The 1,113,919-nt window shown below is 44.9% G+C and overlaps 1 protein-coding gene across 2 annotated transcripts; it reads left to right on the forward strand.

The window, feature by feature from the left end:
- The first annotated feature begins 166,798 nt into the window (after positions 1 to 166,798).
- LOC146831505 (adhesion G protein-coupled receptor E1-like) lies at positions 166,799 to 889,703 on the forward strand. Of its 2 annotated transcripts, XM_085605840.1 has the most exons (22): positions 166,799 to 166,912; positions 332,373 to 332,426; positions 435,394 to 435,540; positions 475,566 to 475,712; positions 489,770 to 489,901; positions 592,046 to 592,192; positions 633,693 to 633,839; positions 647,191 to 647,337; positions 647,875 to 648,021; positions 679,493 to 679,551; positions 685,941 to 686,024; positions 695,244 to 695,421; positions 717,225 to 717,344; positions 725,103 to 725,302; positions 841,266 to 841,442; positions 841,773 to 841,967; positions 846,989 to 847,224; positions 849,909 to 849,975; positions 859,100 to 859,191; positions 878,540 to 878,708; positions 885,237 to 885,348; positions 886,218 to 889,703. In XM_085605840.1, the coding sequence occupies exons 1-22, from the start codon at positions 166,882 to 166,884 to the stop codon at positions 886,307 to 886,309; spliced, it is 2,880 nt and encodes a 959-aa protein (XP_085461966.1). In that variant the 5' UTR covers positions 166,799 to 166,881; the 3' UTR covers positions 886,310 to 889,703. The 2 variants fall into 2 exon arrangements, with proteins under 2 accessions (XP_085461966.1, XP_085461968.1); XM_085605842.1 differs by lacking the exon at positions 633,693 to 633,839 and having other exon boundaries at positions 166,842 to 166,912.
- Positions 889,704 to 1,113,919: the final 224,216 nt, after the last annotated feature.

Raw genomic sequence — 1,113,919 nt, forward strand, 5'->3', positions numbered from 1 at the left:
TTCATTCAGAATGCATAAATTCAGGGGGATGATATTGGGATTGTGAATTCCAGCCCTGGCATCTTCCCCCCTGAATTCTGGTGAATTTGTAATATGCCCGGAGTGTCTTCCTTGGGAGCAGCTGCTGACCTGCACTGGATGTCTGTAGAACTGGTCTGCTCGGCCAATTGTTCAGGAAAAACTAAACCTGTGTGAACTTGTTTCCTGTTGTGGGACACTCCCTATGTTTTCTGCAAATAGACAGGATCGTTGAGAACTTGCAAAAAAAAGTGTAGAGGAAGGCTAGGTTATCCCTGTTGAAAATCCAATCCTGGAATTCCCACATCAAGGGTCCACGGCGAACTGGGAGCTGGCAAATAGTAGCCACACTCCTGGAGTCCAAAACCAGTGGTGTCTTTCAAGTTCATCTCATTCTGAACTTTTTTTGTCAATAATTGCTTGGTTCACAAAGACCTCATACTGGAGCCATTTGGGGCCATATGTAGAAAGCAAAATTGCGATCGCAAACGCCGAAATTCGCCGAATTTCGGCGTTTGCGATCGCAATTTGGGCAGTATGCTATGTAGGGAACAACAACCCACATGCAAAATAAGGAATCGCAAAATTTGCGATTCCTTATTTTGCAAATGCATTTAAGGAATCCCAAATAGCGATTCCTTAAATGCAATGTAGAAAGCACCCAAGTTGTGCTATTTTGGCTTAAGGAATCGCAAATTACCACCAACTTCAGGTTGATGGTAATTTGCGATTTCTTTTAATAATGCAGTTTTTTGCATTATTCAAAGTGCCATGTGGCACACATACATGCCCTTAGGGCATGTATGTGCGCCACATGTGCACCCATGCTCATTACAGGGGTGCAACAGGGTGTCCTATTGACACCCTTGCAACCTTGAAATTGCATTCTCAATTTGCGATTCTCTAATTGAGAATCGCAAATTGAGAATGTCTTCCTATTCATTCATTTCACCTTCATGCCAGGGGTGGTCGCCATCATGCCAAAGAGGTCCACACATTTCCATGAATTATCACCGTTATGCCAGGGCAAAAATGATGGCAGAGATGGACAGCATCCTCAATTTGACATAAATTAGCACCGTTATGCCAAGGCTGAACCCCAATATGTCAGAGATTGGAATTCCAGAAGTTTAGTGTTTAAGCCCAAGTCGGGTCTGCAGTAGTCAAGAACACTGCCAGGAAGTAGAACACCACAGACATGGGCACATACTTTCACTCCTCACGAACATGCCAGCAGACAAACACAGAAACACGCTGACACTGACACTTGTCCACACACTTGCATGCACAAAGGCAGTGAAACCATCTCACAGACTTGGAGCCCTGCACATACACTGTAGCCACATGACAATTGAGGCAATCTTTTAACATTCACTGAAGAAGGTTAGATGTGTTACATTAGAACATGGCAGTGATCATTGAAGGAGCTGGGTTGTCGTTATTTTCAAATGCTCACGACACTTTCACTTTTTCACTTTAAATTTTCACTTTCTGCGCAAAAAAACTCAGAGCCTTCTGCTCTTCGGGCTGGGTTGAGCAAAGTGGCATCTTGGATGCATGCCAATCTTCTCAAGCTGAATGGTGATAAAACTGAGGTTTTGGTACTGGGGAAAGATAAAGAGCTCTGGGGTCCACAACATTAGCCCACAGAAATTGGTGCAGTACCGCAGCCTTCTCATCATGTTCACAACCTTGGCTTTTTATTGACAACTCACTATCTATGTGTCATCAAGCCACGAAGGTTGCTGCAACATGTTTCACCATTCTAAAGTGGCTGAGAAAAATCATATGGATGCTCTCTAGCCCTACTCAGAGAACCGTAGACCAAGCTCTTGTTACATCTAGACTGGACTATGGTAATATCCTCTACCTTGGAGCTAATAAAGATGTCATACGAAAGCTTCAGAGAGTACACAACTCTGCGGCCAAATTGCTCTGTCGAACTCCTAGAACTGCCTCTATCTCTGCTTCCCTAAGAGATCTTCGTTGGTTAAGAGTTGAGAATCGGATTAAGTTTAAAGCTCTGAACTATATGTTCAGAATTAACTCCATCTCTATCTACCTTCTCCTACTCTTAGATCCACTACTCAGGCTAAATTTCAGGTGCCAAAGATCAGACTATCTTGCATGGGTGGCAATTCTTTTTCATATTTGGGCCCTGTTCTGTGGAATGCTCTTCGGCTGTCACTTCGTACACAGATGAACGTTACACTCTTCCGTAAATCTCTTTAAACCTGGCTTTTTAATCAGTAAGTTCTACTCACTTACCTTCTGCTGTCTCTGCCGGGCGCCGGGAAACCCTTTTGGGTAGCTGTTGCGCCTTGATACAAATTTAAATAACATAACATAACCAGGGGCGGCTGGTGACATTTGAAAGTGGCGGGGCGTAAAATGATTGCAAAGGAAGCAAACAAACGTGTGAGCAGTCGCGAGGGGGGGGGTCACGCGCGGGGGGGTTGGGGGGGTCGCACGGGAGAATAAGCAAACGAACGTGTGAGCAGTCACGAGGTGGGGTCACGCGCGGGGGGAGGGTCGCACGGGAGAATACTAAGAAAATTAAAAGGAAAACTTACCTGACCGCCTCTGCTCCTGGTCTGCGTTGGCGCCTCTGCCCTCTTCAAACTGGATGGAACAGCACGTCACGTCAGCACTGCAGTGGCAACCCCTCAGCCAATCCTGGCGCTGCTGCAGCGCCAGGATTGGCTGAGAGCACAGCCTACTCCTCGCCCGCCGCCTGCCCATTAGGAGACCGAGGGGCTCCTAATGGGCATGCGCAAATCCGTGAAAACACAAGTGCGCGTGACTGGGCTAGGGCTAAAAATTAGCTCACCATGCCCACTCATGCGCACTTGTGCTGCAGTGCTGCCTGGTCTGACAATGCATGTCAGTCAACATGACGCCGGACCGCCCACGGTCCGACGTCATGCTGACTGACATGCATTGTCAGTTCTCCCCACCCTCGGCATCTCTGAACTTAAGTAAACTAAGTTCAGAGACACCGAGGGAGCTGCGGGCGCGGGCGGGGGTGGAGGGCAACGCCCCCACGTTCCATTGGACGCACCGCGCCTGAACATAACATAACATTAGAACATGCAAGTGAGAGGACGCCATTGAAAACTAAATTGTGAAGAGTGGTCCAACAGATGGAAGAGCCTCCAACAGATGGTTGAGGCCTGTTTGAAAATGCATGTTTTAGCTTCCCTGCTGTCAGTGAATGGCAGCAAAGACAGACGCCAAGCAAAACAGCAACTTCAAAAAGTGCAGGTACTACCATAACCTCAATTCTCCCACCATACTCACTTAACCGTAAATCCTAACCCATACTACACTGTATCCATCATCATACATGTTTTACACAGACAGTATCACATTGCATAATGTACAATATCACAAATTGCATCAATAAAGAACACACCTTAATATTGGCATTAACCACTGCCAACAAATGAAAAAATATTACACAAGACACTATCATACACTAACATTTAGGAAGCATTTTACAATGTAGCATTACAGCTCAAAACAATAGCAACCAACCAACCACTGATGTCCTCAATCTCAGACACTTTCATAAAATAACATGTTCACACATAAAGAAAACTGCAATGAACATTTCAGTTCTACCTCATTCTGGCTACTTAGTTGTGCCCACGTATACTCGATTACACACTGATCCATGTACTTAGTCAGGCTCTCATTCATATATCATTCACATGCCGATGAGAGGGACGCTCTGTTGGATAATTCCCGCTGGTATTTTTGACACAATATTCTGTCTATGCAATACTTTTGTCTCAGATATTCTGTCAGTGACCCCAGCCCTGACCTCAGGGGCCTGTGTGTATTGTTCATGTATGCCGTATTTCACTTTGCAGTCGTATATAAATACAACGTTTGCGATAAACAAAGGAGTTTGACTGGACAATAATTTATTGCTGCTGATACATGTATTTTGAGTTGTGAGCCTTTGTTCACCCCCCCTGTGTCTACCTCCCCAGCACCCACCGAGAAGCCTTGGGCTGCATGAACCATGCTACCACTAAGAGGCAAGTGCAGAAGGGGTATTAGATCCAGTTGCTCAGTCTCCATAGTAGACCGGGCCTTGGGACATCAGGAGTAAAAGACCTACCCCTCCCCCCCCCCCCCCCGGTTGAGCCGAGTAGCTCCTGCTTGCCACATGGCCCTCTGAACAGGATTCTGACAGCAAGGGTTTAAGATAATGCAACAATACAACAATTCACCTTTAACAGAAGAGAGATCAAAGTCAATGTTGACAATGGCATAGTCAATGTTAAGAGTGGCAGAGTGAGCTCAGCAGGGGTGATGATGACTGAGAGCAAGGGTAGAAAGTCCATGTGTGAGAGGGCATTCAGTGTTACTGAGTTAGTTAAGGTCTGAAAAGGTGGATGTTCAGCTGTCGCAAAATGATAGTAGTGAGTGTTTGGGCCTCAGCTCCTTCAACTGCAATGAGATAGCCAGTTCCAGAGAGAAATCGATGCTGTGCATATGCCATCTTGTAACCCTGACTTAACAGAGATAGATTGTTTTTGCTTATGACCCCTGTTTTCCCACTAGGTAAGTCAGTAAGATAAGATGGTGTACTGTGGTCCATGGCTTTGTCGGTTAAGAATCCCAGTGAGAGCCTTAGTCTAGCTGAAATGAGTCACCAGTGTAAGTTTATGATGATACATTGATGTGGTCCAATATCCTTGTGGATGATAAGAGACTGGCTGTGGAATGGAAACTAGCTTTCATATTTTTGAGAGTAGACTGTAAAAGGGCCTGAGCTTGATAGTATCAGTGCATGAGCTACAGTAATGTAGCGATTGGGCGGTAAGAAAGGTTTTTTTTAATGTCAGTAGGTGGAAATCAGCCATTTTCATAAGTTTATTTATATGTCAAAGCATAGAGATAGATACATATAGTGTATTTTAAGTAAGGTTATAGTTGGTGAGAGAGAATCTGAAAAGTCAGCACTTTTAATCTTGTTGAACAATTCTGACTCAAAACTCTTCTTTAGCTTTGGAAAAAGTTGTATGACTTCAGCGTTTTGGGTAGTTTAGAACCCTTCTCCATCAGGATTGGAGACTGATAAGTATTATCAGATCTCTTAAGATACTCTTGGGCCATCCTGACAGTAGAACAACATTCAGGGAAAAGACATGTTGCTGCTATTGTGAATACCAAGCGCTCTAATGAGACTGTCCAGAACAGAGTGCAGCAAATTATGGCACAGGTTAAATATTGGGGTCTGTCATCATTCTGGGTCCAGTAGAACCTGGGATCCCTACCAGAATCCTTCCGTAACATCAATATTTGTAAAGGACTACAAGTCATAGAAATCCTCAATGGTGGCAATCTTGGGTAGGTCTCACCATAAAAAGGTCCCTGTTTAAGATGCACGGCTTGCTATTCTGAAGACTTCTAGATATGAGAGCAAGGACTCTCTAATTTCCGACTGGCACACTAGAAAGACCCTGGAAGAACTGAGACCAGCCTTTTTTTAAGGTAAGGGTGCACACACATCACTCAAAAAACATTTGGTATCATTTTCAAGGTGATTACAATATCTTTGAGGGTTGCAAGGCAACCCTGTCTAGAGTGGGGTCTCCCATGGAGCAATTCAGAGTCTTAACTTTGTGAAGAAAAGAGAAACAAAGTGAATGAACAAGGTCTTTGTTCGATCTGGCACCATTGGTGTGGGTCTCCCTTCCATTTTTTGCTGTTGCCTCCTGTTTTTGCTATATGTTTTGCTGGTCTAGATGCTTTGGGCACTGTGCCACTGCCATTCAGTGCCACAGTGCAATTGCTTCCTATTGTAAAATATTGGATTGGATTAGTGACTCCATGATTGGTTTATTTGATTTACTTGTCAGACCCTAGTACAGTGCACCATGTGTGCCCAGGGCCTGTAAATCAAATGCTGCTGGTGGGATTGCAGCACTGGTTGTGCCACCCACAGAAGCAGGTTGTAAAGTGTGTCTCAGGCCTGCCATTGCAGAGCCTGTGTGCAGTCTGTGACTGCCATGTTGACTTGGTAAGTGCACCCACTTTCCAGTCCCTAGACCTTACTTTTTCTACATGTTATGTTTGCCACCCCTAAGGTAGGCCCAAGGGCAGGGTGCATTGTATGTAAAAGGTAGGACATGCCCTAATGTGTGTAGTATGTCCTGATAGGGAATTACAGCCAATTTCGTTTTTCACTATTGCAAGGCTACCTTTTCCCATAGGCCAGAATGGGCAGTTTGATTATAACATCTTCTAATCCTAACTCACTCAGGGAACTTGGTAGAAATTTGAGTTTAGTATGCCTGAACTCAGAATGATAAAATACATCTTTTAGTCAAGTTGGTTTTAACATTCTGTGTTTGAAAATACCACTTTTAGAAAGTAGGTATTTTCTTACCTAACCATCCAGCCTGCCTTTGCCAGCTTGTGTATTGTGTGTCTGGTTTTGTGAGTGACAGGGGCTGGAGGTTTCCAGGAGACAGGATGAGTCAGCACAGGGCTGAATAGCCCTATTTGCATGTAGAGTGGTGGGAGGAGTAGCACCTGGGTCTGAATAGGGCTGTGTCTGCCTTCCACAATGCTGGCTCCACCTCCTGTGGCGCGTCTGATGTCCCTGGCCTACACTGTCAAAGGAAAGAAGGAGTCCTGTAAACAAAGTGCTCCAGGAATGCACAGAACTGGTTTGGACTAGGTACAGGCCCCTCTGCCTTCACAGGACAAAGGATTTAGTAGTATAAATATGGGTACCCAGAACCCAAGACTTTAGATCACTTCTGGGAATCCAGACGACCCTTTGCCAAGGAGAAGAACCAAGGAAGCTGAAGGAGGAGACTACCCCTGTGCTGTGCTGTTGTGGTTGGCCTGCAATGGTTACTTTATTTGCCAAGGAAAGGAGAAAAGGAACTTTGTGTGTACTTTTGCAATCTTGAAGAAGAATCTCCAAGGGCTTGAACTGAGCTTGCCTACTGCCTGAAGTCACAGGGATACAAGACTTCACCACCAGCTCCCCTGAATTCCCTTGCTGTGGATTTCTGCCTGCAGAGAGGTACCTACTGTTTTTTGGGTCCTCTGAGAAGACTGCAAGTCGCTGGGAGCTGGAAGCGCATTGCAACGAGGAGAAGCGTGTCTCTGCCGCAGCAGTGGCTGTCGCATTGCCGAAGAAGTGTGCCGCCCCTGCAGCTGTTCGCCGTCGCATCATCGACGAAGCGCGTCACATCACCGGAGAAGCGTGTCGCTGCCGCAGAGGTCGCCGTCACATCACCGGAGAAGCATGTCGCAGGGCCTGTCACAGCTCAGAAGTTACCGAGTTTGCCACACGGCCATCAGGCGTGCACGCATCACATCCAACGTTGTCGCATCGCATCAAGATGCCATTTTCTCGCATCACACCAGATCGCTGCATCGCATCGAGGCGCCATCTTGTTGCATCGCCCCGAATCACAGTAAGAAACCGACGCATCACCTCCTCTCCGGTAAGGAACTGATGCATCACCTCCCCTGCGCTGCAGTATGGAACCGATGCATCACTTCCCCCGAAGAAAGGAACCGACGCATCACCTTCCCTGCGACCCTTTTCTTTGTATTGCATGACGCATTCAAGGTAGTTTGAGAGTAAAGTGTCGCATTTACCATCTACCTTGAACTAAGCTATTTTCTACCATCTTAAAGTCTATTTTTGAGTACAGTATTGTGTATGTTTCTCGTTTGGTCTTGTGTTAAGTCTCGTAAAGATGACTTATTTTTCTAAACTGGTGTGGTGTCCATTTGTAGTGTTTTCACTGTATTACTGTATATGTTCACAAATGCTTTACACACTGCCTCTGAGATAAGCCTGTCTACTCGTGCCAAGCTACCAAGAGGGTGAGCAGGGGTTATTTTAGGAGTGTACCCCCTTACCCTGACTAGAAGCAAGGGTCCCAATTTGGTCAAAGGTACCTACCTCTGCCAACTAGAGACCCCCAGCTCTAACAGTCTTTCAAACTAGTAACTTTTTGTTTAAAGGAATCCCACATCTATAAGGTGACAGCCTAGTGAAAGGGAAGTTAATTCTTGGGGTCTTTTTTTTTACTAAGAGCTAGTGGTAGTTCTCTCTAGGGGTGGGCGGAATTTGCAAAATTAACTTTCGCAAATTATCGCGAAAATGCTAAAAATCTCCGCAAACACGCCGGAAATATCGCAAAGACGCAGAAGTTTTTTTCCCGCCTGTTCGCGGTATTTTTTGCGTGATCGCAGGTCGCCAACTTACCCATGCGGTTGCTCAAGGGCGCGGCCATCTTGTTTTCACTTGTCCCGCCCTCTCGCGATGCTTACTTCCTGTTCCGGGTCGCGCAATGCATGTTCGCGCCCGTTCGCGGTCGAAATTTCCTGTTCGCGACCGCTTTTACTTGATCGCGTTGCTTTTTGCTTGCTCGGGGAGAAAATATCGCACGAACTTGCGCACGTGGTCGCAATGGGCGCGGCCATCTTGTTTTTCACTCTATTGCATGGTTCTGGGGCCTGATTTTCCATCCTCCCAAAATCCTTTCAATCCTTTGTTTATAGCCACTTTTTTTGGATCTTTATTACTTATTATTTCTCTAACTATTTTCCTGCTTCTATATTTTTGGTTTTTGTCTATTTTGTTGTTGTTTTTTAGCTACTTTTGTCTCTTTCTATTCCTTGCTATTTATTTCCTTTGCTCCTTTATTTATTTTACCTTTTCTTTCCCGCCCCGTCCCCAGAACCATGTCCAAGGGTAAGGCTGTTCGCCGGCGCAGCCAGAGCCGCGACCGCCTTCCTTGCGGAAGGCGGCGCCCACAAGGGGTGCAGGCACGGGCCTTATTTGGGGAGGAGGAGTTGGCTGCACTAATTTTCTTTGTGCAGCGCCACCTCCCCTCAACCCTGGCAGCAGGTGGCAGGCCTGGGTCCGGGTACGGCCTCCGGGAGCGTCGGCAGCGGTGGGGGAAGGTGCGCCGGGCAGTGTCGCGCATCTCTGGGGTCCGGCGCACCCAGGCACAGCTGACGCACCGGTGGTCCGACATCCTGGACCGTGAGCAGGACCTACTGGACCTGCTAGGAGTGGAGGTCCCGGGGCTTGGTGAGTACATATTTAATTACTACAACTTTGTGTCTGTTCTTCTGCTCTGTGTTATATATTGCGAATATTTTTTTCCCTTCCAACCAGCTAGAATGTTGCTGCTTACAAATCAATACATTCCAGGTTAATAACGTTTAAAAGTCTTCTGTGATTATGGTGCTCTTCTGCGCTACTACTAATCTTACTTGTTTGCAGCTTGCGTTTGCGCTTGCTTAGCGTGATTCTTTACGAGTTTATTTTAGAGAAATTAAGTTACGTAATGCTACAGTGACTCTAGTCCACTCCTTACTTTGTCCCGTGACCGTCACTAATAGATAGGGGCGGATTGATGTTTAGGTACACTACTTTGTATGAGCTTCTAATTTGTTAGTGGTATGCGTGATGCCCCCTCACTCAGTTACGTGACGTGCTGCTAGTACGGCAGTCTTTAGAACCTTTTCTAGTTTGTTCAATGAGTGGTGGTAGGCTTAGCAGTTACTTAGCAGTAGCAGATCAGCATCAATCAAACCAAAATTTGGTGTATACAAAAAATGTAGTCATGTTCATGTGTCCTCCATGATTTGACCATACGCATTGTTGAGGAATACAGTGGAAATGCATACTTAATGTACAATTGGCATGCCTGGAATAGGTGGGCTAGGTTGGGTGGTACATTGTACTTAGGCTTAGTTGTAACTTAGTTTTCTGGAATCAGAATGGAAGACTGGATTACTGTTGATAAATAGTAACTTAAGTAGTCGAATTGCGAATCCCCCGATATTACATGTTGACCAGATGAGATTGGTCAATGTAGTTATTGCAATTGTTGTTTACATAAGTGTTTTTTGACCGTTGTTGAAAAATATTGTATGTGTTTGACACCATCCATCAATGTTTGTCTCTTTCTTATATCTTTCCTGTTCATCAGCACCCAGGGGCAGACCGACAGGTACTGGGCAGTCGGCGGGACAGGAACAACACCACCAGGAGGACACCGCTGAGGGCTCCTCTGCTGGCCCCAGTAAGTCTTCTTGTTTTTAATAATATTTCTTATTCCATAACTTTTACTGCCCCATATTTTTCCTGAACTATTGTTGGTTTCCAAATGCTATTTTTTTACCACCAATTATCCTTCGATCTGTACGGTTTCAAAAATCTTATCCCTGCCTCCGCTATGATGACTCTGAGTACTACTAATACTACATACTATCAGTCTGTCTGTACTGTAGTAGCTAGTCTTGCCCAGTTGGCCAGTGCCACTCTTTGTGAAAGGTTGTAATATAAAACTCATATTCACCAGTAGCTCGAGCCATTGAGTCCAATCCGTTGGGTCGTCGTCTTGTACTACTTTTACTCTTATTGATCTTGAGGCTTTGAAAATTCACAGCAACAACAGCCCTACCAAATTTATAACTATTTTGATATGATACCCTATAGGACATACTACTGTTGTAGGGATCTTGCACATACATTTGCACCAGAAAATAGGATGTTGGTGATGGTAGGTTGGACCTTCCTTGCACACCTCAATCAGAAATTCCGCACCCACCACAATTCCACTGCTTGACTATAGTACTGTCTTGTCATAACTATTAGGTCTCGGAACCCTCCCCCCAAGATACCCAACAAGTAGACAACCCAGAACATAACACACCCAACCTCTCAGTCGTGGAAGCAATTCACATGCACACCCTTACTTTAATTTGCTCACTCGTGTAAGTTAGTCCACACCAAAATACCACCAAGTCTATGTAAGTTCAAAATGTTTATTTCAATTTGAGAAGGTCTCTCTGTACACTGTTTTCTTAGCAGCACCAACCAGAAAATCAATAACATTAAAATAATATACATTGTTGTTACACTTATACAGTTGGGAATTAAATCATGATAACTGAACAGTGGTGGAAGGCAGCACCACCATCCCATAGCAATTTAGTTTATATACATTTATAAAAGAAGATGTGAGTGAAGGGACCCCTCACCTTAGAAGAACCTAGTACTGGTAGTTGTTGCATCATTCAGAAGCTCTGGTTCGTAGAAGGGAATCTTGCGTCTGTAATGCGAAAAAAGAAATGGTGTGCGTTAGTATATTGCAACTTGCAAGCATTTCTCAGCCGTGCCAAAAAGTGTAGCATCTATGGATAAGCAATATGGACTAACAGTAACAGTAGTACACCAGTACTTCCTAAAAAAGTGGCTTGTTAATGTTTGTGGACCGCTTGTACGCAGCGCGTAGACTAAACAGTAGCAGTGTGAGGCAGGTCATGTGGGCTCAAAGGTGTCTTAAGAAGCTGCAAGGTAAAGGTAATGTCACATGTGCAAAAATAAAAGCCACAAAGGTAAAATGGTAGCATGGCTAGGGCTAATTAAGCAAAGGCTACAATGATCATATATAACTATTAGTGTCTACTCTACTACTACCTGATTTGTACTAGTGATGTATGTTAGTATTAACTCATTTTTCAACCTTGCTACTGATCAATAGGGGGAGGTGTATATGACGCGTAATAAATGTGTAATGTTTTCTAGGCGCACTACCGGCCACCATTGCCGGGGCCAGCGAAGGCGACGCGGAGGGCGAGGATGCGGCAGTTGCTGCAGATAGCAACGGAGCAGTCGGGGGAGTGGCAGCACCAGTGGCGGGCGGTGGTAAGTTAGATTCATAATCCTTAACTATTGTTGAACTTGACAGTACACTCACTGCAAGGGTGTACTGTATGTATATATGTATACTGTACAGTTGTGACTTATGGCCCCGTTAGGATGGTGGGCGACGCGTATTACCCCCGCCGGGCCGGCTGGAATTCACTGCCGACACCGCAGGGTCAAACCTCCCGCCATCCCTGTAGAAAATATTCAGACATGTCGACCAGGCGGAAAAGGGTTCAATATGGCGGTGGTGTCTCTCTCACCACACCGCCAGCCATATAATCTGCATTTTGGAATGCCTTTGCGTGGCGGCATTGCCGTCCGCCACGGAAAGGCATGCAGACATTGCAGAGTATGCTTGGGGGCCCCCATGGAGGGTACCTACCTAAGCTATGGTACCCCCCGCCTTTCAAAGCAAAACGTGACAGGCTCCGTGCGGGGCCCGTCATGTTGTGCTTGGAAAAGCAGCACAACATTTCAGCATTGCTTTCAGCAAAGCCAACCAGAATGTAAAAAAAAAAAAAACAGGGTGCGCCCGCCACTGTGCCGGGCGCATCATCTTAATTAATTGTCCCCACGGGACCCCCACCCTTTTTAGCAGTCGGATGGCGGGCGGACAAAGTCCGCCCGCTATCCGATGTCGTAAGTAAGTATGAGTTGTTGGGGACGTTTGAAGAGTGAACTAGAAGACTAGAATTCCCTTTAATTGGTATAGGACTAGGAGCCGGAGTATTGAGTAACCAATGGCCTCATCTATCTGATTTCAACTCCGCTTTGAAAGTTTTATGGAGAAGAGCACCTGGTGCACTGTTACACTTTTTAGTTGAAGACAGGTGGAAGGAAGGACGGGCGACATTTAAAATGTTATGTACTACTGTGCTTTATTTTATAGTGCTACTCTACCATGCCACTATGTGTATAAATAATTACCTTGTCCTACTGTTTTATTAAGACTATATTTTACAATTGTCTTGTTTTTTTCTTTTTGATACACAGCTACTCCGAAACTCAACCGTAAGGAGTTGGCCGCCAAGGCACGGCGCCGGAAGCTGGAGGCAATCCAGCGGGAATACCGGCGGCTGGTGGTCCTAGCCGAGGAGGAGGAGGAGACTGCGGCATCAATTGTTCAAGCCTCCTCCAGTGCCCCGGGCCCCAGCCACCGCCCTCCAGCGGTACGGCGCCCCCAGGGAGGGGGGTGGGTCAGCTTTTGTGGGTTTAGTTTATTTTTGTTAGGGTACATTAAATATATTTTTCTATGTTACATGCAATGTTGTTAATGTTTTGTAGATGGGGTCACTGTTTTACATCACACTGTCTCCTTGCTGGTGCATGGCCGCCCATAGCCTGTGTTTGATTTCAATAATTTGCTGACTGTATAAGACACAAACAGATAGATGCGACACACCTCACTCATTGACTGGTCCTGCTAGTACTTTCAGTCTGTCCTCTAGTCTATGCATTCTTTGGAGTGGTGTGTGAAAATGAAATCATTGACAACATGTCCATTATTAATTCTGCCTCCCCCAAACTTCTCTCTTACCGGTGCTTGATATTTATGTCCAACTGTGGCACAGCACTGGCTGCATGGTGAAGATGGTTTCCTTTTTCATACATGCCATGATTGGGGTGGTGGTGGTGGTGGTGGTGGTAGTATAGTAGTAGTAGTAGACACTGGCAGGGCGGCAGCATTTCCAAAAAAAGAAAAGGAGACAGTCAATCGCCTTTGAGAGACTGTTAGAGGAGTAGTTGAATGAAGTACAGTACAGAACTTACCGAGCAACAATAATATGCTCAAATATTTGACAAAAAAACTGAATGGTGGTTAGGAGGATAGCCTACTAGACAGAGTTACAAACTATAGTTGTGTTGAGTCACTTGACTATGCCTACAGTCTAACAGTTAGTGCTGTATATGAGGAATGACAACAAACAAATCCCATCAATGCCGGCAATTCATGCTGAGGTATATGTTCCTTTGTTAAATAAAATTAAATAACCTCTGAAATATCCTACTCATGGGTGGCCAAGCAGAAGAAGATCATCGCTCTGCCTTCAAATTGAAGTAGTGTTGCTTTCACCACATCCGCCCCAGCAAGTGTGTGATTAAGTATTGGTGTACATTTAATTTAGTTACACCTCGACAATAAGTCACACAGCCCGGGGGAAGAGGGTTAGGGTTTGTTGAATGGATGGGAAGGGGGTTTTTGGGAAAGGTTTGACATAGAAAAACAGTATGCATACATAGACAAACAAACGACAATCATTGAAGACTACCATATCCATATGTTAAGGGAGAAAAAGGCAATGCATGCATGATGATGAGAGACCCGGATTACATACACTTCTAGTTCTTGTTCTGTTGTTCCGGCCTTAATACTTTAACAGATAGCAAATAGAAATTTAAAATATTGGTAGGGAAGAATCGTAAACACAGAGCAAACATAATGATGATTGATAATAACAACTCCAAGAACACACTGTTGTAAAGATTGTATACAAGATATTAATCAAATTATTTAAAAGAAGTTAAAAGTGGATACTGTTACTGTCTTATCCTGGTCAAAAATGTGGACTGGATTTTTGCATCTCGGCAGTCCTCTTGCTCCTCTCGTCTCGTCCATCAATCTTGGGTGTGTCGCCTCGCCACTCGCCACTGCCCGGCTGGAAAAAAAAAGGTGATTGATTGGTAAGGTAATTAATATGCATTGTAATGTTTTACAAAGTTTTGGGCAATACCGGCCTGTAATTTTAGATGGAACATCAAAGGGTATATTGAGAAAGAAAGTGAAAACAAATGCACAAGTGATGGTGTAGTGCAACAAGAACACTTTCCAAGGTGGCATGTATGCATATGCATCATCTCTACTTTTCGAGCATTGACCTTCAACAGTAACAGGAGAGAGCAGGGCCACAGTGCTTAGCATTAGCACATCCTACGTTAACACTTTAGAGTCCTTTTGTTTCTCTCAAAGAGTTGGACAAATGCAAAGCACATTATCCATTCCAAACATAGCATTTTACAGTTTAAGTTAGTAAAATCAATGCACTGCAGTCATCCCACCGCTACACTCTATTCAACTTCTACACAGACATTTGGGTCTGCTGTGGTTGTTGTTGACGTGTTTACCTTTAGGCTTTTCCGTTTTATGCCACTCCTGAAACATCCTCCTGACTTCATCATCATCTCTGATACTTTTACTGACTGACTGAAGATCGGCCTGCAGTATAAGTATAATTTTTATGACACAACAAGAGTAGAAATATAAATATTACTGACTTGAGTCATTCTTTATTGTGTACAGAAAGATAGATTACTACTAGTACACTTTGACATCACTTTGTGCACAACAAACAACGCAAACACAAAGACCAATAGCTCAGAGTCAGGTGTCCAATGCATGCCATTAATTGCCATCATTCATTACCTGTTCCTTCTCATCTTAAGTTAACGGGCCATCTCTTTCGCCATCATCATGATGGACGGTGCTGTTGTGTCACAGTCATTTGCATTGCGCAGATTGAGTGAGTCCCCTTCCTGTATTGAATTAAAAGCAATGTATCACCAAGATGCAGGAGAAGTACACATTTCTTATTTGCAAGAAGGGGAAAATTAGTGTGTTCTGTAGAAAGTTGATTAGTGGCAGTGCACAATTACATAAATTCATGCGCAACAAACACAACAAAATCTACATCATTCAGTCTGCGATTCTGCGGCCAATGCATGGCAGCCATCAATCATTACCTGTTCCATCTCATCTTGTTAACAGGCCATCTATTTCGCCATCATCATCATAGACGGTGCTGTTGTGTCACAGTCATTTGCATTGCGCAGATTGAGTGAGTCCCCTTCCTGTATTGAATTAAAAGCAATGTATCACCAAGATGCAGGAGAAGTACACATTTCGTATTTGCAAGAAGGGGAAAATTAGTGTGTTCTGTAGAAAGTTGATTAGTGGCAGTGCACAATTACATAAATTCATGCGCAACAAACACAACAAAATCTAAATCATTCAGTCTGCGACTCTGCATCCAATGCATGGCATCAATCATTACCTGTTCCATCTTATTTTCAGTTAATGGCCAGTCTCTCTCGGCTCTGAAAGGAGGATAGCTATAGTGGTCATCTGATTCACGGTCCACTTGTTTTGGAAGGACGAGGAAAGTTTGAATTTGTTGTTACCATCATCCAATCATCATTCATGAGGGAAATGGAATTGAGCAGGAGATTCAGTATGATCGAGCGGAGGAGCTGGATTCGGAGGACTGTACTGTCAAATGGCAGACACCTGAAACTTGTATATTAAATTAGAAGAGTAGAAGACGGTGATAATGGATTTGTGGCGATTCACAAGTTTATTACCGGAACGACAGACACATAAACAAAGGGGGGAAAAAAGGGAGGAAGACAGTAAGTGCGAGCCTAATTGTCAGGGAAGTATAGCTCGTCCTCAAACTCTGGGGGTTCTTCCAGTAGTAGGTAATCATCTGACACAATACTTCCGTCACCTGAGCCGCTGTCCTCATCTTCCTCTGTTGATTCATGCATTGTGTAATTCGGTGGTATGAAGTGCTGATTCATTTTGATCATTGTTAACCTCTCCACGTTTTTTGGAGATAGACTGGTCCTTCTCAATCTTACAATGGAACCAGCAGCACTGAAAACACGTTCGGAAGTGACACTTGCGACAGGGCAAGCCAGATAGCTTATCGCCAGCCTGCTGAGCTGTGGCCATTCAGACCTTTTCCTATACCAATACTGCAATGGGTTTTGATCAACGTACACCTCTGTTGGGTCGTCCAGATAGGCCTGGACCATCCGCTCAATGTTCAGGGTTGCTGATGGTAAGCTTTTGTGCTGTTTTTTCTGTGCATCAGCACTGTGCTTGCAATAGCCCATCTTTACATACCAATCCTGTAATGATGATGATTGTACTCGGCCTAATGATCCAGTTTTTGTTTCTGTAGTCGATAGTGATGGTGAGTGTTGTGATTGTGAGCCAACCGCACTGCCCTCAGCCGACGAAGTTGCACTTGATTCTGCATGGCGTGCTTCAGTATCAGTACTTGTTGTGGGTTGATGTGGCGGGCTTTTAATTAGCAGCCCTTCGTTTTCAAACTTAATGGCTGCTTCAGCTATACAACTTTTGTAGCGGGCAACATCATTGTCAGAAAAAGCAAGGAATAGTCCTAATTTTGCATGTGGATCCAGAATTGTGGCACAAATGTAATGTTCTTGTGACAAAATTTTATTTTACATCCTTACATTTTCTGATAAGCGCCTGGATAAGCTCTCCACCAAGTCATGAGCTTGCCTTCTGTCCTCTACACCTTTGTAGGATTCAGACACATTATTCAGCTCATGCTCTCGCATTTGCAACAATGGGATAGCTTGGCCCATTGTACAGTCCTCCTTGCTGACTTCACGTGTGAAGACCTCAAAAGGAGACAGCATCTCAGTCAGGCATTTAATTAGGGTCCATTGCTCCCTCTGAAGGGTCATGCCTTTAACACTAGCATCACTGCTTCTGTACCAGACATATTCATGGAGTGACCTGTGCTGTTCGTACAGACGAGTTCCAACGTGTTGCCACCTCCTGGATGAGTGCCTTGACTGGCATCCTAAATTCACGTTGGATGATCCTCAGCTGCTTCCGAGCTTTAAAAGAATGGCTGAAATGAGTGCATATTCTTCGGCAGATGGCCAGTAAATTGCTGACTATGGGTTCTTTTTTCAGAAAGTCTTGCACTATAATGTTTATGCAGTGTGCCAAACACGGAACCCTGAAATAGGAACCAAGTTCCATGGCCTTAAGTACATTACTGCCATTGTCTGTGGCAACAAAACCAATACCAAGCCCTCTGGGCCGCAGCCATTCCAAAACCTTGGTGCGAAACTCTTCTAAAATGTTTTCAGCCGTATGAGATTTCTCCATGGCGAACATGGCTACAGTTGCATGTTTCCGAGTACCTTCAAAAATTGCAGTTGTGTCAACAACACCTCGTGCAGATAGTTTTTCTCTAACCCCCACAAAAGAGATCCAGTGTGCAGTGATGCACATGTAATCTGTGGCTTGGCAACTGCTCCACATGTCTGTTGTCAGGTGGATATTGTGCACAGCACTCTGCTGCAAACCGTGACCAACCAATTCCAGCACATCATGATGTAGTGCCGGAACAGCAATTCTTGCGAAATAGGACCGGCTGGGAACTTTCCATTTCGGGCAGATGGCAGACACAAATTCAAGGAAACCCACCCCTTCCACAAATGAAAAAGGAAGAAGGTCCAGCGCTAACATTTTAGCCAGCTTCGCATTGTACAATCGTGCCGTTGGGTGGTTGCGTTGGAACTGCCCCTCCAACCTAAACATGCTCTCAATGGTAGGCTGGCTTACTTTCCTTAGTGGTGCTGTTTTCATTAACCCACTAAGGCTCAATGACACAGATTGTCTCATTGAGGTACTCGCCGGTCGCCTTGGTGTCTCACCCACACTCTGAGTATGGCTCTTACTGCGGTGCCACTCTGATGTTACTGAGGAGGATGTGGGCGTTACCACTGCAGTGACTGCACTACTGGAGACAGGGCTAGAAATGCCTCCCTGTTCTTCACCTGCCACCACAATAATATCGCTCCCTGATTCTGAATCCTGACCAACTTCTATGGGTTTAGTTTTCCTACTTTCTTTTAACTTAAGTAGGTGATCCTCCCACACGATAGTGTGGTGTATTCTGAGATGACTTGCTTGTCCTCCGGTACCATAGTTTGTACCAAGCTTACCACGCCGAACACCTTGCCGACAAATTGAGCATATAGCAACGTTCTCCTCCTTGGCGCTAACAGAAAAGAAGTCCCAAACTGGGGAGGAGAACTTTCTGGCACTGCTGGATGTGCCACTTTCAACACCAGATGAACTTGAGGGGGTGCTTGAAAATATGTGACCCTGTCCACCTACACTGTGACTTTTACTACCACTTCCTACTGAGATGGTTGAGCTGGATGTAGGTCCCTGACGGGCCTTGGAAAATATGGCAGCTGGAGGTAGTGGTGGTGTAACCTGTGTTGGTGAGATCCGTGCTACATCCCGCTCAGTAGCAGCCTTTCTGGATAGGGTGAGAATGTCGGTCTCCAATCCCTTTGGGGCGGGAGTAATGTGCGTGATGACTGGCTCGTCTTCCTCAACATCATCACCCCCCTCTTCTACATCTACCTCCATAACTCTAAGTTTTTCTGGGACCTTCCTTTTCAGAAGCATTGTCTTGTGGCGTATATCACTCTCAGACCGAGCTGGTGGTACCCAAGTGTCATCACGATCATCAGAAGCAGGGCTTGAAGAAGAAGATGATGGACTAAGCCTCCTTTTCCTTGCTGGTCGTCTGGAAGACAATAGATCTTCTGAAACAGTGGTTTGACTTTGCTCCACTTTGTCTGCAGGAAACTCGATTTCTTGAAATGCCCCTACGTCAGGAGCAACAACTACTATGGTGGGCTGTTGCGGCGGCTGCTGCTGTTCTTGTTGCGGCGGCTGCTGCTGTTCTTGCTGCGGCGGCTGCTGCTGTTCTTGTTGCGGCTGCTGCTGCTGTTCTTGTTGCGGCGGCTGCTGCTGCTGTTCTTGTTGCAGCGGCTGCTGCTGCTGTTCTTGTTGCGGCGGCTGCTGCTGTTCTTGTTGCGGCGGCTGCTGCTGTTCTTGTTGCGGCGGCTGCTGCTGTTCTTGTTGCGGCGGCTGCTGCTGTTCTTGTTGCGGCGGCTGCACACTGATCTGCTGAGTTTGCGCCTGCGTTGAACTTGATTGTGTACTACTTTGCGGTAATGACATTTCTTCAACATCGCTGCTCGTTAGTAGACTGGCTACCTCTGCGACACTAAAGCCCTTGGGCCTAGGTTGGTGGGGTTGGACCGCTGTGCTGCTCCCAGCTTGGTTCCCGGACAACGCTTTGGTGCCAAAAAAAACATTGGCCGGCACACCACCAGTCGTGGTTAATGGCACTTGCTTTTTCTGTTCCTTCTTCTCACCGGCAACTTTCTTGGTACTGGACCTGGTACCTTTCTTTGGGGCCATCTTCTTCAGATGTCAGGCAGGATGCAGATGCACAACAAGTTCTGGTCTCACGTGGACGTGATGCGCAGCAGGACTTCTGTCTGGCTGGCAGTACAACAGGTAGCCGGGTGATGCTGATGACACCTCCTACTCTGTCTTTTGTGAACCTAAAAGCAAATAAGACAGGAGAAGAACATCAGTGAAATGTTGCATTTGTTGTTGTGGTTCAGTTACTTAGTACTGTACTAGTGCAAACAAAAGATAGTCTAGCCATTTATGACTTTTTTTTAACTAGAGCTATGTTATACTACTAGTACTGTGTACAGCCACACACTACACTCTCAGGAAGGATAGGAAAGTTAATAATAAACAACAAAATAAAAATTTAATGGAAGTGGGGTGGACCATTGCATTATTTGAGCATCTCAGCATCCATGGAGCTGCTGCTGGCAAAGGGGGTGGATGGATGGAAGCAGTAAGCCAAAGAGCCAATAGGAAAACCATGCAGGCCTATGGCAAAAGCAGGACACTAATAACTCACAGTCCAAACACCAACAAAGGCCACCACCCACATGGACACACACAAATCACAAACAAGCCGGGGGCCTGGGAACCACCAGGAGCTGACAAAAGGCCTATAAAAGCCAGGTAAAGGATGCCTGCTAAAGCACACTGCTCTGCCTTTTTAATGCAACAAAATGTAAATACGAACATTCACAGGCCCCAAAAAGCTCTGCAGGGTGCATGCATTGCACACCAACACACCAGACACATACAACAAAAGCATGTCTTTAAGACAACCAACATCACAAAGGCCACCCCCAAAAAACACACTTCCCCAACTCAATGCAATGCCATCAATGGCCTAAATGATGTCTAAATTCAGCAGATCACACAGAAAACACTTGATTAATAAAGCTGTGGCTGCCTGCTCTGATCCTAGTGGATGAAAAAGCAGGCCTGTTGGCAGACAAGGCCAGGCAAGCTTGCAGGCCTAGGCCTCAAAATGGCCACCAGCCACATGGCCAGGCCCAACAACATCACAAAGGCCACCCCCAAAAAACACACTTCCCCAACTCAATGCAATGCCATCCATGCCCTAAATGATGTCTAAATTCAGCAGATCACATAGAAAACACTTGATTAATAAAGCTGTGGCTACCTGCTCTGATCCTAGTGGATGAAAAAGCAGGCCTGTTGGCAGACAAGGCCAGGCAAGCTTGCAGGCCTAGGCCTCAAAATGGCCACCAGCCACATGGCCAGGCCCAACAACATCACAAAGGCCACCCCCAAAAAACACACTTCCCCAACTCAATCCAATGCCATCCATGCCCTAAATGATGTCTAAATTCAGCAGATCACACAGAAAACACTTGATTAATAAAGCTGTGGCTACCTGCTCTGATCCTAGTGGATGAAAAAGCAGGCCTGTTGGCAGACAAGGCCAGGCAAGCTTGCAGGCCTAGGCCTCAAAATGGCTACCAGCCACATGGCCAGGCCCAACAACATCACAAAGGCAACCCCCAAAAAACACACTTCCCCAACTCAATGCAATGCCATCCATGCCCTAAATGATGTCTAAATTCAGCAGATCACACAGAAAACACTTGATTAATAAAGCTGTGGCTAACTGCTCTGATCCTAGTGGATGAAAAAGCAGGCCTGTTGGCAGACAAGGCCAGGCAAGCTTGCAGGCCTAGGCCTCAAAATGGCCACCAGCCACATGGCCAGGCCCAACAACATCACAAAGGCAACCCCCAAAAAACACACTTCCCCAACTCAATCCAATGCCTTCCGTGCCCTAAATGATGTCTAAATTCAGCAGATCACACAGAAAACACTTGATTAATAAAGCTGTGGCTACTTGCTCTGATCCTAGTGGATGAAAAAGCAGGCCTGTTGGCAGACAAGGCCAGGCAAGCTTGCAGGCCTAGGCCTCAAAATGGCCACCAGCCACATGGCCAGGCCCAACAACATCACAAAGGCCACCCCCAAAAAACACACTTCCCCAACTCAATCCAATGCAATCCATGCCCTAAATGATGTCTAAATTCAGCAGATCACACAGAAAACACTTGATTAATAAAGCTGTGGCTACCTGCTCTGATCCTAGTGGATGAAAAAGCAGGCCTGTTGGCAGACAAGGCCAGGCAAGCTTGCAGGCCTAGGCCTCAAAATGGCCACCAGCCACATGGCCAGGCCCAACAACATCACAAAGGCCACCCTCAAAAAACACACTTCCCCAACTCAATCCAATGCCATCCATGCCCTAAATGATGTCTAAATTCAGCAGATCACACAGAAAACACTTGATTAATAAAGCTGTGGCTACCTGCTCTGATCCTAGTGGATGAAAAAGCAGGCCTGTTGGCAGACAAGGCATGGCAAGCTTGCAGGCCTAGGCCTCAAAATGGCCACCAGCCACATGGCCAGGCCCAACAACATCACAAAGGCAACCCCCAAAAAACACACTTCCCCAACTCAATCCAATGCCATCCATGCCCTAAATGATGTCTAAATTCAGCAGATCACACAGAAAACACTTGATTAATAAAGCTGTGGCTACCTGCTCTGATCCTAGTGGATGAAAAAGCAGGCCTCTTGGCAGACAAGGCCAGGCAAGCTTGCAGGCCTAGGCCTCAAAATGGCCACCAGCCACATGGCCAGGCCCAACAACATCACAAAGACCACCCCCAAAAAACACACTTCCCCAACTCAATCCAATGCCATCCATGCCCTAAATGTGCTTGAAAATGAAATACATTCAAAAAACAACAAAAGGAACAGTTGCTTCATCATGCACACACACACCCATGAGGCCATGCCCATGGCTAGCTCGGGCCTAATACTACTACCCACAAAATTAAAAAAAAAAAAAAAGGAATGATGATAATTAATTATCAAAAATAAATTGTAGTTACAACAACTGCAATGCCCACAATCAAACAAACACAACAACCACTTACTTGTAAAATATCCTATTCCAAAAATCCTGAAATCCAATTGCAATGATGCAGCAGACAAAAAGAGTGATCTTTCCAGCTCCAAATCCAAAGGCAGAATGAGCAGGAGATGGACAAAGCACGGGGAGGAGCCTGCTGGACAGGAACAGGAAGTTGGAGATTCTGTGTCACTTCCTCCCTCTCTCCACCTTTTAAAAAAATGACTCCTTGAACAAAAAAGGAAAGCCAAATGTCAATGTAAGGAGTTCTTTTCATCCAAAATCAGCATTTGCAGATGGTTTCATGCTGCTAGAGCCGATATTCCTCTCCAAATTGTAAATTTTACGTTGTTGAGTTCTCGAGCTTCACATTACTTCCGCCGGCGTGTCGAAAACGACATGATCGCGTTCTCTTCTTTGTCCCTGTCGCGTTGGATATGACGTGTTCGGGGTCTCTTTCTCCTGTTCGCGTTCGATTACACGTACCCGCGTCCTCATCCTCTAGCTCGCGATGTAGAATGACATGTTCGAGATCTCAATCTTCTCATACTCGCGCGGTGCATGATCGCGAGAAGAAAGACATGATCGCGTGACAAATGACGTTAATGCGGCCGCGAACGGTCGCGAGACAGCGCAAAATGGCTACCAAAATCCAACATCTCGTGGAGAACGCGACCGGGTCAAGAAAACTTGTCGGCGAACGCGGGGTTTCAGGTAAGGCGATCGCGCGAACGCGAGAATGTATTTTTTTACAGCGCGAGCAAGAAACAAATTATCGCTAAGCTGAGGAATGCGGAAATTTTGACATTTTCGCGCTTTCCGCAGAACGCGAAAATGCCAAAATATCGCAATTTCCGCGAACGGAACGGAATTTTGGCCCAGGCCTAGTTCTCTCCTATGGTGCATTTGGAACACTTGGATCCTTTCATTTTTAAAGACAAATAGTTACATGAGTAAAGGTTGTGAAAAGGCCCTTGGCGCACATGCTGTTCAATCGATCAAAGTGTGAAGAAGATAAAGATGCACTGTAATATTCTTCATAACAGGGTGCGGTGAGGACCATCACCAAAACACAGGAAGACCACACCTGTGAAGCTTATGTAGTGAAACGTTGTGGTATACTAATTGTGATTTGAATATGTGTCCCACGGTCAGGTCATATGGGGGGCTGGATGTGGGGCAAACATTAAGCTTATCCTCTATTGTGCTTGTTTTCTTCAAACAGAACACACTATGAGAAACGCCCGATCATCCTAAGCCCAACTCCTAATAGACCAGGCCAAGGATACACAAGGTAAAGACCCTTATGGTGCAGGCTCACCATTTTTGGAAAGGAGGGGTGGGGAAGCGTAGGTAATGAGTAACCTATTGGATTTTGTCTTTCAGATCTCCCTGCCCGCCACTAACCACAAACCTTTCCCTCTCTCGACCACTCTAGGATTCTGTGCTATTGCAGAAATCAGATTTGGAGCTGTCGAGAGGTGGACCATCTTAGAGCACCGTGCTGACCCTGCTGACCTTAAGGATCACAAGTTTGTTGGCAAAAATTGGGTTTAAAGTGGGAATGTTATGTATTGAGGGGGTTTTCGATAAGATTTGGGTATCATTGGCATATCCGGCGCACCTGCCCCCACACAAACTTTGCTCAATGGGTTGAGGTACAAACTGAAAACCTTTGGTGCTAAAATTGAACCGTGTTGTGACACCACTTACTGGAGAGGGATCTCACATATTTCAACCAATCGTCACAATCAGGGATTGGTTATATATAAAAGAGGAGAAATTGTCTAGTACATATCCGCGGAACTCCATGCGGTGTTTGAGAATAGAGAGAGTAGTCCATGATCAATTGTGTCAAATGCCACAATGAGATTCAAAAGCACTAGGAGTAACCCTGGGCGTAGTTGCGAAGTAGCACTTCGCGAAGCTACGCAAAGTGCAGTTCGCACTACGCGAGCTACGCGTAGCACTTCGCGAACTGCGTAGTACCTTGTTCGCACTGTGCCAGATGTCGTTTTCAATGATTGCACAGTGCGGACAAGCAACCGGCACTGTGCAATCATTGAAAATGGCATCTTGCACAGTGCGAGCTGTAGTTTTCTGCTGCTCGAGTAGACTTTTACTCGAGCGGCAGCTTTCTCAACGCGAACTGGTAGTTTCTCATCGTGAGCGGTCGCGAGCATACGCGACCACTCGCAATGAGAAACCTGACCTCCTCGCGTTGGGAATCTCGCCGGGAGGTTTATTTTCCATGCTCGCGATCGCCAACTTGATGTTGCTGATCGCGAACAAGGAAAAAGTCTTGCCGGGATGTCATTTTGCTTGCTCGCGGTCGCCAACTTGACGTTGAGGACCGCGAGCAAGCAAAAAATGACCGCAGCACTACGCAAAACTACGCTACGCGTGTTCGCACTGTGCTACGTGCAGTTCGCGTAGCGCGAACTTCGCAAACTACGCGAGCGTAGCGTAGTGCTTTGCCCAGGGTTAACTAGGAGCCAATATTGACCTCCAATGAGTATCTGATGAACATCCTCTAGAAATTTTAGCATGAGCATTTTAATGCTGCAAACTGCACTGAATCCAGATTGGTCAGTTATGACCAGCATTCTCAAAGTTGATGTATGTAGACGGTTCTATAGATATACAGTTTTCCCTCACTTTATACAAACACAGAAGCTGGGTGCCAGTCGGTAATTCAACAGAAAATCTGTGCAGTTTTTGGGGATTATTTAATAATGGGGTTACTTAGCCACATCTCAACATGTCAGGGAAGGAGTCCTTGATGACAGATGTCTTAATCAGCTTACAACACGTTTAGGTGAAAAGGGAAAAGTTTGCTTTTATGATTGCTGCCAGTATTGAGTCCAGTGATAGAAAGTTGGCTTGAGGTTCTTAATGATTATACAGCTTTCGCGTACTTGTAGGGGTGATGTTGTACCATGTCCTCATGGTTTTGGGTGTAGCGGCACTGGCAAATAATTATTTGTTGGCAAATCTTTTCTTATGGAGAGTACCTAGTTAGCGGTATAAACTACAAATGTGGTATTTCTGTTGGTTGGTTGACTATGGATGACTTTGACAGCCGGAGGGATGTTTTAATGGATGCACCGAAATAGCCCTCTGACTGGATTGGTAGAGAGATCCCTTTGATTTTGAAGGAAATTAGGTTTTGTAGGGGGATTAATAGCTTGTAGTTTTTTTCATAAATACTTTACATTCGTGATGAGAATTTTTGATTTGGAACGATCCCATGCATTTTATAGCTTGTAAACCTTTCTTCTTTGCTGAATTCATTCCAGAACGAATGTTGACTAGGTTTCTAATGTTGTTGTTTAAACTTGATGGCTGCTTTGATATCCTCTGCCAATGTTGTGATTTTGTGTTATTTGTTTAGCATAGTGATGATATTTTTTTTTGTGCAACCAGTCAGTCCGTTTCTGGGCAATATGCTCATGCAAAGTAGTGATTCTTAGGTGAGTATTTCGAAGTTTTTTAGGGGGGTTTTTAGAAGTGGTATGTGATGGTGAATTGAAAGGTATTAGGATGATGATCAGTCGATAAGAGGGCTTAATTTGATCTACATAGACTTTGAAATGAAGAGATATCAAGTTCGACCTTTGTTGTTTGTTGATAAGGAAGACTGTTAAGGCAAGTCGTGTCGTTGTAAAACAGATTATAGATATTTGAAAGTTTTGCAGTTATCATTGTCCCTGTCAATACTGACCTCCTCTAGAAAATAGCCTATTGTCTCTTGGAGTCCGCGGTGACCTTCATTGGCTCCCAGTGTATGCAACTTTAAATTCTGCTTGCCTTCCAAGGGCGGTGTTTCCTTGGATTTGAACAGAATCTATTGGGTAGAATCCTGGCTAATTTACTTCTGTAGGCTGTTGCTCTTAATCAGTGGGTTTTGCTGCAGTATGTTGTTTCCTCATTGGAAAGATTGGAAGATAAACTAAGTCAGACATCCTGCTTTGCTATTCCCTCTGCTTTGTTATTCACTCAGTTTTGCTATTTTCTCTGCTTTGCTATTTCCTTTGTTTTGCGATTCACTCTGTTTTGCTATTTCCTTTGTTTTGCTATTCACTCAGAGAAGTTTGGACTGTGCCAAGGTAGAGCAAGGAGGATTACCTCTAATTTAATCGACATACACCGAGTTCTGTGCTTCATTGCGCGGGCCTCTCTTGCCAATACTCTTATTTCCTCCTCCTTTGGATAGATGGAAAAGGAGATCTGAGTCGGCCATTTTTAGGCCGCCGAGGATGGGTAGGCAATGAATCTACTTGGCTTCGAAGTTCAGACACTCCTGACAGAGGTAAGCTTTGTTAGAGGGAGAACAAGCCAGTAATGCTGTAGCTAGTGGGTTGAGTCACCCAGCATAGAAGAGTGACCCAGCTTCCGGTTCCTTTATTTACCATTTGGAGAATGTGACACCCTGACAACAGTGGCGGCGTGGGCACTTCCTGTCAGTGCATCTGCGGTGTATTGCTGCGGGTTTCTTCATTGTGACACCTTTTACTCAACACTGAAATGCCCACTGCCTTCTAACTGGGAAGCGACCAAACGTATCACTTCATACACCTTGTGTGGCCTCGCACAATGTAGCATTTTATTAATGAGCCCTTTCTTTGTAAAGAAATAATGTAATGTATTTACAAATAGCGTTGACCCTCAGCTGGATAAACTCACAAGAAAAGGCAGAGTGAAGAGGGCATTTATATGGAATGGGTTTTGAGTTAAGTATCTCGAAGTCGCAAAAAAAGGGGGTGAACACAAATCAATAGTATCTTTTTTGACAATACTTTGCTGATGGATGTAATTTCTCAAATTATTTGGAATAACTAGTCACTCCAACCATATACCATAACATTGTTATCTTGGTGCATTACAAGAACGGGGCTATTACTGCTGTTCGGTATTGGCTGCACCCCAAAAGGAACAGTCCAGAGCTGCAGCTGGGCCTCATACCACGACAAGGAGCACAAGAAAACCCAGATGCCTTTTCAAGCCTGAGCACTGTGCCACTGTGGCACAGTGAGATCTTCACACATGTATAGACATAACCATGCCACTTAGGGTGACTGGGCCAGGCAGCATAGAAGTGATGGAAGGAAATGATTGAAGCCACCTGAAACACTGCTAACTAATTTGCGCACATTCCTTTCCATCAACTTAACATGTAATATGTTAGTATTAAGACTCAGTGGGCCCGATTCACAGAACTAACTTAAGACAAAATCCTAAACTTACTACTTTTGGTATTCACAGAAGTAAGGATTTTGTCTTAAGACAAACTTAAGACAGACTTAAGACAGACTTAAGTTAGGATTTTGTCTTAAGTTTGTCTTAAGTCTGTCTTAAGTCTGTCTTAAGTCTGTCTTAAGTTTGTCTTAAGTTTGTCTTAAGTTTGTCTTAAGTTTGACTTAAGTCTGTCTTAATTCTGTCTTAAGTCTGTCTTAAGTTTGTCTTAAGACAAACTTAAGACAAAATCCTAACTTCTGTGAATACCAAAAGTAGTAAGTTTAGGATTTTGTCTTAAGTTAGTTCTGTGAATCGGCCCCTAAGACTTACTAATAATATTCTACTTATTATGAGCCCATTTGACCATTGTTCCTGTATTTAATTTGTTACGAAGAGGAGGAAGAAAACCTAGATAATTCCTGCATGTAAAATGAGGCCCAGGAAGGGAGCACCCCTCACATTTAGTACCCCTTTTCTCCGACAGATGAAACAGTGGGACTGGAAACCAAGCAAAGTATCACAACTGGATGAGCACAACAGAGCTAAGGTTGCCAGATGGGTTCATGCCATAAGAGACATGTCGTTTCATTCCTTGTCACTCAATTATCTTTAGACATCAGAAGTTGTAGTCCTAATTCACATGCATTCAACAAGTTACATTAATTTTATGCTACACACCGTATGGTGCTAATTAATGGATTTAGGCCCAGATCTCTTTACTGGGGTGAATGTATGACATTGTTCTGCATTCTGTCCATCAATTGTTGTTTTTGCATTTGTCACCCCGAGTGGGAAGGGTATGCTCAGACGTGAGTCCCTTGCTCTCCATGCCACTGGAATCAAGCTATCCTGGCTGACGAGGGCTGAAAGCCCGAAACCGGTCCTAGGATGCTTGTTTCCAGTCCAGGGAGGACCTGGCTTGGCTGTTCGGGCTGGACTGTTCCCACGGGGCACAGGGTCAAGACTGATTTGCATATGGCTGGGTTCAAACTGGAATGGCATGGTGAGCAAAAAAACGATGGATTTAGGCCCAGATCTCTGTACTGGGGTGAATGTATGACATTGTTCTGCATTCTGTCCATCAATTGTTGTTTTTGCATTTGTCACCCCGAGTGGGAAGGGTATGCTCAGACGTGAGTCCCTTGCTCTCCATGCCACTGGAATCAAGCTATCCTGGCTGACGAGGGCTGAAAGCCCGAAACCGGTCCTAGGATGCTTGTTTCCAGTCCAGGGAGGACCTGGCTTGGCAGTTCGGGCTGGACTGTTCCCATGGGGCACAGGGTCAAGACTGATTTGCATATGGCTGGGTTCAAACTGGAATGGCATGGTGAGCAAAAAAACGATGGATTTAGGCCCAGATCTCTGTACTGGGGTGAATGTATGACATTGTTCTGCATTCTGTCCATCAATTGTTGTTTTTGCATTTGTCACCCCGAGTGGGAAGGGTATGCTCAGACGTGAGTCCCTTGCTCTCCATGCCACTGGAATCAAGCTATCCTGGCTGACGAGGGCTGAAAGCCCGAAACCGGTCCTAGGATGCTTGTTTCCAGTCCAGGGAGGACCTGGCTTGGCAGTTCGGGCTGGACTGTTCCCATGGGGCACAGGGTCAAGACTGATTTGCATATGGCTGGGTTCAAACTGGAATGGCATGGTGAGCAAAAAAACGATGGATTTAGGCCCAGATCTCTGTACTGAGGTGAATGTATGACATTGTTCTGCATTCTGTCCATCAATTGTTGTTTTTGCATTTGTCACCCCGAGTGGGAAGGGTATGCTCAGACGTGAGTCCCTTGCTCTCCATGCCACTGGAATCAAGCTATCCTGGCTGACGAGGGCTGAAAGCCCGAAACCGGTCCTAGGATGCTTGTTTCCAGTCCAGGGAGGACCTGGCTTGGCAGTTCGGGCTGGACTGTTCCCATGGGGCACAGGGTCAAGACTGATTTGCATATGGCTGGGTTCAAACTGGAATGGCATGGTGAGCAAAAAAACGATGGATTTAGGCCCAGATCTCTGTACTGGGGTGAATGTATGACATTGTTCTGCATTCTGTCCATCAATTGTTGTTTTTGCATTTGTCACCCCGAGTGGGAAGGGTATGCTCAGACGTGAGTCCCTTGCTCTCCATGCCACTGGAATCAAGCTATCCTGGCTGACGAGGGCTGAAAGCCCGAAACCGGTCCTAGGATGCTTGTTTCCAGTCCAGGGAGGACCTGGCTTGGCAGTTCGGGCTGGACTGTTCCCATGGGGCACAGGGTCAAGACTGATTTGCATATGGCTGGGTTCAAACTGGAATGGCATGGTGAGCAAAAAAACGATGGATTTAGGCCCAGATCTCTGTACTGGGGTGAATGTATGACATTGTTCTGCATTCTGTCCATCAATTGTTGTTTTTGCATTTGTCACCCCGAGTGGGAAGGGTATGCTCAGACGTGAGTCCCTTGCTCTCCATGCCACTGGAATCAAGCTATCCTGGCTGACGAGGGCTGAAAGCCCGAAACCGGTCCTAGGATGCTTGTTTCCAGTCCAGGGAGGACCTGGCTTGGCAGTTCGGGCTGGACTGTTCCCATGGGGCACAGGGTCAAGACTGATTTGCATATGGCTGGGTTCAAACTGGAATGGCATGGTGAGCAAAAAAACGATGGATTTAGGCCCAGATCTCTGTACTGGGGTGAATGTATGACATTGTTCTGCATTCTGTCCATCAATTGTTGTTTTTGCATTTGTCACCCCGAGTGGGAAGGGTATGCTCAGACGTGAGTCCCTTGCTCTCCATGCCACTGGAATCAAGCTATCCTGGCTGACGAGGGCTGAAAGCCCGAAACCGGTCCTAAGATGCTTGTTTCCAGTCCAGGGAGGACCTGGCTTGGCAGTTCGGGCTGGACTGTTCCCATGGGGCACAGGGTCAAGACTGATTTGCATATGGCTGGGTTCAAACTGGAATGGCATGGTGAGCAAAAAAACGATGGATTTAGGCCCAGATCTCTGTACTGGGGTGAATGTATGACATTGTTCTGCATTCTGTCCATCAATTGTTGTTTTTGCTAATTATTCTGTCTACATTTTAACGTATTTTTGTGTAACTAAGTTGTACTTTTGTACCGCACAATATACTCATATGGTGTTCATTTTTAGTTTTGTTTGGTGTCTGAAGCTTTGCAACCAAAAGAAAATATTCGTTTTTACGATAATCGTTTGTATGTAGAACACTCTTAGACCTGGTGCGGCTCTTCAGAGGTGTTATTACAAAAAACAAGAGCGACCCATATGTCCTTGTGAACTGGGTATTTGCATTAAACAAGAAAAAATGTCCACAAGGAACTTATTTGATTTACCACATTTGTCAATAAAGAGTAAAAATTATACTCATAGCCGATTAAATCAAAAAAGAAACATAACAAGGATTATTTCAATTTGACAATAAGAATTCAATAAACGTGATTACTTAAGTAGCCTGGAGAATTTGTTTACTTCAGCCGAAGTAAATGTAATTTATTTCATAAATCACAGTTATATCACAGACAGTTTTAATTATTACAGGCACAGGTGAAAGGGGTGAAAGAGTGAACAAGTGAACCCAGTGAAGTGATCATAGCCTATAAGGTGAAAGTATTAATCAGAAGGTCTTAAAAAACAACAATGAGAGGCATTGGACAATATGTCGAATCTTTTTTGCTCTCTCTTGGTTGGTGTCGACGACGTTTCAACCCACTCTGGATGGGGCGTCTCTTCAGGACAATTATCTGGGAACTTTTAGTAATCTTGTATCTCCTTGTTAACGAAAACAAACAAGTCAAGGCAACTGAATGCACTTAGTCGTGTCCAATGAAGCTTGATAATGAATCTTGTCCACTGTGTCCGTTATCTTTAGTAATGTCAGCTTAAATTCCAATTAAATTCTTAATAAAAATTGCGGACAGACAAAACGAGTAAAGCGTCTTTGTGAAACCTCTCGAACAATTCCAACGGATATTGAAAGAGATGACGACTCAAGCGTCTAACAGGACCCACTCAATCGGTACCCACAAGCTCTTCAGAGGTGAAGATGGCTCTCCCTTGACTAGCCTGAGCCATGGAAATGTCTGGGAAGCCTGCAGGAACAGTGAGCAAACAGCTAGAAGATGGGAGGAACCTCAGTGGCCCACTACAAATCGATGGTATTGTGGGGCTACTGGATTCTGAGTCATAAGTCCACCGTGCTAAGAACAAACTATGGGCTTAAGATTCACAAAGGCAAACTTACACTTTTGTGTAAGGTTACTCTTTTTTGGTATACACAAACAAACGATGTAATAGTAACTTTACCACTGTACATAAAAAGATAGGCCTGCCCATATCTTGAAAGTTTACCTTTGAGAATCAGGCCCTACGGGGTAGATTTTGAAAAACTGATGCAGCTCTGCATATTAGCAGAGATGCATCAGTTAATTTGCGTCACGACAAAAAAAACCTTCCGCCACCGTGGATGAGTAGCATTTACAATGCGGCGCACCGTGGCACAAGGATTGACAGATGCGTGACGCATCTATTGGCGTAAAGGCAACGCATTGCTGGAGTCGTGTCGCAAGCACGACACAACTCCAGCAATGCTTCGGAATGCCTGTTTCTATTATGCTGCGTCACTCCTTACGTCTGATTCAAGCAGGCGTAAGGTTTTGATGTTGTAGCGTCGTAAAAGTAACTCAGTGAAATCTTGTAGATTTCACTGCGTCACATTTACGAGGCTTTCTTGCGTCGGAACGCCCACCCTGCATACTTTATACCTGATGCAGGTATAATGTGACGCAGGGCTTTACAACGTGACGCATCTCCATAGATGCATTACATTATAAATATGTCGCAACGTGGAACATTCTTTCCGATGCAGTTGAGTCACAAAAAGTGACACAACGGCGACGTAAAAGTGTCGCAAGGGGCCTGTAAATCTGCCCCTACATGTCTAGGACTCTCCATTCCACTGATAGCATCCATCAGTGGAGAGATATGTTCTCATATGAACCAGCTGGTGGAAACCAGGCCTGGATCTTTCTCATTTACCTCTGCTTCTAAGTAACAGAAAACCAAAGGTAATTGTTCCTTTTTGACTCATCTAAACTATTCTTACGTATGAAACTTTTCTTTTTATGTAAATCTCTATGCCACTCCTTTAGTCTTGTCCCTGCTATATAAAATGCAAAATAAATAAATGTTGTACATTACAGTGGTTTGTAGAAGGAAATACCAGTGTGGAATGTGGTGTACCCGATGACACCGAGTGGTCTCGTGGCTTCACACAGAACTACACTTTAACCTTTCACTATTCGATAAATAACTTTCAGAGGCTGGCTCGCGCTTGCCTTTATCCACTTCCAAGCTGCTTGCAGTGTTGCTGACCCTGGCAGGTACTGTACACCGTCGAAATGGAATATTTGCTTCTATTTTTCAAGGCATGACCATGTTATTCTAAGTACTTATAATAAAATACGCCTCTTGAACGTTTCGCTGTCTTTCAGTCGCATTGTGTGGAGAAAGTCTGACAACAAAGAATGCATTTTGTATGAGTAGCACGGAATTGAGTTTGTTCGGTTTATTTCCATTACTGGGTATTGACTTCTTGAATAACACAAAATGAACTATCAAAGTGGCAAGAAATGTTATTTCCGGTAAATACATCTACAGCCTTGGAGATGGAATTGTTATTATGAGAGCTATTTATTAAGGTCTCGATGCATAGGGAGCTAGGAATGTTCCCCTGAGTGGTATAAAGCTGCCCTCTTTGACCCTACCTCAAAATGCCTTTTCTAAATTCTTTATGAAACTTTTTTTAAATTTAGTTTTTAACAATCGCGCAAAGATAACTACCCTCATTAAGGTACAGAATAAATAGTATATAAGCGTGTTTTCGACAGTGCTTCGTCAGTAGCTAGCATCAGTGTCTAAGCACCTTATGCAAGTTCAGTCTACACAATTCCCATATCTTAATGTATCCTCCTTGGTGAAACTATTTAACTATTCCCCCATTCATGCCTTATTCACCCCTCTTGTTGTAAGTTTATTCTTTTCAGTTCGAAAAAGATTTTATTGATAAGAAATAGAAAGTGTCACAACATATTACAACATAATATGTATATGTCATACAAGAGAAAATCCACATTGTTATGAATGAATCAGGTTGATTAGAAAATTAAAAGTAATAAAACATCAAAAACAATAATACAGAATATTTGAAACGTAAATGAATTAGGAACAGTTGGGGCTATTTAAGGGGGTTTGAGACTTCCTGTTGAGATGGATGTAATTGAAAAGAACGACTAGCACATGCATCTAAATAAATGGTAATAGGAGACCACAAATCCAATCTTTTGGACCTCAAACGGTATACAAAGAAAGTGTCTAACCTATGATTATGGCACACAGCATACCACCATGCCCTGTAAGAAAGTTTCGAGAAATCTTTCCAGTTTGCTGTGATTTGCTGAAATGCAACTGCTAACAATAAATCAACAATTTTAACATTAAGCGCTGTATTCTCCCAGCAAGATGACAAGCTGCCTAAGAAAACATGAGTAAAGGCAAAAGAAAGTGTAGTGCCGAAAATCAAATTAATTTGAGACCAGACTTGTTTCCAAAAAGTGTGTACAGTAGAACAGGAAAATAACATGTGAAATAAATTGGCCTTTGGCGAGGAGCAAGTCCAACAAATATCAGGTACAGTGGTGTAATTCCTGCTCAGAGCATACGGTGATAACAAAAGTCTATTATATACAAAAAATAAAGATTGCGTTGTATTTGCAGCTCTGGAAGATTTGCGAATCTTAATCCATAAATTATTCCATAGAGACACTGGCCAAGATAGTGCAAAGTCATGTTCCCAAGCCTCTTTAATTTTGGATTTCGGTCGAACCGTGTCAGTGTTATGTAAAAAATGATATAATGTGGACGCCTTAGGTGACGTTGCTAATAAGGATCGTAATTGTGAGGAAGGATCTGGAGGAACAGGAACAGCAGGGTTTGCTAAGAATCGGGCGCGTGTGTCCAATACAGTATTTTTAAGTATGAGGTATTTGTGGATGAATGAAGCAGCTAAATTGAATGAATGGCTGAATGAGGAGAAGGATAAAAAATCTGAGTGTGAAAAAAGCTGATGAATCCAGATTAGACCTCTCTGGTGCCAGGATTTCCAGTAAAATGGTTTATTTCGAATGATCAGACTTTTGTTGTGCCAAATTGTGGAATTGAGAAAGGAATCGCTGGTGTTGTGAGGAAAAGGGGATAAAGGCATTAAAAGCTTAGATGTCAGTTTGATAACGGGAGTAGATAGGGTTTGCGGTTTGCGCGAAAAGGAAAGGTATTCATTGAAAGAAAAAGGGGACAGAAAGAGACGCTCGATTGTGGTCCATAAGGGGCAATCGTCTTTAGGATCCCGTAACCACAGCGAAGCTTGACGGAGAAGGAATGCTTTTTGGTATGCTGGAAAGTCAGGAAAATTAACTCCGCCCTCAGATTTGGGGCGAATTAATCTGTGTATAGACATCCGAGGTTTCTTATTGGCCCAGAGGAAGGAGGAAAGAGTAGAATTAATTTTCCTGAAGAATTTTTGCGGGATAGGAACTGGGATATTAGAAATAGTGTATATGATAATGGGTGATAACATCATTTTAATGGTATCCAGGCGTCCCCACCATGATAAATAAAGGGGATGCCATTTGGTAGTTAGATCCGAAATCTTTTGCGCACACTTATTCATGCACAATGAGACAGTATCTGAAATTGAGGACGTGACATGTAAACCCAAATATTTAATGTGATTAGGACCCCAAGTAAAATTGGAAGCACTAAAATCAGGTTTAAACGGGAACTTTGTTAAAGGTAGAATCTCACATTTATCATTGTTCAATTTATACCCCGCAATGTCAGAGTAAGCCTTTACTTCCACCAAGAAAGTAGAGATTGAGTCAGTTGGATGGGACATAAAGAGCAGGATATCATCTGCATATGCTGCAAGTTTAATGTGAGAATGAAGCGTCGGGAAGCCATGCAAGTTGGGGTTCTGGCGTAATTTTAATAAATATGGTTCCAGGGCTAGGTTAAAAAGGAAAGGGGAAAGGGGGCACCCTTGATGAACACCTCTTCCTAGATCAAAAAAAGGGGATATCAACCCGTTGGCACAAACTGCTGCTTTAGGTTTAGAGTAAAGGAGAGAAATTAGGGATATAAAATTGGGGCCAAAGCCAAACCAATGGAGAGCATAGAAAAGGTATGCCCATTCAACTCTATCGAACGCCTTTTCAGCGTCCAACGCTATAGCTGCCAAGGAGTCCTTAAAACGTGAGGATTTTGACAAAACGTCAAACAAGAGTCGCGTATTATCTGTTATGTTGCGACCTTTAACAAATCCAGACTGCTCAATCCCCAACAGGTCTGGTAAATAAGAGTCCAAACGTAGGGCTAGTGCTTTAGAAAAAATCTTGTAATCAATGTTCACCAAGGAAATGGGCCTATAATTCTTACAATGTTTAGGGTCCTTACCTTCTTTGGGGATGAGGCAAATATGAGCATCTGAGAAAGAGCCAGAAGAGTGTCCTAAAATACTGAAAGAGTGTAATAAAGAATGTAATTTTGGTAAGAGGAGTTTGGAAAAATGTGAATAAATTTCAACAGTAAACCCATCAGGTCCGGGCGCCTTATCACGTTTGAGGGAATGAAGGGCGTTCGATAACTCGAGCTGCGTCAAATCAGATTCTAATGAAATTAAGTCTTGAGTGCTGTTCTTAGGCCTTTGAATGGTGGAGAAAAAATATGACAAGGCCAAGTCAGTGGGTTGAGTTTCGGAGGCATACAATGTTTTGTAAAAAAGAGAAAATTCATGTAAAATATCATCATCCTTGAATTTCAGATCTAATTGTGCATCATAAATGGATTCGATATTCAATTTATTATGCTTAATTTTCAAATAATTGGCTAAAGTTTTCCCAGCTTTATTTTTACCACCATAAAATTTGGCACTGGATTTTAATAGATATAGGGAGGCATCCTCTGTGGATTTTTTATTATATTGCAATTTGGCATTAACAAGGGCGACTAAGCTGTCGTTTGTATTTGAGGTATAATAAGAGTGCTCCAGTCTCCTAATATCTTGGAGGAGATCCTTAGTCTATTGGCGGGCATTGTTACGCTTTTTTGCAACGAAGGTAATTATAAAGTCTCGAGCTGAGGCTTTGAAGGCATCCCAAACTGTAGATAAAGCTATGGATTTGGTTTGATTTATCATAAAAAATTTGTCGAAAAAGGTGGTGAAGGAAGCCGTGAATTTCGGGTCTAAGAGAAGGGTGTTATTAAAACGCCACCTTCTGGGTCCAATAATTTTGGGTAAAATGTCGATGCTAATAGAGACCGGAGCATGGTCTGAAATCAAAATAGGACCAATCTCTGCGTGGGTAAGAGTTTGTGAAATGTTATGAGAGACAAAAATATAATCAATTCTTGATTGGGAATGGTGAAATGGAGAATAAAAAGTAAACTCTTTGGTAGTTGGATTGCATAGTCGCCAAGCATCAAAAAGCTTATGTTGATTGATGGTATGAACAAAAGATTTATGAGGCTTATTGGGTACAAAGGAACTCTTAGAGTTCCTGTCAATAAATGGGTCAAATACCTGATTACAATCACCTGCCAGGATAAAATTATCATCTATGCAGTGAGATATTTGCTTGGCAAGAGCAGGCCAAAAGGAAGGATCTCCGCAAGTAGGGGCATAAACATTCAGAAGTGAGACTGGAACACCCTTTAAAGATAGCTTGACATTCAACCATCTGCCATTAGTATCCGACTCCTGAGACAGAAGTGAGAGCGAGAGGGATTTGTGACAGAGTAATACTACGCCATTGCGTTTGCCATCGCCTGGAGAAAAGAAAACCTCTCCTACCCAACCCTTCTTTAACTTTAATGATTCAGCTTCAGAGAGGTGAGTTTCTTGGAGAAATGCAATATCCACGTTTAATTTAGCAAGGTAAGTCAAAACCCGTTGTCTTTTAATGGGAGAGTTCAAACCCCGTACATTCCAGGTTATAAATTTTAGTGACATTGATTAATAAAAACGAATAAACCTAAAATCATAAGATAAGAACCCAATTCAAACAACAAAGAGAAATGTAACAAACAAGAGAAAAAATAGAAAAACATGTAAATCGCCTTCAAGATAAAAAGATTGTGTAAACTGTGGAGCAAGAACCAAGAAAGAAATTGTAAATAGAATAATGGGCAGAATATACCAACAGCATAGAAGGCGAAAGTTGTGACTGAGAGAGAAGAATATATAAGAATAATAAGAAATAAGCATGCAAAGACAAATTTGGGAGAGATGTAGAAAAAAGGAGAAAAGGAAGAAATATAAAGAATATCAAAAGAGCAAATAAATACAAATTGTGAAACATGTGAAAAAGATACAGGGAATGCAATACACAGAATAAAAAACAAAACAAAAAACATACCTACGAAAGGGAAATGTGAAGGAGGGGGAGGTGAGGCCACGTGGACAGACGGAACATCTGGGGAGAGACACACGGAAAGCCAGGGAAAAACCACGTCTTGAAGAGAAAAGGAGATCTGCGGAAACAAAGAATAACAATTAAAGCATAGAAATAACAAGACACATATATGCCCTAAAATCAGCACTAACCAATAACTTATGTAATCTAACAAACAACTATGTCAGTGAAGACAATCTATGTGAAGCAATCTACGTAAAGTAGGAAATAACTTACGCAAGGACCTAGAAAATGAAGCAAAACATTAAAAAGTAGCAAAATTGTAAGTTATGAATGACGAAGAAGAAGCAGTAGAATCCATGTTAGTCGGTCTACAGGAATTGATGAAACTCTGAAGTCTCGTCGGGTCTTCATATGTAGTTGTTCTATTATTATAGGTGACCTTGAAGAGACATGGATGAAAGAGTCCATAGTGAGCTCCCATTGATCGAAGATCAGATCTCATACTTAGGAAGGCTTTGCGTCTGTTGGCAGTGGCTTTTGCATAATCTTGGGCAACGAAGAGAGTTGAGCCAGACCATGTAATTTTTGGAATGGATTTGGCCGCTGACAGAACTTTTGGCAAGTCTGTATACTCCAGAAAATATAGGATTACACCTCTGGGTCATTGCGTAGGTGAAGAATTGAAGGGGACACAACCCAATCTATGCGCTCGTTGAATTTTAAGTGCAGTGCCATCAGGTAGGTGAAGTAGCTTAGGAAGGAAGGAATTAAAAAAGGTGAGAGCATCCGATCCTTCAAGTCCTTCCACCAGGCCGTAAATGCAAAGGTTATTTCTTCGATTACGATTTTCAAGGTCCTCGACTTGGCGCTGGAGCATCGAAACTTGGGAGTGAAGATGTGAGACGCTAGCACATGGTTCCTTAAGTGAGGTAACACTTTGCTCAACCACCGAGACTCTAGTATCCATCTTGGACCAGTTCTCCGTAAGGACTTGTAGTTTTGCATTAGTGTCTTTCATAAAAGGTCGAAGCACTCTAATTTCCTCCAGCAAGAGCTCCAAGGAAACCGGCGAGGCAGATTTAGGAGGGGAAGGAGGATCCTTTTTCAAACGTTTCGTGATGGACTTCCCAGGAGCTACAGAAGTGGGATCCATGTTAGGTTCCGGAGATTGTGGCAGAAGCAGTAGAGAATCTTCAAGTTTAGAAAATTCCGTAAAAAGTTTTGAATTCTTAATAAAAGTGTGCCGCACTTTTGAAGAAGTCTTGGTTCTGCCCATCAAACAAACCAAAACAGGAGACAGTGGTGGAACTGTGAGAAAAAGAATGACCGGAACCACTATATATTCATCGAGCAGTCAATGAAGAGGTAAGTATAACTTAAACCATGAGGAGAGTAGTGCTCAGTTAGGTCAAAGCAACAATTGGGAACAAACTGCAGGCAACCAGAAGCGCGGTGGTAATTGTAGTATTTCTCACAAATCCTCACCTTAAAATGGCTGCCAGGAAAGTCCCTTCACGACTGATGAAAATACATGTGGAGAATAAGGCAGCCAAGTTTATGCAGAGAAAGCAGGTGATAAAGGGTTAAAAAATTGGTGTAAAACATTGCCTGCTAAGCGAGCAGACATTAGTAAGCTGTTTCTGTCAGGAACACCAAACGCGGCAAAAAAAGAAAATGGCTGCGACTATGAAGCGCTGCTCTGTGAGGGCACATAATGTATGAAAAATGCTCGTTTCAACGAGCGTTCGCAGACGACTTTGGACGCATTGCGGGCAGCGTATCTTCCGACGTCGCTGGATGCAGAAAGTTATGAGCCCGGTGACAGGAGACGCGGTAATACCGAGGCAGACCCGGGAGCCTCACACGGAAGCCGCCATACTCCGTGGGTGTCAGACCACGCCCCCCCCTTGTAAGTCTATTCTAGTACTACAATAAGGAACGAGTGAGCCCGCTTCGATGTCTTACCTTTCAGTTTCAGTGCTTACCATTCTTCAGAGCTATGGCCCCATCTTACTTAACTTCTTCCGGTCTGTCCTGTGTGTATTTCAACTTTAGTGAGGTCCTCCCCTTGCGCTACACCTCCTGTTGCAAGTCGTGCTTCTCCTTTTGTGTAATGAAGCAGTCCAAAAGGTGTAGTATTTGGGAATCTACTAAATATTGGAGTGGTGCACACCATTCCTCTACAATCTCATCCGTTCTACTTCTCTTCATGTATAGCATCCCCAATCCTTCATAGCTTCTATCCAGTTTGTTGCGTGGGGTGTGGTTGGTTTAGACTAGTGTCTTCTATTCTTGGTTCATCTAATATTATCTCCAACACCACAAACTGAGCTTTATTTTTTCAGTTTTTACTGTTTTTTAAGGTCCAGTATCGGTTACATCACTGTCACCTATTTTATTTTCACATCATTCCAGAACACCCACACTGCAGTGCATACCCAAGTCATATGTATATGTCAGAACCCCTTTTCAGAGGGCCATGGGACATGCAGGCGCTACTGGGCTCAACCACAGTGGCTGAGGCCTTCAACTTCTGATGTCCTTGGGCCTGACCTACTTTGGATCTTGCACAACTGGGCCAAGTACCCCTTTTCCACTTGACTCTCAGTGGTAGCTGTGGTTAAGCAGTCAAGGCTCCCTCGGGGGGAGGGGGATTTAGATACAGGTCAGCGAAGATTACTCATATCTTAAAGTGCAAACAGTATGAACAATAAATCGATGTCCATCCAGATGCTTGCTTTTATAAGAGAATTAGTATTTTATTGCTAACTATATACATGCAACGAAGTACGACATTCAGAAGCAACAACACAATCCCTCTTGACGTCGGAGCTCTAGTAGTTGTCAGGCGAATTGAAGTCTCACCCTCCTTTGTATAACGTGTTCCAGGTTATTTCCCATTCACTGGTGGCTGCCTCTGGGAGCGTAAATTATAAGGCCATACGTAAGAGTTCTCCCTTTGACTTGTTAAAAAAATGTAGTCAAAGTAGTCTATTGTGCTGCACCACCATTATCAGCAAGTACTCCAGGACCCAAATGGCCCAGTTCATATCTTACCTGCTCTTGCAGCACGGAGGAGGTCAGCGATGCAACAGGTGCCTTTAAGATGCAGCAGCGATTCCTGCTCAGGTCGGAGAAGTTGGGCTGCTCACGTGCCACACAGCAGCCCCCAGGGCACAGGCTCTTTCGCCTAAGTGGTGCTGCTGGAGGTCTCTCAGATGTCAAAGTAACTCCCTGCTCCCGAAGACGCGTTAAGTTAACTTTGCTCTAGGGAAGGGGTGGGTGGTCCTTTCTTCGGCCCACAACTGGAGCCAACAAGGATACACTTTCATCCAAGGCACTTCCAGCAGGCTTCCCCTGTGATTTGGGGGCAGTTCCCTCACAGTGTGGGTCCAACCCGCCGGTCATAGCCTCAGTCTTTACTTCGGGCCGTGGCCCTAATCCTTTGTCAACATTGGTATCTGCAGTCCTTCCTGGCATATGGGGTTGCTGCAGTATGTGGTTATACAGGAACGGTCTTTTCCAGCCTCCGCACTATGCAAACAAAGGAGATTCTAGCTTCCCCATCATATTTCAATATTGCTCATAAGTCTACAAGGAATGTATCAAATAAATCACTGTTGAGCCCAAATAAAAATTTAAAATACCTTTGTTTATACACACCCTTTCCATTATTTTTAATCTTTTATTTAACAAATTCATTTTGTACATAAAACATCAAATCAAAATTCCCAAATCATATCTACAGAGAAATGTCCTACCCTCCTATCCTCAATTCCACTTCTACAAAATATTTAAATCCTCTATCATACTCTACTATCTCACTCATGCATACCACATTCACAATAAATTCACTATATATAGCACACCAAGCTAAAATCTAAAAACATTTTGGGAATAGATGAAAACTCACAGGCCCAGCAATAGTACAGTAAATGTACGTACAACATAAATTATTAGTAACTACATGTCTTGCAGATTGTCATTATTTCAGTACTTTAGAGATAGATCCTAATATTCATTTTCCATTGATGAAAAACATAGTCTACTTTGCTAGGTCACCAGTATTGTGCTTGCGCCTCGGCGCCCCACCCCAGACGGTTACTATTCTTGGCACTCCCTGAAATGGTTCTTTTGTGGTGTCCCCCTCTGGTATACGGGGTCACCACAGCGTGGCAGTATGGGCATAACAAGACCTGCACAGTGCTCAACATGTGGTTCAGTCTATGGTGGCCCTTTCCTGGCATACGGGGGTCGCTGAGAACAATCCTTCAAGAGGGACGATGGCACGATTGGTGCACAGCCAAATCCTTGACACCTCACAAAGGGAGTCCTCACGGTAGGGCTCCCCATTGGACCCTGCTCCCTTCAACACTCTACTCTGCCTCACAAGGCACACTGGTCTTGGCAAGCAGGCACACACTGGCTCTCTAGGCTCTCCGCCAGATACTCTTGGTTTTCCTGTGTGATGTCTCCCTATTCATCAGGGATGCTTTCAGGCATTGGTCTCCAGACCTGGTCACAGGCAAAAGCCTTGCAGAGCTTTCCCTTCTCTCACTGCACATCTGGCTGCTTAGCAGATGACACATTTTGGGGGACTCATCCTCCATTTCTTGTAGTACATGTCAAGAAACCAAATGTAATTTAGGGTCTGAGACTTAGAAGTTTTTTGTTGGGATTCTGCTTTTTTTGAAGTGGGTACTTCTCCTTTTCATCTTCCTTCATGAAAGATGTCTGTCACAGTAGGCAAGATTCCGAAGCTGATTGTCCACAACACAATTCATGGGAGTGACCAAAGATCACACCTGTATCTCAGCCACAGTGATATGTGCATCAAACGGTTAACCCCAGCCCCCCAGCCCTATTCTTTATGATTCTCTTGTCAGCCCCATCTTCCGCCTGAGATGTGTCTAGGGGCCTTATGTAGGTGGGCTGGCATTTACCACTTCATAAATACCGAATCATACCGATTCGGTATTTATGAAGTGGTAAATGCAATGTAGGTAATGAGTCGGTAAATATTACCGAATCGGAAAAATTTGGTAATTACCGAATCGGTATTTACCGATTCGGTAATGAGGCATACCTTCCCATTGATGGGAAGGTATGCCTCATTACCGAATCGGTAAATACCGATTCGGTAATGGGGGAGCACATGCAAGGGTGGCAGGGTGTCACATTGACACCCTGTTGCAACCCTGATTCGGCCATGTGTGCACATGTGGCGCACATACATGCCCTAAGGGCATGTATGTCTGCCACATTGCACACTTAAACGTGCACAAAAATGCTTTTTTACACATATTCGTCATTTACCACCAACCTTTAGTTGGTGGTAAATAACGAATCCCTACACCCACCACACACTCCCCCTACATCTCATTTCATGATTCGGTATTTACCGAATCGGTAATATTACCGAATCGGTAATTTTACCGATTCGGTAAATACCGAATCATGAAATTCTCCCCCTACATCTCAAAAGCCAAAATACCGGTCGGTAACGGTATAATTACCGAAAATCGGCCGTTACCGACCGGTATTTGGCTTCCTACATGAGGCCCTAAGTCCCTTCCAGGTGATCTATCACTGAATCAAAGAGCAGTCTTCTGAAGTGTAAAGGGAGTCTTCCTTTTTCCTCTAGTGCGTCGCCACCCAGCTCACAGTAATGCAGCAATACATAAATCTGTCTGAGGGGATCCCTCTCCTCGTCACGTCTTCTACACGCAGGCATGGCGATCCCAAAGTACGATCCAGGGTCCTTCATTCAATGTACCATTGCAGGCACACTTACTAAGGTTATATTCAAAACACACTTTGGGCCCAGCACTGCTACCTCTATGCTTTGTATCCTTACATGTACACATGCAATCAGTACACACACTCAATCTGTGTTCACTGTTCAGCACTGAAACCTTTCTATGTTTGACTTGGGTGTGTTATTTACAAACACACACACACTGCCAGCTCACTATGTGTGCATTGCACAACACTTCACCCTTCATGTATTGTACTTCGTACAAGCACACATACACCCAGCACGTGCTTTCTCTGCGCACACACTGCACAACACTGCATCTCTCTTGTAATGCATTGCCCTCAGGCATATATAGAACCAGTACATGTACTAACCAAACATGCACTGCACAGTACCATTCCATCCGTGTACTGCACCCTTCCCAGGCAAACAGACAACCAACGCAGAGTCACTGCTCCTGTGCTGCACAGCACTCCACATCTACTCAAGCTAGGACAATGACGAGTTAAGCACACTGCAGTGGAATCTTTTAAAAGGTGAATGAGCCTTTAGGACTCACTTCAGTGACACAGGGTAGATAACATATTAAAACCAAATAATCAGGTCATCACAACCTAATGGCAAAACATTGAATGATACATAAAAGAATTATGTCAGCTTTGCATACTGTAGTGGAATGAGAATGTGTGCGCTAGGACCCTTGTGGTTCTGGGCGGACTCAATAAAGGAACTACGTAACTTGTTGGAAGATGTTAAGGAGTGGTTATTAACAGTTATGACAATATCAGAGAGCAGAGTAAAATTATTTATTGGGGAAAAAATGTACACTCCAGAGCTCCATGTGTGACATATTCATTTGCATGCTTCCGGGCTTGGGAGGATGGTACAACTGGAGACGAGTGAGGGATCTGTGCCCCAAAGAAACAAGATCGTTCTCCCAGAAAGTCTGCGATGCTACAGCAAACTCTTTGTGTGTGCCACATGCATCTATTTTGATGAGAAGCAGTTTGAAGTTGGTGTGTGTGTAATCGAAGCCCCACTCCAGCTCACATACGGCCCTTGAAGAAGGTGAATGCCCTGCAGAGGAGCACATTCAAAGTCCATCAAAAACTCACTAGTAAAGCCAAAAAGAGAGATACTGTACCAGAGCCTAACACACAGCCATCACCTATGCAAGGTGAAAAGCTAGAGGCAGCCACAACCAGGTATAATGCAAAAAGTTGAAAACAGTGACAAACAAATATGAGAGACAAAAGCATCACTTACCGTCAAAAAAGAAGATGGTGGTTTACCACCTCCGATCTGGCGTGATGACCCAAGTAAAAGCACATGGCCATTGCTTGCAGGAGGTACCGGCCCAGAAGAACAACTGCTGTCACCTGAACAGCATATACGCTCAACGGCAGTAGTGAAGAGCACAAAGAACAATGCTGCTGTGTTTCTGAAACCACTACCACCATTCTGCACAGGGAAGAAGCAGAATATGGCCAGCAGATGGACTGCATGATTCGAGACATTCAATGGTTTTATAGACGCCCTAGAATAGGTAGATGATAAAATAATCATTAAGTTCCTAAAGAACCTTGCAGGTGACGGAGTAAAAGAAGTGCTGAAGAAAATATCACAAGCTGATGAAGTATCATACCGTCAAATCGAGAAAGCTCTAGAAGCCAAGTTCAATCCAATGTCAAACGTCGACTATGAAAGATATATTTTCAATCAAGCACAACAGCAAGCTGGTGAAACAATGGGTGAGTTTCTTGAAAGACTTGATGTGCTTATCAACTGAAAATCTTGTGAATTTAATGATGAAGAAGCCGTAAGTCTCCGAGTTATTGATGGCTGTCTTTCAGACTGCTTCAGAAGACGTATGTTGAGAGAGACGCTCAGCTTAGAGAAAGTGCTTGTGACTGCCAGTGCCAAAGAAAGAGCGGATCAACAAACTGGAATGGTGGAAAGTGAATGAGCGTTGGCCATGATGAGTAAGAATAAACATTGAGTAGACACATGCAAGTTGTTGTCTACAAAGAAGAAAAAGTTGTGTTTCAGATGTGGATGTTCATATCCACATGAAGACAAATGTCTAGTCATAGACCAAACGAGGAAAGGATATGGTAAGAGGAAACATTTCATAATGGTTTGCAAAGCGAAAGAGAAACTAACTACGTCACAGTGAGAAGAGAAAATGGACGCCAGAAAGTTCCAGAAGCCTTCTTGCCATGCCCATAAAGCAAAAAGGTTGCATCAGTTACGACAAGTAGAAACCAAACAAAGTCAATCATCGTCAAGTTCATGCCGCAGAGGCTCATCAAGAGCATCATTGAGCACCAGTGAGGATAATTTATGTGTGCTGATGGCATTGACCAATAAACAATGGGCACATGTAGGTCTGGCTGCTTGCTAGGAAGAACCAATGACAAAAGCAAACCACCTTACAAAACAGCAAAACTCATTTGGACATTGCCCCAAGATTAAAATAAAAGTCAACGGTTGCCCCATAACTTTTAGTGATGTAACAATTAACATCATGCCAGTTAAAAAGTTCAAGAGCCTATCTCCTATGCCACGTTTCAATCTGTCAAACAGGAAAGTAAACACGTGGGCCGCTTCTAAACCATTGCAGAGTCAAGGGTCATTCACAGCAACTTCGAGACATAAAGCATTATCAGTGAAAGCCCCAAATCATGTTCTTCAAGGAGCTTGAACAGTACTTGCCTACTAAGCTTTGCCACCACAGTTGATGGGACTAATATCTATCAATTACAACCTCCACACTTCATCTGAAGTTGTGAGTCACTTCCTGTTGTTATTTCACGGCCTGAGCAGGCTCAAGACAATAAAAGTGTGACTTCACATCAATGAGGATTTTCTCCCTGTTTCCCAGTGTCACCACAGAGTTACTTTCCACTTGCAAGAAGCTGTTGAGAAAGAACTGGAAATGCTGTTGAAGCATGGCATCACTGAGCGCTCCACTGGTCCTACGCCATGGGTGTAGCCCATAGTGTGGGTGCCAAAAAAGGACAGTGAGGGTGCAGTTCGCATCTCTGTTGATATGCACAGGCCAGCAAAGCAATGAGAGAGAAAGGCATCCTGGTCCACACATAGCAGACATGATTTTGCAACTGAATGGTGCCAAAGTTTTCTCTGGTCTTGATCTAAACAAGGGATATCATCAACTCTGGTTGGAAGGGAATTGCAGGTATATTACTACTTTTTTGACTCATGTTGTTTTTTTTTTTTTTCTTTTTTTTATTCCTCATTTACTGCCATGGTTCCAGACTACTGAAAGCCTGCTGCTTGGGTAACAGGAGCTACGGGCGCACCGTTGTGCTGGCACAGCAATTGCTGGGAGGGCAAAAGATAAGAGATCAAATATAAGAGCCCTACAGCCACCACAAAGATGGTTAACTTCTGTCAGCTCGCTAGCAAGGGTTGAGCTGTTAGGGCGGCCGACTCATGTTGGTTTGTTCAGATGCAAAAGATTGAGTTTTGGAGTGTTGGCAGCTGCAAATATATATTTCAGGATGTTATACATCAAATAATTAAACCCATCACAAATGCTTTCAATTACAGTGATGACATACTGGTATTTGGAGCAACAAGAAAGGAGAATGACAAGGCTCTTAAACAAGTGTGCCAATTACTTGCTGAATAAGGTCCCTCTCTGAATGCAGCAAAGTGTGAGTTTCACAAGCCCAAACTCAATTCTTTGAACACAAAATTTCTGATGGGGGAATGACTCATTACAGTGATAACTAACTACTTGCCCCCCTCGAGATGTTACCATGCTGTGTTCCTTTCTAGGTATGACCAGTTATTGCTCAAGTTATAATCATGATATTGCTACTGTAAATGCTCCTTAAAGAGAGTTGACAAAATGAAATGACCCTTTCCAATGGTCTGTTAAATGTGATAAAAGTTTCAAAAGAATAAAACATTCATTTAAGAATGAAACTCAGATGGCGTATGTTGACCCCGAACTACACACTGAGATCACACTGGATGTAAGCCTGGTGACATTGGGGGCAATCCTTGCTCAACAAAATGGTCATCCGAATGCTCAGGCACATATTGGGGCCTATGTCAGTCAGAAAAAAACAACCAGCACAAGATGGATGGTCTAAGGGAACATTTAGAGACCAAGCGTGGATATATTCCCCAATACTAGCTCTGAAAACAACACAAAAATATCCACGGGTCTAAAGGGTCAAAACAGACCCTGGAGCAACTTAAGACCTAAAAATCAGTATTCTAATTTGTAGAGAAAGAACATTATAACCAACAAAATCTTCAAAAAAGGAAATCCTTACAAAAGGAGATCCTTAAAAAAAGGAAGGATTCCCATCACTCACCGAAATGACATGCTTCATCATCTGGAGTCTCCTCCTAGTTGCACACTAGTGCAGCCAAGGGCTACAACCCTCTCACTGAGCGAGGGCAGCTCACGGATGGTTTCAAAGTAATATAATCTGATTTAGGAGCTCTGTAGGACCTACCAGATGTTAGAAAGAGTGTAAATATCAAAGTGATGGGCGCAGTGCATGACAATGAGGGTGAAAGTGAGATTAAAATTGGATAGTATCTATTGTTATCCAAATTAAAAACGGTGCAAAATGCAGTTTTAACAAAATAACTGCAGAGATGTAATAACTGGGTCTACATGTTTCAGCCTACCGGATTAAACGAATCCAAGGCCTTCCTCAGGACCACAGGAAGATGTATGTTGCTACTGCGTAGTGAAAAGTGAAAATACAAAACAAGGTTGGAACTAATACAGCCATGTAAACCTGTAATGCAGGAGTTCAAGTTCTCCGTACTCCACAAGATGCTGTTGGCACCCATGTTTTACGAGGATAGGACCTCACCTCATCTGGCGACAGCTCAGGAATTGAGGCCCCGCTCTGCCCGTCGGTACCCCAGACTACTTCTGAGCCGTTTGGAGGTGGTGCTTGGGTGGTGGGTGCACTTATGATTCCTTGGCCCTCAGGTCTTCTGCATGCATTGACCTCAATTTTCCTCTACCCCAGGGTGGTGTAGAAGAGTCAGCTGGAGAAGGTGTCAGAGAAGGTGTCAGTGGTCTTGCTAGCCCCCTTTTGGCCTCATCACTTTTGGTTTCCACTGTTGCTTCAGCTGTCACTGGCGAAATTTGGCAGGTTGCCCATAATTCCGTACCCTCTTCCGTTTCCAGTTCTGCCATTACCCCAGCTTTTTCGGCTGCACTCGACAGCTTCGCTCTTGAACACTTAATATTGGAAAACATGCGGTGTTCTTCCCTGTTGACATCAGATATTTAACTGTCCCAAAATGAATCCAATCTTAAGTCCTATAATAATAACGGGGGTTATTTTGTTAAGTGGTGTGCAGTGCACCAGGTGGATCCTGTGGGGTGGGGGGGTGGGGGGGGGGGAAGTGATGCCTTTCAGATTTTTGAGTTTCTGAGTGATGAGGTTTTGAAGAATGTGGCTCCATCTACTTTGACTGCTCAGTGCCTGTTGGAGTTCTGAAGATGATCTGGAGGGTATTATTCCTTTGGTGGTTTGTTTACTGAAAAGCTTTTGGCTTCATCGTCCAGTGTCCCTGGTGATAGTGCCTCCATGAACTTACCTACCGTTCTACAGGGTTTGCTGCTGTCCCCTTTTGAACCCCTTTGAACCACTTTTTGAGACCACTTTTATGTGGTTATCGACTACGTTGGCATTCCTTCTGGCTATTACTTCTGCCCGGAGATTGGGTGAACTGGGGGCCCTTTTGATGTCTTACCCCTATTCATAAATCCTACCTAATAAGGTTATTTTGCAGTTCCAAAAATAGTTTCTTGGTATCAAATGCAGCAGGACATAATCCTCCCGCTTTTTTCTAAGGAGGGTGAGGCTTTGGTTCAATGTTCCAGTTCCTTGTTCATTTCCTTTGGTAGTGTAAATAAAGGGAAAAATGTTGCTACCTTCACTCTCAGTACATGGGTGCAGCAGGCAATATATAAGGCCTATATATCTTTGGGTTTGGACCTCCGGTTCAGATTCAAGGACACTCCTCCAGGTCTATTTCAGCCTCTTGGGATGAAGCAGCAGGAGTTTCTGTGCAGGAAATCTGTAAGGCTGCCACATAGCAGTCTCAACACACTTTTGTTAAGCACAATCGGCTTGATGTGTTGCATGCTTCTAAGGATAATTTTGCTGTTGGTGTTGTGAAAGCAGCAATGAAATGTGCTTGATTCATTCAAGAATTTGTTCCTTCATGTTTGGTGTCAAGCTTATTTTTGTTTGACTTGTGAAATCCTCATTCAGTTATGACTTGGATGAGGAGGTCTTATGAGGGGGTAATGAAACTATTACTTACCGGTTAACTTTATTACCCCGATTAAGGTCCTCCTCGTCCCAGTCATATCCCCACCCACCATCCTTCTATTTGGTTGTCTGGTCTTGTTTCTAGCAGGCATATAGGTGCGTGGGAGGGGTCTTTATTGACTAAAAATAAAAAAAGACGAGCATGTTAGATTGCCTTTATGCACATAAAAAATCATTGACGTTTTGCTATTTCCATGTGTGCTGCACATCGCAACACACATGGAAACAGCAAAAACGAGGAGAAATTAAACATTTCTCCTCGTTTTGCCAGGGTAAGACCAGGTTTTCCCTGGTTTTAATTTTGGCGCTGTCCCATATTTACACCACCCTTGTAAATATGGGTCAGTGTAAAAATCAATGGGTGTTGCATTGGAATGCACACAGCAACATCCATTGCCCCCCTTCATGCTAAGTATAGTGTGAAAGGGTGCCTTACTTTAAGTGGCTTAACGCTGCCTCGTAAATAAAGCAAAGCCCCTATCGCCACCACAATGTCTGGAAATGAGACGTTGTGGTGGCAATAGGGGTTTGTAAATATGCCCCACAGTTGCTTAGCTGCTGTTTGGTGTATCATTTGAAGTCAACCATTATTTCTATATTTGGCCTCATCACACTGAACTTAATTTAGCTATTTTTGGTAGCATAATTAGCAATACATCCTTTTCTTCCACAACCTCATTTGTAGCAGTGAACTGGCTGCAGCTGTCAGACTGTCTCATACATTACCGCAGATTCAGCAGGCTTCCTGTTGCTCTAGTCACTAGCAGGTAATCCCAGTGCTGGACTGGGAACCCAAAGCAACCCTGGTAATTTTGTCAGACCAGCCTCCCAGAGCTGGGGAGGGGGGGATTGTGGTGTGGTGTGCAAGTGTGAATCACTGCTGCTTTTGTTGCTTGGGGTAATTTTACAGTATCAGATGCAAAACCGAACCACAGTAACAAAACTGGCCCCCACAACTATAAAACCAGCCCACACGCTTGCAGACTCCTGGGAAATGCCCGATGCCTGCTTTGGCCAGTCCGGCCCTGGGTAATCCCCTGGTACCATTGGCACTGATCCAGCATCCACTTAACACATTTGCTGATGAACTGTTGTGTGTTTCGTTAGCGTGATATATTGGGCATACCATTGCATTCCACACTAAAATCGATGCACATGGGGCATTGGATACATGGCTGCCTATTAACATTTAAAGAATGCAAGAAGCAAAGCGTAATTTCCAATTACAGACCCTCGGTAGTTTAGAAAACTGTGGCACATTATTTATTTTTTTACGTGTTTTATTGTTTTTCTCCAACATAAAGTACTGTCCGAAAAGATTAAAACAATACCATTGCTTCCCCCTCCCTGACACAGCATTAAGTACAGAGGAAATAAAAGAGTCTCCGGCGGTCACCACTCATATCCCCCCTCCTGCCCAGTGACATTTCCTCAAAGTCTCTCGTGGACCTTTCCGATTCATATGTTGGAGTTCTGCTTCAAATGTCACAGGCTCACACTCCTGTCAAGGGCCGAGCTGCGATAAATGTCACAGGCCCACAGTCCTGTTAAGGGCCGAGCTGCAATAGTGGTTTGACTTTAGTGGCATCCCCTATAATTGGCCCACTCTCCCCATACATTTATCCTGTTTTCTTGGGCATCCCAAAGCTGCATAGCTCACTTTCTCAAGGTCCATGCATTTATACAATCCTGCCTTTCATTCTGTCAGGTATCGGGCTTCCGCAGCCTTCCATAGTCTGGCTATGTTGCGTTTTGCTGTCACAAGTCCCATCCATAGTAGAGTTATTTTCTATCAGTTGCCCTCTAGTTTAGATTGAGTGTGTAGGAGAAAGAGTTTGGGGTCCCGGGGTATAGGACACCCTAGGACGTTCCCAAGACAAGTCATGACCCACACCCAAAATGAGGTTTAGACCGGGTAGGTCCAAGTTGTGTGTAGGAGGTCCTCATGGTGCATGGAGCTGCATAGGGAGAGTGAAAATTTGTACTGTATGAGTCTGTATTGAGCAGCAATGGCCAAGTCTCTCGAGCTTAGGGTTTCTCACCAGTAGTTGACATTCAGCGGTCCCAGGTCACGTACCCATGCTTCTCGCAGTGTGTGAAATAAGTCAGGGGTGTGTATGACCAATGATTTATATGTGTATGACAATTTAAGTGTTACAGGTGGGATTAGTAGTACTTGGGCTTCCATGGGGCTAAATTCTGGCAGCTCTGTCAAGCCTGAGACATAGGGCGTAAGTGCGCGTCTGATCTGTAAGAAGCTGTAAAAGAGGTTTTTGTGGAGCCCATGGGCTTCTTGTAGGTCTACAAAGGATCTGATATTATTTACCGTCATCATGAGTGGAGATTGCGATGAGGTCCCAGTTGTAAAAACCCTCCAATGCAGTCACCTGTGGGAGCCAGCACCCAGTTCACAGCGGTGTTTCCCTCGTCAGGCATTTAGTCCAAACCAACATCCTGAGAGTGTCATGCCACACCTGGCACACCACTTTTGGTGCCAAGGGAAAAAAAAGGGGATTGAATCTCCATATAGGCAATGTGCGATTTGGGTTTTAAGTATCACCCACTGCTCTAAAGAGTATGTAGGTTAGTTTGCCCCACCAAAACCAACCCTCATTGAGTACAACTAGATGTGATGCTATGTAATAGGAGAGAATATCGGGTATGGCCAGGCCACTGTCAAAGGAGGTCTTGAAGCATTTGGTGAGTGCTATCCTGGGTCATTCCTGTCATGTAGCAAGGCACTTAGCTGTGCAGAGGTGGGTGGATGACTGTGAAAAACTGAACCCGCGGCCACATAAATGCACAATGTGCATGCAAGACAGCTCAACAAAGCAGACTGGTGTGGTGTACTGTGTGAAAGGCAGACTGCAGGATACAAGCAAATACAATCCCAAACCCACATTACCTTCACAGGAGCTGTGGGGTGAGTACTGGCCACAGGGAATGCAGGCACCCTCAGGACTTGATGCAATGTGCACAGTAGTGGTGCCAATATGTCAAAGCATGATCAGTAGAACCATCATGAAAAAGTAGGCTAATCACCCAGGCAGATGTGGACCTTACCTCAAATCACCCGCACAGGCAGGGCATGGCAGGCCCAGCAGGCTATGTAACTATGTTGCAATGTGTGTCATGACATGAAAAGTCACCCTTGTCATGTCTGCAAGGCAACTACAGTGCAATTTGCCCTCAATATCTATGAGTAACATATGTCCTATGCATCAATATTGAATTGAAAGTGAATTGGAAGAATGTCAAAAAGTCAACCAGCTAGCTAACTAATGTCAACATACAACATAGATCACCACAAACATATATCTATTTCATTGTAGAGGATGAAACAACACCTCTTGACCAGCTACCTGTCCAGGAAGAGAAACCTGCTGAGGATGACAGCCTGACAACCCTGGACCACGACACCCTCTGGGAAATCCTGGCCTCCATTAATACACTATCTCCAGTTGCAGGAAGGGACAGCAATGTTGCATGATCGCCAAAGTCCAACCCTATCTACCAACCCAAGTCCAGGCCTGGACTCCGAGGTCACCGAAGCTGAATTCAAGTGGCGTGCGGTAGGAGTGCAGTGACAGCTGGTAGATGAGGTGTGGGTGGGCATGGAGACCATGGTGGGCACCATAGAAGATTGGATCCGTCCATGGCGGACATTGCTGGTATCATGAGGCAGAAACATGAAGAACTGCCCTGCTAAAGAGGCACCAGTGAGGTAGCCAGTGAGCTTGGGGCAATCCGTAACATCCTAGAGTCTATGGAGCGGAAGCAACATAGCAACAACGGATGTGACGTTGTTTCAGCGCTGTCAAGCCATTAGGGCCTTATTAGTCCTGCCTTCCTTGTTGGCACAGACAAATGATGCCTGGGACAGGGGATCCACATCTTGTGCTCCTGATGTGTGTGTGTCTCGTTGGCTCAGACAAATGCTGTTGGGGACAGGGGGTCCACATCTCCTGCCTCTGTTGTGTGTGTGCTTCCTTCGCCTCCGGCATAGACAACCCCCACTCAGAGAGGGACCACACACCTCAGAGGACAAAGATGTGGACTCCAACATTCTCTGGTGAAGAACTGCCTAGTAACATTTATCTGTGCCACATTGCCAGTTTCTCATTGGACCTGTGCTTATGATCATGCCAGTCTACTTGTCAAGTGGTACGGTCCTCTATTTGCCTTTCCACCTCTTGATCCTATCCATTTGTGGACTGTTGATGGGGCCTACCTTCTCTAATGGCGATTTGGACCTCCTACTCACTGGAACACTCTGCTCCTCAACATATCACATGATATGTATCCCCCATTGACTCTGTCTGGACAACCTTTAGCTCTTAAACATTGCTAGGGCTATTGGTGCAAGAACTACTACTGTGATCTATCATATTTACACACATGTAAATAAGTGCACAATCTTCAACCTGTGTGTTGTATGTATGTTGATGTTTGCACTAAGTGCACCATGTCGGATGTGTTGACCCTACTCTTTAACCCTTTCGGTGCGCAGGACGGCCGCGAGTCGTCCTGCGCTACCGTGCCCGTGTGCGCAGGACGGCTCCCGGCCGTCCTGGTACATGGCACCACAAATCCCTCTGGTGCAGGCACCAGAGGGATTTCTTTTTCTCCCCTGTAGCCTCGGGAGCTGGGGGAGGGCTTCCCCTGCCCCCGAGGACCCCCCCATTTCTGTGAAATGACAATCAGCGCGCACGTCGCGCTGAAGTCATTTCACCGAAATTGAAATGAGCCTTTAGGTTCATTTCAGTTTCATTTTCACGTGCTCAGGGGGCTATCTCAGACCCTGAGCATGTAGAAAGACGGGAGAGGTATCATTGGAAAGGGGTGAATCTCCCCTTTCCAATGGTACCCCTCCCCAGTGGATAACCCCAGGAGGGTGATCCCCAAGCAGGGATCAACCCACTAGACACCAGGGAGGGGGGAGCCGCCCCTTGGGTAAGGGCCTCTGCTCCCCCAACAAAAAATTGGCAAAATGCAGACGGGGTGGGGGGGGCAGAAAGCCCACTATATGCCAGGGATTTTTTTTTGCGCAATTGTTTTTAGGGTGGAGGCTGCCCAAAACGGGCATTCAAATGCCCCCACCCCTCCCCGCACAATAACAGCCTTTCTGCCCCCCCCAGGGGAAGATGGTGGCAGTAGCCCACTAAACACTAGGGATTTTTTTTGGTGTAATTTAATTAGGGTGGGGGCTGCCCAAAATGGGCATGCCAATGTCCCCACCCCTGTGACAATTACAGCCTTTCAGCCCCCCTGGGGGGCAGATGGGGGAAGTAGCCCCCAATCTGCCCCCCGGGGAGGGCAAAAAGCCCACTAGATGCCAGGGAATTTTTGGGGGGCAATTTGAATTAGGGTGGGGGCTGCCCAAAATGGGCATGCCAATGCCCCCACCACCCGCAATAATTGCAGTCTTTCTGCCCCCCCCTGGGGAGCAGATGGGGCAGTAGCCATCAATCTGCCCCCTGGGGGGCAGGAAGCCCACTAGAAACCAGGGATTTTTGGGGGAAATTTTAATTAGGGTGGGGGCTGCCCAAAATGGGCATGCCAATGCCCCCACCCTCACCAAAACTACAGCCTTTCGGTCCCCCTAGGGGGAAGATGGGGGCATTAGCCCCCAATCTACCCCCCCGGGAGGGCTAAAAGCCCACTAGATGCATGGATTGTATTTGTCAATTTAAATCAGGGGTGGGGGCTACCCAAAATGAGCATGACAATACACCCACCCCCTCCCAGAGAAATTCCAGTCTATCTGCCCCCCCGGGGGGCAGATGGGAGCAGAGGCTCCTGATCTGCCCCCCGGAGGGGCAGAAAACCCACTAGGCGCCTGCGTTGACTCTGGCTTTTTTATGCATGGGGATGGGGGCTGCCCAGAATGGGCATACCAATGCCTCCACCTCCACAAAAAATGGCCACAGTCTTTCTGCCCCCCATTGGGGGCATATTGGGGTAAACCCCCACCCCCGATTCCCCCCCAGGGCGGCAGACAGCCCACTAGGCACCGACTTTTTTTTAGCTATGTGCCTACCTGTCGATTTTGGGCCCTAGCATAGCTGGCACATAGGGAAACCTAGAAAACCTATACATTTTTGAAAACTAGACACCCAGGGGAATCCAGGATGGGGTGACTTGTCTGGCTCACACCAGGTTCTGTTACACAGAATCCCTTGCAAACCTCAAAATGTGTAAAAAACTAATTTTCCTCATATTTCTGTGGTGGAAAGTTCTGGAATCTGCGTGGATCAACAAAGTTACACCCTCCCCGCAATCTCCAAAGTCTTCCGAGAAAAATGGTACCTCACTTGTGTGGGTGGGTCAAGTACCCGCGACAGGCAAGGGCCCAAATCCTATTGAGGCGGCATCAAAACAACCTGGTTTTTCAAGGGGGCCTTATGACTTTGGCCCTGGAGTCAGCGGCCATCTAGGGAAACCTACCAAACCCATACATTCCTGAAAACTAGGCACCCGGGGGAGTCCATCAAGGTATGGCTTGCGTGGGTCCCCCAACATTTCCCTACCCAGAATCCCCTGCAAACCTCAGATTTTATTGAAAAAATCTATTTTTTTTCACATTTCTCTGTGAGAAAGTTGTAGGATCACCGGGCTGACATAAATCTCCTACTACCCAGCGTTCCTCCAGGTCTCCCAATAAAAATGTTACCTCACATGCGTGGGCAGGCATAGTGGCTGCAACAGGAAATTACCCAAATCTTACTGTGGAGACTTCAAAATTACCGATAACAAAACTACCTGGTTTTAAAAAAGAAGTCATTTTGAAAAATTACCTATAATTCTCATGCTAGTATGGGTACTCACAATTTTGGAAATGTGCAAATATCTCCCGTTTCTAAACTCTATATTTTGTTTCAATTTCAGAAATACATAGGTGTCTCTCATACTGATTTTTCCATGAATTTATTTTCCCAAATTAATTGCTATATACCATTGCAAGACGCTGCTCAGTTATTGGCTCTGGCTTCGTCCGGTTCTTGGTGAACCTACAAGTCCTATATATCCCCACAACAAGAAAACTCTAGTGGATGTAACGGTATATTGCTTTCAAACAGCTGCCATTATTAGAAGAAGTTACAGATAAAATGTTGACACAAATGGCTGTTTTCTTCAACTAATTTTCAATTTTTCCTCTATTCAACTGTTAGTTTCTATAAAGAAACCTTGAAGGATCTAAACAAATGAACCCTTGCTGAATTCAGAATTCTGTCTACTTTTCTAAATTGTATAGCTTTCTAGGATCCTTTATTGCTTTCATACCCATTTCTACCATTAACTGGAAGGAGGTTGAAAGCACAAAAAAATAGCAAAAATATACTATGTCCCAGAAAAATGCCAAAACTGTGTAAAGAATTTTGGTTTTCTGACAAAAGTCTACTTGTCCCTGGAAGCTGGGGAAATTGTGATTTCAGCCCCACAACCCCTTTGTTGATACCATTTGTAGGGAAAAAAACAGACGCTTTCAACTGTAGCTCTTTTTTCCCATTTCCCCCCCCCCAAAAAAAATTAGCTATATTTTGGCTAATTTCTAAGTCCCCTCTAGGGGAATCCACAAACCCTGGGTACCTTTATAATCCCCATGATGTTGGAAGAAAAGGAAGCACATTTGGCGTGGATACCTTATGTGGTCAAAAAGTTACAGGGGCATAAGCGCAAACTACCCCAAATAGCCAAAAAAAAGGCTTAGCACGGGGGGGATAGGCCTAGTAGCAAAGGGGTTAAAGGGAATTGTGTCTCATAGTCTCATGGAGAAATCTGCACAGGCCAAGGGAAATAGGCAATGTGAACCCTATGTGCATCTAAACTAGCAAGTACTTACCCAAGGTCACATGCATGAATTGCAACAAGTGGCAATCAGTCAAAGGTAAGGCCGAATGATGTTCATGCTAAATTGGGGTCTACCTCCATGGATACTAGCCACCAAACAATATTGAAGTGACAATAAAATGGTGCAAGGGAGAGTGTGTAAGTGGCTGGAATCAGTGTATGACCCAACACATCCTTGTTTTGTCAGAATGGCTTGACATAATCATCCACGCAACACATGTAGCATCACTTACGCACACACTGCAACAGTAGGTGAATACCTGTTTTGGGCTGTGTGTCCATTCACCACAAAAGGCCCACTTACAGTGCACAATCAGGGTTGAATATCCCTTAAGTGACTTCATTACAAACTTGACAGGATCTTCTCCATAGGTGGTTCACCTAGTTGCACATGTATACAAACACCACCTGGAAATCCTAAAGCATGTGCTTAATACAACCAAAGCAGATATGACAACTCCTATGCAGTTAATCATTAAGCAGTTGTGAAAGTGTCAAACATTGTTTATTACTAACAGTATAAAACCCTAAAAATAGAAAACAAACTATACTTTGCTAACTAACTTATCCTATCTAAACTATACCTAAACTAACCTATGCTGACTAGCCTACACTACCTTAACCTACAACTATCCTAGCCTACCTAACCTTAACTTATACTACTCTAAACAGATACCACAACAGACATGTTCAACATCAACCCATCACCCCCTTATGCACATTTTCACATGAAACCAACATAAACTACACATATACACAAACTACCTAAGCATTAAAACCTAAACAAGCATATATATTTTTATTTACATTTCCTAAACTTCAATCCCCCACCCACTTAATAACCTATCTACCAATAACTCCACCTAACAACAAATCACTAATAAAATGTCAAAATCGCTAATACAAAACTAACATATGCTACAACCTATCCTAACCTATGCTAAAATCCTATTTGACAAAAACAAGATATAAAATCTGGGGAGGTGCAAAAAGTTTGAGGAGGCCTACAGCTGTTCTGCTATGCTATCCACTGACTGCTGCAAAGTGTGAACCATTTGCATCAGTGTGTCAACCTGCAGTTCTAGGCCAGCCAGACGTAGATTGATGTCTGAATTGTCCTTAAGGGACTGTTTCTCAAAATCTGATTGCTGTCCTGGGGTAGTGCTCACAGGCTGTGGCGCCACTGATGGCTGAGATGTGGAGGATCCGGAACTGCAACATGATCACCATTATAAGGCACATCAACTTTCTGGCTGTTACTTGGCTTGCCCAGCCCTTGTTGTCCCTGAGGTGCAGATTTTCATGTCCCCACTGTCTTCCCTTCTTTTTACTTCCATCCCATGCACCTGGAGGCCCAGGCAACGTGCCTGAGGTCGCGGTATCTCTCCAACGGTGTGCAGAGAAAATATAGAGTTTTAAATTACAGTAATATCGAGTCCTAAATATCGTGAGTGAGAAATGTCGACAGCAAGAATATCGTGGTCAAGAATATCGATTTAAGGTAAAAAATATTGACTTGAAAAATATAGAAGTATTTAATATCGTTTGCAAAATTATAGTTGTTTAAAATATCGATTGTTTAAATAGTATTATGCATTTTAGTATATATTTTAAATGTATGTGGTGTATAATTTTGTGTAAGAATTGTTTATATTTTTAAATGTATGTGTTACATTTTTTGTAGTTCTTAATTTTCTTTTAATTGAATTTTGCACTTTGTAGTTCTGTAGTGGGTTGTGGGTTTATAGGGGAATAGGGTGGGAAGTAATTTAATTATATTGAATTAATTATTATTTTGTATTTATTCAAATGTATTTAATTAAGATATTATAGTGTTAATTGCGTAAATAATTTATTAATAATTAACTAATAATTGGTTGTTAATTAATATTAATTTATTAAATGGTAATTAATCATGGTAATTGTGCAATTAATTTTAGGTGCACATTTTGGGGATAATAGGGGTAAATGGTGGGAAGTAGTTTATGTTTAATTAATTAATAATTAGATGTTAATTAACATTAAATAATTAATTGAAAATTAAATATGGAAATTGTGTAATTACTTTTAGGTGTTTGTTGCGGGGTTATAGTGGTAAAGGTTGTGAAATCGTGTGTCTTTAATGAATTAATAATTAGTTGTTACTTAATATTAATTAATTGATATTTATTTAGGGTCATTTTTTATTTTTTGTGTGTGGTTTTTACTTTTAAAGGGGTAAAGGGTGGGTATCAACTACATTTTACTTACTTTATAATTAGTTGTTTAATAGTATTTTTGTATAAGTTTTAATTGTGTAATTAATGTTGTTACAGTTTAATTTTAGCTGTGTGTTGTGGGGATTATATGGTTAAAGTGTGGGAAGTTCATTAATTTTTTATATTTTTTTATTTAATAATATTTCTTTAATTGGTAATTAATTATGAAAGGAAATTTTATTTTTTCTTTAGATGTGAATTGTGATTTGTGTGGTGTTATAGGGTTGGGAATAACATAAATACATTTATGTAATAATTAATGTTTTTGTTTCTAAATATTTCCTAGTGAAACATATTTATTTGTTTGAAGTTTATCTTTATTTAATTTTATATAATATTTGTAGGTGTTTGTCATAAGAAATTAACATTATAATATGTTTTTGTTTTTTATTTTTAATGTTAAATATATGTGTATTTTAATTTTTAACATATTTATATATTTATTTAGTTAGTTTTTAAATATTTTTTTAAAATTTTCTTAATCATTTTTTTGATTTTATTTTTTAAATGACTGGAGTGTGAATAGTGATTTTTATCCCTCTACTATCCAACATTTTCCCTACTGTTGCACGGACTTGGGTGGGAATAGTACTTTTTACCCCTTTGCTATGTAACACTTTCCCTACTGTTGCACACACTGGAGTGGGAATAGTAATGTAGACCCCTCCGCTATCCAACACTTTCCCTACTGTTACACTCATTAGAGTGGGAATTGTAATCTGTACCCCTCTGCTATCTAACACTTTCCCTACTGTTGCACTGACTGGAGTTGGAATAGTAAATTGTATCTCTTTGCTATCCAACACTTTCTGAACTGTTGCACTCACTTGAGTGGGAATAGTAATTTTACCCCTACACTATCCAACACTTTCCCTACTGTTGCACTTATTGGAGAGGGAACAGTAATGTTTACCCCTCTGCTATCCAACACTTTCCCTACTGTTACACTCACTGGAGTGGGAATAGTAATTTTTACCCCTCCGCTATCCAACACTTTCCCTACTGTTGCTCTCACTGGAGTGGGAATAGTAAATTTAATCCCTCTGCTAGCCATCACTTTCCCTACTGTTGCACTCATTGGAGTTGGAATAGTGAATTTTACCCTTTCGCTATCCAACACGTCCCCTACTGTTGCACTCATTGGAGTGGGAATAATATTTTTTACCCATCCGCTATCCAACACTTTCCTTACTGTTGCACTGACTGTACTGAGAAATGTAAGTTTAAATATTTTTAAATAGTTTAATGTTTTAATGTATAATACAATATGTTTTATTATAATTTATGTTATTTGTAACCCTCTGCTATCCAACACTTTCTCTAATGTTGCACTCACTGGAGAAGGAGTAGTAATTTTTACCCCTCCACTATCCAACCCTTTCCCTATTGTTGCACTGACTGGAGTTGGAATAGTACATTTAATCCCTTCGCTATCCAACACTTTCCCTACTGTTACACACATTGGAGTGGGAATAGTAATTTTTACCCCTCCGCTATCGAGCACATTCCCTAATATTGCACTGACTATACTGAGAAATGTAAGTATCATTTTTTTTAAATAGTTTAATGTTTTAATGTATAATAAGATATGTTTTATTATATTTTATGTTATTTGTATATATATTTATAGGTATAGTTAGGACCTATTTTCCATAGGAAATCTGCAACATTCTATTTGGAATAACGTTGGCGCTGATTAACGAATCTTCGCGAATTTTTCCAAATTTTTGGCCAGCTCCGGTCCGCTCCTATCCTGAAAATTTCACGGTGATTCGTCAAGCGGGGGCTGAGAAAAAAGGGGGGTCCCAAAACGCGTTTTCCCCGAAAATTTTTCCATAGGACCTGTTGACGCAGCTACAGCCCGAACTGCTGAACGGAATTACACCAAATTTGGCAGAGGTAGTCCTCAGTTCAGACTCGTGCCTTTTGCTTAAATGGTGTAAATCCGTTCAGTAGTTCCTGAGAAAATTAGAGTTAAAAAGATAGATATATCTGGGCGGAGCCTAACCACACATCTCATCGTGAGATCTGATTGGCTGTCAGTACTTCATCCAAGAAGTGTCGGCAGCCATCTTGGGGCCAATATACATGATAGCACCTCATTAAAAAGCATTGCAGTTAATAGAAGGTTTTAAGACTTTAGTTACATTATAAATCATTTGTTGATGGTACCATACTCATTTTAGGAATTGTGGTGTGTTCTAAGGTAATTTTACCATGTGAAAAAGCATTCTGCTGTGATATCATGAGTCATGTTTGAGAGAAAACTATTTTCTCATGCTTTTCCCACAGAGGTTTGGAAGGTGATCTATAAGCTAAACTGAGAGCATATTTTCTGTAAATTCACATTATCTTTCTCAGTCATGTGAGAATGAAGTCTGACATTCTCAGTAAAACATGTACATCCAACAAGGGCAGAGACTGTCAGTTGATTCCTTTGTGTTCTACCGCAGCTTCCCAGAGTGTTCTAAAGAACAACTAGAGCGCTAACAGTCCTACTTATGACAAACGTGTTGCACACCTGAAGCCATCTTGATTAGAATAAAGTGGTAACTCTTAAAACATTTAATTTAAAAAGGAACAAAATGAGGGGGTTCATTTTGCCTTAGAAAGTATGATTAGTTCTGCAGAAAGAAAAATAAGGCACATTTTGAGTGACTTCTCAAATCCTCTTCTATTTCATTAAATGTTTCTGACATGCAGAGTGAAACTTGCACTTTCAATACCAGCAGCAGACTTCCCTGGTGAGTAGTAGCTTTACTACAGTGATCTAATAAGCAACTAGAGTGCTAACATTCTGAATTTATGGCAAATGTGTGACACATCTGAATGCCTTCTTGATGGAATCAAAGTAAAAAACTGAAAGTATTTCCTACTGAGGAGACTGTAGTAAATGAGGAAATTAGGAAACTTCATAACAAATAAGGTGCCGATTCGGATCCTGGAAAAATTTCCCCCGTCCGAATTGAATCTGGACTTTTTTCCGTCCGAATCGTACAAGTAGCGTACAAACTGGCAAGTACGATTCGCATGGGAAAAAGTCCATACGAATCACATCGGGAAAATTTCCCCACACATCCTCGGGTCGGAAATTGTGTCCGACACATCCCCGGATGATTTACCGTACGAGTCGGAAAAATGAAGTCCTACCGCGCAAGTACGATCACTCCCCTCCTTTCGATTTCACAACTGTATGGAAATACCACCGTACGGACCGAACTCCCATTACAAGCATGGAGACACGTGCCCGCACACGCGCCGATCACCCCACCACAGACCCCGCATGTACGCGCAAAACGCCCCCCGGCCGCGGATGTACGCGCCGAACCCCCAACAGTGTATGCATGGAGCGTACCCCCACCCATGTATGCATGGAGCGTACCAACTCCCCACCTGTGTATGTACGGACCGTACCCCCACCCGTGTATGTACGGACCGTACCCCCACCCCACCCGTGTATGTACAGACCGTACCCCCACCCCACCAGTGTATGTACGGACTGTACCCCCACCCCACCAGTGTATGTACGGACCGTACCCCCACCCCACCAGTGTATGTACGGACCATACCCCCACCCGTGTATGAATGGAGCGTACCCCCACCCCACCAGTGTATGTACGGACCGTACCCCCACCCCACCAGTGTATGTACGGACCGTACCCCCACCCGTGTATGCATGGAGCGTACCAACTCCCCACCCGTGTATGTACGGACCGTACCCCCACCCCACCCGTGTATGTACGGACCGTACCCCCACCCCACCAGTGTATGTACACACCGTACCCCCACCTGTGTATGTACGGACCGTACCCCCACCCCACCCGTGTATGTACGGACCGTACCCCCACCCATGTATGCATGCAGCGTACCAACTCCCCACCCGTGTATGTATGGACCGTACCCCCACCCCACCAGTGTATGTACGGACCGTACCCCCACCCCACCAGTGTATGTACGGACCGTACCCCCACCCGTGTATGCATGCAGCGTACCAACTCCCCACCAGTGTATGTACGGACCGTACCCCCACCCCACCAGTGTATGTACGGACTGTAACCCCACCCCACCAGTGTATGTACGGACCGTACCCCCACCCCACCGGTGTATGTACGGACCGTACCCCCACCCGTGTATGCATGGAGCGTACCAACTCCCCACCTGTGTATGTACGGACCCTACACCCAGCCCCCCCTGCATGTACGGTGCGAAACACCACCACCGATGGACGGTGCGGACCAACACCCTGCCCGTGTTCGTACGCGCCCTACCCCAGGCCCACACACCAGCACCCTCACCCAACATCGGGCACGTACGAGTCGTACTAAGCCATAGCAAAGGACAGCACTGTACAACAACATGGCCCATGTATGCACCGTACAGACGCTAAAAACACTCCTACTGAACCAGGACAAACCAAAAAAACACAAGGAGAGTCAATCCGAGGCACACAACACCACAAAACATATCCAACAAGGCCAAATACATCCTATACACTGACCTGCAACTGACAAACAGATAAACAGAGGCCCAAACCACTACCACTCCTTATAACACACCCACCCAAAGTTCAAACACAGCCACACCCACAAATGGACCAATAAAAAGGCCCAACACACACAAACCATGATCCTTTGCAACAGATCCACTGCTGCCAGACCCCAGAGACAACGCACTGCACCATACTTCAACCATCAATACACCTTACACTTGCACTCCTTCACACAACCACCATCACAAACACACCCTCATCACATTCACACACACACACCTGCACACCCACAACCATCCACACCCACACCCATCCACACCCCCACCCCTACAACCATCCACACCCACACCCCACACCATGCCCACCAACAAGAATCCAAAGTTCACAAAGGACGAGCTGGAGTCCCTTGTCGACGAAATCATCAGAGTCGAGCCACCGCTCTTTGGAACATTGGTCATACGGACCAGCATATCAGAAAAAACTGCCATGTGGGAGAGGATAGTCAATTCCGTGAATGCTGTTGGGGCCACCAGAAGGACCAGGCATGAGTGCCAAGCCAGGTGGTACGATCTGCGGAGGACGGTCCGCCGCAAAATGACAGACGAGCACCAGGCCAACATCACTGGAGGACGGCCGGCCCGCAGACCCGTACACTACCATCCCTGGGAGGAGAAGGTGATGGCCACGCTGCCGCCGTTGGTAGTAGACGGACTAGGAGGAGTCCGAGAGCCTGGTGAGTACACAAACAACTCACCTCACATGGGGGGAACGCCATATACAACCCAAATACCAATCATGCACGCAACCCCCCCAAAGCCAGCCCCGGACACAACCACACTCCAAAAACAAACACATGCCACTAGCGCCTCCATGCCCCATGCCCCAAGCAAGGCCATGCCAAGTCACAGGCCACGCAAAACACCAACACAAGACAGGATGTCCCTGATGCCGGGAGGGTGGGCCTCAAAACTAACATAGAGCAACTCTGAAGCACACAACAATGCCCTCAGCCCATATGGCCTAGGGCACAGCCATACAAACAGTGTGTCCCCACACAGTACATTGTTGCCTGCTAATGGTGGCCGCGTTGCAGGATGACATGGGTATGAAGGCACAATTTGCACATAACAGCAGCTAATGAAGACGCAGCACACTGAAAGAGTGTCAGCACACACCGCCACAGCAGCAGCACAGACTCAGACACTCCGCCCAATGGGTGCCGGCAGAGAAGAAACAAGCCCACATGAACAAGCCAATGGCCTTTGCAAGACCTGCAAACTGTGTGTGCCCAGGAAGCTGGGCTGAGGTGACAGAGGGTGACACACAGAGGGAGGGAGAGGGGCAGAGAGAGGGACAGAGACAGAGGTGGACACAGGGAGACAGACAGAGGGAGGGAGGAGGCTGACAGAGGGAGGGAGAAGGGGAGACAGAGGGAGACAGACAGAGGGAGGAGGCTGACAGAGGGAGGGAAAAGGGAGACGGACAGAGGGAGGAGGCTGATAGAGGGAGGGAGAAAGGGAGATAGAGGGAGACGGACAGAGGGAGGAGGCTGACAGAGGGAGAGAGAAAGGGAGACAGAGGGAGACGGACAGTGGGAGGAGGCTGACAGAGGGAGGGAGTAAGGGAGACAGAGGGAGACCAAATCACCCTTGGGTGGTGTGGCCATGTCCGCTCGTCAGCAGGTGGACTGTGTGCATGTAGACAAGGTTTGGCAGTGCCTTAACCCCCCCTTCAACCTTTGATAAACACTAGGCCATGTGTCAATCTGTGCACGAGTACATCCATGCTGCAGGCACAAACAGAACCTTACACCCAGTATACCTGTCACAAATTGTTAAGTTACCTACCTGCATTCTCAAATAGCATGGAATAAACACCATTTGGTCACGTACAGTGCAACACGTAAGGCGGCTCTGCATGGCTTGCTACGCCCATTCACTACACTGCTGACTGCGTTCCCAAAATATGCATCAACTAAGATTGTGTCACACATAGGTAAAGTGTCGAAAGCTGTGGCCAAGGGACATACCCATGCACAAGTGCACTGTGTGAGGAATGCTAGCCAAATCAAACCACCCAGAGTAACTGTGCCAAATCAAAAAAGAATGAAACATGGATGTTGCATGTAACACAATAAACACTGTCTCTCTCACACACAGGTCAACGTCATCGATCTCCCCCCAACACTGGGGGGGAAGACTCACAGGACCAGGCTCTGCGTGAAGAGGACACCACCGGCAGCGACGACTCTCACCACTCCGTGGATGACCCAGACCAACCTGGCCCCTCTGGTGTCCAACCACCTGCAGCACCTGCGTCAGGTACAACTGTGCCAACCACCACCCCCATTTCTGCCACATCCCAGGAGACACCCAGGAGCCCTGCCCGCACACAACAACACTGCCAGTCTGCCCAGGAGGGACAAAGTTCTCCGGGCACCCAGGAGGAGGCAGGCGACACCGCAAATGCCATCCCTCAGGGGTCCCGGAGACCCGATGTGCCCACAACGGCAGGCCAGGCGCAAGTGGGCAGGGGTGGTGGGAGTGGAGGACGGCAGAGGCGCGAACCTGACCAGTTGGCTCAGGACCCGGCTATGGCACACGTCAGAACCATCCTGGACGCATACCGGCGTGACTCCAGAGGCATCGCCCAGGTAGTGGGGACCCTCAATGAGATGAAGACCCTGCAGGTTGAGCATCATGCCAGGATGGAGGCAAGACTGGCAGAGCTCTTGGCGGTGCACAGGGACGTGAGCCAATCCCTCCGTCAGATCGCCCAAAGCCTGGCAAACCCTCCCTGTGCCACCAGGCGTAGAGTAGCACCAGACCCACGGAGGGAGGAGGAGAAGGATTCATCTGACGGAGCGTCCCTTGCATCGTCAAGGCAGGCGTCTGAGGGTCCCCGCAGGAAGGTGGGTCGTCCACGAAAAAGACCGTGAGAGTCAGCGGAACATCACCATCTCCCAGGTCACCTGGCCTGGCACCTGGCCCTCTGGCCCAACAGCAGCACAGCAGCAAAGGACATTCTCTGCCACATGGCCTTGCTGGTCACTGTCTGACCAATGTTGACAAAGACTGTGGCACAGACTCTGATGACTGTCAATGGCAAGGACACCAACTCCCCCTGTGAACTTTGGATTCTACACTCCCGCCAAGCACCTCTTGTCACCCCCCAAACACGTACCCCAGCACTAATAAAATTCATCACAATCACAAGATGATGCCGTCATTTTGCATTATTCCACTACATGTGTGTGTTGTAAAGTCAAACCATGCCTGATTTCTGAATTAACTCCAAACATCCATACCCTGGGGTCTGAGTCTGGCACAGGACACACATGGGTCACAACATACCATCCAAGACAGACATGGAGCACCATACTCACCCGTGATGGGCCCAACCAACTGAGGGGGTGCCCGCACAACTGTGCCTACAGACCTATTTAGAAGAGCAACAGTCATGCGCCGAGGTCAGGGATCATGTGGAGTGTCCTGGGGTGGGAGTCCCAGGTATGTGTAGACACGTGGCAGAACCATGTCCTGCATGCTTGAGTCAGGTGGATGTGGAGAATGGTGGGCCGGCCATGGTTGGATGCATGGAGATGGCACAATTGGGTGTTGGATCACAGTGCCATAAGGTTGTGTTGTGGTTGTGGGCTGCATCCTGAGTGTGTGCGTGGATTGAGAAGGTCATCCTGCAGCTGGCAGTGATCCACTCCCCCATCTCTGTTGGACGTTGATGTGGCCTGGTTGCCGGATGTAGTAGCAGAGCTGTGCACCCTGGATGTGGACAAGTATCATGGGATTTCTAACGCACATGTCCGTAGAGTGCAGGGTAGGATTAGACACGGATGTCGTAGTTGACCTGGGGGATGGTCTCCCTCTTGCCTTGAGGTTGATGGAACTGGGGATCTTGTGCATAATGCAGAGTGTGCTGCCGCATGAGGCACAGATGCTGCTGATCAGCATAGCACATGTCAGCAAGCAATCCATGATGAACACCAGCTCGTTTGCGTGGACACTGGGTGCCCTTGCAGCAGGGCCTGCAGCAGCATGCGCCATGTCAAGGAAACAATGCCATAAGTAGCACACAAAGACAAGGATCTCAGGAAGGAACCATGCAAAAGGTGTTTGTCAAGGAAGGAATGTCTGGTTCAACATGGCACACACACACACAATGGATTCACATGCAGCACAGTGCCCGTCGTGGAGACTGACATGCCACAATACCTACACAGCCATGGACATCATGCACAATACAAAATCTAATCCCTGACAAACAGCTTGCATCTTGCTACTCTACACATAGACTCATATGCACCATCTCTGAGAACAATGCCAGACATGCCACATGCACAGTGGCAACAGACCACCATTGACAGAGATGAGGCACCTTGGAGGCAGAGGGACACCTTTATTACTCATGTGTGTCGGAATACTAATGCAACTCTGTCAACACATACACGGGTCATGTGGATGAACACGTGGGACCAACACTGGCACCCCCCTTACCACCACAGATGCTGGAAATCCATGGCACTGGCACACAAGTGACGGGTTACAGCTAAACACCCCCTGCTGCTCACGGAGAGCCTGCTATACACCATTGAGCCCCTAATGGGGAATTCACACACCATGTCAACCCGGTGCAACCCGTATGTTTCCGAGGCCAGTGTTACACACATTAATGGCTCCATCACAATCCCATTACAGATGACTGTCACCAAGTCTGACCACCAATTCAGGTGAATTCTGCTCCAGGTCATGTGCCCCATGGTGAATCTACATGTATGTGAAATATCCAAACATGAACAGGAGCAGTGCACACACATACAAACAAATACCACTCCCAAAAAGCCGTGCTGCATCCCTTACCCGAAGGAGATTTTCGAACTTGCCCGTGCATGTAACGCTGATTCAGCACATGTTGCTGTGTTCATGAGGAATAGCAGGAGCACAACAATGCCACCAGCAGACAGCATGCGCAAGTACCTGTGGATGGGAGACACACCAGAAGTCAGCCAAAAGAAGCACATCAGCATGCATGTGCATGTACTCAACACGTATTAGGTTGTCAACATGCGAGGTGACAATGATGACTCAGGAAATACATTCTTCTATTGCACCATCACTCGAGTGACACATCCAAACACACCTCAGACTCACTTGAAAGACATGCAGATGGACACACACATAGCAACACATGCCACACACAGCCCAATGCGTGCACACTCAGACACTGGAACTCACCACTAAGCAAAGAAGTCGCGTATGAGCCGACTCCGCATGTCCTCTACCGCCTCCTCCTCCACATCACTTGCCTCGTGCCCAAGCCCTTCATCCTCCACGGGTGGATGGTCCTGCTCATCTGGATCCAGGATGAGTGGCACAGCTTTCTCCACTGCCATGTTGTGCAGCATGCAGCACACGAGGAATATCTTGCAGACCTTCACCGGTGCATATGGGAGTGCGCCACCGGTCTTGTGGAGGCAACGGAATCGGCTCTTCAGGAGGCCAAACGTCCTCTCTATCACTCGCCTGGTCCGCCCATGGGCGTTGTTGTAGCGGTGATGGGCAGCCGTGCTGGGGTTGCGGAGAGGCGTGATCAGCCATGGCATGTTTGGATAGCCAGCGTCTCCTACATGGAAACATCATGGACAAGAGTGGGTCAGGAGGAGCAGTAAGACAGGAAGATGACGTTAAATACAGGACTGCCAGAGAATACCCACCAACAATACATGCTCGTTCGTTGCGCAGCTGCAGCATCATTTCAGGCACCCTGCTACTCCTCATGATGTACGCATCGTGTGCTGATCCTGGAAAACGAGCACAGACATGTGAAATCACCATGTTGGCAAGACACACCGCAAGGGCATTAATGGAGTGGTAATGCTTGCGGTTACGGAAGGCTACCTCCTGTGCCTGTGGTGGTACCAAAGCCACATGTGTTCCATCTATGGACCCAATGACATGGGGCATCCCTCCCAGGGCATATAACTCACGCTTGACAGCTGTCAACTGCTCAGGAGTTGGGAATTTAATGAACTCATCAAGGTGCTCCAACATGGCCTCTAAAAAATCATGCAGAACACGGCTGAACATGGTTTGGGACATCCCACCGACATGGGCAATGGTGTGTTGAAAGGTACCCGTGGCCAAGAAATGTAGGGCTGCCATCACCTTCATCTTGGGTGTCAGTGCACCAGGATACCTGTGTAGCGGTTGGAGGTGTGCTGCCAGCCGTATCGTTAAGTTCTCAATCAAACGTTGGGGGAATCGGTAGCGGCGTATACAGTCATTTCCCCGCATGTCAGCCAAGTCCGGAATTGGTCGAAGGAGAGGCGGAGCCCTGCAGCGAATTAGAAGGGACAACGAAGAGTGAGTACAGTACACCACCAATGTCAATGTACAGAGCACATGCTCAACAGGCAATACACATATGCTACATACAGAGTCAGGTCTGTGCAATATGCCCTGGACACGTATGCCAGGCATGTGACACTCCTACCAAGAGCCAGCTACAAACGTTGATTCTCAACCTCATTATGCCATGCCATGAAACTAGCTGTGGGCCAGTGTAAGTGAGCAGGCAGACGCATTACAGGAGTTACAGACATCCAAATATGTGCAGAAGAAGGATGTTTATTGTACAGACAGGTTGCGGAACACTAGAGGCACAGGTCACATGTCATAGAAAAAGGACAGACCACACACCTTGCCATGAAGGATTACATGTCAAGACTGATCACACATACATTGAGAGTATGCAGATATGTCCTTGTTTTGAAACTCCGTGTCGATGCATACATACACACCTTACGTCGGATTACACATGTGTGCGTGTGCGTAACAGTGTGCCATGCCCATCTACACAAAGACACATGTTGGTTGCAGCAACAGCAGATGCATTTGACCAAACTCCTACAGCAAACCTATGGGAGCACATGACACACACATGACATAGCTACAGCGTGCAACGCGGGCATTCACTTGTCAGGGGTAACATTCCGTGTACCTGGCATCAAGGGACATTTGCGGGTGTCGGTGACTGTGCCATGCCAGTGACGCATGGCCCACCAAGTCTGTACTACATGCACACATGTCAAAGGAGTGAAGGGGATGTGTGGCACATAGGGCACCATCACACGTGACATGTGTACACAGCCCATCATACTGTAATTAGCTTCACACCTCAGGAGTATGGTGCCACATCACAGCCTGACCCACCTGTGCCCGACACATGTAGTACTGCACAGACGATGCCTTGATGTCCAGCCTTGGCCATGTATGACAGCTCAATTCATTCCTGTGTGCCGCCTGTCACCACTGTCAGGTGTGAATCCCACCGTACATACGCTCCGAGGGCGTGTGCGGGGTCCCTATCACTATGGGTGTGCTCGCGTATGTGTACGCCTTAGTAGACCGGACCGTACACACGCGTGTGTACGGTCCCTATCACTATGGGTGTGCTCGCATACGTGTACGCCTTAGTAGTCCGGACCGTACACACGCGTGTACGGTCCGGACCACTAAGGCGTACACGTATGCGAGCACCCCCATAGTGATAGGGACCGTACACACGCGTGTACGGTCTGGACCACTAAGGCGTACACGTACGCGAGCACCCCCATACTGATAGGCACCGTACACACGCGTGTACGGTCCGGACCACTAAGGCGTACACGTACGCGAGCACCACCATAGTAATAGGGACCGTACACACGCGTGTACGGTCCGTATCACTATGGGGGTGCTCGCGTATGTGTATGCCATAGTAGTCCGGACCGTACACACGCGTGTACGGTCCCTATCACTATGGCGTACGCATACGCAAACACCACCATAGTGATAGGGACCGTACACACGCGTGTACGGTCCGTTGCAATGCATTTGTGGTGCCCTAGGGCTGTGGGACGCACCGTACCTGTGTTGTGACATAGGATTTCCATAGGGGACACATGAGGGACAAGTATAGGGGCCTAAATGCATGCTGGTTGTCATGGAGACCGAGTTTCAGGTTTGAATTTTGCATCATGTGGCCAGCAGAAGTCGGTTGGAGACAATTAACTTTGTTGCAATGTGGTTGTTGACATTACATCATGCTCAATTTTAAAACCATGCATAGCCTGTCACTGGGGTAGTTTTGAATTGATTGGAGGACACGTAGGATGCAAATGTGACTGAGCCAATCACTCTGTACTCCTGTAAATGAAACAGGCCAGCAAGGAAGATATAAGGCAGCCAGGTCCCTTGAGAGAGCACTTGCCTGCACATCCCTTGATTCCACAACACTGCTGTTGCTTGTCATTCCTCTGGCGCCATGTCCAGGTCTGTGGAGAGGGCCCAGCCATTCACCATGGAGGAGAATATGGCATTGGTGGATGTGATCCTCCCACAGTACACCAGGCTGTATGGTCGACCAGGGGAGCAGGTGAGTTCAGACCCCACTAGCTTAAACTGTGCCCCTTATTTTTACTGTGACTTCTGGCATTGTGTCCAGGTGTGACAGACATGGAGGGTTCTTCATAGTGGTTCCCAGGGGGGAGGGAGGGCTCATGTCTCCCATGCAGAGCATGCTGTAGTTCCTGTGTGCACAACGCACTAGCATGGTGCTTACTGTGACGATCACTGCATGGTGCATGCCGCTTTCGGACTGCCTAATCCTCTTGGAAATGTTTTTCCTACAGTCCTGATGTGAGTCTGTGCTCCCCCCAGGGTGACAGGTGCCAGGACCCACAGATGTGTGTCTGTTCAGTGTACCTGTGGTGAGAGTGTCCAAATGATGTGTTCGTCCCCTGGACATTGGTGTGTGTGTGTGAGTACCCTGTCATGTGGGTGTGTGCATATGTGGAGTGTTGCACCCCAGCTGCATGTGGGATGGATACACCCTGGCCATCTGATGTGAGCAGGGAGCTGTGCTGGATGTCTGCCGTGCTGAGACAGCCCCACATCTGTGACACCCCCAGTCTAGTGGCACATGTGCAGAGTGAGGTTTGTAGCGGCAGTTGCCAATGCCAGGTGATTGTTCATTGCCTGTGTGTGTCTGTGTACTCTGCTGAGGTGGCGTAAGTGGCCTGGGGCTTGTGACTGCTTAGGGGTACTTTTCAGATTCATGTTGCAGCTTGGGATGCACAGTGTGAGCCTGCATCATTGATTGTGTTGCACCCCTCATGCCACCTGTGTACTTTCAATGGCACCTACTGCATTTGCCCATTCCCAGGAGGATGATGTCACTATGACAAAGGTGCAATGAGTTGGCTGCATACTATGGCCAGTTCAAACATGCATGATTTGTAATATGTGTGTCTCTGTACCATTGATGAGGTGGATTGATGTATTGTCACTTTTGCATCCCCACAGGTAGGCGTCTGTGCCAAGGGGGAGATCTGGAAGCAAGCCGTCAGTGCCGTGAGGAGGACGGATGGTCGGAAGCGGCGCCTAGCCCAGGTGAGGAAACGCTGGCAGGACATCCGGTGCTGGACACGGAGGATCGCACGGGTCCTGCTGGGGGACTCACCTGTGAGCCACAAAAACCGTGGGCGCCGCCGTCTGACCCACATCCATAAGCGTGTGCTGGCGGTGGTCTTCCCTGACTTGGATAGGCGCCTAGCGGAGAAGCAGCGGCAGGAAGGGGGTAGGTACATGTGTGTTTGTTGTGTGTGACCAGCTTTTGGAAGTGCACAGTTGCATGGATACACTGCCAGGGTTTAAATGTGCAGTGCATATCCTGTTCCCCAAAGTAAAGCGGTGCTGTTCTTCCTCCCTTCCCCTCCTTGCCATGTGTTCCCTGGTCTGTGTGTAGTCACTCTTGCACAAGGTCATCTAGGCTGGCAGTAACTCCAAGTGCCCAATGCTTGCAGCATCATGTGTGGGGGTGGTGTGTAACAGGTTTTTGCACGTTGCCTGTGCCCTTGCCAGTTCAGTCATTGTGGGGTCCATGTTAGTTGGCACTGATGCGGAGTCCCGACATGGGAGTATGTGTTTCATGTGTACTGCCTTACTGCCTGCATGTCGAATGTTGAGCCCTCTGACATGATGTGCTTGAGTGTGCGATGTGCATAGTGCAGGGATGGTGGCTTGTGTTCCAGTCATATCCATCCAGGGCCATGGAGTAGTGTGGCCACTACAGTCCCCTGGGGCACCTTTTCCTAGGTATCATGTGTGTCATCAGACAATGTGGACATTCTCTGTGTCTTCAGCATAGTTTGGGCCCTGTGGCATAGTACCATGGCCTCATTTGTATTCACGTATACTGTGCTACATGTGTCCACTGTACAGGGTGACCTAAATTAGCTGGTGCATACTCACAGGGGCCAGTGCCTGTGTGTCTTGGTACAACTATCTGATGATGGTTGTTTGTCAGTGATATGTGTGGACAGGCGCACCAGGGGTAGTTTGTGTGTGATCAGGATTAATTGCAGGCCATGTGTTTTCATCCCAGACTAAGAGGTGTAAGTACTTCCTCTGTCTCAATCACATTGTCTCAGGTAGGGGGGGGGGGTTGGTGCGGGCAAGGCCTACATGTCCAAACCTGAAGTCTCCTTGCTCGGTCTGGCCAGTGTGTGATGTTTGTGCGGCCAAACACTCAAGGTGCAGTGCCCCAGTCATGTTGGCCATGGTTTTCAGTATTACCTTTGCAGCATGTCCCAAGAGTTGCTAGACATGGTTCCTGCTCATCCCTTTCTTGGCTACGCTGTGTGTCGCTGATGCTGTGCTAGATTGTCCCCAAAGCCTGGCTCCTCTGTACAATTTGATATCAAGTAATTTGCTATTGTGTCATGCTCTCCATATTTTAACAGTGGCATGGTGGGTCAACAAACTGTGTGTTGCAGGGACTACATATGTACCTTGTATTGTAGATGTTACTCTTGTAGCTTTTCAGGCTATGCACTGTGACCTATGTAGAGTTGACTCATGTGACATATGTATACAGGTGTCTGATTTCTCCTGTCTCTTCACCTTGCCCACAGCATTGTCGGGGGACTACGAGGGAGACACTGGCATGGACCGTGAGGAGGGAGCGAGCACCAGTGCCAGCAGTGCAGAGTTGTCTGGCACATCGAGTGGCACGGAGGCCGACGGGAGTGCAGCAGAGGACCTGTCCAGTCAAACCACCACCGACTATGACGCAGACGGGTCCGAGGCTGAGCACTCCGAGGGGGCGGAGGCTGCTCCCACAGCTGACACCAGCACTCCTTTGCTACCCGCCCCCTCCATTCCGCTCACCGGCCTCTCACTTGCTCGTGTCCCTTCCCGCCGTGCTAGGCCACCACGTGTCTCCTTCTTGCCAGGCACCGCACCCCCTGCCCCTGTCTCCACTGCTGCCACCAATGCCGAGTCTGTGGACATCCTGCGGCAGTTGCAGGTTGGTCAGACTGCGATGCTTAATGTCCTCCATGGCCACAGCCAAGTGCTCAACCAGATGGAGGCATACATGGAGGGCATTTCAGCTGCGCAGTCTGACCAACGCAACTTGCTGAGGTCCATAGACTCGACACTGACTGCAGCATTGCGTCTCCTGCAGCGCTACGTCCCCCCTACCCCTGCAGCATCCACACTTCCCACTCCCATGCCTGTCCACAGCACACCCAGACGTAGCCATGCACGCACTCCACCAGACACAAGCACCACACCACCAGGGAAGGCAAAGCGAACACCTCCTGGCACGCACACACAGGGTGAAGTAGGCACACCCACTGGGTCGGGGGGGAAACGGAAGACACGCAGCCAGAGTGGGAGTCCACATTCCTCACGACCACCACCCTCCAAATCCACTCCCCTCAGCTCTCCTGGCCAGGATTCCACCAAAGACTCCTTCATGGCCGCTCTGTCCCTGAGCCCCACAGTGACCCCACCCCGCAAGCGGTCAAAGGAGTCCCCGGTCAGGGTGGTTGAGTCCTTCCCCCTGTCCACACCCTCCCCTGGTAGCGCTGCGACCCATCCCTGCGACCCCCCCCCCTCCTTGGGGCCTGTGGTTCCTTCGGGTTCAGGGGAGACACTGGGCGACCTGGCAGTAGTGTGCAGCACCGTGCTCCAATCCACCTTTGGCGCTGCCCCACCCCCTGTGTTGGAGTCGTCCGTCCCTGCACCCACAACACCTACCCTTGCCCCTCCTGTCCCTGAGGTGCCTGGTCCTTCCCCCCACATGATGCCCCCCCCCTGTGGATGACAAGGTAGTCTGAACTGTGCAGGCAAACTAGGGGACATGCATCCCAATGTGTCCCCCACCTGGATTGGAACTATGGACTGCCCTATGGGCCTTGTGCATTTTGAACTCTTCGTTCAATTCATTTTACAACATTGCTGAATAAAGCTATTTTTTTTTCCTTTGCACACTACAGCTTTTCTGGCATTGCTGTTGGTGGTGCTGCTCCATGATTTGGGGTGGCGATAATGTGTTAGGTGTCTGGAATATGTTGTAGTGTGCTGTTTGTGGGGTGGACCCTGTTATCTGTGTGCCATCACACGGTATTTGCTATCAAACTTTGCTCATGTTAGCTGTTACTGCATGGTGACATTGTCCCAAGGTGTGTACCTTCCTCTGTGGACCCTGACATCTTCCCTGCAGGGTGTTGTGCAGACATTTGTGCAGTGCTGTGTCTACATTTGCTGGGTGTGTGACGGACCCCTTCTACTTTGGCCATGCATGCTGGCCAAGGTCTCCACCTGCATCATTTGTGTCATCCTTGGGGGTCACTCTACTTGTGAGTGGAGTATATTGACAGGACTTCATGTGTACATGTTCTCTTTTCCGCACTATGCATGTGTGTACTCCCAGCCTCGCACACATGTGTTTCGTGTTCTGCTGGGTCTTTGAGCACCTGACTGACAATTGTGGTCATTGTATCTGTGTGTACTCAACCCCTTTCTTTCCATGGGCACAGCTGGGGGGACTCTGCACCCACCCCTCCTGTGTCTGGGCACTGCTGGGAGGACTCTGCACCCACCCCTCCTGTGTCTGGGCACTGCTGGGAGGACTCTGCACCCACCCCTCCTGTGTCTGGGCACTGCTGGGAAGACTCTGCACCCACCCCTCCTGTGTCTGGGCACTGCTGAGAGGACTCTGCACCCACCCCTCCTATGTGTGGGCACTGCTGGGAGGGATAGGCACCCACCCCTCCTTTGTCTGGGCACTGCTGGGAGGACTCTGCACCCACCCCTCCTGTGTCTGGGCACTGCTGGGAGGACTCTGCACCCACCCCTCCTGTGTCTGGGCACTGCTGGGAGTGATAGGCACCCACCCCTCCTGTGTCTGGGCACTGCTGGGAGGACTCTGCACCCACCCCTCCTGTGTCTGGGCACTGCTGGGAGGACTCTGCACACACCCCTCCTGTGTCTGGGCACTGCTGGGAGGACTCTGCACCCACCCCTCCTGTGTCTGGGCACTGCTGGGAGGACTCTGCACCCACCCCTCCTGTGTCTGGGCACTGCTGGGAGGACTCTGCACACACCCCTCCTGTGTCTGGGCACTGCTGGGAGTGATGGGCACACACCCCTCCTAAGTCTGGGCATGTACGGTCGGGACATACACGGGTGTGGGTACGCTCCATTCATACACGGGTGTGGGTACGCTCCGTACATACACTGGTAGGGTGGGGGTACAGTCCGTACATACACGGGTGGGGAGTTGGTACGCTGCATGCATACACGGGTGGGGGTACGGTCCGTACATACACTGGTGGGGTGGGGGTACACTCCATTCATACACGGGTGTGGGTACGCTCCGTACATACACTGGTGGGGTGGGGGTATGCTGCATGCATACACGGGTGGGGGTATGGTCCGTACATACACTGGTGGGGTGGGGGTACGCTCCATTCATACATGGGTGGGGGTACGGTCCGTACATACACTGGTGGAGTGAGGGTACGGTCCGTACATACACGGGTGGGGTGGTGGTACGCTCCATTCATACACGGGTGGGGGTACGCTCCGTACATTCCCGTACCCATGGTTTGCAGGCCTGGGTACGTACCGTCCCCAGGCCTTAAGAGCGTGGGTACGGGCCATACCACGCCCACCACTACGTCACCCCGGCAATGGCGGTACGGCCCGTACCCACGTTCGAATGGCCTGGGTACGGGCCGTACCAGCATTGTTGGGGTGATGTGGGGGTACGCGTGGTACGACCCGTACCCACACTCTGAGGGCCTGGGTACCGTGCAGACCCCCAATGGGGTGCCGTAGGGGTACACACCGTCCCCAGCCCTTCAGAGCGTGGGTACGGGTCGTACCACGCGTACCCCCACATCACCCCAACAATGCTGGTACGGCCCGTCCCCAGGCCATTCAAACGTGGGTACGGGCCGTACCGCCATTGTCGGGGTGACGTAGTGGTGGGCGTGGTACGGCCCGTACCCACGCTCTTAAGGCCTGGGGACGGTACATACCGGTATTGTTGTGTTGCCGGTTCGCGTCAACATCCACTTCCGCTGTGGCGGACACTTGCGTTGCTGGACACGCCCCCACCCCCTTGAGGTGACCAGGTCCTGCAGGTCAGGTATGTCCAGGGCATGTGTGATTTGTGACTTGTGTGGGGGTTATGTGTCCTGCCCCCCCCCCTTTGCCCCTGGGTGTTATTCTGACCTTCTGCGGCGTCTGCGTCGGTGCCTGTAGAGCAGGTGGACTGCTATGAGGGCTGGGATGACACGTTGGTTCGGGTCCATGGCTGTCCGTCGCGTACAGGTGCTCCTTGTGCGCGTCGTCCTGATTTCCCGGCAGTTTTTGGCAGCCGGAAAATATAATCCGTGCAGGCTGACGTCGGTGCGGATCGTACTTCCTGGTTCATGAACCGCAGCCTGCATGCGTCCCGACGTCACGTTGGAGCATTTCCGGATCACATTCGTATGTATATTTTCGTCGGTCGATGTTTTTTACGATTCGTACGGAAATGGTGTTTCCGTGGGAATCCTACTTCCATGTTTGTAATGTTTATTTCCCGGGTACGAGTCGGACGGAGAAAATGCTCCGACCGACGGTTCGTACCCGGTTTCTCCAGGATCCGAATTGGCACCTTAGTCTCCCAAAATGGCCACCAGAGACAAAAGAGCACAAATGTAGTACAAATATCACCCAGATGTAGCCCAAGTATAGCCCAATGACAGAATGTCCCAGAGTGTTCTAACGAACAACTAGAGCTCTAATAGTCTTACTTATGACAAACGTATTGCACACCTGAAGCCATCTTGATTGGAATAAAGTGGTAACACTTAAAACATTTAATTTACAAAGGAACAAAATGAGGGGGTTCATTTTGCCATAGAAATTATGATTAGTGCTGCAGAAAGAAAAATTAGGGCACATTTTGAGTGACTTCTCAAATCCTCTTCTATTTCATAAAAAAATTCTGACATGCAGACTGAAACATGCACTTTGAATACCAGCAGCAGACTTCCCTGGTGAGCAGTAGCTTTACTACAGTGATCTAATGAGCAACAAGAGTGCTAACATTCAGAATTTATGGCAAATGTGTGACACATCTGAATGCCTTCTTGATGGAACCAAAGTAAAAAACTGAAAGTATTTCCTTCTGAGGAGACTGCAGTAAATGAGGAAATTAGGAAACTTCATAACAAATAAATCTCCCAAGGTGGCCACCAGAGACAAAAGAGCCCAAATGTAGCCCAAATATCACCCAGATGTAGCCCACGTATAGCCCAATGACAAAATGTCCCAGAGTGTTCTTAGGAACAACTAGAGCGCTTACTGTCTTACTTATGACAAAAGTATGGCACATCTGAAGCCAACTTGAGTGGAATAAAGTGGTAACACTTAAAACATTTAATTTACAAAGGAACAAAATGAGGGGGTTCATTTTGCCATAGAAATTATGATAAGTGCTGCAGAAAGAAAAATTAGGGCACATTTTGAGTGACTTCTCAAATCCTCTTCTATTTCATAAAAAAATTCTGACATGCAGACTGAAACATGCACTTTGAATACCAGCAGCAGACTTCCCTGGTGAGCAGTAGCTTTACTACAGTGATCTAATGAGCAACTGGAGTGCTAACATTCAGAATTTATGGCAAATGTGTGACACATCTGAATGCCTTCTTGATGGAACCAAAGTAAAAACTGAAAGTATTTCCTACTGAGGAGACTGCAGTAAATGAGGAAATTAGGAAACTTCGTAACAAATAAATCTCCCAAGATGGCCACCAGAGACAAAAGAGCCCAAATGTAGCCCAAATATCACCCAGATGTAGCCCACGTATAGCCAAATGACAGAATGTCCCAGAGTGTTCTTAAGAACAACTAGAGCGCTTACTGTCTTACTTATGACAAACGTATTGCACACCTGAAGCCATCTTGAGTAGAATAAACTGGTAACACTTAAAACATTTAATTAAAAAGGAACAAAGTGAGGGGGTTCATTTTGCCATAGAAATTATGATTAGTGCTGAAGAAAGAAAAATTAGGGCACATTTTGAGTAACTTCTCAAATCCTCTTCTATTTCATTAAAAAATTCTGATGTGCAGACTGAAACATGCACTTTTAATACCAGCAGCAGACTTCCGTGGTGAGCAGTAGCTTTACTACAGTGATCTAATGAGCAACTAGAGTGCTAACATTCAGAATTTATGGCAAATGTGTGACATATCTGAATACCTTCTTGATGGAATCAAAGTAAAAAACTGAAAGCATTTCCTACTGAGGAGACTGCAGTAAATGAGGAAATTAGCAAACTTCATAACAAATAAATCTCCCAAGATGGCCACCAGAGACAAAAGAGCCCAAATGCACCACAAATATCACCCAGATGTAGCCCACATGTAGACCAATGACAGAAGTGTGCAAAACACTTATTTTTTGTGTATTTGCAGTTTTATATAGTGCAGACTTGTCAGGTATTGTAGTGCTTTACACGAGCATTGGTTACATCACACAAGATCAAATTCATTTTGGTTGTAGACATGGGGAGATTAAGTCATTTGACCAGAATCACAGAATGTTGAGCTGAAGCAGAAACTCCAACCTGGTTCCCCAGTTGCAAAGTCTGCAGCTCTGGAAGTAACACCACATCCTCACCCCTAGGTGCAACATTTAATCAAGTGGTCAACTGGATAAAAAAACATAAAGATTACAAATAATTTAAAAGTTCTTTGTCGCTATTTGAAAACTCAGAAAATATGTCCTCATTTTAGTTTTTTAGAGCACTAACCATAAATTTGATGCAAATAAGACCCTCTCATATATGTAATTTCTAAAGGAAATGCTCTAGGTATTACAGTTTTGATTACATCATGATGACGTCAGGCGTTCCACACTTTTGTAATAAATATAGAATGTTAGCAATCTAGTTATTCATCGGGATACTGTTGAGAGGAGAGTGCAGAGGCAACAATTTGACCAAACTGGGCAGGCAGGAAGGGCAGTGGCAGCACAACAGACTATGGAGGGCAGTGGAAAGTGGGGCAGGGGCAACAAACCAACAATACAGGACTGGCAAGAGAGGCTGTGGCAATATAATAGACCATTGTGGGCAGAAGGAAGAGGCAGTGGTAGTACAACCATACATGCCAACAGACCCGTTTCAGCCAGGAAACTTCCAATGTTTTTAAGCTCAAATGGGCGTTTATTTGATCTGTCTCCTGGCTACAATCTCCTCTTTTTCAATGTAACTCAAAGGGGAAAATCAATACTCCATTTTTTTTCAAAATCTCCCTCTTACCAAGTTCAAAATGTTCGCAAGTATGGTACATTGGATCATGGTAGGCAGGAGGAATTGGGGTAGGGACATGGGCTCGGATAACAGAGGACAGGAGGGACATGGAGAGGTGCACCAAACTGACCCTACAGGGCAGGTATCAGGGTTTGCAGCAGCACAATACACCACACAGGGCATGCGGGACGGGACTGCAGCACAACAATCCATAGAAAGCAATAGGGAGGGGACAGGACCATGCACATGGACAACAGAGAACAGAGGGGAAAGAGGCAATGGTAGCTAGCTGACCATAATGGACAGACAGGAGAGAAAGCTGCAGCATAACAGACCATAAAGGGCAGGAGGGACGGATCAGGGGCATTACAATGGAGCAGACAAGCCAGGAGGGAGGGAATAGGGTTCTGCACATGGAAACAGAGGGCTGGGGCAAGGGGGCAGGGCAGGAGCAGCAAGATGACCATGGAGGTCAGGCAGGATGGGCACTAGAAACAAGACACACGATGGAGAGCAACAGTGAGACTATGATGGCATACACACAGACCATGGAGGGAAGGTGGGAGGGGGTCACGGGCAGCTAGCTGACCACACAGGGAAGGTGGGATGGGCCATGGCAGCACAGCAGACCATGCATGGCAAGCGGGAGAGTTAGTGGCAGCACAATGGTTATGATGGGCAAGAAGGAGGGTTCAGGGGCATGCACAAAGGACCATGGAGGATAGAAGGGAGGGTCAGGACGTGGGCACAGACAAGAGAGTTCAGGGGAAGGGGCCTCACAACAGACCGGGCAGGCGGGAGGAGCAGTTGCAGCACAACAGACCAGGGAGGGCAGAAGGGTGTGGCAGTAAAATGGACCATGGAGGACAGGAGGAAGGGGATAGGGGCATGGCATGTGGACAGGCAGGGTGGGGGTGGCAGGGACAGGTTACAGTCATCTGACAATGCTAGGCAGGTGGAAGGGGAGTTGCAGCTCAACAGAACACTCAGAGTAGATAGGAGTGGCAGGTCCATGGAACATGGTGGGCAAAAAGGATGGAGCAGGGGCATGCACAAAGACATCGGAGGGCAGGGGGAAGGATAATAGGGGCAGCAAGCTAAGCACAGAGGCTAAGCAGGAGGTCAATGATGGGCCATAGAATTGGGCAATGGAGGGCAGGAGGAGCGGACTGGTACATCATGCTAAATGGAGGGCAGTGGCAGCACATCAGACCATGCATGGCAGGAGGGAGGAGGCTAGTCCATGGATTCAGACAACAGAGGATAGGGAGGAGGTGGATGGGGCAGAAAGCTAACTGTTCAGAGAAGGTGCTTTATTGTTTTTAAAATGTGTGTATGTGCGAACTACTTAAAATATGAACAAGTATGCAGCATAATCTCACTTTTATTCAGGAAGAAGAGGACGTTTGTGACTGTGACTCCGGGCTCACTTAGCAGAAACACCCCCTGACCCTCCACCCCCATCGCAAAATGTAATGCCCGTGAAAAGGGTAGGTGGACGCAGTGTTATATAGAACATAGTGCTGAGAGCACGATTGAAAATGAAAACTAGATATAGTATATGGTATAAACTATGCACCAAAAAGTGTGATATAAGATGAACCGGGGAGTGAAATATAATATGCAATACATTGTGCGCAATGACAGATTCATTGGAGAGCGCGAGACAGCACATGCACTAGCGCGAGCTATGCGATATGCGCCTTGGAGTGTAATATGCACAGGGCAGTGTTGTGTAACCTAACTAGTCTCTAAAGTTGTAATATAAAATATGTGCTGGGGAGTGTAACGTTGCATATGCACTGTGTCAAAGATATGGATCCCAGATTGTAATATGTATGGCATAGCGCTGTGCGTTATAACATAGGCATCGAGGAAGGCACGTTAGATGGGGCAATATAACCCGTGCGAAGGCAAGTGTGGCATGACATATTCACGGGGTGGTGTTACAGTGCACATGGGCTAGAGAGTGTCATAGCATACGCACTAGCTAGTAGAATACAGCACAGAGGTGTGTGGTACTCGGCGGGCACTGGTGGGTGTAACACAGCATTGGGCTCAGCCAGGAGCACGCTGTGACTCTCAAGTGAGGTTTGTTTCCTTTCCAGAGAGTAAAATAAAAAGTATTACACATCCAACGGTGGATGTGTGTTTTATTAACCATGAGGGGGGTTTCTTGCATAGTTTGGTCGAATTTTTGTCAAATCCCCTTTGAATGGGTTGGTGTGCGTGTGTATTAAATGTGCCCGTCAATAGCTACCCATGTTTGTATAAATAAACAACAAGGGTGTCTACTTGGAGAGTACCCACCGGCGGGGGCACCGGGATTAGGCACGGTAGAGCGTCAGACACGTCAGAGCTTCACTAGCGGTGTAAATACATTCCACGTGGATTCATTGTATGCATAGTCGTCTTTTAATGAATATCACGCAAATCGTCATGGTGAAAGGTACATACGGTTTGTCCAGCATGTCCTAGGTGTTTCTATAAATATATATATTTTTTTTAAATAATAAAAAACAAAGGCCGGCCCTGGGGGATGGGGTCCCCGGGGCCATAAGTGGCTTGAGGAGGGGGGCAACGCAGCCCCCCTCCTAAAGAATTTTTTAAAAAGGCCATGACCCGGGGGTTGGGGTCCCCGGGGCCCATTAAGGCCTTGGGAGGGCCAAATTAATTTTTTTCAACAAAATAAATTAGGGTGCAGGCTCTGGGGGATGGGGTCCCCAGGGCCAATAAATTAGAAAAAGAAGGGGGGCCACACAGCCCTCCTTCTTAAAAAAATTAAATAAATAAAAGACCGGCATCGTGCAGGAGGCCACGCCCCCTCCTTGCAGCACTCTGCAAACGCGCCCCCTGGAAAGTTGTAAGTTGGGGAATTAATTCCCCTTCAGTACTGAGGGTCCCTGAGGGCCAACTAGCCCAACAGGAATCTCCAGTATGCGCCAGGGAGCTGCGTTGCAGACAGGTGTTCTGAGGCCACGCCCTGTTTTACACCTCTATGCAACGCAGCTCTGTGGCGCTTACTGGAGGTACCTAGTGGGCTAGTTTGACCCTCGGGACCCTTAGGATTCAAGGGGACTTAATCTCTCAACTTAGAACAGCCACAGGGCGCGTTTACACAGTGGTGAAGGGAGGGGGCGGGGCCTGAGGTGACATGTGCAAACACGCCCTGTGGCGCGTTTTATGTTGGGGAAATAATTCCCTTTCAATCCTGAGGGACCCTGGGGGCCAACTAGCCCACCAAGTGCTTCCAGTAAGCGCCACTGCTCTGCGTTGCAGAGAGGTGGTACAGGCAGTGCCCCTTTTTACATCTCTCTGCAACACAGCTCTGTGGCGCTTACTGGAGGTACCTAGTGGGCTAGTTGGACCCTAGGGACCCTCGGGATTCAAATGAACTTAATCTCCCAACTAAAAACGGCCACAGATCTTGTTTACACAGTGGTGAAGGGAGGGGACGGGGCCTGAGTTAACGTGTGCAGACACGCCCTGTGGCGCGTTTTAAGTTAGGGAAATAATTCTCCTTCAATCCTGAGGGACCCTGGGGGCCAACTAGCCCACCAGGTGCTTCCAGTAAGTGCCACTGCGCTGCGTTGCAGAGAGGTGGTCGAGGCAGTGCACCTTTTTACATCTCTCTGCAACACAGCTCTGTGGCGCTTACTGGAGGTACCTAGTGGTCTAGTTGGACCCTAGGGACCCTCAGGATTCAAGGGGACTTAATCTCTCAACTTAAAACGGCCACAGGGCGTGTTTACACAGTGGGGAAGGGAGGGGACGGGGCCTGAGGTGACATGTGCAAACACGCCCTGTGGCGCGTTTTAAGAGGTAGTTTTAATCCCCTGCCCTATTATATACTAGGGGCTTACAGAGGAGGTCATGCTAATCACAGGGGGACCCCAACGCATAGTGTTCCCTAGTGTATGTAGGTGTTTTCACTGTATTCTGAGTGTCTTTTAACATAGCAATGGCTCTAGGACTGGTTAGTCAGACTCAGTTACCACCAGTATCCGTCTGAAAAAGTTGAGGGTACAGGATGATTTTGCAACAAGGCTTCTTTCTGCTCTTCTGTTTGTTCTTTCTGCACGTTATCCTTCTTCCTGCACGTTTCTTGGTCTTTGAGGACTTCTGTTTCTTCTTTCTGCATTACTTCTTTTTTCTTTCTGTGCGTTTTTTCTTCTTTCTTCACATGTCCTATCTCTGTAGGCATAGTTAGAAATTAGCATTTAAAAAACTTTTGAAATTCACTGAAAAGAGCACTAGCTGTTGACCGCATCTCAGAATGGCGGTGTGTATCGCTGTCATAGCGAAAGAGAATCCAAAGAAGACGAAGAGGTTCGAGCGATGATGGGATCGGCATGAGCTCGTGCGCTAATCGGCCGCTCACGTGAGATGCGTAAGGATCGGCTAGGCGTCCTGCGATGTACGGATCGGCGATCAGACCAGCATCGCGAGGGCAGAGGCTGCAGCAGCGCCGACGGATGTTTCTCGCACAGGAAGAGGCCCTGCTCTTAAAACTCACCCTGAGTGCCCTGGGCTCCGAGACAAGCACCAGCCCCCGGTTTTCTGCCACAGCATTATGTAAAATCGACCTGGACCTTAAGGTCGTTAAGCGTGACTGGGGCCCTTTCTCTGCCACCAACAGCTGCTGATCACTGTGCGATACGGCGGATATTTCTAAAAACTGCAACCCTCGCTGAGATGAGCCAGAAGGGCGCCAAGAGAGGCTCCAAGCCTAGAAACATTCTTGTCCCCCGAGAGCCATCATCCACGGAAGGGAGCTATCTAACAAAACAAGATGTCAGTGCGGGGAAAAATCTGCGTTCAAAGGCGGGGGGGCCGGCCCGGGTGTGACCAAAGACTCTGCTTCAGGCGCGCTGGGACCCCTTGCGAAAATGTTCTTAAGTAACAAAGGGCAGGCCGCAGGTGATAGCCAACCACCACCCTTACACTTATCCTCACAAGAGGTACTGCCACCTGTTGCTTGCCCTACTATAGATCCGCCAGTTAACTCACACTTGTCATAGCCTCCAAGCTCTCGGAGTGCTGACATGGACTCAGGCTCGGCAGGTACACCCCAACCATCAGCTGGCCCCCCGAATCGAGGTCAGGACAGAGACTCCAAGTTTGGAAGCTGGCGCCCCCCGAGCCACACATCTTGTTAACCCAGAGACAACCTCCACAAAGTCGATAGCAGGCAGCAGTGACTATATATTAAGTCTGGAAGCTACAGCCGGCGCACAAATACCCTGGACACCAGAAGTGGCCCCCGAGAACTTTTCTTCTGTCTCGGATGGTGCTGGGCCTCCGAGGAGGAGGGGGGGTTCGACACTAGCGAGTTGGACAGTGGGGATCGCAAAGAGACCGGGACGGTACAGCGGCCTAAGATGTCAAAAGATAAAGGCAAAAGGCGTAGCCACCTGAAATGGGACTACTCGGATTCCCAGCTGTCCTATCAATTGGACAATGACGACTCACAGGCGGCGAAGTGGGAAAAATCTAGGGCCCCTCCTGTAGCCAGTGGCGAACCCTCGCTTGCCTCAATCCTCGCCTCCATCAAAGAGTTCCAGGAGGAAGTCCGGGCTGATAATGTTGCGGCCAAGGGAGCCGCCAAGAAGCTACAAGGAGGGCTGAGGCGGTTGAGCAAGACATGTACGGACATTAGCGACCGGGTCTCCATGATTGAAGGACGCACGGAAACCCTCGAATCAGAAACCACTGCAGTGAAAAAACTGGGAGAAGCGAATGTAGCCTGCATGACCGACATCATGGCCAAGATGGAGGAGCAAGAAAACCGCCAGCGAAGGAACAATCTTCGCCTTCTGGGGATACCAGAAGGAAAAGAAGGGGATGACCCGAGACGATTCATTGTAAAGCTCCTGCAAGAGTCTTTCCCTGACCAGAAGGGGTGGGACTGGTACCGGGAGGTCCAGAGAGCACACCGTTTCCCCTTCAATATTCGACGGCAGCGGAGTGGCAACACGGTCACAGGTGGGCAGCCGAGAGTCTTCCTGGTATATTTTGGAAATTTTCTTCTACGATAAATGATATATGATCAACCCGCCCGAACACTATGAAAGGAGCTAATGGTATAAACTTTGTCGCTAAGCTGGACTTTTGTCATCAAACAGTCGAAAGAAGATGGCGCCTAAGACAACTAATATCCCCTTCCAACAGCATGGCGCGGAAGCCTATCTTCTCAACCCCCGCCAGACTGAAAGTTATATTTAATGGGGGGATCAAAATCTTCTTGTCAGAAATTAAAGCAGGGGAATACCTGGATGAGATCAAAGCTAAGAAGGGCCCCAGATAAGTCAAGGATAGCACCATAGATCATGGGAAAATATTAACTTAGGAGAAATCACTACGACACCACAACACCACAATACTCACTCGTGAAAAACACAAAAACACAGGTATAAATATAAAACTGTAAACTTTAAAGTCAGATAGGTTCACGCACTCTGCAGGGACGTCTAGCCTCCAATAACATTCTACTACAGGCTTGACTAGCGGCTGAGACCCATCCTGATCACCATCCTTCAGGCAACACCTGATCGCTTTGAAGAAGGGGGGGAGGGGGGAAGGGGAGGGAGGGACAGGGGAAAGGGGGGATTCACTATCACTACTCTCACGGACACAACTATTGCACAAGGGGATCTGATGCATCAGCATTGACATTTGCACACATACATGACGAACTGACTCAGTTTAGACTCAAAGGAAATTTAGATAGGACTCGAGACATTTTTCAAAAAAGGGAAAATTAGAAGTTCGAAAAGGAGCAGCCCATAGTAAACCTTTAATTACACACAAATGGCAAGCCTAAAAACCCTTAGACTTATATCTATCAATATCTGTGGGCTGAATGAACCCTCTAAAAGACAGAAAGTAATGCAGGGCCTGTATTCGTTAAAAGAGAATATCGTATGCCTCCAAGATACGCATATTAAAAACAGCCAAAGGAACCTACTGAATTCTTTGGGGCTCAAAGTCATTGGGGCCACTACGCAGGGAGCTAAAGTTAAAGGTGTAAGCATCTTGGTGGAAAGGAGACTCCCTATAAAAACTCCGCGAGTTAAAAACGACGTATTAGGCAGATGGGTCATCTCAGAGTGCCATCTTCCTTCTAGCCCTCCCTTCACGCTCTGCTCTGGCAGCAATCTGGATGATCCTGGGGTCATCAACTTACTCTCAGGGAGCTCGCCCACTGGCCCATCCCAATTATTGTATGTGGGGATTTAAACATCAACTTGCCCTGCAACTGGGTATCGGATAACACATGGAAATATAAAGGTAGGAAACCCGCAGTCTTTCAAGCAATACATAACCTAATGCTTACACACAGGCTGAGTAACGTTTGGTCCAAAATCAACCCTCATCAACCAGGTTATACCTACTTCTCTGCCCCACACTGTTCATTTGCCAGGCTAGACTACTTTCTGATCTCCTCTACCCTACTCAATATATACACCATAGACTTGGCCCCCCGCTTTTTATCTGATCATAATCCTCTAATATTAACTATTGGTGGCATGGGGGACTGGACCGACAATTCAATGTGGAGCTTCGAAAAAGCCCTTTTATATGATACAGGATATCGGATCCATATGCAAGCCTGGATCCAGGAATTCCTGGAACACAACACAGGCTCCGCCTCAATTATGATGGTCTGGGATGCGTTAAAGGCGGGCATACGTGGAGAAACCTTAAGCTTCTCCACCAGGAAAAATAAAAAAGAAAAAATAGCCATGACTACTCTCTTAGATGAACTAAAAACAGCAGAGATTAAATTAACCCATCAAATCCTAACAAACCAGGACACAGAAAACTCCCTGAATACAGTTACATTTATTAAAGCTGAAATCGGGGCCTTTCTTTTAGATAAAACTGCTGCAAAATGTGTAGCTTCCTGCGAAGCTAACTATGAGTGTAGTGATAGCATAGGGCACCACCTTGCTGTAAAGACTAGGCAGAAAGCTATAAGCAACGAAATTCTGTCAATACAACTTCAATCTGGGATAGAGACTAATGACCCCTGTACCATAAGGAGTGCCTTCAAAGAATACTACTCACAGCTATACTACGAAGAAAATAATAACTCGGTTGAAATACTCCAACAAGAAATAGCCAACTACTACAAAGATATTCCTATAAGACCACTGGACCGGGGCATTTCTGAACGGCTGGAAGCCTCTCCAACTTGGGATGAGATCTTGGATGCCCTAACTAAACTTCCGAGTGGCAAAGCCGCCGGTATAGATGGCATCCCGCTAGATTTCTATAAAATATTCGCCCCAGAAATAAAGCTTGCCCTTCAAGCTGTAATCACTGCTATATTTAACAGGATCGCACCACCAGCCTCTTGGTCAAACGCTAAAATCTCGATTTTCTTAAAAAAGGACAAGTCTCCCCTAGAAATGGGATCATACAGACCCATTACCCTTATTAACTGCGATTCTAAAATTTATTCCAAAATCCTAGCCACTCGGATTTCATTAATCATCGAGCCGCTGGTTTCCCCCTGGCAGCATGGATTTATCCCCCAAAAAAACACCACCGAGCACATCAGGAGAGCTATCACCTTGTTCGACGCGGCTCAGGTGGCAGGTGATCCGATGTCCTTAATACTGCTGGATGCCGAAAAAGCTTTTGATCGGGTCTCCTGGCCGTTTTTATGGTACACCTTGAAGGCTATGGGTTTTGGGTCCAGAATAACCCAGGCTATCCAATCCCTTTATTTAAAACCTACGGCTTATATCTCAATAAACGGGGACTCACTGACCGGCTGAACATCACGCGGGGTACTAGGCAGGGATGACCCCTGCTCGCCTTTACTTTTTGCCCTGTACATGGATCCCTTTATTAAAAAAATCGAAAATAATTCATCAATTATCCCCATGACCATTCAAGGAACTTCGACAAAAATTCTGGCATATGCAGATGATTTAGCCATCACCACCCCTGATCTAGAAAACGCTATTAAGGTTTTTGAAAGTGAGGCAAAAAAAATTGGGAAAATCTCTGGGTATGCGCTAAATCAAAATAAAACACAAATTATAATCAATAGTAAAATTATTTGGACCGATAGTCGAGTTATCACTAGCGCCAAGTATTTAGGGGTGACTATATCTGATAAACTGGAAGAAATCGTGCAGATGAACCTTAACCCCCTGGCCACTGAATTAAAAAAAGCCCTTAAACTCATTGACAATTTACACCTAACCTTAGTAGGTAGATGTAATGTCATCAAAATGACATATTTTCCCAAACTTCACAGTGGTGAAGGGAGGGGGCGGGGCCTGAGGTGACATGTGCAAACACGCCCTGTGGCGCGTTTTATGTTGGGGAAATAATTCCCTTTCAATCCTGAGGGACCCTGGGGGCCAACTAGCCCACCAAGTGCTTCCAGTAAGCGCCACTGCTCTGCGTTGCAGAGAGGTGGTACAGGCAGTGCCCCTTTTTACATCTCTCTGCAACACAGCTCTGTGGCGCTTACTGGAGGTACCTAGTGGGCTAGTTGGACCCTAGGGACCCTCGGGATTCAAATGAACTTAATCTCCCAACTAAAAACGGCCACAGATCTTGTTTACACAGTGGTGAAGGGAGGGGACGGGGCCTGAGTTAACGTGTGCAGACACGCCCTGTGGCGCGTTTTAAGTTAGGGAAATAATTCTCCTTCAATCCTGAGGGACCCTGGGGGCCAACTAGCCCACCAGGTGCTTCCAGTAAGCGCCACTGCGCTGCGTTGCAGAGAGGTGGTCGAGGCAGTGCACCTTTTTACATCTCTCTGCAACACAGCTCTGTGGCGCTTACTGGAGGTACCTAGTGGTCTAGTTGGACCCTAGGGACCCTCAGGATTCAAGGGGACTTAATCTCTCAACTTAAAACGGCCACAGGGCGTGTTTACACAGTGGGGAAGGGAGGGGACGGGGCCTGAGGTGACATGTGCAAACACGCCCTGTGGCGCGTTTTAAGAGGTAGTTTTAATCCCCTGCCCTATTATATACTAGGGGCTTACAGAGGAGGTCATGCTAATCACAGGGGGACCCCAACGCATAGTGTTCCCTAGTGTATGTAGGTGTTTTCACTGTATTCTGAGTGTCTTTTAACATAGCAATGGCTCTAGGACTGGTTAGTCAGACTCAGTTACCACCAGTATCCGTCTGAAAAAGTTGAGGGTACAGGATGATTTTGCAACAAGGCTTCTTTCTGCTCTTCTGTTTGTTCTTTCTGCACGTTATCCTTCTTCCTGCACGTTTCTTGGTCTTTGAGGACTTCTGTTTCTTCTTTCTGCATTACTTCTTTTTTCTTTCTGTGCGTTTTTTCTTCTTTCTTCACATGTCCTATCTCTGTAGGCATAGTTAGAAATTAGCATTTAAAAAACTTTTGAAATTCACTGAAAAGAGCACTAGCTGTTGACCGCATCTCAGAATGGCGGTGTGTATCGCTGTCATAGCGAAAGAGAATCCAAAGAAGACGAAGAGGTTCGAGCGATGATGGGATCGGCATGAGCTCGTGCGCTAATCGGCCGCTCACGTGAGATGCGTAAGGATCGGCTAGGCGTCCTGCGATGTACGGATCGGCGATCAGACCAGCATCGCGAGGGCAGAGGCTGCAGCAGCGCCGACGGATGTTTCTCGCACAGGAAGAGGCCCTGCTCTTAAAACTCACCCTGAGTGCCCTGGGCTCCGAGACAAGCACCAGCCCCCGGTTTTCTGCCACAGCATTATGTAAAATCGACCTGGACCTTAAGGTCGTTAAGCGTGACTGGGGCCCTTTCTCTGCCACCAACAGCTGCTGATCACTGTGCGATACGGCGGATATTTCTAAAAACTGCAACCCTCGCTGAGATGAGCCAGAAGGGCGCCAAGAGAGGCTCCAAGCCTAGAAACATTCTTGTCCCCCGAGAGCCATCATCCACGGAAGGGAGCTATCTAACAAAACAAGATGTCAGTGCGGGGAAAAATCTGCGTTCAAAGGCGGGGGGGCCGGCCCGGGTGTGACCAAAGACTCTGCTTCAGGCGCGCTGGGACCCCTTGCGAAAATGTTCTTAAGTAACAAAGGGCAGGCCGCAGGTGATAGCCAACCACCACCCTTACACTTATCCTCACAAGAGGTACTGCCACCTGTTGCTTGCCCTACTATAGATCCGCCAGTTAACTCACACTTGTCATAGCCTCCAAGCTCTCGGAGTGCTGACATGGACTCAGGCTCGGCAGGTACACCCCAACCATCAGCTGGCCCCCCGAATCGAGGTCAGGACAGAGACTCCAAGTTTGGAAGCTGGCGCCCCCCGAGCCACACATCTTGTTAACCCAGAGACAACCTCCACAAAGTCGATAGCAGGCAGCAGTGACTATATATTAAGTCTGGAAGCTACAGCCGGCGCACAAATACCCTGGACACCAGAAGTGGCCCCCGAGAACTTTTCTTCTGTCTCGGATGGTGCTGGGCCTCCGAGGAGGAGGGGGGGTTCGACACTAGCGAGTTGGACAGTGGGGATCGCAAAGAGACCGGGACGGTACAGCGGCCTAAGATGTCAAAAGATAAAGGCAAAAGGCGTAGCCACCTGAAATGGGACTACTCGGATTCCCAGCTGTCCTATCAATTGGACAATGACGACTCACAGGCGGCGAAGTGGGAAAAATCTAGGGCCCCTCCTGTAGCCAGTGGCGAACCCTCGCTTGCCTCAATCCTCGCCTCCATCAAAGAGTTCCAGGAGGAAGTCCGGGCTGATAATGTTGCGGCCAAGGGAGCCGCCAAGAAGCTACAAGGAGGGCTGAGGCGGTTGAGCAAGACATGTACGGACATTAGCGACCGGGTCTCCATGATTGAAGGACGCACGGAAACCCTCGAATCAGAAACCACTGCAGTGAAAAAACTGGGAGAAGCGAATGTAGCCTGCATGACCGACATCATGGCCAAGATGGAGGAGCAAGAAAACCGCCAGCGAAGGAACAATCTTCGCCTTCTGGGGATACCAGAAGGAAAAGAAGGGGATGACCCGAGACGATTCATTGTAAAGCTCCTGCAAGAGTCTTTCCCTGACCAGAAGGGGTGGGACTGGTACCGGGAGGTCCAGAGAGCACACCGTTTCCCCTTCAATATTCGACGGCAGCGGAGTGGCAACACGGTCACAGGTGGGCAGCCGAGAGTCTTCCTGGTATATTTTGGAAATTTTCTTCTACGATAAATGATATATGATCAACCCGCCCGAACACTATGAAAGGAGCTAATGGTATAAACTTTGTCGCTAAGCTGGACTTTTGTCATCAAACAGTCGAAAGAAGATGGCGCCTAAGACAACTAATATCCCCTTCCAACAGCATGGCGCGGAAGCCTATCTTCTCAACCCCCGCCAGACTGAAAGTTATATTTAATGGGGGGATCAAAATCTTCTTGTCAGAAATTAAAGCAGGGGAATACCTGGATGAGATCAAAGCTAAGAAGGGCCCCAGATAAGTCAAGGATAGCACCATAGATCATGGGAAAATATTAACTTAGGAGAAATCACTACGACACCACAACACCACAATACTCACTCGTGAAAAACACAAAAACACAGGTATAAATATAAAACTGTAAACTTTAAAGTCAGATAGGTTCACGCACTCTGCAGGGACGTCTAGCCTCCAATAACATTCTACTACAGGCTTGACTAGCGGCTGAGACCCATCCTGATCACCATCCTTCAGGCAACACCTGATCGCTTTGAAGAAGGGGGGGAGGGGGGAAGGGGAGGGAGGGACAGGGGAAAGGGGGGATTCACTATCACTACTCTCACGGACACAACTATTGCACAAGGGGATCTGATGCATCAGCATTGACATTTGCACACATACATGACGAACTGACTCAGTTTAGACTCAAAGGAAATTTAGATAGGACTCGAGACATTTTTCAAAAAAGGGAAAATTAGAAGTTCGAAAAGGAGCAGCCCATAGTAAACCTTTAATTACACACAAATGGCAAGCCTAAAAACCCTTAGACTTATATCTATCAATATCTGTGGGCTGAATGAACCCTCTAAAAGACAGAAAGTAATGCAGGGCCTGTATTCGTTAAAAGAGAATATCGTATGCCTCCAAGATACGCATATTAAAAACAGCCAAAGGAACCTACTGAATTCTTTGGGGCTCAAAGTCATTGGGGCCACTACGCAGGGAGCTAAAGTTAAAGGTGTAAGCATCTTGGTGGAAAGGAGACTCCCTATAAAAACTCCGCGAGTTAAAAACGACGTATTAGGCAGATGGGTCATCTCAGAGTGCCATCTTCCTTCTAGCCCTCCCTTCACGCTCTGCTCTGGCAGCAATCTGGATGATCCTGGGGTCATCAACTTACTCTCAGGGAGCTCGCCCACTGGCCCATCCCAATTATTGTATGTGGGGATTTAAACATCAACTTGCCCTGCAACTGGGTATCGGATAACACATGGAAATATAAAGGTAGGAAACCCGCAGTCTTTCAAGCAATACATAACCTAATGCTTACACACAGGCTGAGTAACGTTTGGTCCAAAATCAACCCTCATCAACCAGGTTATACCTACTTCTCTGCCCCACACTGTTCATTTGCCAGGCTAGACTACTTTCTGATCTCCTCTACCCTACTCAATATATACACCATAGACTTGGCCCCCCGCTTTTTATCTGATCATAATCCTCTAATATTAACTATTGGTGGCATGGGGGACTGGACCGACAATTCAATGTGGAGCTTCGAAAAAGCCCTTTTATATGATACAGGATATCGGATCCATATGCAAGCCTAGATCCAGGAATTCCTGGAACACAACACAGGCTCCGCCTCAATTATGATGGTCTGGGATGCGTTAAAGGCGGGCATACGTGGAGAAACCTTAAGCTTCTCCACCAGGAAAAATAAAAAAGAAAAAATAGCCATGACTACTCTCTTAGATGAACTAAAAACAGCAGAGATTAAATTAACCCATCAAATCCTAACAAACCAGGACACAGAAAACACCCTGAATACAGTTACATTTATTAAAGCTGAAATCGGGGCCTTTCTTTTAGATAAAACCGCTGCAAAATGTGTAGCTTCCTGCGAAGCTAACTATGAGTGTAGTGATAGCATAGGGCACCACCTTGCTGTAAAGACTAGGCAGAAAGCTATAAGCAACGAAATTCTGTCAATACAACTTCAATCTGGGATAGAGACTAATGACCCCTGTACCATAAGGAGTGCCTTCAAAGAATACTACTCACAGCTATACTACGAAGAAAATAATAACTCGGTTGAAATACTCCAACAAGAAATAGCCAACTACTACAAAGATATTCCTATAAGACCACTGGACCGGGGCATTTCTGAACGGCTGGAAGCCTCTCCAACTTGGGATGAGATCTTGGATGCCCTAACTAAACTTCCGAGTGGCAAAGCCGCCGGTATAGATGGCATCCCGCTAGATTTCTATAAAATATTCGCCCCAGAAATAAAGCTTGCCCTTCAAGCTGTAATCACTGCTATATTTAACAGGATCGCACCACCAGCCTCTTGGTCAAACGCTAAAATCTCGATTTTCTTAAAAAAGGACAAGTCTCCCCTAGAAATGGGATCATACAGACCCATTACCCTTATTAACTGCGATTCTAAAATTTATTCCAAAATCCTAGCCACTCGGATTTCATTAATCATCGAGCCGCTGGTTTCCCCCTGGCAGCATGGATTTATCCCCCAAAAAAACACCACCGAGCACATCAGGAGAGCTATCACCTTGTTCGACGCGGCTCAGGTGGCAGGTGATCCGATGTCCTTAATACTGCTGGATGCCGAAAAAGCTTTTGATCGGGTCTCCTGGCCGTTTTTATGGTACACCTTGAAGGCTATGGGTTTTGGGTCCAGAATAACCCAGGCTATCCAATCCCTTTATTTAAAACCTACGGCTTATATCTCAATAAACGGGGACTCACTGACCGGCTGAACATCACGCGGGGTACTAGGCAGGGATGACCCCTGCTCGCCTTTACTTTTTGCCCTGTACATGGATCCCTTTATTAAAAAAATCGAAAATAATTCATCAATTATCCCCATGACCATTCAAGGAACTTCGACAAAAATTCTGGCATATGCAGATGATTTAGCCATCACCACCCCTGATCTAGAAAACGCTATTAAGGTTTTTGAAAGTGAGGCAAAAAAAATTGGGAAAATCTCTGGGTATGCGCTAAATCAAAATAAAACACAAATTATAATCAATAGTAAAATTATTTGGACCGATAGTCGAGTTATCACTAGCGCCAAGTATTTAGGGGTGACTATATCTGATAAACTGGAAGAAATCGTGCAGATGAACCTTAACCCCCTGGCCACTGAATTAAAAAAAGCCCTTAAACTCATTGACAATTTACACCTAACCTTAGTAGGTAGATGTAATGTCATCAAAATGACATATTTTCCCAAACTACTCTACTTTTTCCGGTCTATCCCCCTTGAATTTAGTAAGACACAACTTCAAACATTTCAACAAATCTTCTCACACTTTATCTGGGCGTATTCACAACCAAGGCGGGCATTGAAACAGCTTTCCCAATCCAGGGAGAAAGAAGGTTGGGCATTCCCTAACATAACACTCTACTATTGGGCCTCGGTCCTACAATATAGTTCCGAACTTTTAAAGGAGCAGTCTCCTCTGCTCTCTCACAACCTTCTGTCTACATTTTGGTTGCTGTTAGGAAAGGAAGCTACCGGTTGTCTATTCAGACATATTTCATTTGGCTACTACAAACGTGTACGATTTAAGACACTGATAAATTCGTTCAAAGCTTTCAGCAACATTCGCCGAATGTTGGGGTTGGGTAGATACAACTATTATACACCCTTAGAGGCAAACAGCAACCTACCCACCCTTTTTGAAAACTCTTACCTTTCAGGCTGGTACAGGGCAGGCATCTTAAAACTCGGGACATAATATTTTCTGAGGGAGCTTACTCTTTTAACGATCTACAAGCCAGATATGGCTTGTTACCGCAGGATGCTTTTAAATACCTGGCAGTTCATGATTTTATAGCTCGTAAGACTGGTGGTCCCGCAGGGTTCTCAGAAATAGACTTATTGAACAAACGTAGGCTCCCAAAACCCCCTTCAATAGGGTTCATCTACTCTATATTAAATTTGCAGACTCCAGATGACTTAGAAAGGATAGCTGACAAATGGCATGCAAAATTAGAGGTCCCAAATGACACAGTCTACAACTCACTGAACATGCTCCACAGCGATCTGCTTTCATCTAAACTACAGGCTAAGCATTTTAAAACCATTTTTTTTTTTATATTACGCCTAGCAAAATCGCTAAGTGGGGATCAGGAAAGGGACTCTTTGCTCTAGATGCACTTTTTTGGGAGCTGATTCAATTCATATGTTTGCCACTTGTCCAAAAATCCTCCCTACACTTCTTAAAATACAGGCCTTCCTAGGCAAGGTTATCTCCCTAGACATATTATTAAACTCCACTATAATGCTAGGCACTCAAGAGGAGATTAACAGGGCTAAGTGTGGGGCCCTCATTTTCATTGCCATGGCCGTATGGAGGATATATGTTGCATCCCTCTGGCTTGATGCCAAATCTCCGTCCTTTCCTCAGTGGCTCGCCAGATTCATGGCTACTTACCATCTAGAAAAAGCCATATATGCCAAAAAGGGACGTAAAGGGAGGAAAAAGGGCCTTGATATCTGGGGCCCTCTTACAATCTGGCTGGAGCAACTGGATTAACTATGAACTAAGTCATAATTGTTCGCCTCTTTTGATTTATGTCTACCCAAAACCATTGTTTGTTTTTCAATGCTTGCAAATGATCAATTTATCTACTTTTCTTTTCTCTTTTCCTCGTGTAAAAAAAATCTTTTAATTAAAAAAAAAATAAGAAATTCACTGAAAAAACCATAGGTTTCAGGCACGTTATAGTTAGGAATTAGTATTTAAAAAACCTTAGAAATTCACAGAAAAATACATAGGTTTCAGGGGCGTTATAGTTAGCTGGACTTTTCACTCGTACAAAACCATTGAAATTCCCCCATTATAGCTGGTTCAGCTAACTATAACTCGCGCGCCAGCAATGCACTGCTGATGACGTCACATATTACATCACTCATGACATGGTCAGTGACATCACTCATGACATCACTGATGACATCTCAAATGACATCACTGATGACATCATCCTTGTGATAGAGTGGCAGACCTCTTCTCCCCCTAATATAACCTTTGATACACACATTCAAAAATAGAAACTAAAATTTTCAAAACAATGGACATACCAATACCAGTTACAACAACCTATACAGTAATTCTAAGATCCACATACACATCCACTCATTCACCCACAGTCCTATACAGTCACTCATACATGTACTCACTCATCATATGTACTCATATACCTATACATCCTGTTACACAACGCCACTCATCCATAGAGTTACTCACACACATAGTCACTCATGCTAATAAAGAATCAAACATCCATTTACTTGCATATACAGTTATACACACACCACCACACTTACTTCTACAGAAACGTACACATACTTAGTCTTTTAAACAATCACTTATAGAAACATACTTATTCATACAGGAACTCTTTCAATCTCTCACTCTCACATATACTCACTTATATACACCAATAGTCACATATACTAGTTTAAAACATATGTAGTTACTCATAAAGACACTATTGAGACAGTCATTCACTCACTAACACACCCATGCACACACTCATCCACCCATACAGTCCTGCACACATGCTGTCTTCAACACATACAAACAGTGAGTCACTCATTCATGCACCTATGCACTACGTCATACCCCCCACCAAACCATACAGACACTCAGACACTCATACTGATACTAAAAAAAAAAACTAATAACCTATATAGACACTCATGTAGCTACTCACCAACCCATGCAGCCACTTATACACAAAGTGAGAGACTGATGCAGATATTTACATATTTAAACATTACTCACTAAGCCATGTATTCACTAAGATACACTTAATCATTCAGTTATACAATCAATTTTTCAAAAACAAATCATCCATTTAGACACTTATAGACCCATTTATTCTTCCATCGACCTTGAGATATACAATATAAAACATATGTAATTTTCAGAAAAACACACATTCACTGGATGATGTCATCAGTGATGTCATCAGTGATGTCATTTGAGATGTCATCAGTGATGTCATGAGTGATGTCACTGACCATGTCATGAGTGATGTAATATGTGACGTCATCAGAAGTGCATTGCGGGCGCGCGAGTTATAGATAGCTAAACTAACTATAACGGGGGAATTTCAATGGTTTTGTACGAGTGAAAAGTCCAGCTAACTATAACGCCCCTGAAACCTATGGTTTTTTCAGTCAATTTCTAAGGTTTTTTAAATGCTAATTCCTAACTATAACGTGCCTGAAACCTATGGTTTTTTCAGTGAATATATATATACAAATATATATATATATTTGTAAATGTTTATATAATAATAAAATTATAAAATAAATTAAAATGTATAGTGTATTAATTGTTTTAAAGTAAAAATATATATAATATTATGTTTGTGTGTTTAACTTTTTTTAATTAAGTTTATTATATTTTGAGAAAATGCATAATACATTGAATTTATTTTGTTAAAAATTATGTTATTATTTAATATATTTAATATTTTATTTTTTATAGATGTAAAAATCGATATTTTGTACAACTATATTTTTTACATCGATATTTTGTTGTCGATATTTTTGTACTTACCTGTTTAAGTATAGGGAGTCAATATTTTTATAGTCTATATTTTTTCATCAATATTTTTGACATCGATATTTCTGACTTTGATGTTGTATCAGTAAACCCTCTCTAACATAATGCCATAAGCCTTTTCTTGATCAGTGGTCATGTTGTCTGTTGGAGAGGAAGGACATCTGTCAGACAAAGCTGAAATTGTATGTGTTGTCATCAATTATATGCTTAAGTTACAATTAACATCACATGTGGCATTTCCTGCCCCCCAAAAAAATGAATGGATCGAATCATGACCAACCGTCATAAGAAATATAGACTTCTCCTAAAGTAACAATGCAAAAGTACTCAGGTCTTGGTCTTGTAGGCATATGTAATGGCAGTGTCTACCCAAATAAACGTATACCTATAATAATAGTAAGACTGATTAGGAACAATGATATTGTATGCACATGGAATGATACACATGGTCCATCTAGGTACTCGCTTGGGTTTGTCATGCAGTATGCAAGATGGTATATTCGATGGCCAATAATCTATGGGAAATGAGGAATGTGTAGCAAGTACAGCTATTGTACCCCAGCATTTCTTAACTATCATTGCAAATACACAAGGCCACACACATTGCAGAAATGAAATGACTCTTGGCCAGGTAGTTGAAACATAGGGCCCAATTCCGATGCGGTTAGGTAATCTTCTCCGATCTAACCGGCTTGGGAATGGTTTTCAACTGACTCAAATCGGGAGAGTCCGATTGACCGAGTATGATGCATCCAGATGCTTCCAGATACAATTTGGTTGGACTCCCATTGACTTCAATAGGAGCCCATGTACCAACCGAATGCATAGTCTCCCATTAAAGAATGGGGTGGCTAGGGAACATTGGGACCCCCTGGTGCCTGCCACACTGTGCATGGCTGGTAAGGGGGGACGCATGGGTACCCCCAAAGGCCTGATTAGAAAGGCTCCAGGTACATGGGGCCTGCTAAGGGGCCCAAAAGTCTGATTCAGACTGCAGATTCTGAAAGGCTGTCTGTATTCAGCATCGTAATTGGTCGGTCGGAAACCTTTCCGATTCGGGTCTTGATTCCGATCTCGCTAGGAAAGCCCTCCATACAACTCTGATCCGGAGGGCTTTCCAAGTGAATCGCACTGTGTGAGTCCGACTGAACATGTATGATGCAGCCGTATGCTGACCGACTTGGTTTGCTCGGACTTCCATTGAACTCTATGGGTGCCTGTGTACCGACGTGTACACAGGCTCCCATAGCAAAAAAGGGGTGAGTGGGGAAAAATGTACACCCTGTGGCGGGCAACACACTGTGCAAGCTTGGATCGGGGTGACCCATGCTCCCCCCTCACGACCGATTCAGAGGGCTCTGTGTAAAGGGAGGCCTGGTACAGCACCCCCAAAGTCCAATTCCGATAGCCGTTTCGTCTCGCTGAAGCCGAGTCGATACGGCTGTTTGAATCGTGCATCGTACTCTCTCATTCGGAATCTGTCTCATTTGCGCAGCACGATTCAGCTCCGAACGAGTCGGACAGTCAGAATCGGGTTTCTGAAATGATTCGGTCAACACAGAAGAGATCTTTGCATCCTTCTTGTTCGTTCAGGACAGGGGACGACTCGGTCGGAAACATAGGTTCCGAATCAGATTATCACGTTCCAGTACCCATCTGAAGGCCTTCCGAACGACATCAGAATCGAGCCCTCAGTTGGAAAGACGGAGGTAAAAAGAGTTTTTTGCAATTCCGCTTGTTTCACTCATATTATTAGATTTGAGTGCCGCTTTTGACACTGTATCCCATGAGACCCTTCTTCAAGTTTTACAATCTAAGGGCATTGTTGGCTCTGCTTTGAACTGGCTGGCGAGCTTCCTTACTAACCGAAAGTTTCAGGTTTTCTCCTCAACAGCCGGCTCTGCATCCCATAACTCCCCCTATAGAGTGCCCCAGGGCTCTATCTTAAGCCCGTTGCTCTTCAATATTTACATCAGCCCTCTAGCGTCCCTAGCAGAAGAGGCTGGGCTAACTATTTATTCCTATGCTGATGACACCCAGCTTATCTTTTCTTTATCTACCAAAGACACCTTGAAGGTATCTTCCCTTCTATCAGGTTTACAAGAAACTGCTCAATGGAAGCATACTAATAAGTTAAAGCTGAATGGAGGAAAAACAGAGCTTTTAATTTTTGGTGGAAACAAAGCTCTCTGGGGCCCACAGCACTGGCCTCTGCAAATGGGTGCCCTTCCCCTACCTTCGCAATCTGTTCGTAACCTTGGCATTATTATAGACGAACAATTGTCCATGCGTCAACAAGCGGTCAAGGTTACCTCTACTTGCTTTGGAATTTTGAAGTGGCTTAAAAAAATCCTATGGATGCTGCCACTTATGACTCAAAAAACGGTGGTTCAAGCCTTAATCGTATGACTGGACTACAGTAATGTTTTATATCTAGGTGCCAACAAGGATGCAATCAGGAGGCAGCAAGTGGTCCAAAACTCAGCGGTCAGACTCCTTTGTCAGCTACCTTGAATGGCTCCCATCACAGGGTCTCTCAGGGATTTACACTGGCTAAAGATTGAAAACCGGTCCAAATTCAAAGCCCTTTGTTATATGCACAGAATCAATGCCGGTACTACCCCTTGCTACCTTAATGCACTAGTTCAACCGTACACCCCTTCTCGCCTTCTCAAATCATCAAGGCAGGCAAAGTTTGTAGTCCCTAGGTTCAAAGTTGCCCAAATGGGCGGACGGTCTTTTGCCTACTTGTCCCCGTCTCTATGGAATTCGCTTCCACCTCCATTTAGTTTTGAACAAAATTATGTTAAATTTCGGAAAAGCATCAAAACGTGGTTATTCAATGTCTGAGCTTTGACCCGCTGCTCCCCTCTTTTATTCATGTGTCTGTAGGCGCCGGGAAATCTCCGGGTAGCTGTTGCGCCATATAAATTTGAATATAATAATAATATTAATAAAAGTCTCCCAGCTTCTCTTTCTGAAGATTTGGTAAAGAAAAATATTTGCACAGGAATTTACAGGCCACTTGACACTAACTTCAGCACATCTCATTGTAGTCCATTTGCCATAGCAGACCAAGTATCCTTGAATGATCTTGTTTAATTTTTTCAATTATAGAGCAAAAGAGAAAATGTTGTTAAAAGCAATTGGTGAATAATGTGTCTGACTTTTGAGTCTTTCTGATATGATAATTTAACCTGCCACAAGGAGAAAGGAATTTAAATCATTGATGGATGCCTCAATTATAGTCTGTAGGTGCCAGAGTCTCACTATTTCAGCAAGCAAAATTAAAGGTTTTGGTGAAGAGTAAATCTATATTTTTTTATATTGGATCTGCACACACCTTTTAGTGTGATTTAAAGCAGATGCACAGGATAACATAACTTTATTAGACATCATCATTGCTGAAAGAGGTGTGGTGCAGCGGCCAGGGGAGCTGGCTTTGGAGCATGGGATTCACGGTTTGATCGCCGGTTCCGGGGGCAGCTCAGCTCAGCACCATGTGACTCTGGGCAATAGCTCACTTAATTTCCAGGACGACCCCCAGCGCCATGAGACCCGTAAGGGTGAGTAGTTTGCCCTTTACAAATACAGATTTAAATGTCAGACTGATGATTTATAATGGAAAAATTGAAGTGGGTGGTTTTCTCTTAGGGACATTTTGTCAAGTTAACTTGGAAAACATGGCGCTTATTAGGACAAGGGAAAAGGTTACGGGAGGGTGAGAATGGAAGCAGGGAAACAGGGTGGGAGAACAATCTTTTGGGTTGGAGTGGTTGGATTTGGCACAGGGAAGGAGGGAAAAAGCGAAAATTCATTCAGATTGTAATTCCAGTTTGAAATAGGATGTTGCAAGATGAAAGCAGTGATAAATTACTTACAGACCATCTCCCATGTATTATCTCCCTTCAGGAAACTCAAAATGTTAAATTGAAAAAACTTGTTACCAACACAAATTGGCAGGTCTTATTTTTCTTCAGCACATACTGGCAGTGTTTTATAGGAAATAACTAGGGGGGCCATTATGATGGCGGGTGGATGGCCACCGCCCGCACGGCAGTGGCAATCTGCCCGCCATAACTCCCCACCCGCCTGCTATTTACCCCCACCATATTACCATGGCGGGGGGTACCGCGGTGGACGGAAAGACCATCCGACGATTTTCCGCTGGCAGGCAATCGTCACGGTTGATTGCTGGGCGAAAAAGGCCCACAATATCCATCCATATTACGATGAATGCGGTGGGCATACCTTTCCATGGCGGAGACTCCGCCATGGAAAGGCAGGCCGAGAATGACATTGGGGTCTGTTGGGGGCCCCCAGGGGGTTGGGTGGCTGCTCTGGGGGTACCTATGGTACCCCCCTTCATTGCCATACACAAGGTGGCAGGCACCGCGCAGTGCCAGTCACGTTGTGCATTGCTTACAGCTTACAGCACCGCCTGCTGCAATGTTAAATCCAAGAATGCGCCCGCCAGTGTGGCGGGCACATCCTAATTGGCCTTGCGGGACCGCCGCACCTCTGGCGGTCGGTCCCGTTTTCCCTGCCCGCCATCGTAATGGAGCCCTACATATTTGAATAACAGATTCCTCAAAAAAGAAGGGCATGGGCAACGAATGTCATTTCTTGTTCTCTGCAAAACTAATCACAATATTAAGTAATTACGTCTAAGTGTTCAACAACACCCAAACCATAGCAGTGTTCATCACTAGATTAGTGAATGCATTGATTGGAGGTGATTTTTACTTTATTCAGCCCACTTACCAACACTCCTCAGGGGTTAACTGGAAACATAATAAGGATGAAACTGAAAGGGTTCTTTCCAGAATAAAAAAAAAGAGTTTAGATTAATTGCTCCTTAGAATAGTATAACACCTCTGCTGGATAATATACTTGTTATTCTGAAAGATTTCAATATGCTGATCATTTAGATTATTTTTCTAGTGCCATTGATACTTAGGAAAAGAGCAGTAGCCATAATTTTTCTATGCTATTGGATGATGCAACTATAAAATTGGAAGGAAAACATCCAGCTTTAAACGCCAAAAAAGAATATGGAAAATTATTAAACCTTGGTTCAGGATGAGATATGGGGGTTGGAAATTAAGAAGCTCATCAAAGAATTCTATATGACAACCTTCAACTCTAATAATTTACATAATGTATGGAATGCATTCAAAGCTACATGGAGAGGGAATTTAATATGAAATGTTATAGTATTATCTAACTCAAAAAGGTCAAAGATTAATGATATAAAGGACAAATGTGTAAATGCAGAGAAAGAGATAATCATCACTGGCTCCTGAGAGGATGGTAATAATTGGGATAAAGATCGAAATATTCAGAAAAAGCAAAGGGAGCAAATGGTAAAGGAAATTACTATAGGGTAGCAACCTCATGAAGATAGTGGATATAAAGGGAAACTGCTTGCTTGGTTAACAAATGTTAAGCAGAATGCAAATAAGATTGAAAGGATTTTTGACCCGAAGATAGACAGTTGTACACAAAACTCAGCAAAAATTGGATACCTTTTAGATCCCAATAAAATAGAATATCCTCAAAAAATATTATTATATAGGATGAGGATTAATGGAATCCCTTGCAAAGCTAACTCTAGCTATACTCCCTGGACAGCAGGTTCAGGACCTGATTAACACATTAATGAAAGAGAAGGGCACTGTTACATTAGCCAGCCTACTAAGGATGGCTAATGTAGGCAAGCCTAAATGTTTTTCATTTAAATTTTATGGGATATTCATAGTCAAGGTGAAAATAATCCTTGTGAATTTATGCAACAATATTTGAGTGGAGTTGATCCACCTCCATAATTCTGTAATGAATTTTTTAAACCGGGGAAAAAAACAGAAGATCCAAACTCATACAGACCTCTAAAACTTCTTAATTCAAATTGCAACCTTTTTTTAAGACATTAGCTAAAGTTATAACAGCGCAAGTGGAAATTGTAGTCTGCAAAGACCAAAATTGATTAATTTATAGATGTTATGTTTCTTCAAATATGAATTTTGCAATTGAGGCAATAAATTACTTTTATAACTCCTTGAAATAGGAAGCAGTAGTAATGTTGGATGCTGAAAAAAGGCTATGACCTTGTGAACTAACCTTGTGACCTAAAGTACATTTTTCTTGAATTCGGGAAAATTTCTCTTTCCATTCCAGCTCACAAGTGTCCTGACTAAACTACATTAGTGATTTCATGAAAAAGAGAGCTATATCAGGGTTACTAGAGGCACCCGCATGGGTTTCTTATGTCCCCAGTTGTTTTACTTTATACATCAAAGCCATTGTGATGTCTATTTGTCTGTTCATCCATGTTGAAATTAAAACTTTCCGTAAACAGTATAGTTTTGTTTCTAAAAGCTAATATAATGTATATTGATGATGAACTAAATACAATTAGTGAGTTCACTATATTTTGAGTCTGCCATTTAAAAAACAGAACGCTTATTGTTTAATGCTACTCCAGCGGTCCTACCTCCTTCTCTAAGAGAAGGATATGTTAATAATAATAATACATGTTATGTAGGTATGCTTGTCTATGAAACGTATGAAGATGGATATGATCGAAATTATATATTTTTTCCAAATGAAGTAAAAACATTGTTCACAAACTGGAAGGTCCTTCCTTCATTCTTAATTGGTAGTATGGTTTTGATCAAAGTTTTGTTTGAATAAATTAAAACTCCACTGGGTCTAAAGATAGAAGTCAGTGATCCCTTTTCATAAGTAGTAGTAAAATGTGTTATGTTAGATACATTTCAAACTGTTGCATCCGAGCAATGGTATAACATTTTAAATAGGAAGATAGAAAATGCCCTTATGGAAAACTTGAAAATGGGGAAACCCACGGGAATATTCATCATTTAGCAAATGTGGAATGTTTTAATGAACCTGGAACTTAGAACTATCTAGAATCTTTTTTGCAACCCCCACCCTTGCTATGCATGCTTGAATCTAATGGCTATCAACATTTATCTCAATAACATCTGTAGCTCTTTTAGTTGATAGGAAGATAAGTAACCCTCCAAAATCAAAACCCACAATTTGACCATTTGCATTTAGAACACTAAATCCTTCAATAATTGAGTTTTATCACAACCCCTTTTCCTGCAACATCAGGGTGTGATTCTGTTTTAAAGCTGGACTAAAATAGTTCTCTTTTTGGATTCGGTGATATCCATGTTCAACAAAAGCTTATTATCTTACGCTTGTAATCTTCATCTTAAACTCCTCGTATTAAGCTGCTTCATCAAAGGGAGAAACTTGTGAGAAATCATCATATTCAGATAACATTGAAAAACAAGTCTGTTCCATTGCCTCATTTTTGGGCCCCTCCATGACCTGTTTCTTAGAAATAGTCGTAAGTTACTTTCTTTGGGATGCAGCTGATGATAAGAATGTCACTGATTCCAAAGCAGGAAATTTGTACTTCATAAAAGTCAATTTGATCTATTTGTGGCCCGCATGATATTTCAGTAACTGATCACTGTTCTTCTTCACACTTCTTCCGTAAAAGGGCATCAACTTTATGTTTGATTTCAAGGCCTCCTGCCTTAACTGACTCAGAAGAATTATAAATGATATTCTTTACAGGTAAGAAAAGAAAGATACCATTATCAATTCACACCCCGAAAATGATTTAACAAATGCAAGAAAGTTAAGGTCTTCAAGGCTGTGGTTTGCCTGAGGAGTGACAGACTTTGAGCTCTATTTAAAGGCTGTAATTTCCCTGCTTTCTTCTCTCTACAACAAATGTTAAAGTAGATTAGCATAGCTTGAACTTCCCCTTTTGCAGTGTTTGCTGGTGGGTTGCAAATATTCATACTTGTCTGCAAATTTGAATGACTGGTAATCATGGATTTTTCGCATTTATTATGCATCCTTGTTAAAGGATTGCCTGTCTCTTTTGGTTCACATTTATTTCTACTTTTGGACTGAGTTTTACTGCACTTTTGTGGGTTTCTTTCTCTAAGGGTACCATTTGCAATTTGTATAATGGATGAGCTTCAGATGTTGCAACATTTTGAAAACACATGATAACCATGCAAATAACTTTTATTTTTGGGTAGAACTTTGGTTTGTGGTCTGTATAATTTCTGCTGAGCTTGGTCAGTTGACAATATTGAGACAGATGAAACTTTTGAGACCACAAAGCCTTTTTTGAACAGCATAGGTTATTAAAATAAATACTGATGGCATAGATGGTTTTACTGCTTACTGGGCATCACGATCAGCAGTTGAACATGGACAGCCCACATTAAATTTCATAGTCATGGGGCCACATTTACAAGGCCATTGCACCTCAGGAATTTAACTTTTAATAACGTTCCTGCGGCACAATGCCCTGCTCCATATTTACAAAGTGGCGTTTAGCCACTTTTTGTGGCTTAACGCCGCTTTGTTAAAATGGTACTCTTTCACACAGGTATCTGCGTCAAAGGGTCGTGCAATGGGTGTAGCTGTCGGCGTTCCACTGTAATACCCATGTTTTTTGACACTGCTCCAGATTTACAAGGATGTGTAAATCTGAGGCAGCACCAAAAACTGATACTATGCAAGAGCATGCTTTAGAATGGTAACGAGAGGAGAAATACATTTATTCCTCCTCGTTTTTCTTTTTCCTATGTGTGTTGCATTCTGCAGCACACATAGAAAGAGCAAAATGCCATGAATGACTGTTTATGTGTAGGAAGGTGTCCCTATCTGCACATAAACAATCATTCCCTGCAACACAAGCACACTTGCACTGTGGTGCAGGGGTATCTGCGTTGGCCCTAGGCAGCTAATTTTATCACTAGGGAAAACACAGGGTTGCGCCGTATTGTTGTAAATATGGCTCATCCCTGCGTTTTTGTAATGTAGGAGCGCGGTGTTGCCAAATTTGGCACAGCTCCAGATTCCGACATTTCCTCACACGTTTCTTCAGTTTGAGCCTCTTTGCCACTACTGATATTGGTCTCATCAGAGTGGGTAGACAGCAGTTAACTTTTTAAAGTTCAGGTGATATGTCCTTTAATGTATCAGATTGATTCTGAGGGCCTAATTCACAAAGGTAAACTTACATCTGAAGACTTTAGGTCTAAACTTAGACGCTAGGTCTAAAGTTAGATTTCAGGTCTAAATTTATGGGCATATTTCCAAGGAACTTGCACTGCCGTTGCATCACTTTTTTTGCCACTTCGACGGCGCAGTCAGTGCTCAATACCTACAAGGTGATACATCTAGATCAATGTGTCACTTTTTGATGCCCTGCGGCAGATATTACCTGCGTCTGCACCGGCTTCGTTGTACAAGATTTAATATATGCAAGGTAGTTCCTTTGTTATTTCCAGCATAAAACTGATGCAGTGTTATTGAAGAGTCTTGGGAAAAGTGACGCTTTGTCGGCATGTGGCACGCAGCGTATGAACTGTGTCCTGTGCATCGGTAGCCCAGGTGTAAGAATCAACGTATTAGCTCTGGTACATAAAAAAACTTACCCAGAGCAGTATGGTAAGCTCAACAATGCCATGGAGTAGCTAATACTTCAACTAGGAGTAGTGAGGATACCACCACCACCACCACCACCATGTAGGCAGTGCAGGAGGAGCGAGCATGTGTACTGCCAGAGGACTACCCTCATTGACCTCATGTCATTACCTACTACAGACTCCAGAGGGAGTCCAACATAAGTCTCCTGAACAAGATTGACCCAAGACATCAAGCAACATCTCAGAGGTCCTTCAACATCTCTCCATAGGTGAAGCTGATGGCATCTGGGTCATTCCAGACCACCACAGCCAGAGTGGTGGGCATATCCCAAACATCTTTCTTGGCCTTCCTACCCTCCATCCTGAATGCCATCATCAGCCTGACACCCCAGTACCTCATTTTCCCCAACACACAGCAACAACAACTGGAAACAAAGCAAGGCTTCTATGCCATAGAAGGCTTTCCCCATGTTTTGGGGGAAATGGATTGCACACACGTGCAACTGGTACCTCCTGCTGCAACTTTACACCTGTACCTCAATAGGAAGCACACATACTCCATCAATTTACAGACAATTGTGGACCATCTGGATCTGTTTCATTTTTCATTTCATATAGTCTTTATTTCGATAAAATTTCATCAAGAAAGACATTTTACAGACATAAGATTTAAAATACAATACAATATCATTTAAAACAGAAGAAAACATAAACCATAAAACACTGAAAAGGAAGAGGAAGGTCACAACATCATACCTGGCAACTATTTAGACTTATTGCGGATAATCCAAACCCAGCGAAGGAATTTAGCCACAGCGATTACAACACACTCACTAGTGTCGAAACGCAAAATGTTAAGTGCTACAAAACCCTGCCGGGTGCCCATATTCTGGCAGAGAGGTTTGAGCCATTTAGCCCGAGGTGCAACGTAGGCCGGGCAGGCAAAGAATATGTGGCCGACAGAATCAACACAGTCCGAGCACCACCTACAGGTATCACGAGAGCCACCCTTCCATTTTTTAGTGAATGAGTTAGTGGGTAGGGAACCTACCCTGAATTGGTGGTACAATTTCCTGTCGCTGGGCCTGGTGATGATATCCCAATACTCTTCGAGAACAGGAGTTTGTTTAAATCCAAAAAACTTTCCAGTTAGGGACTCAGGGGAAGCAGATAGAATGTGTTTTTGGGAAATCATAGACCAGTAGAGGGTCTTAAAACTTTGTTTCGGGGGAAAGGAACTGTTAGCTGGATCAGACCAGAGGGAACCTAAACCCATAGAGTCCAATAAAAGACTAACATGTTTACACCAGGGAAGGTCACCCGCCCCCAAAATACAACGAACATCCATAAAAGCTTTGGCAAAAGAAGCCAATTCAGGAACTGTCCATAACCTCCTCCAATAAGCCAGAGGTTTAAACCTGGCAATGTCATCAAACGAACAACAACCAAGGTCCAGAAAAAGTGGTTTCACTGGCGTTGAGCAGGGGAGTCCCGTTAACTTTCTGAAAAATTTGTTTTGGGCTTTAACCAGGAAAGAAAGATCTGTATGACCCCATAATTCAGCACCGTATAAAATTGCTGAATTAATTCTGGCTTCAAAAATTTTGATAGGAGGACCTATCATTTTTGCCTGGGATTGTTTTTGTTCCTTGATCAGACAGCCCGATAGTTGAGCAAATTTAAGAGAAAGAGCGTCAATTTGTGGTCCCCAGTTCAGCTTATTTTCAAACAAAACACCCAAGTAGGTCATAACATTTGTGCGTTCCAGAACACCACTATCCATGGTCACCTGACCCCTCACAGGTTTCCCTTTGTTAAAAACCATATATTTGGTTTTTGAAATGTTAACTGACAGGTCGCAGTCGGAGCAAAAGGAAGAAAATAAATTCAGAGCCGACTGCAGCCCGGACAAAGTTTGTGAAAGGAGTAGGGTGTCGTCCACAAACATAAGCAGCGGAACCTTGGACCCTCCTAACATGGGGGCATCTGTAGATTTGTTGGAGAAATATTGGACAACTATTAATAAATAATAAAAATAATGTGGGTGCGAGAACACACCCTTGTCTGACGCCTCTGTTGACATTAAACTTGTCAGTGACCTGCCCTTGATTACCCCAGCGAACTTGGGCAAAGTTATTATCATGTAACCTAATTATAATGTTTAAAAGGTCCGAAGATAGCCCAAGCTCCGCTAATTCACCCCAGAGTTTGGTCCTATTGACCAAATCAAAAGCAGACCGAAGGTCTACAAAAGCTGCATAAATTGTACCATTGCAAAGATAAACCGTTTTCCAGACAATTAGTTGGAATTTAAAAGCCTGGTCAATGGTACTAATGCACGATCTGAAGCCTGCCTGTAGGGGCGAAATGATGTCGAACTGCTCAGCCCAGAGCTGGATCCTTACCAAAATCATTCTTGCTACAATTTTTTGGACAGAGTCAATAAGACTAATGGGGCGATAATTGCCCGGGCAGGAACGATAACCTTTTTTAAAGATGGGCAAGATCTCAGCGCCCTTCCATGAGTCGGGGATAGGGGCCCCTTTAACTAGTGCGTTAGCCAAAAGGGCGATGTAGGAGGCCCATTTACCAGGGTCGGATTTAAAGAGGTCCGCAGGGACACAATCGATACCTGGGGCCTTGCCGTTTGGAACCCTCGATATTGCCATCTTAACCTCATCCACGTCAAACTCAAGGTTAGAAGGTATAAGCGGGTCCCGACAATGTGGTTCAGAAGATGTAACAGCCATATCAATATCAGAAAACTGGGATTCATAATGAGATACCCAGTTGTCCGGAGAAACATTGTTGGAGGGAACCTGTGTGTTTGATGTATTACCCCACTTCAAGGTGTGCCAGAACAATGTTAGGTTCCTTAATTTGCTGGCTGCCAGTAGGGCACTCCAGTGGTCATTATCCCAGTCACGCTTCGCCTGGACTTTGGCCCTGGTGTAGAGTTTTCTCGTAGATCTAATAGTGGCCTGGTCCTTGGTAGCGATAGCAGCTTTCAAAGCATTATATGAATCTCGGCAGTTCTTATTATACCAAGAGCTTTGCTTGGGGATTTTGGGAGGCATGGCCTTGCAGGGTTTAGAGAAGATGGATTTTAGGTCCAAAAACAGATTGGTATGTACGTTTGTAGCATCAACAAAGTCGCCATTATCAGGACTAAGTGACTGGATCTGTTCACCAATGTTGTGGCCAAGTATCCTGGGAGTTCTCATGATGCATGCATTTTCAGGCACTTCATCATCAATGAGCACTTCCAGAATGGGAGATATGGGAATCTGAGGTACATGATAGACCTAATAACAGTAAATAATGCATGACAAAATAGACAAAGATGTGGTGCTACCTGAGACAGTGCATATGTAGGAGGGGTGGACCTCATACTGGCACCTATCATCAGGGCACATGTGGAATGCAAACCCTCAAGTCAGCACATGTGAAGACATGCTAAGCCACTGTGTGTGCCTATCGATATTGGAAAGAACTTGACCAATGCAACACTCTGAAAAATGCTGTATTGCAATACTGTGCACAAGGAAGGGCTTCTATGACTGTTGTTTGTGTGTCCACATGTAACTGCTATGGTTCATGAGGCATGTCATGCATCCCACACCAGGGAAACTGTGAAATCTATCCAAACAACTGGCCTCCACAGGAGAATTACTCAAATCGTTCAGCACACTTGAGCCACCTACGTGTGTTGCAGTCCGTGGCACACAGACATAGACAATCAAGTCTCCAAGTGTTCATGTCGTGCAGGAAATGGTCCCTCATGCACAAAGTAATCCCACATGAAATAAAGCCACACAGTCCCCATGTTGCAATTGTGCCTGTCTCTGTGCATCGCAGCACATTGTGTGCCAGTGCTGCTTGAAAACTCAGGACTGTGCTGCATGGCGTTAAATATGTCCTACACTGTGCAGTGCTGATAATTTACTTGCTGCACCATACAGTGCCACATTTCTAAATATCTTGGGCCTTGTCACCTGTCCACATAGCTGGCCCAACACACTGCAACATATAGAGAATGATGTTTCACATTGAAATGCAACCACTAATCTATCAATGGCAGGAGCTACTGAACATCAGTGACCACTACTGTCACAATTCTCTCTGAGTGAATGAATGGGACCACATCATATGCACAGGGTAACGGATGTAAATAAGGGCACGTTGCAGGGCTGAAAAGCAGATATGAGTACAATGCCAACACAATAGAGAAGTGTGAGATGCATGTCACTTCATTGCCATACATACTCTCTCCACAATGTCAAGAATCCTCATGTTTAGGCTAGTGGGAAAAGCTTCCTACATTTTAGCAAGTGTATCACACATGCCAGTATACATGCATTTGTTTTTAAGTGTAGGGACTAATATGGCTAGAAAGGCCAAGTGTCCCATCCAATGTCAGTGTAGGCTCCAGACAAGGGTAAAGGTCTATACAGGTTCACAAAGTGACAGTAACAGTACAGAAACAACATAACTCTCAGCCATACTGACAGTACGCAAACAGACATACACTCGGGTATACAGCTACCATGACAGATGCAAAGATAGAGTTGGTACACCTGTTCTGGTGTCAGATTGAGTGAAGGCAAACCATATGAACTCAGAAATGTGCAAGCCACAAACACCAAACCAACGTAGCCACAAATGGGATTCAACATTCATCAACATATGTTGTAATGCAACCTGTACAAGGCATCACAGTGTACTTAGGATACTAATCTCAACATTCCTTTGACACAACAAAGATGATACTACCATTGCAAATAGGCACGTAATCCACATCAATTTAACAGTACAACTCCTACATATGAATACCAATGTATTATTTACAGGTCTCTGTTAGACATAGATCAGTTACCATATAAGGATGTCCTAACTAGAGATACCCCACATTGCATACCAATGTGTCAATCTCAGTGCATATTGACATATTGACTGATGAAAAGCTGCAGGTGAAGGTTGACAATATTTTGGACAACTACCCAGGGAACCTGTGTGGAATGCACCACATGCACACACCAGGTTTCACTTTCCAAAAGAAGAAACAAATCAAAGGCTCCGTCTTTGGCAGGTAGTGCAGCAACAACATCAGTGGTTCCACAGGGACACATGTATGTGTGAGTGTGAAACAGGTCAGTGCTGATACAGGTCACCTATGGATGACAACAAACCCCCAATTTGTGAACAATATACTGTCACTTACAGTGGCAATGGACCGACAAAACACCTATCACACTAAGCAACTACCGAAATGTGTGTATCCTATGTGGCTCTGTCAAAAGTAGCAGGCCATGCTCATGTTATAAAACGACACAGAGAACAGGAATAGTCATGTGGAAATAAATGTGCCAATCTAAATGCAACCAAAGTGTCCAATACTGGTAGAAATGTGTAAGATTCATTCAGCACACATAACATAACAGATACGTATTTGAATGTGGGTTCTTCAATTACCATGATGATTGAGAGACTTTCTTTTATTTGTCTTTTCAGCTGACCAAAGATGTGGTCTGCAGCCATGAGTCATAACCCCATTTAAACATCCCCAGACAGAGGCAGAGCGCACCTACAACAATGCTCTGGTCAAGACCAGTTGTATTGCGGAGCAGGCATTTGCTCTACTGAAGTCTTGCTTCCGCTGCTTGGACATGTCTGGGGGTAGATTGCTATACTCCCCCCCTATGGTTTGCAAATGATCCTGGTGTGTTATATATTGCACAACATCTCTGTGCGGACAAATGCCCCAAGGGACCAGTGCCATGTAGATCAGGAAGCACTGGATGAGGATGCGGATGAGGATGGGGGGAAAATGCAGCCACTATTGTGGGTCATTGGCAAAGGAACACAATTGTGCAGAACTTTTTAACTGAAGGGCGAATTAGCCTGATTGCCATAAATCAAAGATTTGTTTTAAAAATAGGGTTTCAAAACATAAATAAATATTTGAACACTTCCTTTGTGTATGCAATTCCATTTCACAGTTACGTCACTGTAAAAGTTAAAACACTAACATATAACCTAATAGAATTCTGGCCCATCACAAAGGTATTTATCTAGGTGTAACAATCAGGACACCATCATATGGGCCAAAATATGTCTGCATATCAACAACACGTGCCAAATGCATGTGCGTTGGGAAGATTCAAACCAAACAAAGGTAGCAATTTCGAACAGTTGGCACATGTTGTGTTCAGCTACAGTGTACTGACTGTCAGACATCCTACCACAATCCAAAGGGAGTGTAAATGTTAACAGTGTGCAATGACTGAGTATGTGTGTTGTACCAATTGACATTTTTCACTGTCTTACACTCGTGGAGGCCAGTATATTGACCTTATTGTCCTATTTCTGTGAACAGAGGCCCATATCATGTGCATGGGCACACATTTCAACCCAGTTAGCCTCCATATGCTTCATCAGCGTTTTCAACCACGTAGCAAAATCAGTGTGGTCTCTCACATAATGCATATCAATGTGGAGTACTTACCTGTGCCGGTGCTGGATTGGCTACCTAGGCCCAATGCAGACACACATGACCCACTAGGCAAGGATGCAACTGTTACATGCAGGAATGGATGTGACCGTGTTGGTGTTTCCTACTCTGAAACAAACAATGATGTGACTCCTACAGCTACATCTATGTGTGCTAGTTAAAACTGGACACAAAACAAGTCTAAAAGGCACATAGATATCAAGAATATAAGTACATATTGTGAGAAAGTGGGTTTCTGTTGCAGTAACCCCCCCCTTTTTTTGCCTAATAGCTGATGCACTTTTCCTTGTTGTGCCCTGGGCTCCTGCCAATCAGGTGCCCAGGACCTGTGTTCCTTCCCTAAAATACAAACTCCCAATTGGCAAACCCTGGCCACATGTCAGCCCCTAGTAAATGGTACCCTAGGTACCCAGGGCCTTGTGACCAGGGAAGGCCTCTAAGGGCTGCAGCACTCATTGTGCCACCCTTAGAGGCCCTGTACCCTTACACACACACACTGCCTTTGCAGGCTGAGTGTCTGGGTGCAGGACAAAACAAAGAGTCGACATAGCACACATCTCTGTGTGCCATGCCCATCTCCTACACTGCCAAGGCATATGTCAGCCACCCCTCTGGCTGGGTGCCTTATGCCTATGGTGTGGGCACAGGAGCAGGAGCCCTGTGCCCCTACAGTACCCAGGTCCATTCATGGGCACTGTAAGTACAGTGCTGCCATTTACAAGTACATGGTGCTGAGAGCTCGTCAAACACAAGCTCCACAGCACCATAATGGCAACACTGAAGACTGGGAAGTTTGGTATCAAACTTCTCAGCACATTAAACCCACACTGATGCCAGTGTGGGATTTAATGTACTAAGCACCCCAGAGGGCATCTTAGAGATGCCCCCTTACAGCTAACCTACAATCCACGTCTGCTCTGAGGCTGCCCAGGCTGCCACCCAGCAGACACGTTGCTGGACCCCTGGGTGGGAGAGCCCCTGCTCTCCCGGGCCTGCAACAATGCACATCCTGGGTGAGGTGAGAAATCTCCTCCCCCAGGATGAGCAAAGGGAAGCTTCAAAGGCATGCCGCCAGTTGGAGTTTCCCCAGGCCACTGCAACCCCCCACTCTGGCGGGAAGCTTGGCCGGAAACCCCATACAAGGACAGGGGATGTGCCAGCCTGCCCACCCCACCCCTCAGGTGGGGGAGGCGAGGTGAAGCACATCTCCGGGCTCTCGCCATCTTGAAGACGGGAGGCCCTACCCTATCAGGATTAGGCTACTGCCCCCCTCCCACAGGAGAGAGGCAGGATAGGGGGTGTACCCACCCCAGGACAAGGACCCATTGGTCCCTGGCCTTCACCTACCTGTAACGCCCCTAAATCTAGTATTTAGGGGCCCCCTGAACCTTCCTTCCGCAGATTCCAGATAGAAACCTACAAGAAGAGCAAGAAGAAAAAAGACCTGCCCTGCAGCTGCTAAAAAAGAGGAAGACACCAACTGCTTTGGCCCCAGCCCTACCGGCCTGTCGACCCTCGAACCTGCTCCTGCTCCAGCGCGGCATCTCTTGTGGCCAGCAACCTCAAAAACCCCGGAGGACCTGGCTACCTTTGAACTCTGATTCCCTGGGACTCCCATGAGTAGAGGCTCTACTCGAGAAACCTATTCCTAACTCCTGGCAGCAGCCCGGAACCGCGGACCCAACACACTCCGCACCAGCCAAGCCTGGCCAGTGCCGGAGTGGACAAAGACCCTGAGGATGACCCCACGGCGACTGTGACCCCGAGTCCGGCACCCAAGGACCCCCCTCGACATCCTGGACGAAGCCTGCAGCCTCAGAACCGAGTGCCACCCCAGCCGCGATCAACCAGAGGGTAAGATTCCCGACGTCAAAAGGCACCCCTGCACCCGGCGCCCTGCGGCCCCCTGTGCCCAATCCCGGGGTACCCACCTAACCTACAACTACCCAACTTACCCCTCGAAGTGGTGGTGGCACCGGAAACATCCTCGTCCCCGAGCCTGCAGCCTTTTTCCAAACCGGAACATTCCCATTGATTTCCATTGAGCGCCCGAAGGCTCAAAAGCACCCTGCACCCAGCCGCCCGAGTGGCCCTGGCAGTGCACTCTCTACACTAACTTACTTCCCCACTTGCCCTGAGTAAGTGACCAGGAGCCCAGCTCCCACAGACGCGTGGCTTGCCAGACAGCAGCCACCAACCAAGGCCCCCCTATCCCTCATAGGATAACATTGGGCCTAACTCACTCTGCACCCGGCCGTCCTGAAACCGCTGAGGGTGAACCAACTGTACCTACCTGACACTGGGGGACCCCTGAGTCTATGCCCGGAATTTCAACTCTGCCAGTCGAGTACTTACCCTTAAACCGCTAACTTCATTTTCCTCATAGGGTAACATTGACTGGCTTTTTCTTCAAAAATCTTCTAAGTGTGAACTTTTCAAAACTGTAAAAATTCACCAAAAATCAGCCAAGTGACAAAAACGAATTTACTCACCTGTTCCTGGGTGAGCTCCCAGTGCTGGATCTTGGTGCCCAGCCCTGACCCTGAAAAGTACTCACAACTATACTTACCTCTAACTCATTTTTCTCCCATAGGAAACCATTGTCTGCTTTTCTGTGAAATTTCTTCTAAGTGTCTATTTTTGCAAATTTGAAATATTCTTTTAAAATCGTACCATTTCTGCAAACGAAATTACTTACCTGTTTTTGATAAGGACCCCAGTCCTGGGTCTAGGCACCCAGTCCTGGATTACTAAAGTAACGATAAAGTACTCTACCTGCAATGTGAATTTCTTGCCATAGAGATCCATTGAATGTTTTCTTTGAAATATTTTCTAAGTGCTAACTTTTGAAATAGCTAAATATTATTTAAAAATCATTACAGTTACTAAGTCGACTTTCATCACTTGATTCTGAATACTGACCCAAGGCTGGTTCTAGGAGCCAGACCTGGAATTCCAAAAGTAATCTGAAAAGTAATTTATTACAAATAACCTGAATGTACCATTGAGCTCAATGCATTGTGATGTTTAGGAAATAGGATTGTTTATTGCAACCAACTGTGACTGTTTACATAAATTTATTGCTTAAGACAAAAGTATTTATATGCAACCTCTCATTCTGAGAAAGTATATTTGTATCCCCTTTGTGATTCTAAAAATAAAACAAGCATATATTTTATACATATAAATCATTGGCCTAGAGTTCAGTTATTGAGTGTGTGAAACCATTTGCTGACTGAGTGTGTACAATAAATGCTTTACACTGTCCTCTGGTACTGCCTTACTGCTCGACCAAGCTACCACTTTTGAGAGTAAGGTCATACCTAACTTTGACCTCTATCAGCCTCTGGGGGACTGGGGACTCTGTACACCCTGTACCTATTAGGGAACAGTATATACAGAGCCACTTTCTCACACATATGACATCACTCCTGCCAAAGTTGTATGCACTGAGGCATCCCAGTTCAGAATGTTGTAAACAGTTAATAAATGCACATATGACCATCTGTTGTAAATGACTACACACATTATAAGTTCATGTAAGACTTCTCTGTTATTGTATAATGTAATGCATGGAAATGGTAAACAAATTCCTACTTGGAAATCATCACACATGTTTGGCCTACACAAGCAGCCTTGTGATGATCACAATATAGGCTAATACTTTTTGCCAAAAACTTCTCTGCAGGTGTAATGTGCATGTGCCACACATATAGTGCCAGACACCAAGCCCAGACAGCAGATGTGTGTGTGTACCACTACATGATATGGTGGTTGTTGGGTATTTTAGTCTGCCAAATGATTCCTTGCACATATGAAATGGTGATCTATTGGCCTGGCAACATACCTTTCATATCTAGACAGTCAATCTGTGAGTTGGATGCCACATACATTGTAGACTGACTGAAGCAGCCAGTGTATGTCATTCCCTGAGTGTGCATTACATCTGTAACACATCCTTTGTCAGAAATGCAGACAGATAGCACGATCTTCAGAATTGGCCATACTCATGTATGACACTGTGGATATAATTTGCATAGGAGTGCAATAACTGTGAAATTAAAATGCCTACTATGCAGCTACATATGTTAAGCCAAGCATAATACAAGCTGTAAAACATATTGATAATGTCAAGGTATCAACAATTCACAATACGTCTGTGTATTTCACAGAAATATATTAGCTCTCCTAGTGTCAGCACCATGAATTCAAGGAGTCACACATATGCGTACTGTTTACATACACTTGCAACACATCCCAAGTTGTCAAGCATGTCAGCAAAGATAATTAGAGCAAGAAAAGTGAGTCCTGGGAGTGTTTACCTGCATTGCACAAATCCATGCACTGTACCACACTCACATTGATGCCAGTTGCGTCAATGAAAACACATTCATTGGCCTATTGCATGACAGATTGCACCCGGAGAGTCAGTCGAAAGCCCCACATCAATACCAAAGCGTAAAAAACAATGCATTGTGCATTGGCTTGTGTTGTGCGTAAATCATGCATTATCTATTTCTCTACTGATGTATCAGAAAAAAACGTTGCTTTAGTAGGAAAAGTAACGCTTTAGTAGAAAACGTGACGCATCAACTCAGGATATAATGCAATGACTCAGCCATGCTGCAAACCAGGAAGTGTGAAGTTCCTTTCACTTATAGTCTATCATCTGTGCAGGCTAGTGGAGATAGATAGTGTTTTTGGTATTGGTTTCTCTGAGGTCCCTGTTGTTTTTTTAAATTGTTATTTGTGTCTTGTCTGTGTGTTTTGTGTTGTTTTGTCCATTGTATTGTTGGTTGTAAGTCTATTTAGGGGTTTGTAGTTTATGGGGTAGGGAAAGGGTTAGTTTCAGTTGTGTTGTACTTAAGGGAGGGTTGTTTGGGTAGGGAGATGTCGAGAGGGCAGATCGAAGAACCTGTCCGAGGAGAAGTTTGGAGGTCCGCTGTGGCTGGTGTCCACTTTCTCCCCGACATGATCGAGAGTGAGGGTAGGGTCAGCAAAGGTTACCCTACCCAAGAGAGGCGTGAGCAGTGGAAGAAGGTTTGGTACAACATGAGCCATGTCTTCAACATCCAGGGTACTGTCCACCAACTGAAACACCGATAGGCAGATGTGGTCAGCCAAGACGTAGATCTTCTAGATCATCTGGGAATCGTAGTTGGTGGCCCTCTAGGTAAGTACCTATATTGCATAAGCTTGTAGCTGTGTGGATTTAGCTACTGGAAGGGCCAGATATGTATTTGGAGTAGTATGCCATGATACAGGCTAACTTCATTAAATGGCCAGAATATGACACAAGGCCTATTCACAGTGGCATTACAATCACCCAAGCAGACCACGCAGTGCTGGGGAGGCCCAGAGGTGCTGTGGGACCCATCCATCACTGTGCAGGGAGTGTTGTCACTTTGGCCTGCTAGGTCATTACAGACTCCAAACTGTGGGGGTCACCCGCCATTTTTTTTAAATGGTTACAATTCCTTAATGAGCCTCTACAGGGCTTGAATGATCAATGCTTATTTACCATGCACTAGTATCATGTAAGGAGCTAAGTGAAGATGATAAACAACCATGGGTACCGTCTGATGTGTGTAGCATTGTTCAGAGCATGTATTGACTTGAGAAGGCCCCTGCAAAAATCATACCTTGCAGAGTGTGGTCAGTCAAATGGTCTGTTCATATAGCCATCAAAGCCTGGCACTCTTGCACCATGTACCAAGGTAGGCTGCTTTGGTACTTTGTCTGCACTCTCTGCATCTGATACGTGTTTTCCCTGATATGATCTGATAACACTGAAACATGGCATACATATGTCCATCATCAGGCCATGTCAACTTTGTCATGTGATACATGCCCAACATGCTAACAATACTAGACCTTTGTGAAGTCAATGTAGTGTGCTTCATATTTACACACTGTACATGTTCAACATTCACAGAGCAATGTACCATATTTTTGCCTTGGAGGTCAACCGGAACCATACACCGTGGCAAGATGGATACCTTCAGGGTTGTCAATGCTACTAGTGAGTGTCACCTGAATGTTTTATGTGCTCTGTAAGGATTGTGTGTGATCTCTGATATTGGTTGCATTGAGATGCGTAAGGGGTATCATCAGTCTCCTGAAACAAGAATTACCTTACATATAGTATCACAACAGAAGTAGGACAAAGTTAATGTGCAATAGATATAGGCAATTGTCAATGTGTATTTATAGCCAATGTATGCTGGGCCAAATGATGGATGGCTCCGAATCTACTGTAGTATTGTTTGGCCAGCTAGGGTGTGTATGCTTATGGCACATGTACCATCATCAGCCCCAAGACCAAAAGATGGTCATAAATTCAAATGTCTCTCACCCATACTGTGGACAGAAAGTGACAACATTTTACCCAAATAATGTGACAGAAAAGTTGCATGGGATAGACTGATTTTCCAGACACATGGGGCCCGATTCACAAAAGTAATCTGAGACAAAATCCTAACTTTATGACTTTCGGTATTCACAGAATGTATTTAGGAGTAGTAAAGTCAGGATTTTGTCTTAGGTTTGTCTTAAGTTTTGGTCTTAAGACAAAATCCTAACTTAAGTTTAACTTAAGTTAGGATTTTGTTTTACAACTAAAACTTAAGACAAACTAAAGACAAAATTCTAACTTTACTACTCCTAAATGCCTTTTGTGAGTACCGAAAGTCGTAAAGTTAGGATTTTGTGAATCGGGCCCAGTATGTTTGCCCAAGGCCAGATTTGAGCAGGACACTGGTGTAGCTGCAGTGTAACACAAATCCCAGACAATGCTACCAACAGCCAACAGCAAATGTTTATGGGAAACTATGTTATGTTATGTTATGTAATGCCGTTTTATATAGCGCACAGCTGCCCCGGCAAAGGGGCGTCCTAGCGCTGATAGCAGAAAACTGCAGAACTGTAGACAACACAAGCAGCCTACAATGGAGGGGAGAGGTGAGTTTTGATTGCCTTACGGATTGCCAAATATTTTTTCAGGCTGCGAACGCCCATGGGGAGCGCGTTCCAAAGTTTGGCTGCCAATACACAGAAGGAACGTCCACCAGCACGAACCCTCCTCACCCTTGGAACAACCGCCAGATGCTGCCCCATTGATCGGAGTTGACGGGAGGGGGTATAGAGTGTAAGCAGATTGGCCAAGATGCCTGGAGAGGAGAGATTTAAATTTTGAAAGACAACCAAAGGACCTCAAACTCTATACGTTTGGCCACAGGCAGCAAATGTAACCAACGAACTGCACTAGTAGTAGGGCATGTCCTGGGCAGACCCAATAAGGTTCTCGCCGCAGTGTTTTGGACCCTTTGCAGTCTTGCAATTTCTGCCTTGTTGGATCCCAAATAGAGCGAATTGGCATTGTCTAGTCTAGACAGGATGGAAGCCTGGACAATAACCTGCCTGATAGACGGGTCGAAAAACCCTAGCAACAGTTTGAGCTCCCGCAGGATGCCAAAACATGTTCCTGCTACTTTCTTTGTTTGCATCTGGAAGCTGAGGGCAGAGTCTACTCACACACCCAGATTTTTTACCACCTGTTTGGGGACGGGTGCACAGCCCAAGTTGGCAGGCCACCAGCGCTCACTCCACAGCTCAGAGTCTCTCCCAACCAGCAGTACCTCAGACTTTTTAGCATTGAGCTGGAGACAGTTGGCAGTCATTCACTCAGAGATGACCTCAAGATCGCTCCAAATCTTACATGCATCCTGCACGGAGTCATCCGAGAGTACCACTACCAACTGTGTATCATCCGCATATGACATGCTGTGAGCCCTCTGCTTTTGGCCACCACTGCTAACGGATGAATATATAGATTAAACAGTGTTGGGCTCCAGGCTGAGCCCTGCGGTACTCCATATTTGATGGTATGGATCTTGGAGGCAAAAGCGGGGACTGCAACCTGGAAGGTCCTTTCCCCCAGAAAAGAGGCGAACCACTCCAGGGCAGAATCCACGATGCCCGCCTCCTCCAACCTCTGCCACAGGATCTGGTGGGAGACCATGTCAAACGCGGCACTAAGATCTAACAAAATCAGTGCCGATGTGCGACCCTCGTCAAGAGCCCCCCTCAAATTCTCTGTCACAGACCGGTAAGGGGGTGTGAACGGTAAGGGAAGACAGATTGTAGAAAACAGGGTCCAATAAATGGCCTGCGGAGTGCGTGGGGCCCTGGACCCGTTGGCTCAGTTGACACGCCACGAGATCGGCTAAAAAATTGGTGACTTCCATGTCCTGGGAGCTATCAAGGTGCAAATTCAGGTCACCAATAACACTGAAGTTGGCAGCTCTCAAAGCTAGGTGGCTTACAGCTTCAATGAAAGTGGCCCGAAACTCCTTAGAGGGTCCTGGCAGGCGGTAGATTAATTGCCTAGACATAGTGTAGCTGGCGGTAAACGAAATCTGAAAACGCCCGCATTCACACCCGCTCACAAGCTCATTTACAAGAGTGCACAGGTAGCAGGACTTAAAAACCACCGCTATGCCACCCCCCATAGAACCTCTGTTAAGCATCAGAATGCTAAAGCCCTGGGGAAGAGCCAGACCTGGTTCCGCCACTATGCCCTCTGATAACCATGAAAGTGTTTAGCTAAAGAGCGACAGTTTAGGCTCAAAAGTTTTATATTGGGCCTGTAGCTAGGCGGGGAACAAGAAGGTGCAGATAATGACCAAGAATTGTAGCCACAGGATATACAACACAAAGGACCCTCATAGCAATTGCAGGGCAAGCGACTGCACGGACCAAGTCCCTTCCTGATCTCCAAAAGGTCGTCAGAGGAGTACCGCACTGCACCTCTGGCAGAACCAGCAGCATAACTGGCGTCTGGAGACGACTGGGTGCAGACAGGCGCAGATGGGCTTGCCTTAGGCGCGCCTCCGTCGCGCCAGCGGCACGTCCGCTGCGCACCCGCCACGGCATGGGTTTAAGTAGTACAAAACCCAGAAATGCTGATAGTGCGAGTGAAACTGACATGCCCCCCGCTCAATCGGCACAACAGCTGCAGCGGTACAGGGCAGATGTTTGGTAAGAGATCAGGTGACCCCCAACTGTGCAATTATGCAGATACGTGCCCCGTAAAACAAGCAGACTTAGCAACACAGTATTCCCCCAAAAACTAGAACACATTGCAAAACAGCTAAAAAACAGATGGTAGCAAACATGTATAGTGCAAACAACAACTGACCTCACTTGGTCCACTGCGCACCCGCCACGGCATGGGTTTAAGTAGTACAAAAAACAAGAAATGCCGATAGCGCGAGGCTGAGTGAAACTGACACGCCCACGGATCAATCAGCACGACAACCGCGGCGGTACAGGGCGGATGTTTGGTAAGGGATCAGGAGACCCCCAACAGCAGGTACGTGCCCCGTAAAACAAGCAGACTTAGCAACACAGTATTCCCCCAAAAACTAGAACACGGTAAAAGCAGCTAAAAAACAGATGGCAGCAAACATGTATAGTGCAAACAACAGCTGACCTCACTCGGTCCGCCTAGTGGAACTATGCACAGTGAACATATTTTCCAATTGAATTGTTCGCCTATTGTCTGTTCAGTTAGACCGAGCAATTTTTAAAGCAGCATCGCTTTTACTTTTTAATGCAGTATCGCTTTTTCAACCGTCAAACTCGGTGTTAGTTCACAGCCCGTACCAACACTTCCAGTGGTGCGATCTTGCCCCCAGACCGGTATCTCCTGTAGATTACACAGTTTTTCAATTTGACGGTTCAATGCCCGCATTTAAGCTTCCATTTATGCGCGGTTGCTTTGAGACCATTTTGCACATTTCCCTTGATGTAAATTTTGCGCTTTAGCCTCTACATAGACAGGGTCCTGACCCCAGCATTGATTTTATGCTTTCCCTCCCTATTTAGGCTTACAGATTCAACTGATTAAACAGGGATCTACTCATATTATGGCATTCTGACCACGGAACACTCCATTAAGTACAGTTGATTACCACTGTTATGGACCAGCTTTACAGGATCCAACGCATCTCTTGAGTAGGATTTCCACTATATTGGGCTAATATTTTCACTTGTCAACCCCTAAGCATTCATGGCTTAATGACAGACACCTTATTTTTGCAGGTTTCCTTTACTCTCTTCTACTCATTCTATCTTGGAGCTGTGGGGCTCATCCGGCCTGACAACATTTAATCTTTTGAGGCCTCTCTTTATCCATTCACGGTAAATATAGTGACCAGTACATGTTCGTGTCACTGTTTTACTCAATTTAGAAATGGATATGACAATCCATCCTTTTATACCTCTCACTCTCACATCAGTCCTGAGGAAGACCCCATAGTAAGGGTTAAAAGAACCTACACACATACAGGGGTCGAAACGTCGACACTTCATTGATGCCAGTTCCTTCAACAGTACTTGCTTGACTGTGAATTTTTGTGTTACATGACTATGTGATTTATTGTATTCATTTGTTATATACTATGTCTTGAGTTTTTGACATTGAATAAATATGCCTAGCAATTTGATTGTGATATTCACCACCATTTAACTTCACGTACCTCACTACCTCACTTGAGTCACTTTCCTTCCCCTTCCACTTATTCATCTGGTCACTCCAATGATGATTTGTAAATGTTTTGTTCTAAATGTCGCTCTTCAAAACTGTAACATGTGTTCAGTGTGATTAAATAACACTGAAGCACCAGTGGAGTTATCTTTTGATTTCCTATTTAATACACAATTGTATGTTTTCCCTTAACACTTTTTTTGATGTTATAATACTGGGACCACCATACTCTATACTATTGTCTGTTCACATCATACCATGCCCATATATGCAGGATACGTTCCTCATCACTAACACAGTTGGTACATTTTGATTGACTTAAGGCATGTTCAGACATTCATGCCAATCATAAAGCAAAATGCTTTAGGATCCATACATGTACCAGTAGCTCAGCTTCTAGACAAAGTTTGTTCTCCAATAAACTTGTGTAACCATGTGAACAGGCTTGGCATACCGAAACATGATTCCCTTCTAGTATAGATGCTGCATATGTATTTATGAGGTGGCATAGTTAAAATGTGTCATTTTGTAGAGCAAAACCATTGGGCAAATTTCATATCCCCTTTTGTTGCTGTGAGTGTGTAAACCCATTGTCCATATCAATAACTTTACTTGGGTTCACCACTTAGCCCACATTTATCATGATATATGGCAAATGTCATCCAGCATCATGGGTACCAGAGCATCCTTCAGAGTACTGCATATCAGTGACATGTGAGATTGGGTGACAGAGGAGCAATTTGCAAACTGCCATGGTGGTTTAAAGGATGTTGTCAAGAAACTCTATGTGAACATGAAACTTCAATCCGCTTGTCTGATGCACATTGCTAGTGTAGTTGTTCACATGGCAATGTATGGACAATTTTGTGTGGCAGGTTGACACAGACTGTGAGGATTCTTACTTAAGTGCAGACAGACTGCAGTAAATGCCTGACTCATGCCTTCATGTACCCAATGTCCTACAATTGACATGTGATCATACCTGTAGTGTTTTGTGAATAAAAAAGCCAATGTAGAAAGTTCCACAGGCATATATGCTCGGTGTTGTCAGCATACAGCCCATTTCACAGTCCACCTACCGTGGCATTACCCATACTGTCTCCCCAAAATAATTGTCACCATTGGATAATTTTTGCCAATTTCCTGCAAGATACAGCACAAGCTACTCATACTTATGAGATCTACAGCATGATGCACACATCCATTACGTGGAGTTTTTATGCATCAAGTTAATATTCCGTACTGAAATGTATGGACAGTCACTAGGATATGTAAAGGACCACATGGTATTGCTTGTACCTCTTTACATAATTTATGTAATAGGGTTCCAGGTATTTCCATGAGTCAATATTAGAGAAGTGTCTAACAGTTCTGTTGATTTGGAGGTAGCTAGCCACCCTCCATCTATGAGCCCAATTCTGATGCGGGTTGGAAAGCTTCCCGACCAAATCGGTTTGGAAATGTACAATGCATCCGGATGCTTCCATATACGATTTGGTTGGACTCCCATTGAGTTCAATGGGAGCATATGTTCCTAACTGCATCATAATTGGGCCCTTGGTCGGGAAGACACGTTCCCGATCCGATTTGGAAGGAGCAAATGCCGTTAGGAGACCTTCCTAACTGCATCAGAATCAGGCCCAAGGTGGGAATGCTTTCCTAACTGCATCAGAATCAGGCCCTAAATTGGATCGGCAGAGTCCAACCGACCGAGTACGATGCATCAGGATGCTTCCAGATACGATTTGGTTGGAATCCCATTGACTTCAATGGGAGTCTTTGTTCCGACCGAATACATAGGCTCCCATTGAAGAAAGAGGTGGCTGGGAAAAATCAGGCACCCTGTGGCGGGTACCCCCTGGTGCCTGCCACACTGTGGATGGCTGGTAAGGGGAGACCCATGGGTACCCCCACAGGCCCGATTGGGAAGGCTCTGAGTGCAGGTGGGCTCACTACGGGCCCCCAAAGTCTTATTCCGACTGCCAATTTGAGTCGGACGGCACGATTCGGAAAGGCTGTCCAAATCCTGCACTGTACTCAGTCATTCGAAAACGCGGCCCGTAGAGATGCACGATTCTGCTCCATACGGCTCGGTCACTCCAAATGCCATCGGGTTTGGATTGGGAAATTCCTAACGCCTAACACGCATCATACTCGGGCCCGATTCCCATCTCATTCAGAAAACAAACCAAACGACTCGTGTCCAGAATTATTTCCGTTTGACTCGTGTCAGGGAAGTCTGACCGAACAAGTACGAAAGCCTCCGTATACGATTCGGTCGAACACCCATGACTTCAATGGGAGCCTGTTTACCGAACGCGTACACAGGGTCCCATTGACAAACGTGGTGGTTGGGGATCGTCGTGCACCCTGTGGCAGGCACCCCTTGGTGCCTGGCACCCGGTGCATGGTCTGACAGGGGGGACTCATGGGTACCCCCATGGGCACGATTCAGAGGGCCCCGGGTGAAGGGAGGCCTTCTACAGGCCCCCAGAGACGGATTCCGGCAGCCTTTTGGATCCGGGCAAAATGAATCATAAAGGCTGTCGGAATCATTCATTGTTCTTGATCGCTTGGAAACCCTGCTCCATAGAGCTGTACGATTCGGCTCCCAATGGCTCTATCTCTCCGTATGCCTTCCGGAACCAATTCGGTCAGTACTAAGGATGTCCAGGCATCGTAGTTGATCATTCGGTATAGGGAACTAGTCAGTAGGAAACAAGGGCTCCGGATCAGTGTAGGTAAAAATAAATCCGATTCGGAGCCCTTCCGACCAAGATTGGAAATGGGCCCTCGGTCGGTCGGAAACCTTTCCGAGTCGGATGGAAAGACATGTTCCCGATCCAATTTGGATGGAGGAAATACCATTAGGAGACCTTCCTAACCACATCAGAATCAGGTCGTAATCCGGAAAGGTATGGGGGGATTAGGAAGAAATGTGGGAAGGGCTGTGCACCCACAGACTAATGAGTAAACCAATTGCTATTCATAAACTGCACTTCTAAAGTTACTATGGCCAAAAAGGGACCCAAAACCAAAGTAATTTACTCCAGCTCAAAGTTGGAGTAAGTCCAGCACCACACATGGCCGACTACCGGTACTGCAACACCCTCTCATAGAAAATAAAGGAGTTAGGGACTTAAAATAAAACCCCAAAGGAAATTATGTTAAATTTGATTAAATTATTTAAAATAGTTAAGTCGATAAATTAATATAATGTTTAAAAATCTAAAATAGTATATATTTATTTTAAAATGATTTTAAATGTATCTTTTAATATAACATTATGTTCATTAAAATATAATTAAATTACTTTTAATAATTCTGTACATTGCTTTTAATAATAATGAATGCCTAATACAAACTTAAGTTTACTTTAGATGATAATTTATTTTTTGTTCTAAGCTTCAACAAATAATTGTTATTTAATTAATTAAATATTTAATTCAAAATTAAGTTAATCATGCTGCAGCATTCTTTTCTTTTTCCACACTTAAAATAAATATGAAAAATTAATTTCTATCAAAATTTACCATGAAAATGTTTTATTATTTTTTTCAAGTTACTTCAACTTTTTTACTTATCCCTATGCTTCACCATAGGGATATTCCACAGTGAGGGCAGAGATCGCTGTAATTTTCCTTTGTGTACCAACCATACGATAATTCATAGGATAAAATTAAAATGAATGAAAATTAGGTATGAATAAACACTGGCATTTTTTTTAAATGTGCCCAAGATAATGGGTGTAGGAATAGTGGTTATTTGTACAATTCTGAATTTGGGTTTACTCATAAATTCATGTGACTCAGAAGGCATTTTGCAAAACGTATTCTTGCTTGCACCTTGGCTTACATTTGGAAGCCAAAAAAGGAGAAAAATGCAATTGATGCTAAGAAACATTCAACTTTTTTAAGTTTCCACAATTCTAATTGAACCGGTACCACTTGTGTAGCTGGGCCTATCACACGTGCCACAAATGCCCTCAAAACACAGTTAAGGAAACAAAGATTTTGCCTTTTAAATGTATCCATTCTGGCAACATGCTGTAGTATTTAGGTGGGAGCTCAGCCATCACCGAGGGAACTCAACTAAAGCCAGACATTTCTGAAAACTGGACACCCAGTGGACTCAAGGATGATGTAACTTGTGTGGATCCCACTACGTTTTCATACCCATAATGCCCTGCAAATATTACACATTAGCTAAAGCCACAGTTTTCTGCACATTTGTATGAGGGAAATTCTCAGAATCAGTAGAGATCCACAGACTTTTTACCTTCCAGAATTCCCACAGTTCTCATCATAGAAACAATACCCCACTTGTGTGGCTGGGCTTATCGCCCATGACAAAAACGGGCATACAACGCAACAAGGAAACATCAACATTTTGCCTTTCAAATTCGCCCATTCTGATGATGTGGATAGCAATGATTGTTGGACAATGGCTTGGCTGGAATGGAAGGAAACCATCCAAAATCAGACATTTATGAAAACTAGATATCAAGAGAAGCCCTGGGTGGTTTGATGTTCATTTTTCCCAGTACCTTTTTTCTTTTGTAGAATGCTGTGCGAGCATCATTCTATGGATAAAATGACAGACTTTCCTTATGTTTCTGTGAGGGAAAATTCAAGAGCCAAAAATCAAGAAAGTTCAAAAATTGTGTTGATCAGCACAATTTCAGCCCCCAGTGTTCCCAGGCCCAAGGTCAGTCAGCACTCATGGTGCCCTACCAAAACCAGACATTCCTGAAAAATAGACACACATTGATCACACAACACTTTCATGCGTTTATGACACATTTTTCTGAGGAAACGTATCCACACCTGTGGAGATGCATCACATTTCTACCACCAGGTGTTACAACTTCCCACATGTCTCCCAATAATAAAGGGGCTCCACTTGTGCCCCTTTCCCTAGACAGAAACTTGTCAAAACTGTGGGCGTGTGAAGTGAATGTAGTGCCATTGAGATCTTCACAATTTAACACTTTCGGTCTATTTCTTTGCCGTGCATTGTGCCCACCCTCAGAGGTGGGCTACACAAATTCTCTGGAGACATATAGGAATCCCGGATGTTAAGCCTTTTGCTACTGACCTGAAATGCCTGTGATTTTTTTTAAAGAAAAGTATCCAAATGAATGTTTATGGATCACAACTTTGGCATGGGCACTCTGGTTAAGAGGGCATTCTGGGATTCATGCAAGTCACCCCACTCTGGATGCCCGTGTGTTGGGTAGGTATAAGAATTAACCAAGGTAGTTAGAGCTTCCTGTGTGTTGTCCATCCTTTTTCCGAATATATAATCAAACCAACCATACAAAATACTGGCTTTGAAAAACCATGTGTCACCTTACCACAGTCTAATATCCGGCCATTTCCTATTGATGGAAGAAAGTTCCACACATTGTGCACCGTTTTTATTGTGACCAGTCTGCAAATGGAAAGACAAATGGCATGACCTTTGACCCACACCCCACACACAGAAAAAACACTGTTAGAAAGTCCTTAACGATTTTCAAGAATGCCGAAATTAGATTAGGTGAATGTACATGATACACCTTTGAGTCAGAGACACATTTCATACATTACTGAGGTACAACAATTGTACTCATACCAAAACACACTAAACTTACAACATCACACAGACATTCCATCTAAAAGTTTGGTTAGGTACATGGATCAACTCCATGTGAGCAGTAATGCTCTTTCACTACATGAACAATTTTACTTTACATTCACACATCATTTTTGCAACCAGTCACGCATATGACATGCTGAGACCAACAACAGATCCACTTGAGCAGGTATCAAAAGAACACAAAGTACCTACCAGTCAACACTTTCCCACAACATACAGCACAAGTTAATCAACACTACTTCTGGCAACTCAGTCACCTCTTTTACCACTTGCTACACAGGTGCACCACAACTCAATAAAACAACACATTTTCTCTAGCCACTCAATCACACTTCTACAAAAAACAATGACCCTCAACCAAAATGTCATTCATACTGTCCAATCCACCTCTCAGTCACATTCACGTATGCAACATGATCTCTAGATCATTATTCACTGTCATACACTTTCCAACCACATATCAAACACAAAAAATACATGTGCACTAAATACATACATATATTACTTAAGCTAGATGCTTACCTTTGAAGGACAATTGGAAAAAACAAGATACCAAAAAATTCAGAAGAATAGACCCTACCACAAAATTCCTCTTTTGTGTGATGGTACAGAGCTGGATTTGAGGGACACTGGAGACAGCAGTACATGCTCACTTGCCTGATTCCCATTTTGACACAAATCTGTCAACTTCGATAAGATTGATGCATCTTCTTTTTTGGAGAGAGAAATTCTAAAATGTGTCACCAAACTAACTCTGTGTGTACAGCTCCAGCTTCAACCAAAACAAGACTCTTAATAATTGACTTCTCAAAGTCAAGGAGAGACATCTTGCACCCTAGAGCTGTTTTGGAAAGCACACCAAATGCAGTGGATGTTGCCTTTTGCTTCAAGTGTGCTACTAGTTTCTTATACCAACTGCACATCTACATGTAGCTTGATAAGACTCAAGCCCCTGGTCGTTCCTGTTATCCCCACCCTCGTATTTGTATTAGTCCAGAAGATAATTGGTCTTTTGCAACTCACCCATCAGTCCATGAATAGACACTGGTGAAATTGTCATACTGAATGATGGTTGAAAGGTGGACATCCTTTCGGTCAAAGAACTTGACAGCAAGCAGTTCTTCATTAAACAAAGGCCTGCACTGCCATGTTTTAAGATTTTGTCCCACCAGCTCCTTAGGAGCATCTTTCTGGTTGTGCCACAAACAATCTCATGGAAAACAAGTCCTTCAAAAGTGGAATTGATGTGTAGACGTTGTGCAGGTATAAGCAGTACCCCTTGGTTAAAATAATGCCCATCCCAAACAATTTGCTTACTGGTCCCTAATGAATCTGGGCAACCGGAAGTGAAATGCTAGAGTCCTTCCCAGTGTACACAGTGTACACATGAAGGCTACAAGTATATGCTTTCACACAAGTACAACTTATTGCCATTCTGAGCATGTTTGTTATGGATTTACTGCCTAAAAAGCAAGTGTCTCTTATACAAAAGCGAAGACTCATCCACAACTATGTTCTGTCCAAGAGCGTAGACTTCAGTAAATCACAAATGATCCATCACTGGGACATAATTTAAACAGACAATCACTGTGGATATGCTTTTGGGAAGGGACTGTGCATTGTTATTGAAATGCAGCAAGTGCTGCAGCAACAGAAAACAGTCACTGCTACTGACAGAAGTGAATAGTTGTGTGCACCACAATACAGCAGACCAGTGAGAGTACAATGAAGGTTAATACACAATCCCCAGCAGAAGAGTCAGACCCCAAATATTTCTTGCATTTTGTAACACTGGTTATAGTCCCCTACTGCACTCAGGTACGGGGTAGTACCTCAAGTACTGCTCAATATGGCGTTTAGTTTGGACGACTACTCTGTCGGGAAACCCATCATCGGCAAATACGTTGAAATAATCAACTGGGTGGAATTGTCTGTATTCACAGAACAAACAGAAACATCAGTTAATGGAGGAAGAACAGGCTAGACTCTTTCCAGAGCAACCACACACTAATTCTCCTCTGCTTGCATAACCCTATTAGAGAGGGGTAAGCTTTAAGCATCCGCCTACTGGTTCTTCTACATCAGATGTATCTCCAGTAAAAGCAGACTTACTTAAGGATACCGCTGCAAGAGAAATGTTGCTACCAGAGTCCTTTCCGTGCTCTCCCTCAGATGTTGTGTCTATCTCTGAGTCATGCTCTTGGGCCAGTTCGGAAATGGACTCCATGAGCAACTGCAGTGCTTTTGCAGCAGATGTCCCATGAGACACCACAGTACTGTAGGGAAAGACACAACCTACAAAATAAATCTAAAATCGCAGAACCAATATACCTTACAACTCTTATGAAATTACAAACTGCAATTGCTTAAAAAGCATCTATCCTTAATCAACTATAGTACTGACTAAAAATTGTAGCTTTTCTTAAGACAAAAGGAATAACAAATCAACCTGAACACTAAGCTATATGCAATACACACTGGCAAGTCAAAATGTAAAAGAAGAAAGTTGAAACAAATCGAAAGCAGTTAACATAATAAGAGAATAAAATTACTAATTAACAATGCAAAAACAGAAGGGAGGAGCCTAGCGCGCAACCAAGATGGCCGCGTAGGTGCGAGGCTCCCGAGGACCTCCGCAACCTCCTACGATTATCCTGAAATTATCCTGTCCTGGATGAGGGGACTATGTTGGTGAACCCGAGCTGAGGTGGCACCCGTTTCCCGCTTCCGAATCGGACCTCGCACACCGGAGTGAGCACCGATTGAGGTTTGCGGCCTTCCCCTCGCCGGACCCCGGATTTGCGCTGTGGGGTGATCCAGTGACAAAGTGAACAACAGCGGCAGGCAGGGCCTGGCGACTCGCGTACCCCGCACTTTCGCTTTCGCTTTCGCACCACCTTGTCGTTTCTCCGAGGTTGGGTCGCGGAGCCCTTGGTGTTGGTGTGGTGTGGCCTTGCTGGGAGACCCTGCCTGCCTGCCGGCTGTGATCCACCCCGCTGCTCTGCGGGGGCCCCCCTGGAGCTCGTGGCCCTGCTTTCCTGCCCTACACGACGTGGCTGGTGCGACTGGGAGACTGGTGGCCATGGCCACGAAACAAGATGGAGACCGGGCAAAGACCAAATCGACCCGGCGTGGCGCCGTCCATCAGGCCAACAGTATGGACCGCTATACCCTCCAGAAGGGATCTCCCGATGGGCCGCGCAAGTCCCCTGAGAGCCCTCCTGATGCCCCAGACCTGCCCGCAGATCTGACTCTGCGAGATGTCATGGGCGCCATTGCCGAGATGAAGGCCTCGGTGGGCCAGCGGTTTGATACACTGGCGCAGAAGATTGACTCGGTCCTTGTGGATGTTGGCCTGGTGAGGGCCGATCTCTCCAAAACCAACGACCGAGTAGATTCTTTGGCCCACACCGCATCGGGCCTAACGACAGATGTGGCGGCCTTGCAAACAGAGGTGCGCCGGCTTAGTCAGGCGAGTGCGCTTATGGATCGACGCTTGGAGGACTCCGAGAGTCGGGCACGGAGGAACAACGTTCGCATTATTGGGGTGCCCGAGGGACGCGAGGAGGCGGCGGCGGATCTCTTTGTGGAGGACCTGATTGCTACCCATCTCCAGCCACGGGGGCTGAGCAAATTCTTCGCTGTGGAGAGGGCCCACAGGGTTCCCGGGGGAAGGCCGAAGGTCGGAGCCCCTCCGAGACCTCTCATCGCCCGGATTTTCAATTTTCGGGATAGAGACGCTATCCTGCAAACCTCCAGACTGCATGGACCGGTCAAGCTTGACAATATGGAGGTTAATTTTTATCCTGATTTCACCCCAGCGGTCCAGAGGCAGAGACTGAGCTTCCTAGGCGTCAAACGCCGTCTTCGGGACCTAAACCTCAAATACGCCATGCTTTTCCCGGCCAAGCTGCGTGTGGAGGTGGATGGTCGCACTCACTTCTTTGATCGTCCCGAAGCGGCCGGGGACTGGCTGGATACTCTGCCTGGGGATCGTGATCGGGGGGGCGGGGGGGGCGGCGGGGGGAGACGGCACGCTGGATCGGGACTGAGGGTCTAATATTGGGCCTCACTCTGGACGAAAATGTTGCCACTTTTGATTCTGCGTCAGTTTTTTGTAAGTTCCCCTCCTATGGAGGTTGTGTTGGGTCTATTGGGGGTTCTCCCTCCTCCTCTAGGGGGTTTAGTTAGTCTAACTATATATGGGGCGACAGGCACACTGCACGTTGGGGGGCTGTTTGGGCTCATGCAGGGGTGCAGGGAGGGGGGAGTTCTGTTGGGGTGGGTGGGTAGGGATGGGGTGTTGTTCGTTTTTATCACAAGGCAAACGTATTTTTGTGTTAGTTCTAAAGTGCTCTCCGGGGGACGAATGATGGCTTCTGTATATGATGGGGGGTAGGGAACTAACTTTGTTGTCTTGGAATGTGAATGGACTGGGGGACAGGATCAAACGGGGTGTGGTCCTGCAGTTTTTGAAGCGAATCTCGCCCGATGTCGTCTTTCTGCAGGAGACACACCTTATTGGCAACTCCTTCTGCGCCATGAATCGGCGTGGCTATCGCCTAGTGGCTCACTCGGGCTTCACGTCCGGCTCAAGGGGTGTGGGCATCATGGTGAAGAACTCGCTCCCGTTGGAGCTTGATGAGGTGCTCCACGATGACAGGGGACGTTACACGGTCTTGGTGGGAAGACTGGAGGGCAAAGTGGTTGTCTTTGTGTCAGTATACATCCCACCGGGGCTGCAGTCGACCACCTTTGCGGACCTTGGGCGCCTTCTCCTTGGCCTTCCGGGGGGGCTTTTGGTTGTGGGGGGGGATTTTAATGCGGTGGTATCTGGGTCTGTGGATCGTCACCCCCCTAGGGACCTCCCCCGGGCACAGGCGTGGCTACCCGGCCTCTTGGATACATTTGGATTAGTGGACTGCTGGCGTTTAAAACACCCTATGCAGCTGCAGTACACTTTCCATTCAGGAGCCCATGGTAGTCTCTCACGACTAGACTATGTCCTTGTCCCGGCGGCCTATGTTGGGAGGGTGGGAGAGGTGCGCCATTTGCCACGGGGTATTTCGGACCACTCCCCGCTCCTACTGCACTTTGATGTCTTTCCGAGGGGTGAGGGTAGGGTGGTCCCAATCAATCCTTGGTACCTGCGCGACCCCACTATTCGCGCTGAATTGATTAAATCCCTTCAGCGATATTTTGATGAGAATGTGGGGTCCGTGCCTTCGGCTGTACCGCTATGGGAGGCCTTCAAGACAGTACTCCGAGGGGAGGCCCTATCCCTTATTTCCCACGCCCGGAGGCGCGAGCGGGAGGAGGTGACCCGGATGGAGGCTGAAATAGCCGAGTTGGAGGGTAATTTAGAAGGTGGGGTGACGGATGCCGCATTACATGTCCTCCAACTCAAGCAAGCGGCCTATAGGGCCCTCGTCACGGAGGCGGCCAGGGGCCTCAGTAGAGAGCAACAGGGGCGACTGTATGATGTGGGTGATAAGGCTGGTAAACTTATAGCGTGGTTGGATAAAAAAGAGAGAGCGAATCGTGTGGTCCCGCTGATTGAGAAAACGGATGGTGTGTGTGTAACTGAGCCAGAAGAAATTGTCTCCTGCTTCGCTGATTATTTCCGTGGGGTGTATTCCCCGGTGTCTCCCTGCTCGGAAGAGGATTCCCGTGCCCTGCTCAGTGATATCGCGCTGCCGTCCCTTTCCGGGGATGACAGGGTGTCGTTGGACGCCGCTCCCACCTCCGACGAGATCGCCCTCGCCATACGCTCGGTCGCTTCCGGCAAGGCCATGGGTCCGAATGGTCTCCCTATCGAGTTGTACAAGTTGCGACCGGATACGCTGGCACCCCACCTCCGGGCTATGTTCCTGGCGGCACACTCGGCGGGCTTCCTCCCGCTGGACCAGCGTCTGGCTACCATCGTGGTCATCCACAAGGAGGAGAGACCTCGGGACCGGGTTACATCCTATCGGCCCATTTCGCTATTGAATGCGGAGCCCAAGATTCTCGCCAAGGTACTGGCCAATCGGCTGGTCGGTGTGGTGGGCGATTTGGTTCATCAGGACCAATCTGGCTTTATTCCCCATCGCAACACAGCCCTTAATCTGCGGCGTTTGCACGGTGTGCTCGCACGTGCCCCGTTCATACGGGAGCCGGCCATTTTGGCGTCCTTAGACGCCACCATGGCGTTTGACACGCTTGAGTGGCCATATATCTGGGCGATGCTTGCGAAGTTTGGATTTGGCCCAGGGTTCATCAGTTGGGTCAAATTGCTGTATTCGGGCCCATTGGCGCAGGTGGTGGTGAACGGAAGAGTGTCAGCTCCGTTCGAGCTGGGCCGGGGCACACGGCAGGGCTGCCCCTTATCGCCGCTCCTCTTTTCACTTGCCTTGGAGCCCCTGGCGGAGTGGCTGCGGTGGGAGCCTTCCATCCGTGGTCTCCGCTGGACCCCTGAGTATGAGGACCGCGTATCCCTATACGCGGATGACATCCTCTTGTACCTAGCTTCCCCACGTAAATCACTCATAGTACTGGTTGATGTTTTGCATTCATTCGGTCGTAACTCCGGTCTGGTCATCAACTGGGCTAAATCGTGTGTGTATGTTCTCTCCGGGGAGGCTCCTATCCTCCTGCGGGGCTGTCCGATCCAGGTCGCCCCGCAGGGATTTAGGTACCTGGGTGTCTTCATTACTCTGGACCCGGAGGCTCGGTATGATCGGAACTTGCTTCCCCCCCTCCAGCGTCTGAAAGAGGATGTCGCGCGCTGGCGGCGTTTGCCGCTTTCGCCGCTCGGCCGGGCGGCATTGTTTAAAATGATGTCGCTGCCGCGTTTCCTGTACGCGTTGCAGAACACTATGGACCTCGTCCCAGCGCGCTACTTCCGCGAAGTGGAGAGTTTGCAGCGCCGCCTGTTCTGGGACGGGAGGCCACGTATTGCCCTGGCTAAGCTGACGCTTCCATGGTATGACGGGGGGATTGCCCTCCCGGATATTAAACGGTATTATTGGGCCTCCCAGCTAGCGGCGATTAATCAGGGCCTATATGGGCCAGCCTTAAACCCGGCGTTTGAAATGGATAGGATGCTACTTCCAGGTGGTGACCATAATCGAGCGCTCTACTCTAGCGCGCCCGACGCTTGCCTAACGGGCCCCACGCGTGTCATGGTGCGAGTGTGGCACGCGGCCAATGCGGCTATGGGGTGGAAGGACCGTTTGACCCGGACCACTATATGCGTCTGAGCGGTTGGGTTCCTTGTGGACCTCGAAGGGCTTTGAGCAGTGGGACTTAATAGGCATTAGCAAAGTGGGGGATCTCTGGACGAGGGGAGGATTTAAAACGTTTGAGATGCTGCAGACGGAATTTCAGTTGCAGGGCAGCGAGTACTTTCGGTATTTGCAGGTCCGGCATGCGCTGGGCTCCGTCTTTCCGGACGTTGCCTCCATCCCGGAGTGTTCCCCCCTGGAGGATAGAGTGCTGGATGGACACGTCCCTGACAGCACGATCTCACTGATCTATAAAAAACTGATCAATGACCGCTCAGACTTGTTGACTGCCCTTCGTGCGGCTTGGGTAGCCGATGGGCTGGAGCTGGACGACGAGGACTGGATCTCCGCGGTGGCCTCCCCGAAAGAGGTGGCCATACCGGCTCGCCTTCGTTTCGTCCAGCTCAAGATACTCCACAGGGTCTACATGACGGGGCCAAAGCTCCTGCGTATGGGCTACGCTGAGGACGGTTTGTGTAAGCGTGGGTGTGGTGCGTTGGGGACTTTTCTGCATATCTTGTGGGAGTGCCCGGAGGTGGAGGGGTTCTGGCGTGGTGTGCATGAGGTGCTGCGAGTGGTCACGCATGTGGCGCTGTTGCCCGAAGCGAGGAGATGCCTGTTGAATGTGTGGGAGCCTACCGATTACTCGGTGCCGCAGACGTGGTGGGCGACTCTGGGGTATATGGTTGCCAAGCGTGATATTGCCCAGCTGTGGGGATCCCAGAGGCCCCCGACTGTCTCGGCCTGGAAGGAACATATGGATTGGTGCATGTTTCGGGAAAAGGTGGTGTATGTGGCGAGAGGTAAGCCTGCGACATGGATGAAAGTGTGGGGCCCCTGGAACGCCTACCGCGGGGGAATCTGTGCTCCACCGTTATTGCCCGATCCGTCGCCGGCCCCGTCCCCTTAGCCAACTCATCCCCCCGGTACCTGGGCATTAGCTGTACCCAGCCCTAGTTCTGATCTCTCCTCCCCTCTTGAGATTCCTATGGATGGCTAGGATCCCCCTTCTAGGGGAGCACGTGTTGCTATTTCTGATTGAGGATTGCCTTGTGGGTTTGTTTGTATTTGTTGTTCTCTAAGTTTAAAACGGAACCGTATAGTGGGGTCTGGACAGTGTGGCCCACAACGATGTTACCTCCTGTGCATGCTCGGCCGCAGCACCATGTGTTTTATAAATGTATATCGTATGCTTCTTTCATTACTAGCGGCCGGCCGGAAGGTTGTAGGCCCATATTTGTATATTTTTGAGTCTTGTAATAAACGGTTTCAAAAAAAAAAAAAAAAAAAAAAAAAAAACCAATGCAAAAACAAGAAAGTCAGCCTAATCAACAAAATAAAACACCAAAACCTAGAAAATAATTGAAAAACTGAACACAGTTAGAAACAATCACAAGAAGCTAGTGGAAAATAGACATACTTACCTTCTAAATATATGGCATGGAATGTTTCAAAAAAAGTATAAGTAAAATAAGCTACACTAATTAACCCTTAAAGTACACCACATTGTCTAAGGATGGCCATAGAAAGCAATCGAGTGAAACTTCAGGAGTTCGAAGATTGGAGGTTACGCAAAAAGACACAGATGCAGTGGCAAAACAAACAGTGCGACAGTGACATGAAACGAAAAACACAACAATGGTGGTATTGAGAGCACCCCCTCCAACTGTAGGCCATGGTACCAAAACATCCAACGCACCAGAGAATGTAAATGTCGGACATAATGGGACAGCACAAACACATTTCTGTCAGGGGCAACTTAAGGGCATAATGGATTGTACTTTTGACTGTTTAAACAGGAGGAATAGTGGAGTTTGTAAAGTCACCAAATTGAAAAGAAAAACAAATACTACCAGGGTACTGCCCTTACCCATTTTACCAACACCAGAATTAGACGTCCACACACTCATACCTCAAAAAACTAGAAGATTGCACATCCACCATATTCACAGAAACAAAAACCAGAATATTCCACCAAAATCGCAAAACAAAAATTACACTCCACAACAGGGTACTCACATTCCTGGATCAGTATGTTCACGATTTCCTTTTGTCATTTGTTAATTTGCATCGCTGCACTACTCTTTTTCCTCACTGAATTGGCTGAAAGGGGACATAAGACTTCAAAGGAGAAACTGCAGGTTTACCTCCCCAAGTGCAGTACTTGGGCCATGAAATCTGAGCCAACGAGCGGCACTTGCCACCCGACTGCATGGAAGTCATTCATACGTTGCCCCATCCAATAACCATCTCTCAGGTCCAAACTTTCTTGGCTATGTCTTGGTACTAAAGACAATGGACCCTGGGCTATGTCATTATGCTAAAGTCCCTGCAAGACTATGTCAGAAAAGACACCCCATAACCCTTGCAGTGGTCAATACAGAAAAGGCACTTTTTACAAATAAAACAAGATCTGATTTCTGCACCTGTTTTGGGACTTCCTGATTAGGTTAAATAATGTACGCTACATTGTCATCAGCATAATGGGTTTGCCTTTGGGGTAGTGGTCCAAGATCACGAGATCAGAAAAAGCCTGTAGCCTATTGCTCTGCAGCCTTGGACCCAGTTGCTGCATTCCTCTCACCATGTCTCCACTCCATAGCAACTACTGGCCATCTTGTGAAAGTCTCTGAAAACATTATATTGAGCTCCACTCTTTTGCTGTTGCTACCCTTCCTCTCACCACCAAAGCCGAACTTTTTTAAGATATGAAATATTATTATTGTCTGTTTCTCTTATTACTCTTGTTCATAGTCCAACTTTGAATCATACATCTCTGAAGGAGAATCTCACAACTGCTTGTTTGCTCTGCCCATGTCATCAAGATTCATATTGAATTGAATAACATTTCCATCCTAAATTATGAATTGATTTACTTTGTTAATGGTTCATGCTTCAGAAATGATGATGTTATCTTGGTCACATGTTATAATAATAATAATCTGGCATTTGTAAAGCGCGCAGCTACCTACCAACGGAGGTATTCCGGCGCTGTACTTATACCGCAGAGGAACCCATCCTGGCTTTCCCTGTGAAGTGTCCACTCCTGGGCACCCCCAAGGTGCAGCTAGGCATCCCCTGCGCTGTTGGGGCCGTTGTGGAGATTAAGCAAGATATTGCCCAGAGTTGCAGAGTGGGAACCATGATTAGAATAGGCACCGAGGCGAGAAATATCAGGTCCAAGGAAATTAAGCCCAAGACCCAACCGAAGCGGGAATTGAACCCTGGTCTCGGGACAGACCTCTGCATCAGGGTCTGCCGCTCTAACCATTGAGCCACACTTCTCCACCTTTTGCCTTGTGCACTGTATATCAAATTATAGAGAGTTGCCAATTGCCTAATGTCAATCTGCTCATGTTTCTGAACCTATTGCACTGACTGAAGCCTATATCCCGGCCAAGAAATAAATTATAACTGTGGACGTGGGTCCAAAATATGCCTTTGAAGTGACACGTAAGTTTGGGTTCCCCAGTATGCAAAGAGGATTCCTAAAATCTGCATGAACCTCCTTAAAAATTATCAAGATATGCAGAATTTATTGAATACCTTGATGTTACCAGAACAACTCACTATAGTCAAGTGTGCTATCCACTAATATCCTCTCGACAAGGTGGCCCAGTGGAATACCCTTTCTGATTCAAATGCTAGTCCCTCACAGCTGATGTTGTCATGCATATTGTAGGAACTGATTTGCTTCCTGTACCTTCTCCTAAAGATTTGTCAATGTTGCAGGAAAAAGTCTCTGAGAGGGAGAAACAGTATTAGATCAACCAGAAATGCTGAAAACACTATGAGGGAGCGAAGAGACAGCATAAAGCACGCGGATGCACTACCATTCCTACTCTCTAATCTTGCATATTTGTATCACGGGGCTGCACATGTCGGTAAAGACTGCATGATACATGCCACAGCAGTCCACTGGTAGGTACCCTTCTTTTCCTCTATGGCCCCCAATTATTGTCATTCTTGTGTCACCTGTCAATACAAAATGCTGGGAAAGTGGTCAAGACAGGCGCTGTTTCTCACCTTTCTCCTTGGGGCCCCTTTGAACACCTGCAGATGGATTTTATCCAGATGCCAAGGTGTGCTTCATATTCATACATATGTCATTTTCTGTATCTTTTTACCTGGTGGGTGGAAGCATACCCCTGATCCAGGGCATATTCCATTACAGTTGCAAAGCACTTACGTGGGGACTTTCTTCTGAGGTTTGGAATTCTAAACTGCCTTTCAAGTGACTAAGGAGCACATTTCATTTCATCTGTAGTGCAGGAGATTTGCAAAGCCCTAGGATTAGATCAGCACTTCGACTGCACCTGTCACCCCGACTCAGCGGACAAAGTGGAAGGAACAATGGTAACCTCATAATAATGAAAAGAAGATAGCAAAAATATATTCTGAGACGCAACTAAAGTGACTCGATACTCTGCCCATGGCTTTGTGGTAAACTAGGTCTGTACCAACACAGAAAACTAAGCTGAGCCCACAAGAAATAGTGATGGGACACTGCATGATATTGCCTTCAAATGTTCCCATCTTAGACTTACAACTGAATGATTTAGCAGTTTTGAAATATTGCAGAAATGTTATACACTATATAGAGAATGGGTCTTTATACAAGTTCATCAGAGGAAAACCTCCCTGCAACCTTACAGGCACAGCCCCTACCAGATCCTGCCAATTACTAACACAGATGTTAGGTGTCAATGTCTGGCAACCTAGTTCTACTCCACCTATTACAAGCATGCTGTTGTGGGTCAGGCCGTCCGTCCACAATTGAAGCTAGCCTGGCTGATGAGGGATGATATCCAAAAACCAGTCACAGGATGTTTGTTTTCAGTTCAGTGACGACCAGAATTGGCAGTTCAGGCTGGACTGTTCCCACGAGGAGCAGGGTCAAGAATGATTTGCATATGGCTAGGTCCAAACTGGGGTGGTGTGGTGAGCAAAAGAACAATGGATTTAACCCATATTTCTTGAATAGGGGTGAATGTTTGATTTATTCAGCATTCCATCTATCATTTGTTGCCGTAGCATTTTTAATGCTAAGTGGGATGGGTATGCCCAGACATTGGTCCACGGCTCGCTGTGCCACTGGATTCAAGCTAGCCTGACTGATGAAGGGTGATACCCCAAAACCGGTCCCAGGATGCTTGTTTGCCATCCAGCAAGGACCTGGCATGGCAGTTCGGGCTGGAAAGTTCCCATGAGGAGTAGGGTCAAGACTGATTTGCATATAGCTCTGTGCAAACTGGGATGGCGTGGTGAGCAAAAAAAGATGGCTTTAACCCAGATTTCTTGACTGGTGGTGAATGTTTAATTTATTCAGCATTCCGTCCATCATTTGTTGCTGCATCATTTTTTGCGCTAAGTGGGATGGGTATGCCCAGACTTGGGTCTCTTGCTCATTGTGCCACTGGATTCAAGCTAGGCTGGCTGATGAGGGCTGATACCCAGAAACTGGTCCCAGGATGCTTGTTTCTGGTCCAGGGAGGACCAGGCCTGGCAGTTCAGGCTGAAATGTTACCATGAGGACTGGGTCAAGACTGATTTGCATGTGGCTGGGTCCAAACTGGGGTGACGTGGTAAGCAAAAGAATGACTGATTTAACCCAGATCTCTTGACTGAGGGTGAATGTTTGATTTATTCAGCATTCCATCCATCATTTGTTGCTGCAGCATGGCCCTTCATCTACATCAAGCTCCAGGCTGAGGCTTTCTGCTGAAACTGTTTGTGTTCCTACCTCGCCACCTGCCACTGTATTAGATCATCAGTGCCCACCTTCTTTGTCTTTTCCTCCGTAGCCATGCGCCCACCTCCCCATCTCCAGCCATCTTGGATACACTGGATACCTCTGCGGGTCTGGCCTGCTAACTTTGCCTCTGCTTGTAATATCTGGCTTCTTAAGGGATACATTCTTGCTGTGGAGTGGGGAGATATCAAAATACCTAACTGTACTGAGCCTGTTCTTGGGTGAGGTTGTCTCTCAGTGTAAGTGAGCAACTCCTACACGCTGTTGCATAAGAAATACAAACAAGCAATTAATCTTTCTGATTGCTGTATCTGCACTCACTTGTCTGTTTTCATAGGGGAAGTATGCCTTTGATTGGAGTGCCTCTCAACAATAACAACACTTTCCTTGATTTGCTATATCATGAGTACAGACTGCCAGCATCTCCCCCAAGTCTTTCCTGATACTCACAAAATATAACAATCTTTTTTGCCATTAAAGACCAGATATTACCATGTCAGAACGACGGCTGGTTTGTGAACACCATAAAGCAGACAACCAGAGTGCTTTGTGAGCCGAATTAAATTTGACATCGGGGTAGACGCTTTATGGTATGGTTTGAATCACCCCCTTATGAATACTGACTTTCCACTGATATTGTGTTCTACAAACATCATCAAGAAGGATATGCAAATTTCAACTCTAGGGTTAAAGCATATCCTTGGCTGCCTCAAGGTTGGGCTAGGGTCTGTTCCTCTAGCTACATCGTGCTTCCTGTCAGACATTTTGCTTTTTATTCTCTCCAAAGACAGTGAGGCTACCTCAAGGTCTCTCTAATGAGCATTTTCTTTTTTCCAACTATGGTGTAGAACAGGCTATTTGAAGGACTAGACACAATAATGAAATATTAGAACAAATGGCCAACATGGCTTTTATCTATTTGGGGTTAATTACAAATCAGTAAGAATTGCAGAAAACCATGCTCCTGCAGAATAGAATGGCTTTAGATTACTTCTTGGCAGCCAAATGGGAGGGCCACACAATAATCAGTTCTGAGTGTTGCACACATCTCCCCAACAACTCACTTAGCATACATGAACAGATCGACCATATTAAGGATGGTGTTTAGAAGCTACATGAAAATCAAAGTGGCTTTATTTCAACCTGAGTGACATCTGGTCTTGGTTTTCATTGACATTCGGAAATTGTAGAATGGAAAGTTTTGAAATTGTGATTGTAATTAATCTGATTCTGACCGTATGTGTTAAACTACTCATGTGCATCATGCGATGTGCTTGCAAAAATAAAGGCATTTCCCATGCTTATTCACTAAATACATTTGAGGATGACAGAGACAGTGAAAATGAAGAGACTTAAACTGAAATCCTAAGTTTGCCATTCAATTGCTACTGTCACTACTTCATGTCTCTCTACTTCTCCTCTCTTTCAATACACCTCTCACTATCCAAATCTCTCACTGTCTCTCACCACTTCACCTCTTTCTTTTCAATTCTTCATACCTGGGTCTAAGTCTCCAACACTCTTCCCTTGCTCTCTTCCTCAGATTTATGTGACGCATCTTTCTGCACCTTACCGCCCTGTTTATCTTACACTTACCTTCTGCTCTCCCCATATACTTCAACTCTGTCTCAACCTCATCTCCCTTTAACTGATCTCTTTATCTCGGTATACCACACCTCTTTACATCCCTCTCACCCCTCTATCTCATCACTCACCACATAAGCTATGTCATTTCTTTCTTCCTTGCATAGCTCCCACTACTTCATCTCTCTCTAAGCCTCCTCTCTTTTTCACTCTCTAGCTCCTTAATCTCTTAATTTACCTCAAAGTTTATTCATCCCCTCCCTAATCCTCTTTCCAGCTGTTCCTAATCAACTCACCCTCTCCATCTTACCTCTCTCTCTAACCCACTTACTCTTTCTATATCCCTCTACATCACTTCTGGGCCTCTACCTGTCGCGAAACCTCTTTGCTGTCTCTGCCTCACCTTCTTTCATAGCCACTGCATCAATCTTGCCTCTTTGTCTCACCTCTCTTTCACTACCTTACCTCTGTTTCGCTATTTCAATTAATTTCTCTGTACACCTAAACTTCCTTGCTACCCATAACCCTTCTCTCTACATACTGCTTTTATCACTGCTCTTTACCTAATCTTTTTTATGCCACTTTTATTCTTTTTTTCTTTACCTCACGTCACCTCTCTGTCTACCTCTCCCTCTCTCTAAATTAATTCCTTTCTATCTACCTACCTCTCTCTCTCTTGACCTCATACCTAGGTGTATCCCACCCCTCTCCATACATGTCAAATCTCTAGCGTGCTATACCTCTCTGCTTTGCCCATCCCTCTACCTCTCTTTCTTACCTGCCTCTTCCTCCTTATGAAGGATACATTATTATATTTGCTGGATGGCATGGAGAAAATACTCACACCACTGCTTTTTCCTCTCAGATACGAGAACAGCGGCGGCCAGCCAAGTGAGTGCTTTGAGGCGGGGCGCGGCGGGGGAAAGTCTACACACATCTGTATTATTTATTTCTGTACCTATTCCATCATCTGTTGACTTCCCCCCTCCCACTCCACCCCGCCCCGCCCATCGCGCTTAACTGTGCCGGCCACCGCTGTGCGAGAATGCCTGTATGTTGTAATTAACACTACAAGTCAAGCACAATGGGCATCTATCTTATTTAATATTATTCAGAAGTCCATTAAACATCACCAAAGTCACCTTTATCATCTCTTTTCTACAATGAAAGGACCTGACTCGTTAGGTGCAAGACAAACAAATGCAGATCCACGCACATGGTGTTAGCAATGCTTGTTCAACCTTTCTTCTGGCACTCTTTGGTTGACTGTAGCATCTTAGGGCAGCTCCAGATTGGAGTTGTGTTTAAATGCTCCCATTTGTGAAAGTTCAATAAATAATTCAATATAATTTGGCATCACCAGGATTTTAATAAGCAGAAAACAAGTAATACATTTAAAGTTGTTTGGAACAGGTGGACCTAAATTATGTTCAGCCAGGCGTGCTGGGGGTAGGGAAAGCTGGATTAACCAAGAAGACATGATCAAAATGGATAACGACTGGAATACACTTTCTTTGGAGATTAGAGATTATTGGTTCTATAAAGTTTCACTCATGGCGCTGATGAAACGATTTCAAAATCATAATACATGACACATTTACTGAGCTAAGACATGAAAAACTGAAAGCACATCTTGCGCATGTTTGAGACAGTAGTACATGAAATTGAGACAAGTGTAGTAGGAGGACTGTAAAAGAGTGATTTTAAGTGAAAGACAAGGGAAACACATACAAAGTTATACTAATACATATAAACGAGTTGCACTAATGAGAAATACTTATGTAAATGTTGTTCATTAGCATTTACTGAGGAATTAATGACTTATTAATAGAGTGGCCAAGCATTTCAATTGCTTTTTTATTAGAATACACCATGGTGAAAAGGAGGTGCAAACATGTGTAGAAACATGGTACAAAATTGAAACTTCACATACAAATAGTAGAGATTCTATAGTTTATGAAAGATGTAAAACAAAATGTATAATGTGAACTCAGAAAATAATATTCTCATATGAAGATTGAGAAAAATGTGTAGTAGTAGGATATTTCTAACATTAGCTATTGCCATATAATAATGTTTGGTTAAAGGTTCTTCTTTATTTCCAATTTGAAAGGATTTTAGTTCATTATATTTGATATTGATTGAGAGTTCATTTGATTTAAAATGTGATATGTCAATTAAAGGTTTTTATCCAAATGAGCTCTCTCGAATGCTGACTTATTCTTTGACCTACCACAATGGTTCTTTAACAACAAGTGAAATATTGCTTTATTTGTTCAGTACATGTATAACTTTCTTTCTTCAAGGTTCACAGTGAATTATACCCATGGGAACAGGATTTCAGCTGTTGTTATAGACAGATACTTTGTATGTCTTGCTCACCGATGTAAGGCCTATGTGGACTTTCAAATCTCTTGTTTCTCATGACTAGCATGAAAAAGCATCTTACACTTGCAAATGTCCTAGGTGACATTATGTGATCCGAGCATATGACAGTCTTCCGATGGTGGTGTGACGCTACATCACTGGAACTTTTACAGACACTTTATAAAAGAAGAAACCCCAAAAGGGGGGCAAGGCAAAGCAACTTGATTTTTGCTTCTTGATGCACATTCGCCATTCAGATTATTCCTACTTTGAGACCAGGACGCTATGCTGATTGATTTTTGATGATTACTAAGAATAATCCTTTTACTTTTGAACTGCTTTGCTGAATGCTACAGTGGGTAACAGATTGACTAATCTTCTTTGCTGAACCAATCAATTTCTTATTTCTTTGCCCTATGCTAATGAACTCTTAATAGGCTTTAAACCTGAACCCTTTCCCATCTTCTTTGGGATTTTGAGCTGTTAGACGACTAAACTATCCTTCTGCCCTTTGATGGTAGTGGGATTCTATAGCTCTGTAAACTATTTTAATTCAGGGAATTTTTTTAAAAAAATCTAGCCTAAATGGTTGGCATTTTGATGCAATCTGTGATATTCTCAACTGCAATGCTGAAAAAGATTACTTGTTGCAATTAATTTTGAATCTTTAATACAATAATCAAAATAATTTGCAATCCTTCTGAGTCTATTATTGAGTCTTTTTGTATCTTCAATTGCTATTTTATGAATGATTTAAATGCATTGTAGGGAGAGTCAGTGAGCTTTTACAGAACATCAAGTTCTGCTTCTTTTGCTCTGCATAGCCGTAGAAGAGCTTTTGGTCTGCATAATCCAAATCCAACTTAACTTCTTCAGGAGGTAAGGTCTTACTTTGCAATTCTTTATTTCTATAGTAGGGTCCAGAGGGTGGTGTACCTAAACCTGATCTCAAAGTTGTGAGTTGGCTGTCAATTTTGGTCCTCAGTGAACAGCTAACGTGGTGTTTGATTACTCTAATTTCCATCCCTCCTATTAGTGGAGAAAGATTTATCAGAGGATCCTTTTCTCTGTGGTAAATAGAAATGCTGCAGACTGTCGAATCGTAAAGGGCCCAGTATGGCTAGAGTAGTGAGGAGAGGAAGCGTATGATACAAAATGTTACAATGCTTGCGCTGCAACAGTGTCACGCAGGCGATACATAAATGGCACAAATGAGCACAAGTAAATAAGGAAATGCAGCTTGTAAGTAGACCTAAAACATGGCAGCTGTGGCCACAGCATACGAAGGAATATACATTTGAAGGCCCCATTTAGTGCAAGTATGGCACATCTGAAATATACAGTGTGTCTGGTAGATGTAGTATCAGAATATAATGGAGCACATGGGCTGTGCACATGGCCTTCTTCAGGGTGTCAAACACTGTCTGGCAGGCCTTCATCCCCAATACCAGACACGGCTGCATCTTCAAAGTCAGTTCCATCAAGGGGTTGACAATAATGCCCTACCCCTTGACAAACCATTGGTAGCATACAGTGCGGACCAAAATGGTTCTTATCTTTGTCTGGGACTTGGGAGGGGCACCCGCCAGAATGGTCTCAATCGGTGGTTGTAGCTGCACCACCTTGCCGCCCCCTATTTGGTTCCCCATGTGCACCCCTACTGGCCTTCATAGTGAGTCTGGCATACTGCAGTGTCCTTAGTAATATCCGGAGGTCCAAGTGATCTTCCCACCTGGAGCTGAAAACCGCAATGTTGTCAAGGTAGGCGGTACTGAAGCTCTCCAGTCCTGCGATGACCCGGTTAACCAACCTCTGAAAGGTGGCAGGTGCATTTTTCACTCCAAAGGGCATAACCCAAAACTGAAAATGTCCTCCTGGCATAGAGAAGGCTCACCTCTCTCGCGCTGCGTCAGTTAAGTCAATTTGCCAGTACCCAGACGTAAGATCAAAAGTACAGAGGAACTTGGCAGCCCCAAGCCGATCAATGTGTTTGTTCGCTCGGGGAATGAGGTGCGCGTCAGTCTGAGTGACGGCATTGAGCCCACAATAGTCCACAGAGGAACAAAGTTCAGGTACCATGCATTGGGGAACAGTCATGGGTACTAACACCACAGGACTAGACCAGGGGCTGTTGGTGGGCTCAATCACCCGAGGGCTGGCATCTTGGAAGCCTCTTGCCGAATGCTAATCCTTACCTTATCTGACAACCTGTAAGCTTTATGCTTAGCAGGTAGACTATCCTGCATATCAATATTATGGATGCACCGATGGGTAACCCCATGGCTGAACAAGAACATGGGTGCAAACTGCAACCAGTGGCAGTCTCCCTTTTGTTCCTGGGTCAGAATAGGGGAGAGACTCACCCCCTCTACCGACCCATCCTACTCCATGGAGGAAAGGAGGTCCGGGAGAGGGTCCGTCTCTGTTTCCACCCCATCATCCATGACCAACAGTATGGTCAACTCAGTCCTCTCAAAATGCGCCTTGAGGCAATTTGCATGCAGGACCCACAAAGAGCTCTTAGGAGTTTGCAAGTCCACCAGATAGGTGACTTCACTCTCGCACTCCTTCACCTCAAATGGCCTAGACCACTTATCCTGTAGAGCACAAACCTCTACTGGGGCCATGACCCACACTTTCTGGCCAGGCTGAAACTCAACCAGAGTGGAGTTCTGGTCATACCATCATTTCATATCTTCCTAGCTAGCTTTCAAGTTTGTCTGTGCAAGTTTTCTTCAAGCAGGCTGTTTGGTTACGGATTGCCAGGACTTCACTGAATACACCCTGGGGCGTCTTCCTGGGAGCTTGCTCCCAGCTCTTCCTCCCCAAACTAAGAGGACACATCACCGGGTGCCCATACAGGATCTCAAATGGGTTGAAGTCAACCCCCCCTGCGGAACATCCCTGTAGGCAAACAAAAGACAGGGCAGGAGGACAGTCCCATAATCATGCCCTTCAGGGTACGGTTGAATCTCTCAACCAACCCATTGGTTTGAGGGTGGTAGGGGGTGGAGAGCTTGAAGGTTATCCAACACTGGCCTTCATGTAGGAGCATATGAAGTTGGTCCCCTAGTAGGAGATCACCTCCTTGGGGAAACCCAGGTGGCTAAAGATCCCCAACAGTGCCCGGGCCACAGCTGGCATCGTCACCGTCCTCAGGGGATCGCTTCCGGGTACCGGGTTGCATGGTCTTCCAAGACTAGGTTGAACCTGTTTACAATGACAGTTTAGGGATTCAGAAGCCCCACAAGATCAATGCCCACACACTCAAAAAGGGTGCCCATGGCAGGAAACGGTTGCAGGGGGGACTTCCAACTCCCTCCCATCTTGCTGCTTGCTTAGCGGGTTGTATTGGACCGACAGAACGCGTCTGAGGCCTTCCTCATTTGGGGCCAATAGAAGTGGAGGCAGCAAGCCTGTCAAGTGTCTTGCCCTGCCCCAAATGACTTGCCATTGCCACATGATGAGCCAAACACAATAGGAAGGTTCTGAATCACTGGGGTACCACCAAGACATGGGCAGACCCCGGTTTAGCAACTTCAGGCTCACTATACAAGAGAAAATTCTCCCAATGAATCCAGTGGGTTCCAGAGGTGTTGCCAGCTGCTTGGGCCTCAGCATGCCTCTGAAGACCCACAAGAGTAGGGCACTCATTCTGTGTCACACAGAACTACTCCCTGGATCCAGGGAATTGCCAAAGCATTGTCTAAGGAAAGGCAATCTACCAGCAAATCCCTCATGAAACGAGCTTCTGGAGTCCCCCAGATTCTTAACCAAAGAATTAGGGGATCCAATTTGTGTGTGCCCTCAAATGTGCTCTATTTTATGACCTAGGACTACTGTCCCTGTCATTTGTTGACTACATAAAGCTGTGATGGTAGATTACTGTGCTTTTAGGATCAGTAGTGTGACCAGACCTTTTTGTGTGGATCACTGGAGTGGAGGCCTACTAGCCCATAAGTGAAAGTTTTGCTTTCATGCCCTTTCCTGGTCCTTTGTGCTAATATCCTGAGTGCATGTTAAGCTTCTTGTTATGTGCAACCAGTGTGATACATGCACGTGTCAGTGAGTGTGCCAAAGTATGGAGGCCAGTGTGATCCATTTTGAATACCTGAACCTTGTCATGCACAAAATGGAGGGTGAGGACTGTGCTCCCAGATAGTGCAAGTGTATTGCTCACATTCCTGCTGCCGGGGGGAGAAAACCTAGACAAAAAAGTGCATAGAGTGGAGACAGGCTCTTCTACATATTCTATTAAGCCTTTTTAGCAAGGAGCTGCTGATTAGTCTGCCAGAGCACAAACATTTAGTGTATGGTAGAGATGAGGGGTGGGACATTGTTGTGAAAGGTGGGGAAGCTTCAGGTGAGGGGCTGCCCTATTATCATTACCTGATTACTCCTTTATTTGAACTGATGGCAGTTAGGTGCAAAAACCTTAAACCTCTTTGTGCCTCTGTTTTGCTTGCTCCAGGGTGAAGACAACTCTGCTGTGAGAAACATCATTCTATGCAAAGGCTTTGTCTGGACAGTAGCCTTGATAAGACATTTGAGAAAAGAACTTCTCCAAACCAGTTCTATGGTTTGAGGCAGCAGATCTACATCGTCTTCCTGCAAAGACAAGGACACGTGTGCTAAGAAGGCTGCTGTGCAGTTAGGGCTGGTTTCTACCTGACAGTCTAAAAGAGGTATGAGAACATCACCTGAAATCTGGATCTCTTGCTGGAGGAGCTGCATACCTTGCCTGTAGCATACAGAATGTTGCCTTCCGAGAGAGGGAAGATGACTGCCTGTCCCTGCAGGAGGAGACAGTGCCTAACTGCTGACAGCCCATGTGGAGCTGCATCTACCAAACTGCTGAAGTCCTGTGTGGGGCTACATCTCCGAAGTGCTGAAGGCACGGTTGGGGCTACACAGGGTGACCAGTCAGCTTGGGCATGTGCTTCAACCCCAAATTGGACTGACTTTCTGGGGCTGTACCTACCAATGGTCCAGTCGGAGTCACGTCTTCTTCAGGACCGCTGATTGTTTGGCAACCAACAGCACCAGTTACAGTGGAGCTGCTCCATTCAGGCTACGGTGACCTCAAAGAAAAGGCTGGGTGGACACACTGTCAAATGCAGCTCGTGCAAGTGTGCGGGTGTGTTGCCAAAGTGTGAGGCAGCAATGAAAGGCCTCTGAGAGAACTTTTTCATCGTACAAAGGGGCAAGACTTGAGACTGAGCACATCTGTATGCTGCAGGTAATTAAACTGCACTTGAGCCTTATTCACAGCTGATAACCCCTAGGGAAAGGGGGAACCCTGAACCAAGAGAGAGAGGATAGGAGAGGGGACAGCAAGGGAGCAGAGTCGATGTACCATCTACAAAAAGTGGAGCCAAGAGACACTCACTTCTACATGAACACTGTGGTGCAAAATATTTAATTCAATTATGATTGTAGTGCTTTCATTTTTGCAAAGATAGGAACTGGCCTGGAGAGTCATTCACTCTATTGGACCTGCAGATTGATTGTTGAGCTCTGATCCTGAGACCCCTGCACAACCTCCCTGAGAAGCCTGTGCAGCTCACCTTCATTACAGTGAGAGTTCAGAAAAGGTTGTACTTGGCCTAATTTGGAGAATCGGGGTAGGATGGGCTCCGGGACATCAAACGCAAACAACCTCAACCCCCATAGTTGAGGCCCAGGCGTTTGTCACTGAAAATCCCTTTGAAGAGGGTAACACCTGCCCTCCACCAGTTGGAATTAAGGATAGGGCTACAAGCCTGTCCGCCTAACCCAATGAAGCATTTCTTAAGTCTTGGTGCATGGTTGGGATACACTGCAGTCTGGATCCAGGTTCTCAAATCACTCTTTAGGCATACCAGGTATGTGTGAAGTGGGGTGTTGTGCTTTTAGTGCAGCATTGCTGCTGCCCCTGCAATTTTACTACAAACTGTTTTATTAGGGAAATTGAGAGTTGTAACAGCACAGGTATAACTTGCAAATTCCTGTGCCTTGTATCAAAACAGGACATGCTACATTTCATGTACAGGTTTTGTCAAACTAAACTGGGGGGAAAAGCATTAATTTTTAGTTTAAATAAACTAGTCTAATATGTATGAAAACAAATGAACAGTCCCTCTGTTAATGTAATCAGACCCCATTAATAACAGTAAAGGCCTCATTGCAAGTAGCCTTCATGTAGGTGTGGAGATAGGCTGTGGTGAGTATTCCATGCTCCCTCCATCTAGCAGCTAGCATTGAGTGGGGGCTAGATGTGCTGATGCCTGCTTAACCTCCAGCCCTGGACACAGGCAGATGTCTTGCAGAGCTTCCCCTATTTGTATAGCTTGTCTGGCAGCTTGAAGGTTTTGGGGGCCTCTAGCGCCCCTTCTTATAGTCCACTTTTAGACACCAACTATGGTTTACGGTCTGAGTATTTGAAGTTTGTGTTGGGAGTCGGATTCCTTTTGGTGTGCCGTCTCCTTTGCCCTACCCTTCCTCCAGAAAGCAGTATGTCACAGCAGGAGCATCTCAAAATCTAATAGCCCCACAACACAGGCCATGGAAAGGTCTAGAGACTCACATATAGATGTTGGCAACAGTGATTTGTGCTTCAAAAGGTTAAACCAGTGTCCCACCCCTACTCTTTATGATTCTCTTATTAACCCCATCTCCTTTCTGAGATTTGCCCAGGCCACTTTCCTGTGACCTCTCCCTGAATCAAAGAGCATCCATTGAAGTGTACTGAGAGCCTGGTTCTTCTTCCTCCAGTGTGTGCCCCACCCAGCTCAGAGGAACACAGCAATCCACAAGTATGTCTGGGGGATTCCTCCATCTCCTCATGCTCCTCCAGTGAGCCCTGAGTCTCTCAAAATGGAACCCACCATCTTCCATGTATTGTACCATTTACAGGCACACTTACACCCAGCATATGCATGTAACACATACCCGCTGCAAAACACTACATACTAACTTGATGTAGGCCAAGGGTGAGCTAAGCACAAAACAGAGGAACTTTATATGAGTAAGCCTGTAGGCCTCACTCCAGTGACACAGGTAAAAAGGGCCTGTTCACTCCTACTGATCACTGCACGGTATGCTGCCACTACCATGCCCAAGCTGCTTATCTCCTGGCAAAGGCAGTAGATGTTCACCACAATGAGGGTAGCACTTTGGGCACCCCGCCTGATCCAACAAGACCGAAATCAGAGAGACAGGCCTATGTCATAGTGCACATGCATGGTCTATGTTCGGTCATGACAACAAAAACCATTACCAGGTGTTAGGCCTAGCATCTTTTGGTGTGGATTCCCCTGACTTTTTGCCTTCTGACCTCCTGTTTTTGACTGTGTGCTGAGCTTCCTTTTGCTGGCTTTAGGACTCTGTGCACTTTTTTACTGCTGACCAGTGCTAAAGTCCAAGTACTCAGTGTCTAAAATGTAATAGCATTTGGTTTCTCTAATGTATCAAAAAAGGGCCCCCTGTAAATATTTAGGTACTCCTAGATCAGGGAAATTAACTCATGAAAAAACAACATACCTAGGCAGCAATGGATATAGATACATAAATCTAAATTAACATCACACCTGAAGATTGAATCAGTGTACTCATGCAAAGATAAAAATGTCAATCATTTGATTTGTTTTGAATAAAAATGTAGCTTTGTGTACATAGATGCGCTACACATAGATTACATATAACATAAACATAGTGACATAAATCCATCGTATTGACAAATGTTAATACAAAAGAAATCAATACATAACAGCATATATAATACAACAAAGATTGGCTTGAAAGACAAATTGAAGGGTAATTTTCAGAAGAACGATGTAATTTTCTACGCGCGTTTCGGCATGTAAAGTGCCTTCTTCAGGAAAAGCCAAAGTAATTCCTAAATGTAAAAAATAAATAAAAAGACAATGTATATGTACATGAGCCACTTATTAACATAAACCTTATAGGTTCTCAAAAGTATACATTGAACCATATATATTATGAGAGTATATAACCACAGCACTAAAATGCTAATCGAGTACACTGAAACAAATTCGGTGTATATATCTTGATAATTGGCTGTCTCACATAAAGTACTGAAAAGAGGGACTATGACACCAAATGGTGTCTGTGGCTTATAGAAACCAACAAAATAAACAAAAAAAGGGATAAGTTGTCCTAAAAAGAGATAGCTAGAGGATTAAAAATACAATTAATCATCATATTTTAAGAACGAGGGGGAGGGAAAGAGAAAATTATTAGACTAAATGTGCTCAAAAAGCAATTGGTCACCTTGCTTGTGAAAGAAGAATTTAACAATATGTGCTAAAACAGTGTCATTGTGACTGTAGCCCTAGACCCCATGGAAGAATCATGTAAATGAAATAGTATGGATAGGAGTGGCACCTACTAGGTCCCAAACGGACGTCAATACGGCGACAACTGATGATAATAACAGGGACTTGTGTTAGATCTGCAGTAACCTCAAAATGGTTGGCATATTTGATTTACTGATAAGTCCCTAGTACAGTGCACTACATGTACACAAAGCCTGTAAATCAAATGCTACTAGTGGGCCTGCAGCGCTGAAGAGTAGCGCTTCAAACAGGTCTCAGGCTTGCCACTGCTGAGCCTGTGTGTGCAGTTTTAAACTGCCTTTTGACCTGGCAATTTCACCTATGTGCTAGGCCCAAACCTTCACTTTTATTACATATAAGTCGCCCCTAACATATGCCCTAGGTAACCACATGGGCAGGGTGCAGAGTATTTAAAAGGTAGGACATGTACTTTTCAGGTCTACATGTCCTGGTAATGAAATACTCTCAAATTCGTATTTCACTACTGCAAGGCCTGTCTCTCCTATAGGTTAGTATTGGAGCAGCCTTGTAACCCTTTACTAGTGTAACTTTCAATTGGGAAAAGATAGGAAGAGTAAGTACGGTGTCTCTGGACTCACAACTCAAACATTCAACTTTTAGTGAAGTTGATTTTTAAATTACAGGTCTGAAACGGCCTCTTTTAGAAAGCTAACATTTTCTTACTTTAACCATTTTGTTCCTCTGTCTGTCTCAGGATGACATGTCTGGGTTGGGTGACAGCTGGGCTGTGTGCATTCCTTCAAGACAGTCACACACAAAGGAAGCTGTGGTGTTCCCTGGACATCCTGATGGCTCATCACCAGACTGATGGGTCTACCTGAGCTAGAGTGAGAGTGAGGTGCTGACACTTGCACCTAAATAGGGCTGTGCCTGTCCCCACACAAAGAGTTGCATACTCCCCTGTAGTGTGTCTAGAGCCAGGGAAGAGCAGGGTCTTGTGCACTATGAAAGACCTTTCTTTGAAGTTTCCTTACTTCGAGGGCTGCAATGGATGTAAATACTGGACCTCCCACACCATAAATTCAGAACACTTCTGGACCTGAGGACATTCTTCCAGGAAGAAAAGCTGTTGTGCTGCCAGGAGGGACTGCCACTTTGCTGCTTACTTTGCTGCGTTGGCCTGTACTTCTTGCCTGGGAGGGAGAGGACTGGACTTGACTTTCTAAATCCTGCCTCTCTAAAGGTTCTTTAAGGGCTTGTTGGGCTTGCCTATTGTTTCTGGAGTCTCAGGGATATCAAAGACTTCTCCTGCATCTTGCTACCAGCACCTGGGCTCCTCTGCTGTGGGCTCTGTTCTGCCAAGTGTTGCCAAATCCAGTCTGAACCTTTGAAAGTGAGTGTTTAGTGCTGCAACACAAGAAACCAATGCGTTGACATCAAAGCATCGATTGGAACTGGTGCATTTCCCTGCACAATCGAATCATCGCCACTGCCGGCACCAAAGTCGTGGACACCGCTCGTCGACAGAGCGATGCAATGGCCTCGAATTACAATGCAGCTCTGACTTTGCCAATGCAGCACCTACGAATCACTGCTGCAGCATGAGTCTCGGACACAGCATTGTTGACCTCTGGGACCCACGGTCCCAGACTTTGGCGTCAATGCATCGCCCACAGCCCAGTGGTTTGACATCGACACCTCGGAACTGATGCACAATGCTCTTGACATCGACGCATCATTGACATTGCCCGACTTCGGAACCGACGCATCGCCTTCGACAGCGACGCATCCCCTCCATTTCAACGCATCCCAGCTACTGTCAGCAGATCTGTATGACTCCTGTATCAACCCGCACTCCATCACAGTCGGAGAAAACTTTTGGATTTTCCCTGGTCAAGCGCGACCAAATAGCCCCAGTCGGAGCTACTGACTTCTATGCACTGCATTTTAGTTTAATCTTGCAAAATTCATTACATGACTTGTGTATGTTGGATTTTTCTCATTTTGGTCTTGTTTTACTGAGATAAATATTGGTTACTTTTCTAAACTGGTGTGGAGTACTTTTGTGGTGTTATTACTTTGTTACTGTACATGTGTGCACAAATACTTTAAACATTGCCTCTTTAGTTTAGCATGACTGCTCTGTGCCAAGCTACTAGACGGTGAGCACAGATAAACTTTTAGGGGCTTATTAATAAGCTCCTTGCGCCTCCGGGGCATCACTTTTTGTGATGCAAAAGGGGCACATTCTTCTGCCCTGTCCTTGTAAATACGGCTCCTTTACACCCAGGACTTTGCGTGGAAGGGGCGTTCCATGGATGTTGCTGTGGGTGTTCCCACGCAACACCCATGGAACCTGACACATTTCTAGATTTACAAGAAATCGTAATCCTGAAATACATCTGAATGCTAATCCTCCCCAGGGAAAGCTTAGGGAGGCGCAACGAGGAGAAATGTGTTCATTTCTCCTCTGTTTTTTCCTCGTTCTATGCGTGCTACATTCTGCAGCACACATAGAACAAAGAAATCTCCTCTCATGATGGTTTATGTGCAGCAAGGTGTCCCTTCTTGCATATAAAGAGACATTTAAAACAAGCATTTGCAATGCAATAGGTCTCGCATTTATAGAGTTTAAGCTATTGGCATTGTAAATGACAATGACTTTTATTTAGGTTTTAAAAACCAAAACATAAATAAAATGCATTGTTATTTACAATGCCAATTGCTCAAACTCGCGTAAATGCGAGACCCATTGGATTGCAGTTCCTGTCAGGCAGAAGAATTGGGCGCAAAGGCATTGCGTTTCCTGGAGACTGAGGCTGGAGCGGAGAGGTCTGTTGTGCCTGTAAGAGCTCGCAGACTGCACTGTAAAAGCTGAACATTTTGATTCTCTTCTGACTGTAGCCAGGTTCTATGCCACCTCTTGCAAACTGCATTAGAATATAGACAGCCCGAGGTGTGTTTCATCCTCAGAAGGCTTCAAATTTGTTTTTGCAGGTTTACATAGCGCCAACTCGACATTGGAGGCTTTGCATGAGCAACCGCCACAGGCCGCAATTCGGTGTATCTCGCAGGCTCTCCTGTGCACACTCACTATCTCGGGGCTAGGTGAGTGAAATACAGTCAAATGTGGCACACTGTTAAGGATTGCACTATGCACTTGCCCAAACAATGATGTTCACATCATCGTATTATGTGATAGTGAAATACAATAATTTGCATGGGCACACTGCTTACCCCCCAACGCATAGCTGCCAAGGTTTCAGATTGCTTATGTGAGACATTTCTCATAATTTCAGTGTAATTATGATGAGTGACATTCAACGACTGAGTCACACTTTCTCAGGAGCAAACTCTAGCAATGGAGATGATGGAAATTTATAAATAGCAGAAATTATGACCATTTGAGCAACGAGAAACTCCAAGAACATCTTAAAACTGCTGCAAACCACCAGAAATAGAAGGGCACTGGGATGTGAGCGATGGCCCCATAATGCAGCCTGAACCAGGCTTACTGGTGCTGACCTCAACTTTGAGCAGACTGCAGACAGTGACTGCAATGCAGAGCCCAGCTCAGGTGCTGTAACTTTACTTATTGTGCTGGCAGGGTATTGGCTGAGGAAGTTGGTTCAAATATCTATGTGACACTCGTTCCCCCCACTATTACTTGCTTTCTCTCCTGTGCAGTCACCACAGACTCCTTCAAAGGCAGCTTATTCTATTCCAGCCCCAGCTCCTCCCCTCAGATAGCAGGGCTGTGGAAAAATTCCCAGTGGCATATAAGGCCTGACGAACCCTGACTACTACCAGATATATTTAGTATGTTTCCATTACCATCCTGTTTGGTGGGGTCTGGTCCTGTGGGGAGGGGTGTTGCAATAGTACACACCACAGAATTAAAACATTATAAATACACAAACACAAAAAGACCTCGCAATAAAAAAAAACATTCTGTAATTAAAATACAAGTGAAACTAAAAAGGCAGCACCGCTATGTAAGGGTGTAAATGGTAGCATTAAGGCCCAATATTAAATAAAATAAAATCATGCCTCCTGACTGTTAGTCTGCCAGTTGAATCTGAGCCGGAAGGATGTTTTCCAAGATAATCGTACCTGGTGACTTCGTAGGATCATTTTGACCCACAGTTCTTTGACTAAGCACGTACGTGCATGTTTGGCCATCAATCCCAAAGTCACACGCTGGTTAGACAATTAGTTGCTCCATGTCCATATAGTCCTGATGAAGACCCCAACCTAAGGCTGGAATTACCTTGAACACTCAGGGGTCGAAACGTTGACTACCATTAGCTCACAAAGGTCAATGTACTGCTATGTGATATAATTGGAACGACTGACCGATGTTAGGCCGGATTGGTCTCACTCTGTGAATTTGAAGGATATATATGACACTACCTCTCCCTTGTCCAATTCCCCAACGGTTTCACTTTGACCAACAACACACCATCCTTTTCCCTCCCATTCACTAGAGCACCTGTTCAATAATTAGAATCGTTCTCAAATGAAAGAGCAACTTCGTTGCCAGAAATGTATTGCAGATCTGCTTTGAAAATAAATTGCATTTCTTGAAGTTTAACTTTAAAATTAGTTTTGTGAATGCTGTTTATGTTGTTTGATGCTACTGCGACCATTCTTTTGATATCCTGACTGTTTATAAGCAGCCTTGCACACTGTGCCCAGGAGAGTATTCTACAAGTGTAGATTTCACCAACTTTCTAATAACAAAACAAAGTGCCTGACTTGACCACCACCACTTTTCTAAATACGTCCCTCAAGTATGAAACAAGCTAAGAGTGACAGAAGGAGGGCTGTGAATTACTGTGTGTCTGGCTGCCTTCCTTCCTCATAACAAGCCATCACTTCCCATAATATGCCATGAAACTAACCATGGTGTCACAATAATCTCAATCACTTGAGGAGTCAATTTTTTGGGGGGAGCTGATATGTAGATTCACGTTTCTTTAGATTGGAATGCCCTAGAGCATTGGTGGTTCATGTATGTATTTTTGTATAAAACAGCTCCCTCGTAGAGTAGCAGAGTAGCCTAAATAAATTCAATATAGATGAGATTCAAAGTGTGTCCCAAACTCACCTGGCATTGTGTTAAGAAGTGCGGCCCTTCTGTACTGGGTGCAATGTAGCTAACCTGCCTTGAGACTGCCAGGGTGTCAGCACAGAAGTATCCTTTTCCTTCCGCTCAGGAATGGTGAAGTCCTGTCTGAGCTGTCAGCTGGCTTTGGGGGTAGGCTCAAGGTCGGCCTGTGCCAAACAGGTCAAGCGGGCTGGGACAGGAAAGGTGCATTCTGAGAATTGTAGTCAGGCTACAAGTCCTTCAAATAGCAAAGGAACTAATTAGCACGGGCAGTTGTATTAAAACCAGACATGTAGATAACGCACACAAGGGACATGTGTGTATTTCATATGGTAACACACAAAGCACACACAAATGAAATGGGTCCAACATATCTGTACTTAACACAAATGAAACTCGTTTACTGCAGATACAGATAAAACACCCAAGTGACCACCCTTCAAACACCATCTTCAGCAAGCAGCACAAGGGATATTTACTCTTAAACTCGCTCAGCTCGGATAGGAAGGATGTAGTGAAAACGTGATGGCCACAGGCTTGTGCAGCAGCTGGTGGGCCGACAGAGAGCAGCAAAGTGATTTTAATTGATGACACCGGTAATGCCCACTCTAACCACACAGGGCACGCGAATCGCCACTTGTTAGGCTGGGAAACCATTCGAAGCAGGCCATTAGCTGAGTTGAGCACAGCAGGATCACAAGTTGTTTTCAACATCAGGCTGCTAAATTAAACGCTCATAATATTACTATCCTAATGTTTACACAGACCTGTCAGCCGCAACAAGTCCTGCATGACGCAACAGAGGCTTTCAGATCATTTTGTAAGGATCTTCTCATCATCCTGCCCCTACCATGACTGTGCGACCCGTCTCTCTCACTTCCAGTGAATGCCGCTGCGCATGATTGAGAAGGCACCAATATAATTATTGCAGCGTGACGAGCAGCGGCAAACTAAAAGAATCATTTGCAATGAAATAGGTCTCACGCCCTAGACAGACAGCCTAGAAGCACAGACACAAGCAGTTTTCGTGCAGCTGGGACTGGGAGCGATGCCCGGGGAGTCGGTCGGGCTTGAGGACTATGAGAGCGAAAAGAATTTGTGCAGCAAGCCGCCCAAGTGCAGCATTTTTTCACTTCTCTCCTTATGCTCAATAAGCGTGCACATGCCAAGCACCGGCATCTCATTGTTCTCTACACCCGCGGTGAGTACCTCACCATGGCAGCAGAGCAGGAGGGCTGATTCCAGGCTGCTACTAAGCGCCGAGTCCATATCCGGTTTAACATGTAAATAAACAAGCATTGGCCGCGCGCAAGCGGCCGGAGACGCAATATGTGGTGGGGGAGGGGGAGAAGCGGGAGTTGTGTGTGCGCGTGCGTCATCGTGATCGCGATCACTCTGAAAGCGAAAGTGATCGCGATGACGCACGAGTTTTCAAAGTGCTGCTGGCGGCCGGCTGCGCGCGTGCACGATCGCGTGAACGCAAGCATTAGGCCAGCCAGCAGCACTTTGAAAATCCCACTTACAAAATGTCTCCCTGAGCCAGCGCATGCGCTGGGCTCAGCGAGACCTAAAAAATGACGTTTTACAAGTGTTCTGTGTGCTAATGCGGCATACATAGAAGTTGAAAAACGCCTTTCAGATTGTTTATGTGGAGCAAGGGACACTTTCCTGCATATAAACAATCATCCCTGTGACGCAGGCATCCTTGCACCATGGTGCAAGGGTGCCTGCGTCAGCGCATGGCAGCCCATTTTGCGCCAGCACAGGGGAGAGCAAAGGGATCCGTCATATCCTTGTAGATATGAAGTATCCCTGTGCTTTGAAAGTACTGCAGCGTGGCACAGCCAAAGGGCTTGTGGTGCCCCTCTGTGGCACTTTCTTGCAAATGAGGCCCTTAGGGTGTACTACACTTACCCTGGCTAGGATTGTGGTTCCTGCTTGGACAGGGTTCATACCTCTGCCAACCAGAAACCCAGTTTCTAACAACAGGGCTCATGATATCATTGCAGCAGGAGCACTCAGGGCAGGGGTGTATGTACATTACCATGTGAGGGTATTTACTATCCCAACAGGTAGTATCTCACACGGTGGTTTGAGGCAACTTGAATTGAGTCTCTAAGTTTGCTTGCAAGCCACTGAAAAGAACTGCTCTTACCTTTGTGGTGTTTAACTACTTTTGTCATTGTGCAATGATCGTGACGTCATTTTAAATGTTCAAAAAGCTGTGCTCCTATTTTGTGACAATCAGCTGCCAGCTGCAGACCAGTGTGCCACCTCACCCCTCAGTGAAGTAATGAAACATAACCACAGATACTGCAGCAGCGAGACCTGCCCTCTTCCTCCTCCAGACACGTTGCTCTTCTGGGAAGTATGAAGCAAATGCATCAAGGGCTACATCTGTATATTCAAGAGACCACTCCGTGCTGTGAGTAAAGACTACCTGCAACTACATCGACCAGAATGCATTGCCGATGACTGGGACATCTTGACAGCCAGTCCTGCAACCCGATCATCCGACTTTGTAAATGTCTTCATTAGCTCCAGCTCACCCGTAAACATTGTTTTCCTGTCCCCTGTTTGTGCTGACACAGTAACGAAAGACGCGCTGGGCTTCCTGCAAAATGACGTCGCTGGGCCCCCGTCATTCTTATCTTCTGACTCTTAAAAACCACTGGCAGCCCCACACCGTCAGTGAGCCCCGTAGCAATAAGGAGGGGCTGGTCTTGTCTCAACTTGTTAACTCCTTTAGTTCCTCTTTTGTGTCAGAAGAACTTTGAGCACGATGGGGAGCAGGACTGTCGTGGTGTTTTTGGGTAAGTGTAATTCATTTGCAATCCATACACTGAGGGGGCCCCCTCAGCACATTGCAGACTGCCTCTAAATATCATCGCACAGTGTCACCGCGCGCATCGACTGGACACTGTTTCCGAGGCAGAGGAGCATTTCCCGTGCACTGCAAAGGCTGACTGTGCACGGGCAGGAGGACATTATTAGAACAGGCCCTCGACCTCAGAGGCTTGGATCACGCAGCCTCACGTTAACATTTGGTGCGCAATCTGTGCGCCATCACGCAGGGTGGGTGGGGCAGGGTGAGTCATGAGTACAGTGTAAACTGCACGTGCGATAGCACCTGCAGTCTGTGCCTGACTCCACGGACGCTACAGAAGCCTGCAAGCAACTAAGTTAGGTACGTTTTTTTATGTGAGTACAGTGTAAACTGCACGTGCGATAGCACCAGCAGTCTGTGCCAGCCTCCATGGACTCTACAGTAGCCTGCAAGCAACTAAGTTAGGTACGTTTTTTAATGTGGGGATGGAGCTGTTTATAACTTTACAAACCAGATTCAGTAAAGAAATAGAAGCAAAAACAGCAGTCAAAAACTGTTCAGCCATAGCTGCCAAGGTTTCAGGTTGCTATGTGTGACATTTTCATAATTCAATAGAATTATGAGTGACATTTCAACGAGCATGAGTGACACTTTCTTGGGAACAAAAAATCAAGCAATGAAGATGAGGGAACCATAAAAATTTAAGAAATTAGACCCATTTAAGCAACGAGAAACTGTAAGTATATTTTAAACTTGTGCAAAGGACTGCGGGCTTACACATAATTACCATGAACATTATGAAAATGTCACACATAGCAACCTGAAACCTTGTCAGCAATACTCAGGCTGGCTTGAACCCTTACCTGGGAGAAAGGCTGACCAAGGGTTAATGAATGTCTTTGCCTCACTTATTTATTATTAATGCTTCAGTACTTCTAAAACATAGGTAATTTGTGAAGCATTCTCAGAATGATGAATACTGGACCTAGTGTCCCAACCGCACCTATCCCGGGCCATAGTTCAAGATGCTGATTGCAACGTGATGTTGATGCAATTCCGTATGGGCCCTGATTTGAGGGTGTGAGTTACCAATAGGTCATTTGTCTTTGTTAATCAAAACATGCACATTCGTGTGCAGTGTACACAGGCAGTGATTGCACGTTGGATATTAATTTAAACATGCCCAGGGCTGTTTCCCAGCCCAGAGGGGAGGCAGTGTCCACCCTTGTGTGCCCCACTCTTTTTCCACCACTATCCCGCTCCCGATGATGGATTTTGTCACTGACCTGGCCGGTGAGTGCCAGATTTTGATGACTGGAGTCCTCTTATTGGGCCCCGCTTTAGTGCACACATTTTGTGCTAACGCTTGCTTAGGCAGACCATAGACCCATGGTCTCTGCAGGACTTGGGGGCTATTGGTGGAAATCTGCGAGCATGCTGCTGCAAACATTCGCGGTCAGCAGGAAATATGGGGCTGGGAGGTGACTGACAGTAGTTCTACCCCCTTCCAACAGCTGTGTAAGGCCACCCCAAGACCCATGCGAGGGAGAGAAGGATTTTGCAGAGGTGGAAGAGAAGGGAGACTCCGAAGAGGACACGGTCCTGGGAGTGTCGGCCAGGGTAAAAGGCTGTCACCATTGTGCTGTCTTTGCTGCAAAACCAATTGGGCAGGCCCGTGGAGGTAAGGAGAGGCTCCCCACCCTTACCTTGTCACAAAGCAGCCCTCAGCCCTGCATGCAATATTTTCGGGTCAAATTAGCGCTATTGAACTGCTTAAGATGTACTAGTGAGCCAACTCCACGCAGCAGGATATTGGAACTGTTAGGCTTTAAGGTACTCACTCACAGAGGTGGGCTCGGCTTGATGTGCGTGATAATTAAGCATTGAGATTGCCTACAGTCTGTTCACAAACATGCATGTGTGACCTTTAAATCATAAGTTCGATTCAATCAAGACGGATTCGACCATTTAACCATCTAGCACTGATAGCAGAGTACTGCATTCATCTTAACATGCAGAAGTCGAGTATTCTCTTTATGTTCTGCTGCTGCCCTGACTTTACATGCGCGGCTGAATTCAACTCTGTGTAGACAGACTGACTGCGTGCAGAGCTGCTGTCTGTAACTGAAGCACTCCTAAAAGTTAATTACCTTAGGAAGACAAGAACAAATAGCAGCTTGACACTTCACTGACTGTGTCAGCTGCGAGCACGGTCACTGAAGGTACTGGCCAGGTCTGCGACGTTTGCCCTGGTACAGTCCCGGGCAGCGCGGCTACAGGCCAGATCGGACACTCCACTCCGAATCTCGTGGCATTGGCAGAACTGGCTGCACTGGACTGCAGGCAGCATCTGAACAGTCATGCTGATGCATCACCACGGCCTAATAATTACGCCGGGCCGCGTGTGAAGCGGCAGGCCCAAAGTGGAGGCTGCCATAGAACAGAAACTGTGCCGCCCAGCCATGCACGCCCACAGCGCCTATGGTGATTGGGCAAATTAAGACTCATGAGGTGAGCTTAGTAAATGCGCAGTATCAGGTGAAACATTGTAGCCAGCAGTGAGCTAAGCCAGCCCCAAAGCCTCCCGCCACGAGCTGAGCCATCCCCCAAGCTAAGAGCTTTGGCAGTCAGTGGAGGTGCTGAATAGCAGCGTTCCTGCAGACAGCTGAGGTGATATAAATGTGTGACAATGCATTTCAGTGCGGTGATGCGGACCACCACACTGAAATGCGTTAGTCTAACGCCTGACGCGTGATACTTGGCATGGTCGTTCAGCTGTAAGTCAAGCCTTGACAGTGTGTCTGCGGGTCATTGTGAAAAAGCTGCATCACGTTGGTTTCTAAAGCTATGCATTCTCCATCTTCCTCTCAATGACTCCTCAATGCAGGAGTATTTATTTATTTATTTTTATAAACTCTGTGCTTCTATCTTTTAAAATTAAGTCTGCACCAAAGAAATAAAGTTACAGTGGTGCAATGCTAAATTAAACTATGCATGTGAGAATAATAGGCACGATCCAGCATAAAGCACTCGTACTTGATGTGAGAGTGTAGTGCGTGTGGAATTTGGCTACTTCAGAGGGTCTTGCTCTTAGACATCAGATAATTCATTGCCCTCATCTGCTTGCAGAAATATATGCCAAGCACCGCACCAATGATTAAGGACCAGAAACATCTTAAGGATTTTGTGGGCCCCTGTTCGGAGCAGTTTTGAATTTTGATTCAATATCAGGGCTTTCACATTTCAAAGTATTTTATTGATTTTATATACAAGACATTAGGATTTCTGGGCTTTCATGCCACGGGCAGTGCACAGGCACACTGGATCAAATTCTAAATGTTATTCAGGGATAGTGACGTGTGTTTTCACTGCTGTAACACAGCAGCAGCCCACTAATATTACTGCAAATAATCTCTGTGACATCCTCCCATTTCTCATCTGTGAGGCCCTAGTGTGATCTAACAGAAACAATTTTTTTATGGATTTTGCATAAAACATTCCATGCAAAATGTGTGTAATAGACTCTCATACGTTTCCTATGTTAAAAATATGTTAAAGGAAAACTGCATTTAAAAGTTTTTGAATTATTCAAGGTCATCAGGGCAAGACTCTGCAGAACAGAGCTAGCGGTATGGGGGCCCCCTGAAAGCCTGAGGCCCTGGGCCAGAGCCCACTTTTCCCATGGCTTAAAACGTCTCTGTTAAGGACAGGGAAACCAGAGTGAACACCACAAATGCTCCTGTCATGGCAGACTCTGGTTATTCTGGCATGAACATAGAAGGTCCATGATTTCATACATGATACCAATGTAACCTTGGAACCTTGAGGGTCTCCTGTTTCCTTTGACTTAAACCCATTTATTTACTCTGCACCATTTTGGTGACACCTTGAATTGGCTTCCCCAGCGTGCCTACCCAATGACCCATGACTGTTGCAGTCTCTGCTTTTATAACCATAGTGAGAAATACAACTTTAGCATTCAAAAGAGATTGCACAATATTTTAATCTTGAAGAGAAATATTAGTGCTCACCTACTGTGGATCTTTCTTAACAGGAAGAAACTCAAAATAGACAATAAAGTAAGAGGAGATGTTAACAAATCCTATGCATATTCGTTCAAAGATAACGCATATGCAGAAACAGTTGGATTTGGGGACTGGACTTTTAAAATAGCGCCTGTGACCTTTAGCTACTTAGGCATACACATCCATCGGAAAACACAGGACCTACTGGACGGTAATTTAAAGCGCACTATCACACTTAAGTCACAGATAAAATGTTGGATGTCCCTTCCCCTATCAGTGGCGGGACGTGTGGCAATTAGCAAGATGGTGCTGTTACCCAGGCTGCTATACTATTTCACTAATCTTCCAGTGCTTTTCCCGGCCCCGATTTTCAAATTGCTAGACACTCTATTAATTGAATTGATATGGGGAACTGGGCGCAGGTGAATAGGCTTAAAGAAGCTGCAACTGGACACAAGGAGTGGTGGGTTGGGGGCACCGGATTTGAAAGCACACTGCTACGCGAGCCAATTACAATGGTTAACATACTGGATTGTAGGTAGAAATCTACAGGAAATTGATATGTCTCAGCAATCTTGGGAGCGTGGAAGTTTACATAAGCTTATTTTACCGGGGGGAAGGACTACTCCAATTACGCCTCATTTATTGAAAGTGGCGTTGTCATATTGGAATAAGGCAGTGCGCTACACACAGCAACCACCCCCATATGCCCCTAACGTACCATTACTTGGACTGCCACTACAATCGGGGACGGTCACATGTAGGAATATTCTGGCTTATGTAGACGTAGGGGTCAGTATTATTGGGGCTTTCTTTACCAATGGTACCATCGTGACTCATGACGCCTTTGTCCGAAGGCACGGGGTACCAAATACACTATTTTTAGTACACGCCCACATAGCCCAATATATACCCACCACGTGGGCCACAACTGTCCAGGAACCTCTAACGCATGAACTACTAAACATGCAATATCTGATGGGGAACGGTAGCCACATAACCAAATGGTTATATAGGGGTATCCGTACAGTGGTGACGACCCCACTCCTCTCCACTCGCGAGAAATGGGTCACAGAATTGGGCCACGAGTTTGCTGACAAGGAATGGGAGGCTATACTGGAACAACCCAGGAAAACTTCCATAAACCCCAAGTTTAAATGTATTCGGTTAATAATTGTGCATAGAGCTTATTTAACACCACATAGACTGCACAAGATGTTCCCTGAGGTGGCGGACAGTTGCCCCTGTTGCCATGCGCCAAATGCGAAATTGAGTTTATTGCACAAGTCGAAACTGGTCATGCTAACAGATCATTATGTAAAGAACTAGGATAAACGATACACAGGAGGTTAATAGAGTATACATATGTTTTTTGTTGCTCTATAGGTGTTTATGGTGACAAAGATGGAGACCGCGTTATTGCTATGACTCCTTTGAATTTTGCACTGTTATCAATGCTAGCGTGTTACTATGTATATGCCCATTTCCTGGAAGGAAATGTTGGACATGACTTATTTTATGTTATAAAAACCCAATAAAACTATGTTATAAAAAAAGAAAAGTAAGAGGAGATGTTATAGAAAACCAAAGTGTTACCTCAACTGCTTACCTTCAGGCTTGAAGAGAAGAGTAACAAACTATTTGCCTACAGAGATAGGGTTTCGAAACCTACAATCATGATCTTGAGCATGGCAAGAAATGCCTTAATAATTGCATTCAAATGAGTTTTTCCCTATAAAGAATATGGTGTGTATATGAACTGATGTCTGGATTCCTAGTGCTGATTCTTTTGTCATAGGTGAGAACAGAGCATGTGGGTGAACATGACATAGGCCTGTCTCATGGAATGCGATCTTGTTGGACCAGGAGGGGCACCCAAAGTGTTACCCTCGTAGTGGTAGAAGGCTACCGCCTTCACCAAGAGTTAAGCAGCACAAGGGAGGTGGTGGCACTATGCTGTGTAGTGATCAGTAGTAGTGAACAGGTCCTTTTTGCCCTGTGTCACTGCAGTGAGGCCTACAGGCTCACTCACTTTTTTAAAAGCTCAGCTGTTGTGTGCTTGACTCACCCATGGCCAACTTCAGGTAGATGTGCAGTGCTGCGTAGGAGTAGTGACTCTGCGCTAGATGTCTATGTGCCTGGGAAGGGTACAGTACATGGATCTTTTTATGGAGCTGCTTGCTGTACTTGTTATTGTTTAAAAAGTCACTGTGACATATTTATACCTTCATGCACAAACCAAAGGGCCCTAGTTTGATTAAACTGGTTTGATTTTTGTATGCTGCTGTGCATGTTATTGTTTCACCAGTCACTTTGAAATATTTGCGCCTTCATGCACAAACCAAAGGGGGAATTGTTTGACCAACCTGACTTAATTTCTGCATACTGCTGGACTGGATTTGATCATGCACTTTGAAAGTGTTTTCACCTTGATGCAGGAAGAAAGGATTGTTTTACAAAACACACTTGGGTTGTGTTTATTGGTGGATTGCTGATTGTTTTATTATGCACTTTGACAGTATTTGCACTTTTTCCTTTGCTTCACCGGCTACAGATAGTATATATTCTGTCATTAGATACTTGCTGATAAGGTTTGGTTTTATCCTACATGAGGTGTTTTTTATGGTGTTGTTTGCACTTGTCTATAATATGTGGACCTTAAATTGTGTAATTAGCATTGTTTACACTACAGAAATGATAAATACAGACAAACATCAGCATCAATGTTCTGAAGCATCCAAGCAGTTTCCATCTTCAGCCTTCAACACGCTCCGTCACTTTAGAAAGGCAGGGCTGCACCATATTTACAAGAGTATGGTGCAGCCCTGCGTTTCCCCCTGCGCTGGTGCTAAATTTAGCTGTCTAGCACCAAAGCAGGCACCTTTGCACCGTATTGCAAGGGTGCTTGCCTGAGTTGAGGGGTGTGATTGTTTATGTGCTGTAAAGTGTACCTTCATGCACATAAACAATCTCTAAATGGCGTTTTGTAACTTCTATGTGTGCTGCTTAATGCAGCACACATAGAAGTTGCGAAACGTCTTTTTTTTTTTTTAAATGATTGTTTATGTGGAGGAAGGGACACCTTCTTGCACATAAACAATCAATAGCGTTTTGCTGTTTCCAAGTGTGCTGCACAATGCAGCACCCTGGGAAACAGCTAAAAGGAGGAGAAATTAAACATTTCTACTCATTGAGCCCTGTTAAGACCAGTTTCCCTGGTCTTAATGTTGGCACTGCCCCATATTTACGCCACCCTTGTAAATATGGAGCAGCGTCAAAATCAATGGGTGTTGTGGTGGACCGACGACAGAAACACCCATTGCACTCCCTTTTCACGCTATCCTTAGCGTGAAAGGGTGCCTTATTTACAAGGCAGCGTTAAGCCACATTAAGTGGCTTAACGCTGCCTTATAGGTAAGGTGAAGCCGCTTTCGCCACCGCAGCTTCTTTAAAAGTGACATTGTGGTGGTGATACAGGCTTGTAAATATGCCCCTAAGTCAGTGCTTTAAATGGGGAAAAATTAGTGCAGGTACTCATCAAATTGAGCTAGGGGCGGGGCAAGGGGCGGAGCTGAGGGCGGGCATGATTATATAAAGACGCTACTGCCATCTGTCAAGTAATCATTTTGCCCTCAAAATACACTTATCAATCGTTTTAAATTACCTCTGCACATGTGGGCATGGCATATGTAGACAATTAATAACCTGTCTCCTACTATGCCCCTTTCAACTGTGTAAGCCGCCCATTGCATTTAAAGGGACATGTTAGTTACAGCAGTTTCAGCACACACCAAAACACATGATAAATGTAGGAACATAAAGTGGTAAACTCCTCACAGAAAATTAAATAAAAGCCAAGCAATGTGTTATGCTTTAGTTTCTGAGTTTTTTAAAATATCTGCAGCTTCAGTTCAGCTTTCATACATTCTCTTGTCCATGAACACACGCTCGCACACAGGCACAAGAACAAGCAGACATGCACACACAAAACATTCCTCACATTTTCTTTAAAATACCTTCACATAATGTCCCGATGCTCTCTCTGTCACTTCCACACTCACACACAAAAGCAGACATTCACTGGCACAAAAGGCTCACAAAAGAATTAAAAACGTTGTTTGCAATTCCTACCTCCCATGGCTTTCTTCTTTCAGACTCTCAGCCAGTTGTCTGGACTTTCAGTGTCTGCGCAATTTAACACCTGTGATTTACAGTGCAGGGTCTGATCGGACCCTGTCACTCACAGCGTGATACTCAGTTTGCTCCCCTGCCACACTAACAAAATGTAATGAGCCGCCGCTGAATGATTCAGCAGCGCCTCGCCCCAGGGCTATGGTGGCACTTTGTCTGAGAGTGGCGTTCAGACAGCCTCATCCTCAGCAGCACAAGTACCACGGATTCTACCAGTCATGAGTAGGCCTGGGCGAAGCACTACGCTACGCTCGCGTAGTTTGCGAAGTTCGCGCTACTTCGCGAACTGCACGTAGCACAGTGCGAACACGCGTAGCGTAGTGTTGCGTAGTGCTGCGGCCATTTTTTGCTTGCTCGCGGTCCTCAACGTCAAGTTGGCGACCGCGAGCAAGCAAAGTGACATCCTGGCGAGACTTTTTCCTTGTTCGCGATCGCGAGCATGGAAAATAAACCTCCCGGCGAGATTCCCAACGCGAGAAGGTCAGGTTTCTCATTGCGAGGGGTCGCGTATGCTCGCGACCGCTCGCGATGAGAAACTACCAGTTCGCGTTGAGAAAGCTGCAGCTCGAGTAAAAATCTACTCGAGCAGCAGAAAACTACAGCTCGCACTGTGCAAGATGCCATTTTCAATGATTGCACAGTGCCGGTTGCTTGTCCGCACTGTGCAATCATTGAAAACAACATCTTGCACAGTGCGAACATGTTACTTCACAGTTCGCGAAGTGCTACGCGTAGCTCGCGTAGTGCGAACTTCACTTTGCGTAGCTTCGCGAAGTGCTACTTCGCGAACTACGCCCACCCTTAGTCATGAGTACTGGTACGCTCCGTGGCAATGAAAAAGTGCCGGTACTCAGAGGGTTAAAAATAAAAAGTGCCGGTACTCCGTACCGGTGAGTACCGGCCCATTTAAAGCACTGCCCAAAGTGCCTTAACGCCACCTTTTAAATAAGGTGAAGGGCTTATCTCCATCAGAATGCCTTGAAAAGTGGTGTTCTAGCGGTGATAAGCCCTTGTAAATATGCCCCTAAATTTCTGTGATTTCCATAGTGTGCCACCCAGCCGGCATGTTGGTGCCTCTCTGAGCTTTCTGTTACTGCATCCAGATTTGGAACACAACTGACCTACGTCTAAAACCAGCCTGGTCTATTGGCTTTGTCAACGGCTGTTAGCTGTCTAAGATGAATGAGTAAAAACAATGATTTTGTTGTGAATAATTCTGAAAATGTTCAAATTCTGAAGTTATGAGATTGCGAATTAAACATTAGACATATTCTGCAGAAAACAAATGCAGAAACACAACTTCCTGGAAATACCAAACACTCTTACGAAACGCAAGATTGAGTAAAACGTGAAATGGAAACGTAATCGCTGACGTGTTATTATTCAGAAGCAGGACACGATGAGGACAGGCCCCGATAGCGACCCGTTTTAATTTTGTAATTACTACCGGGTCTGAGACCCGTAGGAACCTGACCGAATGAAAGCCCCGTATGCAGGCGTGGAAAGTTAAACACACCGCCTGTCTGCCGTATTCTGCCCACTCTTGGCGCCACTGTTAAGGCAGTAGCCCCCGTGTAGCGGCCCGCTTTGAGTTTGACTTTACAAATTGTTGGGTGTGCCCAGAGCATTTATTATAAACTGTTTGTGCTTGTTTCAGTTGTTCCGTTCAGTGGGCGAATGTTAGAGATCTGTGGGTTCGCAGGCTCTAAGCCTGCCGGGACAAACGGACCTCGAGGCCAGTTTGCGCGCGCCTATTCGACCAACACGAGCTGATGGCTAGATTTCCGGCGGCTCGGCTTCCACGAAAGGTGACCTTACAGCTGAAAAACCCTTTTAGGTGAATGCAATACTAGTGTAGAATGATATGGGGAGTGATTCCGTATCAGGACTAAATATCGTCAGAAAAGATATGTTGTCCTAAATATAGCTTACAAAAAATATCACCCGGTGGGAGTCAATAACAGAAGATCACCCCCAAAGGGACGGTATTTTATTGCGATATATGGGACACGTTATTTTGACATGCAACCACAAGGGCTGAAAAGTGATGCGTAAAACTAAAAACATCTATGTGTGTGACTTATTCTTACTGCATAGGGCAGAAGCCAGTCCCTTTCCAGGCTAGGAGGGGATTTGGAAAGTCCCAAATTTCACAGGGGTGTTAGAAAAAGGGTTTTCCCATGGGGGGATTATTTTTCCCATGGAGAATGTTTTTTTCCTGAGCCCATTACCCATAAAAGCACACCCACAAGAGCCTTGGATTCAAAAAGACAGTGCTGGACAAAATTGAGATTCTGGAACACATAAGGCATTCTATCCCATGGGACATACCCAAGACTGCGGGAGAAGCACCGATGGAAGTAAAACATAGAACTTACATTACCATCAACCCACGTTTGATGAAGTGTCTGCTAAGGACTACCAAGCTAAGGCCAATTTGATTTGACTAACTATAACTTGTGATTGAACGAGCCGATTTCAATGTGTCTTTCTTAGGTCTTTTCTAAGATCTTACCACTTCTGTTTCATGGATTGTTAAAATGAGTTTTGATAAAAAAAGAGACTATGTAGTTATTTGTTATTGTTTCATCTTAGATAGTATTCATTGCAAAAAGAAACAAGCTCCCCCCTTATATGAACGTTTGTGGCATTTACCCTGTGTTCTAAACTTTTTTGGTTGGTAAGGATGCCAACGTCATGGGTAGCAGTTTCCATATCAAGGCCGCTGGTGGAGGAGAGTGCTTCCCCCCTACTCCTTTCTTTAATCTCCAGTCAACCCCCTCCCCATGAGTTTAGTATTATAATCGAACAACAGTCTGATCAACATTGATGGCAAAATCTACTCCAGGCTGGTTCTTAACGCCCTTGAGGACTGGATCAAGCACAAGAACATCTTAAATATGATAAAAGGTGGCCTTAGAGAAAACCTCTCAACAACCAATCAGATCTTCACCTACATTGTATTCAAGTACAGCATGCTAAAATAAATGCCCTCTGCGCAGCCTTACTTGACTTCATGGCTGCCTTCGACCATGTGCCAAGGCCAAGACTAAGGGATATACTGCAAGATATAGGCCTGTGCCAGCTCTACAGTGTCTAATAAGGATGCTGTACACAGACACTGTAACACAAATTAGGCTAAACCAGAAAGGCCTTCTGAGCAAGAAACTCACAATGTGAAACAAGGCTGTCTTTTAGCCTCACTACTTATCTCGCTATATACAAATGCATGCAGAAATGATGAAAGCAACAGCAGATGTCCCAGCAATTTACATCTCCCTGTACCTGCACTGTAACCTGCAAACGACTCCAGCTTGATCACACAGACATCAAGAGTCCTGCAAGCCCAACTAAGTGCACTGAGGAAAAACTGCCAATGGAATGGCCTGAAAATAAACACGTTGAAAACCAGGATCATGTTTTTCAGGAAAAACAGGAAGGAAACGAAGGCCTTCCACATTAAAAATAGAACACTAAAAGGACTTGACATAATCATTTACAAGGGTTTTGAGAATTTCAAACAACCATCAGTTGGACCAACAGATCAAGAGGGTGCTAGAGAAGGCAGAATCTTCCTACAACACAATATGAAGGAAGGCCAAGGCACAACAACACTTCTCCTTGAACATAGACAAAGTCATTAGGGCAACTTCTGGGAGCTAAAATGTGCATGGAGCTGAAATCTGGGGCTTGGACCACACACTGTCCAAACCTTGGAGCCAGGAATGAAAATTCTGGTAAAACCTACTGATGTTACTGGTAGGAACTCCCACTGCCGCTCTTGAGACAGATGTTTGTTACACCTCCATCCGAAGCAGATGACAAATAACTCCAATAAACCAGCCTGTAAAGACTAAGAACCCAAGAATCAAACTAGATCAACAAAGCTTGGAAAGAGTGCTTCCTGCTCAGTCAAAAATCACCATTTGCAGAAGGCTGGGAAAAAGAGGTAACCCACCTTGGAAAAGCACAGACACTGGACACACTCTGAAACTCACATCCATACAGAGAATGAAACAGCTCACTCACAAACAATTTAGCATCCAGAGAACTCAAACGAGACTCAAAGCCCTTAAGAACTTCTGCCTGGCAGAGCAAGGAGGACTGTTCGATGTCTCTCAGAAAGCCAAACCTTGGTTAAGCTTATTGACTACAGAGAAGGATGAGGATGTAGCCTTACGGCTAGAGCGGTGGACCTGGGGAACCCGGTTCGAGTCTTGGCAACGACGCTCAATATCCTGTGATTCTGGGCACATCACTTTATCTCCTGGTGCCTAACAAAAATGAATGTGTTCATCTGTAACAAAATTGGTGCTCATGTAAAGCGCTCAGATACCCGATGTCTCAAGTCTAGTTCGCGCTATATAAAACTCTAAAAAACATTTTTTAAAAGAGCAAAGAGACTCTTGCTTTCTTGGAGTGGTTCTCTTCCTTGAAACTCCACGCGGTTTAAAAAGAAGCCATCTTCCTCCCCTGAGTCCATATGCAGTGAAATTGAAGAGCTCACTAGTTTTCTGCTCAAACGTCTCATTTACAACATCAGGTGACGCATACTTTAGAAACGCCCTGAAGAAGAACAACTGGATTCTGACGAAAATTGCATATTATTCCTCCTAAGTGACATCTCTGAGGAAGTGACCACATGAACAGGAAGATACCCGGCTAAAAGCTGGGACCTCCAGGAAAAAAGCCTGCCTTCAACTGAGAAAGGAACATCTGATGGCCCCTGAAAATCGCAACCTCCATCATTGGTAAAAACATGCTCAATATTTCTCTCAGACTCACAGACTCTGTCGTAAATGCAAGGCGTAAGTGCACTGCTGTGATTTCGTGAGACGGATCCATTAGCCCATGGTTGTGACTTGTGAAGTCCTTTATAATGGGGAGGGGGCAATTTCACTTTGGAAAGAAAAGCTGCAGGTCAATATCAGAGGAAAGGTCACGTAGTGCTTTTCTGGAAAAATGTAACTTGGTTAGGCTTTAGATAACCAGCTTTTTGCTATAATAATAATAATAATCCACATTTGTAAAGCGCAAACAATCACCCGTAAGGGTCTCTAGGCGCTGGGGGCCATCGGGAAGATTAAGCAAGCTATTGCCCAGAGTCACATGGTACTGTGCTAATCTGCCACCTGCAATCGAACCGTGATCCCCAGATTCAAGAGTCAGTCGCCCTGGCAGCGGCGCCACACCTCTTCCCTCGTATCACAATGTATCACAATGTATGCAGTCTTCCCAAATATTAAGGGAGTTTGCATATTTTAGTCACGCACCAAAAGAAAAGCCTTTTAATGCGCTGGTTCAATAAATGAGAGTAGGTTCCAAAGGGCAGCAGCGACCTCAGCAAAGAATCCTATTACTGCCAGTTCCTTCCATCTACATAAATATTTTGCAACGAGGAAGATTTGGCGAGTCACAAACATGAGTTGTTGCAAAATTCTCACATAGCCAGTGCATTTCACTCACTCTTTGGTTTCTGTGTAGTATGTATGGGAAAACACCAACATCCTCATTTTCTGTGTTTTTAACTTCTTCCTTTAATGCAAATCCACTAACAATGTGGTTAGAATATATTGATTTTTGACAAGAGAGACTCTCTGAGGAATGCATGACTGGCACTGATTTGTTCATTTTGTCTCCACTTCTGTTGGTTGGAACCAAATATCCTTCAATTCAGCATCTTTTCTTCATGAAAGGCTATTTTAAAATAGTCTGAGAAAGTGTATGCGTTGAGTAGCTTTGTATTTTATTTTCAGTGTAACCTACTGATTAGAATAAGAATTAGTTTGTATCTTCGCGAAGATCGAACATTAATTATTGCCCACAATTTTGTATGAATCCAATATTTATTCTGATCATTGCATCAAGTTGGCGGTTTGGGAAGCAAACATTTACCTTGCAGTCTTTCAGAATCCGTTTAAGAGAGTCTTGGGGTAGGCAGGGGTTACTATGACCAATCATGGAGGTAGAGGCCTTTTACTTCTGCTGTCCCGCAGCCTGACTTATTATGCATTCTGAGTAACTGGGTGAAGTACTGCCCCTTCAGCAAGTGATTGTCAGTGGTAGCTTGGGTCGAGCAGTCCAAGTCCATTCAGGGGAGTTAGGAACAGACATGCATAGGCTCAAAACTCGAAATTACGAAAGTTACGACAATTAGTTGATTATCCAGTCCAATACTTTGCTGGGTACTTCTCTGACATGAGCAATGGCCACAGCGATCCTAGTGAACTTCTAGTGGCATCTGGGGGTCATTGGCATGAGCTACACGTCAAATGAGGTTGGATCCTCCGGGCTACAGCCTCAACAGTCTCAGTGGTTGCTTCCTGGCATACAGGGGTTACAGACATGGGTGGCAGCCCCAAAGGACTCAGTTGGAATGGGAGACTACCCTAACAGTCTCAATGGCCCCCATCTGGCGGAGAGTCACAGACGTGGCTTGAAGGAGAACAGTGGCAAGGACAACGATCCCCGACTTCACAGCAACCCTGACTGAGTTTCCGACTTCCACAATAGAGCAGAAGCTCTCTCACAACACTGGTTCCAACTGGACTAGGCACATCACACTCTGATCTCTGGGATCCACTTTCCATGATCCCCATTGGGACTTCCTCTCTCCATGCTCTCTTCTGCCCATTGGAGGGCATGCTGGTTTTGGGAAGCAGACAGAAATCTAGTGCTTTAGGCAAATGGCAAGTGTTCTTTGTCCCTGGGCGATCACCCCTCACCCAGCTGGGCGACTGTCAGTCATTGATCTCCAGTCCTGGTTGTGTTAGGTTGAAGCCCTGTTGACCTTTGTTCTCCTGATGAACAGTGCTGTTGAACAACCTGTGGGTCTAACCTTAATAGCCAAACTCCAGATACAAATGTGATATAGTGTTTGATCATTTGAAATTTGGGTCGTGGGTGTCAGATCCTTCGAAGTGCTCTCTCCTCTGCATGTTCCCTGTGTTAAAAGGACAGTCTGCCACAGCAGAAGCGGCTCCAATTCTGATTGACTCACAACACAGACCAATGGAGTGACCAGGGATCACACCTGGTTGTCAGACGCCAATGTAATATGTCTCTTACAGGTTCAAATGCCTACACCTTTCTGTCTATCAAGATTTAATGGTCCTCAGCTCCAACTTTATCAGTCCCACCAGCTCCCTGACAATGAGCTTAGACTCCACTGACCAGTAACTCTTCCTGGAATCAAAGAGACTTTTGATGTAGAAAAGCAATGCTCTGCTCCCTTTCATACAGTATGTGTGTTCCACCCCAGTCCTCAGGAATGTCAGCAATCCACATCTCCTGTATGAAGTTTGCAATCCTCACTACCACAAGCCTCTTTAATCCATGTGCTTCCAAAATAGATTCCACAGGCCTCCATGTTCTGTAACATATACAAGCTTCCACATGCACCCCGGCGTGCACATGCAAGTATCACGCCCTGTCCAGCATGCCACACAATCCATCTAGGTTAATGGTAAGTTAAGTACATGTAGGCATGGCCAAGATGTCAACGAGAACGGACGTGCAGTGCTGAGCTCCGCTCCCGGCCCGCCGAAGAATCCTCCATAACTCTTGTCATGGCCAGCTGAATACAGTAAGCCACACAACGGCTGACTGCTGAACTGATCACCGCAGCCAAACACCGGGCGGCGCAAAGACCAGTAGCAGCGCCTGCCCGCGAACCAGCTGAAGCCACGGACCTCGAGTAACGAGGACCCTCCCAGCGGCGCAGCAGATCGTTGCGCACTGAAGACACTGCCCTCACCGCAAAGGAGAACGGGACGAAAAGAACGCCTCCGACTCACCTTGGATCTGCCGAGGACTCCAGCTACCAGTGCCTGACGCCACTTCTTGAGAGATGGTGAGACGGGGAATGGGAGCTACCACAGAGCCCCGTTGCCCAAGAGGTGCTGGGCCATGCGGGCAACTAGGAGGCGAACCCGCCTGCTGCACCAACATCGGGAGGCTCTGGGACAAGAAAGCGCCCGGCATAGAGGACTTGCTTTCGGTCCCCCGCAGATATCATCCACAGGCGACCCATATCACTGGGCCCTACTGCCACGATAGAAGCAGTTGACAGCGTCCCCTCTCACCGGCCGCGGTGCTCGTGCGCTATAGACACTAGCGGTCGTCTCATCCACACGGCTTGCTGCAAGCAACAGTTCCTCCATGCATCAGTGTCCACGGAGCTGTCCTGAAGCTTTGTCGGAGGAACACATGGCATGAAACTCCAGTGCAGGGCTCTTGGTGGGAAGAATGATACTGCGTAAATGTATGCTTGCCCTCTCCTTGGCTGATGGGCCCCCTGCTAGTGGACTCTCAGCACCCCATAGTTGCAGGATCCCTGAAGCTTAATTGCTCAACACCCCGACTGATAAATCGCAGGCCCAGAGCGGAAAACAGCGACAACCGCCTTAGTGCTACACTTGAACGACGGACTGGTAAGGTACTATCGGAATTGGCTGTCTGACTAGTGAGTGTGGTCTGATAACTTTCTGGGCCTTTCATCTCCATACTGTGTCCTGCCCACCTGAATCATGACCTCAGGCCCACGCCCTGGTGTGTGACCCTCCAATTACTATTTGCTGAACCAACACTGGCACTCCCCCAGGGAACCACAACAGTCGGACTATCCAGCTGCAAGGCAGCAAACGCCCATACAGCCGAGATGGGAAAGCCCAGAACGGATCGGGCACAAACGCAGCTGCCAGAGACACCAAACATGGCTCCTGGCACGACAAACACTGAACTTGCTGGGCCTGCGAAACCCGTTGACCATAACAACCAATCACACCAGTTCGATGAGTTGATGGCTGCTATACTGGACATTAAAACCACACAGGGCGCCACAATTGACTCGCTCATCGTCGACACAGGGTTCTTGAGAGAGAACCATAAGAAGCTGAAGGATAGGGTGGAGGAATCGGAGTCCAATCTAGCATCTCTACGCCCTACAGTGACCGCAGTAACCGACCAGATTCAGTCCCTTCAATGAGAAGTGGAATATCTAAGAGCCTGAGTGGGGGATCAGGAAGGACAGTCCCGTAGGAATAACATATGCATAGTAGGCCTGCCGGAGGGGGGAAGGGCTACAGCATGGAGTTATACTTGGAGTCCTGGCTCTCCACAGAGATCCTTCAGGGCAAGACCTCAAGGTTCTTCTCAGTCGAACAGGCTCACAGTGTACCGGGGGGGGGGTCCCCCGCACCCAGCAACGCCCCTAGACAAGTCGTAGCGAGATTATTCAACTACCGGGACAGAGATTACATTTTGCAGGTAACCAAAGCCCGCGGCCCATGGCAGGTGGAGAACGCAGTGGTCCACATCTACCCAGATTACACCCTGTCAGTACAGTGCTGCAGATTCTCATACATGGAAGTCAAGAAATGTCTGCCAGACCATAAAATACAATACTCACTACAATACCCAGCCAAATTACGTATGTGTCATAAAGAGTGCACCGTCTTCTGCACCACACCTAAGGAGGCCTGGGCTTGGATAGACCAACATGGGCATGCACATGCACCGCCTACAATGATAGCAGACTCTCGCCAGGCATGAAACTGGTGGGCCCAAGCAGAGGTCGCAACAGGGGAAGAATACAACAACCCACCAAGGCCCAGCTGGCCTAGGAGTGTGCACAAGCTCTAAAATCAGCAGAACACAACGGCAGCCCCACATCTTCCCACAGAACAAAATCGGACTCAAGCACAGCACCGGATCAAACACTGCTCCTAACAGCCTCACAGCATGCAGCACTGTCGGGAGGCCGACCAGCCCTCACCCTGCAGTCTGCGGAGAAATTTGGTTGATCCCTTGGGGGCTTATCTATGAACCAAAAATGGACTATTTTCCCACTCCCCACGAAGATTAACGTGTTTCCTTGTTAATAAGACCGCCGTATATTGTAAATGAGAACACTATCGGTTGAGACTTTATATATAAGGCGGCCCAGTGGCGGCGGCATACGGAATTGCTGCGGCCCACGGAGAACGATAAGTAGCTGATACAGCTCCTTTACAATCCTCTGTTTTCTTTCTTTTTTCTCCTCCCTTCTTTCTTGCCATCTTTATTCCTCCTCTTTTTGTCCCTCCGCTCATTATATCTCACTTTTGGAAGGAAAAAGAACTCTGGGACGATCTTTCGTATTCTTCTCCTAAGTTATATATATTGTTAGGACCAATTGCATTTTAGTGCAGATAGCCAATTGCCCGTTGGCAAGCTGGCCTGGGAGGGGGGGGGGGGGGGACATTGGGTAATTTTCATATTTGTTTCGATCTGTCTGCATTTTCACATCGCACAGAGAGTGTGGGCTGATTGGTGTTCTTGTTGTTGCTGGGGGTGGAGGGGGTCGGGCTAATGGGGAGGGTGATGCTCTACTCACATTCCTATGATTACCTTCCTGCCTATTGTCAATTAGATGGCTAATGGTGACTATACATTGTTGACTTGGAATGTGCATGGCCTGACGGGATGCGCCAAATGCCACAAGGTATACCAGTACTTACATAGCCACAAGATTTCATTTGCACTGCTACAAGAAACCCACCTAACCCCACAAACACTTGCATCTCTTCGCAAGCGATGAAGGGGCACGGTCCTTGGTACCACGTACTTGGGATATGCCAGGGGCATCCTTATATGGGTGGCACTGGGCATTCCCTTACAGATATTGCACTCCAAAGTTGACGCACAGGGCCGCTACACAACCCTAGAAGGTCTCTTAAACGGATCCCCACTGGCACTGATATCTCTCTATGCCCCGAACTCGGTACAGGCCTCATTCCTACAGTCAATCACAAAGTCTCTACGCACGGACCCTACGGCACCAACATACTGGTGAGGAGATTTTAGCATGGTGTGCATGATCTTACCCTGGACTGCTCATGCCCTCCACTCCCCGGGGCACAATCTGTTAAACTAGCTCAACACATGGGGGACTAGTCTGTTAGCTTGCAGGTACACAATGCATGGTGTAGCATACACCTCGCGATGCAGATGTATCACACATTATTCTGCAATCCATGACCTCCACACGAGGATAGACTACATATATTGCTCAGACAACACCCTACACACTGTAACACAGGCGGACTACCTGATGCGCACGATCTCGGATCACAACCCACTACAGTTGTGTCTCGTGTGGGGAACGCAGACACACAGAGTGTCAACCTGGTGTCTCCCCCTTGCAGCACTCACAGATGCATCTTTTCGTGCTACCCTGTCACACTGCATCGATTCATATTTTCAGGCCAACACGGGCACAGCTTTGAGCACAGGGTTAGAATGGGATGCATTCAAGGCTGTACTGAGAGGGCACACCATCAAAACTACTTATGGTTCCCGTAAATCACTTAAAAACGCACTCCAGATCCCTGAACTGGAGATACAGAGTTGTGAGACGCTCTCCCCCACAGATCCCCATATTGGTCCTTTGCTAGCTGAGGCCCGTTGAACATATACAAAACATTAGACAATCTTTGCGCGCTGGACTACAAACCTTGCTCATCCACACTCCGAAGGGGACAAAGCTGTCAAGATGCTGGTATGGCTGCTAAAAACTGAACACTCCCAACCTCCCATTACAGCGATTTCTATGCCCACAGGGACTATAGCGAACACTCAGGAAGCAATTAATAACTTCTTTTATGAATATTACACCTCCCTATATACGGCCCCCAATATTGGCGACTCAGCCCTTACTCTGCAGTTTTTGTCGCACGTTCAACTTCCACAGATAACACAGACGCACCATGACTCACTCGAAGACCCTATCACATTGGATGAGATTTCTGAACAGTTTAAGCAAATGGCAACAGGTAAAACCCCGGGGACGGATGGCTGGCCATTGGAACTTTACACAACTCCGAACAATTTATCCCCCGATTGGCTAGCGTAGAAAGAAGCATTTGAGAAGGGTGAACTCCCGCCTACCTTGCGAGAGACAACGCTAGTGATGTTGCCCAAATCGTGCAGAGATCCGCTCCAGATGACCTTGTACCGCACTTTATCAATGCTGAAAGTAGATTATAAAATCCTGGGTTAATTATTAGGCAATAGATTGATCAAAGCAGTACCCACACTAGTACATGAGGACCAAAATGGTTTCATCCTAGAGAGGAATACTGGATTGAACCTACGCCACCTATTTATGTTATTAGAATGGGTGCGCGCATAATGTGAAACACCCTGGATAGCATCACTAGATATCAAAAAGGCGTTCGACACCTTGAGCTGGCATTATCTACTGACAGGGTTGTCTGGCTTCGGTATAGGCCTTAATTTCTTGAGGTGGATGCGTATATTTTATATACGAAGCCACTAGCTAGAGTAAAGATAGGCCGCACCTTCTCCCTACCGTTTATGATAGAGTGTGGCACAAGGCAGGGTTGCCCCCTGTCACCAATCCTTTTTGCATTGGCTATAGAGCCATTGGCGTGCAAACTGCCCCACCGGATACTAGACTGGGGCATATACGCAGGTCAGCGATGGCACATTGTGTCTTTGTATGCAGATGATGCTTTGATATATCTGCATGGCCAGGTTAATATCCTTCGGGGTCTGATGGTCCTACTGAATGACCACTCACAGGTCTCGGGCCTACGGGTCAACTGGTCCAAGTCAGCGGTGTTTCCAATGAGGAAACTTTCAGCAGATCAGAGACGCACCATGCCTCATACACCGCTAGAATGAGCGTTTGACACCTTCAAATACTTGGGGGTCCAGGTCTACCATTCTGGCATAAACACGATGGATGGAAACTTAGAAAAAGCGATTGCTAGGGCCCGCACAACTCTACCATTCTGGATGATCCTACTCTTATCCACCATGGGACGAGTGGCCATTTCCAAAATGCTCATACTCCCCCGACTTTTGTATTTTTTTCTCCTCACTCCATTTCCGAATTCTGGAAGCTATTTAAGGACCTGGAGTCGCTCCTCGTCTCTCTGATATGGGGGAACTCTAGATCGAGGGTGGCTCTCCAAAAGCTGTATTTACCGCTGTCAGATGGGGGCCAGAGAGCGCCAAATTATGAACACTATTACGCCGCAGCGCTACTGAAATGGCCAACAAGGTGCCTTGCAAAGAGCAACCTCACCTTGGTGCTATCCTGGGGGCAGCCAGCAATATTGAAGTGCTCACGAGCTCAACCACTAGCCTGCAGACAAAGCAAAGCAACATCTTAATGGAAATGGCGAGACGCAACTGGTCCAAATACGTGCTTCCTAAGAAACAGACCAAACCTTACACCCGAACTTGCCACTGAAAGTCTTGCCGGGCTCATTTGTATGCCATGGCCGCCCAGAGCTCCAGTCCTGGAGAGAGGAAGGGCTGGATACCTGGCCAGATATGTATGCGGACTCGCAACTACAAACCTTTGAAGACTTGGTGACTGGCTTTCGGATACGGTGGGGGACGTTCCTGCTTTATGCACTGCTGATGTGCCAATTTCTCCTGACGTGGGACAATTTCTCCTGGCCTGAACCTGCCACAGCACAACTTTTACAAACTTCACTGACGCACAGGTGTGGCATACATGCAATAACAGCTCTATACAATTCCCTTAGGCCTGGACACACACCTCTACTGACATCATTACGCGCCTATTGGGACTCTGAATTGTCAACCACCGTCACCGATAAACAGTGGGCACAATGTATTGACTACCTCAAAATCATATCCACAAGCTCCAGAATGAAGTATACCCAATTTAATTATTGCATCACACATAGTTAACACCACATAGATTAGCATGGATGTACCCCACCTACATTGATGCATGCCCCAGGTACCTAACAACCGAGGCAACGTTTATACATATGGTGTGGCGGTGTCCTTGCATTCAGTTATATTGGAATGACTTTACGACAACACTTGTGGGGGCGGCGGGTGCCCCGGTGGTGGCCCAGGCCACTCGCTTCCTGTTAGGAATCACAAAGTGTAGCGCCTCTCGAACAAGTCTCAACAAATTATTGGATTTGGCCCTGGGCCTCGTAAAACACAAATAGCAATGCCCTGGAAGTCGCAACTGGATCCTGCCATGCGCTCATGGCTTCTTGACCTCCGTAGAGCACAAAGTGCAACTGTCCAACGCACCATGAGCGCCTGCACGGGTCAATCCCATCCAATGCAAAAACAACAGTTGATGGACAGAATGCAGAACAATGTCATACATTCACCCCAGTACAGAGATCTGGGCCTAAATCCATCGTTTTTTGCTCACCATGCCATTCCAATTTGAACCAAGTCATATGCATTCTTGACCCTGTGCCCAATGGGAACAGTCCAGCCGAACTGCCAGGCCAGGTCCTCCCTGGACTGGAAACAAGCATCCTAGGGTCGGTTTCTGGGTTTCACCCCATATCACCCAGGATAGCTTGACTGCAGTGGCATGGAGAGCACAGGACCCACGTCTGGGCATACCCGTCCCATTTGGGGTTACAAATGCATAAACAATTTGATGGACAGAATGCAGAACAATGTCATACATTCACCCCAGTACAAAGATCTGGGCCTAAATTCATCGTTTTTTTGCTCACCATGCCATTTCAGTTTCAACCCAGCCATATGCAAATCATTCTTGACCCTGTGCCCAATGGGAACAGTCCAGCCCAAACTGCCAGGGCAGGTCCTCCCTGGACTGGAGACAAGCATCCTAGGACCGGTTTCGAGGTGGTGAAGTGAGCTAAAGAACGATGATGGATTCAATCCAGATCTGTGATGTGGGGTGAATTTCTGAAAAGTTTCAGCGCTCCGTCCATCATCTCCTTGTGTTTGCTTTGTTCGCTCTAAGTTGGCAGGATATGCCCAGACGTGGGTCCTTTGCTCACTTTACCACTGGATTCAAGCTAGCCTGGCTGATGACGGGTGTTACCCCGAAACCGGACCCAGGATGCTTGTTTCCGGTCCAGGGAAGACCTTGCTTGGTAATTCGGGCTGGACTGTTCCCATGAGGCACAGGGTCAAGACTGATTTGCATATAGCTGTGTCTGAACTGGGGTGGCGAAGTGAGCTAAAGAATGATAATGGATTCAACCCAGATCTGTGACTGGGGTGAGTGTCTTAAAAGTTTCAGCGCTCTGTCCATCATCTCCTTATGTTTGCACTATTCTACCGTTGACTGAACCAGGATTAAGTTGTATGACTGTCTGGTTACACACACAGGCATCCATAGTGATCTAATTAACCAATTCAGCTGTATTAGCCTAAAAGAATACAGTTGCCCCCGATTATTTTGACATTTATTTTTAATTTAGGGTGTGTGCTTTATATTTTGCATGTGTTTGCCTGAAGGTGAAAGGTCAACAAAAAAGTTGCAGGATATTATGTTTATTTTTTAGCCACTCTGACCCACCGGCATTACACTCAGGATTAGAGTTCCCACTGTGTTTTGTATGCACATCAAGTACTTTGGAAATTCTTTGGGCCATATTTAGGACCCCAGTTGCATTGCACTTGCTTTACCCAATGTGGTTCATTAGCAATGTAACTCATGAGATTTATGAAGCCACGCATGGCCACTTTGAGTGGCCCTGAGTGACTTCATAAATCTTGGGTAAAGCAATGCAGCACAAATTGCTGCATTGTCTTACTCTGCGCTGGAGAGGTGTTCCCATGCAACTCCCATGGTTTTTGATTCATTCCCAGATTTACCAGAACTGGTAAACCTGGGAATGAGCTAAAAAGATACACCTTCCTAGGAGAGGCATAACATTGAGAAATAGCTGTACTTCTCCTAGTTACTTCCTCTTTGTATGTGTGCTGCTTTCTACAGGACACGTAGATAGAGGAATATGCTTCCCAGGAGGCAGTTACCCCTTCCTGCACAAAAATAATCCTGCATGCAACACAGGCACCCTTTCAACATCTTGCAAGGGTGCCTGTGTTGGCTCTAGGCAGACAAAACGCTGCCAGTGCAGGGGAAAAACCTGGAATGCTCTGTATTTGTTTAAATACAGTGCATTCCTGTCCTTTCCCTTTCACACAGTGCCGCACAGCCAAGTGAATTGCTGTGCTGCACTGCGTGGCAATTCTTATAAATATGTCCCTTTGTATGAGCCTTTCTTTGCGTGCCCATCTTCAGCACAGCCCAGCACACATCAGCCGAAGAACTGTGGGGCTTATTTGTAAGCCCCTTGCGCCGCCAGTGCGTCACTTTTTATAACATAAAATGAGACGCACTCGTGGCGCAACGGGCTTGTAAATAAGCCCCTGTGTGTGTCCTTGAAGCTGCGGCAGCCCGGCTGAGAAACACGACAGGCGATGGACAGGGAGGCCCAATGTGCGTTGTGTTCCTAGTGTGAACCCCTCAGTTGGAAACACACGCTCTCGACAGGCAACCCCACTGTCCTGCCCCGATGTGTCTCTTTCTGACCTGCCCTTTGATTTTGCACCAATCACTCAGCAAACCCTGAGTCCTCTGGTGGTGAGGTGCGATTTTTGGTGATGTTGCGCCCTGCTGGCTAGGGGTTTCACCCAAATTGCTCATTCACCAGTAATTGTTGGTGGCTGTTTCCCGCATATGTGACTACTACGTGAGAGGCAATTAATGGCCTCTGAAGCAGGAGCACAAACCTTTGTAGCTGTAACCCAGAGGAGGGGTCAGTCTTTCCCTTTAGGTCCCCATGAATGGAGGCTTTGCTCCCCCCCTCCCCATGGTGTGTTTGCAGCATGTTACACTGCTCTATGTGACCGAGAGAGCAAGCAAAACGTGGCTGGTGAGCGCCCAAGGACAGTTGAGGGTTCTCACATGCCCTGCATGCTGCCGTTCCTGAGGACTCGACCCTGAGAGACCCTGTAGGTGTCTGATGGGCTGAGTGAATACACACTAGCTTCGCTGCCAGCCAGTCTCTGCCTGTATCAGATCTACACTATATATCCAGAACCATTCCACAGTCCGACCCTTGGTATCCCCTAGAATTTCGCTTTATATTTCTACGCACCTTCTTGAATGGCCAATGATCCATTGGCCCCTTTCAACTCAACTAAATCCTTATAATTTTTCTTACTAGAAACTTTATTTGTCCTTGACTACTAACATGACATTTAAACGGCCAATCTACCTCCCCCGTCCCCTTCCCTATCCAAAATGGCGCTCCCGCACGAACCAGGCCACTTCCGGGTCCCGACCCGGATGTCCTTCCATGAGCCCCGCTATTTACGCTGCCTCCGCTAAGCGCACAAACAGAACTGAATGAAACAGAACACTCGTACCGGGCATTAGCCAAGATTTGAGGTAAGCATTGCAACGAAGCAGTTACTCCCGTCGGCTTTACCTCCTTCTTTGAACTAAGGATTTCTTTTCTCCTTTTTGATCCCCTCCCCTTAGAATCCGACTATATCTTTCTAGCACATCGTGGAAACGTCCATTTTCAGTAATACCCGGTAAGCTCTACTCTGCCCTTCCTTGCCTCTAACGCTTAAATACCTCACTCGTCACGAATACCATCACTGTAAAATATAAATCTGCACGACCACAATACTCGTATTTTGTTATACTTTTAAATTTAAAATTAAACACGCACAGTGAAAACGCCTCTCTGATCACGTCTTGCTGTAATCACGTCAAGTCTTGTCACCACTGTATTATCAGTCTCTACTTAACTTCATCATTCAAGAGCACGCTAAACCTTTTACATATGCCCTCACAATACCGCGCCACGTAAATATAAATACGTCTATCCCGTTTGGGACCACAATTTGCCGTGCTGCCGACCTCGACTTTTTGACGGCCGATTTATAAGTTCACGCATGAAATACCTAGTGCACGTTAATGAACTCTTTCGAATGATTCAGACGCCTGTAAATTCCCTCCTTGATTACCCTATTCACGATCTCGCGTACAACCAACCAAGATACTCACCTCGAGCATTTTATTACACAACAACCACGCCACCTGATTTTACCTGATCACTGAATCACGACCACTTGGCTTTAAGCCTTCTCTCTTTTCTCGTCTATAATTGAGATATCACCATACTCGCCTTGCATGCGCTACGACCAGTTCCATTATAAAGACTAATTTAAATCCTCTCTCTCGTGACAAACCCTACCGACGCAATATCAACTCATCACCCTGATGCCCATGACCCGGTACAAACCTGTAAATATATAACTTTTACTTATTTACACACCAAACTTTAATGTTTTGTTGGCCCACAATGTGTCATATATACGTTTCGTCATTGCCGTTCTTCACCAATGTATACTTTTTTGGCACTGTTATTTATTCACTCTCGTGTTCCATACTCTATGACTTGTCGAAAATTTCATACCGTTACGCGTATGTGGATCACATTACATTTACATTTACCCTGTAAATTGATACAAATAACAAATAACGTATTTTTCTCGATATATGACAATGTTTCTGTTTATACACTCGAATGATCTGTGGCATATGGAACCTTTGACTTCTTTGGTCTTGATGACCTCCATTACGTCCTGTGATTCTTCTTTCTCTAATATGGACATGCACAATATTGTATTGTATCCTATAATATGTCACACACTGTACCTTTAACTTACTTATTCTTGATACCTACTGTACCGTCCACACTAACCCTCACGTGACCTCTCCAAATAATTAAAACAAACCCCCCTTCTTTTTTCCTTTGGCTTTCTTCTATAAAACGCACTATCCTTTTCCCTACTAATTCTCCGCTGTTAAACATTACTCCTAAATGTGTATCTTATTGTTCTTTCTGTTTTCTTCTCCCATTAACGTTCTTACATTTTGACTCACTGGCCTGTTTTCTCTTTAACTCTTGTGCTTAACATGTCATATGCATTCGCATATCCCAAATGTTTTTTACCTACCCTTAAAATGAACAGCCCTGAAGAAGCCCCAGGCCTATAGGCCATGTAGGGGGCGAAACACGTGTTGGCTGTGCCACCCCTTGGTTTTTTCTCATACCCACCCCTATGTATGAGTGCAAATAAAGGACTAGCTCACGTTTAAATCAACTTGCTTTGAATTGGAATTTTTTCCTCCAAGAATCAGAATACACTAATCTTGCCTTGACAACCCATCAGAACTTTTGCTAAAACTAGGGGGATAGGGGTTTCCCCCTGTCATTGGGCAAGAACCAGTACCTCTCGACTAACGCTTATTACCTGGCGAGTAAGGGATAGGGGCCTTTCTCCCCTCTTCCGAAGAAAAACTCTGCCTGTATCAGAACCTGCTCCTACCCAGGGACGGCTTTAGGGCAGTGCAATTGGTGTGGCCACACTAGGCGCTGACCTGTGGAGGGGGCGCCGACCTCATTTGCGGTGGTGGTTGTTTAGCAATAACTTATGATTGGAGAGATGAGAGGCACGTATGCCGGATGGTAGTGAGATCAATCGAGGAGCTGGTCATGGGGTATGGGGGCACCAAAAATGATTCTTGCACCGGGTGCTGCTAGAGCCAGCCCTGCTCCTACCCTCTCTCCTGTGTGCACTCTAATAGTCACCTACAACAAGAGGCGCTGGCCAGGAAAGACTGGTCTCAGATGGAAGCACTTACACGATTTCACCAATGATCGCTAACCCCTCTGGCTTCAATCAAAGCTTGGCCAGTGGCACTATGGCTTGATTGGACGTTTTTAAGTATAGCACAAACTTTAAGCCTATCATTGGCCACTACAAAAACAACAGTTGATGGACAGAATGCAGAACAATGTCCTACATTCACCCCAGTACAGAGATCTGGGCCTAAAGTCATCGTTTTTTTGCTCACCATGCCATTCCAGTTTGAACCCAGCCATACACAAATCAGTCTTGACCCTGTGCCTCATGGGGACAGTACAGCCCGAACTGCCAAGCATGGTCCTCCCTGGACTAGAAACAAGCATCCTAGGACCGGTTTTGTCGTTTCACCCCTCTTCAGCCAGGATAGCTTGATTCCAGTGGCATGGAGAGCACGGGATCCACGTTTGGGCATACCCATCCCACTCGGGGTGACAAATGCAAAAACAACAGTTGATGGACAGAATGCAGAACAATGCCGTACTTTCACCCAGTACAGAGATCTGGGCATAAATCCATCGTTTTTTGCTCACCATGCCTTTCCAGTTTGAACCCAGCCATATACAAATCAGTCTTGACCCTGTGCCTCATAGGAACAGTCCAGCCCGAACTGCCAAGCCAGGTCCTCCCTGGACTGGAAACAAGCATCCTAGGACCGGTTTCGGGGTTTCACCCCTCTTCAGCCAGGATAGCTTGATTCCAGTGGCTTGGAGAGCACAGGATCCACGTCTGGGCATACCCGTCCCACTCGGGGTGACAAATGCAAAAACAACAGTTGATGGACAGATTGCAGAACAATGTCATACATTCACCCCAGTAAAGAGATCTGGGCCTAAATCCATTGTTTTGCTTGCATTGTTCAACACTCTGTCCATCATCCCCTTTGGTTTTGCTTTGTTCGCCCTAAGTTGGCAGGGTATGCCCAGACGTGGGTCCCTTGCTCACTTTGCCACTGGATTCAAGCTAGCCTAGCTGATGACGGCTGATTAGCCAGAAACCGGTCCAAGGATGCTTGTTTCTGGTCCAGGGAAGACATGGCTTGGCAGTTCGGGCTGGACTGTTCCCATGAGGCACAGGGTCAGACTGATTTGCATATGGCCATGTCTGAACTGGGGTGGCGAAGTGAGCTAAAGAATGATGATGGATTAAACCCAGATCAGTTGACTGGGGGTGAGTGCTTGCATTGTTCAACACTCCGTCCATCATCCCCTTTGGTTTTGCTTTATCGTTGGCCACTAAGCATGAGTCACAGTGACCCCATCCAGTCATAAGTTGTACTTTGGGTGAAGTTAGAATAAGACATTGTTCCAGCCCAGGGAAGTGTTTGCATGAGTCAGGACCCTTCTGGTTTCCATTTTCTCTCAAGGCCAGCAGCCGGCCTACACCTGTGTGTGACGTCCGGCTACTAACACCTGTCCTGGAAGAAAAGGAAGCTGCACTGCCTGCTGCAATGGGAGGCGCAGCCCCCTGATCAGGAGGACAAAACTCAAGGTACATTTGACAGGACATTGAATTGACCTCGGCCAAATGGAGTAAGCCTCCTAGGAGTCGGAAAGACCTCACAGCACAGATACCCAAATCGAACCAAGGAGGTATCTGTGAAATATGAGGGGTGCAGGGACCTGCAGAGGGCACTCCAGGATGGGGAGTCTGATGATTCCTGACACAACCAAGCCATACCTGCCTTTGTGCAGCTCCAGAGGGAAGTAGATGGTCTACCTCCTCATTATAGGTTTACGGTCTTGTTCCGTTGGTTGTGGCCAGTTGAGTTCTGTCCAGAACTTTGACCCATCTCCCTAGGACTTACGGTTCTAGAGATTACATTGTTCAGAGTTGTGACTGGGGACTGATGCACCAGACGTGCTTGGTCATGCTTTGAGTATCATTGCAGCAAATTCGCATTCCTCAATGTTTCTGCATCGGGAGGGGTTATATGGGAAGATTTTCATATCTGGATTAATGTGAATCATAGCAGTCTGCCCAGATATGCATCATAATGCTTGCTACTCCATTCTGGCCGAGGTTTGTATGTGTGTGTAGTCAAAATACATTGTAATAGGTTTTGTACAGTTATTGCGAGTGTCCTATGTTCTGTAGTGACATATCTTCAAACTGAAGCATACTATTAACATATGGCGGTTGGAAGGGGGCTGGTGCAAAATACAAGTATGTGTCCTCAGTAGAGTGCAATTTTGCTTTCACAAAACCTTCTATTAAGGGCGCTAAAGCAGGAAGACAGTGAGCCAAGAACGCAGCAGTGCAGTGCACCTTGATAGACATAGGATACATCTTCTCCATGACCTACATAACCACCATACTCAAAGCAAAAACGTCCAGCATATGCTAGTGTATGTGTATATGTATAATTTGATTATAGGTTTGTATTTAGATATGTGCATTTCTTTGTACAAACATTTATATATATATTACTTATGGTTTAAAAATATATAGATATTTGTATACGTCTACTTAACATATGTATATATTACTTTTGTTTTTATATATATATATATATTATCTACTGGCGGTCGCCAGTAGATAGTTATAGTTAGGACCGAGTTTCCATAGGAAATCTGAAAATTCTATTTTGAATAACTTTGGCGCCGGTTGACGAATCCTCGCGAATTTTTCAAAACTAATGGGGCGCTCCGCTGAGCTCCTACCCTGAAAGTCTCGGGATGATTCGTCAAGCGGGGGCTGAGAAAAAAGGGGGGTCCCAAAACGCGTTTTCCCCATGCATTTTCCCATAGGACCTTTAGTCGAAGGTACAGCCCGAACGGCTGAACAGAATTACTTGAAATTTGGCAAAGAGGTAGTCCTCAGGTCAGGCATGTGCCTTTTGCATATATGGTGTCAATCTGTTCAGTAGTTCCTGAGAAAATTGCAGTTAAAAGTACATAAATATCTATAGGCGCGCACGGTGCGGGCACCATAACATGCGCGAGCGTAATTCTGATTGGTGGTTACATGTCAGTCAACATTTGAATCGGTCGAAATCAGGAAGTGTTGGCCGCCATTTTGTGTGTTTTGTGTGTGACAGTGAAAAAGAGAGGTGGAGAACGTGAAAAGGGGGCAGGGTAGAGAGTTCCTGACTCCCTAGCCTTTGTCAGGGGGTCCCTGAAGGACCCCGAAGGGTGAAAAAAACATTTTATTTTTTTTTCGAAAAACCGCGGGGTGCGCGCACGGTGAAAAACCTTAAATTTTTTTTGTTTTAAATTTAAACGAGACATTCCATATTACAGGATAGAGTCAATTTATAACTATATACATAGGTAGCTTATTGTAAAATAAATATATAAAAAAATTAATAAAACATACATAACTTAGCATTTAAATAACCTTACAAATTCACTTAAAAAACCATAGGTTTCACACACGTTATAGTTAGGAATTAGCATTTAAAAACCTTGCAAATTCACTTAAAAAACCATAGGTTTCACACATGTTATAGTTAGCTGGACATTTCACTCGTAAAAAACCATTGAAATTCCCCCGTTATAGTTAGTTCAGATAACTATAACTCGCGCGACCGCCACTCTATCACAAGGATGATGTTATCAGTGATGCCACTGACCATGTCATGAGTGATGTAATATGTGACGTCATCAGGAGTGAATTGCGGGCGCGCGAGTTATAGTTATCTGAACTAACTATAACGGGGGAATTTCAATGGTTTTTTATGAGTGAAATGTCCAGCTAACTATAACATGTGTGAAACCTATGGTTTTTTAAGTGAATATATATATATATATATATATATATATATTATATATATATATATATATATATATATATATATATATATATATATATATATATATATATATATATATATATATATATATATATATATATATATATATATATATATATATATATATATATTATCTACTGGCGGTCGCCAGTATATAGTTATAGTTAGGACCGAGTTTCCATAGGAAATCTGAAAATTCTATTTTGAATAACTTTGGCGCCGGTTGACGAATCCTCGCGAAATTTTCAAAACTAATGGGGCGCTCCATTCTGCTCCTACCCTGAAAGTCTCGGGGTGATTCGTCAAGCGGGGGCCGAGACAAAAGGGGGGTCCCAAAACGCGTTTTCCCCATGCATTTTCCCATAGGACCTTTAGTCGAAGGTACAGCCCGAACGGCTGAACAGAATTACTTGAAATTTGGCAAAGAGGTAGTCCTCAGGTCAGGGAAGTGCCTTTTGCAGGTCTGGTGTCAATCTGTTCAGTAGTTCCTGAGAAAATAGCATTTAAAAGCATATAAATATCTATAAGCGTGCACCGTGCGCGCACCGTGCGAGCACCCTAACGTGTGTGAGCGTAATTCTGATTGGTGGTTACATGTTAGTCAACGTTCGAATCGGTCGAAATCAGGAAGTGTCGGCCGCCATTTTGTTTGTTTTCAGTGCGAGAGTGAAAAAGGAAGGTGGCGAACGTGAAAAGGGGGCAGGGTAGAGAGTTCCTGACCCCCTAGCCTTTGTCAGGGGGTCCCTGAAGGACCCCGAAGGCAGAAAAAAAATAATGTTTTTTTTTTTTAAATCGCGGGGGTGCGCGCACCGTGCGCGCATGGTGAAAGACCCCCAAAAATAAAAATCCGTAGTTTATTGTAAAATAAATATATAAAAAAAAATAATACATAAATAGATTAGCATTTAAAAAACCGTACAAATTCACTGAAAAAACCATAGGTTTCACACACGTTATAGTTAGGAATTAGCATTTAAAAAACCTTGCAAATTCACTTAAAAAACCATAGGTTTCACATATGTTATAGTTAGGTGGATATTTCACTCGTAAAAAACCAAAGAAATTCCCCCGTTATAGTTAGTTCAGAGAACTATAACTCGCGCGACCGCCACTCTATCACAAGGATGATGTCATCAGGGATGTCATGAGTGATGCCACTGACCATGTCATGAGTGATGTAATATGTGATGTCATGAGAAGTGGATTGCGGGCGCGCGAGTTATAGTTATCTGAACTAACTATAACGGGGGAATTTCATTGGTGAATATATATATATATAACCTACTAGCGGTCACCTGTAGGTAGGTATAGTTAGGATCTCGTTTTTTTTTAGCGTTTTTTCTTTTGCCAATATCTTTGGCACTGTTTGACGAATCGTCGCGAAATTTTTAAAACTAATGGCCTGCTACAGTCAGCTCCTGTCTTGAAAGTTTCAGGATGATTCATCAAGCGGGGGCTGAGAAAAGAGGGGGGTCCCAAAACTCGTTTTCCCCTTGTACATTTCCATAGGAAAACTTGGAATAGGCTACAGCCCGAACTGCTGAAAGGAATTACACCAAATGTAGCAAAAAGGTATCCCTTGATTCAGAAAGAGACCTTTTTTTTAAATGGTTTATATACGTTCAGTAGTTCCTGAGAAATTAGAAAAATAGAAAATATCGATATCTGAGCATCGAGGACGGTTTGCAAACCCTCCCGGGCACGAGCTTCACTCTGATTGTCTGCCAACACGCCAAACCAGAAAGTGTTGGCAGCCATCTTGTGACTCGGACAAGAAAACAGTAAAACAAACCTAAAAAACAAGAAAAGGGGGCAGGGTACAAACACCCTGACCCCCTAGGCCTGCTCAGGGGGTCCAACAAGGACCCCCAGGGCCACAAAAAGCATATTTTTTATAATTTCGGCGGGAAATCGCGTTGGGGTCGCGAATCCCGCTGAAAATATTTTTTAAAAACGAAGCGCGGGCTCCCGTGCTTCGTTTATCAAAGCCCCCGGGTGGGCCTGGTCCCAGGGGCAATGGCAAAAAGAATGATAGAGGGCCCGCTGGGGTCCACCGCAGCCTCGTGTATAAAATAATAAATAAAATAGAACGAACTATAGGAAATCAATGAGGCATGTGAAATGAGGACCGCACTACGTGAAATGTGTTTTTGCTCTTCACGCTGACGATGTTTAAAAACAATAACAGGCTGAATGCTGAGTTTCCGTACTAGTGACCACTGTGGCGAAGAGAAGTGTTATGGTTGTGCCAGGAGAGCAAACAAAGGTTTTGGAGAACTTGTGAGTGCTGTGCCCATGAAGAGGCAGTGAAACTTTGAAGTTCTTGCTTCAGGAAGGAGGGACGTGTGTCTTTGCGCCGGGAGGGGATGTCATGTAGCTCTGCTTCAGGATGTTTCAGAGGAGCCGGTGAATGACGGGTGTGGGCTGCCTTTAGGCTCTGCTGCTCGTTTCTGGTGTCGGGGGTGTCTGTAGGGCAGAAGAAAAATCTCTGTGGAGCCTTTCGGTCCAACTTCTGCTCAGCTAACATGGACGAAGAAAAGTAACCGAAAGGGAGAGAGGAGCATCCCCAAAGCTCTGACATAGGACATCCTTCTCAAGGAAAACCCCTAGTGACGTCACAGCTGCAGCGGGGATTTGTAGAGAGCCTAGTACACCCCCAGACCCGCATGTATTGTGGAATTACATCAGATTACTACTCCGAGAGAGAGCCTGTCAGGCTCTTCTGTCGCCCCACTGCCCTTCACAACCCAACTTTCACCCCTACGTTGAAAGCTGATACTGTGCTCAAAGACCCTACAAGTGTAACTTTTGTGGACTCGCTCACCCCGCAGCAACTGGGATTAATGTTCTGTGTGGCCCGTGCTCGGGTAGCCCTACTGTCACCAGGACGTCCCAGGCAGCAGAATCCACTCCCCTGGTGCCTGCCTCAGACCTGGAGAACTGCCCGCTCTTGCACTGCACGAGTGGTGCTACTGACCACAACAGAGCGCCCCTTGACCCTGCCACCAGGCAGGTCGCTTCCCTCACCGCCACACAGCCCCCCTGTGTGCCCGCTGCCATTAACAATTAGGTTTGTGCCTCCCACACCCCTACTATGGAGGCCGCGCAGCAGTATAGAGAGCAACCCTTGACCCTGCCACCAGGCAGGTCACTCCCTTCACCGCCACACAGCCCCCCTGTGTGCCCGCTGCTGCTGCCGTTAACAATTAGGTTTGTGCCACCGTAATTGATTAGTGACTGCTCTGTATATTTCTTTGCTTCTGCTGCCTTGCCCCCATTTTGCTTTGTGTCTCCTCTGTGCCCCATTTTCACCTGTCCCCCGTTTTGCCTGTGTCCCATTGCCTTCCATGACCCCCACCCATTCCCCCCTCCGTAGTTCCTGCAGCTGCATCCCCTGCGGCCCCGCCCACCTGCATTCCCATTCACCACCCCGCTCCCACCTCCCAGCTGCTCCTCCCTCCCACACCCCTCATATGGAGGCCGCGCAGCGGTAGAGAGAGCGACAATTGACCCTGACACCAGGCAGGTCGCTCCCCTCACCACCACACAGCTTCCCTGTGTGCCCGCTGCTGCTGCCGTTAACAATTAGGTTTGTACCACCATAATTGATTTGTGACTGCTCTGTATATTTCTTTGCTTCTGCTGCCTTGCCCCCATTTTGCTTTGTGTCTCCTCTAAGCCCCATTTTCACCTGTCCCCTGTTTTGCCTGTGTCCCATTGCCTTCTGTGACGCCCACCCGCTCCCCCCTCCGTGGTTCCCGCCACTGCGTCCCCTTCGGCCCGACCACCTGCATTCCCATTCGCCACCCCGCTTCCGCTTCCCAACTGCTCCTCCCTCCCACACCCCTCACATGGAAGCCGCACAGCGGACGCATGCCGCTCGCGCGCTGCTGGCACGCCAAAGGCGCGCCTAAGGCAAGCCTGTCTGCGCCCGTCCGCGCCTGGATCGCGCCCAGGGCCATGGCCCCTGGCACCCGCGAACCCCACGACACCCGCCTCCGCTATGGCTCCAGCACTCTCCACGCACTCAACCCTGGACGATCACGCACCTTCTGCCTGGCCGCCCTGAAGCGCACCCAAGGACTCTTCTCCTGCCGGGACTGCAGCTTCACCAGCATCCGACCTGCCAACCCACCCACCAAAGAACCTAACTTCCTCAGATGCATCCTGCTCAACCCCGCTCCGCCTGCAAATACGCTGTCGAACTCTGGGACCTACTCCATACCAACGCCCCAGACGTCGCCTTCATGACGGAGACCTGGCTGAACCCCTCCCCGGCACCTGACATCGCCATAGCCTTCCCGGACGGCTACAAGATCACCCGCAAGGACTGCACCAACGGAGTAGGAGGAGGAATTGCCATCGTCCACAGAAACACTCTTAAAATCTCGACAGACACCGACGACACCCTCAGCACCGCTGAACACCTGCACTTCCAGATCCACACCGACCGCAACACCACCCTCAGAGGCACCTTCATCTACAGACCCCCCGGACCCCGACCGCAGTTCAGCGACTCCATCGCCGACTTCATCAGCACACATGCCCTCACCTCCACGGACTACATCCTCCTCGTGGACCTGGTCTTCCACCTCGAGAACAACGACTCCAACTCCGCCACCTTGATCGACAACCTCGCCAACCTCGGACTCAGACAACTTGTCACAACACCCACCCACTCCGCCTGCCACACACTGGACCCCATCTTCTCAGCAAGCTCCCACGTCTTCTTCAACCCCACCACTGGACCGACCACCGCTGCATCCACTTCACCTTCCCGAAACCAACCACACACCACCGTACCCAGCAGATGCCTCGCCGCAGCTGGAGCAAGGTCACCGAGGACCAGCTAACCACCGCCCTCGCCCAGAGCCCACCCGCAGACCCGATCGACCCCGACGCTGCAGCCCGCAACCTCAGACAATGGATCGACGACTGCGCCAATACCCTCGCCCCGCTCAAGAAACCCCCCAACACCCACACCAGCAAGAGAGCCAGCTGGTTCACCGAAGACCTCCAGGGCTCCAAGCGAACCTGCTGAAAACTCGGAAAAAACTGGATCCGTGAACGAACACCGGAAAACTACACAGCCCACAAGAACGCAACCCGCAGACACCACCACGTCATCAGATCAGCCAAAAGGACCTCCGTCAAAGACCGCCTAGACAACAACGCACACAACCGCAAAGAGCTCTTCATCATCGTGAAGGAACTCTCCAGCCCCAGCTCCAACACCAACGACATCCCACCGTCACAAGACCTGTGTGACTCGCTGGCCACCTTCTTCCATCGCAAGATCGCAGACATCCACGACAGCTTCGACGCCGTCACCCCCCCCGGCAACCGTCAAGACTTCTGCTCCCACGACGACCACCACCTGCACCAACCACTGCTCGCCTGGACCAACATCAACGACGACAACACCATCAAGATTATGAACACCATCCACTCCGGATCCCCGGAAGACCCCTGCCCACACCACTTCTTCAACAAAGCCAGCAGCACCCTCGATTCCCATCTCTGGAAAACCATCAACATCTCCTTCGAGACAGCGACCTTCCCGGAGAGCTGGGAGCACGCAGAGATCAAGGCCTTACTCAAGAAACCCAAGGCGGACCCCAAGGACCTCAAGAACTTCCGACCCAACTCCCTGCTCCCGTTCCCGGTGAAGGTCATTGAAAAGGCCGTCAACAAACAACTGACCAGCTTCCTCGAAGAGAACAACATCCTGGACCCGTCCCAGTCTGGGTACCGCAGCAACCACAGCACCGAAACTGCCCTCATCGCCGCCACCGATGACATCAGAACCCTGCTTGACAATGGAGAAACCACGGCCCTCATCCTCCTGGACCTGTCAGCCGCCTTCGACACGGTCTGCCACCGCACACTAAGAACACGCCTCCACGACGCCGGAATCCAAGAGAAGGCCTTGGACTGGACCACCTCTTTTCTCTCCAGCAGAACTCAGAGCGTCCGCCTCCCCCCCTTCCACTCCAAAGCCACCGAGATCATCTGCGGCGTACCCCAAGGCTCATCCCTCAGACCAACGTTGTTCAATGTCTACATGGCACCGCTCGCCTACGTCGCACGACGGCACGACCTCGACATCATCTCATATGCCGACGACACCCAGCTGATCCTCTCCCTCACCAAAGACCCCCTCATCGCCAAAACCAACCTCCACGAAGGAATGAAGGCCGTCGCCGACTGGATGAGAAACAGATGACTGAAGCTGAACTCGGACAAGACGGAGGTCCTCACCCTCGGACCCACCCCCTCGGCCTGGGACGACTCCTGGTGGCCAACCGCACTAGGAGCACCCTCTACACCTACCAACCACGCACGCAACCTAGGGGTCATCCTCTACTCTACCCTCTCCATGACGAAGCAGGTGACCGCCGTCTCCTCCTCCTGCTTCAACACCCTCCGCATGCTTCGCAGGATCTTCAAGTGGATCCCCACCGAACCAGAAAGACAGTCACCCAAGCCCTTGTCAGCAGCGGCAACGCACTCTACGCAGGAGCCCCAGCCAAACTCCTGAAATGGCGTCAACACATCCAGAATGCCTCCGCACGCCTGATCCTCGACATCCATCACCGCAGCCACATCACACCCCACCTGAGAGACCTGCACTGGCTGCCCATCAACAAGAGGATAACCTTCAAGCTCCTCACCCACGCACACAAGGCACTCCACGACACCGGACCAGAGTATCTCAACAGCTGACTCATCCTCTACACCCCCACCCGACAGCTCCAATCCGAAGACAACGCTCTCGCCACCGTCCCCCGCATCCGAAGAGTGACCGCCGGCGGGAGATCATTCTCCCACCTCGCCGCCAAGACATGGAACACCCTCCCCATCCGCCTACGGCAGACCGAAGCCCTTCTGACCTTCAGAAATCTTCTCAAGACCTGGCTCTCCGAACAGTAGCAGCCCCCCCCCCAGCTCCTTGAGACCCTCACCGGTATGTAGTGCGCTTTATAAATGCCATGATTGATTGATTGATAAATGTCGTTCCGAACCACTAGTGACTAGTCCTATTGAGATTAATTAGTGACTTGAGTACGGGCTGCTAAAATCTGCGCGTAATTTGCAACTCACAGATTTCAAACCAAGCAAGATAGATTCTTGTCTTTAGTGCCTGCATTAAAGATCCACGTGCAACATGCAGCTCACGCGTTCCAATCTCACTAATGTAGCTCAGGTGGTTTAGCTGCTGCTGTAGAGATATGCGCAAATTGTAGGCCACATATTCTAATCCTAGCTCAGGTGCACTCACGTTGCAAAGCTATATTTGTCACTTTATACCCAGTGGAATATAAGGGAGGCCGTAGTTGTTAAATACAGAAACCAACTCAAACGAATATTCGCATTTGAAGTTAAACTGGATAATTCCCTTACTGGATTTTTCCTGACCAGTAGTGAGGACCCACGAATGATCTTTTCCAGCACCACCAACCGCCCCCCTTTTCCTCTCTCAATCCAAAACAGGAGAGACTTTCTCGTCTCTGCAGGCGCTAAACCCAGTAAAACTATTCTGCTGGGTTTGAAATCTGTCATATCCGAATGACCCGCAGATCTAGGATTAGGTAATCTAGTGTCAAAAACTCTCATGTTACCAACGGGTTCCAGTAGAATCCATTTGTGACTGGTCACATACAATTCTGGCCTAGAAGTAGCAAGTGTTACATTGTCGTTAAGTTGTCCTGGGAGTGACTACAGCTGAATCCAGTTATCTTCTGTTACACAAATGTTTTTTATGTAAAAACAGAGCTGTATTTCAGGGTCTCGGTTCCATTTAGGGCTTTAAAGCGGGACATACATACCTCTAAACTGGGTTATGTAAAAATTCAAAATGACTTACTATAATTGTTAATATTAAAAACTGTCGTCTAATAGTTGTCTGTGAAATCACAATTAGTTTTGGTAAATTGTTCTGCAAGCAGGCCCTGTAACATAACCAATGTTTTACAGAGAACACCCAAGTGCTTCTAGCTACAACGGACACTGAGAATGTTAAGTCGCCAGCATTGGATGCATACATTTTATGAATTATTTGTGAGGAATCATTTAAAATATTTTTTCGTCACAGCTCCGTGTCTCTTCTGAAATGCAATTGGTGGGTGCTTTTGGCTGGTGCGGTAAAAAAAAAAAACATGCCCACATGTGACATGCGATTAGGCACGGCCGTTCAGAGAGTGGACAGGTGCAGGCTGACCCACTGAGCAGGGGCAGCTGTGGTGGACGGGGACGTGCTTACTGACGTGTGCAAGAACTGTGACGTCAGAGCAGGAAGCCGGCCATGCAGAGCCACATCAACCAATCCTCTTCGAATTCCTTTTTGTACCTTTCCTGCCTGTTTTTGCATCTCACTTGCCTCTTTCTGCACTTTTCTTGCTTCTTTCTATACCTCTGTTTCTTCTTTCTGCACCTCACCTGCTCCTTTCTACACTTCTCTTGCTTCTTTTTGCACCCCTGTTGCTTCATTCTGCACTTTCCATGAATCTTTCTGCACCTGCCTTGCTTCTTTCTGCACCGTGTTGTCTCTTTATCTACCTCTATTGCCTCTTTCTGCACTTCACTTGCTTTTGTTTACAACTCTCTTGCCTCTTTCTGCACCTGTGTTGCTTCTTTCTGCACTTCTCTTGCCTACTTCTGCACCTCTTAGTTAGAGGTAGTTTTAATCCCCCTGCCCTATTATGTACTAGAGCCTTACAGGGGAGGTCATACCAATCACAGGGGTACCCCAACCCATAGTGTACCCTAGTGTATGTAGGTATTTTCACTGTATTCTAAGTGTCTTTCAGCATAGTACTGGCTCTGGGCCTGGTTAGTCAGAGTCAGTTACCACCAGTACCCTTCAGCAAAAAGTTGGGGGCACAGGATAACTTTGCAACAAGGCCTCTTTCTGCTCCTTTGTTGGTTCTTTGTGAAATTATATTGCTTCTTTCTGCACCTTTCTTTGTCATTCTGGACTTCTGTTGCCTCTTTCTGCATTTCTCTTGCTTCTTTCTGCGCCTTTCTTCCTCTTTCTGCACATTTCCTACCTATGTAGGCATAGTTAGAAATTAGCATTTAGAAAACCATAGAAATTCACTAAAAAAACTATAGGCTTCAGGCACGTTATAGTTAGAAATTAGCATTTAAAAAACCTTAGAAATTCAGAGAAAAAACCATAGGTTTCAGGCACGTTATAATTAGAAATTAGCATTTAAAAAACCTTAGAAATTCACTGAAAAAACCATAGGTTTCAGGGACGTTATAGTTGGACATTTCACTCATACAACACCATAGAAATTCCTCCGTTATAGTTAGTTCAGGTAACAATAACAAGCGCCCTCGCAATGCACTGCTGATGACGTCACATATTACATCATTCATGACATGGTCAGTGACATCACTGATGACATCACTGATGGCATCTCAAATTACATCACTGATGACATAATTCACGTGAAAATCTGATGCACCTCCTCACACCCTAATATAACCTTTGGTACACCCACTGTAAAATATAGACTTCCATTTTTTAAACCATTGACGCACCAATACCAATTACTATATATGCACTCTCTGATTTCTAGGTCTATACACACATCCACTCATTCACCCATACAATCACTCAAACATGCAGTCACTCATCAATACAACACTATCATATGCACTCATACACCTATACAGACACTCACACACCACCACTCATCCAGAGTTACACACACTTAGTCAGTCATGCAAGGAATCAATCACACTTCCATTTACTCACCTATACAGTTATATGCACACCACATCACTCATTCATACAGAAACAAACAAATACTTACTCTCTTATACAATCACTGATACAAGTACACACTCATCCGTACAGCCACTCTCACAATTACTGACTCTCACAAATAGTCATTTATATACTCCAACTCTCACATACACTTCCTTTTACATATGTAGTTACTTGGACATGTACCACTGAGAGATCCATTCACTCACCAACACACCCATAAACACACTCACCCACCCATACAGTTGTTTCCACATGCACTCTTGAACCCATTCACCCAGTGAATCAACCACTCAAACATCTATGCACAGTCACACACCTCCCACCCACCCACACACACACTCAGGCACCCATACAAATACTCAGGCAAACAATCGATAACCCATATAGACACTCATGTAGCTACTGACCAACCCATCCAGCAGCTTACACAAAAACAGAGAGACTGATACAAACATTCACACAGTTTAGTCACTAACCCATGCTTTCAGTAAGTCACATTTAATTACTCACTTATACAGTCAGTCACACACCTAATAAATCCTCCATCCAGATACTTATACACCCACTCATTCTTCAATACACCTTGGCATATATATAAAACATATTTAAACTTTATAGAAACACACAGTCACTGGATGATGTCATCAGTGATGTCATTTGAGATGTCATCAGTGATGTCACTGACCATGTCATGAATGATGTAATATGTGACGTCATCAGCAGTGCATTGCGAGGGCACGAGTTATAGTTAGCTGTGCATGGCAAGGCTGGTTCCCTGCTCATAGTCTCGCCAAACATGGTCACGCCATTCCTTGAACGCCGATAGATTCCCAGCGCACTGGAGCTGCTCGTCCGCAGGGAGGTGCCTCGCGACCTGGGCAAGGCCGCTACATATCCATTTGAAAGCTGCACCACCATTGAGGCCATGCACAGCAACCCACTAGAGGTTTATAAGGAATATTGGGAGACATGGTGGTGTTCACTACGGATTAAAATTGCCAAAAACTACTGAGACCAGCATGCCGTTGCGAGGCACGCCCACTGGGCGGGACTACAATTTAAACGTTGCAGGTGCGGCGGGAAACTCTTTTGCTGTGCCTCCCTTGTGATACCAGTGAGCAAGGGCTAAGGAAGCCCGAAACATGTTTGGTTTACCTGCGCTGTGATGGTGAGCCTGGTCACCCTGCAACTTGCTGAATTAAAAGGTTTAGAAACAAGCACATGTGTGGTGCCTCAATGGTGGTGCAGCTTTCAAATGGATATGTAGCGGCCTTGCCCAGGTCGCGAGGCGCCCCGCTGCGGACGAGCAGCTCCAGTGCGCTGGGAATCTATCGGCATTCAAGGAATGACGTGACCATGTTTGGCGAGACTATGAGCAGGGACCCACCCTTGCCATGCACAGCAACCCACTAGAGGTTTTTAAGGAATATTGGGAGACATGGTGGTGTCCACTACGGATTAAAATTGCCAAAAACTACTGGGACCAGCATGCCGTTGCGAGGCATGCCCACTGGGCGGGACTACAATTTAAACGCTGCAGGTGTGGCGGGAAACTCTTTTGCTGTGCCTCCCTTGTGATACCAGTGAGCAAGGGCTAAGGAAGCCCGAAACATGTCCCCCTGCAACTTGCCAAATTAAAAGGTTTTGAAACACGCACGTGTGTGGTGCCTCAATAGTGGTGCAGCTTTCAAATGGATATATATACACATATATATATATATTACCTCCTGGCGGTCACCAGTAGGTAGGTATAGTTAGGACCTATTATCCATAGGAAATCCGCAACATTCTATTTGGAATAACTTTGGCGCCGGTTGACGAAATTTTCGTGAAATTTTCAAAACTGGTGGGGCGCTCCGGTCCGCTCCTATCCTAAAAGTCTCGGGGTGATTCGTCAAGCGGGGGCCGAGAAAAAAAGGGGTTCCAAAACGTGTTTTCACATGCAATTTTCCATAGGAACCTTTAATCGCAGCTACAGCCCAAACTGCTGAATGGAATTACACCAAATTTGGCAAAAAGGTAGCCCTTGGTTCAGAGTCGTGCCTTTTGGTTAAATGGTGTCAATCCGTTCAGTAGTTCCTGAGAAAATCAAAAGTAAATCGCATATGTATCTGGGCGGAGCCTAACCACACATCTCATCGTGAGATCTGATTGGCTGTCAGCACTTCATCCAAGAAGTGTTGGCAGCCATCTTGGGACCAATATACATGATAGCACCTCATTAAAAAGCATTGCAGTTAATAGAAGGTTTTAAGACTTTAGTTACATTATAAATCATTTGTTGATGGTACCATATTCATTTTAGGAATTCTGGTGTGTTCTAAGGTGATTTTACCATGTGAAAAAGCCTTCTGCTGGGATATCATGAATCATGTTTGAGAGAAAACTATTTTCTCATGCTTTTCCCACAGAGGTTTGGAAGGTGATCTATAAGCTAAACTGAGAGCATATTTTCTGTAAATTAACATTATCTTTCTCAGTCATGTGAGAATGAAGTCTGACATTCTCAGTAAAACATGTATATCCAACAAGGGCAGAGACTGTCAGTTGATTCCTTTGTGTTCTACTGCAGCTTCCCAGAGTGTTCTAAAGAACAATTAGAGCGCTAACAGTCCTACTTATGACAAACGTATTGCACACCTGAAGCCATCTTGATTGGAATAAAGTGGTAACTCTTAAAACATTTAATTTAAAAAGGAACAAAATGAGGGGGTTCATTTTGCCATAGAAAGTATGATTAGTGCTGCAGAAAGAAAAATTAGGGCACATTTTGATTGAGTGACTTCTCAAATCCTTTTCTATTGCATTAAAAAATTCTGACATGCTGACTGAAACATGCACTTTCAATACCAGCAGCAGACTTCCCTGGTGAGCAGTAGCTTTACTACAGTGATCTAATGAGCAACTAGAGTGCTAATATTCAGAATTTATGGCAAATGTGTGACACATCTGAATGCCTTCTTGATGGAATCAAAGTAAACAACTGAAAGCATTTCCTACTGAGGAGACTGTAGTAAATAAGGAAATTAGGAAACGGCATAACAAATAAGTCTCCCAAGATGGCCACCAGAGACAAAAGAGCCCAAATGTAGCACAAATATCACCCAGATGTAGCCCAAGTATAGGCTAATGACAGAATGTCCCAGAGTGTTCTAAAGAACAACTAGAGCACTAACAGTCTTACTTATGACAAAAGTATGGCACACCAGAAGCCATCTTGATTGGAATAAACTTGTAACACTTAAAACATTTAATTTAAAAAGGAACACAATGAGGGGGTTAATTTTGCCATAGAAATTATGATTAGTGCTGAAGAAAGAAAAATTAGGGCTCATTTTGAGTGACTTCTCAAATCCTCTTCTATTTCATTAAAAAATTCTGACATGTAGACTGAAACATGCACTTTTAATACCAGCAGCAGACTTCAGTGGTGAGCAGTAGCTTTACTACAGTGATCTAATGAGCAACTAGAGTGCTAACATTCCAAATTTATGGCAAATATGTGAAATATCTGAATATCTTCTTGATGGAATCAAAGTAAAAAACCTGAAAGCATTTCCTACTGAGGAGACTGCAGTAAATAAGGAAATTAGGAAACTTCATAACAAATAAATCTCCCAAGATGGCCACCAGAGACAAAAGAGCCCAAATGCAGCACAAATATTACCCAGACGTAGCCCACATGTAGCCCAATGACAGAAGTGTGCAAAACACTTTTTATTTTTTGTGTTTTTGCAGTTTTATATAGGGCAGACTTGTCAGGTATTGGAGTGCTTTACATGAGCATTGGTTACATCACACAAGAACAAATTCATTTTGGTTGTAGACATGGGGAGATAAGTGATTTGACCAGAATCACAGAATGTCGAGCTGAAGCAGAAACTTCAACCTGTTGCAAAGTCTGCAGCTCTGGAAGTAACACCACATCCTCTCCCCTATGTGCAACATTTAATCAAGTGGTTAACTGGATAAAAAAACATAAAGATAACAAATAATTTAAAAGTGCTTTGTTGCTATTTGATAACTCAGAAAATATGTCCTCATTTTAGTTTTTTAGAGCACTAACCATAATGTGATGCAAATAAGACCCTCTCATATATGTAATTTGTAAAGGAAATGCTGTAGGTATTACAGTTTTGATTACATCAAGATGACATCAGGCGTTCCACACTTTTGTAATAAATATAGAATGTTAGCAATCTAGTTGTTCATTAGGATACTGTTGAGAGGCAGAGGCCAGGGGCACGGACTCTGAAAATTGAAGGCAGGTAGGAGGGTGTAGAGGCAACAATTTGACCACACTGGGCAGGCAGGAAGGGCAGTGGCAGCACAAGAGACTATGGAGGGCAGTGGAAAGGGGGGCAGGGGCAACAAACCAACAATACAGGACTGGCAAGAGAGGCTGTGGCAATATAATGGACCATTGTGGGCAGAAGGAAGAGGCAGTGGTAGTACAACCATACATGCCAACAGACCCGATTCAGCCAGGAAACGTCCAATTTTTTAAGTTCAAATGGGCTTTATTTGATCTGTCTCCTTTCTACAATCTCCTATTTTTCATTGTAAGTCAATGGGGAAAATCAATACCCCAGTTTTATTTCAAAATCTCCCTCTTGCCAAGTGAAAAATGTTAGCAAGTATGGTACATTGGATCATGGAAGGCAGGAGGAATTGGGGTAGGGACATGGACTTGGATAACAGAGGACAGGAGGGACATGGAGAGGTGCACCAAACTGACCCTACAGGGCAGGCACCAGGGTTTGCAGCAGCACAATACACCACACAGGCCATGCGGGACGGAAGTACAGCACAACAGTCCATAGAAAGCAATAGAGAGGGGCCAGGACCATGCACATGGACAACAGAGAACAGAAGGGAAAGAGGCAATGGTAGCTAGCTGACCATAATGGACAGACAGGAGAGAAAACACTAGAAGCAAGACACACCATGGAGAGCAACAGTGAGACTATGATGGCATATACACAGACCATGGAGGGAAGGTGGGAGGGATCAGGGGCAGCTAGCTGACCACACAGAGAAGGTGGGAGGGGCCATGGCAGCACAGAAGACCATGCACGGCAAGTGGGAGGGTTAGTGGTAGCACAATGGCTATGATGGGCAAGAAGGAGGGTGCAGGGGCATGCACAAAGGACGATGGAGGATAGAAGGGAGGGTCAGGACCTGTGCACAGACAAAGTTCAGGGGAAGGGGCCTCACAACAGACCGCGCAGGGCAGGCAGGAGGAGCAGTTGCAGCACAACAGACCAGGGAGGGAAGAAGGGTGTGGCAGTAAAATGGACCATGGAGGACAGGAGGAAGGGGATAGGGGCATGGAATGTGGACAGGCAGGGTAGAGGTGGCAGGGACAGGTTACAGTCATCTGACAATGCTAGGCAGGTGGGAGGGGAGTGGCAGCTCAACAGAACACTCAGAGTAGATAGGAGTGGCAGGTCCATGGAACATGGTGGGCAAAAAGGATGGAGCAGGGGCATGCACAAAGACATCGGAGGGCAGGGGGAAGGAGAATAGGGGCAGCAAGCTAAGCACAGAGGCTAAGCAGGAGGTCAATGATGGGGCATAGAATTGGGCAGTGGAGGGCAGGAGGAGTGGACTGGTACATCATGCTAAATGGAGGGTAGTGGCAGCACATCAGACCATGCATGGCAGGAGGGAGGAGGCTAGTCCATGGATTCAGACAACAGAGGATAGGGAGGAGGTGGATGGGGCAGCAAGCTAACTGTTCAGAGAAGGCGGGTATTAGGAACTTTATTGTTTTTAAAATGTGTGTCTGTGCAAACTATGAACAAGTATGCAGCATAATCTCACTTTTATTCAGGAAGGATGTTTGTGACTGTGACTCTGGGCTCACTTGGCAGAAACACCCCCTGACCCTCCACCCCCATCGCAAAATGTTAATGCCCGTGAAAAGGATAGGTGAACGCAGTGTTATATATAATATAGTCCTGAGAGCACGATTGAAAATGAAAAATAGATATAGTGTATGGTAGAAACTATGCACCAAAAAGTGTGATATAAGATGAACCGGGGCATGAAATATAATATGCAATACATTGTGCGCAATGACAGATTATTGGAGAGCGCGAGATAGCACAGGCACTAGCGCGTGCTATGCGATATATACCTTGGAGTGTAATGTGCACAGGGCAGTATTGTGTAACCTAACTAGTCTCTAAAGTTGTAACATAAAATACGTGCTGGGGAGTGTAACGTTGCATAATATGCACTGTGACAAAGATATGGATCCCAGATTGTAATATGTATGGCATAGCGCTGTGCGTTATAACATAGGCATCGAGGAAGGCACGTTAGATGGGGCAATATAACCCGTGCGAAGGCAAGTGTGCCATGACATATTCACGGGGTGGTGTTACAGTGCACATAGTGTCATAGCATACGCACTAGCTGGTGGAATACAACACAGAGGTGTGTGGCACTCAGCAGGCAATGGTGGGTGTAACACAGCATTGAGCTCAGCCAGGAGCGCGCTGTGACTCTCAAGTGAGGTTCGTCTCCTTTCCAGAGAGTAAAATAAAAAGTATTACACATCCGACGGTGGATGTGTGTTTTATTAACCGTGAGGGGGGTTTCTTGCATAGTTTTGGTCGAATTTTTGTCGAATCCCCTTTGAATGGCGTGGTGTGTGTGTGTATGAAATGTGCCCGTCAATAGCTACCCATGTTTGTATAAATAAACGACAAGGGTGTCTACTTGGAGAGTACCCACTGGCGGGGGCGCTGGGATTAGGCACGGTAGGGCGTCAGACACGTCAGAGCTTCACTAGCGGTGTAAATACATTCCACGTGGATTTCATTGTATGCATAGTCGCCTTTTAATGAATATCACGCAAATCGTCATGGTGATAGGTACGTGCTGTTTGTCCAGCATGTCCTAGATGTTTCTCTAAATATATTTTAAAAAAATAATAAAAAACAAAGGCCGGCCCCGGGGGATGGGGTCCCCGGGGCCATAAGTGGCCCGAGGAGGGGGGCAACGCAGCCCCCCTCCTAAAGAATTAGAAAGCAAAAAAAGGCCATGCCCCGAGGGGTTGGGGTCTAAAAAAAACTTAGGGGGCAGGCCCTGGGGGATGGGGTCCCCAGGGCCAATAAATTAGAAAAAGAAGGGGGCCACACAGCCCCCCTTCTTAAAAAAATAAAATGAATAAAAGACCGGCATTGCACCGGTGGCCACGCCCCCTCCTTGCAGCACTCGTCAAACACGTCCCCTGGCGAGTTGTAAGTTGGGGAATTAATTCCCCTTCAATACTGAGGGTCCCTGAGGGCCAACTAGCCCAACAGGTATCTCCAGTATGCGCCAGGGAGCTGCGTTGCAGACAGGTGTTCTGAGGCCATGCCCCTTTTACCACCTCTCTGCAACGCAGCTCTGTGGCGCTTACTGGAGGTACCTAGTGGGCTAATTTGACCCTAGGGACCCTTAGGATTCAAGGGGACTTAATCTCCCAACTTAAAACGGCCATAGGGCGTGTTCACACAGTGGGGAAGGGAGGAGACGGGGCCTGAGGTGACGTGTGAAAACACGCCCTATGGCGCATTTTAAGTTGGGGAAATAATTCCCCTTCAATCCTCAGGGCCCCTGGGGGCTAACTAGCCCACCAGGTGCTTCCAGTAAGTGCCACTGCGCTGCGTTGCAGAGAGATGGTCCAGGCCGTGCCACTTTTTACACCTCTCTGCAACGCAGCTCTGTGGCACTTACCGGAGGTACCTAGTGGGCTAGTTGGACCCTAGGGACCCTCAGGATTCAAATGAACTTAATCTCCCAACTAAAAACGGCCACAGGGCGTGTTTACACAGTGGTGAAGGGAGGGGACGGGGCCTGAGGTGACGTGTGCAAACACGCCCTGTGGCGCGTTTTAAGTTGGGGAAATAATTCACCTTCAATCCTGAGGGACCCTGGGGGCCAACTAGCCCACCAGGTGCTTCCAGTAAGCACCACTGTGCTGCATTGCAGAGAGGTGGTCTAGGCAGTGCCCCTTTTTACATCTCTCTGCAACGCAGCTCTGTGGCACTTACTGGAGGTACCTAGTGGGCTAGTTGGACCCTACGGACCCTTAGGATTCAAGCGGACTTAATCTCCCAACTTAAAACGGGCACAGGGTGTGTTTACACAGTGGGGAAGGGAGGCCTGAGGTGACGTGTGCAAACACGCCCTGTGGCGCGTTTTAAGAGGTAGTTTTAATCCCCCTGTCCTATTATATACTAGGGGCTTACAGAGGAGGTCATGCTAATCACAGCGGGACCCCAACGCATAGTGTTCCCTAGTGTATGTAGGTGTTTTCACTGTATTCTAAGTGTCTTTTTTTAACATAGCACTGGCTCTAGGACTGGTTAGTCAGACTCAGTTACCACCAGTATGAAAAAGTGGAGGTTACAGGATGATTTTGCAGCAAGGCTTCTTTCTGCTCTTCTGTTTGTTCTTTCTGCACGTTATCTTTCTTCCTGCACTTTTCTTCGTCTTTGAGGACTTCTGTTGCTTCTTTCTGCATTTCTTATTTTTTATTTCTGTGTGTTTTTTCTTCTTTCTTCACATGTCCTATCTCTGTAGGCATAGTTAGAAATTAGCATTTAAAAAACCTTTGAAATTCACTGAAAAAACCATAGGTTTCAGGCACGTTATAGTTAGCAATTAGCATTTAAAAAACCTTACAAATTCACTGAAAAAAACATAGGTTTCAGGGGCGTTATAGTTAGCTGGACTTTTCACTCATATAAAACCATTGAAATGCCCACGTTATAGTTAGTTCAGCTAACTATAATTCACGCGCCCGCAATGCACTGCTGATGATGTCACATATTACATCACTCATGACATGGTCAGTGACATCACTCATGACATCACTGATGACATCTCAAATGACATCACTGATGACATCATCCTTGTGATAGGGTGAGAGGAGGTCTGCCACTCTAATATAACCTTTGATACACACATTCAAAAATAGAAACTACAAATTTCAAAACAATGGACATACCAATACCAGTTACAACAACCTATTCAGTAATTCTAAGATCCACATACACATCCACGTATTCACCAACAGTCCTATACAGTCACTCATACATGTACTCACTCATCATATGTACTCATACATCCTGTTACACAACGCCACTCATCCATAGAGTTACTCACACACATAGTCACTCATGCTAATAAAGAATCAAACATTCATTTACTTGCATATTCAGTTATACACACACCACCACACTTACTTCTACAGAAACTTAACAATCACTTATAGAAACACATACTTATTCATACAGGAACTCTTCCAATCTCTCACTCTCAAATATACTCACTTATATACACCAATAGTCACATATACTAGTTTAAAACATATGTAGTTACTCATAAAGACACTATTGAGATAGTTATTCACTCACTAACACACCTATACACACACTCATCCACCCATTCAGTCCTGCACACATGCTGTCTTCAACACATACAAAAAGTGAGTCACTCATTCATGCATCTATGCACTACGTAATACCCCCCACCGAACCATACAGACACTCAGACACTCATACTGATACTCAAAAAACCAACTAATAACCTATATAGACACTCATGTAGCTACTCACTAACCCATGCATCTACTTATACACAAAGTGAGAGACTGAAACAGATATTTACATATTTAAACATTACTCACTAAGCCATGTATTCACTAAGGTACACTTAATCAGTCAGTTATACAATCAATTTTTCAAAAATAAATCATCCATTTAGACACTTATTTACCCATTTATTCTTCCATCGACCTTGGGATATACATATATAAAACATATTTAGTTTTCAGAAACACACACATTCACTGGATGATTTAATCAGTGATGTCATCAGTGATGTCATTTGAGATGTCATCAGTGATGTCATGAGTGATGTCACTGACCATGTCATGAGTGATGTAATATGTGATGTCATCAGCAGTGCATTGCGGGCGCGCGAGTTATAGTTAGCTGAACTAACTAGCTATAGTTAGCTGAACTAACTATAATGGGGGAATTTCAATGGTATTGTACGAGTGAAAAGTCCAGCTAACTATAACGCCCCTGAAACCTATGTTTTTTTCAGTGAATATATATATATATATATAATTCACTTAAAAAACCATAGGTTTCACACATGTTATAGTTAGCTGGACATTTTACTGATAAAAAACCAATGAAATTCCCCCGTTATAGTTACTGTAGGCAACTATAACTCATGCGACCGTAATCCTCTGCTGATGCTAATACTGTATTTAGACACTTATTTGCCCATGTCTTCTTCCATTAAATTTTAGCTATACATATATTACAAATATTTTTTTTTCATAAAGACACATATGTCATCAGCAGAGGATTACGGTCGCGTGAGTTATAGTTGCCTACAGTAACTATAACGGGGGAATTTCATTGGTTTTTTATCAGTAAAATGTCCAGCTAACTATAACATGTGTGAAATCTATGGTTTTTTAAGTGAATTTGCAAGGTTTTTTAAATGCTAATTCCTAACTATAACGTGTGTGAAACCTATGGTTTTTTCAGTGAATTTGTACGGTTTTTTAAATGCTAAGTTACTTTACGCCATTTGTGGCGTGCACGCCCACTTAACGCAGTTCGCACCGTGCGCACATGGAGGACATATGATGAGCATCGTTGTGACAGATAAAATATATGTTTTGTTTGTCACATATGAGCTATGCACAAATGGTGCCCTTCGGGCTCCATTTGCACACGGGGTGGGGAGAATGTGGATATTTTTTTATTTTTTATTACCGTACGCGTACGGTAAGCGTAATCGGCGAAATTTGCGAAAAAATTAAAATTGCCTTTTTTCACTTGGGGGATCGTTGGGGACTCCCTCGACATGGCTAGGTGCTTGGGAGCTGTCTAAACAGCCCCTTTACATGTTTTTGCACTTTGTTTTTCAACCCCCTGTCAGAGTGCGAGAGAGAAAATGGCGGCCGCCGCTTCCTGGTTTCGACCGATTCGAATGTTTACTAAGATCTAACGGCCAATCAGAATCGCGCTCGTGCACGTCACCGTACGCGTACGGTAAGCGCACCGTAAGCTGGCTCAGATATATATATTGATTTAAAGGCTATTTTCTCAGAATCTACTGAACAGATTTACACCAAACCTACAAAAGGCACTTCCTTGACCTGAGGACTACCTCTCTGCCAAATTTCAAGTAATTCTGTTCAGCCGTTCGGGCTGTAGCTGTGTCTAAAGGTCCTATGGAAAAATGCATGGGAAAAACGCGTTTTGGGACCCCCCTTTTATCTCAGCCCCCACTTGACGAATCCCCCCGAGATTTTCAGGGTAGGAGCGGAGCGCAGCGCCCCACCTATTTTGAAAAATTCGCGAGGATTCGTCGACTGGCGCCAAAGTTATTCAAAATAGAATGTGGAAACGTGGTCCTAACTATAACTATCTACTGGCGACCGCCAGTAAATTATATATATATATATATATATATATATATATATATATATATATATATATAGATAGATAGATAGATAGATAGATAGATAGATAGATAGATATATATATATATATATATATATGCTGAAGCCAATTCACGGTTCACTGCAATGTTTTATTCTTCAAGTGAAAAGTTGCAGAAGGAATACTTTTCCTGACGCGTTTCAGCAGTTACGCCAGTAAGCAGTCGAGGTGAGAAAGGGAGAAGGGAGAGGTGAATACTTCACCCTGGCAATTCCGGACTCTGCATGTTGCAGAGACAATGCATCTCAAGAGGCAGAAGGCTGAAAATGTGCTCGGAACATGTTAAACATTTTGGAACTAGCACGTGGCCTCTTTAAATTCAGAATACATCGCACGTAATGTTTTATGGACTGTGACTTTAGGTGAAGGAAAGAAAACACCACTATGGAATATATGTATACTCACCGGAGCGCAGAGTGTACTTGAGAACTTCACTGATGTATGCTGGGACTTGTAGGTTTTCTTTCGAGGTCACGTGGTCAAAAAGATATAAAGCACCTGTGTCTGAGCGCTATGTACACTTCAATCCTATGATTAAGGCGTAACTGCTGAAACGCGTCAGGAAAAGTATTCCTTCTGCAACTTTTCACTTGAAGAATAAAACATTGCAGTGAACCGTGAATTGGCTTCAGCATATCTTTTGTGTGCTTTAAATTAAATGGGAAGCTTCGTCCCCATCAGCTGAGGCCGCCCTGCAAGGTCGGGGGCCCCCGACGACGAAGGATTTCTGGTGATATATATATATATACACCTATTTTGAAAAATTTGCGAGGATTCGTCAGCCGGCGCCAAAGTTATTCCAAATAGAATGTTGCGGATTTCCTATGGAAACAGGGTCCTAACTATAACTACCTACTGGCGACCGCCAGTAGGTAATACACACACACACACACATATATATATTTGCGGGGACTGACTTCAGGTAATAAAGTGCATAAATGTATTTCTGTTGCTCACTCATGTCTATGACACGTTTCGGCCACAAGAGATGGCCTTCATCATATACAACGCACTGCGGTGTTCTCAGCATTTTATAAATTAAACCCACCTGATTAACAAAATAGATGGCAGTGAAAACAGACTAAAGACATATTCTATGTTGTTTTTAAAAGAGGACCAATCACACCTCACATTGATATGTATTAAAACATAATTATAGTCTTCTATTGACAAACACATTTTGTTTAAAAACATGCATTATTATTAATGGCTCAAAAGCTAAGGCTTCATATTACAGTGCACATTGTTGGTGCACACAACTATACACATATTTATGAAAATGTTGTTAAGTTATAAGGAGATGTTGATATACATCATTATAAAACAAATGTTTGTGCAATATGGAAATATTGGTATTAGTTACAATATTTTCAGAGCAATCATATCTTATATCAAACGCTAGTTGATCGCTAGTGTATTATTGTATCATCATTATACAAAAGAGAATAAAACAGAATATTATGGGCTCAAAGGTGTTTAGTACGCAAACTGCACTACACTCATGATGTTATTAATTCATATTGTCTTTATCCATAATTGCCAAATACCTAAACAATATTACCTAAAGTGCTGACCGTGAAAAGTGCATAGTGCAAACAAAGTGCTTAGTGTAATACAGTTCTAGAAACAGGGGAAGCTCATTCACAGCTGTACGAACTACATTGGTCATATTAAGTATTTTATAATAAATAAATGTGTGTATGTATAAGCCTTATATCAAGATTTACACTAATACACTGGTATTGCTTCTTTGCCATCCGAATCCTGGGGAAAATAAATATAAATAGGGTTTATAAAAAGTTGTGCAGATCCTCGCTATTGTTGAGACTATTTGGTGTTTTAGAATCTAATTCTAAGATGAACCACGAGGCACTATCATCTCTGTCCCTTTCTTCCTCTCTTACGAGCGCCTGTAACACGTCTGACTCGATTTCTACCCTTTTTACTGTTATCTGTTTTATATGTTTTACATAAATTGAGATTCCTCCTGAAGGTCTACCAAACCGATTATGTTTGGTTTCTAGTTTATGAAAACCGGCATAGCCTTCAAGGTGTACATAATCTGTGGCCCAAGTCTCTTGTAGGCATACGATGTCTCCTTCCTGCAATATTTTTGTTGCTGTTTCATGTTTAAGTGCTTTACGTATTCCTGCCACGTTCAAAGAGATGATTTTGAGCTTGGTAAGTGATTTATGATTAATTTAGGGTGTACTGGACATTTCTGATATTATCAGTTTTGCGGTGGGTGGCCCTTGTTGATTCCCTAAAGTGTCTGATATGACCACTTGGTCATCAGGAATAAAGAGTGCCACTTTATAACTCTCGGCTTATCCTACTGAATTGATAGTTCCTTTGAGTTTTCAGTAGCCCATCGTCTTTTACTGTTCTACATATGGTCATGTCCTCCTCTCTCCTAACTGATATGGTTAATTTCTTATAGTTTTCGTCTAACTTTATTTTTGAAGTGCCTCGCAATATCCCTTGTGAGTGCTAATTCATGATCATTGTACACTTTGTTATGTTTGCCGGCTCCAGTAGAATTGATGGATACTTTTCTTGTTCTGGTGCACTTACACCAATACCCCAATTTTCAAAAATATACTTTTCTCTGAGCACAGCTTCAGACGTATGATGGTTTGACCAGGTCACTATGGTATCTTCTTTACTGAGGTCTTCCTCTTTTATTTCAAATTGAACACTAACTATAGCCTCGCTTTTTATGAGACAATGAGGGTATGTGTTGAAGGAGCCTTAGTAAGTTCCCCCTGTTCAGTGTATCGTGTCTCCCCTTCGATTTGTACTGCGGTTGAAGGATTGTTTTACACATATTTCTGTCAAGATCGAGCCTCGCGGGGTCCGGAAGCGTTGAGCAATGGTCCACCTCCTGATATCAACAACACCCCAGAAATACCCGAGGGCACAGGGTGTTCGAGGGATCAGGCGAGGGAAGGGAATAAGGGAGGAGCAGCAAGGGATTTGTAAGGATCTGAAACGACAAAGACACAGCATAAACAAGGAACCTTACTCATGGACCACCCTCATTAAGTCTCACTAAGGGAAAGCGTACCTGTACTGAAGGATGGTAATTCCTCGAGTACCTCAAAGCCTTGTGTACTTCTAGTTCACCATCTAAAATACATAACTCGATTAAATACGGGTTACACCAAGCACTCCAGAAAACCGTCAATCATCTCCTGCGACATCCATACATACCCCCCATATCATGAGTCTCAACGGCCGTAAAGAACAAGCCAGGAATCAGCACATGTGTCCATCTCCTAACTCCAGGTGCAAATCATAAACCAAAGCCAAAAGAACTCCACACAGAGTCAACAGTAAGCGCTGTTTGTAGGTGCGGTTGTAAATCACCTCCTCCCTATAACGTTCAAAGAGTCTCGTAGTCCCAACAAAAATAATGAAAGAACTTTTCCCAGTGTCATGTGAGCCCAGGCGTGGTTAGCAATCACCACAGTTCCCGGACTACAATGAGTGTTGGGGCCCCCAGACACGGTACAGCGGGTAGGACTCCCACCACCTTCCGCGATGAGCCCCTGGACCTTTTCAGCTCGTTCCGTCACGAGCAGTGTTCTCTTCCCAGCTCCGGAAACGGCAAGGCGCAGCTCCAACAATTACGCCGCTGCCCTCCGCTCTAAGAGCCCAGGTTTAAAACCACACAGTATCCTCTTCCTACCTACAGACGGTGCAGTTCAGCGTCGGTGAGCCGCTTTCTCTCAGCAGCAAGCATCCGGACCATAAACGAAGCAGCGGCTTCCTGGAAAGTCGGGAACTCCTCACGCCCAGCCGGGCGAGAAACGCTGTTACGTAAATCAAAATTACGCACGCCGACACCCACGCGTCGGCGTCTGAAGTACTTCCTTCTCCCATAGACTTCTGGGTATTGTAGTGCGGGCTACGTAGGCGCCGCTACGCTACAATCCTGACAATTTCTGGTGTGGGCAGAGGTTAATGATGTGCCTAACACAGGTTCAGGGTGTGATGTTTCTTTACACTGTGTCTCTCCTGATATGTTGTCAGTATTAGTGGGCACAGTTTTTTTGATCCCAGTCCCGTTGTTTCCTTAAGCAACCCATATTCAATTTTATCCCTAACAGTTTCAGTTGTTGTTTGTACAATTATCTTTGTTGCTCCGCCGTTTTCAGTGGGCTTTAATTCCTGAAACACTAGTGGGTTTGGTGTAACCTTTTCTGTATGATCGCCTTCACCCAAGGATTTATTTTGTTTTTGGGTCTTAATGAATATCGGGTATAGTTTATTTGATGGTTGCTTTTCCTGATTTGGAGGGGAGTTAATTGTAACCTCCGTGGAGACATGCGTGGACTGACCCCAGCTCCTTCTAATTTGTGAAGACTTTTGGCGCTTTAATTGTTTTTTTTGTTTTTTCTTCATACGTCGTGACAGATTTGAGTCGGCATTACTGGTTGGATTTTCCTGTTTCTTTTCCTTGTCTGGGATTCCTCTAGTTTCTATTGTTTGAGTGGTGGTTGTTTGATCCATGTTTATGTTTGTAATTAAATTTATACGGTCCTTTTTTGTGATCATTTCTTGGGTGATTTGCTCAGTTGTTGCAATTATTCTATTACCTACTATTTGAACTGATTGTGATTTTAGATCTTAAGTAAGGGTAGAGAGCACTTCCGGGATTGATGCCAATTTGTCAATTGTTGGCCCACAGGCGCCATCTGTGTTTAAGGAGGTTGCATATACTTGGGCTTGTGTTATCAACTTGTTCAAGTTAGCCAGTTTTTGATCAATCCCGGATATTGTTGTTGCCATGATGTTAAGCAAATCGACTTGGACATCCATCTTGTTTGATTGATAGTTCAATGCCTCCAGTGTGAGTTGAGATGTTTTAAAGAAAATATCCCATATTGTTGCTGCGTCTGTCATTGCTTCTGGATGTGTAATGTTAGTAGTTTGGCCGTGATTGACCTTTACCGGAGTGTTATTAGGAAAAGCTTCACTTTCGGCTGTTGGGTGAGTTTGAGTTTTGTCTTTACTGTTTGAAAATGTGTGCTCCAATGTTTGAACCAACCTTCTGTGGGCTTCTTCTCCCTCTCCACCTTGATTTTTCCCTGCTGGTCCCTCATTTGTTATGGTGTTTTGTATGCTGGGCGACAGTACTGTATAAGTCGATGTTTGTGTTTTGCTATCAGTTACACTTATTTCCACATGTTGATCCACGTGTTGAGTGAGGTTTAAGGAGGGATTGTTGATTTTTACCTGTACCTCAATTGGTTGTTGCGCTCCAGTGATCTGAGGTTGCTCTCGAGATTTTTGTAGCACTTGTTTAACAGGAGTTTCAGTGGAATGTTTGTCCCGTTGTAATGAGAGGTCTCCGTTCATCAGGAGGTCCTGGTCCTTAATAGACCCCCATGATTGGTCCATTTGTTCTTTATGTTCTTGGACCTGCTGGGGCCCAGTTAAAGTTGCAGGCTCTATATTAATTTGATCATTCTTTGAGTTTAAGTTTATAATTCCTGAGTGAGTAGATGGTGGGATTGGCGATGGTAACCGGTGATCCTATCCTTCCTGCTCATCACAATGGGATAACATTGTGTCCGCCGGGTCTTTTAAAAAGTTAAACATGTTTGGTATGCTGATCGATTTTGCAAACATTCTATATACTGGCGAAATTAAAGGCTGCACCGCACCTTCTGATTTTACTTTGTTATTTTTTGCGTTTGATCCTTGGAATTTCTTTTTCCTTTTTGTTAATGGAATTGCGGCTCTCTCTCGTCCAGACCTCATAATATGTATAAAGTGTGCTTTTTTGCTCTTGGTTGTACCTTGCAGTCGGTGTTCTACTTTATACCGCAGCACAGACCTGCTATTAACCTGCCGCGGTTATTGAAATAAACGTACTTCCGCCTGTCCCTGGATTTATTTTAGAGTTTGTCCTCGATTTTGTTTTTTAGGATTTTTACTCTTTTTAATCTTTTTTCCTTGCTCTTTACGGTGTCTCCGAAGTGTTTATCTCTGGAGGGCGTGTGTGGCCAGGCTAGTTGACTAGTTTTTCGCCGGGTCTCTGTGTACAATAAGCCATTTGCCACTGGCCAGTACACACCCCACACTCCTTGAGCAGTGGGCAATAGGCTGCAATAGACTGCGCGCCTATACCCCTCTGTGATCACAGCTGCTGTCGCTGCCGCCAGTAATACTGTGTGCTAAAAGGTGTGGACTATGCGCGATGCGCTATACACTGTGGGCTATATCTTAGGGCTTAAACCACCAATAGTTGTCACCGTAGCACCCACTTCAGCACCGAACTCCAGGGGGGAGGTAACAAACAGATTCAAAAGTTCACCACTCACCGATTATCTGCAGGTATCTGGACCGCTGTGCTTTTGCCAGGGCCCTCCAAGAGCTCACTGCTCTCACTCTGATCTCTGCTTGATCCCTAGTCCCCACCTTCCTGTGTACAATATGGGGGTGCGGTGTAGAGGTGCAAGTCCTCAGCAGTCATCAGTCAGGCCGTGTGATCAGGAGGTGGTCAAGGGGCCAGGGGGACAAGGGGCAAAGAGAAGGCTGACCTGCCACACCCCTGCACCACGAGTCACAGCCAAAACCAGCCTCAGGCCATCCACCACCTCCGCAATCTGCCAATCTGCCATTCGCCACAGCCACGGCCATAGCCTGTCCCCCCGCCGACTGCTAATGAAAGCGGGGGCTTGAAGCTGGGGGCCGAAGCAAGACCAAGCCAGGACAAAACCAATCCCAGCGCCGATGGAAGGGTGCGAGGCTGGAGGGGGGAGCGGGAGCCGCTGACCGGGAGCCGCTGACTGTGAGGCGTCTCTTCGTCCTGCTCGTGGCCGCGGTTAGCGCAAAAATACGTACTGGACTCTGGACGAGGGGAGTAATGAGCTGTCAAGGGGAAAAGGAGCTGCCCCAAACCACTGCCACTGCCCCTGCCGCCACTTCCTCCACTTCCTCCACTGCCAATTACTATAATGCTGTGCAGTGCTGTGCAACATCCAAAACCCGGACCGGCAGGCACTCAGAGGTCAGAAGACAAGAGGTCGGCATTCGGGAGAAATCCTGCAGCGTTGGAAATGACTCTTGGCTTCTGCCGCTTTTGGCAATGTTTTGCGGCTCCTGCCGCGTTGGGAAGTCCTCGCAGCCTCTGCCGCGCTAGGCAAATGATTTGCGGCTCCCGCTGCGTAGAAAGACAACTCGAGGCTTTCTGCCACACCCGGCAATGTTCTGCGGCTCCTACCACGTTGGGAGGTTCTTGTGGCTCCCGAAGAAACCACTCTCACTCGCAGCTCTGCCGCACACGAGTGAACCGAAGCAGCAGCGTCTGTCGTCACTTCTGTGCCTTCACACGTTTTCCTCCGATACAGTGAGCCAAACAACCTGCTGTCATTTCAGAGTTAAAGCAGGATACGTGCGCAGTAAACTCCAGATTAAGTTTGTTAACATTTATACGATTTACAAAGGCTGTTGCATTTTCCATAGTACATTTCCAAATTATATTATATGTGCTTCCCAGTCTGTTCTGTGGGTCTAACACACATAACTGGGGAAGAAGCAGGATCCCATGGCCACACTCCTCAACTGTTGGAACACCTCCTTCCCAAATAGGAAAAAGTTATAGTTTAAACACCAGCTAATCATATTTAAGAGCATGTTGTTGTGATTGTACAGATTGATCAATCTATTTTTTAAATAATGCTCTACCGCATTTAACCCATCTCTGGGGTCGAAGCTGGTATATAGAGAGGTTATGACTATAGTCATAAGTATGTAATCATCTGACCAGTATACATCATATAGCTTTTTGGTTTTTTTAATGCCGGTGTCTACGATGTATGAAGGTAACTTCACTACAAAATCCTGGAGAAAATAATCCACATACTGGGAAATCTTTTTGAACAGGTCATTCTTTGCTGATATAATCGGTCGACCTGGTACTGGGGACATTCCTTTATGAATCTTTGGGATAAAATAGATTACAGGCAAAACAGGCAATTCATTGTGCAAAAATTGATATTCATCTTTGGAAATGAGGTCTTCACGTTTCCATTTGGTCAGATCTTGTTTAAGCACATTTTTTTGGACTTAACCTGTTGTATGTTGGATCTTTTATAGCAAGTGGGGTAATTAAGATGTTTCTAAGCCTTTTTTAGATATTCTGTTTTAGGCCAGAGAACAACATTGCCTCCTTTGTATGACTTGTTGATCACTACTTCATTATTTTGTTTCAATTTATTTTTATCAGACTGCAGTATTGTTTCCCTTGATATTTACATTTCCTAGACATTTGACTGGTTTTAAGGTTTAGCTTTTTTATTTCTTCCACTGTACGGTTGTGGAAAATATTTACAGCATTCCGTGGCATCATTGGCATAAACAATGACGCAGGTTTGAATGGACTTGCTGCAGAGGCAAAAGCATAAATACTTCCATCGCATATTGCAGCTTCGGTTGAATCCGCTCCATCGTTGTTACTCTCTTCATTTAACAGATCTTGTAATGATCGTAGTGTTTGTACATCTGACATGTGTACATTTTCGGGGCTCCCATCATTAGGGGATACTTCCTGAGTGTTATGCCTTCCTGATTGTTCAATCCTGAAGTATTTAATAAGTTGAAGTTTTCCCATGAATTTAAAAACATCGATTCTTGTTTGACGACAGTTGAAATTGCTTTCAGGACAGAATGTTAAACCTAGTGATAAGAGGTGAAATTCTACTTGGTTCAATTCAATATCCGACAAATTGATGACTGTATTGTCCATCTCTTTTACTTTCTTCGACATCTGTTGCCTTGTTGTTTCCTGTTTCTTATATTTGCTGAGTTTCCTCCTCCCCCCCCCATCTTTGACTTCTTCTTTGTCTTGTTTGTGTTTTGGATTCCACGGTCTTAACATTTGTCGGCGGTCTCAAGTTCTTCAGCCAATGTTAATTTCCACAGATCAACTCTTCTATTGTTGGGGTTCATTCTGCCATCCTCAGAATCCGTTGCACTCTGCACTGAGCTAAGGTCAGACGCAGACACTGTCTCAGCTTTTTGATTATTCATTCTTTAATTTTGCCCCATTATGTTCGAATTAGTGAGATGTTACCGTTCGTTTGAGTTGAATTTCCTTGAGAAAGTAAATATCTGGCCTGTTTCGTAATCTGTTTTATTGCTTGTGAATTTAAATGCTTTTCTTGTTTTAACGACATCTTCATGCTTTTGAAGTCTATCTTTTATTTCACCCCGACTTTTGGAAATTAAATCCTTTAAATCAGATTTGTCCATCTCTTTATTGATGCTATAAATGTCCTCTAAAATTGATTCTCAATCAATTTGAGCATATTTGATGAGAATTTTAACCAGTCTCATTGACACATTTAGATTACTCTCAGCCCATTCTTTGAGCATCAAAGGATTCGGGTTTTCAAAACTCGGGGCTAAGATAATGCACAGACCACGTTATATCCGACAGACTTCTTGGTACTTCTGAAGCGATTTTTGTTCCCACCATTTGGTCATTTCACTTTTCTTGTTGTTTTCTAATGCACACCTGATTAACTAAATAGACGGCAGTGAAAACAGACTAAAGACAGATTCTATGTTGTTTTTATAAGACAGACCAATCACATCTCACATTGATATGTATTGAAACATAATTATAGTCTTGTATTGACAAACACATTTTGTTTAAAAACATGCATTATTATTATTAGCTCAAAATCTAAGGCTTCACATTAAAGTGCACATTATTGGTGCACACAACTATACACATATTTATGAAACCTGTTGTTAAGTTATAAGGAGATGTTGATATACATGCCTATAAACAAATGTTTGTGCAGAATGGAAATGTTAGTATTAGTTCCAATATTCTCACAGCGATCATATCTTATATCAAACGCTAGTTGGTCGCTAGTGTATTGCTGTATCATCATTATACAACAGAGAAGAAAACAGAAAATTATGGGCGCAAATGCTCAAAGGTGTTTAGTACGCAAATTGCACTACATTCATGATGATATTAATTCATATTGTCTTTATCCATAATTGCCAAATATCTAAACAATATAACCGTGAAAAGTGCATAGTGCAAACAAAGAGCTTAGTGTAATACAGTACAGTAGTGTGTTCCAATTGCAACCGGATCCCTGTTGCCAAAATGAAGTGCACCCGTGGGAATATAAGGAATTTTCCTTTATTTGCCAACAATTATTTCTTATCCATCACAATGTGCAAGTATGATCATATCAATTGTATCTATGAGGGCTTCACTAGTGAAACAGTAAGGAAGAATATAAAATACAAATAAATAAATAAGTAAACAAATTTAAAAAAAAAGAAAATTAATACATTTACTTTACATTCGGCAACACTTGAAAGTCCTAGTTTCTAAATATGTATCCGTACATGTACATATGGGCATTTATATAATACAATTGCATAGCTCTTTATTATTTTCTATATACATGTATACTTTTTATTTAGTTATGTATCTATATATTTAATACCTTCTTCTCCACTGTAGAAAAAAACCCTTAACTTTCTCAAACTCACTACTCTATGTCTCATCCTATAACTCTTTTACTATATCCTCTACCTCCACTCTATGACTAATTCCAATGCCTGGGCTGTTGTATCTACTCAGTTTAGGACGACAGGCATGAATCTCCTCAGCCTTATGAATAAGAAAACTTAGCAGTCATCAGGTTTGGAAGCATGAAAGCCTAATGAAAATTTCAGAATTCAAATTATGCTGCCTGCCAATATCCACATCAGGCATATTTCATCATTATAATAACAAAACAAACTCAGATTTATTTATGTGATTTGCATTTAAATTTATAGAGCGCAACATTTACCCAAAGGCGTCAAGTCACTATTATCGGTCCTCCAGTGCTAAAGCCTAACTGAAATTCCACCTAAAAAGCTGTCTATAAAGCATAACGCCAGGTTTTAAGAGCTTTCCTAAAAGGCAACAACTGTGGGGTAGCCCTCATGTTCAGAAAAGAGGAACAGGTTTAACACCCTCATAAAGCACTATAGGTATGTAATACTGGTATTTTAATTTGCAGACACTTGAAGCTGTCCTGACAACAATTGTTATTTTTGTCTCAAACTGTGTGCACTTCTATAGCATTGTCCCTGTCTTCCTAAACCCTCTAACCATCTGTGTCTACTATCTCCTCCAGATGTACCAAATCTGTACTTGTGTCTGGTTTGTTTATGATCAGTGAAGTCTAAAGGAATCACTCTGTAAACAAATGCTGTAGGGAGAACATTGCTCACTGCAGTGCAATTCGAAATTTCTGTGAGAAGATCTACACACACCTCCACCCCCCAACAAAAAGCAAAAAAAGAACAGTCTCTCTTGATCCAGCAATGCACTCCACTCCTGAGTCTGAAGGCAGAAGGCTGATTTCATTGTCAGCTAGAGCAAGGACCCTGCCTGGACGGATGTTCCAGTATATGAGCTTCGGCTGCACCTCTTGTGTGATGTATATTTAATCACAAAAGAGCTGGCATAAGAAGAGAACTGATAACACCTTTTCACCAAAAACATTGGGGAAGATTTACAAGCCCCTTGCTCTGCTAGTGCGTCACTTTTTTTGATGTGCGGGCAGCGCATTTTTGGGCCCATATTTACAAGGACAGGAAAAGCCACCCTGTAAATATGGCACCTTTACACGCAGCACTTTGCGTGTAAGAGGAGTTCAATGGGTGTTGCTGTGGGTGTTCTCACGCAACACCCATGGGACCTGACACATTTCCAGATTTACAAGAAATTGTAAATCTGGAAATGCGTCTGAATGCTACGCCTTCCCCGGGGAGGCGTAAGGAGGCGCAACAAGGAGAAATGGATTCATTTCTCCTTGGTTTTTTCCTCTTTCTATGCATGCTGCATACTGCAGCACACATAGCACAAGGAAATGGCCTCTAATGACTGCTTATGTACAAGAAGGTATCCCTTCCTGAACATAAACAATCCTTTAAATCTATTACTTTTTACAAGTTCTATGTGTGCTAATGCAGCACACATAGAAGTTGTAAAACACCATTTCTGATTGTTTATGTGCAGGAAGGGAATCCTTCCTGCACATAAACAATCATCCCCGTGACGCAGTCATCCTTACACCATGGTGCAAGGGTGTCTGCATCTGTGCATGTCAGCAGTTTGTGCACAAGCGCAGGGGGAAGCACAGAGATGCGATATATTGTTGTAAATATGTCGCATCCCTGTGCTTCAAAACTAACGCAGCGTGGCACAGCAACATGACTTGCTGCACAGCGCTGCTTTAGTTTATTGTAAATCTGCCCACTGTTTTTTTATCACGCACCTAATTTTACCTTTTTTTAACTGAAATGCATTTTTAACATTATTTTGAAAAAGCTAAATTATTTTACTGCACAGAGCAAGTACACAAATATTATTTAAATATGGACATGGTCATTTAGACTCTAGACGACAGCCCTCCAGTCACCCAGCTTGGAGGAGTCCCAAGCATCCACCATCCTACCATATTGGGAGTTCTGTACCTGCCTTTGCCTCTCTCTGTACCTTAAGGGCCATATTTTTCAAGATGTGATTCAGTACGGTGCAGCAAGCCATCGTGTTGCACTGCAGTGCATGACAGGGAAGGGACAGGAACACCCCAATTGAACATAATACGGTGCATTCCTGCTTTTTCCCAGTGCTGGTGCACATTGTGCTGCCTAGTGCCAATGCAGGCATTATTGCACCATGGTGCAAGTGTACCTGCTTTGTAAGCAGGGCTATTTTTGTGCAGGAAAGGGCACCTTTCTACACAAAAACAATCCTGAGAGGCATTTTCCTCTATCTATGTGTGCTGCAGAATGCAGCTATATGCAATATGCACAATGCACCACCCATACCTCCTGGGAAGGCGTAGCAGTTTTGGCACATTCCCAGGTCTGCCACTTGTGGTAAATCTGGAAATGTGTTTTGCATCGAAATCACCCATGCACCACCCATGGAATGACTCCCTGGGGCAGAGTAAAGCAACGCAGGGATTTGCGCTGCATTGCCTTACTCTGGATTTACCATGGCACTGAGGGCTATACAACGCGTCTTTGCATGACTTGATGAAGTGAATCTTGAGGGTTGTGTCGCTTTTCCAGCTTGTTGCTTGATGCACAACCCTTTGATTAATATGTCCCTTAATATATCCACTGGTATGATGGGTGTGATTAAAGCAGGCCTTAGGAAGTGCACAATATCAATGGCCTGATGTTCAGGGAGTTTTCTGCCTGTATATCAAGAACGTTGAGTGTGTCCTTCCACAAATTCGCTAAGTCTCACATGGTGGTTCCATCCAGTGAAATATAGTGAGGGTCATCTGGTTATCTTCACTGTGACCTGGTGGATCTTTCGGTGACAGACTGCAGTGTCAAGGAGAGCTTCCACTAGTGGAGCCGGTTGAGGCTCTGCTCACAGAAACCATTGCTGTCACCCCACCTCTAATGTGGGTGGGGGAACTAAATGGTTGGAGAACCCATCTTCTAAATAAAGATAATACCGTTTCTATTCCAAACTTAAACACTGATTATTTAAGTGATTGATATGTAAAGGATTCATTGATATTGATTTTCTGAAGTAACATGGGGAATTTAATGTCTGGACAAGGAAATAGTGTGGTTTCAAAAATCAGGACAAGCATGTGTATCTAAAAGGTGTACTTTTACTGATATAGTCTGTATAGTCTGTTTATGTAAAATGAGCGAAATCATGGTTCAATATATCACCCTTTTTGGCCAAATAGCTGGTAAATGATGAAGCAAAGCTGTCTTTTAGCTTTGTGGCTGGAAAGGGATGAGATAGTGGACAAGAGCAAGAAAGAGGTTGTCAAACTCTTTTTTATGCTACATCCAACCAATCACAAACATCCCACTCGTACGCTTCCAAGCTACTTATAGGAAGATGTTTGGCCTCAAGTGAGAGAAGAATCATTCATCTGAAACCTCTTGTTGTCACTAAACTAATATTCTTTCAAGTCTATGGGCAGGGGAAAGGATGGGCATGTACTTTGGTGTTGCTGGTCTGGTTTTTCTGAAAGAAAGGCCCTGGACTACTGTAGAAATTAGAACACTTAAGGAAACATTTTAGCGAAATGATTTCTGCCCATTTAATTCATCTGTATTTTTTGCTTTTTGATCACATGGATTTTAGACTTTTTACTGCTAGTGAGCCTCACAATTGGTGTCCCTCCTATAGTATTCACATGGTAAACATACTGCGCGTGTTTACCAGCAGTGTCCACCTTTTAGGATGAGGCCACTGCGACATTGCAAGCATAAGGGGCACTTGGCTGGTTACATGTACACATGTGTGCATACGCCTGTGCACACTTGCGGGCACTGCACCTGTGAGACTATCACCGTGCACAGCCTAGTAGCTGTGTACAAGTAGCCTGAGGCAGAGGGAGCTCTGCAGGATTACATATTGTCCTGGGGTAGGCCTTATATTATTGGTGGACACTCATAAGGAAAGTCAGTGTAATTTACTGTTTTGTCTGCAGTGACACTTTATTATAGACATATGGTTGAATATGCCTTAGAATGCAGTATTGCTTCCCTATAGCCTACAAAAGACATCAATGGGGTGAAACGTGTGCGCCAAGATGGATTATGCAAGTCCCAAGCAGATATATGTACACCTTATGGGTCATCTATAATTGTCATATTTCTCTGCCCCAGCTCAGGATTAGAGTCTATCTCCCTGCAAAGTGTTTCACCCTAGAGACCAGGAGGCACGAGGAAGAGGTGCCAGGAGGCTAGAGATCCCCACCTGGAGCAAAATGAGTGCCCAAGAGTGCTGCGATTGGCCCACCAGGGCCTGAGATATGCAGGGAAAAAGGATTTGAACTATGACCCCACCAGCCTAATCAATATGCATGCTCCCACAAGGGAGCACCCGCATAATGCCCTGCAGAGCTGAGAATGCCCAAATGTTTCCATCAATGTGATGGCCCCGGGACTGCAGTGTGCCCACCAAAGCCAGAAGAGAGTGTGGGGGGGCTGCAGGAATTGCAGCAGCTCCCCCTGAAGACAGTTTTAAAAAAGGTACTGACCCTAAGTTTGCAGAGTCTAAGAAAAGATGCCCCCCTCCCAGCTTTCTACCTATAAATCAAACACTCCCAAAGCTTCAACCTTTGTTGCTGAGCTTGTGAGTGCACCAATCCCTGTTAGTTGCTGCTATGGTCGCTGGGCTACGTTGTTCAAAGAAAAACACAGAGCCATGTAATATGCGTTACTTTGTGTTCATATTGCTACGAGTAATGATTGTTCATGAAAGGCTGCAATGCATTATTAATTATAATGGGTGGAAATGGTTGCAATGCTTTATTGATTATAATAGTAAAAGTAAAGGGTCAACCCATATGAAGTCACTGGGACCTGGGTAGAGAACAGTATGGAGAAAAGTGGTCCCAGCATACAGATCATTCAAAACAAAACATTAAAAAACACAGTCGACCAAACGGCTCAAAGAAGTTCGAATGCCATTTAATCACATCGAATAAGTTAAGATGTTTCAAATGGAATCAACAATTTAAGCAACAATTTGTAAAAGAAAAACACGTGCCCAAAGAGAGGGATAGGAGAGTGAGTGAATTAGTGCGGAATTTTAAGAGGAAGTGAACACAGTGGTAAATATACTAAATTACAATCAAATTGATCGGCATACTTGAATCTCTGCCGCATATTATACACAGATTAAATCATAGTCACAATATCCACAATTCTGAGTAATGCCATATAAAGACGATCAAAGTGCATTCTGTACTGTTGATGATATTGGCAAAAGATGTTGTGTCGACGTTTCGACCCCTTGAGTGTTGTAGGTATTTGGTGCAACCTTACGAAATGGGGTCTTCATCAGGACTGGGGTAAACAAGAAAGGAGCTTGGGCACCTGAAGAAACACAAAATGAATGAGTATAAGACTCATCAATCTCTTAGTCAGGGGAACTGAAATGAATTAAAATATCAGCAAAAGTTACCATGTCTGTCGGAGGACAGGCCTCTAAGACGTCCGAAGGTCGTCAGAGAGAGAGGGGTTCAAACTCCTCGGTGGTAACAAACGGTCATAGAGAGTGGTGGACACCTAAAATGAAATTAGGTGGATCAAAACACAGAACCAAGGTAATTAGTTCAAAATGTGGTCGCTCCTATAGTAAGCGAAAATAATTTACCGTAGAACACAATTCTGTCGGGTTGTGTCTTAAACTTCACAATGAACAACAATGCCGGGAAATAAATCCAGGTGATTTGGACGATTGAACTGCTGGGAATTAAACACCGCTAGTTCACCATCAGGGAATAAATCTAGAAGGAGGTAAAGAGGAAAATAAAAAATCGGTTGAGTGGAGAGAGGGGACCCTGCAAGTGAACAATCGAAGAATTAACTAGATACCAAATGTCAACAGAATTGCTCTAAAACTTAAAGCTATTCTGGGAAGGGTTGCGGTGAGACATCTCTGTCCTGTGCGTAAATCCAGTAGGATCACGAAGAAAGTAAAAAGTAAAAATGAGGGGCACTAGATCGAAACAAAGTATCGGGAACTGACACAGCATGTTGTATAACAAATGCGGACAAGTCGCACTAGAATAGGGGGCCACAAGGGGCAGTTCAGGGTATCGCGGACAGTATACAAAGCCCCAATGTCAGCTTGGGAGTTTGAAATTGCTTACCCTGAGTCTCTGCTTCTGCTGCACAAGTGAATGGAAAAAGCGCGCCGGGAGCTTTTTCCATTCCACTTTTCTCCATATTATTGATTATAATGACTGCATATGGATTATGAGGTCAGTGATAGAATGATGTATTATGACGTGATTCTGGTCTTTAAGTGATAACATTGAGAACGCCAATCGGTCTGCTTGATTTAAAGTGATACCTCTCTATATGGCTATGTGTTATGATATTTGGGGTCACGGTTTATTGGTACCAAAAATATTTCAGCCTTATGTATATTTGTAAATTACTGCTTAGTATTAAATAGTGGATGTGCAATAAATGTACTTTTCCTTTTCTAAAGAATAAGTACAAGAGGGACCATTATTTATTGAGTGTTATTATTACATGCCAGTGAATGATTGCTAGCTCACATAACATCCCCTGAATAGGCCTTGAGCTACTCTCATACGCTTCCCACAGATAGTCAAGCACTACAACGGGTGTGTTTTGTTCCCAGTGACTGGGGGATTGTGGATCCATTACTTGTTCAGGCCACACAACTAATGACCCATTTTCTTACAGTGATCCTATCATATTTGTAAGGTTCAATTCAGTGGCAGCTGGTGGAATTTGAAAGGGGTAGTACGCCTATTGTATGCTTTTAACATGTGGGAGTGTTTCACTTTAGTACATCAGTTCATATCACTGAGAGGCATTTATTTAAACTGTTAATAATTTAATAAATGCCTCTCAGTGATACTGCTAGCGTCATGAATGGGAGGTCTCTTCAGCACAAGATCAGCCTTTAGCCATAGGGAATCTTTTTTCAAATGAAAATGAAAATGCTGAGGGACAGTTGTTCACTAGAGCATGTGTCCTACTCAAAAGTGCCCGGCTTCCTGAATCATCACAGCAAGTGCGAGAGGTAGTCAGGAACTTAGGCAGCACTCGGCATGGGCTTAAAACCCTTATTTCATTACAAAAAGTAAACTTATGGGGATGGTAATTGTTCTTTGCAATCACCATCCACATAACTTGAAAAACAATGTGGGTGGCGCCCTGGCACCCTCTAGTGGCTGCCGCTGCTGGTTCCATTACAATTACTAATGTTAATTGTCTAATTTATTAATTGTTTTTTGGGGTGGTGCTCCTGTAATAGTGTCTACTCTTTTGGTATTTCAGTAAAAATAATTTACAATTTATTGTACTTTATGGGGCTCCGGTAGACCTAGTTAGCTATCTATCTATCTATACAAATATATATATATATATATATACGTAAAAAAGTGCCCTCTTTTTGCATGGTTTGCATGGTTACCCCTACTTTTTACTGTACTTTGAGTGTGCCCTGGTTTCCTGCCAAACAAGTACCCAGGGCCTATGTTCTTTCCCTAAAACTGCATTAAGACAGAACCCAATTGGCACTCTTTTGCCACATGTCAGTCCCTTGTAAATGGTACCACAGGTACCAAGGGCACTGTGGCCAGGAAAGGCCTCTAAGGGCTGCAGCTCTCATTGTGCCACCCTTAGAGGCCCTGTACCTTTACACACAGACACTGCTATTGCAGGCTGTGTGTTTTGTTGCAGAACAAAGTGAAGAGTCAACATGGCACACATCCCTGTGTGCCATGCCTACAACCCACTGCCCTGGCATAGGTCAGCCTACCCTCTAGCTGGGTGCACTTTACCAGTGGTGAGGGTACAGGTGTGTGAACCCTGTTCCCCTACAGTGTCTAAGCCAATTCTTAGACATTGTAAGTACAGTCATGCCATTAAGAGTATATGGTGCTGGGAGTTTGTCATTACGAACTCCCCAGCACCATAATGGTTTTACTGAAAACTGGGAAGCTTAGTATCCAACTTCTCAGCACATTTAACCCACACTGATGCCAGTGTGGGATTTAATGAAAAATGCACTCAGAGGGCATCTTAGAGATGCCCCCTGAAAAACGACCTAACTCTACTGTCCTGTCTGCCACCACCAGACATGTTTCTGGACCCCTTGGTCGAGAGCCTGCTGCTCTTGGGGGCCTGAAACAATGCACATGCTGGGATGAGGTGCCAAGCCTCCACCCCCAGGATGGGCAGGGTCCTTGAAAGGAGAGCTTCAAAGGCTTCCCGCCTTTTTGAGCTACTCCAGCCCTTTGCAGCTTCCAGCAACTGTCTCCCACCGGTTCTGACTCCCACTTTGAGGTAACCAAGTGAGGAATGGAGGTGTACCCACCTTTGCCAACCCCACCCCTCAGGTTGGGTAGGCGTGGTGAAGCACATCTGTCAGTCCCCACCAACTTGCAGATGGGTGGACCCAGCCAACCAGAGAGAGGCATATGTCCCCTGCCCGCTGGATGGTGGCATAAACGGGGGTGGACCCACCCCAAGGAAGGTACCCATTGGTCCCAACCTTTACTTATCTCTAACGCCCCTGAATAAAGTATTTGGGGGCAACCCCGAATCTTGCCTCCTCAGACAAGAACTGACATGAAGAAAAGAAGAAGAAGGACTGAAGAAGCCGTGCTGAAACTAAGAGCAGGACGCCCACTGACTTGGTCCCAGCCCTGTCGGCCTGTCCCCACCTCAAACCTGCTCCAGCAAATTCCCAGTGTGTCCTGCAGCCAGCAGCCTCAAGAACCCGAAGGACATGCCCTGCCTTCCAAACTCAAAACTTTGTCTCCCGTCAGCACCGGATTTGCTCACCAACAGACTCTGGCCCCAGCCAAAAGAGTGAGTCTGCACCACTCTGCACCTGACGTCCATGGCCTGAGTTCGAGTGGCCCAACACCATGAGGAGGTCTCCCTGGCGATTGTGACCTGAGATATGGTGATCTCTGACCTGCCTAAAATCTCCAAACGATGCCTGCAGTCTCTTTCTGGAGGATCCCCCTAACCGCGACCGGAGCTGGTAAGAAAACCTGACCCCTAAAGACACCCCTGCACCCGATGTCCCACGGCCTTAGGTGGCCCAACCGACAGTGTCCCAGCATCCCAACTTACCTCTACAACCAGTGGTCACCTCCAGAAGATCTTCATCCCCGAGCCTGCAGTCTTTTTTGCAACCAGAGAAACCCTAATTGAAATCAACAGTGCACCCGATGCCAAATCAGCACCCTGTACCCAGCCATCCCAGCGCCGCTGCGGGTGTACTTTGGGTGCTAACTCGGATCCCCCTTTGCCCTGAGCCCAACACCAGGAGCTTTGCTCCCACAACCTTGCTGACTGCTCGTGAGCAGCCACCAACCAGAGCACCCCCATCTCCTATTGGATAGCATTGACCCCCTGCACTCTGCACTTGGGTGCCCTAGTGCCGCTGAGAATGTTTCACAGGTGTATCCTTGACCCGGAGGGAACCTGTGAGAAGTTGGCCTGGCATATGCTGTTCCTAGTTATAGGGACACCTTGCACCAGTCCAATTCGACTCTTATTGATGATAGGTTTAAGACAACCTTTAAAGAAAGCTATCCTAGTGGTAGCTGTGGAGAGCAGCCTTCAGGCTAAGTCTTGAAGGAGTGTTAAGCTTATTGTTTTACCATAATAACCTCTTGAATAACCAAATGAAAGAGTAGCCCACACAGGTATATATATAAAATATATGTATTTATTCTAGACAGAATCCCACAGTCACTTTATGTGGCTAGTGGCAAAGTTACAATTCGAACAAGCATTTATAAACACAATAAATAGCACAGAAATCAATGGGCCCCAGGGGGGGACCACACCATATACTAAAATAGTGGTATAAGAACCACGACAATTCTACAGGCAATGCCTAGGGCATTCAGGATCGCTTGCCCCTTCAGAATCCACCCACAGTTAAGAGGAAGGGGACCCACGGGAGACGCGTGCAGTGCAAAGAGCTGCTATCGGGATCGCAATGTTAGCCTATGGAGAATGTCGCGGTTGAATAGTTAAAGTTTAAAGACACTTCTAGCAGTAGTACAAAGTTAAGGCTTGAGACTTAAGGCTTTGGAGAGCCCACCACCACGGGAGTACCGAAGTACCACTGTTACCTGCCCCAGGGAAGCCGGGTGCATAGGTCGATTCAGGTGTCGGGTCGCGGGCTGATTTTCTATGGAAAAGTAGTCCAAACTGCTGCTAGCTGAAAGCGTTGTTGAAGTCGTGAAGATTGAAGATGTAGAAAAGGTAAAGATGAACCTGAAAGCAGAGGAGACAGAGTCTGGGTCACAGCACAGTGACCAGGGGGCTCACAGCAAGGAGCCTGTCGATGTCGGGTGCTTCAGGTGAGGTATGTGCAGCTGGGCTCTGCAGTCACGGGCTCCGGGAGGCTTCAAGGAAGGCCAGCTTCTGGAGGGCGACTGTCCCATGCCGGATGAGGGTCGCTGCGGTGTTAGTGTCCCGATTGGATCCACTAAGCCCTGGCAACCGCAACCCACGCAAAACGGACAAAGCAGCTGCTGGTGCAGACCCACGAGGTCTGAGGGTGCTCTCCTTTGCAGGGAGCACAGAGCAGGCCTGGAGCAACCAGGGGAACTCTTGGAAAGGTAGATTGTCTTCCGTCAGGGCCCACAAGTCGAGAGACAAAGGACCGCGGAAGGCAGCAAAATGGAGTGCGTAAAAGGGCTCCCACGGGCCACCAGAGCGGACTAGGGAGCTGAGCTTTGGCACGGATGTTGCTTAAAGGTTGGCTCAGAAATGGGCCAAAGCACAACTTCCCCACTGGTCGGGGTCGTGTGCTATGCAAGAGGTGGCCGGGGTCTCAGGGTATGCAAGGATCTCGGCACCCACGTGGTCCACGGTGCTCAGACTTGCTGGGCACGCTCACAGGACTCTGGGATGCACTGGAGACCCACCTCAAGGTTGATGGAAGGCGTCGAAGTTCGTGAGAGCAGCGAAGTTCCAACCGGGTATCTTGCAGTCTTTTAGGTGCCTGCCAAGCAGGGGGATAACTCCTTTATCCCAAGGGAGATTTCTTCAGTCAGCTGGGCAGCAGCTCATCGAAGGTCAGTTCTGTTAAGTTCTGGACGAATCTGAGGCTCTGGGGCCAAGTTATTCACATATATCCCCAAGATTAGGGGATGGTCCCAAATAGAGCCTACCAATCAGAGTAGAGGCGGGAAAGGGTGGCTACACCCACTCCCCTTTGTGTGTTTCCCGCCTGGGCGAGGGGCAGGATGCCCCTGAACCGGTTCCAGGTGGTGTATGCAGAATTGGGGCTCTGCAGCTGCCTACGTGCAACTCTGAAAGGACATTTGGTGCACCCACCCTGTTCCAATCCACATATCCTGTCTGGGGAGGTGCTGGCACCTCCCTGCCACAGGAGCCCTATTGTCCAGATGGCGAGGCTGGGGTTTTCCCCAGCAACAGCCAGCCAGAGTCGTGTAGGTGGCGGACAGTAGCCATTTTGTGGTACATGTGCACTTTTAAATTGGTGTCTAAATTCTACCGCCTTTCCCATATCACCCTACTAGCAAGGGGGAATCGTACCCTCATGCCCATGGCTGGACTGGGGGTATGATTCCTTCATGTTTGACACCAAACACGATATGGTTCTGTGTAGCCATTCTCAAGTTATCGCGATGACGCGATTTACTTATAATGCGGTTAAGAGTATATGGTATGGCTACACTACAAACAACCCAGTAACGGTTTTACGAAGGTTGCAGAGAGGCCCTACTCACGTAGGGGTCCCCCCTCACACATACCTCAGCACCCAGCCCTGTAGGATTACCAGGGCCTGCCATAGGGGTGACCTATGAGAGTATATGTGTTGTAATGGTATGGGATATAGGGTACCTACATCCCTGTAAGGGGTGCTAGCACCACCTTACCCAGACTACAGTAGTGGTCTGGTGGTGTCAGTTTGTGTGGCTGTCCCAGGGTGGCACAATAAGTGCTGCAGCCCTGGTAGGCCTACTGGGGGACCCATGCCCTGGGTACCTAGGGTACCATCTACAAGGGACTGGTAGGGCATGCCCAGCATCCAATTAGGTTTGTACCTAGAGTACTCACATCAGTTTTAGGGAGGAAGCAGATAGGCTGGGGTCCTGGATAGCAGGATCCCAGCCAGACTAGTCCAAAACCACTCAAATACCAGGCAAAAAGTTGGGGGCAACCATTAGTCAGATTCCACTCTCCTACATAACCCCCCCCCCCCCCCCCCCCAACGAAAGGAGATAAGGCTAACCTTGTCCAGATAAGCCTTTATTTCCTGAGTGGCCATATAAGGAAGAACCTGCACTAGCATGGTTGCTCCCTGTCTCATGGTCCACTTGGGAAATCTTACCCCAAGGGGTTCTAGAGTTTCTCCAAAGTCTAGGGAAATTACCTGTATTGGTTTTTGGGTCAGAGGTGGGCTGGTGGGGTGTCTGAGTCTGGAAGTGAGGCCCTACTTGGGTTGGTCTCAACCTCCTCAGATCACTGGCCACTATGGAAGCCTTTCTGCCCATGACTGTGTCATATCTGGCCCTAAGGGTCAACCTCTGGCTGCCTACAGCTGGGGGTTGGATCACTTTGGCTGGAATAGTGGACGGTATTGGAAGGTTTGGGGCAACTAGGCCCCAGGTTTCCCTGTTCCCCACAACATCCATTTGAGGGGTGCCTATACCTAAGGGTAAGGGTGATCCCTCAGTTTGTAGAGGAATGTTCACCTGGCTGAAACTACTCTGCTGGGTGTCCCTAATCTGTTGATGAGGGGCTCCTCTGGACAGGGGCCCAGTAAGGGTCCACTGACCTCCCTGACCTCTGCAGCCCTGGGCTGACTGAGGCAGGGTAGAGAGGGGCAGGATACCTGCTCCAGAATGGGTACCACCTTGGAAGGGTCCCCTGCCATCAGAGAGGTGGGCAGGCCAGGCCTGTCCACTTCTGGAGCAGTTACTTCACAAGGGGCAGGATCAGTTCCCTGAGAAACTTGACCCTTACCTGTAGTCTGGTGGGGGGAGGACTGTTCCTCTTCCCCTATGCTCTCTGTTTGGGTAGAGTGATCCATAGTTTCAGGCTTCACTCTTTCTATTTTCTCCTGGGGTGGAGGTGAGGCCCTCAGGGTCTCATCCACTCTCTCAGGGATTCCTACCATTTTCAAATGGGCCTTGTGGTCAACCTCAGCCCAGGCTGAGATTTCCAGATCATTCCCCAGTAGACAATCTACAGGCAAGTTTGGGGACACTGCCACTCTCTTTGGGCCAGCGACCCCTCCCCAGCTGAGATTTGCCACTGCCATGGGATGGTCTGTCCTGATTCCATCTATGTTGGTCACCTGGTAGCTAAACCCAGGTAAAAGCTGTTCTAGGGGCACTAGCCTCTTGGTCACCATGGTGACACTGGCCCCTGTGTCCTTATAGGCCACAGCCTTCTGACCATTGATTATTGGTTCTTGTCTGTACCTGCCCAAGATATTGGGGCTCATGGTAAAGTTGGCAAACCCCATGCCACCATCACAGACCATAGTTGCTTGAGTAGGGGACCTGGATAGGCCAGAGTCCCCCTGAGTTCCCCAAGAAATCCCAACTAAATTTTTGGGTGCACTCCCACCACCTGGGGGATTACTACTAGTAGCAACAGGAGGTGTTGGAGCTGCTTTTGGAGGAACATTTTCTTTATTGCCATTCTTTGGACAGCTGGAGTCAGTTTTCCAGTGGCCAGGTTGCTTACACACATGGCAATATGGTTTCTTGTTATTAGAGGAAGTATTTTGGGACCCACCCCCAGCACTGGGTTTTTGGGGCCCTTCATAGGACTTTTCTTGTTTATCATCCCCACCTTTCTCTTTGGGCTTAGTGGAATCCTTCTTCTGGTCACCAACTTGGTTCTTAGGCCTAATCCTGGTTCTGACCCATTTGTCTTCCTTCTTTCCCAATTCTTGGGGAGAGGTCAGATCAGAGTCCACCAGGTGCTGGTGTAAAAGTTGGTTCTGACAATTATTAAGAATCTGCTCCCTCATTATGAGATTATATAATCCTTGATAATCATTAACTTTACTGCCATTTAACCAACCTTCCAGTGCCTTGGTTGCACAATCCACAAAGTCTACCCAATCTTGATTCTGTGCTTTCTGGGTGTCTCTGAACTTAAGTCTGTATTGATCAGTGGTTAAGCCAAACCCATCTATTAAAGCAGCTTTCAAGATATAGTAATCATCTGCATCCTCTTCTCTTACAGAGAGGAGCTTGTCTCTTCCTTTATCTGAAAAGGAGAGCCACAGGATTGCTGCCCACTGCTCTACTGGGACCCTCTGTACTCTACAGGCCCTCTCAAGAGCAGATATCCATTTGTGGATGTCATCCCCATTCTGATAGGGGGGGCACAATCTTGTGGAGGTTCCTATTGTCAGGGACTTTCTCTCTAACTCTAGGGGTTTCATCACTGCCACCAGGGGTCTCTAGACCCCACTTTCTTGAAGCTTTCTGAAGCTCCAGGGCTTCCCTGTCCAATGCTAACTGTTCTCTTTTAAGCTGAAGCTTAGCCTGCTCAAATTTGATCAGTCTGCATTTCCTCTCATGGGAGGATTCTCTTCTCTGAGAAGAGGCAGAGGACCCTTTGGATCTCCCAGAATGGTTGGATCCTCCTGAGGGAGATCTGTTCCTTCTTGGACCCACCACTCTCCCTTTAGGGATGGAGGGAGTGCCTCTTGGGCCATCACCTCCATGCTGTGAGTGGTTTGTTTCTTCCAGGTCAGGACTTTCATCCTCTTACTGGTCCTCATCAGAGTCCCCCACTGGAGGGTCCTCTTCTGATGGATGCCCACCCCGCCTGTCAACCCCACTAGACCCTATGCTTTCCATAAAGTCTGCAATGAGCAGGATTTCCCTGAGGCGTTGGGTGTTAGCACCCTTGTTTGTCTTCAGTTTTCTGAGGGTGCACATCTCCCTGAGCTCAGCAAAGGAGAGATGATCATACTTATCAACTGGGACCCTTTGGGGTCCTTCCATAGCCTTAGTGGCACCTGCACCTGAAGACATGTTTAGTGTAATGATAGTGGTGTATCTACCTACACTAAGTGTGGCCTACTGAACCCTCTCTTGAGTTCTAGTCAAGGTGTGCTAAACCCTCTACACACAACTCTAAGTTCAGTAGAACTTATTGTATTCTAGCTTGAATTTATATGTACCTTTGGTACCAAGTGGCTTTCACTTTAGAAATTCAATTTGTTATCTGGTAAAACAATGGCAAGCTTGAATCCAACCGCTGCACACCAATGTGAGAAGTTGGCCTGGCATATGCTGTTCCTAGTTATAGGGACACCTTGCACCAGTCCAATTCGACTCTTATTGATGATAGGTTTAAGACAACCTTTAAAGAAAGCTATCCTAGTGGTAGCTGTGGAGAGCAGCCTTCAGGCTAAGTCTTGAAGGAGTGTTAAGCTTATTGTTTTACCATAATAACCTCTTGAATAACCAAATGAAAGAGTAGCCCACACAGGTATATATATAAAATATATGTATTTATTCTAAACAGAATCCCACAGTCACTTTATGTGGCTAGTGGCAAAGTTACAATTCAAACAAGCATTTATAAACACAATAAATAGCACAGAAATCAATGGGCCCCAGGGGGGGACCAAACCATATACTAAAATAGTGGTATAAGAACCACGACAATTCTACAGGCAATGCCTAGGGCATTCAGGATCGCTTGCCCCTTCAGAATCCACCCACAGTTAAGAGGAAGGGGACCCACGGGAGACGCGTGCAGTGCAAAGAGCTGCTATCGGGATCGCAATGTTAGCCTATGGAGAATGTCGCGGTTGAATAGTTAAAGTTTAAAGACACTTCTAGCAGTAGTACAAAGTTAAGGCTTGAGACTTAAGGCTTTGGAGAGCCCACCACCACGGGAGTACCGAAGTACCACTGTTACCTGCCCCAGGGAAGCCGGGTGCATAGGTCGATTCAGGTGTCGGGTCGCGGGCTGATTTTCTATGGAAAAGTAGTCCAAACTGCTGCTAGCTGAAAGCGTCGTTGAAGTCGTGAAGATTGAAGATGTAGAAAAGGTAAAGATGAACCTGAAAGCAGAGGGGACAGAGTCTGGGTCACAGCACAGTGACCAGGGGGCTCACAGCAAGGAGCCTGTCGATGTCGGATGCTTCAGGTGAGGTAGGTGCAGCTGGGCTCTGCAGTCACGGGCTCCAGGAGGCTTCAAGGAAGGCCAGCTTCTGGAAGGCGGCTGTCCCACATCGGATGAGGGTCGCTGCGGTGTTAGTGTCCCGATTGAATCCACTAAGCCCTGGCAACCGCAACCCACGCAAGACGGACAAAGCAGCTGCTGGTGCAGACCCACGAGGTCTGAGGGTGCTCTCCTTTGCAGGGAGCGCAGAGCAGGCCTGGAGCAACCAGGGGAACTCTTGGAAAGGTAGATTGTCCTCCGTCGGGGCCCACAAGTCGAGAGACAAGGGACCGCGGAAGGCAGCAAAATGGAGTGCGTAAAAGGGCTCCCACGGGCCACCGGAGCGGACTAGGGAGCTGAGCTTTGGCACGGATGCTGCTTAAAGGTTGGCTCAGAAATGGGCCAAAGCACAACTTCCCCACTGGTCGGGGTCGTGTGCTATGCAAGAGGTGGCTGGGGTCTCGGGGTATGCAGGGATCTCGGCACCCACGTGGTCCACGGTGCTCAGACTTGCTGGGCACGCTCACAGGACTCTGGGATGCACTGAAGACCCACCTCAAGGTTGATGGAAGGCGTCGAAGTTCATGAGAGCAGCGAAGTTCCAACCAGGTATCTTGCAGTCTTTTAGGTGCCTGCCAAGCAGGGGGATAACTCCTTTATCCCAAGGGAGATTTCTTCAGTCAGCTGGGCAGCAGCTCGTCGAAGGTCAGTTCTGTTAAGTTTTGGACGAATCTGAGGCTCTGGGGCCAAGTTATTCACATATATCCCCAAGATTAGGGGATGGTCCCAAATAGAGCCTACCAATCAGAGTAGAGGCGGGAAAGGGTGGCTACACACACTCCCCTTTGTGTGTTTCCCACCTGGGCGAGGGGCAGGATGCCCCTGAACCGGTTCCAGGCGGTGTATGCAGAATTGGGGCTCTGCAGCTGCCTACGTGCAACTCTGAAGGGACATTTGGTGCACCCACCCTGTTCCAATCCACATATCCTGTCTGGGGAGGTGCTGGCATCTCCCTGCCACAGGAGCCCTATTGTCCAGATGGCGAGGCTGGGGTTTTCCCCAGCAACAGCCAGCCAGAGTCGTGTAGGTGGCGGACAGTAGCCATTTTGTGGTACATGTGCACTTTAAAATTGGTGTCTCAATTCTACCGCTTTTCCCATATCACCCTCCTAACAAGGGGGAATCGTACCCTCATGCCCATGGCTGGACTGGGGGTATGATTCCTTCATGTTTGACACCAAACACGATATGGTTCTGTGTAGCCATTCTCAAGTTATCGCGATGACGCGATTTACTTATAATGCGGTTAAGAGTATATGGTATGGCTACACTACAAACAACCCAGTAACGGTTTTACGAAGGTTGCAGAGAGGCCCTACTCACGTAGGGGTCCCCCCTCACACATTCCTCAGCACCCAGCCCTGTAGGATTACCAGGGCCTGCCATAGGGGTGACCTATGAGAGTATATGTGTTGTAATGGTATGGGATATAGGTTACCTACATCCCTGTAAGGGGTGCTAGCACCACCTTACCCAGACTACAGTAGTGGTCTGGTGGTGTCAGTTTGTGTGGCTGTCCCAGGGTGGCACAATAAGTGCTGCAGCCCTGGTAGGCCTACTGGGGGACCCATGCCCTGGGTACCTAGGGTACCATCTACAAGGGACTGGTAGGGCATGCCCAGCATCCAATTAGGTTTGTACCTAGAGTACTCACATCAGTTTTAGGGAGGAAGCAGATAGGCTGGGGTCCTGGATAGCAGGATCCCAGCCAGACTAGTCCAAAACCACTCAAATACCAGGCAAAAAGTTGGGGGCAACCATTAGTCAGATTCCACTCTCCTACAGAACCCTGGTTCTAACTCCAGAATACCAACTCCCACAAAAAACTACTTACCTGTGTACCGATAACGCTATTTCCTTCCATAGGATTGCATTGACTGTTTTCCTTGAAAATTCTTCTAAGTGTGGAGTTGGTTTGCATAAAAGACTGAAAAACTGCAATTGTACAAAAACTGATTTACTTACCTTTTCTCTAGGAAATGTCCCAGTGTGATATCTAGGCATAGCACACTGTGTAGAAAAAGTAACTTAACAAGTAATGTACAAAGTCATCTGAAAAGTAATTTCGACATATAGACTTACCTGTAATTCAACCAACTGCATTTGAACCTGCATTAAATTGTAAAACATTGCATAAGATTTTGCAAAGCATTTATTTCACTTACCTGCGCCAGGATTGGCTTGGTTCTAGAAATAAAATAACTTAATAATATTTTTGATACAAACAAATTGATCTGAGTTCAGTCTTTGAGTGTGTAACATCATTTTCTGCCTGAGTGGGTACAACAAATGCTTAACACAACCCTCTGAGAAAGCCTTACAACTCTCGCACACTACCACAAATAATGAGTAAGGTGCTATCTACTTTTAACTCTGCCCACCTTTGGGGTGCGACTGGGCTCTGTGCACACTATACCAAATTTTGGTATAGGATATACAGAACGAACTTCCTACTATGTGTATATATATATTTATATATATATTCACTGAAAAAACCATAGGTTTCACACATGTTATAGTTAGCTGGACATTTTACTGATAAAAAACCAATGAAATTCCCCCATTATAGTTAATGCAGGCAACTATAACTCACGCAACCGCAATCCTCTGCTGATGCTAATACTGTATTTAGACACTTATTTGCCCATGTCTTCTTCCATTAAATTTTAGCTATACATATATTGCAAATATTTTTTTTTCATAAAGACACATATGTCATCAGCAGAGGATTGCGGTTGCGTGAGTTATAGTTGCCTGCATTAACTATAACGGGGGAATTTCATTGGTTTTTTATCAGTAAAATGTCTAGCTAACTATAACATGTGTGAAACCTATGGTTTTTTCAGTGAATTTGCAAGGTTTTTTAAATGCTAATTCCTAACTATAACGTGTGTGAAACCTATGGTTTTTTCAGTGAATTTGTATGTTTTTTTAAATGCTAAGTTACTTTACGCCATTCGTGGCGTGCGCGCCCACTTAACGCAGTTCGTTCCGTGCGCGCCCACTTTACGCAGTTAGTGCTGTGCACGCAGGGTGGGCACGCGGTGCGCTACGCGCACCGCGTGCCCACGTTGCGCTGGATGGGCCATGTACGCACGATGCGCTTCGCGCACCGTGCGCACATGGAGGACATATTATGCGCTTCGCTGTGAAAGGTAAGCTTTTACATTTTCTACATATCTGATATGCCATGCGCAAATGGTGCCATTCGGGCACCATTTGCAAACGGGGTGGGGAGAGTGGGGATAATTTTTTTTTTTATTTTTTTTTTTTTTACCGTACGCGTACGGTAAGCGTAATCGGCGATTTTTCGTAAAAAAATTAAAATGGATTTTTGCCCATGGGGGAAATGTGGGGACCCATTAATCAAGGCTAGGTGGTAAGGAGCTGTCTAAACAGTCCCATTACATGTTTTTGGCCTTTGTTTTTCCTCACCCCTTAAGAGTGCGAGAGGAAAAATGGCGGCTGCCGCTTCCTGGTTTCGAACGATTCGAATGTCTACTAAGATCTAACAGCCAATCAGAATCGCGCTCGCGCACGTCACCGTACGCGTACGGTAAGCTTACCGTAAGCGCACCGTAAGCTGGCTCAGATATATATTGATTTAAATGCTATTTTCTCAGGAACTACTGAACAGATTTACACCAGACCTACAAAAGGCACTTCCTTGACCTGAGGACTACCTCTCTGCCAAATTTCAAGTAACTCTGTTCAGCCGTTCGGGCTGTAGCTGTGTCTAAAGGTCCTATGGAAAAATGCATGGGAAAAACGCGTTTTGGGACCCCCCTTTTTTTTCAGCCCCCGCTTGACGAATCCCCCCGAGACTTTCAGGGTAGGAGCGGAGCGTAGCGCCCCATTAGTTTTGAAAATTTCGCGAGGATTCGTCGACCGGCGCCAAAGTTATTCCAAATGGAATGTTGCGGATTTCCTATGGAAACGTGGTCCTAACTATAACTACCTACTGGCGACCGCCAGTAGGTAATATGTATGTATATATATATATATATATATATATGAAACACCAAACGACTTCCAATATGAAATCACACGGACACCCAGGAGATTTGCAGTTCAGATTGATTTATTAACTGCAAACACAACGCGTTTCAGCTTTCGCCTTGTTCACGCTCATGGCGAAGTTTTTTGAGTAAAGTTAAATACACTTCAAAGTCTTTAAACACAAAAGACAGACTGCTTACTTCAGCAGTATTGAAACTTCTTACGATAGTGGCGGCCATTTTAACAGTGTCAAGGTGATAAATGAACCAACTGTATAGAATATGCATGATGTCATTCCAAGCTCGTCAAAAAGAAACTTTTCTTGACATAAATCAAATCTTAAGCAGATAAAATAATACTATAATGCCCAAGTGGGCAAAATAACAAAGATAAATGCTAGAGCTTAAGAAGGGTTAACCACATGATTCAAAATATCTATAATGTGAGGACTTATAGACATATATTGGCAATCAATATCAACAGGAGGTATATAATCCCAACTCTAAAAAATCATGAACATATGCCAAAGTCAGTGCATCAAACAATCTAGGCGCACAAGAAAAGTCCTTACTAAGAGATCTATAGAGTTGTAAGACATATATCACGTCATACAAAATAGCTCTAACTATAAGCCCAAGTGGGCTAATAAACAGCAATTTATGAACCAATAAAGCCACAAAATGGAATAACAAAATACTTGATTTAATCAGTGGTCTGTTCAAGCCTGTAGTGCCACTACCTGAAAAATACAATAAAATGTGTTTAAGTATAAAGTCACAAGTGACAACAGCTAACACTCAAAATAGCATACATGAAAAATTCACATATCAAGTGTGTAAATGCACTGACAATTTTTCGCTTGAATTCAGACCCTTTGCGAACATAGTTTCGAGGTCAACAATATATCTTGATTCCAGTTGCCTCAAATGGAGTAACTTGTTACCTCCTCGTACATTGTCATATATTGCATCAATTACAACCATCTTCAATAGCCTCTCATTCTGCTGATGTTGATTAAAAAAGTGCCTAGCCACTGGATATTGCCTATTGTTGTGTCGTATAGCCCTGACATGCTCAAGTACTCTTTTTTTGGCACGATGGATTGTGCTACCAATGTATGCTTTGTTACATGGGCATGTCAGGGCATATACACAATAGGTTGTGTTGCAAGTAAGAGCTTTTTTAATTTTAATTTCCTTACTCATGCTAGAAAAATGTACCACCGTGCAGTCAGAACTATATTTGCATGCCTTGCAATTTTTACAGCATCTAAAACCTGGACGGCCACCCACTCTTTGTTTAGCAGATTCAGTTACCATATTCGGACTCAGTTCATCCCTTAGTGTTTTGCTCTTTTTGAATGTAACTTGTGGATGACTGTTCAAATATTTCTGCAGGTTGCTGTCAGTCAGCAATACATGCCAATGTTTGTCCAAGATCTGTCTCACCTCCTGTGCTTGTCCTGAAAAAGTTGTAATAAACCGTATATTTTCTGAGTCCGGTGCACGTTGAGTAGGATGTAATAACTCATTACGTGACACCCCTTCTACTCTCCTGCAAGCCTCACTGATAGTTTTTTGTTGGTAGCCCCTATTTTTAAAGCGTTGTATCATTTTTGCTTTTTCTTTAAGGAAGCTATCTTCGGTACTGCAATTGCGCTTGGCACGCAATAGTTCACCGTACGGAATGCTATAAACTAGCTTTCGAGGGTGTGCACTGGAAGCATTGAGAATGCTATTACCAGCAGTCTTTTTGCGGTATAATTGTGTATGTATTGAATGTTCTTCAATTTGTACAACAATGTCAAGGAACTCAACAGATGTTTTGCTGATATTCTCTGTAAAGATCAAATTAAACGGATTGTCATTTAGCTTATTTACAAATGAGATGTGAAATAGCGAACACATTCCGGTACGCGCCAGTGCTCAAGCAGGTTTTGATCTTGCATTTAATCTTTGCCCACTGGGGCTTTACTTTGTTGATATGGATGCTATGATAACGCCCTATCAGGGTCTGGGCATTCCATTATGTCTCTGTGCGCACTTGCGTTTTGATAAAGTTTTTCGAATTTTGAATTGTTCAAAACAGCTTTAAGTTCCATGTAAATAATCATTTTTGCCTGTGATGAAATGTCGATTGCATCAATTACCATATGATTTTGAATGAACTCAAGAAACAAAAACGAAAAAATAATGACGAATTTAAGTATGTTGTTTATGTCTATAGCACGTGACCGGCACTGGCGCTTTAATTCAAAAAAATAACACAGTCTGTTGCCCGTGAGAAAGGAGTGACTTTTAACTCCGAAAAGCGTCGGACCTGGTGTTAATAAACACGCATTTTGATTGTGGCCCCGGCTCCAGTGTTCTTTCGTCCCGTGAGGGGAAAGTAAGACGCAGTGGTATTGAGTGGAATATATATATATATATATATATATATATATATTCACTGAAAAAACCATAGGTTTCACACATGTTATAGTTAGCGGAAATTTTACTGATAAAAAACCAATGAAATTCCCCCGTTATAGTTAGTGCAGGCAACTATAACTCACGCGACCGCAATCCTCTGCTGATGCTAATACTGTATTTAGACACTTATTTGCCCATGTCTTCTTCCATACATTTTTAGCTATACATATATTACAAATATTTTTTTTTCATAAAGACACATATGTCATCAGCAGAAGATTGCGGTCGCGTGAGTTATAGTTGCCTGCACTAACTATAACGGGGGAATTTCATTGGTTTTTTATCAGTAAAATTTCCGCTAACTATAACATGTGTGAAACCTATGGTTTTTTCAGTGAATTTGCAAGGTTTTTTAAATGCTAATTCCTAACTATAACGTGTGTGAAACCTATGGTTTTTTCAGTGAATTTGTACGGTTTTTTAAATGCTAAGTTACTTTACGCCATTCGTGGCGTGCGCGCCCACTTAACGCAGTTCGTTCCGTGCGCGCACGGTGCGCTTCGCGCACCGTGCGCGCACAGTGAGCACGCGGTGCGCGTGCACGCACGGTGGGCACGCGGTGCGATGACAAAGCAAGAAAGCACGTCAACAAATCTGTTTCTGCTTTCCTCCGTGACTATGGTATGGGTGCCATTTACCACAACAACTTGCGTTATGACATGCAAGACATTTATAGAGGAGATGGTGTGCCCTTCAATGATGAAGGGAACAGAGTCTTCCTCTTGAACCTTAGACTCTGCATCGGTACTTACTTGTAGGTACCACTAAAAAATCATTTCATAAACACAACGGCTCTTTTTAGAGCCCCCTAATATCTAAACACTTAAATCTGATTTTCATTTTTTTTTTTTTTTTTTTTTTCTACCGTACGCTTACCGTAAGCTTACCGTACGCGTACCCCGTGATTTTTTTTAAAATCAATAAATGTTTTCTTTGTACTTTACAGTCCTTCTTTGACCCCCTCACAAATGTAAGGGGGTCTGTAACTCTCCTCATTGCCCCCTTTTCTTGTTTTCACTCTTTTTTTTCTGAGTGAAATACACAAAATGGCGGCCGCCGCTTCCTGGATTCGGCCGATTCGAATGTTTACTAAGATCGAAGAGCCAATCAGAATCGCGCTCGCGCACGCCACCGTACGCTTACGGTAAGCGTACGGTAAGCGTACCGTAAGCGGGCTCAGATATATATATTGATTTAAAGGCTATTTTCTCAGAATCTACTGAACAGATTTACACCAAACCTACAAAAGGCACTTCCTTGACCTAGGGACTACCTCTCTGCCAAATTTCGAGTAATTCTGTTCAGCCGTTCGTGCTGTAGCTCGTTCTAAAGGTCCTATGGAAAAATGCATGGGAAAAACGCGTTTTGGGACCCCCCTTTTATCTCAGCCCCCGCTTGACGGATCCCCCCGAGACTTTCAGGGTAGGAGCGGAGCGTAGCGCCCCACCTATTTTGAGAAATTCGCGAGGATTCATCGACCGGCGCCAAAGTTTTTCAAAATAGAATGTTGAGGTTTTCCTATGGAAAAGGGGTCCTAACTATAACTACCTACTGGCGACCGCCAGTAGGTAATATATATATATATATATATATATCCAGACGAAGGTTGCTCAAAAAGCGAAGCGCCTCACAAGATGTTCTATTAAAACCTTTATTTGATCGGAAGGCAGCAGGAAATCACGGCACACTAATCCCTGCAAAGTCTTTGATAAGCTTCATGCCAGACGCGTTTCCGGAGCAAGGCTCCCTTTCTCAATGGCAAGCTGATGAGGGAAAGAAACAGCTGCTGATACTTTACATGCCGTTTTAAATGCTCATAGTCCCGCCCCAGTGGGCGTATGCATCGAGTGCATTATGGTTAACATAGTCTTTGGTGGGTAAAAACCTTTAGTGGCAGCAGTAGTGACTCACATCTTCCAAGATAAGATCTTTCAGAATGCTGGATGATCGTAGTGACGCATTTCTTGCTTCTTTCATGCCGTCCGATTAGGCAACACCTTTCCTGATGGTGCTCCCAGCGTGAGAGTACCGGACCCGCACTGTCAGCAGGGGGGCAGCTTCATGGCCAGAGCAGGCCATTATACATCCAGACGAAGGTTGCTCAAAAAGCGAAGCGCCTCACAAGATGTTCTATTACAACCTTTATTTGATCGGAAGGCAGCAGGAAATCACGGCACACTAATCCCTGCAAAGTCTTTGATAAGCTTCATGCCAGACGCGTTTCCGGAGCAAGGCTCCCTTTCTCAATGGCAAGCTGATGAGGGAAAGAAACAGCTGCTGATACTTTACATGCCGTTTTAAATGCTCATAGTCCCGCCCCAGTGGGCGTATGCATCGAGTGCATTATGGTTAACATAGTCTTTGGTGGGTAAAAACCTTTAGTGGCAGCAGTAGTGACTCACATCTTCCAAGATAAGATCTTTCAGAATGCTGGATGATCGTAGTGACGCATTTCTTGCTTCTTTCATGCCGTCCGATTAGGCAACACCTTTCCTGATGGTGCTCCCAGCGTGAGAGTACCGGACCCGCACTGTCAGCAGGGGGGCAGCTTCATGGCCAGAGCAGGCCATTATACATCCAGACGAAGGTTGCTCAAAAAGCGAAGCGCCTCACAAGATGTTCTATTAAAACCTTTATTTGATCGGAAGGCAGCAGGAAATCACGGCACACTAATCCCTGCAAAGTCTTTGATAAGCTTCATGCCAGACGCGTTTCCGGAGCAAGGCTCCCTTTCTCAATGGCAAGCTGATGAGGGAAAGAAACAGCTGCTGATACTTTACATGCCGTTTTAAATGCTCATAGTCCCGCCCCAGTGGGCGTATGCATCGAGTGCATTATGGTTAACATAGTCTTTGGTGGGTAAAAACCTTTAGTGGCAGCAGTAGTGACTCACATCTTCCAAGATAAGATCTTTCAGAATGCTGGATGATCGTAGTGACGCATTTCTTGCTTCTTTCATGCCGTCCGATTAGGCAACACCTTTCCTGATGGTGCTCCCAGCGTGAGAGTACCGGACCCGCACTGTCAGCAGGGGGGCAGCTTCATGGCCAGAGCAGGCCATTATACATCCAGACGAAGGTTGCTCAAAAAGCGAAGCGCCTCACAAGATGTTCTATTAAAACCTTTATTTGATCGGAAGGCAGCAGGAAATCACGGCACACTAATCCCTGCAAAGTCTTTGATAAGCTTCATGCCAGACGCGTTTCCGGAGCAAGGCTCCCTTTCTCAATGGCAAGCTGATGAGGGAAAGAAACAGCTGCTGATACTTTACATGCCGTTTTAAATGCTCATAGTCCCGCCCCAGTGGGCGTATGCATCGAGTGCATTATGGTTAACATAGTCTTTGGTGGGTAAAAACCTTTAGTGGCAGCAGTAGTGACTCACATCTTCCAAGATAAGATCTTTCAGAATGCTGGATGATCGTAGTGACGCATTTCTTGCTTCTTTCATGCCGTCCGATTAGGCAACACCTTTCCTGATGGTGCTCCCAGCGTGAGAGTACCGGACCCGCACTGTCAGCAGGGGGGCAGCTTCATGGCCAGAGCAGGCCATTATACATCCAGACGAAGGTTGCTCAAAAAGCGAAGCGCCTCACAAGATGTTCTATTAAAACCTTTATTTGATCGGAAGGCAGCAGGAAATCACGGCACACTAATCCCTGCAAAGTCTTTGATAAGCTTCATGCCAGACGCGTTTCCGGAGCAAGGCTCCCTTTCTCAATGGCAAGCTGATGAGGGAAAGAAACAGCTGCTGATACTTTACATGCCGTTTTAAATGCTCATAGTCCCGCCCCAGTGGGCGTATGCATCGAGTGCATTATGGTTAACATAGTCTTTGGTGGGTAAAAACCTTTAGTGGCAGCAGTAGTGACTCACATCTTCCAAGATAAGATCTTTCAGAATGCTGGATGATCGTAGTGACGCATTTCTTGCTTCTTTCATGCCGTCCGATTAGGCAACACCTTTCCTGATGGTGCTCCCAGCGTGAGAGTACCGGACCCGCACTGTCAGCAGGGGGGCAGCTTCATGGCCAGAGCAGGCCATTATACATCCAGACGAAGGTTGCTCAAAAAGCGAAGCGCCTCACAAGATGTTCTATTAAAACCTTTATTTGATCGGAAGGCAGCAGGAAATCACGGCACACTAATCCCTGCAAAGTCTTTGATAAGCTTCATGCCAGACGCGTTTCCGGAGCAAGGCTCCCTTTCTCAATGGCAAGCTGATGAGGGAAAGAAACAGCTGCTGATACTTTACATGCCGTTTTAAATGCTCATAGTCCCGCCCCAGTGGGCGTATGCATCGAGTGCATTATGGTTAACATAGTCTTTGGTGGGTAAAAACCTTTAGTGGCAGCAGTAGTGACTCACATCTTCCAAGATAAGATCTTTCAGAATGCTGGATGATCGTAGTGACGCATTTCTTGCTTCTTTCATGCCGTCCGATTAGGCAACACCTTTCCTGATGGTGCTCCCAGCGTGAGAGTACCGGACCCGCACTGTCAGCAGGGGGGCAGCTTCATGGCCAGAGCAGGCCATTATACATCCAGACGAAGGTTGCTCAAAAAGCGAAGCGCCTCACAAGATGTTCTATTAAAACCTTTATTTGATCGGAAGGCAGCAGGAAATCACGGCACACTAATCCCTGCAAAGTCTTTGATAAGCTTCATGCCAGACGCGTTTCCGGAGCAAGGCTCCCTTTCTCAATGGCAAGCTGATGAGGGAAAGAAACAGCTGCTGATACTTTACATGCCGTTTTAAATGCTCATAGTCCCGCCCCAGTGGGCGTATGCATCGAGTGCATTATGGTTAACATAGTCTTTGGTGGGTAAAAACCTTTAGTGGCAGCAGTAGTGACTCACATCTTCCAAGATAAGATCTTTCAGAATGCTGGATGATCGTAGTGACGCATTTCTTGCTTCTTTCATGCCGTCCGATTAGGCAACACCTTTCCTGATGGTGCTCCCAGCGTGAGAGTACCGGACCCGCACTGTCAGCAGGGGGGCAGCTTCATGGCCAGAGCAGGCCATTATACATCCAGACGAAGGTTGCTCAAAAAGCGAAGCGCCTCACAAGATGTTCTATTAAAACCTTTATTTGATCGGAAGGCAGCAGGAAATCACGGCACACTAATCCCTGCAAAGTCTTTGATAAGCTTCATGCCAGACGCGTTTCCGGAGCAAGGCTCCCTTTCTCAATGGCAAGCTGATGAGGGAAAGAAACAGCTGCTGATACTTTACATGCCGTTTTAAATGCTCATAGTCCCGCCCCAGTGGGCGTATGCATCGAGTGCATTATGGTTAACATAGTCTTTGGTGGGTAAAAACCTTTAGTGGCAGCAGTAGTGACTCACATCTTCCAAGATAAGATCTTTCAGAATGCTGGATGATCGTAGTGACGCATTTCTTGCTTCTTTCATGCCGTCCGATTAGGCAACACCTTTCCTGATGGTGCTCCCAGCGTGAGAGTACCGGACCCGCACTGTCAGCAGGGGGGCAGCTTCATGGCCAGAGCAGGCCATTATACATCCAGACGAAGGTTGCTCAAAAAGCGAAGCGCCTCACAAGATGTTCTATTAAAACCTTTATTTGATCGGAAGGCAGCAGGAAATCACGGCACACTAATCCCTGCAAAGTCTTTGATAAGCTTCATGCCAGACGCGTTTCCGGAGCAAGGCTCCCTTTCTCAATGGCAAGCTGATGAGGGAAAGAAACAGCTGCTGATACTTTACATGCCGTTTTAAATGCTCATAGTCCCGCCCCAGTGGGCGTATGCATCGAGTGCATTATGGTTAACATAGTCTTTGGTGGGTAAAAACCTTTAGTGGCAGCAGTAGTGACTCACATCTTCCAAGATAAGATCTTTCAGAATGCTGGATGATCGTAGTGACGCATTTCTTGCTTCTTTCATGCCGTCCGATTAGGCAACACCTTTCCTGATGGTGCTCCCAGCGTGAGAGTACCGGACCCGCACTGTCAGCAGGGGGGCAGCTTCATGGCCAGAGCAGGCCATTATACATCCAGACGAAGGTTGCTCAAAAAGCGAAGCGCCTCACAAGATGTTCTATTAAAACCTTTATTTGATCGGAAGGCAGCAGGAAATCACGGCACACTAATCCCTGCAAAGTCTTTGATAAGCTTCATGCCAGACGCGTTTCCGGAGCAAGGCTCCCTTTCTCAATGGCAAGCTGATGAGGGAAAGAAACAGCTGCTGATACTTTACATGCCGTTTTAAATGCTCATAGTCCCGCCCCAGTGGGCGTATGCATCGAGTGCATTATGGTTAACATAGTCTTTGGTGGGTAAAAACCTTTAGTGGCAGCAGTAGTGACTCACATCTTCCAAGATAAGATCTTTCAGAATGCTGGATGATCGTAGTGACGCATTTCTTGCTTCTTTCATGCCGTCCGATTAGGCAACACCTTTCCTGATGGTGCTCCCAGCGTGAGAGTACCGGACCCGCACTGTCAGCAGGGGGGCAGCTTCATGGCCAGAGCAGGCCATTATACATCCAGACGAAGGTTGCTCAAAAAGCGAAGCGCCTCACAAGATGTTCTATTAAAACCTTTATTTGATCGGAAGGCAGCAGGAAATCACGGCACACTAATCCCTGCAAAGTCTTTGATAAGCTTCATGCCAGACGCGTTTCCGGAGCAAGGCTCCCTTTCTCAATGGCAAGCTGATGAGGGAAAGAAACAGCTGCTGATACTTTACATGCCGTTTTAAATGCTCATAGTCCCGCCCCAGTGGGCGTATGCATCGAGTGCATCAGTGAATATATATATATATATATATATATATATATATATATATATATATATATATATTCACTGAAAAAACCATAGGTTTCAGGGGCGTTATAGTTAGCTGGACTTTTCACTCGTACAAAACCATTAAAACTCCCCCGTTATAGTTGGTTCAGCTAACTATAACTCGCACGCCCGCAATGCACTGCTGATGACGTCACATATTACATCACTCATGACATGGTCAGTGACATCACTCATGACATCACTGATGACATCTCAAATGACATCACTGATGACATCATCCAGTGAATGTGTGTTTTTCTGAAAATTAAATATGTTTTATATATGTATATCTCAAGGTCGATGGAAGAATAAATGAGTATATAAGTGTCTAAATTGATGATTTGTTTTTGAAAAATTGATTGTATAACTGACTGATTAAGTGTATCTTAGTGAATACATGGCTTAGTGAGTAATGTTTAAATATGTAAATATCTGTATCAGTCTCTCACTTTGTGTATAAGTGGCTGCATGGGTGGGTGAGTAGCTACATGAGTGTCTATATAGGTTATTACTTGGTTTTTTGAGTATCAGTATGAGTGTCTGAGTGTCTGTATAGTTCGGTGGGGGGGTATTACGTAGTGCATAGGTGCATGAATGAGTGACTCACTGTTTGTATGTGTTGAAGACAGCATGTGTGCAGGACTGTATGGGTGGATGAGTGTGTGCATGGGTGTGTTAGTGAGGGAATGACTGTCTCAATAGTGTCTTTATGAGTAACTACATATGTTTTAAACTAGTATATGTGACTCTTGGTGTATATAAGTGAGTATATGTGAGAGTGAGAGATTGAAAGAGTTCCTGTATGAATAAGTATGTGTTTCTATAAGTGATTGTTTAAAAGACCAAGTATGTGTAAGTTTCTGTAGAAGTAAGTGTGGTGGTGTGTGCCTAACTGTATATGCAAGTAAATGGATGTTTGATTCTTTATTAGCATGAGTGACTATGTGTGTGAGTAACTCTATGGATGAGTGGCGTTGTGTAACAGGATGTATAGGTGTATGAGTACATATGATGAGTGAGTACATGTATGAGTGACTGTATAGGACTGTTGGTGAATGAGTGGATGTGTATGTGGATCTTAGAATTACTGAATAGGTTGTTGTAATTGATATTGGTATGTCCATTGTTTTGAAAAATGTTGTTTCTATTTTTGAATGTGTGTATCAAAGGTTACATTAGGGGGAGAGGAGGTCTGCCACTCTATCACAAGGATGATGTCATCAGTGATGTCATTTGAGATGTCATCAGTGATGTCATGAGTGATGTCACTGACCATGTCATGAGTGATGTAATATGTGACGTCATCAGCAGTGCATTGCGGGCGCGCAAGTTATAGTTAGCTTAACTAACTATAACGGGGGAATTTCAATGGTTTTGTACGAGTGAAAAGTCCAGCTAACTATAACGCCCCTGAAACCTATGGTTTTTTCAGTGAATTTCTAAGGTTTTTAAAATGCTAATTCTTAACTATAACGTGCCTGAAACCTATGGTTTTTTCAGTGAATTTCAAAGGTTTTTTAAATGCTAATTTCTAACTATGCCTACAGAGATAGGACATGTGAAGAAAGAAGAAAAAACGCACAGAACGAAAAAAAAGAAATGCAGAAAGAAGCAATCCTCAAAGACGCAGAAAAGTGCAGGAAGAAGGATAACGTGCAGAAAGAACAAACAGAAGAGCAGAAAGGAGCCTTGTTGCAAAATCATCCTGTACCCTCAACTTTTTCAGACGTTACTGGTGTTAACTGAGTCTGACTAACCAGTCCTAGAGCCAGTGCTATGTTAAAAGACACTCAGAATACAGTGAAAACACCTATATACACTAGGGAACGTTGGGGTCCCCCTGTGATCAGCATGACCTCCTCTATAAGCCCCTAGTATATAATAGGGCAGGGGATTAAAACTACCTCTTAAAACGTGCCACAGGGCGTGTTTGCACATGTCACCTCAGGCCCCGTCCCCGTCCCCGTCCCCTCACTTCCCCACTGCGTTGCAGAGAGGTGGTTCAGGCCGTGCCACTTTTTACACCTCTCTGCAACGCAGCGCAGTGGTGCTTACTGGAAGCACCTGGTGGGCTAGTTGGCCCCCAGGGTCCCTCAGGATTGAAGGGGAATTATTTCCCCAACCTAAAACGCGCCACAGGGTTGTTTGCACATGTTAACTCAGGCCCCGTCCCCTCCCTTCACCACTGTGTAAACACGCCCTGTGGCCGATTTTAGTTGGGAGATTAAGTTCATTTGAATCCTGAGGGTCCCTAGGGTCCAACTAGCCCACTAGGTATCTCCAGTAAGCGCCACAGAGCTGCGTTGCAGAGAGGTGTAAAAAGTGGCACAGCCTGGACCACCTCGCTGCAACGCAGCTCAGTGGCGCTTACTGGAAGCACATGGTGGGCTAGTTAGCCCCCAGGGGCGCTAAGGATTGAAGGGGAATTATTTCCCCAACTTAAAACGCGCCATAGGGCGTGTTTGCACATGTCACCTCAGGCCCAGTCTCCTCCCTTCCCCACTGTGTAAACACGCCCTGTGGCTGTTTATTAAGTTGGGAGATTAAGTTCCCTTGAATCCTGAGGATCCCTAGGGGCAAAATAGCCCACTAGGTACCTCCAGTAAGCGCCACAGAGCTGCGTTGCATAGTGGTGTAAAAGGGAGCGTGGCCTCAGAACACCTGTCTGCAACGCAGCTCCCTGGCGCATACTGGAGATACCTGTTGGGCTAGTTGGCCCTCAGGGACCCTCAGTATTGAAGGGGAATTTATTCCCCAACTTACAACTGGCCAGGGGGCGCTTTTGCAGAGTGCTGCAAGGAGGGAGCATGGCCTCCGGCGCGATGCCGGTCTTTTATTCATTTTAGTTTTTTTAAGAAGGAGGGCTGTGTGGCCCCCCTTCTATTCATTAAAAGGCGACTATGCATAGAATGAATCCGCTAGTGAAGCTCTGACGTGTCTGATGCCCTACCGTGCCTAATCCCGGCGCCCCCGCCGGTGGGTACTCTCCAAGTAGACACCCATGTCGTTTATTTATACAAACATGGGTAGTTATTGACGGGCACATTTAATATACACGCACACCAAGCCATTCAAAGGGGATTCGACAAAAATTCGACCAAACTATGCAAGGAACCCCCCTCACGGTTAATAGAACACACATCCACCGCCGGATGTGTAATACTTTTTATTTTACTCTCTGGAAAGGAGACGAACCTCACTTGAGAGTCACAGCGTGCTCCTGGCTGAGCCCAATGCTGTCTTACACCCACCAGTGCCCGCCGAGTGCCTCACACCTCTGTGTTGTATTCCACCAGCTAGAGCGTATGCTATGACACTCTCTAGCCCATGTGCACTGTAACACCACCCCGTGAATATGTCATGCCACACTTGCCTTCGCACGGGTTATATTGCCCCATCTAACGTGCCTTCCTCGATTCCTATGTTATAACGCACAGCGCTATGCCATACATGTTACAATCTGGGATCCATATCTTTGTCATAGTGCATATGCAACGTTACACTCCCCAGCACATATTTTATATTACAACTTTCGAGACTAGTTAGGTTACACAACACTGCCCTGTGCATATTACACTCCAAGGCGCATATCGCATAGCACGCGCTAGTGCCTGTGCTATCTCGCGCAGTCCAATGAATCTGTCATTGCGCACAATGTATTGCATATTAGATTTCACGCCCCGGTTCATCTTATATCACACTTTTTTGTGCATAGTTTATACCATATACTATATCTAGTTTTCATTTTCAATCGTGCTCTCAGGACTATGTTCTATATAACACTGCGTCCACCTACCCTTTACACGGGCATTACATTTTGCGATGGGGGTGGAGGGTCAGGGGGTGTTTCTGCCAAGTGAGCCCGGAGTCACAGTCACAAACGTCCTCTTCTTCCTGAATAAAAGTGAGATTATGCTGCATACTTGTTCATATTTTAAGTAGTTCGCACAGACACACATTTTAAAAACAATAAAGTTCCTAATACCCACCTTCTCTGAACAGTTAGCTTGCTGCCCCATCCACCTCCTCCCTATCCTCTGTTGTCTGAATCCATGGACTAGCCTCCTCCCTCCTGCCATGCATGGTCTGATGTGCTGCCACTGCCCTCCATTTAGCATGATGTACCAGTCCACTCCTCCTGCCCTCCATTGCCCAATTCTATGGCTCATCATTGACCTCCTCCTTAGCCTCTGTGCTTAGCTTGCTGCCCCTATTCTCCTTCCCCCTGCCCTCCGATGTCTTTGTGCATGCCCCTGCTCCATCCTTTTTGCCCACAATGTTCCATTCACCTGCCACTCCTATCTACTCTGAGTGTTCTGTTGAGCTCCCACTCCCCTCCCACCTGCCTAGCATTGTCAGATGACTGTAACCTGTCCCTGCAACCTCCACCCTGCCTGTCCACATGCCATACCCCTATCCCCTTCCTCCTGTCCTCCATGGTCCATTTTACTGCCACACCCTTCTGCCCTCCCTGGTCTGTTGTGCTGCAACTGCTCCTCCTCTTCCTCCTCCTGCCTGCCCCGCGCGGTCTGTTGTGAGGCCCCTTCCCCTGAACTCGCTTGTCTGTGCCCAGGTCCTGACCCTCCCTTCTATCCTCCATGGTCCTTTGTGCATGCCCCTGCACCCTCCTTCTTGCCCATCATAGCCATTGTGCTGCCACTAACCCTCCTGCTTGCCATGCATGGTCTTCTGTGCTGCCATGGCCCCTCGCACCTTCCCTGTGTGGTCAGCTAGCTGCCCCTGACCCCCTCCCACCTTCCCTCCATGGTCTGTGTGTATGCCATCATAGTCTCATTGTTGCTCTCCATGGTGTATCTTGTTTCTAGTGCCCATCCTGCCTGACCTCCATGGTCATCTTGCTGCTGCTGCCCTGCCCCCTTGCCCCCAGCCCTCTGTTTCCATGTGCAGACCCCTATTCCCTCCCTCCTGGCTTGTCTGTTCCATTGTAATGCCCCTGATCCGTCCCTCCTGCCCTTTATGGTCTGTTATGCTGAAGCTTTCTCTCCTGTCTGTCCATTATGGTCAGCTAGCTACCATTGCCTCTTTCCCCTCTGTTCTCTGTTGTCCATGTGCATGGTCCTGTCCCCTCCCTATTGCTTTCTATGGATTGTTGTGCTGCACTCCCGTCCCGCATGCGCTGTGTGGTGTATTGTGCTGCTGCAAACCCTGATGCCTGCCCTGTAGGGTCAGTTTGGTGCACCTCTCCATGTCCCTCCTGTCCTCTGTTATCCGAGTCCATGTCCCTACCCCAATTCCTCCTGCCTACCATGATCCAATGTACCATACTTGCGAACATTTTGAACTTGGTAAGAGGGAGATTTTGAAAAAAACTGGTGTATTGATTTTCCCCTTTGAGTTACATTGAAAAAGAGGAGATGGTAGACAGGAGACAGATCAAATAAAACCCATTTGAGCTTAAAAACATTGGACGTTTCCTGGCTGAAACGGGTCTGTTGGCATGTATGGTTGTACTACCACTGCCTCCTCCTTCTGCCCACAATGGTCTATTATATTGCCACAGCCTCTCTTGCCAGTCCTGTATTGTTGGTTTGTTGCCCATGCCCCCCTTTCCACTGCCCTCCATAGTCTGTTGTGCTGCCACTGCCCTTCCTGCCTGCCCAGTGTGGTCAAATTGTTGCCTCTACACTCTCCTACCTGCCTTCAATTTTCAGAGTCCGTGCCCCTGGCCTCTGCCTCTCAACAGTATCCCAATGAACAACTAGATTGCTAACATTCTATATTTATTACAAAAGTGTGGAACGCCTGACGTCATCTTGATGTAATCAAAACGGTAATACCTAGAGTATTTCCTTTAGAAATTACATATATGAGAGGATCTTATTTGCATCAAAATTATGGTCAGTGCTCTAAAAAACTAAAATGAGGACATATTTTCTGAGTTTTCAAAGAGCGACAAAGAACTGTAATCTTTATGTTTTTTTATGCAGTTGACCACTTGATTAAATGTTGCACCTAGGGGAGAGGATGTGGTGTTACTTCCAGAGCTGCAGACTTTGCAACTGGGGAACCAGGTTGGAGTTTCTGCTTCAGCTCAACATTCGGTGATTCTGGTCAAATCACGTAATCTCCCCATGTCTACAACCAAAATGAATTAGATCTTGTGTGATGTAACCAATGCTCATGTAAAGCACTCCAATACCTGACAAGTCTGCATTATATAAAACTGCAAATACACAAAAAATAATTGTTTTGCACACTTCTGTCATTGGGCTACATGTGGGCTACATCTGGGTGATATTTGTGCTGCATTTGGGCTCTTTTGTCTCTGGTGGCCATCTTGGGAGATTTATTTGTTATGAAGTTTCCTAATTTCCTCATTTACTGCAGTCTCCTCAGTAGGAAATGCTTTCAGTTTTTTACTTTGATTCCATCAAGAAGGTATTCAGTTTTGTCACACATTTGCCATAAATTCTGAATGTTAGCACTCTAGTTGCTCATTAGATCACTGTAGTAAAGCTACTGCTCACCACGGAAGTCTGCTGCTGGTATTAAAAGTGCATGTTTCAGTCTACATGTCAGAATTTTTAATGAAATAGAAGAGGATTTGAGAAGTCACTCAAAATGTGCCCTAATTTTTCTTTCTTCAGCACTAATCATAATTTCTATGGCAAAATGAACCCCCTCATTGTGTTCCTTTTTACATTAAATGTTTTAAGTGTTACCAGTTTATTCCAATCCATATGGCTTCAGGTGTGCCATACTTTTGTCATAAGTAAGACAGTAAGCGCTCTAGTTGTCCTTAAGAACACTCTGGGACATTCTGTCATTGGGCTATACTTGGGCTACATCTGGGTGATATTTGGGCTCTTTTGTCTCTGGTGGCCATCTTGGGAGATTTATTTGTTATGAAGTTTCCTAATTTCCTCATTTACTGCAGTCTCCTCAGTGGGAATACTTTCAGTTTTTTTATTTTGGTTCGATCAAGAAGGCATTCAGATGTGTCACACATTTGCCATAAATTCTGAATGTTAGCACTCTAGTTGCTCATTAGATCACTGGAGTAAAACTACTGCTCACCAAGGAAGTCTGCTGCTGGTATTCAAAGTGCATGTTTCAATCTGCATGTCAGAATTTGTTTATGAAATATAAGAGGATTTGAGAAGTCAAAATGTGCCCTAATGTTTCTTTCTGCAGAACTAAACATAATTTCTATGGCAAAATGAACCCCCTCATTTTGTTCCTTTGTAAATTAAATGTTTTAAGAGTTACCACTTAATTCCAAGCAAGATGGCTTCAGGTGTGCCATACGTTTGTCATAAGTAAGTCTGTTAGCGCTCTAGTTGTTCGTTAGAACACTCTGGGACATTCTGTCATTGGGCTATACTTGGGCTACATCTGGGTGATATTTGGGCTACATTTGGGCTCTTTTGTCTCTGGTGGCCATTTTGGGAGACTTATTTGTTATGATGTTTCCTAATTTCCTCATTTACTACAGTCTCCTCAGTAGGAAATACTTTCAGTTTTTTACTTTGATTCCATCAAGAAGGCCTTCAGATGTGTCACACATTTGCCAAGAATTCAGAATGTTAGCACTCTAGTTGCTTATTAGATCACTGTAGTAAAGCTACTGCTCACCAGGGAAGTCTGCTGATGGTATTGAAAGAGCATGTTTCAGTCTGCATGTCAGAATTTTTTAATGAAATAGAAGAGGATTTGAGAAGTCACTCAAAATGTGCCCTAATTTTTCTTTCTGCAGCACTAATCATACTGTCTATGGCAATATGAACCCCCTCATTTTGTTCCTTTTTAAATTAAATGTTTTAAGAGTTACCACTTTATTCCAACCAAGATGGCTTCAGGTGTGCCATACGTTTGTCATAAGTAGGACGGTTAGCGCTCTACTTGTTCTTTAGAACACTCTGGTAAGCTGCAGTAGAACACAAAGGAATCAACTGACAGTCTCTGCCCTTGTTGGATGTACATGTTTTACTGAGAATGTCAGACTTCATTCTCACATGACTGAGAAAGATAATGTGAATTTACAGAAAATATGCTCTCAGTTTAGCTTATAGATCACCTTCCAAACCTCTGTGGGAAAAGCATGAGAAAATAGTTTTCTCTCAAACATGATTCATGATATCACAGTAGAAGGCTTTTTCACATGTTAAAATCACCTTAAAACACACCACAATTCTTAAAATGAGTATGGTACCATCAACAAATGATTTATAATGTAACTAAAGTCTTAAAACCTTCTATTAACTGCAATGCTTTTTAATGAGGTGCTATCATGTATATTGGTCCCAAGATGGCTGCCAACACTTCTTGGATGAAGTGCTGACAGCCAATCAGATCACACGATGAGAAGTGGGGTTAGGCTCCACCCAGATATATATGTGATTTTACTTTTGATTTTTCTCAAGAAATATTGAACAGATTTACACCATTTAAGCAAAAGACACAAGTCTGAACTGAGGACTACCTCTTTGCCAAATTTGGTGTGATATATATATATATATATATATATATATATATATATATATATATTCAATGAAAAAACCAAAGGTTTCACACATGTTATAGTTAGCTGGACATTTCACTCGTAAAAAACCAATGAAATTCCCCCGTTATAGTTAGTTCAGCTAACTATAACTCGCGCGCCCGCAATGCACTACTGATGACGTCACATATTACATCACTCATGACATGGTCAGTGACATCACTCATGACATCACTGATGACATCTCAAATGACATCACTGATGACATCATCCAGTGAATGTGTGTTTTTCTGAAAATTAAATATGTTTTATATATGTATATCTCAAGGTCGATGGAAGAATAAATGAGTATATAAGTGTCTAAATTGATGATTTGTTTCTGAAAAATTGATTGTATAACTGACTGATTAAGTGTATCTTAGTGAATACATGGCTTAGTGAGTAATGTTTAAATGTGTAAATACCTGTATCAGTCTCTCACTTTGTGTATAAGTGGCTGCATGGGTTGGTGAGTAGCTACATGGGTGTCTATATAGGTTATTAGTTGGTTTTTTGAGTATCAGTCTGAGTGTCTGCATATTTCGGTGGGGGGTATTACGTAGTGCATAGGTGCATGAATGAGTGACTCACTGTTTGTATGTGTTGAAGTCAGCATGTGTGCAGGACTGTATGGGTGGATAAGTGTGTGCATGGGTGTGTTAGTGAGTGAATGACTGTCTCAATAGTGTCTTCATAAGTAACTACATATGTTTTAAACTAGTATATGTGACTATTGTTGTTTATAAGTGAGTATATGTGAGAGTGAGAGATTGGAAGAGTTCCTGTATGAATAAGTATGTGTTTCTATAAGTGATTGTCAAGAAGACTAAGTATGTGTAAGTTTCTGTTAAAGTAAGTGTGCTGGTGTGTGTATAACTGTATATGCAAGTAAATGGATGTTTGTTTCTTTATTAGCATGAGTGACTATGTGTGTGAGTAACTCTATGGATGAGTGGGATTGTGTTACAGGATGTTTAGGTGTATGAGTACATATGATGTGTGAGTACATGTATGAGTGACTGTATAGGATTGTTGGTGGATGAGTGGATGTGTATGTGGATCTTAGAATTACTGAATAGGTTGTTGTAACTGTTATTGGTATGTCCATTGTTTTGAAAATTTTAGTGTCTATTTTTAAATGTTTGTATCAAAGGTTATATTAGGGTGAGAGGAGGTCTACCACTCTGTCACAAGGATGATGTCATCAGTGATGTCATTTGAGATGTCATCAGTGATGTCATGAGTGATGTCACTGACCATGTCATGAGTGATGTAATATGTGACGTCATCAGTAGTGCATTGCGGGCGCGCGAGTTATAGTTAGCTGAACTAACTATAACGGGGGACTTTCATTGGTTTTTTACGAGTGAAATGTCCAGCTAACTATAACATGTGTGAAACCTTTGGTTTTTTCATTGAATTTCTAAGGTTTTTTAAATGCTAATTCCTAACTATAACGTGTGTGAAACCCATGGTTTTTTCAGTGAATTTGCAAGGTTTTTTAAATGCTAATTCCTAACTATAACGTGTGTGAAACCCATGGTTTTTTCAGTGAATTTGCAAGGTTTTTTAAATGCTAATTTTTTTTTTTTCCTTTTTTTTTTTTTACATATTTTTTTTTTAATTTTCTATCCTTTTTTAAAGACTATGGTTAAATTTTTAAAATTCTATAATATGTTTTTTTTAATATATTTTATAAAATAAACATGTAAAATTTATTAGCAATATATTTTTTCCTTTTTTTTAATTTTTTTTTTAGTACGCGTACCGTAAGCTTACGGTAAGCGTACGGTTTACGCAACGTCCGTAATTTATCTACGCTGTTTGCGTATAGTTACGCAATTTGCGTAGCCGCGCGTACTCCGCGTGGGACGCGTACGCGTGTACGCTACACGCGCACGTTACGCGGAAGTGCCGGGGAGTGACTGTTAAGCGCATGCGCGCAAGGGCGTGTCTTTTTTACGCGCATGCGTACTTTTGCCGTAAGCGCACCATAAGCGTACCGTAAGCGTACGGTAGGTCATGTGATCATGAAACACAACTTTTGATTGGTTGAAACTACTTTCAGTTCTAGAACTCTCCTACACCGCACCCATTCCCCTCATTTCTGCTTGTGATCCCTTAGGAGAAGGAGCTGGGTTGTCTTTGTGATACGATGGCAGAACAGCAGAGCTCTTCTGAGAGTGAGGCTAGCAGCACTACCTTGAGGCAGAGAGCGAGGAAACAAAAGACCTCTTACGTATGGGATTATTTTACTTTTCCAGAAGGCCAGCAAAAGGTAAATGCACCCTTAGTGACTTGCAAGCTGTGTAAGCGTGTACTTTCAAGAGGTAATCCTGACAGGAAGTATTCCTTTGGGAATCACACCATGATGAGACACCTTAAGGATGTACACAGAAGGACACATGCTCGACTTACTGAAGGTAACCCTTCAGTAAATCAACCAAGCACATCCACAGCAGCTCAGCCTGGACAATCATCTGCAGTGCCGAGTCCTTCTTCTGCAGGTCAGGTGAGCCCTTCATCTGTGGGGGGAGCATCTCCTTTTTCTGGTCCTCTGGAAACCAACCATCGGTTTGCGAGGGTTTTAATTCGGTGCGCCACTTGTCATGATCTAATTTGTCATAGGGAGACCAGTGTTGCCCTAGTGAACAATTTAATAGATCAGCACATTTGTCGTACCGACTAATATTCCCATTCTTTCTTTCCTCTGTCCCTGCATGAACACAACGGCTCTTTTAAGAGCCAACCATACCTTTCATCTATTTTTTATATATGTTTTTAAAAACTTTTTTTTTTTTTTTTTTTTTACCGTACGCGTACGGTACGCGTAATTTTTTTTTTTATTTTTTAAAAAACACTAAAAATCAATTATCACATTACAAGGTCCTTGAGAGACAACAATTAAAAACTGCAAATGTGATTGTAGAGAAGTGGGAAAAAAGGGACCATGACATTATTGACTTACCATACCCACTCAAAAAAAGATTTATTCATTTAATTTATTTTTAATTGCTTTTAAAATGGTTATAGTTTTTGAAAATTTTCTATCTCAATCTGAAAAAAAAGAAAAAAGTATTAATATTTAATAAAACATTTAATAATACAGTACACATATTTACATATTTTTCAAAAAATATTTTTGCCTTTTTTTTGCTGTTTTCAGAAAATATTGCATTTCACTATAAATTGTGAAAGCAATTGCATTCATCATTTAACAGCAGGCAAAAAAAAATTAACAATCTCAAAGATTGTTTTTAAAAAAGCCCAGAATCTCTTTTTTCATAAACATAACTTTAAAGAATTGCATAATATTCTAAAAAAATATCATCTAATATCTATACTTATTTCTTTAAAATACCGTCTGATATTTTTGTTTCAGAAGTATAATCACAATAATATATGTCAAATAACTCCACAATACATCTGGTTCCATTTCCTTTAGGCCAAATAGTAATTTTAAAATTCTTTTTTTGTTTAATTTCCAATGGTAATCCAATAAAAAACAAAAGTTTAAATTGTATAGATGTCACCGTTTCTCTGTAACATTTTGGTTTCCGAAAGATTAATTAATAATTAAATAAGTCCACAATAGAATTGTTTACTTTTCCGCATGGCCAAATAGTAATTTTAAAAATCTTTTTTGAAAAAATTTCCAATGGCAATCCAATAACATTCCAAAATGTAAATTGTGCAGATGTTACCGATTTTTTCTAAATTTTTGGTTTTCCAAAATTTTCTTAAAAAATGGAAAAATTCCACATTACAATTGGTTACCTTTCCATTAGGCCAAATGATAATTTGTTAAATCTTTTTATTTGTAAATTCCAAATGGTAATCCAATAAAATGGTAAAATTGTTTTCTCCAGATGTTGTCAAATCTCTCTAAAATTTAGGTTTCAGGAAGATTAGATAGGAATTTGCTAAATCAAAAGGCAAACGTTGCTTAAAAATCAATTGGGAATCATTACACAGTGTCCAGCCTTTTTCACATTTAAGATAAACTGTGTAATGACCAGAAGTTACAGTAGGTCCATCATGGAAAATTATTGCAACTGTTACAAAAGTTTTTCCTGAAATTGATAATTGCTGTCCTGTAAACTTCTTTATTAAAGTATCCAATTTTGAACCATCAGCTCTACATCGTTGCATCATTAAAATTACATACTGTCTGTATTCCTTTAAAATTAATGTTGAAAACATGAAAGATTTACACTCACTGCATTGCATGCTATGATTAGCATCTTTAACTAATTTAGCAAAAGTGACTGTTTTACTCTCTGGCAATGTTAAATAAATAAACCTTTCAGAATCAACATTAGAGCCACATATATTATAACAGTTTTCACAACTATGTTCCCATTTATAAGAGAGACCAAAAATAATTTGTATTTGTACCCCTTCCTCTTCCAGTACCTGAAGAAAATACATCAAGAATTCCTGTGCATCTTGCTGTACATTTTGAGAAAACTGTGTTCGTCCTGAACATACATCTAAAAGTTTTCTAATTTCAGTAGCACTTTCTATTTGAGTTTTATCATTACTCAGCTTTTCAAAAAGGAGACTCAGCACAGTACAGAATCTTTTTCCCTGATTTACTATTATCTGCTCTTGCAAACTTTCCAGATAAAATGCAACATTCAGCACTACATTAGCGTAGAAGTTGACACCAGAGCTATTTTCAAAATGACATCCTACAACCTGTTCTTCATTTTCCTTATTCTTTTTGCTTGCAATTACATCACTCCTCTTTTTTTTCCTCCTCTCTACATCTTCATTACAGATATTCTCATTTCTCCTTTTACGGGATACTGACCTAAATGAGGAGCATAGCTTCTTCTTAATCTATTATACTCCTTTACACAGTTTGTATCAGCACTAACTTTTGAGTCATCAAAGTCTATCATGAATAAACCTGATAATGTTTTTACTCGTGACAAAGCAACATATGCCATACCTTCTTTGAACACAGTTGAACCAATGTTCACAAATGCACAATCTACAGTCAATCCTTGAGACTTGTGAATAATTACAGCATATGCTAGAGAAAACGGAAACTGCTTCCTACGTACATATAAGTCTTTCACAAGCATGAAACGAACTGTACAACGACAAATATCTTTAACTTCTTCTATCTGATCAAATTTTATTTTTAAACATTCAATTCCATCTTTTTTCTGATAATTAATAAAACCCACAACTCTTCCCATAGCTCCATTAACTAAACCTTTTTCAACATCCAAATTTCTCCTTAAAAATACTCTACAGTTCATGCAAACATATAGATTTTTTTCTAATCCAGCTGTTTTGGAAATCTTCTTCTCTAGTGAATCCAATTTATTTTTCAGTGTGCCTGTTAATGTGACAGTAATTCTTCCATCCTCAATTTTGTCCACTGCTTCCAATTTCCTGATATCTTCCTTTTCCAATTTCAAAAGCTCCTCATTGAATATTGAGCACTCACGTAGAGTTGGCATTAAGCAGATGACACTTTTGTTTTCTGCAATGTTCTTGTATATCTTCTCTGCAACTATTTCTTCCTTTGGAAATAAATTATGTAGCAGCCGAGTCTGTAATGCTTTTTTGCCAGCTTCTGTGAGTAGTCCAATCCTGATATCTTTCAGAATACTTCCATATTCTTCATCGTTTGCTTGCCTCATATTAGTTGTAAGTTCCTTGTACTCAAAGAAGGACCAAATATTAGCATTACCGATGCTTCCCAATGACTTCTTCGTGTCTTCATGTGTCACAGTATTAAACACTGGTTGTCCTTTAACTGGAGTAAGTTGCAAAAGATCTCCAAAAACGATGACGTGTTTTCCTCCAAATAACACGTCATAGTCTGACTTCAGAATTTGCTGCATTCTTAAATGCACAAAGGCAAGCATTAAGTTCGATACCATGCTCACCTCATCAATAATGAGAACTTGCATCTTCTTCAATACTCTTGAAACTTCCAAGCATGCTTCTCCAGTTAGCTTGTTGTATTGTATTTTGTTCTCATGCTCCACTGGTAACATTAGCAAACGATGTAAAGTGATTCCTTTTATGTTATATGCTGCTAACCCAGTTGGAGCAGTAACCACACAAGACAAAGTAGAATCCGTTTTTTGCTGTAGGTAGCTTCTGATGACTTTTATAAGGAAACTTTTTCCAGTCCCAGCTTGTCCGCTTACATACATCCTGATTGGATGAAATGATGTGCATGAGCACTCTTTTTTTTCATGTAGAAATCCGTGATCAATTTTGTTTCTGATCTCTTCATAAATTTGTTGCTGCTCTTGATTCAGTTGTCTTTCCAAATTTTGTAAGTCTATAAATTCTTCTTGAGCTTGATTCATAGCTGTTTCCACTTCATTCATGGCTATTGATGCTTCATTTTCAACGATTGGTTGTCCTAGGGGATCTTGACTGAGTGTTCCTGAACTTTGGCTGTCCTGAGAACTGTCTCTAGCTATTTCTGCTGCAATTGTAGTTTCCTGTTCAATTTCTTCATTTAACATTTGCAGATAAGTTGTGAATGTTCTGCATTGTATGCTGTCTTTGCAAGCATTAAATGAATCTTCATAGCTTTGAAATTCTCCCAGTAGTTCATCCTCTGTACGCCATGGTTTAAACAGCTGTAAAAGAGCCAAGTAGTAAAATTCCTTTTTGTCAGTAGTGTCGCAACTCAGCTTCCGGTGATTTATCAAACTTCCTTTTGTTTGCTTCACCAAACATCCTTCCTCACCAATAACTTTATATTTTCCATTGTTGATGTCTTCTGCGGCTTTCCGTGAATAAATGTAGTTCTGCAGCACTTCATAGAGACACATGTTCTCCAGATGATGACTTCTCTTTGGGTAATATGTATCCAACATGTTTGATTTCAAAATATCTGTACTTTCTGGGTCATTCTCGGCCAAATATTCAATTTCTCCAACAGATTTCAGTACCCGATTTCTCATTGCTGCAAGGCCTAAACTTGCCCAAATTATTCTTCTTGATTTCGAGTAGAGACTTGCAGAAGATAACCTATCTGAACATTCGTAGGATCCAATTTCTCGATGCGATAACATCTTCTTTTTTTTTTTTTTTTTTTTTTTTCAAAAACCTTTATTGTTCCATCGAAGAGTACACCGCTATTCAGTCAACAACCCGGAGGCAGGCAGCTAGTATACGAGGCGGAACTCCGCCCAAGCATTTGAGATCGTACTTTCAAACGGCAATACAGCATTTTACAATGGAACAAACAAAACAGAACTAATAAAGAGCCCGAGTCGAAGGAAAGCAAACAGTAAATGATCGAAATGACATAATCATCTTCACGCTGCGCCCACAGCCCGCCCAGACAGAGCAAGCGACAGACAACCCCTCTCAGCGAACGAACCCCATATCCCAGATCACTTATGCCAGGCGGATCACCACTTACAGCACCCCACAGTCGAACTCCAACCTCTCCACGTCATTTAAGCCACGATCAGCCCGCTTGGTCATCTTCCAACGCTGTCGTACTAGCCAACCAGTCTACCAGTGGCTGCCAGATATCTACAGGCCGCGAGCGCTGCGGCAGCTGGTCCCAGTATGAGGTCAGCTGCTCCCTACAGTACACCGCCGATCTTATCCAGGCCTTCACGTTTGGCGGCATTGTCTTCTTCCAGTGTAGCGCTACCTGACGCTTAGCAAGTAATAATAAAATGGCCACAAGCCTACGTGAGGTCTTGGGCACATTTCTAACGAATCCCAATAGGGCCACAAGTGGGTCCGGCCCCAGTACCATCCCCACGATCTGCCCCACGGCATCGAAGACTGCAATCCAGAAGTCGCGTATGGGGCCACACACCCAGACAAGGTGATAGAACGCGGCATCCTGCGCACCGCATCTCCAACAGCACGCATCAGACCGCAGACCCATCCTACACAATTGAATGGGCGTCCGGTAGGTCCGGTGCAGATAGTTGAAGTGTACCAACCGCAGCCTATAATTAGGGGATAGGTTTTCAAGTTGGGAGCAACAGTACTCCCACTGCTTCTCGGTAATAGATATACCCGCTTCAAGTTCCCACGCGGATCTGGAGTCAGTGTGCGCAACCGGAGCCGTGCTTTGAGTAGCTCTATAGATCCGTGTGATCAGTTTGCGCGCGGAGGAGGTGGAGAGTACGTCCTCCAAGGCCGCAATCGTCGGCGGAGCCTCTGGAAACATAGGGTACCTGCCCTTGCAGGCGGACCGCAGTTGATAGTAGAGAAGAAGCTCCGAGGCCGTCGGTTCCGGCGCTGCCGCCATGTCCCGCACTGTGAGGAAGGTATCGTCCGGGTACAAGTCTCCCGCCACCTTCAGTCCGCAGGCCTGCGCCCGCCGCGCCACCGCCGCGTCCGTCAATGGCCCCAATAGTGGATTATCCGCGAGGGGCATACTCGGCGCATATAAGTCATCTACGCCTGCACGTTTGGCAATGCTTGACCAGGCCCAGCGTACCATCTCAACAGTGTCAATGTCGTCCCTGGAGCGTCTGTATCTCTGGTATGCCGCTGCACGAAGGGGGCAGGGGGCCGCAACATCCATCTCGATGGCCACGTGCGGCTGGTAAGGGATCGGGTGCTGCCAGTAGTGCAGATATTGGGCCTGAGCACTGTACGCATATAGCTCCATGTCCGGGGCCGCGAGTCCCCCCTGACGGAAGGGAAGTGTGAGGAGGTTCCAGGCCACTCTGGGCTGCTTACCCGCCCAGACCAGTTCGATCAAGGCGGAGCGGAGCCGGCGAAAGAACGACTTAGTGAGTGGCACGGGGATGTTTACGAATAAGTAAAGAAACTTAGGAACGACCACCATTTTAGCAATTGCTATGCGGCCCATCAGAGATAGTGGCAGCGCTTTCCAGCGCTTCACTTTGCACTCCAGCCATTCCACGGCCACCCCAAAATTGGCCAGCCATATGTCCTGTATCGATCGGCTAAACCGTATGCCCAGGTATTTAATCTCATCAGTGACCCAGTCAATCGGGAATTCCGTGTGGCATTGACTCGTACCGTCCGTCAGCGGGAACATCGCCGACTTTGACCAGTTGATATCGATACCCGTGAGGCCGCTGTACCTTGTCACCTCACGCATCAGTGGGTCGAAGTTTTCCGATGGATTCATCATATATATGGTTATGTCGTCGGCGTACATAGAGACCAGCAGGCCACGCGACGTGAAGCCGATACTGCGATGAGTGTGGTGTTGGCGCAAACGAGCCGCCAGCGGCTCCGTCGCAATAGCGAACAGCAGTGGCGACAAGGGGCAGCCCTGCCGAGTGCCTCTTGTTATGGGGATCGGGGAAGACGTCTGACCATTAACCCGTACCCTAGCCGTCGGGTGATTATAGATTATTCCAATACGCCTGGCAAAGGAGGGGCTGAAACCCATGCGAGTGAATAACGCCCGTAAGAATTTCCACTCTAGTGAGTCGAACGCCTTAGTGGCGTCAAGCAATGCGGCCGCGGCTTGTACCTTGGGGTCCAAATAATGCAGGAGCCCAAACAGCACTCTAAGATTGTGGGAAGTGGACCGCCCCATCACAAAGCCCGACTGATCGGACAACGCTATCTGAGGCAGCATAAGTTTCAGGCGGTCAGCGAGTAGTTTCGCGTAGATTTTGGCGTCAAGATTAATTAGCGAGAGTGGGCGATATGAGTCCGGGGTAACAGGATTCTTGCCAGGTTTAAGCAGCGTAATGATGAGGGCCTCTCGCATCGAGGCAGGGAGGATGCCAACCTCCATCGCTTCCTCAAAAACATTATGCAAGCGAGGGACCAGTAGGTCTGCGTATTCCTTGTAGAAGGCTGCCGTCAGCCCGTCTGGGCCTGGTGCCTTGCTGAGCGGCATAGCGGCTATAACCGCTCGAATGTCCTCCTGCGTGAAGGGGAGGTCCATATATTGTCGGGCACTATTACTGAACCACGCAAGAGCTATGGTGTCCAGGTAATCACTAATAATAGTGTCGTCAGGGGACACCTTAGAGGTGTACAAGTCCTTATAGTAGTCTGTCATCACCGCCAGTATAGCCGGAGGATCTCGAATCACTGCACCCCCCGACTCCTGTATCTCAAGAATATGCTCCGACCCGCGTGGCGGGCGCAGCAGATTTGCTAGTGTTCGGCCAGCTCTATCACCCTCTCCGTAACGCCTGGCCTGAGAATCTTTGGACAAGAACCTGACCTCCCTCTCAGCCTCCTCTTGATACTCGGTCAGTTTCGTCCTGAAGTCTGCACTCGCACCACCAGACGGGGTTGCCACCATCGCAGCCTCAAGCCGAGCCAGTTCAGATTCCAACCTGCCGAGAGTAGCTCTAATGGAGCGTAAAACCCCAGTTTTTAGCGCCATGCAGTGGCCTCTTGTCACAGCTTTACAGGCCTCCCAGAGCACGCCAGGTGAATCTACTGAGCCCTCGTTTAGTGCGAAGTATTCCTCCAGTTTTCCCCGCAAAGAGTGCTGGAAGACCTGGTCGCGCAGAGCCCGGGACGGGAATCTCCAACTAAACGGCTGAATGTACTGCGGCGGGGTGGATATCGTTAAGCAGACCGGGGCATGGTCAGAAAGTGACCGCGGCAAGTGAGTCACCTCTAACACCGATGAGTGCAGATCTCTGGACAGCAGCCAGAAATCCAATCTGGACCAGGCCGCACGATGAGCTGTGATACACGTACCGGCGCGGGTCTCGGGGTGCAGTGTCCTCCAGGAGTCCACCAGCCCTGCCTCTTGCATAATATGGCCAAGCGCCTCCGACGCCCTAGGGTGATGTTCCCGAGTGGTGCCCTGCCTATCTGCAGTATCTGACAGTACCACATTATAGTCTCCTCCCCACAGTATCGCAGCAGGTCCACAGTTCCGCACCTTATGCCACAATCCCTCGTAGAAATCTGGATTATCGTCATTCGGGCCATAAACATTCACCAGAATCACTCTCGCGCCGCACAGCGAACCTACCAACAGAACAAACCTGCCCCCCACGTCCCTGATTTCCTCATGCGTCCTCCAGTGAAGCCCTTTTCTGATAAGTATCGCCACCCCTCTAGAGTAGTTAGAGTAGTGAGCGTGAACTACCTCACCCCATCGGTTGTGTCTGAGCAGCTGCGCAGCATTGTCCGTCAGGTGCGTCTCCTGCAGAAGGCAAATGTCCGCACCCTTCCTAATCAGAAAGGCCTGTATCAGTCTCACTTTCCGCCTATCATTCATGCCCCGTACATTCCAGGTAATACACTTTATGCTATTCACCGCACCATACGTGTCAACAGAGTTCGGGCAAGCCTCAAGCATACACCTACCCCCCAGTCACCCGGCCAAGTCACACCAACTCTCGAAGCACGCATTTCCAATCCAGCGGGTCCCAATATATGAGGGCGGCAATGCCACAGCAATCCGTACGCCCGCCAACAGGGCAGGGAACCTCCACCAGGCACCAAGCAGGGAAATAGAACTCGAGCAGGCCACGGACCCGTTCCTCGTTGCATCGATTCCTGCAGCCCGTCCCTGTCAGACAACACACATCCCACCCGGCCAGCTGGGCAGCCTGCCCGGTAAATGCCAGTACACCTCTTGCTAGGTGACTGTCGACATGACAGCGCGCTGCGCACAACGTGCGATTCAATAGCAGTTTTCGCCACCTCCGACCCGGCTCTGAAACTGAAATAAAACACAACAAAAACCCCCAGCCCCAGCCAAACCCCTAACCCTCCCGCTCCAACCCCCCAATCAGGTTGTGCAATGAACTCCCTGGACCCCCTCCCAACTACAACAACTGTAACTACAGTCTCTAAATGTGAACAGCGAATGGGAATCATCCCTTGAGGTACGCAGGTTGGCCACCTACAGGCCCTGTACTTGTGACAGGGCGATCGAGCGCGAGACTAGTGTACCAGCTCAAGGACCATCCCCCCCAATCCCGCAGCCCTGCTCAGCTCCCTCATAGCATCTGAAATTGGAACTCCAGGGAATTAAACATTCTCAATATGGCCCAGCACAGCGTAGACAGGCGACACCCAGCGATTTAACAAGAAGCAAACAGGAGTAGTCATTCAACGTCACTTAGCCTGTCCCGCTGGTCCGGGTCAACTGCCGGTGTCTGAGCCTTTTGGTCCTTTAACAGTTGTTTGGCATATTTCATAGCCGCCTTAGCGTCAACAAAAAAGGATGGCTTACCGGGACCTTGGACCCGGAGTTTAGCAGGGTAGATGAGGGAGTATTTGGTGCCCGCCTGTTGAAAAAGTTTCTTCGCCGGCAAAAATTCCCTTCGAGCGGCTTGCACCTGCATCGTATAGTCCGGGTATAGTGCAATGTGGTTGCCCCTGTATTGCAAGTCCTATATGTCCCTTGCCATTCGTAAGATCACGTCCCGGTCCCTATAATTCAAGATTCGTGCAATAATAGGCCGGGGCGGTGCACCGGGTTTAGGCCTGGGCCCCAGTGATCTGTGAGCCCTCTCGACCAGGAACATCGGAGACAATCCCGACCCAAACAGATCCTTACACATTTGTTCGACAAAGAGCTCCATGCTGGTTATGTCCGTCGTTTCCGCCACACCCGTGATGCGGACGTTGTTGCGCCGCGAGCGCGCCTCCAAATCCTCATTTTTCTGCTGAATGAGTGTTAGAATCTTCTCCATGCCCCGAAGTTGGCCGGCAAGGCCGGTCTGATTTTCCTCCGTGTCGGCCACACGTGTTTCGAGCGATTCCACTCTCCCCTCTTGTTTGTCCATGCGGGACGTGATACCGTCCATGCGGGCAGCCAGCGCATCCATTTTGCCATCGATGCCATGTAAGCTTGTTTTCAGTTCCTGAAACATGGCCTTAATGTCCGCCTCCTGAGCACCACTCTGGTCCGCTCGAGAAGATTCGGCCTCACGGAGGTCTGGGTCTGGGTCCGGCGGCTTCTGCTTGGACTTGTCGAAAGTGATTTTCGGCTGCCGCGTGTCCGGTTTGCCCATGGCCACTCACCAGCCGCCACCCGGCGCCGCGAGTATGCCTTGGCGGTCGCGACCAGTCGCCGCCAGTCGCCGACCCTCAGCGTCTCACCGAGGGCAGCAGGTCGGTTAGTCCCAGTATGTAGGCTGAATGGCTGGGCCTCCAATAGCGGGGCGCGCACCCTAGGCAGAGCAGGCGGGGAGAGTCACAGCGCAGGCCGCCGGAGCAGGACAACCCTAGTACAGCCGTGCACTTTCCACATCACAGGTCAACGCTCCAACCTCACCACAGTATTGTCGGGGCATGTACGGCAGACGGCCTCGTCTCTCCGATCGTCTCCCTGGAACCTTCGACCATGGGACTTCTGCTTCAGGCAAAATGGCCGCCACTGCGATCAGCCGCCCGGGCCCGTCGCCGTGCGCCGTCGTGCAATCCAGGGGCGGACGTTCGGCGGTCTTCCACACCAGCCGCCGCTTCCTCAGCTTCACTCCGACAGCCGTAGGGGGTGAGACCTTCGCCGGGGTGCGCTTTTCTTTGGGCGAGCGAACAGCCTCTGCCTCACCCCTCGGATAGGTTTCGGGCACTCCACACGCAAGGCCCCGGCTCTAGCGAATGGTGTAGGCCGCCACGACTCCGCGCCGCCCGCGGGCCGCTCTCCGTCCACAAGCCGCCGACGGGGTCAGAAAAGCCAGAGCACAGGGCGGACACCCAGGACTACCGTCTCGGGCGGGGAGGACCGAGCTCGCACCCCAGTTCAGCTAATAATTGAAGGATTTCTGTGCTCGATCGGCGGAGCTGCGGTTTCAGGCAGCCATTCCGCTCGGCAGCCAAGCCACGCCCCCGATGCGATAACATCTTCAAACTGAAACTGTACAGCTTCTTACTGACAGTTTTCTCGTGAGAAATCTCTTCCCACATTTCCTTCAATTCTGTTTTTTCTGATTTCGTAATGTAAGACGTTACATATCGAGCAACAGCAATGGAATTGTCAGCTACATACTGTATATCCATGTTAGCGTTCCACATGGATAAAATCACTGGGTTGTAGTCATTTATATTTTTTGATTCTTCTTTTCTTTTAAGGTTGTAGGTATTCTTAGGTGATTTTCTTGTGATAGTATGTCTCACAGCTGACATAAAACTGTTAACTCTTCCTTTTGAAAGAACAGGTCTAGGAAATCCAAATCGACATTTAGTGTAGTATTTATCTTTGCTCTTGTATTTCCGTCGACAGTATTTTCCACACCGATGACTTTGGAAACGTAAAACTTGCTCCTTTAACTTTTTGTCTTCTGTGCTTTTTGGTATAGCACATGTTGCATATTCTTCAATGTAAGATAACACTGCTTCATCAGTATCTGTTCCAAACTTTGGGGCATCCTTGATCCACAACAGCATATGAATATGAGGAGCACCTCTTACCTGGTACTCTTTTCTCCAAAAGAAATCCACTACTTCTCCTAGAGGTGGATTTTTTTTATTGCAGATGAAGGACATCATAGCCTCAAATCTATGATTGAAATATCTGCAAACATTAACCGGATCCAATGAGCACAGTTCTCCTGCTGTTTTGTATTCGATGTTTTTAATGTTTGAATTTGCCTCTCGTAGAAAATCCAGTAAATCCTCCCAAGCGTACTCAGCACAGCTTAGGGTAAGGAACCATGTTGGTGTTCCTAAATTCCGTAACATGCATTTTAATTCACCATGGCGTCGGTACCAATATTCATTTGTCCCACGCTGACAAGCCATCAGATTGATCAGTTGTGTTTCCAAATGATCATCTCGGTGCTGCACTTTCTCCATAAAATCCTTAGCAGACACATTTTGTAAATGTACTCCACTTTTTAAAATGTGATTTACTGCATAAGACAGTGCAGACAAGTCGCTTTCAAATAAAAGATGGAACAAATAAGGAATACTTTGTCGAAATCTGGGATCTTCAGCATATAGTCTTGTAGTCCGATACTCAGAAGCTGGAATCTGTTCCGGACGTTCATCGTATCGTCCTCCTTTTCCTTTAGGAAACAGCTGGGGAAAACATCGAGCTTCCAAGCTCTCCTCCCATACACTCACGGGAGTTCCTTTTGCTTTCTTCATCTGAAATAGATCAATATTGTCTCCCATAACTTCTTTTGAATGAAGAGGATGTATGCTAAAATGTTCATAAATTTCTTCTTCCTTTGACTTGTCCACTTTTTCAATTTGTCCAGTTGGTGTTTCTGTGTCTTCTTGTAAATCTTCTTCTTCTTCTTCTTCTATATAAATTGATTCATACCATTTGTTATTCCTTTTCAAATACAAATTTGCTCTTTGTACTTTCCGTACATCTACCAGCTCCTGCCAAATCTTCTTATTCTTTGTAGGTACACCATTAACCAGAATAATTAATGGTTCAGTTTCCAAAGTATCCGCATCAATAGTTTCCATATTTTTTTTCAAATCCAAGGGCAAATACACCACTCTACCTTTTAAACCTCTCAGTAAATCTGAAGGAGGTAATTTACCAGTTTTGGGCTCCATACGTACTATGGTCTGGAACGGATGAACACATTGAATGAGTATAGACTCATGTATTTAATTCAGAAAGTTCAGCAGGAATAGCATCCAATTCTAAATTATTATGTACAGCTCTGGTCGGCATTCTATTTTCCTCTAACTTGTAACAGTATTTACAAATACGCTGAACTTCACCCAATTCAAAACAATTTTCAAGAAATATATAGGTGGCAAAATCCTTCCACTTATAATTATCTTCATTTTCACTCTTTCTGTAGAGATCAACATTCCTGGTTTGTTTTCTATAATGAGTTCTGCGGCAACAAATACAAGTTATATTTGGTCTTTCATTAGAGATTATTGCAAATTTTGTTATGTGATCATTAAATGTCTTACTTACAGAGGGTTCTACATTTTCTTCCACTTCTTCCTCATTTACTGTGTCCTTCTCTGCACTGTTTTGTTCAGGACCAAAGTAACAAAACTGAATTTCATCAACAACCTTCTCTACATCTGATACCGTTCCACGGAACAGAGCCCTATTCAATTCATCTAACTTTATTGCTGGACTTTTAGCAAAATACAACCGTCTCACAAACTTTCTCATTTCAGTATGATGAACAGCCAGCATCCTAAAATGATGGAAAACACTATTACACACTTTTCTAGATAGACAAGCCAGAGAATGACCCTGCAAACCAGTATTCTCTCTCACTCTGCATGGATCTAGACTTTGAAGCACCTTAATCTTCTGTTTCACATTTTTTTTGCTATATTCTCTTAGAAACTCACGAAATTTATCAATGGATTCCTGACGCACAGTGCAAATACTACTACAATTCCAAGTGTACACTGGGGCTTTAGGACGTCTCCCCATAGCCTCATCCGCCATCACTTGTACCTCATCTCTTGGAACCATTATCTCCTTCTCCATTATGCAACCATTTTTCACTTCATAAGCACGACCTCTGGTGTCAACTGCATGCAGCAAACTATGACTTTGAAAATAGCTCTCTTCATTAAAAAAAGGTTCACTACTTGAACTATGCATCCATTTTCCTAAAAACACTTTACAAAAGTTTGTTCTGTTCACTACTCTTTTCCTTTTGCTATGTGATTTCAGTACATTAACCATTTTGTCTAATGTACGCATCCTATTCAAAATTAAAATGAATAGTTTCCTTTTTAATGCTAATGCCTTTGCTGCAATGGCTTCAATTTCTTTTTTTCTCTTAAAAAACTTTGCCTTTTGCTTATATTTCTACACATCCTTTATCAAATTGGACATAACTCTCCTCTGAAACATTTTTCTACGTATCTCTTTAAACGCTGTTTTTCTGTTTAAGTTTATCTTTTGAGTTGCAGAAGGTATATTTGCATTAACTAAATTCTCAATTTTTTCCTGTCCTTTTCGATTCAAATCATTCTTTCCAGTACAGACATTTTGTACATTTTTCCTTTTTTTGAATATGTTCCTTAGAAAATCTTTTTTTTGCTTACCAGAAGATTTTTTCTTCTTCCCTACATGAGCATCTTCAACTAACTTAGGTCCTCCAGTTGTCTTCAAATATAGGTTTTTTTTCTGCTCTTTTTTTGCTCTGGATTTTGTAGGCATCTTAAATTTTGTTCACTGCTCTTCAGCAATACCTGAAAAAAACTAAAAAAAAAATTCCTTTATTTTATTTAAATATATTACTACATTTGTTTTCACATTAGTCACAAAACTAAATTTCTTTGCCAATTTGAAAGCACACTTACTGCTCTTTTTTTTGGCAAGTGATAAACACTTTTACAGACTGACACATTATGAATCCACTTTTCAGGTTTTTTACAAAGCACATGTCCAAACTGCTTTTTCAGACCAGCATCATTTCTAACCTGGGTGTCTGCCTACACTCCAGCAAGGGCAACCAGCCTTAGTGATGCTGAATGTATTTGCATTACTGACTGAAACCTCAAACCCCACTCGCTTGTGAATACTGTGCATGATTCCACATGGTAAGCAGCTACCTGTGTGCTAAGAGTCTGCTTCTGCACCTAAAAATGGCTCCCCCTTTCCATCTAATGCAACTGTGAAATCTCCAGAGCAATACGCAATAAATCTCTGCCTGTAATTCCTATTTGCACACAGAGTCATGTTTTCACATTAGTCACAAAACGAAATTTCTTTGCCAATTTGAAAGCACACTTACTGCTCTTTTTTTTGGCAAGTGATAAACACTTTTACAGACTGACACATTATGAATCCACTTTTCAGATTTTTTACAAACGCACATGTCCAAACTGCTTTTTCAGACCAGCATCATGTGTAACCTGGGTGTCTGCCTACACTCCAGCAAGGGCAACCAGCCTTAGTGATGCTGAATGTATTTGCATTACTGACTGAAACCTCAAACCCCACTCGCTTGTGAATACTGTGCATGATTCCACATGGTAAGCAGCTACCTGTGTGCTAAGAGTCTGCATCTGCACCAAAAAATGTCTCCCCCTTTCCATCTAATGCAACTGTGAAATCACCAGAGCAATACGCAATAAATCTATGCCTGTAATTCCTATTTGCACACAGAGTCATGTTTTCACATTAGTCACAAAACGAAATTTCTTTGCCAATTTGAAAGCACACTTACTGCTCTTTTTTTTGGCAAGTGATAAACACTTTTACAGACTGACACATTATGAATCCACTTTTCAGATTTTTTACAGAGCACATGTCCAAACTGCTTTTTCAGACCAGCATCATGTGTAACCTGGGTGTCTGCCTACACTCCAGCAAGGGCAACCAGCCTTAGTGATGCTGAATGTATTTGCATTACTGACTGAAACCTCAAACCCCACTCGCTTGTGAATACTGTGCATGATTCCACATGGTAAGCAGCTACCTGTGTGCTAAGAGTCTGCTTCTGCACCAAAAAATGTCTCCCCCTTTCCATCTAATGCAACTGTGAAATCTCCAGAGCAATACGCAATAAATCTCTGCCTGTAATTCCTATTTGCACACAGAGTCATGTTTTCACATTAGTCACAAAACGAAATTTCTTTGCCAATTTGAAAGCACACTTACTGCTCTTTTTTTTGGCAAGTGATAAACACTTTTACAGACTGACACATTATGAATCCACTTTTCAGATTTTTTACAAAGCACATGTCCAAACTGCTTTTTCAGACCAGCATCATGTGTAACCTGGGTGTCTGCCTACACTCCAGCAAGGGCAACCAGCCTTAGTGATGCTGAATGTATTTGCATTACTGACTGAAACCTCAAACCCCACTCGCTTGTGAATACTGTGCATGATTCCACATGGTAAGCAGCTACCTGTGTGCTAAGAGTCTGCATCTGCACCAAAAAATGTCTCCCCCTTTCCATCTAATGCAACTGTGAAATCACCAGAGCAATACGCAATAAATCTATGCCTGTAATTCCTATTTGCACACAGAGTCATGTTTTCACATTAGTCACAAAACGAAATTTCTTTGCCAATTTGAAAGCACACTTACTGCTCTTTTTTTTGGCAAGTGATAAACACTTTTAGAGACTGACACATTATGAATCCACTTTTCAGATTTTTTACAAAGCACATGTCCAAACTGCTTTTTCAGACCAGCATCATGTGTAACCTGGGTGTTTGCCTACACTCCAGCAAGGGCAACCAGCCTTAGTGATGCTGAATGTATTTGCATTACTGACTGAAACCTCAAACCCCATTCGCTTGTGAATACTGTGCATGATTCCACATGGTAAGCAGCTACCTGTGTGCTAAGAGTCTGCATCTGCACCAAAAAATGTCTCCCCCTTTCCATCTAATGCAACTGTGAAATCACCAGAGCAATACGCAATAAATCTATGCCTGTAATTCCTATTTGCACACAGAGTCATGTTTTCACATTAGTCACAAAACGAAATTTCTTTGCCAATTTGAAAGCACACTTACTGCTCTTTTTTTTGGCAAGTGATAAACACTTTTAGAGACTGACACATTATGAATCCACTTTTCAGATTTTTTACAAAGCACATGTCCAAACTGCTTTTTCAGACCAGCATCATGTGTAACCTGGGTGTTTGCCTACACTCCAGCAAGGGCAACCAGCCTTAGTGATGCTGAATGTATTTGCATTACTGACTGAAACCTCAAACCCCATTCGCTTGTGAATACTGTGCATGATTCCACATGGTAAGCAGCTATCTGTGTGCTAAGAGTCTGCATCTGCACCAAAAAATGTCTCCCCCTTTCCATCTAATGCAACTGTGAAATCACCAGAGCAATACGCAATAAATCTATGCCTGTAATTCCTTTTTGCACACAGAGTCATGTTTTCACATTAGTCACAAAACGAAATTTCTTTGCCAATTTGAAAGCACACTTACTGCTCTTTTTTTTGGCAAGTGATAAACACTTTTACAGACTGACACATTATGAATCCACTTTTCAGATTTTTTACAAAGCACATGTCCAAACTGCTTTTTCAGACCAGCATCATGTGTAACCTGGGTGTCTGCCTACACTCCAGCAAGGGCAACCAGCCTTAGTGATGCTGAATGTATTTGCATTACTGACTGAAACCTCAAACCCCACTCGCTTGTGAATACTGTGCATGATTCCACATGGTAAGCAGCTACCTGTGTGCTAAGAGTCTGCTTCTGCACCAAAAAATGTCTCCCCCTTTCCATCTAATGCAACTGTGAAATCACCAGAGAAATACGCAATAAATCTCTGCCTGTAATTCCTATTTGCACACAGAGTCATGTTTTCACATTAGTCACAAAACGAAATTTCTTTGCCAATTTGAAAGCACACTTACTGCTCTTTTTTTTGGCAAGTGATAAACACTTTTACAGACTGACACATTATGAATCCACTTTTCAGATTTTTTACAAAGCACGTCCAAACTGCTTTTTCAGACCAGCATCATTTGTAACCTGGGTGTCTGCCTACACTCCAGCAAGGGCAACCAGCCTTAGTGATGCTGAATGTATTTGCATTACTGACTGAAACCTCAAACCCCACTCGCTTGTGAATACTGTGTATGATTCCACATGGTAAGCAGCTACCTGTGTGCTAAGAGTCTGCTTCTGCACCAAAAAATGTCTCCCCCTTTCCATCTAATGCAACTGTGAAATCACCAGAGCAATACGCAATAAATCTCTGCCTGTAATTCCTTTTTGCACACAGAGTCATGTTTTCACATTAGTCACAAAACGAAATTTCTTTGCCAATTTGAAAGCACACTTACTGCTCTTTTTTTTGGCAAGTGATAAACACTTTTACAGACTGACACATTATGAATCCACTTTTCAGATTTTTAACAAAGCACATGTCCAAACTGCTTTTTCAGACCAGCATCATTTGTAACCTGGGTGTCTGCCTACACTCCAGCAAGGGCAACCAGCCTTAGTGATGCTGAATGTATTTGCATTACTGACTGAAACCTCAAACCCCACTCGCTTGTGAATACTGTGCATGATTCCACATGGTAAGCAGCTACCTGTGTGCTAAGAGTCTGCTTCTGCACCAAAAAATGTCTCCCCCTTTCCATCTAATGCAACTGTGAAATCACCAGAGAAATACGCAATAAATCTCTGCCTGTAATTCCTATTTGCACACAGAGTCATGTTTTCACATTAGTCACAAAACGAAATTTCTTTGCCAATTTGAAAGCACACTTACTGCTCTTTTTTTTGGCAAGTGATAAACACTTTTACAGACTGACACATTATGAATCCACTTTTCAGATTTTTTACAAAGCACATGTCCAAACTGCTTTTTCAGACCAGCATCATTTGTAACCTGGGTGTCTGCCTACACTCCAGCAAGGGCAACCAGCCTTAGTGATGCTGAATGTATTTGCATTACTGAGTCCAACCTCAAACCCTTAAACTATTCTTTTATTATACCAGTACACCTTAATTTATTGTGAAAACATAGTCCATATTATTTTACATGTTCCTCACATTTAAATTTCTCCCAAAACAGAAAATAAGAAACACAATTTCAACAAAAAGAATTGCATTTCTATTATTCATTTCTTAATTTACCATATACATCCCCTCTCAGACTCTAAACTCACCTTTAAAATTAGTTAGATGTGAAAGAAATGTGGCACTCAAACAGCAGATTATCAGAGCCAGGATCTCTGTTCTCTACACCTCTCTCCTCTCAGCAGAACCAGATAATGTCAAACTTTCCCTCTCTTTTTCCACACATATACATGTTAGTTTCAAATCTCAGTGCTTGCCCCTTTTTTTCAAATGTAATCACACATTTCTATTGGTTGAATAGTACCCTTCCCCCAACTTGACTTCTGCCTAGTACCCTTCCCCCAACTTGACTTCTGCCTGCTACCATAGCAACAGCTCATGGAACACTGCTGTGTGGAGTCAGGTCAGAAGTTCGCCAAACAATGTTTCAATTCCAAAGAGCAAGAGTGCTTGACTTTTCAAACCTAACAGCAAATCCATAGTACTGTTCTTTGGTAACACATTTTTCTGTACCAATACAAAACATGCTTCTATTAATTTACACATACAGCCTAGTTTTTATTCTAGAATGGTATGAAACAGCCAATCAGTTCTTTTTTTTTTGAAAAAAATATGTATGCCTCCATTTCCAAACTGTCTTTCTTTTCATATTGCCATTCTACTGAAAGACACCTCCTGAGTGCATCCAGTTCTCCTTTGAAGATGTTCACAGTGTGGATTGTAGGGCACAGCTATGTCTTCTGGAGTGAAAAGTATGCAGAGAAAACAGATATGGTGAGAGACCTTGCTTTGCCAAATGTAGACATTAAATGGATTGGTCAGAGAGGGTTAAAGTGGCACCAATTGATGCCATTGGTGAAATCCTTCATGCACATCCAACACCCTGACCTCATAATAGTGCACTGTGGTGGCAATGACCTAGGCACTTTGACTGGGGTAGGTCTGGAAATGCTTATGAAGGACACCTTTGCACAACTGTTTTCACTTTTCTCTAAAACTGCCTTTGTGTTTTCTAACATATGCCAAAGGCAAAAATGGAACTGGTCCAATCATTTCTGTCCGCAGATTGACAAAGCAAGAAAGCACGTCAACAAATCTGTTTCTGCTTTCCTCCGTGACTATGGTATGGGTTCCATTTACCACAACAACTTGCGTTATGACATGCAAGACATTTATAGAGGAGATGGTGTACACTTCAATGATGAAGGGAACAGAGTCTTCCTCTTGAACCTTAGACTCTGCATCGGTACTTACTTGTAGGTACCACTAAAAAATCACTTAATAAACACAACGGCTCTTTTTAGAGCCCCCTAATATCTAAACACTTAAATCTGATTTTCATTTCTTTTTTTATTTATTTTTTCTACCGTACGCTTACCGTACGCGTACCCCGTGATTTTTTTTAAAATCAATAAATGTTTTCTTTGTACTTTTCTGTCCTTCTTTGACCCCCTTACAAATCTTAGGGGGTCTGTAACTCTCCTCCTTGCCCCCTTTTCTTGTTATCACTCTTTTTTTTCTGAGTGAAACACACGAAATGGCGGCCGCCGCTTCCTGGTTTCGACCGATTCGAATGTTTACTAAGATCTAAGAGCCAATCAGAATCGCGCTCGCGCACGCCACCGTACGCGTACGGTAAGCGTACCGTAAGCGCACCGTAAGCTGGCTCAGATATATATATTGATTTAAAGGCTATTTTCTCAGAATCTACTGAACAGATTTACACCAAACCTACAAAAGGCACTTCCTTGACCTGAGGACTACCTCTCTGCCAAATTTCTAGTAATTCTGTTCAGCCGTTCGGGCTGTAGCTGTGTCTAAAGGTCCTATGGAAAAATGCATGGGAAAAACGTGTTTTGGGACCCCCCTTTTATCTCAGCCCCCGCTTGACGAATCCCCCCGAGACTTTCAGGGAAGGAGCGGAGCGTAGCGCCCCACCTATTTTGAAAAATTCGCGAGGATTCGTCGACCGGCGCCAAAGTTATTCAAAATAGAATGTTGCGGATTTCCTATGGAAACGTGGTCCTAACTATAACTACCTACTGGCGACCGCCAGTAGGTAATATATATATATATATATATATACATATATATATATATATATATATATATATATATATATATATATATAGTAGCTCCGACTGCACCTCAGACCATACGACTGCGGAAACGACAACCGGATTTGAAAAAAACTCAGAATCTAACTAAAGAGCAACGCGAGGCCATAGAAGGCCTGAGCAAGGACAGCACGATTATCTGCAAGCCTTCCGATAAAGGCGGAAACATAGTCTTACAAACCAGAGAAGACTATCAAATCGAAGCACTGAGACAATTATCTGACACTAACTGCTATCAGAAGATTTCTAAAGATGTGTACTTGGACAGCATACAAAGATATCACGATATGATCAAACTATGGCTGGATAAATCAATGTTGGACATGGAGGAATATTTATTTCTCCGTTGTCTACATCCAGTAGTGCCGACTTTTTACCATATCCCCAAAATTCATAAAAGCTGCACGAAACCACCAGGAAGACCTATTGTTTCCTCACAAGGAGGACTTACTGAAAATTTGTCAACCTTTATTGATTTCTTCCTTTTTCCCTTGGTTAAGACACTGCCCGCGTATATTAAAGACTCACAGGATTTCCTCATGCTCATTGAGAAACAACAGTCGAGTCCGGGATACAAATTGATTGTACTAGATATCACTAGTTTGTATACTCGAATCCAACATGAACATGGCCTGGAGGCAGTGACACATTTTTTGAAAAAGAAACCATTAAAATTCACTGAGCATAATGTTATGATTCTCCAATTCACAGAATTTTGTCTGAAAAATAATATTTTTGTCTTTGGTGAGGATTTCTACCGGCAAATCTCCGGTACAGCGATGGGCACCTGCTTTGCTCCCAGCTACGCGAATTTATTCGTGGGCTGGTGGGAGGAGCAGGTGTCCAGAGCGTCTAACGATGCCACCATCGGAAGGGTAATCTCCTGGCATCGTTATATTGACGACCTCTGTATAATTTGGGATGGCTCAGAACAATCAGCCAGACAATTCATTGATGATCTAAATGAGAATGTAGTGAATTTGGAGTTTAGCGGAACAATTAGTTCAGTCAGTGAATTTTTTGGATCTTAAAATCAGTATAGACAGCAATCAAATACATGTGTCATTATACCGTAAACCAACGGCAGGTAACTCATTGTTACACGCGACCAGCAACCATCCATCAGGGTTGATTAAAAGTATCCCCTATGGGGAACTTTTAAGATTGAAGCGTAACAGCACTAGAGAAGTGGACTTTGAAATAGCTGCTCAGGCTCGTGTTACCAGGTTTCTTGCGAGAGGTTACAATAGAGCTCTTCTGGACATGACCCTTAATAAGGTGAGGAGTATGTCCCGACAAGATCTATTTACCAAGGAAAGAAGGAGGAAAAATGAAATGGGAATCAATAAATTCAGGATGATAACTACTTTTTCGAGTGATGCCAACGAATTAAGATCTATCATGAGAAGAAATTGGCATATCCTCAAAACTGATAGCATCATAGGTCCAGACATTCCATCTACTCCTTTGTTAACTTTTAGAAAGGCCAGATCATTAAAAGATGGCCTTGTTCAAAGTCACTTTTTTTCAAAACCAAACACAGGGGGGACCTTGAGGGATCTCAAGGGTTTTTTCCCCTGTGGTAAATGTAAGGCCTGTGTATACAGCAGAAGAACTCTAACGTATCAGATTATGGGTCTTAAAAAGCCTAAAACCATAATTAAGTTTCTCACATGTAATAGCGCCTATGTGGTTTACTGTCTTGTATGCCCATGTGGACTGCGATATATCGGCAGTACTATTCATCCAGTGAAAATAAGAATTCTAGAACACATGAGAGCGATAGCTAAAAAGGATGCAACCTATTCAATGGCAAGACACTTCTCTGAGAAACATGGCAGCGACAGGGAGCTGCTCAGGTTCTTTGGGCTAGATCAGGTACCTGCTAATGTTAGAGGAGGAGACAGGATTAAACAATTACGTAGACTTGAATCGAGGTATATCATTGACCTGAGCACTAAGATACCAAACGGATTGAACATAGGAGAAGAATTGGCTGTGCATTTGGGTGATTAATTAATCAATTTCTGTGTCAACAAAGAATGTTATGATTATCAGATATTTTTTAATATTTAAAGTGTACTTGATGTACTCATGGTGATTGGTTTTATGACAGGGTCGTGATGTACAATGGAAATGCGAAATGTAAGCCGATACACGGCAGGACAAAAGAATTGAACTCAGGTCTCAGCCGATACACGGCATGATTAATATTGAGATGAGAATGAGGATTAATATAACCTCTTACCCATCAACAATATATATATACTGTTGGCTTCGCTCTGTGAATTACCTAGTGAGGTTTGTCCCGTATATCGGGCCCATTGAGGAATTGCATTCTCCAATATGGCGTTAAGACATACGAGTTCAATGGTCTGTCTTTGATTTCCATGCAAATGTAAAGTGCATCATGTGACCTATGCCGTAATTTTAAAGGTGAGCCGTGTTGTGGCGCGAAACTTAAAAACATAAGACTAAGGCGTCAGCCGAAACGCGTCATGTTTTAAGAGCGGAGAATTGAATAAATTTGAAAGGATAATCCCCCTACGAGTGCTTGCCTTGTTTCTGGAAGGAGGAAGGAGTGAGCGATCATATATATATATATATATATATATATATATTATCTACTGGCGGTCGCCAGTAGATAGTTATAGTTAGGACCGTGTTTCCATAGGAAATCTCAAAATTCTATTTTGAATAACTTTGGCGCCGGTTGACGAATCCTCGCGAAATTTTCAAAACTAATGGGGCTCTCCATTCAGCTCATACCCTGAAAGTCTCGGGGTGATTCGTCAAGAGGGGGCCGAGAAAAAAGAGGGTCCCAAAACGCGTTTTCCCCATGCATTTTTCCATAGGACCTTTAGACGCAGCTACAGCCCGAACGGCTGAACAGAATTACTTGAAATTTGGCAGAGTGGTAGCCATAAGGTCAAGGAAGTGCCTTTTGCAGATCTGGTGTAAATCTGTTCAGTATTTCCTGAGAAAATAGCATTTAAAAGCATATCAATATCTATACGCGCGCAGGGTGTGCGCACCGTGCGCGCACCGTGCGAGCACCCTAACGTGCGTGAGCGTAATTCTGATTGGTGGTTACATGTTAGTCAACGTTCGAATCGGTCGAAATCAGGAAGTGTCGGCCGCCATTTTGTTTGTTTTCAGTGCGAGAGTGAAAAAGGAAGGTGTAGAGAGTTCCTGACCCCCTAGCCTTAAATCGCGGGGGTGCGCGCACGGTGAAATCCATAGGAAATCCGCAACATTCTATTTGGAATAACTTTGGTGCCGGTTGACGAATCCTCGCGAAATTTTCAAAATAGGTGGGGCGTTCCGCTCCACTCCTACCCTGAAAGTCTCGGGGGGATTCGTCAAGCGGGGGCTGAGAAAAAAGGGGGGTCCCAAAACGCGTTTTCCCCATGCAATTTTCCATAGGGACCTTTAGTCCAAGGTACAGCCCGAACGGCTGAACAGAATTATTTGAAATTTGGCAGAGAGGTAGTCCTCAGCTCAGGGAAGTGCCTTTTGCAGGTCTGGTGTCAATCTGTTCAGTAGTTCCTGAGAAAATCATAAGTAAAATCATATATATATGTGGGCGGAGCCTAACCACACATCTCATCCTGAGATCTGATTGGCTGTCAGCACTTCATCCAAGAAGTGTTGGCAGCCATCTTGGGACCAATATACATGATAGCACCTCATTAAAAAGCGTTGCAGTTAATAGAAGGTTTTAAGACTTTAGTTACATTATAAATCATTTGTTGATGGTACCATACTCATTTTAGGAATTGTGGTATGTTCTAAGGTGATTTCACCATGTGAAAAAGCCTTCTGCTGGGATATCATGATTGAGAGAAAAATATTTTCTCATGCTTTTCCCACAGAGGTTTGGAAGGTGATCTATAAGCTAAACTGAGAGCTTATTTTCTGTAAATTCACATTATCTTTCTCAGTCATGTGAGAATGAAGTCTGACATTCTCAGTAAAACATGTACATCCAACAAGGGCAGAGACTGTCAGTTGATTCCTTTGTATTCTACTGCAGCTTCCCAGAGTGTTCCAAAGAACAATTAGAGCGCTAACAGTCCTACTTATGATAAACGTATGGCACACCTGAAGCCATCTTGCTTGGATTAAAGTGGTAACTCTTAAAACATTTAATTTAAAAAGGAACAAAATGAGGGGGTTCATTTTTCCATAACAAGTATGATTAGTGCTGCAGAAAGAAAAACTAGGGCACATTTTGACTTCTGAAATCCTCTTTTATTTCATTAAAATATTCTGACATGCAGACTGAAACATGCACTTTCAATACCAGCAGCAGTTTTCCCTGGTGAGCAGTAGCTTTACTACAGTGATCTAATGAGCAAAAAGAGTGCTAACATTCTGAATTTTTGGCAAATGTGTGACACGTCTGAATGCCTTCTTGATGGAATCAAAGTAAAAAACTGAAAGTATTTCCTACTGAGGAGACTGCAGTAAATGAGGAAATTAGGAAACTTCATAACAAATAAGTCTCCCAAGATGGCCACCAGAGACAAAAGAGCCCAAATGTAGCCCAAATATCACCCAGATGTAGCCCAAGTATAGCCCAATGACAGAATGTCCCAGAGTGTTCTTAAAAACAACTAGAGCACTTACTGTCTTCATTATGACAAAAGTATGGCACACCTGAAGCCATCTTGATCGGAATAAACTGGTAACACTTAAAACATTTAATTTAAAAAGGAACACAATGAGGGGGTTCATTTTGTCATAGAAATTATGATTAATGCTGCAGAAAGAAAAAGAGGGCATATTTTGAGTGACTTCTCAAATCCTCTTCTATTTCATTAAAAAATTCTGACATGCAGACTGAAACATGCACTTTTAATACCAGGAGCAGACTTCCATGGTGAACAGTAGTTTTACTACAGTGATCTAATGAGCAACTAGAGTGCTAACTTTCAGAATTTATGGCAAATGTGTGACATATCTGAATACCTTCATGATGGACTCAAAGTAAAAAACTGAAAGCATTTCCTACTGAGGAGACTGCAGTACATGAGGAAATTAGGAAACTTCATAACAAATAAATCTCCCACGATGGCCACCGGAGACAAAAGAGCCCAAATGTAGCCCAAAATCACCCAGATGTAGCCCAAATATAGCCCAATGACAGAAGTGTGCAAAACACTTATTATTTTGTGTTTTTGCAGTGTTATATAGTGCAGACTTGTCGGGTATTGGAGTGCTTTACATGAGCATTGGTTACATCACACAAGAACAAATTTATTTTGGTTGTAGACATGGGGAGACTAAGTGATTTGACCAGAATCACAGAATGTCGAGCTGAAGCAGAAACTCCAACCTGGTTCCCCAGTTGCAAAGTCTGCAGTTCTGGAAGTAACACCACATCCTCTCCCCTAAGTGCAACATTTAATCAAGTGGTCAACTGGATAAAAAAACATAAAGATAACAAATAATTTAAAAGTGCTTTGTTGCTATTTGAAACTCAGAACATATGTCCTTATTTTAGTCTTTTAGAGCACTAACCATAATTTTGATGCCAATAAGACCCTCTCATATATGTAATTTCTAAAGGAAATGCTCTAGGTATTACAGTTTTGATTACATCAAGATGGCGTCAGGCGTTCCACACTTTTGTAATAAATATAGAATGTTAGCAATCTAGTTGTTCATTAGGATACTGTTGAGAGGCAGAGGCCAGGGGCACGGACTCTGAAAATTGAAGGCAGGTAGGAGGCTGCAAAGGCAACAATTTAACCACACTGAGCAGGCAGGAAGGGCCGTGGCAGCACAACAGACTATGGAGGGCAGTGGAAAGGGGGGCAGGGGCAACAAACCAACAATACAGTACTTGCAAGAGAGGCTGTGGCAATGTAATAGACCATTGTGGGCAGAAGGAAGAGGCAATGGTAGTACAACCATACATGCCAACAGACCCGATTCAGCCAGGAAACGTCCAATGTTTTTAAGCTCAAATGGACTTTATTTGATCTGTCTCCTGTCTACAATCTCCTCTTTTTCAATGTAAGTCAAAGGGGAAAATCAATACCCCAGTTTTTTTTCAAAATCTCCCTCTTACCAAGTTCAAAATGTTTGCAAGTATGGTACATTGGATCATGGAAGGAAATGGGGTAGGGACATGGACTTGGATAACAGATGACAGGAGGGACATGGAGAGGTGCACCAAACTGACCCTGCAGGGCAGGCATCAGGGTTTGCAGCAGCACAATACACCACACAGGGCATGCGGGACGGGAGTACAGCACAACAATCCATAGAAAGCAAGAGGGAGGGGACAGGACCATGCACATGGACAACAGAGAACAGAGGGGCAAGAGGCAATGGTAGCTAGCTGACCATAATGGACAGACAGGTGAGAAAGCTGCAGCATAACAGACCATAAAGGGCAGGAGGGACGGATCAGGGGCATTACAATGGAACAGACAAGCCAGGAGGGAGGGAGTAGGGGTCTGCACATGTAAACAGAGGGCTGGGGGCAAGGGGGCAGGGCAGGAGCAGCAAGATAGCCATGGAGGTCAGGCAGGATGGGCACTAGAAGCAAGACACACCATGAAGAGCAACAGTGAGACTGTGATGGCATACACACAGACCATGGAGGGAAGGTGGGAGTGGGTCAGGGGCACCTAACTGACCACACAGGGAAGGTGGGAGGGGCCATGGCAGCACAGAAGACCATGCATGGCAAGTGGGAGGGTTAGTGGCAGCACAATGGCTATGATGGGCAAAAAGGAGGGTGCAGGGGCATGCACAAAGGACGATGGAGGATAGAAGGGATGGTCAGGACCTGTGCACAGACAAGAAAGTTCAGGGGAAGGGGCCTCACAACAGACCGCACGGGGCAGGCAGGAGGAGCAGTTGCAGCACAACAGACCAGGGAGGGCAGAAGGGTGTGGCAGTACAATGGACCATGTAGGACAGGAGGAAGAGGATAGGGGCATGGCATGTGGACAGGCAGGGTGGAGGTGGCAGGGACAGGTTACAGTCATCTGACAATGCTAGGCAGGTGGGAGGGGAGTGGCAGCTCAACAGAACACTCAGAGTAGATAGGAGTGGCAGGTCCATGGAACATGGTGGGCAAAAAGGATGGAGCAGGGGCATGCACAAAGACATCGGAGGGCAGGGGGAAGGAGAATAGGGGCAGCAAGCTAAGCACAGAGTTTAAGCAGGAGGTCAATGATGGGGCAAAGAATTGGGCAATGGAGGGCAGGAGGAGGGGACTGGTACATCATACTAAATTGAGGGCAGTGGCAGCACATCAGACCATGCATGGCAGGAGGGAGAAGGCTAGTCCATGGATTCACACAACAGAGGATAGGGAGGAGGGGGATGGGGCAGCAAGCTAAATGTTCAGAGAAGGCAGGTATTAGGAACTTTATTGTTTTTAAAACGTGTGTCTGTGCGAACTACTTAAAATATGAACAAGTATGCAGCATAATCTCACTTTTATTCAGGAAGAAGAGGACGTTTGTGACTGTGACTCCGGGCTCACTTGGCAGAAACACCCCCTGACCCTCCACCCCCTATCGCAAAATGTAATGCCGGGAAAAGGGTAGGTGTACACAGTGCTATATAGAACATAGTCCTGAGAGCACGATTGAAAATGAAAACTAGATATAGTGTATGGTATAAACTATGCACCAAAAAGTGTGATATAAGATGAACCGGGCGTGAAATATAATATGCAATACATTGTGCGCAATGACAGATTTATTGGAGAGCGCGAGATAGCACAGGCACTAGCTCGTGCTATGCGACATGCTCCTTGGAGTGTAATATGCACAGGGCAGTGTTGTGTAACCTAACTAGTCTCTAAAGTTGTAATATAAAATATGTGCTGGGAAGTGTAACGTTGCATATGCACTGTGACAAAGATATGGATCCCAGATTGTAATATGTATGGCATAGCACTGTGCGTTATAACACAGGCATCGAGGAAGGCACGTTAGATGGGGCAATATAACCCGTGCGAAGACAAGTGTGGCATGACATATTCACGGGGTGGTGTTACAGTGCACTTGGGCTAGAGAGTGTCATAGCATATTCACTAGCTAGTGGAATACAACACAGAGGTGTGTGGCACTCAGCAGGCAATGGTGGGTGTAACACAGCATTGGGCTCTGCCAGGAGTGCGCTGTGACTCTCAAGTGATGTTCGTCCCCTTTCCAGAGAGTAAAATAAAAAGTATTACACATCCGGCAGTGGATGTGTGTTTTATTAACCGTGAGGGGGGTTTCTTGCATAGTTTTGGTCGAATTTTTGTCGAATCCCCTTTGAATGGCTTGGTGTGCATGTGTATTAAATGTGCCCGTCAATAGCTACCCATGTTTGTATAAATAAACGACAAGGGTGTCTACCGGGATTAGGCACGGTAGGGCATCAGACATGTCAGAGCTTCACTAGTGGTGTAAATACATTCCACGTGGATTCATTGTATGCATAGTCGCCTTTTAATGAATATCACGCAAATCGTCATGGTGATAGGTACGTACGGTTTGTCCAGCATGTCCTAGGTGTGTCTATAAATATATATTTTTAAAAAATAATAAAAAACAGTGGCCGGCCCTGGGGATTGGGGTCCAAAAAATATAATTAGGAGACAGGCCCTGGGGGATGGGGTCATCAGGGCCAATAAATTAGAATAAGAAGGGGAACCACACAGCCCCCTTCTTAAAAAATTAAAATAAATAAAAGACTGGCATCGTGCCGGAGGCCACGCCCCCTCCTTGCAGCTCTCTGCAAACGCGCCCCCTGGCGAGTTGTAAGTTGGGGAATTAATTCCTCTTCAATACTGAGGGTTCCTGAGGGCCAACTAGCCCAACAGGCATCTCCAGTATGCGCCAGGGAGCTGCGCTGCAGACAGGTGTTCTGAGGCCAAGCCCCTTTTTACACCTCTCTGCAACGCAGCTCTGTGGCGCTTACTGGAGGTACCTAGTGGTCTAGTTTGACCCTAGGGACCCTTAGGATTCAAGGGAACTTAATCTCTCAACTTAGAACAGCCACAGGGCGCGTTTACACAGTGGTGAAGGGAGGGGACGGGGCCTGAGGTGACGTGTGCAAACACGCACTATGGCACGTTTTAAATTGGGGATATAATTTTCCTTCAATACTGAGGGCCCCTGGGGGCTAACTAGCCCACCAAGTGCTTCCAGTAAGCGCCACTGAGCTGCATTGCAGAGAGGTGGTCCAGGCCGTGCCACTTTTTACACCTCTCTGCAATGCAGCTCTGTGGCACTTAATGGAGGTACCTAGTGGGCTAGTTGGACCCTAGGGACCCTCAGGATTCAAATGAACTTAATCACCCAACTAAAAACGGACACAGGGTGTGTTTACACAGTGGTGAAGGGAGGGGACGGGGCCTGAGTTAACGTGTGCAAAAACGCCCTGTGGCCTGTTTTAAGAGGTAGTTTTAATCCCCCTGCCCTATTATATACTAGGGGCTTACAGAGGAGGTCATGCTACTCACAGGGGGACCTCAACGCATAATGTTCCCTAGTGTATGTAGGTGTTTTCACTGTATTCTAAGTGTCTTTTAACATAGCACTGGCTCTAGGACTGGTTAGTCAGACTCAGTTACCACCAGTATCCGTCTGAAAAAGTTGAGGGTACAGGATGATTTTGCAACAAGGCTTCTTTCTGCTCTTCTTTTTGTTCTTTCTGCACGTTACCCTTCTTCCTGCACTTTTCTTCGTCTTTGAGGACTTCTGTTGCTTCTTTCTTCACTTCTTTTTTTTCTTTCTGTGCATTTTTTCTTCTTTCTTCACATGTCCTATCTCTGTAGGCATAGTTAGAAATTAGCATTTAAAAAACCTTTGAAATTCACAGAAAAAACCATAGGTTTCAGGCACGTTATAGTTAGGAATTAGCATTTAAAAAACCTCAGAAATTCACTGAAAAAACCATAGGTTTCAGGGGTGTTATAGTTAGCTGGACTTTTCACTTGTACAAAACCATTGAAATTCCCCCGTTATAGTTAGTTCAGCTAACTATAACTTGCGCGCCCGCAATGCACTGCTGATGATGTCACATATTACAGCACTCATGACATGGTCAGTGACATCACTCATGACATCACTGATGACATCTCAAATGACATCACTGATGACATCACTGATGACATCATCCTTGTGATAGAGTGGCAGACCTCCTCTTACCCTAATATAACCTTTGATACACATATTCAAAAATAGAGACTAAACTTTTCAAAACAATGGACATACCAATACCAGTTACAACAACCTCTTCAGTAATTCTAAGATCCACATACACATCCACTCATTCACCAACAGTCCTATACAGTCACTCATACATGTACTCACTCATCATATGTACTCATACACCTATACATCCTTTTACACAATGCCACTCATCCATAGAGTTACTCACACACATAGTCATTCATGCTAATAAAGAATCAAACATACATTTACTTGCATATACAGTGATACACACACCACTACACTTACTTCTATGGAAACGTAAACATACTTATTCTTTTGAACAATCACTTATAGAAACACATACTTATTCATACAGGAACTCTTTCAATCTCTCACTCTCACATATACTCACTTATATACACCAATAGTCACATATACTAGCTTAAAACATATGTAGTTACTCATAAAGACACTATTGAGACAGTCATTCACTCACTAACACACCCATACACACACTCATCCACCCATACAGTCCTGCACACATGCTGTCTTCAACACATACAAAGAGTGAGTCACTCATTCATGCACCTATGAACTACGTAATACCCCCCACCGAACCATGCAGACACTCAGACTGATACTCAAAAAACCAACTAATAACCTATATAGACACCCATGTAGCTACTCACCAACCCATGCAGCCACTTATACACAAAGTGAGAGACTGATACAGATATTTACATATTTAAACATTACTCACTAAGCCATGTATTCACTATGATACACTTAATCAGTCAGTTACACAATCAATTTTTCAAAAACAATTCATCCATTTAGACACTTATATACCCATTTATTCTTCCATCGACCTTGAGATATACATATATAAAACATATTTAATTTTCAGAAAAACACACATTCACTGGATGATGTCATCAGTGATGTCATTTGAGATGTCATCAGTGATGTCATGAGTGATGTCACTGACCATGTCATGAGTGATGTAATATGTGACGTCATCAGCAGTGCATTGCGGGCGCGCGAGTTATAGTTAGCTGAACTAACTATAACGGGGGAATTTCAATGGTTTTGTACAAGTGAAAAGTCCAGCTAACTATAACACCCCTGAAACCTATGGTTTTTTCAGTGAAAATATATATATATATATATATATATATATATATATATATATATATATATATATATATATATATGATAAAACACTCCACTCTTCCCTTCAAGAACTGGATCATGGATCACGATTTAGTGCTGGTTGAATACATTTATTTTGCTCTCTCAAACACCAACAGCCATGACTCGTTTCGACCCCGGAGGGCTTGATCACATGACGCGCCTCACAGTCTGAGGTTTGCTTTTTGAACCATTTTTTTTTATTCCCTGAAAGTGACATCTGCATTTCTTCACAAGGTAACCATAGACATGGAAAACATACCATCAGTTTACCAAAATAGATTTTGGTTGGATTAGCGGCCGGGTATAAATACCTAAAGGCCTTTAAAAAAAACCTAAAATCCAAAACAAATTGTATAAAATTGTAGCAGCAATTAAAACTTTACCATTTCTAAAAAGTCACTGCTAAAAAATGCCTATACAAATATCAACCCTTATAAGTGGTATTTGCCTCTTAATGCTTTTGTAAGGGGATGTCATGTTGATTAATACAATAGAGGCAGATCTAAAGTATAGAATTCGTCAAATGTAAACCTTAATGTTGTAAACCTTGCGACTCTGAACAACAAGTGGTAGTGCAAATATTCCCTTTGAAACAAGTGCTATGTGCAAATTTCACCACCGTGTAAGAAAGCTAAAAATTCTAAAAGAACTGTGTGAATAATAAAAGGGGGCAGTATGCGGTTTCATTTTGCCCCTAATGGTATTGTGACACTGGGGGGGGAAGAACTACAGTAATGGTTAAACCCTTGAAGTTGGACTGTCTAGAGGTTCTATCTGGATGCATGTATATAGTTTCTCCGTAACATTGAGGCCCCCCGGTTGCTTAGAATAGAGATCAAGGATATAATGTGTCTCTGGTCTCCTTAGGGCTTTCTCCCTGTTCCACCTCTATTGTTTGGTGGGACGGCATCAATTAGATAGTATTTCAAATCCTTTGGATCCGCATTGTGAGCTTCACCAAAGTGTTGTGCCACGGGATAAGACTGATCTTTGTTTTGATAGCCCTATTGTGCTGGAGTACTCTCTTGTGTCCCTGAAGTATAGTACTCCCTACATGACATAGTCCACAAGGGCACTCCAGCACATAGACAACGTAATCAGTTTTACAATTCAGGGCTTTGTTGATGGATCTTTCCTGGTCTCCAAATGGTGTTTTGTAGGAGGTTTTGTTGACACCAAATTGGCATGCTTTACATAGCTTACATTTAAAAATGCTTTCCTCTGAGATAGCCAGGTGCCCTTAGTCTGACTACCAGGATCATTTCTTACTACGGTATCCTTCATTGAGGGTGCCTTGCTGTAGGTTATGGCCACCCTGTTGGGTAGCAAGTGGCCTATAACCGCGTCGCTCAGGATCAAAGGCCAATTTTTTCTGATAATGTTTTAGATGGCCTTTTCCTGTTTGCTGTACCCTAGAATGATTCTGAAGGTTTCAGAATCCTCCTCCTGTATTTTGTTGATTCTAGATGTAATTTTCTCTGATGGTGGAGGTTGGTTGAGAAGGGATTTCCTCTTGACAGCATTGGTCTTGGCAATGGCCGTCTTGATACTTTTTATTGAGTATCTTCTCGCCAGAGTGAAATGTCCAACTAACTATAACGTCCCTGAAACCCATGTTTTTTTCAGTGAATTTCAAAGGTTTTATAAAATGCTAATTTGTAACTATAACGTCCCTGAAACCTATGTTTTTTTCAGTGAATTTCAAAAGTTTTTTGAATGCTAATTTCTAACTATATCCTCACCGAAAGCTACTATTAATAAAAATGACGTATACTTGTGTAAGTAACTAGTCCATTCCATCAGTACATGACTAGTAACTGGAATAATTACAGTCCTGCAAACAGAGTGCATGGTGAATTTATAAGTGCTCACGTATTGCCTGGCTGGGTGAATGGAGAAGTGCATCGGACTCACAGGAGGATTCCTACACTGCTTGGGTAATAACTACGTATTTAGAGGAGTGTATTAATAGTATATAGGTGGTTAGAGATCTGCATGGATAGTGTACAGAATATTGTAGCTGTACATGTATTAGTAATTAAGCCATTCCATAAGTATGTGACTAGTAACTAGATGATTATAGTGCTGTAAAGAGAGTGCATAGTGTACTTATAAGTGCTTGGGTATTAGTGGACAGATTGCATTAGTATATAGTACTGGCTGGGTGACTGGAGATGGGTATGGGGAATGACAGTGTCTTTGATAGACTGCAAGGGTAGTACCTGGGTGAATTAATCTTACCTGTTTTAAAGTAGATATCAAATTAATAGTAAATTATATTCACTTCTTTTTTTTAATGCAAATTTAAAATATTTTAAACTTTAGTAATAAGATCTGTTAAAGAGAAGAAAAAAATTCTGTTATTACATATAATTTTATAGTTTTTGCAACACAACATAAGTATACAATTACATCACATATTCAATTTGCCTTTTTTTCCTGTCTTCAGATTGTATTGAATTTCACCATAAACAGTGAGTTCAATGTTAATCATCAGATGACAGCGGGCAAAAAATACAATCAATAAGATTATTTACAAAAACATTTTTCTCTTCAAAATATCTACAACAAATGCAGCTTGGTGTTTACATTTTCACAAATGAACATCCTTAATAACATAGTATATAATACAAAGATCAAATATATGACCACCTTCTTTCGAACACAATTTTTTAAATGCAATATGAAAGAACAGAATCAGTAATTGAATCCGTAATTACCAACATCTTCCCAACTGGCCGAATGATGTTTCTGAAAATATTTCCATTAAGTATTTAGAAAATAAATTTTTGACTTCATATACACACCTTCCCACTAGGCCGAATGATGTGTCTGAAAACATTTGCAATGAGGATATCCAAGATAGACTTTTAAAATCATATTCACATGCTTCCAATAGGATGAATGATGTATCTAAAATCATTTTTAGTGGAAATATCCAAAATATAGTCTGCAATTCATGTTGATATCTTCTCAGAATTTTGGCATAAAAAATATTAAATATGAATTCGGTAATTCATTAGGCAACCGAAATGTATACTCTAAATGTGCATCATTACATAGTGTCCATCCTTTATTGCATTTTAAATATACAGTACAGTGTCCAGATGTTGAAGAAGTTCCATCGTGGAAAACAATAGCCACTATTTTAAAAGTTCTTCCTGAAATTGAAACTTGACCTGCCACAAAATTCTTAATTTTGGTTTCCAATTTTGTTCCATCTGCTCTACAACGTTGCAGCATTAAAATAATATATTGTCCACATCTTTGTATAAATATTGTTGACAACATTTCTGATTTGCACTGAGTACATTCCATATGTTGATTAGCTGATTTTACTAAATCGTTGAAAGACACTGTTTTCAAATCTGGCATTGTCAAATACATGAATCGTTCAGTGTCTATTTCAGTAGTAGATGAAAATGAACAGCTGTCACATGTATGAACCCATCTGTAACATAGTCCAAACAGATTTTCAATTTGTATACCTTCATCTTCTAATACTGCAAGCATAAACATAAGAAATTCCTGAGCATCTTGCTGTACATTCTGTGTAAATTGTGAAGATCCAGAACATATATCCAGAAGATTACGCACATCAGAAGCAGTATGGATTTTCGTTTTATCAGTTTTCAACTTCTCAAAAATATAATGTAACAAAGAACAAAATCTTTTTTCTCGATTTTCCATAATTGCATGCTGTAGATTTTCTAAAAAAAACACATCGTTGACGATTACATTAGCATAGCAGTTGATACCTGAACTATTTTCAAACTGATATCCTACAATATTAGCAACCGTGTTCCCTTCTATTTTCTTTCCAGACTCATCATTCCTTTCAATTCTTTTTTTCTTTGCAACCTCAGTAAAATCTTTATTATATTTTCGTTTTGGACGTATTAAACGTTTTTCATAAATAGGATATTCACCTAAGCTAGGAGCATAGAGTCTTCTTAACCTATTGTACTCTTTTACACAATTTACATCTGCACTAATCTTTTCTTCATCAAAATCAGTCAAATACAATCTGGATAACGTTCTTACTCGAGATAATGCAACATATGCCATACCCTCCTTAAACACAGAACTTCCAATACTTACCAAAGCACTGTCTACACTTAAACCTTGAGATTTATGAATAGTCGCTGCATACACTAAACAAACAGGAAACTGTTTTCTACGAACATACAAATCTTTTACAAGCAAGAAACGAACAGAACAGCGTCCAATCTGTTTCACCTCTTCAATCTGATCAAATTTAATCTTCAAAAATTCAGTTCCATCTCTATTTGCATTACTAACAAAGTCAACAACTTTTCCCATTGCTCCATTTACTAATCCTTTCTCAACATCTAAATTACGCCGTAATATTACCTGGCAGTTTAGAGATATATATAAGGTCTTTTCCAAACCAGCAGTCTTAGATATTGATTTTTCCAAAGAGTCTAATTTAAACTGCAATTTCTCTAACAAAAGAATAGTTACTCCTTCATGTTCTATTTTATCAATAGCTGCCATTTTCATTATCGGTTCATTCTCCAGTTTCAACAGTTCTTCATTGAATGAAGAGCATTCTTTCAGTGTTGGGATAAGGCAAATTATAGAATTCTTTTCTGCAATTCTTCGGTAGATTGTTTCAGCTGCAATATTTTCCTTTGGAAACAGGTTTCTTAGTAGCCGACTTTTTAAAGCATTTTTTCCATCTTTTGTTAAGACACCAATTCTAATATTTTGAAGAATATTTCCATAATCTTCATCATTTCCTTGTCACATGTTCTTGATAAGTTCCTTATAGTCAAAATAACTCCAAATGTTCACATTTCCAATACTTCTCAAAATTATTTTAGTGTCTTCATGAAGAAGGGTTTTAAAAACTGGTTGGCCTTTCACAGGTGTGAGTTGTAGTAGATCACCAAATACAATTGCATGTTTTCCTTGAAATAAAACATTGTAATTTGTTTTTAAAATCTGCTGCATCCTCAAATGTACAAACGGAAGCGTTAAGTTTGAGACCATGCTTACTTCATCAATTCCCAGAAGTTTCATTTTCTTCAGTACTCTTGAAACCTCGAAACAAGCTTCTCCAGATAGCTTGTGGTATTCCAACTTATTTTCATGTTCTACTGGTAACATAAGTAGACAATGTAATGTAATCCCTTTAATGTTGTGTGCTGCTAACCCAGTTGGAGCAGTTACAACACAAGATAAATGTGAATCTGTTGTTTTCTGTGGATAACTTGACAAACATTTAATCAAGAAACTTTTCCCTGTTCCAGCTTGTCCACTGATGTACATAAGAATAGGTCTAAATGATGTACATTGGCAATCATTCTTTTCATGCAGTAATCTATGTTGTATCTGTTTTCTAACTTGGTGATATATTTCTTTCTGTTCAGTATTCAAACGTTTCTCCAAATTTTCCAAATCAATATTCTCCTGTTGTGCTTGCTGCATCACCGTTTCCACTTCACTCATTGCCGCTTCATTTTCAAGTATGGCTTCTCCTAGTGGACCTTGACTTTGTGGAGCAGAACTCTGACTATCTTGAGAACTATCTCTAGCAATTTCAGCTGCAATAGTTCTTTCTTGATTAATCTCTTTGTTCAACATTTGTAGATAATTTGGAAAAATTGTACATTCAATGCTATCTTTACATGCATTGAAAGAATCTTCATAGCAGTCAAAATCTCCAAATAATTCCATTTCAGTCTGCCAAGGTTTGAAGAGTTGCAGAAGAGCTAAATAGAAGAACTTTATTTTATCTAGATTACCACAACTTAATTTCCTGTGATTAATCAAATGTCCTTTGTCATGCTTTACCAAACATCCTTCAGATCCAATTACAGCGTATTTTCCTTCATTTTTTTTTCTGTAAACATTTTTTTAAAACTATAATGTTGTAGTATTTCATATAGACATATGTTTTCCAGGTATGGACTTCTATTTGGATAGTACTTATCCAACATATTTGTTTTCAGAATATCTGTACTTTCCGGTTCATTCAGTGCCAAGTATTCAATTTCTTGTACAGATTTCAAAACTCGATTTCGTGTTGCAGCAAGACCTAGACTTATCCAGATGATTCCTCTTGACTTTGAATATAAACTTGCAGATGTCAATCGATCTGAACATTCATATGATCCAATTCCTCGATGTGAAAGCATCTTCAAGCTGAAGCTGTACAATTTTTTGCTAAGTCTCTTCTCCTGTGAAATTTCCTCCCACATTTCTTGTAATTCTGTCTTCTCAGATTTCGTAATATATGACGTGACATAGTGAGCAACAGCAATTGAGTTATCTGCAACATATTGTATGTCCATATTTGCATTCCAAATCTTCAAAATCACCGGATTGTAATCATTAATGTACTTCGATTCTTCTGTTCTTTTTATATTATAAGTATTTTGGGTGATTTTCGAGTGATAGTATGCCTCACTGCTGACATAAAACTGTTCACTCTTCCTTTGGAAATTACTGGACTTGGAAAGCCAAATCGACATTTTGTGTAAAACGTATCCTTTGACTTATATTTCCGTTGTCAATATTTTCTACATCGATGACTCTGAAACCGTAAAACTTGCTGTCTTAGGATATTTTTTCTCCTGTTTTCGGAATTGCACAGGTAACATACTCTTCAATAAAAAATAAAACAGTCTCATCTGAATCAGTTCCAAATTTGGGTGCATTTTTGTTCCATAAAAGCATATGTATATGAGGAGCACCTCTAGCTTGGTATTCTTTTCTCCCAAAAAATCAATAACTTCGCCAATAGGTGGATATTTTTTATTACAGATGAAAGACATCATAGCTTCAAATCTATGATTAAAATATCTGCAGACATTTACAGGATCTAGGGAACACAGTTCTGCAGGTGTCTTCAATTCAATATTTTCTATATTTGAATTTGCTTCTCGTAGAAAATCCAGTAAATCATTCCATGCGTACTCAGCACAGCTAAGTGTAACAAACCACGTAGGGGTTCCTAAGTTTCTTAACATACATTTTAGTTCCCCGTGACGTCGATACCAATATTCATTAGTGCCACATTGACATGCCATCAAATTAATTAACTGTGATTCTAAATGTTCGCCTCTTTCTTCAACTTTGTCCATAAATTCCTTTGCAGAAACATGTGAAAGATGCGTTCCAGTTTTTAATATATGGTTGACTGCATTTTAAAGTGCAGACAGATCACTCTCAAATAAAAGATTAAACAAATATGCAATACACTGACAAAATCTTGGTTCTTCTGAGTACAGTCGTAACGTACGATATTCTGAAGCTGGAATCTGAACTGGTCGTTCATCATATCGTCCACCTTTTCGATTAGGGAACAGCTGTGGAAAACAACGAGCTTCCAAAGTTTTATCCCACACACTCATGGGAGTTCCTTTCGCTTTTTTCATCTAGAACAATTCAATAGTATCTCCTATCAGTTCTTTTGAATGTAGAGGTTGTATAGTATAATGTTCATAAATTCTTCTTTTCTGGAATTCTCCACTTTTTCTATTTGTCCACTTGAAATATGTGTTTCATCTTCTAAAGTCATTTCTTCTTCTTCTACATTTACACATCTATAGTAAATATTGTTTTGCACCAGATATAATGTAGCCTTTTGGACTTTCGTGACATCTATTAACTCTTGCCATATTTTCCGACTCTTTGTGGGTACACATTTAACAAGAATGACTACAGGTTCAGTATGCTCTCTTTCTACACCAATGTTTCAACATTTTTCTTAAAATCTAAAGGTAAATACACAACTTTTCCTTTTAAACCTCTTTGTAGATCTGTTGGAGGCAGCTTACCTGTTATAGGCTTCATAGGAATTATAGCCTAAAAAGGGTGCACAGATTGTATAAGGATGGCCTCATATGTACTTAAATCTTTAAGTTCAGGAGGTATAGCTACTAATTCTAAGTCATTATGGACCGCTCTAGCTGGCATTTTGCTTTCATCTAATTTATTGTAACAATGTTTACAAATACATTGTACAGTACTTAACTCAAAACGACCTTAAACAAACAGATAAGATAATGCTTTTCGATGCCATTGTTGTAACTTCACGTTTTGTACAGCACTCTCTAAAGAAAAGAGCGGCGTAATTCTGAATTCCACCCCGCTTCTTTAAAAGCCAATCACCCTTTGTTGGGTAATAATTTCTTCTAACAAGGTCTTTACATTCTGGAACATCAATGGCCGTTCCCTCCCCAAACATAAGATGGACATATCTGATCTTTTAAAAATCGAACATCCAGATGCCATCTTCCTAACTGAAATGTGGCTACATACAAGTTCTGGTCCTGATGTAGCTTTAGCCTTACCATCTAACTATCCTATAGTTAGAAGGGATAGAGTTCTTGGGAAGGGCGGAGGAATTGCCATCATTTATGAAAATGTATCTATCAATGTATGTTGGAAGATTTACCTTTTTCAAGTTGTCAAGCAGCTTTATTTAAAATAACAATGACCCCGCAACTTACCTGTTCGGGCATTCTTGTCTATCAGCCCCCTGGACCATCAGGCTTCTGGGCTTCTTCACTTCCAAATTTAGTCACTCCATATCTTCTTAAAGCGGCGAATTTCACTATTCTGGGTGATTTCAACTTACATCTTGATATACCTGAATGTACGGTCAGCAGTACACTGATCGCTGATTTTGCAGCAGTAAATCTTTCGCTTTGTAATATTGGCCCAACGCATACTGCTGGCCAGCTGTTGGATACCATCTTCTCCAACTTATCTTGCCTTCAGTGCTGTCCTGCTCTTTCTTTATGCAGGTCAGATCACTTCACAGTCAAGTTTCACTGTACTCTTTTGGTGAATCCAACTGTAGCCTCTGTTGGTACTCCACAAAGATCTTGGAATTGGGGTAAATTAGATATGGAGGCCTTGAACAAGCTCCTTTCTAATAGCGTCCCTAACATTGATCATATGTCAACTAACTCTTTGGGTACCATACACAAATGGATTTTTAATGCAATTGAGTATTGCCTCCCACTATCTACTAAAAAATCCTACAATCTCCACCCTACAGCCCCTTCGGGCCGTTTCTAGGTGTTTTGCCGCCCTAGGCGAGAATTGAAAAATGCTGCCCCCTCCCTTTTACTACCATCACTCTCTCCCCCTGTCCTCCAGGCTAGAAGTATTAATGCATTAGATATAAAAGAACTTGTATTCAACATTAAACAATTAAACACAGCAAACATTAAATAACTAAATGTGACATTCAACGACTATGAGTGACACTTTCTCGCGGGCAAAATCAAGCAATGAAGACAAGGGAAACATAAATATCAGAAATTACACCCATTTCAACAACGAGAAACACTAAGAAGATCTTAAAACTGATTGTGCGGATGGCATGACGCCGTTTCTATGCATTATTCATTGTAAATCTTGCATGAACATCACATGTTTCAACATCCATTCTAGATCATCACATTGCATATAGGTCGGTCATTACTTAAATAAACTATGTTGCATGTACATAACTGCTTTATTCTATTAACTGTGGGGAAGTGCCACAACTTAGGTGTTGAAATGTCACACATAGGAACACTGCATACAAGGAGTACTGCACATAACCAACTTAAAACATGGCAATTAACTTCAGTTTGAAATCTGTAACAGGCACAATTCTCTGTTCACCTCTTCCTACTACCTTCAGTTGTAGCCATAGCTGATACTCCTCAACAACACCTTGTCAGCTGCCCCAAAAATTAAGTGACACAGTCAGCTGACACATGGACACTGCCACAGACAGGCACTGGGCTAGCTTCAGCCTCACAGGCAGTCTCTGTGAGCCAGCAGCCATGGTGCTGTAATCTATTAAAAACGAGTCTCATCAACCCTAATAAAAATCATGATTGCCCTGAAAGCGGTCCGCGCTACCTGCCCAGCCCTGCAGCAGGCGGCACAGATGAGCTGCCTACATTTAAAATTAAGAGAGTCAACACAGCTGACATACGGACAAGTAGCTGGGCACTAGGCAGCTGAGGCACATAAGTCACTCACAGCAGGCAGCATTAATTCAACATTACTGCTCGACTCACCGACACCCAAAAATAATTATACCCTGGTCCGCCCACTCCCCCTTTCCTCGGACGCACAGATCACACCACAGCAGGGCTGTCACAGAGAGCTATCCAATGCTGCTGTGCTGAGTGATGCTGCTGACCTGTGTGAACTTCTGCTACAGTACAGGGCACTGGCAGGCAGGTGATCATGACCGAGCAACAGTACAACTGCTAATTTAGTAAAACTAATACCATCCATTGGCAACCAAATAGCAGATAAATTACTCACTTTCAGGGGGCACTGTGACGCACACTTACTTTGCGTGGCTCACTGCAGCAATTCTGTTCTGGGCTTCGTGGCCGCAACAACTCCTGCTGCAAGGCAAGGTCGCCGCAGCCGTCTGTCCGGCGCCAGCCTGGAAAGTCTTCTCAGACACTGTGACCTCTCAGCGGTAGCAGGAGCACAGTGGTGTACTGGGCTCCACAGCAGCCATTGGCCGCGGTCCGGGTCGGGGGTTGGGACAGTCCTGGTCCATTAGGTTTGTTGCAGTGCTTCACATAAATTTTAAAAGTAAAACTGAGTGCCCCACCCTCCCTCCAATAGACTTGTAGCCAACCCTCTCGCCACCGCGGAGGCAGCAGGACACCCGACCCTGCCTGTTAGTTTCTGCACGGCCGGTGTCGGGAATTGTTACAATGCTTGTAGCTAGCTGCTGCTAAGCCAACCCCCATAATCCGCCTGCTGGGAGCAGCGCCCACGCAGCCACTCCACCAGGGTGAGACAGTTTCAGTCAGGAATTGGAAACTAATAGCAATTAATAGCGTGTTTTTGCCACCCTCCCCCTTTTGCCGCCCTAGGCGGCTGCCTAGTCTTACCTGTTGGTAGAAACAGCCCTGAGCCCCTTGGTTTACGGAGCAACTAAAAATTGAAAAAACCAAGTGTAAAGCTTTTGAAAGAAGTTGGAGGAGGAACTACATGCAGGACTCTAAATTAAAATATGAGCAAACCATACAACGTTATCAAGCTCTCTGTAAATCAGCAAGGAAGGACTATGTTTCCTCCACCATCTCTAATGCCCAGAACTGTTCACGTACCCTGTTTACTATGGTGAGAAAACATGCTGACTCTGATACACAGTCAATACCACCTATTTTAGATGTACAACAATGCAACCGTCTTGACAAGTACTTTCTGAATAAAGTAGAGCACATACATTCCACACTGCAAAATACTCAGCCAGTGGCACCTGCTATGTCGCTTTCCACGACTGAGCCTGCCCATAGGGTTGAGTATACCACCAAACTAGAAACTTGGGCACTTTTTGACATCAACTCCTTTAAAAAGATTTTAAACAGCATTAAATCCGGCTCTCCTTGTGATCTCATCCCCATATCTGTGTTGCAGCAGCTGGATTTGTCTTCTTTGATGCTAATCATGCAGCTGCTCACTGCCTCTATCCAAGAGGCTATTGTTCCATCAGACTGGAAACATGCTATGGTACTTCCCCTCTTGAAGAAGGCCAATGCTGTCCCAGCTCAGCCATCTAATTTTAGGCCTATTTCTCTACTTCCGACCTATTCTAAAATTCTGGAAAGGCATGTTAACCTGCAACTAACTCAATTTTTCGAATCTGTTGACTTTCTACACTCGTCTCAATCCGACTTCAGAGCCGGTTACTCAACCGAGACAACTCTTCTTGGAGAATCAGAAATGTTACGACAGCGTTTGGACTCTGGGGACACTGTGGCTCTTATACTGCTCGATTTGAGCGCTGCATTTGACACGGTGTCCCATACCGTGCTAATTAAATCCCTGCAGTCTCTTGGCATCACTGGCTCAGCACTTGGCTGGCTGTCATCTTTTTTAGCTAAACAGACATTCCAAGTTTTTTCATCTAGAGCTACTTCTAAAATTTACTCTTCTTCCAATGGGGTACCCGAAGGTTCTATCCTAAGTCCTCTTCTGTTCAATGTGTATGTAAAACCTTTGGCGACAATTGCAGAGGCGGCTGGGCTGTCCCTTTTTTCTTACGCGGACGATACCCAAATCATCTTTTCCCTTTCTACGGAAAGGATGTCTGGACCATCAGTTCTTCAGACTGGTTTGAGTAATATTGTATCTTGAATGCAAGCTAATCTATTTAGGCTTAAGGGCAAAAAAACTGAGGTCCTAATTTTGGGTAAAAATAAAAATCTCTGGAGTCCCCAGCATTGGCCGAGTGAAATGGGTGCCCTACCCCAGCCCACTGATCATGCTCGTAATTTGGGAGTCATCATCGATGACAAAATATCTGTGAAGCAGCAGGCAGTGAAGGTGGCAGCTACTTGTTTCACCATTTTAAAAATCATCTGGATGCTCCCGGCCCCTACTCAAAAGACCGTAGTCCAGGCGCTTGTGACATCTAGAATGGATTACGGAAACATCCTTTATTTGGGGGCAAACAAGGATGTTACGCGGAGGCTACAGGTGGTAGAAAACTCTGCTGCCAGGCTGCTCTGCCAGACTCCTAAAGTATCTCCCATTTCCAGTATTTTGCGGGATCTACATTGGCTTAAGGCCGAAAACCGTGTTAAGTTTTAAGCCCTGAGTTATATGTATAAAATCAAGGTTGGTTCTGCCCCTAAATACCTGCAAAACCTAGTCCACCCTTACCAATCTTCTCATCTACTACGATCGACCACTCAGAGAAAATTCTTGATGTCCAGGATTAGACTTACAAGAATGGGAGGTCGTTTGTTTGATTGCCTTGGCACATCCATGTGGTTCCCATTGCACTTCATAATGAAACTTCATAAATGAATTTTCGTAAACTTTTATCAACTTGGCTATTTAACCAATAATTCATTATTCATCTGTATTTTTTTTCTTGTCTCTTTTCTCTACTCTTTTCTCCTCCTTTCAGGCTTTGGCTCTGGGAAACCGTTGTTTGGTAGCTGTGCACCGTACAAAACTAATTTAACATAACATAAGCAGCAAATTCTTTCCATTTATCATTGTTTTCGTTTTCACTTTTTAAAAACACATCTACATTCCTAGTTTGAATTTTATAATGAGTACGTTGACAACAAATACAAACATAGTTGGGATTTTCATCAGAAACTACTTTAAACTTTGTTATTTCTTTTTCAAACTTCACATCAGTACTATCTTCCATCTCTTGTTCAACACCTACACTTATCAAACTCTCACTTTCTCTACACTCCTCTTGACCAGATAAGAAACGTAACTCTGTATCATCACACATTTTTTTTACATCCAACACTGAACCATGCAAAAGAGCTGTATTAATGTCATATAGACATAATGTAGGACATTTCACGTAGTATAATCTTCTAACTAACTTTTGCATTTCGGAATGATTTACTGCTAACATTCTTAAATGATGAAAACGACTTTGACACACTTTCCTAGAAAGACAAGCCAGAGAATGACCTTGCAACCCTGTATTTTTTCTCACTTTGCAAGTATCCAGTCCTTGTAATATCTTAATCTTCTGTTTCACAGTTTTTCTTCCCATGTAAACACTGGAGCCTGGGTACGTCTCCCTTGAACTTCTTCAGCTATTACTTGTTTAACATTTCTAGGAACTATCTTTTCTTTTTCAATTGGACAACCATTTTTCACTTCATAACAATGACCACAGGTATCAACTGCATGCAGTAATCTTTTTTGTTGAAAATAACTTTCTTCATTAAAAAAGGTTCTGCACTAGAAGCATGCTTCCATTCCCCGGAAAATATTTTACAATAATTAGTTCTATTTACAATTCTTTTTCTTTTACATTTGTCCTTCATACGCTGCATTATTGTATTTAAAGTCTTCAAACTTTTTAAAATTAAGATAAACAATTTTCTTTTTAATTTAAACGCTTTTTCAATTACACTTAGAATCTCCTTTTTTTGTCTGTAAAATGCTGATCTCCTTTTATATAATTTACATTTTTTTAGTAAATTTTTGAGTACTCTACTTTTATAGATTCTTTTTTGAATTTCTGAAAATTGTTTCTTCCTGCTTCCAACATAATTATTTTTCCGATAATCCAATTTTCCACTTTTTTGTACATTTTTCTTTTCCTTTTGTTTCACTGTCCTTGTTGTATCTGTCTGTTCTTTATTTTTAAAATTGGAAACTGTTTTTTGCAAGTTTTAAAAAAAAATCTTTACTTCTCTTACCAGAACACTTTTTCTTTACAAATCCATGTTGTAGTTGATCTAATTTCATTTTTCCTTTTTTTTTTTAAATAAACCTCTTTTCTTTGTTCTCCTTTTTTTGGCTCTTTTCTTGTCATTTTTACTCTTTCTTAATAATTATGCAAAATATCTGTAAAATAAGAAAAGTTTTGAAAACAATTTAATATAATTAAAATAATTATATATAAATATTCACATGTATATCTAAAAAAATATATACAAAGAAACTAGATCAATAATTTCAGCAATGGAACAGTGCTACCTGCATAATTGTAGTAGTGTATGAGTAGTGTGAAAGATACTCGATCACAGCATTAGTAGTACACATCTAATTGTAGAAGTGCATGGTTACTACCTGTATCATTCCATGAATACATGGCTAGTGACTAAAAGATTACAATACTACAAGGAGAGTGCCTGTGTGCATTTATAAGTGCTTAGGTATTGGTGGAGTGATAGGATAAGTAGATAGTGCTGGATGGGTGATTGGAGAAGTGCATAGGACTGACAGGAGGATTCCTACACAACATAGGTACTAACTGGATATTTAGAGAAGTGTACCAATACTATGTAGCTGGTTAAAGGTCTACATGGATAGTGCACAGAATATTGTAGTTCTACTTGTGTTAGTGGCTAGGCCATTCCATAAGTACATAACTAGTAACTGGAATGATTACAGTGCTGCAAACAGAGTGCATGGTGAATTTATAAGTGCTTAGGTATTGGCAGAGTAATAGGGTAAGTAGTGCTGGATGGATGATTGGAGAAGTGCATGACACTGACAGCAGGATTGCTAAACTCCATGGCACGCAGAGGGACACCTGCGGGTCGGCCAGCAGAGGAACAGCTGCGGGCCAAATACTGTAGTAAAATGTACGGGCCGTCGCCTTGCAAAGAGATAGCTACGACCGGTAATGTCGGAAGAGGGAGCATGAAGGGGATATCTCACAGAGAGAACTGCAGTATATTTCCAGTGTTGGCTTGCAGAGGTACAACTGAGGGCCCGACGGCTCGCAGACAAAGAGCTGTGAGACGAACGATGGTTTGCAGAGGGAGAGCTGTGAGCTGGCGGGCAAGCTCGTAGAGGAAAACCTGCGAGCAGACTACTGGCTCGTAGAGGGAGAGCTGCAGCCCGTGGGCTCGCAGAAGGAGAGCTGTGGGCCGGCTCACACAGGAAGAGCTGCGGGCCAACAGCTATAGGGAAAGTTGCAGGCTGTCGGCTTGCAAATCATAGGTGCGGGACGGTGATTTGGGGAGAGGAAGCGTGAAGGGGGTATCTCGTAGACAGAGACCTGCAGTATATTTCCTGTGTTGGCTTGCAGAGCTAAACCTGCGGGCCCGACAACTCACAGACGAAGAGCTGCAATCCGACTGGTGGTTCACAGAGGGAGAGTTGCGAGCCGGCGGGCTGGCTTGTAGAGGAAGAGCTGTGAGCCCACCGATGGTTCGCAGACAGAGAGCTGCGGGCCGGCGGGCTGGCTCGTAGAGAAAGAGCTGCAAGCCGACTGACTGACTCGTACAGGGAGAACTGCAGCTCGTCGGCTCACAGAGGGAGAGCTGCGGGCCGGCTTGCAGAGGAACAGCTGCGGGCGAACTGGTATAGGGATATCTGCGGGACAGTGATGTGGAGAAAGGGATCGTGAAGGGGGTATCTCGCAGAGAGAGAGAGCTGCGGTATATTTCGAGTCTTGGCTTGCAGAGGTACAACTGTGGGTTGGCTCGCAAAGGAAGAGCTGCAAGCCGAACAATGGTTTGCAGAGGGAGAGCTGCGGGCCGTCGGGCTGGCTAGTAGAGGAAGAGCTTTGAGCCGACTAGCTGGCTCGTAGAGGAACAGCTGCAGCCCATCGGCTCGAAGAGGAACAGCTGAGGCCGGCTCGCACAGGAACAGCTGCGGGCCGACTGCTATAAGGAAAGATGCGGGCCATCGGCTTGCAAAGGCATACGTGCGGGACACTAATGTGGAGAGAGAGAACGTGAAGGAACTATCTCGTAGAGTGACAGCTACGGTATGTTTCAAGTGTTGTCTTGCAGATGTGCAACTGCAGACTGCCTCGCAGAGAAAGGGCTGCGAGCCCACCAGTGGTTTGCAGAGGGAGACCTACGGGCCAGTGGGCTGGCTCGTAGAGAAAGACCTGCGAGCCAACTGGCTGGCTCGTAGAGGAACAGCTGCGGCCCGTTGGCTCGAAGAGTGAGAGCTGCGGGCCGGCTTGCACAGTAACAGCTCTGGGCCTACTGTAATAGGGAAAAGTTGCGGGCCGTCTGCTTGCAAAGGCATAGGTGCGGGATAGTGATGTGAGGAGAGGGAGCGTGAAGGGGGTATCTCGTACAGAGAGAACTGCGGTGTGGCTTGCAGAAGTACAACTGTGAGCTAGCAAGCAGAGGAAGAGCTGCAAGCCGAACAATAGTTTGCAGAGGGAGAGGTGCAGGCCGGCGGGCTGGCTCTTAGAGGAAGAGCTGCGGCCCATGGGCTTGTAGAAGGAGAGTTGTGGACCGGCTCACACAGGAGCAGCGGCGGGCCAACTGCTAAAGGGAAAGGTGGGGGCCGTTAGCTTGCAACTCATAGGTGCGGGACAATGATGTGAAGAGAGGGAGCGTGAAGGGGGTATCTCGTACAGATACAACTGCCGTATATTTCCAGTGTTGGTTTGCAGAGATACAACTACGAGCTGCCTCGCAGACAAAGAGCTGTGAGCCGAACAGTGGTTTGCAGAGGGAGAGCTGCAAGCCAGCGTGCTGGCTCGTAGAGGAAGACCTGCGAGCCAACTGGCTGGCTCTTAGAGAGAGAGCTATGGGCCGCCTCACAGAGGAACAGTTGCGGGCCAGCGGGCTGGCTCGTAGAGGAAGACCTGAGAGCCAACTGGCTGGCTCGTAGAGAGAGAGCTGCGGCCCGGCTCACAGAGGAACAGCTGCGGGCTGAGTAGTATAGGGAGAGCTGCGGGCCGTCGACTTGCAAAGGTATAACTGCAGGACGGTTATGTAGGGAGAAGGAGCGTGAAGGGGGTATCTCACAGAAAGAGAGCCGCGGTATATTTCTAGTGTTGGCTTGCAGAGGTACAACTGTGGGCCCGAAACCTCGCAGAGCAAGAGCTTATTCCTAAAACCATGTAATCTTTCAAACATATGTGACGTCCATTTTCTACCATTGAAACTGATAACCATCTTCTCTATACACTACAGATCCCACGAACATGCCCAAAAAAGTATAAGTGCTATTTTTATACTAAATAAAGCTCTATTACTTGATTTTTATAAACACTACTATAAGGTGCACAAAATAAAGAATATGAGATGAGGAGAGTAAACGGAGGTGTAATTCCTAAACTTTAATTATAACATTCCTTTAATATACGTATATTCAAGGGTTTCAGTGGAATAAAAAAATGACGGTTGTGTAAAAGCGGTAGCAGTGTTCAGCACCGGTAAGATCTGGCCCACTTAAAGTTCAGCACAGAGACACAACCTAACAATTTTCCTCACTTATAATAACAGTTACTTTACTAGTGTGAAAAAAACGTACAGAAAATTTACTGAAACATTTTTTCTTTTCTTTTTTATCTCTCACACATTGATAAAATGTATCTTGTAAAGAAACACCCCTCTCCACCTTTATTTCGTAAGAACGAGCAATAAATAATCCCTTTAGCAGCTTCTAGTCACTAACTACTAACACGGTGCAGTATACCCAATTGTAAAGCACAAACACTATTTAGATTATATCTTAAAACATCATCAAATGATTCTAACCATGCATACATACAGAAAGCAACATGTACGTTTACTTTGTCCATTTACTCTCCATGTAATCTGTGCACATTTTCAACAGGTTAGCAGTATAACACCCGTCTTCACTTATATTCAAATATACCTCACAGTGTAAAATATAACATCACAACCAATGCATATGTAATATTTCCAACATAACAGAGTGCAGTTTTATACCAATGAAACTGATTGCACCATTCTCTATATAGTACATACCCTACCAATATGGCAGTAAACTTAGAAGTGCTATTTTTATAATACAAAGAGCTGTGTTAGATTATTTTTATAAACAGTACTGCTGGGGGCACAAAATGGTGGTGAGAGCTGGACAGAGTAAATAAAGGTGTAATTCCCAAACTTTTTATGTATCGTCCCTTTATTATACATATATTGACAGCTTTAAGTGGAATGAAAAATTTGGCAACTGTCTTAAGCGGGTGGCGGAGCTCAGTACCAACAAGACCCGGACCACTTAAAGGCTTGTGTATATTCAGCAGACAAACACACTCTGATAATTACCATCACTAATAATCACATTTACTTTAGCACTGTGAACAAAATCGTACAGAAAATACACACAGAACATTTTCATTTATTTTTTATCTCTCACATATTTATAAATAATTTCTTCTGAAGAAACGCTCCTCAACAACTTCCATTTGATAACAATACCAAAATCCAAAGCCTCCCAGTAACACACCAGTCTTGACTGATATTGAAATCTACCTCTCACTATAAAAAATACAACAAATTATCCACATAACATTTCTGTTTTTTGTTCCATCTCTGTTAAGTTAATAACACATGAATTTTCTACTCTTATCCCTTCCCCACTATTTCCACACTAAGCATAATTTAACTTACGTTCGTAGATGGTATGCAGATTCCAAATGTCACAAATGCATTCAATTCTTTCTTTGTCACACAGTACATGTAATGCACCGCTCTCATCAAGAATGCAACCAGTAATGGCACAATTTCCCTGTTGCTCCACACATAAATACATGTAAAGAACAAATCAGAATAGTTCCTTGATTTTTTCAAATTGCCAAACTTCTCTCTATTGGTTATTTTTGAACTTTCCATATAAACAGTTTTTTAAAAATGTAAGAACACATACAGGTGAGAAGTTCAACGTATTCTATAAGCACACTTTCTAGAACATTCTACGACATGTGCAGGTTAAAAGTTAATATTTTTTTAAAACCTAACAATATTTTTTTGCAACATTTTCTCGAACATTTAACGCACCTGCAGATTAAAATTTCACCATTGTTTTAAGCTCGAACAGTGCCTTCCAAATGCAAGTAGCAGGTGTGGTTGAACTGAGCAAATGTTATCCTATCATATGTACTCCACGTTCAAACTGCTTTTTATTAACCAATGACAAAGATGCTTTTCGACAAACTAATATGCACCTTACTTTATAGTAAACAATGCTTTTCATCTCCCAATCAGTTATTGTTTTGAATGAGAAAAAAAAAAGTAGTTCCCCATCTTTAAACATATCTCTTATTCTACGAACGGACTGCATGAGCTACAGACATCTATCCATATTTTCCAGCTATACCTTCAAAATGCTATTGTGGATCGTAGGACATAGCTATGTTTTCTGGTGCAAGAGGTATGCAGAACAGAGACGTGTTGACTTAGACCTAGCTTTACAAAATGTGGACATTAAATGGTTTGGAAGAGATGATTGAAGTGGCACCAATTGCTCCCTTTGGTTAAAAACCTGTTTGCATCTCCAACACCCTGACCTCATGACTGTGCACTGTCATGGTAACGACCTAGGCACATTTACTGGGGTAGGTTTGGTAATGCCATTGAAGGACACCTTTAGACAATTGATGTTGCTTTTGCCTCAAACTGTCTTTGTATATTCCAATATATGCCAAAGACAGAAGTGGAAATGGTCAAACCAATTTTGTCCTCAGATTGAAAAATCTAGGAAAAATGTAAACAAAGCTGTGTCTGCATACCTCAGAGACCCTAGAATGGGGTCGATCTACAACAACAACATACGTTTTGATATGGCTGATATCTACAGAAGTGATGGAGTACACTTCACAGATCAGGGAAATCGAGTTTTTTTTAATAACCTGAAGCTGTGCATCCGCACTTATATGTAACTCCAACTAATAAACACTAAGGCTCTTTTTAGAGATGCCTTATATTCCCAATATCGGTTCGCAGAATGACAGCTGCGATCCGGCTAGCACAGGGAGACCTGCGGGCCGTCGAGCAGCCTCGTAGAGGGAGAGCTGCAGCCCGTGGGCTCGGCTCGCACAGAGAGAGCTACGGGCCATCGGCTTGCAAACGCAGAGCTGTGAGCCAACAGACTGGTAGTGTTTTATGGTTTAGGGTAGTACAGTGCTGTTTGGGTAGTGTAAGGGGTCTTGCTGGGGGTAGCATTTTATGGTTTAGGGTAGTGCAGTGGTGTTTGGGTAGTGTAGGGGGTCGTGCTGGGGTAGTGGTTTAGGGTTTAGGGTAGTGCAGTTGTGTTTGGGTACTGTGGGTAGTCGTGCTGGCAGTAGTGTTTTAGGGTGTAGGGTAGTGCAGTGGTGTTTGGATAGTATAGAGGGTTGTGCTGGGGGTAGATGTAGGGTTCACGATAGTGTAGTGCTGTTTGTGTAGTGTAGGGAGTCATGCTGGGGGTAGATTTAGGGTTTAGGGTAGTGCAGTGGTGTTTGTGTAGTGTATAGGGTTGTGTTTTAGGGTTTAGGGTAGTGCAGTGGTGTTTCTGTAATGTAGGGGGTCATGCTGGCAGTAGTGGTTTAGTGTTTAGTTAGGTAGTGCAGTGGTATTTGGGTAGTGTAGAGGGTCATGCTGACAGACTGACTCACAGAGCTCCAAGCCAACTGATTGGCTTCTAAAAGTATAGCCGCGACCTGGTGATGTTGGTAGAGGCAGCGTGAAACGGGTATCTCACACAGACACAGATGCCAGTTTTGCCTCGCAGAGGTAAAACTACACACCCGATGGCTTCTACACGGAGAGATGCGAGCTGACGGACTAAGTCACAAAATGGCTGCCAACACTTCCTAGTTTCAACCGTTCACAGCCAATGAGCCGCGAGCTCGTGCCCATAACCCCTCAGCCAATCAGATGTCAGAATTCTCAAATATCGATATCTGTAAAATGTGATATTTCTCAAAAACTACTGAACGGATGTACACCATTTCAACAAAAGCGCGCTTTCTGAACCACAACCGTTCTCCCTGCCAAATTTGGCATAATTACGTTCAGCAGTTTGACCTGTAGCCTTGTCTAAAGTTTCCTATGGAAAATGCATTGAGAAAACACATTTTGGGACACCCCTTTTTTCTCAGCCCCCCCTTGACCAATCACCCCCAAACTTTCAAGATAGGAGCTTATTGAAAAAGAGAAACTTTTTGGGAAATTTCGTAAAGATTCGTCAAACTATGCCAAAGTTATAGGCACATGGAGGGCTCCAGGAGAGGGGCCGCCCAACCACCCTCCCAACATGAGTGAAGCCCGGGGCTGCGGGGACCCCTTTGTTTCTCTGTTTTCTAGTGACTCGCTTCTACCGAGCCACAAGATGGCTGCCAACACTTCCTGGTTTGGAGTGTTGGCAGTCAATCACAGTGAAGCTCGTGCACGGGACTTAGGCTCCACCCAGATATCGAAACTTTTATTTTTCTAATTTCTCAGCAACTACTAAACGGATTTACACCATTTTAAAAAAAAAAAGGTCGCTTTCTGAACCAAGCTCTACCTTTCTGCCAAATTTGGGGTAATTCCATTTAGCAGTTCGGGCTGTAGCTCGTCGCAAAATTTCCTATGAAAATTAACATGGGGAAAATGTGTTTTGGGACCCCCCCCTTTTTTCTCAGCCCCTGCTTGACGAATCACCCACAAACTTTCAGGATAGGAGCTGATCTGGATAGACCTTTTTTTGGAGAATTTCGTGAAGATTCGTCAAACGATGCCGAAGTTATTAGCAAATCTAAAAATGCTTTTCCTATGGAAACTAGGTTGTAACTATAACTACCTACTGGCGACCGCAAGTAGGTAATATATATATATATATATGTAAGCAGCAGGGAAGCACTGTAAGAGTTGTACCTGTGTTTACCTTTAATTTTTAACTATTTTTAACTATTTCAGGGCCTCAATTTGTTTGATTTTTAAATATTATCCTACCTCAAAAGCACTCGCACTTTCTTCGCCGGTCCTCGGTCTGCCGTGGCCTTCCGGTCGGTTGTTGTGGAAGGACACGGCTCCTCTCCTCAGCGGCCTCATTTCCGGTGGCTGTATTCCCTATTTAGAAGCATGCTGATTCGGACGTGCAGGGGGTGCACCGCCAGCGCGCCAAAGGCAAGCCAATCTGTGCCCGACCGCGTCCAGCCGGGGCCAGACACCAGATCCCCTGCATTTCCCCCCAACAAAGTATTATTACAATGCAGAAGAGCTGCTCCAAATAAAGGGATCTACTACAGATAATTTTCTTCATACTATTGACCCCAATAGTAGCTTTATTAAGTGTGCACACTGTTCCTTTCAATTGTTAATACCCTCACATACTAACACCATTCTCCCTGAATCCTATAAAATGTTCCTCCTTAATTGCAGGTCGCTGCCTAAGCATGCAACAGAAATCTCCATTCTCCTGGAAGAGGAAGGGCCAGAGGTGCTGTTCTTAACAGACACCTGGCTCACCTTAGGATCTGACCCCGATCTTGTTCAAGCTCTTCCTCTGGGTTACAATATCCAGAGGCTATATCGGACCTCTGGCAGGGGTGGCGGGCCCTGTCGCACTGCCGGAAGCCCCTTACTAGATTGTGAAAACCTTGCATTCACTATTAGCTTTTTACCCATGCTTACCCTGTTGGGGATCTTAATCTATCGGCCCCCTGGGTCCGTGGGACAGTTCTATACATCTATATCTGATATAGCTGCTAACTTGGCTAGTACTCCCGCTAACTTTCCACTATTGTGAGATTGTAATCTTCATTTTGACAACCCCTCTCAGCTGCCCGCAGCAGAGACCTTGAAGGCTACCAGTTTCGTCAAAAAGTTGTTTTTCCAACACACATGAAAGGACACCTATTAGATCCCATTTTTTCTAATCTGGAGGACTTAGTAGGAGGGATACCCATTCCAGTACCATGGTCTGACTATCTTCTCATTCCATTCACTTGGTCCCCCAATCTTGCCATGCCTACCATTAAGCCGATTATAAAAAGGTCCCGTCCCTGGCCCAAACTCTCGATAGACCAATGGATTTCAGAATTAGAAAAAACGAAGCCAGCTCCTGATCCAGACGCAATAACTGCCAATGAAGATTTAATAGGTGGATAGAAGGTTCCTTAGGCCTAGTCCTACCTATAAAGTCTACCCAGATGAAAACTGGAATCAATAGAAGGCCATGGTATTCCTCAAAGCTCCGGTCATTTAAGCAAACCTGTAAAACACTTGAAATAACCTGGAGGAAGGACTTTTCCCCTAATAAGAAATTAGAATACAGGGAAGCCATCAAACTGTATAAAACAGAAATTAAATCTGCTCAATCGGCCTATTACGAAGAAAAAATATGTTCGGCTGGGAACTCCCTAGGCGAGATTTTTTGCATCGCAAAAACCCTGCTCAGAGTCCCCTCGCCCCTGTGATCTCGGATATCCCAGGTTCACGCTGTGATAAATTAGCAGACTTTTTCCTCAATGAAAGACATCTACACGTTTTTTCCATTGATGGATGGCCAAACATGGGATCCCAGTCACCACAGTTTAGATTCCCTTCTGGAGGCAATTCCCCTGATGAATCTCGAGGCGCTTGAAAGCATCTCCTCAAAGGTAAAGAGTGGTTTGCCCACAGACTCAGCACCTCTTCACATCCTGAAACAAGCAGCCACAACCATCTCCCCAATTATATTGGAACTGATCAATGCCTCACTTGCCACTGGAGTGGTCCCCCCTCCTTGGAAGACAGCAATGGTGAAGGCACTCCTAAAAAAGCCTAACCTCGACCCTGACTCCCTGGGAAACTATCGCCCCATTTCACTTCTCCCCGGGATCAGTAAAATAGCTGAGAAATACGTTAATTCTGTGCAGTCTGCCTTCTGAGAGACTCACAACCTCCTCCATGCATCACAGTCTGGCTTCCGACCACTTCAAGGAACTGAAACGGCCCCACTATCTGTAGTCGAAGAGTCTAGGCAAATCCTGGTTGCTGGAGGTACCACTGCCATCATCCTTTTAGACCTCAGTGCCGCCTTCAACACGGTCAACCATCAAATCTTGGCCCACAGACTCACAAGATTGGGGTGACCGGGGCGCGTTGACTTGGCTGCAGTCCTTCATGGATGATAGATTCTTCCAGGTTTTTGAAGCTGATGTGACCTCAAAACAGATGCCTCTCTGCTGCGGAGTGCCTCAGGGATCATCCCTGAGTCCCACCCTATTTAACATTTACCTGAGTCCTTTAGCGGAGATCGTACTGCCTTTTGGGGTACACATAGTGACAGATGCAGACGATACACAACTTGTGGTGGGATTCAACCAAGCAGATAATTCATTCCCCAGCCTCTCTCCCTGCTTAAAAGAGGTAGCCAAATGGATGAATGCCTCTTTCTTGAAATTTATTAGAGAAAAAACTGAGATGTTAATTTTGGGAAATCCGTCTCTATTTGATCCCAATATAATGTGGCCAGGTGACCTGGGCCCTGGTTCTGCCCCAAGACCCAAATAAAAAGCCTGGATGTCTGGCTGGATCGCGATCTGACTTTCAAGGTCCAGGCACATAATGTGGCGGCCTCATGTTATGGCATCTTAACCCTTTCGATGCGCATGATGGAGCGGTTCCATCATGCGCATCGGTTGCGCTGTGCGGATGACGGAACCGCTCCGTCATGGCCCCGCCGCGCACGAATCCTTCAGCACAGTGCGGTAATCCGCGCCGAGCTGAAAGGGTTAAAGATTCTCCGCAAAGTACTCCCACTCCTCCCCTTCCAGGCAAGGAAGATCATGGTTCAGGCACTCATTCTATCACGTCTGGACTATGGGAATGCCCTTTATCTTGGGGCCCCATGCATTACCCTCACACAACTTCAGACAGCTCAAAATTGGGCAGCCAGAATCCTTCTGGATATTCTGAAGTGCCAATTGGCAAAATCCGCCCTGAAATCTCAACACTGGTTACCCATTAGAGAGAGAGTTCATTTCAAGGCGATGTGCATTGTACATAAGTCCTTAGCTGGAAAGGGCCCTCCTATCAATCCTTCTATTGTCCGGCCCTATTGTGCGAACAGACGCCTCCGATCAGATGATCTACATCTTGCTGTAGTTCCTAGGATTCGTAAAGCTAGAAGCGGGGGACGTCTGTTCTCATACAATGCCGCTAAATGCTGGAACACCCTCTCTCTTGATTTGCGCAAGGAACCCAATCACCTTGGCTTTCAAAAGTTGTTCAAAACATGGCTCTTCCCCTAGTTTGGATGGTTCTCTGTTGCCTGCCGCTATCAGCGCTGGGATGCCCTCAGTTAGCCATGTGCTCAATAATTGTATTTTTCATTTCATTTCATTTTATTTAATTAAATTTCATATATATTTATATATATCAAGGCTCGTTGGGGTGACCAAAGGGCAAGCAGCACTCGAACACGACACTCTTTTCCCCAGTAAAAGCATTTATTTGGTATGCTCAGCTTCGCTTCTCAGTCTATTAGCATACGACTGCCACCTATATATACACACACACACACACACACACACACACACACACACACACACAAAAACAAAGGTTAAAGTGACATTAGAGATAGGTGAAACATAACGTGTTAAACTCTAAACACGACTGAAATTCACCAGGTATATGACTCACTCCCTCGTCATGCACTGTGTTGTCATAAAACAATTTCAAATGTCATCAGTGATTTTATCAAAGATATCATAGGCCATGTCAAATGGGATGAAATATGTGAGGTCATAAGCAGTGCATGGCGAGTTTTAGTTGTGTTTTTTTAATATAAGCAACAATATATAGATAAGTCATACCTACTGGCTTTGTTTATGGCTTTATAATAAGGTCAGAGTACCAAAATATAAAAGGCAGATCTATTGACTTTATCATGATGTGCAAAATAAATCAAACAGATCTATCAACTTTGTCAAAAAGTCACCGATAACTATGATCAAAGACATATTTTATAAATACTCACATTGTAATGTTGAAAAAATTATCACAACATATTTTCAATAAAATGTTTCTTTGAAATAGCCATAAACATGTCTTTAACTCTTTTTTTTGCAAATTTAACATTTGCCAGGCCACAAAATGCAGCCAAACAATCAACCACAAGGGAATCCTGCACTCTAGCTGGAGTACACAGCTCCAGTTCATAGTGTTTTAAAAATAATAGTAAACTCTCCTGTGTTCGACTGTAACTTTGTGACTGGGGGCTGCTGCACTCCCTGCACACACACCCTCCCTGAGCACTAAAACAATGCTTGGTGATGCCCCTGCTGACTCTAAGAGCACCATCAGGATCCAAAAATATAATTAAAATGTATTCCCTGGGCATGCTATGGCCGCTCACTTAATATTTGCCTTTTTTTAAATTTTGGGGGGTTTCTCTGCCCATGTTTACCTATGGATTGTTACAGTATTGAGGGCTGCGGAGGGAGCCTCAAGGCACCTGTGGGCCTGCCGGCTCCCCAGTGTATACAGACATATTTACGGGGTTGGTCTTTAAATTGTTTCACAATTTTCTAACGCTCAATTACAAAAAACCCTTTCTTTTTTGATGGGTTCTTCTTCTTATTCCTATCTTCTTCACTCAGATAGCGAAAGTAAGTGCAAGTGATATAGAATGTAATACAATGTGTTTACATTACTGACCACCTCAGTCTAGAGGCTGAATTTTAGGCATTAGCTCCATGAGAACAAAGTCATTGATGTACATACGAATTGACCATTCACAATATGTTCTAATCTGTAAGAGAAGATGCGGATTGATGTCATGATTTGAGAAAGATCTGCATTGTATTGCAAAAATGGCAACAGAGTAAGAATACAATTTTGCCTTAGGCCATTTGATGTGGGACTTCTTTTAGGCAACAATTGAGTGCACCCTATCATTAGACTTGTTTAGGTTTCTTAATCTATACTCTCAAAAGCAGAAGTGTAATCTATGAAGGAGAAACATACAGGATGTCTTTGTGTTTTGTAAAATTATGTCTAACAATATAATATTAACCATACCGCATTGCTGGCTCCAAAATCCTGTTTGACACATTGGTAAGATCCCTTTCTCTTCAAACATGTGTTTTAGTGATGTCAAATATTTTTTTCAATTAATTATCTGCAGGAGATACATACATGTAATATTGCCAGTATCTGCACAAGAGCATTTCTTTTAAAAGGGAGAAATTATTGCATTCATTTTTTACGATGGCCAGATCATCTGTTTTATTAAGAAATGCTCAAATACAGATTGAAGTACTGAAGACCAAATCATTATTATTTTGCTTTATGATAGACACCTGAATGCTGCCAGGGGTACCCATATTTTATAAACTTTTTTTGTTATTTTATCTTACCAAGTGATTTTCTCACCTATATTAGGTATATTTTTGGGAACTGCTGACCCCATTTCGACTGCCACACTTAACCACAATTTTATCATATTCCTAGTTTTAGTGTTATGAATATTGAACACCATACTCAATCCTCTTGTCTGCACTGTAACTCTCTTTATATCCCCTTGATCTCCTTTTTTTGTGCATTTTATCTTTTTCTCCCAATAAAATATTATCTCTTGACAGATTATTTAATTCTCTCTTCCTACAACAATTCAGTGCAGCCTTTTAACTGTAGCCTAGATCTCCTGGGGATTTTGGTAGCATTAACCTATAACTGCTTATGATGTAACTTCCAATGCTGCCTGAGAAGTATGAAAACTCTAAAATATTTTATGTGAAACTTCTTAATCCTTCAGTTATTATAAACATATTTCATAATTTCACTTTTCTAAGAGTTTGTTGACCATCTCAGCTACTAGTTTGTTTTTAAAAAAACATTCTCGCTCAAAGTCCACTTTTCTGGTCTTTTGATATCATGTTAAGAAAATGAGTAAAGAATAATTGTTGTTATCCATCTATGATTAAATTGCCAAGTATGTCATCATTAGACCGTTTAAAAAACAACATTGAGATCTCAACATAGCCTGAATTAGTAAGCATGTTGGCACTGTTTCTGTTCTCCCAAAAACTGCTGAAACTGTATTATTATTTAAGTGCTCATTTGCAGGATTAGGGCTTTGTGTGTCCCAGAGGACAATGACCCTGGAATAGAGATAGACCACCTCAAATCAATCTTACACCAGACAAGCTTCAAAGTCAAAACAGTAATGGTTTGTTTAAGATTCCAAATCAATACAGAAGGCAACAAATAGTTCAAATCAATAAATCTTGAAATGCAAATAAATGGGAATTAGCGTCTGGTAATGAAGACTGAACTGCTCTATTTTATTTATAATAGCCAGATACATATCCAGTTTAGCATAAGGCAAAATAATATGTAACATTCTAACCAAAGAGAAAAAGAGCTAAATAACATGGTATCTGTTCCCAGAGAGAGCAAGTGAAAGTCTTCGCTCATATCTCAACAACAGCATGTTATAAAGGTTTTAAAGCAGAAGAATCACACTGTGGGCATGGTGTGAAACAAATGATACATCACAATATTCAATGGTAAAACAGAAAGCACATGACATGTAATGAATGTTGCTCTATTACTAATGAATAATCCTGTACTGTACTACACTACAGAAAACAAAGGCACATTTAAAATTACATACACAACTTCCACTACCCAGAGCAAGTGCCCTTGAAAAGATACAGTCCAGCTTTGCTTTGCACAAGAACACAAAAAAGAATACATTTTAAGATATAAGAGAAACAGGGACATAAAACTGCTTGAAGTGTAGATACTCCTCCCCGAGTGAGAAGATACCGCCACGAATGAGGAGAATCCGCCCCAAGTGTGGAGTCTCTGCACTCGTAACTTTAAGAGTTGTAAGTCCCTTTGCGCATCGGGCACATAGTTGCCTGTGTCACGAGGGCTTATGAAACATGACACAGGCACTACTGCACCCATTTCAAAGTTCCCAGACTCAACAAACTAGAAAGTCACTTATTTGCCCAAGTCTGCTCTAAAATTTGCAATGTTTGTATTTTTTTTTCTATTTTTCTCTGCTCTAACATTTGCAATGTTTGTATTTTTTTTTTCTATTTCAGTATTGCTCAAATATCTTGAGTTGACTTTGGTACTTACTTTGACAGATGCACCTGGTAAGTTTTATTTATTTGCTTTTTCTTAAACTAAGCATCCATGAGGGATATTAGGGTTGTTTGGCTTTATGTTTTTTAGGTAAATCTTTACATTTCACATTTGCATGTCCCGATTGTTAATTTGAGCTCTTTTGAATAGCAATTCAGAATCAAATGCTGTGGTGAGTAGTTAAGAGCAGTCAAGATACAGATAATGCATATTCAGTAGAGTGGAAAAACACAGATCTGTATGTAAATCAATACATACAGACCATTTATTATATGAAGCAGATATTGTATTTCAGTGGACCCGTACTAAAATCTTTCAGATTAATGCTTGATCTAACTTTCTCACATGAGCACAATACAACCATGTGTTATTGTGTTCATGTATACTTGGATGCATTGTATTTCTGTTCTGAGTGTCATCATGTATGGGCTGTTTCTCCTCCTTTGTGGCACCCATTAGCTCTGTCATAATGCCCATAAGTCTTTATGTTTATGCATACCATTGTTTCTCTGTTGCTATGTCCATGTCTGTCCCTGCCTCTACGTCCATCACAGTGTGTCTTGGTGTTCATGTCTCTCTTCACCCGTGTGTCAGTGCTTCCATGCCCGAATGTCCCCTATGGCCTTGATGCCATAAATGTTCAATTGAGTTGAATTGTGTATTTTTATAGTGAACAGATAGCAAACAGGCTTCTTCGCGCTGGGATAAGAGAGTTAAATGTGACTTCTGAGGTGCTAATGGAAGGTCCTTCACAAGGTCCATTCTGCAGGCCAGAGATAAAGAAAGTTCCTAAACTTGAGTACTAATTCAGAAAAGGCAGACCTGAAACACCTGGCAGCAATTACATTTTGGAATAGTCCTGGGGTGTGATATTGGTACTCAGTGAATCTTCATCACCGGCATTTGAGATCTACTCACTCATTTTAACAAGTCACAAACAAAGAGAACAGCATTTTGGATACTTTGCAATCTGCCTATAAAGAGAGCTTGAATTCTTAAATAATGCGCATTGCCGTATTTTAATTTAAAGGTCCTGATTTAGAGTATGGCGGCCGGGTACTCATTACAAACATGGAAAATATCCCATCCACTTTATTACAAGTTCCATGGGATATAATGCACTCATAATAGGGTGGATGGTATATCCCTTATGTTTTGTGATGGAGTATCCCATCTCCCAAACTCTGAATTAGGCCTAAAGTATCTGCAATAATGAAATTTCCCAGAACACCATGTTGGGCTAAGCGAAGAAAATGAAGCATTTTCTTTACTAGACCAACCTGGTAGACTCATTTAGATTCTACAAAGAGTATTTGAGTGCATGTTTAACAAGCGGCCCTTCCCCAGTTTAAAGCCTAACTTAATTACACAATTGACAGAAAGTAGATGGAGTCGGCGCTCAATGAACTATTGTCAAACTGATAAGACCTGGAGGAGAGAAATGTCCACTATCGTTATCTCTCAATAATTATTTGGTGGTCAGTAAGCTACCTAAAATAGGTTGAGAGATTTAACACGGTTATGGGCCAAATGTCCTTAAATAAGGGTGCCATTAGCATAGGAATAAAACTAGATACTGAAAGGCCTGATAAAAAACTGCAAGGCGCAGAACCTGAATTAGAAATAAAATAGGGGCTAAAGAAGAGTCAAGTGTAAATGGATAGAAATGGCTTGCATCTGATGCTCTGGATCCATCATGTGCAGTCCCCTTTATCCCTGCAGAGACAGGACAATTAATTGGCACTACTTGCTTGAAGGAATCAAATACTGTGGTGATATCCATGATGACTACAGCAGTGTACCTTCAACACGCTGAAAATCTTCCAGGAAGAACATAAGGACTGAATTTTAGTCTTTGGATTGTTTAAACCCACATCATAATTTCGGGACATTCATGGGTAGACCATGTAACGTATCCCCAGCATGTCCTTTCCTACCCTATGCCTTGTCCTAACTGTCCCTTGTCTACTGGGTCCAGAAGGCAACAAAGGGAACAGAATGTAATCAAACTTCTGAGAGATGTGCCTCCTGTAGTTGCCATGATTTGAATTTTTACCAGACTTTCAATAGAGACAACTAGGCTGTTGAGTAACTAATGATGGCATAGGAAGTCAATCATGTATTATCACCAGGGAATAAATAGTCTACAATGTCATTTCGGATGCACAGGGCATGTTGTGGCATGAAGTGACTAGGTCTTAGCTCCGTGCTAACTCTTGCATGGCCCGGAACACTTTGCACAGTTGATCTGTGTTAGGTTTGATCAGTCATGCAATGGGAGTACTGTAACCTTAAGTGTTATTCTACTTTTTATGGCCTTTGTCAGATTTGTGTGACCTGTGAGATAACTCTGCAGCTTTAGGCCTGAACCTGTAAGAGTTGCCTGGGATACAGCTAGCCTATCTGAGACCTGTATTTTCGGTGCCTGAGGGACATCTCTGCTACCTAAAGGAAAGAAACACATTTAAGATATGTAAACATGAGTGAAAACTCTAGTACCTAAAACCAAAGCCTTTAAGCATTGTGGAAGTTCTTGGGTAGCTTATTTGTGAGATGCCTTTGTGTTGTCTAAGAGGTAACTTGGCTGCCTGAAGCCAGTGCTGTTGGTCTCTGTAACTCGAGGTGAAATCCTGCTTTCTAAGTCCTCAGAGGGCAGGTTTTTGCAACTGAACAGAAAGCTCTGCTGATTAAGGGCCTTGTTTAGATCTCGCCAAATGGAATACTCTGTCACAAACTTGCAGCCGCGGTCCATGCAGGTAACAGCGGTGGGGCAGTGGGGCCGGGTAAGGGGGGATTTCGAGGGACGATGCTGAGGGAAAATTAATTCTTTATTTACTTTTTCCTCTGCATTGTCCCTCGAAATCCCCCCTTACCCGGCCACACCGCCCCACACTGTTACCTGCACCGACCGTGGCTGCAAACTTGATGGATATCCCATCCGCGTGAATTACGATCTACATAGGATATAATGGAATTGTAATATGGGGACGGGATATACATCATGTTTGTGAAGGAGATCTAAGATCTAAATCGGGCCCTAAGTTTTGAAAACTCTGCTGTTGGTACCTTGTACCATATATATCAACTAAGGAAAAGCTTTGCTGTCTAAGGCATGAACACGTAAATGTGCTCAATTAAGAGGACAACTTTTCAGTTTGTTGCCACGTTCTTTCTCCTAAATTCAAATGTTATATTTCTGTGTCATTTGAAAGATAGTTCTGGTGCAAAAGGTTCGGAGTTCTAGTGTAATAGGTGTATAAAAGTGAAAACACTGTTGCACCATTTTTTGCATAAGATGGGTGTTGGATGGAAAGGCTTTTCGTGGAAAAAAAATACATGAAGAGTGAAAAAAAAGTGCAAAAATGTAGTTTCAAAACTGCTCTTATTTTATGAATTCCATATGCACCCCTTATGCTGACGACAAACCCTTTGTCCGCCAATTAGAGACAGTCTTGCCCTGGATGTGTGGCATCTTTAAGCTGGGTTGGCCTACATGAGATATTTTTTCTGATGTGCTCTGTTGGTTTCTTGTGTATGGTCCCAGTACTGTTGGGAGTAACGTGATTGCCAATCATACAGTATCATGGATCCGTGTTGGATGTATGCTGAATATTCGGTCTAATGTGTTCCTATTTATGGGTCTCTGTCAGTCCAGGTGAGGGTGTGATTTTATTTTGGCAAGAGTTTTGGATTTCTCCTCATGTGTTCATTTGCTTAGCTCAAAACAAGTCAAAACAACTAGCATTGTACTCATTGAGACCAAAAGAATGTTCTCTCATTAGGCTATACTCTCTAATTTAATATGAGCAGAAATCATTCAGAAGCTCTTGTATTGAGCCGCAGGCCTATCCCTTGGTGCACCCAAAAACTGAGCAGGCCCAGGTTCTCAAAAGAAGCTCGGAACGCAGCGCAGCAGCTAAAAGTGCTAGCTGCGTTGCGTGACAGAGAGTGAGCAGGAGAGCGCCATATCTACATACGGCTCTTTCCTCCCCTCTCCCTAGCGCCTGTGCTGATTTCAGCTGCCGTGCGCCAGGAACACACCTTAGCGTCATAGTGCTTGGGTGCGTGTCTGAGTCTACCATAGGCTTTGTACAGGAAGGGAACCCTTCCTGTACAAAATACTATGGCAAGACAAGTTGAAAACCTTTTCCTACTCTGTATGTGTGCTGTACAGTGCAGCACACATGCAAAGTTGGAAAAGCAAGGAGAAATTAAAACATTTCTCCTTTTAACGCCTGCTTTTTAGAGGCGTTAATGTTTGACACTAAACCCTTGTCTACTAATGTTAGTAGATAGGTTTAGCATCAGAAAGCATGGGTGGGTGCATGGGAACTCCCATGTCACGCCCCCTTAACGCAAAGTAAAACAAAGCCGTGTTTTAGTAATGTAAAACAGCGTTTCGCGCTGCTTTGCATTCTTTTTCATACAAACCAACGCAAATTGCAATTTCTGTTGATTTGTTAATCCCCAAAAAGGTTTAGCGTCGGTTTAGCATTAAAAAGGTAATGCTAACCCGACACCAAACCTCTATGAATCTTGCCCTTAATGTCCTTAACTACTGGCGACTCCCCGCAGGCAGTACCAGCGGGTGAGACCAGCCCAGTCATAATAGCAGAGAAGAAAAGGATAATTCAGAAACTGCCCCAAACCAAAACATTCTTTTAACCAATTGGCTTAAAGCCAGTCTTTCTTCCAAAACAAAATGAAACAAAAAACAGAGGCCTCCAAAACTCGCTTCTCTTCAAGATGTGACATAATCCTGGCTCCCGAACAAAACCCTTTGGGGGATCTCAGGTTGACCTGGGAATGCACACGGTCAGTGGCACCCTTCGCGAAAGTCTCAGGACCACATATCTTATCACTTTCCTTCATTCGGACTATCTCAGCAGGGGTCACCCTCCCATGTATTCAAGGGATGGAAATCACCTCCTAGGCTGAGGCATCACTCAACACATTCCCATCTGATCCCTCATCTTTCAGAATCAATTTTTCAGAAGATTCTGCACTAGGAGATTCCACAAACTTCTTGAACCAGCTTATGTTCCCTAGAGATGCCATCCTGCCTTTGACTTGCACAACCCCACAGGATTCTAGTTCAAATGGAAGCCGGAACTTGCTTCCCAGTTTACGGCATTTAATGAGCAGAATGTCCCCAACTTGAACATCCAAGACCCAGGCTCTCCATTGCCTGCTCATGGGGTTGTTTCGCTGGCACCATCCGGTAGTGACTGTCATGCCTACTAGTGGCTCTGGAACCCAGATTGATGGGACACACAGTCTCAGACGGGCCATCCGAAACAGAGTTGGAACAGGGTTACCCCAGTGATGTCATGCAGTGTTTGCTGGTACTCCATCACAAACAAATTAACAGCCCGTTCTTTATTGATGGTGCTGGGCATGGGCAATGCAGATCGCTTTGGTAGTGGTGCGCGTGAACTACTCCACCTCGCTGTTCGCCTGTAGCCAGTGAGGCATTCATTTGAGGTAGTGGATTCCTAATGAGTGTCGATAGTCAGCAAATTCACACCCCTGGAACATGGGCTAATTGTCCGTACTCAGCTCCTAAACTAGCCCATGAGCGCTCTAACTTAGGTATTACCTCATCAGCATTCATGATGTTCACAACTTCCTCTTCCGGGCACTTAGAGAAATTGTCAATGACCACAAGGAGTTGCCAGCCATCATGGAGATTGCAGAAGTCTGCACTTGCTCTGAGGAAAGTCTTGAGTAATAACTGGCAGGGTGGGACAGCACCCCCTGCTCCACGGCACACCAAACACCCCCATTACACATTCTCTACAGCCTTATCGAGTAAAGGAAACCATACTTTGTTTAGGAGGCCGTTTTCATGTGAACAACCTCTGGTCTTCCACATGCTAGCTGACTTTAAGAACCAAGCTTTGCAGGACCACTAACGGTTTACCCTCAATAAACAGCTGCCTCTGGAATCAGCCAGCTTATTCCAGACATTGTACAGAGACACAAGGATGTGTTTGGTCTCTGGTGTCAGGAGGGAGAGATTCCTTTTCAAACTGCTTCAGTTTCCAGACTGAACGCCCGCAAGGGCAGGTTGGATGCACGTGTCCTTTGTCATGGCCTCTAACATGTTTTCAAGGGATGTGAGTAAGGTCCTTGGCTTTTCAATAACCAGCTGCATATACTCCCCATTGCCTCTGGTTTATCATCAGATGTGGCACCCTGGAGATGGTGGGACAAGTAGCCTGTGGGGTTTTAAGCTGCAGCTCAGCAGATGATGTCGAATGAGCACTCTTGCAGGTGCAGCACCAATTTTTCAATGCAAGTTGGGGGTTTGGATGATGACACCTGGCAGAGACAAGGGGCTTGGGATCAGTATGTACAATGAAAGGCGGCCATAGACATATATGTAAAATTTACGACAGTCCCAGTGCCCTGTCAGAGCCTCACACTTGATGTGTGAGATGCACTGTTCCACAGCCGTAAGAGCTCCATTGGCATACACTACTGGGGGCCCCCAGGCTCCTTTCTGCTGTTGCAATAGGACTGCACATGTCCCCGGTTGGGTTGTCATTTACAGACATTTCAATTGCTTTGGCAAGGTCAAAGTAGGTTAGGGTGCTGTTGACTTTAGTAAATCTTTAGAGGGGCAGCGAGTGCTGTGAGATCTCAATGAAACTGGCCACAGTTGTTAATGATGCCAAGGGAACTACACAGCTCTGTGGTGGCCAATAGAGTGCTAAAAGTTTTGAATCCTTGCACTATTAGAGGATCCAGTCCTATTTCTTCTGCAAAGAACTGGTACCCTAATAAGCTGATAGAGGTTTTTTAAGAAACTCATACTATTCTTTGTGCAGGATCAACCCACTGTCATGCAGTCTCTTGAATACCATCTTTACTTGCTGTTTTTGTTTCTGCTGAGTCTTGGCATAGATTAAAATGTTGTTGGTCACTTTGAGCACTCCTGGTAACCCAACTAGCACTTATCGTGCAATGTTCAGGAACGTTTTGGTGACACTGGAGATGCCATTGAGCCGCTTGTATTGACGTAGTCCCATATGTGTTGGTAAAGTGGTGAAGTATCGCGCCTCTAATGCTGGAGAATCTGGTGGTCTACAGACCTCAAGTAAATGTTCATGAACTGCAGGCTCCATGACGTTCACCTACAATGTCATCCATCGCGGGAGTGAGGTTCCATTCTCTTTTGATAGCATGTCCATGTATATGCACACCTCCACAGGTTGTTTCGGTTTTCCCGTTACCGCAATGGGTTATATCCAGAGGATGGGTCACTCTGCCACTTCAATAATTTCTGCTTCCTCTAGATTTTTTACCTCTTCTTCCACTTTGGGATGACTATGGAATGCCACTCACCGGTGACATAAACCTATTGCCTGGATTTTGGGATTAATGCGGAGGCTTACATGCTTGCCTTTGGGGCACCCAGTCCCTTTAAACAGCTCTGGGAACTCCTCCAGCAGTCTTTCTATCTGGGCTTGGTGAACTTGGATTGTAAATTGTACTAGGTGCAACTCTTGAGCTGCTTGGCAGAAGCATGCCCTGTCCTTTCTGCAAAAAGGGAGCTAACTGAAGGAGGGTGAGTTTATGTGTTGTTTTATTCCTTAACTGCTTGTCACTCTAACCAAACAGAACCCTTGATGTAAGTTAGATTGCATCACCATCAGCCGAGACCATCTCAGCCATAATAGCGAGAAACAAAAGGATGCGTCAGCAAATGCTTCCAGGCCCAAAATATACTTTTGATCAACTGGCTTATAGCCAACACACTGCCACTTTTGGACATTTGCACCAAATGAGCAAAACAAACTATCGGAATAGCAATCACAACTGATCACAATAAGAACTATGCAGCATTTTAACATTTGAGATGTTGCCTGATTTAATTGGGATTAACAGAGGACCAAGTTCTCATCACAAACCCCACTAATGCTGCTCCAAAAGGCAACAGTGTCCATTTGAGGCCTAGTCGAGTCCTGTCTGTAACCCTGGCAATGGTGGCATCTTGTGCTTGCCCAGGTGAGGCACAAAACAGTAGGAAGGTTACTGCCTGACCAGAACAAGGCTGAGGTGGCAGACCTCGTATCTCCCATCTCTCCACCCCCAGCAATATCCAAACCTTTATTTTAGATTCCAGAGGCTCTAGACTTGGCATGTGCAAACGAGATGGAACCCTTCTTCACCTTCCTTTCAGCTATTTTCACATTTATTTTTAGAAAGGAAAGGCATTTCAGGCCAAGAGAAATTCAAGCACTTTAGCAAAGGGCAGGAAATATTGAGTTGGAGCAGACTTACCCTGCTTCCATTGGCATTTCCAGGACAACAGCGTCTTATGGATTTAGTAGAAGGCTCTTTTTATACAGTCTTATCACAGCTATTTTCTGACACCTTTAAAAATGTAACTCTAGCTAAAAAATACATATGATACCTTATTGACAGTGTACAGTAGCATCCACTCTGTGGTTTACTAGGAGAAAACAATATGAGTGTCAGTTGTATGTATTGATCCTGAGATTTCAAGAAAGCAGTTGTCAGACTGGCTACAAATCAATGCTGAAAAATAACAAGGCACATACAATTTATCTGACTAAATCAACTAAACAGCCTTTATAATCTTAAAAAACAGGAAAATGATAAGCAAAACAAAAGTGAAAGCTCAGCAAGAATTAAATCTGAAATCTATGTTTGTGTGAAACACAGTCTGCCATTGGTGTTATTTTAGTCCCCTCCACTTGGCATGCACTTCTATGCAGCTCTAGCCAATATCCCAAGGCTCTAAAGGTAAAGTGTCATGTGGCCTTTTAAAGTCAGCACTTTCTAAATCTAAACTCTTTCGATGAAGGGTTCCAAAATCCTCTTTATCACTCAGGCCTCTGTGATGTGAAGACAGTCTGGAGATTGCTGAAAGCAAGATTAAGAAGGTAGGGTTTGTCTCCATGAAACTCTGCTTAGCAAGGGAGTGACCTATCCGCTACTGCGGTCAAGCTAGGACCCAGAGAACCAGGTTCGAGTCTGGACGTCGGCTCAACATCCTGTGATTCTGGCCAAATCACTTAATCTCCCCGTGCCTAAAAAAAATGAAAGGTCCCGTCAGCAACTGGAAGTCATGTAAAGCACACTGATACCTTCGGGTCTAGTTTGCGCTATATAAAGCTAAAAAAAAAAAAAAGGTAAAGACTAAAGGGATCATTTTCAATAACCCAGATGGACTTCCCCCACTACCCACCCCGCAATAGCCTGACTACTATATTGTAAACACCCCCACATCAGCAGGTAATTTTCATCAGAAGTGCTTCTGCCAAGGTGACGGGGTCACTTTCAATGAATGATTATTGCTGGACAGGTCCAAGATCCATAAAGTATTTATTTCTCAAAAACAAACCCCCAAAGCTGAGGATGTGCTATGAATTTCCTCCCTGTACATTGGAAAGATGTGGGCTATTTCTTGCCTTTTATTTCCATGTGAAGAAGGAACACTGAACTATTAAAACACACACTTAAAGACAGGTCTTCCGATGTTTATTACCCAGAGGCAGTGGTGATGAACCCACTGCTGGCCAAAACGTTGCAATCCAAGAGTCCACCAAGATTCTCATGTCAGAAACAGAGAGATCCTCTGCTTCTAAATGAGGCAGAAAAGCACAGGGCATGCACTAAGTGGCTTTATATGTACTGTTTGGGCATGTCTGTGAATTGGCGAGGAAGAGCTGTGCTGGTAGTTTTAGTGAAGGGTGCTCCTGTTCTCAGGTTTGTTAATAAAAGTACAGATTCGGGCATGCCCATAGAATATAGAGGCAACCGAATTAATATCCTCTGTATCTATGGAATCAGCCCTTTTCTGTAAACATTTGAGCATCATCATGGACTTTTATTAAAAAAAAAATCCAGAGTAACACAAGTAGAATGTTCATGTTAATTGTCGAGAGACAATCTGCATTCCAGATGAGTGTCACGACTTAACATTTGAGATGCTTGGTCACTCTGAATTCAGTGAGATTTGGCTTTGCTGTCGATCAGACTGCCACAGTTGTTCACATTGCATTCTGCAATCGGATTTAATAAACTCCTTGATGAAGGACACCCTGATGAAGGAGACAATCGGCCGAAACGCATTGGGGAGAAACAATAAACAACAGTAATGAGTATAAAACGATACACATGCAAGACACAGGGGGATATTCACGAGCTGGTGCTAACAACCGATATCACCAGTTTTCCTGCGATTGCAGCCACAAAAAACATCGCCACAGATGACACCGACAACTAACACTAATGAGATACAGAGTAGGCGTTCCTGTGCAAAAAGCCGCGACAACACCACTTCGCAACATTCTCAATGACCAGCCAGATCGGCGATAAGATCACAAAACATGTGATAAGGTGCGTTAGCAGCAGGGATTTAACACCTGCTCTTACCTGGTGTTAAATCAGACGACAACCTGCACCATAAAAGGGAGCCCAGGCCAGAGCCACACCTGATGAACAACAGATGCCATGGAGCTACTGATCATGCAGCTCGGGCCCCAAGAGGGCCACAGCACCCACCGCTACCACCCCCAGGCCCACCACCCCCCGGACTTCTCCCCACCGGACTACCACAGAGGCAGCATAGACAAAGACAGCGGACCATCAGAAAACGCACCAGCCTCACAGACTTAACATCAGAGGATGTCATTGCCCACTAAAGGCTCAAAAGGACAACCTTCCTCGGCATCATGACCATCATTACCCACAGGCTGATGGTACCAACACAGCGGACAACCAACATCCCTCCGCAGACAAAACTGCTGGCTGTGCTGCATGTGTTGGCCTCTGGTACCTTCCATACAACAACCGCCAGAGTCGGAGGAGTCTCTTAACCAGCCCTATCAAAGTTCCTCACACCTGTCTTGGATGCCATCATCAGCTTGGTACCCCAGCACCTTCACTTCCCCCACACTGCGCAGGAACAGCTGGAGACCAATCAAGGCGTCTACACCATATCTGGCTTCACGCACGTGTTGGGGGCAATCGACTGCACACATGTACTCCTCCTGCCCCCTGCCGCGACTGCACACAATTACCGCAACAGGAAGCACACTCACTCCATCAATGTGCAGGCAATAGTGGACCACCTGGGACTCTTCACCAATGTCGTCGCTAACTACCCAGGCAGTGTGCATGATTCCTTCATCTTCCGACAGTCCATCATCAACCAGCGCTTTGAGGCTGGCACCTATGGGAATGTATTGCTCATTGGTAAGTACCAAATGAACACACCACACACCTCAACTCCACAATCATGCAACTCACAACTCTGGGAATGCACACGTTACAAACTCACATACAACATGCCAAACAACATGCCCACCTAACAGACACGACAGCACAACTTACTGTGGTAACCCGTGCTGGCCATGTACACAAGCCATCAACGGCATGGCACCTCAGCCACACAATAGCAGAATGTGGGGAGAGGTGGGAACCAGGCATGTGCGAAGGAGGCAAGTGACCCATGAATGAGAATGTACACAATGCCAAGTGTGGAGTGGATGTGCTGGCCAGACTGCAGTATGCAGACCACAGACATGTCCATGTCGGCATACACTGCTGGTGTTTGGAGTGTAGTGGACAGTGGATGCAACCATGTTACCTCAGCCAGTGGGAAAGACCTGGGACGATGATGAGGAAGATGAGGAAGGTGTAACACACCCCATTGCAGCAGGAATATCCAGAAGGGACACAATCCTAGACAATTTCTTCACATGAGTATGTTCAGCTCTGGTGCCCCTACCTCAGTGCACTGCAACTCACGGACCCTTCTGATTGAATATTGAGTGACCTCTGAACTTGCTCCGGCTACCACCATGATGCTTCACAGTTGTTTGAGTTATGTTAGTGTTTTCTGTTTCCGCTTTAATAATGATCACTGTTCAAGTTGTTGCCAGCACCAACCACTCCCTGAGGGCTGGCTCACACTCATCCCACACCCATCCAGCAAAGGCGTCACTGGTCAGGTGGCCCTGGTAATAAAAAGTGGCCGGGCGCACATGCCCGTAGCCAGTTCAACGATCAAAGTGTGTCCGTGTGCTCATTACGTATGCATGATGGCCACGGGCCCTACCACATTACAATGTGCTGTGTACAGCGGACGCAACCAAGTCACCTTGGGCAGTGGGTAAGACCTTGGACATGTAGCTTTGTCCCCCCCCCCCCTTTATACGTCAGAGGAGTGGACTGGGCCGGCGTACGCAAGTCCAGCATAGGGGTGTGAATGATTATCCTGGGGCTCTGGGAGTTCAGTACTGGAAATGTGCAAATGCATGTGTCCCTGTCGCAGTGTGGGTGTCCATTGGGGAGTGTAAGTGGTCCCTGATGGGAATTAGACACCCTCGTATGTAATCTAATTCGGCTGCCATGAGGTCAAACCCCCCCCACACCTGTTCAGCCACCTCCTTCTGGTAGTCTAACACCTGGCCTTGGAATGCGCTGTGTGCTTCGGTGAGGTGCTGAGAGCCAGCCATGGAGGTGGGTGCTTCCTGCTTTGTGGTCTGTGCAGGGGGTGGGGTCTCCTCGATGCAGCTGGGCTGCCCTGCTCCTGGTGGTGGTTTGCCTAAGATGTCCATCAGCTGTTGTAGGGCGTCGGTGTCGAAGGTGTGTAGGTCCTCTTCATTATCACTGATGAGTTTTTTGGTCTGCTCTGCAGGAGGTGTTGATTGTCCCTCTGCAAGGTGAAGGGGAGATGCATTTTAACATTGTGTTGACATGTATGTTGACGGAGTGTTCAAGTTTACATACAGAGTGCATGACAATGTACATTGTGAATGTTTGGGAGGAGCTGACTATTTGATGCAGGACAGTGGGCATTTGAACTACATCACGGATGTGAGGTTGACAATGTACATTATCATTACACAGTTTACTGCTAGGCCAGATGTGATTGGCCAGTTTCTACGCACAAGCAGAACCAGTTGTGTCCTCTGTTCTGTAGTGAAAGTGTTGCACTTTGTACCACATTGTTGTCAATGTTGATGCACTGTTATTGCTATGTGTGTGTGCTGCATTGTGGGAGAGTCTCCCCTGCAGCTGTGATTTTGGTGCCCTTTATCCCTTTGAGGCGGTTTGCCTTTGACTTCAGTGCATCTACAGTGCTGAGATGTTGCAGACTTGGCTAATTTTGGCTCTTGTTCGTATTTTGTAGTCTTGGGCATGGTTTATCCGCAGATGTGTTGTTGACGTCAGGGGTTGTTTGTGCACGTGGATGTGTCAGAGTGTGACCTGTTCCTTTCCGGATGTGTTCCACACTCAGCCACCTCAGTATCGTGGCGTGCACCATGTCATGATAATTGGACTGCAGCTATGCTATTCGTCATGCAGCGTCACTTGCATTGTCAGTGTGGCTCACAGACACGCAGCTTTGCTGGTTTTAACACGTGTGCATGGGTTGGTTGTGAGATTGGTGCTGTGTGGGGAGTGACCTCTTTGTGCCTATAGTGGACGGAGTCCTACTAGCTGTTTGTATGTGTTCTGCAGTGTACCAAGGGGATCAGGGACATGATCCAGATTCATTGTTGGTGTGCAGTGTGCTCTACTCACTTGTGCATGTGTGCCATTGATCCCATCTTCCCCAGTCCCCCCAATCCCTGGTCGGTACTCACCCTGTTGATGTTGTGTTAGGTCATGTCGAGCAGTGTCCGGATCCACAACTCCTGGCACCATATCACCAATGTTGACTGTGGCCACCATTTTCTCCATGTCATCCAGTTCCTGGTGTGCCGCTGGAACCCCACCTCCAATCTGCATTGATGCTTTCATGTTGGCATCAAGTTTCTTCTTGGTTTTGCCCTTCACATCATTCCAGCACCTCTTGGCCTCTTCCATTGTCCTCCTCAACGTGCTGCAACTGCATTCACATGGTCCAAGATGGTCTGCCATATTTGCGTCTTTGTTGCCAATGACACGTTGGAGGTGACGAACAGTTGTTGGTAGTGTTCTATCACCTCCGTAACGATGATCCTGTTTTTCTGCGGACTGAACCGCGTCTTCCTCTACCTCTTCTCCTTGACCTTCCCCGACCCCGAGGTTCCTTGCTGATCGTCTGTGGGCTTGTGGGGTTTGCGTTGTCCTCTGCACTCGGTCTGGGTGCATCCATGGTGCTACGCATTTTTTAGAATTTTTTGTCCTGCTTTTATAGTGCATTTTCCCACATGACGCATGAGAATTGCAGGCGGTCGCTGGTTATCGCTGACTTTTGTATCGCGATTTGGGACATCGCAACATTTTTCGCGTCAGTGTTTCGCATTCTTTCGGCATCACTTTAATTTTAACGCGTTATCGTGAGACTATCCCATGGTGCCACCGGGTGGATAATACAACTGTAACACAGTGTTATTTTCCCGCAATAGACTGCGATGTGTAAAGTTGCGTTAAGCTAATTTTGTGATAATTATCACACGTTCTTGAGAATATTCCCCACTGTTTTATATAGCAGTTATAGAGACCATGAAGACAGTGATATACAAATCTAAAGTACACCATGTCTTGATGTTCAACCAACTGGTGAAGAAATACATGAATTGTAATCGAATGAAAATCATGGTGCATACATTTTAATTTGATGGATGGTTTCTCGAACAAAGCAGTATGTTTGTGGGACTTCTTGTCTTTCGACAATTTTCACGAACATCTTAGCATGCACAGTACCTTAAAGCAGAGGGTGCACCCGGACCGCACAGTGTATAGATTACAGTGTTAAACCTTTTAAAATTGCAGTTTAGGAACCTGCAATACTAAAGAGTGGAAAAAGGTGACATAACGCACTCTTTGACATTATGCACGTGCAAAATGTTCTGTGCACTGGTGGAATCTTGCGCATTTTCTGGCATTTCGTGTTACGATTGTTACATGTAGTGCCCGAGATTTTGCCACAATGCCACGTCGCGCAACATTTTATTTGGGTAAAAATCCTATCGCGATAGGACAGAAACAGCTGTAATGAGCTAACTGCTGTCCGTATCATGCACGATGATTTCGCTCTATTTAGTGGAAATGCCTCCTCGTTTCCATTTTGTACCCAGGGTGCCTTATCGTTATTCGTGTGATAACACGTAATTCTGCGTAATATGTTGCCGTTTCTCATAATTTCCACAAGTAAAATCGCGATACTCTCATTGGCTTGAAACAACATCCCCAGTGAGAGTAGAAGGCCGGTATCTTGCCCTAGGCTAAATAAACCCTTCGACAGTTTCCTGTTTGCTGATGTACGGGCAAAGAAAGGTCAAGTGGCAACTGCAGATAAACACGGCTTTATTGAACCATGCTCACCTGCTGCGGTTCCTGCCGCCCTCTGCGTGACCTCTAAGAACAGAGATAGCAAAGGCATTGCCATGGAAACCAGAAGACAAGCCATGGGCAGCAGCTGCTAACCCGCAACCTCTAACTAATGCACATGAGCATTGGTCATTTGTGCAATCCCAGTGCCCGAAGTTTTAATAGATGCTACCTAGCTACTTTGTGAACTGGAGTATACGCAGGGTCGGACTGGCCGTAGCGGACACCGGGCAATCCCCCGGTGCGCCGCACGGGTGGGGTCCGGTTTTGGGCCCCTGGGGGCCGTTTTTGCAGCATAGCTGCAAAATCGGCCCTGTAACAAAATCGGCCAAAAACCGGCTCTGGCAAAGAGCTCGGCAGCTCCCCCAAGCCCCGGGGGCCGGCTGAGCACTTTGCCAGGGCCGGTTTTGGTTCCCAGTCCGGCCCTGAGTATACGAGAAATACCTTTCAAAAAAGTTGAAAAAGAGAAGTGGAGAAAAGCACAACGGATGCGTACATGGTAAGATAAGGAGCCTGTAAAAGTTTTCATAATCTTTGTAAAAGCACATGATATGAGTGAAGAACTCATTTCACTATAGACATTTCAGGTACACCAACGATTTGGGAAAGTACGTTCATACATGCATGCAAATAAATGCTTGCCAGTTCCTAATTTTAGACGAATGCATTTGTTTAAAACTAGATAGCTAAGTTGTTTTTAACGGAAATGATGAGTGATAAAATTGTTAACTTTAGTTCGGGTTTCCTGTTCATCCTCCCTCATATTACAACAGCTGACATGAGAGAGAATCAGATCAGTGACAGGATCCTGGGCCCACTTACACAATAACACTTAGGGCTTCATTACTATGTCATGAGGCCCTTAGTTGATGATCTCGCAGCCAATTTTGGTGCACAATATAGAAGTACACAGTACGTAGTAAGAAGCCAAATCTTCTGAAGCGATTTGCCCTATATAACAAAAAGAAAACAACTACGATTATGGCTACGTAAGTGATGAGGAAACAACATTTTGCGTTAGATCGCATCAATTTGTCATTGAAAATGAGCATGAAGTCCCCATCTGTCCCTACGCTAATTTAAAGTGACAACCCTAAACTAAAGCAAGAATTTAAGAAAAGTGAGAATTTAGAAAGGTGTTTGCTGTCAGAGTCTTCCGTAGAAGAAACTCCAACATGGGTGAAGTAGCTCAAAGCCACAATAACCAAAGCGAAGGTCTGTACCTCAAGATGTCCTAAGCCAGAATGCCAACTATTCCTCACTACGTTGCATCAAAACATCCGTTACATTCAAAGGACGTCCTACAAACTCTACACACTGGTTTCTTCACACCACCTTGCCATTCTCATAAATGGTTACTCCAGCCGTCCTTGGTGTCTCCTCCCATCTTGTTATCAAGTTTCCTTCATACCAGTTGCCGCTTCACATACTTCACTATCTACTAGGAACAAAGAGCTTTTTCTCTCACTAACGAAGTCTTGTCCCCCTACAGTGGGAATACAAAATGCATGCAACATTTCTACTGAAAGGAAAAATATGGATTCAAATGTTAGCTGAAAGCTGAGCTTGGATTCAAATACATCTCAGACCCACAAGTTAGGCTAAGTTAACATGTGCACAGGTTACATTATGGGCACTTCTCTACACCCAAACAAATCGAACTTTTTAACACATACTTTAGTAATTAATACAGTAATAACATGGTTATTCATTTAGTAAACATCTCATTATACCACTTATCCATGAACACTTTAGTGAACATCTCTCATGAAAAACGAATACAGAAGCAATTCAGTTCTATCAGTCACATCTCTAAACTTTTCACAAGAATATTCTAAATATGCAATACCCCCACTCTCATTAATAACATTAGTCACACAGAATATATGTGAGTGCAAACTACATATGATTATAATTAAGGCTCCCTGTTTTCCGTTTTTACTGATTTTTACAGATAAATACAGACAGAAAACATTTATTTTCTTGTCTGTATTTATTTTTAAATGTGGATAAAAATGGAAATTGGGTGCTTTTTGAGTGTTCCTAAATACACTTTGCCATGACTGCCTAGCCAATAACTGCGTGGATTGATAGGTAAGGGGGTTAAAAAAGAAAGGGATTTTAGTAAAGAGGCTTAAACAGCAGTAAATATGCACAAGGCTGATGCTGAAATGTACATATTCTCATATAAGTGCATTGATTTAGCTTCTGAAGGTGTTCATATCACTGAAACCTGTCAGGCATTCAAACATGACTGCATATTTATTGCTTAAATAAATGCGGAAATATACCAGTTTTGGCTTTATTTTTTCACAAAACCCATAATAAATATGGATAAATACAGATAAAGTTTACAAAAAATAAATATGGATAAATACAGATGGAAATGTCAAAAAACTAAATACCATAAAACCGGGGGCCCTAATTATAATGCACTCCTAACACATCTTTCGGGCTGGAGTAATTTTTACACTTCTGCAATAGTTATGGTTGCTCTTGTGCATGGGTACTCAGGGCTGATGCCAGCAAGGTGTAGGTCAGGGTGAGGAATGTGTGTAAGATGGCTGTAAGGGAAGCGAAGCATAAACATCTAGTGGGCGAATTGCACAATGTTAAATTAGAAAACTTGGGATCAATCCCGGCTTCCCCACTTGACCAACTTGTGTGATTCTTGGCAATTATATTTTTCACTTTGCCTCCTTTTTTAAATTACATGAGTTCAAGATATGTACAATACAAAACCTTCTCTTGACTTTGATTTATTACCTTATATGTTGTTCACATGACAACTGACTTGCCTCTTAGTTCCCTAATGACATTGTTGTCTGAGTGGGTGGAATCAAGAATGTTTTAAATACTTGTTTGAAAAGTATCATTTAAAATAAAAAACCTCTCAATGCAGAAATGTTATCTGATTTACTAAGGGGAAACGCTTCTGCATGTTAATGAAATACACTTTTTTTTAGATTTTGAGGAGACTTTGACTTATTTTTCACACGTTTGTTCTAATATGCCTTTAAAAATGAAGGAGTTTCTATAGTTAAGCAGTTCCGGACACCTCAGTCCCGGTCCTTTATTTAACTGCAGCTAAAATGTAAATAACTGCTTGCCAGTTTATTTAACATCATTCTGAATGTTAGTGCTCAGTAAAGAAACACACCAGCCTAGTGCTGCCTTTGACTGTGGGGCTGTATTCAAAGGTCAGGAATGCCGCAATTCGCCTCCGGGCCGTACCTTGAGTATCACTGCTCTTGTGAAAATATTCCATCAATAAATGCTTAGAGCATATTGCGTGCATTTTGTAGTTTTTATGCTACTGCTGATCTATTAATACCATTTATTTATCAAACCCAGACAGGGAGCTATGCACCATCATCTACATTGACATTTGGACAGATCGATTATTGAGAAATGTTGATTTTGCACTAGTCTGTTGATGGTATTCTCATGTGTGCATTCGTAACCAGGGGCTGTTTTAAAATTAAATTCCCATTAAGGTACATAGAATTTAGGTCCTGGTTGAGTCATTATCCTGAAAGATTAGTAACACTCAGAAACTGTTCATGACCAGGGCCGAACTGGCCATAGGGAGCACCGGGCATTTCCCCGGTAGGCCCCTATGGTGGGGTCCGATTTTGTTCCCCTTGTGGGCCGTTTTTGATACCGGGGGTCAGCAATATCAGCCCCCTGTAACAAAATCGAACGAAACAGGCCCTCGCAACCTGCGGGGCTGCATGCCCCCTCATCCTAGGGGGGGGCCCTGGGGGGGGGGGGAGCGGCTGAGCAGTTTGCCAGGGCCGGTTTCTGTTCCCGGTCCGGCCCTGTGCATGACCAACTCAAAATTTTCATCTTGAACAATCGTCATATACTAAAAAGGTAATTTTCTGGTCTTTTTGTTCAGTCTTTTGGCGTCACCAGTTTGGCGACACCCTAAACGTAGCACGCTTCTGCTTAAGGAAGCGCCGGCCTATATGATGAGCCACAAAGAGCTGACGCGCGTTTGTGATTGTTGAAGGACATTGGGGGAGGTCTGTCTTTGGCTGAGAATATCGCACTTAAAGGAGCACTTCCTGTAGATTGTGATATTTCTGTAACATTTGCTTGGAGCAAATGAAATCAAGACCTGTCTGTTTCCAGTGGGAATTTGCATGTCTACAGATTCTGCCTCAGCATAATTTAAGGGGCACCCCCCCTCATAGGCAGCAGCTGGGCTCTGTGATGTGGAAACCTTTATAAGAAACCATGCATGGACGTCATTTAGGGGTCATGAGAGGTTGCAACTGCGACCCCTGGCTTGCCCATTGTGACCCCTGGCACTGGCATTTTGAGCCCTGGTCTCAGAGGTGGCGAAATAAGTGCCAGGCACACAAGGGCAGCTCTACTTTCCTTGTTTTTTGTCAATTCTTTTTTTAAACTAATATTGAATAATATGTTATTAATCAAAATTAGTGTTACAAAGAATGAATTTCATTTTTAACGGAATTTGACACTCCCTGGCAGCTGAGGTGAGTGAGAAATTATTTTAAATGTACGTTTTGTGCATGCTTCCGAGTGAGCGTGTGTTTATGTGAGAACGAGTGTGTGTATGTGCAAATGTTTGTATATGTGAAAGCATGCATGTGTGAGTGAACGCAAAGGTTAAATGGCGTGTGATGCTACCTCCGCTACCTCTGGCATTTTGGTGAAGTAACACCCATCATTAAACGCCTCTTGCTATTGAGAAATAAGTGCACACCAAGCAAAGCGAGCAGAACTGAAGAAAAAACTATTTAAGACAGACGTGCAAGAAAAGTCAAAGTTCTGGCTAAGCTTCAAAGGAATATCCCAGGAAGGAGCGACATACCAAGCAAGAGGGCAAATGCAAAACACGCATTTACAAATACAATAGGGTTCCCCTTGCCCAGCCCGAGGGTTGGTGAAACATGTACATCATCCTACACATTGCGTATGTTCATTGGAACTGCTCCTGTCTCTCCCTTCTCTGAGTCTGTGAGACTTCTCTCAGATGAGTTAAAAGAAAATAGAGTGCTGGTGAATAAGCAGCGTCTGCACAGTAGTGCACATGCTCACCCAGCCTTTGTCCTGAACCCTGAGAAGGATGGATTTGGAAAGCCTGCATGTCATCATACATACTCTGTGTATTCACCAACAGGTTTTCAAGGCATTAACTAGGCCTATGGAATCAAAGGAGCTGGGCCTGGTACCAAGATTGCAAGTCTAACACTTTAGCAACTAATGGAGAGTTGGGGCTAGAACATAGTGCGCCTGATGTCATTGAGTCACTAGGCATCCTTACAATTTACAATGGACCCTCTTCTTCAGTGCCCCCGTCAGTACTTCCCTTTGGTGCTCCACATCACTCTGTACCCCTTTCTGGTCCTCTCCCACTCACCTATCGCCCTCAAAGGTTTATTCATATAGTTCACATTAATAATAACCTCCATCAGCACCACTCACCATGCCAACACCCGACATGCCTCCCTCCCCACCAGTGTGTGTCACCTAGTTGTGCACCAACGGTATGCATCAGTGTGTCTGCACCTGTGACCTTTCACCTCTGTCATGACATTTCAATGTTTCAGTGCACTAGCCTGTGAACAGTAGGTGCCCCTTATCTCCTTCAGGCCTTTGGGTATTCCTATGGATAGGAATTTTTGCACATGAACTTTCCAGCAGGGCTCCACGGATGTGCAGGACTAGCACAGGATGCACTTCCCGCAGAAGAAGATGACCGCAGGGTAATCACATCACATCTCTCAGGGCACTGGAAGTCAAAGTTCTATTCTCCCTGCAGGCATGAGCGAGTGTAAGGTAGTAGCCAGGAACCCTACGAGGTAGCAGAGGGGAGCAACAAGAGCCAAAGCTGCAAATGTAAATCAGCACCAGGGACAAAGATTGATTGTGTCCCAGTCCCTCGTCTTGAAATTATGCAAGCTTGAACCCTTGCTGTTCCCGTAGACTCTAAACAGGAAATATTTAGCCTGCTGGGAGGTGTGGTTATAAAATTTATGATGCAATGCGTTTAGAGCATGGTTGTATGTAGAAGAATAAAGTCGTATGTTGCAGAGCTCCATGTGCAGCATATTTCATTTGCATGCTCCCGGGTTGGGGAGGGTGCTACAACTTGCTACAAGTAGGGGATAGAAGCCCCGAAGAAACAAGGCTGCTCTCCCTGACTGAGAGTTTCCAACGGTGCAGTAAACTGCGTGTGTGTGCCATGTGCGCCCCAAATTGATGCACAGCAGTCTGCAGTTGGCGTATGTGGAGTCAAAGCCCCGCTCCAGCCATATTCGGCCATCGACAAAGTTGAAGGCCCTGCAGAGGAGCACAATCAAGAAGTCCACCAGAAACTTGCTGGTAAGGCTACCAGCAGGAAGAACGTGCTGCGCCATGTCACAGAGCCATCATCCATACAAGCAAGCGATGAAAGCAGCAACGACCAGGTAAGAAAACAGAAACATGCTTACCACACAGGCAATTTAAACGCCACAAGACCTCAAATAGGATGTGACGACCCAGGCTCAGACGCAAGGCAGAGGCGTGCAGCAGTTGGAGATGGTATGCTGTGCAACAAACGCTGCCTAAACCGCATATATTCCCAATGGCAGCAGAAAGGAGCGCGAAATATAGCGCAGCCATATTCCTGGAGCTACCACCACCACTGTTTGACACAGAGAAGAAACAGAACATAGGTGCCAGGGAGGCTGCATGGATCTAAACGTTTGATGACTTCATAGATGCGCTAGAAGAAAAAGAGGAAAAGAAAATCGTTAAATACCTAGAAAATCTTCCAGTGATGGAGTGAAAGAAGTGCTAAAGAAAGTCTCACAAACTGATACAATGTCATATGAAAAGAAAAAAGAAGTGTGAGAAGCTGTAAGGAATGTATTTTAAAAACCAAATTTCCACTTCCAGACCATGTTAGAATTGCACTTTAGAATGTGTTTAAAACGTACAGAAATGTTTTCACACAGAAAAATAACACATAGGATAAATGTGCTTGCTTTACAACGTGTAGGAATCCATTAGAATGCATTTTCATTCAAATCGAATAAAGCTTTCTTGATTGATTGATTGATTGCATTTTCATTCTGCTTCAAGAATATATATTAAATCACACATAAGAAAAATGTGCTTGCTTAAGTGTATATGAAAATAATGTGAAGAATTTCTTTTGGTACTAGGCTAGCATTCCTAAATGTGCCTCTTTAATTAGGCCCAAGCCTTTTCTTTTGACTCTTTCTCATAGCTAAATAGATGTTTGCCTAGCACCAGCATCTTGCTAAAGAATGTGCTCCTTAGTTTCATTATACCATATTAGATCATTCCAACATAACAAAGAACCTTGCTGTGAATTCATAATGAATAGACTGTTAGAATGAACAATAATTTATATATACTTTATGTATGCTTAACTGGAACATCATTCATATATTTTTGTTTCAGCACATCTGACTAGCCTTTGTAATCACAATAGACATTCAACACAGCTTTTAGCATAGGTAAGAAGGTTCTCATGAGAACGTTCCTCTATGTTTCCAGTAATGGCAACAGTGTTATACTATGTACCGACGTGAATGTTTACAGCGGGAATCGGGCGGAAAATCAATGGATGGTGATGACACCATTGGATGAGCGGTTTCCATTGTATGAGGGATCCAGACACCTACTAAAGTTTTGTTACATTATTGAGTGAATTTATATTGATAAGTGTTCCTAGTGAAGTAGTAAGGAGAACTCTCAATCTCACCTCTGAGACTTACTTGGAGGAAACCCTTTAACACTCTGCTACGGGAAAGTCACTGTATTGCTTCCTTGCCCTTTTGTTACTAACAGCTATTGCTAAAGGTGATTTTATTCTTTATTCCAATTTCTCTGATCGATGCTACTGCAACGATGATTCCTCTATCACTGATATTCTAATGGTTGCTACTGTAGCTGTGGGGAACTCGGCTGAGTTTCCAGAACAACTCTTTATGATATACCTATGCTCAGAAAATCTTGCTCTTTTCTAAAAGGAAGTCTTTATGGGTACTAACCTAGGGTAGATTAGGTCCTTTAGCTAGTTTAGTGATGATTTCCTTTATGGAACAATCTGTATTGGTTTATGCTGTCACTAATCAATTTTTTACTCAATATTTCCGCAAATTGGACTATTATAAATAGAGATACCAAAATCATACTAATCCTTTAAGATAAATAAAGGTTTTGAAAACTTCTTCATTCTCTCATCATTGACTGAATATTAGGGATCTGGCAGTTGATGATATATGCATGAGCTGTGTTTTCTTCCAGCTCCATTCGTACTATGGTGGAAATGGTCAAGCACAATCTGGATTTCAAAAGGTAAATCTGTAAGACGGGGTGTTTTGTCCTAAATACCATTTGACCGGTCTTTTAGCCGCTAGCAAAGCCAAGTTCAATCCAGTGCTGAATGTCGACTATGAAAGCTTCATCTTCAACTAAGCACAACAACAGGTTGGTGAAACGATATATGAGTTTGTTGAGAGACTTGACACACTTATCAATCACTGTAATTTGTGTGATTTCAATGATGAAAAAGCCATGAGCCTCAGAGTCATTGATGGTTGTCTCTCAAACTCTTTCAGAAGACGCATGTTGAGATAGACACTTAGTTTAGAGAAAATTCAAATGTCTGCAAGGGCAGAATAACAAGCAGATCTACAAGCTGCTTATATGGAAACAGAAACAGCGCTCAATGAATCAGCGTTGATCATGAAAAGTAAGCATAAACACAGAATTGATGTGGACAAGTCAACATCTACAAAGAAAGAAAAGTTATGCTTTTGATGTGGGTTTTCATCTCCCCATGAAGGCAAATATCCAGCCATGGCACAGACATGCAAAGGCTACGGGAAAGAAAACCACTTCGTAACGGTATGCAAAGCGAAAGAGAAACCAAATGCTTCAAAACAGGATGAAAAAATGGGTGCAAGAAGGTTTCAGAAGCATTCTCACAACACCCACATGGCCACAAGGCAACAATCAGATATGACATGTAGGAACAAAATAACGTCAACCGTTGTCAAATTCTTCATACAAAGGTTCTTCAGCATCACTATCAAGCACTAGTGAAGAAGAGAAGATGGATGTGTGTTGATGATATCTACCAAAGAATGACATGCACATGTAGGATTAGCTGCTTGCAAAGAAGATAAAAATAGACAGTGGTGTGTGGATTAACATAATTTCGGTAGAGAAATGTAACAGCTTATCTCCTGTGCCACTCCTTATCCTGTCAAACACAAAGGTATACATGTGGGCTGTGTTCAAACCGTTACAGAGTCAAGGGTCATTTACAGCAACCATGAGACATAAAATGATTTCATGCATGTGCTGATTCATGTTCTTCATGAAACTTCATTGAGTGCATGTCTACTTAACTTTGCCGCTGCTGCTGACATGGGACAGATATCTCTCAACTACAACATCCATGCACAGTCTGCAGTTGTGAGCCAGTTCTCCTCATTGTTTCATGGCCTAGGAAGGCTCAAGACAATGTAAGTGCAACTTCATATTAATGTGGACATTCGCTCTGTTGCGCAACGGCTCTGCAGAGTCGCTTCCCACTTACAAGAAACTGTTGAGAAAGAACTGGAAACATTGTTGAGACATGACATAATTAAACACTGCACCGATCCTACGTCATGGGTTTCGCCCCAAGTTTTGGTGCCATAAAAGGACAGTAGATGTGTAGTTCACATTTGTGTTGATTTGCACCAGGCCAACAAAGCATTGTGGGCATGATCATGCAGCTGAGCGGAGCCAAAGTCTTCTTCCATCTAGACCTGAATAAAGGATGTCATCAACTCGAGCTGGAAAAAAACTGTAGGTACATTGCTACTTTTTTGACTCATGTTGATTTGTTCAGATACAAAACTCAGAGTTTTGGTGTATCAGCGCCTGCGGAGATTTTTCAGGATGTCATCCGCCCAGTAATTCAACCTGTCACACATGCTTTCAATTACAATGATGACATACTGGTATTTGAGACAACACAAAAAGAGCATGGCAAGGGCCCTTACACAAGTATGCCAATTACTTGCTGATGCAGGTCTCACTTTGAATGCGGCAAAGTGTAGGTTTCACAAAATTAAACTCAAGTTTTTTGGTGCACATACTCTATGATGCGGGAATGACTCCTGACCCAGATAAAGTGCAAACATTGTCATCTGCTTGCCCCCATAAGATGTAACCCTGCTGAGATCCTTCTTAGGCATGGGTAGTTATTGCTCAAGATACATTTGTGACTTTGATACAGTGAGTGCCCCATTGAGAGACTTAACAAGCAAAATGTCCCATTCCAGTGGTCCCCTGAATGAGACTCAATTTTCAAAGACATAAAACATGCAATAGAGAATGCAGCTGAAAGGGCCTATTTTGACCCTCAGTTACATACTGAGATCACAGTAAATACAAGCCTGGTGGGGCTAGGGGCAATCCTTGCACAAGACAATGTCCATCCGAATGCCCAGAGACACATTGTGTCATATGCCAGTAGAAGCCTGTCTAAAACAGAAGGTGCATACTCTCAGCCAGAGAAGGAGAGTCTGGCTGTAGTGTGGGCCTGCAAACATTTTGATGTATTCTTATATGTGAAAGGTTTTACTATCAGGACAGACCACCAGGCTTTGCTCACTATCTTTGAAAAACCTGAAAGCTAAGATGCCACGTCATGTCGAAAAGTGGGGGTTGTGACTGCAAGAGTGCGACTATGCGATTGTACATAAGCTGGGAAAAGGTCAAAACCCCGCAGATTACTTTTCAAGAGTGCGCCTACATCTCCACAGATCAACGTACAAATCGCCTGAAGAGTATCTCAACTTCATTGTGATATCCAGCACCCCAGTAGCTCTATCCATTGAACAAATTATTGCTGCTACAAATGCAGATAAGGGCATGCTCATTCTCAAAGACATCATTACAACATAATCGTGGAAGAAAACTGTTCAACCCTTTGCTGATGATGTTGAATTCCAAAAATTCAAGAATGTACAGGATGAGCTATCCATCACCCAAGAGGTTATAATACTAAGAGGCTCGAGAATCATCATACCTGTGAACCTGAGACAGCAAATCATTGAACTGGCCCATGAAAGACATTGTGGTATTGTAGCCACCAAAAGAACTCTAAGAGAGCAAGTGTGGTTACCTAGCCCATATGAACGATTTGAGGAAGAGCTGAAAGCATACCACCTTTGTAACTGTCTATCCCCAAGGTGAAGTAGCAACCATTGACTATGTCTGACCTTCCTGCACAGGCCTGGGAGAGAGTTGCTGCTGACTTCTATGGGCCTCTAGGAAATAGACATCATCTAATGGTAGTCATTTATGAATATCTGTGTTTAACTTTGGTGAAATACTTGTCATCTGTCATTGAGCGGCTTGATGACCTCTTTGCTCCATGGGGCATCCTAGCTGTTCTCAAATGTGACAATGGCCCACCTTTCAACAGCAAAGAATTCAAAGAGTTTCTTGCTCGACTCAATGTCAAGCATCAAAAGAGTACACCTTTCTGACACCAAGCCAATGGTGTTGGTGAATGATTCATGGGTATCGTCAAGAAGGTAATTCAACGAACATAGATAGAGGGAATCAGTCTCAACCAAGTCATGTGTCAAGTCCTTTGTGCCGATTGATCAAGTCCTCACTCCACAACTGGTGAGAGTCCTGCCATCTTCCTATTTGGGAGAGGCATTAGAACCACAGTACCTTAATGGACAACGGACCAATCGAATGCCGATAACATTCGTGTCACAGGCGCTTCTCGAAAGTGCAAGATGAAAATATATGCTGATAAGCGCCTACGCACCCAGGAAACAGTCTTTGACAAAGGGGACTGGGTACTGGTCAAACAGAAAAGGAAGCAGAAAACAGACACTCTGTTTGCTGTCGACCCCTTGAGGATTGTAAATTGCAAAGGACACATAGTGACAGTGCATCGTCCCAGAAAATCTATAACATGGGACTTGTCACACTTTAAATACCTACTTTGATGCTTGTGAGCTCCTGATGTCATGAGTGAGCCGCCTCCGCCTACATGTCCAGATCAAGCATCTAAAGCAATGTCATTGGTGCCTGATCAAGATGCCCCTCGACTACCTCATACCACCTGATCTGGCCAACCAGTGTAAGTGCCTTGACGACTCATTGTGTTACTATGGTGTAATGTTGTCTGTACTTTTTATTTAACAAAATGGGAGATGTAGTGTCTTGAAATTATGTGTGATAAGACCCTTGCAGTCTGGGCAGACTCTAAGCAGGAGCTACGTAACCTGCTGAGAGGTGTTAAGGTATGGTTATAAAAGTTATGACGCAATGTGTGCAGTGTGTGGTTGTATATTGAGTGATAAAAACATATGTTGCAGAGCTCCATGTGGGGTGTATTTCATTTGCATGCTCACGGGGTGGGGAGGATGCTGCACCTGGGTCCCCCAGTCCTTGCCCTAGCACAGGACCAAACAAGGCACTTGCACATCTCCCTTCCACCAATACCGTTCTACTGGACCTTCTTGCATTCATTGTGAACACCTACTCATGTCCAGGGATTGTCATTCTGACAGCTTCTTGCTTTCCCCACCCACTCCAGTTCCTCTTTCTCACACCATGGAGTCGTGCTACTCCTAACCCAGTCTCATATTCTCAGGTTAACCAAGGACATTTTATTCCCTCTGTATGACCTTGGCAGAAGCAATAGGGTGTGGTAATTCCAATAGAGGCATTATTTTGGGCTGGTGGTAGCTAAGATATTTTGGTTTTACTAAAATTATAAGTATAATAGACTTTTTTAATAGAGGTTTTCAGTCAGTCCTCTTCATCTGTACGTCTGTTATTGTGTCATTCACATTTTTCTTCTACTTACTACATTACGGGGCCGTGGGCCAGCCCACTTCAGCCATCGCCTAACTTCACTGTGAGTGACAGCATTTTGTCCTTTGGCAAAGAACAAATCCACACACAAAGTAGTTCCCTTCATTCATAGTTACTATTATGAGAATGTGTGCTTTTATGACAAAAACATACGTTTGCTTTTAGCCAATTTATTTTTTTGAAGTAACGAAGGCTCAAAAGCTTCCTCCATAATTAAGTTTTACAAAAACCATGACAAAACCAGGGCCTGACAAAGTCAAAAATCTGGAAGTCAATGACAGTCCTAGTGGCTTTGACAATGCTTTTCTTAAATGAATAAATTTTTGACAATACTGGGTATAGTAGAGGTTTTATAATCATACATGACAATATTACTTTATTTTCCCTTGTACAGGCATTGCTCAGATGTTATCTTCAAGAAATAATTTCAGGGACTTTACAAAAGTAACATTTTCCATATGTTGCCCTGCATGCAATTAAGGTCAAATCTAAACATGAACTGAAAAAACAGAAGACACATCGTCATCATTCAGGGTTTGCCAGGGACCACAGCTATGACTCCTGTCTTGCTCCCTGCAACTCCTGGTACTGATTTGCAAATCTTGGTCTCAGAGGTGTCACTCAGTGCCAAGAAGACAGGGACAACTACATTCTCCTAGATTTTAGTTCATTTTAACTTACGCTAACAGTAAATAATTGTATATTATTTGTATATTATTCACTAGTAGTGTAATAAAAACTGGAGCATCAGGTAAGTAAAAATGTTTTTAAATGTATATTGTGTACATGCTCATGGGTGAGAGTGTGTTTGTGTGAGAGAGTGTTTATGTGAAAGCTTTTGTGTAGTTGTAATTGGTATTTATATAGTGCTTACTACCCTAGATGAAGCTTCAAAGTGCTTTATGGCGAGTACCATGCTACTCCAGAACCCACAAACGAGTGGAGTGAAATGAGATTAAATGTCAGTAAGTGAGAATGAGTGAGTTAGGGTGAGAATGCTGGAGTGAAAGTAAGAGTGAGTGCAAGTTAGTGTAAGTGAGTTGGTGTGAGTTAATCAGTTTAATAATGAGTGACAATGTTTGAGTGAGTTTAAGATTGAGTGCAAGAGAGTGAGAATAAAGGAGCACAAGTCAGTGAGAATGAGTAACAGTGTGTAAATGAGTGAGAATGTGAGGCTGTGCATGTGCGGCTGCTTTTGGAATTGGCAAAGTACTGGTGTTGGCATATTGAAGGCAATTATTAACCCCTCCGCTGCTGGGCCTTTTCCTCCCTGTGCTATGCCTGTTTTTTGAGAATTTGAGGTAGTTCGCGCTTAGGCCCCTGTAAGTTTTTGACGACATAAGGTATCCACGCCAAATTTGCGTCCTTTTATTCCAACATCATGGGGATTCTATAGGTACAAAGGGTTTGTGGATTCCCCTGGAGGGGATCCAGAAATTATCCAAAATACAGCTAAATTTTTGTTTTTTTGGGGAAAAATGGGGAAAAAGTGCTGCAAATGAAAGCGACTGGGTATTTCCCTACAAATGGTATAAAAAAAGGGTTTGTGGGGCTGAAATCACCATTTTTCCAGCTTTTAGGGAATGACAGACTTTTGTCAGAAAACCAAAATCGTTTACACAGTTTTGGCATTTTTCTGGGACATAGCCTATTTTTGCTATTTTTTGTGCTTTCAACCTCCTTCCAGTTAATGGTAGAAATGGGTATGAAAGCAATAATGGATCCTGGAAAACTATACATTTTAGTAAAGTAGACAAAATTCTGAATTAATTCAGCAAGGGGTCATTTGTGTACATCCTTCGAGGTTTCTTTATAGAAACTGACAGTTAAATATAGGAAAAATTGAAAGTTAGTTGAAAAAAACACCCTTTTGTGTCAACGTTTTCACCTGTAACTTCTTCTAATTATGACAGCTCTTTGAAAGCAATATACCGTTACATCCGCGGGACCTTACTGGTTGTGGGGATATATAGGACTTGTAGGTTCACCAAGAACCCGATGAACCCAGAGCCAAAAACTGAGCACCGACTTGCAATGGTTTTTTATTATGTACCGTGTATATAGCAATTATTCTTGGAAAATGTATACATGGAAAAATCAGTATGAAAGACACCTATGTATTTCTGAAATGGGAACAAAATATAGAGTTTAGAAACAGTAGATATTTGCACATTTCCAAAATTGGGAATACTCATACTAGCATGAGAATTATCGGTCATTTTTCAAAATGACTTATTTTTTGCACATTGTCTTTCATTTGGAAGGCAGAAATGCATTGAAAGTCAATAGGTAATAACAGTTGCTTCACAACTCTGAATTAACCTAAGTCTCCCGATAAAAATGGTACCCCACTTGTGTGGGTAGGCATAGGGCCCATGACAGGAAACGGCTCAAAACGCAAAGTGAACACACCACATTTTCACAATGAAAAATTACCCTTTTTTTGCAAAGTGCCTAGCCGTAGTTTTTGAACCCTAGCTCTGCCGGCACCTAGGGAAACCTAGCAAACCTATACATTTTTTAAAACTAGACACCCAGGGGAATCCATGACGGGGTGCCTTGACTGGCTCTCACCAGGTTCTGTTACCCAGAATCCCTTGCAAACCTAAAGAAATGTAAAAAAAACAAATTTTCCTCACATTTCTGTGATGGAAAGTTCTGGACTCTGCGTGGAGCCACAAATTTCCACTTACCTCGCTTTCCCCAAAGTCTTCCGGGAAAAATAGTACCTCGCAACGTGGACATACTACGATTTCACTGTAAAAAATGACCCTTTTTTGGCAAAGTGCCTAGCTGTAGTTTTTGAACCCTAGCTCTGCCGGCACCTAGGGAAACCTAGCAAACCTATACATTTTTGAAAACTAGATACCCAGGCAAATCCAGGATGGGGTGACTTGACTGCCTCTCACCAGGATCTGTTACTGAGAATCCCTTGCAAACCTAAAAACTTGTAAAAAAAACCCACATTTTCCTCACATTTCTGCGGTGGAAAGTTCTGGAATCTGTGTGGATCCACAAAGTTTCATCCTCCCAGCGTTCCCCCGGGTCTCCTGATAAAAATGGTGCCTCACTCATGTGGGTGGCCCAAGTACACGCGACAGGCAAGGGCCCAAAACGCATTGAGGTAACATCAAAATTGCCTATCTCAAAACGACCTGGTTTTGCAAGGGGGGTCACCTGGGTTTTTGGCATCATGCTCGGCGGCCATCTAGAGAAATCTACCAAACCCACACATTTCTGAAAACTAGACACCCGGGGAATTCAAGGGAAATATTGCTTGCATGGATCCCCCAACGTTTCCTTACCCAGAATCCCATGCAAACCTCAATTTTAGCTGAGAAAATCACTTTTTTCGCACATTTTTGTGTGGGAAAGTTGTGGCATCACCGGCCTGACACAAATTTCCACCCACCCAGCATTCCCCAACGTCTTCCGAGAAAAATGGTACCTCACTTGAGTGGGTAGGCCTAGTGCCCGCAACAGGAAATGGCGCAAAACACAACACGGTCGCACTCAATTTCACAGTGAAAAATGACCCTTTTCTGGCAAAGTGCCTAGCTGTCGTTTTTGAACCCTAGCTCTGCTGGCACCGAGGGAAACCTAGCAAACCTATACATTTTTGAAAACTAGACACCAAGGGGAATCCAGGATGGGGTGACTTGACTGGCTTCCACCAGGTTCTGTTACCCAGAATCCCTTACAAACCTAAAAATTGTCCCCCAAAAAACACATTTTCCTCACATTTCTGTGGTGGAAAGTTCTGGAATCTGCATGGAGCCACAAATTTCCACCCATCCCGCATTCCCCGAAGTCTTCCGAGAAAAATGGTACCTCACTTGCGTGGGTAGGCCTAGTGCCCACAACATGAAACGGCACTAAAAACGCAACGTGGACACACCACATTTTCACAGTGAAAAATGACCCTTTTTTGGGAAAGTGCCTAGCTGTAGTTTTTGAACCCTAGCTCTGCCGGCACCTAGGAAAACCTAGCAAACCTATACCTTTTTGAAAAATAGATACCCAGGGGAATCCAGGATGGGGTGACTTGACTGGCTCCCACCAGGTTCTGTTACCCAGAATCCCTTGCAAACCTAAAAAATTGTCAAAAAACACATTTTCCTCACATTTCTGTGGTGGAAAGTTCTGGAATCTGCGTGGATCCACAACTTTCCACCCACCCCACGTTCCCCAAAGTCTTACGAGAAAAATGGTACCTCACTTGCGTGGGTAGGCCTAGTGCCCACAACATGAAACGGCACTAAAGACGCAACGTGGACACACCACATTTTCACAGTGAAAAATGACCCTTTTTTGGGAAAGTGCCTAGCTGTAGTTTTTTAACCCTAGCTCTGCCGGCACCTAGAGAAACCTAGCAAACCTATACATTTTTGAACACTAGACACCCAGACAAATCCAGGATGGGGTGACTTTACTGCCTCTCACCAGGTTCTGTTACCCAGAATCCCTTGCAAACCTAAACAATTGTCAAAAAACCCACATTTTCCTCACATTTCTGTGGTGGAAAGTTCTGGACTCTGAGTGACTCCACAAATTTCTACCCACCCCTCTTTCCCCAAAGTCTTCCGAGAAAAATGGTACCTCACTTGTGTGGGTAGGCCTAGTGCCCGCGACAGGAAACGGTGCAAACCGCAACGTGGACACACCACACTTTCACAGTAAAAAATGACCCTTTTTTGACAAAGTGCCTAGCTGTAGTTTTTAACCCTACCTCTGCTGGCACCAAGGAAAACCTAGCAAACCTATACATTTTTGAAAACTAGACACCCAGACAAATCCAGGATGGGGTGACTTGACTGCCTCTTACCAGGTTCTGCTACCCAGAATCCCTTGCAAACCTAAAAACCTGTAAAAAAAAACCACATTTTCCTCACATTTCTGCGGAGGAAAGTTCTGGAATCTGCGTGGATCCACAAGTTTCCACCCACCCCGCGTTAACCAAAGTCTTCCAAGAGAAATGGTACCTCACTTTTGTGGGTAGGCCTAGTGCCCGCAACAGGAAATGGCGCAAAACGCAACGTGGACACACCACAGTTTCACAGTGAAAAATGACCCTTTTTGTCAAAGTGCCTAGCTCTAGTTTTTTAACCCTAGCTCTGCAAGCACCTAGATAAACCTAGCAAACCTATACATTTTTTAAACCTAGACACCCAGGCAAATCCAGGATGGGGTGACTTGACTGCCTCTCACCAGGTTCTGTTACCCAGAATCCCTTGCAAACCTAAAATTGTTTTTAAAAAAACACATTTTCCTCACATTTCTGTAGTGGAAAGTTCTGGAATCTGCGTGGATCCACAAATTTCCACCTACCCCGCGCTCCCCAAAGTCTTCCGAGAAAAATGGTACCTAACTTGCATGGGTAGGCCTAGTGCCTGTGACAGGAAATGATGCAAAACGCAACGTGGACACACCACAATTTCACAGTGAAAAATGACCCTTTTTTGGCAAAGTGCCTAGCTGTAGTTTTTTAACCCTAGCTCTGCCGGCACATAAGGAAACTTAGCAAACCTATACATTTTTGAAAACTAGACACCCAGGGCAATCCAGGATGGGGTGACTTGACTGCCTCTCACCAGGTTCTGTTACCCAGAATCCCTTGCAAACCTAAAAAACTGTCAAAGAAGACACATTTTCCTCACATTTCTGTGGTTGAAAGTTCTGGAATCTGTGTGGATCCACAAATTTTCACCCTCCCAGCATTCCCCCGGGTCTCCAGATAAAAATGGTGCCTCACTCATGGGGGAGGCCCAAGTACACGCGACAGGCAAGGGCCCAAAAGGCATTGACGCAGCATCAATATTGCCTATCTCAAAATGACCTGGTTTTGCAAGGGGTGTCACCTGGGTTTTTGGCGGCCATCTAGCGAAACCTACCAAACCCACACATTTCTGAAAACTAGACACCCGGGGAATTCAGGGGATGTATTGCTTGCATGGATCCCCCAACGTTTCCTTACACAGAATCCCCTGCAAACCTCAATTTTAGCTGAGAAAATCACTTTTTTCGCACATTTTTGTGTGGAAAAGTTGTGGCATCACCAGCCTGACACAAATGTACTATCACCCAGCATTCCCGCAGGTCTCCCAATAAAAATGGTGCCTCACTCGTGTGGGAGGCCCAAGTACCCGCGACAGGCAAGGGCCCAAAACTTATTGAGGCGACATCAAAAGTGCCTATCACCAAACAACCTGGTTTTGCAAGGGGGGTCACCTGGCCTTTTGGCCCTGTGCTAGGTGGCCATCTAGGGAAACCTACCAAACCCACACATTTCTGAAAACTAGACACCCGGGGAATTCCAGGGAGGTATGGCTTATGTTGATCCCCCAACGTTTCCTTACTCAGAATCCCCTGCAATCATCAATTTTAGATGAAAAAAATCACTTTTTTCATACATTTTTGGGTGGGAAAGTTGTGGCATCACCAGGCTGACACAAATGTCCTACCACCCAGCGTTCCCCCAGGTCTCCCAATGAAAATGGTGCCTCACTTGTGTGGGAGACCTAAGACAGGCAAGGGCCCAAAACATTTTGTGATAGGCAATTTTGATGTTGCCTCAATATACCCTGCTTGACAAAAACAGAAAAGACACATTTTTCTGCACAACCACATATTCCTCAAACACATATACATACTGGTTGGATTTGGCACGAGGGTGAGTGATGGTTCAGTATATACAGTTGTATTAACCAGAGATTTCACAAAAATGAAATGCACTGTTAATAATTGAAAGGACGAGAAGCTGAACCATTGACTCACAACTCGTGAGCTGTAAAGCCACTACAAGGCACCAACCTCTTTACAGGCCATTCATACACCTTTCATACATGTGACACATACAAAACCATTCACACCGCCAGCCGCGGGCCCCTAGCACATTACAACACTCACACCAGCAGACAGCGCCATTCAAGGGCCAATCACTTTCACACGCCCACATTCCTGACGCAGCAACCACACCAGCTCAGGGATAGCGTGGAGTGGTGCTTGGCTAGCAGTGTGTGTAATGCCCAGCAGCTAGTCACTACTCAGACACCGCCAGCCAAGCGCCAGTCCACGTACACCACCAGCCGAGCACCAGTGCACGCACACCGCCAGACAAGCGCCAGTCCACGCACACAGCCAGACAAGCGCCAGTCCACGCACACCGCCAGACAAGCACCAGTCCACGCACACGCCAGGCAAGTGCCAGTCCAAACACTCCGCCAGCCAAGCGCCAGTCCAAACACCTCACCAGCCAAGCGCCAGTCCACGCACACCGCCAGGCAAGCACCAGTCCACGCACACCGCCAGACAAGCACCACTCCACGCAAACCACCAGACAAGCGCCACTCCACGCACACCATCAGACAAGCGCCACTCCACGCACACCACCATCACATTTAGTTTTTTTTTTATACAAATAAGAAAACACAAACAAATTGCAAATAGATACAAATCTACTAACACAAAATCTGAAACGAAATACACTACACAAATGCCAACCTTGAAACTGAACAAAAAATATTAAACAATAGAGGCCAGGCAGTTCACTTTACCACTCATGGATGCTCTCAAAAAATTATTTTGCATGTGGTACATTCTAAAACAAGCAGGCACACAGGGTTAGAAGGACACTCGGGGCAGTACATACGAGTCTCCTTCCACGTACCTCTTCGCCAACAGACTCTACATCTCCTACTGGGAAAGTCTTTTGAGGGTGTGGGTGGAATGTGATCAGGAAAGTGGCGATCTTTCAATCTAGCCACATCCTCCACCACTCCAACTCTAGGAGCACTTGCCTGTTCCAATAGAACAAGGTTGCCTATTACAGACTCCTGACACTTAGCAAAAGTCATCTTTGACTCAGGACAAGAATCCTTGAATACAACAAAAGCATTAAAGGTTGCCAAATGGAAAAGATGGATAGCCAACTTCTTATACCAAATGTAAGCCTTACGAAGAGCAGAGTAAGGTTCCAACCTCTGATCTACTCTATCAAATCCACCCATGTGCCTATTATAGTCTAAAATGCACACAGGTTTGCGCACTTCAGCAACCTGACCCCAAACAGTCACAGGTGAAGTGCTTTCATCATGGATGGTAGTCAGCATGTAGACATCTCTCCTGTCTGAAAACTTCACAGCTAGAAGCTCCTCACAACGCAACTCACTCCACTGTCCCCGCACGAGCTATCGACAAACAAGTTCTTTTGGGAAACCTTTACGGTTAGAGCGGATTGTGCCACAAGCAACAGTGTCCACTTTAGCCAATTCCCTGAACAACCTCACACCAGTGTAGAAGTTATCTACATATAAATGGTGGCCTTTGTTAAAAAGTCCTCTACCAAGTTCCAACACAATTTTCTCAGTCACTCCAAAAGTGGACGGACAACCAGGGGGGTTAATCCTGGATTCCTTACCGGTGTACACCCTGAAATTAGAGACATATCCAGTCCTACTGTCACACAGCATATACAGCTTAATTCCATAGCGTGCCCTCTTACTAGGAATGTATTGCCTAAAAACCAAGCGGCCCTTGAACAACACCAAAGACTCATCCACTGCTATTTCTTTCCCTGGAGCATAGATCTCAGAAAATCTATCAACAAAGTGATCAATGACAGTCCGAATCTTAAAATCAGGGTGATCTCGTGCAAACGCTAAACCATTATCAACAAAATACAGCATCCGAAGCAAGAGCAAATACCTATCAGGACTCATGACTGCCGGAAATATAGCTGTGGCCATCAAGTGACTAGTAGACCACTATAAAGACATCGATGGCTTCCTTAGAAAGCCCATCAAAAAAGTTAACCCAAGAACTTTTTCATCTCCTCCAGATTTGTGGGAGTCCACCGGGTAGCTCTAGAGTGGGGCTTAAGGCTGGCACTGTTGTCCCTCAAAAACTGTTCGGCATACAAATTAGTCTGCTCAACAATCTCTGCCAAAACTACATCGTCCATAAACAACTGAAAAAAATGTTTTCAGTATTCACTCTACACCCTGGAACACCAGTAAAGTCTGGCAATGCTGGCTGCACCATCCCTGGGGCAACCCAGAGGTAAGCACTTTCAACGGAAAGCCTTGCAGCCCCAGGCTGCAGCCCAGATGCCTCTTGCCGCACTATACCAACGGGAAGCCTTGCAGCCCCAGGCTGCAGCCCAGATGCCTCTTGCCGCACTATCGGCACATCAATGTCCTCCTCTAACACAGGCACTTCATCCGCAGTAAGAGTAGCTTCATCCGCACTGAGAGTAGCTTCATCATCCGATGATTCCATGTGGAGGGAAAACTCACTGCCTGATTCTTTCCCTCCCTCCTCTGCCTCAGATGCAGAGTCAGTCTCTGAACCATGGTCAGAGGAAGACTCAAAAAGCATACCAACACCTGCTGAGTAGTAATCCTGCAGCTAGCCATGATCCTTACTAAGAAAGGAGACTGCACAAACAAGTCAACAACAACCAACACTGTGCAAAATAAATAAGTAAAAAAATGTGTGCCTTTATCACAAAGATCTAAATACTCAAAAACTATATGATTCACTTGCAAGAGACAGCTACACTCACCAGCACCTACTCTGCAGAGACACAGCAAAAACCAACGACATCCCACTAGAAAAACAAAACAAAACTGTTGGAAAACCACTCCCACACTAGAAAAGGTGGTGGTGGTCTTCCGGACACACTGTGGTAGCTTGGCTCGAGTGGTCAGGAAACAGGCGCCGTGCTAAGCATACAATATACCCATACAATAACCATGCGTGCATCCGTTCCAAAAACGACTCTACACCGTAAAAATTATGAAAATATTCTTTCTTTATCTTTTTCTCTTAGTTGCTGTTTGGAAAAATAAATAGGTCAATCACAATATACAAGTTTCAATTAGTGCAGGTCAAATAAATATTGGCTGTTTGATGAAATAAATAGGGGTGATCATAAATAACAGGGCATAAATACAAGTGCAATATATACAGACAATTAAATACTTTGAGGCAATAAATACTGTACCAATAAATATTGTACACCATCAAGTCCTGTGGACCTATAAATATAGTGCAGCAATAAATAGGTAAAAATTCAATAAATACAGTACCCCCAATAAATAATTAAAAGTATACAGCAACACTCATGTAATCAGATGACACTTCAATTCTTAAGGGCTGATTTGGCCCAGGCACAGCTTGTAGGGTTGTGGAAGGCTTGTGGGGGGCTACTCCCTGGCTGGGACAAGGCTGAGGCCTAAGCTGAGGTAGATCAAAGGGGGGAATACCAGTGCCCTGGCTTTCTCTCTCCACACAACCTCTCTAGGTTAGTCCCAGTTCACCCCTTGCACAGTCAGGTTGGTTTCAGCACCTCCCTAGCCCCTTAGAGTAGTCTCTCAGGTCTCCACAGGGCCTTAGGCGCCCTCTACTCCACTTACTGCCCTTTTTCTGATGTTCCGACGCCGCTGGAGTCGTGTCGACGCCGTGAGGCGGTTCCGGTTCGGTCTCGGCGGCCTCGGCACAATGTCAGTTCTTTGACGACGCCGGCAGGCGGTTCCGGTCCGATGTCGGTGGCCTCGGTTCGATCTCGACCTCCGATTCGACGGCGTCGGGCAGTCTCTTCACGATGTCGACTTCAGGCGGCTCCGGTCCGATGGCGCTCTCGGCTCCGATGACGTCGGCCGGCCTGGCCTCGATGTCGACTTCCGGCGACTCCGGGGTGCGATCCTCACCCCCGACCTCCGGTGCTCCTCCTCACAGGCTCCGGGCGACTCCGGAGTGCGATCCTCACTCCCGACCTCCGGCGCTCCTCTACCTCGGTCTCCGACGACTCCGGAGGGCGGACTTCACTCCTCCGATGACGCCGCTCGCTCGACCTCGGTTCACTTCCTCCTCGACCTCTGGTATTCCTCACGACCTCCGTCGGCGCCCTCTCTCGACCTCAGGCGGCTCCGGGTACGACGTCTGCTACTTCAGTCAGCGCCGCTTCTCCACCTCGGGCTCCAGGTCTTCAGGCTACTCGACGCCGGACTCCAGGGAAACCAGTTCTCAGGTCAGGATCTTGCTGCTTTCTGCTTCTAAGGCCTGTTCCTGCTGTTCAGGTCCTTAGGATGAGTTTTTCTGTCTTCTTCCCACACAGGGCTATAGGCTGGGATCCATCAGTAGGGACAAGTATCAAGGGTGGGTTTATGGACCCCACTCCAGGCACAAGTTTCCACCCCTGCTGCTTCACTCCTTCCTCCTTCACTGTTGTGCTCCTCTCTCTTCACCAGTCAGGTGCCAACTGCCAGCTCCAACTGCCAACTGCCTCTCTTATCCTCCCAACATTCTAAACGGTCTCCAACTGTCACAGAGTTCTGGAATCTCCTGGAATGTTCTGGAAGGTGCTGGTAGGTTCCAGTGGATGCTGGTGATGTCACAGGTGGCCACCATTTTGTGCTTCAGGCCCTCAGACAGAAGTTTCAGGGGTAGCTAAAATGGCTCCCTGAATCTGTAGCAACACGAAAAAGTCTGGTGGTTCCCAAAAAGGAAAAATTCAAACAGGGTTTGAGGCAAAAGTGGGACAAAATAAATAATGATGAGGAGGGACCACCCAAAGGGCTGACAGGTCTAACACGCGTCCCCCCCAGCTGAAAGTGGGGAGAGCTACCCAACCCCTTGGGAGTTCTCATCACTAAGGCGGAAATACCTTGAGAGACCGTCTGCATTGGCGTGGTCCACTCCAGGCCGATGTTCCACCTGAAAGTCCATCCCCTGTAGGGAAATAGACCACCTCAACAACTTGGGATTCTCCCCCTTCATTTGCATCAGCCAACGAAGGGGTCGGTGGTCGGTCTGAACTAGGAAGTGCGAGCCAAACAGGTATGGCCGCAACTTCTTCAGAGCCCATACCACTGCAAAGGCTTCACGCTCTATTGCACTCCACTTCTGTTCCCTGGGAAGTAGTCTCCTGGATAGGAAGACCACGGGTTGATCCAGACCCTCTTCGTTGAGTTGCGATAACACTGCCCCAATGCCATGTTCTGATGCATCTGTCTGGACAATGAACTTCTTGGAAAAGTCTGGGGCCCTTAAGACCGGGGCCTCGCACATGGCTTTCTTCAATCTCTCAAAGGCTTGCTGACAAGCCTCCGTCCAGACTACCCGTCGAGGTTGTTTCTTGGACGTGAGCTCCGTGAGAGGGGCTACGATGGTACCGTACCCCTTCACGAAGCGGCGATAGTATCCCGTGAGGCCCAAAAATGCTCGGACCTCAGTCTGTGTCTTGGGGGGTTCCCAGGCCATGATGGCCTCGATCTTCGCCTGGAGGGGTTGCACCGTTCCCCTACCTACCAAGTGTCCAAGGTACACTACCGACCCCTGCCCGATCTGGCACTTGCTGGCCTTGATCGTCAATCCAGCTTGTCTCAGGGCCTGGAGAACAGCTTGCAGGTGACGCAAGTGATCCTCCCAGCTGTTACTGAAGACGGCTATGTCATCCAGATAAGCAGCAGAGAAACTCTCCATTCCGGTGAGGATCTGGTTTACCAGGCGCTGAAACGTGGCAGGTGCGTTCTTGAGCCCAAAGGGCATCACACAGAACTGGTAGTGGCCATTGGGCGTGGAGAAGGCTGACCTTTCCCTTGCTCCATCAGTCAAAGAGATCTGCCAGTACCCCGAAGTAAGGTCAAAGGTACTTAGATATTGGGCAGCTCCCAGCCGGTCAATCAATTCATCCGCCCTAGGGATCGGATGAGCATCAGTTTTTGTCACTGAATTCAGTCCCCGGTAGTCCACACAGAACCTCAGTTCTGGTTGGGCACCCGGTGGTGCAGCTTTTGGTACTAACACCACCGGACTGGACCAGGGGCTGCTAGAAGGTTCAATCACTCCTAGCTCCAGCATCTTAGTGACTTCACTATGAATGCTGGCCTTCACCTTGTCTGACATCCGGTAGATCTTGGACTTCACAGGTGGGCTGTCTCCTGTGTCCACGTCATGGACGCACAGGTGAGTCCTACCCGGGACAAGGGAGAACAACGAAGAGTACTGCCCCAGGACCTGGCGACAGTCCTCCTGCTGTTCAGGAGTTAGAGATGGGGAGAGAATCACTCCCTCCACCGACCCATCCTTTTCTTGAGACGCAAACAGATCAGGGAGAGGCTCGCTTTCCACGTCCTCTCCTCCGTCAGTCACCATCATCAAGATGACTTCGGGCCTCTCGTGGTGGGGTTTGAGGCGGTTGGCATGCAGCACCCGCAGGGGCTGACGAGGGGTCTTCAGGTCCACCAAGTAGGTAGCCTTACCCTTCTTCTCCAACACCTCAAAGGGTCCTGACCAGCGATCCCGGAGGGCACTAAGCTCTCCGGGTTCGATCACCCACACCTTCTGGCCAGGCTCCAACTCCACCGGGTGAGCGTTGTGGTCATACCACGCCTTCATCACTGCTTGGCTGGCTTCCAAGTTGTCAGAAGCTTGCTTCCACAACTTAGCCATTTGGCTCCGGAAGGCCAGCATGTAGCTCACCACATCCTGGGGGAGCTTTCTGGGAGTTCTTTCCCATCCGTCTCTCACCAGGTTAAGAGGTCCACGTACAGGGTGCCCATACAGAAGCTCGAAGGGGCTGAAGCCCACTCCCTTCTGTGGCACTTCCCTGTAGGAAAAAAGTAAACAGGGTAGGAGGACGTCCCATTTCCTCCGCAGGCTTTCAGGCAGACTTCTGATCATGCCTTTCAAGGTTTTGTTAAACCTTTCCACCAGACCATTGGTCTGGGGGTGGTAAGGAGTTGTGAACCGGTAGGTCACTCCACACTCCTTCCACATTGCCCGCATATACGCTGACATGAAGTTGGTCCCCCTGTCGGACACAACTTCCTTGGGAAAACCCACTCGGGTAAAGATTCCCATCAGGGCCCTAGCCACAACAGGTGCTGTTATGGTCCTCAGAGGTATTGCCTCTGGGTACCGTGTGGCATGATCCACCAGAACCAGGATAAACCTGTGACCAGCTGTAGTCGGTGGATCTAATGGACCCACAATGTCGATGCCCACCCTTTCAAAGGGGGTGCTAACGACAGGAAGTGGTTCCAGGGGAGCTTTCAGCTTCACCCCTGTTTTCCCACTGGCTTGGCAAGACACACATGTCCGGCAGTAGGTATCGGACGACACTTTCATCTGAGGCCAATAAAAGTGTGGGACAAGACGGGCGAAGGTCTTGTCTTGCCCCAGGTGTCCTGCCAATGGTATCTCGTGAGCCAACTCTAAAAGGAAGGCTCGATAACGTTGAGGAACTACCAAGGCTCGTGACGATCCATGTAGGGGTGCCTTGGGTTCACTGTAGAGGAGGCCATCCTCCCAGTAAACACTGTAGTTCCCTTCAACGTTCCCTGCTGCCTGGGCTTCGGCCTGTCGCCTCAGCCCCTCAAGGGTAGGGCACTCCCTCTGGCCCTGGCAGAATTCCTCCCTGGACGGGCCTCCCTCCACGTGCCACTCGGCCGGGATGGGTAGGTCCTCCAGGTTGGTAACGTCCCCCTCCGCAGACTCCTGGTCCACCACTTCCGGTGGCCTATCCGTCCTACGGGGTGGAGACGCCGAGGCAGGCTCCTCCTGTCCTCGGTTCTTCCCTTGACTGGCAGCTGGCTGGGCCTTTGTTCCAGGCTCCAGCCGGAATGAACTCCCTCTTCGGGTAGTCTCGGACCTTGTGCTAACACAGGCCCAGTCAGGTGTACCCAGCATCTCGGTGTGAGTCCGGTATTCCACCTCCTTCCAAGCGTTGTGCTCCATGTCATTGCCCAGCAGACAATCGACTGGCACGGCAGGGCTTACGGCAACTCGAAGTGAACCTGCAACCCCCCCCCCATTCAAAGGGAACCTCGGCCACGGGATAGTGACCTGTTCTGCCGTCAGCCATCGCGGCTGGGTGGAGTACATCGGGAATTACCTGCTCTGGAGACACCAGCTGGCTACGCACCATAGTCATACTGGCTCCTGTGTCTCTCAGAGCCTCCCCTCTTTGGCCGTTGATGGTGATCCACTGCCCATACTTTGCGGTATTTGCGGGCACCTGGATCTTAGGAACCATCTCCCGTTCTCCCAGGGACACTAAAGTGACACCCGCCCACTCCCTTCCCTTAGTTAAGGGCATCTCCTCCCCGAGCACTACACTAGCTACTCCGGGGGGCTTTCCTCCAGTGGGAGGGGGTGATCGTTTCTGACACTTCGGATCTCCTTTATAGTGTCCAACGCCACCACACTCGTAGCAATGGACAACCCTTGGCTGCTGACTCTGGCCAGGATTAGGGTTTCTGGGTGGGTTAGCCTTAGAGGTGAATCCTGTTCCCTTCCCTTGGAAGTTATTTTGGGGGCCTTTGGAGAACTCCTTTTTCTTTTCCCCTCCCTCTTTCTTCTGGGGGGCGCCCTGTCCGGCCTTTTGAGTATCCCCTCCAGTCCCCCTTGTGGACACCCGGGTACTGGCCCAAATGTCCGCCTCCTCAGCAAGCTTCCGGGGGCTGGTCAGCTTGCTATCCACCAGGTGTTGCCGCAGTTCAGGGAAACATTTCTCGAGTAGGTGTTCCTTCAGTACTAGGTCAAACAGCTCCTCGTAGTTCCTTACTTCACTGCCCTGAATCCAACCTTCCAGTGCCTTCTTTGCATAGTCCAGGAAGTCCACCCAATTCTGTGTGCCCAGCTTGTGACTACCCCTGAACTTCTGTCTGTACTTTTCAGGTGTTAGTCCAAACTTTCTGATGAGCGCCAGTTTCATGGTGGGGTAGTGGGTCTGCTCATCCTCTTCGAGGGCCAATAAAGCATCCCTACCAGCTGGAGGCATGTACCTATACAATCCTCCTCCCCAATACTTCACTGGAACCCCATGGGCCCTCAACGAGACCTCATAGGCTGCTAGCCACTTGGCGATGTCGTCACCCGCCCCATAGCTAGCTACTATGTCCTTTGGCAGGTAAGGTTTGGATTCCCTGGTGATTTCTTGGTCTTGGCTGCCACCATTAGGAACAGGTTGTGCCCCTATTCTTAGGATCTGAAGCTCTATCTCTTTCAGTCTTATCTCATGAGCCATCCTCTCTTTCTCCGTCTCATGAGCCAACCTCTGTTCCTCCTTCTCCTTCTCCAGCTTTGCTAAATCCCATGTGAGCTGTCTTTTCTCTCTCCGATCTGCTAACTCCACGCTGGATAAGCCCCCGCTAGAGACAGTGCTGCCCTTCCTAGAAAGTGTCCTGGGCCCTGCTGACAGGTTCCCCACCTCAGGTTGGTACATCTCAGCCCCCTCGGGGTTAGGCTCTCCATCCCTGTCTTCCTCCTCAGCCTTGCTTTCTCGGCGTGCCTCCCCCCAAGCCCTTAAGCTGGTTTGGAGTGCACCCTTCTTTGCTCCTGGGGGACAGTACACCCCCTCCCGCTGGCAAAACTCCCTGAGTTGGGCCACAGTGTACGTTTCTAAATCTTCCAGTACAAACTCCATCTTGCCCACTCAGGTTAGAGGACAGGTTTTGTGCAGTAACAATGCAGGGGGGTACCTTTAGTAATACCTCCTCCCACCACCAGAGTAAATTTGGAAAAAACAAAAACCCACAATTTGGAAGGCCGCTGTGAGAAAACTCCCGGTGTAGGCCTATGGACTACCCACAGTTATTGTTGAGTATATGTAGGCACAGCTCTATCCCACCACTGAACACCAATTTATGTTGGAAAACCACTCCCACACTAGAAAAGGTGGTGGTGGTCTTCCGGACACACTGTGGTAGCTTGGCTCGAGTGGTCAGGAAACAGGCGCCGTGCTAAGCATACAATATACCCATACAATAACCATGCGTGCATCCGTTCCAAAAACGACTCTACACCGTAAAAATTATGAAAATATTCTTTCTTTATCTTTTTCTCTTAGTTGCTGTTTGGAAAAATAAATAGGTCAATCACAATATACAAGTTTCAATTAGTGCAGGTCAAATAAATATTGGCTGTTTGATGAAATAAATAGGGGTGATCATAAATAACAGGGCATAAATACAAGTGCAATATATACAGACAATTAAATACTTTGAGGCAATAAATACTGTACCAATAAATATTGTACACCATCAAGTCCTGTGGACCTATAAATATAGTGCAGCAATAAATAGGTAAAAATTCAATAAATACAGTACCCCCAATAAATAATTAAAAGTATACAGCAACACTCATGTAATCAGATGACACTTCAATTCTTAAGGGCTGATTTGGCCCAGGCACAGCTTGTAGGGTTGTGGAAGGCTTGTGGGGGGCTACTCCCTGGCTGGGACAAGGCTGAGGCCTAAGCTGAGGTAGATCAAAGGGGGGAATACCAGTGCCCTGGCTTTCTCTCTCCACACAACCTCTCTAGGTTAGTCCCAGTTCACCCCTTGCACAGTCAGGTTGGTTTCAGCACCTCCCTAGCCCCTTAGAGTAGTCTCTCAGGTCTCCACAGGGCCTTAGGCGCCCTCTACTCCACTTACTGCCCTTTTTCTGATGTTCCGACGCCGCTGGAGTCGTGTCGACGCCGTGAGGCGGTTCCGGTTCGGTCTCGGCGGCCTCGGCACAATGTCAGTTCTTTGACGACGCCGGCAGGCGGTTCCGGTCCGATGTCGGTGGCCTCGGTTCGATCTCGACCTCCGATTCGACAGCGTCGGGCAGTCTCTTCACGATGTCGACTTCGGGCGGCTCCGGTCCGATGGCGCTCTCGGCTCCGATGACGTCGGCCGGCCTGGCCTCGATGTCGACTTCCGGCGACTCCGGGGTGCGATCCTCACCCCCGACCTCCGGTGCTCCTCCTCACAGGCTCCGGGCGACTCCGGAGTGCGATCCTCACTCCCGACCTCCGGCGCTCCTCTACCTCGGTCTCCGACGACTCCGGAGGGCGGACTTCACTCCTCCGATGACGCCGCTCGCTCGACCTCGGTTCACTTCCTCCTCGACCTCTGGTATTCCTCACGACCTCCGTCGGCGCCCTCTCTCGACCTCAGGCGGCTCCGGGTACGACGTCTGCTACTTCAGTCAGCGCCGCTTCTCCACCTCGGGCTCCAGGTCTTCAGGCTACTCGACGCCGGACTCCAGGGAAACCAGTTCTCAGGTCAGGATCTTGCTGCTTTCTGCTTCTAAGGCCTGTTCCTGCTGTTCAGGTCCTTAGGATGAGTTTTTCTGTCTTCTTCCCACACAGGGCTATAGGCTGGGATCCATCAGTAGGGACAAGTATCAAGGGTGGGTTTATGGACCCCACTCCAGGCACAAGTTTCCACCCCTGCTGCTTCACTCCTTCCTCCTTCACTGTTGTGCTCCTCTCTCTTCACCAGTCAGGTGCCAACTGCCAGCTCCAACTGCCAACTGCCTCTCTTATCCTCCCAACATTCTAAACGGTCTCCAACTGTCACAGAGTTCTGGAATCTCCTGGAATGTTCTGGAAGGTGCTGGTAGGTTCCAGTGGATGCTGGTGATGTCACAGGTGGCCACCATTTTGTGCTTCAGGCCCTCAGACAGAAGTTTCAGGGGTAGCTAAAATGGCTCCCTGAATCTGTAGCAACACGAAAAAGTCTGGTGGTTCCCAAAAAGGAAAAATTCAAACAGGGTTTGAGGCAAAAGTGGGACAAAATAAATAATGATGAGGAGGGACCACCCAAAGGGCTGACAGGTCTAACAAAAACCAATTAATCACAAGACCACAAAATACACATCGAGCACAGATGCAAAAAGTTTTTGACACTCAAAAAACAGAAGCCAAATATACTGCTATTATTACACCATTTGCAAAAAACACATTCATGCAGGGAAATTAAACTCATTACGCATGCAACTACACAAACAGCAGAACCCCCAGTAACGAAACCACAACCTGGAACAGTCTAAAGAGCAAAAGCCTTGAACTAGAACAAAAAAGGGAGAAATAAATCATTACAATTGCAATTCACAAGAAATAAAACAATTAACATTATAACACGCTATGTCACTACCCAAATGTTCAATCGGCCAGATGGGCCTTCAAATAGGGCTGAGAAAAATGGGGGGTGATCTTGCCCAAGGGATCGGGTGAGGTTGTCTGCCAGGCCAATCTGTCCCCCAGGTGGGGCATAAAACAGCAGACAGAAATGTGCCCCCCTTGCAAAAGTAATAAATCCCTAGTGCTTAGTAGGGTTTTCTGCCCCCCCTCCCAAAAGGCCCAAAAAAGGGGCAGATTTGTCCCCATGAGGGGCAGAAAAAACATTAACCAAATGTTACCCCCTTGGAAGCAACCATGTCACTTCCATTACACACAAAACAAAATCCCTGGTGCCTAGTGGAGCAAAAAATGGGCCGATCTGCTCCCCGGTGGGGGGGGGGAGGGGGCAGAATACACATTAAAAAAAATTGACCCTCTGGAAGTGACACTTGCCCAAGGGGTCACTTCCATTTCAATTTAAAATAATTCCCAGGTGCCAAAAAACGGCCGATCTGTCCCGGGGGGGTGGGGGGGGCCGGCAGAAAAGTCTTAAAATAAATTGGCCCCCACAGGAAGTGACCCTTGCCCAAGGGGTCGCTGCCTTTTATTTAAAAAAAAGACATCCCTGGTGTTTAGTGGGGCATTCCTGCTGCACGATCGCGACGCTGTGCGCAAGCGTGAAGCATTGAGACAGCCCTGCATTGAGACATCAGGGGATAGGAAATACTCTTTCCTCTCCCCCGATACCTCAATGCATGTGCATTTGCCCCCCCGCCCTACTGGGGCACACAAACACTCACCCTCTCCTTGGGATGCCTGGAAGCAAATGGCTTCCAGGCATCCCAGCGCTTCCTGATGATGTCAGTGCGCGCTGTGTGCGCTGACGTCACAGTATCGCAGAGGGGGGTCGGGGTGGCAGCGGAAGCTCTTCCCCTGCCATCCCCCTTTGTGTGGCAACTTGTTGGGCTGGTGTAGTGGGCAAAAGAACGATGGATTTAACCCAGATCTCTTGACTGGGGGAGAATGTCTGCATTGTCAGCATTCCGTTCATCATTTGTTTGTTGTAACGCTTTTCGCCCTAAGTGGGATGGGTATTCCCAGACGTGGGACCCGTGCTCACTACGCCACTGGAGTCAAGCTATCCTGGCTGATGATGGCTGATAGCCAGAAACCGGTGCTAGGATGCTTGATTCCGGTCCAGGGAAGACATGGCTTGGCAGTTCGGGCTGGACTGTTCCCATGAGGCACAGGGTCAAGACTGATTTGCATATGGCCATGTCTAAACTGGGATGGTGTAGTGGGCAAAAGAACGATGGATTTAACCCAGATCTCTTGACTGGGGGAGAATGTCTGCATTGTCAGCATTCCGTTCATCATTTGTTTGTTGTAACGCTTTTCGCCCTAAGTGGGATGGGTATTCCCAGACGTGGGACCCGTGCTCACTACGCCACTGGAGTCAAGCTATCCTGGCTGATGATGGCTGATACCCAGAAACCGGTCCTAGGATGCTTGATTCCGGTCCAGGGAAGACATGGCTTGGCAGTTCGGGCTGGACTGTTCCCATGAGGCACAGGGTCAAGACTGATTTGCATATGGCCATGTCTAAACTGGGGTGGTGTAGTGGGCAAAAGAACGATGGATTTAACCCAGATCTCTTGACTGGGGGAGAATGTCTGCATTGTCAGCATTCCGTTCATCATTTGTTTGTTGTAACGCTTTTCGCCCTAAGTGGGATGGGTATTCCCAGACGTGGGACCCGTGCTCACTACGCCACTGGAGTCAAGCTATCCTGGCTGATGATGGCTGATAGCCAGAAACCGGTCCTAGGATGCTTGATTCCGGTCCAGGGAAGACATGGCTTGGCAGTTCGGGCTGGACTGTTCCCATGAGGCACAGGGTCAAGACTGATTTGCATATGGCCATGTCTAAACTGGGGTGGTGTAGTGGGCAAAAGAACGATGGATTTAACCCAGATCTCTTGACTGGGGGAGAATGTCTGCATTGTCAGCATTCCGTTCATCATTTGTTTGTTGTAACTTGTTGGGCTGCCCATGGGGGGAGTGCCAGCGCTTCCCCCATGGGTGGGTGCCATGACGGAGCAGTTCCATAATGAGCACAGCCCAACCGATGCTCATGACGGAACCGCTCCGTCATGAGCATCGAAGGGGTTAACAGACAGGGGCATGTCATGCTAGACATAATACTTGATATATGGGACGTCCATGGAAAGAGGCTGGAGCACGCATACTGGAGGTAATTCTTGGTATGGGACAACCATGGCAAAATGCTGGTGCTAGAACATTGAAGGTGATTCTTGGCATAAAGGAGGGGAGCTGCGGCATATAGGAGAAGGACAAACATAACAAAATGTTAGTCCTATCATGCTAGAGGTACATTTTGGCAGCCCTGCTACATGGATAACATTAATATCAACATTCCAGGACTGGCATCTTTTATGTAGTTGGTGGCATAAGTGGGCACTAATGGTATATAGCGGGCACCCATGACAAAATGCTGGCCCTGGCCAATGGAGGTTTTGCCACCAAAGCATATTTTGAAAACATGGGAGTTAACTTCTGTGGAACAGCAGGTTTAATGTCTTGGCACACCAGGAAAGCTCCTATATATTTAAAAAATGCTCTTTCATAACCCATGGCTTTTTTGCAGATTTATGTGAAAAGTGTGCTTTAGAATGCACTATTTCACTAATTGTTCCACATTTTCTTGAGGGGAGAACCCATTACCTCGAACCCATCCAAAACAGTTCTCATTCAATCACGTTTTGCACTACAATTTATGGCAAGTATAGTATTACACCGCTACACCTTTCAAAGATGATGTCACCACCCTAATATAGGTGTATCTAAAAGAGAGATTTGTGTTTTATTTTTACATTACTGGCACAGTTATAAGGTAACTTCAGTGATGTCAATTATTGTGATATCATCGGAGTTATGGTCAAGTGACAACACTTCCTGGGAAAATTCAGGGTAAAAGGTCATATGATGTCACCTTCTTTAATGCCAAAAAGGTAAAAAGATGTGTAAAGCAACTTCCACTACACCTGATATTTTGGTGAATTAACGTCTATGAAAAGACAACTAAGCAAACTGGATAAAAGAAAACCAGGCAGCTAAGAAGAGAAGAGAGGAGCAGTCCGAAACAGTTTAAGCCCATTAAAATACAATGCTCTTTCACTTCCCATTTTGAGAAGGCAAACATATACTCAGCATTTCTGAGAGCTGTACAAAACCAGCTAAGTGGTACAACGCTTCCTAAACTGTGGGCCACAACCCTATTTTTAGTGGTTAAAGAAAGTCCAAGCCTTTAAAGTCTGGATTTATCTTATCATATTTGCTGTGCTTCACAGACGAAGGTCAAATGCCAGCCTATGTCTCCTTACATATTGCTGCTTTTTTTTTTTCATGGGGACTGGTGTTTACAAACTCCTCTCACTTTGCAATCAGAGAAAGAAAACTAAAGTGAAGTATGCGACGATCTCCTGGGATGCTGGGAGTGTGAAACGAATGGCTGTAAGATGTAATTTTTTTGTAACACACAACTATACCTGTAAATGAACTGTACACAGTCAACAGTTAAGAAAGCAAAAATCAAGTCAAAATCAAATCAAGTCAATTTTTCTGAAGTATAATGGAAACAAATATTTTAAAAGGATTAAAACAAATGGAGGGACTGAAACCCAATTTCCACACATTGTATTTTTTGTGCAATACAGTTTTATCAGTTAAACTGTATATCTGTGCAAATTTAGTCACAATTTCAATGCAAAATGTGCTGTCTGTAAATGACAGTGCGCTACCACATGATGCTTTAGCTACATGAAAGAATTGCCTGTCTCATGTATATTAAAGCTCGGTGGGTCGCAAACATTTGTTGTTCTAAAAATTGGTTATTGGGTCTAAATGTTTTGGCAAATACTGCAGTAGTAAATTATGATACTTAAAAAATAAGCATTGGGTAAGCCAGTGGGCCTGGTGTTGTCCTTCAGCCTGATGACAATTCTTGTTTTGTTTTGTCATGGTTTTTGCAAAAAGAATGTGTTCAGGAGACTTCTAGGCTCTCATCAATCTACAAAAAGACATTGGCTAAAGGCGAAAATAATGTTTTCTCTCAAAAAAGCACTCATTGCCATAGTACTCCCTGGCACTGAATGGGAACTACTTTGTGATTGGATTTACTCGTTGTGAAAGGGCAGCACGTTGTAACTCATAGTGAAGTTATCAAATGGCTAAAATAGCCTGACACCATGCCCCTTGATGCATGCTGGAGTGGGTGGACAAATAATGTGAATGATACAATGACAGGCCAATGAGTGAAGTCTGACCAAAAACCCTGCTACACAAGTATTGTTAGTACAATCAAAATGTCTTGGCTAACACAAACTTAAAAAGACAGTAGGTCTGTGTTAGACCTGGCACCTTGGCGTGAGTTTCCCTTCCACTTTTTTGATGGTGTGCCTCGACTGTTTTGCTGGTGTTGTCCGCTCAGGGCACTGCGCCACGGCTAATCCGTGCCGCAGTGCAAGTGCTCCCTAAGTAAAGTGTACCTGTAATTGATGTCCATGATTGGTTTATTGGATTCACTGTCAGTCCCCAGTAAAGTGCACCAGGGGTGCCAGGGCTTGTGAATGCCAATGCTGCTGGTGGGCTTGCAGCGCTGGTTGCGCCACCCACGGAAGCGGCCTTGTAAAGTGTGTCTAGGGTCTGCCACCGCAGACCCTGTGCGCGGTCCGGGACCATCGCGCTGACTGCGCAAGTGCCCCCACTTGCCAGTCCCTAAACCTTCCCTTACCTACATATTAGCCACCCCTCTGGTAGGCCCGAGGGCAGGGTGCATTGTAGGCATAAGGTAGGACATGCCCTGATGTGTGTGGCATGTCTTAGTAGTGAATTACAGCCCTTGTCGTTTTTCACTATTGAAGGCTACCTGCTCTCCATAGGCCAGAATGGGCTGCTGGGATCACGCCAACGCTGTGACCCCAGTAGACTCAGAGAGCATGGTAGAAGTGTCAAGTTTAGTATGCCTGAACTCAGGATGATAAAATACTTCTTGTAGTCAAGTTTATTTTAATATCCTGGGTTTGTAAATACTACTTTTAGAAAGTTAGTATTTACTGACCTGACCATCTCAGTCCGCCTCTGCTGTATGTGTGTGTGTTCTGCCCAGCAACAGTAAGGAGCAGGGTTGGGGAATCCCCAGAGACAGGTTGGCTGCCAGGTGGTGGGTAGAGAGATTACACCTGGATGGGTGGGAGGAGTACACCTTGACTCGTGAATAGACCTGTGCTCTGCCACCACAAAGCCGGCGCCACCCCCTGTGGGGCGGCTGATGTCTCTGCCCTGCTGCTGAAAGGAAAGAGCAGAGTCACCATAACAGAGTGCTCCAGAACTGGACTGAGCCAGGCCTAGGCCCCCTGGCGCTAAAGAACAAAAGAATCATGGTATAAAAGTAGGAGCCTGGATCCTAAGAAATCAGAATCCTGTTTACCACAAAGAACCTCTGCCCGACTAGAAGGAGAAGAAGACGCCGGAGGAGCTGGCCTGCTGCTTGCCTTGCTGAGAGAGGAGAGGAAGAGACTTACTGAAAAGACTTTGCTACTTTGTGCTTGAACATTCTCCAAGGGCTTGATCTGAGCTTGCCCCCTGAACTGAACCCCAGGAACAGTGGGTTCTCTGTGCTTCTTGCTCGTCCTCCAATTCGAGCCGTGTGTGCATCCCGCTGGAAAAGAGACTGCGCCCCTCATCGCCCCTCCTAGGGCCGTGACACCCAGAAGCTCGCCTGCCTCAATCCCGTGAGAGCCCCGCTCCGTCCCGAGCCGCTCTCTGTCCCCGGGCCAGGCCGCCTGCATCCCTGTCACCGCCTGCCATTGGAGTGCGCTGAACGTGCTATCACCCCTCCTGCCGGAAGCCGTCCGACGACTGTGATCTACGCCGGGTCATCCAGCTGCACTGACCGTGCCCTGCGACCCCGCTTCGCTATCCCCGGACATCTCAGGCCGCGCCGCCCCCGCTGTGGAGACCCTCCTGCACTGCCGTGCTAAAGGGTCGCTGGCCGCGCCTGCCTACGTGCCCACACCTGCTGATTGAGGACCCAAGAACACTTCCCAAGCTGAGAGTCGCACCGACCTGTGCCGACTCTCCACATCACGAAAGAAGTTCCAGTATCGGGCTCGGGGCCCGCAACGCCTTATTTCCCCGTTCGCAGGAGTCGATCTCTGTGAGTACTGGAACTACAAGTAAAGAGACTACAAAGTATCCATTTGAAACTACGAACCCAGAACATTTGCCTGCTGTATAACCTGGTGGCCTAGCGAAAACGTTATTGGTCTTGTGATAAGTCTGTTGAGATATATATACCTTATTTTTTCATAAAGAATCGTATTTTTATATATATCCAAGTCTGGTGTCCGTTTCTGGGGGGATTGATGTATTTACTGTGTGTATGATTGTAAGTGCTTAGCCAACAACGCCTGAGGAAGCGCCTTGGCTGCTCACGCCACGCACCTAGAGGGTGAGCAAGGGTCATTCGCGAGGGGTTATCCTGCGCCCTGACGTGGAGGAGAGGGTTCCTGCTTGACACAAGGGCAACCTTGCGCCAACCAGAGATCCCCGACTCTAACATTGGTGGCAGCGGTGGGATTTCGGATTTGCACTTGTAATTTGCATACAGTGAATTATTAATCACCAGATAGTGAGAGCAGACCAAATAACGCAGCCACAGGTTTGTAATTGTTGAACTTTGTTGAGACATCTGCCATTACTGCAACCATGCCTGGCTCACACTCCGCTGGGAGAGCACTCTCTGTGATTTCTGGAATCGATGAGGTGGATTGGGAGAGACTGGAAGGCTACACGATGGAGCAATTGAAAGGCTACAGTGTACAATTCAGAGTCCCCCATGCTGGATGCAAGAGGAAGCCCCAGTACACCAAGGCGTTGAGAGCCTGGAAGGAGTCACGAGACCTACGGAATGCGGGGGACATCGTTCCACCCGACAACCTTGAGGAGCCCAGCAGAGTCCGGTCGCCAGAGGAGCTGGCAGACAGGGCAGCAGACAGGGCGCATGCAATGGAGATGGCAAAGTTGGCAGGACAGATGGAAATGGAAAAGCAGAAGTTGGCCCTGGAGGCACAACAACGCCAAATGGATCATGATATCAGATTGAAGGAGTTGGAGCTGAAGGCAAAAAGTTTGGACACCGCTCCTTCTGGTGGCAGCACTCCACCAGCGCAGGTAGAGTCCAAGGTGTACATCCCCAAAGATGTAGTAAAGGAGTATTTCAGAAAGGATGACATAGGGCAGTGGTTTAGGGCCTACGAGGTGGCCATGTCCCTGAGAAAGACTGGGGAGCGGGGTTGTGGGGAAGGTTCCTTGCTGAAGGGCGTGACACACTGTTAGATTTACCCTTAGATCTCCAAACCTCATACCCCCATATGAAGGAAGCTTTAATGACCAGGTATGGGTTAACTCCGGAGCTATATAGACAGCGGTTCAGGGAGACGAAGAAGATCCCTGAGAGTACGTATGTGGAATATGTGACCTTTTTCTGCAGAGCGCTGGATGGTTGGGTGAAGGGTAGCAAAGTGAATGATTATCAAGGGCTGCTTGATTTAATTGCATGGGAGCACTTGTCCAGTCAATGTTTTCCTGAGCTACGCCAGCACCTGATAGATAGCAAGCTGTCCAACCCGAGGAAGCTTGCTGAGGAGGCGGACCGCTGGCTCAGCACCAGGGTCCACAAGGGTCAAGTGGGAGACTCCGCCAAAGGTGGGCAGGGTCCCCAGCAGAAGAGTGGGGGGGACAAGGGTAAACAGAAGGGGTTCCAAAAAGGCCCCCAAAGTAATTCCCAAGGGAACCAGCAGAAGGGTTCTCAGCCTCCCCCACCCCCGCAGCAGAACGGGGCCCCGACAGGTAGACCTGTTCCAAAGGGGCCCTTCAATTGTTATAAGTGTGGTGATCCGGGTCACATTGCCTCTGATCCTAAGTGTCGCCTGTTTGGTAAGACCGCACCCACTGGTGCTCCACCCCGGCAAGTAGCTAGTGTTAACTTTGGGGAGGAGGTAGCAGTCCAGGAGGGTGGGGGTCCCGGGCAGATGACCCTAGTCTCGCTAGGAGACAGTGAGATGGTCCCTGTAACCTACCTGCCCTCTAACACTAAGAAATATGGGCAGGTGGTGACCCTCAATGGAAAGAAGGTTGAGGCTCTTAGAGATACAGGAGCCAGCGTGACCTCGGTGAGGCAACACCTGGTGTCTCAAGAGCAGATTGTACCCAATGCCTACTGTAGGGTTGTCAATGCTGACAACGTAGAGAGTCGTTGTCCAATGGCTCAAGTTCCCTTTGAGTGGGGGGAGGTCTCTGGTACTCTACAAGTCGCTGTGAGAACTGACATGCCTGTAGACTGTCTGCTAGGGAACGACCTGGAGAGTTCCCCTTGGGAAAAGGTGGAGAAGACCACGCATCTGAGGATGGTGGGTCTACCCGACTGGGCGTGCGTGACCACCCGGTCCATGGCAGCCAGTAGGGGTGTTGAGAGGGTCCTGGAGCCTGAGGGAGAGGTCCAGGGACCGGCCTTAGGGAGAAGGCGCAGGAGGCGCGGGAAACCGGCCCCCGAAGTTCCCACGGCCCAGGAGGAAGTAGACCCTGAGGGGGATGCTCTGGAGCCTACCGGGGAACAGATTGCCGAACTGGGAGATCTGCCTGAGCTGACCCATTGGCAGCAAGAAGGAGGTCCCTCCAGGGAGGAATTCTGCAGGGAGCAGAAAGAGTGCCCTTCTCTCGTGGGTATGCGGCAACAGGCTGCAGACCAGGCCAATGGTGTTCAGGCCAAAACACACTACGTGTACTGGGAGAGTGACCTCCTGTATTCCGAGCCTAAGGCTGCTGAACCTGGGTCAGCCCGTGTGCTGGTGGTACCCCAGAAGTTCAGAACCTTCCTACTGGGGCTGGCTCACGATGTGCCGTTAGCAGGACATTTGGGGATGGACAAGACCTATGACAGGCTTGTCACCCACTTTTACTGGCCCCAAATGCATAAGAATTCCGATTCCTACTGCAGAACCTGTCAGACTTGCCAGGCAAGTGGTAAGAGCGGAGGGAAGCACAAGGCTCCTCTGCAACCTTTCCCTGTGGTCGGTACGCCATTCCAACGAGTGGGTATTGATATTGTGGGGCCTCTGGATCCCAAGACAGCCCTGGGCAACAGGTTCATCCTGGTCTTGGTGGACCATGCCACCCGGTACCCTGAAGCCATCCCTCTGAGGACAGTGACGGCCCCCGTGGTGGGACGGGCACTGATGGGAATTTTCTCCCGAGTGGGATTCCCTCTAGAGGTGGTGAGCGACAGGGGGACCAATTTCATATCCACATATATGAAATCCCTGTGGAAGGAGTGTGGGGTAACGTACAAGTTCACCACTCCTTACCATCCCCAAGGAAATGGGTTGGTTGAGAGATTCAACCGAACCCTCAAAGGCATGATCATGGGCCTGGACGGTCCAATGAGGCGTAAGTGGGACGTCCTCTTGCCATGCCTGCTCTTCGCTTACCGAGAGGTGCCACAGAAGTCTCTAGGATTCAGCCCCTTTGAGCTTCTGTATGGTCACCCGGTAAGAGGACCTCTGAGTTTGGTAAAGGAAGGCTGGGAGCAATCTCCCAGGAAACCTCCCCAGAATGTATATAGTTACATGCTGGCCTTCCGAAACCAGACTCGGCGTTTCAGGCAACTTGCTGAGGCAAATCTGGAAGCCAGCCAGGAGGAGATGAAGCGGTGGTACGACCGGAATGCCACTCTGGTCGAGCTTCAACCTGGACAAAAGGTGTGGGTCTTGGCCCCAGTGGAGCCGTGTGCACTTCAGGATAAGTGGACCGGTCCATTTGAGGTTGTGGAGCGCAAAAGTCCTATCACCTACTTGGTGGACATGCAGACTCCCAGGAACCCTTTGAGGGTCCTACATGTTAACCGCCTTAAGCCCCACTTAGAGAGGACCGAAGTGGGCATGCTGCTGGCCACTGATGATGGAATGGAAGAGGAGACCGAGCCTCTTCCTGACCTCTTAGTGGCCTCTGAGAAAGATGGGTCAGTGGATGGAGTTAACCTCTCACCCACCCTGACGCCCGAACAACAGGAAGACTGCCGCCACTTGCTGGGACAATTTTCCGACCGATTCTCCCTGGTTCCTGGTGTCACAGATTGGTGCGTCCATGATGTGGACACAGGAGACAGCTTACCTGTGAAGCACAAGGCTTACAGGGTCACTGACAGGGTCAGAGCTTGCATCAAGGAGGAGGTCTCCAAAATGCTTGCGCTAGGGGTGGTTGAGTCCTCCAGCAGTCCTTGGTCCAGCCCCGTGGTCTTGGTCCCAAAGGCTGCTGCGCCGGGAGCCACACCTGAACTCCGGTTCTGTGTGGACTACAGAGGACTCAATTCAGTCACGAAGACTGATGCGCACCCCATCCCCAGAGCTGATGAGCTCATTGATCGGCTGGGGGCTGCCCGGTTCCTCAGCACGTTTGATTTAACGTCTGGGTACTGGCAGATCGCCTTGACCGATGGGGCCAAAGAGAGGTCTGCATTCTCTACACCAGATGGGCACTTCCAGTTCCGAGTCATGCCATTTGGGATGAAGAATGCCCCTGCCACCTTTCAGAGGTTGGTCAACCAGGTACTGGTTGGGCTGGATGCGTTCAGTGCCGCCTACCTGGATGACATCGCAGTGTTCAGTGCCACCTGGCCTGAACACCTGCGCCACCTCTGGGAAGTGTTGATGGCGCTGCGCCGAGCAGGCCTCACGATCAAGGCAAGCAAGTGCCAGATCGGGCAGGGTTCCGTGGTGTACTTGGGACACCAAGTGGGGAGCGGCAAGGTGGCACCCTTGCAACCCAAAATTGAAACCATCCTGGCTTGGGAACCCCCCAAGACGCAGACCGCAGTGAGGGCCTTCCTGGGGCTCACTGGGTACTACAGGAGGTTTGTCAAGGGCTATGGAACGATCGTTGCCCCCTTGACAGAGCTGACTTCGAAGAAGCAGCCCAGGAACGTGATTTGGACTGACACCTGTCAGAAAGCTTTCGACGCCCTGAAGACTGCCATGTGCACGGCGCCCGTGCTCTTGGCCCCCGACTTCTCCAAGGAATTCCTAGTCCAGACAGACGCTTCAGAGCATGGTGTGGGGGCTGTTCTTTCACAGATGACTGAGGAGGGCTGGGACCAACCCGTAGCCTTCATCAGTAGGAGGTTACTTCCACGGGAAAGTAGGTGGAGTGCAATTGAGCGAGAAGCATTTGCTGTGGTCTGGGCGCTGAAGAAGCTAAGACCCTACTTGTTTGGGTCTCACTTCCGGGTTCAGACGGACCACAGGCCCCTCAGATGGTTGATGCAAATGAGGGGTGAAAACCCGAAGCTGTTGAGGTGGTCCATCTCCCTACAGGGTATGGACTTTACGGTGGAACACCGGCCTGGTACAGATCACGCCAACGCTGACGGTCTGTCCAGGTATTTCCGCCTTAGTGACGAGGAACCCCCTGGGCAAGGGTAGTTCTCCCCACATTTCAGCTGGAGGGGACACGTGTTAGACCTGGCACCTTGGCGTGAGTTTCCCTTCCACTTTTTTGATGGTGTGCCTCGACTGTTTTGCTGGTGTTGTCCGCTCAGGGCACTGCGCCACGGCTAATCCGTGCCGCAGTGCAAGTGCTCCCTAAGTAAAGTGTACCTGTAATTGATGTCCATGATTGGTTTATTGGATTCACTGTCAGTCCCCAGTAAAGTGCACCAGGGGTGCCAGGGCTTGTGAATGCCAATGCTGCTGGTGGGCTTGCAGCGCTGGTTGCGCCACCCACGGAAGCGGCCTTGTAAAGTGTGTCTAGGGTCTGCCACCGCAGACCCTGTGCGCGGTCCGGGACCGTCGCGCTGACTGCGCAAGTGCCCCCACTTGCCAGTCCCTAAACCTTCCCTTACCTACATATTAGCCACCCCTCTGGTAGGCCCGAGGGCAGGGTGCATTGTAGGCATAAGGTAGGACATGCCCTGATGTGTGTGGCATGTCTTAGTAGTGAATTACAGCCCTTGTCGTTTTTCACTATTGAAGGCTACCTGCTCTCCATAGGCCAGAATGGGCTGCTGGGATCACGCCAACGCTGTGACCCCAGTAGACTCAGAGAGCATGGTAGAAGTGTCAAGTTTAGTATGCCTGAACTCAGGATGATAAAATACTTCTTGTAGTCAAGTTTATTTTAATATCCTGGGTTTGTAAATACTACTTTTAGAAAGTTAGTATTTACTGACCTGACCATCTCAGTCCGCCTCTGCTGTATGTGTGTGTGTTCTGCCCAGCAACAGTAAGGAGCAGGGTTGGGGAATCCCCAGAGACAGGTTGGCTGCCAGGTGGTGGGTAGAGAGATTACACCTGGATGGGTGGGAGGAGTACACCTTGACTCGTGAATAGACCTGTGCTCTGCCACCACAAAGCCGGCGCCACCCCCTGTGGGGCGGCTGATGTCTCTGCCCTGCTGCTGAAAGGAAAGAGCAGAGTCACCATAACAGAGTGCTCCAGAACTGGACTGAGCCAGGCCTAGGCCCCCTGGCGCTAAAGAACAAAAGAATCATGGTATAAAAGTAGGAGCCTGGCTCCTAAGAAATCAGAATCCTGTTTACCACAAAGAACCTCTGCCCGACTAGAAGGAGAAGAAGACGCCGGAGGAGCTGGCCTGCTGCTTGCCTTGCTGAGAGAGGAGAGGAAGAGACTTACTGAAAAGACTTTGCTACTTTGTGCTTGAACATTCTCCAAGGGCTTGATCTGAGCTTGCCCCCTGAACTGAACCCCAGGAACAGTGGGTTCTCTGTGCTTCTTGCTCGTCCTCCAATTCGAGCCGTGTGTGCATCCCGCTGGAAAAGAGACTGCGCCCCTCATCGCCCCTCCTAGGGCCGTGACACCCAGAAGCTCGCCTGCCTCAATCCCGTGAGAGCCCCGCTCCGTCCCGAGCCGCTCTCTGTCCCCGGGCCAGGCCGCCTGCATCCCTGTCACCACCTGCCATTGGAGTGCGCTGAACGTGCTATCACCCCTCCTGCCGGAAGCCGTCCGACGACTGTGATCTACGCCGGGTCATCCAGCTGCACTGACCGTGCCCTGCGACCCCGCTTCGCTATCCCCGGACATCTCAGGCCGCGCCGCCCCCGCTGTGGAGACCCTCCTGCACTGCCGTGCTAAAGGGTCGCTGGCCGCGCCTGCCTACGTGCCCACACCTGCTGATTGAGGACCCAAGAACACTTCCCAAGCTGAGAGTCGCACCGACCTGTGCCGACTCTCCACATCACGAAAGAAGTTCCAGTATCGGGCTCGGGGCCCGCAACGCCTTATTTCCCCGTTCGCAGGAGTCGATCTCTGTGAGTACTGGAACTACAAGTAAAGAGACTACAAAGTATCCATTTGAAACTACGAACCCAGAACATTTGCCTGCTGTATAACCTGGTGGCCTAGCGAAAACGTTATTGGTCTTGTGATAAGTCTGTTGAGATATATATACCTTATTTTTTCATAAAGAATCGTATTTTTATATATATCCAAGTCTGGTGTCCGTTTCTGGGGGGATTGATGTATTTACTGTGTGTATGATTGTAAGTGCTTAGCCAACAACGCCTGAGGAATCGCCTTGGCTGCTCACGCCACGCACCTAGAGGGTGAGCAAGGGTCATTCGCGAGGGGTTATCCTGCGCCCTGACGTGGAGGAGAGGGTTCCTGCTTGACACAAGGGCAACCTTGCGCCAACCAGAGATCCCCGACTCTAACAGTCTGACATTGGCTGCCATCCTCTTGCTTTTGAGTAGGAAAGAAAGAAAGAAAGAAAGAAAGAAAGAAAGAAAGAAAGAAAGAAAGAAAGAAAGAAAGAAAGAAAGAAAGAAAGAAATGGAATGTGCCCTGTGCTAACATCTGAGTAATAATTAATTGAAACTAAAAATACTAGCACTGGCACTGAAGGGAACTACCTTGTGTGTGGATTTGCTCCTTGTGAAAGGGCTAAATACAGTCACACAAAGAGAAGTTAGCCAGTGGGTGAAGTAGGCTGACCCACTGCCCATGCTGTATGCTGCAGTGATGAGATGCAAAATGTGAAAGACACTCAGACCAATGGATGAAGAGAGGTGGTTGAAAGCCTCTTTAAGTATATTATTTTAGTAAAATCAAAAAATATTGGCCAACACCAGACCTAAAAATACATAAACACCAAACAAGGCCAATCAGGTACAATCTAGTGGTTTCACAAAATATAGTCTGGCGTTTGAGAAAAAATATCTTTAAAGTTTAATGGCAGAGTTCATACTTTTTCTGAAATGCAGACATCTTGGAATCATAGATTTGCCTCAAAAACACGTGTAGTTATCTGACCTTTCAAGGATTTGCAAACATCCCATTGAGTATGTCATTCTATTTAATTCATAGATTTTCATTTTGTATGACCACCACACTTTTAACACCTCTGTTTCTGCCTCTCATGCAAGGATTACTGTTTTGAAAAATCTTATATATATATATATATATATATATATATATATATATATATATATATATATATATATATATATTACCTACTGGCGGTCGCCAGTAGGTAGTTATAGTTAGGACCCTCTTACCATAGGAAATCCGCAACATTCTATTTTGAATAACTTTGGCGCCGGTCGACGAATCCTCGCGAAATCAAAATAGGTGGGGCGTTGAGCTCCGCTCCTACCCTGAAAGTCTCGGGGGGATTCGTCAAGCGGGGGCTGAGATAAAAGGGGGGTCCCAAAACGCGTTTTTCCCATGCATTTTTCCATAGGACCTTTAGACAGAGCTACAGCCCGAACGGCTGAACAGAATTAAATGAAATTTGGCAGAGAGGTAGTCCTCAGGTCAAGGAAGTGCCTTTTGTAGGTTTGGTGTAAATCTGTTCAGTAGATTCTGAGAAAATAGCCTTTAAATCAATATATATATCTGAGCCAGCTTACGGTGCACTTACGAGCGCGATTCTGATTGGCTCTTAGATCTTAGTAAACATTCGAATCGGCCGAAACCAGGAAGCGGCGGCCGCCATTTTCTCTCTCGGACTCTGAGTGGGGCAGCAAAAATGAAGCCAAAAAATGTCTAAAGGGGCAGTATATTGAGATCATAACCACCCAGCAGTGATATACGGGTCCCCAAACAACCCCCAAGGCCCAAAATTTTTTTTTTTTTTTTTCGAAAAATCGCCGATTACGCTTACCGTACGCGTACGGTAAAAATTTAAAAAAAAAAAAAAAATTATCCACACTCTCCCCTCCCCGTGTGCAAATGGTGCCCGACAGGCACCTTTTGTGCATGGCATATCACATTTATGAAAATAATAAAGAATACATTTCACAACGATGCGCATAATATGTCCCCCATGTTTCACACATGTTATAGTTAGCTGTACATTTCACTCGTAAAAAAACAATGAAATTCCCCCGTTATAGTTAGTGCAGGCAACTATAACTCACGCGACCGCAATCTTCTGCTGATGACATATGTGTCTTTATGAAAAAAAAATATTTGTAATATATGTATAGCTAAAATTTAATGGAAGAAGACATGGGCAAATAAGTGTCTAAATACAGTATTAGCATCAGCAGAGGATTGCGGAAAAAAAATTGAAAAAAGACTAGAAATCATTGGTTGTATGACAAATTTCTACACTGAAAGGTAGGGTGTATATTTATATGTTTTTAAAGGCATGATTCTTATTGGTTAACAAAAACTGATTGTAAGGAACATTATATATGATAAGCTGATATGTTGAAAAGTCAAGCACACTTGCTGTCTTGTTTAGCAACTTACTGGCAACTTACTGGCACATGCATCAACAATGCCATTTGCGATTCCTTATTAGCGAAAAATAAGGATTCGCTAATAAGGAATAGCAAAAGGCTATGCATGTAGAAATCGCTTACAAAATAGCGATTTCTAAACATTCCTTAATTGCGACTCGCAAATTGCGAGTCGCAATTAAGGAATACCTCCCCATTTATTCCTATGGGCCTAGAGGCCCATAGAAATGAATGGGAAGACTTTCTCAATTTGCGATTCTCAATTAGTGAATCGCAAATTGCTCATGCAATTTCAAGGGTGCCAGGGTGTCAAAAGGACACCCTGTTGCACCCCTGAAATCTGCATATGTGTACATCTCGCACACACACATGCCCCAAGGGCATGTGTGTGTGTAAAATGGAACTTTGAAAAAATAGTGCATTTTTCAAAGTTTTTGCAAATTACCATGAAGTTCAACTTCATGGTAATTTGCTCCCCCTATTAGCGAAATCGCTAATATTTTTACTTGAATGCATTGCATATACGGAATCTCAATTTGAGATTCCTTAAATGCAATCGCAATTTAAGTAATCGCAATTTAGAGATTACTTAAATTGCGATTTTTGCATTTGGGATGATGCATCCAATTGCAAAAATACCGGTCGCAAAGGGGCAGATTCTGAGAATCTGCCCGTTTGCGACTGGTTTTTGCTTTGATGCATGTGGGCCATTGTGTGCTGAACTTGTGACCTGTGTGCTCAGTGCAGTGTTCCATGACCTGTTTCTATGGTAACAGGCAGAAGGCAGATTGGGGGAAGGGTTGAAATGTATTTAATTTGGAAAGGGTTGAAATGTTTAACCAATAGAAATGTGTGTTTGCTTTTGAATTTATGTGTGAAGGATTGTGATTTGATGTTTACATGTATATGTGTGGAAAATGAAAGGGAATCTTTGCCATTCTTTGTTTTTGCTGAGAGGTGCACAGTGCAGAGATTCTGTAAAAGAAAATCTGGTGTGTGACTGATATCTGGTGTGTGACTGATATACTTCTTAATCTACAAAACAACTTGAAAGGTGGGTTATTTAATTGTGAGGGGATGTATGTAGACTATTTTGATTTTAATCAGACTAATGTATTTCTCCTGCTAAAGTGTAGGGAGTACTTTTTTTCTCTACAATCTTATTGACAGTGTGTGTGCATGTAGAAACCATTCTGTGATAAGCATTTGTGTTTTTCATGTGTTTGCAGACAGATAACTGTGCTGTTTTTATATTTTGGTAGAATTAGAAACCAGTCATTGTTTATGAATTTGTGAAATGAGTTATGTTTCTATACTAAAATGTAGTACTCCTTCTAGATGAAGAAATGTGTTTTGGTATAGCGCAAGGGATAGTGTTATTTGTCTAGAATCACACAGTGAGTATGTGTGCATTTGGGAACCACTGTGAGAGAAGCATTTGGTAACATTGTGTATTTGCTGACAGATAACTGTTTTAAAACCTGTCATGTTGTCAAGTTTTATTAGCATTAGAAGCCAGTCTTTGCTTATGCATTGATAAAATGAGTCATGCTTTGACACTAATGTGCTGTACTTTAATATGTAGATTGTGTGTAGTCTCCTTACCCCTTGCACAGTAGTAAATGAGTTTTTGTAAGCTGCTAGGGATAGTGTTGCTTGTCTAGAATCTCACTCTGAGTCTGTGTGCATTTGGGAACCACTGTGAGAGAAGTATTTGGTAACATTGTGTATTTGCTGACAGATAACTGTTTTAAAACCTGTCTTGTTGTCAAGTTTTAGTAGCATTGGAAGGCAGTTTTTGCTTATGCTTTGATTAAATGAGTCAGGCTTTGACACAAAAGTGCAGTCCTGAAATATGTAGATTGTGTGCAGTTCCCTTACCACTTCCATTGTAGTGAATGAGTTTTGGTAAACTCCTAGGGATAGTGGTGCTTGTCTAGAATCACACTGTGAGTCTGTGTGCATTTCGGAACCACTGTGAGAGAAGCATTTGGTAACATCGTGTATTTTCTGACAGATAACCTTTTTTAAACCTGTCATGTTGTCAAGTTTTAGTAGCATTAGAAGCCAGTCTTTGCTTATGCGTTGATTAAATGAGTTAGGCTTTGACACAAAAGTGCAGTCCTGAAATATGTAGATTGTGTGCAGTTCCCTTACCACTTCCACAGTAGTGAATGATTTTTGGTAAACTCCTAGGTATAGTGGTTGTTGTCTAGAATCACACTGTGAGTCTGTGTGCATTTGGGAACCACTGTGAGAGAAGCATTTGGTAACATTGTGTATTTGGTGACAGATAACTGTTTTAAAACCTGTCATGTTGTCAAGTTTTAGTAGCATTAGAAGCCAGTCTTTGCTTATGCATTGATAAAATGATTCATGCTTTGACACTAATGTGCTGTACTTTAATATGTAAATTGTGTGTAGTCTCCTTACCCCTTGCACAGTAGTGAATGAGTTTTGGTAATCTGCTAGGGATAGTGTTGCTTGTCTAGAATCACACTGTGAGTCTGTGTGCATTTGGGAACCACTGTGAGAGAAGCATTTGGTAACATCGTGTATTTGCTGACAGATAATTGTTTTAAAACCTGTCTTGTTGTCAAGTTTTAGTAGCATTAGAAGCCAGTTTTTGCTTATGCTTTGATTAAATGAGTCAGGCTTTGACACAAAAGTGCAGTCCTGAAATATGTAGATTGTGTGCAGTACCCTTATCTCTTCTAGACTAGTGAATGAGTTTTGGTAAACTACTAGGATAGTGTTGCTTGTCTAAAATCACACTATGAGTCTGTGTGCATTTGGGTAAGGATTGTGATAGAAGCATTTGGTAACATCGTGTATTTGCTGACAGATAACTGTTTTAAAACCGGTCATGTTGTCAAGTTTTAGTAGCTTTAGAAGCCAGTCTTTGCTTATGCATTAATAAAATGAGTCATGCTTTGACACTAATGTGCTGTACTTAAATATGTAGATTGTGTGCAGTACCCTTATCTCTTCTAGACTAGTGAATGAGTTTTGGTAAACTCCTAGGATAGTGTTGCTTGTCTAAAATCACACTGTGAGTCTGTGTACATTTGGGTAAGGATTGTGATAGAAGCATTTGGTAACATCGTGTATTTGCTGACAGATAACTGTTTTAAAACCGGTCATGTTGTCAAGTGTTAGTAGCTTTAGAAGCTATTCTTTGCTTATGCATTGATAAAATGAGTCAGGGTGTGACACTAAAGTGCAGTACCATGTACTATTCTCTTCACTGTGCCAGAACTGAAAATTTAAAAGTTTTACCCAGGCACTGTCCTAGCAGTAGTCTGATGATTTAGTCAGTTTCCAAGTACTCATGTTGTGAACCATACATTACCACATAGACTGCTTCAAATGTCTATGCAGTATGCATGCAGTCTTCTAACATACTATACACTTGTCTTTCACATCTTCAATTCTCTACTCAGTATCCATACAGTCCAGCAAACATCCTGTCACTCCCTTTGCACTCCTCTAGTGACCCATTCAGTACCAAGTACTAATGCATTCACTGTGTCAAAAGCCAACCACTTATAAATTCACCCAGGCACTCTCTTTGCTGTACTCTAATCATTCCGTCAGTTCCCAAGTACTCATGCAGTGAGCCAGGCCTTAGCACATAGACTGCTTCATATGCCTATTCACTATGCATGCAGGCCTCTAACCACATACACAGTTGTCTTTCAAACCTTCAATTCCCCGGTCAGTATTCATACACTTCTAGCAAACACCCTGTTACTCACCCAGTGTGTCTCCTTATAGTATTGTAATCATTCAGTCAGTTAGCATGTAGTCTTTTAGTGATGTAGGCTTTAGGGCATGAACTGCTCAAAGTAGTATGCACTATGCATGTAGTGTTTTAACCATCGTCACACTTGTGGTTCAGGGCTATAGTTTCTTAGTCAGTTTTTATATAAAATGTATTTGTACAGTAATGGAATAGTATAAATTTGAAAGTTATTAATATACATTTATTTGTGATTCTTTTTTACAGATACAGAACAGGAGTGTTTCTTATCCGTTTGCACTCTTCTCGTGCAAGATTGCTTGGATGAAGGGTCTTTAGGTGTTTCATCATACTTGCCGTACGAGTATTTCTTGTTAGGATCCCCTCGCAACAGAACTCTTTTGCAAATCTTGCACGTGACCAGGGTGACATTGATCTTTGTTTGCCCCTTGGGAAAAGTAAAAAATTTCCACACCACTGAAGAAAAACGTTGTGGGCGTGGTGCCTCCTCCAAAAATTCATCCTTAGATTCGGTGAATATTTTAAAGTGACAACATTTACAGTTTTTGTAAGTTAAACTTATAAAACTTTGTTAGCCGTAAGCATTTTTTATATCTGTGATTTGTATCTTGTGGTATTTTGCTGAGAATAGCGTGTTGGGATTTTTTTAACAATCTTTCTGATTGTTTTTTTTTTGCCCGCTGTTAAGTGATGAGTACGATTGAAATCACTATTTTTAGTGAAATTCAATATATTCTGAGAACAGCAAAAAAGGCAAACAAATTACTTTGTGGAAATTATGCTGTGTTGTCAAAAATGTATTATTACATGTTATAATTTTTTTTCCTTTTCTTTCACAGATCCAAATGTAAAAATAAGCAATTTATATGAATTTAGATTGCAATGAAAATCTGAAAAAAATGTATACCATTTTTTATTGCTATTATGTGAAGGTAAGTTTAACTAAGTCTCAATATGCAGAATGAGGAGGTCTGCAAGAAGCTACAAAGTTGAAACACGTTTCTAAAAACACTCTGTTTATACCTATGTAGTTTTGAAATCTAACCATAATCAGATAACATGTGACCTGCAAAAAAAGAGATTTGAGGGGTTCATAATATTTCCCATTGTAGCTATTGAAGGACCGCAATCATTTCAATCATTCTTCTTTGAACATCTTTGCAGACAAAACTCTGTGCTTACCTTCTATCATTCGCAAGGAATTTTAAAACTGGAAATATGTCACTTTTTGTAACATAGTTATTGCGCAAGACACTCTTTCATATTTACAAAGAGAGGAAAAGGCACTCTGTGCACTTTTTATACTCCATGTAAATACAACCTCATTATGCACACCAGTTTGCGTTGAAAGTGTGTTCTATAAGTGTTGTTGTGCATGAGTGCACTGAATAGTCATAGAACAAGACACATGTCTAGATTTATTAGGAAATCATAAATCTCGATATGTGTGTGAATGCTGCACCATTCTAAAATTGGTGTAGGAAAGCACAACAAGGAGAATTGTTTTCATTTCTCCACATTTTTATATCTTCAATGCATGCTGAAATGTTCAGCATACATTGAAGGAGAAAAATGCATTTTCTCATTGTTTTTGTGCAGGAAGGTGTGTCTTCCTGCAGAAAAACAAACAGCTTATGACACAGATATCCTTGCACTATGGTGCAAGGGTGCCTGTGTCACCACATGGCTGCAGTTTAAGCAGCCGTGCAGAGAGAAGCATAGATTTGCAACATATTTATGTACATATGTTGCATCCCTGTGCCTCGGAAGTACTACAGCACACTGCAGTTAAAGAGGTTACTGTGTGATGCTGCAGCACTTCCTCATAGTTCTGCACTTATACATTCACTATACGCTACTAATGCATTAATTCAGTCAATTACGTACTACACATACATTCATCTAAACTTTCACACACTAAAAAAGAAATTTAGCTCTTTTTTTAAACCAGGTAAGTTAGTTCTTACAAGAACTTTTTTTTCTTCTTTCTTCTTTTATATTTTTTGGGGGGGTTTCTGAACAACTTTTAAAAATTCAAATTGAGGACGGATGTCCACATTTTGGGCTGATGGATGCACTCATGAAGTGCTCGGCTGCGATGAGGTGGAAGGCGCAGGAGCAGGAGTGTCTCTCATCCGTCGGCATTCTTCTCGTGCAAGATTGTTTGGATGAAGGGTCCTTAGGTGCTTCATCATACTAGCCGTGCCGCACGAGTATTTCTTGTTAGGATCCCCTTGCGACAGCACTCTTTTGCAAATCTTGCATGTGACCAACGTGGCATTGGTCTTATTCTGCTCCTCGGGAAAAGTAAAACATTTCCACACCACTGAAGAAAAACGTTCTTTGCATGGTGCCTCCTCCAAAAATTCATCCTCAGATGTATGAGGAGATGCAGGTGATGCCTGCTGCCCTGAAGACATTTTTAGTAGAAAAAAGTTAGAGCTAAGTGTAAACATAATCTAAAAAAATGTTCTTCTCTGCAAAGAGATGCTCCTTCAAAGAAGGTCAAAGAAGAATGATTGAATTGGGTGGGGTCTTTTAATATTTAGAAGAGGAAGTGTAATGAACCATCAAATCTCTTTTTTTGCAGGTCACATGGGATCCGCGCACCCTGCGCATAGGCAGCACGCACCCAGCGCGCATCCGCGATATTGAATTAAAAAAAATTATAGGATTAGATGTAAAAATATATTAGTTTTAAGACTAGTTTAGAGTTTGTCTTCAATTAATATTCACATGAAATACATATATATTTGTTTTTTTAAATGTTAAATATTTCGCGGGATCCGTGCACCTACCGCATCATAGACGCAGATGACGTATCGCGGAAGCGCGTAAACGTCGCGTTACGTACATCGAACGTGTCGCGTATAGGCTGGGAGTCGCGTACCTGTCGCATTGCGATCACGCACTAAACACGTACCCAACGCATACCATGTGCGGATGCTAGCACGTAGGGATCGAGAACGGTGCGCATAGGGTGCGCGGATCCAAAAACATGGGAAAAAAATGTATAAAATAAAGTTTTGAACATATTGTTAAAGAAATAATTTTAAAAATATAAAAATAGTTTGAAAAACCCAATAAAAACAAATAATATTTTTTAATTTTTAAAAGAATTAATTAAAAAAATAAATTTAAAAAATGGTGATAAAAAAATCCAATGAAAATCATTAAACATGATATCTTTAGAGATAAGTTATAGATAGGAATTAGCATTTAAAAAACTTTGAAATTCACTGAAAAAACCATAGGTTTCATGCACGTTATAGTTAGGAATTGGCATTTAAAAAACCTTAGAAATTCACTAAAAAAAACATAGGTTTCAGGGGTGTTATAGTTAACTGGACATTTCCCTCGTACAAAACCCTAAAAACTCCCCTGTTATAGTTAGTTCAGCTAACTATAACTCGCGCCCCCGCAATGCACTGCTGATGACATCACATATTACATCACTCATGACATGGTCAGTGACATCACTGATGACATCACTGATGACATCTCAAATGAAATCACTGATGATATCACTGATGAAGTCATCCATGTGATAAATTAGTGCATCTTCTCACACCCTAATATAACCTTTGATACACCGACTCAAAATTTCAGAGGGCCATTTTGAAAACCATAGATACTCCAATACCAATAACTACATACCCACTCATTGACTCTTAGGTCTACATATACCTCCATTCACTCAGCTGTACAGTCACTCATACTTACAGTCACTCAGTACTGGACAATCATATGTATTTATACACCTATATAGACACTCACACACCGCCAATCATCCATTGAGGTACAGACACACCTAGTCAGTCATGCAAATAATTTACAGTCCAATTTACTCACCTATATAGTTAAACACACTCAAGTTCACTTACTCAGAAAAATACTAACAAATTCTGACGCTCTTATACAATTACTGATACAAGCACACACTCATCCATACAGCCACTCCCAAAATCACACACTCTCACATATAAATAGATATATACTCTTACACACATATACACTGTGTTTCACATATGTAGTTACTGACACATGTACAACTGAGATATACATTCAATCACTAACACACCGTTACATACAGTCACCCAACCATACAGTCCATCACAGATGCACTCTTAAAACCATGCACCCACTGAATCACCCACTCACACATCTATGCACAGAGTCACACACACCCTACCCACACAAACACTCAGGCACCCAGACAGATGCCCAGACAACCAATCAATAACCCATATAGACACTCATATAGCTATTCACAAAACCAAGCAGCCACTTATACACCAACACACAGCCACATACTGACATTCACACAGTTTATTCACTAGTCTGCAGTAAGATACATTTAATGACTCACTTATAGAGTCAGTTACGCACCTAGAAAATCACCCATTCACACACTTATACACCCACTCATTCTTCCATAGACCTTCCACTATAAATATATAAAACATATTTAAACTTTTCAGAAAAACACACATTCACTGGATGAAGTCATCAGTGATGTCATCAGTGATGTCATTTGAGATGTCATCAGTGATATCATCAGTGATGTCACTGACCATGTCATGAGTGATGTAATATGTGACGTCATCAGCAGTGCATTGCGTGGGCGCGAGTTATAGTTAGCTGAACTAACTATAACAGGGGAATTTCTAGGGTTTTGTATGAGGGAAATGTCCAGCTAACTATAACACCCCTGAAACCTATGTTTTTTTTAGTGAATTCCTAAGGTTTTTTAAATGCCAATTCCTAACTATAACGTGCATGAAACCTATGGTTTTTTCAGTGAATATATATATATATATATATATATATATATATATATATATATATATATATATATATATATATATATATTACCTACTGGCGGTCGCCAGTAGGTAGTTATAGTTAGGACCACGTTTCCATAGGAAATCCGCAACATTCTATTTTGAATAACTTTGGCGCCGGTCGACGAATCCTCGCGAATTTTTCAAAATAGCTGGGGCGCTACGCTCCGCTCCTACCCTGAAAGTCTCGGGGGGATTCGTCAAGCGGGGGCTGAGATAAAAGGGGGGTCCCAAAACGCGTTTTTCCCATGCATTTTTCCATAGGACCTTTAGACAGGGCTACAGCCCGAACGGCTGAACAGAATTACTAGAAATTTGGCAGAGAGGTAGTCCTCAGGTCAAGCAAGTGCCTTTTGTAGGTTTGGTGTAAATCTGTTCAGTAGATTCTGAGAAAATAGCCTTTAAATCAATATATATATCTGAGCCAGCTTACGGTGCGCTTACGGTACGCTTACCGTACGCGTACGGTGGCGTGCGCGAGTGCGATTCTGATTGGCTCTTAGATCTTAGTAAACATTCGAATCGGCCGAAACCAGGAAGCGGCGGCCGCCATTTTCTCTCTCGCACCGAGAGTGATGATTAAAATACAAAGCAAAAAAACATGTAAAGGGGCTGTTTAGACAGCTCCCACACACATAGCCATGTAGAGGGAGTCCCCAAAGATCCCCCAAGGCCAAAAACGGTATTTTTATTTTTTCGCTAATTTTGCCGATTACGCGTACGGTAAAAAAATATAAAAAAAACAAAATTATCCACATTTGCCCCACCCCGTGTGCAATTGGTGCCCGAAGTGCATCATATGTCCTCCATGTGCGCACGGTGCGCGAAGCGCATCGTGCGTACATGGCCCATCTAGCGTAACGTGGGCACGCGGTGCGCGTAGCGCACCGTGCGCGCACGGAACGAACTGCGTTAAGTGGGCGCGCACGCCATGAATGGCGTAAAGTAACTTAGCATTTAAAAAACCGTACAAATTCACTGAAAAAACCATAGGTTTCACACACGTTATAGTTAGGAATTAGCATTTAAAAAACCTTGCAAATTCACTGAAAAAACCATAGGTTTCACACATGTTATAGTTAGCGGAAATTTTACTGATAAAAAACCAATGAAATTCCCCCGTTATAGTTAGTGCAGGCAACTATCACTCACGCGACCGCAATCTTCTGCTGATGACATATGTGTCTTTATGAAAAAAAAATATTTGTAATATATGTATAGCTAAAAATGTATGGAAGAAGACATGGGCAAATAAGTGTCTAAATACAGTATTAGCATCAGCAGAGGATTGCGGTCGCGTGAGTTATAGTTGCCTGCACTAACTATAACGGGGGAATTTCATTGGTTTTGTATCAGTAAAATTTCCGCTAACTATAACATGTGTGAAACCTATGGTTTTTTCAGTGAATATATATATATATGATGTTCTACTGTTATACGTGACCTAGGCATGTAGGAAGTTTCACAGATCCCTACTCTGTGAATCAAAATGTAGAATTCAAATAATAATTGTTTTTGAGTACCTGCCTTCTATGAAACAGCTTACAAAACCTTTATTTATTATCAAGAATGTTTCCTCTCTACCCAGAAATTGTACATCTACCATGGGTTTGCTCCAATGCCTTTATTTTCACCTAAACTATCATTCTCTGACTGGTGTTCACCCATGCACATACACACGCGCAGAATCATTTTGTTGCTTTACTGCCACTGTTGACCTGTTAATCCATTGTTTGTTACCAATGATGTTATTGCAATTTTGCATCAACCTTTACAAAATATATAGTTTGAACTTGTACAGGGGCAATTTTTCTAAATCATTTACTCTTACATTTATACCTAATCTGTTACATTTGGCATCCTTGGTGTGGTTTCCCCTGGGTTTTGCCTCTACCTTCTGTATTTTTGTTGATATGCTGGATTTTGTTTTTGCTTGCTTAGATGCTTTAGACACTTTGCCACTGCCGATCAGTGTCAAAGTGTAGGTGCTCCCTATGTAAAGTGTTATTATGATTGGTTATCCATGATGGGCATATGTGATTTACTGGTAAGTCCCTAGTACAGTGCCCTGCGTGTGCCCAGGACCTGAAAATCAAGTGCCACTGTGGGTCTGCAGCACTGATTGCGCCACCCACATGAGTGGCCTCAGACCTGCCACTGCAGTGCCTGCGCATGCAGTTTTAAACTGCCAAGTCGACATCGCAAGTGCACCCACTTGCCAGGCCCAAGCCTTCCCTTTTCTTACATGTTAGGCACCCCTGGGGCACCCAAGGTACCCCTATGGGCAGGGTTCAGTTTATGTAAAAGGTAGGACATATGCTGGTGTGTTTTGCATGTCATTAGAGTGAAATACTGCCAATTTAGGTTTTCTCTATTGAAAGGCTATCTGTCCCAAAGGCTAATATGGGAGTTGCTTTGTAACATTGTAAAAGTATAACGTTCCATTGGGACAAGAGGGAGAAATTGAGTTTATCTTTCTGAACTCACAATTTATTTACACATCTTTTAGGGAGATGGTTTTTAAATTGTGTGTTTGAAAATGCCACTTTTAGAAAGTAGGCATTTTCTTGTTTAATCAATTTGTGTGCCTCTGCTGTTTGAGTATTCACTGTCTTTAGAGTGACAGGAGCTGGGGATATGCATTCACTCTAAACAGTCACAAGGGGCTTGGGGTGTGCCCTGCCTTGCCTGGGTGACTCATAGTTGGGCTGAATAGACCTGGTCTCCATTTAAAGTAGTGGGAGGAGTTTAACTAGCACCTGAGTAGGCTGTGTCTCCTTTGCACAGTGCTATCGCCAACTCCTGCAGTGAAGCTAGGCCAGAGAAGGCAGAACTGGTTTGGACTGGGCTCATAGACCCTTGCCACAAAGAGAACAAAGAGAAAATGGGCTATAAGTATTGGACCTTAAACTCCAGAAAATTAGATCACTTCTGAACTCAAGAGGAGCCTTTGCCAAGGAGAAGAGCTGGAGAGCTGTAAGGAGGAGTACAGACCCTTTGCTGTGTTTCTGTGCTGGGTTGGCCTGCAGTGGCTGCTTCGGCCAATGAAAGGACAAAGACTGGAACTTTGCTATGAACCTGCTTGAAGAAGAATCTCCAACGGCATGTGTGTGCTTGCCTCCTTTTCTGAAGTCTCAGGGCCACAAAGACTTCACCTGCACCCATTGACCAGCACCTAGACTCCTCTGTGTTCTGTTTTCAAAAGGGAGCTTATTCCAGTTCCTGGGCCATGAGAATTCTGTGGTTGGTGCTGCAATAGAAGAAGAACAACTCCAATGCCATCAGTGACGCTGCCAGTGATGCCGCAACCTGCACTGAGGCCAGGGACACCACTGGTGAAGAGCACGACGCACCACCCACCTGCTTCCAAAAAACAGAAATGACCAGTGAAATCTTAACTAGCCAATAGACAAATTACCCGCTATTCATCATAAACTAGAGCCTGCGGATAGAGGATTTGTTGGCTTTTTTCTGGTATATCTTAATTTAGCTAGACCAGGCATTATGGTTGCTAAATTTAAGCCATAACGGCTAACTAATATTTAACGCATTTTGATCATCATCCATCCCCAGCAGCAAGAAAACAGAAAATATTTAACAGTTTAGATATGTTAAATCTAAAGAAGAGGAGCAACTACCAAAAGTGAGATTTTGTTCCCAGACAGTAGTACAGAAGGTGTTGGGCACTGGAAACAAAAAAACATACATGGACCTTTGAATGATCAACAAAGATCAGGTAGCTAAGAATGTAGTTTACCTTGTGTTAAAGGAACCTCTTGCTCAATGTTTAATGGGATTTTGTTTTTTTAGGTAAATCGAGCTTTGAGTACAATTAGATTTATGCAAGGATCTCAAATCGAGGGCAAAGGCCTTACAATCATGATCCCTACAACTTTGTTAGGAACAAGGGTAATGAACCCATTTGTAACAGAGATCAATTACTATCGCTATCCTGAAACATTCATAGTTTTGGTTGCCACACCTCAAATGTAGAGCAAATGTAATTTATAAGGAATCATAATATTTTAAGTATGCAAGACACTGGGCTATTAGTAGCAATGAACATGCCAGGCTCCTTGTTTTAACTAATTGGCATGTAAAAGTGAGGCCGGATGGGCCTCTAGTGGACTTCCCACAATGTTTTCTACTGAAATGAATTGTAAATATTTAAAGCTAGATGTGAACTACATTTGGGGGTTGGCAGTGTGTTAGAAATATATTTATACTATTTATTTATGTCTTTTATATGTTACTATGTTACTGGGTACTAACAGAGCACGCGGCTACTCCCAAGAGTGACCCGGCGCTTAGAAAAGAGAACCAGTGACAGAACCAAACAGGCCGCCCGAGGCCGCTGGACTATTGTGCAAACAGCCAGGTTTTTAAACTGCGTCTAATGCTGAAGAGGTCCTGCGCCTGAAGCAAGGCTGGAAGCATGTTTTTCCAGAGCTGAGAGGCCACCACCTGAAAAGACCGCCCACCCAAACGAGAGCGGGAGAACCTTGGCATCTGCGAGAGTAGCTGATTGGAAGACCTCAGACTTCTAGATGGAACATAGTGCTGGCACCTGTTTCTCAGATATAAGGCCCCAATATTGTGAATGCCTTATAAGCCAGCACCAAGGCCTTAAAATGTACCCTCTTGTGTACTGAAAGCCAATGCAAGGACTTCAGGTGAGGAGTCATATGAGTCCTGAGGTCCACCATAAGTATGGCTCTAGCCACGGCATTTTGTACCACCTGGAGGCGGCCAATATGATAATCCGGAAGGCCGACGTAAAGAACTTTTACATAATCAAGACGGGACAGAATCAGTGCTTGTACTTGCTGTTTTCCTGTAGCGCAAACTGTACTCAAAGGAGTCAGAGAACTTTACAATTGAAACAATTATATCACATAAGGACTTCGGAGTACATGAATTACATAAAAGATACGAAACAGATAAACTCTAAACTCACATAAGAATGGTAGTAAGTACATACGTCTACTACAGAGAGTAGTGGTTAGAGTTACATACATACAGTTGCAAATTCACTCAAGATTACATTTTAAGAAAAGTTGATGGAATTATGGTTGGACAAATATATATTACATATTTACAGAGCAAATTCTTCTTGCCATTGCTGGGGTTTTTGTGGTGCTCGTTTAGCCAGGCCTTCATAGTGCTGTTGCACTCACGGACGGTAATCTAGGGCCTGGAAGAATGCCCGAGCTAGTGATGGCTGGAGGAGTAGAAGGCCAGGTGGTGGTGGGTGAAGGTGGCGTGCTGGAGCCTGGGCTGTTCTTGCACTCGTGCTGGGAGCCAACTATGGGAAAGGGGGTAGCTCGGCACTGTAGGGCATGAAGGCTCCATAGCCGGTGTAGGGGAGTTTGTAAATGTAGGAAAGGTTGCCATTGGTTTGTTACTGTGGGAGAGAGACTGGAGTAGTAGGAGCCGGCAGTCTGCGGTGCGCCCCACAATGGCCCCCTGAGCGGGGTCGTCTTCCTCAACAGAAACTTACCGCTGTGGCCGCGGGTGTAATCAGGGTGGCCCCCAACAATCAAAGGGAGGCCACCAACTAAGTCCTGGGGCTAGGGCTGTAGTCAGGGGGTATTGAGGGTGATATAGCGGGGAGGGGGTCCGGTTGACTAATCCACAGGTCCCCCACACAGCAGCAGCAAAAGAAGAGGGCACTAGCCCCTTGAAACTTACCGCCGCAGGTAGAAGAGGACAGTCCAAGTGCTCTGGGCAAGGCCAAATGTCCATTCTCCAGCCGCCGCCACTGTATATGTGGCAAGTCGTGGGGTGGGTCTCCCAGTTCTTACGCCCCCCCGAAGTAGTCTGCCGGGAAGGGGTCACCTTCACTTCAAAAATGTACTGATGCGGCCACCGGTGCATTCAGGACGGCCTCCATGATCAGAGTGGGGCCGCCATCTTGGCTCCATCATGAGTGTAGGAGATGGGATACTTCAGCAGTCCCCAGGCTCTGCGTAGCACTCCTGGTGTTCTTTAAGCGCACTGCCAGTGTCTCCAAAATTTCATCAAGCCTCTACCGTGGAAGCGGGGAGGTGATGGCTGCTGGGTTTAGCCAGGGAGATTGCGGGCAGCAAGGAGCTCCATCACCGCCTGCAATCTGTCGTTACCCGGAACCGGAAATTGGGTTTCTGCTTGGCAGAGTTATGCACCCTGTCCAAGCAGCTGTTACCCAGCCCAGCCAGTGATCAGAGACATGCAGCAGACACCAAATGGCTAAGAACAGGAAAATGCCTAACTTTCTAAAATGACTTTTACAGAATAGTAACAACAAATTGAATTTTACAATTACAGAGGATTTATCATTACCATTCCATAGGCACTAAACATGACAGAGCTACCTCTCAGTTAGGAATTGCAGCATTTTAAATGTAATACATCAATCAAACCATGTTTACGGGAGAAAGCACATGCACTTTAGCACTGGTCATCAGTGGTTAAGTGCTCAGAGTCCTAAGGCCAATAAAATGAATACAGCAAAAAGTGGAGGTAAGTAGGCAAATGTTTGGGGAAGACCACCCTAGGGCTGTCAGTTCTAACACCCCCCCCCCCCTAGCTGAAAGTTGGGAAAGCTACCCAACCTCCTGGGAGTTTTCTTCAATAAGGCAGAAGAACCTGGAAAGTCCATCATCATTGGTGTGGTCTACCTCACGTCGGTGTTCCACCGTAAAGTCCATTCCCTGTAGGGAGATGAAACACCTCAACAATTTTGGATTTTCACCCCTCATTTGCAGTAGCCACCCGAGGTGCCTGTGGGTTGTCTGAATCCAGAACTGAGTCCCTAACAGGTATGTTCTCAACTTCTTCAGTGCCCAAACCTCAGCAAAGGCTTCCTGATCAATAGCACTCCACCTCTGTTCCCTGGGAAGTAACCTCTTAGAGATGAAAGTTACAGGTTGGTCTAGGCCCTCCTCATTCAACTGTGATGGAACTGCCTCTATGCCATGCTCCGAGGCATCAGTTTGCACAATTAATTCACTGGAAAAGTCAAGGGCTTCAAGCACAGGGACTGTGAACATGGCCTGCTTTAGGGAGTCAAATCCTTTTTGGCATGCCTCTGTCCAAATCACATTCGTGGGATGCTTCTTCGAAGTTAGCTCTGTACAGGGGGCAACAATGATGCCATATCCCTTGACAAACCTCCTGTAACCAGTGAGGCCTAAGAAGGCTCTCACCTCAGTTTGGGTTTTTGGGGGCTCCCAGGCCGTGGATGGGCTGCACCTTACCCCGGCCCACCAGATGTACCAAGTTCACCGTAGACCCCTGCCCTATTTGGTACGTACTGACCTTGTTAGTCAGGCCTGCCTTCCGCAGGGCCTGAAGCCCTTCCTGCCAGGTGGGAAAGGTGGTCCTTCCAGCTGATATTGAAGACATCTATGTCATCTACATAAGCACCACTGAAGGCCTCCATTCCAGTCAATACCTGGTTCACCAGCCTCTGGAAGGTGGCAGGGACATTCTATCATCCAAAGAGCCTCTTTCTGATCTGGTAATTGCCCTCAGGAATGGAGAAGGCTGTCCTCTACTTGGCTCCTTCTGTTAGGGCGATCTGCCAGTAACTTGAAGAAAGGTCAAAAGTACTCAGGAACTTGGCAGCCCCTAATCTGTCAAATAGCTCATCATCCTCGGGGATAGGATGAGCATCGGTCTTGGTGGCTCAATTGAGCCCCCTGTAATCCACACTGAGCCAGAGTTCTCTTGTGGTGCGCTGTGGGGCAACATCTGGTACCAGAACAACTGGGCTGGACCAGGGGCTAATGGAAGGTTCAATTACCCCAAACTCCAACATCTTGCATATCTCATCCTTGATGCTGGCCCTCACTTTGTCCGACAGTTTACAGATTTTATCCTTGACAGGAAGGCTGTCTCCTATGTCCACATCATGGGTACACAAATGGGTAGACGCAGGAGTCAGGGAAAACAGAGAGGAGACTTGTCCCAGCAACTGGTGACAATCCCTCTGCTGTTCTGAGGTCAGCGTAAAGGAGAGATTTACACATTACACTTATCCATCCTTCTCTTTGGAGGTTAGGAGGTCAGGGAGAGGCTCACTCTCCTCTTTCTACCTACAATCGGTAACCAACTGTAGGGCGTTGGCTCTGTATATACTATACCAAAGTAAGGTATAGTGTGCACAGAGCCCCCTGATGCTAAATTAGATAATCACTAACAGCTCTCTTTGTGGTAGTGTGGTATGGCTGTTATGCTTATCAGGAAGGTGTGTTAACCATTTATTGTATTCACTAATCAAGAACTGATTGCACACACTCAGAGACAGCCTCCAGATCAATTGAGTGAGTATAAAAAAGGTAAACGTATGTTTTTTATTTCTAGAACCAAGCAGGACTTGGTACAGGTAGGTATATTTAATTGTAAAACTTTACAAGGTAATGCAATTGGGAATGGATTTGCAATCGTTACAGTTTGGTATTTGCTTTAAAAACTGATTAAATTACATAGAATTTACTTTTGATTACTTTTGCGTTACATTTGGATTACATCGAGTACTCAGGGTGATATGCCTAGATATCACACTGTGGATCATCCAACACAAAGGTAAGTGAGACTTTTTCAGGATTAAAATACAGTTACTTTTCTTCCATATAAAACACAGGTCAGCATAGACATTTTTAGGAACAAAAACTTGTAACATTGGTTCCCAAGAGGAATAGAGAGTTAACGGTTTACAGGTAAGTAAGCTGCCTGCAAGTATGGCTTTTGGGGGTCAGGACTAAGGTTACCCAAGATCCAGTTAGGCACGCACATTGCACCACCAGTGGCAGTAGAGCAGCCGGGTGCAGAGTGCAGGAGCCCAATGTTAGCCAATTGTGCTTAGGGTGACTTTGGGCAGGGACTGCTTATGAGCAGGCCACATGGTTGTGGGAGCCAAGCCCCTGGGGTTAAGGTCAGGGCAAAGGGGGTCCCAAATCAGCACCAAGTCCACACCACCAGCGGCGCAGGGGCGGCCAGGTGCAGGGTGATTAGGAGTGGTCAGGAGCCCAAAGCAATCCTATTGTGATGGCCGGTTTGGGATTTTGGCTGCAGGCTTGGGCCAGGAAGTCTTCTGGGAGGAACACTCAGCTGGGCAGGTAAGTTGGAGGGCTCAGGGACATAGGTGCACCCCAGGTCCTCTAATCCAGGGTGCAGGGCACCGGATGCAGGGTTGCCTTTTGAGGTTGGATTTCACCTTACTGGGCCACTCTTGGTTGGGTTGTCTCCGTGCAGAGGCTGCAGGTGACGTCCAGAAGTCCTGGAAGGGGTCAACTCACAGTGGACTCGGAGACTGGAGCGCTGGGGAATGTCAGTGGGACCGGTGGGCCACTTACACTTGGGCCGTAGGCGATAGGTGTAGTGGTGGTTTCAGGCATGGGATTTCTTCATCCTCAGCAGGCTCACAGCTTTCTTTGGACTTTCTTTTGAACAGAGCTGTTGTTCACAGGAGAACTGTTTTTTGTTGAAGGCAGTCTGTCCTCCTAGGGGTTCTGGAGGTCACTGGCTGCAGGAAAATGTTGACTTTTGGCACAGGATCTCTGGCAACTGCAAAAGGGTATCCGTGTGGGTTTAATGTGCTGAAAGTTTGCTATCAAATTTCTCAGGTTTCAGTAAAGCCATTATGGAGCTGTGGAGTTTGTAGTGACCATCTCCCAGACCATATATACTCTTTATGGCTTTACTTCACTCACAATGTCTAAGAAATTGCTTTGATACTCTAGGGGTACAGTGCGCATGCAACTCTACCCTCACCTGGGATCTAGTGCACCCTGCTACAGGGGGGATATACCTAGGCCACAGGCAGTGGACTGCAGGCATGGCACACAGGGATGTGTTCCATATCAACTCTTCACTTTTCTCTTCACCAAACACACAGCCTACAATGGCAGTGTGTGGGTCTTAAGGCGCAGGATCATTAGGGGTAAAAAACACACAAAAGATGGATGGAATGAAGAACAAATCACCTCAGTCAAGAGACCTGGGTTAAATCCATTGTTCTTTTTCTCACCATGTCACCCCAGTTTAGACCCAGCCATATACAAAACAGTCTTGACCCTGCTCCTCATTGGAACAGTCCACACAACAATGGGTCATGTCGATTTTCTCCATAAAATGATGGCAATGCACTGGTTCTGAAGACGAAGCACCGTATTTGAGATTCTATGGATCTGAAGCCGATGTGTCGGGTTTCCCCATGCAGTCTAGGGGGAGCGTCGATCGTCTCTCTGCAATGGCAGTGATGCGGTGGATTCGATGCAGGGGTTCCATTGGCGATGCAGTGTTTCTGAGTGCGATGCACCAGTCCTGTTCCTGCAACAGCGGTGATGGATCGATTCTCCCCTTTCAACAGAGGATGCATTGGTTCCACTGAGGCAAGCACCCGGGTCCACTTCCAATGAGCCAGGCACAGCAACAGGCTGGAAAACATTTATGTCCAAATCAGGAGGCTAGTCAGCTGGCCCTTGGAGACACCCTGGGTTTAAGTGATGGAAGTCCAGTCTTTACCCAGTCATAGAGTACCAGGCAGCAGGGCAACACAGCAACACAGCAATCGTATAGATCAGCAGTCCAGCAGAGGGGCAGTCTTTAAGCACAGCAGTTTCTGGCAGAGTGGTCTAAGGTCCAGAAGGGGAAACATCGTTTACATCGCATTCAGTACAACGCGATGCTGTTACATCGCAGTCGTTACAACGACTGCGATGTTACTACGCTATGCCATTACAACGCAAGTCTTTACATCGACTTGCGCTAGATGGCGTGCTAACATTACAAATAGTGTAGTTTACTATCCCAACACCTTCCCTACTGTTAAGTGGACTGGAGTTGGAATAGTAAATTACGCTTTTCTAATGTTAGCACGCCATCTAGCGCAAGTCGATGTAAAGACTTGCGTTGTAATGGCATAGCATAGTAACATTGCAGTCGTTGTTACAACCGCGATGTAACTGCACGCGTTGTAATGACTCGCGTTGTTACGTCATACATCCGTCCAGAAGTGTACTGAGTTGGTAGGGTCAGAGGTCCAGTACTCATACCCATTTCTGCCTTTGGAGTGGAGTTGACTTCAAAAAAGGGTGTTTGAAGTACACAGAGGTCCTTTCTTCCTGCCCTGGCTCCAGACTCACTACAGGGGGTATACAGACCTTTGATTGCGGACTGAACACAGCCTGTACCCAGATGCTCCCTCCCATCCTCACAGGAAGATCCAAGAAGGCACACCCAAGTTCCCTTTGCGTGTGGCTTTCTAGAGGGAATACGCAAAGTCCAGCTGTCACCCAGCCCAGCCAGTGATCAGAGACAGAGAGCAGGCACCAAATGGGTAAGAGCAGGAAAATGCTTAACTTTCTAAAAGTGACATTTTCAATAGTAAGAACAAATTCAGCTTTACTATTAAAGAGGATTTATCATTACTATTCCATGGGTACTAAACATTACAGATCTACCTTTTCTCAATTTAGAATAACAGCTTATTAAATCTAATAAGGAATCCTGAAAGTTAACCTATGAGAGTGGTAGGCCTCTTAGTAGTGAAAAACAAATTTGGGATTTTTTCACCACCAGGACATATAAGATGTAAAACAAATTCCCTAGCTTTTAGTTACATAGCACACCGCCCTATGGGCTACCTAGGACTTACCTTAGGGGTAACTTATATGTATAAATGGGGAGTTTAAGGCTTGACAAGAGGCTTTAAATGCCAAGTCGACATGGCAGTGTAAACTGCACCCACAGGCTCTGCAATGGCAGGCCTGAGACATGTTTAAGGACTACTTGAGTGGGTGGCACAATCAGTGCTACAGTTCCACTAGTAGCATGTAATTTACAGGCCATAGGCACATATAGTGCACTCTACTAGGGACTTATAAGTAAATTAATTGTGCCAATTGTGGATACATTAAACCAACCATGCTTAGGGGAGAGAGCACATGCACTTTAGCACTGGTTAGCAGTGGTCAAGTGCTCAGAGTCCTAAAGTCAACAAAAAGAAAGCAGAAAATATGAGACAAGTAGGCAAAAAGTTTGGGGAAGACCACCCTAAGGCTATCAGGTCAAAAACAGTGAAAGCTGATTTTTATGTTTAATTGAATCTTCTGTGGTTGATTTTGGTTATCAAGTTGTACTTCACTCATGAGGAGTATAATGAGTACACTATCAATTTAAGGGATGACTTAATAGAATTTAAACAGCGGCGGCTGCTCTGATTTAGAAGTGGTGAGGCAATGCGAACGCCGGGGAGAGGGGAAAATAATAAATGAATGCACTTACCTGCCACTGCAGCAGCCGCCTCAGTGCTTCTGTCCTGACGCTGGTGCACACTGCACATGCTCCAAGGGGCCAATCACGGTGCTGCTCTCCAGCATGAGAATAGCGCCATGATTGGCCTGAGCAGGCTGACTTGGCACTCTCTCAAGCGAGGGAGCCTGTGCCTGTTCTCCACCCAGCTGTGCAACACAGCTGGGTTGGAGAAATGTAAGTGTGCATGTCAGTTTGGCCATCCTAAGATGGCTGGTCAAACCAACATGCCCACCACTCCTCCTTCCTACTGCTGACGTGATGCTCCATCAGGATGGCCCCGCCCTAACACCCCGCTGGCAATGGTAGGTTAGAAAAAATAAAATGATAATACAATAGTTTTACTAAGATTTTATTTTTCATGTTAGCCTCTGCTGCCTCTAAAAGGTGGGGCGACAAAAAGGAGGAGCCGCCCCTGAATTCAAATCCAAGTATCCAGATGCAAATTTTGTTTTGGGTGGTGATTTTACTTTGATATCAACAGTTGGAATAGGTGAGTTAAATAATTATACTAAGGCATTGGGCCATCATACTTGTGTTGGAAGAATTCAAGGAGCAAACTGTTAGGAGAGCTATGAATTGAATTTCGTTTAGGGAATCTCAGCCAGTGGCTCTTTAATGACCAACCTGCTTCTTGTACATTTATACATGGATAGGTTCAGAATTCCATTGATTATATTTGTATGTATTTTGTAAATTGTTCTGATTTTGTTGTTGCCTTTAGTAATGAAAGTGTACATCTGCCACTGAAGGTTTATATTTCATCCTTTGGCTTAAACGAAACAGACCATATACTGAATCTTTAATTGATTATTCACAATTGCTATGCACTAAGGGACATATTTACAAAAAGGCCATGCAGCATAACGCACCATGTCACCTTGCTGCGCTGTATGACAGGGAAAGGGCAGGAATGAACCATATTTAAATGAATACAACACATTTGTGTTCTTTCCCCTGCACTGGGGCACAGTGGGCTGCCTAGTGCCAATGCATACAGCCTTGCACCCTGGTGTAAGGGTGCCTGCGTTGCATGCAAGTTTATTTTTGTGCAGGAAGTGGATCCTTCCTCCACAAAAAAAAATTCTGAGAGGCTTTTCCCTCTTTCTATGTATGCTGCAGAATGGCACATTCCCTGGGTTACCAGTTCTGGTACATCTGTAAAAACAAAAACCATGGGAGTTGTGTGAGAACACCCAAACAATGCCCATGGAATGCCACCCTCGTGCAGAATAAAGCAACACAGCGATTTTTACTGTGTTGCTTTGTTTGAGATTTATGAAGCCATTGATGGCCACGCAAGGTTGCTTTGCATGGATTTATACATTTCTTGTTTGAGTTGCGTCTCTGTTGCACAACGCTGCGTAATGCAAGAGCGATGCACTGGGGCTCGTAAATATGCACCTAACTTTTCTAATTGTGCCTTGTATTAGTTAAAGTACCACATTAAGATACCAGAAAACCACAGACTTTCAATTTTGATAACCCGCTTTTGTGGTGTAAGCAGTGGTTAATTTGTAAAAGAATGAGTGCTGGTGCCCAAAGCTGTGCTCAGAAGCCCTCAGCGGTGCAATTAAATGTCGGAGTGCCCAGTACCAAGCCTGCTAGTGTTGAATACACCTCATGCCTCTTTAATCCACTATCAAACGCTCCCTGCCCCTTTATATCTCTGTTACAGGTTCTTGCTTTCTCCATTTATGGTGGAGTTTTCGTCTTTCTCGTCCTTTCACTTTGTTGGTTTTTCCATCTCTTGCTCAGAGTAAATGTCTGATGCAGAAAAATAAGTGCTAGTGGCCCCCACTGCCAACCACCCTGGATGTAAGGTGTTATCCAAAGGCTGAGGAATTATTTTCAGTTGACAGAAATTCAGTATGCTTTTAAGGCTTCTCGGTTTTTGTATGTAAAGGATAATAAATAATATTCGATTCTGACTTTCATAATGCAATCTTTTTACGTTGTAAATTTAAAACATGACTCAAGAAGATAATATGCCAGGAAGAAAGCCAAGAAGAAGTATTTTCAGATACTGAAAAAGAGAGGTTGTTCTCTAGAGATAAATGCTGACACAAATTGCTTGACATTATATCAAACCAAATCAACCTTTATTGTTAGATTAACTACAAATCGGTACAATGTGCAAACAATATTAATTAAAAATCTGAACTATCACAAAAAACTAATTTAAAGCGGTAGACAAGGTGCAAGTGTAGGGAGAGACTATGATAAAAAAAATATTAACATTTATAAACCTGCAGTTTGTTGAAATTAAGTGATAAACATTGAGCAGCAATTCAACAGGTTCATTGTTGGCAGAAGCTTTTTTACAGAAGGGTGAGAGTCACATTACTGGAGGTGTAGCTTGATTTATGTCCTATGGCAGTTGGGGGGCTTTTGCCTTTAAAACAGGGTCCTCTCTACTTCTTGAAGATACTTTACAGTTCGGGAGATAGTTCTCTGATCTGTGGTGTTACCACAGGCCAGAATGGCTTGCCTGCAGGAGCGCACCCCTAACTGGTTCCAGAGCGGGCGCAGCCATTGTCGCCGTATGTCTAGTGTTGAATTACAGAGGCCGATGCTATGGACCAGATTTTCTGTTGCAAGGCCACATAGTCGGCAGGTCATGTCCCCTTTAACCCTCAGCTTGGGACTATTCTGTGTTTAGGACAGTAAAATTCCAAGGGGGTAGTACCAATATTTGCTTTTTATCCTGCAATTTAAAACTTCAACCAGGTACTGGCGTGGTCTCAAGGTCTTGTAACTGTTTAGTGTGAGCGAAGTATGGGTGAGTTTCTCTAAAGTTGCCCTGTCTTCTAGTGAGGATGTTATTTTATCGTTTTTTGTACCTGTTCGTTTAAAGAGGTTGTGGTTGGCTGCAGCCGGCCATAATTCCGCCAATCCTAACAGTGCAATCGTTTATCGAGATAGTCTCTGGCTGGTGAGCGCCATATTTTAATGACCTTCTCCTATATATGATGATTGATTGTTGCTCCTCAGCGAATTTAAGCTTGTAGCAGAAGATGACAAATGCTGCATGCCTGGCATGGGACTGCTTTCTGAACCCAAGCTCCAGCCTGATCTGGGCTGGAAAGTGTGTCAGGGGAGCTAAAAGATATGCCTGTATATGCGCACTATGCTAGTGTCCAAGACGGTCATATCTCTACCTCAGTGAGCGTCGCTGCGTAGGCCAGGGTTGTGACCACTTTTGCCCTGGCAGTTCCTAGTATAGAGCTAAACGAATGCCCATACAAGTTCTTAAATATGGTCGAGAGCCCTTCCCCCAAGGCAATCCCTTTTTTTTTTGGTTTCCTCCTTGTGTGATTTGAATGAGCCGTTGTTGTCAAAGAGGAGGCCGAGGTACTTGTAGCATGTTGTTTCGTCGATCTTGTTCCCCTCTAGGCACCAACTAGCCTTCCCTTTTAAAGCACTCCCGGCAAGGATCATGATTTTGTTTTTTATTTTTCAGCCCATTTGCCAGGGAGTAAGCATATATTGCTCCCAGGAGGCGCTGCGTCCCGACCCTGGTCCTGCTAAGTAGTAGCAGGTCACCAGCCTCCAAAAGATGTGACAGCTGTATCGCCTCTAGTTTAGGGATGTTTACATTTATGGGGGACAGAGCTAGAGAAAGGTCTGCCAGAAACAGATTGAATGAAATTGGTGCCAAAACACACCCCTGTTTAAGGCTGCTTCATTTTAGAATGGCCCTTGACAAATTGGCTCCTATCCTCGGTTTCTTTCTGATCCAGGTGTATAAATTCTCTATAGCGCTCAGAAGATATGAGGGATTAGGCAGTTGTTTAGTTTTTCCCAGAACTTGGTGCTGCTAACACTGCAAAGCGGCTTGATAATCAATGAAACAGAGGTAAAGAGGAAGTTTTGTGATTTTGGAGGAGTGAAGATGAGTGACAGAGCCATCATGTTTGTTGTAGTGTCTAACTTCCTAGTAAGAACTGTTTGATTAAACCGAATAAAATATTTGGAGTTGTCCCAATCGCTGAGATGTTCAAGTAGGAGCTCTCATTATCAATCAGAGCTATCAATCTGTAGTCCCAGGGTCCAGTTTGTTCCCTCCTTTGAAGATGGGAGAAATTATAGAGCCTTTCCAGGATGCTGGAATTGTTGCTCCTGCTGTTGCGTGATTGAAGAGTGGCACCATTGCTTCAGCCCATTTTGTTGGATCTGTCTTATAGATAGCCTGATGGATACCATTTGGGCCTGGTTCCACAGTGTTATGCCCTTTTGCTATCTGCCGGTGTACATCATTGGCAGAGATGTTTGGGTTATTGCCCATGTCCGAGTTCAGCCTCGGTCCCACTGCTGGGTCCGGACACTGCTGATCAGCCCCCTGATTGAGCATCGCTACGCCTGAGCCAATTTGTGAGTTAAAGTGGGCATGTAGAAAAAAAGCCCAGGTTTCCTCTGGAATGCTCGAGTATGACCTACCACGAGGTAGAGAGGATATTTTGAGATTTTGGAGGAGCAGAAGATGAGTGGCAGAGGCATCACGTCTGTTGTAGTGCCTGACTTCCTGGCAAGACCTGTTTGATTAGGAGGAATGATAGTTTGAGTTGGCTCAATTGCTGAGATGTTCAAGTAAAACTCCGACACAGTAGTTTGCTTTGTTATCAATCAGAGCTATCAACCTGTAATTCACTGGCTCCAGTTTGTTCCCTCCTTTGAAGATTGGGAAATAATAGAGCCTCGCCAGGAGGCTGGGATCGTTGCTCCTGCTATTGCGTGGTTGTAGAGTGGCACCATTGCTTCTGCCCATTTTGTCAGATGTGTTTTATAGATAGCCTGAGAGATACCATGTGGGCCTGGTGCCCCTGTGTTGCACTCATTTGCTATCTGCTGGTGTACATGATGGACAGTGATTTTGGGGTTACTGCCCATGTCCAAATTCAGCCTTGGTCCCATCGCTGGCTCCGGTTCAGCTGATCACCATCCTGATTGAGCATGGTTACGCTTGAGCCAGTTTGTGAGTTAAAGTAGGCATTCATCAAGGAAGTCCAGGCTTCTTCTGGAATGCTCGAGTCTTACCTACCATGAGGAGAGTTTTTCAAGGCGTTCACTGTTTTTCAGAACTTGCTCGAGTTGTTATGCTTAAGGTTCCAGATAAGCTTAGCCCAGAAGGACTCTATATTTTTGCCTCCTAATAGCCCATATTGCTTGCTTGACATCCCGTTTGGTGCCCATCAATTTGGCAATGTGTCTTTCATTAACTGGGAAGCAGCAGGCTGTTCAGAGGGCCTTGTTAACGTTTGCTTGAGTTGTTTCAATGCTCCCACCATATGTATTTTTTGGCTCTTCTGGGAAATTGCTTCAAATCGCTCCCTGCTTGGATTAACTTTTGTAGCAAAGTGTTTCATGTATGTGTCAATGAATACCTTCCATTGATCTTTAGCTGTGCTTTGGAGTTGTTGAGAATTTTGCAGATGGTGTTCGGCCTCCTGTGCGTGAGTTCCTATTGTGTCGGAGGACCATTTCATTATTTTTAGATTGATTGAGTAGCTGGACCCGGCAGGTTCTACTCTGCGCTTGTCTTCCGAAGTTGTCATGGTGAATTCCAGCTCCTGGAAAAGGTAATCACTTTTGGATCTTAAGTTCATTTTAAAAGAGAGTACCGAGTGTAGTAAGGAGAGAGATACCAATGTATAGTCAATTACTGAGTTTGCATTTGATGAATGGAAATGACCTGTTGGGTCCCTCCTCCCTGTATTTATTTGAATTTATTCAGGGATCCTCCACTGTCATTCCTGAGCCTCAATGACTCTGTTGCTTCCATATTGACTGAGCAGTTTCATGTTAAAATCCCCCGCTACTATTAGGGGCAAGCTTGGATCTAGTACACCCGGTTTGAAGATGTGTTCTGTTAGTTTTTCCAATAGCTCCCCACGCTCCTTACACGCTGGTGACATATAAATGTTAATTAATATTATTTCCTGTTTATTCCCACTGATTTCAAGAGTTAGATGCAGTGTTTCAAATTTGTCATATTACGTTCTTATATCCTTGCTTCTCACTTTTAGAGTAGTCAACAGATACATTCCTAAACCACCTTTGCTTCAGCCAAATTTTGCATCCTTGAATCAGGGTGTTAGAGAAGTGTGGAATTGAAATTGGCTCCAAAGCCCAGGTTTCCTGCAAGGCTATGACTTCAAATGTATGAAGATATCTAAGCATTTCAGGGTCTTCGACCTTATGCCTCAATCCGTGAATGTTCCATGAGCAAAGTCTTAATTTGGATATCCTCTGATCCGATCCTATTTCTATGGCATAGGTTCACTTCAAGGATGACTGTTGATTGATAGTTCCCGCGACCCACCACCATTCACTCCTCGGAGACTCCCCCCTACATTGGATTACTGGGTTGATGTGTGGGTCTGAGCCTTTGTCCTTGTTTGCTTTCATTGGTGGTGCCCCTTTCGAATTCCTAAGGACTGAATAGGCCATGGATGGGAGCAGCAGTTTCTCTGCCTGAGTGTACTTATGAAACCTCAGGGGATATGGGTATCCTTTTTCTAGGAGGGTTTCCATGACAATCCCCCAGTCCATGAATTGCTTACTTTCATTAAGAACTTTATGGGCTGTTTCAGTAGATCTTCAAGTGACCTCATTTGAGTCGCTGTATTCCCCTAGTGCTGAGTTGATAAACTGGACTGACTATTTTCGGCTGAGGGGATTCCTGGCTAAAGTGGGGATCTTCCTTAGCAGTCCGAGTATATTCCCTCGGTTTAAAGTATCCTTGTTGCCTAGAGAGTGGTATTTTGGGTGAAACAGCATTACGCTTGGTGGCCTTTTTGGGGGGTTATCTGCAGCGTTCCTCTCTGTCTGCATCAAGTGAGTTAAGGCCCGATGGGCTTGATCGACACTGGAGGCAGGTTGTCTTTGTGAGAATTTGAAATTTGAGGACCTGCTTGACGATGGCTGCCTGTGAATGACATAAGCAGGATCTGGCATGGCACCTTTGGTGTTGCTTTCCATGCCAGACGACCCCTGTCGATTTGTTTGTGCTGCTGTGAGATATGTGGTGCCCCATGCTCCTGGGATGCATGATAAAAGTCAGCCCCTGCACTGATATTTTGGCCCTTCCTTTTTACGGGCACAGAGCTATCAAGATTAACAAGTATCAGGGTTAGTGAAAGGAGTTTGGTATTTCAATGATGTCTCTTCCCCTTTCTGCAGCAGTAGAGGCTCATAGGCCGTGGGTGTAGGGATCCATTAATCTGCTTCAGTCACCATTTTGTCAGGGGAATGGTTGTCAATTTCTGTCATTATATAAAAGATGTACGAACGAGAATTTTGGTGAATGGTCCGTCAAGACTCACTTGATCTTACTTTTCGACCATACTATTTGATAAAATAATCTAAATGTGAGGATTTTATTAATAAATTGTATAGCAAACATGAATTTAATTTATTTGGCACCTACCACATATCTTGTAGGTGTACCTTTCTAAAATCACTAATACCTGTGAATAATCTAGAAGCAATTGGCCTGATAAAATTGCTACCAGGGTCGATTTTTGGGATGACTATTGAAAGGCGGGCACCTCAACTTTGTCCCTTCTGTCTCAGCAATTTTTCAATGCATAAATAAGGAATGGTAAAGACCCCTGTGTTGTGCAGCTGCTCAGAGGCATAGAACACACAGAGTTTGAAGTCTTCAATTATTCTAGCCATGAGCATGTTTTCCTTCTTATGAAGGGCTTGAAGGGAATTTTATCTTGAAATCGATCCTTGCTTTAGACCTCTCTGCCATGCCTCCTTTCTGGTCTCACTAAAGGTTTTTTGCTGACACAGATACTCAGGGCCAGATGTACGAAAGCTTTTTACATTTCTTACTGAGACGAATAGCAATTTTGACCCGTTCAAAAATGTAAAACAGCCTTTTAATATGCACAAAGGCCAAAAACTGGTTGCAATTTGCAATTTCTACATGGTAGAAAACGCAAATTGCGACCACTATTTAGGAAACGCAAATAAGGATTACCCTTTTGCGATTCCTAAAGCACATGTACAAAGCATTTCCTGAATAAGAATTGCGCATATAGGAAATGCTATTACCATTGACTCAAAGTCGATGGTAACTATGTGCAAAATTAAACAATGCATTTAAAAAAGCATTTTTTAATATGACATATATCGAACATATGCCCCTAGGGCATATGTGCACTTACACATGAACTACAAATTTCGGGGTTCCTCCAGGGAGGCCTTAAGCCCAGAGGCACCCTTGTGTTTGGATTTCCTACATTGCGATTTCCTATTAGGAAATCGCAATTTAAGAAATGCAAACTATTTCCTATTTGGCCCATAGGTGGGAATGCAATAGCATTTCCTATTTGCGATTTCCTAATAGCGACTCCTACTCTGTAGGAATCGCTATTAAGAAATCGCAAATTTTGTACATACCATTTTGCATTTCCTAAATAACAATTCCTATGGAATCACTATTTAAGAAATGCAAGATAACAATTTTTTTCATACATCTGGCCCGAAGTCTGAGTATATTTACAATTTAACCAAAATTATGAAGGGAAACAAAGGGTCCATGACCCAGAAATGACACGTATCGAAAGGCAGTGAGCTACAAGATCAGTGGCTGACAATGGAATGCTTTTTGTGTTCATATAGAATGTTGGTTCTGCTCCCTCAACCTTACAGGGCCAACCCCTATAGCGACTCCTCTATGAAACCTGGGGCCTGATGTACGAGAATGCAATTTTGCATTACCTAAATAGCGACTCCTTAGGAATCCGTATTTAGAAAATGCAAAATGACATGTATAAAATTATCGATTAATTAACAACACTACCTACAGAGTAGGAATCGCTATCAGGAAATGGCAATTAGGAAATCCCCTGTCATTCATATCAATGGGCCGATTTTGCATTTCCTAAATAGCGATTTCCTATTAGTAAATCGTTATTTTGGAAATGCTAAACCAAAGATGGCTATGGGCATAAGGCCCCCTGTAATGCACCCTAAAAATAGTGGTGCACATGTAGAGCCCGAGGGGCATGTGTGGGCTCTATTGCACTTTAAATAAAGCATCTTGGGGTGCTTTTTTAAATTACACATGGTTACCATCGACTTTGAGTCATTGGCAATTGCATTTCCTAAATGCTCATTTTGCATTTAGGAAATGCTTTGTACATGTGATAAGAAATCACAAATAGGATATCCCTATTTGCAATTTCCTGTTTACGGCCACAACACAAGCTCCCATAGAGAAATGGGAGTTTCTGTAAATCCCTGCACCGTGATACACACATCTCAAATGAAATGCTGAATGCGAATCTTTGTGGAAAATATAACCAGGTCAGTATAAAAAATAGGGACTGAGCAAGCATAGCGGACAAGCACAAATGAAAAGAGAAGGCTCTCTGCTCCTATAAGGTACTGCCCCTAATCAATTACTGGCCACAATAGATTATGGAGGGTGACAGTCCAGTCAATGATGAGAGGGGTTCTCCATGTCTGCAGCCGTAGGTTCATACAAACTACTTTTACAAGATTATGCACTGAATTCTTAGATTCTCTACAGATTTCCGTTTCCCCATTACATACATGAGCAAACAGATCTCATGGTGCATTTTAAATGTCAACTGTCTCCGGGCACCCAAATAAGTGGAACCCTCTGAATTTTGGAAGAAAAAAAAAAAGGTGTGGACATTTTTGAAGAGAATCATAGCAGGATGGCAAATTCCTAAGTAAATCATTCAAAACCAGAAATAATGTTGCTGCTATTATGTTATGTATTAAAGACCCTGCTTTACCTCAATAGTCCCTATAATTGCATTTAGCACTCAGAGGGGGAGATTTACTAAGATTTTGCACCTCTTTTTTTCCTAATTAACCTCCCAGCCCAAACTTGTTTAGCACTGGAAATAAGGTAAAGGTAATGCGAATCAGTGCATTGCTCTGCTTCACGTTACTTTGCGCCGTGCGGGCATGCCAAGGGTGGTGCATGGGCGCTCCCATGCAACCACCCAAGCTTTCTCACGCTAAACCCAATTTACTAAAAAGAGTAGATTGGGTTTAGCGTGAGAAAACTGTGCCCTTTTCAACTAGGAAGGAGAAATGCTTTCATTTCTCCTTCCTTTTCCGACTTTGCATGCATGCTGCACGGATGTATGATGTAACAACGCGTACCATTACAACGCGGTATGTTACATCGCGGTTTTAACAACGCAAGTCGTTACATCGACTTGCGTTGGAGGGCGCTGGACATAGGAATAGTGTGAATTACTATTCCAACTCCAGTCTACGTAAAGTAGGGAAGGTGTTGGAAAGTAATTCACACTATTCCTTATCCTACAGCGCCCTCCAGTGCAAGTCGGTGTAACGACTTGCGTTGTTAAAACCACGATGTAACCATACCGCGTTGTAATGGTTGCGTGGTAAAGGATGTTTCCCATGCTGCACTGTGCAACATGCATACAAGTGGGAAAAGCTTTCCCTTGTGTCTAGCATAGTATTTTGTACGGGAAGGGTACACTTCCTGTACAGAACCTATGATACACTCATGCACACACCTGAGCGCTACATCGCTAAGGTGTGTGCATGGCGCAGGGCTTCTGAAATCAGTGCTGGCGCAAGGGAAAGGGGAGAAGAGAGCCATATCTTAAAAAATATGGCGCTCTCCTGCTCCCTCCTTGTCGTGCAACACAGCATGGCCTTGTGGGGGGCTACTTTACGTTGCACTACTTTTTTGTAAATCTCCCCCTAAGAGTATCACACGCTGCTGAGATAGTTGCATGAATAACTGCGGATCTCCTTGTAGGCAAATGTTGAGCTACTGAGCTTATTCCGGAAATGGGCGTGTCCTTTCAAGTGAATCCAGCAGATGTTCAAGACCTTTCAAGCAAAAGCCTCATTTAGATTGTGGAAGGTGTGAGGTCTCATTTAGAGTTGGCAGAATGCGGCAGGTGCTCATCCACTCATTTTACTGTTCAGTTCAGAGGTGGGTGAAGGCCAGTGCTTAATTTGAGCCGGCTGGTTGCTGGTGGGGCCACCGGCACTCATGTTTCGGGACTGGACTTTTCCTGATCAAACAGAGCAAGAGAGAGAAAAAAACAAGAAGGGAAAAAAGGAGGAAGTGAAATGCAGGAAAAATGTCATAAAGAGAGAAAGCAGGAGCCAGCAAAAGCTAAAGAGTAAGAGGGTATCTGGTGGTGGATTAAGGAGGCCTGAGGTGGATTGAAGTCTACGCAGCCTTGGTATTCGAGGTGCAAGCATGTAATCACGTCGGATGGGGGCTTCTAAGCAGAACATTGAGCAGGGGCACTCATTCAATTTACAAATTTAGCACTGTGTGAAGCACCAGGTTTATGCTGGCGGATACTCCGTTGGCTCCTATTGAGGAAGCCTTTGGCGGTTTGTCTATCTGCCAAAGGACTGTAGGTCAATGAGCATCAGATGAGGGGCCCTATTTAGGATGGTAGCTCTGACTTACATTTTTCCTGTTCGGGACCGCCAGGGAAAGCCTGGCGGAACTGAACAGGAAACAATAGAAATTAGCCCCATGTGCTGGAGCAGAACTCCGAGCTTGTCAGACAATTCGTTTATTGGTTTTAAAGAGCAAACGTTCACTTTGGAAGTCGGTTTTAAAAAAAAAATCTTTGCAGTGAGAGTGCACCAAACATGTCTCATGCTCATCAAAGCTTCAGCCTCATAAGTGAAAGCCCTTGAGGTTGCTCCTACTCTGGATTGAGCTAAGCAGTAGGAAACAGATGCGAGAATGAACTTGGCTTGAATTTAAAAAAGGGGGCAATGAAACCCCTCCTCAGAGGCAGAAACAGTGTTTGACTGCACCCACCTACCCTGATTGGGTCCACAGTTTACCATGCTTCTTTCCAAGGGGTGTGCCCTCGGGTTCTTTCAGGATGTGCACCACTTCCTATATAATGCTAAGTCAGTGCTTGCTTGCCTGTGTGCCTGCGTCTGTTATAAGACATCGGCGCAAGAATAAAGGTGTGCCCTCATTTGAACATGCTCCATTGCAAATGTGGGAACACCTACTGTGGGTTGTGGTGACCGTCAATGTGTGCAGGTATGCCCTGCATTAAAGAAGGGGCCACACAAGTGCAAAGAAAGGATCAGGGGTGGAACACAGACCCTTGCTGCCCCATGTGCGCAGGGGGCTGTAGTGTTTGGCCAAGTGGACCCGACCACTGCCACGGGGGTCCCTGGCCATAGTGAAAGTATTTCCCATAGTGAAAGTATTTCCCCCCCTGAGCGTGCCCGCCGTGGACGTGCCTGACGTCCACACGGGAGGCACGTGATGTGTAAGAATAAATAGCCCGGAGTGCTGGGCGTGGCAAGCAGTGTTCTAGCCACCACTCAAGAACATGTGTGGCATAATAAGTTATTCCTAGGCCCCAGGCTACAACGCTACACTGGCGACGAGGTGGTCTAGTCACCCCATTGCGTGCATTGCCGCCTCTCGCTCTTGCCCAAGGAGCGGATCGATTCCCCTCCTCGTGAGGCCGTGCACCGCCCCCTGTGTGATCCCAGCCAGCTCCAGGCTGCCTACCTCATGCCCAGCTGTGCTGTGTGCATTTCCCCGCCTGGCCAGGCCCAACGCTGCCCCCTCGGCCTCCAGCGACCGCCTCCTGCCTGCCCGGGAAGCTTCTGTGCCTCCGGAGCCTGCACCCGCGGAACAACGCGACCCGCCTGCCATTTCTCACGTATCTCGCGTGCAAGGTGTGGTCCGGACTTGCCGTTTCTCACACATCTCGTGTGAGATGCGAATCTAGCCATTCTGAGGCCCTGGGTCGCCCCTCCTGCTTGCCTGGACGCCCCTGGACACCGAGGCGGCCCCTCAGGACCAGCGCACGACGCCTGGAAGAATAGTGCACCGCCCCCAGGAGAGTGAAGGTGAGCCCGCCCCGGCTGCTGCGCCCATCCCCAACGGCCATGGCCAACGTGCCCCCTTTGGAGCCATTTGCTGTCACCGGCACCCCCCGTCGCAGGCGGCACGGTGGAAGAAGTGGGTGGAACGGCTCGAGAACCACTTTGTGGCGGCAGAGATCGCGGCCGAGCGGCGGCGCGCCATGCTTCTACACTTAGGCGGAGAAGCCATCCATGACATATCGAAGGACGTAATGGAGGTTGGCCCGCCCAGGACATATGACACGCTGCGCGACGCCATCACAGCGTGCTTTAAACCTTTCGCTAGCGCCGACTATGAGAGATTCCTACTTCGCCAAGCCCGCCAACTCCCGGAGGAGTCAGTAGACGTCTTTTACGCAAGACTAAAGAAGCTATCCAGCACGTGCACCCTTCCCGACGTGGACGACAAAATCCGCGCCCAATTCATCCAGGGCTGTGCGTCGTCGAAGTTGCGCTAGAGGGTGTTGGAAGCGGACAACATGCCCATGCGCGACATCCTCGTACTCGGGCGGTCAAAAGAGTTGTCTAAAGCCAGAGCCGCGCACATGGAGCCAAAGCCGGTGGTCGCAATCAAGACAGAGCCAGTGTGCACCCTCCGGACCGCCGCCGCCGAGAATCACACGAAACAATCCCAGCGGAGAAACCCAAGGCCGGCGCAAGCCCCTCCCGGCTGCGCCTGCGCGTGGTGTGGCGGCGCGACACCCCACAGAGGAGCGTGCCCGGCACAAGGCCAAGTATGCAGCGCGTGTGGAAAGGCCAACCATTTCGCGAGTGTGTGTCTGTCGGCACCCAAGAAGAAACAGAGTGGCCCACCCAGGAGGGTAAGACAGGTAGAGCCGCTACCCAGTACATCCACCAGCAGCGACATGGACGACGATGAAGCGGACGTGGCCTCCGTACATGTCGGGAGAGTGCTCCACACGCTGGCGGCTACACCGTCCGCAGAACCCATGTGCACAGTCAACGTGCGAGACCAAGCAGTGGCGGCCTTGATCGACACAGGCGCATCAATCAACCTGATGGCTGCCAGCGTATACCGGACGCCCACTCCGCCTGCGCGGGATGTTCCGAACGGATCTGTCCCACGACACCACTCGCCTGCAAACCAAGATCTATGTGTCGCAAGAGGGATCGGGATTCTTGCTTGGTTGCCGAACAGCCCAAGATCTCGGGCTGATCCATTTCGCGCTCACAGTCCAAGCCCGCAGCCTCGACCATCTGGTTCAAAAACACACATCTCTGTTCGAAGGGATCGGCTGTTTGAAGGGACCCGCCATCCACCTCCACATAGACAAGTCGGTCGCCCCGGTAGCCCTCCGTCACCGACGCATCGCGTTCTACCTACGACCCAAAGTTGAAGCAGAGCTGAGGGTACTCGAGCGAGCTGGAATCATTGAGAGGGTAAGCGGGCCCACCCCGTGGGTGTCAGCCATCGTAGTGGCCAAGAAGCCGAAACAGCCGGACGCCATGCGAATCTGCATGGATATGCGCATTCCCAACCTCGCTATCAAGCGCGAGCGCCACCTGACGCCAACCATAGACGAAATAGTCGGAGAGCTGTTTGGCTCGAGGTGGTTCTCCAAGATGGATCTGAGGTCGGGATACCACCAGATTCCCCTGCACCCGGATTCGCGCCCGATTACCACTTTCTCCACGCATGCGGGCCTCTGGCACTACACCCGGCTCAACTTTGGAATATCAAGTGCGGTGGAGATGTTTCAAAACATAATTCAGAACGTACTACAAGGGCTCGAGGGAGTTTTAAATGTCAGTGATGACATTCTGGTCCACGCACCAACCTTGGACGAGCACATCCAACGCCTCCAGGCAGTGTTCACCCGGCTTCAAGAGCAAGGGCTGACCCCCCACCAAGAAAAATGCGATTTCCTACGCAAGGACATCAGTTTTTTCGGCTACCGGTTTTCAAACCAAGGAATTGGCCCGGACCCAGAAAAGGTCAAGGATATTCACGCGGCCCCCGACCCCACGTCGGTGACAGCAGTCCGCAGCTTCCTCGGGATGGTCACCTACTGCGGGAGGTTCATCAAAGATCTGTCTGACCTCACCGGCCCCCTCCGGGACCTCACAAAGGCGGCTGCCTGGGAGTGGGGTCCGGCACAGCAAGAGGCATTCCAGAGGACGAAAGCGGCACTATCGGCCGACACAACTTTGGCCTATTTCGATCCCCGCAACGAATCACAACTTGTGGTGGACGCCAGCCCGACAGGCCTGGGGGCCGTACTAACCCAACAACAAGCATGCGGAGAATGGGCCCCCATCGCATATGCGAGCAGAACCCTCACACCGACGGAACAGCGGTACTCGCTGATAGAGCGAGAGGCCATCGCCATCCTGTGGGGTTGCCGGCATTTCCACATCTACCTGTATGGGCACCCTTTTGTGGTCATCACAGACCACAAACCTCTAGTCCCGCTGTTCCAAGGTTCCTCCACGCGCCCCCCTCCTCGGATCGAAAAATGGGTGCTCCAACTCCAGGAATTCCAGCTCACGGTGGAATATCGGCCGGGCACCCGGAACCCTGCCGACTTTTTGTCGAGGCACGCACACCCTGCCACTGACTCAAAAGCCGCAGAAGCCGCGGCCACGGAGGAATACGTCTGGATGATCGTGGAGAGGTAACGGCCGCTACCGATCTCTTTGGAGGAAGTGGCGCGAACCACCAAAGATGACGACTGCCTACAGATCTCCATCCAAGCCGTCACGTCGGGCAACTGGAAGGCACTCCAAAGCCCATCGTCGTTCCGCACACCGGATGCCCAAGCGACGCTTAAGGCCCTCCATCAAGTCCGGAACGAACTGTCCGTGTCTCTGGAAGGATGCCTCCTGAGAGGGCCCCGTCTGGTGCTACCTCACTGCCTCACCCAACAGGCGGCCCTCCTGGCGCATGGCGCGCACCAAGGCACTGTGAAGTCGAAGAACCGCCTTCGGAGCAAGCTCTGGTTCCCTGGCCTCGACAAGATGGTGGAGACAATCGTCCAGCGATGTCCAGTGTGCTTAGGGACCAGCCTACCCAACCCTCCAGTGCCAATAATCACCGAAGAAGGACCAACGTCTCCATGGGTGCGAACCAGCGCAGACTTCGTTAGTCTCCCCGGGGGAAATTACATGCTGGTGGTGGTGGACGATTTCTCGCGATACCCCGAAGTGGAGTTCCTGTCCTCGACAGCTGCATCTGAAGTAATTCCCAAGTTGGAAAAGATAATCGCCACCCACGGCCTCCTTGGGGAGCTGCGCACGGACAATGGTCCCCCGTTCATTGGCGCCGAGCTAGCAGAATACCTGCAGTCCCACAGTATTAAGCACCGACGCATAACCCTGAGGTGGCCTCAAGCTAACGGTGAAGTCGAGAGACTAATGAGAACTCTAAACAAGACCATTCAGATCACACTGGCGGACGGCCAGGGCATAGAGTTAGCCCTCTATCAGTTTCTACGGGAGTACAGGTTGACGCCCCACTGCACCACGGGGGTTTCTCCAAGCTGCCTCTGCTTTGGCAGGACAGTCACCGATACTATCCCACACCATCCCAGGTGGGCGTCAGCGCCAACCCCGCCTAACCGGTCCATGGAACACAGGACGAAAACCAATCGCAAAGCATCCCGGAAGAGGAGAGCTGCCAACAGCCCCATCCAAGTGGGTGACCGAGTGCTTGTGAAAGACCGCCACCCAGGGGGAAAGTTGCGCCTGCCCTTCGAGCTAGACCCCTGGACGGTCACGAGAGTCAGCGGAACACTGATCACGGCGGTCAGGAATGGAGAAGAGGTCACAAGAAATGTGTCATTCTTTAAGAGAGTCTCAAGTGAAGGAGAGGAAGGATTTCCCGAGCGAGAAGACTACCGGCCAGTGGCACCCCCGAGTCCCAGAGAGGCAACGGAAGAGGAGACAGCCGCGGCAGGAGAGACTCCCCGCAGGACCGAAGACGCGGAGAGCGCCTCGACCACACCAGCCCAAGGAGATCGGGAATCGCAAGGGACACCGAGCCGCCCCAGCGTGGCGGGTACAGACTGTTCTGAGGACATGTTTCTAACCCCTCCAGAAGGGCGCAGCCAGAGCAGGTACCACCTACGCCCATGCCCGCAGCCATCCAGAGGTACCGAGACTTTGTGGCCCGCTGTCAACTCCCGAGGTGGAGGTGAGCTGCACCAAGACCAAGTAAGACTGTTCTTTTTGTTTGGTCAGGAAATCTGCAGAGACTGAGTTTGAGACTGTAAGAAAGTTTGTCGTTAAGCCTAATGTTTGTTTAATTTTTTCATTTGTGGGTAAAGGAGGAATGTAGTGTTTGGCCAAGTGGACCCGTCCACTGCCACGGGGGTCCCTGGCCATAGTGAAAGTATTTCCCATAGTGAAAGTATTTCCCCCCCTGAGCGTGCCCACCGTGGACGTGCCTGACGTCCACACGGGAGGCACGTGATGTGTAAGAATAAATAGCCCGGAGTGCTGGGCGTGGCAAGCAGTGTTCTAGCCACCAAGTTATTCCTAGGCCCCAGGCTACAATGCTACAGGGGCCCACAAGCCTTCAGGAGCCCGCCAAAACCTTCATGGCCAAATTAATGAATATTTGTGGGAGACTCAGGGGCCCCTCTTCACATTTTGCGGGGGGGGCCCAATATGCAGCCGTATTTCTTAAAAGTCTTGCAATTGTTCATAGCAGACTACTGATCACTAAGCAGCAAGGCTTGTATAAAGTATGCAGAGAGACGCCCAGGTGTTAGTGTGGTAGCCCTGTATTTCAGGAATGCATGGAAAAAAGAAGCATGGTCATCTTTGACTTTGAGGAATGGGCCCTACACTCTTAGAAACAGCAGCACTGGTGTGAGCAGCTTCAGGATGGACATGGTCTGGAGAAAAGGCAGGATTAGGCAGTAGTCCAGGACACCACTGCTTTGCTGCTCCCAATGTTTTCCTAAACAGCAAACCTTTTTTTAAGCAGCACTGGATCCTTTAAAGTACAAAAATGTTTCCTGTTTGGGTATGCAAATGCAAGAATGGTGGTCTGCTGTGCCTTGCAAGCCACCATCCCTGTGTTTGTAAGCAATCACAGGGAGTCACAAGTAGTAACCTGCATAATTAATATTCACTTGGCAGTTAATTCTATAGCCCACAGTGTCTAGAGATTTTGCAGTATGACCAAATAGCAGTGACGGCCCGTGTAGGGCGTTTTACCGGGGCGGTGACGTGGCGCAGAGGAGGGGCAGGGTGGGGGGTTGCAAAATGCGGCATACGGCCGAGTTCAGGTAAGTTACGAAAATAATTAATAAAACGAATTTCGTTGCGCGCGCTGCATCGCCAAATGCGATGCAGCGCGCGCAACGAAATTCGTTTTATTCATTTTTTTCGTAACTTACCTGAAATAGGCCGTTTGCCACATTTTGCAACCCCCCACCCAGCCCCTCCTCTGCGCCACGTCACCGCCCCGGTAAAACGCCCTACACGGGCCGTCACTGCCAAATAGCACATACAGGACATCCTAAAATTAAAGTCTGGATGCAACCACTTTTTGCAAACAGTCTTTTGGTACATTTGGGCCCAGATTTTTTAAATTAGCCTTCTTCATTCCACATGCATTACTTTGATGCAGGATCAGAACTGCCAGGTTTTTCTAGTCTGCCCACCTACCTGCCTCTTGCAGAACTTTCAACCCAACATTTACACCAACTCTGTCTTTCATCTCTCACCTCTTTAAAACTTCTGTGTTAATCTATGAGGTTTTGAATTGTATTCACATTTAATCCCCATAAATCCAGTGGGTAAATGTTCCTTCAACTCTCATTCTTGACCCGAATCCATGTCTTATTTTATGATCCCCTGTTGTGGAACTATGCCTCACAACAAAAAGTCATCTTTCTAAGCATATTGTACTGTAGATGTTTGTTAATGTCTCTTCCCCTTTTATATAATAAGGGTAAGCTATGCCCCTTGATGTGGCTTCTTTTATAGAGGCTGCACCTTTTCAAGAGAACCAGGTCATGAGCTTACTGTGTCATGTTGTTCAAATCAGATATTAGACACTAATTGTGAAGAAGATACCCAGGATATGAACTATCGGGCATATCACTAAAATAAATGTTCTTTTTTGTCCTGATTATCTTGAGGGGGATTTGTCTGCATCTTCACAATGGCTATGGAATGTGAGCAGGATGTAAGGTGCTAAATGCTGAGTGTCATCGCCCTGTTTTCTGCAAATCTATGATTAAGGTTTATTGAGTTCTTCTTTCTATTTCACTGTACCTCAGATGTCAACGAGTGCTTCATTGCTTCCACATGTCCCAAGCGTGCTACCTGCGTTAACACTATTGGCAGCTTCTATTGCACCTGTAAAGCTGGATTTGCTGTGGCTTCTGGAGAAATACATTTTACCAACTCCTCGTTGACATGTGACGGTAAGGAGTGCCTATTGGAAACTGAATTCTGCTTGCAGTAATTTTCAATATGAAATGTTGTTTTTCATTCAGGCTTCATTACAAGTGGTGCAATTTTACCCACAGAGAACTTGGGGTGGCATGGCACCACTCACAATTATTAGAGTGTCTCTGGACCAAAAATTTTAGGTTAAAAAACTCTAGACCCTATAATTCTGAGCACAGAGGCACTGGACCTGTCCTCACTGCTCCAGGGGAGGGACTGAAGACAACATCAAAACCCAGCCCCCACTGGACTTCAGGACTTCAGAGGGGAGCAGGCAGAGCTCACAGCACCTGTCTGGTTTACACGACTGGTGTGCCCTCTGAGGAAGAGGAGAGAGCCTGGAGGGAGCGCGGTCCAGTGTAGGATCCTGGCAAGTGGATCCCTGTTGTAAGGTGTAAGGAAATGACTGCGGCACTGATCAGGCCATTGCCCGTGTGCAGATTCAAGTTGGCGTCTCCGTATGGCAGAGGCGGAAGGCGTGGAGTTAGCCACTGCTGCACTGATTGGGGTGTCTCCTGTGTTCAGGGCAAATTTGAGAACCCCATATGCCAGAGAGGACCACTGTGAAGATTGCCTTACTCCTGTTCCCAGTGGGCTGTAGCCCGTGTGTGGAGTAAAGTCTGTGACCCCATATGCCAGAGGCAGCCGCCATGAAGAATGCATCAATACTGTGCCAACCAGACCATTTCCCATGTGTGGAGTAATGTTTATGACCTCGTATGAAGGGTAAGGATTAGGATTGCTGCCTGATTTCACCAGCGTTCAGAGAATGAAATATCAGAACCCGAGCGATCATCCCCCTACCTGTGAGAAGGATAAGAGGAACTTACTGTGTCTTCAGAGAAAGCGGATGTGAATGATCAGCCACTTCTTCTGCAAAGCTGAGAGTGCTACTCACTACCAGCAGCCGCTGAGACGTCCAAGTGTCGTACGCTCCAGTGGATGCTGATAAAGCAACCACTGCAGGACAGGGTAAAATAAGACTTATCACAGGGCCGAAGGGCCTCATAGTGCTTTAAGGGCTGGAACACTTTTGACTTTGGAAAAGTTGGAGTGGGACTCCTGAGACTCGGACTGCTAGTGGGGCCTAACATAAATGTCGCCTATTGTGAATAGGGAAAAGGCCACTACCGTTAGAGAAAGGGAAGTGGGACTCTGAGATCTGCCCATCCAGAGTACAGACCTCAGGGGACTGTGTGTATTATTTGTGTATGATGTTTGTGTTCATATATAAATACTCTGTTTTTTGAAAAGCAAGTATTTGACTGGGCAATCATTTATTGCTGCCATTGCACATATTTTTAGGCGTGAGCCCGTGTTAACCCCCTACATCTACCTTCCACCTGAGAACTTGTGAACTGCTCGACTAACACTACCACTGAGGGTTAAGCTTTGAAGAGGTACTTGGCATAGTTGCTTTGGACCCATAGTAAGCTGGGCCCATGGACAACAGGCCTACAAGTTCTCAACCCCCACAGTTAGGCACAGTAGCTCCTGCCTGCTCCATAGCTCTCTGAAAGGGGCTCTGATAAGAAACAAGACACACACTGTTAGAATTGGGGGTCTCTAGTTGGCAGTGGTATACAACCTGTCCAGGTAGGGACCCTTCCTTCTAGTCAGGATGAATAAAGTACACACCAAAGTTTGCCTGTGCTCACACTCTGGTAGTTTGGCACAAAACAATCAGGCTAAACTGCAGAGGCAATGTGTAAAGCATTTGTATATGACACACAGTGACACAGTGAAAAGACTACAAATGGACACCACACCAATTTAGAAAATTAAAGTTTCAAATCAAATCAAATTCAGCTTTATTTGATTTTGCTTATCTCTTTACATTGTATTCCTGTACCTAATAACACTCTTTAAAAATGAGGAAATAGCCATTATAATCAACTGATTTTCTAAAGATTGTAACTTCAAGTAAGCTATTCTGCATTGTCTTAAATCCATGCTCTTGGAGATTGGTATTAAAAACCTTTTCCTAGGAAATGTATAAAATTGACAAAATAAAATACTATGCATCGTGGTTTGGGTTGAAATGTCATCACACAGACATGGAAGTAGGTTTCTCGACCAGTCATTAACTTCTGGAAAGGTAATCAATCTATGGAAGGTCCCAAAACGAAAGCGAGTTAAAAGCATGCGATCAAAGCTTCCCTGTACCTGTTCCAAGTAGGGTTGTATGCCTGGGCGTATTAACATTAAATGGTTATCTATGACGTTTTTTTAATCTCTTTCTTTAAGCCAACGCTTATTCTCTAGGTGGGTCAAATATCTGTTTTTAAGGTTTTTCTAGGGATTGTTACCATAATCTCAGGAGTTTCAAAGAATTCAGGATGGCCAATTTCATTCGCCATTTCTTTGATATAACCAAGCCAAGGTATAATAGCAACCCTATCGAGTTTTAAACAGTCCATGATGACATCTCGATTAAAACCAGTCTCAGTAGATACCCAAACCTTGTGCCAAAGTAAAAGAGGATTAATTCTAATGATATCAGTAATAAAAGGCAGACCAAGTTCCGAATGGCAAGTAAAATTAGCAGATGAGCTAGGTACCACCAGCAGATAACGTGTAAATGCATTTTCACAGCATTGTAGATTTTGAACATCTGCAAATCCCCATATACCTGCCCCGTACAAAGCTGGTGATAAACATTTGGATTTGTAAATAGCTAGTAACTCAGGGACATGTCTGCAGCCTAGTTTCCTAGAAAAATTAATCACCGCACCTATTGCTCTGGAAAACATTAGTTTTCTTGCCCGAATAGCGGCAGTCCAAGACCCTGTCCGATCAAAGTTAATCCCCAGGTAGGAGAATTTATCAGTACTTTCAATTTTATTATTATGCATAAAAATATCAAATTTTTTTGTCATTTGTTTTCCACAATTCATTGTGTAAGTCTTACTGATATTCACATTTAGACCCCTCTCTTACATAAAATTAACAAAATAAGTGACAGTTCTTTGCAACGCTATTCGCGTCCGTGCCATTATAATGGCGGCGTCCGCATAAAGTAAAATAGGGACAGGTGTATTTTTAATGATTGGATAGTCCTGCCGGTGTTCAATCAAATATTGTCCAAGACTATTAATATATAATGAGAAAAGAAAAGGGGCGAGTACACAGCCTTGCCTCACTCAGTTTCTCATTTGAAACTTAGCTGAACACTCCCCCTGCCTCCCCAATTCGAATCCTTGCCCCAGCCTCCCGTACAATTCCTTTATAAATAAAAGCACAGGTGGATCGACTTCCATCCCTTTAAGAACATTCCATAACTTTTCATGTTTGCTAATGTATATTTACTCATAATCAAGGTTAAATTGAGTCCTTGCTCTATTGTCCCAAGCCCCGCTCGAAACCCATATTGCAAATTAGATACCACTCCTGTCTCATCAGGCCATAATTGTAGTTTATTTCAAATTCCCCTCCCTACTACTTTCAAGAGGGAATCTAACAGGGAAATTGGACGATGCCACCTTGGTTCGTTTCTGTCTCCCTTTTAAAAAATGGGGATCACTATTGCGTCCTACCATGTGGGAATAAAATCATGTCGACTACATCTAGTTAAAACATTAGTTAAAAGTGGGGCCCACAGCTCAGTATTAGTTTTGTATACATCCACAGGGACGCCATCCTGCCCCGGTGCTTTACCAGATGCGCTCTCATTTATGGTCCAAGTTACTTCCTCTAGAGAAAAACAAATATCTATAGAAAATACTGTAGTCTGTACACTATCATCAGTCACCGCAACTACTGAGGATGCCTGATCATATCTGTGGGTCTCATCATTATAGAGACCAGTAAAATACTGGACCCATTTATCCTCAGTAATGGCAATATCTACAATGTCAGTATCCCTGTTAGCAAAAAATGGTGCATTAACCGCTTTCCAAAAACAATTATTATCTTTCCTTAAACATGCCTGGTGTTGGGTCTGCCACGCCTCCAATCTTAATTGTACCTTTCGCTTTTTTATCACCTGCCAATATGTAATTCTAGCCTGTCTTATTTCCTCCATTTTTCTAATTTCCTATGTAATACTTTCTCTAAGTGGATTTGCGCCTTACTACATTCCCTATCAACCAAGCCCTGTGTCTTATGCGTTCCACGTTTCTGCTCCCTAATTAATAATTTCTGTACATCTCTGGTAATTTTAAGGAAGGCATTTAGAACATCTTCATCATTTCTTTCCTCGGAAAGACAAACTTCAAGATCTTCTCTGGACCTTTTTACAAGTTTCTTAATAAAAACCATGGGATCCAATTTTGACCAATTTAAAGAGTACCCGTTTGTGCTGGGAAGATTGATATTAAAATTATAATGTAAACCCTTATCCTTCTTAGTTCTATCAGAACACTCTAGATCGAAAACAATGCTGATTGGGTAGTGATACTCATTATAATACCATGGGTTTCGAAAGTACGAACATTTCTTGAGTACCTATTTGACACTAGAACAAAGTCAATAATAGAATTACAACCTCTACCATTAAAGGTAGGCTCAAAAGGTACCAAGGGAGTACACAGCTCGTAGATCAAACTGAAAAACAATTTCATTTAACAAGTCACCCAATGTTATATGTGAGAAATGGGCCAGCATATCTTCTTTATCTTTTCCTAGGCCACAGATACCCCTTTGACTATGTTGGCACAGGAAACAGTTATAGTCACCCCCCATATAATACACCTATCACCAGACATCTTGTCTTCCATATTCCTCAATGCTTGACGTAAATTCATTAGCACACTCATTATCTGAATTTTAGGGATATTATTATAAAAATTGGGTAACACTGCCAGTACTCTCCTACAATATGCATTACTAGGATCTGGTAATAATCAGTCTCAATTGTGAGTTTCAAGTTGGTCATCCCCACAGTGTTAGAGACATAAATACATAATCCACCTTTGTTACGCCCCTGATCACTGATAACTGCCGGTGTGTGAAAAGTTCGATAGCCATTGATATGTTTTTCATTAACTGTCCAGGTTTTTTGTAGACAGATTATAGAATATTCTTCTACGAAGATTAACCACTGAGAATCTCTCACTTTTGTGGATAGCCCAGCAATATTCCCAAAAAGAATTTTACATGCCTTAACTGTATCTTCCTTTTCCTGTCCCCCCCTGAGATCTTAGTATTCTCTTGTCCGTTGGGGTTGTCGCCACCCATTATTGATGGTACTATATGTTTGGGACTAATTTCAGTATTGCCCTCAGAGTTAATTATGTTTTCATTCGTATCCACACCATCATTTATTTGATCTGTTTTCAGATTGCAATCTATCCCAGTAACAAACGCAGTCCCTTGATCAAAGAACTGCTCTTGTAAAATATCACCAGGGTGTGGTAGATATTCCAACCTAATTTGACCATCCCCTCTCATATGTTGTTCCCTTGGTCAATCTATATATTCAAGTGTGGTTTGCAGCTCAAAACGACTATACAGCGGGACGTTACATGAGCTTGTTGTGTCAACATAGGGGTTCCTTACATGGCTTTAAAATGATTCACAACTGGGGGCTGATAGAAAGAGCCTAAGGGTAAGACGTTAATTTCAGTATGATTAAAACGTACATTCCCTGCCCTTGTGAGAGCTGCGTGCACTAACATAGGGTCGCTAAAAGTCAAAGCAATACAATCCCCCTGAAAAGTTTTTCAGCCATCTCCCACCCATGTAACCCGTATAACCATTTTGGATTTTTCAAATAAAGCATCAGTAAGACCTTTTTTTTTAATAGCCAGTAAAGAGATTTATTTCGAAGACCCTCCCAAGTTTAATATACTGATGTATGGAGTGAAGGAACATTGGCTAGGATTACTATGTATGGTGTGGCAGCCGGTGGTAAATCAAGATGGTTATATCCTAGGTTCTCTGGGGATTTCCTCGTCCCAATTGGGTGCCCCCTGTTCTGTTATTAACTCCTTTCTTCTAGGCTTATTATGATAATTATTAACTTGCGACTTATTACAAGGTGGTTTTGAACTGTGTGTGGCCAATCTTGTTACACTAGACATGCGGTCTGTGCTCGCGGTTTCTACGGGTACAATACTGAGGGAATGATTCCCTACATGTGGGATTAAGAGTGAACTACGGGGATGGTTAGCATTATGTTGTGTATTCACACCCCCAGCAGTAACCCTATTGTCACCTCTTAAACATCCCTCTATAACATCCACTCTCTCTATTAATTTCCCCAAAGCACCTACTACATAATTATATAAATCATCAATTTTCCTCGTAATTTTATCATTTTCACGGTGGGTCTCCCTGAACTAACAGACCTTCTAAGTTCACCTGTTTTTAATTGTTTACAAGTATTTTTCCTTTTCTTAGATAACGACTTTTTACTTAGGTTCACAGGACTCTTCCCAGCATGGTTTACTGCTTGTATCCCCTCAGATACATCAGGGTTCTTACTACGTTTCGAGGGCGGTTGGGGATCATTCTCTGGGTCACTCACATATATATGATCCGATGTCTCCTGTATACACCCATTCTGAACCCCCTGAACATCTTGCCTGTGAAATACTGCATTAGGATATTTTTTAGGCGAACTAACACGTATATTACTCGCAGTTAGTGTACCCAACTTGCCTTGGGTAAGAGTATCTTCGACTGTATTTATTTGTTCCTCAATAGCCCCATTGCACCAGTCAAATAGGTCATCAGCGATTTTTGTCCTCCCGCTCTTGGGGCAATAGTGGGTATGAAGCCTGTCTTCCTTTTACCCATTATTTTACTATGTCCTGGGAAACAGAAAGGAAAGTCAAGGTCTCCAAACACAATCCGATAGAAGAAAAGAAAATAACAATCCAACCTTAGGGGGGTGGCCCGGCCTCTCACGTTCTATGATGGGTTAAGACGGGCCCATCTTGGCCCGGTCTTGGCCCGGGCCGAGCCCGGGCACGCCCTGCGCGCGTCCCGTGCTTTGGGACCGCCTTGATGCTTTTAAAGCCCCTCCAAGGACTCTCGATAAAGTGCTGAGTGCGTTATGGGTCAGGGGCCAGCAACAGGGTTCAAGGCTTCGTGTTCTGGTCTCCCGCGCTGCGGGACCGCTGCAATGCTTTTAAAGCCCGTCCAGGGACTATCGATAAAGTGCAGAGTGCTTTATGGGCCAGGGACCAGCAGCAGTGTTCAATGCTTCGTGTTCCGGTCTCCTGCGTTGCGGGACCGCCGCAATGGTTTTAAAGCCCCTCCAGGGACTCTCGATAAAGTGCAGTGCGTTATGAGCCAGGGGCCAGCAATAAGGTTCAAGGCTTCGTGTTCCGGTCTCCTTATCTTTATCTGAACCAAACAAGATAAAAACAACAAAATTCCAAAATACACAACTCAAAATATGACTTTTAAAATGTTTCAAGCAATTCTGTCCATAGAAATCCCGGGATGCAGATTTTTACACAAAGTACCTCAAATGCATCAAAATCCATGAGGCAAAACAGCCGAAGAGGTGGAAAGCGTCGTAAAAAAAAGCAGTGCATCAGTTCCTGAGTCCCTGGGAAGGCGATGCAGCAGTTCTGGTGCATGAGGAGATGTGATGCATCAAATCCGGACTGTAGGGGGAAGTGATGCATTGGTTCCAAGACAGGTCTGGTCTGATGTGTCAGGAAAACTTGCAACACAGGTGCAATGCATGGAAATCCGGGCGCGATGGAGGTCGAGGTGGCAGCATACAGGCGCTGCATCAATTTCTTCAGCCACAGTCCCATGATGTGTTGATTCTTTCAGCCGCACAGCAGGGCATGCATCAGTCAGTGGAGGGGTCTCAGACTTCGGAGACACGGTATGCTGAACTCGGGCTGCAGCGGTTTCTACGATTGCTGACAGGCGCTGTTCTGATTTCTTCGGTCGCACAGCAGGAGAGTGTGAGATTTTCTCCTGCAAGGCGGTGCTGCATCGGAAAAACAGGTGCTGGATGGGTGACGCGTCAGTTTTGATGTCTTCTTGATGCCTTTTGCAGCAGGAACAACCTCCAAGGGCCCAGAACTGGAATTAACACCACAAGCAAGGTCAGGAGGCAAGTTCTACTTCAAGCCCTTGGAGAATATTCTCAAGCAGAATATAGTAAAGTAAAAGTCAAGTCCTTTCCACTGCCCACAGACAGAAGCGCAATTACAGGTCAACCCAACAAAGACACACACTGGAAAGGAGCAGTACTCCTCCTGACAGTTCTTCAGTTCTTCTTCTTGGCAGGGTGCTCTTGATCCAGAAGTATTCTAAAATTCTGGGGTCAGGGCTTCACTCCTTATACTTCTTTCAGCCTTTGAAGTGTGCAGGTTTCAAAGAAAGTTTCTTTTGCTTACTACAACCAGTTCTGTCGTCCCTGGTCCGGCCTCACTACAAAGGGTGGAGACAGCATTTTGAAAGGCAGAAAGAAATTACGAGACCTGAACTTAAAATATGGCCTATTATACCCTGCCCGTCTGAAAATTATCCATGAACAAAACCCTTATTTCTTTGAAAGCTCAGAAGATGTGGAAGAATGGATCGAGGTCATGGACCTGACCTCGTCGTCTTGTTATGCCCCCCCCCCCCCCCCCCCCCGGAGACTGCCAGGCAGTCCCAAACGACTGCAAGGTTGGCGATCGTGCCGCAATGTGAAGACCACCAATAATCCACTGGTACTCAGCCCTACTCAGGATCAGGTGCAACTGAGCAAAGATGTGGCCCTGGCAACGGCAACCACGTTCAGGGAAAGCGCCTCACGAATGGAATCTTCAGAGGGCAGTTCAGTGAGATCCGATTCAGAGAGCAGCCTAACATTATTTCCTACAGTGACGCCCCAGACTGCAGATGATCCACTGGGCTTATGAGATACGGAACTGACTGCTCTGTTCACCCCTGAGTCAGCTGAGTATGATGGCACTGGCACACTGATTCATGATCATACATATCCTTTTTTGTAATATGAATACAATGGCATTGTAATGTTAGTTATATTAGTCCCGGCTCAGATGAGCTAATGAGTATGAATATTATCACATGGTTGGCGCAAGAGTCATCCCCTTACTTGTGTATGCAACAGTTCAATACAGCAAAGTTCAATATGTTGTATTATTGATTTGGCCCAGCTTAGTTCATTGGTCGGGCCTTGTATTAGTGTAACAATGAGAGTTTAGGAGTTCTGGCACACAGCAACTAATATATCCTATGTTGCGTCTGTTATCTCGTGTTTTGATCACACACACTACAGTTACCATATGATGCACAAGCTCAAGACATATAATCTATTTTCATGGAATGTTCTTGGTCTAGGATCAGTGCAGAAATGGCATAGGGTGCATGCACAACTGATAAGGCGCAAGGTGCAAGGCGCAGATAGTATTCTTGCAGGAGTCCCACTTGACGGAATCGGAAGCCGCAAAAATGCGGAAGAAATGGAAGGGTCAGATGTTTTCTACTAACTACTCGGCATTACCCAGGGGTGTAATGATCTGGATGAGACATGGAGTCCCTTTTGAAGTGTTATTTAAGGGAATAGATGCGTAGGGCAGGTACATCTTTTTATGTGGGACACTAGATGGCATACTTGTTGTATTGGGTAACTTATATGCTCCAAATTTCGATCAGAACAAATACTTTCTGGGATTAAACACAATACTGGTGGGTTGGGAGACATACCCGTGGATCATGAGGAGCGACTGCAATGCAGTTATGGACATGGGACTGGACCGTTCACATCCACCCCTACACGGAGCGGGTACAATTAAACAAGCAGAGGCTCTGCGCAACTGGGTGGACGGTTTGTCTTGTAGTGGAGACGGAGTTCCATGTACACACATTGCTATGTTAGCATAAGCGCCTTAGATGTAAAACGCCATCTTGCCACTTTTGCTGCTTTTGCACGCGACACTGCAGGTAGCTGTTATTACAAGAAAAACTGCTGGCTTGCTTTTTGTTCACATGAGAACGGTCTGTTGTTCACATCCCTAGACGTGCAGCGCGACCTTCGTCTGAACACTGTGTGCAGAAGTCGTCAAGGTCAAATAACAATGTATACTTTTGAATTCATGTTGATCGGCCCACGCTCTAGCCATAACACGCACACAGCTGCAAATATCTGAAACTCGGGTGCCTTTAATATTGCATTTGCATGCATAATTCAGACACTTTGGAGACAACCTTTTCCAGATACAGAGCAGAGCTGATCCTGTGATGTGATTCACCTAAGCTGATATTTACGTATGGGATTCCCCATTCAAACCTAGAGACCTTCTATTAGTTTCATAAAGCTAGCTTACTAACGAAGGGAGGGTGGCTATATTCCACCATCATTTGTAATATGATTTCTCCCTTCATTTTCTATGGTATTGTAACAATGCTGATGGTTTTGTTTTTGATCATTTGTCTGCTTGTATTAGCCAAAGTACTGCTCCTTAGGGCACGTAGTTAAAAATAAATATTTTAAACTTCACCGTGTCTCTGATTACTCTTGTTGTGGACTGATATGAAAATAATAACGAAAAGGTGTTTCTGATTCCCACCATTCCTGAGAGTACTCTAAGTCGCTTGTTCATTGGTAGCTTCGAGATGATACGGAGAACGAATGAGACACTGATGCTAGTCGGATAGGGGTTCTGGGTACTGAGGTGAGTTTTTGGTACACCACTAGTCACTGAGGTTCTGGTTTCCTGCGCATAGTTCTGTGCATGAGCAGAATCCCTGCAACAGTCTCTATGTGATGTGTGGAGGATGAAGAATCTGTTTAACAAAGAATATTTTTTCTATTCCCCGTACACCAATTGCACACCAGAATAGACAGGATCATGTGCTCCCTTGCCATAGCTGCCCAGGTGACGCATGCCACGTATTTAGAAAAAACCTTCTCAGATCATAATCCTCTAGAGATTTCCGTTACCTGGGGTAGAATACCCACCCCGGTACCCACATGGAAGCTTTGGTCTCAGCTGCTAGAAGACACCGTGTTCCGTACCACCCTATCGACTACACTTTCTTACTATTTTCTGGAGAATGGTAACACTGCGTCCTCAATCTTAGTTGAATGGGACACACTCAAGGCAGTAATCCGGGGAACTGCGATCAGCGACACAGTGGGAGCAAGACAGGAGGTACATAAGAATCTGAATGCAGTAGAGGATAATATGAAAGGGCTGGAACAAGAAGCGGCGAACGATCCCACTAAACAGGCTCCCTTGCAAGAGGCACGTATCCAACATGTGGAGTTATTAGAAACCCTCAGGGTAATTGACTACAGGGCCTTTACTCAGATAACACACACCAAGGGAGATAAATCGGGGACCATGCTAGCAAAGACATTGACATAAGACCCACCGACCATTGTCATTAGTCAAATTACCATGCCGGGGGGACACATGGTATGTAAGCAACAAGATATTAATGATGCCTTCAGTACATATTACGAGACACTCTACAGTAAGCCACCCTCATTAGATACCACACTAATAGATACATTCCTAGAGGATCTCCCTTATCCACAGCTCCCGGCAAACATGCGAGACACTCTAGCAGGTCCCATCACTAGGGCGGAAATAAGAGCCGCTATAAATGGACTCCCACATAATAAAGCACCGGGTTTGGATGGTTTATGGGTGGAGTTTTTGGTACCTACTCGGAGGCCTTACTTCCCCAATTGGAAGAGCTATATAACAAGTTGATAGAATTGGGCTACCTTCCCTACACTACTACGCAAGTATTAATAGTATCACTACCAAAACCAGGGATAGAAACAACAGACATCACAGGGTATCGCCCGTTATCGCTATTATATTAAGTTAAATTTTGGCAAACAGACTACATCCCTATTTAAATAAGTTAATACACATTGATCAATGTGGATTCATACCAGCAAGCAGCACGTCATTAAATATCAGGATGCTACATCATATAATGAAAGCCAACTTAGAACAATACACAAATGCCGGCTGTTGCACTTGATCTACGACAAGCATTTGATACTTTGTTTTGGGATTATATGTTCAAGGCTATCGAAAGGTTTGGGCTGCCCCCTGACTATCGCCGATGGATACGCTTGCTATATGAGACCCCCATGGCGAGAGTCCGAACAGGCAAACACATCTCACGAGAATACTCGTCAGGACTGTCCTCTGTCCCCACTATTGTTTGTACTGGCACTAGAACCACTAGCCCTTTGGCTACGACAGAAGGCTGGCTGATGTGGGATACCGATGGGCACTTCCACAAATCTGATATCTGCCTATGTGGATAACATAATCATTTACGTGCAGGATCTCCTGGGTGAGCTAGACCCAATCCCAAGAATCTTTACATGGATTGAACAGATATCCAGCCTAGCCATTAATGAATCAAAATCGAACGCCTTCTTCTTCCGAGATCATTCACGCCCTGAGGTGATCAACTTTGGGCTGCACTTCCCACCTGTGGCACAACACTCGTTTAAATATCTGGGCATCCACATATACTGGTCCCACACGGACATGCTGTTAACCTTAATAAGGCGATCGGAGGAATACACTCCAAGATGGTGGTACTCCCCCAGCTCCTCTATTACTTCACTAATCTACCGATTATAATACCCCCAATCACTTTTAACACACTAGGTACAGTATTATCGTATCTCATCTGGGTAGTGGGGTTGACGTAGGGTGAGTCTTAAAAAATGACAAATACAGACAAGCAGAGGAGGCTGGGGAGTGCCGAATTTCCGGGCATAGTATCACACAAGCCAACTGCAATGGCTGTCCTACTGGACTGCAGACCGCAACCTGGGAGAGATTGGATACACTATACAAAACATTAAACAGGGACAGCTACACACATTTTTACTGCTGCAATGTAAAATCCCTCCGGACGTACCACCTCTATTAAATACAGCATTGCTATCCTGGAGAAAAGCACAGCAATATACAACCGGCTGTACCCCTATGCAGGCAACATCCCACTGCTGGGGATCCCACTATTGAGCAGTCGGCTCACGAAGCATAAAATAAGGGCATGGTCAGACGTAGTTGTGGAAATGGTGGGGGTGCTGTTTAATGGGGATATTTTAATGGACTGGAAAAACTTTATATGAGGACCCGGGGCGCCTAACCACCTATACATGTTACACGCTGCGATACTGCAATATTTTAAGAAACACTGGGCCCCCAACGGGAGGAACCTCAGACACATGAGCTAGTTAAAACCCTATACTACATGGGGCAGGGACGTCACCTCATCAAATGGTTATACTTGAGCATCAGGGCACACGCTACGATGCCCCTAGACACCCTCCGAGCCAAATGGATGGCAGAAGCGGGAAGGGTAATATCAGACAGGGAATGGGCTGATATTTTGGAACACCCAAAGAAGGTAACCCAAAATGCAAATTTTAAGTTCATACAATGCATGGTCCTTAAACCACACCGCCTACAACGGATGTTTCCAAGTACACAACATCAATGCCCCAGATGTCAGCTGGAGAAGGCCAACCTAATCCATATGCTGTGGGCATGTCCGCGCCGGAGAGAATTCTGGGGGGAGGTCAAACGACTAATAGGGGAGGTTACACATCCCCAATTAGAAGACTCAGTGTTGGAGTGCCTGCTGGGTCTCTGTAAGCACTGCTGAAGGTCCAGCTCCGCTTCCTGGATCTGGCGCTCATGATTGCCAAAACATCCATTACCATGAGATGGAAATCAGCCAAACCCCCTGCAATATACACATGGCACAGCGAGGTGCTACGTTGGGGTGGGGCTGAAAGTGCCACTATACACTGAGAGGAAGCCCGTGGGCTACGGAAGAATCAGATATCTATGGAGTGGGATGTAATGATAGAAGCCTTTAAAAGCACTAACCCTGATCATATACCTGGTACACCAAATACGCAGTAGACCGTGGCACAATGTTGCTAAACGCAAACGTTTAAAAAAATAATTTTTTAACATAGTTTTTATTAAGTGTTGCAAGATATTTAAGTACATTACAAGTATCGGAGTTCCCTTTTTGTTTTTCTTCACCATCTTATGACTTATGTTACATGTCGTTCAATTGTTCCACATAAATTAGTACATTTACATATTTGGCATTAACATTTAGCAGTGGTACGAATGACAATAATGCACTTATGTATCAGACGTAGCATATCAAGCAGTGTGTTGCTTATCATTTTAGAACTACTCCCACCCCCCCATACCCAACGTTTTTTTTTTTACTCTGCCGCTGTGCTGTACATACCTCTACACTAGTATGTAACACTCCTAGGAAGACATATCCGATATCGTTGGGAAGGACAAGGAGAAGAGAGGCGCAAAGGAGGAGGGGGGGAGAGGGGGAAGAGGAAGGGGGGGCAGAGGGGAGGGGACAGAGGCAGTCCCGAAAAAATCAGAGAAGCCTTAGCATTAATAATCAGTGAACATCCGTCTGGTCCTCCAGTGTGTCCTGGGACCCCTCCGACACCCCCCGTGTGTGCTTTGAAATGTTCTATTAGCTGTGCCCAGTCCAGGGAGATTGGTCGTTTTCTCAGCCCTCTATATTCCTCGAAATGTAGAGCCTCTCTCTCAGCCACGGCCCATCTAAGAAATTCCTCCCTCCATTTACCCTCGCACTGTGCCGTGCGGGATTTTTTGGGCTAGCATCAAGGCTAATCCCGCAAAGCGTCGCAGTAGCTTTGCCTTCTTGTAGAGTGGGAATAGGCCCAGAAGGCAGGCGTCTGTAGTATTCCAATGGGAATGCTCAGATAAAATGGAAAGGCTCTGCACAACCTCCGCCCCAAACTCTCCCAACACAGTACAGGACCACAACATGTGAATAAAATCCGCATTCGGATCAGGACATCTCGGGCAGCCAGAAGAGGCAGTAGGAAACATTTTCTGGATTACCCTCGGGGTGAGATAAGCTCTATGCAATATGAACAATTGTATTGTTTTTAGGCGGAAATTACAGGAGACCCGTCGAGGGTGCGCTAACACCAAGGGCCATTCTCCATCATCCAATTCTCTTGCTAGGGCTGTTTCCCATGTTTGTCGTAGGGACAGTAATGGAGGGCCCAAATGTTCCCGGATCCCCCGGTTTAGCCATCTAACAAGGTGCCGGGTGTGCCCCATTATATGAATAGACTTCAACAACTGAAAGGTGGGGGGTTCTCTCTGGTCCACCAACCAGTATTTTCTGATGTATTGTGTAATTGCTGCATGTGTGAGAAAGAGAGTTGCTGGTACTGTATTAGTATGTACCAGTTCATCATGGGGCTGGCATCCAAGAATAATTCTCCAACCCAACTCTGTGTTCGAGCACTGGACAAAATTCCACATCTAGTGGGTAGGCCATAAGGTGGGATATTTGAGGCATATGGGGAAGATATTTTTGCATGTTTTTGTGCCTGTTTCCAATAATGCATAGCTACATGCAAGAGAAAAGGGGGATCTCTCAGTTTATCAACCCCAGGACATAGTTGCACCTGTAGGATACAGCGTTGTAAACGGTCCTGGGTGTATCCTATCTCAAATAAGTTACGGCCCACTAACCACTGTGCCAGCCATTGTAATTGTCCCACTATACAGTAGGCCTTAAAATCAGGAGCCCCCATACCACCTGCGGCACTCTGCAACTTTATTTTGGCCAATGCTAGCCCATGTCTACCCGTTCCCCACAGCAAGGACACTAACAGGGTATCCAATGTTTTAAATATCCATGACAGGAGAATCACCGGGATGTTCACAAAGTGATATAGGAGTCTAGGTAACATAGCCATTTTGGATACGGCCAAACGACCCGCCACTGTTAACGGTAAACGGTAAGGTATTCCAGAAAGAGATCTGGGAGAGGAGTGAGTTAATAGTTCTAACCACATTCCCGTCTATGGTGTCCGCATTGGTCCTGTAAACGTGTATCCCAAGGTATTTAAAAGTTGTGGTTTCCACTTTAAATTGTAACTGACCGAACTGTAAGTGAGGTCTATTATATGTATCAGAAAAGGAGTATGCCACCGATTTAGAGGCGTTTAGGCATAATCCGGATATTTCCCCAAACCGTGAAAACACGGCTGCTGTTTCTTGCATATTTTCATTCAAATCTTTAAAATATAACAACATGTCATCTGCATAAAGTGACACAGAAGGGACTGTTCCAGCCACCGGTATACCATATGGGACCATACTTTGACATAGACGTTGAGCTAGAGGCTCCAGTGCTAGTACAAACAGTAAGGGCAATAAGGGGCATCCTTTGCGCGTACCACGATATACATGATACATTGGTGAGATAGTGAGCCCAGTCTTGGCTCGGGCTGTAGGGTTAGTGTAAAGCAATTTGACCCAATTGCAGTATGACGGGGGTAGGCCGAATTTGGCCAATACAGCTAACATATATGGCCAGCTCAAAGTATCGAATGCCTTGCGTACATCCAATGACAGACACCCAGCGAATGGTGCTGATGACAATGTCGCATGCATCACATCATGTAGACGGCGAATATTTAGTGAGGTGCTACGGTTGGGAATTCATCCACATTGATCTATATGTACAAATTTGGGAAGTAAGAGGAGTAGTCTAGATGACAAAAGTTTACTAAGTATTTTGTATTCAGTGTTAAGGATTGATAGGGGCCTATAGGATGTAAGTTCAGTCGGGACTTTGTCAGGCTTAAACAAGGATGTGACCAGTGCTTCCCTAGTGGTGGGAGGCAATGAACCTTCCGTGAGGAAGGTTGTAGAGAGCTGTAGCAACTTGGGAACTAATGTGTCTGTAAATGTAGAATAACATTCAACGGGAAGCCCATCTGAGCCCGGAGTTTTATTGCAGGCTAATGCCTTTATGGCCATTCGGATCTCTGCTGCAGTGACCGGAGCCTCCAGCTCCTCAGCCTGTGAGTCTGAAATAGTAGGAAGCTCGATTTCTGCCAGAAAACAAGTGATTGCTTCTGACATGTCTAGAGGAGGATCAGTGTACAGGTTAGTGTAATATTCTTGGAACGTGTGATTAATGTCAGCTTGGGAGGTAACCAACGTTCGTTGGGCATTAGTTATCGCCAGTATGGGGGTGGGGGTTATTTGAGGGTTAATCAGTCGCACTAATAATGTGCTAGCTCTATCAGCTTCTGCATGTGTACGAAGTGTGTACACTTGCAAGTCAATTATCCTTAACCATTCCAGCAATTCTGCATACTGTATCATGATCTCTTGTAAGTCCTCTGCCCCCTCCTCACTCGCCTGGGCTGCTATCTCTTTTGCTTGCAGAGCATCTTCCAGTTCCGATATGTCTCTAACCGTCTCACTCCTAATTCCCACCAGGGACCCTATGGCGACCCCTCGAATTGTGACCTTAAAAGCCTCCCATTCTAAGGATCAGGTCATGGCTGTGCCCTCATTTTCTGCAAATAATGTGGTAATTGTTAGGAACACCTGATCCTCCAAATGTAGCGGTTGCAATCGCCATGTGGGGATAGGTGCAGGGGGGGTAAACACAAACTTGATGTGGTGGTCAGGGGCAGGGGAGATGCTCAAGACTGTTTAAAAGAAATATTCAACCAGAAATAGGATGTAACGAATACTCTGACAAGGATAAGAATGTCAGACCAGGGCGGATGGGGGGGTTGGGGGATGGACAGTTGTTACTTGTTACTAGTTAAAAGTTTATCTATTATTGGTTTCTGTATAATTATATCAAAGCCTAAATTATATATAAGACGAATATTACTGGCAAAGATCAGCAAGTGGATGCGTCATCGTTTGATGTCTATTTCATATGCAATGTCAAATGGATTGGAAACCATGTAAAGATGCCTAAGTATGTCTGATTGTAACAAATATAAATGGGAAACCAATAAAGTATGTTTTAAAAAGAATCTTGGGTGAAGCACATTTGTCATTCATCCTACAAGGAGCTCCTTAGAAGGAAGAAAACCCCTACCCATTTGCAAATTGGAGGCTATATGAAGGAAATGGTAACAGGAGTTATAGGGAAGACCACTGATGCCAGATGACGCAGAGAGGACACAAGATTCTGGAAAAGGGAATTCAGGAACAGAAGAAAGCAACTAGCTTCAGAGACTGAGAGAACACAGTTCTGAAGCATTGGTGTGAGGCTTGATAACTTGACAACAAGATTACATTTGTGTTTGTTCACGCTTGACTCATGTAAGAAATTGGGCTACTGGTTGAGGGGGGTAAAACTCCACTCAAGCAACAACCACAATCCTTGTCAGGGTGTAGTCACGAGCAGACCCCAAATTAACCTGTGCTCAACCGACCTGTAGCTTGGCAGGTAGCAGCAGTCAGGCTTACTTCCTGTGCTTAACCGACCTGTAGCTTGGCTGGTGGCAGCAGTCAGGCTTACTTTAGAGGCAATGTGTAAAGTATTTTTGCTAAACTTTAATCCGTAATAACATGAAATCACAAAACAGGAAAGATCACACACCAAGTTAGAAAAAGGAGTAAATGATAATAAATAAAACAAGACCACAACACAAAAAATCCAATTAGGAGAACAAGAGATATGCAAATTAGAAGATTTCAGTGAAAGTACCCCAAAAAGTACAAACCACCGACTGTGGATATCTGACCAGGCTGGACCAGGGCAAAGTCAAAAGTTCTGGCCGAGCGCCATGGAGCTCAAGCTAGGTACAGGGACCCAGTTAGGCCTGCTGAACAAGAGTGCCCTAAATCCTGGTTGTGGAGCACTGCAAGGTCCCACATTGAGGATGCGTCGCGCAGCCGAGGCGATGCAAGATCCAGATCAGAGATGTGCTGCGCAGAGATAGTTCCGGAATGCTGTGAGGTTTTAATGCGAGGTCCTGCATCATCGTCGAGCAGGCCATCGATTAAGGGGGCTTGCAATGCGAAGTCCTGCATCGGGTATGCGTTGTGCACTGGCTTGTTCCAAAGAAGCTGCTGGGCTTGCGATCTGGAACTCTCTGTCATCATCGAGGATGCTATTGAAGAGGGGCTTGCGATGTGAGGGCCTGCTCTGACAATGCGTCGTGCTGCAGCAGTTCCAATGAGGATGCAGGTTGCAACGGCAATGCAAAGTCCTTGCAATGGGAAAAGCCACACAGCAGAGGCAATGCTTCGATTCTACTTGGTGTTGCGCTGCCCAGCAAAGGAGATGCGTCAGTTCTGCTGGGTTCACAGATGGTCTGGCAGAGCACATTCAGACTCACTTCCATGGGTCCAGGACTGGTGTGGCACCATTTGGCAGGGTAAGTGTTCTGCTTGGGTTTTTGGATCGGGTGGAACCCGCTCTACAGAGCCCTTCTGACCCAAATCAGAACGTTACCCCCCTCCCTAGGGTCTTTTTACACCTAAATAACCACATATATATGTACCACCTAAGGACAGGGAATTCCTATTATATATTTATACCAAGGTTTCACAGCCTTACAATCACAACAACACACACACACAGTCTCGCGGCCTCAGTCAGACCCAGAATCTCCTACCCATTCGGCAGCGACACACACACGATCTCGCGGCCTCAGTCAGACCCAGAATCTCCTACCCATTCGGTAGCAACACACACGATCTCGCGGCCTCAGTCAGACCCAGAATCTCCTACCCATTCGGTAGCAACACACACGATCTCGCGGCCTCAGTCAGACCCAGAATCTCCTACCCATTCGGCAGCGACACACACGATCTCGCGGCCTCAGTCAGACCCAGAATCTCCTACCCATTCGGCAGCGACACACACGATCTCGCGGCCTCAGTCAGACCCAGTATCTCCTACCCATTCGGTAGCAACACACACACGATCTCGCGGCCTCAGCCAGACCCAGAATCTCCTACCTACACGGCAGCCTTAGCACGAGCTCATCCTATTATTACCATAATACACGACAGGGGAATTGGGATTACTATATATCAGATCACACAAAGACCATTAGTTGAGCGCAACCTGTTCTCCAGTTTGAGGGGCTCGTTTCCTCCTCATCCAGTTATCACTTACCTGACCAGGATTAATCCCGGAAAAAGGGATCGACTTCACCTTAATGGTCTGTCGCCTGTGCTCGATGGTCATCTAGGTTCCCTTCTCGTCTATGCCTCGGCTTAGCCTGGAAGTCACCCCTCTGCAGTTGTGGGTCTGCTCCCTTCTTTCTCTCTCCGAGTCACTGGAACCTTTTCCCCATCAGCTATTCTCTCCTCTTTAGATTCAGGCTCATCATCTGTCTTCCCTGGAACAAGTAGCAGCTTTACTGCTAACGGCCAGATGCCGCCTATGGTCTAGAAGCAAGTGCCCTTATCTTACTCAGACTTTCACTAATATAGAAGTGCATTCCCTCATGGAAATTTCCAGCTCGAAACCTGCCGCCCACCAAATTCTTGTACCTCCCCGTACCAAGGACACTTTCCCAGCCGGCCGGCCTGATGTAGTGTCTTCAGCATGAAGAAAAATACAATCCTTCGATAAGGGCCGGCCTGGACCGGTTCTCTCCGAGCGAATAACACCTCATAACTAAAACATCCCCCTCCCTCTGGAAAGGCCCCGGGCTGCCGAGGCAGAAAGAAAGATGGAGTCTCTCCCGTTTGAGGCCTACCAGGCCTGAATTCAACACAGCTCTATGAAATACCCTCACTATAAGGCAAGTTATCCTCAAGTCTAACGAATCTATCCCCTAGGCTATGTATATAGGCCGTAGGCTAGGGGTAGGAGCACGGGATTGTGTCAAAAGTATCTGATAGGTAGGCCCTATTCACTACTCTAGTCCTTAGGCATGGATGGAAAGAGACTGAAGTCATATTGGTCGCTTCTTCAATACGGAGAGACCGGGAAAATCAAGCAGTACATTACACCCTTGACTTCAGTCTATTATACATCTTACTGAACAGCATTAATGTCAGTGGAAGAATAATATGAAACAAAACTAATCGATCTATGTCTAGTACTAGATGTGCAAAATCGTAGCAGTGAAGGGATACACTGAATAAAACAACAGATGGAAATCAGAATAACAATAGCAATTAAAATGCCACCTAATATGTGGCGCAGCATATGCATGTCCGGCAACCAATTAAAGAGCCAGTCAAACCAGCCCTGATCAATGTGTTTTCTAACCTCATCAGTTAAGTCATGCAATTTATCTATGTGTGCACGAATGGATTGTGTATGATCAGATAAGTTAAAACAGCAGAGACCTTCAAAGTCCGAGCAGCCATGTCCATGTTTAAGCAGAAGGTAATCAATGGCTGCTCTATTTTGCAAAATGGCTCTACGTTCACCCTGGGCGTCTAACAGTAAGTCAGATAAGACTGTGGAAGTATGATTAATAGATTTGACCATCCAGCAAGCCATTTTCCAAATGGATTTAGCATTGTAAACCGCCAAAGCAGGAACACCAATAATTGAAATGGCTAGACTAAGGTATTCAGACTTGGAATATAAATGTAAAGATGAGTCACAATCCTCTTGCAGCATTACTGTATCTCGAAGTACACGAGAGTTGGCATTCGGATGTGAAGAGAACATTAGTAGACTTAACCTAGTAATAGCACACGGGCCGCCGGAAATGTTTGCGGGAACATGGGGCCAGGAAGTATTACCACATGAGAAAAGCCACCCGGCAGGTAGCAATATTGCACGATAGTGACTGGGAGCAACTACCAAACTGTTGCAAGTCATATTGTTCTGAACTGAGGTGCATGTCGTCGGTGTCCTCTGGAAACACAGAGTTCGTTCATGGGATGTGAAAACAGTGGCGCCTCTTAACTTGAGACGTAGACATTCAGAAATCGCATTAGGATTACATGTGAGGAAGAAGCATAGATCGCCTTGTGTGATATTGTACGTAGTTATTTGGGATTGGATGGGAAGTTGCTCATTCGGCAGTTCAGTACACAAAGGACAATATGCGTGGGTAGCAAAATCACCCAGAATAACATTTGAGCGAGCCTTTGAAATGTTAAAAATGCTTATTAAAGTTTCTAGCGAGGCGGGGACAGCAACCAGACATGTCGCTAAAATGTCGTGCACGGATCTCATCGGTGTCAAACAAAAGTGAGGGGCATCAGTCACTCTTTTTGCCAGTTGCGTCCAAAAGTTCGATGACGAGTCCCATGCGTTGAAGGAACGCAATACTCGGGTTCCCAATTCATCCTGGGTCGATAGGATCCCCTCTCTCTCTCCGGAGTAGTCCAAACGGTGTCCAGTGCCGACACATCCTGCAGCAACAATCCAAAGAATGATCTGAAAAAGAACCAAATACAGGTATTAATCATTCTCGTAAATAACATTTATCAGCTGGGACAGCTTCCCAGCTATCTTTCCCTGGCCTCATAACCAAAATGGTGTTGTCCTGACCGGTGGCAATAACCTCCGCTTGTTCAGGGGGATTTTTAGGCGATTGCACCCAAACCTTGGCCCCAGGGTTATCCGTAGAACCAAAGCCTTTCTGGCCTCGTACAGTTAGCAAAGTTGGGGCAGTGCCTTTCTTTATTTCACCACTGAAAACAAGCATAATGAGTAATTGAGCCACTCGGTCGGTGCGGTGTATCAGCAAGTCATTCTCACTGCTATTTAGCAGAAGTACCTTAATCTCTCCCTGATAGTCACTATCGATAACCCCTCCAAGTACTTGGATGCCTTTTACAGCCAGCCCCGATCTAGGGGCGATCAATCCAAAATTCCCCGGTGGTATATGAATACCAACACCGGTAGCAATGATGACCCGATTTTTACTTTCCAGGACGGTGTCATCCATAGCATGCAAATCTAAGCCTGCCGACCCTGGGGTCGCTCTGCATGGAGCCAAAGCTCCAAAAGTAATTTCCCAATACATCACAGTTTCATTGATCACATTAGGCATAGTCTCAACCTGTGGGGGAAACAAACGCATAAGTGGAGATTCAGCATTTAAAAAAGGACGATTATTCAGGATCGATAGTGCTTGGGGTAAAAAATCTCGCCAATTTTTATACTTGTCATCTGTTAACTTACGTAGCTGGTCCTTCAGCAGGCCATTCAATCTCTCCACCAGGCCTGAGGCCTGCGGGTAGTAGGGTATATGGAATATCCATTCAATATTATTTTCCACACAGAATTCCTGTACCAATCTTCCACGAAAATGGGATGCATTATCAGATTGAATTTGGAATGGCACACCATAATACATCATAATCAATTCTAATGTTTTTATGGTATTCAATTGGGTGGCTTGCTTACATGGAAAAGCTACCAGCAAACCACTATATGTATCGACAATTGTGCAAACATATTGACAATTTCTACTCATGGGAAGGGGTCCAATGTAATCAATCTGCCAGATTTGAGCGGGCAATTTCCCGCGATGTAAATGACCTCTAACAATTTGGGGTACTTTACGCTGTCTGATATGTTGACAGACGGGACAATGTAGAATAACATTTTTGATTAGGTCCAGGGGAATATAAATTCCTCTATCAGCAGCCCACCTGCTAGTGGCCTTCTCTCCAAAGTGTCCTGCCTTCTGGTGTGCCCATTTCGCCAATCCCGCAATATCAGGATCTTGTCTGTCCACCACTGCCTCAGCAATTTTAGATTTCTCATCTGCAATATTATGAAAAAATTTGTCAAGAGAGTCTATTGGGGTGTGAGCATCCACATGGAAGATGGTAACAGTACTCTGGGGGAGCATTTCCCAAATCTCTTGCCATAACTCTTTTCCCCATAACTCTTTGGAGTGTAACCTCCAATTATGGGAGTGCCAGGTCGGCAACCAAACAGCCAGTCCATTGGCAGTGGACCAGGAATCGGTGAATATATGGCATACGCCAGGTAACTCCTGTTTCAAAACTTGGTAAACAGCGTAAAGCTCAGCGAACTGACTACTCTTCCCTTCACCAGTTGTGCTCAACAGTTTCTGTGTGATCGGATTATAAGACACCGCCTTCCAGTGCCGTGTCGTTCCAATAAACTTCGCTGACCCATCTGTGAACCACACATGGTTCCTGTCCTCGACGGACAAATCATCAAAGGGTCTACCCCACTTGACAGGAGACTCCTGTTCTAAAGGTACAGAACACTCACTCTCAGTTTCAGTCGATGGTGCTTGTGCCACTTGCTCATGTAAAGACGCAACTCCTTTCGGACCCACACGTGCCCTGTCTTGTATGTACCATTTCCATTTAATCACACTCGCCTCCTGAGCATGCCCAATTCGATGAGTTTTTGGTGAACTCAAAACCCACTGCATAATAGGAATTTCAGGACGCAAGAATATGTTATGCCCCAAAGTCAATTGCTCGGTATCCACCAAAGCCCAATAACAAGCAAGTAGTTGTTTCTCAAAGGGTGTATAACGCTCACCAGCATCAGGTAGCTTTTTGGTCCAAAACCCTAATGGTACTTTGCACCTGCCTTGTTTCTGCCACAGACTCCAGTTTGCATAAGGGCCTTGCACAGACACATTCAAATCCACATCACCATCACGTACAAGCCAGAGATCCATAGCCTGTTGAATTGCCTCTTTCGCTAGACTAAATGCATCTTGCTGTTGCTTACCCCATTCAAATGCATTCTTTTTACGTGTAACACGGTACAAAGGGGCCAATATTTGACTCAAATGAGGAATATGCTGGCGCCAAAAACCAAATAAACCAATGAAGCTCTGGGCTTCCTTCCTATTCCTCGGAACCGAAAAATCAAGAATCTTCTGTTTAACTTGAGGGATCACCTCGCGGTGTCCCTCATGCCAATTAATACCTAAAAATTTTACAGCTTGAGACGGACCTTGTAATTTGTCCGGATTGATCTCCCAACCTTTCCCACGCAGACACTCAATGACTCTATCTAATTGTGTCTGAACATCCTCTTGTGTTTCGCCTTGGATCAAAACATCATCAATATAATGACATATCTGAATTTTGGGATGAGCTGGTACCTCAGTCAAGTGTTCTGCCACCAGCCGGTGACAAATCGTAGGACTATGCACATAGCCCTGAGGAAGACTTCTGAACGTCATCTGACGCCCGTTCCACGTAAAACTGAACTGTTCCTGACACTCAGGGGCAATTGGAATAGAAAAGAAAGCATTAGCAATATCGATGGACGCATACCAGGTACCTGGATGTGTTTGAATTCTTTCAATCAGAGTGATAACATCCGGCACTGCAGCCGTCAAAGAGGGCGTGTGTTTGTTCAATTCTCGATAATCAACAGTCATGCGCCAAGAATTATCACTTTTACGCACCGGCCAAACAGGATTATTCCAAGCAGAAGTAATTGGAGTTATAACGCCTGCATCAACCAACTCCTGAATGGTGGTACTAATCTCTTCATGACCACCCGGAATACGATACTGCTTCTGACAAACCACTTTGGTCGCCTGGGGGACTTGTATAGGGGGCATCCGCAAACGACCAACCCGTATAGGTCTGGACGAGATATAATGCGTCGTTCCAAATTGGTAACACCCATCATCAAGATGCAACGTCATTCCCTTCAAAATATCAATTCCAATTATGAATTCTAAGAGTGGCACCACTAATACAGAATATTCTTTTCTAGGGATTCTACCTATTCTCATTTCAAGCAAGGTTTGCACTGCAGGGGTTTCTTTCCCTCCTAATCCGGTAATAGTAAAAGGCTGCCCTGTAAATTTCTTTGATTTTCCATGAATAAGAGTGGCCTCCGCTCCTGTATCAACTAATGCTCGGGCCCTTTGGATATTACGATGTCTCCAATAAATATCAATATCTACATAGGGTCTAATATCTCTGTGAGCCCATCTGTGTACCGGAGCTTGACCTATTTCCTAGTCATTCTTACTGCATTCTGTGTACCAGGACAAATCAGGATAAAGACTCTCACGTTTCTTAGGTATCGGTACCTCCTGTTCATATCCATCTCTATTACGAAATGGATTCCTGTCCTCTGCATTGTACTGCGAGTTTCGATCGGCCAAACTGTGTCGATCCTCTCTCCTTCTCAACTCAGGGGATAGATCCTTATCATCTCTACGTCTGCTATAAGCATGATCATTTCTCCCCCTTTCCTTTTCCCCCTCTCTCTCCCTGTCCCGCTCTCGACGGGGGGACAGATCACGTACAGGACGCCGATCATCACGACGATCAGAGCGCCCACGGCGATCATCATCACCGCTACCATCAGAACAACCACGATCATACTCAGTCGTCCGAACACGTCGGGCACCCTCCTTCCGGTCCAGACCCCGTTTGCGAAACATATCCCACAAACGAGCAGTAGGCTCCCCATCGATGTCTTCCCGACGCACACCATCAGCCAAAAGACCAGTAAAGATGTCACGTCTAGTAAATTTATATTCACCAGGAGTACGAGTGTCAGGCCGGGACTGACGTTCAGGTTTAAACCACTCACCCAACTCACCGAGTTGGCGTACCGACTTCAACACCGTAGATAGTACATTACCAGTCTGATTAATCAATAAAGTCATCATGACCTGCTTGTAGGCAACAGGAGAAGAGCGAATGATACGATTTCGCACAGAAGAAGTCAACAACCCATCAAGCAACCTGTCAGCAGTGCCCAGAAAAATAGCCGTTTTCATCACCTCCTCCTTAAGACGTTGCGCAGCATCACGCAATGTATACCACGGCTTGTCATTGACAGGCCAGTCAGATTCAGTAGGATACTTCAAATTGCAACCCTCCGTCGCCAATTGGAGCAAAGAAATTTGACCACCACCATTATAGTTACGAAAATGATCTTGCACAGTAGAATCCAAACTCAAAGAACAAAACTTCAAACAATCGCCAGTATCCAACATAATACCAGCAGCGCCCAGTTCATAAAGGCGCACCATCCACGTGAGCAAAGCCTCACCAGTCCGCTGCCTAAAGCGCTGCAAAATATCACTAATTTCTTGCTGGGTAAAATCTTCCAAACAGTCCAAAGAAACACCCTGCGGAGCATTGGGAGACTGCTGCAATTTCCGACGAAAAACCGGGTGTGCAGAAACAACGGGACGAGCATCACAAGGAGCCCGAGTAGTACTAGTAGAGGGACAATCAGTGTGAGAAGTATCAATCCCGCCCGAAGAACGAGCACAATCACGGGATGCACCATCAGAGGTGCGAGAAGTAGACTTACTTGCAGGACGGGAACGAGAAAACTCATGCATAGCACATTCGTCACCCGAGGAACAAGACGTAGCCGAGTCCCAGATATTACCATCCCATTCATCAGGATTCCAATCCAGTCCAGCTTTTGCCACGACCAGACGCACCTTACGCGATGAAACTCGACCACGCCTGTTCTTGTACTTATAACGAGCAATCCGCACAGCCGCCCTTTCAGCAACCGTTTGATAAGTGTCAAGTTTGTCGAACAGCAACTTATTTTGACAGCGCAATAAAGTATTGGAATTCTGAATCTCAACAAAGTGTGAATCCGCATCCTTAAGAGAGATCTGCAATTTTAGCAACCGCTCATGCAGAATCCGATACGCAGACAGAAGAACCCAACCTCTGCGCCCCAAAGCGGGAACCTCCTCACCCTTCAAGACAGGTGCCGTCTGCAAACAAGCAATCACGTCCGCGGGTTCCGCCGACTCCAAAGAAGAGTTCCAATTTTCACTCAGACCAGTAGAGTCAGCCCACTCTCGGGCCAAGGCACCATAAGGCGTTGAATCCCATCCGGGAATATCAACGGACAATTTAAGAGTAGGTTTAGATTTCCTAGAAAACATCGCGAAAAAGAAAGAAAAAGAAACGCAGAGAAAAGAAAGGAAAAAAAGAAAGAAAGAGAGAAAAAAAAAAAACTATACGCGCAAATGTACAAAAAAAGAAAACCACGCACACGCCGAAAGCAAACACAAGACAATCACAACGCACACAGGTTTCGTAAACAGTTCGTGACGCCAAATGTTCTGCTTGGGTTTTTGGATCGGGTGGAACCCGCTCTACAGAGCCCTTCTGACCCAAATCAGAACGTTACCCCCCTCCCTAGGGTCTTTTTACACCTAAATAACCACATATATATGTACCACCTAAGGACAGGGAATTCCTATTATATATTTATACCAAGGTTTCACAGCCTTACAATCACAACAACACACACACACAGTCTCGCGGCCTCAGTCAGACCCAGAATCTCCTACCCATTCGGCAGCGACACACACACGATCTCGCGGCCTCAGTCAGACCCAGAATCTCCTACCCATTCGGTAGCAACACACACGATCTCGCGGCCTCAGTCAGACCCAGAATCTCCTACCCATTCGGTAGCAACACACACGATCTCGCGGCCTCAGTCAGACCCAGAATCTCCTACCCATTCGGCAGCGACACACACGATCTCGCGGCCTCAGTCAGACCCAGAATCTCCTACCCATTCGGCAGCGACACACACGATCTCGCGGCCTCAGTCAGACCCAGTATCTCCTACCCATTCGGTAGCAACACACACACGATCTCGCGGCCTCAGCCAGACCCAGAATCTCCTACCTACACGGCAGCCTTAGCACGAGCTCATCCTATTATTACCATAATACACGACAGGGGAATTGGGATTACTATATATCAGATCACACAAAGACCATTAGTTGAGCGCAACCTGTTCTCCAGTTTGAGGGGCTCGTTTCCTCCTCATCCAGTTATCACTTACCTGACCAGGATTAATCCCGGAAAAAGGGATCGACTTCACCTTAATGGTCTGTCGCCTGTGCTCGATGGTCATCTAGGTTCCCTTCTCGTCTATGCCTCGGCTTAGCCTGGAAGTCACCCCTCTGCAGTTGTGGGTCTGCTCCCTTCTTTCTCTCTCCGAGTCACTGGAACCTTTTCCCCATCAGCTATTCTCTCCTCTTTAGATTCAGGCTCATCATCTGTCTTCCCTGGAACAAGTAGCAGCTTTACTGCTAACGGCCAGATGCCGCCTATGGTCTAGAAGCAAGTGCCCTTATCTTACTCAGACTTTCACTAATATAGAAGTGCATTCCCTCATGGAAATTTCCAGCTCGAAACCTGCCGCCCACCAAATTCTTGTACCTCCCCGTACCAAGGACACTTTCCCAGCCGGCCGGCCTGATGTAGTGTCTTCAGCATGAAGAAAAATACAATCCTTCGATAAGGGCCGGCCTGGACCGGTTCTCTCCGAGCGAATAACACCTCATAACTAAAACATCCCCCTCCCTCTGGAAAGGCCCCGGGCTGCCGGGGCAGAAAGAAAGATGGAGTCTCTCCCGTTTGAGGCCTACCAGGCCTGAATTCAACACAGCTCTATGAAATACCCTCACTATAAGGCAAGTTATCCTCAAGTCTAACGAATCTATCCCCTAGGCTATGTATATAGGCCGTAGGCTAGGGGTAGGAGCACGGGATTGTGTCAAAAGTATCTGATAGGTAGGCCCTATTCACTACTCTAGTCCTTAGGCATGGATGGAAAGAGACTGAAGTCATATTGGTCGCTTCTTCAATACGGAGAGACCGGGAAAATCAAGCAGTACAGTAAGACTCACAGTTGCAGAGTCCAGGTGCTGGTTACAAGGCACTAGCCTTTGAGTCACTCTGGTGGTCCTGAGTACAAGTTGCAGGTCCAGTCCTTCTCACCCAGGCAAGAGGGCAACAGGGCAGCAGGTCAGCACAGCAGGGCAGCAGTCCAGCAGATTAGCAGTCCTTTCAGCAGCACAGCAGTGCGTCTTTCTGGCAGAGTCTTCCACCGGCCCAGAAGTGTAATAAAGAATTGGTGTCTGAGGTCTAGATGTATTCCTGGTGCTTTATTTGAAGTGGGAGAAGCTTCAAAAGGATTCCCTTGGAAGTGCCCAGGTTTCCTGCCTCCCATGCCCTACCTCCAGACTAACTGCAGGGGGTATGCAGTCCTTTGTGTGAAGGCAGGACACAGCTTATTCAGGTGTAAGCGGGGCTGTGCCGAGATCCACCCCCATCCCATCCTGCCAGTGATGGCCCATCCAGGCACACCTAAGCTCTCTATTGTGTGTGGCTGTCTGGGAGGAATGCACAAAGTCCATCTGCCAACTACACCTAGTCATGCGACTCAGAGACAGACTGCAGGCACTAACTGGCTAAGGCAGGAAAATGCCAACTTTCTAAAAGTGGCATTTTCAAATTGCAAAAAAGGGAATTCATCATAATATTTCAAAAGACAACAAATATGAACTGTTTACCTGTTCCCCTTTAGACGTCACCCAATATTATCCTGTGGGGGATGTAGGCCTTGCAGTAGGCAAAAACCAATGTAAGAGTTTTTCACTATCACGAAATGAAAAACGTAAAATTACATGTCCTACATTGCACCTTGCCCTGCGTGCTGTTTAGGGCCTATCCTAGGGTTGACCTATGTATTAAAAAAAGAAGGTGTAGGCCTGCCAAAACATTTATTTTGCAAGGTCGACATGGCAGTTTAAAACTGCACATATAGGCTGCGATGGCAGTCATGTTTTAATGGCTATTTAAATTGGTGGCACAATTAGTGCTGATGGCCCACTAGTAGCATTTAATTTACAGGCCCTGGGCACATGTAGTACCACGTTGCTAGGGATTTACAAGTAAATTAAATATCCCAAATAGGGAGAAACCAATGCTACCATGTTTTAAGCAGAGAGCACATGCAATTTAACACTGGTTAGTTTTGATAAAATGCAGAGGGTCAACAAAAACAACATCAAAGAAATAGGGAGGACTAAGGCAAAAGGTTTTGGGGAGGACCACCGTAAGGCTGACAGGTCTAACAACCCACATGGAAACACCAATACCTGGAGCCAGCCTGACCTTTTCAGCAGGCTTATAAGGTGAATATTGTGCTGGTCCCTGGGCTTGCGGTTGATAACGAGAGCAGGTCTCATATGAATAGGAAGGCTTGTTTTTCATGTGATCTGGCACTGTTTCCTTTTTGAGTAAACCAGTACTACAAGGCCTATACTGCTTTGACTTGTTAAATGCAAGCTATTGACACAAGTGCATTTGTAAAAGGACACATGAGAGGCAGGGAGAGTCTACTGGGTCTTATTTGTCAGCTGCTCTGCACTGTACATGTCTTTGTAGAGTCCAACTGTCTAGGGATATTGATTCTCTTCTTTATCAGAACATATAAGTGACCTTCCACTTGATCTGCTGCACACCGTTCACTCATCCTTGCTGCATGTGCACTAGGTGTTCCATTTTCTGGGTGCTCATTGGTGCTTGTTGCCACTGTCACATGTGCAGTGGGTGCCACATTTCTCTGCTGGACACTGGTGTCTGTCTCAGAAGGTGTAGCAAGATGTATTCCTCTAGTGTGATGGAGCAGGGTTTTGCAAAAAGAAAACTGCTCGAATTGACACCCCAGTAATACTTACTAACAGTGTGCAGTGGAAATTAACATACAAATCACATAAAATACACGGGAAACCAGATGCGTGCACTAATGTGAACTAATGCATGAAAGAACTAGGCCGCATTTTACATTGCGCTTCAAAAGAAACAAAAAATAATGCATGACTAGACCGCATTTCGCATCTTGCATCTTACTTTAAAAATAATAATAAATAATGCCGCTTTTGCTTAAAGCTTTGCTGAGAAAAATATTAACATGGGATAGTGCAAAGGTGGATGGTAAACAGTGAAAAGTGCATTTCCATGTAATTAATAAATGCCTATGTTTTATTCGTCATAGTGAGCTGAATGGGCCTTCATTTTCCTAAAATTGACATGGTAGATGGGGGCTGGAGAAAAGCATGAATAACCCAATAAATAGACAGAAAAGCTGAGCGCTGCAGAAGAGTGCAAAAAGAGACAAGACTGGCCACGGGACCCAAAGTCAGTGTATATACTTCTTCCACAGACACAGCGAAAAGGACTCATGTGAACGATGAAATTGTTACATGTATCATGAATAAATGAACGTGTGTTCACAAGTCAGTGATCACGTAATGAGAACAATATGAAAACAAAGAAGACTGTAGAATTATGAATGTGATCATGGTGGTGTGATTGAACACCCTCTAAACCATCCAATGAGAAACTGAATTTTATAAATTGTTTCAACTGTTGGACATGTAGGGTTAGGGTATAACTGGGGTGCCTTTAGGGGTGTGGTTTAAGGAAGGAAGAGAGAGGAGAGGGTTGGAGAGAGAGAGGTTGTCCGAAGGAGAGAGATGACGAGCGCATTCGAGAGATAGAGGGGTGATTCGTTGCTGTCTGTCGGTTTGCAGAGAGGCCTAGCTGATCCTGTCCTTGCCCTGTTTCCTGTATCCTGAAATCTTTGTTCCCTGACTCTATTTCAGGGGACCCCCACTACCTCCTTGGCCAGGGGGGTAGTATTTCTCTGATCCTTTGGGTTAGTATATCTTCATGATTTGTACTTTGCATAATCATTTGCAAATTTATTTTTGTCTCTGAAGCTTATGTCTCTTCATCTATCCACTCCTACATTTACATATCGTTCATTTGATGAGTAAGACCTCTTTGTGAGTTTTTTTGCTTGCCTTGTAACCTGTATGCGATGAGCATTAATTTTACACATTATTTTGCAATAAACTTTAATAATCTTACAGAGAGTCTGTGATTATTTAGCTAACTAGATAGTTAGATAGTACCATTATTACCATCAACTTCTCAACTAATGGTCCATCGACCAGAGGAAAGAGAGTTGGTATACAAGTTCAGTTATGTATTTAGAAATGTTAGACATGAACCTGTAAAAAATTGATCACGTCATTAAAACTTGACCACCAGCGCAACAGGGATTTCATGAGTTGGGTGAATGTGTATGGGCCTTTTGTATGTAGTGTTATTGAGTATTGATCCCTGATTAAGTGTAGCGCTGGATCAAGTGCTTACTGGTACATGTAAATGCATGTGGCTTGTTCTTGGAGTGTTCAGTTCTCTCACCAAAGGGGGTGTCCCCAGATGTTTGTCAGGTAGGTCCCTGAATGCGGGCATTTCTTAGTCTGTTGTTCAATTGTAGAAAACAGGCCTGTCCTTAAGTAATGGAGAACCATGTCTTTAGAAGCGTGGGGCTGTGTCAGGGAGAAGGCGATTTCTCTTGGCCTGTTCTTGCAGAGTTTGGTCTAAATCTTCTTCTTTGGTGTGGGGGAACGTTACCCTTGGAAATGTAAAGACCATTGCTGAAAAAGCCAGGTCAGAGATGGTCTTTTGACCAGTTTTGATGGTGTGATGTTCATATCTCTATTTTTGGTATTGTCAACTCTCAAAACTAATTAACTTCTAAAAAGGTTGATTCACGGCAAAGGAAAAGTCCTGTACTCGTGCGCACAGCCAAAACCATTCAGAAACACTTGCACAAATGTAGTTTTCTAGTTGTCAGTTTCTTTATTTATTCAAATAGCAAATATATCATTACAGCAAGTAAAAGTTAGAATCAACAAATTCATAAAAGGAGCAAAATGCCGAGTGCCCTAATCAGGGACATTTTAAGGATTTGGGGGCCCTGGGCCAATCGTATTTTGGGGGCCCCTGTTCAGAACAGCTTTGAATGTATGGTACAATTTCAAACCTATAATGCCGATTTTGGCCAGATCGCTGACAGTGCACAGGCACAATGGTGCAAATTCTAAATGTGTTTACATCTAATATTAAGGAATAATGACATGTGTTTTCAATATTGTAACACAGCACCAGCTCACTAATATTACTGCAAATAATCTCTGTAACACCTTCCCATTTCTCATATGTGAAGTCTTGTTTTGTGCTAAAAGAAACTTTTTTGATGTATGTTGCATGAAACATAAACACATTTTTCTGTAAAATGTCTGCAATATATTCTCACACAACACACACATTAAAAATGCATTTACGGAAAACAGTATTGAAAACCATCTGTTTAAACATTATTCAAGGTCATCAGGGTAAGAATCTCTGTAGAACAGAGCTGGCCCTATCAGGAGCACCCTGAAATCCCGGGCCCTGGACCAAAGCTCATTTTGCCCATGCCTTAAAATGTCTCTGGCCCTAATAAATTAGCCACACCACATCTAGCGAATAGTCAAATTAATGATAGGTCTAAATTACAAAAGGAATATGAATGCAGGCAAAAAAGGTAACCAGCACAGTGCCTAATGACAAATCAGACTCAAAATGCCAATGTCTCTCAAAAATAACAAGTTATGAGGAAGGAGAGCACTCCTAGGATTGTTAATTGTAATTCTCTTAACTGCAATTTTAACTTCGGTGCAACAGTTGTGTAGAAGTTTGTCCCCTTCTACCGAGAAAAGACTAAGTTACTGACAGGATGGGAACCTGTATATAGCTGTGCACTGTTCACAAAGTGTCTAATCTGACACTGTATAGTCTTTTAGCAAGTTGTACATTTATTTCTCAAAGTTACAACTGGCAATTTATATGAAAGCATACCATTCTGTACAAAACAACGTTTCAGTAATGCTTAACATTGAGCAATACAGTCAGCATTAACATAATGAACATCTATAATGATTGTCATGTATTATGCTTTCATCAACATCACTCAATAAAGTTAAGCGGCATTAATAAATGCGTAACAACATATATGTCAGTGCCCAATGCATTTCAGAACCAGCCGGTTCCTTCATCAGGGGCCAATCTGAAATGAAAATAAACAATTTGCGGATAAATATTTGCTTCGGGGCTCAATCTCATATTGTTCTGGTAATACGCAGTCCCACACGATATATTCATAACCCCTTCGGGGGTAGTAAAATCTGCCATTTTTTCCACTTACTACTATCCCGTTAACATGAACATAATCCAGGTTATCCACTTGGCTAAGCGAACATAACATTACCAGCAACCATATCTCACCGCCAGTCGATTACTCTTGACACAAGTAATTATCAATTATGACACTCTTTTAAGCTTTTTCTATGCTCTTTTCTCCGTCCTCGCATTTTAGTTTATTAACTATTCACACTACTACTCACATCATACCATCTTTGACACTTTTTGTTAACATTTTCTGAGTTATGAACAGACACACGTGACCTCTACCGCTAGCGTCAATCTTTTATTATTCATTCTCATTCTAATCTTTCATTACATGCTTTTTCAGTTTACAGCACGCATCGTTTACATTTTCAGTAGTGTATAGACATTTTTCTTCAGTCTCAGGCTTTAGAACTACCGGCTGTTTTTTAACCGTTCTAAGATGGCGATTACTGTTCTCAGTCCGTTCATTTACTCAGCACTTTAGTCCTTCTTCCAGGTTTCGTTCAGAATTTTCAGTTCCGGTTCTGTTTTCACGTTTAAACGCGAGCATCTCGGCGTATTACACTCGCTTTCCTTCTGGCGGTGCACTGCTGTTTACTTCACCATCGATCCACTAAATGGTAAGGCTTTTTGAAGCTATACAGTTCGAGCCCCGTCATCTAATCTTCTAACGCCGACACGTTTACTTATCCGTCTTCTTTTTGCTTTCACAGCACTTTACGAACCTCTACTTCAAGGTAAGAACCAGCAGCTTTAGACTTCTCAGTACGAGTTTTCTCGTAGTCTGAGTACATTTTCAACGGTGTATTATGTGCTTAGTTTAGTCCCTTTCTTTTCTCCTCACAGACACAAGCTTACATCTCTTCAGGTAAGCCCGGTTCCTTAAACGCACACTTTATTCCCATTTTATTGACAATACCAAAACGCTCATTTTTCACTCGCTTCTTGTTCCTTTCAGAGTGCACCCCATAGAACATTCATGCAGGTAACCCATACAACTTAGACTGCGTATTACCAGAACAATATGAGATTGAGTCCCAAAGCAAATATTCATCCGCAAATTGTTTATTTTCATTTCAGATTGGCCCCTGATGAAGGAACCGGCTGGTTCCGAAATGCATTGGGCACTGACATATATGTTGTTACGAATTTATTAATGCCACTTAACTTTATTGAGTGATGTTGATGAAAGCATAATACATGACAATCATTATAGATGTTCATTATGTTAATGCTGACTGTATTGCTCAATGTTAAGCATTACTGAAACGTTGTTTTGTACAGAATGGTATGCTTTCATATAAATTGCCGGTTGTAACTTTGAGAAATAAATGTACAACTTGCTAAAAGACTATACAGTGTCAGATTAGACACTTTATGAACAGTGCACAGCTATATACAGGTTCCCATCCTGTCAGTAACTTAGTCTCAAAAATAACAAGCAGCATTTCTCTATACAAAAGAGAATGAACGCATATTTTTCAATGAAAAATAAAGCAAATTGAACAATGCAGCAAAAAGCTGAAAAATGTGAAACTGTCTAAAGTAAAACATATTTAAAGTAAATGTCTATAAACTCGAAATGTTCACAGTGTCTAAATGTCTGAAAAAAAATGTCTAAAATGCCTCAATGTCATAATTTTCACAGATCCTTTATGTTTTTGACATTGAAAGCACATGCTTCATGGCTAGAGGGGACATTTTAGTGTTGCTAGCAAAGCAAATCAGTCTTTCAATTTCCGAACCACCCCAAACAACAGCTACTTGTAAATGATTTTCATTGGCTGTTACCACATAATTAGGTGCATGGTGGAAATCATGAAACTTAATACAATGGAGTGTTTTGCACAGCCATAACAATGGACATAACAAAGGAAGTATAGCTCAAATAGCCTTACAGATTTTTTATTTTTTTTTCAAAGTTTTTTTTATTTATTTTTATACAGAAACATTAGTATATCTGTTACAAGGTTAGTCAGTCGCAGTTTATACAACAGTGATGTTGGCGAAACATACCGTGGTCCCCCCGTACGGTCAAGGGTGTGTATCCGGACGCAACTACTATGACACCACGGGTCTGCATACGGGCCAGCATGTTTTCCAATTTCTTCACAGGTATGCCTTACAGATTTTTTAACAACTTCCCATCGGTCAAGGAAGCTAGAGAAAATATACTTTGTACATGCATAGAAAAGCTATGGCTGAACATTGAATTTCGTACATTTCCTGCATGACATTTAAAGATGGATTTTCAGTAATGTGGCATGGTGCAGTTTAGGGATACTAACTGAACCAAACCATATTAAGCAGTATTATTCCAACAAAATAATATTCTTTCACAATATTGAAAGGCACAATATTTTCGTTTGTGACACTTCCTCTCGTGTCAAAATGCTACGCCTTCCCAGGTGAGGCAGAACGAGGAGAAATATCTTTATTTTTCCTCTTCCTCTTTCTATGTGTGTTGCATTTTGCAGCACACATAGGAACACGAAAATGCCTCAGGGGGTTGTTTTTGTGCAGGAAGGTGCCCCTTCCAGCTCGAAAACAATTTGGCTTACAATGCAGGCACCCTTGCACCATGGCGCAAAGGGTGCATACAGGGCCGGACTGGCCGTGGCGGGCACGGACATTCCCCCCGGTTGGCCCCTGGGGGGCCGTTTTTGTTACAGGCGCATTTTAGCAGCATAGCTGCAAAATCGGCCCATGTAACAAAATCGGCCGAAACCAGCCCTGGCAAACAGCTCGGCCGCACCACCCAACCCCTGGGGGGAAGGTCGAGCACTTTGCCAGGGCCGGTTTTGGGTCCCAGTCCGGCCCTGGGTGCATGCATTGGCACTAGGCAGCACATTGTGCGCCAATTCAGGGAAAAGACAGGAATGAACCATATAACGTTACATATAGTGCATTCCTGCCCTATCATGCACTGCAGGCAAGAAGAAAACAGAAATACTCCGTATCTTTGTAAACAAGGAACATTTCTGCTCTCTCTGCGTTTCGTGAAATAATAGTAAATTTGCCCCTAAGTGCACACTTCGGGGATTCCCAAGTCAATAAAATATAAGCTGGCCACATAAAAGGAACTATTTTGGTCATCCATGGGAAATAAGTGCATGAATTTCCAATCGTCACAGAACATGATGGAAGCTACACCTTTCACTAGCAAATTCTTTAAGTAGTAACAGACTGGATAGTGGTGATGATACAATGTCTGTCACAATAACATGACACCACAGCATCTGCTTTCGCGCAAATGGGCAAAACCCATCCGGAGAGATTTTTATTAAGGTTTTGCATGGGGGCTAGAGTGGTGCAAAGACACTCAGAGCTCATCATCAATTCACATACTACTTTAAAAGCCAGCAGGTGCAGAACAAAATTGGGTAGCCCCATTAAAGCACGTGTGCAATTCTTACTAAATCAAGGCCCAAGTGGCAAATGAAACAGAGCATCATGCATGTCCTGAAATTGATATATGCTACCGAGAAACCAGGGTCAAAGTAGGAAAATAATTTTTGGGTGATGTGAAATTCCAGTTTGTGCTAACGTTAGTAATAACAATTTTTTCTAAAAAAAAAAAAAAAGTCATGTGATACTGCTTAGATAGGACTCACCTAATGATTTTGCTTGTGTACTCATATCTTCATGTATTTCCTCAAGTGTTTCAAGGTACAATGAGTTCCTATGTCAAAGGGGTTACAACCCTATTAAACTAACAGGATATCAGAAAAGGCAAAACAATATTAAATGAGTTCTCTGGTCTTTTAGCGATAGAGTGGGTGTCAGTGATAGGATGGTGTAACTGTATGATACAATGCAGTGCTTGCCAAACATTTTAGAGCCACCCCAATTTTTAGAACAACAAACGTTCGCGACCCACCTTGCTTTAATGGATGAGTTGGGTGATATTTCAGTGTAACTAAAGCCTTGTGTGGTAACGCACTGTCATTTACAGACAACACATTTTAAAGTGAAATGGCCACTAAATTTACACAGACACACTGCTTTACTGATAAAATCATATAGTACACAAATAATAACGAGTGGTAATCGTGTTTGTTTCAGTGAATATTTATCATGTGTGCATTGCATGTAAAGTGTCTTGATTAAAATCTTTGTTTCCATTAAACTTCAGAATTGCACACAAAAAATTGATAATTTTTTTGTTTTATTAACTGCTGATTGTGCACAGTTTATTTATAGGCATATACATTTTGTTGGGTGTTACTAAAAATTACATCCTACAGCTTTTCCTTTCACACTAAGGGGCCGATTCCGATGTCGGATGGACTCAGGTCCGTCCGACATCGGTCAGGAGCCGTAACCAACCGACCTGCTGTCTTCGGTTACAGCCCTGCCAGTACGATGCGACCGAACAGGGTTTGGTCGCACTCGTATACTTCACAATGCAAGCATGCATTCCGAGCGGAATGCATGCTTGCATTGTGAAAAGCAGGGGTGCAGTTCATCCCTGCACCCTGTGGCCGGCACCCCAAGGTGCCTGCCACTGGGTGCAGGGATCCACAGAGGGGCACCATAGGTGCCCCCAGACCGCCATTCGGCAGCCTCGCACCCATGGGGGTACTGGGGGCCCCCAAAGACAGTTTCCGACTGCCTTTTCGTGCCGGAAAGACCGGCATGAAAAGGCCGTGAAAAACTGCCATCGTACTCCCTCGGTCGTAAGGAGTACTGAGGAATTTCCGGACGGCGGACGGGCTCTCCGAGCCTGTCGTCCACCATCCGGAAATCCGAGTCGGATTCCTTTCCGACCGAGATCATCAGAATGACTCGGTCAGAAAGGAATACGGCCGGCACGTTCCAATTTGGCCTGAAGGGCTCCGACCATCGTTCGGAGTCCTTCCGGACGAAATCGGAATCGGCCCCTAAATGTACTCCAGCAAGATTGTCTCATATTTCACTTTACTTTTCTTGCTCTGACAGCAAAGTGGGAGTGGATTGTAAAGCAGTTTATCTGAAGACATAGCATGACATTTGACCTCTGTCTTTGAAGTGAAGTAAATGTGACAAGAAAAATTGCTTGGATTTTCACTAAACACCAAAAATCGGCTTGTGACCCACCCGTGGTTCGGGACCCATAGTTTGCAAAATACTGATATCATCACTACTAATTTGCATAGTTCTCTTTGGGTCAACCCCCTTCTCACAGTGAGGAATGATTCAAAATGGTGGACCCCAGTTGTGACACAAAAGTGATTTTAGTACATTTGACTTTGATCCCGTTAAAGAATGTTAACACAGAAGCATAGCTTGTCTCGGGGCTGAAGGAAAAGGGGCCTGGCTACTTAAAAAACTACCAGTCAGCCAAACATTCTTTCTTATGCTGCTTTGGTTCCTGGCTTAATGGAAAGTTACCGTGACTAATTTTAAATCTCGATTTGAAAACACTGGTTATCTATCTTCTATTCTTATTGTATGCTTATCCACTCAGTGGGCTTTACTTTATTTTACAGCTATTGATGAATGCTACCTGAATCCCACAGTATGTGGGCCAGACACTATATGTACCAGCAAGGGTAACGGAAGGCATGAATGCAGCTGCTCTAAAGGATTTTCCCCTACTGATGGAGTCTGGATAATTGGCAGAACCAAGTGTATAGGTAAATGCATCTACTATTTAGTGGGAAATCAGAGAGCGTGTCTTTACAGTTGCAAGAAACACACCATGTGACAAGAGCGGTGCCATATTGCCGTGCAAATGGTCTCAGTATTGCTACTTGCTCAGTATGAACTTAATAACAAAAGTACAAATTTTAAACTCCCTCTTTTAAGAGTTGCTCTGACACTGCTTTGTCTGTTGGCTATACAACAGGGAACAGATTGCTAGTGTGAGGTGGAAAGATTCTACTTCAAACACCAGAGCTTGTAGAGAAAGAGAGGAGCAGGGTAAATATAAAAGTGACTTATAGAGTTTGACAAATGTAAGTTAGATAAAAACAGTTTAATCCAACCATAACTCCACTTTACTCTTCGTTTTATTCAGTGAATTTTTCAGGTTTTGGGGATTATATAACACATAAAAAACTTCCATGCACCCAAACTTCCCCGGGCAGTCAACCCCCGCTGTGCATGGCGTTTGGCCATGCGCACCGTGAGATGGCTACAGGGCCTAGCCAAAGGCCATGTCCTGTGCTCAACCGCACATGAGAGGCCTGCCTTCAGCCTTCATGGATCAGCATGAAATTTGACAAACTTTTAGCATGCCTGTGATTATCTTGGAATGTCAAATTTTATGCAGATCAATCAAAAGAGAGCACTAAAGGGGCAGGGTTGAGGAGGGTTACAACATTTTTCATAGGGTAGGTGCCTTACCCTAGATGTGGATGAAACTTGGCAGGCTCTTAATAAGTTCAACTCTTGCTTTATTGAGTTTTGTACAAAAACATCAAGGAGGGCCAGAGTTGAATTGGGGGGTGGAAGGTCAACAAAGTTTTAATCTGTAACTAATTGTGACGCTGGTTGACAAATTTGCATGATATTTGATAGGCTATTAACAAGTTGAGACCAGTGCAGTGGCCTATCAGAGGAAGGGAAAAATTAAAGCATGGGTCAAAAACTATTTTAGTTGCTAATATCATTGGTGCCGTACCACATACCGGTATGAAATTTGGTAGAACTTTAGAATGTTTACCTTATCCTTACTATATGGAGTTTCATACAATTCCATCAACAGGGGACACAGTTCTGGGGTGGAAGCAAATAGGTGTTCATTTGTTAATCACTTGCAAACCTGCTGCAGATGCCTAATACCTGATATGCATGGCCTTCAAACATGCGTAGCACAGGCTGGCCAGAGAGTCTATGTTCTTTGTCCAAAGGGGACTTTGCTTTTTAAATGTAGACCCACTGACAGTCTGCAAAGCTGGATTGTCTACACATTAATGGTCCAGCTATCACTTTTAATCCGTTTAGGCCCATCCAAGGGGACTTCATCCCCCAATCAGTAGTGCGTCAGTAGGCACGTTTGAAGAGTGGTGGAGAAAGAGGGCGTGGCCTCCAAAGTCCTCTCAGCAATTAGGCTGTGTGGATTTCATCCCCCAACCAGTACTGCACTAGGAGGCACATTTGCAGAGTGGTGGGGAAAGGGGGCTGGCCTCCGATGCCTCTCAGCAATCCCATTGTGTGGGACTTACTGCAGTTAATAGCAAGGGTTATTGGCGCCCAAGGACCCTCAGCAGCCACGGGGACTTCATCCCCCAACCAGTAGTGCACCAGGAGGTACCTTTGCAGAGTGGTGGAGAATGGGGGCATGGCCTCTGACAACCTCTCAACAATCCCACTGTGTGGGACTTACTGGAGGTAACAGAACAGGAGGGCTTGTTTGCCCCCAAAGACCCTCAGGAACCAAGGGTACTTCATCCCCCAACCAGCAGTATACCAGGATGCACATTTGCAGAGTGGTGTAGAAAGAGGGCGGGGGCTCCAGAGACTTGTCGGGTCGGCCTTTTAAAAAATAAATTCTAAATTTATTCTGGAAAGGGGGCTGCATGGCCAACCCTTCCCTGGGCCAATTTCAGCCCTGGGGACCCGTACCCATCCCCTGGGGACTTTCTCAAATGGGGGAAGGGACCCACCCAGGTCACCTACTCACCCTTAATGGGGACGCGGGGGGATCCTGAAACCTCTGCGGTCCCTGCCGGCTCAGCATCTCCTATGGGAGCTGGCATCACTTTTACAGAGAGGGAGCTGCTAACACTCAGCTCCCTCTCTTAGGACAATTGTGCTCTCTTTTAACAAGTGAGAGCATTTTCAATGCCCTCACTTGCTGAAAGCGAGGACAGTTTGCTATGGCTTGGTAGAGGCAGTAAAGCTCCTGCCAAGCCATAGCAAACAGCTATGTCCCGGGGGTAGGCACCCCGGGACATAGCAGGAGCCAGCCCTGGGGGGTGGTGGTCCCCAGGGCCATGTCTGGCTCCCGGAAGAGTTCTGCGTGGCCCTCCACCAATCTTAATTTTTGCCCCAGGGAGGTGGTGGTCCCCAAGGCTGCAGGGGGGCCTTGTGGGGCCCCCTGCATTTGTAGAAGTTAATTTCCCCACTGAGGTGGCGGTCCCTGGTGCTGCAGGGGGCAGTGCGTTCCCCCTGCACTTCTATAATGATTGCCCCAGGGAGGTGGCTGTCCCTGGGGCTGCCGAGGATGACGTATGGGCCTCCCCCACACCTATTTTTCAAACAGCCCTGGCGAGGTGACAATCCCCGGAAAAGCCGCATGGACCCCCCTGCATCACTTCATTGTATGCCCCGGGGAGGTGACCATGCCCGTGGTGTGGGGTGCCGCATGGGCACCCCGCACAATCAAAAAACACTGCCCCAGGGAGTTGGCTCACTCGGGGACTTCAAGAAAAAGACGCGTTGGATCCAGCGCATCCCAAATTTGCTGCGGATCCACAGATCCACCTGTAAATTTGCGGAAAAATTAAATTAAAAAAATACTTTTAGCCCCCAGCGGGGTCCATGTGGGACCCCTGACCATTATCTGGGGGGGCAGGGTATTCCTACCCTGACCCCTTTTCTTTTATTTTTTAAGCCAAGTCCCAAGATGACTGCTAACACTTCCTGATTGAAGTGTTGGCAGCCAATCAAATTTCCATAGGATCTGCGAGTCAATTGCAAGGACTTGAGTCCCCAGATATCTACAATATTTTTTCTTAAAAATCTCTGAAACTACTGAATGGGTTTACACCAAATCACAAGAAGCACTCTTTCTGGACCAACATCTAGCTTTCTGTCATATTTGCTGTAATTCCGTTCAGCAGTTTAGGCTCTAGTCATGTTAAAAAAACATGTTTCAAAAAATTAAACATCCCGTAGACATAACATGGGAAAAATGTCGCTACTAGGTAGTAACAGATAGGACCATGTTTCCATTGAAAATGTGTTTTTTTACTTGCCTATATCATTGGCACAGTTTGACGAATCTTCCCGAGAGTTTTTTAAAAAGTGTGCCATGATTCTTATTGCGCATGGAAAGTTTCAGGGTGATCTGTCAAGCGGAGGCTGAGAAAAAGGGTTGTCAAAAAGGTGTGTTTTCCCATGTTAATGCCTATAGGACCTTTGAACATGTCTACATCCCAAACTACTGGATGGAATTACACCAAACATGGCAGAACGGTAGTTTTAGTTACGCAGATTGTGCTTTTTGTTATTTGGTGTAAATCCATTCAGTAGTTGTTGAAAAATTGAAAGAAAATACAGTTAGTGATATCTGTGGCTGTGACAATTTAACAAAAAATAATGAGCTCATGCAGGGAAATGCAGAGCTCTGATTGGCTGCAACACTTCAACCAGGAAGTGTTTGCAGCCATCTTGGGACTCAGCTTCAGCCAAGTCCCATAAAAAAGCATTTTAAAAAAGAAAAGTGGGCAGGGTAGGAATACCCTGATCCCTAAGCCTTGGTAGTCTTGGGATCCCCCTTGGACCCCGCCAGGCCAAAAATGTAATTTTTTAAAACAAATGCTGCAAAATTGCGATATTCATGAATTTGCAGAAAAAAGCTAGCGCAGGCTCCCGTGCTTTCTCTTGAATGACCTCTGGGTGGGTCAGGTCCTTTATAACATAAAAATAGGAGGAATTGCATGGGGCCCGTCACCTGCCTGGGGCATTGCCTTCTATGTATGCAGGTGGTGCCCATGCAACACCCCTGCATCCTAGGTACCGTCACCTCCCTGGGGCAAATATCTATAAAGTTATGCAGGATGGACCACGTGGCCCCGCACGCAGCCCCGGGGACCGCCACCTCCCCGTGGCATTTAGCAATATGCATGCAGGCAGGCCTTAGGGGCCCTCCCACACCCCAGAGACTGCCACCTTCTCCAGGCAAATCATACTAAATTAATGCAGTGGCCTATGCGCCCCACCCTCACAACCCTAGGGACAGTTATCTCACTGGGGCAGTAAAAAAACTGAATGCAGGCAGGTCCGCTAGGTCAGCCTGCACGCCGGCTTCCACCTCCCGGGGCAAATTATGTTGAAAAATTGAAGGGGACCCCTGTGGCTGCCCCACAGCTACCACCCCAACGCTAGTAAATTAATGTAGAGGGTCTGTCGTGGACCCCCGGTTCTGGGGCCCAACACCTCCCCTCGGCTATTTTCTATGATGGAGGGGTGTAGCGAGGCCTCACTACTAGAGCCATGGATGGCCCTTGGGACTGCTACCGCCCCAGGGTTGGCTCCTGCTACCTCCCAAGGTGCCCACTCTCAGGAGGTAGTTGTTTGCTTTTGCTTAGTGGAAGCTGACGGCTCCAACCCTAGGGAGGTAGTTCTTTGCTTTTGCTTGGTGGAAAATGACAGCTCCCAACAAGCAAAAGCAAACATAACTCTGTTTTCTGCAAGCCGTAGCTGTCGAACAACTCCGGCGTGCACAAAGCAGAGTTTTCATCTCTTTCAAATGCATGCAGTGAAACAGATAAAGCATTGCTCTGACAGACAGGGAGCTGCCTTTCAGCAGCCCCCTGTCTGTCAGAGCAATACCGGCTCCAGCAGGTGGTGGGGAGCCAGCTGAGACAGGGGTGGCCTTGAGGCTCCCCCACGGTCCCATTGTAAACTGAATGCCCTTGAAGCACTCAGGTGACATGTCCGGGCCCCAGGAATATGATCCCTGGGGCTCCAATCGGCACAGGAGGGGGGCCTTGCGGCCTCCTCTTTATAGAGCAGGTGCTCGAGATAAAGTCCCACTTCTGTCAATCAATTAATTAAGGTTCTTTTAAAGCGTGCATGAATCTGCCGCGATTGTACACGAGGGGCCACACTGAGCCTCAAGGCTGATACACAAATTCACGCACGTAAAAAAAATATTCTTAGGACAATTTCTTGCCAACCTGCTCCAGTGTGCTGCTTGAAAGAGACTAATAACTGAAATCACTAAGGACTTTAGAGGTGCCTATTGAAATAAGAGCATAGTTTCAGTTTTCCTTTGCAGAATGACTGGACCTGTTTCCCAAAAGTTGGGACATGTAAAAAATTTGAAAAGATGTCAGGATGCAGGCCCAGTCCTCCAAAATCATGACTGTCTGGGAAAATCCGGGAAGGCTGGTCACCCTATGCATAAGGAAGCCACAAATTGGGGGGGGGGGGGGGCGCGGCTTGGCATAATGGCCTAGTAGACGTGCTCTGAAAATCGATCTCCTGGGACCCATGAGATCATCACTTAACATATGAGGAAGAATCGAGGCACGAAACCTCGGGACAGTAGAAACGTAGCCCCGAATTAGGTGAACCGCCAGTGTCATTTTGGGTGCGGCCTGATGAAATCGAACAGAGACGCGGGGCCTACGGTCTCGCAGGACCCTGCTGAGAGCGGAAAATAAGAGTTACGGCCTGCGTAAGCGGAGTTTGGCCCCGTGGCAGCCTGATGCTGCTTACGGTCCGGTGGAGTATCCGGAGTGCGGTGGGTACGGCCTGACGAGAGCAGCCGGAGACGCCAGGCCTCGCTGGACACCGCTGAGAAGGGAAAGAAAGAGTTATGGCCCCGGGAGGAGAGGCGCTGTCCCTGTTGCAAAAGGTGAGAAGGCAGACGACCTCGCGCCTGTTGAAGCGGAGTCTGGTCCTGCGGAGGCTGGTTGCTGATTACGATCCGGTGGAGTACCCGGAATACAGCGCTGAATCAGTGAGATAGTCAGGCCCGCACTGGGGTGGCACTGCTGTTTGGTGTCCCTCGCAGATGCCAGACCACGATCGGAACAGTGGAGGACAGATCGGACTGGAACACATGGAGGCATGCTGCACGGGGCCCGAGGTGCAGTGGCACACGAGTAGGGAGAAAAGTAGAGAGGAACCCAGAGGAACATGGCTGGTTATGATCGGCCCACTGGCCGCCCAATGCAGGTGAGCCCTTGGGGTTGTGGAGCACGCCTCTGTTTGGAGGTCCCCCCCTGAATGTTGGGGAGTGTCCAGCATGTTACAAACCAGCGGGGTGAAGTACTATTACAAGGTGGCATACTGAAGGATCACTGAGGTGGTGGGATAGCGTGCTGCCTGGGTCCTGTCGAGCTCTGAGTCGTCTGAAGATGGTGGACGTAAGGAAGAGTGGAACGGCCCGAGACCCCCCATCCGATGTGGAGAAAGAGGGGAGGATTTGAATGGACTCCCCCCCCTGGGAACCTGATTTGAGAGATTGCTGGCAGGCTGACCAGATTCGCCAAATTGAGAGACGGAGGTACACCACGGCGAGCAAGGGTCCCTTACTTCAGGGGTGGAAACGTAAGACCAGCCCTGACTATTACTGAAACCCTGCACATACCAGGGCCAAGAGAAACTCACTTTGTGTGTGAGAGAGCTGCACCCTTGGTGGGGGTTACTGCCGCTGGGAAGGGATACCTCAGGCGCACCCCTGCTAAGGAGGGTCACATAGGACAAACCCCATTGCAACTAGCTGGACAGTATGGGGAAAGATAAAGCGGTAAAAGTGCAATCCAATAAAATATCGAATTATGCCCACCCTATATTCCATGGTCCAGAGAGCAGAAGCGAGGATCAAGTAATGGACAGGGGACACTGGAGGGGGCTGCCAAAAATGCATCGACATTGATGGATGTTATCCGGTCCGTTCAGTCGACTAGGGACGATATGATCAGGAAGATCGACACGGTGGCCATAGATGTTAATCTACTGAGATGCGATCTCAGGAAAGTCTCAGACAAAGTGACAGCCACAGAGAAAGATACGTATGTCCTAAAAGAAGAGGTCAAGAGCCTTAGTGCTGCAGTGGTGGAGCTGAAAAGACAAGTGATCAAGCTTGACGATCGCACAGAGGACTCAGTGGGTTGCGCGAGGAGGGGGAACCTAAGATTAGTGGGGTTCCCTGAAAAAGCTGAAGGACCCGATGTAGCCCTGTTCCTGGAGAACTGGGTTACCCAAGAAATGACCCCTAAACAATTGTCGAAGTTCTTCAGTGTTGAAAAAGCACACAGAGCGCTGGTGCCCCCCCCCCCCCTCTAAACCTGGAGCACCTCCTCGAGCTATAATAGCAAAACTATTTAATTTCAGGGATAGAGACCTTTTACTTTAGCTTTCTCGCAGCGGAAAACGGTTCTACTTTGAGGGAATTTCCATTACAGTGTATCCCAATTACGCCCAAAGGGTCCAGGAACAGAGGAAGACCTTCATCACAGTTAAGCTGCGGCTCAGAGACCTGAACCTAAAGTATAGCCTTATGTTCCCGGCGAAACTGCAAGTAGAAAGTGAGGGCCGTGCCTTGTTCTTTTTCTCGGCAGAAGAGAGAGACTGGTTGGATGCCAGGGCCCCGGATGAGAGATGCCTGGTCCCCTCTACAAGCTCCACGAGGTCACCTTCATCTCAACCCTCCCTGAGGGGTCGCAGACAGCCTACATGACAGAAACAACAAAAGAGAACGCTACAAGCTTCTGATTCGGAGGTTCTCCCAGACTCGGTGGAGTCAACACCGGCCATTGAACGGGGAGCCGGAGGACCAGGCAGTGGACATGAATTAACTCTTTACGTTGAACACTAAATGCTAAACTGTACAGATAAGTTTGCTTTGTATGGTAGATGGGAAGGGGTCGTGGCAAATTAGGTCCGAGCACTCACTTTTGGGTTTCCTAGGAGAGCTACAATTTAGGATTGTATGAGTGGCATTCCGACCTTCTTACAATAGGTTTTCTGTTTAACCTTAATTCAAACTAAAGAGTATAGGTTGAGTGCCAGTGTGAGTGATAACTATACTGGAAGCATGGGCATCCATTGGAGTAGCGACGCCCCCACTAGAGACCAGGGCTGCCAGGTAAACTTGAGAGCAATCTCACACCCGACATCACCAGTTCTCTTGCACAGCGATCAATAGACATTACTATTGGCATTTCAAACAAGGCTGGCCTGGACTACGGCCCTAAGCCTGAAATACGGACATTAAAGTGTTTAAGTGGGGGGAGGGGGGTGTGGGGTGGTGTGTATTGTTTGTTTTTAGGATCATGAAATGCATATACAAATCTATACTGCTGCCCATGGGTGGGGGAAGTGTACTGGATTGTTTAGTTCTTATAAATTGGGTTGCTTGTTGGGGAACATTTGGGGTCACACAGGATTATACCAAGGCACGCTGGCTAGGGAGACGACGGGGTGGACACACTGGAAAGGGGGGGATGCACGCCTGCCACCAAACACCGCATCGTCATGACAGTACAAATGCTGAAGTTTCTTAATTGGAACGTCCGAGGTATGGCAGGCCTAGATAAACGTCGCAGAATACCTGTCTTTCTGAAGAGATACAGAATAGCAATTGCGGGACTACAAGAAACGCACATATGGGGGAACACACTAACGAGCCTACATAGACGATGGAGGGGGCAGATATATGCCACATCATATTCTGGTTTTGCACGGGGGGCACTGGGGCACTGGTGTGGGTGGTACCGGGGGCCCCATTCCAACATCTGCACTATGTTCTAGACCCTGATGGACGGTATGTTATGCTGTTTGGGGGGTAGAAGGGGAGGGAACTGTGTATTATCAATGTCTATGCACCCAACTTGGATTGCCCCGATTTTTACCCAGCAATCTTGAAGGCAACGACGCCATACATGGGTGCTGAGATCCTCCTTTTTGGAGACTTCAATTGCATATTTTTACAGGAACCTGGACAGGGAGCCCCCTAAAAAGATTACTAAACCCCGCATGGAGAGATCCCTTACAGGTATCCTTCATGGTATGCAGTTACGAGACGAGTGGAGAGTGCGCAAACCCTCTAAGAGGGAGTTCTCTTGCTTCACCCCCACGGCCAACACTTACTCCTGTATTTACCACTGTTACCTCTCTGCCGGCCTTTCAGCTACAACACAAGCCATTTCATATCTGCCACGATTCTTGTCCGACCATGCGCCACTGTTGTTGATTCTGTCCAGTGGACCGGGACGACCACCCATGCCACTATGGCGGCTTAGAGCGGAGGCCCCTGCAAACCACCCATATGTACAGACTGTGATGGAAGCCCTCAGACATTACTTTGGGGAAAACTGGGGATTTGCAGCCACTAGGTCCACGGAGTGGGAGGCAATGAAGATGTCATAAGGGGGACTACCTATGAGGACTACCTATGAACACTACCTAGGGAGTCCAGCATCAGCTTAGTGCCGAAATTGATACGTTAGAAAAATGACTACAGACCCTAGAGCGTACGCTATATAAAACTCGGGCCAATGTGGTGGAGTGGACGCGGCTCCAATGGGAGCTCCTTGAGGCTTGGTCACGATTAGAAAAACACAAGTTTACCACTTACAGGCAGAGACTGTACATGGAAGAGAGGTCAGGAGCAATCTTGGCTCAACTAATCTGTACGGAGGCGGAACAAGTACCGGTATTAATGCTTCGCAATAAGATGGGGAACGTGGTGTATACCCAAGATGTGATTATAAAAGAATTTGAGACCCACTTACAACAGACATGCTCGACTGCCGCCCAGACCAGACTGCTTGAACTGCAGGACTTCTTAGATGACATAACGCTTCCCATCCTTTAGGAAGAAGACGCTGAGGCCCTAGGGGCGCCACTGAGATCGGAGAAATTCCCCGGGAGTGACGGTCTCTCCGCCGAGTTTTACAAAACATTTGCCCCATAGCTGGTGGATTGTCTCCTCGAGATGTTTAACAAGGCTCTCGCCAAGGGGGCACTTCCTAATACTATGATGAAAGCACTAGTTTCGATGATTCTGAAGCCACATAGAGACTCTCTATCCCCTGGCCCCTACAGGCCCATTTCTCTTTTGAATGTGGATGTGAAAATTTTGAGTGGCGTGTTGGCGGTGCGACTCTTACCATGATCATGGGTTTATCCCACGCCGGAACACCACTTATAATTTGCGCAGACTAGCACATATCTGGCATGCCCCGGACTTACGGGAGATGGATTGGGCTCTATGTCTTCTTGATATTCGGCAGTCCTTCAACTCTGTTGAATGGGATTACATATGGATGGTACATGGTCAGATGGGATTAGGGGATAAATATCTGAAATGGTTGAAACTGCTCTACAACAATCCAACAGCTATAGTTTGCCTTCGCAATCAAGTATCTGATAGTTTGGAGCTCCAGAGAGGTACACGACAGGGTTGGCCCCTGTCGCTGCTCCTTTTCGCCCTTGTGAAGGAGGCCCTGGCGATCACCCTCAGACGCAAGATGGAGCGATGGGAGATTTGGCTGGGGTTAATTGTCCACGTGTTGTCAATGTATGCCGATGATACATTAATGTACCTTCGACACCCTGAGGAGGCAGTCCCGGAGCTCCTTAGGGAGTTATCTGACTTCAGTGAAATTTCAGGACTCTGCCTTAACCCTGGGAAGTCTAAACTCTTCCCTATGGGAAGCATGGAGAACAGGGAGGGGGGACGAGTTACCCATGAATTGGGTCAGAGACACGGTCCGCTATCTTGGGGTCAGGCTGGTACACAAGTAGGAGGCCTACCTAGAACAAAATATGGGGTGATGTGTGGAGGGTATCCATAAATCAATTGAGTTCTGGCGAGATCTGCCCTTATCCTTGATGGGGCGGGTAGCCATAATAAAAATGACGATCCTTCTTCGATGCTTAAATGTTATGCAGAAGTCCCTCTACCATATTACACCGGCATATTTTCATCGACTAGACTGTTTAATGGTTGACCTGTTGTGGGGGTCCAAAACGAAAAGGGTGAGATTGGATACATTACAGAGGACGTGGGAGCGGGGAGGACTGGCAGTCCCTAGGTTGAGTTTCAATTACATGGCAACACAGCTTCAGCATACCGTACAGTGACTAGATGCTGGGTACTAATTGGTGTTCTAGCGCGGGGACACTCCATTGGAGTAACCAGGCGCTCTATAAGCTGTATAATAATAATGTATAATAAGATGAGATCAAGAATTGGGAGAAGCGACTGCTAGAGGGAACTCACAAAGGGACCCCTCTCCCCGACCTTCTAATGTTGGGATCACGGGTGCCCGAACGACTCTCATACATTATTAGGCATGTAGCCGCAATCTGGGAATCCACAATTATAACCCCGGTGAAACGAGTGCCCTACGCCTCGGAGGCCCCACTGTGGGCGGTGGTACTGTTTAAACAAATCAGTCAAACCATGTCCATTATTAGATGGACGGAGGGAGGCTGTCGCATGATGGGAGATCTGTACTCGGAACAGCGGTTCCTCACCAGGGAGGAGGCGGAATCAATGTTTGAGCTGGGAAGGGGGCAGTACCTTCAATACGTAAAGATCTCACTGGTGGCATGCGTGCTGTGGCCGGCGTTCCCGGAGAAGCCGCCCATTGCCGCAACTCTTTAGGCTCTTGTGAACTTGGTGGGGGGCCGTAGGCTGGTATCTCACATCTACAGTGCGCTAAGGGGGGACCTTGCTGCACACCCGGTCCCAGTTCAGGCTGAATGTGACGTGGTACTGGAAGAACCTCTAACGGATTCAGAATGAGAAAGAGTACATGAAGGGGTTAAGAAAATTAGTTCTAACACCAGATTTAAACTTACTCAATTCAATATTGTTCATCAAACTTATCTGACTCCAAGTGTACTTCACAAAAAATACCCGGACCGCCCTGCTCCTTGTCCCAAATTTGGTTATAATGAGGCCCAGTTCTTGCATATGATATGGGAATGGGCTGCGACTCTTCTGGGGGTCGGTATTGGAGCGATTATGACAGGTAAGGGGGTGGACGCTACCCCAATCTATTAGGAAGGTATTGCTGAGTCTTCTCCCAAGACCGAAAGGGAAAAAGCTCAGACATAGGTTCCTCCAGTTGGGACTCGTGCTGGCCAAAAAAAGAATTGCAATTAGCTGGATGGGCTTGGTGCCCCCCATGGTGGAAAATTGGGCCAGGGACTTGCGGGAATGAGTGAAAGCAGAGCTAATTCGACTGAGACGGGTCCGGAGGGATGAGAAGTTGGAAGAGGACGCAAGGGCCTGGTAGACTATGATCTCGGAGATTCCCATGGGAGAGGGCCTCACCTCACAAATATCGGCGGAAACACACACTGACCGTGACGGTTCAGAGGAGCAGCGCAGGCAGAGGGCAATCTCAGCCTGAGAACAGTGTAGAAACACCTAGTAAGGGAAGTGGTCTGACCTGTGTTACATGGCTAGGAGAGGAGGTTTTCCTTATGTGACTGGGGGGGGGGGGGGGAGGTGGGTGGGACAAGTTTCCGTATCTAGGCCAGGTTTTTGCATCTAACGGTTTATGGAATGATCACATTGCCCATTGCAATAGGAAATTTATTAATTCCATTAATACAATTCTCAGGCTACCCAAACCCAAAAACATAGAGGTAGTGCCTGCTATTGTCAAAATTTACAGACAACAATGCATTCCAACCGTTACGTACGGCGCAGAGGTATGGGGGAACACTGCCAGCTCACCTATCCAACGAGAAGAGAACAGGTTTTGTCGCAAAATATTGGGTGCCCCATTTTCCTCATCTACATATGCTTGCCACGGCGAGCTTCATTTATCTTATATAGAGGACTTTATTAAGGCAGGCCCGACATTATTCTGGCTTAGGATTTGGAAAAACCCGGCTGCACAACTGACTAGGTAAATTATCCTGGATTGGTTAAAATGTGACAGAGGGCTGGTCATATCATGGTTGGCCGGAGTCCACAAAAGCTTAATTAGCCTGAATTTGGAACACCTTTTTATAAACCCTGTAGCCCACAACCCTCCAAGCATTAAAACTGTGGAAAAACTACTCTATGCATCGTATAAAGAAACTAGGCTAGCAGCTGAACGCAATAAAACCTCCGTTGCTAGATATATGCGAATAGAGCATGTATCCACAGTAATGCCTACATATCTCTTAAAACCTGTTGGCTGTTGGGAACGGGGTTTATTCTTCAGGCTAAGGACCGACACCATGAAATACTTACTGTCTTTTCCAACTGGCTATTCTCTGAACCTTGATCATACCCCCTGTCCATGTACCCACAATCTGAAACAATCAATGTTACATTTCTCATTCTTTTGTTCCTTTTATTTACCGCTCACGAAAAAATTTCTGATTCCGTATATTAAATCCCGATGCGTAACTGATTATAAAATAGCCTATGAGTTGATGCTTGCAATTGATAATGATGAATTATGTTTCCGAGTGGGATCCTTTTTAAAAATGGCTGTACGTTTTCGTAATTCTATGATTTCGGACTAATTTCTTCTATGTCTAATTGTAAATAATGTTTTTTAACTGCACTTTTATGGATATGTTGTTTTTATCCGAATAAAGTTCATATTGATTGATTGATTGATAAGTTAAGAGTTAACCTGCTATGATTTGCTTTTCTGAGAATCATCTGTTTAGGTCTGAATACAGTACTATGCATATTAACGCAAGATCTCTGTTGTGAACAAATCTATCCTTTGACAAGATTGTATTGTTTCTTTGAGTATTCGTCACTTAACCACAATTGATCGAGATATGCAACTATTGCTGTGTTTGTACTGTACAGTGCTTTTGGATGTTAGAAAATCACGATCAAAATTACAATTTTTTTAAAATAATAATAAGGAAGCCGCAAGTTATGGTTAATTTAGTCTAGCTATCGAGTTGACTAGCTGAGAGGATGGCAAGTGAGTTAAGCCACAGATGCATACCTCGGTATACAAACCATTATAAAAATATTCAACACAAGCTCATCTTTTAGTGATAACCGAATCGTGTTTTATTCTTCTTTTAGATATTGATGAATGCAGAAAAATATCCAGCTGTCCGGAACACTCTTCATGTCAAAACACGAATGGGAGCTTCAACTGCATCTGTGATTACGGCCATTCCTGGTGGAACCAGACAGGAAGAGGAGAATGTTTAGGTACAGCTGCTTTGTAGGAGGAGGCAGAGTTTAGCAGGACAGGGCTAACAATCTGGTTGAAGCATCTATCAGAAGCCACTGAGTTTATTACCCAGGCACTTTTAAAAAAAACAATGGGGCATATTTACAAAGCAGGCGATTAAAAATGATCGCCGCTTTTGTGGCCGTTTTCGGCCGAAAAGCAGCGATAATTTTATCGCCTAATTAGCAAGGCCACGCTAACGCGTGAAACCTTGCTTTAGCGTGGGGATTCTTTACGCCCAGCTTTTCATCTCTAATGAGATGCAAAGTGGGCGTGGTACTTTCCTTACGCCTGCTTCAGGACTGACTTAGCCATGATATCCTATGGAGGGTGGATATCATGGCTAAGTTTGTGAGTCCCTATCAGCAAGCTAACGTGAGATTATCGCTGGGTTTCCAGCGATAATCTCACGTTATGCGGTTAGCGTGAGGATTTTTATCGCTGAGGAGATAAGCGTTGCTAATAGCACGCTATCTCAGCGATAAAAATCCACGTTACCCGGCGATAATTATCCTCACGCTAAGAGCGCTGAGCGATAATTATCGCCGGGTGTTGCTGATATGCCCCGATGTTAGCAATTGTCTTCAAGACCTTGGCCATTCAAACTTACATACAAGCACTGATTTAAAAAAAAAAAAGTTCACAGAACCCCGAATATTAAAAATAACATTTGATGTTAGCTTATACAACTGCACTGTGAATTTGTGAAATCATTCATCCATTTCAGTTTTAACTAACAAAAATCTAAAAAATGCAAGAGAAACGGACCTCTAAAGAGGTGAACTCTGAATGGCAGAGTGACGTTACATCGATTTTGATTCTCCCCTGCAAACCACCATACATGTAGCATTTTCTTTCTTTACTTCGAAAAGTGTTCTATTGGCCTTACACAGGAACGTTGGACCTTGCATAAACCTCTGTGGGGAACTCCCATTTAACTGCAAAACTTGAAGGCACGAAAGCAAATGTATCAGGGAACCAGATTCCATTCAAGCAAACTAAGGGGCACATTTACAAGCTGGCGATAAAAAATGATCGCCGCTTTTGTGGCCGTTTTCGGCCGAAAAGCGGCGATAATTGTGTTGCTTAATTAGCAAGGCCACGCTAACGCGTGAAACCTTGCTTTAGCGTCGGGATTCCTAACGCCCAGCTTTGCATCTCTAATGAGATGCAAAGTGGGCGCTCCTGACCTAACATGACAGGAGAAATGTCGCTTAGAGACATTTCTCCTATCATCAAGCCCCACGCTATGAAGCATAGCGGCAGGAAAAGTAGCAATAACCCCTGTTATCGCTACTTTCCTTACGCCTGCTTCAGGACAGACTTAGCCATGATATCCTATGGAAGGTGGATATCATGGCTAAGTTTGTGAGTCCCTATCAGCAAGCTAACGCCACACTACGTGAGATTATCGCTGGGTTTCCAGCGATAATCTCACATTAGGCAGTTAGCGCTAGGATTTTTATCGCTGAGGAGATAAGCGTTGCTAATAGCACGCTATCTCAGCGATAAAAATCCACGGGACCCGGCGATAATTATCCTCACGCTAAGAGCGCTGAGCGATAATTATCGCCCGTTGTTGCTGATATGCCCCTACGGGTGAAGATTCCTTCTCCTCGTTCTCTTGAACACTGCTTTTAGCAATTTCAAGTCGTGGCATTTTTCTTTACCGTCTCTAGCGACCACCGCTTTGTTGAACATCTTGCCATAATTCTGATTTCGAGAGCCCACCCGAAGCCCTACAGATTCTTTCGGTTGATACAACAAACCCAGTTCAAGGCAAATCAATTGAAAGGCCCCCAACACGAGTTATCACATGCGAGATTGTGGTGGTCGATATTTACAGGGTGCAATAATTATCGCCTGCCACAAGTTTTTGGGGGATAACAAGCACCAAACTTCACATGTTCCAGTGCTCACCAGACATTCCACCCACAATAATATTCAGCAGGTTTCATCTGCCGATATTAAACGCAAAATACATAATTAAGCTATGTGCGGTAACAGGAGTGTCAGCGAATATATGAATTTATCGGCCCAATGGTACTGAGGGCCTATGACTGAGAACTTCAGTTCAGATAGCGGTGCCGATTTACAAGCCCCTTGCGCCACTCTTGCGTCAGTTTTAACAAGGGAAAAGTGACGCAAAAGTGGCGCAAGTGGCTTGTAAATCTGCCCCAGCATGTTTAACGATATCACAGCTCCACCTGGGAGCCATACTGCTGTTCCTGCCACAACCTTTGCTCTCTAAGAGCATTTGAACGATTCTGCATACAAGCCTATCACATATGAGTAGACCGTGTAATCGCATTCATTGTTGCAGACCCTGGCTGTAAGAACTTGGGGGCATATTATCAAGCCAGGCGATAAAATTATCGCCGCTTTAGCGGCAGAAAACAGCCGCTAAAACGGCGATAATGGGCTTGATAATATGCTCTATGGAATTCCAATTGAAGCCCATGTTAGATGTGAAGGACGTCTAACATGGGCTTCAATTGGAATTCCATAGAGCATATTATCAAGCCCATTATCGCCGTTTTAGCGGCAGTTTTCTGCCTCTAAAGCAGCGATAATTTTATCGCCTGGCTTGATAATATGCCCCTTAGGTTGTTGGTTGACTAGGGTGTGAGCTTGGTCAAGCAGCAACCACAATGCTTGTCAGGGTGAGGCACAAGTCAAACCTAAATGAACCAGTGCTCAATCCTCTGGAAGCTTGGCACAAAGCATTTAGGCTTAACTTATAGGCAATGTGTTAAGTATTTGTGCAACACTTCAAACAGTAATAAAGTAAAAACACTACACAAAAAGGATCCCACACCAAAAACAGAAATATAGAATTTTCTTTAATAAATAAACACAACATGACCAAAATGACTATTTGTGAAAATAGCACCACAAAGCGCTAACAGTGGATATCTGGTCGCGCCGGACCAGTACAAAGTTGTAAGCTCAGACCGACCGCGATGAAGCATAGACTGGCTACAAGGATCCAGTTAGGTCTGCTGAAGTCCCTTAAACCCTGGTTTGCTGAGCGGTGCGAGGATCCGCGTTGAAGATTCTTCTCCCAGCCAAAGCGATGTGTTGGTACCGAGATGCCGCGAGGTAGCAATGCGAAGGGCCAGGGTCATCACTGAGGATCCCATCAAAGGGGATTGCAGTGTGAAGCCTGACATCGAAGATATGGCGTGCAGTCAGGGAATGCGCCAGTTTCGAGGAGCTGCGAGGCTGCGATGTGGAGTCTGCTTGGTTGAGGCTGCCATCGACGAGGGATGCGAGGGCCTAAGCCGAGGATGCGTCACGCAGCCGCTGTTCTAATGTGGCTGTGGAGACAATGTAGGTCTTTGCAAAGGATGGCAAACATCTTAAGCTCACTTCCAAGGGTCCAGGACTGGAAGACACCACTTGACAAGGTCGACTCACAGGTGGCAGAGTCCAGGTACACGGTTGTTAGAAGTCTCTTGTGTCCCCGAGACTTCAGATCAGGAGGCCAGCCACAGAGCCCTTGGAGTCACTCTGGGTTCTAGGTTCAAGAGATGCAGGTCCAGTACTCTCACCCAGGCAAGGTGGAAGCAGGTATCAGGTCAGCACAACAGGGCAGCAGTCCTTCAGGGCAGCAGTCCAGCAGAACTGCAGTCCTTTCAGCAACACAGCAGACCTTTTTCCTGGCAGAGGATCAACAGGTCCAGTAGTGTACTGAAGCATTGGTGTCTCATGCCCAGTTTTTATACCCATTTGTGCCTTGGAAATGGAGATAAGCATCTAAAGGCCTTCCTTTGCAGTGCACATGTGCCCTACCTTTCTAGCCCTGGCTGCAGACTATCTAGGGGGGGGGGGGTATATTGACCTTTGTGTGGAGGCAGGACACAGCTTATTTGAGTTTAAGTGGGGCTGGGCCCAGCTCCTCCCTCCCATCCTGTCAGTGATGGCCCATACAGTCACTCCCAAGCTCCCATTATGTTTGACTGTCTAGGAAGAATACACAAAGCCCAACTTTCAACTACACCCAGTCATGTAACCCAGAGACAAGCAGCAGGCACCAAGGGCCTCATGTAGGTAGCATACTAGTTACCACTTCTTAAATACCGAACGTTACTGAATCGGTATTTAAGAAGTGGTAACTCGTATGTAGGTAATGAGTCGGTAATTTTTACCGATTCGTTACAATTCGGTAATTACCGAATCGGTATTTACCGATTCGGTAATGAGGCATACCTTCCCATTGATGGGAAGGTATGCCTCATTACCGAATCGGTAAATACCGATTCGGTAATGGGGGGAACACTTGCAAGGGTGGCAGGGTGTCACATTGACACCCTGTTGCACCCCTGATTCGGCCATGTGTGCACATGTGGCACACATACATGCCCTAAGGGCATGTATGTCTGCCACATTGCACACTTCTAAGCGCTATCACATGCGTTTACACAACCATACATTATTTACCACCAACTATTAGTTGGTGGTAAATACCGACTCAAAACATCACCCACACACTCCCCCTACATCTCATTTTTGTATTCGGAATTTACCGAATCGGTAAAATTACCGATTCGGTAATTTTACCGATTCGGTAAATTACCGAATACAAAAATGATCCCCCTACATACCAAAAGCCAAAATACCGGTCGGTAACGGTATAATTACCGAAAATCGGCCGTTACCGACCGGTATTTGGCGACCTACATGAGGCCCCAAATGGCTAAGGCAGGAAAATGCCATCTCTATAAAACTGGGATTTTCTAAACATTGTAATTTTAAATCTCACTTCACCATTTTAGGATTTTGTATTAGAATTCCAGAGCCACCAAACATGAACAGGTTACCTGTTCCCCTTTGGAAATACACTCATGAGATGTAATAAGGCAATGTTATACTATGGCAGAGGTAGGTCTTGCATTATGTAAAACACATGTACGAGTTTTCACTACAAGGACATGTAAAACGTAAAAAGACATGGCCTACATTTTAAATACATTGCACCCTGCCTTCTAGGCTGTCGAGGGCCTACCATAGGGGTAACTTATATGTATTTAAAATGAAGGTTTGGGTCTGGAAAAAGGTTTACTTTGCCTGGTCAAAATAGCAGTTTAAAACTGCACATACACAGGCTGCAATGGCAGGCCTGGGAAATGTTAAAAGTGCTATTTAAGTGGGTGGCAGAATCAGTGCTGCAGGCCCACTAGTAACATTTAATTTACGGGCGCTGGGCACAGGTAGTGCCACTTTACAAGGGGCTTACAAGCAAAATAAATATGTCTATTGGGTATAAGCCAATCAAACATGTTTTAAGGAGAGAGCACAGTCACTTTAGCACTGGTTAGCAGTGGTGAAGTGCGCAGAGTCCTAACCCCAGCAAAAGCGAAGTCAACAAAACAGGAGTTCTGAAGGAAAAAAGTTAGGGGGAAACCACACCAAGGATGCCAGGTCTAACACTGCATCGGTATAGTCACCCTCAAGGGCCTAGGCAATGATACTATTAATTAGAGTCCCTAATTAACTGTGATCACAGTTTATCTGCATTTTTATAGAACAGTTGATTTGGGTTAGCCGATGGCTCTTCAACACATAGCTATATTCAAACCCGCTTGTATGTGAATCAAAGTCTCTAGTCATTCTCTGTGTTTTGTTGCAATTTAATGCATAATTGTTAGTGCGCCGCTCTTACTTTTTCTCAAGTATTTGGCCACAATATTCTATAGGGTGTGTTGGTTGTCTTGTCAGCTTTCTCTATTCAAGAGCTTCAACCCATGCTGCAAGTCAGAGAGTACAGAGACTGTGAATCTTGTAATACTTTGAAGTCCAGCTACCCATGGTATTTTGATATTAATGTGAGTACTTTCCAAATCAGGATGTCAAGAACAGTCTGAAGAAGTATCTAACTATTTCCTGCTGCTCACCACAAGAAGTCTGGGGTTTCCATGTGATGCAGATTAAAGCAAGTTAAATAGGCCAAGCCCAAGATGGCACCGGATGTGTGATCCCGGAGCTCCATCCCTAGCCATGGCCTTGCTGATGCTCTGTTGTGCTGTCCTTCGCCATCCATCTCGTCCAGGGTGAGAATTTCCCCCAAAGCACACTGAGAACATTAGTACAGTGCTGGAGAGTTGGCCCGCGAATGGGCGGAGACACAAAAGACAGGCACGAGGTGCACAAGATGACGGTGGCCCAACCACATTGAGCCGGCGTACAAGCCTGGTAAGCCTCCACCTCCCGGGGGCAGGTGAGAGTAAAGGTTGGGGATTTGAGGCAGCGCAGACCCATAAGGAGCTAAATGTGGCATGTGAGCCCAGTTACCTTTATATAACCACCCAAAACGTTCCCCAAGAGCAAAGAGGCTGGGAGGACCTGACCTGAGCCATGTAGCGGACAGAAATTAAGCGGTTGCTGGGCCTCCTGTCTGACGAGCGTAAATGCACTTCTTGACATGGCAGCACAGCAGTCGCAGTGCATCAGAGGGTGCAACTGTAAGGTGGGAAGCCTGCACTTGAGGAGCGAGACTCCCCACCTGGCAGCAGGCCTTTGTGGCACCCCAATTCTGGTATAAATTAACAACAGGAGAGAGAGGGAGTTTTTGGAGCCACTCTTAGTCCCCCAGGGCTAGTATAGATCAACAACAGAAGAGTGTGTCCATCAGATGTGAACAAGTGCAGAGCGATTTAGAAAAGTGAATCACTATGTTTTTAAAAGAACCCTCACTCACCAACCTAGTTGGTGACATGCTTCATCATTGGGTTCCCACCGGAGAGACCGAATGTCTCCCCGGTGTGCTGCGACGCCTGAATTACAGCGGAGCTGGTTTTTTGTGTGTGGATGCAGTGCAAAGGGTGATAGTGTAAGTTAAAATATGCCACAGTTTCAACCAATAAGGAATTTTAATAGTGGTAAACCGGACACAATTAAAATGGTGTGGCGGACGTTAGAAACTGGTGGTAATTAGGCCAGCTACGTCCTAAATCAGGTGCAAAGTGATAAAAGTGGTCAACATGTTTCTGCTTCTTGCGTCAGTGCACGAAGCATTCGTCAGGACCTAGTGTGAGACCACCACGGCGGTATACGCGCGCTAAGGCGTACCCTAACCTGTGGGGTCAGATACCGCTTAAGACTTACGGTCGAGATTACCCTTCAGCAATTTCTGAGAGCTTCAGTTCTGTTGAGGCAAAGTAAAAAGAAACAACACAGAACAAACAAACAGTGATTCACATAATACATATATAGTTTCACAGGAAAACAGGCTTGGGCTAATCACACAAGTGTCGTGAACGTATTTCATGCACACACATGGTGGGAATTTCCCATTGCTATGAAACTACGGGAGAAATTCACTAGTATTAACCCGTGTTCAAATTGTAAAGTCATGTGGTGCTCTTTAGCGCTATAACTAATCGTGCCGGAAAAGTGTTACACCCTGTTTTTGGGGGTGATACGGCAAAGCGGCATAAGTGTATCGCCTTCACACTGATGGTCAGCACTGCACTCTGGCCGACTTCTAGGAGGCGAAAGAAGAATAAAATGCTTGGTTTGTGATGGAGATTCAAGGGTTATCGTATCGTATGGATTTGTGAACATCAAGAAAGCCGATCACGGTGCTTACGTGATGTTCAATTCGGTTTCACTACATGAGTCCGGGTGGGAGGCGGGACTTGTAGTCACACTCTGGACGAGGAGCGAAAAGAATAAAAGAGTTAAAAACTTACACGGTTGGAGTAAAGGTATGGAAATCCGTACTGCAGAACCTTTACTTACTACTCCAAAGCCACCAGCCCTCTGCAACACCTATTTGGCCCTCCTACGGACTCGGATGTTGATGTCCGGCTCAGCCGAGAGGAGGAAAAGGAAGCGTTTACCAATCAGAAGGCGTAACGTCATCACGTCTGTCACGTGAGACGTTAGTGCGGGAGAAAACAGCTTGACTGCTGCCTCTCAGAGGATAAAGTAAGCATTGGTAGACTTCCGGGAAAGTCACACGATTCTTAGAGGTGTGGTGCCAAAAAAGGGAGGGGGGGGGGTGTCTCAATGTGACGGAAGGGAGGCTTATCACATTATCCGTGTTATGTGTACCACCTGCTGAGCAGGTGTACGTTACAACACTATCCGCGGAAAAAAATTTATGGAGTTAAGGGTTTTGCGTTTAACAATATTTTAATATGTTAATACTCTCGAAGCCAGGCAATGACAGGAGTGTCAAAATCATTGCCTAATGAGTGTTCAGTAGAGCAAAGACTTGTTTCAGACATGTCCCATTGCTCAGTTCCTATTGCTCTAAGCCCGTGATATTAAAACACTTTAGGATAAAGGCAATGGCGAGAGTGTAAGGAATATTGCCTAATGGGTGTTCAGGAGAGCCAAGACTTGTTCATTTTGAAGAGCATCTGCAACAAAGAACACAGTCTTGTGGTGTCATAAAAATGCAGGTTGTAAACCACAGGGCAACTGGTTAGGTGTATTGCCTGCCAACAAATAATTTCATTGGCATATGATCTTTGTGACTTATTATCTTTTTAGCACTGTGCCCCATGGGATGTTATCGTTGAAACCGGTGGTATGACTAGACAGGCGATAAATCCAACGTTGTTCCTTTTCGAACAGAATGTTGGTCGCTCTGATCCCTGGATTAATTTGTTCAATTATAGTCCAGGTCAAGTCGTCAGGGGTGTGTTTAAGGGCTGCGTAGTGTTCTGTCATTTTGGTGATGCTTTTCCCACAGCGGATTGTACTTCTGTGTTCGACAATGCGTTGTTTTATTTTACGTGTGGTCATTCCAACGTATCTGATCCCACACGGACATGTAAGTAGGTAGATGACATTGGACGAATTACAGTTCGTGTGAGTACGTTGACTCCACACTTTGTCTTGTTCCAGATTGAGAGTCTTGCTAGCTTTCGTAAGATGGCACACACTGCACTGCCCACAAGGGAAATGCCCAGTTACTTTGGGAAGTCCCCAGGATTGTAGGACAGACGGGATGTTGTCAGGTGATGGTATTCGTGGTCTCGTGTGTACTAGGGCATCTTTTATGCTTCTTGCCTTCCTGAAAGAAAACAGGGGTTTTTCCCATTTTAAGTTGTTACTCATAAGGATGCCCCAATTTTTTCGAATGGATTTGGTAACAGCATTAGAAGCCGTGCTGTAAGTCGTCACACATGTCAGAGGGATATCTTCTACTGCTTTTACTGAATCCTCCAGTAACACCTCTCTGTGTTGATTTTTAGCCCTCTTGTAGCTGCATTTTAGAATTTTCTCTGGGTAACCTCTTCTTTTCAGTTTTGTGGATAGGTTATCAGATTGAATGCGAAAGTCTTCCATACGACTACAGTTGCGTCTGATACGCAAAAATTGACCAAAGGGGAGGTTTTCCCTAAGTGGTCGTGGATGGAAACTGGAGAAGGCTAAGAGATTGTTTTTTTAGGTCGGTTTATAATAGGTTTTTGTGAGTAGCTTGCCTTCACGTTTGGTGATAGTAAGATCCAGAAAGATTATTTCATTCTGGTCATACGTGTTGGTGAACTTCAGACTGGGGTCGCAGGTGTTAATCCATTCAAAAAACTTTACAAGTTGGGTTTCAGGTCCTTTCCAGATCACCAAGATGTCATCTATATATCTTTTCCAAAAAGATATATAGAGTGAGAAAGGGTTGTTAGGTGTCAGTATGTACTTTTGCTCGAAATCGTACACGTAAAGGCCTGCCACACTAGGAGCAAAAGTACTCCCCATGGAAGTACCGGTGGCTTGGAGGAAGAGGGTCCCTTTGTATTCAAAGAAATTCTTTTCCAAGGCTAGGATGGCACAGTCGACAATGAATTGTTTCGAGGTCTGGAAGTCCCAAGGACTCATCTCCAAAGTCTCACTGATGACCCTTATGGTATCTTCCTGGGGAATGCTGGTGTATAGACTTTCTATGTCTAAAGATACCAGGAAGGTTGGATCATCTGTCAAGGTTACATCCTGTAAAAGGACCAGCAGGCTCTTGGTATCTTTCAAGTAGGTAGATGTGCTCTGGATCAAGGGTTTTAGAAAAAAGTCACAGTATATTGAAAGAGGCTCCAGAAGAGAACCAATGCCGGAAACAATGGGACGGCCAGGCGGGGGGGACCTGTTCTTATGACTTTTGGGTAACGTATAAAAGTAGGGAATAATCCCTTCACTTTTAGTTAAGAAATCAGCCTCATGTCTGCTTATATGACCGTTGGACTCAGCCTCCTCCACCAGGTTAATAATCATTGTCTTCAGCTCAGGGGAAGGGTCAATGGTTAATGGGGTGTAACTGACCCTATCCGCAAGGAGGCGTCTGCATTCAGTGTCATAAGCTGATGAGTCCTGGATTACAAGACCCCCACCCTTGTCAGCTGGTTTGATGACAATGGAAGGATTTGACTGGAGGGTTTTCAATGCCTGGAACTCATTGGCACTCATGTTCTTGAAGGTGCCAGTGTCTTCATATGCCTCAATGTCATTAAATACTGCCTGCTCAAAGGCAATAAGTTCTGCTGGTACAGTATGAGGCGGTGGGGTGAAGGTAGATTTTGGTCGCAATCCTGTGTCGCTCTCTGGCGAGGAGGGACTACTAGCTTGGTGTTTTTCAAAAAAGTGTTTAAGTTTTAGCTTTCTGAAGAAATCGGACAGTTCACAGTGTAAGCGAAAACGGTCAAGGCGAGCGGTTGGGACAAACCCTAACCCCTTCTCTAAGACCCGTTTTTCAGTGTCTGTGAGTACGAGGGAAGACAGGTTGGTCACTAGGGTCTCTGGTTGCTCGGTCCTGCTTGCTGAGCCCCCGACTTGCTCCTTGTGTTGATCCCTGTCTCTTCGTCTGGTCCCCAGTGTACCTGATTTCTTCTCCTTCCCCTGCCTCTTCGGCCTCTCTCTAAAAAAGGGGGGCGGTACATATTAGGTGGATAAGGGGGAATCGGCATGAAAGCTGGGTTCCAACCCATCATGGGAAATTGTGGAGGTTGATGGTATTGATTGGGGAGGTTGGTGCCTTGATTAGGAAAAACAGGCCAATGTTGTTGGTAATTCTGGTACCTACCCTTACCCCGACCCCTCTGTCTGCTCTTGAAACTACCACTGCTTGAACCACTGGTGGTGGATGTGTCATCATCAGATGTATTGTCTGAGTAGTTGGAATTAAGCTTGATGAACTAAATAAAGAAATAAACGAGTATAAAGACAACCTGACACAATCCAAGGCACAAAAATTTCAAATAGATCTCAAACGTTTTGCATTCACCAAGGTATACCCCTACGCTGAACCAAACTATACACCACCGCAACGTAATTCCAACTACTCAGACAATTTCCCATGATGGGTTGGAACCCAGCTTTCATGCCGATTCCCCCTTATCCACCTAATATGTACCGCCCCCCTTTTTTAGAGAGAGGCCGAAGAGGCAGGGGAAGGAGAAGAAATCAGGTACACTGGGGACCAGACGAAGAGACAGGGATCAACACGAGGAGCAAGTCGTGTGCTCAGCAAGCAGGACCGAGCAACCAGAGACCCTAGTGACCAACCTGTCTTCCCTCGTACTCACAGACACTGAAAAACGGGTCTTAGAGAAGGGGTTAGGGTTTGTCCCAACCGCTCGCCTTGACCGTTTTCGCTTACACTGTGAACAGTCCGATTTCTTCAGAAAGCTAAAACTTAAACACTTTTTTGAAAAACACCAAGCTAGTAGTCCCTCCTCGCCAGAGAGCGACACAGGATTACGACCAAAATCCACCTGCACCCCACCGCCTCATACTGTACCAGCAGAACTTATTGCCTTTGAGCAGGCAGTATGTAATGACATTGAGGCATATGAAGACACTGGCACCTTCAAGAACATGAGTGCCAATGAGTTCCAGGCATTGAAAACCCTCCAGTCAAATCCTTCCATTGTCATCAAACCAGCTGACAAGGGTGGGGGTCTTGTAATCCAGGACTCATCAGCTTATGACACTGAATGCAGACGCCTCCTTGCGGATAGGGTCAGTTACACCCCATTAACCATTGACCCTTCCCCTGAGCTGAAAACAATGATTATTAACCTGGTGGAGGAGGCTGAGTCCAACGGTCATATAAGCAGACATGAGGCTGATTTCTTAACTAAAAGTGAAGGGATTATTCCCTACTTTTATACGTTACCCAAAAGTCATAAGAACAGGTCCCCCCCGCCTGGCCGTCCCATTGTTTCCGGCATTGGTTCTCTTCTGGAGCCTCTTTCAATATACTGTGACTTTTTTCTAAAACCCTTGATCCAGAGCACATCTACCTACTTGAAAGATACCAAGAGCCTGCTGGTCCTTTTACAGGATGTAACCTTGACAGATGATCCAACCTTCCTGGTATCTTTAGACATAGAAAGTCTATACACCAGCATTCCCCAGGAAGATACCATAAGGGTCATCAGTGAGACTTTGGAGATGAGTCCTTGGGACTTCCAGACCTCGAAACAATTCATTGTCGACTGTGCCACCCTAGCCTTGGAAAAGAATTTCTTTGAATACAAAGGGACCCTCTTCCTCCAAGCCACCGGTACTTCCATGGGGAGTACTTTTGCTCCTAGTGTGGCAGGCCTTTACGTGTACGATTTCGAGCAAAAGTACATACTGACACCTAACAACCCTTTCTCACTCTATATATCTTTTTGGAAAAGATATATAGATGACATCCTGGTGATCTGGAAAGGACCTGAAACCCAACTTGTAAAGTTTTTTGAATGGATTAACACCTGCGACCCCAGTCTGAAGTTCACCAACACGTATGACCAGAATGAAATAATCTTTCTGGATCTTACTATCACCAAACGTGAAGGCAAGCTACTCACAAAAACCTATTATAAACCGACCTCAAAAAACAATCTCTTAGCCTTCTCCAGTTTCCATCCACGACCACTTAGAGAAAACCTCCCCTTTGGTCAATTTTTGCGTATCAGACGCAACTGTAGTCGTATGGAAGACTTTCGCATTCAATCTGATAACCTATCCACAAAACTGAAAAGAAGAGGTTACCCAGAGAAAATTCTAAAACGCAGCTACAAGAGGGCTAAAAATCAACACAGAGAGGTGTTACTGGAGGATTCAGTAAAAGCAGTAGAAGATATCCCTCTGACATGTGTGACGACTTACAGCACGGCTTCTAATGCTGTTACCAAATCCATTCGAAAAAATTGGGGCATCCTTATGAGTAACAACTTAAAATGGGAAAAACCCCTGTTTTCTTTCAGGAAGGCAAGAAGCATAAAAGATGCCCTAGTACACACGAGACCACGAATACCATCACCTGACAACATCCCGTCTGTCCTACAATCCTGGGGACTTCCCAAAGTAACAGGGCATTTCCCTTGTGGGCAGTGCAGTGTGTGCCATCTTACGAAAGCTAGCAAGACTCTCAATCTGGAACAAGACAAAGTGTGGAGTCAACGTACTCACACGAACTGTAATTCGTCCAATGTCATCTACCTACTTACATGTCCGTGTGGGATCAGATACGTTGGAATGACCACACGTAAAATAAAACAACGCTTTGTCGAACACAGAAGTACAATCCGCTGTGGGAAAAGCATCACCAAAATGACCGAACACTACGCAGCCCTTAAACACACCCCTGACGACTTGACCTGGACTATAATTGAACAAATTAATCCAGGGATCAGAGCGACCAACATTCTGTTCGAAAAGGAACAACGTTGGATTTATCGCCTGTCTAGTCATACCACGGGTTTCAACGATAACATCCCATGGGGCACAGTGCAAAAAAGATAATAAGTCACAAAGATCATATGCCAATGAAATTATTTGTTGGCAGGCAATACACCTAACCAGTTGCCCTGTGGTTTACAACCTGCATTTTTATGACACCACGAGACTGTGTTCTTTGTTGCAGATGCTCTTCAAAATGAACAAGTCTTGGCTCTCCTGAACACCCATTAGGCAATATTCCTTACACTCTCGCCATTGCCTTTATCCTAAAGTGTTTTAATATCACGGGCTTAGAGCAATAGGAACTGAGCAATGGGACATGTCTGAAACAAGTCTTTGCTCTACTGAACACTCATTAGGCAATGATTTTGACACTCCTGTCATTGCCTGGCTTCGAGAGTATTAACATATTAAAATATTGTTAAACGCAAAACCCTTAACTCCATAAAAAAATTTCCGCGGATAGTGTTGTAACGTACACCTGCTCAGCAGGTGGTACACATAACACGGATAATGTGATAAGCCTCCCTTCCGTCACATTGAGACCCCCCCCCTCCCTTTTTTGGCACCACACCTCTAAGAATCGTGTGACTTTCCCGGAAGTCTACCAATGCTTACTTTATCCTCTGAGAGGCAGCAGTCTAGCTGTTTTCTCCCGCACTAACGTCTCACGTGACAGACGTGATGACGTTACGCCTTCTGATTGGTAAACGCTTCTTTTTCCTCCTCTCGGCTGAGCCGGACCTCAACATCCGAGTCCGTAGGAGGGCCAAATAGGTGTTGCAGAGGGCTGGTGGCTTTGGAGTAGTAAGTAAAGGTTCTGCATTACGGATTTCCATACCTTTACTCCAACCGTGTAAGTTTTTAACTCTTTTATTCTTTTCGCTCCTCGTCCAGAGTGTGACTACAAGTCCCGCCTCCCACCCGGACTCATGTAGTGAAACCGAATTGAACATCACGTAAGCACCGTGATCGGCTTTCTTGATGTTCACAAATCCATACGATACGATAACCCTTGAATCTCCATCACAAACCAAGCATTTTATTCTTCTTTCGCCTCCTAGAAGTCGGCCAGAGTGCAGTGCTGACCATCAGTGTGAAGGCGATACACTTATGCCGCTTTGCCGTATCACCCCCAAAAACAGGGTGTAACACTTTTCCGGCACGATTAGTTATAGCGCTAAAGAGCACCACATGACTTTACAATTTGAACACGGGTTAATACTAGTGAATTTCTCCCGTAGTTTCAGAGCAATGGGAAATTCCCACCATGTGTGTGCATGAAATACGTTCACGACACTTGTGTGATTAGCCCAAGCCTGTTTTCCTGTGAAACTATATATGTATTATGTGAATCACTGTTTGTTTGTTCTGTGTTGTTTCTTTTTACTTTGCCTCAACAGAACTGAAGCTCTCAGAAATTGCTGAAGGGTAATCTCGACCGTAAGTCTTAAGCGGTATCTGACCCCACAGGTTAGGGTACGCCTTAGCGCGCGTATACCGCCGTGGTGGTCTCACACTAGGTCCTGACGAATGCTTCGTGCACTGACGCAAGAAGCAGAAACATGTTGACCACTTTTATCACTTTGCACCTGATTTAGGACGTAGCTGGCCTAATTACCACCAGTTTCTAACGTCCGCCACACCATTTTAATTGTGTCCGGTTTACCACTATTAAAATTCCTTATTGGTTGAAACTGTGGCATATTTTAACTTACACTATCACCCTTTGCACTGCATCCACACACAAAAAACCAGCTCCGCTGTAATTCAGGCGTCGCAGCACACCGGGGAGACATTCGGTCTCTCCGGTGGGAACCCAATGATGAAGCATGTCACCAACTAGGTTGGTGAGTGAGGGTTCTTTTAAAAACATAGTGATTCACTTTTCTAAATCGCTCTGCACTTGTTCACATCTGATGGACACACTCTTCTGTTGTTGATCTACCCCAATTCTGGTCCCACGTTGCTGCCGGGAAGGTCTCACTGAAGCTGCTGTGGTCTAGGGGTGCCCAGGACCATGGAAGTGGCAGGTGGTCTGCGGCAAAGGAGGATTGTCAGGCGAGCAATTCTGTGAGCCACTGGGGCTCAGAGTGGCTCGTGGTGGTGATGGGTGGGGGAGGGCTACCATCTACTGGGATACAGCGGACAAAGAATTGCCCCATGTGACAGAGATATCTGAAATCCTGGGCTTGCTCAGTGTTTGAGGTGTGCCCTGTATTACTCCCCTACCCACCCAGTGGTGAAGAGTCCTGACATGGACCAGGACTATGAGTGTGGTGGGCCTCCCAATTAACAGGCAATGGAAGTGGACTCCTGTAACATCCCAGGGACACATCTTTGTGCAACACTTATTGAGGAAGTGAACCCCCCCAACAGGGGTGGAAAACTTGACTGCCTACTGTATTTGATCCCCGCAAGCTCCAGAGGCTGGTGCTCCCAGTGTCAGCTAGATTGTGCTCAGTGAAGATTGAAACCTGAAGGTGCCCTCCTGGATTCTAAAGAACAAATAAAGGGTCTTGGCTCCAATCAGTAAGGCTGAGCCTCAAATGAACAAACCAACAAAATTGCCAATACTGATAATATTTAGAACATTCCTTCCCAGGTGTAAAGAAGCATGTCTGTAACACCAAAAAGCCAGATTTTGCTTATTTCAATTTAAATTAAACAGCCTTTTCCTTTTTGCTAAATTCAAAATGATTACTTTTTTTGAAAATGCAGTACAACTTTATCAAAACAAGACAATAGAAAACATTTAAAATACAACTACTCATCATACAACATGACTCTCCTTAACATTCCCACATTCCACTCGCATATCCCATTCTTCCAACATTTATAACCCACACTGATCAGCAACCATCCATACAGCACAACTGCAACCTGGCCTCAAAGCCTACTTTCAACACTTTAAACAACACCAGGGGCAGCTACCAAACATCGTCAATGTTTAAATACAAAACTCCCTACTGTGCACTATCAAAGATGAAAAACAATACTCTTTGATCCTTTTATATCTAATTTACATTGCACAGCGAGGCAACCTAAATTGAACAAAACAAGATTGTCTGGCACCAAGCAACAAAACACAACAGGTCGACACGTTTCGAGCCCGCTTCTTGGGGGGCTCTCTTCAGGACCAAAATCACTCTAACAAGCAGAGCATTTCGAATCACTTTTCAGTATCACAATATATTCGTGAGGTGTAGGAAAATGGGAATGGTCAATGGCCCAATCATTTGTGGCTTATTTCAATGGTAAATTGTCACCAAACTTAATTTCAAACGTGGCAACACCTTCCAATAAGGTGGAGTGACATAAAAGCTGATTATTTGTCGTCGTTAATGCTTCTTCAACAAAGGCAGCCTTCCTTCTTAAAAAAATCCTTAGCCATCATACATGCTGCCGCGGTGTTACTTCCCTGTTGACCCTCTAGATTCTTCACCACTCCTCTCTGACAACTCTCAGTTGATTTGCTGCCCTGTCTTCAATCAAGCAAACACAAGGAGATGATGAACGGAGCACTGAAAATTTTCAGAAACTCACTCTAGTCGAGGATCTGGGTTGAAGCCATCATCGTTCCTTAGCTCACCTCGTCACCCCAGTTCAGACCACACCGGTCCTGGGATGCTTATTTCCTCTCCAGGGAAGACCTGGCTTGGCAGTTTGGGCTGGACTGTTCCCATGAGGAACAGGATCAAGACTGATTTAAATATGGCTGGGTCTGAACTGGGGTGAGCTAAAGAATTATGATAGATTCTTGTGTTTTCTTTGTTTGCCCTAAGTTGGCAGGGTAGGCCCAGACATGGTTCCCTTGCTCACTTTGCCACTGGATTCAAGCTAGCCTGACTGATGAGGGGTGTTACCCCGAAACCGGTCCCAGTATGCTTGTTTCCAGTCCAGGGAAGACCTGGCTTGGCAGTTTGGGCTGTGCAGTTCCCATGAGGAACAGGGTCAAGACTGATTTGCATATTGCTGGATCTGAACTTGGGTGGTAAAGTGAGCTAAAGAACGATGATGGAGTCAATCCAGATCTGTGATGGGTGCGAGTGTTTGAAAAGTTTCAGTGTTCCATCCATCATCTCCTTGTGTTTGCCCTGCCTTCAATCAGTCACTGTTTTCAAGTTCAATGTCATGGCCTCAATGTCCACATAATTCACAGCAGTGCTGATTCACAGAGCAGTGTTTTTCTGTCTGGAAACATACCCACCAGGCCATGTGGCTCTATTACACATAATGATGCTAATTTGTTTGCCCACGTCACTTGGGATAATCTACAAAGGCAACAAGTGTCTCTCCAAGGCATCTTTTAGAATAAACATCTGCGATCATAGATTGGCATCCCTAATTCTGTTGGGACTCTTAGGCCCACATTTAAAACAGAGCTAAATCAGATGGTGACTTTTTTATTTAAGCTCTTGTAGGCAACTACGCTAATGTGCTGAAAACAACTTGAAGCAAGAACATTTTCCAGCAATGCAGCACTTATCTTCTAAACAGCAATCTCACACATCTGTGTTTTATGGTGAGCAGTCTAAATATCGAGTTTTAAATTTCGAACTACAAGTATATCGAGTTGTAAATATCGTAGGTCAAGAATATCGAAGTCAAGAATATCGATGGATAGAATATCGACCCCAAGGTAAGTATTATCGAAGTTAATAATATCGAAGTCATTAATATAGATGTAAGTAATATCGTAATCAAAAATTTCGATGTCTAGAATATCGATATTTTATTAGTGTAATGTATTTTAATATGTATTTTATTTGTATGTTAAAGACTATTGTAATGTATTTTAATACATTTAAAAATAAATGTTTAGAGATTAATAATTATGTAAAATATAATTTAGCGTTTTAGTATCAGAGCGGGTTGTGGGTTTATAGGGGAATAGGGTGGGAAGTAATTTAATTATAATTAATTAATGAATATGTATTGTTTAATTGGTATTTATGATTAATTAATTGTTAATTAATTACTAATTGTTAATTAAATATATGAATTGATTAATTAATTGTTAATTAATTAATAATTGTAAATTAATTTTATTAATTGGTTAATTATATACGTTATAATTAGTTTAATATTAATATTTTTTTATTGGTATTGTTAATTAATTAATTGTTAATTACTAATTAATTGGTGATTTAATTTTATTAAGTGATTAATTGATGATTAAATTAATTATGTGCATTTTTATGTGTAGTGGGTTGTGTGTTTATAGGGGAATAGGGTGGGATGTAATTAAATTCAAATAATTACTGATAATTTTTATTTATTTGTAATTAATAATAATTAATTGTTAATTAATTATTAATTGGTATTTAATTGTTATTAGTACGTTAAATATAGTAAATATAAATAATTTATTATTCCATGTTATTTGTTGTTATTGCTAATTAATGTATTGTTAATTAATAATTAATTTGTGAATAATTGTAATTTGGTAGTTAATATGTATAAATTTGTAAATAATAAGTATATTAATTATAAAGAATGTATTATGAATTGTAAATAATAGATAAACTGATATTTAAATGTATTGTGTATTTTGTATGTGTAGTGTGTTGTGTGTTAAAGGGGGAATAGTGTGGGATGTAATTTAAAGTTATTTATATAAATATTTATTTTAAATATTTGGTATTTAATAATACATATTTTGTAAATTAATTATTAATATGCTATTTTTTTATAACTAATTATTTAATTGGTTATTATGTTTATAGAATCCCTATGCTATCCAGTGCTTTCCCAACTGTTTTACTATCTGGAGTTGGAATAGTAATTTCTAACCCTACGCTATCCAGCGCTTTCCCTACTGTTTCACTTACTGGAGTGGGAATAGTAATTTGTACCCCTACGCTATCCAGAGTTTTCACTACTGTTGCACTCTCTGGAGTGGGAATAGTAATTTTTACTCCTACGCTATCCAACGCTTTCCCTTCTGTTGGACTCACTGGAGTGGGAATAGTAATTTTTATCCTTACGCTATCCAACGCTTTCCCTACTATTGCACTCTCTGGAGTTGGAATAGTAATTTTTACCCCTACGCTATCCAACGCTTTCCCTACTGTTGCACTCTTTGGAGTTGGAATAGTAATTTTTACCCCTACGCTATCCAGCGCTTTCCCTACTGTTTCACTTACTGGAGTGGGAATAGTAATTTGTACCCCTACGCTATCCAACGCTTTCCCTACTGTTGCACTCTCTGGAGTTGGAATAGTAATTTTTACCCCTACGCTATCCAGCGCTTTTCCTACTGTTGCACTCTCTGGAGTTGGAATAGTAATTTTTACCCCTACGCTATCCAGCGCTTTCCCTACTGTTTCACTTACTGGAGTGGGAATAGTAATTTTTACCCCTACGCTATCCAGTGCTTTTCCTACTGTTTCACTTACTGGAGTGGGAATAGTAATTTGTACCCCTACGCTATCCAGCGTTTTCACTACTGTTGCACTCTCTGGAGTGGGAATAGTAATTTTTACCCCTACGCTATCCAACGCTTTCCCTACTGTTGGACTCACTGGAGTGGGAATAGTAATTTTTACTCCTACGCTATCCAACGTTTTCCCTACTATTGCACTCTCTGGAGTTGGAATAGTAATTCTTTTCCCTACGCTATCCAACACTTTCCCTACTGTTGCACTCTCTGGAGTGGGAATAGTAATTTTTACCCTTACGCTATCCAACGCTTTCCCTACTATTGCACTCTATGGAGTTGGAATAGTAATTTTTACCCCTACGCTATCCAACGCTTTCCCTACTGTTGCACTCTTTGGAGTTGGAATAGTAATTTTTACCCCTACGCTATCCAACGCTTTCCCTACTGTTGCACTCTTTGGAGTTGGAATAGTAATTTTTACTCCTACGCTATCCAACGCTTTCCCTACTGTTGCACTCTTTGGAGTTGGAATAGTAATTTTTACCCCTACGCTATCCAGCGCTTTACCTACTGTTTCACTTACTGGAGTGGGAATAGTAATTTGTACCCCTACGCTATCCAACGCTTTCCCTACTGTTGCACTCTCTGGAGTTGGAATAGTAATTTTTACCCCTATGCTATCCAGCGCTTTTCCTACTGTTGCACTCTCTGGAGTTGGAATAGTAAATATTTTCCCTACGCTATCCAACACTTTCCCTACTGTTGCACTCTCTGGAGTGGGAATAGTAATTTTTACCCTTACGCTATCCAACGCTTTCCCTACTATTGCACTCTCTGGAGTTGGAATAGTAATTTTTACCCCTACGCTATCCAACGCTTTCCCTACTGTTGCACTCTTTGGAGTTGGAATAGTAATTTTTACCCCTACGCTATCCAGCGCTTTCCCTACTGTTTCACTTACTGGAGTGGGAATAGTAATTTGTACCCCTACGCTATCCAACACTTTCCCTACTGTTGCACTCTCTGGAGTTGGAATAGTAATTTTTACCCCTACGCTATCCAACGCTTTCCCTACTGTTGCACTCTTTGGAGTTGGAATAGTAATTTTTACCCCTACGCTATCCAACGCTTTCCCTAATGTTGCACTCTTTGGAGTTGGAATAGTAATTTTTACCCCTACGCTATCCAGCGCTTTACCTACTGTTTCACTTACTGGAGTGGGAATAGTAATTTGTACCCCTACGCTATCCAACGCTTTCCCTACTGTTGCACTCTCTGGAGTTGGAATAGTAATTTTTACCCCTACGCTATCCAGCGCTTTTCCTACTGTTGCACTCTCTGGAGTTGGAATAGTAATTTTTACCTTTACGCTATCCAACGCTTTCCCTACTATTGCACTCTCTGGAGTTGGAATAGTAATTTTAACCCTACGCTATCCAACGCTTTCCCTACTGTTGCACTCTTTGGAGTTGGAATAGTAATTTTTACCCCTACGCTATCCAGCGCTTTTCCTACTGTTGCACTCTCTGGAGTTGGAATAGTAATTTTTACCTTTACGCTATCCAACGCTTTCCCTACTATTGCACTCTCTGGAGTTGGAATAGTAATTTTAACCCTACGCTATCCAACGCTTTCCCTACTGTTGCACTCTTTGGAGTTGGAATAGTAATTTTTACCCCTACGGTATCCAACATTTTACTTTCTGTTGTTTTTGTTGGAGTTGGACTAGTAGTTTTATTGTGTCTGATATTTCATATGTTTTGTATTATTTTTGCTATTGTAATATATCATTAATAATAAAAATTATTCACATTAAAAATATTGATTATTATTTGCTATATGTAATTATTAAATATTTATTAATGTTATTATTTTATGTGTATAGATGTATTGGTAATTTTTAAAAACATTTAATAATTTATACGTTACAGAAATTATTAGTAAAATTAATTATTACGTAAGTATATATATTATATATTATATGTATATGTTTAATTAAAGTTTTATTAAATTATATATATTAATTATACATTTTAAATATTATACAATTTATTTAATTATGTTTATTTAATTTCTAAGTATAATTTGCTTTATTTTACATATATTTTTAAAGTAAAAAAAAAAACGATATTTTTAATAACGATATTTTTGACATCGATATTTAATTTTCGATATTTTTGTACTTACCATGTTGTAGATAGGATGTCGATATTCTTGACATCGATATTTTTGTTGTGATATATTTGTAGGTCAATTTTCTGTCTGTCGAAATTATGTCATACAACCGTGTTTTATATCTTCACTTACTGGAGCGTGACATTTCAAAAATTACACATACTATGGATCTTTGTGCACTTTCTACCAACTTCTTTACTCCTCACACCTATTAAGGCAAGAGTAGCCAGGGATTTGTCAGTTTGGAGGAAGAGCAAGAGATGAGCATATCTCCATTTTCCAATTAAAGAAATTATATAGTTGGCACCCGCATAATCTTTGAGAAGTTTAGTGGCATATGCCTATAAGAATGTATCAGAATTTTAATTGTATTGGTTGTGTAAAGTTCTATTTATACCAATGAATTCTTCACAGTTCGGGGTAAAGGTTATTAGGTAGTACTGAGCATGTCATTCAAGATCGAGGGCCCAATTTAAATGTCAATAAACATACACCATTGAAATAATAGAGTGTGTTTCCTGTCAACATTATGGTATGCACACCAAATATAAAAGCAAGCAAACTATACTTTGACCACCGTGGATACTACTCTGTCCCCGCCATGGCCAAACTTCTCCCACTGCCCGATGGAGTGAAGGCCATCAGAAAATTGGATATATGTTCTCCCACCTAATTAGATGGGCGGACATATAGCCATTTTTCACTGATCATCAGCATTAGGCAAACCCTGGTGGTAACGGACAGTGTAAAACAAAAAATCGGGGGAGATCAATCACATGGCAAGAAGGGTATTATTTGTTTTATTTTCAAACAGAAAATCCTGCTTCAGGATTTTCTGTTTGAAAAAATAACTGTAACTTTGACGGACTGCTCCATCATGTTTGATTGAGCCTTTTGCTTAATGTACAGTGCATTGACACAAACTGCCATGACAATGGGTCCTGCTATTGCTAGAAATGTCCACCAACCTCATGGACATTTCTAAATCTGATGGGCAGTATCTATGGGCCCGATTCAAAGAACTAACTTAAGACAAAATCCTAAACGTACTACTTTTGGTATTCACAGAAGGCATTTAGTAGTAGTAAAGTTAGGATTTTCTCTTAAGTTTGACTTAAGACAAACTTAAGACAGACTTAAGACAAACTTAAGACAGACTTAAGACAGACTTAAGTTAGGATTTGGTCTTAAGTTTGTCTTAAGTCTGTCTTAAGTCTGTCTTAAGTTAGTCTTAAGTTTGTCTTAAGTTTGTCTTAAGTCTGTCTTAAGTCTGTCTTAAGTCTGTCTTAAGTCTGTCTTAAGTTTGTCTTAAGTCAAACTTAAGACAAAATCCTAACTTTACTACTACTAAATGCCTTCTATGAATCCCAAAAGTAGTAAGTTTAGGATTTTGTCTTAAGTTAGTTCTGTGAATCGACCCCCCTGTCAGGGCCTCAGAGTAATTTTCTCCATCTCACTGGCGGCAAAACAGGTCACCCACCAGGATGTAAATCAGGTCCCAAATGCTGAGGCCCAGCGCCAAGAACCCTGGATCTTCCGCCATCGGCCACTACTCTGGATCAGAGCTCACCGCCCTGAACTCCAGACCCTGTAACAAGAACTGCGTGCCGTACCTCTCCCCAATCGACAACAGGATCCTTCTCCTTTCGCCACTGCTGTTTCTCCTGCAACACCAGCACACCAGTGCACCGCACTGACACCACCCCACCCTCAATGACTGCACCCTGACAACTCCACTCCCTCCTGCTCAATGCCTGATCCTTCTGCAAGCATGCAACCGAGATATGAAATAACATCACCACCCTCACCCCTGACATCGTCTTCCTCACCGAGACTTGGCTCATTTCTGTCTCCACACCCAATATCACAATGGCCACACCCATTGACTACAAGGTCGTTCACTGAGATCTCATCAACAAACACGAAGGTGGAATCTCCATCATCCACAAGGAATCCATCCACTGCACCAACGCTACGGATGACTACACCTCAATCATATCATGGAACACTTCAACTTCCAGGTCAGAAGTGATGGCAAAATCACCATTAAGGGCTCCCGCGCCTACAGGCCCCTAGGACCCCGCACTGCCTTCTTCAACGCCATCTCCGATTTTATTGCCCCCAAGCGACTGACATCGAACACTACATGTTTCTCGGAGAAAGCTCAATTTCCATCTCAATGACCCCAATTAAGTCAACAATGTCAACCTTCTGGACAACATGAACAACATCGGCCTTACTCAGATAGTTACTGACCCCACGATCATTGCAGGACACACACATTAGATCCTATCTTCACTGCCAGCAACAGAGTCAAATACAGCTACACCACCGAGCTCACCAGGGCAGACCACGTAATCGTCCACTTCACCTACACAATAGCCCAAAGCTACACCACCAGGCCGATCAGCACCTCGCACCGCAGCTGGATCAGAGCATCCAAGAGTCACTGGTCTGATGCTCTCAACTCCTCCTCCCGACACCTCCTCAAACGTCGATCAAGCTGTCAAAATCTTCACTAACTGGATCTCCAAAAGCGCCAACAGAGTTGCCCCCAGCAAACCCGGAAAACCCAAAAGCCCCTCCAGACAAGTCAGCTGGTACACCCCAAAACTAAGAACCTCCAAACGCAACTGCAAACAACTGGAAAGGAGATGGCCCACCACCAAGGAACCTACCGACCAACCACATTCAAGATTGCACTTAGTAGGTACCACAGACTCCTAAGAGATACTAGAATGAAGGCCTTAGCCAACTGCATCAAAGCCAGCTCCAACCACAGCAAAGAACTTTTCAGCATTGTCAAGGAGTTCTCAAACCCCTCAGTGAATTAAAACATCATCTTCTCCCAGGAACTGTGCAACACTCTATAGAAGTTCTTCCACAACAAGATATCCACCATCTACAGAAACTTCGAACTCCAACCCACCGCCGCCAACATCCTTAGCATATTAGACCCCACATACCCCCTGTTTACAACAGGATCGCCATCTGGAACCAGCTCGCCACACACAACACTGCCGACATCCCATCCACTCCTGATCTCCCATGGATGCCTGTCGCACCACATGTTGAAACTTGGCAACAGTACCATCATCTGCAAGCTCACATACATTCTCAACATGTTTATCACCTCAGTCACCTTCTTAGATGACTAGAAACATGCCAAGATCAAACCCCTACTCAAGAAACCTTCTGCCAACCCCAACGATCTCAAAAACTACTAACCTATTTCCCGGCTCCCCTTTTCTGCCAATGTCCTCAAAAAAGCCATCAACCAGTAACTCATGGAGCACCTAGAGAACAACGACCTTCTGGACGCATCTCAATCTGGATTCCGCTCCAACCACAGCACCGAAACTGCCCTGGTCACTGCCACAGTTAACATCAGAACCCTCCTGGACAGAGAAGACTTGACCGCCCTGATCCTCCTCAACTTCTTAGCAGCCTTCGACACTCTCTTTCACCACACCCTTATCGCATCTTTCCTTTCCGGAAGAACTCAGAGAGTCAACCTCCCTCCCTGCACCTCGAAGCCCAAGAACATCATCCCTCAAGGCTCCTCCCTTAGCCCCACCATATTCAACACCTACATGACCCCCCTGGTCAGCATCGCCAGAAACCGCAGATTGAACATTTTCTTCTATGTGGATGACACAAGGCTCATCCTCTCATTTTCTGAAGACCTCCCCAGCACGAAGGCCAACTTCCATCTCTGTATGACCATCGTTGTCAACTGGATGTAATACAACTGCCTCAGACTCAGCTCAGACAAGATGAAAGTTCTGATCTTTGAGGCACCACTTCACTGTGGGACAACTCCAAGTGGCCAAGTGGCCAGCCGGCCAGGGATCTCCCTTCCACCCCTACAGACCAAGTCCAGAACCTCTGCATCATCCTGGGCAGGCAACTCACTATGAAGAGCCAGATCAACGCCGTCTTCTCTGCCTGCTTCCTCATGCATGCCCCATAAGATCTGCAAATGGCTCCCTGTATTCACCAGATCTTCCGTCACACAAGCCCTTGTCACCACATGCCTAGGCTATAGGAATGCTCTTTATGCTGGAATCACATCACACCTCCTGAAGAGACTTCAGATCATCCAGAACTCAGCAGCCATACTCATCCTCGACCTCCCGAGGTAGACCCACATCACCCCCCACCTGAAGAAACTCCACTGCCTTCACAACCAAGGAGCAGCATACCTCAACCACCGCCTGAGCTTCTACAGCCCCTTGAGACTCATGGACTCCCTCACCCTCTCCCTCACTCACAACCCCTGCATCCGCAGCAGCAACAGTGGGTTATGGTCCTTTCCCTACCTCGCCGCAAATGCCTGGAACAGCCTCCCCATCAACTTGAGGACCTCTCCTTCCCTCCAGGACTTCAGAAGGGGATACACGAACTGGCTCTTTGACGGAAGCCCCCAAGCTGCCTGGACCTAGGGCCTGGATACCCTTATGGGTGATTAGCACGCTCTACAAATCCTAATTGATTGATTGATTGATTGATTGAAGATGTGAGGCGTCAGAATCTTCTGATGTCTGTCTACAGGGGCAAACAAAGGGAATTCTAGAGGGAGGTGAGTGTTGATTGTTCATAGACCTAGCCCCATAACCTTTGTACATTGGATGGAATATAACAAAAGGGTACTTGAAATCAGGTTTGGCAGTATGGTGTAAATAATTTGGAAACAGCTTTTAAGGCCTTGTGCTCCAGGCAGAGAGGTTTAAATTCAATCCTCAGTTTGACTGGCAACTAGTGTAGTAATTTCAATGCTGGAAAAATGTAATCAGAACTTTTCAAGCAAAGAATTAGTTACAATGTAAAGTTTGGCACACTATGTTTGCCTTGAAGCCACTGCACAATCAGTAACAGTAGTCAGTGTGTGAAGAGGACAATGCAAGGATAAGTCGACAATAGATGAGATACCCCTCACAATCATGTGTTGGTTTATGGTGAATAATAACCCTGAGTCAAAAATGACTGAGAGATTTCTTCAGAACTTGAATTGGTGGGAGTAACACCTAAGACAAAGTCTCCAGGATCTTCCGGTATAATAATTAGCCACATGCCACAGACACTACTTTCTATGCATAATTATGAATATACTGCACTTGCTTCGTGTATTGTGCCGGGCTGGGAAGCCTTGATTTAGGCCATGCCCAGCACCTGTGGCACTTCACAAAGACTCGGGACACAGAGAACTTTGGACTCCACCCAAGTGCAGGACATCCATCCATTTATACCTGAGGCTGCACCAACTAGAACACTACAGACATATTTATGATAGGAGTTGTGGTGCTCTTGTACCACACTATGTAAGTCCAAAATGGGATTTTGAAGCCACACAAAGCCACCTTGCATGGCCCTGAGTGGCTTCATAAATCTCAAGTAAAGCAATGCAGTCGAAATCGCTGCCTTGCCTTACTCAGCTCCTAGGAGGTGTTTCATGGTGTTGCATGGGTCTTACCACGCAACTCCCATGGGTTTTGACGCATTTCCAGATTTACCAGAACTGGTAAACCTGGGAATGAATCACAAAGATATGCCTTTTCCCAGGAGAGGCGTAATGAGGAGAGATATCTTTATTTCTCCTTGTTACTTCCTTTTTCTATGTGTGCTGCATTCTGTAGCACACATAGAAAAAGGATGTGCCTCTAAGGATTGTTCTTGTGCTGGAAGGTGCTCCTTGCTGCACAAAAATAGTTCTGCTTTCAACACTAATGCCTTTACACCATGGTGCAAGGCACCTGCATTGGCGCTAGGCAGCCAAAACAGTTCAGGCACAAGGGAATATGCGAGAATGCACCACATTTTTTTAATATGGTGCATTCCTGCCCTTTCCCTGTGGCGCAGTGTAGCACAGCAAGGTGACTTGTTGCATGACTTTTTCATAAATATGCCCCTACATCCCTCACCACTGTAGCTGACATCCCCACCGGTTCTCTGCAAGGGGCCACCTGTTGAGTCGGTGATAGAGATATTGTTAAAAAAAAAAGCACACAGCCTTGTGTTGGGTCAGGGATGTAGTCGCAGGAGATAGTGCTGGCTGCTTTTGCCACAGCTTACGGGTGGGAACCCTGCTGGCAACTTACACAACTTCGGGTGAGCCTTTGGTTTAGCAACTTAGACCATACCTGAGTTTCTCTCTCGGTGTTGTGAGGGAAGGTCCCTGGGGAGGGTGCTATTTCATCCTCCTGGCCCCACTCAAGGGGCCTCTCTCCTGGATTCTCACTCGAGTTGACATGCTCAGGGATTCATTGATGAAAGATGTTGCATCGCTGAGGCAAAACAGCGATGCAAGTGCAACACTTTTCATTGCCCCCTTCTTGCGACACCATGGATGCGCCGTATTTACACTACAGGGAGGACCTGGCTTGGCAGTTCGGGCTGGACTGTTCCCATGAGGCACAGGGTCAAGACTGATTTGCATATGGCTGGGTTCAAACTGGAATGGCATGGTGAGCAAACAAACGATGGATTTAGGCCCAGATCTCTGTACTGGGGTGAATGTATGACACTGTTCTGCATTCTGTCCATCAACTGTTGTTTTTGCATTTGTCAGCCCGAGTGGGACGGGTATGCTCAGACGTGAGTCCCGTGCTCTCCATGCCACTGGAATTAAGCTATCCTGGCTGAAGAGGGGGGAAACCCTGAAACCGATCCTAGGATGCTTGGTTCCAGTCTAGGGAGGACCTGGCTTGGCAGTTCGGGCTGGACTGTTCCCATGAGGCACATGGTCAAGACTGATTTGCATATCGCTGGGTTCAAACTGGAATGGCATGGTGAGCAAAAAAACAATGGATTTAGGCCCAGATCTCTGTACTGGGGTGAATGTATGACACTGTTCTGCATTCTGTCCATCAACTGTTGTTTTTGTATTTACACTACAACACTCCATGTCGCAAGGATTGACCAGATACGTCAGGAATCCTGACGTATCTGGGGGTGCAGTAATGACACATTAATGAAGTGTGTCAATCAACTAATGCAACTCCAGAAATGGTGTCATTAGACATGGGCGAGTTCCATGTGAAAGGAAATGAAATGAAATGAAAAGAACATTTATAAAGCGCATGGCTACCCGGAGGCCTCTCAGCGCTGGGTTAGACTGCACTGAAGAAAATGAGGAAGATTAGGGGAACAGGAGAGTTTTCAATTGGAAGCAATGCAACGCGTGCACGTTTTTGCAGGGAAAGCTGTGCTGATGACTAAAGGTCTCTTTCCTATGCAGCTCAGCAGCGCATGCGCGCTGCGTAGGCGAGACCTAAAAATCGTGGGTTGTTACAGTATCTTCTCCCAAGGGTACATCGCCAGGCAGGAGGCAGCGCGCGCCTCCCGGAACCCGAGGACGTCTTGTGACCACCTCTTTGTTTCATAATATAGCTGAGATCGATATGCTGACAACACATTTCCTGGAAATATATATTTCCAAATCTTCCTGAAATAAGATGGCATCGACCTAGGCACTGTATTAAACTGCATTGAAATTACATTTCTGTAGTGCATGGCACCCCTGACAAGAAGCTGAAGCGATACATTTTGTGTTAAGTGATTGAAGCAGGTGCCATGCTGATCAGTTTGGTTACGGTACGATAATGGCATTTTAATGGCAGCCGGCAGTTCGGGCTGGACTGTTCCCATGAGGCACATGGTCAACACTGATTTGCATATCGCCGGGTTCAAACTGGAATGGCATGGTGAGCAAAAAAACAATGGATTTAGGCCCAGATCTCTGTACTGGGGTGAATGTATGACACTGTTCTGCATTCTGTCCATCAACTGTTGTTTTTGCATTTGTCACCCCGAGTGGGACGGGTATGCTCAGACGTGAGTCCCGTGCTCTCCATGCCACTGGAATCAAGCTATCCTGGCTGAAGAGGGGGGAAATCCCGAAACCGGTCCTAGAATGCTTGGTTCCAGTCTAGGGAGGACCTGGCTTGGCAGTTCCGGCTGGACTGTTCCCATGAGGCACATGGTCAAGACTGATTTGCATATCGCTGGGTTCAAACTGGAATGGCCTGGTGAGCAAAAAAACTATGGATTTTGGCCCAGATCTCTGTACTGGGGTGAATGTATGACACTGTTCTGCATTCTGTCCATCAACTGTTGTTTTTGCATTTGTCACCCTGAGTGGGACGGGTATGCTCAGACGTGAGTCCAGTACTCTCCGTGCCACTGGAATCAAGCTATCCTGGCTGAAGAGAGGTGAAACCCCGAAACCGGTCCTAGGATGCTTGGTTCCAGTCCAGGGAGGACCTGGCTTGGCAGTTCGGGCTGGACTGTTCCCATGAGGCACAGGGTCAAGACTGATTTGCATATGGCTGGGTTCAAACTGGAAGGGCATGGTAAGCATAAAAACGATGGATTTAGGCCCAGATCTCTGTACTGGGGTGAATGTATGACACTGTTCTGCATTCTGTCCATCAACTGTTGTTTTTGCATTTGTCACCCCGAGTGGGACGGGTATGCTCAGACGTGAGTCCCGTGCTCTCCATACCACTGGAATCAAGCTATCCTGGCTGAAGAGGGGTGAAACCCCAAAACCGGTCCTAGGATGCTTGGTTCCAGTCCAGGGAGGACCTGGCTTGGCAGTTCGGGCGGGACTGTTCCCATGAGGCACAGGGTCAAGACTGATTTGCATATGGCTGGGTTCAAACTGGAATAGCATGGTGAGCAAAGAAACGATGGATTTAGGCCCAGATCTCTGTACTGGGGTGAATGTATGACACTGTTCTGCATTCTGTCCATCAACTGTTGTTTTTGTATTTACACCACAACACTCCATGTCGCAAGGATTGACCAGATACGTCAGGAATCCTGACGTATCTGGGGGTGCAGTAATGACACATTGATGAAGTGTGTCAATCAACTAATGCAACTCCAGAAATGGTGTCATTAGACATGGTCGAGTCCCATGTGAAAGGAAATGAAATGAAATGAAAAGAACATTTATAAAGCGCATGGCTACCCGGAGGCCTCCCAGCGCTGGGTTAGACTGCACGGAACAAAATGAGGAAGATTAGGGTAACAGGAGAGTTTTCAATTGGAAGCAATGCAACGCGTGCACGTTTTTGCAGGGAAAGCTGTGCTGATGACTAAAGGTCTCTTTCCTATGCAGCTCAGCAGCGCATGCGTGCTGCGTAGGCGAGACCTAAAAATCGTGCATCGTTGCAGTATCTTCTCCCAAGGGTACATCGCCAGGCAGGAGGCAGCGCGCGCCTCCCGGAACCCGAGGACGTCTTGTGACCACCTCTTTGTTTCATAATATAGCTGAGATCGATATGCTTACAACACATTTCCTGGAAATATATATTTCCAAATCTCCCTGAAATAAGATGGCATCGACCTAGGCGCTGTATTAAACTGCATTGAAATTACATTTCTGTAGTGCTTGGCACCCCTGACCAGACGCTGAAGCCCTACATTTTGTGTTAAGTGAATGAAGCACGTGCCATGCTGATCAGTTTTGGTTACGGTGCGATAATGGCACTTTAATGGCAGCCGGTGTGTGACACAGTGTATGAAAGATCTCAGTTTGTTACATACACCGATGTCGTGGTCCAGGTATATCCACAGAGTGGGCACAGCCCGGGGGAGGTGTGGGGAGGGTTGTGCTTAGCATGGCTCCGCGGCTGGGCTGTCTGCCTCACACTCTCAGGTACAACATTAAACCAGAGAAACCAGTCCAAGGTGCAATGGCTGCCAGGTGTCCTTAATCATGTGTGCCCCCTGCATGCAGCAACTCACTATTCGCTACACTGCCCTCTCGAAAACATTTCGAAGAAAAAATATGGCACAGTTGTCGGATTTCTATCCTTGTAATATAGAATTTCCCACATTTAATGCACACATGAGAGAACTTTTCTTACTGACATCTGTTGGTATGCCTTGGCCCCTCTTCCATATGTAATCACCCCACATGCAATATTGTATATATTTTATTTCACATATGTTATTGTGGTATTTTCCTATTAGGAAACAGCTGAGTCATAAAATAATCATTTATTTTTTACTAAAGCATTTCAAGTGTATTATTTAGAAGAGCTAATTGACAGATATGAAAACACTTTAGGAAAGATATAAGCTGTAGAGCAAACACCGGCGCGGAACAAAACACACAGCAAAACCTGCACTTCAAGCAAGAAAATTGCTTTTTTGGGAGAAAACCACTCCTTCCCTAAAGGTTGCATGTTCTTCCTCAGTCCCATATCTTTTCTTTTCCATTGTCTCCGTTCCTCTGTTTCATTTCGCCTGTCCCTCCTAAAGGCTTTGAGTCAATCGTACAGAGTGCTTTAAGTGCTACACATACACTCCCTCACTCAAGTCAAGGCAAGCTTTATTCGGTATGTAAAAAGAACCATAATAGCAATAACAATAGTACAAGAAGCATTGGCAAAGTAATAGGTGGCGCATTTACGCGAGTTTGAGCTATTGACATTGCAAATAACAATGCCTTTTTATTTTTGTTTTCGTTTTTAAAACATAAATAAAAGGCATTGTCATTTACAATGCCAATAGCTGAAAATCGCGTAAATGCGAGACCTATTGCATTGCAAATGCTTGTTTACTGTGGAAACGCCCCCCCCCTGCAGTCATTATACCTGATGCAGGTACAATGTATTGCAGGCATTGATGCATCACCTTGTAAGTAGGGTGCAGTATGGTGCATTGATTACGCCGACACAGCGTCACGGAAAAGTGACGCAATGGCGGCGTAAGGCCTTCATAAATAAGGCCCTCAGTTTCTGAGGTTGTTAGTGGGTGCACTCTCTTGGACCATCACATTTCCCATCTCGATTTCTGCTCCTTGTCTTCGCTTTGATCATGGTTCCTTTTCATTTCGCCACAATCCACACTACCTTTTCATGGAGTTTTCAGTATTTCCATCTAGTATACCTATCTTTTATAATTACTCAGCCTCCTTTCCAGATTTCTCTTTTTCTGATTCTGATTGTTTTGTACACTCCACCGCTGGCTGTTTCCTACCAAGAGTGTCTTGGGTCTGCATTTTGCCGGGGTACCCTGTGTTATGCAGAGGGGCATGTTGTCAAGGCCATATTCGGGATTTTCCCCCTTTTACACCTCAATCCAATGCACCTTTGCCACAGTGCACATAAGCCTCTCCAAGGACACCGTGGAGTGAGGCACCAGTGTGCCACCTTTAGGCTCTCCAGATATGCCTGGAACTCATGCCAATGGAATGGTGGTCCATTGTTGGACCCTAAGGTCATCAAAAGGCCGAAGGCAGCAAACGCAGTGGATTCAAAACATTTGGCTACTGGAAATTTCGAAACGCGTCCATGAACACCAAATGAGAGTTCCCGAATTCAACAAGCACTGTAGTCCGGGGGGGTGGTACTCACATTCTCAGTGATGGTGAGTGCTGCTCTTTCATCATCTATGTTCATCTGGCAATGCAGGTACTGGGCCATCTGCTAGTCTCCCTTGCATCCATTCTGGGATAACCACAGTTTTTCCTGCAGCCTTGCCTTGGTTTTTGTCACACTGTGATGACCTTGGTGGGCTAGTCTCACCACAGGATCCTGCATGGCGTGGGGTGTTACAGTCTGCTTTCCTGGAAGAATGAGGCCATCACTGGTCACACTGAGCAACAAACGCACTCTCCAGAGCTGTTCGAGGGTGTCTGTTAACATCCAGTCTTGTTCGCAGGAGTTGGCTCGGAAGGTCACGCACTTGTTTTGTTGAATTTGCTTTCCTTGTCTGCACCACACAGTTACCTTCAGTGATGCCTGGACAAACTCCTTCAGTGAGTGAGCCTGAGGGCATGCAACCTGGGTAATCAGTTGGAGATGCTGTTCTGTGACTGCAGTCTGGTGCTCAGCTTCCTTTGCCTTGTGAAGTGGGTCCCTGGAGTAGAATTTAGCTGGATTCTCCACCCAAGGTCAATAGCTGATGTCAAATTAGTACTGCTGCAGCTAAATGACCCTCTTTTCGATGCATGGTGGAGGGTGTTGATAAGAGTGTTGGATTAGGTTCACTAATGGCTAAAGGGCTGCCACTACTTTAAATCATCTTCCGACTAAGTAGAAATGGAAGTGTGTGCATCCCCACCTAATAGTCTGGGCTTCTGGTTTGGCTGAACTGTGTCTCTACCTCAGATAGCGCACAACTGGCACATGTGGCCAGTGCCCACCTTTCTTAGCTCTGTTGCTACACCAGGACAGCTCCTAGCCCAACAGGGATGGCGTCTGGGGTTGATGTATGTCATGTTCAGATCATTGAGCACAGTATCCTTGATTCAATAAAAGGCTATTTGTTGAACTTTGTCCCTCTCCCATTTACTGTACACTTGTGTCAATGATCTGAGCACATCATTGAGTGTAGCAAGATTGGGGATGAACTGCCCACAATAGTTCCCCATCACTAGAAATGTTCTCACTTCCATGGAAGAACTTAAAGCCGGGCGTTCCCAATGTCATCTGACTTTTGTGGATCCATGTAGATCCCCTCTGACAAGGACAGGTAGCCAAAACATTTGACCCTTTGCTCAAAGAAGGAGCGCTTGCTTTTGTTCGGTGTCAGGCCTCGATCTAAAACCCTTTGTAGACCTGCTCAGATGTGCTGCTAGTGTTCCTGTCTGGATTTGAAGTTCGATTAGCACATCCTAGCTAACGGTTACCCCGGACAGGATTTTGGGTAATTACCATTCGAGAAACCTAAGGGGTTGGAACAGACACCTTCTTTATTACTCCTAGGATTTCCAGTCTGGCTAGCTCGTCTTCCACTTGTGCTCTCAGATGGAAGAGGACACCCCAGTGCCTCAGTGATACAGGTTTGACAGTATTGTCTATGTGCAGTTTGGCGCAATAGTCTTAGAGACACTCCAGTTCTTTGAATACATGCCCAAATTTCTGTAACAGCGGTTCCACTTGATGGGTGTGTACGTGGCTGGCAAATGGCACCAACTCCAAGGGGCAGATTTACAAGCCCCTTGCGCCTCCTTTACGCCGCCGTTGTGTCACTTTTGTGACGCAGCGGCGGCGCAAAGCCAGCGCTATGGTGCGGGGTACTTACAACGTGACTCATCTGGGAGATGCGTCACGTTGTAAAGCCCTGCGCCACATGTAGGCGTTCCGGCACAGGGTGGGGCGTTCCGGCGCAGGAACGCCTCCTAAAAGTGGCTGAGTGAAATCTACAAGATTTCACTCAGCCACTTTTAAGGCCATGCTGCGTCAAAACCCTGCGCCTGCTTGAAGCAGGTGTAAGGATTGACGCAGCATTTTAAAGATAGGGCACCCCCGAGCCTTGCTGGAGCTGCGTCGCGCTTGCGACGCAACTTCAGCAATGTGCTGCCTTTACGGCAGCAGATGCGTCACGCATCTGTCAATTTTTGCCCCATGGTGCGCCGCATTTTAAATGGGGCGCATCCATGGTGGCGGAAGCGTGACGCACAATAACTGGCGCATCCCTGCTCATATACAGGGATGCGCCAGTTATTGTAAATCTGCCCCTTTGTGTTTTTCGGTTGCACTTGGTAGCAGATGTGACCTTTGAATATTCAAGCTAGTAGGAGTGGGCTGCTTTTCCATATACGAAGATCCTCAACTTCCTTCTGACTTGTGGGGACCTCATTTCGAGCCAGTGGTCCTGGTCCAGGTCCATTACGCCCACTGACACCCCGGGTCTGCCAGCCTTGAGAATGGTTAGCCATGGATCTCAATGCTGTAATGGGCTGTGGTCTCTTGGATGCTTGCCCTTTTGCTGTGCAGGATATGTGTAGAATATGAGAAAGACTTCTTCATCTTCTTCTTACTCTGCATTGCGGAATTCAGGGGCATATTATCAAGAGAATTATCGCCGCTTCAGCAGCCGTTTTCGGCCAAAAAGCGGCGATAATTCTATTGCAGTATCAACAAGGGCACGCTAACGCGTGTTTCCTTGTTTAAGCAGCCCTTTAAACGCCACTTTGTATGTCAGCGATGAATATCGCTAATGACATGCAAAGTAGGCGTTCCTTTCCATTGCTCAATGGAAATCCGCACTGACACTGCAGCACAAGATTATCAAGCCTCATGCAAACCCACGATGCAATGAAATAAACTGCGCTAACCGCGGTTATCGCAGGTTTGTAACGCCTGGTCAGAAACTGACCTAGCCATACTTTTAATGGCAGGTGGATTGTTCGGCTGAGGCAACGGGGCATATTATCAAGGAAACGCGATAAATATCGCATTTTCCGCTTTGCGCAATTCTGTTTCAAGCCGCTATCGCTGGATTTAATTGCCGTGGAGATATGCATTGATAATAATGTGATATATCGGTGATTAAATCCGGCGATACGCGGCGTTAAATAGAATCACGCAAAGCGGGAAATGCGATATTTATCACGTTTCTTTGATAATATGCCCCATAGTCTCGCATTCGGTGGTGATTTCCCCACTTTCCTCCCACATCGAGTGCATAAAAAAGGGCATGAGTCATTCCTCTATCTCTGATCAATCCGCCTCAGCCTCCCCTTGGCACACCTGTGCAAAGTGGTTAGTCTTGCCACATCTCGAACAGGACTTACCTTTCTCCGGGCATTGGGACTGTGAGTGCAGAGCCCACCCACAGTAGTTGCATGTTGTGTTCTGTAGGGCTGGCATGATCATCGGGGGTCACAGGCCTTTTAAAAAAAAAAAATGTATTGAGTTTTATGTAGCGCGAACTAAACCCGAGACATCGGGTATCAGAGCGCTTTACAAGAGCACCAGTTTCGTTACAGAAAAACACATTCATTTTTTTTTGTTAGGCATGGGGAGATTATGGGGCATATTATCAAGGATGGTGTTAAAATTATCGCCGCTTTTAGCGGCAGTTTCCTGACGCTAAAGCGGCGATAATTTTATGGGCTTGATAATATGTGCAGAGTATTCCAATAGAAGTCCATGTTCTGGTGTGAACATGGGCTTCTATTGGAATTCTCTGCGGCGTATTATCAAGCCGATTATCGCCAGTTTCCTGCCGCTAAAGCGGCGATAACTTTATCGCCGTCCTTGATAATATGCCCCTACGTGATTTGCCCAGAATCACAGGATGTTGAGCATCGTTGACGAGACTCGAACCCGGTTCCCCAGCTTTGAGTTTGACCGCTCTAACCGTAAGGCTACATCCTCTCCCCAGGGCCTTGTCCTGCGTACTTGGTCAACTGACTCGGTTTTCACCCAAACTTACTGTCAGGAGGGTTTGACAGGCTGACCTTCGCCAGAGCCTCTTCCATCCACTCTGCTGTGTGACAGCTCATGTGATTGTGAAAGCAGCAACATGTCCTCCAGTTTCATGCACAGCTACCTCAGGATGAGGTAGAGCAGCACACTGGATTTATAGCAATGTACGATTTAGGCATAGACATCTTTCTGTGGATCATCATATGTGCTTATGTTTGCCATTTCATGCAGCCTCATGTAGAGCCCATCAATGGATTCATCATCTTATTTTCTGGCCTAGTGAAGTTTGAACGTTTCAAAATCGGGGTTGATCTGCAGGTTGGACTGCGCGTTGAGCCCAGTAATTGCCGTATAATCAAAGTTTTAAGACATCTCCACCAAGCTGCACTACGTGAAGAATATGCACCAGTCAATTTGCCTTTAAATAAAAAAGGATTTGCACTAGCCTATGTCTCTTTAACAGCGGTAGCTAACCACTACAACTTAAACATAGAACATCCATTGTACCAACAAAACAAACACAAACATAAGTCCCCTAATGGACTACTTCCAAGACACTTAGGGGCATATTTACAAGAACTTAATGCCGCTGTAGCAACAATTTTTTTAACGTTACAGTGTTTTTTTTCTATCGCTATGTTTACAAGTTGCCGCTAACTTACTTTAATTAAAAGCGCCAAATTACACCTGCTATCAAAAGGTACCACCAGATGCATAAAAGTTTGAACACAAAGAAGCTTGGTCCTGTTAATATAATGAGATTTCAATTTTCCGGATACACGCCTGAAAATCATGGTGTGTGTCTTGGCTGTATTAGTTGCCAAAACTAGGTTACTCATGAACAAGACAAATCTATCCAATAATCTCTGAAGATCTATTCCAGTTTTTGACAGTATAATGCAGTCATCTGCATGTAGCAATGCAGGGAGACTCCTTGCTCCCACCCTGGGAGCATCCGCCTCTCTTTGCGTTAAGAATGAATCAAGGTCATTAATTCATAGGCAAAAAAGGAAAAGGGCAACAACACACCCTTGCATGACACCACACTTGATCTCAGTCAAGGCTGTGCATTCACCATTAAGCCCATACCTGATGCACCCAGTACTTTCCACGTGGAGTTGGCCCAAGAAATGTACAATAGGGGCGTCCATTCCCATTTCAAGCATTTTTCCCCATAACTTCCCTCAGTTGATGCAGTCAAACGTGGAACTGAGGTCCATAAAAGCTAAGTATAAGCAACCGCTCTTCACCTTAGTATACTTGATAATTAGATGAAGGTTCAGGCATTGATCTACAGTCCCTAAATCCTTTCTGAACACATACTTAATGGTGGAGAAATTCCCTTTTCCGAAACCCAGACCTCTAAACAATCAAGTAAAATTCTGCACAGTACTTTCGCTGGCAAATCAATTAAAGAAATGGGTCGATAACAAACAGGGTTGGCTCTGTCACCCTTCTTGTAAATGGAGACAATAATGGAATTCGACCATGACTTAGGGGATCGATGGTGACTGCGATCCTTAGTATATCAACAATTAAGGGAGCCAATAATTCTATGTTATCTTTAAATAACTCGAGTGATACCCCGTCGGGACCTGGGGCCTTACTGCTTGGATTCCGTTCAAGCGCAGATTTTACCTCCACCAAAATAATAGCTGAAAAGGCTCTGCTGCCCCGTATGCAGTCATCCAGTGTTGTGCTGCAATGGCCATCTGATTCAATGCTCCTATCATACTCCTTTAAAAAATGCTCACCCCATGTATATGGGGGATAGTCGTATCTATGATGGTATTGTGGTTGTCCCTAAACAATTTGCATTTGTTGTTTTCCAAAAGAGGCAGGTATCATTCATTCTGCTAGCCTTGCATAGTTACTGCCTTATAGCTGTCTTCTTCATCTTTATCACCTGTTTGCAGTTCAATCTACATAGCCTCTCTCCCTCCATATCCCTAGGTGACTTATTGAGAGCATATATAAGACATCTATGTGCGTGAGACCAAGCCCCATCAACCCATCTCTGGATTCTGGCCTCCCTGCGGGAGTGTGAGATAGTTAAGAGTCGAGTCACAGTTTTGCATATCACATTGTATGCTATTAATAGGCAAGATGGCTCCACTGAGCTCCAAACACATTATCAGCTGCTCCCTATATCTAACCACAAGCTCAACTAGCAAGTGTCTAGAATCTACTTTAGCCTATTTACACAAAATGCCATTAATGTTGCTGATTTGTATTCTTGGGAAGGGTTGAACATGCTGAGGCTGTGCGAAACCCATGGGCAAAGATAGTGCCAAAGGGTTGTGTTCAATAATACAAATCTGAAGAATAGAAAAGTGGGCAGCCTTGTTACTGCACCTCTCTAAGACGGCAATATAATCAGTCATGCTGCCAGAGCCATTTCTGGTGAAAGTGATTTGATTCTGGGCTGGGGTTATTATAAAATCTAATGCAAGCACAAGAAAGTGCTTGCTCACGATTGTATTTAAAATGTTCCCACTTGAATTATGTTCAAAGTGCAAGTAATCCACGTAGTCACATTCCATTATGCAACAAATAGAATTTCTTGAAATTGAGCAAAGCCTGCTATTAAATTCCACCCCAGATTGCAACATAATCCCCCTTTCACTCTCCCAGTGCCTTTCTGAGAGTCCAATCAAGTGAGTCTACAATATCTGTATTTCGAGAATTCAAGTTATTATGATATAAGTTAATAATGATAACTGTTTGCTTAGTAGCAAGTGTTAAACATATGATGTGAAAATGTGGTGAGTCAAGATACGTTTTAAAAATCCTGCTATCTATTGAAATAGAGATCAGAGTTATCAGCCCACCCCTATGGTGGCCAAGCCTAGAATAAACAGCTGGGATTGAGACAGAGGTAAACCCATCAATATACACTGTGTTACAAGCCCAGGTCACCTGCAAGCACACAATATATTTCTTTATCAATTTGTTCCATTCTACATCACAACAACTGCTGCCTCCCATAGACATGCTCCACAGCAGGACCTTTCACATGCATCCGCTTCCGGTTCACCTCAACCCCAAGACCAACCGACATCGCAGTAACCAGGGCCACAACAGCCCCATCAGCTGAGTTCACCCTGGAACAACTCAGCTGCCACCTGAACCAGATCCTGAGCAAGCACACCTCTGAAGTCTGGAACACAATCTCCATCCTTGCCCCCGATGTGACCTTCATTACAGAGCGTTCAGTGACTAAATATCGCGGGACATAATATAGAATGCCCAAAATATCGACTCCAAAATATAGAAGGACAGAATATAGACACCCTATCTACAAACAGGTAAGTACTAACATATCGATTCCAAAATATAGCATGTTAAAATATAGTTAGCTAAAATATCGAATTTTTTAAATGTGTTAAAAATAATATAAAAGTAATTAAATATTAAAAACAATTAAATAAAACATACCTAATATAATATAAAAAAGCTTAAAATGTAAAAATAATGAAAGTAGTGTAAAAAAAGTAGAGATTTTGTTGGATAGTGAGAGCGTAAAAATTACTATTCCCACTCCAATGAGAACAACAGTAGGGAAAACGTTGGATAGCGTAGGGGTAAAAATTACTATTCCCACTCCAAAGAGTGCAACAGTAGGGAAAGCGTTGGATAGCGGGAAGGTAAAAATTACTATTCCCACTCCAGAGACTGCAACAGTAGGGAAAGCGTTGGATAGCAGGAAGGGGAAAATTACTATTCCCATTCCAGTGAGTGCAACAGTAGGGAAAGCTTTGAAAAGCGTAGGGGTAAACATGACTATTCCCACTCCAAAGAGTGCAAAAGTAGGGAAAGCGTTGGATAGCGGGAAAGTAAAAATTACTATTCCCACTCCAGAGATTGCAACAGTAGGGAAAGCGTTGGTTAGCGGGAAGAGAAAAAATACTATTCCCACTCCAGTGACTCCAACAGTAGGGAAAACGTTGGATAGTGTAGGTGTAAAAATTATTATTCCCACTCCAAAGAGTGTAACAGTAAGGAAAGCGTTGGATAGCGGGAAGGGAAAAATTACTATTCCCACTCCAATGAGTGCAACAGTAGGGAAAGCGTTGGATAGCGTAGGGGTAAACATTACTATTCCCACTCCAGTAAATGCAACAGTAGGGAAAACGTTGGATAGCGTAGGGGTAAAAATGACTATTCCCACTCCAAAGAGTGCAACAGTAGGGAAAGCGTTGGATAGCGGGGTGGTAAAAATTACTATTCCCACTCCAGAGAGTGCAACAGTAGGGAAAGCGTTGGATAGCGGGAAAGGAAAAATTACTATTCCCACTCCAGTGAGTGCAACAGTAGGGAAAGTGTTGGATAGCGTAAGGGTAAAAATGACTATTCCCACTCCAGTGAGTGCAACAGTAGGGAAAACGTTGGATAGTGTAGGGGTAAAAATTACTATTCCCACTCCAAAGAGTGTAACAGTAGGGAAAGCGTTGGATAGCGGGAGGGTAAAAATTACTATTCCCACTCCAGTGAGTGCAACAGTAGGGAAAGCGTTGGATAGCGGGAGGGTAAAAATTACTATTCCCACTCCAGTGAGTGCAACAGTAGGGAAAGCGTTGGATAGCGCAAGGGTAAAAATTACTATTCCCACTCCAGAGAGTGCAACAGTAGGGAAAGCATTGGATAGCGGGAAGGTAAAAATTACTATTCTCACTCCAGTGAGTGCAACAGTAGGGAAAGAGTTGGATAGCGGGAGGGTAAAAATTACTATCCCCACTCCAGTGAGTGCAACAGTAGGGAAAATGTCGGATAGGGTCGGGGTAAGAATTACTATTCCCACTCCAAAGAGTGTAACAGTAGGGAAAGCGTTGAATAGCGGGAGGCTAAAAATTACTATTCCCACTCCAGTGAGTGCAACATTAGGGAAAGCGTTGGATAGCGGGAGGGTAAAAACTACTATTCCCACTCCAGTGAGTGCAACAGTAGGGAAAGCGTTGGATAGCGGGAGGGTAAAAGTTACTATTCCCAATCCAGAGAGTGCTACAGTAGGGAAAGCATTGGATAGCGGGAAGGTAAAAATGACTATTCTCACTCCAGTGAGTGCAACAGTAGGGAAAGAGTTGGATAGCGGGAGGGTAAAAATTACTATTCCCACTTCAGTGAGTGCAACAGTAGGGAAAGAGTTGGATAGCGGGAGGGTAAAAAATACGGTTCCCACTCCTGAGAGTGCAACAGTAGGAAAAGTAATGATTTAATATTAAAATAAGATTACATTAATTATCAATACCAATAAAAAGTTAATTAAAAATAATTACCAATTAATAAAAATTAATTACCATTGAAAAAAATGAATTACCAATTAATCAAAATTAACTACCAATTAATAATTAATTATCAATTAATTATCAATACATATAAATAAAAATTAATATTTACTTTATTACAATTAATTTACTTCCTACCCAATTCCCCTATAAACCCAAAACCCACTCCCAATAATGAAAAATACAATTAACAGTATTATCAATTAATCAATTAATAACAATTAATTAGCAATTAATAAAAAATTAATTAGCAATTCATACAAATTAATTACAAATCAATACAATTTAATTACCAATTAATAATTAATTATCAATTAATTATCAATACACATAAATTAATATTTACTTTATTACAATTAAATTACTTCCCACCCGATTCCCCTATAAACCCACAATCCGCTCCTAATAATAAAAAATACAATTAACATAATTATCAATTAATCAATTAATATAAATTAATTACCAATTAATACAAATGAATTACCAATTAATAATTAATTATCAATCAATTAATTATCAAAACATATAAATACAATTAATATTTAATTTACCATAATTAAATTACTTCCCACCCTATTCCCCTATAAACCCACAACCGACTACGGAATTAAATTACGCAAAAATTAAATTACACAACATTCATTAGTTTAAAAAAATTAAACATACATTACAAAAATAATACATAATTTTAACACATATACTACCATACACTAACATTTTTTCGATATTATGGAAATCTATATTTTTAAATTCGATATTATGGAAATCTATATTTTTAAATTCGATATTAAGGAAATCGATATTTCATACCCCAATTTCGATATTCTGTCCTATCTATATTTTGATAATTCGATATTCTGTCCTATCTATATTTTAGAGTCGATATTCTGTCCTGTCTATATTTTGGATTCTATATTTTGGTTGTTCACCTTACAGAGACCTGGCTCACCACCACATTGGCCCCTGACATCGCCACGGGAACACCCATCGGCTACAAGATGACAAACCACGACGTCACCAACAGACACGGAGGCGGCATTGCCATCATACACAAAGAATCAATCACCTGCACCACCACTGATGATGAAACCATGCCTATCATAGAACACATGAACTTCCTGCTCTGCACCAACATCAAAACCACCATCAAGGTCACCCTCGCCTACAGATCACCAGGACCACAAACTGGCCTCAGTGACACCATCACTGAATTCATCACCCTGATCGCCATTGAACCCATCAGTACATCTTCCTGGGAAACTTCAACTTCCATCTGGATGACCTCACAGACACCAACTCCACCAACCACCAGGAAAGAAAGGACAGAATCGGTTTCAAGCAGCTGGTCACAGACCCCATGCACATAGAAGGACACACGTTGGACCACATCTCACATCCAGCAACAGAATCGGATACAGCCACACGACGGAACTCGTCGGGTCGGACCACTTCATCATATATTTCACCCTCACCATGACACCCTGCACTACCCCCAAACGCCACAGCACCCCTTTCCGCAGCTGGACCAAGGTCATGCAGCACCAATGGATCAAGGCCTCAGTGTCACATAGCCCAATATCACCACCAACCTGCCTGGATAACCAGCACCGCACGAGCAAGTTGCACCCACCAAACCAGCCAAAATGCACAGATCCACCAAACGAGCCAGCTGGTACACCCAAGAACTCAACACATCGAAGTGCAGATGTGAACAACTGGAAAGAAGATGGCGCACCAGCAGGAACAACACCAACCAAGCCACTTTCAAGTCGGCCCTCAGCAACTACCACCACCAGTTCAAAGTCACGAAAAAGGAGGCCCTGACACACCACACCCTATCAAGACCAGCGCCAACCAATTTAAGGAACTCTTCACTATCATAAGAGAGTTCATCTGCCCATCATCCACCAAAAACTCAATCCTCTCCTCACAGGAACTCTATGATGCCCTCGCCGACCACTTCCACAACAAGATAGCAAACATCTAAGGAATCTTTGATCCCCAACTGACCGAACTACTCAACATTCCATCAACCACCACTGCCAACCAACCTCACACTGCATGGCAACAACTCAGCACACCGAATACAATTACTTTAATTAACTCTATCCACTCCGTGCCCCCACCGACTTTTCAACCTCAGAAGAGACGAGTCTCTATCACCACAACCACCTTTCCCGATGCCAGGAAACACGCAGAGGTGAGACCCCTCCGCAAGAAACCCTCTGCAGACCCCATCAAGCTCCAGAACTCCTGTCCCATCACACTGCTCCCATTTCCCGTCAAAGTCCTGGAGAAGGCCATCAAACTCCAACTCACCAAACATCTGGAGAGAAACAGCCTACTGGACACTTCCAAATCAGGTTTCAGAGCCAATCACAGCACTGAGACAGCCCTTATCACCGCAACAGCCGACATCCGATCCTTACTCGACAGAGGAGAATCAGCCACCCTGATCTTGCTCGACCTCTCCACAGCCTTTGACACAGTTTCCCACCACACACTCATCAATCAACGGTGCCAGATAGGAATCACAGATGACGCAGTCAGATGGATGGCATCCTTTCTCACACAGTGCACCCAGAGAATCTATCTCCCTCCTGTCACCTCACAACCCAAACACACCACTCGCAGACATTGTCAGAACTCACAACATCAACATAATTTCCTTCGCCGGCGATACCCAGCTCATCCTCTTACTCTCAGCAGACCCCCATCTTGACGAAAACCAACTTGCACAACTGTATGAAGAACATCTCAGCCAGAATGAAGAACAACTGCCTGAAGCTCAACATGGACAAAACTGAAGTTCCGATCTTCAGCTGACACATCTCCATCTAAATTTACTCCTGGTGTCTATCAGAACTTGGTCCCACCCCACCCCTAAAGACCACGCCTGCAACCTCGGCATCATCCAGGACAGTGAACCCTCCAGGAAATGGAAGATCAAAAGCCTGCTTCTGCACACTTCGCTTGTTCCTCAAAAGTGTCTCCCCATCAGCAGAAGGAAAACAGTGACGCGGGCCATCATCACCAGCCGGCTGGACTACAGCAAAGCATTCTAAGCAGGCACCACCATCAAACTTATGGTAAGACTCAAGACGATCCAGAATGCAGCAGCCAGACTGATCCTCAACCTGCCCCCCAAGAGAACCCACATCACCAAGCACCTAAAAGACCTCCATTTGCTACCCATCCAGAAAAGATGCCAATTCAAGCTTCTGACCCACGCCTACAAAGCCCCCCACGACCAAGGACCAGCCTACATGAACCAACACCTGAATTTCCACCAACTTCCCAGGAATCTCTGCTCTGCTCACCTTGCCCTCGCATACATACCATGCACGCTTCACTCCCATCTGTATGCCAAGGCCTGGATAACCCTTCCCCTCCACCTCTGTACTTCACCCTCATTGACCCACTTCAGGAGGGGACTCAAGACCTGATTTTTTGACTGACACCCGCAGAACAGCACCTGGTTACCCTCTCGGGTGATAAGCTGCCCTATACAAGCATCGCTTGATTGATTGATCAGCTCGCTCAATAGGCTGGCCACATTCCAACACAGATAATCAAAATCTGAGGCAGGTGCTACGTTCTGTGCTGGGATAGTTGGCACATTTCCAAATTGCACTGGAAGGTCCACAGCCACCGGGACATTAGCAGCAAAGTCCTTAAACTCTCCAGTGGAAAGGGGAATTGTTTTGTGGTGAGTAGGTGAAGAGGAAGCTGAGTCCCTTACAACTGGGCCTAGGACATAAATATGGCTAGAATCAAATGTGGCTCTTTCAAAGGATATCTGCCCCTTCATTGACAACTGATCCTTATAATTTGTGCATTGTCTCACTGTGCACCCTAAGCCTGCCAGCAGCATATTGCCTTTGAGTCAATCAACCTGCTCTAATGGTGTAAAACGATTGTGTGTTGGGATAGTATATGACTTACACATGGGTACTAAGTGCACAGTAGGTCTGATGGATATAACATTTGTTGGTTTATAAAAATAGCCAAGAGGGACTGCCCTAATGCTGCTCTGAGACATTCCTACATGGTATAACCTATGACATAAGAAACCAACAAGCTGTGCAACCTGTCAAAACCAGGGTAGAAAAAAAGAGAGGGCACATTTATAGACTGGGAGCTTTTTATGTGTGTTAAAGGAAGAGATTGTCTTTCAAAAACTAAGAAGTGGTATGTGGTATTTTTTAGGTCTCTCCTGGCGTTAGCAGCACACAGCACTGCCCTCGCCATGCGAGGGCTTTTTTTAATCAATTCAACATGTGCACACGTACGGAGGGACAAAGATGGTGTCGGGCTGTCCACATGCACCTGCAAATGCATGCGCATGTGGACAGCCCAACGCTATCTTTGTCCCTCCGTACGCGTGCACATGTAAAAAGCCCTCGCATAGCGAGAGCAGCACTGCTGATGCCGTGGGGCTGTCCACATGCGCGTGCAAATGCACGCGCATGTGGACAGCCCGCCGCCATCTTAGTTTTACCTGAGAGAGAGGGGGTGATGCTCTCCTGTCCTAGACGCACTCTGATCTTCTTTGCCGGGCATAGGAAAGCCCCGGTCGTTAGAAGGTACCGGGTGCTTCCCTGTTTGTTTTCAGTTCTTCTTTGCCGGGCGTAGGGAAGCCCCGGTCGTTAGAAGGTACCGGGCGCTTCCCTGTTTGTTTTCAGTTCTTCTTTGCCGTGCGTAGGGAAGCCCCGGTCGGTAGAAGGTACCGGGCGCTTCCCTGTTTGTTTTCAATTTTGCACTTTGTTTTTGCAATACTTCAGACTCTCCTCTTGCCCAGGTGAGTCCCTATCTGGCTCCGATATTTCTAGTTTGCACCCCTGGTTGTTTTCAGCGCTTATTTCTTACTCTCAATTTTGCAGCTGTCACTGGTGAGTTGTGTCTGTGGCTTTTAGCAGTTGATTCTGTATTTGTGTTGCGAGGGCTTTTCGTAATCAATTCAACATGTGCACGGGTATGGAGGGACAAAGATGGCGTCGGGCTGTCCACATGCAGCTGCAAATGCACGCGCATGTGGACAGCCCGATGCCATCTTTGTCCCTCCGTACGCGTGCACATGTAAAAAGCCTTTGCATGGCGGGAGCAGCACTGTGCACTGCTAACGCTGTGGGGCTGTCCACATGTGCGTGCAAATGCACGCGCATGTGGACAGCCCGCCGCCATCTTTGTTTTACTTGAGAGAGAGTGGGTGGCACTCTCCTGTCCTGGGCGCACTCTGATCTTCTTTGCCAGGCATAGGGAAGCCCCGGTCGTTAGAAGGTACCGGGTGCTTCCCTGTTTGTTTTCAGTTCTTCTTTGCCGGGCGTGGGGAAGCCCCGGTTGTTAGAAGGTACCGGGCGCTTCCCTATTTGTTTTCAGTTTTTGCACTTTGTTTTCGCAATACTTCATACTCCCCTCTTGCCCAGGTGAGTCCCTATCTGTCATTTGCTTTGCTAATGGTATTGTATAGCAAAGCGAATGGCTTTAACCTAATCAAAGGCGAGACCTATTGCATTTTCAATGCTTGTTCCCTTTCCCTTCATTTGGACCCTTGCGATTACGTACCATCAGCTTAGTTCTGCACATTAGGGCCTTTCCTAATATTTAAGGCCTCTTGCCTCGCAGATGAGTTCCCTAGGCGGTACACACTATCAGTTTTGTTTAAAACATTAAGCCCCTTTTCTATGCACTGAAGGCAGCTGAGCTCGATCCCCTCCTGATTACTCTCAGTTTCCGAGAGATATTTAGATCCCCACTCTTTCGCCCTCAGTCATTACCCATTCCGGATGGAAAAGACCAGCACACTCGTGTAAATGGCCGATTTCCAAATAAGTGCCAAGTCCACCAGCCTTAATATAAGCACCTAGTTCTTCCTTGATAATCCAGCTCTCGTTTTTCCTTGGTAATGAAACCTTGCCTATCCCCTTTTTCACAACTCAGATGTGACTGGACCCGTAGGTCCTCCCCAACCCCATGAGGCAATATCCTCTCTTTTAATAAGGTACTTTTTGGTAATATTTATTCTTTTCCAAAAAGTTTTTCAATGCACTATTTCTTTCTCTTAAAAAAACGTGGTTCCACTGTGTAATTATGTTAGCTACAATTGCTTGTATCATTGCTATCTTTGTTAAGACACAAGGATTAAGAGGACAAATTTGCCTCGTATCATCATTTTCTTTGTTAATACACAAGGATTAAGAAGTAATATCTGCACTATGCTAAAGGCACATTATAGCATCATGTCACTGGGTTGTTTCCTTTCTTTCTCTTTCTTTAACTTTATTTTGCATTTAAAAAAATAGAATGCATAAAAGTACATGTGACAAAATTCATTCCATACAAATGAAACATTAAAAGTTTTTGCAATATAATCTAGAACAGTAATCAGATCAATTAAAATTGTCTACATTTATTTAAAAGGAGGATTCATTATTAAAAAGGACGATATAAAACATAATATACCACTATTGCCATTTAAAAACATAGCCGCCAAATTATTTCAATTTAAAATCTGATACATAATTTATATTTTTATGATCAGCGCATGTTTTCAGCATAGGGAGTCCTTTTAATGCAGTCATCACACTCAACCCTTATTCAGTTAATCGTATATTTGCGACTTCACGCACTTTTAAAACTGCCACAAAATTGGAGGCGATTGCATAACATACAAATGAGGTTTCTAGATTTTGAAGAACCAGTAATGGCTCCTTATAATATCGCAGATGAAATTTCCGGACCAATGGCACAATACATTTCTTCCGTTAAGCGGTATAAAGAAGACAAAAAAATTATGTGTGCAAAAAATAGTTGTTTAGACTTTCCATCACAGGGGCAGAGGGAAAGATGGCTTATTAAGTATACGTTCCGAGGATAACCCAGCATAAGTGGTATATAGTTCAGACAAAATCTCGTCAAAATAAAACGATGCCTAGAATTCTCTACAAAGGAAAGGTATGACAAATAGGCACGTTGTGCTCTCTTTAAGGCTTGATATAATAAAACTGTACTTTTCCCTTTATGACACTCCCATCTGTCCCTTTTACATTTCTCCATGAAGATTTCTTTCACATTACTTTTAGGGAAGCTTTTGCACAATGTTGGTGTAGTATACAGATCCCCAGACCCAGCAGATTAAAAGATTCTTTAACATATGGTGCCGCTCGTAGGCTTTGATTCTGCTGAAACCGGCTGGGCTCTTACTCTGCCATTACTTCACGGCTGCAGAGGACGCTATGCTGCTGTAGAGGGAAGTTGTTTTAAATTGGACTTTCATCATACTCGGTACTGCGAGTACCAGGTTGCCCGGCGATAACTCACCTGCCCCACCTGGCTCCTCTTCCCGGCTCCTCCCCCACCAGCTACTTCATGCCTCGCGGCCCCTGCTTCGCGGGTGCGGCTCGTAGGCTTTGATTCTGCTGAAACCGGCTGGGCTCTTACTCTGCCATTACTTCACGGCTGCAGAGGACGCTATGCTGCTGTAGAGGGAAGTTGTTTTAAATTGGACTTTCATCATACTCTGGACTGCGAGGACCAGGTTGCCCGGCGATAACTCACCTGCCCCACCTGGCTCCTCTTCCCGGCTCCTCCCCCACCAGCTACTTCATGCCTCGCGGCCCCTGCTTCGCGGGTGCCGTTCGTAGGCTTTGATTCTGCTGAAACCGGCTGGGCTCTTACTCTGCCATTACTTCACGGCTGCAGAGGACGCTATGCTGCTGTAGAGGGAAGTTGTTTTAAATTGGACTTTCATCATACTCGGGACTGCGAGGACCAGGTTGCCCGGCGATAACTCACCTGCCCCACCTGGCTCCTCTTCCCGGCTCCTCTCCCTCTCGCTCTCTCCTTTATTAGGAAGGCCCCGCCCACACGCGTCAGCGGGACGCGCGCGGGACGTAGCCCGGGGCGAAGACCGGGCAAAGAGCGGGCCGTTTGAGGCCGTTCGAGACGGCCGAGATCGGGCTCGGGCCGTCCTCCCCTTGGGCCTCAATCCCCCTCTCACGTACATACAGCCTGACAGCTTGCCTGCCTATCCGGATAATGACTTCGAGAGAAACAAGAAGCAACACCTCGCTGGCTGCGGGGAAGCCTCAAGGTATGCAAAGGCTGGTTCCCTGTTGATTGATGAAATCACTACATTAGAACGTCGTATTTCTCAAGAAATTGACTGGGTACGGAGATCATCTATTGGCCCCCTTGCACATGCAATTTCCCCTGAACAACGACTGGAATGCACATCGTTGGCAGTTGGGGTCAGGGGAATTGATGATACGCCTCCCATATTAGGCTTGATTGGGTCTATTGTACCCGATACTGATTGCGATATCTCGGCCCCGGTAGACTTTAGTATAATAACTTTACCTCGACCAGAGCCCCCTCCATCCCAAATTGCTCCCGTTAGTACTATGCTAGCTTCAAAAGGAACTACCACTGGGGCACATCAGCCTATGTTGCTAAGACATGGAGAGAGGGAGGGAGCCATCCCAAAAAGTAAGAGGAAGGTCCAGAGCTCTCGTGGAAGAAAGCTAAAAACTACTAAGGATTTCTCCATGAATGAGGGAAAGAAAAACGCCAAACAAAATCATAGGCAAGCAGTGATACTACATAAAGGGATAACACCCCCACACCCACCAAGGCAGAAATCCCCCAGCATTAATATAAATTCTGGGGAGGACGAAATCACTCTCCTTGACATTCGCACCTTGTTGAGGACAATGCTCAAACCTTTGGAGGAGCGATTAATAAAGATGGAAATTTCCCTAATTAATATTGAAAAGGGAATCTTACACCAGTCAGTCGCCCACACGAAAAATAGTCAGTTGTTAGGAACAGGCCTGAGCATTAGTGGTGAGATGACTAAAATGGCCCCCCCAGTTAAAGAAAGGGCTCCTGTGACTAACCCTGTACAAATACAACTCCCTCCATCACATTCTAATCAGCTACCCACAGATCATGCAGCAAATACAAACACACAGGAGAATCTGTCTGCGATTGAAATTAAGGCCCAGAACAATGGCAATGACATCAAACATAGGATAGTCAACTTACCACCAGAGGCAAGTCCGTATACAATTATCTTGGCAGGTATTCCCGAATTAAATCAATTCTCGCGGGAACCTGTGGAAGCACTCAAAAATAAGGTTATTAATTGGCTTTCCACAAATAGACCCCTCCCTGATGGAATAAATAGTGAAGTCCTAATGGTAAGAAGAGTTCCATGGCTTGGCGGTACCAGGAAATCTATCGCCGGAGACTGTGTTTTGGTCAATTTTAGGGACCCTTTGACTGTTTCTTATATATGTAATTGGCCTTACTGCGACAAGGGGACCTCTATCCAAGCCCTACCATTATCCTTTTTTTATCCACCCCCAATACAAGAGCAGGATGAGGAAGGTTGGGAATTAGTACAGAGAAGAAGGGGTAAATGGGGAAATAGAGAAAGTAGGATCCCTTACCCAACCAGAAGACAACATTATGACTATCTCCACATCCATAATAGATACAGCACTCTAGATATGGTCGACTGACTGAGTAAGAAGGCAAACGAGGAGGTGAGCGTGATGAGTACAGGCCCCAGCTAGGCCCGCAGGACACAAGGGTTCGCTCTCCTGCAATGGAATCTATAAGGAAGTTGGCACGGAAACTGCAAAGTACAAAGACAGCGTTTATTAACCCTTAAGGGTGGTCCTACAATCCATACAATACCCTTCAGTATTGCATAGAGTAGCACAAAGAACTTGCACACACGGTCCCCTTTTATACACAACAGAGGGGCTCATAAGTGGGAGGGCACGACATGAGACGAGGAATGTTACCTTTTATGGACATTTGCAATACAAGATCGATATGTGGGCGGAGCTGACATACTCCTTAGGCCCGCGAAAACATGGTCAAGCAAGGACTAACTGATAACAGATGTGGTCAAGTCTGGGCATGCGCCAGACGGACAAAGGAACTATTTATAGACTGTTACTAGGCAGATTACAAGAGCAACTAACACAAAGATAGGACTCTCCTCGTGTTGCGCACGTGGAGAAATGACAATACAAAATGGAGTCCAGACTTCAGTCAACATAACAAAAGGAACATTTGTAAGGCAGGAGAATTCATGTCTTTAGTAAATGCTTAATCACATCGTAGTTGCAATTTACAACAAGCGGTCATTACGGTCCACAGGTCATTAAATCTTGTTTACCCAGTCCTAGAGTGAAAGTTAATCTCGAGCAGAATTACACCATCGGCGAGTTAGTCACTGGGATCGCTCTTTCCCCAATTATTAGAAGTAAGGCTGAGGCCCACCAAGACAGTAATATATTAACCAATACATCATTGAGGTCGCAACCAAGTAGGGGTTTGCTTCCAAATGCACCAAAAAAAAGTGCTATTACCTCTCCACTGAAGTTACTTTCCTGGAATGTGGCGGGTTTATCTAACAAATTGTATTGCCCGGAATGGAATTTATACATCCAGGGTAAAGACATATGCCTCTTCCAGGAAACTTGGGCACGCCAAGAGCTAACACAAACTGGTTACGCCACATTTTCTATAAATGCGAAATGGGGTGGTAAGGGACGTCCCTCGGGAGGACTTGCTATTTGGGTGGCTACTGACCTGGGATGTGGGGCTACTCTACTGCCATCTAGTAGGGAGGACATTCTTGTTGTTTTGCTTGAATGGCCCAATTCAATCAAGCTCATGTTGGTAAATGTCTATTCTAGACCAACAAACATTACCCAAGAGCCTTGTACCATCGAGGAGCTTGCTGACGTTATAAGTGAAATCCCCGATGGAACCCCCTTCTTAATTGGAGGTGATTTAAATTGCCACTATGAGCCGCTTTTTGGCTCACTGGACGGATTAGCTTTAGAAGAGGATGCACTTTGGTCCATACCCACACTGGAGGCACCGGGCCCAAAAACCTGGACACCTTTGGCTGTCCAAATTACATCTTTAACTTTAAAATATGGACTCCGGGCCTGCAATGGTAGGATAAAATCTGACATTCCCTCAAAAAATACATATAATAGAGGGAGTCGAGAATCAAAATTAGATTATATTCTTGTTCCCTTGGCCTTGTGGTCACTTATCAAGGACTTTCGGGTAATCCCGAGGGCGGATAGTGACCACAATGCTTTGGAAATGGAATATAACCTGCCTGATTATGATGCTAGGAGGATACTGAGGCCACCACCCGTGAGGGGATTAGCCCTCACGAACAATAGACGAAGGGTGAAGTGGGAAAGATTAGTTTCCAACCCAGAGAAGCTACCCGGACTTTATGTCCGGATTATCCCCATACTTACAAAGGCCCTCGCATTGACAGAAAAAGAGAGCACCCAGGATATACACAAATTACGGGGTTTGCTACACGAGGACCTTATTCAAGCAACGTCTCAAATCCTCTTTTTTACATCAAAGGGGGCAAACGGACGTGCTTTTTGTCCCTCCTGGTATAATTCTACGTGCCGCAAGGCAAAAACCGATCTTTTGATCGCGATTAAGGAGAGTAAGGGGACTGAAGAGATTAGGGCTAAAAGATTGACCTATAAGTCATTGATTAGTCACGCAAAAAAGGAATGGGAGCAGGGTAAATGGGAGAATCTCACAACCGCCTTGGAACGTAGAGACTCTCGTGCATTTTGGCGTTTTGTGAATACGGGAACTGAAGACCTGTCCAATGCAATTGAACCCAACATCTCTGCTAAGGTCTGGCAACACCATTTCCAGTCTCTATACAGCGTACCCCATGAAGCTCGATCCAATTCCATTAGTCCTGATAATGATGAAATGAGAGGGGTCCCATTTACACTAATTGAGGTACGCGAGGCTATAGCGAGGCTCACATCAGGCAAGGCACCCGGCTTAGATGGATTGCCGGGCGACTTATTTAAACAAGAACCTGATGTTTGGGCCCCCTATTTACTCATATTATTCAATTCCATACTTGGCGGCATGGAGGTGCCAAATACTTGGCTGGGCGCGGAGATTGTCCCAATATTTAAAAAGGGATCGCCTCTGCTCCCATCCAACTATAGACCAATCAGTCTTATCGACGTTCCTCAAAAGCTCTTCGGAAGACTGATATTAAACCGCCTTCAAGACTGGATTGAGGAACGGGACATATTGAGCAAGTATCAAGCTGGGTTTAGAGAAGGTGTCTCAACTCTAGATCAGATCTTCCGTCTTAATCTCTTATATTGGAAGACGGTGTTAATCGAGGGAGGCACTCTGTATGCGGTATTCGTCGACCTACGAGCGGCGTTCGATTTAGTTTCAAGGGACAAATTATGGACTGTTTTAAAGGATCTAGGCATCCCTGTAGACATTTTATCCATGTTGAGGAGACTAAATCAGGGCAATTTTGCTAAGGTGAGGTGCGGCAGAGGGGGTGTCCTTTCGGACAGCTTCCCCGTAGAAACGGGAGTCAGACAGGGTTGTGTGCTCGCACCAACCCTGTTTTGCCTCTTCGTGGATGGGGTCATTAATTATCTTACGGGGATAAATAACATTGATGCCCCCAAGTTAAATGGCAGTAGGGTGCCGGCAATTATGTTTACAGATGACACCCTACTGCTCTCCAAATCACCCACGGGCATACAACGGGTGCTGGATGGGTTCATGAATTTCTGTGAAGAGCGTGGGTTGGAAATCAATGCGTCTAAAACCAAATACATGATTTTCAATCCGCATCCTTCATCCTGTCCAAACCCCATGTTAGGGTCTGTTAGATTGGAGCGGGTTAGCACGTTTGATTACTTGGGGGTAACCCTAAACCAATCTATGACCTGGGAGACGCACAGAATTAAGGCAAATATGAAACTGGTGCAGAGTACGGGTGGCATATGCAGGATGCTAACTAGGTCGACCTACAAACCATTGGGCCCACCCCTCCAAATCTACAAAATGCAGGCCAGAAGGGCAGCAACTTACGGGGGTGAGATTTGGGGGCACACTGCTGATCAGAAACTCCAGACAACTGAGAATAGTTTCATAAGACAACTAACAGCATTACCATCCAGCACACCACTCCTCCCCTTAAGATTTGACTTGGGCCTAAGACCTATTAAGGAGGAGTTGGGCTTGAAACCTTTGACTTTTTGGCGTAAAATCTGGAGTGCGCCTGAGCTAGTTAGTTATAGGGCCGAACTCGCAGAGATCTTGTGTTTACCCAAGGTCTCACAAATACCATGGCTAAAATATATCAGGCTCACTCTTCAAGCCTTGGGAAGACCAGACTTGTGGTCTAACCCAGAAAATACATGCTGCAGGATCTCCCGCAAATCTTTAGCAAAGGCCTACTTTGAGTATAAGCTACAGATTACTATTGAGACCATGCAAAAGGGATCCTTATCTAACCACTTCCTTGCTGTTAAAGATTTTGACCATCTAGAGTCCGTCTTTGATGTGGCCCCTCTAATAACAAGGAAGTTATATATGCAGTGGAGATACGGTACTCTTCCTTTGAGGGCACATACTGAATACTGGACAAAAATACACCCTATGGTTCATTGTCCAGCATGTGCTTATCTCAGAGAGAATGACCTACATATTATATTTTTTTGCCCAGCTTATAACATAGCTCGGAAACATTGGCTCATTCCTCTCCTTAAAAATTTAGGCTTTAGGAATTATTTGTCTGCATATAGAATCTTAAAAACAGATCTATCTGCCCCAACTGTATTCGCAGTCGCAAAATTCCTTACAGCAATGTGGTTTACCCGTAACCATTTTATCAAGCATAACATGACTGCATGTATCCCTTGAATGTTTTTAATTGAATATTTTAAGGTCTTCTAATTTCATCCATATGTAATCTTTCTTTTATTGTTGTACAAATTTATAACTGTATTTTGCTGCATTCTTTTATGGTCCAAGTGATCGAAATAAAGATTATGATGATGATGATGATGATATCTATAATCTAACTTCATCACATCTTTTAAAATCATTTGGTTTAACAGTAGTGTTTTGCGTTTCCAGATTGATAACCACAGTAAGAGCTGAGCCATTTTGATAGTGTCACAAATAAAAGGGAGATCTAATTCTTTATGAGATGTGAAGGTTGAACATGCCTCAGGCACGGACAGTAATCTTTTCACAAATGTATCTGCCATCTTTTGTAGTCCCCCCATATCTACTGTCCCACAAATCACTGCCCCATATGTACCTATCGATTTTGCTTTTTCATGATAAACTTTAACCATTTCTTGTATGGGTTTGACTCCCAATTTTTTAGAAAATCTGAAAATTCCAGCTGTACTCCTACCTAGATGGTTTATTCTGTCTGGAACCATCTCTTTCCATCTCAATTTGGAATCAAAAAGTATGCCAAGATAACTAAAATGATCAACTTGTTCAATCGTATTCCCATCTAGGTAGAAACTAGGTGGTTTCTTTAGAGTTTCTCCTATGGTCAAAATGAAGGTTTTCTTTTTGTTAACCTTCAGGTCTAAATCGGCCATGAAGGTCGTATATTGTTCTATAAGTGATTGGAGAGCCAGTGGGGTGCAAGCCAATAAAACAGCGTCATCCACATATAATAGAATCGGAAGGGGGGCTTCCTGTACTTTAGGAACATCATTAATCTTTTCCATCAAGGCTTTATTCAGATTGTTCTTATAACAAGTGAATAAGAAAGGGGCCAGTACACAGCCCTGTCCGACTCCTTTCTGTATCTTAAAATATCTAGTACACTCCACTTCTATCCCATAATGAACTGAAGCTGTTGCATCAGTGTAGAGTTGTCTTATGAAATCTATTATCAATTTCTTTACACCCATTGTCTCCATAATTGACCACAATTTGCTGTGTGAATCCCAATCGAATGCAGCAGACCGGTCCATAAATGCCATGTAAAGATGGCCTTTCTTTGCAATTATATATTTTGCCGCTATTAGGCTCAAGTTCAGACATTGGTCAAGGGTTCCCCTCCCATTCCTAAAACCATACTGAACTTCAGCCAGAAGTTTTGTTTCATCTGCCCAGTTCTCAAGCCTATTTAATAAAACCCGGCCCATAAGTCACACTGGGTTGTTTAAAGATGAGCACACCACTCAGGAGTTTTTGGGGGGATTGTTATTTTATGTGCAAATGCATTACCTTCTGTGACGTTTTGTGCTCTCCTTGCTGCGTTTGTGTTTTATCTTTTTCAGGCCACATTGGGGCTTACATTTTCGAGATGTCCATCTATGAGCAATTATGTGGACAGAGATACATGGAAGGGAAAGCCACTTATATAGGTTCCTTTAAAATCTGAGGGCTACCATTTCACCTGGTCCTGATGAAAGCCAAAGACCCACCAGGGCTATTCACGGTTCAAATATGTCGACCAGACCTCACACCCCAGATGTATGGGAAAAGCACTTCTTCCTAACAGCAATGCTTCTTGTTTTTAACCTTATCCCTATTCTATCATATTTGTTGTCATAATTAAAACTGGTCTTCTTCTGGGACTGGAGATAATTTTAAATTCAATTCACGCTTCACCACTACCTCCAAGCAGACAGTCAAACTCCTGGAAGGAGAACCTTCACTTGGAGAATGGGAGCCTAATGTGAAGAAGTCCTGATGATGATGCTACCCACAGAATCAACCCTAGTGGGGCAAAACATACTTCTTTGAGGTCGAATGCATGGATGAGGGTCTTGAATGAAGTCCTCTATATACTTTCCTGAACATTCTGTTTTATTCCTAACTTAATGTGAACCCACTTTAACTGTGGACAACTATAATGTGAATATCACATTTTGAATATTTCTACATATAAAGTGCAGATTAGTATATATTAACCAAATCCCAAAAATAGTGACAGAGCATCACCACTACAAACACTGAAGCTTCTTTTCTAAGAGAAACTATATTTTCTCTTCAAACAGATTTTAGGGCTGGCATTACCAATCCTGACCTTTCTATAATCTAGCTTAAACTCACCTTTTCATTAGTGTGCCATTCTTAAACCTTATTAGGTTTGTTTTCGGTCTGTTCAAATCACAAGCCGCATTCCACTTCCATTTCAAAGAAAGCGACTGCCCCCAGTTCCAGTGAATGTTCTCTCTCATCTTGCAAGTCAATTTAAGGGGTCGGGATTACCTAGGAGTCAGTTTGGGAGAACATAGTGGCCAGTTCAAGTCAACCTTTCAATAGATTCTTAATTGCTGCTGAGGAGCCAAAGTAAGTGGAACATCTGCAACATGCAAAAACTACAAATAGCAAAGAGGAACAGGCTTTATAACGACGCCTTTAGTACATAATGCCTTACCGTTGCACCCTTTGCCGCACATACATTTACCACGCAGGTAAGTATTTTTGCCTTTACCGTGCATGCCTTTACCAATATTACCCAGTGGCAGTCGCCACTGGGTAGTTATGGTTAGGGCCACATTTCCACAGGAAAATATATTTATTTTTCCAAAAACTTTGGTGCCATATAACGAATCTTCATGGGACTTTCCAAAAATATGTTTGTCCACCTCATCTCCTAACTGCAAAGTTTTGGGGTGATCCATCAAGCTGGGGGTCCGGAAAAAGATGGATTTCAAACACATTTTCCCAATTCATTTTTCTATAGGACCATTAGGCACAGCTACAGCCCAAACGGCTGAACGGAATCACACTAAATTTGGCAGAAAGGTAGATCTTAGTACACAAAGTGTGCTTTTTTGATTTGATGATAAGTAATTGAGATTATTTTTGAGGTATTAAGGCTCAAATAAGTTTTATATTTCACTCCACTGAGGATCTGATCTGCGGAGGATCTACAGAATCAACCGATCTCGAGACAAGACCTCATTGGCTGCCACCACGTCAATAACAATGTAGCAGCAGCCATTTTAGGACTCAAGACTCAGTCCTGTAAAAAAAACACTAAAAAAGATATGGCATGCCGGGTAGGCATAATCTGGCCCCCAGGCCTGGTAGGGGACTCCCCTGGACCAAAAACATATCCATTTTTATAATGTTACCACAAATTCACAGTAGATACATGAGTCTGTGGTAAAATAAAAATTAAAAAGTGTAGGCTCCTGAACTTTACAAAAATACCCCTCCTGGATGGGCATCCCCACCCGAGCCTCTACGAAGCTCCAGGGACCCCATCCCCTTGGCTGATGTTTTAAATAGCGGATGGAAGCGTGCAGCTTACTTCTACAAGCCACCACAAGTTCCAGGGGACCCCATCTCTTGGGGCCAGTTTTATAATAAGGGGCGGGGTGCGCGGCTCTCTCCACAAGCCAGTAGAAGGCCTTCAGGAACCAATCCCATGGGGCTGATTTTATATTTTTATATTGAGGGAAGGGTGGGAACATGGCCCACCCTTTGTGATTGTCTAGCGGGACCCAGGGACCCCATCCCCCGGGGCCGTAACTTTAAAAATGGGGGAGCACACTGCGCCTACCAGAGCCATTTAATGGCCCAGTAGACCATCCCCTGGGGCCAGCTCAGGGACAGTGTCCCAGGAACCCCATCTCACAGGAAAACAAGAGCATGGGCAGGAAAGTGTAATGTCTTCCCACCCAGAAAACTACTCCTGTCTAGTGGGAGTACAAACCTTTCCCCTGCCCACGTTCTCGGGCTGGCTGCTGCTGCACCCGGGATGTGTACAGGCAGAGGAGATGGCACGGCTGCACAGACTATGGGACATGTTGTTGGTTGTCATGGGTGGGCAATGGGGTGCCCCACTAAAAAAATTAAAAGCAAGATGCCTGCTCCTTCTGCAGCAGAGAGCCGGTGGAGGCTTGGAGGCCCTGGGGCTCCCTTCACGGCCCCCAAGAAAAATATTGGTGTGGGGTTCCCCGGATGGGCACCTGGTCACAGATATTATTTAAAATTTAAAAATAAAATAATAATTAAAACCATGTGGTCGGCTCCTGCACGGCGATTGGTGACGCTTGCAGGTAAATGGAAACTCAGTTTGTCCTGGGCTGCCCTGCAGTCCCCAACAAAAAAATAAAGATCTGGGTGTCTCAGGTGAACACCAGCACACCTAAAATGTAAATGAAAAGCAATGAATAATAAATGAGTGTCAGGAACCACTTATTTATTAGTCACTGCTCCTTGCAAGAAGTGCCCTATACTATCCTGCTAGGGCTTTTTAAACATGTTTTTTCAAGTCTGGTAGTGTCCATAGAAGACGCAGGGGCACCAACATGCATTTTGTTTAATGTTGTGGGGGCTGCTGGAAGTCCTGCAGCCCCCCAGTAACATTAAGTAAGAAAACAGTAAGTCTCCAGGGTCATTAAATCTATGACCCCTTGAGACCTTACCAAAAGCACTTCTAGATAGAGCTCTAGGCCCTTCAGCTGCAGTTCAGATGTCCCTTGTAGTTGGTTGTACAGCTGCAATTTCGTGGCTTGTAAAATGTTTTAAAAGACTCAAATACATGTTGCTGTTTTTAAAAAAAAGCTTTATTTTACTTTTTAATATTAATCATTTTTCTTAAACATTGAACTATATATATATATATTCACTTAAAAAACCATAGGTTTCACACATGTTATAGTTAGCTGTACATTTCACTCGTAAAAAACCAATGAAATTCCACGTTATAGTTAGATCAGGTAACTATAACTTGCGTGCCCACAATAAACTGCTGATGACATCACATAGTACATCACTCATGACATGGTCAGTGACATCACTCATGACATCAATGATGACATCTGAAATTACACATTGTGGATTGCGGTCGCGCAAGTTATAGTTACCTGATCTAACTATACCGTGGAATTTCATTGGTTTTTTACGAGTGAAATGTACAGCTAACTATAACATGTGTGAAACCTATGGTTTTTAAAGTGAATTTGAAAGGTTTTTTAAATGCTAATTCCTAACTATAACGTGTGTGAAACCTATGGTTTTTTCAGTGAATTTGTACGGTTTTTTAAATGCTAAGTTATGTATTTATTTTTTATTTTTTTTTCTGGTTTTTCACTATGCGCACACCCTGCGCGCACGGTGCGCTTAGCGCACCGTGCGCGCGCTGTGGGCGCACGGTGCGCTTCGCGCACCGAGCGCCCACATTGCGCAGTCCATGCCGTGCGCGCCTCGCATTTTTTTACGCAGTAACATTTGTTTTTTTCTTTCTTGTGGGTCCTTTAATTTATTTAATAAATGTGATTGTTACTTCTTTATTTTTTTTTTTATTTTTTTTTGCCGTGCGCGTACGGTAAGCTTACCGTACGCGTATCCCGCGATTTTTAAAAAAATTTTAATTTATTTTTCGTACTTTTGGGTCCTTCTTGGACCGCCAGCCAGTAGGTAATATATATATATATATATACATATATATATATATATATATATATATATATATATATATATATATATATATATATATATATATATATTCATTTAAAATTAAATTAAATAACATTTAGAAAGAGTCAGGTCTTCAATGCGTTCCTGAAGGATAACAAGTCCTGAGATACTCGTATTGTGATTAATAAACTATTTCAAAGTTTTTCTCCTCCAACTGAAAAGCCACGACATCCCCATTCTAGCTTTTTTAAACTTGGTCACACAAAGCAAATTAGCATTTGAAGAATGAAATGCTCTTGAAGGTGTATAGAGTTTAAATTTCTTGTGCAGGAAATGAGGGGCAGTCTTGTAAATGGCCCTAAAAGTAATGCACAGAGACTTAAAAAGGATATTCTCTGTTACAGGAAGTCAGTAAAGTTCACCCAAGGACCACGACCAGAAAGAGAATTTAGGCAAGTTTGAGGCCAATTTGGCCTTTACTGTTGCACAATAGAGAATCTCAGTTTTGTCTCTATTAAATTTCAAAGTATTGTTACTAAGCTAAGCTGAAATATCTTTCAGGCAGTTATGAAAAGAGCCCAGGCTGAACACAATCCAGTTTCAAGATCAGTACAGTATCATCATCATAATTGATACAGTTGATACTGTAGAATCTAATTATTCAGGCTAGAGGGCACAGATAAACATTGAACAAAGTTGGTCTAAGGGCTGAGCCTTGGGATTAACTACAGCCCAAATGGCTAGACGGAATTTCTCCAAATTTGACAGAAAGGTAGCTTTTGGTCCAGAAAGTGTTTTTTTGTGTAAATCCGTTCAATCATTTTTGAGATAATAATGAAAATCTAAATTTGTATATATAGGGATGTGAAGGCTTCTTGGACTTTCCCAATCTTGTGCAGAGATCTGATTGGCTGCCAACACTTCAACTAGAAAGTGTTGGCAGTCATCTTGGGCCTCTGCATTAACGTAGTCCCTAAAATACAATGTTAATGAGAAGGGGCAGGCTAGGAATACCCTGACCCCCTAGGCCTCTTGGGATCCCGAGCTCCCACCGAAAAATAAAAAACAAAGAAGCACAGGCTCCTGCACTTCTGTAATGTTTAGCATCTGAGTGTACCAGGTCATGGGTGCATGAGGAATTATAAAAAGGAGGGGTGAGCACAGGGCCTCATGTATGCGGGCGTGCTTGAGTGGCATCCCGCTCCCTGGGGACTGCCATCTCCCAAGGGCAAAGCTCTATAAATAAAGGCAGAGGGGGCCCAAATGCCCCCTGCTGCCCCGGGTCACTCAAAAATATGTATTCTGGTGGGCCCACCGGGTCCGCCCGGGCCCCAGGGACTGCCACCTCAATGGGGCAAATTGCACTAAATGAATGTGGTTTGGCCTCCATCTTCCCGGGGCCAAAAATGTACTATTAATGCAGGGGGCTGTATCGTCTCCCCGCAGCCCCGATTGCTGCCACCTCCCCTGGGCTAAACATAAAATCAATGAGGGGGGCCTGCACATGCCCCCACAGCCGTGGGGACCGCCACCTCACCAGGGCAATACATTCAAACTAAGGGGGATTGTGAGCCTTAGGGATCACCACTTTCCCAGGGCTAAGTAATACAATGGAGGGCGGCCCCCCTCATGGAGCCATGGATGTCCCTGGGGACCCCCAACCGCCAGGGCCAGCTCCTGCTATCTCCCGCTAGCTCCCATCAAGCAAAAGCAAACATAACTCTGATTTATGCAAGCAGGAGCTGTCAACCAGGGGAAACAACCTTTATAACGCAGGCTGAGCCACGCATGCCGTTTCCCTGCAAGCAGAACCACGCTTACCTTGACTACACATATGCCTTAACCAAACATATGTGTGGTTAAGGCAGTGCATGGTCTAGATGCTGGGAGAGGGAGGATGGGGAGAGGAAGGATCGGGAAGTGGGGCTGATGCAGGGTTTACCAGCCATGCCTTTACCACAAAACTGAGTGGAAAAAGGCATGCGTGGTAAAGGTATGTGTAGTAAAGGAATGCGTTGTTCAGACCCATTCTTTGTTCTTGGAGAGTCACATGTGGTTAGCCATGCATGCCTCTGTCATACAACTGTCAAACATCTCCTGCTTGCAGAAAGCAGAGTTTCATGCGGGGAAACAGATAAAATCATTGAAGCTACATTTCCAGAAGCTCCCTGTGTGCAAGGACAGTGCCGGCTACCGTGGAAGGCAGGAAGCTGGCTGGGATTGCGGGGGCCTTGAGTCTCCCTCCTGCGGTCCCGCGGGAAAAGAAAGAGGCAAAATCATGGTCAGAAACAACCATAAAGAGACAGAATAAAGGTCAGAAACAAGAAGAAAGAGGCAAAATAAAGACCAGAAACGACCAGAAAGAGATAGAATAAAGGTAAGCAGCAAGTAGAAAGATGGAAGATAAAGGTTAGAAACAAGCAGAAATAGGCAGAGTAGAGATCAGCAACAAGCAGAAAGAGGCAAGATAAAGGTGAGAAACAAGCAGGAAGAGGCAGAATAAAGGTCAGAAACTAGCAGAAATAGGCAAAATAAAGGTGAGCAATGAGCAGAAAGAGCAAAATAAAGCTGATGAACAAGCAGAAAGAGGCAGAATAAAGGTCAGCAAATAGCAAAAAGACAAAATAGATGTCCGAAACGAGTAGGAAGAGACAAAATAGAGGTCCGCAGCAAGCAGCAAGAGGCTAGATAAAGGTGAGAAATGAGCAGAAAGAGGCAGAATAAAGGTCGGAAACAAGCTGACAGAGGGAAAATAAAGGCCAGCAACAAGCAGAAAGAGGCAAAATAGTGGTAGGAAACAAGCAGAGAGCGAACCCCAGAGACCCTCAGTAGCCAAGGGAGTTCATCTCCCAACCAGTAGTGTACCAGGAGGTGCGTTTGCAGAGTGGTTGAGAGAGTGGGCGGGGCCTCAGAGAAGGTCTCAGAAATGCATCTGGTGGGGATTTACTGTTGGCAACAATAGGGCTTTTTGGCCCCAAGGACCCTCAGCAGCCAAGGGGACTTCCTCCCCCAACCAGTAGTGCTCCAGGAGGCCTGTTTGCAGAGTGGTTGAGAAAGGGGACGGGCCTCTGATGAGGTCTCAGCAATCCCACTGTGGGGGACTTACTGGAGTTAACAATGGGGGTTCTTGGCCCCCAAGGACCCTCAACAGCCAAGGGAACTTCAACCCCCAGCCAGTAGTGCACCAGGATGCCCGTTTGCAGAGTGGTTGAGAAAGGGTGCGGGACCTCTGACAAGGTCTCTGAAATCCTGCTGTGGGGGACTTACTGGTGGTAACAATGGGAGTTTCTGGCCCCCAGGGACCCTCAGCAGCCAAGGTGACTTGATCCTCCAGCCACTAGTGCACAGGAAGGTGTGTTTAAAGAGTGGTTGAGAAAGGGGCGGGCCCCAAACGAGGTCTTAGCAATCCTGCTGTGGGGTACTTACTGGTGGTAACTGGAGGGGATCTTGGCCTCTAACTACACTCAGCATCCAAGGGGACTTAATTAGGGGTGGAGGAGCAATACTTCACCTGCTCATGGAATTTGGTAGAGTTTTTCGGTAACTCAGCGGAATTCCTCTGCCCAGGCTTAGCAGAAAGAGGAAAAATAAAGGTCAGCAACAAACAGAAAGAGGCAAACTAAAAGTCATAAGTGAGCAGTGAAAATGCAGAAAACAAGCAGAACCCTCTCAAGCACCCATGCACCCACTCACAGACCCACTCAGACACTAACGCACCCACTAACACACCCAGTGAGACACTCAAGCACTCACTCTCACACCCACTGAGACCCTCTTTAACTCACTCACACACTCACTCTCAAAGGTTATAGGTTACAGTTAGGAAATAACATTAAAAAACATAGAAATTCATTGGAAAAACTAAAGGTTACGGGGACGTTATAGTTAGGAAGTAGAATTAAAACCACCTTCGAAATTCACTGAAGAAACCAAAGGCTACAGGGAGGTTATAGTTAGGGAATATATGTTTAAAAAACGTAGAAATTCAATGAAAAAACAATAGTTACAGGGATGTTATAGTTAGGCTCAGATTTTGCTCGTACAAAACAATAGAAATTCATCAGTTATAGTACCTGAGATAACTATAACTTATGTCCCCACACTGAACTGCTTATGACCTCAAATATCACAACACTCATGGCATGGTCAGTGACATTACTGATGACATCACCAATAACATCTCAAATGATATATCTATATTTTTTTGTCACAATTATTACCCGCACACAGAAATCCTTCTTTATGATGAGTTTATTTTCCAAACAAAGCCAGTCTGTCAAACAGATGCATTTCGGCCAACACGGCCTTTGTCACGGTTGGGAGACACTACTCTTGCAATCTGTTTTATAGCACTTCCTGTTAAAATACTCCCATTGCATTATGGGAGTTGTAGTATTTCAAACTTGTGTAAACCAAAGACAGAAAACACATTTTTTATACATGATTACATTATGTTGTTGTCACATAAACTTGCATTGTTTGTTTGATAATTGAGCTTAGTTCTGCTACCTAAGTGTATGGTGCACATTCAGTGTTTTCATAAAATTTTCATTTTATTAAGAGTGGCATTCGTAACGTTATTCGCATCTACATATATGAGACACATTAGTATGTATTAATTTGGTTTCCCAAATCACATATTATTTGTATTTGCCTATGTACATATTTACAGTCATTTGTATGTCTAGTTCTGTGATTAGGATATTGTATCCTGAGTCATTTAGTGGTGCCAAAGTTCAATGTTTAGTACTTCGAGGAGGAGCCTAGCGCGCATCCAAGATGGTCGCGTGAGCACAGGGCTCCCCGGACCCTTTCTGCTCCTCGGAATTTATCCTGAGAATATCCTGACGTGGTTTATGGAATCTGGGAGATGAAGACCAGCTGAGCATATATCTCTTTTCAAAAATCAAATTGGACCGGGGAATCCTGAGTTGTCGTCGTCGGAACTTTTGGGACCCACCCGACGGAGGTGACCGAGGTGAAGGTGACCCGTGGGGCCGGGCTGCAATTGAACAACAGCGGCTTCAGCGCGGTGCCAGTTGCCGATCCACCACTTTCGGTTTCGGTTTTGGACTTCAGGAGACCAGCGGGCGGGTGCGCTCGGGGTGGCGAGGTGCTTCCTGGGCCTCTGCACGAGGTTTTCCTCCACCTGCCACTAGAGTGCCTATCGCCTCGGACCCCCTATACCGACATTTTGTGGTCTTCTGGCTGGTGCCCTTACACCTCTTGATTGGAGGTCCCCTTGAGTGACCGTGTTCACATGGGGGGCAAAGGGGGTCCCGAGGGGCGCAAGACCAAGGCTTCCCTCCGCGGGGGAGCGGTCCAGAGCAATAACATGGTCCGCTACACCCAGGGCAGGGGGTCCCCTGGCGCTGCTGGCCTCCCCTCGGATACTGCGGGGGGGGGCACGACCGTCTCTACGGAACTTTCCCTGCAGGACATTATGGGCGCCATTGATGGCATCAGGGAAACCATCGCGATGCAATACGAGGCCCTGGCCCGTAAGATCGACACTGTCGCGATTGATGTCACCCTGATCCGGGCCGACCTCTCCAAAACTAACGAGAGGGTCCAGGCTCTCGATACACGGACCTCCACCCTCGGTGCGGAGGTGTCGGATCTGCGGGCCGCGCTTGGAGACATCAGGGTGGTCAACGATCATATGGCCCGGCGGCTTGAGGACTTCGAGGGACGGGCCCGACGCAACAACATCCGCGTCATAGGTGTACCGGAGTCCTCCGACAGCCGCCCGGTTGACCTCGTGGTCGAGGAACTTATCCTGAAACAGTTGTCCCCGGCTGGCCTAAGTAAGTTCTTTGCCGTGGAGCGGGCCCATCGAGTTCCGGGCGGTCGGCCACGGCCGGGGGCCCCCCCGAGGCCTATCGTGGCCAAACTGTTTCACTACAGGGACCGCGACGCTATTCTGCAGGCCTCACGGACCCACGGCCCGGTTCGTCACGAGAACTCGACCATCAATTTTTATCCGGACTTCACGCAACTGGTCCAGAAACAGCGGATGGGATTCCAAGGGGTGAAGCGTCGTCTCCGCGAGCTGGGCCTAAAGTATTCGATGCTCTACCCTGCAAAACTCCGAGTGGAACATGGGGATCGGACAGTGTTTTTTGACTCTCCTGTGGCCGCAAGTGACTGGCTGGACTCGCTGCCGGACGGAGGTGGCCTTCCCGGACCCTCTGCGGGCACCGCTGGTGACGGGTCCCCTTTAGAATGACTTTTGGTCCTTGATTTTGTCGTTTTGCACTGTACAGTTGGGTCTGATTTCTTTTGTATATTGTGTTTCACCAGGACCAGTGAGGGGGGCGGGCGGGGACGGGTTCCTTACCTCCTCTGGGGTCTTTTCGTAGAATGGGGTTAGTGGGGCGACAGGCACACTGCAAGTTGGGGGGGTTTTTTGGCCCGCAGGGGTGCAGGGTGGGGGGAGTTGGACTTGGGGTGGGGTTGGGGGGGAGGAGGGGTTGTTTTGCTGTGTGTTTTTTGTTTATAGGGCGAGGTATTGATTTTTGTCCACATCTGGGAACTGTGCTGCAGGCTGGGGGACCCTTGATCTATTGGGGGGGATGGGGGGGGACGGGTTGAGGCTTATGTCATGGAACGTCAATGGGTTGGGGGACCGTATCAAGCGGGGTGTAGTACTGCAATATTTGCGTCGTTTGACTCCTGATGTGGTGTTTCTCCAGGAGACGCATCTGGTTGGCAATGTTTGTCATGCAATGAACAGGGGGGGATACCGCCTCGTGGCCCATTCTGGTTTCACAACTGGTTCCAGGGGGGTGGGCATTCTCCTGCGGACCTCACTTCCGGTGGAGATCACTAAGATAGTCTCGGATGACAGAGGGCGCTATGTGTGTTTGATTGGGAGGTGGGAGGGGCAGCCCCTTACCCTGGTTTCAGTCTACGTCCCCCCGGGCCTCCAGAACTCCACCTTCACTGACTTGGGTCGAATGCTGCTTGACCTTCCGGACAGCCTCCTGCTCATGGGCGGGGACTTTAATTCTGTGGTTTCGGGTGAACTGGATCGTCACCCACCAAGGACCCTCCCCGCTGCCCAGGCATGGCTGGGTGGGATGTTGGAGACCTTCGGCCTGGTGGATAGTTGGAGATTAATGCATCCGACCCAATGTCAGTTCACCTTTCACTCGGGGGCGCATGGGAGTCTCTCTAGGTTAGATTACTTCCTTATGCCCGCGGCGCAGACTGGTCGGATTCGAGAGGTCAGGCACCTGGCGCGGGGTATCTCCGACCATTCTCCGCTGTGGCTTCTTTTTGACACCGGGTCGCGGTCTGCAGGGCGGATCGCTCCCATTAACCCATGGTACCTGCGAGACCCTACGACTCGTGACAGCCTGGTTAAGGCTATGGACCAATACTTCCTTGATAACGAGGGGTCGGTGTCGTCTGCAATGTCCCTGTGGGAAGCCTTTAAAACCGTGATCCGCGGACACGCCCTCTCCCAGATAGTGGTGGCTAAGAAGGTCAAGAGTGAGGCAGTGGTGAGGCTGGAGGCTGACATCTCGGGGCTGGAGTCGGCCTTGGAGGCGAATGTCACTCCGGACGGGCTCCATGCCCTCAGCCTGAAACAGTTTGAATATAGGTCCCTGGTCACTGACGCGGCCAAAACTATGTATAGGGAGCAGCAGGGTCGACTGTACGACGCCGGGGACAAGGCGGGAAAGTTGATCGCGTGGCTGGACAGGAAGGAGAGAGTGAATCGTGTGGTCCCGGAGTTGCGTGCTGCGGACGGTGTGTGTGTGACTGAGCCGGATGAGATTGTGGAATGTTTCGCCGACCACCTCCGGGCTGTGTACTCCCCAGTGACTGACAGGGATGAGGACGACTCTCGCCTTCTACTGAGGGATATTGCCTTGCCCGACCTGTCCGTTGAGGACCGTGAGCGGCTGGACGCCCCCTTGTCGGCGGATGAAATAGCGACCGCGATCCGCTCCCTTCGCTCGGGCAAGGCTATGGGTCCCAACGGTCTGCCCATTGAGCTATATAAATTGCGCCCTGATAAGCTTGCGCCCTTCCTCAGTCGCATGTTCCGTGAGTCTCTTGCGGCGGGTTCCCTTCCGGCCGACCAGCGTTTGGCCACGATAGTCGTGATCCCCAAGGAGGGCAAGCCGCGAGACCGCTGTACTTCTTACCGGCCTATTTCACTGCTAAATGCAGAGCCTAAGATCCTGGCGAAAGTCCTTGCCAATCGTTTGTTGAGCGTCGTGTGCGATCTTATTCATCCGGACCAATGCGGCTTCATCCCGCATCGCAACACCGCTCTTAATTTGCGGCGTCTTCACGGCGCCCTTGCCAGGGCGGAGCTCCTCTCCGAACCGGCCGTGCTGGTTTCTTTGGATGCCACGATGGCTTTTGACACCATCGAGTGGCCATTCCTCTGGGCTGTCTTGGCTAAATTTGGCTTTGGGGAAGGATTTATTGGCTGGGTGAAGCTTCTTTACACGGGACCCATGGCTCAGGTGGTGGTGAATGGGCGGGTCTCTCGGCCCTTTGCCCTCGGCAGGGGCACGAGGCAGGGATGCCCGTTGTCCCCTTTGCTCTTTGCTCTCGCCCTGGAGCCACTCGCTGCTTGGCTCCGCTGGGAGCCCTCGCTTAGAGGGATCCGGTGGGCCCCGGGCTTCGAAGACCGGGTCTCGCTGTATGCGGACGATATTCTCCTGTATCTCACCTCACCGCGGCAATCGCTCAACGTCCTCTTTGACGTTCTGACTTCCTTTGGGAACAACTCGGGTCTCACGATCAATTGGTCTAAATCCTGCGTCTATCCTATCTCCGGTGGTCCTCCTCTCCTGCCGCCTCGGCTTCCGATCCAAGTATCTCTGAGCGGCTTTAAGTACCTGGGGATATACGTTTCGCTGGACCCGGTGGCACGCTATGAGCAGAATCTCCTGCGTCCACTTCGGCGCTTGCGGGAGGACACGGCCCGGTGGTGCAGGTTGCCCCTGTCCCCGCTGGGTCGGGCCGCACTGTTCAAAATGATGTCCCTTCCCAGGTTCCTCTATGCACTCCAGAACTCCTTCGACGTCATCCCAGTGGCCTACTTTCGGGAGGTGGAGAGCCTGCAGAGGAGACTGGTGTGGGACGGGCGGGCGCGTATTGCTCTTGCTAAGCTTACTCTCCCCTGGTACGACGGGGGCATCGCGCTTCCCGACATTCGCAGGTATTATTGGGCCTCGCAGCTTTCGGCTATTAACCATGCCACGTATGCGCCTGGCTTGAATCCGGCCTATGAGATGGACAAGTTCCTGCTTCCCGGCGGGAACTATAACAGGGCACTTTACTCCCGCTCGGCTGGCCGGACCCTTACGGGTCCTACTAAGATTGCGGTGCGGACCTGGAGGGCTGCCACTGCGGCCACGGGCTGGAGTGAGCGACTAACATGTGCTACTCCTTTGTTTGCCTCCGATCGCCTGGGCAGCCTCTGGACTACGAAGGGGTTTGACCAGTGGGACACGATTGGTATCAGCAAAGTGGGAGACCTGTGGCATAAGGGCGCGGTTAAGACTTTCGCGGTGCTTCAGGCCGAGTACGAGCTTACGGACAGGGAGTTCTTCCGCTATGCCCAGGTTCGACACGCCCTGCTCTCGGTCTTTGTGGAGGGGACCAAGATCCCGGTTTCCTCGCCCCTCGAGGACCGCATACTTGACGGACATGTCCCTGACAGTACTATTTCTTTAATTTATAAAAAACTGATCAATCATCGGGCTGACCTCTTTGTGCGCCTTCGGGAGGCTTGGACGGAGGATGGGGTGGAATTGGACGACGAGGACTGGCAGTCTGCACTGTCGTCTCCCAAGGAGGTCGCCATTCCAGCCCGTCTCCGGTTGGTACAGCTTAAGATTCTTCACCGGGTGTATGTGACGGGTCCTCGCTTGGTCTCGATGGGATTTTCCGACGACGGGCTCTGTAAGCGGGGTTGTGGGCTCAGCGCCACCTTTCTCCATATCCTGTGGGAGTGCCGCGAGGTGGCGGACTACTGGCGCCGGGTCCATACGGTTATGGGACAGGTCACTGGGGTTGTGCTGCTGCCGGAGGTGCGTCGCTGTGTCCTGAATGTGTGGGAGCCCAATGATTACAGCGCGGCTCAGACTCGGTGGGCAGCCCTGGGGAACATGATTGCCAAGAGAGATATAGCGCAGCTTTGGGGCGCCCAGCGGCCGCCCACCGTGTCAGTATGGAAGGAGAATATGGACTGGTGTATGTTCAGGGAGAAGACTGTGTATGTGGCCCGTGGTAAGCCGGGGGCATGGGGTAGAATCTGGGGGCAATGGAATGCGTATCGCGGGGGTATCTGTACGCCCCCCCTGGTGGACACCGATATCGCCATGTCCCCCTGACCCTTGACGGTTCCTGGCACCTTTTGGAATAACTACATATGGACGTTCATCTCCCTTGGCCCCCCCCCCCCATCCCCAGCCTCCCGGTACTCCTTCCTTTTGCCTGCTGCTTAATGGTCTGAACTGGAGTTCCCCGGAGGAAGCCTGACCCGCACTGTTTGCCCTTATGCTTCGCCTTTTGTTTTTCTTTTAGTTTTTGTGTCTGTTGGACTTAAGTCTCCTGTTCCTTTAGAACTATCCGGAGCCACTACGGGGCTGAGCCCCGGGAACTGACAGCAGCCTTGATAAATGTATATTTCATTCTGTACCTAGCGGCCGGCCCTGGTGGTTGTAGGCCCGTGCGTGTAACCGAATTATTGTTCAATAAAAATTTTTTAAAAAAAAAATGTTTAGTACTTCAACTAAATCCTGTTGTTCACCATTTGTCCCCTCTTGGTGTGTTGCTAGTGGATTAGTATCCAATTATTTATGTTAGTTTTTTCGTACTGAATGTTTCAAATTTCCTGTGGCATGTTTCAGCTTTTGTTCTATTTTATTTGCGTATTTGATGTTAGTTCACGTTTATTGTTTACAGATGAATGTACATCTCCTCATCGTTGTTGGGGACTTTGTGAGTCTTTTTGCGTAGCCTGATGATGTATTTTGACTCCAATTGTCTTAGTTTCCTTTTTCTGTCCCCGCTCTTTCACTAGATGGAATTGTGTCCTGTCCAAAGAATTCCATTGTTCTGCAGTCGTTGTTTTGGCATATTGCTAGATGTTTGGATGTAGCATAGTTGGTGTCTTTGTTCTTCACCCTCTGATGTGCTCCAGAAGGTGTTTTGTAGCATGCAGGTTGTGCTGCCGATGTATTTCAGTCCGCAGATCACATGACATGGACAGTTGTAACATTGGTGTTTATAAAGTGACGAGTGCTGATGTGGCGTACCATGTATGCAAAATCACAATGGATATAGAAGACATTTCAAATTTGGATATCTTGCTGTTTTTTTACACAATGTATATTGGACAATGGGAAATAAAAGGAATAAAATTTAACATTGGTTTAAAATACATAAAATATCACCAAAATTACTATAAGTATAAATACATTATTTGGAGCCATTTCCTCTGAGATTTAAACACACAATAAGCATTTGGCCATAAGTGACCTTATTACCTCTAAATAAAGTGTAATCTCAGTCCATGTTGTTTTTTATAATTTCTGTATAATACATTTGTTGGCAACACATGGTCAAAATAGACTTGTATCCTTTGTCAGTCTTACATTGGTACACATTTTGTCCTGCATGTCAACATTGCTAGTCATAAAAGTGCTATAGTGCAAAGTGTAAAAAATGTATAAAGTGAATGAGTGCATAGTACAAAAATGCAGCACGTACAATATTCTTATTCATCAATGTTGCGTAAGTGATCGAACCTGTAAGTTTGTCGATGGCAAGGTTTGGGGCCCCAATACCTGGCATTTTGAATCAATCGCTTAATTTCTAGCTAGCTGGATCTTCATTCATTTATTTGCTGCCTATATGTTATGGTATAAATATATCATTGTGGGCTTGAGGTGATCTGAACTCTGCATGCCTTTATAATAGGGCTCTATTTGCCGATTTGGTATCTCCCTAAGTACAGGTATGCACACTGGTGTCTCTAATATATAAATACAACATTAGACATATAATAGTATATGTAAAATTATAAATATTAATATGTAAAATGTTATTAAAAATTTTAAGTATTAAATATTGGGTAAAATGTAAAAATGTCTTCCTCATAGGCATGTATAAAGGTCTTCCGATATGTTGAGACCTCCCAGCTGTTTTGAATCCATATCAATGATGTAGAAGGTTTCTAATTGCCTCCATTTGGTCTCCCTATTCCCTCCCCTTTTGCATGGGGGTATTGAATCAATCACATAATATCGGAGATCTTGGCTATTGGAGTTGAGTTTCTCTCTGAAATGTTGTGCTACATGGGTAGGTATTATCCTGATTGGTTATGGCCCGCATGTGCTGGAGCACCCTTTTGTGTACCTGTAACTTTGTGCTCCCTATGTATTGTAAATTACATGGGCAGGATAACACATAGAGTGCGTATTCAGTCTTGCAGGTCAGTAATTTTGTAATTTTATGGTGCTTAGGACTGAAAGGAGTTTGGTATGAGACTTTATTGATCCCCTGCTGGTAAGCCTTGCATGATTTACATCTGTAAAAACCCCGTTGTGGGTTTGTAGCCAGTTCGTACCCTCGATGGTCTCTGAGCTTGTTTTTACTAAGTCATCCCGCATGGATGGTCCTCTGCTATACATGACTAATGTTCTTAGAGGTAACATCGGGCCAATGACAGGATCATTAGGAATGAGTGGCCAGTTACGTCTAATAATGGATTGTAACTGTTTTTGCTGTTGGCTGTATTCTTTAATGATCCTGAACCCTTTGGATTTAGTGTCAGTCTCATCCCCTCCTGGTTGGGTATCTACAGTGGAACTAACCTGTTTTTCTTCAAGTAACACTTGTCTTTCTTGAAACATAGATTTAAGAATTGCCTCATCAATAATTTTAATGAAGTAACCCCGCTCCAAAAATCTCGTTCTGCTGGCATTCTGATCTGTTATCAAATCTGTGTGATTGCTATGGATATGTCTCAGTCGTAGCATCTCTCCATAAGGGATACTATTAATTAGATGTCTGGGGTGGGAACTGCTGGCATGTAAGGTAGCGTTACCTGCAGTTTCCTTTCTGTAAAGTCTTGTCTCAATCTTGTCATTTACAACATATATCTGTGTATCTAAAAAGTTGACAATGGTTTTACTGATCGTGGCTGTGAAATGTAGATTAATCTCATTGATATTGATAGCATCTACAAAATCATTTGCCTCATCTACAGTTCCCTCCCATACCATGAACAAATCATCTATGAATCGTAACCACAATTTAATGTTATTCTGGGTGTATTGTGCATGTTTGGCAGCAAGGACCACCTGGGAGAGAAGCTGGCCCCCATCGCCACACCCCTTGTCTGTTGGTATAAGATGTTGTTAAACATAAATATATTGTTGTTTAGACAAAATTCGCACATTTCTGTTAACATAACATTGTGTTCTGTTATTTGTCCAGGTCTTTTACTAAGGTAATGTCCCAGTGCTCGAATTCCATCTGCATGTCTAATACTTATGTAATGTGCACTTACATCGAGTACCATGAGTAAATAATAATTTTTCCATTAAAAATTCATCACCTTTCTTAGGAAGTCACTCGTATCGCGTATGTATGATGGTAAAGCCTTTAATAAGTCCTGCAAAAAGTAGTCAACATACTGGGAGGTATGTTCCAACAGGCCATTTCTGGCAGATATGACCGGTCTGCCCGGGGGTTTTAGTGGGTTTTTGTGTACCTTAGGAATAAAGTAAACTGTTCGCGAATCCGGAACTGGGCCTCTGTGTTCTCTTTGTTTGTGATTGATGGGCTTCTCCGTGCCCATTGTTTAGTGGCCGCCCTGAAGGGTTGGGGGCTCCTTGCTCGGAGGATGTTATGTGGATATATATATATATATATATATATATATATATATATATATATATATATATATATATATATATATATATTACCTACTGGCGGTCGCCAGTAGGTAGTTATAGTTAGGACCACGTTTCCATAGGAAAACCTCAACATTCTATTTTGAATAACTTTGGCGCCGGTCGACGAATCCTCGCGAATTTCTCAAAATAGGTGGGGCGCTACGCTCTGCTCCTACCCTGAAAGTCTCGGGGGGATCCGTCAAGCGGGGGCTGAGATAAAAGGGGGTCCCAAAACGCGTTTTTCCCATGCATTTTTCCATAGGACCTTTAGAACGAGCTACAGCCCGAACGGCTGAACAGAATTACTCAAAATTTGGCAGAGAGGTAGTCCCTAGGTCAAGGAAGTGCCTTTTGTAGGTTTGGTGTAAATCTGTTCAGTAGATTCTGAGAAAATAGCCTTTAAATCAATATATATATCTGAGCCCGCTTACGGTACGCTTACCGTACGCTTACGGTAAGCGTACGGTGGCGTGCGCGAGCGCGATTCTGATTGGCTCTTAGATCTTAGTAAACATTCGAATCGGCCGAAACCAGGAAGCGGCGGCCGCCATTTTGTGTATTTCACTCTGAAAAAAAAGAGTGAAAACAAGGAAAGGGGGCAATGAGGAGAGTTACAGACCCCCTAACAATTGTAAGGGGGTCAAAGAAGGACAGAAAAGTACAAAAAAAACATTTATTGATTTTAAAAAAAATCACGGGGTACGCGTACGGTAAGCTTACGGTAAGCGTACGGTAAAAAAAAAAAAAATAAATAAATGAAAAGCAGATTTAAGAGTTTAGAAATTAGGGAGCTCTAAAAAGAGCTGTTGTGTTTATGGAGTCATTTTTTTAGTGGTACCTACAAGTAAGTACCGATGCAGAGTCTAAGGTTCAAAAGGAAGACTCTGTTCCCTTCATCATTGAAGTGCACACCATCTCCTCTATAAATGTCTTGCATGTCATAACGCAAGTTGTTGTGGTAAATGGCACCCATACCATAGTCACGGAGGAAAGCAGAAACAGATTTGTTGACGTGCTTTCTTGCTTTGTCAATCTGAGGACAGAAATGATTGGACCAGTTCCATTTTTGCCTTTGGCATATGTTGGAAAACACAAAGGCAGTTTTAGGGAAAAGTGTAAACAGTTGTGCAAAGGTGTCCTTCATAAGCATTTCCAGACCTACCCCAGTCAAAGTGCCTAGGTCATTGCCACCACAGTGCACTATTATGAGGTCAGGGTGTTGGATTTGAATGAAGGATTTCACCAATGGCATCAATTGGTGCCACTTTAACCCTCTCTGACCAATCCATTTAATGTCTACATTTGGCAAAGCAAGGTCTCTCACCATATCTGTTTTCTCTGCAAACTTTTCACTCCAGAAGACATAGCTGTGCCCTACAATCCACACTGTGAACATCTTCAAAGGAGAACTGGATGCACTCAGGAGGTGTCTTTCAGTAGAATGGCAATATGAAAAGAAAGACAGTTTGGAAATGGAGGCATACATATTTTTTACAAAACAAAAAGAACTGATTGGCTGTTTCATACCATTCTAGAAAAAAAACTAGGCTGTATGTGAAAATTAATAGAAGCATGTTTTGTATTGGTACAAAAAAATGTGTAACCAAAGAACAGTACTATGGATTTGCTGTTAGGTTTGAAAAGTCAAGCACTCTTGCTCTGTGGAATTGAAACATTGTGTGTCGAACTTCTGACCTAACTGCACACAGCAGTGTTCCATGAGCTGTTGCTATGGTAGCAGGCAGAAGTCAAGTTGGGGGAAGGGTACTAGGCAGAAGTCAAGTTGGGGGCAGGGTACTTTTGGAAAAGGGTTGGTTTTCAACCAATAGAAATGTGTCATTACATTTGAAAAAAAGGGGGAAGCACTGAGATTTGAAACTTACATGTATATGTGTGGAAAAATAGAGGGAAAGTTTGCCATTATCTGGTTCTGCTGAGAGGAGAGAGGTGAACACAACAGAGATCCTGGCTCTGATAATCTGCTGTTTGAGTGTCACATTTCTTTCACAACTAACTAATTTTAAAGGTGAGTTTACAGTTTGAGAGGGGATGTATGTGGTAACTTAAGAAATGAATAATAGAAATGGGAATTGTTTTTGTTGTAGTTACACATGGTGGTTTCATAATGTGTCAGTCTGTAAAAGTGATTTTCACTTGGTCTGAAAAAAAAAGAGCAGTAAGTGTGCTTTCAAATTGGCAAAGAAATTTCGTTTTGGCACTAATGTGAAAACATGACTCTGTGTGCATAGAAGAATTATAGGCAGAGATTTATTGCGTCTTGCTCTGGTGATTTCACAGTTGCAGTAGATGGAAAGGGGGAGAGAATTTTTGGGGGAAGAAGCAGAGGCTTAGCACACACCCATGTGCTTGCCATGTATAGTCATGCACAGTAATTAGAAGCGAGTGGGGTTTTCAGGTTTAAGTCTGTAATGCAAATACATTCAGCATCACTAAGGCTGGTTGCCCCTGCTGGAGTGTAGGCAGTCACAGAGAATACACACGGTGGTGGTCTGAAAAAAAACCAGCTTGGACATGTGCATTTAAATAAATTTAAAAAAAAGGTTTCAGAATGTGTCAGTCTGTAAAAGTGATTTCAAATTGTAAAAAGAGATTTTCACTTGGCCCGAAAAAAAAAGAGCAGTAAGTGTGCTTTCAAATTGGCAAAAAAATTTCGTTTTGGCACTAATGTGAAAACATGACTCTGTGTGCATAGAAGAATTATAGGCAGAGATTTATTGCGTCTTGCTCTGGTGATTTCACAGTTGCAGTAGATGGAAAAGAGGAGCGAATTTTTGGGGGAAGAAGCAGAGGCTTAGCACACACCCATGTGCTTGCCATGTATAGTCATGCACAGTAATTAGAAGCGAGTGGGGTTTTCAGGTTTAAGTCTGTAATGCAAATACATTCAGCATCACTAAGGCTGGTTGCCCCTGCTGGAGTGTAGGCAGTCACAGAGAATACACACGGTGGTGGTCTGAAAAAAAAACAGCTTGGACATGTGCATTTAAATAAATTTAAAAAAAAGGTTTCAGAATGTGTCAGTCTGTAAAAGTGATTTCAAATGTAAAAAGAGATTTTCACTTGGCCCGAAAAAAAAAGAGCAGTAAGTGTGCTTTCAAATTGGCAAAGAAATTTCGTTTTGGGACTAATGTGAAAACATGACTCTGTGTGCATAGAAGAATTATAGGCAGAGATTTATTGCGTCTTGCTCTGGTGATTTCACAGTTGCAGTAGATGGAAAGGGGGAGCGAATTTTTGGGGGAAGAAGCAGAGGCTTAGCACACACCCATGTGCTTGCCATGTATAGTCATGCACAGTAATTAGAAGCGAGTGGGGTTTTCAGGTTTAAGTCTGTAATGCAAATACATTCAGCATCACTAAGGCTGGTTGCCCCTGCTGGAGTGTAGACAGTCACAGAGAATACACACGGTGGTGGTCTGAAAAAAAAACAGCTTGGACATGTGCATTTAAATAAATTTAAAAAAAAGGTTTCAGAATGTGTCAGTCTGTAAAAGTGATTTCAAATGTAAAAAGAGATTTTCACTTGGCCCGAAAAAAAAAGAGCAGTAAGTGTGCTTTCAAATTGGCAAAGAAATTTCGTTTTGGGACTAATGTGAAAACATGACTCTGTGTGCATAGAAGAATTATAGGCAGAGATTTATTGCGTCTTGCTCTGGTGATTTCACAGTTGCAGTAGATGGAAAGGGGGAGCGAATTTTTGGGGGAAGAAGCAGAGGCTTAGCACACACCCATGTGCTTGCCATGTATAGTCATGCACAGTAATTAGAAGCGAGTGGGGTTTTCAGGTTTAAGTCTGTAATGCAAATACATTCAGCATCACTAAGGCTGGTTGCCCCTGCTGGAGTGTAGGCAGTCACAGAGAATACACACGGTGGTGGTCTGAAAAAAAAACAGCTTGGACATGTGCATTTAAATAAATTTAAAAAAAAGGTTTCAGAATGTGTCAGTCTGTAAAAGTGATTTCAAATTGTAAAAAGAGATTTTCACTTGGCCCGAAAAAAAAAGAGCAGTAAGTGTGCTTTCAAATTGGCAAAGAAATTTCGTTTTGGCACTAATGTGAAAACATGACTCTGTGTGCATAGAAGAATTATAGGCAGAGATTTATTGCGTCTTGCTCTGGTGATTTCACAGTTGCAGTAGATGGAAAAGAGGAGCGAATTTTTGGGGGAAGAAGCAGAGGCTTAGCACACACCCATGTGCTTGCCATGTATAGTCATGCACAGTAATTAGAAGCGAGTGGGGTTTTCAGGTTTAAGTCTGTAATGCAAATACATTCAGCATCACTAAGGCTGGTTGCCCCTGCTGGAGTGTAGGCAGTCACAGAGAATACACACGGTGGTGGTCTGAAAAAAAAACAGCTTGGACATGTGCATTTAAATAAATTTAAAAAAAAGGTTTCAGAATGTGTCAGTCTGTAAAAGTGATTTCAAATTGTAAAAAGAGATTTTCACTTGGCCCGAAAAAAAAAGAGCAGTAAGTGTGCTTTCAAATTGGCAAAGAAATTTCGTTTTGGCACTAATGTGAAAACATGACTCTGTGTGCATAGAAGAATTATAGGCAGAGATTTATTGCGTCTTGCTCTGGTGATTTCACAGTTGCAGTAGATGGAAAGGGGGAGCGAATTTTTGGGGGAAGAAGCAGAGGCTTAGCACACACCCATGTGCTTGCCATGTATAGTCATGCACAGTAATTAGAAGCGAGTGGGGTTTTCAGGTTTAAGTCTGTAATGCAAATACATTCAGCATCACTAAGGCTGGTTGCCCCTGCTGGAGTGTAGGCAGTCACAGAGAATACACACGGTGGTGGTCTGAAAAAAAAACAGCTTGGACATGTGCATTTAAAAAAATTTAAAAAAAAGGTTTCAGAATGTGTCAGTCTGTAAAAGTGATTTCAAATTGTAAAAAGAGATTTTCACTTGGCCCGAAAAAAAAGAGCAGTAAGTGTGCTTTCAAATTGGCAAAGAAATTTCGTTTTGGCACTAATGTGAAAACATGACTCTGTGTGCATAGAAGAATTATAGGCAGAGATTTATTGCGTCTTGCTCTGGTGATTTCACAGTTGCAGTAGATGGAAAAGAGGAGCGAATTTTTGGGGGAAGAAGCAGAGGCTTAGCACACACCCATGTGCTTGCCATGTATAGTCATGCACAGTAATTAGAAGCGAGTGGGGTTTTCAGGTTTAAGTCTGTAATGCAAATACATTCAGCATCACTAAGGCTGGTTGCCCCTGCTGGAGTGTAGGCAGTCACAGAGAATACACACGGTGGTGGTCTGAAAAAAAAACAGCTTGGACATGTGCATTTAAATAAATTTAAAAAAAAGGTTTCAGAATGTGTCAGTCTGTAAAAGTGATTTCAAATTGTAAAAAGAGATTTTCACTTGGCCCGAAAAAAAAAGAGCAGTAAGTGTGCTTTCAAATTGGCAAAGAAATTTCGTTTTGGCACTAATGTGAAAACATGACTCTGTGTGCATAGAAGAATTATAGGCAGAGATTTATTGCGTCTTGCTCTGGTGATTTCACAGTTGCAGTAGATGGAAAGGGGGAGCGAATTTTTGGGGGAAGAAGCAGAGGCTTAGCACACACCCATGTGCTTGCCATGTATAGTCATGCACAGTAATTAGAAGCGAGTGGGGTTTTCAGGTTTAAGTCTGTAATGCAAATACATTCAGCATCACTAAGGCTGGTTGCCCCTGCTGGAGTGTAGGCAGTCACAGAGAATACACACGGTGGTGGTCTGAAAAAAAAACAGCTTGGACATGTGCATTTAAATAAATTTAAAAAAAAGGTTTCAGAATGTGTCAGTCTGTAAAAGTGATTTCAAATTGTAAAAAGAGATTTTCACTTGGCCCGAAAAAAAAAGAGCAGTAAGTGTGCTTTCAAATTGGCAAAGAAATTTCGTTTTGGCACTAATGTGAAAACATGACTCTGTGTGCATAGAAGAATTATAGGCAGAGATTTATTGCGTCTTGCTCTGGTGATTTCACAGTTGCAGTAGATGGAAAAGAGGAGCGAATTTTTGGGGGAAGAAGCAGAGGCTTAGCACACACCCATGTGCTTGCCATGTATAGTCATGCACAGTAATTAGAAGCGAGTGGGGTTTTCAGGTTTAAGTCTGTAATGCAAATACATTCAGCATCACTAAGGCTGGTTGCCCCTGCTGGAGTGTAGGCAGTCACAGAGAATACACACGGTGGTGGTCTGAAAAAAAAACAGCTTGGACATGTGCATTTAAATAAATTTAAAAAAAAGGTTTCAGAATGTGTCAGTCTGTAAAAGTGATTTCAAATTGTAAAAAGAGATTTTCACTTGGCCCGAAAAAAAAAGAGCAGTAAGTGTGCTTTCAAATTGGCAAAGAAATTTCGTTTTGGCACTAATGTGAAAACATGACTCTGTGTGCATAGAAGAATTATAGGCAGAGATTTATTGCGTCTTGCTCTGGTGATTTCACAGTTGCAGTAGATGGAAAAGAGGAGCGAATTTTTGGGGGAAGAAGCAGAGGCTTAGCACACACCCATGTGCTTGCCATGTATAGTCATGCACAGTAATTAGAAGCGAGTGGGGTTTTCAGGTTTAAGTCTGTAATGCAAATACATTCAGCATCACTAAGGCTGGTTGCCCCTGCTGGAGTGTAGGCAGTCACAGAGAATACACACGGTGGTGGTCTGAAAAAAAAACAGCTTGGACATGTGCATTTAAATAAATTTAAAAAAAAGGTTTCAGAATGTGTCAGTCTGTAAAAGTGATTTCAAATTGTAAAAAGAGATTTTCACTTGGCCCGAAAAAAAAAGAGCAGTAAGTGTGCTTTCAAATTGGCAAAGAAATTTCGTTTTGGCACTAATGTGAAAACATGACTCTGTGTGCATAGAAGAATTATAGGCAGAGATTTATTGCGTCTTGCTCTGGTGATTTCACAGTTGCAGTAGATGGAAAGGGGGAGCGAATTTTTGGGGGAAGAAGCAGAGGCTTAGCACACACCCATGTGCTTGCCATGTATAGTCATGCACAGTAATTAGAAGCGAGTGGGGTTTTCAGGTTTAAGTCTGTAATGCAAATACATTCAGCATCACTAAGGCTGGTTGCCCCTGCTGGAGTGTAGGCAGTCACAGAGAATACACATGGTGGTGGTCTGAAAAAACAGCTTGGTTTCATAATGTGACAGTTTGTAAAAGAGATTTTCACTTGCCCAAAAAAAAGAGCAGTTTGTGTGCATTCAAATTGGCAAAGAAATTTCGTTTTGTGACTATTGTGAAAAGAAATGTAGTAATATATTTAAATACAATAAAGGATTTTTTTTTTAGTTTTTTTCAGGTATTACTGAAGAACAGTGAACAAAATTTAAGATGCCTACAAAATCTCGAGTTCAAAAAACGCTAAAAAAAAAACTATATTTGAAGACAACTGGAGGACCAAAGTTAGTAGAAGATGCTGATGTTGGGAAAAAGAAAAAATCTTCTGGTAAGCAAAAAAAACAATTTCTAAACAAAATATTCAAAACAAAGAAAAATGTACAAAATGTCTGTTCTCGGAAAAATGTAACAAAACATAGAGAACAGCAAAAAATTGAGAATTTAGTTAATGCAAATATACCTTCTGCAATTGAAAAGTTTAACATAAACAGAAAAACAGCATTTAAAGAGATACGTAGAAAAATGTTTCAGAGAAGAGTTATGTCCAATTTGATAAAGGATATAAAGAAATATAAGCTAAAGGCTAAATATTACAAGAGAAAAAAAGAAATTGAAGCCATTGCAGCAAAAGCATTAGAATTAAAAAGGAAACTATTCATATTAATTTTGAATAGGATGCGTACATTAGATAAAATGGTTAATGTACTGAAATCACAAAGCAAAAGCAAAAGAGTAGTGAACAGAACAAACTTTTGTAAAGTGTTTTTAGGAAAGTGGATGCATAGTTCAAGTAGTGAACCTTTTTTTAATGAAGAGAGCTATTTTCAAAGTAATAGTTTGCTGCATGCAGTTGACACCAGAGGTCGTTCATACGAAGTAAAAAATGGTTGCATAATGGAGAAGGAGATAATGGTTCCAAGAGATGAGGTACAAGTGATGGCAGATGAGGCAATGGGGAGACGTCCTAAAGCCCCAGTGTACACTTGGAATTGTAGTAGTATTTGCACTGTGCGTCAGGAATCTATTGACAGATTTCGAGAGTTTCTAAGAGAATATAGTAAAAAAAGTGTAAAACAAAAGATTAAGGTGCTTCAAAGTCTGGATCCATGCAGAGTGAGAGAGAATACTGGTTTGCAGGGTCATTCTCTTGCTTGTCTATCTAGAAAAGTGTGCAATAGTGTTTTCCATCATTTTAGGATGCTGGCTGTTCATCATACTGAAATGAGAAAGTTTGTGAGACGGTTGTATTTTGCCAAAAGTCCAGCAATAAAGTTAAATGAATTGAATAGGGCTCTGTTCCGAGGAACGGTATCAGATGTAGAGAAGGTTGTTGATGAAATTCAGTTTTGTTACTTTGGTCCTGAACAAAACAGTGCAGAGAAGGACACAGTAAATGAGGCAGAAGTGGAAGAGAATGTAGAACCTTGTGTAAGTAAGACATTTAATGATCACATAACAAAATTTGCAATAATCTCTAATGAAAGACCAAATGTTACTTGTATTTGTTGCCGCAGAACTCATTATAGAAAACAAACTAGGAATGTTGATCTCTACAGAAAGAGTGAAAATGAAGATAATTATAAGTGGATGGATTTTGCCACATATATATTTCTTGAAAATTGTTTTGAATTGGGTGAAGATCAGCGTATTTGTAAATACTGCTACAACAAGTTAGAGGAAAATAGAATGCCGACCAGAGCTGTACATAATAATTTAGAATTGGATGCTATTCCTGCTGAACTTTCTGAATTAAATACATATGAGTCTATACTCATTCAATGTGTTCATCCGTTCCAGACCATAGTACGTATGGAGCCCAAAACTGGTAAATTACCTCCTTCAGATTTACTGAGAGGTTTAAAAGGTAGAGTGGTGTATTTGCCCTTGGATTTGAAAAAAAATATGGAAACTATTGATGCGGATACTTTGGAAACTGAACCATTAATTATTCTGGTTAATGGTGTACCTACAAAGAATAAGAAGATTTGGCAGGAGCTGGTAGATGTGCGGAAAGTACAAAGAGCAAATTTGTATTTGAAAAAAAATAACAAATGGTATGAATCAATTTATATAGAAGAAGAAGAAGAAGAAGAAGATTTACAAGGAGACACAGAAACACCAACTGGACAAATTGAAAAAGTGGACGAGTCAAAGGAAGAAGAAATTTATGAACATTTTAGCATACATCCTCTCCATTCGAAAGAAGTTATGGGAGACAATATTGATCTCTTTCAGATGAAGAAAGCAAAAGGAAATCCCGTGAGTGTATGGGAGGAGAGCTTGGAAGCTCGATGTTTTCCCCAGCTGTTTCCTAAAGGAAAAGGAGGACGATACGATGAACGTCCAGAACAGATTCCAGCTTCAGAGTATCGAACTACAAGACTATATGCTGAAGATCCCAGATTTCGACAAAGTATTCCTTATTTGTTCCATCTTTTATTTGAAAGCGACTTGTCTGCACTGTCTTATGCAGTAAATCACATTTTAAAAAGTGGAGTACATTTACAAAATGTGTCTGCTAAGGATTTTATGGAGAAAGTGCAGCACCGAGATGATCATTTGGAAACACAACTGATCAATCTGATGGCTTGTCAGCGTGGGACAAATGAATATTGGTACCGACGCCATGGTGAACTAAAATGCATGTTACGCAATTTAGGAACACCAACATGGTTCCTTACCCTAAGCTGTGCCGAGTACGCTTGGGATGATTTACTGGATTTTCTACGAGAGGCCAATTCAAACATTAAAAACATCGAATACAAGACAGCAGGAGAACTGTGCTCATTGGATCCGGTTAATGTTTGCAGATATTTCAATCATAGATTTGAGGCTATGATATCCTTCATCTGCAATAAAAAAAATCCACCCCTTGGAGAAGTAGTGGATTTCTTTTGGAGAAAAGAGTACCAGGCAAGAGGTGCTCCTCATATTCATATGCTGCTGTGGATCAAGGATGCCCCAAAGTTTGGAACAGATACTGATGAAGCAGTGTTATCTTACATTGAAGAATATGCAACATGTGCTATACCTAAAAGCACAGAAGAGAACAAGTTAAAGGAGCAAGTTCTACGTTTCCAAAGTCATCGGTGTGGAAAATACTGTCGACGGAAATACAAGAGCAAAGAAAAATACTACACTAAATGTCGATTTGGATTTCCTAGACCTGTTCTTACAAATGGAAGAGTCAACAGTTTTATGTCAGCTGTGAGACATACTATCACAAGAAAATCACCTAAGAATACCTACAACCTTAAAAGAAAAGAAGAATCAAAAAATATAAATGACTACAACCCAGTCATTTTATCCATGTGGAACGCTAACATGGATATACAGTATGTTGCTGACAATTCCATTGCTGTTGCTCGATATGTAACGTCTTACATTACGAAATCAGAAAAAACAGAATTGAAGGAAATGTGGGAAGAGATTTCTCACGAGAAGACTGTCAGTAAGAAGCTGTACAGTTTCAGTTTGAAGATGTTATCGCATCGAGAAATTGGATCCTACGAATGTTCAGATAGGTTATCTTCTGCAAGTCTCTACTCGAAGTCAAGAAGAATAATTTGGGCAAGTTTAGGCCTTGCAGCAATGAGAAATCGGGTACTGAAATCTGTTGGAGAAATTGAATATTTGGCTGAGAATGACCCAGAAAGTACAGACATATTGAAAACAAACATGTTGGACACATATTATCCCAACAGAAGTCATCATCTGGAGAACATGTGTCTCTATGAAGTGTTACAGAACTACATTTATTCACGGAAAGCTGCAGAAGACATCAACAGTGGAAAATATAAAGTTGTTGGTGAAGAAGGATGTTTGGTGAAGCAAACCAAAGGAAGTTTGATAAATCACCGGAAGCTGAGTTGCGACACTACCGACAAGAAAGAATTTTACTACTTGGCTCTTTTAAAGTTGTTTAAACCATGGCGTACAGAGGATGAACTACTGGGAGAATTCCAGAGCTATGAAGATTCTTTTAATGCTTGCAAAGACAGCATACAATGCAGTACATTCTCAACTTATCTGCAAATGTTAAATGAAGAAATTGAACAGGAAACTACAATTGCAGCAGAAATAGCTAGAGACAGTTCTCAGGACAGCCAAAGTTCAGGAACACACAGTCAAGATCCCCTAGGACAACCAATCGTTGAAAATGAAGCATCAATAGCCATGAATGAAGTGGAAACGGCTATGAATCAAGCTCAAGAAGAATTTATAGACTTAGAAAATTTGGAAAGACAACTGAATCAAGAGCAGCAACAAATTTATGAAGAGATCAAAAACAAAATTGATCACGGATTTCTACATATCAAAAAAGAGTGCTCATGCACATCATTTCATCCAATCAGGATGTATGTAAGCGGACAAGCTGGCACTGGAAAAAGTTTCCTAATTAAAGTCATCAGAAGCTACCTAAAGCAAAAAACGGATTCTACTTTGTCTTGTGTGGTTACTGCTCCAACTGGGTTAGCAGCATATAACATAAAAGGAATCACCTTACATCGTTTGCTAATGTTACCAGTGGAGCATGAGAACAAAATACAATTCAACAAGCTAACTGGAGAAGCATCCTTGGAAGTTTCACGAGTATTGAAGAAGATGCAAGTTCTCATTATTGATGAGGTGAGCATGGTATCAAACTTAATGCTTGCCTTTGTGCATTTAAGAATGCAGCAAATTTTGAAGACAGACTATGACGTGTTATTTGGTGGAAAACACGTCATAGTTTTTGGGGATCTTTTGCAACTTACTCCAGTTAAAGGACAACCAGTGTTTAATACTGTGACACATGAAGACACGAAGAAGTCATTGGGAAGCATTGGAAATACAAATATTTGGTCCTTCTTTGAGTACAAGGAACTTACAACTAATATGAGGCAAGCAAACGATGAAGAATATGGAAGTATTCTGAAAGATATCAGGATTGGACTACTCACAGATGTTGGGAAAAAAGCATTACAGAGTCGGCTGCTACATAATTTATTTCCAAAGGAAGAAATAGTTGCAGAGAAAATATACAAGAATATTGCAGAAAACAAAAGTGTCATCTGCTTAATGCCAACTCTACGTGAATGCTCAATATTTAATGAGGAGCTTTTTAAATTGGAAAAGGAAGACATCAGGAAATTGGAAGCAGTGGACAAAATTGAGGATGGAAGAATTACTGTCACAGTAACAGGCAAACTGAAAAATAAATTGGACTCACTAGAGAAGAACATCTCCAAAACAGCAGGATTAGAAAAAAATCTTTATGTTTGCATGAACTGTAGAGTGTTTTTAAGGAGAAATTTGGATGTTGAGAAAGGCTTAGTGAATGGAGCGATGGGAAGAGTTGTGGGTTTTATTAATTATCAGAAAAAAGAAGGAATTGAATGTTTACAGATAAAATTTGATCAGATAGAGGAAGTTAAAGACATTTGTCGTTGTTCAGTTCGTTTCATGCTTGTGAAAGACTTATATGTACGTAGGAAGCAGTTTCCGTTTTCACTAGCATATGCTGTAACTATCCACAAGTCTCAAGGATTGACTGTAGATTGTGCATTTGTGAACATTGGTTCAACTGTGTTCAAAGAAGGTATGGCATATGTAGCTTTGTCACGAGTCAAAACATTATCAGGTTTATTCATGATAGACTTTGATGACTCAAAAGTTAGTGCTGATACAAACTGTGTAAAGGAGTATAATAGATTAAGAAGAAGCTATGCTCCTCATTTAGGTCAGTATCCTGTGTTGGAGAAACGTGTAGTTTCTCGTAAAAGGAGAAATGAGAATATCTGTAATGAAGATATAGAGAAGAGGAAAAAAAAGAGGAGTGATGTAATTGCAAACAAAAAGAAAAAGGACAATGAAGAACAGGTTGTAGGATGTCATTTTGAAAATAGCTCTGGTGTCAACTGCTACGCTAATGTAGTGCTGAATGTTGCATTTTATCTGGAAAGTTTGCAAGAGCAGATAATAGTAAATCAGGGAAAAAGATTCTGTTCAGAGCTCAGTCTCCTTTTTCAAAAGCTGAGTAAAGATAAAACTCAAATAGAAAGTGCTACTGATATTAGAAAACTTTTAGATGTATGTTCAGGACGAACACAGTTTTCTCAAAATGAACAGCAAGATGCACACGAATTTTTGATGTATTTTCTTCAGGTAGTGGAAGAAGAAGGAGTTCCCATTGACATTTTTTTTGGTCTCTCTTATAAATGGGAACATAGTTGTGATAATTGTTATAATATATGTGGCTCTATTGTTGATAATGAAAGGTTTATTTATTTGACATTGCCAGAGAGTAAAACAGTCACTTTTGCAAAATTAGTTAAAGATGCTAATCATAGCATGAAATGTGGTGAGTGTAATTCTGACATGTTATCAACATTAATTTTAAGGGAATACGGACAGTATGTAATTTTAATGATGCAACGATGTAGAGCTGATGGATCAAAATTGGATACTTTAATAAAGAAGTTTACAGGACAGCAATTATCAATTTCAGGAAAAACTTTTGTAACTGTTGCAATAATTTTCCATGATGGACCTACTGTTACTTCTGGACATTACACAGTTTATCTAAAATGTGAAAAAGGCTGGACACTGTGTAATGATTCCCAATTGATTTTCAAACAACGTTTGCCTTTTGATTTAGAAAATTCCTATCTAATCTTCCTGAAACCTAAATTTTAGAGAGATTTGGCAAGATCTGGACAAAATAATTTTACCATTTTACTGGATTACCATTGCAATTTTGTAGAAAAAAGATTTTTAAAATTATCATTTGGCCTAAAGGAAAGATAACCAATTGTAATGTGGACTTTTTTAATTTTTAATGCAATTTTGAAAAACCAATAATTTAGAGATAATCGGTAACTTCTGCACATTTTAAATTATGGAATGCTATTGGACTGCCATTGGAAATTTTTTCAAAAATGATTTAAAAAATTACTATTTGGCCATGTGGAAAAGTAAGCAATTCTATTGTGGACTAAATAAATTATTCAAAAAATTTTCGTGAACCAAAATGTTACAGAGAATTGGTGAGATCTGGACAGATTAAACTTTAGAATTTTAATGGTTTTCCCTTGGAAATTTATTCCAGGAAAAAAAAAAAATACTATTTGGCCTAAAGGAAATAAAATCAGATGTATTTTGGAGTTATTTGAGATATAATATTGTGATTATACTTCTGAAACAAACATATCAGACGGTATTTTAAAGAAAAAAGTATTGTTTTTAGATGATATTTTTTTAGAATAATATGCATTTCTGTAATGATAAGTTTAAGTGAGAAGAGATTCTGGGCTTTTTTAATACAATCTTTGTGATTGTTAATTTTTTTTGCCCGCTGTAAAATGATGAATGCAATTGCTTTCACAATTAATAGTGAAATGCAATATATTCTGAAAACAGCAAAAATAAGGCAAAAATATTTTTTGGTAAAAAATGTAAATATGTGTACTGTATTATAAAATGGTTTAAAAATATTAATACTTTTTTCTTTATTTTCAGATCGATATAGAAAATTTTCGGAAACTACAACCATTTTAAAAACTATTTTTTAAAAAAACAAATGAATAAATATTTTGTTTGAGTGAGTATGGTAAGTCAAAAATAAAAATTGTAGTCTCTCAAGGACTTTGTAATGTGATAAATGATTTTTAGTGTTTTTTTTTAAAAAATAAAAAAAGGTACGCTTACCGTACGCGTACGGTAAAAAAAAAAAAAAAAGTTTTTAAAAAAAAAGAAAAAAAAAGATGAAAGATAAGGTTGGCTCTTAAAAGAACCGTTGTGTTCATGCAGGGACAGAGGAAAGAAAGATTGGGAATATTAGACGGTACGACAAGTGTGCTGATCTATTTTACTGTTCACCAGGGAAACACTGGTCTCCCTATAAGTAATTAGATCGTGACAAGTGGCGCACCGTACTTCAACCCTCGCAAACCGAGGGTTAATTTCCAGAGGGCCAGCAAAAGGAGATTCTCCCCCCACAGATGAAGGGCTCACCTGACCTGCAGAAGAAGGAGTCTGCCCTGCAGATGATGGTCCAGGCTGAGCTGCTGTGGATGTACTGGCTCGTCTTTCTGAAGAGTTACCTCCAAAAAGATGACCATGTGTCCTTCTGTGTACATCCTGGAGGTGTCTCTTCATGGTGTGATTCCCAAAGGAATACTTCCTGTTAGGATTACCTCTAGAAAGTACACGCTTACACAGCTTGCAAGTAACTAAGGGTGCATTCACCTTTTGCTGGCCTTCTGGAAAAGTAAAATAATCCCAAACATAAGAAGGCTTTACTTTCCTCGCTCTCTGCCTCAAGACAGTGCTGCTGGTGCTAGCCTCACTCTCAGAAGAGCTCTGCTGTTCTGCCATCGTATCCCAAAGACAAACCAGCTCCTTCTCCCAAGGGATCACAAGCAGAAATGAGGGGAATGGGTGTGGTGTAGGAGAGTTCTAGAACTGAAAGTAGTTTCAACCAATCAAAAGTTGTGTTTCATGATCACATGACCAACCGTACGCTTACGGTACGCTTACGGTACGCTTACGGCAAAAAGTACGCGTGCGCGTAAAAAAGACACGCGCTCGCGCGCATGCGCATAACAGTCACTCCCCGGCACTTCCGCGTAACGTGCGCGTGTTGCGTAAGCGCGCACGCGTCCCACGCGCAGTACGCGCGGCTACGCAAAGTACGTAACTATACGCAAGCAGCGTAGATAGATTACGGACGTTGCGTAAACCGTACGCTTACCGTGAGCTTACGGTACGCGTACTATAAAAAAAAAAAAAAAAAAAAAAAAAAAAAAACTGGAAATAAATTTTACATGTTTATTTTAAAAAATATATATAAAAAAAATATTTAAGGATTTTAAAAATTTAAGCATAGTCTTTATAAAAGATAAGAAAATTAAATTAAAAATATGTTTGAAAAAAATGAAGAATAAAAAAAAAAAATAGCATTTAAAAAACCTTGCAAATTCACTGAAAAAACCATGGGTTTCACACACGTTATAGTTAGGAATTAGCATTTAAAAAACCTTGCAAATTCACTGAAAAAACCATGGGTTTCACACACGTTATAGTTAGGAATTAGCATTTAAAAAACCTTAGAAATTCACTGAAAAAACCATAGGTTTCACACACGTTATAGTTAGGAATTAGCATTTAAAAAACCTTAGAAATTCAGTGAAAAAACCATAGGTTTCACACATGTTATAGTTAGCTGGACATTTTACTCGTAAAAAACCAATGAAATTGCCCCGTTATAGTTAGTTCAGCTAACTATAACTCGCGCGCCCGCAATGCACTGCTGATGACGTCACATATTACATCACTCATGACATGGTCAGTGACATCACTCATGACATCACTGATGACATCTCAAATGACATCACTGATGACATCACTGATGACATCATCCTTGTGATAGAGTGGCAGACCTCCTCTCACCTTAATATAAGCTTTGATACACACATTCAAAAATAGAGACTAAAAATTTCAAAACAATGGACATACCAATACCAGTTACAACAACCTCTTCAGTAATTCTAAGATCCACATACACATCCACTCATTCACCAACAGTCCTATACAGTCACTCATACATGTACTCACTCATCATATGTACTCATACATCTATACATCCTGTTACACAATGCCACTCATCCATAGAGTTACTCACACACATAGTCACTCATGCTAATAAAGAATAAAACATACATTTACTTGCATATACAGTAATACACACACCACCATACTTACTTCTACGGAAACTTACACATACTTAGTCTTTTAAACAATCACTTATAGAAACACATACTTATTCATACAGGAACTCTTTCAATCTCTCCCTCTCACATATACTCACATATATACACCAATAGTCACATATACTAGTTTAAAACATATGTAGTTACTCCTGAAGACACTATTGAGACAGTCATTCACTCACTAACACACCCATACACACACTCATCCACCCATACAGTCCTGCACACATGCTGTCTTCAACACATACAAACAGTGAGTCACTCATTCATGCATCTATGCACTACGTAATACCCCCCACCGTACCATACAGACACTCAGACTGATACTCAAAAAAACAACTAATAACCTATATAGACACCCATGTAGCTACTCACCAACCCATGCAGCCACTTATACACAAAGTGAGAGATACACTTAATCAGTCAGTTACACAATCAATTTTTCAAAAACAAATCATCCATTTAGACACTTATATACCCATTTATTCTTCCATCGACCTTGAGATATACATATATAAAACATATTTAATTTTCAGAAAAACACACATTCACTGGATGATGTCATCAGTGATGTCATCAGTGATGTCATTTGAGATGTCATCAGTGATGTCATGAGTGATGTCACTGACCATGTCATGAGTGATGTAATATGTGACGTCATCAGCAGTGCATTGCGGGCGCGCGAGTTATAGTTAGCTGAACTAACTATAACGGGGCAATTTCATTGGTTTTTTACGAGTAAAATGTCCAGCTAACTATAACATGTGTGAAACCTATGGTTTTTTCACTGAATATATATATATATATATTCACTGAAAAAACCATAGGCTTCACACATGTTATAGTTAGGAATTAGCATTTAAAAAACCTTGCAAATACACTGAAAAAACCATAGGTTTCACACATGTTATAGTTAGCTTGACATTTCACTCGTAAAAAAACAATGAAATTCCCCCGTTAGAGTTAGTTCAGCTAACTATAACTCGCGCGCCCGCAATCCACTGCTGATGATGTCACATATTACATCACTCATGACATGGTCAGTGACATCACTCATGACATCACTGATGACATCTCAAATGACATCACTGATGACATCATCCATTGAGTATGCGTTTCTGAATAATTTTAATATGTTTAAAATATATAGGGAAAGGCCTGTTGAAGAATGAGTGGGTGTACAAGTGTGTAAATGGATGATTTTCTGTGGTGCGTAACTAACTCTATAAGTGAGTCATTAAATGTATCTTACTGCAGACTAGTGACTAAACTGTGTAAATGTCTGTATGTGTCTGTATGTTGGTGTATAAGTGGCTGCATGGTTTTGTGAATACCTATATGAGTGTCTATATGAGTTATTGATTGCTTGTCTCAGTATCTGTATGGGTTCCTGAGTGTTTGTGTGGGTAGGGTGTGTGTGACTCTATGCATAGATGTGTGAGTGGGTGATTCTATGGGTGAATGGTTTTATGAGTACATCTGTGATGGACCGTATGGTTGAGTGAGTGTATGTATGGGTGTGTTAGGGATTGAATGTATTTCTCAGTGGTATATTTGTGACTAACTACATATGTGAAAGGCAGTATATATGCGTGTAAGAGTATATAAGTGGGTGGATGTGAGAGTGTGTGATTGTGAGAGTGACTGTATGGATGAGTGTGTGCTTGTATCAATGATTCTATAAGAGCGTAAGAATGTGGTACTATTTTTATGAATAAGTGAACTTGATTGTGTATAACCGCATAGGTGAGTAAACGGGAGTGTAATTATTTGCATGACTGACTAGGTGTGAGAGTACCTCTATGGATGATTAGTGGTGTGTGAGTGTCTATATAGGTGTATAAATGCATATGATAGTCTTGTATGGAGTGACTGTAAGTATGAGTGACTGTACAGGTGAATGAGTGGAGGTGTATGTAGACCTAACAGTTAATAAGTGGGTATGTAGTTATTGGTATTGGAGTATGTAGGGTTTTGAGAATGGAACTCTGAAATTTTGTGTCGGTGTATTAAAGGTTAAATGAGGGTGTGAGAAGATGTGGTAATTTATCACATAGATGACATCATCAGTGATGTCATCAGTGATGTCATTTGAGATGTCATCAGTGATGTCATGAGTGATGTCACTGACCCTGTCATGAGTGATGTAATATGTGACGTCATCAGCAGTGGATTGCGGGCGCGCGAGTTATAGTTAGCTGAACTATCTAGAACAGGGGAATTTCATTGTTTTTTTACGAGTGAAATGTCCAGCTAACTATAACATGTGTGAAACCTATGGTTTTTTCAGTGTATATATATATATATGAAACTCCACACAATATCAAATCCAAAAGTATTCACGGACACCAAGGAGATTTGCAGTTTTAAAGTTGGTTTATTGAACTGCGAACACAACGCGTTTCAGCTTTCGCCTTGTTCACGCTTACCGCAAAGTTTTTTTGTTAAAGTTAAATACAATTCAATATCCACAAAACAAACAACAGACTCATCAAAACACAATCGTGAATGAAAGAGAAAGCAAATTGGTAAAGTGGCGGCCATCTTAGCACTGTACTTGATTCAATACAATGACTAATAATACTCAACAGTACGTTATTTTAAACCTGAAAATAAAGGCAAAATAGCGTGATTTCAATTGTTCAATGGTGCTTAATATAATATATATACACACCCCCCAAGGCTATGCTTATGCGGTGTGTACCAGCGAAACTTCCCTGCACACACTCGTAATAATAGTACAGAAATTCACAGAATTGCGTGAAACGTAACCTACATAAAGTATATCACAATCATGCCCCAGTGGGCAAACATGATAAGGTCCGATCTTAATGACTCAAGGTGTGCGGATATGTAACGCAACATGCCCCTAATTCAGCCCCAGTGGGCATTATGCAAAACTGTACAAAACTGTAACAAAGTAGTGTAGTTGCACATAGCTCAACTGGTCAAGTTCATCAATGGCCACTTCAAAAATCGTTTTCTCGATACCAATCCCTAGGCCAAGGAGATCTCTCTCATCATCCGATAAAATTCGTTTAGAGAGATTGACGACAGTCATTGTTGAACTTTTTTGCCCCTTGTCATCATTCCCATCGGGCTTCCTACTTCTTTTCTTCCTCCTCTGTTTGGCCTGTTTGTTCCTCTGATTTTTCCTCTGCCGCCTCGTCCTCTGCTTTTCTGACCAGTTTGATCTTGATATTGTTCTGTCCGTCCCTGATTTAACATTTGAAATTGGGCTAAAAAATTATTCAGCTTTTTCTGAGGGTCTTGACTAACCAAACTAGCAGCTGCTGACGTGGGTAAATCCGATAAGCTGCCATCTGAGACGTCACTCTCAATGATGTCCACATTGGCTGATGCTGTTGCCGGTGGCAAGGATGCGATTCCATTTTTGTCAAATAGATGATCATATTTTCTATGGAAAGTTAGAGTCCGGCCAGACTGGTAGTCCTTAAAGTCTCTTAAGAACTTACGTTGTTTTTTGGCCGTAATCTCCTCCTCTAACTTATCCATCCGTTGTAGTAGAGATTTCATAAAGGCCTCCAAAACATCTCTTGCCACCAATTTTTCAAGCTCGGCAGATACTTGATCAATCTCTGCCAGTAATTTGCTGCGATCTTTTAAAGCAAACTTAACCAAAATGCGCATCATGGTGATGGAACAGGCAGCAGAGTTGTTGGACCATTCCTCCAACATATCCGGATCACCATGATGCGCATTTCTATGAAGTCTCTCCCACTTCGAAGACACAACAGGGTATAAGCACTGGACCTCTGACACCATGACTTCAGTACACTTCTGCGCCTGCGATCACTCTGCCTGGAAGAACTGTTGTGCTGCTAAAGGACTGCCACTCTGCTGGGCTGCTGTTTGCTGGATTCCTGCCTTGCTGTGTTGTTCTGCTGCCTGCTTTTCTCTGTTGCCTGGGTGAGAAGAATGGACCTGCATCACTTGAACTCAGAGTAACTCCAAGTGCTTGCTGCTTTGCCTCCTAGTTTAAGTCTCGAGGACCCAGAAGACTTACAACCCACCTTCTTCAACACTTGGACTATATAGCTTGTGAGTCTGCACCTCCAAGTGGTGCCACTCCAGTCCTGGTACCTTGGAAGTGGACCTAGGTGTTTGCTCCAGCGGAACCGACACATCCTCTGCTGCAAGAGCAGAATCAACACATCACCACTGTTTCTGGAACAGGATTGGTGCATTGTATCTGGAACCAGTGCACTGCCTCCTGAACTGCCGCTTCGGAACCAACGCATCGCGGCCACTACGTGGAGAAGATCGACACATCCCCTCTATGGCATGGAGAAACCTGCCACATCCCGGAACCAGCCCATCACTCTCAGAACCATTGCATTGCCGCCGTTGTGTGCAGAAATCCAGAGCATCATTCCAACTGCATGCAATCACTGAAGCATAGTTTAGCTGCATCTTTGGTGATACAAACCAAGGATCAAGGTACTTTTGCTCAGCGGGCTTAAGTCGGTCCCTCTAAGTGCTTTTTTGCATTTATTCTTTACAAATTAATATCTCAACTTCTACTCATTGGATTTTGGTTGTTTTGGTCTCGGTTTATTTATTGAATTTAGTTCTAATTTTCTAACCTGGTGTGGATACTTTTTGTGTTGTGTTTTCACAGTTATCCTGCTTGAAGTGTTGCACAAATGCTGTACACATTGCCTCTTTAGTTAAACCTGCCTGCTCTGTGCCAAGCTACCAGAGGGAAAGCACAGGATATTTTAGGTTGTGCTGTGACTTACACTGACTTTTACGCATTCCTTTGCCAGCCATAAACCCAATTTCAAACAGGCAACTAGAATCCAACATTCTGAATTTGTTGCAAACGTGTGGCACACCTTATCTCCATCTTTACGGAATCAAAGCTGTAAAACTGAAAGCATTTCCTACAAAGGACGCTACAGTAAATTAAGAGTGAGGGGTTTCTTTTCGTTTTAAAATAAATTATGCTTAGTACTCTAGAAATCTAAAATGAAGGCACATTTTCATTGAGTTCTCAAACATCTTACTCATCCATTTCAGTAAAACATTCTGGCATGCAGAGTCAAACATTCTTACAATATAGTTTAATGAGCTAAATATAGCTTGTGCCTCCGCTATGCACTGACTATGATCTCATTTGAGATGTCATTCATCAGTGATGTCATCAATTAAGTAATTTAACATGTCATGAGTGATGTAATTTGCAAGGTCATGAGTATTGCATGGTGGGGTTACATGTTATTTTTAGTTCACTAAAATATAACCAGAGAATTTCAGTGTTTTTCAGTTTTTAATCTTTAATTCTTACCTAAGTTCAATACCGAACTATAATGTCATGTCAACCTTTGTTTTTTCTGTGGATTTCTGTTATTCTTTCTTATTGTAACTTGAGCACACACCCATCCCGGGTGGCCAATCGTCCTGTACAACTTTTCGAGGAGTGTTGAAACCCCAGTCCGCATGGCCTCTGGCTGTGTTCACTGGTAGTTAGCTAGAAGGCCTAGCCTGTGGCTAGACACTGCACCCAACCCGCCACGGAGTGGCTACCACCGCTGCATGCTGCTTTGAAGAAGAAAGAATCTGTTAAATGTTTGCATGCATGCAAGATTATTGCGTGAATGCACACGTGTGAAAGAGACAGCATGTGCAAGTACAAGTGTGTGAACAGGCATATGTGTCTATCTCAGTGAATGTGATTGAAAACGAGTGAGAGTAAGTGGGTACCAGGGAAATGAGTGAGAATGAGAAAGAGTGACTCAAACTGAGTGAACATGAGGGAGTCATTTTGAATGAGAAAAAGTGTGAGTGAGTCTGTGAGATTGAGAGTGACAGAGATTAAGAGGAGTCCAAGTAGGTGAGTGAGTGTGACAGTGAGTGAGATTGAATGAGTGTGATTGAGTGAGTGTGAGAGAGAATGAGTGTGAATTAGTGAGTGATGGATTTGAAAATGAATGAGAGTGAGTGTGAGTCAAAGTGAGCGGTAGGGAAATGAGTGAGGACAATTGAGAGTCAATGTAACTGTGAGAATGCGTTAGTCAGATTGAATGAAAATTAGTGAGCATGAGTGACAGTGAAATTGAGAGTGAGTGAGAGTCAAAGCAAATGCAAGTGAGAGTAATAAACTGAATGAGAGCAAACAAGTGTAGGAGAGTGAGTGAGTGTGAGAAATAATAAGTATGAGTGAGTGTATGTAAGGGAGGTGAGGCTTTGAGTGAAAGTAAGTTAGAGTGATCAATATGAATTAAGAATGAATAAAAGTGTGGAGGAAAATTATTGAGACATAGTGAGACTGAGTGAGAATAAGAGAGACTGTCAGATTGAGAGTGATCAAGAGTAAAACTGTGTCCAAATGAGTGAGTGAGTGGATGAGTGAGATTTAATGAATGTGAGTAAGTGAGTAAAGGTGAGAAAGCTGAGTGAGTGTGTTTGTGCAGGTGTTCAAGTTAATTCTTGGCATCCAGGGGACTCAGGGCAGCATACTACTACTACATACTACTACTCTTACTTACTTTATGTAATACCAACACTTCTAAAGCACACAGCTACCTCCGGAGAGTTGTCCCGGCCCTGGGGGCCGTCGGGAAATTAAGCAAGCTATTGCCCAGAGTCACTTGGTGCTGGGCTAACCTGCGGCCGGGTATCGAATAGTGAACCTCGTGGTCCGGAGTCAGGCACCCTGGCTGCTGTGCCACACCTCTTCCACAATAGGGTGCTCCCTATGCATCCTCACGTGACATGGGACTACTCTTCCCCACTTTTGCATACCCCAGATTCCTTTTCGATGCATCCTCACATGATTGGGTACTGCTTGTTCCAAATCTCCCACACCAAAGGTTACTCCCCAGATACTTCTTCACACAGACCACTTCTCTTCCCCAATTTCTCAAACACTAGGATATACCCCCATGCTTCATCACAACCCAGTGTGCTACCCTTCCCCAATTTTGGACTCCACTGGTTACTCTCCAGTGCTACTTTGACTATATTCCAAAATTTAGCAATATGAGCTGCTGAGGTACTGCTGTTTCCTCAATTACACACCAAACTCCATGGCCCCATAACCTCTTCCTCGTAATTCCATAATACACATAACTTGAGGCAAAGTACTCACTTTCCCAGTCATTACACATGTGCATCTATAGTTGAATCCACAGGAATCAGTATGTGAATCTACAACACAGAGGACCAAATTAGGATGTCGGTCAAAAAGCCTCCAACCACAGGCCTGGGCTTTCTGACCGACATCCTTGGTTTGAATTCGGACCACCGCCTTACAATATCGGCGGTCAGAATTCACTTCGGCCAGTCATTCTGGCTGTCTTCCGATGGGCTCAAGGAGCCCGTTGGCCAGTTGGGACCGTCACCATAATCCCATATGAACAGCATTTCCGCGGTCAGAATTATGATGGTGGTGTCCGACAGCCTTCCATGTCGGGCTCTCGATATGCAATGCCTGTCGGAAAACGACTTTGGGGGCCCCTATCAGGGCCCCTCCTTCTTCCGCAGCCTCTGGTTGGGGGCCAAGGGGGCACCTATGGTGCCCACTGTAAATTCCCGTGAGATGCCTGCCACATGGTGCAGGGATTTACAGTCACTCCCATTTCTCTGTGGGAGCTTGTGCTGCGGCTGGTTTCTGACCGCCTCACAAGCTCCTATAGGGAAATGGGAGTCTGCGACTGCACCATGTGCGGTCGCATTGTAATTGCGGTTTCGGTCCGCCGGCCTGAGGTCGGTCGGTTTCGAAACCGCAGGGATGTCAGTCGGATGAAACTCTGACCAACTTCGGCCAAGAGTTGGGAGCTAATTATCATTTCCCTAATCTGACATTCAAACTCCACTTCCAATTCACAGCACACAATGTAAGTCTTACTCAAATGTAGAATGGTATTTTGAACCACTCCAAAAATCCCTATCAACCATTAACTTCGGACAGCACATGGTTCAATAGTACACAAGAAGAATCCATGCAGAGCACACATCCCAAAAACTGTAAATGCCCAAAAACCTACAGATAAACAAGTGTGACAATCAAAAAAAATTAAAATGTAATATCATTGCCTGCCCCATTAGCATAAATATCCCTGTACTCACTGTTAACTTTGTGAAAATTCTTAAACCTTAAGAAAGGCATTTCAAATCAATTTTTCGAATACTGAAGTTATATATCTCAAACTATACTGAATTAAAAAGACAAAGAGGCACAAGAATAACATCACCAGCATATCAAATGCATCACATAATAATATATAACACTACTGCTCTTATCCTTCATACCCAGAACTCACACTGGACTGTTATAAACTGCTGACCATGTCACACACTTGCTACTTCTTGCTGTCTCATATTACGGACCATGTGCTTTGGACTCTTCAATGAAGGCATACCACAGTTTTAACTCCACTCAACTGGATTATTATCCTTTCTAACAGATCCTTGTCAACCATCCTCAGAAGACTCTGCCTTCTTAGCAGCTATTCTCGCACTACTTGCTGGTGGAGGTGAGGTTGGGAAGCCTCATGCTATTCCTGTCTGGTCACACAGTCTCTCTACATCTTTAGACAGTCCACTCTTGTGTCAGGACTGGCTTCGAATTGCAACCAGAGTCCTGCTGCATCTCCATGCAGGTGGCATTACCAATTTGTCCTCAAATGTAATAGTTGGAGGGCAGGGACATCACACAAGTGTCAGCATCCATTTATGAAGAAGGTAGCTCCTTTATTTCATTACAGGTTACAGGAAAAGCTGGTAGGTCCTCTTAATGATCCATTATCCTTCCGACCGTAATCAGCTTGGGATTCACCCAGCACACAGACCCATCACTTCAATCATTATGACATTCTTACAAAATCCACACTCAGCATTCTACTGGCCCAATGAGCCCATGCATACAAAGACACATTATATCACTATATGATGCAAGGCCTTAATTGCTTTAAAGTCTAGAAGATGTTGTCTGCTTTTATCACTCCACTGTATTACATCTGCTTGTTGTTTTATTGTAGAAGTGGAAATAAAAAAAAATGTACAAACAAAAAATTACATTGACTATAATTGTAAAACAACCGTATGAGGGCTTCATAGCTTGCAAATGAACTAACAACAGGTAGGATAGGTAGATAAATACCTTTTAGTTTTAACACAAACCGGAGAAAAATACAATTATTATTGCCTCAAAGAATTGTTACTATTTGCTTTGAGTTGTTGTGACCTGAAAGCCATTTAGACAAAGGGAAATTAGAAAAGTATAAAGAAAGCACTGGCAAATCTTAACCTCTGTGGTTGGAGTATGTTATTGATGACAAGATTTTGTTTCCTCACAAGCTTTTAAATATTTTTTAGATATTGATAAATGTGCTAATTCTTCCACCGCTTGTGGCCCTTACTCTATCTGCACCAACAAACAAGGAAGTTACAGCTGCAAGTGCATGCCGGGGTTCAGCCGTTCACGTACAAGGAATCTGCCGAACAACATCGCCTTCTGTACAGGTAACATCACTCTTGGAAACTAAAAAACTTTAAAAAGATGGACACCTGAGTGTTTTGGAGGGATGCAAACTCAATATACTTCAAAACCTTGTCTTTGTGGTTTGAGTCTGTTGGTCTAATTTAGATTTTAGCACTCAGAGGAATCCCCATTGGCCGGACAGAGGGCTTAACGTCCACCAGAATGACATTATGCTGCTCGTCAAATTGAGAAATTACCGCAAGGGTGACTGTAATTTTCTAAAGCTTTGGCAGAAACTGCAGTCACGACAATTCCTGTGAATGCTTTTTACAGTTTGGTGAAGGTCTCCGTCAACAAGCGAAAATAATAAAAACATTCTCCCTTTGCCAAGGGAGTACTCTCCCATGGCAGGGAGAGCATTTAGCTATTTTCACTGCCCCTTACCGGCATGGTTTTCTGAGCGGGAGCGGGCAGTTAAAACTGACTTCTAATTCTATCCATTCAAATTAGGCAGTGAATTTAGAATTCTGCCACTGACTAGAATGGACATGCCAATGCCCCCACCACCCAAAAACATAGCCACAGTCTTTTTGCCCCCTGGGGGCAGATGGGGCAATATCCCCCAATCTGACCCACTGGGAGTCAGAAAGCCCACTAAGCACCAGGGAGTATTTTCTTTAGCCAGAGTAGGGGTGGTGGCTGCCCAGAACCGTCCATTTGTTTTTGAATGGGATGGCATGCCCCCACCCCACTCAAAAACACATGGACAGTCCCACAGGGCAGAAAGCCCACTAGGAAGCCAGGGGCTATTTTTTGTTGTTGTTGTTCAGAGGTGGAAGCTGCCCAGAATGTGGATGCCAGTGCCCCCACCCCACCCCCCAAAATAGCCCCAGTTTTTATGCCAACACCCCAGGGGCAATAGCATGGCCCCTTAGGCAAGAGTCGCTCCCCCATTTTTTTGTGCACACATTTAAGCTAGTTCTGCTGCCCTTGGCAGCGATATTTTGGTCTCAGGCTTGGTAGCCATCTAGAGAAGCCTACTAAACCCAGACATTTCTGAAAACTAGACATCAGGGGGAGTCCAGGGAGGTGTGGTTTGGGGGACACTCCAACATTTGTTTTACCCACAATCCCCAGCAAACTTCAGATTTAGCTCAAACAAATCATGTTTTCCTCACATATCTGTGTGAAAAGGTGGTGGGATCACCGGGCCTGCACAAATTTCCTACCATCCAGCATTACCCCAGGTCTCTTGATACAAATGCTACCACACTTGTGTAGGTGGGCAGGTGCCCGTGAGCGGGAAGGGCCCAAAACATATTGTGGAGGCATTAGATTATCTATCACAAAATGACCTGGTATTGCAAGGGGGTCACCTGAGTTTTTTGTTCCAGGCTCGGTGGCCATCTACGGAAACCTACCAAACCCAAGTATTTCTAAAATCTAGACACCCAGGGTAGTCCAGGGAGGTGTGGCTTGCGTGGATCCGCCAACATGTTCTTACCCAGAATCCCCTACAAACCTCACATTTAGCTAAGCAAATCACATTTTCCTCACATTTATGTCTGGAATCACTGAGCTGGCGCATATTTCTTACCACTCAGTATTCCCCACGGTCTTCTGAGTAAAATGATACCTCACTTGTGTGGGGGGGCCAAGGGTCTGCGACTGGGAAGGGCCAAAAACTTATAGATTGTGGGGATAGCACAGCGAGCTCTAAGCTCTATATTTCTTGTTGCAGGCACTCAGATTCCAGAACTTTCCATTACAGAAATATGAGGAAAATGTGGGGTTTGTGTTTACAAAGTTTGAGGTTTGCAAGGGATTATGGGTAACAGAGCCTGGTGAGAGCGACACAAATCACCCCATCCTGGATTACCCTGGGTGTCTAGATCTAAAATATTTACTGGTGTGCTAGGTTTACCTAGATGCTTGCTGAGCTAGGGCCCAAAATCCACAGAAAGGAACACTGTAAAAAAAAGGGTCCACATTAAATTTTGGACTGTTTACTGTCACAGGCACTAGGCCTACCCACACAAGTGAGGTACCATTTTTATCGGGACACTTGGAAAAATGCTGGGAGGGGGAAAGTTTGTGGCTCCCCACAGATTCCAGAACTTTCATCACATAAATGGGAGGATTTTTTTTTTTTTCAAAACTTTGAGATTTAATAGGGATTATGGGTAACAGAACCTGATGCTAGCGTCACAACTCACCCAATCCTGGATTCCCCTGTGTGTCTAGCTTTCAAAAATGTACAGGTTTGCTAGGTTTCCCTTGGTGCTGGCTGAGCAAGGTTCAAAATCCACAGCTAGGCACATTGTAAACAAAGGGTCTGTTTTCACTGGACAAATGTGATGTGTCCACGTTGTGTTTTGGCCCATTTCCTGTCATGGGCAATAGGCCTACCCGCAAACATGAGGCACCAATTGTATTGGGAGACTTGGAGGAATGCTGGGTGGGTGGAAGTTTGTGGCTCCCCACAGATTCCAGAACTTTCTATCACAGAAAGGGGAGGAAAATGTTTTTTTTTTTAACAAACTTTGAGGTTCGAAAGGGATTTTGGGTAACAGAACTTGATGCGAGCCACACAAGTCTCCCCATCCTGGATTTCCCTGAGTGTCTACCTTACAAAAATGTACAGGTTTGCTAGGTTTCACTTGGTGTCCGCTGAGCTAGGGTCCAAAATCCACAGTTAGGCACATTGCCAGTTGTCACTGGAAAAATGTGAAGTGTCCATGTTGCGTTTTGGCCCTTTTCCTGTCCTGGGCACAAGGCCTACCCACACACGTCAGATACCATTTTTATTGAGAGACTTGGGGAAGTGCTGGGTGGGTGGTAGTTTGTAGCTCCCCGCAGATTCCAGAACTTTCCATCACAGAAATGTGACGAAAATGTGGTTTCTTTTTACAAATTTCTTATGGGTAACAGAACCTGGTGAGAGCCGCACAATTCATCCCATCCTGGATTCCCCTGGGTGTCTAGTTAAAAAAAATGTACAGGTTTGCTAGGTTTCCCTTGGTGCCGGCTGAACTAGGACTCAAAATCCACAGCTAGGACCATAAAAAAAGGTTCAGTTTTCAGTGGAAAAATTTGATGTGTCCGTGTTACGTTTTGGGACATTTCCTGTTGTAGACACTGAGCCTGCCAACAAAAGTGAGGGACATAGTTCCCTTTAACATGCGTTCTTGCACGCGCACACATGTCCTTTCTCCAGCGCGCACACACTTTCCCAAAGCTCCCAGGTCAACAAGAGACAACTTGCCAGCCATATACTTAAAGATAACACAAGTGTCCTAAACAACGGTCACTTTGTTGGCAAAGTGTGAGAAGCGATGGAGCCATGTTTGCAAAGCCGGTCGGAAGAACTGGTGTTTCACCTACGTGCACATTGCATTTGCAACATCCAAGAGCTTGTCGCCGCTACACCTGCCACTTGCTCAGGTAGTTTTGGGGGCCTGCCAGGATTGTGCAGGGAGCCTTTAGCGTTATGGTCAGAGCTGCCGTCTATGGAGCCACTGAGCCAGGTTCGAATTCCAGACAGTATACATTTTGTATTTTGTTTTCAGTCCCCATAAAAAATTCTGAAAGGCTTCATAATAGCCACATGTTTGCATTTAGTAATTAAGCAATGTCTAGTCTGTGACTGTGTCCAAACATTTGGATCGCAGGTCCAGCGAGTCTGTTTTCAATCTAATAGCTCTTGGAGAGGCGATGCGATGTTGCTGTAATTTGAGTGCAGCCAGAACAGTAAACCCAGGGGCATTGGGGGTTTAGGAATAGGTAACCTAAACTGCACTGTGTATGTGCAACTTTCCTCCTTTCCCAGTTACACTGAGATGGAGAGAGGCAGTGTTAACCCACATAACAAGCATTTACAATGCAATCGGTCTCGCCTTTGGGACCTTATATGTATTTAGCTGTGCAGCACAATAGCCTGGGTGCTGAAACATCTACTGTTCTTTAACATGGATGGAAAGTAAGCACCAAACTGCATGACAGGCCAGGTATGGGAATACATGGAGAGAAATATTGCCTCCTTTTAATATAAAATCAGGGCCGTTGGTGGTCATATCACTGAAAATACAAGATTTGAAAAAAATATTATTGTCTACTGGTGCTCATGAAAGACAGTTTCTATGGACTGGAATCTAGAGAATGCTAAAGTGATTCTGGTATTTTACTTACCTCTGCTGGTCGTTTTCTATTAAGACAGTTAAATAGAGGCAGTTGAGCAGAAAACAAAAGTCCCTAAGCAGAAGCAGATAAGTCCTAGGGCTGATCTCCAGTGCCCACAAAGTACATACAAATAAGTATATACTAGTATATAAGTATATACTAAAGTATATACAAGAGGTCTCGAATGCTCGACCTAAAAGGCCAGAAACTCAATTTTATTCTACATTCACCAAGCCGGCAAAGTTGCATTATGAAACCTGCAGCCATTCCTGGTTTTTAAGCCAACAGCATGTTGCATGGTGGGGCTTGTAGTTTTGCTTTCAATGCCGTCATTATGGGCTAAAACCTTCTGCAGGCAGTGTTGTTGGCTAAAGGGCCAGACTTGTGAGCTAAGTTTTAAAAATCACCTAGTCCATTCAAAAACTGCTTGTTTCACACAAAAAACAACCAGACTCTGCTCATATATTTTTGTCAGGGTTAACTCTTTAATTCACATAATGCATTCAAGAAAGCTTTGGCATTGCTTATCATTTTGTCTTTTGTACAGTGGAAAGTTTTCTCCTGAGCATCACAACTAAGGCTCAACATGGCCAGATGTCTCGCACTCTTCCCTATCTCACAGAGTAAGTAAAGGACAGGCGGTAGTAGCAGGAGGGACAGAACACAGTTTTCTCACACCTACAGAACAGATAGCTAACGAACTAAAGAGGGAGTGAGAGGAGTTAAAGGACTATTGTACTATTGTACGATCCCTGTAAATAGATATTGTAAGTAAGTGGAATATTATGTGGTATGGCTGGGTAGCCTTACCATGCAATATTATCACAATTCCCCAAAGATGGTTCTTGGATTCACACTAATAAATCCCTAGCTCAGTCCTGGTAGAGTGGCAAAGAGCAGTCAGGATTTACTAGAGGAACATGTGTTAAGCATTTGACCGTACCATTATGGTTTATAAGTAATTGACATGACTCGATAGAAATCGGACACCAATTTATTTTAAAAAGTACATTTTAATCTTAATTTAGACACCAAAATGAGCAAAATAGCATACATATAACCAAAGTTATGAATTTTCAAAGCAATATAAAATCAAGCCGTAAAATACAGTGAGACTTTATCATTGTGGTCAATTGCAAAAACTACTAATGACAATCGGTCACTTAAGGGTCAAGGTGCCTTGTACCTTTGCAGGGTAAAGGTGGTGCCGTTCCCAGGACCAGGCCCCAACAGTCCGTACAATTTTGCCATGCCCATGGAGTCCGGGTGCAGAGTTGTCCTGGCTGTCCTTGGTGCTGAATGGGACCTGGAATAAAGCTGATTTTACCACTGGGACTGTGCTGCTGAAAGGAAATGCAAAAACAAGAGCAGGTTCCTTGATGACATTGGTTGAGGGTGTTATGGAGTGCCCTCTTAATGCAGCATCAAGTTAAGGGGTTGGTTACCAAGCTGGTGACCAACAAGCCTTGGTAGCACTAAAAGTAGCAAAATGTAACTGACATTTGAAGGTCCAGGGGAGTGCGGTAGCGGCTTGAAACATCGGGGAAGGCCAGTCTATAACTCCCATAATGCACTACACCATCTGTATTTGAGGCTTTAAGTGAGATGAAAAAACTAGGGTCTGAAAGGGGCGTGGTCAGTATAATTAACGGCATGTCTTAAAAACACCTATGCTAAAAATCTGTGCCTGGCATAGCGTGCCGCCTGACTACTATTTTTCTGTTTTTGTCATTGCATCTAGATATAAGATACAACAAGTAACGTCACACCTACAGCAAGCCTGGACTATTGGCTTTGTCATTGGTTGTTAGTTGCATAAGATAAATGAGCAAAAAATGCTATTGTCCAGAAAGGATGAGACTGTAAAAGAACTATAACGAGTCTCTTTGAAGTGACATCAATGGCAGTGAAGGGTGGTACTGCTGCAGAGTTACGATGTTTTTTCACTCTGAGGGTGAGGGCAAAAATGGAAAGCTCAATAGGGACCTGTCTCAACAACTGCTTTTTAGAAGCTGCCTGTGCCCATTTAAAGCCCTGTTGTCAGCTGTTGCAGGTTGGATCCCACAGTGTTTGCCACCGATTATGATTTAGTACACAAGTGTGGACGGTCAGTGCACAGCTGAGTTGATTGTGATTTAATGCACGCCTGTGGGTGGTTAGTCCATGGCGGATTGTGATTTCCTGCATGAGCGTGGGTGGTCAGTGCTCACCAGGCGAGCACGGGCGGGCAGGAACAGGGCAGCTGGTAGCCTGGTGCAGACTGTGATCCACAGGTAAGACCTGGCCATGGGTGGGAAGTAGTAGGAAGTGGGAAGGTCTGAGCGGGAGGGGACTCACACTGAGAAGGGAGGGCTGTTTGTGAATAAGCCCCAATAGGCCCATCCGCAGAGTATATGGAGTCAAGGGGTACGTGAACCGCCTGCACACCAGGGCAGTGTACAAGTGATCTCTCCGGCATGGCCAGCTGGAAATAAACAACATTTACGTGAAGGATTAGAAGGCACAGACACCAGACTGGAAGCAACCACAAGAGCTGAGAACAGCACTAGAACCCACATGTAAGAACGCTCCACTTCTCTACTGGACGTCCTTTGAGGCACTGAAAGCGCAATGACCACCAAGCAGGGTAACTAGTGTCATTTGACAACTAAGTGTGTAGCCCCGGGCTTTACTTACTATAAAAAATACTTGAGTTTGTCTGGTCTGCCTGGTTTTCAATTCACTCACACTTTGGATTTAGCTTTTGCATCTACAGGGCTGGCACAATTAGCCTGTGCTGCAGTCCCCCCTTATACTTCAGTAACCTACCTATTTTGTTACATGGTTCCTGTGACAGGTGGTAGGGCTGGCGCTGGGTCAGTCAGATGTTTGATGGGAGAATGGCCAGTAAAGTAACCTAGTCATTTTGTGACATGGTGCCTCTGGAAAGTAGGCAGTGCTGGCGCCAGTTCTGTTGCATGTTAGTAAGAGATTAATCCTGAGGGAAAAGAGGAGCGTTTGCAAAATATTGATGCAGAAGAAAGGCTGATTGGGCTGGGTTCGAGTCAGCCACTCATCAGTGCGATCCAACAGGGCTGTGTCAGAGCTGCCCCTGCCTTACAACCTATAAGAGGCCTGGAGCTGGTCGCACAATTTCCAGATTTCCAAGTTTGGCTCTGCTGTGGGCATCTTAAAAATAGGTGAAGCTGCTCCGCTGTTTTTCTTTAGAGACATCATTTTAGCAAGAGATGGGAGGATCCGCAGCTTGAAAATCCAACTTGTGTGTGTGTGTGCGTGCACAGTATGAGTGGAAATGTGTATATCCATGGGTATCTGAGTACATGGGAGGAGCTGTATGGGGTATTTTTGATGTGTGTATCTGTGTGTGTTCTTTCTGCCTGTGAAACTGTGCAAGCATGTCTGTGTCTACCTACGTGTCCTAATGGACATCTGTGCAAGTGTTCACCGGTGTATTTATTTGTTGTGTACCTCTTCAAACCCTGGCGGCACAGCACCCAGGATAATATGTATCCTGCATAGCTAAAACTTATAAGGTCAAAACGGCAAGACCTATTGGCCATGCCAATGCTTGTTTATCACACTATCGGCCCCTACTACGTCCTACCTTGCCGGGCCATACCTCACCCCCTGCGGACACACATCAACACCCTCTCCAAACAACTTGGAAACATCCTGACAGAGGTGGGGTGATTCAGGTGAGCTTTGGAGGTGCAGAGCTCGGGCGACATCACAAGTGCAATTAAAGGAAATAGAAGGAGGAGGTAGGTATTGGGGGGGGCACTTGGGTGTGCCCCCCATGCATGCTCTGAGTTGAGGTTAGAGGATACGGCATACAGGAGAGTGGGTACGGATTATGGGAGAGTCCTTTGTGTGTTTGATAAAGTTTCATAAGTAAGTTTAATTATGCCGCACACAACACACCTTCTACGCGACATCCTTCAGTTTAGCTGCGGGGAATTCTGTCATGCGCATTTACATAATCATTTCCTCTGGTGCAAATTGGCTAGGATTGCCTTGCTTGGACATTTAAATTTATTTACAGTAGTCAGTCATGGCTCTCTGAGTTAAATGCTCGCTACTGAAAAATGTGTCGATCTTCAAATCCTAGCAAGGCCATCTGCACCAGGTCGGTAAACTGAGTACAATTATATCAGAAGACATTAAACGTATTTATTGTTTAGAGCTCATCAAAGCAGCGCAAGGTTGCTATGAAGCGTTACATAAGAAAACTTGTTGCATAAAAATGTACGTTCACGGGGCCTTCTTCACAAAGACGGTATTTTTTAATCCCACTCGGGCCGCCTCACTGTTTCATGCTTCCAAGATCGAGAAAATAACAACCGATGCCATACCGAAAAAAAATTCATTTGGAGATGAACTCTATCTAAATCACAGTTATGATTGCCATCATCGTTACCTTTGTCATTATTATTACCTTTGTCGTTCCTATTATTATTATTTTTGTGGTAGATTTGGGGGAGGGCAGCACGCTCTGTGTATGCATGCCTGCCGAGTGGGCTCTCTGTTCATAGTAACACTGCTTAATTTGTGCCGGTTTTTAGGTGCAGGCACTGATGTTTGGTGACCCGCACTTACTTTAATCCTCAGACTTTGACCTAGAACAAGAAAGAGAAAGGTAGCAAAGGGTGAAAGAACGAGGAAGAAAAAAATAGGAAAACAGAGAAAAAGCAGGGACGAAAAAGAAGCAGCAGTGAGTAAGATAGAGAGACGGGAAGGGCAAGTGGAAGAAAGAGCCCCGAGATGGAATTAAGACAAGGCTGTCTCGGTATTAGTGAATGCGGACATTCATCAGAACCAGCGCCTGGCTCCTAAGAATGGCTCCGGCCCCTGCATTTATAGTTTTAACAGATTAAGCTCTGCATAAAATGCAGAGCAGCACCTGATGGGGCCAGGAGCCGCCTTGTTTCTAACGCGACAGTCTGGCTGCAGCTGCCCGCCTTGCTGTTCGATTGCAAGGGAAGGTTTAGACACCACCCGTCCCTTTAAACACAGACTTCCCCCTGGGAGCTGTGGTAAATAATTTAATTACCGGGACTTAATTTGATACAGAAACATAATAAAAATAGCTCAGTAAATAAGAGGCAGAATCCGTGGTATTAGAGGTTCGGAATGGGCTTTATTCCAATGGATGATTCGAATCGGTTGCTCCAAGTTCCATCACCACGAAGGTTCAGGAAGTGAAGTACATACTTTATTGATAATCAATCACTTTTATACAATAGGCATTACAGTGAAGCAAATGCAAGAGGCGTAACAATTGATAGTGTGGATAATACATTCATGCGTAGCAAAAATAGGCGTAACTGGGTGTGATTAAAGAACGTCATCAGATGTGATGTCATAATAGGGTGGTTCCATGAAAGAATTTCGCAATGTCAGCAGAAATACTTGGCAGAAATGCGCGCGCAGCAGCATGACGTGTGATTGACGTGCAACTAGGGGGTGAAGGGGACTTGACATTTAGCTCTACATGTGGCGACAAAAGTCTGGAGGGTCAAGTCAACCTAATCCCAAATCATATCTAACATCCTATGTTTAAAGAACTATGTTATCCAAAAGAGAGGTCTCTTAGAGTAGAATCTTATTCTATACTGACTATACTGACTGTTAGTGCGTGTACAAGCGTCTAAGTGTCTACACTAGATGCGAGGGTAGAAATCTTCCATATTAATAGGGCTATGAATTACTTGCATAAAGACAGAGAAGCCGGGCCTTTGCTCGGTAGCTGGAAGAATGTTTACTTAAACTACTAGACAGGAATGCATTGGGCAGGGAACGGAGCAGATAATTTCGAAGGTGAAATACAGTTTTTGGCAGGCAACAGGCTGATGTCAGGCTTCGTGAGCCGCGCAGGGAATGAGACAAAGTTCATGGTCACAGATGCAGGCTCAGACTGGAGCTTTCAGAGGCAGAAGGCAAGAAGAGTTTGATGACAGAATCAGGGCCTACTTGCCTGGACTGTAAAATGGCATAAGTGAACCATATAAAGCCGGTGGCCTTTCATACTTAGGAATGGAATATCCGGCCTATTCATGGCGGATCTGAAAGAGGACATGTTGACGGTGGACGCACATGTGTTTGCGTCTTCATAACTGGAACTGGAGGGAACATACATGTACTTATGATTCATACATGAAACCGTTGGGGTTCAAGATAGGGGACATAACTGATCAGAAAAATCCATATTTCCACATTCCCTCCTTGTCCCCTACTTGCCCGTTAAGAGATATCAATCTTCATCAATCCGTTGATCTGTTCATATAGCATCATTTGTTCTTCTTTCTTCTTCCGGGATGAATGAAATCTTGGTGGTGGAATACACGATGTGGCACACAGACCACAGATCGCTGGTCCACATTGTAGACATAGACAGCAACTGAATAGTATGAGAAGGCCAATACCTAGGAAAGATAGGACCTTCCATCCAAAGGTAGATAATACACTCCAAAACCAACCGGACCAAGTCCAGGTGCCTGGGTTCTGGTGTATCTGGCTTACAATCTTATGAAGGCGAGTTATGGCTTTATATACAGATGGCGAATTTTCTGGTATGAAAATGCAACAGCTTGATCCGATGACCCTACAAGCTCCGCCCCTATCGGCCAGGATGACGTCAAGGACAAGACGATTTTGAAGCACAACAATCCGCATAGCAGACTGCTCTTCTGTTAAATTGCCTAAGGCGGAAATAGTTTCGTTCACTACTGCTTCAAGGGTTCTAGTTAATCTACGTATCAGCTTACTATTAGTAACGGTACCTATATAGGGAAAGAGACCTTTATTGAAATCTGTGTATTTTTCCCATGCTGTTTCAGTGTAATCGACTATTGGGAGATCTCTCCTTACTCTATTATATACTAAATGAGTATTTCTGTGATAATCAGGAGGAGCTAGGAAAACAGGTGGCAAAAGAAATCCAATGTAGCAGGTACCATCCCAATCTAGAGGCAAACGTACATATGCCGTCCGACCACATATGAAATAGGAATGGCGGGAAGCTCTAAATGTAGACTTGCCTTGATCACTAAATTCTACTACAGTGGTGCATCTACTATGGCCCATAGGTATGGAACCATTCTTTCTTACACATAATTCACCTTTTACTGGAAATATTGACATAGCGGGCAAAATTGGAGTAGCTTCGGATTCGACATTTAGGATCATAAGATTAAGCGTAAAATTACCTAATCCATACACTTCATTTTCTAGATCAGTTCCTGTTCTCTGGGGAAGTCCCTCCTTGTTAGGGTAGCAGACTTTAAGTAAAACTAAGTTCAAATTTCCCCATACCCAGTTATCTTGATAAACTGCAGAATTCGAATCTAGGGAATTAATTAAACTAAACCATGCTCCACAGGAGCCGTTGTGTGTGAACGGGTATGGAAAGAGAGGTAGAATTCCTTTATAATTCTGATAGGGAGGGAGTCGGCCACATATCCAACAATTTGTAGCATTGCTAACCTGATGGGAATGATGTAACATACTAATAAACGTGTTATTGCGCAGCGCAAATCTATAAGACAACTCAAGCGGAGGTAATTCACTAAAAGAATGTTCGGCAGTAATATTATAAACATGTCTAGAAATAGGATAATATATGTGCAACAATATACTTGCAGTAATTATTAAAAGACTTAAGAAAAACAAAATTAATAACGTCACTGTGCAATGACTACGCAGTGATTTACAGTACGCATGTCGTTTCAACATTTTTCGGGTGTGTTCTCTATTCAGGTCTAAGGGATACATGTCAGAGACAATTCAACCGCTTCACCTTGGAGAGGACTTAAACAATCAAATTGCTTGACTGATTAGACCTGAGTTTTAGTTTATAATGTTCGGAATTACTCTTTTCAACAAAAGGAAGTTTTGAGTCAATGGGGGAAGACACACAAGGTGTGGTATTCACATCCGATTGTAGTCCATGAAATTTCTTGATATGACTTGAATGTACCCAGCCTTTCCTGCCCTCGATCTTCACGGCTGTCCTTGTGGTGAGCAAGACCAGCTGCGGTGACTTCCACCTAGGTTCCAGCTGAGTCTTTCGATCAAAGTTCCTCACCAGGACCAGGTCTCCCGGAACTACGTCATGGGGTTTCACCTCAGTGTTGTCAGGAAAAGCTGCAGCTACCTGTGAACGACAAGATTGTAGTGCAGACATCAAGGAAGCCAAGTAATCTGTCAGCATATTACAGTCAATATCAGTTATTTTGCGTGGTATAGGCGTCCCCCACATATTTGGTGGTCTGCCAAAGATCACCTCATACGGGGATAGCCCTGTTCGAGAGTGTGCTACCATTCTCATGTAAAAGAGTGCAACTGGTAACGCTACTACCCAGTCGACACCTTTCTCTCTGCATATTTTGGACAATCTAATTTTCAGGATCTGATTATGTCTTTCTACGAGACCTGCTGCCTCGGGGTGTCGGACACAGTGGAATTTCCACTGATAACCTAACAAAAGTGAAACGTGTTTCATTAATTCGGATGAGAACGGCTGGCCGTTATCTGAGTAGACAACACGTGGTAAACCGTATCGTGGGAAGAATTCTCGAACCAACTGTTTGGCAGTAGTCGGGGCAGTGTAATCTGAAACCGGGTATGCCTCCGTCCAACGGGAAAGAGCACAGACAACTACGAGAACATATTTGAATCCTCGACATCGTTCCATCTGGATATAATCCATCTGGAGGACTTCAAAAGGGTGATCAGGAGGCTGAAATCCACCCTGTTCTACGGGAACGCTTTTTCCTGGGTTGAACTGACAACAGATCATACAGGTACGAACTTTTTGTTTAGCTGCTGCTCGTAAATGTTTATTGAACCAAATGTGTTGAATGCTGTCTAGCATAGCTTTTTCTCCTAGATGTGCTGGACTATGTACAGTGTTAATGATAACTTGGACCATTGAATCAGGAAGGAACCACACAGATTTTTCCTTCATCATCCATCCTTGATCCGTTTGGATCCCTCCTAATTCAGTCCATTTCTTTATTTCTTCTGGTGTAGCATGTGTCTGTATATCAATTACGTCAAGAGTGGGATCTTTAACCGTCATACAATGTGTTGGCGTCAGGACTATTGTCTTTGTCATGTCGGATGTTTGAGTTTGAGCAGTCTGTTTAGCTGTTCTGTCAGCTAGATCATTGCCTTGAGAAATGATATCAGTAACTTTCGTATGAGCTTTACATTTCATAATTGATATTGCAGTGGGTAGATGTATTGCATCTAACAAAGCATGAATGAGGGGTCCGTGCTGAATGTGGGCACCGTGAGAAGTTAAATAACCTCTCTCTCGCCACAGCACGCCAAAGTCATGTACAACTCCGAATGCATAACGTGAATCAGTGTATATGTTGACTTTTTTATTTGTGGCTTGAATACAGGCTTGTGTCAGAGCGATGAGCTCTGCGGCTTGAGCTGACAAGATATTTATGCAATTTGTTTCAATGATTTCAGTATCTGTTGTGACTGCGTAAGCGGCCACTAACTCTCCTGTACTTGTTCTTATACATGAACCATCTACATACAACGTCAGGTCTGGGTCTGACAATGGGACATCCGTCAAGTCCTGTCTGGGTTTCGTCGTGATTGTAATAACTTCAATACAGTCATGAGCTAGTGGGTCTGTTCCGTTTACAGGTAAAAGTGTGGCAGGATTCAATGTGTTACAACGTCTGATTTCTATATGTGGCTGAAACAATGTTAATTCATACCCTGTAAGTCGCGCTATAGTCAAGTGTTGTGTTTGCGTTCTATTCACAAGAACCTCTACGGCATGTGGTACTTGAACTGTCAATGGATGTCCTAACACTATGGCATCGCTTTGTCTGATTGCTAAAGCTGTTGCTGCCACTGATTTCAGGCACGCAGGCAAAGCCTGAGCTACGGGATCTAATGTACTAGAAAAATAAGCACATGGTTTGTGTGATCCTGCTTGTTCCTGTGTGAGTACTGACAAGGCAGTACCTTCGCGTTCTGTAACAAAGAGTGTAAACTGTTTATTGTAACATGGTGTTGCTAAAACAGGTGCTTGGCATAAAGCTTTCTTTAAGCTTTCAAAAGCTTGTGTATGTTCCTGAGTCCAAGGGAGAACAGTCGATGTGGCTGCCTCCTGTGTTGTCAATTGAATGAGTGGTTTTGCTAGAAATGCATACTGAGGGATCCACTGCCTACAATATGAAGTGAGGCCTATGAAAGCCCGCACCTCCTTTTGTGTCTTGGGTATTGGCATGTTAGCTATTAACTGAATGCGGTCGGGTGTAAGCTGCCTTCCCTCCTTGGACAGCGAGTGTCCAAGATACACAACTCGCTGGACACAGAATTGCAGCTTAGAAGGGGACACCTTGTGCCCCTTTTCGGCTAGAAATTGTAAAACTGTCAGTGATGCTTTCTCACATTCGGGTTCGCTTCTAGCGGTGATCAGCAGATCATCGACATATTGAAGCAGAGCAGTGTTAACTGGCATGTGGATACTGTCGAGTTCTCGTTTCAGTGCTTGGCTATAGATGCTGGGGCTTTCTGTAAATCCTTGAGGTGCGCGTGAGAATTTAAAGCTACGTCCATTTAAACTAAATCCGAACAAGTATTGGCTTTCCGGATCTATTGGGACGCTGAAAAAGGCATTCTTGAGATCAATTACAGTAAAGAATGTTGCTTCGGAATCAATAGCTGTCAGTAATGACGAGATATCTGGGACCACAGGAAATTGTGGCACAATGCACTTGTTCAATTCGCGCAGATCAATAACCAATCGATATACTGGCGGGGCCTTCGGATCTGTTCGTTTAAGAATCGGAATTATCGGTGAATTACATACATTGGAGTCTGTTTCCACAACCACTCCTTGGGCAATGAGCTCGTCAATGATTTGCAGTAAAGCCACTACAGCATCTGGTGGTAACTTGTATTGTCGCATTCGTGGTAGTACCACTCCTGCCTTTAGTGTAACTCGATATGGTGTAATGTTCATGCAACCAACATCAGTAGGGCCTTGTGCCCATAGATGTGTAGGTAAAGTCTGCAGTCGGGGATCCATGTCTCTAGACACATAGTGACCTTTAAAATCACGTAGAAACAATCTTACTCCTTCCGGAGAACAACATATTATAGCTCCTAGAGCTTTCAGTGTTTTTATACCTAACAAGTTTTCTGGACATGATTTAGTAAGCAATAAATCTGTAGTTCGGGTCAAAGGTCCTATCGTAAGTGGAAGAGGCTGTGATACTTCATTAACAATAGGTTTTCCTGAAAAACCAAGGGAAATATTCTGTGAGCCTGAGAGGGGTGCCCCTGGAACTTCACTACGTTTTATGGTTGTTCGACTTGCCCCTGTATCGAGTAAAAATTTTCTATCTTGGCCTAATAATTCACTATGTACATAAGGTCCTTCTTGGTCTACTGGGACCTCGATAAGGGGTAAGTCAACTTCCCTCTCTAGGCTGGTTCATGCGTATCGTTGATAATCAGGATAGTCGTACTGTGCGGTCTGGTACAGTTGTCGTGTCGTAGTTTGTGTGGCGGCAACAGGCAGCGCTGGTGCAGCTGGCACAAACTGTATAGACTGTGGTGGAGCTGGCATGGACTGTGCATGCTGCGGGGCTCCTTGTTCATTCTGATCCTGTCTAAGTGGCCGTGGTCTTTCTTGTGTTTTACCTGTGGCGATATTACGCTTCAGGTCTGGGCAATCGTGTATGTAATGACCTGGCTGTTTACAATAGTTGCATGTCCCTTTTACAGGACCTGCTGAATCACCGGAATGTGTTGTACCCTTTTTATGTCCTTCAGCTGGAACTGTCTGGGAGACTAGCATTTTCATTTTCGTGTCTTTCATGCGTCTTTGTTCATGTTCTTGTTCCTCTCTAATTCTATTGTGATGGTACTGTAACATTTGCAACATTTGTGATGGGGTGTTACCTTGCCAGGTACTCTCGAATTTTAATACTCTATTCTTCACTTGGGGCAAGGAATTTTCAACTAATTTTGTCACAAACAGATGTGGATATGATTCGCTACTTGCTTTTATGCCACTATTTATACCAAAACATTTTTCAAATCGGGCATAGAAATCACTAGTGTCTTCATCTTGCTTTTGTTTACAGGCTGAAATTGTACCCCAGTCTTCCTTTTTCGTAGTTAATAAACGTGGCAGTACCTATACTAGTAAACCTGGTAGTGCTTTAGTTTTATCCCCAAGCCCTGCTCCTGCAGTTCGGGCCTTTTCTTCTGCTTCTAATGCTGACCATTCTATCTTTTGGTCTCCCACCTCCCACTCTTTTTCCTTGAGTTTTTCATAAATGCCAGCAGGCATCAATACCTTTAATATTGTCATAATGTCGGGATAGGTATACTCTCCCATGAGCAACATGTCTTTAATTTCTCGGTGAAAACCCGCTGGGTCTTTGTCATGACTGGGTACCACTTTCTTCATTTGTAACAATTCTATTTTCGATATGGGCGTATATACAAATACACGTTTAAACTCATTGTCCTCGCCTTTTATTGGGTGTACTTCTCGTAAGGGATTCTGTCTGTCAATGTAATACGTTGTTCTTTCCTTGATGGGCAGTGAGACATGTTCTGGGCATACAAAAAGAATGTACTGCTTTCTTGATTCTAGTATTTCTTTAATTAATTTAGTACCTGAACCTCTCCATCTATTCGTGAGTAATTCAGTCAGTATTTCAGGTAAGGGACCAGGATCTGAATGCTGACTCTGATATAGTATAAGGAGTTGTTGAATCATATAAATCCCAGCTAAACGCTGTTCATCTGGGGTGAGATTCAAAAATGTGTGTGCTACTGTATCATCACCATACTTTCCGGGACTGTCAACCCAATGAACGGCTGACCTGGCTAATTCTTGTTCATCCATAGAATCGAGAAAATGATAACCCCTTCGTCCTCGGAGTAATTTGTCAGCGGCTTGGAACGAATGCTCGGGGGACCTTATATTTATTATAGGTGTTTGGAAATTCCTGTTATTATCTGAACATATCGGACGTATCGGGTCAATAAAACATCTAGTACTATTACAAGATCTTCCTCTACCTACATAAGCTATGGTGTCTGACTGTCCTGTGGGCAGTCCTGATCCTTCCTCCTCGCTTTGTTCGAACTGGTCTGCCGCTAATCTCTCTTCGTGTAGGCGTTCTATTTCTTTACGGATCTTTCGGCACATGGCTATTATACAATTTTTCTTATCATGTCTCCCTTCTGATATATTCTGGCTCCATCTGGTAAGAATTTGCATTGCTTCCGGGTCTACCCCCGGTCGGTCTTGATTTCTGATCACACAATTTATGAGGAAACGTAACAGTTCCCCCTGTATCTCCACCTTCTGGTATTCCATAGCTCTGTTAATACATTCTGAATCTCGCCCTGTTTGGACAAAATGGTATATATTATCTAGATGCGCAGTCATTCCTGGTATCTTCCCTAGATACACCGCGGCTCGTCTGATACGTAATGATGCCATGATCATCTCGTCCTCTTTGCCGGGCACAGGGTCATATCTACAATCTATAAGAAGTTCCTTAAGCGTGCGGGCATTTATGAGTTTGGGGGTACGTGAATGTGCTGATTCTTGAAAGGTAAGTTTATTTACTCTGGGTGGCGTAGAAAAAATGTTGGTAGCACCTCCCGTAGCCCCATCTGGGGTATCGGGCGTGAAAGGATTCGTTGAACGCGACACAGCAACTATAGGTGTGGACACAGCTATAGAAGTAGCTGTAGGAACAGATGTAGAAACAGATGTGCTTGCCGGAACTTGTGTCAGGATTTGTTGCTGTAGAGATACAGATACTGGATCTTGGCGTTGAACCTCCCTGGCAGGCGGTCTATGTGGGGCGGGATTAGCGTACTCGGGAGCTGCGTCATCTAAATATGAGGAAAGAAAAACATCTTCTGCCGTTCTAGGATGCCCCTTAGGATGCATTTTTATCGGAAACAATGGGGGTGGCAAGTCTTTTGGTATTTCCGGAGTAGCCTTAGGTAATCCCTCGGCCAGGAGGGGATACATACCATTTATAAGGGCATTTCTTTGTCTGTCTACTTGTTCTGATTTCACTCGTGTACCTTCTTCAATTAATAGATTTTCTCGGACTTTAGTTGAATTCTCTTTATATTTCTCTTCCTGTCGGAGTGCTTTTTCTGTACGTCTATGAGATTCTTTACGCCATAACTCAATGGCGTCTTTCTGTGACTGTCTGACTTTCCTTTTCCATAACTCTTCCTCTACTTTCATGATGCACTCTGCATCCCAGGTCCCAGCTGTGGGCCACCTCTGACTTTCTGGTAATTCCTTGGTGTAGTCTACCCATAAATCAAGAAATAATATAGCGTCTAAGCCATGTTTATGATACATGAAGTACCCTGGAGTGTCCCTAGGAGGAATAGGAACAGCTTCTTCGAGTACCCCTTTTCTTGTTGTGATCTGTCTTAATTTCGAAAAGAGCGGCATATTGAGAACTGATCTGATACTTGATCTAGAACAAACTTAATACAAATAAACACAATAATGAACAGTCATTCATACCACAATATGCAGAACGTATTTAAAACATTTAACATTTAACATTTAACTGAGCAACAATGATGATGACGATCTAAGGAAAACTTAATCACTAAACATAATACTCGACATTAACTGAATTAATCTGAATTTATATACTTGATATACTAGATATACTGCTAAACAGTACAGATACACTGCTAAAACAGTGCAGACCGGATTTGTGTACCCAAACCCGTCTTGACCGGCACAACCTATGTGCACGTCAGAACTCCTCCCCAGTAATGGTACTCACCGGGTAGCTCGGAAACGGAAGGCCTCGGAACTGAACTGAACTTGAACCGGACTGGACTCGACTCGGGACTTCAGAAACTGGACTCGACTCGGGACTTCGGAAAACTGGTGGGCCTCTGTATACCTCGGATCTTGCTCTCTCAGCTAGGCTCTGGTCGGGATACTTCGCACTTCTCACCGCCTCGTCTGGGTGTTGATCGCAGCCTCAGTCGCCCCCGCTTGACCGGAGGGAGATACAGGAAATCCTGCTGGTACGCGTTGTTGTCCGTCCAGCTGTGGCAGGAGACCGGGCCTGCAACGCACCGCCGGCGCGTGAGATGAGAAAGTGTCCCTGTTCGGGCGCCATTCATGTGGTAAATAATTTAATTACCGGGACTTAATTTGATACAGAAACATAATAAAAATTGCTCATTAAATAAGAGGCAGAATCCGTGGTATTAGAGGTTCGGAATGGGCTTTATTCCAATGGATGATTCGAATCGGTTGCTCCAAGTTCCATCACCACGAAGGTTCAGGAAGTGAAGTACATACTTTATTGATAATCAATCACTTTTATACAATAGGCATTACAGTGAAGCAAATGCAAGAGGCGTAACAATTGATAGTGTGGATAATACATTCATGCGTAGCAAAAATAGGCGTAACTGGGTGTGATTAAAGAACGTCATCAGATGTGATGTCATAATAGGGTGGTTCCATGAAAGAATTTCGCAATGTCAGCAGAAATACTTGGCAGAAATGCGCGCGCAGCAGCATGACGTGTGATTGACGTGCAACTAGGGGGTGAAGGGGACTTGACATTTAGCTCTACATGTGACGACAAAAGTCTGGAGGGTCAAGTCAACCTAATCCCAAATCATATCTAACATCCTATGTTTAAAGAACGATGTTATCCAAAAGAGAGGTCTCTTAGAGTAGAATCTTATTCTATACTGACTATACTGACTGTTAGTGCGTGTACAAGCGTCTAAGTGTCTACACTAGATGCGAGGGTAGAAATCTTCCATATTAATAGGGCTATGAATTACTTGCATAAAGACAGAGAAGCCGGGCCTTTGCTCGGTAGCTGGAAGAATGTTTACTTAAACTACTAGACAGGAATGCATTGGGCAGGGAACGGAGCAGATAATTTCGAAGGTGAAATACAGTTTTTGGCAGGCAACAGGCTGATGTCAGGCTTCGTGAGCCGCGCAGGGAATGAGACAAAGTTCATGGTCACAGATGCAGGCTCAGACTGGAGCTTTCAGAGGCAGAAGGCAAGAAGAGTTTGATGACAGAATCAGGGCCTACTTGCCTGGACTGTAAAATGGCATAAGTGAACCATATAAAGCCGGTGGCCTTTCATACTTAGGAATGGAATATCCGGCCTATTCATGGCGGATCTGAAAGAGGACATGTTGACGGTGGACGCACATGTGTTTGCGTCTTCATAACTGGAACTGGAGGGAACATACATGTATTTATGATTCATACATGAAACCGTTGGGGTCCAAGATAGGGGACATAACTGATCAGAAAAATCCATATTTCCACAGAGCGACTTTAGTTATGATGTAGGCCCAAGGTAGCAGGGCCACCGAAGCCAGACTGGCGTTCATCTGGTAAACGCTGCCGGATACATGATTATGGATTCGACCTAGGGCTGGGCGACGGCAATGGAAAACCCCCAGATGTGTGGAGGAAGGATGAGGACGTGGAGGCCAAGGGCGGTGGAGAGGGGAAACCCGAGAGTGGGGAGAGTTCTGTGGAGCCGCCCGCAGTGGAGAAGGGTAGTCCCACGGAGGGAAGCCGTGCAGAGACTAGAAAGATGAAGGGGACGCAGCCGCAGGGCCCGGGCAGCAAGTAACCACCGCCTCCCCCGCCAAGGGCAGACTGCGTTTCCAGGTGATGAGCTCCATAGTATAAATAGTTCTACTTAAGAACACGTACCGTGTAACAAGAGAGGTAAAGGGGCCAATAGCTATGGGAGGTGACAAATGACGACTTAGTTGTCATAAGGAGGGATTAACAAGCCTCAAAATGAATCAGAAGACCACATTTACAGGAGGACAAAGACACAAGCCAATGGACGGAGAGTGGGCGGAGCTTCCACGAAGCTTCACTCCGTAGTGTATACTGCATGACTTGCAAAGCGTGCAGCGCATGCGCGCCGCCGCTATAGGCTCGACCTAAAAAGCTGAAGGAAAATATTGTGAATCTGTGCATTATCTGCATCCTGTCACTTTGGCCACATCACGTAATCTCAGAGTGCCTATGATTCGTGAATGAGTCCTTATGTAATGTAACAGGTGATCATTTAAAGTGCTCCAATGCTTTTGGGCCTAGTTTGCGCTACATAAAACTGCAGAAAAACGATTCAGTAGTAGCAGCGGAGGTTTGGGCAGGCACAACGTAGGCATTAAAGTATTGTCCACAGCATTTATTTATTGTAGTGGAAGTGGCCTTCATTTCAACCACAGTATGAGTAGCTACTGTTTCTCATTTCACGTTTAAAACACTAACTTTTAATAAATGCTTTCCAAGTAGTCTGATGAACTAAGGGGAAATGCATCTGGATATTTTAGAAATACACTTTCTTGAACTTTAATGGGAAGCTTATCATATTCTAGTACGATGTTTGCTGAATGATTTACATTCCAAATATGTTCAAAGCTTGTGCGCGGGCTATTAGAGTCAGAGTGAACTTGACTTGTCTCTCTCTGTTAATCGAAGCATAGACAGAGTGAGGAGACGGTCCAAGGGAAAAGTTTAGAGACCTGCGAGAAGTGACTCCCCATATACAATAATCATAGTACAATACTTCTCGGGTATAACCTGGAATGAGGTGAAAATGTGTCTCTCAGTAAAGCCCCTCTGGAGAGCAATCCCTTTCAGGACGAATGCCTTCACCCACCATAGGTGGCATGCTTCATCATATGAGCTTCTCCTCCCAGTGGGAAAACCTAGTCCCACTGAGGGCTACAACTCTCTCACTGTGAGGTAGGGGCTCTGGGTTGATTTCTTGAATGTCCTAAGATGTGAAGGATGCTAAGATCCAATAGGTGAGTGATAGGCGTTGTGAGGGTGCAGCGCTGGATGTGCCTGGAAAGATAAATGTGATTCTAAAACTACCTAGTAGGGACAAAAAAACATTTTATTGGCTTGTCCAAACTTGCAGGATTAAAAAGCATTGCAAAGCAGTGTGAATTAGACTGCTAAAATGGTACAGTCGATCAACATGTTTCAGCCTATCTGGTCTTTCAAAGTGTCCAGGCTTTCATCAGGACCATAAGAAATAAACAATGCTGCTGCAAATGTGAAGAGGAGGAGGAGATAAATTAGAGGGAGCGTTGGTGAGGTACCATTTTTATCGGGAGACTTGGGGAAATGCTGGGTGGGTAGAAGTTTGTGGCTCCCTACAGATTCCAGAACTGCCCATCACAGAAATATGAGGAAAATGTGCTTTTTTTTTACAAAGTTTGAGGTTTGCAAGGGATTCGGGGTAAGAGAAGCTGGTCAGAGCCACACAAGTCACCCAATCCTGAATTACCCTGGTTGTCTAATTTAAAAAAAATGTATAGGTTTTGCAAGGTTTCTCTATGTGCTGGCTAAGCTAAGGCCATAAATCCATAGCTAGGCACATTGCAAAAAAAGGGTAAGTTTTCAATAGAAAAATGTGATGTGTCAACGTTGCGTTTTGGAGCGTTTCCTGTCTCTGGCACTAGGCCTACCCACACAAGTGAGTTACCATTTTATTAAGAGACTTTGGGAAATTCTGGGTGGGTAGCAGTTTGTGGCACCTAACAGATTACAGAACTTTCCATCACAGAAATGTGGGGAACATGTGTTTTAAAAAAAAGAGATTTTGTGGTTTGCAAGGGATTCTCGGTAACATAACCTGGTGAAAGCCACACAAGTCACCCCATCCTGGATTCCCCTGGGTGTCTAGTTTTAAAAAATTTACAGGTTTGCTATGTCTCCCTAGGTGCCGGCTGAGCTAGAGCCCAAAATCCATAGCTAGGCACATTGAAAAAAAACGACTAGTTTTACCTGGAAAATGCAACCAGAGGACCAGAGGACCATAACTGAAACTTTGCCACCTTGTCAACGCTATTGCCGTGAGGGGAACGGCTTCCATGGGGGTGCACACGAGCTTTCCAGCAGTTCCGAATACGCCGTGAGGAAAACGGCCAAAGAACTACCTCACCCAGAAGCCTCGGCGCTAGGCGCTTGGCTGTGACGACACCAGCCTGCACCCAGTCCATTTAAAAATCACGCAGGCACAACGCGGCGCAGGACGCGCAACCAGAGGACCAGAGGACCATACCTGAAACTTTGCCACCTTGTCAACGCTATTGCCGTGAGGGGAACGGCTTCCGTGGGGGTGCACACGAGCTTTCCAGCAGTTCCGAATACGCCGTGAGGGAAACGGCCAAAGAACTACCTCACCCAGAAGCCTCGGCGCTGGGCGCTCGGCTGTGACGACTCCAGCCTGCGCCCAGTCCATTTAAAAATCACGCAGGCACAACGCGGCGCGGGACGCGCACGGGCAGCGCCAGGGCCAAGCCCGGGCCAAGGGCGGGCCCGTCCTTGCCCGTCTGTGCCCGTGTGAGACCGGACCGGGCCTGCCATCGTGGCCCCACCTTTTATCTTGCCTACTCTGACCTCAGCGAACGGACTAGAACAAATCCGCAGGTATTTTCTATCATTTATTAGATAACTTTGGACTTGGTATATATCGATTGACTCTCATTTAATTTACTGGACTGATCTCAAACGAAGTAGTTACTGTATTGTCTGCCGGCAGTCAAGCTCCAATAAGGTACTCTTGAGTATGGGCAAAAGGAAAGCGGCGAGCTGTGAACCAGCGGAGGGTATGGATATTAAGAAACCCAAGAAACAATCACTCTTAACATATCTGACTGGGGCCATGGGGGCAATAGAAAAACAAATTACCACAGTAGAACAAACCCTAGCAGCAGGCTCAATGACAATTAGAGAAGACAGAGAGGAGGGCGGTCTATCTACTCCCATTCAAATCACCACCCCTGTAGTGATGGCTGAGTCCGGAACAGCAAAAAATGGTTCCATACAACATAACATTAGTGACATTATAGTGCACAACCATAGCGACATAATCACCTCACAACCAGATAAGGGGACAAAGGGGACAAATAAGGTTGAGAAACAGTCGGGGAAGTCCGGAAGGGGCATAAGGGAGATAAGTAAATCAAGGACACATAAAGGAAAGGAGATTATAACAAAGAAAAAACATCAAGACCCAGCTACTAGCTCTTTACAAACTCTTTCTACACCTTTAACAGTAGTAAATACTACTAAAGAACATATTAACGGGGATGATCTGGTCACCATCCTCTCATCTTTAAATAGTTTAGACTCTTTTGTGAGAGGAGCTGTTGAGGCTATCGGATCTAGATTAGACAGGATCGAGACACACGTGGCAAAACTTCTTTCCTGTAACGAAGATAAGAGTGTTAGATCTTCTAGCCCTATGCCTATTAGAGACAGCCTGAATAAAGATAGGAAACTACGACAATCCCAACCCTATACTGATCGCACAGGCGAAACCTCTACTATTGTAACCAGCAACCAGATTAGGATTAAAGAGACACAACAAAACCTAGTCCCTGACTCCTGTTCTACCACTGACAAACATACTATACCCGACATCAAATTAACATCCATAAAGGCACCATCCTCTATATATCTGGACCTTCCTCCAGCCTGCACTCCCTACACAGTGATCCTGGGTGACGTCCCTCATTTACGATCTAATGACCAGGAGACCTGTGAATCATTAAGGAACAAAGCATTATATTGGCTGGGGGATAGAATGGGTGACACTCGCATTTTATTTGAAGAATTCAAGATGATTCGCAGAATAGGATGGATGGGTAGATCCAGGAAATTATTTACTGGCGACTGTTTGGTATTGACCTTTCGCTCTCCCTGGTTAGTCAAAATAATTTTGGGGTTAGCGGCCAAAAACACCCTTGAATCAGGAATCTAGATACTTCCCTTGGGCTTCTTTTATCGCCCTCCTTCCGAATTGATGAAATCAGTCCACCATCAGCTCACGCCCAACCAAACCTTTAACATCCCCACACATAATCGCTTCAGTGCACTTACCTCGCTAGAGAACCCAGATTGACTACCCCCAATAACAATAATAAGAACAACGATTCAGGCTGGGAATTCTGACTCCAGATTGTCTATTCCTCCTCATAGGGGCTCTTCTGAGTCTGAGAGTGAACCAGCAGTTAGAGCTAACTCTGCCCAGGGTCAAACACAGAATGGAGTAACACAGTTGATTATTCCTGCTTCTCTTTACATCAGGGAGGACAATATGAATTCCATTATATCCAAATCTGATGCACCAGGGTTAGCCTCCCAGCCATACATAATATCCCGAGAAGGGGAAGGAGATATAAATATTACATATTGGAACATATGGGGCTTACATTCCAAAATGCATAATGATGTATTTCTCGATTTTGTTAAGAATACGGATATTCTTTGTCTCCAAGAGACTTGGTCGCAAAAAGTCATCAATATTAACGGCTTTAAAACCTTTCATACACCAGCCTCTCCTTCTATCCATGGAAGACCTAAGGGAGGCTTAAGCGTATATGTCTCCAATCTGATAACAGTGGAAAAATTCACATTTGAGACACCAAACCCATACTATCAAATCCTTACTCTTACAATAGATAGGAACGACACCCTAACATTCGTGAATTTTTATAACAATATCCCTAAAGAGAATGAACCTGAAATCATTGATCAACTTAGACAAGTGGTATTTAAAATCCAGATGGCTAACCCAGGGAACACTCAAATCATCTGGGGAGGGGACTTTAATATTAATTTGTGCCCCAATAGTAATAATTATACATGCGGCTTGAATGACGAGGAAAATCGTAATCTAACTCACTTTCCCCATAACATTCTTGGGAGTGCCCTGAACGAGACCATATTTATGTTGAACCTGAGCTTCGCAAATGAATTAGTAAATCCCCAAATTGCATTCTCACCGACTTATAATGGGAAAGGGACAGGTTCGGTGATAGACTATATTCTGGTTTCAAATAACCTAGGGAACAGGGTAAAGCACTTCATTACCCATAAGATCGCTATTAGCGATCATTTCCCACAAACTCTAACAATTAAGAAGAATAGTTCCATCTCCCATAAAAAGCGTAAAAAGAATAAATTACACCACACCTGTCCGAATCTCACTATGGATAGGATCAATGGCTACTCTTTGAAATGGGAATTAGTTGATCCAGACACCGTCACATATTCTGTAGTGGCTAAAACCCTACCACATATCCTGTCCTCTCTGAATGAGAATTCATCGCCCTCGCTCATTCTTGAAAGTTTTAACCATATCACTGCAATAATAAAAAGCTCCCTGTCCGCAGAGAGAAAAAAGGGTGACCCTCAAAAACCAAGATGGTTTGACACCAATTGCACGAATGCTCACCGTACACTAAAAAAAGCGATACATAATAGGGATAGAGATGGTTCTGCAGTACAACAGGGAAGGAAACTATATAACCAAGCTATCGCGACCAGGAAAAAGACAATGAAAATTTCCTTGTGGGAAGATCTACACAGGGCTAGCAACCAGAATGATAGCAAGGCATACTGGAGAGTAATTAGGTCTCCATTCCTTCTTTCCGATAACTCTCCCTCTATAGAGATAGCGATAGATGAGGCACAATGGGTGAGCCATTATACAAAAATTTTCGGCCTTCCAGATTTGATAGACACTACAGCCTTGTTACCTCCATCTGCATATGTACATAACACCTCTTTCCCTATAGAGATATCCTTCTCACTTGATGAAGTTTTGATTGCACTAAACGAAAGCAAAGGTTCTAAGGCCCCAGGACCTGATGGGGTCCCTGTAGATATATATAAACACAATACAGATCTCTGGGCCCCAATTTTGACTCGCGTCCTTAACGCAACTTCCACACAGGGCCTTATTAATAGTTGGTCAGAATCCATCATGGTCCCTATTTTCAAAAAGGGCAATAGACAGGATCCTTCCTGCTACAGACCAATTTCACTCCTAGACTCACTAGGTAAAGTAGCAGGAAGGATCCTTCTCACAAGGTTACAAACTTGGGCTACAGAAAAGAATGTACTGTCCGATCTACAGTTCGGTTTTAGGGAAGGTCTGGGGACAATAGACCAGGGGCTCAACCTGGCGATCTTGCTGGGTAAATATACGAGGGTGAAAAGAGGGAAAGTTTATTTAGCGTTTGTCGATCTCTCTTCGGCCTTCGACTGCGTTTCTCACGGGAAACTATGGCACACCTTAAAAGAAATGCAAGTAGAAGAATCACTAATAGACTTCTTGAAGGCTCTATATAGTAACGCCACAGCGCGAGTCCGATTTAGTAGTGCTGGTGAATGCACCTCTTCATTTAAAGTTCTTAGAGGGGTACGACAGGGCTGCGTCCTGGCTCCATTTCTTTTCACACTATATACTAATGGCCTTGAGAAGGCCTTATTGGAAGGAAGTCAGGACGTTCCCCAGGTCCAACAAGATCAGGCCCCTAGACTCATACCAGCACTGCTATACGCGGACGACGCTGTTATTTTAGCTAGGACCCCCTTAGCCCTACAGCAGGCATTGGATTTGTATAACAAATATATGCAAGATATTGACTTAAATATCAACGCCTCAAAAGCCTTTGTGATGAAATGTGGTAAAGGTAGCAAAAAGAGTAAAGATATCTATTTAAATGGGAGCAAATTGGCCACCACATCCACTTACTCATATCTGGGAATCCTCATAGATGACAAGGGCCTATGGGGCCAAGCAATTACATTGAGAAAACTTCTTTTTGTTAGAGCCACTACTGCCCTTGTTAACTTTGCCCAAAAACTAGGAAGAAGACCGCCCCTGGAATTTATAAAAATATATAAGGCAAAATGTATGACTGTAGCAACATATGGGGCAGGGATATGGGGCCATCGAAACGTCTCCGAACTACAAAAAGTGGAAAACGCTTTCTTGAGATACATATTGGCGGTTCCGGTTTCCACGTCCACCTACGTCTGCCATGCTGAGTTGGGAGTTCCTTACATTACGGACATCATAAAAATCCAAACCCAATTCTCTGGCATCGTATTTGGAAGTCAGAGTCAAACTGTTTCAATCAGGCAGTTCTTCAGGACGCTCCCAAATTGGACCATTGCCTCGATATAAAATGGATCAAATACGTGAAGGATTTTATGACAGACATTGGCAACCCTGAATATTTTAATAATCCTCCTTCCATGTTAGCCATCGCAAGGAAAGATTTTAAGAAACGCTGCATGAACCACATGGAGAGCCTGAGATTTGAGAGTGAAGCCACAAAACTGTCCGTTTGCCATAATCTTATGATATCAACTTCATTTGGCATGCAATCATACTTACAAAAATCCGATAAAAGATACGATCGATTTGTTCTCACTCGCTTTCGATTGAACATTTTCCATAGGCTGGTGACGTTTCCAACTGTTAATAACTGGACAAATGAATTACCACACTGCCCATGTGATTCTGTCTCCGTGCAATCAACTATCCACGCCATTTTATTTTGTAAATTCTATGAAGAATTGAGAAGGAAATGGATAAAACCAATTCTTAAAATTTGGGGCATTCGCCAATGTCGCCCAGCATTTTTGGCCCTTCAATCTCTCGATAATGATTGCATAAATTACAATATTATTGCCTTTTTAAAAAGTTTGATCAAATGTCGAAAAAATATTGACTTAGGCACATCGTGATTAGAACAAATAGTAGAACGCCAGACAATCGATACCAAACGTTGTTTTGGATTTATCCCCCAAAGCATCATAATAATGCAGTAAGGGGCGTTTGTTTCTTCTTTTTTGTCCTAAAGCCGTAATTTAGTCTCATTGCCCCAGTAAAATTGAATGTTAAATATGGGACTAACGTTTCGTATATTTACCATCGTCATCGCCCACCCACCATTTTAATTGCTTATTTATTAAAATGAAATGTTGTCCTTCCGTGCCTACTTGCTGCTACTTTTTGTATTAATACTAATTAGAGCTATGTAAATGAGCCTTTGCTGGTATATGTTTTGTACATATATTTTTACTAATTATCTGTTTTTAAATGTTTAAGATGACTTGTCAAATTGTATATGCTTTTATGGATAGAAATTAACTTTCCGAATAAAGCTTATTCTGATTCTGATTCTGATTCTGAACTGGAAAATGTGAAGTGTCGATGTTGCGTTTTGTGCCATTTCATGTCACAGGCACTAGGCCTACACACACAAGTGAGGTACCATTTATATCAGGAGACTTGGGGAATGCTGGGTGGGTGGAAGATTGTGGCTCCCCACAGTCTCCAGAACTTTCCATGGAAAAAATATGAGGAAAATATTTGTTTTTTTAAAGTTTGAGGTTTGCAAGGGATTCTTGGTAAAAGAACCTGATGAGAGCCACACAAATCCCCCTATCCTGAATTTCCGTGGGTGTCTGGTTTTAAAAAATGTACTGGTTTGATAGGTTCCCTTGGGGCCCTCTGAGCTAGGGCCCAAAATCCACAGCTAGGAACTTTGCCAAAAAGGGTCAGTTTTCACTGGGAAAATGTGGTCTCCACGTTGTGTTTTGGGCCATTTCCTGTTTCGGGCACTAGGCCTACCCATACAAGTGAGGTGCCATTTTTATCAGGACTGTTGGGCAAATGCTGGGTGGAAGGAAGTTTGTGGCTCCCCTCATATCCTACAGCTTTCCATCACAGAAGGTTTGAGGTTTGCAAGGGATTATGGGTAACAGAACCTGGTAAGAGCCACACAAGCCACCCCATTCTAGATTTCCCTGGGTGTCTAGTGTTCGAAAATGTACAGGTTTGCTATGTTTTCCTGGGTGCCAGCTGAGTTGGGGCCACAAATCCACAGCTAAGGGTCAGTTTTCAGTGGAAAAATGTGATGTGTCCACGATGCGTTTTGGGCCATTTCCTGTCACAGGCACTGGGCCTACCCACACAAGTAAGGTACTATTTTTATCTGTAGACTATGGGGAACACAGATTAGTAGAACAAGTGTTATTACCATTTGTCTTTCTATGCATTTCTGCCTTCTAAATGTAAGACAGTGGGTAAAAAAGCAGTCATTTTGACAGTAATTCACATGCTAACATGGGTGCCCACAAATTCAGAAATGCACAGTTAAAAACCATTGGAAAGTGCAACTCAGTTATTGGCTTTGGGTACCTCGGGTTCTTAGTCAACGTACAAGCCCTATATATCCCCAGAACTAGAAGGGTACTGCAGTTCTAACAGTATATTGCTTTTAAAAATGTACCATAGTCAAAACAAGTTACAGGTAAAACTGTATGCACAAATGGCTGTATTCTACAACTAAATTTCAATTTTTTTTTTATTTCAACTGTTACTTTCTATAGGAAAACCTTGAAGGATCTACAAAATGACCCCTTGCTGAATTCAAAATAGTGTCTACGTTTCAGAAATGTATAGCTTTCCGGGATCCATTCTTGGTTTCACACCCATGTCTACCACTAACTGTGAGACTGAATGCACAAAAAATAGGAAAAATAGGCCATGTCCCAGTAAAATGCCCAAACCGTGTAGAAAACGTTGATTTCTGACAAAAGTCTGCCTGTTCCTAAAAGCTGGGAAGATGGTGATTTTAGCACCACAAACCCTTCATTAATACCTTTTCCATGGAAAAAAACTGAAACTTTCTTCTGCAGCACTTTTTCCCCATCTTTCAACAGCAACAAAACCTGCATACTAGATCAGTTGTTGTGGATATGACAACCCAAAAAAAGGTTCAAATGGAAAATAACCGTGATTATAATTTTAATACAACAGTATATGTGTTTCATACCTGGAAGATGAACTTACAACTGGTAGAACAGGTTTAACGCATATCAGAAGAAAATGATTCTCATTGGATCAAAGAATAAGTGCTATTGCCTTTGAAATGTTGTATCCTGAAAACTATTTAAACATCAAGGATGACAAAAATATTAGAAAAGGATAAAGAAAGCACTGGCAAAGTAAAGTATTGGAGCGCCAGTTAAGAAAACAAAGCACTTTTCATTTTAGGCAGATGTCTACATGTGATCAGGGAAAAAGGCTGCCACTCGCAATGAAGGCAGCCAACGGATGACGTGGGCTGACCTATTGCCCATGCTGAATGCTGTGATGGGTTGAAGCAAAATGTGAATTACTGATGAGCAGATCAATGGATAAAGAGAGTGGACCAATAGTTGCTCAATGTATACATTGTTTCATTTAAGAATATTTTGATTCCATGAGTTTGGCAGCATAGTTAAATCTTTCTCTAGAATAGATCGAAATCAAAAAGAGAACAAACTCTTGACTAAAGGCTCCTCATAATTGAGCTTCTAAGCAGTGCTTCTCGTACTACGCGGGTGGCCCATCATGGGTTGTAGGCGACTTGCTGTGTAACATCTGCACTGATACCAACAACCTGCGCTTTGCATATCTATTTAAAACAACGCGGGCGGCCCTTCACAGGGTTGTAGGCGCCATGCTTTGTTCGCGAGGACATCCCCTCTGGTTCCCCTTTCAAAAAATAAAAAGACTTAAATCAAAAAGAGAACAACCCTACCCAACCTCGCAATTACTGCCACATGCTTGTTTATTATTAGAAGGTCATTACCACACAGAAATACAAATCACCAGGAGAATTAAAATATGTTTTCTACATAAATGCAGTGTAATACAAAGTCTTATTTTTACAGTTTTGTTAGACACGGGGTAGCGTGGTGCAGAGCGGGTGGGCCAAACTCCGAAGGAAATGTGTAAAGCATCCACGCAGCACACACAGGCGACACACGAGGCACACTACAAAAAGAGACCACACCAGTTTAGGTGAAAAAGAGTATGTGTATTGTAAAATAAACACATCAGAAGGGAATCACAGGTGCAGATAAACTGTGCCAGCCGGCACCGGGTAATAATTCACAGGGGGACTATATACAGGGCAGCGCCAATCGGGCCGCTGCCAGAACCAACACAAAGGATACAGAATAGTAAATGTGGAGTCAATCAATGAACATGTAACCTCTCAGGTGGGCAGTATTGGGGCGCACAAAAACAGTTCTCAACCTTGTAAGATTAGGCTCTGCTGGCAGAACAGTTCCTTACATGCAGAACAAGCCGTAGCAACATTAGGGGAAAGCTGTGCGCATTGCGAACGCCACCAACATTGCAGATGAGCCTTTGGCGCCACTGCGCCGGAGGAGCCCCACTCCGGGACTCTAAAGCGACCAGATACCCACGTTGCAGCGTTAAGTCCAGGAATGCAGCACTGAGAGTCCTGGGGGCCGGAAAACAGTTGTAGCACTTCATGAGGCGCTAGACAGCCGGCAGAGCACAGTCACTGCGAATATAGCGCTCTGACAGGACAGCGCTGCAGGACCCACGCACCTTCTTCTCCTGGGCAGGTGCTGGAGGCAGTGCACACGAGGGGCTAGACAGCTCACAGTCCCAGGGTCCCACCCAAGGGAGTAGCGCCCACACTCCTCACCTCCTGGGAATACAGGCAGTCCAAGTATAGCGCTCACGAGGCGCTAGGGCAGCAGAACAGGCAGGCCAGGCTGGGCAAGATCGGCAGACAGTGGGCACTCATCAGTACAGGACAGCATTCTCCTAGAAGCAGTCATCTCCCATAAAGTGGCACTCCTCCCGACATAGCAGTCTTCACTCCAGCAAGGGGGCTCCCACTAGCCCTGTGGACAGCAGAGGGGTACAGTTGGGCACAGGGGCCAGCACACAGGCCCATGCAGCGGTACCTCCTGGCAGGGTGTCCCCTCTCATTCAGGTCCACGCTCAGTCTGAGCACATGGAGGCACAGCTCCTCTACATATCCACCCCTCCTCCCACCTACCAGCCAGGGCTAGAATCATCCAGAAGGCTCCTGGCAGTTCCCAACTGTCACTGTGGGGGAAGTGTGGAGCACCTTGTCACTTCGGAGACTAGACCGCCAACCCACCGCAGTCAGGCGGCACAAAGCACACATCAATGGCGTCCATTTTAAAAGTGACATTTGTGCAATGGTGAAAATAAAGGTGCGTACGCCATTGCACAGCATTTATTATTTTCCTCTCACACCACACATGGCATATACATTTCCTACCATGGGGGAGATGTGCCCTAAAGGGGGGGTTCCTAATATAAGCCTAAGTTAGGCAAAAGCACCCCAAACAGGGTGACATTTTAAACGTGACATTTTTAAACAGCGCAAATAACCCTCTGCACACCATTGCGCAGTATTTAACATTTTCCATTCAGCCACCCCCTGTCAGTAGAAAGGCTAGGGGTAAAAGTGAAAAAATTCAGGGAACAAGGGCCAAGTCCAACACAACCCCCTCTCAGCCAAAAGCCAGGGTAGACCGATCAATGCCTTGATGGGCTTCCCTGCATAGGGCGAGAAAACGTGGACGCGGGCCCGCAACTGCTGGAGCACCTGCGGGGTCTCCGCCACTCTGGAACCCAATGGTTCCCTCTCTCAAACCTCCCTTGACCAACTAAGCCACCCCACTGGCACTCTCTAGTTGGTTGCGGACAGGACCGGCCCCTAGGCCATCCAGATGTCTCTGGCCTTTGCTGTCTCACAGAGTGGGGGGGCAGTAGCCCCAGGCCCGTAGTACCCGTTGACCACTCTCCTCCTCCTCCTTGCAGTTCCACACTGCCACTGGTCCTCCCACCTGGGGTCCACACCCTCAGGCTGACCAGCCATCAGGGGCGAAGCTCTCCTCCCCCTACCTCTCCTTCTGGGGTTCCTCACCCTCCTCCCATGCGAGGCACCCTCAGACCACCACTCTCTCCCCAGTCCAGAGCCTTGACCCTGCAACTGATTCACCAACCTAGGGTCTAAACCCTTAAGCTGCACCGGTGCCAGAGGCGAGACCTCCCTCCCTCTGCACCCCCTCCCAGAGTTCCGCACCCTCCCAACTGGAGTAGTACCACTGGAAGACAATTCTGGGGGACACTGCTTACAGATGTCCCACCCGCCAGGTCAGGCAGTACCAGTCCCCGGCCTCCCAACCCAGGAACTAAGCCCTGTGGCTGAGCCGGTGCCAGAGGCAAGACCTTCCTCCCTCTGCACCCCCTTCCAGAGTTCCACACCCTCCCACCTAGAGAAGTACCCCTGGAAGACAACTCTGGGGGGACACTGCTTACAGATGTCCCACCCGCCAGGTCAGGCAGTACCTGTCCCCGGCCTCCCAACCCAGGATCTAAGCCCTGTGGCTGAGCTGGTGCCAGAGGCGAGACCTTACTACCTCTGCACCCCCTCCCAGAGTTCCGCACCCTCCCACCTGGAGAAGTAACCCTGGAAGTCAAGCTGCTAGGGACACTGCTTACAGACATCCCTCCCGCCAGGTCAGGGAACCCCTGAACCTGGCATCCCAGCCCAGGATCTAAACCCTGCGACTGGGCCGACCCCAGAACCTCAGGAGCTCTGATGCCAGTCTCACCGGGTTCTCCTGACACTAGGGGATCCCCTCCACTGGGCGGCACATCAGGACAGCCTAGGCTCCCAACCTGGGGCTCCATTATGGAACTCTCCAGGCCCTGAGACTGCGATTGGGGCACCTCGGGACACCTCCCCGTCTCACTCCTTCCTGTAGATAGGACGTGAGGCCCTACAACCCTCTCACTTCCCTGGGACCTAGCTGGGCTATTCTCCACCTCTCCCACCTCACTGGGTTGGAAGATCCCTGCACCACTCCCATCAGGGTCACTCCCCAATGCCTTCTCAGACACCCTGGCACTTACCCAAAGGTCTGCCTCCCGTGCAAGCTCCCTGGGGTCGGAGAACCCACACTGTAACAGGTGGTGACGCAACCTTGGGAAACAACTCCTTAGCATGTGCTCCTTGACAACTAGCTAGCACAGCCCTTCCCAATCATTCACTGCTCTATTCACCACCCAATCCTCCAATGCAGTTCAAAACACCTCCGCAAACTCCCCCCAGGTCTGGTGGGACACTTTTCCCCTGCCCCAGACTCTAACCTGTCCCCCTCCTCCTGGGAATCAGGCACCGTCTCCCGGGCTCTGGGAGTGGGACACCCTACATTGGATCCACTCTCGCTGCCACCACTGGATCCCACCCTCACTGGTGAATCCAGACCACAGAAACCACTCTCAGGGGACAACCTACCCTCCCGAGCTAGTCGTTCCCTGCCAAAGGCCCTCTCTGCCTCAGCCATCCTTTCCTACGCTAGGACCTTCTCAGTCTCTAGCCTCTTCTCCTCCACACTCAGCTGCGCTAGCTCCACTCTGAGTCTTTCCAGCGCCAGCTGATGCTCCCTTTCTTCCCTCCTATCCACCCACTCTTCTGGGGACAGGGAAAGACACGGGGCAGTGCCCCCGGGACTGGATCCAGCACGGGACTCCCTAACTCTGGTGTCCTCACTCGCTACTGGCGTCTCCACCCGGTCATATTCTTCCTCCTCATCAGTGTCACCACCCTCCGGGGTTATGGACTGGGCACCCTCCCTCTAGAGTCCTCCTCACACTTGAGGTCCTCCTCCGGGTCTCCACTAAATCCACCCTTTAAATATGCAGAGGGGTAATCTGAAAGGTCCCAACAGGGCTCTAAGGGTTCCCCCCTCCTGAGGGCCTCATAGAGAAACAGCTTCCTGCGCATGTTGCCTACTGGGGGTATCCCTCTCTCTCTGCAGAAATCCATCACTTCCTGCTCCGTGTACTCCATAAGGTAAACCTCATTGTAGGTCAACCCCATCCTGGCGAGGTACACCCGGGACACACCACCCACAGTGCAACAGGGGCACACAATTCAAAAACACCACTTTAAGGAGGAAAGTACAATCAAGAAAAAACAATAATCCCAAAAACCTGTGATTACTTTAAATGCTCAGTTTGCAGTGCAACCCGTTGTCGCTGTGGTACTGCGCAAACACAAGTCCTATCCCACCACTGAACACCAATGTTAGACAATGGGTAGCGTGGTGCAGAGCGGGTGGGCCAAACTCCGGAGGAAATGTGTAAGGCATCCACGCAGCACACACAGGCGACACACGAGGCACACTACAAAAAGAGACCACACCAGTTTAGGTGAAAAACAGTATGTGTATTGTAAAATAAACACATCAGAAGGGAATCACAGGTGCAGATAAACTGTACCAGCCGGCACCCTGTAATAATTCACAGGGGGACTATATACAGGGCAGCGCCAATCGGGCGGCTGCCAGAACCAACACAAACGATACAGAATAGTAAATGTGGAGTCAATCAATGAATATGTAACCGCCAGTCGCTACTGGCAAACCCCTGCACGTAGCATAAATCGCTTTAGGCCTATGTCAAATTGGCATTAGGCATGAAACGAAAACATCTCTGCCTCTCGGTAGGCATAAAACATATCGGGGTATGAGGCATTAACCATGAGCCTAGAATGAAAATGTCAGGTCAGCATATAAACATATTATGCGCAAGCCTGGAAGGAAAACATCATGGCATGAATACGTTACGCATACATTGCAATCAACATAAAAGTATTAGGCATAACATATTTGCATACATCACTTTAGGCATATACTAAGTAGGCCTTGGGCCTAGAACCTTACGCAGGGCATCAGTAAGCAGGAAAACATTAGCATGGGTGCACCTGACACAAACCCCACTCAGGCCCGGGATCAGCAGCGCCAACCTTTGGGAAAAAGATATTAGGCAGGATCACAGCACCTCCTAGGGCGCGAAAACACAACGTGCTGAGCTTCAGCATGGGACCTACAAATGAGGCCTAGAAGGAAAACATCCCTGCATCATCATATCAACATCAAAGCATGGAAGCACTAGAGCTAACTCTTGGATATAGAACACAGTATGCCTTCTATCCACATACGTCACAGTGTGCATGAACACCTGAGCATGGGGCATAAACATGTGGGCCCAGGGCACCCTCCTTAGCCTCAAAGCCTGAGCAACACATTAGGCTGTAAATCATCAGCATAGATGTATTAGGCGCAACAATAGGCATCGGAGCATGAAGTGTAAGACATATTAGGTGTAACCTCAGCAACTTGTGTAACTACACCTGGGCATGAAAGCAACAACTTTAGGGTAACAACACATTATGCATAATCTTAGCATTAGGCGTCCTCAACTACCCTATGCACCAATCCTGGGGTATAAACCCCTTAGGCATGAATCTTTGCAGGTACATTAGGCATCATTAGGGCATTTCTCATTAGCATAAAAGCATGAACATCATGGCAGGATTACACTGCGCGTAGAAATGCATTATGCCTCAAGTCAGAAGGGTGAACCTCAGACATGCACACACATTGCAAAGATTGCCACCACTCCCTGGAAGAAGCTGTCTCTCAAGTGGGCAGTATTGGGGCGCACAAAAACAGTTCTCAACCTTGTAAGATTAGGCGCTGCTGGCAGAACAGTTCCTTACATGCAGAACAAGCCGTAGCAATATTAGGGGAAAGCTGTGCGCATTGCGAATGCCACCAACATTGCAGATGAGCCTTTGGCACCACTGCGCCGGAGGAGCTCCACTCCAGGACTCTAAAGCGACCAGATGCCCACGTTGCAGCGCTAAGTCCAGGAATGCAGGACTGAGAGTCCTGGGGGCCGGAAAACAGTTGTAGCACTTCATGAGGCGCTAGACAGCCGGCAGAGCACAGTCACTGCGAATATAGCGCTCTGGCAGCACAGCGCTGCAGGACCCATGCACCTTCTTCTCCTGGGCAGGTGCTGGAGACAGCGCTCACAAGGCGCTAGACAGCCCACAGTCCCAGGGTCCCACCCGAGGGAGTAGCGCCCACACTCCTCACCTCCTGGGAATACAGGCAGTCCAAGTATAGCGCTCACGAGGCACTAGGGCAGCAGAACAGGCAGGCCAGGCTGGGCAAGATTGGCAGACAGTGGGCACTCATCAGTACAGGACAGCAGCTCCCAGAAGCAGTCATCTCCCATAAAGTGGCACTCCTCCCGACATAGCAGTCTTCACTCCAGCAAGGGGGCTCCCACTAGCCCTGTGGACAGCAGAGGAGTGCTGTTGGGCACAGGGGCCAGCACACAGGTCCATGCAGTGGTACCTCCTGACAGAGTGTCCCCTCTCATTCAGGTCCACGCTCAGTCTGAGCACATGGAGGCACAGCTCCTCTACATATCCACCCCTCCTCCCACCTACCAGCCAGGGCTAGAATCTTCCAGAAGGCTCCTGGCAGTTCCCAACTGTCACTGTGGGGGAAGTGTGGAGCACCTTGTCACTTCGGAGACTAGACCGCCAACCCACCGCAGTCAGGCGGCACAAAGCACACAGCAATGGCGTCCATTTTAAAAGTGACATTTGTGCAATGGTGAAAATAAAGGTGCGTACGCCATTGCACAGCATTTATTATTTTCCTCTCACACCACACATGGCATATACATTTCCTACCATGGGGGAGATGTGCCCTAAAGGGCGGGTTCCTAATATAAGCCTATGTTAGGCAGAAAGCACCCCAAACAGGGTGACATTTTAAACGTGACATTTTTAAACAGCGCAAATAACCCTCTGCACACCATTGCGCAGTATTTAACATTTTCCATTCATCCACCCCCTGTCAGTAGAAAGGCTAGGGGGAAAAGCGAAAAATTCAGGGAACAAGGGCCAAGTCCAACAGGTTTCATATTTGCTGTGGACATTAAGACCCTGGTAATTGACAGAGCTTACTTTGTAAAGAATAAGTGCCGGTTCCCCAAGCCCAGCTTAGAAGCCAGTGCTAATAAAAGTAACTGCGCCAAATGCATAATTTTGAATCCCTTTCATGCCTCTTTAATTCACCACCAGACACACTCATCTCCTTTATCTCTCTCTTGCAGGTTCCTGCTTTCGAGCATTCTGATGGTTTTCTGTCTTTTTCTTCCTCCTTCCTTCCCCCCCTTGTCCTTGTTTTCCCCTCACTGGTTCTCTGTGAAGATGTAGAAAAATATATACAAGTCCCCTAAAATGAGTGCTGGTGAGTCCTAGTGGCAACCACCAGTTGAAAATAAGCATATGTATTTGCTAAGTTCTGATTGGATTCGAACGACTTCATAGATGTTGATGAATGCGTATAGACTACTGCGGTTTGTGGTTGTTACATCATCAGCATGAATATAGAAGATTGTTACAGCTGTGGGTACCTGCAGGGATGCATCGCAATGGTGCAGTCATTTGCAAGGGTAGGATCTCGCAAACAAACTAAGAGAGATGGATCCCTGAAAGTTCTGTGGAGCTGTAAACTCAATTCCACTTCAAAAACTTGACCTCCGTCGTTTGAGTCTATGCTCCTCACAAGCAATTAAGGGCCAGATGTACGACCATAGTATTTTGCGACTCGCAAATTGCAACAAATTGCAAGTCGCAATTTTGCAAGTCGCAAAATTCTGCGTACATCAGTGTCTGAGACACTGTTTGCGATTCCCAATTGGGTAGCAAATTGCATGCCTCATGGATATTAATCAGGCTGTCGCAATTTGCGACCCGATTGGGAATGGCTAGCACTCCTAGGGATGGTGGCCTGCTGGGGTCAGCAGGCCACCATGTCTCGGACTGCTTTGTCAATAAAGCAGTTTTTTTTTTTAATGCAGCCCGTTTTCCTTAAAGGAAAACAGGATGCATTCAAAAGGTAAAAATTAAACTTTTCTGTTTCATTTATTAAGGTAAGGCAGTGTTCCCTGGGACCACTGCCTGCTCTAAAAATATTTGCGCATTCATTCCCAAAGGGGAAGGGGTCCATAGAGACATCTTCCAGTTTGCGGCTGACTTATCACCCTTCTGAGAAAGGTGGTAAAATGTGAGTGTTTTGCGACCGCAATTGCAGTCGCAAAACATTCATACATGGGTTCTGGACTCGCTATTAGGAAGTGACGCCCTTGGCACTCCCCTTCCTAATAGCGAGTTGCTAACACTATTTTGCGAGTCGCAAATTGATTAGCGGCTAGCAAAATAGGGTTGGTACATTGCCACACTTTTTTTGCGGTCGCAAACGGGCTTAAAACCCCTTTACGACCGCAAAAAACGGTCTTACTTCTGGCCCTAAATATTTATGAATGTGCTCATTATTTCACCACCTATAGACCTCAAACCAGCTGCACCTACACAACAGTGGTTATAGATGCAAGTGCATGCCAGGGATTTACCCATCCACCTGCAGGAAAGCAATAGAACAGCACAGTCAACTGCGTAGGTAACAACATTCCTATAGGAGCGGAACCCTGTACCCCAATATTAATGATACCCCAAAATTCAAAACACTCAAACTCTACCTCAGGCAGTTCCACTTCGGGTTGATCTTGTGGTAATGGCATCCTACCCAACATCAAGCCCAACATTAGTTTATCAGAGTAGCAAATAAAGAACTAGGGCTACTCAGTAACTAAGTTATAGATTGGGATAAGGTTAAAGGGTTTTATTACAAAATTTCAAAATCAAGAGGTACAGAGAAAATAATAAATGTTAAAATTCAAAGTATATAATCAGAAATACAAAATATTTGAAGTCCCAAATGAATATCAAAATCATTACAAATCAGACAGCATCCCTAATAGGACAGAAGGTACTTGCAAAGATGTCTATCTCACTCCCAAAGTCAAAGTGTTCCTATACACAATTCTTACATATGAATGAGGAGAGCATGCAGCTTCATCGTGACATGATCAAAAGTAACTAATAGTGGACAAATCAGATTGTACAACTTCTTATCTATAACACTGCCCCATTTTTAAAAAACATTGAGCTTTTTCCACATCGAGTTGTCATAGGAAGTTCAACTTATATACAACATTTCTAGACAATGGACTATACACAGTGAAGAGTTCAAAAGCCCAGCAAGGGAACTACAGCAGAAAAACCTTAGAAGAAAGTTGCATTAGGAACACGAAGAAAGTTTATTCACAATACACGAACGCCACAAATTTCTATTACTCCACCTTGTCTTCATTCTGCAGAGCCTGTGTGGAGAAAAGAGGCACAGGAGGACGAGATACTTTCACTCCAGAGGACAAAACAGGATTGAGATGACGGTGCAGCCTCGGAATAGTATCCATGTTAACTAAACTTGAGTTTTCAGAAGCATGTTAAAGAACTAGGAAACTTTGATAAACACAATTATATGTGTAAAATTAAACTTGTTTCGAATAACATTATGTTAATTCATTATGTTTTCCTACTAGATCCATTAATAAAATGATTATTCATCAACATTCATTTCTCACAAAAAAGAAAAAACAATTTAACAATTCCCAAATCTAAGAGTTGGATACCAGAGTGTTTTGAGGGATGTTAAGGCAATGTAATTCAAACTCTTGTCCTGGTGTTTTGAGTCTGATGTAGATCTCGACAGACAGGTTACTCTGTCACAAAGGTGACGGATATCCCGTCCGCCGAAACATAAATCCTAGGATATCATGGGATTTATATCCAGCTGGCAGGATATCTGAAATCTAAACAGGCCCTTAGTTATGGTCTCTTCACAAACTTAAAAATGTTGTTCAGATATCGATGAATGTGTTTTGACTCCCGCCGCCTGTGGACCGAACACCATCTGCATCAACACACCAGGAAATTACAGCTGCAGATGCATGCCAGGGTTTATCTTTTCTGCTGAAGAAGAGCAAACAAATGGGACAATCAACTGTACAGGTAACCATTGCTCAGCTATAGGAACCAAGATTATTGTTGTTTCCAGATATTTAGCCTTTTGGTAACAGGTTAAGGAGCGATTTAGGAATGAGCATGCACTCACCCAAAAAATAGCAAGCCCATTGCTATTCACAAGCTGCCCTTCTATAGTTACTACAGCCAAAAAGGAGCCAAAACTATTATGAATGTATTCCAGCTGAGAGCTAAAGTACGTTCAGACTCAAACATGGCCAACCACTGGTACTGCAACACTCTTCCACGGAAAATAATGGAGTTTGGGACTTAAAATAAATGTAATTTAACGTTAAATGTAAAAAGAAATATTTGTTAACAAAACATATTTTGTACTTAATTTGAAATATTTCAATAACCTTTTTTAGTTGCAAAAGTTAAAATTAGTAACATTAATGTATATTCAAAATAATCTAATTAATTAATCACTTGTAATTATATTCATCACTTTTGATCTTTTTTAATACAAAAAAAATAGAATTTGTTAACTTTAGATGGGATTTTTTTCTTAATTAAGTTAATGCTGCAATGTTTTTCATATGGTTTTACATTTAAAATAAATATATTTACTGAACATGAATATTTAACATAAAAATGTTATAAGTTAAATAAAATTTCACACTCTTCCCAATCTTTTACCATATGAAGATCACCGCTCTGACTGCAAAGGTCATAAAGTAACTACTAGTGATAACATTACACTCATAGTTGACTTGACTTTTTTACTGACTTGTCTCCTACTTTGCCTTAGACTTATTTAGGGGCATATCTACAACGTGGCGATAGAAAATTATCGCCGCTTTTGTGGCCATTTTTGGCCGAAAAGCGCGATAATTTTATTGCCTAATTAGCAAGGTCACGCTAACGTGTGAAACCTTGCATTAGCGCACAAATTCCTAACGCTCAGCTTTGCATCTCTAATGAGATGCAAAGTGGGCGTTCCTGACCTGACATGACAGGAGAAATGTCGCTAAGCGACATTTCTCCTATCATCAAGCCCCACGCTATGAAGCATAGCGGCAAGAAAAGTAGCGATAACCCCTGTTATCGCTACTTTCCTTACGCCTGCTTCAGGACTGACTTAGCCATGATATCCTATGGAAGGTGGATATCATGGCTAAGTTTGTGAGGCCCTATCAACAAGCTAACGCCACATTTTGTGAGATTATCGCTGGGTTTCCAGCGATAATCACATGTTAGGCAGTTAGCGCTAGGATTTGTATCGCTTTTGACATAAGCGTTGCTAATAGCACGCTATCTCAGCGATAAAAATCCACGTTAGCCGGCGATAATTATCCTAGCGCTAAGTGCGCTTAGCGATAATTATCGCCGGTTGTTGCTGATATGCCCCTTAGTTTCATATTCAAAGTGCCGATTTCAAGTTTCGGGGACTCTACAATCTCAATAAATTATTATGGGATTGTGAGAAATTGGGTTGCTGGTAGAGGAGGGTGAAATCCTACTCAAGTAACAACCAGAATCCTTGTCAGGGTGAACCACAAAAGTCCCTAAATTTGCCTGTGCCTAACCCTCTGGTAGTTTGGCACAAAAGCAGTCAGGTTTAACTGAGAGGCAATGTGCAAAGTATTTATGAGGCACTCAAACAGTAATAAAGTGACAACACAACAGAAGAAAAATCCCATACCAATTTTAAAAAATAGAGTAAAAGTTAAAAAGCAGCTCGACACCAAAACAACGAAAAATCAATCCGTAGAACCAGAGTTATTAATTTTTGAACATTTAGTTAAATCTAGCACTTATTAGGTCAAAGCCCCAAACGTGGACATCTAATCGTGCAAGACAGGGGCAAAGGCAAAAGTTAAGGCCAAACGCAATGGAGCAGAGTTTGGATACACAAAGTCAATTGGGACCAGTCTCGGTTTCCCTTTCGACTTGGAAGAAATTTCAAAGAAAATTGTCTATGAAGGTAAAGTTCAGCAGGACAAGGCAGCCAATGAAGTCTGAGGAGGACATGTCATCATTGGAGAGCCTCTGGATGAAGTCACGGTGAAGATTTGGACGTTCTAGCTTAGGGTCTGATTTAGATATTGGCTGATCTGGTCCTGCAGTCACTTTTCCAACGGTTTAACAGTCCACCTACTTGCCGGTCCACAAGCCCTATTTAGATGTTGGCAGGTCTATGGACGAAAGACCGTCCAAATGCCGGCGACTCCTCCAGGAATTATCACTTGCGTCAATGGTGTCTTCGGCAAGAGCGGTTGTCAGTGGAAGTCCAACCAAGATTACAGCCGGGCCAATCACGGTGTGCTTTTCCGTGGAGGAAACTGTGGCGGGGATACCTCCTACTTTGAGTTGGCTGAATCGAAGAAAATCATGTAGAAACGTACCTTTTTTATGTTTCCCACTTCTGTTTCCTCCTTGAACCCTATTATCCAGGTCCTTTCTTTGCTGAGTCTACTTGGTCAACTTGACCACAACCGTAATCAACTCTGTTGTAGGCAGGATCTAAAGTAAGCTTCTTATACACTTGTCCTACTATGAATCGTGTGTTGACAAATTCCTTAGCCTTGTGTATTTTTACATTGCTCTTGTATGCAATTTTGTTTTGCGTGCAATGCATTAGAGTTCATTTTATAACTTATCAAGGTAAAATGAACACACCTGTAGATACACTTAAAAATATATATATGTTGTTGTGGTGGTTGTGGGTGTAGTGCTAGTGGTGCCTGTGGGTATGCATTTAATAGTATGTGTGTGTTTGTTGTGTGCAATGTCATATGTAAAAAAGGGGCATAACACATTACCTACATATATTTTAGAAGCAAACACAACATATATGTGTAGTGACACATTAGTCAGTATTACTTACCAGGCTCCACTCCACCAAGGACTCACTCCATAAGCAATCCGCTGCTAGGACAACGCCAGCACAATGGGGAAATCTAAATATGCTTGGGGAAAACCCACTAGCCTAATAGCGATGGGGTACTGTCAGCCAGCAGAGGAGTCCGCATCGTTGATGAAGGTGAAACACTTATGCGGCTATAAACAGTCTGTTAATGCAAACGGGGGTTCAGCCAGTCCATATGTAAATACAGCACCCTGGACTCTGTCAGCTCGACGGAGCACTTGTAACTGCCGCCACAGAGGGAAGATTGGAGTCCCACCTAGAGCTATATCAGGCCCTTAGTCTCTTATTTGGAAGTTGAAAGTCTCCAGAAGGACAAAGCAGCAAGCTGTATCCTATGACGGCTTCAGGAGGCCGGATACCCTTCCAGAGAGAAGCCACTGAACAGGATTTTCTGCTATGAAAAAGAACTTAGCAGAAGCTACCATAAAATCAGGCCGACTGACGATGCACCTTGGGATTATCGGTGAGCAGATAGTCCAGGTCTCTTTTTGATTCTCAGATCGCCTTTTGGCTGAAAATAGTCCCAGGTTTTGGATCTGGAGTATCTGGGAACCGTTAGCACCACTACCAAGGGTCTAGCACTGGAGGCGCACTACTTGAAAGACTAGGACTCGCTTATGGTGGATCCAGGTGCAGGTTCAAGATAGTTGGAGCTTTTTCTGCCTCTGTGGCTTTGATCAGGAGTCCAGTGAACTAACCGTTGGAGTCACTCTGGATGTCTTGTGTTCAAGCAGAAGTGCAGGCCTCAACCATCAGGGCCAACCTAGGAGGTCATAGGACAGATGTCAGGTAGCAAAGTAGTCCTCTTGGGGCAGCAGTGCAGTCCTCTGAAGTACACAGTAGGCCACAGGCACCAGGACCGTCTTCTGAGATTCCTACTGCAGGTCCAGAGTGCAGCACACAAACAGTAATAAAGTGAAAACAGAACACAAGAAAAAACTAATCCTACACCAAATTACATCCCTATTTGGCACCAAAGAAACAAAAATCAATTAAGTGGAATTGGAGATATACAATTTTAAACGTTTCGGTAAAGATATTTCTTAAAAGTGCCAACTGCATTTTTCTGGTCATGCCATACTGGGATAAAGCCACAAGTTCAGGCCAACCACGATGGAATGGGAGCCGGGACACATTTAATCCTACTGAGAAATGTACCTTACATCCTGGTTATGGAGTGTTGCACCGCACAGAGACAGCCCCAAGGTGCGATGCAAGGTCTGGTTTGAGGATGCATTGCGCACTCTGGTGGTCCTGGACTTAAAGTGCAGGTCCTATCCTTTTCACTCAGGCAGCAGGGCAGCAGAGTAACAGGGCAGTCCTTCTTGCCACTACAACATCACAGCAGTACTTCTTCCAAGCCTTACATAGGTCCAGAAGTCTACTGAAGAGTTAGGTCTAAGTGTTAACTATTTATACCTACCTCCCTGTCTGAAGTGGGATAAGCTTCTGGAGTTCATATTCTCTAGGGGCACAAAATACTAATATTGAGCCCTTTGTAAGTGTGTTGAGGCAGGGCTTTTGTGATGTGCAAGTGTGGCAGGTGACAGCTCCACCCCCTATCAAGTAAGAGATGGCCCATCCTGCCAACACTTATTCCCTCTTTGAGTCACTGCATGGTGGTAATACACAAAGACCAACTGCCAGCTACACCTAGTCTGGTAATCCAGAATACTGGCTGCAGGCACCAAATGGTTAGGAAAAGTAAATGCCAACTTTCTAAATGTGCAAAAAGAACAATTTATGGGCAGAATGCTGAACAATGTCAAACAGTCACCCCTGTAGAGAGATCTGGGCCTAAATCCATCATTTTTTTATTCCCCATACCATTCCAGTTTAAACCCAGCCATATGCAAATCAGTCTTGACCTTGTTCCCCATAAAGAGCGATGATGGATTCAACCCAGATCATGATTGGGGGTGAGTGTCTGAAAAGTTTCATTGTTCCTTCCATCATCTCCTTGTGTTTGCTTTTTTCACCCTGAGTTGGCAGGGTATGCCCAGACGTGGATCCCTTGCTCACTTTGTCACTGGATTCAAGCTTGCCTGGCTGATTAGGGGTGTTACCCTGAAACCAGTCCCAGGATGTTTGTTTCCGGTCCAGGGAAGACCTGGCTTGGCAGTTCGGGCTAGACTGTTCCCATAAGGAACAGGGTCAAGACTGATTTGCACATGGCTGGGTCTGAACTGGAGTGGCAAAGTGAGCTAAAGAACGATGATGGATTCAACCCACATCTGTGACTGGGGGTGAGTGTCTGAGAAGGTTCAACGTTCTGTCCATCATCTCCTTGTGTTAACTTTCTAAAAGTGGCATTTTCAGAATTATGACCAAATCCAACTTCACCATTAAAGAGGGTTTTAACTTACAATTCTTTAGAGATGAAACTTAACTTTTCTAATTGCTCCCCATTTGAAAGTTATCACTTATTAAATGTAATAAGGTAACCCAAAGTTATCCTCTGAGAGAGGATCGGCCGGTCTTAATGGAGTGCAGGTCAGATGCACAAAGTGAATTGGGCCCATACTTCGCTTTCCTTCCAAAGCAGAAGAAATTTCAAAGAAAAATGTCTGCAAAGGTAAAGCTCTGCAGGGAAAGGCAGCCACTGAAGACCGAGGAGGAGGTGTCATCATTGGCGAGCTGCTGGGCAAAGTTGGGATGAAGATTTTTATGTTAAGACTTAGGGGCTGATTACAATGTAGGGCGGTTCGCCTCTGCCCGCACGGCAGTGATAATCCGCCCTACATTTCCCTCTGCCCGCCACCCATTTCCCCCCCACCATATTAGTATGGCGGGGGGGACCGTGGCGGCCGGAAAGACCGTCTGCCGGTTTTCCGCCGGTCGACCAGTCGACCGGGCGGAAAAGGGGCTAGATAGGGTGGCGATGTCTGACAGATGCCACCATCCATTTTAGCATGGGTGCGGGAAGCAGCCTTTCCGTGGCGGCGATGCTGCCACGGAAAGGCATGCGGAGTTTGCTGTCGGGGGCCCGTTATGGGCCCCCAGGGTATTGGGGGGTGGGGGGTGCACATGGGGGGTGCACATGGGGGGTACCTAAGGTACCCCCCTACATTGTCATGGACAAGGTGGTCAGGCACCGCGCAGTGCCTGTCACCTTGTGCATGACATTGCATACAGTGCATTCCCAGCATTGTGGCGGGCGGTGCAGTGAGCACCGCCCACCACAATGCTGGGAATAGAGGATGCCACCGCCACGGTGGCGGTGGCATCCTAATTGCAGGGGCGGGACCGCCGCACCACTGGCGGCCGGCCCCAGCAACGCTAGGGTGGCGGGCGGACGAAAGTCCACCTGCCATCCTAATCTGCCCCTTAGTCTCTTATTTGGCAATCAAAAATTTCCAGGGGGACGAAGATTCAGGCTGTATTGGACAAGGGCTCCAAGAGGTCAGATACCCTTCCAGAGCAAATCTTCTGAACAGGATTTGCTGCTGCGGAGAAGATTGTAACAGGAGCTACCATAAAGTCAGGCCAACCGGCGACACACCTTGGGCGATCAGGTATGTCCCGGTCTCCTCTTTGTTCTCAGGGCACTTTTTGGCAGAAAATGTTCTAAGCCCCAAGTTTTGGATTTGGCGATCTGGGCCACCTCCAAGGGCCCAGGGTTGGGAGGGCACCACTTGGAGGGTCAGGACTCACTCAGGCTAGGTCCAGGTGCAGGTTCAAGATAGTTGTAGCTTTTTCTGCCCCTGTAGCTCTGATCAAGGGGCCATCCAACTAACCATTGGAGTCACACTGGAAGTCATTGGTTCAAGCAGAAGTGCAGGTCTCAAGACGCAGGGCAGTCCTCAGAGGGCACAGGGCAGGTTTCAGGTAGCAAAGCAGTCCTTTTGGAGCAACAGGGAAGCCCCTAATGTACACAGCAGGCCACAGGAAGCAGGGTAGTTCTCTGGGGTACATTCCTCAGGTCCAGAAGGGACCTGAAGAGTGGGTCTGAGAGTCCTATTTTTAATTCCTGGTGCCAACTTTGACATGGAAGAAACTTCTGGAGTCCCCGCCCCCTCCCGCCACAGAAGTGTCTGAAATGTCCTACCTCCCTTCCTTGGTCCCAGGATATCTGGAGTCACAATAGTTTAGTGGGAAGTTCTTTGTGTATGTGCTAATGCAGAGTCTTTGATGTTCATGTGGGGCTGTTCACAACACCCCCATACTGGGAGACTGACCCATCCAGCCCCTCTATTGAGTGCCTGTCTGTCATTAAAGGCAACCACATACAGCACCCAACCAAGGGCCATAACATCAAACTTTTTGTTTCAGCAACTTGTGATTCCAAAAACGTCGTCTATATGTTGAAATGTCCATGCGGTCTTCCGTACATCGGCAAGACCGAAAGAAAGATGAAAATACGATTAAACGAACACAAAAGCAATATTCGCAATAACAATCTCAAATCTACAGTTGCAACACACTTCAATGAGCACAAACACAACGTCAGTCAATTACGCTTCCTAGTGTGTGAGACAGTTCCATTAAGAGAAGGATGTGATAACCGGAAATTTTTGATCCAAAGAGAAACTTCTTGGATATACAAAATGAACTCGATGGTGCCTTATGGTCTGAATGACCGCCTCGAACTCAGTTGCTTCATTTGACTTTGTATTGATGCCAACGTGAAAGTTCATACACTAATGTTGTTATTTTATTCTATCATTCTTTTTCAAACTTTACTTGTTTTATCAAGCTATTCCTTTTAGTGATTCTATCTGACACTAAAGATTCTATCTCCCACTTAAGATTCTTGGATTATCATTTCTTCTAACCTTTTTCTTAACCTTCATTTCTTAACTTTCCTTTAAACCTTTTTTCTAACTTTTTTCTAACTTTATTTTTTCGAACTTTTTTCTAACTTTATTGTTCCTAACATTCCTTCCATCTAACATACGATTTTTGACACTGTCAACCTGCATTTAAATATTATCACCTTAGCAATACTCTCGTTTTTCCTTTGATTTGTTTTTCACCTGTTCATATATTCGTTTACTATTCACAACTATTTTGCTGTTCAAAGATGGCCACCATACCTTGAGTCCTCTTTTCCTGTTACTTACTTTTCTATTTAACATGGTGACTCTCGCAACTAACGGTCTTCCGGATCGGCACATTTGCGTTATGCATGTTTAACCAACGAACCCAGGTAACTTTTCCTTTCTAACTTGGGCGGTTGACCTTATTCCATTTGCCATCACGATTATAGCATCTGAGCACTTTCTTTATACGGAAACCCACTTTAACATTTTATATGTATAACTTCACACGCGGTGTTTTACATCATTGAATTTCACCCGTACACTATTGTTGGTTTCATTCACCATTATGACTTTAGCGCCCGAGCACTCTTTTTATGCGTTTTACCATCTATTTTTACCATCTAATTTCACCCGTTTTTTACCATTTAACTTCACTCGTGAATCATCGTTTAAGTTACTATCACCACGCTTTGTTCGGCGTATTATTTATACCAGCGAACTCTAGCACTGTCACCGTTTTAGGACACACCTTCAGGTAACTCCTCACAATTGCGCGTCTATTTTCTGATACCTTGGATGGATATGTTATACAATCTTTTGTATGTTTTGTTAAATCTCATGATTTCCCAAGGGGACAAGCCACATGATCTCCTATTTTTTGTTATAGGATTCCTCCTGACGAAGGGTTTTACCCGAAATGCATAGAGGATATCCGTTGGTACCGTTGTGATTTAACACATGAAGTTTATAATATGGCAAACATATTTTTCATCATGAATAAATGAACTTTTGATTCAATTTCTGTTTGAGAAGACTGGTAACTTCGTTACCCCACAGCGCTGTGCGCATAGAGGGACACCACCCCGGATGGGGCAGTGCAACTAACATTTTCTACCGACCTTGGTTCAGGGGTCGCTCCTCTAGCAGCACGCCATTACCTGTTAAAGATTTAACGATACTTTGATAAACAATTGGTGTGCGTGATATCTCATCTCTTGATGTCTGACAGATGCCACCATCCATTTTAGCATGGGTGCGGGAAGCAGCCTTTCCGTGGCGGCGATGCTGCCACGGAAAGGCATGCGGAGTTTGCAGTCGGGGGCCCGTTATGGGCCCCCAGGGTATTGGGGGGTGGGGGGTGCACATGGGGGGTACCTATGGTACCCCCCTACATTGTCATGGACAAGGTGGTCAGGCACCGCGCAGTGCCTGTCACCTTGTGCATGACATTGCATACAGTGCATTCCCAGCATTGCGGCGGGCGGTGCAGTGAGCACCGCCCGCCACAATGCTGGGAATGGAGGATGCCACCGCCATGGTGGCAGTGGCATCCTAATTGCAGGGGCGGGACCGCCGCACCACTGGCGGCCGGTCCCAGCAACGCTAGGGTGGCGGGCGGACGAAAGTCCACCTGCCATCCTAATCTGCCCCTTAGTCTCTTATTTGGCAATCAAAAATTTCCAGGGGGACGAAGATTCAGGCTGTATTGGACAAGGGCTCCAAGAGGTCAGATACCCTTCCAGAGCAAATCTTCTGAACAGGATTTGCTGCTGCGGAGAAGATTGTAACAGGAGCTACCATAAAGTCAGGCCAACCGGCGACACACCTTGGGCGATCAGGTATGTCCCGGTCTCCTCTTTGTTCTCAGGGCACTTTTTGGCAGAAAATGTTCTAAGCCCCAAGTTTTGGATTTGGCTATCTGGGCCACCTCCAAGGGCCCAGGGTTGGGAGGGCACCACTTGGAGGGTCAGGACTCACTCAGGCTAGGTCCAGGTGCAGGTTCAAGATAGTTGTAGCTTTTTCTGCCCCTGTAGCTCTGATCAGGGGGCCATCCAACTAACCATTGGAGTCACACTGGAAGTCATTGGTTCAAGCAGAAGTGCAGGTCTCAAGACGCAGGGCAGTCCTCAGAGGGCACAGGGCAGGTTTCAGGTAGCAAAGCAGTCCTTTTGGAGCAACAGGGAAGCCCCTAATGTACACAGCAGACCACAGGAAGCAGGGTAGTTCTCTGGGGTACATTCCTCAGGTCCAGAAGGGACCTGAAGAGTGGGTCTGAGAGTCCTATTTTTAATTCCTGGTGCCAACTTTGACATGGAAGAAACTTCTGGAGTCCCCGCCCCCTCCCGCCACAGAAGTGTCTGAAATGTCCTACCTCCCTTCCTTGGTCCCAGGATATCTGGAGTCACAATAGTTTAGTGGGAAGTTCTTTGTGTATGTGCTAATGCAGAGTCTTTGATGTTCATGTGGGGCTGTTCACAACACCCCCATACTGGGAGACTGACCCATCCAGCCCCTCTATTGAGTGCCTGTCTGGGAGAAAAACACAAAGGCCAACTGCCTCTCACACCTAGTCATGTGACCCTCGATCAGGCTGCAGGCACCAAATGGTTAAAGGAAGAAAATGCCAAATTTCTAAAACTGTCATGTGAATTGTGACTTAAAATCTGACTTTACCATTAAGGAGGATTTTTAAATTACAATTCTTTAGACAATAAACATGACATTTCCTCCTACTGTCAAACAAAAGTCATTACTTATTAAAAGTAATAAGGTAACCCAATGCTATTGCATGGGAGAGGTAGGCCTCACAGTAGTGAAAAACACATTTATAAGGTTTTTCCACTACCAATGCCGTGGTTTTAGCTCCCAGTGACATTCTTATGTGCCATCCTTAACTGTGCTGTGGTCTGTGAATCCAAAAGCACACTCTTGTGTACCTTGTGTTCAACATACGATGCGATGTGATGTGAAAACACGATCTAGCTTCTACCAGGAGTGCTGCAATTCCAAGGGTAACAGTTGATTTTTGTAAGTCTGTGCAGCAATAGATTCATTATCGTGTAAGAGACTGTTAGTGCACATGTGAAAGGCGGGAGGGAATATTTCATGACTAATCATTTGTTGAACAACCACTCTACTTATATTTGCAGTACAGCTCACCGTGCACTACATTACACACATATTACAACAATGCTCTCCAGGACTGAAAAGAGACATACATACGACTCCAAGAAGATGGTGACTGAGCTCCAAGACATGAAAGTCTCTCGGTTTGTTATTTTGTCCCCCCCCCCTTTTCCTCTGGGGCAGCAGTTGATTAATAGTTACAATTCCCTGACCAGATGCCACCCTAGGAGAGATAGGAGGTTCAGCATCATCTCTGTGGACAAGAGCCAGGTGAGTGGCATGACCCTTAACATCTCTGGTAGCTTGCCAGAAAAGTAGTCAGACTTCACTTTGAGGCAATTTGTAAAGTATTTATGCAGCACACAAACAGTAATAAAGTGAAACACAACACATGAACAATATTTCACACCAATTTAGAAAAATAGAGTACAATTTATAAATTAATTGACTGGCAAGCAACAAAAATATAATCATTAAAATTTGAGATATGCAATTTTACAGGTTGAGGTCAAGATATTTCTTAAAAGCACAAAGTGCAAACTGCGATTTGCTGGTCTTGCCAGACCTGAATAATGTCCCAAGTTCAGGCTGACCACAATGAAGTAAATAAAGTAAGTAAACTAAGTATTGCTAATTGCTAAGACTGAGTGGATTTTAACAACCTCAATAATGTTGATGAGTTCACTCAACCCTGGCCAAACTGGGGTGGAAAAATAAGATCACTAAAGTAACGCCCTTATGGGATTCACAGCAACTTGGCAGAACGGAGATGAAAGCAGGATCCGATATTTGGGACCTGATTGGGATCTCAAGGGTAGGAGAATTACATACAGGGGCGGACATGATAACGTTCGATCAACTGCAGCAATCTAACGAACTGGCCCAAACTGAGTTTTTCCGCTGCCTCCAAATCCGACATGCCATAAGAGCAATGGTCCCCAGGGGAGAGTTCATACCTGAATCATCACCTCTGGAACTTTGGGTCCTGGAAGAACATTTACCTTCTAGGGCGATATCCCTGACGTGCCATAAACTCATGAATAACATGCCTGACATTTGGATGAGCTTAAGAGACGGCTGGGGTCAGGATATTAGTGACCTACAAGAAGAAGACTGTCCGGAAGCCCTGGCCTCCCCTAGGGATGTGGCCATTCGGGCCTGCTTCAGACTGATCCAATTTAAAATCCTCCACAGAGCATACATTCCCTGCAATACACTGCTAAAAATGGGTATGAAAGTTGATGCTCTTTGAAATGGAGGGTTTGGGGAGGAAGGGTCATTCTTTCATAATCTGCAGGCATGCCAAAGAATCCAAAACTACTGGGAAGCCACTGTATCCTGTATTTCCGAAATTGTGGGGATGGAATTAACACCCTCCCCCAAGTAGTGTATACTGAACATATGGGAGGACTCGGATAAGGGACCAACAGACCAGACCTGAGTCACCATAGTCCTGATGGTAGCGAAACGTAATATAGCCCGCCGGTAGGGGTTGGAAGTACTGCCAACCCTTTGAGAGTGGAGAAGAGACATAGACTGGTGTATGGTGGCGGAGAAGTCAGTCCATGTAAGCAGGGGATGTCCAAAGAAATGGGGGGAAATATGGGACAAATGGAATGCATACAGAGGATATCCCTGCACGCCCCCCATGAGGGAAATAGTCTAACCCAGATCTATCCTAGACACCGAGGAATGAAGAAACAGAGACAATAAATATGAATCAGCCCGATAACATTTCGTGTAGAGAAAGAAGATCTAACTAATAGACTTTGTAAAGGAATGATGGTCATGTACCTATACAACTGTATGTCAGTAAACATAGGAGAGGAGAGCATACCCGACTGACGGGAGGCAGCGATAAGCGGGGAGTAGGAGGGGGGTCACGATGGTGGGTGGACACATTTAACGCGGTTGAACCCGGGGGAGCGCCCGAGCAGACAGAGATAGGTTTGAATACCCCTACATGCGTCATGGTAATGGGGGGGGTCACATCAGGGGGGAGGACAGGAAGACGGGGGCACACTGACATGGGTGGCGGGAGGGAGTGGGAGGGGGGAGCCCGAATGGGAAGCGTAACTTTTCCACTGCATAATTGGCTGAAATGTCGTATGTTTCACTCATCGGTTAGCTGCTGGTGCTCTTGTGGGAATTGTATTGGGCTGTTGGTAAGAAAACAATAAAAAATGTTTAAACAAAATTTTCTTTACCTATACAACTGTATTGCTATGTCCCTCAGTTGCTTAAACTTAATAAAAAGATATTTAAACAAAATTATGTTGTTGAGTGGACTCAGATTCTGGCGGTTTGTGGTGCTTACACCATCTGCATGAATGCAGCAGAAAGTAACAGCTGTGGTGCCTTCTGGTGTGCATCCTTCTACTGGCACGAAAGAAACACAAAGGTACTGTCACCTGCATGTGTAGTATTGCTCACAAAAAACTAAAAGAGATGGATCCTTGAGAGTTCTGGAGGGCTGTAACTTCAATACACTTTACAACCTTGGCCTCCGTGGTTTGAATGTATTGTTGAAGACAAGATGTAATTATTGCTTCCTCACGAATGTTAAAATATTTTATAGATATTGATGAATGTGCTCGCCCTTCCACCACATGTGGACCTCACAGCATCTGCACCAACACACCAGGAAATTACAGCTGCAAGTGCATGCCAGGGTTCAGCCATTCACATACAAGAAGCCTGCAGAACAGCACAATCTTCTGTACAGGTAACATTGCTCCTAGAAACTACAAAAAAAGTTTGGTAGATGGAGGAATATCCATTGGCATGGTGGAGGATTTAATGTCCGCTAGGCTGACACTACCCTGTCCATCAAATTTAGAAATTACTGCCAAGCTGACAGTCATTTTCTAAAGCTTTAGCAGAAACTGCTGTGATGACAGTTCCTGTCAATGCTTTTTACAGTTTAGTGAAGGGATCTGTCACCAATTTAAAATAATAAAGAAAATGCTCCCCGTTCCATGGGAGTACTCTCCCAATGCAAGGGGAGCATTAAGCAATTTTCACTGCTCCTTACCGCCAAAAGGATACAGATGCAAGTGCATGCCGGGGTTCACTCTCCCACCTGCAGAAAAGCAGCAGAACAGCACAGTCACATGCATAGGTAACATCACTAAAATAGTTGGATACTGGAGTGATTTGGTGGGATGTTGACTCAATATAATTCCAAACCTTATTCTTCTAGTTTAGGTCTGTTGTTGATGACAAGACATTGTTGCCTCACAAACTTAAAAATATTTTCCAGATATTGATGAATGTACTCAGACTCCCACTGCCTGTGGACCACACACCATCTGCATCAACACACCAGGAAATTACAGCTGCAGATGTATGCCGGGATTTATCTTTTCTGCTGAAGGAGAGCAAACAAATGGGACAATCAACTGTACAGGTAACCATTGCTCGTCTATAGGAACCGTGATCAAGGATTTAAAAAACACATTTTTACTCTTTTTATTTTGAGTCTGAAAAAGAAATGTTGAATCGTAATTTCATTTTGATTGCAATGAGAAAGACTTTAATATTGTTGCTTTCAGCTATTTAGCCTTTTGCAAACAGATTAAAGAGAGGTTTAGGTATGGGCATGCACCCACCCAAGAAAAAGTAAGCCCAGTGCTATTCACCAACTGCCCTTCTATAGTTACTATAGCAAAAAAAGGGACAAAACTGTGGTGAATGTACTCCAGCAAAAAGCCGGGCGTAAATCCAGAACCCCACATGGTCAACAACTGGTACTGCAACACTCTCCCACAGAAAAAAGGGAGGTTGGAACTTAAAATGAAACTCCATAGGGAGTAATCCTAACAATTTAAAATATAGATAAGTTTAATTTAATGTTAGAATATATACCAATTAATACAGCATATTTTTTATTTTATTTATAACATTTTATAACTTTAAAATTTTAAATTAGTGACATCAATTTGTAATACAAATAATCAAATTACTTTGTATTAATTATATTCATTACTTTTAATGATTCTTTAATATGTAATTAAAAATAAAACAAATTCGTTTTAGGTGAGAATTTGTTTTCTTAATTAAGGTAAGTTATTAATGCTACAACTTTTTTGAATTGTTTTACATTCAAAATAAATATAATAAATGAATTAACATTTAAAATAAAATACTAAAGTTTAATACATTTTTACCCTATACCCTATACTTTACAAATACAGGCATCTCTGCCCCAGTTTCATAGGTCTCCTCTAAGCACACAGAATGTCAAATATGGTCACTACTAGTGGTAACTTTAACAGTCATAATTGACATTTCTATTGACTCCACTGCCTATTTCAGCGGATGGGGACATGTAAGTCTACACATTAAATAATATTGCACTTGTAAATGATGTATAGCCAAAAGTAATAAAGCTACTCCAAAGTGTAAGAGTAAATTTGCATGTGTATATACCGTTGTGAATAGGCCCCATAGTCTTTTATGCGGAGCATTGATGATTTTGAGGAATATGTGCCTCTGTTGATTTCCCTGCTAATTGAGGTGGGTACATGTATTCCCCTAAGTCTTCCATTGATAGTTCGCCTCTCCTTTTGCCTCTTGTTTTAGTTTGTCACTCAACAGAGTTCTGTTAGGAGATCTAGATCTCCTTGTTGAGGGTAGCACTCTTTGCGTTGATCTACAGCAAAATGTTAAAAGAAGCTTCAGCATGATTCAGCTCAGAAGATAGATCATTTGGGGGATCATTGGTCTTGTGCTTAGTACTACTTGCAAGGCACCTAGCTTTGCCCCTGGAGATCGGAGGAGTGGTTTTTGGTGTGTGGTGGTTTATAGAGTCAATGTTGTCTGGGTTAGTCTTGACCTTAACGTCGGTATCCCCAGTTTTAAAGTGATCATTGACTCCATTATCTTCTGTTTTGCCCTGAATTTTTTTGTTTCTCCTTCAAAGTGGCAATTTCAAGTTTTGGGGACACTAGAATGAATAATACATGATTACGGCATAAATCAAGAACATCTAACTTTGTGGCAAAAGTAAGATTACAGATTAGCCCAGTTGAGTCTCAGTATGAAAGCTCTGTTCTCTTGCCAAATGAGGATCCCCCACCTCTTGTTGCTGCTCCTTCAAGAGTGCCACTGTAACATTTGACTGTTGGTTTAGCACCTGTGCTCTCCTTTATCTCAATAGGTGATCGTTTTTTTCTTTCCCTTCCTTTTATCTTCAGTGGAGAATGAGCCAATGCCTGGATTTACTTTTATATCAACAGTCACTTTAAACAAAGGTGAATGGATGACCTACCAACAGGGCTGGGGAAAATATTAGTGAGGCATCTGAAGTGGAAAATGTCTTAATTGTTAGGTCTTTGAAAGCTAGGCCTTTAGTGTGACTTTCCTCCTGTTCTGGCTTCTTTTGCCCTCCAGCCATCTTCTTCTCTTAATGCTCCTATCCAGGATTCGATGGATACATTTGCTAGAGCCCACCAGTGAAGGAGAAGAAAAAGGTGGAAGACGATAACACTTTGAGTGGTTACACTTAGAGCAGCTGTGAGAGGTTCCACTAAGAGCAGCTGTGACCCGGAGCATCCCCGTTGGAGTAAGGGGGAAATCTTCTATGCTCCTCTATTGGATAACAATCCAACCTGTGGGCTAGACTGATTGCATCTCACTTTTGCTGTTGCTCTGGTGGATTCCAGCACACTGCCAGCCAAAACACCTTGAGGCTGTAAACTAAGAAGTCTGAAAAAGGAAAAAAATCAGGACAGCAGTCCTTTTCCATCTATGAACCCAGGATCTGGAGCAGCATCCCTGTATTAATCAGGACTACCCCAATTCAAGGCAGTTTAGGAACAAGTTGAAGACTCACCTCTTTTAAGAACACTACATCACAATGCATTAACCATCCACAACCCAGAGTCCTCTCCTGTTACTTGCTGACTTTATGCTTGCTTTGATCATGTACACCACTCTACTTTCTTTTGGCTAGGTTTGCACAATAGAAATAGCATACGCATACATACATACTGTTAGAAATTGGGATTCGAGTTGGCATACGTATGCACCCTGTCCAAGCAGGGACCGTAATACTATTCAGGGTAAGCCAGAAACACACCCAAAATTAACCTGTGCTCACCCTCTGGTAGCTTGGCAGAGAGCAGTCAGGCCTAACTTAAGAGGTAATATGTAAAGTATTTGGGCAACACTTAAAACAGTAAAACAGTGACAACACCACACAATAATAATCCATACCAGATTAGACAACTAGAGCTCACTTTAATGAACAAAACAAAACCAAAATGACAAAAATCCAATAAGTAGAACCGAAGTTATGATTTTTTAATTAATATATTGGAATACAGCGCTTTGAAACATAAAGTGCCAACCAGGACTATCTGGACATGCTTGACCGGGTCAAATCTAAAAGTTCAGTCCCACTGCATGGGAGCATTGGTTCCATACAGGGACCAAACTTGATCTGCTGCAAAATTACCGTGGATGGAGGGAATGCGTCAATGTCGAAGCCCTGATGCGAGTAGCAGAAGACGCAATGCATCGGCATTGATCCCTTCAGATGCAGGCGATGCGTTGGTTCTGGGCCGCGCAGTCAGACAAGAATCATCATCGAACCACTCTCTATGAAGGCGATGTGTTGACATCAAGTCACACCGCCGGCAATGCAATTATGTCCATGTCCTCGGTGGCACTGGGGATGCATCACGTCGAGGCAGTGGCGGCTCCCCCATTGGGGCGTCGCCTCACTGCTTTCTCGCGGTGCGAGAAGGCAGAAATTTAACGGTAAAAACTACCATTTATGTTTCTGCCTTCTCGCATTGCGAGAAAGCAGCAGTGCCTCTGTGCCTGGTTGGGGGCTGGCGGGTGGGCGGTCCTCCTCGAGGGCATGGGGGAGTGGCTTTCCCACTGTTGCGGGTACTGACTATTTGGTCGGCCCTGGAGTCAGTAACCACAACAGTGGGAAAGCCACTACCCCCCTGCCCTCAAGTAGGAGCGCCTACTCTCCCGTTTTCTCTATGGAGAGAAAATGTCCCGGCTGGGGCGCTCTCCTGCTGTGCCTACCAGCTTTGTGATTGGCTTCACTTGCATTGCGTAGGGGAGGGAAGCTGCCTGCTGGCTGCTTCCTGCAGCAGGAACACGCAGACCCACCAGTGCAGCATGACCGGCCTGCCTGGAGCGGAGGCGGTGCGGTACCCCCGCACTAAGGTAAGTTTTATTTTAATTGTATTATTACCCCCCCCGCGACCCCTACCCCCTCTCCCTCCCTCGAGCATGCCGGCCGGGACGCCTCTGACTATGTAATTGGGGTTGGCGTGACGCAGCAAGTTTACTGCCTACATCAGACTCAGTGAAAAGGACTGGGCGGGAAACAATGTTCTGAATTTTAATCGAGAATAAGCGGCAGAGCATTGGTCCATACTGTGGAAATCTGATGCGATTATATCGCGAGGGTGAGGGTCGATGCATCAGCAATCGGTTGACCAGATGAGTGATGCCAAAAAAGGTCATTCTCATGACCGAGTAATCAAATTTGCACGTGGATGTTTAACAGTGGAATTATGTGTTAGTGTTTTAAAGTAGAGTCACTAGAGTGCTACTTGTAGTATTTATTTAAACAATCGAGCTTCCTTAATTATTAAGTATTTTGTACATGATGATGACGTACTACCTGGCTAATCACTCAGCTGTCAAGAGTGGCCTGCTGGGAAGGGAGGGGCGGGGGCAGTGACAAATGGCTTATGTTGGATGCGAATTTGCTTGCATTTTACTACTTGCGTTTGGAAGTGATAAACACACTGGTTTGTGTAAAATTCAAGCTAGTAAATCAGGGTATAAACTAAAACTAGCCAAACATACCTTGTAACAAATTCCTATCCATGGATGGCACAGCGTGTAATTGTGTTATGCATCATCATCTTTATACAAGGAATAAACTGAATTACAGTTAGCTAAGACAAGCTTCATCTTTACATGCAATCATTGTAAGGCGAATCCATCTGGAACTCTCTTGTCTCTATGCATCTACTATGCTCCTACATAGCCTCATCCCTCCATAGCCCCTCTCTCACATGCATTTCTTTTGTTTTATAGTGCTTTATAGTGTAGGATTTCAGAGCCATTTACATCTCATACACACACACATTATACAGAGACAATGGCATACGTGTGTAAATCATTGCATAGGGAATGTTACATAAAACAAACGTGGACTACATGGTGGAGGTGTCACATGTCATCCATAATGGTAGGCAGTATAGTTTAAGACTGACTGTTTGGTCTGGAGCAGCACAAACGTAAAATTTAAAAACAGTTGTAACACCATGGTTGTGTTGACTATACAAATGCGCTCACTGGCTGTGGTGCACTCAAGCGTCACTTTTACGCACACCACTTTCAAATGTCACCAGCCGCCACTGCATTGAGGTGAGATTCGTCAGTTCCGACCGGTGCTATTATGGCGATGGTGGAATTTTCTGCCAAAATCTCAGGAAACCCATCTCCAAGGGCCCAGGACTGGATTCGCACAACTTGGCAGAGTAAACACAAAGTTGGCAGAGTCCAAAAGTTGCAGGAGAGTTGATGGAAGTCTTTGCTATCCCTGAGACTTCAAAACAGGAGTCATGCCAGCAAGCCTCTGGAGTCACTTAAGTTCTTGAGGATGTAGAGATGCAGGTCCAGTCCTTGTCACTCCCAGGAAAGGAGGGCATCAGGCAGCAGGACAGGCACAACAAAGCAGGAGTCAAGCAAAGTCCAGCAGAGTTAAATTCCTTTCAGCAGCATAGCAGTCCTTTTTCCTGACAGCATGTCCTCAGGTCAAGAAGTCTATTGCGTTGGTGGTGTCAGGGGTCCAGTACTTATACCCAGCTGTGCCTTTGAAGTGGAGGGATGTCTAAGAGAGGCCTTTGAAGTGCACGTAGTCCCTGCCCTGCCTGTCCTGACTCCAGACTCACTGCAGGGAGGTATGCAGTTCTTTGTGTGGGGATAGGCGCAGCCCATTCAGGTGTGTCAGCTCTTCCCTCCCATCCTGCCCAGTATGACCCAGTAGGATGTTGATAGCCCAACAGTCATACCTAAGCTCCCTTTGTGTGTGGCTATTTGGAGGGAATGTACAAAGCCCAGCTGTCAACCACCCCAGACGTGTATTCAGAGATAGTCAGAAGGCCCAGAATGGTCAAAGTGAGATAATTCCAACTTTCTAAAAGTAGCATTTTCAGACATGAAGCTCAAAATCCAACTTTACCATAAGTTGTGGCCTTAAATTGTGAGTCCAGAGACACCAAACTCGAAATGTTTATCTTTTCACAATTGAAATTACACTTACAAAATGTAATAAGGTAATCCCAATGTTAACCTATAGGAGAGATAGGCCTACCAGTAGTGGAAAAAGATTTTAAGGGTTTTTCACTACCTAGACATGTAATACCTTAAACATACACATCCAAATTTTTAAATGCACTCGCACCTTGCCCTTGGACCATCCAGAGCCTACCTTAGTGGTGATGTATATGTATTAAAAAGGAAAGTTTGGGCCTGGTGAGAGGGTTAACTTGCCAGGTCGTCATAGCAATTTAACATTGCACACACAGGCTCTGCAGAGGCAGGCCTGAGCCATGTTTAAAGGGCTTCTTAAGTGGATGGCACATTCAGTGCTGCAGGTCCTCTAGCTGCATTTACTTCACGGGCCCTGGGCACATGTAGTGCACTTTGCAAGGGACTTATAAGTAAATTTAACATGCCAATTGTGGATAAGTCAATGTTACCATGTTTTAGGGAAAATGCACATGCACTTTAGCACTGGTTGGCAGTGGTAAAGTGCCCAGAGTCCTAAAGTCAACAAAAACAAATTCCGAAAAATTGGGAGGAGGATGACAAAATGTTTGGGTGTGACACTGCAGAAAGGGCCATTTCCAACACATACATACATACATACATACATACATATGTACATAAATACATACGCAAATACATACATACTTACATGCATACACTGCTCCAGTTTGCCTTGACTGCCTTAGACTTACCACATCTATAGGTAAGAAAGATAGTGAGGGAATGTCATCAACAGTGTGTATGAAGAAAGGGAGAGCGAAAGAGAGAAGGAAAGGAAAAGGAAAGCAAACAGAGAAAACATCTATTACAGCACACAGGGAAAGCTGAAACTGAATATTCTGAGTAGCAAAGTACCACAAATTATGTTGTGTACTTCAATGGGGGAATGCAGTGCATGTAGGCTGAAGCTCCTGACGGCACTAAAAGGACAGGATGCACACACAGTATCTAGATCCGAGGATGACCACGAACAGTCACTCCCCTGTTTATTGATGCCCTCAGGCCATGACAGGCCCTCACATGCAACAGGTAACAAAGGCCAGATGACACTCTACATCCCTGGGTTAGGGCGAAGTCCATATTTCAGGCTTCGGCCTCCTTTGTTCAGGTCACTGGCCAGTTCGGTAGCAATGGGGCTTTGCCATGCACACCCGCTGGATAGGGGCGATGGTCCCACAGGCATGCTAGTGTTGTCGTCTGTACCCTCAGATTTGTGGTGCTGCACCACCATATAAGGAGCTAAAGCGACATCTTCCTCCTCCTGGTTCTTATCTACGACCCCTGCGGGGCCATCACCTTCTTAAACCAGGACACGTTATGGGCTACAGTCATGTGGCCTCACTGTATGGTGACCATTGCTCCTTGTATGCCCAGAAACTTCGAAATCTCTCTCTCAAAAGGTGTGCAAAACATCCATCCAAGATGACAATCTAGCATTATGACTAAGTCCACCACTGACAGGTCAGAAACTGTTGCTCTGCTAGCCAGACTGGCTATGTTGTTTGTGTTTCTCCTGAGTAGCATGAACATCATTACAGCAGGCTTCCACTGAGGCCATGTGGGGATAGAGTCTTGGATGGCCCTTCGCATCAGTAGGTACACTGGAGCACAGTTTGTTGTGCTATGGTGTGTCGGTTGATAAGCTCGTAGGAACCCATGAAAGCAGCAATCCAGGTCCTCACCATTGTCTACGCCTACTCTGAGCACCCTGTTCAGGCTGCGCATGAAACGCTCTACCTCCCCATTGGCTTGAGGCCATTGGGGAGTCACCTTTCTGTTTTACAGCAACTGCAGGTACTCTTTGAACTTGTATCCCTGTAACGGGGGCACATTGTCTGTTTTCACTTTATTCAGGAGTCTCAGCATAGGGAATACTTTCTTCAAGGCGGGTTTTATTTTGGGGAACGCTGTGGACTGAATGACCTCAACCACCGAGTACTTTATGTGACTGTCTATCATCACTGCAGTGAGCCATGCATTCAGGAAGCTCCAGTAATCTAAACAGACCTCGGACCACAGCTTCAAACATGGTTCCTCAGTGGTGATATCTGCTGGTGGAGGGTCTCTATTTGTTAATGCACATGAATAGCAATTTCTCACATTTTCATACACCAAGGTGTACGTGCCGGGGAACAACATCTTAACCCTCAATCTGGCTTTTGTCTTTACCACTTCTTGCTATCCTTGGTGAGCCAGTTGGACCACCCTGGCTTGGAGACTATGGGGTATTACAATTTGCCTTCCTCGGAGCAGCACGCCCTCAACACTGGTGCTCAACTAATCTCTTACACACCAGAGTTGTTTCATTATCCTTCTTTCCGTTGCCTTCAGCACTTTGAACCCATCCAGGCAATTCCGCCACTGCTTTCTCAGGAGGGCTTCTTTGGCTTTTGAGAGGCTGGTGTCAGCCAGGGTGACTTCTGTAATTTCAGCAAGTGACAGCGCTCTTGGACACGGATCGTGCACAACCATTCTCCTGAAGTCATCTACCCATTCATCTTCCTCGGCTAGTTCTGGCACCAACCCTGGCCTGTGTCACGACAAATAATCAGCTAGGTTGTTCACCCCAGGGCAATACAGCACATCGAACTGGTATGGTTGCAGCTGCACTGCCCACTGCTCGTGCGGCATGGGAGGGGGCATGTTGCGAAGTTCTGGTGAACAGTGCAACCACAGGCTTGTGCTCAGTGATAACCCTGAATTTCTGTCTGCAGAGATATACTTGGAAATGGCAAAGGCCCACCTGATGTCGAGCATCTTGTTGGAGAGTAGGATCTGCCTCTTATGATCACCCCACTTTTTGCTGGTGTTTCACTGTTTTTCGACTTTAGTCTAGCTGGGACCCTGCTATTCAGGACCCCAGCCTAGCTGCTTCCTCTCTAAATTGATTACATGTACTTTAGGTACACCACAGATTGGATCCTGCGGTACCCTTGTGAGTCCCTAGTATATGGTATACTATGTACCCAGGGCATAGGTACCCCAGAGGCCTACCAGGGGCCGAAGCATGTATTATGCCACACCTGGAAAGCCACTCAAAATGACACCACAGGTTTGCTACTGCAGCCTGGGTAAGGTGGTGCATGCACCCCTTACTGAGGTATAGGTTCACTATACCTCACCTATCCCTGCACATACAAACCTATCAGTCATTCCTATGGCAGGCCTTAACAATCCTGAAGGCAGGGTGCATGGTTATATGTGAGAGGGTGCCCAGGCATGAGCTGAGCCCCTTTGCAACCTTCGGAATCTCTTCTCCGGGGTTGTCAGTGGTGCAGCCTGACCATATACTCTGAAGTGCATTATATCTTAAACCGTTAATGCTAACTTTGGACTGGCTGCACGGAAACATGTCATGTTTGGTGTCAAGCACCTTGGAATCATACCCCCACATCACTTCTTGATGTGAGGATATGATCCCACCCTTTTAGAGGGAGAGACATGGCAGTAGTGGTATACCCGGTAGAAACGTAACAGAGCCCTGGCATCACAAAAAGGATGCTGCAGCCACAGACACAAGTCTGGCCTCCTGCTGCTGACCGAAACTCTGGCAGGGGAGGCCTGGACAATAGGTTTCCTGTCACAGGGAGGTGTAACCACCTCACAGACAGGCTTATGTGTATTGGGGCTGGGTGGGAGCACTCCCAGAGTGCTTTGAAGTCCTGCACTGGGGGCACATTTGGTGTCCCTGTGCATAGTCCAGCTCAAACCGGTTCAGGAGCTTCCAGCCCCTGCTCCCGCGTGAAACTGGACAAAGGAAATGCGTGTAACCACCCCTCTTTCTAAACCCTCCCATAGGTGGGTCCCCAGAGCTATTCCAACCCCTTTCTTAGGTATAAGTAAGGAACCTCTGTAACCAGAACTTTAGATATCCCTGGACGAAAGTCTGAAGCTGAATCCTGGAACTTCGACTCTCTACTAAAGACTAGAGGACTGAAGAAATCTCCCTTGAGGTCAAGGAGTGACTCCCCTGCTTGGCAGGCACCAACGACGCATTTTGCTGGTCTGCATTTCTGAAGCTCCTGCCGGACTCTGAAGTATTTGCAGCCCAGTAAGAGGATTTCCAGACATCTCAGAGACCGACCCGAGTCCCCAGCAAAGCTGAGACCCGCAGCCCTCGTGAGTAGCGTGGAACCGGAACTCCTGGTCACCGCGCACTTTTGCAAGTGCATTGACTTCTCGACATCTCTTGAAGTCATGCTTGGGGTTACTTATAGCCTGTACCTCGAGCAGAGAATCCACGGAAGATTGTTGGCCTAGTCACCCCGAGTGACCCGTGGGCCATCATTTTGTGTTTCCTCTCGAGGTCCCTTTGCGATCCCTGGTCCGTCGACTGGTGGGTCCCTGTGATGGTAACTTTGATTTTCCTTGGGCTTCCCTGGTTGCTCCAGACGTGCCCTGACTCCCAACCAAGTGGTGAGTCCCTCAGACCTTGCTGGTCTGCACCAAAACATCTTTCTCCTTTCTGCGTGGGTTGCTGTTGCCAAGGCTTGTTTGTCCAATCTGGGCACCGACTCTGCAGCACTTGACATCCTTTGTGGGAAAGCTCAAATCCAGCTCCTGGTTGTCCTCAAATCCTCCTGGTCCTCGTGGCTGAAGAGTCAAGTTTCACCTTCTTCACCTGAAACACCCAACATCGGTGGGCATTCACCTATCGTCTTCCTGTTCACTGACAAGTGACCCAGACTCTGTCCCCTCTGCTTTCAGGTTTTTCAAATCTTCGATCCAGGCTTGGATCTCTACGGACACTTCGAATCTTCCCGGCAGCAGCACTTCTTTGCCAGCTCCCATTGAAATCGACGAGGCGACCCGACACCATTTGACACCTATGCACCTGGCTTCCCTGGGTGAGGTAACACGAGTACTCTGGTGCTCCCATGGGTGTTGACCCTAGAACTTCCTAAGTCCCAAAGGGTTTGGCTCTGACTAATTTCTAAGTGTCCCTAATCTCTAAAAATCTAACCGCGACTTTCCCCATAGAAGCTAACGGGAGCTCATGGCTGTGTTCTCACACTGCACACGGCCCCCGTGGGTCCCCTGTGTCACTACCTTGGGTGGATCCTTGAGGTCCCAGTGATTCTACAGGCTCTAGGCCTTGTGTCTAGTTAAGTCGTGGTTCTTATACCACTATTTTAGTATATGGTTTGGCTCGCCCCAGGGCCTGACGTGTATTTGTGCTATTTTACTGTCATATTTAAAGTGTAACTTATGTGTTTTGATCTCTAGCCTCATGAAGAGACTAGGAGGGTGTGTTTAGAAATAAATACATATATTTTATATATATACCTGGTGTGGTTGTCTTTCATTTAGCCATTCAAGAGATTATAGACTGGTAAAACAAGCTGCTTCACATTCCTTCAAGACTTAGCCTTAAGGCTTCTTTCCATAGCTACCACTAGGATAGCTTTCAATAAAGATTGTCTTTAACCTATCATCAATAAGGGGTTATTTGGACTGGTACAAGGTGCCCACTATAGTGGACAGCATATACCAGGCCAACTTCTCACACACCTCATGCTCAATTTGCGTATACGCGGTTTCTGTGTTTGAGAGTGTTCTACTGAAGTATGCGATTGGGACCAAAGACCCTTCATTCTTCTCCTGCAACAGCACAGTTTCTAGTTCCATTGTGCTCACATCGACCACCAGCTCCGTTCGGCTCTTTGAATTGAAGTAAACCATGGTGACAGCCGCCAGCAGGGTCACCTTTACATGGTGGAAAGTCAAGTCAGCTCAGGAGTCCTACTTGCACACAGCATCAGCTCTAGTCAAAGCCCTCAGCAGCTCAGACAAAGTAGCTAAGTTCAAGGTACATTTTCCACAATAGGTAGCCATCACTAGGAAACTCCACACCTTGGGGGTGTTGCATGGAAGGGACGCTGACCTGATGGCCTCCACTTTCTTCGGGTAGACCCCTAAGCCTTCTCTCAAGAAGATGTATCCGATGAACTCTGTGGACTGTTCACAGAACAAGCATTTTTGGCAATAAAGCATTAATCCACAGTCAGCTAGTCGTTGGAGCATGGCTCCGAGTCTCACATGGTGTTCCTCAAGAGTATCGGAGAATATCAGAACATCGTCGTTAATATTTATGGCCTTCTGAAACACCTCTGCTGCCGATGATATTCCACAGTTTCATCGCTGATACCTTCAGAGACGTATGTGGGTTGAAAATGTTGTGATGTACCAACTGGCAGGATCTAGTTCCAGCTGTTGGTAGCCAGCATTTAAGTTCAATTTGCAGAACCATTGGGCTACATTCAGGTCTGCCACAATGTCATTCGCTGCAGGGGTGATGTATTGTTATCTCCGGATGGCTTTAGTCTATAGTTCCATGTCTACATGCATCCTGATGGCTCCTGGCTGTTTGGGCTTTGGTACTATCACTAGTGGAGAGACCCATAGGTTTGGGCCAGTGACCTTCTCTATCACTTGTTTTTCTAAAATCCTCAACTCTTCCTCCACCAGCTGCCACAGGTGGAACTGGACCCTCCTGTGTTGAAGGGCTGTGGGCCTCACAGTCTTGTCTACGTGTAGTTGAGTCTGGGTGCCCTTCAGTTGCTCTAGCTTCCTTAACAGCTGAGGGTAATCCGGCATGTGACTCATGGACCTGCAGGGCAAAGAAGACGAGCACCAGATCTTCCACTGTGTGGCACCCCAACAACATGCCAGTGTCTCTTTCAATGACAAGGAATCGGGCCTTTGTTGCTCTTCCTTCACTTATCACCTGCACTTCCACGACCCCCTTCAAGGGCAGTGAATCTGTGCCACCATACAAACTCTAATGAGTCCATTACATTGACAGAAGCCCCAGTGTCAATCCGTGCCCTGATAAGTGTGCTGCCAATCTCCATTGTACACAACGGCGGGGGGAGCCCTCTTTCAGTTGCCTTCTCGCCCAACAAATGAGATGGTAAATACCTCAGTGTCATCATCATTATCGTCTGCTTATGGTCCCTGGCTGCTACCTGCCCATGGTCCCTCAGTATTTTCCTCCTCCATTGACAACTGTCGCAGGGTGGATTTAAATTTGCCCTTGTTCCCTTGGCAAAGTGGTTCAAGCTCCCACATTATGAGCAGGACTGTCCTCGGGTGGGACAGTTGTTAGGTACTCGGTGCTCTAAACCACAGTTGCCTCTGTTGTTTTACCTCTGCCAGGCATGCAGAGGTCTTGTTAGATGTCTTTGGAGGGCTCCTGCTTGCTCCTCCTTAATTTTCATGGTGCGGGCCATGCATGTCTGGGCTGTCTTCCTCGCTAGGGCCACCTCCATTTCATAGGCTCTGGTGTCAGCCAATTAATGTGATCCCGCCAGTACTAGTATTGCATCCAGGGTTATCCCCGGTTGGTGCAGGATTAGCCGGCAGACGGCTTCTGACTTGCAGGCTTGTATGAGTTGGGTCCTAATTTCATCTGGTTGGTTGATGTCTCTCCACGTAATGCCAGCTTCTTGTGCAGTGCATCGAACAGCCGACTGATTCACCTTCCTGCCGCCTGGCCTGGCGCAGCTTGAATCACTCGCAGCCAGGGTTGAGCTGGGGGTCAAAGTGCCGGTTTAAAGCTGCCACAGCTGTGTTGAACTCAACATCATCTCCTGTGTTGAGCAGGGTTTCAAACAGGCCATAGAGCTCTGCCCCAACAAAGTGAAGCAACAGAGCTCTTTTGACTAAGCCATCTGTCTCTTGGGTTGCGCGGAAGTAGTGCTGTAGGCGTTCAATTCACTGTCATCAGTGTGGCCTCGTTTTGCTGCTGTACATACATAGCGGGACAAAGCAGGCACCCGCGTGTGCGTTTGTGCTGCTGGTTTGTTTAATCTAGTGCCACCGCTGTTGACCACTTCTTTTGGTCCTTAGCTTACAGTATTAGTGTCCTTTCAGTATAGCTGAAGAACATGCCATACCCCAATTCACTAGCTGCACTATTTGCCCTTCTGGTGCATTCCTCCTCTTTTCTTTAATTTTTGGGGGGGATTTCTCTGTGATGCTTGTGTAGTGTGATTTATCCAGCTTCTCTGCCATTCAGGCCTCATCACCACCTAGTGCCTCCCCCAGCAACAGGCTTTGTGGAACAGATCCTGCCAGGCGGGCCTCATTTCGACCGCTGGCTCAGTTTAGGGTCTGTCTCTCACAGTTCTCATGTGGTGTAGTGGCCCGGGCCTCCATAGCTCGCTAGTTGCCTCTGGGCAGTGCAGTGATCTCATGCCGCCAGCAGGTGGTGAGGTGATAGTGGCCACATCCACAATGTGCTCCATAGGGCCTCCTCTGATGCTCTATGGAGATGGAAACTCCGACTCCAGGCACAAGAATGCATAGCTGCCAAGGTTTCAGATTGCTATGTGTGACATTTTATTGATTTTAGTGTAATTATGAGTGAGATTTCAACAAATATGAGTGACACTTTCTCGCGATCAAGCAATGAAGATGAGGGAAACATACAGATGTCAGAAATTATACTCATTTGAGCAATGAAAAACTCTAAGAAGATTTTGAATCTGCTGTAAATCATGAGAAACAAAAGGGCACTAACCTAGTGCCCTTGTAACTTGATCGTACCATAAACAAAATCTAACCATGATATTAAAACTTCAACCATGATATTAAAACTACAATTTCGACCTTAGCAGGAACATTTATAATGTCAGAAGCTTTCATTAGGTCGAGCATCAGTGCGCATGAGCTGTCTGCAAGACCTGCTGTACTCACTCCTACTGAGTATAATCCCTCCTGCTGCTTGCCATTGGTTCACTTGCACATCACTTTTATTTCCTGGCTCTTTATTGGCCTGTGCTCCCGAGACATCACTTCTGTTTTTAGACCAGGAGCACCGGCCAACTACAGTTTCCTTACACTGTAGTTGTTTATGTATTTTTTGGGGGACCTGAATAATTTTATAATGAGGCACAATCTAGTGCACTGTAGGGTGATAATTCAAAAGTAGTCACCTCCCCTGAAGGACATTGGGATAGCAGTGGTATAACAAGTCACACCACACTGCAGCATATGAGATAGCATATTAGTTGATTGAGCCATACTCCACTGTAGCATGTGAGAAGAATGATGACCAACTGAGTTACCACAGTGGTGTTAGAGAACACTGGTGGAGGGGTAGGTCACACACCATTGCAGTGTTCAAGAGCAGTTATCACTGCATGAACCACTGCATTGCAATGCATGGGGGCAGCTGTAGATTGAGGCACAATTCGTTCAAGTGTATTAGGAAAAGGCGCACCGAGGAAACCAGGTCATGCCTCACTGTAGTCTATGGTAATAGTGGTAAAGAAAGCCTCATGGCACTGTTTGAAGAAACTGATGCTGAATGACAAACTGTGATTGATATAGTAGTGTTGAGTGAATTGGTCACCCCGCCCTATCCCTAATATAGTGCATGTGACAACACTTTTAGATGACACGCACTCCACTGCAATGTAAAAGGGCAATGATTCTAGACTGAGTCACTTTACTTTTATCACATGCGTCAGTGATCCTAGACTCAGTCACATTTTTAGGTCAAGCCTGGGCAGCGCATGCGCTGCTCTGCAAGGCATGCTGTATTCGAGTATGGACTTTGAAGCACCGCCCACTCTCCACCCATATTTTTCATTTTCTTGTGTCATAATACTTTGTAAATGCTGGCGTCTGATTAATTAATAGGCTTGTTAGTCCCTCCTTAGTGCCGCCTTGTCTTCGTTTGTAACCTCCCATGAGGACTGTCCCTTTTACTTCTGTTGTTACACGTTATGTTTTATTTAGTCTGAAAGTACTATTTTCGTTAATGACTTTCTTCTACTGCAGGCACAGCATTTCCTGCAACATTCAGCGGGCCTTGCGGGCTTTCACTTTCCAAGCAGCCCAAGATAATTGCGTCCGCTTCTTTCAAATGAAATATGTCTCGCGTTTACAAGAGTTTGAGCTAGTGGCATTGTAAATGCCAAATGCCTTTTATTTATGTGTTAATTATCAAAATAGATAAATAAAAGGCATTGTCATTTACAATGTGAATAGCTAAAACTCTCACAAATGCGAGACCTATTGCATTGCAAATGCTTGTTTTTTACACTTACCAAGTCTCTGAGTCTCAGTGCTGCAGCTGGGGATGTAAAGACTGCTGGCCATGGGTCCCTGTAGTCTCTTGGAGTCTGTCATCTTCCTTGGGTGAAGACAACTGCTGGGAATCATGAGAAATTTCAAGTAGTGACGACGATGAGCTTACGTGCAAAGTGGCACTGTTGTCATGAGAGCAGTGCGTGTCCCTTTTAAAGACACGGAGCACCTGCTCCAAGACTCACACTGTGACGGGACCCAACTCCCCTGGACCCCTGCAACATGGGCTAAGCAGGCAGCAAGTGTCGAGGTCAGAAGGTGACAGACTGAACACCGGCCGCCCCCTCTAATTTTTTAACGTGGCACAGGGGCGACAATTAACTCTTGGGGACCGGGCAGGCTGGTAATTGACATTTAAAACATACGTGTGTCAAAGGCGGTGGGGCGTGGTAGGGTGCAGTGGTGGGGAAGTCGACAGACGACGGAATAGGTATAATTAAATAAATAATACCTATTCCATTGTCTGTCGACTGCTCCCCCTACCACGCCCTGGCCCAGCTCACCGCGTTTACCTGTGCCAGCCGATGCTGCAGCCAGGACCCTCTGTGGCACCAAAGTATACAGTGCAGACGGGGTTGCCCGCTAGCAGCCATGGGTATGTAGCTGTCCTCGTCACCAATGTGGATTTGAATGGGGGCATGAAGTGCACATAGGCAACAGTTCTTGACAGTACTACAATGGCAGGATGCACACACAGTATCTAGCTCCAAGGAGTGACCACAAGCAGTAGCTCCCCTGTTTATTTATACCCTAAAGACCTCGGGATGCAAAAGTGTAAAAAAGTATTCTAGAGTCCCCATGGCACTCTACAGATGTGTCAAACTCCTTGAAAAGGGGCCTGGAGAACTGAGTATAAGTTCAAAATATAAATGCAAAAACATTGATTAAGCACATGGGAGGTTGCAGCTTGCAGTCTTTCCAGTGTGTCCATTTAGCTAGCAGCCATGCTGGACCCCTAAATGAAGGCACAAACAACAGGATATTGGACAAACCGTTCAACAAGAATTGCAAGGTTGGCCAAATGGCACGAGCAGCTTGACCACCTATTCTTCTGGGGTCTGAAAGTCTGTCTTCACTGCCCTTTCCGCCCTCAAGTGAAACCACAGATGCAATTCGGTACAGCGAATGAAAGAAAGTGCTTAGAATCAATGGGGTGGTATTTGCGTGAGCACGCCGTTTCAAGATGGCCGCCCCTCGCTGAGCTGAGATGAAATCGGCCCATTTTTGACAAATAAATGGCGATTAAACACTGGCATTTTTATTTTTTACATGAAGGCAACGTTTTGCAAAAGGAAAGCACTTTGAACAGTTCCTTTTGGAGCCTGGTGCATCAAGTGTGGCTGAGATTCATCGAGGTGAGCTGCTCCCCGGGGGCTGGTGTGCTTCTGTCCCAGGAATTCCTGTCAAGAGGGTGGAGAGCAGCTTGGGAAAGGGCGAGGCTGAGGCCTGGGCCACTCCCACAGCTGGTTTTAGCTGCTGCACTCTGCTTATTCAGGCTATTTTCCTCATTTATCAGTATTGTTCTAACAATATTGCTTTTGAGTACTCCTTTATTGCTGCCTGCATTTATTTCTCTATTATTTATGGAAGGCCAGCAGTCACACAGTATGTCTTCTAATCGGAAACCGAACGTTTCTCCACAACCAGTTAAATCTAAATTAGTGGATATTAATGAACCTTCATTATCCACTTTATTGGAGAAACTTCAAGCTGTGCATTCTAATACTGATAATATTGTGACTGAGATAAAAAATGTAAGTAAAGATATGGCTGGTCCTTCTATGAAGTTCTCTGACAACGCCATTAAAATTCAAGACAATAAAGTTAAAATTGACCATCTTATGCCCATTGCAGCCAAAATTGATCCAATGAGTAAATTACTATTAGATTTGGAAAATCACATTAGACAATATAACCTGCACATTTTTTATTTACCAGAAGATGTAGTAGGTAATGACTGCAGGGTCTATCTGGAAAACCGAATTCCTGGTCTTTTGCGTATTAAGTTTCCTGAAAAATGTGAAATTGATGAGCCGCATAGAATTCCCTCTCATCGCAACCCAAGACAAGATAAGCCTCATCAAATGATTTTCAAAGTGTTACGTCATCACCATCTAATTTTGATAAGAAAGGCTGCCAGAGATATCCCTTCGTTAATGGTCAATGGGAATAACATTTTCATCCATCAAGACTTTGCTAAAGAGACAGTCAATATTTGTAAGGAGTTTGCAAACCTTCGTCCTAAGCTAGGAAATGCTGGTTATAAATATGGTTTGTTTGATCCGTCTACTATGCGAATCTGGAAGGATGGATTTTCTAAATCTTTTCAACATCCTGAAGATCTTTGCCTTTTTTTGGATTTGCAGTCTCAGTCATCGATGGAAACAAATGAAGCTACCACATGAATTCATTGGTGCTTGATTTTTACTGCCAGTATGTTTAATGGATTGGAGTAATCTTTCTGGGCATGTTAAGTGGCTTATTCTTGATATGTGTGTGTGCGATTCAGAAGTTCTAGATATGTTTCTATGTTGTTTGGTTATTATTTTTGGTGTCTGGGGGTGTCTTTATATCTTTTATATATCAATTCTCGAGCTACTTATCTTTCTCTAATCTATCTTTTTTACCTATTTTCTTCTCAACCTTTTTTCTTTTTTCAAAATGTCAAGTGGTAATGGTATTAAAAAATGTTCATTCAATGTTAAAGGCTTAAGGCACCCAATTAAACGTACTAAAGTTTTAAATTATTTAGCGAGGTATAAAGCGGATATTCATGTAGATGATAAAGTTCTATCCTATATGAATAAAAATGGGTTGGGAGTGTTATTTCATCTCCGGCTCTCAATAGGAAAAATGGGGTAGCAATTTTTTTTTGCAAAAAAATTACATGTAAAAGATTTGCATAAGCATTCTGATTCGGAAAGTCGTTTTACTATAGCTAAGATAAAAATTGAAAATACGTTTTCCACCTAATTAATGTACATGGGCCTACTAATGATGACCCGGAGTTTTGGTTAAGAATTAAATCAGAGGTTTTAAATTTGGGCAATGTTCCTGTGATTATTGGAGGAGATTTTAATCTTATATCTGATCCTCTTCTGGATAGAATTTCTCAAGCAAAATTTCGTCCTCCAAAAGCATTTTTCACGCTTAAAGCATTTTTTAAGACTACCAAAATGGTTGATATTTGGCATCTACATAATCCTACAGACAAACAATATACTTTTTTCTCTAACCCTCATGACTGGTATTCTAGGTTGGATTATTTTTTAATTTCTCGTAATATAATTTCCCCAATTTCTAATCCAGAAATTCAGAATGGAGATATTTCTGACCATGCTTTAATCTCCTGTATTTTTTGCAATGAGTCCAAACAGGATAGTCATAATCTCTGGCGTATGAATACTAATATTGTCCTTAATGAAAAGAATAAACCTAGACTTTTTTTGGATATTAAAGAGTTTTTTTCATTTAAGGATGATGGCTCCACATCTATTATTAATCATTAGGATGCATTTAAAGCATATATTAGAGGTGAGGCTATCTCCATTATGGCACATGAAAAAAGTTATTTAGCACAACAATTGATGAATTGGGAAAGCAGATAGATAAATACAAACGTCTCTATATTACTTCTAATAAACTCCTATATATAGAAAAATTACAGAAACTTCGTCATGAATTCAATTTTATTTTAAGTAATAGAGCTGGAATACAAATTTCTAATAATAAAGCTAAATTTTGTTTTAGCGCAAATAGGTCCAGCAGGATGTTAGCTAACTACCTCCATATTAAAAAATACAAATATCAAATTAATGCTATTCATTCCCCAAATGGCTCAATTGCTTTATCCCATGATTAAATTATTAAAGAATTCACTAATTAATATTCAGACTTATACAATAAACCACCTTCTTCCAATACAGCTCCAACCAGTCCCAGGATGCTTGTTTCCGGTCCAGGGAAGACATGGTTTGGCAGTTCAGGCTGGACTGTTCCCATGAGGCACAGGGTCAGACTGATTTGCAAAAATGCCATGTCTGAACTGGGGTGGCGGAGTGAGCTAAAGAAGGATGATGGATTAAACCCAGATCAGTTGACTAGGGGTGAGTGCTTGCATTGTTCAACACTCCGTCCATCATCCCCTTTGGTTTTGATTAAATCACTTAAGGCAAAGAAATCTCCAGGTCCGGATGGTAATCCTGTGGAATTTTATAAAGAATTTTCATCTCACCTCTCACCATATCCGCTTTCTTTATTTTCATATTTTAGCGATACGGGGTCGATGTCCGGGTCGTTTTCGGGAGCTCTGATTATTGTCCTCCCAAAACCAGATAAAGACCATTCACTGGTTACCAATTATCGTCCAATTTCTTTAATAAACCAAGACTGTAAACTGTATGCTAAAATCCTCGCGTCTAGGTTAGCTTGTATACTTTCTTCTATTATCCATATAGATCAGTCTGACTTTATGAAAAAGAGACATTCATCCAATAATATTAGACTATTATTTCACGCAATTGAAACTTTCCTTTTCCTGCTGGATTTCTAGCATTAGATGCAGAGAAGGCTTTTGATAAAATACATTGCAATACCTGTTTCGCTCCCTGTATGCATTCAATTTTGGATGCTTATTTATCCGCATGATTTCAGCACTCTACCATAGTCCTTCTGCTAAACGTTTTATTAATTGTTGACTTTCACAGAAGTTTTACCTTTATAGAGAAACCAGGGGGCATATTATCAAGCCAGGCGTCAGAAAACTGCCGCTTAAACGGCGATAATGGGCTTGATAATATGCTCTACGGAATTCCAATTGAAGCCCATGTTAAATGTGAAGGACGTCTAACATGGGCTTCAATTGGAATTCCTTAGAGCATATTATCAAGCCCATTATCACCGTTTTAGCGGCAGTTTTCTGACGCTAAAGCGGCGATAATTTTATCGCCTGGCTTGATAATATGCCCCCAGGCAAGGTTGCCCATTATCTCCATTACATTTTAGGTCAAGCCTAGCGCAGCACGCATGTGCTGCTCTATGGGGAGGCTTCTTGTTAGCACTCCCAACTTCCTACAGACTTCTCCGTGTGATTTTGTTCACACCAACACATTTTATTGGCCATTGCATGTGGCTTTAAAAACTGAAAGCACGAAAATGGCCAAAGGCGGGGGTATGTCCCGCCTTTTCTGTAAACGTTCACTCCCATGGCCTATGAGTCTCCGGAGCGAGTGGAGCGAGCAACAGCGTGCAGTGTGCCAGCTCCATTCCAGGACCAGGTTACTAATTAACCCAGCGTGGTCGCTTTCTTTTTCACGACTGCGCTTGTTGTTCTTTAGGCTTGGCTCATGTTTTTGGATGGTTGTTTTTTTTTAATCTTTCTGACTAATGCGTGCTCATTTTGCCTTTCTGACTGATACGCACTCATCTTACGGCATCTTTAGTTCATAAACACATTGGCAATACGTAAATCTGGTTAGACGTTGGTCCCGTGTTGTTTGTTGAATTGTTCCCACCCCCTTTATTTCTTGCGGTCCCCTGAGACTGTCCACTCACCCGGCTTCTCCAGATGCTCAACTGGCTGCTGGAGATCACAAAGAAGAGCGTGTGCTGTGGATCGGGCTGCAGTTGGAAAGGCTGCTCCACCTCCTATGTGGCACAGCAGCCACTTGGGCCACCCGTTCAGGAAGTTCATCACCTCTTCGGGTGCCGGTTCCAGTCCAGAGCTCTAGTTCCTTGCCGCTACCTCTTGTATGACGTGTTTGGAGCAGCGGTGGGCTCCAGTGACGGCTCCATCCCAGGAGACCACCAGCTAGCTCTCCCGATGCCCATCCAGCCCCCGGTGGACCGCTGCCATCTCATGCATTCCATGTACCAGCAGCTGCCACCTGGCCTGTGAGACCAAACTCCGGGCGATGCAGGACTCCCCCCACACACCTGACTGCCATTTTAAGGCTGTTTTAGTAATCATATTGTCGGAAGGCTCTTAGGTAATGACAGCACATAAAAGAAAAGCAACACAAAGTACACCGATATAGTCCTTTTTTAAAGCATATTTTTATTATTTGTCAGTGAATATGAATTATTTGAAAGTAAAATCTTTGTACAAAGTTGTCACAAACAGTCGTAATACATGTTTAAAGTTGTGCTTGTTCGAGTCAGAATGAAGTTAAATTTGGTGAATGTTTAAACCAACCTGTTTACTTTACACTGACTTCACTCCAAACTGCCCGCTCTATAAAACTCCACCACTACCAGCACTGCTTTGTCTTCACTACAGAGAGATTAAACAGCCTTTACAACTTTTCCTTTAGCAGCTGGGGGTGCTGGCCCCATGGCTTACTGTCATGCCCAGGGTACAAATGTCACTATAAAGTCATAGCAAATTGTAGCACAACTGTTCCCAGATATTTCTTATAATGATGAGCACAGGTGCCTTAAACTGTTAACCGATTGTTACATGCTCCCAAAGCCACTAGAGGCTCAAGCGCTTGTTTGCCTCAGCGCTTCTTGTTACAGACCATCATTGCTATGGACTTTTCCCACTGTGACACGCTCGGCATGCAGTCCCCTTTTTATGCCCATGATTTTAACACACGTCTCTATTACGCGTGGCTTCGTTTCTGGAAGTGGCATCTTACACGAGCTTCTCCAGTGCCAGTTGTTCACTGTCAATAAAACTAAAGCAAAAGTCTATAACACTTAAAATAAGTACTTCTCAATACAGTGCTATAATGTTCCTAGTAGTGTCAAAGCTTCATGTTAAAGAAAAGTAGTTGTTGTAGCAGCCAGGCTAATGTGCTACATGGCTAAATACTTATAAGGTCCCAAAGGCGAGACCTGTTGGCTATGCCAATGCTTGTTCTTATTGCAATGGAACCCTTGTTAACTGCTATTAGAAAATGTTCCGAAATTGAAGGCCTTCAAATAAACGATGTTTCTATTAAAACGTCAGCTTATGCTGATTATATTCTTTTATATATTGCAAATCCTAAATCTTCCATCCCTCCATTGCTGAATCTACTTGGTATTTTTTCTACAATTTCAGGTTATAAACTTAACACTAACAAGACATAATTATTTCCGTTAAATGTTCATTGTTCACCTGATATGCTTACTAATAAAGAGATTGTTTGGCAAAAAGATAAACTTAAATACTTGGGTATATTATTTGCCAAAAACTTTAAGCAAACTTTGTCTCTAAAGTTTGAGTCTACTTTGGCTTATATTAAGGTCAAAATTCATAAATCGTCCTCTTTGTGTTTATCTTGGTGGTTAAGAATAGATGCGGTTAAAATGATTTTGACTCCTAAATTGTTTTATAATTTTCAATGATTCCTGGTCAACTCCCTCTCAAATATTATAAATATATAGACAAAGTTTTGTCTAATTTTATTTGGAATAATAAAATGCCACGGTTAAGCTACAAAAAATTGAAACAGTCTAAACTCAATGGAGGGTTTGGATTACCAGATTTTATTAAAATATCATAAAGCTTTTATTTTAAAACAAAGTATTTTATGGTTTCAAAATTTGAAGCATAATAACTCACCGGCATGGCTACGTATTAAGCAGAATTCAGTATCACCTTTTCCACTTGCTGCTTTGCTTACAATGTCTAATTCTTCTGTTTTTTTTTAAGAAATCAGTAATATTGAAATCTACTAGATTGATTTTACGTGATTTAGATTCTATTTTTCAATGTCCTATTTCTAATACATTGAGTTTATCGCTATGGTGTAACCCATCAGTAAAATTAGTTTGTCATACAAATTTTGGGAATTCATGGATAAAAGCAGGCATTTTGTACTTTAAGCATATTTATCACAATAATTCCTTTTTGAGTTTTGAATACTTACAACAAAGATTTCATTGATAACCATCAGATATTGTTAAATATGAATTGCTTTGTAACTCTATTCTTGATTCCTATCCGAAGGACTTTCCTTTTGCTGTTTATTCTGATTTAGAAGTGTATCTCCTAACAATCGAGCTCTCTCCCCATATAGTTTCATTACTATATAAAAAGTTAAATATTTCTGATGGAGATAATATCCATCCCATCCCATTCCAAAAAACTTTATTTCGGTCAATGTACAGCATAAAAAGTACATGCATAAAAACAATTTGCACTGAGAAAAACACATAACATAGACCAATAAATTACACATAAATAGAAACACAGATTGCAAGTTTAGCAGCATTCAAATTCATCGCAGTGATCACAGGGTGGGAGGTTCGAGGAGTTCAAGCCTTCATCCCATCCTCAACCAGCTACCGTGTCAGTTTCCCTGTGAAGAGCCACTAGAGCCTATGACAGGTGCACATACAGTTTTGTCAAAGTAAAATTGCAATTCATCACTAGTCTTGGTTATTAAAACATGGAAGGATTTAAAAATAGTTTAAGAGATTAAAAAAGAAGAATACATGCACTATGGGCATTTTATGAGTGTGGTGGCGAGTTTACCATGACTCTGCAGCTACGCCACATTGAGTTTAAAAATTGAGATACGGCAAAGACAATCGGTGGGTGGGTATCATACTTGAGGACTCTAAATGCTGCCACCCAGTGCATAAACCCTAAATTCCTACAAAAGTGGGATGAGCCAGCGCTGTCTGGCTAGTTTATAGCCAGGACAGAAGAAAAAAACATGACGTTCTGACTCATACACATAGTTGCAGGCGGGGCACCCGAGGGAAGTGACTTTTACCCATTTATTAGTGAAAGTATGGAACGGCAAGGTCCCTATTCTAAACTGGATATAAAGTTTCCTTGCCAAGGTGGGTTGGATATCATCCAGAAAGGACACAATCAGATACTCGTCTTTAATTCTTAGAAAGTCGGCTATCAGGTGTCCTAGGGCCAAGTCCCCCTGGATATCTGCTAGTTTGAGCGACCTGTAGGCTCGTGCTAATTCTGGGCATGAGATTACAGGGCACATTTCCTCAGGGTTGCTCCATAATCTAGGTATACCCAGCCTACAGCATACATCCTTTATATATAGAAACCATGGTATTTTACCCAGACCCGGGAGACTCAATAACTCCTTTAACTCTGACTGATAGACTGCTTGTTTCGGGGTCACCCACAGTTTACACCAGAAGGTTAGTGGCCTAAATCCAATCACATGTGTGATTGGTCTATTTCCAAGGTCCAGGCGTAGGGGGGTAAGGGGAGTGCTGTGCAGAAGTCCTAGCATCTGCCTCATAAAGTTATTCTCTATTTAGGTCAGTCTGCCAGAGGGACAGTGACCCCATAATTCAGCCCCATACATTGTGGTGCCCCTTGCTATAGGCCCAACCGGTTTATGGGAGGAGTTTCTGTACATTTTTGCCATTCCCCCTACAGTCTGCTAGCTTAAGGCTTGCTTTGGCCAGCTGCGGGCCCCACTCAAACGTTTCTGACACAGTGACACCTAGGGAGTCAAAGACTGACACCCTCTCAAGCGAGGTACCATTTAGGGAGGATTTTGGGCGGGATGTGTTAGCTTGGTTGAAGACCATAAATTTGGTCTTCAGTGTGTTGATCTCCAGCCCCCTGTTTGTGCAAAAATAGCGAAGCTATTAAGAACCCTCTGGATGCCCATGGGCGACTTTGATAGTAACAATGTGTCATCTGCGAACATCATTGCTGGCACCTTGCTACGTGTCAGCTTTGGGTCATCATTGTCCTTTAGCTCATTAAGTTGGGCAACCAGAGCGTTGATAAAAAGGAAAAACAGGGTAGGGGCGAGCATGCACCCCAGCCTTACTCCTCTGGTATCTGGGAAGCGGGGGGTTGGTTCACCAAGTTTCCCATACCTTACTTGGGCAAAATTGCCCGCGTGCATTCTCATAAGCAAGCTCAAGAGGTAGGGGGGATCCCCAGGTCTCTAAGTACATCGCACAGTTTATATCTGGGGACCATATCAAAGGCCGTCTTCAAATCTACAAATATTAGATAGAGGCTGCCACCCTCTATTGACACCGTTTTTCTGAAACCAGCTTGGTATGGGCTCAAGATTTCATGCTCCTCCATCCACACATGAAGGCGATCGAGGAGGACCCTTGCAAACAGTTTCTGGGTAACATCGATCAAGCTGATCGGCCTATAGATAGTAGGCAGAAGGGGTGAATCCTTTTAAAAAACTGGAAAGATTTCTGCCCCGGCCCAAGATTCCGGGATCGCCCTACCGCTCATAATAGCATTAAATATTGCCCATAGGTAGGGTCCCCATATTTTTGGTTCTGCCTGGAAGAGGTCCCCCGGTAACTTGTCCAATCCCAGAGCGCTACCGAGAGGGAGCTTTCTTATAGCGTTTAAAACTTCTATCAGAGTAATCCCAGGGGCCTCTTTATGGATGGTCCCAAGGGGTATTGAGAATGTTTCACCCTTTGGGTCTGCAGCTTCCTCTGTGGTGTATAGAGACTGGAAATGAGTCTTCCGTACAACTGCTGCAATGTTTAGCTCTAAGGCTGACTTCCCTTCACTATTGCCTGTATACACTATTGACCAGAACGCCTTCATGTCTCTGTTCGATAGGGCAGTTTTGAGGGCATCCCATCTTTCTAATTCCCAGCTCTTCTTAGCCTGTTGGATGTTATCTCGGTAGAGCACCGTCCTTTGTTTAATTAAGTACCTGACCTTGAGTTTGATTGCGTCTAGCAGGGCTTGCTTAGACTTTCGGCAGGTGTCATTGAACCAGGATTGTTTGGCCCCCTCATTCGCCTTAGAGGATACCCTGGGATAAAATATGTTGGGCAGATTGGATATCAATTCTGCATGCAATGCCGCAATTCTGTCAGTGTTTGGGAGAGAGCCCATTGTCGTAGCAGCCTCCCCAATTTCTAATAAGGACGAAATGGTTAAAGAATATAATGTGGCAAGCTTGTCGGGTGACTGCTTGATTGTCCCCCACCTTATTCTTCTTCTATTATTAGAGAGTGTTAATCTACTAGCTAAGGGGGTACCGCTAGCCGTGAGATTTTCAAAACCGGCAGCTCCAACTCCATGGTCAAGGCGTTGTGATCACTGTCCTGTCGCGGCAGGACAACGACATCAACAACCCTTTGCCATGAACCGGTCTCCACTAGAATATAGTCCAGTAGGGAGGATTGGCTTGTTCTTTTGAAATTTTAATTTCCCTGGTCTGTTTGATTTGGTACGGCCATTACACGCTCTCAGGGAGTGGGTAGTATTACTGAGTTTATCTGGAGTGCCAGCGGGGTCCAAGCCTTAATCAGTGAAATTTGGGGGTCAGGGATTAGCCAATGCAGGTCCTCCACGCTGGGGACTATATTAATAGGATCAGCAAGGGGCTCAAATTGGCAGTTTAAATCGCCCCCGATAACCAGCCTTAAATTAGTAGGGACTGCAGCAATGAAGGTGTTCAATTGATCAAAAGTCAGGGATTCGCAGCTGAGGCTTATGGGTCGGAAATATAGATCAATAAAGGTGATTTTCAATTTGGGGGAGAAAGTGAGTACAGTGAACTGGATATCGTTGGACAGGGGTTTCAGCTGTTCCACTGTACAGCCCAGGTGCATGGCGACCCAAGTACATTAGCCCCTGATGGTCTGTCTCTTCCCCCCGAGGTGGCGGGTACATTGAAAGTTGCATACCCCTTCCTTGCAATGTCATCCCTTTCCACGTTTCCTGAAACATGCACACTTTATGTTTCTCCACAAATATCCCCCATTCTGGGCAGTGCAATTTGCTTTTTAGGCCAGCAGTGTTCCAGGATAAAACTCTCAGCTTATTATATGGATTACAGTTGTCAAGAGGGGCATCGAGCATATAGGTGTTAGGGAATTGGGTATCCTCCAACTGGGCCGAGGGAAGAACTTCTGCTACTTCCTAGGGGACACCTTCCCTAGATATACTAATGGTTAAGGGTGCAGAAGATGTGGCAGCTGGGGTTCCTAGCGACTCTACCCATGTCCCAATTGCACCTTTGGCCACCAGTTGTGTTTCAGTTTGCAGGTCCATTAGGTCTACCCCAACCCCATAGCGATTGGTCAAACTCAGCTGACCGCTACTATACTCCCCTAGGTCCCTTCCAGACCCGACCACCTGAGTCTAGGGGCTGGGGCCCCTGTCGTTGCATGTCAATCCACCTCTTCTAGGGCCCCAAATCAGTTCATTACTGGAATGTTAAATAGCAAGGGTCTAGGGGATGGGTCCGCTAATTGGTATTCCAATGGCCATCTGCCTGGAACGCTGGTGCTATGGACCCTAGGTAGGCTATGACAGTGGGTGTAGAAATAGTCCAATGGTTAGGTGCTAATCCCTGTAGGTGGTTCCTAGGGGCAAGGATTCTGGCTTGCTAGGGTGTGGACAGTCAGTGGGTTACTAAAGTTAATAACTACACGTCCCCTTGTGTTGTTTTTCGTCTCTTGCCCACCCAGCCAACTCAACGAACCATTAGGATCTCCCCTACCCTGTCATAAGGGAACTGACTATACCTGGCCAGCCAGAAAAGGCATTTGTCCCTGAGGTCCGATTGCGTTTCCCTCTGGCCAATATTAGTTTCTGGTACTCGTGTCAATATGATGAAGTACGAAAGTGAATCTGGGGGTAGATATATACTGGGGAGAATCACTGCTTCTGGCCTTTTCACTGTGCCCTCCTTGAGATTCACCCCTTCTCTACTTTCCCTGGGCCCTGTTTGGGTGGGGCTATTTTTATTCGAACCCCCCTCATGGAATGCTGGGTTGTAATTCCCATTCTCGTTGTTAAAACTCCTGGGGCCGGTGACAATACTGGAGACTTGGGCCTGCTGGTTACCTGGCCTTTCTAAGGGGGTCAAGATGGATTTAGCTGGTTACTATAGCCATCTACCCTACTAAAACCCGGTAGCGTGGTAGGGACTACATGCCTCGGGCACTATGCTTGACTGAGGAAGTTGGACCTGCGCTATCTGTCTGGGAGCTGCAGTCTTTCCCCCTTCCCTAGAGCTTGGGTGTTATTGACACTAGTGGTGTGCCTGTTGCGCCCCGTTGATGGTCCTTTATCTATGCGAACTAGTAGCTGAGCAAGTTCCTTCTTCACAATGGCTTTCAGTTGGCTCTGTAGGTCTGCTATCAGGTTACACACTCAAGGTGGACAATCAGCGTCTGTTCGAGGGTTGGTAAGGTGTCCTGCTATTCTGGCGAGAGATGCAAGATTTCTTGCACCAGATTTGACAGTTTCTTTCTCTAAAGAAATTATGCCTGAACGTCTGGATTGTTGACACATAGTTGTACAGCTGGCAGTGTCTGTGCTGGTGCCCCTTGACGTGATCTTTCACTCTGCAGTAGTACTACACAATGAGCATAAACCTCTGTTTCCACTCCTTCTATCGCAGTCCTTAATAAGATGCGGAAGGAACACAGGCCTTCAATTTCAGTGTTTGCACTGAGAGTGGTCCACACCTTTTACCGGTCGTCATGCAATGCTCTCTCTTATGGTCACAGATGGAGTTCATTAGAATATACACAGTTGTTGTGAATCAGTAATCTCCATAAAGAAAACATAGCTCTTCAGGCTTTCCTATGCCTTGTGATGCCAGGACAGTCTGTCTGCAGGAACCGAGAAGGGAGGCTCCCAGGTGAACGGAGATTCATCTGCAGAGAGGTCAGCAGAGAGGAAGGCTCCACCTGTGCTCAGGTGGGACTGCTGTGACGGGACAGCCTGTGTCAGCAGACTCGATCACAACAGCATTTGTTTGCAGGAGGTGAGGCTGTGTATCATGCGGACAGTTTCCCTTTAGCAATGCCACGGCTCAATACAGAGACCTTTTGTTTCCGGTCGGGGGCAGGAGAGACAGCGTCATCATCTCCGGCTTAAATTCGCGCTCCTCAATCTCTCATCTCCTGGGATGTCGGGAGTCTTCTAGCAGCCCTGTGGCACGTCGGTCTCCGTGTCCTGTCTCTGCCTTCCCTCAGCAGTTTATCCCACGCAGTACGACCGTTTACGGTGGTGCCCCTTTCTACTCTGCAGGGTTCTAAGTCGGCAGTACAGAATTTAAATAAGCAGAGATTCACCTGGTCACACCCCTGTTGCTCAATGTGGCTGTTCGACTGGATCGAAGCTCCGTCAATTTTCTTGCTTCCTTTTGGAATGCAGAATTACAGTTGTCCTTTCCTTTGGACTCATGGAGGAAGGTTTGGTTGAATTCTATTTCAGGTTGGTTGCATGTAACGTTATAACGAACTAACTCCTACATCCTTTTTAATTGTTTATGGACCGCTTTAAAATTATATAATGCCAAACTTTCATCTTCTTCTAATTGCTGGAATTGTTCTTTAGAGGTTGGATCATTAAGACATATGTTATTTGATTTTCCTTTTGGTAAGAGGTTTTGGGATGAAGTTTGGCAAAGAATTTGTATAATTTCTTGTATATTGAATATATTAGATACCTTGTCATATCAATTAATTATTTGCAAAGCCTCTTCTCTCACTACTAAATTGTCTTTATTGAATAACAAACTTTTAGGTTTTCTAATGTCAGCAGCTGTGAAGTCAATGACTGCTAACTGGAAAGAATCTTCTTCTTTATCTGTTCATGCATGGTGGGCCTGGACTTTTACAAGAAAGGGTGCTAATTTGACTTTATCTGGTATTAATCATAATAATCCGAACTATTTGCATTTTTGGAAACCAATTGATGATTATTTATTGTTGAATCCATAATATGTACAAATTTAATTATTTCTTTGTGTAGTATGAATGTTTAGCTTTAGTAGCACTGTAATCTGTTTTATGAATGTATGCTGTTGTCCTTTTTATTTTTTATTTGCGGTGATATCATTTAGTTATGTAGGTACTTTGTATTATACTCTTGAATTTCTTCATTATAAAATTAGAATGTTTATCTTTATTTATATTATAGTTTTTGATTAATGTTTGTACCTTTTCGGAGCTCTTTTTTGTATGTTACCTATTCTCAAAAAATCGAATAAAATATTTTGACCATAGATTCTATGGGGCGGACATCTCCCTTAGTGATCCCGGGAGCTAGTAGAATGCCTGAAAATGCTAGCCAGCTCAAGCACCAGTCTTGCACGCGCTGCAGCTGCATTCATACTCTCAAACACGAGAGAAAGCTGCAGCAGCGCCCACACTTCCATCCCTACCGGACATTAGGAGGTAGAGGATGTTCAGTCAGAGAGCCTGTATGGCTTGTATAAAAGCGATGAGGGCAGTGGTATTGGTATTGTACTAGATTTGACTCCCACATTTAACAAAAAATCTTGTGTTCTTATTTTCTCTTTCAATTACCTGTTTATTTTTCTCTTGGTTTCCTATCATTCCTCATTATGACTTAAACTCTCTATTATTTCGTTCTTTTCCTTGTTACCATGTTCAGTTAGTTATTCTGTGTTTTTTTGTGCCGATAGTCAATTCAGTCTTTTCTGTTTCGTATTTTTTCTTTTTAATGCATTTCAATTTTGTTGTCTCTGGATAAGCTGGTGGATAAAAATGTGGTGTTTTTCCTGTTTTTTTTATAGAAGTTTCATTGAACTGCGACAGCGAAAAGATTAAAGCATGCCAGAATCGGTCCAATCAGGTGGGTTCTAATGCCATTTGTTATTTTAACAAATGACTAAAGATTAGATAGAGTTTTCGGTTGAATGCTCCATGTTCTGAAGCCTGCTGTAAATGTCTACCATCTCCTGACTGTATCAAGGGGATGCAAGCTTCTAAGTGAAAAAGAAGCCTGCTATATTTCCTGCCATGAAAGTATTTAGACACGTGCTAACAACAATGTAACAATCCTGCTTGAGCAGAACAGCACATTTATTTCTAAAAGCCCAAAAGCACTGTAACTCCTGTCCTTCCTCCACCTACATACACACTCACACACACCCATCGGAGTCCCTATAAAACATCTAAAAAAAATGTACCTTGTGGTTTGTGTTGACAGTATAATGGAATGACTATCGACTGACCATGGCTGATTGATAACTTTATTTGAATGCATATTTGCTCCTTTGCATGCAATTCTGGGTTTTTTCTATCGATCCAAACCTAGCACATGTTTAAGATGGGTTCCCAGTGGAACCTCTTATATCGAATATACTTTAATCTAAATAATGTCATTCAACGTCCACTTTAAATGCATGAATGTTCGTATCTGAAGTAACGCACAAGCCTTGGCAAAGCCCTTATGCCTGGCTCTATTGTGCTATCAAATGCAGACAAAAGCAAGCTCCAATATTGTTTGCATGTGCTAGCACATTAGATTTAGGCCTATTATCTTTGTCTCTTTTTACATTGAAACAAGCATTGATAAAGCCAATAGGTATCTACTTTGCTATTGACAGCTAAACTAGTGACTTTATCATGTTTTTACTTCCCTAGGTAGCTCAGAGCATGCACTTATACACAACGACTAACTACTAATGGATTTTTTAAATGTTTTTTGAAAATCCATCACAAAATGGCCACTGTGCAAGGACACACATATGCTCCAGTACTCTTGTAGTGGATTTTCATATAGTTATGAAAATCCACTGCAAGAAAATCTGTTACAGGATGGCCACTGTGTATGTCTGCATATGTACGGCGGCCATTTACGGCGGCCATTTTGGAATGGTTTGCCTTTGCCAACACATGCGATATGATTCAACAAACACTGACAAAACCACGGACTGGGTGGTGTAAGGCAGCAAAGGATGACAGCAGAGGCCATGTTGTGCCCTGTTGATTTACGGGGTTATCTTTGTGCGGCAGGGAGACAGTGATGCGGGCAGAACAGTGGAGAGCTTACCACCTGAGACTATTTAAAGCTCTCTGTAACCTTCCACGAACTACCACAGGTTTAAATACAGCCCACCCAGTGAATGACAGCTACTAAACCACTAAGAAAACATAATGGTCAATGCTTGAAGAGTGGTGACCACAAGTTTGCACTGTATGTATGTATTTTGTATAGTGTTGGTAACTGGGTGTCTTCCATTAGCAGCTACAGCTGTCTGTTGGTGAGACCTAAAAAGGAGGATAGTATTATCGAGGTGACTCCATGTCACTGAGGACGTCGTGCTCCAATACTTGTATTTTCTTGTGCAAATCGCAATCCATTTAATTGGGTCCACAAAACTGAGCTGAACTAGGATAACAACTCTCAGAAAGTAAACCGACCCAGTAAGGTACTGCATCCTTGATGACTCGTCCATTATAACCTTTGCTTTGTACTGAACTAGACAAAAAAAGACGCAAATGGTTGCTACAGTGCTCCACCAAGTCAATGTGTGAATGACAAATTCACAGAGGATCAGTGCCCTGAGAGAACAACTACACATAGCTTGGGTGGGTTGGAGACCAGAAAGGTAGCATAACTGCATGCACAGTCTTAAGGGCTATGGGGTGTAGAGACCACAATAGTAGTATAACCATACCCAGGGCCTGATTGGGTAGGAAGTGGATGGAATCACACTGGAAGAATAAGTAGCTTAAATAGAAAACGGGCAAAAAGACAGTAGAACTGCGCACACTCAGGAGGAAAGATGGGAAAGAGCCACACAGGCAGTATAAACGCATACACATTTGATGGGGAGTAGAGGAACTCATAGCGCCGTAAACTAATTTTGCATCCCAACCAACCACCACCTTCCTGGTATTCCTGGTGAAATGGCAAAGAACAATCAGTTGCTACTTGGAGTGCCATCACTCTTTGGGGCTATATTAATAAGGGACGATTGTACCCATAAGTAAATGTAAATGTCTTGTAAAGCGCACTGCTGCCCTGAGGCGTCGTGGCGCTGTAGACCGCTGGGGAACCCGTCCTGGCTATCCCTGTGAGATGGTCCCTCCAGGGTATCTCCAAGGTGAAACCAGGCATCCCCGGCGAATGTGGGGGACCGTTGTGGAGATGAGGCAAGCTAATGCCCAGAGTTGCCGAGTGTGTTCCTGGTTAGAGTAGGTACCAAGGCGAGAATTATAGAGTCCGTTTTGACCCTGGTCCACGACCCTGCCGCGTCGGGAATTGAACCCTGGTCCCTGGCCGATTCTCTGCTTACGGATCTGCCACCTCTAACCAGTGAGCCACACTTCTCCACACACACAAAAATGCTCACTGAGCAGCACATTTTTGTCAGACGTGTCTTTCCCTGCCTGCCAATTTTCCCTTTTTATTTAAAGAGCCAAAATTGTGCAAACTTCTGGTGGCAGAGTGCATCCTGTCAAGACAAGCACTTTTGAATGTTGTGCCCCCAACAACCCGTTGTTAGGTGGGTTGGGTTGGGTTAGGTTAGGTTAGGTTAGATTAGATTAGGTTAGTTAGGTTAAGGTTAGGTGAGGTTAGGTCAGGACCTAGTGTATGAAGAGCTATGTTACCATAAAAGGGTGGCCAGGAGCTTTGGGATACAGAGAGTACCTGAGAAGACATGCATGCTACTATTTGAAAAGCCAAGTTGTAATATCTTTCAGGAGAGCAAGATGGTTATGAACAAGACAGACCTCACTATAAAGCACGTTCTAGATTTTTGAACCCAAAAAGGAGCTGGAGTGACTGCCAAACCAAGCACGATAGACTTTTGCAATATGCATAAGGTTGTCAAATGAAGAGTGGATGGCATGTGCAATATGATTTAGAAATAAATATTGTTACAAGTATGAAGGTCCTATTTGGTGAAATGCTCAGTGGCGAATGCATAAAGCTTTGAACATACATCACTTGTGAAGGTTACTATGATGAAAGGATATAGAGGAACATATAGGGTGGCAAAGGATCAGATGCGCAGCAACATTTTGGAAACGTTGAAGGCCTTGAGCAAGGTAGGATGGAAAGGTCTGGGTATCGAGAACTGCAACTTTCAAGACTGGATAAACTAACTATTTGCACCACTGTTTAATGGAAGTAAACCACCTTCCTCAGAGTACGAATTAGCATGAAGCACATTTTAGAAAGTTTATTAATGTGATTGATGATGGAGAGCTTAGTGTCAAAGATGATATGCAGTTTGCAAGCTGGCGCAGAAGTAGTGGAAAGGATGCCCAGATCAGGAGGCCACCATGAAGAGTACTATACAGAGGTAGAAGAACCGAAAAGCAGCATTTTAGTTTTGTCACCATTGAGTTATAAAGAATTCTGACTCATCCAAGAAGCGACACTGGACATGCAGGACCAAACCCTAAATTTAACGTCCACTATGTCTTACTTACCAGAAAAGAATCTAAAGAACAGCTAAAAGGTTTGACAGCACCTGGAGGCGATAAATAAGCGTATTGGAGAAAGTGATTTTGCTGTCAACTGAGATGATTGATATATAATAACAAGGCTGCCCATGTCTCATTTAGAGTTTGGAAAATGTGGAACAGCCATCAAAAAGCAATGATGTCCTATACGGCAAACTTAAATTTCCCCACTCAATGTAGAGTGAGGGAAGCAGCATGTTTCTAACAGTGGAGCCTACGCTGGCTATGCCAGCAGAAACCTTTCACCAATGGATCGTCTGGCACGGGGCCATTGGTCAATGTACGTTAGACCTCCCACTCTATCAAGGGCATAACATATGCTGTACATTTTTTCATTTTTCATTTTTGGGACCACCAGGGTTAGCCTGGGAGTCTCCAAACCAGGAAACCACAGAGATGACCTCCACCCACTGGTACAAAACTCACAAAAGTCAGGACTTCAGGACAATTTATATATTTTTATTTTAAATTAAAGAAAAAAACCTGCTTCTGGAAATTGTTTAAAAAAAAAAAAGAAGCTCTGCTGAGTGGGCAAAGCTTCTGTGCCTTCATTGGAGCCACAGCGGCCCCGCTGAAGGCACAGAAATCCCCCATCCCCCTTGAGGATCCTTGGCTATGGTGGGTGGTCTTCTAACAGGGTCATCCAGGACATCTCTCTGCTGATCTGTAGGTCACCCACCGAACTCTAAAGAGGGCGTTCTATCTTTTGGACTATGATCCATTTTGGATTGACCAAGCATTCTATAAATAAATAATAATGGGGTTTTAAAAACAATAAACTCGTATTAATTTAATATTTTGTGTGCAGTCATCTTCACAAAGCTCATTTAAAATATACACATGTTTACGCCACCCTTGTAAATATGGGGCAGCCTTAAAATCGATGGGTGTTGCGGCAGAACGCCTACCTCAACAACCTTTGTCCGCCCCTTTCCCGCAAATTACAGCGCGAAAGGGTGCCTTTTACAAGGTGGTGTTGCCTTGTTAATATGACAATGCCCCTATCGCCACAGGAACGTTGTTAAAAGTGACATTCCTATGGTAATAGGGGCTTGTAAATATGCCTGGTGGTACCAGTGCAGTAGCTGGGGGGAGGGGTGGGCAGTAGAGGCGGCACGAGTTTTGGGTGCGGCGGCTGGCCCCCAGCTCTTTTACCTGCGGCTGTAAGAATCGGCAGCACCCCCGTAACGCCCCCTCCCCTGCTCTGACCTGCATCCATTACGGCCGCATGAATCGCCAGCATCCCCCCCTGCACATCGAAAAGGCTGCCATGGGTGGCAAATGCAGGGGCCACCACGGGCGGCCTAAGGCCTAGCTACGCAACTGCATGATACCTTTACTTGAACAATAAATAAATACATTAATTAAGTAATTCATTATTTCATTATTTAATGCAATAATAAACACATGAAACAATTGTAACAACTAAGCTATATGTGAGCTAGGGTCAGGTGTCGAGCTAGAGAAATATTGAGCAGCAAAAGAGGTCTATTTCACAAAGATAGGAGAAAAGAGGCTAGCAACTATAATGTAGTAAGTTCAATAGGTTCTAGGCCCATACTTGTAAGGGGATGAAATGCACTCACATTTCCATGATTGCCTTAGGGCCCCTAGTACCCTTGCTACATCCCTGAAAAACGCATGTCTTAGCAGAAAGGCAGAACAACGTATAAATGGGTTTGAATTGGTTAGTGTTTCTGTAATATTTCGTCTCGCTTCCTAACTCATTAATCACTAATCACTGCCATACTTGATTAATGAGTTTGTTATTCCTGTCCACCTACAGAGAATGATGAGGAGTGAATGCAATATATATAGACAATAATGACAACTGTGTAAGAACATATGGGGGTAATTTCTCTAAGCCCATTGAGCCGTGGGGGTGCTTACTTTTTTTTTACACACCGGTAGCGCACTCTGCCTACCCATAATTACAAGGCCAGGTTGAGCCATCCTGCATGGTTTTTCATGGCCTTGTAATGGCCCCCTTTCACGCATTACTCTGCCTGAAAGGGCGTTCCATAGGTGTTGCTGTGGGTGTTCGCATGCAACATCCATGGAACCTGACACATTACCAGATTTTCAAAGTTTTGTAAACCTGGGAATGCGTCAGGTTCCTATGTCTCCCCTGGGGAGGCATAAGGCAGGCGCAACGAGGAGACATACTTTCACTTCTCGTTTATCCTTTTTCTGTGTGTGCTGCATACTGCAGCATGCATAGAAAGTGGAAACACCTCTTGTCAGCCCCTTCCTGCGCAAAAAGAATCACCCCAACAACGCAGACACCCTTGCACCATGGCGCAAGGGTGCCTATTTTGGCGCATGGGAGCCCATTGTGCACTAGCGCACAGGAAAAGTACTGGAATGCGCCTCATCTTGTACATACAGCACATTCCTGCCCTTTTTTTCGATTCACAGAAGTGCAGCAGGAAGGCTTGCTGCTCTGTCTTGCATACAAATGTAGTAAATGAGGCTCATGGTTTCTGTAACTGATGTAATCCATTGGACCCCTCCAATCTTTATATAATATTGTTAGTATGTTGCTCTGTTGTAAAGATGTAATCATCAATTAGTAAACTTCAAATAAAAACCTGGAATTACTAGAGATGGTTGGAATTGTCTGTTGCATCTCTGTAAGGTCTGATTCTGCTGCCTACTGTAGTCGCATCTCATCCCCCTTGTCCAGTTCCTCTCACTTAGCTTCATCAGATCTGAATCCTAACATGTTCCTGTCTGTTGTTCCTGATTTTCTGTGTATAGGATCCCTTCTGTTCCTTGCTCGAGGCGACCTTCGGCGTCATCAGGCACTCGTGTGAGAACACAAATGCCGCCATTAATTTGCAGGTACGTCCCTTTTATTATATCTTAAACCAGATTCTATGCTGTAGGATTTGAAAACATGCAATTTTATAAACAAGACCCCATTAAGTTCTAATCTATAACTGTGAATGGGTGTTATCCCAACAACAAAAGCTTTTCACCGCCCAAAGGGTGACGCTAAGCTTTTGTCTTGACCATGTGGCAAGCTGAGTTCATAAAGCTCAGATCCTGGGCTGAGGCATCCGGCACTCTTGGTTACCCCGAAGAGTTACATATTTTTAAGATCAATCTATCCACATCATTGTTGTGAAGCTGTGCTGCACCCAAAGATGAAACCCCATTCGTTTATATTGAGCTTATACAACTGCATAAATCCAAAGACTAAAGATCAAGGGAGCATATTAACAAGGGCCATATCTCCGCTTTTTTGGCTTTAAAATCTCTAATGAGATGCAAAGTAGGCGTTCCCTGCCAAAACTAACAGGAAATTATCACTGACTGTCCTTCCCCGTATTCACAAGACGGCCCAGGACACGTAGTGTTACAAAAAGCCGCGCTAACCGCGGTTATCGTCACAAACTAACGTCTAAGAAAATCATGACTTGCCTATATGATACATGGGAGGTGGATTGTACAGCTCAATCCACATCTCCCTATTAACAAGGATTCCCCTTACGCTGCCGGCGTATCGCTGGATTCCCAGCGATAAACCCTTATTTCCATGCTATCGCCCGATTTTTGATCACCATGGAGATATGCGTTGATAATAACGCGATTTCTCGGCGATTGAATCCAGCGATAGCCAGCGTCGTGCAAAGTCGCGCTAAGCAGGAAATGCGATAATTATCGCATTTCCTTGATAATATGCCCCAAGGTGTTATAGAAAACGGCAACCAGTGCTCCCTATTTCTGAGTCGAACCATCCACAGATCAAGCATTAGCTCTGAAAATGTCCAAGTTAACTGTATGTGCTTTTGATAGTCAGCTTTCTTGAAAGAAGGCGCCTGACTCTGCACCACTGCAACTGTTCATGACATGGCCCATGGTACCCATGTAGTCCAGTGCCAAGTCACAAGATAGCCCAAAGCACAAAAAGCAGTTCATTGAAGACAACTTGCCTGCCTATCATGACGGTAAAATACATATATCGAAGAATGTGAAACATCTGCCTTACCAAATAAGATTTTCAAGACATGGCCATAATGAACTTCGCAAAACGCAGCACTGTACTAATTTTGCAATTCAATGTTCATCTTCTCAAAGCATGGTCAAGTCCATTATTAGCCCCTACTAATTTTCTGAAGGGGCTCCAGGAAAGGTTTTCACTGGCTGATGCAAAATTCCTATAGGTAATCTAGGGTGTTAATGCAGCCTAGAAAAAAACAACAGATTTGTGGAAACCTGGATCAGTCAAGTCAAATGTGCCCTAAAGAAAGCATAGGGTCAGCATTAGTAGCACCACGTATAAAAGATCTCAGAACGCTGGTTTTAGGGCTGGTGTAGCTGCCGCATCTGCTCCGATCTATCAAATGTATTTGATCCCATTGACCACCAGCTCCTCCCATCTGAGTTGAAGGTGGTAGGGCACTGTCATTCTTTTTTTGTGGTCATACATCCTGCATTGTGATATCCCACAGAAAGTTGTATTGTTTTTTGTATCTTTAAATGTTTAATGCTTTCTTCATGACACACACATTTCACTTGGATTGGAGCACAATAAAGCCGGTCATTTGCTCATTTCAGTCTTTGTTTGCAGTAAGTAGAGTATCTTTTGAAAAGGACAGTCATCTGATGAACGCAGCACTGACAGGGCTCTGTTCTCTTTGGGAAAGGCAATTATTCAACCCTACCCCAGTCTATAGTCCAATTGATTTACCCAACCGTGGACCCAAAGGCAACTGTGGTGATGCACTCACAGTTCTCACCTGCTTCATTCCTGGCTACCAGCCTTCTGAAGTTTCATCAGTTAAAACAGCAAATCCTGACCTGCACTAATCCAGCTATTTTAGTACCTGCAACCACACACAAATTCAGCCCACCACAATAGTGATTTACACCACCCCTGCTAATCCAATATAAACACACACTTTGAAAATAAGTCTTATAGGGGACTTGTGTTTCACCGACCTGCAAGTGTTTCCCTGGTGTTATTGGTGCCTGCCCTTTCTGGGGCCCTATCCAAAACACCCTGCTGAATTTGGGTTCAATGAGGGGGAGAGCCGCAGCCATGACGCTGCTGCTGGGGACTTCAGAGCCCAGAATCCCCTCCTGATACCACTTGAGCCTACTGGTGCAATATCAATGTGCGCTGCAACCCCCCAGTGCAGGACGCATCCATGCAAAGCCCGGCCCAAGGGTGGGCCCATCTGCGCCCGTCAGCATCTGGCAGAGGCTGAGCCACCCCTCTTCCGTTCATCAACTGACTCCAGATGTGGGTAAGCGCAAATCCACCTGTAATCCAGAACTAAGGTTTCACGTATTTGTGCTTCAATAATTTCTTACCTTACATCATCTGTGGGAGCCATGTCTTAGGAAATCCAGAATGCGGAGGAGAAGCTGGGACTGGGGGCAGGGAAAGCCTCACTTAGGGTGGCTGAGCAGCATGCAAAAGGAGGGCTGGCAGTGGAATCTAAGTAGGCCAATGGTCAGGGCGAATCTGTACTCAGTGAACCCTCAACAAGGACATTAACTACAGTGGAAGAGAACCACACAGTGGACTCTTCATCTCCTGAGAGGGCCGCACCCACTAAAAAAAGAAAAAAAAAACAAGCCATGTCTTCCCTGGACCGGAATCAAGCATCCTAGGACCGGTTTCTGACTATCAGCCTTCATCAGCCAGGATAGCTTGACTCCAGTGGCGTAGTGAGCACGGGTCCCACATCTGGGAATACCCATCCCACTTAGGGTGAAAAGCGTTACAACAAACAAATGATGGATGGAATGCTGACATCCTAAGTGGGATGGGTATTCCCAGACGTGGGACCCGTGCTCACTACGCCACTGGAGTCAAGCTATCCTGGCTGATGAAGGCTGATAGCCAGAAACCGGTCCTAGGATGCTTGATTCCGGTCCAGGGAAGACATGGCTTGGCAGTTCGGGCTGGACTGTTCCCATGAGGCACAGGGTCAAGACTGATTTGCATATTGCCATGTCTGAACTGGGGTGGCGTAGTGGGCAAAAGAACGATGGATTTAACCCAGATCTCTTGACTGGGGGAGAATGTCTGCATTGTCAGCATTCCGTCAATCATTTGTTTGTTGTAACGCTTTTCGCCCTAAGTGGGATGGGTATTCCCAGACGTGGGACCCGTGCTCACTACGCCACTGGAGTCAAGCTATCCTGGCTGATGAAGGCTGATAGCCAGAAACCGATCCTAGGATGCCTGATTCCGGTCCAGGTAAGACATGGCTTGGCAGTTCGGGCTGGACTGTTCCCATGAGGCACAGGGTCAAGACTGATTTGCATATGGCCATGTCTGAACTGGGGTGGCGTAGTGGGCAAAAGAACGATGGATTTAACCCAGATCTCTTGACTGGGGGAGAATGTCTGCATTGTCAGCATTCCGTCCATCATTTGTTTGTTGTAACGCTTTTCGCCCTAAGTGGGATGGGTATTCCCAGTCGTGGGACCCGTGCTCACTACGCCACTGGAGTCAAGCTATCCTGGCTGATGAAGGCTGATAGCCAGAAACCGATCCTAGGATGCTTGATTCCGGTCCAGGGAAGACATGGCTTGGCAGTTCGGGCTGGACTGTTCCCATGAGGCACAGGGTCAAGACTGATTTGCATATGGCCATGTCTGAACTGGGGTGGCGTAGTGGGCAAAAGAACGATGGATTTAACCCAGATCTCTTGACTGGGGGAGAATGTCTGCATGTCAGCATTCCGTCCATCATTTGTTTGTTGTAACGCTTTTCGCCCTAAGTGGGATGGGTATTCCCAGACGTGGGACCCGTGCTCACTACGCCACTGGAGTCAAGCTATCCTGGCTGATGAAGGCTGATAGCCAGAAACCGGTCCTAGGATGCTTGATTCCGGTCCAGGGAAGACATGGCTTGGCAGTTCGGGCTGGACTGTTCCCATGAGGCACAGGGTCAAGACTGATTTGCACATGGCCATGTCTGAACTGGGGTGGCGTAGTGGGCAAAAGAACGATGGATTTAACCCAGATCTCTTGACTGGGGGAGAATGTCTGCATTGTCAGCATTCCGTCCATCATTTGTTTGTTGTAACGCTTAAATGTTTTGCTATCAGATAACAGGAGCCGAACCCCGGACCAACTTACTAGTGATTCCCAACCTGGTCATAATGTACACCCTGCTGGCTCTGAGTATCCACAAGGCACTCCTAAGGGTCAGCCTCCTAGTGAGGCTGTAAAGGACACTCATAGTGCCTGGATTTTGCCCAAGGGGGCACCGTTACATTAGCTCAAACAATTGTTCAAGGGGGATAGTACCTTCTATGGCGGAGTCACCCAAAAGGATTTCTCCTTCTTCCCTCTCCGGCAGGGCAACACAAAGGCCTGACACACGTTGTTCCACTAAATCAACAGTCATGGAGGGTGGTTTGTGTTGGCTTCAGCTCCCCCCTTAGGTAACACCATTGATGGCTGTCCTGGTGGGGGTGCCCCATTGAGTGCTTTTCTATCAGCATCCACCTCAGAGGTTATACTTAAAACCAAACATTGGTGTAACAACCTATTGCGGTCGGGCTCATAGGCCTCCTCACATATTATTATGGCGAGACAGGTGGACTGGGTGGGTTCAAGGAGGTAAACTGAAGAGGGTGACTGTATTGTTATTACCTTCGTTCCACCTGATATTGCTGGGGAGTTGTATTTTTCTGCATTTCATTTTCATTTGGAGGGCATCAGAGCACTTTCCCGTGGTTTCTTTCTACTCTCCTAGGAAGCTGGATCAGTCAGGATATCTTAATACCTTTCCAAGAGTGTCATCAGTAAGGGAAAGAGGTCTACAGGAGGCCAATATAAAGATAAAAAATAGATTTCAACAGCTGTGCCAATTAGACATTAACGACTGACTGATGTCAGCCCCATCTCCCTACCCCAGGCAAAGGGCAATGACGCCCATGTAAGGCCCCTTAACACAATCAGGAGTAATATAGTCTTGAGTCCAATAAGTCAGCTGAATGTTCTCAGCTTGAATATTGCTGGCTTAAATAATAAGAAAGAAGATTTGGGATGGCTCAGCAACTTACTGGGCCAGCATATATTGGGTTTACAAGAGACCTGGAACACTGATAACACATTTTTTCTGGATGGGTTTATGTCCTATTTTGAACCAGCCCAACCATCACAGGCGGGCAGGGCAAAGGGAGGTCTACTTACTCTTATCTCCCTTAAAATTGCTTGTACCCATCAGAAGCTTAATACAGGCTCCAGTAACCTTTTGGCGGTCCAAAAACATTTGCAAAAATGTTGCCAGCTTACTTATTGAACTTATTGTTAATTTTTACAGCTCTTCTGAGAGGGGTATTTCCAATGAGCATCTGATTAGCTTAAAGTCTGTTTAGATTTGAATAGGGACAAGCAGTCTACCTCCTTTTCGGTTATGATCCTTGGCAATTTTAATGTACATTTATAGGGGATGCCATGTATTTGATGAACTTGGCCCCAGGAGTTTCTCAAATGTTCATTTTGAGCTCACGCAGCAAGGGGGCTGCTGGAGGACATTATTGCTGAGTTTAATTTACAAATGCTAGAGAAAATAAGAAAGGGGATAGCATTCCTTCTTTTACTGGTGGAGGAGAGAATACTGCCATTGATTATATTTTTATCTCTACTTATTTGGGTCAGTTGGTACTGTTCTGTGTGGTCAAGAGGTTTTATTTTAGTGACCATAACCCTTCATTTTTAATCCTGAACTGGGGCGAAGGATAAATGAATGACCCCATAGGGGGTCCCAATATTGTTGATATAATCCCCCAGGATCAGGCCCGTAGACTGAAATGGAGTAAGGTTGTCCTTGATCAATTCATCAATGACCTAACACTTATTTGCAGAGATGACTTTAAACATTGTTTAGAAGGTGTCACCAAAGGGGAAACATTCCTAAATGATTATTGCAGGATATGCAAACATTTCGGCAACAGCCTCTCTAGACCTATAAGTAAAGTCAGCAATGGTAGGGAAAGATGGTGTGATCACAAGTGTTCAGAGGTTCATCAAAAGGTAATAAAAGCTCTGAAGTAAGTCCCCCTGTATAAAGTAAAGATAATTAGGTGTAAAGAATCCTGCAAGGAAACCTTTGAAATTTGAAAAAATTAAATTAAAACGGAAGCCTGGAATGACTTACTGCGTACAGATGTCTTAAAATAGTGCCCTGTTCTGGGATATTGTAAATCATCCTTTTTTTTCGAGGACTAGTAATAGTCCTATTGATTGCTCCATGTCCGCAGATATTTGGGTAGCAAATTTTTATGTATTTATGGCAATCCCTTAGAAGCGGCAACCTCCTCTGTCCCAGCATTTGATGGTGGTAATTATGCCATGGTTTTTACTGAAGAAGTAATTGAGTCTTTCTTACTAATGTCAAATAATAATGCTCCTGGCCCAGCAGTATTCCAGCTGATCTTAATCTCCCAATGTGGTCTAGAATCCTGACAAATGTTTTTAATGCAGAGTGTACGACTAGTTTACAAACTTCCTGGTCAGTGTACATTATCATCCCAGTTTTCAAGAAAGGAGTAGGATCTGACCCATGATGCTACAGGCCAATATCTCTCATTGATTCAGAAGTTAAAGTTTTCGGAAGAATTATTACTTGTTAAACTGTCTGAATGGTTAGAACAACATAACGTACTCTCCAATCTGCAATATGGTTTTAGAATAGGAAAGGGTACCATAGACCAGTGCCTCAACTTACAGCTGATAGTTGGAAAATACACTGTAGCTATAAGAGGGTCAATGTATTAGCCTTTATGGGCCATTCATTGGCATTCGACTGAGTGACTAGATCACAACTGGTTATTATTGATTAAAATGGAGGTGTTCTTAAACATCGTGAATTTTTTGTATGAGCTACATAGGGACCTTTCTGCCCCTGTAATATATAACCAGATGGGCAGTCTCTCTTCAACTGTAAAGGTACATAAGGGTGTTAGACGGGTGTGCATATTAGCTCCCATGCTGTTCACTCTATATATAAATAATGTGGGCCTGGTTTTATGCACAGCTAGTAAAGATAATCCCCGGGCAGGTACTCAGCTAATTCCTGCACACCTTTATGCGGATGAAACAGTGTTACTAGCAAGGGCGGCTATAGAACTACATAGTCTGCTTAACTCTTTTGTAGACTTTATGGCATCATTAGACTTAAATACCAATCTTGTTAAGTCGCACACAATGATTATGGGCCCGGGAACCAAGAAACAAATAACTCACTATGGGGAGGATCAAAAAATTACAAGGGTTACTACCTTCTCCTATTTGGTGGTCTTGTATGACAAAAAGGGCACCTGGCCCACAAAGAAAAGCAACGAGAAATGCTATGTCAAGAGCTATAGTTGCAGTTCTTGGCTTTGCTAAAAGGTGAGGGGCCAAACCAATTCAAGCCATGTTAAACGTTTATGTTGCAACACGTATCGTCATCACCTGTTATGGGTGGGTATACAAGGTTTTGGGAGACCTCTAAATGGTGGAGAATACATTTTTGAGAAATCTGCTTTCTGTCCCTCAGTCTGTATCATCCTACATTGTCCATCAGGAACTGGCGGTTTGATATGTCTTTGACCTGGTGGCATTGGCTCCTTTATTGCGTTGAATAAGGATGTGGACCAATCCGGAAGTAGAATTGAATCATAATAAAATAGCCATAGATTGCCTGATCTTAGAGAGGGCCAAATGTATTCCTTGGCTGCACTATTATAAGACTCTAGTAGAGAAACTGGGGCGCCCTGATCTGTTTGAATGCCCAAACGGTTTAGTAAAAAGAGAATTGATCTGGGCCAAAAAATAATATTTGCCTATCATGAATGTGGAAAGAGAAGCAAGGTAACTTCTTAAAACCTACTGTATGGGCCCATATTTTATTACAAACATCTCCGCTACTTCCCTACCATCGCTTCCTCCTATCAAGGTTCTGATTACATTTCTGACATTATTTGCTTTCTTAACCCCAAGGGTGGCATAAGGCTGATGAATTGGGTCCTTGTCCCCGTAATAATTTCTCTAACCAGGACACACTGCATTTTATGATGTTCTGTGATCACTACTGCTCTCTCCGCCAACACTTTATATTACCACCATTAAAAGATAAAGACTTTTTTCAAATAAGACCTTGTTAATTTATCTCCAGAGGTTAAACATTTCTCTGGAATGTTTTAGTTTTGCAAATGTTTTAGTTGCAGCTGGGTTGTTAGGAAGAAGAAGAGACTGGCTGTTTAACATATAGAAAAATAGGTTTTATGTATGTACTGTTGTGTTGTGCTTTTTATCATGTCAATGTTGTGTTATTTTTATCAATTAGATTTAAGAATGATTATTTATGTAGGAGAATTTAATGTGTAGCTTTGATTTTATTGTATGTACTTTTATAGGTTTAACTAAGCAAATAAAGTATTTTGACTGACACCCTTATAGGTAGCACACCTGGAATTCCCCATCAGACACTCACACACAGCTCTGTTAATGCACATTAAGAGCAACATACTATTCCAATAATGAATCTCTGGCACAGTTTTAACAATGAAGGTCAAATCAAAGCTGATATTCAATATTTTAATGTATAAGAATCTCAGTATGCAACAAAAACTGTTTGCACGGCAAAGTAAAGGATGTAATTTTTTTTAAAAAAAGAAGTAGCAATGATGCAGCGGTGTAACTGGAAAGAAGCACTCATTCTACAGGATGCTGTCTGCAAAAAAAGAGCTCCTAAAATTTTTCACCAGGCACGACAAAATATCTTTCTCAGACAGCTGAAAACATAAAATCTTTCTGACCTTGTTTTCCTGTTTTATTGAGAGCTATAAAAATCTTAGTTGCAGCAATATGAACATTATCTGACAATTCTGAAATCTGAACTATTTCAGGAGTGATGCAGCACTGTTTCAGTGCACAACAAGATCTAACTTTTGAGAACTGTCATGATTTTCATCATCATTCAAAATCTGGCCTGTCACTCTTTTGAAAAGCATGATACCAAACTTAGAATATAATGACACAGTGGAACTATCATGAAGATATTTACTAAAAAGCTTCTAATTAGACCTTTATATCCTTTCGTAGAATGTGACTGAAGGTTTCAGCCGGGTTTTGGAACAAATTTCCACTTCATCCAATCTCAGCAGGCAGAACCGCTCTACCATAGCAACAGTCATCATAGACACTATTCAGAGCACCATTTTGGCTTCCCTTGCCAATCTGGAAGGAAATGGAAGAAAGAGAATTGAAACTGATCAGCTCGGTATGTACAAATTGTTCATCCCACTTTGGTCACACTTTATGCTGGAGGTGTTCTCCAAACTTTGTTTTACCCTCTCTTGTTGGATTTCATTAATTGTCTGGCTTTGACATATCAGAGACCGTGGTTCTCAGGCTCTTTGAAATGTATCCTTACTATCTGGAGGTGTGATTATTTTGTCGTTTCGAAGAATACAGTTAATTAATTATCCAATACAGGTTGAATGAAAAAAATCTAGTACAGAACACCCAAGCTGCCTCTATTATCCGATGTACTGTGCATATGTGTGTTTCAACAGAAAACAGAAGAACAGCCACTCCCAGACTACTACATCACAACATGGGGATACCCTACGGTATACATTTAGACGCAAAGATTATCACCCTAAATACTGCTTTAGCCATCAATGGGCATTATATGAAGTCTTCCAGTACAATGAGGTACAAAGTACCTGAGACATCATCATCTCTAGTTGCACATCATTGTGGGAAAACCACTTGCTCATTGTATTAAAAACTAATGAGCATAAAAAAACATACTTACTATAAACCGTTGTAAAGTGGCTGAGTATCAATCAAGTCTAAAATTGCTACACAAAAGTAGTAAATGGTGGAAATGCAATAATGACATAGAAAGTGTATGAAGTCCAATGATTTCTCAACTCATCTAGTACTAGGTACCTGACATGAACCTAAGTGAAACATGGACACCATCTTGACTGTAAGTAGTAGCGCTTCATGCTGGCTTGTTTATGATCAAGACATGCCATTCATGCCAGACTGGGCGGTAAGTTTGTTTCGGAATTTGATTTTTCCTCACGTTCTTGACCTTTTGCTAGAATGTCCACTGATGCTTGTAGATCCTGCTTACATTGTAGGGTCTGGGGCCAAGATGTGCTCTAAGACATACAGAGGCTATATCATTTGGTCAACCCCCATCAGAGTTAGCGAGTGTGAGACAAAAAACAATGTTTGAATCAGAGAACGGTAAGTTTAGAGGGGAAACAATTGTTTATGCTGAACCATAAAAACCATGACATGATAGTGTATTATAATAAGCCATTTTATGATTATCATCAATATGATATGGAGAGATTATACAATAAACTATTATTAGTGATTGTGGCACATGTATAGAATGAGTGTAATTTATCAATGTGGCCCAATGATCTATTATTTGGTGCAAAATAGGACAATAACAGCATTTTTCAGACTGTTAATATTTGGGTGTAGCTGAATTCATGTGCAGTCAGAGACAACCACATACTAGCTAGAGACAGCTATGATGCATAATTGTTTGTGAATTTGCTGGCAACTAAAATCATTCCCTTCTCATGAGATCCCACCTTCATTGATGCCTAATGTAGCTGTCTGCAGCTTTTCAATCAACCTAGCTTTAGTGAATGATGATGATTTCTTAATTTCCTGTATCGTTTGCCAATCTAGCTTTCATTACATGGACAAGTAATCACATAGATCAGGTTTTTGGTGTTGCCGTTAGAGAATGTCTTCTGTTTTACGGTAATGTTACTTATAGACCTGTTTAGTGTCAGTTCTAAAGACATAGGTAGTTAAAGAATGAGTGAATTTGGACATATGAAGGCTGACCTTCTAGAATATGTAGTCAACCGGTTTCTTCAATTATATACATCAGTAGTCAATACAATTAGTGAAAGTTTTTTTGAATTTGAAATATATTATGAGATGGGGCTGTACCAGGCAAGATGTATTAACTTTCTTTAATTACTTCTATCTAGAGCTAAGATTTTTCTTGAATAATATGTGTTTGTATCATACGTTGTACTCGTCCTGAGGATGCCTTAAAAGATGGATTACCAAAATATATTAACTACAATTATAGAGGAGTCAAATAATGACTAATGTGAATTAAAGGACTCTTTTTGAGTTTCTGAGAACAAAGCCTTGTCGAAGCAATACTTTGTGCACACCTCCCGGTGTTAAAGTGGACACAATAGTCAAGTGGAAGCACACTAAATTTACATTTACAAGGATGGAGTAATGTTGATTGACTTTACTATATTGACTCTGCACAATTGCTGAGGAGTGGATGCTGGCTTAAGCTTTTATAACAAATTATGTGTACTTCGGAATCAAGTCTTAAGAAATCATGAATAATTCTACATATGCTTTGTGTTAGACCCGGGATCCCTGGTTGGCTGAGGTAGGTACCTTAGGCCAAATAGGGACCCGCGTCAGGGAAAGGAAGGACACCTTTTTAGACAGCCCCCGCTCACCCCCTTGGTAGCTTGGCAGAAGCAGCCAGGCTTATCTTCAAGGCAAATGTGTAAAGTATTTGCAACCATGCTCACAGCAACCCAATGATGACACCACAAATAGACTCCACACAAGTTTCATAAAAAACTAGTATAAATGTATATAAAAAGATATACGATGACCACATGATATAAATCCAACATTAGCGTATTTGTAATATTCCTCCTGGCCGGTTATTTGGCCAGCCAGCCCTTGTCAGTTCGGGCGATATTAATGAGCACTTCTAAATGTTCCACCGCAGTCTTAATACAATGCTATGCAGTTCGTAATGCTAGAATCAGGCACTTTACAATGTAACAATAATGCAACTCGTAATGCTAGAACCGGCACTTTGCAAGGTAAAAATAATGCAGCTCGTAATGCTAGAATCCGGCACTTTGCAAGGTAAAAATAATGCAATACGTAACGCTCGAATCAGGCATTTTGCAGTGTAAAAATAATGCAATGCAGTATCCGCTAATCAGGTAGTTCGTTATACAGAAACAATGCAATGCGTAATACGCTCATCAGGTAGTTCGTTATGCAGAAACAATGCAATGTGTAATACGCTAATCAGGTAGTTCGTTATGCAGAAACAATGCAATGTGTAATACGCTAATCAGGTAGTTCGTTATGCAGAAACAATGCAATGTGTAATACGCTAATCAGGTAGTTCGTTATGCAGAAACAATACAATGCATAATACGCTTCAGCACCGATCACGGTGCCTCAGGCGGTCTCTCCGCCATTCGTACTACTCTCCGTCAGCCTCTGTCTACAGTTGTCCCCCACACAGGTATAATGTGAACCAAGAGTACAGCTCTACACTCCGGCCCTGGTACTGCCACACCTCTGGCAAGTACAGGCCACGATATGAGCCCAAGCAGAGGCTCACACTGCAGGAAGGAGAGAGGCCGTGAGTATCTCCCTCCGAGCCTGCACCCCGCCCCAGGCATTCACACGTTACCTGGGGGCGCGACCTCGCTCTCCTCTCCTCTTCCCGCGACTTGGGCCTCCGATGCAATCTTCGTAAATTTTGGGCAGTGGGACTCGGGCCCACCCTCGACGAGGTTGGCTCGTGGTCCCTCTTTGACAACGGTGGGCTTGGGCCGGCAACTCAGCTCCTCCGGGGCTGCCGGTCCAGGCCGCTGACACTAAGAAAATCTCAGGCTGCCACAGGGCACATGCACACAGCGTCGCTGAGACTCTCCTTAACTTCGGGTGCACGGTCACAGGGCACTCCTCACGAAGGTCTCAGGCTGCACGAAGCACATGCACACAGTGTCGGTGAGACTCACTTGGATTCTGGGTGCACAAATACAAGGCAATCCTCACGAAGGTCTCACGCTGCACAAAGCACACGTACACAGCGTCGTTGAGACTCACTTGGATTCCGGTGCACACGATGACAAGGCAATCCTCACGAAGCGTTCAGGCTGCAAAAAGCAAACGCACACAGCATCTCTGATCCTCGCTTGGACTCCAGGTGCCCATGATCACAGGGCACTTCTTCCGAGGGTCTCAGGCTGCAAAAAGCACGCACACACAGCGTCACTGAGACTCTCCTGGAAACTTTTGTGTTCCTGAGTTTCCGCAACAGGGAGCCAGCTCACCTCGGGCCCTTGGGGATAAGTTACTTCGATTTTATCCGCACTTAGTGTGGGAGGGTATGCTCAGACGTGAGTCCCTTGCTCATGGCACCATCAGGATTCAAGCAAGCCGGGCCGACGAAGGCTGTGATGCCAGAAACCGGTCCCCGGAAGCTTGTTTCCTTCCCAGTATAAGAATTGGCTTGGTAGTTTGGTTTGCTCTGTTCCCATCATGCACTGGGACAGGTACAGACTAATTTGCATGTAGCCAGGTTCTGAGCTGGGATGGTGCAGTGAGCTAAAAAACGGTGATGGATTAAAACCATGATCTCTTGACTTGGTAAGAGTATTCTGCATCATTCAGAAACTCTGTCCATCACCACCCCCTTTTCCCAAATCGATTTTATCCGCACTTAGTGTGGGAGGGTATGCTCAGACGTGAGTCCCTTGCTCATTGCACCATCAGGATTCAAGCAAGCCGGGCCGACGAAGGCTGTGATGCCAGAAACCGGTCCCCGGAAGCTTGTTTCCTTCCCAGTATAAGAATTGGCTTGGTAGTTTGGTTTGCTCTGTTCCCATCATGCACTGGGACAGGTACAGACTAATTTGCATGTAGCCAGGTTCTGAGCTGGGATGGTGCAGTGAGCTAAAAAACGGTGATGGATTAAAACCATGATCTCTTGACTTGGTAAGAGTATTCTGCATCATTCAGAAACTCTGTCCATCACCACCCCCTTTTCCCAAATCGATTTTATCCGCACTTAGTGTGGGAGGGTATGCTCAGACGTGAGTCCCTTGCTCATTGCACCATCAGGATTCAAGCAAGCCGGGCCGACGAAGGCTGTGATGCCAGAAACCGGTCCCCGGAAGCTTGTTTCCTTCCCAGTATAAGAATTGGCTTGGTAGTTTGGTTTGCTCTGTTCCCATCATGCACTGGGACAGGTACAGACTAATTTGCATGTAGCCAGGTTCTGAGCTGGGATGGTGCAGTGAGCTAAAAAACGGTGATGGATTAAAACCATGATCTCTTGACTTGGTAAGAGTATTCTGCATCATTCAGAAACTCTGTCCATCACCACCCCCTTTTCCCAAATCGATTTTATCCGCACTTAGTGTGGGAGGGTATGCTCAGACGTGAGTCCCTTGCTCATTGCACCATCAGGATTCAAGCAAGCCGGGCCGACGAAGGCTGTGATGCCAGAAACCGGTCCCCGGAAGCTTGTTTCCTTCCCAGTATAAGAATTGGCTTGGTAGTTTGGTTTGCTCTGTTCCCATCATGCACTGGGACAGGTACAGACTAATTTGCATGTAGCCAGGTTCTGAGCTGGGATGGTGCAGTGAGCTAAAAAACGGTGATGGATTAAAACCATGATCTCTTGACTTGGTAAGAGTATTCTGCATCATTCAGAAACTCTGTCCATCACCACCCCCTTTTCCCAAATCGATTTTATCCGCACTTAGTGTGGAAGGGTATGCTCAGACGTGAGTCCCTTGCTCATTGCACCATCAGGATTCAAGCAAGCCGGGCCGACGAAGGCTGTGATGCCAGAAACCGGTCCCCGGAAGCTTGTTTCCTTCCCAGTATAAGAATTGGCTTGGTAGTTTGGTTTGCTCTGTTCCCATCATGCACTGGGACAGGTACAGACTAATTTGCATGTAGCCAGGTTCTGAGCTGGGATGGTGCAGTGAGCTAAAAAACGGTGATGGATTAAAACCATGATCTCTTGACTTGGTAAGAGTATTCTGCATCATTCAGAAACTCTGTCCATCACCACCCCCTTTTCCCAAATCGATTTTATCCGCACTTAGTGTGGGAGGGTATGCTCAGACGTGAGTCCCTTGCTCATTGCACCATCAGGATTCAAGCAAGCCGGGCCGACGAAGGCTGTGATGCCAGAAACCGGTCCCCGGAAGCTTGTTTCCTTCCCAGTATAAGAATTGGCTTAGTAGTTTGGTTTGCTCTGTTCCCATCATGCACTGGGACAGGTACAGACTAATTTGCATGTAGCCAGGTTCTGAGCTGGGATGGTGCAGTGAGCTAAAAAACGGTGATGGATTAAAACCATGATCTCTTGACTTGGTAAGAGTATTCTGCATCATTCAGAAACTCTGTCCATCACCACCCCCTTTTCCCAAATCGATTTTATCCGCACTTAGTGTGGGAGGGTATGCTCAGACGTGAGTCCCTTGCTCATTGCACCATCAGGATTCAAGCAAGCCGGGCCGACGAAGGCTGTGATGCCAGAAACCGGTCCCCGGAAGCTTGTTTCCTTCCCAGTATAAGAATTAGCTTGGTAGTTTGGTTTGCTCTGTTCCCATCATGCACTGGGACAGGTACAGACTAATTTGCATGTAGCCAGGTTCTGAGCTGGGATGGTGCAGTGAGCTAAAAAACGGTGATGGATTAAAACCATGATCTCTTGACTTGGTAAGAGTATTCTGCATCATTCAGAAACTCTGTCCATCACCACCCCCTTTTCCCAAATCGATTTTATCCGCACTTAGTGTGGGAGGGTATGCTCAGACGTGAGTCCCTTGCTCATTGCACCATCAGGATTCAAGCAAGCCGGGCTGACGAAGGCTGTGATGCCAGAAACCGGTCCCCGGAAGCTTGTTTCCTTCCCAGTATAAGAATTGGTTTGGTAGTTTGGTTTGCTCTGTTCCCATCATGCACTGGGACAGGTACAGACTAATTTGCATGTAGCCAGGTTCTGAGCTGGGATGGTGCAGTGAGCTAAAAAACGGTGATGGATTAAAACCATGATCTCTTGACTTGGTAAGAGTATTCTGCATCATTCAGAAACTCTGTCCATCACCACCCCCTTTTCCCAAATCGATTTTATCCGCACTTAGTGTGGGAGGGTATGCTCAGACGTGAGTCCCTTGCTCATTGCACCATCAGGATTCAAGCAAGCCGGGCCGACGAAGGCTGTGATGCCAGAAACCGGTCCCCGGAATCTTGTTTCCTTCCCAGTATAAGAATTGGCTTGGTAGTTTGGTTTGCTCTGTTCCCATCATGCACTGGGACAGGTACAGACTAATTTGCATGTAGCCAGGTTCTGAGCTGGGATGGTGCAGTGAGCTAAAAAACGGTGATGGATTAAAACCATGATCTCTTGACTTGGTAAGAGTATTCTGCATCATTCAGAAACTCTGTCCATCACCACCCCCTTTTCCCAAATCGATTTTATCCGCACTTAGTGTGGGAGGGTATGCTCAGACGTGAGTCCCTTGCTCATTGCACCATCAGGATTCAAGCAAGCCGGGCCGACGAAGGCTGTGATGCCAGAAACCGGTCCCCGGAAGCTTGTTTCCTTCCCAGTATAAGAATTGGCTTGGTAGTTTGGTTTGCTCTGTTCCCATCATACACTGGGACAGGTACAGACTAATTTGCATGTAGCCAGGTTCTGAGCTGGGATGGTGCAGTGAGCTAAAAAACGGTGATGGATTAAAACCATGATCTCTTGACTTGGTAAGAGTATTCTGCATCATTCAGAAACTCTGTCCATCACCACCCCCTTTTCCCAAATCGATTTTATCCGCACTTAGTGTGGGAGGGTATGCTCAGACGTGAGTCCCTTGCTCATTGCACCATCAGGATTCAAGCAAGCCGGGCCGACGAAGGCTGTGATGCCAGAAACCGGTCCCCGGAAGCTTGTTTCCTTCCCAGTATAAGAATTGGCTTGGTAGTTTGGTTTGCTCTGTTCCCATCATGCACTGGGACAGGTACAGACTAATTTGCATGTAGCCAGGTTCTGAGCTGGGATGGTGCAGTGAGCTAAAAAACGGTGATGGATTAAAACCATGATCTCTTGACTTGGTAAGAGTATTCTGCATCATTCAGAAACTCTGTCCATCACCACCCCCTTTTCCCAAATCGATTTTATCCGCACTTAGTGTGGGAGGGTATGCTCAGACGTGAGTCCCTTGCTCATTGCACCATCGGGATTCAAGCAAGCCGGGCTGACGAAGGCTGTGATGCCAGAAACCGGTCCCCGGAAGCTTGTTTCCTTCCCAGTATAAGAATTGGCTTGGTAGTTTGGTTTGCTCTGTTCCCATCATGCACTGGGACAGGTACAGACTAATTTGCATGTAGCCAGGTTCTGAGCTGGGATGGTGCAGTGAGCTAAAAAACGGTGATGGATTAAAACCATGATCTCTTGACTTGGTAAGAGTATTCTGCATCATTCAGAAACTCTGTCCATCACCACCCCCTTTTCCCAAATCGATTTTATCCGCACTTAGTGTGGGAGGGTATGCTCAGACGTGAGTCCCTTGCTCATTGCACCATCAGGATTCAAGCAAGCCGGGCCGACGAAGGCTGTGATGCCAGAAACCGGTCCCCGGAAGCTTGTTTCCTTCCCAGTATAAGAATTGGCTTGGTAGTTTGGTTTGCTCTGTTCCCATCATGCACTGGGACAGGTACAGACTAATTTGCATGTAGCCAGGTTCTGAGCTGGGATGGTGCAGTGAGCTAAAAAACGGTGATGGATTAAAACCATGATCTCTTGACTTGGTAAGAGTATTCTGCATCATTCAGAAACTCTGTCCATCACCACCCCCTTTTCCCAAATCGATTTTATCCGCACTTAGTGTGGAAGGGTATGCTCAGACGTGAGTCCCTTGCTCATTGCACCATCAGGATTCAAGCAAGCCGGGCCGACGAAGGCTGTGATGCCAGAAACCGGTCCCCGGAAGCTTGTTTCCTTCCCAGTATAAGAATTGGCTTGGTAGTTTGGTTTGCTCTGTTCCCATCATGCACTGGGACAGGTACAGACTAATTTGCATGTAGCCAGGTTCTGAGCTGGGATGGTGCAGTGAGCTAAAAAACGGTGATGGATTAAAACCATGATCTCTTGACTTGGTAAGAGTATTCTGCATCATTCAGAAACTCTGTCCATCACCACCCCCTTTTCCCAAATCGATTTTATCCGCACTTAGTGTGGGAGGGTATGCTCAGACGTGAGTCCCTTGCTCATTGCACCATCAGGATTCAAGCAAGCCGGGCCGACGAAGGCTGTGATGCCAGAAACCGGTCCCCGGAAGCTTGTTTCCTTCCCAGTATAAGAATTGGCTTAGTAGTTTGGTTTGCTCTGTTCCCATCATGCACTGGGACAGGTACAGACTAATTTGCATGTAGCCAGGTTCTGAGCTGGGATGGTGCAGTGAGCTAAAAAACGGTGATGGATTAAAACCATGATCTCTTGACTTGGTAAGAGTATTCTGCATCATTCAGAAACTCTGTCCATCACCACCCCCTTTTCCCAAATCGATTTTATCCGCACTTAGTGTGGGAGGGTATGCTCAGACGTGAGTCCCTTGCTCATTGCACCATCAGGATTCAAGCAAGCCGGGCCGACGAAGGCTGTGATGCCAGAAACCGGTCCCCGGAAGCTTGTTTCCTTCCCAGTATAAGAATTAGCTTGGTAGTTTGGTTTGCTCTGTTCCCATCATGCACTGGGACAGGTACAGACTAATTTGCATGTAGCCAGGTTCTGAGCTGGGATGGTGCAGTGAGCTAAAAAACGGTGATGGATTAAAACCATGATCTCTTGACTTGGTAAGAGTATTCTGCATCATTCAGAAACTCTGTCCATCACCACCCCCTTTTCCCAAATCGATTTTATCCGCACTTAGTGTGGGAGGGTATGCTCAGACGTGAGTCCCTTGCTCATTGCACCATCAGGATTCAAGCAAGCCGGGCCGACGAAGGCTGTGATGCCAGAAACCGGTCCCCGGAAGCTTGTTTCCTTCCCAGTATAAGAATTGGTTTGGTAGTTTGGTTTGCTCTGTTCCCATCATGCACTGGGACAGGTACAGACTAATTTGCATGTAGCCAGGTTCTGAGCTGGGATGGTGCAGTGAGCTAAAAAACGGTGATGGATTAAAACCATGATCTCTTGACTTGGTAAGAGTATTCTGCATCATTCAGAAACTCTGTCCATCACCACCCCCTTTTCCCAAATCGATTTTATCCGCACTTAGTGTGGGAGGGTATGCTCAGACGTGAGTCCCTTGCTCATTGCACCATCAGGATTCAAGCAAGCCGGGCCGACGAAGGCTGTGATGCCAGAAACCGGTCCCCGGAATCTTGTTTCCTTCCCAGTATAAGAATTGGCTTGGTAGTTTGGTTTGCTCTGTTCCCATCATGCACTGGGACAGGTACAGACTAATTTGCATGTAGCCAGGTTCTGAGCTGGGATGGTGCAGTGAGCTAAAAAACGGTGATGGATTAAAACCATGATCTCTTGACTTGGTAAGAGTATTCTGCATCATTCAGAAACTCTGTCCATCACCACCCCCTTTTCCCAAATCGATAAGTTACTTCAGGACATAGCACAACAAAGTCCTTTCAAGTAGGGGGACACAGCAGACAGCAAAGTCCCTTCAGCCTTTCTTTGGTTAAAACAGCAAACTGCAGGCCAGCCCCAGAACACACATCAAGGGTCAGTCCTTTCCTTCAGTCTCTTCAGTTGTTTCTTCATTGGCAAAGGTTCCTCTTGACCACAAAGTAGCTTCAATCTTGTTCACTCTTGATCAAGCTATCATTCCAACGTTCAGGGACTTCAGCTCTCATAGTTATACCCCTCAATGGCTTTGAAGTCTTTGTGTTCAGGGGGGCACTGACCGCTGTTCAAACCAGTTCTGGGTACCTCCCTGCCAGTGACACCTTCTTCCTTTGATTTGTGGCGGTCTGGATTCTCAATCGCGCTGCAGGAGATGGGACAATTGTTTTATGGCAGCAACCCAGGCCTCTTCCCCCCCCAGGGGCTACTCCTCCCCCTACACTACAGATGCAGGTCAGCCTATTGCTGTCTCACCTCCTCCCGTGGGTCAAGACATTCCCCAGATCCTATCGCTTTCAAATTCAGACAGTCAATCCACAACCAGGCAGAGACACACAGAAATGTTAGAGCACAAAGATCCAGCCACTTCTAAAAGAGTGGCTTCTAAACACACAATGCAAAAACCACCTTCATAAAAAGATGTGTTATTACATTGTGATTTCAGGCACACTAAACTTCACCTCTCCATCTTAAGCCTTTGGGAAGATAGGCTGGAAAACATATTACACAGCCTTCCCAGTCTATCCTATGGGCAAGATGGCCTTTCAACAGTGAAAACGAAATGGAGATTATTTCACTGCCAGGACATGGTACACACCTTAGTAAATGTCATACCTTTCACATGCACTGCACCCTGCCCAGGGGGTGTCTGATGTGCATAGAAAGGGAAGGGTAAGGTTTGGCAAGTGGGTGACCTTGTCAGAACAACATGGCAGTTTAACAAACTGCGCACAGGCACTGCAATGGCAGGCCTGAGTTCCCCTTTTTAAGGCTACTTGTGTGGGTGGCACAATTAGTGCTGCATGCCCATTAGTAGCAGTTGAATTACCAGCCCTGGCACACATAGTTCACTTTACTCGGGACTTTACTAGTAAGGCAAACATACCAATCATGGACAACCTATTACCATTACACTTTACACAGGGAGCACTTGCACTTTGACACTGATCAGCAGTGCCAAAGTATCCAAAGTATCTAAGTTGGCAACACCATGTCAGAAAAAAGGTCTAGGGGGAAAGCAAAAAGTTTAGGGAACTTTAGCCAAAAAGGGCCAAGTCCAACACTTTGGATGGTAACTAAAAAATTGAATTAACTTTGCCACATCTTGTTCAGATAAAGGCAACAAGTAATTGAGTGTGAAACTAATGGTTGTGACGCCCAAAAATAATTAAAGGGTTATTTAGGGTAATTATGTTATTGTGTAGGAAGCCTCTGTTTTGTGATGTAATTTTATTATCCGAGATTGCGTAGCGGTCAACCAGGGTACCTCATATTTTCCCTCCATACTAGTAGGCTTTAGTGCAAAGCTCCTGCAAATCGTGGATGGCCACATTATTGTTGATAAAATGGAATTGGGACTGCAGCATGCTCTGCCCACTTTGGAAATGTATTTCCTCAAAACAATATAAATCGAATTCTAAAATAATGACTTTTGGTTTGAATAATGGCCACTTCAGTTGGCATCTGGGCCAAGATAGGCTGGAGGCAAAACAGTCATAAAATTATCTAGGTGTTAGGGTAGATCGAATGGGAAGCCATAAAACCCAATGAACTTTGGCCAAAAACTAAGTTACAGGGTCAGTTTTTGAGTAAAACAGTTTTTCCCATGTCCTTCCCACCCAGTGACTACAAGTTCATATTTAAGTTTTTACTATACGTTATGGGTCTTCTATGAGAGCCACATAAACCAATCATACAACCCGATAAACAATTAATTTTATTATACGAATAAAGAAAACAATTAACAAGCTTCATTGATAATACTAGCATAATCTTAAAAACAATGTAAAACAAATCCATAAAACTCTTAAAAAATAAAAGATTTTTATAGCAGCAGATTTTATTTTTGGGGAAGAATAGCAATTGACCAGCTTCATCCGTAGTGCGGGCATTAGATCGTAGAAACAAAGGTTTTAAAAAATAACAGGGAGACAAACCTGCAACCATGGACAAAAAAAGTTATATGATCTAAGTCTTCTGTATTATTATTATTATTATTATCACATAAACCACAGATTTATCTTTTATTGGGAGACTTTCCCAAGCACCTATTATATATTTAAATAGTAAAATATTCAGTTTGATTAACAACAGGAAACGTGGTTCTCCATGTTAAATATTCCATAATTAAAAAGGTTGAGGTCTTTGCAGAGAGCAGGATGAGATACTGAATTTGTACTTATCCTTTTCTAAAGCGAGGTAAATGTCAAGACTTGCACCGATGCTACCCATTTGCTCTTTTAGCCAACCTTTCATTTGCAGCACTGACATACCCTCCTTGGTATCCTGTTTTAAATGGAAGATAATCAAAGCTCGCTAAAATTTCTAAAAAACTAACAGACATTTTTTTTCCCTATAAATATTTCACAGCGGATTAAGTGTCTTAACGTCAAGACCTTACCCTTAAGCAACCGATAGCCCCAACAGGTACAGACTAATTTGCATGTAGCCAGGTTCTGAGCTGGGATGGTGCAGTGAGCTAAAAAACGGTGATGGATTAAAACCATGATCTCTTGACTTGGTAAGAGTATTCTGCATCATTCAGAAACTCTGTCCATCACCACCCCCTTTTCCCAAATCGATAAGTTACTTCAGGACATAGCACAACAAAGTCCTTTCAAGTAGGGGGACACAGCAGACAGCAAAGTCCCTTCAGCCTTTCTTTGGTTAAAACAGCAAACTGCAGGCCAGCCCCAGAACACACATCAAGGGTCAGTCCTTTCCTTCAGTCTCTTCAGTTGTTTCTTCATTGGCAAAGGTTCCTCTTGACCACAAAGTAGCTTCAATCTTGTTCACTCTTGATCAAGCTATCATTCCAACGTTCAGGGACTTCAGCTCTCATAGTTATACCCCTCAATGGCTTTGAAGTCTTTGTGTTCAGGGGGGCACTGACCGCTGTTCAAACCAGTTCTGGGTACCTCCCTGCCAGTGACACCTTCTTCCTTTGATTTGTGGCGGTCTGGATTCTCAATCGCGCTGCAGGAGATGGGACAATTGTTTTATGGCAGCAACCCAGGCCTCTTCCCCCCCAGGGGCTACTCCTCCCCCTACACTACAGATGCAGGTCAGCCTATTGCTGTCTCACCTCCTCCCGTGGGTCAAGACATTCCCCAGATCCTATCGCTTTCAAATTCAGACAGTCAATCCACAACCAGGCAGAGACACACAGAAATGTTAGAGCACAAAGATCCAGCCACTTCTAAAAGAGTGGCTTCTAAACACACAATGCAAAAACCACCTTCATAAAAAGATGTGTTATTACATTGTGATTTCAGGCACACTAAACTTCACCTCTCCATCTTAAGCCTTTGGGAAGATAGGCTGGAAAACATATTACACAGCCTTCCCAGTCTATCCTATGGGCAAGATGGCCTTTCAACAGTGAAAACGAAATGGAGATTATTTCACTGCCAGGACATGGTACACACCTTAGTAAATGTCATACCTTTCACATGCACTGCACCCTGCCCAGGGGGTGTCTGATGTGCATAGAAAGGGAAGGGTAAGGTTTGGCAAGTGGGTGACCTTGTCAGAACAACATGGCAGTTTAACAAACTGCGCACAGGCACTGCAATGGCAGGCCTGAGTTCCCCTTTTTAAGGCTACTTGTGTGGGTGGCACAATTAGTGCTGCATGCCCATTAGTAGCAGTTGAATTACCAGCCCTGGCACACATAGTTCACTTTACTCGGGACTTTACTAGTAAGGCAAACATACCAATCATGGACAACCTATTACCATTACACTTTACACAGGGAGCACTTGCACTTTGACACTGATCAGCAGTGGCAAAGTATCCAAAGTATCTAAGTTGGCAACACCATGTCAGAAAAAAGGTCTAGGGGGAAAGCAAAAAGTTTAGGGAACTTTAGCCAAAAAGGGCCAAGTCCAACACTTTGGATGGTAACTAAAAAATTGAATTAACTTTGCCACATCTTGTTCAGATAAAGGCAACAAGTAATTGAGTGTGAAACTAATGGTTGTGACGCCCAAAAATAATTAAAGGGTTATTTAGGGTAATTATGTTATTGTGTAGGAAGCCTCTGTTTTGTGATGTAATTTTATTATCCGAGATTGCGTAGCGGTCAACCAGGGTACCTCATATTTTCCCTCCATACTAGTAGGCTTTAGTGCAAAGCTCCTGCAAATCGTGGATGGCCACATTATTGTTGATAAAATGGAATTGGGACTGCAGCATGCTCTGCCCACTTTGGAAATGTATTTCCTCAAAACAATATAAATCGAATTCTAAAATAATGACTTTTGGTTTGAATAATGGCCACTTCAGTTGGCATCTGGGCCAAGATAGGCTGGAGGCAAAACAGTCATAAAATTATCTAGGTGTTAGGGTAGATCGAATGGGAAGCCATAAAACCCAATGAACTTTGGCCAAAAACTAAGTTACAGGGTCAGTTTTTGAGTAAAACAGTTCTTCCCATGTCCTTCCCACCCAGTGACTACAAGTTCATATTTAAGTTTTTACTATACGTTATGGGTCTTCTATGAGAGCCACATAAACCAATCATACAACCCGATAAACAATTAATTTTATTATACGAATAAAGAAAACAATTAACAAGCTTCATTGATAATACTAGCATAATCTTAAAAACAATGTAAAACAAATCCATAAAACTCTTAAAAAATAAAAGATTTTTATAGCAGCAGATTTTATTTTTGGGGAAGAATAGCAATTGACCAGCTTCATCCGTAGTGCGGGCATTAGATCGTAGAAACAAAGGTTTTAAAAAATAACAGGGAGACAAACCTGCAACCATGGACAAAAAAAGTTATATGATCTAAGTCTTCTGTATTATTCTTATTATTATTATCACATAAACCACAGATTTATCTTTTATTGGGAGACTTTCCCAAGCACCTATTATATATTTAAATAGTAAAATATTCAGTTTGATTAACAACATGAAACGTGGTTCTCCATGTTAAATATTCCATAATTAAAAAGGTTGAGGTCTTTGCAGAGAGCAGGATGAGATACTGAATTTGTACTTATCCTTTTCTAAAGCGAGGTAAATGTCAAGACTTGCACCGATGCTACCCATTTGCTCTTTTAGCCAACCTTTCATTTGCAGCACTGACATACCCTCCTTGGTATCCTGTTTTAAATGGAAGATAATCAAAGCTCGCTAAAATTTCTAAAAAACTAACAGACATTTTTTTTCCCTATAAATATTTCACAGCGGATTAAGTGTCTTAACGTCAAGACCTTACCCTTAAGCAACCGATAGCCCCAATGGAGCACTGCTGCTAATCCCTGAACAAAAGTGCTGGTCAGGCCTAATTCCAATCCAAGAGCCTGAACTACTGCTAAGGTACTCAAATCACACAGCTTTTGAAGGATTTTACTCTCTATTGAGTCCAAAAAAGCCTTTTTTTTAAACTTCCATTGTTTTAGTTGCGTATAAAAAAGTTGGAGGAACTTTTAACCGATAAACCAATAAAAGCTGGGAGACATGCCATTGGCCCAGGGAATTATGGATCACCGAACCTTACCATGGGACACTGCCTTGTTGGAAACATCTTGAATATGGGCTTTTTTGTTTAAGTTACTAGAAAAAACGTGTCCAAATAAGGATAAGATTTCACAGTTTCTTACATTTTGTTTCCTAATTTCCGAGGAAAATCTATTTTCTCCCTGTGCTTGCTCCCTTTAAAAATCATCACCTTGTATTCAGCCCTATTCATTTTTTAATAATGCAAATATGCTTACTGTTGAAGGCAAGTCAGACAATTTTGTAACCCCTTTTCCGTGAGGTCAAAAATAACAATGTCATCTGCATATTAGAAACAAGAACTCAAACAATCTCCTATACTTAATGAATCGCCCTTATAGTTACAAAAACAATTGAGGTGCATCAAATAAATACAAGGAAAACAATAAGGGGGCCAACATGTAACCCTGTTTAAGGCCATTTTGTGTATTAATTCGAGGTGATAGATCTTGATTTCCCCCTATGAGCACCGTGCACCATATACAGGTATGCACAGAAATAATTAAACATAATACATTCTCAGGCATACCTAAATTTGACAGTTTGTTCCAGAGAGTGCAACAGTAGGGAAAGTGTTGGATTGCGTAGGGGTCAAAATTACTATTCCAACTCCAGAGAGTGTAACAATAGGGAAAGTGTTGGATAGCGTAGGGGTAAAAATTACTATTCCCACTCCAGAGAGTGCAACAGTAAGGAAAGTGTTGGATAGCGTAGGGGTAAAAATTACCATTTCCACTCCAGAGAGTGCAACAGTAGGGAAAGTGTTGAATAGCATAGGGGTTATAATTGCTATTCCAACTCCATAAAGTGCAACAGTAGGGAAAGTGTTGGATAGAGTAGCGGTAAAAATTACTATTCCAACTCCAGAGAGTGCAACAATAGGGAAAGTGTTGGCTAGCGTAGGGGTGCAAATTACTATTCCCACTCCAGAGAGTGCAACAGTAGGGAAAGTGTTGGATAGCGTAGGGGTAAAAATTACTATTCCAACTCCAGAGAGTGCGACAGTAGGGAAAGTGTTGGATAGCGTAGGAGTAAAAATTTGTATTCCCACTCAAGAGAGTGCAACAGTAGGGAAAGTGTTGGATAGCGTAGGGGTTATATTTGCTATTCCAACTCCAGAGAGGGCAACAGTAGTGAAAGTGTTGGATAGCATTGGGGTCAAAATTACTATTCCCACTCCAGAGAGTGCAACAGTAGGAAAAGTGTTGGATAGCGTAGGGGTTAAAAATAACATACTTATCAATTAGATAATTTTTGTATTAAATAATGAATTATTAATACATTAACAATAAATCAATTATAAATTCCAATGAATTAAAATTAATATTTACTTTAATAACATTAAATTACTTCCCACCCTATTCCCCAATAAACACACAACCCACTCCGCATACAATTTAACACAATCAACCTTTTCCGCACTGCGTGAATTTTCGCGCTGTGCGGGCGTTTTATTGAGTGGGCGAAGTTTGGACGGCCCCCGGCCGTCCTCCGCACACGGCCTCCATGACGTCGGCCGGCTGGGGGCCATCTGAAGCACACAAGGGGTTAATATAATGATCAATTAATCAATTAATAAATATGAATCACCAATTAATAATTAATTAACAATACATTAATTATCAATACCAATAAATAAAAATTAATAAAAATGAATTACCAATTAATAATTAATTGGCAATAAATTAACAAAACCAGTACGTAATAATTAATAAAAATGTATTACCAATTAATAATTAATAAACAATACATTAATTACCAAAAAATTACAATTATGAATTAATTTACTATAATTACATTACTTCCCACCCTATTCCCCTATAAACCCACAACCCACTATGGCACTAAAACGCAAAATTGACTTTAAAAAAAATTTGTAACTTCTAAACAATTGATACATATATTTAAAAAAAAATACAAAACATAACAAAACATGTGGAACACACACATATAAAATAAATACTAAAATACATAAGACTAACATAAACATCAATATTATTAACATTGATATTTTTACTATCGATATTACTAACTTCGATCTTAACAAAATTGATATTTCTTACCTTCAGCGATATTCTTGATGTCGATATTCTGTCCCTACGATATTTAAAGCTCAATATTAATGTAAGTCGAAATAAAAAAAACTCGATATTATGTCTGTGCACCGCTGCTGATAAGTGGTATTCCACCGGCAATGTCTCTGGGTGGAATAATTGGGAGAAACCTGCAGAAATTGACACAGTAAGTCAAATTTCTAAAAGGGATCCCACCAAATCTTATAATTCCTGTTGTTTCTTTGCCCCTCAAATTAATGGGAACATTGGTAACGGTAAATCAGGGCCAGGGAAATAGCAGAAATGATTCTGGCTGTGCATAATGAGAGTCAGAGATTAAATTGCTTCTCTGTTTTTCTAGGCTCCGAAGTGCGCTGGTCTTTTCTTAACTCAATAGTTTTGTGCAGTGCAGACAGCGCACTTTCCTGCATCTTGCAGCTCTAAGAATGGGATTGTGATACTGCCCCAAGTTCTTGAGAAATCATGTGTAGAAGATCATCTGAAATTTTGAAAATTAAAAAGGCAAGATATATTTAATAGATGTTTACTGGAGTCTTGGACTCCAATTGTACCAAATAAACCCATTGAAAAATAGTATTAGGCATACCTTTGTAAGACTCCAATTTCTATTAAGTAATATAGCAGATATAACATTTCACCCGAAAAATGTGTGTTCTCAGTTAAGAAATGTAGGCTCTTTGAGAAGTGGGACAAGACCTTGACATGCAATTGGCTCTTGAGCAACCTAGGGTACAGTCACAAAACACACATGACACATGTCCATGTTGGTACATTAAGGCAGTGCATGGTCAAAATGGAGATGCGGCGAGTGCAAGGTAAGTGGTTTTATTTATTTATTTCATGTATTTTCCCTATCCCATTGTCTGTCAACTTCTCCCCCTGCCCCGCTTGGCCCCCGCCCCGCTTGACCCCCCACCCCACCCCACTGCTCATACATGTACCGTCCTTGCCTGCTGGTTTGGTACTTCAGAATAGAGAATGCTGCCTTCTCAGAACCTTCGGTGTCCCTCAGTCTCACCCTGTGTCTACAGAAGATCTTCTTGTTTGGTTGGCAGTCCTTCAACAGTAGATTGAGAAGTGGGAGTACGATGTGGAAGGTATGACAGCCTAAGTTTAACTTAGAAAAGGATAGACATTTCTATCCAAATAAAAGTCATGCCCCTTCTAGCCCTGCCCTTCCCCTGCTCTTTGACTGTTCTCAGATTCCACCATCATTTACCTTCCTTCCAGTATCAGCCACACTGCAATGCATAATGAGACATCGAAAGCCTGCTAAGCAGCACCTGCCACCCATTTGGCATGTACTGTCCCACCATGTAGCGTGAAATAAGTAATTCCAACAACCGTGGGTAAAACATGAAGTGGGTGGGATGAGGAAGCAGGTCCTGGAGGCGAGGTCACTGTGTTGGCCCCATCGAAGTGGAAGCTGTTGTTGTGGGTGCTGAAGCAGCAGGACATGGCTTCTTGCCAGCAACACATAGATTCTACAGGGAGAGAGTGAGGGAGTCAGTGGTAAAAGAGCCACAGAGAAGGTGGGAAAGAGTGACTGCCAGGAAGGTGGCCATGGTAGATTCCTGGCACTCACTCTTCTACGGACTGGCTCTTCGACGGACCCCCTCCTTGATGGAATAGAACCTGCACTCCCCCCCACCCCCAGCGCCTTGAGACCCTTACGGGTTAATAGGCGCGCTTAACAAACGCCTGATTGATTGGTTGATTCCCAAGACGGGCTACCTTTTACCTAGTTACCATTGAAAAATGGAAAATGTACAGGATTTTTTTTTATCATCCACAAAATGCCATGGCAGCTGTAGAACTCACCAGGCCAATGCCTGAATGGGACTTGTCCAAAGAAATGAATGGCACAAGGGCCCTGACCCCAAGCTTTTCGCTATATATATCATATTTGGTATGTTATATTATTTTGAACTGAGCTCTGGCAGACAGGTCCTTAAAGGAGGACTTGATACGTATCACGATTCAGCAACAATGTATTCCTTGCACAGGCCTTCCTCTCAAGGGTTGGCTGCTTGAGCTGATAATGCAGGCACACTTACTGAGCTGTTCCAATATATCAGCATCACTACTTGAAGGTCACACAGGCTGTTGGGTCCCAGTTTCACAAGAGGCAAATTAACTGCAGATCAAATTGAGGTCCATTGAGTGGGAAATTTAGTGATGACCAGTGATTGCAAATGCAAGAACCTCACTTAGGGGCCTAAGTGAGGTCCCGCACCAGCAATTAGGATGCCACCGCCACGGTGGCGGTGGCATCCCCCATCCACATCATTGTGGCGGGCGGTGCACAATGCTGTGGCTGCACATTGTGCATTTATATGCACAACGTGGCAGGCACCGCGCCGTGCCTGCTATGCGGGCAGTGGCGATCTGCCGGATATCATAATAGACCCCTTAATGTTGCAGCTACTTGAAGAGCCTATAATTAAAACTAACTATAGAGTGGCATTCAGGATGGTGTCAGTTTTGGTGTGCACTGTGGCTTCAGTACTGGAATGGTAAATGTCACATGCTAAGATTTGAAACTTCCAACATAGCCCTTCTCAAGACATTTATAACAGTAACCCCCTATAACAGGGGCGACAGCAAGACAGTGTCAGGCAAGCTCCCCCGATTAACTAGCCATCACCTCTAGAGGTCTCGTGTGGGAGTGACCCGAGCATTCAATCACCAATTTATTTAAATTCTCGGTCACGCCCGGATGTAGGGTTGTGTACTGAGTATAAGGGTCTTTATGGTATGAGGTGGATAACTCACTACACCTCCTATAGAATAAAAAATTACAATTTGGACAGATTGACGAATTAGTCGCTGGTCCACAAACAGACAACAGACCCTCCAATGTCATGATGGTCATGCATTCGAATAGGTATGCTGGAGGAAGGTGGGAGGTTCCTATAATTGAACATCAACAGGTGCGTTAGTTATCAGAAGCATTCATTGTGAATTGTGCTTGCATAGTGTGTATACGTGTGTGCCTGTTCAGAATTGTGTGCATGTACATGCCGATTTGTGTTACTACTTTTATGTGTAGTTTGTTTTTGTAAATGAATTGTTCACCTAACAGTTCTTTAACGCACAGTGATTGCAATAAACTGAAAGGAATATGATGAGAGAAGCTAAAATAAAGTTCAAAAGGGAAAATAAAATGTTTTAAGACTTTTTTTGACCATGTATGTGCCAATATTTGTCCTTGTGTGCAAGCATGCATCAGTGCGTGTGCGTGTTTCTGCATGTGTGCATTCATGTGAGTGTTGTGGGTGAGTCTTTTAGATTATGTGTAACGAGCAGAGGAAAGAGAAGGTGAGAACCATAGCTTGAAGTCATGGTTTTCAGTAAGTAGGGAGGAGTGGGAAAGAAAAGGAGAGGGAATAAGAGAAAGAAAGGGGGGCCAGTTGACAGCGGCGGTAGCTGACAGTGGCAAAGCAGAAGTGGACATTGTCGTTCTCTTCTCTTTGCATGAAGGAGAAGCCAAAGTCTTTTTCCTTCTCTGCTCACCCGCCCCCACACGCCGGGCCTAATCTAGAGGCTATTTTAGCCGTCCTGGGACACATGTTTTAAAAAAGAAGTAGGGGTACGGAATCGATTAAATTAAAGAAGTAGGGGCACGCCGTGCCCCACCGATCCCCCCCACTTCTATCACTGCTTACAATAGCACAGATGTAATGTACTTTAATACAACTGAGAGGAGACCCTAAAGCAGCACAGTATGGTGAAAGGTCTCTGCTTCCGTTGACTTGTTCTTAACGCTTGTTTATTTCCTCCTCTGACAGGTGTGGAGCTGAAGGCGGTAGAGGGCGGCTGCAATGAGAGGAACTCTCTGATTAACCTGTCTGCCAAACAGGACCACATGCACATTAGCTGCAGAACCATCACTGGAAACAGAGACCAAGGTATTGCCAGAATTCCTGCCTTCAAATAGTTTCCGCAACTTAGACCGCAATTTACAGTAAATGTACCCTAATCTAACACTGGCTCTATGTTCAGCTCATTCATACATGATCCTCACTCCTTTATTATCACAAGATCAAAGCACAGGATTGCCTGCAACAATCACACACACTGCTAAGCACTGATTCTGGCCCAGAGAGCATGGGAAGTAGTGATAGTCAGACAAATTCCTAAGACGGACTAGTTTTAACCTAGTCACCAATGGAATACATACATACATATAGACATACAAGGAAAACTGTGAACATCCATGAAAAAGCCTGGTGCTGTTTGTCAATGCACCTCTGTCTATAACTTGGCACAAGCCAGATATTTGCACTTCCAATACTGCATAGCTGCCACTCTTGACCCTCCCATGACAAAGCAATTGCCACAGTCTGCCAGTGAGTCTGACTCGAGCCTTGCATACCCAGTTGAGTCCTGTTCACAGTTTTACGCCATTAGTCAATCTGACAACATATTTGTATTGCCAACAATTGTTCAATCCCAGTGCAGCTAAACTCTGAAGCACACACTGCTCGCTGTACTGGCTCTTCAACATTGTATTGATCTCTAAACAAATCCGGCTAGCCTCGCTCTGGTGCACAGCCTAGTACCAACACAGTTGCAGTCTGGCTTCTGTAGTCAAAACGACTCCTCTGCTGGTGCTGTGAATGAGGATGACACCAATCTCTTCAAAGAAGGTGTGGCCTCTGTGAGTCCACTTTGTGTAAACTCTCTCTACTAGGGCCTAACAAAAAAAGATACCTTCCAGAATGCTGGGCTATGAGCCATCTCTATTGTATTCATCTTAGAGCCTGATTACGAGTTGCACGTTAAATTCTGCCCTGTGCGTAAACCCCTGTTTACTCATGGGTTGGAATTACAAGCTGTTAGGTATTTAACTCATCCAAAATACCACGAGTGCTCAAACTTCATTAAAACCTGTCAAAAATGAACAGGGAAAAACCATATGGTATTTACCGTATCATGCAGATTTTGGTGCGTTAAACACAAATAGCCACATGTTATTCACCAACTCGTAATAGATGGTATTTATCGCACCTGATAAATAACAGGTTACGTGGTATTGTTATTTATCATGTGCATTAAATACCACTTATACTCGTAATCAGAGCCTACGTCTTTTTACTCTGAGCACCCCATTCAACTCCTGCTTAACGGAACATGTAGGAGAGAGTGATGGGTTTACCAATGAACATGTCTAATGCATTGTAAACGAAACAGCTGCCATACTCGGTTGATAGGTCTAGGGGCCGGGCCTGAGATGCACCATCATCATCATCCGTATTAAGGTGAGCTCGCTCCTTCGTTCTTTACACATTGCCGAAGACAGCAGTTCATTTTTGTGGTACTATCTCTGTCAACCTGTCCCAGCCCCTTAAGGGACAGTTTCTCCTGTCCATCCTGTAATTGTATCTATGCATCTGGTTAGTGACAAAAACTCTTTCATGATTTCCACAACATACTACTCTATGCAGTGGATCTCATTGCTCCCTTACACAATGGTTCAGCTGAAGCAGCCCTGCCTAATTTAGTACCAAACTTGGTAGTCATAACTAACAAGGGTGGTAGAAGATATGCATACTTTCATTATGTAGCTATCTAGTAAGAGCTTTTATTTTTTTATTTATTTGAAGTTTTATATAGCGCGAACATGACACATTTGGGTATCAGAGCGCTTTACAAGGAAAAGTATGTTACATACACGAAGGCATGGCCAGGGATGGGGGCTAGGGAAAAGTCAATAGTTGGACAAAGCCGTGGCTATATACAAGAGTCAATACAGTTCCAAAATCAGCGATGACTTTAGTACGATAGGGCACAAGGAGAAGATATATATATAATAAATGGTACAGATCCAAGTACATAATGGCGTGGGCAGAATACAGGGATGGGGGATCGGAAATGACAAAAGTAGGGCAAAGCCGTGGATATATACAAGTGTCAATAGATTTCCAAGATCGGCGGGTAATTGGATAACAATAGGACGAAAAAGATATGTACAAAAACTGGTACAGGGAGCATTGGAAGGAGTGAGAGTTGATACAAATAGTAGGTCATATGAATGTGCACCAAGGGAGCGTTATTGGAGGAATTTGCTCATTAAGAAGGTTTTAGCTTCTTTTTTGAAGAGCGCCAGAGAAGGTATTCTTCTGATGGAGGAAGAGCTGTGTTGAAACTCCAATGATCCACAGCCCCATCTAACTTTGGTGAACAACAGGATTTACTATTTCCTCTAAGCTTGTAAACATTATGTGGGATTTTGCATAGTGCTTCTTAAATGAACGACCTTGTTATAAAGTGCCTGATCCTCTGACATACATAAATGTTATGTGTCACTATTGTGATGACCAGAGCACTACTATGTAATATGCAGTAGGTGGCTCTAGCATGTTAACAGACAAAACTGTCATGGAACAGAACCCTGGAACTCCAGCAATCTTGTTGCGAGTACCAAAGGCACTGCCACCTGAACTGCGAGGACTGTGTTTAGACATGTACTTGTCTAGGAGCATGTGCTTAGACATTGAAACTTATATGTCCACTAACTTTTGATCACCAGCCCTAAGAAGACTGTATTGCTTCTCTTCCTGCTGCTGATCATATTTCTTTTCTGCCTTATGCACGCACTAACCTTTTTCTTCTATTGCTCACAATTTATGTTTTTCTTTTAATGCTTTCTTATGCAATTCAGACCACATTTCCTAGGTTCTAAGGTTTGTCATTTCCATGTATAATTATCTAAAAGATTAAGGGCCTGTGTGTTTGGAAGCCCGCTATCTACCAGGTGGCAAAGGTCATTACCGTCCACACCCTGGAAGGCTACTGCCCACCATATTTGGAGATCTCTGTCTACTTGGCAGAGATCTTTATGCCTTTAGAGGAGTTGCTCCCATGGCGACTCATCTGAAGGCACTGAAAGCTTGCTAGGTGGCTGCCATGTTTCATTTGGCCGCACAACAAACTCTTTTGTTTTACGGAAACAAACTCCCAAAGTTGACGCTTGTTTTTTTCAAACAAAAAAATAATGACCCTGTGAGTTTTCTCCTGAGTGTGGTGTAATTTTTAATTTTTCTCTCAGGACAGCCCTACACTGATGACCTGATGACTATTGGGCTGTTCATGTAAGATTTCCGCCGGGAAGAGCCAGCGGGGTATCACTAGCATAAACATGACAGTCCACCCAACTCTGAATAGAGCAAGAGGTCTGTCATATTGGCAGACAGGGTACACTGTCGTAGGGAGCACCCTTTCCGCTAAACTCTAAATGACGCCCTAAATCATGTATCCCCTTTTTTAGGTCTGGCTTAGAGACAGCTTAATTTTTTGGGCTAGTTTATGGAATCACAAAAGTTCATAAATACCTACGTTTGAATACACATATTATGGCTTTATGTCAGCCGTCTTCATCCATTGGCATTGGTCTGTTCAATAGTCATTCACGTTTTGCTTTCACCCACTACAACATACAGTATGGGACAATGGGTCAGCCCACTTCAGACATTGGCACTCTTGCACTGTGAGTAACAGCATTTTGCCTGCTTACATGTGCACATATGTCTGAAAAAAATGCATAGCAAGTTAGATAGAAAAAAGGAGGGGGGAAAACCCAGTTTTCATTTAGTGCGTGTCTCTAGTGTGTGTCTGAGGCACCCAGGTAAATTAGTAAATGTGTACCAATTTCTCAGGTTGAATCTAACTCTATTGATTTATGTATTTTGTATATATATATATATATATATATATTATCTACTGGCGGTCGCCAGTAGATAGTTATAGTTAGGACCGAGTTCCCATAGGAAATCTGAAAATTCTATTTTGAATAACTTTGGCGCCGGTTGACTTATCTTCGTGAAATTTTCAAAACTAATGGGGCGCTCCGCTCAGCTCCTACCCTGAAAGTCTCAGAGTGATTCGTCAAGTGGGGGCTGAGAAAAAAGGGGGGTCCTAAAACGCGTTTTCCCCATGCATTTTCCCATAGGACCTTTAGTCGAAGGTACAGCCCGAACGGCTATGGTGTCAATCTGTTCAGTAGTTCTTGAGAAAATTGCAGTTAAAAGTACATAAATATCTATATGCGCGCACCGTGCGCGCACGGTGCTTGCACGGGGCGCGCACCAAATGTCCACGAGCGTAATTCTGATTGGTGGCTAGATGTCAGTCAACATTCCAATCGGTCGAAATCAGGAAGTGTCGGACGCCATTTTGTGTGTGACAGTGAAAAAGAAAGGTGGAGAACGTGAAAAGGGGGCAGGGTAGAGAGTTCCTGACCCCCTAGCCTTTGTCAGGGGGTCCCTGAAGGACCCCGAAGGGTGAAAAAAACATTTTATTTTTTTTCAAAAAATCGTGCGGTGCGCGCACGGTGCGCGCACCGTGAAAAACCCTTAAAAAAAAACATTTTAAACTGTTTATAAGTTTATAGAAGATATTAACTATGCTGTTCAACTCTATCCAAATAAAAAAAAAAAGAGCTGAGCCATTCCATATTACAGGATACAGTCAATCTATAACTATATACATAGGTAGTTTATTGTAAAATAAATATATAAAAAATATAATAATACATACATAAATTAGCATTTCAAAAACCTTACAAATTCACTAAAAAAACATAGGTTTCACACATGTTATGGTTAGAAATTAGCATTTAAAAAACCTTGCAAATTCACTTAAAAAACCATAGGTTTCACACACGTTATAGTTAGGAATTAGCATTTAAAAAACCTTGCAAATTCACTGAAAAAACCATAGGTTTCACACATGTTATAGTTAGCTGGACATTTCACTCGTAAAAAACCATTGAAATTCCCCCGTTATAGTTAGTTCAGCTAACTATAACTTGCGCGACCGCAATCCACTGCTGATGACGTCACATATTACATCACTCATGACATGGTCAGTGACATCACTCATGACATCACTGATGACATCTCAAATGACATCACTGATGACATGACTGATGACATCATCCAGTGAATATGTGTCTTTCTGAAAAATAAATATTTTTTATATATGTATATCTAAAGGTTAATGGAAGAATAAATGGGTAAATAAGTGTCTAAATGGATGGTTTTTTTTGTAAAATTAATTGTATAACTGACTTATTAACAGTATCTTAGGGAATAAAGTGATGTAATATGTGACGTCATCAGCAGTGGATTGCAGTCGCGCGAGTTATAGTTAGCTGAACTAACTATAACGGGGGAAATTCAATGTTTTTTTACGAGTGAAATGTCCAGCTAACTATAACATGTGTGAAACCTATGGTTTTTTCAGTGAATATATATGTATATATATATATATATTTTTTTTTTTTTAACCAAGGATGCGACGCACTCCAGTTTTAAAGCTTTCATTCTTAGCTATAATGGCTCAAACCAACGCGTTTCAGCCCAGCGAGGCCTTTGTCATGATAGTTAGGAGCTTGTTTCTATTCAAAAAGCATTTTTTCTTTTGGCAATATCTTTGGCGCCATTTGACGAATCTTCGTGAAATTTTCAAAACGAATGGCCGCTCAGGTCAGCTTCTGTCTTGAAAGTTTTGGGGTGATTCGTCAAGCGGGGGCCGAGAAAAAAGGGAGATCCCAAAACGCTTTTTCTCTATGTTAATTTCCATAGGAAACTTTTGTCTCAACTCAACTTTGCCTGAACTGCTGAACGGAATTATACCAAATTTGGCAGAGAGGTAGCTCTTGATCTTTGCTTCAAATGGTGTAAATCCGTTGAGTAGTTCCTGAGAAATTGATATTTTAAAAAAAATAGTATCTCGTGACCGCGATGGATCCACGAACCCTCCCGAGTATAAGCTTGATTCTGATTGGCTGCCAACACTCCAAACCAGGAAGTGTTGGCAGCCATCTTGTGACTCGGTTACACCGAGTTACAAGAAAAAGGTGAAAAAAACAAGTAGAGGGGACCAGGTAGAAACACGCTGACCCCCTAGGCCTGCTCAGGGAGTACCACAGGGAGCCTTGCGCCCCCTCCCTATTTACTTTTTGAAAATGAAAAACGGGTAGGGCCCCGGGAGATGGGTTCCCGGGGCCTAAAAGGGACCTCCGCAGTTGCCGCTTTGTTTAAAAAAAAAAAATCTTTTAGGAAGGGGGGCTGTGTGGCCCCTCTTACCTTGTCCCAATCGGATTGGTTGTATTTGTGTTACACAAAGTGGGAAGTCCTTCCCTTTCCTTCCTGCTCCTCATCACCCCCAAGATCAGCACGGGAGAGGAGCATAGGTTTGGAGTGCCCGGTGCCAGCAGAATTTATGGTGAGTGCCCCAACATTAATTAATGTTGCTAGCCGCCACTGGATTTTCCCTCCAATAAACTTCAACAGCGTTAGTGCCAGGAATACTTTATCAGAATTTAGGTAATATTAAGAGCATGCAAAGGTTTTAAACTGAAGTTTGGAGTTTTTAAAGTAAAAATATATTTCCCATGCTAGCCTCCATCACTTACCGACATTACATGGAGAGACTAAAAACTAGAAAGCACAGACCATGCCAGGTAAAATATGAATGTACTTCAGGAGCCGCCAAGAGTATGCAGCACTATATAAATTATAGAAATGGTCCACCCAAAACCGTGCTTAATGTGAGCCAGTGGTCACCAGTGGAGGCCACAGGCACTTATTTTTGGGGACTGGCACTTATATTTTCATATTAGGTAATTACTGAGTGCAAGAGAGGGAAAAGCACACAGGTTGGAATGATGGGCAAAGGAAAGGATGGAAAAACTGTCACAAAAGAAGAAAGCAGGAATCTACGAAAGCAAGACAAAGGGATTGTGAGTGTCTGATAGTGTATTAAAGACTACAAGACTTGGTATTGGGCACGCCAATGTTTAAATGCAGTGAGCTTCTGAGCAGAGCTTCAGGCACTAGCACTCTTTCTTTCACAAATTAAGCACTGCCAGAAATCACTTTGAGTTTCTCAATGGTAAGAAAGTACTATAAAAAATATCAAATCAGTTTGCACCCCAGAGGTGCTACAGATCGTCAGAATCCTGGTTCTAGCTAATGTCCTTGACTAACAATAGGTCCTGCAAGTCATGAACCAAGGGATGCTTAGTTTGAAGGCAATATTGCAACTGCATTATGATGCAAATATGATTTACAGGCAATGAGTGGATCTAGTTTCTAGCTTGTGCCTAAATTCAATGCGTAATAGGAGACAAAGCTGATTTATGGGTGTTATTGCATTGTGATGTTGTGTTCTTCAAAGAGTTGAGTCTTAAACTCTGTCCTAAATTGGTGCAGCGTTATGGAATCAGTGATATCTGTTATCAGGATACTAACTCAAACAATACACATATTTGTCATATAAAGGTATTTTTACCTATGGGCTACAGGCCCCTTTCCATTATTTTGAGTTGTCTCCTTTGTGAGTACTTTGGAATGATGCCTTTATTGGCCAAATTACTCCATTTTACTTTTAACTATCCTATGTATACATTTTCACAAAACACATTCATTTGTGGTTGTTCCTTTTGTTACTGGGGTGTCTGTATTTATAAAATATTGTCTGATTGTTACATGTTGTGCATAACAAGGAAGCTACTAGTCAAAGTCTAGTTTGTGATGTGACATTTGCATGAGTTAGTGGCATTTGGGGTCTTGGCATTCAGCTACTTCGGGCTATTTTCTTTACATAGTTCTTTTCTACTTGACACGTTTTTTGTTCTTCTTCTCCTTCACATGTTCCAGCCTCCATTGGTGTAGGGTTTATATCTTTCACGGAAATGAACCTCATCTTGAATGGGAGTTTTTTCAAAGGCAGCAACACAGATTCACTAGAAACTCTTCGTGACTTCCAAGTAAATTCTCGAGTAGTCAGCGGCCAAATAACCAGCGACAAAAAGACCGACTTCTCAGAACCCGTCATCTTCACCCTGGAACATTTAAAGGTTTGTGGCACTGTTGATGTCGATGGCTGAAATATGACAATCTGGCTGGGTGGCTATAGGAGGTAGGATTGATATATGCAAAGGAGGAACTGGGTGTTCACAGTGATGGCTGCTAAAGCAGAGGCTCATGTGAAACATCTGGTATACACACCTTTCAATCACAAATAGTATTAAGTGAGCGTTAAATGATCCCCACCAGTCCTGAAAATCCCTAGCTGCTTCTGAGTTACTAAACAAATGCTCTTCAGAAGGAGAAAAAAGTTTCAAAGGTCAAATAGAGAATTCCAAAATTCCTTCCTGGTAAAGGTCTGTTGTTTGCATTTAAATATTAATTTCAGGAATCCTATGTTGTGTGGTAACTTAATTTTCTCCTCCTTTTTCACCACCTAAACCTACTCAGGCTGATCCATTGTAAAATACCTGATCCTAACGGTCTCTTCCTTCCAGTGATCTAGCACAAATTGCAATGGAACAGGCACCTGGTAGCTACTATGTTGAATGTAAAATCTGGTGTGCCTGCCCACCCTCCCCATTAACACCCAAAATGAATGCCATCATTATGGGTTCATCATCACTTGAAAGAAGATCACTGTGCTAGAGATGGATTATGAGCCATACCCAACTCTAAACATTGTGCCAGATTCACACAAAAAATAGGATAAATGTGGGCAAAGATGTCCACCTTCACCTGGCCATATTTTTATTACTTCTTTCTATTCACATGCATTGCCAGAAGTACACCTAGAAAGCCACACCAGGTACAGTTTCCCAGGTGTACTCCTGGAAAGGGCATGTCATGTTCTATACAAACACCTATGCTCGCTGATCGTAATTCTACATAGAAGAGAGCTCTGTCACACTGGAATAGGGTCCCGTGTGCAAAATTACTTTTTTTCTCTGCAGACAAAATATTTTTGCCTGTGGAGAATAGCCTTCCCCTACTCCCTGCAAATCCACAGGTGAATGATTCCCCTTTTTCCCCTGGATGGGGATTTAGACCATTTCCGTTCTATAGTCATTCGAGAGTTGAACGGGTATGGACCAGAGTTTGAAAATGCCCACAAATGCATGAATCTGTGGGTGTTCCCAAAATTCAAAGGGAAAAAATCACTTTGGAGCTCTTACTTCCTTCCCATTAAGTAGGATTTACAGCTACAGAGATCTCCACACTCCGGGCAAAGATCTCCACATCCAAAAATGTATTCACACCTTCCAGGAATCCCTTTGTGAATCTGTGGCTGGCATAACAAAAGGCATTTTTTAAACAACCGTTTAGGACCAAATTTACCTTTTTAAATGAGCCCTATTGTTTGTGAAATGGTGTATGGAAGACAATACCTTAATTCAATTTGAAAATACCTAGGCGACAAAACAAAACCAAAGGATAATGATTTACAGTTTAACAAATACACTGTTCCTATCTCTTGCCTGTTCTATTCCGTTTATGGGTTAAAAGTACATTTTTAAAATCTGCACACAAGTTCTTAGAGAATGCATGGGGAGAGATCCAAGTGGCAGTGTTACATATCTCTCTATCTGAGACAATAGTAGCAACCCCAGGCATTGTTGAGTGATCTTTCAAGGCCAAGGTGCTAGTTTTAGGAACCTCTGGGATCTAATGAGCTCAATAAAAAGAGAACAAATGTAGGTAATTATTTAGATATCTGGATACAGATCTCATGGCTAGTTACTGGTTTATGAATATTGTTGGATTAAAGTCCAAAATAGTTTGTTATAACAAATTAGAGACTAACATGTTTCTAAACAAATAACAAAGGTCTCCCATTATCCAGTTTTCTAACATCCCTCCCACCACTGAATAGTTGATGTTTTGGAAACATTTAGGAAAAGAAATATCAGAGGTGATAGATATGAAAATTACAGTGTGAAAAGAATGATGAGTGACACTGCTGTCTTGGTATAACATAGTTGTGATGAGGATGAACACACACACTGGAGGATGATCAAACCCCAATGGGATCAAGTGAGCAAGCTATAAGAAATGTCCCAGCCATCACATCAGCCAGGAACCAACTACCCTCCTCCAAGACTTACAACATAGATTCTACATTCCAAGTTCTACATTCTTTAAAGAACATTCTGTACACTAAGCATTACACCAAGCATTGGTACATACAAAAGTACATCTATACCACATAGCATAATGAGACTGAGCAGAAAGCACATTGACTCGCTCCGCTCTTTCTGGTACAAATTAGCAACAGAAGAAACGTGTTTCCATTTGAGATGTTTTAGAAGGCTAAAGAAAATCAGCATTCACAATGCCCATTCACAGCCCTTTTACCCCTAGAAGCACATTCCTTTGAAATAGACAGGGATATTTTCACAGTGAAATTCCTACATATAGCTTTAATGGCCCCAGGAAAAGCCTCACAAGATTGTCCTGACCTAAATACAGTATCATTGTAACTATGGCTTTTCAACTAAAGACAGCTATCTCTAACAGTCTGTAAATGCAAGTGAGGTTCCACATGGTTTGGTTTCTTCACTGTTTTGGCTAGAACATATGTAGTGTTCGGAAATTGAAACTAAATGTGCAATACTTGAGTTGCAATCTGTAGTCCTGTCAGGCTGTGTTTTGTGGGGCATACTATCACAATTCACTCGTAAAGAAAGAACCCTGGGGCATATCAGCAAGGGGACTGCAATAGAATTATCACCGCTTTAGCATCCGTTTTCAGGCGAAAAGCGGCGATAATTCTATCGCACTATCAGCAAAGACACACTAGCGTGTGTTCTCATGCCTTAGCACCCTTTCCCTTAACGCCCAGCTTTGCATCTCTAATGAGATGCAAAGTGGGCGTTCCTCACCAGAATAACGTTAGAAATGTCGCTAACCAACATTTCTCCTATTATTAATCTGCACGCTAACCTGCACAGCGATAAGAAAAGTAGCGCTAACCGCGCTTATCGCTACTTTCCTTACGCCTGGTTTAAAAAATAGATTTCTGTAAGCAGTAGTGCTGGAGCACTTTTCAAAGTGGGGTGCTGTCATTAATGTTATATTACTGAAGACATAGAAATTGAGAAAAATCCAAGCATCACACTAAAACAAGTGTAGCAAACGTATCACACTCATTCAGCAGGAACGTGATGAGTGTGGTATGTAGCCGGTGGTGAATTTTGGAGCACTGGTGTTCTGGCACGGTGTCATTTACAGACAGCACATTTTCTGTGAAGTGGACACTAAATTTGCATAGGCATGCAGTTTTACTGGAAAAGGTAGATAGCACACAAACAATACTGAGTGAAAATCAGGTTTCAGCTAATATTTATCATTTGCACATCCCCAAGTACAGTATCCTGATTTGTTTTGATCCTATTAAAATATTTGCTTCCATCACACTTCGGAATTCAAAAAAATTTGCTTCATTTCTTCCTTCCCAATTGCTGATATATTTTGAAATATGTGTATATGTGCATGATTGTCACCTGGGCCACTTTTATAAAATCGTCTCACTTTGTCCTCTGAGAAATAAAAGTTGAACAGCTTCCAAAAAATCATCCACAAAACACATCGACTGACATTTGACCTTTGTCTTTGAATGCACAGCAAGTGAGCCAAGATAAACACAAAATGTAAATGCATCTTTATTGCTCATTCACCTACTGAACTCCAGCATGGTGATTTTTTAGGGTGCTGCAACACCCCCCTGATTACTTACCCCACTCCTATTTCCAGGGAATATGCCTGCAAGAGTGAGATAAAGGGGCCAGGAGTGCCTGTTTGTCGATTAAAGAGGCATGGGGTGGATTCAAGACAATGCTTAATTTTAGCCGGTGCTCTCCGGTGCTCCACACCGGCACCTTATTGCCAGCACTGGGGCTATGACAGTCTGCCACATAGTGGCGTTGTCATGCTAATTTAGGTATGAACACAACAACAGCAGTTTATTTGTTCAATTTACATTAACAATGACTAATACCTGCCTCCCAAGCCATTCTTCTGGCTTTGGGGGCCTGGAATAGTTTGACTTGTCACACTTGTAGGAGTGTAAAGGTTAGTAACTGTGTATGTAGTGTCATTGGCAGCTGGCATGGGTTATATGAGGTGCAAACTGCTGTGGCCTCCCGATGAGAGCCCCGGCACTTATCCTTTTACAAATTAAGTACTTTTTCAAGACAAAACGGGCTTGATATTAGGCGCGCTGACAGTTAAGGCACCAGCCGCAGATGGGCTTTGTAGATTCCTTTGGGGGGAATGCCCAAACAGAGGCAGGGGACAATACATTTGTATCCAGTCCCACCAGACATTGCTGAGCAGTAGCTGTAATACTCTGTATATCACTGAATGTTACATTTTACCTTGCACATTATTACCTTGTATTTATTTATGATACTCTGGTATGAAACTACCCTCCAAGCTATTCATCTGCCACATGATGATCTGCTTTCTGTTCATTCCAGGGGGTTCTACGTTTGACTGTTAATCAATCAGGCTTTAATGAGATTGGGTCTCTATATTCCAAATAATAGAGTGGGTATTGCTGTATCTGCTTTAATTTCAACAATGCCAACAGGTAGAACCCAGAGCACCCACTATCCAGCTGGTTTTCCAGTGCTCCACCAGATATTAGCTAGGAAGCTCCCGTGTTCCCGCTCAGCAGTGTCTTTCTCTGCTGAGGGCTTACGTGGTACTGGTTTCTGCTCCTTTGATTTCTTTGTTCAGCTTGTCTTTCATCTTCTGGGAGGTGAAGTGTTTCCATCTAAGCCATCAGTGCTGGGCAGATGTCAGCATCCTGGCCATCATCGAGCTGTGTAACAGTCTGCAGTGAGGCACACGAGCATCCTGAATGCGCAACTGTCTTTTGGTGGCCTGCACTCTGCTCCCCAGAAGCCATGTCAGTAGCCTGTTTAAGGCACTTCATTATCTCATGCCAGCCAACCAACGAGCATCATTACTTCATCCCTTCCTTCCAACAATTATTGAGTTGGACCTGTTTGTGTTGCTTGCAAGGACTCTATCAGACATGAGTTTGTTTATATAAACAACCGCAATGGACCGCACTCCGCTAGCTCCTCCTCCGGGTCGCCCCAAGGGAAGCTGGTACATGAAGTTCTTGAGTGGTTCACCCCAGTGGGTGCAAGTAAGTACTTGTTGAACTGATGATCTCTGATGGAGTTCTTGAGTGGTTCACCCCAGTGGGTGCAAGTAAGTACTTGTTGAACTGATGATCTCTAGACCCGATACATGTCCCGGGTTTTGAAATATCGCCCGAGACATGGCTCGGGTTTCGGGATAACTTCCCTCCTCAGTAGAGAAAATAGTTAGGGGTGGAAGAGAGGGCCGCCAAACAACCGTCAAGGGCCTCAGTGCCCGCACAGGCACGCAGGTGCGTCGTCCAGGAGCTCGTCAGCCCAAAGCTCGAAGGAGCCATCTTTATAAACAACCGCAATGGACCGCACTCCGCTAGCTCCTCCTCCGGGTCGCCCCAAGGGAAGCTGGTACATGAAGTTCTTGAGTGGTTCACCCCAGTGGGTGCAAGTAAGTACTTGTTGAACTGATGATCTCTGATGGAGTTCTTGAGTGGTTCACCCCAGTGGGTGCAAGTAAGTACTTGTTGAACTGATGATCTCTAGACCCGATACATGTCCCGGGTTTTGAAATATCGCCCGAGACATGGCTCGGGTTTCGGGATAACTTCCCTCCTCAGTAGAGAAAATAGTTAGGGGTGGAAGAGAGGGCCGCCAAACAACCGTCAAGGGCCTCAGTGCCCGCACAGGCACGCAGGTGCGTCGTCCAGGAGCTCGTCAGCCCAAAGCTCGAAGGAGCCATCTTTATAAACAACCGCAATGGACCGCACTCCGCTAGCTCCTCCTCCGGGTCGCCCCAAGGGAAGCTGGTACATGAAGTTCTTGAGTGGTTCACCCCAGTGGGTGCAAGTAAGTACTTGTTGAACTGATGATCTCTGATGGAGTTCTTGAGTGGTTCACCCCAGTGGGTGCAAGTAAGTACTTGTTGAACTGATGATCTCTAGACCCGATACATGTCCCGGGTTTTGAAATATCGCCCGAGACATGGCTCGGGTTTCGGGATAACTTCCCTCCTCAGTAGAGAAAATAGTTAGGGGTGGAAGAGAGGGCCGCCAAACAACCGTCAAGGGCCTCAGTGCCCGCACAGTCACGCAGGTGCGTCGTCCAGGAGCTCGTCAGCCCAAAGCTCGAAGGAGCCATCTTTATAAACAACCGCAATGGACCGCACTCCGCTAGCTCCTCCTCCGGGTCGCCCCAAGGGAAGCTGGTACATGAAGTTCTTGAGTGGTTCACCCCAGTGGGTGCAAGTAAGTACTTGTTGAACTGATGATCTCTGATGGAGTTCTTGAGTGGTTCACCCCAGTGGGTGCAAGTAAGTACTTGTTGAACTGATGATCTCTAGACCCGATACATGTCCCGGGTTTTGAAATATCGCCCGAGACATGGCTCGGGTTTCGGGATAACTTCCCTCCTCAGTAGAGAAAATAGTTAGGGGTGGAAGAGAGGGCCGCCAAACAACCGTCAAGGGCCTCAGTGCCCGCACAGGCACGCAGGTGCGTCGTCCAGGAGCTCGTCAGCCCAAAGCTCGAAGGAGCCATCTTTATAAACAACCGCAATGGACCGCACTCCGCTAGCTCCTCCTCCGGGTCGCCCCAAGGGAAGCTGGTACATGAAGTTCTTGAGTGGTTCACCCCAGTGGGTGCAAGTAAGTACTTGTTGAACTGATGATCTCTGATGGAGTTCTTGAGTGGTTCACCCCAGTGGGTGCAAGTAAGTACTTGTTGAACTGATGATCTCTAGACCCGATACATGTCCCGGGTTTTGAAATATCGCCCGAGACATGGCTCGGGTTTCGGGATAACTTCCCTCCTCAGTAGAGAAAATAGTTAGGGGTGGAAGAGAGGGCCGCCAAACAACCGTCAAGGGCCTCAGTGCCCGCACAGGCACGCAGGTGCGTCGTCCAGGAGCTCGTCAGCCCAAAGCTCGAAGGAGCCATCTTTATAAACAACCGCAATGGACCGCACTCCGCTAGCTCCTCCTCCGGGTCGCCCCAAGGGAAGCTGGTACATGAAGTTCTTGAGTGGTTCACCCCAGTGGGTGCGAGTAAGTACTTGTTGAACTGATGATCTCTGATGGAGTTCTTGAGTGGTTCACCCCAGTGGGTGCAAGTAAGTACTTGTTGAACTGATGATCTCTAGACCCGATACATGTCCCGGGTTTTGAAATATCGCCCGAGACATGGCTCGGGTTTCGGGATAACTTCCCTCCTCAGTAGAGAAAATAGTTAGGGGTGGAAGAGAGGGCCGCCAAACAACCGTCAAGGGCCTCAGTGCCCGCACAGGCACGCAGGTGCGTCGTCCAGGAGCTCGTCAGCCCAAAGCTCGAAGGAGCCATCTTTATAAACAACCGCAATGGACCGCACTCCGCTAGCTCCTCCTCCGGGTCGCCCCAAGGGAAGCTGGTGGTGGTGCATGGCCGTTCTTAGTTGGTGGAGCGATTTGTCTGGTTAATTCCGATAACGAACGAGACTCCTCCATGCTAACTAGTTACGCGACCCCCAGCTAGAGATTATCCGTTTAACAAGTACTTACTTGCACCCACTGGGGTGAACCACTCAAGAACTTCATGTACCAGCTTCCCATGGGGCAACCCGGAGGAGGAGCTAGCGGTGTGCGCTCCATTGCGGTTGTTTATATGAGTTTGTTTATATATCAACCTCCTTAAATGTAGGATTGTCACTCCCCTGGCTTGAACGTTCCCATGTGTTCACTTAACATTTGAACCATATTTTTGTTACAGCTTTTGCTTCCTACTACTGGTCTGTCAACAAATCTGGTTACAGCTTCCCAAAACTCAGACCAGCAGTTAATCTCCACTCTTCATGCAAAATCCAGGTGCATCATCTTTATCTAGTAGGGCTGGTTAAGGCTTTTCGAAAGGTGAATGCTAGCTGTAGATGGGGAAACACTTGTACCATCAAGGAATAATCTCATGTTGCTCAGCCTTTGGGCGCAGTAGGGCAATAAAGTGTCTCCCAGTTTACCACTGGCAAATAATTTAGCAAGGTCCATGATGAGTTTACTGAGGCCTAGGACAGGTTCAAGACTCACTTCATGTTGTAATGGCGAGACACCGTTTTTACATCAGACAGCAAGTATTTAGTGAGTCTATAGAAGCCTATGGAAATGGTCTGAGGGTACTGGTTGGTAATTGTAATTTTTGTGACGTTTTTATTTGCAAGGGACAAAGTACAAGATCATGGTGCATTAGACTAATAGGTAAATCCAAGAAATGTACTGCAGTGGAGGAGGTACAAAGAAAGAACTGCCAATAATAAGGTAAATAGAGCAAAAACCTTTAGTGATACAGTTAAGGAAACAGCATCAGGAATGTAAAAGTGGTATGCTTTAAATGTGGGACTAAGAATCAGGTAGCTAAACGAAAGGCAGGGAAATGGTTCAACCATAAAAAAACGTCACATTGCCAAAATCTGCAGTAACTCAAATAAAAAAATTAAGAACTTTTTGGGGGGGTTGGCAGACATGTCACTTTGTCACAAACGTGGTGGATGTCCCATCTACCGTATTACAAGTGCATTACAACCTCTGGCACTTGCAATGTGGCAGACGGGATATCTGCCATATTTTGACTGAGTATCCTGTTTTGCCAGACAAGAAATAATGCCCTTAGTTGCATACAAAAAATGGAATGGGTAAGAAGAACAAGGTTAATCGTGTGTAATTATTCAAGAAGTGTTGGGAGTCAAACAGAAGAGCGGTGTTGATGTCACAAACACATTTTTAGAGAGGATAAGGGACCTTACAGAGCATCCAAATATATGATCAACGTTACTGCAAGGAAATTAGACACTTTGACCAAATCTGGCTCACCCTTCCATAATATGTGAGATGCTTACTTTGACCAGGACTAGTGAGACAAGAACTGAAATCTACCAATATCGAAGGATGTGTATGTTCACTAAGTATAGTTGACATTATTTTTTTGTGTGTCACAATTTATTTTTCGAAAAGAAGATTATAAGAAAAGTGTATAACAGAGACAGGCAGCATACCATCAAATTAAACTCTTTCCTGAATGTAGACATTTAAATATTTTATTACATCCAGTAGGGCTTTTCAATTTTCATGGATGCAACTTGGTTTGATGCCCTCTTCAAATAAGTTCCAAAAATGTCATGTTTACTTCAATTAGTGACAATAGGTAAGTGACCACCTTTATGGATGGCCTACTCATTTTAGCCGATTGTTGATGTGGTGGGACAGAATAATATGATTTTGGATGAAGTGCTGCCTTGAAAAATCAGGGTATGACTCTACATTTAGAGAAATTCACGTTGTTGCCAATTTTGTTTGAGTAATTAGGTCACCACACCAAGTTTCATAGAAAAAAGAAATCCTGAAGATTCTTTATGTGTACCTGAAGCGTATGGTGTGGAATGTGAAGAAGCTTAATTCATACTCTAAGCAACAAGAACCCAATTTGAATAATTAGACCATACCTCTTATGCTAATCAGTTATTTTTCTGATGGCTATGGCAATAATCAAACCGACAAAACAAAGAGTATGCCGTTCCTAAGGGGAAGTCTAGGACTGTCCTTTTAGGAGCAATGGCCTTCACACACCCCAAGGGGTGTCATGCTTCATCATCGGTCAGCTCCTCGTTGGGCCACCGCTGCAATGCCCAACGGGCCCCGCAGTGGGGCTCTATGCCGATGTGAGTGGTGGGGTGTCGTGGGGCATGTGGTGATTGATTCTGAGTAGAAGCGGAGAGAGGGTGTGTCAATAAAATACTAAAGAAATCCAAAAGACTCTTTATTCACTGGGTTCTTTGTTATGATTAGAAAGCAAAAAATGAAGGCAGGAGCAGGTTGTACTGAACCTCTCAAGCCCTTAGTTCATGTGTTTGGATAAGTATGGGGGTCAACATGTTTCATGCCTGTTATTGTCTGACGTATTATGGCATTTAATTAGGACCAAAATAATCCTTATCTACACAAATAGAGATGGTAGCTTTGTGAATGTGGTTGAAACCATACCCTAAAATAATGTAATGTATAGTATACCTTCTAGGGGGACCTAACTGTAAGGTCTCATGGCCCCAGTCATATGGGCTAGGACGAACGCTCACTTGCGTTTCGATGGTCAGTTAGCAGTGAACTGCTGCTCGTTGACCTACTCCTCGTCCTGCCGATACAGGAAGTAGTCAAACCAAGCCATAGCTAAGTCTCACATAAGTTGAACTTGTGTGATTCGTGAGTGCTATACAGTTTCATCATAAACAGTAGAGATTCGATATTTGTGATATATAGGATCCAGGTGAGGATGATTCAAGGATATTAGAATGCATTGTGCCCAGGTTTGAAAACCTGGATCATCATTTTGTTGTCTGTGGGTATTTCAATTATATTTTAGATCACAGGAAGGATACCACCAATCGGCCATTTTGAAATTGCATGTGCAGAGTGTGTAATTAAGGAACTCTTGCAGCTCTCCAGTTGCTAGAGGCAAGAACATGAAATATTCTGTAAATTTACATACTGTTGAGCTCCACACATCAATATTCCTGATCACCTCCTCTTCTCTCTAATGCAGATGCTTAATGTGTTGTCTATGATATACAACATTACAGTCTCTAGTCATTCCCCAATGGCCCTAAAACTCAGGTTAATCCAACCAATTGGAAAGGTTTCTTGAAAATTCTATTAAAAGTTGTGTACCTTATGTACTAATGGGCCATAGAAATCGAAGTATTTTAATCTCAAAAATGGAACTGCAAAGTTAGCATTGTTTTGCTCAAAGATATGGTCAATAGATACTGCATTAAGATTTCATCTGCCAATCTTAAAAATCCCCTTGATTTTAAGAGAAAACATAGGGATTCAGATTTCAAAGCTAGAACTTCTCCATATTTGGGCGATTCTAACGTGGGGTTCTCTCCAGGGTAATGTGGCCTGACGCCTCACAAAAAATCCATATTATCCCTTTTGAAAAATATGAAGGTAAGAATTAAACAGTTAGAGATCATGCTCTTTCTGTAAAGATAGTGCACAAACGTTTATACATTGCATGCTGCCCTCATTGGACAAGCTGCAACTAGATCGAGTGGGTATTTTTATGGCGCTCTACATCCTACCTTGATGAGGCAGGCTTTAACAAATAAGACTTTTCTTCCAATTCTAAAAAAAAACCACTTACAACATAATGCACTCCCTAATGAGAAGTATACCTGTCCAAATGGAGTACTGGTTGAGTTCTTATAGTGGATTTGGGACCTATTTTATTACCTAATATTAGAGAGCACAAGACAGAGAACTGGACCACCTGACAAACTGCTAAACTGATGGGTTTTCTTATGAAAAATGAACCTCCAATGCTGACTGTCTTGCCACCCCAATTCACTTTTTAAATTAGATGCAAATATATACATAAAGGTATGGGCTCTAAGGACCCACCACGCCACCTGACTGTGGCCCTTATTGAGTGGGCAAAAGAATCCAAACAGGCAGTTGCTAAAATATAATTAGATGTCGATATGTTTTTTGATCTACTAAGACTGGAATTTCTAAAGGATACTATGGTGAACATGGGCATTCGCCAACCTTTATAAGATGGATGCAGCTCTGCAGAACACCTAAAAGAAGGTTTTACCTAATGGCTTTCTTGTTTGCCCAATATAGATACCTCAAGCGACACAACAGGTATGCCCTGTCTCACCAAACCTGTGTGTTACATATAAGGAGGTATTTATCCAGCACTTAATTTAATATATCAATAAGCCACCTGTTATACTTGCTGTATATGCAAATGGCATCGCTATCTTCATGTCGTGTCCTGCAGAGGTTTTAGATGTTCTTAAAATTGCAGTTAACCAATTGGGACTACTCTTCAACATAAGCTTTGTCTTGATAATCCTAAATTCTTCCAGTGGCGAATAGAAAATTTAAAGACACCAGGGTGACAGGACAAGTGGTATATCTAGAGGTGAATCCCATGGGAAGATGAATATTTTCAGTGATAATTGCAATTCACTATTGAAAAATTGTACTGGAATATTAAAAAAATAGGAAAATCTGCCCCTTAGTGTGGTCAGTAGATCTAAATAAAATCACCATTCTCCTGGAAATTCTTTACTCATTTCATGATCTCCCCTTTTATTTTCATCTACTTTTTTGTTACGTTTGTTAGTGAGTCATTCCATTCTCTATCTGGGCACAACATAAAATGGGTTGTAAGAGGGCAAACATTTGATGGCGAAAAGCAATCCAACTTGTTCCATTTTTCATCTGTTGAACGTTTTGTGCAATATCCAGGGTACCAACCATTATTAACGTTAAGACATCTGAAATAGTTTTGAATTAAAATTAAATCAATCTATCAAATCTGCTATGATTTTAAGGGTCACGCAATATAGGTCCAATGCATTGCTTTGTGACCTTTACCATACCATGGCTTATTGCAATTTAATGTGGACCCCCTGCACTTTGCCCACAATTTTGGGCCCTATTCAAAATGATAAATGAACAATTGTACCTGCTATACACCAGTCAGTAATTCACAAAGGGATTCCGGATAGGCATAAATTTGTCTATCCGTACAGAGATCTCTGCCACAAGGGGGAGGCCTGAATGAGACAAGTTGGAGTGTCCAAAACCCTCCTCTCTAGCAGCCCAAAGCGTGTGTAGAAAATAGGCTGAAAGCAAGAGGCCTGAAAGTACAGATTGTTGTTAGCTGCCTAAGATGGAGAAACAATATCAGGGAGTTTACCTCCACTTTTTTGGCTCTTCTGACTCTCCTCTGTTACCTCAATTGTCCATGCAAATCTGTGGGAACAAAAAGTGCATGAGATGCGATTGAGCTCGGAAGCAGGACATTTGAGGCATCGTCATAAGGGTCCACTATGTTAAAAATCATATAAAAACCACACGTTTGACGAACATCCTGATAAGCAAATAGATTTGTCTGTGATTTATTCTGCCCATTAAGATCCATTATGTTAGAATATTTTATGTTTGAAGGACAAAAAAAACTATACATGTTCAGTGACACACAGGAATGACCTGAATTCGTAGAAAATTGTACTCAAAACTTAAGGTACACAATTTAAATATATAGAGTTTCTATGTGGTCCACAGATGATTAATCAAGACTAGATTTTGCTAGCAGATACCCAAGATAAAGGATCCCTGGAAGCATCTTTTATGCATTTCATACCAGAATAACAACGCATCACTAACGGGACGAAGTGAACAAAAGGCTTAAAGCGTTACTTCGCCTCTATACATTAAATCATATCCAAAATGTATTCTGTGAAGAATGAATCATAAAAAGTAATGATACTATGAAGAACTGTATTTGTCCTTTAGTTCAAAAAGCTAAAATATGCACTACTACCGCTAACCCACTGATTAAGGGTTTGCGGCTAATGGTCCGAATAAAATGGGTCATTGAAGAGACAATGAAAACAGAGAAGACACATGCTATAGTGGAATTAAGAAGGGCGTCCCTAATGTAGCCGCAGTGGGCAATACCAGCCATTAAAGGCTTGCTCCAGCATTACTGGCCTAAGTCAAAGGCTATCCCACTTGTTTCTATATGATGATCCCCGTGAGATTTTCACCTGAATATTCCATCTATCCTATAATATTCCCTATATCCCTGTATGCATGCTATTTTGGATCTCGGCTGAGAACTGAGGACATTTAGGGGCATATCAGCAAGGGCCGGCAATAATTATCGCTCATCGCTCTTAGCGTGAGGATAATTATCGCCGGCCAACTCTGAATTTTATCGCGGAGATACCGTGCTATCAGCAACGCTTATCTCCAAAGCGATAAAATTCAGAACACAAGCTGCCAATTGTGAGATTATCGCTGGAAATACAGCGATAATCCAACAAGGTTTGGCGATAGCTTGTTGACAGGGATAGACATACTTAGCCATGATATCCACCTTACATAGGATATCATGGCTAAGTCAGAAAAATACCAGACGTAAAAAAGCAGCGTTAACCGCAGTTAGCGCTTCTTTTTTTTATCGCTAACAGGGTTAACGATATCCTTGATAATAGGAGAAATGTCGCTTAGCGACATTTCTCCTATTATTTTACTCTGGAACGCCCCCTTTGCATCTCATTAGAGATGCAAGGGGAAGAGTAGAGTAAAAGGGTGCTAACATAAGAATTTGCGTGTTGGCACCCTGTTGCTGATAGGGCGCTAGTTTTATCTCTGCTTTTTTGGCTTTGAAAGCCAAAAAAGCAGAGAGAAAGCCCTTGTTGATATGCCTTATAGTTCTGCTTGTTGCTCAAGTGTTTCCAGCACATGCACAGTTCTCCACCTTTGTGTGGCTACACCTATATTATGGGCGAGGCCCTGTACCTTAAAAAGCCTCCTAAGAGCCTCCCATCTGATGTACATACAGCTCTACTTTTCAAACCTGAAAATAATAAGAAACATAGGGCAGCTAACTCTACTGGGCCACAGTGTTACATTGTTACGTTTAAATATAGGCTGGACATTGAGTACCTTTCTATGGCAATGCTTAATAAAAATAATTAAACCATAAGTATAGGCTGGAAGCAAAATTATAGTTTTCTCCATTATCACAGTAAACCCTGCTGGCAATGTTGTGTGTCCTTAATATATTCTTATTTCTTGATCATGGCAGCTTGAATTGAGTTCTTTTATGTCTTTTATGGAACATGTTGTGAACTTTTTATAAGTTTTTACTGTGTTTGTACTCTTATTTTCTAAAGCCCTTTTTCTATAAACGAGTTGTAATCAGTTAGCTAACTTTTCCGTGTTTCCAGGCATTGCAATAATAGATACGTTGGCCTGTGTCAGCTATAGAATCAATTGGCCATGTCTTTTTCGTCTATGTTTTTCCCGGTCAAAAATGGATTAAACAAGCTTGTTGACTTATAGGGACTCAAAGCAGTAGTTTTGCACTCCTAATTCTTAGCTCAAACACATGTGCAAGTGCTGTTTCAAAGTTTCTAGGTCAGACATGGATCATTAGAGCTAGGGGCATCAATGTCTCTTAAGGACTGCCTGTGTCCTAGCTGCCTCATTTGATATCAGATGCTTATATGTTCCTTACAGCCTGGAATCTAATACAGTACTTTTATCTCCACAAAGACTTTTAGCTCCTGCACGCAGACAAACTCTCTCTATTATTTGGGGGTTTCAAACTCATTGTCCTCTTTGTTTTAGAAATGTTAGCTTTGTATGTTGTTGCGTCGTATTGATTTTTATATATTAGTTTGTATGTATGTGTTTTCTGTGCTTTCATGATTAAAATCTAATTTAGCTGCATATTTTACTGTGAGAAATTGAGTTATTGGTTGTGGGGTTGAGACCCTTCTCAAACAACAACCACATTCCTCACCAGGGTGAACCACATAGGTCACTAAATTAACCTGTGCTTAACCCTTTGGTAGCTTGGCACAAAAGCAGTCAAGCTTTACTTAGAGCAATGTGTTAAGTATTTATGTAGCTCTCAAAAAGTAATAAAGTGAAAACACAAGACAAATCCCACAGCAATCTAGAAAAAACAGAGCACATTTTAGTAAATTATGTGACAGTCAAATGACAAAAATCCAATCAGTAAAACTGGAGTTATGAATTTTGAAAGGTTAAAGTGAAAATAGAGCTAAAAAGCACAAAGAACCAGCTGGGGTTATCTGGTCGTGCCGGACTGGTACAAAGTGAAAGGTTCAAGCTGACCGCAATAGAAAGTGGGCCGGGTATAGGGACCAGATTAATCCCACTGAGAATTGTATGTTATCTCCTTGATGCGAGACATTGTGTCGCGCTGCATCGGTTCTAATGAGAAGCTGCAAGGGCTGCGATGAGAGTTCCTGCATCGAGTTGCTCCGTGTTGTATCAGTCCTGATTAGAAGTTGCAAGGTACTGCGATGTGAGGTCCTGCATCGCGCTGCGCTGGTTCCAATGAGGAATTGCAAGGTGCTGTGATACGAGGTCCTGCGTCTCACTGTGTCGAGTTGCATTGCGCTGTGTTGGTTCTGAGAAAACCCACAGTTGGGCCAGGAGGAGTACAGTCTGATGCCAGCCAAGGGTCCAAGATCTGAGGGGCACCTCTTGTACTTCAGCAGAGGCCATTAGCAGGGCACAGGCAGTTCTAGTTGAGTCTGGGCAGCTGTGCAGATGCAGGACGGGTTTCTGGAGCTTGTTATGTCCCTGTAGCTAAGACCAAGAGGCCATTCAGCTAGCCATTGGATACACTCTGGTTGTTCTGGGTTTAAGGAACAGGTCCAGTCTTCCTTCCTCAGGCGCCAGGGTAGCTGGTCAGTCCTACTTGCAGCAGGGCAGCAAAGCATTCTTTCCAGCAAAACAGCCACAGAGCAGTCCTTTTTCTGAGTCTTCCACAGGTCCAGTAGCTAGCTGAAGAGTTGGTCTGAGAGCCCAATATGTATGCCTGTGCCAGCTTTGAAGTGGGAGAAAGGTTTTGACTTCTCACTTCATCTGGTTCTGGAATTTCCTTTCTTCCCTTGCCCTGGCTCCGAGTGGTCTGAAGTTCCAATAGACTAGTGTGAAGTAATTTGTGAGTGTGCGGAGGCAGTCTCTTTGAAGTGCAAATGTGGTAGGTGACAGATCTGCCCTTACCATAAGGTCAGGATGGCCCATCCTGGCAACACCAATTCCCCACTTTGTGATACTGTCTGGGAGGAATCCACAAAGAGCAACTACCAACTACACCTAAATCTGTGACACAGGATTCAGGGCTGCAGGCACCAAATGATTAGGCCAACGATCTAAAATTAGCATTTACAGAATTGTGATTTAAAATCTGACTTTACCATTAAAATAGGTTTTAAATTATAATTCATTTAAGACCAAACTTAGCATTCTCACCTGCTTTTAATCTAAGTTATGACTTATTAAGTGTAATAAGGTAACCAATGTTAATTTATGAGAGAGGAATACCTTGCAGTAGGGATAAAACAAATTTAAGAGTTGTTCACTACAGGACATGTAAAACTTAAAGGTATGTGTCCAACTTGTTAAATACACTGCACCCTGCCCTAAGGGCTGTTTAGGGCCTACCTTACAGGTGACATATATGTATAAAAAAGAAGGTTGAGGCCTAGCAAAAGGATTATTTTACCAAGTCGAAATGACAATGTAAAACTGCACACAAAGGCTACAAGTGCAGTCCTGAGACATGTTTAAAAAGGATACTTAAGTGGGTGGCACAATGGATATTGCAGGTCCACTAGTATCATTTAATTTACGGGCCCTATTTACATATAGCACCCCTTTAATAGGGATTATGCATAAATTAGATGGGTCTTATTTATGAGCAATTTTGACCTGCTGGAACGTCATTTTTTTGGCGTTCTGGTGAAGCAATGTTCTCTGGCATATTTACAAGGCCACATAAAGCCACTTTACGTGGTTTTCATGGCCTTGTAAATATTTGCCACTTTCAAGTAGAACACTGTGTGAAAGGGGCGCTCCATGGGTGTTGCTGTGGGTGTTCCCACGCAACACCCATGGAATCTGAAGCATTCATAGATTTACGTGAAATCGTAAACCTGGGAATGTGTCAGAATCTAACGCCACCCCAGGGGTGGTGTTAGGGAGGCGCAACAAGGAGAAATGTTTTCATTTCACCTCATTATTTCCTTTTTCTATGTGTACACCATTTTGTAGGAAGAGGAAATCGCCTGAATTGATTGATTTTGTGCAGTAAGGTGTCCCTTCCTGCACAAAATCCATCAGCCCCGTAACGCAGGCCCCCTTGCATCATGGTGCAAGGATGCCTAAATTGGCGCATGGCAACCCATTGTGCGCTAGCACCGGGGTAAAGGACAGGAATGCGCCGTATCTCATAGATACGGCGCATTCCTGCCCTTTTGTTTTGACGTAGGGCAGCAAAGCATGATTTCCTTGCAGCGCTGCCCTACGTCAAAACCTCATAAATGAGGCACAATGTGCCAATTGGGTGTAAGCCAATTTAACTATGTTTAGAGGAGAGAAACACAAGCAATTTAGCACTGATTGGCAGTGGTATGGTGTTCAGGGTCCTAAAGCCAATAACAATCACTTCAGCAAAACTGAAGAGATGAAGGCAAAACGTTTCGGGGTAACCCTGCAGACAGGGCCAAGTCCGACAGTTACTTTTTGAAAACTTTTCCAATGGGTAGTCTCTTATTAGTAGTAGGGCTTTTTCACCAATGGAAAAAACGTCATTATCTGGCACCAAACGTTGAGAACCCACTAAAGCTCTGACATCCTAATTTCAGCATACCAACTGCAGTTCTTAATGTTTGAATTTTGTGGAGACCCACTGAATCACTACTATAAGCTAAGGGCCCCCACCATAGCAATTTCTATATTTTGAAATACAAATCGATACATGAAAATACAGAAAGAAATATACATCAAAATGCCCAAATAATGAAATATCCTATTTAATTCACAAACAAAGAACTGCAAAAAAATTTATTTACATTTTAATGGGAAGTTTGGGCTTTCTCAAAATGTATGTTTATTTCTAGAAAACAAAGCAATATGCTAGACACAAGCATATCATCTTGACTCCTTTTGTTAGCCGTTATCAGTGCTTCAATTGAGAAAAGACAACAATCGCCCACACTAGATTACATTTGTTGACCTCCCACTCCTTCCATGAATCAAGATAAGGATATTAACTTAATTTTTAGCCTCCAATTTCAAATGACTTCGCATTTACAGAACATTTTAACATTCAAAATTTTCAATTTTGCTTTTTTATGTATATATACTTTATTAGTCTGTTAATATTTTGAATGGGTCCGTGGATCACATGTTAAGAACAACTAATCTTGAAAATCAACAGCTTCCTTGTACAGTTTTGAATCTCCTCTCACAAACACCACCCAACCCACAGACATAACATTATCTCTTATGCTGACAACACCTAGCTCATTCTTTCCATCTGCAATGAAAGATCCAGCACGTGGGCCAACTTCACATCTTGCATGTCCAAAATTGACATTTGGATGAAGATCAGCTGTCTGAAACTCAACACTGACAGAACAGAAGTGGTAGTCCTAGGCGGCCACATCCGACCAGAAACCATAGCTAGGGCTGCCTCTCCTAAAGCCGGGAACAACCTCCTCCTACACTTCAGAGATGCCTCCTCAGTCCTTGAATTCGTATAGAAACTGAAGACATGGGGGCATATTTACAAGCTCCTAGCACCATCGAAGGGTCACTTTTTTTGACATTCCACTGGCACTCTATGCTAGCCCACTTTGAGTGGCTTAACACAGCCCTGTAAGTATGGCCCTCTGCAATGCAGTTTTCTGTGGCAAAGGGGCATGCAATGAGTATTGCTGTGGGCATTCCCAGCAACACCCATGGCTTTTTGACACTGCTCCAGGCTTACAAGGATCTGTAAATCTGAGGCAACACCAAAAACTAACGCCTTTCAAAAGGAGGCTTTAATGTGGCACAATGAGGCGCGCCGTGAGAGGTATTTTACCTTTAATATTTTGGCAGTCTATTGGCACCCCTCACACCTACCTGCTCCCTGCTGACGAGAGGCAATTACCTCGAAACACGTGTCCAGGGATGGCATTATTTTTTACACTCGTGGCATAGGCGTACTCTCCGCTGCCACTACAGTATCCAGAGTTCTATGGGGCTATTTGCTAGTATGACGAGCAGTGTGCGACCTACTCTGTTTTTGTATTTAAGCTCCTTTGAGCGCGTTGGGCTGACGAGCCTTGGTACCGCACCTGCGCGCCGTGAGAGGTATTTTACCTTTAATATTTTGGCAGTCTATTGGCACCCCTCACACCTACCTGCTCCCTGCTGACGAGAGGCAATTACCTCGAAACACGTGTCCAGGGATGGCATTATTTTTTACACTCGTGGCATAGGCGTACTCTCCGCTGCCACTACAGTATCCAGAGTTCTATGGGGCTATTTGCTAGTATGACGAGCAGTGTGCGACCTACTCTGTTTTTGTATTTAAGCTCCTTTGAGCGCGTTGGGCTGACGAGCCTTGGTACCGCACCTGCGCGCCGTGAGAGGTATTTTACCTTTAATATTTTGGCAGTCTATTGGCACCCCTCACACCTACCTGCTCCCTGCTGACGAGAGGCAATTACCTCGAAACACGTGTCCAGGGATGGCATTATTTTTTACACTCGTGGCATAGGCGTATTCTCCGCTGCCACTACAGTATCCAGAGTTCTATGGGGCTATTTGCTAGTATGACGAGCAGTGTGCGACCTACTCTGTTTTTGTATTTAAGCTCCTTTGAGCGCGTTGGGCTGACGAGCCTTGGTACCGCACCTGCGCGCCGTGAGAGGTATTTTACCTTTAATATTTTGGCAGTCTATTGGCACCCCTCACACCTACCTGCTCCCTGCTGACGAGAGGCAATTACCTCGAAACACGTGTCCAGGGATGGCATTATTTTTTACACTCGTGGCATAGGCGTACTCTCCGCTGCCACTACAGTATCCAGAGTTCTATGGGGCTATTTGCTAGTATGACGAGCAGTGTGCGACCTACTCTGTTTTTGTATTTAAGCTCCTTTGAGCGCGTTGGGCTGACGAGCCTTGGTACCGCACCTGCGCGCCGTGAGAGGTATTTTACCTTTAATATTTTGGCAGTCTATTGGCACCCCTCACACCTACCTGCTCCCTGCTGACGAGAGGCAATTACCTCGAAACACGTGTCCAGGGATGGCATTATTTTTTACACTCGTGGCATAGGCGTACTCTCCGCTGCCACTACAGTATCCAGAGTTCTATGGGGCTATTTGCTAGTATGACGAGCAGTGTGCGACCTACTCTGTTTTTGTATTTAAGCTCCTTTGAGCGCGTTGGGCTGACGAGCCTTGGTACCGCACCTGCGCGCCGTGAGAGGTATTTTACCTTTAATATTTTGGCAGTCTATTGGCACCCCTCACACCTACCTGCTCCCTGCTGACGAGAGGCAATTACCTCGAAACACGTGTCCAGGGATGGCATTATTTTTTACACTCGTGGCATAGGCGTACTCTCCGCTGCCACTACAGTATCCAGAGTTCTATGGGGCTATTTGCTAGTATGACGAGCAGTGTGCGACCTACTCTGTTTTTGTATTTAAGCTCCTTTGAGCGCGTTGGGCTGACGAGCCTTGGTACCGCACCTGCGCGCCGTGAGAGGTATTTTACCTTTAATATTTTGGCAGTCTATTGGCACCCCTCACACCTACCTGCTCCCTGCTGACGAGAGGCAATTACCTCGAAACACGTGTCCAGGGATGGCATTATTTTTTACACTCGTGGCATAGGCGTACTCTCCGCTGCCACTACAGTATCCAGAGTTCTATGGGGCTATTTGCTAGTATGACGAGCAGTGTGCGACCTACTCTGTTTTTGTATTTAAGCTCCTTTGAGCGCGTTGGGCTGACGAGCCTTGGTACCGCACCTGCGCGCCGTGAGAGGTATTTTACCTTTAATATTTTGGCAGTCTATTGGCACCCCTCACACCTACCTGCTCCCTGCTGACGAGAGGCAATTACCTCGAAACACGTGTCCAGGGATGGCATTATTTTTTACACTCGTGGCATAGGCGTACTCTCCGCTGCCACTACAGTATCCAGAGTTCTATGGGGCTATTTGCTAGTATGACGAGCAGTGTGCGACCTACTCTGTTTTTGTTTTTTACAATGAGGAGAAATACTTTTATTTCTCCTCGTTTTTGCTCTTTCAATGTATGCTGCATTCCGCAGCACACATAGAAGGACCAAAATGCCATTAAGGATTGTTTTTGTGCAGGAAGGTGTCACTTCTTGTACAAACACAATCATCCCTGCAACGCAGGCACCCTTGCACCACGGTGCAAGGGTGCCTGCATTGGCGCTAGGCAGCTTTTTTAGCACCAGCACAGGGTTGAGCACAAGGATACACCGTATTCTTGTTAATACTGCACATCCCTACATTTTGTAAAATGACACAGTTTGGTGCAGCAAAATTGCTTGTGGTACCACACTGCGCCATTTTCATGTAAATAGGCCCCATGGTTCTTTATCTAGAACCAGACACAGCCTGAACAGCCCCCTCTTATGAGCACCAGGATACCCTCCTGGGTCATGTGCTGTTTAATTAGTCATAACATCAGGTATTGTTAGCTGTTACAGCTACAGAGACCCCCATCAGCCTCCTGGGGACCCTTTCTTTGTGGGTCATCACAGCCTACATCCTACAGTTGTGGTGTTCCTGGCCTTCTCCTGGATAGATAAGAATTAGAGCACGTGTATCAGGAGCAAATTGTTAGTATCTGCACATCAACTCCATGCACCTAATCCTTGAGGTGGGTCCTGAAAGTCCTCATGAGGGTGAATGCAGAATTGCATTCACCTCGACTCATTTTTGAAGAAGTCAAAATAATTAGGTTGCAATAAGGATCTGCTGTTTTGGTCATTATCTTCCGTGGTGGATACTTTTTAATACATAAACATTATTCCCTATTTGATGAAACCATAACATTTTGCAAGAATGCACATACTGTATTACAGTGCAGCTGACTTTTTGTAGGAACGGCATAAAAATATTGCCTATGCATTCACATAGGACTAATGCTTCATATTTGTTTTGAGAATATTTCAGCAAAAACATTTTGCATGTTAGATTTCTTATGTTACTTTAAAAAATGTGAATCTACGACTTTGGTTGGTATACTATGAAATACTATGTATTGTAAAGAACAGAGAGAATCTTTGCGTTATGATCACAGTTATGAGCCCAGAAATAAAGAAGGGCGTTTTGGACTTAGTAGTTCACACATGGGTATATTAAGCAGGGTTCAATGTCCTAATCTAAAAATATCAGGGTAGAGAACAAAATCATGCATTCAGAGAGGACAACATAAGACTAGTCAAAAGTTATGGAAGAAAGCATTGACAATTTAGGCCCTAATTAGGAAGCCGGTTGGTAAGCTTTTGACCGCTCGTCAGAGGCTTACCAACCGACATCCTTGGTTTGAATTCCGACTGCCATAATACGGTTACGGTAGTCATAATTCAAACCGGCCGGTCAATCCGGCTCGCTTCTGGCAGGCTCAAGGAGCCCGTCGGCCAGTTGGAGGCTGCACATAATCCCTTTTGGATGGCGTTTACGCCGTTGGGATTATGATGTTGGTTTTAGACAGGCTATCCATGTCGGGCTTTTAGACATGGAAAGCCTGTCGGAAAACAATTTAGGGGGTCTCTAGCTGGGTCCCCATTCTTCAGCGGCCTCAGGTGAGGGCCTGGGGGTACATATGGTGCCCCCTTGTAAATGTCTGCACTGTGTGTGCCTGCCACGCCATGCAGGGATTCAAAGTAACTGCAATTTCTCTGTGGGAGCTTGTGCTGCGACGGGTTTCCGACTGCAGCACAAGCTCCCTTAGGGAAGTTGGAGTTTGCGACCGCACCATGTGTGGATGCATCGTAATAGGGGGTGTGAAACCTCCAACCTATGGTCGGTTCTCATGCCGAGACGATATCGTCCGACATCGTAATAGGTCCCTTAGTCACTTAGAGCCCGATTCACAGAACTAACTTAAGGCAAAATCCTAAACTTACTACCATTTACTCATTTTGGTATTCACGGAAGGCACTTACTCATTGATGAGTAAGTGCCTTCCATGAATACCAAAATGTGTAAGTGCACTTACTCATTTTGGTATTCAAAGAAGGCACTTACTCATCAATGAGTAAGTGCCTTCTGTGAATACCAAAATGAGTAAGTGCCTTCTGTGAATACCAAAATGGTAGTAAGTTTAGGATTTTGTCTTAAGTTAGTTCTGTGAATCAGGCCCTCAGGTTTCTAGGTCGGAGTTAAGGAATTTACATCTGCCTCTGAAATATTTATACTCCCTGTCATCTTTCATATTGATAGGCAGTGTTCCAAAATACCACAATAGATGGTCTTATGCATGGGAAAAGCCTTCCCTTTCAACCTTTGGTCCTCAAAGGATTGAAATATCTAAATAGCATTCCACAAGTAGAGCTCATGCTATCCAGGAGGCAGCTGGGATCTTAGGGAGAGTAGCCAACATCAAAACAAAAAATGCTAGAGAAGAAACATAAATTGTCATGGTAGGTGATGAAATGTTAAAGAACCCAAGTCATAAGTAAGAAAGAAGGTTTGAAAATTCACATACATGAGAAACTGTTTAAAAGCAATTAGTATAAAAGCTTGTTAGTAACCATTACATTTCTTGGCTATGTATCTCCTCAAGGAAACTGTTGTTTGTTTGTGCGTGGTCTCTTTCTTATCACTTTAAAATGTAAACTGCTTTAAGCCACATAATAGTAATTTACCACTGTCCCAAAAGTAATGTCAGGCAAACGCTGTAATGGTAGCAAAATCGTAACTATTTATAAAACTTGAACTTCTCTTTCTAAAATGAGTTTAGTGAAATTGTGATCCCTCATTTTTGTGGAAAAATTACATCATTGCCTCTATTAAAAAGATAATCTCTTCCACAAAGTTTCCTATGCATACCTTAAGATTAATGAGGTTCACACGCATACTGGCACACCGTGTTTATGTTTTACCATTTATAGAGCGAATGGCTGCCCAGTTAGGGATTCCGAGTGCTAACTGAACTGACTGCAAAAAGCACTAAGGGCACCGGATCAGAAGAGCCAGGTTTTAAGTAGCTTCTTATAGGTGGCCTTACTCAGTCTCAAATGCAGATGCAGTGGAAGCATGTTCCGTAGTTTAGCCACTAAGATCCAAAAGGAGCAACCACCCACTCTGTCTCTTCTCAACTACGGGATGCAGGCAAGCCCTAGATTGTCTGGTCCCAATATCCTAGAGAGAATATAAGGTAGCATCAGCTTTATTATATTTTGATTCTTTTGTCAACTGAGAGCCAGTGAAGATGTGCAAGATGGAAGCAGACCCGCAATAGTAGCTGTGCTGTTAAATTCTGGATGGTCGGAGCCTTCTCAATAACGTCTGGGTCAAGCCTGGATATAGCACATACCAGTAGTTCAGGCATGATGCAATGATTGCCTGGACAATTTTTTTTGGGGTGGGAGACAGATGATCTACAATTACGTTTTTAATACTCATGAGAAGGCCAAAACAGCAGATCATTTTTTCACTTGGTGCTCCATTGTTTGATTTCCGTCCAACCAATCCCCAAGTTTTTGAACAATTGTTTTGGGTGATGGGAACAGATCCAGCACACCCGGTACCATTCTGGAGTCAAAAGATGGGGCTGGTTCCTGGCAATCATAACATCCAATTTAGCACCATTACATTTTAGCCTGTTGAGGCTTATCCAGTTGGCCACTACTGTTAAGCAATTCCTCAACTGCCCACATTCTGGGGCTAGTAAGATTGTCATCTCACTAGCCCCAGATTGGGGGCTAGTAAGATGGCAAGCTGGGTGTTGTTTGCATATGTGATCAACGGCATTCTGAAGGAGACCACAATGTCTGCCAAAGGTCGGACATAAATGGTAAAGAAGGTGCGGTTCAGGGAAGAACCCTGAAGATCACCACGAACCATGAAGAGTAGAGGAGAGGAAGGGCTTGTCTGAAACTTGAAAGCAGCAGTTTGTGAGAAAGGATGCAAACCACTTTAAAGCTGTCTTGCCAATTCCACAATTTAATAGTTGCATGAGGTGAGCATTGTCGGCTTGCTTGCTGTGCTTAGATCCAATAGAATGACAGCTCCGGTGCACCTTGGTCTAAAGACCTTTTCAGCTCTTCAGAAATGGCAAGCAATGCTGACTCGGTGCTATAATGTGAGTGGAAAATGATGTAGATTGTGGTGCTCTAGTTATATGAGCAGTCAGTGGTTTATATATATGTTTTTGTACTTTAGCTGGAAATGGGAATAGATTATTGGTCGCTAGTTCTTTAATAAACCGGTGTTCAACTAGGGTTTCATTAATAGTGGTATCACTACTGCATGCTTCCAGGCAACTAGGACTTGAGAAGAGGTATTTGACAAATTAAGTAAGTCAATCAGAGTAGGATGAATTGCAGAGGCCACCTTATTAATAATATATGGAGGGGCAGGATCTAATGGAGAGTCAGACTTGACCGAATTGACTAGGCTGGTGAAGATCTCTGGCTAGATAAGATGATCGAAATTGGATAGCTTAGGGCCTTCACCATTATCGCAATTTAAGCCTACAGAAGCCTTCTGCCTGGTCCCAAAATGTATTGTAAATTTTGCAGATTTTATAAGAGAAAAACCTAGCCAGATCGTTACATCTTTCAAAAGACAAAGTCAAAGTTAGAGCCTTAGCACTCCAATCTAGCAAGAATTATACACTAATGCAAAAAGCTTTTTTGAGGAGTTGGAGTTGCCATATAATCAGTCAGTGTAAAATGCAGAGCAAGCCCTCCTTATAGCTCTCTGATAAGTTTTAATTGAATCACTGTAGTTCTTTCTACAGATAGGATTGTAGCTTTTGCACCAGATCCACTTTAGCACCGTACATGTTTTTGATGACGAGAAGCTAGTTTTTTGTGTTTGGGTTTTGGTAGAGTTGCTAACGGGACTAGTTTTGCCAAGGCTGAACCAATCCAGTCAACAAACCACTGCGTCCGCATCGTCTATGTTCCCTATAGACTCCTCACTAGCCATAAGGTTTGGATGTTCTAAGAAGATTACAGAGATTCACTATAATGACTTTCGACTAGCGGCGAATGCTGATCAAGGGGAAGGGATGAAGGGTACTCACCCTTGCCAATCCATCTCCATTGGAATCGGACCAGGTCAGCAGAAAAGGAAGACCTACATTTAAGATCGTTAAATTAGAAAACACCGGGACAAGTAAGTGCTCTGCTAGATAAGTGGATCTCTTTACTTGTTGAAGGAATTGGATAACATTTAGGGGCATATTTACAAGGCGGCGATAGAAAATTATCGCCGCTTTTGCGGCCGTTTTCGGCCGAAAAGCGGCAATAATTCTATCGCCTAATTAGCAAGGTCACGCTAACGCGTGAAACCTTGCATTAGCGCATGAATTCTTAACGCCCATCTTGCATCTCTAATGAGATGCAAAGTGAGCGTTCCTGACCTGACATGACAGGAGAAATGTCACTAAGCGACATTTCTCCTATCATCAAGCCCCACGCTATGAAGCATAGTGGCAAGTAAAGTAGCGATAACCCCTGTTATCGCTACTTTCCTCACGCCTGCTTCAGGACTGACTTAGCCATGATATCCTATGGAAGGTGGATATCATGGCTAAGTTTGTGGGGCCCTATCATCAAGCTAATGCCACATTTCGTGAGATTATCGCTGGGTTTCCAGCGATAATCTCACATTAGGCAGTTAGCGCTAGGATTTTTATCGCTGTTGAGATAAGCGTTGCTAATAGCACGCTATCTCAGTGATAAAAATCCACGTTAGTCGGTGATAATTATCCTAGCGCTTAGCGATAATTATCGCCGGTTGTTGCTGATATGCCCCCAAGATCTTTAGTCAGGTTGGAGACACAGGTCTCAGCTGGGATGTGAAAATGAAGATTAAGGTCAACTACAGTTGTAAAATTGAGGAACTTCAAGACAGTAGCGGCTCCTGGAGGGAGTGCTGCAGTCAGTGGAGCAGGGCGGGGTAGGATCAGGGTGGGGGTAGTAAACTACAGAATACGGCCAAACTGAGGTAAGTAAACAAATAAATTAAAAATAAAAATTTGGTTGCGCGTGCTGCATTGCATTTGGCAATGCAGCGTGCGCAATGAAATTTGTTTCATTTATTTGTTTACATACCTCTGTTCGGCTGTATGCCGTAGTTTACTACCCCCTACCCTGCTCCTCCCCCGCCCCGCCCCCCGCCCCGCAGCACTCCCTCCAGGAGCTGCTACTGCTTCAAGACATACGGTGCAATGAAATCTTTGAGGGATTTAGAAAAACTGCCCCCAGGGTCTGGTGGATGGTAAATGAAGACACCCAAAAAAAGACAAATTATGGGAAATTTTGAGTAAAAAATTATGCTCACGTATTCTGCTAATCTGAGATCAGATATATTACAGACCAATGTAGATTTGAATATTATTGCAATACTTTCCCCCTCCTTTACTGATATGGTCTTGTCTGCCAATGCAGAAACCCTCTGGTATTGGTTGCACAATATCTGGTTTGGAGCTATCATTGAGCTCGATTTCTGTTTAAAATACAGTCTCTGGTTTGTTGTCAACTAAGAAAATAAATAACTCAGGTTTATGCTTTCCTAAAGAGAGATTTTTCACACTTAAAAAGTATATGCTGTTGTTTTTGAGGCTGTTAATACTCAGAGTATGTGGAATATCTGCTTTAAAACAGAAATTACAGGAGTTACAACTCAAAGCTCCATTGCTGGTTTCATATTGTAAATGTAAATGTAAATTGATACTTGTATAGCGCACTACTCACCCGCAAGGGTCTCAAGGCGCTTGTACGAATACCGCTGTGGAACCCATCCTGGCTTTCCCTGTGAGGCGTCCACTCCTGGGCACCCCCAAGGTGGAGGCCAGGCATCCTTAGCGTTGTGGGGGCCGTTGTGGAGATTAAGCAAGCTATTGCCCAGAGTTACAGAGTGGGACTCCATGATTGGAATAGGCACCGAGGCGAGAATTATCAGGTCCGTGGAATTTTTGAGCCCAAGACCCGCCGAGGCGGGGAATTGAACCCTGGTCCCGGGCAAGACCTCTGCATCAGGGTCTGCCACTCTAATCATTGAGCCACACTTCTCCCATATTGTGGAGACATAACGCTGATCAGAAGCCCCTTCAAGAGATAAAATCTGCGAGGGAGTTCAGACTAGCGTCTGGTGCAGATTGGCCAGGGTTCCTGGTCTCTGGTGCCCGCTGGGCATCAACAGGCACAGACAGGCTTGCCTTTGGCATGGCCTCACGTTGGCCTGCTATAAGGAAGTGGAGGTCATCCCACCTGTTTTAAAACTAAAGTGCTAGTGCAATAGGAGCAAATATTGTATCAGGCGTTGTTGGACCTAGCCCTCTCTGGCAGGGTCATCTCCAGACCTTTTGTCTTCACCCCTCCTGTTTTCTGAACCAGTTAGTGTTGGCTTTTAGGAATCTGTGCACTTTACTGCTAATAGCCAGTGCTAAAATGCTTGGTCTCTCTCTTTTAAACATGGTAAAATGATCTTACACCCAATTAGCACATTTAATTTATTTGCAAGTCCCTAGTAAAATGGTACTACATGCACTCAGGGCCCTTACATTAAATGCTACTAGTGGGTCTGCAGAACTTATTGTGCCACGCACTTAAGTAGCCTTTTTAAACATGTCTCAAGCCTGCCATTGCAGCCAGTGGGTACAGTTTTAAACTGCAATTTTGATGTAGCACGATAACCTTTTTGCCAGACCTAAACCTCCCTTTTTAATACCATAAGTCGCCTCTAGGGTAGACCCTAAACACCCCATGTGGCAGGGTGCAGTACATTTAAAACATTAGACATGTACTTTTAAGTTTTACATGTCCTGGTAGGGAAAAACTCACAAATTTGTTTTTCACTGTTGTGATGCCTACCTCACCCAGTGGGTAATAAGGTGACCAGCGGGTCACCTTATTACATTCAATAAGTGATAACATTTATTGGAGAGCAGGTCAGAATATCATGTTTAGTGTCTGAGAAATTGCTGTTTGAAACCCTAGTTTAGTGTCTGAGAAATTGCAATTTGAAACCCCATGTAATGCTAAAGTCGGATTTTAAGTCACAATTCTGAAAATAGCACTTTTAGAAAGTTGCCATTTTCTTGCTCTAACCATTTGGTGCCTGCAGCCTGTCCTGGATCACATGACGAGGTCTGGTTGGCAGTTGTATATCACAAAAGAGGACAGGGAGATTACCGATCCCTTTTACAGTCTCCCTAGCCGAATATATGAACATTACTTCACAAGTTTTCACTTCGATGTTTTTACATCACAAATACCATTACTACGCAAGATTTAACTGTGCATGCTTTTAGCTCACAAATACATTTAAAAGTACTACATATGCATTTACTTCGCAGTATATTACTAACTATATGACATCTATGCATTTGTTACTCTTTTACCCTTACCCTCATACACTACATTACCCTACACTACCCAAACACCACTACACTACCCTAAAACACTACCCTACAGTACACAAAACTCCACAACACGACCCTAAACCCAAATACACTACTCTATACTACATAAACACAACCCTATCACCTAAAAGACAACCCCCTGCAGGACCACTACCCTAAACCCAAATACACTACTTTACACTACATAAACACAACCCTAAAACCTAAAAGACAACCCCCTGCACCCCAACACTACCCTAAATCCAAATACACTACTCTACACTACATAAATACAACCCTAAAACCTAAAAGACAACCCCCTGCATGACCACTACCCTAAACTCAAATACACTACTCTACACTAAATAAACACAACCCTAAAACCCTAAAAGACAACCCCCTGCACGACCACTACCCTAAACCGAAATACTCTACTCTACACTACATAAACATGACCCTATAACCTAAAAGACAACCCCCTGCACCACAACACTCCCCTAAACCCAAATACACTACTCTACACTACATAAACACAACCCTACAATCTTAAAGACACCCCCTTGCACGACCACTACCCTAAACCCAAATACACTACTCTGCACTACATAAACACAACCCAAAACCTAAAAAACAACCCCCTGCACGACCACTACCCTAAACCCAAATACACTACCCTACACTGCATAAACACAACCCTAAAACCTAAAAGACAACCCCCTGCACGACCACTACCCTAAACTCAAATACACAACTCTACACTACATAAACACAACCCTAAAACCTAAAAGGCACCCCCCTGCACGACCACTACCCTAAACCCAAATACACTACTCTACACTACATAAACACAACCCTAAAATCTAAAAGACAACCCCCTACATGACCCCAAAAACGACACTGCCCCACTTAACTCTCTCTCCTCGTGGTACCCCGCTTTACCGTGCTTCCTCTCTTCTCCTGCTTCAGGCGTCGTTAGAGCTGCATGTCGTTGTTTGGAAATGGAAGTGACTCCTTTTCCAAACAACGATGTGAATAGTCAGCAAGGTAATTGACTTTGCTAAGTAACGGTATATGTGAAGAAAAGCATGCAAACTTAAAGCATGGGAAGTAAAAGATTCTGCTAAGTAAAAAATGCTTAGTACTGGTAAGTCGTAGTAGAGGCCGCGAAGTAATGGTAGATTACGTCCCCAGACAACCAAAGTCAATTACTGGTATACTATCCGAGGGGATTCAGCCCCAGAGAGATTATCCCTAGCTGAATGCAGGTACTCTGAGAGGCCTGTGCTTTTGAGAACAGTTCCCCTCACTCACCGAAGGTGAAATGCCCTCATCATTGGGTGGTGCTCCTTGCCAGGCTTGCGCTGCAATGCCTGTTGGGCCCCACAAGAGGGTTCTTTGTTGGAGATCTTTTAATAAAAACGCCAATTGAGCACCGTACAACAAAGAATGGTGTGTCCTACAATGTGAGAAGATTGTTGAATGGTGTTAAGAGAAAATTAACTGTCAACCAGATGCCACCAAAATAGATAATGTGATATCCCCGGTTGATGTTTAGCTTAAAAAATAAAGGCTGAATCCCATCAAAACAGTACAGAGGTATTTGACTCTGGTTGGCAGTTGACATTTGTGTATTCTTTCCCGAGAGCCCCAACGTAGAAGGTCTGGGTGTTGGCAGGATGATCCATCCTGACTTGATGAGGGAGGCGGAGCAGTCATCTGTCCCACTTGGGGTTCACAGACTCTGCCTCAGGTCACACACAAAGGACTTCACACTAGCCTATTGTGCCTTCAGACAGTTTGGGATCGGGGCAAGGAGGCAGGCAATTCCAGATACCTCTGTAGAGGGACTCCAGAGGTTCATTCCACTTCAAAGGGGGTACCAGGTATAAAAAGGAAACCTTCAAACCCATTCTTCAGTACACTGCTTGGCCTGTAGATTTTACAGAATAAGGACTGACCTGCTCCCAGAGGACTATCCTGCTACTTTAGGCCCACTCGGCTGTCTTAGATGGAAGTCTGTACCTGCACCCTTCATCCAAGCCTGAAGTAACTCCAAGGGTCAGCTGACTGACCTATTGTTCAGAGCTACAGGGACACAACAAGCTCCAGGGGCCTTAATTCAGCTGACCTGCTGCACTGGACCTGACTAGACCTGAAATTGGACCTGCCTGAGTCATGCTGGCCTCTGCTGGATAAGTTCCTGATCTCCAAGAGGTGCCTCCCAGATGCTGAACGTTTGGTGTGGCATCAGTTGAGCTCCATCTAGAAAAAAAAGACAAATCTTGAAGTTTTGGGCTATTCATGACCAAGAAACAAGTGCGTTCACGCAAAGTTCTGGTGAACCCGACCCTTCACGCTTCAGAGACCATCAATGATGACCAGCAACGAAAGATCTGCTGTAGAGAAAAGTTTTTCGACAGCCCTGGAGCCAACAGACGTGAAGCTCCAGCAACGAACACCCGCAACTCATGACTGGATTTTTGCCCTGCAGCGATGATGGTTAACGATGCCCAGCCTGCTCTTCGCGCTACAGCAATGGCCATCCAAAGCGCTCTCCTTTCTCCTCTCTGCCTTCTAACTTTACTACTCCTAAATGACCTTTGTGAATACCGAAATTTGTAAAGTTAGCATTTTATCTCAGATTACTTTTGGCGAGTCGGGCCCAACGTTATCCTGCAAAAACATACCTTAATCACATAAAAAAAAGTGGCAACCACATGGGCACTGTCATCAATATATTACAATTGCTAATTATATACATGCGTTTTTATTTTATTGTGCTGCAAAACAGTTTTACTTAAAGTTGTTCAATGAATTTAGCTTTGAGGCTTACCTTTTCCTAGGGACACGCAAAAGTTGTGACGTTTTTTGGAACGTTCCCAAAAGTCTATGGAAATCTTTGCAACTTTTTTGTTTGGGTTTTTTGCTTTGCCATATTATGTGAAAATTGTGTTTTTTGCAACACATTACAGAGTATATGTCTTTATCTAAGGCTAACCAAATGGTCAGGCCCTCATTTTGAGTGCATTGGAATTTCTGATTGGGAAGGAGAGGGGTAGTTTATCATTGAATTGGTATACCGATATTCGCTGTGATCTGGAGGATTTCTCTATGCCTAAATACTTTAGTATAATCGTCATACAGGATCCTCCACTGATCATATGGGCCTTTGGTTGTCGACTGGAAGCATATGAAGCTAGCATAAGCAATACATTTCAATTTCATTGAACCCAATTTGGCTCCGCATAAATGACAGAGAAGATGGTGTCCAAACCATGAAGGTTTATTAGCAAAGTTACAAATCAACCAATCAGTAAGTCAATGTATCCAGAAAGAATATATATCAATCTAAGGTATATTATAAAGAAATTTGGTGCAAAATATAAAACGATACAAATCATAGAACACAAAATTAATTGGTTCCATAAAGGAACTTCTCTAATCAAAATAAAGCTGTCAAAGTGGCATGGGGAAGTTAGGAGGAAGATGTCAGCATTAAAAGAACCAAATGAACGTTCTGGGGGAAAGCATGAGTGCTCAAGCATGACGCTCAACACAGCGGGCAAAGGGAAATAGAAGAGTTGAAGAAAGGTATTCTCTAAGTAAAGTCAGGACAAGATCTGCCTAATTATTCTAAGAACATACAATTAACAGTACACGATTCTGAAATCTTTGTCCCATCAACTCCCTCTAGACAGTCCAATCAAGAAATGTAGTTCTCTTGGAGTAGGCAAAATATCCCTGTTCCCAGTGTTGATCAAAGAAGCATGCAGCTGCACGACCTTGAAGTTAGCAATGTCCATACTGCCTGGTACAGGAGGATCTCCCCCATCCCATGCATGACACGTCCATGGCCAAGTTTTAATTAAAATGTCTAATCTAACATTTCCATAAAGTAAGCAAAAGATTATTCTAGCTAATGGGTGCTTCATGATAAACACCTGCAGAAAAAAAGAACAAGAAACTCTCAACAATTTGAGTGGCTTAGGCCTAGTGACAGTCAAACTAGTGTTAAGAAAGAAAATGACAGCCTAGCGAATACAATTAGCATGAGCAAATACATAGGTTGTAGTTTGATTATATAAATGTGGCTTCTGCTGCCTGTGAATACAGCCACTTTTTTATTATACAGAGTTTTATATAGCGCGAACTTGACCCGAATCGGGTATCAGAGCGCTTTACATAGCACCAGTTGCATTACATGAGGACACATTCATTTTTGTTAGGCCCGGGGAGATGAAGTGATTTGCCCAGAATCACAGGATGTTCAGCGTCATTGCCGAGAATCAAACCCAGTTCCCCCGATTCGAGGTCGACCGCACTAGCCGTTAGGCCAACTTCTCTCCCCAAGCAAACAAGATAATAATCAATTTCTGTTAATGAATAAATGTATGGAACACTAAATTATGCTGTTCCAGAACCCCCTCTGATGGCTAGAATAGCCATCATGTACAACAATCAACATTTCTGAGATCAGCTTCAAAAATGAGTTGTCTTTTGCTGCTTACGTCTAGACTTTTCTAGCTCCTTCGTCTTATCTTAAGCCTTAAATTGTCTTTCCTCCATCCTAGCAATTGTTTGCCTTCATTATACCAGTGTAGTTATGCAATAAATTGAAAAGTGCATTTAAAGGGAAGTTCCACTCAGAAATATCTCTGTGTAAATATTTCTAATCGAAACTATGCTGCTTTGTCATTAGTTATGCGAAGTTCGAGTTTGGTTTAACAGGGGCTAAATTGCATGGGGCACTTATACCTATCAGTAGCGCAAATATGAAACCTATAATAACAATCAACACTACAGCCACCATTACTCTATGTTGGCTGTTTAAAAGGATAACCCTCATTTCTCCAGAGTCGGACCTTAAAAAGAGAACAGCTGAACGCCAAATAATGATTATGGCTTGGTGCTTCTACTTGTGCAAAGCTGCAAAACATTGTCATTTTCAAATGAGTAATTTATGGACAGTTGTCTTCGTGAGTATCCCTAGCCCTACTCCATCTTTTTCTAAAATGACAGGCTTACTCTTCCTCAGGAGCCTTGGACAATGAGAATCTTCAAATTAAAAAATGTTCAGAGTCTGATAAAATTCAGTTCATAAGCACAGTCAGATATGGTTCAGTTCCAACTGTTGAAATCAGCAACCTAAAGAAATCAAAATCTTCACTAAGGTAGCATTTATTCATGGTGGTTCTATAGGCACGGATCCCTGATTACTCAAATCATATAAAATTGGATCAAGTTCACTATCTACGTTGTTAGTCCACCCAGGGGCTGAGTGTCTCCAACTTGGTACACTGGTCCTCTTAGATCTCTGGACTACTGTCTGTTAATCTTCAGTGTCACTCAGTCCGCTCGACTCAGTGACAGTTTGTGCAATGCATTCCACAGATAAACCTGGTCTCTTAGGATGTCTTGAACACCCTTCTTTTCTGCTCTCACTCCTGGTCACATGATTTGGTCCTTCTCCAGGATCACAGTTAGCAGGTACTAGTATACTGGGCTCATTCAATGTGGTTACTTGAGATTCATGCACCACAGGCTCAGAACTTGCCACAGCTTCAGCACCTCAGGAACCTGAGGCACTTGTTGACATTGAGGTACCTGGGTGTTCTCCTCATCCCCCTCTGCTCTTTCCTAATGAAAAAGAGTTTCACTCTACAGAGTAGTGGTTGTCACCACTTCTTCCTCAGGACATCTCACTCACTGTGTATGGAAGGCATGCACCCAGTTTGGCATTCCTCCACGTTTACACACTGTGTTAATGGCCAGGATCACCTGGAATGGGCCATGACAGCAGAGCTCCAAACACAATTTCCTGACGTGGTTCTTCACCAGAACCTAGTCACCAGGACTAAGGTCGTAGCACTGCTTCTGATTTTGGAGGGTAGTTTCAGCTTTAACCTGGTGAGTGACAGAACACACACCACTTTCCAGTAGTTGGGAGCCATATCATCTAAAATATTCACAAGTGTGTTAGCAGGCATAGCAGGCAAACTCATGGCCCTCGCCATGGGTGACAATCCTGTTAATCGATCAGGGGTAGTTCGGAGACTCACCAATACCAAAGGCAAAGCATCCATCCACTTCAAAGAAGAAGCATACACTTTACCCACACTGAACATCAAAGTCCAATTCATATGTTTGACGATAGCACATGCTTCCTGTTAGTAACCACAGTGCAGACGTTGCTCAACCTTCAAGGCTACACACAGCATTCTCAGAACTTCGTTGTTGAAATGGAGAGAAACTGGAAATCTGAAATGGGGAATCAGTTCCTACAGTAATAACTTGGCCACAGTGAGACTGTCATTAGTTCTACGAGTGTAAGCTTCTACTGAATGGGAGAAGATATACACCACCACCAGGAAATGTTGCAACCTGTTGCACATGGGCATTTCAATAAGGATAGAGGAGTTGATGATGGCAGTAAGGTTGGTGCTTATCAGTGTACTTTCCAGGTTGTACATGTGTTGAGGGGTCTATGGGTGACCCTGAGTGAATGCTTTGCATAACTCTGGTGGTATCTTCTGTGGTGAGAGGGCTAAAGTTTGTTAGACAGTGGGTGTTCCTGGTGGTGATGGGGGACTTAGTGATGTCTTCTATGGTGGGTTGGGTTGCGAAGTTGTTGTAGATCTTGTGTATTTCGTTGTGGAAAAAGTCAGAAAGGTTGTCGCAGAGAACCTGTTAGGGGTGATGGTGTTGGTGGTTCCTGTTGGATTGGTGAATATTTTGACTGTGTTGAAGAGTTATTTGCCGGAGTTGGAGCAGGGTTGCAGTCTGAGCACAAGGGCAGCTTTCCTGGCTTCTTTGATCTTGGCATGGTGTCTTCTGAGTTTGGATTTGTAGGTGTCTCTAGAGGGTGTTGTCTCAGCTGTTTATCCATGTTCTTTCTAGATAGTTGTAATAGTGCTTGGAGTCTTTCAGGTCTTCCATAAACCACCATGCTTGAGCGTGAGTTCCTGTATGCTTGATCTTCATCATGGGAGCCAAAGTTTTGGTGCAATCTGAGATCCAGTGATTGAAAGCGGATAGGTTGTCTGTAGGTCGTCTGTGAGAATAGATAGGCTGGTTGGATCTGAGAGTGTGGATCCTGTCTCTTTATGTTATGTTGTTCCAGTTGTGGCTGAAGTTGATGGCTGGTTTTGGTTTGTTGAAGTGGGGTGCATTGATGTAGAAGTGTACGATGGATTGGTTCGTCCATATGAGCAAGGTGAGGTGGCTGAATGTAATGTTGTTGCTGGATGTGTAGACTGGGTCGATTAAGTGTCCAGCGATGTGAGTTGGGCTTTGTACTAAATGTGTGAGTCCGATGTTGTTAAAGCTCCCTAGGAGGGCTGTGGTGTTGGTATCCGTTGAGTCATCAACATGAATTTTGAGGTAATTGAGCAGTAAGGAGCTGTTGAATCTAATGGTAATGGAAGTGATGAAGCAGGTGAGAAGGTTGCTGAAGGTGGTGTGGGAACCTGTCAGTCAATTAGCGAGGGTTCATGAGAAGGTTCTGGAGTGGCTGATAAGTTAGCGTGTCGATTTTGAGCTGTAACATAATTGTTGCCGCGCATTTAACTATAGCAATCTCAAGAGGCATCTACAGCACCTCCAATAATTTAATCACATAGTTGCGGTTTCTGATGAGAGACCCAGATGATGTCATACTCATAAGCCCTCTTTGTGACTAAAACTATCCAAAAGAATGAAGAAAAAGAAACATACTGACTTTCAGTGAAAATAGTAACTTCCAATTGGTCTGAGACACAGCAAGCTCTTGTAAGAGTGTCCAATTCAGACGCTTGGGCAGACATTAAGTCATGGAGCCAGGACACTCCAACGAAACCTTCTAAAGTGCAAGCAGCTTAAGCAGCTCTCTAATTTTCCACATCATCTCTCAAGCAGGAGCCATCCACGAACAATACATAATCAGGTTCAGCAAGGGTTCCATCTTTAATATCAGATCTTGGCTTGGTGCATACTTCAGTCACATCGAGACAGTCATACTCATCATCCCCCCTTTCGGAATCACTTTCAGGCAATGGCAACAACGTGGCAGGATTCAAACTGCAACAATGTTCTATGTTGTCAGCCACCAATATGATTTATTTGTATTTTGTTAGTTGGCTACTGGCACATGTGTTGGTTCACAGCACAAGTAAGAAGCACCTCTACGTTTGAGAGACCATCACTACAAGAGGGTAGCCCATTGCAATGTTTTTACTGTGTTTGGTGATGACACTCACAGCAGTCACCGCCTTTAGGCAATGAGGGAGTCCTGTGGCTACTGGGCCAAGTGTGGCTGAAAAATAGGCAACTAGTCTTTATGAATCACAATGTATTTGTGTAAACACTGAGAGAGTGCAGCCCTTCCTCTCTCTCACTGCAAAACAGTTCAAACTCTTTACTGTAATCTGGTATTCCTAGGGCCAGAGCAGGGCAAAGACTTTCTCCCAGCTCTAAGAAGGCACTCATGCTGTTGTTGTCCCATGGTATCAAATGAGACACATCCTTGTCTGTCAACATCTATACATGCTTTTCCATTAAGGAAAAGTTTGGTTTCTACTGGTCACAGTAGCCCATCATTCCCAGAAACATCCTGACTTTCCCCTGCGTGGTTGCAGGGTTCATTTTCAGAACGGCGGAGATTCCCTCTTGGAACATCTTCCTTTCTCAATGTGATGTCCCCAATACAGGACTTCCTTCTGACAATACTGCAATTTGTTCAGGGACACCTTATGTCCATTTTCTGCCAAGTGATTATTAAGACAATTGTGTCTTGCTTACATGCTTCTTGCAACATTGATGCCACATGTTGGCCATGAATGTACTGGACTAGGGCTGAGTTGCACGGTAACGTCAGAATCTCCAGATTTATTTTCAAGACCTGGTTAAAGATTGACAGGCTATCTGTATTCCCTGGGGGAACTTGGCTCCATGCCTAAATTCTGGAAACGGAGCGAGAAGAGAAGCTGTCTCTCTTCATGTAGTGGGATGGGAAAGTGACATAACTCAACAACTGTGAACTATTCGGCTTCACACAGGATCTGAAACAATATCACAGCAGAATTATGTACCACAGGACAACATGGAACAACAATGCTATTAATATTTGTAAAATCCTGCACTATACGGTATTTGCTGCTCAGTTCCTTCAAACCCATAATAGGCAAAATATATGCACTCCCAAAATCTCATTCAAAATCTCTTGCTGCTGTGTCATGGACTCAATCACTGGAGCAAATCAGGCAATTGTCTCCGGTAAGAGATTACACTGGGACATTCGGGGATTTTCAGCATTTGGTTTGACAGGGATTTGGACAGGTTCCACACCTTTTATAAGTCAAATGTCTTTGCCTGAAAACTCCCACACTTCAGACTTTACCGTATCTTGCAGATAAGGGGCATATCATCTACAATCATTATGGGAAACAACCCAACATTTGTTCCTTGTTTGGCTATTTTAAAATCCACATCTTCATCATGTTATGTTATGTTAATTATTTGTAAAGCGCTCAAATCACCCTGAGGCATCTCGGCGCTAGCTAGGGGATTGTCCTGAGAGATTGAAATAGGCCGGTATAATTTGGGTCTCTTTGTTAGAAGAGAAAAGCTTTCAGCTGTTTCCTGAAAATGCTGTAGCTTGGGATTTTGCGTAAAGAGGGAGGGAGCTCATTCCAATATCTTGGCGCAAGATATAAGAAGGCTCTACCACCCGTACGGACAGGGCGAATTTGAGGGACCTGGAGGAGATCCTGGGTAGAAGATCTAAGATTCCTACAAGGGGAATATTTTAATAATTTTTTCCGCAAATATAGGGGACCTCTTCCGTTCAATGCGTTATATGTAAGGCAGCAAATCTTAAAAAAGGATCTCTTCTTCACTGACAGCCAATGCAATTCCCTTAGCAGAGGAGCCGAAGATGAGCCTGAAGGACGATTTAAGATCATCCTTGCTGAAGTGTTTTGTACTACTTGGAGTTTGTCCGAAAGTGTCTCTCCCACTTCAGCCAACAAAGCATTGCAATAGTCGAGGCGACTAATTACCATCGCCTGGACAACTGTTCTGCGGTGGGGGGTAGGCAAATAAGGAAGAATTTTCCTAAGAAGCCGGAGACCATAGAAGACCGAACTCGTGGTAGTCGTGATGTGATCCTTCATAGTCAGGACCCGGTCCAATTTCAGACCTAGATTTTTTACTGACTGTTTTGGGGAGGGGGCCAGGCCCAACTGAGCGGGCCACCAATCCTCCGACCAAATGTCCATGGCTTTACCCATTAACATGACCTCAGTTTTTTCCAGATTCAACTGGAGACAATTTGCTGTCATCCAGTTGGAGATGGCAAGCATACCGGTAGCGAAACTTATTTTGTCGAGCTCTGGGTTTGGTCCGATGGTAAACATAAGCTGCGCATCAAGATAACTTAACTTAACGCCACCTTGTGAATAAGGCCCTCTTTCACGCTAAACTTAGCGTGAAAGGGGTGGGCAATGGGTGTTGCGGTGGGCGTTCCACCACAACACCCAATAATTTTTAAGGTGCCTCATATTTACAAGGGCAGAGTAAATGTGGGGCAGGGCAAAATTAAGACCAGAGAAAACCTGGTCTTAAACAGGCACAATGAGGAGAAATGTTTCATTTCTCCTCGTTTTTGCTGTTTCTATGGGTGCTGCATTGTGCAGCACACATAGAAAAAGCAAAAGGCAATTGATTGTTTATGTGCAGGAAGGTGACCCTTCCTGCACATAAACACTCATTTTAAAAAAATGGTGTTTTGCAACTTTTAACCCAAGAACAAACAGTGATAAATTGCTCATATCACCTCTTTAAGGGTTGTCGACACCGCTATGCTGTCTGAACACCTGCATCAAGCGCTCACAGTAAGCATGCGCTGATTCCTTAGCTTCCTGAATGGTCTGAATAATTTTCAATCAGTCAATCTCCTTCTGTGACACCTTACTCTTTGAGAAAGTAATCACTTGCTTCCCATTAGCTTCTCCGTCAAGCTTTGCAGCTTTGTTAGGCTTCTGATGGACACCACACTGTGAGACACACAATGTCAACACAAACACCGCAAGCTGGATATACACAATTTGAGATGCACAACCCTATTTATGCTCACTCCTCAGGCACCGCGACCACCTTTAGAACTGCTGAAACACTGCAAATACACCAAATTGGGCCATAGACTTTGGGGACATGGGCTGGATTTGGGCAAGATCTGGATCTTATATGGAATGTTCTAACTCCCTAGACTTCAATGACAAACCACCTTCTGGTGCCAATTGATCCGTAGGAGTTCTCTGTACCTAAACACATTAGTATAATCATAGTACAGTATCCTCCACTGGTCATGTGGATCTTTGGTAGTCAACTGAATGCGTGTGAAAGTAGCTACCATCAGCAATAAATTTCTATTTCAGTGATACAAATTTGGCTCAACAAAAATAGCACAGAACATGGTGTCCAAACCATGAAAATGTATTAGCAAAGATACAAATCAATCAATCAGTAAGTCGATGTATCCAGAAAGCATCTATATCAATAGAAGAGTGTAATATAAATGTGTATACTATAAAGAAAAAGATGCAAATATAACAAGATACAAAGCACAGAACATGAAATTGATTTGTTGCATTAAGGAACTTCCCTAATATAAATTAAGATTCGAAAGTGGCAAGGGGAAGTTAGAAGGAGGGTGTCAGCATCAAAAGAACCACATTAAGGTTCTGTGAAAAAGCATGGGTGCTCAAGCATGAAGCTGAACATCCTGGGCAAAGAGATTAAGCAAAGTTTAAGAAAGGTCGTCTCAGCAAAGTCAGGACAGTATCTGCTAAATTATTCTAGGAACATACAATTAACACTCAGCAGAAAGTTCTCAAAGCTTCGTCCCATCTGGTCTCTCTGGATGGGCCAATCAGGAGATGTGGGGCCATACTATCAAGGAACGGCGATAACATTATCGCCGCTTTAGCGGCAGGAAACTGCCACTAAAGCGGCGATAATGGGCTTGATAATATGCCCTTGTGAATTCCCATAGACGCCCAGGTTCACACCAGAACCTGGGCTTCTATGGGAATTCACAAGGGCATATTATCAAGCCCATTATCGCCGCTTTAGCAGCAGTGTTCTGCTGCTAAAGCGGCGATAATGTTATCGCCGTTCCTTGATAATATGGCCCGTTGTTCTCTGGGTGCAGGTAAACTCCCATCGTTGATCAAAAAAGCTTGCAGCTGCAACAGCCTTGAAGTTAACAATCCAGTCTACCTGGTGCAGGAGGCTCTCTCCTGTCCCCATGCACGACACATCCATGGCCAAGTTCAGATTAAAATGTCTAATTTAACATATCCCTAACGTAAACAAAGGCTATTCTTGATAACAAGTACTTCATGATAAACACCTGTAGAAGAAAGAAAAATGTAAAACTTCCTGTGCATTTTACACTGAGACAATTTGAGTAGCTTAGGCCTAATCACCTTCAAGCTAATGTTAAGAAAGAAAATGGCAGTTAAAACAAACATATCTAATTCATAGGTTATAGTTTGTATAAATATGGCTTCTGCTATTTGTGAATACAGCCACTTACTGTATTTTGATTATTACAGTACAGACGCGTTATTAATCATCTACATATGCAAATGAATGGAGCACTAAATTACGCTGTTCCAGTTGCATTACCTTACTCAGGGATTGCCAAGGACACATTTCACCTGATACACATTATTTCATGGAAAACACTTTCGACTGTGGGAATTACGGGGCATAATATCAAGCACGGCGTTAAAATTATCGCCGCTTTAGCGGCAGAAAACTGCCGCTAAAGCAGCGATAATGGGCTTGATAATATGCCGCAGAGAATTCCAATAGAAGCCCATGTTGACACCAGAACATGGGCTTCTATGGGAATCCTCAAGGGCATATTATCAAGCACATTATCGCCACTTTAGCGGCAGTTTTCTGCCGCTAAAGCGGCGATAATTTTAACGCCTTTTCTTGATAATATCCTCCTACATGTCTAAATATTGGTTTCCCTTCCTATATGTTACACCTTGGAATGGTATGGTCAAATTGCACCTGGAAGTTATTACACCCTGCAATATTTTTTCGATGTCCTTTGAAGGTTGTAACGAGGGCCTTACTCTTCTCCTGCACAATGATATTGTGCATAGAAAAACTCATAAAAGGGTAAACTGTCTGAAAAGAGTTCTACATGCATTTTCCAGATTAGCTGGGTTTAATAAGGCTAAATAGCAGCTTGCAATTTCAGTGGCGGCTCCTCCGCTAAGGCGTAGGAGCGTCGCCCTACTACCTTCAAGCAGGCAAAGAAAGGAAAAATTAAAGTTACAATAATGTAATGTTATTATCATTTTATTTTTTCCTCCTGCTGCAGCAGCTTGCGTGAGGGGGCGGGCAGGGCTGAAGAGCAGGGGAGGCGGGTACAACCCTCCTAAATGCGCAATGACTGTTTGGTCGGCCCTCTCGGCTGGCAGGCTGCGTTACAGTGTTTTTTTGTAAAACCTTTTATTGATGACAGAATTACAACAATTCAAGCATCACAGTGATTATTCATACGAAAATTGACCTTTCCATTTTGGGTTTTATACTTGTTTACCTTTTGTTTGTACATTCTAGAGTTCATGAGTTCAATTTTTATAGACCCTGTAGAACAGGTGGAAGGGGGGGAGAAGGGAACTAGGGTGGAGCATAGATGTTACCTCTATATACATTCCATTTGCCCCATATTTGTGTCCATTTTCTCGGGTATCCCTGGCTACAAATACAATTTTTTCCCTTATCATGCACCAGTCCATGTCTTTTTTCCATGCGTTCACTGTTGGTGCTGCTGATGCCCCCCACAGTCTAGCGATTTTGCGTTTGGTGACTATTAGGCCTAGTGTTACCCATGTTTTTTCTTTGCTGTTCAGGTCCGTTAGTTGCCAAATTTTCAACAAGCACCTTTTCACTTCAGGTTCCAGTTTTAACCCCAGCACCACATACAATGGTGTACCCCCCTCCAGAACCCACTGATGTGGGCGCACTCCCAAATTATATGCAGAAACTTGCCCTCCCGGCCACACTGCTGCCCACACCCAGGCTCTTCCCTGTAGCCCATCTTGACCAGTGTTGGCCAAGTGCAATATATTTTATGAAGTATTTTTAACTGTACAAGCTTTAGTCTTGAAGAGATTTGGGAGAGGCCAGTGCTTCCTACCATTCATCATCATCCAACTCTGATATGTCCATTTCCAATTTCCTATGGAGTTGCACGAGGGGGTCAGGAGTGTGAATAATTAGCTTCTGATAGGTCAGGGATAATGCTTTTTTGGGCATATATCCATCTAGGAGCCTTTTATTTTATTATTTTTAATTGCAGCTAGCGCGCCCCCGTTAGCCCCATTTCCCTCCCCCCCTCCCCGCGTGCCCTCCCCATCACCTGCGAGCCATGTTGGCCTCCCTTGTGAAACTTATTTTGGTATCTAGTTAAAACTGGGAGACGTTTGAAGAGGTAAAATCAGAAACTTCGCAAAATGTTGCTAGAAGAAGAACTTTGCACATTATATCTGTGGCACTCCATTCTTCAGGCAAGCATACAGCATGCTTTTGCCCTATATACCATAATAGGATTCAACTGCATGGTGGAGTGGGCAGTCCCAAAATGTTGAGTTTGGAAGTCATTTTTTCTTATTTTTTTTAAACGTACCCTTTTATGCTTGCTTTAATATTTGGGATATTTGGGCAATGCGTATGTTTCTCTCTGCAAACCCTAGAGCATTGAGTTGAATTCCATTTCAGGAATAGCAGGCCCAGGTTTCCATCTGAGTTCCAGGCCAAGTCATGTGATGCTCCCAGCGGGATCCTAATCCTGCTGTTCGGGGTTCTACACAAGCGAGAATTCCACACAGGGGAAGAGAAGTCCCTGTCCAATTGCAAACTTAGGGGCATTTTTATGAGAGCACCATGCAAGGTGGTACATGTGTGAAGTAAACCTCTAAGTCCTATTTTTGGAGCCACTCAAAGCCACTTTGTGTGGCTTTGAATGGCTTCAAAAATTTGCAGTAATGCAATGCAGCGCAAATTGCCACTCTGTGCAAGAAAAGCGTTCCATAGGCAGGCATTGATGTGGGTGTTTCCACGCAACTCCCATGATTTTTGAAACATTGACAGATTTACCAAACCTGGGAATGTGCCAAAAAGATACTCCTCCCCCTGAGAGGTGTAAAAAAGAGAAACATCTTTATTTCTCCTCCTTACTTCCTCTTTCTATGTGTACTGCATTTTGCAGCACACATAGGGGCCGATTCCGATCTCGGTCGGAAGGGCACCGAATCGGGTTCGGCCGTAGCGGATCCGATTCCGATGCTTCTTTTCTGACCGATCCGTACAGGGGTCCGGACGACGAAGTACGATGCGAAGATGCGCGAATTCTCTGACCGACTCATTCCCGGCTCGGACCCGCTCCGTCCGACTCGGTCGCACGCAAACCGACGCGCGCAATGGAGACGATTCTCGACCAAACGAGTATGATGCTCGAATCGGACAGCTTGACCGAGTCGGAGCGTCCGGCTCGCAAAAGCTCCGGGAGTCGGATTTCGGGGGTCCGCGTCGGACCCCCTGACACCCGCAGCCGTAAGACTCGCACACAGGGGGAGACCCATGGGTCTCCCCCACATGGGCATGTACAACGCGGATGGCACCGACGCGTCCCCACTGTAGGGGGTGCACTTGTCCGCGACGTACCCATTCAGTCAATGGGAGCGCATGTACGCATCATACAACTGTCTCCGATTGACTTCTATGGGAGTCCGACCGAACCGAGTCCGACAGCATACGTGCGCATCGTACTCACTCGGTCGGACTGTAGGGGTCCGGCTCGCTCGGAAAACTCTCTGGAACCGGCTCGGTCGGAGTGCTTTCCGTCCCGGATCGGAATCGGCACCATAGTAGAATATGCCTCAAGGATTGTTTTTGTGTAGGAAGGTGTCCATCCTGCAAAAAGCAATCCTGCATGCATGGTGCAAGAGTGCCTGCGTTTGTGGTAGGCGGCTCATTGTGGACCAGCGCAGGGGGAAAGGACAGGAATGCACCATATGCCTTAAATATGGCAAGTTCCTGCCCTTTTCCTATGATGCAGTGCAGCGCAGCAATGTGACCTGTTGTGCTGCCCTGCACCAGAATCTTCATAAATATACGCCTTATTTTTTCCCTTCTCAAGAAAAATAATTTCCCCACGGAGCACTGGCGTCCCTCGCCATGTGGCACCTTTAGCATGTGCCTCACCTGTTAAAGGCAGTGCATGTCACAGTTGTGTTGCAGGCACCCCTTCTAAATCACATCAACCTCTAAACTAAGCGTCGGCTGAGGAAGAGGGATGCCAACGCTTTGTTGATCATTTTGTAGATTCTGTTCAGGCATGCCCATCTACTAATGCTCACACTGTAATGTCTTTTTTAGCATCCCGATTTTCTGAAGAGGATTATTTTTAGCCCGTAAGAAGTGAAATATTTGCATTTGAATTATGAAAGGCTATTACCTCATCTCACCCACTGGGCTATTTAACACATGATGTCCTATAAAAAAAGACAGAAAGTAATTACATTAATCTTACTTTGCATTACACAAGTCCGCTCAGTAGCCCTATAAAATATGATAACATCAGCTATTCCTGCCTTTTCACCCAACAGCATGTTGCATTGTGGGCTTGAAGTTCTACTTTTAACACTTTCATTACCACTTGCCAGCCATGTTTTAAAATGTTACAAAGTGATCTTGTCCATTTCAAAAACAGTTTTTTTTACATAAAGCCAAAAGTAAACGTTGCTCATATGTTTAATGAGGGTTCATTCTTTCACTCACATCATGCCTTTGAACAGGCATTCGCAATGCATATCATTTTGTCTTTGGCGTAAAGAAAGCTTTTATACACACACACACACATATATATATATATATATATATATATATATATATATATATATATATATATATATATATATATATATATATATATATATATGTATATATATATATATATATGTATATGTATATATATATATTGTTTTTTGGTTTTTTTGCAACAAACATCCACCAGGAACATAGGAGCAGTCTGCAGGTTCCAAATTTCTTCATTATAACCAAGTAGACACGTTTCGGTGACCTTGCCTTTCTCAATACTGGTTAACAAGATTGGTCCTGCAAAGTGTTCAACTGGAATCAAGTGGCTTTTGTGGAATTATTACTTTAAGGACTGTTCGAACCGCTGCCAACTTAATGAAAGGCATACCTGCTGACACAAGGTTGGAACATTAATAAATGTTTAGTGTCGGTTACTAAAACTGGCGCTTACAGGTACGTACCCTATCGTGTTAGAAAAGCAGCCTGATGAGGGATGCAAATCGATATTGCTTGAGCCTGCAGATGTTGAAGTGGCTAAAGGAGAACTATAATCGCACAATATGACATTGTGTCAAAGAGTGGTGCCATATATGAGATCCATTTAAACATCACTAAATAATGCAAAAGGGCAGCGGTATCCAAGTTCCACCTTGACTTTCCGTTGGAGTGGTGTGACAAAGACCTCCGTTATCTAGGCATACAGGTGACCAGGGAGAGGGAGGAAACGATCCGGCTCAACTATGGTACAGCTCTCACACAGCTTCAAAACAGGATCACGCACTGGATATTGCTACCTCTGTCTCTGGCGGGACGGGCCTCCCTTATAAAAATGATTGTGCTTCCGCAATTTTTATATCTTTTTTTAAATATACCATATCATCCGGGGTCTGCAAAACGTTGCGCGCTGAACTAAGCAGGCTCCTCTGGGGGGGGGGGGGGAAAGCAGCCACGGCTCAGATGGGCCATTCTTACCAAACCATACGAACGGGGTGGGCTTGACATCCCGGACTTTGAGGTTTATTATTTATCCCCCTCGCTACATGCCGCAGATAGCCACTGAAGATTGGCTTGTTGAGCCCATTCCGTTAAGTGGCATAATTCACGGTCCTGTTCGCACAAGAGCAACATCACCCACTACAGTCACTAGTACAGTTAATGCCTGGCATCGTATAGCTGAACTCCTTTCTATGTCCCTCTTATACTCATCGCGGTTGCCACTCACATACCATCCTGGGGTGTCCCTGTTACAGGAAACGGGGTTTCAGAATTTATGCAAATGCGTACACTTCACTATCTGGGGAGATCTATTTCATGAGGGTGTGTTTTGCTCTTCGGAGAACTTATTTCAGGTGCTGCAACCCACTCCATTGGATATTTTCCTTTATGTACGGCTGCGACAGGGGATGAAAGCGCTCCTTCCAGATTTTCCTCAAGAACCAGCTAACCTTGCTCCCTTGCATAAAATGCTAGGATCCACAGATGGGAAACATCTTGTGTCCGGTCTATATCGGTGTATACGCGCCCAACAGCGGGTGACCCCTAGCCCTGCTCGCAGACATTGGGACGAAGAGCTTGGGCAGGAGTTAACTGATGAACAATGGGACTACTGCTGTGCACAAACGTCACAAATTTCTGCCAGTTGTAGATTGCGTGTGATTCATTATAAATTCCTGCAGCGCTTATATTATACACCTGCCAAGAAATACCACTTTAAATTGCAGGATCATGATAGATGCCATAGATGCGGCGTGACAGGGGCGGGTTTCTTACACCTGGCATGGGTATGTCCAACGATACAGGACTATTGGACAGGTTTTTGCCGCGCTTGGAAAAATGATAAATATCTCACTGGAAAGTGATCCAACGATGGCCTTCTTGGGCTATACTGCACAGATTCCCAAGACATATCGGAAATTAATCGCCATATCCCTATTGCTGGCCAAGCGAAGGGTGGCCTGCAGATGGGGTAGGGGGCGGGCCCCTAAATTTAAGGACTGGTTGGCTGATTTATTATATTGTCAGGAACAAGTCACTACCTATGCGGCGACACTTCCCAGAGCGTCCAGGCCTAAAGACATATGGTGACCCCTGCAGCACTATCTCCTTCAATGTGCTGCAGATAATGGGATCGTTGCTACCACTGCTGCTGTATGATGGGCTGCCGAGATCTCATGCCTGCCTTGACGCGCTGGAGCTGTATACTCAGGGTCATCCTTGCAGAGTAATGTGGGGTACGGGGTATGCACTAGCTGTATCTGGGATATTATGGATTACGATTGCATTGTCCGCCTACGATTTTAAATGTACATGGAGATTATGCCTTCATATCAGTATTTTGTTACAACGGTATATCCTACTTAGTCGGATATGCGTTATATCACACTTGTGTGGTGCACTCCATGTTTGTTTACTTTCAAATGTATACCTGTCCTATGGTCCATATGTACTGTTTTGCTCTTTGTTGAAAATCAAAATAAAAGATTTAAAAAAATAATAATAATAATAATGCAAGGGTCTCGCGTAATGCCATTGATAAAATTAACAAATATAAAATTCAACACACTGTGATGGCGGATGTTAATGTTACCAACTTGAATAAACACTCCACTTTCTCTTGCTAGGAGACATCAACCAATGGGAATGAGAACAGATTCAATTAACAAGGCTCGCAACTGATACCAATCTTGTTAACCATTATTGAGAAAGGCAATGTCGCCAAAACGCGGCTACTTGGTTGTAATAAATAAATTTTGGAAGCGCAGAGTGCTCCTATGTCCATGGTGGATGTTTGTTGAAAAATAATTTTACACAGCCTTACATAACCCAAAGAATAAGTAACTTACTGATGGCAGAGGCAGCGGAAAAATCAGATGATTCTCTTACACATACAGGACAGGTATAGGACAAGAACCTAGCACACTAAGGGGCAGATTTACAAACATTTTATGCTGATGTTGCATCACAAAACTGACTCAAAACCGGCACAGCTGAGTCTAAACAAAATAATTAAAGGGGGGGGCAGGGTACGAATATCCTGGCCCTCAAGCCTTGGTCTTGGGGTCCGAGACGAAAACTGACAGGGCATAAATGTGCTGCAAAATCATTAAATTTTCGGCAATAAATATGTTTATAAAAACAAGCGTAGGTTCCCAAGCTTGTTTGGAAAACGGCCTTTGGGTCGGTCAGTTCCCAGGGGCATTTTTATAGAAAAAGGGGTCTTCCTCCTGAGGCTCTGTGAGCCCCAGGGACCACATCTCTCAAGCTTTATTTCAAATAATGGAGGGGGGTCGCCCCTTGGAGCTTGATTTTTAATAAAGTAGGATTGCTGCGCTGACCCCCACCCCTCCTGGGCTTGTAGAAACCCCGGGGAACCCCACTTCCCCATGTAACAATTTGCGTTGGCAGCACAGACCCCAGGGACCACCAACTCCCTGGGGTCTAGATAATAAACAATAGTGGGGGGGCAACCCAGCCCCCCCCGGCCATATACGGGCCTGGGGACCAACAGCCCCCAGTCCCAGCTCCTGCTATGTTCTGGGGGCCCACCCACGGAACATAGCTGTTTGCTTTTGCTTGGTGGGAGCTGTCAGCTCCAGCTAATCTAAAGCAAACAGTTCTGTTTCAGCAGGTGAGTGGTGTCAAAGTTCTGCCACCCACTGGAAGTGAGGTGTCATGTCTTTCCCTGCCCGCAGACGTGTGGGCAGGGAAAGAGATTAAACAATTGCTCTTGCACGCAGGGAGCTGTATTTCCAGCAACTCCTCTGGGTGCAATAGCAATGCCAGCTCCCGTAGAAGGCGGTGAGTGAGCTAGGACCACAGGAGCCTTAAAGGCTCCCCCTGCCGTCAACATTCTGTGCACTGGCTGGGACCAGGGCCGGCAGTGATACATGGCTACATGGACACAGGCTGCACAGCTCCCCTCCCCCATTGAGTTAATTCTGTGCCCCGGGGGATGGAGTCCCCGGGGTCGTATGTGGCCAGGGAGAGGGGCTGCACAGGCCCCCCTCCCACTTTAAAGAACGTCTTTGGCCCCAGGAGGAAGGTGGTCCCCAACACCCAGAGGGTCCGCACGGCCTCCCATATATTTTTTAAATTAGCCCTTGGGAGGGGATGGTCCCAGGGGCATATGAAAGCCCAGGAGGGGGGTCCATGTGGCCAATCTCCTTTGGTTTAAATAATGCCAGGGGAGGTGGCGGTCACAGGGGCTCTTGGAGCTCAATGGAGGACATGTCGCTGTGGCTCCCCTCCTTAATATCAGTAAAGCCCCGGAGAGGTGATGGTCCTTGGGGCTCATTAGAGGCAAAATGGATGGCAGAAAAAAGAGCAGAAAAGTCAAAACAGAGGGCAGAAAAACTAGCAGGAAATATGAAACAGAGGGCAGAAAAATGAGCAGGAAAGGTAAAACAGAGGGCAGAAAAATGAGCAGGAAAAGTAAAATGGAGGGCAGAAAAATGAGCAGAAAAAGGCAAAACAGAGGGCAGAAAAATGAGCAGAAATGCAAAATGGAGGACAGAGAAATGAGTAGAAAAAGGCAAAATAGAGGGCAGAAAAATGAGAAGAAAAGGCAAAATAGAAAGCAAAGAAATTAGCAGAACAGGCAAAACAGAGGGTAGTAAAATGAGCAGGATAGGCAAAACAGAGCAGAAGAGGGCAAAACAAATGGAGGGCAGAAAAATGAGCACAAAAAGGCAAAACAGAGGGCAGAAAAATTAGAAGAAAGGAAGAATTAAGAGCAAATAAATGAAATGAAATGAAATGAAATGAGGATTTATAGAGCGCGATAGCTACCCTGAGGCGTCCTAGCGCTGGCAGACAGGTGTGTGACGGAAAATTAAAATTAATCAGTTTTGTTAAAAAGCAGAGTTTTCAACTGTTTACGAAAGGGAAGCAAATTGGGTTCGGATCGGAGATGAAGAGGCAGGGTGTTCCATAGTTTGGCCGAATTGTAGGAGAACGATCGGCCTCCACATCTAACTCTTGTGATCCTGGGGATAGTGGCAAGGAAAGAGGAAGTAGATCTGAGGTGTCTGTTTGGTATATAGGGAGTAGCCAGTGGATGATTTATGGGGGCACCGGCTTTCCAGTAGGCTCGATGAAAGATGCATAGGCTCTTAAATTCAATTCTTTGCTTCACTGGAAGCCAGTGAAGGTCTTTCAATCCGGGTTTAATTGAGAGTCGGCGGGGGGTCTGGAGGAGAGTGCGGGCTGCGCAATTTTGTATGACCTGGAGTTTGTGTAGAGTGGCCTGAGGGGCTCCCAGGTAGAGGGCATTCCCAAAGTCGAGGCGAGACAAGATCAGACCTTGGATGATGGTCTGTCTTGCCTGAAAAGGTAGTAGAGGGAGAATTTTCCGAATGAGCCTGAGCAGGCCAAAACACGTAGCTGAGAGTTTGGTTGCTTGGCTGCTAAGGCTTTTAATGGAGTCCTTGTTTAAGGGGGCGGTCCCAAGGCAAGTGGGCCATAGGTGGTCGATGGTTGGGCTGGGGGGGGTTACCCAGGAGCATTAGCTCGGTCTTGTCTCCGTTCAATTTGAGACAAGATGATGTCATCCATAGATGCACTGCTTCCAGACAATCTCTCATATGATTGGGAGAGGAGTGAGGATGGTTGAGGGCTACGACTAGCTGAGTGTCGTCTGAGCAGAAACAGGCAAAACGGGGTAGAAAAATGAGCAGGACAGGCAAAACAGAGAGCACTGGGACACTCACACACCTACTCACAGATGCAATGAGACACTCATACACCTACTCACAAACCAACTCAGAGACTCATGTACCCTCTCACAGACCCACTCAGGCACCCACTCAAAGACCCACTAAGACACACATGCACCCACCACAGACGCACTCAGAGACTTATTCACCCACTCACAGACCTACTCGGACTCATGCTCCCACTCACAGGCCCACTCAGACACTCATACACTCACTCACAGACTGACTCACGCACTCATGAAGGCACTCACAAACTCACTAAGACACTCTCACACCTACTCACAGATCCACTCAGACACTCACCCAGTTACTCATGCACCCACTCAGAGACTCATGCATCCACTCAGAGACACACTCAGATACTCATGCACTTACTCACAGACTGACTCACACACACATGAAGGAATCGCAAACCCACTCAGACACTCTCACACCCATTCACAGACCAACTCAGATACTCATGCACCCACTCACAGACATACTCAGACACTTACACACCCATTGAGACACTCATGCACTTACTCTTAAAGGTTACAGGTTACAGTTAGGAAATAAAATTAAAAAACCTTAGAAATTCAGTTAAAAAAAGGTTAGAGAGACATTAGAGTTAGGCAATAAAAAAAATTAAAATTCACTGTGTAAAAAACAAGGTTTACAAGGATATTATAGTTAGGTAATAGAATTAAAGCAAATTCACAGAAAAACCAAAGGTTACAGAGAAGTTATAGTTAGGCTCAGATTTCACTCGTACAAAACCATCGAAATTGAGCAGATATAGCTACCTGAGCTAACTATATCTCACGCCCCTGCAATGCACTGCTCATGACTGTACATATTACATCATTCTTGAGATGGTCAGTGACATCACTGATGACATCACTAATGGCATCTCAAATGACATCATCCACAGAACCACTCACACACCTACTCATGCCCCAAGGAACCTTTCATACCTCTACTCCCACACAACCCCTCACATACCAATTCACAGACCCATACCAGTACTCACACAACCTATCACTCATCCATGGAGCCACTCACACACCCACTAACTCACCCATATAGCCACTCATGCACCTACTCACTCACCAATACAGCCACTCACATATCCAGCCATACAGACACTTACACACCCACTCATACATCCTTACAGCCACTCACTTAATCATCACACAGAAACTCACACAGCTACTCACTCACCTGCACAGGTACTCACACACCCATACAGCCACTCACACTGCCACTCACACAAATACAGCTACTCACACACCCACAGAAACACTTACATACTCATTTACACATCCATACAACCACTCACACACCCACTCACTCACCCATACAGTCACTGACACAGACATTCACTCTCCAATACAGCCAATCACACCCACTCACCTAGGCACCCACTGAAACAACTACTAATTTACCCATACTGCCACTCACACTCTAACTCCCTCACCTATATAGCCACTGTCACAGCCACCTAGTCACCCATACAGCCACTCACCCAGACACCTATGCAGACATTCACACAGCCACTAACACACCCATACAGCCACTCACACACCCATTCACTCTCATATACAGCCACTCACCCATACAACTACTCACATACCCACTAACACATCCATACAGCCACTCACTATATATATATATATATATATATATATATATATGTATATATATATATATATATTCACTGAAAAAACCATAGGTTTCAGGGGCGTTAACTGCACATTTCCCTCGTACAAAACCTTAGAAATTCCCCCGTTATAGATAGCTCAGCTAACTATAACTCGCGCCCCCGCAATGCACTGCTGATGACGTCACATATTACATCACTCATGACATGGTCAGTGACATCACTGATGACATCACTGATGACATCTGAAATGACATCATTGATGACATCACCGATGACGTCATCCATGTGATAAATTAGTGCATCTTCTCACACCCTTTGATATACTCAATCAAAATTTCAGACGTCCATTCTCAAAACCATAGATACTCCAATACCAATAACTACATACCCACTCATTGACTCTTAGATCTACACACACATCCACTCATTCACCTGTACAGTCACTCATACTTACAGTCACTCAGTACAGGACTATCATATGCATTTATACACCTACATAGACACTCACACACCACCAACCATCCATAGAGGTACTCTCACACCTAGTCAGTCATGCAAATAATTAATCACACTCCCATTTACTCACCTATGCAGTTATACACACACAAGTAAACTTACTCATAAAAATAGTACCACATTCTTACGCTCTTATACAATCACTGATACATGCACACACTCATCCATACAGCCACTCTCACAATCACACACTCTCACATATACCCACTTATATACTTTTACACACATATATACTGCCTTTCACATATGTAGTTACTCACACATGTACCACTGAGATATACATTCAATCACTAACACACCCATACATACACTCACCCAACCATACAGTCCATCACAGATGCACTCTTAAAACCATGCACCCATAGAATCACCCACTCACACATGTATGCACAGAGTCACACACACCCCACCCCCACAAACACTCAGGCACCCATACAGATACTCAGACAACCAATCAATTACCCATAGAGACAATCATATAGCTATTCACAAAACCATGCAGCCGCTTATACACCAACAGACAGATACAGACATTCACACAGTTTAGTCACTAGTCTGCAGTAAGATACCTACTAAATCATCCATTCACACACTTATACACCCACTCATTCTTCCATAGGTTTTTCCCTATATATATATTAAACATATTTAAAATTTACAGAAACACACACTCACTGGATGACGTCATCAGTGATGTCATCAGTGATATCATTTGAGATGGCATCAGTGATGTCATCAGTGATGTCACTGACCATGTCATGAGTGATGTAATATGTGACGTCATCAGCAGTGCATTGCGGGGGCGTGAGTTATAGTTAGCTGAACTAACTATAACAGGGGAATTTCTAAGGTTTTGTATGAGGGAAATGTGCAGCTAACTATAACGCCCCTGAAACCTATGGTTTTTTCAGTGAATTTCAAAGGTTTTTTAAATGCTAATTCCTATCTATAACTTATCTCTAAAGATATCATGTTTAATGATTTTCGTTGGATTTCTATATTTTTCAATTTCAGTGTGTCAATTTCATTAATTATGTTTTTTTGAAATTCTTTTTTAATACTATGTTTTTTAACCTATTTTTTAATTTAAATCTTTTCAAAATTAAAAAAATATTATTTGTTTTTATTGGGTTTTTCAAACATATTGTTTTCTATTTTTAAAAATATTTTTTTAACTATATGTTCAAAACTTTATTTTATATTTTTTTCCCATGTTTTTTGGATCCGCGCACCCAACGCGTTAGGAACAGCTCACCCAACACGAGATAATCCGTGCACCCAACGCGATAGGATGCGCGCACCCTGCGCGCGTTTTGCCGTTTTGTTTTTTGTTTTAAATAAAGGGGGCCCCAGGGGGTCCTTCTGGGACCCCCTAAGCAGATCTAGAGGGTCAGAGTATTTCCACTCTGCCCCCTTTATATGTTTTACACACTTATTTCCCTTGCTTCTTCAGCCTCGCTTCTACCGAGGCAGAAAATGGCCGCCAACAGTTCCTGGTTTCGAATGTAGACAGACACTCGACAGCCAATTAGCATTCAGCGCGTGATCGTCAGGGTCCGCACTCGGTTCGGGGAGGGTGCGCTTACGGTGCGGGTTGTGTGCGCGGATCCTCCCCGGCCATAGATATCACTAACTTTATTACCCTAATTTTCTCAGGAACTACTGAACAGATTCACACCATTTATGCAAAAGGCACAAGTCTGAACTGAGGACTACCTCTATGCCAAATTTGGTGTAATTCCGTTCAGCAGTTCGGGCTGTAGTTGCGACAACAGATCCTATGGGAAATTGCATGGGGAAAACGTGTTTTGGGACCCCCCTTTTTTCTTGGCCCCCGCTTGACGAATCACCACGAACCTTTCAGGGTAGGAGCGGATCTGGCCAAAAGTTTGGAAAATTTAGCGAAGATTCGTCAATCGGCGCCAGACTTATTGGGAATAGAATGTTGCGGATTTCCTATGGAAAATAGGTCGTAACTATAACTATCTACTGGCGACCGCCAGTAGATAATATATATATATATATATATATATATATATATATATATATATATATATATATATATATATATATATATATATATATATATATATATATATCCTGATTACCGCCTTTTACCAGCCTCAGTAATCCTCCGGACGTTTTCAAAAAGCAGGTACACGAACCAAGTAAAGTGCAAAATTTGATTTATTTGCCAAAAGCGACGGCCATAACGTTTCGGCTCCTCAGAGCCTTGCTCACATGTATATATATTACCTACTGGTGGTCGCCAGAAGGTAGTTATAGTTAGGACCTTGTTTCTATTCAAAAAGCGTTTCTGCTTTTCCCAATAACTTTGGCACCGGTTGACGAATCTTCATGAAAGTTTCAGAACATTGGTCTCGCTCCGGTCAGCTTCTATCCTGAAAGTTTCGGGATGATTTGCCAAGCGGGGGCCGAGAAAAAAGGGGGGTCCCAAAACGCGTTTTCTCCATGTTATTTCCCATAGGAAACTTTAGACACGACTACAGCCCGAACTGCTGAATGGAATTACACCACATTTTGCAAAACGGTAGCCCTTGGTTCAGAAAGAGACCTTTTTAGGTCCCGCTGAGCCCAGGGCATGCGCTGGCTCAGAGAGACATTTTGATAGGAACGTTTCAAAGTGCTACCGTTGGCATGGAGCTACAGTGCACGAGGCGTGCACGCGCGCAAAGCAGCCATATGGCTTTACATCACCGCCATTAGCTAGGCCAGCCGGCAGCACTAGCGCGTCATTTTTACTGTTAACGTTAAAAGTAAAGCGCAGGTGCCGCGATTATACCAAAAGTAAAGAAATATAAAAAACAGCTATTTCTTTACTTTTGGTATAATCGCGGCACCCGCGCTTTACTTATAACATTAAAAGTAAAGCCCGGTTCCGCGGTTATACCAAAAGTAAAGAAATAGAAAAAACATCGATTTCTTTACTTTTTATATAATCGCGGCACCCGCGCTTTACTTTTAATGTTATAAGTAAAGCGCGGGTGCCGCGGCTGCTGCTTGTTTTAGTATCTAGTGAGTCAGGACTGAAGTAGTGAGGCGTAATTAATTCGACGCTTTGATGGAACTCCAGAGGCCGACGTTAAGATGTTCGGCCACGCTGATAAATCGCGTTGGAAGGCTTGCATCGTGAACAAGGTGCCTGAACAGTGGACCTTCTCATTCGTTCTCTGGTTAGTCTTTTGGAGAATAGGAGGACTGTTTTTCCTTTCACATCCCCAACCCAAGAGGACCATGTTTTAAGTGGTTTCCGCCTCGATCTTTCACAGGACGCCAGCAGCCGAAAGCTACATTTAGCATTTTAGTTTCTTACGTCCACCTCCCTGACTTCTCTATCCATTCATGGAAGATTTTGAGAGCAATGCCCTCCCGGTAAAGTGCGCAGTTGGATTTCAAAGATTATGGTGCTTGCTGGCCCATCACGGACACTTACTTTTTCCCCTTTTTATACTGCCTTTCGAAGTGCCACTTGGTTTATTTAAAGGAGCACAGAAAACCAAATCTTTTTCTGTACTGCAAGCGTGAATTCATACATTAGCATTGCATTTTTGCATTAAGACCGCTTTGAGAAGTTCTGGAACGTCTGAGATGTTGGCCTCTTGCGAGTAATGGAATAATAGTCTATTGCCGGTGTGAGCTTAACTTTTTTATGAACCACAGAGCAACGGCAGCGTCACACTTGTACTAAGTGACAACTCTTTATTTGCCACTGCGTGGTTTAGTGCATGATATTCTACTCGTGGATTTACAGTAGAATAAAAAAACGAATAGTATTTGAATAGATCCTGAAACAAGGCATTTGAGTTCAAGCAGCCCAAAGGAAGTTTGAGGTCTTCATTACTAAGCTTGTTACCACAAAACTGAATTACAGATGGCAACTGTTTAGCAACAGAAAATAGCCAGTACGCATTTCTAGACAATGCAACATTTTATGGCACTTTTCATGTCCTGTTAATGGACGGTTTTGTTCTATACACCGTAGAGAAATCGGACTAGCATATGCTAAGGTGTCTTTTTCTTTCTTTTTTTAATACTAGTTTCAAGGTTAACCGTGTGGTACTCTCAATTGCAAACAATTCTATTTTTTGAGAGTTTGTGTGCTTTTTTCGCAGTGTACATTTGGCGAATAAACAATGTTATGAAAAAGGGACATGGATTGAGGAATAATGATGCAGGTCTAACACCTTTGCTTCATGTGTTAAATGTCTTGTAGGCAAGCTTTTGTATTTGTCACGTTTATGCTTTGTGGTAGTTTGCTGTACAGCATAGCTGTAGAATTCTTTTGTAATTTTTTTTTAACCTAGATTCTTAAAGGATCGTTTGTTCCATGGCAGCTTTTTCCTCTCAAATTCTCTTGTGCGTACCACATGTTTGCACTAGAACAGGTATGGTTGTAGATAAATCAGTGTATTGACAAACAAACATCATTTGTATTTGTGTCACGGGGTCACCTCGAAAGGTCCTTTCGCATCAGTCAGTCAGGTAAGCATTGTAGCAGGAGTACATCTTGTGATAATTTTGTAACATTAAAAAGTCAACCACTTTTGTCATTTATTGGATGGCAATGTATTATGCATTGCTTATCCAATTTTTATCCCTGCCATATACACTTGTCAGAATGTGCATACACTCCTTAAATGTTTGCTGGACACAAATAATATAAGCGTCTTTTTGATACTTTTGTGCAATGTCAAAACAAATTTTTCTTAATTTTACCACCTGTTTGTTCAAATGGAATTTGATACAACATTTAATTGAAAATTCTGACCGATTTGGTAATTTAACTCCAGCTATCAGTACTGAAGCACACGTTTATTGAGCAGAACACTTATTGGTTGCCATGTTTTAAGGCTGACGAGTAATTCTTCTGCCCTCTATTGTCGTGTTTTTTTATTTTTTTTTGGCCTGTGTGGTCTGCCTTAAGATACTTTGTTAAAATAAAGCTAGCTGCTGTTAGCTTAAGGAGTGATCCATTTTTGTATTGCGTTTTTCGAGTACACTTGGGCTTACAGGTGTCTTGTAGCTTTGACTTTTTCTGGTGGAATGATTAGTATGACCAGCGCCAGTTTGTTTTTAATATTGACCTTACTTTTTTAAGTGATCATGCTTAGCTCATAGATGAAGTTGTTGCTCTTTCAAGAGCTTGCATTGAAAACACTACCCTACCTAATCTGTCTTTATCAAATCCAACTAGTTGCTAACTCAGTTGATAATGCTGTTGTAAGGAAAATAGTTTAAGAACAGGATTTACTGTACAATGAGGAGCGAGTAGGTAGTTGAAGCAGCAATTATATTTTCTGTGTGGCACTTTGACATCAAATTCGAGGCTTCAGAGACTTGCTTCAGCTTATCTTTGCTCTTGCAAACACTTCACATTAGATGTAATCAAGCCAGCAAATTAACAGCACAAGTCATTCAGGGCACTAGCTTGGCTCTTGCAGCCAACTCACGAGCTGAACCATCAAAAGATTGACATGGAAATCGTGCAACATACTTCATGTCGAAATTGAGAGACTCTAAAATAAAAAAGAGTACACTAGACTGTATCGTTACTCCTTGACATTATAAGTAATCTTTTCTAAATAAATACATACAAGCATTGAAGAGTACTCTACACCCTGATGCCAATATCATGAATGACCCAATCACCCTAGTTTGCTGTGCCCTGTGGGCCTTTCCTACTCCTGCAAACTCCGCTAAAAATCTTGGAGTACTGGTCGATTAAAACATCTATTGTTCGACCTGTCAACAGGACAGTATCAACCTGTCTTTGGATAATCAAATCCCTTAGTAAAGTGTTTCCTTTTTAATGCTCTTCCAACATGGAAGCAAGTAGCTCTGGAATTTATAATCCAGGTTGGATTATTGTAGTGCTCTTTACCTGGATATTAATAAAACTGTACTTGCTAAATTGCAGCTGATCCAAAACGCTGCAGGCAGACTAATTCTGGCTATCCCCAAATTATCAGCTTCTGAGGGGAGTCGGAAACTTCCCTGGCTGCCGCTGAATAGACAAATTATCTTCAAAGCTCTTTTGTATTGTTCACAAAGCCCTGCCCTACGCTGGCCCGGGAGAACTCAGGAACTTGTTTCAGCGTTACACTCTCAACCCCCCCCCCCCCTCAATACATCAGTGGTTCTCAGGCAGAAATCTCCTAAGTGTTCCTAAGCATCGAAACTTTTGATAGGGAAGTGGAGCCTTCTCGGTGGCCACATCCAAGCTGTGGAACTCGCTCCCTTTGTTTTCAGCCTCCAATCTCACACTCCTTTTCACATGGCCCTGTAAACTCTGCTCTTTACTCTTTAACAGATAGGCAGGGGATCATTTTCTTGCCCCTTCTTCCCTTTCTAATACCAACTGCTACTAGCGCCTTGACACCTTTTAGACAGATGTTGTGCTCTAAAAGTATTTTTTTCTTTCATTCATTTTCTGCATATTTGTGTAGAAACATTGTCTATTAAGCCATGTACTAGTGGGGTTTTGCACAGCAGACTGAACTGAATTATTTCAAGGTGCTGTCATTGATATTGACTGCAAATGAGACCAAGCGAAGTAAAGCAGTTTGCTTTATTTGCCTAGTAGTTTACTTTATTTGTCTAGTATCAACACAATATGGGAATGTGGTGAAGCCAGGCTCTGTCCTGGAGGTTTCCTACTTACACGTTGTACAATTCAGCAAGTAAATCATTATTATTTTAGGAGAGAAAAAGCCACCCTGCATGGCTTTTCTCTCCTTGTAAATACAGCCTTGTCATACGCAACACATTCTGTTGAAGGAGTGTTCCATGGCTGTTGCTGTGTATGTTCCCACACAACACCCATGGAACAAGATATATCTCTAGATTTACAAGAAATCATAAATCAAGTCATGTTTGTAAATACTGCAGCACTCTAGAGGTGGTGTAGCAAGACACAACGAGGAGAAATGTTTTAATTTCTCCTCATTTTTCCCTCTTTCAATGCGTGCTGCATTCTACACCACACATTGAAGGAGGAAAATGCCTTTAGTGATTGTTTTTGTACAGGAACGTGTCCTTTCCTGCACAAAAACAATCTCACCATGATGCAGGTCTCCTTACACCATGGTGCAAGGGTGCCTGTGCCATCACCTGGCTACAGTTTGTACACCAGTGCAGAGTGAAGCATAGAGTTGCAACATATTCATGTAAATATGTTGCATCTCTGTGCTTCAGAAGTGCTGCAGCGCAGTACAGCAAAAAGGCTTGCAGTGCCACACTACAGCACTTCCTCATACATCTGCCCCTATACATTCGCCATACACTACTAATGCATTCTTTCAGTCAATCATGCTCTACACATATATTCAACCAAATTTTCACACATTACCATGCAAATATAGTTCTTTTTTTAACCAGATAATGTAGTTCTGACAAGAACTTTTTTTGTAGTTTTTTTTGTATTTTATGAACAATTTTGTATTTTTTTGGTGTTTTTTTAAAAAAAAGAACAAAAAAATAAAAAAAGTAAACAGGTGATTTTTGGAATTAGTTTAGTCCAAAAAAAACAAAAACAAACAAAATTAACAGTGGTGGTTGCGTTGTGCAGCAGAAACTGCATCCACTGACTGCTCGCCGTAGCAGATAATTTTTTTGCACTTCACGCAGTGCTGTTCAAAAATGCGAACTCTGCCCGAATGTCCATTGCAGGTGTTGGCTGAGATGCTCCGGAGGTGCTAGCAACTGCTGTTGGTGGATTTTCTGCAGCTCGCCTCATTTCCCCCCGAGCAAGATTCCGTGGGTGTATGGTACGCAAATGTTTGTACATGCTTGCTGTACCACAGGAGTATTTTTTGTCACTGCCTCGCGACAAGACCCTCCCACACAGCAAGCATGTCACCTTTCTCGCATTTACATTTTTTCTCTCCTTCTGGAAAACGGAAGAATTTCTAGACAACAGGCGCTGGTCTCTTCTTGGGTGGGTCTTCCTCCAACACATCTTCAGGAAGTAGGACTACCTGCTGCTCTCCAGATGCCATTTTGGAAGAGACTTTTGAAATAAACACCAAAAAAAAACAAAAAGGTTCTAGTTGGAGAAGAGATGCTTCTCTGAAGATGGTCCAAGAAGAATGATTAAAATGGGTGGAGTCCTTCAATAGTTACAGTGGGAAATGTTATAAACCAATGAAATCCTTTTTTTGATGGTCACATGGGAGTCGCACACCCTGCGCTTAGGAAGAACGCACCCGACGTGACTCTGCGAAAATATATTAAATAACACTAATATAAGTTTATTACAAGTACAAATATATTATTTTTATGAATACCTTAGATAATCTCTTGCCCTAATATGTACATTAAAGACATTTACATAGCATTTTAAAATCTAAAAAAAATTTGCGGGAACCGCGCACTCAGCGCGCCCCACATATGACGTCAAGCGGGGCCCACCACCCCGCAAGCATCGCGTACCGCAATGCACATGTGTCGCGAATTAGCGGGAGCAGAAGTCACGCATCGGTCGCATATCTATTGTGCACAACACGTAATATTATACGTATATCACGTAACTGGAAAACACGCACCCGTCGCACATCATACACGGATCCTTCACAACCTTTCCAATATGGCGGCTGTAATACGCACACCCGTCGCGTTAGGTACGCTTTGGGTGCGCATCTCCAAAATTTCTTTAAAAAAAAAAAAATATATATATATATAAATATATTAAAATTAAAAAAAGAATAATAATAATTACAGTATATTTCAGTTTTAATTTTTTTTTTAAATGTTAAACAGTTTTCAGAAAAGTACATAATATTGTTTAACAAATAATATATTTAAAATTAACAGTTTAAAAAAATCTTCAAATTCAGTACAAAAACCATAGGTATAACTACTTTTATACTTAAAAATTAGCGTTTAAAAAACCTTTGAAATTCACTGAAAAAACCATAGGTTTCAGGCATGTTATAGTTAGAAATTAGCATTTAAAAAACCTTAGAAATTCACTAAAAAAACATAGGTTTTAGGGAAAGTTATAGTTAGTTGGACATTTCACTCATATAAAACCATAGAAATTCCCCTGTTATAGTTAGTTCAGCTAACTATAACTCGCGCCCCCGCAATGCACTGCTGATGACGTCACATATTACATCACTCATGACATGGTCAGTGACATCACTGATGATATCACTGATGACATCTCAAATGACATCACTGATGACATCATCCAGTGAATGTGTGTTTCTGTAAAGTTTAAATATGTTTAATATATATAGGGAAAGGCGTATTGAAGAATGAGTGGGTGTATAAGTGTCTGAATGGATGATTTAGTAGGTGCATGACTGACTCTATAAGTGAGTGATTAAACGTATCATACTGAATGCATGGGTTACTGAGTAAACTGTGTGAATGTCTGTATCCGTCTGTCTGTACAGTGAAAACACCTACATACACTAGGGAACACTATGCGTTGGGGTACCCCTGTGATTAGCATGACCTCCTCTGTATTTGCCATGAGTTAGTGCCTGGGTCATTGCATGAGTACATGGGTACTGAGTGGATGATCAGAGTACTGCAAGGAGAGTGCATGGTGAATTTATAAGTGCTTGGGTTTTGGCGGAGTGATTGGATAAGTACATGGTGCTGGCTGGGTGATTGGAGGAGTGTATGGGTAGTGACAAGGAGATGGCTGGACTGCATCAGTAGTGCTTAGGTGATTGTAGCAGTGCATGTTTTAGTGCCTGGGTCATTGCATGAGTACATGGATAGTGACTGGATGATTAGAGTGCTGCAAGGACAGTGCATGGTGAATTTATAAGTGCTTGGGTTTTGGCGAAGTGATTGGATAAGTACATGATGCTGGATGGGTGATTTGAGGAGTGCATGGGTAGTGACAAAGGGATTTCAGGACTGCATGGGTACAACCAGGGTAATTGGAGGAGTTAATCAGTACTGTGTAGGTGGTTAGAGATCTGCATGGGTAGTGCACAGGGGATTGTAGCAGTGCATGTGTTAGTGCCTGGGTCATTTCATGAGTACATGGGTACTGACTGGAAAATTAGAGTACTGCAAGGAGAGTGCATGGTGAATTTATAAGTGCTTGGGTTTTGGTGGAGTGATTGGATAAGTACATGGTACTGGCTGGGTGATTGGAGGAGTGCATTGGTAGTGACAGGGCGATGGCTGGACTGCATGGGTATTGCTCAGGGTATTGTAGCAGTGCATGATTTAGTGCATTGGTCATTGCATGAGTGCATGGGTAGTGACTGGATGATTAGAGTGCTGCAAGGAGAGTGCATGGTGAATTTATAAGTACTTGGGTTTTGGCGGAATGATTGCATAAGTACACACACGTCACTTCAGGCCCTTCCCCTCCCTTCATCACTGTGCAAACGTGCCCCCTGGCGGGTTTTAAGTTAGGGGATTAATTCCCCTTGAATCCTGAGGGTCCCTGGCGGCCGACTAGCCCACCAGGTACCTCCAGTAAGTGCCACAGAGCTGTGTTGCAGAGTGGTGTAAAAAGGGGGCGTGGCCTTGGAACACCTCTCTGCAACGCAGCTCCCTGGCGCTTACTGGAGGTACCTGGTCAGCTAGTTGGCCAAAGGGACCCTCAGGATTCAAGAGAACTTAATCCTCCAACTTAAAACGTGCCACAGGGCGTGTTTGCACACTTGTCACATCAGGCCACGCCCCCTCCCTGCACTACTGTGCAAACACGCCCCCTGGACTGTTGTAAATTGGGGGATTAAATCCCCTTCAGTCCTGAGGGTCCCTGGGGGCCAACTAGCCCACCAGCTACCTCCAGTAGGCGCCACAGAGCTGCGTTGCAGAGAGGTGTAAAAAGGAGCATGGCATCTGAATACCTTTCTGCAACGCAGCTCCCTGGCGCATACAGGAGGTACCTGGTGGGCTAGTTCGCCCCTAGGGACCCTCAGGATTGAAGGGGACTTAATCCCCCAATTCCCAATGTGCCAGGGGGTGCATTTGCACACTTGCTATGTCAGGCCCCGCCCCCTCCCTGCACCACTGCTCAAATGCGCCCCCTGGCGCGTTGTTAATTGAGGGATTAATTCCCCTTGAGTCCTGAGGGTCCCTGAGGGCCAACTAGCCCACCAGGTACCTCCAGTAAGAGCCACAGAGCTGGTTGCAGAGAGGTGTAAAAAGGGGCATGGCCTCTGAGCACCTCTCTGCAACACAGCTCCCTGGCACATACTGAAGGTACCTGGTGGGCTAGTTGCCCCCCAGGGACCCTCAGTATTCAAGGGGAATTAATTCCCCAACTTACAACGCTGAGTGCTGCAGGCAGGGGCGGAGACTAACCGGGATGCCGGCTTTTTAAAAAATATATATATATTTTACAAGAGGGGCTGTGTGGCCCCCCTTCTTTTACATTAATTGTGGCCCTGGGCCACCAAGGGGTCTCAATTAAAATCTTTAATTTACTAATTTAAGTTAATTTAATTTAATTTACTCCATTTATGTTTTAGTCAACTATTGGACAAATGGCTCAGTTCTCCAGGATGAATAATATACGTCTCGTGTCAAAGAGATCTTTTAACGAAGAGGGATAGAGGCTTCGTTGCGTCAATGGCCTCTTTATCCTCTGCTCACGCTGTCACACAAGGCCCCCTCGCAGTCTCTAAACGACCCGGCCAGGCATGAATTCCAGACTCCTCGGAACATTCCCAAATTACTACACTCACCCAATTACAGTCCTCGTGGGTCCCCTTCCATTCGCAGAAACTGGTAACTGGCCTCCACTGCTGATAAAATGATGGAAGTATCTTGGCAACCATTGGCCTGTTTGATTAATGTCGCAAACATCCACATGCCCCGGCCTCCTCGCAGGCTTCCAGAGGACCTGTCTCCAGTGCATGGTCATGAATGTCGGCCTCTTGGCTGCAGTACTTCCCGGGATCTGCAGACTCCAACATACACCCGGATCACCATCGGGACTCGGTTTAACTCTCGTGTGAGAGAAAGCCATTTCTGTTTCGTTTTGGACAGTGTCCCTGCTAATTATGACCGACAGGAATTCATTTTTGATGGGAATTTAATCGACACTGCTAAGTTGTGCATTTCAGTCGAGAGCTGCGGTTGTAGGAATTACTTTCTGCGTCAGGACATTGTAGAGTGGAATAGTTTATTCTGCACTCCTGTCACTATAGAAATATACCCCCAGCTTTTTATTTTAGGGTACAGTATATCTTATAAGAGCAATTGTTTTACAAGTGCCACCAACGACATTCTTATGTTTCCAGAAACGTCCTCGCGCCACCACAGACATTTTTATTGCGAAAGGATAGATAGGCATAAGGTATGCCAGATGTGTTACGGGACGCTTTATGTCTGTAACACTGCAATGTGCTAAAAACGTTTGTTCCTTAAAACCGGTATACTATGTGCTAGTCCAGGGCTTGATAGATAAATGTTCCTGGAATAGGGTGTGGCTAAGTTTATGAATAGGTGTGACCTACTTATTTGAGTAGCCCTGCATGCCTTCCAGGTACTGTAAGCGGACTTCACATCTCCACACAGGGCGAGATTGTATTGCACTTTCAAAAGATGTCAACCACAGATTGAAGATACCCAGGTGTCACAAATGGGAATATAAACTGACCTGCTTGGCATGGGCTGGGGTCAGTGACTTTGGAACTGTAGAACCAGGATCGAGTCTGTCCTCGGCTCAACATCCAGTGATTCGGAGCAAGCCACATATTCTCCCCGTGCCTACAAAAATGTATGTGTCCATGTGTAATGTAATGTAACTGGTGCTCATGTAAAGCGCTGCAATACCTGCGGTTCGTGCTATATAAAACTGCAAAAAAAAAAAAGGAAAGATCACAGTGCTGCACCTTATCTAAACAAGGGCCCAGATATAATATGCATTTGAACAGTCTCTTGCACGGTGCGAAGTGCCACTATGTAGCATAAATAAAACAGCAGGGTTGATTAAGTTTTTCATGCATGTTGAATTGATAATTTGACACGAGAATAACAGCAAATGTCCTTGTGTCACTGTTAGGTACAGCTTAATCTTAATCTTTGTTTGACCCCCTTCTTTTACATTAATTGTTTTCCCTGGCCCACCCGGGGGCCTCAATTAAATGAGGCGTGGGAGCCCGCACTTCATTTTTTTTAAAATTTCGGCGGGATTCATGACTTTCGCCAAATTTCACCAAATATTTTTTTTAAAAATGCTTTTTTGGGCCCTGGGGGTCCTCGTGGGACCGCTGAGCAGGCCTAGGGGGTCAGGGTGTTTCTACCCTGCCCCCTTTTCTTTTTTTACCTTTGTTTTTCTGTTTTCTTGTGACTCTGTTCTACCGAGTCACAAGATGGCTGACAACGCTTCCTGGTTTGGAGTATTGACAGCCAATTAGAATAAAGCTCGTGGTTGGGAGGGTTCGCGAACCTTCCTCGACCATAGATATCGATATTTTTATTTTTGATTTTCTTAGCAACTACTGAACGGATTTACACCATTTAAAAAAAGGTCGCTTTCTGAACCAAGCACTACCTTTTTGCCAAATTTCAGGTAATTCCATTCAGCAGTTCGGGCTGTAGCGCTGCCTAAAGTTTCCAATGGAAAATTGTTTTTTTTACTCTTATTTTTTGAGTTTCTCAACAACTACTGAACGGAATAACACCATTTAAAACAAAGGTCGCTTTCTGAACCATATTATCTGAACAATGGGGTAACCCTGTGTCCCTCAGAACCTGGGCATATGCACTATAAGAAACAATGGTTCTGTCGGGCAAAGACCAACAATTACTTTGTTCTACGAATGGATCAAGACACAATTGAATACATCAATTATGGAAGAGAGTATTCTCTTTGTAACAGTGACCACAGAAAATATGAAGTACAAATCACATATACCATGTCAACATACAAATCACGATAAAGTCAAAGTCAAATTTAGTGGGTGAAATGCTGTTCTTTATATATAAATTGCATCATTCATGTAGGCACCCACATCATTTATAACAAAGCACGGTTACCAAAGTAGTACACCATAGAACAAGTTTGTGAATCAGTGAAAAAGTGACATGAGTGACAAAATTGTGCATAGTATATACAAAAATGAATACAAATGATCTTTATGTACACGATAAAAAGAAGAGGGCCAGTTTCAAAGAAAGTTGCAATGACACAGTTTCATGAATCAATCAAAGTATGTATGGAAACAGGTCTTGAACTGGTCCTAGCTATTGTCGTCGACGTTTCAACCCAGTATAAGCGACACTAAATCGTCAAGCGGGTCTTCATCAGGACTTAAAATAAACTATGGCAACCTAGCCGTGGGTCTAGGATGGCCTAACAGTCAAGTATTCAGGAGACGAATTAATCATCCAATGGGGATTCTCAAAAAGTGTTTCCTTATATGCAGAACCGTGTTAGTAGATTGTTATGCGTCAGATGTTATGTTATGTTATGTTAGTTGCATTTTAATGCGCACAGCTGCTCCAGCGAAGGAGCGTCCTGGCGCAGGGAAAGGTAAACACAACACAACACTAGGTCCGGTAACAAAAAGCAAACAATAAAAGCTAGAAACAATTAAAACAGGAAGGTTTTCAGGGCCCTGCGGAAAGACATTAGGTCATTCGAAAGGCGGATTTCCAAGGGGAGCGCATTCCAGAGGGTTGCGGCTTTCACGCGGAAGGAGCGACCCCCCATCCGACTAAGTCTGAAACGGGGGACGACCACCAAGGACTGTCCAAGGGATCGTAGTGAGCGGGTAGGAACATAGGGAGAGATCAGTGTATTGAGTATTCCGGGTGCCAACTCTCTCAGAATTTTAAAAACCAGGCAGAGAGCCTTGAATTGGATACGCTTGCATATCGGGAGCCAGTGCAAGGACCGCAGGGTGTTAGAGGTAGGGCAGGTTCGAGGCAGACCAACCACCGCCCTAGCCGCCGCATTCTGGACTCGTTGTAAACGAAGAATCTCGGCTTGGTTCGCTCCTAATAGGAGAGAACTGGCGTAATCCAACCGCGAGATGATCATTGCTTGAATGACCAGCTGTCTTGTAGGAGCATCGAAGAATCGCAGCAGGGGTCTTAGCCCGCGTAGTACTCCAAAACAGCAGGCCGCCACTCTCTTTGTATGAGTCACAAAGCTTAGCGTGTGGTCAAGCCATACTCCGAGATTCCTGAGTTCCAGGACAGGGGCCGGCGCTGATCCCAGCTCTGGAGGCCACCATTCGTCCCCCCAGTGGTCCGCTTCCCTTCCAACGATCATCACCTCTGTTTTTGACGCGTTCAGCTGGAGACAGTTGTTATTCATCCAGCTGGCCACCTCTCTCAGTCCACTTCGGAACCTGAGGGCATCCTGCTTGGCATCCCCGCTGATCGTAACCGCCAACTGAGTGTCGTCAGCATAGGAGACCATGGTAAGGCCCCATTGCCTGACGACCTCAGCCAGCGGCTGCACGTACAGATTAAAAAGCGTGGGACTCAGCGAGGAGCCCTGAGGGACCCCCAGGTCCAAAGGATGGTACTTGGACTGAAAAGGAGGGGTGGCAACGCAGAAGGAGCGATCACTGAGGAAGGAGCGGCACCACTGCAGAGCTGAACCACAAATGCCAATGTCCTGCAGGCGGTGTAGCAAGATGCGATGGGAGACAGTGTCAAAGGCAGCGCTCAGGTCTAGTAAAATAAGCGCTGCCGTTTGACCTGCATCGAGCACACTTCGCAAATGCTCAACCATTGCCAGAAGGGCCGTCTCAGTGCTGTGGCCAGCACGAAACCCATTCTGCGTGGGATCCAGGACATTCACAAGGGTCATATGCTCCGTGAGGGCCCGATTTACATGGGCCTCCATAACCTTGGCCGGCCAAGGGAGCAAAGATATAGGGCGGTAGTTTTCAGGTCTCGATGGATCCAAAGATGTTTTTTTTAGGATCGGGGAAACCACCGCTTGCTTCCATTTGGCAGGGACCAGGCCAGAGGTTAGGGAGAGGTTAATCAGGGAGCACACTGCTGTGCGTCCCTGAAAAGCAACGTCCCTGAAAAGAGCAGATCTTACCGGGTCTGCAGGCGATCCAGACTTGACTCGCAGGGCCCACTTTGCGAACTCCTCATTGGAGATGGTAGGAAGGGAGTGCAGCGATGGACAGCTGCTAGAGCCGCTCCAGGGAATCACAGGAGACAGTGTGCTTGGAAACGCCAGATAGATTTTCCTGACTTTATCCAAAAAGAAGGTGGCTAGGGCTTCACAGTGGGCGATGGAACTGTCCAACTGTGGGGGAACTCTCTTTGCCATTAAGTCTTTTATGGTTTTAAAGATGGTTTTAGTCGGGTTAAGGCTATTTCGAAATTCGGCTGCGTAAAACGCCGCCCGGGCCCTGCATATAGCTCGATGGTAAAGCTTAACTAAGGCCAGGTAGATGGATTTCTTGTCGGCATCGTACGACTTACGCCACACCCTTTCCGCCCGTCTGCAAGAGGACTTCATTGCACGCAGCGCGCTGTCATACCAGGGGCTAGCCTGCCGGGGACTGGACTTGCTGGAGATGATAGGTACCAGGACGTCCAGCGCCAGATCTGATGTTAGAGTTACTATTTTGGTAAACTTCAAATGTATTTGATATTCAGCGTTAGCCACTCGCGCTGTCACACCACCTTTCATTGTGGGGAGAAACCTCTGACGATCTGACGCATAACAATCTACTAACACGGTTCTGCATATAAGGAAACACTTTTTGAGAATCCCCATTGGATGATTAATTTGTCTCCTGAATACTTGACTGTTAGGCCATCCTAGACCCACGGCTAGGTTGCCATCGTTTATTTTAAGTCCTGATGAAGACCCGCTTGACGATTTAGTGTCGCTTATACTGGGTTGAAACGTCGACGACAATAGCTAGGACCAGTTCAAGACCTGTTTCCATACATACTTTGATTGATTCATGAAACTGTGTCATTGCAACTTTCTTTGAAACTGGCCCTCTTCTTTTTATCGTGTACATAAAGATCATTTGTATTCATTTTTGTATATACTATGCACAATTTTGTCACTCATGTCACTTTTTCACTGATTCACAAACTTGTTCTATGGTGTACTACTTTGGTAACCGTGCTTTGTTATAAATGATGTGGGTGCCTATATGAATGATGCAATTTATATATAAAGAACAGCATTTCACCCACTAAATTTGACTTTGACTTTGTCGTGATTTGTATGTTGACATGGTATATGTGATTTGTACTTCATATTTTCTGTGGTCACTGTTACAAAGAGAATACTCTCTTCCATAATTGATGTATTCAATTGTGTCTTGATCCATTCGTAGAACAAAGTAATTGTTGGTCTTTGCCCGACAGAACCATTGTTTCTTATAGTGCTTTCTGAACCAAGCACTACCTTTTTGCAAAATATGGGGCAATTCCATTCAGCAGTTCGGGCTGTAGCCTGTCTCAAAATTTCCTATGGAAAATAACATGGGGAAAACACGTTTTGGGACCCCCTTTTTTTCTCAGCCCCCGCTTGATGAATCACCCCCAAACTTTCTGAATAGGAGCTGACCTGGATAGACTTTTCTTTGGAAGAATTTCGAGAAGATTCGTCAAACGACGACAAAGCTATTAGCAAATCAAAAAATGCTTTTCCTATGGAAACTAGGTTCTAACTATAACTACCTACTGGAGACCGCCAGTAGGTGATATATTATCTACTGGCGGTCGCCAGTAGATAGTTATAGTTAGGACCCATTTTCCATAGGAAATCCGCAACATTTTATTCCCAATAAGTCTGGCGCCGATTGATGAATCTTCGCGAAATTTTCCAAACTTTTGGCCAGTTCTGCTCCGCTCCTACCCTGAAAGTTTCGTGGTGATTCGTCAACCGGGGGCCGAGAAAAAAGGGGGGCCCCAAAACGCGTTTTCCCCATGCAATTTCCCATAGGATCTGTTGTCGCAGCTACAGCCCGAACTGCTGAACGGAATTACACCAAATTTGGCAAAGAGGTAGTCCTCAGTTCAGACTCGTGCCTTTTGCATAAATGGAGTGAATCTGTTCAGTAGTTCCTGAGAAAATTAGGGTAAAAAGGTTAGTGATATCTATGGCCGGGGAGGATCCGCGCACCCTACCCGCACCGTAAGCGCACCCTCCCCGAACCGAGCGCGCACCCTGACGATCACGCGCTGAATACTAATTGGTTGTCGAGTGTCTGTCTACATTCGAAACCAGGAACTGTTGGCGGCCATTTTCTGCCTCTGTAGAAGCGAGGCTGAAGAAGCAAGGGGAATAAGTGTGTAAAACATATAAAGGGGCAGAGTGGGAATACTCTGACCCTCTATATCTGCTTAGGGGGTCCCAGAAGGACCCCCTGGGCCCCCTTTTTTAATTTTTTTGGGGGGCAAATAGGGATAAATGCGACCCTTCTTGCATACATCTCATTGCAGAGTGAGACATAGTATCGGATATGTAAAAGGTGCATTGTTATTTTAATAGCTATATGACCACTTGGTTAGTATAATTTAGCCTTTTACATATCACAAAATAATGGAAATTGGTTTTACATGAACCGTGCGAATTTAGAACTATAATTTTGTTTCTAAAATTCTGTTGCATTGTGCTATCTATATTGTTTTATACAAGACATATGTTTTAATGCTTTACAAAATGTGTATACATAATGCCATATACCGTTTTGATACTACAAGATGGCCGACACTTTTTCACTATGTATGTACACGGCAAAAAACGCTGTCCTCTTTCTATGACTAGTACTGTGACTATGTAATGTGTGTTTTGGCACTCGGTTCTTGGTGTGATCAAGGAAGTTTTGCTCCCGAAACGCGTAACCTGAACTTTGAATAAATATCCAGATTGGACTTCTGAGAGCGCGTATTTACTTATATTTTGGACTGTGATTATATGCCAGTTCTGCTCTACTGGCTTTACGCACCACCGAACTACGGGCGGAGCTCCCGGGAAGGGCGTTTGTACTGCGAAAAATATATATATATATATATATATATATATATATATATATATATATTATCTACTGGCGGTCGCCAGTAGATAGTTATAGTTAGGACCCTCTTACCATAGGAAATCCGCAACATTCTATTTTGAATAACTTTGGCGCCGGTCGACGAATCCTCGCGAAATTTTCAAAATAGGTGGGGCGTTGAGCTCCGCTCCTACCCTGAAAGTCTCAGGGGGGTTCGTCAAGCGGGGGCTGAGATAAAAGGGGGGTCCCAAAACGCGTTTTTCCCATGCATTTTTCCATAGGACCTTTAGACAGAGCTACAGCCCGAACGGCTGAACAGAATTTAATGAAATTTGGCAGAGAGGTAGTCCTCAGGTCAAGGAAGTGCCTTTTGTAGGTTTGGTGTAAATCTGTTCAGTAGATTCTGAGAAAATAGCCTTTAAATCAATATATATATCTGAGCCAGCTTACGGTGCGCTTACGGTGCGCTTACCGTACGCGTACGGTGACGTGCGCGAGCGCGATTCTGATTGGCTCTTAGATCTTAGTAAACATTTGAATCGGTCGAAACCAGGAAGCGGCGGCCGCCATTTTGTGTGTTTCACTCAGGAAAAAAAGGGTGATAACTTGAAAAGGGGGCAAGGAATAGAGTTACAGACCCCATAACATTTAAATGGGGGTCAAAGAAGGACAGAAAAGTACAAAAAAAATATTTATTAATTTTAAAAAAAATCGCGGGGTACGCGTACGGTAAGCTCAACGTACGCGTACGGTAAAAAAAAAATTTAAATAAAAATGAAATGTAGATTTAAGTGTTTAGATATTAGGGGGCTCTAAAAAGAGCCGGTGTGTTTTTGAAGTGATTTTTTATTGGTACCTACAAGTAAGTACCGATGCAGAGTCTAAGGTTCAAGAGGAAGACCCTGTTCCCTTCATCATTGAAGTGCACACCATCTCCTCTATAAATGTCTTGCATGTCGTAACGCAAGTTGTTGTGGTAAATGGAACCCATACCATAGTCTCGGAGGAAAGCAGAAACAGATTTGTTGACGTGCTTTCTTGCTTTGTCAATCTGTGGCCAGAAATGATTGGACCAGTTCCATTTTTGCCTTTGGCATATGTTAGAAAACACAAAGGCAGTTTTAGGGAAAAGTGAAAACAGTTGTGCAAAGGTCTCCTTCATAAGCATTTCCAGACCTACCCCAGTCAAAGTGCCTAGGTCATTGCCACCACAGTGCACTATTATGAGGTCAGGGTGTTGGATTTGCATGAAGGGTTTCACCAATGGCATCAATTGGTGCCACTTTAACCCTCTCTGACCAATCCATTTAATGTCTACATTTGGCAAAGCAAGGTCTCTCACCATACCTGTTTTCTCTGCATACTTTTCACTCCAGAAGACATAGCTGTGCCCTACAATCCACACTGTGAACATCTTCAAAGGAGAACTGGATGCACTCAGGAGGTGTAATTCAGTAGAATGGTAAAAAGAAATGAAAGACAGTTTGGAAATGGAGGCATACATATATATATATTTTTTTTTTTAAACTGATTGGCTGTTTCATACCATTCTAGAATAAAAACTAGGCTGTATGTGTAAATTTATAGAAGCATGTTTTGTATTGGTACAGAAAAATGTGTTACCAAAGAACAGTACTATGGATTTGCTGTTAGGTTTGAAAAGTCAAGTACTCCTGCTCTTTGGAAATGAAACATTGTTTGGTGAACTTCTGACCTAACTCTGCACAGCAGTGTTTCAAGAGCTGTTGCTATGGTAGCAGGCAGAAGTCAAGTTGGGGGAAGGGTACTAGGCAGAAGTCAAGTTGGGGGAAGGGTACTTTTGGAAAAGGGTTGGTTTTCAACCAATAGAAATGTGTGATTACATTTGAAAAAAAGGGGGAAGCACTGAGATTTGAAACTTACATGTATATGTGTGGAAAAAGAGAGGGAAAGTTTGCCATTATCTGGTTCTGCTGAGAGGAGAGAGGTGTACAGAACAGAGATCCTGGCTCTGATAATCTGCTGTTTGAGTGCCACATTTCTTTCACAACTAACTAATTTTAAAGGTGAGTTTAGAGTTTGAGAGGGGATGTATATGGTAAATTAAGAAATTAATAATAGAATTGGAATTCGTTTTGTTGAAGTTGTGTTTATCATTTTCTGTTTTGGGAGAAATTTAAATCTGAGGAACATGTAAAATAATATGGACTATGTTTTCACGATAAATTAAGGTGTACTGGTATAAATAAGGAATACTTTAAGGGTTTGAGGTTGCACTCAGTAATGCAAATACATTCAGCATCAGTAAGGCTGGTTGCCCTTGCTGGAGTGTAGTCAGTCACCCAGGCTACACATGTTGTTGGTCTCAGAAAGCTGTTTGGTATTGCTCTGGTGATTTTACATTTGCATTAGATGGAAAGGGGGAGGTATTTTTTTCTGCAGAAGCAGACTCTTAGCACACAGCCAGCTGCATATCCTGTGGAATCATGCATAGTATTCACAACCGAGTGGGGTTTGAGGTTTCAGTCAGTAATGCAAATACATTCAGCATCACTAAGGCTGGTTGCCCTTGCTGGAGTGTAGTCAGTCACCCAGGTTACACATGTTGCTGGTCTGAAAATGTTGTTTGGACATGTTGTTTTTTAAGAATCTGAAAAGTGGATTCATAATGTGTCAGACTGTAAAAGTACTTATCACTTGCCAAAAAAAAGAGTAGTAAGTGTGCTTTGAAATTGGCAAAGAAATTTCGTTTTTTGACTAATATGAAAACATGACTCTGTGTGCAAATAGGAATTACAGGCAGAGATTTATTGCGTATTGCTCTGGTGATTTTACATTTGCATTAGTAGGAAAGGGGGAGCTATTTTTTTATGCAGAAGCAGACTCTTAGCACACAGCCAGCTGCTTATCCTGTGGAATCATGCACAGTATTCACAACCGAGTGGGGTTTGAGGTTGCGGTCAGTAATGCAAATACATTCAGCATCACTAAGGCTGGTTGCTCTTGCTGGAGTGTACTCAGTCACCCAGGTTACACATGTTGCTGGTCTGAAAATGTTGTTTGGACATGTGCTTTTTTAAGAATCTGAAAAGTGGATTTAAAATGTGTCAGACTGTAAAAGTATTTATCACTTGCCTAAAAAAAGAGTAGTAAGTGTGGTTTCAAATTGGCAAAGAAATTACGTTTTCAGACTAATATGAAAACATGACTCTGTGTGCAAATAGGAATTATAGGCAGAGATTTGTGGAGTTATTTGAGATATATTTTTGTGATTATACTTCTGAAACAAAAATGTCAGACGGTATTGTAAAGAAATAAGTATTGATATTAGATGATATTTTTTTAGAATATTATGGATTTCTATAATGTTATGTTTAAGTGAGAAGAGATTCTGGGCTTTTTTAAAACAATCTTTGAGATTGTTATTTTTTTTTTGCCCGCTGTTAAATGATGAATGCAATTGCTTTCACAATTTATAGTGAAATGCAATATATTCTGAAAACAGCAAAAAAAAGGCAAAAAATTTGGGGGGGGAAATATGTAAATATGTGTACTGTATTATAAAATGTTTTATTAAATATTAATACTTTTTTCTTTTTTTTCAGATTGAGATAGAAAATTTTCGAAAACTTGAACCATTTTTAAAGCAATAAAAATTAAATTTTTATTAATAAATAATTTTTTGAGTGGGTATGGTAAGTCAAAAATTTCATGGTCCCTTTTTTCCACTTCTCCACAATCACATTTTCAGTTTATCATTGTAGTCTCTCAATGACCTTGTAATGTGATAATTGATTTTTAGTGTTTTTTTTTTAAAAAAAAACAAATTACGCGTACCGTACGCGTACGGTAAAAAAAAAATAAAAAAAAGTTTTAAAAAATATATAAAAAAAAGTTAAAAGGTAAGGTTGGCTCTTAAAAGAGCCGTTGTGTTCATGCAGGGACAGAGGAAAGAAAGAATGGGAATATTAGTCGGTACGACAAATGTGCTGATCTATTAAATTGTTCACTAGGGCAACACTGGTCTCCCTATGACAAATTAGATCATGACAAGTGGCGCACCGAATTAAAACCCTCGCAAACCGATGGTTGGTTTCCAGAGGACGAGAAAAAGGAGATGCTCCCCCCACAGATGAAGGGCTCAGCTGACCTACCGAAGATGGACTCGGCCCTGCAGATGATGGACCAGGCTGAGCTGCTGTGGATGTGCTTGGTTGACTTACTGAAGGGTTACCTTCAGTATGTCGAGCATGTGTCCTACCGTGTACATCTTGAAGGTGTCTCAACATGGTGTGATTCCCGAAGGAATACTTCTTGTTGGGATTCCCTCTTGAAAGTGCACGGCCACAAAGCTTACAAGTCACTAAGGGTGCATTTACCTTTTTCTTGCCCTCTGGAAAAGAAAAATACTCCCATATGAAAGAGCTCTTTTGTTTCCTCCTTCTCTGCCTCAAGGTAGTGCTGCTAGCCTCACTCTCAGAAGAGTTCTGCTGTTCTGCCATCGTATCACAAAGACAACTCAGCTCCTTCTCCTAAGGGATCACAAGCAGAAATGAGGGGAATAGGTGTGGTGTAGGAGAGTTCTAGAACTGAAAGTAGTTTCAACCAATCAAAAGTTGTGTTTGTTGATCACATGACCCACCGTGCGCGTACGTTACGCTTACGGAGCGCTTACGGAGCGCTTACGACAAAAGTACGCATGCGCGTAAAAAAGTCACGCGCACGTGCGCATGCGCAAAACAGGCACGCCCCTTCACTTCCGCGTAACATGCGCGTGCAGCGTACGCGTTACGCGCTGCGCGCGCGTGACGTACGTCTACGCAAATTGCGTAAATGAACGCAAACAGCGTAGAAATCTAACGTTATAAAAGCAAGACGTGCGCTTACCGTACGTGCACGTTAAAAAAATAATTTATAAAAAAGGGGGAAAAAAAACCACTATGTTATACTAATAAATCTTTTACCTGTTTAGTTTAAAAAAATGGAAAAAATAAAAAATATATTGTAGAATTTTTAAAATGTAACCATAGTCTTTAAAAAAGGATAGAAAATTAAAATAAAAATATGTTAAAAAAATTGAAAAAAAAAAAAAGAATTAGCATTTAAAAAACCTTGCAAATTCACTGAAAAAACCATGGGTTTCACACACGTTATAGTTAGGAATTAGCATTTAAAAAACCTTAGAAATTCAATGAAAAAACCAAAGGTTTCACACATGTTATAGTTAGCTGGACATTTCACTCGTAAAAAACCAATGAAATTCCCCCGTTATAGTTAGTTCAGCTAACTATAACTCGCGCGCCCGCAATGCACTACTGATGACGTCACATATTACATCACTCATGACATGGTCACTGACATCACTCATGACATCACTGATGACATCTCAAATGACATCACTGATGACATCACTGATGACATCATCCTTGTGACAGAGTGGCAGACCTCCTCTTCCCCTAATATAACCTTTGATACACACATTCAAAAATAGAGACTAAAATTTTCAAAACAATGGACATACCAATACCAGTTACAACAACCTCTTCAGTAATTCTAAGATCCACATCCACATCCACTCATTCACCAACAGTCCTATACAGTCACACATACATGTACTCACTCATCATATGTACTCATACACCTATACATCCTGTTACACAATGCCACTCATCCATAGAGTTACTCACACACATAGTCACTGATGCAAATAAAGAATCAAACATACATTTACTTGCATATACAGTTATACACGCACCACCACACTTACTTCTACAGAAACTTACACATACTTAGTCTTTAAAACAATCACTTATAGAAACACATACTTATTCATACAGGAACTCTTTCAATCTCTCACTCTCACATATACTCACTTATATACACCAATAGTCACATATACTAGTTTAATAGATATGTAGTTACTCATAAAGACACTATTGAGACAGTCATTCACTCACTAACACACCCATACACACACTCATCCACCCATACAGTCCTGCACACATGCTGTCTTCAACACATACAAAGAGTGAATCACTCATTCATGCACCTATGCACTACGTAATACCCCCCACCAAACCATACAGACACTCAGACTGATACGCAAAAAAACAACTAATAACCTATATAGACACCCATGAAGCTAATCACCAACCCATGCAGCCACTTATACACAAAGTGAGAGACTGATACAGATATTTTCATATTTAAACATTACTCAGTAAGCCATGTATTCACTATGATACACTTAATCAGTCAGTTACACAATACATTTTTCAAAAACAAAGCATCCATTTAGACACGTATATACCCATTTATTCTTCCATTGACCTTGAGATATATATATATTAAACTTTTTTAATTTTCAGAAAAACACACATTCACTGGATGATGTCATCAGTGATGTCATCAGTGATGTCATTTGAGATGTCATCAGTGATGTCATGAGTGATGTCAGTGACCATGTCATGAGTGATGTAATATGTGACGTCATCAGTAGTGCATTGCGGGCGCGCGAGTTATAGTTAGCTGAACTAACTATAACGGGGGAATTTCATTGGTTTTTTACGAGTGAAATGTCCAGCTAACTATAACATGTGTGAAACCTTTGGTTTTTTCATTGAATATATATATATATTACCTACTGGCGGTCGCCAGAAGGTAGTTATAGTTAGGACCCTGTTTCCATAGGAAATCCGCAACATTCTATTTGGAATAACTTTGGCGCCGGTCGACGAATCCTCGCGAAATTTTCAAAATAGGTGGGGCGCTACGCTCCGCTCCTACCCTGAAAGTCTCGGGGTGATTCGTCAAGCAGGGGCCGAGAAAAAAGGGGGGTCCCAAAACGCGTTTTTCCCATGCATTTTTCCATAGGACCTTTAGACACAGCTACAGCCCGAACGGCTGAACAGAATTACTTGAAATTTGGCAGAGAGGTAGCCATAAGGTCAAGGAAGTGCCTTTTGCAGGTCTGGTGTAAATCTGTTCAGTATTTCCTGAGAAAATAGCATTTAAAAGCATATATATATGTGGGCGGAGCCTAACCACACATCTCATCCTGAGATCTGATTGGCTGTCAGCACTTCATCCAAGAAGTGTTGGCAGCCATCTTGGGACCAATATACATGATAGCACCTCATTAAAAAGCATTGCAGTTAATAGAAGGTTTTAAGACTTTAGTTACATTATAAATCATTTGTTGATGGTACCATACTCATTTTAGGAATTGTGGTATGTTCTAAGGTGATTTCACCATGTGAAAAAGCCTTCTGCTGGGATATCATGATTGAGAGAAAAATATTTTCTCATGCTTTTACCACAGAGGTTTGGAAGGTGATCTATAGGCTAAACTGAGAGCTTATTTTCTGTAAATTCACATTATCTTACTCAGTCATGTGAGAATGAAGTCTGACATTCTCAGTAAAACATGTACATCCAACAAGGGCAGAGACTGTCAGTTGATTTCTTTGTGTTCTACTGCAGCTTCCCAGAGTGTTCCAAAGAACTACTAGAGCGCTAACAGTCCTACTTATGATAAACGTATGGCACACCTGAAGCCATCTTGCTTGGATTAAAGTGGTAACTCTTAAAACATTTAATTTAAAAAGGAACAAAATGAGGGGGTTCATTTTTCCATAAAAAGTATGATTAGTGCTGCAGAAAGAAAAATTAGGGCACATTTTGAGTGACTTCTCAAATCCTCTTCTATTTCATTAAAAAATTCTGACATGCAGACTGAAACATGCACTTTCAATACCAGCAGCAGTTTTCCCTGGTGAGCAGTAGCTTTACTACAGTGATCTAATGAGCAAAAAGAGTGCTAACATTCTGAATTTATGGCAAATGTGTGACACATCTGAATGCCTTCTTGATGGAATCAAAGTAAAAAACTGAAAGTATTTCCTACTGAGGAGACTGCAGTAAATGAGGAAATTAGGAAACTTCATAACAAATAAGTCTCCCAAGATGGCCACCAGAGACAAAAGAGCCCAAATGTAGCCCAAATATCACCCAGATGTAGCCCAAGTATAGCCCAATGACAGAATGTCCCAGAATGTTCTTAAAAACAACTAGAGCGCTTACTGTCTTCATTATGACAAAAGTATGGCACACCTGAAGCCATCTTGATTGGAATAAACTGGTAACACTTAAAACATTTAATTTAAAAAGGAACACAATGAGGAGGTTCATTTTGCCATAGAAATTATGAATAATGCTGAAGAAAGAAAATGAGGGCACATTTTGAGTGACTTCTCAAATCCTCTTCTATTTCATTAAAAAATTCTGACATGCAGACTGAAACATGCACTTTTAATACCAGGAGCAGACTTCCATGGTGCAGTAGTTTTACTACAGTGATCTAATGAGCAACTAGAGTGCTAACATTCAGAATTTATGGCAAATGTGTGACATATCTGAATACCTTCATGATGGAATCAAAGTAAAAAACTGAAAGCATTTCCTACTGAGGAGACTGCAGTACATGAGGAAATTAGGAAACTTCATAACAAATAAATCTCCCAAGATGGCCACCGGAGACAAAAGAGCCCAAATGTAGCCCAAAATCACCCAGATGTAGCCCAAATATAGCCCAATGACAGAAGTGTGCAAAACACTTATTATTTTGTGTTTTTGCAGTGTTATATAGTGCAGACTTGTCAGGTATTGGAGTGCTTTACATGAGCATTGGTTACATCACACAAGAACAAATTCATTTTGGTTGTAGACATGGGGAGACTAAGTGATTTGACCAGAATCACAGAATGTCGAGCTGAAGCAGAAACTTCAACCTGGTTCCCCAGTTGCAAAGTCTGCAGTTCTGGAAGTAACACCACATCCTCTCCCCTAAGTGCAACATTTAATCAAGTGGTCAACTGGATAAAAAAACATAAAGATAACAAATAATTTAAAAGTGCTTTGTCGCTATTTGAAAACTCAGAAAATATGTCCTTATTTTAGTCTTTTAGAGCACTAACCATAATTTTGATGCCAATAAGACCCTCTCATATATGTAATTTCTAAAGGAAATGCTCTAGGTATTACAGTTTTGATTACATCAAGATGATGTCAGGCGTTCCACACTTTTGTAATAAATATAGAATGTTAGCAATCTAGTTGTTCATTAGGATACTGTTGAGAGGCAGAGGCCAGGGGCACGGACTCTGAAAATTGAAGGCAGGTAGGAGGGTGCAAAGGCAACAATTTAACCACACTGAGCAGGCAGGAAGGGCCGTGGAAGCACAACAGACTATGGAGGGCAGTGGAAAGGGGGGCAGGGGCAACAAACCAACAATACAGGACTTGCAAGAGAGGCTGTTGGAGGGAAGATGTATTACGGGTCAAGGAAGCTAGGGGCGGTCCCCAGATCCCCGGGAGCCACCACAGAACTGAGCAGGAGAGTGAGTCAGGGACAAAAGGGGCACCTTAATTTGAGCCGGGGTGCCTAGGAACGCTTGCTCCAAAAATGAAGAAAACAGACATATGAGACATGGAATTGGAGGCAGAATACAATGGCAGTTTAATGAGAAGATGCAACTTCAAAGAAACCGCAGAATAGAGACATAAAGTACAAAATACAGAATCCAGATAATCATACAGCTGTCATAATATTCTCTGTATCTCAATTAATGTACTGACAGAGAGAGAGAGAAAACACATCTATAAATGCATCATGAGAAACAAGTTACACCAAGGAAAATGTTACCTAGGAACACTCACGTTTACTCTTAGAGCAAGCATTCCTGCAATTACAATACAAAATCTTTTAAATGCAAAAGTAAAGAGAACAATGGTTAAACATAACATGACATTTCATATAGGTAAAATAGAATAAGATACTTCAAGCAAAGCAGAGCAAGATATTTTAAGCAAAGGAAGACAAGAGCTCCCAGCTCTTGGGGAAAACCTGCACTGCCTGTTAACCTACATACAGACGGCGAGGTAGTCCGTCGATATCTGTGGGTGCTCCCTTTTTATATCATTTTGTGGGCTCCTTTGCACGCTACATCTACCTACGTATGCTACCCAAAAGCTTTGTCTGCAGATTTTACCAGACATTTCGTCATTTACCCACTTAATGCTGACAATGGACTGGGTGAAAAGGTCAGTCTCTCAGGCCAATCGCTTATCGTAAGTTCCATAGAGCAAGCAGAAAATAATGGGTATTGTACGGGAATTCAATATGTTCATGTATAAAATCTCCTCAGTTCTCCTAACTTGACGCTCTGCGGTTGCCACTTCCTTAAAAGCGGGAAACCTGCCCAGGAAGCAAGTACCAGTCCAGGATGCAGCCTACTGTATGTCGACAGCTTCAGGGGGATGTTGAACTTTGATACCGAGCACGGAGCACTCGGGTAGGGTGGGGGCTACTAGTTTGGATCAGAAGGCCTCGCAGACCTGCCTTCAGACTGCTATACACTAAAATTGCAGAGCTATGGTCAATTTAACAAAGAGGCCTACATATTGAACAGAAGGGCCTACACAGGGATTTTATGCTGGCTGAGTGGTAAGGATGTCTCAGGATAATTATATAGCAACACAGGACCCGCTGGTCAATTTAATACGGCCTACAAATGCAGCTGGCAGGGCAAGGACAAGGGTCTCATACTTCAGGTGTGGACAGAACGGGCCAGGGGCCCCCTGTGATACAAAATCTACCCTCCTTCAAGGCTGTGGCAATGTAATAGACCATTGTGGGCAGAAGGAAGAGGCAATGGTAGTACAACCATACATGCCAACAGACCCGATTCAGCCAGGAAACGTCCAATGTTTTTAAGCTCAAATGGGCTTTATTTGATCTGTCTCCTGTCTACAATATCCTCTTTTTCAATGTAACTCAAAGGGGAAAATCAATACCCCAGTTTTTTTTCAAAATCTCCCTCTTACCAAGTTCAAAATGTTCGCAAGTATGGTACATTGGATCATGGAAGGAAATGGGATAGGGACATGGACTTGGATAACAGAGGACAGGAGGGACATGGAGAGGTGCACCAAACTGACCCTGCAGGGCAGGCATCAGGGTTTGCAGCAGCACAATACACCACACAGGGCATGCAGGACGGGAGTGCAGCACAACAATCCATAGAAAGCAAGAGGGAGGGGACAGGACCATGCACATGGACAACAGAGAACAGAGGGGCAAGAGGCAATGGTAGCTAGCTGACCATAATGGACAGACAGGAGAGAAAGCTGCAGCATAACAGACCATAAAGGGCAGGAGGGACGGATCAGGGGCATTACAATGGAACAGACAAGCCAGGAGGGAGGGAGTAGGGCTGGGGGCAAGGGGGCAGGGCAGGAGCAGCAAGATAGCCATGGAGGTCAGGCAGGATGGGCACTAGAAGCAAGACACACCATGAAGAGCAACAGTGAGACTGTGATGGCATACACACAGACCATGGAGGGAAGGTGGGAGGGGGTCAGGGGCAGCTAACTGACCACACAGGGAAGGTGGGAGGGGCCATGGCAGCACAGAAGACCATGCATGGCAAGTGGGAGGGTTAGTGGCAGCACAATGGCTATGATGGGCAAGAAGGAGGGTGGAGGGGCATGCACAAAGGACGATGGAGGATAGAAGGGAGGGTCAGGACCTGTGCACAGACAAGAAAGTTCAGGGGAAGGGACCTCACAACAGACCACACGGGGCAGGCAGGAGGAGCAGTTGCAGCACAACAGACCAGGGAGGGCAGAAGGGTGTGGCAGTACAATGGACCATGTAGGACAGGAGGAAGAGGATAGGGGCATGGCATGTGGACAGGCAGGGTGGAGGTGACAGGGACAGGTTACAGTCATCTGACAATGCTAGGCAGGTGGGAGGGGAGTGGCAGCTCAACAGAACACTCAGAGTAGATAGGAGTGGCAGGTCCATGGGACATGGTGGGCAAAAAGGGTGGAGCAGGGGCATGCACAAAGACATCGGAGGGCAGGGGGAAGGAGAATAGGGGCAGCAAGCTAAGCACAGAGTTTAAGCAGGAGGTCAATGATGGGGCATAGAATTGGGCAATGGAGGGCAGGAGGAGTGGACTGGTACATCATACTAAATTGAGGGCAGTGGCAGCACATCAGACCATGCATGGCAGGAGGGAGGAGGCTAGTCCATGGATTCACACAACAGAGGATAGGGAGGAAGGGGATGGGGCAGCAAGCTAACTGTTCAGAGAAGGCGGGTATTAGGAACTTTATTGTTTTTAAAACATTGTGTCTGTGCGAACTACTTAAAATATGAACAAGTATGCAGCATAATCTCACTTTTATTCAGGAAGAAGAGGACGTTTGTGACTGTGACTCCGAGCTCACTTGGCAGGAACACCCCCTGACCCTCCACCCCCTATCGCAAAATGTAATGCCCGTGAAAAGGGTAGGTGAACACAGTGTTATATAGAACATAGTCCTGAGAGCACGATTGAAAATGAAAACTAGATATAGTGTATGGTATAAACTATGCACCAAAAAGTGTGATATAAGATGAACCGGGCGTGAAATATAATATGCAATACATTGTGCGCAATGACAGATTCATTGGAGAGCGCGAGATAGCACAGGCACTAGCGCGTGCTATGCGATATGCGCCTTGGAGTGTAATATGCACAGGGCAGTGTTGTGTAACCTAACTAGTCTCTAAAGTTGTAATATAAAATATGTGCTGGGGAGTGTAACGTTGCATATGCACTGTGACAAAGATATGGATCCCAGATTGTAACATGTATGGCATAGCACTGTGCGTTATAACATAGGCATCGAGAAAGGCACGTTAGATGGGGCAATATAACCCGTGCGAAGACAAGTGTGGCATGACATATTCACGGGGTGGTGTTACAGTGCACATGGGCTAGAGAGTGTCATAGCATATGCACTAGCTAGTGGAATACAACACAGAGGTGTGTGGCACTCGGCAGGCAATGGTGGGTGTAACACAGCATTGGGCTCTGTCAGGAGCACGCTGTGACTCTCAAGTGATGTTCGTCCCCTTTCCAGAGAGTAAAATAAAAAGTATTACACATCCGGCAGTGGATGTGTGTTTTATTAACCGTGAGGGGGGTTTCTTGCATAGTTTTGGTCGAATTTTTGTCGAATCCCCTTTGAATGGCTTGGTGTGCATGTGTATTAAATGTGCCCGTCAATAGCTACCCATGTTTGTATAAATAAACGACAAGGGTGTCTACCAGGATTAGGCACGGTAGGGCATCAGACATGTCAGAGCTTCACTAGTGGTGTAAATACATTCCACGTGGATTCATTGCATGCATAGTCGCCTTTTAATGAATATCACGCAAATCGTCATGGTGATAGGTACGTACGGTTTGTCCAGCATGTCCTAGGTGTGTCTATAAATATATATTTTTTAAAAATAATAAAAAACAGTGGCCGGCCCTGGGGATTGGGGTAAAAAAAATATAATTAGGAGACTGGCCCTGGGGGATGGGGTCATCAGGGCCAATAAATTAGAATAAGAAGGGGAACCAAACAGCCCCCCTTCTTAAAAAACTAAAATAAATAAAAGACTGGCATCGTGCCGGAGGCCATGCCCCCTCCGTGCAGCACTCTGCAAACGCGCCCCCAACAGGCATCTCCAGTATGCGCAAGGGAGCTGCGCTGCAGCCAGGTGTTCTGAGGCCAAGCCCCTTTTTACACCTCTCTGCAACGCAGCTCTGTGGCGCTTACTGGAGGTACCTAGTGGTCTAGTTTGACCCTAGGGACCCTTAGGATTCAGGGGGACTTAATCTCTCAACTTAGAACAGCCACAGGGCGCGTTTACACAGTGGTGAAGGGAGTTGACGGGGCCTGAGGTGACGTGTGCAAACACGCACTATGGCACGTTTTAAATTGGGGATATAATTTCCCTTCAATACTGAGGGCCCCTGGGGGCTAACTAGCCCACCAAGTGCTTCCAGTAAGCGCCACTGAGCTGCATTGCAGAGAGGTGGTCCAGGCCGTGCCACTTTTTACACCTCTCTGCAACGCAGCTCTGTGGCACTTACTGGAGGTACCTAGTGGGCTAGTTGGACCCTAGGGACCCTCAGGATTCAAATGAACTTAATCTCCCAACTAAAAATGGACACAGGGCGTGTTTACACAGTGGTGAAGGGAGGGGACGGGGCCTGAGTTAACGTGTGCAAAAACGCCCTGTGGCCTGTTTTAAGAGGTAGTTTTAATCCCCATGCCCTATTATACACTAGGGGCTTACAGAGGAGGTCATGCTAATCACAGGGGGACCCCAACGCATAATGTTCCCTAGTGTATGTAGGTGTTTTCACTGTATTATAAGTGTCTTTTAACATAGCACTGGCTCTAGGACTGGTTAGTCAGACTCAGTTACCACCAGTATCCGTCTGAAAAAGTTGAGGGTACAGGATGATTTTGCAACAAGGCTTCTTTCTGCTCTTCTTTTTGTTCTTTCTGCACGTTATCCTTCTTCCTGCACTTATCTTCGTATTTGAGGACTTCTGTTGCTTCTTTCTGCACTTCTTTTGTTTCTTTCTGTGCATTTTTTCTTCTTTCTTCACATGTCCTATCTCTGTAGGCATAGTTAGAAATTAGCATTTAAAAAACCTTTGAAATTCACAGAAAAAACCATAGGTTTCAGGCACGTTATAGTTAGGAATTAGCATTTAAAAAACCTCAGAAATTCACTGAAAAAACCATAGGTTTCAGGGGTGTTATAGTTAGCTGGACTTTTCACTTGTGCAAAACCATTGAAATTCCCCCGTTATAGTTAGTTCAGCTAACTATAACTCGCGCACCCGCAATGCACTGCTGATGACGTCACATATTACATCACTCATGACATGGTCAGTGACATCACTCATGACATCACTAATGACATCTCAAATGACATCACTGATGACATCATCCTTGTGATAGAGTGGCAGACCTCCTCTCACCCTAATATAACCTTTGATACACACATTCAAAAATAGAGACTACAATTTTCAAAACAATGGACATACCAATACCAGTTACAACAACCTCTTCAGTAATTCTAAGATCCACATACACATCCACTCATTCACCAACAGTCCTATACAGTCACTCATACATGTACTCACTCATCATATGTACTCATACACCTATACATCCTGTTACACAATGCCACTCATCCATAGAGTTACTCACACACATAGTCACTCATGCTAATAAAGAATCAAACATACATTTACTTGCATATACAGTTATACACACACCACCATACTTACTTCTACGGAAACTTACACATACTTAGTCTTTTAAACAATCACTTATAGAAACACATACTTATTCATACAGGAACTCTTTCAATCTCTCACTCTCACATATACTCACATATATACACCAATAGTCACATATACTAGTTTAAAACATATGTAGTTACTCATAAAGACACTATTGAGACAGTCATTCACTCACTAACACACCCATACACACACTCATCCACCCATACAGTCCTGCACACATGCTGTGTTCAACACATACAAACAGTGAGTCACTCATTCATGCACCTATGCACTACGTAATACCCCCCACCGAACCATGCAGACACTCAGACTGATACTCAAAAAACCAACTAATAACCTATATAGACACCCATGTAGCTACTCCCCAACCCATGCAGCCACTTATACACAAAGTGAGAGACTGATACAGATATTTACATATTTAAACATTACTCACTAAGCCATGTATTCACTATGATACACTTAATCAGTCAGTTACACAATCAATTTTTCAAAAACAAATCATCCATTTAGACACTTATATACCCATTTATTATTCCATCGACCTTGAGATATACATATATAAAACATATTTAATTTTCAGAAAAACACACATTCACTGGATGATGTAATCAGTGATGTCATGAGTGATGTCATTTGAGATGTCATCAGTGATGTCATGAGTGATGTCACTGACCATGTCATGAGTGATGTAATATGTGACGTCATCAGCAGTGCATTGCGGGCGCGCGAGTTATAGTTAGCTGAACTAACTATAACGGGGGAATTTCAATGGTTTTGTACGAGTGAAAAGTCCAGCTAACTATAACGCCCCTGAAACCTATGGTTTTTTCAGTGAATATATATATATATATATATATCTATATATATTCACTGAAAAAACCATAGGTTTCAGGGGCGTTATGGTTAGCTGGACTTTTCACTCGTACAAAACCATTGAAATTCCCCTGTTATAGTTAGTTCAGCTAACTATAACTCGCGTGCCCGCAATGCACTGCTGATGACGTAACATATTACATCCCTCATGACATGGTCAGTGACATCACTCATGACATCACTGATGACATCTCAAATGACATCACTGATGACATCATCCAGTGAATGTGTGTTTTTCTGAAAATTACATATGTTTTATATATGTATATCTCAAGGTCGATGGAAGAATAAATGGGTATATAAGTGTCTAAATGGATGATTTGTTTTTGAAAAATTGATTGTATAACTGACTGATTAAGTGTATCTTAGTGAATACATGGCTTAGTGAGTAATGTTTAAATGTGTAAATATCTGTATCAGTCTCTCATTTTGTGTATAAGTGGCTGCATGGGTTGGTGAGTAGCTACATGAGTGTCTATATAGGTTATTAGTTGGTTTTTTGAGTATCAGTATGAGTGTCTGAGTGTCTGTATGGTTCGGTGGGGGTATTACGTAGTGCATAGGTACATGAATGAGTGACTCACTGTTTGTATGTGTTGAAGACAGCATGTGTGCAGGACTGTATGGGTGGATGAGTGTGTGCATGGGTGTGTTAGTGAGTGATAGACTGTCTCAATAGTGTCTTTATGAGTAACTACATATGTTATAAACTAGTATATGTGACTATTGGTGTATATAAGTGAGTATATGTGAGAGTGAGAGATTGAAAGAGTTCCTCCATGAATAAGTATGTGTTTCTATAAGTGATTGTTTAAAAGACTAAGTATGTGTAAGTTTCTGTAGAAGTAAGTGTGGTGGTGTGTGTATAACTGTATATGCAAGTAAATGGATGTTTGATTTTTTATTAGCATGAGTGAATATGTGTGTGAGTAACTCTATGGATGATTGGCGTTGTGTAACAGGATGTGTAGGTGTGTGAGTACATATGATGAGTGAGTACATGTATGAGTGACTGTATAGGACTGTTGGTGAATGAGTGGATGTGTATGTGGATCTTAGAATTACTGAATAGGTTGTTGTAACTGGTATTGGTATGTTCATTGTTTTGAACATTGTAGTTTCTATTTTTGAATGCTTGTATCAAAGGTTATATTAGGGGAAGAGGAGGTCTGCCACTCTATCACAAGGATGATGTCATCAGTGATGTCATTAGTGATGTCATTTGAGATGTCATGAGTGATGTCACTGACCATGTCATGAGTGATGTAATATGTGACATCATCAGCAGTGCATTGCGGGCGCGCGAGTTATAGTTAGCTGAACTAACTATAACGGGGGAATTTCAATGGTTTTGTACGAGTGAAAAGTCCAGCTAACTATAACGCCCCTGAAACCTATGGTTTTTTCAGTGAATATATATATAAATAACTACAGTATGTGTATATGTCTGATACAAGTATATTTAGGGCTTTACATGCTTATCTATGTCTACACATACATACATAATTTTGGGTATGTATATATGTGGAGACATTTAGGTATATACCTTGCATAGGAATCACACTTTTTTCTGTATTATATGTGAACCCATATGCATATCTATGTATTTATTTTATCTATATATAGTTAGAAACAAATATTTATTAAAAACAGTTACATAACTAAATTAATTAAAGACAATAAAACATCCAATTTAATTATATATATATGCATATATATATATATATATATATATATATATATATATTCACTGAAAAAACCATAGGTTTCAGGGGTGTTATAGTTAGCTGGACATTTCCCTCGTACAAAACCCTAGAAATTCCCCTGTTATAGTTAGTTCAGCTAACTATAACTCGCGCCCCTGCAATGCACTGCTGATGACGTCATATATTGCATCACTCATGACATGGTCAGTGACATCACTGATGACATCACTGATGAAATCTCACATGACATCACTGATGACATCACTGATGACGTCATCCATGTGATAAATTAGTGCATCTTCTCACACCCTAATATAACCTTTGATACACCGACTCAAAATTTCAGACGGCCATTTTGACAACCATAGATACTCCAATACCAATAACTTCTCACCCACTCATTGACTTTTAGGTCTACATACATCTCCACTCACTCACCTGTACAGTCACTCATACTTACAGTCACTCTGTGCATTTATACACCTATTTAGACACTCACACACCGCCAATCATCCATTGAGGTACTGATACATCTAGTCAGTCATGCAAATAATTAATCACAGTAAAATGTACTCACCTATACAGTTAAAAACACTCAAGTTCACTTACTCATAAAAATACTAACAAATTCTGTGTCTTCCTGCAGAAAAACAAACAGCACATGACACAGATATCCTTGCACTATGGCGCATACAGCCACTCACAAAATCACACACTCTCACATATAGATAGTTATATACTCTTACACACATATACACTGCGTTTCACATATGTAGTTACTGACACATGTACAACTGAGATATACATTCAATCACTAACACACCCATACATACACTCACCCAACCATACAGTCCATCACAGATGCACTCTTAAAAACATGCACCCACTGAATCACCCACTCACACATCTAGTCACAGAGTCACACACACCCTACCCACACAAACACTCAGGCACCCATACAGATACTCAGACAACCAATCAATAACCCATATAGACACTCATATAGCTATTCACAAAACCATGCAGCCATTTATACACCAACACACAGACACATACAGACATTCACACAGTTTAGTCACTAGTCTGCAGTAAGATACATTTATTGACTCACTTATAGACTCGGATACGCACCTAGAAAATCATCCATTCACACACGTGTACACCCACTTATTTTTCAACAGGCCTTTCCCTATATATATTAAACATAATAAAACTGTTCAGAAACACATACTCAATGGATTACGTCATCAGTGATGTCATCAGTGATGTCATTTGAGATGTCATCAGTGATGTCATGAGTGATGTCACTGACCATGTCATGAGTGATGTAATATGTGACGTCATCAGCAGTGCATTGCGGGGGCGCGAGTTATAGTTAGCTGAACTAACTATAACAGGGGAATTTCTAGGGTTTTGTACGAGGGAAATGTCCAGCTAACTATAACACCCCTGAAACCTATGGTTTGTTCAGTGAATTTCTAAGGTTTTTTAAATGCCAGTTCCTAACTATAAAGCCCCTGAAACCTTTGGTTTTTTCAGTGAATATATATATTAACACAATTTAATTCAATTCAATTTGCTTTATTTAGGCTAAAAACCATAGAAATCATATATACAAGATTTCATACAATACAATTTCCAGTGTTGGTCCAGCACATTTACAGCTTGCCATAGACTCAATAAAACAGGATTACTTAAAACAAATAAGAAGATACAACATGTCAAGTAAAATAAGCCACATGTAATCTACACATTAAAATTTCAGGCCTTTGTTCTTACGTGTCAATTTTATGGCAAAGAGGTACCTACTAAGGCCAAAAACTATAATCTGTGAAGTGTCTGTTTTTAAACTTCTTAATGCTTCTAAACTTTTCCTAGTCTCCATATTGCAACACATTGGTTTAATCCACTTCCTTCTCGGAGAGGCATAAGCTGGACAAAAAAATAACACATGTGCAAGATTTTCAGCAGCATGTTTAGTGCATAGTGTACAATAAGTCTCCCCTTCAACAATTGGACCGGATGACCATCCGATTGTGTTTGTTTTGATCTGAAGGATACCCAAACGGAATTTCATATATAGTGACTTTGCAAGCTGGGGTTGGAAAATATCTGAATACTGTTCAAAACAAAAAAAAGGAAAAGGTTTGACACTGAAAAATTGTGCAGTGAGCTGACCCAGACTGGTGTTACAATGGGCACTGTTTAGTACGTATTTCCAGTAAGTTCGCTTCAGGACCCTCTTTGAGTTGAATGTTAATAAATTGGGAGTGTTCCAGAACCAGCTCAACCCTAGTTTATCGAACCAGGTTTTAATGTGATGGAACCAAGGAAAGGTAACGTGGCCATCAAGATCCAAAATTTCTCTCAGTCCTTCCTTATAACTGATAAGTTCCTGTTGACCCACAAGCTGACCCGGAGTAATAAGGGTCTCAATACAGCTAGGTGTTTTATCCCTTTGATGCCAGCGTCATAGTACACTAATATCATTGTCGTACATCTGGGGAGATGGAGCAGCATCCTTACAAATTTGATTTCATCTATAGTAAGTACACCTAGGTTGCTCCCCTCCCCACAGTTCTGCCCCATAAAGGGCTACTGTTTTTGCCCTATATTAATAAACCTCCAGGGCTAGTGTTACTGTCTTGGATTTAGTGGCTTGATGTTTTTTTACAATGTCTATTGAATTCTGCAACAAAACAATTTCAGATTTCTGTTTTTGAGGTTTCCAAGACAGGTTTGCGTCTATTGTAATACCAAGATAGCTAACGTTTGTCACACATTCAGACTTACAGACAGTAGTGCTTTTCCTGAAGGACTTATCCAGTTTTATGGCATATACTTTAAATTACTAGAGTTGATTTCAAGGCCCTTTGCAGTACAGTAGTTATTTCAGCTATCGAGTAGCCTTTGCAACCCCTTTGGAGTCTGTACTAGCAGGATGGTATCATCTGCGAATAATAACGCAGGTATTCTGACCCCATCAAGTTTTGGGGTGTAATGTTTGTACTGTTGCAGATGTTGCACAACATCGTTAACATATAACTAAAAAAGATTATGTGCCAACACGCATCCCGGTCTCACTTCCCTTTTAATAGTTATGGCACACATAAGTTCACCTCCAGGGCCCCGTCTAACCCTGGCATATTGTTTTGATGTAGTCTAATAATCTGCTCCAGGAGCTCATCTGGTACACCATTGCTTCTCATTGAGTCCCACAAATAGCCCCTTGGGACAAGTTTAAAAGCAGCTTTTAGATCAATGAATGCTACGTATAGATGACCACCCCTCACTTTAGTGTATTTCCATACTATGCACAAAATCCAAAAGACCTGATCGATTGTGCTAGTTCTCGTTCTAAGTCCCGCTTGATAAGGTGTGGAATGTTATTTTCAACTATCCAATTTGTAAGTTTGTTTAACACTTGTTTGACATAGACGTTTTGTAAGGTGTCAATTAAACTGATGAGCCTATAATTAGCTGGTTCTTGACAATTTCCCTTTTATAAATTGGTACGATTTCAGCTCCTCTCCATGTATCTAATACTGGCGCTCCCAAGGCCACTGCATTACAAAGCAGATTCCCATATGTCGCCCATACTGCTTTATCGTGTCTCAAAAGGTCCCTCCGTATTTTATCGGGAACATTGTGCTTTCCCTGGTTTAATTGAATATATTGCTGCCCTGGTCTCTTCTAGACTAAAGTGAGGGGAATATGTTACAATCCTATTTGTTTCAGTACTACTTGGGCTTTGTGTAGTTAGCAGATATTCATTAGTGTCAGAATCTAAATGGGAAAATCACTCCAATTTGCTCATTCCAGTCCTTCTCAGCTTGATCTAGAGTATTTTTATAATCTGCCCTGGCCTCTCTTACAGATTTAATATTATTTGTTTTCAAACAACTACTTCTTTGCCAGATAGAAGTCTTTGGAGCACCAAGGATTACTGGGAGGGCACTTAGAGGTACCTTTTATCGAATGGTTCAAAAGGTTCTTGGTTAAAAACGGTTTGCTTTTCTCTGCAAACACATATTGTATTTGTGTGATAGGGATATCATGAGGTAAACTGCCTACAAACGGATTTAGAGGTTCAGAAAATTCATTATAAATCTCTATCATCACTCCTGGATTGTTCACAATACGTGGTCAGTTAACTGACCTACGATAATTACTGATGATGGGTTGGATGATATTTCTAGCCTTATCCTGCACCCAAGACTAAAAAAAGAGTCCCTGATACCTCCAGACAAAGAGGAAGATGATCACTGTCTTCTCTTTGGTCTACTTTGAAATCACCTGCACTATCCCATATTGTAACACTAACCATTATATAATCTATTTTCATTTTAGCAGCACCTCTTTTAAGTGTAAATATACTTGGGCTTCCTGATGGCAACCTACTACTGCAGGCTTGTAATCGGTGCTCAGAGACAAAGCGAGAGAGTTGCATAGCAGCTACTGTACATGGAGCGAGGGTGCCAGCATTGAATGTTGCCATATCCCCTTCCTCTAGAACAGATTCTAACCCAACTATTGACTCATATTTGCAGTTAAAGCACCACCAATAATAACTGCAGCTTCAGGGCTTATAGAGCCGAGGGTATTATCTAATAATTCTACCACCGACGACTCTGTCCAAGCAATTCTTGGTCTAATGTACATATTGAGCCAATATATGTTGGCTCTGTTTTGCATTTTTATCTTTGCACCAACAATATTCAGTGAGGGGACTTCAAGTACCTCTATAATTGCATTTATGATGTCCTACTCCTCATAGAAGGTCCTGCATGTACACTGAAACAAGCATGGCAAAGTCAAACTGATCCATATAATCTTGCCATTTAGGGTCCATTCGTTTTTGCTTTCACCCTGCTATATTCCAGGAAATGATAGTTTTGATTGGTGGTCCGAATTCTTTAGGCACACTTGCCCATAAATTGGTTTGGATATATTCTATTTCAGCAGAGCAGTCATTCACACCATTGCCGCCCTGCTGCACATGGATAGAAGGTTTTAAGATCATGTTTTCTACAAACACCCCAGAATTATGCAGATAATTATTTCCAAAACCATTATATTGCAGATCTGAGAACCTGTGGTTCTAATGTGCTTGAGTATTTAAAAAACTTCGCCCTCAGATATTGAAACCTGGATTCTCTTTATAATTGCACAGCCATAAGGGCTATCCAAAAAATGACTGAACTGTGGTTTTCCTAGAGTCTCTTTGGCGCACCATTTCTGCCCACTGTTTTTGCGGCTTTGGATCAGTCAGATGTCTTGCTCCTTTACTGCGTGTGTCCTCTCTCACCCCTCTGTTCACATTAAGTTGGGCTTGTGTACAAGTCATGTTATCAAAAGCCTGTCTACCTAGAGGTCGGTTTGGCTGCCTCCCTGACTGGTGCGATACCAAAGGGGATGATGGACGGAGCATTAGAGCAAATCAAACACTCACCCCCAGTCAACTGATCTGGGTTTAATCCATCATCATTCTTTAGCTCACTCCCCCACCCCAGTTCAGACATGGCCATATGCAAATCAGTCTGACCCTGTGCCTCATGGGAACAGTCCAGCCCGAACTGCCAAGCCATGTCTTCCCTGGACCGGAAACAAGCATCCTGGGACCGGTTTCGGGTTCATAACCCTCGTCAGCCAGGTTATCTTGAATCCAGTGGCAAAGTGAGCAAGGGACCCACGTCTGGGCATACCCTGCCAACTTAGGGCTGACTGGGAGCAATTGTGATCTGATGATTTTCAGTATACATGTTGCTACGTTCTCGAGCTTCACTTTCTCTGGTAACCTTTGCATTGCTACCTAGAGTTGTTAGATTCCCTATCAGTCTTTTTAAATCGAGAACCTCTTTTGTTAAGGAATCTAGGGGCATATGTATCAAAATCTCCTTTTGTGAATCTCAAATAGCGAGTTTTTGAGAATCGCTATTTGAGAATTGCAAAACGGGATGTATTTAAAAATTCACACATATTTTGCAAATTCTTAATATTCCTTAATTGCGATTAGCAAATTGTGAAATCGCAATTAAGGAATACCTTCCCATTCATTCCTATGGGCCAGGAGGTCCATAGCAATGAATGGGAAGTCATTCTCAAATTGCGAATCGCAATTTGCTACTCGCAAATTGAGAATAATTTCAAAGGTGCAAGGGTGTCATGATGACACCCTGATGCACCCCTGAAATTAGCATGTGTGCGCATATGGCGCACATACATGCCCTAAGAGCATGTATGTGCGCCACATGGCACTTTGAAAAATGCCAAAAAGTGCATTTTTCAAAGAAATCGCAAATTACCACCAACTTGAAGTTGGTGGTAATTTGCGATTTCTTAAGGAGAAATCGCACAACTTGGGTGTGTGTTACATAGCATTTAAGGAATCGCAATTTGAGATTCCTTAAATGCTTACGCAAAATTAATGAATCGCAAAATTAGCGATTACTTAATAATGCAATGCGAAAATGGCTCATACATCTCATTTTGCGATTTCGTATTCGCAAATGCTGTTTTTTCGCGAATCGCAGTGTTTGAGAATACAAAATCGTTTGATACATATGCCCCCTAATCTTTGATAAAGCTCCATCACAACTGAGGTACTCAGATTACATTGTGTCGTACTTGCTACTCCTGGGGACTCCCGTAGATAGCAAGGACTTGGTGGGCTTTGAGGTAGGTGCCTGTTTCTACTGTGGGCAGAGTTACTGTGATTCCCTACTAAAGGTTGAGCTTCACTATTCTTGGTCAGGGGAGCTAATAGTGCAAATCTTTTTGAGCATGGGATAGTAGGAGCGTCCCCCTCCTTCTGTTTCATGAGCTGCATTTTCAATTAAGGACTGAGTAGGTGGTTGGTTCTCATCAATATCATTTGTAACAACGAGCGAAGATGTCAGTTGCAGGGGGCCAGACTCTTGGCGTACAATGGTAGTGCTTCGGAATTTGTTGGTTGAAGTACACCCTCACATTTTTCATAAAACGCTGTAATTTTCGGGTTGTGCGTGTTAGATGTCTTACAATTGTTGCACAATATAGACTCTATCTCTTCTATTAGATCATCAATTCCTGCTAAAGTGCAGTTTTTTGCTGCATTTCTCCTTATTTTAGATATTTTCCCTTTGCCTGACACAATGTCAGAAGCTTTCCACTTACCCATAATTCAAAATGTTTAATATCTACAACATTTCCCCCCATACTCGGTTCACTCAAATGCATCAACGGCATCAAGAAGGTTTGATGCGTCATAAATGGTGTCCTTCCTAGTTACAGTTTCAGCACGGTATAATACTGTAATCAGAAAGGCATCAACAAGCAGAATGCAAAGTACCACCATTGAAGGGGATGATACTACTCATGATAATATCCATCCGAGCCTAGACGGTCAAAAGGACAGTGTGCACAAAGGGAAGTCCTCATTCAGTCTTAATAGTTTTCTTAAGGCGAAGAACGTAATCAGTAGACAGTTCAATTGTCCTTCAGTTCAACCAATGTTCAAATTAATGAGGGCCCCTTGGCTGCTAGATTCTTGCCTGGAACTTGTATTACCAGTGTACAAATGAAGACATCGTTCTTATTCAGAAAATGCCCCAAAACTGAACGTAGCCTGAAGGGAAGACTTATCAAAGAAGATGTAATCAAGATGACAAAATGCAGAGCCAATGGGGTGGCCTTGCCCTGCCTCCTCCTGTTTCTGACAGGTGCAGGATGGGCCTGCCCTTTAACCGGGCGCGGCACGGGCACATCCCGCACTGCGGGACTTGCTTGCACTTATCTAGCACTAATTGATGTCAGCTGTGTACTAAGCAAGAGATCAGGGAGTCGTAGTCCCCAGCGGTCACGGTCCTGTGATGGTCAACAAGTTCCAGCAGGGGGTCTAAGGGTGCTTCCCCCTGCAGGAAGGATCCAGGACAAGCAGTATAGATGACCCCAGCAGGTTGTCTGCTCGCATGAAAACCAGTGCGTCTCCTGATGCAGTGGGCTCGCTCATGTTTATCTAGTGCTAATTGGTGTCAGATGTGTACTGACCGGGGGATCCTGGGACTCGTAGTCCTCATCAGTCGCGGTCCTGCGGTGGCCAATAAGTTCCAGCAGGGTGCCTAAGGGTGCTTCTCCCTACAGAAAAGATCCAGGACAAGCAGTATAGACGACCCCAGCAGGTTGTCAGCTCGCATGCACGCCAGAGTGTCTTTAATTATATTTAATACACATATATTAAAGTTAAAAAAAAACAGAATAAAACAATCTGCCACATGCATCAACAGAAGGAATTGCGATTCCCAAATAGCGATTTTTAAGAAATTGCTATTTAGGAATCACAATTCCTTATGCATGTAGGAATTGCAAAGTAAATTGTGATTCACAAAAATCAATTAATAGCAATTCAAAAATTGCGAATCGCTGTTAGATAATGTCACTTCAATCATTCCTATGAGCCTATAGGCCCAAAATAATGAATGGGAATGCATGGAAATGCATTCACAGTTACCAAATTGGTAATCGCAAATTGTGAATGCAATTCCAAGGGTGCCAAGGGGCCTGAGGCCCCCCAGATGCACCCCCCCAAAAAAGTAAATATGCACATGTGTGCTCTGCACAACACTTTGAAAAATGCACAAAATTGTGTTTACCTAATTTGTGAATTCAAAGCCTTTGATGCATCGGAAAATGATTTTTTCCGGTCTCAGATGGGCCGATTCTGCAAATTGGCCCTTTTGCGTCCGGAAAATCAAAAAAAAAGCTTGATGCATGTGGCCCAATATTTTTTGTAATGATATTATAAACCTTCTATATTTTGTTACTGGATATTTTTGTAATGATGATATATTTTTTTAAATGTCTTTTATCCAAGTTTTCATTAGCTGTATGAACAAAATAATTCAACTTGTGAACAATAATCCAACATTGCTTAGGCGTACTGTTGACATCACTTCAGTTTTTTTTTAAATATTTTAGGAAACGGTACCATGTATAGAAAACATATTTTAAATGTCCCCCCCAAAAATCTGAATTTCCCTAATCCTTCGTAGGTGTATTGTAGGCATGGTGTACCTTATGCATTGGAATATGAGCGTCAGTAGCAATCGTACATAAATAGTGTATGCACAACGGTCTACTTTCCAACATGCTTAGTATATGCAAGAGACCCAAGGCAATGTATATGGATACCCAAATGAAGCAACTTCATTGAGAGTCTTCCTCTGCTATAGAATAATAAAAGCTGCTCTCCGACGTCAGGCCACTTATATTTTACGTCAAATTCAAGAATCCGAACCACGTGATTTGCACATATATGAGAGTAGCATGTGTTCCTATAGAACAATCAGCAACTTACATTTACTTCAAACCCCACAGTGCAGCTAGATATGGGCTCAAGCCTGGAAAAGACAATAATGTATTTGCTGGAGACATTTTTAATTTAATGTCTCTATGTGCCCTCACGTTCTTCACTTCAGTGTGTCCTGTGGGATTGGCTTCTTTCGAGGCTTCACAAAAGCCAAATGGCATAGTCAAAGGGTGTTTTTGATCACAATGTTCAAAGTTCCTTGGGTCTGGAGGTCCTCATTTTCCTACAAGCGCTTTGTTTTTCAAAAAGCTCTATTCGTCATGAGTGAAGCTTTTCGGATGCCAGCAGATGCCAGCTGACAAAGTAAAGGTTGCGAGGAGGTGGCTACTGACTTTTTGAATATGGCTTACACAAAAACAAAACTTATAGACAAAATGATTGCTCAGCTAACCTTGAGGGAGAAGTACAGTACATGTGTCTATAGTGATTCTACACAGACTGTGCAAACACTATACGTTACTCGGGTCCCAATCTTGTCATACTCACACACATGACCATTCTCTTATGTGTACTCAATTAATAAACTCTTGACTAGAAGGTTTTAAGTATCAGGACACATCGTTTTCAGAGTTTGATTAATTTGCTCTAATTTCAGTCGAAACGGACAGCACATACTTCATTTCAGTATTTATGAAATCTTGCAGAAAGTTAAAAACTGCGGACAGCTCGACTGCATTCATTACACAACTTGGCCTCACAAGCTCCTAGAGAGAAGACAGTGGTTCTCCTGGTTAAAATGTATGATTCCAACATTTATTCAGAATGGAAAATAAGTTATAAACAAAACAGCTGCAGTAGACATTCTACATATTCAGGTAGAGATAGTGTTTCCCAAGCGAATTCTACTGAAATGAACCACCAAGGATCTGATTGCAAGTGCCCAGTTATAGTGCGATCAATGCAAACATTCCTATTAGTGAAGGGTTCACAATTATAAGTGGGGACAGGTGTGCATTCTGCCTGCTGCAAATAAACAGTATTGATCTTATCATCCTCTAAAATGCGTTTTTGCTCCTTGAATTTATTATGAGCTTTTTATATTAATCTAAATATTTAGATTTTTTGGGGCAATAGAACGACTCCCGAGTAGAGACACGGCGGTGAGGGCTGCCTGGGAGGGCGATTTTGGACATCCCTTAACTGACCTTCAATGGCGGCGTTGCTGTGAGCAAACGCGAAAAGTCTTGCCGAACCATCGTCATAAACTGCTACATTTTAAGTTTCTGCGGCGTGTATATCTTACCCCCAGTAAGCTACACCGCATTGACCCAGCGCGGTCTGACGCCTGCCCGAAATGTAATGCCCCGCATGCAGACTTTGCCCATATGACGTGGACATGTCCCAAGTTGGAGGTTTATTGGACATCGATTTTCAGTGAGATATCTACGATGGTTGAAATGGACATAGCACCATCGCCTCTCCTTGCCCTATTGGGGTATGTCCATGACCTCTCCAAGTCCCGGCGTCGTTTTGTAGCGATAGCGCTTCTGCTAGTCAAACACGAGGTGGCCTTTAGGTGGGCGGGTAAAACTAGCCCCACACTCCACACATGGTTGCACAGCATGACATATTGCAACACCACCAGCGATAAATATGCTCAATTGCAGCCGCCTGCCTCTAGACCGGTGGACATTTGGCAACCCCTGTTAGCATACCTACAGCATTCGCAGGAGCCTAACAATACGCCCCCACAGACATCATAGGTACTGTAGTGCCAAAGGACATAATTAGCGCTGCCTCCTGATTCTAACTATGTTGTACAGTACCACTGCACATGATGGTAATCACTGCTTGGTCATGACAATTGCCGTAAGGTCGAAAACAGCAGTGTAGATGTGGTTACATACCCTGGGTTATTTGTTATACATGTACTAGCTACTGGGGATATTCCTATTGATTAATATGTGATCCTTGTACTACCACAGATTATGTAAGTTATGATCATGACTGCCTGTTTCTTTTTCTTTCTTCTCTTCTTTTGTATGTCATTTCTTTGGAAAATATCAATAAAAAAATATATATATATATATATATATATATATATATATATATATATATATATATATATATATTCACTTAAAAAACCATAGGTTTCACACATGTGGACATTTCACTCGTAAAAAACCAATGAAATTCCCCCGTTATAGTTAGTTGAGGTAACTATAACTCGTGCGCCCGCAATCCTCTGCTCATGACGTCACATATTACATCACTCATGACATAGTCAGTGGCATCACTCATGACATCACTGATGACATCATCCTTGTGATAGAGTGGCGGTCGCGCGAGTTATAGTTATCTCAACTAACTATAACGGGGGAATTTCATTGGTTTTTTGCGAGTGAAATGTCCACCTAACTATAACATGTGTGAAACCTATGGTTTTTTAAGTGAATTTGCAAGGTTTTTTAAAAGCTAATTCCTAACTATAACGTGTGTGAAACCTATGGTTTTTTAAGTGAATTTGTACGGTTTTTTAAATGCTAAGTTATGTATGTATTATTATATTTTTTTTTTGAGGTTTTTCACCGTGCGCGCACGGTGCGCGCACGGTGCGCGCACCCCGTGATTTTTTTTAAAAAAAAATAAAATGTTTTTTTCACCCTTTAGGGTCCTTTAGGGACCCCCTGACAAAGGCTAGAGGGTCAGGAACTCTCTACCCTGCCCCCTTTTCACGTTCGCCACCTCTCTTTTTCACTGTCGCACCCAAAACAAACAAAATGGCGGACGACACTTCCTGATTTCGACCGATTTGAACGTTGACTGACATGTAACCACCAATCAGAATTACGCTTGTGCACGTTAGGGTGCGCGCACCGTGCGCGCACGGTGCGCGGCTATAGATATTTATGTACTTTTAACTGCAATTTTCTCAGGAAATACTGAACAGATTGATTCCATATATGCAAAAGGCACATGCCTGACCTGAGGACTACCTCTTTGCCAAATTTCAAGTGATTCTGTTCAGCCGTTCGGTCTGTACCTTTGACTAAAGGTCCTATGGGAAAATGCATGGGTAAAACGCGTTTTGGGACCCCCCTTTTTTCACAGCCCCCGCTTGACGAATCACCCCGAGACTTTCAGGGTAGGAGCTGAGCGGAGCGCCCCATTAGTTTTGAAAATTTCGCGAGGATTCGTCAACCGGCACCAAAGTTATTCAAAATAGAATTTTCAGATTTCCTATGGAAACACGGTCCTAACTATAACTATCTACTGGCGACTGCCAGTAGATAATATATATATATAATGAAATAAGATTGAAAGGAAAACATTATCGGGGTATATAGATATATATGTATATACCCCCATAATTATACATACATATATATATATTTCAATTACGTCATTTCAGATGTCATCAGTGATGTAATCAATGATGTAATTGAACATGTCTTAATTGATGCAATATATGAGGTGATAAGCAGTGCATGGCGAGGGTGTGAGTCATAGTTACTTCAGTTAACTAGAATTGTTGAATGTCAGTGTGTTTTTTTTGTTAAAAATTTTATGTTTCCCCAAAATATAACGTCACTTTGACCGTTTTTTAAAGTGAATTTCTTAGTTTTGTTTTAAAATAACTTAACAAAATGCATGGGTGTTATTTTAAGTATGGTAGACCTACTGGCTTTGACAAAGGGTCATAACAACAAAATATAAAAGGCAGGTATACTGCCCTTATCATGGGGTCAGCACATCAACATATATAAAATTTACCTATTGACTTTGTCAATAAGTCACTGCAATAATTTATCAATAACAATAATCCAATGTAGTCCTTAAAAATACATGCATGCAATGCTTTATAATCATTATCATACAAACATTTCAAATAAAGCATTTTTATTCAAAAAGATGTATTGCAGCCTTTTTGCAACACTCTTGAGGGCACAAAATGTAGCCATAGGATCAACCAGAAGGGATCCACACACTCCAGCCAAAGCCAAAGAGTATAGAACTCCAGCTAGTAGTGCTTAAAAAATAATGATAAGCTCTCCTGAGTTCATGCATGCCAGTGGTTAGACTTATTAGACTTATTGTAAGCATACTCCTGTCACCTTTTGTGTGTTTGATGTAACGCTCTAAGTGGCCAAGTTAATGCCCAGGCATAGATCTTTTTCTCACCAAGCTACACTCGTCTTAAGAGCTCCAATCAGGTGGACTGGTCTTCAGTTGCCTGTGTTCTGGTTCGGAGAGGACCTAGCTGGACTGCTCCTATTGGATCAGGGTCTAGGCTGATTTGCATATGGCTGAGTATACTGTGAAGTGGCATTGTGAGCAAAAGAACAATGGGTTGGAATGCTACTCTGATTGATTGCTAGTGGTTAGACTTATTGCAAGCATCCTTCCATCACCTCTTGTCTGTTTGATATTTATGCACAACACACATGCAAATGTCTAACCATGTAAATATTATTGCATGTATGTACATATGGGTGTATATATAGTCGGGTTTGTGCCTTGTACATAAATATTTAATAGCTGTATGCATTCATATCACAGCATATATTGATGTGTGGATACACCTCTATACATCTACATATATTTATACTTATTGGGGGAGGGAAAGAAAATCTACTTTCAACCTCATCCTACCTCAACTCTCTGACTCATCCCAAATCTTTCTGCCTAGTATGGACACCCTCACATCTTCTCCGGGGTCTTCCCTCCTTGATTCAATTTATCCAACTAACAGGAGCACCTGTCCACCGCTCCCAATAACACCTCACCTCTTCCCTTTCCTAATCAACTTCAATCAGTCTATCCCTTTGAAAACAATACATCAAATGCATGAGATCTGAAGAGCACAAACTGAACAAACTCACTACAACTAATCCACAAGGAAACAAAAAAAACATTTTCACTAATCTACTACCTTTTAACTCTCACAAAGCACTTCAATTTCTTGCCAGGGGCAGTAAGCACCATATAAATTCAATTTACAAATATAATTATGTAAGAAATTTTGAATACTAGACGAGGGGGGTGAAACCCTTCTCAAGCAGCGACCACAATTCTTCTCAGAGTGAAGTCACAAGCAAACCCTGAATTAACCTGTGCTCAACCCTTGGGTACCTTGGCACAGAGCAGTCAGGCTTAACTCAGAGGCAATGTCTAAAGTATTTGTGCAACACTTCAAACAGTAACACAGTGAAAACATGCCACAAAAGGGACCCACACCAGATTTAAAGCAAGACCAAAAAGACAAAAATCCCATCGGAAGAATCAGAGATATTCAATTTTACAGATTTTAGTAAAAATAGCACCAAAAGGCATAAAGGATCAACTGTGGATATCTGGTCACATCAGACCAGGACAAAGTCAGAAGTTCAGGCTGACCGCGATGGAGCACAGGCCAGCTACAAGGACCCAGTTAGTCCCGCGGAACAAGAGTACCTTACAATCCTGGTTTGCAGAACGTTGTGATGATTCGCATAGAAAATGCGTCACCAGTCGAGGTGTTGTGTTTGTTCTGAGGGGCAGCAAGTCTGCGGCGCAAGATCCTGTGTCATCGCCGAGGATCCCATTGACAAGGGCTCACGATGCCAAGTCCAGCATCAAGGATGCATCGCTCAATCAGGCCAATGCATGCGGTCCTAGGAGGTACGAGGCTGCAATGCGGAGTCCAGCGTCGTCATCAAGGCTACCATTGGCCAGGGATGCTAGGGCCTGTGCTGTGGATGCATCGCACATCAGTGGTTTCTGATGAGGCGACAGGCTGCAATGTGGTGCAGGTCTTTGAAATGGTTCTGATCCACGCAGCAGCAGTGATGTGCTGGATCCACAGAAGCTGTCAGAACACCTTAGGCTCACTTCCAAGGCTCAGGGACTGGGGTGATACTACTTGGCAGGGTAGACTCACAGATGACAGTGTCTAGGTGCAGGTGCAAGGTTGTTAGAAGCCTGTTGAGTCCCAGAGGCTTCAGATCAGGAGGCTAGTCAAACTAGCCCATGGGTCACTCTGTGTTCTGGCTTCAAGAGATGCAGGTCCAGTCCTTCTCACCCAGGCAAGAGGGCAGCAGGACAGCACAGCAGAGCTGCAGTCCTTTTAGCAGAACATCAGTCCTTCTTCCTGGCAGAGTATCCACAGGGTCAGAAGTGTACTGAAGAGTTGTTGTCTGAGATCCAGTATTTATACCCAATGGTGGGGGAAAAGCTTCAAGAGGGTTCCCTTTGAAGTCCACAGGCATCCTGCCTTTCCTGTACTGGCTCCAAACTAACTACAGGGGGGATGCATCCCTTTGTGTGGAGGCAGGACACAGCCTATTCAAGTGTAAGTAGGGCTGTGCTCGGCTCCGCCCTCCCATCCTGCCAGTGATGTCCCATGCAGGCAAACCTAAGCTCTCTATTGTGTGTGACTGTGTAAGGTCAATACACAAAGCCCAACTGTCAGCTACACCCAATCATGTGACCCCGGGACAGGACAGGCCACAGGCACTAAATGGCTAAGGCAGGAAAATGCCAACTTTCTAAACGTGTCATTTTCAAAATTGTAATTTGAAATCCGACTTCACCATAGGTTTTTCATTACAATTCCAAAGACACCAAACGTAAGTTAGTTACCTGTTCCCATTTGGGAATTACAGCTTTTTAAATGTTATATGTTAACTCCAATGTTAGTCTACGGGAGAGGTAGGCCTTGCAGTAGTGAAATAATAATTTGAGTTTTTCACTACCAGGACATGTAAAACTTAAAAGTACATGTTCAACCTTTTAAATACACTGGACACCCTGCCCTTTGGGCTGTCCAGGGCCTACCCTAGAGGGGACTTATATGAATCAAAAATGGAGGTTTGGGCCTGGCAAATGGTTTATTTTGCAGGTGGAAATGGCAGTTTAAAACTGCATTCACAGACTATAATGGCAGGCCTGGGACATGTTTAAAGGGCTACTTAAGTGGGTGGCACAATCAGTGCTGCAGGCCCACTAGTAGCATTTACAGGCCCTGGGCACGTCATGTCACTTTACTTGGGACTTACAAGTAAATTGAATATGCCATTTGGGGATAAGCCAATGCCACTATGTTTTAATGAGGGAGCACATGCACTTTAGCACTGATTAGCAGTGGTAAAGTTCCCAGAGTCCTAAGGCCAGCAAAAATGTGATGGGCCACAAATGGAGGAGGAAGGCAAAAGGTTTGGGGGAAGATCACCCTAAGGCTGACAGGTCTAACAAATTACAATTACTTTATGTCAATGGAGCATTTCATGGGTGTTGCATGAGTGTTCCTTTGCAACCACTGATAGATTTTGATGCAAAACCCTATACACTAACAATATCAGACAGAGTTTTGCACGAAAATACAACACCTCTTTGAGGCTGGCGTAAAAAAGATACATGCCTTTATTTCTCCATACTTTTCAGACTTTGCATGTGTGCTCTACTGCACAACATACATTTAAAGTGGGGAAAGTTTTAAAGTTCCTCCAGGCATAGTATTTTGTACTGTGAGGGTACCTTCCCGTACAAACTTATGATGCAGATACATTTGCACTATCTCTCAAAAGTGTGCGTGTGGCACTAGTCAGTCTTATTGTGTGCCTGTACTAGGGACAGAACAGAGCAGTGCTATATCTTAGAAGATATGGTGCTGCCCCGCTCTCTCCGTCTCAGGCGACGCAGAGCAGCAACTCTGTGTGCTTCACTGTGTTTTGTGAAATCTTTATCAATTTGGGCCTTACGAGGGAGTAGGAGGAGTTAAAGAACTGTTGACGCTCTCTGTAAACAAATATAACCATACAGGAAGTACAAAACACTTGGAAGAAATACCCAACCCCTCTCACCAGATTAGTATGCATTCAGATTCTCATTTAGGTGCATGATGAACCCTGTCCTACCTGTGTGGTGTGCTTCATCAGTGGTTTCCAAATCTAGCACTAGGAAGCATCTGAAAGTACTACTGTCCACTGGTTATACAGTCTCCTAGTTATGGATACACTAGTTTGGGTGAGTTTGTGCCCCTTATAAAAACATTGATTTTCTACCTTATTTAACCTGTCAGAACTATATTAAACTGTATATGGGTGAGCTAAAAATGTTTTTACGGGTGTTCCCATACCACAAAATTAAACACAGGAGGATTGAGGTGCCGTGCCTGCTTCTGTTTTTTATCGACACGTTTCGGCACTCTCATATTGCCCCTGCGGGGCTTGCGCTTTTTTAAGGACAATAGGTATATCAAATGTTGTAAAACAGTCCCTGGTTCATTTAGCATGTGATAGGTTTATTTAATATAACCTTTGTTTTTTGAGAAGATGGGGCAACAGAAGTAGAAGCACCCCTTCTTCAAAGAACAGCTACACATTGGACAGAAACACTGCAAGATTCCCTCCTTCAGAGGACAGGCACAGCTAGAGCAGCAGTAGTGAAATGTTTCACCATTACAGGACACATACAAATTGGGCAGCAGTAGTGCAGTTTTTTGCTTCCTGACAGAACAGGTACAGAATGGCTGGAGCAAAGCAAGCTTCACTCTCTCCAAGAATGCAGCTGGTGAAATGTTTCGTTATCTATAGAACAGATCTAGCTAGACAGATTAGTACAAGCTTTTATCGCTCACAGAAAATTCTGCTTAAGGAATGAGTGATATGTTTATCACAGAGAGATCTTTTGAGCAGGTGCTTAACTCAATAGCAGAAATGAGGAGATGGATGAGTTAGTGAATATGCCAAATATGACACCGTTCTTACTTAGGTGATATTCCACACTAGCATCCTGATGTTCTGCTGCTCTCACTCGAAGACCTGGGTTTTGGGTTTATTCTTTGTTTTTATTGTATTGAGATGTATGCTATGCCTAGATGGGCATTGTCATTTGGAGCCATCTATCCACTACCTAAATAATTATTTAGTTGATGTCAGATTGTGCAATCCCAGCCTAACTGCAGCATCTGTTCAAAATGATAAGGGCCCCCACTGCCATTGAGAAGCCTTTTCCTGCACACCTCCACCTAATCGTGGGTGATTCCTTCAGACCCTGGGGAGGAATTTATGCCAGGTGCTGCCTAGAGGGAACATCTGACCCTTGTCAGCGTGGAATAGAGAAGGAGAGAAATTTGCAAATGCTGACAAACTTCTACGGCTAATCACACATTGGAAAGCCTACTTTCCCACCCCTTGAATTGGATTTATGACTCTGAACACTTAAATAGGTATATGCTTGCCATCACACTCTTTATTAATTCTTGCCAGGTGTAAAACAGGGAAATTCAATCATAAACGTACAGTTGTCTGGAATATGGCCCTAGATGTACATATTTTTCACATTACCTAAAACAGTGTCAACCTATCACAACCCTTGCACTGCGGCTCAAGGGATAGCAAGGCTAATCTCACCTTCTCCCCTTAAAAGCGGTCCCATTCCCAGTATCACTATTCTAGCGAGTAGTGAGCATCTATTAAAACCTAGGGGAACCGTGGTAAGGGATGAGAGAATGAGATACTGCAAGACCTTCATTTGTAGCAGGATAGCTGTTAGCAGTGACGTAACAATAGCCACCCCCCCAGCCCCTGCGGGGCAGGGGTGGCAAGCTCTAGGGGGCCCTCCTCAAGCACTGTTCACGGACGGCAGGCCCCTGACCTCAGAGCTCCTGACTGGGTTCGGAGCATGGGGATTGTAGGAGAGTAGGATCTGCTTCGCATGTTTACCCCCATTTTTTGTTGGTGTTTCACTGTTTTTCGACTTTAGTCTGGCTGCTATCCAGGGCTCCAGCCTAGCTGCTTCCTCTCTAAAATGATTCCATGTACTCTAGGTACAGTTCAGATTGGATCTGAGGTGCCCTTATAAGTCCCTAGTATATGGTATACTATGTACCCAGGGCATAGGTACCCCGGAGGCCTACCAGGGGCGGAAGCATGTATTATGCCACCCCTGGAAAGCCACCCAAAATGACACCACAGTTTTGCTACTGTAGCCTGAGTAAGGTGGTGCATGCACCTCTTACTGAGATATAGGTTAACTATCTCACCATATACTGCACATATAAACCTATCAGTCACCCCTATGGCAGGCCTTATCAATCCTGAAGGCAGGGTGCTGGTTTATATGTGAGGGGGTGCCCAGGCATGAGCTGAGCCCCTCTGCAGCCTTCGGAATCTCCTCTCCGGGGTTGTCAGTAGTGCAGCCTGACCATATACTCTTAAGTGCATTATAACCAAACGGTAAATGCTAACTTTGGAATGGCTGCACGGAAACATGTCGTGTTTGGTGTCAAACACCTTGGAATCATACCCCAGTAACTGGTGTGGGAGTATGATCCCACCCTTCTAGAGGGAGAGACATGACAGCACTGGTATACCCGGTAGAAACTTAATAGAGCCCTGGCATCACAAAATGGATGCTGCAGCCACAGACACGAGTCTAGCCTCCTGCTGCTGACTGAAACTCCGGCAGGGGAGGCCTGGACAATAGGTTTCCTGTCACAGGGAGGTGTAACCACTTCCCAGACAGGCTTATGTGTATTGGGGCTGGGTGGGAGCACTCTCTGAGTGCTTTGAAGTCCTGCACTGGGGGTATATTTGGTGTTGATGTGCATAGTCCAGCTCAAACCGGTTCAGGGGCTTCGAGCCCCTGCTCTGGCGTGAAACCGGACAAAGGAAATGGGTGTAGCCACCCATCTTTCCAAACCCTCCCATAGGTGGGTCACCAGAGTATGTCCAACCCCCTACCTTAGTATAAGTATGGGACCCCAGTCCTTAGGACTTTAGATTACCCTGGTTGAAACTCTGAAGCTGAATCCTGGACCTTCGAAGCTCTGCTCAAGATCAGAGGTCTGAAGAAATCTCCCTAAGGGTCAAGGAGTGACTCCCCTGTTCGGCAGGCACCAACGAAGCAATTTTCCGGTCTGCATTTCCGAAGCTCCCACCGGACTCCGAAGTATTTGCAGCCCAGGAAGAGGATTTCCAGACATCTCACAGGCCGATCCGAGTCCCCAGCAAAACTGAGACCCGCAGCCCATGTGAGTAGCGTGGAACTGGAACTCCTGGTCACCTTGCATTTCTGCAAGTGCATTAACTTCTCGATGTCTCTTGAAGTCGTGCTTGTGCTGACTTGTAGCCTCCACCTCAAGCACTGAATCCACTGAAGATTGTTGGCCTGGTCATTCCGAGTGACCCGTGGGCCGCCATTTTGTGTTTCGTCTCAAGGTCCCTTCGCTATCCCTGGTCTGTCGACTGGTGGGTCCCTGAGGGGGTAACTTTGCATTTCCTTGGGCTTTCCTGGTTGCTCCAGACGTGCCCTGACTCTCAACCAAGTGGTGAGTCCCACAGACCTTGCTGGTCTGCACCGAAGCATCTTTCTCGTTTCTGCGTGGGTTGCTGCCAAGGCTTGTTGTGTCCAATCCGGGCACCGATGCTGCAGCACTCGACATCCTTCATGGGACAGCTCGAATACAGCTCCTGGTCATCCTCAACGTCTCCTGGTCCTCGTGGCAGAAGAGTCAAGCTTCACCTCTTTCACCTGAAATCACCCGACATCGGTGGGCATCTGCTCATCGCCTTCCTGGTCACTGGCAAGTGACCCAGACTCTGTCCCATCTGATTTCAGGTTCTTCTCATCCTCGATCCAGGCTTGGATCTCTGCGGACACTTCGTATCTTCACGGCAGCAGCACTTCTTCGCCAACTCCCATTGAAATCGACGACGCGACCCGACACCAAAAGACACCTATGCACCCAGCTTCCCTGGGTGAGGTAACACGAGTACTCCGGTGCTCCCATGGGTGCTAGCCCTCGAACTTCCTAAGTCCAAAAGGGTTTGGTCCTGACTCATTTCTAAGTGTCCCTAATATGTAAAAATCTAACCCCGACTTTCCCCATAGAAGCTAACGGGAGCTCGTGGCTGTGTTCACACAATGCACACGGCCCCCGTGAGTCCCCTGTGTCACTACCTTGGGTGGTTACTTGGGGTCCCAGTGATTCTACAGGCTCTAGGCCTTTTGTCTAGTTAAATCGTGGTTCTTATACCACTATTTTAGCATATGGTTTGGCTCGTCCCTAGGGCCTGACGTGTATTTGTGCTATTTTACTGTGATTATTGAAGTGTAACTTATGTGTTTTGACCTCTAGTCTCATAAAGAGACTAGGAGGGTGTGTTTAGTCACAAATACATATATTTTATATATATATACCTGGTGTAGATATCTTTCATTTAGTGACTCAAGAGATTATAGACTGGTAAAACAAGCTGCTTTACATTCCTTCAAGACTTAGCCTGAAGGCTGCTCTCCATAGCTACCACTAGGATATCTTTCAATAAAGGTTTTCTTTAACCTATAACCAATAAGGGATTGTTTGGACTGATACAAGGTGCCCACTATAACTAGGGGACTGCATATATCAGGCCAACTTCTCACAGGGATCCCTCCATGTATTTGCAGGGGGCCCCCCCTCAAGTTGTGTTACGCCACTGGCTGTTAGAAGACCTGGACTGGACTCTCAGGGGTATAGGATGGAACAGCGTTGCATTGGCATACTATAGCTCACTGTGAAGACAAAACAAGAGGCAGTAAGTATTCGAATAACTGTACAGAACTGTATAACATGTAATTATACTGTCAGAAGCAGAGTGGCTAACCAGGTGTCTGAGGCAGACTCGCTGTAACTAGGCCCGAGGCAAAGCAGGGAAACTGCCTACGATCCAAAGATGAAGGGCACACCTCTTTAGTCAAAAGCACGGTACAAAAGCAGATCCCAGATAATCACACCTAATCTCAAGGGAGGTTAGGAGTCTGTGAAGAGGGTCAATAACCAGTGATACATCCATAATAAAAAAAAACAAGCATAAATACATGGAGCTGTGAAGGAGGAAAACCAATAAAATTAAACAAGCATGTGCAATGCAATAGGTCTCGCATTTGCGAGAGATTAAGCTATTGGCATTGTAAATGACACTGCCTTTTATTTATCTGTTTTGATAACGCATGCATAAAAGGCATTGTCCTTTACAATGCCAATAGCTCAAATTCTGGTAAATGTGAGACCTATTTCCTTTTAAAAAAGCGGCCGCCATTGTCCCAGCCTGCTTGAAAAGTGAAAGGGCGCATGGCATGCCGAATGTTGCAGGAATGCATGTACTGCCTGCAGTAGGAGAAACTCATTCAAGGAAATAGTGCTTACAGACTAAATAAGACATACAGTGTAACAACAGAAGTAAAATCATGAGAGGTTACAAATGAAGACAAGGCGGTACTTAGGAGAGACTAACAAGCCTATTACCGAATCAGAAGCCAGAATTTACAAACGACAATGATACAAGCCAATTAATAATATGGGCAGAGAGTGGGCGGAGCTTCAAGTTCATACTCAAATACAGCATGTCTAGCAGAGCAGTGCATGTACTGCCCAGGCTCGACCTAAAAACAGCAAACATAAGGAAACGAAGATACGGTGGTGAACGAAAGCGTCAAGCGAAAGAGTTGAAACAACCCATATTGCCAGACACATTTCTTACTGTACACTGGCTACTTATAGAGCTCTGCCTTCTGACCTGGAAGGGAAGTAGACATTTAGGTGGCTGGGGCAGCATGTATTGTACCTGCTTCTGGAAGTTGTTGTTCTTGATTGTACTGTTTTCTATCTCCTCCGTGTGGAATGCCTCCTGACTCTCTTCTGAGGTGCCTTATCTTGAAATCTGGCTGAACCACTGTTAGTTTCTCTGTGCTCTATAGTTTCCCTTTAGCAGAGCTTTACATCTAGGAATACCATTTTAGATCGACTCTATTCAATACATAGGGGTACACTTGAAGTGATTTTGTTAAGAAGATCTTGGTATGTCACTAGGGCAGTGGCTACGACATTCCGCATCATGAATAATTCATTGCTATAGTATCCATGCAAAAGGTTACATATGACAAAATTGGTTAATTTTGTCTGGCCAAACATACTCCCATTCAGCCAACCCATAAAGAGGTTGACATAAGGGAGTGCAAGAACACCACAGCTGTTCTCTCTTTAATTGCAGCGGACATAATTAGAGGAGAAATCCAGAATGTCCCAGTACCTGTTGCATCACGTACAGTAACATTTGGTATTGATGAGTAAGCTTTGCAGTCTTCCGTAAATGTATGTTTCCAAATGTCACAAGGCAAATACTTTGCAGGATACTAATGTGAAGGCTTTAGACATTCTTGATAATGAGACAGGTTACTTGGGGGCATATTATCAAGAACGGCGTTAAAATTATCGCCGTTTAGTGACAGGAAACTGCAGCTAAAGCGGCGATAATGGGCTTGATAATATGCCCTTGTTAATTCCCACAGAAGCCCAGGTTCTGGTGTCAACATGGGCTTTTATTGGAATTCTCTGTGGCATATTATCAAGCCCATTATTGCCGCTTTAGCAGCAGTTTCCTACCGTTAAAGCGGCGATAATTTTAACGCCGTTCTTGATAATATGCCAACAGGTTAGTTAAAAAAAGGGTTATGTAATAAGCGAAATGCCACACAAATGTACATTAATTGACTTAAGGATCAAATGCAGCAGCAGACACACAATCCAATCCATTAAAAAGTTAGAAATCAAAATTTTAGCCGTAGGGCCTGCTGTAGAGTTTGGCAGACGGGTGCAGTTTGCCTTATAGCAAGTGCCATAGGATATAATGCACTTGTAATAAGGTGGGCGGGATGTCTGTCACTTTTATGATGGGGTAACCCATCAGCAAAACTCTAAATCAAGGCCTTAGTCACTATGATACAGTAGATTGGTACCAAAGACCACTTTGCTGCCATTTCGCGAGTGACCACCACAGGTGAAAGGAAAGTGGCTCATCCTGTTACAAAATTCTAGTTTCAGCTTTAGAAACTTTTCTTAAAGTTGAAGATCTTCAGTGGGGCAAACCAGAAGGCTCTGGACAAAAAGGGCTCCGCCACGTCAGATACATTTGTTGACTGATTCCATTGTAGCCTTGAAATTACAAATAATCCCCGGAGGCAACTGTGTGCTTTATAAATGTCATTGTATTGTATTGTATTATGACAATAACGTCAGATAAGGAAAAACTGTTAAGACACTGACATGTATATTTCAATCTGCACATCAACCCTCGCTAGAATGACTGACACCCATCTTTGCATAATCAATTGCTTTAAAACATGTTAATTCCCATTTTTCTGGACTTTAATAGGACAAAGATAAGAGGCAAGAAGTGATCTGCGTTTTCTGGGATTCCACAGAGGGAGCAGGGAGCTGGTCCCGCCAAGGCTGTACACTAAGTAACACTAACCGGACTCACACAGCATGCAGCTGCACCCACCTATCAAGCTTTGCCGTAATCATGGCTTTTAAGGACGTCGATGGGAAGGTAAACAGAGCAATGATCCATACAAGAGAGATTCAGAGGGAAGGGGGGGGGGGGGTCCTGCTGTGTATTTTATGCACTGGTAAGGAACCTATGAGTGTGTATGCATTTGACATGGGTAATTGAATGATGTACCTCATATGGGGCGCTACTAATTCCCCTGCCCAAAGAGACTAATGCATTGAATACATTTTTAGAATTGATGTAGCACCTGGTGGGCATTGAAAGATAGTGCCACATTTTGGTTTGCCTCAACAGAAAGATCCATTACATATGTCTCAGAATGGCATAACTCAGAACCTAATCATGTGTGTTTTTGATGTTTTTGTTCAGGATAGTTTTCCTTTGCTGGTCCTCACCTATGTTGGGCTCACATTCTCTCTGCTGTGCCTCAGCCTCGCTATCCTCACCTTCCTCTTCTGCAGTTCCAGCCGCAACACCAGCACCCCCATGCATTTGCAGCTCTGCATCTGCCTCTTCCTGGCAGAGCTTCTGCTGCTCACTGGAATCGACAGGACAAGCAATAGGGTAAGGAATGTCACAGAAGGTTCTAGAATGTACACAGCTATCTTAAACAGGGCTGGACTGGGAACGCAAACAGGCCCTGGCAGTTGGGTTGGACCGGCCGCGCGGGTGAGGGGGGTGGGGAGGGTGTGTACGTGGATAAGGAAAACACTGCAACTGCTTTTGTTACAGGGGGTGATAAAACCGGCCCGGTAACAGAAATGGCACCCCAGGGGTTCATAGCTGGCCCCCACTCTGGCGGCCCACCGCAGAAACGCCCAGAGCCCGCTAAAGCCAGTCCGGCCGGGCTCCTCAAACAGAATTCCTGCCTTTGCAAGGACTTAAGTAAGATTTCCGTTTTCTAGTTTCCAGTTGAATCCATCTCGCACTGTGGGGCCATTTTGCAAAAGCACTATGAGTACAGGAAGTATTACTACCGGAGTACTCTTTTAGGGACTGTTACATATCTTTGTGAAACGGCCCTAAAACATCCAAAGACCTATTACTAAAACTGTAACGAGGTCACATTATCCTCTCGATTTGTACTAACTGTATATGAAAATTCTCTGAACATTCACATTTTATTCCAGTTTTAGATGTTTTGGAGTCAATATACATAAGTATGGTGCAAGGGTGCCTGCGTTGAGGGGCTGATTGATTCTGTATAGGAAGGGACACCTTCCTGCACAAAACGAATCAATTCAGGCGATTTCCTCCTTCTATGTGAGCAGCTAAATGCAGCACACATAAGAAAAGGAATCAACGAGGAGAAATGAAAACTTTTCTCCTCGTTGAGCCACCCCTGAGGTGGCGTTAGATTCCGATTCATTCTCAGGTTTATGATTTCTTGTAAAGCTGGGAATGTGTCTGATTTCATGGGTGTTGTGTGGGAACATCCATAGCAACACCCATGGAACGTCTCTTTCACACAGTGTTCTGCTTGAAAGGGGCACACGTAAAGTGGCTTCACATGGCCTTGTAAATATGCCGGGGCACATTGCACCACCAGAATGTCAAAAAGTGACGTTCCAGTGCCGCGAGGGGCCTCATAAATGAGGCCCTCAACTCAAGGTTTTGTCTGACATACACCAAACTTTTCATTTGCAAGAACAAAGCGCCTGATTTAAAGTTTGGCAGGCAAGGTACTTCTCAACAAATGGGACTGCCTGCCAACCCTCGGTCTGGCTGCCTCCTTTAGAGATAGGTGGACCATAAGTATTCTGAAAACAGAGCCCTCATTGACTCCATCAATGGAATACTTACTCCGAAGGCCCAATGAATTGTAGAAAGAATAGGAAGCAGGGGTTAGAGTAAATGGGCTACTGGTAAAGAAAGGGGACTGGGCAATGCTGAATCCGTCATCTACCAAGTAAGAACAGATCATTCAAGCTATGCAAAACAGATACAAAAAGTACCCATTCTCAAAGATTTCCAGTGGCCATATGAGAGATCTACAGTTCTTCTGTCTTTGGGCTATGGATAGTAAGACTACGGAAACTCAAACTAAGGATCAGAAAACACTAATAACGTATGTTTCCAGTTCAGAAAATATGAGAAGAAAGCCAAATGAAAATAGCAGTGGCGGCTGGCACAGGTAAGTGCGGTGCGCGGGGCTGGGTGCAGCAGTGGGAAAGCCGACACACAACGGGATAGGTGTTACTTATTTATTTAATTACACCTATTCCGTCATCTGTCGACTTCACCCCGCCCCCCCTTACTGCGATTACCTGTGCCGGTCGCCGCTGGAAAATAGAAATAAAGTACAAAGATTTCAGAGTACACACTTGGTTGCTTGAATATTGAATGTTAGAAGTCCAATTTCATTTAGGATTTAAAATCATAGCTGTATAAAATAGACGTTAGGACAGACAATCGCTGATATTGGTAGGCAGAGCAGCTCTTTAAGGAAATTAAACTCAAGATTTGTATATGAGGAGCTGAAGGTACTTCTGTGGTTGCTCATGTCCGTGACAATAGTGATATTTATTCACTACAAATCAGTCTGTGGTGGGAAGGCAGTATTACAAATTTTTTCCTGCATATCACAACAGATGTTATCAACATTTTAGTCACATAGCCATTTTGCTGACTGTATGGAAACTTCTCTCTCTTTACCAGGAAGAACTGGGTAGGCTGACAGATGAGTCATAGATATTGATAAAATGCAAGCTGATGCTTGGAGGGAGGCCTCTTGTTCCCAGAGGCTTCCCTTTTCCCCTAGAAAAGTGTTCATAAGTTTCAGAAATAGACTGATTCAATTTTAATACCTACATCACCTATGCTATTCAAGAAAGAGGTTGGCTTAAGATGCCAGATGTAAAACCTTGGTATGCTTTGCTGCTTGGCTGAGATGGGTCTGTGTACCTCACAATATGCATATGCAATGGTATATGGCGACACTAGTTTCAAATGCTAGATACTACACAGCGGGACGTTTTTGGTACATTAAGCTAGGCCTCAATTTAATGCTTTTGGGAATACGAACAGAAATATAAATTACTACTGGGTACGTCCATTTACTATTGGTTAAACTGTGGCAGTAGAGAAGCAAGATCTAGCTATCAAAGGGAGGGATAAATCTTCCCCTGTTGAGATCTACTTGGATGAATGGGATAGGTTGATGCAAGATATCCGGAAAAAATTCACATGAGGTGGAGGGTGTGTGCAAATGTTTGACCAGGTCTGGTGGAAATGGAACTATCTAACACTAGAACCTGAATGGAGTGATACTGTTTTTGAGCTCAGTTTAGAAAGTGCAGCTTTGAAAAGTCAGAAATATACTCTCAAGGGTTTCCTCACATGTTTGGTGTAGACTTCTAGAATTTTTTGCCAGTAGTAGAGATTCAGGGGTGATCTTTCACTAGCGCATAATAAAACATTAGAATATTCCACTAGTTTGAAAAATGCATGATTGAGCCAAGTGGACCTGCATGTTTGCATATTTAACTTTCACTATATTTGTTAACGATAATATATAGCGCTGACCGAATCAAACAGCAAAGAAAGGAGTCGTAAATAAAACAACAGCATAGGATGGGTGAGATATTCTGAAGATATGAAGAACAATCGATTTAGTTTGCAAAGTACATTCTGGAAAGGTAGTTATTTAGGTCTTCTAGGGGTCTCAGCTAATTTGGGTTGAGTTTGAACTTTTGAGTATCTGCTTGTATTTCCTTTTTGCTTACCAGGAGAAAACCTGCCAAGAGGTTTAGACGTTTTGTTTGTTGGAATTTCCAGAAGACGGCACGATTTGACTCTACTGTCTTATTATCATGCTGAGTTGTAGGATTTGTTTTTCAGGTAGCTGGGAAACTGAGGGGTAGTGCTTTAGATTTCATGCAAGAAATGTTAAGGGCAAGTGAAGTTCTCTCAGAAGTGGAGTGATGTGTTCTAAATCTTAGGGGCCTGTTTATGAGCCGATTTGCGTCGCTCTTGCACCAAGCAAAGCTGTGTGGTGCATGAGGGATGCAAACCTTGCATGTGATTTATGACGCCACACAAGGCCACTGTGCGCCGTCCTGAGTCGCTTCCATAAATCTGGAGTAAGGCAACTCAGTGCAAGTCACTGCACTGCCTTACTCTGCCCTGGGAAGGTTTTCCATGGGCATTGACTGGGAGTTCCCACACAACCCCAATGGCTTTTGATGCATTCCTAGATTAACCAGTACTGGTAGACCTGGGGATGCGCCAAAAAGATATGCATTCTCAGGTGAGGCGTAACAGGGAGAAATATATTTATTTATTTTCGTTACTTCCTCTTTCGCAGCACATATAGAAAGAAGAATATGACTCTCATGATTGTTTTTGTGTTTTTTTCTAGGAAGGTATACCTTCCTGCACAAAAACAACCCTGCATGCAATGCTGGCACCCTTGCTCCATGGTGCAAGGCTGCCTGCATTGGCACTAGGCTTCCAAAAAGGCACCAGCACAGGGGAGAAGGCAGGAATGCACTGTATCACCTTAAAGACAGTGCACTCCTGCCCTTTCCCTGTCACACAGTGCAGCGCAGCAGGTGACTTGTTGCACTGCATTGCCTGGCATTATTGTAAATAGGCCCTTTAGTATCAGGGGCGTAACAAAGGCCCCGCATCCCCCGCGGTGCGGGGGGCCCGCGAGCTGCAGGGGGCCCCCTCAGCACAGTACCTAGACACAATAGCTCGGATTAAATCCAGAGCGGGGGCCCCTCTGTGTGCGTGGCAGGGGGGCCCCTCAACTTTCGTTACGCCACTGCTTAGTATCTATTGAAAGGTTAACTGCAGTACCAAGAATGGATTTGAGAGGTGCTAGGGCAGGGTCAGGAGAGCCTACTGCTAGTGCATAGCCACCTTCTAGATGTGAGAGAACTAGGTTGTATACAATTCCTCTAAAATCAGAGTGAAAATAATAGTTTTCAATTATCTGAGGGCAAACAGTTGACAGAAGAGCTTCGATGCAAGGTTAGAAATGTGAGAAAACATTGTAAGCTGGTAACATGGTGAAAACCAGTAATTTTGAAAGTCAGGATTTTGGAAAAACAATTACTGCAATCATTTAGGAGTAACTTTATGAGTGTTTCCATAATTGGCATGATGAGTATAAATGCTTGTGAATACTCAGAAATAGACAACTTCATATGTGTTTATTGCATTTTACTTAGGCAGCCTGATACTACGCTCTCCTAACCTGAACCTAAAACAGTATATAACTGGCATTATGGCAATCCTTCAAAATGCTGGGGTGGCCTGCCCTTTGGAATGCCTGGGTGCTCTCTCCCAATTGTCTTGTGGTAGTTGTAAATGTGTTCTTTATAGATGCTGAACGGACTTAGCAAAGGTTTCAGCATTTTTGTGGCCTGTACTTGGCATCTACCAAACTCTCTTACTCATGAAATCCCAGAGGTAAGCCATGTTTACTCAGGGTAACTAATATATGAATCAAGCCCATGGTCTCTAAGCAACCTTTTAAAGCATTTTCTGTTTACATATCTGCAGTCATGATTAGAGGAGGATTTCCATACAATTGTCACTTGTTGAGTGGGCTCTAAGTGTTTTTTATCTCTCCCCAGATTGGATGTGCCATCATCGCTGGGCTCCTTCAGTATTTCTTCTTGGCCTCTTTCTCATGGATGTTTGTGGAGGCTTTGATGCTCTTCCTCACAGTCAGGAACCTGAATGTTGCAAATTACTTCAACACTCGCAAGATCAAAACTCTGCACCTGTGCCTCTTTGGCTATGGCTTCCCACTGCTCATTGTCATCATTTCTGCAGCATCCAAACCTGACAGCTATGGGACTTCAAAACAGTATGTACAAGAACGTCTGCTGTAATCACCCTGAATCTCTTTGTATAAGACGAATTCTCAATATCGTATTGACATGTTTGGATATAGAATATATGACTACGTTCAGTAGGCCCATGATAACACTGGGGGCCCGATTCACAGAACTAACTTAAGACAAAATCCTAAACTTACTACCATTTTGGTATTCACAGAAGGCACTTACTCATTTTGGTATTCACACAAGGCACTTACTCATTTCGGTATTCACAGAGGTTAGGAGTCCTAACATTAGGACTCCCAAATGCCTTCTGTGAATACCGAAAGTCTTAAAGTTAGGCTTTTTCTCAGTATAGGAGTAGTAAAGTTAGGACTCCTAACTTTAGGACTCCTAAACTGAGAAAAATCCTAACTTTAAGACTTTCGGTATTCACAGAAGACATTTAGGAGTCCTAAAGTTAGGAGTCCTAACTTTACTACTCCTAAACTGAGAAAAATCCTAACTTTAAGACTTTCGGTATCCACAGAAGGCATTTAGGAGTCCTAAAATTAGGAGTCCTAACTTTACTACTCCTAAACTGAGAAAAATCCTAACTTTAAGACTTTCGGTATCCACAGAAGGCATTTAGGAGTCCTAAAATTAGGAGTCCTAACTTTCCTACTCCTAAACTGAGAAAAATCCTAACTTTAAGACTCTCGGTATTCACAGAAGGCATTTAGGAGTCCTAAAGTTAGGACTCCTAACTTATGTGAATACCGAAATGAGTAAGTGCCTTCTGTGAATACCAAAATGAGTAAGTGTCTTCTGTGAATACCAAAATGGTAGTAAGTTTAGGATTTTGTCTTAAGTTAGTTCTGTGAATCGGGCCCTGAGACACTTGAGTGGTTTTACATACAAGAAGACAAACATCTGTCAGTAGCAGTTGTCCAATATTTTTACTACTGTATTATTGTATTATCGATTACCATAAAGACAGTAGGATTGTTTAATCTCCTTGAATATTGGTTGTCCCACAATATCTTCTGAGCTCTGAGTATCCTTTTGCATCAGGGGTTGACATAGACCTCCAGTCACCAGGAAGGCAATAATAGCGCATTTATTGCTTTTGGCCTATTAGCCCTAAAAATTGTTTTTTAACTGAAAGCTAGTCAGGCACGAAGTCTAGGGATATTTTTGAGTATGCGTGTCTATAGATGCTAATGTTCAGTGAACTCAAAATTGCTTTAGTTAAAAGTGTGACATGTAGAAGTGTCTCAGGCATACACATTCATTCACATAGGGCCCAATTCACAGAAATAACTTAAGACAAAATCCTAAACTTACTACTTTTGGTTTTCACAGAAGTTAGGATTTTGTCTTAAGTTTGTCTTAAGACAAACTTAAGACTGACTTAAGACTGACCTAAGACAAACTTAAGACAGAATTAAGACAGACTTGAGACAGACTTAAGTTAGGATTTTGTCTTAAGTCTGTCTTAAGTCTGTCCTAAGTTTGTTTTAAGACAAACTTAAGACAAAATCCTAACTTCTGTGAATACCAAAAGTAGTAAGTTTAGTATTTTGTCTTAAGTTAGTTCTGTGAATCGGCCCCTCAGTCTCTCATGCTGTACTACATTGACTTTTGAAGTTGGTGGTTCTCCAGCTTGAATTATCTAGTTACAGTTGGGACTGATCACACATGGACACCTGTACACATGTATTATAAATGCAAGGAAGCCTGCATTCTCCCTCATTTGTGGGTATTTCACCATGGGGCAAATGCCGACACACTCTAGGTGCAGATTTTTTCCCTGCTGTGAATTTATTTAGAGGCGTCCTCCCCCATGTCTCCACTCCCTTTTACCACCTGCCTGCAAGCATTCTGTCGCTGCAATTGCTAGTGCCGTGCTTTGGACGAAATGTCCGTTGGCTGGAATGACGCAGCACAAAGACCACATACCATTCTGTCACACCGTCTTATGTGACCCTAAAACTAGAAACTTATTGCTTACCTCCATGAGACTTTGGCGAATATTTGGATGAATCTTAATGTACCCATGGTCCAACTCAGTGCCTTATTTGGAACAAAAGATAGTTACCAAGGTATAGTGTTTCCTAGAGTGATCTAATGTGTACCATGTGTTTTGCTTCTTTCCCCAGTAAATTTTAGGTAGCATGAGTCAGTCCATAATTCTAAATCTCTCTTGGTCAGTTTAAGAAGGTATTGAAAAGTGTACCATCTCACTTAACTGAAGGGGATATACTTCAAGAAACATAGGGGTCACATTCAGTGTTCATAGGAGGTCCGAAGGCGGCCTACTGGCCTTTTCTTATTATTGAGAGAAAATGCTCCATCAACAAGTAGTTACATGTTCCTCTGCTACTGCAATCTGCTTGTTTCTCAAATGATTAGATGGGACACTATACAAGACCATTCAAAGTCAAAAGCACTGTGTTTGGGGAAAAGTGGTGGGGTGAGGTCTGTAGTGAAGGGGGAGCGTGGAAAGCAGCAACTGACAGGATTTCTAACACTATTTTGTGTATCTCAGGTCTAAAAACACACTGGGAAGTGCAATACATAGAAGATGTACACTAGTCTTTGATGTTTGAGATGTCAGCTTTCATCTTACTGCTTGCACTTTGCATTAAGTATGGGTGCAGTTGCTGTAAATTGAATTGATAAAAGAAAATGGCAAACATTTACAACTAATCATTCCATATTTTCATAGCTGCTGGCTCAACACTGCTACTGGGCATGTATGGAGTTTCCTTGGGCCTGTATGCACTTTTATATTGGTAGGTTTACATATCTGTTTTGTGTCTCCTTCGTTTACTTAATGTCCCCCCATTAATCTTTTTTTGTTATCTGATTTATCCATTCTATAAATGTTAATGACACAAAAGTCAAACCCATACTGGTAATGAGTATCTGGACTACTATTTAAATTATCCACGGAGTTATATAACTGATCCTATCCCAGCCATCAAATTTTGGATGGGTTCTAAGAATTAAGGATGCTTACATCAATAAAAGACATATGTATCTTAGTCAGAGATATACTGATGCATGCTTGCACACATGAACAATCATTCTTTCCACAGATATTGAGCTATACATATGCAGCTGTCAATACCAGCGTTGTTCCCTTATGAGATTCAAGTGACACTTGGAAAATAAGAACAAAGCTCTGGATGTCTGTGATGCCACTTGGAACCCTGAGGAGGTACCCCTACACAAACGTGTGCTGTGTATGGGGCCCATGAGCACAACTGCCTCCTTTGAGTGTGCAGAATCTTTTCAATTACCTTAGACTATCTACATTTCAAAACACACACGTGTGTGTGTGTGTGTGTGTGTATATATATTAGTCTGAGCTAAGCAAAGAGATGTGTCGATAACTCATCATTTAACCATATTCTCATTTGATTTGAAAAAGATAGTAAAACCACCTTTTTTAAAAAAGATTGTTGGATATCCACTGCTCTGGAAAACTACATCAACAACTCTCTCACTGGAGCATCTAGCGCAATGTAAAATGTGACCCAAAACCTAAGAGAGATTTATCAAGACACACAAGGCCATCTTGCGAGGCCCTGCATGGCTTAATAAAAGTAACGCAACGCAGAGCAAATCGCTGCATTGCATTACTTTGCCCCAGGGAGGAATTACATGGATGGAGGGTGGGTGTTCCCACTCATTCACTCATGGATCATGGCGTATTCCCAGATTTACCATTACTGGTAGACCTATGAAAACATCAAAATGCTTTGTCTCCCCAGGTGAGGCGTAACAAGGAGAAACACATTTATTTCTCTTTCTTTTTTCCTATTCAGGTTAACACATACCATACTTTTAAAGCAACTGCAGGCCATTCTGACAAAGTTTTTGAAATACTTTATGCTGCTAGATAAGCAATCTTCTGCTCATCCAGCAATTGTGTAGGTGTATGTAATCATGTATACATTTATGTATGGTTTTCATTGAGAGCCTCTATCATTTATTTCAGTTCTAAATCTCAAAACGCACTGCTATGACATAGCAACAGTTGATAACAAAACCGGTTACCCACTGTTGTGATGTCATAAAAGAAAATGCCTCTCAGGGTTCGTTTTTGTGCAGTAAGGTGTCCCTTCCTGCACAAAAACAATCCTGCCTACAACACAGGTGCTTGGTTTGGCACCAGGCAGCACATAGTGTGCCAGCACTGGTATGTAGCAGAAGTGTGCTCGTAACAGAATTTGGCACAATTCTACTCTCTCCATTTCATGCCACGCAGCGCTGTAGGTTCCTTCCTGCACAAAAACAATCCTTAGGGGCTTACTCCTTCTGCATGTGTAAAACGAGGAGGAATAAAGATATTTTCTCCTCGTTATGCCCTGTGGTAGGTACACCACTTTAGAGCAATCCCAGATTTACAACTTTTAGTAAATCTGGGATTGTGTCAAATTCAATGGGCAGATGGAGGGGAAAGCCCATGCTCCAACCATGGAACACCTACAACAACGAAATGTAGCACAGAATAGCACAAGCAGCTCTGTAGCATTACATTTCTTTACAAAGTCATGCAAAGGCGTCACAAATCACCCCTTGCCTGACATTGTAAATCACATTTAAGGACTTGCATTGTGTTATGATGTCCTGCATCATGCATGGTTTCAGAGACGTAGGCCTGTCTGTCTATGAAATATCTAGGACTTCCCTTGTGACCTGGAGGGGTGCTTCAAGCATGGCCTGATATTTGACAACAGACAACTTCCTCTGTCCTGGGTATAAACTTAAAGCGGTGGTAGCAACATACTATGTTCAGGGGATTAACACAGGCCGCCCCTGCATCCTTTGCAGCACGGGGGGCAATGCCTTCAGGGGGACCCCAACCCTTCAAGGGGCCCCACTCAGCCCCAAGCCAATAAATATCTGTGAACCACTGGGGACAATGGGGGCCCTTATAACATTCTGCAGGGTGGCACCACAAATTCACATTACACCACATACTATGTTTTGTCAATTTTTAGAGTGATCGACCATTTGAATCTGTGTCAGTGAGAAACTGTGGCCACCTGACTCTTTTGAGTAACGTTAAGCTGTTATGGGAAACCCAGAACCTTCCTGAGGCATTCTGTGTCCATGTCCTTTATAAATGAACAAAATTAGAGGATTTGCTGTGTCATAAAAGTTATGGTCAGGGCTCTAGAAAGGTAAAATAAGAACTCATTTTCTTTGAGCTCTCAAATATCAATGATAAATCAATGTTTACAGTATTCGGCTCAAATAAACCATAAAAGTATATATTATATTTGTCATCCCTGTCAGTAAATCATTCTGATATGCAGATTGAAACACATAATTTCAACAATAGCTGCAGTCCATCGGTTAATGCCCTAGTATTCTACTGCAGTTGCCAATATTGTTCTAATGAATAACTAGAGAGCTAACATTCATATTTATGACAAAGGTTGTCACACCTGAAGCAATCTTGGTGGAATCAAAGCTGAAAAACCAAAGACATTTCCTTTAGAAATTAACAAAATGAGGGAGTTCTTTTTTGCCATAGAACTTATGGTTAGTGCTCTAGTAGGCTAAAATGAGGACAAGCAGGTGGCAGGGGCAGTGACAGCACACTGGACCACGAAGGGTAGGAAGGAGGAGGCAGGGACATGCATGTGGACAATTGAGGGCAGGAGGACAAAGGCAGGAGCAGCAAGCTGACTTTTCTGTATTGTTTCCCAAAATGTCCTATGGGCATTAACATGGGAAAGCAATGGTGTGCAACCTTCTTTTTTCTTGTCGCTTACTTGACTGATCACCTTGAAACTTCCCTGGAAGGAGCTGAAATCGAGAAATTGTTTTAAAAATGTTTTTTGTGAAGATCCTTCAAACGGCACTAAAGCTATGAGGGTAACAAAAACTGATCCCCATATGGAAACTCTGACCTATCTATAACTACACATTGCCATCCACCACTGTATAATGCATTCCTGACATGGTGGAGGACGGGGTACGTCCCGGACTGATCGGCAGCTGCTGAATCGACGCAAAAAATTACAGCTTTTTGCCTCCACCTTTGATTTGAAGAAGCACAACATTCAACACTACTGGGTTGTCTACATCACTAGGTACCTCATTGTTAGGTTCTGGTTTTTAGGTCATGACATGACATTAAGAGTGAACCAACCAACGTGTGGATAGTTTACCTTGATTCGTCCTGATGAATTGCCACTTGATCGGTTTGACCCACCAGGCAAGAAACATGTCAACCTCAAATTTATAGCCAGTATTGGACATTACTCCTGAAGTGGCCTCCACTATCTGTTTTTAACTGAGACGAGTGGACTGTCGTACAGAAATTGAATTTTTGAGCACCACTGGCTTCCCCTTTTTAATACTCTCCTCCACACCTCCACTGTACTTCTGCTCACAAAAATCTACACCTAAAGGCCCTCTACCAGCACCGTACTGAACAGCTTGGGATAAAAAGATCTCGGAAAAAGAGCCCCTCATAGGTGCCCATCAGGCATTGCAGCACTGGCTTGACAAGGAGCATGCCCTAGGATGAAGCATGACACCCAGCTGGGTGTGTGAGGGCCCCACTTTCCAAATTGGGAGACACTCCACGATAGGGTCAGGGAACAGACCTTCCTAGCCTCCTCTTCGCTGCCTTTCCCCCTTAGGAACTGCATACCCTGTTTGCTTTAATTAACTAATGAATGCCTTTACAAAAGTTAAAAGCCGCCATTTTATGTTAAGTACATTTTGACTGTGTTCAGGGTTAGGACCTCAGATAAAAGTAAGAATTAGGTTTTATTGTTTTTTCCCTACCTATTAGCACTTTATTAAAGTGGTATTAGGGAAGGAAAAGTATTGTAATTTTTCTATGCCACTTTACGCTATTCCATTATATGTGACTCTCCACTGTATGCCACTACAAAGTACCCTACTCCACTCCACGCCATTCCACTCTACGCCACTCCAAGCTACGCTATTCGAATCTACATGTCTCCACTCCATGCCATTCCATGTCACTCCACTCTATGCCACTCCACTCTATACCAATCCACTCTACGATATTCCACTCTATGTGACTTGACTCTATGCCACTCTATATCCCTCTGCTGTACAACACTGCACTCCATGCCACTCCATTGTACGCCACTCAAATCTACGCTTTTCGACTCAATGCCACTCCACTTCACGCCACTCCTTTCTATGCACTCCACGATCTGATATTCTACTCTACGGCATTACACTCTACACCAGATCAGTATACGCTAGTCCACTCTGTTCTAGGAGTGGGCGGAGTTTGCTGAGTTTCACTCTATGGAATTTTGTGGAGTTTCACGAGCCGGCGGAAATCGGAATGTTGCCCTGCTCATAATGATTTTAGTGCTGTGAGCTTATTTGGTGTTGCAAAATCAGCATGAATGGCACCACATAGCATGACAGAGGACGCTGCTTCTTTGTTGCCACTCAAGTAGATTTTATACTCGAGCGACAACTTTCTCAATGCGAATGGTCACGACCGCCTGCAACTACCCGCGTTGAAAAAATCTCATCTGGTGCCATTCTAGTACCCAAAAATCGCACTAGGAGACAAGTGTAAGGGGCAGTGGGCAAAACTCCATGAACTCCACCAACAGAGCGGAATTTATGGCCCACCGCTCTATTCCACTCCACTGTATGCCACGCCAAGCTACTCTATTCCAGTGAATGTGACTCCAGTCTATGGCACTCCACTCTACGTCACTCCATTCAATTCCACTCCACTCTACTACACTCCACTGTACACCTTTCCACTGTACACCAATCCACTGCATGCCACTCCACTCTACGCCACTCCACTCTACTCCACTCCACTCCACCTCATGCAAATCCACTTTAAGCCACTCCACTCTACACCACTCCATGGTACGCAATTGCAGTCTATGCAACTCCACTCAATGACACGCCACTCCATTTTACTCTACTTCAAGCAATGCTATTCTACCCCACTCTATGCCACAACACAGGACGCCTTTTCACTCTACAACACTCCACTCTACAGCACTCCACTCTACACTATTCCACTCTACCACACTTCACACTACAACACTCCACTCTACAACACTTCACTGTATGCCACTCCATTGTATTTCACTCCAGTCTCCACCACTCCATTCTACGCTATTCTACTCTATGCCACTCCACTCCACTGCACGCCACGCCACTTTATTCTACAGCACCCCATGCTACGATATTCCACTCTATGGCAATCTACGCCACTCCACTGTACACCAGAATACTGTACACTAGTTCACTCTATGCCACTCCACTCTATGCCACTTCAATCTATGCTACTCTAGTGTGCACGTCTCCAGTCTACAGCACTCCACTCTACAGCTCTCCAGTCTACTTCATTATATATCTCTCTACACTATTCAACTCTTCACCACTCAACTCAACATCATTCTATGCCTCTCTACTCCATGCTACTTCACCGTACGACATTAGACTCTACAGCACTCCACTCTATGACACTCTACTGTATGCCACTCCATTGTACGCTCCTCCACTCTACGCCACTCCACTCTACTCTTTTCTACTCTATGCCACTTCTTTGCCACTCTACTTCCACGCCACTCCATTTTATGCCACTCCGTGCTACAATATTCAACGCTACAGTATCTATGCCACTCCACTGTACACCAGAACACTGCACAAAGATGTGCAATTTTGCCTTTAGAATTTGCAAATTACCACCAACTTCAAGTTGCTGGTAATTTGCGATTTCTTTGAAAAATGCACTTTTTTGCATCTTGCAAATTGCCATGTGGCGCACATACATGCCCTTAGGGCATGCATGTTCGTCACATGTGCACACATGCTTATTTCAGGGGTGCAACAGGGTGTCCTTTTGACACCCTTGCACCCTTGAAATTGCATTCATAATTTGCGAGTACCTAATGGGTACTCGCAAATTGCGAATGTCTTCCCATTCATTCCTATGGGCCTAGAGGCCCATAGGAATTAATGGGAAGGTATTCCTTAATTGCGAATCGCAATTTGAAATTTCGCAATTAAGGAATACGTAGGAATCGCAATCCTTTTGTGAATCCTTAATAGCGAATCGCTAAATTTCGCTATTAAGAACTCGCAAAACGCTTTCTTGATACATATGCCCCTATGTCACTTCACACCACTCCTTTCTTCGCCACTCCATGCTATGCTATTCCAGTCTATGTCACTCAACTGTACACAACTCCACTCTACGCCACACACTGCTCGCTATTCCACTATATGCCACTCTACTCTACGCCACTCTATGCCACTCCACTCTATGCTATTCCACTCTATGCCGCTCCACTCTACAGCACTCCACTCTACAACACTCCACTCTATGTCACACCATTGTATGCCACTCATGTCTATGCCACTCCTTTCTATGCTATCCTGCTCTACGCTACTCCATGCCACACCACTCCACTGTATGATATTCCACTTTATAGCAATACACTACGTCATTCCACTGTACCCCAGAATATACGATAGTCCACTCTACACTACTCCACTTTACACCACTCCAATCTATTCTGTTCCAGTGCATGCAAATCCAGGCTACCGTATTACACTCTATACCACTTCACTCTATGCCACTCCACTCAATGCTATTCCACTCTACAACACTACCTACTCCACTCCACTCTATGCCACTCCACTGTGTACCAATCCACTGTATGCTACTTCACTGTACACCACTCCAATCTATGCAAGAATTATCGTATCCATCGGTAACAGTGAATTACGGGGATGCTTTTTACCGAGTGGTTCTGAGGGACATCAAATAGACAAGGAGAGCAAAGCTGGAGTTGTCTATGATGTCACTCAGAACCCCAGGATGAGAAACATCCCTGTCATTCACTTCTGACCCATCTATAATTTTATGTTATGTATCGTCCCCAAATTCATCTGCCCCTGCTTTCAACTGCTACTCAGTGGCAGAGAAGTAATGGGGGGGGGGGCAATACATAACAAGACTTCTGTTACTTATCTCTGTCCCAAAGGTTAACAATAAAAAAACGTACTTGCCATCCTCGACCAACCCCGGCCACCTTCCCTGCTTACCTTCTCCCTACTGCAGCTGTGCTTTCTGCTTTCAGCCAAAGAAGACAAGCAGAGCTGCGCTGACAGTCTCTCTGAGAGCCCCGTCAGCCTGGCCTGGAAGGCTTTTGTGATATCACAACAGTGGGTACACAGTTTTGTTATCAACTGTTGCTATGTCATTGCAGTGCGTTATGAGATTTAGAAACTGAAATGAATAATAGAGGCTCTCTGTGAAAGCCATACATAAATGTACACATGATTTCACACGAAAACACATTTGCTGGCTAAGCAGAACATTGCTTATCTAGAAGCATCAAATAATTTTCAAACTCTGTCAGAACGATCTGCTGTTGCTCTAAAAGCATGGTATGTGTTAATCTCTATAGCGGGAAACAAGATTTCCTAGTACTTGAAACAATCGAACTAATTGTGACTAAATGTATCTATAGTTAACCTGATTTAATATGTGGTGCTTGCCCACAGACACCACATGGAAATATTTGGAAAAATCACAGGGCCATAGTTATGTCCAAGACTTCCTGTGCTGCATTGCTTGACAGGGAAAGGGTAGGAATGCGACCTATTTAAGTCAACACAGCACATTCCTGCCTTTTCCCCTGCACTGGTGCCCTTTTGGCTACCTAGCATCAAGGGAGGTACTCATGCCTGCGTTGTAACGCGGATTGTTTTTTGCAGGAAGGGGCACCTTCCTGCACAAAAACAATCCCCTGAGGCTTTTTTCTCTTTCTGTGTGCTGCAGAAATAATCATATTTCTCCTCGTTATACCTCACCTGTGGAGGTGAAATTTTTTGGCGCATTCCCAGGTCTATCACTTCTGGTAAATCTGAGAATGTGTATAAATCCATGGATGTTGCTTGGGAACACCCAAGCAGCTCCCTGGTGCAGAGTACTGCAACACAGTGAATTGCGCTGCTTTGCATTACTCGAGATTTATGAAACCACTCAGGGCTATGCAAGATGGCCTTGCATGCCTTCATAAATCTCATTTTTAATTTGCGTCACTCTTGTAACACGTTGCGTGGTGCAAGAGCGACGTAAAAGGGGCTCATAAATATGCTTTGCAATGTTTGGCGAATACAGAAACACATATCCTAAAATAATGGCAATTACACACAAGTGTTTATTGAAAATGTATTCCATATGTGTGAAATGATGCTTTGCCCTGGAATCTAAAGGCCCAATTAGGAGTGTCCCATGAAATTCGATGTGTATGATTGCCCATGTTACTGACCGTATGGCAAATAAGGGGACATCCTCCTGCACAAAAACAATCCTGTGAGCCATATTCCTCTTTCGATGTGAAAGAGGAAGTAACAAGGAGAAATAAAGATGAGAAGGCATATCTTTTTGGCATATCTTTTTGCCATCCAGTGATGGTAAATCTAGGAAAGCGTCAAAATCTATGGGAGTGGCGTGGGAACACCCATGCAACGCCCATGTGAAAGCCATCCCAGGGCAAAGTAATGCAATGCAGCAATTTATGCTTTGTTGCGTCACTCCTGATTTGGTGTAGAAACCACCAATTTCACATGTAATTTTAAGTGGATTCTCTGAGTAGGAGATATTTACTGCACATGATAAATACTGCTTACTGTGTTAATGGTAATTACTAGGAGCAGTATATATCCACCTTTTTTGCAGTCCCTTCCCAATCCCACAAACATAGACACTTTCATGTGCATAGACAAATATGTATAGAATTGTATTAATGGAAAATCAGCCTTACATGTCTTAGTTACAGAAATATATGTATCTACCATGTGCATCATGTCCAGAAATTTATTACTAAAGACCTAAATGTTTTCCTTTTTTCTTTATCTTAGATTAACTCAACTCTGTTTGTCATAACTTTAGTTATGTTGGCAAAGAAGCTCTCATCTGTCAATGCAAATGTGTCAACCATCAAAGACAAGAGGTATTGTATTAATTGTCTGAAAAATACCTAGCTTTTTGGATGACTTTACTATGTTTGTTAATGTTTTGCAGCTTTCACAATCATGCTCCAGAGCATTTATTTGGTACAGAACTAATGATATTTAAACCAACATCTTGAATAATACACATATCTATTAATTTCCCTCTGTTTTTCAGCCCTAACCTCTGCGGCGTTATAGCTGCAGCGTCTTGTCTCTTCCAGGGGCTTCACTAAGGAGTTTCGCTTGTCCAACATGTACCATGTCACTCCACAATTATGGTCTCAGAGGATAATTGATAGACTGCTGAAAGATATATGCTTAGCCATTTACAATTTACTCTTCTCTTGGTTGTAAAACCAAATGACGCCTGTCCCAAATCAAGCTGAGGAGTAGGCGATCCATGGTGGATCAAGTGTTTCAGATGCAACAGCTACTTAAAATGTAAGGCCAAACTGAGCTAAACCTACTTATCCAGGAGCCGGGCAGTAGATGAGGCCTATTCTCTGAAGCCTTGAGATCATGTCATATATAACTAGAGCCACCAGGGCCTCTAGAGTATCTGCTCAATGCTGAGGCTCAACATCAATAGTACTGGGACACCGAGGTCGCAGCTTAGTCAGAGGAGCAACTTCCTCCCACCTCAGTGAGCAAGTCTCTCACAATTGATGTGACAGTTGACAACTCAACAGAACGTCCCATGGTCAGGACAAGGGATGAGAGAGGGGGAGAGAACTACTGTTTGGAAACAAGGGAAATGAAAAAGGGTTATAACACTCCTCCTTACCCGAAGAAAATAACAAAAGAACAGGCTGCATGAGGGGGACATCTCCTTAACCAGCAGGTAGAGCAAACCCTTGCTGAAAGAGGTTGCAGAAGTAAAATACATAAACAAAATCAGAACAATGTTTAAGTAAAAACATAATTTTCATGCCACTTGGGTGGAGCACATGCACCTCTTAGTGATGCTTTCCTATTGTTGCTAGAGATATCATCACATCATCCAGAGGATTTGAGATGGGTTGAGACACAGAATTGAATTTGGAACTTCTGTCAACACTCGAAGTTTGTCCATTTTCCAGCACAGCCACATTTCAGCCTAGGCAAATAATTTCCGGGGATGAGAAAATATACTGCCCTCATTTTTGCAAAAAGCGGATAACCTCAATTTCATCTAATCCACTCGATGAAAAGTGGGCTTTTTCAAGCAATTATACTTTTTTTGTATTTCATCAGGTGAGATTCAAATTTTTCTATGCTTCTCTCCTATTTACCTAAACATGGGCACATGTTTTAATCAATGAAGGTGTGATTTTAGTCCTAGGATTTCATCCTTTAAAAGCATTGGGGGGGGGACAACTGTGATACTTCCTACAAGGTCTTTGTGGCCAGTACCCTCGTAATCTCTGCCCTCTGCAAGCATTCCTTTACTATGATATTTATTCTTTACACTAACCCATTGGTGTGTGGATGTATTTAGGTGATACATTGACATTCCTTTGAGTGAGGCTTGCATTAAACTATAGGGAACTGCACCCCATTGTCTGTGATTGGAATTTCCGGGATACCTTCATCAAGGAAGCTTTTGTGCAAGAAACCAATCAATACTTCAGTGGGGATTTGGTGTACACACTTAGGACCTAATTTAGAGTTCGATGCATGATTTACTTTGTCACAAACGTAACTGTTTTCCCATATGCCATACTACATGGCATTATGTCCAATGGCACTTATAATATGGGGATAGTATATCTGTCACCTTTGTGACTGAGTAACCCATCCATCAGTCTCTATATCAGGCCATTAGTCACAACCCAATGTGTATGATATTTTTCACTGAGGATTTTCTGTTGGACAGGCTCTATAATGTCAAGTACCATTTGGATCTAAGTTCTATTAGGTACAGTATTGAGGGGAACCTTTCTGAGAGAGTGTGTTTTGTTACTTTCAGAACATCGATAACAGTAAGAACATCTATGACGTTACTTCACTTTGCTTTGCACTTAGACTGTCCATGCCTGGTCTTCAATATTTAGAATGCACTTTGTGCTTGGTCAGGCTAAAACCCAAATTACCCAAATGCACCCAGTCTATAATCTTTTTTCTCAAGTTGCACGGAGGAATGATTTTCTCACCTCTTCATACCACCCCTTTCATAACAGTTAGGGGGTCATTAGTATAGCAGGCGGATCGCCACCGACAGTATGGTGGTGGCGATCCGCCCGCTAAAAATCACCGCCCACTGCTAATTTCCCCCCGCCACATTACCATGGCGGACGGGAGGCAATCCGCCCGATTGCCTACCGGGTGGAAAAGCAGTTAATATGGTGGCGGTGTCTGGTAGACACCGCCATCCATATTAGTATGCAGGCGTGGACCTGCCTTTCCGTGGTGGCGATGCCGCCACGGAAAGGCAGGCGGTTTTCAACATTGGGGGTCTGTAGCAGGCCCTCAGGGATTCTGGGGGGTGGGGGGTGCACATGGGGGGTACCTATGGTACCCCCTGCAGTGCCATGCACAACATGGCAGGCACCGCGCGGTGCCTGCCATGTTGTGCATGGAAGTGCACGACATGCCTTCTGGGCATTGCGGCGGGCGGTGCTGAGAGCACCGCCTGCCGCAATGTCAGGATTCGCATGATGCGCCCTCCAGTGAGGCAGGCGCATCCTAATTTCACCAACGGGACCCCCGCACCAATGGCGGGCGGTCCCATTCCATGACAGGATGGCCCTCACCTTCCAGTATATATGGCAGATTACGACTTGAATTAGGCCACCCGTCCTGAATGCTGTTCTCTAGTGCTTTTAATTCTTTTAATTTTCATGCACTCTTCCAATTCCTGTTTACTCACAATTGTTAGATTGACTGCAACAAACACTTCATCCATTAAGCCTTCTTCATCACTAGTATCCATTTCTAAAGGTATAAGTGAAAGACAGTCTGCATCTTGAAGTAACATCCTTCCAACATAGGAAGCCTGTGGGAGATTCTAGATGTGGTATGCTCAGAACCTTTGGTAGTAAAAGCAAAGACTAAGGGTTTGTGGTCTGTCCTAATTACAAATGGCATGTCCCAGAGAAAACACTGGTAGTCTCTAACAGCCCAGTAACACCATAGTACTCAAGAGCTTCTCTTACTACAGAGTAATTATTCCACAGTCCCTTTAAGGAGCGAGAAGTGAATGCAACTATCTGCTCATTCCCCATCAACTAGTTAGGGGAGAGTGACACCCAGACCTTTATTGCTAGCATAAGTGGTCAGCGGGGTAGGTTTATTAGGATCAAATTTACCTAGTGACAGGGATTTGGCAATGGCCGATTTAACTTGGTCAAAAGCACTTTGACAATCAGATTTCTATGACACGTGGGTGTTTTTCTTTAAGAGAAAACGCATAAGTTCCGTCATGTGGTCACATTAGGCTCGGGCAGGAAAGCATCATTTTACATGCTCATGTTTAAAGTTGACATCTTTTTCTTGACGTTGACATTTAACACACATTTGCTGGCATGCTTTTATGGATAATGATCCATGAAATAACTTTGCTTACACTTACACATCTTTGTAGGCATATTATCAGAGTCTTGAACATTCTGTAAAAAAGCTAAAGTTCACTCCACAAAATTATGTTGTTTATTTTTTTTGCCGGCGACAGCTTTGTCAGGTTAGAGTCAATAATGACAGCCTGACTGGGACTTCGGCATGGCAACATGAGTGAAGTTTATTATATAAACAGCATCACTTATTTGCCTAGTTAGAGGAGCATTTTGTGGACACTGTGAAGGTCGCCCCATGCCGGAATTCCAGCCCAGTTGAATCCTGTTTACCTCTTGGGAAGGATGGTGCCCAGCTTTATACCAAGACTCGCTCCCAGATTAAACATGCCCACAGGTAACTGGGTAGTTAGAGCACCCTACAGAGATTCTGGCAGATTCACCCACCCTAGGCATACTAGTTTAAGAAGCGCTAGGTTGGAGCACAAATACAACTGCACTTATATGCACACATAGGGCCCGATTCACAGAACAAACTTAAGACTAAATCCTAAACTTAGTACCATTCTGGTATTCACAGAATGCACTTAGTACTTCTGGTATTCACAGAATGAACTTACTACTTTTGCTATTCACAGAATGAATTTAGTACTTTTGCTATTCACAGAATGGATTTACGACTCCTAAACTTACGTCCGCACTCGGGCCGGAAATTCCGGCCCGGAGGCGGAGCTTCCGGCCCGGAGGCGGAGCTTCCGGGCCGGAGGCGGGGCTTCCGGGCCGGAGGCGGAGCTTCCGGCCCAGAGGTGGGGATTCCGGCCGATTTAGCTATGGCTGAAATCTCCACCTCCGGGCCGGAAGCTCCGCCTCCGGCCCGGAAGCTCCGCCTCCGGCCCGGAAGCCCCGCCTCTGGGCCGGAAGCTCCGCCTCCGGGCCGGAATTTCCGGCCCGAGTGCGGACGTAAGTTTAGGAGTCGTAAATCCATTCTGTGAATAGCAAAAGTACTAAGTTCATTCTGTGAATAGCAAAAGTAGTAAGTTCATTCTGTGAATACCAGAAGTACTAGGTGCATTCTGTGAATACCAGAATGGTACTAAGTTTAGGATTTAGTCTTAAGTTTGTTCTGTGAATCGGGCCCCTATACTCTATGTAACAGCACAATCATTGAATTGTTCATTTTCTTTGCCATTCTCGTGATGCTGATTACTCTGTTCTGTTTCCTTCTATTGATTATTGCAGCACACTTATTTTACACAATAATCTTATTACTTCAATAAATATTGAAATGCCAATTTGAATATTTCTTGTGTCGCCCTTTGGGCATGCATGAGTTCTCAAACAAAGGGGTTCTAGATCTGTTTTCACAATTTCCTTGGGGAGTTAGGGCTGTCATGTTCTGAGGTTGTACATACCACCTATTACCTTGCTATGTTAGGGGTACAGATGGTGCACTGTGAGCTAGCCAGGACTCGGGTCAACATATCCTGATGGTGTGCTTAGAATCAATCTTGCACAGTTTTGACATTTATGGTGTCCAACAAATGCACAATTTTACTGAGAAAGTATGAACCGTACGACAGGTCCACTGGGCTAGAAACATTTTTAACAAATTTGGCATGCAATTCTGCAAGCCCCAGAAAGGATTGAAGCTCATCCTTTTTTTAAAAGCTTCATCAAGATCCATTTTGGGTCACATTCCATCTTGAGATATTATGAGGCCAATTTACCCTACCGACCTTACCACAGTGTGGCATTTCTCTCTTTTAATTGTGAGTCCTCCCAGTCTCAGCCTTGACAGAACCCAATGCAAGGTGACATTATGATACTTTTTGTTTGACCCAAATATCAGGAAGTCAGCCCAAAAGCCAAGGATATTAAATGAGCCTTCTAGTATAAGTTGCACTATGTGTTGGAATGAGGTAGCCGCTTAGGCTAGGCCGAACATCATACACAAAAAAGGGGAAAGTCCCTAGTAAAGGCGTGCATGCTAAAACAGGCTGCATTGTTAGTCAAGACCAGTTTACCTGTTAGTCACGGCAAGTTTCTCATAAATGCGGGCAAGAAGATGCCTAGTAACCCAAATATTGGCATTCAAATGATGCAGAGCCACACTTAGGGCCATATTTATCAAGGGGTTGTGTGGTTCAAAAATTACGCAACCCCTAAGATGCGATTTATCAAGTAACACAAGGCCCTCTTGCTTGGCCCTGAGTGGCTTGACAAATCCAGAGTAACTCAATGCAGCACAAACCACTGTGTTGCATTACTCTGCCCCAGGGAGGTGTTCCTTGGGTGGTGCGTGGGCATCGTATGCATAACCCATGGATTTTGACGCATTCCCAGATATACCATGACTGGTAGATCTGGAAATGTGACAAAGTGCAACGGCTTCCCAGGTGAGGTGTACTGAGGAGAAATATCTTTAGTTCTCCTTATTACTTCCTCTTTCTATGTGTGCTGCGTTCTGCGGCACACATAAAGAGAGGAAAATAACTCAGGCAATTGTTTTTGTGCAGGAAGGAGCTCCTTCCTGCACAAAAACAATCCTGCTTGCAATGGTGCAAGAGTGCCTGCGTTGGCACTAGGCAGCACATTGTGCAGTAATGCACTGTATTTAGATAAATATGGCACATTCCTGCCTAATTCAACTCTGTGTCACATTTTTTATAACTATGGCTCTAAATCTTATGTCCGTTCCTCCTGATTTAGCAACAATGACTACAGGTGCAAGGCATTAAGAAATTAAATGGGTTTTATGATCCCTATGTCAAATAATTTACCTAATTTATTTTCTAATGGTGCCTGCATAGGATGGGGAAAAAGAGCGCTTCTTATGAATTGTAGGTGTAGCATTGGATTGTAGTTTTGTGTAGTGTTGATAATTCATTAACAAACCAATCTTACCCTAGCTTATATACATAGATTGATTCACCAGGAGGACAGGATTAGAGCAATTGGGATCGAGTTTTATCCCACGATTTTTTGGTTGTCTCCATCCTAGTAAATTAGAACCACTTTTTGTGACATCAACTTTTCTTACTGTGGATCTACCCTTAATGGTAATACACATTCTCACCATACCCTCTAGAGATATGGATCATCATTGTAACTACCAGGCTTAATGTCTGGCTGTACTAAAACAAAATGTAATTTCAGAGACCATTTCCTTAAACACTTAACTGTTTAGAAATGTTAATGGGGAACAGGAGTCTGCAAATAGTATTACAGGTTTGTTGTCTAAAGAAATTTCGCCCTTAGGGGATTTTAGATAGTTGTTGTTCTCATTTATTTGAAAAACAATTTCTTCTCTGCTCCTTCGACAGAATATATCACATAAATATGCCCTAAGGCATGTGTTAATATTGTACTTTTTTCCAAATTAGAGAGACGAGGACCCTCTTGCTTGACATATAGAGTTGTTAGCCAGATGTCCACTACTACCAGAGGTGTAGCATTTAAGTCTGTCATTGGAAATAGTGGGGTCCTCATCCTTCCTAGTTGAGAGTTCCTTTTTGTGGGTTGTGGGCTCCTTCTACTTTGCAGTTTGTTCGTATTTCTTTAATAACTTAACTTCCGCCAGTGTCCAAGACTGAGCTTTTTTAGGTCTCGCCTGACCCAGCGCATGCGCTGGTCTGGTGAGACTTATTGAGAGGGCTCCAAAAAATGCTACCAAGCCAGCCTAGAGCTACAGTGCATGTGCGCGGGCGCGCGCGCCGCGCGTTCTTTCACTTTTGCGGCCCCACGGCCGCTTTGTGGTTTGATCGCGATCACTTTCACTTTCACTTTCACGGCCGCACGGCCGCTTTGCATAGCCAATAGGTCTCGCTTTTGGGACCTTATAAGTATTTAGTTATGCAACTGTTGCATGGCTAAACACTTATAAGGTCCCAAAGGTGAGATCTATTGGCTATGCCAATGCTTGTTTATTTCTTTCATGCAGTCAGCACTGTGTGTTCAATTCTACTGCTTTTGCTAATGCGCCTTTTAAATCTGGATTTTTTTCTAACAGTTTTTCTTGTACAGATGGGCTATTGGTATATTCAATTCCAAACAACTGATCACGAATGAGGGAATCTATTAATAAGCCAAACTCGCAGCTATATAGGAGGTTACTGTTTACATTTTTTCCTGAGTTCCCAAAAATGTGTGCCTTTCCATGACAATATTAATTTTCTGACTGAATTGCTCTTGTAGTGTATTAAAAGTAAGTTGGTAAACATCTAATTAGGCATCAGATTCTTTCCCTCCACCCTCAGAAATCTCAGATAAGTTCTCATATAATTTTCTGCCTTCTATGCCCAAATTATGCAGGAGAATGTGTTGCTTGCGCAAAGGTGTGAATCTTTCTCCACCTTTTGCTATTAAATAGGATTCAAAAGGTTTTGTCCATTGTGTTCAAGTATAGGAAGGTTCTCCTATAAGGAAGGTTCTCCTATTTTAAATGGTCGAGGCTGTGACATGCTGGTTGCAGCCACAATGAGAAGGATAAAAGCAGAAGAATAGAAGTTGAGCATGTATTTTTCTGTACTGGTAATATTCAATGTATCAACAAGCTTTTTTCTTGTTGGCGAAAAGGAAGAACAAAATTGCAAGTCATCTTACTTTGTGAGACAGGAGTGGAGAAGGAGTGGCTTGTGTAGTGTCTTGCGATTTTTTAGAATGCAGACCTTTTGGCTCTTGACGTACTCCGTAGAGCTGCGATATATGTGTCTGAGTTCAATGTCATGAAAGCTTACTTAAGAATGTGGAGTACGCCATTACACGTAGCAGAATAATGGCGTGTAATACAAAGCCCCGCGTGGTTGTTGGCGGGTAGCCAGGCTGGGAAGACACAACAAATGGCGAAGAGATAGGGGATAAGTAACCCAAAGAACGACCGCGCGCTCCCAGAGAGTTTGCCGTGGTCCAAGCAAACTGCTTGTGCGTGACACTTGGGTGTCGCTATTGAAGATCAGAGTCGATTCTTCCTGCATGTGTAGTCAAAGTGCAATTCCAGCCGCTGTAAAGCACATGAAGACAACGGAAGTGTTGCAAAGAATTTACACGTTGATGGTTGAGAACCTGATGGTCAAGCCATGATTGTCCATGATAACTCTGAGGCTGGTCTCTTGCAAGACCTCAGAAACAGAATGAATGACGCAGGCTGAAATGAACAGCCAACAGGAGCAGAAAGAGCTCCACCTTCAAGGTCATCCACTGATGAAGAAGCTACGCGACTTAGAGTTATTGATGGATGCTCATCAGATTCATTCAGACGACGAATGCTGAGAGAAACTCTTAGTTTTGAGTGAGTGTTGATGGCTGCTAGAGCTGAGGAGCGTTCTGAAACACAAGCCACTGACATGGAGGCCTGAGGTGCCCAAAGTGAATCAGTCATGAACATAAAAAATAAGACAAAACAAAAGGCTGAAGGACACAAAGTGCTGTCTACAAGTGAAAAGAAGTTATGTTTTAGATGTGGATTTCCATTTCCACTTGAATGTAAATGTCCTGTCATTGGACAGATATGTAAAGGCTGTAGGAAAGAGAACCATTTTAAGACAGTTTGTAAAGTGGAGAAAAAAGCAAGTGTGTCATGGCGCAAAGACAAAATGGCCACCAGAACATTCTATAGGCAACATTCAATGCAACCCCACAAGGCCAAGCAGAGACATTGAGGCAAATTAATACTGAATGAAGTTGATTGTCGTCTAAATCATCGTCAAACAGTTTGGCCACCTCAGTATCCAGTGGAAGTGAGGAAGATGGTTGGGCCATGTCAATGTTTACTTCAGAGAAAAGAGCGCATTTCAGACTGGCCGCATTTGAGGAAAAATGTCAGTCAGAGAAAAGTCGACATGCCAAAGCACCAAAGTCATGCAAACGTTGTCCAAAAATAACATTAAAAATAAATGACTGCCCAATCCCTTTCATCATTGATCATGGCACATCGATAAATTATAATGTGTGAAGAGAAATATCATGAATTGTCTCCATTACCTCGACTTAAGCCATTGACAACCAAAGTGTACACTTTGGCTGCACCGACACCCATAAAAAGTCAAGGTTCATTTGTAGCGACATTGATAGTACGCACATGCGCTGATATGTGCCAAGCAACCAAGGCAACTGAACTAGAATAACATCCAGGTCTAGATATTGCTGAGATGATAACGCAACTAAATGGTGCCTAGGTTTTCTCTTGTCTTGATTGAAATAAAGGTTATCATCAGTTGGAACTTGAAGAAGGTTGCAGGTACTTTTCCTCCTTTTCTATAAATGTAGGTCTGTTTCAAAATAAAAGACTCATTTTTTGTGTGTAATTGGCTGCAGAACTTTTCCAAGATGTCATTCAACATGTCATACAGCCGGTTGTGAATGCATTTAACCATAGCAATGACATTGATTTTTGGAGCTATACAGAAGAAGAATGATAAAGCTCTCGGTCAAGTATGTCACTTACTGACTGATGCAGGCCTGACAAGTATGAGTTCCACAAGACTAAATCACAATTCTTTGGCCATATCTTTTCTGATGGAAGTATGACGCCTGATCCTGCTAAGGTACAAGCGCTGTATAATACTGATCCCCCTCAAGATGTTTCTAGGATGCGTTCATTTCTTGGCATGGCCAGTTACTGTTCAAGATACATACCAGACTTTGTGACCATAAGTGCTCCCTTACGAGAGTTAATGAAGAAAACATTTTCATTCAAGTGGTCACAGGGATGTGAGAGAAGTTTCAAGAAAATCAAACAAGCCATTAAAACTGCTACGTAAATGGCCTATTTCAATCCAAAGCTTCACATATAGGTTGCTTTTGACACTGGCCCCGTTGAGTTAGGCACTATCCAGGCACAGCACAGCAGACACCCCCATGCTTGAAGGCATATTGTGGCATATGCCAGTAGAAGTTTGTCCCAAACAGAATGTGCTTACTCTCAACCCAAGAAAGAAAGTTTGGCCATGGTATGGGTTTCTGAACAATTCCATTTATTGAAGGTTGAAGAGGAATTCAAGAACCTGTCATCTATGTACTGCCTCTCGGCGAACATTGCTCAACATACTCTTCCCATGCCAGAACTTCCAAAGCATGCATGGGAGAGAATAGCCATTGATCTCTTTGGTCCACTCAACATTGGACATCATTTAATGGCAATTGTGGATGAGTACTCTCGATTTCCATTAATAGAGGATCTCTCATCCACAACTCATGAGCAAATCATTGAGAGACTTGACGGCATCTTTGCAGCGTCGGGTGTTGCAGCCATTTTAAAGTCTGATAATGGCCCGCCGTTAGCACAGTATAGAATCCAAGGAATTTCTGAAGCATCTTAACCTAAAGCATCAGAAGAGTAGAGCTGTGATGTAGGTGTTAGAGTGCAATGCCATGAAAGCTTGTTTTAGAATGTCGAGTTCGCAATTACACGCAGCAGAATAAAGACGTGTAATAATAAGCTCCACGTGCGGCATGGCTATTGGCGGGTATCCAAGCAGGGAAGCTCTATAGTTTGTATTGAGGTGACAGAAAAACATCAATGGGGTGTTATAAGAAGGCGCCCAAGTAGTAGAAGCAGCCAGATTATTGGCTGAGACACTGCACCAGGAAGAGAGTGCAAGTATGGTGAAGAAGCTAATGTAGAGGAAGCTGCTGCTGCAAAGGAAGTGAAGGCAGCAGCAAAAGTGCTCTGCACGTTCCTTTAGAGAGTCAGGAGCACTGATGCGGAGGTGAGGAGGCCCAGGACAGAGCCTGGTAGAGCAGGAGTCCAAGCACTACACTCTAGGGCCTTGTAATGAAAGCAGCAGCTACAGCAACACGCATACTCATCAGGGGGTCAGCAGTTTGAAATTAAGCGCAGTATGTGACTTGAAACCAGTAGAACGCCAGCTGGAAAGATCTCCCGAAGTAGTGGCACCAGACCTGACATGAGACGTAGCCTTCAGCCCAAATCTGAGAAGAACATCATGGTAGCAGAGGAGAACTACGAAGCAACATTGTCTAGAGTGGCATGACATTCCATCCATCATCCTCTTGTTGCAAATTATGAATTTATGCCCTGAGTGTGACGGGTATGCCCAGAAGTGGGTCCCGTGCTCACTGTGCCTCAGGACTCAAGCTATACCTTATTGATGAAACCTAAGTCTGGGGTTGCTTGTGGTCCCTTCTGAAGGGGTCCTCACCTGGCAGTTTGGCACAGACTGTTCCCATGAGGAGCAAGGTCAGTAATGATTTGAATAAGGTGTTTGTATGTCTAGAGTGTCATGGTGGGCGAAAAGCAATGGACCTGAATGTGGCCTGAGTGATTGCCAGTGGCTAAGATTAATTCAACCATTACATCCATCACCTTGTTGTTGTTGCAGGTTATGCCCTAGTGTGGTGGGTATGACCTGACATGGGTCACATGCTCACTGTGCCATAGGACTCAAGCTATAACTCACTCATGAGACATAAGTATGTCAAAACCAGCCCGGTGTTCCATTCTGGAGGCAGCCTTTGCCTGGAAGTTTGGGCAGATAGTGCCTGTGGGGAGCAGGGTCGGTACTAATTTGCATAAGGTGACCTTTGCCTAGAGTGGCATGGTGGGTGAAAAAAACGATAGATTTGAATGCGGCCCCAAGCAATTGCCAGTTGCTGAGATTGATTAATGCATTTCATGCATCACCTTGTTGTGGCAGTTTAGGCCTTAAGTGCAATGGGTATGCTCCGACGTGGGCCTGTGCTCACCACACCACAGGATGCAAGCTTAATCTCACTGATGAGGTCTAAAAAGGTCGAAACTGGTCTGGAGTTGCTTGTGGTCCCTTCTGGAGCGGGCCTCACCTGACAGTTTGGGGCAGACTGTTCTTTAAAATCGCCAAATCCCTCCTCAAGCCGTTTGAGCCCACCCCTTCTTCTACTGACCCCTCAGGGCGGTGCAATAATTTGGCGCAGTTCTTCTTTAACCCCTTCCCCGCTCATGACGGAACCGTTCCGTCATGAGCCACGGTTGCCGTGTGCTCATGACGGAACGGTTCCGTCATGACAATCCTGTTGGCGGCCGCTCCGCCTGCGCGGCGCTGTTTCCCCGCCTGTGCGAGGGGACAACGCAAATGGGCGGAGTCATGACGGAACCGTTCCGTCATGAGCACAGCTCAACTGTGGCTCATGACGGAGCGGCTCCGTCATGAGCACAGGCCCACCGCGCTGCCCCCCTGCCCCCCCCAGCGCTGCAGCGGAATGTCCGCAGCAGCGAAGGGGTTAAAAAAAATTGATGATATCTATTCTATCTTCCCGCATCCATCAGGACAAGGAGGTGTTCCCCCCTCCACAAAGCTTAGTCCAACTGCTAGGCCGAGGAATTGATACTATTCCCCCAATGGATTTGAAAATTCTAAAAGCTTATGCTCACCAGCTGAAATCCGGATCCCCCAGTGATGTGATTGCCCCTGCTCTCATCAATCAGGTTTTTGACTCCATTGGTTCAGTTATTCTTGACCTCATTAACCTTTCATTATCCACTGAGGTCGTTCCATCCTTATGGAAACGGGCCATGGTCAGAGCCCTTCTGAAGAAACCTTCCCTAGACCCGGAAAGTTTCGCAAATTATCGGCCTATATCGCTGCTACCAGGGTTTGCCAAAATATGCGAAAAATATGTTAATACTATCCTCTCCGCATTTCTGGAAGAGAACAATCGTCTGCACCCCTCTCAAACTGGTTTTCGACCTCAGCAAGGCACTGAAACAGCCTTGCTAGCAGTGGCGGTCCGTCCATTGGGGGCGTTGGGGCGTTGCCCCACTAAGCACAGTCACTCACAGTCATCATGGATGCTAACATTATGAAAGTTGAAATAAATATTTTGGAAATCGATCGATCGATCGCACGCACTGTGCCACTGACTCGCGCACTCCGGGATAAGCCCGACTCAATGTGGACGGCACTGGGGGCGGGGCTGCTGCAGTGAGTGACTGACACAGCGCGAATAGTGCAGCAGGCAGCAGCAGCAGTGTGCGCATGTCAATTTTTGGGCTAGTCATGACTGGCCCGAACATGCGCACACGCACACAATACCTTGACCTTCCCTCCTCCCCTAGCGACTCAGTCTCAGACAGTGTGTGGGTGTGGCGAGGCGAGGGACCCTTCATACCGCAGCCCCCGGGTCTCATTATGGGCAGGGAGTAACCCTGCTCTTGGCCCAATCCTGTTGCAGTGCGCTGCTAATACAGCGCCATGATTGGCTAAGACACCGCGCAGCCTGCATGGTGCCGCGCGTGGGTGGTGGCCGCACTTGTATGGCCAATCACAGTGTGGCTGGCTTATGTGAAGCCAAGCCATGCAGTAGTGATTGGCCATTGATTTCCCGACGCGTACGCTGATACGCTCGCTGACTCGGCAGTCGGCACGTGTCGCTCGTCCCCGCGCCAGTGCTGCCACATGACTCGAGTCACTCACGGACACGGAGTCAGTCACGAGTCGCACTGTCGCAGTCGTCGTTATTCACCTGGCCTGGCAGAAAGGTAAGGCGGCACTGATGTTCTATGCAAATATGCATTGATTTATGATTTTTGAACCTGAATCACCATAGATGGCGGCGCGCCCGCAAGGTTTTGTATTTTGTTTGCTTTTGAAACATGCACAATTGCCTCCATTGCCTCATGTAACGTAACGTTTGTTAGTGTTTTGAGTGTCTGCCAAACGGCCCAAACCTACGTAGTACGCGGCCGCGGCCTAGTTAATCTCTCCCTCACTCCCACAGTTTTCATCTCTCACAACCGGTTATTTCTTCCCCTTTGACCTTTCTCGATGCTCCCCACACCACCCACACGTCCCCCTCGCGCCTCAGTCCTTTGTGCCCCCCTCCCCCTCTCCATCACCTTAGTACGTTCACGGCCTGTCACAACAGTTTTCTGAGCGGTGTCAGCGCTCGAGGCCCTGCTCGCATTATAAAGTTTCAGGACAGCCGTCTTGCGAGGCCGAAGTGAGCTGGAAGGTGGTACCTTTTCAGTCTGTTTATTCCCCCCTCCCTCGGCCCTCGCATTATCGCATACCCTTTCCTCAAAAAAAACCTACAAAATGTGGTTTTGTGCTGCTGAGTCACGCGTTGTAGTGTCATAGATTTGTGTCCAGCGCCTAGAATTTATGCCATTTAGTGCAGCATACCTTCTACTTGTACTTTGTACTCTTTTAACATGCACACGTCACCTTTCCTTTTGTAACGTATCGTTTGCTACATCTTGTATTTTGTTTGCTTTTGAAACATGCACAATTGCCTCCATTGCCTCATGTAACGTAAAGTTTGTTAGTGTTTTGAGTGTCTGCCAAACGGCCCAAACCTACGTAGTACGCGGCCGCGGCCTAGTTAATCTCTCCCTCACTCCCACGGTTTTCATCTCTCACAACCGGTTATTTCTTCCCCTTTGACCTTTCTCGACGCTCCTCACACCACCCACACGTCCCCCTCGCGCCTCAGTCCTTTGTGCCCCCCTCCCCCTCTCCATCACCTTAGAACGTACACGGCCTTTCACAACAGTTTTCTGAGCGGTGTCAGCGCTCGAGGCCCTGCTCGCATTATAAAGTTTCAGGACAGCCGTCTTGCGAGGCCGAAGTGAGCTGGAAGGTGGTACCTTTTCAGTCTGTTTATTCCCCCCTCGGCCCTCGTATTATCGCATACCCTTTCCTCAAAAAAAACCTACAAAATGTGGTTTTGTGCTGCTGAGTCACGCGTTGTAGTGTCATAGATTTGTGTCCAGCGCCTAGAATTTATGCCATTTAGTGCAGTATACCTTCTACTTGTACTTTGTACTCTTTTGTAACATGCACACCTCACCTTTCCTTTTGTAACGTATCGTTTGCTACCTCTTGTATTTTGCTTGCTTTTGAAACATGCACAATTGCCTCCATTGCCTCATGTAACGTAACGTTTGTTTTAGTGTTTTGAGTGTCTGCCAATTATTGCAATATTTTACCTCTACTCTACTTGTACTTTGTATGCTTTTGTAACATGCACACATATCACTTTTTCCTTTCGTAACGTATCGTTTGCTCCCTCTTGTATTTTGTTTCCTCTTGATACTTGCACAATTGTCACTATTGCCTTTGCAACATGCTCACTTGTACTTTTCTCCTCATGCATCATTACTGTTCCTATTGTGAAGCGCGCTGCTGACACCTCCAGGTAAAGTCTGCGCTATATAAAAACGCATTAAATAAAATACAATAAAGGGGGAGCTTCGGCACCTATCAAAGGACTGACACTAGGCTTTGTTTTTCGTAGGATTTTGGTTATTTTGGTGTCCATTGTAATTGTGAGTCTTCTCTGAGTAGACCCTTGAGCTTATTGTGCGACATTACACATGCACGCTTGTGTTATGTCGTAGAAAATGGTTAAAAGGATGCTACTACTGATAACGAGACTTATGACTTCCAAAGATGTGACAGACGGTCACTACAGGGCAATGACGTCACACAATCCCATGTCGACGAGTACCGATTACCTCTGCCAATATAACCCACAATACCTTTTCTCTTACACAAGGACCTATTTGGAGATGGGAATTGATAACAGTAAAACCACCTGTTTAGTTGTTTGTTAAATAAAAAACACCTGTGAGGTACTCAGAAATGCATTATATCTCAAAGTCTGTTATGAAGCTCTGTGGTTATACTGAATAAGCAGCTACCTATGTTATATGACATGATCTCTTTATTACTGTAATAACTGCACTTTCTTCATTGCTTTATTAACCTTTCTGCTTTCTCAAATTTGCTTGCAAATGCACCATTTTTCTACTCTTTTTTCAAAATTTTGTCGGGGGGAGAACCCCCCCGAACACCCCTTAGGTTGTTCGGGCTCGCTCGCTACGCTCGCTCGCTATGCTGAAGTATGCCAAACATTTTATGCCCACCACTTTCAAATGTCACCGTCCGCCACTGCTTGCTAGCAGTGGTTGAAGAATCAAGGAAAATTCTAGATGCTGGCGGGTCCGTTGCCATTGTGCTTCTCGACCTCAGCGCGGCCTTCAATACGGTCAACAATCAATTTCTGATGGAAAGACTCAGAGAGAGTGGGGTTTCAGGAGTGCTACTTAAATGGTTGGAATCCTTCCTCAGAGATAGGTCTTTCCAAGTTTTCGAGAATGACTCCATCTCAGAGAGAATGCCTTTGTGCTGTGGGGTACCTCAGGGATCCTCCCAAAGCCCCACACTTTTTAATGTGTATATGCGACCTCTGGGTGAATTGGTCAAGCCCTTTGGGGTTAAGATCGTCTCATATGCAGACGATACACAGCTGATTGTGTCCCTCAACCAGCTGGTTGATAAACAGTTTTGCCCGGCCAACTGCCTGGAGAGAATATCCACCTGGATGGACAACTCCTTCTTAAAGTTAAATGGTGCAAAAACAGAGTTGATGTACTTAGGGAAATCCACCAAAATTAACCCTGGTGTTTTCTGGCCTAAATGCCTAGGTGTTATGCCCACACCAAAAGATTGCATAAAAAGTCTCGGAGTGTGGTTTGATCATAAACTTGATTTCAATGAACAATCACGCCGAGTGGCAGCTACCTGTTTTGGCATCCTCAAAATGATAAGGAAAATTCTTCCTGTGCTGCCTTTTAGTGCAGGGAAACTGATGGTTCAGGCCCTGATACTGTCTAGGCTTGACTATGCTAATGTGCTTTACCTTGGAGCTTCGTGCGCCGCCATAGAAAAACTTCAAATGGTGCAAAACTGTGCGGCCCATTCTTTATTGCAGGCCCCTTATTGGGCATCGGCGAAGCCCCTGATTGTCTCTCTGCACTGGTTGCCAGTGGCAGAAAGAATTCAGTTTAAGGCCCTTTGCATTCTCACAAGGTGATGTCCTTGAGGGCACCTCTGATCCTAAGAACTATCATTACCCCCTACCTTCCCAAGAGAACATTACGCTCAGAAACTAAACGTCTCGCAGTAGTCCCAAGAGTGTATCGAGTCAGGAGCGGGGATCGGATGTTCTCCACCATCTCAGCGAAGAGCTGGAATCAACTTCCAGACAGTACTCGGCTTGAGACCAATCATTCCTCCTTCCGTAAATCTATGAAGACTCTGCTGTTCCCGTGATGCTCCTTTATCGGCTTGTTGTTTTGTCACTAACGCTGGGAGGCCTTTGGTAGCCATGCGCTCTACAAGTACTTATTCATTCATTCATTCATTCATTCATTCATTCCCATAAGGAGCAGGGTTGGTACGGATTAGCATAAGGCAGCCATTGTCTAGAGTGGCATGGTGGGCAGAAAACGATGGACTGGAATGTGACTCCGAGTGGCAGAGATTAATTCAAGCATTCTATCCCTCCTTTTGATGTTGCTGTCAGTAAAAGGTGGTGGCAGGTGCACCACAGGGTCACTACCTTTCCAATATTAGGAGGCCTAAACTATTTAGAGTGATCTTCCTAAGCAATAGTTTCCCATCTCCGGTGGTATATTTACAAGAGAAGTGGTGGAGGGCAGCGTTACCCTTCATGGTTTAATGCAGCACTCTGCCACTTTGGCAATGCAGTGCTGCACTGTATTTACAACAATACGGTGCAGCCCTGCATTTACCCCTGCGCTGGCGCTAATTACAGCTGCCTAGCGCAAATGCAGGCACCCTTGCAACATAGTGCAAGGGTGCCTGCGTTGTGGGAATGATTGTTTATGTGCAGGAAGGGACACCTTCCTGCACATAAACAATCTTAAATGGCGATTTGTAACTTCTATGTTTGATGCTTTGTGCAGCACACATAGAAGTTGCAACTCGTCATTTTTAAAATGATTGTTTATGTACAGAAAAGGACACCTTCATGCACATAAACTAGTAACACATGGCGTTTTACAGTTTCTATGTGTGCTGCATTGTGCAAAAACGAGGAGAAATAAAGCATGTTAAGACCAAGTTTTTTTTTGCTCCTAATGTTAGCGCTGCCTCCTATTTATGCCACCCTTGTAAATATGGGGCAGCTTCAAAATGAATGGGTGGTGCAGCGGAACGCCCACCGCAACACCCACTGACCTCCCCTTTCACCCTAAGTATGGCGTGAAAGGGTACCTTATTTATAAGGCAGGGTTAAGCCACGTTAAGTGGCTTAACGCTGCCTTGTAAATAAGGTGAAGCCTGTATCGCCACAGGAACGTCAAAAACATATGATGTTCCTGTGGCTATCGGGTCTTGTAAATATGCCCCCTGGTCTGAGTTGCAAGGCATGGCCGATGCAGGCACTAAGTTGACAAATTAACCAGACATGTTAAGTCCTTAGCACACAAAGTTGGGAAAATGTTTTAAAATGTATTCAGAGAGTTGAAGTTGGAAACAGCTTCATGAGAGAAAAAGCTATCACTTATAACCAAAATTTCAGCACTCACTGGGGCATATTATCAAGCACGGCGTTAAAATTATCGCCGCTTTAGCAGCAGAAAACTGCCGCAACAGCGGCGATAATGGGCTTGATAATATGCCGCAGAGAATTCCAATAGAAGCCCAGGTTCACACCAGAACATGGGCTTCTATGGGAATTCTCAAGGGCATATTATCAAGCGCATTATCGCCGCTTTAGTGGCAGTTTTCGGCCGCTAAAGCGCCGATAATTTTAACGCTGTTTCTTGATAATATGCCCCATAGTCTCTCGCTTGCATCAGCCCCAGCTGTTCAGAAAAATGTTACCTCGTCTGACTGCAGAAGGCAGAATCACGGCTGTCACAGCCCTGGCTGGTCCTCACCTTAGCAGCTATAATGCATCGCATGTTGGGCTAAGCAGAGTTGCCATGGGTCGGATTAGGACTATATTGGGCCGCGGTGATGCATATAGAAGATTTGTTTGCAAGAAGGCACTCCATTCTCTCATCCAGGCGCAGTATCCCACAATTGACAGAGTACATGGTTTTGTATTGTAGGCTTCTGACCTTTAAAGCCGGCGCTCAGCTCCTCATCTTGGGCTGTACATGGATTATTGGCCTCTTTCAGATTGAGAGCGCCGCCCAGATCATGGCATACTTGTTCACCATCATCAACAGCTTCCAGGGAGCCTTCATCCTGTTGGTTCACTGCATCCTAAACCGCCAGGTAATCTTTCCTCAGAAATATTCGGAAAAATGCCTTTCTAATTATGTTAAATCTCTCTTAATGATTACTTCCTCGTTTGGCATTTAATCTCTTCCTAACCTTAATGATGAATTCCTCTTTTTTCAGGTCACCCTTCATTTTCCTACATATTCAGTTCTCCTTTCTGTTACAGCTTTCCTCCTCTTGAGGGTTACTTTCCTCTTCGTCTGATCTCTTTCCTTCCTATATTTTTATAATATATGGAAGCTTGAGGTACTTGCCTCAACACTTGTAGTATCTCATTTTTCACAACATGCTAACATCACACCTATAATAATTATCCCACTACTCTGTTGTAATAATGTATTACATGTTATTTCTAACATTGCAATGCCAGTTATCAAAACCGCCAGGCAATAAAAAAACAACTACTTGTGCAGAAAAACATCTTAACTGCTTGCCTAACTTTTGACATTCCTTTCTAATTGTCTTTATTTTTCTGACAATTCCGTCAATTAATACAGAGAGATGATTGATGCTGAACTAATACACTACTAACTATCAACCCATAAGAGTGGAAGTCACTCAATTGAAATCTCATGACAGGCTTTGAAAGTGGCTTACATTAGATAGATACAAATATTTGCTTGCTGCAACTTATATGATATATTCATGTTTGTATTTCATAACCTCACAGGTAAAAGGTGCTTGTGTCAGAGGGATTAAAAGACCAGGGCCCATATTTGTCATAGTGTGTGGTGCCCTTGCACCACGCAAGGGGGCATATGGGTGACGCAACACTAAAGACAAGTCTATCAAACCACGCAAGGGCCTGCTTGATAAATCTGGAGTAACGCAAGGCACTGCACACATCACTGTCTTCCATTACTCTGCCCCAGGAAGGCATTCCATAGGTAGAGCGTGTTCCACGCATCCACCAATGGATTTTGGAGCAGTCACAGATTTACCATGAGTGGTAGACCCGGGAATGCGTCAAACTGCTACCTCTTTCCAGGTGAGGCTTAATGATGAGAAACATATTAATTTCTTTTTGTTTATTCCTCTTTCCATGTGTGCAGCATTCTGCAGCACACATGGAAAGAGGAAAATGTCTCTCAGGATTATTTTTGTGCAGGAAAGTGTGCCTTCCTGCACAAACACAATCTTGCTTTCAAAGCAGGCACCCATGCACCATGGTGCAGTCTAAAGGGCGCCAGCACAAGGAAAGGACAGGAATGCACTGTATGATATTAAATACGGGGCGTACCTGCCCTTTCCCTTTCACGCAGTGCAGCAAGGTGGCTTGCTGCGTCGCGCTGCATGAAGGTGCGATAAATATGCCCCCAGGTTTTGAAAGTAGGGAGGGTCGATGAGAGGACCAAGTACTGTCAGGAATAAGGTAACCTCTTCCTTAAATAAAAATAATAATGAAAGACAGTTTGGAGTACCATAGCCTAATAAAGGAACTCATCCTTTGGCCTAGTTTTTATATATATTCCCATTAAAAAGAATCCATGACTATCGAGGCTTGTCTTCCTGAGTAGTAACGGTTGTCACATCTTCGGGGGAAAAAAGAAAATGTGTTCCTATGTCTCAGAGAAATATGTAAACAAGTACTCAATATTTAATCTAATGATTTAATGGTATTTCAGTCGAGTCTGATCCTTCCCATGGACATTGTAGTGTGTGTGTGTCCTCCGCAGAAAACTTCCTAATAAGTAGTGTTAACATTTACATTTTTCAAGTAAACTTTCCCTAAAAGAGACTAAAAAGACAATAATTTCATAGATATTGCAAATAATGTAGGTATGCTATTTAGTATATCCTCCTCGCGATTACCATTCATTCCTTCCCACTCCTTTCAGTTTCTCAACTTGCTTGTTCCAAGCTGATTTGAGTGAGTTCGGTGCAACTTTTCAATTTCCCTCCCAGCCACTTATTCTCACTTTCTCAGTCAATAGACAGCATGGCTATCCCTCAGGTTAGACATATCTCACAGGCTCAGGGAGAAGACCTACCTCTCAAGTTACAGATCTTACCTACCCAGGAAACAGACATATACATATGGCCACATGTCCACAAGTTATATAACTGAAGGCCAACCTTAGAGACATTGGACTTCAGACAGCTGTACAATGGTAATGGCATATAAAGCTTTATCAAAATATACGAGGTAAAATACCTCCACATGAATCATGAAAAAACAATCTATGACCAAAGGGGACCGTTATCTTGCAGAAAAGGCAGTTACTCAACAGCTACTTAGGCATGATGACGTGAAAATGTAGATCCCTTCAAACTAGCATTGCTAGGCACCCACAAGAATTTCCAAAATTATAGACGATAAATCAACGGTTGCATTGAAGAAGCATCAAAGAGACTGTATTGTCACATTAATATTTATAATTACAATAAAGATAGCCTTGAAGAAAATGCGAAGACATGTATTGGTATATGAATAATCACAATGACCAAATTGCATTAGTTTCTGGACTGCTAAACCAACCCTGTTCTCTTATGCTGATGACTCACAAATTATTTTCTCTTTGTCATCTGAACAGGAAGCTAGCATGGTAGATCTCAAATCCTGCCTCGGTCGTGTCTTCTCCTGGATGAATTCCAACTCCCTGAAATTAAATAGTGACAAGACTGAGGTTATGGTGCTAGGCAGGGACCCCCAGCTCTGGGGTCCCCAGCACTGGCCGGCTACTCTGGGAGCACTTCCTGACTCTGTCCCCAAAGTGAAGGATCTGGGCTTCTGGCTTGATTCCACCTTGTCCAAGAAGTTTCAAGTTATTGAGGTTGCCTCCTCCTGCTTTACCACCTTGAAATGGCTCACAAATGTCCTATGGATACTTCCTGTTTCTGCACAAGGAAACGTCGTCCAAGCTATGATATTATCAAAGCTAGACTATGGTAAAATTCTGTACCTGGGGGCTGCTAAGTCTGTGATCAAACGTCTGCTGGTGGTCCAAAGCTCTGCTACCAGGCTCTTATTTCAGCTTCTCAAACAGTCCTCGGTCTCTGATCTTCTCTATGACCTCCACTGGCTCTCAGTGGACAAGTGTATTCATTTCAATGCTCTTTGCTTCATGTACAAAATTAACTCCAACATGGGCCTGCGGATCTGGCAAAAACGTCTCCCCTTACCGTCCTCCACGCTCCCTGCTCTCCAGTAATCATTCCCTCTTTACAGTGCCCAGAGTCATACGCTCCCGAATGGGTGGTTGCTCGTTCTCTTTTTTGGGCCCTAAGTTGTGGAATACTCTACCTGAATCACTTAGAGGCTGCACCTCTTAATCCACCTTCTGCAAGAAGCTAAAAACATGGTTATTCTAGCTCCTCTTTGAGACTGTGGCGCATGCTCCCAAGTGCTAGGAAACCATATGGGTAGCTACGCACTATACAAGAATTCAATATTAATAATAATAATTGGATATAAATGTAACACAGCAGAGGAACTGCAAAATGTAGATTTTCATCAGCCCTGGGGGTCAGAAAACCTGGATTTTATTAAAGACACGGAGGCTACTATTATTGCAGTCTTCTTTAATTCTACCACAAACAGCAATCAAAATCTTCTTTTTTGCTGCTGTTTGTGGTGGCATTAAAGGAGACTGCAATAATGTTAGTACAGCTTCCAATGCAAGGCAAGATCAAAAAAGGAGAAAAGGCTACTAATGAAAAGAATTGTACTTTTTTGGATGTCTACTTGATAACATTAAACTTACAGGCTCTGGACTAGGACCTTTGCACCAATTATAATACAAAGCTTTAACAATACAGGTGTGGATTCGCCTCCGTGTGAATCATGAACAAATATCTGTAGCAGCAACTGCTCTCTGTCGTCAATGAAAAATATCAGTGTGATTTATCCCTCAAATATCAGTGTTAAAAGTAACAGCTTTGACACTAACACCAAGGACAAATCTGTATATAATGTATCTATGGGATGTGGACCGAGGGTATCAAATGTGAAAGGTACAGACAATGGTCCTGCACTCGGAGTGCCTTCCTCTAGCTCAGGGTTCTCGAAGGTCGGTCCTGGAGGGACGAATCAATGCCAGATTTTTAAGATAACTACATTTATCTAAATGTGGACATGCTAAAAATCAGGCATGGATCTGGCCCTCCTGGACCAACTTTGGAGAACCCTGCTCTAGCTACCACTCTCAATACCAAGGCAAAGGGTGAAGCTGAGGTAATCCTCAAGGCAAGTCTTAGATAGTCCACAGAGAATGTGCATCCATCCCAGATAAGGGGACAGATCCTTCAGGTATGAAAATCGAGCCTAGAAGAGGTGCGTGAGCAGGGAGCCCTGCAGCAGAGGCATTGTGGCTGTTTCAAATAACCTGGCGGGCTCACATCTCCATTTACGAAAACAGCTTACTGTGGAGAAGGGGGGATTACAATGCACACAAGCAGACTCCCGGGTCCATGATGGATCCTGGGGTGCTGCACATAAAGCCTGACACTATTTTGATTGCCACACAGATGTGAAGTTCAATGGACTACACTATGCACTCTGGGGCATATCTATCAAAACCTTGTGCAGTGCCGCAAGCCCCCTTGCTGTGCTGTGTGTTAGAGAAAGGGCAAGAATGTGCCATATTTAACATTATATATTGCATTCCTGTCTTTTTCCTGCACGGGCATGAAAATGTGCTGCCTAGCGCCAACACAGGCACCCTTGTACCATGGTGCAAGGGTTTCTGCGTTGTCGGCAGGATTGTTTTTGTGCAGGAAGGGAGTTCCTGCACAAAAATATTCCCCTGAGGCATTTTCCGCTTTCTATGTGGGTTGCAAAATGCAGCCCACAGAGAAAGAGGAAACAACAAGGAGAGATAGAGATATTTCTCCTTGTTACGCCTCACCTCAGAAGGGGTAGCATTTTGATGCATTTTCAGGTCTACCACTAATGGTAAATCTGGGAATGTGGCAAAATCCATGGGTGGATGCGTGGGAATACCTATGCTCCCTCCATGGACCGCCTCTCTAGGGCACAGTAACGCAGTGCAGAGATTTGTGCTACAACGCTTTGATAAATCTGGCCCTCAATTTCTGATATATATATATATCACACACAGACACACACACAATCCACAATCATACACAGGCATGCACATTCACCCTCTAGTCTTTTGCCACATAATATGGAGGTGGACGGCCCCAGTCAAGGAAGGTTTGGTGTACATTTTACATGGGAGAAGCCAATAAGCATCACCCTTGAAGGGTACAGAAAAAAGGCCTCTTCCTTTACTATAATTACGCGGTCACCATCACAAATCTCTAAAAGCGCAGGTAAAATACAGTAGCCACTTGACCTCGGAGCACACCTCTGTGGTCTTGATTTACTAACAGGAAAAACATGGCGTGGGCTTGCATGATTGAATAGCCCATTGGGGAAAAACGAAAGAAACCATAGAGAAAGAAAAATTGGGCAGGGCAGTATTGCTCTCCAGTGACACGCAGTGGGTCTTCTATCCCAACACTTTCCATGTAATCTTTGTTAGAGTGCTTGTTGACTGTCAATGGATGCCCAATCTTTGCTCATGATGTGTCTGTTTGAACCTTTGAGTTGTCTGTGGTTGGAATTGCAGCATTTAATTTCTATGTAATCTCAGCGGGGTTCCTATTTGCTGCCATTGGAACTGCAGCCTGGGCCAGTGATATATTAAGGCCACTGTAGACAACCACCAAACAACGTCACTACAAGAGACCACACTAGGGTGTCAATTACAAGTGGATTAAAATAGATCTTGTTCCTGGAGAAAGGGGAGCACCCTCGTTTTGTCTGGGCCACCGGAAATTCTTGAACTGATTCTGACACCAGGCCTGTTTCTTCATGTATATGCTATAAGGACATATTTAGCTGTGAGTGGAAATGCAACCTTTCCACTCCATGTAATCTCAATCTCAGTGAAGACATTATTAGGATGTAATTGGAAATTAAGCATTTGAACAACATCTCGTTGAGGACATCCCTCCCTACCTCTGCTGTGATCACCCACTCTGTATGATTACTTCTTTCCAGACTGACTCGATCTCTTATTCCAATACAATGTCTGTCTCTCTTTAGAAGAGTGCTGAGTATGTTATGGATCTATCCATCATCTTGTTGTGTTTGCCCTAATTTGCCAAGGGTTATGCCCAGACGTGAGTCCCCTGCTCTCTGTGCCACTGGATTCAAGCTAGCCTGGCTGATGAGAGGTTATACCTCGAAACTGGTCCCAGGATGCTTGTTTCTGGTCCAGGGAGGACCTGGCCTGGCAATTCGGTTTGGACTGTTCCCATGAGGAGCAGAGTCAAGACTGATTTGCATATGTCAGGGCCCAAACTGGGGTGGCATATTGGGCAAAAGAATCATGGTTTAAACCCAGATCTCTTGACTTGGTGTGAGTAGTTGAAAAGTTTCAGAACTCCGTCCATCATCTTGTTGTGTTTGCGTGGACCTTTCTTTACAATAGGTGTGAAGTTTTCTCTTGTCTCCCTGACCTTTATTTTTACTTTTCTCATGTTGTTCCTCTTTTTTTCCCTTTATCTTTTCAGGTGAGAGAGGAGTACCTGAGGTGGCTTAGACGAATGCACAAGCCCACAAGGGAATCGCAGTCTTCCGGGATGACCATGTCTACTGCAGCTGCCCCCTTGAAATCACTGAAAGGTGCTAGTTAATGTAGCGCCTTTTATAAGTCATGTAACTATTAACTGACTGCCTTTTTATACCACGTTGCAAATAGGTTGTTTCTTTCATCATTTGAGAATGTGCTCCATGTATTAATTTACACTACAATGTGCATGGGTGGTTACTGCACATGTCACAACTAGGAGTTTGAAGGCTAACACCACACTACTGAAGTTTTCCTCCAATAAATTATAGCAGGGCAAACCTGCTGAGATGTATTGGATGAAAAGACCCCGAGAATCATCACAACATGTAGGTTTTAGTGCCTTGTGCACCAAAATCATTGTTATTACGATTTTTGCGGGACAAACTCCTAACTGGGAGTTATTTATAGGACCCAATAAATTCTGACCTAGCGTTAGCCGCATCAACTTTTATGGGGTCTTATAAATATCAGTCCAAACACTGGCTGCTCATACTGAGGCCCTAGGTGTGATAAAGATAGAATTCTTGATAAATGTTTACAGGTTAAACCTGCCAGAATTTATAGGCAGAAAAGGGCTGGAAAATACCAGGATTTGCGGATTCTGGTGAATAAACCCCAAAATTAGAATGTTATACCCGATTTCATGGGTAAAATTTGTCCTAGGCGGCAATTATCACACCAAATAAATTGCAAACACCTTAGTGTCGGATTTTATCAGTTACTGACGTCCCAGGTACTGAATTGCACAGCAAGGCATTGATCATTAAACCGGGCTGAAGTTGAGCAAGTTCCTATCTTGACAATTTTTCAATGGTGGAAATGATTAGAAGACACAGATGTGTTGTCATTGACATCAGAGGTGATGGAATGGCGAGCAATAAGATGCATTCTATTTTTAACTCATTCGTGATTCTTTTTTCAGATGGAAACACCCTCACATCCGAACATTCCGCCGTCACCCAAAATACCACTTCAAGCTATACCGTCGATTGGAACTCAGCAACTGCCTTGTAGCACCATCCAATTCTTCTGCCTGTGACATCACCAACAAAATGGGAATGTAACAGAGTGCAATTGTATGAAGAGCTAATTGCACTTAATTTCTCCAAGGCATCATTGATGGGTAGAAAACGCTGACTTTGCAGCATTTTTGAGAGCCATTTCCTATTCCCTAACCACATTTCCTACTTTCTCAAGGAGTTTACGTTGTTTTCGATCATCAGTAAATGCTCTTGGTCCTAGGTTGTATTACAATTTCAATGTCCATATATATTCATTAAGAGTGTCATTCTTATTTATCCTTCTCATATCTGACCGGCTTCAGCAGAGTGGTTTGCTCTCCAACATTGCCTTTGGGCTTCCCTTTTTATGAGTTCCCAATATCAGTCTCATGGCTTATTTAATTCCTTTACCGCTTGTACCTGGACCTGCCCTGATGAAGGAGGTTCCTCGAGTTTATCCCCATTTTGTTGAAGAATGTCCTTCCGGTATTATCGAGAACAAATCGTATTCCATGACACTTTGTTTTCTAAACCAACACCTCAGGAGCGAGCTTGTTCGTTATCACAGTTATAGGCCTGGAGTATTTAAATGTCTCTGACATCTCTTCTATCTCCCGATGCTCTTACAGACCTCGCAGATGTAAGTCCACTATGCGGTATGGCATGCTACATGACTGATGAGACTCAATACAAGGTTGCTCTTCAGTGCCCATCTACCTTTCAAAGAAGGTGGGCCTTTGAATTTTTAGTAAGGACCAGCATCAAGAGCTATCAGGACCAATTTGACCAGATTTATGTACATTTCTTAAATTAGGCTTCAGTGTCTGAGCAAATCCTAAGAAGTATGCCAAGGAATCAGAATACTGCAGACATGCTAGCTGCACAGAGGTGAGCAGGAACCTGAGGACAAAAACATTGAGATAAACAAATGTCCATATAGTTTCCTACACCCTTCCTGTAGAAGTAACTGATCAGGATTCCAGGGAGTGCATTTTACAAAGGTCAGTATGGGTGTGTAGGTGATGAGTTCCTGCAGCATGCCAGCAATGGGAGGGTGAGACACTGGAAAGTGAGCATGCAATCTGCGCCGGCCCGAAATCGAATTGACTGGGGCAGCATCTTGGGCGGAAAGAAAATTTGGTGTTTGTTGTGAGGGCAGGGGGCCGCTGTGGCATGACCGCAGGAGTGTGAGGAAAATGGGGGGAAAGGGGTTGATAGGGTGCTAATAATTACCCTGAGGTACATTAAGGGCTGTTTTCAAAGTCTTTAATGGGTTCGTGTAAAGGATTCAATCTGGGTTTTCGAGAGTACATTGTCCTACCATGGTATTCTATACCATATCTGGCTCACACACAGCCCCTTGATTTTTTTATTTATTCTATCATATCGTTCAGGAGTCTGTCAGCACAATTACATCATTTTTCCAGTGATACCCAAAGGAATACTAATGGTAAACCCATAATTCTTTAACTACAAAGTTTGACGCTCAGCTGCCCCCTTCCCCTGCAAAAAATGAACAGCTCAACCATTCCAGATTATTGACATGGTGCCATCTTGTCTCGCGCATGGTTAGCATCAGTTGGGTAAAGGTAACACATCATTCAATCTCCAAGATATTACATCCTCAGAGTAAATACCTGTAGGGCTAAGCAGGCCTGAATGAGTTGCTCCTTCCTCAGCCGCCATATTACACAGCAGCTTCACACTGAACGTTCTATTTGTGACGTCATTAACTCATCCACGTCAGGCTTAAGTCACATGATCAATGTGGAAGCGCCAAGCATACACCAGCAAAGACATACCAAAGATGCCCATAATGAATGCTTCTCCCTGGCTTATCCTCATTGAAACTGTATAGGCTCCAAAAGCGGGACATATAAAGTAAAGAACTCTTCCAGCACGCGCACAATCTCACCCAGTTCTCAGAGCGAGTGTCTTCATTTACAGGACACAGTACGAAATAGTCAAGGCTGCTACATAGGGAAAAGGTGAGATGTGCGGTCAGCAAGGAAAGTCCAGGCAGGTCACCTGGCAGAATGAGCTATCCAAAACAGGGACAAACTACAGCAGGGCACCGAGTCCCATCCTAGAAAATATTAGGTGGCAGTCACTGAGCACATGAGGCAGACCCAGCATTGACCCCAGGTCTCCACTCTCAGATCTTTCACATGGCTAACCACTGTTTGGAACAACAAAACAGTGCCCTGAGCAAAGCCTGGGAGCAGCACCTGCTGTTACTCTCAGGGGCGTGGCTTAGTCAGATAGACTCGGGGGGCATGGAACAGATATTGCACAACCATCACTGCCATGTATTGCTTCTCTGCTATACATGAGTCATCCACTCCTTTGTTTATTCTTGGCGCGTTTTTTCTGAGAGGGAAGAGGAGGGTGGGTAGGTGTATGCAAGTTCTGGAAAGTTCTATAGAGATGTCATTCTGTGCTATGAGGGCTGCTAATCCGAGTGGAAACCAGACCACATGCACTGCTAGCCCAACTGGAGGCCCCTGGTCCCAACTACACACACCAGAATGCATTTATTAGGGGGATGGCACACCCCAAGCACCACCCTGGATCTATGCCCCTAGTCACTCTATACCGGCACCCTAGTACTACTTCAGTGGCGTATCGATAATTGAGGGGGCCCCCCTGCAAGGTACGTGGAGGGGCCCCCTCCAGACTCTATCAGGAGCTGCCCGGCCGAAGTGCAGTGCTGAGGGGCCTCCCGGAGCTTGGGGGACCCCCGCACTGCGGGGGATGCGGGGGCCTTTGTTACTCCCCTGTACTACTTCACATGCATGTTTGGGTCAGCTATTAAATTCCCCAGCAGCGCTTGTGCAGTGCTGGTGCCACAGTATAATCCTCATTCATTTTCATTTGGTGAATAATTGGACTCAGGTAGTGTGGGCTGGCGGACACCATGAACCGGCCAGAGTTCCCTAAAAAAAATCACCCACCTATGGGGCCAATTACTAGTGATAAAAGTTGGCATATATTTTGTGACTATTTTAGGATTTCAAGTTTAGCTTGACGCACCAGGAATCTCTCTGAAATAGCAACAGATGTCAAAAAGATTAAGCACAGAGTATTTTAAGGGACATGCATTTTGGTATCAGTTAACTATCCGTTACTCAGTGCTCTTTACACAAATGTAAGCACCCAAATGTGCTCTTGATTATGTCATAGACAATCGTGGTTCAAAAAAATCTGAAAATCACATTTAACTATTACTTTAATGAGGATCTGTAGCACCTGACTTCAATTTGCCACATACTCTTTCATGTTACTGTGCTTGTTTTGTTCATTTGCACATAAGATGGTTTCAAACTAAGCGTCTTGAACTGTCAAAATGTTCTTGCTAATGTAGAGTCTAAATAAAGCATACAATAAAAAGGCAGCTGGGTAACTGAGCTTGTGCTCGCCATCTTTTCATTTTAATGTTTGGTGTTGGTAATGCTATCATAAAGGAAGAATGACATTTGATTATTTATTTTTTTAACTTTGAAAACTGTTTATGTGTGCTGGTCTATCGAGCTGTGACTGCAAGTCACGTATCTTCGAAGCATCCCAAGCTCACTATTGCATCCTCAAAAAAATTGCAAATAATCTTCTGGTTAAATAGCAGAAGTGGTGTACTATTTGACTGACTGGTGATCTTGCAAACAGCAAAGAAAATTCACCATGTACCCATCTGCTGGCTAAATAGCTGAAATGATGTCCTACGTGGCCAGAAATAATTCACTATTTCCCTATTTGCTGACTAAATAACAGACAATTTGAATTATTGCGCCTTATGCAAATTGCAACGGGCACTTCACTTCAAATAGATCTGCAAACAAGGAATACAATAGCCATCATCTGCTTATGTAAGTTAGGGTCCAAATGTATTATTACACTCACAAAAAGTAGTTGCAAGTTTCACAATTTGAGAATGGAATAGCATTTTGCAAACTAGCCTAGACAATATTGAGTTGATTTACAAAATACTGAATCACAGGACATTGCAAAACTACCTTCCTAATTAATGTTCTTTAGGCATGTGGCAATTTGTAATCCTCTGTAATTGGCTGTAATCACAGGGATGGTGGCCTGCTATGGCAACACATCACCTTCCCTGTGACTGCATTTCAAAATGAAAAACATTTTTAAAAAGCAGCTCATGTTCCTTAAAGTAGCCTGTGGTACTTTAAAAAACGTTTTCAGTTTAGGAAAACTTCAGTTGGAGAAGACAATGGTCATTAAGACCATTGTTTTCACCCCAAAGCAGCCAACATGATTCCCAAAAGAAAAGGGACCCGGCCTCACCCACACCATGGCTACCTGGAAAATGCATAGTAGGACATTACACAGATCTGTCCCCTCCATTTGCACTGGAGAGCCCTAATACGGTCCCCAGCTATATGTGCCTCCTATATAAAGGCAACACCAATGCCCCTGCGTTTCAGGTATGCTTAGAAATTTTACCGTTTGACCATGGAGTCCATCACCCCTAACATTCCAAGTAAGGAAGGTGTACCTAGTGGGATTGTGAATGCATTATGTGCGTCGGTCACATGTTGCCCCCTCTCCACTCTCCCTTTCTCTTCCCCTGCTTCCAGAAAATAGGTAATAAGTCCCCTTGAAATAAGTTTGGGTACAAGACCAACATGAAAACCCAACTTCCCCTTCCGAGCCAAGCTGGCAATGGTCAATCAACCGGCCACTCTCTCCAGCACTGTCTGAGATTCAGAGGGCAAGTCAGTCTTCCCAGCCTTGCTTTTCTATGTTGTTTGCTCTTTGGTTGAGGTGACTTATACCATGGAACAGCATTTGTCCTGATTTCTGCAATTCTAGCTAGGTCCAAGCACTCTCCGGATCGTTGAAGAACCACATTTTCTCCTCCACCATGATTTTCAGGCGAGCAGGTAAGAGCAATTCAAAACATATTACTGTGTGCCGGAGGGCCTATTTGATTGCCATACAAGACATTACTTCTTCTGTACTGCCATCGTGTAGTCTTGGAATATGGCAACCTTGGCCCCCGGCCACTTCGATGTTACTGAGTATGGCGCACCCTCTGCAACTACCTATAAATATCAAGATTGGGGAGTGTAGAGGTAAAGCCGTCCACGGGCATAGGAGGTGGATACGTCCTCCCCACAGAATCAGTTACAAAACAAAAGGATCCACCTCTAGGGGAAAAGGAGGGGGTGGAGAAGAACCTGGGTTCAGATATCTAGGGTGGTGGAAGGTGTGTATCCTACTGTGGTTGGACACACACCGTGTTTGTTTAAATACCCCTCACACACCAGAATGGCCCTTGGTGTCATGCTTTATCATAGGGGTCTTCCCGTCACGCTGCGGGACGGGGCGTGCTCAGACCTGCGACTACACGGTAGCACTGATAATGTAGTGCTATGTGTGATGCAAGAGGGAGGGTCTGAAGTGGATGTAGGTAGGTGTATTAAAAAGGACCTGGCCTCATTAGACGTAGAAGCTTTAATAGGTCAAGGGAGGCTGGTGCTGTTAAAAAGGTGGTGCGGAGATGTCCTGCGTAATGTGCGGATACTCCTAGTAGGTCAACATGTTTCGATGCAGCAAGGCATCTTCATCAGGACAAGAACAAGATCCCTCCTGTGTGGTAAATATTTCATTACCGGTACTATTTTTTATGCGGGAAAGTCTATTAAGAATAACTCAGTAAATATAAGAGGCAGAATCCGTGGTATTAGAGGTTTTAAAAGGCTTTATTCCTATACAAAGGAATACAATTCGAATTGTAGGCTTTCTATTCCATCACCACGAAAGTTCAGGAAGGAAGGGCATACATTATTGACAGATAGGCAGTTTTATAGAAAATACATTACAGTGAAACAGATGCAAGAGGCGTAACAGCTGATAGTACAGATAAAAGGTGCATACGTAACTAATAGAGGCGGATGTATGGGCGTAATTTAATAAACGTCATCATACATGATGTCACAAGTGGGTGGATCCATAAGAGAATCCTGCAATGTCCGCAGAAATATTTGGCAGAGATGCGCGCGCAGCCGCATGACGTGTGATTGACGTGCAACTAGAGGGTGAAGGGGACTTGACATTTAGCTCTACATGTGGAGACAGAAGTCTGGGGGTCGTGTCAACCTAATCCCAAATCATATCTAATATCCTATGTTTAAAGAACTGTGTTATCCAAAAGGAGAGGTCTCTAGGATAGAATCTATTCTATACTGACTGTTAGTGCGTGTACAAGCGTCTAAGTGTCTACACTAGATGCGAGGGGGTAGGGATATTCCATGGTAACGGGGCTATGAATTACTTGCATGAGGACAGCGAGGCCTGGCCCTTTGCACGGTAGCTGGAGGAATGTTTACCTAAACTACTAGACAGGAATGCATCGGATGAGGAGCGGAGTAGATAATCTTGAAGGTGAAATACAGTTTTTGGCAGGCGACAGGCTGGATCAGGCACCGTTAGCCGCGCAGGGAGTAGGACAAAGTTCATGGATACAGATGCAGGCTCAGACTGGAGCTATCAGAAGCAGAAGGCAGGAAAAGGCTTGATGACAGAATTCGGGCCTACTCGCCTGAATCTGTAAAATGTGGAAAGTGAACCACATAAAGTCGGTGGCCTTTCATACTTAGGAATGGAATATCTGACCCATTCATGGTGGATCTGAAAGAGGACATGTTGACGGTGGACGCACATATATTTGCGTCTTCAAAACTGGAGCAGGAGGGAACATACATGTACTTATAGCATGCAAATGGAGCCGTTGGGGTCTACGATAGGGGACATAACTGATCACAAAATTCATATTTCCTCATTCCCTCCTTGTCCCCTACGGACCCTCAGGAGATATCGATCTTCATCAATCCATCGATCTGTTCATATAGCATCATTTGTTCTTCTTTCTTCTTCCGGGATCTCGAACGAAAACTTGGATGTGGGATACACGAGGTGGCACACAGACCACAAATCGCTGGCCCACATTGTAGACATAAGCAGCAACTGAATAGTATGAGAAAGCCAATACCTAGGAAGGATAGGATTCTCCATCCCCAGGCTGACAACACGCCCCAGAACCAACCGGACCAAGTCCAGGTGCCTGGACTCTGGTGTATCTGGCTTACAATCTTATGAAGGCGAGTTATGGCTTTATATACTGACGGCGAATTTTCTGGTATGAAAATGCAGCAACTTGATCCGATGACCCTACAAGCTCCGCCCCTATCGGCCAGGATGACGTCAAGGACAAGACGATTTTGATGCACAACAATCCGCATAGCAGACTGCTCTTCTGTTAAATTGCCTAAGGCGGAAATAGTTTCGTTCACTACTGCTTCAAGGGTTCTGGTTAATCTACGTATCAGCTTACTATTAGTGACTGTACCTATATAGGGAAAGAAACCCTTATTGAAATCGGTGTATTTTTCCCATGCTGTTTCAGTGTAATCGACAATTGGGAGATCTCTCTGCTGTCTATTGTGTACTAAATGGGTATTTCTATGATAATCAGGAGGAGCTAGGAAAACAGGTGGTAGAAGGAATGCTATGTAACAGGTACCATCCCAATCTAGAGGTAGACGTATATATGCGGTCTGGCCACATATAAAGTAGGAATGGCGAGAAGCTCTAAATGTAGACTTGCCTTGATCACTGAATTTTATTACAGTGGTGCATTTACTATGGCCCATGTGTATGGAACCATTCTTTCTTACACATAATTCCCCTTTTACTGGGAATACTGACATGGCGGGCAAGATTGGTGTAGCTTCAGATTCAACGTTTAGGATCATAAGGTTAAGTGTAAAATTACCTAATCCATATACTTCATTTTCTAGATCAGTTCCTGTTCTTCTGGGAAGTCCCTCCTTGTTAGGGTAGCAGACTTTAAGCAAAACTAAGTTCAGGTTTCCCCATACCCAGTTGTCTTGATAAACTGCGGAATTTGAATCTAGGGAATTAATCAAACTAAACCATGCTCCACAGGAGCCATTGTGTGTGAACGGATAGGGAAAGAGGGGCAAAACTCCCTTATAGTTCTGATAGGGAGGGAGTCGGCCACATATCCAACAATTTGTGGCATTGCTGGTTTGATGGGAATGATGTAACATACTAATGAATGTGTTGTTGCGCAGCGCAAATCTATAGGACAACTCATGCGGAGGTAATTCGCTAAAAGAATGTTCTGCAGTTACATTGTAAGCACGCTTAAGAATAGGGTAATACATGTGCAATAGTATGCTGACAATGATGATCAGAAGACTTAGAAAAAACAAAATTAATAATGTTACTGTGCAGTGACTACGAAATGATTTACAATACGCATGCTTCTTAAGCTGCATCTGATGATTTCTTTCTCTATTCTGGTCTAGAGGATACATGTCAGAGACAAATTCAACCGATTCACCTTGGAGAGGACTTAAACAATCAAATTGTCTGACTTACTAGACCTTAATTTTAGTTTGTAAAGTTCTGAATTTGTTAATTCAGCCAAGGGGAGCTTTGAGTCTGTCTGTGAGGGAATGCAGGGCTGAACGTTCACACTAGATGGTAGTCCATAAAATTTCTTGATATGACTCGAGTGCAACCACCCTTTGCGTCCTTCAATCTTCACGGCTGTCCTTGTAGTTAGTAGAACCAATCTTGGCGAGGTCCATCTAGGCTCCAGTTGGGTCTTTCGGTCAAAATTCCTGACCAAAACCAGGTCACCAGGAACCACGTCATGGGGCTTCACCTCAGTATTGTCGGGAAAAGCTGCGGCTACCTGTGAACGACAAGATTGTAGTGCAGACATCAAGGAAGCCAGGTAATCTGTCAGCATATTACAGTCAACATCAGTAATTTTGCGAGGTATAGGCGTCCCCCACATATTTGGTGGTCTACCGAAGATCACCTCGTACGGGGATAGCCCTGTTCGAGAATGTGCTACCATTCTCATGTAAAAGAGCGCAACTGGTAGGGCTACTATCCAATCGACTCCTTTTTCTCTACATATTTTGGACAATCTAATTTTCAGAGTTTGATTATGGCGTTCCACGAGACCTGCCGCCTCGGGATGTCGGACACAGTGGAATTTCCATTGGTAGCCTAACAGAAGGGAAACGTGTTTCATTAGTTCGGATGAGAACGGCTGGCCGTTATCTGAGTAGACAGCACGTGGTAAACCGTACCGTGGGAAGAATTCTCGAACTAACTGTTTGGCAGTAGTCGGGGCAGTGTAATCTGAAACCGGGTATGCTTCTGTCCAACGGGAAAGAGCACAGACAACTACGAGAACATATTTGAATCCTCGACATCGTTCCATCTGGATATAATCCATCTGGAGGACTTCAAAAGCATGATCGGGAGTTTGAAATCCACCCTGCTCTACGGGGATGCTTTTACCTGGATTAAACTGACAACATATCATACAGGTACGAACTTTTTGTTTAGCTGCGGCTCGTAAATGTTTGTTGAACCAAATGTGCTGAATGCTGTCTAGCATAGCTTTTTCTCCTAGGTGCGCTGGACTATGTATTGTGTTAATGATGACTTGAACCATGGAGTCGGGAAGAAACCATATAGATTTTTCCTTCGTCATTCATCCTTGATCTGTTTGGATCCCTCCTAATTCAGTCCATTTCTTTATTTCTTCTGGTGTAGCATGTGTCTGTATGTCAATTACATCAAGGGCGGGATCCTTAACTGTCATGCAATGTGTTGGTGTTGGAACTATTATCTTTGTCATGTCAGTTGTGTGAGTCTGATTCTGAGCAGTCTGTTTAGCTGTTCTGTCAGCTAGGTCATTACCCTGAGAAATGATATCGGTAACCTTTGTGTGGGCTTTGCATTTCATAATCGATATTGCAGTAGGTAGATGAATCGCGTCTAATAGGGCTTGAATGAGGGGTCCGTGTTGGATGTGGGCACCGTGAGAAGTTAAGTAACCTCTCTCTCGCCACAGTACGCCGAAGTCATGGACGACTCCGAATGCATAACGGGAATCTGTGTATATATTGACTTTCTTATTTTTGGCTTGAATACAGGCTTGTGTCAGAGCGGTGAGCTCTGCTGCTTGAGCTGACAAAGTGTTAATACAGTTTGTTTCAATGATTTCAGTGTCTGTTGTGACTGCGTAAGCGGCCACCAACTCTCCTGTACTTGTTCTCATACATGACCCATCTACATACAATGTCAAGTCTGGATCTGACAAAGGGATATCTGTCAAGTCTTGTCTGGGTTTCGTCGTGATAGTAATGACTTCGACACAATCATGTGCCAATGGATCTGTTCCGCCTACTGGTAACAGTGTGGCAGGATTTAACGTATTACAACGTCTGATTTCTATATGTGGCTGAAACAATGTTAATTCGTAACCGGTGAGTCTCGCTATAGTCAAGTGTTGTGTTTGTGTGCGGTTCAAGAGAACCTCTACTGCGTGTGGTACTTGTACTGTCAATTGGTGTCCTAACACTATGGCATCGCTTTGTCTGATTGCTAAAGCTGTTGCTGCCACCGATTTCAGGCACGCAGGAAGTGCCTGAGCTACTGGATCTAATGTACTAGAGAAATAAGCACATGGTTTGTGTGATCCTGCTTGTTCCTGAGTGAGCACTGACAAGGCAGTACCTTCGCGTTCTGTAACAAAGAGTGTAAACTGTTTATTGTAACATGGTGTTGCTAAAACAGGTGCTTGGCATAAAGCTTTCTTTAAGCTTTCAAAGGCGTGTGTATGTTCTTGAGTCCAAGGGAGGACAGTCGATGTGGCTGCCTCCTGTGTTGTCAACTGGATGAGTGGTTTTGCTAGAAATGCATATTGAGGGATCCACTGCCTACAGTATGAAGTGAGGCCTATAAAAGCCCGCACCTCCTTTTGTGTCTTGGGTGCTGACATGTTAGCAATTAACTGGATGCGGTCGGATGTAAGCTGCCTTCCCTCCTTGGACAGCGAGTGCCCAAGGTAAACAACTCGCTGGACACAGAATTGGAGCTTAGAAGTGGACACCTTGTGCCCCTTGTCGGCCAGAAATTTCAAAACCGTCAGTGACGCTTTTTCACATTCAGGTTCGCTTCGGGCGGTGATCAGCAGATCATCGACATATTGAAGCAAGGCAGTGTTAACTGGCATGTGGATACTGTCAAGTTCTCGTTTCAGTGCTTGGCTATAGATGCTGGGGCTTTCTGTAAATCCTTGAGGTGCGCGTGTGAATTTAAAACTTCGTCCATTTAAACTGAATCCGAACAGATATTGACTTTCCAGATCTATCGGGACGCTAAAGAAGGCATTTTTTAGATCAATTACAGTGAAGAACGTTGCTTCTGAGTCAATAGCTGTTAGTAATGAAGAGATATCTGGGACCACAGGGTATTGTGGTACAATACATTTATTTAATTCGCGCAGATCAATGACTAATCGATATACTGGTGGTGCTTTTGGATCCGTTCTTTTAAGAATCGGAATTATCGGGGAATTACATACATTGGAGTCGGTTTCGACAACCACTCCTTGTGCAATGAGCTCGTCAATGATTTGCAGTAAAGCCACTACAGCATCTGGTGGTAACTTGTATTGTCGCATTCGTGGTAGTACTATTCCTGTTTTCAGTGTAACTCGATATGGTGTAATGTTCATGCAACCAACATCAGTGGGGCCTTGTGCCCATAAATGTGTAGGTAAATTCTGCAGTCGGTGATCCATGTCTCTGGACACGTAGTGACCTTTAAAGTCACGTAAAAATAGTCGTACTCCTTCCGGAGAACAACATATTATGGCTCCTAGAGCTTTCAATGTTTTTATGCCTAACAAGTTTTCTGGACATGATTTAGTAAGCAATAAATCTGTAGTACATGTCAATGGACCGACCGTAAGTGGAAGAGGTTGTGTTACGTCATTGATTATAGGTTTTCCTGAGAATCCAAGGGAAATATTCTGTGAGCCTGAGAGGGGTGCCCCTGGAACTTCACTACGTCTTATAGTTGTTCTGCTTGCCCCTGTATCAAGTAAAAACTTTCTGTCTTCCCCTAATAGTTCACTATGTACATAAGGTCCCTCTTGGTCTACAGGAACCTCAATAAGGGGTAAGCCAACTTCCCTCTCTAGGCTATTTCATGTATATCGCTGATAATCGGGATAATCTGCTTGTGCATACTGATACATCTGTTGTGTTGTCGCTTGTGTTGCAGCAATAGGCTGCGCTTGTGGTGGTGCTACAATCTGTTGTGGAGCTGCCTGTTGTGGAGCTAATTGTTGCGGAGCTAACCTAGGTTGTGCATGCTGAGGGATTTGTTGTTGATTCTGATCCTGTCTAGGTGGACGTGGTCTCTCCTGCGTTCTACCTGTGGCAATATTATGTTTCAGGACTGGACAATCGTGTATATAATGACCTTGTTGTTTACAATAGTTGCATGTCCCTTTCGCAGGACCTGCGGAATCACCCCTTTGATGACCATCGGCTGGAACTGACTGTGCAACAAGCATTTTCATTTTTGTATCTTTCATACGTCTTTGTTCATGTTCTTGTTCTTCTCTAATTCTATTGTGGTGATATTGTAACATCTGTAACATCTGTGATGGGGTATTACCTTGCCAGGTACTTTCGAACTTCAATACTCTATTCTTGACTTGCAGCAGAGAATTCTCAACTAATTTTGTCACAAACAGATGTGGATATGACTCACTACTGGCTTTTATGCCACTATTTATACTAAAACATTTTTCAAATCGGGAATAGAAATCACTAGTGTCTTCATCTGGCTTTTGTTTACAGGCTGAGATTGCACCCCAGTCTTCCTTTTTCGTAGTTAATAAACGTGGCAGTACCTGTACTAGTAGCCCTGCTAGTGCTGTAGTCTTTTCCCCAAGCCCTGCTCCTGCAGCTCGGGCCCTTTCTTCGTTTTCCAATGCTGTCCAATCTATCTTTTGGTCTCCCACCTCCCATTCCTTTTCTTTGAGTTTCTCATAAACACCGGCGGGTAATAGGACTTTTAATATTTTCATAATGTCGGGGTAGGTATACTCTCCCATGAGTAACATGTCCTTTATTTCACGGTGGAAACCTGCTGGGTCCTTGTCATGGCTGGGTACTACTTTCTTCATTTCTAATAATTCCAGTTTAGTTATAGGCGTGTACACAAACACGCGTGTGAAGTTATTACCGTCACCTCTGATTGGGTGTACTTCGCGTAACGGGTTCTGTCTATCTATGTGATAAATTTTTCTTCCCATAATGGGAACTGGAACGTGTTCTGGGCATACGAAATTTAAATATTGGTTTCGGGATTCTAGAATCTCTCTAATCAAATCAGTACCTGACCCTCTCCATATATTCGTGAGTAGTTCTGTCAATATGTCAGGTAAGGGTCCTGGATCGGAGTGTTGGCTTTTATATAATATAAGGAGGTGTTGAATCATGTATATACTAGCTAAACGCTGTTCGTATGGGTCAAGATTCAGAAACGTGTGTGCAAGTACATCATCATTGTATTCGCCGGGACTGTCAGCCCATTGTACTGCTGACCTGGCTAATTCTTGTTCGTCCATGGAATCGAGCATGTGGTACCCCCTTCGATCTCGGAGTAATTTATCAGCGGCTTGGAATAGGTGTTCAGGGGATTTTGTATTTAACATAGGGTTTGGAAAATGTCTATTATATTCTGGACGTATTGAACGTATCGGGTCATTAAAACCTCTGCTATTATTATGGGGTCTTCCTCTACCTACATAAGCTATCGTTTCTAACTGCTCTGATTCTTGCTCCTCCTCTTCTTCTGATTCTACTCTGTCTGTTTCTCGTCTTTCTTTATGTATTCGTTCTACTTCCTTGCGGATCTTTCGACACATGGCGATTATACACGCCTGTCTATCATGTTTCTCTTCTGATATGTTCTGACCCCATTTGACAAGTCTTTGCATGGTATCGTGATCTGCCCCAGGCCTGTCTTGATTCCTGATTACACAATTTATGAAAAAACGTAGTAGTTGTCTTTGGACATCCACTTTCTGGTATTCCATAGCTTCGTTAATACTTTCTGGACCTCGCCCTGTTTGGACAAAGCGATATATTTCGTCTAGGTGTTCACCCATTCCTGGTATCGTCATTAAATATAATGTAGCTCGTCTTATACGTAGTGATGATATGAGCAATTTATCCTGTCTACCTGGTACTGGGTCGTATCTACAATCCACAAGCTGTTCTTTAAACATGTCGGATGTCGCTAGTTGGGGTGTACGTTGGAGTGCTAAATCTCTAAGGGTCTGTTTATTTCGCGGCGGGGTGGCAAACATGTCTGTCGTACCTCCTGTAGCACCATCTGAGGTGCTAGGCACGAAAGGATTCGTTGGGCGTAGGATAGAGATTGTAGATGCGGGAAAAACTGTAGAAACGGACGGGCCTGTGGGAACTTGTGTAGGAGTTTGTAGTTGCGGGGATACAGACGGATGCTCTTGGTGTTGAACACCATCGGCAAGCGGTGTGGGTGGTATGGCATTAGCATACTCGGGAGCTGCGTCATCTAAATAGGAGGAAAGGAAAACGTCCTTTGCTGTTTTGGGATGTGTTTTGGGATGTGCTTTTATCGGGAGCAATGGAGGAGTTAAGTCTTTTGGTATTTCCGGGGTAGCCTTAGGTAACCCTTCGGCCAGAAGAGGATACATACCATTCATAAGAGTGTTTCTTTGTCTATCTACTTGTTCTGATTTTACTCGGGTACCTTCCTCAAGTAATAGATTTTCTCGGGTTTTATTTGAATTCTCTCTACCTTTCTCTTCCTGTCTGAGTGCTTTTTCTGTACGTCTATATGATTCTTTACGCCATAATTCAATGGCATCTTTCTGTGACTGTCTGGCTTTCTTTTTCCATAATTCTTCTTCTACTCTCATGATGCAATCTGCATCCCAGGTCCCCGCTGCGGGCCATCTCTGACTCTCTGGTAATTCTTTGGTGTAGTCCACCCATAAATCAAGAAATAATACGGCGTCTAGGCCATGCTTATGATACATAAAGTACCCTGGAGTGTCCCTAGGTGGGATGGGAACAGCTTCTTCGAGTACACCTTTTCTAGTTTTGATCTGTCTTAGTTTCGAAAAGAGCGGCATTTTTAGACCTTATTACTAGAACACACTTTATACAAGAAAACACAATAATGAACAGTCATTCACACCACAATATATAGAACGTATTTAAAGCATTTAACACTTAACAGTTTTACGAACAATGATAACTAATAGAAAACTAGTTACTGACATAATACTGACACTAGATAGTACTTATTTATATGCAAGACATACTATATATACTGCTAAACAGTACAGATACACTGCTAAAACAGTGCAGACCGGATTTGTGTACCCAAACCCGTCTTGACCGGCACAGACTATGTGCACGTTAGATGCCTCCCCGGTAATGGTACTCACCGGGTAGCTCGGAACGGAAGGCCTCGGAACGGAACTGAAACTGGACCGGACTGGACTCGACTCGACTGGACTCGGAACTTCGGAACCTGGTGGGCCTCGGTATACCTCGGATCTTGCTCTCTCAGCTAGGCTCTGGTCGGGATACTTCGCACTTCTCACCGCCTCGTCTGGGTGTTGATCGCAGCCTCAGTCGTCCCCGCTTGGCCGGAGGGAGATACAGGAAATCCTGCAGGTACGCGTTTTTGTCCGTTCAGCTGTGGCAGGAGACCGGGCCTGCAACGCACCGCCGGCGCGTGAGATGAGAAAGTGTCCCTGTTCGGGCGCCAATTTATGTGGTAAATATTTCATTACCGGTACTATTTTTTATGCGGTAAAGTCTATTAAGAATAACTCAGTAAATATAAGAGGCAGAATCCGTGGTATTAGAGGTTTTAAAAGGCTTTATTCCTATACAAAGGAATACAATTCGAATTGTAGGCTTTCTATTCCATCACCACGAAAGTTCAGGAAGGAAGGGCATACATTATTGACAGATAGGCAGTTTTATAGAAAATACATTACAGTGAAACAGATGCAAGAGGCGTAACAGCTGATAGTACAGATAAAAGGTGCATACGTAACTAATAGAGGCGGATGTATGGGCGTAATTTAATAAACGTCATCATACATGATGTCACAAGTGGGTGGATCCATAAGAGAATCCTGCAATGTCCGCAGAAATATTTGGCAGAGATGCGCGCGCAGCCGCATGACGTGTGATTGACGTGCAACTAGAGGGTGAAGGGGACTTGACATTTAGCTCTACATGTGGAGACAGAAGTCTGGGGGTCGTGTCAACCTAATCCCAAATCATATCTAATATCCTATGTTTAAAGAACTGTGTTATCCAAAAGGAGAGGTCTCTAGGATAGAATCTATTCTATACTGACTGTTAGTGCGTGTACAAGCGTCTAAGTGTCTACACTAGATGCGAGGGGGTAGGGATATTCCATGGTAACGGGGCTATGAATTACTTGCATGAGGACAGCGAGGCCTGGCCCTTTGCACGGTAGCTGGAGGAATGTTTACCTAAACTACTAGACAGGAATGCATCGGATGAGGAGCGGAGTAGATAATCTTGAAGGTGAAATACAGTTTTTGGCAGGCGACAGGCTGGATCAGGCACCGTTAGCCGCGCAGGGAGTAGGACAAAGTTCATGGATACAGATGCAGGCTCAGACTGGAGCTTTCAGAAGCAGAAGGCAGGAAAAGGCTTGATGACAGAATTCGGGCCTACTCGCCTGAATCTGTAAAATGTGGAAAGTGAACCACATAAAGTCGGTGGCCTTTCATACTTAGGAATGGAATATCTGACCCATTCATGGTGGATCTGAAAGAGGACATGTTGACGGTGGACGCACATATATTTGCGTCTTCAAAACTGGAGCAGGAGGGAACATACATGTACTTATAGCATGCACATGGAGCCGTTGGGGTCTACGATAGGGGACATAACTGATCACAAAATTCATATTTCCTCACCTGTATAAATAACGTGTGCTCTAATTAGAGACTATTGAAATAAGTGAAAATGCAATTAATAAAGCATTAGTATACAATACCTAATGGTATGCTTTTTGTGTCTGAAAAAAAGAAAAAGGAAAATGGTAGCTGAGTGTCCCAGGAAACATAATACGTAGTACCTGCAAAAATAATCGGTGCGCCACATAGTGACATTAAGTGATGTCTAACCATAAATCTCCCAAGAGAGGTTAGCGCTCTAGTTTCTGGGGTGGCGCGCACCCAGAAGCATCACTACGATCCAGGTGATACCACTTCTCCAGTTCCAATTAATTAGTGTCCGCATAAATAGAGTGCCTTCAGCACTTCCCCGCAGTACAGCGGAACCGCGGGATGGGCTCACATTGAGCCAGGGTTTTCAAGGGGCACATAAGTACGGCACAGCCGTCTCGGGAAGCGGACTCTTCGTTTCCATCACGACCAGAATGTAGAAGGTAATAGACTCTCTTTCTCCCTTTTCCCCTGCCAGCACTGAGTTACCTCGCCCTATCAACCCGTTCTAGAGGTTCATGAGGCATTGTTCTCTCATATACATAAGTATGTATCAGACTTACGCAAGTTTTTCCTTATTTTTCAACATAGAGTTGCTCACCAATCTATAGAGTGTGTGTTTTCTGTTTCATGTGTGTATTGTTCCTTTTCCCCTACAGGTCACTACACCTCTTTTTGCATTTTAAGATCTATGGTTAGACATCACTTAATGTCACTATGTGGCGCACCGCTTATTTTTGCCGGTACTTCGTATTATGTTTCCTGGGACACTCAGCTACCATTTTCCTTTTTCTTTTTTCAGACACAAAAAGCATACCATTAGGAATTGTATACTAATGCTTTATTAATTGCATTTTCACTTATTTCAATAGTCTCTAATTTAGCACACGTTATTTATACAGGAGGGATCTTGTTCTTGTCCTGACGAAGATGCCTTGCTGCATCGAAACATGTTGACCTACTAGGAGTATCCGCACATTATGCAGGACATCTCCGCACCACCTTTTTAACAGCACCAGCCTCCCTTGACCTATTAAAGTTTCTACGTCTAATGAGGTCAGGTCCTTTTTAATACACCTACCTACATCCACTTCAGACCCTCCCTCTTGCATCACACATAGCACTACATTATCAGTGCTCCTGCGTAGTCACAGGTCTGAGCACGCCCCGTCCCGCAGCGGGGCGGGAAGACCCCTATGATGAAGCATGACACCAAGGGCCATTCTGGTGTGTGAGGGGTATTTAAACAAACACAGTGTGTGTCCAACCACAGAAGGATACACACCTTCCACCACCCTAGATATCTGAACTCAGGTTCTTCTCCACCCCCTCCTTTTCCCCTAGAGGTGGATCCTTTTGTTTTGTAACTAAAAGCACCCTCTGCAACACCAGATCCCTATCCCTATAATAGAGGAGATGTGCCACCACCAGCCTTGGCAGTGCCCCTGGTGGTGGAGGGTGCTCCGGCACACAGTGGACACGTTCCAGCACAAAGAACTTTCAGAGTCCCCGCGGGGCCACTTCTGCCGTCAGCCTACTTTCCGGGTGAGTGACCATTTCTGCTTCTTCCATTCCCTCAAGTAAACCCACGATCTGGATGTTGTTGTGCCAGCTGTGTCCCACTGCATCCTCTGCTCTCCAGTCGAGACTCTCCACTCACATGGAAAGGTGCGGGACCTGGTCTTGGAGCTCCTTTAAATGCAGACAGACCTCTTCCAAAGTGTCTGACTCACATTTGAATCGGTATGTCAACTTACGATGGTCTTCCTGGAGGATATTCAGGTCGATGGCCACCTTGCCTATTTTTCCCTCCAACACCTGTCTAAAGGTGTGACCCATGCTGAGTATCTGGTCCAGTTTATCCCCAGTGTGCATCTTGCTGCGTTTGGCAATTCGGGTCCTCCTGTGGCGGTGTGGCTAGCCCAGACCCCTGTTGCTGCGATCTGGACACGAACCTGACAGACAGCGGCCTCCCCATCCCAACCAAGATCTGGAAGTCAGTCAGGGCACCATCAACAAAGCAAGGAGGAAGCCATTCCCAAGCCAAAAGTACAATGTCCAACCTCCACAGAGGAGGCCCGAAAGGGTGGGGGAGCTACCAGTCCACCAAGTACACCCCAGTCTTTGTAGCTGATCTACGGGTAGGTCCCTCAATGTCGGTATTGTTCATCAAACACCCGCTGGAGCAAAAAGTCCTCCTTGGGGTCCAGCGGGTGCCCCAGTCCAACCATACTAGCCCTTTTTGCCTTTATGCAGGTAGCCTCTTTGCCCCCTCACCCACAACAGAGCCTTCCACTGGGGCTAGGCCCCTCAGGCCTTTTGCGGATCACCCAGATCCCATGCTCCCTTCTCACATGTCCCCACACGACTCCTTACCAATGTCCATTTGTGCTATTGATAACAGCTGTTAAGCCCCGGGGGGCCCTCCTGCCCCATACATATCACCTAACATGCCCTCTCAAGCTGTCCCCTACCTCTCAACAATGCTGTCCTGGTGGCAGCTCTGCTGGTGGGTGCCTTTCCCATCTCCAGGCAGCACTCCTGTCCACCTCAAATGCTTCCAGGCTCATCAGCTCTGCACCCCCGAAGGACCGGGTGTCAGTGCATCATGGCAGGGCCTTCCACCAGCTTTCCTTGCTCTTCAGGCCATCTTAGCACCCAGCATCCTCTCTTCCGGCCACAGCAGCAGAATTCAGGGGCACTCACATGACGGCACCACTCCTCGACAGCAGCCTCCTCCGAATACGGGTGGCATCTTTTTTTAGGCTCTGTGCTGCTCTGCCCAGTCGCCACTGCACAGCTCCAGGGGCTCTGGTCCATGCCCCACCATGCTCGTCAATGCTGCCAAAAGTTTTCTACGAGGACTGCCGCAAATTTTGCCAGCCACTCCTGCGCGTTAGGTTGGCTGGTGATCGGCGCAGCCCTCAAGGACTTGCGGCCATCTTGCAGCACAGCCAGCCACACCCCACCTCATTGACAGGCACTGGATGGCTGGGTTGAGGGCAACAAAGTAAGTGCCTTTGAAGAGCTCATTAGCTTAATTTTGAAAGATCACATATTAACTAACTGCTCTTCAGAGAAATTGCAGCCGCCTCAAGCAGACTCTAAGCTGTCTAGCTCCAGGGAACTGGGCAAGACAGCTGGTGAGTAGGTTCATAACAGAGTCCCCAAGAAATCCCTGGGTGGTGACCAAAAGAAAGATCAGGCACCCCTTCAGGTCAAAGGGAGGGAGGAAAAAGGAAAGAGCATCACATGAAATCCTCAAAAAATGCCAAAGGAGCAACCCATAGCCACATTTCATTCCAAGGGGAGGGGGTACCAGGGACAGAAGTTTAGAACTACAAATGCTGGGGTGTACTATGATTGTATTCAACCAGGGCACTACAGGGGAGACTCAGGGTGCACTAAAAGGGCACCCACTAGTGACCGATTCAAGGGTTTGGCTTGCATAGGGATGGGGTGGGAAGATGCCCCCAGAGATCCCAAAGGGTACACAGAGGCCACCCTAGTGTGCATGGGTGCGGTGAACAATGAATGTTTGGCTCACTGGCCTCCTATTATGGGGAAGTACAGGTGGTGGCCAAAAAGCAATAGAGTGGAAGTGAACTCTCTGAGAAATACAGGTGCCAGTGTAACCATGGTGATGGCCGGTTTCCCCAGACCAGATCCTGCTAGAGGAGGGGTACCAGATTGTCAGTGCTGACAATGTCACAAAGTCCCATCCCATGACTGGGATGGACTTTGAGTGGGGAGGTGTTACTGCCCCAAAGAAAGTAGCCGTGTCCCCTGCCATCCCAATAGAGTGTTTGCTGGGCATTGATTGGGAAACTTCTGCTTGTGAAGAAGTGGAAATAAGGACCCTTGCTGCAATGCTGGGTCTTCCTGAATGGGTTTGTGTAAACACAAGAGCACAGAGGGAAAGTCAAGAGACCTTGAGCCTGAAATAAAGGACCAGGTCCCTTAGGCCATGAGGATGGTCAGGAAGGCTGGCAAATTACCTTCTCAGAGTCCCCAGGGCCAGAAGGAGTCCAACCCTTGGTAGGGAAGACCTGGTACCTGAAAGAGAAACTGCTTCCCTAGGTGACTTGCCAGAACTGGCAGATCTCCAGGGAGAGTCACTGACATAGTATCGACAGACACAATATCGACCTACAATATTATCGACACAAACATTTCGACCACAGTAATATTGATACCCTATACCTAATTAACAAAATACACTAGTATTGACCCCAAAATATCACCAAACATAATTATCGATTACAGTAATATCAAACACTTAAATATCGTTAATAAAAATATCGAACATCCTTTAAAAAAATACATGTCCAAAATATCGATCACAATAATATAGACAATATTATAGTTTTTGTAAAAATATCAACAATTCAAAAATAAATAAAACATCAAAATTAAACACCATAATTTTATTTGAATAAATAAACATACACTGCATATAAAATACAATATATTTTAGAAAATACTAAAACATATTTAAAAACATTCAATGATAAATACACTATTAACCCTTTCCGTGCTTGTGACGGAGCGGTTCCGTCATGCGCGACGGTCGCACTGTGCGCATGACGGAACCGCTCCGTCACGGCCCCGCCCGCGCACGGAACCTTCAGCGTGGCGCGGAAATCCGCGCCGCGCTGAAGGGGTTAATAACAATTTAATTATATATTTAGATTATGTACACACATCATTTAACATCACATATAACATGATACACATTTAAATAATTTAACATGTCTAAAAAAGAAAATGTTTAAACTGATTCTTAATTAGCGTTTTCCATATATGGAAAACAACTACCAAAACAATTAAAACAATAAAGATTTACCAATAAAAACACACAATATTAAAATGAACCAATGAGGATAACAAAACAATTAATACAAACACTATATCAAGAAGAAAAACGTATTCTTACTTTACACGTTAAACCAAAAATAATAAAGAAGCCGAAACTCTGCCGGATTTCTACCAGAAGCAAGGAATTCTTCAAAGAAAAATATAATACATTCTTCAAAAAGTAAGTACATTACCATCTATCAAATAACTGTAATGCTAATACTCAAAAACTACTATTTATCATACTCAAATAATTAATATGTATCTTTTTTCAATTTATATCTACTCTACAGATAATTCTCAAACCAGCTACAAAATTACAAATCAACTTCTAAAATCACCTAAATAATAAAGTTAGTATTCAGCAAACAGTTGTATAAAAAATTGTAAAACACCCAACCAAACTCCAAATCCATCCCAAACACCTACCCCACCCCATGTACATATTTTAAAAAATAAGTCAAAATATGTTTTCCTCTTCCAACAGGAACATCAACAACTTGACAGAATTCAAGCAAGAAAGAAACAACATCTCCATTTAAAAGCAGCTCAAAACCAACATTGTAAGTATATTAATAACAATGTGTATTTATTCAAATAAAGAAATGTACAATCTTTGTATTAATAATTTTGATATACATTTTTGTAGAATTTAATGCATTACAATGACAGAGGTCACCCAATTTATCACGTCTCAAAAAGGAAAAATGTTGCTATGTTACATGGGGTATGTCTATACCCAGGAAAAGCAAAGTGGACTAAAAGTAAATTGGAAATGTAGCAAGTACCATTCAAATAAGTGTTGTGGTCGGGCAGCAACTAGAGAAACAACTGTTTTGTACAAAAAGGAGCATAACCACCCTCCAAATGTTACTGAAATAGAAGTTAGGACTGCCCTTGATAACATTGCAGAAGCTAACACTAGCTCACAGAAACCTACGACTCAAATACTTAAAGAATTGCTGCCTAGAGTACCCAAACATGCTACTGGGCAAATGTCCTCTATTTCTTCATTAAAAAGAACGATAGCTCGCACAAAAAAAAGCTACAACAACTACCACACCTGCTCCAAAAATATTTGAAGAGGTGGTAATTCCCCCTATAACTCATAATGAGGAACCCTTTATTTTCTATGATAACAAATGCAAAGAGAAAAGAATAACTATGTTTGCAACTACAAACAATTTAATAAAACTACAACAATCAGAAACATGGATTATGGATGGGACTTTTAAAATCTGTCCCAAACTATTCTATCAATTATACACTGTCCATGCCTTATATCAGAACAACAACATCCCCTTTATCTATGCCTTGCTACCCAATAAACAGAACTCCACATATATGGAAGTACTAAGTAAAATTAAACAGGAAACAAATAATTATTTTCCACAGAAAATAATAACATTTTAAACAGGCTATGATAGGTGCTATTCTAAAGTCCTACCCACATACATCAATTCAGGGATGTTACTATCATTTCAATCAGTGTCTATGGAGACACCTTCAGAAATCAACACTTAGGGGCTCATTAGGATGGTGGACGGAGGCACATCCGCGGTGCTGGCGGTGGCGGAAAATGTCCTTTTCCGCAATCCAGCGACGATCCTCGCGTCCTCTATATTACGATGGGCAAACAACCCATTTTCCGTTCGCTGCGGAATTACGTGAACCTCCAGAAATTTCCACCCGCAACCGCGGCGGAGGGAGCCAATAGAGACACACCGCCATGCGGAATGATGTCCCGTCCACCGTACAAATCACGATGCCGCAAACAGCTCATCACACCGCAGCGGAGAATCCACCCACCCGGAGACGGCGGAAGCACTACAGCGGAGAGCGAAACTCGACTCCCGGTCCCCTCCACACAGTCCTGACCGCTATGGATCCAGCTCTTCAAGCCTTTCCGCTGCTGTACCTCATCCACTACCAGCAAATAAGACACCGTCGCGGACAACGCCGCAGGTACGCAAATACACAACTCCGCATACAACCACAACTCCTGTGCTGACAAATGTTTCCTGTCCACATCAGACACTCTGTTGGGGACAGGAACATATCCCCCACTGTACCCACACATGTCCTACCTGCTAGAAATCCACGCCTCTGCATTCGGGTCATCCATCAACCGCAAAATCACTGCGATCTCCCGGGAAAGTCACCGCAGCGGTGAAGACGTGGGAAAACCTGCGCACAATGTAGAAGACAGGGCCGGCGCCATGCATGGGCAGTCTGCCCAGATTCACAGGGTTCTACATTCACCCTTCCCACAATATGCTTCCCACACCCATTTGGGTACATGCTGTGTGCCCCTCCTGTGCCCCCCCTGCACAATTAATCAGCCAGGTGTAGCCAGATCTTGCATCTCACACATCAAAGGGAGATTGACTGGGAAGGTGGGGGTGAAGAGGAACACCCTTCACAGAAGCTGAGGGGCTGGACAACCCTCCTCCTCACACCTACCTTCCCCTCATGTGAATCAAGCTGAGTATAATTACAAAATGAAGACTCACACTGCATATGAACATCCACTGAACTGTTCACACTGCCTGTCAAGTCACTCAGAAACACCCCACACTGACACCCAGCCACATACTCATACCATAGGTCAGCAGCAATGGAGGACAATAAATGGGCCAGCCAAAAGTGAAGTGGACAGTGATGGAAAACCATGGAGCAAGCCACATAGCATGTGTACAACACATGCAAGAGAAGGGACATATCACAACACTCTTAGACCATCAAATCAGACATGGGTGGCACAGTGAGTAAAATTAAACCAAAGTGACCTCTGTGCAACAACTCAGGGATACATCAACACAAGCCATGCATAGGCACAGGAATGATATGAAGTGTCTGAAGACATACAGTGACCAGCCACACATCTGTGTCAACTTACTTGACATGTGTATATCATCGGCACAAGACACATGACTGATTGGCATACTCCCTGACTTCCAAACACAAGTAGGACCTTCACACATACCCTTCCTCTACCCACCTCACACCTGCAACACTCAACATCTGTGAGAAACACACAATGGTGCAAATGATGTCCTGTGAGTTCACTGACAACCAATCACACACCCTGTGGTGCATCCACAAATATCAGGCTCACACTCAGGGATGCCTGAACCAATGCTGACGCAAAAACAATAGCCAAACACAAACCTCACAAACAACATCAACAGAAGTCCAACAAGCCCAGCCATGTGCAGCCAAACAGTGGAAAGGCAATGTGACCCTAGACAGAACAGGAATACACAACATTGTCACTCTGGACCAATGCACAGACACCATACCCCAACACAAACAAGAATTGTATCATCAAAAGCCAATCATGAACACTAACTGGGATTAATGTGACAAATTAGCTAACACAGACATAGACACCACACCAGTCATCAAGTGAACATGGTGTCATAGTGTACCACAAGCATACACATGCACTATCCTGACAAGTCAAAGATAGGAGGACAAACCACCATTATGCACTCAAAACAAGCTCATGAACAAGAATCCACCTTGCTGCATGTGACAGACACACAAGTAATGCACACTACACATGCAACACACATCTGAATTTATCACAATGCACAAACTACTCACAAACAATGTCATGCAAATAGAACATCACACACACATAGCATCTGTCAGAAGAAAGAGCCAACACAGGCCAAACACTGCATACATCTACAACAAAAACACAACAGATGCACATACCAATCCATCAGATGGCAAACTCAGGTGGACATCAGGGGGATGCACACCAGGCAAGTAGAAGGAAACATACACTGACAGCACTGCATGCACCAAGCAGTGTGTGCACACCAACCAAACCAGTAGCACACATATCGGAGTGTCACACGATGAACTCCCACAACACAAATCATTACAGCACAAAGATAACATCACACTCAGGAAGGGTAGCAGTACCTCAGCAAACACACATACAGCTTACCCATCACCCACAGATACACAACTCAGGGAAACCCAGATGCAAACAACATGACTACAGGACTGTGCTGCTCAAACATATGCACTACACATGAGCAACCATGACTGCAAAATAGAAGAAGAAAATAACACATAACTAATTGTGAAACCTTCCTGAGTGGCACATCGGTCCTGTACACAGATCAGCCTCCCACAGTATAGCGTCACACTATGAAGTGGTGTTGAGGCTCACACACTGGCAAGCCATGGGGTGGAAGACATGAGATTGAAGTGGTGTGTTCTTCAGTAGTAGACAGGTGAGGAGTGTACAGTACACAAACACATAGAGGAGTCACTCACAATGTGTAGGCATCAGAAGCACATATAGGGGATGGCATGACTCCACATACCGCATACCATACTGGAGCCAAAAATGGGTCAAGTGACAGCAATGCATGAGAACACTCACAAATAATGTCAGTGTGGCTGAGCAGGTCTTCACAGTGAGCACAAACAGTAACAAGACACATGGCTGAACAACAAAACACAACACAGACTTGGCAGTCACACACTCTGCATACTCACAACTGGCAGCGACAACAAGTAGCTGCCCCCCAGGAGTGCAAGGAAACACCAACACACTACACAGTGCCCAACCTACAACTCCTACATGTGCCCACAATCTGATGAACATGGCTGACAATTTAAATAAACAGGCACTCATTACCTGGATCATACACATCAACCCTACTGACAATGACAGCCCATTCACACTGTATGACTACTCAAGTTCACATATTCAAATGTACCCATGTGACTAGGAAGACAGGCCTACACAAGATGACCACACATCAACACTGCTGTTCACACATCAAGAAAGATCACACAGATATGATGGATCCTGGCCACCCCGCAATTAATCCTGTGGATAGAATTCACCTATGTCGTGGTATTGCATCATAACATGACATGTGTACAATTTAGCAAACCTGACCATAGAATGATTAGGATAACAGTAGATCATCACAAACAACCATCATTGGACCCTCAAGCCTCAGAGTCAATAAGAACAAAATTGCCTGTCACCTCTGGCAAACTCTCAAAAAGGAAAACAAGCAATTGGCAATGTTAAAGTGGCATACAGAGCATGTGTCACATGCAACCATACCCGTACAGAAAAGTTTTACTTAGCAACGACATTGACAAAGCAGACAACAAGAGTAACTGTACATAAGACCCAGATAGCCATCAAGAAGTACAAAACAGCAAGGCTATTGGCCAGAACAAATTCAAAGTATGTACATATGCGAATGAGAAACTGCACAGGGAATGGGCATCCAAAGTGACAAACATCAAGGTCATTGGCCAGTTCATAGTTCCGGGGTGCACATGTGTGCATGAGAAAGTGCACAGGGAATGGGTAACACCGTACACTGCCATGGGAATCACCACAGCTCCGGGGATACAAATGGGCAGTCCAGGCTCCGCTGTGGGAGAGATGGATTTGGAAGCGGGACTTTGCCTCAGACTTGGCTGTCAGTTGAACTAGGAGGTGGCTGATTGTCGGGGCCAGCTGGAGGACTGGACCTGGGAGAGAGAGGACCAGCTGAAGTAGAGGTATCAGTGGCTGTGGGAGCCTGAAGGCCATTTGGACCGTGTGGCACGGTGGCACGGGGAGGCAGAGACATGCTGCCGTGAGACACAGTGTGTGAGGGTGAATGTGGAGGGCTGGGTCTCCACTTCTTGGGGATTCGATAGGCAAGACTTGTTTGGTAGGAGTGGGAAGTGGGGTGGGCACAACACCCTCACTCTCCACCAAAGGTTTATCAGGTGCAGGTGGCTCTCCCTGTGGGGATTTGCTGGATCTGGTGGTACGCATGGGGTGGCCTTGCCTTTTCCCCTCTATCTCCTGTTGTCCAGGTAAACCCCCCACGTTGCTCTCCTGTCCCAGCTTCACAGGGGTGTGGGTAGAAGTTGACATTCTGGGTGAATCTGCCTTAGAGGGCTGTTTGTGCTGACTCTTTGCAGGCACCAGCTTCACAGCAGACAGGGCAACTGTTTGTTTGTCTTTGGGAGCAGGTGTGGGGATGGGAGTGCCCTTGAATGGGGGTGATTTGGATTAATGTGAGGCCTGCTTCTTAGCCTGATGCCCCTGAGTGTCACATGAAGGGCTTTTGCCTTTGCGCTCCTATGTGCCTGTTTTGTGTTTTGGTGATGGTGTCTGTGGTCTGGACCGCTTCGAGTTCTGCTGTTGTGTGCTGCGTGTGGAGTACTTGGCACCTGAGGGCTGTGGTGTGTGGGCACTCTCGTCAGGTGATGCCACTGGCAGGGTGGTTGCTGAAGTGACTGGAGCTGGACTGGGAGCCTATGACAGCTGAATGGCTGCCGTCACTGTGAAGGACAAAGACTGGACAGTTCTGTGTAGCCCACCCACATCAGAATGAATGCCCTCCAAGAAGGCAACTACCTGTGCCATCTTCTTGTCATGATCCTGGAAGGCATTCAGGAGAGTATTCTGACCCACGCACAGCTGGCGCAAAAGGTCCACCGCCTCCACACTAAGGGCAGCAGTGCCTGGGGGAGAAGGACACTCTACCCTTCCTAGGGCTGCGGGCACAGCCAGCAATAGTGGTGGAAAGCTGGGAGGGTGGGCACTGGACGATGTGTGGTGGAAGAAGAGGCAGATTTCAAACTACCTGTGCCCACCAACATCGACGAGTCACCGCTGGAGTCAGATGATGTTGAGGTTGGTGTTTCTGGGCGTGATTGTTCCAGGGCATTCCTGCCCCTATCCGAGGCGCTGGTCACATCAGTGTCAGTGAGCTCATGTGTAGCAGTCGTGCCAGAAGCTTCACCACTGGTGTCCGTCCCCTGTCCTTCTGTACCCTCAGTAGATGCTGCAATAGACAGAGACGTAGGTTCAGTATAGTGCCATACTCACAAACATCATATGCAAGCAAAGCACAAAACTAGAATAGGATACCCCCATGTTGCCCACCACCCTGTGCAGTCTGCATGTGCGACCTTAATGCAAAACTCAGAAGATGCATGGAAACATGCATAGTTGACATAAATGACCCATGTGTCGTTGACACAGCCAATTAGCTGGCCTGTGCCTCCTTGAAACCTAACATACTGATCTCTGTAAGCATACCTACGTGCCTGTAGGTGAGATAGATATACATCTCAACATGTTGTCTCTGTCACATATGGAGTCACTTGAAGGGAACAACACAGATACTGACTTCAAAATGTCCTTTTGCAATGGCCATGAGCTACTGATATCCACCATGTTGTGCTTTGAAGCACAACGACCGTTGCACATTGGTGTCAGGTGTGTAGATCTCACAAATTCCAAGTCAGGCACTGCACACCTCTACCAAAGCACACTAAGATGATGCACACTGCTGTTCACTGCCCGGTGATGTCTATGACACCCATAATGCAGTAGATGTCATCAGACCACATCTCATCTTGTAATGTCAGGGGTAATTTTATTAAACACATGAGAAAGTACATGTAGCAAAAATGCATGACAGCTGCAGTCAACACTGAGGCCATTTACAAGCCATAGCATCACACTAGAAACATCACAGAGCTCTGCACTGGCTCAGGGTTGGGATACATGCAGTCACTCACACCCAAAGTCACCCTTCGCAGAATACTCACCCCCAACTTGCTACTGATGGGCCCTCAAATGTCCATCCAGCTCTGGCTGTGTCACTGCCAAGTTGCGGGCCATTAGTGGTGTCATGCTCCTGCGCGCCAACCTTCCAGTCTGAGGGAGCAGCCCCAGCATCATCTCTGCCACTATTTTGCTCAGCCGGCAGATGTCATCCCACCTCTGGTGACAGTGTGTGTGCCATTGGTTGGAGACACCCAGAGCCTGCACCTTGCATGCAATGGCCCTCCATATGGCCTTGCGCTGGTGGATTTTAAGCTGCAGGCATGGGAGACAAGTAGAGGAAGTTTCAGTGACACTGTGCCAGGTACCACTATGTGTCTGTGCAGGAGCATGAAAAAACATAGCACACCAATACATAAATGTTGAGCAGAGCCCATACAGCAGGCGACCTAATACATTTGCATTAAATAATCTCATAGAAATGTATACATGTATGATGATGGACACAGTACCTGGCCATCTCATACACATGCTGAGTGCCAGCACAGAAACCATTATGAACAAGGCCCTCCTCTGTGATGCAGTATGTGAGTGAGCAATACATACAATGCATTTGGCATGATATGTCGATGCAGACTCACTGCGTCCAACACTACACACCCCTCAATGTCCTTGGCCAGTGAATAGCTACCTGTGTCATGGAGGTCACATTTAGGGACATGATCTTACATTCTCACACTCTTCTCACAGGTGTAGTCCTGTCTTGTGCAATCCTCAGGCCTAAGATAGCTCATTGAGAAATAGGGTGGCAGACAACACATATGTTTCACTCAGTCCATTTACTGATGGGTCCTTTTAAAATTGTGCAGCCTCTGTGCAGGCCAGGGTGACTCACACTGAGGTGAAACGTGGGCCATCAAAAAATTCACATGCATGTACAAGATGAGAGGGGAAACAGTGCCTACACATGTGAGACAGAACACATAATGAAAGAAATGGAAGGATGATATCTCCAAATTACATATATCTGATGTGTCATAGGTGAATACCCACCAAGAGTGTTACACTCAGGCATTTTAATTTTGTGCAAAATGCACCCATATCCATGGGGGCAATATGAAAAATGTACACACATTCTTCAGTACCCTCTGGACAAAATACTTTTTGTAATGTCACAAATGAGCACGTGAAAACCTCATGGACTATGACATCACATAGCAAAGGATATGTTCTTTCTGACGTCAACTGTACAAACCAGCAGTGTTACTGTATGGCTGCAAAAACACTGCATGTCCCTCCCATCCTTCAATGCTGCCATGGATCTGTGGAAATAAGGCTACAACCCCCTTGACATGAAGTCAGCATCCTAGGCAGTGTATCACACATTTACAATACCCAGTCTCAGACCAACGTTTGTATTTCTTTTGCTGAATAATGACTGTAGAAATGTCCATGTTGCCATCTCCCCAAATACTCAAGTGCAATATTCACTAGGCCATGTATGGAGCATGGTATATGGACAATGAGGTTGCATCCACATTAACTTGCACTCACAGGCACATACTACTACAGAGCAACATCGTGTGAGTACTCTTTGCACTCTCAAACTTTCACTCTGAAACACTTACCAGTACATCTGGAGCACCATATAGCCTCCCATACTGTGAAAGCACCTCGTCCACCAGGACCTACAGCTCCTCTGTGGTGAAGGGACGGGCCCTGATATTCTCAGTTCACACATCACTGGGTCCAGGAAACAGGAACAGCAGCAGTTGGGGAGGAAGAATGGCTGGCAGCAGTGTCTGGATGCAGTGAAAATGTGTGGCTTTCTCACAGAAATATATAGCCCCCTGGGGTTGTTTCAGTGGCACTCTGCTGCTGCAATTGGTGTTCTAGGTCAGGTTTTTTCAAATGTAACCAATGAACGGCACTGTAGCAGAGCACGCCTATCGCGATTTTCAAATGTGTATTTCACTACCGCGATTGGGGTTCCCATTGGCTGCAATGGCATTGGCATAGGCGGGGTCACACCGCGGGGCCCAGGCGGTCGCTACCGCAATCGTGCATCTTTCAATTGTACCCAATGACCGGCCCCGCGGTAGCTGAGCACGCCTACCGCGATTTTCAAATGTGTATTTCACTACCGCAATTGCGGTTCCCATTGGCTGAAAGGGCATGGGCATTGGCAGTGTCACACTGCGGGGCCCCGGCGGTCACTACCGCAATCGTGCATCTATCAATTGTACACATTGACTGGCCCCATGGTAGCAGAGCACGCCTACCGCAATTTTCAAATGTGTATTTCACTACCATGATTGCGGTTCTCATTGGCTGAAAGGGCATGGGAATTGACGGTGTCACACCGCGGGACCCAGGCGGTCACTACTGCAATCGTGCATCTTTCAATTGTACCCAATGACCAGCCCCGTGGTAGCGGAGCACGCCTACCGCGATTTTCAAATGTGTATTTCACTACCGTGATTGCGGTTCCCATTGGTTGAAAGGGCATGGGCATTGGCAGTGTCACACCGCGGGGCCCAGGCAGTCGCTCCCGTGAATTGGCATTTTTCAATTGATGCCAATGACCGTGATTGCAGTGGCGGTGCACGCTTACAGCACCTAAATATACATCATGCTGTATCAATGGCAAAGACCAGTTCTCATCATTGAACAGTACACACTTACAATGTATTATGCCACTTGATTGCTAAATTACAATGCTAGTGTGACATTGAACTCACTGATGCCTACACATGACATGTCAGTGCACAGGATTACATGCATTGGTATGTACTCCCACACAGGTCACATTATATTTGTGTGCATGTAAACAGATCTGTTGTGTAATGGACTCTCACATTTGTAAACATGTCAATGTGTGAGATGGCTGATCAACCCACAGTAATGATGGACTGACTACATAATGTGCCTATTTCACTGTGTCGATTGCTGAACTCATTTTGATAGTTGATCTTTATACACATACTGTGCTCATTGTGTTGTTAATGTGTGCTCTGTCCGACTCACACAAGAAGGTGTGGCAGGTACAGCAGCTACGTAGAAGCCAGCAGTGTTGCTGTTTCAAACATGTGCTGTGTCAACTACTCTCAGGGCTGGTGACACAAAATGTCAAAATGTACCATTTTACATTCACATAGTCCGAATCTGCTTGGGGGGTACTCAGTATGTACATACTGAACAAGTGTACAACTACTTGAGATCCAGGTGTCTCTGCATGTGACTTGTGCTGTAAGCTGTTGTTTCAGTCCAGTCATTGTTGACACTGTGTCAGTCAAGACATAAGATGTTGGACACATCTCATAGGGGAATGTAATTGACATGTGTCTCCTTTATTTTATGTAGGAGACGACCAAATGTGCATCGTCCATTCACATTGCTGGCGGACATGGAGGATGAGGACATCATACGTAAATTCCGTTTGGATCGACCTACCCTTCAAGACCTATGTGGTCAGTTGGAACCCCATCTGAGGCCTTGCAGAACCTATCCGACTGCTTTGACACCAACATGTAACTGGTTCATTCCAGTACACGGTGGCCAGCGCAGGTGGGATGTCTCAACCAATGTTCAGCATGGTACTACGTGATGTTCTGTCCTCAATGATGACATACAAGGACCGCTACATCCATTTTCCCAGGAGACATGAATTGGCAGCTGTGAAGGGTGATTTTTATGACCTTGCCCACATCCCTAATGTTGTTGGCGCCATTGACTGCACACATGTAGGCCTGGTTCCACCACAGGCATGTGAGCACATATACAGGAACAGGAAGCATTTCTATTCCATTAATGTGCAAGTGGTAAGCCAAGCAGATATGATTATCTCCCATGTCTGTGCCAGATTTCCAGGATCAGCACATGACTCCTCCATACTGCGTAACAGCATTGTACCACAGCTGATGGCAAATCTGCATCCGGAGCGTGCGTGGATTGTTGGTGAGTACGCAGAGTCAAGTAGTGTGCTGTATGTGTGACATGCTGTCCTCGGCTACTGTTAAGTTACAAAATTGGTCTGTATCTCACACCTAAGTGACTCTGCATATCCCAACCGGCCTTGGTTGCTAAGCTCACTGAGGAATCCCAGGACCCCGGGTGAAGTCCGCTACAATGATGCACATGGAGGACACGTTGTGTGGTGGAGCATACTTTTGGTCTTCTGAAGTCTAGATTCTGGTGTCTGGACAAGAGCGGAGGTGCACCACTCTACTCTCCCCAAAAGGTGTGTCAGATCGTAGTTGCATGCTGCATGCTCCACAACCTGGCCTTGCGCAAAGAGATCCCCCTGCTCCTGGACGATGATGAGCAGCAGATGCCTTCCCCTGCAAATCCACACATGTCCAGTGACGAGGATAGTGGAGAGGAGGAAGGTGTCGGCCTGCGTCAACAGCTCATCAACAACTACTTCCCTTGAGTGTGAGTGACAATGTACAACAGTGACAAGGTCTGCTGTCTTTGATGGTAGTGACAAGGCCTAGAGGAGCTTTTTGACTGCTGCCTGTTGTTAGCTCTGTGCTGCTGGCTGATGCATGTTGCACAGGGTATTTATGACCAGCCACATGATGTCTATGTTGATATTGTTTCTCATTGTAATGTTTGCTGGTTTGTGTACCTTAATAACTAGTGTTGTGTACTGGTTGTGATGCATTCACCTGACAAGTAAATGTCGTTCTCTTGTGTCTCTCTAGGTCCCTTCAGCCTCTCAATGCCTCGTCACAATCAGGGCTTCTGGTACATAGGAATCAGAGTCAACATTGTACATACTGTGATAAACATGGAGCTGACACAAAGACATAGGTGTGTAAAGAGTGTTTATTTACAGTGAGTATTTGTGACAGACAAGTGATGTTTTTCAAAACAGGTGCTAAGTGAATTAATGAGTTGTCAGTGACGGTAAATGAGACAATAGAGTAGTCACCACATTGATGTAGTGACCCAGTCCAACAGACACCTGTCATCAGCATGGCAGTGTGGGTAAGGATAGTCAACAAAGTCAATGTGAAGGGGAACAGAGGTGCCATCATGGCTGGCTCTGCGACTGGCGTTTGGATGGTGCTTTGCGATGTGTTCCTCCCGTGGTGTTTCTCGGATGGCCCCTTTTGCGTTTACCGGGGGCCACTGCTGCGGGCACAGCGGTGTCTGAGGAGTCATCCTGTTGCAGCTCACCCCTCTCTGTGGCCGCAGCTGAGGTGGTGGGAGTATCATCCTGTAGGCCACTGGAGGGGGGTTGAGCTGTCCTTTGGGCCGCATGACTGTCCCTCGGAACACCCACGAGCTGTCCCATGATGTCCATGAGTTGGCCCATACGCGTGTCCATGGGCCTCAGCAGCAGGCGGAGCTCACGCACTTCTTCCAAAACTTGGCCCATGTGTCCCTGGGTTTGTTCGTATGCCCCAAGGACTCTGGCGATGTTGACCAAGGCTTCGGTCCCAGTGTCCTCTCGAATTTGTCCCCCAGTTGCCCTCCCACCTGCCCTGCTGTCCCGGACTTGTGGCGTTGCCACTCAACGCACCCGCAGACTCTCCTTGCCCTCCTTTGAATGTGTGATGCTTTTGGTAACCACTGAGGCAGGGAGAGTGTTGCAGGCAGCACTGGTGGTGGTGGTTGAGGCCACACAGGCCGTTGCAGCAGGGTCAGCTGGGTTGTTGTTGCTGAGGTGGTGGTGAGGACAGTGGGGGCCTAGGACGTGGTGCACCCTGGCAGTCCGGATGGGCCAGGTTCGGGCTCCTCATCCAAAAAATGTAGGGAGTCTGCATCCGAGAGTCCATGTTCCGGAGGGGGTGGGGGGGACTGGCTCTGCAGGTTGGTTCTGTCTTCTGCAGCAGTCAATTGTTGATCTCCTGTTGAACAGAGGTGAAATGGTCATTGAAGTGTAACCCACAAACTTGGGGGTCGATTCCGATCCTGTATTTTTTTTTTCCGTACGACTCGTATCCGTAATTTTTTCCGTACGAATCGTACAAGTCCTGTCCGACCCGTGAAGTACGATTCATACGGGAAAAATACATACGGATCGGCGCGATCCGTATGAATCGGATCGGGAAAAGTTGTACGAGACGGACCCGGACACTTTTTCGTACGAATCGTAAAAATAAAGTCCGACCGTACAAGTACGATCCGGACCGGCTTTCCGATTTACGAATCGTACGGAAAATGTTCCGTACACGGGGAATGACTTTACCCGCTACGAAGCGAACATTGTACGACTCGTATCCCGGGAAAAGTTGTTCCCGGGGTGCGATTCGTACAGGGGTGCGAGTTGTACAGGCCCCCCATGCATATGTACGCAGCTTACAACAACATCGCGTATGTACGCACCTTACACCAACATCGCGTATGTACGCACCTTACACCAACATCGCTTATGTACGCACCTTACACCAACATCGCGTATGTACGCACCGTACACACGGAATGTTGGGGTACGCACCGTACATACACAACGCATGGTGGTGTATGCCTGTATGACTCGTACCCCTGGGGAATCTGCTTTTACGGCTGTTGTTGGCTCCTGTAAGAAAAGAGCCGTACGGAGTGCCGTAGGGACGAATCGTACTTGCTGGGCCGGAAACCGCAGCTTAAATACGTCCGTACGTCGCGTACAGGCTGTTCCAGATCCGATTCGTTGTTTTTTTTACCCGTACGGTCTTTTGTACGATTCGTACGGAAAGAGGCTTTCTGTACAAATCGTACTTCCTAGGTTGTACGGAAAGTTTACCGGGTACGAGTTGTACGGAGAAAACGCTCCGTTCAACGATTCGTACAGCCTTTTTCCAGGATTGGAATCGGCCCCTTGCTGTTAGACGTTTGGATGTTACATGTGATACACCACACAGTTTACATTAATATCACTTTGTATGGCTGCAAGGTACTGCGCATCATGACATGATGTGGAGGTACCTACATTACTTGTCCATGGTGTGACATGTAAATAGATACCATGTTCCACATAAAGATTGTGTGATTACAAGGACATGTCGTCATGTAACGACTTTCAGCACATCAACTTTATGTGATGCGTCTTTTTGGTTTGCTCTGCATGGAAGACGTTACATCTGAGCAAGACCTAGCCATTGTAATCCAATTGCCGGTTATTATGCTGTTGCCTTAACGGACTTCATTGTACCAAATTCAGCTTAAGGACTGAAGCATTCTGTCCATCCTTATTTGTTTTTTTTCTTGATCATGGACTATTACGATGCCACTTCTCATCTTTGTTCATTTACCCTTATATTTCTGCGCTTCAACTTAAGAAATTAAATCTGGATCTTAATTTTACGTGGAGCACTTCACTGACTGGTATTGTAATCTACTTAACAATCTTGTTAAGCCCTGACGAAGTTCCTTGGCAAATAGGAACAAAACGCGTTGGCTGTGCCCTAAGTGAACTGTACTAATTTTGAATAAAGAAGAATTTATGTACTTAACTTGCTATGCAGAATATCTATTGAGTGCACCTGCTTTTTCTTCAAACCCCTATGTACCAGTAGCACCTATCAACGGCGGGTGCTGGGAGTTGTAGCACCAAATTCGACTGATGTAAAATATTGGATTTAAGTGCTTAGCCTAGGTCGGCTGTTTTTTCTGTTTTTTTGTAAATACTTTACTTTCTTTTACCAACTGACCATGCATGTTTTGTGTTCATATGGGCCGTCATGCTCTGCCACCATGGCACTTACACATAGCATTCAGTGCTGTGCATGATTGGGCCCTGAATTTCTTCAACATATGACTTTAATTTCTATGACAGTTACATACGCTTAGCTGTCTGCACACAGGAAGTGGCAATTGGATCTATGCCAAGTTGGGTGACATGTGAGGGCTGGTGTGGTCATATGGCTCCATCCGTTTTGGGAGGAATGGCAGGGTGCATGCACTGTCAACGACCTGTTCTGTGACACAGTTGAGGGGAATTGCTGCCACATGGTTCTGGGTGTGGGGGGTATACCATCCTGCTGAGCTGTGGGATAAGGTGGCCTGGTGGGAGTTGTAGTGCTGGCTTCCCAGCTACAAACACCCCTCCCTGTTACGATAGGTACCTACCTGTAGGTTTTAGGTGAGCAATGCAATGGCTGCCACATGGTTATGGGTGGGGGAAGTGCTCCATCCTGCTGTGCTGTGGGACAAGGGGTCCTGGTGGGAGTTGTAGTGCACGCTTCCCACCCACAAACACCCCTCCCTGTTATGATAGGTACCTACCTGTAAGTTTTAGGTGAGCAATGCAATGGCTGCCACATGGTTGTGGGTGGGGGGAGTGTTCCATCCTGCTCAGGGGTGGGACAATAGAGCATGAGAAGGCTACCTACCTGTAAGATTGGGGAGAGCAATGCAATGGCTGTGACATGGTTGTGGGTGTGAGGAGTGCTCCATCCTGTTGAGGTGTGGGACAAGGGGGCCTGGTGGGAGTTGTAGTGCAGGCTTCCCACCCACAAACACCCCTCCCTGTTAAGATGGCTACCTACCTGTAAGTTTGTGGAGGGCAATGCAATGTCTGCCACATGCTTCTGGCTAGGGGGGGGTGTTCCATCCTGCTGAGCTGTGGGACAAGGGGGCCTGGTGGGAGTTGTAGTGCAGGTTTCCCCACCCACAAACACCTCTCCCTGTTAAGATGGCTACCTACCTGTAAGTTTGTGGAGAGCAATGCAATGTCTGCCACATGCTTCTGGCTAGGGGGGTGCTCCATCCTGCTGAGCTGTGGGGCAAGGGGGCCTGGTGGGAGTTGTAGTGCAGGTTTCCCCACCCACAAACACCTCTCCCTGTTAAGATGGCTACCTACCTGTAAGTTTGTGGAGAGCAATGCAATGTCTGTCACATGGTTGTGGGTGTGGGGAGTGTTCCATCCTGCTGAGCTTTGGGACAAGGGGGCCTGGTGGGACTTGTAGTGCTTGCTTCCCACCCACAAACACCACCTCCCTGTTAAGATGGCTACCTACCTGTTAGTTTAAAGTGAGCAATGTAATGTCTGCCACATGGTTCTGGCTGGGGGAGACTGCTCCATCCTACTGAGCTTTTGGACAAGGGGGCCTGGTGGGAGTTGTAATGCAGGATTCCCACCCACAAACACCCCTCCCTGTTAAGATGGCTAGCTACCTGTAAGTTTGAAGAGAGCAATGCAATGTCCGTCACATGGTTGTGGCTGTGGGAGTGTTCCATCCTGTTGAGCTTTGGGACAACTGGGCCTGGTGGCAGTTGTAGTGCAGGCATCCCACTCACAAACAGCCCTCCCTGTTATGATGGCTGCCACCCTGTGAAGTGGTGCAGAGGAAGGGAATATGCTACACGTGGCTCTTGGATGAAGGGGGAGGTCCATCCTACTCCGGGGTGGGACAAGAGAGCATAAGATGGCTACCTACCTGTGAGTTTGAAAAGAGCAATGCAATGGCTGACACATGGTTGTGGGTGTGGGGGGAATGTTTCATCCTACTGAGATTTGGGACGAGGGGGCCTGATGGGAGTTGTAGTGCTGGCTTCCCATCCACAAACACCATCTCCCTGTTAAGATGGCTACCTACCCGTAAGTTTGTAGAGGGCAATGCAATGGCTGACACATGCTTCTGGCTGGAGGGGGAGTGCTCCATCCTGCTGAGCTTTGGGACATGAGGGCCTGGTGGGAGTTGTAGTGCTGACTTCCCACCCACAAACACCACCTCCCTATTAAGATGGCTAGCTACCTGTAGGTTTGAAGAGAGCAATGCAAGGGCTGCCACATGGTTGTGGGTGTGAGGGGGAGTGTTCCATCCTGCTAAGCTTTGGGACAAGGGGGTCTGGTGGGATTTGTAGTGCAGGCATCCAAACCACAAACACCCCTCCCTGTTATGATGGCTGCCACCCTGTGAAGTGAAGCAGAGGAAGGGAATAGGCTACACATGGCTCTTGGATGAAGGGGGTGTTCCATCCTGCTCAGGGGTGGGACAAGAGAGCATAAGATGGCTACCTACCTGTGAGTTTGAAGAGAGCAATGCAATGGCTGCCACATGGTTGTGGGTGTGGGGGGAGTGTTCCATTCTGCTGAGCTTTGGGACTAGGGGGCCTGGTGGGAGTTGTAGTGCTGGCTGCCTGTACACATGCCCCCATGGAAATATTGCTAGCTACCTTTGGGGTGAATCAGAGGGAGGAAATGTTAGATCTGTGAGACATGTGTTGGGGAGAGTGTGGTGCACATGAGTGCATTTGGGCCTAGGAGGTGTAGCTTTGTAATTGTGCAAGACAGTACATAGCAGTGTAATGGTAACCATTTGTTGGTACTTAACAACCTCCACTCCCCCGGGGATTCCTGTGAGACTTTCTGGATGCAGTATGGCAAGCACCTTCTCCTCCCATACAGTGAATGTTCGTAGTGGAATGGGAGGGCCACCGCCTTGCCTCTGAGCCAGCTCACGGTTCTTGTTGTTACGCTCTTTCACCTTGGTCTTGAGGCCATTCCACCTCTTCCTGATCTCCTGCTGGGTGCACTCGATGGTCCCTACTGCATTGACCTTGCTGACTATCCTTGCCCACATTTAATTTTTGGTGGCTAATGGTGTCAGTTGGACCAGGTTTCCAAACAAATGTGGTTCTATTCTGATTACCTCATCTACCATCACTGACAACTCATTGTCAGTGAATGTGGGCATTTTCTTTGGTGACATGGTGTGTGATATGCAAATGGGTTAAAAGTGCAGGTGTGAAGGTGGTGGTGGTTATGTGTGTGGTGTGTGTGTGGTTGTGATGGTGTGATGTGTGCAGATTTCCCTCTCCTTTGTGCTGTGGGGTTGGGCCCTTCAGTTGTGGAGTAGTTCAAAGGATTCTGGGCAGGGAAGGGGCTGGTTTTATACTCAGCTATATGGGTGGGTCAAAATGGAGTATTCATGTCAGGTGTGTTGTGTGGGTTGACCTGGGATTTGCATTTTTTACTTGCCATGGGGGTGTGTCATTGGGGTATGTTAGGTGTTTTTTGAGGCTGAGCCAGATAACTGGCCACACTTGGTAGCTTTGTTGTGTGTTTTTTTTCGACCGCCATTACTCTTCCGGAGTGACCGCAGCGGTCGGAATACAACAGCCCTTCAACCGGCTCTCCCATTCATCAATTGTTGCAATCGTGGCAGAAAAAACTGATCGTTCCGCTGTCATCGCAATCATGTCCTAATTGCACATATGGTCAATCCTCTGGCCGTGCTGCGGTTTTGTGTCTTTCCGCATTAAATCCGACCGCCGCGGACGGATTTTCACCTGCTCCAGATGCTCCCGGCAGACTTTCATGGAATCCGTCCACTGCGGTTGGATTTCTCTGGTGGTTCATCCTAATCTGACCGCCGGTTTTCCCACGGTAGATGCAGGCGGGTAATTTCCGCAACCATGGCGGTCAGAATGCTTTTCCGACCACCATCCTAGTCAACCCCTAAGCGGTGAATATGCAACAAACAGTTCATTCGCATACCAAATTAAAAAACTTATTGCACTGGCCTACGTCCCAGTTACTGACGTGGCCGAACATTACAATCTTTTAATAGAAGGTCCTTACTACCAGCGACCCAAACAAAAATGATGTCCGCTCCTAGGCTATTTTGAAGATACCTGGGTGGGAAGACTCCATAGATCAGGACATAGGAGACAACCAAAATACCAAATTCCATGGTGGAATGTCTACCTTAGCACACTAAATCAAGAGGCAAAAACAAACAATGCTGTTGAAGGTTGGCATAATGCCTTCCAAGCAACAACAGGACGAGGTACACCTTCTCTACACAAACTCCTACTCTCCCTCCAAAAACAACAGAGCTACCAACAGCTAAGAATGGAACAATCTGTCACACAAATCAGGCCTAAACTATCCAAACAAACTAAACAAATGTTTGAATACCTACAACAACAAGTCAGACTGTACCCTACAACAAGAGGCCTAGAATACTTAGCAATAATTGCCAAAAGCCTACTCTAAACTCTCAAACCAGTGTACAATATATAATACCTTTCTGTTAAAATGATTAAAATGCATACAAATTACATATATATGTTTTAAACTAAATAATGTGTCTAATGTATTTTTATTAATAGATATATATATAGACATATTAATTAGATTTATTTTAAAAACAACAACAGTGAATCTTATACCATTTCCCTCCCACAATAAATAATTAAATTAACTTACCGTTTCCATATCTGGAGACAGAAAATCGCACTTCTTGTCAAACAAAGCTGGTAGCTTGTGTTCCAAATAGAAGAAAAACTACCCCCAAAAAAATGAAAAAATCCAACTGTTCCAAAAAGTAATCCCTGATCCATAGATCCACAATCCATAAACCATAAAAAACCCAAAAAAGTGTTCTAAAAAACAGAAATGCTCCATGAAAACCCGAAAAATTAAGGAAGTGTAAAATAATTATTAGTTACTTAAACAATATACCCTTTCCTAATTAAAAATAAGCAATGTTGTAGTAACCGCAACACCGATCAAACAAAACCTGTAAAAAACACACACACATTCCCACCCACACAAATATACACATAACGATTTTAGCAGCTTACACAGCAACCCCACACATTTTCCTACTCCTTGCTGATGAGAGGCAACTACCTCGAAACACGTGTCCAGGGATGGCACACGCCACGCATACTTGCATTCACACTCGAGCATAGGTGTATCCGCCGACGCTGACCTTCAGGGACCACTTTCATTGGGGGAACACGCCTGGTAGGTGTAGCAGTGTGCGACCAATCTGGTTTAACTTTATATTCAGGCTCCCTTGAGCCGGTGGAGTCGACGGACTCATGGTTACGCACCTGCGCGCTACGAGAGGTACTAGACCTGACAACGATTTTAGCAGCTTACACAGCAACCCCACACATTTTCCTACTCCCTGCTGACGAGACGCAACTACCTCGAAACACGTGTCCAGGGATGGCACACGCCACGCATACTTGCATTCACACTCGAGCATAGGTGTATCCGCTGACGCTGACCTTCAGGGACCACTTTCATTGGGGGAACACGCCTGGTAGGTGTAGCAGTGTGCGACCAATCTGGTTTAACTTTATATTCAGGCTCCCTTGAGCCGGTGGAGTCGACGGACTCATGGTTACGCACCTGCGCGCTACGAGAGGTACTAGACCTGACAACGATTTTAGCAGCTTACACAGCAACCCCACACATTTTCCTACTCCCTGCTGACGAGAGGCAACTACCTCGAAACACGTGTCCAGGGATGGCACACGCCACGCATACTTGCATTCACACTCGAGCATAGGTGTATCCGCCGACGCTGACCTTCAGGGACCACTTTCATTGGGGGAACACGCCTGGTAGGTGTAGCAGTGTGCGACCAATCTGGTTTAACTTTATATTCAGGCTTCCTTGAGCCGGTGGAGTCGACGGACTCATGGTTACGCACCTGCGCGCTACGAGAGGTACTAGACCTGATAACGATTTTAGCAGCTTACACAGCAACCCCACACATTTTCCTACTCCCTGCTGACGAGAGGCAACTACCTCGAAACACGTGTCCAGGGATGGCACACGCCACGCATACTTGCATTCACACTCGAACATAGGTGTATCCGCCGACGCTGACCTTCAGGGACCACTTTCATTGGGGGAACACGCCTGGTAGGTGTAGCAGTGTGCGACCAATCTGGTTTAACTTTATATTCAGGCTCCCTTGAGCCGGTGGAGTCGACGGACTCATGGTTACGCACCTGCGCGCTACGAGAGGTACTAGACCTGATAACGATTTTAGCAGCTTACACAGCAACCCCACACATTTTCCTACTCCCTGCAGACGAGAGGCAACTACCTCGAAACACGTGTCCAGGGATGGCACACGCCACGCATACTTGCATTCACACTCGAGCATAGGTGTATCCGCCGACGCTGACCTTCAGGGACCACTTTCATTGGGGGAACACGCCTGGTAGGTGTAGCAGTGTGCGACCAATCTGGTTTAACTTTATATTCAGGCTCCCTTGAGCCGGTGGAGTCGACGGACTCATGGTTACGCACCTGCGCGCTACGAGAGGTACTAGACCTGATAACGATTTTAGCAGCTTACACAGCAACCCCACACATTTTCCTACTTCCTGCTGACGAGAGGCAACTACCTCGAAACACGTGTCCAGGGATGGCACACGCCACGCATACTTGCATTCACACTCGAGCATAGGTGTATCCGCCGACGCTGACCTTCAGGGACCACTTTCATTGGGGGAACACGCCTGGTAGGTGTAGCAGTGTGCGACCAATCTGGTTTAACTTTATATTCAGGCTCCCTTGAGCCGGTGGAGTTGACGGACTCATGGTTACGCACCTGCGCGCTACGAGAGGTACTAGACCTGATAACGATTTTAGCAGCTTACACAGCAACCCCACACATTTTCCTACTCCCTGCTGACGAGAGGCAACTACCTAGAAACACGTGTCCAGGGATGGCACACGCCCCGCATACTTGCATTCACACTCGAGCATAGGTGTATCCGCCGACGCTGACCTTCAGGGACCACTTTCATTGGGGGAACACGCCTGGTAGGTGTAGCAGTGTGCGACCAATCTGGTTTAACTTTATATTCAGGCTCCCTTGAGCCGGTGGAGTCGACGGACTCATGGTTACGCACCTGCGCGCTACGAGAGGTACTAGACCTGATAACGATTTTAGCAGCTTACACAGCAACCCCACACATTTTCCTACTCCCTGCTGACGAGAGGCAACTACCTCGAAACACGTGTCCAGGGATGGCACACGCCACGCATACTTGCATTCACACTCGAGCATAGGTGTATCCGCCGACGCTGACCTTCAGGGACCACTTTCATTGGGGGAACACGCCTGGTAGGTGTAGCAGTGTGCGACCAATCTGGTTTAACTTTATATTCAGGCTCCCTTGAGCCGGTGGAGTCGACGGACTCATGGTTACGCACCTGCGCGCTACGAGAGGTACTAGACCTGATAACGATTTTAGCAGCTTACACAGCAACCCCACACATTTTCCTACTCCCTGCTGACGAGAGGCAACTACCTCGAAACACGTGTCCAGGGATGGCACACGCCACGCATACTTGCATTCACACTCGAGCATAGGTGTATCCGCCGACGCTGACCTTCAGGGACCACTTTCATTGGGGGAACACGCCTTGTAGGTGTAGCAGTGTGCGACCAATCTGGTTTAACTTTATATTCAGGCTCCCTTGAGCCGGTGGAGTCGACGGACTCATGGTTACGCACCTGCGCGCTACGAGAGGTACTAGACCTGATAACGATTTTAGCAGCTTACACAGCAACCCCACACATTTTCCTACTTCCTGCTGACGAGAGGCAACTACCTCGAAACACGTGTCCAGGGATGGCACACGCAACGCATACTTGCATTCACACTCGAGCATAGGTGTATCCGCCGACGCTGACCTTCAGGGACCACTTTCATTGGGGGAACACGCCTGGTAGGTGTAGCAGTGTGCGACCAATCTGGTTTAACTTTATATTCAGGCTCCCTTGAGCCGGTGGAGTCGACGGACTCATGGTTACGCACCTGCGCGCTACGAGAGGTACTAGACCTGATAACGATTTTAGCAGCTTACACAGCAACCCCACACATTTTCCTACTCCCTGCTGACGAGAGGTAACTACCTCGAAACACGTGTCCAGGGATGGCACACGCCACGCATACTTGCATTCACACTCGAGCATAGGTGTATCCGCCGACGCTGACCTTCAGGGACCACTTTCATTGGGGGAACACGCCTGGTAGGTGTAGCAGTGTGCGACCAATCTGGTTTAACTTTATATTCAGGCTCCCTTGAGCCGGTGGAGTCGACGGACTCATGGTTACGCACCTGCGCGCTACGAGAGGTACTAGACCTGATAACGATTTTAGCAGCTTACACAGAAACCCCACACATTTTCCTACTCCCTGCTGACGAGAGGCAACTACCTCGAAACACGTGTCCAGGGATGGCACACGCCACGCATACTTGCATTCACACTCGAGCATAGGTGTATCCGCCGACGCTGACCTTCAGGGACCACTTTCATTGGGGGAACACGCTTGGTAGGTGTAGCAGTGTGCGACCAATCTGGTTTAACTTTATATTCAGGCTCCCTTGAGCCGGTGGAGTCGACGGACTCATGGTTACGCACCTGCGCGCTACGAGAGGTACTAGACCTGATAACGATTTTAGCAGCTTACACAGCAACCCCACACATTTTCCTACTCCCTGCTGACGAGAGGCAACTACCTCGAAACACGTGTCCAGGGATGGCACACGCCACGCATACTTGCATTCACACTCGAGCATAGGTGTATCCGCCGACGCTGACCTTCAGGGACCACTTTCATTGGGGGAACACGCCTGATAGGTGTAGCAGTGTGCGACCAATCTGGTTTAACTGTAAAATAATTATTAGTTACTTAAACAATATACCCTTTCCTAATTAAAAATAAGCAATGTTGTAGTAACCGCAACACCGATCAAACAAAACCTGTAAAAAACACACAAACATTCCCACCCACACAAATATACACATAACATACAATATAACAGTATTACAAACATTATTCCCACCATAATAACACATATCCTGCCAGACTTTAACATTTCTAAACGAGGCCTCAAAAAATAATGATACACAAATCGTCAAAACCTAACAAACGCACAAAGAAGACCACAACTCCAAAAACATAACTCTTCACACACTAACTGCAAATCAACTACCTTCAAATAAAAATAAAAATGTAGTTCAAATAAAGAAAAGTAATCTTACCTTCCTCGACGCGAACCAGCTCCCAACTGCGACCATCTCCCCTTCGAAATAACCCAAAACAACTGCGAGTGGTTACAAAATACAAGCCCCAAACAAATATGGCAGCTTCAAATATATAAAATAAATATAATTTAATTTAAAAAGTGTCATTACATTATTTTTACATTACTCACATATTTAATTTCAGTACTACAATTTCTATCTTATTTGTTGATATGTATTTTTCATTTTTATATCCTTGTAAAATTATAATAGTAAATATTATTAAACACATAGGGGTCTATTCGAATTCTCCTCTGCCCGCATGCCATTTCAACCATGCCACATTAGTATGGCGGGGGGACCCCGGTGGACGGAAAGACCGTCCGCCGGTTTTCCGCCAGTCACACAGGTGACCGGGCGGAAAAGGTTTGAATATGGTGGCGGTGTCTGTTAGACACCGCCATCCATATTACACTGCATGCGGGGAAATGCCTTTCTGTGGCTGCAATTTTGCAAAAGGGGGCCCATTGTGGGTCCCCAGGATGTTGGGGGGGTAGGGTGGGAACATGGGGGGGTACCGATGGTACCCCCCCTGCATTGGCACGAACAAAGTGGCAGGCACCGTGCGGTGCCTGTCACCTTGTGTATGCCAATGCACGACGTGCATTCCCAGCATCGTGGCAGGCGGTGCTGTGAGCACCGCCCACCACAATGCTGGGAATAGAGGATGCCACCGCCACGGTGGCAGTGGCATCCTAATTGCCGGTGCGGGACCGCCGCACCACTGGCGGCTGGTCCCAGCACCGCTAGGGTGGCGGGCAGACGAAAGTCCGCCCTTCATCCTAATAGGCCCCATAATATTTAATATTATAATTCCATGTATTTACAATTTACATACATTTATGAAAAAAAATGCCTACCATATAAAAAAAGTTTCTAAATTAAACAATGAAAAATTTTATAAGATTAATACTTTATATATTAATATTATTAATTAAAATGTTGTTTTATTTTTTGGGAAAATGTAACCAAGTTTATACTTAAAAATGTTTCAAAAAAATTGTTATATCATTAATATGTTAGCAATATATGTAACTAAAAAAAAAATGTTCACAATACCAAACTGAAATTAACTACTGTTATAAGTAATTATATTTTTTTCTAATGTATGTAAAAAAATGTTCACCTACATTATCTATTACTGCAAAGTTTACACAACTATTTAAAACAATATACCTATGTTAAAATAAAAAAGATTCTTTAATTATTACATGTAAAAATATTAATATGTACAAAACATTTTGTATTTGTAAAATAAATATGATTTTTTTCATTATGGGGTCGATTCCGATCCTGTATTTTTTTTTCCGTACGACTCGTATCCATATTTTTTTCCGTACGAATCGTACAAGTCACGTCCGACCCGTGAAGCACGATTCGTACGGGAAAAAGTAAACACGGATCGGCCCGACCCGTACGAATCGTAGCGGGAAAAGTTGAACGAGACGGACCCAGATACTTTTCCGTACGAATCGTAAAAATACAGTCCGAGCGTACAAGTACGATCCGGACCGGCTTACCGATTTATGAATCGTACGGAAAACGTCCCGTACACGGGGAATGACTTGTACATATGCAATGGCGGTGTACGCACCGTACATACGCAATGGCGGTGTACACACCGTACATAGCAATGGCGGTGTACGCACCGTACATAGCAATGTCGGTGTACGCACCGTACATACGCAATGGCGGTGTACGCACCGTACATACGCAATGGCGGTGTACGCACCATACATATGCAATGGCGGTGTACACACCGTACATATGCAATGGCGGTGTACGCACCGTACATATGCAATGGCGGTGTGCGCACCGTATATATGCAATGGCGGTGTACGCACCGTACCTACGCAATGGCGGTGTACGCACCATACATAGCAATGGCGGTGTACGCACCGTACATACAGAATGGTGGTGTACGTACCGTACATACGCAATGGCTGTGTACGCACCATACATAGCAATGCCCGTGTACACACCGTACATACACAACGCATGGGGGGGTGTGCCTGGGTGTGCCTGTACTACTCGTACCCCTGTACCGTACTGAACCACGGACACTGTAAAACAGCACAAGGAGAGTCTAACACCACAAAACACGTCTACAGTGCACAAAAAATGGAAATGACTGACCTGGACACATCCAAACAGGCAAACAGAGGAGCAAACTCACAACCACCCCTTATAACACACCCACCAAGAATTCAGACTGAGGCCCACCCACAAATGGACCAATAAAAAGGGCCCACACACACAAACCATGAGCCTTTGCAACAGACTCACTGCAGCTAGAGAGCACACACCAACAACTGCACCCATACACCTTAACATATACACCTTCACACAACCTCCTTCACACATATCCCCACTTCACATCCAGACCCACACCATCACATTCAGACCCACACACCCACAACCATCCACACCCTCACCCCACACCATGCCCACAGACAAGAATCCAAAGTTCACAAGGGAGGAGCTGGAGATCCTTGTCAATGAAGTCATCAGAGTCGAGCCACAGCTGTTTGGAACATTGGTCAGACAGACCAGCATAGCTGAAAAATCACGCCTGTGGCAGAGGATCGTCGATAGGGTGAATGCTGTTGCACCCATCAGAAGGACCAGGAATGAATGCCAAGCCAGGTGGTACGATCTGCGGAGGGCGGTAAAGCGCAAAATGAATGATGACTACGCCCAGAGCAACATCACTGGAGGTGGTGGGCCCCGCAGACCAGTACATTTCCATCCCTGGGAGGAGAAGGTGATGGCCCTGCTTCCGCCGGTGGGAGTACATGGACTGCAAGGAGTTCCAGAGCCTGGTGAGTACACAAACAACTTGGGTAACATGGGATAATGGCATCCACACCCCAACTACATCAAATGCACGGAACTACCCCCAAGCCCTCACCGGCCAGAACCACAGTAAAAAATAACTCTAATGCCACTAACATGTGGATGCTCCATTGAGAAAGCAAGGCCATGCTATGTCCCATGCTACACGAAGCAGCAACCCAAGAGTGGAGGTCTGGTATGCTGGGAGGGTGGGTGGCACAAAACACATTGTTGAACTCCAAATCAGACACAATTGCCCTCATCCCATATGGCCCAGGTACATACCCATGCACCACGCGCAATGCACGGGGATTGGTAAAGAACTGACAAGATAGCACACACTCTGCCTGGGTGTAGGCAGCACAAGGCCCTCCTGTGACCAGTGCAAACACAAACACCAAGACAACAAGGAGAGATATCTAGGACAGGAACTCACACTCACTGTCATGGCAGCATGCTCCATGGGGGGACAGCTACATCACCTGGGAGCCCCAGTGCCAAATCACACTACAACCACCAGCAGGCCTTGTCACACACACCCCTTACACAAGCAGACACCCAATGGACAGGCAATGGATTTACCCACTGTCACAATGGACATGTAACACAACAACACCAATACATAGCCGAAGAAGCATCCAAGCCAAAAATCTACATGTCAAAGACTCAGGAGAACATATCAATCTGTCCCCCGCAACCTACCCATCCACCAGTGAACATTGAGGAGAATGCTAGGCACATACAACTACCAGGAGGAACAGTGCCAACTTGAATGTGTGTGATACATGCATGTTGCATGAATCAGCATTAACATTGTCTGTCTCTCACACACAGGGCAACGTGATGAATCTAGCCCCAGCAATGGGGGTGAAGATTCACAGTCCCTGGCCCGGGAGGAACCTGATCCCACCGTCAGCAACGCCTCTCAACACTCCGCGGATGACCCCGACCGACCTGGACCCTCTGGTGTCCAAGCCCCTGCAGAACCTTGTTCAGGACCATCTGTGCCAACCACCAACCCCATTCCTGCCACATCCCAGGAGACACCGAGGAGCCCTGCCCACAGTGAACAACTGAGCCAGTCTGACCAGGAGGGACAAGGAGCGCCGGGCACCCAGGAGGAGGCAGACAACACCGCCACTGCCATCCCTCAGGGGTCCCGTAGACCCGATGTGCCCACAACGGCTTGTGCGGGCAGGGGTGGTGGGAGTGGAGGCAGGCGGAGGCGAGAACCTGACCAGCCAGCTGAAGGGACCGGTATCTCACACATACACAACATCATGGAGGCATACCGGCGTGACACCAGGGAGTTCAGCCAGGTGTGGTGACCCTCACAGAGATCAAGAACCAGCAGGCCGAGCAACACGCCAGTCAACAAGAACACCAAGGACGGATGGAGGCAAGACTGGTTGAGTTCCTGGTGGTGCAAAGGGACATTAACCATTCACTCCGTCGGATCGCCGACAACATGGGCAACCCTCCCTGTGCCACCAGGCGAAGACCACCACCAGCCACAGGGAGGGAGGCGAAGGAGGATTCGTCCGACGGAGCGTCCCAAGCATCGTCAAGGCCTGCATCTGAGGGTCCCCCGAGGAAGGTGGGTCGTCCACGGAAAAGACCGTGAGAGGCAGCGGCACATCCACATCTCCCAGGTCACCTGGCCTGGCACCTGGCCTTCATGTGGGACAGCATCACCTCATTGACTGACATCATCTGCCATATGGACCTGCTGGTCACAGTCTGACTAATGATGCCAAACGCTGTGGTCTGGACTCTGATGACTTCAAATAACAAGGACCCCATCTCCCCCTGTGAACTTTGGATTCTATGGTCCCTGCATTGCACCTTTTTCAGTGCACAAATCACGCCACAGAGCTATAATTAAATAATTAATACATGAATATGGGATCTGAGTCCGGTCGAGGACACACATGGGTCAAAATGTATCATCAAATACAGACATGGAGCACAATACTCACCCGTGATGGCCTCAAGATGCTGAGGGGGGGCTTGCAATACTGCTCAGACAGACCAATTTGGAAGAGTATCATGAAGGTGTAGAGGTCATGGGTCATGTTGATGTGCCCGGGGAGGGAGTCCCAGGTCTGTTTGGCGAGGTGGGAGAACTATCTCCTGCATGCAGTTCTTATGTGGATGTGATGAATGGTGGCCAGGGCAAGGTGGGCTGCATGGAGTTGGGCCTACGGGGTGTTGGATGACAGACGTCCAAGGTTTGTTTTGGGTCTGGGGTTGTGGACTGCCTCCTGAGTGTGGTTGAGGAGTCTGAAGGTGATCCTGCAGCAGACAGTGAGCCATTCTAGCTATCTCCGGTGGATGGTGATGTGGCTGGGGCTGGGGATGTTGAAGATGAGGTGTGCGGATGCACCCTGGATGTGGACAACTTCTCCTGCAGTTTTGCTGTTGTTCTACATAGAGGACGGTGCTGTAGTTGAGCCGGCTGGTGTCGTGGACCTGGGGGACGGTCTGTCTTGCCTTGTAGTGGATCTATCTGTGGATCATGTGCAGCATGCGGAGGGTGTTGTAGCACGAGGTACAGATGGTGGTGAGTTGCATGGTAATTGTGAGCGATGGGTCCATGATGAGCACCAGCTTGCGTGTGTGGCCACTGGGTGCTGGTGCGGTGCCCAGACCAGTGGGACACAAGGAGTTAACCCAGCCATAAGGGGACAATCCTCACATGATGACCTCAGTCTTGTCCAAGTCCAGCCTCAGGTGGCTGATGTTCAGCCATTCGTCAACGGATCTCATGCCTTCTTGAAGTTTGGATCTGGCAATGGCTGGCACTTTGGTGAGTTTGAGGAGCAGCTGGGTGTCAATGGCATACGAGATGATGATGAGGTTGTGTGCGCATGTGATGGTGGAGAGGGGGGCCATGGAGACATTGAAGATCGTCACGCTGAGAGAAGAGCCCTGGGGCATGTTCCACATGACCCCAGTGTACTACATGCTGCAGGGTGGAGGCCGACTCCCTGGGCCTTGCTGGTGAGCTACTTTCTGATTTAATGCTGGGCCCTCCTCTGGATACCAGTGTTGGAGATGTGTGAGCTGACAGTGTGTTAGCACATGGTGTACAATGCCGTTGAGAGGTCATTGGGGTGGGCTCACCATTGTTGAGAAGGGCAAAGATGTCGTTGGTGGTGGCAATGATGACGGTTGCAGTGGTGTGATTACTGTGGAATATGGTCTGGTGCTGGTTGCCTGGAGCTGGTTGCGTGGAGGAAATTTGTCAGTTGCTTGTTGAGTTTCTTCCGGATGACATTTGCTGGGTAGGGAAGCAGGGTGATGTACCAGGAGATCCTGCGGTACTGCCATCCGTTGTTTAAGAAGGGCCTGGGTATCTGCATGCCTCCAGCACCCATAGAATGTGGCTAACTTAAAGGGGACATTCATGACGCGCTGGACGTGGGCTTCAAGGATGGGGAATGATGTGGTTGAGATGTTGTGTGGGAACAGGCCTGATGGAGAGCCAGAGTGGATGGTGCACATGAGCCAGGTGGTGTACTTGCTGCTGACGGGAGTCCAGAACCTGAGGGGGGTTTCTCCTGCGGATAATAGTGCTGTCTGCCTCTGTGTGCCAAGGCTGTTGTGTATGGCCATGAGCTAGCAGTGGTACAAAGTTGCAAGGGATGTGATCTGCCTTGCAAGGGCGAGGTGTCTTGGATGGAGATCTGCTGTCAGTTCACTCACAATGCTGATGAGCTCCTTGATGTTGTGTGTTTGGTGTCTCTGCACTATCTGAAGGATCTCCACTTGTCCTTGCTGATGATATGGTGATGTCTGTGTGTGGTCTTTTCCAGGCCTGTAAGGTAAATGATGGCTCTTTGTGTTGCAAGGTTTGCACAAGAGTCCGGCTAGGTCTGTAGGAGTCCAGTAGGTCTGCCTTGTCCCAGGTGCCTTAACTGTTGTTGTGCTTCACAGGAAAGTCTGTCAATGTGGCAAGATTGTTGGATCAGTTGCTGATCCAGTGCGTGAGGTTTCAGGGTGTTGCGTTGGTGTTGTTTTGAGTGTCCCACACAGCTTGTCTGTGGTGACTTACATCAAGCATCTTTGGGGTATCGTTAGCGGGGTGTGGGGCAGTGTGTTGCTTGTCGGAGATGTGGATGCAAATGTTGATGGACCAATGATGGATGGTGGTTTGGTTCTCCTCCAGCCAGAAGTTACTGGCCCCCAGCCACATGTAGCCTGTGGAGGTGAGGGCGTGCGTGCAGATGTACGTGTTGATGGCTTAGCGCAATTGTGGATGTAGGCCTGGAGATCTGTAGATGAGTGTTACTCTGAGGGTTGCCAGGGAGTTGCTGCAAACCCGATTTGTGACTCTGAGGGTGTAATTGTGAATAAATTGCAATTCATCCTTCGGGATTGTTGGTGCCGTCCCTGCGGGTGATCTTGTATCTGTCTGAGATGGCAATGAAGAAGTCGTGTGCTGAGGATGCTTATGTCCAGGTTACTGTCATGAAGATGATGTGTGGGGCTGTTGTGTTGAGGAGGTAACAGAGTCCAATGGCGTGCTGGTGGACGGAGTGGGTGTGGAGTAGGAGGCACATGACCTGGTTGTTCTGACAGGGTCTGGTAGGCTGGGCAGCGCTGTGTAGGCAGTTGGAGTTGCACACTCAGCATGTGTCGTGTGTGCGCTTAGGGGTTGCCTGATAGCAGGCGTATGATTGTCTGGAGGACATTGCTTGGAGGTTGGCTGCAGCATGAGCCTGCTGTGTGACGTGGGTCATGCAAAGACCAGAGGCTCGTGCACTGTGCACGTTGCAGGCGCAGATGGTCCTGCCTTTGGCACGGCGTTGGCGCAACAGTGGCACAGACAAGCTGCTGGCTGCATTAAGAATGGGTGGAGGGGGGAAGGGAGGAGCATTTTAGAGGCGTGTGGGTTACAGAATCAGAGCACTCGGCGCGGCGGTGCCGCAGGTGAGGCAGCAGCAGGCAGAAGGTGTGAGAAACTAGGCAAAAAGTAGCACACAAAGGCAAGGAGGTTAGAAAGGCACAGTGCAACAGGTGTATGTAAAGGAAGGAGTGTCAGGTTACTCATGGGTCACTACGAGAAAATGTATGACCAATCACCAAAAATGACGGCCACAGGGTCAGGCAACAAAATGCGGAGCTGCGCATAGGAGACACACCATCAGCATGTGTTCACGTCCCGTTGTGGGGAGCAACCTGCACAAATATATACACAACCAGGGACTTCATGCACAATAGATATTATTAGCCATGAAGAACTGCATGCATGTTGCCGAAGTACACATACACATATGCTCAATATTTTACAAGTATGCCATTGATGACGCATGCAAACTGGCAAGAGAGCTGCAGTGACAGAGATGAGGCACTTTGGATTGTGCTGAACACCTTTATTCCACATACACACACAAAGGGAAATGCATCCGTGTGAACAGACTCACAGGTCAGTTGAAAGAACATGTGGGACATACGCTGAACCCCCCCTTCACGACACGGATGATGTCAATCCCAATGAACTGGCACACAAGTTAAGGGGATGAGCCAAACACATCCTGCTGCACACGGAGAGGCTGCAATTCCCCATAGAGCCTGTTGTTGTGACGTCCCACACTATGTCCACCCGTAGCATCCGCAATGTTTCAGAGGCAAGGTTTACACACATTGAGGCCTTCATTAGACGCCACACTCCACTACAGATGACTGTCAAGAAGGGTGACTATCATGTCATGGGAGTGATGCTACATGTTATATGCTCCATGGCGAGAAGACATGTATGCATGGTACCACAACATGCACAGAAGCAGGCCCACACATTCCCAACCCGTACCACCACCAAAAAGCCTTGCTGCAAACCTTACCCAAACCGACCTTTCCACATGTCCATGCATGTAACGCTGATTCAGTACACGTTGCAATCCTCATGAGGAATGGCAGGAGGACAACGATGACACGAGCAGACAACATGCGCAAAAACCTGGGAATGACATACACACAAGAAGTCACCTAAAACAATTCTCGCCGCACACATGGACATTTACAAAACATGAACAATGTTGGAGACTGTTAGACGGACCGGGAGGGTCGGCCGAGGTCAGGGGGAGAGGTCTCCGGGGGGAGCCGTCTCCAGCGATCGTACAGACAAGTAACTTCCCCCCCACAGACAGACACCACACAAGGATAAGATTTAGCGTTCTTTATATGCACTTCTTAAGGTACGATGAAATAGTACAAGGAGGTCTGGACTCAGGGGTCCCCTCGATTTAGGTCTCTTAGGATAGGGAAGGGGTAGCGGGACAGTCTGTTTACCAGTCAGGTAGTTCGGATGAGATGATGGTTAGCTCACAATCCTCGAGCTTGGTGGTGTAGCTGGTACGGGCCGCGGCAGCGCCAGCAGGTCCCGGTAGAGATGGTCGATACACGGTCCGCGGCAGCGCCAGCAGGTCCCAGTGGAGATGGTCGATGTACGGTCCGCGGCAGCGCCAGCAGGTCCCGGTGAGGATGGTCGTTACAACGGGCCGCGGCAGCGCCAGCAGGTCCCGACGAGGATGGATGTTGCAGAAGGCCGCGGCAGCGCCAGCAGGCAGGACGATAGTTCGCAAGATAGGGCTACGGCAGCGCCAGTAGTCCGTCAAGGCTGAGTTCTCTCGGTGTCTCTCGACTCCAGGATACAACTGCCATCCTGCTCCGGAGCTGCTCCAGTTATAGGGCAGGCGCCCTTTGATGTCCGGGCCCTCGCACTTGGAGGTCGGAGGGTCCGGGATGAAGGTGTCCAGACACCCAGCAGGGGGTGGAGCCAGCGCCTGGGGGAGCTGGAGGCGATCGGCACCTGGCGGAGGAAGAGCTCTTGATGCTTCGTTCTCCCATTGACCTGCCAAGTGGTCCGCTCACCTCCTGGGGGGATGGTGGTGCCGGGATGTCGGGGCCGGCCAGGCCCAGGGTTAGGGTCGGGGGGAGGCCACGCGGCCTCGTGGTGCAGGGCCCAAGATGACGGCTTGACCCGGCCGGGGAAGCCGGTGGGGCTGGGGCCCGTGATGCATGGAGGTCCGAGGGCAGAAGTTCCGTCGGGAGACGGGGTGCAGGTGCTTTTCGTGGGTCACGCCTGGCGGGCCGGAGCTTGGGCCCTGTCGTGCGGGGAGGGAGCAAGCCCTTCGTGTGGCCTGTCCAACAGAGACATGTAAATTTCAAAGAAAGTCTCTCCGCAAAACTGTGTGGCATGACATCATCACTAGAGTGACACTTCAGAACACACATCAAAGTCACTTTGCATTCAGTCAGCTGGACACACACATTGCAACACATGCCACTCAATGCTACAAGCTTGCACACTCATACCCAGTGACTCACCATTATGAGAAGAAGTTGCGTATGAGCTGACTCCGGATATCATCATCCTCCTCCTCCTCATCACTAGCCTCATGAGCAAGCCCTTGATCCTCCACGGGTGGATGTTCCTGCTCATCCGGATCCAGGATGAGTGGCACTGCCTTCTCAACTGCCATGTTGTGCAGCATGCAGCACACGAGGAAGATTCAGCAGACCTTCTCCGGGGCATAAGGGAGGGACCCAACTGTCTTGTCCAGGCACCGGAATCGGCTCTTCAGGAGTCCAAACGTCCTCTCAATCACTCGCCTGGTCTGCCTGTGTGCATTGTTGTACCGGTGATCTGCAGCTGTTCTTGGGTTGCGGAGAGGTGTCAGCAGCCATGGCATGTTGGGATAGCCAGAGTCCCCTACATGGAAATATCATGTAAAAAAGTGGGTCAGGAGATGCCGTAGGAGCCAAAGATACCGCAACACACAGGTCAAACAGAGTATACCCACCAACAAGACATGCTCATTCGTTGTGCAGCCGCAGCATCATTTGTGGCACCCTGCTACGCCTCATGATGTAGGCATCGTGTGCTGATCCTGGAAAACGTGCACAGACATGGCAAATCAGCATGTTAGGAAGACACACCACAAGGGCATTTATCGAGTGGTAATGTTTTCTATTGTGATAGGCTTGTTCCTGTGCCTGTGGTGGTACCAAAGCCACATGTGTACCATCAATGGACCCAATTACATGGGGCATTCCTCCCAGGGCATAGAAATCACCCTTGACATCTGTCAACTCCTCAGGAGTAGGAAATTGGATGAATTCATCAAGGTGCTCCAACATGGCTGCTAAAACATCACGCAGCACACGTCTGAACATTGTCTGTGACATGCCACCAACATCAGCTATGGTGAATTGAAACGTACCTGTGGCAAAAAAATGTAGGGCTGCCATCACCTTCATCTTGGGGGTCAGTGCAGTAGGATACCTGTGTCGCGGTTGCAGGTGTGGTGCCAGCTTGTCTGTCAAGTCCTCAATCAACTTGCGAGTGAATCTGTAACGGCGGATGCAGGCACGTTCCCTCATGGCACCCAAGTCTGGCATTGTTCTTGGGACAGGCTGTGCCCTGCAAGACATTGTTTGTATGAATGAAGATTGAGAGTCTGCCAATATCAATGTCAATGAACATAGCACATGCTACACTGCTAATACACATCTGGTAACTTTGGAGTCGGGTGTGTGCAATACATACAGGACACATATGCCTGCTTGCTGGCACTCCTACAAAAAGCCAGATACACCTGTTGATTGTCAAATCTACATGACATGCCCTGAAATGAGTTGGTGGCCAGTCTGAGTGAAGAGCCACAGATATCACCAGAGTGACACACAACCACATAGCTACATTGGAAGGATGTTATCTCATCCACACAGCTGACTGCAAGGCACACGCACAGGTCACATGGAATGTCAAATGTACATATCAAACACATTGCGATGAAGGGGTACACGTGACAAGAGAAAGACACAGCCATTGAGACAACGCAGACATGTATGACTGAGAAAATATGATGTCTGATGCACACAGACCCTACAGCGGTGGGAATCCACATGTGGCATGGTGTGCGTAGATGTGTTCCATGCCCATCTCCACACAGACCCATGTTGAATGCACCAACAGCAGATGCAGTTGACGGAACACTGACATCAAGCTCATGGGAACACATGATACACACCTGACATAGTCACAAAGGGGCACGCTGATCGTGACATGTCAGTTGATAGAGTGTCCCTGTCCCTGGCATCATGAGACAGGTGCGGGTGTTGATGACTGTGCCATCCCACTGCTGCTGTGCATGACACAGTTGGACTACAGACACACATGTGGCAAGTGGCAAGGTGATGTGTGCCACATAGTGCCCCATCACACATGACATGTGTCCACAGGTCATCACACATCAATTGTGCAACTAGATGAGATGACCTGTGCAATATTACTGGCTGCCACACCTAAGGCCTGCACATGACAGTATGCAATGAAAACTACTTGCTGGACATCCTTGTGCGACTCGTAGCCCTCCATTCCTGGCATGTGTGCGCCTGTATTACCATTGTAAGCGTGTGAAATCCGTACCCGTACGTGTGAACTAGTGCATACCCGTACGTGTCAAACACACTGTACTACTAGTGCGTACCCGTACGTGTCAAACGCACTGTACTACTAGTGCGTACCCGTATGTGTGAACTAGTGCGTACCCATACGTGTCAAACGCACTTCACTACTAGTGCGTACCCGTACGTCTGAACTAGTGCATACCAGTACATGTCAAATGCACTGTACTACTAGTGCGTACCCATACGTGTGAACTAGTGCGTACCCATACGTGTCAAACGCACTGTACTACTAGTGCGTACCCGTACATGTGAACTAGTGCGTACCCGTATGTGTCAAACGCACTGTACTACTAGTGCGTACCCGTACGTGTGAACTAGTGCGTACCCGTACGTGTCAAATGCACTGTACTACTAGTGCGTACCCGTATGTGTGAACTAGTGCATACCCGTACGCGTCAAACACACTGTACTACTAGTGCCTACCCGTACGTGTGAACTAGTGCGTACCCATACGTGTCAAACGCACTGTACTACTAGTGCGTACCCGTACGTGTGAACTAGTGCATACCCGTATGTGTCAAATGCACTGTACTACTAGTGCGTACCCATACGTGTGAACTAGTGCGTACCCGTACGTGTCAAACGCACTGTACTACTAGTGCGTACCCGTACGTGTCAAACGCACTGTACTACTAGTGCATACCCGTACGTGTGAACTAGTGCGTACCCGTATGTGTCAAACGCACTTTACTACTAGTGTGTACTCGTAGGTGTGAACTAGTGCATACCCGTACGTGTCAAACACACTGTACTACTAGTGCTTACCCGTACGTGTGAACTAGTGCATACCCAAACGTGTCAAACGCACTGTACTACTAGTGCGTAACCGTACATTTGAACTAGTGCGTACCCGTACGTGTCAAACGCACTGTACTACTAGTGCGTACCCGTACGTGTCAAACGCACTGTACTACTAGTGCATACCCGTACGTGTGAACTAGTGCGTACCCGTATGTGTCAAACGCACTTTACTACTAGTGTGTACTCGTAGGTGTGAACTAGTGCGTACCCGTACGTGTCAAACGCACTGTACTACTAGTGCGTACCCGTACGTGTGAACTAGTGCGTACCCGTACGTGTGAAACGCACCGTACACCCGCTATCATCGCGTGTGTACGCTTCGTTTCACCATTTTACTTGTGCCGTAGGGGTACGTGTGAAACGCACCGTACACCCGCTATCATCGCGTGTGTATGCTTCATTTCACCATTGTACTTGTGCCGTAGGGGTACGTGTGAAACGCATCGTGCACCCGCTATCATCGCGTGTGTACGCTTTGTTTCACCATTGTACTTGTGCCGTAGGGGTACGTGTGAAACGCACCGTACCTGTGTGTGGATTTCAAAATTACATAGGGGACACATAAGGGACAAGTATTAGGCCCTAAATGTATGCTGGTTGTCATGGAGACAGAGTTTTCAGTTGAAAAGTTTTGATCATGTGTCCTGGAACAGTCAGTTGGCCACAAAATACAATGTTGCAAAGTGGTTGTTGACTTGACGCTCAAAATTTGAACGATGCGAATGCTGTCATTGGTGTATGTTTAAAGTCATTGGTATATGTTTAAAGGGATTGGAGTAAACGTAGGATGCAAATGAGTCTGACCAATCACTATGTACTCCTCTAAATGAATGCCCCTCAGCAAGACAGATATAAGGCAGCCAGAACCCATGAGAGGGCACTTGCCTGCACAACTTTCCAGTCAACCACACTGCTGCTGTCTCTGCTTCCTCTGGACCATGTCACGTACTGTGGAGAGGGCCCAGCCATTCACCCAGGAGGAGAATGAGGCCTTGCTGGACTGACTCCTCCCACAGTACACCAAGCTGTATGGGAGACCAGGGGAGCAGGTGAGTGCTGAGTCCACTACCTTTGCCTATGCACCTGTTGTGTGACTGTCAATATTGTGTCCAGGTGGGACAGACATGCAATGTTGTTTAGAGTGGGTCCCAAGGGGGGGACATGCTGATGTCTCTCATGCAGAGCATGATGTAGTTCCTGTGTGCACTCCTCACTTTCATTGTGCTTACTGTGACTTTCACTGCATAGTGCATGACACTTTCAGCCTGGCAAATCCTTGGTGGCTTTTTTTCCTATTGTCCTGAGGTGATTCAGTGGTCCCCCGGTGTGACAGGTGACTGTACCCACAGGTGTGTATGAGTTGAGTGGACCTGTGGTGAGCGTGTCCAAATGATGTGTACGACCTCATGGACATTGATGTGTGTGAATGTTCCTTGTCATGTGGGTGAGTGTCTATGTGAAGTGTTGCACCACAGCTGCATGGAGGAGGCACCAGATCAACCCATCTGATGTGACAAGTAAGCCGTGCTGTGTGTCTGACTTGCAGAGCTAGCATGACACCTGTGACACCCCACTGGCCAATTTCTTATTGTGTATGATGTAATTCCTGTCTGCATCCTATGCCCTGTTCAACATTTCAATGATGTTCCAATGTGTGTCTCTGGGACATGGAGCAGGTGTATTGATGTTGTGTCACTTTGTCATCCTGACAGGTAACTGCCTACGAGAAGGGGGTGATCTGGAAAAACATCGTCAGGGCCATGAGATCTGAGGGGAAGCGTAGTCGGCAGCTGGCACAGGTCCGCAAGAGGTGGCAGGACAACCGGTGCTGGACCCGGTGGATCGCCCAGGTCCAGCTGGGGCTCGACAGTCCTCGCCCCCACGGCAGCCGCCGACGCCTGACCCCCCACATGAGACGTGTTCTGGCGGTGGTATTCTCTGAGCTCGATAGGCAGTTACAGGAGAGACTGCAGCAAGGAGGGGGTAGGTACATGGCTGTTTGTCGTGTTATGTGTCGCCAGCTTTTGGAAGTGCTCTGTAGCCTGGATACACTCCCAGAGTTTATATGTGCAGAGCATTTTCGGTTCCCCAATGTCACCTGGTGCTCTTTTTCATCCCTTCCCCTCCCTGACATGTGTCCCCTGGTCTGTGTGTAATTACATTTGCACATGGTCATCTAGGGTGCCAGTAAATCTAAGTGCACATTGCTTTCTGCATCATGTGGAAGGGTGGTCTGTGACTTGTGTTGGTACCTTGCCTGTGCCATGACCTGTTCACTATGTTGGGGGTCCATATTTGTTGTCACTAATGATGATTCTCAACATAGGAGTGTGAGCATTCAACTAAACACCCTTGCAGCATGCATGACCAATGTTGTGGCCTCAGACATGATGTGCATGAGTGGGAGATATGCATATTGCCATGGCGGTTGAACATGGTACAGTCAGCTCATTCCAGGACCACGGAGCAGTGTGCCCACTACAGTCCCTTGAGACACCCTGGCCTCCTAATCATGTGTGTCATCCAACACTGTGCACATTCTCTGTGGGTTCAGCATAGGTCTGCCTCTGTGGCATTGTTCCCTGGCCTAGTTAGTATTTTACAAATGTGTGCTACATGTGTCCACTGGACAGGGATACACCATTTTGCTTGTGCATACTCACACTGGGCAGTGCCTGTGTGGCTATTCACAACAATCTGTTGATGGTTGTTTGTCACAAATATGTGTTGCCAGCCCCACGAGGTTATGTTGTGTAAATGAAGCTATTTATCCAGCACAGTTATTGTAACCTGAATAAGAGGTGTCACTTCTTGATCTGTATCAATCACATTGACTCAGGTATGGGGTGGGGTGTGCGGGAGAGGCATACATGTGCAACCCTGATTTTCTATTGCCAGGTCTGACTTGTGTGTGAGACTTGGCTGTACAAAGAATCACCGTGCAGTGCCCCTGTGATGCTGGCCAGTGCTTAATGTTCGTGCTTTGCAGCCTGTGTCAGTTTTTTAAAAACATGATTCCTGCTCATACATTTTTTGCACCTGTGTGTGGTTCAGATGCAACGCAGTTTGAACTTTGTGTGCTGACATCTGTGTGTACATTCTGGCTTGCCATGAGGGTGTCCCCACAGTACAGCTAGGCTTTTATTCAAACCAATTGCAGGCCCATTAGCTCATGCATTGTCCTGGGTGTGGACATGTGTGCCACTCAAGATGACAGGCAGGTGATGGATGGCCATGTGACAACTGACATAAAAAAATATTGTACCTTGGCACTCACAGCACTTGTCAACAGTTCTTCATGTTTTAAATGTGGAAATTTGATGATTTGTGTTGAGAACACTGATGTGCCTGCATGAAAAAAGTCTCCCAAGGAAGTGCACACCAAACGACATTTCCACTTTCATGGAACACACTGGCACATTTTCTAAGAAGCCACTGTTAGAATTAAATGGTGTTGCAGATTCTCCATATACATGTTCCCACAGTGCTCTTGATTTTGTGAGACTCCTTTGTTGTTGGTGATACAAACTGACGAGTCTCAACACATCAAGATCTCCGTGGGCCCATGTATATGTACTTTCTGCAACACCATTTATTTCTAACAGTGGCTTCTTAGAAAAGGTACCAGCTTCTTCAATGACAGTGTAAATGTACTTTTGTCTGCACTGCCTTGTGCGACATATTTCATGCAGGCACATGAGTGTTCTTTTCACGAAATGGCGAATTGGCACATTCAAAACATGTAGATTGTGTAAAGTATTGTGAGTCCCAAGGTACCAAAATTTTTTCGTTTTGTGTTCCAAAGTACTTACAGGTCTCTGAGTGTGGTGACACCTTGAGTATTGAGGTGTGTCAGTTTACGTTGGGTGCAACACTACTGTTTCTTTCAGGGTAAACAAGAGGTGGCATGACGTCATTGTATTGCCCGTGCTCACCGGTTCACAGACACTAGCTTCTCAGTGTATTTCTCATTCAAGTTGTGGCCTTTTATGTTCTTTTTTTCCTGGTGTCCAAGTGGCATAGTGGGTCTCTCAACTGGGCAGTACAGGGCTTACATATGTGCGGAGTTATCTAGCTGTTACTCATGATGCATTGCCTGATCTGCACTGTAACCAATTGTTCTTGTGCTCATGTGTCAGATGTATACAGGTGACTGATGCATTTCGGTTTCTTCTCCTTGCCCACAGCATCATCATCCGCAACCGAGGGAGACACCTGCATGGACCTGGAGGAGGGACCCAGCGACAGTGCCACCAGTGCTGTGGATTCAGAAGGACCCAGTGGCAGGGAGGGCGAGGGGAGTCAGTCGGAGGACCTGTCTGGAGGCGAGAGCAGCTACGACGCCGACAGGTCAGAGGCTGACATCCTTAAGGAGGCGGAGGCTGCAACACGAACTGGCAGCATCCCCACATCTGTCCCGCCTCCTCTATTACCATCTCCGCCCTCCCAGTTGCTCTCGTCCCTTCTGTCCGTGCAGAGGCCCACCATGTCTCCTTCGGCCCAGGCACCGCACCCCCTGCCCCTGTCACCCCTGTCACCCCTGCTGCCCTCAGTGAAGAGTCTGTGGACATACTGCGGCAGTTGCAGATTGGGCAGGCATCGGTGCTGAATGTCCCCCATGGACACACTCAACTGCTCACACAGATGGTGTCGTTCATGGAGGGCATGTCAGCAACGATGTCTGACCAATGCAGGTTTCTGCGGTCCATGGACTCTTCCCCAATGGCAGCAGTTTCTCTCCTGCAGCGCTCCGTACCCCCCTCTACCCCGGACCCATCCACACTGCCCTCTCCCATGCCTGCCCAACACACACCCAGACAGTCACAGGCATGCACCCCACCAGACACATCCAGCACACCCCTAAGTAAGGCACAGCGCACACCTCCTGGCACGCACACTCAGGGGGATGTAGGCACACCCACAGGGTCTGGGGGCAGACGACATACACGCAGCCACAGTTGCAGTCCACAGTCCTCACAACCCTGTTACTCCAAGACCACTCCCCTTAGCTCCCCTGCCAAACTCTCACCCAAGGTGATCTATATGGGTGGGCTGGACCTCGCCCCCACTGTGCCACCACCCCACAAGCAGGCGAGGAAGTCCCCGGGCACGGGAGTTGAGTCCCCCACCATGTCCACCCCCTCCCCCAAGAGCGCTGCACCCCATCCCTCACCCACCACACCCTCTGTTGACCCTGGGGAATCCTCAGGTGCAGGGGTTCGGATGGAGGCACTGGCAGCGGTGTGCAGCGCCGAGCTCACCTCCACCTTCGGCGCTGCCCCACCCCCTGCGGTGGAGACATCCCCCTGCACCGCAACACCTACCCTTACCCCTCCTGTCCCTGCATTGCCTGGTTGCCTGGTACTGCCACTGATGATGCCCCCCCCCCCGGTCGACAAACCTTGAGGTTCCTTTGTGCAGGCAAGGTAGGGGTGGACGCGGTCCCATACGTCCACCCTTGGACTTGAGAAATGGACTGGTCATTGGCCTTTGTACATAGTCTATTTTTAAATAATTTTTATTTGGTGTTGAATAAAGCCTTTTCTTTTACTTTCAACACTATTGCATTTCAGGTACTTGATGTTGGTGATGAGGCTCCTGGAGTTGGTGTTCTGGTAATGTGTTAGGGTTCTGAGAAATGTTTTTGTATGATGGTCATGAGGTGGATCATGGTATCTGTGTCCCATCACAATGTCTCTGCAAAGAATCATTGGTAGTGTGTGTTCTTTTTGTTTGGAAATATTGTCCCAAGGAGTGTTCCTTCCTCTGTGGCACCTGACATCCTCCCTGCAACAGTTGCACAATTGTTGTTCTGCCCTGTGTCAACATTTCCTTTGTTGGTGAGGGATACCTTCAACAATGGCCATGCCTGCTCACCGATGTCTCCTGCTGAATCGTCTGTGCCATCCTTGCTAGTCACTGTACTTGTGTTTTGGGTATGTAGGAATGCCTTCAGGGACAAATTGGCCCTTTTCAGCACTATGCATGTGTGTAATCACGGCCTACCACACAAATGGTAATTGTTCTGCAGGGTATTTGGGCACCTGACTCAAAATTGTGGGCATTGTATCTAGTGGAATAGAACCCTATTGCTTCCATGAGAGACAACATCTTGGTGGCTGGACCAGCACCTGAACATTCCTATCACTCCTGGGATGTGCTTGACAGTGTGTGTTCCCTTTGGCTATCTTAGTTTTGTTTGAAGTTACATGACTATACAGTCTGTTGGCATGAAATCAGGGTGTGTATTGTGCTGCATCCGCCATGGGTGGGTATGCATGTGTTATATGTCCCAACACCCACATGTGGTGTGTCATGCAGTGTGTGAAAGACATCCATCCTCCTGGGAGTGGGACACTGCTGTCAGTGATGTGTTGTAATAGCAGTAAAATCATAGTCCAAAGTTAGGGATGCGTCCATACCACCATGTAGGTGTGGTCATCTGATAATGATGTACACCCCTCCCGTATCTCTGTCCACTGCTGGGAGTCCTCTGCACCCACCCCTCATATCTCTGTCCACTGCTGGGAGTCCTCTGCACCCACCCCTCATATCTCTGTCCACTGCTGGGAGTCATATGCACCCACCCCTCATATTGAAGGCCACTGCTGGTAGTCATATGCACCCACCCCATATCTCTGTCCACTGCTGGTGGTCGTATGCACCCACCCCTCATATTGCAGGCCACTGCTGGTAGTCATATGCACCCACTCCTCATATTGCAGGCCACTGCTGGTAGTCATATGCACCCACCCCCATATCTCTGTCCACTGCTGGTAGTCATATGTACCCACCCCTCATATTGCAGGCCACTGCTGGTAGTCATATGCACCCACCCCTCATATTGCAGGCCACTGCTGGGAGTCATATGCACCCACCACTCATATTGCAGGCCACTGCTGGGAGTCATATGCACCCACCCCTCATATTGCAGGCCACTGCTGGTAGTCATATGCACTCACTCCCATATCTCTGTCCACTGCTGGTAGTCATATGCACCCACCCCTCATATTGCAGGCCACTGCTGGTAGTCATATGCACCCACCCCTCATATTGCAGGCCACTGCTGGGAGTCCTCTGCACCCACCCCTCATATTGCAGGCCACTGCTGGTAGTCTTCTGCACCCACCCCTCATATTGCAGGCCACTGCTGGTAGTCATATGCACCCACCCCTCATATTGCAGGCCACTGCTGGTAGTCTTATGCACCCACCCCTCACATTGCAGGCCACTGCTGGTAGTCATATGCACCCACCCCTCATATTGCAGGCCACTGCTGGGAGTCATATGCACCCACCCCTCATATGTCTGGACACTGCTGGGAGTCCTCTGCATCCACCCCTCATATTGCAGGCCACTGCTGGGAGTCATATGCACCCACCCCTCATATTGCAGGCCACTGCTGGGAGTCATATGCACCCACCCCTCATATTGCAGGCCACTGCTGGGAGTCATATGCACCCACCCCTCATATGTCTGGACACTGCTGGGAGTCCTCTGCACCCACCCCTCATGTTGCAGGCCACTGCTGGGAGTCATATTCACCCACCCCTCATATGTCTGGACACTGCTGGGAGTCCTCTGCACCCACCCCTCATATTGCAGGCCACTGCTGGGATTCAATGGCACCCACCCCTCATATGTCTGGACACTGCTGGTAGTCATATGCACCCACCCCCATATCTCTGTCCACTGCTGGTAGTCATATGCACCCACCCCTCATATTGCAGGCCACTGCTGGTAGTCATATGCACCCACCCCTCATATTGCAGGCCACTGCTGGGAGTCCTCTGCACCCACCCCTCATATTGCAGGCCACTGCTGGTAGTCATATGCACCCACCCCTCATATTGCAGGCCACTGCTGGTAGTCATATGCTCCCACCCCCATATCTCTGTCCACTGCTGGTAGTCATATGCACCCACCCCTCATATTGCATGCCACTGCTGGTAGTCATATGCACCCACCCCCATATCTCTGTCCACTGCTGGTAGTCATATACACCCACCTCTCATATTGCAGGCCACTGCTGGGAGTCATATGCACCCACCCCTCATATTGCAGGCCACTGCTGGGAGCCATATGCACCCACCCCTCATATGTCTGAACACTGCTGGGAGTCCTCTGCACCCACCCCTCATATTGCAGGCCACCGCTGGGAGTCATATGCACCCACCCCTCATATTGCAGGCCACTGCTGGGAGTCATATGCACCCACCCCTCATATGTCTGAACACTGCTGGGAGTCCTCTGCACCCACCCCTCATGTTGCAGGCCACTGCTGGGAGTCATATGCACCCACCCCTCATATGTCGGGACACTGCTGGGAGTCCTCTGCACCCACCCCTCATATTGCAGGCCACTGCTGGGAGTCATATGCACCCACCCCTCATATGTCTGGACACTGCTGGTAGTCATATGCACCCACCCCTCATATAGCAGGCCACAGCTGGGAGTCATATGCACCCACCCCTCATATTGCAGGCCACTGCTGGGAGTCATATGCACCCAGCCCTCATATGTCTGGACACTGCTGGGAGTCCTCTGCACCCACCCCCCATATTGCAGGCCACCGCTGGGAGTCATATGCACCCACCCCTCATATTGCAGGCCACTGCTGGGAGTCATATGCACCCACCCCTCATATGTCTGGACACTGCTGGGAGTCCTCTGCACCCACCCCTCATGTTGCAGGCCACTGCTGGGAGTCATATGCACCCACCACTCATATGTCCGGACACTGCTGGGAGTCCTCTGCACCCACCCCTCATATTGCAGGCCACTGCTGGGAGTCATATGCACCCACCCCTCATATGTCTGGACACTGCTGGTAGTCATATGCACCCACCCCTCATATTGCAGGCCACTGCTGGTAGTCATATGCACCCACCCCTCATATTGCAGGCCACTGCTGGTAGTCATATGCACCCACCCCTCATATTGCAGGCCACTGCTGTGAGTCATATGCACCCACCCCTCATATGTCTGGACACTGCTGGGAGTCCTCTGCACCCACCCCTCATATTGCAGGCCACTGCTGGGAGTCATATGCACCCACCCCTCATATGTCTGGAAACTGCTGGAAGTCCTCTGCACCCACCCGTCATATTGCAGGCCACTGCTGGGAGTCATATGCACCCACCCATCATATGTCTGGACACTGCTGGGAGTCCTCTGCACCCACCCCTCATATTGCAGGCCACTGCTGGGAGTCATATGCACCCACCCCTCATATGTCTGAACACTGCTGGGAGTCCTCTGCACCCACCCCTCATATTGCAGGCCACTGCTGGGAGTCATATGCACCCACCCCTCATATGTCTGGACACTGCTGGGAGTCCTCTGCACCCACCCACGCACCCCCTTGGAGCAGTACACTGCTGGCCTGGACCTACACACACACCAATATGAAGGTAACATGCAGGGCCAGTCCTCTAAGCCCACATTCCTGGCGTGTGTACACCTCGTATCCCAAATGTACTGGTGCCGTAACGGGGTACGTGTGACATGCACCGTACCCATGCATTCATTGCGTGTGTACGGTCCGTATCACAGTTGTACTGTACCGTAGGGGTACGTGTGGTACGCACCGTACCCACGCATTCATTGCGTGTGTACGGTCCGTATCACTGTTCTACTGTGCCGTAGGGGTACGTGTGGTACGCACCGTACCCACGCATTCATTGCGTCTGTATGGTCCGTATCACTGTTCTACTGTGCCGTAGGGGTACGTGTGGTACGCACCGTACCCACGCATTCATTGCGTGTGTACGGTCCGTATCACTGTTCTACTGTGCCGTAGGGGTACGTGTGGTACGCACCGTACCCACGCATTCATTGCGTGTGTACGGTCCGTATCACTGTTCTAATGGTGCCATAGGGGTACGTATGGTACGCACCGTACCCACGCATTCATTGCGTGTGTACGGTCCGTATCACTGTTCTAATGGTGCCGTAGGGGTACGTGTGAAACGCACCGTACACGTCCACTTCCGTTGTTGCGGGACGCAGGGGTTGCTGGCAACGCCCCCCCCAAGTGACCAGACCCTGGTGGTAATGTATGGCTACCATATTATAGGTTTGGCTTTGAGTATGGGGTTTGTTTCCTGCCCCTCACCCCCACCCTGGCCCCTGGGTGCTGTTCTCACCTTCTGCGGCGTGTGCGTCGGGTGCGGTGCACCAGGTCGTAGACCAAGAGGACCGGGATGACACGTACGACGGGGTTCATGGCGTGTACGTCGCGTCCCGGGGCTCCATTGCATAGCGGTTCGCGTCGGACACTGCTTTTCCGGCTGTGTTTGACTCCCGTAAAAAAAGAGCCGTACGGAGTGACGTAGGGACGAATCGTACTTGCTGGGCCGGAAACCGCTGCCTGAATACGTCCAGACATCGCATACAGGCTGTTCCGGATCAAAATCGTAGTTTTTTTTTACCCGTACGGTCTTTTGTACGATTCGTACGGAAATAGGCTTTCTGTACGAATCGTACTTCCTAGGTTGTAGGGACAGTTTACCGGGTACGCTCCATACGACGATTCGTACGGCCTTTTTCCAGGATTGGATCGGCCCCTATGTCTTTATTTACCTAACATATTTGTAATAAAATAAATATTTCTTGTTGATTTCTAAATCATTTACAATAAAATTAAATTGAAAAATTAAAATGTGTAGTTTTTTGTCTACCATTTTATTAATGTTATATTCAATGTTAGATATTAAGGTAATTTTTATTTAATATAGTTTCTGAAATAATATGTTTTAATTAAATATATATATCCAATGTTAATATTTTAATTTATAACTATCTTATAATTAAAATAGTATACTACTTTAAACTATATATTTTTTTAACATTATAAATTAATACACATATAGCTAAATTACAGTTCCCACTCCAGTTAGCACAAATACAGGATAGATGCTGGTCACTAAACTTAATTAATTTACTATTCCCAATCCAGTTAGTATTAATTAAGATAGGTGCTGGACACTAAAGTTAATTCATTTACTATTGTTACTCCAGTTAGTATTAAATCAGGGTAGGTGCTGCACATTAAACGTAATTAATTTACTATTCCACCTCCAGTTAGTATTAAATCAGGGTAGGTGCTGGACACTAAACGTAATTAATTTACTATTCCCACTACAGTCAGTATTAATTGGGGTTAGGTGCTGGACATTAAACTTAATTTACTATTCCTACTCCAGTTAGTATTGATTCAGGGTAGGTGCTGGACACTAAACTTAATTAATTTATTATTCCTACTCCAGTTAGTATTAATTAGGGGTAGGTGCTGGACACTAAACTTAATTAATGTACTATTCCCACTCCAGTTAGCATTGATTCAGGGTAGGTGCTGGACACTAAACTTAATTAATTTACTATTCTCACTCCAGTTAGTATTAACTCAGGGTAGGTGCTGGACACTAAACTTAATTAATTTACTATTCCCATTCCAGTTAGTATTATTTGGGGGTAGGTGCTGGACATTAAACATAATTAATTTACTATTCCCACTCCAGTCAGTATTAACTGGGGGTAGGTGTTGGACATTAAACTTAATTTTTTTTCTATTCCTATTCCAGTTAGTATTAATTAGGGGTAGGTGCTGGACACTAAACTTAATTAATTTACTATTCCTACTCCAGTTAGTATTGATTCAGGGCAGGTTCTGGACACTAAACTTAATTAATTTACTATTCCCACTTCAGTTAGTATTGATTGGGGTAGGTGCTGGACACTAAACTTAATTAATTTACTATTCCTACTCCAGTTAGTATTAATTCAGGGTAGGTGCTGAACACTAAACTTAATTAATGTATTATTCCTACTCCAGTTAGTATTACTTAGGGGTAGGTGCCGGACACTAAACTTAATTAATTTACTATTCCCACTCCACTTAGTATTAATTCAGGGTAGGTGCTGGACACTAAACTTACTTAATTTACTATTCCCATTCCAGTTAGTATTAATTCAGGGTAGGTGTTGGACACTACACTTAATTAATTTACTATTCCCACTCCAGTTAGTATTATGTGGGGGTACATGCTGGACATTATACTTAATTAATTTACTATTCCCACTCCAGTTACCATTATTTAGGGGTAGGTGCTGGACACTAAACTTAACTAATTTACTATTCCCACTCCAGTTAGTATCAATTGGGGTAGGTGCTGGACACTAAACTTAATTAATTTACTATTCCTACTGCAGTTAGTATTAATTCAGCGTAGGTGCAGGACACTAAACGTAATTAATTTGCTATTCCTACTCCAGTTAGGATTAATTAGGGGTAGGTGCTGGACACTGAACTTAATTAATTTACTATTCTCACTCCATTTACTATCATTTAGGGTTAGGTGCTGGACACTAAACTTAATTAATTTAATATTCCCACTCCAGTTAGTAATAATTGGGGGGAGGTGCTGGATACTAAATTTGTTTTATTTACTATTCCCACTCCAGTTAGTTTTAATGAATGGTATATTCCGAACAGTAAACTTTATGAATTTACTATACCCACTGTAATTTCTAAAATTGAAAAATATTTTTTCTAAAACATTCCCCACCCTTATCTCCTATAAACACAACATCCCGCTACTAAAAAATATTTTTTTAAATAGAAAATATAATTTCTAAAATATAAATTTTAATTTCAAAGTTCTAAAATGTCAAAACATCCCACTCCTAAAAATTGTGTTTTTTAATTCATAAATATAATTTCTAAAATATAAATTTTAATTTCGAATTTCTAAACTTTTGTAAATACATTATTTTAAAACACTCCCCACCCTTATCCCCTATAAACCCAACATCCCACTCCTAAAAAAGATTATTCAAAATTCAAATTTATATATTCTAAAAGATAAATTTACATTTCAAATTTTTTATAAATTCAAATCAATTATTTTAAAACTCTCCCCACCCCTATCCCCTATAAACCCAACATCCCGCTCCTAAAAAATAGTATACAAATTAATTTTTTTATAACATTAACTTACTATTATTATACTATAAACAAACTCTATGTACATTACAAGATACTACAATAACGATATTTTAACATAACTATATTTTAACAGTCGATATTACAAACTTAAATATTTTTAACAATACTTAAAATCGATATTTTTAACATCAATATCCATATCATCGATATTTAATACTTTCGATATATTAAACTCGATATTTATGTATATCGATATTAAAAGTTCGATGTTATGTCTACTTACCCTCCATGGAGCAGGGGATCCCTCCAGGGAGGAATTGTGCAACTGACAAAGGTCATGTCCTACTCTTGAGGACCCGCAACGGTTGGCTGACCGGAACAAGGGGATACCAGTGGTACCCGTAGAGTATAGTGGGAGGAGGGTCTCCTGTACAGTGAGGCATGGGACCCCAAATCAGAGGCAACCAGAAGATTGGTGATTTCCCAGCAGTATAGCAGTTCCTCCTTAACAGAACCACAATACCCCTGCAGCTGGGCACCTGGGCCAGACCAAGACCTGCGAAAGGCTGGTCAATAGGTTTTACTGGCCTCTGATTTCTAAGAAGGTAAATGAGTTTTATCACTCCTGTGTCACCTACTAGGCAAAAGGCTCCCCTATCTGTGGTGTGGAACCCCTTGAGAAGGTGGTGATTGACATTATTGGCCACCTAGACCACGTCAAACAGCCAAAGGAACTAGATTTTTTCTGGTAGTAGGGGACTATGCCCCCAGGTATCAATCAGCTATTCCTCTTAGGTCAGCCACTGCTCCTGTAGTAGCTAGAGCCCTCATTGGAATCTTCACCAGGATTGGGTTCCCTATGGCGGTGATCTCAAATAGAGGCATATATGTTATGTCTGCCTATCTGAGAGAGATGTGGGATGAGTGTGGTGTAACAAACAAGTTTGCATCCCCTACATCCCCAGAAGCTTGTGAAGCAATGGTATGGCTAAAAAGTTCTTAATAGTATTACACCAGTCAGGACAGTTGAAGTTGGTCTTGGTGCCTGAGACACCCACAGCACCACCAGACAAGTGAACTGGGCCATGCCCATTCTTGGAGATGAAGCTGACAAATCACCTACTTGATAGACTTCGATACCCCCAGGAACCATCACAGGATCCTCCATTTAAACAGACACAAATTACACTATGACAGGGTAGACATCACTATGCTGATGGTGACAGGTGGGGGAGAGAAAGAGGAGAGTGAGCCTCTCCCACACCTCTTATCCTCCAATGCCCAAAATGGTACAGTGGAAGGAGTAGTTTTCTCCTCCACTATAACAGACCAGCAGCAAAGGGACTGCTATCAGTTGTTGAAGCAGTTTGCTGGACTGTTTTCTCTGACCCCAGATCGGTCAACATGTTGTACCCATGATGTGGACACCAGTGATGGCTTGCCTGTCAAAAGCAAAATATACAGGTTGTCTGATCAGGCCAAGGCCATGATCGAGGCTGAGGTAGCCAATAAGTTGGAGTTGGTGGTGATAGACCCCTCTTATAGTCCATAGGCCAGTCCAGTGGTACTGGTGCTCAAGCCAAATCCCAAAGGAGGGAAGCCTGAGATGAGGTTCTGCGCAGACAGGACTGCCTGTGTCTCTATACTGGAGATCTGCCATTTTTAAGATGGTTTCCCTGCCGCAGCCGCTCTACCACCTACAGAACCACCCATCTCCTGTCCCCTCCTCCTGGTTTAAACATATCAATGCCATGCTAGGGCAAGTCCAATGGGGGAGGTGCATTCCGGGTTCCGCTTCGTACCTGTTTTCAATCAATGTATTGCGGCTGCGGATATGCAGGCCTACTACACAGCATCACACCTTCAGGTAATTAATGATTGACATCATGGACCAGGTCATGATCCAGCATATGCAATAGAAAGTTGGATAATGAATGACCTGACTCTTACACCCCATCTATATAGTAATTCGAATCTCCGCACTTTGCTACCCGCTACCAGAGCAGTAATTATTTCCTGGTGACAGTCACTTCGACGAATGGAGTGGTGGGTTCGTATCACCCACGAAACAACGCTATGGCACAATCAATTATTATCCCACTAAACTGGACTCCAGAGGTTTCACAGATGAGAGCACATAGGAATCTCCTCCATTAGCAATATCATGCATGGTACGGTCCTCAAATCATTTCAGGCCCTAATTCTCCTTGCATAATTCTCAGTTCTCTGAATATTTACAGCTACGCCACGCTCTTACACCTCACACTGATGAACTAGAATCACTCCCAGAATTTGATCCGTTAGAAGGCAAGCTTCTCATGGGAGATCTAGGTTAGCATAAGATATCCAAAATATACCAATCCCTCATCACCCACAGCGCCACAACACTTGAGAAACTCAAAGACACTTGGCAAATAGACATCGGCCCCTAGACACAGATGATTGGACTAAGGCCCTGGAGTCTCCCCGAGGAGCAGCCATATCCTCCTGACTGCAACTCATTCAATTTAAATATCTACATAGGGCTTACTATAAACTTCATAGGCTATGGAGAGCAGGCCTGATTGACTCCCCTGTATGCCTATTATGTCAAAATGAAGAGGGTTCTTTCATACACACAGTTTGGGCGTGTACGGCTCTGGATGGGTTCTGGTCTGGTGTACTGGCATGCCTAACTGAAATACTTGGGTGGGAACTGCCTAGATCCCCTAGACTGACAATATTACAAATAACAGACAAGATTGGTGGTAACAAGTTTAAACCAGTGGCGGGTGGTCCATTAGGGGCGTTGGGGCAGCGCCCTACAAGCAGTTCGGCCAACAGGAATGTAAGCAGACGAATTGACAGCTTTTACAATTCGTCTGTTTACATTTCCGGGCCGGCCTGTGCTTCAGGGGTGAAAGTGCGCATGTGTCAAGGCAGTGGCACTGCGCACCAGCCTATAGCAGGAGTCTAGAAGATGGACTGTCTGCGCATGTGAGAGAGGAGCAAAGCCCCTCACTCACATTAACAAAGCATTAGGCATGCTGCGCATGCCTAGTGTAGTGCAGGAGTCTGGAGATAGGCTCCTGCTCGGGCGGTGACGTGTTTTTCGTAAAGTCGCCCCATGCCCTATCAAATGCCAGCCGCCCAGCCCCCCGTCGCATCCAGTCTCCTGATTGGTATTTCCTGTTGAGCGGCAAAAGAAAGAGCTGGGAGAAGTTTCGTCCACGGAGGTCCACCACGTTGCAGAGGGGACGTGATGCAACTCGGGACTGGAGGAGATGCCTGGTAAGTTTTATCATTTTAAACCCCCACCCACCCCCCTCCTCGGCTATCATAATGCACTGAGGCGGGAAAGTAAACATACAGTTCTTTCTACTCTTGCATCGGTTGGGATTTGACTAGTAGTAACCATTGCGCCTTCATGATTCGAGTATGTGATTATTATCCAGACACAGTGCTATTTTCTCCAGTCATTAGCTTATCGCAATGCGGGAGAGGCGTTTCGGGGAGTGTAATGCCAGTTGGGCAGATGAGCATAAAATAGACATACCATGACTAATTTGGGTTTATACTGTATTATATATGGACTGTAAAGTAAATATTCAACATCTGAAACGATGAGTTATCCTTATACAATTTTGTATATGTGTCTGTATTTTCATTATGCACGGTGTAAGAATGCCTTAGTATGTTTTTACACTCTCGTACATAATTTTGTTTTAAGACACAGCGATTGGATGTGTAAATCATGTGATCAAGGCAAGTGATGGGCGAAACGTATCTTGCTATGGAGTAAAGCTTCTTGTTGATATCACACGTATTCCTGACTGAGTGAGCGTTGTCTCCCTTACGGAGTGAGAAGCAATTGGTGATTTTTTGATGCCGAGAAGCCGGTGATCTCATCTGGGTTGGTGCCAGATGGGCCTTGCAAGGATTCTATGAGCACTTGTATATGTTGGCATATTGTGGTGGGTGTACTATAGTATGATGATAGGTGTATAGACATAAGATTCTGGGCGTGTTCATGTACGATGTGATTTGTGTGGTACTGGATAAGACAGGGGAGATGCTGCTAGTACTTTATTTCGTTTTTCTATTTCATTTAATTTTCGTTTTTTATGCCATAATTGTTTTGCAATTAATTTGTTCTGTTTCAGCTAAACTCCTGCCCTCTTCCTCCCTACCACCCCGGCAAAGGTACTTTGTCACCCGAAATGCATCCGGATGTAAGCTAGGAAATTCACTAAGAAAACAACAGCACCGCTAGTTTGTTTTTTACAAATAGTAAAGAAATCGTTTGAAAAACATAGTTTTGCACGTGATTATTAACTCATAAGCCGGCTTCGGCTTCATCAACAGACAGTGCACAGGGAGACTAGATTCAGGCCTCTGGCGATAGATTTCGCCACATAATAAAACAGACAAGACATGGTTTCCTCAGACCATCACAATGTTCAGATATGAGTGTATTGTACCAGAAACATATTAGTGGGAATCTAAAGAGCAATACAGTTACATTAAACTATAATGAATACCCTAATGAAATCCAAAGTCGAAAGTCATTTTTGCAGATTAAAATGCACTACATGTTTATGGTTCACCTGTCCAAGAATAAACGCCGATTGTTACGAGCTTTAATCAATCTGCAACTGCTGGCACCGTAGGAACATTTTGCATTGTATACCTGCATTATTCATTATGTTTAAAGCATTTATATAGCCGCTCTGGAAGGATTGGTGTGAGTGATTTAGTTTGAGACATTTCAAAGAACAAAGGATGCATCGAGATGGGAAGTGGATTTAAAAAACAAAGAGATTTCATTTCATTCCTAGAGGTACTGCAATACCTGGTTGATGGGTGGATTGGAAAACAAAATGTGTACCGCACCTATGTGTTCATGGAAGTGGTCTTTTTAAACCATACTTCTTACGTTTTGTAAGGATATACGCAATGGACACAAACTGGTACCTTCTAGGCCCTGTAGCCATGTCCTTGACTTTTCAGGCAAAATCACTCAGTGATTTCTGAATGAGTGTAAAAGCTTTAAGGTAACCATGTTGTTTATTGTACCTGCTTGCATTTCACATACTTTACCTAATTTTGCATTCCCTTTTGAGTGTTTGCTTTTTCCAGGATTTTGTTACTTTTTTTTCCCGGTAGCATATTACTGTCGTCTAGTGCATAATTTGAATTGAGTCGCATCCAGGTGTTTATAGCGGGGCACAATTGGGTTGTAGCTGAGCTGAAGGAAGTGTAAGTTTTTCTCAGTGGGGCAGTAACGTGTTCAGTGTGGGAGAGGATGTGGCACTACTGCCAGAGCTGCTGAATTTGGAACTGGCGAACCAGTTTCAGCCTTCATGACCAGTCCACCAGACCACTCTCCTGAGGGAGCACATTCCCGTGCTATAAGGCCTTGCTAGACCTTAGAAGCCCTGGTGTCTTAGCACCTGCAGGTGGATCCTAGACCCTAGCGGAGGCAAGTGTGGGTTAACCTTGAAGGCCTGTCCACCACAATCCATTCCGAAGTTCGCCTCCTGTCTTGCGGGCAGGCCTATTAAGCAGCACATCCTAGAGCGGCAGTGACTCCGTCACTGAGGTCACAGGACCATTGAGGCCAGTCCACCTCACCCTTTGGGACCTCTATTGGCCTTGTTTCAGCAGTAGTGTGCTACCTGCTTTGGGCCCTGGAATTATGCAGCAGTGGAGGAAAAAATTACGCCGCAATGTTAACGAAATTATGGAGCAAAAAAAAGTCTGCAGCGCAATGAAGTATATTTTCTAATACTTTATTCTTTTGACATTTTTACATACTAACAGTCTCTGCAAAGATGTTGCCTTATTGGTACCAGTTTAACATACAAATGCATTGGTTAGATAATGTAATAAGCTGGGTGTATTGCATTATTAACCTTCCTGCTTCCTCATATTTGCTTAAAAATGCTACATTTATTCACAATCTTTTCAAAATTTTCTCGGGGGAGGACCCCCGAACCCCCCGTAGGTTGTTTAGGCTCGCTCGCTACGCTCGCTCGCCTCGGTGCAGTACTGTGATAATTTTACGCCTCACCACTTTCAAATGTCACCAGCCACCACTGGTTTAAACGTCATCTCCTTTGGCTTGGTCTTACCATCGCTAAGAGAGACATAAACAGGTCATGGAAATCGGAAACACCTCCTACTATTAGGGCCTGGAAAAATGGAATGGACTTCTGTATGGGAGTGGAGATCCAGGTCTTCCTGGCCCATGGATGCCCACAGAAACATCCTAAAATCTGGCAAAGATGGGCAGATTACAGTGGGTTGGTCCTACCGGGGTAGACAGAGATGACAGATGTTATTGACTCTTAAATTAGGTCTTATGAAGCACAGAAGTGACTTATACTTTGAGGGAAAAACTTTTGAACTATGGTTCTTATCTAGCGACGGCATATGTAATTGACATATATCAAGGCATTGGGGTTGTTTTGTTGTAAAGTTATATCAGTATAAGTATACGATCTGATAATATATGTATATATCCCCAAATAATTATGTAGTCTATTGTACAATCAAGTAACTGAAAGTATGCTAATAAAATCCGTTATGAAAGAGAAAAAGAAAGCAGGTGACCCCCTCCCTAGAGAGCTGTGTCTGACAGTCATTCAGAAAGAAGCCTTTGCTGTGGTTTGGTCCCTACAGAAGCTGAGACCCTACCTCACTTCAGAGTTCAAACTGACCACAGCCCTCTCAGTCATTTGGACTGATGCTGCTGGTCTTGTGACTCTGAGAGTGCACTGAGGCCAGCAAAGCAGTCCTCAAAGCCTGTGCTCTAACATTAAAGTATGTCTGTTTGATTGGCTTACGCTCAATTGGCGTAAGCTAACTTACTTGTAAGTCCCAAGTATGTAGTACCCAGGGCATGTAAGTTAGAGGGTCGCCCCAGGAGCAGGGTGTGTCAAGGTAAAACATGGATCCTAGTCTACCACTGCAAACTGGAAGGGCAGTTGTTAAACTGCTAACTCAACTTTGTCTTGTAAGGTAATCTCAAAGCCAAGTCCTTCCTTTTTTTAATATATGTAAGTCACCCCTAAGGTAGCACTAGCTAGCTCGAAGGCAGGGTGCTATATACTACAAAAGTGGAATATATGTTTTACATGTTCCAATAGTAAAAACTAAAAATTGATTAATTACTATGGAAAAGGGTAGTAGCCACATTGGTGAGCACAGAGTTACAGGCTGCCCTGCTAACTTCTGACTGGGACTACTAAAGGTGATACTGTAAGGTATCAAACAGGTAGTTACATTAACCTGATTTGCTGTCGTAATTCATGTAACTTGTTGTAGTGTGCAAGTTTTACAAACTTGCCACTTTGTTGTCCTGAATCCCCTCTACCCGTCCACAGTTGCATACAGGGTCAGTCTCTGAGACAGCTTTCTTCCCTAATGGGGAGAAGTGCAAATTACTTAAGGAAAGAACATAATAGCACCCGGTGCAGGAGAGAGGGGTCACCTCACTCTGGCAGGAAGCTACAAGGATGTGGCCCAAAAGGCAAGCTTCAAAGGAGAAGCCGCCTTTGAAGGGAAAATGATGAACACTTTGGAGAGGGGCTGCCCTATTGTTTAGGGCGACACTATAAAGTATACAAAAAGTGATGGATGTAATATTTAAATGAATCTCAGCCAGTGGTAACTACTCGGGCTTCATTACAATCTATTGTTATCTTGCTCACTGTGCCACCTCAGTTCGGACCAAACCATATGCAAATCAGTCTTGACCCTGCTCCAATGGGAACAGTCCAGCCTGAACTGTCAGGCCAGGTCCTTCCTGAATAGGAACACAAGCAACCAAGAACCGGTTTGGCCCTAGTTAGGGCTCCTCAGCCAGGTATTGCTTGGTTCCAATGACACATTGTGCATGGGACCCACAGCTAGGCATAACCGTCACAATGATGGCAGCACACTAAAGTATAGGAAAATGTACAGATGGAATACTTGAATTAATCTCGGTCACTGGCAATTATTCCTGCTGCATCCCAATCCATTGCTATTGTGCACAGCATGCCACCTCAGTTTGGACCCATCCATATGCAAATCAGTCTTGACCCTGCTCTAATAGGAACAGTCCAGCCTGAACTGCCTGGCTAGGTCCTTCTTGAACTGGTACACAAGCAACCAAGCACCGGTTTTGTCCTCGTTAGGGGTCATCAGCCAGGTATAGCTTAGGTCCAATGACACGGTATACACAGGACCCACGTCAAGACATACACATCCCACTTATGGCGACACTTAAGTACACAAAAACTGATGGATGGAATGGTTGAATTAATATCAGCCACTGGTAATTACCCTGGCCGCATCGCAGTCCATCGTTATTTGCCCTGCTAACTTCTGACTGGGACTACTAAAGGTGATACTGTAAGGTATCAAACAGGTAGTTACATTAACCTGATTTGCTGTCGTAATTCATGTAACTTGTTGTAGTGTGCAAGTTTTACAAACTTGCCACTTTGTTGCACCTCAGATTGGACCAAGCCATTTGTAAATCAGTCTCAACCCTGGTCCAATGGGAACAGTCAAGCCCAAACTGCCAGGCCAGATCCCCTATGAACTGGAACACAAGCAACCTAGGACTGGTTTCTCCCTGATAAATGCTCATCAGCCAGGTATTGCTTGGTTCCAGGGACACGGAGCTGATCAGGGCCGGACTGGGAACCAAAACCGGCTCTGGCAAAATGCTCGGCCGGCCCCCCAGGTGATTGGGGGTGCGGCCGAGCTGTTTGCCATGGCCGGATTCAGCCGATTTTTTTACAGGGGCCGATATTGCAGCTATGCTGCAAAAATGGCCCTGTAACAAAAACGGCCCCCAGGGGCCCAAAACTGGACTCCACCCTGGCGGCCCACTGGTAAAATGCCCGGTGCCCGCTATAGCCAGTCCGGGCCTGAAGCTGATTAACAAATGGCCTCCGCAATCGTCGCAGAGGCCCTGCAGTCAGGGGGAAGTCTCCACACTCGAGGCGTAATCTCAACAATGAGAATTTTCATTGCAGAGATTCCAGCCCAAGTGCAAAGGCTCCTCCATGACTGCTGGGACTCCACCACGAGTGTGAAGGCCCTTTACGAAACAGGCCCAGAGTGTGCACAGGACCCACGTTTGGGCATACCGGTCCAACTTAGGGTGACACACTGAAGCATACAAAAGGTGATGAATGGAATGTTTGAATTTATCTCGCCCACTGGTAATTACTCGGGCCGCAACCCAGTGATCGTTATTTTGCACACAATGCCACCTCAGTTTGGACCCAGCCATATGCAAATCAGTCTCACCTTGATACAATGGGTGCATTACAGCCCAACTGCCAGATCAGGTCCACTCTGAACTGGAACACAAGCAACCTAGGACTGGATCCTCTCTGATTAGGGCTCATCAGCCAGGTATAGCTTCGTTCCTGGGCGACAGTGTGCACGGGACCCACATCTGGGCATACCCGGCCCACTTAGGGTGACACACTGAAGCATACACAAAGTGATGGATGGAATGTTTGAATTAATCCCAGCCACTGATAATTACTTCGGCCGCATCCCAGTTCATCGTTATTTTGCACACCATGACACCTCAGTTTAGACCTACCTATATGTAAATCAGTCTCGACCCAGATCCAGTGATAACAGTCTAGCCAAAACTGCTTGACCAGATTCCTCTTGAACTGGAACACATGCAATCTAGGACAGGGTTCACCCTGATTAGGGATAATCAGCCAGGTATAGCTTAGTTATTTTGACAGAGTGTGCACAGGACCCATGTCTGCGAATCCAGGGGCCATGCAAAATGCATCCCACTGATCTGCGGCACCTTCTGTAATACAATAGTGCCCTGGGGGTGTTAAAAGCAAGTGCACACGCCGATTGCACCCAGATGCACTGTATGTTATATGGCCCCTGGTCTTATTTCTGCTACTCTTTTGTCTGGTACCCTGTACAAGGTCCTCTGGTGCTTGTCACACTGACCTTCGTTTCCTTAGCTCTCCTAGTCTCCTAGGGTATCCGCCCCATCCAAGTCGCATTAGTCCTCTTGGACTCCCGATTTGCCTGTTCCACCTTGTTCCTGTCCCTCTGACCTGAGTCTCTCTATCATGATCCTCCTAGTAATGGCCCTCCTGGGTCTTGTCTTCCTCAGTCACTGTGGCACTGGTCCGCTTAGTTCCCATGTTACAGGTCATCCTGGCTTATATAGTCCTTGGCACCCTGAGTCTAATTCTAATGAACCTTCTGATCGTTTTCCCAATGAAGTTGGACATCCTGGTTCTTTAGGGCTTGCTGATCTAGAGTCTCCTGGCCTGCTAGCCCAGGTCCTTTCTGATCCTGGTCTACCTTGCCCTCGTCTATTCACTTCTAGCTTTTTGGTCCTCCTTGAAACGATCCTTATGGTCCTGGTTCTCCTGTCCCTTGAACTTCTTTTTGTTCTCTTGGTTCTGGTCGTCTTTGGTCTGTCGGGGTCCTGGCCCTGGTCGTCCTCATCTCTCCCATCCTGGTCGGTGTGCTCAGGCCCTCCTAGCTCTCCTTGTCATGCTGGCTCAGGAAATTATGTTCCTTTACTCCTGGTTCTTCTGTTTCTTTGGGCCCTGGGGCACTGGGTGTTGACCCTCCTATTCTACATTTTCCTGATCGCTTTCACCCTGGCCCCTGTACCCCTAGTTCTGTTTTTCCTTGTCCTGTTCCTTTTCGTCTGTGCGTTCCTGGTCCCCTCTTACCTTGGTAACCCTGGGCCCTGTGGATTAGGTCTCCATGGTCCTAGGTCGTCCTCTCCTGGTCCTCATGGCTCTGTTTGTACTAGTGCTCCTGTTGGTCTAACTCCTGGTTCTTATCCTCCTACTGTTCATCATCCCTCTCCTACCAGTCATCATCCCCCTCCTACCAGTCCTGCTTTTTTCTTACCCAGGTACCCTCCACAATGACATTAGTCAGGTACAGCTCCGAGGCTGTTACTTTGCTTTATATATATTTTTTAGCTTTCATGTTTCTTTTGCTGAGACAACACAGTCAAGGACATAAATTAGGGGTCATAAGAGACAGGAACGGGCCCATTTAAAACCTGCTTAGCATGTTGAAAACTAAACTACCATTCCCAAGATACATTGGGTAGGTGACTAAAATGGCAGTGTGGCTAAAAGGGCTGCTCATGATATGGGACCAATAAGCATGTATGCCTGAAACCTGCTTACAGGCTTCTCGAAAATGTCAGGTACTGCAACAAACATCTTGTCAATCTCTCTTCTAATGGACACAGCAAAGGTGCCCTTGCACTTTTGCTTCATTGATCACAAAGCTGCAGATGACCATGTCAACCCTTAAAATCTTTGGAGCAGGTTAGCAAGCTGTATCATACCTCGAGCACTGCTGGACATGCTGATCTTGCTGTACAAGGATACATGGGTGCAGATCAAGCTGGGCACTGGAACACAGCTCTATGAAAATCCCAACTACTCACTGCTTGAAGCAGGGGTCCTTCCTGGCGTGGACTCTTTTTAAACCCTTTCTGGTGGACCTGACTCATCAGTTGCAATCCTGCAAAGCACATGCCCCAAAATTAGGGGGCATGGCAATCTCCAACTTGCTCTACGCCGATGACGTGGTCTAGGTCAGCCCCGCTCAGGTGGGGCTGCAGTGGCTGCTTAATGTCGCGAGGACCTACTCTTTGGCCAAAGGCCTGACCATTAACCTCTGGGAAACCAAGGCCATGATGTATATCAGCAACAAAAATCAAGCTTCAACAGGGTTTTGGGGAGGTACCCAGATTGAAAATACAGAAGAGTACAAGTATTTAGGGGTTGCATTGATAAAAAGGCTCTTACATCGTCCAGAAAGAAGTGAGCGAAAGGAAAGCATGGCTCTTGCGGTAACACTTGAAAACCTCAAAGGGACATTGGCAGGGCCTACACCTGAAAGCCGTCTTCGAGTAGTACAAGCTAAACTTATGCTGATGATTTTATATGGAAGCAAACTCCTAAGAGGCCGAGACGCTAGAGTTTTGGATAACATAACGGCACGCTCATACAGAATTCTCTTTTCATTCAATGCTTTACCTCCTTGGCGCATATCCGACTGGAGTGGGGCCTGTTAAAACAGACGCTGGCCAGGCGGGGTGCCTACCTAATATGCTGGAACACAATCAGGAAAGCGGAGCCCGACACACTGAATTACCTCCAATGGAGGGAGCTACAGGAAGGATCGTGACTTGTCGCCGGCAAAGACCTACCTTCCAGTGGCGTAACACAGGCACCCGCATCCCCAGCAATGCGCGGGGCCCCCGAGTTTCAGGGGGCCCCTCAGCACAGTAGTCAAGCTTGAGAGCTCCGGATTCAATCCAGAGTGGGGCACCTCCATGTACCTTGCAGTGGGGCCCTCTCAACTTTCGTTACGCCAGTGCTACCTTCAGGGATCACTAACAAGCGCTGGGCTTACGCAGGTCTTCAAGTAGCTAGGGGCATATTTACAACAACCGGCGATAATTATCGCAAAGCGCACTTAGTGCTAGGATAATTATCGCCGGCTAGCATGGATTTTTAGCGCTGAGATAGCGTGCTATTAGCAACGCTTATCTCAATAGCGATGAAAATCCTAACGCTAACTGGCTAACGTGAGATTATCGCTGAGAACCCAGCGAGAATCTCACGTTACCTTGCTGATAGGGACTCACAAACTTAGCCATGATATCCTCCTTCCATAGGATATCATGGCTAAGTCAGTCCTGAAGCAGGTGTTAGGAAAGTAGCGATAACAGGTGTTATCGCTACTTTTCCTGGCGCTATGCTTCATAGCGTGGGGCTTGATGATAGGAGAAATGTCGCTTAGCGACATTTCTCCTATCATGTCAGGTCAGGAACGCCCACTTTGCATCTCATTAGAGATGCAAAGCTGGGCGTTAGAAATCCCCACGCTAAAGCAAGGTTTCACGCGTTAGCCGCTTTTCGGCCGAAAACGGCCGCTAAAGCGGCGATAATTTATTATCGCCTCGTTGTAAATATGCCCCCTATTTTGGAAATCACTAAAAATCTGCTCGCTTGCCGAAGAGAAGACTTCACTGACGAACAGAGCCCACGGATGGATGATAGTAAATAACTATAAAACTCTCGCACCACAAACGTATTTCAACACCTGGTGCCCGGCCTTTGTCAAGGAGCAGTTTCAAAGGTACTGGTTGGTGTTGCTGCCCTCAAAGTTTCATCTTCCCTCAGCTGTGGGAGGGCCTACCTGACACTTGCAGACTATGTGGCTCTGGGGAGGAAGACCTGCTCCGTCTGGGCTGCTCTTATATAGGGCTGCTGGACAAAGGAAGACAGCTGTTAAAAGTCCCCTTTAACCCGCAGAGGCAGGCGGTGCTGGCCCGCTTCGATCCACGGGACCCACAGCTAAACTGCTGTTTTGTTAAATTCTTGCTGAAGATGGAAAAAAATCTGCCTCCAACACACCTAATCCCCTTGCTGCATGGGCGCCAGCAACAGCAGCAAGGCATCTCTCATGAAGCTGGCCCTGCTGGTGCCAGCGGCACACTAATCATGTGCACTGCTCTATTGGGATCAGGGGGGGGGGGGGGGGGGGTTGTTCAGCATGGATTTTGTATGAGGATGACCCTCAGAGGCCTGCCATCCCTCCTATGCCCTGTTGGCCCCCTGGGCGCTTGCCTTCTGCCTTGCACTTTACACTTTAACTCAGGGAACATTTAGGTCTCTTGCCCTCTAGCTATTTTGAACAGAAGACGTACAACACTGGTTGCACCTGTGTGCTGAGTTTTAATTGGTTTTATCATCTGTGGAGCACTCCTGCACAGTCGAATTTTTAAGGATTTCATTATCCCTGGCACTTTATTTAACCTTTTTTATTGCCTGTTTTTACCCATGGGGTCTAATTGTTTTTGCATGGGGCTTTTAACTAAGAATAATTCATTAAAGGTGGCTACTACCAATCATTATAGAAATTGTATTATGTGTTTGAAGTCATATTTTATTGCAGAGGTTTCAAGTAACTATGCAATTAATACATAAATCTGAAATCACTCTGGTAGGTGAACAATATGAAAAGGTTTGTTTATTCGGCAGGCAGCAGAGTGAATAGTCACTCCTCCTGGGAATTACCCAGCTGCATTGCTTACCTGTTTCCTGTTTTCACTTCCCCATTACTGTGTCTTACTCAATTTACATCCTGCAAGGGTCCCAAAGCACTGTGCCTACAGCACCCACTGTCTATTGTAAATGTCCACCCCCTGTGGCCCAGATACCACTTTTCTCTCTGAATTCCATGTATTGCCAGGTCTGGAATACTAAGCAAGCACAGCCCCCCTTAAAATGACCAAAACCAGCACATGTCCTACCCTAAGAAGCCCAATAATGAGTCCAGGCCCATAAAAGCTATCAAAAGGAACATCATGAGCAATAAAAACAACAATGAATTAACATAAGTGGTGAAAATATTTATGAAGAGCCATGCCCCCAACCTTTTTCCCAACAAGAAGAGTTTTTTTCTGTCTGACCAGAGATCAGCCTGACAGACACTCTTCATCTTCAGGCCAGGGCAGCCTGGAGCTAGACATGCGCTAAATGCGCAGACGCCTGGCTGCCTGAGCTGAAGTTTGCCAGGGTGAGGAAGTCACAGCCCTGTGGGTGTGACCTCCTCAGCCTGGCCTAAGTGCCTCGAGTCTACCCCTCCTTGTGGTGAGGGGAGGCATTACTGATTGCCCCAGACCTGGATGCTTCAGTTTTAAGCCCTGAAGTGCCAAAGGGCTGAGTGCCAATGAGTGACACCTCCTCACAAAGAAGGGTGAGGTCAGCAATGGCACTGACCCCATCCCAATCTGTGACGAGGGAGGGACTGCAGCCTCTTATCAGAGGCAGCAGTCCCAACCCTCCTGGAACCTCAGAGGTTTCCCTCTCCAGGAGCTGCAGAGCAGGTAAGAAGCAGGTACGTTTTTTATCTTTTTCAGTATGTGATGTGGGCATTCGTGCGTTTATGTATGAATTTGTTGTTAGTGAGCGTTGTGGATGGGTGTGTGTGCGATTGTTTGTGAAGACATGGGTGTGAGTAAGTGTATCAGGGGCGTAACACAGGCCCCCGCATCCCCCCCCCCCCCACAGTGTGGGGGGGGGGCAAGCTCCAGGGGGCCCCCTAAGCACTGCACTTCGGCCGGGGAGCGCCTGATAGAGTCCGGAGGGGGCCCCTACACGTACCTTGCAAGGGGGCCCCCTCAATTATCGTTATGCCACTGAAGTGTATATGTGTGGCCCGCCCGTCTACCCTCCTGCTAAAATGACTGCAAACACAAAATATCTGTGTACCATATCCTGAAACTCCTGAAAATGATATTTAGCCAGTGGCTGTCTAGACAGCAAAGGTTATGTATTATTTGGCCGGCGTCTGCATAAATAGCCACTTCCATGTAACAAACATTCACCAGCTCCTACGCCAGATTGCCTCGAGACGCCTAGTGCAGTTGTCAGAAGCAACGGTTCGGTAAACTCAGTGCAATTTATCAATGAGTTGCTTCGTAAGATGAGAAAAAGTAACAGCCGTCACATTTTATGAAAAGCTTGGAGATGTCACATTATTTGCTCTGTTGTTTTCAGAGTTTTGGTAGATTGATACATAATGGTCCAACGGCGCCCTCTTGTGGTACAGAGTTGAAAGTCAACTCATGCTTTTCTGCTGGTGGTTTATAAAAGCGCAAAACCTTAAGAAGGCAAGCAACTTTGCCCAGGTTAGCATACAAAATACGAAAATCCTCAGAATACGGCAAGGGAATATTCCATGCATAACACAATGCTTTGATTCAATGAAATAGGTAAGAAATTCACAAATTCTAATTAAAGAGCATCTCTAAATAGTAGATTCAAACTTACCAATGGACTGGCTGGTTCTTCCTTTCTTCAACATTTTATTTTTGAAAGTGAGCAGTGTAATAATCATCCTCCATGAATTATCAAGCAATTGAGAAAACATTGCAAACATGTGGTGAAATAGAGCATTTTATATCACAATTTATTATATAGGTTTCTGGAAAGCCATAGGTTATTATGAATGGACCTACATGAAATATTCCAGTGCTTTAATGGTGTGCTAGGCTAGCCTGAATGTATCCAAGGAAATACAAGAAATGGTATATTTTAGAGCACCTTTGCTTTAAAAAATGCCAGAAAGTCATTGGTATGTGTAACAGGCTTTCGGGGTATGCAGGTATGCAATTTCACATTACCTATCATTTTTAGAGCTTTTTTCTTCAGTTTTACAATTATTATTATTATTATTAGAAATTTTTATAGAGCGCGTAGTCACCCTGAGGTATCCCAGCGCTAAGGATCCATCCTTAGGATCCATCCTAAGGATCACACCCTTTCATTTTTCCTTCCTGTACCACCCACAGAGATACTCGTTTATATATGGTGACTGAGACTCTGTTTGAAAGGGACGGAGCAGAAAAGTAAAAACCTGTACATGTCACTTAATCTCTGACTGCACTCGAAGGTATTTACACCCAAATATTAGCATTAAATAGTTATTTTGAAATACAATCATTTTATCCCTAAACATCAACTTCTAAACTGGTGGAAATAGTATGTGGTTTTTTTGCAGTCAGGTACATGCTTTTCATTTTGGAGTCATAAACTCAATTCCCAAATCATACGTTATTGTTTTAGAAAGCAAGTAAAATTACTGAAATGCAAGATTTTTATTTTCAGTGAATACATTTCTGGCACCCAAATATAAGCTTGAGATTTAATCAGTTATTCACTTTCACCTGTGACGATAGTGTTCCTTGCATGCCTATGTTAGTCCCATCACCTGCCAATAAAAGCCAGCGATTTCACTTTTATGCTAGGTGGGGGCACCCCATGCCAACAAAATCACACACTGGCAGGAATCACCACCGTTATACCAGAGCCAGAATTATGCCCGAGATGAGCACCATCACACAAAGAATACCCTAATCATGCTTGCCAGAGTTATGCCAGGGCTGATCCCCAATATGAAAGAGATGAGAATATCAGGGGCTACATTTACTAAACTTTCATGCAACATGAGGCAATCAATCAGTCAAAGGTTAAGCGCTGCTACTCACCCGTGAGGGTCTCAAGGTGCTGGGGGTAGGAGGAAATTGTAGATCCACCTGGGTGTTGAGGTTCATTCAAAGAGCCACGTCTTGAGATCCTTCCTGAATTGTGTCAGCGACGAGGATAGCCTGAGGTGGAGAGGCATGGTGTTTCAGGTTTTTGCGTTGAGGTAGGAGAAGGATCTTCCTCCATGTTCGGTCTTGCTGATCCGAGGCACAGTAGCGAGGGCCTATTTGGTGGAGCGAAGGTGTCTGGTGGGTACATGGAATGCGAGGTGGTGGTTCAGGTATGCTGGTTCGGCATCGTGGAGGGCTTTGTAGACGTGTGAGGAGCTTGAAAATGATTCTTTTGTTGGCAGGGAGCCAGTGGAGTTTTCGTAGGTGTTCGGAGATGTGGCTGCGGCAGGGAATGTTGAGGACCAGTTTGGCTGCAGCGTTCTGCATGTTCGGAAGTTTCCCAAGGAGTTTCTGGGTGACGCCTGCGTAGAGTTCATTGCCGTAGTCGAGTCTGCTTTGCATGAAATTGAGAGGGCAGAAATGCTCTATATTTACAAAGATATGGAGCATTTCTGCTCTGTCCTTGCACTGGCGGGCTATGTGCAGCCTATCACAAATGTAGGCCCCCTTGCACCATTGTGCAAGGGGGCCTGAATTACATGTAGGATTGTTTTTGTGCAGGAAGGGACAACTTCCCACACAAAAACAATCCTTAGAGGCATTTCCAATTTCTATGTATGCTGCAGAATGCAGAGCATGTAAAAGGACGAAACGACAAAGAGGAATAAAGGTATTTCTCCTCGTTACGCTCAGTTGGGAAGGTGCAGCATTTTGACCATTCCCAGGTTTGCAAGTCTCTGTAAAACTGGGAATGCACCATAATCCATGGGTGTATGCATTACAACGCCCATGCTTCACCCATGGGACGCATCTCAAGTTGAAATGTAATGTAACGCAGCGCAAGTAACTGCCTCACGTTACATTTCTTACAAAGGCACGCAAGGCCACACTAATCAGGCATTGCGTGGTTTTGTAAATATTACTGAAGCCTTGCATTGTCCTTGCATTACCTTGTGTGTCGCAAGAGCAACGCAAAAGCTTCGTAAATAATTAGCGCTGTTGTCTTGAGTAGCTGTGTAATTCCAGGTCAGGTCTGGAGTTTTGAAGAGCACTGCCAGGAAGTGGAGCACCACAGACATCGGCACATACTTTCTCTCATTCACAAACATGCCAGCAGAAAAACACAGAAACACTCAGGGACGGATACTTGCCCACACACTTCCATACATACTTGCCTACCCCAGCCCCAGGCCAACTGAGACATTCTTGTTATATGCACTCATTAAGGCTATATGTACTATATTAGAACATCAAGTGATAAGGACTCCTTTCAAAAGTCAATTGTGAACAGATGCAAGAGGCCTGTCCGAAAATGCATGTTATAGTTTCCCTGCTATGAGTGAATGCCAGCATCTGCATGTGCCATGCACACCAGTGTGCACAGTGTAGAGTTGACATAATGCATGCTAGGACCCTCGCGGTTCTGGGCAGACTCTAAACAGGAATTAGGTAATCTTCTGGGAGCTGTTAAGGTGGGGTTATGAAAGTTATGACACAATGCGTGCAGAGAGTGATCGTATGTTGAAGAATAAAGATGTCTGTTGCAGAGCTCCGTTTGTGGGTGTTGATTTGTATCTCCCAGGCTGGGGAAGCCGTGACATGCAGCAGTTAAGTAAGACCTATGCAGTTGTGCGTTTCACCAAGAAAAGGTTTCTGAACACAGTTGCTCAGCTGCAGTGTGACATCATTCCAAGGTATTCATATTTTTTATGTACTCACAGCCTGTACTTTAATGTATCTGTTTCTGATAACACAATTAGCATTAAAGCCTTATCTAGCACTATGCTGTACTGCGTGTAACTAGTGGACTGAATCATCAAGCATAGCAGAGTGACCCAGCTTCCGGTTCCTCTATTCACCATTTAGACAATGTGATACCCCGACAATAGTGCCCCTTTGGGCACTTCCCTTCAGTGCATCTGCGGTGTACTGCTATTTGCCTCTTAATTGTGAACATCTTTTACTCAACACCAGTAGCGGTCCATGGAGGGAGTTCGGTGGGGCAGTGAGGCGGGGCGGGGGGGGGGGCAGAGTGGGGAAATGTAAACACCGGAATATGGATGAACGGAGGTAAGTACACATTTAAATAAATAAAACGAATTTCGTTGAGCGCGCTGCATCGCATTATGCGATGCAGCGCGCGCAAAGGAATTAGTTTTATTTATTTAAATGTGTACTTACCTCCGTTCATCCATATTCCGGTGTTTACATTTCCCCACTCTGCCCCTCCCCCGCCCCGCCTCACTGCCCCACCGAACTCCCTCCTGGACCGCTACTGCACAACACTGAAATCCTCACTGTCTTCTCACTGGGGACGCAGCCAAACTTATCACGTCATACATCTTGTGTGGCCTCGCATTATGTAGCATTCTATTCATGAGTCTTTTATTTGCAAAGAGGCAATGTGATGTATTTACAAATAATGTTGACCCTCTGCGAACTGTAATTTCAAGTTGAAGCACAGTGAATGGTCTATTTATACACAATGGCTTCTGAATTAAATATCTCACAGAGTGGCAAGAAAAAGGAGAAAATGCAATTCAGTGTTATTTTATTCACCAGCACAATGGTGATGAATGCAATTAAATGTGTGCCTCTATGGCACCGCAAGATCTTCACCCATGTCAGGACATAACCATTAGGGGCGGATGTAATTTTAAGAATGACATAAATTGGAGTGATTTCGGTAATTCCACATTACTCTTTGATGCGAAACTACTGTTAATAATGCGATTAATCCTGCTCGCGTAATTAAGTCCAGTTTGAGGGGAGAAAACATTTAGCCACCATCTATTCGTGTTCTGCTGCATTTAGTGCTACTTCTTAGTGCTAAATGCATCCTCTTGCCCACTTTGGACGCAGCGGTGCATTTTGGCTAAGAAGATTGCGCTAAATGCCTGGAGTAGGCTGGGAGAAAATCCTACCCTAGAGCACATTTAGCGCTTTTTCTTAATGCAAAATGTTTTATCACACACATTTTGGACATGTGAGGGTGTTTTGTGCTCAGAAAAATAGCGCTAAATGCCGGGAGTAAGTTGGGGGAAAATCCTACTCCAAGAGCGCATTTACCAAGCGAGAGCAGCTGTAGCATTCAGCGCTATTTCTCAGTGCAAAATGCGTTCTCATACCCATTTTGGACTTGAGGGGGCATTTTTACATTAAGAAATAGCATTAAATACAGAATTACTCTTCTTGCTTTATTACGCGGAATCTCGCAGAATTTTTAAGTAATTCCACATGATTATGCTACACTGAGTTAAGGCCACCCCTACCCCTAATAATCATACCATTTAGACAGGGCCGGACTGGGAACCAAAACCGACCCTGGCAAAGGGCTCGGCAGGCCCCCACCCCTCCCCCGGGGGGCAGTTGGGGGTGCCGCCGAGCTCTTTGCCAGGGCCGGGTTTCGGCCAATTTCGTTACAGGGCCGATTTTGCAGCTATGCTGCAAAAACTGCCCTGTAACAAAAACGGCCCCCTGGGGCCCAAAACTGGCCCCCACCCATGCGGCGCACCGGGGGAGTGCCCGGAGCCCGCTACGGCCAGTCCGGCCCTGCATTTAGAATGACTGGCTTAGGCAACACAATGGTAGCAGAACGTAATGATCAAAGCCATCTGAAGCACTGGTAACTACTCTGTGCACATTTCATTTTTTAACTCGGAAATAATATGAACGATCTTTACAACTTCCAATAGGACATAATTTAATCACTCCTAAGGGTCTCAAGGCGCTGGGGGGTGGCATCGGGGAGATTAAACGAGCTATTGCCCAGAGTCACATGGTGCTGGGATGAGCTGCCATTGGCACCAGAGTTAGCCGCCCTGGCCCCTGCACCGCACCGCTCCCTCTGACTTACTAAGAACATTCTGCTTCTTGTTCAAGCCCAGAAAACCTAGATAATTCCTGCATGTAAAATGAGACCCAGGAAGAGAGGACTCATCACATTTTCACATTAGGGATTCCTTTCTTTCTTCAGACAGTGGAGAGCAGTGGGCCTGGAAACAGGCAGAGTCACCAGCTGATGGGCACCATAGAGCTAAAGTTTATAGATGTCTCCATGTCATAAGAGACAGGATGTTCCATTCCATTCATTTCTTTTGGAAATTGAAGCATAACGTTTTTTTCGAGAAACAAGGCAAAAAATAACAAACCCAAAATCAATGTGAGACAGGCTTACATTTAAAATCCACATTTATACCTCCACCCCATACTATTCCTGTGGAGGTGTTAACATTTGAGCAAGCCGTCTTTAACGACATTGAAAAAATGGAGGCAAGGCAACCCTTCTACAACATGAGTAAGGATGAAAATCTGGCTCTGGATAATCTGAAGAATTGTGATGACATCGTCATTAAACAGGCGGATAAAGGGGGTGGAGTGGTAGTGCAGGACAAGTTAGCCTACCAAACGGAATGCCTCCGACTACTAACTGACAGAAGAAACTACGTCCCTTTAACAACTAACCCTACACAGGAGTTAAAATAAGAAATTGAGGGCTCGATTCACAGAATTAACTTAAGACAACATCCTAAACATACTACTTTTGGTATTCACAGAATGCACTTACTACTTTTAGTATTCACAGAATGGATTTACGACTACTAATTTTACGTCCGCACTCGGGCCGGAGATTCCGGCCCGGAGGCGGAGATTCTGGCCCGGAGGTGGGACTTCCGGCCCGGAGGTGGGGATTCCAGCCCGGAGGTGGGGATTTCGGCCATGGCTAAATAAGTTCAGTAAAAGTTCAGGATACAGGAAAAAGTGAGGTGACATGTAGTTGAGCTGTTGTGGTGTTTGGGTGGTCATTTAGGGGAGGGGGTGAGTGACGGTGTAGGGTACACCGATGCATAGTGAGGTATTCATTCAGTATGTTCGGCTACATTCCAAGATTTGGTTGGATATATTGTCGACCCGCTTCAATAATGCGCCCTTTTCCACACTCAATAAAGTAGTCAAAGTAGTCTGTGGTCTGCGCCGAATAACACAATAGGGGCTTTGGGGGTCAGTCAACTCTGAAGGTGTGTCCCTTCGGAAATTTGGGTAGCTTATGCAGTCCAGGGGACTGTGGGATGATTATTGTCTAGGTAAGAGGAAGGGGCAGGGTTCTGAGGGTTAAGTAGTTATGCAAGGGTAAGTAGGTTACTGTTAGAAATGGGGGTCTCTAATTGGCAATGGTTTGCACCTTGTCCAAGTAGGGACCCTTCCTTCTAGTCAGTAAAAGGGAGTTACCCTCCTAAAATAATCCCTGCTCACCCCCTTGGTAGCTTGGCACAAGCAGTGAGGCTTATTTCAGAGGCAGTGTGTAAAGCATTTGCACATAACCAACAGTATACAGTGTAAGCACTACAAAACCACACTAGTTTCGAAATATACCCAATATTTTTATATACTTAAGACAAGACCAAAACCGATAAACAAAAATCCACAATACAGTACTTAGAAATCTTCAGTTATCAAAATAACCTTGAAAAACAGTTCCTTGAAGTTGATAGCTCCCTCTGGGGCTATCACGGCGTCGTGAACAAACGAATCCAAACAGTTGTGGTTGACCGTGGCATCGCGGGCCAGCTACGGTGTCGGGAAGATCCGCAAAACAGTAACTTTAGAAATGCAGGGCGTCTGCGACCTCTTGTTGAGCTTCCGAAAGCACGGCATCTGCAGGCGTCAGTTCCGGAGGTCGGTGCAGGAGTCGTCAGGCCCTTGGAGTCACACGCGTTGCAAATCGAACTCCTCGTGGTTGATGTCAGGAGCGCTGGTGTCGGCAGGCGTCGGGTGCTGCGGTGCAAAGTGCAGCGATACGGCTTACAATGCCCTTAGGTCGCGACGTGAGCAGCGGCTCGGTGGCGGTGTCAGATGGTGTCTTCAGTGAGACCAGGGTTGCGATACGAAGTGATGCGGTGCTCGTCGCAGTGCTGGCAGGTCACGGTGCAAGCAACGGCGGCGGCGTTGCTGAAGTGCTGTCGTCGAACTGGAGCCGATGGCGTCGGCGTCAGTAGGCCAAGTTTGCGGTGCGGGATGAGGGTGGTGCATGGTGTAACTTTACGAGCGATGCCCTCAAACCATGGTGCAAGCAGTGGCATCGATTTCGTCATGTAGGGGCATCGTCGGGGATACCAAGGCAGCGTCGTGAAGCGAGGCGATGCGGAGTGCGGTGCCCACAGGTCGCAGTGCGAGCAGCAGCTTGGTGGCGGCATCAGCAGGCGTCGTCGGTGAGACCAGGTGCAGCGTTGCAGCATTGCGGCGGTGCCCTCTGCGGTGCCTTAAGGACATGAGTCGGCAGCGGCATCGTAGACGGCGTCGGGTTGCTTTTTCTTCCGTTGCAGCACAAAACACGTAGTCCCCAGTGCTGAGGGCAGAAGAACTTGAAGTCTTTGCTGTTCCTGAGACTTCTTGAACAGGGGGCAAGAAATCAACCTCAAACCCTTGGTGAAACTCACAAAAATGGATTGCAGAAAGTTCAGTCCTTTCACTGCCCAAGACAGAAGCAGCTACTGCAGGCCAACACAGCAAAGCACTCAGCAAAGTGGTAGTTCCTCCTCACAGCTTCTCCAGCTCTTCTTCTTGGCAGGCTTCTTGGTCCAAAAGTGTTCTAAAGTTCAGGGGTTTGGGCCCCACTTTTTATAGCTTAAAATCCTTTGTCCTCTCAGACCAGCCAGCACCAGTTTGCCCTCCCTGGTGTGGCTTCCTGGCAGGAGGTGGAGACGGCATTGTCAGAGGCAGACCAGGCCCATTCAGGTGCAAGGAAGTCTCCTCCTTTAGTCTAAATGCAGCCCAGGTCTATTCAGCCCTTTCCTGACCCACCTAGACTATCTGGAGCCATGGCCCCTCTCCAGCCCCTGTCACCCAAAACCCAGACAGTCAATCCACAAACCTAGCAGAGGCACACTGGATGGTTAGGCAAGAAAATACCTACTTTCTAAAAGTGGTATTTTTAAACAGATAATGTAAAAATCACCTTCACTAAAAGATGCATCTTTAGATTCTGAGTTCAGGCGTACTAAATTTTATATTTCTACCTAGTTCCCAGGGCCAGTTATGTTTATAAGATGTTATAAACAAACTCCCCATTCTGTCCTCTAGGAACAGGTAGCCTTGCAATAGTAAAAAACTAAATTGGCAGTAATTCACTAGCAGGACATGCCACACACACCAGGGCATGTCCTACCTTTCACATACACTTCACCCTGCCCACAGGGGTACCTTGGGCCTACCTTAGGGGTGACTGACATGTAAGAAAAAGGAAAGGTTAGGGCCTGGCAAGTGGGTATACTTGCCAAGTCGACATGGCAGTCCCAGACTGCACACAGGCTCTGCAATGGCAGGCCACAGTTACATTTACAGGCCGTTTGTGTGGGTGGCACAACCCAGTGCTGCAGCCCACTAACAGCATTTGATTTACAGGCCCTGGCACGCTCAGTGCACTCTACTAGGGACTGACAAGTAAATCAAATATGCCAATCATGGAAAAACCAATCCATAACACAGTTTACTACAGAAGCACTTGCACTTTACCACTGATCAGCAGTGAGAAAAGTGTGCTGAGACACTAAGCCTGCAAAAACAGAGTCAACACCGGGAGATCAGAAAGCAAAATCTCAGGGGAAACACCCCGAAAGATGCCAAGTCTAACAATTACCTTTTCAGAAAAGGTGCCACATAGACTTTGGGCAGAATTTAGGCTTCACCTCCCCTCTCTCTTGATTTAACAGGGTTGAAAGTGATTTAGTGGGGGGAAGGGTGCTCATGTGGAGATGAATCTTGCATGCAAAAACAGGACATTTTTGTGGATATGTTGGATTGTCACTGGTAGGCTTTTTGAGGTGGCTTTGCAGGATGTTTTACAGATAAAAGGAGTTTCATTGCATTTTCAAGTGGTCAAAGCACCTTTTTTGGGAAAGTTGATATTGCAGTTGGCAGGAAGTTGCAGGTTCAGAGAGTTAAGAAGTTCAACATGCAGGGACATGTGAGGTGATATGCAGTTGAGCTAGGGAAGTTGCTGGGTGGTAATGTAAGGGTGGGGTGATTTACGGTGTATCTTACACTGATGTGTAGTGAGGTATTAATTTAATATGCACCGCTATGTGTCAAGGGATGACTGGATGTAATGCGGACCTGCTTTGTTAAAGCGCTCTTCTCACACACAATATTGTGGTCAGAGTAGTCTGTGGTCTGCACCATTTCGCCCAATACATGTCTAGGTATCACCACTCTTCTGATATCATCCATTAATGGAAGAGACTAGTTCTCATATAAATCAGTCAATGAAAATGATACTTGGATCTGTCTGATTTGCCTATTCTCCTAAGTAACAGAAAGTATGAAACTGTAAAGTGAGGATGGGCGTACCTCATGTTAATCCATGTAGCACAATCACAGTGAATTACCTAAAGATTACTCATAATTACAGAAGAAGAGTAATTCTGCATTTAGTACTACTCCCTTAGCAGAAAAATTGATGCAAAGATGCATTTTGCACTATGAAATAACGGTAAATGCAACAGAACACGGAGAGCAGTGCAAGCGGCGTTCGCACTCGCTAAACGCGATCTTTGGGTAGGATTTTCTCCCAGTGTACTCCCGGCATTTAGCACTAGTTGTTTAGCTCAAAATGCACTCTGGCATCCATATTGGAGGGAGGATGCCTTTTCCGCTAAGAAATTGGCACTAAATGCAAAAGTACATGAACAGGAGCGAAGTTCCTTGTTTGTATGCTAATTCCTGGATCAAATTACTCTTAATTATGGGAGCAGGTGTAATCACGAAATTAATGGTAGCTACTCCCAAGCCTAATGTAAACCACTCCATCGCTGCTAAGGTATTGTGGGCACTGTATAAAACAGCTAAATGAATTAACAATTATTCTACTTTACAGTGGTTTGTAGAAGGAAATGTCTGCGTGGAATGTGGTGTACCTGATGACACAGAGTAGTCTTATGGTTTGACACAGTACTACAGTTTCAGCCTTCACTAATCATTATAAAACTTACAAAAGCTGGCCCTGGCTGCTTTTATCAACTTCCATGCTGCCTCTAATGCTGCAGACTCCTGCAGCTACTGCATACCATCTAAATGGAACATTTGCTCCTAATTTTCTAGGCACAAACATGGTTAACCCTAAGTACATATAATGAAATAAGCCTCTTGAATTTTTAGATACCTTTCAGTCGTATTGTGTGGAGAAAGTCAGCCAACAAGGAATGCATTTTTAATGAGTAGCATTGAATTGAACTTGATCAGTTTATTTCCATTACCCGGTATTTGTTTCTCAAATAAGACAAAATGGACTATGAAAGCAACAAGAAGCTTTCTTCCCTGTAACATGCACTTACAGCCTTCTCTATGGATTTGATTTTTTGAAGGCTGTTTATTAAAGACCAGCTGCATATGGAGCTAGGGATGTCCTGCTGAGTTATATGAAGCTAACTGCTTTGGCCGTACACCAACATGCCTATTATTTTTTTTCAGCTTTTTCAAAAATTTTGTTTAGTTTTTTTAACAATGATGCATATGTTGAAAGAAAAGATGGTAGGTGATGCATGGGTAGGAAAGTTACAGATGGTTGGTATGGAAAGAAAAAGATGAATACATTGGGAAAATATTTATAAAATGGAAAGTGTTGTACTTTATTGGACCTTTGGTCAAGACTGGATGATAAATCAGGCTACATTGTGGCCCAGATCTCAATAAACATAAAATCCCATTTACAATTCAAAAAAACCAAAAAAAAACCAATGATGCATATGAACTCATTTTATACATTTATAGATACATATAGTATATAAGCATATTTCTGACAGTCTCTAGTCAATCTCCAATGTCAACCTCTAGTCGCATACTTCACCACCTGTGATTACTATTTTATCCGTTCTAGTATTCCACTCATTAATGATTGTCCCCGCTTGCACAAATCACCTTTCATTGTCAGCACTCACGCTTCTTCATTGCTATGGCCACATCTTACCCAGCTCCTGTGGCGTGTCTCACATGTATTCTCCATTTTAGATCCAACTCCTTAAGTTGCCATCTCTTTCTCGTGGTGCCCTTTGCCACACTTTCCTACTTTTTGGCTTTTTACTGCTAACTCAAAAATGTGCTGTATGTGCATCATCAATAGGTACTGACACCCTGAATCCTGTACAGTTATTTCCAAGGTCGCACATGTAGAACACAATGTTATTGTTTTCTTTCTTTTTGTGCTTGCTTGAAGACATCTTACTTTATTTAGACATAACTGAATGAGCTACTCTGCCCCTAGGCCACAGTGATAAGAACAGTGTTTTATTATATAAACAGTTTCCAAGCTGGAACTCTTTGAGAGGAGCATTTACATGCTGGGAATTATGACAGAACCACTGCTGACTGTGACTGGGATGCAGCCCTGCTGATCCTGACCTCAATCATGCTAAGGAAGATAGCCTGTGCACTGCTACTGGCTTCCTGACATTGAAGAACCAGTGATGGGGTTTAGACTGTCCCAAATGATCTGGCAGAGGGTACTCCTGCTAAGCTCTCTTTAGTATAATATTAGATACAGACAGGAGTAAATAGGCAAACCTTAGCAACAATTCACATAGTTGAATTGTTCATCCAGTTTACTATTCTAATAATGCTGATTACAGTAACATGTCTCATCTTTCTAATAATCGCACCTCATGCATTTTATGAAAGAGCTCTTCGGAAAACGATGGTATATGTGGCCTTAGGGCCTTATTACAAGTTTTGCAGTCCATGAACCGCCATACCCGTGGTCGTGGTCTGACCTCAGAGAGCTCAACAGTCCGACCACTGTATTATGATATGGGTGGATTACATTTGGAAAGACCGCGGCTGAACTGCAGATACAGCCAGCATACCGCAGACCGCCGGGGTCAGAGAAAAGCAGCTGCCATAGAGCGGGTCAGGCAAGTTTCACTGCAGTTCATATTATAAGTTGGTGTTTCGATGAGCTGACCACGACGGTGGGACCGCCAGCTTCAAGTTCGGGGAAACGAAGAATTTGGGGTGCGTACTCACCCCTTTCTGCTCTTTCAGTCTGAGTTCGAAGTGGATCCTTTCGTCAAGTCCCTCCTTCACAGCAGCATCTTCACAAAGAGGATTACGACCCTGTGTGCGGTGATATATAGGTGAGTCCTTTTTGTACCGTATATCCCTTGCCTGGACTGCCCACATATAGGCCAGACTTCGGCAAAGGTAGGTGGTATTTTTTCATATGTATCATACATATGTGTGCATCCGACCCATATTCTGTCCAAATGCTCACACAGTCATTGATACATATGGAAAATTAAACACCACCACCGCAAGATCCCCACAGCCGCACCGCGGGCAGGACGGTAAACTCGTAATACAGCGATCAGAAGACTTAAGTGGGCCGGGTCCTGCCTGTGCTCAGTACCGGCAGTTCTAAAAAGCATGTGCTGAGACGAGTCCCTTTTGGGCTCTCTATTATTGCCCTCACCCTCGGGGTGAAAAACAAAATCTTAACCTGGCAGCAGCACCACCCTTCATTGCCTTTGATGTATCTTTAAAGGGACTTGTTACAGTTCTTTCACAGTTGAATCATTTCAGAAATGAAGCAATTGAACTATTTTATACAATGAGGCCATTGTTGTTGCTTATTTATCCTTTGCAACTAACAGCCATTGACAAAGCCAATAATCCTGGCTTGCTGTAGGTGTAATGTTACTTGTTGTAATATATGTCAGGATGCAAAGATAGAAAGAAGCAGGAAAATGCCAGTTGGGTGGCTCATTATGCTAAGCAGCAATTTCTAACTTACCTGTTTCAAGACGCGCCCTTAATTATATCGGGCACTCCCCTTTGAGAGACCTCCCCCCAGATGTTTTATCCCACTTAAAGTATTTACTCTTCCTGGATGAGTAAGGGAATCAAGGGGGGCTTAGGTGGCCTCAGTCAGGCAGCGCAGGACAACCTTCTGAAGACATTAGTCATCCAATTATAAAGCCCCTCTTACTCGAGCACACTTCATCGTAAATGAAACGAGGCAGAGGGCTGCGACCTACATTGCACGTGCTGCTGTTATCCCGCCAATGGAGCTTTTAGGCCACTGGTGTACTGCAGAATGGGCAGTTGAATACAATATAGTTAAGAAACACAGGCAATATTTGCCCCATGTCATCACTTGCAGTAGGAGTGACTTAGTTCAATATATTCACATGCCATAAATATGTAGACAGTGAGTCTAAATGGAACTGATTAAAAAAGTCATTGATTATCCTGAAAATCTTGTATGGGTCTGGGCCTCATGGACCTGGACTGCACGTCCCTTACTTATAAAGACATACTGGACTAAGGCCCTTATTTATATCTCGGTGGTCGGGCCGTTGTTGCGCTAGGGCGATGGAGTAAATACCTCCGTCACCTTGGTGGAGATCCTGACTGCCAAATTTATAAATGACCACCAAACTGGCAGTCATTTACACAACATCGGCTGGATTCACCATCACAGCCGTTCCTGTCAATGCAATCAGCTGTTTGGTACAGGGCTGCGTCAGCATGACGCGAGCCTACACCAAACAGTATTATGTTATTATTTTAAAAAAATCCCGAAATGCGAGTAATCTCCCATGGCGGGCGGAGCAATATTTGGGTTTTACTGTTCCTCAATGCTAGGGCTTGCTTGGCGGTGACAGACAGTAATGGCGATATGTCCACCTATGCTGATTGGACAGGTGGATATGTAGCCATTTTTCTGACGGGCCTTACTCCGTCAGGCCGTCGGAGTGGTTTGGCTTTGATAGTGAAGGAGTAGTCACCACCCTAACCAAAACGAAGGTCCACCCGCATCAGGTGGGTGGACCTACATTTTTGCGGAATAAATACTTCATGGCCGGTGCGAAGGAGTGTACATATCACCAACATTTAACTCGGGCCGTAAGGCTACGGTCTATCCATAAGTCTGTTTTCTAAGCCCCTTCTATAAACAAATGATCCCACCTTTGTTACAATAAGGCTCCAAACATGAGTTTGAGGCTGAATTCAGATAATATTAGAGTTCAGAGTTTCATAGCTAATAGCTCACATTCACATGCAACAAAAAAAGTCTCCAGGTAAATTTGGTAGAGAAAACCTGCCAAAATATACCCGAGGGGAAATGTAAGGTACATTTTGTTACTTGGGGAATTTGGTGCTCTTCATACAAGTTTCTCATGTAATTCCCCATTTTCTTGGCATACTCTGAATATTGGGGGCCTCATTTACGGAGCCCCTTGCAACACTTTTGCACCACCTGAGTATCACTTCTTTGACGCTCCAGTGGCGCAATGTGCTGCAGCATATTTACGCGCCACGCAAAGCCACTTTACGGGGCTTTACATGTCCTTGCAAATATGTGCTCCTTTTTATGTAGACCACTGAATGAAAAGGGTGTAACCTTCCTGCACAAAATCAATCAACCCCGCAATGCAGGCACCATGGTGCAAAGGTGCCTGCATTGGCACATAGCAGCCCATTGTGCGCCAGCGCAGGGGAAAAGGACACAAATGCTCTGTAACTCACAGATACAGAGCATTTCTGCCCTTTTCTTTTGATGCAGGGCAGCACAGCAAGACTCCTTGCATCGCTGCCCTGTGCCAAAACCTCGTAAAAGAGGCCCTCAGTGTTTACCACAACCAGTAAACACATACCCGTTGAGTAGTAATATTTACTGAGTTTGGAAAATACCTTCACCCGTCTTAGGTACTCATGATCAGTTATGCCATGCTAAACTAGCCATGTGACGGTATGCTATTCTATGTCCTGCAATTAAATTCCAAATTACATTATGCCATGATGTGTTATGGATGTCATGTTAGGCTAGGGTATGCAATGCTATGTCATGCTGTGCATCACTATGCTACATCCCATTGTGCCATAGTATCCCATGTTGTGTTGTGGTCTGCCATCTTAGGCTATCCTATGCAATAATATAACATGTTGTGTTACGCTATGCTCTATCATAGGACGAATGTTAATACATTGAGAGTCATTACTTTGTATCCAACACATCTGCAGTCACCACAAAAGGAGCCTATTCTGTATTCTACAGCTCCCTGTTTTTCTGTGGTGATAATATATATCCATTTTCGGGGTATTTTATCTTCACAAAAACCTTTCTTTAACTTACATATGCCACATTGTGGTAAAAATATATACAAAATTAGTCCCACAATGTAAATGTATGATGGTATTGTCCCTCGATGTCCAGGATGAAATGTACAGACACACAAAATCCTATTAAAAAGTGGTGTGCCATGCTAGGTTACAGAATGCAATGCAATGTCATGCTTTGTCAATGCATATCAATACTGTGCCATGGTATGTTACAACATGTTATAGGGTACCCTGTTAGGCTATGCTATGCAACGCTACAACATGCTATGCTGTGTCAAATTAAGCCATGCTATGTTGTGAAGGACTAATACAGTGTATCGTGATGTTCTATATGTCAGCTATGCACTGGGGCGTAGCTATCAATGATGATGGAGGGACAGTGGCCCTGCGGTTGCTATAGTTACAGTGGCACTGGAGCCTGGTCGCCTGATAGGCCCACTGAACCCAAGTGCTGTATTTTACTACCTAACAGGCAATCAGGGTCCCGTGTTCCTTGCTTTCACTGGGGCCCAGTGTCCCCTTGCCACGCCTCCGATGACGCAGGCCCACCAAAGCGCAAAGAAGCCCAACGTATTCTCCACTCATGTGCAGTTTAGAAAACAGGAGGTACCCAGCAATGTTTGTGAGCGCCATGTCTTTCCATGCTTAAGGATGTGCATGGAAAGGGCAAGAAGTCTGGATAAGGCACCGGATAGCGGCAAACCGTAATCACAAGTAGTCCTGTGACCTGGGACCCTAACCTGCAACATTCTGCTTGTGCCAGCTCCTTCTGTTTTGTGCCACAAGGTGAGAGGGGCTGTGTGAATGTGTCGATGGGTGTGGGAGTCATTCCCCCCTCACCCCACTTCCACACCCTCCCACCTCCCACTGGAGACGGTGGTCCAGGGATCTCTTGAAAAAAGCAGCAAGAACAACAAACAAAGCGATGGGAAACCAATAATACAGATTTACAAAATGTTTTTCAATTAAAGAATGAATCTATGATTTTGTGCACATTTTTGGACTAGCGAACTTTAATTTCAATGTTTTAGGTGTAGTCAGTCTAGCATTGTTCAACCACTGAGGGGCAGAGTGGAGAAAGTGAGTGGGTGTCGAGAGTCAGGGATAATAGATGGGTTTGGATTAAGACTGGGTGAATGGTTTGAGTATGTGAAGCAAGATTTATGCAAATAGATTTGAACATTTTGAAACAAAAGCATCAGCCACTTGAGGACCCAGATAACTCGAGGAAAGGTCCTTTTTCGAGCACCGTTGCTTAGCAGCGGGATGGTGTATCCTTGGAAGTCATTCATTATTTCTATATTTGGACCTCATCAGGCTGTACTTGTTTTAGTTATTTTTGGTAGTATAATTAGCAATCCATCCTTTTCTTGCACCTCTTTGCAGCAATGAACTGGCTGCGGCCATCAGACTGACTCATACCGCACCAGCAGGCTTCCTGGTAGGCAATCCCCTGGGACCAATGGCGGCGATGCAGCGTCCTCTTGACACTTTTGCTGATGAACTGTTCTGTCAGCCTGATATATTGGACACACCGTTGCAAATGTGGCCTTGGAAACCCGGCTGCCAGGATTTCAGGAATGCAAGAAGCAAAGCGTGTTATTCACTCTAGGCTGCAGTATATTATTAATGAGGCTTTTCACAATGAATGTTAAATGTAGATATTTAGATACAGGGCCTTATTTAGAGTTTCTCCATCAACCCTCTCTAGTTGGAGCTGGGCCTCCTCTAGCTCTGCCAGGAGAAACCTTAGCCCAATGGCCCCACAGACATCGGGCTGTCAGTCTTCCAGGGCACAAGTCCGAAAAAAAGAAGTGGGGGGACGCTGACGTCACGACAGGAAGTGACGTCACGAAAGGTGGCTTGCACCATCAGACTCATTGCCTCCCCTCGTTCACCCCGTAGATGCGATTGCATCAGAGAAGCCAGCGCGTGAGCAGCGCTCTGAATGAGCTGAGATCTCGCCCCAGAGAGGCCAAAGAGTGAATGTGTGGCTCCATTTGCTCCAGTTATCGAGCTGCCCGGTAAAATAGGTGGGGGGACGCCGTCCACCCGCGTGGTACCCCCGACTCGAGCCCTTCTTGTTACCTAAGACAATCATTTCTATGGGTAGGCGGCGTTCTGACTTACTTTTCTTTCTGTTTTGGGCAGTAGCGGCTCCTCTAGGGAGTGCTGCCGGGCGGGAGGTAAGTAAATAAATAAAGCAAATGACATTGCGCGCACTGCAACGCCAAATAGCGATGCAGGGTGCGCAATGTAATTTGTTTTATTTATTTACTTACCTCCGTTCGGCCGTACACCAAGTTGTGAAAGCAAACTGAAAAATAATAGAAGGTTTTAACACATTTTAAGTCTTTTATGCGTTTAAGCTGGTCTTTGACAAATTCCTACATCACAGTAATCTTGATAAAGACCTTGAAATATTATCTCATTTATCCCGGAAGCAGTGTCATGTGTATCCTGCCTGGTGCAACCAGTAAAACAATCTTTGCGCGTAGGTCACGGGACTCTCCCAATGCTTAGCTTGTTTACCCTACCAAGGAGTAGTAAGCAAAATCAAGCAGGCAGCACGTAGAAGTGATATCGCTATGTCACCACAAAATCAAGTAGCACGGTACTGTGAAACTGGCTCCAATGAACAGACTCTTGGTGAAGTAGAGTTTGGTGTTTTAAACTCACAAATGAAGACCTTTACTATCAATCAACTTGAAGGAAAGCCACCATGCCCTCACCCTGACGAATATATACAGAAATTTCTATGTAGCATAGTATTTTTTCAGTAGGGTTATTCACTTCACTAATAAAATAGTCTGGCATACTCTTAACCACTTGGAGTATGAAGTTCAACCACTAAGAGTAATCTGTTTAACCACTAAGAGCAAGCTGTTTCACCACTAAGAGTAATCTGTTTAACCACTAGGAGTAATCTGTTTAACCACTAAGAGTAATCTGTTTAACCACTAAAAGTAATCTGTTTAACCACTAAGAGCAAGCTGTTTCACCACTAAGAGTAATCTGTTTAACCACTAGGAGTAATCTGTTTAACCACTAAGAGTAATCTGTTTAACCACTAAAAGTAATCTGTTTAACCACTAAGAGCAAGCTGTTTCACCACTAAGAGTAATCTGTTTAACCACTAGGAGTAATCTGTTTAACCACTAGGAGTAATCTGTTTAACCACTAAAAGTAATCTGTTTAACCACTAAGAGCAAGCTGTTTCACCAATAAGAGTAATCTCTTTCACCACTAAGAGTAAGCTGTTTCACCACTAAGAGTAAGCTGTTTCACCACTAAGAGTAATCTCTTTCACCACTAAGAGTAAGCTGTTTCACCACTAAGAGTAAGCTGTTTCACCACTAAGAGTAAACTGTTTCACCACTAAGAGTAATCTGTTTCACCACTAAGAGTAAGCTGTTTCACCACTAAGAGTAATCTCTTTCACCACTAAGAGTAAGCTGTTTCACCACTAAGAGTAATCTCTTTCACCACTAAGAGTAAGCTGTTTCACCACTAAGAGTAATCTCTTTCACCACTAAGAGTAAGCTGTTTCACCACTAAGAGTAAGCTGTTTCACCACTAAGAGTAAACTGTTTCACCACTAAGAGTAATCTGTTTCACCACTAAGAGTAAACTGTTTCACCACTAAGAGTAATCTCTTTCACCACTAAGAGTAAGCTGTTTCACCACTAAGAGTAATCTCTTTCACCACTAAGAGTAATCTGTTTCGCCACTAAGAGTAAGCTGTTTCACCACTAAGAGTAATCTCTTTCACCACTAAGAGTAAGCTGTTTCACCACTAAGAGTAATCTCTTTCACCACTAAGATTAAGCTGTTTCACCACCAAGAGTAATCTCTTTCACCACTAAGAGTAAGCTGTTTCACCCCTAAGAGTAAGCTGTTTAAGACCAAGAAAGATTCATGGAAAGGAAACGAAGAGCTTTGGTTTAGCCGCAAAATGAAGCACTTGGACTTAGAAGGAAAAGTGTTCTTTACCTAAGGAGGTCAGTTAACATAACCTCCACACCTCAACTCTGGCTAAGTCAATCCCAGTGTTTGTAACTAAACCTTTAAATATGCCTGTTAATCAGGAAATATAGATGCAAGCATGCGGTCCAATGATTTAGGAGAAATACTATGAGTAAATACAATGAATTCCTCTATGTCGCTCCAACTATCTCCAGAAACAAGAAGACACTTTTCTTCTTCACCTTGGATCAGCAGTCTAATATCATCTCTAGTGATGCCGGGGGCTAATCCGGAGTCAGCACTACCCCCTATAATTGAAGTGGAGCAGACACAATCTTTCAAACAAGGGAACCCATTACAAAAAGTACGGGCAATACTAATATCAATATAAGTCCTTCATCTTCTTCATCATTACTTGATGTTCTTTTATCAATGTAAGGACTCAACAGGGTATTTATGAAACACTTTTAGTTAATAAAAATCTACAGAATCAATCTGATATATTAAGGACAAATCACCTAAACTACAAAAAGTAAACTGCTGTCTACACGCTCTGATGAGACCAATTTCACCAAATGAACAGACTAGTGCCCTTTTACTCACTGGTAATCTTCATTACTCCTGGTCCTGTTGTCCTCGTCCCATTCATTACATGTGAGATAATCCTTTCTCACCAACAGAAAAAAGAACGAAGAGAAGCTGGACCCTACCCCTCCCCACCCTCCCACCAGGAGTACATAAACGTACTTTCCTAATATTCCTTCCGAACTACCAAGCCCCAGATGAAGGCCGGCCGACAGGGAGGTAGGGAGGAAGGGAAGTAATGAAGTAATGAATGGGACGACGACAACAGGACCAGGAGTAATGAAGATTACCGGTAAGTATACCGGTAAGTAATAGGACATTACCCAGGTCCCTCCTGTCCTCGTCCCATTCATTAAAAGTGAGAATACCCAAGCAGCACACCGGCATTCATCCACAACATACCACCAGGACACAGAGAAACAGCAACACCCAGTGATTTATTGGAAATCAGAGGCATGAAGTCAGGAGTACACAGCCTGCAGCAAATTCTGGATCCAATAATGCCGCACAAATGTGTTAGAGGACGCAGAGTAGCCGTTCTACAGATCTCAGACAAGGAAACCCCTTGCACCTCAGACCAGTAGGCCACCATGCCACTAGTAGAATGACCCTGCACCCCAACAGGAGGAGGGGAGCCTGAAAGGGAGTAAGTCAACTCAATGACCTGCAGTAACCAACGACCAATGGACGACGAGGAAGCCTTCCCGCCTGAGAGGTAACCCCAAAAGGGACAAACAGGCAGACCGACTTCCGGTAAGGAAGAGTCTGATCCAGATAGACCCATGAGGCACGGCTGACATCCAACAAGGACCAAGGGAGGAAAAAAACAACAGCTGCAGGAGAGGAAACCTGGGAGCCGACCTCACAGGGCACGGAAGGCAGGGGAGCAACCACGGACCCTGAACAGCCAACAGTTTCAGAATGGGGAACCAAATCCTCCAGAGCCAAAATGACACCACCACCATGACCTCCACGGCCTCCCGAGACTCCCGCACGTGGCGAGCAACCAGGGATCAGAGCAATGGGCGGGAATGCGTACAGCAGGCAGGCTGGCCAAGGAAGAGTCAGCGCATCCACTCCTCAGGCCCCCACCTGCGGAATCCTGTAACAAAAGTGAGGAAGCTAAGCATTGTGTCGGGAAGCAAACAAGTCCAGCAAGGGAAGACCAAACCTCCCGCAGATCTCCCAAAATATCACCAGAGATAGAGACAAGTCCTGGGAGGAGGGTGTAAAATGACTGAGAGCATCAGCCACCGCATTGTCCACCCCCCTGATATGAACTGCCGACAGAGACAACAGGGGCTCCTCCACCCACAAAACAAGGGAACTACCACTGCATTCAGAGACCGGGACCCGATCCCCCCTGATGATTCAAGTAGGCCACAGTCAAGATGTTGTCGGATTGCACAACCACATTCTGCCTCTACAACATCCGAGGTAACCCCAGGACCGCTTGAGACAATGCTGACAACTCCCTCCAATTGGTGCAAAGCCTGCCTTCCTGGAGGGACCAACACCCCTGCAGCGAGCCGGACCCCAACGTTGCCCTCCCTACCTGAAAGCACTGGCATCCGTAGTCAGGACCACAGGAAGAGAGGGCTGAAACGGCAACCCCCTGGAAAGGTTGGTAACACCGTCCACCAGTGCAGAGCCGGGAGCAGGGAAAGAGACACCGGTATCAGAAGCCCCAGATCCCGATACTGGGGAGCCCAATGGGGCAGAAGATGTACCCACAGAAGGTACTATGAATACTGCTGTAGCCATGAGCCCAAGAAGCCGCAACCAAAGACGAACAGTAAAGGAGCCCCCCTGCAGGAAGCGCAGAGCAAGGGAACCCAAGGTCAAAGCCCGGACGCCTGGCAAGACACCATGTTCAGGTCCGTGGGAAAGTGTGCTCCGATAAATGTCAGGTCCTGAGAGGGCACCAGATGACATTTGGGAAGGTTCAGCAGAAACCCATGAGCTTCCAAAGTCAAATACACCACCCTCTGATCCACCAGCAGCTGATCCTGAGAAGGAGCATGTACCAGCAAATTATTTAGGTAAGGATCCCCTAAAGATGCAGGGAAACTACCAATCGAGCTAACACCTTCACGAACACCTTTGGGGCAGACCGATGGCCAAACGGCAGAACACGAAACTGAAAATGACTGCCCCGAGGCAAAACCTTAGAAACCTGCTACAGCTGGAATGAACTGGGACATGGTAGTAAGCGTCCTGCAGATCCAGGGTGCACATGAAATCCCCCGATCACTTTGGGCACCAAAACAATCAGAGAGTAAAATCCCCTCCCCCTCTCCAGAGAAGGCACCATCTGAATCTCCCCTTTGCGCAGTAGTGACTAGAAGCCCAGGGACAACTCCGTCCTCTTGGATTGACAGGACAGTCAAGGAGTTGGACAAACCCCAGAATCCGGTGGGGGCACCGCAAACTCGACGTGATACCCTGGGCGCACAATGTCCAAAACCCACACATCGGAAGTAGACTGCAACCAGGCCGGAAGAAAGTCTGAATTCATCCTCCTACCAACAATCCGTGGATATCTATCATATAGTCAGCACCAAGGTTTAGGTGGGGAATACTTCGCATTTCTGTCCCGACCCTGGCCAGAAGAAAACCTCCCATGACCTCTAGAGAACTGCCACCTGGAAAGCAGATGAAAGGGGGATTTGGGGTTCGAAAACCCCTTATCAGTGGACTGCTTTAAAGAAGAGGAGTGCTTTTTTTCCTTAAAAAGCTTGTGCAACTTGCCCTCCAACTCCTCCCCAAACAACATAGTATCCTGAAAAGGCAAATTCAGGGCAGCTGCAGAATCAGTCTTCCAATCCTTCAGAACCAAAATGCGTCAAGCAGTCACACAGGCCCCCCTGAAAGAGCCGAGGCCCTCACTATATCAAAGAACACATCTGAAAGGAACTCCACCTGCCTCTCAGTAAGCTTTCTGATGTATCATCCAGGGATTGGAAAAGAGCCTTGACATCGGAAATGAGGGACTGAGCAACATAAGTCCCATAGATTCCAGCCCGTAGAGCCAGATGAGACCCAGAGAAAACCTTCCTCAGGGATGCATCCACTTTCTTATCTACTGAGTCCTTAACAACAGAGTCCTCAGCCAACGAGGTGCGCCCCACCAGACTTGCCACAAAGGAATAGATCGGAATAGAGTCTGGCAAGATAGCGGACATATCCTGAAGAGAATACAGCTTGGCCATAAACCAGGGCAGCATAATGCGATCAGGATCCTTCCAATCCTGCTTCAATTCCTCATAGATATTGGGATGAACAGGCACATCCAGTGTTGCTGTACTCTGGAACTGGCAAAGCAGAGAACCCCAGACATGCTGGGCGCCTCATCATCAGGGAAGCCTATGTTGGATTTAACATGTCGCAGCAATTACAGAAACATAACTTTATCCACATATTTCTCTTTATGCTCCTCACCCCCATCCAATCCTCATCTGAACTGGAAGTCTAAGAGGGCAAAACTGGAAGCGAGCACTTGGGCCTACCTCCCCTGCCCAATTCCTGCATTGTCTCTTTTATAAGGTGTTTAATATGGGCATATTCCCTTACTCTGAGCTATTTTGAACGCTTTGGAGAAGAAGAAGATGAGGAACCTGAAGAGGAAGACAAAGATTCCGCCACATGCCTGCGTTTCTTGGAATGCTTGCCCATAGTGACAAACACCAGCCCCAGCCAACACCCACTGTCTGAGACAAATAGCCCCAGCAACAATGACTTAAAGATAGGCCATGGTATAGTCAGTACTGCCACAAAACCACTATGCTGTATTTACCAGCAGCCGCCAGTCAATAGGGAAGCAACCGGTACCAGACACTGCAAACAGCACCTGACTCCCTGAATCACCACTCCATAGGAAGTCAGGCAACATGACCCGGAAGCGCCCAGTACGTGAGCTCAGAGCTGATTCCACAGGCAACCACACAATTACCAACAAGCCCAGCAACTCGAGAGGCGCAGCCGGCAAATTTCGGGACTCACTGCAACAGCCCAAAGGCAAGCCGCAAACGTCTCCCTCAAAGCCCAACAGGGAGGGAGACAAGATCACCAGCGACGCCCCCACCTTCCGGCAGCGGAGACATCCCGCCAGAAGCTCCCGCTCCTGGCTCTTCCCATTCTGTCAGAAGACAGAAAAAAAACGGATGTATGACGTTACAACGCATGCTTTTACACCGCATGCCGTTACAACACATTTTTTACACCGCAAGATCTGTTACAACGCAAGCCTTTACAACGCATGCCTTTACAACGACGTACACTAGATGGAGTGCTGACATTAGAAATGTATAATTTACTATTCTAACTCCAGTCCATGTTGCAGTAGGGAAGGTGTTTGGATAGTAAAACTACACTATTTCTAATGTTAGCACGCCATCTAGTGCATTTCGTTGTAATGGCATGCGTTGTAATGGCATGCGTTGTAACAGATTTCGCGTTGTTACAGTTTCGTTGTAATGGTAGTGCGGTGTAAAAGTTGCGTTGTAAACGTTGTATACCAAAAAAACCAGGAGGAATGCTGGATAAGTATGTTTATGTACTCTCGGTTTCCAGCATTCCTTCATTCTTTTTTCTGTTGGTGAAATAGGATTATCTTACTTGTAATGAATGGGACGAGGACAGGAGGGGTCTGGGGGTAATGACATGGAGGTTCAAACTAAAGGAACTATGACTAAGGAACTAAAAGTGTGCTGCTCATGTTCCAATTCTAATCTTGATGCTCAGTTGGCAGTAAAATAACCTGCACTAGCAATATGTTTCTCTCAATACTTTATGTTGTTCAAAGAAGGCTTTATAACTATGGAGGTCTCCAACTTTTCATTGAATTGCATATTGTCCTTCAGAAACATATACAATTAATTCAAAAAACTTTTTTTTTAAATCCTAGATTTTAATAAGAAATAAAAAGCAAACAGAGGGAACCAGGAATAGAGATCAAAAGAAATTAAGGAAATTTGTAATCAGGAGTTCAAATCAAACCCTACATTCTTCCCATGTTCAATTACAGAGGAAAATTGACAATTTTTACCAAACAGTCTCTATGGGATGCCCAAGATAAACTTGACTCCACTTTCCCATGTACCTGTTCCATTCCTCATTAGGTCCTTTACAAAGAAAGCATAAAGGAAACAATATCATTATTGAACCTGAGTGCAGCAGTGTCTGATGATTTACATACTGCGATTATTAAAGCTAACTTTGATTGGTTGATTTATAACTTACACCTCTGTTACAGTAGATTGCTGAAACGGATCATATTTCTACCCCTTAGAGTGGTGCGGCGATTAAACCACTCTGAAAAAAAGGTGATGGAAGTCAATCAAGCAATGTATTTATTAATAAGTGTGACAGATGCCATCTCTAACCTATTTTATAAAATCTTTTCTTCTCTTTTAGAAGAGTGGGGTGTGATAATACCCTATTGTCCATTGACCAGGGAGGCTTCCAAGAAGTGGATTCTTCTGTAGACCATTGCTTTGCTCTCTGGGCAGTTATTCGGAAGTCAGTAGAGATTGTGTTGTTGTTTTGTCGAATTACAATGGTCCTGTTGATAGAGGACATCTCTGGATGGAAAATGGCTCTGTGGGAGTTAGCAAAAGGTTTATTATCTCTAATCCAATCCCTCCGTATTGATGACTGGGCACAAACATTTGATGTGACATGAGGCCTATCGAATAGAATACATATTTAACTAGATGAGGCCACGGTTCTGATCTTCCACCTGTGCTTTTTGGACTTTGTTTACCGGATTTACCAAATGCTCTGAAGGAAACTAATTCCTTCTACCCAAAGTAGGAGGCTTACATATCCCCTGTCTCCTGTGACAATGACCTAGTATTATTTGATTATAATGGAATTGGGTTACAATGAAAACTTGTTGAGGCTGCCCAATATTCTCAAGGAAAGTTATTAAAAGTTAATGCTGATAAAACCAAAATAATGAAATTTGGTGAAAAATAGTCCAATTATAAATGAATTCTAGATAATAAACGGATTGATGAAGAGAACTTAGGCTTACTTTCTACAGGGAATTTAGATTGGACTGAACATGTTAAAGTTTTAAAGCATGGTGCATTAGCGAAATTCAATAAAACCTACAGAGGCTATTCATTAGCGCCACTTAGCACTGCATATTTAATAAAAATTCTCACAAAGGTACTTTACTGTTCAAATGTATAACCTTAAACCCAAAAAGTAAATGGGAGAAATTAAGGAGTTATGTATTGAAGTACATTTTTAATCTACCCAAGGGGTCGATGTTACAGGCGATTCGCAATTCATTATGAAATTATTTTTACGTCATGAGCAGAGTTAGCTCGAATCCATGTGTTTACTATATAAATAAATGATCAGCAGAGGAAAATCAGAATCACATTTCTTTCTTGTGCTGGAAATACGCTCAAAGTATTAAGAGCCAATAGGCAAAATCCTTATTAACCAGAACATACAATTACACAAAAACATACCATTGAGGCGATGATTCAGCTATAGGAACCCTTTCCAGCTAAGACATCACTAAAAAATTAGCATCATTTCCTTCCCTAAAAGCTGGTAAAGAATATCTGATAAAGAAATATGACATGTCACTCACCTTAATAACCCTTGGAAATGAAAATGTTTATGCTTAGCTTTATAACTTACCAGAACAGAGGCTTCCTGCAGGAAGGTCAAAATAATAGGATGTGATCTAAAGTATTTGAGGCCTGAATTTTGTCCAATAGTTCTAACAAGAGAAGGGATATGTTTGTGCAGATTAAACTTAAAATGTACATTGCTGCATGTAATAATTGATTGCCCCTAATTTCGGGATTTGTGTATAAAGTTTTTAAAATTTTACATATGTAATGACAAATTCTGCACTTACTTTAATAGTGAATATGTGTTTTAGATGCTGTAATTGGTCCTGCTAAATACTCCTGAACAATCTTGTATTTAAATGTCATGTTTTTATTGTACATGGTGTTTTATGGACTATATTTCCCAATAAACGTTGGTTTGGTCTTGACATACATCAAAATGGGGACATCAAGTTCAAAAGGGTAAAGAAACATCAACATTTTTCAACAGTAATCAAATATTCCAGTAAATGGTCTAAATGATCATGAAGACCATAGATGAGACAGAATTCTATAGACAACAGAAGATAATTTGAGAAGGATTTTGTTATATTGACGGACAGTGAGCATGGGTCGCAGCATGCTTACGTCATCCGCAGGACCACATTTAGAGACACAGTGGGTGATGGGCATGGTTTAGAAGCTCGCCTTCTTATCTCTTCAGATGAGGTGTTTATTAAACAGAGCACAGCTTCGGTACTAATGGCATAACCTTTTGTCCCTGCATCCCACATAAATCTCTCTGCTGCTCTATGTTCTGGGCAGTTTAGTTTTCAAAAATGTATCTCTTGAAGTCAGCATTTCTTTTTTCTGAAGCACTGCAACAGACTGCCATGGGAAGTTTCATTTTCAACACTTTATCTGTAAAAGTCAGCATTTCTTTTTTCCGAAGCATTGCAATAAACTGCTGTGTGAGACTGTTTTAACCACATTTTCACTGCCGCTCATTTGGAGATAATATCCTATACAACTTCCCTTAATTTGATCATTTATATTTATGTATGGGGAAAACTAGGAATTTAAAAGTATATACACCTGGCATGGTACACTCTCAGTATACAGTAGATACTAAAAACTGTTTTCATTTACTGGAATTCAATATGGAAGATCCCGATATGGTATCTCAAGATTCTCATTCGTCCTCCTCCTGCGCCTCTACAATTTCTTCTAAGCAACCCTCTAAAATACCAACCACAGCTCTGCTAACAGCAAACAAAAGGCCAATAAAAGTCTCTTCAATCACCTGTTAAACCTTTTTCTCTGTCTCTATGAAGCTCCTTCTGGATGAGATCCACGCTTTGAAAACCCTATATGAAGGAAACTAATACAAAGATTCAGTGACTGGACGACTAATGGCCTCTGATGGAAAATAGAGTTGCGAACATAGAACATCAGATGCTTTCTATTCAGGATACTGCTCAAGAGCTTACGCACCTCAAAGCGGAAGTTTCATATCTTCAGAAAGTTTCTGAAGATTTTGAAAATTGCTATAGGTGCAATAATCTTCTCTTTTATGGACTTGTAGAGGAAACAGAGGGTTCTTTTTCCAAAATGTTCTACCATAAGTTTTGAACATGCCTGAATCCAATAAGCTTAACATACAACGTGCTCATAGACCTGGTCATCCATCTCAACATGCCTCCTCATCACAAAATCCTCAGGTCTCATAATATTTTTTCTGGAATATCAGGATCTTTCCACAGTTATCAAAGCAGCAAAAACTAAAGGATGTGTTACTTGGTCAGGAAACCCAATATATTTTGTTCAAGATCTGGCTAAAGCTACAATAGACAGACAAAAGAAATCTCTAGACATGCAACCTGCGTTAATTTCCCTTGGAGCCAGATTTGGTCTTTTCCATCCATGCTTCTTTAAAGTAAATTACAATAACAAAAAGACAACGTATCAAGATCCCTCCATGCTGCAGAAATTTATTGACAACTGTAAAATGGAAACAATGGACACTTCTAAATCCCCTTTAACTTGAAGGCTTCATATAACTTTCTTTTTATGTTTCAAGTTGTTGTTGTATTTATTAATATCTAAGTTAACCTACTATTTAACTTCATGTTTTATTAGTCTTTTAAAGGTATATCTTTGTATAAGATAATAATGTATTCATTTGTTAGGTACCCTCTTTTTGTGTCGTGTCGTGTCCAGCAAATCCTCCTATTTTTATACCCATATGAATGCTCTGGATGTCTCCCTTCTGGCTGCCTATGGAACCCAGTTTTTGTCATCTTCCCCTTTGTGGTTGACCCACTCCCGATTATTTTGTCCTGGTATTTGGTATGTATTTTCTCTTATTTTGTTCCTGTCAACATCCTTATTTCTTTTATCCTTTTCACGTTTTCTTTTCTTTATCTGCATTTCCTTTTCTTTCCTTCTATTTTTATACTCTCTCCTATGTTATCTCTCTTCTATATTCCGTACTCTTCATCTTGCTCCTTCTTTTTCAATCTGTTATTTTCTTTTATATTTCTCTCTCTGCTAAGAAATGCATGGTTTCATTTTTTACCCGATTAAACAATTTATGCAATTGTTAATCTTCACTTGTAGAGTACACTAATTTCACTGCAATACTCTATTCATGACTGTACACATTATTACTTGGAATGTAAAATGGTTCGGTTCACCTATTAAACTACAAAGAGTTCTTACCTATTCAGCCAAATTAAATGCTGATTTTTGGAGACCAAAAAACTTGTTAGACATTGGGTGGGATATGAATGTCCTCACCTTGTAATGGGAAACGTAATGGAGATGCAATTCTATGTAAAAAATCTTTGGATGTTACCTTGCTATCACAATAATCAGATCAAGATGGTCAATGGCTTCTCGTAAGATTGCAAGTAAACAAAATACCAAAATCGTTTTTAACATTTATGCACCCACACATCCTGATAAAACATTTTGGCCCTCAATTACACCCAAACTGATATCTACTTCTGGTGACTACTTAGTTTTTGGTGGGGATTGCAAGTGTTCTTTTGCCCCTTACTACATTAACAAACCATTCACCACAGCCATTAAACAAAGATCCCTTATTGATTCCTGGAGAATTTGCAACCCCTGTTTACAAGAATATACTTTTTTCTCGTTTGTACATTTCTCTCAATCTAGGATTGATCACCTTTTTGTTTCTAAACCCTTATCTCAACACATCTTATGAGCTAACATAGGCACCATTTTAATTTCGGATCATGTACCGGAAATCCTAGATCTAGACCTCCTTCCCCTTCTCCACAAAGTTAGACGTTGGTGCTTCAATACTTCTCTTTTATTACATACCTCTTTTTCCTTTATATGAATCTACTGACTTATCCTTTCCAATTATTTGGGATACATTCAAAGCTGCTTCTAGAGATTTTATCATTACTTATGTGTCCACCAAAAATAAAATAAATTCAGAAAAGGGACTGCATTTAATTAAACATATTAAATCCTTAAAACAATCTTACTTCATATCCAAATCTAAGACTTGTTTAGATAATTTAATTAAGGCCAAATTTGATTTCAGTAAACTCTCCAGGGAAGAGGCTAATTCTAATCTCCTTAAATCTAGTTCTAGATACTATGGTGGTCAAAATAAAGCAGGTAAACTCTTAACAAATTATCTTAAAATTAAAAAGGAGTAAAATAAAATAGAAACTATTTTAAGAGATGATTCCATACCTCTTTTCAGAGACAATGCTATCCTTAATGAATTTACTAAATTCAATAAAAATATTTTTACACTAGAATTAGATCCTCTACAATCTGATATTAACTCATATCTTTCTTCTATCCGTTAGGAATTTGTTTTAACTACTGATTTTTCACCCCTTGATTCTGATCTCACCACTTATGATATTCGTACTGCCATTAACTCTATTGAAAAACGTCAAGGTCCTGTGCCTGATGGTTTTCCTATTGAATTCAACTTTCATTTCTCTAAACAATTAATCCCAAAATGACATCAATTATTTACTTTCGTAACTTCTTCCAGTTCTGCTACCAGGACATTTCAAGAAGCCGTAATATGCCTTATACCAAAAGATAATAAAGATCATAAGCTAAGCAAAAATTATAGACCTATTTCCTTAGTTAATTCTGATTATAAGATTTTTGCAAAGATTCTGGCATTACGCCTTGATCCTCTCCTCCCCAATTTATTTTGTTGTGAACAAGCTGGTTTTGTTAAAGGTAGGCAACTCTCTGATAATACAATGCTTTTCTTAGACATTCTGAGTAAATCTAAAGCTTGAAATCTTATAAACATTCTTTAGCAGCCATTTCCTTGAATGCTAAGAAAGCTTCTAATCGGATGCACTTGAAATTTTTATTCTCTTCACTTTCATGGTTTGGTTTTAGGGAAAAGTTCATTAAGTTAGTCTCTGTTTCGTATTCTTCCCCTCCCGCATCTATATTTGTCAATGGCCTAATCTCCTCTCCTTTTCTTTTACACAGAGGTGTCTGACAAGGCTGTCTCCTATTGCCTCTTCTTTTTATTCTGTCTCTCGAACCTCTAAAATTCGACAAAATAGTGCCATACAAGGCTTTAAGTATGGATATAAACAAATGAAATTTTCCGTCTACACTGATATTCCTTTATATATGACCTCTACCGATTCTTCTTTACAACCCTTTTTAAATGCAGTTTCCACTTTTGCCTCGCTTTCATGATTTCTTTGGAGCCTGACAAACATTTAAATATTTGGGCTTTTGGTTCACTACTTCTATAAAAGACCCTACATCACTCAACACTACTACTTTACGGTCTACTTTATCTAACCATACTTGACAATGGAATCCGCTATTTCTCTCTTGGTGGGCTAAGCTAGATTCTATTAGGATGATGTTTGTCCCCATCCTTCTTTTCTATCTTTCAGCAATTCCAATTATTTTTTCCACCTCAATTTAAAAAAAAAAAAATCTATTCTCACTGCATTCTTATGGAATAATAAAAAGCATTGTATATCTTTGTTCAAATTACAAAGGAAAAGGCAGCAAGGGAAGTTAATTTTCCTCTTTTTTAGTCTTATCAAAATGCTTTCTTTTTTAAACAGTCAATACATATTCAAGATGGCACAACCACAAATTCCATCACCCTTATGGACATATTTTATTCAACCCATCTCCTTTGCAGAATCTTTGTCCTTTACGCAACACCCTTCTTCCATGTCTCTTCCTATTCTCAAAAATGCTTACAGAATATTATGTCCATTTTATATTTCTTCTCTTTCACCTCTAGATCAATTCCTTCAATCCTTGATCTGGTATAATGCATTCATTAAAATTAATAATAAAAGTATCTTTTGGAAAGACTGGAGAGATAAAGGTCTATTATGGACTCATCAATTGATACATATCCAATCACCTATCTCTTTTTTGTAGGCTCAATCCATCTTTCACTTTTCTCTTTCATATCAACACAAATTTTGGTCACAAATCTCTTCCATTTCTACCACATACCTTTTACTTTATTCGATACCCATTTCCCTTCTTCCTATTTCACCTATATCAACATTACTGCCCATACTGTTTCTCGTATATATATATATATCCACCTTACCTCTCCACCTGTTGATCAACAAAAATCAACACTAGAATAACAATGGGAAGGAGATCTTCACACCTCCTCTTCTATTTCCTTGTGGAACAAATTATGGCTTAAAATTTGCAAGACATCACATGCTGCCAACACAACTCAAACACTTTTGTTTTATTTATAACCACCTTCTAATAACTTCTGCTTCTTTACCCAAGTTTGATAGTGCCACTCCATTGTCTTGTTGATCCTGTTCTGCATCAATTTATGATATTATAGATATTTTATTTAAAGGTCCCACCACCTATCAATTTTGATTACAAGTATGGAAACAAATTAACTCCATTTTCCATACACATATAACATACTTCTTTACCAATTTATTTTTGGGCAGTCTTTCTTATGATTGGCATTGTTGTACTTTTAGTAAAAAAATTGTAGACTTATTAATTGCTGTCGCATTTTAACAGATTACTAAAAATTGGAAGAATGCTCTACATATTTCCTTTCATGCATGGTGGTCCGGTGTTTGTTATAATAATAGACTAGATAGAGCGTATACTGTCCCAATTTCTCTAACTATTAAACTAAATTCTCTCTGGTCTCCAGTAACCATTTTTCTAGATTCCTCAGTTTTAAAGACTTCTAAACCTCCCTGAATACATTATTTTTCTTATCAAAGCTTCCATTCTAATAGTAATACGTGTTGCTTTTTTGTTTCCCTGATAAAATGTACTCCAAGATTTTTGTAATTCCACTACTGTTTAAAATTATGCTAATTTCATTACATTAGAAGAGCTTTTGATTTTTTCCCTGTCTGTTTTCTTTTTCCCTCCCCTTATCCATTTTTCTACATATAATTGCAAATATTTTCCTGTTCTATCTTATTATTATTCAAATGTTTTCAGTACATTTTCAGTCCTTATATTATATTGTGAACCTGCTGTTTGTTATTTCCCTTTTTTCTACTTAATAAACTTTCCTTTTAAAACTTGAAAAAAAAGAGACATTGTGGGATGTGTCAACCTAGTCAGTGCGCATGCGAAGAGTACATATATGTAACATTTCTTTCAAAAACCAAGCACAGATTTTTATTGTAGATTTATTTATTAGAGTTCTACACATAGTTTAGCAACAGCTGCAGATGTAGCTCCAAGCATAATAAGTCATTATTGTGTGTTACATTCAATATCTCTCAGTCAACTGTCATTGCTTTCAGCACTGGGATACCCATCGAGAAAATATCATTGGCAAACACATAAACAGCAAGTTACAATGTGAAGAACAAACTCTGGAATCTGCACGGCATATTGGGTAGTTCATATCAGGCAAGAAAGGTTAGCCAGGGGGAACACCCATCAGAGGTGTCACTCAGAAAGGAGAGGTAGCCAGCCCTTAGTGGGAGGTGGACTCATCTTTGAGGGGCTGGTGGTGGTGTTGCAAATTGGCAGGGATCAGATCCTGTTATGTTCTGGGCAAGGAGTGGTATGGGCTGACGTTGTTCCTATGGGTCCCTGTTGTTGGTCCCTGCGGGCTGTCTGGGGACAGCCACCATGACACTGAACATGTGTACGTAAGCCTGTGTGCGGAGTGTGCAGGTGTGAGTCAAGGTGGGTGTGCATCATTTTAAGCTTCAAAATTAAGCAGGAAGGTCTCCCAACATTCCCCACTGATATGAGAATCCCCTCACATGCGATGCAACTTGAGGCTATGGCCTCCGTCTGTTTCCATGTTAGTCATGCGTTAAACCAGAGCTGGGGTCAGGAGGTGCGGGCGCCTTTCAGGCCATGGCCACCTGTCCTTTGTACAAGTGAAAGGCCAGATCAATGAATTTATGAAGGTGTCTGTCAGCTTTCACCCAGTTTCATAACCTCAGCAGGCAGGAGTCCGGTGTGGGTACTAAATCATGTGCTGCAATGTCATCCACCACGCCGGTTACCATCTGCAGACCGGGTGTAGCACAGGACAGTCCTACACTGTGTAGTAAAACCCAGCATCCTGTAATTTACAGTGGGGGCATTAGGGGGATAGTACCGGGAACATGTGCTTGATACACTGAGGGCAGAGGTAGGCATGGTGTAAATAGTTGAACTGTGTGAAGCAAAACCTAGGATTGCAGGATACCCTTTTCACCAGCTGAAGTGCCCGGGACCAGGCCATGTCTGAGAGAGGCTGCGGCAGCACCCCATTCCATCGAGAGCTGGTCCCAGATGCATGGTTTGGCAGAGCAATGTCGAGTGATGCGTACAGGGTGGTAATGGCGGGCTGTGTGACGTCAGAAGACAGCAGCGTGTAGAGCACTGGTGAAGCGGGAGGCTCTACTTCCCCGGTGTTCCACGTGGCTCGCAGCCATTCTGTATTGCACAAAAGGTTCTAAACTGACCTGCTCCCAATCCGTAACTGTCCATGACATCCTGGAAGGACAGGACGGTTCCCTCATGATAAAGCTCTCCCAGTTGCTCAATTCCCATGTCCATCCAGAGGGCCGTGTCAGAGCATGGCACCACGTTTTGCAACCACAGCAGTTCCCAGATGGCAATGGTCAGTGCAATAGCGTTTGAAATATGTGAAAATGCAATATCACTTGGCTGTAGTGGCCATACCACACACATTTAATTGGAGTATGTGGTATTGCGTGATGTGGCTGTCAGGTGTCGCACCGGACATGGAACCCATTAGTGTTAATAGTGATAAAGGGTGTGATGTCCGCCTTTGCATCTCGCTGGTAGTAAACCACACCCGGCAGACCCCACCCCAGTGTAATCAGTGTGCCCTCAGGGAGCACATGTGTAAGCAGCAGGAAGACATAACCAGAGCAACCATATGAACAGCAACCAGCCAGAATGGCTGCCCCCCCCACCCCCAGGACAGTAACTCTACAAGAGCCTATCCAAAGACAATTAAACAAGTTTGCATAGGAACGCTGGCGGGACATTGCACAGTAAGTGGAATCGTGTTCCAACGCCTGGGCCCATTTCAAAGGTACAGTGGCAGACGTGCAAGTATAAGCAGAAATGCTCCTACTGCAGGAGAACCAGACTGCACCAGGTAGGCAGGAAAGTGAGAGAACCAGGTGGGAGAGGACGTTCATATTAGGTCATCGGCAGATCGGTGCATGAATTTTTGAAAATGTATGCTGCGATTGACGGAGGACTCAGAAGCACCCGTGTCAGAGCCAGATTACAGGACGGCTCCGCATGCAGGGCTGCATAGGGGTTTGCATTGTGCAGTGCAGCCATTTCCACTGCAAAAGGCTGTTCTGCAGCTACCAGGTCTTGACTAGGCCATGTTCATGATGCCCTATGCCTCTTGTGCCTAGAATGTGGAGCCGCCCAAGTCCCCTTTGCTTGTTCTGTGTCAGTGGTGCACCCAAGGCCCTTTGCATGAAGCTAGGTACAGACATCATCGAGCGTGGAGAAGATGTGAGAAGATTCACCGTCCATGACCTTAAGTTTCGCTGAAAACAATAATGCGTAGCGAAAGTGCAGCTCCGGCAAACATTGTTTTACTTTCATGTAGGAGCCCCGCAAGTGGTGTACTTCAACCATGAAATCAGTGTACGCTACGATTACTGTTGTCTCAAAATGCCGGGAACCCACATGTGAAAGAGCTGTAGAATAATGCTACGGTCATGAAAATTAAGAAAGGTGTGATGAGGGGGTGAGGTGGCGCTCCAGCAGGAGGTGGGCTCCTCAGGACATGGTACGCTTGTTCCCCAGAAAACAGTGTGGGGTCCTTGTCCTTTAGTACGGTTGCCGTGAGCCACTCCTCGAGAAAGAGCTCAGTATTGGAAAGTTCAGAACGCTCCGGGAATCCTATGAAGTGACTGTTGTTGTACCCTGAGCACCCCTCTGCATCTTCCAGTCTTTAGTGTAAGGAGGCCACCTCCTCCTTCATGGTGTCCAGCTTTGGCCTGCAAGTCAAGCACCAATGGGCCTAAGGCAGTCAGCAATGTTTCTGCCTCGCCGACTTGATCAACCAGTTTGTGGTGGTCTGCCCTCAGCAGGCCCACATCAAGAGATACCACATTGATTTTTGCCTACAGTGAAGGCTTCATGTCCAGGATGGCGTGCAGCACCTTTCCGAATTCCTCCGACTGATTGTTAAGTGTAGTTTCAAGGTGTTGCAGCGCGCCCATAGTTTGATATGGGGAGGTCGGGAGAACCGGCCTGCTAGAGTCCATGGACAGTGACTTGGTGTTTCTGCATTTCCCCATCATAATGTGGCATCGTTGTGAGGCACCAGCTGACCCCCCACCCGGCCAGCACCAGAGGGGCACTCCGCAGTGCACACGTGGCAAGTATAGGGGAGAGGTCGCAATCCCGCACTACAGGGGAGTCCGGAAGGATGAGTAGGGGTCCGGAAACACAAAGGAGTCAGGCACAGGGGGACGGGGCTACCCAGAAGCAAGTAGGTACTCATCCCCCATGGAGCAGTAGTGCCTTAGGGTCCCCAATGCTTCCTGCCACTGATCAAGCACTGAGAGGCGCAGGTCCCCGCCTGAGGGGCACACTGTGCTGGGTGTGTTAGACCAGGAGAAACTCCACCACAGTCGCAGCTCTGCGTGGTAGGAGCAAGCCTGCCCATGGTGTTGATGGCGTTGCAGTGTGATCAGAGCCGCTGACAGCTCCCGCAGCACACTCTGCCGCGGCCCTCAAGGATGTGCAACGTCACGTCAGGAGACCAAGGCGGCAGCACTCAGGTGTGCAGCAGTATGTGCTAACAGCACGGGCTCCTCCAACAGTCTTCGGCCCTCAGGAGCAGCAAGTTAGTGTGCCCACATAGCCAGCGACGTCATGGAGTCCTCCAACTCACCGCAGGGGTGGGAGTAACAGCAATGCCGCGGCGAGGTGTGATGGGCAAAATTGTCCAGGCCCAGCAGGCCAATGTCGCCGCCGGCTCTCCCTCAGGTATTCAGTGCAAGTCTAACAGCAGGTGGGGTCCATCACCACTTAGGAGCAGCGCAGAGAGAGAAAGGGGGTTGCGCCCACGCCTCCGGCCCCAAAGTTTTTTGCCGGGCACTCCATGGGCGGTAGGGCCCCTAGTACCAGGAGGCGGTGTGTTTCTGCAGCACATTCCTGCTTCAGCCGCACTCAGGGGCAGATTTACAAGCACTTTGCGACACATTTACACCACCGTTGCGTCACTTCTGTGACGCAGCAGCGGCATAAACCATGCGCCATGTTGCGCCTTATTTACAACGTGACGCATCTAGGGAGATGCGTCACGTTGTAAAGCCCTGCACCACATTAAACCTGCGTCAGGTTTAATGTATGCAGGGTGGGCGTTCCATCGGATAAAGCCTCGGAAAATTGAGGCAGTGAAATCTACAAGATTTCACTGAGTCACTTTTCCGACGCCGCTGCGTCAAAACCCTGCGCCTGCTTGAAGCAGGCGTAAGGCGTGACGCAGCATGTTAGATATGGGCAGCCCCTGAGCATTGCTGGAGTTGCGTCGCTCTTGCGACACAACTCCAGCAATGCGCCGCCCTTATGTCATCAGATGCGTCACGCATCTGTTTATCCTTGCGCCACGATGCGCTGCATGCATCTGTGGTGGCGCAAGGGTAAACTTGCATTACGCATCTCACCTGGCGCATCATTGCTGATATGCAGGGATGCGCCAGTCCTTGTAAATCTGCCCTTCAGTACCTCACTCACCGCACCGCAGGGCCACCCCGACACCACTTGGCATCCACTTGGCGGGAGTGCATTATAGGCCCCGATCAACAGCACCTCCCGTAAACTGCGCATAGGGGGCCAAGGGCAGGCAAAAGGCCCGGGATTTTCTTCCCTGGCATTCGCTGGTTACAAGGCGGGCCGAGGAGGACACTTCGGTGGTCAGATGCCGCTGATAATTCAGGATACAGATCGGGCCCGGCACAGAGCTTGTTTAACAACCGTCCGATGTGGCTGCCATTTTGGCCATGCCCCCTCCCTCCCCCCAAAAAACAAGAATAGCTTGATGCTAAAAACATTCTGGATTTTGGTCAAGAAGGTTTCACCTGGCAGACCACAGGGTGTGCAAGGGATCAGGGTTTGCCCCTTCGGATGCCTATCAAGAGTTATGTTTTGTTGAAAAGTAGAAATGCATTTCTCACGTTTATAGACCAGAAATTCAGTTTTCATTGTTTAGATAGACTACTCCTCAGCTTTATCTTGAAAAATCTGGGTCTGGAATCAACGCTCCCGAAAGGCATTGTTAATCCTTATTTGGGAAACATTAAAAATTGTTTTCAAGTTCATCTCAATTTACCTATTTTGAGCATTCCTTGATGTTCCATTCATACCCGAGGCTCTTGTATTGAGGCTGCATTATAGGAGGGTCAAGTTGCAGGAAAGGGAGAATCCTCGAATAAATGTCAACCACGATCATTAAAAACACATGTACAACTAGGTTCTTCAGTTCTCAATTTTGTAGATGTAATCAAATATGAAAGCAGATAGGATAGAATCAGAAGCAAATTAATAAAATGCACCAATACAATGTGCTATTAAGACATTATGTAGCTGCACCACATTTGTCAAATAATCAAATGAATGATAGCAAGCCGTGATACACAAGGAACACACTCATCCAGCCTCTCCAAATAAAACACAAAATAACATAATGCTTTTTCTACACAATAAAACAAATGCTTCTTAAATGTGTAACGCTCAAATTAATCCAAAGCACGGCAAATACCAAAAAATGAAGTCTAAGGAAAAATATCAAACTAGTTCTTAGCATCTCAGATGAAATAGAAATAAATGTGCAGTGCCCTCTTTAGATCAGCAGCCGAATTACAAAATTCCTGCCCAAAAAAGCACATCTTTTATATTGTTCTGGACAATAAATGCACACAAATTTCATAGCACGAAAATACGTAAAGAGGCAGCACTAAAATGTTACATGCGCATCCCTTTAATTTCATAAACAACACCTACTTGCTCATTATTTTCATTGGCGCGTAAATACATGATAGGTTGCACAGAAGAAATCATATGTTTCGTTAAGGCAAAAACAAGCGAAAACAAAGAACTGTTCTGCACAGTCCTAATAATCCACATAGAAACATACGTTTACCCAGGGCCGTTTCTACCATTAACATACAACAAAATTCTCCCACACGACCTATAATACTTTCATTACAGCTAGAAAAAGCTCTAGTTTATATGTGTATGGTTTGGGTGAGGATGAAATGGAGTGAGAGGTGTGGTGTGATTTGATTTTTTCTCATTAATTCTTTTTTCTCTTGATGGGGATATGAAAAGTAATTTCTATATTATTGAAAGCGTATTCATATGCACTGTATTTTTAATTATGAAATGTACTGTTCTTGTGTCCGTTATGTTTTAACAATACATGTATAAAAAAAACACTTTTCACTTTATAAAAAAATTATGTTTAAAAAAGTTTCAAAAAAAGTGCATTATGGAGTAAAATATTACTTTGACTAAAAGAAAAATATATTTTTAATAAAGTGCATAAATGAAATTATGTAGTAGGCTCTGATCTATTTAGAAAGGGAAGCCTACTAGAGCTTTTTCTAGCCGTAATGAAAGTATTATAGTTCGTGTGGGAGAATTTTGTTGTATGTTCTTGGTGTTTTCCCCCTCCTCCCAGACCTGAAAGTATCTATAGGGGGTACCTATTCATAGAAAAAACATTTCTACCATTAGACAAGACTAGGCGGCCGCCTACGGCGGCAAAAGGGGGAGGGCGGCAGAAAACATGAGTTTGGGAAATTCCCCTTGAACTGCTCAAAAGCGCATTGGGTAGCGCCTTCTACAATTCGATGTGACGTCACGTTCGGCGCTACGGGCGGGGGCCGAGTGTGCCATATGCGACTTCCGATTTCACTCTCGACCCGATCGGAGTCGGACCTCTGAGGGAGGTAAGAGAGCGCCTTGCATTTCTGCCCGGGACAACTCCCCTCACCCCAAATCTCTTCTAGTCAGAGGAGCTGCCAGTCTGGCTCGGGAGTGCAGCTCTCCATGAAGGATGCAGGCCTGGAAGGATGGCGAGGTTAATGAGGCATCGCTGCAGTAGCTGAGCTCACAGGTACTTCTTGGCTTGGAGGCCATCATTTTCCATCTCCTCCTGATGAGTTTTGGGGTTCATGATCTAGAAACTGACTCTTTCGAAGACTAGAAGTAGATTCCATAGAGTTCTGTGTGAAATAATGCCTTAGCTCTTGCCAGGCACGAGCTGTCAGGATACAGCAAGACATGACCCCGGGCACGGGGAATGGTCTGAATACAGGGAGGTAACCGAGCTCTCTCAGAAAGGTGGGAGGACCCTTTCCCTCCTTTAGCTCCACAACCATTGTCATGTCACCAGGTGCCAGAGGCAGGGCCTGACTGGAATCGTTTCATTTTACAAAATGTCCAAATGGTCTCCATAGACAGGAGGAGTCACGTGCCTTCCACTCCTTTCTCCCTCTCCAAAATGATTCCTCTCCCTGGAGTTCAGTGGTATCATCCACCAGGAACTCTCGCGTTCACCCTCCTTGGTAGCCTCAATATGCCGTGGAAAATACATAAAGACCCAATATTCAGGGCCAGATTTTCGTTCTACAAAGCAGTGATGTATACAGCTGTTGCCCAGTCGTTTCATTTTAGATTTTGATGGACTACAACTCCCAGAATGCACTGCTGGTTATATGCCACATGGGATTAACTGTCAATCTTAGTTAGGTGGGCAGTTTGAGATACTGTACTCAGTCCCTGGGAGCAGCTCCATTATCTCTATGGTTGATTGAATGCTACACCGCCGCGAGGTCCGGAAAACGAAGAGGCCCGCGCCACTCCCCCCAAGCCCAGCAGGGAGGGAGAGGCCAACAGCGAAGGGCCGCCGGCACCAGGTAAGACCCAGCAGCCACAACGCCACATCCAGAAAGAAGGCAGGAGCGCCCACGCTCCTGCCGCGTCCTCACACTGTCAGGATGACAGAAAAAAGAACAGGAGGAATGCTGGGACGGTACTCCTTAAGTACTCCCAGTGGGAGGGGGAGGGTAGGTCCAGCATTCCTTCGTTCTTTTTTCTGTCAGTGAGATAGTAGATCTCACTTGTCCATGACGGTGTCGAGGACGGAGGGACCTGGGGGTAATGCTGCACTTATCTGCTTACCACGCTCCAAGTACTACTAGCAGTGCACGCTCAGGACTCGCAGCGGGGCCTGGTGAAGGCTGATGCTGCTGGAGCCACTTTCATAACTTTCTAGTACTGTCACCTAACACCATGTTGGTAGGACGCCAGTCCTGGGTTTTCTTTTACTATGTTATTTACAAGGTGCGGTAAATATCGCGCAACTCGTAATCATGCCCCAAGTGGACGTGTGTTCAAAATTCCAAGCATATTTTGTGCGCTTGGCTGTAACGCAAGGTTGACTGAGAGTGGCACACAGGATCGAGGGCACTTACCAGTCAGGCAGTGTTGCTAGTGCAGTTGGTTCCATGTAAAGAAACAAGTACTCCATATCGAAGAATGCAATAACAATAAGGTTGTCAAATGAAAGTTCAGGGCTGGAATGTGCTTGTCCTGCAAATAAGGGGTGGGGATGTAAGTGTGTGGTATGTTTTTTGCCTCAACCATTTTATTGTGTTCCAGCACATTCTGTAGCTTGGCGCTGTTTCCTGCGGGTGTTGGAATGCCCCTGAACTTGACAAACCATTCTTTGAAACTGTATGTCTTTTGCTAGTGTTAAAGTAGCATGAGTGCAGCCTTGGAAGTTCTGTGTGGTGTTTTTCTGTTAATGGGTGGGTGTGCTGAAGGACTTCTCTGCAGTTGTCCAAGTGCATTAAAAAAGTATGGGAACCGTGATGCTGCGCAATGGAGGCGAGGTAAGTGAGCGTAGTAAAAGGGAGGGAGCGGCATTTTTCAATTCTCGCCCAGGGCGGCAAAACACCTAGAAACGGCCCTGCGTTTCTCAGAACTTTGTCATGTTGCACCATACATGAAAATGCCCTTGAAACCGATTATCTGGAACTGATTATCTGTGAACCATTGTGGCCCCTGAACATTCAGGACCCACCATTGTGCAAACTATACAAAACCATTATTGTTCCTTTGCTTTTGTATTGTACACAACACTGCACTATTCTTTCACTCACTGTGTCATTACCCAAGCACTGAGAACTACCATGAAGCTTCAAATAATTGTATGAAAGTCTACAAGTGGACCCTTTTGTCTTTTATTGAGTTTAAATTACTGAATTGGTATTTGCTAAACAGCTGTAAATCTATGAACCTCTAATTGAGTACACCACGAGGAACGTCTCGGGCATTTTAACAAGAAACGGTGTTAAAATTATCGCCGCTTTAGCGGCAGAAAACTGCCGCTAAAGCATCGATAATAGGCTTGATAATATGCCCTCGAGAATTCCAATAGAAGCCCATGTTCTGGTGTCAACATGGGCTTCTATTGGAATTCTCACCGACATATTGTCAAGCCCATTATCGCCGCTTTAGCGGCAGTTTTCTGCCGCTAAAGCGGCAATAATTTTAACGCCTTGCTTAATAATATGCCCCTCTGTTCTTTATGTTTACTTGAGTCAAAGACAGCGATCAGTCTGCAAAGGTTATTGGACAGATATGTTAAGTTTGAGGAGGACCTGAATAGAACGACTAATCTTTCCAAGACTAACATTCTGACCCAAGGCTCTAAGGGAACTAGATTGAAAGATGTTGCTGTACGAAATTATAAAATAGTTATTGTTAAAGGACTCAACTATCTGGGTGTAACCTTTGATAATCGGGGTACCTGGGCTGAGTTATTTCAGACTAGGAAACTCCAATTTTTACAGTCCTAAAATGCCATTTTACATTTTGCAAAAAATGGGCTAACAAATCAATGAAATGTTTAATTGACATGTACAATAATAAATAGATTCCTATGGTAAGTTATGGTGCTGGTATTTGGGCATGTGTTAAAGTTACCTGTCTGCAGGTTGTTGAAAACAGTTTCTGTAAGAAGCGAGTGGGCCTTGCACCAGGGAATTCCAGCTTTGTCTGTCATGAGGAGCTCAAATATCTAAAAGAGCATCTCTGTTAATTCCCTTAATATTGTGGATCTCAGTCTGGTGTGATCAGGCAACGAAATGTAACTAGAAAAGTGTTCAGAATTGTTTGAAGCTTGATGACTCCGTGGCACATTAAGTAGGAAAAATCTGTTTTGAACTAAGAATACTACATTTGTGCTCACACCCATTGATCTTTAATCATAACAATATGTTGTGTGAAAAAGGATCTGTAATTACCCTTTACCCTAGAAAAAGAACAACATCAACTATTCAAATCATCAGTTAGGTCCCAATTGTAAATAAAGACCATATCTGGGCTGGAATCTTACATTTCATTAATTTACTCTCCTTACGGTTTATGCCTGGCAGCTAAATTTAGGCCGGGCTCAATGCATTATTCTTTGTCTTTTCCTACAGGTTGGTCCAAACATGACACCACTAATCCCTGACCTCAAGATCATTTATGTATTCAAACACCAATGAGGTTATTACTTTATTTTTGTGCAAAGTCTATAAATTATTTGGTGTTCAGTATTTAGCCCCTTTGTTGAAATCGTTAGCGCGCTTACAAATCCACCAAACATAAGATAAATATTTAAACTTGGCATCAGCCTGTATTGTGAGCATGTTACTGTCAAGACAGGGTTATGGATAACATTTTTTACATTTGAGGTTTTTAGGTCGAGGACTACCGGTCTGCCGAAGGCAGAACCGGAAGTCGGAGATTTTATGTTTTCTAGAGTGGCTATTTAGCCCGCCTCTCTTTTTGCTTCTCCTCCATTGGCTGGCTTCCTAAACGGAGGCCCGCCATTGGAGGAGAGAGCCGTCCCTCCAAATAGGCTCCGTCTTTTTCAGATTCGGGGGCGTGTTCCTTGCTGTTCTTTCCACTTTTTAGCCACGCCCTTTTTTGAACAGCAGGAACACGCCCCCGAATCCGAAAAAGTTTCGGAGCTTCCATCCGCCATTTTTTTGCTGTTGTCTCGTCTGGCCGTGAGGATCTTCTTGCTGTTGAGCAGGAGTAAGGTAAGCCATCTTGTTTGTAATTGTATTCTATATTGTTAACACTCGTTTATCCTGCTTGAGAACGAATTACAATGATTTTGTGCTCGGGTTTGTACTTCCCCAGCCCTAACCCGCGAGAGTCCGAGACACGCCTGTCCTTACAGCCAGCAGCAAACAGGAAGCACGGACCGTGGGTCTGGCAGGAGGAGGGACAAGGCCCCGTTGGCGACTTTAACTCTCCCCTCCCCGCACGCCTCCTAATCTGTTCAGGGTGCTCCAATTCCTTCAGCCCCTGGGGGTGACTCCTTCGAACCGAAGGTGAAGTGCTGCGTGCTGGGAGCGGGAGCTGTTCACTGCGAATCTACCCTGACCCAGAACGATGCAAGCCATTCAATGAACCCGCCCCTCCGGGCTGATATTCAAGATGTAGACGCTGTTTTTGTGACACATTTTCTGTGATTTCCTTAGCAGTTTTAACATGGGCTTTCTCGGCCAATACGTGAGCAATACAAGCTACCGACACTTGTAGATTGGGTGGATAAAATGGAGAGGAAACGAAACCATCTTGTACACGTTTCCTTTTATCTCCCACACATTTTGGATATTCGAGATGTGACAATTTTCGCCAAACGTTTCCCCTTTTCAAAACTAAGACGACTCCGTAAAACACTGTGGAGAGCTCTTGCCACCGTCGCTTAAGACGTTGGTTTAGAAGGGTCGCTTTCCAATGCCCCAATGAGTTTTGCATCGTTGCGCGCACACTGCTTGGCAGTGAGATGCCATTACATGTTTCACCAGCCGGAGAGGAAGTCTCCCTCAAAAAAGTTGGGGTGTCGCTGGATGTGCTGCGCACGTCCCATGATGTACTTAACCGGTTCCGTGTTTAAAAACATTTGTAGACAGACCAGTGCAGTTCTTAGTAGTTCGCAGAACGTTTTAATGTATGTTTATCGGCACCCTTCGTGCTTTGCGTGGTTTCTGTGTTATGTTATGCATTTCTGTGTGTGTGTGTGTGTGTGTGTGTGTGTAGTAGGAGTAGTAGTCTTGCAAACACGTAGAACACAGACTTGTGGGATTCAGGGATCCACATATACAGGGAAATCCGCAAAAAACGCTGTCTAAATTGTATACGTTTATTTATGAATTCAATAACTCAGAGCTCAAATACAAATATCCAGGTCACGAGACTCGAAAATGCAGCCAGGTTCACTACATATTGTGGGTGGAGAAACAAAATGCCAGTTTCACGCAGGGTATATGTAAATGAATAACGCAGGGTATATATCTTACATGAATTAGAGTATTACAACTGAATTATAAACCCATGATCTCAAACAGATACGCTTTCTGGGACTCTCTTATGCGCAAACATCTCTACCAAGGGCACGCGCTGCAGCCGTTTTGTAAAAATCACAGAAACTTCGCCCACTTTCCTAACCTCGGGACTGGAGCCTGAGTATAATGCAGTTTTACCATAACTATGCTGACTGTTTAAATAGGCCCGGTTGCATAGACTCCACTCTGCTGCGCCTACGCCTTTTCTGACGAGGGTAGGCGCAGCACATTCAGGCGGCGTCGGAGGAAGCGATAGTCTCTCTGCCTTACCTGAAGACCAGAGGTGCTCAGAAAATAAAAAGGGACACTTTTAATCAAACAGTGTTGCAGAAACATGCAAAGAATGCATCGACAAGGCGAAAGAAACCGAATAAAAAAGACTCAATTCACATAATACTTTTAATATACAAAAAACTCCAAACGAAAAGAATGATGTTGTTTATTGCTCTCTGTTATTTTGGCTTGTGATTCTTCTGATGCGAATGCAGTGCGTGTGTCTTCTATCAATCTCGCTAAATTGTCGATAACAAGTACTACATCTTGAGACCATTGGATGTGCGTAAATGTGTGTTTCTATGTTTTTGTATGTGTAAGTGATATGTGGTGTTTGTATGGTGTATAAGTGGTGTCATTGTGCGTCACTGCTTTGCGAGTAAGGTGTATTGTGTGTGTTATGTGTGCATGTGTGTTTTGTGTGTTGTACATACATATGGCTTTGTATTATTTGTGTGCAACTTTGGGTGTGGGGAATCTGTGTTATGTTATGCATTTCTGTGTGTGTGTGTGTGTGTGTAGTAGGAGTAGTAGTCTTGCAAACACGTAGAACACAGACGTGTGGGATTCAGGGATCCACATATACAGGAAAATCCGCAAAAAACGCTGTCTAAATTGTATACATTTATGAATTCAATAACTCAGAGCTCAAATACAAATATCCAGGTCACGAGACTCGAAAATGCAGCCAGGTTCACTACATATTGTGGGTGGAGAAACAAAATGAATGGACTCCGGCACAGCCTGCCTCTGTCTCTGTGAGTGACCCGTGCCATGCCTCTATCTCTAGGAGGCTCCATCCCTCTGACCGGTCCAACAGAGAACTGACTGCACAGAGGCCCCTTTCCCTACCCTGGCTCCACAAATACCCTACCCTGGCTCCACAGATGCCCCTTTCCCTACCCTGGCCCCCCAGAGCCCCCGTTCCTGGTTCCACTGATGCCCCTTTCCATACCCTGACTCCACAGATGCCCCTTAGCTCCACAAATGCCCCTTTCCCTACCCTAGCTCCACAAATGCCCCTTTTCCTACCCCCACAAATGCCCCTTTCCCTACCCTGGCTCCACAGATGCCCCTTTCCCTACCCTGTCTTCACAGATACTACTTTTTCCCTGTCCTGGCTCCACAGATGCTTCTTCGTTCCTGCATGGACCGCTTTGCCCGTCCCTCACTCTCTATCTACCTCACTCTCTATCTCACTACCTCACTCTCTATCTACCTCACTCACTCTCTATCTACCTCACTCTCTCTCACTACCCCACTCTCTATTTCAATACCTCACTCTCTCTATCTCACTACCTCACTCTCTCTCTGCTAATGCAATAGGTATCACATATGCAAAAAAAAGCTAATGCCAATAGAAATGACAATGCCATTTATTTAGGATACAAAAATGAAAAAAAAAAGAGCAATACCAATAGCTCTACCTATAATATTGCCGAGACCATTGCATTGTAAATGCTTGTTTTTTATTGTTTGCGATCGTGTTTGCTGCTGCTGGGCTTTGCCTGCTGGATCTCCAAATTTAGGCACTGTCAGGCAGCAGCAACCTGGGCAAAGTTATTACAGAAAGCTTCTATTTGATAGCGTTAAAATAAACTCGAAGAACAGAAAGGAGAGTCTGATATGGTTTTAATGCACAGACCCTTCAGTGGAAAAAAGTAAACAGTGAAAAGGACAAAAAAAACTACAATTTCTTGTCACCAAATCATTAATTATCACGAATACTTGACTAAAACTCTCCTCGCTCACATGATTATGAAACAGGGAAAGCAGGACCGGTGCCATTCAGTCTCTAGAGGGCAGTCTTGCCACAGCTAATTTAGCTGAAGGCGATTGCCAGGCTGACAGATGGCATCACTAAGAGAGACATCGAGAGGTTAGAGGAAAGGCCAAGAAATGTCTGTTCGACGATCAAAATGTTGGGAGCAGACGGTGTCTGGGGAGGCAGATGACTTTTTCATATAATTACAGCTTCATTAGAAGATTCACAAATGCTGTACAAATAGAAATACCAGTTTTCTGTTTAAAGAAATGAAATAACACAAACAAAAAGAACACTCAGGAGAGCGAGCTGGAGGATAATATTAAACAAAAAGCAGGATAGAAAGAGGAGCAGAATGGGCAGATTATCTAAGTAAGATTAACAGAGCTTGCTAACTAGTTGCTCAATTTTTCCATCCAAATGTGACAAATAAAAAAAGTTCTGTTCTGTTCAAGCAGTCAAAGGATGCGTGCACAGCTGTAGATTCAGACAATGAGATCAGGCCTGTGCATGTATATTGAATACGCCTTTAACTCTGAAAAGGAGTCCTCTGGATGCTGTCTATTTACACAAACCCCCTCTCCCAGGCCTTACTTTCAGCTTGGGAAGGGCTGTCCAGCTTCAAAGGATTCTTTGAGACCACAATGCCGCTTAGGATGAAAGGGTTCTCCTGATGAGCCGCCTGTAATAATGCTCCCACAGCACCAGCAATTGGTGCAGGTCACATGATCCACTGAGAGGCCTTAGTTATGTCAATTCAGTCCTGATGAAAACAGCTCTAAGGAGGGTTTCAATGCACCCTGTGCCAGGCGGTGTGTAGTGGGCCTCCTGTTTCCTTTTACACTGCTAGCATGAACCTCCACGGTGGGCCCAGACTATTGCCCGTTTAACAGTGAACTGAGTGACTTTTCAATTTTTTTGAATTTTTTTTTTAACTTGTCTTTTTTCCAAATTGCACAAGTATCACATTACATGTTGTCCCTCAGGGTCACGAAGCAATGAAGAAAGAATCGCGTTACCATACATTTCAAGTTGTTAGTACAGGGTATCACAGCGGCCTCAATGTTTGCCCATGTCCTAAGCGTCATTGGACTTTTCAGTTCTAAGAGTAAGATATGCCTTGCTCTTATCTCCAGAGTAAGTAATGATGGCTGATAACTCTGAAAAGCCCTTTACAAATCAGTTAGGAATACTGAGGTGATATGGAGTAAGAACTCTGACCTACTGGTCAGGGAAACTACTCTCCCCTCGTGCAGCGCCGTCATTGCGGCCCTGCCCCCAGCACCTCTCTGGTTCAGGTAGGTGTTTAAGGCCCTCCTCCACCCGCAAGCTCCTGCCTGCGCCTCATCCCTGGTGGTCCAGTGGGAGAGCCGTGCTCTTCGGCTGGTCCGCTGTGCCAACCATCTGTTTTTTTCTGGTTTTGTCTGTCTGTGCCTCCATTATCTGTCTGTGCCTCGTTTGTGCCCTTCTTGTGCATTTTTAGGTCTCGCCTAGCGACGCAGCGTATGCGCTGCACGCCTTGGCGAGATCTATTGTTGTGGGTTTTGCTTCCGAAGTGGTACAGGAGATGTGCATGCACGCGCCCGGACAGCCGATGTGCACGCATACGGGTCATGTGTATGCATGCACATCTCCTGTCCCTCCCTGTCTCCTGCTCACTGTGCCTTCGTGAGTAAACTCGTTGTTTACTTAAGGCAGCCGTCCGGTAACTGTCTCTGCTCTCTCTCAAACTGGCCACTTTAGGAGGCCAAGCCCCTTTCTATTTGTTACAGCCTTGTTTTATGATCCCGTCAAGATCCCAGGCAAAGGGGCTTGGCATACAAAAATAGAATTAGCACTGTTTCTTTTGCTTTCACAACGCGCTTTAACTTTAATATGGGGCACTCACGCCTTTCTGTTGAAATAGCTCGCCGTGCTCAGGCAAGGCTTTCCTGTCATTGTAAATCTACATTAGCGGAAAGCTAACCCCTGCGGGGATGTATGCGCTTCTCATCGTGCCAGCCTTTTCTAGCAGGGCGTGTGATGTTGTTGGTATATGTCATGAAGGGTAACCTTTCATGAACGACAAGGCAGTTTACGAGTAAATTATGCATGGCACTAAGCATTGGGAGTCCTACTACTCCGGAGCGTGACAGCTTTTCCCTGTAAAGCAGCCTGAGGTTTTAAAACCCACATGTTACGTTTTATGGACTCTTCCTTTCAGGTGTCTGAAAATCACTTCTTTCACTTTCATTGATTCATGCTAAATTTGCATTTTTAGTGTGAACGTAACAGCTCATTATAACCCATGTGTTTTTTTAATGCTGTTATGTTCGTTTTCATGAGAGCATTAAAAGGTTAGCACTAAAAGTTGTTAAAAAAAATATGCTGCCAGTGTTGCCTGTCGCACAGAAGCAGTGTTACTTCGAAATGTTTTTTTTTCTTCGTTTTGCTGTTTTCGAGCTTGAAATAAGGGCTTTGCTTTTGGTGTTGCACCCTACTTTTTATCATGTTTGGTAGTCGGTCGACACTGGTGCTTTCCTTTCCTGTTGATGCAGTCATCCAGGTTTGGCACTTTTCCCTTGTACCTGTATTTGCTTTCATCTTTTGCCCTTTACATCATCTCCTTCATTTTATCAAAAGGTATCGCTAAGAAGGAACATTACAGACAAAGGTGACACTAAAGGTGTCTTATATTATTTCTCGTAGAGCTATTCAAATGATCACAGGTTTGAATGCCGACGGGTCAACCCATCATCCTTCCTAGGTTGATATTGAGTACCATAAACCTCTTTTATCCAGCTCCAGGATACCAAGAGTCAAACGTGCATTTCCACAAATATACATTAAGTATGTCAGTATTACCTCATTTGTTTTTTGCTTGCATATCAGTGATGTGAGGAGTAAGGTTATATTTTTTTCGGTGTAGTGTACATGTTAGAGAAAAAGCCTCCTATGGCCAGAAAATACCCTATGACACAAGATGGCAGCACCTAATAAACCCAGGAAGATTAAGCTTATGATTTAGAACGTTGCCATCGCTGTCTGCTTCATCAGTTGTAAATATTGTATTGTATGGGTGGCTGCACAAGTTCTACTTATTTTTTATTATTAAACCGATATGGGTAAAATGATGAAGACTTTTGCCGCCATCCTGTTTTGTTGAATACATATTGTAAGCTTTTCCCTGTGAACCGGAAAAATTTACATATTAAAACATGGGTCACAGCCCCAGAAATCTGGCCACATGATGACAAAATCTAAAATCAAGGCAGAATAAGCATAAATGTTTGGGGGATAAATCAGTTCGCATCTCTCGCAAGGGTGCAGTGCAAGAACAACTCTCTGCAGACAGTAACAGTAGCGTTAAGTAACTATAGCAGGGTGTGTGCATGTTTTAGCATGTCAGTGAACAGTCTCCAGCTTAGGGCTTGTTCAGAAGTTTAATATTGATGGTTTCTCGATGTAAATGTATGCAATCTTCTCAAACACGTGCAAAAATCCCCGTAATGTACATGCAAGATATCTGCATTTGTAGCAGTCTTTGCCGCGCAAATAACAGCGTATGCAGTGCTTATGTCTTCCTGTTGAATATATTTCGGTAAAATTGGGAAGGCTCTGACATGTTATTACATTTGCTTTGGAAAGGTGAATTTCAGGCGTGGCTTCAGTGATGTGTTCTCGTTGTGCATTCACTAACAATTTCATTGATTTGGACAATATACACTTGTGCAAAGGTATATCGCAGTGCAGCAATATCGATCCTTTCTTCTGCCGGCATGGAGCAAGTGTGTAGTGGGCAAACTGAGCATTGTTGTTTGCGAAAGGCCACTGGAGTCTAATAATTTAGACTACGTAAAATATCTTTTACGTTTTAAAGAGGGATGTGTGAGCTGTTTTTCCAAGTTTCTGAATATTGGTTCAGGGCCATATCCCGAGCACCCAGTTTATTTGCTGTAGGGTAAATCGAGTGGGTATCTATTGGGAAGAGAATGTAGTCCATTGGCTAGACTGCTAGCTTTGGTGCTGGAAACCAGCGTTTGAGCCTCGGGGTCGCGTCCACATCCTGTGATTCTGGGCAAATCACTTAATCTCCCCGTGCCTGAATGTGTAGCGTAACCGGTGCTCATGTAAAGCGCTCCAATACCTTCGGGTCGAGTTCGCGCTATATAAATATGCCAAAAAAAAAAAAATCTACTCGTACTGTAGTGGGAAGTGGTGTCTATCCTTCATAATTTTCCTCCGAAGTAGTCTGATGACCTATGCTCTCCTGCTTCGGCAACCTGCCCTCTTAGTGCGTTGCTTAGTAAGAGTGCCGATAATGCAACATTTTATATTTTGTTTTTAAAATTCTTGCACACAGCGCTTCATCTTTAACATGGCGGCCGTGCTTTTGTTTGCTTATGCGCAGCTGGCCCACATCAAATTTACTAACACTATTTTTTATTTATATTTTTGAAAGCGTGCCATGCTGCACTTTCGCTTTTGTAGTAGCACCTAGGCCTTCATTTTCTTCACACCCCGCTTAATATGTAAGATGGCCACTAAACTTTTCTTTTCTTTTGCGCGGGCCATCAAAATCAACTTTGCAAACATTTATTTATTACTTTTTAACAACACACCATGCGGCACCTTCACTTTCGTAGTAGCGGTCATGCCTTCCTTTTCTACACACCCCGCTTCATATTTAAAATGGCAGCCGCGCTTTTGTTTAGTGACCACACCGTCATCCGCTTCAGTCAACACGCATACACAGACGTCACCCAAAGATTACACTGACACTTTATTTGTGGGTGAAGAACTGCTGCAGGTTTATTTCATACAACACAGTATGATAATAAATTTGGGTTATCTTACGGGCGATCCAGGGCAGGCAGCCCCTTGCTGCTCCGCCCGCCTGGTGAGCCAGCACACACGGTGGGTCGATGCCCGGCAGTGTGGCACATAATTATTTACAGATCATCCACTGGGTCACGTGATCTGTCTCCTACACCCGCCCCTTCCGACAGGGGCGGAGCGTGTTGTGGCACACCCCCGGTTGGTCAGGCCCCCCAACCGCCCGAAGGACTAACGGGGCGCCGTCGCGGTCTTCCCAGAACCCCCTTCGGCTCCTGGACCTTGGCTCGGGCACCCTTACTGTGCCGGACAGGGGTACCCTTACTGTACCGCCTGTCGCAGAGGTACCCTTACTGTACCCGTCTGCATCCAGATCGCCCTGTAACTCCGCCTGCAACGCAAAAAGAAAACATTAAAACATTCCAATGATGCGCTGCGCCTGACACGTGGGGTAAGCGGAAAGGGTGGGAAATCGCGTGTCCAGGCTGGAGCGCAGGAAACAGAGGAGGAATTGGGCGAGAGGGCCTCCTAAGTAGGGGGGCAAGCCGCGCCCCCCCCGCCCCCACTGGCCCGCCTCCAGCTCCAAACTATAGGGGGTCATACCTTAGTGGGCGTAGCCTCGCGCGCGAGGCAGCAAGGGGGGAAGGCTCCGACGGGCGGCCACTAACATGCTGCCCTGCTGATGTCCCACTGCTTGGGACGCGGGCAGCGGCATAGTGACCACACCGTCATCCGCTTCAGTCAACACGCATACACAGACGTCACCCAAAGATTACACTGACACTTTATTTGTGGGTGAAGAACTGCTGCAGGTTTATTTCATACAACACAGTATGATAATAAATTTGGGTTATCTTACGGGCGATCCAGGGCAGGCAGCCCCTTGCTGCTCCGCCCGCCTGGTGAGCCAGCACACACGGTGGGTCGATGCCCGGCAGTGTGGCACATAATTATTTACAGATCATCCACTGGGTCACGTGATCTGTCTCCTACTCCCGCCCCTTCCGACAGGGGCGGAGCGTGTTGTGGCACACCCCCGGTTGGTCAGGCCCCCCAACCGCCCGAAGGACTAACGGGGCGCCGTCGCGGTCTTCCCAGAACCCCCTTCGGCTCCTGGACCTTGGCTCGGGCACCCTTACTGTGCCGGACAGGGGTACCCTTACTGTACCGCCTGTCGCAGAGGTACCCTTACTGTACCCGTCTGCATCCAGATCGCCCTGTAACTCCGCCACAGCTCTGGGGAGGCTACCGTCGCTGCCAGAGCCCCCCTTCCTCCCTTCGCTGTTATAGGTGCCCTGCCCCTGCGAGCCAGCTTTTAGTGGGCTAAATTATGGGTCCTGTTCTGCAACCCGTAAATGACGGCATTAATTTGCAACATTACTCAGGAGCCCAGGGCAGACTAACAAAGGATGCCTTTTTGCCCCACTGCCGTTCAGCTTAGACGTTAATGGTGTTCCTAACTTTCTTTGCGATGCCCCTGCAGATCTTCTTAACGTAATATGGGAAGATCTAGCACCTGCATATGGAGCCAGAACTGAACCATAGCTGAATTCGTCAAACCATCGATTCTCTTCATATCCTAGCACGAAGAAGGTTTTAATTTCCACTTTGTCTACAAAGGTGATGTAGAGATAGCGACATGGTTCCTGAATTGCTGCTGCTGCTGCGAGGGGTGCATGATGTCTCGGCAGGCCAAAACATTTTAACGTAACTGCTAAAAGGCGGCTTTGATCATGACTCCGGATAAAGCCAATATGACTGACTGAGCTGCCGAAGAATACATCTCTCAGCTCGAGGACCAAACTTGTGAACGTTCCCCACCTCCCTGCCTCCAAGGAGAGGATGAGCGAGAAGAGCAACACCTAACTGTGTCTCAGGCTGGAAAATATGGCATGGGTAACAAGGCATTGGCGAAATAGGCGCTTATGGACCTGTAATCCTATTAAGATTTCTCACTTGGCCAAATTAGGTGCCTACCTGGCTTGGAACTGTGTTCCCCCCAGCTACAGCACAATAAGCAGGGTGAAGGTAACGTGTGAGTTACCACTTTACCTACGTATATAAACACAAGCTGACATCACGGGTATCTCAATTTCCTGCCTTTCACATCTTATTCCTATTGTTTACAAACTGACCCCTATTTTAGCAACATCCCCTCATTTTAGCCTTTCTACTTGCAAATAAAGTTACATTAAATTTGACGATAGTCTTATACTAGTCCCGCTGTTATCCCAATCTTTTCGTACTCTCCACTGGGACAGCGTAACCAATTTCCTTGCTTGTTGAATAGAAGCTAGCTATTGGACTTTATTGCTGCTGAAGGAGCTAATAGGTTTGCCTACAGTCCTTGTTATACCGGTGTTGCTGTGCTATAGGTAATTCGTTGCACCGACATAGTGGCTTGAAAATGAAACTTCTTATTTTGTCTAATAATATGTTGGGAGCCCCAGTGATGATTTCGTTGACATCTTCATAGTTGGCAGTGTCTCTATCTTGCCAATACCTGGGTCACGTCCGCCTCAAATGACGACATTACATCTGGCTTTTCCGCTAGCCTTGCCCATTAACCTGTCAAATGTCTGTGGAGGTGTTAAGCCCTTTCCCTTACTAGAACGTTTAAAAGCAAATTCAAGAGGTATGGTCGCTCTCTCAATTATTACCATGTAGCTGAGGGCATGCCATTCACGGGTGTCAGGTTGAAGTATGCACAGGTCATTGGCACTCTCCCACGTGCAGTGCTGTGAACCGTTTGAAGTAGTTCATCAGATTCATTTCAGCCAGCCACCCCCTAGGTGGAGGCTTGCACTCCCAAACTTCTGCTCGTGTAAAACCCGGACACACCTCCAGTTCAGTGAAATTTAGTAATTCACGACACTGACAACCCCAGGGGCCAAATACTGGGCTGTGTAAATGCGGCCCACCACCATGAACAATTAGCTCGGAGTGGATGGGTGTTAACCTAGGCTGGCCGAAGGCAAAACCTTTGCCAATCACTCCTGGCAAGATGTGCCAACGCAGGTTGAATAAAGAGTTATCCAGCCCTCCTACTTCCTTTCCCAGTTCGACACAGGTCGAAGAAGAATGCCCCTTCCAGAAGGTCATGGCCTTATCCCTGGATCCTATCCACCAGCATTCTACCGGAAATCAACAGCATTGCTTTGTAAAGTTTTTTTTTTTTTTTTTTTTTTTTTTTTTTTGGTTCCACAATTATTTGTGGTCGATATGCTATCCCTCAGTTTGAACAAATCTTAGCTAATCGTACGCCTGCCTAATTCCCAGGGCTGTCTGGCTTAATGCTTTACGCCTGTAATTGCCCCACTAAACGTGGCCTTGCACTGAAAGTGAACTTGGTTGTCTCAACTTTCCTTTTAGCTAGGAACGCCCCCCCGAGCTCCTTGCCCTTACTAAATGGACCCGCTCCTTAGTTTCCAGCACACAATGCACTTAAATGTCATCTGGCCCTGGCGCCTGTCAAACAGTGACAGCCTCTGTCACCTTCATACAATACATAAACAAACCTCACAAGGTCGCAGAAGCGGCAAGCCAGGCTAAGTTTCGGTAAACCATGTCACTCTGTGCTTTCCCTGGCCCTCTGTTGAACAGGGAGAATAACCTTAAAGATGTTATGTATGACACACAAACCCAGGCATACCGTTTGTCTCCAACCAGCTCAGGCTGATGACTTCCTGTATAAACTACCTTCCCTAGGACTGAGTTGCAGAAAACATTACACCAGCTCTTTCAGAATCGCAAGGCTAAAGATGAAAGGCGGCAGCATCTCTTGACTTAAGCGTGGAACTCACAGTAATAAATACCTTCACGATGTTCTGAATGCCCCGCAAACCCAGGCCTTCAGCTTATCTCAAACAGCGCAGGCTGCTGACTTTCTGTATAGACTGAGCTGCCACTATGACTGATTTGAAAGAAACCCTACACCAGCTGTTTTCATACTGCAAGGCAAAGGAACGACTTACACAAGAGGCTGGTAAAGCAGTGGATACTGCTAGATGTTGCACTTGGCCACACAAGAACTCACACACTAGGTCAGCCTGCCTGTCCCAACGCAGGCAATAACCGAGAAATCACACCTCCTTCCCGGCCAAGAGCCATTGACGGATCTCTAATAGTGTGGGCGAGCTGACGATTGTCCTAGGATAAGGGTGAAACCCATCAAATTTAACAATGTATATGTAGACTCTATGAGTCACACACTGCACAAAAGGTTAACAAATTGTGACACCTAGCAAACTTCACCGCACTTTAACACTAAGTAAACCATGGCCCCCAGAAGCGGCTTCCGTGAGATGGCCTTCTCAGTAGAGGGCGTGGAGCGAGCACCTCCACAGCAAAGTGCACCACCCTTCGCGCAAAAACAGGCCCGAGAATCTCGCAGAGCATATTCCAGATAGGCCAATCATGCTGCGTGAAAATGCAGGATTCTGCAGCATATTCAATTGCTCCTTTGTGCCCCCTGCCACAAACTTCCCTGTGCAAGAGTGGCAGCACCATCAGAAACCAGCGAGATGAAAAGGGGGTGCGCCTGGGTGGAAGCATCTGCATGCTGAAAAGAAAGGCCAAAGGACTGAAACAACAGGCACCTTTGCCAGGTGTAAAACCCACTCTGCTCTACGCGCATTGCCGCAAAATAGACAAGAGCAGTATAATACCGATAAAATCTGTTTCCAAAATAGCATCATCCTGGTGTTCCCCTTTGGGCCTCCCATCCAAGTACTAACCAGGCCTAAACTGATTTTGCCCGTCAGAGATGATCTTGCCTCCACTGCTGGGGATTGAAACCCCTGCCTCTTAGCACTGAATGCTCGCCAGGCATATCAACCGGTTCGCCCAGAGCACCCACCGCGCTCCAAAACCTTGAACAGCTCATGCTACTACTTTATCGGCAATGCTAGCTCGGGAACAGTGAAGCAATGCCATCAAGTGACCTGAACAGGCCCCCTGGAGGCAGTGGTCTGTCCAGTTCTACTTCAAATTCTTCGCTATCGGAGGCTCCAGGTAAGCTCAGGTGTGACAGAAGTCAAGCAATAAGCATGCGGCCTAAGCAACGGGTGTCTTTGTGTAGTGAAAACATTAAATAGCCCCGCAAAGAACCATGGACATCCCCTTAAATGTGAGTAATCAGATCAATGCCATCGTCTTGGACGTAAAACATATGCGCCATCCAACTACAATTGCATCACAAACTCCGTTTTGAATCAAGCCGCAGTGGCGCTCAAGATCAAGCACAGCTGCACATCCCGTGGAAAATTGAGTACCGCCTTTGCATAACAAATTCTGGTCCAGGGAAATTACGTGATTTGCCCAAGGAACACAGGACGCTCCACACTGTTCGCATTCATGTTACCTGCACCAAAGTGAGCAGCTGCACATTGAGCACCGTGATTGCATTACATACTCATAGCATGCCCATGATCCCAGGACGCGACCTCGCGGCTCGAAACCTGGTTTCCTGCCCCAGAGTCGGCGGCTGCCCATGAGGACAGCATCTACATACATATTCAGGCACGGGGAGATTAAGGATTCCCCAATATCACAGGACGCGACATGCGGCTCAAACCCTGGTTTCCCGCACCATAATCGCGCTTGCTAGGCAAAGATGTGGCTTCTGCGCTAGATCTCCAAACTTCCCGCCGAGGATGACATAACCCCTGCTTAAGGCCCCCAGGCCCATTAGTCCCCGGAATTTGATTGACCGGGAGAGCAACGTAATACAAAACTGTCCTCACAAGAAAGCAGGCCCCCACAGCGCCGCTGAAGGCCCTCAGTTACTAAGTTACACGCAACTGTAGCAGGCGCCCGGCCCCTCGAGTTACCCAAGGAGCGGTGTGTTACAATAAAATGCACCGCCGCAGCAGCCAGATGCGTGAGCCAGTCCAAAGCCATTCAAACTATGAAGGATTAAACACTACATACAATAACAGCCTTCCTTCGCAGCCTGGGCAGGGAGCTGGGGGCAAACAACGGCGGCCCTCACCCCCCACGCGAGCTGCTGAAAACTGATTCCCAATTGGAGCACGTACGGCCATACCTCAGAGTGTCCCAGCACCGGGTTGTTCCAGTGCCGGGTTGCCCCATCTCGCACGAGGCGCCTGCTGCAATGCTCCATAAGAAAAGTGTGGGGGGGGGGGGGGGTTGCTACGCGGGCCTCCCCACGCGGTGGAACGGGGCAGTGCCTGCAGATGATATCTTCCCCTAGGACAGCGTCGGGCACAGGAAAGCAGTGAAACGCTAGCACCGAGTCACAGACCTTAACTGTTAGGCCACAGTAACTCTAAGGAAATGCCATTGACAATAATGTTAAAATCGTACCCGACAGCGGTATTTTTTCTTTTTGCATATTTATATAGCGCGAACCCGACACAAAGGATTGGAGCGCCGTACGTGAGCACCGTATTTACATTGCATATTCAGGCACGGGGAGGTTAAGTGATTTACCCAGAGTCACACGACGCGACCTCGAGGCTCGAACCCTGGTTTCCTGCACCAAAGTCGGCAGCGCAGCCGACGGACCACATCCCCTCCCTGAACACATACCGTTGAAAGTAATTGAACACATCCATTTAGAAAGCTAGTCGGAGACCTTACCAACGATGCCACAGTGACACCTGAAAATACCGGGAGACCCCAGCTCGGCGCAGTCCACCCAGAAAATCGGAGACTGTAACCCAAGAGATCACCCGGTCACACGCTGCCAGCCACTGAAGGCGTCCTCCCGCCCCATGACTGGGACAGGCCGCGACGACACGATGCTCCCAAGTGAAGCCCTCGGTCCACCCGCTCCGCCGCGCTGTTGGAGCACCTTAAGGACGTGAGCCCAGACCCCCCTTCACCTAACACGGAGAGGGGCAGCCAGCACCACCCGTACCCCCAGGCTCCAACCAGGAGATCGGAGCCACAGCATATAAAGGGGGAACAGCTTGGGGAGATGGTAATCGCCATTTCCCTCACCAAAGTATTCATTTTGTCGACCGCAGGGGCATGAACGGCTGAGTGAACCCTCTGTTTAAAGCCGTAACCACGAGGACTGCCCCCCCCCCCCCCCCCCCACAGTGGACGCATTAGTCCTCTAAGCCACCAGACCCGGCTTAACACGACCGACGCGAGACCAGGGACACAAAAGCGAGTAGTGGGTCTTTACAACATATGGCCCAGTCTCCTCACCTCTAGCAATCCGATAACACCTGAGTGAGAAGCAGGGACGCCAAATCTCCGCCCTGACTCACCTCAAAACCGGACGAAAGAAACGATCGCCTCCGCGACGCCGACCAGACCTCCTGACCAACGGGGACAAAGACGGCGAGGCAGTGACCTAAAGTGATATGCCCGGAATCACAGGATGGTGAGCCGGTGCCGAGACTCGCACCCTGCTCCCCAAGCCCTTAGCTTGAGGCCTCCCCAGGGTCAACTCACCATATACGCATGGTAGAAAACTAGCGAAACTGCGACAACACCCGCGAAAATGTAAACATAACGTGGCGCGAACCACCTCTGGCAACGGCTCTCAAACCCTACACCGCTTGACTCTCTGTGCTGCAACACCCGCCCGTGCCCCACCCCCAGGCTTCCGGCAAGTTCTGCGACCCAGGTGGACCCCCACACTATAGCCACCGCGCCTCACACAGCAAGACCCTGTGGGGGAACCGGGGAGCGCCGGGGACAAGGGACTTTAGGCATCCAACGGCTCACGCCCCATTACAACTGGGGTGCCATGCCGCAGCTCACCAGCTAGCCGTCAATCCAGGGCCCGTGCCCCCAAGGGTAGCCCAGGGCACCAGCGCCCCCTGCCACTTGCGGAGGTATGGGAGTGGGGATGAACGACTTACCGACAACCTCCCTTAGCGCTCCAGCAGTCCGGGGGCAAAGCAAACCCGATGCGAGACAACGATTTGAGACAACAATGCCCCGCAATCTAAGCTGCACAAACCACCGCACGTGGTGTCGCCACAGCGATACTAAGATTACCTGCTCTTATGCTCCCACCGGCCGCCGGTCAAAAGAGTGCCGTGACCCAAAGCTGCACTCCATCACGCAGACTCATTTTACCGAGACCGCAACCTTGAATAGCAGGGGGGGTGGACACCTCACCGATCGGTACAAATCAAAGGACCTCAAACAATAGTTACAGTAATCATGCCCACATTACTGGCCACCTCCGCTGCACCCACCCCAGGCCGACTACGATGTCGCTCCCATGCGGCCCTTGAGCCTGCATAGTTGTTAGCGGGCTGGGGTAAGGGTGTTGTGTCTGCGAGAGACAAGGAGACCCCAGATGTACAAGGCAGGGGGTGGCCTTGGGCTGACTCACCGCACTCTCCTGCTAGCCTGAAGATTCGTGCACGAAACGAACACGGCAGGTAACTGATGTTTCTTTGAGGGCACGACCGGGCCTGAACAGACGACGAACGACCCTTCTAGACGGCGTGTCCGGCGCAAAGAGGTCGAACCAAATCGCGTGTCCAGGCTGGAGCGCAGGAAACAGAGGAGGAACTGGGTGAGAGGGCCTCCTAAGTAGGGGGGCAAGCCGCGCCCCCCCCGCCCCCACTGGCCCGCCTCCAGCTCCAAACTATAGGGGGTCATACCTTAGTGGGCGTAGCCTCGCGCGCGAGGCAGCAAGGGGGGAAGGCTCCGACGGGCGGCCACTAACATGCTGCCCTGCTGATGTCCCACTGCTTGGGACGCGGGCAGCGGCATTCTTCGGTGTGGCTCACCACAAACAACTTTTCACACATACCACCCGGTCACAAACGCTATCTTACAGGAAGAACAGCAGTTGGCAATGGCATGGTAACTGGCACAGGATCATCTGATAACATATTATAATATGTTCACTTTGGTCTGTTTCCTTTATCTTACATTTGCTTAATAGTTAAATACATTTCGACACCTTCTACGTTTAGCATTTACTTTTTATTTTACGCAAACAATGCTAAAGTTTACACATGTTGTTTTTAAAAACACGTAATAAAACCAAATCTGACATTTTATGGATAGGTAAAACACTTTGTTATTTACAACGCCAATAGCTCTAACTCTTGAAAATGCTAGACCTATTGCATTGCAAATGCTTGATCTCTTTGTGCCTGTGCCTCTTTTGTCTATCTGTGCCTCGTTTGTGTCTTTCTTGTGCTTTTTCTCTGTGTGCCTTTTTTGTGCCCTTTGTCTCTTTTTGTGCCTCTCTTGTGCTTTTTCTCTGTGTGCCCTGCAGCTGCTGCCCGCGCGAACCTTTCCCCGCGTGTTCCTGCTCTCGCCTCCCAGCTGGACTCCCTCCCCATGACCCCTACTTAATGGTGGCCGCTGCGCGACAGGAAGAGTAAGACCTCTGACCTCCTGGTCAAGGAAACTACTCTCCCCTCGCGCAGCTCTATCATTATGCCCCGGCCCCCAGCACCTCTCTGGTTCAGGTAGGTATTGAAGGCCCTCCTCCACCCGCAGGCTTCTGTCTGCGCCTCATCCCTGGTGGTCCAATGGGAGAGCCTTGCTCTTCTGCTGGTCCGCTGTGCCAGCCTTCAGTTTTTCCTGGTTTTGTCTGTCTGTGCCTCCGTTGCTTTGTGTCTGTGCCTCCGTTGCTTTGTGCCTGTGCCTCCATTGTCTGTCTGTGCCGTGCTTGTGCCTTTCTAGTGCTTTTTCTCTGTGTGCCCCGCTGCTACTGCCCCCATGGCCCCTCCCCCCTGCGTGTTCCCACTCCCGTCTCCCAGCTGCTCTCCCTCGCCCGACCCCTACTTAATGGTGGCGCTGTGTGACAGGGTGAGTAGGACCTCTGACCTCCTGGTCAGGAAAACTACTCTCCCCTCGCACAGCGCCGTCGTTGCATCCCTGCCCCCAGCATCTCTCTGGTTCAGGTAGGTGTTCGAAGCCCTCCTCCACCAGCAGGCTCCTGCCTGAGCCTCATCCCTGGTGGTCCAGTGGGAAAGTCTTGCTCTTCTGCTGGTCCCCTGTGCCAGCCTTCTGTTTTTTTCTGGTTTTGTCTCTGTGCCTTCGTTGTCTGCCTGTGCCTCATTTGTGCCTTTCTTGTGCTTTTTCTCTGTGTGCCTTTTTTGTGCTTTTCGTCTCTGTTTGTGCCTCTCTTGTGATTTTTCTCTGTGTGCCCCGCCACTGCTGCCCCCTTGCCCCTCCCACAGTGTGTTTCCGCTCCCGCCTCCCAGCTGCTCTCCCTCCCCCCGACCCCACCTTAATGGCAGCCGCGCAGCAGATGCGCGCAGTGGGTACTCCGCTGACACGTCGAAGGTGCGCCAAAGGCAAACCCGCCTGCGCCCGTCCGTGACCCGACCGCGACCAGCACCAGGAACCCTGGTCCTCCGACCACCCACTGCTTCGCCTCAGCAACCCTCCACGCACCCAACCCCAGAAGAAACAGCAACTGCCAGCTGTTGACGCCGAACACCACCCAAGGCCAGCTCTCCTGCAAACACTGCCGCCGCACCTTCACCCACATCCGGACCCCCACTGCCATCTCCAATCAACCGGACGCCAGAGAGCTCAAGCCCCTGAGCTGCATCCTCCTCAACGTACGCTCCCTACACAGACATGTAGAAGAAATCTGGGACCTCCTCAGCACCCTATCACTTGACGTTGCCTTCTTCACAGATACCTGGACCAAAGCGAGCTCTGCACCCGACATCACAACCGCCATTCCCGACGGGTACAAGATCCACAGGAAGGACCGCCCCAACCACCTTGGAGGTGGACACGCCATCGTACACAAAAACTCCCTCCGAATCACTACAACCAGCATGAACGACTCCTCGTCCCCCATGGAACACCTCCATTTCCAGATCCAGATCAACCCCAGAACGACTCTAAGCGGCACGCTCGCCTATAAACCTCCCGGACTGCGCACCACATTCACCACTACCATCACAGACCTCATTGCGCCCCACGCCCGTGCATCCACGGACTACGTACTGCTCGGAAACCTGAATTTCCACCTCAACAACCTCAGCGGCCCCAACTCCACCGGCTTCCTGGACAACCTCGCCAACATAGGACTGAAACAGCTCATCACCACCCCCACCCACAAGGCAGGACACACCCTAGACCCCATCTTCGCAGGAGGATACAACTTTCGCTTCAACCACACCACACATCCCCTCTGGACGGACCACCACTGTGTACAATTCTCCTTCTCGAAACCAACTACACACAAGCCTACACCACGCCCCATGCATGAACTGGAGGAAGATCACAGAGGAGCACCTCAACTCTGCACTCAACCACGCTCCTCCACCCACCAGAACTGACGCCAACTTTGCAGCCAACAAACTCCACAGATGGATCACCGACTGCGCAAACACACCACCAACTCATCAGAACCACGAAGAAGAACTTCATCCAGGACAGAATCCTCACCAACTCCCGCAAGTCCAAGTAACTCTTCAACACCATACAAGATTTCGCCAAACCCACCAGCGAAACATCCAACGTCCCTCCCTCCCAGGACCTCTGCAACAAACTTGGCTCCTACTTCCATCACAAAATAAGGACTCTACGACAACTTCAACAAACAGAACCAAGGCACCGACACTACACCCACCACAGGCAACGCCACCCAGCCTACCATCACCGCCTGGACCCCTGTCACCCCAGAAAACACCGCCAAGACCATGAGAAGCATACACTGAGAAGCTCCAACCGACCCCAACCCGCCGCACATCTTCCACAGTGCCGCCTCCGCTATAGCACCCGAACTACGACGTACTATCAACTGTCCCCTCAAAACAGGCGCGTTCCCTGAGAACTGAAAATGCGCAAAAGGCAAGCCCCTCCTCAAAAAGCCCTCCGCAGACCCAACGGACCTCAAGAACTACAGACCCATCTCTCTCCTTCCCTTTGCAGCCAAAGTCACTGAGAAGATCGTCAACAACTAGCTCACGACCTTCATTGAATCCAACTCGATCTTCGACCCTTCCCAATCCGGATTCCGCAGCATCCACAGCACCAAGGCCGCCTTCCTAGCCTCCATGGACGACATCTTCACCCTCCTCGACCAAGGCCACACAGCTGCCCTTATCCTACTAGACCTCTCAGCAGCCTTCAACACCGTCTCCCACCGCACGCTAACCACCAGACTCCAAGATCCCGGCATACAGGGAACTGCACTAGACTGGATCCGCTCCTTCCTCACTGGTTGAACTCAAAGAATCAGACTCCCGCCTTTCTCTCTGAACCCACAGAGATCAGCTGTGGAGTACCCCAAGGATCATCACTCAGCCCCACATTTTTCAACATCTACATGGCCCCCTCATTATCATCACCAGAAAACATAGACTCAGCATAGTATCGTACACCGATGACACCCAGCTCATCTTCTCCCTCATCAAGAAACCTGACATCACCAGACACAGTTTTTAGGAAGGAATGAAAGATGCCGCATCCTGGATGAGCAGCAGCTGCCTGAAACTCAACTCGGATAAAACGGAAGACCTCATCCTCAGATCTACCCCCTCTGCATGGGACAACACCTGGTGGCCCAACGCCCATGGCAACCCTCCCACACCCACGGACCACACCCGCAACTTTGGTATCATACTTGTCTCCTCCCTCACCATAAAGCGACAGGTCAACGCCTTATCTTCCACATGCTTCAATACCCTCCGCATCCTCTGCAAGACCTTAAAATGGAATCAAATCTAGAAAGACCATCAGCCAAGCACTCCAAACCAGCAGACTGGACTATGGGAACGCCCTTTGGACCGGAATCAATACATTTCTACTGCTCAAACTCCAGACCATCCAGATCGCCGCAGCCAGACTTGTCTTCGGCATCCCATGACAAGACCACATCACCCAGCACCTACGAGACCGCCACTGACTCCCTGTTGAAAAAAGAGTGACCTTCAAGCTGCTCACTCACGCCTACAAATCCCACCAGACCCCAATACCTCAACAAAAGAATCTACTTCTACCCACACAAGAGAAACCTCCGCTTCGCCGACCTTGCCCTGGCCGAAATCCCACTCATCCGCAGAGCCAGAACAGGAGGAAGAGCCTTCTCATACAAGCGGCCAAGACCTGAAACAAACTCTCCCTCAGCATCAGACGAACCCCCACACTGTGAGCATTCAGGAAGAGCCTCAAGACCTGGCTCTTCGGATGAGACGGAGCTGCTTGAATCCCCCCTCCCCCCAGCGCCTTGAGACCCTCACGTGTGAGTAGTGCGCTTCACAAATCCCTGATTGATAGATTGACTGATGTTTAGGTCTGGCTTCAGATAGCTTTAGTTGTTTGTCTGGCCCTCATTCCGGCACAACACACAAAACATACCGAAAAGGCGGAAATATTCACATTTGTTCAGCATTTGCTTGTTTGGGCGAGCCCCCTTCACACTTTGGCTCCATGGGATGCCTGTCATGTTTTGGATCAGCACACAGCATTTAGCGGATATGTAAATTGTTTCGCAGATTCAAGTTAAAGTAAAGGTCAAAAGGTAGTTCTGTTTTTGCTTTATTTTTGCTGCTGTTTGTGGTGGGTGCATGAATGTTAATAAAATACTAGCAAGTGTGATATCACACCTGTAGGAAGCTGACTCTTTATGTAGTATACCAAAAAGAGGTATAAAGAGTCCAGGTATCCCTTATAAGTTGACAGGAACTTGCTCTAGCAATCCCAAGGTGCCCTTTTAGGGGATAGTGTGGTTGTGCAGCCTTAGGCTTAGCAGAGAGGAGTGTTAGGCATCTGCAATACACACACAGTCAATAAATGATGCACACGACTCAATAAGGAGATCCATACCAATTTATAAAAATAACTCTTATCTTTATATACGTTTTGGCACCAAGATCATCAAAATCAGGTAAGTTAGTTTCAAGATAGAAATGCTTTTAGCTTTCAAAAGGGGACACAGTGCAATTTTCAGAGAAGGCAATGTTATCCTATGGAGGATAAACATACACTGCATACAGGTACTTCACAGCGACTTATAGGACCAATCTCCTGGGCTTAAGGTAATTGTGGGGCAAGGTCCAAGGCAGCACCAACAAGTCATCTTAGGTTGCATTGGGAAGGCCAGGTGCAGAGGTGCTTTTCAGCATCGGGTGCCCAATGTTATTCTATGGGGGGAAAACATGTACTGCATTCGAGCACTTCACAGCGACTTACGGGACAAGTCTCCTGGACTTAATGGAGTATGGGGCAAGGTCCAAGGCCACACCAACATGTCACCTCGGGGGGCTCTGGGGCATCCTGGTGCAAAGGTGCGTTACGATGTCGGGTGCCCAGTGTAAGTCAATTGGGATGGTCCGGTCGGAAAGAGGCTGCAGGTTTGGACTGTCAGGCGGAACAAACAAGAGGGCCCAGGTGTCACAATGCTCAGGGATGTGGAGACACATTGGTCCACTTCCACTCAGGCCAGGGGCGACAGGTGCAGAGGTGTCTTAAGGCATCAGGCTTTACACAGTGAGTCTCTCGCGTTCAGGGGGGCTGCACAAGGAGGCTGCAGGCGGCATCAAGGAGTCCCCTCCTAGCCGACCCAAGGTGGGTTTCTTCTCTTCTCTGGAGGGCTGGGGGACCATGCTGGTAAAATTGGCTCACTTCAACTCTGGCTTGGATCGACGGGTGCAGTGGTGCTGACCGGTGTCGAGTTTACGTATCCAGAGTGCTCACAGTTCTTTCTTTGGTATCTGCAGGGTGCAGGGAAGCAGCTCCACAGTACTTTTCTTGTTGCGGCTGGCACATTGGTGCGAGCTGGTCATGGCAACTGTTGTGGTTACGTTGCAAAAAGGAAGCGGTGCAGGGTGCAGTGCCTTCTCGATGCGGTGCAGGCTGTGGCTCGGTGATGATCGTCCAGACGGCGTCGGTGAGCCCAAGGCTTACAGTGCAGGGTGAGGCGGTGCTCGATGCAGTGCTGGCAGGTTGCGGTGCAAGCGACAGAGCCGGTTAGTGGGAGCTGGCGTCGGTTGGCCCAGACTGCTGTGCGGGACAAGGCGGTGCGCCGTGAAACGTACGAGTGGCGCCCCCAGCCACGATGTGGTCACAGGTGTCGAAGGTAGCAGCAACTACGGCGTCGGTGAGACGAGGATGGCGAAGTGAAGCGAGGCAGTGTGGAGAGTGGTGTCCACAGGTCATGGTGCAAGCAGCGGCTCGGTGGCAGCAGCATTGGTCATCGTCATTGGTGAGACCAGGGTTACGGTGCGAGATGCGGACGGTGCCTTCTGCTGTGCCGTCGGAACACAGAACCAAAGACGGAGTCAGTTGCATTTCCCTTCTCTGTAGCAACTGAAACAACAGTTCCAGAAGCGATACCCAGAGGTTGGTGGAGTCTTTGCAGTCCCTGAGACTTCAGAACAGGAGGCAAGCCCTACTTCAACCCCTTGGAGATACTAAGCACAATTAAGAAAGTTCAGTCCAGTCTTTTCACTGCCCAAGGCAGAAGCAGCAACTTCCGGCCAACTCAACAAAGCAACAACACAGCAAAGGGGCAGTACTCCTCCTGGCAGCTTTTCCAGCTCTTCTTCTTGACAGGTTCCTTGATTCCATCGAGTTCTAAAGTTCTGGGGTATGGGACCCAATATGTATACTCAAAAACCCTTTGCTCTCTCAGGCAGAGAGTGTCTGTGCTTAGTCCAAACCATTTCTTTCCTCCGTGGCCCAGCTTCTGGGCAAGAGGTGGAGACAGCATTGTTCAAGGCAGACAGGGCCCATTCAGGTGCAAGTAAATCTCCTCCCACTACTCATCCGGGAAAGGCAGGACACACCTCAACCCCCCCAGTGGCTGTCTAAAGAGAATGCACATCCCCAGCCCCTGTCACTCCAAGGCCTGACAGTCAATCCACAAACCTAGAAGGGGCACACAGGATGGCTAAGCAAGAAAATACTTACTTTCTGAAAGTGGTATTTTCAAACACAGGGAATAAAAATCATCTTTACTAAAAGATGTATTTTTACATTCTGAGTCCAGGCATACTAAACTCCATTTCCCTATCTTGTCCCAATGCAAAGTTATGCTTATAAGATGTTATAAGTAAAACTCCCATTCTTCCGTATGGGACAGATAGCCTTGCAGTGATGAAAAAAATAAAATACACTGTAATTCACCACCAGGACATGTCACACACACCAGCACATGTCCTACCTTTAACATATACAGCAGCCTGCCCACAGGGGTACCATGGGCCTACCTTAGGGGTGATTTATATGTAAGAAGGGGGAAGGTTAGGGCCTGGCAAGTGGGTGCACTTGCCAGGTCGACATTACAGTTATAAACTGCGCGCAGAACCTGCAGTGGCAGGTCTGAGATAGCTTTTCAGGGCTACTCATGTTTGTGGAACAATCAGTGCTGCAGGCCCACTAGTAGCATTTGATTTACATGCCCTGGCACTCTCAGTGCACTATACTGGGGTCTTACCAGTAAATCAAATATGCCAATCATGGAATCACCAATTCATAATAACAATTTACAACAGGAGCACTTGCACTTTAACACTGAACAGCAATGAGAAAGTGCGCAGAGGCACTACCAGCAACAACAAAGTCAAAACCGGGAGGTCAGAAAGCAAAAAGACAGGGGAAACTCGCCAAAAGATGCCAAGTCTAAAATCCTCCCAAGCTTTTGGAGGCAAAGCAGCTTACAGTATGAGTCAACTTTGGCGCAATCGTCGGGAAAAGCGAACATGCCGGCAGGGTTGGTGCCAAGTTAGTTCCTTCTACCACAGTTCTTGCTTTTTGAGGCTCTTCAGTCCTCCTTCTTCTTTTAGGTTGGCAGGATCTGATTTCGTGGTGTCAGGGACTCCCCTAAATACTAGATTTAGGGGTGTAGGGGAGTGTCGGATAGCAGCCAATGGGCTACTTACCCCTGGAGTCACTACGCCCCCTGTATGACCACTTCCTGTGGGAAGTGGGCATAACCCTGTCCCAGAGCTCCTACGTTTTCCGTCCCACAGATGGCAGACTTCTGATGTTTGTATTCACTTCAGATAGCCCACCTTAGAGGTGGAACTAGCCTGAAGGTGAACACGCCTCCCGGGCTACTGATTTTCCTGCCTGTCCAGGTGCAAGATGGGCACTGGACAGGGGGGTGGGTCGGCATTCTCTCCTGTGTGGGAAGCCAGATTCGCATGCCGGTGGGTTCTTTGAATTTCCCTGCCTTGAAATGCTAATTTGCAGGTTGTGGAGGTGTAAACATCCTCTGCCTGAGCAGGCTTTTCTCCTGACCTCCTGAAAGCAAAGACCCTCGGGGCAGAAACTCATCTTTCGTGGCAGGCTGGCTAGGACCAGTCAGTCAGCACGCTAGTTGTTGGTAGGTTTTCAGTGGGCACCTCTAAGGTGCCCTCTGGGAGCATGAATTAATGAATCAATCACTGGGATCAGTGTGGGTTTAATACAAAATATTTGATACCAAAAATCTCTAGATTCAGTGAAGCCATCACGTAGCTGGGGAACTTGTTTTTGAGCAGTGTCCAGCACATGTATTTACAATGACTTCCCTGCTCACTTGCATTGGCAATAATTGAACTGACCAGCACAGAGGCATATCTGCTCATGCAGATATGTCCATACATGTAATATAGTTCACCTTGCTCAAAGCTGCATCAAATACCAGGCAAAAATTGAGGTAATTACTGCAACAAAACCCAGTTTCCTACAACATCTCATTACTGCTGCTCTTACCACCATCAGCATCACCAAAGCAATAAGGTGCTCAGAAAGTTCTCTGAAAGGGCAAAATTAGGCATGAATACTGCTTATATTGGTTTGCTTTTGTCATGTATTTGTCACCTCCCCTTCTGCTTCTCCTTTGAGAATTAGACCATCTGCTAGATGATCTCTTAATGACACCACTTTCCTTTGAAAATTAGATGAAGGGTTGACAACCCTGTTAGCTACCTTGCTCCTTGTGCATATTGCCCTTATTCCACACACAAGATGCTCGTTGGCACCTGCCAACAGCACACAAGGCGTTCTGTTACTGCCAACAGCACTTGAGGATGATCAGAAAGAACATCCGTCCTGCTTTCTCCTGGTAACCCATAGCATATCTCCACCTGCAGTCTATTCACAGGGACAGGTTGATCAGCAGCTATGACAACAGCACATAGATGGGACACTAGGAGCTACATAAGAGCCCCTGACAGGGGCCAGCTATCAAAAGTGAGTTATTTAAAAACTGCTACTGTTTTAGTTGACAGACAATCCCTCGTTGTAATTACTCATAGAAATCGCGCGCTGTTGGCTATCTTGAAACAGTTGCAGTTTTCTTCTTCTGTTTTTTTATGTCTTGCTAGACAATGGTATTTGGAAGTGGAGGATCCTTCTTTTAGAACTGAGAGAGGCCTGACACTTATCTGTATGGTGACAATATGGATGAAGATGGCATGCCTTCTGGGGGAAGTCGAGGGGTGTGTTTTGGACATTCTGGGTGCCTTGGACATGCTGGGAGAAGGTGGTGATACCTATATGAGAGGGCAGAGCCAAATAAAGGAGATAATTCCTTTCAGAAGCATTAGTGAAGCTATTCACATCACTGCTGGAGGGGTTGGATTGGCATTGACAGTCAGAGAGGATCTGTCATATCTTTGACTTTTGGTGGAAAGCACATATGTCCTTCCACTCTACAAGGGGCACATCACCTTGACCTTTTACTGATCATGCCTCAAAGTTGAAAATTCCTGGCACATAGTCAAATTCAGAGAAGTATAGAGAGCAAAGAACGCAGGAGTGAGAAGGAAATGTGCACCCTGGTCAGTGTCAGGGCTGGCGAAACAGACAGTTTACCTAAGGCTTCTACAAGTTCAATCACCTGTCTCCTAAGTGTGTCAAGTATGAATGTAACAGAAATAAAATGCTTTCCAGCTTGTGAAAAATACTTACTGCATTGCATGTCTTGTTGTGTGCAGGTCCCTTGAATCATTTCATGTGGATGCACACACCTCCAGCATAGCAGTAGGGGTGATAACTGCCCCATTACCACCAGAACTCTGGCCTGTTTCACCCCATTACATATTTCTCTCAATATGTTTGCCCTCCACAGTAACTGATTACACCAGTATGAACAAGGACCTCCTAGAGCTAAAGGCTGTCCTCCAGGAATAGCAGCAGTACTTGCTATGAGGCAAGAGGGCCTTGTCAGAAGGCCTGATTTACAAAGGTAAACTTACACTTTTGTATAAGTTTAAATTGTTTGCTATTCACAAAGGTATTTTCCTAGCAGCATCTTTAAGACTGCGGAGTCCCCACACATGAAAAGAATGAGTTATCTATGGTGGATTACTCTATGCTAGTGCTCTATATCCTCACTAAAGACTTACAAAACAATCTTTGGGCCTGGAGTTTATTTTTGGTGGGTCCCAGAAGTCCAAGCAATAAATAAAGATGCCTTTAAATTCTACATTTCTCTTGTCACATTTGCTGCTTTTCAAAGACAGATGTCAAATGTCAGGCTATACCTTCTGACACATTGCTGCTTATGTTTCTTAACATGGGGTTTGGTGTTTACAAACTCCTCTTACTTTGCAGTCAGCAAAAGAAAAGTAAAGTGAATTATGTGCCAATTTTGCTGGGATACAGAGAGTGTGACAGGAAAGGCTGTAGGATGTCATACATAAAAAAAATGTAAATACCTATAAATTAACTGTACATATTCAGCAGAGAGGAAATTAAAACGAAGCAATTTTTTGTAGTTCTGAAGTGTGATGGAAACAAAGATAATAGGAGCAAAACAATCACAACACTTTATTTGGCAATGCACAAATGATAAATATTCATTGACATCCGATTTTCACTCATTATCATTTGTGTGCAATATAATTGTATCAGTAAAACTGTATGTCAGTGTAAATGTAATGGCCATTTCAATGAAAATATGCTGTCTGTACAAGACAGTGGGCTATTGCACAATGCTTTAGTTACATTAAAAACCCGCCCTCCTCATGTCCATTAAAGCTAAGTGGGTGGCAAAAGATGTTTGCTCTAAAAATTGTGTTGTGGTTCTAAAAAATTTGGGAAGCTCTGCCCTAGAGTGAAGATGTGAGATTTTGTACAAGGAGAAAGTCACACTAGCATCGACAGTAGCATCAGGTTAGGGTAGCCACAAGACATACAAGCGGACCACTTTATCAGCCGTATGTTTTTCTTTTTCACATTCTTTTTTGTAGCTTTTAGTTACAATACTGGACGGGAAAAAAAATAGGGAAAAAAAGCATTTCATGCTGTATGTTAAAAAGTTCAGTATCTATGCCAGTAACATGTCTCAAAAATTCTACATATCGTGAAAAAAAGCACATGATGCATACAGAAGAGCAAACACCCATAAAAGGTTGTCAGGTATTTTGGTGCAATGGTTTTCCTTTGCAGATAGATCATCTTGCACGGTCCTCTGTAGTCAACACTGAGAACAAACTTATTTCAGCACTCCAAAGAAATTTGCTTGTTTTGACCCCTACCAAACCATGGCATCTACCTTTAAGGCTGTGAATGTTATCCTTTGTGCAATATAATGTTTTAGGATTAGTCAACAAACAACCAGCATGCAAAATGATATTGGCTAAAATGCAAGCATAGACCCATGAGTCAGTCCCCCGAGACATGGTACAATTTGTCAGCTGTCATGGGCTTGTCACTTCCACATCACCCCACTACACAGTTTTGTACACACACTGACACACACCCCAACGAACATATGCACACACAGAATTGTTCTTTTTAGTTTTGCTTTTTTTTTGCTGAAAGTAGTAGCTGCAAATATTAATTTTATTTTCAGCAAAACCACTATAGTTTGTACCAGCACCAATCAAAATGAGGCAAAGTTACAAATTGCATAATGTATTATGGTGTTAAAATGATGACTTCAGACCTGTCTATGCATTTTACCATGATACCTTCAGGGAATTATTTCAACGTATATGAAAAAAACACAAATTTTAACTTGTGATTTTACAGGTCTGGCTTGAGGGTGGCTGTTGTCGCCAGACAATTATGTGAGAATCACAAAAGCACTTAGGTTCCGCCTACATGATGGAAGTCAGTATTACATGTATTGATTGGCCAGAAGTTGTGTTTTTGCACAATAAAAGTGCTTGCCCTCCATGCAGCTGCGATAATTGTTTCGATTTGTCCAGCTGCTTGAGCTTGAACTCTGCATAGCACACAACCAACATGTAATATTAAAGTGGCTTAGATTGCTAGATAATCTATAGTGTTTTTTTCTGGCAGCAGCACAGACGAAAGGAGGGCAGTCATTACCTACATGGATTTTTACATCTGGCTTGACAGTTCAACTGTCACCTGACCTTATATGATCAACAAAAAAGAGCGTTCAGAGTCCTACTGACAGAGGGGTTGAGGCTCCACTCACATGTTGGTCCCCCTGAATACAGGATGTGATTGGGCCGAATTTGTGTACTTCCACTAAAAAGCTAAAATAAAAAAGTAAAAATTACGCCACATTTCATAGGTTCGCTCTGTTTATTATGAAATGCTATGACAAGGCCAGCAGACCTGACCTACTTATTGTGACAATTATGCAGTAGAGACAATAGGCTTTGAAGGACGCATTGTTATTGCACTGTGCTAAAGCCTGTAGGCAGGTACTTTGTTACATGCAATTTCACAGATTACTATAGTAGGCAAGGGTTTTGGTGTTGTTCATCTACCCGAAAAACTGTGGAGATGGAAGATATGCACTGCAATAGTTCTTGTTAGATTCTCTTAGATTCAGAAGACTTAGGGGCCCATTAGGTTAGCGGGCGGATCGCCCCCGCCAGGCCGGTGGTAGTCACTGCTGGCCCGGCGGGGGCGATACGCCCGCCATCCACACCTCAAAGACCCCCCGCCATATTAGGATGGCTGGGTGGTCCGCGGCGGACGAAAACATCGTCCGCCGCTTTTCCGCTGGTCGACTCGTCGACCGGGCGGAAAACATGGTTAATATGATGGCGGTGTCTGCAAGACAGCGCCATCCATATTATGATTATGGCAGAGATCAGCCTTTCCATGGCAGCATTGCCGCCATGGAAAGGCATGCGGTCTTTGCTATTGGGGGCCCGTAGCGTGGGGGGGTCGGGGTGCACATGCGGGGTACCTTTGGTACCCCCCTGCATTGGCATGGACAAGGTGGCAGGCACAGCGCGGTGCCTGTCACCTTGTGTATGCCAATGCACAAAGTGCATTCCCACCCAGCATTGTGGCGGGCGGTGCTGTGAGCACCACCCGCCACAATGCTGGGAATTGGGGATGCCACCGCCACGGCGGCGGTGGCATCCTAATTGCAGGTGCGGGACCGCCGCACCCCTGGGGACGGTCCCGCATTCCATTACGGCATCGTAATGGACCCCTTAGTATTTTGCCAACTGTAATTTAGTATACATTTGAACTTTTAGGACTGTATGCCAGATGTTTGCCTTGTGAAAGGTTAACACTCAATCTAGTAGGCTTAAATTGGTTATGATGACAAGCCATTGATAAAGGCTATATGCTTGATTGGTTTATAACGAGGCATTATGATAAAGGCAGAAGACCTTCTGTATTGATTGTAAAAACCATATGTTGAAGTCAATAGGCATTTAAGGGTGGATTGTTGAATTAAACCCACAGATAGGTTTGTTGCTACATGTAGTCTTATAGATTACCTTAATAGGCAAAGGTGTTGGTGTTAGCTACCCCATCTGTCAAACCATGAGTATAGACAGTTTGCACTGTGAGAATCATTGTTAAGCGCCTTTACTAACTTACTTACGCCTACTACCCCTACGAAGGTATAGGCCATCGATCAGGACTCTCCAGCAATCTTTGTCCTAGGCTTTTCTTTCAATCTGACTTCAGGTGTAAACCATCTCCTTGGTGTTAGCCTCAAGGCCTCAACGCTAGGTCTTTCTTGGCTCTCCTTTTTCCTTTTCCCTTGAGGATTCCAGGTGAGGGCTTGCCTGGTGGTGTTTGAAGCGGGCTTGTGGAGGGTGTGACCTATTCAGCCCCAGCATCTTTTTATGAGTTCTTCATGAGCAAGGAGTTGAAAAGTCTGCTGCCATAGGTCATGGTTGCTGATGGTGCTTGGCCAGCAGATTTGGAAGGTTTTCCTCAGACAGGTGTTGATGAAGGTCTGGTCTTTGTTGGCGGTGGTCATTGTGGTGTTGGTCATTGTTGTCCTCCAAGTTGTCACTCCATACACAAGGACCAGTTTTATGATGGTGTTAAAAAACCTGCTCTTGGTTTGCAATGTTAGGTCCTTGGAGTTCCAAATCTTCTTTAGCTGAATGAAGGCAGCCCTTGCTTAGCTGATTCCTGTCTTGATGTTGGGGTCTGTGCTGCCCTGCTTGTCTAAGACATTGCCCAGGTAGGTAAAGGCTTCAACCTCTTCCAGTGCATCGCCTGCAAGAGTGACTGCAGTTGTGTTGGCCGTTTTAGCCTTCAAGCTCTTGGTTTTTCCCCTGTGGATAGTGAGGCCAAGTTGTGCTGATGTGGCTGCCACTTTGCCAGTCTTCTCTCGAATCTGCAGATGGGTATGGGCGAGTAGGGTCAGGTCGTCTGCAAAGTTCAGGTTATTTAGTTGCATTCAAGGTGTCCACTGGATTCCATTTGTTTCTCCTTGCTGTGAATGTCTTCATGATCCAGTCTATGGCCATCAGGAAGAGAAAATGCAAGAGCAAACAACCCTGGAGAAGTCTGGTCCTCATTGCAAAGGCTTCCTTGAGTTGTCCTCCATGGACTATCTTGCAGGTCATTCCCTTGTAAGAGTTTCTGATGATTCTTACAAGTTTATCTGGCACACCGTAGTGGAGGAGGAGTTTCCAAAGGGTCTCTCTGTCCTCACTATTGAATGCCTTCTCATAGTCGATGAAGTTGATATAGAGGAGGGGAGTTTCATTCCAGTGACTGCTCAATGAAAGCCCTGTTAGGAGAGATGCTATTTTTCTTTGCCAGCTGTAATTTTGGATATATTTGCAATTTCGTGACTCTGTGTCTGATGGTTGTCTTGTGGCAAACACAGTAGGCTTGAGCTGGTTATGGTGACAAGCTAATGATATCAGATATAGGCTTAATTGGAGTACAGGGAACTGTTATGCCATAGGTCTGGCTTGTTTACTATGAAAAGCTATTGCAAAGGCAGTAGGTCGGCTTATTTATTGTAAAAGCATATAGTAAAGTCAGCAGGCCTCTAACAGTGAATAGTTGTCACATAATGTTACAAGCTATAGAAAGGTACTTGATTACATGTAATCTCACAGATTACTATTGAAGGCAAGAAATGTGGTGATTGTCACTCACCCTGACAATCCCTGGGTGTAGCATTTCACTGTGATGATTCTTGTTAGGCTTTATTGAGAGGGCTGTATATTGATTTGCCATCTGTAATTGTGCACATTTTGTTTTATTTTTTAAATGTTGCCTCATGGCTGCCAGCTTCAGAGCACTTCTGTGGGCCTTGGTTGTATATAGCAGCAAACCACTGATAGAGGGTAAAGGCTTTATCCATTCACAGGTTAAAGTTATGTCAGATTTCTTTAGTTTGTTCTGTTTATAATGAAAAGTTATAACAAAGCAAGTAGAGGTTACTTACTCATTGTGAAAAGTATGTGTTAAAGGCAAACAGCTTTTGTGGGTGGATTGTTATTGCACTGTGCTAAAGCCTGTAGGTAGACACTTTGTTACACGGAATTTCGCAGATTACTATAGTAGGCAAGGGGTTTGTTGCTGGTGACACATTTTGAAAAACCATGGACATAGACATTTTGCAGTATTGAAGTCCTTTTTAGGTTCTATTAGTAGAGATTATGATATTGATTTCTTTTATATCCCCTTACCTCCTCACAACTACTTGCTGCTGTGCCAAGTCAGTTAAGCATTCCCTTATTATCTGGAATATTAGGTATGAATAACCCATCTAAGCTTTAACAAATATACTTGCTTTTAAAACATATAGGTGCCGATTACGATCCTGTAAAAAATGTCCCCGTACGACTCGTATCCGGTCTTTTTACCGTACGAATCGTACAAGTGCCGTACAAACTGCCAACTACGATTTGCATGGGAAAAAGTCTATACGAATCGCATTGGGAATAATTCCCCACACGTCCTCGGGTCGGAAAATGTGTCCGACACGTCCCCGGACGATTTACCGTACAAATGTGAAAAGTGAAGTTCGACCGCGCAAGTACGATCCATCCAGGGCGTCCAATGTTACAACCGTATAGAAAAAACACCGTCCGCACCGAACTCCCATAGCAACCATGGAGACATGTGCCCGCATACGCGCCCAACACTCCCCCCAGCCCTCCTATGTACGAGTCGAATCCCCACCCGTGTATGTACACCCGTGTATGTACGAGACGTACCCCCACCCGTGAATGTATGGAGCGTACCCCCACCCCAACAGTGTATGTACGACCCGTACCCCCACCCCAACCGTGTATGTACGACCCGTACCCTCACCCGCGTATGTATGGAGCGTACCCCCACCCCAACAGTGTATGTACGACCCGTACCCCCACCCCAACCGTGTATGTACGACCCGTACCCTCACCCGCGTATGTATGGAGCGTACCCCCACCCCAACAGTGTATGTACGACCCGTACCCTCACCCGCGTACGTATGGAGCTTACCCCCACCCCAACAGTGTATGTACGACCCGTACCCCCACCCCAACCGTGTATGTACGACCCGTACCCTCACCCGCGTATGTACGACCCGTACCCCCACCCCAACCGTGTATGTATGACCCGTACCCTCACCCGCGTATGTACGACCCGTACCCCCACCCCAACCGTGTATGTACGACCCGTACCCTCACCCGCGTACGTATGGAGCGTACCCCCACCCCAACCGTGTATGTACGGACCGTACGCCCACCCCAACCGTGTATGTACGACCCGTACCCCCACCCCAACCCTGTATCTACAACACGTACCCTCACCCGCGTATGCATGGAGCGTACCCCCACCCCAACCGTGTATGTACGGACCGTACCCCCACCCCAACCGTGTATGTACGACCCATACCCCCACCCCAACCCTGTATGTACGACACGTACCCTCACCCGCGTATGCATGGAGCGTACCCCCACCCCAACCGTGTATGTACGGACCGTACCCCCACCCCAACCCTGTATGTACGACCCGTACCCTCACCCGCGTATGTATGGAGCGTACCCCCACCCCAACAGTGTATGTACGACCCGTACCCTCACCCACGTACGTATGGAGCGTACCCCCACCCCAACCGTGTATGTACGACACGTACCCTCACCCGCGTATGCCTGGAGCGTACCCCCACCCCAACCGTGTATGTACGGACCGTACCCCCACCCCAACCGTGTATGTACGGCCCATACCCTCACCCGCGTACTTATGGAGCGTACCCCCACCCCAACAGTCTATGTACGACCCGTACCCTCACCCGCGTACGTATGGAGCGTACCCCCACCCCAACCGTGTATGTACGACCCGTACCCCCACCCCAACCGTGGATGTACGACCCGTACCCTCACCCGCGTATGTATGGAGCGTACCCCCACACCAACTGTGTATGTACGACCCGTACCCTCACCCGCTTACGTATGGAGCGTACCCCCACCCCAACCGTGTATGTACGACCCGTACCCCCACCCCAACCGTGTATGTATGACCCGTACCCTCACCCGCGTATGTATGGAGCGTACCCCCACCCCAACATTCTAAGTACGGAGCGCACCCCAGGCCCCAACACCAGCACCTTCACCCAACATCGCGCATGTACGAGTCGTACCAAGCCAGACACAAGGACAGCACTGTACAACAAAATTCCCGTGTATGTACGACCCGTACCCCCACCCCAACCCTGTATCTACAACACGTACCCTCACCCGCGTATGCATGGAGCGTACCCCCACCCCAACTGTGTATGTACGGACCGTACCCCCACCCCAACCGTGTATGTACGACCCGTACCCCCACCCCAACCCTGTATGTACGACACGTACCCTCACCCGCGTATGCATGGAGCGTACCCCCACCCCAACCGTGTATGTACGGACCGTACCCCCACCCCAACCCTGTATGTACGACCCGTACCCTCACCCGCGTATGTATGGAGCGTACCCCCACCCCAACAGTGTATGTACGACCCGTACCCTCACCCACGTACGTATGGAGCGTACCCCCACCCCAACCGTGTATGTAAGACACGTACCCTCACCCGCGTATGCCTGGAGCGTACCCCCACCCCAACCGTGTATGTACGGACCGTACCCCCACCCCAACCGTGTATGTACGACCCGTACCCTCACCCGCGTACTTATGGAGCGTACCCCCACCCCAACAGTCTATGTACGACCCGTACCCTCACCCGCGTACGTATGGAGCGTACCCCCACCCCAACTGTGTATGTACGACCCGTACCCCCACCCCAACCGTGGATGTACGACCCGTACCCTCACCCGCGTATGTATGGAGCGTACCCCCACACCAACTGTGTATGTACGACCCGTACCCTCACCCGCTTACGTATGGAGCGTACCCCCACCCCAACCGTGTATGTACGACCCGTACCCCCACCCCAACCGTGTATGTATGACCCGTACCCTCACCCGCGTATGTATGGAGCGTACCCCCACCCCAACATTCTAAGTACGGAGCGCACCCCAGGCCCCAACACCAGCACCTTCACCCAACATCGCGCATGTACGAGTCGTACCAAGCCAGACACAAGGACAGCACTGTACAACAAAATTCCCGAAGTACACACCGTACACACGCTAAAAACGCACGTACACAACCAGGACAAAGCAAAACAACACAAGAATACACCATTCGAATGGCACAAAGCCACAAAACATGTCCAACAAGCACAAAAACAACACATTCAGTGACCTGCAACTGCCAAAATCCCAAACAGATGCCCAAAACACAACCACTCCTTATAACACACCCACCCAAAGTTCAAACACAGCCACACCCACCAATGGACCAATAAAAAGGGCCCACAGACACAAACCATGAGCCTTTGCAACAGACTCACTGCTGCCAGACCACACAGACAACCTACAGCACCATACTTGAACCTTTACTACACCTTACACTTGCACACCTTCACACACACACCTTCACAAACACCCCCTCATCACATTCACACACACACCTGCACAACCACACCCACACACCCACAACCATCCACACCCACACCCCCCACAACCATCCACACCCACACCCCTCACCATGCCCACTAACAAGAATCCAAAGTTCACTAGCCGAGAGTTGGAGGTCCTTGTCGACGAAATCCTCAGAGTCGAGCCACACCTCTTTGGAACATTGGTCAGACAGACCTGCATGTCCGAAAAAACAGCCACGTGGCAGAGGATTGTCGATGCTGTGAATGCTGTTGCGGCCACCAGAACGACCAGGCATGAATGCCAAGCCAGGTGGTACGATCTGCGGAGGAGGGTCCGAGCCAAAATGACCGACGACCACAACCAGGCCAACGTCACTGGAGGAGGGCCGCCCCGCAGACCCGTACACTACCATCCCTGGGAGGAGAGGGTGATGGCCATACTGCCGGTGGTGTCAGTGGACGGATTAGAAGGACTCCGAGACCCGGGTGAGTACACAAACAACTCACCTCACATGGGGGCAACGTCATCCACAACCAAACTCACAATCAGGCACGCAACCACCCCAAGCTATCGCATGACCCAACCACACTCCATGAACACGCACATGCCACTGGCGCCACCATGCCCCATGCACCCAGCTGGACAATGCAAAGTCACAGGCCACAGAAAACACCAACACAAGACACGGTAAGCCGGATGGCGGGAGTGTGGGCCCCAAAAATCACATAGTGCAGTGGTTCCCAAACTGGGGTCCGCGGACCCCCAGGGGTCCGTGACACATTCCTAAGGGGTCCCCAGGCAGCAGTTTTAAAAGCACTGCACAATTCCTTGAATAATCAGCAGTTTTTGGGAAGCAATAAAAGTGTCAAGATAACTCGGGTGATTAATGTACCTGCTGAAGAGAGATGGAGGTTTTGTCCAGTGGCAGCTTTGACTCATCTTAGGATCGCTGGTAGTTAATATGCCTGCTAAAAGAATGTCTACCATGCATTTTAAAAAAAACTGTATTTTGTTTTGTGCATAGCTCAGTGGGTTCCTGCTTTTGCCACAAAGATTCTTTTGTTATTGCGCAGTTCACAAGTTCCAATCATGGTCTAGCACAGTGAGCTATGAACTGCCATCAAAGAGCTGCATGAAAACTGCACAGTACAAGTTAGTAAGTTATGCTTTTTCCCAGTCTTTCATTATCCCGATGCTGCTAAAAAGGTTTGTTTGGGTAGAAATAAATCCTTATTATTAAAGTCCATGCTAATCCCTGTGTTATATCCTGAATCCTGGGTTTCTGCTTCTCCAGACCAAGCACTCTTAAAAAATACCTACCAGTATGGATGACATGTGAATCCTACACCTTGTAGCCCCCTTTGCCTTATGTAACATTTTCTATTCATTGATTTACACACACATGATTCATTGTCTCTCTTTGTGTGTGATGTAAAGTGCTATTACACCCTACAGTGCTATGAGAGGTGCTATAAAATAAATTAAATACATGTGACAGTGGGGCTATGGAGAGATGAGAGGCACTGTTGGAGGGTAGTAATGAGGGAATCATTGAAGATTGTAAATCATAGAAGTTTGACAAAAGATTGTTGTATCCTGGTGCATAGTAAGGTCATTGTTTACTATGCTTTAAAAGCTAATACAATTTAATATATAATGACAAATGTGTTGTAAAATGCACCATTTTCCCCCAAATTTTCTTGGGGGAGAGCTCCCCAAAACCCCCTTTGTAGTGGTCAGGCTCACTTGCTGCACTTGTGCACCCTACGTGGACTGGTCTGACAACATTTGCCAGAGCAGCTTTAGGTTTCCAGTCCAGCCTTGGCAGTAGCAGGAGCCTCGGGCGGCGAAATAAAACCAAACAATGAAAAGTTAGTCGCAAGATACAGCACCAACCTTCCCATTAGGATTTTTCAATTTTTGCAAATATTTTTAATATAAAAATCTAAAATCTTTAGTAATTCAAGTCAGTCTTTGTTTGATGTGAATACGTGTGTGTTTTTTTCTTCGAATTACCGTTTTAATGTTTGAGATTTAAATCATACAAATTGGTTGGGGGTCCCCGGATTCCAGTAGTGACTCAATGGGGGTCTTCAGGAGTGAAAAGTTTGGGAACCACTGACATAATGCAACTCAGAAGCAGACAACAATGCCCTCTGCCCATATGGCCTAGGTCACAGCCAGACAAACAGTGTGTCCCCACACAGGAAAGACTTGCCAGCAAATGGCGGACGCCTTGCATTAAGACATGGGGGTGACAGCACGTTTTTGCACATGACAGCAGCTAATGAACAGCCAACACTGTGAAAGAGTGGCAGCACACACCACCACAGCAGCAGCGCAGACACATACACTACACCCAATGGGTGCCTGGAGATCAGAAACAAACTCACATCAACAAGCCAAGGGCCATTCAAAGGACTGGAAAAAGTGTGTGTCTAGGAAGCTGGGCTGAGGTGACAGAGGGTGACACACAGAGGGAGGGAGAGGGGGACAGAGAGGGAGTGAGAAAGGGACACACAGGGAGACCAATTCAGCCTTGGGGGTCTGGGAATGTCTGCTCGTCAGCAGGTGGACTGCGTGCATGTAGACAAGGGTGGCCAGTGCCTGAATCCCCCTCTCTTCTCCATGGCAAAACACTGGGCCATGTCTCAACCTGTGCACGAGCACAACGCCAGCTACCTGCATTAAATAAGTGTGTGGAACAACTCCATGTGCCCACGTACAGTGCAACACGGAAGGCGCCAATGCATGGCTCGCCACACCTGCTCACTCCACTGCTGACTGCAGTCACAATTGACGCAGCAAGTAAGACTGTGCCACACATAGGTAAAGTCGCAAAAGCTGTGGCCAAGGGACATACCCATTACAACAAACAAATGATTGATGGAATACTGACAATGCAGACATTCTCCCCCAGTCAAGAGATCTGGGTTAAATCCATCGTTCTTTTGCCCACTACGCCACCCCAGTTCAGACATGGCCATATGCAAATCAGTCTTGACCCTGTGCCTCATGGGAACAGTCCAGCCCGAACTGCCAAGCCATGTCTTCCCTGGACCAGAAACAAGCATCCTAGGTAAAGTCTCAAAAGCTGTGGCCAAGGGACATACCCATGCACAAGTGCACTGTGAGTGGAATGCAAGACATATCCAAATTCCCAGAGGAAATGTGCCAACTTAGAAACGAATGAAACATGGATGTTGCATGGAACAAAATTAACATTGTCTCTCTCACACACAGGTGAACATCGTGGATCAACCCCCAACACTGGGGGGAAGACTCACAGGACCCGGCTCGGCGGGATGACGGACCCACCGGCAGCGACGACTCTCACCACTCTGTGGACGAACCCGACCCCGACCAACCTGGCCCCTCTGGTGTCCAACCACCTGCAGCACCTGCGTCAGGTACAACTGGGCCAACCACCACCCCTACTCCAGCCACATCCCAGGAGACACCCAGGATCCCTGCCCCACCACCACAATGCAGCCAGGCTGGCCAGGAGGGACACGGTGTACCGGGCACCCAGGAGGAGGCAGGCGACAACGCCAATGCCACCCCTCAGGGGTCCCGGAGACCCGATGTGACCACAAGGGCAGGCCAGGTGCAAGTGGGCAGGGGTGGTGGGAGTGGAGGACGGCGGAGGCGCGAGCCTGACCAGTTGGCTGCGGAACCGGTATATTCCCATGTCAGAAACATCCTGGAGACATACCGGCAGGACACCACGGCATGGCCCAGGTTGTGTCCATCCTCGAGGAGATCAAGACCCAGCAGGCCCAGCAACATGCGGAGCAACTTGCCTGTCTACTGCGACACCAAGGGCGGATGGAGGACAGACAGGCTGAGCTCGTGACGGTGCTCACGGGAATTAACCATTCACTCCGTCGGATAGCCGACAACATGGGCAACCCTACCTGTGCCACCAGGCGTAGAACATCACCACCCACAGGGAGGGATGAGGAGGAGGAGGAGACATCCGACGGAGCATCCCAAACATCGTCACGGCCTGCTTCTGAGGGTCCCCGCAGGAGGGCGGGTCGTCCACGGAAAAGACCGTGAGGGTCAGCGCAACAGCACCATCTCCCAGGACACCTGGCCTGGCACCTGGCCCACTGGACCAACAGCAGCAAAAGACATTCTCTGCCACATGGACTTGCTGGTCACTGTCTGACCAATGTTGACAAAGACTGTGGCATGGACTCTGAGGATTTCCAATGGCAAGGACACCAACTCCCCTAGTGAACTTTGGATTCCACACACCTGGAAAGCCCCTCGTGTCATACCCCCCCCCCCCCCACGTACCCCAACCAAAATAAAAAGTTACACGATAAAGAGATGATGCCTACATTTTGCATTATTACCTTACATGTGTCTTGTAAAGTCTAACCAGCGTCCCCTACATGGAAACCACATGGACATAAGTAGGACAGGAGAAGTCGTCGTGCTGGAAGTCTACGCAAAATACAGGACAGACAGAGTGTACCCACTAACAACACATGCTCGTTCGTTGCGCAGCTGCGTCATCATTTCAGGCACCCTGCTACGCCTCATGATGTAGGCATCGTGTGCTGATCCTGGAAAACGAGCACAGACATGTGAAATCACCATGTTGGATAGACACACCACAAGGGCATTGATGGAGTGGTAGTGCTTGCGATTCCTGTACGCTACCTCCTGTGCCTGTGGTGGTACCAAAGCCACATGTGTCCCATCTATGGACCCAATGACATGGGGCATCCCTCCCAGGGCATAGAATCCACGCTTGACCCCAGTCAACAGTTCAGCAGTTGGGAAATGGATGAACTCATCCAGGTGAAGCAACATGGCCTCTAAGAAATCATGCAGCACACAGCTGAACATGCTCTGGGACATGCCACCAACATGAGCTATGGTATATTGAAAGGTACCCGTGGCAAGAAAATGTAGGGCTGCCATTACCTTCAGCTTGGGTGTCAGTGCCGTAGGATACCTGTGCAGCGGTTGCAGGTGTGGTGCCAGCCTTGCCGTCAACTCCTCAATCAGCGGTTGGGGGAAACGGTAGCACCGTATACAGTCATTCTCCCGCATGTCAGCCAAGTCCGGAATTGGTCGGGGAAGAGGCGGCGCTCTGCAGTAATTTGGAAGTGACAAGGAAGAGTGAGTGCACTACAACAACAATTTATTTGTACTGAGCACATGTTAATCTGTCAATACACATATGCTACATATGGAGTCAGGTATGTGCCACATGCCTTGGACACGTATGGCTGCCAGGTGACACTCCTACCAAGACCCAGCTACACATGGAGATTGTGAACCTCCACATACCATGGCATGGGATTAGCTGTGTCCCAGTGTAAGTGAACAGCCAGACGCAACACAGGAGTGACATACATCAACACATCAGCAGAAGTAGGATGCCGATTTCAGAGACAGGTAGTGGAACACTAGAGCCACAGGTCACATGACATTACACTAGGACAGCCCACACACCTTGCCAATAAGGTGTACATGTAATGACTCACCACACATTCATTGAGAGGATGCAGACATGTCCTTGTTACGCTACTCCGTGTCCCATGCATACATACGCACCTCACATCCGATACCACATGTGGCCTGGTGTGCGTAACAGTGTGCCATGTCCATCTACACCCAGACACATGTTGGTTGCTGCAACAGCGGATGCTTTTGAGGTAGCACCAACATCAAGCTAATGGGAACACCCCACACATACATGACATAGACACATCGTGCACCGTGGGTAGTCACATGTCTGGTGTGGTAACCCCTGTAGCGGGCATCAGGGGACACTTGCGTGTGTTGTTGACTGTGCCATGCCAGTGACGCTCATCCCAAGTGTGCAGTACGACATGCACACATGTCAAAGGAGTTAAGGGCATGCCTGGCACACATTGCACCGTCACACATAACATCTGTACACATCTCATCATACATCTGTTGCCTTCTCGACTCAGGAGTAATGTGCCACATCACAGCCTTTCACACCTGTGCCCCACACATGTAGTCCTGCCCAGACAATGCCTTGATGTCCATCCATGGACAAGTATGTCAGCTCTATTCCTTCGTGTGTGCTGCCTGTCACCACTGTGATGTGTGAAAGGCACCGTACATTCTCTCAGAGGGCCTGTGTACGTTCCCTATCACTATGGGAGTGCTGCCGTATGCGTACCCATAGTGATAGTGAGCGTACGCACGCGTGTACGGTCCGTATCACTATGGGTACACATACGCGAGAACACCCATACTGATAGGGAGCGTACGCACGCGTGTACGGTCCGTATCACTATGGGTACGCATACGCGAGGACATCCATAGTGATAGTGAGCGTACAGGCGTGTGTACGTTCCCTATCACTATGGGTGTGCTCGCGTATGCGTTCCCATAGTGATAGAGAGCGTACAGGCGTGTGTACAGTCCGTATCACTATGGGTACGCATACGCGAGAACACCCATACTGATAGTGAGCGTACGCACGCGTGTACGGTCTGTATCACTATGGGTACGCATACGCGAGAACACCCATAGTGATAGTGAGCGTACGCACGCGTGTACGGTCCGTATCACTATGGGTACGCATACGCGAGGACACCCATAGTGATAGTGAGCGTACAGGCGTGTGTACGGTCCGTATCACTATGGGTGTGCTCGCGTATGCGTACCCATAGTGATAGTGAGCGTACAGGCGTGTGTACGGTCCGTATCACTATGGGTACGCATAAGCGAGAACACCCATAGTGATAGTGAGCGTCCAGGCGTGTGTACGGTCCGTATCACTATGGGTACGCATACGCGAGCACACCCATAGTGATACGGACCGTACACACGCCTGTACGCTCACTATCACTATGGGTGTGCTCGCGTATGCGTACCCATAGTGATACGGACCGTACAAACGCCTGTACGGGCCGTTGCTATGCATTTGGGGTGCCCTAGGGCCCCGGTACGCACCGTAGCTGTGTGTGAAACTCCAAATTACATAGGGGACACACGAGGGACAAGTATTAAGGCCTACATGCATGCTGGTTGTCATGGAGACCAAGTTTAAAGTTTGAATTTTTTCCGGAAGGTGCACAGCAGAAGTCAGTTTGAATGAATCTACTTTGTTGCAATGTGGTTCTGGAGTTGACATCATGCTCAAGAAAAAAAACAATAAAAACCCACTGACTGTGCTAGGTTTGAAGGGATTGGAGGAAACATAGGATGCAAATGTGAGTGACCAATCACTCTGTACTCCTGTGCATGAAACAGGCCAGCAAGGCAGATATAAGGCAGCCAGGTCCCATGAGGGAGCACTTGCCTGCACATCTTTGGATTCTACGACCCAGCTGCTGCTCCTGATTCCCTGGAACCATGTCAAGGTCTGTGGAGAGGGCACAGCCTTTCACCCTGGAGGAGAACCTGGCATTGCTGGATGTGATCCTCCCACAGTACCCCCTGCTGTATGGGCGACCAGGATATCAGGTGAGTGCAGAGTCTAATAGCACAGACTGTGTCCCTTTTTTGTGACTGTGACTTCTGGCATTGTGTCCAGGTGTGACACACATGCTATGTACTGTAGGGGGGGTCCCAGGGGGGGAATGCCTGATGTCTCCCAGCCAGAGCATGCTGTGGTGCATGCCTGCAGTCCTCACTTGCATTGTGTTTACTGTGACAATCACTGCATGGTGCATGCCACATTCTGCCTGTCTTGTCCTCCTGGGAATGTAGCCTCTACAGTCCTCATTTGATTATGTGGTCAGCCCAGTGTGACAGGTGACTGTACCCACAGATGTGTGTTAGTTCTGTGTACCTGTGCTGAGAGTGTCCACATGATGTGTTCGTACCCTGAACATGGGTGTGTGTGTAAGTCCCCTGTCATGTGGGTGGGTGCATATGTGGAGTGTAGCACCCTGGCTGCATGAGGGATGGATATACCCTGCCCAACTGATGTGAGCAGGGAGCAGTGCTGTGTGTCTGACGTGCAGAACCAGCCCCACACCTGTGAGCCCCCCCCGCCTAGTGGCACATGTGCAAAGTGAGGTTTGTCGGTGCATTTGGCAATGGCAGGTGAATGTCCTGTGCCTGTGTGTGTCTGTGTACTCTGCTGAGGTAGCGTCAGTGGCCTGTGGCATGTGACTGCTTAGAAGTGCTGCACATAATCCTGGTGTAGCTTGTGATGCACAGTGTGAGCCTGGATCATTGATTGTGTCATTGCCCTCATTCCACCTGTGTACTTTCAATGGCACGTACTGCTTTTGCTCTTCCCCAGAGGATCATGTCCCTATGACAAAGGTGCAATGCGTTGGATGCATACTATGCCTTGTTGTAAACAGCAAATTTGTTCTAACATGTGTCTCTGTGACATGTGCCAGGTGTATTGATGTAGTGTCACTTGTTCATCCTCCCAGGTAGGCGCCTCTGCCAAGAAGCAGATCTGGATGAACGCCGTCAGTGCCGTGAGGAGGACGAAGGGTCGCAAGCGGCGCCTGGCCCAGGTGAGAAAACGCTGGCAGGATATCCGGTGCTGGACGCGGAGGATCGCACGGGTCCTGCTGGGGGACTCACCTGAGACCCATAAGAACCGCGGGCGCCGCCGTCTGACCCACATCCACAAGCGTGTGCTGGCGGTGGTCTTTCCAGACTTGGACAGGCGCTTACAGGAGAAGCAGCAGCAGGAAGGGGGTAGGTACATGTGTGTTTGTTGTGTGTCACCAGCATTTGTAAGTGCACAGTTGCATGGATACACTGCCAGGGTTTAAAGTGCTGTGCAGATCCTGTTATCCACAGTATAGCGGTGCTCTCCTGCCTCCCTTGCCCTCCTTGCAATGTGTTCCCTGGTCTATGTGTAGTCACTACTTCACAAGGTTATCTAGGCTGGCACTTTATCCACGTGAACAATGCCTGTAGCATCATGTGTGGGGGTGGTGTGTAACAGGTTTTGGGACCTTGCCTGTGCCCTGTCCAGTTCAGTACTTGTGGGTTCCATGTCAGTTGGCACTGATGCTGAGTCCAGACATGGGAGTTAGTCTCTCAAGTGTCATGCCTTACAGCATGCATGTCCTATGTTGTGGCCTGTGACATGATGTGCATGAGTGTGCGATACGCATGGTGCAGGGATGGTGGCGTGTGTTGCAGACATTCCCATTCAGGACCATGGAGTTGTGTGGCCACTACTGTCCCCTGGGGCATATTTTCCTAGGTGTCATGTGTGTCATCACAAAATGTGGACACTCTCAGTGTCCACAGCATATGTTGTGCTCTGTGCCATTGTCCCCTGGCACCATGTATATTGACGTAAAATGTAGTACAAGTGTCAACTGTACAGCCTGACCTGATTTTCCTTGTTCATACTCACGGTGGCCAGTGCCTGTGTGTCTTGTTACAATCATCTGATGATGATCATTTGTACATGATTATTTGGACAGGCGCACCTTGGGTATTTGGTGTCCAATCTTGCATTTATGCAGCCCATGTGTATTTCACCCAGACTAAGAGATGTAAGTGCTTCCTGTGTCTCAACTAATTGTCTCATGTAGGGGGTGGTTGGTGCGGGCAAAGCCTACATGTCAAAACCCGATATCTCCTTGCTAGGTCTGGCCAGTGTGTGATGTTTGTCTGGACATACACTCAAGGTGCAGTGAGCCAGTCATGGTGGGCATGTTTTCAGTATTACCTATGCAGCATGTGCCTCAAGTTCATGGATATGGTCCCTGCTCATCCCTATTTTCGACGACGCTGTGTGGTGCAGATGCAGTGCTGGATTGTCCCCAGGGCCTGGCTCCTCTGTCAAAATCCATTTCATGTCATTTGCTATTGTGTCATGCTCTCCACAGTTTTTCAGTGGCATGGTGGGTCAACCAACTGTGTGTTGCATGCCCTACATATGTACCTTGTTTTGTAGATGTTACTCATCTTTCTTTTCAGGCTATGCACTGTAACCTATGTCGATTGGACTCATGTGACATATGTATACAGGTGTATGATTAATTGCTGTCTCTTCACCTTGCCCACAGCATCGTCGGGGGACACGGAGGGAGACATCAGCACAGTCGGAGCGGAGGGACCGAGCACCAGTGCCAGCGGTGACATCGTGCCTGGCACATCGAGTGGAACTGAGGCGGAGGAGAGTGAGGCCGAGGACCTGTCCACTGCCACCACAGAATATGAAGCTGACGGGTCCGAGGATGATCTCTCCGAGTGGGCGGAGGCTGCACCAGCAGCTGACAGCGGCACAACATCTCTCCCCGCCCCCTCCATTGCCATCAGCCGCCTCCCATTTGCTCGTGTCCCTTCCCAGCGTGCCCAGTCACCGCATGTCTCCTTCCTGCCAGGCACCGCACCCCCTGCCCCTGTCTCCACTGCTGCTGCCAATGCCGAGTCTGTGGACATCCAGCGGCAGTTGCAGGTTGGTCAGGCTGCGATGCTTAATGTCCTCCATGGCCACAGCCAAGTGCTGAACAACATGGAGGCATACTTGGAGGGCATTTTCTCATCGCAGGCTGACCAATGCAACTTGCTGAGGTCCATTGACTCGACACTGACTGCAGCAGTGGGTCTCCTGCAGCGCTTCGTCCAACCCCCTACCCCTGACCCATCCACACTTCCCACTCCCATGCCTGTCCCACGTACACCCAGACGTCCGCATGCACCCACCACAACAGGCACCACACCAGCAGGGAAGGTCAAACGCACCCCACGCACACACAGGGTGAAGTAGGCACACCCACTGGGTCGGGGGGCAAACGTAAGACACGCAGCCAGAGTGGGAGTCCGCATTCCACCAAATCCACTCCCTCCAAATCCCCTCCCCTCAGCTCTCCTGGCCACATATCCGGCAAAGACTCCTTCATGGCCGCTCTGTCCCTGAGCCCCACAGTGACACCACCCCGCAAGCGGTCAAGGGAGTCCCCGGTCAGGGTGGTTGAGTCCCCCCCCCCCTGTCCACACCCTCCCCCAGTGTCGCTGCGACCCATCCCTCTGACCCCCCCCCCCCTCCTTGGGGCCTGTGGTTCCTTCGGGTGCAGGGGAGTCGCTGGAGGACCTTGCTAAGGTGTGCAGCGCCATCCTGGCCTCCGCCTTTGGCCCTGCCCCACCCCCTGTGGTGGAGTCCTCCATCCCTGCACCCACGATGCCTACCCTTCGCCCTCATGTCCCTGCGGTGCCTGGTCCTTCCCCCCCACATGATGCCCTCCCTCCTCTGGAAGACGAAGGAGTCTGACTGTGCAGGCAAGCTAGGGGACACGCGTCCCACTGTGTCCCCCACCTGGATTTGAACTTTGGATTGCCCTATGGGCATTGTACATTTTGAACTTTCAAGGGACAAACAGATTTTTGGATGCTGAATAAAGCAATTTATTTTTCCTTAGTACACTACTGTCTGTCTGGTATTGCTGTTGGTGGACCTGCCCCATTATTTTGGGTGGTGATAATGTGTTGGGTGTGTGGGAATTGTAGTCTTGTGCTGGTCATAGGGTGGATCCTGGTATCTGTGTGCCATCACAAGCTGTTGGCTACATAACTTTGTTCATGTAAGCAGGTACTGCATGGTGACATCGTCCCAAGGTGTGTTCCTTCCTCTGTGTAACCTGACATCTTCCCTGCAGGGTCTTTCCAATATGTGGTGCTGAGCTGTGTCTACATTGGCTGGGTGTGTGACGGACTCGTTAGACTTGGGCCATGCATGCTGAGCGATGTCTCCACATGCATCATTCGTGGCGTCCTTGGTGGTCACTGTACTTGTGTATGTAGACTGTTGTCATGACTTCATGTGGACATGTTTTCTTTTCGGCGCTATGCATGTGTATACTCCCAGCCTCGCACACATGTGGTACATGTACTGCAGGATCTTTGTGCACCTGACTGACATTTGTGGGCATTGGATCTGTGGGTACTCCACCCTTTTCTTTGCAGGGGCACTGCTGTGAGTGTTAGGCACCCACCCCTCCTGTGTCTGGGCACTGCTGGGAGGACTCAGCACACACCCCTCCTGTGTCTGGGCACTGCTGGGAGTGTTAGGCACCCACCCCTCCTGTGTCTGGGCACTGCTGGGAGGACTCTGCACACACCCCTCCTGTGTCTGGGCTGGGCACTGCTAGGAGGACTCTGCACACACCCCTCCTGTGTCTGGGCACTGCTGGGAGGACTCTGCACACACCCCTCCTGTGTCTGGGCACTGCTGGGAGTGTTAGGCACCCACCCCTCCTGTGTCTGGGCACTGCTGGGAGGACTCAGCACACACCCCTCCTGTGTCTGGGCACTGCTGGGAGTGTTAGGCACCCACCCCTCCTGTGTCTGGGCACTGCTGGGAGGACTCTGCACACACACCTCCTGTGTCTGGGCACTGCTGGGAGGACTCTGCACACACCCCTCCTGTGTCTGGGCACTGCTGGGAGTGTTAGGCACCCACCCCTCCTGTGTCTGGGCACTGCTGGGAGGACTCTGCACACACCCCTCCTGTGTCTGGGCACGGGTGGGAGGACTCTGCACCCACCCCTCCTGTGTCGGGGCACTGCTGGGAGGACTCTGCACACACCCCTCCTGTGTCTGGGCACTGCTGGGAGGACTCTGCACACACCCCTCCTGTGTCTGGGCACAGCTGGGAGGACTCTGCACACACCCCTCCTGTGTCTGGGCACTGCTGGGAGTGTTAGGCACCCACCCCTCCTGTGTCTGGGCACTGCTGGGAGGACTCTGCACACACCCCTCCTGTGTCTGGGCACTGCTGGGAGGACTCTGCACCCACCCCTCCTGTGTCTGGGCACTGCTGGGAGGACTCTGCACACACCCCTCCTGTGTCTGGGCACTGCTGGGAGGACTCTGCACACACCCCTCCTGTGTCTGGGCACTGCTGGGAGTGTTAGGCACCCACCCCTCCTGTGTCTGGGCACTGCTGGGAGGACTCTGCACCCACCCCTCCTGTGCCTGGGCACTGCTGGGAGGACTCTGCACACACCCCTCCTGTGTCTGGGCACTGCTGGGAGTGTTAGGCACCCACCCCTCCTGTGTCTGGGCACTGCTGGGAGGACTCTGCACACACCCCTCCTGTGTCTGGGCACTGCTGGGAGGACTCTGCACCCACCCCTCCTGTGTCTGGGCACTGCTGGGAGGACTCTGCACACACCCCTCCTGTGTCTGGGCACTGCTGGGAGGACTCTGCACCCGCCCCTCCTGTGTCTGGGCACTGCTGGGAGGACTCTGCACACACCCCTCCTGTGTCTGGGCACTGCTGGGAGGACTCTGCACCCAACCCTCCTATTTCAGGATATGTACGCTTAGGACATACAGGGGTGTGGGTTCGCTCCATGCATACGCGGGTGAGGGTACGGTCCGTACATACACTGTTGGGGTGGGGGGTACGCTCCATGCATACGGGGTGGGGGTACGGTCCGTACGTACACTGTTGGCATGGGGGTACGCTCCATACGTACGCGGGTGAGGGTACGGGTCGTACATACACGGTTGGGGTGGGGGTACGCTCCATACATACGCGGGTGAGGGTACGGGTCGTACTTACACTGTTGGGGTGGGGGGTACGCTCCATACGTACGCGGGTGAGGGTACGGGTCGTACATACACGGTTGGGGTGGGGGTATGCTCCATACATACACGGGTGAGGGTACGGGTCGTACTTACACTGTTGGGGTGGGGGGTACGCTCCATACGTACGCGGGTGAGGGTACGGGTCGTACATACACGGTTGGGGTGAGGGTACGCTCCATACATATGCGGGTGAGGGTACGGGTCGTACTTACACCTTTGGGGTGGGGGTACGCTCCATGCATACGGGGTGGGGGTACGGTCCGTATGTACACTGTTGGCATGGGGGTACGCTCCATACGTACGCGGGTGAGGGTACGGGTCGTACATACACGGTTGGGGTGGGGGTACGCTCCATACGTACGCGGGTGAGGGTACGGGTCATACATACACTGTTGGGGTGGGGGTACGCTCCAAACGTACGCGGGTGAGGGTACGGGTCATACATACACGGTTGGGGTGGGGGTACGGTCCGTACATACACGGTTGGGGTGGGGTTACGCTCCATGCATACGCGGGTGAGGGTACGTGTCGTACATACACGGTTGGGGTGGGGGTACGCTCCATAGGTACGCGGGTGAGGGTACGGGTCGTACATACACGGTTGGGGTGGGGGTACGCTCCATACATACGCGGGTGAGGGTACGGGTCGTACTTACACTGTTGGGGTGGGGGGTACGCTCCATACATACGCGGGTGAGGGTACGGGTCGTACTTACACTGTTGGGGTGGGGGGGTACGCTCCATGCATACGGGGTGGGGGTACGGTCCGTACGTACACTGTTGGCTTGGGGGTACGCTCCATACGTACGCGGGTGAGGGTACGGGTCGTACATACACGGTTGGGGTGGGGGTACGCTCCATACATACGCGGGTGAGGGTACGGGTCGTACTTACACTGTTGGGGTGGGGGGTACGCTCCATGCATACGGGGGTGGGGGTACGGTCCGTACATATCCGTACCCATGCTGTGGAATGCTTGTGCGGGCCGTACCCAGGCCTTTGCCACGTGGGTACAGCCGTCCCGCCATTGTTGGGGTGACGTAGGTGTGGGCGTGGTACGACTCGTACCCACGCTCTTAAGGCGTGGGTACGGGACGTACCTGTATTGTTGTGTTGCCGGTTCGCGTCGTCAACCACTTCCGTTGTGGCGGACGCTGGCTTTGTTGGACACGCCCCCACCCCCTCGTAGTGACCAGGGCCTGGAGGTCAGGTATGTCCAAGGCATGTGAGCTGTGTGACTTGGGTGGGGGTTTTGTGGCCTGCCCCTGCTCCTGCCCCCCCCCTTTCCCCCCTCCCTTTGTTGTTCTGACCTTCTGCGGCGTCTGTGTCGTAACCTGTAGAGGAGGTCGACTGCTATGAGGGCCAGGATGACACGTAGGTTCGGGTCCATGTCTGTCCGTCGCGTGCAGGTACTCCTTGTTCGCGTCGTCCTGATTTCCCGGCAGTGTTTGGCTGCAAATCAGGTCACCTCCTCGCCTGGATCTTTAAAGCAGAAATTAAACACCCATCCATCATGGCACACTGGGTTGCCCAGGGGAACCACTTTTATACAGCTTGCTATCATACAAGTACTGTTTGCATTTTATACTCACCTCTAAAAGGCAGACATTCCTCAGGCTTCAGAATATGGGGGAAATGTTCTAGACTTTATAGAGCTTCCCAGAATTCCCACGGACCTTCGGGAAGCGCTTTACCCTCCCATTATGGTCCAGGAGGTTAAATTAGCTTTAACAAACCTCCACATGTTGAAGGCCATAGGCTCGGATGACCTCGCCATTGATTTTTATTAGGTATTCCTGCCTGTCGTGGCCCCAAATGATCTCAGCTCTAAAACAAGGTCCTGACGGACTGAGCGTAACCTGAGAAATTGTGAGAGGCCTCACTTGCCCCAACGTTGAAACATGGAAAAGATTCAACAGGATCTATCTACTTGTAGACCCATAGCGGTCTCAAAGGTGGACTTCAAAATGCTCAATAAAATACTAGCTGTTCAGCTGCAGAATGCACTTCATCTCTTGGTCCACCCAGGCCAGAGTGGCTTATCACAGACAGGAACACCTCCGATAACTTGCACAGACTTGCCAGGATTATGGAAGAACCCTCTCCATTGTATCGTAATACCGCTGCCTTGGTGTTAGAACTTGAAAAACATTCGACACGCTAGGCGGGTCATATTTATGCGAGGGCCTCCAGGCTTTTGGTTTTCGGGCATGTACCATACACTTTGTGAAACTCCTTTACATGAGCCGGACAGCCTACGTTAGGATTGATCCGCTTATCTCCCCCTCCATATTAGTGGAGAGGGGCACAAGGCAGGGATGTCCCCTTTTCCCCTTTCTGTTTGCACTCGCTATGGAAACTGTGGCGGCACGTCTACTGCGAGAGGGCCAAGCATGGGGCATCCACCTCGTGGGTGGCACTCACACCGTATAATTTATGCTGACAATGTCCCCCTTTACTTAAAGAATTTTTACCAAGATTTAACTCCTATTGCATTCGCCTTGGATGATTTTAAGAATGCCCCAGGTCTGCTAGTTAATTGGGGAAAGTCTTCCATGTATCCTTTTTCTCCAGATGCACCCCAATGCAGTGGTTTTGTTGGGAGACTCTGTCAGGTGGGAAAGCTCCACGATCAGATATGTACGCATGAACATCTACCACTCACACCAAGACCTGTTCGAGGGTAACCTGTCCCGAGTGGTACGCTCGCTCAGAGCAAACTCTCCTGTTATCCACTATGGAGTGAATTGTCATTTCTAAAATGATAATATTACTGAGACTCTTGTAATATTTTACAAATATACCGTTCTATATTATCCGTTATTTCTTTCTAGAATTAAACACAGTGCTTGGCAACCGCATATGATCCAAGGGGGGTGGTAGAGTGACTTTAGCTAGACTCCATCTGCAAGTCAATCGAGGGCATCTCAGAGAGCCTAACAATGGATATTACTGCTCTGTAGCGGCCGGCCTTGGTGGTTGTAGGCCCTTGTATGTATTTTATTGTATAATAAAGGTTTCTTTAAATAAAAATAAAAAAATTTTAAAAAAACAATGGATATTACTGCCTAGCTTCCCAACGTCAGTGGCTGAACCACTGGGAATGGGGGTGAATGCTCGATGAGACAGGAGCATCCCACCAGCCATTGAGCAATCAAGATGTCAACCATCTATCTCTTCCTTGTTCCAAATCCACTTCCAACTCTCTATACTTGGTCCTGGTGGCGCATCATTGTTTGGGCCGATGCTGTTTAATAACAAAACAGTCAACATTCCCTAAACACTTTGACCCAGTGATCAAGGCTGGCATTAATATCTTGAGTGAATCTTTCAAGACAGTCAACTGGTTTCCTTCAAGGCTTCCAAGAGCAACTTACGCTCCACAAGGGACAATTCCTCACAATGACGCCATAGCCCATGATCTCAGAACCCCTTTGAAACTTGCAGACATAGAACTGCCAACACACACTTTCATGCAGATCTATACACAATTGGATTTAGGCAGAAGATGCATTAGTCTGCTTTACAAATCCTTAAAATCTCTCACCTCAGACCCTCTTTTACCCTTCCGTGATACACTACAGGATGAACAGGGCAGGTTATTGCATAAAAAAAGAGTGGTCCAGGGTACTCGAAATCTCTCACAAAATTTCCACAAAGGCCAAATTAAAATTAATTCAGTTCTTCGTCCAACTTAGGTCATAACTATCTCCTGCAAAGATAAATACAATATTTCCGACTGCTAGCGCCTACTACTGCCCACTTTGCTCAGTCAAGAGCACGAACTTTCACCACATGATCTGGAACTGCCCATCTCCATCTACTCTCTGGGAGGCTGCACAACAATTTCTAATAACATGTGTAGCATTGGCTCTTCCTGAGACCTGGGCTGTCTGCACCTTTGGTCTGTTGAAACCACCTTAGACCAGTAAGACTGCAGCTCGCTTTTTGGACCTGGGTCTCCTCCTGGCAAAGCATGCAATTACCTCACATGGCAAAGCATGCAATTACCTCACATTGGAAAGAAACAACTTCACAGCAGATCTCAACCTGGCGCCGAACTCTCCTGCATTGGGCTCAGGCAGAAAGCAAAGCCCTCCACAGAGAAGAGGCCAGAGAACTGCGCACCCACCCAATAGCTAGACCCTGGGGCCACATTTAGGCGAAGTTGGAAACTGCTCCCAGAGATGACCTGTTACCTCTATGAATAATTATAATTTCTGCCCCACCCCTCTACAATTAATAGCGCGCTATTCATCCTGCGACCCTCCAGGTGTCGTCATTTGTCGCCCCATATAGAGCATCATGCCTCATTTCATCACACTCCTGCACCGTTTTCCTACCCCATGCTATATACCACGCTGCCCAGCACCCTCCCATTTCATGGGCTCTTTCACCACCCACACCATGCCCGGACCCTGTGCGACCTCGGCCTTCCCTCTCGTCTGCTTTCCTTCACTGTCATTTTTCTCTGCCGCTCTGGGACACCAAGACTTACAGACCCCCCTTCCAAGTTTAACAATCACGACATCGGATTTCCACCTCTAGTCACACCATGCAATTTGCTTCAATATAATGCAAAGGTGGCACTTATCACCAATTCAGGGGAAAGCGAATTTGCACATCGCTGACTACATGCAAGATCTGCACTATGTACAGTATATTGATTGTTTATTTTCAATTAAAAAAAATCTAAAAATTGAAGAGCTAGATAGGGAATAGCAGTTGTAGGGGTCCAAAGAACTGCTAATTCAGATCATTCATTGGAGGTCCCTTCTGGTCACAGAGCGTTGAGTCGTCTGAACGTATCCAGGACAGGATGGAATTTCAGAGGTTGTATATAGGTAGCAGGTCAGTGGAGGGATTGCACAGGAATGTCCTGGCCCTATGCTCTTTCCTAGATTTACTGCTTCCTGGGGTTACTGCTTCTCTTACCTCAACATTCTCTCTTTCACACTATTTAACCTTTGGCACAGTGGAGAGTCTGGTGACCCCTGATAGACGTGTATACAGCATGAGCAGTTTTAGCAAACTTCTTATTTAGCCCTCTTAACTTGCATTCAACCAAACTATACCTGTTCCTTCACTCGGTGCCTTTCACCATGTTCGATCATCAGGAATTACAATAATTCCTTTCTTACTTCTATGTTCTAAATCTAAACAATCTCTCTTAAGTCCCCAATCTTTCAAAGAAAAAATTAAAGGAAAAAATAAAAGTTATATTCTCAATTCAAAATGTAGATCGTATCCACTATTGTTTCATAAAGGACTTCCCTTGCTCAGAGGTTCGTTATTTTAAACAAGGCTCTCTGTCTTTCTTTCAGGTTCGACTTCATTGACAATGAAGGCCCTCTCTGGCTTGTGGGTGCAAAGGAGTAAGGGCCAGATGTACAACCATTGCATTTTGCAGGTCGCAAATTAAGTTTTTTTGTAACTCGCAATTTTCGACTCGTAAAACGGAATGTACTAATGTGTATCAGACACATTTAGCAATTCCCAATGTCCCATCAACATTCATGAGGCAGGTCGTAATTTGCGAACTATTGGTAATGGGGAGACCACCATGTCTGTGTTTGCTTTTTAGGTCTCGCGCCTAGCGTTGCAGTGCGCAGCCGTGTCGCGCAGCGAGAGACTTCTTATATGGGGTTAGAAAACTGACCTAGGAATCGCACACGCTCGTGCGTGTGCTTTTCCTTTTGGCCCACGCTATTGGCCTTTGCGTGCGTCTTTTTAACAAAGACAGCACGCAATTCGCCAAAGGCGGGCGCATTGCTCTGCCCATGGCCTATTGGTGTCGGTTACCCACACCGCCGCCATATGGTTTCAATTATCGTGCCCAGACACGGGCGCGATATTTGAAACCACATATCTCACTGTGGCGTGCGCGCACGTGCACCACTCGTTTTTATGCTTCCAATAGGCGAATTCACACGTGATTCCACCAGGGCATTCATTATACAGAATGGAGGCAGGAGTGTACTGGCAGTAAGGTGGGTGAGCGTAATAGTGCTGAGGATCATGCAGCCAAATAGATTGCTCAGCCGTGATTACGGAGACTCTGCGTCTCTTTACAGCCATAGCGCTTAGTCCGCAGTGCAGCTTCCCTCGCGCTTTTATTTTTCAAGACATTGTTTTGTTGCATTTTATATAACTTGAACTTCACCCAAAGGTATTGGAGCGCTTTACATAATAAGTGCTAGTTAGTTACATCACACAAGGTCACTCATATTTCCTTAAGGTAAAGAGATTTAGCGATTTGGCCAGAATAACCTGGTAGCTCTGGTCATAATGCAAGATCCTCTCCCTTACCCGACATCTTGAGAACATGTCAGCGCCACTTTTACCATTATCAGTTCTGCTCTCCGGAGTCCCTAGGCATCCGCCTGTCACCTTTACAGCACAGTGCGTGACCTGGACTCTGGATTCACCAGAGCACACGCAACATTCTGTCTCCGAGTCCACTCACTGCACTTTCATCGCCTTCAGCTGCTGCACGGCTGGTCCAGCGAGTATGTCCTATAACTTAATTCAGTGCGCAGGCGGGGGGGTTTCCAACAGGCCTCGGGAACTCCGGCAGGCTTTCCTAGAACTTGAAAAGTGATGAGGTTGTTATTTATGACTTGTCTTGAGCCAGTCACTAGCAATTCTGATTTATGTTTCGGTCTTCAACAGGCTCATGGAAATGAAAGTGTGCACCTTTTTAGAGGCGGGCAAGCCAACAAATTAACAGGGAGATCTGGAGCCGAGCCAAGGGTCGGGCTCGTAAATGTAAAAAAAAAAGTGCATTCCTTTAACTTCAAGTTTTGACACTAATAGGGCACATTATATATAGCACTGCAGTGAGAAAGTACTTATTAAAAGTAGTAATTTTATGCAACTTGTAGTCTGAACTCACATATTTTAAAGTGCTTTCATACACAATAATGAAGAAAAGAAAGTTTTGGTAAAATATTTTTACATATGGTCACACAATTTAAGCAGGTAAGCTGCGATTTATCCAGTTTTTTTTCACTTTGTGCAAATTAGCTAGAAAATGGGTATCTACTTGTCTTTCTTTATGTTAAGGCTTTGTTTTTACTTTTCAGTGCATGTTTCCGCAGTTCTCAAAATACAGAGCAAACTCGACCCAAAGGATGTTGAGCCGAAGCTGAGACTCGAACCTGGTTCCCCAGTTTGCCACTCTGATTGTAATGCAACATCTTGGGTAGAGGGAGAGATCAATTCGCATGCATTTCTTCCCTATTCCCACGGGAAGCACGCTACGATAGCAGAGGAAGAGGTGCAGGACGGAAGCAGCACACTAATAGCACAACACGGAGGTAATAAGACATAACTGTCCCTCGTGTCATTGGAAAAACGGAGCTGAAAACAAGTAGCTCTACGAGAAATATTTTAAGGGGCAAAATCGGGAGCCTCTATTAAAACAAGTACAGAGACGGGAAATAATTTGAAATACCGGCGATCAAAAGGTGACAACTCCGTATTTTATAAAAAACATTTTTTAGAGATCATCACATGGCTCTGGAAAAAGAGAGATAACAGAAAGTGAATAAAAAGGACTATTAAGAGACAGAAAGTAATATATAGAGAGGACTCTATTTTTTGTCTTGAAAAAGATGGAAATGATTGGACAAATCCATCGAAACGCGTCGACGCAACTTTGAATACACAATCTCTATTGGAATTCGGTCCTGTTATTGCACAAATAGAAGTCGAAAACGGACCCAAAACTTATCGCTATAGTGGATGTGTACAGCTAAAGACTAACGAGAGTAGTCTACAATGGCATTTTCTCTCTTGTGTGGTTTTATTTTTTTATATATATTGATGCCTATGTGAATTGGTGTATATTTGTCCTAGGAAGGAATATTTGCTTTTAATTGTGCAAATGCAGGAGGAATAAAACCTCCTTTTGTTATTGTATACAAATTAAATGAGTTTTATTCTAATTAAAAGAAAAAAAATGTGGAATATATTTTTATTTTTTTGTGTAAGTTTTAATTTGGATGTATTAGCTGGTTTTTTTTTTTTAATTAGTTTTATTTGTTCTGTGGTACATATATGGTTTATGCCATTTAAACTAGTCCCATAGGGAATTTGCATTTTACCCTTGCAGGGAAGACAGGACAGCAGAAACGGTCTGGTGCCAGGGAGACGTGTAGCTGGCTTTCCCCCCTGCGCTTGGGTCTCAGTCACTGCCTGGGGGAGGGCACAGCACTTCCCAACCCTCCCTGTGGGGCGGTTACCTGGGGGGGAAAAGTCCGCTGTCAAGCCAGTGCTGGTTCGGGGAGGCACCGCCCGCCTACTCACTCTCACGGGCCTCCACACTTCGGACCTGGCCTGGGGAGGTCAGGGGCTCCCACTCTCTTCGGAGCCCCCTCGCCGATGCCTGGGTGGGCTCCGGGCTTCCTGTTTGCCTCAAGGCCCGGGAACCAATTAGAGCGCGGCTCCCTGGGGGCGCGGCCGATGACTCTGCTGGCGCGCCGGTTGCCAGGAAAAGCTCTATTTTGCCCTCTTCAGGCCTGGCTCAGCCTCCGCAGTAGCTGCGGTGGCCCTCCCGTCAATTCGGGGGCCGCGGCGGTGTTCAGATTCCCACAGTCTTCTTCTTTAGCAGAGCCTGGGCGGTGGCTGCGATCTTCGGCCGCCGCGTCTCTTCCTTCAGCGGCACCGGGGCCGCGACGGTGATTCTGGCCACAGCGCTTCTCGGGTGCAAGGTGCTGGAAGGCAGATGCCCGGTCAGCGGCGGTGACTTGGGGGCCCAGGGCGCGTTCTGGTATAGCGCTCAAGTTCACGGGCACAGCGCTCCCATCCCGCAGCGCCCAACAGCAATTTCAGGTTCTGGGCATGAAACAACGCGCTACCAAAGCGCTTAGAGTCACTTGCAGGGTTTAGGCTATCCAGCGCTATATGATCACAGCGTTTAGCATTAGTTGTGAGTTCTGGGCATGCACCGCTTCGCTAATTCAGCGCTGGGGTCCACTGGTAGGTTTTGGGCGCACAGCGCTTGGGACATTAGCTGGATTCTTGTGGCATAGCGCTTAGCAGACACAGCGCTCATTACCTTGGGATCCCCAGCAGCAGCAGCGCTCGCAGGTTCCCCCAGCACTCAGGAATTACAGCGCTAGTTGGGGAGTTTCAGGTGTCAGGTCCACAGCGCTTCCCAGTCTCTGCGCTGGCAGTAGATGGCAGGTATTAGTTGCAGAAGTTAGTTACCGTGGGAGGAAAGATTGTAGTCCCGGGCAGGCACACTGGAGTTGGTATCCCTGGTTCCCCTCACACAGGGCAAGGTCAGCAGGCTGGCAGGATCACTCTTTTATCTTGGGGCAGCAGGGCCAAAGGTTGTCGGAGGCCTCCTTCCACAACTTGGCCATCTGGCTGCAGAACGCCAACATGTAGCTTACCACATCCCGGGGAAGCCTCCTAGGAGTCTTCTCCCACCCCTTCTTCACGAGACTGAGGGGTCCCCTAACAGGGTGTCCGTACAGAAGCTCGAAGGGGCTGAAGCCTACCCCTTTCTGCGGCACCTCCCTGTAGGAAAACAACAGACAGGGCAAGAGGACCTCCCACTTCTTCCTCAAGTCCTCAGGGAGACTCCTGATCATTCCTTTCAGGGTCTTGTTAAAACGCTCGACGAGCCCGTTGGTCTGGGGGTGGTAAGGAATGGAGAACTTGTAAGTCACCCCACACTCCTTCCACATGGCCTGCATATAGGCAGACATAAAGTTGGTGCCCATGTCCGACACCACGACCTTGGGGAAACCCACCCGGGTAAAAATCCCCATCAGGGCCCGCGCCACCGCCGGTGCAATGATGGTCCTCAGAGGGATTGCCTCCGGGTACTCCAGCTATACCGCACTCCTTCCTTCCATTGTTGCCTGTCCACAAGCAACCCACCAGCCCTCCATTCTTCCACTGTTGTTTGTCATCACCTAGGCATTCACTCGCCCTCTTTTTGTTGTTGCTTGCCCTCACCCATCCTTTCTCCTTCGGTTGTACTTGTTTCCACCTACCCTCCTGCACTCCCTACTTCCGTTGTTGCTTGCCACTCCCCTTCTATTGTTGTCAGTGTTGCTTGCCCCTCCCACCCAATTACCCTCCTTCTGTTGCCCATGTTGCCCCCTACAGGCATTCAAATAGCGCCCTGACACGGACAATTCTTGCCGCATCCTAGAATTTTCTTTTCTCTACCGGCATGTTGCCTCTAAAGTATGCGGCCACCATTTTTTTTCTATCTGTTTATTTTTGTTGCAATCACGGCACCTGTGCTTTAGCTTTAAATATCTCAAGCTAAAGTGCCAGTGCGGCAATTGCTTCAAAAGTAAAGAAATATAAAAAAAATGTTTTATCGATTTGTTTACTTTTAAAGCAATTTCAGCACCCACGCTTTAGCTTAAGATGTTTGAAGCTAAAGTGCGAGTGCCGCAGTTGATTTTTAATGCAATAGATCTGGAATCACAGAAAAGTTGAGCTATTGGTGTTACAATATTATTAGCACCGCCAATAGCTCAAACTTTCACTAATGCGATACCTATTGTATTGTAAATGTTTGTTAAATAAAGCAACTTTTTTTTTCAAATGCAGCCCATTTTCCTTATAGGAAAATGGGATGCGTTTAAAAGAAAAAATGAAAACTTTTCATTCCATTAGGTCGAGCCTGTAGCAGCGCGCATGCGCTGCTCTGGCGAGACTTTATGTAAGGGGCTTCAGAAAGCTCACCACACGCTTGTGCGTGTGGTCAGCTTTCGTTACAGGCTATTGGGCTTTGCGTGCGTCTTTCTAAGAAAGACAACATGCAATTGGGCAAAGGTGGGTGCATATCCCGCCTTTGCTCCGCCCACGTCCTATTGCTTGCGGTTACCCGCACGGGCGACATCCGTTTTGAATTATCGTGCCCACACACAGGCGCAATAATTGAAAACAGATCGCTCGCTGTGGCGTGCGCGCACCACTCGCGGGCTTGTCGTAAAATTCTTCCAGCCTTCCCATATTTGGACATTCGGAGCCCTGTGCAGGCGGAGGGTGCTTTCCTCAGCACCGGGGCCGACAGCCCAGCCCACCCCCTGAGCCATTCTTATGAGCAGGCATCCATGCCCCCTCCCCGGTGCTGCTCACGTGACCTTTGGGCCATCCCTGTGTCCCGCCACTCTACTGCCGTCTCTACAGCCTCTGAAACCATGAGGGGGACAGTCTGCGCCTGCCTGGTCGCCACGCTGCTTCTGCTGCAGTACCCTGCTGCGGATGGAGCTCCCCCTCAGCAAGGAGGTGAGGATCCCCAGCTGCTGAACCCCTACAGTCGACGGACCCCTGGTCCCGCCTCGGCTCGGACTTCTTTCACGTCTTCCTGTTTCTCTTCTCCGATTCGGATTATTCCGATTATAGAGAAAGGTTGCGCACTGGGTTAATGCCACTGCTGTAGAATTTTCTGTGCGTCCAACAGGTCATCTTTATATAATCTAGGTGGGGTAACCCAGCCCTTCATCAATCTAATGTGGATACAAAGAGTTCAACTGAGTTGGATTAGAGATACACCTGTTATTGCACTCTATAGACACGAGGACGTTTTATATTTAGAAATATCACATTGTTTATAGTTTCAAACTGACCGCATTGGAGTAGTATTTTGTACTCGTAAATCTAGAGATTTTTATTTTTGGAGCTAATTAAATTGGACTGCTTAGGCATTACAACTTAAACGCATAAATCTGGCCTTATTTCTTCATACTTTGCTGGATCTTAGTCCCAGCGCACCACTGGCTCTCTGTGTGATCCGAAGGAAACCTGATTATGTATGTAATATTTATTTTTACAGGAATAAGTCGTGCACCGATCTGTACGCCTTGGCGTAGACTTCAGATATAAAGAGAGCTGGAAGCATTTGGTAGCTCCACAGGGAATACTTTATATGTAGATAAAGTCCGGAACAGCCGTAGCCAGGTCGACAGCCATTGCAAACGAGAGCGGGGTGTGCCTCTCATTGTACCCGAGTTAGAACCCTGGCCGTTGGAATTATGCGATTCTGCTGCCAATGCCTTTCCTACACAATTATGCATTTAATGCACTTGCCAACAAATTCACTACCTGCTTCATAATTGCAGATTTCAGCAAAAATAAATGTTATTCAAACGGATTAAAAGTTACAAAAAAATCACATGTGGTTTTTCAGTGGCATTGCATTTCAAAGGTCAACTGGCCACCTTTCAGTTGACGATTACTGTATTAAAGAGTTAAGTTGGTATTAGTTAGATTAAATGTGCTCAGACAGTATGAATGTGTGTTAAAAAAATATATTGCCCAATTAGCGAGTTTGCATTATGCCGCCCAATTTGCTTTTCTTTGCCACATAATTTAATCAAGTCTGCCTACAGTGCTACACAATTACAACATAGCCGAATACTGCTGCAGCAGAATGTGCGTTATGCCGCCCAGTTTGCCTTTTCTTGTTGCATAATTTGGTACAGTCTGCTTCCATTGCCGCACAATTGCAATAGACTACAAATACTGGTGTTATGTGATTAGAATTAAATAGATCAGTTGTGCCTTTGTCCGTGGAGTATAGTGTATGGGTACAGAGCTCAGGGGGGTCCTGCCCTGGCCTAGTGCTCCAGTGTTCTTGAGCTAAAATTGTTGTCTTCATTAGCTGAATATGTGAACTTTTCCTACCCACATGAAGGCGGAGTATGGCCATCGCTACCATGGGTGGCACGTTCAGTCAGCCGTGGTCCCTTTAACGGCAGCCCGTTGTGCACTCATCCATTTATTGCTGAAGGCGAAAGGCTCAAGTCAGAGAGTTATCGTCGCTTGGAGGGTCTGGAGGTACCACATCAGTCTTTGGCACACGTGACACCTATCCATGCCAGATGTGGGCATCTCACCCAGTCCCGCCATTGTTTCTGTATTCTGCTACATGTACTTCTGCTTGTCCCATTATAAACCTTAGAAACATTTATCATCAGAGTGCAAAAAGAGAAATGCAAAACAGCACGAACTGCTCGTAAAAAAAGCACAAAACGAGATCTGTGAGAACCTTTGATACTCACTGAGTGGATTAATGGATGAATGACGAAGATATATGGTAATCCTAGCCACCGCACCTTGTCCCACTGTCTCAAGAAGCTTTGCCATGCACCCCAATACAGAAATAAACAAGCATTGAAAATGCAATAGGTCGAGCCTGTAACAGCGCGCATGCGCTGTTCTGGCGAAGACTTTATGTAAGGGCTTTTAAAAACGGACCTAACAATCGCACACACTCGTGCGCGTGCTTTTTGTTTTGTCCCACGCTATTGGCCTTTGTGTGCGTCTTTTTAACAAAGACAGCACGCAATTGGCCAAAGGCGGGCGCACTGCTCCGCCCATGGCCTATTGGTGTCGGTTACCCGGACGGGCACCATGTGTTTTGAATTATCGTGCACTGTTGCGTGCGCGATAATTCAAAACACATGTCTCGCTGTTGTGCGCGTGCGGGCACCACTCGCTGGCTTGTTTTTCTAGCTTTTGCCGGTTCGTTGGGGATCTATTTCAGTCTCTGCATTAAGTCTTAGCTACACAACTAATCTAGCAATCCTAGAAGAATTATAAAGGACTAAAGTTACCTGCTGTAGTAAGTGCCACAAAAAAGGTTTACTCTTCGGTCAGTCGCTGTACCAACCCACTCAGACAATTGTCGTTAATGTTTAGCTTCCCACAATTGACACGGACATCTTTCGTTTCCGTCTCTGTACCACCGAAGCACCGAAAGTCTAGTGTGTACGAGTGTCATCCAAGTATGGTTCGATTGGGCATGCAAAGACACTCCTATACTGAAATACAAAAGCAATTGACACTGTGAAAACTCTTGGGTGCTGCCATCAGCCTGCCAGTCTTTCCTCACTAAAAACTTGTTTATATTCACAAAGTTATTTCCGGCAGGAAATCTTCCCGAGCTGCACCGTCCTACCTCCGCTCATGGGTTGGAGACTCGGGTTGCTGGCCCTGCCGCAGTATTTTTAAAACACGCCACCACTCTGGTTCAGATTGCAATCAGACGCCAGCAAGCCAACCTGTCATTACCGTGTTATCTGTGAAAACCTTGAAAAACACCAGATTCGCACTGGCATTAAACATCGCTTTAACCCATGAATCTCTGCCAAGCCTAGAATGCTTCTCTGATTGTAAAACAGGATGGGAGCCAGAATCAGTCAATGCCTGTATTGTTGTTCTCCACCAGGGACGCACGTGCCATCCTTTGGGGTTTTTTCTTTGTTTATGCATAGACTATGAGTAGCACTATAAAACAAGCATTGGCATAGCCAATAGGTCTCGCCTTTGGGACCTAATAAGTGTTTAGCTTTCAACAGTTGATGTTGCACCAAGGATATTGTGCTGCATAATTAAATACTTATAAGGTACCAAAGGCGAGACCTATTGGCTATGGCAATGCTTGTTTTTTCTTCCAATAGACTGTGGACTTCAGAATGAGGCTGAAATGTAGAAACATCAGAAAGCTAAGAGCGTAGCAAGGATGCCATGGGCCCTGTAAACAAAGAACATTGCTCATTTGACTACTGCTGGGGTAGGAATATACAGTAATTACAAGGGTTCAATGTGCCCCGGCGCTACTGCACCTGCTGCACCAATGGTATTTACTTGCAGAAAAGCAGGAGGAATGTTCAGGCAGGCCTGCGAGATGGTGTGTGACGTCACAGATCGAGGCATATAAAGGCTGCTGAGTTATACCGAATGTGAACCTTGTCCTCAGGACTCATGTGCGACGGGTTCAGAAATCCTATATATATTCCAGTTAGCTTGCTTTGTAAATATTGTAGTATGTCGAAAATAAATACAGCGAGTGTATTTTTGTGTACCTTTTTCGTTCCTTTTTCGGCATAGGTCCACGAAACATGAATATTTTTTACCCATATAGTTAACTTCCTTTATATGGAGAAAGGTGAAAATATTTCCGCAAGCTTTAAGTATTTTTTCTGGTGTTTGTCTGCTGAGATCAGCTGTCTCACAAGTAGGGGTGAATGTGTACTAACTGACCTGTGACAGATGGAATGCACTGCGTATAAAAAACGCTTGCGCCTTACATTCATGTCAAACACACACCTTTAATCACAGCAGCTTTATCAGCAGTAGTGTGTAAGCCTTTTACAATCAATTGTGTAATTGGTGATTTAAAAAAAATGTTTGTATTTTGTAAAAATTTTATGCCGGATCATGGCTTAGGCCCATGGCCATGTCTGAGTGAAATGCTGTCAGACAGGTGCAGAACTCTGAGCTCTGCGAAGCAGTGTAGCTATGCTCATTAATTGTATTTATTTGTTTATTCTTAACATAGTTTCTTGCAGCTACAGCAGAGTGTTTGTATCATCATGAAACTCAAAATTGCATGTGAATGTTCCAGGTGGCTAGTTAAACAAGCATTGGCATAGCCAATAGGTCTCGCCTTTGGGACCTTATAAGTGTTTAGCCATGCAACAGTTAATGTTGTTGCAGTTAAGGATATTGTGCTGCATAACTAAATATTTATAAGGTCCCAAAGGCGAGACCTATTGGCTATGCCAATGCTTGTTTTTTAAGGGCAGACAGTGGTCCGTGGGACCACTTCCTGCTCTTAAAAAATATTTTAGCTGCCAAACATAAAGGGGAAGGGGTACCCTGGGGACCCCTTCCCCTTTGCGACTGGTTACTACCAATTTGAAATTGGTGGTAACTGCAATTGTTTTGCGACTGCATTTGCGGTTGCAAAACAATCATACATCCCCTTGCGACCCGCTATTAGGAAGGGATGCCCTTGGCATGCCCCTTTCTAATAGCAACTCGCAAACCTTATTTTGCGAGTAGGTAATAGGTTATCGATTCCCAAAATAGTGTTTGTACATGCTACAACTCTTTTTAGCAGTCGCAAACGGCCTGATTTTCCGTTTGTGACTGATGAAAACGGTTGTACATCTGGCCCCAAGTGTTTTTCCCTTACTTCGCTGCAAATGTGTGCATTACTAAATTCTAAAAGAATGTTTTTCTGTTGTTGATTTGTTGTTCCATTTCCTGTCTTGTCAGGTTGTCCTCATCAAGCTGCTGCCTCCAGGAACCCTGGATGTTGCCAAAGATGAAACGGACTTCCGGGATGCAAGAAGACATCAAGCGCCACTCAGAGATCCCAACGAGCTGCTTCCTTCAGGTGAGTTGAACAAATGACAAGCAATGAGTCATTGGGCAGGTATGGCTTTTATGGCCAGGCGCACCCAAAATAGCCACCATTTTTGCAAGATCTTGAAGTCTCATGGGAACGCATTCACAAAGAATGGCGAGCCAAAAAGCTGTGGATGTGTGCACTGCTCACCTGCTTCCACTCCAAATGTTCTCTGGGGCTACTGTTTGTTCTTGCTAAAGTGTAGGGGAATTGTGACAGAATCCTGTCAAACCCAGGCCTCCCACATCACTTGCCACCCTAAGCCATGGGTACTTCTGGGTGGGCTGTATTACACTACACTACAATGCATGTGTTGCTCTGAGCACCCTAAGCTCCTTCGACACAGGTTTCTGGCGAGGCTGCACCAAACCCTCAGAGAGCACCCAGCCGACACTGTGAACAGCCTTCGGCAAAGTCTTTAAGCATAGTTTCCAAGTGTTAAGAAGTAGAGCGTGGCTCCTTCCCATGGAGCTCTCCACAACAACACCAACACTCTAAAACTGCTCACTTTAAGTGTCTGTTTCTCTAGAAGAGTTTTTAAGCATATGATCAGCATAGTGCCATCCACACCTTGAAAAGTGCCAAAAGGGCTGATTTATAATTTGACAGCCGGAGGTTTGGCAGTCAGGGCGACAGAGCAATTAACTCTGTTGCCTTGAATGCACACCCACACCCCCTGCCAAATTATGAAATGGCCGCCAAGCTGGCGGTCATTTCTTAAAGCATTGCCAGTTACTGCCGTCACGGCATTTCTTTTCAATGCTTTTTGCAGTTGAACGCACAACTTCATCAAGCATTTACCGTATGGCAAACTGGTTTTGCTTCTATTTTTAAAAATAAAATCCCTAAGACAATGCTCTCCTTGCCAGGGTTTTTATGGAGGTGACGGGCAGTAACAATTGTACTCTAATTCCGGCCATCTAAATTAGGCGGGTGGAATTAGAGGTCAAGCTCCGACGGACCTTACTCCTTCGGGCTGTCAGAGTAGACTCCACCGTGATTAACCCAAAGGTCTGCCGCATTTAAATTGGGTGGGCGGGCCAAAGTCTTGGCGGTATGGATACTCCATAACCATTGCAATGGAATAGCGATACAGCAGATATATAAATGAGGCCCAAAGTCCTTTGCAAACACAAGGAGATGATGGAAGGAGAGCTGAAACTTTTCAGACACTCAACCCCAGTCACAGATCTAGGTTGAATCCATCATCGTTCTTTAGCTCACTTCGCCATCCCAGTTCAGACACAGCTATATGCAAATCAGCCTTGACCCTGTGCCTCAACGGAACAGTCCAGCCCGAACTGCCAAGCTATGTCTTCCCTGGACCGGAAATAAGCATCCTTGGACCGGCCCAAAGTCTTTTGCCATTTTTGCCGCAAAGTCTGTATGCAGAGGATTAGATGGTGTCATCCATGGCGAGTTTAAAAATGACAAAAGACTTTTACCACTACAGGCACAGTATTACTGCTGTGAATTGGTAAAATACCATCCAAGACAACCTGGTGCATATAATTTGCTCTCATTGGAGCTTGTCAGAGAGACATGGCTCTGTCCAGCCACAAGTGAGCATCCTGTATAAGTCAACAAAATACCTTTTAAGCTTAGAGTGGTGCATAAAATATGCAAAACCAGAAGTAGGAAACCCTGGGTAGTTCCCAAGTGTTAGTTTGAGAGCAGCTCCTTCCCATGGAGTACTCTACAAAACCACTGTTGGACTTGGCCCTCTCTGCAAGGTCACCCCCAAACTTTTGGCCTTCACCCCTTCTGTTTTCTGCACCTTTTTTTGTTAGCTTTTAGGATGCTGTGCACTGTACCACTACTAAAGTGCTTGTACCCTCCCACTAAACCAGGGTACAATTGGCTTACACCTGATTGGTACATTTAATGTACTTGTAAGTCCCTCATATATGGTACCACAAGTAGCCAAGGCCTTCTGAATTAAAAGGTATTACTGGGCAGCAGCACTCATTCTGCCACCCCTAAAACTAGTCTTTTAAAACATGTCTCAGTCCTGCCATTGCAGCCTGTAGTTCAGTTTTGAACTGCCATTTCAACCTGGCAAAAGAAACCTTCCTTTATAATACATATAAGCCACCCCTAAAGTAGGCTCTAAACAGCCCATAAGGCAGGGATCATTAAATTTAAAACGCTTAAGATGTGCTTTTAAGTTTTACTTGTCCTGATAGTCAAAAACTCCTAATTTAATTTTTCACTAGTGTAAGGCCTACCTCTCTCATAGGAAAACATTAGGTTACCTTATTACATTTATTACACCTAAAATTTGATTGGGAGCAGGTAGTAATGTCATGTTTAGACTCAAATTCATTGTAATTTAAAATCCTCTTTAATGGTAAAGTTGGATTTTAGAGTTTCTTTTTTTTAAAAATGCCAGTTTTAGAAAGCTGGCATTTTCTTGCCTTATACTTTCTGAGGTCTTCTAGGAGTTTCCAGCTCCCTAGCCCAGTTAATTGCTCCCCCATCAGGAAGGGCTATTGGGCCCAGACAGTGAATAATAGGGCCTATGTGTAGCTGGAAGAGGGCCATCCTGCCAGGATGGAGGGGACAGAGCTGTTCCCTGCCACACTTACATTTCAAAGGCCTGCCTTCAGCTCACTCACATTGAAACTGGACACCAAACTTTTGTCACCTTAGACCTCTTGGAGCCTGGGCAGGGGAGGAAAGGGGAAGGAAGGAACTTTACAGAATCATATATGGGAGTGGACCTAAAGTTTAAGCCACTTCACAGGATGGTAACTGGTATCAAAATTGAACCTTCTGAGCCAGTCATCAGTACACTCGGTGCTTAAATTGAGTCGGTGGTTTACAGTGCTCAGCACCAGCACTTAAACATCAACACCTGTGCTTTTCATGAGCACCAGTTAAGGACACATTCATTTATGGTAGGTACAGGGAGATTAAGGGCCTCATGTAGGTAAATAAAATTTACCGATTCTTAAATACCGACCCGTACCGAATCGGTATTTAAGAATCGGTAAGTTATATGTAGGTAACAAGTCGGTAACATTTACCGAATCGGTAACATTCGGTATTTTCCGATTCAGAATTTACCGAATCGGTAAATACCGCGGTGGTATTTACCGAATCGGTAAATACCGAGGTGGTATTTACCGAATCGGTAAATACCGAATCGGAAAATACCGATTCGGAAAAACGAAATCACATGACTGTTTGAAACAGCCAATCCTGTGCAAGCAAACCCCACCCAAGTAGGAAGTGGCCACACCCAGGCAGGTGCACTCAATCAACAGACTCAGGAGAGGCTTGGAGTGCAGAGGAGAGGCAGGGAGCCAGTGGCTGATTGTTGAGACCAAACTACACTATGTCCAGCCAGAGGACAGGAGGGGAAAGGAGGCGCAAGGTGAAATTCAGCCCCAAGGAACTCCAGGTGCTAGTGGAGGAGGTGGTGAAGCAGCACCAGAAGCTTTTTGGGAGGCAATCCCTGCAAGTGGCAGAGTGTGAGAAGCGCACCATTTGGCTGGCAATCCAGGAGCAGGTAAATGCCGTGGGAGTGACCCACAGGGACATTGACGTTCAGAAAAAACGCTGGTACGACCTGCGCATCGTGACTAAGAGGAAGATGGGGGACATCCAGAAGGAGGCCAGCCGGACAGGAGGTGGAACTAACAGGGCACCTGCCCTCACCGAACTGGAGGAGCTGGTGCAGTCGACAATCGAGCCCGAGAGTGTCGTGGGCCTTGGGGATGCCGACAGCTCTGCCAGAGCCGCCACCCAACAAGGTAAGAGGAATGCACAGCAATGTAGCCCCCCCTACCCCTATCCCACATCCCCCAATGTGAAATGAGTATCCACTCCAGTCCATGTGTTACTGCAGACAGGCAATGCATTATGGGAGATGTAGTCAGGGATCCCCCACCATGAACAGAATAGCACAGAACAATGATGCATGGTACAGACATTAGCCTAAAGCAGACAGAGGACAATGTGAGAGTGTTACAACAATTTATTGTCTTGCTTGCAATGCATGCCTTCAGGTACACTGAGCTGATGTTGCATTTCTGTCCACAGACGTAACATCGCGCAGGACTGCAGATGGCACAGGAGAGGGGGCACACCGTCAATGCAGTTCAGCTATGGGCAGCACAAGTTCTGGCCAGAGAGCGTTGCCACTGCCACCATCCCCAGTACCTGAGCCTGCATCCCCAGTACCTGAGCCTGCATCCCCAGTACCTGAGCCAGCATCCCCAGTACCTGAGCCAGCATCACCACTCATGCTGGAGTCACCGGCCACATCACCGCCTGCAATAGTGAGGTCGAGGAGGCGTGCTGCTGCCAGGCTGCGCGTGTTGCACACATCATCTGATGACAGCAGGGGCCCGGAGCCAAATACTATGCCCCAGGATGGGAGACATACCACTGGGCCCTCCACCTCACAGGGAGAAGACACGGGAGCAGGACGGCGCCGCAGGTCGCGTGAGCAAAGTCCACCACAAATCCGTCTCAGCCATGGGGTCTTTGGGGGCCTTGAGGCCAACATGTTAAAACAACAGCGCCTGCAAACAAAGGCAGTAATTTCAGTACAGCGGCATGTGCGGGGACTCAGAACAACATTCAGACACATGGACAGGAACATCGGCGCAATGGCGGCGGGGATTTCTGACATGGCAGCGGGCCTGCGGGACGTCTCACAGTCCATGCAGCTGTTGTGCAGCAAGTTGGACGCAGAGAGAGCTGCAAGGCGCCGGGAACGGCAGAGGGGAGACAGGCACACCAGGGCACTCAACCGCCTGGCAACTGCAACATCACTTCTCTGCCGGCGCTCAGTGAACATGCAGGAGGGCCTGACACACTGCAGCAGCGACGTCACTAGGGGGATGGTGCAGGTCACCAGTGCCCTGGAGGTCCTATTGACCAGTCAGGCGGCCACAAGTGGTGCAGGGGATGCTGCTGAAAGCATGGACACCAGCAGCAGGAGCAGCATCACACCCCCCGTCCCAGAAACACGCAGGAGCAGCAGGCGGCATGGGGCTGGCACCAGTGAGGAGGCTGAATCTGTGCCATCCCACAATGTAGCGCGTGGCCGCAAACTTTGATGCTGCACCGCGTAGCAATAGACTATTGGGTGACGTAACCCTGGTCTTCACACTTGTGAATGTGCAATGTTACCTGATTTGCATTATCTTGGTTTAGTGGCGTAGTGGCGCATTATTAAACTACTACATGACAACCAACAACTGCCTGTGTCCCCTTACTTACTCAGAAATAGTTGCATGTGATCTCTGACCGTCTCACTCTCCCATCTGTTGCTGTTGGCACTCCATCTGCGTTGGCCTCTGGCTGTCCTGTATCATCCTCATTGTCCTCAAAATCTGTGAGTTCCACCTCTGTACCTCTCCTCGTGGCAAGGTTGTGCAGCATTGCACAAGTGGCGATGATCTTGCAACAGATGATGGGTGTGTACTGGCGTGCGCCTCCGCTCTTGTGGAGGCAGCGGAACCTGCTTTTCAAAAGTCCAAACGTGCGCTCCACCACGTTGCAAGTTGATTTGTGTGCCACGTTATATCGTCTCTCACTGTGGGTTGATGGGTGTAGGTAGGGAGTGAGGATGAATGACCGCACGGCATATGCACTGTCGCCTAGGTGAGTAGAAGGGAACCATCAGTCACATGCCTCAATACACTATGATTTGCAAGTTTCATGGGGCGTCACTGTTACTTACCTAGCAGGTATCCCTCTCCAAATTCTCCGGCAAGCAGTCGTGTGTAGATCCCACTGTTCTCGAAGATGTATGAGTCGTGGGTGCTCCCAGGAAACTTGGCAACAATGTCAGTGATGATGTTCCCTGCATCGCAGATAACCTGCACATTGATGGAGTGGGTGGACTTTCTGTTTCTGTAGATGTGCTCAGTGGCAGCTGGTGGGCAGATTGGGATGTGTGTGCCATCAATACAGCCAATTACATGGGGGAACTGTGCCATGCGATAAAAGTCAGTTTTAGTTTTCTGCAGGTCAGTCTGTGTGTTTGGGAAGCTGATGTAGTGGTGCATTCTCTGCATCATGGCATCCAGGAACTTCCTGAAGAAACGGGACAGGCAACTCTGGGATACACCGCCCACCGCAGCTATCACCACCTGGTAACTGCCAGATGCGAGGAGATGTAGGCTGCAGAGTACCTGCACATGTGGTGGTATGGCATGCGCCCTTGGTGTTGGCTGGTCCAGGAGTGGGTGCAGGTCCCTTATCAGGTCCATGATGGTTTGGGGGTGTAGCCTGTACCTTTCATGTATCTCATCCTCAGTCAGTTGGAATAGTGTGATGCGCTGTCTGTAAATGCGTTCCTCCCGTCTCCAAATCCTCAGACCTGCTGCCTGTAGACGTAGCCGCCTTGCAATCACATACAGAGCGGCCATGTTGTCCACGCTGATGCATTTTGGGATTTCTTTTATGCACTGTTGATGATTACCACCTGCTTTCAATCTGTTAATTACCGACTCTTAATTACCGAATTTCATCGATTTCTAAAATACCGAATTTACCTACATGTCTTTTTCCGTTTTACCACTTCATATTTACCACTTCATATTTACCGTATCGGTAAACATGTATTCGATAAATATGAATCGGTATTTTAGAACTCGGTAAATATGAATCGGTATTTACCGCTTCATATTTACCGATTTTAGGTTTTTGGCCTCCTACATCTCACTTGACTAAATACTGGTCGGTAACGGGAAATTTACCGAATTTCGGCCGTTACCGACCGGTATTTGGCTACCTACATGAGGCCCTAAGTGATTTGCCCAGAATCACAGGATGTTGAGCTGACGCCAATATTTGAACCTGGTTCCCCGGCTACGAAATCGGCAGCTCTGGTCATTACACCACATTCTCTCCGCACTTTCATGGTTAGTAGTTCTATTTTAGGCAGCCCTAACAGGAAAAATGGGCTGGTGCTAGCTGCCTCCTGAGAAGAGCCCCGGCACTCTTTTTCTTTTTACAAATTAACCACTTAGTACACTCCTGCCTTGATCTACTACTGGACCTGCCTAAACCCTGTTAGCCTCTGCTGGAGTGAGTTCCTGATCCCAAGATGTGACTCCCCAGGTCCTAAACCCTTGGCTGGCGTCAGTTGAGATCCACCTCTGAAATCCTGAAGTTTTGAACTCTGTGTGCCAGACTTTGAAAAGGTAACTTTTTCAGCTGGACTAACCTTGCACCTGCATCTGTCCCACACTGCATCACGGTCGGCCTGAACTTGTGACTTTGTCCCGATCTAGTAAGACCAGATAAAGCTTTGTGCTTCTTGGCACTATTTTTAGTTACATCTTTAAAATTGCCTATCTCTGGTTCTACTGATTGGATTTGAGTTTTTTTGATCTTATTTTATTTATAATATGTTACTCTTTCTAAATTGGTGTAGGATATCTCTTTCATTGTGTTTTCTTAACTACTTAGCACAGTGCCTTTAAATTAAGCCTCTAAATTAAGCCTAACTGCTTTTGTGCCAAGCTACCAGAGATTAAGCACAGGTTAATTTAGTGACTTTTATGGTTCACCCTGACAAGGATTGTGGTTGTTGCTTGATGATTCCTGCAACGGCTGCTGGTAAGAGCAGGGGACTCATGCTGCCCGGGTTGGACGCCTCCCCCCCTTGCTATGCCACAGCTTCAAGCATAGGATTAGCTAATGACACCCACGCCAAGTTTAAAAATGACAAAAGCCTTTTACATCTTCAGGCACAGTATTTCTGCTTTGGCTTGGTAAAATACAATCCAAGCCAACTTGGAATGAATAAAAGCAGCCATTGGCACGTGTTTTACTCTCATTAGATCTCATCAGAGAGACATAGCTTTGATCACACACATGGGAGCCCCCAGTATAAGTTAAAGCAATATCTTTTGAGGATTAGAGTGCTGTATACATTTTGCAAAAAAAGAAGTAGGGAACCCTGGGTAATTTCTGCGTTTTATGTGGAGAGCAGCTTCTTCCCATGGAGCACTCTACAACACTGCCGGCACTCTAAAACTGCTCATCTCAAATGTCTGTTTTTCTAGCATACTTTTTAAGCATAGTATCAACACAGTGCCATCTGCGCCGAGCTAGAAAAGTGAAAAAGTGGGCTTCACAACAGTGTCTTCTAGATTACATTTTATTTCTCTTTGTTTATACAAAACTAATCTATCCATCCTCATTCCCTGCCTTCCTGGGCAGTTCTTCCTCAATTTTATATTTCTCTTTCCAGTTTACCTTGAGAGCAAATGATGGCTGGACTGGCCGTCCTGCCACTCTGGCCTTTTCCTGGTGTGCTGCCAAGTGGGGTACGGCTTTCGGACCCAACTAAGAATGCCCCGATTTCTCCATTATAGGAATGGCCTCTGCACTGTGTGGCTGCTTTGAACTTTTCTGCCAAGGACAATTTTCACTTTCAGCAGTGGTGGATGGAATGTCCGCCGATTAGAGGGGCGGGAAAAAGGTTTAATACATTTTTTTAAAAGTACATGAATACAATTAAATACACAAAATAAATTAAAAGGTTCTTACTATGCTTTCCGTAGACACGTCCTCCTCGCTCCAGTCGTTTTCTTCTCCTGACGTCACATCCAGCTGTCCCTAACCAATCCTGGCGCTGCATGAGAGCAGTGCCAGGATTGGAGGGTGCGGCCTCTCTCGCCACTCCAGAGGATGCTAGAGGCTTGTGTAGATTCTCAACTTGGCTGTCTAAGACCGCTTGGTTGAGAGTTTTACAGTGCGCATGTCAGGCTGGCCATCGCCCAGACGGCCGGCCAAAGGGACATGCGCACTATAAACTAGAGCACAGTCAGGAAGTTCACCACTGCTGACACTCAACAGGCCCCGCCCCATCCTGACACTCAGTTCGGGACGGGTTGACGGAAAATCTAATGGTAATGAATTAACTTCATTACCATTTTATTTTTCGTCTCTGGGACAATGAAGTGGGGCGACGCTCCTCCGCTCAAATGAAGGAGCCACCCCAGGGCCGCCGACTGCTGAAGGAAATTGACAAGGTCGCTATGTGCAAAGCATGACCCTGGGAGTTCACTTTATGAGTCACAAAGTTTCCAACTAGTTCCATTGAGATGGTGCCTGGCATGCTCCATGATTCACCTGAGAATCCATGGTAGAGTCTTACTTCAGAGAGAACACACGGACTCATGGACCAGTGAATATATTAAAAGGTATCGAGCCCAAGAAACATGGGAGTTGATCGCAGTCTACCTTAATAGCAAATATATATATAGAATTGTAACTATTATTGAGAAGTCATAAAATGTTCTATTCTGTTTCGAAATCTGTACATGCAAAAGCAAAACAACCTTTTGCGTGGATTACGGGTTCCCCTGTGGGAAAAGAGCTTGCTAGGGAAATCCCTTGGCATCGCTCGGACCAGATTTGGCAACAAAACTAAGCACGCGAGTTGATTAAATGTGAGGAGGCCAGACTTTTCTTATTTAATTGTTTTTTTATTACACACATTACATCAAAAATGCCTTGGAGACACAGACACTCGCACCGGAAAGTACTATCTTTTAGTATGCTAATTGGCCAGACACTCCAAATTTGTCACTCATTGTGCCAAGTCAACGCACTGAATCATGTCCAAACTAATATTATTAAGACATGCTTGTAAAAATGTTTAGATCTGAAAAATTAAAGATATCTTACCAATTTCCCTGTTGAGTGATGATGGACCATCATAATGTTTATTACCATTGGCATTACAAACTAAGTTTCAGGTTTTTGCTTTCCTGAGTATATATAAGGAATTTACTTGTATTCATTTACTTGCATGTTTTTACAGTGCACGGTCAAGCAATGTTGTACACGATATAAAAATATAGTCATTGATCAATAAAGAAATACAAGTGGTTTAGCTATCATGTGCAAAGCGATTTGAGAAACACTGAAAGAGGAAAAATATTGCCTTAGCACGTAAACAAAAGTAATAACAGTTAGGTTGCAGGCTTTAATGTAATTATGCTACCGCAGACCCGAGTTTGTAAGAATGGTGGTCTGGCTTTTCGGGAAGTCTGGCATTACCAAATGTACCAGCTTGGAAGGGCTATTGTTTACTTTGTTTTTATTTTGCCCCATAATGACTTATGGGACCAAAAAACAAAACAAGCACTGGTAAAACCAATAGGTTGTGCCTATGGGAGAGCTATTGGCTTTGGCAATAGGTGGGAGTGGGTTATGGGGGGTCGATAATGTGATGTTTAAAAAAAAGCTCTATGAATCGGCCTGCTCTAACTTGTTCTTAGCGCTTTATTTTCCTCCTGTGACTTGGGAGGGTGGAGAATAAACAGACTCTTGCGGGTGGGAGAAGAAACGAAGGGGAGGGCAGGTGGGAGGGGGAAAAGAAACGACAGGAGGGTGGTAGGGGGAGAAAAAAGGATGGAAGGGCATAAGAAAGTGGTGCAGGTGGGGGAAGAAGAAACAGGGAACGGAGGGGTAGAAGGTGATAGAAAGTGCTATGACACAGCTAATGTTGGCCGAGTCATAGTGCTTTTATTTTCTTTTAGAAGAAATAGTACCTGACTCACAGCGCAAGCAGCGGATGGCCAGCAAAGGAGCACTAATCAAACTTAATTAATCTGTGCTTGACCCATGCAATGCAAAAAGAAAAGGAAGTGACGCATGGCAATCACTGTCCTAAAAGAAGTCCACTCCTGGGGTCTCTTGAACCAGAGATCTGCAAGCCCATGAACGAATGCCCAAGCCTGGCTTGTGCCAAATGGCTATCCGTTGTTGGCCTGAGTAGGTCATCTAGGAGCTTGTCCTCAGAGGAACTGGAAGACAGGAGGGAAGATAGGAAACTGAAGTTAGAACTTGCTGGACACGACAAGGAACAGGCCTTAGCCCTTGCCAAATTAGACAAATAGGAAGCTCTTGCTGAAAAGAGGCTAGCCTTGGAAAAATAAAAGATGGTCCATGAGCTTAGCCTCAGAGAGTTGGAATTTAGAGCTCTACAACTAGGGTCCAACTGAAGCAACAGTGGCAGCGCCCCTGTTGTGCCTATCAATGAGAATAGAGGTAGAATCTCAAAGGATATGGTCCATGATTACCAGGTTGGGGATGGCATCGATAAGTGGTTGGCAGCTTATGAGGTGGCTGTGAAAGTGCACCAGTTCCCGAGGAAAGCTGGAGAGGTAGCTAATGGAGGTACATGCCCTCGGTGGGAGAGACACCCTCCTAACACTGAACGTCTGTGACCAAACTAGCTACCCTGCCATGAAGACGGTGTTGGTCAACAAGTTTGGACTGACCTCGTAGAAATACCGACAAAAGTTTAGGGCCAGCCGCAAACTACCCACACAGAATTAGGTTGACTTCTTAGATTACGTGAGTAAGGCACAGAAGGACTGAGTGTTCGGCTGCAAGGTCAAGGACTATGAAGGATTGAACAATTTAGCACAGAGGTTCACTTCCGACTCCAACAACCACCATTCTATTTTTTGCATTCTCAATCAGAAAACTATCTTTTTATAAAGCTGTTTGTGCTATCTAAAGGAACCAGTGCTGCTTTAAAAATATGCTTTCTGTTGTGGGAAGGCATCCAGGGGAGCACGCAATGGGTCCCTCAAAGTAGCAGAAACAATTCCCAAAGAGGAGGTTTCCTTTTACAAATCTCATACCCCTGCTTTGAGGAGTCAGTAACCTTTGAATGGTTTATGACTGCAATTGTGGCCACAAACCATTGACACTTCCCATTGAGATTGTCAATTCAGAATGAGTTGCAAAACCACTTTTGTGATTGAGAGAGGCATTTCTAAATGTTCAAAATTAGTTTGGTAGCGTAAAAAAATGTTGCAATTTCAGATCTGGTGATTTTGCAAATCTCACGGTTTGCAATTGCAAAGTCATTCAGTACATCTGGTTCCCAGTTCCCTCCAGGACTTGGGGATCCCAGTTTTGTACACATTGACACACAGACCCAAAGCCATAGAAACGAAACAATCTTCTACAATTTCTCCTCACAATTGGCACTGGATGCAAATTGGTGACGTGGTTATATAGGTGTTAAACTTGTCAGCCTTAAGGTGGTCTTCCCCAAACCTTTTGCCTACCTCCTCCTGCTTTTTCTGAATTTGTTTTTGTTGCCTTTAGGACTCTTCACGCTTTACCACTACTACCCAGTGCTAACGTTTTGTGTTTTCTTCTTTAAACATGATGAAATTGGCTTACATCCTATCGGCATATTTAATTTACTTATAAATTCCTAATCCTAGTCCTATGTGTACCCAGGGCCTGTAAATTTAATTGACTGAAACCTGTGTGTTCTCATTTTTTGTTACATTGATATGCCTGAGTTTTAAAGTTTTATGTGATATTTCTTTTGTTTGTTTTCCGACTGCAATGTTTTTTTGATTTCAGTTTAATAAATCTAAATGAGTATTCCATTTGGATGATATACGTAGATTTTATTACATCTCTATGTATGATAGTTTTATGACAGTCCTCACTTAAGGGGCTCCTGTTCCTTTAGAAAAACTTAGACCTATCCATGGCATACCACCAGGTAGAATTGCACCCTGATTCTAGGCGGTTGCATGCACTACACCTATGGGCACATTCATGTTTCGCAGGATGCCATTCAGTCTTGCGTCTTCTGCGGCTGTTTTTCGAAAGATCGTGCAGCTTATTCTGGAATGGGTACTTAAAACTCTTTTCTTTCAAGATGATCTTCTTATATCTGGTGCTACAATTGAAGACCATAACAAGAACTTACGTACAGCTTTAAGCAAACTCTGAATTACAAGACTGACATTGAAAAAGGACAAATGCCAAATCAGGGTTAGCGCATTAAAATATCTTGGACACACAATTTCCAAAGAAGGATTTAAACCTAAAATATGCTTACTGGAAGCAACTAAAAAAGCCTCAGCCCCAGAGAAGAAAGATGAACTCAAGTCTTTTTTAGAGCTTGCAGACTACATGTCAAAATATGTCAGAAACTTTGCAGCCCTAACGAGTAACCTCCAGGACCTTGTAATAAAACACACTCCATATAAATGACAGGAAAAGCACCAATAATCTTTTGAAAAATTCAAGGAAACCATACTCACAGCTCCCTACGTATGCAATTTTGAACCAAATAGGAAAACCATAACGACTACTGATGCTAGCAACAAGGGTCTAGGGGCCACGTTATCTCAAATCATTGCAGGTAAAGATAGAAATGTTGCCGTCACATCACAAGCTCTCACTAAAGCAAACATTTACTATTCAGTTGCGGAAAAAGAAGCCCTTACATGCTTGTCGGGGGTGAAGCATTTCACATTTGTTTGTGGGGCTTACTTTTCAGTATACACATTGACCATAAACACCTCATATATTTGTTCACCCTAAGGGCTCATCCAACAGCTCTCCCCGCATAGCCAGATGGGTGTTGGGTTTGGAAATGTTTTTTTCAAAGTAGAATATGTTCCAGGACACCAAAACAGAGCTGCTGACTTCCTATCTATAGCCCATCTAGACAAAGAAGAGGAATATGAAACACATGAGTAGCCCATTGTGGAAATGATCTCCCCAGTCATTAATTCACAAGAATGGAAGGAAAGCATTATGAAAGATGAAATATCATAAACAAACTAAAACTTATGCTTTACAGGGATGGACTTGCAAGGAGGTAGACGATGAGGTAAAAGGATTTTGGGAAAGTCCGACATGAAATTACCATCAATAATAATCTAATACTAAGCAATAACAAAATCATAACCCAGTAGACATGAGAAGTAAAACTATAGACCTTGCACACAAAGGCCACTTAGGGAGAAGCTTAACTAAATTTAGAAACAGAGAATGTTATTGGTTCCCTAAAATGGATTCCATAGTTAAATTAAAAGTGAAAGACTGTACCATTTGTGCCAATAGCTACAAATCTAAAATAACTCAAAACACTCCCAAATCTCCTGTGTCTATCCCTGAGAAACCATGGGAAAAGCTAACTCTAGACAGAATTGGCCCCATTAAATGTAAGGGTGTGATGAAATGGTTTGTATTTGTCTTAATAGATTATTAATTGTACTGGGTAGTCATCAAAATGGTTAATAAACCACTACACATGCACTTATTAGTTTCCTAAGAGGCTCTTTTACCGCAGAGGGTATTCCATCCACTATTATTACAGACAACGGAGTACAATTTACGTCATCGGCTATGAAGGAATTCCTGTAACTTTGTCCCGGTCCATTGCAACCAGATATCCATGGTACTATGTGCTTTTAGGCACTATTTTACCTAAATCTTTAAAATTGAATATCTCTGGTTCTATTTATTGGATTTTTATTGTTTTGGTAACAAATAATTTATTACATTTTTCTCTATTTTTCTAAACTGGTGTAGAATTTTTCATGAGTTGAGCACAGGTTAATTTGGGCTTTGCTTGTGTTTCACCCTGACAAGAATTGCGGTTGCTGCTTGAGAATAGTTTCACCCCCCCTCAACCAGTAACTCAATTTCCTACAACGGGACTCTGGTTTCTATGACCAAGGTCAGCACAGCTAAATCTAGGACACATTGGGAGCCTAATCAGGGCAGTGAACTGGAAGATAGAGAATGGGACAAGATCCTAGTATACACACATAAAATATGTAGGATCACTAGATTTATTATACCCAGTTTCATTTTCTGCTCCAAACATACCTGACACTGCAGAAGCTAAATAAAAATTAGGAATAGAAACTTTGGCATACCTTCAATGCGATTTACTGCAAGCAGGTTTTTTTCCATATGGCTTGGGATTGCTGATTATTGGAGAAGAATAAATGTGCACCTTGGGAGCAGACTGTTGGAATTAAATACCACTGAGGCGTGTCTCCTGGAGTCGTTTCAGCTGTCTGAAGCAAGGAAGGAAGGCAAGAGATCCCTTGTTCTTGCATATGTGCTAGCCAAAAGAGCAATTGCAAGGGCAGGGAGAGCGGGGGGACATCATATATTAGGTGGACTGACATCGTCAACAAATAGGCTACGTTGGAAGATATCATGGTCCGGGAGAGGAGAGACGGGATAGACAGTCACGCTCATTGGTTGGACATTGGGATAAAGTACTAAGCTTGTTTCAGAACTTTACAGGGCACTGAAGGGTAAGCATGCAGGTGGAAGTGGACAAGGCCAAACTTGATTTTTCATGTCAAATATGAAGCACTAAGCAGTGGCGTAGCATGGGGAAGAGCTAGGGTGGTCCTCCCCCCGCTCTTACATGCAGCTGCATGCGGCGGCAAACACAGGATTCGTTTGCCAGCACCCCCTCCCCTGCTCTTATGGCCGCCACAGGGCGGCAAAGGCTGGGACCACCAGGGGCGGCAAAAGGCCTGGCTACGCCATCTGAGAGGGCACTGTGATTGGATACCTAAAAAGATGGGGGCTTATGGTAACGTAAAAGACAGCACACCTGACCCACAGGAATTATTTTGAACGCTGCAAAGCCGAGCCAAGATTATGAACAACAGGTTATTTTTAATATGTTGCTTATGTTTGCATTTGTTTAAAGATATCACTGTATGGGGAAGTTGTTAAAACGAATCGATTGAGACATACGTATCCATATGAGCCAAAATGTACACGGTCATGTAATTTAAGAACATATACATAGTTAAATTAAAAACTCGATAAAAATATATATTAAGAAGTCAACCTTGAAATACTATTGGAAGACACACTGAAAAGTGCTCTGATGTCTGCAGATGACGAAATCCACTTGTCCACATCAGAACAAGACAGAAAACAGAGAGCCAGCACACAGCAAAACTACTGTAACTTACGTAGCTTGACATATAAAAGAAACAACCGAAATTATAACATCACGTGTATTTGTAAAGCGCACGTTCAAAGGTATCTTGGCGCTGAATAACAGATGTTTATTGCTACCCAACTCAATGGTACTCATTTTATCGACCTCAGAAGGATGAAAGGCTGAGTGGACTCGCCAGTATTTGAACTGTGGCCATGCGGTCGAACACAGGCTCATAGATGGACGCATTAGTCCACTAAGCTATGAGATCCAGAAATGATGGCTTTCAGAAAGAATTACAAAGTAAGGGCAGCTTCAAAAACATGCAAAAACACTGACTTACAAAGCCAGATAGTGACATGCCAGAAAAAGAGAAGGGCCAAAGAGTAGGAAAAAAAGGAAAAAATAAAGATAGGGCAAGGAAAAGGATTTTTTTGTAAATAATTCTTTTTTGATTTGAACTAAATTGTCGTTTATCAACACCATGTACAGTTCTAAGGAGAGGAAGTCGGAAAGTGAGTGAGAGACTGCTTGAAGACAATGGGAGAGAGTATGGGCAGGAGTAGAGAGAGAGAAGGTAAGAGAGGGGCAAGGGGCTCAAAGGGAGATCGAGAAAAAGAGCAAGTCAGAAACACGGGACAGGATGAGAGATTGAACAAGAAGGAAAGTGAAAGCTAGAGCGTAGAAGAAAAAGAGGGACAAAAGTGTGAGAAAACGGGACAAATAAAGAGAGTGCTGAGCAGATTAAGATAAAGGATTCAAAGAGAGAAAAAGAGTGGTAAAATTGAAAGATCTAGAAATTGAAAGTATAGAATGAGATTATGTAAGAGGCAGACTATAATAGAGAGTAAAATAAAGGATGTAAAGATACAGAGAGTGAATGAATGAAAGAGAAAAAGAAATCAAGGAAAAGAAAGAGACAGTCCAAGAGATGAGAAGTGTGAGACAAATAGAAAGAAAGCCCAAGAGAGAGTGAGTGAGACAAACAGCGATGCAGTAATGAGATATATCTGGGCTGTGAATCAGGAGGGATTGATAATTCCTGTAGTGATATAATTGGTATGCTTCTGCAGAATGTGAGTATGACTGTTCTGGAACCTTCCAGGCAGTAAGCAAGTCTCAGTATGAATCCGAGCAAAGACCTTGCAAGCTTTTTAGCCCTCGCGAGTCGGTATGGCGTAACGGAGAGAAGAGGTCGCTTTGGGATGACCCTGACAGTAGTGGGTGGTCCTCTGGAGGGCGCCCTAGAGGCTTAGTTAACCAATGACTGGATGTTCTGGAACTCGACCAGGTTCTAGCCACATGCATGCAGGTTTCTAGTGGACATCAAGGGCCCACCTTGGTGAGTGAGGACATGCATGGGACCCCCTCCTCTGTCCAGGTGTAGGCATGCTGGCGCTGCTGATATCTGACCCACATTCATGTCAGAGAGGGGCATGTTTTTCAGCCAGCCAGCCTAGGTGTGCCGGTTTTAGGTGGATTGCAGCCTTGCTGTTTTGTGTCCACAGCTGATCTGCCAGTCGGCTCATGAACCTGCTCTGCACCCATTTGACCTTTGTCCCTGAGGGAAAGCAGGGCAGGGTGAGCTGAAACTAGTCTACCCTCGTAAAATGCCCGGGCTGCCCTGACTACAGGTTTCACCACTATATAAAAACCTGCTTTTTTGTGGGTCACACAGAGTGTCTTCAGTTTTATGGTTACTGATTGGGAAATCCTGATTGGCATATTTGGCATTTAATAGAGTCCACAATAACAATTGTGCAAGGTTGGTGCAAGTGCCAAAGAACCTTGGATTGCAAACATGGCAAAAGGGGATGACAGGCAGCACTGCAAAACTGCAGGGAAAACTAATATGTACAACTTACCCATTCTGACATGTCTGTGGCAGACGGTGCATGGCATCAGTCAATGATGGAGCCATGCATCTTACCTGCCCCTATTATTAATCTCGTGTATGTGGCTCCAACTTCCAAGTAGCCCCTTAAGTCCATTTAGCTACATCCGGTAAGAAGAAATGGCAGTACTGGTTAGCTTGACCTCCTATCTAGTATCAGTATCTGCTTACCTATACATCTTCGAACATCACATAAGCACAAAAACAGCGCATGAAACTAACCTGAGTCTGTGAGGTTGCAGCAGGCAAGGAGTTGTGTTGATTAAAAATCCTTGTATAGACAGTATTATTAAACATTCAAAGCATGTAACTTGAGGGTGTCTTCAAAGAAATGAGAGTAAAGAATTAAAAGAACCAAACAAAAACTATTGGTGGGTTAGACAAACAAAACTCATTCCTGGCTCGAGCTGAATGCTTGACTCTGGCCCGACTCGTGTCTCGTGGGCACTAGCTCGCAAAAACAGGGCCAGGATGGCATGCTAGAAGTGCCCTTTTCCCTCTCTAATGCAGTTTTTTGAAAGTACAAAAAGGGCAAAGTGCAATGCAGATAAATAGAAACATAAAATCCAAAAGTGTGAGTTTTGGCAGTCAAAACGCAAAACATGTATCTAAACTTCTGCCGCCAAGGTCCAACTTCCATGCAGGTTCTGCTGTAGTGCTGGTGGCGCCCGGCACGGCAATTTTTGTTGGTGCCCCAAAAGATCTCCTTCTTCGCTGATTCCCTCTCTAGCTCCCTCCAACAGTGTCCTTTATCTCTCCATAGCCCCTCTCTCACATGCATTTTTCTGTTTTATAGCGCTACTCATATCAGTGTAGGGGGTCAGAGCACTTTAGATCCAACTCACACACAGTGACAGTAAATCATAAGTGGATAAATCAGTGCATAGGAAATGCTACATAAGACAATGAGGACTACAATATATAGAAGTCTCATGCAGTGGCCTAGTGAAACTTGAGGGGGCTCCTACGAAGTACACGGAGGGGGCCCCCAACACTCCGGACCCAGTCAGGAGCTCTCAGGCCAGAGGTCCACCGCCCATGCGGTACTGGAGGGGGCCCCCTTGAGCTCAGGTGACACGCTGCACTGTGGGGGCTAATGTTAAGCCGCTGGTCACGTCATCCATGGTAGTAGGCAGTATATTTTAAGAGTGCTTGGACTGGATAAGCATAAACACAGGATTTAATACGTAACACAGTGGTTGGGGTTGGCTTTACTAATAAGAATGTATTTTACCCTGAACAAACCCTTTCTAACAACCTTAGAATAATGAAAGACTGCGGAAAAATATATGGTTTCGAAACTGCACCTTGCAGGTTGCATGCTGCTGTTTCATTTCAGTTCATGGCTCACTATGCCATATTAGGATTGCAACTTATGAACTCCAAGTAACAAAATGATCTATGTGACAAAAGCAGTAACCCACTGAGCTATCTACATGTAATACAATTATGAGATCTGCATGTACACGTGCTTTGTAATAGGCACATTAACCCTGTGCGCTACTTTATGGTGAGTAAAAACTGCAGCTAGACAAACCTGGTATCTCTCTCCAGCATGAGAGACGTTTTTAGTATTGCCTGATATTTGCTGGACACACAAGGAACTCTGTAGCAGGTGCTTTAAATCCCATATTATCTTTCAAAACACAGTGCCCACCCCCCTGAGCCTGGTGGCGCCAGGTGCAGTGGCACCGGTCGCACCACACTAGAGCCGACCCTGCTTCCATGTAACTGGAGAGCCAGCTATTTGAAGTTTCTGAGACTTGTTTTGCTAAGATGTATAATTAATTGCCTTCACCATGGTGTTCAACCCCTCCTGAAACCTTTATGTTTATTAAAGGAAAGACAGTGATATTAACATATAACTAGTGTTCTATCTTCCTTTAAATTTTTCCTTTCTTAAAATAATAGATTACTTGTGTCAGTCAGTCAAACTCTTTATTTAGGTAAAATACCACAAAAGAGAAAAACATTCAAGGTGAACTTCTTACATACCAGTTGGTGACAAGACAGTGCATATGATTAATTTAAACTGTACAATTGGAACATGACCATGCGTGTCAGGGATATAACAACGGGCAATAAAACACCTAAAAACGACAGATTTCATACAATTCATAATTTCCATCCCGGGTTCCAATCAGAAATTACTTGCAAAGTGGCGAAGTCCCTTGTCTAAAGTGCAAATGTGTCAATTAATATTTGAGTGGCCGACAGGGCATACAGTTACATTCATTAAAAAAGCAGACAGCTAGATATAAATTAATAATTAAAAACACCAATATTTACAATAAAAGCAACGAGAAAGTACATTTGAGTTTGCTAATGTACAGGAGTTTGAAAAAGAGGACTATTTGCATTTTGTAACTTTCCACCGTCATAGCAAATAATCTTAATAGGGCAGTTGATCCTATCTGCAACTCTTGGGAGTGAGTCAATGGGGCTACCTGTGCCCTCCTTCTGATCGTCCAAGGGTGACCCAGGAATTTCTCAGTTGCGCACACAAATAAGGGTCTTGCATCTGATTTCAATATGCGCAGGGCCACTCTAAAATCTCGAGTTCCAAATTGCCTACAAACTGGGGTCAGCCATTTACTCCTGGGTTTTGCATACGCTGTGCAGGCAAAGAAGAAATGGACAATTGATTCTTGCTGACAGGGATAACAGGGACAACGCTTTGGCTGCACTCTATTGGCCGACCATGAGTTTGTGAATGCATTGATTGGCAGACTACCATACCTGAATTGAATATAGAGCTTCCTGTCAGCCGACACCTTGATTATGTCAAGGTAGCTTTCTAGGGAGCGGCTGGCTTTGAAGTCTATAAATTCATCAGTTAGTCTTCCTTGGCTGGTATCAGAATATACATTTTGCTCAACCCATTGCCAGTAAAGTAGTTTAATCTGTCTTTTGGTATGGGTTGGTGGACAACGTTACGACCTGAAAGACGAATACTGGACACAAGACTTTTGACGTATTTAATCCAGCCTATTTTATTTGTGGTGTCTAGGGCACAGACCGCCTCAAAAGCAGCAGCGTGAGGTTTCAGTTTCAGGGGGGAAACCATCCGCTGCCAAAACAACATGGGGCGGAGTTTCGCTAGGTCACTGATGGGTTTAATGCCCATGTCGAGCTTCAGTGGGCAGAGGGGAGTGCTTGCGGAAGAGAAGCCATGTTTTTGAGGAACTTGTTCTCCATGGTTGTCAAGTCACTTGCTCTTGCCATACCACAACTCAGCCCCAAAAAGGGCACTGCTCACAGCCTTGCAACTATATAGTTTCAGCTCTGGTGCAATTGGCTTAGTGTAGGAGAGACAATGGAGTATATTCACAAGAACGTGTGATAACTACCGCAAGAGTAGCGTAACACAACTTTCAATATCGCAGCCCATCGCGGGAAAATAACCCTGTGTCAACGTGGAATTCACAACAAAGCAGTACCATGCGATAGCCACCAGATAACGCGTCACATTTCAGCGTAAAAATCAATGACATGCTGCAAAAATTCGAAACGCAAATGCAAAAAATCATGCGATGAGGCCAATCGCGGTACACAAATCAGCCACAGGCCTGCACATCCCACACGTCTGGCGGGAAAAAGCACCATAAAAGCAAGAAAAAAAAGCCAAAAAACAATTCAAACTGCGTAGCAACATGGATGCACCCAGACCGAGTGCAGAGGACAAGCCGAACACCACAAGCCCCACGGAGGACCAGCCAGGAACCCCGCGTTTGTGGAAGGGCAAGGACAAGAGGAAGAGGAAGACGGGGTTCAGTCAGCAGGAAGACCGGATGGTGACCAAACACCAACAACAACTGTTCCGCACCTCCACTGAGGCACTGGCAACCCAAACCAAAATGTGGCAGGCCATCATTACCAACATCAATGCAGTCGGAGTGTCGAGGAGGTCACTGGAGGAGGCAAGAGGCGGTGGCATGATGTCCTACAGCACATGTGACACCAGAAGTTCACGTCGCATACCTACTCACACACATCTGTGTGGACACATTCTGTTGTGATATATGACATTGCTCCACATGGTCGGAGGTTGGACACCATACTCACATTGCTGAAGTCACGTAGGTGCACATGGCGTCCAGCACCTATCCAAAAACAATGTCTGGCGCACAGAGGTGGAGCTTGCCAAAGGGACACAGCCCCATTGCACATGCGTCAGTCAGTTCCTCCCTGTGTAGGGACGGTGCTCATTGTGGCACACAAGTGGACACTCCAAACAACCCACCTCACAGTTAGACACCAGTGGAGTTGCATAGACTTTATTGGCATGTGCGTGTCAGTACGGACGAGGCAACGGCCACAACAGGCAGGGACATGCTTAAGACACTTACACGCAGCATGGGTACATGTAGAAGTTCCGAAAATGTTGGGGCTAAAATGGGCAACATTCATCACGGATGGCAACGCTCTCAGCCCGCCTTGCTGGATGAGTCATGTGTTGTTTGGCGTCTGCCCATTGCCCCATGAGAGGGGGCACGACTCACTGCCCATGGGATATGCATAGTGCTCTGCCTCCGGAGTGCGCCGATTGTCTGCTCTGCTGACAGTGATCAGGTGTGAGGGTCCGACAGGTTCACATGTCGTGCTACATTCACATGTGTGTGCTCTCCCTCAGCAGTGTGTCCGAATTGGCAACGTTGCCAAGCGACCCAGTGTTGCACCGAGCATGGACCAGCATCACCTTGCACAGGTGTGTGTACACACGCGTTGTTCCACGCACATGCATCGAGAGCCCGGACGAAGGCAGACGTGTCCTCTGTTGTGGTGGGATGCGTGAGCAATCCCCATGATGCAACAAGTTGTAGGACATGTGCTGTGGGTGACAATCGGATGTGGCTGCAGGAACGTAGTTACTCGTCCATGAATGCCCGTGCAGCTTCATGTGCAATGTGTTCCAACAGTACGTCATTGTCGTGTTCAAGGAACCCCAGGGTGAGCCAATCCATTAAGTTGTCCGGGCAGGTGTGCTCAGCCCAAGCCGTTTCACCAATCCGCAACACAGGCCAATAGGGGAGCGCCTCAATGTGGTCATTGCACACGAGGAATTGTGCAATCTCCCATGCACAACTACCAATACATACGCAGTATGTCAGGGCATCCCATGCACGGCTGTCTCGGTTACACCCTTGTTCGTGATACAACATTGGGCGCAGACACAAGTCATAGTCCAATTCATCAACAGTTGTGTTGGATAGGCAGACATCCATGGGATACTCGAATGTGCATGTTCGGCACTGGAACCAGGGCTGGGCGCAGGTGACGTAGGCAATGCGGAAGCTGAGCCGGTAACTGATCCGCAGCACTGCGCCCAGTAAATGCAGCATACGTGCACGGTACTGTTCCACGTGACGGGGGTTGTGCATGTGCCCAGTATGGCCTGCCATTGCGTTGGTGCGTCTCGTGGAACTGGCACTCTTCTGAACTGCGGCAGTTGTGTGGAGGATATGCCACAGCTCTGAGCAATGATTTGAATGTGTGGGAATCATTGGGGAGAGTGGGTTGCTGTTTCTGTGAGTGTCAAGGGCATCCCATGCGGGGGTACCACAGGCAGGGGCTTCTGTGTGTGGGGTGTGGATGAGTAGGATAGTTCATTTGTGGAATGCGTGGTGTGGGTGTTGTCCCCGTCTGCCATGGCATCTCTCTCAGGGTATTCCAGGAGTGTTCTGGACCAAGGTCAGAGGTGTAGGTGTCCTTCCGCCTTCTGCATTGGAACAATGGAGCTTTCATCCCTGTTGTTTGTCTGACTACTACTTGCGTTTTCGGATGTGGCTTTGGCGCTGAGATTGGGACACGGCCTTGGGCTCATGGTGTACGGTTTGCGATATACACACACATGTTGGCATGTGGAGCCAGGTGCCCTAGAGGCCTTGTGCTGCTTGTGCAATCTCACTCTGTCTCCCTCCCTCGCTCTCTCCCTCTCTTTCCTTTGTTGGGCGCATGGCAAACCTTCTTCTCTTGGATTTGGTCTTACAGGCTGTGTGCTACGGATTGTCCAGTGAGGAGCCGTTAGGACTCATCCTAAGGGTTGTCTCGGCTTTTGTTTGTATGGTGTTTTGTGTTGGTGATTGCATTGCTGTTTGACTGAGTCTCCATTTCCTGGCCACGCATGTCTGTTGATTTTCCTGCTTGTGCGACATCAAGCAAAATGTTTGTATTGGGATTCGTGGTGTTGGTGTGCAGTTTCTTAGTCCGGGGTTGGGGGTGGTCCCGGGGGGGAGGGGGGGTGTTGTGGGCCTGGGTGTGGTGTCGGAGGGTGTTGTGGCCCTCTTGGGTGTCCGGGCCGCATAATGGGTGGCTCCATGGCTTCTGTTGCCCTTACGGAGTGGCCCTAGGCTGGTCTCCCTTTTGTGGTGCAGGCTGCCGTCCGACTTTACACCAGGTCAGAGCAGGTTTAGGTTTCCTGGTGCTAACTCACCTAATTGCCTGTTTTCTTTTTTTATCGCCGATGTGGCTGGTCGTTGAGAATGTTGTGGTGTGATGTTGTCGCTGATTTTGGCACGGGAATGTCCACTCTGCATCTCATTAGCGATAGTTGCGCGGGTCCTCTTTGGCGATGTTTTTAGCTGCTGCTATCGCGGGTAAACTGGTGCTGTGGGCTGTGAGCACCAGCTTGTGAATGGGGAGGTAAATTTATCACGACTTTGGCTGCGATAAAGTGCCATTAATTCAGCGATAGCTCCTTGTGAATATGCCCCAATGTTTCTTATGCAGAGCCCCGGTTACCTGGTAAAATTTGAGATAGGCCTTGTTAAGACAGTATTTCCAGGCCATGCCCTCAGACAATTTAATTCCCAGGTAATCGAAGGATCTCACTCTCTCTAACAGAATGTTATCTAGGAGCACATTTTCCTTAAAGGACTTGTGGGGATTCAATATCATGAGCTTAGTTTTAGATGCATTTATTTCGAGCCCCCTCCCATCGCAGAAGAGGTTGAATTGGTTTAATAGTTTTTGCAAGCCCATTGGGGTCTTTGAAACAAGAATGGTGTCGTCTACGAATAGGAGGGTGGCGATTTTTTGATTAGCTAAGGAGGGAGAGTCCGCTGGGATGACAGGACGCAACCCTGTCGAACCCCCGCTGTACTTTAATGGTATCGGTGACCTGACCATGGCTACCCCATCTTACCCTGGCAAAATTCTCTTCATGTAACCTAATCAGAAGTGCAAGGATGCCCAGGGGCATACCCATCTCCATAAGTACCCGCCATAGTTTGTCCCTGGGAACAAGTTCAAATGCGGATTTTAAATCTATGAAAGCTATATATAAGCTCCCTTTACCCAGCAGGACTACCTTCCAGTACAGCATGAGGAGTCGGAGAATCTGATCAATTGTGGCGGTCTTCCGTCAGAAGCCCATTTGGAGGACGTAGAGAATATCATTCTCATCTACCCAGTCCTGGATTTTGGCTAAAAGCGAGCAGCAAAAGACTAATTGGTCGATAGTTAGAAGGAGTAGACGTATCACCCTTTTTGAAGATAGGAATCACTTCAACTCCCTTCCATGATTCAGGATCCTCCCCCCATCAGCGAAGTGCGTTAGAGAGTGTTAGTATTTACGATGCCCAATTCTCCTTGTCAGATTGAAAAAGGTCTCCTGGGATGCCATCCAGGCCGGGGGCTTTGGCGGGTACGATTGCCTCTCGAGAGGCCAGGATTTCCTCTCTGGTGAATGAGAGACCATATGAAGGTTGGAGTAGGTCAAGCACTACTGGTTCCTTGTCCTGACTGCAAAGAATGGAATACAGGGCACCAAAGTGTTCTTGCCCCGTGTTTTTGGGGATGTTATTAGCCGAAGGTGGGGACCTTTCAGAGTTGCTCTTGCCCACAAGTACCCAAAACATCCTGGCATCTGGGTGCAAGATAGACTCCCCAAGTTCTCCCCATCTCCTTTAGTCCCATCCTCTCTTTGCTTTAAATTGTGCTACTTTGTATTGCCTCCTTAGTTTACGTATTGATGGAATGTCCCTCTGTCTTAGGGCTAGGGACAGCCATCTTTTTAGAGATCGGCACTCCTTTGAGAACTATGCAGACGTTGTTGCCGTTCTAGCCTGATTAGACCTGGCCTTGTGTGAGTGGGCGATGAAGTTTCTTGCCAGATGAATAAAAAACTTTGTGAGAAGGGCACTGCAACTTTCTGGTGTGGTCAGCTCATTTGCCCTGGGTTGCAACACCCCCCAATTGGTTCTCAAGGTCACTTTTTAAAGTGCTGAGCTTGAGGTTATCTGCCAAGATGGTGGACCATTTAAGTTTGGCGTTTATCATTTGACGGAGTCACCTCCCTTGTGGCAAGGAGAACGGGAGCAGGCCTCGCCTTTTCACCTGCTCGATTGCCAAGCTAAGGAGGTTGTGATCGCATTCGCATGTCTTGATTACAGACATGTCTGGAACAAGTGGCCACAGTGTGAGGTCCACGAGTATATAATCTATCCTACTGGACCCATTTGAGGCAACATAGGTCATTCCCCCGCCTTTGTCAGAGGTAGTTCTTCTATTTGTGGCCTGTAGCATATGTACTAGGGTTATAGAATTCAACTGCAAGGCTGCTTGGGTTCACTTCTTTATAGGGGGAAGCTCCAATGATGGGACCGACCACATATTATCCTGCTCATTGACTTCTAGGATATCCTGCCTATCGAGGGACTCAAAAGTTACATTGAAGTCGCCACTCACAATTAAGGGACAGACAGCCTGCTTTGCGTCCATTGCCTCATCTAGGGCCTGCACGGTTGCTGATCTGCCTGCTCTGGAGCTCCTTGCGTAGATATTAAACATGTCTATGCTCTTGCCCGGTGTGCCTTTAAGTCTAACCCAAAGTATATCTGGGTTATTAGTAGGAAGCTCCTTGGTGGCACAGTTTAATGCAATATTAATAAAAAATGAGCAACACTCCAGAGGGGTGGTCATGTTTGGAAGGAATTGCTGGTTTGTGGAATGTTACAAACCCCAGGATAAAAACAGGAGTCAGATTGATTTGGCATGTGATTGATGTATGTATGTGTCCGAATATACTACTTGGCGACTGATAGACCTGAACAAAAATACAGTCCTTCTGGAGATATGAACTCAGTTGTTAAATTGCTCCATGTGTAGCTAGGATCAAGGGCTCCAATTCCATTGCTGTGCTTAACGAAACCGTGTGATCTTAGTCAAATCCCTTTAATTCCCTATGTCTCATTATACTTGATCGATGCATTTGAAAGCACCTCGATGTAGTTCAGTTCAGGCTGTGCCTTTTCAAAAAAATGCCTCTTGTACATGGTTTATTAGACTATATTGGTGCACCATCTATAACAACATTGGTAAAGTGACAAATGAGTCTTGTCTTGTGGTTCACTCCTGGCATCCTCCTAAGCGAGGGGTGGTGTTAATTAGCTTTCATAAATCCATGTTTAGAACTTTCACTTTTAATAAATGCCACTGAATGCAGTGATAATAACCTAATATATTAAACTGAAACATTTCCAAATGGCAATAAAACAAACTGTTTTGAATTTTAATGTATCTTTATTATAGCTTTACCTTTGTTGCACAATTTACATACCAAATATTTTGATGACTTAGCTCATTCTTTGGTTCTCAGGACCAATCCAAACTCTGATTTCCTCTACTAATGTATTAGCTTAGCCACATCTAACAAAAACAAGAACATATTGTGTATTACCATATCCCAAAAGGTGCATCAAAACTTCCCCTTTTCTCTGTACAGCACCTGTCCACCTAAATGTTTTAGGTCTGGTGTTAGCCAACACCTTTTGATTTTACTAAAATTATATGCATAACACACTTACTCATAGGGGCTTTCGGCTAGCCTTTCTCTTGGATTTGTTTTTTACTATGTCATTCACATTTTAAATTCATCCACTACAGCATGGGACAGTGGATCAGCCCACTTCAGCCATTGGCTAACTTCACTGTGAGAGACGGTATCCTGCTCTTTCACAAGGAACACCTCCACACACAAAGTAGATTTCTTAAGTGTCGAGAACTACTCTGGCAATGTGTGCTTCTTGAGACCATAAAGAAATTGTTTTACTTTTAGCCAATATTTTTTTATTTTTAATGACCCAACAGCTCTCCCTGCAATAATGTTTTACACAAACCATGACAAAACAAATCAAGCGTCAACAAAACCAAAGAGCTGGCAGCCAACGGCAGACCAATTGGCTTTGCTATTGCTTGTTAGTCGATGTAACAGCTTGTTGTGAAGGACGGCCCTAAACATATTGTGACTATGGGCCAGTGATCTCATGTGCTTACTCAGATCCTAGTTATGATGAGTCTTTGGACAATGGGCCACACGATGGCATGAACTTCATTTAGGGATCGACAGAGTTTGCAGCTGTGAACCCTTGGACTTCACCTTGCTACCCTTTAGAGGTTCTTTGCTATCCCAGTGTTCATGATAGCCAGAGTGTTTATATGGAAAAAAATAAGTGCAGGTACTCATCAAAATGGAGGTGTGGCAAGTGGGCGGGGCAACGGGCAAGATATGCCTACCTTTCATGAGTGCCTGTACTCTCCTCACAGTTGAGAAGTGCAGTACTTATAGTGATAAAAATAGTGTTAGACCTGGCATCATTGGCGTGGGTCTCCCCTGCTTTTTTTGCCTTTGCCTCCTATGTTTTTGCTGGGTGTTGGACTTTGTTTTGCTGGTCTATGTTATATCCTATACTTCCTAGTCCTGGCTGCTCAGCCTGCATGAGTGTGATGTCATGGAATGTTGGGTGTGTGTGCATGCTTTGAAGGAGAGAGCAGTTAGACTGAGTGGGTCTGAGCAGCAGGATGCTGCTCCCGGTGGGCAATCCTGTACCATCTTTCATGAACAATAAATCTACCTAACTACATCCCTGGCTCCTGGTCTACCTATGATGACAGCACTTTCTTCAATTACTAAAATGGCCACGATTTTTAAAAGAACCACGCGTGAAGAACCAAGAAATAAGGAACTGAAAGAAGGAACTAAAAGGAGATGGCCAGTGTCTGAAAAAAAAGCCTGAAAATTATGCCTGCGCAACGCCTTGGATGCCCCACCGGTGTCTTTTCCATCAGACAGTCCACAAAGGTATGTGTTGGGCGTTAGGCATTAAGTGGCTTGGGTGGCTTGAAACCTGCCTGTGCAGTTAAGAAAAGCACATAGAGGAGTCATGCCTACAGACTGCATAAAATGAACGTTTTTTGCTGTGTGATCTTGAACTGAAGCTATTTAAATTACCTGATGTTTGAAACCTGCCTACAGACTGCATAAAATGAACATTTTTGCTGTGGGATTTAACTGAAGATATTTAAATCACCTGATGTTTAAGAGGCACGTTGTGGATCGAGTTATGGACTGCATGCCACATGGAGTAAACTGGCAGTATTTTATTCAACTGCTGGCACCAAGAAAATGTCTGAACAGCGTTATTTTTAATTAATCGGGGGCATGAGTCGGGTCCTGTGAAGCGTTTAATTTGGGGCCATATGTTGTTCACGTTATGCTGGCCAGGTCCGTGTAAATAGAGAGTAGATATGAAACGTGATGGAGCCTGCAGTCATTTGTGGATTGATAAAGTCATGTGCAAGTTTTAGCAGCATTGAATTACGCCGGATCAGCAGTGTTTGTTTTGAAGCTGGCAGTGTTATTTTGACGGCTATCTGCAGCCTTTGAATGTTCCGAGAGCATTGGCTTCATTTCTTTTATATTGTGAACCGCCAGCGTATGTTTGAAGTCACCGGCTAAGCGAGATGCAAGAAGCTAGATGAGGCATTCGGAGGCAACTGTCGAGCCTTGGGAAGTGTTTGGCTTTAGTCAAGTCAATTTTACCAATGTGATGTGCTGGTGAAGACACGTGTAGATTTGAGCAAAATTGGTGCAGGCAATATGGAGAA

Source organism: Triturus cristatus, chromosome 5_1 (genome assembly GCF_964204655.1).
Source record: "Triturus cristatus chromosome 5_1, aTriCri1.1, whole genome shotgun sequence".
Lineage (NCBI taxonomy): Eukaryota > Metazoa > Chordata > Amphibia > Caudata > Salamandridae > Triturus > Triturus cristatus.

What these genes read in the sequence shown, in the direction of transcription:
- LOC146831505 (XM_085605840.1), top strand. Translation starts at nt 166,882, where the DNA reads ATGGGGAGCAGGACTGTCGTGGTGTTTTTGG. An exon ending in CTCCTCGTTGACATGTGACG is followed by an intron (nt 435,541 to 475,565) that starts GTAAGGAGTGCC and finishes TTTATTTTACAG; the next exon opens with CTATTGATGAATGCTACCTG. An exon ending in TGGCAGAACCAAGTGTATAG is followed by an intron (nt 475,713 to 489,769) that starts GTAAATGCATCT and finishes TTCTTCTTTTAG; the next exon opens with ATATTGATGAATGCAGAAAA.